We start from the raw sequence: 824,566 nt of genomic DNA on the forward strand, positions 1-824,566 counted from the left end.
ACTTTTTTTTCCCCCATAGACACAGAATGGGAGAAAAGCCTTACAGGTGAATTTTAAAAGCCCTAGGACCGCCAGAGCCGGGAGATATGTGCACAGGTTGTGCTGGCACACGCCGAGTGGATTTTATAAGCTGCCCATACTATGTACATATCTTCCGCTACTTGCACAGGTCAAAAGCTTAGAAAAGGGCTGAGGTGTGGGCGTAGTTGGGCAGGGAATGGGCGTGTCAGGGGAAGGCCCAGAGATGTGTATGCAAATACCTATGTGGTAGATGCGCACGTCCATATAGAATCGTGCACACATGTATGCACGCATATACACACGTATGTTGTAAAAAGGATGCGAGCCAGAAAATGCATGTGCTCCCATGAAGCTGTTTCAAAGTTACCATTCCTGTAAATCAGGCTCTAAGCAAGAAAAAAATGAATACATGTGTACCTTAAATTAAATTGCCATTGTAGCGATCGTACCACATCATTTACCCCCAATAAAACGCAGGGTACATTAATACCATGCCTCTATCAGCTGCATCATACAGTCATTTTAATTAGTAAAGTTACTTCACTTTAGGGAAATATAGTACATACTTATGCCCATATTGATCTGGAGGAAGTTAGGATCCACATTCCAGGTACCAAGGTAAAAAGTTCAACTATTAGTTTTATAAAAGGAAGACAGCTATAAAAAATTGGGGAAGTGTGCATGGTAACACTTTAATGAAAAAGGTAGGAAAAATAGTTGCTAGGATCTAAATAAAAATTAGCCTCATTATTTAAAAAACAGGGGTACGTTTTAAAAGACAGCGCATGCGCGTACTTTTGTTCGCGCACCAGGCGCAAACAAAAATACGCTGGATTTTATAAGATACGCGCGTAGCCTCGCGTATCTTATAAAATCTGGGGTCGGTGCGCGCAAGGGGGTGCACATTTGTGCAACTTGCGCGCGCCGAGCCCTGTGCGCACTGCCTGTTCCCTCCAAGGCCGCACCGAAATCGGAGCGGCCTCGGAGGGAACTTTCTTTCCACCCTCGGCACCTTCCCCTCCCTTCCCCTACCTAACCCACCCCCCGCCTGGTGCGCGAACAAAAGTACGCGCGCGCGTAGATTTAGAAAATCTACCCCATAATGTACATTCATTTTTGAGAATTGATAGGAATAAAATGAAAACCTTCATTCTGTATGTATTAATATTCAAGAATGCAGGTGTAGAGTACCTAAACAGCTGTACAAATTCCTGCATGCATTTAACAGAAAATAAATATTGCATTTGATTTATGGAAAAAGCTGTTCATAATCAGTTTCACATCTAGATATGGCAATTTCACTTATTCACCTAACCCTTTTAAACATAGGGATGGTAATTTTATAACAGCCTACATAGGGCTGAAGTCCACGTATCCAAAGCATATTTCAGCTTTAATTTTCAAAGTGTAAGTTTGCTTTGAAATTGAACAGGACTACACGTATCTTAGTCCGACATAGGCATGCACATTTACACTTGCTTGAGAGAAGGTACACACAGTCTTACCACTATGCGAGGAGTTACTCTCATATTGTCTGGAGAAAACCGTGAATCAAACAACCATTTCTCAATATTTCACTTTTTCCATTTGTCTGTCCTATTTCTTTTTTCTTTCTTTCTTTTTTTTTTTTTTTTTTGTATTTTGTAGTTTACAATTTAGTTTAACTCTGCTGGAGTCAGCTGGTAAGAAAAATTTTAAATATGTAGAATCTATTATGACATTTATTAATCATATTCACCTATTCTAGGAAAGCTAAACAGAGTTAAGAACATAAGAAATTGCCATGCCTGGGTCAGACCAAGGGTCCATCAAGCCCAGCATCCTGTTTCCAATAGAGGCCAAACCAGGCCACAAGAATCTGGCAAGTACCCAAACACCAAGAAGATCCCATGCTACTGATAGCAGTAGCTATTCCCTAAGTAAACTTGATTAATAACTAGGGATGTGAATCGGGCTTCAGACGATTGAAAATATCGTCGATATTTTCAAAATCGTCAGAAATCGGGGGCTCCCCCAAAACGATAGGAAAACCCCTCGATATTGTTCATGGGGGTTCTCTTATCGTTTTGGGAGAGGGCGGGAAAAATGGCACACAAAAATAACCCCTAAACCCTCCCTGACCCTTTAAAACTAATCCCTTAGCTTCTCCCACCCTCCCAACCCCCCCCCAAAACTATTTACAGGTACCTGGTGGACCAGTGGGGGTCCCGGGAGCAATCTCCCGCTCCCGGGCCATCGGCTGCCACTAATCAAAATGACGCCGATGGCCCTTTGCCCTTACCATGTGACAGGGTATCCGTGCCATTGGCCGGCCCCTGTCACATGGTAGGAGCACTGGATGGCCCACGCCATTTTTAAAGATGGCGACGGCCATCCAGTGTTCCCTCCATGAGACAGAGGCCGGCCAATGGCACGGATACCCTGTCACATGGTAAGGACAAAGGTCATCAGCGCCATTTTTATTAGTGGCAGCCGACGGCCCGAGAGCGGGAGATCGCTCCCGGGACCCACACTGGACCACCAGGTACCTGTAAAATGTTTTTTGGGGGGTCGGGAGGGTTGGGGAAGCTAAGGGATTCGTTTTAAAGGGTCGGGTGGGTTTTTTTGTTTATCGGCTCAGGCGCAGTCGATAAACAAAACCGTGATCGGGCCGGACGAAAAAAAAAACCACGATGTGAATCAGAACCGGAATCCGAACCGATTCCGGTTCCGATTCACATCTCTAATAACAGTTAATGGACTTCTCCAAGAACTTATCCAAACCTTTTTTAAACCCAGCTACACTAATTGCATTAACCACATCCTCTGGCAACAAATTCCAGAGCTTAATTGTGCGTTGAGTGAAAAAGAATTTTCTCCGATTAGTCTTATATGTGCTACTTGCTAACTGATGTGATATTGTAAATGAATGTCGGTATAGAAAAGTTCTTAAATAAATACAATAAATAAATGCACCCTAGTCCTTCTATTATCTGAAAGTGTAAATAACCGCTTCACATCTACTCGTACAAGACCTCTCATGGTCTTAAAGACCTCTATCATATCCCCCCTCAGCCATCTCTTCTCCAAGCTGAACAGCCCTAACCTCTTCAACTTTTCCTCATAGGGGAGCTGTTCCATTCCCTTTATCATTTTGGTTGCCCTTCTCTGTACCTTCTCCATTGCAATTATATCTTTTTTGAGATGCGGCGACCAGAATTGTACACAGTATTCAAGATGCGGTTTCACCATGGAGCGATACAGAGGCATTATGACATTTTCTGTTTTATTAACCATTCCCTTCCTAATAATTCCTAACATTCTGCTTGCTTTTTTGACTGCTGCAGCAAACGAGCTGACAATTTCAAAGCATTATCCACTATGATGCCTAGATCTTTTTCCTGGGTGGTAGCTCCTAATATGGAACCTAACATCGTGTAACTACAGCATGGGTTATTTTTCCCTAAATGCAACACCTTGCACTTGTCCACATTAAATTTCATCTGCCATTTGGATGCCCAATCTTCCAGTCTTGCAAGTTCCTCCTGTAATGTATCACATCCGCTTGTGATTTAACTACTCTGAATAATTTTGTATCATCTGCAAATTTGATAACCTCACTCATCGTATTCCTTTCGAGATCATTTATAAATATATTGAAAAGCACCGGTCCAAGTACAGATCCCTGAGGCACTCCACTGTTTACCCTTTTCCACTGAGAAAATTGACCATTTAATCCTACTCTCTGTTTCCTGTCTTTTAACCAGTTTGTAATCCACGAAAGGACATTGCCTCCTATCCCATGACGTTTTAGTTTTCTTAGACGCCTCTCATGAGGGACTTTGTCAAACGCCTTCTGGAAATCCAAATACACTACATCTATCGGTTCACCTTTATCCACATGTTTATTAACCCCTTCAAAAAAATGAAGCAGATTTGTTAGGCAAGACTTCCCTTGGGTAAATCCATGTTGACTGTGTTCATGAGGAATTGTTTTAAGACAGCGATGCATGTGAAATATTGATAAAGAACAATTCTCTCAAGGCAAGTTTGTCAAACATCTTTCATAACTTATGCCAAAAAAACATGCATGCGTTACACACATTTTCAAAGCAGAGTTATACACACTGGGGTAGATTTTTAAAAAATGCGCGTTCGCGTACTTTTGTTGGCGCACCAGTCGCAAACAAAAGTACGCTGGATTTTAGTAGATATGCGCGTATCTGCTAAAATCCAGGATCAGCGCGCGCAAGGCTGCCGATTTTGGGCAGCCGGCGTGCGCCGAGCCGCGCAGCCTGCCTCCGTTCCCTCCGAGGCCGCTCCGAAATCGGAGTGGCCTCGGAGGGAACTCTCTTTCACCATCCCCTCACCTTCCCCTCCCTTCCTCTACCTAACCCACCCCCTAGCCCTATCTAAACCCCCCCACCTTTGTTCGCGGATTTACGCCTCCCGGAGGGAGAAGTAAATCCGCGTGCGCCAGTGGGCCGCTGGCGTGCCAAGACGCGACCCGGGGGCTGTTCCGGAGGGCGCGGCCACGCCCCCGACCGCCCCAGGCTGAAACCACGCCCCCTGGGCCCGCCCCCGAAACGCTGTGTCCCGCCCCCAAAACGCCGCGTCGATCGGCCCCGCCCCCGACATGCCCCCGACAAAAAACCCCAGGACTTATGCGAGTCCCGGGGCTCTGCGCGCGCCGGCAGGCCTATGGAAAATAGGCGCGCCGGCGCGCAACGCCCTGCTCGCGTAAATCCGGGCGGATTTACGCGAGCAGGGCTTTTAAAATCCGCCCCATAAGCGGTAACTTTCAAAGTGATGTGTGTGCACACATGTGCGCACGTTTGCTGGCACACGCACATGGACGCACCAAGTTTACCACATGCGCGCATGTTATAAGGTTGACTACCCTTCGTACATGCAAGCATGATTTTATATTGACATGCACATGTGCGCACCAATTCCATCTCAAGCATGTAAGTGCAGGAGATTTTAGTAGGTGCACACGGCGATGCATTAGGCCTATTTCCTAGTTCCCTCCCAGTTCGTGCCAGTAAAAGAGGGGGCTCCCTAAACCTCCTACCTAACTAGCCTCCTTTTTACCCTACTAACCCCGACTCTTAAAACCCCGCTAACTACCCTTTTTTAAAAATGTAGTTACACGCAGCCCATAGCAGAAGCAAATTACGCAGTTGTGGGATCCCAGCGCACACTAGTGTACGTAATTGACTGTATGCCGAAGATGCAGCCTGCCCATGCCCCTCCCAGACCTTGCCCTTGTCCCACTCCTTTTTTGGCAAACTTTTTTTTATCCGCGTATCTGGAGATACGCACGTGGCCATGGGCCTTTTAAAATCCATGTGGCGTGTACATGCGAGTCACACGCGTTATCGCCTGGTTTTTCTGCGTGCAATCCTTTTAAAAACTACCTCATAGTACTTTGAAAATTGCCCAACCAAATTGATCCTGCAGAACTTACAACTGCTATTCAGAGTGCCCAAAACTTTCCCTGAAAATGCCTACACATGCATTTTTATTTTTATTTATGTGATCTATATTCTGCCTTTCGGCACTTCAAAGTGGATTGCATTCAGGTGCTATAGGTATTTCCCTATCTGCAGGGGTTTATAATCTAAGGGGGTCCCTTTATCAAGCTGTGATATTTTACCATGCGAATGGCGAAATATCATGGGGGCAGTTCCATGATATTGGCCCCTCCCTGTTAAAATATCACAGCTGTTTCCCTGCATTGAAAGGCTAAGAATGCTCAATTGCAGCCCACTTCACAAGAGGACACCGTCCCCTAAAAGGACCAGCATTAGCCTCAACCCAGCCCCCCTCTGATGTGCAACTCCTCCTCCCCCCCCCCCTCGGAATTCTTGGCAAACCCCCATCACCGTAAGAGGCAGCTTAGCCATGAAAATGTGTAAAATAATTAAAAAATAATCGTGCTGCAACGTCCTGCCCCCTATACAAACCCCTCTCCTTGCTGAAAAAATCCCCCCCAGTTCCAACCCCCCCCCCCCCCCACCAAATCCATCCTACCCCCATGCCCCCTGGCCAGTGGCCATTACCCAGATCCTCCCCAACAGTAGAAGTACTTACTGGTTGTCTAGTGGCTACCCCCACCCCCACTCTTTCTATAAAAGAAGTTCCTAGTGGTTTCGTAGCCCCACCCTCCATCTCCTAGACTCCCATACCTTAGAAGAAATCTCAGGTGTCTAGTGAGGCCCAGAGAGTCTCCTAGGCTCAGGGCCTGTGGTTAATATGTGGTTGGTGGTCTAACCAGGCCACCAGGGGGGTTTGCCACACTGGAGGGGAGGGGATTTCTGGCAACGTGGCCCTTTAAGAAGCATCCCAGAGACATCAGGATGCGCATTAGCATCCCGCTGCCTCCAGGATCAGTTAGGTATTAACTCCTTAGATTGCATTAAAATAGTGTGGCTTGCTTTTAATGAGGCAGGCCGTGTTATTTTATTTCCATAGGATTACCGATGCATAAGCTGTTTTGCATGCATTGTAAATTTTATGCATACAAATGCATGCAAAGCAGCTAACTTCAATAGGGGTGGATTTTTTAATGGTAATATCACACGATATCATGAATATTGCCGCAATATGCAATTATCATGCAATAAATGCTATTGTTCGCACATTAATTGCTTATTGTGACTTAGTAAATGCACCCCTAAGTTTGCTACTGAGGCAATGGAAGGTGAAGTGACTTGCCCAAGGTCACAGGGAGTAGCAGTGGGATTTGAACCCTGGTTTACAGCCCGCTGCACTAACCTCACCCACAACTCCACCCCAAAAACACCACCCATAAGTCTGGGTAAATTTAATACACAAACATGACATAGGTGCATAAATTTACCTGCATATTGGGTAGATTAAAACACTGGCAATTTCACTGATACACTAATATAGTAGATTATGGCAGATAAAGACCATCTAGTCTGATGATTATTTCAGTCCACACTGCGAAGGATATAACCTAGCTGCTAGCCCTAAAAGCTTGACCACATGTAGTCTCTCACTCCTTACCCAAGTCAGGTTTTGTTATCTTCCTCGTTGGTCCTTGACCATTCTGGGAAGATGAGTATACAAGTTCCCACACTTAATCCAACACCCAACCCATATACCCTCGAATTCTCTTCACCAAATTTCTTATAATCTCAGCATCTGTCATTAGTGAGGTTGTTGTCTGAACATTCCGCTGTCTAGGTCCTTGATAGACGATGCCCAGTCACCAAGAACCTGTGGCACCAATTTAATTGGTTTCTGGGGACATGAATTCTGGTTCCAAGCCAGCTACACCATGGCTTGCACTGTTGCTAGGCTCGGCTTCCTTTATCTTCCCCCCTTCCCCCATACACACACACTATTTTTACCCTATTACCTTGCTGGACACTAACTAGCCACCACCAACCTGCCAGCACTGACCTGATTCATTTCTGGAAAGTTGTAGCTTGCAGGTTCCATCCCAGCTAGAAGGGATAAATTTAGGATTTTGTCACCCCCTAGGCACTTTTAGTGCTTTCACTTCCCCACCTGCTGAATGAGATTCAGCAAAGTTGGAAGGCAGCAAATCTTAGCCAGCCTGCTGCCCCTAAATGTTTCCTACCCTAGGTACAGGTATAGTGGGTACCCTAGGTACAGGTATAAATGCACGGACTGCCTGAAGGCAACAACTATGTTTTAAGAAAAGCTTAATTAGAGCCATATGTAATGTTTTATTGTCCCATAATTACAGATAAATCACAAATCAAAAATGATTCCCGATGAATGAATGAACCGTGGACCAAACGTGCAACACACTGGTATAGTTAAATATTTTACATAGTAAAAGATTTTTTTTAAATATATATTTAAGACATTTTTGTTTATTAATTAATTTGTAGTTCTAAAGAGCCAGTGATTTTATAATAAAAAATATTCTTTTATTGGAGAGGGAAAACCTCAGACAGCAGCCATGGAAAACTTGAAACTTCCATGGTTTTTTGGCATCAGGCTTGCAAGCAAACTGTCATCACAGAAAAAACCCCTTTCAGTGGAATTTTAGAATTATAAAGCCTCAGTTAGAGAATGTTTTACTGAAATTTTCTTTTCACATCATAAACTGGTGCATTATAAGAAGAACACAATTACTTATTTTGCCAGCAGGATAGTCAAATTAGTCCATCACAACAGTCCTCATTACACCAAACACAGAACCAGCATGATCATTTTTTTGCTATTCGCACTACATCAGGCTGTGTAACCAAAAAGTCATACGACTTCTGTCTGCAGATCTCTTTGCCTACCTGGCTATCTTTCTTTGAACATTTTTTTTTAATTTATTTATTTGCTTTTATATACCGACATTCGATCGAAATATCACATCGGTTTACATATAACTGAACAAATAAGGCAAGGTCTGCTTATTTTACATTGTAATGTGGTAACTTGTATAATAATTTAAAGAGATACATTTATATTATGATATTATAACATTGTAACTTAAGAAGATAAATTATAGATAACTACCTCGATCTACATAAATGGAAAAGAGCACTAGTGTTAAACAATTCTACTACTCAGAAGTAACCAATCAGGAGAGAGTTGTGAGTCTTTTACTCCAAACTAAACATAACCTCAAACTCCAGTCCTAGTACTCTATGTGATAGATGACACTGAGAACCAATCAGAGAAATCTTTTCATGACACTGACCACATAAATGGCGAATCCAATCACAGTGGCACTTAAAGGATAAATTTTCAGAAAAACCAATCAGCACGTTCCTTCATCCTCTAAAACATGGCTCCATTCAATGGCTTGATTAAGCCCTCTTGATTGTATGGTGTCTAAACGAATGATCCATTATTGCACATGCTGCAAAAGTAGAGCCCCCACGATTCCCTTCTGGAACTGAGGCTGGAATGCTATCAATTACACAACACTGAAGATCAAAAAAATGTATGCTTATAATTAATGCAGTGTTAAACTATTGGGGCTTCAAAACGCTGATGTGCTATGCAGCTTTTATGTTCCGAAAGTCAAGTTTTCAAGTTTATAGTAGTTTTGCCAATATATAAACCAATTTACATGGACAAATCAAGGTATAAACCACATAGGTACTATCACAGTTGGTATCATATTTCAAAAAAGGAAATTATCCACTGAATTAATATTCTTTTTTAGACATTAGTGTCTCGACGACAAATAATGGTTTTTCAACTGCTTTTTTTTTTTTTTTAGAAAAATCAATTGATAGAAATACTTGTCTGCATTTTTCAAGTTTTCAACCCTTCCATTTGAAGGAAAAACTCACATTTTCACAATTTTTAGGATGTTGCCATTTATGTTCACAAGTGTCTGAATCTAAAAGACAAGCATGGTGACTAGCAAGGTATTTCATACAAAGAGGATGAGGATACCCAGTACTGACAATTCATCGTGTAAAATCGAAGAGGACATACTATTTCACTCTATGACATTTTAAACTAGGTTCTAGTAAAATGTCCTGATCAGAATAAAGGGCTCACTTGTAAGTGCAATGAATTACCGGTACTGGGTAACCTCCAATAAAAGAATATGTTTTCCTATAAAATCACTGATGCTTTAAAACTTCAAAATAATTTGTAAAAAAATGTTCTTAAATATATATTAAAAAAAGCAAAAACAACTTTCTCTATGTAAAATATTGAATTACACCAATCTGTTGCACATTTGTGTCCATATTTTATTGCCCAACAAAGTAAGGGGGTGCAATAAGTCTCTATTGCATGCGAAAAGGGCCTTTTCGCATGCGATAGAATGCAAATTAGGGGGAGGGGAGGAGTCAGCGGTGTCTTTGCTGCCAGCGATAATGCTACTAACATTATCATCGGCAATAGCGCACCGAATAGCACCATCTTTCACGGCACTATTTGGTGTGAAAACTGGCAGCCGGCGCACCGTCACGGTGCGAAGGCAGCAGGCTTTCGCAGGCCTGTCCCCCCTTCACCCCTCCCCACCCCCCGTTTCGCAGGATTCATCATTCTGCGAGGAATGATGAATCCAGGCCTAATTTTATGATAGTTTCTAGTCTGTGGCCAAAATATGGTATTCTTGGGGATTTTACCCGACTATAGTTTGCATTACAGCATTTTACTTTGACTATTTTTATATGGAAACTAGAAACAATATGATATCTTTATATAAATTTTAGGCTTCCTATCCTAGGAGTCCATGTACTAACCTTCAGAGGAGTCCATGGGAATGGCCCAGTAATGAGTGCTCGGAGGGAAGTAATGCTTCCCTCCGAGGCCGCTCCGATTTCGGAACGGCCTCGGAGGGAACGGGCAGCGCGCGCAGGGCTCGGCGCGCACAAGGTGCACAAATGTGCACCTTGTGCACGCCGACCCTGGATTTTATAAGATACGCGCAGCTACGCACATATCTTATAAAATCCCGCTTACTTTTGTTCGCGCCTGGTGAGCGGACAAAAGTACGCGCGCGCGTAGATTTGTAAAATCTACCTCTGTCTGTTTTGCCTAGATAGTGCAGACAAATTCACAATTGCTAAATTTTGTCTGCAAAAATCACCTATAGCATGCGTGAACATGCACTGTTGTGATTTTAGTGCACAAAATTACATTTGCAAATTTGGCTATCCTGCAATGGCTAGTCAGTGGAAGGAAACAAAATCTGTAAATAGAGCTCTCTTCCCCTTAATTTTTGCTGAGAAATGAGACCTTCTCCAAGTTTTATTAGCCAATGCCATCATGATTTCAAGTAGTATTTGGTCACAGCAGAATGTTAGTAAAATTCTCTTTCCTTGGCAGACTGGAACTGGCTGAAGACTATGCCAAAGATAATTAAGCATTGGTTCAAATGGCAGTTGGTAGGGCTTTGAAGAAATCTGTGGGAAACAGGCTGCACGTTGTTCTTTGCTGCTGAAATGTATTCGAAGTGACACTAACTAACAGACTCATCTTTCTGGTCTAGTAGACCAATTAAGACATTCACATTTATCATCTCATGCTTGCACAATTGTTAGCACAACATCTCTTCTTAGAATGACTTGAGGGAGACATCCATAATGCTATGTGAAATATTTTAGTGACTGTGCTTCCGCTGGAAAAAAAAAATGGTTCAACTGTGAAGCTCTGATTCTGATGACAGAATGCACCGTGAAGAGAAAAGAAATATATTAAAAATGCACAGGAGATTCAAGCAAAAGTTCGATTTTGATTTATTTCATTCCTTTTTATTGGTAGTTGAAGGCGAGTTATATTCAGGCACAGGAGGTATTTCTCTGTTCCCCAGAGGGCTTACAATCTGAATCTAAGGGCCTGATTTAGTGAGCCGTGATAGAGCTTTACCATGCAGTAAACAGCATTTACAGCGTAGTGAATGCCTTAGCACTGCCTTAGGATTCACTACCCCAGTGATTGCATGCAAGGGTTCTAATATCTCTCCCCTAAAATACCGCAGCAAATGCTTGTGAATCAGCTCAATGCTAGGCAAAATTATGTAAATCAAATAGTGTGGCTTGCCTCTAAACCACATTATTTAATGTAAAGTTAGCTGTACATCAAGAGAGAGCATTGGGACATTAATATTTATTTATTTATTATTTTTGATTTTTGATTTTTATATACCAATTTTCATGCATCAAATGCATATCAGACCAGTTTACAATGAAACAGTGTAAGCAGGAAATACATTTCCTTAGTCTAATACACATGCCAATGCACCCGGGGCTCTCCTTAAAGGACAAGTGGTCCAAATATTGTATTCTGTCCCCCCCATCTCAGTAAAAGCCCTAGGGGGGGTCTCAGAAGAACCCTTGTCTCACCCCATTCCCCCTCATGCCACCCACTGAGGCAACCAGCATGTCATTAATAATACACATTTATTGTAATAGATTCAGAATCTGCCTGCCCCTTTAAAAAACAATAAATAAATTCATACCCCCTCCCCCAGATTTTCTCTCCAACTAGTAACTTATGATCCCATATGGTTTAGTGGAGGCCGGAGCACCGCCTCCTTCACGGGTTGCTACTCTGAAAATGCTACCAGTCGGCTACCTGGTGACATTTGCCCCAATCGTTTGTCATTTCTCCAGTCTCAGTAAAAGCCCCAGGGCTTTTACTGAGACGAGAATGGACAAAATTTGGGTCACATGGGCTTTTTGAGAGATAGCAACCCCAGTGGTGGGGCCATTATTGCACACTGGCAAGAAGGGGCTCCTAAGCCGCAGTATTTTTCTCCACTGTATTTTGCCAAAGGGAAAAATACCTCAAGGTCCATTAAACTGCACTACTTTTCATAGGGCTTAGTAAACAGACCCCTAAATTTGTACCTGAAGCAATAGAAGGAGAAGTGACTTGCCCAAAGTTATAAGGAGCATCAGTGGGAGCTGAACCCTAATTTCCCTGCTTCTCAGCCCAATGCTTTAACCAGTAGGGACTGCTACCCCCTCTGTAGCACCTCTACACCTCTACACAGTCAAATCGCCCCACCAGGTCAATCAATAAGGGATCTCTTCATGTACCCTCTCTAAAAACGGCACACCTTTCCACTACAAGAGAACGTGCCATCTCAATTGCAGGCCCCTCACATTGGAACACCCTGCCATCAACTCTACGTCTCGAATCCTGCCATTTCAAATTTAGAAAGAAACTAAAAACATGGCTATTCACACAAGCATACCCCGACTAACCACCCCCGCCCTCCCCCAGACCATGTTCTGTCCTCCCCTTAGCCTACTACCCTCCATCCTTAATACCATGCAAATCTGTACATCTATGCACTCCTGTACATATTGTATATAATTAACATATGTTTATTGTTATCTACCTCGTTATACATTAATATTTGCAACATGTTAGGAATCGGCACTCTGAACCTTATATTCTCTTAGGTTCTGAACCTTTCTGCCAGTTACTCTATATTTCTATGCCTCTCTATTCGTTCACATGGCCCATGCCTTATTACTCCCCTGTTTAATGTATTTTCCAAGCTACTGTTATAATGTAAACCGATAAAAAAATCTTAAATAAATAAATAAATAGATGCATATTATCTGCTGAATTTCTGGATTTCTGCAGTGGACTGTTGTTGTTTTGTAGTACAGTAAAGAACATATATTTTCCACACTGCAGGAACTGAAAGGCAAGATTTTTAGTATTCAGCCAATATACTTTTTTTTTTTTTTAAATAAATGTTATTTGTCCCATATGTTTTCAGCCTATTTTCATAGGGGAAGAAGGCTTATGTGCATGTGTATTAATGATGTGCATTCATTTTCAATGAATGGGTAATCTAAAAAAAAAGACCCATTGCCATTTTGGTTTAGATTAACTAAAATGAACTTTCAATAAAAAAAAATCCCCAAAAGTTTTGGGTGCTTTCGTTTCAGGAAATAGTACATGTCTCAGAAAATAGCATGCACTATTTCCCAAGAAAAAGGGAAAAAAACCGCATCCTCTCCAGTAGGCTGAGCCAAGCCCAGCTGGGGCTTCCCCAGACCCCACCAACCCCCAGGAAATCTTCCCTCATGTACACCTTTCAAGGGGGGGGGGGGGGGGAGTCCATGGCCAAGAAAGGGGCAGAAGCGATGGCCACTTCCCCAACAGAAGCCTGAGACCAGTGCCATGTGACATCAAAATGACCAGTCTCAAGCCGGCTAGTGGAGGACATCCATCTGGATTACAAAGGATGACAAATTGCATGTCGTCTGCATAAATACAATAAAATACATCCAGTGCAGCCAATATCTTTCCCAGTGACTAGAGATAAATATTAAACAAAACAGATGAGGCAGATCCTTGAGGCACCCCTGACCTCAAAATTTGCCAAGAGGAGCACTTGTCTCCCACTCGTACCTGTTCCTTCCTACCGAACAAAAATTATATAAACCACACCAAAACTGTGGCAGCAATCCTAAATGAACCAAATCACTCAAAATTCTATGACAGATCATGTCAAATGCTGGCAATTTGTCTACCTTCACAAGAATAGCTGTGGGGTCCCTTATCTATATAATGTCGTAGAGCATACAAAAGAAATACTAATAGTATCTCTGTACCAGGAGCCTTTCTGAACCTGAAGTGATATGGGTGAAGAATATTTCGCTCTTCCAGACAACAAAGTTTTCTTAATGTGGATAAATTAAAGATTGGCTGATAGTTAGAAAAACCTCTACTGGAAGTGCAGAATTCTTCTGTACAGGTCATACTAAAGCCTGCTTTAACTGCTCAGAAATACAGCGAATTATTCGCAATTCCTGCTGAAATTCTATAACTGATATCTTATCTTTCATCCCCTGAATAATTCAGAATGAAGAGAGATCCAACTGGTAGTAAATTGATTTTAGTTGGGAGATTAGTACCTGATAGGGATGCACATGGATACAAAACTTGTTTTGCTTTTTTAATTGTTATTGAGGTGTTTTTTTGTTTCATTTAATGCTTATTTTGTTTTCTTTAATTTATAAAACTAAATAATAAGTAAAAACAAAAAGACATAAAAAAAAAAAAAGAAATGGGACCTCCTGAGGCTGCTTTTCCACACCACCCATGCCTCCCACCCAGAAAAATTCCAGGCCCAGGATCATCCCTGGCCCCTACTTACTCACTATGGGGGGGATCCGCTGATGAGGCCCTGACCCAGGCCGAAGCCTCAGCCTTGCATAGGACTAGGGTGTGATAGGTCACTATGACATTGGCATAGGCCCTACGCCTGGTCCTGAGACCTCAGCCAGGGTCTGACACAGGGGCCTAGGCCAAATGCCAGAGCCTTGGTCTCAGCCTTGGCCAAAGTTCAATGCCAGAGCCTGGGTCCCAAACCAGGGCCTGGCCCGGAGACTGGGTCCTGATGACTGGGCCTCAGCCTAGACCATGACCTGGACCCAGGCCTGATGCTAGGGCCTGGTCCAGAGGCTGGATCCAAATGCAGGGGCATCAGGCCAGACCCAGGCCAATACCAAGGTCCAGTCCAGAAGCCAGGTCCCAATGTCGGGGCCTCCAGGTAGGTCATAGTCCAGCATTTCCGCTGGTCCAGATGTTGCTATTGAAATGTACATTACTCTCTTCCTTGGCCATCTGCACCTGCATGCACCTATGGCAGTGGTTGTTCAAGGTGGGAATAATCTGCCTACTAAATGTAGTCCTGGATGGCATATGCTTAAAGCCCAGGTTATCCACTGTCTGCAGGGGCAATAGTACATTAGATTAGTGGTGCAGTGAGCATACAAAGCATCGAATTGCCAGAGCAAGACCAAGAGCTGGTCATCCAGAGCAATCATTTGCCTAATGTATCTGATTACTATTTGCGATGCTGCATGTCTCTTACCCCAGGAAAATGATACAGAATACTACACCATTTCCTCTATGGTATGGTACCACTGCAGATGCAAGGCAGGGGTCTGCTGGCTTGCTACCTGACTGGTGGAAGGAGCTGTGGAATCAGCATGGGGAAGAGTCTTCCCCTTTCAACCCTTTTCCTATGGCTTTTACTTTGAGTGGCAGAGTTGGGGGGGATCCCCAGGCTAGTACTGCCACCCTTCCCTGTTGCCAATGCTATTGGGTGCTGCTTCTGCAGGTGATGCTGTATACCAGCATTTTTCAGATGCCCAAATACCTTCTCTTGACTGATGGCCCTACCACGTGTTCTCTTCTCTGCGTCTTTGGGGGCTGATCAGCCCTGGATTTGTTAATATGCACCTATTATATTTGTGTCTAGAGCAGGAAACATTTAGGAGCAGCAAGCTGGCTAAGATTTGCTGTTTTCCAGCTCTGCTGAAGCTCATTCAGCAGAAAACAGTCTTCTGCTACACTGAAACAGATCCATACGGAAGATGGGGAAGTAAAAACACCAAAAATGCTTAAAAGCAACAAAATCCTAAATCTGTCCCTGGGGCTACTGTTGGCACTGGATTTGAGCTTGAGAGTGGATAGTAATGAAAAGTCCAGGGGCATTACTCATGCTGTCTATCTGCACTGCCTGCTCTTCATGGGGGTTGTTCTCAACAGCATCAATATCATCACTCTACCCCATCACCTCACTGGAGGCTAAGATGCTACTGACTAGACCTCACAAATTTTCTTCAGCTACTAGCTTTCCAATAGTTTCTTATTCAGAAAATCCCAACCAAGATTCTTCCTCAGAATCATTTATTGAAAATATTATCTCCATTATCTCAGAAGCAGTAATCCTGGAGGAATGTGCTGCTGACTTTGAGTATTGCACTTCTGCTGTCTCTGCCCTTGCCCCTACAATGGCTCTTCTACCTTTTGCCCCTGCATCAAAATAAGAGGATGAAATATAGGGGTAATCACACAATTTCAATTTCTTCTGACTTGATATGGCTTCCATTCCTGGCTTTCTGTGGATAAAAAGTCTTTTAAGTTTTGGGGTAGAACTCCCTTTTTTCTTGTTGCTATTAGTATTGCTTGTACTTCTCACAGGTTGAGTTGATTAGAAAAACCCATTTTTCTATGCCTGCCATCCCCACATCTGTTCTTTCCTCACAGTGGTATGATGGAATTTCAAGTGCCTACTGGGGGTTTTGATATCACAATATAATTTATTGATATCGTATCGGCAATCACAGTACCACTTTAATATTGAATGAATATGCCTCAAACACTTAATCTAGATCAGTCTGAATTCATGTCAGTGCTTAGCAAGCACTGCCAACCTGCCAGAATTAGCAGCATCCTAGTGCACAAACTCAGTCTCTGTCTTTCTAGGGTTATCCCTTACTATATGGTCAAAAATATATGTCTCACACACACACATATTGTTAGTGTTCGTGGTAGTTGTGGGTGGATCCTTGGGCCGGTGGCAGATGACCATGCCCCTGGAGGAAGATCTCAAGAGGGACCACCGGTCAGGCTCAGAGTATGGAGACAGACACACACTAGTTCTTTTATTAAACAGTATATGGAACCAAAAGAGATGGCAGTAGTGAGCTGGAAGTGCCCGGCTAGGCTGTAGTCCCTCAGATACTGGAACAGTGATCCTGGATAACTGAGCTGTAGAGAAACTGAATATAGTGAGTAGGCAGGGTATGCAGAGTTCAGGAACAGAACCTTGATGGTAACACTCACACAATAGTCTCTTAAAAGCAGCCCAGGAGTTGGAATGAAGTAGGCCCTCAAAGAGCGAGTACCTGGTTCCAGGGAACGCTCTGAGAGAGAGATGGTAACTCACTGGTATTGTAGGCAGCGATGACTTCCTGGCAGAAGTGATATTCAGTAGCAAGTCTGGAACGTGGGCCCTCGAGGAGCGAGTACCGGTTCCAGACTGCGATCTGAAAAGCAAAAGAGAAAGTGAGGCCCCCGAGGAGCAGGTACCCCTGGTAAAGTCCGAGGAGCAGAGTAGCAAGGTATGTGGAGAGCGAATCCCATCTGCAGAGATACCTGGAGGAAAGCCCTTGCTAACTTGATTAGTTAGCGAATACAAAGACTTTAAATATCCGGTGAGGATGACGTCACCTCAGGGGGATGCCCCTGAGGTTCGCGCCACTGCTGGTATTTGAGTTGGGGCTGTGCCGCACGCGCGCCCTTAGGCTGCTGGGAAACATGGCGGAGTGCAGCGTCTAGCCGGTCCGGGGACGCCGGAGGGGAACGGTAAGATGACGCCGCGGCAGCCAAACTTCCAACAGGCAAAGAGGGAGTCGACAAAGAGGTAAGGTGGGCGTAGTGGAGACGTCGGGCAGCGACATAAGGTCCCTTTGAGCTGTCTGCTGAAAAGCGAAGAACAGCCACAAGCATGCCCAATGGGAAGCAAAACCTCAAAGATTGGAAAATAAATATTGTTTGAACTCATTGTAATTGTTTTACATGATGTCACCACAAAAGTGAGAAAATGACTGGTCCCTTTTTAGCCCATGGAGTGAAACAAGAAAATTATTCTCATATTTACCTACTACTCAGTAACCTTGAGCATGGAATCTGAGCTATTTATTACTCTTAGCATCTGTTGCTATATGCTAGTTAACACTGAGCAGCAGCTCATCCAATTATGGAACAAAGTTGCTTGCAAGCTAAAATGCCTCATGTTTATTAGAACCATTTCAACTCTACTGAGGGGAAAATGTTCCTTTAAGTTTAATTTGGCAAAGCCCAATTGATGACTTTTTATCTGGCAAGAAAATAATATATAAAATGAAGAAAGTGAAATATATTTTTGTAACCCTCCTCCTATAATTTTAGAAGTCTTATAAGCAATCCCATTATAAAGCCGCTTTGGATTTCGATACTGCGGGCTATAAAAATTGTAAATAAATAAATAAATACATGAATAAATGATATGGACACAGAGTGGAAATGGCCTCGTGGATAAGTGGCAAACAGTAGTAGCGTATACAGTAACTTTAAAATTCATAAACATGGATATTGCATATCTTACAGTCTGTATCAAACAGTCCAATGCCTCTCTGTGTTAGACCTCTGCTGAGAGATTAAGTCACTTCCCTCAACTGTGTGCCTCATCTTCACTGACACTCTTTGTTTATCTGGTGAGAATGATTTAGTTACTTGGAAGCTCTTTTACAAAACCCTGAGATAGTAGGTCCTGGGCAACTGCAGAAAAGGGTGGTGCCTTATGGTTCAAGCTGAAAGGGTGAAAAAATGAGTCAGTGCAATTTATGCAATATTTAAACAAGAGCTGGGTCTGAAGCCCACACTATAAATAGCGCTGGTATCACTCTCAGGGCTGGATTTTCTAAGTTCGCAGAACTTAGAAAATCCGGTGGTAACAGGGGGCGGGGGGGTGAAATGAGGGGGCGGTCCTGTGCTAGCCGGCAGCTATCGCACAGCCACGGTGCGATCGCTGCCGGCGATGCGCCAAATAACTACACCATAAAAGGTGTAGTTATTCGGCGCGAAATAGGCAGCGAAAAGGCTCCTTACCTTTTCGCTGTCTGCGCCGTCTTCGCGGAGTCGCCCCCGGTGACGCTCTGACTCCTCCTCTTCCGGGGCCGACTCCGCCCCGATGTCTCCTTTGCAGGCATGCGCTACGATTTCTAGCTATCGCACGCTTGTGCTGGTAGCGCTGGTAACGCAAGCCTGCGATAGCCTTAGAAAATAAGGCCCTCAGTTATGGTGGTTACAGATCAGTGGGAAAACTGTTTTTTTTCCCCAATGATTGAACAGACAGATAAGAAATCTACGCAACTATTCTAATATGGACTGTTTTATAATTAACACTCAAGCATGATAACAAATAAAATAACTTTTTTTTAAATTTATATTTTGCCTTTTTTTGACAAAGTGGATTACATTCAGTTACTGTAGGTATTTCCCTATGCCGAAGCCCTTACAATCAAGGGTCTCATTTACTAAGCATTTTCCCTATAGACACAGAATTGGAGCAAAGCTTTAGTTAAATAGGCCCCTTTGTTTGCACCAGAAGTAATGAAGGGAGAAGTGACTTGCCCAAGGCCATAAAAGAGCACTGGCTGGATTTCAATCCTGATTTCTCTGGTTCATAGGCAAACCACCAATATACTCGCCCATTCCCTGTGACAAAATTTGCCCCTGTTTTTCAGTATTGATATATTTGTAGCAAAAAAAAAAAAAACCCACCTAGGAAGATAGCCATCTTCTTTTCTACATTTTAGTTTTTTAACATAGTACATGATGGTAGAAAAGACCACTGGTCCATCCACTCAACCAAATTATTCCTGTACACTTTATAAAGGATATATTCCAACTGCCTGCCGTCCTGCATGACTGCCTATGGGATATCACTCACAGGGCCATCAGAAAGGGTGGGCAAGGCAAGCGACTGCCCGGGGTGCCAGGATCAGGGGTTCCAGTGCCCCCGTATCAGGTGGGCATGTCACAAGAGCTCTGTGCTATCACTGTCGCAGCAAGAGCACTCCTGAGCCCTTGTGCAGCCTCTAGCAGGCAGCTGCATCATTGACGAGGGAACTGTCTCCGTGACTAGGCCCCCCCCCCCCCCCCACCCCCGTCCACCCCCAAACTTCCCAGGGTGCCAGATAGCCCAACAATGGGGCTTTTCCTTATCCAAGACAGTTTTTTTTTTGTCATCTTCCATCCTCTTGGCTGGCTGGGCATGCAAGAACCCCATTTCTTGGTTCATAACCACAACCTCTCCCCTCTCACTTCCTACTGCAAGGTCCCACAATAATCCAGTTAGAATTCCAGCAGTAAAGCAGGGCTGTCTGCCTTCGTTTCTGAAGACAAACTTATTATTATTAGCACCAGAGGCATTTAGCACTGCTTTGTAAATATGCTTTCCTGCCTGTGCTGTACATGAGCTCCTTAGGCTGACAGGCCCCATCACTGGTCCTTATTATATTTATATATTTAGTTATTTGTTTGGGTGTTTATATACCGTCGTTCCAAAAGAAGATCACAATGGTTTACAAATCAGCATTTCATTATATAAGACAGACTCCACTGTTCATAACTCAAGTAGCTCCAGAACCCCCCCCCCCCCCCCCACAAACTTTCAAGATGGATAAGTTCTCTCACGACAATGTCTCAGGAAAATTGGGGTTTTTTTTAACCTATAAGGGCTTGTCAAGTACATTGTGTTGTATCATCCTGAAATCTGAGGAATCTTAATATCACATTCAGAATAGAAAGCTGTTGGGAATTCAGCTGCTCAGGGAGTGATTTGATTTTGTAGCAGGTAACTACAACTTTGCGAGGAGTGCCAAGCAGAAAAATATTAGACATCGTTGGCTTTGGAGCTTAAAACCCTTATAGACAAGGGAAATTCACCATAGGATAGAAGTGAAGATCCCTTAAACTAGTGCAATAAAAAATGCTGGAAATTAAATATTGGCAAATTAGTTGTATATTGCGGGAGTCATTTTGTAACAGCTTCACATAAATTTGACGGGAATTACATGCACACTTTACACCGATTTTCAAAGGGAACATATGCACATACCCCTTGAAAATTATCCCACCAAAACTACCTTTACACAATTATAGCTCTAATTTGTGTGCAGACTATTTTCAGGAAAATTCACATGCATATGTTTTAAAATGCAATTGTGTGTGTGTGTGTGTGTGTAAGTGCAAATCCCTCCCCACCCCTGCCCACAGGAATGCCTCTGCTCACTGCAGGTAAACTTACTCTCGTACAGGCTACATGCACATAAATTTACCCGCATATGAGGCGAACAGTTTTGTGAAAGGCTATTTCTAATGGTAAAGCATTTTGTCACTTGCAGAAAAGCCTTTGAAATTGTCGATTAAATGGTTCAAGATTATTGCAGAAAAAATTGCCCATTGTGATTGAGACAAAATAAAAACATCACATCCGAAGTGCTCGTAAGAGCTAGGTTCTTTCATGGAATAATATGAAATAATGTTCTGTTTCAATAGGAACAGTTCAGAATGCATTGACATTTTCAAAATAAAGGATAATGTAGTAGGTAACATCAACAAAACCAAAAGTTGACCACTGCCACAGAATATCATGCAGTGCCCCCATTTTACTGTATTAGTGTACTGCAATATGTCATGATATTCACCTTAGAAAACCATTTGTTAGAACAGTATATTCTAGTATGAGCTCAAAGGTGTTATTTCATTCAGTTTGAAAATTTATATGTTTCTTTTCTCGATCAAAAAAACAACACATATATTTTGAGAGTAAGCTAGCATTCACAGACTCTGGGGATTAATAGTGGATAAGTAGCTATTTTCATACAAAGGATTAGTGAAAGCAAAATGTCTTGTTTTGTGAATTGCTTTGCAGGAATTCACATTGCTCACCTTTCACCCAAACTTTCCAGTAAAATTTATTATCTTGAACTGATCTTTTGAGCTCAAACTGCGGATACGATGCCCCTGAGGAAGTGGTGTCTGAGTCCTTAGCTCCTGCAGAGCGTGCCTTCAGACATTTTTCATTTTGCCAGTTGTCGGTATAGAGTCTCTCTATTGGCATTCCGCTTATATGTGTCCTCTGATCGTCGCTTACTCTCCTTAGCATGCCAAGCATCACGGGATGTGATCCCTGGAGCGGTCAAGTTCACAAACATGCTGATTTACTAAGGATGGCTATTACATTTCTCAAACCACTCCTTTTCCTTATATAATCAATCCTTCAAAAAGGCTGGGGCTGTGCAGACTGATTATAATACTGTGTTGCAGTACCCTGACAAATTACTTAGTTTGCTTCTCAGGAAGCAAGTATTGACCTAACATGTACTTTCTCTTTGCTCCGCTGATGAGTTTTTAATGAAAGTGTGTGTCTTTAATACTCGTCTATCAGGAACCTGGAAATGCCTGGTAACCTTATTTTTAAAGTGTACGCAGGCTACTTAGAAAGCATTACAGTCCCTGAGTACTGCGTGTGCCTCCTGAGTAGACAAGCTGTATATGTAGGGGGTCAATATTTGCAGCATTTTGCTGGATGACTCACAAGTTATCCAGCAAAATGCTGACTCTTCAATATTTCCCCCATTTACCCAGCTAAATTTTACACAGATTACTCAGTATCCTGCAAGATAATGTAGGGGGCGTTCCAGAGGCATTTCTAGGAGGAGTTAGCTATAACCAATTAAGCTACCCGGACAACTTTAGTCCTGCCTCAGAGCATGCCTAAAGTTATCTGGCTTTGTGAAGCTGGATATCCCGTTAAGCGGCCTGATTCCTACCTCACTCCCACCCTACTGTTGTTTAAACCCTTGCTTGCTGAGGCCACCATCCCCCAACCCCTCCGAAAGGAAAGGACAGGTAATGTTGCTGCCATCCCTCTCCTGTCCCCGGAAAAATAGCAGAAAGGATATGGGACGTTCGCCCACCCATGCTACGTACCCCCCTCCTCCCCAGCCAGTGCCCAACTCACACCCCATTTGTAAGCCCAGGATCGCAGCAGTGCAATGCGATCCTGGGCGATTCCGGGATGGATCTGGGCGGCTGCACTGGAAGCATAAACTATCACCGTCACTGGGAGGGCTTGGCAGTAATATTAGCTGCCCTTTTTCTTTGCAGAGGTTTGGGGGAGGGTGGGGGGGGGCCATGGCAAGCAGGGGTATGAAAGATTTACGGTAGGGTGGGGATAGGACTTGGGCCGGGAGACCATAGGAGTACCTCTTACCTGGATATCCTTTTGAAGATAATCCGGTTAAGTGGCAGGTTATCCAGCCACACGGGGCCGGACGACTTCAGACCCAACCGGACATATGCAAAATCTGACCGGTTAAGTTTAAAGTTATCCAGGTACAGTAGTTAGTAGGGGTGTGCATTCGGATTGACTGCATTAGTAAAACGCAACTCATATTTTTTTTTTACTTAAAAAATTGATTCGACATAAACGATCGGATTTCCCACATATCGAACATAGATATGTTCGATATGTGGGAAATCGCGATTGTTGAGCCAAAATAAAAATATAAACCCCCTCACCCTCCTTAATCCCCCCCCCCCCCGACTTACCACAACTCCCTGGTGATGGAGCGAGGAGTGAGGACGCCATTTCTGCAATCCTTGGCGAGAAGCATGTGACGTCGGCGGCACGTCGAGTGACGCCGGCGTCACGTGATTCCCGACTCGTTCGCGCCGGACGGCTCGTTCGGCCCAAAAAGAACTTTTGGCCAGCTTGGGGGGGTCAGGAGGCCCCCCCAAGCTGGCCAAAAGTTCTTTTTGGGCCGAACGAGCCGTTCGGCGCGAACGAGTCGGGAATCACGTGACGCCGGCGTCACTCGACGTGCCGCCGACGTCACATGCTTCTCGCCAAGGATTGCAGAAATGACGTCCTCACTCCTCGCTCGATCACCAGGGAGTTGTGGTAAGTCTGGGGGGGGGATTAAGGAGGGTGAGGGGGTTTAAATTTTTTTTTTGCACATATGTACATATACCCAACTCATTGGATTTTTTTTATGTCCATATTGGCCGCAAGTGGGACCCCCTTTCGGACATAAAAAATATGAACATAAAATTTTGCTCTGCACATCCCTAGTAGTTAGCCACATAACTCTAATCAGGAATATTCAGTGGGACATTTACCTCACTGAATATCCGGAGAAGGTGTCTGCTCGCCAGCTTACTGAATATCGGACCCATTAGCTCTTCGAACGATAATAATCATGCAGTTAGCACAGTGTTCTTTCTGGTGACCTCAGGGCAAGGTGAAGATAAAGCACTGTAAGAAAGTTTAAAATGCCACAGGCAAAAAACAGCAATATAAAGGGAGTGCATGTGGTATAAGACTGGCATACATCTTATCCAGCACTGCAGGGGTGAAATGACGGCGAGCACGTCAACCAGGAGCACCGTGCGTCATAACATCGCGCCAGAAATGCTGCACCCCCTTTGGTGAAGGAGGAAAAAGCTGGGTCACCTTGCTCAACCTTTTTTTTTTTTTTTTTAGTGTGGGAGAGCAGCAAATTAAACAAAGTAATCCATTCCATTGAACTGTACTTAACAAAGCTCAGAGGCTTTAATTATCCACTGCTTAATGGCAGAACAGCACTAATCTGTATTAAATGAAACCCTGCAAGGAATCACGTAGAAACAATGCTTAAGTAGCAATCAGCAAGTCCTGCAAACAGGAATCTGCTGTGGCAGAGCCATGGAATGCCCCGCATGATCACATTCCACAAGGCCCGGAGGGTAACAACCACGCTGCAGCCTTTTTTTAAATAGCCGAATGCCCCTACGAGCTGCACATTTATATCATGGAGTTCGCAATTAAAATCAAAAGTTTCAAAATGTCATTTCAAAGCACAGTGATCATTTAAACGTTTATTTTTAAAGTATATATAAGATGACACTTTTTTATTTCTAACAGAAGACTAATCTGGTTTTTTACATTCTGAAACAACTGTAGTTTTATTGCCATTTTTTTAAATTTGTGGTTTCTCCATAGACAAGCAGAATGAATCAGTCACGGGATGCTGTCATCTGATGGCACTAACATGGAGTGGTTCTTCAGAAGCTATAAAATAGCCTAGAAAGCTTTTCTTGATGTGTGGGACTTCCTGCTCTGCTGCCACATGAGGCCCATTATCATTAGTCCTTTTTTGTTTGCACATCTCTGGCTCATTTACTATACACTCTCTACAGATTTCTATCACAATTCAGGCCTCTTCCCTCATCAGCTTTCCTTTTTGGTGGTATTTCATCCTTTTAATTTACTGCATTTATTTTCCTCCCAGCATTAGAAAAGAATGTCAGTGGCTTTAAATGGTGCCCATTTTGAAATTAGAAGATGTCCAAAACTGACCTTCACAGGGATTGGATATACTGTCTGGGCTTATGGCATAATGACCCTAAGAGTGTCATCTGTTCAAAGATTTCACCTAAGTCTGTTAAGCTCTGAAAGCTCTGAAGTTATTTGATACCTTCAGTTTGACTCCAAAGCCTGCTACACACTCATCACCAGTGATGGAATCAATATCAAGAGACCCAAGAGCTACACCAATTGCTGGAGGTCCTTGAGCATCAAGAGCTTGTTTGGCACACTCATAACTGAAACATTAGAAGAGGCCCAGAAGCAGGGACATGCCTGCTGCATCCACTCAGTATATGAGAGGGATTCCTTGGTATCAAGCTTGGGCTGGAGAAGGCAGAGAAATGAGCATCGTTGTTTGAAGGTACTGGATGGAACACTGTCGTCATTCTGTGATGTCTCACATGCAAGAGTAGGAAGATAACGATGCTATCTTTATCCAGAATTGAGTTCAGCCTATCAATCAGTGACATGGCCACAGTGGTTTCCAAGTGTCCACATAAATCTATTGGTGCATCCCCCTTGGTTACTTAAGATGATGTGTCCTCCTCGCCTGTGGCTCCCTACAATGTTGGCATCAGTAATCTTTGAGTAGGAGTTAGGTAGAAGAGTCTTTGCGGTTCTCTTTCAGTACCTTAAGGAAGTACATGTATCAGAATTGAGCACATTGCCATCAACTGTAATGCTGATGGAGTCAGTCTTTGACACACTCACTATGGTGCCAAGTGATTTGACAACAAACATTTGTGCCTTGATGCCTGGACTCTTTTTTGTTGCTATTCATGTTGAGTCAGTCAGATAGCTTCTGAAAGCAAAGCATCTCCAGCTGGTTGGTATCAGTCTGTTCCTAGGCTAAAACAGTATGCTCATATTTATTTATTTATTTATTTATTTATTTATTTAAAACTTTTTTTTTTATACCGGCATTAGTGGGTACATCATATCAGTTTACATTCTAACTGGAGAAAAGAAATACATAAAACAAAGGTGAAGGGTAAAAATATGATTATAGAAACATGATGGCAGAAAAAGACCACATATCCCATCCAGTCTGCCCAGCCATCCAATTAATTTAGCAGTATAATTCTCATCACTTCCTTAGAAATCCCCTATATTTATCCCATGTTTTCATGAATTCAGATACTGTTATTGACATCACCACTTCCACTGGGAGGCTGTTCCACACATCCCCCACCCTCTCTGTAAAGAAATATTTCCTAAGATTACTCCTGAGTCTACACCCTTTCAATCTCATCTCATGACTCCTCATCCTAGTGCTTCCTTTCCATTAAAAAAGGCTCAACTCTTGTGCATGGAAACCTTTGAGATATTTGAATGTCTCTGTCATATCTCCCCTATCTCGCCTTTCCTCTAGGGTATGCATGTCTAGATCTTTAAGACTATCCCCATATGCTTTAGAATGAAGACCACTGACCATTTTAGTAGCCACCCTCTGGACCGAATCCATCCTATTTATATCCTTTTGATGGTCTCCAGAACTGTACACAGTATTCCAAGTGAGGTCTCACCAGAAACCTATACAGTGGCAATATCACCTCCCTTTTACTGCTGACCATTCCTCTCCCTATGTCGCCAAGCATCTTCCTGGCTTTTACTTTCACTTTATCCACCTCTTGGCCACCTTAATCTCATTAGATACAATTACCCCCAGATCCCCTCTTCATTTTTTCTTAGAAGAATTTCACCTACAATACATTACCTTTCCCTTGGGTTGTTTTTTTTTTTTTGTATCCTAAATACATTTCTTGGCATTTTTTAACATTAAATCTTAGCTGTCAGACCTTATTCCTGAAGCTTCACTAGATTTCTCCTCATGTTTTCCACTCCATCCTGGCTCTCCACTATATTATAGATTTTGATATCATCAGCAAAAAGACAAACCATTCCCGACAACTCTTCCAAAATGTCATTCACAAAAATGTTGAAAACAACCGGTGTAAGGACTGATCCCTGAGCCACACCACTAGTAACACCCTCCTCCTCAGAGAAACTCCATTTACCATTACCCTTTGTTGCCTATCATTCAGCCACTTTATAACCGAGTCAGTCATGTTAGGATCCATATTAAGGGCGCACAATTTATTTATGTCTTCTGTGCGGACCCATGTCAAAGGCCTTGCTGAAATCCAAGTACACTACGTTTAATACTCTTCCTTGATTCAACTCTGGTCACCCAATCAAAGAAATTGATCAGATTTATCTGACAAGATTTACTTCAGGTAAAACCATGCTGCCTCCGATCTTGCGATCCATTGGATTCCAAAAATTGCACTATCCTTTGTTTTTGCAGCAATTCCATTAGTTTGCTCGCCACAGACGTCATACTAACTGGCTTATAGTTCCCAGCCTCCTCCCAGCCTTATAGAGTCAGTGCCTTCTTGGATATCTCCTTCTTCTAATTTGGAGTCTAAGGGAGGAATTCTGGGATCTGTCTTAAGTTTCTCAAGATTCTGACTGAACAGGAGAAATCTGCAGACCTCACGTCCGATCCTTTTTCTCCACAGGCTAGGAATAGATCCCACCTGAAGATCTAGCCTTTTCCATCTTTGTGTCAAGAGAAGTGGGGACATCCCCTTTCATTTTGAGGTGGAAGGAGAGTCCAGGACATCTCTTTTTGTCTTCCTTAAATACTTTGATGCCCCTTAAATACTTTGATGCCCCTCCAGAGATCAGACTGCAAAGTGATCTCAAGACATTTAAGAAAAGTTTAAAAACATGGCTTTTTAAACAAGCATTTTACAAAGAGACAGGAGAATAGAGAGAAATATTTCAGGAAAAGACAGAAAGGCACAGACACACAGTCCTTAGGACTGTATAGTAGATTAGTCTATGAACACTACACCACAATAAAGCATAACTATAATACTATGAGTGATAAAACTACCGGTGTAAGTACCTTGGTACAATTGGTCATGAACTACTTCGCTAAACAACTATGTATAATAATGATTTATTGTAACCGAACCTTTGACGGCACCTGTTAGAATGTACTATAGTACACTTTCACCTACATTAAATATGTGCCTACATGTAAACCGTTGCAATGGTATTTAACTTAGCAACGGTATAGAAAAGTTTTTAAATAAATAAATAAATAAGGAGCTGGTAGCAGTGGCCATCCACAACCTCTTCAGAATATACAGAAACGATTGTGGAAAACTCTGCTCACACTAAATACCATGTCCTGGAGGCTTGCAAATTCAACAATTCAGCTATTATATCAATCTGTGGTTATTGAATCTACATTGAAAAGAGCTGAAAAGTCTCATTTTATGGCATTCCCAGGTTGTGAGGCAAGATCCTTTCCCAGAATGCTATGCTTCGCTCCTGCATAGCATCCTACCAAATCTTCATGATCAAATGTATGCATACTATATTCTGCAAGGTGTTCTGAAGTTCACTGAGTTTCTCTATCTAGGGAATCAAACAGATTTTGTTCAGTTTGTGAAGTAAAGAGAAGAGTGCAAAAGCACTTGATGTGTTCAACCTTTGATGCTTTTGATATGGCATCTCAGGCTTCTGCCATGGCTATTGGAATCTGCAGCCTCTCATGAATGTGAGGACCTGGCCTCAGAGAGGATAGGTATGAGCCATGCAGTGAAAAGAATTTCTCCAGAGAAGAGGTCAAGGAGGCGGTTCATCAGACAAAAGACCCCTGCTTAATGCTTCAAATCTTCTCTGCTGTCACCTCCAGAAGAAGTCAGAGTACTCAAACAAAGAAAAAGGATTTTCCTTCAACACGTTTTCTTCCATGCATTTACCTTCATCAATAACAGAGCTCTAGGTCTTGCCCACATGATGATAGTACCTCTAAATCCCATACAGCAAACAGTTAAAAATCAGGAACAACTTTTTAACTGGTTCCAGAGCACATAGACATAATTCCACTCTCCATGCTAGAGGATTTGCCTGTTGAAGGAAGCCTGAAATTTTAAACAAACTATTGGCCTCTATTAACTTCTTTAAATGATAAAGGAAGGCTACAGATTGCATTTATTGAGAATTCTGCAAAATCACCTTCCCAGGGAGTCATCTATTTCCCCTACACACCAAGAAATGCTACAAAAGGAACTCTCTCCATACTCTTGCAAACCAGAACAGTCAAACTTGGCCCACTGCAAGAGAGACAGCAGGGATTCTACTCCAAGTATTTTGTGGTACCCAAGAAACCTGGAGGATATCATCTTAGGCCTAACGATACTGAACATATTTCTCTTAAAAGTTTAAGATGATTTCCCTGGGCACCATTTTTAGCTAAGTTCTCTGGATCTTAAGGATGTATACAGTATACCCATATAAAGATACATCCTAATCACCAGGAAATATCTCAAATTTGTCATGGGGAAACATCATTTCTACTAGTACCATGTACTGTTATTTGGTCTGACATCAGCCCCTCATGTAGTCAAAAATGCTTAGCAATTATTGCAGCATTTCTATGAAAACTGGAGATTTATATTTGCTTTTCAGCCACTTCAAACAGATTATATTCAGGTACTGTGGGTATTTCCCTGCCCCCGGGGGGCTCATATTCTCTTTGTACCTAAGGCAATGTAGAATGAAGTGACAAGCACAAAGTCACAAGGAGTGGCAGTAGGATTTGAACCTTGCCTTCCCTGGTTTGTAGCCTGCTACTCTAACTACTAGGCTACTCCTCCATTCCTTATGTGTTTTCCTGATAGGCAATTGGCCGGTCAAGTGTATAACCAAGCAGAGGTGTACAATCCATGCACACCACTATCCGGATGTTGGAATTGCTAGGGTTCTCATCAATTATCTCTAATCCAATCACATTCCATCACTTCAATTAGAGTTCATTCTGGCTCTGCTAGATACTATTCATGTAAAGGCTTACCTCCCAGAAAAAATGATCCCTGAATTAGTGTCCATAGTGAAGGGATTTTTTCAGAGTCATCAGATAGCCTGGAAAATATTGAAGATATTGGGTTATATGGCATCAACAGCACATGCTACCCCCATGCCATGTTTCCACATGAGCCAAGCCCAATGAGGAGCACATCCATAATCAGGAAACAGCTCAGAGACTCCCTGTCTGGTGACTCCCCTATGTCAATCTGGCCATTGGATTAACCTTCTGAATTCTTCCTCACCAAATTATTTTGACAATAGATGCCTGCAACCTGAGGTAGGGCACTCATATTCAAGGGCTTTACAACCAGGGTCCTTGGTGTTTTCATAAAAATATTATCATATAAACTTCATCGAACTAAAATCAGTGATGAATGCTCTAAAAGCTTTCAGCGATTAGATGGCTGATAAAATTGTCCTGAAACAGACACTTGACCCAACATGTTTGTTCTTCATTTAAATGTATTTTTTGGTTTGATTTATTCACCAAATCAAAAAAACATTAATCTCTTTTATTTATTTATTTATTGGTTTTTATATACCGGAAGTTCCTGTATACAATACATATCACTCCGGTTCACATTTAACAGAGATAACTATCGCCGGGTAGGCGGTTTACATGGAACATGGAACATCTCTTCCATCCCTAAAAAAAAAAACCCCAGAACAAAAAAAAAAAAGAAAGGAAGAGGGCTACCACGGCCCTCTCTGACTCCCCTCCTGCCCCAAAAAAGCAAAACCTGGGCCTTCACGGCCCTCTCCAACTCCCCTCCTGCTCCCATTCCCCTCGCCTCTCCACTCCCTGCAAAACAAGATGAGAAGCCTGACCTACCTGGCTGGGTTTAGCCAAGCCAAGCCAGGGCCCTCTGGACCCTCTGACTTCCACTCATCCCCTGGATCACATGCTGGGCCAGAGAGGTTCACAATCCCCACTTATCCCATCACGGGGGCTCCTGGTGGTTTAAAGGACAGGAGGGATTCCCACTCATTCCTGGTTAGTGGCAGCTTTCAAAATGGTGCTGGCCACATGGAAGCCAATGCCAAAGTGCCATCACTTCAGCGCCTGCCTCAGGTATGCCAGATGCTATTATACTGTAATTCTGAATATCTTCTCTGAGCACAGAAGAAGCTGGTCCCAGCTCTTCCTATGCTCATAAACTTAAACAAGTCTAAACAGTCTGAATTGTAAGAGAACTGTTGCCTTCTAATTGGAGCAGAGCAAAGACTATAGAATGTTCACCCAACTTTTTGTATCTTTTGACCCTGACATTCCAGGGCTTACTATAACCAAATGTACCATTTCTAATTGGATAGCAGACTACATCTGCTTTTGCTATGCCAAAATAGGTCTGATTCTAGGAGGGCCCACCATGACTCATAATGTCAGAGCTGCATCAGTGGCCCATCTAAGACAGGCCTCATTAAGGAACATGCCCCAATATATACTAGGTAATTGTAACTGTGGCTTTGCATCAATTTCCCTTCTTAGAGGTTTCAAAAACAAAAGCATAACAACATGTGGGGGTAATTTTTCTAATAGCCTGCATAAATTTGCAAGCTGCTATATGTTTAAGTAACGTCAATGTTATAAGTGAAATTATGGCAAGTAAATTAGCTCATCAAAAGTTACCCACATAAAGTTGCACCTGCTGCTTTGTTCAGGGAAAATTTACAGATAAATTTGTGTGCAAACTTTTCAAAACCTTGCCCAGATGCCGCCCCATGGAAGGCCTCTCCCCAATGTGCTTACAATTATATGTATACACACAATTTTACAGGCATATCAGCTAGCTAGGCAATGTTTAAAAGCAGCATTTCTCAGGGCAATGCACTGTTTTACCCCAGAAGTTCCATTGAAAATTACCCTCCCTACCGACTGTAATTTTAAAAGATATTGTCTAACTATACAGCTAGCAGCTTCCTATATTATAAGAACATAAGAAATTGCCATACTGGGTCAGACCAAGGATCCATCAAGCCCAGCATCCTGTTTCAAACAGAGGCCAAACCAGGCCACAAGAACCTGGCAATTACCCAAACACCAAGAAGATCCCATGCTATTGATGCAATTAATAGCAGTGGCTATTCCCTAAGTAAACTTGATTAATAGCCGTTAATGGACTTCTCCTCCAAGAACTTATCCAAACCTTTTATGAACCCAGCTACACTAACTGCACTAACCACATCCTCTGACAACAAATTCCAGAGCTTAATTGTGCGTTGAGTGAAAGAATTTTCTCCGATTAGTCTCAAATTTGCTAATTGCTAACTTCATGGAGTGCCCCTAGTCCTTCTACTATCCAAAAGTGTAAATAACCAATTCACATCTACTCGTTCAAGATCTCTCATGATCTTAAAGACCTCTATCATATCCCCCTTCAGCCTTCTCTTCTCCAAGCTGAACAGCCCTAACCTCTTCAGCCTTTCCTCATAGGGGAGCTGCTCCATCCCCTTTATCATTTTGGTTGCCCTTCTCTGTACCTTCTCCATCGCAACTATATCTTTTTTGAGATGCGGCGACCAGAATTGTACACAGTATTTAAGGTGTGGTCTCACCATTGTATTATAATTTTGAATTGCTGATTTAGTTTTGTAATATGGGTAGAATGCAATAACCACCAGGATATTTTATACCTGGAAATGCTTCTATTTAGAGAATCTTATGGGCTTAACTTATCCATGCTGTTTCTCAGAAGCACAGAATAGAAGAAACGCTTTGCCAAATCATTTATTTATTTATTTATTTTGGTTTTTTTATATACCGGCATTCATGATCAGATCACATCATGCCGGTTTACATTAGAACAAGGAGTGCATGGTTATGCTATTAAATCCCTAAATCATGCTATTAAAGTCATGGTTATGCTATTAAATCATGGTTATGCTATTAAGAGGATGATTTTCAAACCCCACACAGGTCTGCAAGCTCATTTACAAAAGGAAACTCACTGTGGCGTTCCTTTTGAAAATGTGGGTTGGTGCACACAGCATGGGTACAGAATGAAATCCCCCATGTGTACTTTCCAGTGCCTGCTACATCTTTGCACTCAGTGCCATGGCTAAAAGTACACATTCTGTTATTCAGCATACATACTTTTTGCCATATTGACAGGAACGATTTTTAAATAGTGTTTTTACAAGTTGCCAAATAGGTGGATAAGGTGACAGCAAAAGCCAGAAAGATTCTAGGCTGCACAGAGAGAGGAATGGTCTACAGAAGAAAGGAGATGATCTTGCCCCTGTATATGTACCCGGTGAGACCTCATTTAGAATACTGTCTACTTATTCTGGAGACTGCACTTTCAAAAGATATAAATAGGATGAAGATAGTCCAGAAAATGGCTACTAAAATTGTAAGTGTTCTTCATTGTAAAACGTAGTGGACAGACTTAAAGATCTAAATGTGTGTACTGTAGAAGAAAGGCAGGATAGGGGAGATATGATAAGAGTTGTTTAAATAAGTCTTTCAGTGGAAAGGAGGGTTCTGGAATGAGGGGTCATGAAATGAGGGTGAAAGAGGTAGACTTAGGACTAATCTAAGAAAATATTTCTTTACAGAAAAAGTGGTAGATGTTTGGAATAGCCCCCCAGTGGGGGTAGTGGAGATGGAGTATTTGAATTTGAGGACAAACATAGGGGGTCTCTGTGGGAGTGGGAGGGATGTAGAAACGAGCAGTTGGTATAGATTGGCAGACTAGATAGGCCGTATGGTCTTTTACTGCTGTCATGTTTCTTTATATATATATATATTTGGTCCAAGAACCAGGTTAATTTGCACAGTTTGGCTATCCTGAGAAACAGCTATTTATGGCACTTACAAACAAGAGTTCAACCTTCACTGTTTTATAGCCAGCAATACCTTAAGATCTACATCCATTGCCATCATTATCATTCTTCCTTATAACCCTGGGTTAGGTTTTCCCTTTGATCTTCTTTAATCTTCACTTGTATCCTTGTGAAGCTGACTTGTTGAACCTTTAATTATACATTTCTTCTTTTGGTTTTTGCTTGGAGGCCTCCATGGTTGCTTAAGTCACCTAATCCTACTTGAGACTTGCTCCAGATTCACGTATTGCCACTTTACAAACAGTTCTTAATTACCTAGCAGTAATATTTTCTATCAGCATGGCAACAGGCACATCTAGACAGAAGTAGATGTGGATGATTAATTAACTGGTCTTTTTAGTTGCTCTTGCTCAAATCTCCTCTATGCGGGAAAGAAGCTCAGTCAGAAAGTTAAACTTGATCCCTAAGATTTTTCTTTGATCCTCTATTTATGGCAAGCATAAGTGACAACAGTTTCCAAAAGTTGTAAACAGTTATGGTTTTCAGGATAACCAAAGTGTCAATTAAATGGAATCTTAGATCAAATATACACTTAATATATCTGAGTAATTGTTGCGGTCCCGGGCCGTGCCCCAGTCCCTCCACCTACCTTGGGGGCGGCCCGGGCCGTTTCCAGGCTTCCTCAGGCCTGCAGGCCCTCCAGTGCGTCTCTCCCTCCTCGGGAGAGATGCCGACGGTCTGGCGCGGCTGGCCCCGCCCCTGACGCGCGCGCGGGGAGGAGCTCCATTTAAAGGGGCCAGCACGGGAAAACCTCAGTCCGGCTGTAGATGATGTCAGATGCCCTCAGGGTAGAAGTACCCTGCAGCTAGACCACTCCAGTGCCTTGCAACGAGGTTCCTCAGGTTTCCTGATTGCTAGTTGCTGCGTTCTTCTGGATTGCTCTCTGTTCCTGACCCGGCTTGACTCCTGACTCATTTCCGTCTTCGTCCCTTGGCTCTGGTATCTGCTTCTGACCTCTGGTTCCGACCCGGCTTCATCCACGACGTCTCCTTCAGCCTCTGTCCCTGGCTTGGCTCGTTCTGACCTCTGGTTCCGACCTGGCTTCGTCCACGACTTCTCCTTCAGCCTCTGTCCCTGGCTTGGCTCGCTCTGACCTTTGGCTCCGACCCAGCTCCATTCACGACTCCGTCTTCTGCCTCATCCCTGGCTTGGTTCCTCCTCCGGCTCCCGACTTGGCTTCCTTCCTGGTCTTCGCTGGCCCAGAAGATTCGCCTAAGTCCCAGCGGCCGGGCCCCTATGGGCGCCTCCTGGGTGGGCTCCAGCTTCCAGGGTGAATCTCCAAAAGTCCCAGCGGCCGGACTCCTACGGGCTTCTCCTGGGGCAGTACCGGCTTCCAGGGTGAAGACTCTTCAGTCACCGGGGCCCAAAGTCGTCCGTCCTCTCAACCTTGCCGAGTCCTTGGTCGCATAGGACTCCACCTCATCCCAGTGCCGAAGCCTTCCCTGAGTCCTCCGAGCCGCCTCTCGGTTGGGATGCTTGCTGTGGTCCTGCACAGCACGCCATCCTCTGCTCCAACCGGCCCAAGGGTCCACAACCGTAACAGTAATATTCAATATGGATGTACTGAAAAGCATAGACAAGCTGGAGATGGTCCAGAGAGAGGCTATCAAAATGGTGCCAGGTCTACATTGATATACTGTACGTATGCTCTAGAAGAGCGAAGAAACGGGAGATATGATAGAGATATTCAAATACCTCAAAGGTACAAATCAGACACAGAAAGCAAAACCTTTACAGAGGAAAAAAATGATCTAGAACAAGAGATCACAGTATGAAGGTCCAGCAGGATAGAAAAGGTGGTGGATGCATAGAATGGCCTCCCAGGGCAGAGAAAAACAGTAGCAGCATTCAAGTATGGGATAAGCACAGAGGATCCCTAGTTTGAAAAAAAATGAGAGGAAAGCCAGAAGTGAACTGGGATCTATTGTATTGTGCAACAAATGGAATTGGGCAGATTGGTCTTATCTGCTGACATAGTCTATGTTTCTATGTGGCTGATGAGAAACAGAGTTCCCTGTTCCTGGTTTATGGTAACTGCTTGGACACATTTCTGTAATCAATAATTTGGTTTTCATTTTGTCTATCAATATGGGGAAAATCAATCATTAATTCCATTTTAAATGATCATTTTTGGAATGTTTGTTTTCAAAAAACAGAATTCCAGAATCATACTGATAAAGCAAATGGTTCCACTCGGTGAATATAGCTTTGAGTGGTAATATGATGGAAACATTTCATTTCGTGCCACTAAGCTTATTTTTTAAACTATTCATAAGAGACATGAGTGTAATATGAAATGCAAATTTACTATAATAACTTTGAATGTATGAATACTTTTGGCTACTAGAAAGTATCTTGATTTGTGTAAATGAAATGTTGACAGTGAAAGCATGTGCTCCGTACTGTGTGATACATTTCATTAATCTAGCATTGTTTTATATGAGGTTAGGACAACTTTGAAACATTGTGCACAAGTTAACCGGCAAATATGCACATACGTCACACCAGTTTTCAAAACAGACTTCCATGCATAAATATGTCTGGAAAATATTCACTGCAAAGAGAACATCATAACTAATCGCTGTTTATTAGATTGTGATACCTCATAGCATATAAGGCCTCTCGATTTTTATCAGAGAGTGCTCTTTTAAGAAAACAAGTCACATTTCAAGCGTTCACCACATGTTGGTTTTACGCTAAAGAGACTTATGTTTATCATTGTAATCATAGGTATCACCAATCATGCTTGCTTTAAGGAAACTTGATAGTTTTTTTTAAATTTGTAAACTTTTTTAGTAGAATTGGATGCGAACAAATTACTTATCATTGTACGCTTAGCGTGCTGTGACGACCGCTTTTCTGAAACACCGGTAAGAACCCGACACGTCCGTGTTTCGTGTGCTTCTTCAGGGGTTTTAACTTTTACCACGGTGTATTATTAGAAGCTTGTCCCATCACTTAAACGCCATTTTGCGTGATCACAGCTTGACAAAGCAGCTTTGTCAAGCTGTGATCACGCAAAATCACTGGGATGAGGACAAAGAGGAAGAAGAAGGGTATGTTGTATGCATGTGTGTGTGTGTGAGAGAGGACCAGGTCCAGGGTGTTCATGTTCACACCTGGACCTGCTCTTGTCCCCTCATACAGTTCACACAAAGCAGCTTTGTCAAGCTGTGATCACGCAAAATGGTGTTTAAGTGATGGGACAAGCTTCTAATAATACACCGTGGTAAAAGTTAAAACCCCTGAAGAAGCACACGAAACACGGACGTGTCGGGTTCTTACCGGTGTTTCAGAAAAGCGGTCGTCACAGCACGCTAAGCGTACAATGATAAGTAATTTGTTCGCATCCAATTCTACTAAAAAAGTTTAAAAATTTAAAAAAAAACTATCAAGTTTCCTTAAAGCAAGCATGATTGGTGATACCTATGATTACAATGATAAACATAAGTCTCTTTAGCGTAAAACCAACATGTGGTGAACGCTTGAAATGTGACTTGTTTTCTTAAAAGAGCACTCTCTGATAAAAATCGAGAGGCCTTATATGCTATGAGGTATCACAATCTAATAAACAGCGATTAGTTATGATGTTCTCTTTGCATTGAATATTAATATTACATCATACTTTACACAGTTATCTGTTCGTTCCTGGAAAATATTCACAGCATGCATTTACATCTGCTGTTTGGTGGCATGGTTTTGCCGAGAGAATTTAAAAGAGGTTTAAATCAAAAGGTATGCGTGTAAATCTCAGCCATGCCCAGACTCCATCCCCTGGAACACCTCTCTTCTATGCATGCAAAAGTATTTGATATAGGGGTTAATTTTCATCAGTCTGCAGACACCTAAAGCTTGTATGCACAAAGTACGTGCAGACTTGACTCCGAATTCTCAAAACAGACATACTCATAAGTCCCCTTCTTATGCACATATTTGAAAATTAATTGGCTGGTAAGCACAGAAGCCAGCATGACATAAGAGCACACATTTATTCCTGCTCTTTGCTCTCCTTCTCTCCTTAGTCATCCTCCAACTCCGACAGCAGTGTTTAACACCCTCCCCCCAGCCAGTCTTTTCCACCAGAGATCATCAAGCAAAGAATGACTGGGGGTTGAGTACTGTGTGTGTGTGTGGGGGGGGGGGGGGGGGCTGGGGAAGGAGGATCACTGGGATGAGGACAAAGAGGAAGAAGAAGGGTATGTTGTATGCATGTGTGTGTGTGTGAGAGAGGACCAGGTCCAGGGTGTTCATGTTCACACCTGGACCTGCTCTTGTCCCCTCATACAGTTCACACATGGCCCTGCTGCACCTTCCCCATTCCACATCCTTTTTGTCTACAAATTAAGCCCTGACTCTAGTAATTCCCTGTTCCCAAAGGACTTACAGTTTAAGGGCCTGATTACTAAGGCTTTATATCCCATTCTCTGTCTATGGGAAAAATGCTTAGTAAATGAGGCCCCTAAATTTGTAACCGAGGCAATGGAAGATGAAGGGACTTGCATAAGGTCACAAAGAGTATCAGTAGGGTTTGAACCCTGGCTTTAGTTCTCAGCGCACTGCTCTAACCACTAGGCTGCTCTGCCACTCCATGATATATGCTACATATGCTGTATTTTGATTTATGTTTGTGATGTAATATGCTGTATTTTGATTTATGTTTGTGATGTAATATGCTTTATTTTGTTGTATTTTTATGTTTATGTGTTATAACACCCTTTGGGTATTTCTGTAGAAAAGCATGTTATAAGTTCAAAGTGTTGCATGGTGGACCCTTTGCCCGAGGTGGTGTTGGCGCCACCTGGGGGGAAACCCCCAAAGGTCCCCACAGTTGGGTGGCGAGGCCCAGATGGGAAGCAGAGGCCAGCAGGAGCTGCACCACTACCAGCCCACATTCCCCGCAGGTTGAGCCCTTGGGTACCGGGGGCCGGCTGGTCTTAGGTGGGCCTCTGCATGGATGATCCCAGGGAGTTGGCGAGGGAGCAAGGTGGCAATCAGGAGAGAGAGGCCCGAGGCCAAAGCCAAGAGCGGTATCAGATCCAGTCCAGTGGGCCAGGCGCGAGGTGGAGAGCATGGCCAGGCCTGGTCCAGGAGGTCAGAGGCATGAGGCGTAGTCAGGTCCGGTCCAGAGGTCAGAGGCAGGCAGCAGAATACGTGGTAAGGTCCGGTCCAGAGGTCAGAGGCAGGCAACAGAATGCATGGTCCAGTCTGGTCCAGAGGTCAGAGGCAGGCAGCAGAAACAGAAAGCAAAGTACATGCATCAAGTGATTAGGTGTGTTGCATACTCTAAGTGCAATATTGTTAAAATTTAAAAATGGTTAACTTATGAAAAAAAACCCCATGCAGCTATTTGAGTGCAGAATCCAACCTACTGAATGAACATATTTTGCTCCCATTTCAAAACAATCATTCAAGCTCGTGTTTTACACCTATTTGATCCCTACTTTTCTCATATCAACTGGTGAGGAGGATCCAGGGGAGCCCTGCTACACAGGGGATGGGAGAAGGAGGTGAAAGATATTTCCATCATATTCTTTAAAGATTATTCACTATCAATTTCCACGAAATGCCGTGCCTTCAACCCATTGTACTCCACTCTGGCACGAAAGCAAATAAAATTCACTCTGCTGCAATACCCGGCAAGACTTCAAATCTGGCATGATAAGAATGCACATTTCTTCAAAGAAATAGAGGAGGCGAGACAGTTTGTTAACACCACCTAAACAGTATGACTATTGAAATATCTGCTCTACCAGACCTACATATGTTCTTACCGAGGTTCCCGCTGAAATTCCAAATTTGTAAAGGAACATTTTCCTTCTGTGATCCCCTGTGAGTTGAACTTGATGTTTGTGAATATAATCAGATGCAGCTTAGGGGAATGATCTCCAAGCTTACTTCATACTATTATTGGGGGTCAGAGATCTATACGTACCAGCAACGGTCAGAGCCTGTGGAATGAGCTTGGTGTAATGGCATATCCAAGCTGTATCAGTGGGAAGAGAGGCACAGCAGGGATTTATGAAAAGAAAGACACCGGTTCATATGGGAGATGTTTTAGAGATATGCATCTGATAGTCACTTTAAGCATCACTTCAGCCCATTTACATTAGTGAGGCATAAAAACATGGCGAGTATGGCCTCAGACTATCGGGCAGCCCAGCTGAGGAATCAACTATTAAAATGGTTGGTAACCTCCCACAAGATTCTTTTATTTTTGTAACTATAAAATGGACTAGAAGCACAAGAATCAGGAGTGGAGTCACAGCATAGCTTAATTTGAGTGGAGACACAAGTCCATACCAGAGGTGGCCAGTAAGAACACATTTGACTGTCATTCAAGCAGAGAAACCAGCCCATACTGGTGGTGGCCAGTGGGAATATATTTGATTGTTTAAATACAAGATGCTTAGGTCTTTATATACTGGTTAGTCCTAGTTCAGCAACCAGTATGGCCTAAGTCCGTCAGTAAGCTCAAGATGGTTTTGCCACATATATGTATTTACCACAATGTGGTTAGTTTTTCTCTAAGAACATAAGAACATAAGAAATTGCCATACTGAGTCAGACCAAGGGTCCATCAAGCCCAGCATCCTGTTTCCAACAGAGGCCAAACCAGGCCGCAAGTACCCAAACACCAAGAAGATCCCATGCTACTGATGTCAGTAATAGCAGAGGCCATTCCTTAAGCCAACTTGATTAAAAGCCGTTAATGGACTTCTCCTCCAAGAATTTATCCAAACCTTTTTTAAACCCAGCTACACTAACTGTACTAACCACATCCTCTAGCAACAAATTCCAGAGCTTAATTGTGCATTGAGAGAAAAATAATTTTCTCTGATTAGTCTTAAATGTGCTACTTGCTAACTTCATGGAGTGCCCCCTAGTCCTTTTATTATCCGAAAGTGTAAATAACCAATTCACATCTACTCAATCAAGACCTCTCATGATTTTAAAGACCTCTATCATATCCCCCCTCAGCTGTCTCTGAAAGGGGAAGGTACTCATGTAACATACCTCATGTACCCCTTTGGAGGGTGATTACACTTTGGTGGGATGGAGGGGAGGACTTGGAAGGGGGAGGGTGGATGGGTAGTCAATATTAACACACTTAGCAATTTCAAGGCTTGGGATTATTTTAAAATTAAGGTCGAGGTAACGAGATGTGTGGCAGGGCTAGGTGACGCACATCTTCTTATATGGTTACACATGCATTATAAAGCAAATTTTCTCAAATGGGTGAAATCTTAAGAATTATTTCCTGAAGCATTAATGGACTAGGGTCACTGATTAAGAGAAATAAAGTTCTTCAATGTTTAAAAAACCTAAGGACCGAATTTTAAGACCTATGTGCGGGCGTACCTATGCAACCCGGCGCACACAAATCTACGCCCGATTTTATAACATGCACGCGCACCCGAGTGCATGTTATAAAATTCGGGGTCGGCGCATGCAAGAGGGTGCACACTTGTGCACCTTGCGTGCGCCCTAGCGGAGCCCCGATGGCTTTCCCCGTTCCCTCCGAGGCCGCTCCGAAATCGGAGGGAACTTTCCTTCTGCCTCCCCCCACCTTCCCCTCCCTTCCCCTACCTAACCCGCTCCCCAGCCCTATCTAAAACCCCCCCTTACCTTTGTTAAATAAGTTGTGCCTGCCTCTGGGCAGGCGTAGATTGCACACGCCAGCTGAGTGCCGGCGCGCAATCCCCCAGCATGGCCGCTGTGCCGGAGGCCTCAGTCCCGCCCCGCACCACCCCGCCCCGCCCACCCCCACCCCCACCCCTTTTTTCAAGCCCCCAGACATAGGCACATCCTGGGGATTGTGCGCGTCACCGGGCCTATGCAAAATAGGCTCAGCTCGCGCAGGAGCGAGTTTTCAGGGTTACACATGTAATATACGCGCGTAACCCTTTGAAAATCCGCCCCTAAAGTTTCAATAGCTTGTTTGCAAGAAACCCACTTGTCCGAATCAGAAAGCTCAAAACTGAGTAAAGATTGGGTGAATCTGTGCCACTTTTCTGCAGCAAAAAAGAAAAAGGTCTAGCATTAGTAGCAGCATATTTTAGGAAAAACAACGTTCTAGTATTTCATTATTTCGATAATTGACTAATATTGAACAGAACTAAGTCTTAGTCCAAGAACAATGTTCTCTTTTTTCTCAAAACTCTAAAATAATTCAAAATCAATCTGCAGAAATCTCACCTCAGTCCCACTCATCAGGACTGGAATTTGTAGGAGCCCAAATAGACAGACAGTGATCTGGGAAAGGCTTTCTTACCAAGCTAAAGAATGCACAACCTAATCAAGATAGTTCAGACTGTTTCAGGTTGTCCAGTGGTAATAGCTAGGTTTTTTCATGCAAATGTTAGGACATATGGCAGCTACAGTGCATGTAACACCATTAGCAAGACTGCATGTGAGACAAGCACAATAACATCCCAAATTTTTATTAAAAGCAATACCCCTTTCTATTATCCTGAAGGATAAATGTTTTGCAGGATCTCAGATGATCCACAAACTGGTGGACAAGACCGGTGAATATTCTTTGTAGCTTTCCATTTCACCCACTGAGGATTCAACATATAATAATCATGGATGCATCATCTTATGATTAGGGTCTCATCCAAATGACATTTGTTCTTAGGGAGCCTGGTCAACTTGAGAAGCCAATTGCCACATCAGTCTTTCATAGCTCAGAGCAACCTACAGTGCTCTTCAAATGTTAGAAACCTGGAGAAAACAGTAATACAAATTCAAACAGTCAATCAAATAGCCATGTTACATAAACAGAAAAGGGGGCATGGACTCTGTATAGTTATGCAGAGAGGCAGTCAAGATATGGAACTAGGCAGTACAGGCAAACATCACATTGTCAGCCATTTATCTCCCAGATAAAGACAATGTTTTTGTAGACTCGCTCAGCCATAGTCTTCAACCTCATGAGTGGTCTGCTCATCACACTGCTCTACCTCTCACAAAACCTGTTTGCATCACCACACAATCACAAACTTCCTCTTAATTTCTCCAAGAAGCCAGTGATCAACGCTTGCAACAAATGCATTCTTCATTCAATGGAACAAAGCTCTCATATATATATTTCCATCAATTCCTCTGATTTCAAAGACTTTGCTCAAATTACAAAAACACTCAGGGGAAATGATCCTTGACTAATATCATTTCCATGGCTGAAAAGATTAGCAGTAGCAGCTCCACCTGTTCACCTTCCAATCTTTATAGGTCTCCTGAGTTAATTCAATAGCTCTCTTCTCCATTCCAAACTTTAATCTCTGGTTCTCACAGCATGGATATTGAAAGCAAAATAGTAATGATTTTACCATTTTCTTTAGACATGAAACAAATTATTTTGGCAGCTGAAAAATCCTCTACCAGATATTATTATAATTTTAAATGGAATAGATTCTCTTCTTAGTATTCCTCTGTCAATAAAATTAATTTATCTGTTCAATGTCATCATTATTTCAATTACAGATAGCAAAACTTCTCTATCTTTTTTGTTGCGAGGATTCAGTCATAATGGAAACAATAAACAAATGCAAGACCAGAATACCTCTATTCCCTCCACAAATATTCAAAGGACATTAATAATTTTTTAATTCTTAATAAATGACCTCATATAGGCGATTTTGGAGCGAAGCCTTGATATAAATGAGTGGACACGGTCCGTGTTTCGGTTTTCACCTTCTTCATAGGGCCATCTAAAAAAGTGCATAAGCGTATCTGTAAAAACGTTTCTTAATATATCAATTTTAACGATTTTTTACCTTTTATCACAGTGGTACTAACGGTATGTTTGTTCAGCGATAGGTTCCGTGCTCCGGTGGTGTGTTTCTTCAACCGGAGGAGGAAATAGCTAGACGCCATTTTTAAAGAGTGCAATTGGCCAATGAATATTTGCCACGTCAGAAAGTATCCAAACGCTGGAACCAGCTATAAAATGAAAAGTGGATTGAGTTGGATTATATTAAATTAAGGAGTACCAGTCTATCTCGGCATTAAGTCCCTCTGGAACTATACATTTTAACTTATAAATCCACCGTTGTTCATGTAAGTTTAATAAAAATTGTGGATCACCCCCCCTACTTGTCATCATAATTTTATCAATGACCCTCCACTTTAGATCCACAAATAGATGGTTGAATTCCACGCAATGTGCAACGATGGGTGCCTGCAATTTTTTCGTGGCTAAGCAACTCCGATGCTCAATTAATCTGGTCCGTATAGCTCTTTTCGTCCTGCCCACATAATATTTGTTACACGGACAGACTATAAGGTAAACCACATAAGTTGATGTGCAGTCGGCATTCATTTTTGCACTGTGGGTGATACCCTCGTTATTGGTCCATGACGGACCACTTATAGTTTGGGAACATAAGGAACAATTGTTGCAAGGTGAATGACCACCAATTTGTGAAACAATTTGAGCGCTTTCTGGACATAAAAATGAATGGGTCAGCAAATCTCTTAAGTTTTTGCCCCGGCTGTACGTGATCCACTCATTTACATCAAGGCTTCGCTCCAAAATCGCCTATATGAGGTCATTTATTAAGAATTAAAAAATTATTAATGTCCTTTGAATATTTGTGGAGGGAATAGAGGTATCATTATTTCAATATCATCTACATTTTTGCAATTCAGGATTGAAAAAAACTCAGTCAGGCTTAATTTATTTACAATTACTGCATACCACCATCCTTCAGTAGGCTTGCCAGTCTTACACCTTCCAATAATATCAAAATTTATAAAGGGATTGTTCACTTTGTCCAATTAGAATTCCTCCAGCTCAATGGGACTTTAACATGGTTCTTTCTCAGCTGGCTAACTTTGAAGCTTCTTTTCCTTGAAGTAGTAACATCAGCCCACAGAGTAAATGAGCTTCTAGCACTGGTGATCTATCCACTGTAAACTCAAATCTTTCAAAATAAATTTACTTTGAGAACATATCCAAAATTCTTGCCTAAGGTAGTTTCTCTGTTTCATTAAACCAGTCAATTAGTCTTCCAAAGTTCTTTCCAAAACCTTACACATCCTTATCTGAGCACATTCATCATACAATGGTCTGTGGAAGTGCCATGTTATTCTACCTAGAAAGAACAAAGACATTCAGAAAGTCTTCACAATTATTTCTTTTGTACAACATCAATATGCAAGGGTATCCAGTTAAAAAGCAGATGCTTTCATCTCATTTATCTTAGTGTATTTTTTATTCCTTCTCCAAAGCAGGACTTCCTTTTCTACAGAAGAGAGCAAACCAAGTACCTGATTCACTAAGGTTTTTTCCATAGACATAAAAAGGGAGAAAAGTGTTAATGAATCTGGCCCCAAGTTAGAGCCCCTGCTTCTTCAGACAATCCCACCTAACTCCCCGAAGTTGAAACTCAGTTTTGAAAGACTGAGGTGATTCATGTGATGATGGCAGTGCAGGAACTCCCATGCATGATCAAAAGACATTCAGTCTGTTACAGCTATGAGAGAGCGTTTTTCCACATTGGCACCATCGAATGACGTCACCCACTTCTATGGCTCATTGTTCTGCAGTCCACAGAGAACACCTATTACAAATGAGTAACTGGTTTCTCTGGCTTCAGGTCACTATTTATGATGCTTTTCTCCTCTCATGGTGCTTTGGGATCTTCATGCCACTGCTGGTACCATTTACCCTTCTTTTGAAGCCTTGACGGTGCTGCTTTGGCTCTTTCATGGTGCCTTGGGGTGTTCATGCTACTGTTGATGCTGCTTTGCTGGTCTTTTCGAGCCTTGGGGTTTTCTTGTCATTACTGGTGTTGTTTTGCTCTTCTCACGATATCGTGGGGTGTTGATGCCTCTGTCTGGGTGCTTTACCACTTTTGGTGCCACTTTATTCCACTCTTGGTATCTTGGAATGCTCTTCCCTCTATTGCAGATGTGTGCCTTCACGTTTCACTAAAATCATAAGTCTTTTCAGGACTACTGAATCACTCATCATGGGCATATGGGCACTGCCTGTATCATTTGCATAATATATATTGGTGCTAGTAAACTATACCAGAAGATGTGGGAAAAGGTGGGAGAGACATGCAGACATCTGAGGCACCAGACCAGGAGCCCCATGCCACCCCTGTCAGTGCAGCAGTGGCAGAAGCACATTCTTGCATGGCTGGCCCCACAAGACTGCATCTTAAGGGGACTGTATTATCACAGGGAGCCCCTACAACCAGCCATGTTATTAGAGGAGGGCCTCTTCACATCTACCACTAGGGTTCCATGTAGCCTGGCAATAGACCTGCATAAAGCCCTCAGATTCCAGAAATGTCTTAATTGAGGCAATTTCAGCATAATTTGATTGTTGCAGCAGAATCATGGAAAACAGATCACTGTCACTGTCATTGTAACTGCTCTCTTGAGCGTCACATCTGCTGCTAAATCTGGCCAGACTGCCACTTTTCCCTCTTTCCTGCCTATTTGCCACAACAGCAAGGTCTTTCTTTCCACTACTGGCTCTTCTTCTGCAACTCAACCTGGACAGGATTTCTGCCTCCCTACTACTGCCAGCACTCTACTAAATGTCCTGCTTGGACCACTTGCCTGTACTGCAGGCTCCCTCTAGATGGTTCATAATAAGCAGATGAAAAACCAATATAACATACAATGCCACAACAAGATGACAATCTACTAACTTGACAATTAATAATGGTCACCTTGGTCAGTCAATAATTATCATGTGTCCAAATCAACTTGCTTCAATCAAATAAAACTATAATTAGCTCTCATGAACTTTTGAAAAATGTATTTTATTTGAAAAAAATTGTTAATAAAAAAATTGTTGATGAGAACATTTTTTTTTATGGAAAGGGTTGTGGTTTCATATTCCATATGTTCATCAATTGGTAATATTCCATTACCTTTATATTTTTCTAATCATTAACCGACCAACCACCTTCCAACTAATAAATGTTTATTGAAAAATAATTAAAATTACTCTGTTTTATTAAAAAAATAATTTTTAAACAAGGCAAACACCTCTTCAACTCTTACAATATTATTTCCCGAACACTCTCCATCAAAACATAGCTGAAGTGTTTCACAAGTTCTTAATTGCGATTTTTGCTCAATCTAAAAAAAAAATTGACTTTACATTGTCCCACCTGATGCTCTTTAATTCCAAAAGAGAATCAATATATTTACATGCTCCTAACATGGCCACATTTCAGACAATGTTTTTCATCAGGGGTTGTTTGTAAAGATCACCAAGAAGCTCGACCTTCATGGTCAAACACCAACTGATGCTCCAGATTTCGGTCATGTTGTTTGCAAGGGGGAAACAAATAACCTTTTATACCTAGCTTCTTCAAGCAATATCAGTGAATCAAATTGCGGGAAACAAATCCAACATTCCAAAATGACCAATAATCAGCGGGCTCTATCAGTACTATTTAAAATTCAAACGATGACCTGAAAGAGAACTATCAAAAAGTCAATGCAACAAATAACATTGTACCAAAATGGGGTCTGACCCAAAACAGACCTTCCATATGCAGACTGAAGTTCCTGAATCCTCTAGCGGACCTGAAAGATAACTTTACCCAAGTAAAGTTCAATAATAGCACCATTATCCAATATGGTTACTCTTTTCTTGAAAAACCTTTATTTAAAAATGCCAAATTATTTTATTACATAATGGTAACACCATTATCCACCGCGGCTATGCTTCTTTTTTAAAGAGACTTTACTTAATGATGCCATATGATTTTATGTCACAATCAACATCCAATCCAATTCTTTATTTAATCCATATAGAGTTTGGGTTTTAAACATGAAGATCCAAAATGCTTTTTGATGTCACCACCACTATATTCCATTGTGATCAATTCAATAATGGTCCATTGTAAATCTGCAACTTGTGGTTACAATCTTCACAATGTTGCACGATTGGCGCCAACAGTTGCTTCATTTTAAGCATATGTGATGTTCCACTAAGCGAGTTCTAATAGCTCATGATGTCTGCCCAATATATATCTTAGGACATGGGCTGGTTATACTGTATATAACTCCAACTGAGGCACAATTCGTATGATGTTTTCTTTTAACAAGGAAATTGGTAACCAGATCTTTCCACACTACACCTTCAATCGTAGCTTCACATAAAGAACAGTGTCCAGTCCACATTTGAAGTGACCAATATCTGTTGTAGAATAATTAGAATGTTTCAAATGAGAATGAACAACTAAGTCTCTAATGTTGGAACCCCTGGATGTGGCAATTAATTCCTTGAAAATATCACGCAATGCTAAAACATGCCAATGTTTTCTAATAGCAACGGCAATTGCTGATGTTGCAGTCATTTGTTTCAAAACACTTACTAATTGAGCCCTTTCCTTTTTAGGTTTATATGTTAACAAACTCTGTCGATCTGAAAATGTAGCTCTTTTGTATGCTTTACGGATAGCTCCGCGGGGATAACCGCGGTCTAAAAAAAACGTTGGCTCAAAATTGCAGCTTGGGCTGAACATATTTGTTGGATACGAAAAACTTGACTCACTGGCAAGCCCAGCTTGAAAGATTTAGCATGATGGCTTTGAAACTGTAATAGGTTATTCCCACCTGTAGCTTTATGGTGCACTGTAGTGTGTAATAAAGGGTTCGCCAAAGTGATTTGTGTGTCCAAAAATGATATATTATGATCACTGGTAAGAGGGAAGTAGACAGCTACAGTAGGAATGGTAAGACTAGAGACTGTACCAGGGACAGAGAAATGGAGAGAACTGAGGAGGGGATCAAGCACCATACAGAAGGAAAGAGACAGTCTGCATAAAGGCTGAACAGAGGCCTTTGTTTTTGGCTTTTATGTTATTTTTCAAAGGGAATTTATCAGTGTTTATCATAATGAAATAAACAGGAGAAGAATCAGTGGGGGGGGAAAAATGACTCATTTTTTTCCCCCCACTGATTTTTCTTCCTTTTTTATTCATTAGAATAAATACTAATACATTCCTGGGGAAAATAAAATAAAAATTGAAAATGAAGGTCCCAAAGGGTGAGGTATGAGAGGAAAAAGATAAGAAAGGAAGTGGGAATCGCAAAGAGGAACAAACAGTACAAGAAAAAGAGGGAGACGGAATTGAAATGGAGAAATGAAAGAAATTTTAAAAAGAGCAAACATTATTGTACAATACATCAGAAAGGCTGTAAAGTATGTTTCATAGGAAGCTCTTTTTGCATATTTAATAAAGTAGATTATATACAAATTTATGCAGATGTACAATGGAATTTTTGCAGACCTTTCTAATACTTCACTGCAGAATTTATTCCTGGGCCGACACAGGAAACTGGAAGCCTCGGCTGTAAATGTTCTTCTGCCAATACGCCGACAGAGCTGGCAGCACTCCGAAGGATTCCCAGTGGGACTGAAATCACTCTTCCTGTAGCCATAGTGCCTGTCACTGCTAGGCTGTATCCCATCTTCCCCTGCTATAACTCCCACCTCCCCAGGCCCCTCATCCTCAATTTCTCTCTCTCTCACTAACCTTTTTATCTCCAAATCGTTTGTATGCTAGCTTTTCATACTACAGAGGCATATGATATATGGTAGTCACCGACGTAGTATGTCAGCAGTAATCCAGAACCAGAATACAAGAGACTCCACGTGTTTCTAGCAATCTGTTCCACACACTTTGTCTCCGGGTCCTATGTCCTTTTGCATTCAGTCCCACTCAGACCACATGGGTTTACTTTTCTTTTAAATGTGCCCATTTCTAGTTAATAATAATATAATCCAGTTTCAAAAAATTTAACAGCAGCATGTTTTAAAGATTTTACATTTTTCTGCCTCATTCAATCTATAGCAGTGATTAGAGTGTCAGCCTGGCTGGCCCTGCAGCCGCCATTGATAAAACAGTGCCAACCCTCCCTGCCACGCACCATCTATTTCCCTTTCCTAAGTCCCTGTTGGGGAAGTGGAGGATTAACGAAGGCCTCACATAGATGATCCCCCTGCCGGGATATAAAGGAAGGGACTGCGTGTTGCACACCCCCCTTTTGTTTACCCATGGTTTTTGGCAGCCCCCTCCATCCCACTCTCATAATTGATCAATTATTATATGATTGATTTTATAACATTTTTTATAGTCATGACTTTGTAAATGCCAGTGTAAATTATCTGAGCCGCTACTCATTAGGGAGCTGTGCATACATCTTGCCCAGCTGCTAGGACCATACTAGCACACCCTGGGTAAACTGTTGATGCTATTTGAGGGCTGTTGCACTGAATGATGATCATGTAGGTATAATTGGGGCAATTGATATTTAATAACATCTGTTGGGGCCCCCACTGGAGCATAGCTGAAGCTCAAGCTGTGGTTGCACTTCACGGGCCGGTTCCTGAAACCCAGCTGGGCTGAAGGTGATCGTCTTTTTGGAATGTGGTAGATGGTCTGTCAAGATATTGAGTGTAGGAGGTTTACTTATATTGTTTGTCTGGTCTCGGTCTTGTCATGTCGTTAACATAAAGAAAGCTGTGACCTGCATTTTCCAAAAATTAGGACTTATGTATTAAAGCGTGGCAATGCTTTTGGAAGCATTAGCTAAAGTTAAAGGCAATATTAGTCTGCACAATTTGGTTTATGTACGTTTACAGTACTTGTGAGAATTTTAATGCTAAATCTATGTTAATGAGGTAATGAGTTGCAAAATTAAACAGCTCATAACCTATTAGCATAGAAAAACACCATGCATTAAAACTTGCACGTGCCTGCTAATAAAAAAAACAACAACTACATTTTGAAGATATAGTTGTTATTGCAATGATGACCTCATTGCCTTGCTTACTTTCAGACCGATGCAATATCGTGTGCTCAGGCCTGTGTACAGGTTAACTCGCAGTTGGACGTGCATTTTGGATGCATTAGCCTGAGCACACGATATTGCATCGGCCTGAAAGTTAGCTGATCCCTGATGCAATAAGGGGATCACCGCATCCAAAACCTACAACCAAACCAGCATGTAGCTAATTGTAATCATCACATGTAAATGCTATGTTGATGAGGCTTTTAGCTAGTACCACGATGTAAAAGATAACTGTGCACCCGAAGCGCACATTTTAACCCTCAAAAATGAAAGCCAGCCCCCTGGAGCTGGTGTTAAGTCTTGAGGCACCCCAAAACTTTAACAGAAAAGCAGAAGATATTGCTTTTCTGTGGTTCCTCTGACTTAATATCATCAAGGAACCACAGAAAGCAGCAACATGAAAAATAAAGTCCTGACAGTAGTCAGATTAGGAAAACAGACGCTCAATGTTATGAGCGTCTGTTTTCCTAACCACGCACAGCCACTTCTCCTGGGTGCCCAATGCCGAAAAGTCACTAAGGACGCACAATTTCCCCTAGTGCCTCCTTTATAATGCCACAGCTCATTAGCCTACTGCATCACATGTCTGGGAGAGGTGGATAGGCGCTTGTTAGGAAAGCGGGCATTCAATCACAAGCACCCATTTTTTGCATGCCAGTATTGCATCAGCCTGTTTAATTCTAGTAAAGTAACACAAAACTCATTTGCATATTAGCATGGGCCATTACAGTGAGTTAATACATGCACATTGATGGTTGATGTAACATATTTTAGTACATTGGCCTCTCTGTGTGCATAGTTCTTTCTGACTTGTCGTACTGCATTAAGCTGTGTTGAGGAAGGGGAGGGGATGGGGCTTGGGGAGTGCCGGAATGTCCTAGATGCCCACATTATTCTCTGTTAGGAAAATTGTTAAACATAGATAAATAACACATACCCAAATAACAACAAGAACAAAAAAAAATGCAAACAAATTCATCACTACAGCGACTTGGACTCCTCAGCCCAAAGATTTAGAAACTCAGTTGCTGTGACCTGTCTGAACCAAAAATGTTTGTGTTATCTCTGTTTACAGATACATCCCATTCCATTTTTGTGATGGTTATGGGACACTTGTATAACCTAATTCCTCCGAGTAAAGGTTGGGACAAATACCATTGCCTGTTTATTGTGCTATATTTTTACACTGCATGTAGATTCCCAGCAGTTGCCCAGTAAACCCACTGCTTTCATTCTTTGAAGATTAGCAATATCTCTTGTGCATGCAGATTCTTCCCGGCATTAATACACTGTTTCCTTTGAAGGATTTGCTTGCCAGAGCTGAACTTTCAGAACTCCAAGCACCTTATCGCACTTTCACATGCCTTCTTGCAGGATTTTTTTTTTTTTTTAAACCTGTCAAGGCTTGTGCCAGTTAAATCCAAGCTTTCAGATTTGTTTTTCTTCTGGCGTCAGATGAGCTTTTTCAAATCAAGTACTGTTTTCCAAGAGAGGGGGCTGCCATTAAAGCACTTTTAATGAGGCTAATCCCGTAGCAGCGCATTCTAAGCAGCTAATTGGCCCAAGGTCACTTGCTTATTTTGGCTTAGAGCGGGACAACTGACTCGTTCAGTGGGCGGTCATGAGTAAGTTCTAGGCTAAAATAACCAGCGGCAGGGCATTGTGGACAGCAGAAAGTGCCGCATACCATCCCGGGCAGCAACCATATCCTGTGCACAGGTAAAACATTCAGCTTTCTTGTGAATATTTACAGACAAGTCATGGTCAAACTAACGAAAGTAAGCGTGAGGCATTTGATTACTCCATGTTTTTGCTATGGACTCCAGAGGGAATGGCTGTGCAAATGGTGAAGCAGAGTTAATGAAAGGAAGAGGGCAGTGGTACATAAAAGAGCAGATGCACTGTTGACTTCATGGCACAGCATGTAGTAAGTGATGCAATATGGAATGCATAAGAGGTTATTTCTTGTTTGATTGTAGATTACATATTGGCAAGGATTAATTGTCACCAATCATTTCCCTCATTCATTTCTGTTGGGCTGCTGCTGCTGCTGCCAGCTGTTTCTGATGGGCTGCTTCTCTTTTACTTCTGCAGATGGAATTATTGCAGCCATATTCTCTCTTCGCTGCCTCTCCATCCACCCACCCAACAATCCTTGCAGGACCTTTAGATAATTCTCTTCTTCAGTGAAATACAACGGGGCATTTTTGCTCTCTGACATAAAAGTGAGGCTGATTTATGAGGAAAGATTACACTTTTTATTGACTAGAAGTCTGTGTGTGGCAGGGAGAGATATCAGTATCTTTTATATGATGCTTTTGAAGAAAATGTCTATTCTCCAGGCTTAAAACAAGATCTATTTATTGATTAGTTTTTCAGGTCTGTTAATATTCATAATATGTAGAAACAGTCTTGATGTTTCCTCCGTTTGAACTATGCACACAAATCTTAGGTCTCACAGATTGCTGTGGGCGCTAAAAAGAGGCTGATAAAAAATAATATTGATAGCTAGGCAATCTAAATGTACCTAACAAACATACATGTGTTTCCAATGCCTCACCTCACTGCTAAAATGCAAAGTTTCTATGCCTATGCATGCATACATTGAGACCTATAGTTTTGAAATAGCCTATCCGTGGTTCAAAGAAATAATTTCCTGTAAAGCCAGAGAAAGGAAAAAAAATGATCTCAAAGGAAAAATGATGTAAACACAAATTTCTTGGAAAAGATATAGTGCTCTAGGGCTTTTGTCCCAAAGTTTTAAATTTAAAGATGAGGCAAAAATCCCACAGTTGCTTTCTGAGCAAGGTTTCACTTGCACATTTTTTTCTGTGGAATTATTTCTTCCTTCCTAGAAGTTGCAGGAAATGATGTGCTTCGGGTTTTGCTATCGTGTCCGGCTTCATTTCAGGCCCCCCCCCCCCTCCCGCGGGAATTTTGTTTTTCCTGTGGTTCAGGTTTTTTTTTTTCCAGGGGCTCCTATTTTCAGGTTAGTGCACACTAACGTGTCAGAGTTAGTGCGGGTTAACCCGAAAAATGAATTTTTCTGAAATTTGGGGAAAAATTAATTTGTTTTTCGGTTTTCCCGAACCATACCAAATTAGGCAATTTCATTGAAATTGCCTAATTCTGGGAAAAACTAATGCACATCCCTAGAAATTAGATCCTTGATCAAAAGATTTCACTGTTTCAAAATTCTCAACTACTGTGATTGCAAAGTTAGTCCACTTAAATAGAGCTAAAGTTCAGCAAATTAGTTAAAGAAGATATTTTATTGTACTAACTTAGGGCTGGATTTACTAATACTGCTGGGCTCTTTGAATCCCGTGGTAGGGGGGGCAGGGGGCGGAGCGGGGGGCAGTCCTGTGTAGTTATTCGGTGCGAAACTGGCAGCGATAAAGGTGCGTACCTTTCTCTGTTGGCGAAGTCTTTGCGGCGTCGGCCCCGGTGCCGCCCCGACTCCTCCTCTTCCGGGCCTGACACCGCCATGACTCCGCCCCGATCTTGGTATCGCACACGATAAGGGACTTTTCGTGTGTGAAACGTCCCTTATCGCGTGTGAGCCGCATAGAAAATGACCCCCTTAGTGCATTTGTCACTAGCTTTCCAAAGTTATGCTGCCTTCATTAGGTCATCAGAGCAGAATGAGCTAAGGATGAAGATGCTGGAAAATGCAAATAAACTGTAGGTTCTATTTGCTTTCAAATCCATAAAGACTTGTAAAAGTATAAAATAGGGGAGAGGAGAGAAGGGTCCTTCCAGGATTTATATATGTTAAAGTCTATTCTTTTCTGTTTGGATATGTAAATGATTTGGTGAGTGGTATGAATGATGAAGGAGACGGCAGTTTGCAGCTATAAGAAGACTAGCAATGGTTACATGGAATAGACTTAGTTTTTGGGTACTTGCCAGGTTCTTATGGCCTGGATTGGCCACTGTTGGAAACAGGATGCTGGGCTTGATGGACCCTTGATCTGACCCAGTATGGCATGTTCTTATGTTTTTCTTATGTTCTTATGTCCATTTCCAGCAGGTTTGGTGCCAGTGTTATTGGGATAATGGCTGTGCAAAAAGTTAAGTTACATTTACAATCTGGGCTGAAATTAACACTGTTAGTACTGGTCTAAAGAACTGTTTATCAGAGATCACAATTTATGGCCTAATAGCCTGTCTTACTGGAGTGCCTTGAATTCAATATTACATTTTAATGTTAAAATCAAGATGGACTGAATAGGCAAGCTACATAATGACATTTACAAAAATGAATTGTGCATGCCTAGCCCTCTGGGCTTTCCAGATTTACCAAATGCCATAAAAAAGGGCCAAATTTTGTTGCAAAGATTTTAAAAATGTCCTCCAGTTTGAATACTTTGTTTTGAAAAACATTTTGAAGTTTGTGCCCATTTGGGCAGTTTCATAGGCTTCCTATCTGTTTAGAAATCAGTGGCAGAAAATATATTTTTTTTACCACCGATCTAACCTGCAGGGCTGAGATTAATATTGGCCTATAAATGGCATGAGAACCAGGCAAGCTGTGTTTATTTATTTTTTTAATTTATATTCCACCAAATATAGCAATGCCGCAACTGGCGGATTACAAAGCATTAACATCAAAACATTGAAATGTACATGAAAGCATTAAACAAACATCAAATCAAAGCATAGCATATGCAAAACAATCATGAGACTCTACACAATAACAAATGGCACTGAGATAACCTGTGTTGACATATGACTGAAATGTGCTGCATTTGACTAATTAGAATCCCGCATGGAAATAGCCAGTGTGCAAATGTTAGCATTTAGGTACAGTGCAAGACTATGTACTGCAGCTAGTCCTCAACATGTAACTGAAGTCCTCGGTCTTGTAATCATATTAAATCCTGGTTAGTGCTGCCAACAATTCCAAGTCATAAAAGACAGATTAATCCATTTCTAGTTTTACCTGACAGCATGCATGGTCTTGTGGTTAAAATCATCTCTACGGGGGCCTCTGTACTCTGCATATTCCCAACAGACACAGAATGTGAAAAATCCTGAAGTACATGAAGTCCTTTACCCCAATGCATACAATAGGACAGAGCCAGGACTTACTTAGACTTGTTGGCAAAATAATTCAGTTCCCCATTTAACTTTCCTTCCAATGAGTTTGAAAGGCATTTCCGAACTACACAAGCAGGAAATGTTAAAGCAGGTTTAAAATTCAAGCAACTCATTGGAGGAAAAGTTAAATAAGGACTATGGTGTGTATGTGTATATATATATATATATATATATATATATATATATATATATATATAAGAATAATTTAAGGAACACAGGAAGAAATGGCCTGTGATACTCTACATAAGCTTTGAGATCACGTAGGTGACACGGAAGAAGATACCTGAAAGCTCAGGCCCTTCATCTTTGAAGTATTCTTAAGGTCTTAAAACGCTTACCTTCATGTACTGATTTCACAACAAATGCACAACTTGGGGAATATTTTTGACTCTGCTCTTACTATACGTCCCCAGGTTAAAAATGTAATACAGAATGCCTTCTTCAAGTTGTGCTTGCTTGGTAGACTCTATTTTGCCTTCTGATGATTTCAGATCAGATCTACAAGCACTGGTTGTTTCTTATTTGGATTTTGCCAAGCTCTGTATACTTGGGGCTACCATCAAACACTGCAGAACACGGCAGCCATGATCCTATTTCTTCCATCTTTGTTTCCCTTCACTGGCTACCAATTCAAGCAGGCATTAAATTCAAGGTGCTACCACTGATGCAGAAATCTCTGAGCAGTGACGCACCAGCTTACTTAAAATTCATAGTCCTTCATGTCCTTTACGAATCTTGGGCAAGAACCTCCTAGATGTTGGCCCGTTCAGATCAGCCCCATTTTAGCAGACTCTCAAGACAGAACTTTCTCGATTGCAGGCCCTGTGCTCTGGAACTTGCTTCTTGAGAGCTTAAGAGCTGAGCTGGTGTAGCTATCTTTACAAAGAAACCGAAAATCATTTTGGCCCTGCAGGACTTTTGATTGTAGGTGATAGGATAAGAAATACCTAATAGCAGACGATTGATGCTCTCTCTACCTGGGATATACAGAGGGTGTTAATGCAATGGGGATATAGCAGTGACTCTTGTTTCTTTGCTTTTACCTGTTTGGGTAATTTGTTTTTTAGAGCTATGGATATTGCAGAATATAAATGTATAAATAAATGTTGGCCTATGGGCTGCAGTGAGGTGAGGCATTTTTAGATTTTCTTTTTAAACAGTCAAGTAAGAAAAAAATAATGAGCTAAATGAGATAACTGGAAAAAAAACGTTTCTTGTTACAAATATCACAAGAAAGAATAAAAAGCCTGTTCCCATTCCTTCTGTAATCTTCTCTGAGTATTTTCAGTCGAGCACTTGTCGGGATGTTCAGTAGCCAGCCATGGCAGTCTAATACATAATTTTATTTGAAACTTGCCACTTGTTTTATTTTGCTTGATAGCACTTGTTCACTCTTAATTTATTCATGGAGAGTAGCTCTGATCTCCTCTGGCTTGCAAGCTTGGGCAGCACATGCTTTAATAAGAATCTGTTCATGTGACACACTCTTCCAGGCACTCCTACAGTTCTATCCAAAATTCCTAGCCAGTTACTTACAGTATATCTACAGACGCTTGCTGCACAAATTTTGCCAGCTATATACTAATATGCTATCACAGCAAAAATAAATCAGAGTTAGTTTTGAAGACCAACACATACTTTTTTTGTCCCCATAGAAACCATTTTTCCTTATAAAGTAGTTTTACTTAATGCGAAAAGAGAGCTTGCCTACAAGGTTTTGATTCTTAAGGCACAGTTTGATCAAAGCAGTGCACCACATACGGGCAGCCTATTAATAATGTCAGTGCTTATGTAAAATTACTTTGGGGATGAGCAGAGATGCTTAATATTTAATCCATAAAATGCAGTGGTATGGCAATAATGATAGGCCGTCATATGTGCATAGTCTATGTAGATGCACTTCATTTCATGGGATTTCTACAGACACACAGAAGCCCTTAATTATTGGACACTTGGGATTGCTTAGTCAATCTTCAAGGCTTAGATCAGATCAAACTGATTTGCTCATATCCTGGAACCTTGCCTCAGCAAGAAAACACAAACGGAGGACAAGGTACTAAGCATTTTTCCCCATAGATAACGAAATGCCAATGGGAAAAACTTTTAGGAAGCAATAACCAAAGAGTTTTACAAAGGTGAACATGTGTTTACGCGCATACAAATGTTTAGAAAACTGCACCCCTCCTCCCTGTACACAGGTAAAAGTTTTACAGCACATGCACTTTTGCACCCCCCCCCCCCCCCCAAAAAAAAAAATGGCTGAAAATATGCTTGGAGGTTTACTATTCAATCTCTAAGCATATAAATTTGCTTCCACACTGTTGCAAAATACATGTACAATACAAATGTATCTATACTGTATGCACTGGCTACATTTTCACTGTGAAACTCCACAGCTGTCTGGCTGGTGGAAAGACAACCTTTGTATCCCTGGGATTGCAAGATATGTGGGGAGTCTAATTATTGCCTTCCCTGTACATCAGCTCCTTAGTGTGTTATGGGAAGTTTTATGATGGAAAGGGTGGGGCACCTAGCTTATTGTGTGATCAGTTATAGATCATATGCCCCGTGGTTAAGCCCACTTGGAGAGCAGAATATTGGGCAGTTTGTACCTATCAATGCATAGTACGCACACACTCTGGCACTTTGCACATTCTGCCACAAATTCAAAGACTCTAAGGTAATGGAGCTAATATTAAAATACATCCAGCTATGTAAGTTAGCCAGATAAGACCTATCCGACTAACTTACATAGGATATTCAGCGGCACGGTGATACCTGTGTGCTTCACCTTCAGGGAGCACACAGTTCAGACCGAGGCATTACCTGATTCTGGAGTGGGGTGGGGGTGGGGGGCAATTTCATCTGGGAGTTATTGCTATGCCAATATGGCTAATCTACTACTACCTTGACCACAGCTCACACCATTTCTTCAATCTATGCAAACCTCTGCAAAGCTACTTGACCATGGCAACTTTACCCATCACCATGCAGATAGGTTCACATCAGGAAAGCTTTGAGTTTTATGTATTCCCCAAGGTGGTCAATCCTTTCATTCTTGGGTTACCTTGGCTCAGACTCCACCAAACTTCTATTGACTAGCCTACCTTGCAAATTACTCATTGGGGCCCCTAATACCAGGAGCATTGTCTCGCTTGGATCCTACCTTTGGTTACAATGGCTCAGACCTACTTCTCTGACTTGCTGGGTCTGCCACTTCAGTATACAACTCTTACTGATAATGCACAAGAAGCCACATGCAGAGTGAGACATACGAACAGAACAGTGCACTCTTGTGAAGATTTGATGTCTTTGGGAGTGAGGAAAATCACACAACGATGAGATTTGATGTCTTTCGGCGAGAAGAAAATCACACAACGATGAGATTTGTACAGTGTTCTCTCAACCTAGCTTGTTGGACTCTCTACCTGGGTAACATCAAGCTAGGTTGAGAGAACATTGTACAAATGTTCCTCGACATCACCAGACTATCTTTAATAAAAGATGTATTTGCAACTTGTAAATTCACCACTTGTGTATTAACCACAGTATAATTACTTTCAATATTATTTAAACGATTAGAATGATCTTGAAGAGTATTTTTTGTTTCTGTATTAAAAGACACAAATTGTGACATCACCTGTGCTAATAATCTTTCCATGCTGTTCACGGATTTCCAAACATCCAGCAACGTCACATTCTTTAAATCAGGTAAATCAACATTTAAACCTTCCAAATTTTCTAAAGGCGTAGCGCTGCCACTGGCATTTCCATATCTGCTAAATCCTTATTTTGAGATCTAAGAATCTCCGATTTCTAAACTTTCCCATCACCAGACTTTTATCGGCCACCGAGTTACTTCGGAAATATATGAATGAAGTGTTACAAATTACCTCATATAAAGAAATGGTATTGTCAAAAAAATTTTATATACCTAGATCTAAAGTTAGCCCTTTAGGACCTGAAGAAGGATTAGATATAATACAAGGTAATAGCCCAAATTTGACATCATTTTTGGAGGCATCAATTGATGACATCCCTACAAGGGCTACAAATGTTCCTCGAATGTCGGTATAAAAAAAGTTGTTAAATAAATAAATACACTACTACCTACCCCTCACCTCGAGTTACTAGGTGGGCTTCCTATAGTAGCATAAATAGCTGCTTATTATGGTGACACCTCCAGAGGTTCTCTTTCTCTCTCTCCCTTCCTCCTCCTCCTTCTCCTTCGCCCCCCTCACCCCACATCTCAGGCCTTTCCCCAGCCTAAAAATGTCCAAAACAGAATTTGCATTATGGGCGTATTGCACAGCTTAATGCTATTGAAAAAAGTATAGTTATTTTCGGCTTTAAAACTGTATGATGATATGCATTATGGCTTCGCGAAGCCAGCCCACTTTTACAAAATTCCCACCCCGACTCCTCCCCAATCTCTTCCCTTTTAAAAATTAGCATGGCACCATTGTTATAGTGCTTTTCGCATGCATTAAGGTACTTTTTGCATGCGAAAACGCCATAACGCGAGTTGGAAAATGACCCTATAAGTTAGCTAGATAGTCAGTGGGTGTAACTGGGCAGCACTACCTATCTAGTTAATTATTTAACTGGGTAAGTAACTTATCCGAGTAAGACGTATAGCCAGATATTCTATGCCAGCTACTTAGCCAGATAACTCAGATTTATCCAGCAAAATAACATTTGAATATGGACTTCACTATATATAACGTAATTTATTGCTGATTCCTGAACAATTTGTTGTCCCTTTCAGCTCACAATTTTGCTGGCAAAGCATTCTACAGCCTATGCCTACATAAGAAAATGTCCTTTCTCATGCGCTTTGCAATCTAAGGGGTAGGTTTTAATAGCCGTATGTGCGCATACATGTGCGCACACTTCCTGGCGTGTACACATGGACATGCCGATTTTATATGCATGCGCCAGCGCACATATGTTATAAAATCGATGGGCCGCACATATATGTATGCCAGGTTTTGTAATCTGCATGCACATGTGCAAGTGGCGCTCGCAAGGGGGGGAAGGTTTTTGCAAACTTTGCGCAGTGACTCATTTTGGCCTTCCTCAGTTCCCTCCCAGTCCGCTCCAATTAAGGAGCAGACTGGGAGGGAACTTCTCTACCCCCCCTAACCTCCCTTCCCCTCTCCTCCTCAACCCCTACATAATTTTTTTATTTTTTTTTTTTACCTTTGTTGATCAACTTCAGCTCCCGAGCTGAAGTAAGTTGCGCACGCTGGCAGCCAGCTGGCACGCAAGGCTCCGGGACAGCGAACAATGGTGTTGTCCCAGCCCGCCCCCCTGCCCCGTCCCTCCCCACCCAGAACATGCCATCCAGCCCGCCCCTTCCAAGAGGCCCGGCACTTGAGCACGTTACCGGCCTTTACACGCGTGGCCGGGCCTCTTGGGAAAATTCGCCCAGCATGCGTAAGGCCCGGCCACGCGCGTAAAGGCCAGAATTTACGTGCGCCGGGCATTTAAAATCTGCCCATAAATCTTTGTGCAGCTAATAAATTTGCATCCAAGGATCTCAATGTAATTGCTGGTTTGTACCAACCAAATTGTCATCCACAATACATTGAGTTTCAGGGTACAACAATTTATGGATAGTAACTGATCAATATTTGGCAATGCTGAAGTTACTGGCTTGTTCCCAATCATGTACTCATCAGTCTGCTGGCAACTGCCATTGTCCACAAAATGTGTTTACCTTTCGCTGAAAGATTTAAACTACTTTGCAGCTGAAAAACTGTCTTTAAATACTGCAAATCATTCCAGCTTGTTTTTCTGAGTTCTAAATGATCATTATTCAATATATTTAATGTCTTGTATGGCTTGTATGGTATTTATCTATTTGAGCAGTCCATATGGATAAACTAGAATAGGACACCCACTCCAGGAGTTTCCCTAAATTTTCTTCTAATTATTATTTATTATTTCTCCTCCCCAAGCTCAATCATGACAAGTATAAGTAGAAAACTACCACTACTTATCTTTTCTATAATGCTGCCTCACAAACACAGCATGGTATAGATACAGATAAATGGCAGTCCCTGCTCTACAGAGCTTATGGTCTAGTCAAGAAACAGACAAGACAAATAAAAAAGCTTCAGGAAATGTATTTATTATAGTAAACATAGTTAAAATGAACATGGCTAAGATCATGAACAGAGTTTAAAATGTAAAAGAAACCTCATAAAGATGAGGGGAGGAGAGTAAAAAAGAACTGGCCAGAGAAGGAGCTTGATGCACCAACTCAAAAGTGCAATGAGAAAGGTAAGATGAGATCCAAGAGAGAAACATAGAAACATGACAGCAGAAAAAGGCCATATGGTCCATCCATTCCTCACTCTTCCTCCCACTCACCTCTCCCCTACCCCCCCCCCCCCCCCCCCCGCTCCTGGCCTGCCAACTACCTTCTCCTCTGCCATCTCTGACTATCCCTAGCCTGACGTCCTCCACCTGCCTATCCCTTTCCCCTCTACCCCTTCCCTCCTGCCTATCTCTACTAATGACCCTGACCCTACTCTTATTCCTCCTTCCACTAGCACTCCTGCCCTCATCCTCCCACATCATCTCCTCCCTTCCCCATTCCTCTTTTCTCACCTCTCCTCTCTCCCCATACCTCTCATGCTCCACCTCCTCATCATAAACACCACTTGTCTAGCAACACTCTACCACTCCTCTTCACTCCTCCAATACCACTCCTCCTCACTTCTCCAACACCACTCCTCCTCACTTCTCCAACACCACTCCTCCTCACTTCTCCACATTCCTCCATCACCACTCCTCCACACCAAAAGACAGACAGACAGACAAACTGGACTAACAAACAAAAACTTTCACTCCAACAAAGAAGACAAAAGATCAAGGTAGGGAAACAGATGGCAACAGAAAGCAAGACAACTCACTCAGTAATCACTATAAAGAACCTCCAACTAGCCACCAGCACCTTTTCTCTCCAAACTCTTGACACACCCTCAAAGAGGCAGCTGCAGGAAGCTGGGATATATGAACTGAAAAAAATAACACATTATGCACTAATTCTAGCCACATAAAATGATGTGGCATGAAGTGACGCAACGCACGACGCACTGACACAACGCCGCATTCTCTGACATAGCACCATGTGCGATACTTACCTATGCGATGCAGCAGGCTGCAAATTAGCCTAACCACGCCCTTTTGTATTGCAGGCACAATTTTCTTTATCTTTATAGCAATTTGATGAATTTAGGTCAGAATTTGGGAGACATAATCTGGTGCTGTACTGTTCACATTCTTGAAGACAAAGCAAAGCATTTTGAACTAATCCCTGATTTCGATTAAGAACCAGTATCACTGACATAAGATTGGTCTTATGTGGTCAGATGTTTTTGCCCCTACCAAATTCTAGCAGCTGTATTTTGTAAGAGTTGGATGCATTTGAGAGTGTATTGTGAGATGCCATGGAGTACAAAATTTTACTAGTCACTACGGCTGGTGATTAAAACGTGTCACAGTAGCCTGGTTCTGTTTATTGAAATAGTTGCAAAGTTGGTAAAAGGTCATGGGGCACTAGAAGATGCTTTGCAGAATAATAAAGGAGTTCACTGTTCCTGTTGAGTTGCTCTGGGACAGGGCCTAGTTACTCTTAACCTGCAGATATCCATCTTTAATGTGACAGAAAGCAATAACAGGTATCAGTGCAGTGGTGAACAGTTCTACACAAAGGTGTTACAGGGTAAAAAGATTATGCACTCGGATCTACCTCTTGTCCCCAACACACACACAAACATAAACTTGTGCATTTCTTCTCCTCTTTCCCTAAAACAAAAGTGCATACAATAGAATATATATCAGTTTGAATAATTTAAAATGGTAGCAGTAAGCAAGCAGTGTACAGGTTGACGAATGAAAAATCTGTAGTAATTCACTCTCAAATGGCAATTTCTTGATACCTACAAGCACATTTTGTTATCTCTAAATATAAGGACCCAATACAAACTATCAGGACTGAAGGATATGTTCCACAGTGAAGGAATTAATTATATTCTAGCTAAAGTAAAATTAACCAATTCTGTTCAGCAGTTTATTAATTGTAAATTATCTGTATGTGGGAGATACATCCAGGTCATGTCATCATATTTTTAGTCGGGTGCCAGGATGTTTTATATTGATTAATTCATTTATATTCTCTTTCAGGCAATAGCTTACAGGGTCATTCATCAAAATGCATTATGGTGCTAACGCATTAATGCCATAATGCATGTGGTAATAATGCTATCACATGGCATGAATGCAAATTTTGGGAAGGGGTGGGATTAGGGAGCTGTTTGGTTGGGAATTATTAAAATAAAGGGTGCTATTGCATGGTTTTAACTACACCTTCAGGGTGGCTGCAATCCAAATTATGATACATTTTCAAAATTGTATCATACTTGGCTGAGAGAGAGAGAGACTGAATATCTACAAAGCCTTCATAGTAGACAAGTATTTATTTGCTTATAGGAAGGTCATTTAATACCTCGAGGTGAGGTGTTGGTGGTGGTTTAGGGTTTAGGGGCCAGTTTATCATGCAGTGTTAGACATATGAACAGCACAGTACACCTCGGTGAAGACTAGACTTTATTTGGAGTAAGGAAAGAACCCATTCCTTGCCACTCTGGTAGTCCTATGCTCCAGTCCAGCCGTAAAAGGGAATGGACTTCACTAGGGATGTGCAGAGGGACCGCATACGTTACATTCGATATTCGTATTCGTTGGGGGGCAGATACGTTGCATTCGGCAAGGGCCCCCCCCCCCCCCGATCCATTCACACGTTCCATTCTTATTCGTTTCCCAGCTAAAATTTAATTAACTACAACCCCCCACCCTCCTGACCCCCCCCCCCCCTCAAAACTTGCCAAAACTCCCTGTCACATGGTGGGAGCAGTCCATTGCTCCTACCATTTGGCAGGGGCCGACCAATGGCACCGGTAGCCCCTGTGACATAGTAAGGACAAAGGCTATCAGCTCCATTTTGAATACCGGCAGCTGACAGCGTGAGTGCAGTAGATGGCTCCCGAACCCCCGCTGGACCACCAGGGAGTTTTGGCAAATCTTGGGGGGGTCAGGAGGGTGGGGGTTTTGTTTAAATTCGCTCCTTTAGATGGCCGAAAAATTCGGTGAAGATTTGTTGTATTCGTGGGAAATCGCGATATGTTTCGCTTCCCCACGAATACAATGAATATGGCCCCATACGTTGCGGATTGCCAATACGTTGCAAACGAATGCACACCCCTAGACTCCACTCCACTTCTTCTTAGCCCTGCAAACTCCCACTCCCCTTGGAGAATCCCCAGGCCTTCAGCCCACAAGCTGGGTACTCAAATAGATTACATGACTGGAGGTCTCTGATCCCCACCCTATATGGGAGATGGCATGGGAAGAAAGGGCAAAAACCCTCCAAAACATTTCCCCTTTATACTGTCCACTCTCTAGAGTTCACCAATAACATAGTCCCAAAGGGAACACACAAATTATTTTCTCATATAGATTACAGCAGATCACCCAATAATCACTTATCAAGAAATGCCATCTAGTGGCCAAAAAGTTTTACAAGCAATAATCTAAAACATTTCTTTCTCCCACCACCATAGGCCTCAGAATTTGTGGGGATCTCCCCCACCCAGAGCCCTTCGTATGCTCAGGCTCAAATGACAGGCATATATAGGTGACTCCCTACATCCATCCAAATGTTCTCTCCCATATGCTATCTTCCCTTATTCTCTACTAGAGATGTGCAGTTGTTTGCAACAAAATAGGAAATAAAAATATTTCCTTTTTTGTTGTATTTTGGGAAGGAAAACAATTATAGGAAAACCCATAAAATTTTGTGTGGTTTTCCTAGCGTTTTGTTTTGTTTTTCAGGAAATGTACACCTAGAAAAAAAGACTACCCCAAACCCCACCCCCAAACTTCAGATCTAATTAAATATAAAGCCCCCCACCCTTCCAACCCCTCCAAGAATCACCTAAAGTCCCTGGTGGTCCAGTGGAGGGCCCGGGAGAGCAATCTCCCACTCCCGGGCCGTCGGCTGCCATTAATCAAAATGGTACTGGCAGCTCTTCGCTCTTACCATGTGACAGGGGCTACCGGCGCCATTGGCCAGCCCCTGTCTCATAGTAGGGACAATGGATGACCGGCGCCATGGGATGGGGATGGCCAATGGCACCAGAAGACCCTGCCACATGGTAAGAGCAAAGTGCCACCGGCGCCATTTTGATTACTGCCAGCTGACTGTCTGGGAGTGGGAGATCACTCTCGGGCCCCCCACTGGGCCACCAGGGACTTTGAGTGAGTCTTGGGGGGGGACTTTATATTTAATTAAATTTGAAGGGTTGGGGTGGTTTTTGTTTTTTTTAATGAAATTTCAATGGAAAAAAAATACCAATTCATGGGTGGACCGAAGTAGCCCACCCCAATCCAAAAATGAACGAGCACAAAAAAAAACCAACCTATGCACACCTCTATTTCTCTGCCTTCTTCCATTGCTTCTCCTCTATCTCACTCTGCTCTTCCCTTCATCTTGTATCTTATCTCTCCTTTTAACTCACCCCCCATTTCCTCTTATACACTTTCTCCCCAAGTTCCTCCTGTGCTCGCTCCTCTATATCTATTTCATGCATTCTCACTTGTCATTCCTGCTGACATCATTCTCTTCTGCCCCTTTCTCCTGAACATTGTCACCTCTGCATGCGGTAAGAAAGGAGAAATTGATCTTGAAGAAAAGAAAGGTTAAAGATTTAGAGCCAGGGACAGTGTCAAACCTGCCTGTTTAAAGGCACAGGAACTAGAGGGTTGACCAGCTATTTCCAGTATCCTGGCTTGGAGCTGCACCCTTTTAAGTTCTGGTGCAGTAGGAAATACTTGGGCACTGTAAAATAAATTCATGGCAGAGGTCCTGGTTTTACATAATAAGTGCACCTAATGAATTAAAGTTCTTTCATCTGTTTGTGAATATTCTAATATTCAAAAAGAAAAGAGGAAAATAGCTTAAACCACCAAGAAATAATCCAGCACAAAAGAGCAGTTCAAACACTGACTGTTATAAGAATGATAATACAAATCATGAGTTAATATTGTCAAGTGTTATGGCAGATAATGAGCTGCTGTTTCCATCTCCTATGATAAAGCATTATATATATTGCCTAAGGACTATAGTGCAATTTCTGTAACCTGTGACTTTGTGGCTGAGAAACTGACTTAGACATCAGCACCAGTTTAAGTACTGTGTTTCTTGAATACGATTCCTGAGGCAGGCATATTGCCAAAACAACAGCTGGTGCTGAGACTTTAGCATGCACCTTTAAAAAAGAGACTGATACCATGGGATCCTGTTTAGGATCACAAGATGAATGTTGAATTTGTGTGCAAGAAATTGCACTTTAGGGACTTTGCTTACCGGGGATTTTATACCCTCTCTTAGGCCTAGATTCATCAATGGGTAACTGTGGCAGTGGCCACCCACAGCAGTTTCTTTATAGTAGGGTTGTTTGCAAGTACTTTGGCAGGGACACAGTTTAGTATCAAAAAGGCTTGCCAAACTGCATAAAATAGGGAAGTTGCATGTGTCTGGGCTGTCTGGTTTTTTTTGGCATCTCCATATACTAGACTTGTAGACAAGTCCTTACATTATTGAAAAGTGTCAATGGCTCTACGAAGACAAAAGCTGATACACCATTGAACCTGAAAAAACCTGGAATGCCACTGAGAGCTCTGCTCCATGCAGCCGGCAATGAAGCAGATGAATTTGTATGCTTAGTCTAAAGGAGTGCAAAGTGTGTTCATAACTTTGAGTTAGAAACACTTAGATATATATCCCAGATTTCTAGAAAACTTTGACATAGACATAGCAGAAAAAAAACCCTTCTGGAAAGCAATGCCTACTTTGTTACATGAGGGGTCTCCTATGATTATAAACATATACGGTATTTTAATGTTGGCTGACCTCATGATCAACAGAAAAACTGAATATGTACTATCCATTTTGTTTAAATTTGTTCTTTTTTTTTTATTAGAATCGGTAGAAATGTTTGGTTTCTATGGTTGGTTGTTTTGCACTACAAGAAACAGGAATGTTTTATGATTTATTTTTGTATTGATCTGATTTGTTTTACTATTTAATGGAAGTGAAGTTTATACAGTTTTTCTTCTTTTTCAGGCTCAGAAGTCATGGATCGAACGAGTATTTCACAAGAGAGAATGTGTTCATATCATACCAAGCACCAAAGACCCCCATAGGTAATTGCATTGCGTGCAAAAAGGAAATGAAAGTATAATTTCAGGAGTATGACAGCTAAGTTAATTAACATCACTTGCCAATCCTATAGAAATACTTCTTGCTAGGGATGTGCAGATCAAAGAATTTTGTTTTACTTAATGTTTTCATTTTGGGGGAGGGGGTTGTTTATCAGTTTGTTTAATGTTTAGGTTTGGTTCATTTCCTGAATCAAAATATATATTTAAAAAATGTTAAAAAGCCCAAAACAAATAAAAAAAATGGGACTTCTCTGAGGCCCTCCAACCTGCATCTTCCACATCCAAGAAAACTGTGGAGCCAGTAGAGATGTGAATCGTGTGATCGATTGTCTTAACGATCGATTTTGGCTTGGGGGGGGAGGGAATCGGATCGTCGCAGTTTTGTTTTTTTTTTAAATCGTGTAAATCGTAAATCGGGGGAGGGCGGGAAAACCGGCACACTAAAACATCCCTAAAACCCACCCCGACCCTTTAAAATAAATCCCCCACCCTCCCAAACCCCCCCAAAATGTCTTAAATTACCTGGGGTCCAGTGGGGGGGTCCCAGTGTGATCTTCCACTCTCGGGCCACGGGTGCGTCAATAGAAATGGCGCCGGCGCCATTTTGGCACCGGCCGTATGGCCATATTGCCGTATTGCAAAATGGCGCCGGCCGTATCGCCGGCACCATTTTGCAATACGGCAATACGATTCGAGTGCAGGAGGTCGCTCCCAGACCCCCACTGGACTTTTGGCAAGTCTTGTGGGGGTCAGGAGGCCCTCCAAGCTGGCCAAAATTCCCTGGGGGTCCAGCGGGGGTCCGGGACCGATCTCCTGTGCTCGTGACGTCGGGGGACAGGAACCAAAATGGCGCCGGCGCTACCTTTTCCCTGTCATATGACAGGGCAAAGGTACCTGGGCAAAGGTACCTGGACCCCAGGTAATTTAAGACATTTTGGGGGGGTTCGGGAGGGTGGGGGATTTATTTTAAAGGGTCGGGGTGGATTTTAGGGTTGTTTTAGTGTGCCGGTTTTCCCGCCCTCCCCCTTCCCCCGATTTACAATTTTTGACGATAAATCGGGGGAATTCCTATTGTATATTGCCTCTAATGATTTTTGACGATTTAAAATATATCGGACGATATTTTAAATCATCAAAAAACGATTCACATCCCTAGGAGCCAGTGCCTCCCTGGACCTCTCCAATCCCCCTCCTATCCCCAAAGAAAACTGCAGGGCCTGAGCCTATCTGGGACGGATTGAGCCCCAAGCCCCTCCAACCCCCTCCCACTCCTAAAAATGTGCCCTTCTTTGGGGGTCCCAGAGAAAAAAAGGGGCAAGAGTGATACTTGCTCCTGCTCTAATAGGTATGTGTAGTCATTTCATTTTTGTTTAATATTTGCATATAACTTTTTTTACACACATAAGATTGTACTGATATACAGTATACATTTGTACTCATATGTCTGCATACCGGAATTTGTAAGATGTGTTTAAGAAAACATGAGTGATCAGATAAAACACATCTGTTATTTTTAATGTGTTTCAAATTAAACTACTATGCATCACAGAATAGTGCAATCATTAAACTATAGCAATAAAGGAAATAATAACATGGCCCTATTCAAAAGTTTACATACCCTTGAATGTTTGGGCCGATAATATACACTCAAGTTGACACACACAGGTTGAGAAGGCAATGAAGGATAGGTATCCACACCTGTGCCTTGTTTGATTTTAATTAGTATCTGTGTATAAATAGCCAAGGAGTTTCTTAGCTCTTGAGAAACCCTTGTGCATTTCATCCAGGGTTGCACTGACTTTGGTGGTTACTGAAGCATGGAGAAAGCAAAAGAATTGTCAAAGGATCTGCGAACAAAAGTAGTTCAACTTTATAAATCAGAAAAGGATATAAAAAGATATCCAAAGATTTGAAAATGCCAATCAGCACTGTTCAAACTCTGATCAAGAAGTGGAAAATTATGGGTTCTGTTAATATCAAGGTAGACCAAGAAAGATTTCAGACCTAATCACCAGGAAAATGTATTGGAATGCAAAGAAAAAGCCACAAGCAACGTCCATTGAAATACAGGATTCTCTGAAACAAAGTAGTTTGAGTGTTTTAGCATTCACAATAAGGAGATACTTAAACAAAAATAGGCTGAACGGTAGAGTTGCCAGAAAAAAATCATTGCTGCACCAACACCACAAATCAGCCTGCTTACAGTATGCCAAACCATACCTAAAGAAGCCTCAAAACTTCTGGAACAATATAATTTGGAGTGATGAGACCAAAATTGAACTTTATGGTCATAATTATAAATGCTACGACGAGAAACACACCATCCCTATTGTGAAGCATGGAGGTGGATGTCTGCTATTTTGGGGGGCTGTGAGCTACAGCAGCACAGGGAATTTAATCAAAATTGATGGAAGGATGAATGCAGCATCTTATCAGAAAATATTGCAGGAGAATTTGCATTCATCAGTCAGGAAGCTGCGCATTGTTGTGTCCGTCGGTCTCAGATGGCTTTGCCCCATATGCCTCACCTTGTTCTCGGCTCCTCCCGCTTACCTTGTGAAGATGGCTACCGCTACATCTGGAAGCCGCCCTCTCCGGCGTCCCCGGTATGGCTATGGCATTGCCTCCCGCCATGTTCCTCCCAAGGGCCTACTAGGGTGCACGCACTACCCACGTCTTTATTCCAGCAATGGCACGAACCTCGGGGGCGTCCTCCTCAAGTGACATCATGCCATCTGGGTATATAGCCTGTACTTGTTTGCTAGCTCATTGAGTTAGCAAGGATTGGTCTCGGCCGGTCTAAACTACTCTGCCATTTCCTTGCTGCCGCTGGAAGCTCTCTCTCTTCCCTTTGGGATATTGACTAACCTGGGTACCCGCTCCTTGGGAGCCCTCTGCTTTATTTCAGGTGCCTTACTGGGATCAGGTACTCGCTCCTCGAGGGCCTGCTGTCCCTGCCTTGGTGTCTGTACCATCTACTTCAACCTGGTGGAATCGCCAACCTACAGCTACCATCTAGTGAGTAATCTACTCTCAGTCGGTCTCATCTACAGCATTGCTTTGCCTGGGAAATCTACACCGGAATCCCCTATACCAATGTGGTGAGACTGTTTCCCTCTGCCGAAGGCCCCGGGACTGCTATCTCTGGATCACCTCACTACTGCCACCTCTGGTGGTACACATCAAGCTGTATAAAAAAAGAGCTAAATTTTGTGTTTGTGCGTCCTGAGTCTAGCCCAGTACTGTGGCTCCCCATGGGGCTTCTCCCCGTGGGCGTGGTCATCTGCCACAGTACCCAAGAATCCACCCAAACCTTCATCACTTCTTCCTTCTCTTCAGCATCTTCTTTATCTTTTGGTTCTACCACCTTCTTAGATCCTGCAGGCCTACCAGGAACTTTTTTTCCAATATCACTTTTACCCTTGGCACGATATGCTACAATCTCCTTTTCATATTTCTCCTTTAGTTTTGCTGTCTATTGTTCATATGTTAATTTTTCTTTGACACTTTGCCCACATTTCACCCAACTTTTTAGCAGTATCTCCAATTGACAAGCCTGGGTTTTCACTCTTGATTTTTGGCCGATGATCTGCGCAGAAGAGGAAGAAAGCAGAAGGCAGTCTTTTTGGTGCATTTGGGTCATTTCTTTTTCTTTGTCTTTTTCTCATCCTTAGGAGGGATATAATTTTTCATCTCTCTGTCATAACGATCTTTATCATTCTTTTCAAGATCTTCAAATTTTCCATTTTCCTTCGCTGACATTGTCTTCCATCTCTCCAAGAAATTCTTGGAGAACTCAGCAAAGTTGACCAAGTAGTCTGGGTGCTTTTTCTTGTGCTCCTCCCTGCATGTCTGCATGAAGAAGGAGTAAGAGGACGTCTTACCCCGTGGCTTATTTAGATCTCCTTTACCTATTGGCAAGAATGAATTTCACCTAGGATGTGCACTAGGAAGAAGGTTCTCCTATCTCTTCTTCACTCTAGTCTGCTCTTATTATATTTGATTCATGCTCTATCAGCCCTACATCGATTAGGCTACTCTCCAGATTGCCAAATGGATTTCTCATTGCCATGAGCAATGCCTTGCCGGAGTATCACCTGTTGTACCTTTGGATCGCACACTTACTTCATAGTTTCTGGGCCCACCACCACATGACATCAAGTTTGCAGATGTGTTTAGCAAACAGCAGGTGGAGGTCATGTCACCTTATCACTCCTACAATTGTGCTATTGAATGATCCCTGGAAAGGTACACCCAGTGGCAGGTTATATCTGCTCTCTGCCCCAGAGACTGAAGCTATGACCATGAATATTAAAGAAAAACTGGACAGAGGCTTCATTCTCCCCTCTTATTCACCTGCTGGGGCTGTATTCTGTTACACGTGCCACCCGTGGCAGACCCACAGCACGGCCCTCTCACCTTCTTGTACGGACTCCAGTCCTGGTTCCTCTTCACTGGTGGTGGTGAACCGCCAACTCCGACCTTGGCCCACCTCCAGTGTCTCCAGCTCTGCCATGGTCCCCAGCATTGCCAGCCAAGATGCCCCTGCTCGTCAGCCTCTCCACGTGGCCCGCGGAGAGATGCCACCATCGACGCCACTCCCCTCCCTAGGAGCATGTGCACGCATCGCTGATTCTTGTAAAGGGCCTGGCCACGGCCCCGGATGCTGACGTCAGACTCTTCAGTGTATATAAGCTAAGGCCTCACTCCATAGCGTTGCTTTTGCAACAGGTCTCCTCGTACTTGTTGATGATAGAGAATTATCTCTACTTCGTGTTCCTGTCTCCTGTGGTTCCCAGTTCCTGTTTCCTCGTTCCTGCCCTGTCTATGTGTTGGAATGACTCTCTGGATTTTGACTTGGCTTTGTTTGACTACTCTTCGGCTTATCTCCAACCCAGGACCTTTGCTACGTTTGACCATACCTGCCTTCTCCGTGCCCTGACCATTGCCTTGATTGACTACGCCTGCCTTCTCCGTGCCCTGACCAACTATGCTACACAATACTCCATGTCCAGAATTCTACATTGCTTGCCATGACCTTTACTTGACGCCAGCCTTGATTCCAGCCTGTCAGTGACACTTCTTCTAGCCTATCTCCTGGATGTGGACTTACAACGCTTCAGCCTTTCTTTTCTTAGGCGCCTCCAGTCACCTTCCGTTCCATTGGTGCCTGAGTTCCTGTACTGAACCCAGTCCAGGGTAGGACTACACCACCTATCGACTGCTGTCTCTGGGCTGAACCACCTTACTTCACGAACCAACCTCGAGGCACACCTAAGTTCTGCCGGCCCCGGCACCCAAAGGCTCAACCCGCGGGGAACAAGGGCTGGCATAGGTGAAGCTCCTGTGGCCTCTATCTTCAGCCCACCCCACCTGCCAATGGTGGGGACACGTAGGTCCCTACCTATGGGTTGCATCAACCCCACCTCAGCCCAAGGGTCCACCTCCGATGCAACATATTCTTTTTTGTAGGGAAGAAGAATGAGTCGTTACATCCATGTATTGACCATCATGGTCTTAACTCCATTCCCAAAAGAACTGCTATCCTCTTCCCTTGATGTCCAAGCTCTTGACCACCTTCAGAGCACACAGATATTTACCAAGCTGGACCTGCAGGGGGGTCATACAATCTGATCAGGATCCAAGAAGGCAACAAATGGAAGACCATCTTTAATACACATGACGGACACTATGAATAAACTAACGATGCCCTTGAGTTGTGCAATGCCCCTGCAGTATTCCAAATTATAGTCAATGAGATCTTTCAGGACCTGCTCTACTCCCATGTCATAGTCTATGTGGGTGATATCCTGGTCTTCTCTAAATCCTTGATGGAGCAACTATGTCACATGAAACAGGTCCTCCAGAGACTCCGTGAGCACCATTTGTTTGCCAAGAAGTGTACCTTCAAGCAGGAAGAACTTATTTTCCTTGGATATATCATCTCTTGCCAAGGCCTCTACATGGACCCAGACAAGCCACACTGGAGTGTCTCCAAACCACTTCCTTGGGTTCACAAATTACTATGGCAATTTATTCATGAGTATTCCACCTTGGCCGCCTCACTCAAAGTTCTTACCAAGAAGGGGGTCGGACACCAAAAACTGGACCTCAGATGGTATCCAAGCTTTTGAGCATCTCAAGGAGGAGTTTACACTTGATCCATGGCTACATCACCTGAAGCTTTCCAAACCATTCATTCTGGAGGTAGATGCATCCACCATCAGAGTAGGCACTTTTTTCCTGCAGCATAACTCTAAGGGTATCCTCATTATCTGGTCCTACTTCTCAAAAATGTTCTCTCCTGCTGAGAAAACTATACCATTGGAGACTGTGAGCTACTAGCAGTCAAGTTAGTGTTAGAGGAATGGCAGCACCTTCTAGAAGGGGCCAAATATCCAGTAACAGATCTATACAGATCACAAAAACCTGGAACACCTGGCACAAGCGCAGAGACTGAACCCTCAGCAAGCTTGCTGGTTGTTCTTTTTCAATCAGTTTGACTTCAAGTTGCAGTACCATCTCGCTAAGAAGAATCATCATGCTGACACCCCCTCAAGCTCCTTTGATACTGAAGGCTCTCTGAAGCCCCCATGACATGTCATCAACCCTGCAAGAATTGTGGTTGCTGCCATATTCATAGTTCCTCCCGGGAAGACCATGGTTCCCCAGTGTCTACAACAGAAGGTTTTTCAGTGGGCCCATGTCTTCTGGCTGGTAGCTCACCTGGGTATCACCCAAACCTTGAAGTTAATCTTTCGACACTACTGGTGGCCATAGATGAAGAAGGACATGAAACGGTAATTAGAGTCTTGCCCAACGTGTACAATGAATAAGAGTATGTGAGCTTGACCTTGGTGGTTGTTAATATAAGAACATAAGAAAATGCCATACTGGGTCAGACCAAGGGTCCATCAAGCCCAGCATCCTGTTTCCAACAGTGGCCAATCCAGGCCATAAGAACTGCCATTCCCCAAGGAACCCTGGACCCACCTGGTCACTGCTTTTATCACTGACATTTCCCTCTCTGGTGACACCACCATATGTGTGGTAGTGGATCTATTCTATAAGATGATGCATTTCTTGCTCCTCCCAGGCTCCCTTCAGCACCTGAATTGGCTCAACTCATCATCCAAAATATCTTCCATCTGCATGGATTTCCCTTTCACATCCTCTTAGATCAGGGGAGTGCAGTTCACAGTTTGCTTCTGGAAAAGTCTGTGCATGAAGTTTGGAATTACCTTGGACTTCAACTCATTCTACCATCCCCAGAGCAATGGGCAAATTGAAGGAGTGAACCAGAGTCTTGATGCCTTTTACAAGCCAATGTAAACCCACAGTAGGATAATTGGGCTTTCCTTCTCTCTTGGGTGAATTCTGCCACAATTTCTATGAAAGCAACTCCACTGGGTCATCTCACTACCACATAGTGTTTGGGCACCATCCCCATACACCAAAGCCTGTTCCAATTTTAGACACTTGCCTTGTAGCTAATCTGATGGGGCATGAACTCTGAGAGCTCTGGCAGAAGACACATAGTCTTCTGGAACAAGCAGCAGAACAGTTCAAGAAGCAAGAAGACAAAAAACATTTCCCTGAGTCCCAATTTCACCCATGAGACTTGGTTTTGCTCAGCACAAAGAACTTGTGATTGAAGATACCGTCTCTGAAGTTTGCACTGAGATTCATGGGTCCATTTCCCATTGAGCAACAATTAGGTCATGTGACCTACAAACTCAATTTACTGTTATCTTTGCAGATCCATGATGTTTTCCATATGTCCCTGCTGAAACCTGCAATTCTCTTAGCCAGGCAAACCACCCCTCCAGTCTAGTCCATTGAAGAAGATACCCAGTATGAGGTCCAGGAGATCTCGGATTCTCACAGAGTGAGGGACCAAATCCAGTATCTAATCTCCTGGAAAATCTTCAGAACAGAGGAGAATTCTTGGGAGCCAGCCTCTAATCTCCAAGCCCCACAATTGCTAAGGGACTTTCATAGGAGGCTTTCCCATAAACCCAAACCCAGGAAAAGGGGAAGAGGGCTTTGGAGTGAGTTACTGTTACAATGCTCATGGGAAGCCCCAGCAAGCTGCCTCACTCACCCCTGATGTGGCCCCAGTCCTTTCGTTGGCTCCATGCAGCTCCCCGCTACCCTGCTCCAGCTCCTCCCTATGGATTCCCATTCCAGTGGGAACACTGAGAGGAGAGGATCATCTTGCTGGTGGCTGAAAGGAATCAGTACGTTTTTGCTTGGGACATTGTCTTTTTTAAAAGTATTGGGGCAAAGTTAACTATTTGGGAATATTATTTAGTGTGTTTGTGCCTTTTAATAGTCAGAAAGGCAGTGAATAAACAAGTTAGACTGTTTGTATTTTAAATAGTCAGTCAATAACGAAGCTAGTAAGCAGTAGATAGTGTTAGACTGCTTGTATTTTTAAATAGTCAATAAGGTAGCTAGTAAGCAGTAGGTAGTGTGTTGATTTTTAAAAGTCTGCAGAACTGAGTGTTCTGCAGACTTTTAAAGAACTGAGTGTTTGTATTGAAAAAAAAAACCCCACAAAAAAAACAAACCCCAAAAAGTAGCCAGAAGCTATAAATAAGCTAGGAGCAGTGTATACCTAAGTAAAAAAGATGAATAGTTCAGCTCAGTTACTCACCTTGGAAAGGTGCTGAGGTAGTGTGATTGGGTTTGAATAGGGACCAACATTTGTTAATCAAGAGAGCAGTGAGTCACTCTGGCTGACTAACTGAAGTTAGACTGTATTTCCCAACCTTCCCACCCCTCACCCACGCACCCATCGCCCACCCACCCCTAGCTCATCCCTTAATTTATAGGCAGGTGCCACTTTCACAAAAAAAAAAAACCATCAACAAAAACTTTATTGAGAATTCGATCAGACCCTGGTAGGCCACTACCAGACACATAGGGCCTGATTTTTAAAAGCATTTACTTGAGTAAAACTGGGCTTTATTCGAGTAAATGCACTTTACTCGAGTAAGTGGGTTTTTGAAAATTGCTACAATATATGCCATTGAATTGTCCATAGGATTTACTCACATAAATGCACTTTACGTGAGTAAATAGCGTTTGAAAATTGCTACAATAGTAGTTACATTTATGCGCATAACTCCTTTTGAAAATGACCCCATAGTGAATTCACTAATACATTTAAAGGACATTAGACACATTCCTACTCCCAGAGCAACCTAAAACTTAACTAGGAACTGATCAAAATTGAGATGAAGGCAGCAGTCCAGCAGCAAGAGGGGGGCTTCCCAGTCTTTTGCATAGAGTGTCACATGTATGATTTTTTACCCACCGGTGAGTTGTACATATGCATGCGATGCAAAGAGCTTCTGGCTCTCAGAGAATGAGTCCGATCTCTGGAGGCTAGAGTGGCAGATCTGGAGGAACTGAGGCAGACAGAGAGGTATATAGATGAGACTGTCAGGGACATAGTAGTCAAGTCCCAACTTCAGACTGGCAGCCCTGGTGCTGCCTTGGAGGAAGAAGGTCTCGTGATGGGAGAGCACCAACCAGGTGCAGCAGGAAAGGATCCTGTAGCAAGGACCTGCTCTCCAGGTGATGCATTGTCCTTTCGCACTGAGGATATCTCCCCAAGGCCTACTGCCCAGGAGGGAAGGGTTAGGTCGGCCGTCATAGTTGGTGATTCGATTGTTAGGAATGTAGATAGCTGGATGGCTGGTGGGTATGAGGATCGCATGGTAACATGCCTACCTGGTGCGAAGGTGGCGGACCTCACGCGTCACCTAGATAGGATTTTAGACAGTGCTAGGGAGGAGCTGGCTGTCATGGTACATGTGGGCACCAACGACATAGGAAAATGTGGGAGGGAGGTTCTGGAAGCCAAATTTAGGCTCTTAGGTAGAAAGCTTAAATCCAGAACCTCCAGGGTAGCATTCTCTGAAATGCTTCCTGTTCCACGCGCAGGTCACCAGAGGCAGGCAGAGCTCCGGAGTCTCAATGCATGGATGAGATGATGGTGCAGGGAAGAGGGATTCAGTTTTGTTAGGAACTGGGGAACCTTTTGGGGAAGGGGGAGTTTCTTCCGAAGGGATTGGCTCCACCTTAACCAGGGTGGAACCAGACTGCTGGCACTAACCTTTAAAAAGGAGATAGAGCAGCTTTTAAACTAGAACAAAGGGGAAAGCCAACAGTCGCTCAGCAGTGCATGGTTCGGAGAGAGGTATCTTCATATGATACTAATGATGCATTAGAATTAGGGCATCCCGACAGTGAGGTTCCAATAATTAGAAAAATAGTCCAAGTGCCTGTAACTAAAAACTCACCTGAGCTAAAAAATTCTAACTTATCCCTATCAAATAAAAAGCAGAATGAAAATACAAACAAAAAACAAACTTTGAAATGTTTGTATGCTAATGCCAGAAGTCTAAGAAGTAAGATGGGAGAATTAGAATGTATAGCAGTGAATGATGACATAGACTTAATTGGCATCTCAGAGACATGGTGGAAAGAGGATAACCAATGGGACAGTGCTATAACGGGGTACAAATTATATCGCAATGACAGAGAGGAGCACCCGGGAGGAGGTGTGGTGCTTTATGTCCGGGATGGCATAGAGTCCAACAGGATAAACATCCTGCATGAGACTAAATACAAAACGGAATCTTTATGGGTAGAAATCCCTTGTGTGTCGGGGAAGACTATAGTGATAGGGGTATACTACCGTCCACCTGGTCAAGATGGTGAGACGGACAGTGAAATGGTAAGAGAAATTAGGGAAGCTAACCAAATTGGTAGTGCAGTAATAATGGGAGACTTCAATTACCCCAATATTGACTGGGTAAATGTATCATCGGGACACGCTAGAGAGATAATGTTCCTGGATGGAATAAATGATAGCTTTATGGAGCAATTGGTTCAGGAACCGACGAGAGAGGGAGCAATTTTAGATCTAATTCTCAGTGGAGCACAGGACTTGGTGAGAGAGATTACGGTGGTGGGGCCGCATGGCAATAGTAATCATAATATGATCAAATTTGATTTAATGACTGGAAGAGGAACAGTGTGCAAATCCAAGGCTCTCGTGCTAAACTTTCATAAGGGAAACTTTGATAAAATGAGAAAAATTGTTAGAAAAAAACTGAAAGGAGCAGCTACAAAAGTAAAAAATGTCCAAGAGGCATGGTCATTGTTAAAAAATACCATTCTAGAAGCACAGTCTAGATGTATTCCACACATTAAGAAAGGTGGAAAGAAGGCAAAATGATTACCGGCATGGTTAAAAGGGGAGGTGAAAGAAGCTATTTTACCCAAAAGATCTTCATTCAAAAATTGGAAGAAGGAACCAACAGAAGAAAATAGGATAAAGCATAAACGTTGGCAAGTTAAATATAAGACATTGATAAGACAGGCTAAGAGAGAATTTGAAAAGAAGTTGGCTGTAGAGGCAAAAACTCACAGTAAAAACATTTTTAAATATAACTGAAGCAGAAAACCTGTGAGGGAGTCAGTTGGACCGTTAGATGATTGAGGGGTTAAAGGGGCACTTAGAGAAGATAAGGCCATCGCGGAAAGATTAAATGATTTCTTTGCTTCTGTGTTTACTGAAGAGGATGTTGGGGAGGTACCCGTAATGTAGAAGGTTTTCATGGGTAATGATTCAGATGGACTGAATCAAATCACAGTAAACCTAGAAGATGTGGTAGACCTGATTGACAAACTGAAGAGTAGTAAATCACCTGGACCGGATGGTATACATCCCAGAGTTCTGAAGGAACTAAAAAATGAAATTTCAGACCTATAGTAAAAATTTGTAACCTATCATTAAAATCATCCATTGTACCTGAAGACTGGAGGATAGCAAATGTAACCCCAATATTTAAAAAGGGCTCCAGGGGCGATCCGAGAAACTACAGACCAGTTAGCCTGACTTCAGTACCTGGAAAAATAGTGGAAAGTATTCTAAACATCAAAATCTCAGAACATATAGAAAGACATGGTTTAATGGAAAAAAGTCAGCATGGCTTTACCCAAGGCAAGTCTTGCCTCACAAATCTGCTTCACTTTTTTGAAGGAGTTAATAAACATGTGGATAAAGGTGAACCAGTAGATGTAGTATATTTGGATTTTCAGAAGTTGTTTGACAAAGTTCCTCATGAGAGGCTTCTAGGAAAAGTAAAAAGTCATGGGATAGGTGGTGATGTCCTTTCGTGGATTGCAAACTGGCTAAAAGACAGGAAACAGAGAGTAGGATTAAATGGACAATTTTCTCAGTAGAAGGGAGTGGACAGTGGAGTTCCTCAGGGATCTGTATTGGGACCCTTACTTTTCAATATATTTATAAATGATCTGGAAAGAAATAAGACGAGTGAGGTAATCAAATTTGCAGATGACACAAAATTGTTCAGAGTAGTCAAATCACAAGCAGATTGTGATAAATTGCAGGAAGACCTTGTGAGACTGGAAAATTGGGCATCCAAATGACAGATGAAATTGAATGTGGATAAGTGCAAGGTGATCCATATACGGAAAAATAACCCATGCTATAATTACACAATGTTGGGTTCCATATTAGGTGCTACAACCCAAGAAAGAGATCTAGGTCTAGGCGTCATAGTGGATAACACATTAAAATTGTCGGTTCAGTGTGCTGCGGCAGTCAAAAAAGCAAACAGAATGTTGGGAATTATTAGAACGGGAATGGTGAATAAAACGGAAAATATCATAATGCCTCTGTATCACTCCATGGTGAGACGGCACCTTGAATACTGTGTACAATTCTGGTCGCCACATCTCAAAAAAGATATAATTGCGATGGAGAAGGTCTACCAAAATGATAAGGGGAATGGAATAGCTCCCCTATGAGGAAAGACTAAAGAGGTTAGGACTTTTCAGCTTGGAGAAGAGACGACTGAGGGGGGATATGATAGAGATGTTTAAAATCATGAGAGGTCTAGAACGGGTAGATGTGAATCGGTTATTTACTCTTTCGGATAGTAGAAAGACTAGGGGGCACTCCATGAAGTTAGCATGGGGCACATTTAAAACTAATCGGAGAAAGTTCTTTTTTACTCAACACACAATTAAACTCTGGAATTTGTTGCCAGAGGATGTGGTTAGTGCAGTTAGTATAGCTGTGTTTAAAAAAGGATTGGATAAGTTCTTGGAGGAGAAGTCTATTATCTGCTGTTAAGTTCACTTAGAGAATAGCCACTGCCATTAGCAATGGTAACATGGAATAGACTTAGTTTTTGGGTACTTGCCAGGTTCTTATGGCCTGGATTGGCCTCTGTTGGAAATAGGATGCTGGGCTTGATGGACCCTTGGTCTGACCCAGTATGGCATTTTCTTATGTTCTTATGTTCTTATTTTTAATGTATACTGTACCAAACATATGCACATATATTTTACACATGAAAAAAATGTGACTTGCTCAAGTAAATCCTTGCATAAGTTGGTATATTTTAAAACTTGTGTGTGTAACTGAGGTTAGCAGTTTTCTGGTTCTTCCACCACCCCATCAAGCCCCCCCCCCCCCTCAGCCTCAGATCCCCTTCAGTTCACCCAGACCTCCCACCCAACCAACAATTGACCACGTACCTATCTGATATCAATTGTGTGAGATAATTAGCAGGTGTAAAATTGTGCGAATAAGTTAAATGTACTTGCATAAGACTTATAAAATAGCAACGTAAGCACACAACTCTTGGTCCCGCTCCAGAACACCCCTAGACAAACTACATTTTTACTCATCTAGATGTGCACACAAAAGCAAATATACATGTGTATGTTCGATGTTTATAAAATAGCATGTAAGCAAGTACAGGCTACTTATGCACCTATATGTTAACTTTTAAGAGAGGAACTCTTTGAAATTCATCCCAAAATGTGTTTACAATACTGTCTCCTGTATTTCAATATTTAGTCCTGCAGTAGATGGGTTTTATGATAGCACAAAACATTGCACTGCCACTTTGGACAATTACTATGTGATCGATTAAGAATGACAAATAAATAAACGCATTGAAACCTTTGTAGTTTACCCAGTGATTTGTTTTATAATCTGATGTGTGTCATTGTCATATTTCAAGTCATTTTTGCTTGATGTTGCAGATGTTGCTGTGGGCGTCTCCTGGGTCAGCATGTGGGATTGACTCCAAGTATCTCCGTTCTTCAGAATGAGAAAAATGAAGGCAGGCTCTCTCGAAATGACGTGCAGTCAGAGAAGTGGTCCGTCAGCAAGCACACTCAGCTCAGCCCCACTGATGCTTTTGGAACCATTGAGTTCCAAGGAGGGGGCCACTCCAATAAAGCCATGGTAATCTATCATGTCTTGTTTCTTAGATTTGTAATGATCTTAATCATAATAGGCTTTTGTGAATGTAACAATTTAATGTTTCTTCATTCTTTATTGAAATGTACTCTTTAGTTTTATTTATGCACTATATTTAAATGTCAAAATAACAGATTTGAGCAAACTGATTTCTTTAAGTTTTATGCTTCTTTCTTTGTTTTCTTCGCTATTTCTTGATTACAAAACACATGATCAGACAAATATGTAATAGAAGAATGGGTCCCAGCTTTTCTGCTTTGTTCCCAATCAAGAGCTGTAATGAGATCAGAAACTAAAACACAAATCAAGTCCTTTGAAAATAACATGTTTAACAGTTTCTTCCCATCATATTCTATGATTGTTGAAAATTATGTATTATAACTAGAACGGACACTTACCTTTTGTTTTAGGAATCAATAGCAAACTACAACCTGTCTTGCATTTTGCTCGATTGTCTAAGTAGAGTTATTTTCCAGTCCACCATTTTTAGGTCCCAAGCCACAGGTCAAGAGCCACTCAATTGGAGGACCAGCCATGTGTGCGGGTATTGTGCATCTAGATTATTCAATCACAACATAATCCATCACTATCTAATAGTTTATGAAAATTCAACAGAATGCTATATAATAAGTGACACTTAAGAATGAGGAAACGAAAGAAATAGGAAAATTTAGCACGTTTGTCTGTTCATTTTGACATGTATGTTATATTTTTCTTTGTCAACTGTATTGTACAATGGAAGTATAGAGAACTGTCTTAGTTGTCTATGCTGTACAATAATTGAATGAACGGAGAAAGCACTGACTGCAGGTAACCATATCTATATCCTAGTGAAAGCTAAGATTATCCTAACGGTTTAACTCTTGCTCCAGTTAACTCTGATAAAAGTAGCAGGCTAGTAACCACAACCCTGTTACAATGTTTTGTAACAGTGTTTGAACAAATCAACGCAAGATAATTTAACTAGAGAAAAATAGTCATGTGGTAAGCCTCAATTAATGATCTACGCCACTGATAGTGTTGACTTTGGAGAATATGCATTTTTAAATAAATAAATGGATGAATAATTACATAAAAATAATATTACATTGCTTTGCTGTTTAGCATGTCACATCTATACTTACTGTCTTGATTTACAGATTGAAAACACAGAAATAAAAATATTATAAATTAAGTAAAATCAAGGGTTGGCCCAATTACTACTTGCTTATGACTCCTAGAATTCTAGCAAATAGGCCCAGAAGGGATCTTAATAGGTCATTTAGTTCATGCCCCTGCCAACAAAAGGATCAGTTGTACCTAAACCATCCCACAGAAATGTTTTCCTCCAATGATAAATATTCTGCCACTGCCTTAGGTAAATTATTCCAGTCCTTAAGCACATATACTTCTCTTGAATATGGTTTGCCACTGTAGCTTTACAGCATATTCTTATACTAACCTGCAATTACAGCTACCAAACTTTGCTGCTCAATATGAATGAAGTTTGAGGGGTTTCAAATAGAAAGGGAGCAATATAAACATTGATATTCAAAGGGTTTCTCTGGGTATCTTTTCAAGTTATCTGAACTAAATCTGAGGTTTGAATATTCCCCCTGCTCTCCAGATAAATTTTGTCAGGGTAATTGATTGCCTGAACAAAATATAGCCAAATAAAAAGAGGTAGTAATGGAGACAGTCTATGTGCATGGTTAAATTTTAGCTGGTACTCAGCTAGCATTCAGCACTAGGGATGTGAATCGTTTTAGGACGATTAAAATTATCGTCCGATAATTTTAATATCGTCTTAAACCGTTATGGAACACAATACAATAGAGATTCTAACGATTTATCATTATAAATCGTTAGAATCGTGAGCCGGCACACTAAAACCCCCTAAAACCCACCCCCGACAGGAGGTCGTTCAGCGAGGGTTCCGGCGCCTCGCTGAACGACCTCCTGCAGTCGATCTCCTGCCGGCGCCATTTTCCGTACGAAAACGATTCGCGGCGGGAAATCGCTCCCTGACCCCCGCTGGACCTCCAGGAACTTTTGGCCAGCTTGGGGGGGGCCTCCTGACCCCCACAAGACTTGCCAAAAGTCCAGCGGGGGTCCGGAAGGACCTCCTGCCATCCAATCGTGTTCGTCTATGGCCGCCGCCATTTTTCGGCGCCATTTTGGAAAATGGCGCCGGCTGAAGACAACAAGATTCAGTAGCAGGAGCCCGTTCCGGACCGCTGCCGTTCCGGACCGCCGCTGGACCCGCAGGTTATTTAAGTCATTTGGGGGGGGTTCGGGAGGGTGGGGGATTTAATTTAAAGGGTCGGGGGTGGGTTTTAGGGGGTTTTAATGTGCCGGTTTTGCGATTTTACGTTTTTTTGATTTTTCACGATTTTTCACGATTTTTCATGATATTTTACCCCCCCAAACGGCAACAATACGATTCCCTCCCCCTCCCAGCCGAAATCGATCGTTAAGACGATCGAGGACACGATTCACATCCCTATTCAGCACTACTCAGCTAAAGTTAGCCGAGTAAGTCTGGTCGGAAAAATACCTGCCCTAAAAGTACCTAGATAACCGTATCTAGGTTTATTCAGTGGAACATTTATTTGGGTATATACCAGATAAATGTTCCGTAGGTAACTTTTCCAGTGACTAGCCCACTGATTATCGATCTCATAGGTTTTATTCACAGAAAATCAGGACTAAGGAAAATGTGTTGTTAAAAGATATTCATGAAGCTCAATGAATAAAAATACTCACATCTTATTAAAAATGTACTTCAAGAGCCAAGTATAAGCCCTATTTTGACTGATCCCTGCAGAGGATCATGTAATTCATTCATCAGCTTCATTACAATTTGCAAGACTCTCATTATCCCTTTCCTGATACATGGTGTCACTCTCCTGATATCACCAACATCTGGAATTGTGTGGAAGAAGCACAATGAGCATGCTCATGCTTTGATATTCCTGAGAATTAAGAGTAAGAAGCCCCAACTACTTCAATTACCACACACTGCCTGATTTGAATGGGTTCAAAACACTTATGCACACCAAATCCTAAGGAATCAATTAAAAATGGATAAATAAAAGAAAAACAGAACACTTGTGTACCTATACTGAAGATAAGAGGCTATTCTATAGAGGTTTGGGAGGGCTGGCATAAATGTTACAGTACAAATTAGAAAGGCGGAGGTCCATATTCAGACATAGCCTGTAAGAAACTGGTTAATTTTAAAAGGAGCACGCATGCGCCCATAAACACGAGTATTGGCACGCAAGCTCAGATACGCCACAATTTTAGATCGTGCCCAAACACACATGTATCTTTTAAAATCCCCCTGCCGCACATATGCGTGTGCACGTAATCTTAAGAGGTGGCTCGAGTAAATGTCTCGCGTATATTTCCGCCAGGGCTTTAGAGGTTTTTACGCGCATATGCAGAAGGATTTTAAAATATGCTCTCCTGAGGGAAAAACTAGTTTTTCCAATCAGTCCACCAGTTTTGTCCAGTTCATATTAAAACCTTCAAGACCCCTCTGGTTCTTCATCCTGCAAGCCCCCCCCCCCCACTTGACCCCAAACCTTCATGCTGGGCTGAAAGTCCTAAAGCTCGAGATCTCTAGACTTGCTCCTCATCAGGACCGGCAGTAAAGTTACGCGGATAACATACAGACACGCCATGGTCTGCTTTTTTAAAATTTGGAGTTGCTTGCATGTCTTAGCCCTGCCCCAGAATGCCCATGCCCCGCCCCCTTTCACCGCCTTATTCTTGATGCAAGCATGGGTATGTAGGCGCATACTTTGCAGCTTCTTAAAATTTGTGTTGCTCGTACACAGCCTGCATACATGCATATGTGGCCATTTTTGCACAAGCAATGCTTTTAAAATCTACCTCTAAGTTAGCCGGTGTCACGATCACGCCCCTCCGCTCAGCAGTCGGTGTGGACCTTGCTGGGCTTCAGGAATCCCTCTCCGCTCATACACCACTGTCTGTCCACTCGTACAGCTCCTGCACACCGCTGCTATGGACTCCTCCAGTACACAGAAAAAGGTCTTTATCAAAAAGGGTTTAATGTGGTCCTGTAGCCTCACCGGCTGCAGTCCTGTAATAATGCCTGGTTGTCCTTACAAGCCCCCAAGCCTAACCGCTTAGGTTCTCCTTAAGAAGCCCAGAGTTAAACAGCCTTTCAAATCATAATTCCCTTCCAACCTTTATCATACACCCATTTAACAACACAGGATTTACCATCCCCCAACCTCCTGGTTATTCCACCTCCATAGAGGAACAGCTGGAGCTTTCCTCTCCCCAGCTTACCTCCATCTCCTCCTCTCTGACTCTGAGGCGCCGGGCTTTTGTGACCAGCTCCAGCACGGCAGCACACCCTCTTCCTCAGCTTCCATGGACTCTGCTGAGTCATAGGGATCAGTCCCTATTTCCTCCACCTGTTCCTGCTCACTTTCCAGCCAGGGGTCAGGTGCCGGTTCAGGGAACCTGGGAAGTGTAGTCTTTCTCATCTTCACATGGGCCCCCTGCTGTCTGGCTCTGGTATTACCTACCACCTTATGGTGTCTTGTTAGTTCCTGCTCTCGGCAGTGCTGCACTACATCACACCGGTTAAGACTTGTCCAGCTAACTTAGCCAGGATATTCAGTGGTGCAGCTGTGCTGCTGAATATACCCAGAAAAATGTAAAGTTAGCCAGATAAAACAACCAGCTAACTTTAGACCTGCTTAATAGGAGGTCTAAAGTTAGCCAGAAACTGTTTTCCTTTGGGCGGCAGTACACTTTCATGTACATGGAGGAAAAGGAAAAGAAATTGAGATTTTTATGAGACACGAATGAAAAGTGACTTTTGAGATAGTGTTTTTCTGATCATAAGCAGTAGACACTGACATCTTTATGCAAATGTGAAGGTTAAATACATTTGTATAATCTGGATGACTGAGCCCCTGATGCAGCCGAAAAGGCAAAACTCGGCCAGAGTCGGGCACTCTCATTTTTTAATCTGGATCAATTAGAATAAATATTTAATTTTCCAAGGCATCAGTCTTGTTTTGTTTTTTTCACATCTGTGGCTATGCTAGACCGACTTCTGTTTTGTTTTTTTTTGGACTTTTTTATCAAGCTGCTCTATCTCCTGGTATAGGCACTCTATTGCATGGATACATCTACAAAGGATACATTTTGAATCTTTAGTTATGCATATACAGTTTGAATAACCAGAGTGGAACCAGACTGCTGGTGCTAACCTTTAAAAAAGAGATAAAGCAGCTTTTAAACTAGAACAAAGGGGAAAGCCGACAGTCGCTCAGCAGCACATGGTTTGGAGGGAGATATCTTCAAAGGATACTAATGACGCATTAGAGTTAGAGCATCCCAAAGAGAGGTTTCAATAATAAGAAAAGTAGACCAAGTGCCTATAATTAAAAACTCACCTGAGCCAAAAGATTCCAAATTATCCCTGTCAACTGAAAAGCAGAATGTAAATACAAACAACAAACTCACTTTGAAATGTTTGTATGTTAATGCCAGAAGTCTAAGAAGTAAGATGGGAGAATTAGAGTATATAGCAGTTAATGATGACAATAGACTTAATTGGCATCTCAGAGACATGGTGGAAGGAGGACAACCAATGGGACAGTGCTATACCGGGGTACAAATTATATTGCAATGACAGAGAGGAGCACCCAGGAGGCGGTGTAGCACTTTATGTCCGGGATGGCATAGAGTCTAACAGGATAAACATCCTGCATGAGACTAAATGCAGAATTGAATCTTTATGGGTAGAAATCCCTTGTGTGTTGGGGAAGAGAATAGTGATAGGAGTATACTACCTCCACCTGGCCAAAATGGTGAGATGGACAATGAAATACTAACAGAAATTAAGGAAGCTAACCAAACTGGTAGTGCAGTAATAATGGGAGATTTCAATTACCTATAACAATCACGTATCAATCAAGTTTTTATAATTTTTGTGAACATTAACTTGTGAATCAATTTATCTTAATATATTGGACCTTTATAATACCCGCGGTTTGCAAGTATGTAACTTGTAATTTTTACCATTATGGGTCTTTTTAATGATTGGTCCATAACCTATATATATATTTTTATATTTGCAAATTTTTGCTTTTAATTATTTCTTGTTTTTTTTATAAAAGAAATGTGGAAAAAATACTTCCCTTAAATGGCGCTGTCACGCTTCAAAAGTCCAAGGTCCGGAGTTAAGAATGCAAGTCCGATGTGTCCATGTTTCGTGGGCTGCTGCTTCAGGGACTGCACTGGACAGTTCACAATGTGAAATATTTTCCGGTCGGTGCTTGTCAGGTTAAGTGTGTCAGTAATTCCATATAACTTCCCAACTTTTTTTCGAGGTCCAGATTAAATTTTCTCAGACCTTGCTGCCATTTCCTCTTGTCAGCTCAGATCTCGAATAAAACTTGGGAAGTTATGTGGAATCACTAACACACTTAACCCGACGAGCACCGACCGGAGAATACTTCACATTGTGAACTGTCCAGTGCAGTCCCTGAAGCAGCAGCCCGCGAAACGTGGCCACATCGGACTTGCATTCTTAACTCCGGACCTTGGACTTTTGAAGCGTGGCAGCGCCATTTAAGGGAAGTACTTTTTCCACATTTTTTATAAAAAAAAAACCAAGAAATAATTAAAAGCAAAAATTTTCAAATACAAAAAAAATATATATAGGTTATGGACCGATGATTAGAAAGACCCATAGCGATAAAAAGGTCCAATATATTAAGATAAATTGATTCACAAATTAATTTTCACAAAAATTATAAAAACTTGATTGATACAACGTGATTGTTATAGGTATACTGTTGTTTCGTTGTACATTGGACTAATTGATACAGATTTCAATTACCCCAATATGGACTGGGTAAGTGAAACATCAGGGCGTGCTAGAGAGATAAAGTTCCTGGATGGAATAAAAGACAGTTTTATGGAGCAATTGGTTCAGGAACCAATGAAAGAAGGAACAATTTTAGATCTAATGCTCAGTAGAGCACAAGATTTGGAGAGAGAGGTAACAGTAGTGGGACCACTTGGCAATAGTGATCATAATATGATCAGGTTTGAATTAGTGACTGGAAGGGGAACAGTATGTAAATCCATGGCTCTAGTGCTAAATTTTCAAAAGGGAAACTTTGATAAAATAAGAAAATAGTTAGAAAAAACTGAAATTTGCAGTTACAAAGGTAAAAAGTGTGCAACAGGCTTGGACATTGTTAAAAAAAATACCATCCTAGAAGCACAGATGTATTCCATGCATTAAGAAAGGTGGAAGGAAGGCAAAACGATTACTGGCATGGTTAAAAGATGAAGTGAAAGAAGCTATTTTAGCCAAAAGATCTTCATTCAAAAATTGGAAGAAGGATCCATCAGAAGAAAATAGGATAATCATAAGCATTACCAAGTTAAATGTAAGACATGGTAAGACAGGCTAAGAGAAAATTTGAAAAGAAGTTGGCCATAAAGGCAAAAACTCACAAAAAAACTTTTAAAAATATGTCTGAAGCAGAAAGCCTGCAAGGTTGGACTGTGGGATGATCAAGGGGTTAAAAGTGCACTTAGAGAAGATAAGGCCATCATGAAAAGATTAAATGATTCTTTGCTTCAGTGTTTCTGTTTACTGAAGAGGATGTTGGAGAGAGATCCATTTTGGAGAAGGTTTTCATGGGTGATTCAGATCAACTGAACCAAATCACGATGAACCTAGAAAATGTGGTAGAGCTGATTGACAAACTACAGAGCAGTAAATCACCTGAACCAGATGGTATACACCCCAGGGTTCTGAAAGAACTAAAAATTGAAATTTCAGACCTATTAGTAAAAATTTGTAAGCTATCATTAAAATCATCCAATATACCTGAAGACAGGAAGATGGCCAATGTAACCCCTATATTTAAAAAGGGATCCAGGGGTGATCCAGGAAACTATAGACTGGTGAACCTGACTTCATGCTGGGAAAAATCGTGGAAACTGTTAGAAAGAATAAAATCACAAAACATTTAAATAGACATGGTTTGATGGCACACAGCCAGCATGGATTTACCTAAGGGAAGTCTTGCCTCACAAATCTCCTACATTTTTTAAAGAGGTGAATAAACATGTGGACAAGGGTGAACCGGTAGATGTAGTGTATTTGGATTTTCAGAAGGCGTTTGACAAAGTCCCACATGAAAGGCTTCTAAGAAAACTAAACATTCATGGGATAGGAGGCAATATCCTTTTGTGGATTGCAAGTTGGTTAAAAGACAGGAAACAGAGAGAAGGATTAAATGATCAGTTTTCACAGTGGAAAAAGGTAAAAAATGGACTGTCTCAGGGATCTGTACTTGGATCGGTACATTTTAATGTATTTATAAATGATCTGGAATGGGGTACATCGAGTGAGGTGATCAAATTTGTGGATGACACAAAATTATGCAGAGTAGTTAAATCTCAAGCAGACTGTGATGAATTGCAGAAGGACCTTGCAAGCCTGGAAGATTGGGCTTCCAAATGGAACTGGAGGATAGCAAATGTAACCCCAATATTTAAAAAGGGCTCCAGGGGCGATTCGGGAAACTACAGACCAGTTAGCCTGACTTCAGTGTCAGGAAAAATAGTAGAAAGTATTCTAAACATCAGAATCACAGAACATATAGAAAGACATGGTTTAATGGAACAAAGTCAGCATGGCTTTACCCAAGGCAAGTCTTGCCTCACAAATCTGCTTCGCTTTTTTGAAGGAGTTAATAAACATGTGGATAAAGGTGAACCTGTTAGTGTACTTGGATTTTCAGAAGGCATTTGACAAAGTTCATCATGAGAGGCTTCTAGGAAAAATAAAAAGTCATGGGATAGGTGGTGATGTCCTTTCGTGGATTACAAACTGGCTAAAAGACAGGAAACAGAGAGTAGGATTAAATGGACAATTTTCTCAGTGGAAGGGTGTGGGCAGTGGAGTGCCTCAGGGATCTGTATTGGGACCCTTATTTTTCAATATAATTATAAATGATCTGGAAAGAAATACGACGAGTGAGGTAATCAAATTTGCAGATGATACAAAATTGTTCAGAGTAGTTAAATCACAAGCAGATTGTGATAAATTGCAGGAAGACCTTGTGAGGCTGGAAAATTGGGCATCAAAATGGCAGATGAAATTTAATTGGACAAGTGCAAGGTGATGCATATAGGGAAAAATAATCCATGCTATAGTTACACAATGTTTGGTTCCATATTAGGTGCTACTACCCAAGAAAGAGATCTAGGCATCATAGTGAATAACACATTGAAATCGTCAGTTCAGTGTGCTGCGGCAGTCAAAAAAGCAAACAGAATGTTGGGAATTATTAGAAAGGGAATGGTGAATAAAACGGAAAATGTCATAATGCCTCTGTTTCGCTCCATGGTGAGACCGCACTTTAAATACTGTGTACAGTTCTGTTCGCCGCATCTCAAAAAAGATATAATTGCAATGGAGAAAGTACAGAGAAGGGCGACCAAAATGATAAAGGGAATGGAACAGCTCCCCTATGAGGAAAGAATAAAGAGGTTAGAACTTTTCAGCTTGGAGAAGAGACGGCTGAGGGGGGATATGATAGAGGTGTTTAAAATCATGAGAGGTCTAGAACAGGTAGATGTGAATTGGTTTTTTACTCTTTCGGATAATAGAAAAGACTAGGGGGCACTCCATGAAGTTAGCATGTGGCACATTTAAAACTAATCGGAGAAAGTTCTTTTTTACTCAACGCACAATTAAACTCTGGAATTTGTTGCCAGAAGATGTGGTTAGTGCAGTTAGTATCGCTGCACTAACCAAGTTCTTGGAGGAGAAGTCCATTACCTGCTATTAATTAAGTTGACTTAGATAATAACCACCGCTATTACTAGCAATGGTAACATGGAATAGACTTAGTTTTTGGGTACTTGCCAGGTTCTTATGGCCTGGATTGGCCACTGTTGGAAACAGGATGCTGGGCTTGATGGACCCTTGGTCTGACCCAGTATGGCATGTTCTTATGTTCTTAATGTGGAAAAGTGCAAGTGATGCATACTTGTTACTTGCTGTAGTTACACAATGTTAGGGTCTATCTTAGGAGTTACTACCCAGGAAAGAGATCTAGGTATCATAGTGGATAATACATTGAAATCGTCAGCTCAGTGTGCTGTGGCAATCAAAAAAGCAAACAGAATGTTAGGAATTATTAAGAAGGTAATGGAAAATAAAACAGATGATGTTATAATTCCTCTATATCACTCAATGGTGAGACCGCACCTTGAATACTGTGTGCAGTTCTGGTCACTGCATTTCAAAAAGGATATAGCTGCACTGAAGAAAGTGCAGAGAAAGGCAACCAAAATGATAAGGGGCATGGAACGGCTGCCCTATGAGGAAAGGCTAAAGAAGTTAGGGCTGTTCAGTTTGGAGAAGAGACGACTGAGGGAGGATATGATAAATGTCTAAAAAAATCATGAAAGGACTTGAACAAGTTAATGTAAATTAGCTATTTACTCTCTCAGATAGTAGAAGGACCAGGGGGCAGTCCATGAAGTTAGCAAGTAGCTCATTTAAAACAAATTGAAGAAAATTATTTTTCACTCAGCACATAGTTAAGCTCTGGAATTCATTGCCAGAGGATGTGGTTAAAGAAGTTAGTGTAACAGGGTTTAAAAAAGGTTTGGATAAGTTCCTAGAGGATAAATTCATAAACTGCTATGATGGTAATTAATAAGCAATAGTAGCTTGTGATTTATCTAATGTTTGGGTACTTGCCAGATACTTGTGACTTAGATTGGCCACTGTTGGAAACAGGATACTGGGCTAGAAGGACCCTTGCTCTGACCCAGTATGGCATATTTTATGTTCTTATGTTCTAGATTTTAGCCGGATAATGACTAATCCGGCTAAAATCTAACCAGATAAGAAGCTGAATATGCCAAAACGTGCCATTTAGATGGTCAACTATCTATCTAATTGACTTTTGAATGTCTACCTCAAATAGTCTTGTTTCCATTGCACACTTTGCATTTCCCTTACTCCTGACAATCAGTGCACTTCAAAGAGGAACATTTTTTGCACAAATAGCATATTTCTTCTTTCTTCTGCAACCCTCCTAGAATAGTATTGCTTGACTTGTCTAAATGGCATTCTATCTAAAGAGCATTGAAGTGGGGAGTGGGAAAATAATTAGGGATGTGTGTTTGTTTTCAACAAAATAGACATTGGCAACAAAATTGTTATCCCTCCCCCGAACCCAAACACACTGACTCACACCAGTGGAATTCAAATTATGCATATCCCAAAATGCCATGTCCCCTTTCCTAAAATACAAAGGGACTGGCAAATTGTAAATATGCGTTTGCATTACATGCTTTTGCTGACTAGAACTTTTTGCTGACTAGAACTTGTTGTTTACACTTGTTACCAGGCAGTGGCCATCCCCCACAAACACCACCTTGCAACCTTGGCAACACAAACAAGTAACTAAGGAGACAGCCAATGGGAATGCAAAACCATACCTCTAGCTAATGAACTTCTCCCCAATTTGGCACTTTTTAACTCCAAAATTAGGAAAACTAGTTAGTGCGCACTAACATCCAGTTTGTACGCACTAACTCTGAAATTAGGGAAATCCGAAATAAACACCTCTTGAACCATTTTAAAATTGAAATCAAACAGATAACAACCCGAAACGAAAACAACATGAAAAGAAATTCAGTGCACATCCCTAAAAATAATAGGTATCTAGTTAGGACACCACAACCATCTTCTGGCTGACATCTCATTGAGGAAGAGCTATATCCATTCATATTCTTGTACGTACTGTTTTACACTACAACCAATTAATTGTACTGGTTTATGCTACAACTACTTTACCAGAAAATTATCTTAAGTAAAAATTATGAATCCTGTTTTTAAGTAATATAAGATTACCCAAGTTATAATGAATTAGAATTTCTTTGGAAACAAGTTTCAACTTTAATAAAATATAGCCATGAACAAAGATAAATGTGTTTGATTTTTTATTTCTGTTCTGTCTGCAGTACGTGCGTGTCTCCTTCGATACAAAGCCTGATCTTCTTCTTCACCTTATGACCAAGGAGTGGCAACTTGAGCTTCCCAAGCTTCTCATCTCCGTTCATGGAGGTCTACAAAACTTTGAGCTTCAGCCAAAACTCAAACAAGTTTTTGGAAAAGGCCTAATTAAAGCTGCCATGACAACAGGTGCATGGATATTCACTGGAGGAGTGAACACGGGTAAGCACAAACACTTAGAAATTAAGGGGTCGATATTCAGCAGCAGTAGAGTGGGCAAGATTATTCAGTTAACTTTATCTGCATGTTCAGCTGCACTTAACTGGTTACGTGTGCGGTTGAATATCTGGTTAAATCTAACTGCACAAAACTTGTGCAGTTAGATTTAGGGTAGCCATTTGTGCAGACAGTTATCTGTACAAATTCAGCTAGGGCTTGGAACCAACTCTTTCAGTAAAGGAGTAGCAATTTGCGCAGCAGTCCAGTTTCCATGTCATAACCATCAAGGGTAGGCAAGTATGGTCCTTGAGTGCCAAACACAGGTCTGGTTTCCATGCTATCCACAATGAATATGCATAAAATGTATTTGCATACAAGGGAGGCAGTGCATACAAATCTCTATCATGAATATTCATTGTTGATATCCTGAAAAACAGACCTATTTATGTACTCGAGGACCATACTTGCCTACCCTTGATGGTTGTGACATGGAAACTGGACTGAGCTACGCAAGTTGCCACCCCTTTACTGAAAGAGTTGGTTCCAAACCCTTTCAGATCCAAGCTCATCTTTGTCAATGCTCTTTTGAATAGTATATTGAACTGATAAATCTCAGCAGGGATAGGCCATGGTAGATCAGCAGGGGTTTCCCGTTTTGTGACCTGGTTACCAAAGATTCCTGGGTGTTCATGACAGTACAAATACCAGGGATGGAAGATCATTCTGAATTAGGAACTGCCCCCTTCCAGATTAATCTGTTTGGGATCCTTGTACAGCTATCTGCACTTTTTTCCCCAAGGAGCTGAATATTGTCATTGAGCAGGTAAGCCCTGACCAATGCTCACCCTAGTTTGTGCTACTAAATCATGTATAGGGCCACAAAGAAAGTCAAGGAAAAAGCCATCTGTAATAATTTGGTTTTGAAGCTCAAAGCGCAAATCACAGGTAAGGCATGCCATGGCTAGACTAATATTGAATATGTCACTAGATGCCATCAGTCATGGATAGGACCACTTCATATTACCAAGTTTAATGCATTTTACTATGAAACTATGGCTCATGTCTCCCCAGTCCCAAACCCTAGAAAACAAAGAGGCCAGCAAGTTAAACTGCCACCGTTCCTAGATAGCCACTCGTGGCACATGTAGTATGTAATCAGCCAACAAGCCTGCTTAACACTGTCCCTGGCACTCAACCCCAGGTCTGGAAAACATGTTCAATGTTTTTGAAGCCCCACCTGTTTGGTCCCCAGGTGGCAGGTGCTAGGGAATTTCATATTAGGTGTTCATTGGAATTGTCATGGGAAAGAGGCAGGCAACATCCAAAGTAGTGACTAGGACTATCGGTGAGATGATCACTTTAGATGATCAACCTTGCAGGTAGTGGAGAACATGGGTCTCAGGCATTTGTTGCAGCTCTAAGTGCCAAACTATAAAGTGTCTTCCAGGAACACGTTCAGCAGAAAGGTCATCGCCAGTTTGCACAATCATTGCCATAGTCGCATCCAGGTGCTGCTGGGGAAGGCACAGGGGAGCAGTGTGCATGTCACAAGCAACATCTGGACATCCATAAATGTCTCACACTCCTTCCTCTCTCTGACAGTACATTGGTGGGACCTGGCCGAGTTAGGGGCAGGCAGCAGCTCCACAGGGGATGAAGTAACAGGGCATGGGTGGGCTTTGCTGCACACTTACCTGGAGGACAGTGCCCAAACCTCTGCCAATATTTTAGGAACCATTAGAGAAATGCCTGAGTGCAGGCAGCTGGATCAGAGAGCCAGAAGACTAAATACAGGGTTCTTTGTCACTGACAATGGCTCCAGTATGGTAAAGGCAGTATTCAACGGGGGATATCAAGGTGTACAATGCTTTGCTCACACCCTCCACCTAGCAGTGAAGGAGGCCTTGGGGCTGGGGTCTAGGGAGCCAGAGAATGTCTACATGCATGGTTTAATAGAGAAGTGTAGGAAAATAGCTGATCACTTCCACCAAAGTGTGAAAGCAAGAGAGCTTCTCCATGAAAAGCAGGAGGAATTAGAGATGCCTCAAAAGCATCTCATTCATGATGCTGCAGAGGCTAATGGCGCAGCAGACACCCTTGCATGATCTGTCTCAGGAAATGGGAATAGGTATGCAGGCTCCAAAATCCTGAAGCCCTTTAAGGATGCCAGAGAGGAGCTAAGTGCCAGAAGCACCACCTTGTGAGATGTCATCCCCATAGTAAACATCCTGTTAGAAAAGTTGGAGGGCGTTCAACAGGAAGAGGGAGTGAGAGCTGAGGTGCTGCGCTATCTAGCATCATCGGAAAAGCAGGTGACAGAGAGACTAGGACCTCTGACCAGAAACCCCGTATACATGCCCACTACATTATGTCGGCCACGTGTGAAAAAGAGACTCACACTGCAGGCCAACAATCTAACACATATGAAGAGCATGCTGACAGAAAAAGGTCTGTCAACTAGAGTTCTAGATGTTGAGTCAGAGGAGGGATGTAGCAGAGGAGGAAACCCCATTATTGCTCAGGTCAGACAGTAATGCAAGTCAGAGCAGCACTCTGACATTGACACCTAGCACTCCCTCCTCCATTGTAAAATGGAAACATTCCTCACTTCTCTCCCAGGCGATTGTGAAAGACACAAATTCCACACCAGCAATGGAGACAGCAGCTCAAATCTTAGTGACCCGCTATCTCACAGATTCAAACAAGGACATGGACATAGATGTGCTGGTGCATTGGTCCCACAAGTCCAGCATCTTGCCAGACCTAGCTAGAGTAGATCAGAGCTATCTCTCTTGCCCACTAATGAGTGTGCCCAGTGAAAGAGTGTTTTCACTCTAGGCTGTCACCATACTAGATGGAAAAACTAATGTTCCTGAAAATGAATCTGCCTTTGCTTGGGTTTCCAGATTTGCCACAGTGGTTATGGTTGGAACAAGACAGGCTTATGCAGGATACATTAGGCCTCAGTGGTGGTGTTTGGAGAAAAGGAGGCAGAGGATCGCAGTGAGGTCATGCCCCAATGGTGTCTGGCGAACACCACTACCGAGCAATGCCTCCACTGACTTCCCATGCCTGCTTCACCCCAAACAGTTGCTGAGGCAAATCAGGCAGGGGAGGTCAGTGAAGTCATTTCTCAGTGGAGGTGTTTGCTAAACACAACTGGGGCATAATTCCACTCAGATCCTCTGCCTTCTTTTCTCCACTGAGGCCTAACATATCCTGCATAAGCCTGTCTTGCTCCAGTCATAACCACTATGGCCTGTGGCATGTCATGCTCCACCTTATCCACTGAGGCCTAACATATTCTGCATAAGCCTGTCTTTCTCTAAACATAACTCCTGTAGCCTGACACTTCCAGCTGTAGAATGCCATGCTCCTACCACCATATCAAAACAGTTTTAGAAAAGCTCAGGATTCTTAATATTTTCAAATAGACTTTGCAGACCCTAAGAATACTACATTTTCTACCTGCATAGGTATTTTACAAATGCTATATGGACCTGATACTGACAACACCACAGCTTTGGAGGTGTTACAGCTACACACTGCTCACTGCATTGCTCTCCTCCTACCCTTCGAGTTTTGAAAAAATATTAACCAACTTCTGCTGTCACCGCTCCAAGCCATCCTTGCTACATCATGGTGCCCACTCGCTCCATCGCTCTGTGAATGTGCAAGAATTGGCAAATGCCTTTGGGAGTGTTACAGCTACCCTTCTCGCTGCATTGCTCTGGATTGCTCCTACCATTCCAGTTCTTAAGATACCAGCACCACTGCTGCCACTGCCATTCCAAGCCTGTCTTGGAACAATACTGGCTGATTTTAAAAGGAATGCGCATATGCCCATAAACGCACATAGTGCACAAGCGTAGATTCAATGCAATTTTATATTGTGCGCACAACTATGCATGTGTCATTCAAAATCCCCCTGCTGTGCATATGTGTGCGCGTAATATTAAGAGGCGGCTAGAACAAATGTCCTGCGCATACTTCCGCTAGGGGCTTTATCGTCTTTTACGTGCATATGGAGGTGGATATTAAAACATGCTCGCGCGAGGGAAAATCCAGATTTTTCCAATTAGTCCAACAGTTGTCCAGTTGATATTGAGGTTTTCAAAACCCCGCTGGTTCTTCATCCTGTAAGTCCCCCACTTGATGCCAAACTTTCATGCTGTGCTGAAAGCCCTAAAATGCAAGATCTCTAGATTTGCTCCTCATCAGGACCAGCAGTAAAGTTACGTGGATACCACACGGACGAGTGCCATGGTCAGCTTTTTTAAAATTTGGAGTTATGAGCGTAAGCCTTGGCCCCACCTTGGAACGCCCACATGTACTCACTCTTAGAATGTTCTTGTTTTAGGGTACCTCTGACTCTGAAGAAAGACGCTAGACACTCTGGTTGGGTGTTCAACAAAAATTGAAAGACAATGGACATTCAGGTTGGGTATTCAACAAAAATTGTTCAGAATCCAAAAAGGTCCAAGTACAACAAAATTTCTCCATATAATCTTCATACAAAAATGAACAGTCCAAAGTGCCTTTTCTCAGGGCTGTTAACTGAGTCAATGCCCCTTTGGGTGGCAAACACTAGGAAAACCCCAAAACTCTTTAGTGATAGAGAGCAGGCTCCTACTAGGACTGGAATCTCCTATTCCTATTTTTCTAATGAGAAAGTGAGGCTTTAGGTGGCAGCGACCCCAAAAGATATTCAAAGTCCAAAAGAATTCCTCCCAAAAACCAAGAATAAAGATCCACAATTAATTCTCTCTTCTCTCTGGTTACTGCAGTCTCTTTTTAATTAGATGGACGGAGTCACAGCACCTTCCTGACCTTCCAAAGGAGGGGAGGATATCCTCCTTAGACAGTTACAGGATCTCAAAAATACAAAAATCTCAAAAACCAAGACAGTTCTCTCAGTTCTTCTCTTCACTCTCTGGACAATCTCTTCCAGACCTGTGGAGATACTGGCAAGTGCAGAGTCTTTTCACATAGTACAGGTGTGGAGCCTAAATTGAAGACCATGTCAACAACTATCCTTGCTCTTCAAACACTAATCAAAAATACCACACTGCTTCACTTGCACCTCCTGTTTTTATAGTGTGCTGCTGACCAATCCAAAGGAGCCTCAGTGGGTGTGCCTACAGGGATGGTCTGCAAACTACTGGATCCTGGCTAGGTTTTAATGCTAGAGACAATTTAGATAGTGAAGGACTTAATAGTCCCTTTATATCAATAAGTGAAGACATCACCAGGGTGCATAGAACATGATTATATCATCTCTGAGTTACAGTATGGATCTAGGTAAATTTTTATAAGAGACCACAAGGGTATTACAGAATTCTATGTAATAGTAGCCCAATATTATTTTTTGTATTTCAAGATTTATTTGAAATCTTTCTTTGACCACAGATTATTTGTGTCACCATACATGCACTATTCTGCATGCATTCATGACTTACTAATATACATGGAATGAATCAATATATCTACAAACAGTGGGCCAGATCTTAAAAGATACGCATGGGCATAGATTTGTTCGTGCAACCCGGCGCGAACAAATCTACGCCCGATTTTATAACATGCGTGTGCTGCCGCGCGCATGTTATAAAATCCGGGGTCGGCGCGCACAAGGGGGTGCACACTTGTGCACCTTGTGTGCACCGAGCCCTAAGGGAGCCCCGATGGCTTTCCCAGTTCCCAGTTTCCCAGTTCCCTCCAAAGCCGCACATTTTACTTTGAGAAATTAGCGCCTACCCAAAAGTAGGCGCTAATTTCTTCGGGCACCGGGAAAGTGCACAGAAAAGCAGTAAAAACTGCTTTTCTGTGCACCCTCCGACTTAATATCATGGCGATATTAAGTCGGAGGTCCCGAAGGGTAAAAAAAAGTAAGAAAAGAAAAGAAAAAAAATGTTAAATGGGCCGGCGGCTGTTGGGTCGAAAACCGGACGCTCAATTTTGCCAGCACCCGGTTTCTGAGCCCATGGCTGTCAGCAGGCTCGAGAGCCGATGCCAGCAAAATTGAGCATCGGCTGTCAAACTCGCTGACAGCCGCTGCTCCGGTCCAAAAGGAGGCACTAGGGACGAGCTAGTGTTCCTAGCACCTCCTTTTGCCCGTTTCTACCGCCGGGCCTCATTTAAATACTGAATCGCGCACACAGGCGAGTGGCCTGTGTGTGCGCCAGGAGAGCGGGCGCTTGCCCGCTCTCCCACGGACTTAAAAGATACGCATGGGCATAGATTTGTTCGTGCAACCCGGCGCGAACAAATCTACGCCCGATTTTATAACATGCGTGTGCTGCCGCGCGCATGTTATAAAATCCGGGGTCGGCGCGCACAAGGGGGTGCACACTTGTGCACCTTGTGTGCACCGAGCCCTAAGGGAGCCCCGATGGCTTTCCCAGTTCCCAGTTTCCCAGTTCCCTCCAAGGCCGCTCCGAAATCGGAGCGGCCTTGGAAGGAATTTTCCTTCCACCACCGCCACCCCCCCACCTTCCCCTCCCTTCCCCTACCTAACCTGCTCCCCAGCCCTACCTAAACTCCCATCCTGACCTTTGTTACAGAAGTTACGCCTGCCTCTGGGCAGGTGTAACTTACGCACGCCGGCCGAATGCCAGCGCGCCATTCCCTGGCATGGCCACAATGAAGGAGGCCTTGGTCCACCCCCACCATACCCCCGGACCCCCGCCATGCCCCCGGACCCACCCCCTTCCCGCCCCTTTTTCGAAGCCCCAGGACTTGTCCCTGTCCCTTTGCGCGCGTCCCAGGACTTGCGCGCACAGGGACAGCTTGGGGCAGCTTTTCGGAGGTTCCTCACGTATGTTAAGCACGTGAAAATCTGCCCCAGTGTGTGCAAATTGTACTTTCTACTTTAGGGAGACTTGGGTTTAGAGTCACAGCTATTTTAGATGAATGAAATGTAGGTAAAAGAGCTTTCTCAGGTAAATGAGCTTTCTGAAAATTGCCCACTTTCCCCACAGGTAAAAGTCAATGCATTGCATGACGATGTGTGCACTTTTACTCACGTTGAGTGGAAGCATTCCCAGGGGCAGGCATAGAGTAGGAACTTCAAAAATGTGCAGAGTTTTGCATTTTTAAAACATGTGTTATTTTGAAGGGGGAAAGTACACACACAGGAAAAAAGAGGTGCAAATTTATGCCTGTACTTTTTCCCTAGACAATGTTCAAAACAAAGGTATGCACATATATTCCCTCTGAAAATGTAAAGTCCTCGGGGAAAAGTACCATATGCTTTGCAACCATCAGACGACTTTTAAAAATGGCCCCTTACATAACTGAGTCATGTATCTAATATCTATTATCTAGTTTAGATAGTATAATATGGAAAGTGGGATGCTGATAATATAAAGCATGTGGGCTGCTTTGTGGGAAATACATTTTCCTGCCAACTTCACTAAACCATTCTCCATATACAGTGACATTCTGTTGAGGGGGGCCATTTCTGTCCCAGTGAGATGTCCCATTAAATAGGCTTCAGCTGTGCTAATGTTGACAAGGGCCAAAAAATAAATCTGTTTCAATCTAGGCACCTGCTACCAGAAATAAGTGCTTTTTAATGCATCCCGAGTAAGTTAGGTTCCCAAATGAAACTTGTCATTCACATTTTATAAAATAAATTGCAGGTTGCAAAGTATTATACCTGAAAATGCTGTTAATTTTTCCTCTAACATGGTGACAGCTGTCCACTCACTGTTGTAGTTCTATGAAATTTACATTCTAGAGCAAGTAGAGTTTGCTGATAAGAGCAATATATATCCGAGTTGCTTATAATAAATATGCCATTTCAAGGAACAAATTGTGAGCCAGGAAACAGGCTAGGATAATTTTCACAATGATATAATGATACGACAAAAAATAATGTATACAATTTTGTGTTATGAAGGATAATGTTCTGTGTTATGATCATAATAAAAAAAAAAGTCATGCTTTCTGACCATTAATGGCAAATCCTGTGCCATAGCAATACTACTATATCTATATATCACATGTGTTACATGGAGCAGTCCAAACTAAACCTAGAAACTGTGGTTACAAAAGAACATTGACATCAATAACATATCCTCTTTATAAGTCAGCATATAATATCTATATATTCATTTCACTGAAGTCCTGTTTGCTTATAAAAAGAAAAACAGAACATGAGACAACATAAGCACTAACGTGCCGATACCTGCCATTGGATGCGCGTTTTCCCTTGCCCCTTATTCAGTAAGGGGCTGAAAATGCGTGTCCAACCCGCTGAACCCAATAGCGCCCTCAACATGCAAATGCATGTTGATGGCCCTATTAGGTATTCCCGTGCAATTCAGTAAGTAAAATGTGCAGCCAAGCCGCACATTTTACTTTGAGAAATTAGCGCCTACCCAAAAGTAGGCGCTAATTTCTTCGGGCACCGAGAAAGTGCACAGAAAAGCAGTAAAAACTGCTTTTCTGTGCACCCTCCGACTTAATATCATGGCGATATTAAGTCGGAGGTCCCGAAGGGTAAAAAAAAGTAAGAAAAGAAAAGAAAAAAAATGTTAAATGGGCCGGCGGCTGTTGGGTCGAAAACCGGACGCTCAATTTTGCCAGCACCCGGTTTCTGAGCCCGTGGCTGTCAGCAGGCTCGAGAGCCGATGCCAGCAAAATTGAGCATCGGCTGTCAAACTCGCTGACAGCCGCTGCTCCGGTCCAAAAGGAGGCACTAGGGACGAGCTAGTGTTCCTAGCACCTCCTTTTGCCCGTTTCTACCGCCGGGCCTCATTTAAATACTGAATCGCGCACACAGGCTAGTGGCCTGTGTGTGCGCCAGGAGAGCGGGCGCTTGCCCGCTCTCCCACGGACTTTACTAAAAGTAAGTAATGTGGGGAAATGCATAGTTATTGAAATTGAATTTATTTATAAAGTTCTCTGTTCCTCCACGTCTTACTGTTTTTGTGTTTTCATCTCCCTTCCACATCCCCATCTGTATCTTTTGTTCTGCCCAAATCTTTCACTTGATCGGATTTGCCTTCTCCACCGTTCCTATGTGGGGTTGATTAGGCCCCACCATTTGTTACAACAGAGGAATATTCCAGCAGTGGGAGCTTCCAGTGGCGCGGTGGTCACTTAGGAGTGATAGAAGGTCCATCCTCAAAAGGGTGGGTCAGAGACGGGGACAATAGGAGCGATTCTGTGCATCACCAAAGAGAGTGGGGAGTTCGACATCGAAGGGAGCTGGTTAGAAGCAGCCGTGGGCTCTCGCTGGCCTCCAGGGAGGGAGATGGTAGCCTGTCCTCTCTTTTCCATGGCTAAGGTAGAAGAGCATTCTGTGGGGATCCTTTTTGGTGTCCAGTTTCCAGAAGGGTCTGGATTTTAATACTGAAGGAAGAAGGGAAGGTCTTGTAAGGAGCTGAGACAACCACCAGTTAGGGTGTTACCAGTCTTTTTGTGGGAGAAGAGGATTCTCCCTGATTCCAAGGGTTATGGAGGGAGAAGGTGCCTTTTGGGATAATAAGAAAGATGCCCTGAATCCTATCCCACTGCTCAAGTGGTCTGGGGTTTAATCTTTGTCTTTTTGGGCTGGCTGAAATTATCCTTGGATAAAGTCTTTTATTTTTTCTACTATGGACTGTTTCTGTTTTTGTACATGCTGAACTTTTTTATTTTATTTGGTAAACTTTATCATTTGGTTTGAAACATAGCCTTTTGTGTTTTGTTTCCTTTTTTTCAAGAGACTGAGTGTGATCCCTTGAGCCTTGCAGGTGAATTCTATCCCCCACAGCACAAATCCGTGCATTTTCCTAATGTCAAACGGAGCAACCAACAGCTCACCAAGTCTCTGAAGGTGATCCCCCTCCTAAATGGGGGATTACACCTATCTGCTTTTATTTCTCTCTAGTAGTTAATTCCCCTCTCTTTTCATCATATCCTGTCACATTTGTGCTTCCAGACCTATTTCAAAATCCATTTCTTCTGTAATGTTTTTTCAGCTTACTATTTCCTGTCCCAGTTCTTTTTCTCCATCTCTTCCCTTCTCTGACTCCTTCGGTTGCCAAAAAGCTGCCTATCCTCAAGGGTAGGAAACCTCCAGTGCTTTTGGACATTAATCTGTTTGGGTTTTCAAAACATTCCCAATGTGTAGGCAAAAGATAGATATGCATGCACACCACTTCAATTGTATGCAAATCTATCATGCATATTCATTGAGGCTATCCTGAAAACCTGAGCAGATTGGTTGTCCATGAGGACCTCAGGTTGTTCATTCCTACCTATCCTTTTTTATTCTTCTCATACCCATCATATCCTCTTTAGCTTCTTCTGCTTATCTCATTCACTTTTTCCCTTAGACGGGAAGCTATTTGGAACAGACTCTCGCAACCTCTCATTCCCTTTCATTGGTACTTCATTTGTCATCCCAGTTTTCTGTCCTTCAATATATTGTTTTTGCATTCCATGATTTCTGCTATATATCTATGCTTCCATCCTCTTTGTAAACACTAATTTATAGATTTGTACAGACATATAGTACTCTATAAAAATACTGAGCACCTAAGAAAATATAAGTAACTACTATTTCTGAATCTTTGCATGCCATCATTGATGATAATTTGTCTCTTGTCCATTATGCAGGAGTCATTCGGCATGTGGGAGATGCACTTAAAGATCATGCCTCAAAATCTCGCGGGAAGATCTGCACCATAGGTATTGCCCCATGGGGAATTGTAGAAAACCAGGAGGACTTAATTGGTAAAGATGTAAGTTACAATCTATCATTTACTCTGCTTAGATGTTTATAGCTAATCTACTTTTCTGCTTTATGGAGAAGGCTGATCATGCATAAAGTAATTCCAATCAATCATTAGCTAAATAAAAATTCAGATCAATTCTATTTGACATTTAAAATTTGTACTGTTTATACCTGTTGGGATTACAGTATCAGCATCAGCTATAAGCAAATAGAAAGAAAAAAAAAGAAAGACAAAAAAAAAATATATAGATATAGATATATATGAAATATTCATCCTCTTGAAGAAAAACAAATGTGAGAACTGTGATGCAACGTATCACATTTAAAAAATGTTTGAGGACTGGATCATTCAAGGGAATTGGCATAGGATTATAGATTGGTCCACATCATCAATAAAAATTGCAATTCAGCACTAATTGGTATCAGTGGTGGCCATTTTAGTAAAAAGGTCAAAGAATGAATTACCCTCTCACGCTTAAAGGCAAAAATTCCAGAGCAGGAAGAGACAATTTGGCAGGGAAATGCTAACAGATTTGCACTACTAATAATAATGTACTGCTTCTGTAGATAAATGAAGCACTTTGGATTCCATTGCTATCATCCTATACCTTTCATGAGCACCTCTTATGTTTATCCTTTGCTTTCTTGAATTTAGGTAGGTACTGTTATTGCCCCCACAACTTCCACAGGGAAGTGGTGGGTGCATTCACTACTCTCTCTGTAAGGAAATATTACCTAAGATTACTCCATTGAAAGAGGCTTGCCTCCTGTGCATGGAAACCTAGAAGGTATTTAAATGTCTCTATCATATCACCCTATCATGATTTTCCTCTAGGATGTACATGTTTAGATTTTTAAGTCTAGCTCCATATGCTTTAGAATGAAGACCACTGATATTTTAGTAGTCACTCTAGACCAGCTCCAACCAGTTTATATCCTTTTGAAGGTACGGTCTCCAGTATTGTACACAGTATTCCATATAAGGTCTCACTGATGACCTATACAGGAGCAATATCTCCTCCCTTTTTCTGCTGACCATTCCTCTCCTTATGGAGCCAAGCATCTTTCTGGCTTTTCCCGTTGTCTTATTCACCTGTTTAACCACCTTAAGATCCTCAGATATTGTTGCAGATTTTGGTATCATCAGCAAAAGGACAAACATTTCCTGAAATCCTTCTGTAATAATAATAATAATAATAATAATAATAAATGTGTTTATCAGATGTTTTTACATTTTTTGTACTCTATTCATTTACAATTAATGGCTATTTTTTCTGTGACTTAATTTTTCTGCAATGTCACTTATGAAAATGTTGAAAAGAACCAGTCCCAAGACTGATCCCTGTAGCACACTGCTGGTAATAACCCCCTCCTTGGCTTGAATTCCATTTACCACTACACTTTGTCACCTCCCACTCAACCATTTTCTAACCCAGTCACTCACTTTAGGGCCCATAGCAAGGGTGCTCAATTTATTTATAAGTCACCTATGTGGAACTGTGTCAAAGGCCTTACTGAAATTCAAGCACACTATATCTAACACTCTCCCCTGGTCACCCAAATAAATTGATTGGATTCATCTGACAAGACCTACCTCTGGTAAAACCATGCTACCTTGGATCTTGCAATCCATTGGATTCCAAAAACTTCACTCTCTTCTCTTTTAGCAGCAATTCAATTTAATTTTCTCACCACAGAAGTCGGTCTAACCACTTTGTAGTTCCCAGCCTCCATCTTGATTCCACTTTTGTGAATATGAATCACATCTGCCCATCTCCAGTCCTCCAGAACTATTCCCGACTAAAGAAGCATTGAAACGTTCAGTCAGTGGTGCTGCTAGAGCTACTCTAAATTCTCCTAATGCTCTCAAATGTATCCCATCTAGCCTCATCACTTTATGAACCTTAACTTTAATTAGCTCCTCAGGAACACACTTTTCTGAAAATCAGTTGAGGCTTACCTCACTTCCAATCTTATTTGTGCTTGTTTTATGTAGTCCTGCTCCTGACCCTTCCACAGATACCACTGAGAAGAACTATGTTAAGCAATTTCACTTTTTCCTCATCAGCCTATACATATTCCTCTCCTTCAACTCTGAGTCTGAAAAGAACACTTTTGCACTTCCTCCTATCACTAACATATATATAAAAAATAAGGTCTTTTCCCCTGTTTTACAGTATTTTCTGTTTGTTCTTCCATTTGAATCTTTGCTCTCCTGACTGCTTTCCCAGCTTCTATTAGCTTTTCCAGATATTGTCACTTGACTTCCTCTTTCTGAGATCTCATGTAATTTATAAATGCTAAACTTTTTCCCTTTCCTTTTCAGCTACTTCTTTAGAAAACCACATCAGCCTCTTTTTCCTCTTCCATTTATTTACTTTCCTAACAAAAAGATTAGTTGCTCTTACAATATCTCCTTTTAGTTTACCTCACTGCTCTTCTACTTCCTCTAGGTTTTCCACCTAGCTAATGATTTCTTGAGGTACTCCCCCATTTTAACACAGTTAGATTTCCTGATGTCTAGGACCTTTTAATGAACCTTCATCTCCTGTACTCTAATACTTAAACCATGAAAGAAAGAATTTAAAAGAAGGCTTATTATCAATTAAACAAAATGGTCAGGCTTGCCCTAAAAATAAAAATAAAAAAAACATCAAAGTAGCATTTGCTAAACTTTAATTATAATACACTAATTCAATGGTAATTGAATTAGTGCATTATAATTTTCAAGGAAATTAATATATTGCTTATTTTAATTTGAATGTGGGATAGACGAGTAAACTTGTAGACTGGAGTCGCATGACACATTGACTCCAGCCTTCTTTTTTAAAATTCCACTTTATTTATAACAATAGCGTGCACAACATGTAAATTGCTTACTTCCAGTAGTATTATTCACAGTGCTCATTTTAGGACAGAGATGTGACAAGAGCTGCCTTCTCCTGGAGACACTGGACCTTTCTGTTCCCAGTTGGGCCCGCACCCTTACTCCTGCTCAGCAGAGTCCTACCCTCAGAGCTCTCTGTTGTGACCGTCGCTGCCCGACGTCTCCACTCCGCCCACCTTACCTCTTTTGCGACTCCCTCTTTGGTTGATGGAAGTTTGGCTGCCGCAGCGTCATCTTGCCAACCTCCTCCAGCATCCCGGGACCAGCTAGACGCTGCCTTCCACCATGTTATCTTGAACCCTAAGGGTGCGAGTGTGGCGCAGCCCCGACTCAAGTACCAGCTGTGGGGCGAACCTCAGGGGCATCCCCCTGCGATGACGTTATCAAGCCCGGATATTTAAGGTCTTCGTTTTTGCTAGCTATTCGAGTTAGCAAGGGGGATTCCTCCAGGTATCGCTGCGGATGGGATTCGCTCTCTACATACCTTGCTACTCTGCTTCCTCGGACTTTACCAGGGGTATCCGCTCCTCGGGGGCCTCGCTCTCTCTCTTACTTTTCAGGTCGCAGTCTAGAACCGGTACTTGCTCCTTGAGGGCCCACGTTCCCGGACCTGCTACCGAATACTACTATTGCCAGGAAGTCACCGCTGCCTACAACACCAGTGAGTTACCATCTCTCTCTCAGAGCTTTCCCTGGAACCAGGTACTCACTCCTCGAGGGCCTACTTCATTCCAGCCTCTGGGCTACTTCAAGAGACTATTGTGTGAGTGTTACCATCAAGGTTCTGTTCCTGAACTCTGCATACGCTGCCTACTCACTTACTCAGTTTCTCTACAGCTCAGCCATCCTGGAATTGCTGTTCTAATGCCTGAGGGACTACAGCCCAGCCGGGCTCTTCCAGCTCACTAATGCCACCTCTGGTGGTTCACTATACAGTTTAATGAAAGATCTAGTGTGTGTCTGTCTCCCAACTCTGAGCCTGACCAGTGGTCTCTCTCGGGATCTTCCCCCGGGGGCATGGTCATCTGCCACCGGCCCAAGGATCCACCCACAATTATCACAAATAATAACACTCTCTCTCTATCTGGATTTGAAGGTGGTCCAGGCTAGATGCCTGGTCTTGCACAGGTTAAAGAGGAATATTAAAAACACTCCTTCACACCAATATACAACATCTGTGTCCTCAATGTTGCAATGAAAAGTCTACATCCCAAAAACAAATGATAGTGTATCCCGAAAGTGAACTGAAAATCAAAAACAATGAGTACAATATCAGTCAAATAAAAAATATAAACAAACGAAATATAAAATTTCAATAAAACAGAGCAGTCTCTGAGGGAAGAACTTAAATAAACACAAAGGATAAGGGAACTAGGCCATTCTATATATAATATATAGTTAGCCCATATGGATCTTCACTAGTGATCCTGGCTTAGTGATTGGACCAAGCAATGTAGATTAGAGTAATGTTTCTCAACCTTTTCATTGCCAGGGCTCAGCTAGCAACCTTCCTTAAATTACATGGACGGGTTGCAACACTGATGAGTGAGGGAGAGGAGCTCAGGGTCCCTGAAAAAATGAAAGAGCAGAGGGAGAGAATATATTCTATCTTTATCTTCTTTGTGTCATTTTAATAAAGTAACTAACCAGTTTAAGAAAATTGTTTGCTAAGAAAAAAGTTGCTTTTATTTTTTAAAAAGCCCTCTCTCTCTCCCAGCCAGCCACCTATTGATCAGAGAAAAAAAAATCCTCTCTCTTATCCAGTTAGCCACTATTTTGTCAGGTCATTTAAAAAAAAACCAAACCAAAAACATCCTTCTCCTGGAAACAGGATGCTGGGCTTGATGGACCCTTGGTCTGACCCAGTATAGCATGTTCTTATGTTCTAACTAAGGGCCTTCCCAAGATAAACTACAATACAGGGTTTAAAAAAAAAAAAGGTTTTTTGTTTTTTTTTAAATAAAGTTGTAGGCCTTCTCTGCACAAAATATGCAATGCACAGTCCCAATGTTTCCAAAAGAAATGAAACAGGGTTTGTTTGTTTTTCAAACAGGATAAAAAGCAGTTCTTTTCCTCTACTAGCCTGCAAACTTCTCCCAGCACAACAAAGGTCACAGTCCAGGGTTTCCCCCCAAACTCACCCTCAGATAAAGTTGAGGGGGTTTCTCGCCTCCCACCTGTGGTAGAGCCTGACTTAAAGAAGTGTTTCTTTATCCATTCTCTCTTAAAGTCAGCCCTGCTACAACCTCCCATACAAACAGCTTCCCCTTCTTGTAAGTTGTGCTGAACATGTGTATTGGTTTTATCTTTCTCTTCCTTTCACTCCCTTAGATTACTCAGTTTCCATTGGCTCCTCAATGGAAACCTTCCTTCTAGTGTTCTGCCTGTATCTTCCTCTTGACTCGCTCCTGCTGGAATGAATTCCATATCCTCTTGGTTCCTCTTGGACCGCCTCCTGTCCGATGTCAGGAGATTCATGCACTCCCCTCCTCCCCGCCAGTTGGGAACCACCCCTTCCTTCCCATAGGACCTTCCAACCTGTCTTTCCTGTCTGGAGTAGACCTTTCCACCTGACTAGTCCCTCCCTGTTTGGGTTATTTACTCTGTTCTTGTTGAGAGTCCCAGATGGGCTCCCTTTCAGGCTACTTTTTTTCTGCCTTTTCCGAGGTTGAAATCCCTTTTCCTTCTCTTTTAGCTGTTTTCTGAGACAGGGAGAAGCCCTTACTCCTTCACTCCTATGGAATCTATGCAGATGACATTCAGTTTTTCTTCCCTATCACAGCATCTTGGCCATCTACCTCTCAGTTCATTTCTCTTTCCTTTTCCTCCATTAGAGCCTGACTTACTCACAACAGGCGTTCACTCAACTTCGGTAGAACTGACATTATGATTTTAGGACACTCTACTCCACATAACATTCCTTTGTTCTTACAGTTTGATGGCCAGTCCTTCCACATCACCAAGTCTGCCTGTAACCTTGGCTTTCAGCTGGACTCCACTCTATATATGCATGCTTATGTAAAGACAATCATACATTCCTATTTCTATAAACCATGTCTTCTACGGCATCTCAAACGTTTGCTAGATCCACAAAACTTTAAGACTTTATTGCAATCTCTGATAATCACATCACTAGACTACTCTAATATTTTGTATACTGGTCTTCCATACACCACCATCAAATGCCCTGCAGTTAATTTAAAACTCTGCTACAAGGTTACTTACAAGCACATGGAAACACAAACATATTGGGGTAGAATTTCAAAGGGTTATGCACGTAACCCCCGAAAACCTACCCCTGCGCACGCCGAGCCTATTTTGCATAGGCTCGGTGGCGCGTGCAAACCCCGGGACGCGCGTATGTCCTGGGGCTTTCAAAAATGGGCAGTCTGGGGGCAGGGCCGGGGGCAGACCGGGGGTGATCCCAAGTCCTCCGGCACAGTGGCTGTGCTGGAGATTCGCCAGCCGGCATGCGCAAGTTACACCTGCCAACTCCATCAAATAAGGTGGGGGGGGGACTTAGGTAGGGTCAGGGGGTGTTAGATAGGGGAAGGGAGGGAAAGGTGGGGAGGATCCAAAAAGAATTTCCCTCCAAGGCTGCTTCGATTTCAGAGCGGCCTTGGAGGGAACAGGGAAAGCCATTGAGGCTCCCCTTGAGCTCGGCACATGCAAGGTGCAAAAGTGTGCACCCCCCTTGCGCGCGCCGACCCTGGATTTTATAACAAGCGTGCGGCAGCGCACGTATGTTATAAAATCGAGTGTACATTTGTGCGCGCCGGGTAGCATGCAGTAATGTACCCCGCGCGCCTAAAATTTAAAATCGGCCCCACTACTCCTATACTACAAGCCCTACCTTGACTCCTGGTCAAGTACCATGTCCAATATAAACTTGCACTGATAGTTCATAAACTATTACATCATATCACATCTCCATGGATCAACAGTATCCTCAGAGACTATGTCCCTACAAGAACTCTTGGCTTTTCTTCCCAGTCTCTACTGTAGATTTTGTTGCTTTATGCAGCAAGATTGTCATGCATGTGAGAAAGAGGTTTTCCCTTGCTGGATTAACCCTCTGGAATTCTCTCCCATAACACCTGCATACCCTAACTGACACAAAAGAGTTCATGAAAGCCCTTAAAACATATCTATTTGTAACTTCTAACAACAGCCAATTGCCTCTTTAGTGCAGCCCCTTATTAACTGTTCTCAACAACGAAATCCTTCTCCCTATAGTACGGCGCTCATTCTTTAAAATCCAGCTATATCTAATATATGTATTTTTTGCTACTATGTTTAAATGTTACTCAAAAAGTTATACAATATGTTACTCAAAAAAGTTCTTTGTTATATGTAATTGCCCACAAGCAAGCTTTTCAACTGTTCTCTGTAAACCGATTTGATTTACATATTATGTAAGAAGATCGGTATATAAAAACCATAAATAAATAAATAAATAAATATAGCTGGAATGTGAATGTAGCAACAAGAATCATGTATGACATTACTGTTTTATATGTGTTATATTGTTAACCACCCCGAACTTTGGAGGGCACAGGCTACAAATAATTTCAAATGAAGAAATAAATAAAAATAATGTCCTCCTGAGACATGTCCCATTAATCCAGACTAGGATAAGTTTACATTTGCTTTTAGTTCATATTTGGAGGATAGCACCACCAAGCTACCAGAAGTCAGAGGAGCTGGCCCACATGCACACACACACAGACATAGGCAGATTAAGTAAGTAGATAAGCAACTATACTAACTGTAGGCTACATCTGTTAATAGATATGTTTAATTCAGTCTCAAGCCTCAATTCTGATTTATGAAACAACTGAAATATTACAGAAGAAAACATGCAGGCTATTTTAAAATCTGTTAGAAAAGTTCAAAGGAGTGGAATCCAGGAAGAAAATATGTTTTAAATATTGAAAATGTCTAGCAGAACAATTTTATCATAGGTCTGCCAATAAGCTAGGCAGAATGATAGTCTGCTTTGTCCCTTCTCTCATGATTCAATTCTGTTTATATCATTGGAAACATTTAAGGAATTTAAACAAGACAGGCCCTTGAAGTTCTCTGCTTGCCACTGCTTTCACGAATAGGATTATATGTCACGTTGCCACATAAAGTGAATCTATATTCATATTGCTCACATATTCATAATAGGTTAGCAAATCATTTTAATGTGCTTTTGAAATGTGCATTATATATTAAACAAATATCATTCAGTATTTTCCTTTGCAAATATTTGTCATGCTGCTCAGTGAACGTTTGCATTTGGGGTGACAGAATTGAAAACTTGGATATTTTTTTCTCTCTGATCACAATGGAAAAAATATCCAAGACAATTTCTATGGTTTCTCATCTTACATATCAGCATCAACAATACAAATTTTACTTAAAGAGAATCTATTGGGGGGAAATTTTTTTTAACGTTCCTCGTAGTTCTACACTACTCGAGTGATTTTAACATGCACATTTTATACAGGTTTTCGAAGTGAAACTGCTTGCATTGTTTTTATTTGAAATTTAACAAGTGCAAAGTAGCGTGCATACATGTGCCATTCTCCTCCTGCCAGTTGAATGCAGCCACAGGAACGTTTTTTATCTGTGGCTGGAACCGTGTTCACTATGGAATCCACGTGCACTTTCAGCTGCATTTGAGGACGGTAGTTTCCGTCAGGCCTCTTACCTAGGTAAATTAACTTTACCCAGTTTGGGACATTTCAAAATTACCCTCATTATGTGTTTGGACATTACTTTTAATAACTTTAGATTATAAATCTATCCCTGGATAAAGAACATAAAAGCCTTGTAGAACATCAAACAGATTTTTCTTGGACTGGTACTGTATGAACTTATTGTTTCTGCTGTTGACTCTGTACACCTCATATACAGCTACTATAAACAATATTTAAAATAGATTAAAGATATGATTTCAGAAAAATTAAAGTTCATGGTCCCAAATCTTCAGTAAACAGAACCTTCTTATTTTCAGGAGCTAAAAAAACCTAAAAGATTTACTAAGCTGTGATAAGACTCTAATGCACGATACCATGCAGTAAAACACTTTTTAAAAATATTTCCACCTCATTGAAATTAACATTATGTATAGCCTGCACCCTCCAAGGTCCAGGGCGGGGAACAAATGAGTAAAACATAAATTAACTGCTTTGCATGCATAAAATTAACTAAAGAATGCAAAGCAGCTAATGCCTAGTCATTGTAATGCAAATAAAATAATGTAGCTGATTTTAAAAGAAACCAGCTTTATCTCATTTCGAATTGTAGTTATTTTTTTCCTGGGAACATCAGCACATTAATATGCATTCTAATGGCCCTGGGATACCTCTTAAAGGGCAATGTGGCCTAAAGAAAACCTCCCCCACTCCGCAAACTTTCAAAATCTCCCCCAGTATTCTTGCAAGACCCACACCATCTCTAGAGGCAGCACAGCCTACTAAAAGTTTAATTTTGTGCAACAATGTCCCACTCCCTTCGCAAATCCCTCCTCTTTCCAAGAAAATGACTGCAGATTCCAAAACCCATCTCCCCCACCCTGCTTCCATAGATTCAATCTCTCCAGTTTTCTGAATGGGTTCTTGGCCCACAACAAAAGACTTCATCCAAGGCTGTATCTACAGTGTCCAAGCCTATGTTCCAGGCTGCATCCATTGCAGTGCCAAAGAAGATCCTTCTTCAGGCTATACCTATCACAGCACCCAGGACTCTTTGCCAGACCACTTCTGCAGCAGCAACAAGAATCTCACTCAAGTCTGCATCTCTTGCAACAACACTGGAAACCTTGCTTCAGACTGCTTCTCCCACAGAAGCAGCACCAAGAACCTCATTATAGGCTGCTTCTCATGTAGCTATGCCAAAGATATCACCCCAGGTCATTCCGAGGACTCTAGCCTTCCAGGCCAAACCACTGACTCCCCTTCAAGCCAGGCCAGTTCCTGCCATATCTTTGCTCAAAGCCAAAATAGTTCCTGCCATGTCTCTATTCCATGACTAGTTGCCCCAGTAGCTCTAGTCCTTGCCCCGGTGAAATCAGAGCCAGATATTACCAGAGCTCCAGTACCTGCCTTTGCATTGGTGAACTCTGCATCAGCTGCCTTGCTAACCTTGCTCACTGCATCGGTAAAATCAGAGCCAACTGTTACCTCAGCTCCAGTACTTGCTATGACACTGGTAAACTCCTTTCATCTGCCCAAGTTCTTATCCATGCACCAGCTGTCACTAGAGCTCCAATGCCTTCCCTTATTCTGATGAATTCTATATGAGATATCTCAAGCCAAATTTATGTTCTTGGACTCATGTCTGTGTGGTCCCACCTTGGTCCAGACTATGAATTACCCCTATGCTTGGGGTGAGGAGTACCACATGAGAAATTATATTTACTAATATGGTTTATCTTCAAATTCATAGCCTGAGTGGGGGATGAGACAGGATCCTGGTCACGCCAATACCACAATCCTGTGCCCTTCCCAAATAATCTCTTGTGGCAATACAGATCAAATAAAGCTATCACACCAGAATAAAACAGTAATAAACCCTTCTACTGGAATTAAATAAGTAGAAAACAAATGCAACCAGAACATTAAATGGGAAAAGTACAGTAATGAAGTAAAATATAAACGTGCAGTTTTCTTATTTTATATCAAGCAATGCAAAAAATAGCACTGGGTGATCCAAGATGGCCGACACATGAGGAGCTGGAGCAGATCTCTCTGTCTTTCTGATTGCCTTTTTCATATTTTTCTTCATTAAATCCTCCCAAATAATACCTCACACTAAGCGTAAAGCTAAACTCCGAGAAAATGTACCTAATTCGGGAAGTATGGATACCACTTAACAGAAGATAGAGAATTTCTTCTCCTCCACACCTATATTGCCAGGAGTGAGGGCCATTGTGGGGGCACGCAGGGAGCGAATGCCACCCCCGATGGCCGAAGAGATATCGCTCAGCCCCGGTGTGCCTGTGACACCATCCCTGCTCTGTGGACTGATCCAGGTGAGTCCTAGTTCAGCTACGGCTTCCCCACTTGGAACTAGGGGAGAGCCGACGTTACCGGGAGAGGAAGTGAAGAGCCGAGGCCTACCTCTGACGTCAAAGTAATTGTTGGCGAAACTTCCAAAAGATTTTCCACAGTAGTTTTTACCTTTAATCCTTCTGTAAAAACCACCTCGGCCAAACTAGCAACGGATTTGTTACGGGACTTTGTTATTCCTTTGAGTGAAGTTGGTGCTACTCCTGTAATTCCAGGTGCCATATTTACTTTAACTAAGCCTGTAATAGTTACACTGGATACAGTTTGGAAAGCCTTAGTTTTGATTGAGACTGCTATTACCTCTTTGACGCATGTTTTTCATGAAACAAATAAATGTGGAATAGATACAGAAAAAATAGTTTCTCGTCATGAATCAAGATTGGACTCTGTGAAAAAAAGAACGGCTTCTGTGGAAAATAAACAACAGACTCTAGTGCAATCTGAGTTTGCTTTTGCTAAAAAGCTAGAAAATAGTGAGAATTCCCTAAGGAACTTGAATTTAAGGGTGCTTAATTTCCCCATTATTAAGTTGATGCCTTTAGTGGATCTCTTTAAAAGGTATCTGTTAAATAATCCCAAGATACCATCAGAAGGTATGCCTTTAATTAAGAAAGCCTATTATTTCCTTCAAAAAGTAATTGGATCCACCAGAAGTGAAATACAAGACCAGCGTTCTATGAATATTACAGATAATTTGGAGTTGACCCAAGAAACTGAGATATTAAAAAGGGGGACTTTGTTAGTGACCTTTGCTTTTGTGAACAAAAGCAAAGTTCACTATATTTTACAGCCAGAAAGTTTGGATTTATCCAGATGTCACTAGGATTACCTAGGAGCAGAGAAGGAAATTTCTTTCAATGAGATCAGAAGCAGTTGCATGTGGTGCTCAATTGTTATTACGATACCTGTGTAAATTAGATTGGAGAAACTTGGATATTGATATTCTTTTTGTACCTATTTCTAATGTTTATTTTGATTTTCTTGCATGTTTTCTCCATTGCTGGTACAAAGTATATTTTGTGTTATATATCTGAAATGCATTAAAAATACAATTAAAAAAAATAGCACTGGGTATGGCCTGTTAACCAGGGAAACCAACAGACTTATATGGATAGTAAACTTTCAAAAATTGTCTTTACCCCTGAGTACTCAAAATAAAAAGGGGGGGGGGGGGGACAGATTCACCCCGATGTTACCAGTTTGTAAAGGGTACACCCTGTCCTAAACACAAAATAGTGTAGAAACAAAACAATCAAGAAAATGAAGAAGTTCCTCTTCATGGTGGAGCTGGCTAGATAACAAACCAAATAAATGATCACTGCATTGTGTGAAAGGTCTCTCTCTTCTGGGGGACTTCCCCAAATGTTTTACTTGATACTAAACAGAAAGCTGGCCTGGTTTCAGTCTCTTACAGAAAGACCAAGGTCCACCAGTTTTTCTTTCCCAGCAAAGGTTTATCCTTCACTTAGACTGAAAAGCTGAAGCAATTAAGATGAGATACTGAATTTGGGGACAAAAGGCAAGGAAATAGACTTTCTTCCTCTTCTGCTAAAATGCTCTCTATGCAAAGTTTAGATTACTTAAGTCAGTCTCTTAGGAGGGTGATCCATCCATGTGTTCCTGGACCTAGATTTCTCTCGAAATTAAATATCTCACTCTTTCAGCTCTTCGCTCTTCTGTCCCTTGTTGGGATTTTACATGTAACTTGGCTATGAAGCAAGAACAGATGTCTGTCTCTCTATTTCCTCAGAGTGCAGACTTCTGTCTCTCTTTCTCAATAATTAGTTTTTCAGGAGAAGAACTAATTGCAGGGCTGGCAGATGTACTCCTCTCTTCCTGACTCCAACTTTTGACTGTCCCCCTATACAAACATACAGAGCCAGCCAAATTGTACCTTTTCTATTTTAATGGTCTCCCAGCATTCCTTTGGCTTCCTCCTCTGCTGGCTATGTAGTGTTGTTCAATGGGCAGGCTAAACAGTACAGCCCTTTTCCCAACTTATTAACCCTATGAGTGCTGGATTCTGGTTCTTGTAGAACATTTGTAATTCATAGGAGAGCAGAGAGGGGTTTTTGACATATTTTAATATTCGTTCACCTTGGCTGTGGCAGCTTGCAGTCTCTGCAGGGTTGAAAACCTCTTTTTGACAGGTCCAAAACCCATCACTCATATTGGTCCATATTATAAGGCACTAACACATGATAAGCTTGTGAGGGCAGGAACCTGGTTTATAGTAGCTAGCTATATCTGCTTGAGATTGCATCTCCCTGGGTTGAATCTGGGACCCTGGTAATGTTTGGGTGTGTCCAAAGGCCATCCATTGGAGGAGGGGCACAGGCATTCTGTCAGGGTTGACAGGGCTTGAACTCATAACATTAGGATTTCCAGACCATAAACCTGCCACAAGGCTGTGGAGGCTGCTGGCTTTTCCTGGAGTCATGGTATATTTATCCTGTTTCCTGGGAGAATTGGTTATGCCCCTGCAGTCTACCGATTGGACCAGCACTAGGTGGGCCCCGTATTCCCAGCAGTATATAAGGTATGCTCAGATGGCACATAGGGCTGATCAACAGCATCCTTGGCCTCCACTTTGCCTCTCAGGTATGCACCCTCCCTCCAGGACAAACACAGACCCCCTGACAACCAGTTACAACACAACAGGATGCTGTCTACTCTTTCATGACTTTTTGATTTCCTGAGGAGTCTTTTATGGGGGACTTTCTCAAATGCTTTTTGAAAATCCAAATACACTTATCAACTGGCTCACCTTTTTCTACATGTTTATTTACGGCATTAAAAGAATCTAATAGATTGGTAAGGCGAGATTTCTCTTTGCTAAAACCATGATGACTGTTCCCCATTACAGTGGTTCTCAACCTTTTTCCCATCGTGACACACCTGACAGACCATGCTCACATGTGTGACACACTGCTCATTACAATTCACAATGGAAATAAAAAATAAAGGTCCAGTATTATTGTTATTGTTAATAATAACACAAGGGAAAGATACGTATTCTGTCTGAACAGAAATTACATAAATAGTAAACATCTCACACCAAAACAGCACCAGTACTCAAACCTAAGAAAAGGCAACACTGAAAATATTACACCAGACCTTAAGATACCAATACATCTCCTATTAGGGAAACGGACCAAGTCAGGCTGCTATAGAGCCCTACACAGAAACTACAAGCCAGGAAAAAAACCTCACCTGAATCACATGTGCTGACCCTCACCTAACAAAGAATAGACCAAAACGCATAACTAGAAGCATGCCGACAAAAACTGAATTGGAAACTGCAACAAGCCAGAGTCTCTGTATGCAGTGTAAAAAAGGAAAACATGAAACATCACCAGTCCTGATAAAACAAATCAAGAAATATAAAATCATTAGCAGTAAAACCATACTAACAAAAAGAACAGATTATTTCAAAATAGCTGATGAATGGAATATCAATAATTAAAAGCTCATATAAAAATTTTCTAGATATCAATAAAATATTTCAAAATAGCAGACACAAAGGCCCAATAATGAAAAATAAGGATACAAAAAAGTTATGCTCTGCATACTTGGGAACGTTTGATATCCAGGTGCCCTGAGACTGTTTTGAATTAGCAGGATGAGGAATGGTTTGCTTGCTTCTCCTCTCTTTCTCAAACACTGGCTCTCAATTGTTCACATATCACATGCTTTTTCTCTCTTAATTACTCATTTACACACATGCTGTCTATTCACGCTTACATACACAGGCTTTCAATCATACACATACCTGCTGCCTTTTTCTCTCACACACAGACTCTCATTCACATGCTTACAAACACGCTCTCTCTCTCTCTTTCTCTCATTTACACACAGGTTCTCAATCACATACTCACATGCTCTCTCACCTAAACCAGCTATCAATCACACACAGACACACATGCTCTCTTCTCTTACTTATACACACAGGCTCTTAATCATACATACACATGATCTCTCACACACACATACTCTTTCACACAAACAGGTTTTCAATCACAAACTTACACATACAAGTTCTCAGTCCTGCACTTCCATTCATGCTCTCTCTCACACACAGGCTCTCAATCACACACATACTCTCTTTCATATATATATAGGCTCTCAATCATTCACATATATGCTGTCTCACACACACACACACACACACAGGATCTGAAACACACATGCTTGCTCATTCAATCACTCTCTTCCCCCCCCCCCCACCCCCGAACTAGGGGCAGCAACTGCCTCTTCCACTTCCAACCCTAAAGGCAGCAGCAACCTCCTTCACTTTCAGCCCTCGCGGAGAAAGGAGTCCCATTGGCCGCGGGGGTTGACGTTCCTCATTTTACTCTGAGCTGCGCTGCTCATTCTTCAGGCTGCACACCTCTCTTCTTTTCTTCAGGCCAATGCTGCCCGCACTAGCATGGTCTCTTCTTCCCGCACACACACCTGCTGCTCACCACTTCCTCTTCCGGGCCACGGGGAGGGGGCGAAAAGAAGAGAGCATGCCGGTGCCGCTGACTCCAGCTGTCCTGTCATGTTCCACCTAGGCTATCAGCACTTTAAGCCTGGGTGGAGTGCCTATTTCGCTTGGGTAGGGGAAGCAGCTGGGTCAGCGGGGGACCGGGAAGGGTGGCGACACACCTGCGTTTGCTTGGTGACCACACCTGTTGAGAACCGCTGCCCCATTAAACCATGTCTATTTATATGGTCAGTAGTTTGTTTTTAATAATAACTTCTATCATTTTGCCTGTCACTGACATCAGGCTCACTAGTTTATAGTTTCCTGGATCACACCTGGAGCCCTTTTAAAATATTGGCGTTAACATGGCCACTTTCCAGTCTTCAAGTATTGTGACTGACTGTTTTAAATGATAAGTTACAGATAACTAGTAAAAAGTTTGCAATTTCATGTTTGAGTTCTTTTAGGATTCTGGAGTAGATGCCATCCAATCCTAGTGATTTGTTGGGGTCTTTTTAAATTGCTTAATTTGATCTATTACATCCTACGTTATCACAGAGATATGCTTTCAATGTTCAGTATTATCACTATCAAGGAATGTTTCCTATATGTGTATGTTCCCAACATCCTCCTCATAGAGACCGAGGCAAAGAATTCTTTTGGTTTTTCTGCTATTTTCCTGACCTCCCTGAGCACCTCTTTTACTCTTCCGTCCTCTAGCAGCCCGATTGAATCCCTCACAGTTTTGTTGAAGTCAGACAACATGTGCCTTCTTTCTTTGCCATTCCTGCTCTGGTCCATTGATCCGGTCTCTTGAAAGGATTCTGCTCTCTTCAATATCTTGACAGAATATTTAAGAAAAAAATACATAGTCCAAGTGTAACCGTCTCTTTTAGTCAGTAAGGAGGTCCAGACAACTGATCCGTAAAGATAGACTTTTATTGCCAGCAAGATGCAGCTAAGACAAAGGCTTAGTACAACTGCATGCCACGCCCCCTTAGGAGCAAACTTTTATACACTTTACAGTTCTTATCTGTCGCACATGCGTTTTACTTTCAGCTGAACAAACAATTTACAAACTGCTGAGCAAGCATTTGCTAGCGTGGTCCTCTAGTAGGTGTAGCTTATGATCAGACTATTGTTTTGTCATTTAATTGACGTGTTAGACATTTTATAGCGGCGATCGTATTAATACAATACAAATTATTATTCCAAAATGGAGTCACGTTACACTAAATGTTAGTGCGTAACTGCGTCACTACGCATTATGTGCCGTTTGCGTTGCAAATGTTAGTACATCCAAAATGGCCATGCGTTTCACTGCTGGCATAGTTAGTCGAGAGGTTTTCAGTTATTTCATTCTTCAGATGTTCACGAAATTGAACTCCTTCATTCCCCGCTTTGATACTTCAACTGCGATGGAAGGCAGAAGTATCACTTGTATCTAGGAAATAATTGAAAAAAACAGACGATAGTTAATACACACAGCACTCCAGATGGGCCCTAAGATGTTGCCAGGTTGTTGGTTTCTTCACGGGTTTGAGACGGGTGGACGCTATTGGTGTCACCCCCCTTTGTAGCCCGGCTTACCCTAGCTAACAAAGTGGCCCAGGTTGGTTAGTGAAATAAGTTGCATTATAGGTTAGTATCAAGGTATTCATCTTCAGAATCATCGTCGGAGTCCGATGAATCAGATGAGGGGAATGTGGAAACTGAAGCATACTTGTTCATCATCATAACATGGGCAGCTGCTCTACGATCAGCAATGGTTTCAATCATTGAGCGTAAATTCCTGAAAATAAGAGGGAGACATAAAGGAAAGCAGAGACAAGTTATAATGAGGAATGCGAGAGGAAGGAAAAGTTCTCTCAGCCCAGGAATCGATGTAAGCCAGTTGGGGAGGGAAGCCGTCCAATCGAAAATTCCAGTCCATGTTTGTACAGGAACATGGGCTAGGCGTACCATCCGGTTGGTGATGTCCTTGATAACTTTGCTCTTATCATCAATCTGTAAGCAGCAATTAGACAGATTAAATTTACCACAGACACCTCCTTCCTGAGCTAGGAGATAGTCCAGGGCCAGCCAATTTTGATAAACGGCTGTAATAATTCTTGTGTTTTGCTTGGCTAGAATATTTAGAGCTAGAGCAGAGTCATTGGTTAGGAGTTCCAAAACTGCTTGTAGACGAATGATGCGGTTTAGCATATAGATAGGGGTTCTATATCCGTAAGAACCATCCTCTGCCCATGTGGCAGGTCCATAGTACTGCACAATTCGCTCGGGTGGCCATTCCTGGTCCTTCCAGTCTCCAATTGTAACTGTATTACTTCTGCGACGTCTGTTTGGTTTCATTGGACTATAGACTGGGACCCCTAACGTTTCCCCAGCTGAGACTGGTAAGAGAAAGAAACTTGGTCGAATCGTTGCTAGAAAACAAGTTCCATACCAACTTGTAGGCAAGAGTTCATAAGCTCTTCGACCCCATACAAAATAATATCCATCAGGAGCGGTGAAGGGAGTAGTGGGTACCCCAGCAGTTGTCCATGTCTTATTGAGAGTGGGTTCAGTCCAGAAGGGAGCAGGCATAGTAGAGTTCTCAGTCTGCCACCAGGTATACGTGGTCATGTTGACAGTGAGGACCCCTGTGCAAGGGGAATTCCCAAGTACGATACTCGTTTTCTTCAGTCGGGACCAAGGGAACTACAGTAGATGTTTCCCTGATTGGTAGGTGCAAACTTGCGGCTTGGGTTTTACTACGAGTACCGCCTGCCACAGACGACTCGCCGCCGTCTTCAACTTTTGCCGCCGCAGCTTCAAGCCGTGCTTCGGGCGCCGGTTCTACTATAGGGTCGGCTTGTGCATAGGCGGGGACTAAAGGGGCTGGCGGCGCGGTATACAATTGAGGGCAACTAGGGGCATATGGTGGCGGCAAGAGATGTTCCACATCAGATGGTACTGCGGGCGGCAGGGGTTTAACTTTTTTTTCTTGAGTCTCTGAATTCCCTTTCACTACAAATATGGCCGCTGCAGATGACGCATGATCTTTGATTCCCAAGATGACCGCCTTTCCCTTTCTCTTCCGGTTTGGGGACTTCCGGTCACCCATTTTGTGCACCTGAGCCACCATAACGAGGGCGGCTCCCTCCACTAACTTTTTTGCCCATGACGGAGGACCTTCAATGACTGCAATCCAAGCAGTTATGTACGGTATATCCTCAGGGCAACCCGGATTCCCTTCTTGGGTAACGATTTTCTGGACCCTTGTGGCCGTTGAGAAATCGAAAGTTCCCTTCGGGCACCAATTTACACACAAACTAGGCCACCTATGGGTGCATCGTTGAATCATTCCGGGTTTCGTACATTTACGTCTATCAAACACTTCACTATAGTGCTCCGTCATGACTTTTAGCGGAGTTGAATAGCCCCCTCCCATTAGGATAGAACCACAGACAAAGGAGGGAAGGGAAGACGGATAGGTAAGGGGTCCGTACCCGTCAGACACAAAAGGGTCACAATCGCCTCGACTAGAACGCGGTTGCCCGGTCTAGAACTGAGAGGCCTTTCACTCTCTTTCACACAACAAGAAACCTATTCCCGCTATTGTACACTTTACTTATAATTTTTTCTCTTATGCGCGTGGCCTTCGGAACAGAATTCCTACTGAAACACTGCGCGGGGTGTGATCAAAGCCCCCTCGGTCCGCTCAGGGATGGACCGGCTACTCTTTATCTATTCTTCACTTCTTCTACTGTTCCCATAATACTCGCCTGCAGGGGTCTTCCGATCGTCCTGAAAGCCTTCTTCCCGGATCACCAGCCCAGAGGTCTCGGAAGAATTTCTGTGGAACGGTCCCCTCAGAAACCTGATCGCTGAACTCAGCGGTGGCCACTCACCAGGTAAGTCTGGGGGATCGCTCCGCCACCAAACTACCGGACCCACTGGGGGGCTAAAAAAGCGTCCCCGGTACCTCCTGGCTGGCTCGCCAAATGTAACCGTCTCTCAAGAACCACTTGAAATATTTCAAATGTATACCTGATACAGAGTAATAATGTATCTGTGGTTTCTCCCTTGCCTAGCATGTGTTCCAAAACCTTTATTGACCTGTAGCACTGTAAAGGATGCACCGCAGATTGATAAAACAGGAGGGTAGGTTGTCTAAAAGAGCCGTTTGGGCAGCAAAGCAGATTAGACACCAAAATAGTCCAAGTGTAAGCTTTATTTAGATGGAGAGGTTGAATTTAAACAAGCGCCCGACTCAGGCCGAGTTTCGCCCCAGTTGGGGCTGCCTCAGGGGCTGTGTGAAGTTGATCACTTTATATATATCTGAAAACAGTCTTGGAATAAATACACCAATTACTTTAATCATCTGGTGATTTTATTGTTGATACAGTGGCGAATAGTCTCCCTTCCGATACAGCATGGACATTTAAAAAGGATGCACCACAGTGCACATTGCTATGCCTGGGAATGCACAAAACATGGTTTTGGACTTCAAACCATGCAGCTAACATCAGTCCTAAGAATTTCTCTCATTGCAAAAAGGTATTTCTTACTGAAATGCCTATCTCAGTTCTGGTTATGTAACCCCATCTATTATTCATTTCCGTAATGAAGAAGCTAGAATTACAGTTGCTGTTATGCTTCCCTCAGCATACATGAATTGATTGCTTTCACCCCAATTGTCACCCTAATACATGACTGGAATGCCTGAGGACTGCAGCACACAATGATATAATTTCTCCAGTTGAAACAAAACAGAGTGAATCATCAGTGAGTTAAGAATCCTGTCTCCAAATAAAACTACCTCTGCAAAATTCTTACCCTTTTGAAAAATAGTAATATTTTAAATAATATTAATGAATACAATGAAGGAAATTTTCAAAGGAAAATGTAAATATAACATACCATCGTAGCAATTTTCAAAAGCCCATCTTCCCATGCTAAGTGCATCTAATATGGGTAAAACCTAATGACAATTCAATAGCATATCTTGTAGCAATTTTACATTTTCCTTTGAAAATTACCCTGTAAGAATATAAGAAAAGCAGAGTAAGAATCTCTGGTGTAATAATGCATTAAAAAATATTCTGGTAAGTTTCATTGATATAAACTGCTGTATGCCATGCACTAAAATAAACGTGGTTGATTTTTCTCAGTGAAATAATCTTAAAAATGTTTTCTTTCAATAGTACCAAGTGAGCTAGTGGCTGTCTGGCTGACACTACACTGCCAAGCCACACAAGAAGGTGGCTTCCCTTTCCATTTCTGACCCTTCCTCTTGGAGCTGTTGGGAACTGGAAGCACAATCAGCCCTGGAAAAGTCAGGGAAAGGGCTGCATAATGTAGCTGCCAGCCTCACAGCTCCCTGCAGGGGAAAAAAAAAAAAGATAAAGGTGTAATGACACAGTCTTGCTGCCATATCCAAGACTTTACACCTCGGGATTTGCTGTCCTTCTGCTTTGCTGCCTGCTTCCTGATGCTACTTTCTGAGGGCCTTGCTGTCACTCTTCCTTGCTGCTATGCCCCTTAGCTACACCCTGAGGATCCTGCAGCCACTTTGCCTTGCTGCCCGGCTCCTGATGCTACACTTTAGGGGTTCAATATTCAAAACTAGCCAGTTAAATAACTTACTGGGTGACGCATTAAGCCACATTAGGGCTCTAATGCGCGTTATATCAGGTATATCACACAATAATATATGCAATATTTTGCATCTCTCTGCCCAGATGACCTCCCCCTATTACAATGACCTTATTTGCATGCCTGAATAATGCAAATGCATGCAAAGAAGATCATGGTCAGCCGCAACACCTAATTGAAATGCATTAGACGTGCAGTGGGAAAGACAGAAATCATGCTGTGGGTCCCGAGGCTCCCGCCGCACATTTAAAGTGGCATAAAAAAAAAAAAAGATACTGATCCTAATTCAACTTGGGGTCGCTGGTTGAGGTGGCCCCGACTCCCCCAAAATCTAAAAACTATAAAAATGTAGGTGTGCGGTGACAGCCCCCCAAATCTGTCATGAAGCCCCCTCTCCCCAAACCCATCATGAAGACTCCTCCCAGTCCATTAAATAACTGAGTGTTTAGCAGTATAAGTCTATAACCAGCTAAGTTTAGATCTGCTCTATGACACATCTAGCTTAGCCGTACAACTTACTTATGCGGCTAAGTCCGAATATCAGCAGTTAGCCGCAAAAAAATGTACAGCTAACTCATTCCGCCCTGATCTGCCCACTGCCTACCCACAAATTATTTAGCCATAAAAGAGACGTATATGGTTAAGCAGCAGCTGCTGAACGTAGGCGCATATTCAGCGGCTGCCACTTAGCTGCATAAGTCCTGCTTATCTGGCTAAATAGTGCTGAATGCTCTTTGAATATTGGGCCCCAGAGGTCTTACTGCCACTCTGCCCTGCTGCCATCCATGCCCCCTTATGCTACAACTTGAGAATCTTGCACCACTGCCTTACTACCATACCCCAAAGGATACACCTGCTACTCTGCTTTGTTGCCATACCACTTAAGCTACTCTTTGGTGGTCTTTCTGCCACTTTGCCTCACTGCCACACCACAGACTTTATCTCTTGGAGTGTTCTTGCCACTGTGGGTGGGTGCTTTGCACTTCTCATGGTGCTTTGGGTGTCTTCACGCCTCTCTTTGTGCTTCATATTCCCTCTGCTAGTGCCTGGGCATTTTTTCTGCACGTTTGCTGTTTTCTTCCTCCTTCTTGGTGTCTTAGGATGTTCATTCCACTCTCGGTGCTACTTTGCACTCTTGTGCTGCCTTTGAGGGTTCTACGCCACTGCTATTGGTGCCCTCTTTTGAAGCCTTGGGGTGTTCTTACCACACTTGCTGTTGCTTTGCTCCTCTGATGGTGTCTTGGTGAACGCCTGCCACTGCTGGTACCCTTTTGCCCCATTACAGTGCCTTAGGTTATTCAGAACTTGCTCGTCTCGCTTATGGAGATATGTCTCCTTTAAAAGAACAATAACCATTCACAACTGAGACACCTCCTTAAACAGCAATTGCCTCCTCATATACAAATTTAGCCCCTTAACATTATAAGAGAGCAATTTAATATGCTGCCCCCATCCAGAACACTTAAAGCTACTATTATGGGAACTTCCAGCAGACCCAACTTCCCTCTACACACCCCCTTCCTGCCCCTACCCCCCTCTGTTTACCCACTACTCCACCATGTCCCTCCCCTTCTGCCCCCCTGCACCCTGAACCACCTCCTACCACCACCAGCAAAGATTACTTGGGAGGGAGAACCCACTGCCCAGATATCACCCCATGCAATATTTTAAACTTCACATTACAATACCATCAAGAACACCCCAAAACAAGCTAATATTAAAGAAATACCAAACCTCCCTATTACCCCCCCCCCCACCCCACCCCATAATCTTTCAAAACTAATATGTCTCTTCCACATGGGGGGATATATAAATCCCAATTGCTGCCCTCAAGTGATCTGCAAAAAAAAAAACCAAAACAACTTAATGTTGCCGATCAGGTTCCTCTGTGCTGATTCCATTCCGCTTCTTTATCAGAACCCTTTGCCAGATAGCAAAAATCTTGCAGTTGTGTGCAGGCGTCTCTACTTCTCACCGCACTCCATCTCGTATCAGGCACTCATCTGGGGACTGAATTAATCTCGCCTTCTGCAGCACTTCCCTCGCTTCACCTACCATTTTTACTTTTGATTGTCTTGCCTTCTACGGTGAACTGGATGCCGAAGGGAAACAGCCACTTATATTTCACATTACCGCTTCTCAATATATCTGTGACCTCTTTCATTTCTCACAGCTTAGCAAGTGTCGCTGCAGGCAAGTCCACATAGAATTCAATTTTATTGGTCTCCCACTGAAAAGCTCCACCGACCCTAACCGTCGCCATCACTCTCTCTTAGCTGGAAGTCCCTGAAATACACAATAATGTTTCTAAGGAGGTTCTGATGCCTGAGGCCTCCCAGCCGATGAGCCCATTCAATTTGTATCACGGGTCCCTCCTCAAACTCATACCCAGCATCAACCAACAAGGCCTTCCAAATTCTTCTCACAACATCAGCACGGTCCCCATACTCCTGCAGCTCTGGAACTTCTCTAATTCGTAAATTATTCCTGCACACTCGATCCTCCAACTTTGCTAATTTGGTGCAGAGTTCTTCCTTTCCTTCCCTCAGCGCCATGCCTCTTTTTGCAGTGCCCTCATCTTAGTGGTCTGACCCTCCTGACATTGCTCAATCTCAATCTCAGTAAGTTCCCTCTCAACTCATTTATTGCTTCCAACATTTCATTTTTAGTGGAAACTATATCCCGTTTCAGGTTCTTAAACCAAGCTCTCATCTCCTCTTGGGTCGAGCTTGCCCCCTCTGTATAATCCATGTGCACAGGCTCGCCCTCCTCCTTTGAGCATGAGAGTGATTGTTCCCACGTCGTTCTCAGGCCTGCAGCCCATCAGTTTGAGGTCGCAGCCGTGGCAAAGTACTTTTAATTTCTACCACTTTTTTCCTTGTCGACATTGTAGCCCAGCAATTGGGTCAGTAAATCACTGGGGGATGGGCTCTCAACGTTCCTGTGAGTTGCTGATTTTAATAGATTAGGCAGGCATCTGAGCAGAGCAAAGGGGGCTTCCATCTAAGCCTGTGATGTCACTTCCTCCAACAGGTAGGGTTTTTGCTGTTTGAGTCCTGAGAGCTAGTGCTGTTTTGTATGGCAGGATTGCTATATATAGGTACAGAATGTGTTTGTATTACTGAGGTGACTCCAAAATTTGCATATTTTATACATTGAACTTCGCCTCGGAAGATATAATTATGTTTTTAATTATTTTTAAAAAATCATTGTTGGGTGATGCATCTGAATTCCATATTGGTCTATTTTTGTTATGCAAAGTTTGTGAAATAATAAACTCATACATGAGACAGTAGTAAAGTGGGATAAGAGAAGATGTGCATGAAAAGGAGGAGAGAATGCCTGGGAGGAAGGGAGAGCAGGAAAAGGAAAATGCCTTGAAGGAGGGGGAGAAGGAAGAGAATGTCTGGTGGGAGGAGAAGAGGGGAAATAATGGATGGAGATGGGGAGGAAGGAAGAGAATGACAGGAATGGAGAGAGGGGAGAGAACCAAGGGAGGGAAGGGAGAAGCCATAGACTATTTTTGCACACAGTGCCATTTGCTGTGCAGCCAGCTCTGTCCTCAGTTGTCCTGCAAGTAAAATCACTTAGTCTAGTTCCTGTGAAATCTAGCTTCCACCTCCAAATTCAGAATTCCTGGTTTAATTTCTGTTTGCTTGGTCACTTAATTTTGCCATGGGAAGAGACTACAAAATAGGCGAATATTTTTTCTTCTTCTCTATCCCAATACTTTCTCCTCTTTCTTTACTCCTTATGTGGTCCTGCTTGCCGCCTTCGCTGTTATCCTCGCAAATATGTTGACCTCATTTTGTTGGGGGGATAGGTTCCCCACATAGACTAAGCAAATTATCTGAAAGCTATAGTCTTTCTGTATAACTGTGACACTCTTCCTATTGGTCAGACCAGACCACCACTGATGCAGTAGAAGCCTTTTTATTGGTCACGGTAGGATGGAAAGCACCCAGAAGGGATGAAGGAGAGGAACTGGGAAGGGGCCATTGAAAGATGGGTAGGAAGGAGAGAAGCTGAGGATAGGCCCAGTTTACTTTGAACTACTTAATGCCATCATTTTTGTTGGTTATTTTAGCTAGTTGTGCCTTAAATGAAAGTAAGAAATAACCAAAGATTATTACTGCAAAAAAGGTCAATTAGGCTGGTACAAGCACTATTAAACAACAGTCTATTAAACAACAGTCTATTAAACAATTAGGCTGGTACAAGCACTATTAAACAACACTATTATTCAGTCACCACCTCTCCTTCCCATCGCCACCACCTGCCCCCTTGTACAGTTCCTACCCCACCCCGCCTCCCCTATGCGCTTCATCCCCCACCCCGCGCTACCCCCCACTCTGTCGCCTCTTGTATATAATTAATTTATGTCCAACCTGGTTAACCACATGTAATCTCATTTAATAACTGTGGCGCCCGTTGGCTCTACAGTAAAGTTGTCACCTTTTAACTTCCTATCCTTCCTCCATCTATCATTGTAATTTCCTTTCTCAGTTGTCTGTAAACCGACATGATGGTTTTTTTTTTACGAATGCCGGTATATAAAAGTTATAAATAAATAAATAAATAAACACAGATCAATTTTACAGCAGTTATAGAAATATATAGGGAAGATCATTTTATGACAGTCAATTATGGAGTAAAGTCTGCGCACACTTTTTACATACAGACTTTACCCCAAATGTTCAAAGTGATCAGATGCACGTAAGTTTACTTTGAAATTCCCCAGGTAAGTGGCCCTGGAACACACACAGACTAACGCGCAGAAAGTTTTCCTTGGTCTACTGAAGATGTAACTTGGGTGGGTTAATGCAAGCACCTACTTTTTAAAATGTGAAAGTACTTGTGCACATCTCTTCTCCACTCGCCAAAATGCTTCTCCTCCATGCACATAAAAGGATGCATGAAATTGGGTAATTAGCATAACTTTCTGCAAACTGAGCCCTGGGTTATTTTATAATAGCCATTTACATGCATCAAACTGTGCTTTATGTGCCAGTATGACTTTGAAAATCAGACCCATAATGCTGTCTTAAAGTTAAATATTTTAGGTAATGTCCTTATTTTAGAAAACTACCTAGCTGTTTCCTGAGTCACTGACATATGCTCAAACATATTAATGATCCAAGAATTTTGTTATAGATACCACACTAGATAATCTGTTTTGACATCAGAACCCTACAAATGACTTAATTTAGATTATGGGGCCAATGTAATAAGACCTGAGGTGAAATCGGCACTAGTAGTCTGCACATATATTTTTAGCGTGTGTGGCAAAAGCAGGCACCTCCCTAAGATGTGATAAGGGGCGACATGCAAATGAGATATGCAAATAAAATCTATGCAAAACAAATATCCGTGCAGATATGCGTGCTAAAACGTGCTCTGAAGGTCTTATGCAACAAACCGCACATAAACCCGTATTAATGTGGTGACCTATGATTAATTCTTGGTTGAAAGCTTTTAAGACAGTAATGAGTTAGTGGTCCGGGACTGGGACTGAAGGTTGGCAGAGCAATGTCTAACCCCTTCATGATCTATCACCAACCACGTGGGAGCTATAATGGCAGATGCCGGTGAGTGGGAGAAATGCAGCAGACATTTGGAAGGGGCTACAAAAGCATTCAGCATTTCTGACATGTGCCTGTTCCCTCTCTGACCTCTCTTCTGGCTTTTGCCACTTAATTTTTCGACCTCCAGACAGGCACTTATACTTAACTCCTGCCCTGACCCAGGTGTATAAAATATGCTTTAAAAAACACCTGCACTAACACCAATGTGGCTCTCTACATTGCCAATGAATAGTTAATTGCTTCCTTTGCGTGGCATTAGCATGGACATACGCTAAACCAGCCTCGGCTTTTTGAATGGGTTTATGAGTGCATTTTTTTTTCAGCACTAACCATGTTATTACATTAATGTGGAAGATTAGTGTGGAAATATGCACGTAATAGCACATGCACAAACCCACAGCAGGTCTTCCGCAGCTTATTACATTGGCCCCAAAGCAAATAGGATCAAACACAAAATTATTTTGTTAGTGATGTGATGTATATTCCACAATCCTCAAAATTAGCAATTTTAATTTCCACTTGTCTGCACACTAGAAAGGTAGCCAAATCCCTCCTCTTTTTCGGACATTACTAACTATTCATGATGGCCAAATATCTAATTATGGGCCTTACTGTATGAAACCAGCAGTAACTGAACAGTGAAACATTTCTCTTTCTCCCTTGAAACGGCTAAGGGAAAAAATGGTGGGTCACCTTAACACATATAGGAAAACCCTCCAGTGAGCCTATCTCAAAAGAACAGCATCAGTTTCTATTAAAGCCTACACTTCTGTTAAATAATAAATAATATCTTATGGTTGAAAAAGAGTAGCAATGAAAAACTGTTCAGCCTCATCGGTTTTCTTTTGTGGTGCAGGTCACATGCAGTTATTGAGCCATCCGCTTGGTCTTTTCATAACCACGTAGGCCAAATTGAATGCTACTCTGTATACAGCAGATAACAATAGCAGAAGTCTGAAGGCTTCTTTCTGTGTTATGAGAAAATGATTCAGTGCACCGACAAGTCAGGAACTGAAAACGGGGACTTTAAGAGAGTGAGTTTCAACAGTGCGTTATTTTTACACATCTTAGCTCTCTCAATGAATAAATTTCTAAAATGACTTTAAAGCTTGGTCCTTAAAGTTCCCCATTAATTGAAAGAAAATAACACCTGTCTTCAACTATGATAGCTTTCCAGCTGACAAACAACAAGGGCAAAACTTCTTTGTGGGTGAAATGAAAATGGACAGGTTTTTGAGATAATCTCTTTAGAGTTGAGGTGCCAGCTTTGAAGAAAGTGGCTATCAAATAAATGAAATTGCAATAGCAGGCTATTGCTTCATCACAGCAGCATATCCTCTTTTTTTTTTTTTTAATAATCTTTAACAAATGAAGTGTATCAGTACCAACATTGTACATGCCATAATAAATAATATAAGTACATAAGTACATAAGAATTACCATACTGGGTCAGACCAAAGGTCCATCAAGCCCAATATCCTGTTTCCAACAGTAGCCAAGCCAGGGTACAAGAACCTGGCAGGAACACAAGGGGAGAATAGATTCAATGCTTCTTATCCCAGGGATAAGAAATTGATTTCTGCAACTCCATCTTAATAATCATTTATGGACTTTTCCTCCAGGAACTTGTTCAAACCTTTTTTAAATGCAGCTGCATTAATAGCTTTCACCACATCCTCTGGCAACGAATTCCAGAGCTTAATTCTACATTGAGTACAAAAATATTTTCTCCTGTTAGTTTTACATTTATCATCTAGATCAGTGATTCTCAACTTTTTTTTGGCCGGGACACACCTGACAGATGGTTCTCACATGCGTGACACACTGAACATGTGACCATCACGGGGCTAAATTAAACATGCACTCTGCATCCATAGGAATCCCCTCAACCCCCAGCAATGAGTGCAGAGCAGATCTAGGGCATTACCCTGTACAACTCGCCAAACAAAAAAGATATTCTGGTACTGATGACCTCTCAGTAAAAGCAAAACAAACCCCCTTTACTACCAGGCACAATAGCCTTCCTTATGAAAAGACACTAATTTACCACTGATGCATGTCCTATTGAGAAAAACACAACAAATAAGATTAATACAAATGCTTACATGCTACTAAAATTCCTCACCTCGATCACACACCCAGAACTGACCTTCACCAAGTACAGAAAAACCACAAATTATAAATATGGAGACAGAAACTGGAATGGAAAACCAAAAAAGCCACTCTGCATGCAGTGCGAACCTGGAGAAATGGAAAGAGAAATATAGCACCTAACATAGTCCCAGGATCTGCAATAATGCACACAAACTAACCCGCACAAAGTTACACCTTTATTATGGAACACACTCAAACAGTAACAACCCTATCTAAGAAATACAACTATTAAACCAGGCCCTAAACACTAATACATTTTCTATTAGGAAAACAGAATAAGCCAAGCTGCTATAGAGCCTCACACAGAAATAATTGTAAAGCTATACTAAAAATGTTACAAAACAGCTGCTGAACAGAATAATATCCAACAATTAAAAACTCATAAAAATTATTAAAACATGTCCAAATATCAATAAAATATTTCAAAACAGCAGACAACGCATAATACCCAATAATTAAAATGGCAGTCAATCAAGAAAAATAAATTTAAAAAGCCAAATTTACTTACCCTCTCCAGCAACTCTCCTACTCCTTTCCCTTCCAGGTCAATAGTACTCACCAGAAGCAACAAAGGCTGCTGAAGCTCTGTCCTCACAGTCCTCTTCCTTAGCACCCACAACCAGTCACACACACACACACACACACACAATTAGACCCCATGACCAGTCTCGGTCTTTCTCATCTTCCTGACCAGTCTCTCTCTCACATACACACACTAGTCATCTTCCTGACCAGTCTCTCTCTCTCACACACAGAAACACATCACCTCCCTGCCAGTCTCTCTCTCAATCACACTCATGCTCTCTTATATACAAGCTCTCAATCACATACAAATGCTCTCGCACCCATGCACACCAGCTCTCACCCAGGCACAGATTCACACCCACAAGCTCTCACCCAGGCTTCCATTCACACCCACACACATAAGCTCTCATCCAAGCACCCATTCACACCAGCTCTCACCCAGGCTTCCATTCACACCCACACACATAAGCTCTCACCCATTCACACCCACAGACACAAGCTCTCACCCATGCATCCATTCACACCCACAGACACAAGCTCTCACCCAGGCACTCATTCACATCCACAGACACAAGCTCTCATCCAGGCATCCATTCACACCCTCAGACACAAGCTCTCATCCAGGCACTCATTCACACCCACACACATAAACTCTCACCAAAAACTTCTTCCTTCACTGTAGGGATGGGCTCCAGTTCCACCTCAGTTCCGCCACAGCTCCGGTGGGCCTTCTTTTTTCGCCGCCACAGGGGTGGGCTCCCGAGGTGGCGTCAGTCGGGGTCAGGTTTCCTCTTCGCCACCACAGGGATTGGCTCCCGTGGTGGCCTTGCTTGGTTAGGGTCCGGTTTTCCTCTTCACTGCCACGGGGATGGGCTCCTGTGCAGCCTTACTTCGTCGGGGTTGGGTTTTCCTCTTCACCACCACGGGGACGGGCTCCCATGGCAGCCTTGCTTCATCGGGGTTCGACCCTGCCATTCCTCCCACCTCATCCCCGGGTTATGTGATGCCTGCCTCACAGGTCAATCAAAGGCTTCCTCCCTTCTTTCTACTCCCACTGGCAGGTAGAAAGGAGGAGGCTTCCGATTGGCCTGCACAGGGGCAGGCAGAATGAAGGAGGCTTCCCATTGGGCAGTGGGGGTAGGAAGAAAGGAGGCTTCCAATTGGCCTGCAGGGGCTGGAAAAAGGGAGAAGGAAAGTACAGCGGGGCAGTGGGACACCGGGAGATGCAACACACCTGCCAGTGTTTGGCGACACACCAGTTGAGAAGCGCTGATCTAGATACTTCATTGTGTGACTCTTAGTCTTTGTACTCTTTAAAGAGTAAATAACTGATTATCATTTATTCGTTCCATTCCACTCATTATTTTATAGACCTCTATAATTTCTCCCCTCAGCCTTCTTTTCTGCAGGCTGAAGAGTCCTAACCTCTTTAGCCTTTCCTCATAAGGGAATCGTTCCATCCCCGTTATTATTTTGGTCGCCCTTCTCTCTGCCTTTTCTAATTCTGCTCTATACATTTTTTGAGATGTGACCAGAAGTGCACACAAGATGAGGCCACACCATGGAGAGATACAGAGGCATTATGATATGACACACATAACCAAGTATCAATAGGAAACACTAAAGGAAGGCTAGGCCAGTAGTAGCCTGCATAGTCACACAAAATAAAAATCTTGACTGCATACTCCAAAGAAGGTCCACTGGAATCAGGTCCATGGCGTCCCATTAGGCGAACTAGGAGGTTGCCTCAGGCGCCGACAATTAAGGTGCCCTGAAGAACAACCATATGGGTCCATGAGCAGAGCCTATTCCGCTCACAACAAAGAGGAGTAGAGATTCAGTGGGCCATGAGCAATGGCCATCCTGCTCATGGCCCAGAGAAGCACACACTCAGCGGGCATGAATGAGGTAGGAGTCGGAGCCGAGAGCAGGGGGTCGGCATGACCGGGGGGGGGGGGGGGGGGGTGCACAAGGCAGAACGTTCACGTAGGGCGTCTAATAAATTTGCACCGGCCCTGAATGGACTACCAGTGTGCCAAACTTCTCTTGTTCAATGATTACTCAGAGCATGTGTTGGTGTTGCATAGGGAAATGGCTCCAATCTGCTCTGCACTTCATCATAAAGGACTGAAGTTTGCTCTCCTTTATCCTGCCAAACTCCAGGTGATGAGAGAAGGAATGGTGATCTACTATTCTAATAGCATATCCTCTTTGAGTTGTCCTGTTTTCTTGCTGAGGTGACATGGAGGGCTAAAATCTACACCGAAGACCCTAATTATGAAAGACTATTTCCCCATTCTGTTCCTACCAAAAAAAATATTAAATTAATTATATATCTATTCAAATTTTCAAACACCTAACTTTAGCAGCCATCTGATAGGGCAGTCCAGAGATGTGGTTTTCCTTGATCCATCCAGATATAGTTTTCAAAACACTGGACATATAAATATAATGCACTTATACATGTAATCATGCATCAAAAAGTAAAGCTTCTATGTAAGATGGTGTCTTGACAAGAAATATTTCTGTAACTTTTGAAAAATAATTTCTACCAACAATTTATACCCACTTTTGATTTTTTAAAAGTTTATGTTGTTAGGCTGTATAGGTTTCTAAAGAGATTTGATGTTCCCATGTGTGTTATTAATTCTTACATGGTTTTTGTTATGACCATTTGAGATTATACATATTTTACACAATGGAGGTAATTTTGTACTGTTCCGCATGACAAAGTCAGCAAATATGTACATATAATTCCCCCCAACAAACCACCTTTTCGGGGGGACACCTTCAAGCTCTGCAAGGGTGGGAAAAACACATCTGCAGCCCCTAAACAGGGTTTTTCCAACAAGGAATAGCTTCTGCTATGGGGCCCAAGGGGAGTCATTCACAAAAACAGGAGACAGATGTTCTGACAGATGCTCTAAAATAGAAAACAATTTGTTTTAGGGACTATATTTCAAAGTCTAAAAAGTCAGGAAAAAAGAAGATGGAAAAATTAAAATAGCACAGTCCAGAAACTGAAAGCAGAAATAGCTTCATGAATGAGGTGGAATGGTTAAATAGGGAATGGTTATTTATCCGTTTAAATACTACTAAAATAAGGGAACACTCATGAAACTAACAGCCAGCAGATTTAAAACAAATCATAGAAAGTATTTTTTTTCACTTAGGTCACTTTCAAGCTGTGGAATCTGTTATTAGACAGGAATTAGACTACTTTATGGGATCTGCCAGGTACTTGTGACCTGGAACGGCCACTGTTGGAGTTAGGATGCTGGGCTCGATGGACCTTGGCCTCACCCAGTACGACAGTTCTTATGTTCTTAAAAAACGTTTGGACAAGTTCCTGGAGGAAAAGTCCATAAGAAATTATTAGGTAGAATAGGGAAAACCATCACTTATCCCTGGAATTAAGCAACAGGAAATAAATCTACTCTTTGGGATCTGCTTGGTACTTGTGACCTGAAATGGCACCTATCCACAGGATGCTGGGCTCACTGGGTCTTGGTCTTTATCTTTGTTTTTATTGGCTCTTATATATCGCTTTATGCCAATGTCCAGAGTGGTTCACAAGAGCACATAAATAATCTAAAATAACATGTATCATACTTAATAAGCATCCGAAAACTGGATGCCATTATCAAAATAGAATAATGACCAAATATAAAATAACACATACTATACTAAAAGACTCCCTGAGATCACATACAGTCATATGTTATTATCAGAACATAATAACATGATCCCATGAGTCAATTGAAAGCTAGCTCAAAAAGATGGGGTTTTTGTGCGCATGTTAATATGCAGGGTTTAATACATGTGTTCTCCATAGCTTGGAGGCTGCTACGGAGAATGCACATTCTCATGTTTCGGCTAGTCGGGCCTGTCAGACTGCTGGTACACCCTGGAGACCCCTCTCACTCAATTGCAGGGCCTGAGATGGATTTATAGACCTACATGATGGCAATTGCCCAAGGGAAAGAGTTTGTGGCAGGGGTTTGTGGACTAATACTACAATTTTATAAGTGGCTCGAGAGTGGACTGGAAGCCACTGCTTTAAGAACATAAGAAGTGCTATACTTGTTCAGACTAAGGTCCATCCAGCCCAGGATCCTGTCTCCAGGGTCAGCAAGTGCCAAGTTCTTTTACAGCCATAAAGTAATACAGCTGTAAATCTTGTTTTATAACCATTTTGCTTTATGGCTGTATTATTTTATGCAAGAAAGAAAATCCAAGAATACTAGACATTTGAAAAATATCAATATATGTAAAGGGGTCTATTATTTTATGGCCATAAAATCACTTGGTGGAACTGGCAGGGTTTGCTCCTGTTCCACTCACCCCTGAATAAGATCTATTCAGGTTTGGGAAAAAAGGCAAGGAGGAGACAGGGGAAGTGATGGGGTGTTTTATTGTTTTCTGTTTTGTGGGATTTATTTAGAGGTCAATATTCAAAACATTCTTAGTATGGAGACATGTAGCACACTGACTCCAGCCTTCTTCTTAAAGATTTCAACTTTATTTACAACAATCATCATACAAACATGTAGACTGCTTACCTCCAGCAGTGCACTTACAACTTTACCTTATGACAGAGAGGGTTCAGAAGCTGCCTTCTCTTGGAGATGCAAGGCCTTCTGATCCCAGCTGGGCTTAGCCTCTTATCCTGCTCTACAGGGTCCCACCCACAGAGCTCTCCTTAGGGGTTTTAAGGTGGACCAGACTAAATGCCTGGTGCCATACAGGTTAAAGAGGGTGTATAGGGCCATTCCTTTATATACCCTCCACCTCAGCTCGAACCCACTAAGGCGAGCACTCCTACTCACCCTGGATCCAATCCAGGGAAATTAGTTCTCTTCCTCCTATACTTCTTCTGGCCTGCACCAGTGAAGCTCTGGGTAGGGGTTATAGGGTCATGCTCTCACTCTCTCATTACAGTTAGCCTTAACCAAATGCCAAACATCACAACCATTTTCCTGTGCCCTTGGCCCAGTATCTACCCATAATCTTTGATAGGAGTCCATCTGGAGCTCGGAGTTCCCATCCTCCCTAGCCAAACTCTTTAGACTCCCCTTGTATGTTCCTGTGGTGGATTTTTTTCCACTTGCATTCCTTCAGGCTTCAACTCTCTTTCAACTTTTTCTCATGTTCTCTTCTGACTCCTCTGCACAGTCTCCCTCTGCAAAGCTGCTCTCTGACGATTCTGCAGTGGTTACATCTGGGTACTCTGCAGCAACTCCCTCTGGTCTCTTTGCCATGCCTTTGTCTGGTCTCTCTGCAGCACTTCTCTGGCCTCTCCGCAGTGCATCTTTCTGGCTCCTCCTTATGGCCTTTCTCAGGCCAGTCTATACTGCTTCCATCAGACCATTCTACACTGCCTCCTTCAGGGGAGTCTGAGTTGCAACCTTCAGGCCAGTCTGTAAAACGTCACCAGGAGCTCTCCTGCACATAAGAAACAGTCACTGCAGGTTCAGTCACCCAGCTTCCATTCGCTTAATTTTCACTCAGCTGTGCTTGTCCTTGCAATTTAGGATTTTCTTTCACCACCTGTTCCAGCGGTGTGCTCACTGGTTCCATGATAGGTTTTCCTTTCTCACCATCCACAGGCACCCCCCTCTGGATCTAGCACATTTGCTTCTATTATCTTTCTATGCACCTTTGTCCCTCTGGCGGGTAAAGCACCAGTCATGTGATTCATACAGCTGCTGTGCTTCCTCTGCTCCCAGGTGCAGTGAGCCCTTCCCTGGCCTTAGTTCTGGCAGGCTGGCAGTTAAGAGTGCCCAGTTTGCTTCCTGTTCTTTCCAGGCACATGGCCAAGCAGTCTGGTGCTTTATGGTACATTCTTGCTGCTGCCTTGGTCCTTCCAGAAGGCTTTGAATCAGCACTTGCATTTCTTGCTATGTCATACTTTCTCTAGACAAGGCTGACTCCTAGTGAAGAGCAGTTGGCTTGCTTCTGCAGGGCCATGTCCTTTTCAAATACACAAAAACTTTGGCAGCTTCACTTGTCACTATTCATAGCCGAATAGCAAGATGTTTATCCCACTGAATATACAAGATAAATTATCTGGCTAATTTAGCCTGAGAACATCCATTAACCACCCTACTGAATATTCCCCCCTTAATGTTTATTTCAGTTTGACAAATGAACCAAACTAAAATAAATATAGGAAGAGTAATTTTATAATAACCCACGTGGGGCTGACGTTCACATGTAGAAAGTACACACAGACTAGCCCAAATTTTCAAAGTGGACTTACCCACATAAGTCCACTTTGAAAATTAGCTGGTGTGTATGGAAACCAGTATAGCATAAACACACACATTTACACCTGCTTAGGAGTGGGCATAAACATGTATACATACATTTACATGCATACTTTTGAAAATCAAAAGGATTTCCCTACCTCAACTCCACTCGCAGGAACGTCTCTTTCTACTACATGTAAAAGTAGTAGGATTTACGCGAGCAGGATTTACGCGATTTACGCGAGCAGGGCGCAAGGCCCTGCTCGCGTAAATCCGCCCAGATTTACGCGAGCAGGGCCTTGCGCGCCCGCACGCCTATTTTCCATAGGCCTGCCAGCGTGCGCAGAGCCCCGGGACTCGCGTAAGTTCTGGGGTTTTTTTTAGGGGGGGCGTGTCGGGGGCGTGTCGGGGCGGGGCCGATCGGCGCGGCGTGTCGGGGCGGGATGCGGCGTTTCGGGGGCGGGCCCAGGGGCGTGGTTTCTGCCCAGGGCGGTCCGGGGGCGTGGCCACGCCCTCCGGAACCGCCCTCCGGAACCGCCTCCAGGTCGTGTCTCGGCGCGCTAGCGGCCCGATGGTGCGCGGGGATTTACTTCTCCCTCCGGGAGGCGTAAATCCCCCGACAAAGGTAGGGGGGGGTTTAGATAGGGCCGGGGGGGTGGGTTAGATAGAGGAAGGGAGGGGAAGGTGAGGGGAGGGCGAAAGCGAGTTCCCTCCGAGGCCGCTCCGATTTCGGAGCGGCCTTGGAGGGAACGGAGGCAGGCTGCGCGGCTCGGCACGCGCCGGCTGCACAAAATCGGCAGCCTTGCGCGCGCCGAGCCTGGATTTTAGCAGATAGGCGTGGCTACGTGCCTATCTACTAAAATCCAGCGTACTTTTGTTGGCGCCTGGTGCGCCAACAAAAGTACGCGAAGGCGCACTTTTAAAAAATCTGCCCCATACAGTCTCCATGGGCAATTTTCTAAAGCCAATTTAGGTACATAACATAAACTGAATCCCGAATCCTTAAACTGTATCTCTAAAAAAAAAAAAAAAAAATGAAAAACATGAACTGCAGTTTTGCCGTTGCATACATAAACTCTGTACACATGCTAAAGTATATGTCATGAACTAAATGGCTATACCAAGAGTTCCTATAGTACATTTTGTTTTTCCTAATTACTATGCAAGCACTCCATTTTGCTGACTGAACTTAATAGTTATTTTAGCATAAGTAACATTTGACTTACAGTCACTAGAGATGCAAATTGTTCAGTTTTAATAAACTTACATTTGACAATTAGAAAAACAAGTCATCATTTCTGTCTCTCTCTTATGCCCCTATTAGATGAGATTATGTCTTCCATACTAAAAAAATGAACTTGTTGCAACAACTTACTTTACTTTTTTTTATTGTATTTGCTCTTACATTGATTACTTTTATATTGTTATGATAATTGTATGTGGTAACTTTTAGTTTGTTGTAAACTGCCTTGAGTATTATTGAAAAGGAGGCAATACATTGAAATAAATAAATACAAAAAAGCATCAGGTGATCGACATTAAAAAACATACCAAGGTCCATATTCAAAAGTAATTTAGATGGATAACATAATAGTTATCCATCTAAATTGCTTGCCTGCCTATATTCAACCCTTATCCGGCTAAATTCCAGCCAGCTAGTAAATTAGGAGGCCAGAAATTACCCAGATAAGTTAGGGGCAGTCCAGGGGCAAAACTGGGAGGATGACTAAGCCGGCTAAGGCCTAGATTTATCAAAATGCTATAAATATAGCAGAAATAGTACCCGTGCTAAAAATAAAGGGGACATTGTTAGGCTAATTACCCTGCTCCTGCATAGGTAATTGATTGCAACTGTGTTATTTTTCATGTGCTGATTAATGAGAGAGAGAGAGAGAAAACCTCTGTATACCAGTGTAAGATGGGGCACTTTTAACTCGGTGAGGGTAGGTTTGGGGGGGTTTACAAACATAGTCAGAGGTACGAACAGCGAAGTTGACATCACTTGAAAATTTTCTTTTTATTTGAATTAATGATAAATAGATTCAAATTACAGAAAATCTTCAATGATGTCAACTTCACTTTATATACCTCTGACTGTGTATGTAAAACCACCCACCCCCAAACTCTATACCGAGTTTTACAGTAGTATAGAGAGTGACATATTGATTTATCACATTCCATGTAAGGCGCTGCTCATTATCATTAACTCTGCCCAAACTCCTCCCACTTGCATAGCAAATCTGAAATCTGCATACTAGCGTGTGTTGCGCTATTTAACATGTGCGTTAGGGTGTGATTGTGAGCAATAAGGCCCTAATGTGAAATTATAAATGACCCTGTAAGTCTGGTTGAGTCAAAGAGCTGTCCTAAAGTTAGCTAGCTATATTCAATAGTGTGGCTGCACTGTTTAATAAGCATCCAAAGTTAGTCGGATAAGTTTATCCGGCTAACTTTGCTATCCAGAGTGTGTCTGAATATAGACCTCACAGAGTACAAAGATTGGTTAGGTGAATAAAAAATGTGCTCAGCACGCAGACAACATGATTTACCGGTATATGCAAAAAAACATGTATGCACTAATAACACGATTTGTCTACAAAGTATGTTTTCTATGCATAAATTCCAAGTATAGAACCCCATACCATGAACTCCAGGTTCAGTCTCTATATGCTAACACTAACCCCAGAAATGTGCATTAACTTTACTCCACCTCTGACCAGGAGGTGGAGTAAAACTTTCAGAAAACCCAGGTTAATCTTATGTACCTCTCTGCATTGGGGAATAAAAGCCAATGCCTTCCTTAACATGGGGATTGCATGGAGGAGCATGTGCACATCTTTTTACTCATGTCTGTGCACACCTCAGTTTGTTGCAGAGCAACTAATATCGGACCATGAAATATCAGACCTAAGGTATCTCTGTATGATATCCTGAAAATAAGCTGCTACCTAACCTCCTTCCCATCTCTGTTCACTACTTCTAGATCACCATTCCATTCACAAAATGAGCGATAAAGTTAGGTGATGCAGTACAATATATTATTTTTTTCCTTACTGATGCATCGCTGTCTCTTCCTTTCTCCGTGTCCAGGTGGTCCGACCCTATCAGACCATGTCCAATCCCATGAGTAAGCTGACTGTACTGAACAGCATGCATTCCCATTTTATTCTGGCTGACAATGGAACCACTGGCAAATATGGAGCAGAAGTGAAACTACGTAGACAGCTGGAAAAGCATATCTCCCTTCAGAAGATTAACACAAGTAAGTAACAACTGCTCTTTACATTTCTAAGTAGTAACATTTGTATTGTTTTTGATAGGTTTCATAGCAAGGCAGTTTTCTAATGGTTCTAGCCAAGGACATAACCAATTTCAGTGTCTTTCTAGATTTATTTTTCAAGAATTAGCATAGTATTCTGAAAGAACAACAACAAAAAAATCTCTGCTTTTAGTAAGAATAATAGCTTTGTTCTCCCATTATGCTTTTTTTTCTATTCATCCAGAGGTCAGATTGTGCTTTGCCTTCACTATACTTCCCAATGTTCTTAAACTTTGAGAGACATTTTGGTACTTGTATTGTGGAACATGTTTTAAAGACCTATTGTAATGATTAAATAAGAAAATGCAAGGCTATAAACAGTCAATACTCCTTTCATGAATGAAAAAAATGCAGCTTTATTTCAAAACAATTTTGTTTTCATACACAAGTCAATAAATATCTTTATTGCTCGCCATGGGTAAGCTAGGCAGCCTCTCTGTTCAAGGTCATCCGGCTTTTGCAGTGGTCAAGCTAGGCTGGATTCCAGGTGGCAAAAATCCATGAGTCCTGGGGGTCCTACTCTGTGTGGGTTAAACCCAACTCACACCCTGCAGCTAGAGGTTTATTTTTTCTCCCCAGTTGCTTGCCTGCCACCTTGTCATGGCATCACTTCTACCGTTCAGTTTTGACCTAAATTGGCTTCCCACTGTCAGGAAACTGAGAAATTTTTCAGAATTACCCCGTAGTCTAAATTGTGGCTAGAGTAATTCTCCTTCTGCTGATGACAAAGAGTGCCACTCAACCCTCACTCTACCTGAGATCTTCTCAACAAACACGAGAAGAAGAGGTCATCATTATGGGTGCACAGATGCTATGTTATGTACTGGATCTGTGCACAGCAGGCCCGGCCCTCCAGAATTCAGTTGACATGTCTCCCTTTTTCATTCTGATTTTTACTCAGTTTCAGTAGAGAAATTAGTGTTTAAAGTTTATGAAAACTCAACTAACTTATCATAAATCCAAAGAATGAGGCATATCGGAACTAATTTCCAGCATCACACTGAAACACTTAGGGCATGAATACACTTCAATGAAAAAAAAACAAAACAAAACCAGGAGATGTGGCCATGGCAAAAAGTATGTACTTTATATTGTAAAAGTCTGAAAATATAAGATATGAGGAAGCGGTATTAAAGTGCAATAGTTTGTTTACTGCGCTGTAAGCCACTACTACTCGATAAACACTTTGCATTATTCATTAACCATTTATCACATCTCTTCAGATCCCCACCCCTCACCCTCCCATGATAAAATAAAATGTAGCCATCACTGTTTATTTATGACATGCTTTTCCAGCTGGAAAGTTCAAAGCGTGTTACATATATGGGTGCACTTTCAAAACATCTACGTGCGCAGAAGTAGCATATATGTATATAAATAGCTTCTACTCACATCCATGCTATTTTTTAAACATCAATAGTACATTCATATTTTTGGACTTATGCACAAAAAAGGGGAGGTCTAGGGGCATTCCAGGGCAGGACCAAGAGGTACGTGCACAAGTTGCTATTTTAGAAGAGACTTACATGCATACATTAATCAACTTATTTGTGTAATTTTACATCTGCCAGTTATCTTGTGCAATTGATATCAGACTCATCTATTGTTTGCTATAGTTTTGGTGGGAGGTCTGGGTGAACTGGGGGTTTTCAGAGTGAAGAACTAGAAGGGTCTTGATGACTCGGAAAAGGATTGGGTGAACTGGTGGAGATTTCAGCAAACTGGTGATTTCATTTATGTACGCATATTTTAAAACATACTGACTTACATGTGTCAACAGGGTTTTATGCAAGCAGGTCACATTTTTTTTTTGCATGTAAAATATACGTGTATGTTTTTAAAATAGGTAAGAAAAGTATGTACTTTCAATGCATTGTAGATATTTGCACCTAAGAAAACATACACGCATATGTGTATTTTATAATCTGCACATCCCTGATATGCGCAGGTTATAACATACTGTAGTAGATCTCTGCAAGTCCATGCACATATGGAGCCATGCAGAGTTCTTTGAAAGTTATCCTCATAGAGTTGTTTTAACAGTGTAATGTAATTTATTTATTTATTTATTTATTTAACACTTTTTTATACCGACCTTCATAGTGATAATCATATCATAATACAGGAGTGGTACAAGTTCGTACTCAGTAGACAGTTATGCAAAGTTAAGCACAGAACAGAATGTCAGCTTTAAAGGAAACACAATATTTTTAGAACAGAGGGCCAGTTTAAATCAGACACAAGTACTAAAGAATGGCATCATGTTAGGTGCCAAACATTATTACCTTATAATGTAATAGTTCACATTGGCTAGTATAGAGGGGGGTGCTATATGGGAGGGGGGGGTGTTGAGTAAAGATGGGTACATGTTATAGAAAGGGTTGTTCAGGAGAATGTTGCATAATAGCTTAGGTTAGTTTGAGTAATAGGTGTGGTATATAGTTAATGGAAAATAATACAGAAGTGGTACAAAATTTGCAGTTAGAAGACAACTATGCAGACTAAAGCATAGGACAGCTTTAAAGTAAATAAAATATATTACAACAGTAAATACATAACACAAAGTCAGTTTAAATCAGGTACAAATATTTCAGAGGGGCATCAAATCAGGTACCAGATGATTATGATGGGACACTAATTTGGTTGCATTTGGCAGAAGATATAGATACATAATCAAGCAATGGGATAGAGGAGTGCAGGGCAAAGTTCACTAGTGTTTGTGTTACTGGTTTGCTCCAAAAACTGCCTCAAAGAGCCAGGTTTTCACCAATTATCTGAAGGAAAGGAGGACCCGGGCAAGTCTGATGTGAAATGTTAGTGAGATCCATAGGGTAGAGACCGATCCTGATGATGTGCATTGCTCTGGGAGAGCAAACAGAAGCAAGACAGACCAGTCACCTCAGCTTGAAGATATTTATTGGCACATATATTTAAACAGAGCTCAACTCTGGCCAAGTTTCGCACAGCGGCGAACATTTTTAAAAAAATGTTGTACCTTTAAAAAAAAAAACGGTATGAATCAGTTTTGCTAGTTGCAATTTCTGATCTTTTTTATCACTAGATAGGTTTCCGGCAAGATTCAACTCCAAATATTGTGCTTTTCTTTAACTCTGCCGTTCAAAAGATTTTGCACAGCAGAAAGTATCTCCACCATAGCTTACTTCTTGACCCAGACCAAGGCCCAATGCATTGACCCAACCTGGAGGCCAGGTCCTGATGCTTGGGCCTGGCGCTATGCTGTAGACCAAGCCCAGGCCCAAAGCTGCGATCCAACCTAGAGGCCGGGTCTCGACACCATTTGAAAAGAGGATGAGTGTTCCTCAAACTGCTTCACAAGCCTTCGGCTCCTTCTACCAGTCAGGTGGAAGGCCAGCAACAGCAGTCCCCAAAAATCAATAGCCCACAGTGAAGGAAATGAGGTAGTGTTCGGTGGCTCCGTCACTGGGAAAGAGGCAGGCAGCATTCAAAGTGGTGTCTCAGACTATCAGTGAGATGATCGCTTTAGATGATTAGCCCCTGCAGGTATTGGAGCACGTGGGTTTCAAGCATTTGCTGCAGGTATTTGCCTCAAAGGGCGGGCCAATGCAATAAAGTGCGTCAAGCCTAGCACACAGGTTAACAAGCATTTGGACACATGTTTTGGACCATGCATGTCCATAACCCCCAATGCAATAAGGGATCAGTGCATCCAAAACATGTGTCCAAACTTGAGCATAGCCAATAGCACTTATCACATGTAAATTCCATGTAGATGAGGCTATTAACTATTACCCCGCAATGCAAAAAATATCCCTGTCGCCCAAGGAGCACTTTTTAACCCATAAAATGGTATGCCTGCCCCATAGCAGGTGTAAAGTCTTCCCGCAAGTCAAGGGCTCAACTTAAAAACAAAAAACTGCTTTTCTATGGTTCCTCTTACTTAGTATTGTCACAGTATTAAGTAGGAAGAACCACAGAAAGCAGCACCATGCAAAAAATAGTCTTGAGGTAAAAAATATATATATTTTAGGGCACACAATATACACCTACAATATACACCCTCTGGGCCGTGCATATTGTGTATGCATATTGTGCCAGTAAATTGACTGCCGTGAGATAAAACAGACTCTCGTAAATGGAGCGTCTGTTTTCCTAATCCACACACAGCCACATCTCCTGGGTGCCAGATGCCATAGACCTGCTAGGGATGCACTATTTATCCCTAGCGCATCCTTTTTAGTGTGACTGCTCATTTGCTTATTGCATCGGGTGCCCAGGAGAGGTGAATGTGTGCGTATTAAAATAATGGCACCCAGTTTGGAGCATAATTTTAGTGTGTCCATATTGCATTGGCCTGAAAGTACCTTCCAGGAACACGTTCAGCAAAAAAATAATCCCCAGTTTGTACAATAATTGCCGTAGTCGCATCCAGGTGAGGCTGGGGAAAGCACACGGGAGCAGTGTGCATTTCACAAGCAACATCTGGACATCCATAAACGCCTCATACTCCTGCCTCTTTCTGACAGCACATAAGGATGCCACAGAGGAGCTGAGTGCCAGAAGTGCCACCTTGGGAGATGTCATCCCCATAGTAGACATCCTGTTAGAAAAGTTGGGCTTTCAATATGAAGAGGGAATGAGTGCTGAGGTACTGCACTGTCTGGCATCATCGGAAAAGCAGGTGACAGAGAGACTAGGACCTCTGACCAGAAACCCCACATACGTGCTTTCGCTTCATTATGTGATCCACATGTGAAAGGGAGACTCGCACTGCAGGCCAACAATCTGACGTGCATGAAGAGCATGCTGAGAGAGGAGGTCTGTCAACTAAAACACCATAGGCTAAAGCAGAGAAGGGATGTAGCAGAGAAAGAAACACCATTATTGTAAAACCTCAAAGCAAGGCTTCCCCAATACAATCCTCACGTCTGTCAAAGGCTATCGCGAAAGCATCTGGGAAGAAATACACAATGCAAGCAAAGGAAATGGCAGCTCAAATCTTTGTGACACGCTATCTCGAGGAGAGCATCAAGGGCATGGACATAGATGTGCTGGTATATTGGTCCTACAAGTCCAGTGTCTGGCCAGACCTAGCTAGAGTGGTTCAGTGCTATCTCTCTTGCCCACCAATAAGTGTAACCAGCGAAGGAGTATTTTTGATAACAGGTGACATCATGAACTCTCATTGCTCAAGGCTGTCACCACACTTGATAGACAAGCTAGTGTCCCTGAAAATCAATCTGCCTTTGCTTGGTTTTCCAGATTTCCCTTGCAAGAAGCAGGATGCATAAAAGCAATTTGAAGATCTTGTAGCTGCCCCTCCTGTCTGCCTGCCATGCCTCAAGTACCAGCAATGGGGCCCTACATCCAGCATCCAGCTACATCCAGTGACTGCATCTGCCTGCTGGGTCCCCAACACCGCCAGTTAGGCCACACTCCTCTAACACACTGCTGCTGCCTCCCTGGCCCAAAATGTCAGTCTAAGGGCTATAACTCACCAAGGGGCCGATGCAATACAGTGCACTCATCCGAGCACACTGTATAACCCGCAGTCGGATGCGGGACAAATAGGCGCTAATCCACCCCCTAATGCAATAGGGGGATTAGCGCCTATTTAACGCGTGCCCGACGTGGAGTGAATGAGATAGCGCTTATCACATGCAAATGCATGTGAATGAGCCTATTACTCATTCACTCCGAATGCAAAAAGATAAATGTGTGTCTCAGACGCATTGAAAAGAAGTACAGAAAAGCACAAAAAAATGCTTTTCTGTACTTCTTTTTTAAAGTAAAAAAAAATTAATAACTCGGCAGACCGCTGAGTTATGAAGACCGACACGGGTAAACTCGGCATCGGTTTTCATAACCGGCCGTCTGCCCGTAATGAAAATGGCCGCCGATAAACTTGGCAGACCTTTTTATTACTGGCAGACAGGCAGGTTATGAAAACCGAGGCCGAGTTTACCAGCGTTGGTCTTCATATCCGTCAGCCGCGACCCTCTAATTTCCATATTGCATGGCGCCCCCCTTGCGGGCACCATGCATGCGTTAAAAAAGCGGTCACTGAAAAGTCAGCACCCACTTTCAGCGCACATAACTGCATCGGCCCCCTTATACTGAGTCCTGCTGCGTCCCCAACACTCAACAGCCACACTCCCTCTAACACACTACTAACACACCATTTTGGTCTCCTTTCTATGTACTGCTACCCTCTCTATCCTTTTTGAGATACAATCTTCAGAACTGTGAACAGAGCACAGTACTTCCATCCCAGTGAGGCCTCAGCAAGGTCCTGTACAAGAGCATTCTCATTTCCCTTTTTCTTATGGTTAGCCCTCTTTTTATGCAGCCTTCTGGTTTTACCTTCTGGCCTTCTCAGATCACCAGACACTATTATCCCCAAGATCCTTCTCCCGGTCAGTGCACATAATTCTTTCTCCCCCTCCCTCTTCACATACAGCCCTTTTGGATTATTACAACCCAGATGCATGTCTCTTCACTTCTTGGCATCGAATTCTCCCTACCAAATCTTCAACCACTCTTCAAGCTTTCTTCAATATCTTTTCATTTTCTCTACTTCATCAGGCATCACCACTCTGTTACAGATCTTAGTATCCCCCACCAAAAGAAAAACTTAACCTACAACCACCTTTGGAATGTCGCATACAATGTAGAATACAATATCTGCTTCTGGAGATGCACAACAGCTGGCAAATTGAAATGCACATTTATGACCATGCTTGCATATCTTGCCCATTTCAAAACAGTTAAAAACACTCAAGATCCTTAATAATTGCAAATAACATTTGCAGTGCCCTAAGAATGCTACGTTTTCTGCCTGCAGAGGATGGTATTGTCCAAAAGCTACAGGAAAACTGACAACACCACAACTTTGGGGGTGTTACACCTACACTTCTAACTGCATTGTTCTGCTCCTACCATTCGAGTTTTTAAAAAGTATGAACCATTGCCAACCCCACTGTTGCTGCTCCAAGACCTTCTTGCCATATTATGGTGCCTGCTCGCTCTGCTGCTCTGTGCATGCACAAGAACTGGCAAACGCCTTTGGGAGTATTTCGGCTCCCCTTCTCGCTGCCATGCTCTGCTCCTACCATTCCAGTTCTAAAGACTACTTAATGACTGCTGCTGCTGTCATTATTGCAAGCCAGTCTTGGGACCCTAGGGTGCTTCCTCCATGGCTCCAGCTGTGCTCAGGATTCTTACCAAATCCCCTTCCCCTACAGTTCTTGCCCTCTTTTCATCTTGCCCTAGACATACATTGCTTTGCAAACTTACTGATACACTCCTCAGGCTTTTCATACCACTCTTCCTCTATGGTTCTCACCTTCTTGCTATCTCTTGCTGTTGCCAATTGCCATGGCGATCCATGGTTCTGCACGTTTGCTGCACCGCTCTGTGAACCGTAGCCGATTTCATGACCCATTCACAAATCTACCGCATCGTGCACATACTGGTGGATTTTCAAAGGCTTGCGCGTGCCGAAACTGGGAGATACACCCGTGATTCAGACCTGCGCACGCCACGCGCATATCTCCCGGGTATGCACATTAAAAAAAAAGTTTTCTGTGAAAGGGGTGAGCCATGGGCCTGGTCTGGGCAGGGCATGGGTGGGGCATGGGTGGGCTGTGATTGCACCATGTAATCAGTGTGTAAGTAGTTACGCGCACAAGCACGCACCAGGGTCCCCTACTGCATAACTTTACTTCTGCTATGGACAGTGTGTAAGTCATGTACCAAAAAAAATTTGGCTAGTCAGCGGAGTTTTAAGGCTCGGGGTTAATAGGGTAAAAAGGAAGCAAGTTAGCTAGGGGTTTTAGGAAGTCCTCTCCTTTACTGGGGCGAACTGGGAAAAATGCCTATTGCGTCACTGCGCTTACCTACTAAAATTCCCCCCACTTATGAACTTGAGACAGCATTCAAGCACACATGCGCACGTCAATACAAAATCATGTGCACATGTACGCACGGATAGCCAATTTTACAACGCATGCTCTAAAATCGGCGCCTCAATGTGTGCGCGCACAGGGGGTCTTACATTGTCCTTGATAGTTTCCTATGAAGTGCATGGCTTACTTCATGACACAGGCATATGCTGCTGGACTGGTGGATCAGCCAGGTGCAGCCATACTTTAACAGGGAGAGGCATCCCCTTTTCCGGTTGTCTATATGCTTCGACGGAATGACTGGCATCTCCCATGCCACTCTGCCTAAATGCTATGCCCCCTCATCCCACACCTTGGGATCCTTGTGCCACTCCGTCTTGCTGCCATGCACAGATTTTACACCTTAGGGGTCCTTGACTTCTTTCTGCCTGTATCTTCCTGGCACACTCCAGCTCTTACACCTTGAGATCTTCTTGCCAATCTGCGGTGCTGCTTTGCACATCTCCTATGCTTTTGAAATCTTGATGCCTCTCGTTCTGATTCTTGGGCCCTTTATCTGTACCTTGGGATCCTTTATGCCATGTTTTCTGCTTTGTTCCCCCTTCATGTTGCCTTAGGATGCTGATGTCACTTATGGCGCCACTTTGCCTCTTGTGATGCCTTCAAATGTTCATGACACTATTGCTGGTGTCCTCTTTTTGCACCTTGGTGTATTCTTCCTCCTCTTTTTGCTTCTTTGCTTCTCTCACGCTGCTTTGGAGAACTCCTGTCAATGCTGGTACCCTTTTGCTCCTTTGAGGATCCTTAGGCTACAATTTATGCCACTTTTAGTGCCACTTTGCCACAAAGTACCTTATAGTTCTTTCCACCTTCTCATGATTTCTTTCCACAAGTTTATTAGAAGTGATGATAAAATCTCTATTCTGGAGCCCGGAATAGACTGTAATGCTTCCCCCATTACTTTTAATGGCAAATGAATAAATTAATGAAACGCATAAATCTTTTTTTTTTTTTTTTTGTTTTAAACTAATGAAACAAATTTGGGCCCCAATGAAATGAATTTGGGCCCCAAGGAAACAAATGAACAAACTGAAACAATTTTTTTTTCTTCTGTACAACCCTTAAATGAAACTAGATAAGAATATATTTGTTCACCCAGTGTTCTTAAGTCCTCATTAGCACTTTGTATCAGCTCTTTAATTCACTGCAGGAATTCAAGGATTGCCTGTTCCTTTGTTTGTTTGTTTTTTTTAATTGGAATTTATACTCTGCTTCATTCATGCAACAATCATAAAAATAAAACAATACAGATTTTAAAACAGAGACAAACGTATGTATTGTGTGAATCTTGTTGTGGTGGTAAGAATGGGAACATTCAAGCTCATCCTGGCTCATTTATTTTGGTTTATACTATTTCACAAATACCATACCAACTTGCACAGATTTCCTATTTGCCCCTGGACAAATCTTGTTTTTCTAACAAACGGGGTCATTTATCAAAACGCGATGTGGCCTTACAGCGTGTGATAATGCCCTACTGCACGCAATAATAGCCACATCACAGCAGTATTATTGAAATGAGGGGAAGGGGAGGAGTGTGGGCGGGGTTGTGGCCCGGCAGCGCTGCGGGCAATAATGTTTTCCACATTATTGCCAGCAGCACCGTGGGAAATAACACCACCTTTTCCCGTGGCGCTATGGGTGCGAAAGTGTGTGGTCCAGCCAGCAACCGGCGAAAATGCAGCACCGCAATGCGGCCGCCTCTTTTCATTCTGCTATATAAATATATAAATGTAGCAGAATGATGATTCTAGCTATTAGGCACTCATTTTGTAAGCATTTTCCCCAAAGACACAGAATGGGAGAAAAGCCTTAATTTTCAAAGCATGCTGGGTAACTTTTCAAATTACCAGGAAAAATGCTTAGAATATCGGTCCCTATATATATATCTCTATAGATTTATTTATATATTTATATATAACCATACACAGACATATAATGGCAGGAGCAGGATTAAGTATTTTGTTCTCAAATCCCTGGTAGATGAATGACTTGGGAATCTGAATCTGCCCTGCACTGTATACTGGAGAGAATTTCTACCATTTTCCAGTGAAAAAGTGTCCCAGAATGCCATGTGACTCATTACAGTTGCCAAGTCATTCTTCCCCTGTGATTCAGAATCAGACCACTGGTTTCTGCTTTCACAGAACACGAGCATTAGAAAAAAAATCTGAGTGGCTATGTTTGTTAATTTTTTACAATTTGCCCTTTTTTATGATCTCTGTGACCCTCTCATTACCTTTCATTAGATTTTGTAATCATCCAGTACTAGATGGTAGCTATAGCCTCCTTCATCAGGAATAATTATATATTTAAATGTATTCATGGGCTGAATTATATTGCTAACATATAGCAATGTAAGTGTATTTATTATTATAAATGTTCTGTATATAGGAAACTTCATTTTTCTTTTTTTTTTTTTTTTTTTTTTTTAAACACTGGCATAATTTCTCACAGTAATATTTAAAAACCAGCCCTTTGACAATCAAATTTTCTTTTTTATTTGCTAGAAAAAAAATAATGCTTAATGCTCATAAATATGCTCATAGATGTTATGCTCATAACATTATAACAAATCTCTCTCATTAATATAGAATTCGTATCCGCAGTGCCTTATAAAGTGCCTCTCATATGTACAATATATCTGCTCCAAAGAAATTACAGTATAAGTCTAAGCACAAAGGGTTTAGAGTGATGAGCTATCGCTTGCATTGTGGTGAGCAGTGAATAGGGAATTCAGACCTTTGCCACAGTCATTGTGCTACACAGCCAGGGACAACCCCGATGCTCTCAGAGCTTCTAAACTGCAAGGGTTCATTTAAGGGACATCCTAGCCTATCCTCACAGGAAAAGTAAGCAGATGTGTGTTGTATGTCTGTTTGCTATCATATTGGTACGCTACAGAACCACAATGGTTCAGGAACAGCATGACTGTAGTGATATGCTGTGTGTGTGTAGCATTGCATCCACAGGCTGTAAATGCTGAATCTATCAGCAGTGCTCCTGGTATGGAGAAATGCAGTAGATCTTGAAAACAGTGAACAGCAGCATGAAAATAAACAAAGGCCTTTGCAACTCTGGCGGTGAAACAAGTCCATGGATTTCTCCCAAAGGAAAAAAAGGGAGAAAGTGAGAGAGAGAGAGAGAGAAAGCAAGAGAGAGAAGCATGCAGAAATCTAATTAAAAAAAAAAAAGTAATGGAAGGCAGCTCATATAGCTATCCTGTGAGAGTGATTTCCTTTATGATTCTTGGCAAGTGTCCAGACTCAAAGGAAACACTTTATTGGCTAAAGCAAGCAGAGGTCAGTACTTGGTGATTAATGTTATGAAGGCCTTTTAATATGAACACATAAAGGTGAATGTTAAAAGAGCTGCATGCATACAAATGAGCACATGGGCGCACTAAATAGTGCATATTTGCACATGTGCTATTTTATAAACCTCAAACATACACAGGCAAGTAATGGTGTGTGAATAAATTTGCTCGTATAAAAAAGGGGATGGCTAGGGATGGGCCAGGGCCATTCCGGGGAGAGTCCAGCATTTATGCGTATAAGGTGCTTTTATATAACCTGTGAATGCAACGCTCGTACGGCTGTTACCTGAGCATATTTACACCTGCTATTTATCAGGTTTAAGTCAGAATATAATACTTTATAGCCAAAAACTGACTGGGTGAGGAGTCTGGGTGAACTGGGAGGAGATCCAGGGGGATCTTGATGACCTAGAGATAGACTGGGCAAACTGGTGGACCAATTGGTAAAACTGGTAATTTCCTTTATGCGTGCATGTTATAAAATGTGATAATTTATATGTGTAAAAGCTGACAAGTGCTAAGGAAAACATGTGAGTAACATTACTTTGTGTAAATGATTAAAATTAGGAGCACAGATATGCACACATATGGGCAGATTTTAAAAAAATACGCTCACGTGGCGCAAACAAAAGTACGCTGGATTTTAAAAAATAAGCACGTAGCCGAAATCGGAGCAGCCTCGGAGGGAACTTTCTTTCCGGCGCCCCCCACCTTCCCTTTCCTTCCCCTAACTAACCCGTCCCCGGCCCTAACTAATTCCCCCCCCCCCCCGATCACCTTTATTTAAAAAGTTACGCCTGCCCAAGGCATGTTCCGGTCCGGGGGCTGGTCCGGAGGCCGCATCCACACCCCCGATGATGCACCGGCCGCGACACAACCCCCAACACGCCCCTCCAGGAAAGCCCCGGGACTTAGTGCGTCCCGGGGCTTGCGCGCGCCGCCGAGCCTATGCAACATAGGCTCGGCGCGTGCAGGGGGTAGAAGGGGCAGCTTTTCAGGGGTTACGCGCGTACCCCTTTGAAAATCTGCCCCATAGATTTCCGCCACTTATCTAGATATATTTCACTTATCTTGATAAAAAAACGTTACAAAGCTGGATAAGTAAGATTGCTGGATATGTCTTCAAGCACTAGTTATCTGTCTATCTTACATATCTGCCTATATAGTGATTTTCTTTTACTTATCTGGCTATCTTATTTAGCTGGAGAGTTCGCCACAGCGCTGCTTAGCTGGATATTTGTCGCCACTTAGCCGGATAATTGAAAACATATGCAGCTATGTTTAAAATGCATACCACATTTTTTTTATATGCAAACATGCTGTTGAGTAGATTTATGTATATTTTATATAATGTGCATGCAATTGCACGCACAATATAAAATGTGGATGCATGCGCATACGCATCCATATAACTGTGCTTATGGACTCTCTCGCGCATGTTTTAAAGTTATCCTTCCTGTCTTTACATGGTTGCCCCATTTCTCAGCGGGCTGCTCCTCTCTTTTATTTCTATAATTTGAAGCCTTTTTATTAACAATAACTGCACCCAACCAATTAGCATTGATCACCAGTAACATACAAAGTGGTCGACAGTAGACTCAGTCTACCCAATTACCCCTGCTCACTGTATCACTGCAGTCCGTACTCAGCCTCCAGTCATCTCCCTCTACTGCCCTTGCTCCTGGCTTCTGGATCTATCCCATGAATTCTAGAATACACTCACTATTTTGGTTTTTACTGTTTCCACTGCTAGGCAAGTTCAGGCATTCACTGCCCTCTCAGTGAAGAAGTATTTCCCGACATTTCCATTGTGTCTCCCTCCTTCTACCTTTATATTATGACCCCCTCATCCTAGAAGGGTGTTTATTGCCCCCCCCCCCCAATCCTAAAAAATACTACCTTTTTGTATCATATAGAACACCGCTTCTCAACCAGTGTGTCGCATCTCCCGGTGTCCAACTGCCCCGTTGTACTTTCCTTCTCCCTTTTTCCAGCCCCAGTGGGCCAATCGGAAGCCTCCTCCCTTCTACCTGCCAGTGGGAGTAGGAAGAAGGGAGGAAGCCTTTGGCTGGTGAGGCAGGCATCACATAACCCGGTGGGGGTGGGAGGAATGGCAGTATCAAATCCCGATGAAGCAAGGCTGCCATGGGAGCACATCCCCGTGGCGGTGAAAAGGAAACCCCGACCTCGACCAAGCAAAGTCCCCACGGGAGTCCATCTCCGTGGCAGCAAAGAGGAAAACCCGACCCCGACCAAGCAAGGCCATCACAGGAGCCCATCCCCGTGATGGCAAAGAGGTAACCTAACCCCGACCAAGGCTCACCGGAGTAAAGATGCAGCGGAACTGGAGCCCATCCCTGCTGTGAAGGAAAAAGACGTTTTTGGTGAGAGTTTGTTTGTGTGGGTGAGAATGAGTGCCTGGGTGAGAGCTTGTGTTTGTGGGTGTGAATGGGTGCCTACGTGAGAGCATGTGGCTGTGGGTGTGAATGGGTGCTTGTGAGAGTTTGTAGGTGTGAATGGATGCCTGGGTGAGAGCTTGTGTCTGTGGGTGTGAATGGATGCATGGGTGAGAGTTGTGTCTGTGGGTGTGAATGGATGCATGGGTGACATCTTATGTCTGTGGGTGTGAATGGATGCATGGTTGAGAGCTTGTGTCTGTGGGTGTGAATGGATGCATGGGTGAGAGTTGTGTCTGTGGGTGTGAATGGATGCATGGTTGAAAGCTTGTGTCTGTGGGTGTGAATGGATGCATGGCTGAGAGCTTGTGTCTGTGGGTGTGAATGGGTGAAAGCTTGTGTGTGGGGGTGCCTGGGTGAGAGCTTATGTGTGTGGTTTGAATGGGTGTTTGGGTGAGAACTTGTGTATATGGGTGTGAATGGAAGCCTGGATGAGAGCTTGTGGGTGTGAATCGGTGCCTGGATGAGAGCTGGTGTGCATGGGTGCGAGAGCATTTGTGTGTGAATGAGAGCTTGTATATAAGAGAGCATGAGTGTGATATTGAGAGAGAGACTGATCAGGGAGGTGACGTGTTTCTGTGTGAGAGAGAGACTGGTCAGGAAGATGACTAGTGTGCGTATGAGAGAGAGAGACTGGTCGTGAGGTCTAACTGGAGGTGTGTGTTTGTTTGTGTGTGTGTGAGTGATTGGTTGTGGGTGCTAAGGAAGAGGACTGTGAGGACAGAACTTCAGCAGCCCTTGCTGCTTCTGGTGAGTGCTATTGACCTGGAAGGGAAAGGAGTAGGAGAGTTGCTGGAGAAGGTAAGTAAAGATGGCTTTTTACATTTATTTTTCTTGACTGACTGCCATTTTAATTATTGGGTATTATGCGATGTCTGCTGTTTTGAAATATTTTATTGATATTTGGACATGTTTTAATAATTTTTATGAGTTTTTAATTGTTGGATATTATTCTGTTCAGCAGCTGTTTTGTAACATTTTTAGTATAGCTTTACAATTATTTCTGTGTGGGGCTCTATAACAGCTTGGCTTATTCTGTTTTCCCAATAGGAAATGTATTAGTGTTTAGGGCCTGGTTTAATAGTTGTATTTCTTAGATAGGGTTGTTACTGTTTGAGTGTGTTCCATAATACGGTGTAACTTTGTGCGGATTAGTTTGTGTGCATTATTGCAAAACCTGAGAGTCTGTTAGGTGCTATATTTCTCTTTCCATTTATCAAGGTTCGCACTGCCTGCAGAGTGGCTTTTTTGGTTTTCCATTCCAGTTTCTGTCTCCATATTTATAATTTATGGTTTTTCTGTACTTGGTGAAGGTCGACTTTATGTGTGTGACCGAGGTGAGGTATTTTACTAGCATGGAGGCATTTGTATCTATCTTATTTGTTGTGTTTTCTCAATAGGATATGCATTAGTGGGAAATTACTGTCTTTTCATAAGGAAGGCTATTGTGCCTGGTAGTACAGGGAGTTTGTTTTGCTTTTACTGCGATGTCATCAGAACCAGAATATCTTTTTTGTATGGTGAGTTGAGTTGTACAGGGTAATGCCCTAGATCTGCTCTACACTCATTGCTGGGGGTTGAGGGGATTTCTGTGGATGCAGAGTGCATGTTTATATTTAGCCCCGTGATAGTCACATGTTCAGTGTGTCACGCATGTGAGAACGATCTGTAAGGTGTGTCCCGGCCAAAAAGGGTTGAGAACCACTGGTATAGAACATGACAGATATTTGAATGTTTCCCCTCTCTTTGCTGGAAAGTACATTTTTGGGGTAATTTTTTAAGACATTTATGCATATAAATGGCTTTTCTTAAAATTAAGGGGGAGTGGAGTGATTGTGAATATAAAAAAGAAGCACATAATCTGATTTTGTAAATACTTTTATGTGCACAAAATACAGGCAAATCCAAGAGGCAAAATTAGAATTTATGCACTTATAGGTGAATTTTAAAAGCCTGGCACACGCCAGAGCCAGGAGATACGGGAATATGTCCGGCAGGTGTGCACCACTCAGATTTTAAAAGTACCCATGTACGTGCATATCTCCTGGTTCGAGCACAAGTGAGAAAGCCCATAAAAGGGGCAGGGTGTGGGAGAGGTCTGGGACTTTAACATGAAATGTGCGCGTAAGTATTTATGTGCATGAGCGCGTGCTGGGATCCCCTACATCGTAACTTTACTACTGCTATGGATGGTGTGTACGTAATAAAACCAAAAAACTAGGCTAGTCAGTGGGATTTTAAGGATTGGGGGGAAAGGGAGGCTAATAACCTAGGGGTGTTTGGAAGTCCTATCCCTTAACTGGGCAAACTGGGAACAAACTGGGAAAATTAGTAATAGCATCACCGTACATCCTTTATAAAATTCTTCCACTTGCGTGATAGAGGTGGCATTTGCACGCATATGTACATATCCATATAAAATTGTGCATACATGTACATTTATTCAGCCTACTTTATACCGTTCTGCGCGTATGTTATAAAATGGCAATGTCCTTTGGCGCGAGCTGCCATACGCGCGTACATGTGTGCCTGCACGCCGGTATCAAATTTACCATCCCTGTTTTAAATTAACCCGCGCGGGTAACTAATACCCTGCAAAGAGCAGCTGCAACCTTTGTGTGAGTTAGCTTACGCACATTCATAAGGATAATTTTCAAGGCAAGCTTATACATGTAAGCTCACTTTGAAAATTGACAGATCTTATGCATTTTGGTAACAGATAACTTACACAGGTTGTTATAATTACTGTCCTGAGCTCTTAAAGTCTCGGTTTAATACTTCCATTTTAGTACCAGCACCATTTTGATAGTCCTCCGCTAAATGACTTCTATCCCCTCAATGTGCTTACAAAGATGTAATCCAGAACTGAGTCCAGAACTCCAGGTGGGGTCTCACCAGTGACCTAGACAAAGGCGATCTTTCTCCTACTGATGATATCTTTCCTTATACATCCAAGTATTGTTACATTCTCACACCAACTGGCAAACTTCAAGTCAGCTTAGATGATTATTCCTAGGATAGGTTATAGTAAATGAGTATATTTCCAATGCCAGAAAACGCCTACTTTCTCTACCTATTTTATACACATAAAATATATAACATAACCAAAGGGAATGTTACTGTTCCATGTATCAGACCTTCACTCACTTTTATCCTGATTTAAACACAGGGGCAGGTATTTTATAAAGTATGCACGTATACCATTCTGAAAATACTTGCATGGATACTTGGACTCTCCAGTTTGCTGTTAACCTCCATCCAGTCCTTCTGCAGTTCACTAGACCTTCTAAGCACTTCCTCTTCAACCCCCCACCAGCTCACTGAGACCTCTCACCCAAAAGCTACAGACTAAAGACAAGTCCAATTTCAGCAGGTGTAGAAATGTTTGGTCTAGTTCAGTAAATGTAGGCATGTATATATTTTACAAAATAGCAACTTGCATGCGTACTCCTGAATCCCACCATGTAATGCCCCTAGACCACTCCTTTTACCCCCTTTAAAATTTACATGTAATACTGCAAGTATTCATATACTCATAGTGGTTATAAAAGTGCATATACCTGTATACATGCTACTTGCGTGCATATGTGCTATTTTTACATACATGGTCTCTTTGAAAATTCACTACACTTTACATGGAAGAAAGTTTATACAAAAATGGTATTTATTTAGTGGCTTCATATTACTCAAAATCTAAGATCTTCCATTCTCTGCCCCCACCCCTGAAAATGTATTTTTCTAAAATCTCTATTTTCACCTATAAGTAGTTGGGGGGAGGGGGATAATATACATTTACTTTAGTGGTGCTCGTGCAAAATTCCATGGTGTCTATTTTGCTAAACTGTGTTAAACATGCACTGTAAAATGCATTTCTAACATGTGTTATTGCAGCACATTTGACATGCTATTCATTTGAGTCCTCTAGTGAACAGCAGCACATTAAAGCGCTACAATAATGCATATAAAAATGTACATTACTGCACACTTTCATTGCAAAAACTTTAACTATGTCTCTAGAGGCGTAGATTGTTTTGCAGTAATGGAAGCGTGCTTACATTTTAATACAAAAAAATCCACATTAATTTAAAAAATACTGTATTAACATTAATATGAATGCTTTAATGCACATTAAGTGGTAGCACAGGCATTTAATGTGCATTATTGCCTGCATTAGCGCTGTTTAGTACATAAGTCCCTCATGTGTGCTTGAAACTCCAGTGGAATACATTTCAAATTAATTTGTAGAAAAGTAAAATGAATTAACAGTGCATGTTTTGTTTTGGGGTTTTTTTTTGTAATACAATTATGTTTTCTGAGCTTGTGGCTTGCAACAAAGCTTAGCCAATGCAATTATAGACAAATGCACATCCTTTAATAAATTCAGCATTATCATTATTCTTGTATGGCAACAGAAACACAGTTTTGTCCACTATCATAAAGTCAAACTTAGGAAAATGTTTTTCACAAGCTTTATAGTGTTGAAAACTGGTTGGTGCCTGGGAGAAAACTGGATTCTTTACAGGTTGTAATACGTTTTACTGGGCTACTGGACCACTGGGAAGTCTCTGCCTGTGGACTGCCTAACAAAGTAGTCAAAACTTTGTCTTTTTTTTTTCTATAAAGTTTGCAGATCAGTTCATCCAAAATTAACTTGGAGTATAGAGAGCAAATACTGACAGATATTTGGCTTTTGCCAAACTGTAACAGACATAAAAGGGTTGATTCAGAAGATATTTGGCATGGTTCAAAATATGTTCATTAAAGCCTAAAAAAAAAAAAGATATTTGTAAGATGCAGAAGTCAGCACAGATTCTCCTTGAAGACGTTCCACACCACACAGAGACACCTATTTATTCAGAAACATATGCACTTTTATCCACTTCTCGTAACTTTCAGATCTGAATATACCGTATCTACTTCTGCTTAAGCTCCCATTATATTCAATGGGAGCAATTTTGACATTTTAAAATGTTATTTCCTCTAATGGAAAAGTAGAAAATCTAGCTGCATTCAAACCTGGTCAGAGAGCTGATTGGGCATTAGGTCATCTTGATTGGAAAAACGGGCTGATAGTGTTTGAAGTGCAGGTGGTGGGATCTTCTGTCCATCCTTACCCACTTCTTATAGCATAAATTCCTTTCCATGTACAAGTGTGTGGCTCTGTAGAGCCATGTGTTTTTCTTGACACCGTACCTTTCCTGTGCTAAGCTACCTAGCAGTGTGCTGTGTAGAGCTATAAATGGAGGCTCTGAGTGCAGAGTGCTTGTTAGTTGTGAAATTGAGCTTCTAGATGTGAAATGAGGTTTAGGCTTGTAATACAGAGAGGATTGAGAGATTTGAGATAAGGAGAAATATATAACTTCACAATTATGTTTTCATTTCTCATCTCCTGCATTGCATTGTCTTAAATTTCTTTCTACATATGACAAGTGTCATTTTCCAGTAGGGCATAAATATTTGACTTTTGTTTCTTGTTAAGTAGGTGTGCATAAGTGTAATCCTTACTCAGCGTGTTTTAAGTAGGGATGTGCATTATTTTTAGACAAAATAGACAATGGCAATGAAATTGTCTATTTTATCTTGTTTCAGGAGCACCCCAAAATGAAAAACAAAGTGACAAGATTTTGTTAATTTAATATTTTGAGTTAGTGCGCATTGACGGGACTTAATGTGCAATAAGGGGCAGATTTTAAAGCCCTGCGTGCGTAATTCCAGCCGGATTTACATGCGCATGGGGACTTGCGCGCCGGCGTGCCTATGTTGCATAGGCCGCCGGTGCGCGCAAAGCCTCGGGACACGCGTACGTCCCAGGGCTTTGCTTGGGGAGCATGTCGGGGGCGTGTCGGGGGGGGGTGTGTCGGGGCGACGTGGCACTCGGGGGCGTTCCAGGGGCGGGGTTGTGGGCATGGTGCCGTTCCGGGGGCGTGGCCGAGGCCTCCAAACCAGCCCCCGGGCCAGGGAATGGCGCGCCGGCAACTGGCCAGCGCGCGCAAGTTACGCCTGCCTCGGGCAGATGTAACTTTCTGAATAAAGGTAGGGGGGGATTTAGTTAGGGCTGGGGGGTGGGTTAGGTAGGGGAAGGCAGAGAAAGTTGGGGGGGGCCGGAAAAAAAGTTCCCTCCGAGGCTGCTCCAATTGTGCACCCCCCTGAGTGCCGATCCTGGATTTTATAATATGAACGCAGCAGCATGCGCATGTTATAAAATCGGGCATAGATTTGTTCGCACCGGGTTGCGCGAACAAATCTACGCCCGCGCATAACTTTAAAAATCTACCCCTAAGTCTGAAATTAGGGAAACACTAAATAAACACCCTCGAGCCATTTAAAAAATGAAATTAAACAGATAACAACCCGAAACGAAATTGACACAAAAATAAAATCAGTGTACACTCACAGTGTTAAGTCCCAAGGACACACAATCTAATTCATTTCTTCGGGGATGCTCCAGCTAATCATTCACTCCCATGCTGACTCTTAATCCCTGGGGGGAATTATTTTTATGGGGGAAGCTCTTACTTATGGCCCAGATGACGAAAGAAGGTCGCCAGTGTGTGTGCTGTATTTTAAGTGCTTCTCATGAGGTGAGAGGCTTTAATGACTCAGACAGGACCAGGTCTGGATGTTAAAGTTTACTGATTATTAAAGTTAAATAAAGTCTATTTGTCCAAACTGATGAGTGTATAATCTGACTTTAGTTACAGGGTTTCTTTCTGTGTAGGTAGGTGTCCTTATCACAGACCTTTGGGTAGAGCCCATGGTGATTTTCAATGCACATACTCTCCCAGCGGCTGTCCCATGGAATCCTAGTGAGAGGGTTCCCTTTTAACTGCAAAAATCCTACCTTTAGACATCTTCTTTCCTGTGGGCACTCAGCCTGTCCTGATTCTTTGGGTGGAAATCCAGATGGGATCTCCTTCTCTTGTTCTTTCTTTCTTTGATTCAGATGTTCATGTTCCTTAGCTATTTCAGGTGATTTCTCTTGTAGAAAAATCAGGAGACCAGGCTATTCCACAGCACTGTAATCCCAATGGGGAAAGGGGATACAAAAAAAATCTCCCTGCTACTCTTAGTTCCTACAAATACTTTAAATCTTAATCTGGATAGTTTCTCTACCTTCGCAATCTCTTGCAGCAGGATCCATCACTGGTGCTTGGCTACCTAGGGAGTAGAGTAGGCTCACAGGTCCTTGGTCCGCTGAAAAGAGCCTCTTCGCCCCAAAGGGTATCAGGCCTAAAAGTCTATCTCACTGCAAATTATAAGAAGGATCCTCTGGCAGGGAGTGCACGATGAGATAGGTCTTCTAAAAGAAAACGCCTTTGGGTAAGGCTGGGAGGCCCTACCGGAGTGTGTAAAATATACGTTTACTTTTCAGCTGCTCTTTCTAACTAAACCCTCATGTGTTAAAATGGCTAAATAGCTCTGAGTCTTCCAATCAGAACCTCTAGATGGGAGGGACTGAAGGGTATGGATGGCTTCTATCTAAGGGGTTGATTTTAAAAGGCGCGCACGTCCATGTGCGAGCGGTTCCCGGCACATGCACATGGATGTGCCAATTTTATAATATGCGCGTGTTGGCGCATGTTATAAAATCTGATGGCCGTGCACACATGCACGTCGGATTTTAAAATCTGTGCACGCATTTGCGGGCGACCTGTGACTTGTGCATGCAGGAGAGGGGGGAATTTTACAAAGCAACGTGTGGTGACGCAATCGGGTCACTCCCAGTTCCCTCCCAGTCTGCTCCAATTAAGGAGAGGACTGGGAGGGAACTTTCCTACACCTAACTCTATCCTTCCTCCCTCGTGCCCTCTTCTACCCGCCCCCTAAACCTACCCTAACTATCCCTAATTTTTTTTTATTTTAATACTTACAGCTCCTCCGGAGCAGAAGTAATCTCGCGTGGCTGCCGGAACGTGCTTCCCGAGGACAGCGACTAATGCCACTGTCCCAGCCCACCCCTTGCCTTGCCCCTCCCTGCCCAGACCACGCCCGCTGGGCCGCCCCTTTTCCCTCTGCCGGCATTTCTGCGCAAAGCAGGGTTTATGAGCATGGCACACTCAAGGCCCGGCCATGTGCATAAACTCTGAAATTTACGCACGTAGCCTTTTAAAATCTGGGCTTAAGTGTGTTCTAAGTGCAGGGATAGTGGCATCTAGTGGCCAGACTCGGAAGGGGTGCCACATAAGCATTTCAGCAGATATTTAAATGATGCAGGTGACTGAAACGTGGGCAAACATTTTGGGCTTTTTGCCCTTTCTTCACAGTGACATTAGTGTGAACATACTTAATCAGGTTCCCTCATCCAGTTCTAGTTGATGATGATGATATCAGGATGATGAATCCACATAACTGAAAAAGGATTACAAGTATCATGACTAGTGCAAGGATGCTGAGAATGTACTATGTGCTGGAGAGCAGGGTCTGGCTTAAAACCCATGTCAATGGCAATTCCATGGCTTTCCTGAGATATGCAGAATTAGCTTTCTCATTATTTTTTGTAACATGGGATAGAAATATGTTTATTCATAAAGGGGTAGATTTTCAAACTATGCGAATAGGCCTACTTTTGCTGGCGCATCAGGCGCAAGCAAAAGTACGCTGGATTTTAGTAGATACGCGACCTGGGGGCGGGTCCGGAGGGCGCGGCCATGCCCCCGGGCCGTAACCACGCCTCCGGGTCCGCCCCCGAAACGCTCCCGGCACGCCCCCTAAATGCCGCGCGGTTCGGGCCCGCCCCCGACACCCCCCAACACGCCCCCCTCGGAGAACCCCGGGACTTACGCGAGTCCCGGGGTCTGCGCGCGCCGGTGAGCCTATGTAAAATAGGCTCACCGGCGCGCAGGGCCCTGCTCGCCTAAATCCGCCCGGATTTGGGCGGATTTAGGCGAGCAGAGCTCTTAAAATCTGCCCCAAAGTATCTTAATATCTTCGAAGCATAGCTTTTTCTAGATCTCAAACCTCAATGAATCTAGATGTATGTATGCAGCCCTGAATATTTGGTTATACCTATTAAATCAAAGATTCTGATATGAAAATTTTAATATTCAACCATAATGAAGAGACTTCATTACATTGCAATATAAGAGTCTTTTGCTAGGCATAATGATACCATTTCATTAAAAAAAAACTCACTATAAAATGCCTATTAGTTATTATACAACTTGATTGCCTTTCATTTTGTGTGTTATGCAAGTACATGCTTTGAATTTATACAGTGTATTCACAGTGTGATTATAAATAGCTAAAGGACTGTATTATTTATTCATATCTAAACATAGTATTTTAGTAGCAGCTTTGTTAAAAAAAAACAAAAAAAAACAAGATGAACTCTGATTACTCCCTATCAGGGGATGGCTGGGAGCATGGACAACCAACAAGACAGTAAGTTTCCAATTACCTGATTGGTTGGGAAGTCTCAAGCTAGATCCAATCCAAGGAGCAGGAGTCAGGAAGGAATCCAAGCTATAGAAGCTAGGCAGAAGTCCAGGAGGCTGAGCAGAAGTTCCAGAGGCATTGCCCTGAATCTTTATTGTGCCAGCAGAGGAACTTTTGTGACCGTCGGTCTGTGACGGCTTCGTCCCGCCTACCTCACTCTTCTTGCGGCTCGTCCTGCTCACCTCGGACTACTGGCTGCTGTGGCGTCTGGCTGCCGACTCTCTGGCGTCCCTGGCCCAGCTTTGGTGCTGCTTCCCGCCATGCTCCTCCAAGGTACCTTAGGGTGCGCACGCGCACGCTGCCCTCATCTTTATTTCCTCGGCGTTAACCTCAGGGGCGTCCCCCTGAGATGATGTCATGCTGCCCGGATATTTAAGCCTACTACTTTTGCTAGCTAATTGAGTTAGCAACCTGGAACCCTATGGATGGGATTTGCTCTCCGAACCGAAGCTACTCTGCCTCTCCAGCGTTATCTGGAAATCTTATTGCTAACGGGGTACCCGCTCCTCGGGGCCTCTTCTGCTTCTTTCAGTTGCTATCAGGAAACCGGTACTCGCTCCTCAAGGGTCCATGTTCCCTGAGTCGCTGCCTGCATCTACAAGCCTTTCTACTTGGAAGACTTCACTAATAGTTTCCATCTGTGAGTATAACTACCATCTATTCCACAGTACTGCTTCCCTGAAACCAGGTACTCACTCCTTGAGGGCCTGCCCTCTGTTCCAGTGCCAGACCTCTCGTCTAGTGGAATCGCAGTGTGAATACAATACCACTGAGTCTCTCTACTCTAAGGGATCAGGTACTCGCTCCTTGAGGGCCTTAGCTCCCTGTCTCAGAGCTTTTCCTATTCTACCTAGGACTCTATATGTTTCTCACTGTGTAATCATAACTCTCAGTCTCTTTCCACTACAACACAGCCAAGCAGAGGATTCGCTGTTCCAGCATCCTGTGGGATACTCGCCCAGCTGGACTCAACATCTACTACTCACTACTGCCACCTCTGGTGGTTTCCAAAACTGTTTAAATAAAGATTCAAATCTGTGTTTGTGTGTCCAGAGTCTAGCCTGACACCGTGATCCCTCACGGGACTGCCCCCCGTGGGCATGGTCAGCTGCCACAGTGTCCAAGGATCCACCCAAACATCAATAACCATAACAGATTGCTAACTCCATGGATCCGGCTCAGCTCAATGCCTTGCAGGCCATCCCAGGCCTGGCCCTACGCATTGCTGAACAACAAGACGCATTGGAGAAACTCACTACTGCGTTTCATCAGCTGCACACACAGAAGAATCAAGGCTCTACTTCCAGTAATGAAGGTCAGTTACCTGAAGTAACTGTAAAGACTACTGTGCCTCTTGCTGTTCCAGTTCGTTTCTCTGGGGAGATTCAAAGAACTAGAGGCTTCTTAAACCAGTGCTGCATGCATTTTGCGTTACAATCCTCTCACTTCCCTACAGCCTACGCCAAGACTACTTACATTCTATCTTATCTTGATAGAAGGGCCTTGTCTTGGGCTTCCATGCTGTGAGAATGCAAAGATCCTATACTCCAGGATATTGATGGATTTATGGACTTGTTCAAATCCGTTTTTGATGATCCTGCCCGACACACTGTTGCTGGTTCTGCTTTGGTGGACCTGAAGCAAGGCAACTTACCACTGGCTGATTTTGCTATAGAGTTCAAGACTTGCTACTGAATTATTTTGGGACCCTAGATGCCTGGAAACCCTCTTCTTCAGAGGTTTGGATTCCGCTTGAAGGAGGAGCTGGCTGCTCGTGAGACACCTGACTCGGTGGATGAGCTAGTGGCCTTAGCTACTAGAATTGATCACCGGCTTCATCATAAGGTGCAAAAACTCAAGCCTGGTAAAGGACCTGTTCAGAAAGAAGTTTGTGCTAAGCCTGCCCTCAGGATGCTTCCTGTAATGCCTGTTGCCAGTGGTGAAGAACCGATGCAACTTGGTCGCAGTCACCTGACATCCAAAGAGAGAAGACTTCAGAAGAGGAATGGTTTGTGCATGTATTGTGGACAAGCTGGTCATGCAATCCAAACATGCCCCATCTGTCTGGGAAACGGATGGGCCTAAGTCCTGCAGGAAGACTTTTCTTAGGCCTTACTATGCCCTCTCCTCCACTCTCTCTCCCTGTCTCTCTGATCTGCGGACCATTGGAATTCCAAACCCTTGCCCTGGTGGACTCAGGGGCAGGAGGTAATTTTATTTTACGACGATTTGTGGAACATTTGAAGATTCCCCTCATCACTTTGAAGATTCCACTACTCTTATCGTCTATTCACGGAGAGCCGTTACCGGGTGATGTTACCTGTTGTACTGAACCGGTAGTCCTCCGCACCGGAGCTCTCCATACTGAGTCAATTTCCTTCTTTGTGTTAAAGAAGGCCATGCACCCTATTGTTCTGGAGTTATCTTGGTTGCAGCTGCATATGCCACAATTCAACTGCGCTACATTGGAACTCTCCTGTTGGGGCCCAGAATGTCATGGCAAATGCCTAAAGGAGGTCTATCCTATTCTCTGCATGCCTACAACTCCAGTGATGCCAGGGCTGCCGCCTCAGTATGCATCATTCCATGATGTTTTCTCCAAAGAAGCTGCTGACATCCTTCTGCCACATAGATCTTATAACTGTGCCATAAGACTGAAACCTAATGCTGAACCTCCTAAGGGACGTGTCTACCCACTGTCAGTGGTAGAGAACAAGGCCATGTCCGAGTACATTGAGGAAAACTTGCAAAAAGGTTTCATTAGACCGTCTAAGTCTCCTGCGGGCACAGGCTTCTTCTTCGTGGGGAAGAAGGACGGTATTCTGTTTCCTTGTATTGACTATTGAGGTCTGACGGGATCACGATTAAAGACCGATACCCCTTACCTCTGATCTCAGAGATGTTTGATCGATTTCAAGGAGCCAAGATATTCTCGAAACTTGACCTAAAGGGAGCCTATAACTTGGTTCACATACGCGATGGCAACGAGTGGAAAACAGCATTCAACACTTGAGATGGCCATTTCGAATATTTACTAATGCCCTTCGGCCTGTGCAAACCTCCCGCTGTGTTTCAGAACATAATGAACAACATTCTGCGGGACCTGCTGTACAAAAGTGTCATTGTTTACCTAGATGACATTCTGATATTCTCACAGGATGTCAAGCAAGTATTACTGAGACTTCGAAAACACCACCTCTATGTCAAGCTGTCAAAGTGCGAATTTCATAAAGATTCTGTGCCTTTCCTTGGCTATAGAGTATCAAAACAAGGCTTCCGGATGGATCCCCAAAAATTAGAGAGTATCAAGAATTTGTCTCAACCTATCAGTCTGAAGGCCCTGAGACAATTTTTTGGGTTCACAAATTACTATAGAAACTTTATAAAGAACTACTCTTCTTTAACTGTGCCCTTAACTGAAATGACACGGAAAGGGGCCAATGCTTCTAAATGGTCTGCAGAGGCCATTTCCACGTTCAAGGAATCAAAGACTGCCTTTTCCACTCAGCCATGTCTACATCACCCGTACCCCAATAATCCCTTCATCGTGGAGGTTGACACTTCAGATTTTGGAGTAGGGGCCATGTTAAGCCAAACTGGAGAATCTAAGGCCTTATATCCCTGCTCTTTCTTCTCGTGATGCTTTTCTCCTGCAGATAAGAACTATGGGATCAAAGATAAAGAGCTCCTGGCTATTAAACTGGCATTCGAGGAATGGCGGCCTTGGCTCGAAGGCACCCAACATCAAATTGCCGTATTCACGGACCACAAGAATCTAGAGAATCTTTGTCATGCGCAACATTCTAACCACAGACAAGCCAGATGGTCCTTGTATTTTAATCGCTTTGACTTCATGCTCAATTATCGCCCCGGAGACACGAATACCAGAGCTGATGCCCTGTCACGCTCTTTCCTCTCCGAGGATGTTCCTGAAGAACCTCAGCACATCATCGACCCGAAGAAAGTCATCTTGGCGGCTACCCATTCTGTGCCTGCCGGTAAAACAATTGTGCCAAAACACCTCAGAAAGAAACTTCTATACTGGGCTCATGATTCCAAGCTGGATGGCCATCCTGGTCAACGCCGTACCCTGCTGAAATTACAGAAGTACTATTGGCGACCTACTATCAAGGAAGACACATACTCCTGTGTAGCGTCATGCTCCAACTGTGCCAAACATAAACCTACTTCTGGTCAGTCTTGGGGATTGCTACAACCACTGCCAGCTCCGAAACAGCCATGGACTCACATCGCTACTGACTTGGTAGTTGATCTACCTCTTTCTGGAGGAATGAATACCATCTGGGTCACAGTTGACCGTTTCAGCAAGATGGCTCATTTTGTGGCGCTGCCTGGCTTACCCTCAGCCTTGAAGCTTGCGAAGCTCTTCATCGCACACATCTTTCACCTTCACGGCCTACCGAAGCACATAGTCTCGGATAGAGGATCTCAAATCACGGCAAGATTCTGGAAGGCTTTGTGCAAGCTATTTGACATCTTTCTGGATTATACATCTGCCTATCATCCACAATCTAATGGCCAAACTGAAAGGATGAATAGGACCCTGAAACAGTTCATTCGTGCCTATGTGGGTTGCCGTCAGAATAACTGGGCCGAGCTGTTACCATGGGCTGAATTCGCCATTAATTCACATCCAGCATCATCCACTGGATCAACACTATTTGAAGTGGTATATGGATGTTTATCTTCACCGCCACTTCCACTGACGCTCTCAGTGTCGTCCCCAGCAGCTCAATCCACTGCTGATGATATCCATCAACTATGGACTCAGAATAAAGAAATGCTAATTAAAGCGGGTGATCGAGCAAAGAAGTCCTACGACACTCACCATTCTAAAGCGCCTGTGTTTCAACCTGGTGACAAAGTCTGGCTATCCACTAAGCATCTGAGACTAAAGTTACCCTCCTCTTGATTTGCTCTTCGCTACGTTGGACCATTTCCAATCCTCCGACATCTTGGCAACATTACATACAGTCTGAAGCTACAGTCTGGATGGAAAATCCACAACACATTCCAAGTTTCACTTCTGAAACCACTCATTCTTAGTGAGTTCTCATCCAAGTCTCCTGAACCATCTTCTATCAATGCAGAAGACCACCTAGAATACAAGGTCGAAGCCATTCTAGATGTAAGAAGACATGGCAAGACTTGGGAATACCTTCTGTCTTGGGAAGGTTACGGCGCCGAAGAAAATTCTTGGCTAATATCCTAGATAAAGAGATGATTCATCAGTTTCACCAGATGCATCCTCGGAAACCAAGACCTGGTACAAGAGTTGGAGTCTGCCCTTTGAAGGGGGGTACTGTTGCAAGCGTCGGTCTGTGACGGCTTCGCCCCGCCTACCTCACTCTTTTTGTGGCTCCTCCCACTCACCTCGGACTACTGGCTGCAGCGGCGTCTGTCTGCCAACCTCTCCGGCATCCCTGGACTGGCTTTGGTGCTGCTTCCCGCCATGCTCCTCAAAGGTACCTTAGGGCGCGCGCAGCCCTCATCTTTATTTCCTCATTGGCGCCAACCTCAGGGGCATCCCCCTGAGATGACATCACGCTGCCCGGATATTTAAACCTACTACTTTTGCTAGCTAATCGAGTTAACAACCCGGAACCCTACGGATGGGATTCACTCTCCGTACCGAAGCTACTCTGTCACTCCAGCGTTATCTGGAACTCTTATTGCTAACAGGGTACCCGCTCCTCGGGGCCTCTTCTGCTTCTTTCAGTTGCTATCAGGAAACCGGTACTCGCTCCTTGAGGGCCCATGTTCCCTGAGTCGCTGCCTGCATCTACAATCCTTTCTACTTGGAAGACTTCACTAACAGTTTCCATCTGTGAGTATAACTACCATCTATTCCACAGTACTGCTTCCCTGAAACCAGGTACTCCCTCCTCGAGGGCCTGCCCTCTGTTCCAGTGCCAGACCTCTCGTCTAGTGGAATCGCAGTGTGAATACAATACCACTGAGTCTCTCTACTCTAAGGGATCAGGTACTCGCTCTTCGAGGGCCTGCTCTCCCTGTCTTGGAGCTTCTCCTATTCTACCTGGGACTCTGTATGTTTCTCACTGTGTACTCATAACTCTCATTCTCTTTCCACTACAGCACAGCCAAGCAGAGGATTTGCTGTTCCAGCGTCCTGTGGGATACTCGCCCAGCTGGGCTCAACATCTACTACTCACTACTGCCACCTCTGGTGGTTTCCAAAACTGTTTAAATAAAGATTCAAATCTGTGTTTGAATGTCCAGAATGTCCGGGACTGCCCCTCGTGGGTGTGGTCAGCTGCCACAGTGTCCAAGGATCCACCCAAACATCATTAACCATAATAGGAACAGTGTAAACCAGACATTTAAATATGCTGCTTAATCAGGGGCTTTCACTTAGAGTACTGTGTTCAGTTCTGGAGGCTGTATCTGAAAAAGGAAAGAAAGGCTAGAGATGGCCCAGAACAAAAGATCTATGAAATGAGACTGAAGGACTTCATTACGTGTACCCTGGAAAAGAAAAGAGAAGGTGGAGGGGAAGGGGGAGGGTTGATAAAGATATTTAAATACCTGAAAGTTATTAATGCACCAGAAGCAAACCTTTTTCAGTGGAAAGGAAATTATAAAATTATGGGTCATGATGTGAAGCTCCAAGGGAGTGGACTCAAAAACAATATCAAGAAGCATTCTTTCACAGAGGGAATGGTGGATGCCTGGAATGCCCTCCCAGAAGAAGTCGTGGAGATAAAAACAGTAACAGAATTCAGAAAATGGTGGGAAACCACAGACGATCCCTGTAGACCAAGGATGGTAATGAAGCAATGGGTAACCTCCATAGACTTGCACTTCAGCGCATAACAGCATGATAGGACTGCTTTCTTCTTCCAGGAATGTATTAGGCTAATCCACACAGAGTGGCTGTTACAACCCTAAACAGCACTGGGAAGGCTAAATTGACCATTTTGGTCTTCACCTGCCATCATTTACTATGTTACTATGTTCCCCCTTCTGGACCAATGAGGCACATCTCCAAGAAGATAACTTATTAGCAAGGTTGCTTCAGTTCATACAAGTGTCATAGCTACTCTCATATGCTTCCCTCCTGCCTGGTCTCTGGAGCCACCAGTTCAAACCCTGCCTGGTCTTACCCCCCCCCCCCCCCCACACACACACACACACACACACATACATGCCTTTCTCCTTATGGCCCATCTAGGGCCCATAGAGATGATTTTCTGGTTATTTATTATGGAATAACCCCCACCAGTTTATTACAAGATGGCTCCTTTGTCTGGTCCTCTGGACCATATCTTTTCCAATCTAGTAAGAGATCGCTATTCAGAGGATTTGTCCAGGTAACTGTTCGAGTTACCCAGAAAAAAAATCTGAGTTCTGAATATTTTTCCTCACTGTCTGGCTATATTCTATCCCAATAACTCATTATACATACAAAACTTAACTGGGTAACCCTACCCCGATGTGCAAGTCCAGCATGGGTGAGGCCATAAAGTTATTTATACTATTTGGGGCAGGAACCCTGACCAGGTTTTCGATCTCCCTCACTTCCCCGGGTGTGGATTCGTTGGACTGGGGAAAGAAAGGAGTCCTTTCATGTCCCTACGTGATAGGGGTGGTTTCTTTACAAATTCCTTGTGGTATATAGTTTCCCCTGGACAGGATGTCTGTCCTTTATATGGATGCAGTGAGTGCAGAAATAAATACTCTGGAGTCGCTTTGTTGGTGTCCAAAATAAAAGTCTTTGCTGTTAATACTGATAGGGATGTGAATCGTATTTCTGACGACTGAAATATCGTACGATATTTTCAAAGTAGTCAGAAATCGGGGGCTCCCTGAAACCGATAGGAAAACCCCACTAAATTGTTCGTGGGGGTTCTCTTATTGTTTTGGGGGAGGGCGGGAAAAACGGCACACAAAAATAACCCCTAAACCCACCCCAACCCTTTAAAACTAATCCCTTAGCTTCCCCCACCCTCCCGACCCCCCCAAAAACTTTTTACAGGTACCTGGTAGTCCAGTGGGTGTCCCGGGAGCGATCTCCCGCTCCCAGGCTGTCGGCTGCCACTAATCAAAATGGCACCGATGGCCCTTTGCCCTTACCATGTGACAGGGTATCCGTGCCATTGGCCGGCCCCTGTCACATGTAGGGAGCACTGGATGGCAGGCGCCATCTTTAAAAATGGCGCAGGCCATCCAGTGCTCCTACCATGTGACAGGGGCTGGCCAATGGCACGGATTCCCTGTCACATGGTAAGGGCAAAGGGCCATCGGCGCCATTTTTATTTGTGACAGCCGACGGCCAGAGAGCGGGAGATCGCTCCCGGGACCCCCACTGGACCACCAGGTACCTGTAAAAGGTTTTGGGGGGATGGGGGAATCTAAGGGATTAGTTTTAAAAGGTCGGGTGGGTTTTTTGTTTATCGGCTCGGGCACAGCCGATAAAAAAAACCCGATCGGGCCAGACGAAAAAAAAATCACGATGTGAATCGGAACCGATTCCGGTTCACATCTCTAAATACTGATGATGAATGGCACAAAACTGAAATTGCAGCACCACAGAAATCTCTCTTCAATTCCTTTACAGTCTCTTCCCTCTGTCTGTGCAGGACTCACTTATATAAGGGCAGAGAAAACATCCACTCTCTTGGTTTAAAGTGAAGTGGAGCTCCCAAATGGCAGCGTCTTTAGGATGGTCAAAACCCCTTCCATGCTGATAAAAATAGGAAAGTCTATGGTACAGAGAGTAAATTCTCTCTTTCTCTCCCCAGGGTGGTGAACACCAGATGGGGGTCCCCAGTGATATTATTTTCCTTTACACATGGTTAGCAGATCTTCAGGATCTCCTTGATCTTACACAGTTTCTTTAGTACTCTCTCTGGATGCTCGATGTAAAGGACCCTCTATGAAACAAGTGGTTCTCTTGCTTCTAGCAGGAAAGAGGTGGCAGCCAAACTTCCTTCTAGATCTTCTAAATCAAAAACTCTTTCCCAACTCTTTTCCCCAAATGACTGAATTTAATACTGGAGTTGTTCCTTGCAGTGGGCCACTGACACCCCCTTCCTCATTTAGGGTATGGAGGGAAGGTCTTCCCTATGCTTGGGTGTCCCAGACACAGGGTTCCCCAATCCCTGTGCCCAAGAAAGGCCCAGGTGTCTCAAGGCTCCTAACATGAAAAATCTCAAAACCCTCAAAAACAACCCAAAGGATATCCCAACCAGCTAGTGAGTTGACTAGAAAGAAAACCCTCCCAACCCTGGTGAGGATCCACAGGCTGGACTAGCCTGCTTTTACTGTCTGGGCTTGCAAACCAACAAAAGCTAAACTTCTCTACACTTCTGAACTCTTTGAAAACCTAAAGGGACTGCCTCTCAAGCTCACTCTGGAGAGCTCCTAAATAGACTTTCAGGAAGACAACCATCCCAGACTTCTCAAAGGAAGGAATAGCATTTGAATGGAACCTCCCTCTACTCTAACCTATTCTCTCTCTCTAAGAAAACAAGGGCTAATCCAGGTCTTACTGGTGACAGGACTGTTGTCCCTGTCACAACTGCATAAAAAGAGGCAGCGATAGAAGCATTCTACAGGCATGGTGAAATTGTAGCTGACTTTTGTATCTGTGGACCCTTGGGCTGAGGTGAGATTGGCTCTACCTGCAGGGAGGGGCCCTGCAGGTTCTCACCATCAGCAGGTGAAGCCAGGTGAAGCAGAGACTGGACAGGAGCTTCACCTTTACCAGCCCACTCTCCCCCTCGGGTTGAGCCTTTGGGTGCCAGGGCCAGCAGGACTTAGGCTAAGAACTCTGCTGATTACTGGAGGCGTGATCCAAGGCCAGGCTAGGGTCATAGGCAGGTAGTGATCAGGCATACTGAGAGTCCAGGCTAGGGTCAAGGGCAGGCAGCAAATAGGAATATTGAGAGTCCAAGCAAAGGTCAAAACCAGGTATCCATCCAAGGAAAAATGAGAGGGACAGATAGGACTGAAGCAGGTTGGGCAGGCAAGTAGGAACTGGCTGGGCAGGTGAAGACTGGTAGCAATACACACTACTAATTTAGTTGGGCCTGTTGCTGAGGCAAGATGCATCAGGGGCTCTGCCCTTATATAAGACAATGCCAGTGATGTCATCAATATTTGTTTAAGACAATAGGGGCCACAGGGACTTTCCTGCCATGGTCCCTTTAAATAGGCCAACGTTGGGCACATGCATGCCTAACAGAGGCACAGAGAATTGAGGCTGGCAGCATCCTGCCACATAGTGGCCAGTGCCATCCCATCAGGGAAAGTGTTAGCGGCTTCCTGCCATGCCGGGAAGAGGAGTGGCCAGCCCGGCCATGAAAGTAAGGGCAGCAGTTCGCGGGAGCAGCCTGCTGACCACTGAATGCAACACCAGTGAATGCTGGTGTTGCATTACTTGACTAAAGTTAGTCAAGTAAGACTGGTCAATAAAATGCCTGTTTTAAAACCCAGATCATGGTATTTGAGAATATTAAGTGAAATGCTTATCCATGTATGTTCCACTAAATATCCAGGCAAAGTTATATGGGTGACTTTACCCAGATAACCTTTCTGCTCACCACTCTACTGAATATTGCCCTATAAGTAATGGAGTTAACCTCGGATTATTCTGGAATCCAGAATCTGCTTATTTAACTCAGAATTTCTGTTGGCTTTGAAATTATCATTGGTTGCCAGAGTTCTATCTGATGGTCTTGGAATATGTTTCTGAATCGTGGTTTTAATAAGGATCTTTGGAGCACTGCGTTAAATTGGAGTAATGATGGAAGTTGTAAACTGAAGGTGGTCTGATTTATCTGTTTTCAGTTCCAAAAATTGGGCATCCAAATGGCAGTTCCAAAAATTGGGCATCCAAATGGCAGATGAAATTTAATGTGGATAAGTGCAAGGTGATGCATATAGGGAAAAATAACCCATGCTATAATTACACAATGTTGGGTTCCATATTAGGTGCTACAACCCAAGAAAGAGATCTAGGTGTCATAGTGGATAACACATTGAAATTGTCGGTGCAGTGTGCTGCGGCAGTCAAAAAAGCAAACAGAATGTTGGGAATTATTAGAAAAGGAATGATGAATAAAACGGAAAATGTCATAATGCCTCTGTATCGCTCCATGGTGAGACCACACCTTGAATACTGTGTACAATTCTGGTCGCCGCATCTCAAAAAAGATATAATTGCAATGGAGAAGGTACAGAGAAGGGCTACCAAAATGATAAAGGGAATGGAACAACTCCCCTATGAGGAAAGACTAAAGAGGTTAGGACTTTTCAGCTTGGAGAAGAGACGACTGAGGGGGGATATGATAGAGGTGTTTAAAATCATGAGAGGTCTAGAACGGGTAGATGTGAATCGGTTATTTACTCTTTCGGATAGTAGAAAGACTAGGGGGGACTCCATGAAGTTAGCATGGGGCACATTTAAAATTAATCGGAGAAAGTTCTTTTTTACTCAACGCACAATTAAACTCTGGAATTTGTTGCCAGAGAATGTGGTTCGTGCAGTTAGTATAGCTGTGTTTAAAAAAGGATTGGATAAGTTCTTGGAGGAGAAGTCCATTACCTGCTATTAAGTTCACTTAGAGAATAGCCACTGCCATTAGCAATGGTTACATGGAATAGACTTAGTTTTTGGGTACTTGCCAGGTTCTTATGGCCTGGATTGGCCACTGTTGAAAACAGGATGCTGGGCTTGATGGACCCTTGGTCTGACCCAGTATGGCATTTTCTTATGTTCTTATGTTCTTATGATCTCATCAAGTTTGGCAGATGGTCCCTGGGTCTTGATGCTGAGACCCACATATTATCTCCCATCTTGATTTGGGTTGCCTTTCTTCATGGTATTCTTTCTGATTCTTTCAGTTGTACTTGACCTTTTCTAGATCCTGAATTATTTGGATTTGGGCTTCTTGTAAAATTTGAATCAAACTTACACTGCAGGGACTCTTGATTATGGATACTCTGCCGTGTAGAAAAGTAAGTGAAAACCATAAATGGCAAAAAAAAAAATGGTTTCTTCTGTATAGATAAGCACTTAGTATTGTATGAAATCTCTGCTGTGGGTAGCAGGGTAAGCCAATTGTCTTACTGGAAATTACAATAACATTTAAAGTATTGTTCCTCAGGCATCAGGTTAGGGCTAGCAGCTAGAAGCTAAGCCTTGACAAGGTATAAGACATGTTTCAAAGGCACACCATCAGGTTGCTAGCTACTAGGGATGTGAATCGTTTTTTGACGATTTAAAATATCATCCGATATATTTTAAATCGTCAAAAATCGTTAGAGCCACGATACAATACCAATTCCCCCGATTTATCGTCAAAAAATCGTAAATCAGGGGAAGGGGGAGGGCAGGAAAACCGGCACACTAAAACACCCTAAAACCCACCCCGACCCTTTAAAATAAATCCCCCACCCTCCCGAACCCCCCCAAAATGCCTTAAATTACCTGGGGGTCCAGTGGGGGTCCGGAACGACCTCCTGCAATCGAATTGTGTTGTCTTCAGCCGGCGCCATTTTGCGCCGCCATTTTGAAAATGGCGCCGGCCGTAGACAACACGATTCGACTGCAGGAGGTCGTTCCGGACCCCCGCTGGACTTTTGGCAAGTCTTGTGGGGGTCAGGAGGCCCCCCAAGCTGGCCAAAAGTCCCTGGGGGTCCAGCGGGGGTCCGGGAGCAATCTCCTGCCGTGAATCGTTTTTCCGTATGGAAAATGGCGCCGGCAGGAGATCGACTGCAGGAGGTCGTTCCGGACCTCCGCTGGACTTTTGGCAAGTCTTGTGGGGGTCAGGAGGCCCCCCCCCAAGCTGGCCAAAAGTCCCTGGGCGTCCGGGAGCGATCTGCTGCCACGAATCGATTTTCGTGCAAAAATTGATTCGCAGCAGGAGATCGCTCCCGGACCCCCGCTGGACCCCCAGGGACTTTTGGCCAGCTTGGGGGGGCCTCCTGACCCCCACAAGACTTGCCAAAAGTCCAGCGGGGGTCTGGAACGACCTCCTGCAGTCGAATCGTGTTGTCTACGGCCGGCGCCATTTTGCAAAATGGCGGCGCAAAATGGCGCCAGCCGAAGACAACACGATTCGACTGCAGGAGGTCGTTCCGGACCCCCGCTGGACCCCCAGGTAATTTAAGGCATTTTGGGGGGGGTTCGGGAGGGTGGGGGATTTATTTTAAAGGGTCGGGGTGGGTTTTAGGGTGTTTTAGTGTGCCAGTTCACGATTTTAACGATTTTCACGATATTTTAAAAACCCAAATGGCGACAATACAATTCCCTCCCCCTCCCAGCTGAAATCGATCGTTAAGACGATCGATGACACAATTCACATCTCTACTAGCTACAGGACATGAAATACAGGCATCTTCTCATTCATGCAAGGCTTATTCACCACATAGGAAACAGAACCTGTTCATCCTCATTAACTTGAACATAGGATATAACAGCAGATTCATATAAAGTACTCAGGTTCAGATAGTTACTTCACAGGTTCTTGGTTCATACAAGGTTACTTCAATGCAGTCCAATTGCATTACATAACGTCATAAGAGAAGACGTTGCTATTATCTTGACTAAACTAATTAATCTTTCTTTGACCAAGGAGATTCTGAGATGTGCCTTAGTTAGGCAATTGTTAAATAAACCTTCACTTGATTCAAAGTGTTTGGTAAGCTACCGTCTTATCTCCTCATTGCCTTTCTTATTAAAATTGATTGAATCATTAGTTCTAAAATAACTAAATGACTTTATGGAATAATTTCCTATTCTTGACACATATTAATTTGGTTTTAGGAAGTCGCTGAATACTGAACTGTTTATTGCTACTCTTGACATTATCCGATGAGGTTTTGATAGTGGTCAGAGGTTTGTGTTTGTTCTTTTAGACATCTCAGCAACCTTTGACATCATAAACAATGAAATTCTCATTCACCATCTTGAGGCCTTTGGAATCTCTGGAAAGGTTTTAGGCTGGTTTTCTTCTTATCTTTCACAACAGCAGCAAAAATGTGTATAGAATCTGCTATATCTTCTTGGCGATAAATTGAGACTGGAGTCCCACAAGGGTTGGCTCTTTCTATGATTCTTTTTAATATACCTGGCTCCTTTATGTCGCACTCTTGCATCCCTCAGTGTGTACTACCAACTTTATGCTGATGACATCCATATTTTTTTCACTTTTAAGTCCTGTTGGATTTCTACATGTGATTTTCTGAAACAGTATATTTCCATCATTAAATCATAGCTGTTACACAACAGATTTCTCCTTAAGATTGCTAAAACCGAGATTATGATCTTGGCAGATTTGATTCTATTGAAAAGCTGAATAAAGTATTGCTTGAAGACTGTGAAATTCCAATCATGTCACAGATAAATGTTTAGGAGACATATTTGACTCCAGCTTAAATATGCAGCCCTAAGTCAACACAGTTATGAAGGCCACTTTTTTTCAAGATCAGACTCCTGCATAACCTTAAACCACTGCTCACTTTTTCAGATTTTTGTATGGTACTTCAGGCACTGGTGTTCACTTGGACAAATTACTGTAATGCCCTGTACCTTGGAGTACCAATGTATACACTTCGGATGTTACAGATTGCACAGAACTCAGCTGCTCATTTCCCCATAGGTACATCATCCTAGTTCTCTATGAACTGCACTGGCTCCCTTTTGATGCAAAGATTAATTATAAGGTGTCGACTGTTTTTCATAAATTTCTAGTTAATATCGATTATCCTTGGATCGCTGCTCTGTTGAAAATTTATCATCCACAATGTACACTTCATTTATCACAATCACATCTGTTGGCAATTCCCTTGATCAAACTTGCAAATCTTAATGAAACTTGAGAAAAGACCTTTTCTATTGCAGTTTCAGTATGCTGGAATAGTCTCCCTGAACGAACGAGATTAACATTATGTTTAAAAATATTTTAAAAAATTGTTGATGTCCTTTCTATTCCAGCTAGCTTTTAAGCAACTGACAATGTAGTGTATTATTGCTCCTTAAGGCATTCTTTATGTACCCTGTCTGATTTAAGTTTTCAGTTTGTTTTTATTGAAACACACTTTGAACCTAGTCGAAGGCAGTATATACATGTTTTAAATAAATAATATTCACAGGTATTCAGTCAGACAATGTTATGAATTGTCCAGACTCAGGATCCACAGCACAGAGTTTAGCTCTCATGCCCTTGAGTTGCTGGAAACACTGGGATATCCCCAATGATCATTTATGAGCCCCTGTGAACAAATCTGAGTCCTAAAGGATGGGGTTGCAGATCTGGGGTGGAAGCTTGTTTGGCTGAAAATACAGAGCACAAGCCCTCCATCAAGCAAACCCCTGTTCAATACCAGGACTGGCTATTTTTTTTTTTTTTACATATATTAGGTCTGGTTCACATGTTCTGTTTCACCATTTGTGTGTGTGATAAGTGAATAATAAATGTGATGGTAAATTCAGAAGTCCTGTCAATTCTTGCCAGAAGTGTGATGTAAACTGTACTCCCTGATTTGATACAATGTGGGATGGTAGTCCAGTGTAATAATCTCTTTGTGTCCTTTAACAACAGTTGGGTTGTTAATGCGGACGGGAGTTTCCTTATTAGTTGGAATGACGCCATCTTGGTTAAAGAATCCACTACCAACAGAATGGTGGTATGTGCATTTGCACAGGATAACTCCACAATGAAATCCAGTGGTACCCATTCCCACAGTCATGCTGGTGTCGGCAGTGGAGACAGAACTCAGTGAGCTTTGGTCTATGGCATCTTCACTCTGGCATAGATTTCACACAACTATACGTAATTCTTAATATTAATCTTCTTTCTTGGCCACCAATTTATCAACACAGTTGTTCTTTGTATGCCGGGATGACCTGCTAATATTAGGTCATGAAATTTTCTTGTGGGTATTCTCTGTTCAGTAAGTCATTTTCACCTCTTCTAGATGATGGATCTCTTTGATAAAGACTCCAGGTCAATATATCAGTATAAAATTTAAGTGTGAAAAGAAAAGAGATTATCAGGCCTATCTGCAATTTAGGTGCTGGGCTATCTTTATATATTCCAAATTCTTGTGGTCAGTGAATACCTGGGCTGGAAATCAGGCTCTCTCCAATAGGTGTCACCATTCTTCAACTGCTAACTTGAAGGCTAATAGTTCATTATCCCAACTATGATTGTAACTTTTAGTGGAGGTTGATTTCCTTGCATAAAAGATAGATTGATTTAAGATGATTCTTGATGTCTTTCGCTGTAATAAAATTGTTCCTACTACAGTGCTAATACATCTGCTTCCAGTACAAATAGTAAAGCACAACCTGAGTGTCTCAGGATTGGTGCCGGCGTGAAGGCCATTGTGATCACTCAGAAGCAGCCATGGGTTGGGAAGCAGACAGGAATACAAAGGAGGCCAAACTCTGGCTGGTTCCACACAAACAAAATGCTTTATTTACAGGCAAAAATAAATACACAGCTAAAAGTCCACTTACTTCAGCAGTCCCTTGGTTTTAATAAAACAATCAGACACAAGTCTGCCTTCTCCTTGGGGCCTTTTTCACCCTTCTGGGCCCTGCCTTCTTATGCTAGGCTGAAAATATTCTTCTTGGGTCCAGAACAGGACCAAATAGCTGTGGCTGGTCCTATAAGGTTATATACTCCCTCACAGCCATCTTTAACTCATTGTGAGTTTCTTGGGCCTCCATCATCCAGTTAAATGAAACTCTCTTTTTAAGTAAGGCATTGAACAGGGCTACTGCTCTAGAGAATCTGGAAAATCTGCAGTAAAAGCTCACAAATCCTAAATACAATGAATTCCCGTGATGTCCATGGGCGGTGGCCATTTTATGACTGCTGTCATTTTCTGAGGATCCATGTGCATCCCTCTGCACAGATGATGTACCAAAGAAATTCAATGAATTTGCATTTTTCAATCTTAGCAAACAGTTGCCTCTCCTTAAGGTGTTTCAGAATCTAGAGTACATTGGTATTCAATTGTCCCTGCTCTGCTGGGTCTTATGAGAATATCAAGATGTCGTCTAAACAGACAATCACAAATTCATCGAGCTTGCCTTAAAAAATATTTTTCAATTAGTTTTTTTGCTTTGTTGCTATTTTTTTTATGCTTCAGCATAACACGAGACACTTCCCTAACAATGCCAAAGCATGCAGTATACAGTATAAGGGACCCTTCATTATTTTTCTGACTTCAACCAGAGACACTTCCTCAACTATTATAAATTATATATTTTCTTATAAATATAAAAACATTCTTTTTATGATAAAAGAAAATGTGTTATTGTTTATCCATGCTTTCCCAATGATTCCCACTAGAGTTGGGCCATGCAAGTGCTTTGCATCATATTTAAATGAGTCAGTTCAAAGACACTGCATTCAGCTGGTTTAGAACTCTTACAGAGAAACAGTTAAATATACTCCCTTTAATATTAAAAGTAGCAGGCAGGTGCACAAGTTGTCCTTTGATTAAATGTACTATGAACATGGATCAGGAATCACACAACCTCAAAATCATATCTCTGCCTATTCTTGTGAGATAGGTATATTATACTACTGAAATTATGTTCAGATAGAAGGAAAACATATGAAGTGTTGAGTATATAAAATATTATGATCAAAGCTTGCAAAAAAGCAGAAAGATGCAAGGCTAGCTTTGAACTTATGTCTCCTACACCGTAACTGGATGAATTACAAATCAGCACAGGTGTACAACTCATGAGAAGAATAATGCAATTATGAAAGTTTAATTAAAATTATGTATCTGTAATGCAAGTGTACCATGGCATTACTGTATATTTGTTCTGTTTTTACTGTAGGTAGTTTGCAGATGTTTAATTTATCTTTATCCAAAAGCGCATAAAAGGGGTTAAGTTAATTAAGATGATGCAGGTGGCTCATTTCAAAGCACTGGATCTGTGCGCCATGGTAGTTTTGATGTGTTCAGCATTAGACAAAGTAGTATGAAACAATTGAAAAGAAATGGTACAGTTACTTCTATGAAATTTGTATTAGACTACAAGTGAATTTAGTTTGCATTTTTATCCAGCATACTATGCAAGTCTTAAAACTGTGGTATATATTTTTTTGAGCCTAAAGAGGTTCTTTGTGTGGGCAATCTGCAGGCGTGCACAGGATAATTCATTGCCTTGCATGGAGCTCTTGCAAAGTGCCTGCAGAAATCTGGAGTTTTCTAATGGTCTCAACAGTAGTCCTGCCCTCTCTCCTGAAAAGCAATAACACTTCTCTTCCTCAAACATCAAAGCCTTCAGATATGCCACACCCATACTAAAATTATATATGCAGTAACCTAATTTGGTGAAAGCAGTTCTTGTGGCCTCTTGGGAGCCCCTGACTGTTATTTCTTTTTAAACAGGTGTCTCACTGAAGGGAGCCAGAACAAGCAAGAGCCCCTTGATTTGAAATCAGAAGCACAGCAATGAATCTGTACCTGTTTCCATTTCCTTCTGGAGTACTGTATCTTTTCCCTCTTCCCTTTCTTTCCCTGGATCCCGAAACACCTGTTCCTCACATACATATCCTCAGCTTTCCCTATTCACTTCCTATTTGATGCCTCGGCATCTGGTTTCTGCACTGCCCATTGAAATTGCACTTACTAAAGTATCCAGTTGCCTCCTGCTAGCTAAATCCCACTGACAATTGTCCATCCTTCTCCTGAGACCTCACTGCAGCCTTTGATATTGTTAAGTCACTCCCTTGTATTTGATCATCTACTGCCCTTAGGCAGCCATAGTTCAGCTATGTGATTCTCCACCTAGCATTCTCATCATTCCTTCACTGGCAGAAATACACCAACAAAGATAAAGAAGGCAGATATTTTTGAGCCAGATTAAAATGGCCTGCAGTGTGCCAGTCTAGCTAAGGCTATCCATTCTTTTCGAAAGGGGTTTCGTAGATTTCTAAGGGTGGACAGACACCAGAAAGTAGTTCCATCTGATCTGAAGATTTACTTACAGTCAGTGCTATAGCAGTATAGGATAATTGAAGAATATGGGTTGGAATTATGGAAACAATACCTAACTGTCCCAGTTTTAACTAAACACAATGGGGTAGATTTTATAAATGTACGCACGGGCGTACTTTTGTCCGTGCACCAGGCGCGAACGAAAGCACGCTGGATTTTATAAGTTACGCGCGTAGCCGCGTGTATCTTATAAAATCCGGGGTCGGCGCGTGCAAGGAGGTGCACATTTGTGCAACCAACGCGCGCCGAGCACGGCGCGCGTTGCCTGTTCCCTCAGAGGCCACTCCGAAATCAGAGCGGCCTCGGAGGGAACTTTCCTTTGCCCTCCCCCACCTTCCCCTCCCTTCCCCTACCTAACCCACCCCCCCGGCCCTATCTAAACCCCCCCTACCTTTGTCGGCAAAGTTACGCCTGCTGGAAGCTGCCCCGCTCCGTGTTCCGGTCCGGGGGGCTGGTCCGGAGGCCGCGGCCACGCCCCCGGAACGCCCCCAGGCCGAAACCACGCCCGCGGCGCCGCCCCCAAAACGCCGCGTCACTCGAGACATGCCCCGAAACGCCGCGTCTTTCCCGGCACGCCCCGGCACGCCCCGGCACGCCCCTCCATGCAAGCCCCGGGGCTTACGCGCGCCGCCGAGCCTATGCAAAACAGGCTCGGCGTGCGCGGGGGGGTTTGGGGTAGGTTTTCAGGGGGTACGCGCGTAGGATACGCGCGTACCCCTTTGAAAATCTACCCGAATAGTTTTTCTCGGGCTACGCCAGTTAGTCACCCCCCAAACAGCACAGTGCACAACAGCGTTATTTCCCCCTACTCTGTCAGGCTTCCTCTTTCTGCCTCATTCTTTTATACTTGGATCTTCCTGGGCATGCTTTTTAATCTTAGTCCACCTGTGGACACTCTCGTGGCAGGCTACCAAGATCCTAGAAGCCTTGTCCTACAGGGAAGAACATATGCTTTTTTACATAGCCATATCATCCTAGAAATTTAAAGGATGATCTTGATGCTCCTATTTCATGCTCACAAGCAAGGCCGGATTTAATAAGCTGGCGCTCATAGGTAAATGGAGGGGAAGTCTCCCTCAGAAATATTTCTAGGGTGCAGGGGAATGTTTCTACCCTGAGGAGGACCTGAATCTCCCCTGCCAGATACTCCCCTCACCTCAGAATCCTGGCATTCGGTCTGCAGCAGTAACTACTTGAAAAAAAATTCAGTGTGGGGCCTGGGAGCCCTCATGCTCTGTCAGACCCGGCACAGCCCTGTCCCCTTCTCCTGTACAGATGTCTTGTTACTATGGAAACCTGTGTGAGAGGAGGAGTTCTAAGCGGGCCTGTCAGAGCGTGAGAGCTCCCAGGCCATACACTGAATTTTTTCGAAGTACCTGCTGCTGCAGGCCAGCACCACAGCAGGAGCAGGCCCAGAGAGAGTCAGGGTAGCAGCGACACTCCGATGCCTTTAAAAATGTGGCACCAGTGGCAGTTACCTATTTTGCCTATTCCTAAATCCAGGCCTGCTCACATAAAACACCAACACTGCAAAGTTACTGAGTGACGGTTGTTTTAATCCTCCTAATTATGGTGTTTATACTTTGTTATTTTGATTTTAAGAGGTGGCTGCATGGTAAATAGCAAGTTTATTTCAATGAATTTTTTAAAATAAATGTATGCAGTAATGCCACCAAAATATAAGTTTTCCTTTATATGCTTCAGCTCAGTGCCACTTGACCAAACATCTTGATAGCTGTTACCCTCTGAAAGAAACACATTGAGGTCAATATTCAGCAGCGTGGTCAGCAGACAATTTATCCAGCTAAAGTTAAACGTTTTCTGAATATAGCCTGATAAAGTGCTATTTAGTCAAATAAACTTATCCAGGTAACTGTAGGACTGTTCTCTGATACAACCAAACTTAGGCATAGAGCCAATAACTGGCAATTTTTTTTTCAAGGGAGGGGGACCCACTATTTGGTCTCACTATCATATGACAAGAGCAAGGTCAGGTCGCTGCCATTTTGAAAATTGGTGACTCTGGGCCAGGTGCTAGTGGGTGCCTCGGCCCCATCACAGGAGCTTCATCTCATTTTTAAGGTTCTGGAGTGTGGGAGGGGGGTGTGGGGCACCCTGCACACAATGATTTATTTTTATCCCCACTGAACCCTAATGATTTTTAATTATATCCTTGGGAGGAGGGGAGTGGCTCAAGGGGACACTATACCCCAACAAGGTTCTTTGACTATTTGGGTAGGAGAGTGAGGTGGGAACCCTGAACCCCAATGACTTTTGTTATAATCTATAGGGGGTTGGGTAAGGACCCATCGCCACATGCAAACACAACACCTTTTTTTTATTTGAAGAGCCTGGAGCACCTCGAGTGGCAGCCCTGGGATGAGCCAGGGATCAGCCCTGACCTCCACTCAACCATTTTTTTAGCTTTGTATGGCCCTTTAAAAATAATGCAGGATCCTTGGGACCCGCATTAGGGTCCCGGGTTTCCCGCTTTCCATTTAGCGAAATCCCAGGGGAGATGTTATTTTTTCACAACTGACCACTTTTTTTGGGCTGCCGTGATAAAATATTACCATATAATTGCCTATTAATGACCTTCTTTGCATGAATTTTCATTATTCATGCATGCAAAGCAGGGCCACGCAAACTATCGCATATATCGCGCAATATCGCTGCTGAAGTGTTCTATCGTGCAATATATGCTGTTTAATGTGTATTAGAGCACTACTGCGGCTTGATGCATCACACCCAGGAATGTCCCCGTAATTTATCTGGTTAACTTTGATCAGGTTAAACAGTTAGGCAGATAAGTGGGAGTCATTCAGAGCAGTTGGAAGTTTAAAACCCATAGTTTGTCTGGCTAAGTCCCAAATCTAGCTAGACAAACCATACAAATATGGACCTCATTATCCCTGGTACATATATATATACATACTTTTACACTCTCCTGCTTTCAGATGGTATGAGGGTGCTTTCTAGGGTTCTTGTCCACAGGAGGAAAACAGATGTTTTAAGGATCTACAGGTAAGAAAGACTGCAATATCCCACTGCTTCCTCAAGAACTAGCCCTTCAGATTAAATCATTCCACCTCTCACAAATATATCCCCTAGTTCTTAAAACATTGTTTCTGAAAATTGTGCCCATCAAGATTGACGTTTTACGGTTGGACTGTTTTTCTGTAAGCCAGTAATGGCAAACCCCAGTCCTCGAGTACAGTGGAGGCAGTGCATGCAAATCTGTCTCATGCATATTCATGGTGGATATCCTGAAAACCTGGCTTGTTGGTGGCACTCGAGGACTGGAGTTCGCCATCACTGCTGTAAGCCCTGGCCAAACTCTTGTGTACGTATCTATTTCTCTGAACTTTCAACCTCTTCTTGCTTGTACTTTAACTTTCACTTTCTGACCTATCCCTTTCTTTTCCCTCCTGCTTGCATTCAGAGATTTATAACCACAATTTTAGAAATAAATGAAAAAGGACCTAGAAGCAACTGTGCGACTCTTCTGATTTGTTTACAGTATGTATGTGTTCCTGCATTTTTGTTGCACACCTTCCCAAAACAAATTGCTCAAAGAAAGATACAGTGCCAACAGCATTAAAACAACAAAATGATAAAACAGACAACATATAAATAAACCAGCAACATGTGAAAGAGATCACATAATATAAATAACAAAACCAAAATAAAACAGGATATAAAATACTGGATAAAATGGCAAACTGGGATTAAATCGCAGTGAATATCCACACTATATATGATTGTGGTATCTTGCCATTGCAAACTAAGACAAAAAGAAAGCTGACAGAGTGGTGGTCGCTGCCCCTTTCTTTATCTGGACAGATCCATCTGTTCAAGATGATGGAGCTACCTCAATGGTTATACACTTTGCCAATGTTGCCGGTCTGGGAAAACAAAAGCATATATTGGAACTAGAAAGGGTGCTAAGGAAATTTCTTTGGGGGTAAAAGGGCCTGACTATTTCTAACTAAGTTATAATTATCCTGGGAGGTGGGAGGGATGGACTGTCCCAATATGCAGAGCTACAATCTAGCGTGTTTATTGCGACATGTCAAAGACTGGTTCACTGGCTTGGATGTGTTTTCTCCAACTAGCTTCCTACAGACCTGGTGTGCCCTGTTTAATTTGTGTGATTTATTACATGTTCCTGGCCACATTTTGCTGGATATTGTAAGATGTCACCCTATTCTGGTTGTGTGCAGGCAGGCGTGGAAGATCCTTTGTATCAAACTGTGTTCCAACTGGGAAGTTTCTCCTTTCCTCTCTATTGCTGGCCACCCGAGGTTCTTACCAGGTCTGATAAATCTGATGCTCATGAGATGGGCTGGGCAGGGCCTCACTACCTTATGGCAGGTCATCCATGAGGATATTGGAGTGGTTCTTTCTTTTGAAGAGCTCTGGTTAACTTTTGATCTTTCTCAGAGAGTTTTATGTCTTTCTCCAGATTAGACATTTTATAGAACATGACCTATATACCAAGTCCAAAGTAATTAATACCCACCTTTTTGACCAGTTTTTTTTATGTACCACCTGGACAAAGGACCTTGTGTGCATCTTTGATAAAAGCCATAAAGAGTATTCCTTTACCCCAACTCTGTATCTGATTTGGTTGCTACTTGGAACCAGGAGGTGGATACTCCTATCTCCATTCCAGTGTTAAAATCTTGTTTCAGGAACTGTACTATTGTCTCAGAAAATGTTTTTTGCATGAGACCTATTTCAAATTTCTTAGGCACATGTTTGTCTCCAGTGTTTGGGCTTATAAAGCTAAGCTAGCCGCCATGGATAAATGTATAAAACGCACGGTAGCACAAGGTACTTTGTTTCATTGTTTTGGGGATTGTGAAGTGATAAAGTCTTCCTGGAAAACTATTTTGAGCTATCTAGAAGGATTGTATGGACATGATATTTTCTAAAACTACAAAGGCGCAACAAATGTTCTGCAGAAAGCCTTCCTGCTGGCTAAGAAATCCATTTTAGATCATTGGATAAAAGTGGAGAGACTTTCACTCACATACTGGAAATTGCAGTTACATAAAATGGCAGTTTTCAAGCTCATCTCTGCTCACTGATCAGCTCAATCTAAATATGATTTGTTTTTGGATATCTGGCATGTTTATATAATGCCAATGTCTGTAACAGCATGTAGTAGCTTGTTTGCTTTATTGTAGCAGTTTGACCATGATGTACAAGATGGTAACTAGAAACCTGTTCCTTCTGCATAGTCCGCAAAGTTTTAGTTTAGTATGTTGACTCTCAAAGCCTGCTTTATTATCTTGTGATATGTCCCTGTTGATTTTTCTCTTCTTTCATATGACCCAAAATTGCTGATATTCCCTGCTTTGGTTGCTCATATATCAGGGGAGGGAGGGCATTGGGAGGGGAGGGTTGGGATAAGGGTAAACTGTGGGGAAATACTGTACATGTCCTGTGCTGTTATATCTTGTTTGTTATGCTGTTCTTATGATGAAAACCTTAAAATAAAGTAGATTAAAAAAATTAAAAAAAAGAACTAAGTCTTAATAAGATGTTGAAAAGATTTAAAAAAAAAGTTTGACCTTGATTACACAAACCTGAGCTTTTAACAGTCTCTAGAAAGGTTATACTCAGTTGGGCCTTGTTAACAGACCGCAAAGTTCTTACTGGAACATAACGGGTAAGGTGTTCTTTCAAATAACAAAGCCAATATTATTCATTCTTAAACTGAGCATGATAAATAACTGGAAGCCAAGGGGACTTTCTCTTTCCCAGTGCCTCCAGAAATCATTCTGCCAGCAGCATCCCAAATTGGCGTTTATAAATATTCATTCTTTAGTAATCCCTTCTAGAAAGCTTTGCAGCAGTCAAGACCCAATAAGGCAAACACATCCTCCTAGTTATGGGAGTTATCTTTGTTGTTTTGATTTTAAGAGGTGGTATGTGTGGGAATAGAGGGCTGCATAGTAAACAGCAAGTTTATGGCAATGGACTTTTAAAAATAAATGTATGTAATAATACCACCAAAATATAAAACTTTTCTTTTGTATGCTTCAGCTCAGAGCCACTGTTTGACTTGACCAAACATCTTGTTAGCAATTACCCTTTACAAGAAGTCAATATTCTTCAAAATGGGCTTGTCTGACAAACAAATTACAATTTTGCAAACTCCTTCTTTGACACCTTTGCTTATTGTGATTCCATATGATAAGAAATGAATCTAATTATACTGCACGCTGCTTTTGTATGGATCACTGAATTGAAAAATTAGGATTATAAATTAATACATGTAATTAAATATAAAATCCAAATGAGAAACCTTTTGAATTCGATAAGCCGACCATCTGGAAGAATATCAATATCATCAAGTTTTCCTACACTTTTAATAACCCATAAGGCCTGAGCTGGGGGGGTTAAACTCAGTTTCTTATCCTGCATCCATTTTCCTATGGCCTATAGACATTGATTTAAACTTTTTACCATCTCACTAAAATACAATCCTGTAGAACATACAATTGAATGCAGATATGATATAATATGTATAATAATGTCACCAAGAGGCGGAAGGTAGAAGTTAAAAGCAAGGGAGAAAGAATGGAGCTTAGTGAATCTCCCCATTTTAGGGGATGTGGCTTTGAACACCTTTGGGATTTGTCATCCAAAAAAGAGAGGAACCACTTCTGAACAGTTCCTTCTCAGCCTATGTATGCCAACTGATCTAACTAAGATAGAATCATCCCCCATGTCAAATAATGAAAACAGATCCAAGAGTACCAAACTAGCTGATTCTTCATTATCTAAGATTTTGTGAAGGTTGTCCACCAAAGCCTGTACTCTGGACAGGCTTAAAGCTTGCCTGAAAATAGTCCAAATAATTTGCCATACACAGATCCTGCTTTGTAGCCAGATTGTAAAATGCCCTCCAATATGCTTCAGCAACCGTGAGAGACAAGCAGCACTCAAACAGAATGTAGACCTCATATCTGCAAGAAATCTATTGGCATCCTCAGGTTCAACCAATTGAAAACTAGAGAATTTATGTATAGACTCAATGTTTTGTATGTCAACAGCTGACTCTAGACCAGAAACAATGTCTAAATCTTTATGGATATAGCTGATTTTATGAAATCAATGGCAAAGCCTTCACAGTCCAAAGATGACTGCCATCTCTCCTCAGCTAACACACTGATTCCAGTCTTTTAACACTAGGATGCAGCATTATTATGACTGCATTTTCTCCATGACTTTGCTGAGACTTATTATTTTAATGCTCCTTAATATATTCAGGCCCGTGCCAAAATTGACTTGCATAGTACAAATCTGGCTAGATGCATTAGTCTCTGTCTGTTATCTTTACTTATGCTTATATAACCTGAAGCCAAAACAAGCCACTCTCTAGAGCAAAAGTATCAATCACCAAAAAGTGGGGACACTCACAGAATCGAATTAAAGTGCAACTATAAGTGAGGAGTTGCTATCATAAGCAATGTTCTTAAGTTCAAAAACCCCAACAAAGGCCTTTGTTTCACCCATTACCTGGGCTTCCTCAGGTGATCTTAATTTATAAATCCAAAATCCAGCAAGAAAAAAATTTGATAGCTTTTCTTAAACTTGCATTCATTGGCTTTTCATCACCTTGCCTTTCTTCACACCAGTATTCCTGGAAAAGATGTGCCAGTAAACTGCCATTTAACCATTATCTTTTGGACTTGAGTTGCAAACCAAATAAAAAAAAAACATTCACCATCTAAATCACCATATTCTAACTGCTTACATTAAATGCATAAAACTTTTAATCGCATAGCTCCTAAACTTGTAATGCCCTGAGAAAACCCAAATGCCATACCTGCTCCCATGTGCCAGCCACATTCAACAACGCCAACACAGCGGCTTTCATTTTAACATGAAACCAACAGAAGCTGTCATTTTATCAGGGGAGGGGACAACTCCTCCCCTTTGAATGGATGCAACTTTATTGAATATCTCAGTAGAAAGCCTCCCTTTCGATTGACATATTTAGACCCTTAGACTGAAGTTTCTGACATCTAAAAATAAACTGCTATGTTGCGGTCCGCTCCGCGACCCTCGCGTCCCGGCACTTACCTCAAAGTTCCAGCTGGGCCACTCGATGCCTGAACCAGCTCCGTGAGCGTCTCCGCGGGGGAGACGCCATTACCCTGGGCTCCTTAGGCGCGCGTGCGCGCTGTCACGGTGCTAACATAGCCCGTTTCCCGCCAGAGCGTGCTCCACCCCTGCTCCTGACGTCAAACGCCCAGTCCTACTTAAACTCCCTGTGGACCCCACTACGACACCTTGCAACCGGGTCCCTTGCGGTGCCCAGTTGCTCTGAGCCCCGGTGTGTGACTCCCTTGCACACCGTTCCTGCCTGCCTGCTTGGTCTACTACGTGATTGCTCGCAATTCTAACCTCTTAGTTCTTGCCTGCTTCAGCACCTGTCCAGGTTCCTGCCTGGTCCCGCTCTGCCTGCCTTCAGCTCGCTGCAGTTCCTGCCTGGTTTCACGCTGCCTGACTTCGGCCCGCCGCAGTTCCTGCCAGGCCTCCTTCATACGCTTCAGCTCCAGCCTACTCAAGATCCGGACCAGAGGTCACCTAAGTCCCAGCGGCCGGGTTCCTCCCGGGGGGACACCGGCTTCCAGGATGAACCTCCTGAGTCCCAAGCGGCTGGGCTCCCAAGGGCTCTCCAGGCTTCATATCTATAAAAAGGAAGCATTTCTTTCCAATCCAAGATGTCAAATCAAAAAGTTGTCTATCAATATCCTTGCAACACTTACAACAGTTCCATGATCCTAGAATGAGCGCAACTGCGCCGGCCATCCAGTGCTCCTACCATGTGACAGGGGCCGGCCAATGGCACGGATACCCTGTCACATGGTAAAGGCAAAGGGTCATCGGCGCCATTTTTATTAGCACAGTCGATGGCCTGAGAGCGGAAGATCGCTCCCCGCGCCCCCACTGGACCACCAGGTAATTTTAAAACATTTTTGGGGGGGGTCGGGAGGGTGGGGGAAGCTAAGGGGTCGATTTTTAAAGGGTCGGTGGGTTTTTTTTATTGGGCCATCGGCGCCATTTTTATTAGTGGCATCAAAATGGCGCCAATGGCCCGAGATCGGGAGATCGGTCCCGGGGCTTCCACTGGACCACCAGGTACGGGTTTAGTTTTAAAGGGTCAGGTGGGTTTAGGGGTTGTTTTGGTGTGCTGGTTTTCCCACCCTCCCCCCAAATCCACGATTTACGATTTTTCACGATAAATCAGGGGAATTTCTATTGTATCGCGCAATCTAACGAGTTTTGACGATTTAAAAAATATCGGACGATTTTTTAAATCGTCAAAAAACGATTCATATCCCTAGTTCTTTGTGAAGTTGTAGTTATTCGAGATGGAGGAAGATGGGTCCTTGATTAAGTTTTTAACTGTTTCAAAGAGTAATTTGGAATTATATATTACACCATGAATCTGTTTAGTGTAATAGGCTTTTTTTTTTTTTGCTTTATTGATTTGTTCTCGGTATTTTGTTAATAGGGATTTGTATTTTTCCTAGGGATTCCATATATTGGCATTTCCTCCATTGCTTTTCGGATTTTCTCAGGGTTTGTTAAACACCACATGCAGCTAAATTCTAGAATTCTAGAATTTAACTGCATAATTGGGGGGCAAGCGGGAGGTGTTTGGGGAGGAGCAGAGTTAGCTGCATAAATTATGTGGATAACTCTTGTCACACTCTAGGGCTGCGCTAAGTTAGCTGGATATCAGCACCATTATGTTTACTGTATATGCAGTAAGTGACCAATGCTCTAAAATATGTTAGAATCACCTCATGTGAAGATAATGTATTAATAATCCTTATGCATTGAAAACTTTGTTTTTAGTCTGTCAAATGAGTTGACTAGTAATTTAATATTTTAATCTAATTGAAAAAACTTGCTTGTGAAAAAAGAATTTTCAGGTTAGAGAGAAAAGTTTCATACTGTGTTCTTTTTACCCCCACAAACGGGTAATATTTGTAATTATTAACAATCCTCCATCAGCCAAATTATTTTTTTGATATATATGTTTTATGTAGCGTGAGTTTAAGATTTAAGCAGTGATGCCATACTAATACCCACTTATAATATGAAGCTTTGATATCAGCTTACAACTTGTTTGTCAATGCATAGACTATATACCAGTGTAACCAACTTATCTGAAAAGTAGCTGTGTCCCAACGTGGCTGTGTTTCAGATCCATTGGATCTTTCTTCAGGATATTTTATCTCCTTCAAAGAGTCGGTGATTTACAACTCGTACTTGTTCAGTGAAATTATTTCATAGTTGTAAGGCTTCTTTCCGGCATTATTTCGTCTCTTAATCGTCTTCTTCACGGCGGCACTGCTGACTGTTTCCACCTATACATACTGAAGCTCCTCAAACTGACCAAACAAGTTGTAAGTTGATTTCAAAGCTTCATATTATAAGTGGGTATTACGGCATCACTGCTTAAATTTTAAACTCACGCTTCACAAAAAATATATCAAAAAACATAATTTGGCTGGTGGAGGATCATTTGATTACCCCCCATTTGTGGGGGTAAAAAGAACACAGTATGAAACTTTTCTCTCTAGCCTGAAAAAATGTTTTCACAAGCAAGTTTTTTCAATTACATTAAAATATTAAATTACTAGTCAACTCATTTGAGAGACTAAAAACAAAGTTTTCAATGCATAAGGATTATTAATACATTATCTTCACATGAGGTGATTCGAAGTGTGACTTTGTATATCATTATATAAATCCCTAAAAAAACAGAGGTTTTAGTACTCTCAATATTTGGTATCTAAAATATGTTAGAACATAAGAACATGCCATACTGGGTCAGACCAAGGGTCCATCAAGCCCAGCATCCTGTTTCCAACAGTGGCCAATCCAGGCCATAAGAACCTGGCAAGTACCCAAAACCTAAGTCTATTCCATGCTACTGTTGCTAGTAATAGTAGTGGCTATTTTCTAAGTCAACTTAATTAATAGCAGATAATGGACATCTCCTCCAAGAACTTATCCAATGCTTTTTTAAACACAGCTATACTAACTGAACCAATTCTGGCAACAAATTCCAGAGTTTAATTGTGTGTTGAGTGAAAAAACTTTCTCCAATTAGTTTTAAATGTGCCCACATGCTAACTTCATGGAATGTCCCCTAGTCTTTCTATTATCCGAAAGAGTAAATAACTGATTCACATTAACCCATTCTAGACCTCTCATTATTTTAAACACCTATATCATATTCCCCCTTGGCCGTCTCTTCTCCAAGCTGAAAAGTCCTAACTTCTTTAGTTTTTCCTCATAGGGGAGCTGTTCCATTTCTTTATCATTTTGGTCGCCCTTCTCTGTACCTTCTCCATCACAGTTATATCTTTTTTGAGATGCGGTGACCAGAATTGTACACAGTATTCAAGGAGCGGTCTCACCATGGAGCGATACAGAGGCATTATGACATTTTCCATTTATTCACCATTCCCTTTCTAATAATTCCCAACATTCTGTTTGCTTTTTTGACTGCCACAGCACACTGAACCGATGATTTCAATGTGTTATCCACTATGAGGCCTAGATCTCTTTCTAGGGTGGTAGGTCCTATATGCATCATCTTGCACTTATCCACATTAAATTTCATATGCCATTTGGATGCCCAATTTTCCAGTCTCAGAAGGTCTTCCTGCAATTTATCACAATCTGCTAGTGATTTAACTACTCTGAACAGTTTTGTATCATCTGCACCTCACTTGTCGTATTTCTTTCCAGATCATTTATAAATATATTGAAAAGTATGGATGTTAATACTTTTACATAGAAACATAGAAATGACGGCAGAAGAAGACCAAATGGCCAATCCAGTCTGCCCAGCAAGCTTTCACACTTTCTCTCTCACTCTCTCTCTCTCTCTCTCATACTTATCTATTACTCTTGGTATTTAGTAACCTTTTGGTTCTATTTCCCATCCACCACCACCATTAATGTAACCTTTTGGTTCTATTTCCCTTCCACCCCCGCCATTAATATAGAGAGCAGTGCTGGAACTGCTTCTAAGTGAAGTATCTAGCTTAATTGGTTAGGGGTAGTAACCGTCACAATAAGAAGCTACTCCCACACCTATTTGTTTACCCAGCTTGTGCAATCCAGTCCTTGTTGGTTGTTATCTGAATATAAACCCCTTTCCTTCATCCCCCCCTGCCATTGAAGCAGAGAGCTACTCTGGATATGTATTGAAAGTGAAGTAACAAGCTTAATTGAGCAAGACCAGAGCCTTGGAAAGAAGAAGATTTATTGATTAGTTGTATATGGCCCAACTCTGGCCAAAGTTTCACCTTTTTAAGGCTGCATCAGGGGCTCTTAATTCAGGCTAAATAAAGGGTACATCTCTGGGCACCAAATATGAATAAGGGATGTATACACTTGTTTGATCACTTGTTGTGTAGGTTAGTGGCTAGTCCTTCAAATCACATCTGAAAGACCAGCAGCGGTATTCGCTAATCAATAGTAGTAAGCATACTCCAATTTAGCTTGAATTAAGAGCCCCTGATGCAGCCTTAAAAAGGCGAAACTTTGGCCAGAGTTGGGCCATATATAACTAATCAATAAATCTTCTTCTTTCCAAAGCTCCAGTCTTGCTTTGTTTTTTCACATCCGTGGCTTTTCTTGACCATTTACCGCACTGCTTTGTGGGTTCAGGCTTAATTGATTCAGGGTAGTAACCGCTGTAACACGCAAGCTACACCCATGCTTATGTGTTTACCCAGACTGTGTAGTTTAGTCCTTGTTGGTTGTTGTCTGGATATAAAATCATCTTTTCTTCATTCCCCCCTGCCGTTGAAACAGAGAACTACACTGGATATGCATTGAAAGTGAAGTATCAGGCTTGTTTGGTTTGGGGTAGTAACCGCTGTAACAAGCAAGCTATTCCCCGCTTTTTTGTGAATGCAAATCCTTTTATCCACATTTCCTCTTGCCATTGAAGCATAGAGCACTGTTGAAGTCGCATTAACCATGTGTATGTCTATTGATTAAGGGTATTATCTCCAGGTATTAGCTGTCTTTCCCGCAAGCCACCCTCTCTTCATTCACATCCTCTAGACTTTATGGATCCACAGTGTTTATCCCACGCCCCTTTGAAGTCCTTCACAGTTTTGGTCTTCACCACTTCCTCCAGAAGGGCGTTCCAAGCATCCACCACCCTCTCCTTGAAGAAATACTTCCTGACATTGGTTCTGAGTCTTCCTCCTTGGAGCTTCAAATCGTGACCCCTTGTTCTGCTGATTTTTTTCCAGCGGAAAAGGTTTGTCATTGTCTTTGGATCATTAAAACCTTTCAAGTGTCTGAAAGTCTGTATCATATCACCTCTGCTCCTCCTTTCCTTCAGGGTGTACATATTTATATTCTTCAGTCTCTCCTCATAAGTCATTCCATGAAGACCCTCCACCTTTTTGGTTGCCCTTCTCTGGATCACCTCCATCATGTTAGCATGTATAATCTAGCTTATGTGCATAAACATCACTTTTAACATGCATAAATTAACTTGTAAAAGTTCTAATGCAAAATCTATTCTAATGAGATAATGAGAAACAAAACAGCTGATTACCTATTAGTGCATAAATGCTGTTGTGCAGGGAGTAGGCGGTACATGGGATGGTTCAAGACTTTAACCAGAAATTAGCGCATAAATACTTACATGATTCAGTGTGCACTGAGATCCCCTGCTGCGCAACTTTACTTCTATTATGGATGGTGTGTAAGTAAAAAAAAACACAAAATTTTGGAGGGGTATAATAGGTCTGGGGTAACTGGGGAGTGTACAGGCTATCAAACCTGGGGGGTTTGGAGGACCTAGCTGGTAACTGAGTGAACTGGGGAGAAACTGTTAAAGCAGGCAATGGCGTTGGTGGGTGTCCCTTTTAAAATTAACCCATTTACATGATAGAAGCAGCTTTTGCACACACAGAAACATGCCCACTTCAATAATGTGTGCAGCCAGGCTATTTTATAACATGTGCGCATACATGCACGTATATTATAAAATAGCCGCGTCCCTGGGTGCAGGCCGACACACACATGTGTGAGCCCACACGCCAGTTTTAAAATTCATCTTTAATTGCTTTGCAGACTCTTCAACACAAAAAATAACACCTCAAGAAGGTGTAGTTAAGATTTTCCAATAATGTCCGTAGTTAAAGTAGACATGTACTATACTGTCTGCCTAATTTGCATATCATTTACATCATATTGGTATATGTGATAAACACCACATTCATGTGCATTAACAGCTGATGTTAGTGCACTTTAGTACATCGGCTTCTAAACTTATTAAAGTTTAGAAAAATGTAAAAGAAAACAAAGTTGGTTTACATATGGGGCAGATTTTCAAAGGGGTATGCACGTACCCCCCGAAAACCTGCCCCAAGCCGAGCCTATGTTGAATAGGCTCGGCTGCGAGTGCAAGCCCCGGGACGCGCGTAGGTCCCGGGACTTTTCTGAGGGGGCGTGTCAGGGGCATGTCTCGGTGGCACATTATCTGGGGCAGGGCCATGGGTGTGGTTCCGGCCCGGGGGCATTTCGGGGGCGTGGCCGCGGCCTCCAAAACTGCTCCCGGGCCGTGGAATTGTGTGATGGTGGCCGGCCGGCAGGCGTAACTTTTATAATAAAGGTAGGGGGGTTTAGATAGGGCTGGGGGGTGGGTTAGGGAGGGGAAGGGAGGGGAAGGTGGGGGGAGGCGGATGAAAAGTTCTCTCAGAGGCCTCAGAGGGAACGGGCAGCGTGCGCAGGGCTTGGAGCACGCAAGGTGCACAAATGTACACCCCCTTGCATGCGCCGACCCTGGATTTTAAAAGATATGCGCGGCTATGCGCGTATCTATTAAAATCTGGTGTACTCTTGTTTGTGCTGGGTGCATGGACAAAATCGCGTATTTTTTTTGAAATCTGCCCCATAATGTACTTCTTTATTTCTGAATCACTAGATGTGAAGACTGATAAGCAGCTGAGGCAGATTTTTGACTTCCTGTTTGAGATTTGTAACGTAGCAGTAATGGCCATAGGAGCCAGAGCACGTGACAGCTGAGGCCATAGCTGACCATTGGTAAACATCAAAGCATTCAGGAATTACTGGATGTTATTGCTATGCTATTGAAGTTATGTTCCATACAGAGTAAATGTGCAGTTTCAATACAAGATAATTGAAAATGTTTTTGTAATTAAAAAAGGCAAGTAAACATAAGTGCTGCAGCATGTCATTAACATTGCATGTAATCAGTTTATCTCAGCCAATTCTAAGTGCTATTAGAAAATGTTTGTACTTCATTTTTCTGGAAAATGTTTTCTTTAATTTGTGCTTAGTGTTTATGGTTACACGTGCAGTCATTACTCTATAATCTTGTTGTACTGATAACATAAAGAGGATCCCGTGATATTTCTGTAGAAAAACCTGACTTGTGCCTTTGTCTGTCCCTTCCCATTGGCCTCATCATTTTAAACTGAATTATTATTGTTCTGACCTCCATTTAAAAGAAAATACATATTAAGTAAGCACCAAGATATTATTACAAAGCAATTTATCCTAGGCTGAACAGATTCCTTGAATGAAGTCACTAGAGTTTTAATACTCCCAAAAGCAAGACTTGGAAAACCATATAGAACAATATTGTTTGTTGACTAAGGGATCTAAAATTAATCAACACCTCTTTTTTTAAATGCAGCTCAGAGGCCCTGTGTGTCTGAAAAAAACTGAATTATATAGAAGTTTTGACCAACTGGCATTTGGAATCACATAATACATTTTCAGTTTTCTTGTAATTTGCATGAATCTCATTATTCCTTTCCAGATAAGCAGCACTTTGATGTCCCAATTCCATAAGAAGCAATGGAGAAAAAAGGGAAAAATGAAAAGAAACTAGAAATCTTACACTGCTAGCAGAAATAGTATCATAAATAAAAGGAAGTTAAACTATACAGGCACGTGACAACATAGCTCATTGGTCACACAGAAAAACAAAACATGTTATCATGCAGGATTCTTGGTATAGGGAGACAGAGTAAATATCATATTTGCAGCAAAATATCCAGCTACTATTCTTTGCTCCAAACAGAGATCGGGCAGGCTGATGAACAACATTGCAGTTGGTGCAATATAGCCAGTGAGGAAAATTCAAGTGAACTGCTGGCAGGAAAAAAAATCCCCCAGGTGTCAGAGTATTCTTCACAAATATCCACTGCAGGAGGACTAGATGTAGCAAAGGATATTGTTGCTTGTTGCGGCAGCAGCTCCCTACTTATCATTTCACCTCTACCTGAAAATCAGTTTTGTTCTGGCTTTCAAAGAACTTTATTTAGGATTAGGAAGTGACTGGGTTTAGGACTAGCTCCCCTTACTACAGTCCTGGAAAGCCTTCCTGATGGGAACGCCAAACTCCTTGTGCTCTCTGCTTTCTACAAGAAAAGCTTCTAACATCTCCCCAGGGCGGATGCTTCCACTAGGCAAATTAGGTGGTTGCCTAGAGCACCAAAACTTTGGGGGGGGGGGGGGTGTCAAAATCTCAGCAATGCGAGACCCAGGACTGCTGACCGAGTCCAGCCCTCCAGCAGATGATGAAAAAAGAAGAGGCCCAGGCTAACAGCTACTGGCGGAGCCCATCTCCACCAGCGGCTGAACAAAAAGAGGCCCAGGGCCATCAGTGGTGTCTGTCTCACAAGTGGCTGAAGAATACAGGAGGCGGCCTGGAGCTGCCACATTAGGAGGGGGACAGAGAGAAGGAAACAAATGCCTGTAAGTGTGAAGGGAGGGAGGAAAGGGGTTACTGGCTGGGTGGTGGGGTGGTGAGAATGCTGAGCAGATGTGGGTGGAGAGATAGTGCAAATGCCAAATGGGTGAAGGGTAGAGAATAGAAAAAGAGAAGGTGCTGAGCAGTTGGCAAGGTGGAGAGAGAAAGCTCTGGGTGGCTGAGGGTGGGGTAGAAAGGAAGAACGTGTTGGCACTGCAGAAAAAGGGCAAGGAGATTGGTTGGCTGCTGCAGTGCTAAGCATGGAATGGAGGTAAGAGACAGGGCAATGCTGCAAAGGATTGAAGAAAAGAGAAGAGATGTGAAGCAGGAAGAGAAAGTACGATGCCAGGCACTATGGGTGGGGAGCAAAGGAAAGGGTGGGTGGTGTGCCAGAGCTAATGCCACCAAAGCAGGGAGAAATGTGCTGGAGCTGCTACCAGTAAATAAGTCTGGGGTAAAAGGGTGCAAGGCTGAAGCTTCACCTAGGGTGCCTAAAGCCCTTGTACTGCCCCCTCTGCCTTCCTTCTTTTCTCAGGACCAACTGAAGACCTAAAGAAGCCCCGCCCCTTCCCCCAAACTCTTCAGGGAGAAAGACAGGGCCCAGCTTATTCTGCCCTCACTGTGCATTTAACAGTGTAGGGTCCTACAGATCACTTATCTTAAAGCGGCTTAGTACATGAAGACAGGATCGCTTTTACTTCCAGACATTTGATAACAGGAACTCGAAAAACCTACAACATACTGGCTGAAGAATGAAACTAGGAAAACCTGATACAAAACATGTGGGACATCACAGTTGTCATGAATCCTTTTAACAGTATGTTTGCTGAATTAATAGTAATGTTGGTAAAAAAAACAATGCCTTCTGTAGGCTCCAAGGAGACGGGCAGATGAGACTCGGCTGCGGGCGTACTGAGCTACTGCATCGGTGTAAAAGCAGTTTTCTCACAATGAGCTGAAATGAACCATAACATCGTGGCTCTTGCCTAAGATTCATCTGTCAGGCACCAGGATACAAGTTTCAATGCTGGTGAGGTACGTTTGATATTAAGACAGCTGAGCAGCTACCAGCAGATGGAAGTATAGCAAGGAAACACTGTGTAAACAGCTTAAATATAGAGAACATTACAAATACAAAATGCAACATAAATTTAGTGTTACGACAAGACATAGCTTTTGTAGCTCCTTCCCCAACAGTGATAAGCTTAGAACTAATTTTTCTCCAACAGAGTCTGCCCTACCGCATACTGAGAATACACCAAATGTCCTCTCAGTACGGAAACATTCTTTGTATATGTGAATGTAATTACCACCTCAGTAAGGTAAATCACTTGATAGAGACAAGGCATCTCTAAGAGAATTAGGGAGGATTCGTGTATTTAGAAATACTTTGTTGCTCTCCCTGTCTTATCCTTAGCACGGGCAGTGGAATAACGTCTTGGTTGAGGGAGGCCAAATAATTTAACCTCTACCCCCTGCCCCCCTCCAAGTGGCCTAGTTGCTAATATCATGTGGAGCAAAAAGTCGATAGGGCCATGGTCCTGATGGCCTACCCCATTTCGCTGCCTACGATAGTACTGCCCATCAAGGAAGCACAATCCCTTTACAAACACATCTGGTTTTTTTTATTATTATGAAGCTTTAGTCTTCATGCCACCTCTGCTAGAACAGGATGCCTTGACAGCTCACAACTGTATTAAATATAGCCCCCTGATACACAAAGGCTAAAAGGATAGGGAAAGGGATATGCATTTGCCTCAAGCAGTTGAATCATCCTTAGCCTTTAATAGTCTACAACTTGCCCACAGGAGAGGCAAATTATAAAATGGACAACCACAACACACAACCCGTCTCATATCCAAACCAGCCAGCTGTGGACGCCAAATCAAATCCATGCAACTTCCTACTTATCTTCGTGGTCTCAGCTCAAGTGCTTATAAAATCTTTTTGGATACTGCTACAGGGCCTGAAGATGCCACCTTCTCTTCTGCATCCTGCGGATCCCAACCCTCAGTCGTCACTCACTCTTATAGGAGAAGATGCCCAATAGACAGAGGCTGTGCATCCGGAGCCAAAAGTACAACCTCAGAGAACGGGCAGTCCTCTTTTCTTTAACGTCTGAAGGACTCTTATCTTTGTGATTTTGTTTACTTTCTCTATGTCCTGACAATAAAGTGGGTCTCATGGCTTGTACACATGCCATCATCTCTGTACAGTCATTAGCATCCCAGTCAGCCTGCAATATTTGATACTAACATTGGCATTATGCCTCCCGTAGGGAAGTAAAGGGACTGGCTCATGATGGAGAAAGGAAAAAAAAAACCTGTTCTAAATGCTATTCAAATAGTAAAAGCAGCAAATTTAGTAACAGTTAACACAGCTGAAACAAACAAGATTTATGCAGGATGTTACGCGTGCCGTCCGCAGCAGACCCGCGACACGGCCCCCTCACCTTTCTACGTTGACTCCAGCTCATGGTTCCTCCTCGTTGCCGGTGGTGGGCCATCAGCTCCATCCTCGGGCCTCCCCCGGTGCCTCCGGCCCTGCCGCAGCTCTTGGCATTCTTGGCCCAGCCACCACTTCTCATCGGGCCTCTCCACATGGCCTGCAGAGAGACGCTGCTGCTCATGCCGCGCCCCTGCCTAGGCGCGGGCACCCTTGATGTTTAAGTAGGGACCGTGGTGGGAACCTAGCCGCAGCCCCGGATGATGACGTCAACTCAGCTACAGTATTTAAGTGCAGGCTCCGCTCCCTAGCATTGCCTTTGCAACAGGTCTCCTTGCTGGTCGAGTACTCGTTGCCTCCTAGAGATTCGTCTCATCCCTGCGTTCCTGTTCCTCATCTGTTCCTGGTTCCTGTCTCTTTGCTTCTACCTTACTTCATCCCATGGATTGATTACACGGATTTGGCCCTGCTTCGTCTGACCACGTCATTGACTCTCTCCAAGCCCGGACCTCTGCTTTGCCTGACCACGCCATCGACTCTCTTCAAGCCCAGACCTCTGCTTCACCTGACCACGCCATCGACTCTCTCCAAGCCCGGACCTCTGCTTCGCCTGACCACGCCATTGACTCTCTCCAAGCCTGGACCTCTGCTTCGCCTGACCACGCCATTGCTTCTCTCCAAGCCCGGACCTCTGCTTCACCTGACCACGCCATTGCCTAACTCTAGACCCAGACCACTGCTTTGCTTGACTACACTATTGCCTATCTCCAGACCCAGACTTCCGCTTCACTTGACTACGCTCTTGACTATCTCCGTGAACGGACCTCATCCTTGCTTGCCACTGCCTTCAGATTGCCCCCAGCCCTGATTCAAGCCTGTTCTTCAATGCCTCTTCAGCTTACTCTCTGGACGTGGTTTACTCAGGCTTTGGCCTGCTCTTGCTCGATCCCCCTGTCTGTCTCAGTTCCATTGGCGCCCGAGTTTCCAGGACACTACCTTGTCCAGAGTAAAACTGTACCATCTCTCACCTGCTGTCTCTGGGGTGAACCAACTCATACCTTGATTTCACACAGAGGCCCACCTAAGTCCTTCCGGCCCCGGCACCCAAAGGCTCAACCTGCGGGGAACGAAGGCTGGTATAGGTGAAGCTCCAGCAGCCTCTGTTTATCAGCCCACTCCATCTACTGATGGGGGGGGGACCTGTAGGTCCTTACCTATAGGTTGCATCAACCCCACCTCGGCCCAAGGGTCCACCTCTGATGCAACACAGGAACTGCAGAAACAGCCAAATACAACCCCACAGGTACTCTTGCAAATGTTGAACAAGATTGGTCAAGGGACATAAAGTAACTTTGACCTGCCTGCACTCAGCTCTCAAAAAGGAAGGTATGCTGACAAAGTTATTCCTAGAGGATAGTCCAGAACTTTTCCTGAACACACTGAAAGACAAATTATAGGCTCATCAGTGATTCAAAGGCCAGTGGGCTATCTGGATAGCAGCTTATATCAGTTTAAACAACTAACAATATTTAGCAGAAGATGGTACAGAAGTAAAAGCTTCTATAACCCCCGTTTAACAAGGGAGAATGGTCACCCTTCCAAGCCCTGCAGAGAGAGCACTGACCCTCTCGTTGCAGGGGTGAGGACACGGATTCTGTGATGGGGACATGATAAACCTGTAAGGTTCTAAAGAGGATCATGCTCCAAAAATAAAACAATCCACATTCAAAGTGTTGTGTTCCAAACAAAATATAGAGTTTACTGAGAAAAAAAATCCAAAAGTCAGCATACAAAAATAGAAATAGTACAAAATGCACAATCAAAACAAGAAAGTTTCTTAAGTTCCAAAAGTCACAAAAAAGGTAAACACAATTCCTTATGCTCCTTAAGACCCTTTCAATAATAGAATCCCATTGTCTTCATGAAAGGGTTTTATCTCTTCAGCCCCAAAATGAATGCAGAATCCACCTGATTTCTCACACACTAGTGGCAGGATTGTAAGAGGCTATCCTCTCTCTGATTCCTGGGTAGGATGGCCTTCTGTTCTCCACCTTTCATCAGTCTTGCAGGAAATCACTTTTCAGTTTTCTCAGTCTCCGTACCGCTGCTGCCGTCCGATCACCTGCGGAATCAAAACCCCAGATCAGAGCACCAGCTTCTTGACTGCTCTCCCTGGTCTCTTCAACCACTCCAAAGCACTTCTTCACAATGACTCAGACTCCCCCCCCCCCCCCCCCGGTGTCTTCTGGAGTCAACTTTTATAGTCCTCTTATTCATTTACCCTATGGTGGATAGACTACCCTGTCACTCCTTGTTGACACTGCTTTACCAGAATTCCCCAATTACTGGTCGCATTCCCAAAGCTAATAAAGCAGGGTCCAGTCAGCCCTACATTATATTTGAACCAAATTGGATTCACAGAGGATGGATACAATGTTTGCTGCAAGCAGAAAGATTCTAACCTGGAGCCAGGTCACAGGCAGTAGTGGCTCAAGACACTGTGTGACCTTTAAACCTAGTGACTGAAACTGCAAACGCTTTTCATCTCCGAAGTTACTGGAACTGAAATAGTTCTGCATTGTTCTACTGAGGCCACAGGAGTGGGTGCACCAACATCATGATGGGGACTCTAAATACAGCTATCCACACAGAAGGAAATTGTCCCTCTACCAAATTAGACCGTGAACCTGAAAAAAGGTGCTAAGCAACTGAAAAAACAAACAGGGCATTTCTTGCTGTAGAGAAAAAGCATCTGGGAATTTGTGGATAACAAAATGCGAGACATTATCATCTCAGAAGAAAAGAAGCACGGAAGGAAAAAAGTCTCAGTGGTTCACTCCCAGAAACCCAATCTATTTTCTCCACTCAGGGAAATTAATCTCATTAATTAGTCCAGAAACTCAAAATTCAGTACCAGCTTTATAATCAGTTTATTAGAAGCTTCTCCTGATGCCTTTATTCCCTAGAAAAGGAAATGGAGCAAGCAGAGTCACGTTTACCTTTTAAGCACCTCTAGGCACAGGATCACAGGGGTCCTCTCTAAGGATGCACGAGTAGCAGCCAGAGGGGAGGTCTTTCACCATTCAAGATGTCTACTGAAAGACGAACTCCTTTTGTGTCCTGGTGGCTGCTTCTCACGAGAACAGCAGCTCTCCAGACCCAGCCCTCTTATGGGCGAGAGCAAACCCCCAATGACTCCAGTTTTCAGAGCTTCGAGTGCCACCAGTCCACAAGCACTTGTGCCTTTAAGTGGTTAGGCCTAGGGGGTGCTGCTGCTAAGGCTTCAGGGAGCTTTTGAGATAGTGTCACTGAGACAGAAGAAGGACATGTCTATGGGTAGAGTGGAGAGCATGAATGAAGCTTTTCTGGTGGCTCCTCCGCTTGTGAATTCCTAATATCTGTGTCTTTTAGGCCATGATGAATATGCTTTTATAACAAATGGTATTCATTCAGATTCTTTCCACTGTTCCACCTTCTGAAGTCACAAAGGATTTGGGTGACTCACGCCTTAAGCGAATCCCTAAATTTCAGCCATTGAAACTGTAGTGCATGCCTGATTGTATTTTGGGAGGCACGAAGTGAAACAGGACTAGTGTTTTATTCATGGTTCATTTGAGAGTTGATTTAATGCTATAGATCAAAATAGTGTAGTTAAGTCTATGTCATTTTCTTAGCCAGCAGACAGTATAATAATGGGAGGAATGTTCTTGCAAGCCATAAAGAAAAAAGATGGATTATAAACTCTGTTCTGCACATCATTTAATGAGCCTTCTCTTCATAAAATAGACTTTCGGTTTCTTCTTTTACAGTTGCACTCTGCTCTTAGATTGTAAGAACGTGTATCATGTTTCTGTTAGGAGACGATGGTAGAGTAACTTATGCCTGCAGAGGAAAAATTGGCCATCTAGGACCTTGACAGAAGCGAACCTTCACGAGCGAACTGCAGATAGGAACGCATGCCCTTCAGAAATTCTCTACACAGAATAATAAAAAATTAAATCAGTGAATACTTTCATTTCAGAGTGTGTTTACATCATGAAAGGATCATTTGCTATACCTTTAAAGGTGAATTTTAAAAGAGACGTGTGCACGCAAATTAGCAGATGAATGCACAAATAGCACATGTTCGCACTAGTGCTATTTTATAAATCCCGGACATACAGTACATGCGCAAGTACTGATGCAAAAAATTAATTTGCACATATAAAAATGGGGGTGGGTTAAGAGCGGGTTGGGGTGCTCTGGAGGGGAGCCAACATTTTCGTGTATAAGTTGCTATTTTATAATCTGTGAAAGCGGCACATGTAAGGCTGTTATCTGCATATATTTACTACTGCTGTTTATTAGGTTTAAGCCATAGAACATAAGAATATAAGACTTGCCACACTGGGTCAGACTAAGGGTCCATCAAGCCCAGTATCTTGTTTCCAACAGTGGCCATCCCAGGTCATGAGTACCTGGCAGGATCCCAAGGGGGAAATAGATTCCAAGCTGCTTATCCCAAGAATAAGCAGTGGATATTTACAACTTTACCTTACTAATTGTTTATGGACTTTTCCTCAAGGAACTTGAACAAGCCATTTTTAACACAGTTACACTAATAGCTTTCACCACATCATCTGGCAACGGATTCCAGAGACTAATTATGCGTTGAGTTTCTCTTATTAGTTTTAAATGTATTACCTAGTAACTTCATGGTATATCCCTGGTCGTTGAACTTTTTGAAAGAGTAAAACAACTGATTAACATTTACTCGTTCCATTCCACTCATTCTTTTATAAACCTGTATCATATCTCCCCTCAGTCATCTCTTCTCCAGGCTGAAGAGTCCTAACCTCTTTATCCTTTCCTCATAGGGGAATCATTCCATCCCCTTTATCATTTTGGTTGCTCTTCTCTGTACCTTTTCTAATTCTGATAAAGATTTTTTGAGATGTGGGGACCAGAACCACACACACTACTCAAGATAAGGATGCACCATGGAGCAATGCTGAGACATTATGATATTCTCTGTTCTATTCTAAATTTGTTTCCCAATAATCCCTAGCATTTTATTTGGTCTCTTGGCTGCTGCTGCACACTGAGCAGAAGATTAGAATAGAATTCATTATAGTCAAGTACTGACTGGGTGAAGGGTCAAGGTAAACTGGGGGAAGTGCAGGCTGAATAACCAGAGGAGTCTTGATGATCTAGAGATAGACTGGGCAAACTGGTGGACTAATTGGTAAAACTGGTCATTTTCTTCAGGCAGGCATGTTACAAAATGTAAAAGCCGACAAGTGCTAAGGAAACTATGGGCCAGATTTTATAACATGCGCGGACAAACAAATCTACGCCCAATTTTATAACATGCGCGAGGGAGGTTGAGAATTGGAATTTATAAATTCCTAGGTGCCAATGTGCTAACTTGCGAAAGCAGGGCTTCATGAAAGAAAACACTTGGAATTGCCTCAAACTTTGAAATTTGGGAGTTTTCACACATTTTTCCACAAGCAGCCCCCATCCGAGAAATTTGCCACCTCGTAAGTGGTGAACTTTCATTCCTTGTTCACTATATGCCAAAGTTTATTTAAATTAAAAAGTAATGAGCTACTGTGATGCAAAAACATGCAAAGCAGTTCACTATTTATAAATTAATAGAAAATGATGCACAAAAACATTTTTGCACACCAGTTTAAAGCAAAAACATTGCACCATAACAAGGACTAGATATCTTTTTTCAGATGCGTCCAGAGCTCAAGCTTGTGTGAGAAATGTCTATATGTCCAACAGATGGCGCTGTTTTTCCCAAAAACCATGTTTTTACCTGTCACAGGTGTGACATCTATATAATATAGGTATATAAAAACATGCGCGTATTCGAATGCAACGTTGTGTCAAAATTTCAAAGCAATCGGTGAAGAACTTTTGGTGATTTAAGATTGTTTGAGCTTTTGTGTGAACCTTTTAAAATGTAGTTCCTTGACAAATTAACACTGCTGGACTTTCCTCTTTGGACTCAGACTCACACTTGCATAGCCGAAACCATGCATGGCTCAGTCTAGGGCAGCATTTCAGGCGAAAGCCGTTCAGTCAACTTCCTGAATAAAAGGAAAATGGTGGAAACTTGCCCCTTTAACATGACAGGAAAAAGAAACAAAAGCCAATAAAACTCTATCCTGAATCAAATTTTGGAAGCATCCTAAAATTTTGATTGGCTAAACCTACAAGCCGCTTAAACAAAGCCTTGTGCCTGTCCAGTTCCTTTTAGTGCCGCTGACCTTCAGAAGTTCCGTACAATTTCATTCCAACAAAGTCTTGGGTGTACTGGGTAGTATCTTTCACCTGAAGACCATCTTTCTCCAGCTCTGCCATTCTGAGCTCTTTTGAGCTGCCCGCTTACATTGCCCAGAAACTGATCATCATCACTGCAACTGGTTAACCAAGGAATACCTTTTGTCAGTCGAAAATCCTGATGGGGATTTTTATTTAGTAAATACAGTCTCTTGTGATCTGGCTGATGTACCTTCCATAAACAGCTCTGTTCATGTGCAAGCATAAAATTCATGGAACATTTAAAATTCCCATAATTTTGTGATTTTTTTTTCTTTATATCTGGTATAATCCACTTTAGAAAGGTACGTCATAGACTTGTGTTGACCTTATTGGTTCAAGAGTGCACCGAGGTTGCTGATATGATATTTCTCATAGGTCCTGGTGGACAAATTTCTTTGCTTAATAAGATAGCCAAATGTTTTTGCAGTATAAGGAGGGGCCTTTGACAATGTAACTTCATGGTTACACTACCTATTCATGTGACCCGTGGGCTTCCCTTTGTCATCCTATGCCTGAGAATATATGAAGGGGGCTGGGAAGGCAAAGGGACGTTCAACTGTCATCACTGGCATCTTCTTTGATCATTGCACCACCATCAAATGTGTCATTCGTATAGTGCTCATTCATGCCAAATGGATATTCTCTTCATATTCTGTATGGTATGGATCTGTTTCTCTGGCTGTTTAGTCAGTAGGGCTGATAGTCAGATTTGTTTTTAAATGAGGCCCCAATCATGCACTGCAAGCAATAGAACTGTTGCTCAAATTTATGTCACATATTTATTTAGGATTTTATATAGTGGCCTTATCCAGGGCACTTTACAAAGAAAGCGTAACAATGGTACATAAATTTAATACTGACAACCCCCCCAGGTGCAAATGTATCCGTCTGCAGGCAAGGTTTAAAGAAGCTGAGAAGTGAGTGTTAGTGTGGGAATGTGTGGTGAAAGTAATGCAGTTGGGGATACAGCAGATTTAATTTATTTTAAAATGGTTTATAGAGAGAATTTTCTATTTTCATCAAGGTTTTCCGTGATCAAAAATGGCAAATATCATGCTGGAGTCATGGTGCTGTCACTGTAGGCAATAAAGCAAGGGTCACACCTGACTTCAGAATGGATGCTTGTGGCTTTTCTGACACACACAGGTCTTCTCAATAAGCATATTTCAATAAACATATTTTAGGTGCAAAGAGAAAAAAACTATACACTGAAAAATACAATATGCAAAAAGACAGAACCCGATATAAAGTCGTGTATAAAATAAAACACATTATCAGAGCAATCTATATACAATCAACCCGCAGTACACTGTCCTCCATCAAGATATATCACACTGTAAAAACACACAGTAATGGTGAAAAATCAACACAAATTGTTCATATATTAATGGTGTCAATAAGCCAGGCAAATATATAAGACCACTTAAACAGGTGGTTGCCCGGACATCTCTATCATTCACCCTCAGCCTTTAAGGAAGGCCATGTTGATAAACAGGCAATAGTACTGGTTTTTTCTGCAAATAAAAATGCCTATAGGCAACTCAGAGAAATCTACATGATAAAAGAGAAACAAAACCCCAACGTCAGCTGGCGTTTCAGATCTCCTGCACCAGGGAGACTTATCTTAAGCAGAGCATCTTTTTTTTTATTCAAACAATTGATCCATCTGGATCCATGGATCTCCAGCAAGTTAAAAGAGAGACATACCGACCCGCCCACTAAGTGCTTTTAAAGATGGATGTATATCCGGCAGTGACATGCTTCACCACTGACGTCATTACCTGAAACAGGAAGAACTTTATTAGCAACACTACCAACCTGTGTTCTTCTAAAACATAGTCACAAATGCAGTAAGAATGGAAATATAATAGTTAGAGAAACACAGTGAAAACTAACTCTGAGTTGTTCAACCTTAATACATGAACAATTTGTGTTGATCTTTTGCCATTACTAAGTGTGTTTTTACTTTTGCTATTTGTGTGTGATAAAAAAAAAAAAAGCGCACAGAATACATTTCCCAACTTGCACGAGTTTCAATAAGAAAGCCTGAGATGTCTCAAAGTAATATGCAGTTTACCTTTTTTTTTTTTTAATTTTCCCATAGGATGTTCTTCAACTGCTTTGCAAAAATATACTTTTATACTTTATTGTTTATGAAGGATGCCGTCGCCTTGCAAGGATTTTACGGTATAAAGCTTTGTGAGTGGTGATTTTAACCTAAGTCATGCCACCACCCTCCCTAGGATCAGAACTAGATTAAGTAATTGGAAGTGCTAGTATACCTGGAAAATGGGTCCATTACAAGTCAATAGCAGTGGAGGGCGTTTGCTCATTGTTGTCTTCTTTCCCAGTTTCTAGTGAAGGATCTGGGTCACTGGGAGTGGATGATTTTTCTGCTTTGGACTTTTCTTCATGGTCATTGTATGAACCACACACTAAAAATGATGGAGGGTTAATTTGTTTCCTACCTGCTGTTTTGACTGATGAGAATGGGAGTATAATTTGTAGATGGTCATTACTCAATGAGTACTAAATTCACTTCTGGACTCCATACAGATAATAATGTTTTCAAAGAAGTCCTTAACTACACTCTAGCTTACCTAGATTTCTATTTGTTCTTCTTCGCTACCCTCTTCCTCCTGGCTGTTCATTGCCTGGTTAGGATTTTTCACCATCTCTATCATTTCCATCAGTCAAGTTTTCTGCAGCGGGGTTGATTTTATCACATTGTATCCACTGTTCAATGTGTTCCTCAGAAGTAAAGTAGTGCAGTTCCCTTATTAGTGCCATTGAATGCACAGAAAAAAGGATAACAAATAAAGGAAAAAAATCTAAGTTAATACCTTGAGGAAGGGGTGTATTAACTCCAGAAATCTAGTCAAGAAATATATAAAAAGGCATCACCTTATTTTTTTTGTTTGTTTTTATTTGTTAACCTTTGTTATAGTTTCTTAAAAATGTCAGATTTCATTCTCTCATTTCAACCCTAGGATGGTAATGAAGCACTTGAGTGCATGCATGGAGAGGCATTTACAAATCTAAATAGAAGGTGCAGGGGTATCTGCAAAGAGAAACAGTTACAAACCTGAAATATCTTGCTGGGCTGACTGGATGGGCCATTTCCTTCTTTTTCTGCCATTGTTTACTACTTTACTATGTTAATGTTTTCTCAGTGACTTTTTCTTTGTGAAACCTACAAACCTCTACATCATCATCAGAATAAATTAGTGAAGTTGTTAGCCAAGAGATCCATATTCAGAAGCATCTAACCAGTTAACGCAGAGATTAGCAAACATCAAGCTAGGTTGAGAGAACATTGTACAAATCTCATCTTTGGTTGAGTTTCCTCACTCCGAAGGACATCAAATCTTTACAAGAGGGCACTGTTCTGTTCGTACGTCTCACTCTGAATGTCAAAGTGGCCCCTAACCCATATACTAATACCTAAACCTCACCTCGAGTAACTAGGTGGGCCTCCTATATAGGTATAAATACCTACCTAGGATGGGGACATTATGGCTAGTCAGTCTCTCTCCCCCCCTCCCTCCAGTGGCTGTAGGTACTTACCACAAAGTACAAAAAGTTATCACACTCTGTGGTAAAACCTATGCAAAGCACTAAGGGCCTCATTTTCCAAAGCTATCGCAGGCTTGCGCTGTTAGCATAAGCCTGCCATAGCTGGCGAAAGTAGCGCAGGCCTGCACTACTGAAATCAGGGCAGAGTCGGCCCCAGAAGAAGAGGAGGAGTTGGGGGTGTCACCAGGGCCAACTCCACAAGGACAGCACACAGAGCAGAAAGGTAAGGCCCTTTTCACTCGCTATTTCACACCCAATAACTACACCTTCTATAGTGTAGTTATTGGGCGCGATGCCAGCAGCGATCACACCGCGGCGGTGCGATCGCTGCTGGCATCGCTGCCGGCTAGCTGCCGCTGCACTAGCCGGCAGCGATCGCACCGCGGCGGTGCAATCACTGCCGGCTAGCTCAGCACCACCCCCCTGCCCAACCCCTCCGCCCCAGCGTAGCGCAATTTTCTAAAGTATCGCAGGCCTGTGATACTTTAGAAAATGAGGCCCTAAGATAGCACACTTTGCAATAAATAAGCTATTACCATAAAACACACCCCTCTTCCTATCGCATGTGATAGTTTGATGAATCTAGTCCTAAGTTAGAGGTGTTCCAGTGGTATAACTGGGAGGAGTTGACTTAGCCAGCTAAGTTAACTCAGATATTCAGAGCCAGCTAAGTGTAGTCAGGCCAAAGAGCTGTCCTAAAGTTAGTCACCTATAGTTTAGCTGGGAAACTTTAAGATATCTGGCTGTATTCAATAGTGCAGTTGCCAGCTAACTTTCCTCCCTGGACTGTATCTGAATATGGACCTCCAAAGTTGTTTTTGGGCATGTACCAAGGTTAATGGCTTACGTTGTATAGTTTCTTAATATATGGCTCTCTTTAATGTAAATGTTGCATAGAAATCCTTGATGGAGCCTTCATGGTCACAGAACCTCCTCATGAAGTGTTTCCTAATAATAATAATAATTTTTTTATTTGTATTCTACTTTTTGTGACATAGATTAAATTCAGGGACTGTAGGTATTTCCCTAGCCCCAGAGGGCTTAAAATCTAAGGGGGTTATTTACTTAGCTGCATTAGACATTTACCATGTGGTAAATATTTTACTGTAGGAATAACTTGCAGATTTTTAAATCCACATTATTTCATCAATCATATTGCATGTAAGATAATGAGCTGCTTTGGAGGAGAGCTGAGGGAGGATATGATAGAGGTTTACAAAATCTTGAAAGAACTTGAATGGAAAAATGTGAATCAGTTATTTACTCTTTCAGATAAGAGAAGGAAAAAGGGGCACTCCATTAAGTTAGCAAGCAGCACATTTAAAACAAATCAGAGAAAATTATTTTTTCTCTCAACGCACAATTAAGCTCTGGAATTCATTGGCAGAGGATTTGGTTAAGGCAGTTAGTATGGCTGGGTTTAAAAAAGGTTTGGATAAGATCCTGGAGAAAGAAGTCCATAAACTGCTATTAATAAATAAGGAATAGCCAGTGCCACTGCTTGTTACCAGCATTAGTAGCTTGGGATCTGTTTAATGTTTGGGTACTTGCCAGGTACATCTGACTTTGGATTGGCCACTGTTGGAAACAGGATACTGGGCTTGATGGCCTGCACCTGGGGATCTAAAATTGAAAACTTTTTAATTAGATCTTTAGAGAAGCTAAGCTGCAATATTTTTCCAGGGGTGGTATTTTCCCCTTTGAGAAAAATACCATAGCTTAGTTAATGATCCCTAAGTTTGTACCTGAGGCAATGGAGGGTGAATTGTTAGCAGTATTATGAATCCTGGCTTCCCTGGTTTGTTGCCTGCTACTCCTCCAGTGATGTTTAAGGTTCTGAATTACAACTTGGTCCATGGGCTGCATATGTGCAGTTCTATTAGGAAGCAAACAGGCAGTAAAAGTATTTCCATCTACCTCTGGATGTGCTGGGCTGTTATCCAACAGCAAAAAACATGTTGCTATTTTCTGGCAGGCCAGTTTTTCTTAGTATACCATCACCTCAGGGAAAAGATAGTCACAAAAACAAGGATTTATTCATCTAAGCACTTATCTCAGCTCTAAAAATGACAGGGGGAGTCTTGGCCTCTGTGAATGCTCATAGAGGGAGGCTTTTCCTGATCACATAACAACTCATATTTGTGTGCCCCAGAGGCATTCACAGGAGAGTGAGTGAAGTCATCCTTTCTTTGATTTGTTTGAACCCACGAGAAGGCGAAGCATCATTTTTACTGTTAGCCAACAACGAGGTGGGCAGCGTCTCTCAGAACAAATCACTCTCCTCCATGCAATATATTTTATCAGCTGTTAAATAATTTTCTTCCACAACTTTTAGAAATGTTTCTACATAATCCTTTGCGCCACCTCTATCAGTGGAATGCTTCTCTCCATAAATGTTAACATGTGCGTTACAACATTTTTTTAAAATATATATTCCTTATTAATCCATCAGGATATAAGCATTTCTCAAAAACGTAGCCCCTGTCCTACTTCATCTCAGTGACAGGGACTCACATGGGAGTGCTGGGGCCTCATTCCTGACCAGGAGTGGATTGCAGGAATATACCAGCCCGGGGGATTTTTTTTCAAAATCAGCCCACAGGGTATCTGTTTGACTCCCTTATGCGCTTTCCCTGCAGCGCATGCTTCAACGGGTCCTAAAATCAAGCCAAACTGACTTTTGAAAGCCAAGATATATCATGTAACTTAGAGCCTGGCAGAACTGAGCCAAAAGATTTCCAGCATAAATTTTACAAATAACTAAGTAGTAGTCGAGTACACCCTAGACCAGGGATGAGCAAACAGAACTGCAGTCACCCTTCCATCCATGTAATGGGTTGGGACCCCCCACAAGTTTGGTTACATCTCTCATTTATATATATATATATAGATAGATAGATAGATATTAAATCCTGGATTCTTGATCTGGTGTTAAAGTCTCTTGTCAATCAATCAATCAGCTCTTGAACATGTTGCCAATTAATGAGAGAAATGCATTGCCAGCCAGTTTCAGAGATACACACATATATACACACACACATAGTCTTTCAGACACAAACACCTGCTTTCTCCTCTCTCTCATATATACACATTCATGCTCACTCACAAATGCTCACTGGCATGCACACACACACACACACACTTTCTCTCACACACATGCACACTCTCACTGCAAATCGTGGGAAATTTTTTTTTGAGGGGACAACAAGGTTAATGTAATGCCCCCCGCCCCCCCCCCCCAGCACATAACTCCTTGTTTCAGTTAGTGCAGAAAGAGTTGGTGAAAAGTGGGGTGGACCATTCATATGCAGCCTGTTCATTCGAGGATGCTGGGATGGCCAGTCCCCCATCCCTGGGAAGGAACAAAAGCAGCTTTCTTTTGAGAGCTCCGAGGGCAGTGCAGTTTTGGTTTCAAGTTTGGAGGAGGTTTGGTGTTTTGCCTCAGTTGGACTCAAGTATCACCTGCCTGCAGTTTCTGGGCAAGACCGAGGAAGCTTCCTTGCAGTCCACTCCTCGGTTGTCGGGTGGTTTTCCTGGTTTGTTTTGTGACTATTGAGATTTTCTGTGGTAAGAAGCCTGTGAGACCCCCGAGTGTTACCTGGATAGAGGGCAGGGGGAACCCTTTCCCTGGGGGGGTTCAGGATAAGGAAGATCTGCCCCTCTGAAACCTCAGTTAGTTAGAGGAATGGTGGTGACCCGCCGCAGACATCTTCTGGTGATGTTTGGACTCCGTTCGGGAAGAGATATTTGTTTAAGAGATCTGGGAGGAAGCATTTTGTTGCCCCTTTTCCTGCCCTGGAAAAAGGAACAAATCGAGAGCTGTATGTTCCAGTGGGATCCCTTCCTTGGGATTCGTGAGAGATAGACATTGGTGAGGAGAACCGTGAGTAAGAACAATTTTAGACCTTTTGAGGACACCCAGTTGGAGTCTTCAACCCCCCTGATCACTTGGGGGACCTCATTAGCCAAGCCCTGGAGGGTGAGTGTTTCCCGTGTCCTGGTATGTGAGACCCACGCAAAAATAGAGACGAGAGAGTGTAAGAAATCTGCGGTGCTGAGAACTCTGTTCCTTGTGCCATTTACCCACCTGATTGACCATTGGTAAAGATTTTCATTTTGGACACTAAACCAAAGGCTCTGCTGCTTTTATTGGCACATACAGCACTCACTGTGGTGAAGGAAAATATTCCTCTCTCAGGGAAAGAGAGTTTTGAATGCACCCCTGTCACTCCAGACCCTGAAAGAGAATCTCTTTGCTCCCACCACAAAGGACTCGGGGCCTGGGGAAAGAGACTTGTTTGCAAGCTAGACCCAGTGATCCAGCCCCAAGAGAGGCTAGAAATTATTTTATGGCCCCATTGGCCTGCAGCCAGCACCCGGGGACGGGGTTACATTAACATGGGAGGTCAGTTGTACTCTTACACATAAATAATGGCTTAAAGTGCATCCGACAAGGGATTTCTAAATAGTCTGCAACAGTGGTCATGCATCATGAGTGACACGTTCAAATACTTTAACTCAATTAGTTCAAGCACTTGCCAACGTTAAAAACTCTTATTAATCTGTATTTATTTTATATTTATCACAGTTTTTAAATGCACAAGAATATCATATACAAAAGCAAACAGCACATAACAGAAACATCAGATCCAATCAATCACGTAATAAAACAAATAAATAATGTACTCTTTTGTTAATTCATTTTCTAGAAAGGCATGAAAACATCATAACTATAATAAAATAGCAACAATCTTAAGAAATTAAGATGTGCAACAGGTGCAGAGAACAAGAATAATTCACATTACAACCCAACATCCAAAAATGTATATCCAAATTCTGGTGTCACTTCAGTAACAGCAAAACAAACTTCACTGCCAAACACTTTGGGAAGTAACACAAACCTCTGCAAAAAAAAAAAAAAAAAGACAGAGAGAGAGACACACACCTAGAATCTTGCCATACCATACAATATCAGCACTAACTCTCAGGACTCAGATAGCAGGAACTTATCAATAAAAATGTAGCAATATACATTTTACACCACGACCTCCTGAAGAGAAAACAATATTAAGTGGAGTGCCACAGGATCAATTTTTGAACCAGTTCTGTTCAAATTTTTTTAACGATATTGCAGCAGGGATAGAAGGGTAAGTTTGTCTTTTCACTGATGATACTAAGATCTGCAACAGAGTGGACATTCCTGAAGGAGTAGAGAGATTGAAAAATTACTTAAGAAAGCTTGATGGGTGGTTGAAGATTTGGCAGCTGCGATTCAATGCCAAGAAGTGCAGAGTCATGCATCTGGGTTGCGGTAATCCATAAGAGCTGTATGCGATGGCGGGTGAATGAAAGTACACGGACTGGGAGAGGGACCTTGAGGTGATAGTGTCTGGTGATCTGAAGGCGGTGAAGCAATGTGACAAGACGATAGCTAAAGCCAGAAGAATGCTGGGCTGCATAGAGAGGGGAATAACCAGTAAGAAAAAGGAGGTGATAGTGCCCTTGTAGAGGTGAAGCGTTCACCTGGAGTATCGTGTTTAAGTCTGGAGCCCGTATCTCAAAAAGGATGGAGACAGGATAGAGGCAGTCCAGAGAAGGGCAACCAAAATGGTGTGGGCTCTGTATCGGAAGACTCATGAGGAGAGGTTGAAGGATCTAAACATGTATACCCTGGAAGACAGGAAGTGCACGGGAGATGTGATACAGACTTTCAGATACTTGAAAGGTTTTAATGATGCATGAATTTCTAACCTTTTCCATTGGAAAGGAAACTGTAGAACTAGGGGTCGCAAAATGAAATTCCGGGGGGTGGGGAACAACTCAGAACCAACATCGGGAATATTTCTTCACAGAGAGGATTTTGAATTCCTGGAATGCCCTTCCGGAAGAGGTGGTGAGGACAAAAACAGTAAATGAATTCAAAAGGGCATGGGATAAACACTGCAGATCCCTAAAGACTAGAGGTTGGAAATGAAAAAAAGGGTGCATAGGGGAAACGTGCACAGAGTTACTACCCTTAACAGAAGGCATAGGGTTTACTACCCTTAACCAGTTAGCCTTGATGCTTTTGAAGCAACTTCAACATTATTCTCTACTTCGACGGTGGGGGCAAAAAGGTGAATTGGATTCAGGTGACAGTCAATGCTGGGCACCAACTCTTACAGTCCAGGGTACTGATATGCAGACATTAGAGAAAAAGCACAAGACTGCTTCTACGGCCAAGTCCAAAAGCAAAGCACATGCAAGCAGCATTGTATGAATTAACATGAAGTTTGCTCACCCCGTAAAAATGTTGCTAGTAGTAATTTTGTTATCTGTTTGATAGTTGCTTGATTTTGATTATAAATAACATAAGACTTGGGCGTAAACTGCACAGAGCAGGAGTAACTACCCTTAACAGTAACATGGGGTTAACCTCCACGGAGCAGCAGTTACTTGGACCATTTGGTCTTTTTCTGCCATCTTTACTATGTTACTGCTATGATTTCACCTGCTACACAGTCTCATTGTACCCTGATTATGATGCCTCGCCACCAGCAGAGATCCCCATAGAGCTCCACCTGCTCTCACTCCAGTCATAGTCTCTGTAGTCTCAGGACTCAGCCTACTTAACCTTGCCTCCAGAGAATTGTCATCAAGTCTACTTGCTTGGGGTTACTTTACCCTGTACTGCTCTTGGGCATCCAGGCCTTCTAATCCTTGACTTGGATCATTGCCTCCAGGCTCTCTACCTAGCCTTGCCTTGTGGCCTTTTGCTTAGCCTTGCCTCTGTCCTTTCTGGCCTTCTGTCTAGCCTCGCCTTGTGGCCTTTTCAGGCCTTCTGTCTAGTCTGCTGCCTTTGGGCCTCTGTGATCTTGGTCCTGTTCTGTCTTGTCCTCATATGTTTTGTCCTTGTCTGGTCTGTTCTTACCTTGCCTAGTTCTGTCCCTGGTGTCTGCTCCTTGTATTGCAGTACTTTGCCCTGTCCCAATCTGTCTAGTCTCTTCCACATAGCCCTTGTATCCAGTCTTGCATTGTCTCAGACTCCAAGTTCCAGCCTAAGTCCTGCCCAAAGGCTTAACCTGTGGTGGAGGTGGCTGGTACAGGTAAAATATTTTCTTTGCTCTGCCCTGAAGTCCTGGGCTGCTCCCATGGGGGTTCACCAGTCCTAGCCGGGACCTCAGCCATAACAGAATGACAAGGCCATGTCACCCCTGTGGCAGCGGATCCAGGGCTCCTTGTCTGCCTGGTAACCCAAGTAAAACTTTTTATACTTCTATCAAATTCTAACCACTTTACTGGGTTTGCATTAACCACCAAGGACATACTCTCCCAGGCTTTCCAAAATGTTGCATGAGTAAATCTCCCAGTCTTGCCATATAGGATTGCATTGGGTGCAAATGTGTGAATCCCATGTCTATAGCGATTTATCTTAGTTGTGATGTTTAATCCTAAATCCTATTTCTTCTAAAAGCTCCAGTTCCTAGAGCACTGCCTTCCTTCACTTTTTGCTGGGAATGCAATGCCTGCCAACTAAGACTGTACCATATGAAATGGTATGTCCTCAGTGCAGCCTTCCTAATCCTGCAGCCTCCTTTTGGAAATGTGAAACATGCCGGTTAGATAAGTCACTTTGAAGTAACATGTTTTTACTGTGCTACTACTAAACCAACTACTAGACACAAGATCCAGTCATAGCACAACTGATCTCTGAAGAGGTAGGTCTTTGTAACATTGAAGCTAGGCTACCATCTGGGTCAAAAACATCTGATGTCTCTCTTCCCTATATTGAGAAGGGGAAAAACCATGCCAGTTAAGTCTACGTTTAGATAAGATTCTCTTAAATTTGATTTAAATCATTCAGTGTTCCTTTCAACGGTAATCTCTCTCCAAAGAAGGCAGTGAAACAAATACTACAACCTGGGGGTAAAGGTACTTTCTGTGTCAGAGGACTCTTGTTTGACTGTTGCACTTAGAAACAGGAAAATATTCTTACAAGAAAAGCCTGCTTCCACATTGGTTTCACTTAACATGCACTCACACCCCTAGATCACCCTATAGTTAATCTGCAGCACCAGACACTGAAAACAGAAAAACACCAATTGTTAAATTATCTGCCTTAATTTCTTCTGAAGGAAATACATTTCAGCAGAACACAGAGAGAGAGAGAGAAACAATGCAATGAAGTTAAAAGGGTACATTCTTTATTAGAGGACTCCAGTATTCCTGGGGTCAGTAGAAGCAAAAACAAAGCCCCGAAGCTGAAACCTGATTCCATCATGGCTTCAATTAACACACATTCACAGGACCTTCTATGTTGCACAAATGTTAATCCACAGTATCAGACACTGAAAAAGGAAAAACAGCTTCAATCTGCCTCCAAGACACTTGCTTTTATTTTTTCTGAAGATAATATCTCATTTTTTTAAGTTGATTTCTACAAAACGTATCATTCAGTTCCAGAGGTACCTGTTTTAATAAATGATCCTTGTGTTTCTGTTTCTAACACCAATCTGACTCTTGATTCTAGCAGGTTAATGGCTACACTTGTCTGTATTTCATCTCCAGCTAAGGTTAATTTACCTTTAAAACCAGCAAGTGAACAAGAAGAATTGGTAATATCCAATTCAACTGGTTTTGAGTTTTCCACTCTGTTAACTAATCCTGAAAGCCGTGTCTTGAGACCCGAAATGCCATCTGTAGCTGATCCAAGGCTAATTAGAGCTCGAGCTCCATGGGAAGCAGCTTGTATGTTTCTTACCAGTAGACTGGGTCAGCTTACTTTAAGCCTAACTATGAGGATGATGTCTTAAAGTTTACTTCAGTAGTGCAGGTTACTCCCAGTTCTGATCCTGAGGCAGAGTCTCAGCCAGCCAGAGTAACTACCTGCCCAGGGCCTAATTTTAAAACAGACTTCATCCTGAAACAGAATCCAGTGATACACTCCACCCTAGATCTTCTACCTCACTCTCCTGCAAGGACACCTTTACCTGGGAAGGATATGGTATTCAGTACACAGAGTGTGCCCTTATTCTCTGAAGAGAACTCTAACCATGTTCCAGTCTCTAATTGCCCTAAGACCAATTTCCTTTCCCATGGGTATTGTGGTCTTTAGAGGGGTAAGAACATTGAGCCATCTGCTCTCATGAGGTTACTTAAACCACTCAAAACAGAAAGACACCTCCCACTGGAAAGTGTCAAAACACACCACCAACTCCAACTTTTACTTCATCACCCAGTGTGCTTGGAGACACTGACGTCACTAGAGGATTCGTAGAGAAAAAAATTTGAATTGGTTTGTTTTGTTTCATTAGGAGAGGTGGTTTGGGTTGAAATTAATTTGGTGGAGTGGGTTTTTTTTGTTGTTGTTTTTATTCATTTCAGGAAATAGTGCACACTATTTGCAATTAGCGCACAGTTTTTTGAAACAGTGCACACTGTCTGCAAATAGCTTGCACTATATCCGAAAATGAACAAGCTGAACATTTTCGGGTTTTTTGGTCCACCAGGAATTCTTTTTTTTTTTTTTTATGAAGCAAAGGGGAAAAGGGCCTTTTTTTTTGGTTTACATTCTTTATTCATTTAAAATAAATTCACATCTCTAGTAATCACTAGTCAGTAACCATTTTGGTGACCCCCCCCCCCCCCCCCATTATGCCAATATTCCTTTTCTTGCAGAAGTCCTAGGTCTTCTCTTCTGGCACTGGAACCTTGGTTTCACTATGATTTTCTTTAATCATTGCCAGACCATTGTGGAATAGAAAGTATTAGTGAGATGGGTTACTGATGAAGGTGGAGGGTTGGATTTTTTTATGATTATGGATGTGAGCTGGAGGTGGGAATAATAAGGTCGATATTCAGCACTACTTAACTGGTTAAATTCCAACTTAGCAAAGTGGCACTGTCTGAATATTTGTCTATGCTTAGTGAGCACCACATAGCTGGCTAAATGTTTTTCCAGTTAAACAGTGAGCGGTGGGATGGGAAGTTCTGAGGCAGACTTACTTATCCATGTAACTTAGATAAATGCCAATATTCAGCCTCCCTGGGCACAGCCAGGATGTCCCCAGGCCCCTCCCACCCAAAAACCTAATCCTGCCCAGCTGGAGCCTGTCCGGGCCATTCCAGAGCCTGCCCAGGGTCCTCATCCTCCTCCGTTTTAGCCTACCACCCTGGCCCCCTCTTATCTCCTTCCCGGAACCTGAGCGAAAAATGCTAGGAGCGATGCCTATTCATTCCCACCCAGGTCCCAACCCTTTACAAATAGTACCATCTGCTTGGAGGACTGCACCAAAGTGACATCACTTTGGCGCCTTCCTCCGGTGAGGCCAGCGTCATTATTCAGAACAAAATGCCTCATTTGTTCCATTCAAAAATAAAATGCCTCATTTGTTGCATTTCAAATCCACATCCCTATTTCTTACACAACTGACAACTGGTAACTTTAGGTCATTGATCCGAACAAATAAATGATGAAATATCTTTGCATGGAAACCTGGCTAAGTACAACTCAGTGTTTTGTTTTTTTTTAACATTCAACTCCAACTTATTATTCAGAAGCCACAAATTTTTCATTTACTATCCAGCCTTGGGACATCCATCACTGAAACAGTTACTTAGCCTAGAAGGTTACTTGTCATTTGGATAAGTAAGTGACTCTATAGGGATTTTTAAGAGAATATGATTATTTGTCGTGCTTGAATAAACACATCTGTGATAATCTCTTCATGCCTTTAAAATGATTCCCTTTTCTCACTTTGCCTTTGTGTCTAAGATAAGTTTATCGAGAAAACTTATGGGTCACATGTTTTGATAGTGCATAGAGCAGTTTTGGCTTGTTATTAATAATTAAGTATATATTACTGAATGTTCTTTGTCCTTTTATCTTTATGTTTAGCATAATTAATTCCTTGTTTATGTGCTCCCCTTTTTCAATTAGTTCTTCTGCATTATCCATAGAAAATAACGAGGAATGAGATATGCGGCGCATGTGAACAGTTTTGATTAGTACATTTACTAACAGCAATAAAACTTCCTTTTTGTCTACTTAATTAAAAGCACACAACTGATTTTCACCTGCATAATAGCTTTTCAGTAGCACTTCTTGAAGGATAAACATTGGACATCATTATCTTCATTTTTAATTGTGAACAATTTACATCTTCTTTAACCGCCCTCCTCCTCACCCCCAGCCTTGATATCCTATGCCATTTTGCTACTAATATTTTTCCTCCAAGCCTTTTACTGTCTCCATCCCTCTTTCCTTGCTCCCTACCAATGCCAGATTCTATTCTTCCTCCCAACCCTTTCTGACACTACACTTATTCCCCTTCAGTGTCATCAATGCCTCTTTTCTGACATTGCCAACTTCACATAACCATCCCATCTGAGGCCCCAAATCTTGACCATCCTTCTCTTCTATCCCATGATATGTTTCAGCACCACCTCTCTCTCTCTCCCCCTCCCCAGCCCAATAGCCCCTTCTATCCTCATTCATTTCCTATACATACCCTCCACTGATGCCTCTTAGTCCCCTTCCCTCTCACCCCACTGCTGATGCCTTTCGCTCTTCACTGCCTCCTTCATGCTTCCTAACTTACCCTATTCATCCATCCTTTTTTCCTAGCCCTCATCTCTTCCCTCCCTTTATATCTCCTATGCCCCACAAAGATGCTTCCTAGTTGCATATCACACCCTCTCACGCTCCTTGTGAAATTTTACAGTCCTGCTGCCCCTCCTTTATATGGCCACTTACATTCCTCAAGCCCCTTTGTGTCACCTCAACCTCTTTATACCACCTCCCCTATGACTGCTGCACCTTCTTATCCTGTCTTGGCCCATTTTTTCTTCCCCAGTATCTACTCATTCTGTTCTACCTACCAAGAAAGGCTTTGAGATTTTCACCCTACCTTTTCTTACCCACTTAATCCTTCACCTACTTGATCTACCTTTTGTATGAAAGGTGTGTATGATGCTCCTCTTCCCTTTCCTCCTCACCATGGTGACCTATTTTCACCTAGTTCCCCACCCTCCCCTTCCTGGTTAAAATGCTTCTGCCTCCTCCACTGTCACCCCTCCTGATGCCAATAGGTCTCATTTTCCACTCTGCTCACTCCCTCTTTCTTGATCCTAACACTTCACATCATGATTCTGGTACTTATTAGGACATCAAAAAACCTTCAGAACCCTAAAATGTGCAACACCCATGTTAAACACTTTTACTACTTGTATTTGTTAGGCAACGATATGCCATCAAATTACAATGTCAAACTATTGAAAATGAGAAGAGCACTGTATGAGGTATGGTAATTGAGAGAGCAGTGTACTTTAATTTTAAGAGTTGTTAAATCATAAGTGGAGTGTGCTAAATTGCAGGAGGACTTTGAGAAATTGGAAGTGCAACGCTTATCGGAAGAGTGATCTCTTAGTGTTGTGGTGTGGTTGGTGCTACCACGTGAGTAAGCCCACTAGGCCCACTCCGACAGCTGGTGGAGTTGCCCTGTGCTGGGACTGCTGAAGCTTCACCTATACCAGCCACCTTCTCCACAGGTTGAGCTCTTGGGTTGTGGTGGCCGGTGGGTCTCTAGGGCAGTCCAAAGGCGAGAGTCCAAGGCTAAGCATAGGTCAGGGCAGGCTACAGACAGCAGTAACAGAGAACAGAACGGAGATCTGGGCGTGCTGCAGACCGTGCAAGCTCATGTCCAAAGTGAAGGTCAGGTCCTGGCAGCGATCAAGGAGGGTCTGGGTCCAAGCAAGGGTCAGAATTCAGGAAGTCAAGCCAAGGGGAACAGTGAGAGGACAATACAGACCAAACAAGGCAAGTGAAATGGACAAGGCACGGACAGATAAGAAGGGAACAGGCAAGGCAAGAGAAGATACATAAGGTACATATGAATTAGCAACACACACTAGAACAAGAACACACAAGGGGATCTTTTACTGAGGCAAGGGGAACAGACTGAAGAGGACTTAAATAGGCCTAGGGCCGGTAATGTCATCAGTGAGCACCATGGCCCTTTTCCAAAGTGAGTCCTTTATGTCTGCTGACATTGGGCACAAGCGCCTAGGTAGACCAGCCGGGAGCGGTGGTGATGGTGGTGTGCTGCTGCCAGGCTCATCATTTTGCTGCCGATGGGAAGACCTCAGACTGGCGGCATTCAGGGTGAGTGCAGAGGATTGTGGGAGTGTCCCATGAGCTGTCAAAAGTGACAAATGGCAGATTAAATTTAATGTAAACACGTGCAAAAGGATGTACATAGGGAAAAACAACCCATGTTGTAGTTACACGATGTTAGTTCCATATTAGGAGTTGCCACCCAGGAAAAGATCTGGGCATCAAAGAATACAATACATTGAAATCATCGACTCAGTGTGCTACAGCAGTCAAAAAAGCAAATTGAATGTTTGGAATTATTAGGAAAGGAATGGTGAATAAAACAAAGAATGCCATAGTACCTCTGCATCACTCTATAGTGAGCCTGCGCCTTAAGCACTGTGTGCAATTCTGTTTGCCTCATCTCAAAAATGATATAGTTGCACTGGAGAAAGTACAGAGAAGGGTGACCAAAATGATAAAGAGCATGAAATGGCTCCCCTATGAGGAAAGGCTGAAGAGGTTAGGGCTGTTCAGCTTGGAGAAAAGACAGCTGAGGGGGGGATATGATAGAGGTCTACAAAATCATGAAAGGTCTTGAACAGGTAAATGTGAATCAGTTATTTACTCTCTCAGTTAATTCAAGAACTAGGGGACGCTCCATGAATTTAGCAAGTGGCACATTTAAAACAAATCAGAGAAAATTCATTTTCACTCAATGCACAATTAAGCTCTGGAATTTATGGTTAAGGCAGTAAGTATAGCTGGGTTTAAAAACGATTTGCATAAATTCCTGGAAGAGAAGTCCATAAATTGCTAGTAATCAATAGGAAATAGCCACTGCTTGTTGCCGGCATTAGTAGCATGGGATCTATTTAATGTCTGGGTACTTGTGACTTGGATTGGCCACTGTTGGAAACAGGATACTGGGCTTGATGGATCCTTGGTCTGACCCAGTATGGCATGTTCTTATGTTCTTATGAGGTGTGAAAGGAAGTGCTAGCTGATAGGGGGCACTACACTCTGGGATGGCCACTCTTTTTCCTGCACTACAATCCCACTGTCCCTCTGTCTCTGATACTCCTGCCAGTATCTCCTTCATGTATGTGAGATGCTGGTACTAAAGGGCAAGATTCCCTTTCAGTCATGAATCACAAAGCGTGGCAAGCATGTATGGCTTGTTTTATTTCTGAGATTTTCATCTCACTTGCACCTGCTGCTGCAAGGAGTCCACAAATTGCAATACTTTTGTTTCTATTTCCTCTTGCTCATGGAAACCCTATAATTTTTCCTCCAGAATATTTACGCTAGGGTTGACCCTGCCCAGGGGAGTGCTTCTGAATCTCAGTTTCTCCATGGCATCGTTGAAAGCTTCAGCATTTGTATCGGTTAACTCAGCTCTGCTCAATGATGATGCCCCTAGGGGCAATGCACCTCTATCGCTGTTTCCAGAGACAAATCGTGAAGGGCTGTTTTCTTCTCCACTATCCTCTGCAGCATCAGATAGGTAGAATTCCAGCTGACGCTAACATTTTGAATAAGATGCTTATGAGACATTCCAAATTCTTCCAGCTTCTCACGGAGATGCTTGTCCCCTATTATGCTTCACTGGACATCCCCTACAGTTTTTTTGCACTTCTTTATCAAGTTCAGGTGTGGATTGGCCTATCAGGGGGATTGGGCATCCCCGGTGGGCAAGTCACCCGCGTCACATGGTAATCTCAGCTCCTGCTGAGGGGTTGCTGCAGAACTTGACAGGGGCCGAGGGAGGTGTCGGCGCAGCCACAACAGAGCCCAACCCATTGTGGCCCAAGGGAAGTGTCGGCATGGCCTGAGGGAGGTCTTGGTGGGGCCGTGACAGAGTCCAACCCGGCATGGCCCGGGAGAGGTCTCAGCGGGACCACGCAGTTCGAGAGAATTATCAGCTCGGCCTGAGGAAGGTCTCCACGTGGCCCGAGGAAGGTCTCGGCCCAAAGAAAAGCCTACAGGCTCGGCAACAGGAAGCATCCGGTAGTCGCAGGGCCACTTCCTCCCACTTCCTTCTCTAGTAGTAAATGAGCAGTGCGGGCTCGGCCAAGGCTCAGAAGAAAGGAGGACTCCAGAGAGATGTTTGTGTGTGTGTTTGTGTGTGTATGAGAGAAAGCACCAGCATGGGTGTATGAATGAGAGAGAGCCTGTAAATATGCATGTGAGCCTTCATGTGTGTATGAAAGAGAGAGTCCCTGCATGTTTGTAGGAAAGAGACCCTGAATATGTGCATGAGAGAGAATGCCTGCATGTGTGAATGAGAAAGAGTGTCTGCATGTGTGTATGAAAGGTGTGTATGAAAGAGAGAGCACCTGCATGTGTGTATGTAAGAGAGCCTGAATATGTGCATGAGAGTGAACTTGCATGTGTGCATGAAAGAGAGAGAGCCTGCAAGTGTGTGCATTAGAGTAAGCACCTGCATGTGTATGAGAGAGAGAGCATGCCTACATGTTTGTATGAGATTATCTGCATGTGTGCATGAGAGAATGAGAGCCTGCATCTGTCCATGAGAGAGAGAGAACGAGTCTGCATGTATGTATGAGAGAGAGAATGTGTATGAGAAAGAGAGTGCCTATGTATGTGAAGGAGAGAAAGAGAGGATAAAGATTGTTTGGCCTTCGTCATCCAAATCCACAACAATCTCTGGAAAATCAAAAAATGCCAGGTATTTATTTATTTAATGGGATGAAGAACTAGAGATTTTTTAATTATTTAATTATTTTAAATTTTGGGATGTGATTTCATAGTCTGCTGATCTGAAATATTTTATTGGTATTTGGAAAATATTAGAACAAATATATGTGACTTTTTAAATCATTAGGGGCCCAATATTGAAAGATGGCTGTTTAAGTAACTTGGCCGGATATAACTTATCCAGCTAAATTACACGGTATATTCAGCAGCACGGCCTTGTCGCTGAATATACGCATATATATTTGTACTTAGCATATCAGTTATAACTGTCTAATGTAGCTGGTAAACTTATGCGGTGTGATGAGTTGAGCCAGAGCGGAGTCTCTGTGCTGTAAAACTTTGAGGTGTTTTCCTCAAAGGGACTGTTACTTTGCAGGAAGGAAACTACATTTCCCAGGTGCCCTGGTAGTCAGCCTCAGGAAGGGTTGGGGGCAGGGAAACACAAGGGTGGTTTCTTCCTAGGGAGGGGCACTCTATCTGACATAAAGAGAGTAGCCCTCCAAAGGAGAGGGAGGGGAGCTGGAGGGAAGGCAAGTAAGATCTAAAGCTTGAGGCTGGGGGATGGTGCCCAGGCAGACCTTTTCCACTAAAAGCTAAGTCAGCTCTAACAGGGTTCCTTCACTTTTAATGTCTGTGTAACAAGTGGTATGCATAAGTATCTTCAGCAGTGCCTTGAGGGTTAATTAGAGGGATTAGCTCTGGTGGCGTTGAAGAAGCTGAGGCAGGAAGGTTTATGTAAATGTGGGGAATGCTTATTGTGGGGTTTGGAACGAAGTATAAGTTAAAAAGGAAGAATATAAAATGGTTTTAGGACTGCACAAGCCAGGGGATCTTGTGGCAGTGAAAAGAGTTGTTTTACTTGATTAAGGCAGCTGGAGGAAAAGAGGTGATTAGGACCTGGCAGCTGGCCTAAGGAGACGTTCCTGCAGTGGGGGAGGTTTCAGTACTATGTTATACTTGGGGGGGAAGAAGAATGTACTGGGGGGAAAACCTATGTAGCCCACATGTTGTGCAGGGGAACGTATACTAGAAACTCAGAGTGAGAAGCTTGATGTTTTGGGGATTAGTGAATCAGGGCTTAAAGGGTGTCAAACCCGCAAGCTCCCAGTTACTGCCTGGTAATGCAGGTCTGGTAATACTGTTTATGTTGAGTGTTTTTCCTTTCTGTGGAGTTTGGTTTAATTAATAAACTTCAATACAAAAGAAGCTTCTGCCTGAATGTAATATGTTATGTTAAAGGGCTGCCAGGGAGGTGACCCTTACTCTAGTGGAGAATGAAGGAAGTTTGGTCTCAGGGGCCTAGTTGTACGAGAGCCTTCCCTTACAAGTGGTGCTGACCCATAGCCTCCTTGCCTTATGGTTATCCTCTACTCCTGTCTCGTGGGAGAAACTTCAGGAAGGGATCTGCTATAAAGGACTTTGTGGAAGTAGTCCTTGATAATTAGCCCGGAGCCCGAAGTCACCGCTGAGGACCTGCCACCAGGGGCACCATCATCGCCACAGCGGCCAAGACAAAATATTGCTACATAATTGCATATTTATTTATTTATTTATTTATTTAACTTCTTTTACTATACCGACACTCAAGACCAGGTCTTATCGTACCGGTTTACATTAGAACAAGGGGAAAAACCAATTAACGTATAAGTGGAAAAGAGAAGTTACATTAAAACAGGGAGAGTAAAAACATGGATGTCGGAAGATAGGACAGAATTAAGTAATTGAACAATAAGTTAACAAAATTACAAACTATAAATTAACATAAAACAATAAATTAATAATACAGAAACATGGATTATATGTTATGTGGCTAAGTCGCTCCACCCACTGCCCGCCCACAACTTATGCAGCTAACTTTTTAGCCATATAAGGGACTTATGTGGCTAAGCAGCAGCCACTAAATATAAGCGCGTATTCAGCGGCTGCTACTTATTTAACCACATAAATCCTACTTATCTGGCTGAATAGTGCTGAACACACTTTGAATACTGGGCCCCCTATGTTTGTCGGCTGCTTTGATATATTCATTCATTTTATGGTTTTAATATTATGAATGATGTCTTTTAGCTCTTGATTTTATTGCTTGATGTTTTGTGAGTTGTGATTATGTTTCTGTTTTTTCATTGTTGCACTGCATAATACAGTCAGGCTTGTTGTGGTTACTAGAACATGTTTGTGAGCGAGAGAGAACAAGTGAGCCAATGAGCATATTAGTGAGCCAGTGAGCATATTAGTGAGCAAAAGGACTATTTAACCCAGTGGGCCTGTGTGTGAATATAAAAGAGAACGATTGAGCCAGAGAGCATGTGTGTGAGCAAGAATAAGTCAGTGAACATGTGTGTGACCATGTATATGAGAGAGCAAATGAGCCAGTGAGCATGTGTGTGAACAAGAGCATGAGCGTGTGACACAGTGAGCATGTCTGTGAGAGAGAGCATGTGAGCCAGTGAGCATGTACGAGAGACAGCGTGTGATCTAGTGAGCATGTGTGAGAGAGAGAATATCAGGGAGTTTCTGTGAGAATGAATATGTGCGTTAGAGAGAGAAGAAAGTTGTGCATATCTCCCACCTCTTACTAATCCGTGACTGGAATCTAAATTAGGGGTGTGCATTCGGTCCCTACGTATTGGCAATCCGCAACGGATGTGGCCATATTTGTTGTATTCGTGGGGAAGCAAAATGTATCACGATTCCCCACGAATACACGAATCTTCGCCGAATTATTCGGCCACCTAAAGAAGCCAATTTAAACAAACCCCCCACCCTCCTGACCCCCTCCCAAGACTTACCAAAACTCCCTGGTGGTCCAGCAGGGAGTCCGGGAGCCATCTCCTGCACTCATACCCTGGGTTGCCGGTTTCAAAATGGCGCCGATAGCCTTTGACCTACCATGTCACAGGGGTTACCGGTGCCATTGGTCAGCCCCTGTCACATGGATGACTGGCGCCATCTTGTGCTCCTACCATGTGACAGGGGCTGAACAATGGCACCGGTAGCCCCTGTGACATAGTAAGAGCAAAGACTATCGGCGCCATTTTGATTACTGGCAGGGGATTACTAGTGGGGAAACGAATAGAAATCGATGTATTAACATATCAGGGCGCCATACGGCCAATTGCAACGTATCTGTCCCCGACGAATCCGAATCCCGAATGCAACATATGGCGTCCCTCTGCACATCCCTAATCTAAATTTCTCAGATACGTAGAGCAGGGGATTTATTTTAGCTTTAATTTTAATTATTGGGGGATGTTTGCTGTGTCTGCTATTTTGAAATATTTTATCAATGTTTGGGAAATTAAAAAAACAATGTTGTATGTTTGTAATCATTGGATGATCTTTTCATCAGTTGTTTTGAAATATTCATTTTTTGTATGAGCTTGGTTTTACAATTATGATTGATGCTTTATATTTCTTGATGTTATTGTTTGATGTTTAGTGAGGAATATTTGTTTTTTCATTCCATACAGTCTGTCTTGTTGCGGTTTCAAGTTCAGTTTTTGTCTGCATGTTTCTATTTATACTTTATTATCTCTTAATTTTGTATTTGGTGAGGGTCTGTCTGTGTTCTGCATGTATGACTAAGATGAGGTATTCTTCTAAGCAGACTTGTGGGGTGGCCCCAACTGATTTGCATAGATGGAATGGGAATCTACAGCTTTGTTTACTCACTGCCGGTCTAGAGTGTGCTCTATTTCTTAGTTATTTAGGAAAAATGTGACATTTGTTTTGAAGATATTTGGGCTTAATTTGGCAGGTTTCAGAGTTAACTTGGCGTATTGATGCATGTGCTGCAGAGAAAGTGAACAAAGGAGTAAGATACCCCTTGGGCCGGTTTTGAAAAAATCCCCGGGCTGATATTTTCCTGCAATCCACCCCTGATCATGTTTTCAGGAATGGATTCCCTTGGTTCTTGGACCCCATCCACAGGGCATCCCTCGCTACCAGGTGCAGCAAGAGTGAAAAGCAACAGATCCCCCGAAAGCTAGGGATGTGCAGAGGGATGCCATACATTGCATTCGTGATTCGGATTCGTCGGGGAGCAGATACGTTGCATTCGGCCGTATGGCGCCCCGATGCGTTAATACGGTGATTTCTATTCGTGTCCCAGCTAAAATTAAAATTAACTACAACCCCCCACCCTCTTGGCCCCCCCCAAGACTTACCAAAACTCCCTGGTGGTCCAGCGGAGAGTCCGGGAGCCATCCCCTGCACTCTCACATCCTCGGTACCGGTTTCATCATGGCGCCGATAGCCTTTGTCACAGGGGCTTCCAGTGCCATTGGTCAGCCCCTGTCACATGGTCATCGGCGCCATCTTGTGCTCCTACCATGTGACAGGGGCTGACCAATGGCACCGGTAGCCTCTGTGACATAGTATGGGCAAAGGCTATCGGCGCCATTTTGAGTACTGGCATCGGACAGCCGGAGTGCAGTAGGTCATTCTGGGACCTCCGTTGGACCCCCAGGGACTTTTGGCCAGCTTGGAGGGGCCTCCTGACCCCCACAAGACTTACCAAAAGTCCAGCGGGGGTCCGGGAGCGACCTCCTGCACGCCGGCCATCCGATGCCAGTACTCAAAATGGTGCCGATCGCCTTTGCCCTCACTATGTCACAGGTACTGATGGTCGGCCCCTGTGACATGGTGAGGGCAAAGGCGATCGGCGCCAATTTGAGTACTGGCATCGGACGGCCGGCATGCAGGAGGTCGCTCCCGGACCCCCGCTGGACTTTTGGCAAGTCTTGTGGGGGTCAGGAGGCCCCCCCAAGCTGGCCAAAAGTCCCTGGGAGTCCAACGGGGGTCCCGGAGCGACCTCCTGCACGCCGGCCATCCGATGCCAGTACTCAAAATGGCGCCGATCGCCTTTGCCCTTGCCCTCACTATGTCACAGGTACCGATGGTCAGCCCCTGTGACATGGTGAGGGCAAAGGCAATCGGCGCCATTTTGAGTACTGGCATCGGATGGTTGGCATGCAGGAGGTCACTCCCGGACCCCCACTGGACTTTTGGCAAGTCTTGTGGGGGTCAGGAGGCCCCCCCAAGCTGGCCAAAAGTCCCTGGGAGTCCAACAGGGGTCCCGGAGCGACCTCCTGCACTCCGGCCATCTGCTGCCAGTACTCAAAATGGCGCCGATAGCCTTTGCCCATACTATGTCACAGAGGCTACCGGTGCCATTGGTCAGCCCCTGTCACATGGTAGGAGCACAAGATGGCACCGATGGCCATGTGACAGGGGCTGACCAATGGCACCGGTAGCCCCTGTGACAAAGGCTATCGGCGCCATGATAAAACCAGCACCGAGGGTGTGAGTGCAGGGGATGGCTCCCGGACCCCCCGCTGGACCACCAGGGAGTTTTGGAAAGTCTTGGGGGAGTTCAGGAGGGTGGGGGGTTTGTTTAAATTTTTATTTAGGTGGCCGTATAATTCGGGGAAGATTTGTGTATTCGTGGGGAATCGCGATACGTTTCGCTTCCCCACAAATACTATCAATAGTGTAATATACGTTGCGGATCGCCAATACGGCGAAAATGAATGCACACCTCTACCGAAAGCCCTCATCTTCCATCGCTCATATCATATTTTTCACAAAGAGACCTGCCTGAAGACTCCTGGCCCTCTGGTCTATCTGCCAGCCCTCCAGCATTTTTCTTAGAGCTGATAGAATATTACATGAGATATGACCACTGTTACTGGGGTGCAGCACAGCTCACTTGCACCCTAATGCTCAGTCCTGATAGAGATGCTGCCTGCCTCTGCCTCAGCCAGGTCCCTCCAGAGTGCCGTCAAAGAGAGGTAAGTATGTATAGCATTCATGCTGGTGTAGATATCACTTGCAAAATGCACACTACTCCTATCTGCATTAGCCAGCTGTGCATGTATGCAACTATAGCACTGGATGTACAGGATAGGGTTAAACCGACTATTAGAGGATAACTGAAATATGTGCAAACATGCCTTAAATACATGTATGTGGGTGTGCACAATTTTACTATAGTGTTTTATAACAAGCGCATTTCACATACACGTATATTATAAAATATGCATATGTTTGCTACACAACATGCGCACATATGTAGTCCTATGCATGAATACATATGATGCATTGAAAGAGAATGCTTGAGAGAATGCTTGAAGCTTTTTTGGAAACTGGAGCATTTCCCTTAGGGCTAATACGGCGACTGTCATAGTCTTGCCTAAACCTGGTTGTGACCTTTTGCTACCTAGTTCATAAGAAATTGCCATGAACATAAGAAATTGCCATGCTGGGTCAGACCAAGGGTCCATCAAGCCCAGCATTCTGTTTCCAACAGAGGCCAAACCAGGCCACAAGAACCTGGCAATTACCCTAACACTAAGAAGATCACATGCTACTGATGCAATTAATAGCAGTGGCTATTCCCTAAGTAGGCCAATCTCTTTACTTAATTTTGATGTCAAATTACTAGCTAAAATGATGGCTGACCAGCTTTCAGTGATCTTCCTTTTCTTGATTTCCCCAAAACATATGGAGTTCTCTAAAGGTAGACATGCGCTCCCCAGTGTGCTAAAGTATTGGCATCCATTGCTAATTCTTTACAAATGAATTTGAACTCTTTACTTATAAGTTTTGATGCTGAAAAAGCTTTTGATAGAGTAAATTGGGTGTATTTATTTGTCATTTTGTGTGTTTAGTGAATGGGGAATTTTCAGAGGATTTTGATTTGCAGTGGGGTACTCAACCAAGGGTGTCCCTATCCCCACTCCTTTTTGTGTTATCTAAGGATCCATTTCTGCACAAAGTATCCATGAATGATCATATCCCTAGAATGTCCGTAGGGGCTGGTACCTTTTAACTTGCTGCTTTCGTGGATAACTTGCTTTTTTATATTTCTGTTTCCTAGTCTTCTTTGCAGCTTTTGTGACAGGAGTTTACTGATAGGCAGGCTTAAAGTTAAACCTGGACAAATCAGAGGCAATGGCTTTTGGGAAATGGCGTGCTAAAGACTGGGTGGTGGACTTCCCATTAAAATGGACAAAACATGAAATGAAATATGGCTCCCTAATGACCTACATTTATTGTATTCTAGTAATGTCTCCAAATTGCAATTGGCCACGAAGGATGCTGAGCGGAAGTGGATACATTTAACTCTTTCTTTAGGGGGTAGGTAGTAGGATACAATTATTTATAATGACCATCTTTCCTAAATGGCTCTATGTGATTCCCCCATTATTCTTTAAAAAAAACAGATATTTGCTTACAAACCAGAGAGCTGAGATCCATCCTATGGAAGGGAGGAAGACTAAGAATACTTTTGACTCAGTTGATTTGTGTTTGGAAGCAGGTGGGGGTATGGGATTACCTGATATTAGTCTTTAAATTATGATGCTAATTTTCGACATCTGGGAGATTGGCTAATGGATAGCTCTTACTGTTGTGACTTGAAATTTGAAACAGCAGTAGTTTTTCCTCTACATTTATGCTATGTCCTTCATGCTGGAGCATCTCAGTTGCCAGATTCTTTGAAAAAGCATGTTTTGGTTTCTTTCCAGCAAGAAAAACCTGACAGTGGCCAATATCTAAATTGGGAGGAGGAATAGCCTAGTGGTGAGAGCAGTGGACTAGGAACCAGGAGACCAGAGTTCAAGTCCTGCTGTCATTCCTTGTGACCTTGGGCAAGTCACTTTATCCTCCATTGCCTCAAGCACAAAAACTTAGATTGTAAGTCTTTTGGGTATAGAGAAATACCTAAAGTACCTGAATGTAAACTGATGTGATATCTCAATTGAGATTGAATGTTGGTATATAAAAATAATAAATTGAAATTAAATTTTCAGATATCTCCCTTTCTACCTATAACTGGCAATGGTAATTTTCTGCCGGGCATAGAAAGGAAAATATTTGACAGCTGGCCACTTGCTTGCAGATGATGGAAAGATGGTTTCTTTTGAGGCCTTATGCAAGAAAGTGGGGAAACAGGGTGTGGATCAGTTTACTTATTTATAGATTAGGCATTATCTGTGTTCTTTGAATCAAAAGGATCTTCTGGCTAATAAGTAGAGAGACATTCAACATTGGTTCAATTTGGAAGATCCGAGTAGACAGACTTTACCTTCTTTTTATAAATCATTACAGGTCTCTTTTAAGACTTTCTCATTAGAGGGCGTATAGCCCAGGCGGACACAAGAATCACATTTACTGTTTACCTTTCGGTCGTTTATTGCCTGCTTCAGTTGCATATGTACAGTTACAGAAAGCATGCAGATGCATGAAACATAATATAAAATTCTATCTAGATCCCATTTTTCTCAGAAATAAGCTTACCTAGCTGGCCTATCAGATTCTGATATATGCTTGAAATGCTAACTAGTTCCTGGTTCAATGAGTAATTCTTTATGGACTTCTATTAATATTCAAGTGTTTTGGAAACAAATAGACTGTTATATTGAAAGTAACCTTGCTATACAAGAGCCTTTTTCTGTACAAATTGCAATTTGGGGTTTTATGTCATGATGCAATTTTCGTATAGCGCTACAAAATATGTGGATATCCAAGATTTTTCTAGTAACTAAGACTCTGATCTTTCATTATTGAAGACAGGAGATGGATCCTTCCTTTATGTTCTGGAAGAACACTGATCATAATCTTTTACTTTAGGAATTCTTAATTGGGAAGACGAGCTCTCCAAAAGTGAAGAAGGAAACATTAGATATTTGGATGCCTTAGATAATTTCTTTACCATCCAGAGCTAGAAGCATGATCTTGAGCAATTACTGATTCTCCTTTGCTATAATATTTGCTGGTTGATTATCTGCAGTTTTAACTATCGAGGGGGAGGAGGGATGTAGTATGTTATTTTTCATTCTTTGTACTTAAGTAAAATCATGGAGAGCTCAGTGCTACAACTACCATGCTCTGTGCATTTATTTGTTTTGTGAAAATTCAATAAATAGATTTAAATATAAACTGGTAAATTTTAAAAGAAATGCGCAAGCACCCATAAATATATGTATTGCAACGTGAACAAAGATACGCTTCATTATATAAAGTACACGCATAGCATTTAAAATACTCATGGTGTGTGTGTGTGCCAACAGCCTTTGCATGCGTATCTTATGGGTGAGAAAGAGAAAGCCTCACTATAGGGTCAGTCTGATACGCTATATATAGGTACCACCGTAGAGGGGCACTTTGAATTAGGGTGGGGTTTTGGGAAGTGTATTGGGGTGAGGGTGGGTGGTGTTACAGACACATTCAGAGATATTCATTGTAAAATTGACATCCAGACAGGGGTTCAAGCTGTTATATTGTCTCTTAGTCTGTGGAATATATATCATAGCTCTAATACAGCATTTTAAAGCATTAGAGAGTTTCATTAAGAAAAGCAAAGCCAGAAGTGAGCCTGCAATAAGTACTGCAGTTTAAAAATAATACTTTGCCAGACACATCATTTTTCCAAGCCTCATGCTTGCTTGCAGTTTGTCCATCTGCTTATTTCCTGACTTATCTACAATACCTCCATAGTTAATGCACTGCTTCAATGCATTGTTAGAGCCTATATATAACAGAATTAATATATTTAAATCATGTTTCCAACCCGAAAGCATGAGATTTCAATAGCAGTTCCTCCATCATCCTTCATCTCACCCACCACTCAGTCACATATATAATTTGCAGGAAGAAATACCAAGCATAACTTCCTTTAGAGACACTGCCATTATCATTCATGAATGTGATGCAGACAGCAGATTCTGGTTGAGAGATCTAGAAGCCAATGTACTAAGTTAAGTTAATGCATGGAAAAACGCTGAATAATATGCACATTTTTGTTTGCAAAATTCTGCAAGTGCTATTTGCTGTTTTTTCACATATAATTTTACTTTTGAGAAACAGTGCAAAATCTATGCAAAATAGATAATGAGATGCTTAATTATGCAAATCAGCTCATATTCAGGCTGATATAGTAAAATTCGCGGGAGAGCCGCCACTCCAAGGCGAGCGCCCGCTCTCCCAACGCGTGCTCAGGCCACTCTCCTGAGCGCGTGATCGAGTATTTAAATGAGGGCCCACGGAAATAAGGAGGCACTAGGGACACTAGTGCGTCCCTAGCGCCTCCTTTTTGACAGAAGTGGCGGCTGACAGCAGGTTTGACAGCTGACGCTTATTTTTACTGGCGACGGTTCTCGAACCCGCTGACAGCCACGGGTTCGGAAAACGGACGCCTGCAAAATTGAGCGTCCATCTTCCAACCTTCGAGCCGCGGGCTGATTTTATTTTTTTGGGGGTGGGGGGGCCTCCGACTTAATATCGCTATGATATTAAGTCGGAGGGTGTACAGAAAAACAGTTTTTCTGCTTTTCTGTACAGTTTCCCAGTGCCTGCCGAAATTAACTCCTGCCTTTGGCAGGAGTTAATTTCTGAGAGTAAAATGTGCGGCTTGGTTGCACATTTTACTTTCTGGATCACGCGGGACTAACTAATAGGCTCATCAACATGCATTTGCATGTTGCGGGTGCTATTAGTTTCGGGGGGGGGGGGGGGTTGGCCGCGCATTTTCCATGCGCTATTACCCCTTACTCTATAAGGGGTGAAAATAGCACGTCGAAAACGTGCAACCAAATGGGGACTGCATCGGCCTGTATATATGTTGACTTAGACAATGTGGCTTAGCATAAAATTTAGCTAAGTCAGCTCAAACCATAGATTGTGTGCCCAAAATGCCAGTGCATCTATGCCCTTGTCCTTGACGGGCTCTGTTTGATAGGAGGGGAGTGTAGTTAAATGATTGAGCGATAAAGTCTGCAATTTTCGGCTGACTTTAGCACAAAAAAAACCCTGATGCATATCTCATTTAAATACTATTAAAATGAGCCAGTATTAGATGAAATAAATTGCACAGTGTTAACCGATTTTCATGACCCATTTGCAGGTTAATAATACATTGGCCCTGGAATATGTCCTTTCCATCTACTTCTTCCACACTTTTCTTCCTCCTCCTGCTCCTCCTCCCTCAAAAGTTCCCTACTCCTTATTTTCTTCCCTCTTTCCCTTCTATTCCTTTTCCCCTGTAAGTGATTTCTGGATCCTTATCTGATTAAGAACTAATATGGAAGTTTCTTCTGTGGTTCATTAGTTATTTTTATGACAAAAGAAAAGTTTCACAATATGCAGATTATATTGCTGTAGGATGAACATTTGCACCGTGACATTGCCCCATAAATGTATTCAAGTAATTGTGATTGAAGCTATGCTCCAGGCCTGTTGTTATCCATGCTAACACATGCTCTTTCTGTTCCAGCACTGGAACATTTAACATTGTAAATGCAGTCAAGACACAGTCATTTTTAATTTTTAATATTTTGTTTTTGTTCTGCTTTCCTTTTTTATTTTTATACATATATTTTCTTTTGCTTTTGCTGTGCTTGCTTTTTTTTTTTTTTTTTTCATTTTGTTTTCTGCAGGAATTGGACAAGGTGTCCCGGTGGTGGCTCTCATTGTGGAAGGAGGGCCTAATGTAATATCTATTGTCTTGGAGTACCTGCGGGACAGTCCGCCAGTTCCTGTTGTGGTCTGTGATGGTAGTGGACGCGCCTCTGACATCCTTGCGTTTGGTCATAAATATTCAGAAGATGGAGGGTAGGTACTATCCTAGAAGAGAGAGCAAGTTTCTGTGCACACAGGTCATTCTCTTATTCAATATAAAATATTGAGCGCAATTGAGCAATGTTTATTTCAATGTAGGTCATGCCTTTTCCTTTATAGCTCAAGACAAGTTGTAGGAGGGACTTCCTTCCTTGTTCCCAGAGGGCTCACAATCTAAAGGCCTCATTTACAAAGCATTTTTCCCTTAGATACAGAACAGAAGAAAAGCCTTAGTGACTCAGGCCCTAAGGTTATACCTCAGGCAATGGAAGGCAAAGTTACTTACCCAAGGTCACAAGGAGCAACAGCACGATTTGAGTTCTGGCTTCCCTACTCTCCTTATAAGATGGGCCCTTCTGTAGTATTACAAAGAAGTAATACTACATGATAGTCATTGAAGGTTGTCCCATGCAGCACAAATCAGATATCATCACTTTGCTGATTAGGACTTTCCCAGGTCAATACAGGTTGGGATCCTTCCCTTCCTTCTTTTACAATCTAATAAAATATGCCACAAAGCAGTGTAGTGCCGCCCGATGGCTCTCCCTAACCATCAGTGTTTCATGCCATGCAGAGCTCACCCACCTCTCACCAGGCACCTCCTTCTTTTACAGTCATGCTTTTTTTATATCACTCACAGGTCAGGGAAAGAAAGGGTGCTTACCTGACTTATTCTCAAGGATTGCAAACATGCATGTCCTGAACGGCAAGCGGGCAAACTGTGCATTAGGGTCAGCTGTGACAGGGAGTTGTGAATGTTCAGCGGCTAAAGAAGCTTAATCTGGCAATGTGCTTGGTTCTAGGGAACTCCCACTTAGAGTCAAGTGACTTTTTTTCTGTTATATCTGTGCAGGATAGGTGAAATCTAGGCTGGAGGAACTCACCTCATGCCAGCATTTCCCTTTTCCTTTCCATTCTAATTATGATGGACAGAGAAGGAAAGAACATTCTTTCTTTTTTCAGTAGCTGCTGTGTGTTTGTGGAATAGCCTGTGCTTGAATATATCTTCTGATCTGTCCTACTAATTTAGTATCCCTTTTCCTGTTAGTTAATGTCTAACCTAAACTTTCTTCTTTTCCGTGGAAAGAAGAATCTGTTTTTGGGGGGTTGCATCCCTTCAGAGGCTAAGAAGATTAGCAAGTGAGCTATTGTTGGACTCAGCAAGCAGTCTCTGTATGAGAATTTCAGTTGTGGATTGTTCGTACTCGCTTAGTGGCAAACAAGTAAAAGATATCTCTCTTTACAGCCTAAACTAGGAGCTTTGTGATTTAATTGGCATGTTTTGCTACTTTCTTGCCATGAGGACTAAAACTCTATTTTTTATTTAATTTGCAAATTATTTTGATTGGCTTTGAGATACGAGGATGAAGATTGAGCTCTGGTTCCCATCTTATAGCCAAGAGAACAAGTTAGGATGCTGTTTTCTGGAGTTCCAAGAGAAACCCATAAACTTGTGGAAAACCAAACACTGCTCTTTATGTATACTGTACAGACACGTGTTTTTGTGGAGGACTAAACTGTTTGTTGCTTTTCCCTCCTCCTTCCCCAGCTGAATTTGTACCTCATCTGTTAATGCTTCCCATTTGCACCAAAAATGATGCTAGATTATGTACCCTAAGAATTTGTTTGGACAAAGGCAGGGTAATTTTATAACTGTGTGTGCATATAAAGTCTGTGCATAATTATACACACAGATCCTCACTTACTTGATCCATCAGAGTCTGCATTGTCTTCCTCCTATCCTTCACTCTTAGACCCAATGCTATGGCTCAGCCTGAGACCTGGTCCCAGTGCCTAAGCCTAAGCCTGAAGCTGGAGCCCATCTGTTGAGAACGGGGGTGTTTAGTGTGCCCTTGGGCCTCAGCCTGGGCCCAGACCTTCAGGGCCGAGCCGAGGGTTGACGGTGGCTCCGCATGGCGGATGGGCTGACCCTCTGCCAGGCCTGCAAGCTCCCAGAGCCAACAACATATGATGTTGATAGGGGAACGGTCCTCTGACTGTTCCGAGCCCTTTCGGACCTGCCGCTTGATCGGCATTGGAGAGGTTGAGGGCAGATGGAGGCCTTGACACGTAGATAGGACTATGGTCGATGCGATGGCATCGCTGACAAAACACTTAGTTGATGCGACGGCATCCTTGACGAAGACACTAGGTTGATGCGACGGCATCCTTGACGGAGACACTTGGCTGATGCGACGGCATCACGGGCATGACGAGGAACTTGACATCCATACAGGGCAAGACACAAGGAAGGAGGACATTGGTACTGTCTCTCAGGGCGCCCTACTCAGGCCACCCGCGGGACTGAGTCGCGGACCACCCTGTCCCACTGTGTGCCCTACACAGCCCTAGCAGGATGGTCACGGACCACGAGGAGAACGGGACAGCACAGGGAAGACCCAGGCAAGGAGAAACTCCAATGACGAAGCCGGTGTCATCCGAAGCTTCCTCCAAGGCTGGCAGGAATGGAGGCTCAGGAGCACAGGGACACTTCCCACCTGCAAGCCACCTCATTCTCGGGCATACACCATCCGAGAGCACCGGCTTACAGGAACAGAAGGCTCAGGAGCACCAGACGAAGATGCAGGGAAGAACATCCTGGCAGGCAGACACATCAGGATAAGGAAGATCATGGCGGAACATCAGGACATGGTCAGGGACCTCAGGCAAGATTTCAAGACACGAAGACGTAGTATAAAAGCAGACAAGACGAGGAGCTCCACGAAGAACAGAAGACCTTACAAGGCTATGGCAGGCAGGGGCCTACAGAGGGAAGTCATGATGATGCAAGGCAAAGACAGAATGAAGTTGAAGTCCTTTTATAGGGCTGCAGACCGGCGATTCCCTGGGAGGAGTTTGGCAGGCCCACACCTAGCTGGCCCTATAACTACGGAGAAGAGCTGCGGGCCGGCCCCTAGGGAAGGGCGTGGCTCAAACCAGGAAGTCCATGCAAACACAAGCAGCCTCAGGCAGGCCCCAAGGACATCGAGGCCTCCCAGGCCCTGGAGCAAATCCTGGACATTTCGCAGGCGAGACCCTGGCTTGGAGTGGCCTCCAGGAAGAGGTAAGGAGCCTCCCATAGCACCACTACAGGAGGTTTCATAACACTTCTACGCCAAATGTAGGAGCCTAGCCAAAGGCCTGGTCCCTATGCTGAGACCTAGGCCTAGACCTAGGCCCAATGCCAAGGTCTAACCTGAGGCCCAGCCTTGGCACAAAGGCCTAGGCCCGATGCTGGAGCCCAGTGCAATACCTGGTCCCAGCACCAAGAAATAGGCTAGTCTTCAATCCTAGGCCTTGGTGCCAGGGCTGGGGCCTAGCACTGGGCCTGGGCCTGGGTCTAGTCCGCCTAACAACTTCTTTTGGCTATGATATGGAAACCAGCTTCTACAGACATTACTGTAGCTCATCCTTAAAGCAGATGCATCATTTTTTGAAGAATAGAAGAAGAGAAATGAAGTTGTTGGCCTGATCTAGGCTTTAGCACTTGGATTGGGCCTTGGGCCTCGCTCCAGCATCGAGCCTAGGCCTAGACCACTGCGATGGGACTGGGTCTTGGGGTAGGCCCCGGCATTGGACATAGGACCAGGCCAGGCCCTGGCATTGGGCCTAGGCCTCAGCACTGAGACCAGGTCTGAGACCAAGCCGTAGAGTCAACCCTAAGCCTCAGATTTTTCTTTTTTCCTTCAAAATAAAACAAAGGTAAAACCTACAATATCTTATTGGTTTTCTTTTCTTCCATTTTGAAAACAACATGAAATAGGAAATTGCTAGGATTCATGAGTTAGTGGGCCCTTGGCCCGAGGTGAGAGGTGGCACCGCCCACGGGGAGGAGCCCCACTGGGCCTCACCATCTGGAGGCAAGGTCTTTAGCAGTAGATGACACAGCCCAGGGAGTACAGAGAGAGCAGGAGACTGGGGTGAGGACACAGTTGCCAGAATAGACTCCCCTAGTGGTGAAGTGCAGAGGAGGCCCCGAGGAGTGGGGAATGCAAGGCAGGGTACGGAGGAGTGCTGAGAGAGCGACCCCAGGGAGCGGATCCATGGAGAGAGTCAGCATGGGAGGAATGACGTGGTCTTACCCGAGGAGCGGGGAAGCCTAGGGGTCTCTGGCAATGCACATGGACACTACCCTGAGGAACGGGGGGGAGTGCGGGTACTGTCTCTGAGATAAGAGCAGGACGCTACTCCGAGGCGTGGGGAGCGAGGCGTAGTCACTGGAATACTCAAGGCGCTACCCCGAGGAGTGGGGAAGCGCGGCACAGTCGCTGAGGTACACAACACGCTGCCCCAAGGAATGAGGAGCACATCACAACCACAGATGTAAGGCAATGGCCCGCGGAGCGGGGTACACCAATGCTGAGTCTCCACGAAGCAGAGTAGTGAGGCAATGGCCCGCAGGGTGGGGTATACCTATGTTGAATCTCCACGAAGCAGAGTAGAAAGGCAATGGCCTGTAGAGCGGGGTACACTTATGTTGAGTCTCCACGAAGCAGAGTAGTTCCAGAAGCAACACCGAGAAGCGGGTACCCGAGAGTGTCTCACGCCTGGAGAAGCAGGATACAGCAACCAATGTCCGAGGAGAGATGAGCAGGATTCAGCAAGGAAGGAACTCGTTGCCAAGTTGATTAGAGCCAGACCCTGATGGTGCTTAAGAGTCCAGGGCTAGTGATGTCATCAGGAGGAGACGCCCCTGAGGTTCCTGCCCTGGCGTCCTTAAAGGAGGTAATACATATATTTGTAAGAGGGAGCAAATTTTTATTGTCGCAAGAAATCTTTAATAACAAAACAAGTAAATACTTAAACTCTTAAAGTTCTCTTCATCTGGTGTTCTTCACTAAATGCTTTATTCATCGATATATGAAGGCAGTGCTACATTAATCACACGGTATGAACCCCGTGTGATTAATGCAGGGGTTCATACTGTGTGATTAATGCAGGGGTTCATACCGTGTGATTAATGCAGCACTGCCTTCAAATATCGATGAATAAAGCATTTAGTGAAGAACACCAGATGAAGAGAACTTTAAGAGTTTAAGTATTTGCATAAACTGAAGTTACATGTAGTTGGCGCAGTGATTCATACATATAATGCTGTAATTATGATTAACAGGTTGAACATTTAGAGAAGGTATAAGAATCTTTAGAGTTGTAAGTGGTTTCAGATAACCACAGGAAGTACATATACATGTTTTCAGTTGTATTTGAAAATATCCTTTTGAAATCTTGGTAATGATATATGAGGTATTCTGGTTTGTTCTGTAACTATGCCACAATTGTATTTTAATGGGTGAATGTGTGAATGTATGAGTGTATTTTATGACACACTTGTTGTCATTTTGCAAGTGCTGTACATGCCTACTTTACCAAATTTGTCCAAACACTTCACCTGCTAATTGACTCATGTAGTTGAAATCGGACTTGTCTTTTGTCTGCGGTTTTTGAGTGGGAGGTCTGGGTGAGCTGGTAGGGATTCAAGGTGGAGCACTTGAGGGTCTAGGTGACCTGGTAAAGGTCTGATTGAATTGGTGATTCCAAGTACGCACACAAGTTAAATATTTTCAGAAGCAGAATATTCACATACAGGTGAATTTTCAAAGGCCTTACACATGTAAATGTAACATACTTTATTAGCAATTTTCAAAAGCCAATCACCCGCATAAGTACACTTAATGTGGGTAAATCTATAGACTATTCAATGGCGTGTATTGTAGCAATTTTCCAAAGCCCACTTACACAGGTAACGTGCACGCACCCATATAAAACCTAGTTTTAAGTGTGTAAATGCCTTTGAAAATCAGATCCTTTCTTTATAAAATACCTGCCTCTGCATTTAATTCAGGGTTCTTAAGTGCAAATTGTTATAATTTTTACACCTGTAAAATATTCACACATATTTTATAAAATGTGCAGAGAAAGTATGTGTCTTCCTATGCACATATAGAATGGTACACACATTCTTTTGAGGTAAAAATATGCTATATTTTATAAACTGTGCTGCTCTCATCAAACAGTTTATAAAATATGCTAACATATATCTCTGCATGTTACATGTTTACATGTGCAAATGGTGTATTACAGACAGTTATGAAAATTGAGCCTCCCTTTGCCTAAGTTCCAACTCTGCCCAGTTTGCATAAAAGTAGGCACGTAACTGGGTTATGTATTACTTTTATTGCAATCCGAGACCTGAACTATTTTAGAACAGCCATTTGCCAAATGTTATACGCTTAAATTGCTTTGAAAATTTAGCCCTTTAAATCCTTTATGGGGTTCAAATCCTTCGACGAAGAGTGAAAATGTCTTTCTGGTTAAAGTGGTATGGCTCTCACCTGCACCCCTCATCCTGGTGATGTGACATTTCACTTCCCTCCAACAAGCCGCCTCACCCTCTGAGTTGCCATGCTATCCTTAGAAACTTGGCTTCTCAGTCAGAGCTGACAGCATAACGGAGGCCATGATGTACATACACACGCTTCCCTAGATGAAAGTGAATGCTTTGGCCATTGCTGGTCAGAGGTCATGGCAAACCAATCAGCAGAAGCGATTTGTCTATAGACCATCCCATTACCCGGATTTTCTTATATCAATCGCTTTGTTTAACAGTGATCATTTCAGCAGCTTCCCCACTGTTAAATAGAGGACAGAGTGGTTTAAGTACTGGTAAATGGGGAACATCAGTTTGGGCGCTCATAAGTTAAATAACAGCATGAATCAGTTTCAGCAGCAGTAAATGGAGCGAATCAGTCTAAGCACTGGAAAATGGAGCTCATCTGTTTGAGCACTGGCAAATGGAGCTTGTCCATCAGAACATGTGCTAATTTGAGCATTTACTATAGCCTAGAGTGTCACATTTGAGGGTCAGAAAACAATCAATACAGTACACAAACAACCCTCTTCTCAAAGTGAAAAAGCATCCATAGGTGCTAAAAGCCCAGTCATAATAAGCACTACCGGTGATGTTTGCCTTCTTTGCCATTTACTTAATCATTGGCTTTTTTATAGCATTTTTATGAAACTTTAGTTTTTAGTGCAAATAATGGGTCATGGCGCCAAAATTCTAGAACGCCGAAGCAAACATATTATTGCGCAACATTAAGAAGCGTGGAAAAATGATTTTTATTACCCCCCCCCCCCACCCACCCCCGAAGCAGGCTTCGAAACACAGCCAGTGTTGGGGCTTCTTATGGACTTTAAGATGGATTTCTAACATTGAGGAAGAAACCCAAAGATAAGTTTTATTTGCACTAAAAATCTTTCATAAAAATGCTATAAAAAAAGCCAATGATTAAGAATAAGGCACAGAAGGCAAACATCACTGGTAGTGCCTATTATGACTGTTTTCTAACACATACAGATGCTTTTCCACTTTGAGGATTGTTTGTGTACTGTACTAATCTGAGCAGTTGACACGAGAATGCAGCTGCCTAGTGCCTACAAAAACTTTGATGTAGGTTATTACTTTTGTGAACTAGCCCACTTATTTAATGTCTCTTCAGTGCTATAAATAATTTATAGCGCGTTCTCCTTGTAAAAGAAGCTTTAGGTTTTTTTTTCCGTGTCTGGGTATCCTATAACTTCTCCGTCAGATCTGCTTAGCCTGCTAAGTAACATCTATCCCATTCCCCCCCCAGTCCCAGTTTTTGTGGAGTAAAAATAAGCTGTGTTCAGCTCAGGCATTGTTTTTCCTCTCATGACATAAGACAATGGAATTATTAGTTGTAACAATGATCACATTAAATTAGTTAGTAATCTGATGCCCTTAGCTAGGGTGCCTTACAAAACATCATAGTGTACAGTATTAATAGACAGCAGTAAGTAAAGAGCAAGATGACGAGAAGAGTATTATGTCCAGATTAATCTGAGATTGAAAAAAGTGAGTGTTCTGGCTATCTGGGGGATATCGATTCCAGAGACACAGGGAGTGAGGATAGAAAAAGTACAAAAGCAGCAGGGGATTGCCGAGAATGGGATACAATAAGGAGAAGCTGATGAAAGGAACAGAGATCAGGAGAAGAATACTAGGAAATAGTGGCAGATAGGAACAAAACCACGGATGCATTTGAAGGTAAGAGAACTTTGAAGAAGCAGCACAGTTCCATTTCTCGATTAACCAAAACTCCATCAAAAGAGCAAAACATTATTACAAAACTAATAGATAACAATAATGCCAGCAAACAATAAATCAAAACATTTTAGTTTAGAATACAGTAAATCTCTTACCCAGTAAATAAAAGCTTTACATAAATAGAATAAAAATAAAACATGAACTAAAACTACAGCACAACTGTCATGTTTCCAGGACAAGAGCCAATTGTAAAAATAAAACAATAGAGAGTATAAGCCTAACATCCAAAAGCTTTGGTAAAATGCAGGCTTTCACTTTTTTTCTAAATTTTTAGGTAGTTCTTTTCTTCTGAGGTCTAATAGAAGAGAGTTCCATAGTGAAGGTTCTAGATCAAGGGTGGCCTCAAGAGCCACAAACAGGTCTGGTTTTCAGGATGTCACAAACAGGTCTGGTTTTCAGGATGTCCACAATGAATATGCATGATTTGAATGCACTGGCTCAACTGTAGGCAAAGCTGCAGTATCTCATGCATATTCATTGTGGATATCCTGAAAACCTGGCCTGTCCATGGCTCTCAGGGACTGGAGTAGGCCACCCTTGTGATAGAGGTTTATACAATTATGTGTGGTATTGTATAGCATGCTACAGGTTAAAAAAAAAAACCCAACTATTTAGACTATCAAATAGTACCAGGACCGAGGGACACCCATTGAAACTAATAGGTAGCACATGATTTAAAACAATTTTAAGAAAGTGTTTTTTTCAGTCAATGCAAGTAAGCTATGGAATTTGTTGCCAGAAAATGTGATTAAGGCTAGTAGTGTAACTGAGTTTAAAAAAGGTTTGGACAGGTTTCTGGATGCTAGATCCATACATAACTGTTAAGCAGAAAGACATTGGTTTCTTCACCACTTCATTCTTGGAGAGAGCAACATAAATCCGTCTTTTTTTTTATAGAGTTTTGCTGGGCATTTTCGGAGACAAGATACTGAGCTCAGTGGATCACTGGTCTGACCCAGCATGAGATTTTTTTTTATTATGTTCTGATGTTCCTAAATCCTAGATAAAGAAAATTGTGATCCTTGAGTGGAAAAATGTAGGCATAAGTTGCTAATGAGAAAGTGGCATCTTTCAAAAAAATGATGTAAGAACTTAGGGTGCAATACAGTAGGATGAAAGGGCGAACAATCATGTAATAAATCTTCCCCACAAACAATGTTTTTTACCATCTATGTGCCCATCATACTAGGCACTCCCGCTATAAGATAGCTTCATTTGCCTTGTATATAATCATCAGCCAATACAGATTTTTCTTTTTTTTTTTTTCACTTTTTATATGCAAATAAAATGTATCTGATTTCCGAGCGAAATGAATAAACGCTTGTTTACTCATGGAAATCCCCTTGAAAATTCCCTCCATTATTCTTACATGATATTATGGAGGCAAACTAACTAGCACTTACCTAATTTTCCAGTAACCACTGGGAAGAACTGATTGCACTGTACCTATGTTGTGAACATACAGTTTGTGCGATTATGGTGTGGTTATGAAAATGTATTTCTTAGAAAACACTGTAGGTGTATATATAAATTAAAAATGTATATTATATGCCATAGCTACAATGTTTTCAAAGATATGACGCCCAAAGGCTGAATGCCTTCAGCACTCAAGTCATAAGTATTTATTTCACTTATTGTACACCTTGAAATATGTTGGGTTTTTGTTTTTTTTTTAAATAGCAATAAGACAGCATGAAACCCAAGACTGTTGCTATATTTTAGTGATTCTGTTTAAATAAGCCAACGGTCCTCAAACTACGGCCTGTAGGCCATATCAGGCCCACAGAGCTACTTTTTATGATCGGCCAAACTTTTCCTGCCTGCAGCCAGCCCATTTGTCCCGCAGAGGAAGGTTCAATTTTTCTTTTTTTTTTTTACTCATGCATGGTGGCAGTAAAAGCTTCAGTGCTAGTGAAGACCCCTGCAAGCAAAAGAAGTCCCGTTGAGCATGATGCAGGCCACAATGCTGGAAGGGTCCTCAACCCACCAGCAAGTCAGATGGTGCAGCAGTGCTGGAGGGGACCCCGACTTCCACCAGCAAAAGAGAAAGTTCGGTGGTGCAGAAATGCTGGTGGGGGTCCCCACCCCTCCATCAGCAAAAGAAAAGGTCAGGGGGCACAGTGAGGGCTGCAATGCTGGCACGGACCCCAATCCGCACCAGAAAAAAAAGAAGGTCCTGGCACAGTGAGGACTGCAATGCTGGTAGGGTTCCAACCTTCTTCCAGCAAAAGAGAAGGTCCAGCGGCAAAGGCTGCAATGCTGGTGGGGACCCTTCCATCTGCTTGCAGAAGAGGAAGCCCCGGATGTGAGGGGAAGGAGAAGAGGCAGAAGAAGAGGCGAGTGGAAGGGAAGGGAGCGTGAGAGGAGGAGACAGTAGTGTGAGTGAGGTGAGGAGGAAGAGAAGGAGGCTGTATTTCTGAGGATGAAAGGGCAAAGAAGAGGGGGAGGAAGATGAAAGGAAGGGAATGTGAGGTAAGTGAAACTGAAAAGAAGGGAATGTGTGGCGGGAGTGCAAGGGAGATAGAGAGGTAGCATGAGGAAGGTGAGAGGAAGGGAGTGTGTGTGTGTGTGGAGAGGGGAGGGAAAGGGATGGGAGAGAAAGTGAGGGTGGATTGGAATAGAGGAGGAGAGGAAAGGAAGGGAATGTGAGTGAAGTGAGGGTCCGAGGAAGAAAGTGGGACTGTGAGTGAGGAGGGGAAGGAAAAGGCAGTGAGGATAAAGGCAAGGGGAAGTGAGGGTGAGATGAAGGGAATGAGAGTGCTAGTGAGAAGGGTGCAGGACAGGAGGGGAAAGGGAGTGAGGGGAAAAGAAGGGGTGGAGAAAAGAGGTAAGAAAGGGGAGGGAAGTAGAGAGAACACGAGTGTATGGGGATATGTGAACGTGAAAGAGTGTGGCATAAGCACAGCACCTTGCCATTCACCTTTCCTCTCTCCCCCAGCGGGCAGATGCTGAGGAAGTTGGGAGGCAGGTAATAGGGCTGCAAGGTAGATGGCAGACTGAGTTGCCAACTTCCTAGGAATATTTCTAGATGCCCTATGTGTCATACCTCTGTGGGAAACCTGTCACTTGTCTCCCCCATTCCACAGCATTTCAGATCACTGAAAGGGGTTCATCAAAACTCTTAGGAGGGCTACAAACACCTGGGCCCTTTCTGTGATTTGAAATGTCACATGTGGCACTTTGCTTAAAAAAGGAATCCCTGATCTAAGCTTTGAGGAACAGGAAAGGAAGAGACAGGTAACCAACCATGATAGTGAAAGCTGCACTTACACTATTTATGGATTGCACCAGCAAACAAAAAAGGAGCCAAAAGCTGAACCTCACATTTGCTTCAACCAGTAAGATATGTTCCCTGATAACCACCATAACTAGCCAGTCCATAACTTAGTCAACCTAGTCATAGAAATGTTTCCTTCCCCTCATCAGATGGTTATTTTAAGATGTCCACATTGAATATGGAAGCAATTTATTTCCATGCAAGTTCTAAAAGTCAAGCTCATTTGCATATCTTGATAATCTTAACCTCCAGGCCTGTTGGCAGGGTCTTTAGGATCAGGTATGGGGCCAATGTCTCTTCCTGTGCTTCATTTCATTCTCATCCATTCAGAATTCATTCCTGATAATGAAGGAAGCAACAGGAAGCATTAAATATCAGGGCGCGCTAGGTGTCTCAGAATGGAATGAAAACGGGCATTAAGGGCACAATAAAATTAAAAGGCAAATTAGGAGACAGAGGGGCGGATGTAATAAGAATCTCTCGCATGGGTATATAATAACATATTCAGCATGAGAAAAACGTACACATAAACACGTTTAAAAAAAACCCGTGGCAGGTTCTGCGCAAAGTGCATGCTAATGGCATGCAAAAGCAGTGATTATCTAATCATGGGTAATACAGGAAGCCGCACTAGCAGGGAGATCAGGTTAGTGTGGGGGTTTTTAATGCAGGATTTTAGTGCCTGGGTCAGAGCATGAGTTAAGTGAAAGCACCGGTGTAGAGATTGGTTTTTTTGATGCTTTTGTGGGTGAGCCAAGCAACGGACAGAGTGGGTAGAGAGAAGGCAGCTTCTCGATGAGGCTAAACTGCCAATCTGCATTTCTCGCTCTTGCCAGCTGTTTAAGTCTGATTATAAAGGGGTTATATATTGCTCTACCCACCTTAACAACAACTTCCAGACCACTAATTTATTAATTTTTTAAAAAAAAAAAGGCTTTTGCCCCGAGAATCAGTCGCAGGTGTTCATTCGCCGATTAGGATGCATGGATGTTTGTGCATTTTACTACTTAGGACCATTAGTGCGTGGTACTGTATGCATTATGGTGCATGTATTTGGTGTATGTAGATTTTATGCGCATATCTAATTAGCATACGCAGCTGTTATTACATCCTGTGCTGCCGCTGGTTTTTGCCGCGCATGCCAAAATAATCCATGCAGAAAAACCAGTGAGGATTTCAGCATGGGTCTTATCACATCGGCCCCCCAGAGGCAGCCATGAAAGGAATCCCCAGTGTGAAAATGGTAATGGTTGTTAGGGAAGGTAATCCAAACCAAAATGGCCATTTTTCTTTCGATTTGTTATACCCATTTTGGAGTGCCCAGTCCCTCCAAAAACCTCCAAAATGTTCAGGTTTTTTTGTTTTCAGAAACTAGCATTCAGTGTGTGCTATTCTATGAAAAACAAAATCAAACGAAAAAAATACACGAAATGAAATTCGGGCAAAAAACAGGCTGAATATAAATTAATACGAACTGAGCTGAAAAAATGTGGCTGCACATCCCTAATAGATGCAGGTATGAAACAATTTGAATTTCTCACACTCTCCCCTAGAGAGAAGCAGCAGAAGTCGAAAATCTGTTTGACTTTTTTCCAGGTCGTAATAAAATGTTGTCTCTTCAGGTTTTCTCTTTCTACTGAGATGTGAAATGCTTTTTCTAGAAACACCGTGTTAGTAAGTAAGTTTGAGGGATATATTGTAGAATATCATTTAAATAATTATTGTTACCTCCGTTCCCTTTCTCATTGAGTAATGTTTTTTTCTTTTAATAACATCCCTTCTGGAACCGCAGGATGACACCATTTTAATGAGCAATCAAATATCATGGCCTGACTAGTCACACTTCAAAGGCTAAGCATACTGACTCCCTAAGTGTCAGCGGCTTTATTTTTCAAGAGTTTCACCAGAGACACAAGATGAGAAACCCTTTTGAAACTGAGATTTTAGAGCAATAATTATGACAAGGATGACAACATTGCATGCAAAACAGCAAATTCATAATTTGCAAAGAACTGCACACTTCAAACTTCAATTGCCACCTTTCTTTTCCATAGCTTTGAACAAGGGCTTCTTGTGAAAAGATCTGGATCATGTCCTGCTGTGACTAGAATAGCAATATTTTGTTCTGGGGTCCATTAGATTTTTAGATACAAACGTTTGTTCTAAAGGAAAAAGTTAAACTGTTCAGTTGCTTTTCAGCTGCTGCCTCAATAAGTGTTTTTTTTAGACAGCTTTTTAGTTGAGGCCAACCTTTAAATCCCAAGTTTATAACCTCCCACATAGGGCTGAAGCTTGCATTTACTTTGCTCATGTGGATTTCAGCCCTAATCTTCAAAACAGATTAACGCGCATAAGTCCACTTTGAACATAATTTAGCCCACATATTTATGACTGCTAGAGGGCAGGTGTGAATGTGCAATCAAACATTTATATACGCATACTTTCAAAAATTGAAAGCATGCATGGAAATGTTTTCCCTGCCCCAGCTCTGCAATATGCAGAAAAGTACGAGTGAAGTGGCTTAGGGGGTTATTTTCCAAGCCACAATAGGCCCTTATCGCATACGTTAAGGCCTTAGGGGCGGATTTTCAAAAGATTATACGCGCAAATCCGGCCTTATGTGCGCTGGGCCTATTTTTTCAAAAGACCCAGCAACGCACGTAAAGCCCCGGGACGCGTGTAAGTCCCGGGGCTTTACTAAAGGGGTGGGAAGAAGGTGAGGCGTGGGCAGGGTGGTCCGGGGGTGTGGTCAGAGGTTCCAGGCACAGCGGCCATTTGCCGCTGTGCTTGGGATCGCGCGCTAGCAGTCTGCCAGCACGTGCAACTTACTTCGGCCTGTTTTGTGATAAAGGACAGAAAAAGTAAAAGGTAGGGGGGAAAGGGCAGGGGAGGTATGGGAAGGGAAGGGAAAGTGGGGTGAGGGGATAGGGAAGTTCCCTCCGAGGCCACTCCGATTTTGGAGCGGCCTGGGAGGGAAGTGGGGAAGGCTTGGCACGTGCAAGGTGCACAATTGTGCATCCCCTTGCACGTGCCGACCCCTGATTTTTATAACATGCATGTGCTTCGCATGCATGTTAGAAAATCGGGTGTACAGTGTGCGTGCTGCTTTTAAAATCTACCCCTTATTGCAGCAGTAAGATTTGAATTAGGGGTAGGGGAGGAGTCGGGGCGGAGCTGGGGAGGGAATTATGATAATCGATGGTGGCACCGCTGCCAATGATAATATTTCGAACATTATCGCCGGCAATAGTGCGGGGAATTGCACCACCTTTTACGGTGGCGCTATACCTGAGATAGCCTGCTGCACTGCGGCAGGCGAAACTGCACTGCCGTGGTGTGGCCAGCTGCAGGCTATACTCGACTGCCCCTTGCTTCACCCCACCCCCCCCCCCCCCCCCCCCAGTAGCGCAGGGTTCATCATTCCGCAATGAATGATGAATTCTGGCCTGGCCTGAGTGCCTATTTTACCATGTACAACCCCCGGGGTAATTTTCAAAAAGCCTTTTATGCACGTACAAAGGATAACTTTCAAATAAATCCATGTGGCGGCATATATGCCAGTATATGGCCACAAGCAGATCTATGCTAGTATTTTATAACCCAAGCATATGATATACACACATTTTATATAATATACATATCTCTATTCCGCAACATATGCACATATGTAGGTTTACACGCAAATCATGCAATGCATTGAAAGAATGTATATCAATGCACTGAATGTGGATACTTTTCCTACCTACATGTGAAAATAAAGTAGGACTTGCATACCTAGGGATTTATGTCTGTAAGTTGGTGTATTTTAAAACAAATTTTACCAATTAGTCCACCAGTTCGTCCAGTCCTTCTCCAGTTCATCAAGATCCTCCTGGTTCCTCAGTCTGAACTCATTCACCCAGACCTCCCATCCAGCCATTAATACACAATAAACACGTTTAATATCACTTTCTCCAGAAAATTAGCAGGTGTAAAATTTCATGAATAAGCTGGAAAGTCTACATGTGTGTCTTTTAAAATAGCAGCAGATGCACACAAATGTTGGCCCCGCCCCTTTTTACACACGTATATGCGCTTGCAAAACTGAAAATACACCCGTGTTTTCATCTTTTATAAAATATGAAATATGCCAGTAGAGACTATTTATGTGCATTTATGCTCATTTTTATGCACTTAGGGGTAGATTTTCAAAAACCGCGAATAGGCGTACTTTTGTTGGCGCTCCAGGCGCCAACAAAAGTACGCTGGATTTCAGTAGATACGCGCGTAACCGCTAAAATCCGGGATCGGCGCGCGCAAGGCTATCGATTTCGTATAGCCGGCGCGCGCTGAGCCGTGCAGCCTACCCCCGTTCCCTCCGAGGCAGCTCCGAAATCGGAGCGGCCTCGGAGGGAACTTTCTTTTGCCCTCCCCTCACCTTCCCCTCCCTTCCCCTACCTAACCCCCCCGCCCGGCCCTGTCTAAACCCCCCCCCCCCTTACCTTTGTTGGGGGATTTACGCCTCCCGGAGGGAGAAGTAAATCCCCGCGCGCCAGCGGGCCGCTAGCGCGCCGGGACACGATCTGGGGGCGGGTCCGGAGGGCGCGGCCACGCCCACGGGCCCGCCCCCGGAACGCTCCCGACACGCCCCGAAAACGCAGCGCGGTTCGGGCCCGCCCCCCCGACACGCCCCCTCCGAAAACCCCGGGACTTACGCGAGTCCCGGGGCTCTGCGCGCGCCGGTAGGCCTATGTAAAATAGGCTTACCGGCGCGCAGGGCCCTGCTCACCTAAATCCGCCCGGATTTGGGCGGATTTAGGCGAGCAGGGCTCTGAAAATCCGCCCCATAGCATTTTGAAAATTCACTCCATAAACATGTTGAATGCATAGAAATGCTTTTGAAAATTACTCCCTTCGAGTTTGTTGTGGATCATCCATGCTATCTCATCAGCATAAGTAACACTGATCAGGTTATTTAAGATCTGATAAAAGTAGGGAAAAAAAGGTAACATGCAGAAAGCCTGCAAGTGAATTTACCGGCATACTTTTGAAAGAGCGGATAAACTTTTATTCTTGTGCCTGCCAATTGCCTTTCAACTTCCAGGCCACAAAGAGCAAGAGGTGCAGCTCTGGCCCCCGTGAAGGTTGGAAGGTGAGGGTAGGTGGAAACCAAAGCAAAGATCTGGAGGGGGAAGGAAACTAAGGGAAAAGAGAGGAAGACATTGTGGAAGGGAAGAGGAAGAGGAAGTGGTTGCCCCCCCCCCCAAAAAAAAAGGAGAAAGAAAACAAATCTAATCATAGAAAGTCCAATCTCTGCACCCTTTTCCCCACCTCCCCCCAAAAATAATAAAAGCAGAAAGAGAAAAATAAGCAAAGCTCACTACGCAATTGAGCAAATGAAAAAAAACCAGAAAGGGAAAAGACAACATTTTTAAAAAGTAAGAAAAGCAAACTAATAAATTATAAGGGAAAGATGTACATATTACCAGGGCTCCTACATATTTTGGCTGACACCTACACTTTCAAAATGCTGCATCGACCTCGATCATGTAGATCTTGCCACTGTGTACTATGTAGGTGGATTCAGCTACTTTCCATATAGAGGTAAGTCTTTAACAGCCCACATAAACGTGAAATCAACTAAGTTCATAAGTTATGCCAGATTTCAAAGGGAAAGTATATGTATGTTTTTTCTTTTAAAATTATCCCACCAAAACTATGCAAGATCTGCACCGTTTATAAAGAAACTGCATAGTTCTGCTCCAAAAGTCAGCATGTACAAATATTCCTAATGCAAGAAAACGCATACTTTCTCTACCTATTTTATAAACATCCACGTGTATATTCTAGGTGCATTAAAAAATATAATATTTTACATGTAATTACCCTGCAGAGGCAAGACATATATAAAGTATGTATGTAATACCGTTTTCAAAATACTTATATGAGCACTTGAAATCACCAATTCACCGATACCGCTGCCAGTTCACCCAGTCTGTCTGCAATTAGTTACTTCAAATTCATTCTTGTCTATTAAACATTCTACTAATTGCTGGTTAACGGTCTGCACAATCCGTCAATCCTGTTATTTGTAATTAATACTAATTAATACTGTTATTTGTAAAGCCTGTTGCTAAGTTATTGTTAATTGTAAACCACGGTGATGTATATTCTTACGTACTGCGGGTATATAAAAATCTCTAAATAAATAAATAAATAAATAAATAAATTCACTTAGACCCTGTAGCACTTCACTCTGAACCTCCATCAGTTCACCCAGACCTCCCACCCAAAAACTGCAAACGGAGTCAATCAGCAGGTGTAAAAGTGTCCCCTGGATTGCCCCGACTTGCCCCTTTTTTCTGCTGATAAAGGGGCAGATTTTCAAGGATTTACGTGCGTAGGGGAGGTTACGCGTGCCGGGCCTATTTTCAAAAGGCCCGGCGGCGTGCATAAAGCCCTGGCACGCGCGTAAGTCCCCGGGGCTTGAAAAGGGCGAGGAGTGGGCGGGGCGGGGCCGGAGCCTCCAGGCACAGCGGCCATTTGCTGCTGTGCCCAGGATCGCGGGCCGGCCATCGGCTGGCGCACGCAACTTGCTCCTGCCCAAGGCAGGCATAACTGGGTTAGACCCTCTAGTATTTCACCCTGAACTCCCCCAGTTCACCCAGTCCTCCAAACCCAAAAAAACAAAGGATAACAGACAAGTTTGATTTAATTTGCTCAAATCAATTAGTAGGTGTAAAATTGCACAAATAAGTTGACTAATTTATTCACATAAATCTCATATTAAATAACAACTTCCGTGCATACCTCTTGACCCAGCCCTGGAGCACCCCTAGGCCACCCCTTTTTTTTGTGCCTTTAAATGTGAGCACAAAATTGAAAAGGTACATGTACTTTTGTTATTTATAAACAGCATATACGCAAATAGAGGCTACTTACATGCATATATGCTAATTTTCCATGTGTAGTATTGTGCACCATAAATTGACAGCCTCATCCATTGCTCGAATGTCACCTTTCATGACCCATTAAAGTGCACTAGAAAGGGAACGGTAGTTCCAGTCATGCTCACAGTAAACCTATGAAGGTGCCAGGTGATCAAAGTGTTATGCCCAAAGAAGCCCATCACATTTTAATAGTCTTTAGTGTATATTTTTAAGGTTATATAAAAAAAAAGGAAAAGCATAAGCTACATGAAACACTACTGAGAATATTGAAAAGCATAATGTTCCTGTAAAATGTGCATAGCTTCATCGTGCTGTATTTTTGCAGCTGTTAGAAATAGTTGTGGGTTCCTGACATCATTAATGTTTATGATCTGGAATTATCATTAAAAATCAGTGTAAACATTTTGTATAATGGTGTGTCAAATGGGAATGAATTTTCAAAACATGTTATGGTCAGAAAAATTCATTTGTACAACACTGTATTTCCCTAGCACGTAATATTAACTGGCATTTTACCCACAGATACACTAATAGCTGTGCAACAAATATACTTCTTCAAAGTATTGTTATTATTTTACCTATGCTTTCTTTTGGGCAAAATATTTTTGATTTTTGGGATATACATTTCTAATTAAATTATTTTTTGAATCTCAAATCAGCCATGAGCAACTTTAAAACATCTAGGGCAGAAAACAGAATTTGGAGGAATTAAATTCAATCTACTCTGTCTGGAAGGCAGAATATAAAGCAAATAAATGAACAGTTATTTTATGTTTGTATTATTGTGTTGTTAAAAGCAAAACTCAAATACAGAAACTAAAAAAAAGGAGCTAAAATATAGTTTATAATGAAGTTCTGCATAAAAATAAATTGGTAATTGTCATTCCAAACAGAATTAATCTTGAATGCTATCTGGTAGAGTTTTATGCTGGAGACCTCCTGATATCTTGGTTCACATCAAAACTCCAACCTCAGAACTGCTATGCTTGATTCCAATAGGGCGGGGGTGCTTAAACAGGAGGTACTGCAAGCAAATAAGTCTCATGCATTAGGGATATCCTTAAAACCCAACTGGCTGGACGTACCCGTAGGACCACTTTGAGCACCCCTGCAATAGGGAATCCAGCACTGCTCATAGACAGGAATGCTAGAGATCAACTCTCGTGGGTGAAATTCCACTGATATACAGAGAGCCTGCCTTTATTTTTCAATGGCACGTTATCACTCTCAGGCCGATACAGTAAGGACGCGTTAGAAAGAGTGCGGCAGTGCCGGGTGCACTCTCGTTTGTCGCCCGCACAGCCCGGATCACATACCGCTCGATACAGTATTTAAATGGCATGCAAATGCAAGCCGCGTCCATGAAGCGTCATCCATTTTACTGTATAGAGCGCTATACAGCGCCTATACAGTATCCTAGGTGCGCTGGTACTTGTCATTTCAAATGACCAGGAAGTGGATGGGTCTCCTACGCTCGGGCATCGGGGATTGCCAGTCCTCTCTCCCCCCCCTCCCGAAGCAAGGCGCAGGGCGAACATCGACTCGACATGTTATTAAAGCAAATAGAAATTGTAACAAAAGTAAACTTACTGCATGCTTCCAGCAGCCCCAGTCCTCTCTCCCCTCCTCCCAAGGCGTGCACCGCGGCACCCCTGCCTCCCGGGGGCAGCCGGCGGCGAAAGCGGCTTCCAGCAGCCCCGCCGGCGAAGGTGCATGAACGCACGTCCAATTTGGGCGCTCAAGCAGCGAAGGCGGCCGCGCTTTACTGTATCAGCCTGTCTGTTTTTTCTTTAGCCATGGACTGCTTCTGCCAGTCCTAATTAACAGTGGTCCCTGCCATTCCTTGAATTCATATGAATTTTTATGTTTTGCTTTAACTTTAATGTTTTTGTATTGAATTTTGTGTTTCTGTATTAATTTTGTGTTTTATATTATACCTCACCTTCAACATTCTTTGAAAAGGCATGTTATAAATAAACTTTATTATTATTAGTATTATTAGTATTATACATGACAAGGTGGTTTGGTTGAAGGCAAATCAAACATTTTGGCATTTTCTATTTTGTTGCTCTAACCTGCAGCCTTATCAATGAATCTTTGCGGGACCAGCTACTAGTTACAATCCAGAAGACCTTTAACTATACTCGTACCCAGGCACAGCACCTTTTCATGATCCTCATGGAGTGTATGAAGAAGAAAGAGTTGGTATGTGTATAGTGTTCCACATACGCCATTTTTAAATCAAATGTATTTTCATAGATCATGCAGATTGTCGCCGGATTGCCAAGATTTCTGAAACAGATACATTCTTTTCATTTAAGTTTTAGAGGAGTTAATATTTTTATTTAGCACTGTGGAAAGCAATTTATCGGGCTAAAGTTAACCCAATAAATTGTCACAGATATTCAGCCGAGCTCTGCCAATTAGGTGCTCTGCTGAATAAGCCGGAGAAACTTATCTGGCTAACTTTAGGGCTGCTCTCCAGCATGACCAGGCTTAGCAGGGTAAGTTAAGTTATCCGGCTAACTTTAATTATTGGAGATAGCCATATAAGTTATTTGGCTAACATAACTCAACCCCAGAATACCTCCAACCTATCCGGCTAATTTTTGATCTAGCTAAACAGCTGACTAGCTAATTCAGAAGCATTCAGAGCAGCAGGAAATCTAAAACCCATGGTTTGTCCATCTAAGTCCTGAACTTAGCTGTACAAACTATTCAAATATTGATCCCTAAGTTTTCAATATTTTACAGGGTGCATACATCATCACAATATTTTTTAGGTTTCTAGATGCATCAACAATTCAGTTTTCTTTCTCATTGCTTGTTTGCCTTTTTGGTGAAAAGGTGTGCTTATATCCCCAGAACTCTAGAAGAAATAGAGATCCAGCTCTCAATGTATGTTTTTATTTTAGGATCATTTTATTGCATGTTTTGTAACTATTGACTTTATTCTCTATGCAGTAATGGTGGTGGTGCCACTGGCAATAGTGATCATAACATGATCAAATTTGAATTAATGACTGGAACGGGGACAATAAGTAAATCCACGGCTCTAGTATTAAACTTTCCAAAGAGAAACTTTGATAAAATGAGAAAAATAGTTTAAAAAAAAACCTAAAAGGTACAGCTACAAAGGTTAAAAGTATGCAACAGGCATAGATATTGTCAAAAAATACCATCTTAGAAGTGCAGGCCAGGTGTATTCAACACATTAAGAAAGGTGGAAAGAAGGCCAAACGTTTGCCAGCATGGTAAAAATGGGAAGTGAAAGAGGCTATTTTAGCCAAAAGATCTTCCTTCAAAAATTGGAAGAAGGATCCTTCTGAAGAAAATAGGAAAAAACATAAACATTGTCAAGTTAAATGTAAATCATTGATAAGACAGGCTAAAAGGAATTTGAAATGAAGTTGGCTGTAGAGGCAAAAACTCATAATAAAAACTTTAAAAAATATATCCGAAGCAGGAAGCCCATGAGGGTCGGTTGGTCGGTTAGACAATTAAAGGGTTAAAAGAGCTCTTAGGTAAGATAAGACCATCAATTGAAGACTAAATGAATTCTTTGCTTTGGTGTTTATGTATGAAGATGTTAGGGAGATATCCGTTCCGGAAACAGTTTTCAAAGGTAACGATTCAGAAGAACTGAACCAAACCACTGTGATCCTGGAAGATGTAGTAGGCTAGATTGACAAATTGAAGAGTAGTAAATCACCTGGACCAGATTTGGGTTCTGAAAAAAATCCAAAATGAAATTTCAGATGTATTACAAGTAACTAATAATCTATCATTAAAATCATCTGTTGTACCTGAAGGCTGGAAGGTGGCCAATATAACCCCGATATTTGAAAAGGGCTCCAGAGAAGATCTGGCAAACTACAGACCAGTGAACCTGACTTCAGTGCTGGAAAAAATCATGGAAAATGTTATAAAGAATAAAATCACAGAACATTTAGATAGACATGATTTAATGGGACACAGCTAGCATGAATTTACCCAAGAGACGTCTTGCCTCACAAATCTGCTACATTTTATTGAAGGGTTTAATAAACATGTGGATAAAGGTGAACCCATAGATGATGTGTATTTGGATTTTCAGAAGGCGTTTGACAAAGTCCCTCATGAGAAGCTTCTAAGAAATCTAAAAAGTCATGAGATAGGAGGTAGTATCCCTTTGTGGATTACAAACTTGTTAAAAGACAGGAAACAGAAAGTAGGATTAAATGGTATGTTTTCACAGTGGAAAAAGATAAACAGCGGAGTGCCTCAGGGATCTGTACTTGGACCAGTGCTTTTAAATATATTTATAAATGATCTGGAAAGAGGTATGAAGAGTGAGGTGATCAAATTTGCAGATGACACAAAATTATTCAAAGTAGTTAAATCACAATCAGATTGTGATAAATTACAGGAGGATCTTGCGAGACTGGAAGATTGGGCATTCATATGGCAGATGAAATATAATCTGGAGAAGGAGATGCATATAGGGAAAAATAATCCAAGTTGTAGCTACACCGTATTAGGTTCCATATTAGGAGTTACCACCCAGGAAAATGATATGGACGTCATAGTTGATAATACATTGAAATTGTTGGCTCAGTGTGATGTGGCAGTCATGAAAACAAACAGAATGTTAGGAATTATTAGGAAGGGAATAGTAAATAAAATGGAGGATGTCATAATGCTTTTGTATTGCTCAATGGTTAGCCACACCTTGGATACTGTGGTTAGAGCTGTTAAGCTTGGAGAAAAGACAGCTGAGGGGGATATGATAGAGATCTACAAAATCATGAAAGATCTTAAATGGCTAAATGTGAAAGGTTATTTACTCTTTCAGACAAATCAAGGACTAGGGGACACTTCATGAAATTAGCAAGTAGCACATTTAAAATAAATCAGAGAAAATTTGTTTTCACTCAATGCACAATTAAGCTCTAGAATTCATTGCCAGAGGATATGGTTAAGGCAGCTGGATTTAAAAAAGGTTTGATAAATTCCTGGAGGAGAAGTCCATAAACTGCTATTAATCAATAAGAAATAGCAACTGCTTGTTACTAGCATTAGTAACTTGGATGTTTGGGTACTTGCCAGGTACTTGTGACTTGGATTGGCCACTGTTGGAAACAGGATACTCAGATTGTTGGAGCTTGATCTGACCCAGTATGGCATATCTTATGTTCTTATGTACCCAGGAAAAATGTTTCAGAATCTGTTTCATCTGTAAACTGGAATTGAACATGTGGTAAATAAGAAAATGCAATGTAAGGCAGAAAATATTTAAACAATCAGACTTTTTCAGGAATTAGCACATGCATTACTCAATGGGGTACACAGAAAACCCCCCAAAACAGCAATACTTGCCAATAAAATCACTGCACTGCATAGCTCTGCTCTATGTAGAAAATGTCAGTTGGGTACTCAATTTCCAACTGCTAAGAGAACGTCTATGTAAAATGAGCATCATGCCAGGCACTGAAAACAAGAAACGTCTTCAGAAGGCCCTTCATGACTGTACCTACCATTGGTACAACTACTACAAAACATTTATAAAGCACTACAAGAATTACGCAGCACTCTACAGTCACATAGAAGAGACCATCCCTGCTTTGCGGAGCTTACAGTCTAGTCGATAAACAGTGAGGGCAGATTGGCATTGAGGCCAGAGCTGTTTAGTGGGTTAGGGATCTTTGCTTTCTGTAGTCTAAAGGAGGGAGCAGTCAGAGGGGGGTGGGTGTGGATCCATGGAAGGGATGCCTGTGTAGGACCCATATTTTTCTGCTAGTTGAGGAGAGCTGCTTGCAAACATGGATTCTGTTGTGATCAGGATATTCAATCAATATTTTCCCTCCCTCTTCTTCCCCGCCAGTCATTAACAAATGGCTAGTTCACAGTGAAATCTGTACTGCAGTCTGTAGTAGAAAATAGAGTTAACATAGAGCAGTTAGAGACGTAAATGATAGGGACGGTAACTTTCAAATTGGCGCGTGGGCACATTTGGAGTGTGTGCATCATTCAGCATGTGCCCAGATAAACAGCCGTTTTATAACTTGTGCACATGTTGTAAAATAGCCAGGGGGCATGCACAGTGAGTGAGTGCAATTTTAAGTGGCCACGTGCCTAGTCATGTAAATCCTGTTTCTACCACATAAGTCAGGGTATTTTATAACAGGCGCACATCCACGCCATTGCCAGTTTCACCAGTTCATTTACCAGATCGCCCAGTTCAGAGCTGGGATTGATGGCCTCCACTACCCCCAGTTACCCCACACCCTTTAAACCTGAGAAATGACTAATTCGTTTTATTTTTTAAGTTACTCCTCCTCCATAGAAGGAGTAAGCTTATGCGGCAGTAGACCTGGGTGCGCAGTGGTGGGGCGCATAAGTATTTACATGCGCATCTCTTGGCCACGCCCCCAAAACAACACTCACGCCATGCCCAGACCACACCTTTTTTGAAATTGAGCAAGATATGTGCGTAGCAGGATATATGTGCACATTTGGGCAGTTTTAAAAATGTGGGTGGGCATGCTTCTCCTGATTATGGCATGCAACCAGGCTTTTAAAATTCATCTTTAAGGAGGAGGGTGACTTATTTGATGGTCCGTAGATGTCGACAAGCTATAAAGATAGAGTGTACAGTCAAACGCAGCGGACCTGCAAGAAAGAAAAAGAACGAGGAAAGAAGAGGAACGAGGACTTGGAATCTCCAGGAGGGAGCAAGCTGTGACCGTCACCACAGCCTGCAAAATGTGTTTATTCCTGATTGACAACTGCCAGGTCCTGAGCTTACACTGAGAGCATTACGCTGCTGTATAGATGTAATATAGGCTCAGGGCTTTGCTGATGTCAGCCAGGATTACAAGTTTTAGTTTCATTTATAACCTTTTGAGTTGTGCCTCTTCATTTACAAGGTTATTCCAAAAAAAATTATCATCACTCTAGTCCAGGGATGGCGAACTCCAGTCCTCGAGTGCCACAAACAGGCCAGATTTTCAGGATTTCTACAGGGAATAAGCATGATTTTCCCACCTCCTTTTAAAAATATGTGTCTGCAAATCTCTACCCACACCCACTCACCCACCCAAAAAACTCCCCAATACAGAGGGCATCAAGGAGTGACTCTTATCTCTTTTTCATTTGCTTAATATTAAGGACCAATAGTTTATTCACTGCACTTGGGCAATGATTAGTTCCTTCACTGACAGCTGTTGTGAAGTCGGATGGTATTCAAGGAAGCAGCTGGAATTTAGGAAGGCATCTGATTTCTCATCCGTACTGGTTACAAAGTTTGTTTTTATTGTGTTTCTGTAAATTTTAAGCATGAAATATTATATCTTTCCTTGAATGGTAGAAAGTGTAGGTAAAATATAGTTTTAAAGAAATAAATTATGGAGAAACATGAGTAGCAGAAGGGGTATTTCACTTCTCAAACTTCAGGCTATGTCAGCCAATTAGCTTCCAGTCTCATACCTTGACCCCCTTAGTCCCGCCCCAGCCATCATTTTTTTATGACTTAGCAGGAAGAGGCCCTGGTGTCAGGCCAGGCCGAGGCCCAGGAAACAGGACCTCAGACCTAGGTCCAGACTGAGACCCAGGCATCGTGACCCAGCCTCCGGGATGGGTCACAGCATCGGGCCTAGGCCCGGGCCCTGGCCTAGGTCAAGGCGCCAGCATTGGGACCCGGCCTTCGAGTCAGGTCGTGACATCGGACCTGGGTTTGGGCTGAGGTCCCAGTGTCAGGACCTGGCCTCTGAGCCAGAGCATAAGCATCAAGCCTGGGTCCAGGCTCCGGCCTAGACCAAGACCCAGGCAACAGGTCTGGGTCCAGCCGAGGCCAAGGTGTTGCCCTTGAGTAGGCTGAGGCCGCGGCTGGACCCTCTATGGCCTCGGCCTACGCAAGTCTGAGGCTTTGGCCTAGTCCTAGCCTGTGGATCCCCACCAGACTGGGTAAGTAAGCCTGGGGGGGGGGGGGGGGGGAAATCCTGGCATTTCTCCAGGAGGGTGAGAGGGAGGCCTCTTTTTCATTTTTTGATCTTTTTTTTTTTATTATTATTGTTTGATTCCTTTTCTGCACACAAATGAAACAAATCAAGCAATCCATGAACTGAAATTTGTAGGGAAAAAACTCTCAAACACAAAAACACATTTTTCCCTTGCACATCCCTACCATATATATCTCCTCATCAGACAGCCTACAGTGTATGTAGCATAGAATTCCAGCCCATTAACCCACCTTCCTGGTTATTCATAACTACAGTTAGCACAGGTATAGATTTACAAGGCTGACCTTCGCCAGATACAGAACAAGTAATCACAGAAATGCTCTCTTTGTGTCCTGTACTAAATATTAAGATATCAGAGATGCACAGAGATAATAGGGAAAGAGGAGAAACGATCACAGAACACAAAGACACTGGAGGAATAGAAAAACAAAAATGTAGTTCCCCCTGTGTGAGTGCTTCAAGGCATTTGCAAGGAGGAAACTAGGGGCTTTAGAAAAAAATGTATTTTGTGAAAAAGAATCCATGCCAGCGGTGAGAAACAGCGGCCATATTAAAATGATGTCAGGGAAAAAGAATGCATACTGGTTGCTTTATTCTGCTGCTGAGAATCACCAAATAGCAAGCCCCCTCAACCCCTTCCCTTCTTTCTCATGCCACTCAAGTGCATGCTTGCATACTGCAAGCAGTTTTTTAACTGAGCAGGATGTAAAGTTTTCCGGTCACGGGGTCGTCCTGCAACTGGCAGCACTCACCCCACAAAGTCGGTAACCTTTGAAGAAAGAGAAACGCTGCCATGACTGTGACTGCAACGTTGATGCCCAGGCTCCCCTAGGCGCACACGTGCGCAGTGCAGCACCTTATAAAGTCTCCACGGTGGGAAACCCAGCTGCTGGCGCACAACGATGATGTCACATGGCTGGGTCCAAAAGGCCCAGCCATGCTCCACAGGAACAGGTCTCCCTACTAGTTAGCAATGTGCGTTGCTCCTGACTTGGTTCCTGACCCTGCCTTGCTCAACCTGTCTTGCCATGCCAAGCTTATCCTTCCTTGTGCAGTCCGCCTTTCCCAGCCCAACCCAGTCCTTCTCCAGTCCAACACTGACCTCTGCCTTGGACCAGGGCATTTCTCTTGCCTGCCACTGACCTCTGCCTTGGACCTGGATTTCCCTCAGCTAGCCACCTGCCTTTGACCTCAGCTATGCCCTGCTTGTCGCCTGCCTCAACCTCTGGCTAACTCCTTGTCTCGTCACAACCTGCCCAGACCTTGGCCTTGTCCCAGACTGTCTCTTTCTATATGCCCTGTGGGACTCTCGCTTAAGTCCTGCTGGATCCTGGGACCCAAAGGCTCAACCCCCAGGGAAAAGAGCTGATTATAGATGAAGCTCCAGTCTGCTCCCTATCCAGGGTGCATTCGCCAGCTGTCGGTGTGGGGCTAGTAGGTTCATCTACTAGGCTGCATCATCCACGCTGCAGCACAAGATTCCACTATCCTTACACTGGACCCCCCTAACCTCCTCCTTTTTCACACAGACACACACATAGTTCTAAAATTTAAAAAAAAGCAGGTTTCAGATGTAATCATTCACATTTAGCCAAGTTTTTGAAAGCAGAGATATGTAAGAAGTTGTTTAAAACACTTTGTTATAATCCTGAAATAGCAGGCATTTTGGGTGGTATGACCTGGCTTTTTCAAGCCATTAGAAAGGGTTGAAAAGATGTGAATAGAAAACGAGTTGTAGAATAGTTTAGGGTACAAGAAGCTTATTCTTTACACAGACCAGACAGGGTTCATTTTAAAATAAAACTATTGTCTCAGATATGGACATGCAATAAAGCAAATTTAGTGGGGATGTCATCCTTGGCCTTTCACAATGGTGGCGACAAGTATATTTTAATAGTCATAGACATCCTGTTGAAATACACGTGGGTCATGAGTCTAAAGACAGGCCACAAGGTAATGAGTGCATTTAAAAAGATATTTATCCTCAGTCATACAGTATACTACAAAAGATACAGACAGACAGAGGCAAAGAGTTTTTAAATAACTCTCTGAAAAAATTGTTAAAAGCAGAGGGGTGTATCATTTTGTGACCAAAAGCGATGTTAAAGGGGATGTAGTGGAGAGCTTTAACAAAACTTTAAAGTCTAAAATATAGAGATACTTTACAGCTCACAATACTTTTCACTACCAGGATGTATTGGAGTCTTTTGTATGCAGTTATAGTTGTAATATTTATCACAGAACCATATGAAGCTGTTGCGATCGGTGGTCTGTGGGCCCAACCCGTGGACCACTACTCTTACCGCTGGCCCCGAGGCCATGCCGAACCTGCCGGGGGAGGTCCCACCAAGAAGGATGTAGCTGATTGTCGCCCTCTGCTTGCCGCTGCTGCTTCACGGGACCCTGACGTGGCCTACTTCCTATTCGCTCGGCAGGCTGCCACGCTCTCCCGGCCTCCAACACCACAGCTGCCCTGGGTCTTTCCTAGGCACTCGCACATACGATCCTGCCCTTCTTAAAGGGCCTGTGGCGAGAATGGGGGAAGGATGCCCATTGATGACATCACTGCCTAGACACTACTTAATCCCCACAGTTGCACAGCTCCTTGCTTTGGCAATAGGTTGACTCCACTGAAGTAGTGCATTGCTTCTGCATTCCTGGCTCATATTTCCTGATCCTTGCTTCCTGGTTCTTGGTGCCACTATGTGTTGTTCCTGAGTTCCTGTGACCTATTCTTGGTTCCTTGGCAGTCTGAATTGTCTTCTGAGTTCTTGTCTTCATGGTCAGTCTTCCCTTCGTCTGTCTTGAGCATCTCTCTTGCACTTGTGATCCCACGTTCTCCTTCCTCCTCTTTGTTCCTTGTCTCATCGGATTACACTTCTGTCTTTGACCTTGGATTAGACATCTGGCTTGACCTCGGATTATACCTTGATGCTGCCTGACCTCTGTCTGCCACTGACCGTTGCATGTTTATCATTATTTATTGAACTATTCCTGCCCCGACCACTGCCTGTATCATGACACAGAGTGAACACTGCCTGCCTCAGACCACAGCCCGAACCAGACTCCGTTTGATTACTGCCTGCCCAGATTTTGCCTCCTCCCTTATGCTGGCCGGCCACATCTACTATACAATGGATCTTTACCTTCATAGAGGCCCACACCTAAGTCCAGCTGACCCCAGCACCCAAACACTTAACCTAAGGGGAACACGGGCTGGTATTGGTGAAGCTCCATTTGGGCCTCTACTTCAAGCAGCTCCGCCTTCCAATGGTGGGGACCTGCAGAGCTCTTCCCTTCAGGTTGCACCAACTCCACCTCGGCCTAAGGGTCCACTCTTGCAACAGAAGCAGACCAGTCAATGGGGCCGATGCAATTATGTCGCTGAAAGCGGGTGCTGACATTTCAGCACCCGCTTTTTTAACACACGCATGGTGCCCGCAAAGGGGGCACCATGCAATATGGAAATTAGGGGGTCGCACAAGGAAGGAGGATCTAGGGTCGCTTGCGCAACCTTAGCGTCTTCTTCCTAACTCAACCCGCCGCGGCTGCCGGTTATGAAGATCGACGCTGGTAAACTCGGCCTCAGTTTTCATAACCTGCCTGTCTTTAATTTTCATTACTAGCAGACGGCTGGTTATGAAAACCGAGGCCGAGTTTACCGGCGTCGGTCTTCATAACTCGGCGGTCTGCTGAGTTATTTATTTATTTATTTTTAGTTTAAAAAAGAAGTACAGAAAAGCATTTTTTCTGCTTTTCTGTACTTCTTTTCAATGCGCTCAGCTAAATGCCTGCTTCAGGCAGGCATTAATATCTGAGCAATAAATGTGCGTCTGAGATGAACATTTATCTTTTTGAATTCGGAGTAAATGAGTAATAGGCTCATTCACATGCATTTGCATGTGATGAGCGCTATCTCATTCACTCAGCATTGGACGCGCGTTAAATAGGTGCTAATCCCCCTATTGCTGAGCGCCCTATATTGCATCGGCCCCAATGTGTTCCCTTCAAACTCTCTACAGACCTGGAAAACAATCGATGGAGCTGAACTCTAGCTTGGGCCCACCAAGAATCTTTTTAAAAAGGGAGACTGTCCAAAACAAAAGGGGAATTTGAAAAGGGCTATGAACAAACATGAACCTATGAGTTATTTATAACAATAGATGTTTTGAACAGAGGTCAGAATACAATGTACAAGATTCAAGTTTATGACAAAGAAGCAATATACGTGTTATCAATATGGTACACCCTATCCTGATTAGGATAGGGTGTACCATATTGATAAGCTCTTGGAAGTAAAAGGAAGGTGCAAAAACAAGCATTGCTTAATGAGATGGCAGGGTTGGCAAGATAAATTCAACAGTTGTGTAAAAGCCTCAGAGGTGGAAGACATTTAAAGCCTAGAGAAGAAATAAATAAATGAAATGGGTTTTCACATCATGCTCTCTAGCAATGCCTCTGCAAAAATGTTTCTGCAAAATACCAGTTCTAATCTTACGAAACAACTAGCTAGATCTCTGGATCTGCAGGGGTGGTAGGAAGTAGGACTAAGGGGATTTATGGCTTTCACAGGTATTGCGAACATCACATTGGCAGGTTTCTCCTTCAGGCGAGACAGCAGGTCCCTGTTGCTCGCATTACCCACCACGGTGGCAGGCATGATGAGTTCAGCTAGGCTTTGCATGAACTTTTCTCAACGTTTGGGTATCCTTTCTTGCAAAAGAGCTTGGGTCTGTATAGTCCCACAAACTAGGTCGAGCAGCCTAGAGCCACCAACTGGATTTCCTTTGTACACAAAAAGTCCCATTAACCTGCCAGGATGCCACATCCTTGTGCTGCAACAGTTTAATAAGCAACACTTCAGCATTTTTCCTACAGCATGCACCAATACTGTTTAGCACTTCTTGAAGGTCTTATGTTTTCTAGCGGAGCAATCTTCATATCATTTTGTTTAGGAAGATACAGGTTTATTTTTTCTTTTTCTATTTCTCCTTCTCTGCTAAACGAAAGGTAATATTGTAGCAGGGCAGAATAATGTTTGGCCTTTTCATATTCAGTTATACCAGAACTTTGAAGAATACCTTTCATTTCTTTGTCCAGTCTTTGCACAGCATCAGTTCTAATATTCACTGCAGGGGGTTTGCCAATGATCAAGATGTTGATTAAGTAAATTTTTTCCAAAGACAAACCAAATACATTTTTTTCAGCATATTGCATCACTGAGAAGAACTTAACGAGGGCCGATAAAGCCCCCAAGTGCTTCACCAGCTTCTTCTTTATTTTAAGGGTACCCTTTTGTCACCTATATTCTTTATGGCTCACCGTCTCCTTTTCAGAATGCATATCTGATGTGAAAAAAGGTATGTTGTCTTTCAGAGTATTAAGAGTGATTTTGGTGACAGAGGCGACTAAATCATCCAAAGAGACACTTAGAATGGCTTTTCTCTGCTGCAGAGAGGCCTGAACTAAAAGTCTCAAAAGATACGAGTTTCTCTTCAGATTGTTAGACATGCTGTCTGCATTTTGCCAGACTGTATGTGAGGTTGGGTAAACACCCACTTCTTTTTATAGAGGTCTTAGTTTTTCACAGTACACAATGGGGCCAAATTTGGGGAATGACATCCATCCTCAATCTATAAGCCTCCTGGGTCAATGCATTTAAATTCATTAGGAAGTAACTAGTTATAATTGTGCCTTTTTGGTTTGGCAGGATCTCAGCAAATAAAATGAGGCCAGCGTAACTTTCCCAATAAAGGTCAGGAGGGGGGTTTAGATAGAGCTGGGGGGCAGGTTAGATAGGGGAAGGGAGGGGAAGTTGCCGGGGGGGGGGGGGCGGAAGGAAAGTTCTCTCCGAGGCCGCTCCAATTTCGGAGCGGCCTCGGAGGGAACGGAGGAAGGCTGCACGGCTCGGCACATGCAAGTTGCACAATTGTGTACACCCTTGCATGCTCCGACCCTGGATTTTATAACATGCGCGCGGCAGCGCACACATGTTATAAAATCGGGCGTAGATTTAAAGATCTGCCCCCCCCCCCCAGTGTTTAAAATGATAGCTTGGCTTGTTTTACCTTGACAGAAAATGTTCTGGACAAGATATATATAATGCTTAAGTTTCTGTGATACATGTACTTAGTAAAGGCTTTCTCAGTTTCATCACTTGTACAAGCAGAGCCCATTAATCATCTATATTAACCTTGTTTACTTTATTGGTTGGAAACAGATGATCATCGTTATAAGTTTCCACTAAAGAATCCATAAAGGTAATAAAAGGATATTTATACAATATTTCTTTATACAAAAATAACACCACACAATATTACCAGGCACAATGGTCAGCATATGGGCAGCATGTTCTAACAGGTTTTAACAAAGAAACTCTTGCCAGAATTAGAAGGTCTTGCTGAATACATGAAAAAGATGTCGCCTAGAGATGTGAATCGTTTTCCATATCGTCTTAACGATAGAAATCGTGTGGCAGGGCAAGAAAATCGTGTTAGGCACGATTTTTTAGTTAAAAAATCGTTAAAAATCGTTTTTTCCGATTAGTGCGCACTAACTGAAAATGATACAATTTGACACTTTTCAGGTCAGTTAAGGTCAGTTTAGGAATGAATATGTATTCCTATTGGCTGCCCTCTTATTTATTCATGTTACCAAGGTTCCCACTGACAGTATATGGGGGATGGGAAATGGAAACAGTTGGTAGCTTGACAAAACAAGTAATGTGATCAGTTAATGTGACTAGAACTTGTGCCCCAACCCTGATACCAGGGGTATTGTGATCTTCCTGCACACAGTGCCCTATCCCTATTAATACCAGGAGTGTTGTGATCTTCCTGCACACAGTGCCCTAACCCTGGCACCAGGGGTGTTGTGATCTTCCTGCACACAGTGCCCTATCCCTATTAATACCAGGAGTGTTGTGATCTTCCTGCACACAGTGCCCTAACCCTGGCACCAGGGGTGTTGTGATCTTCCTGCACACAGTGCCCTATCCCTATTAATACCAGGAGTGTTGTGATCTTCCTGCACACAGTGCCCTAACCCTGGCACCAGGGGTGTTGTGATCTTCCTGCACACAGTGCCCTATCCCTATTAATACCAGGAGTGTTGTGATCTTCCTGCACACAGTGCCCTAACCCTGGCACCAGGGGTGTTGTGATCTTCCTGCACACAGTGCACTATCCCTATTAATACCAGGAGTGTTGTGATCTTCCTGCACACAGTGCCCTATCCCTATTAATACCAGGAGTGTTGTGATCTTCCTGCACACAGTGCCCTAACCATGACACCAGGGGTGTTGTGATCTTCCTGCACACAGTGCCCTATCCCTGGCACCAGGGGTGTTGTGATCTTAATGTACACAGTGCCCTATCCCTATTAATACCAGGAGTGTTGTGATCTTCCTGCACACAGTGCCCTATCCCTAATACCAGGGGTGTTGTGATCTTCCTGCACACAGTGCCCTATTCCTGATACCGGGGGTGTTGGGATCTTCTTGCACACATCCCGATATCAGGGATAGGGCACTGCATGCAGGAAGATCACAACACTCCTGGTATCAGGAATAGGGCACTGTGTGCAGGAAGATCACAACACCCCTGGTATTAGGGATAGGGCACTGTGTGCAGGAAGATCACAACACCCCTGGTATTAGGGATAGGGCACTGTGTGCAGGAAGATCACAACACCCCTGGTATTAGGGATAGGGCACTGTGTGCAGGAAGATCACAACACCCCTGGTATTAGGGATAGGGCACTGTGTGCAGGAAGATCACAACACCCCTGGTATTAATAGGGATAGGGCACTGCATGCAGGAAGATCACAACACCCCTGGTATTAGGGATAGGGCACTGTGTGCAGGAAGATCACAATACCCCGGAGGAGTGAGGGTCAGGCAGCTCCCCCCTGTCTGTGAAGCCAGCCTCTCACTAGTAATGCAGGGAGGGAGCTGTCTCAGACTTCACCATCCTCCCCCCCCCCCCCCTCACCCACACACCATTCACTAGCTGGGACATGGGGGAAGTCAGGAGTGAGGGTCAGGCAGCTCCCCCCTGTCTGTGAAGCCAGCCTCTCACTAGTAATGCAGGGAGGGAGCAGTCTCAGACTTCACCATCCTCCCCCCCCCCCCTCACCCACACACCATTCACTAGCTGGGACATGGGGGAAGTCAGGAGTGAGGGTCAGGCAGCTCCCCCCTGTCTGTGAAGCCAGCCTCTCACTAGTAATGCAGGGAGGGAGCTGTCTCAGACTTCACCATCCTCCCCCCCCCCCCCCTCACCCACACACCATTCACTAGCTGGGACATGGGGGAAGTCAGGAGTGAGGGTCAGGCAGCTCCCCCCTGTCTGTGAAGCCAGCCTCTCACTAGTAATGCAGGGAGGGAGCTGTCTCAGACTTCACCATCCTCCCCCCCCCTCACCCACACACCATTCACTAGCTGGGACATGGGGGAAGTCAGGAGTGAGGGTCAGGCAGCTCCCCCCTGTCTGTGAAGCCAGCCTCTCACTAGTAATGCAGGGAAGGAGCTGTCTCAGACTTCACCATCCTCCCCCTCCCCCCCCCCTCACCCACACACCATTCACTAGCTGGGACATGGGGGAAGTCAGGAGTGAGGGTCAGGCAGCTCCCCCCTGTCTGTGAAGCCAGCCTCTCACTAGTAATGCAGGGAGGGAGCTGTCTCAGACTTCACCATCCTCCCCCCCCCCCCCCCACCCACACACCATTCACTAGCTGGGACATGGGGGAAGTCAGGAGTGAGGGTCAGGCAGCTCCCCCCTGTCTGTGAAGCCAGCCTCTCACTAGTAATGCAGGGAGGGAGCTGTCTCAGACTTCACCATCCCCCCCCCCCCCTCACCCACACACCATTCACTAGCTGGGACATGGGGGAAGTCAGGAGTGAGGGTCAGGCAGCTCCCCCCTGTCTGTGAAGCCAGCCTCTCACTAGTAATGCAGGGAGGGAGCTGTCTCAGACTGGTATCAGGGATAGGGCACTGAGTGCAGGAAGATCACAACACCCCTGGTATCAGGAATAGGGCACAGGTTCTAGTCATATTGACTGATCACATTACTTTTTTTGTCAACTACCAACAGTTTTCATTTCCCATCCCCCCAACCATCACTTCAGTTGGAACCTTGGTAACATCAATAGATAAGAGGGCAGCCAGCCAATAGGAATACATATTCATTCCTAACTGACCTTTACTGACCTGGATAGTGTCAATAATTTGTATCATTTTCTGTTAGTGTTCCTGAGTTTCCATTTCCATTTCCCATCCCCCCAACCATCACCTCAGTGGGAACCTGGTTAACATCAATAGATAAGAGGGCAGCCAGCCAATAGGAACACATATTCATTCCTAACTGACCTTTACTGACCTGGAAAGTGTCAATTTGTATCATTTTCAGTTAGTGCGCACTAACTCGGAGTTAGTGTGCACTAACTCCCGTTAGTGTGCACTAACACGATTTAACGATTTTTAACGATAAATCGTTAGAATTTCTATTGTATCGTGTTCTATAACAATTTAAGACGATATTAAAATTATCGGACGATAATTTTAATCGTTAAAAAACGATTCACATCCCTAATGTCGCCAGTGCATCTCCACAGCCTCAGTATCCATAAAGGAGGGTATGGAAACTCAGGCACAACACCTTTTTATGGTAAATGAATGGATTTTCCTGAGCGCCTATGTTTCTACCTGCCACACTGCTTTGTTCCATACATTACCCATTTGCCGTATAGCTATTTTTTTCTCTGCTCTTCAGGACCTTGGGCTTATAGTCCAATACAAGCTCTTTCAAACTGTAAAAATGTATCTTTTTACAGTTGTGTTTATTTATTTAGTAAAACATTTGCACACCACGTTGTCTACAATTCTAAGCAGTTCACAGAAAATCATTCATAAAAGAAACATGTAACAAATATAAATAGAAAACACACTGCAAAGCTACAATAAAATAACAAAAGCACTCTAAAAAAGTACATTATAAATGTAAAATAAAATAATAAATAAGAGCATAAAAATAGTCAAACCTATATTTATAGTGGAATGAAAAATCTAGGCCTAAGACAGCTAATACAATTGAGAAGAATTCTGGATTCAAATAGCTTGATTAAAGACATTTTTTAAACAAATAAGTCTTTCGATCCTTCTTAAAGATTTTAAAGCATGCCTATTTACATAAAGAATTGGGAAGACTATTCCGTAAAATAGGACCTGCTACCGCAAACAGTCTCTCACGTGACTCAGTGAGCCTCATTAGGCACACTGACAGAATATCTAATAGAGACTGGCCAACCAAGTGTAAGTTCCTTTATGGTCTATAGAGTTTTAATAAAGAGCTGATGCAACAGAGTGTTTCAAAGTTCTGTGAATTAGCAAAAGTATTTTAAAAATAATTCATTTCTTAATGGGTATCCAGTGTAAGGCATGCAATACAGGAATAATATGCTCATACCATGTCATTTCAGTCAGTTTTCTGACTTTAGATTAATCCCCTTTACTTTCATACAGGTCTCTCCATTTGACAGCCTGTACTTGTGGATTTTGGGCCCCGCCAACACAAACTCTGTGATGTACTCATCTGCAGGAATTTTGATCATCAGCTTCCCTAAATAATCATCCAAGGAGGGATTCCATTCATCTTTCCCACTAACGAAAATTATGGAGTCTATGCTGCGGTATAGGCAATGCTCTTCCAAGCCATCTAGCAGCTTGCACAGCTCTAAATGAGCATAAGACATTGTAAAACAGGCTATAAAAAGATGTTGGAGTTATCTGACAATGTATACTGTTCTTTTGATCGCCTCCAGGTCACACACATGGTGTCATTGTCGATAATATCGCATGACAACACCTTGTACTTGGGGGTGGAGGGTACAAGTATATATTGAGCTCATCAGGATCTCTTATGGTGCTTGTAGTGGGTGGGTTTGTTCTTTGACCAAATTTCCCCCACAGTGTATTTAAAGAGAGCATGGTGATTTTATGTTTAGTAGGGTTCATGCTAACCTGATCCTCATGTAAAAACACGCCTTCTTTTTCGCAGAAATCCGCTACATACTGGGTTGTTTTTTTTTTTGGGTGTTTTTATACCAGTGTATACCTGATGCTTCCTGCTTTAAGAGATGGTCAGATTTTTGTTCAAAATGCCAGATTTCAAAAGATTTCCATGACTATGTAACCTTTTGAGATGGTTTTGTCCATTCCTGTGGTTCACCAGCTCTCCATCAGGGCCCTCTCATGGTCCTTGTGGGTGCATCTTTCTCCTTGAAGGATTTCGGAGCATGTACAGCACAGAGGGAACATGAGCTTTCCATGAATTCTGAATAGTAACACCAGGAAAAAAGAGCCCTTGTGAAAGGTACATTTTGGCTTTAACAATTCCAAAATAATCTGAGCGAGGTCCTAGCTGATTGAAAATGATTTGGGAATGGCCTATCACATATACTTTAGTTTTATTGACAAAAGGATACAGGTTGATAAAATCATAATGGTGTATGTTCTCCCACGTTTTGCCTCTTAGTAAAGGCATATGGCATTTGTTCTTCCCCTAAGAAGTGTGTCTTGAGGTAGCAGAGGCTCCAGTAATGTGGCATTGATTAGGAAGGCCTCACATGAGCTGTCTGTTTTTATCATCTGTTCCATTCATGTTCCCAGATGCTTATGTTTTTATGCCCTTGTATTTGTAGGAAATATGCCTTGGTTTGTGTTTTGTAGTTCAGAATCCCAAAAGTGGTGGCTGTTACAGGGTTCTGCACTCATTCTTTATAAAGATCAGTACAGCCATGATAAAAGCAGCTGTTAAATTCAAAGGTTAGGTGCACTCTATTAATACAAGCACAGCTGTCAAGAAAATTGAGCCCCACCTGTAATTCGCCAGCCTGTTGAGCATGTCTGATTTAATTTTCTCCGTGGCCATGGTCTGCATCAGCCACTGGATGCTGGGAGTTGAATATTTCTTGGAATGCTGGTGATAATTATCCCATGGGGGAGAAGGTAGTATTAAAGTTTGGGATTTTAAAAACATAAACCTGTACATGGCCGTGCACACAAAGACCAGAGATATGTATTGGAAGGTGATCTATACGCTTTTTTTGAGACATTCACATCGTCTCCCGGTATTTCCTCTTCTACGACCTCTTCTCTCCCTCTCTCTTTCTCTGTATCATTTTCATGATTTCATCTTTGTACAGCACCCAGGCCTAACACAACATGTACACATCCTATTGGCAATAATAGGCCAATACCTGTAAGTCAAACATTTTATACTTGTTCTCACTATACCATCATGTAAAGGCCTCTTTCTCGTTGGGCATCATGCCACGTAATTTTGATCTTCTTCAATATTAAAAGAAATGGGGGAAATAACCCTTGCAACCTTCAAAACCCATGGCTTGCGGGACCTTGCTAAGTTTCATGGGCAGAAAATTTGAAGAATCTATAAACTGAATATCCAGGGATTCGACCGTGATTTCTAAAAGTTTACCACTCTAAGCTAGCAATCCCATCTCCATCTTTTCTTTTAGCTATTGGCTTATTATAAAATACCCATCATACTTTTGAACTGGAGTACTGCCTGAGCTTTTTGTCAATAAAACTCCTAATAAAGGTGAGGAAGCTATCTAAGCCCGTAATTTCCCAATTCTGTTATTTATATAGGTCCATGGCAAAGATGTAATTGGGCTTGTGCACTCCTGTTTCCTGCATAAATTCGCAGTCGAAAATATGTTCCTTTCTGAAATTTGCAGCGTACCTATCCTTATCATAAAGCACAGGTGTCTTGCCTTTCAACTGGGATTTAACTGTTAACACCTGACCTTACACCAGTGCCCCTTTTCTGTATAGGAATCACATTTATCCCACAAAAAAATTTAGACAATCAACCTCTTTTTATGCGTCCAGGGCCGTATGCTTACTAAACATTGTCTAGAGTGACAGTACATCTAGTTAGGGCATCTCTGCTGCATGCCTATGTTATCTATATAAGTTTTTGTCAAACGAAAGATGGCACTGCAGCTTACAATTATGATCATTAGTGTTCAGCATCCGGTAAAAGTTACAAAAGCTTTGTGCCTCAAAAAACTTTTAGATTTCTAATATTCCATAGTAATGATTGTTGTGGAGTAAAAGAAACACGGTCTTGGTAAATACCTGGTGGTCACCTGTCTTAAATACTTCTCAGGTCCCATTCTCATTATAATGGATGGCTTGTATGTTTACACCCAAATGTTGCTCGAAAGCAGCTACATCGCTGAACATAACCTTTTTCCGTTCCGACCTGTTCAGTTCAGTGTGCAGTTTTCTACCCTCTCTCTAACAGTTCTATATTCCTGAGCTTTTTCATAGATAAGAGGATCATAAGGCTCCCTCCTAAACAAATGTTCCCTCAGTTATTCAAATCTACTAATTATCTTTTTTTTAGTCAATAATGCTGTTAAAGAGGATAGTTCTTTAAAATCTATTACCATTCATGTGTATCTTTCTGTAACTCTGAAGAAAGTTGCTTACCCTTTCTAAGAAAGCCTCTGAATCCAGATTCCCAGGACCCTGTTCTAGAATACAAGAGTTGATGCATGCCACTTGGCTGAAAGCATATTTATAAGTAATCATCAGAATCGTCTCTATGGCTTATCTATCTAAAGTTTGTTGAATGCCCAAATATATAGCTTCCTGCACTTCCCTGAATGAGACCACTTTTTCCATATTAATAAAATGGAATTCATCTGACTATATATCATGCCTTTAAAGCATACCATAGGACTGTGCCACCTGTTTACAAACCCTAACTATCTTACTGGCTTGGGGTCTACAGAGGAAATTTCAGAAACATATGACACAGTTTCTAAATCTAAATCATTTGGTCTCAAAAGTCTTTCTCTGATGAGTTTGTATCCATTGACTCGCTTCCTTTTCTCTTGCTTTTCTTAGGAGCGCAGCGTCTTGGAGTCTTTTGTGATATTTGGTTTTACCTTTCGGCTTTCTGTAAGGGCCTGGATGATGCTCAGATGTGTTGGCCGTGCTTGCTTCATCGGCTAAGAGGTAAAACAGAAAAAAAAATCAGAAGAATAATAAACATCCGCGTAGGGCTGCATATTAAACACTTTAATGCGCACAGTCTCTAGGGGTATATCTGTAGACTCATATCCTTTTCTTTATTATGGTTTTCTTAGATGTTGTTTTCCAATGATTGCTTTTATCTTTTGGTTTTTGTAACAGATTGGATGTTCATTAGCGTTTTTGGATGTACTCGGTTCTTGAGCTATGAGGTTAAACAGATAACCTAAAAAATCATTTACAGGTAAAGCATATTAAAAATATTAATGCCTTAAAAATACACATGCTAATGTACTTGCAAAAAAAGAAGAAAGTTCCAGCAATGTTTCATTTTTTATTCAGGTCATAATATCCTAGATTTTATATGTTCTGTCTTTTATTCCAAGACACTAATACCTTAGAAACATACATGTTGACAAATTTGCAAAAATTGGATCCTAACAAGATTTTCGCTTATATTTTGTTTTTTGTCCTTTATTTATTTATTTATTTTGTTCATTTATATTCCACTTATATCTTCAATTCATGGTAGAGTACAGAAAAAATATATAAAACATATAAAAATTAAAACTAAAACTAAAAACATACATAAGCATGTTAAAACATTCAAAAATATGATAAAAAATCACATACAAAACAATAAAATAACTCACTGCCTGATCTGCCACTATTCTTTGTTCTCAATCTTTCTTGCCAAAAGCTTCCTTATAGTAAAGGGTTTCTACTGATTTCCAAAAGAGACTGGGACATTCTGGCTCTTTTCCTTTTAATGGTTGTCATTCCATCTCTATCTGTCTACAGTTCACTAGTATAACTAGTATAAAACATTACCGCCTTCTTCAACTTTCGACGCCTCCGTAATTCTACGTAGTTAAATGACACCTATACAGTTCTCCTGTACATAGTCTCCCCCTACTCTTTTGTATTCTCCCCTTACCTCCTCCTAACTATGCTTTCCCCTTCCCCTCCTACCCTTTGCCCACCCTCCCCCTCCTCTCCCCCCCTTTCCCCCCCTCAATTCGGCTCCCATGGTTTCATTTTTGTACGGTTTTATTTGTTCACTTTGTTATAATGTTACATTGTTATATTATATTATATTGTTATATTGTTTCACTGTATCTCCCACCTGAGTTCTTTGTAAACCGGCATGATGTGCTTCACGAATGTCGGTAAATAAAAGTTAATAAATAAATAAATAAATAAATACAACAACATTTTAAAATATAATACACACACCACCTGCTTTTTTATAGGACCTAAAATAAAGACATTTCAGCAATGAGCATCATCTTCTAATTCATATTCATCTTGTTGTGCAAAACATTTCTGAGCACTGTATGAATGGTCAATGTGTGTACTATCATTCACAATTCATATATGCTTTTTTTGCCTCTTGTTTCTTACTGGAATATGCATGGGGTTTTTTTTTTATTTGTAGACATCCCTTTTGTTGAACTGTGCTACAATTAAAAAAAAAACCCAATTCTATTAAACCCCTCCACCTGCTTTTTTTTTAACACTACACAGCAAAAGTAAGAGTGCTTAATCTGCAGCAAAATCTTTTGTATTGAATTGCTAGTTACTTATCTATATGCTATGTTCTGACATGGTGTGGCAAGCCTTTGTCTCTGTTTTTCTTTATCTCATTTTCATTCTGTTTTTTTAAGCAAAAATTACATCCTCTGATCAGTAACAAAAATAGAGTCAGCAGATGCTTAAAGGTATATTATTTTTTCTAAAAAAAAATTGAAAAACTTAGAGGTTGATTTTAAAAGCGTTGCTCACTCAAAAATATCCACATATGAGCATATGTAAGCTGCGCATCAGCAACGCAGATTTTAAAAAGCCATGAAGTATGCACACATATATCCATGCATTCATCAAAAATACGAGGGTGGAGAAGGAGCAGGGAATGGGTGGAGCATGGGCATTCCAGGGGGGGGGGCCAACAGTTATGTGCTTAAATCCGTATTTTAACACCAGAAACCATGGCGCGCATCAGCTTGTTATCCTCGTAACTATACTGCTGCTCCAGATAAAGAGCAAACCTGTAGATCTCGAGTTATAGGGCTTACAGGACAGGATGAGGGATCTGGATCAACTGGGGGCATGCAGGTTGAAGAACCAGAGCGATATTAACTTGGCAAACTGGTGGACTAATTGGAAGAACTGAGTTGTTCTTTGCGCAAGCATGTTTTAAAATCCGCCTACCGCCTACATGTACACATAAAAGCCAGCGAAGTACGTTTTCCCAAGCAATCTCTTAAGAGTAGGTGAATTCTTACGTGCAGGAGGAGTATTTTAAAACATACGCACGCAAGTGCATGCAAGATTTAAAATTGCAGCATATCTCTGCTCTCTGCCCCTACTCCTATACTCTGTTTTGTCCAAATCCCTCACCTGGCAGAAAACAGGATCATCATTACCCTTTCTTCTTCCCACCCCATCCATTACTGTAGATTTTGTGTGGGCTGCTGAACATGCAAAGACTATACATAGACTTTAGTTGCAATCATAGGGGCAGATTTTAAAAGGGTTACGTGCATAATATACACTCGTAATCCTTTAAAACTCCTCCCGCACGCGCCGAGCCTATTTTGCATAGGACCGGCGATGAGCGCAAGCCCCGGGATGCTCGTATGTCTGGGGGCGGGGCTGGAGCCTCCAGGCACAGCGACCATTTCCCGCTGTGCCCAGGATCGCGGGCCGGCCATCGGCCGGTGCGTGCAACCTACGCCTGCCCAGAGGCAGGCGCAACTTCTAAGTTAAAGGTAAGGTGGGGTTTAGTTAGGGCTGGGGGGCAGGTTAGGTAGGGGAAGGGAAGGGAGGGGAAGGTGGGAGGGGCAGAAGGAAAGTTCCCTCTGAGGCCGCTCCAATTTCGGAGCGGCCTCGCAGGGAATGGAGGAAGGCTGTGCAGCTCGGCGTGCACAAGTGTGGACCCCCTTGCGCGTGCCGACCCCGGATTTTATAACATGCGTGCAGCTACACGTGCATGTTATAAAATCAGGCATAGATTTGTGTGCACCGGGTTGCACGCACAAATCTATGCCCGCACCTAAATCTTAAAATCTGGCCCATAGTTTTTATTATTCTTTGTTATTAATATATTTAAAACACACACAAATTACAAAAAAAAATGCTTATGGATTTCTGTACATGGTATTATTTGCTTCACCAGATCCCACAAGTTCTGGGACCAGTTCTGTTCAATATCTTTGTGAGCAACACTCCTGAAGGGATAGAAGATAAAGTTTGTCTATTTGCAGATGATACTAAGATCTGCAACAGAATGGACATGCCTGAAAGAGTAGAGGGAACGAAAATTGATTTAAGGAAACTTGAAGAGAAGTCTAAGGTTTGGCAGCTGGGATTCAATGCCAAGAAGTGCAGTCTTGCATCTGGTGTGTGGTAATTCAAATGAGCTGTATGTGATGGGGGTGGTGAAAGACTAATATGCACAGACTGGAAGAAAGACCAAGGGGTGATTTTGTCTGGTGATCTGAAGGCAGTGAAGCAATCTGACAAGGCGATAGCTAAGCCAGAAGAATATTGGTCTACACAGAGAAAGGAATAACCTATAATAAAAAGGTGATAATGCCCTTGTACAGGTCCTTGGTGAGGCCTCACCTGGACAACTGTGTTCAATTCTGGAAACGCATCTCAAAAAGGATAGAGATAGGGCACTGGTGGTCTAGAGAAGGGTGACCAAAATAGTGTGTGTGGTCTGTATTGGAAGACATATGAGGATAGGCTGAAGAATCTGATTATGTATACCCCGGAAGAGAGGAGGTGCAAGATAGATATGATACAGACCTTCTGATACCTGAAAGGATTTAATGATGCATAATCTTTGAACCTTTTCCATTGAAAAGCAAGCAGTAGAACTAGGGGTCGTGAAATCAAACTCCAGGGGGGACAGCTCAGAACCAATGTCTGGAAATATTTCTTCATGGAGAAAGTGGTGGATGCCTGGAATGCCCTTCCGGATGTGGTGGTGAAGAAAATTCAAAAAGGCATGGGAGAAACACTGTTGATCCCTAAAGGCTAGAGGTAGAAGTGAATAAAATGGTGCATGGGAGTAACCTGCATGGAGCAGCAGCTTCTATCCCTAACAGAAGGCATGGGGATTACTACCCTTAACCAATTAGCTTTCATGATTTTGAAGCAACTGCAACATTACTGTCCACTTCATTAGTAGGGGGAAAAAGTCAGGGCCCTGACTTTTACAGTCTGAAGTTCTGATACACAGGTATTAGGGGAAAAAGTGCAGGACCACTTCCATGGCCAAGACCAAAAGCATAGCACATTCAAACAGCATTGTCTGAATTATCAAGAAGGCTGCTCGTCCTGTATATCCACCACCTTCTCTGTATGGGATAAATATTGAGGATATCTGAGGGAATGGTAGGGATTGTAAAGCTAAAGTAATTGGTGTGGATGGATAGACAGGATAGGTTGTAATGGTCTTTTTCTGCCTCCATGTTTCTAAATGACAATTTGGGGAAAAACTGAGAGGTACAACTACTAGTGCCATACAGGAGAGAATTTAGGACCTGGGTCACATTTGCATTTAAATCTATGATGTAAATCAGATGTAAAGGGGCCTATAATTCCTTCTCTTAGAACTATGCTTCTCCCATTGAAAGACATATTGAAATTGTCAATTAGTGAGTGGATGGAACCATTTGCTATGGCACATTTCTCTTGGAGTAACACAATGGTTTTGTCTAGGGTGTTGGTCAGTGAAGCACAAGAGAGATGGAAATCTGCAATCTGAGGAAATAGAGAGACAGACAGCTGTTCTTCTTTTATAGCCAAGCTACATGTAAAATCCCAACAAGGGACAGAGGAGCCAGGAGCTGAGAGACTTCCTTTCCAAAGATATCCAGGCCCAGGAGCACATAGCTGGATCACCTCCTAAGAGATTGAGTTAAGTAATCTAAACTTTTGCACAGAGCGTACCTTAGCAGAGGAAAGAGAAGGTTTATTTCCTTGCCTTTTGTGACAAATTTAATGTCTCACCTTAACTGCCTTTCAGGTGAAATCAAGTATAAACCCTTGCTGGCAGATGCTGGGAAAATAAAAGTGGTAGACCGTGATCTTCCTGTAAGAGACTGAAACCAGGCCCATGTTTTATTTAGTACCAAGTAAACCATTTGGGGAAGCCCCCAGAAGAGAGAGATCTTTCACATACTGCAGTACTCATCTATTTGGTCATCTAGCCAACTCAACCAAATAAAGGGACTTATTTATTTTCTTGATTGTTTTTTTTTTTCCATACAATTTTGTGTTTGGGACAGGGTACACCCTTTACAAACTAGTGACACTGGGGTGTATCTGTTCCCCTCCTCACACACACACACACACACACACACACACACACACACACACACATATACAAATACTTTTCTCTATTAGTGCTCCCTATTTTTTTTTTTTTTTTTACTATCTATATGAACATGTTGGTTACCCTGGCTAACAGACCATACCAGTGTTACTTTTGCATTGCTTGATTTAAAATAAGGAAACTACAAGTTTATAATATACTTCACTATGATACTTTTCCCATTTAATGCTGTGGTTGCATTTACTGTCTACTTACATAATACTAGCAAAAAGGTTAATCACTGTTTTATTCTGGTGTAATGATGTTATCTGGTTTGTGGTGCCACAAATGAGAGGTTGTTTGAGAAGGGCACAGAACTTTGGTACTAGGGTGACAGGGGCCCTCTCTCTATTATGGTTGTGGACCCCTGGGCTGGCTAGAAGATGGCGATGCAGCGCTGAAGGAATACCCACAGCGGAGTTGTAGCCGGGAGGCAGAATTGAGCCAAAGTTCCAAGTAAATCTTCACCACTGGAAACCCGAGATACCCCCGGGAGGAGCCCTTGGGGACCCGAGTCGCTTGGACTTAGGTGCGGATTCTGGAGATGAAGGTACGAAGAGAGTCCCGGAAGTAGAGAATCCGAAGAAGTCAGAGCCAGGAGACCAACAGGAACTTCATCACTGGAAGCCTGTGGTCTCCCTGGGAGGAGCCTGTGAGGACCTGAGCCGCTTGGACTTAGGTGTGGTCTCCGGAGGGTGAAGGTCTTGAAGAGAAGTCCGAATCAAGGCAGGCAGCAGAGAGGCAAGATGAGGAGGCAAACCAAGAGTCGGGGCAGGCGGCAGACAGCAGAGACCGAAGACAAGCCAGAAGTCAGGATGGGCAGCGAAGCAGGATACCAAAGAACAAGCCGAGGTCAGGAGCCAGGAAGACAAGCCAGGGGAATGCAGGAACAGGAATGGACGGGCTGGAACAGGAGCAAGGCTGGAGCAGGACTCAGTAACCCGCTGGGACAGGAACAAGCAGGAACGAAGACAGCAACTATCAAACTCAAAGAGCGAACCTTGTTGCAAGGCAAAGAAAGGAAGTATGAACAGGATTTAAATACCTGGAAGGCGTCTGACATCATTTCTTCAATCAGGAGTGGTTTCCCGTGCTGTTCCCTTTAAAAGATTAGCCCTAGAGCGCGCGTGCGCGTCTAGGGGGCAGGGATAGGAGCAAGGAGGAAGTGCAGGAGCTCGGCGACACTGTGGAGAGGCTGGGTTGAGACCTATGACGAGCGGAGGGCCGTCGGGGGACACTCTGAGGCTGGACTAGAGGAAGGTAGGAGCCCGGCCGTGGCATCCCACAGCTGGGAATCATAATACTCTCATCCCCCACTCAGGCAACAAACCCGAAGATAAATATTATTAATAAAAATTTCTCGTGTGGTACTCCCCACCTCAAGCATAGAGGTAATTCATAGTCTGGACCAAGAGTGGCCACATTATAATTAGATGCACCCCTTCTATGAAAATTCATTACATTTTTTAGTATTAAATCTTAGCTACTAGACTCTAGACCAGAGCTTTCCAAACTTTTCATGTTGGTGACACACTTTTTAACAAACATAATTTCGGGACACAGTAATTCAGTCTACTAGCAAACCAGAGGTTGTATGCAGTGTAACAAAGGAAAAAAGAAACATCACCCATCCTTATAAAACAAATCAAGAAATATAAAATCATCAGCAGTAAAACTGTACTAACAAAAAGAACATATTTCGAAACAGCTGATGAGTGGAATATCCAATAATTAAAAACTCATATAAAACATTTCCAGATACCAACAAAATATTTCAAAATAGCAGACACAAAGACCCAGTAATGAAAAATAATAAGGATACAAACATTTTTTTGCTCTGCATACCTGGGAACGTTTGATATCCAGGTGTCCTGAAATTGTTCTGAATTAGCAGGAGGAGGGGTGGTTTGCTTGGAACTTTCTCCTCTCTCAGTCACATACCAGCGCTCTCTCTCACACTGGCTCTCAATGACACACCTATACACACATGCTCTCAGTACTCACATATACACATGTTTTTTCTCTCTCACTTATATAGGCTCTTAATTACACATTTACACACATGCTGTCTATCTTTTCACGCTTACAGACACACAGGCTTTCAATCACACACATACATGCTGTCTTTTTCTCTCACACACAGACTCTCATTCACATGCTTACAAACATGTCCTCTCTTTCTCTCATTTACACACAGGCTCTCAATCACATACTCACATGCTCCCTCACCTAAATCAGCTCTCAATCACACACAGACACACATGGTCTCTCTCTCTCATTTAAACACAGGCTCTCAATCACATACTCACATGCTCCATCACCTAAACCAGCTCTCAATCACACACAGACACACATGATCTCTCTCTTACTTATACACACAGGCTCTTAATCATACATACACATGATTTCTCTCACACACAAAGGATCTCAATCATACACACATACTCTTTCACACAAACAGGTTTTCAATCACAAACTTACACATACAGGTTCCCAATGGTAAACTTACATTCATGCTCTCTCTCTCTCTCACAGGCAGGCTCTCAATCACAGACATACTCTCTTTCACATGTACAGGATCTCAATCATTCACATACATGCAATCTCTCACTCTCTCATACACACACACAGGGCCCCGCGGCCCGGAAGAGGAAGTGGATAGTATCGGGTGAGTGCGCGGCAAGAAGAGGCCACGCTAGAGCGCTCGGCATCGGCCCGAAGAAAAGAAGACTGCAGCGCGGCTCGGAGGAAAATGTTCAACCGCGGCCGATGGGACTCCGCCTCCGCGAGGGCTGAAAATGAAGAGGTTAGCGTTGGGAGGAGGCTGCTGCTGCCGCGAGTTCCCGGGGGGGGGGGTGAGAGAGAGTGAATGAGCGGCTCGCTCATTCACTCTCTCTCACCCCCCCCGGGAACTCGCGGCAGCAGCAGCCTCCTCCCAACGCTAACCTCTTCATTTTCAGCGGAGGCGGAGTCTCATCGGCCACGGTTGAACATTTTCCTCCGAGCCGCGCTGCAGTCTTCTTTTCTTCGGGCCGATGCCGAGCGCACTAGCGTGGCCTCTTCTTGCCGCGCACTCACCCGATACTATCCACTTCCTCTTCCGGGGGGGGGGGGGAAGAAGAGAGCACGCCGGTGCCGCTGTCTCCAGCTGTCCTGCCGCGTTCCGCCCGGGCGGAGGAGGACCGGGGAGCAGCTGGGTCAGCGGGAAAGTGTGGCGATACTTGTCTGCGAGCCAGATGCAGCATATCTGGCTCGGAGCCATGGGTTCCCGGTCCCTGCACTTGCCGGTGTGTCACGTGCACCGGGCTTGCGCGACACACCGGCACACCTCAGGCGACACAGTAAAGTGTCGCGACACACACTTTGGAAAGCTCTGCTCTAGACAATTCCTCGAGCTTCCCTACATTCCTCCTGATTTTGGCCACACCTTCTTGATTGCTACCCTACTAAAGATTTTGGTATCATCCTCAAAAAGACAAATATTTACTGATAATCCTTATTAAATGTTGGTCATGAAAATTTTGAAAAGAATTGGTCCATGGAACTATTCCTGCAGCTCTTCGGTAGTAATATCCCTCCAGAGCTTTAGCCAGGCAATTTGGCGCCTATGGCCAAGTGAAAAACTGTGCCCTCACCCACTATAGAACACATGTCTCCATGAGTTGGGAGACTCTGTTCAATGTTTGTACAATAATGCCCATGGCCAGTGCAAGGTTATTAGATGCCCTAGGAAAATCTTAAAGCCTTGCATCCCCCACTCCATCACACCCTCCTCACACACAATTCAAAATTCTACATTTATAATAGATTTTACATGAAAAGAACATTCAAATCACAGTCATCTGAGGTAAAAATATCACTTACAATATGTATATTATATTTACATGCACTGCTGAGGTGCCAACCAGAAAACCCTGCAGAAAAGCTAGGGCCACTGAGAACCTATATGGTAATAGGCCTACTGTAATGCATCTTGGACATCGGCATGACCTTCAGAGAGCCACAAGAAAAAAAACATTTCTATATCAAACAGCAACAACCCTACCTATGAAAGTTAATACTATAAATATTACACCAGGCCTAAAATATTAATAACCCCCCTATTAGGAAAACAGAACAATCCAAGTTTCTATACATCCCTACATAGAAACTACACACTAATGGAATAACTCACTTCAGTCATACATGCAAAACACAGATAGACCCTCAAATACAGAATAAAGAGACCATACAATAGAAATAGAAATTTACAGACAAAAACTGAACTGGAAACTGCAACAAGCCAAATTCTGTATGCACTGCAACAATGTCAAAACCAGGGTGGAACCAGGCTGCTGGTACAAACCTTTAAAAAGGAGATAGAGGAGGAGAAGAAGGAAAGAGGGTGTATGGCCTGTTTGTGATTTGCAAGTACTTTCTATGGAGTCTGAGGTGAGGTGTCCCGGCCCCGACGGAGTGCTGATTGGCCACTCCCCTTAGATGATATCATTGGGTGGAGACACTGCAGAAGGCCCATAAAATCGGCCTAGCTGCGGCGCATGGCCTAAGCCATGCGTAAGAGAAGGGCGAAGGAGAGGGTGGAACCTGCAACTGCCCCTGGAACCCTTATAAAGGGTCCGATGGACTCACATATACAGTGAACCTTAAGATCAGAAGAGGCGCAAGTGTTGAGAGCAACCGAGGAAGCCATCGTGGTCTCCCCACCGGACCTATCTCTATCTTTATCCCTGATCTATAGGGAACCTCCAGCCAATCAGGCGATTTCCAGAGCCCAGGGTGTTATGGGGGCAAGCATCACTGCAGAAGTTGCAGATCATTAGGTTTGCCAAGCAGGACCAGAGACCGTGGGTTTATCTGGAATAGTAAACTGGACAGGATGCCCTGCGGGACAGGCTGACCCACTGGAACTGGAAGGTGGAGGAAATCAGTTGAATCAAGTAAAGGTGGAAAATAAAATACAGGATGTCATAATGCCTCTGTATCACTCAATATTTAGACTGCACCTTGAATACTGTGTGCAATTCTGGTCGTCGCATCTAAAAAAAGATATAGTTGCACTGGAGAAAGTACAGAGAAGGGCGACAAAATGATAAAAGGCATGGAATGGCTCCCCTATGAGGAAAGGCTAAAGAGGTTAGGGCTGTTCAATTTGGAGAAGAGTCGGCTGGGGGGGGGGGGGGGCAGGATATGATAGAAATCTACAAAATCCTGAAAGAACTTGAACGGTTATTTACTCTTTCAGATACTACAAGGACTAGGGGGCAATCCATGAAATTAGCAAGTAGCGCATTTAAAACAGATTGGAGAAAATTCTTTTTTTAATCAGTGCATAATTAAACTCTGGAATTCATTGCCAGAGGATGTGGTTAAGGCAGCTAGTATAGCTGGGTTTAAAAAAGATTTGGATGTTACTGGAGGAGAATTCCATAAATTGCTATTAATCAATAGGGAATAGCCACTGCTTGTTGCCGGCATTAGTAGCATGGGATCTATTTAATATATGGGTACTTGTGACTTGGATTGGCCACTGTTGGAGACAGGATACTGGGCTTAATGGACCTTTGGGCTGACCCAATATGGCATATCTTAAATTCTTGTCTTCCAGAACTTCTCTAATTTCACTAAAAACCTTGGATGTACCCCATTTGGACCTATCACGCTATCTACTTTAAGTTGAATTAGTTCCTCACAAACACACTTTTCTGAAAATCAATTGAGGTTAACTTCACTGCCAATCCTTAAAGGGATCTGTACTTGGACAGGTGCTTTTCAATATATATATATATATTTATATATATATATATATATATATATATATATATACATATATATATATATATATATATATATAAATGATCTGGAAAGGAATACGATGAGTGAGGTTATCAAATTTGCGGATGATACAAAATTATTCAGAGTAGTTAAATCACAAGCAGACTGTGATACATTACAGGAGGACCTTGCAAGACTGGAAGATTGGGCATCCAAATGGCAGATAAAATTTAATGTGGACAAGTACAAGGTGTTGCATATAGGGAAAAATACCCCTTGCTGTAGTTATACAATGTTAGGTTCCATATTAGGAGCTACCATCCACGAAAAATATCTAGGCATCATAGTGGATAATACTTTAAAATCATTGGCTCAGTGTGCTGCATCAGTCAAAAAAGCAGAATGTTAGGAATTATTAGGAAGGGAATGGTTAATAAAATGGTAAATGTCATAATGCCTCTATATCGCTCCATGGTGAGACTGCACCTTGAATACTGTGTACAGTTCTGGTCGCCGCTTCTCAAAAAAGATATAGTTGCGATGGAGAAGGTACAGAGAAGGGCAACCAAAATAATAAAGGGGATGGAACAGCTCCCCTATGAGGAAAGGCTGAAGAGGTTAGGGCTGTTCAGCTTAGAGAAGAGACGACTGAGGGGGGGATATGATAGAGGTCTTTAAGATCATGAGAGGTCTTGAATGAGTAGATGTGAATCGGTTATTTACACTTTGAAATAATAGAAGTACTAGGGGGCACTCCATGAAGTTAACAACTAGCACATTTAAGACTAATCAGAGAAAATTCTTTTTCACTCAACGCACAATAAAGCTCTGGAATTTGTTGCCAGAGGATGTGGTTAGTGCAGTTAGTGTAGCTGAGTTCAAAACAGATTTGGATAAGTTATTGGAGGAGAAGTCCATTAATGGATATTAATCAACTTTACTTAGGGAATAGCCAATACTATTAATTGCATCAGTAGCATGGGATCTTCTTAGTGTTTGGGTAATTGCCAAGTTCTTGTGGCCTAGTTTGGCCTCTGTTGGGAACAGGATGCTGGGCTTGATGGACCCTTGGTCTGACCCAGCATGGCAATTTCTTATGTTCTTATGTTCTTAAATAGATTGTTATGCAGAATAGGATGGCACTGTTTTCCCTGTTCCTTTAAATACACGTGTGGAGAAATTATCACTAGAGAGAGGATGCTCTGTGTTTGTAAGTCTGAGTTCTGACTTGGGAGGGGAGTGTATGTGATTCTAAAGTTGGAATCCAGAGGGCCCGGAATCGGCTGGATTCTAGGGATATCCCACAAGGCCTACTGGTTCTTCCAGTCCAGCATAGTCTTCTATAATGGATAGGGGTGTGCAATCATTTGCAATGTATTGGCAATCCGCAATGTATATGCCAAATTTGTTGTATTCGTGGGGGTCACGAAAAGTATGGCGAACCCTTACGAATACAACGTATCACTAACGAATAAACCCCCACCCTTCTTACCCCCCCCCCCCCAACACTTGCCAAAAGTCCCTGGAGCGATCTCCTGCAATTGGTCCGTCGGCTGCCAGTATTCAAAATGGCGCCTATAGCCTTTGCCCTTACTATGTCACAGAGGCTATCGGCGCCATTTTGAATACCGGCAGCTGACAGTCTGAGTGCAGGAGGAGCAGGCATCCTCACAGGTACTGGAGGCAGACAATGCTGAGGAATAGAGTTTTGCTTGGAGCTGAGGTGAGAAGCCTCCAGAGAGCAGGAGTATCAAAAGGGAGAAGGAGATCACCACCCAAAGTAAACACTTCACCAGCTCCAGGAGATGAATGTCATGAAGTCTGAGGTAAGGACGGTGATCTCCCAAATAGTGAGCAACCTCAAAACCATCATGCAGCATATAAACCTAGCCCAGAGGCCTCATCTCCCCAACTTCAGTACCACAGATGTGTCCAGAGCCAGCACAATGGTGGAGCCTAGCCATGATCCTTCCCAAGAATATTATGATGTTGTACAGTCCTCTGAAGGCAGTGCAGCTTTGAAGTGGGTCTCGCTCAGTAAAAGAGGAAGCACCACACATACTGACCTGATGCACATGTAAATATCCTAGAAATACTTGTCAATAAAAGTAATCATTTCTAATTAGATATGCCATGTGATTAATCTACTTCCATGATATACAGTATCACTGGAGGCATCTTCCTCAGATTAGGAATTGCTATCCATTGAATCTAAGCTGCCCCCTCTCAGGTGCAGTTAATCCACATTGCTTTGCCAAACTGTGCAACAGTGAACAGAGTATGCCATGAAAAGTTTACAGATCTTTGCTGGGTGATACAGTAATGTACCCCCAGCCCTACTGAGATATCTAAAAATGTGATTATAGAGTGCCAGAAGTCCTTTCAAGGACTGCTGTATTCATCCTCTGAGCTTCATTATGTTCCTTTCCAAGTGTTTATGTGTTTGATATAGAAGTCATTAGCCTCATCTTCAGAGGGTAACCCTGGTCACTTGTGGAGGAGATAAGAGGTGGGGAGAGGAGTCAGGTTCATGAGAAAAGTACAGTGGGAGTCATAAGGTTGAGCTGTAGACTGTATGGCTTTATTTAGATGATATCCTCTTTCATTTGTCCATTCTTAATTTGCTGATGTATCCCTGCCTGTGGGAGAAAGAATGAATTGTTGTATAGCCAGGAAATTTAACTACCAGATTAGATATAAGACCTTTAGCATTGCAAGCCACCTGCATGTTGAGAGACTGAAACAAATTACTGTTCCTGGAAATCCTTTCTATTGCAGCTGACGGCATGATGAATAAGTTAGTGCAATCAAAAGTTCTCAAAACTAAAGGGAAATTAGCTATTTCATAAAAAAATCTCTTATGGTTTGATGTTGCTGTTTCTTTCTGTAGGAAAATATATTCATGAGTTCTCTTGAAAGTGCATCAATAAATTGTTCAGTACAGAGAGAAGTGGCTGCCTGCCTGTGGTGTCCCCCATGATGGTCTGGAAACTGCCTGTAGCTAGGAAGGCATAAAAAACAACTAAAAGCAGTTTGAACACTGCTAAATAATTTCAGTTCCAAATGTCAACATGTGGCTTTTCACCATATTGCTTTCTCCCTTTGTTACATGGAGTCAGTGAAGAGAGTTTCCTTAAAGATATCCCAGTCATCTTTTCATCAGCCAAACTGTAACATGGGTTCATACCCAACCCTGTGTGTGTGGAGGTAGGAGGAGCAGTAGCAACAGGGGTGGCATTAGAGGGAAAAGTGGCAGCTAGAGATTCACCAGGTTAAAATTATGTCTTTCTAGTTGCAGGAACAGTAATCTGGAGTTTACAGGTGATCCCAGTGGTTGCTATAAAGGGAAGAGGAGGATTGGCAGACTCTAGGCCAGGGATGGGTAATTCCAGTCCTCGAGGGTCACCAACTGGTTGGGTTTTCAAGATAACCCTAATGAACATTCATTATAATTGAGGCTATATGCTTGCAAATCTATCTCATACATATTCATTAGTGGTATTCTGAAAACCTGACTGGTTAGTGGCCTCGAGGACTGGAGTTGCCCATCCCTACTCTAGGATAAGCATATGGCAGTTGCTGCTGAAACTACCTGGACAGATCAGGAATAGGAGAATACAGGAGTATCTTGGAAACCTCTTTAACCATTACTTTGGAAGAGGTATGGAAGGCAAATGTCAAATTAGAATTGGCCATATCCTCACAAGTTCAGGATATATCTGTAGCTATTCCTCTATTTGGGTGGTTTAGCCTCATCTACAGGTGCTACAGGTCCAGATTCAAGTCTGGATGGGGACAGAAAAAGTATTTTGGAGCCCCTGGTGCTATAGGGCACAGTCTCAGTCACAAGGTACCAAATTGTCCAGAAAAGAAGCAAGGAAGCCAAAACTATTAAAAGAGGTAAAAACCAAAATCAAAACCAGTGTCTATCCCTACGTTTCTTGCACTGGGAGTATTAGAAAAAAAATCAAACAGTAGTCCAAAAATGGTGATCAAAATTAAGTTTTTACTGCAACTTAAAGAAAAGTATCCAAGCCAAAATTACAAAAATCAAAATCAGCATACAGCAGATCACCAAAATAAAACATAATTTCTTTGTCCATAGTACATGTTCTCACAACTCTACTGTCCCTTCCACCTTCATCCACTGTAAATATATCCTCACCAGTGAGGGTGGGATAATTAGAGTGTAGTATGGCAGCTCCAGCATAAAAATAGTCAGATGGAAAAATATCTCCAAGCACAAAAATGTCAAACTGGGTTCCAAACAAAAGTCAACACACTTCAACTGTAATCCAAACACTCAAAAATCCAAATCTCTGAGCTCTTGGCTCAAAAGTCTCAGTCCTTCTCTTCACCCATGATGTTAACTGGTTGCCTGGGCAAAAAGATCTTTGATCCAGTCCTTTGAGATACCAGAGGGTATGCCCTTCCCTCTGTACTGGTCAATCAAATCCAAAAGTCTTCTCAAAAATCTCTTCCACAAAACCTCTCCAGCTCTCCAACCAACCTGCTTTGAGATTTTGGGGAAATCTCTAGCTCTCTAATCCAATTGCTTTGAGATCCTGGAAGAATTTCTAGCTCTTCACTTCGTCAGCTCCTAGCTCACTTTCCAACCCAATCCTTACTCACTGAATTACTGGGCATGCTCCAAGTTAGAATCTTCTTGTCAACCCCAGTCCATCAATCATCACCAAAACCCCCAAGCAGAGGTCAAATGACTTCACCATTAGAATTTCTCTAAGGGCAATACTTCAGTGACACAGGTCTGATTAGGGCCCCTGTCACATATTCACAAGTAAGAACAACACAGGTTGATTTTTAAAGCGTTACTCACGCAAAAATGCCCACATATGCGCGTATGAGGCCGTGCAAATGTAAGGCACAAAGGGGCGAAAAAAGGGCTGGAGCATGGGTATTCCAAGGCAGGGCTAAGACTTACATGCATAACTCCAAATTTTGAAACTGAAAACCACAGCATACCTATGCTAGATAGCCATGTATCTTTACTGCTGTTCCTAATGAGAGCAAGTCTGTAGATCTTGAGTTTTAGGGCTTATAGAATAGGGAGAATAGAATAGGGTGAGGAATCTGGGTCAACGAGGCATGTACAATGAAGAACTAGAGAAGTCTGAAAGAGCTCGCTATTAACTGGACAAGCTGGCGGACTAATTGCAAAACTAGGAATGTGCCTTGTGCAAGCATGTTTTGAAATTCACTGTCATAATATCTAAAAGCTGACAAGCTCTTATGGAAGACACATGCACGCTAGCTGTGTTCAAGTAACCTTAACATTAGGAGCATACTTACGTGGGGTTGGTGCATTTAAATTGTGCATGCACAACTTAAAATTTCAGTATAACCTTGCTCACGTACCAATACGCACGTACACCCATGCACATGCGCTCGTTTTAAAATCCACCTTTGTGAACATACGAAATTGCCATACTGGGTCAGATCAAAGGTCCATCAAGCCCAGCATCCTGTTTCAAACAATGGCCAATTCAGATTACACATACCTGGCAAATACCCAAACATTAAATAGATCCCATGCTACTAATGCCGGAAACAAGCAGTGGCTTTTCCCTAAGTCAACTTGATTATTAGCAGTTTATGGATTTTTCCTCCAGGAACTTATGCTAGGATCTGCTCCTCCAGAGGGGAGGAGCTAGCAATCTGTTATAATATGCACCGCCAGAGGGGAGGAGTTAGCAATCTGTTAGGATCTGCTATGCTGATGAGAGGAGCAAGCAGATGAGAGTTAGCAGTCTGTTGTGCTCAGCTCCTGAAGTGGGAGGAGTGAGCACTCTAATGTAAATAGGTGAATCCTTGGGCCGATGGCAGATGACAGCACCCCCAGGAGAATATCCTGAGAGGGACCACTGGCTAGGCTTGGGTATGGAGACAGACACAGACAGTTCTTTATTAGACAGGTTAGTAGAACCATCAGAGGTGGCAGTAGTGAGCTGATATGCCCGGCAGGGCTGAAGTCCCTCAGATACTGGAACTGCGATCCCAGGGTTGCTGAGCTGTAGAGAGACTATAGATAGTGAGTAGACAGGTATGCTGTATACATAGCCAGTAGTAGATGACACACTCACATAGATTCTTAAAGAGGCTCACTAGCTGGAAGGAGTTAGGCCCTCAAGGAGCGAGTACCTGGTTCCAGGGAAAGCTCTGAGAGAGCGATGGTAACTCACGAATGTCTGTATCTGCGATAGCTTCCAGGCAGTAAAGAATCTTCAGAGTATTCAGGAACATGGGCCCTCAAGGAGCGAGTACCGGTTCCTATCTGCAATCTGAAATAGAGAAGAGAGAGCGAGGTCCCCGAGGAGCGGGTTCCTCTGGTAAGTCCGAGGAGGCAGAGTAGCTTGGACGAATTCGTATTCCTTGACCGAGTTTGATTCGTAGTGTTTGTTAACTCAAATCATAAGCGTAAGTGAAGACCTTTTATGTTGGAAGCGGATGACGTCAATACAGGGGGACGCCCCTGAGGTTCGCACCCCCGCCTGCACATACTTCGGAGCGCGCGCGCGCCCTACGTCATCGGGAACATGGCGGATCTGCAGCGTTGAGCCGGCTCGGGGACACTGGAGAGAAGCGGCATGGAGATGCTGCGGCAGCAAGCCGTCCATCCGACCCGGAGAGAGTCGCCACAGAGGTAGAGAGGGTGGAGCAAGGGCGTAGAGCAGGCATGAACGCAACAACTTATCCAAACCTTTTTTTAAACCCAGCTATACTAACTGCCCTAACTACAACCTCTGGCAACAAATTCCAGAGCTTAATTATGCATTGAGTGAAAAAGAATTTCTCCGATTTGTTTTAAATGTGCTACTTCCTACTTCATGGAGTGCCCCCTAGTCCTTCTATTATCCAAAAGAGTAAATAACCGATTCACATTTATCCATTCTAGTTCTCTTATGATTTTATAGACCTCTATCATATCCCACCTTAGCTGTCTCTTCTCCAAGCTGAACAGGCCTAACCTCTTTAACCTTTCTTTATAGGGGAGCCATTCCATGCCCTTTATCATTTCGGTTGCCCTTTCTCCAGTGCAACTATATTTTTTTGAGATGCAGCACACAGTATTCAAGGTGGAGCTATACATAGGCATTATGACATTCTCTGTTTTATTCACCATTCCCTTCCTAATAATTCCTGTTTACTTTTTTGACTGCCGCAGCACACTGAGCTGATGATTTCAATGTATTATCCACTATGATGTTGTGTTCCGCGGCCGTGGTGCCCCACGACCGTGGCCCCCTACCATGGCCGCGGCGTTCCTTCGCCAGGGGAGGGCTCCGATTCGGGCCATCGCTCCCGCGCGGCCTCCAGTGCTGCTCGCTGCAGGGGGAGCCGTCCTGCCCCCCCTTGCGCCGTCCAGCGGCGTCTCTCCTCTGCGGGGCGAAATCCAAGATGGCTGCCGCCATCCTTAGGCGCGAAGCCGCGCCTCCTCTACAAATTTAAATGGACCTAATCCCTTTAAATGGCTTCACCTGTTCTCTATCAGCTAGAGTAGGGGAAGTATAAAAGGCAGCTTCCTCTGCTCATCCAGTGACTTGGCAACGTTCCCCGTAGTCTAGTCAGCTTGCTTTGGTGATTTCCTTGAGCTTTGGATCGTGTTCCTGTTTCGTCTTGACATTCCCGGTTCCTGACTTCGGCTTGGCCTACAGTGATTCTCTGGTACATGACTTCGGACTGGCAAGTGGTGATCCTTCGGTGTGTGACCTCGGACTGGTGAGCAACGACCCTCTGGCACTCGACCTAGGACTCCTTCCAGACTACCGTCTCCAAGGGCCCACCTAAATCCCAGTGGCCCGGGTCCCTACGGGCTTCTCCCGGGGGGACCGCGGGCTTCCAGGGCGAAGCTCCAGTCAGCCCTTGCACCATCACCCTGACCTCTCAAAGGTCTGTCTAAGTCCCAGCGGTCTGGGTCCCTACGGGCTCCTCCTGGGGGGACCACAGGCTTCCAGGAGTGAAGACGCAGCTCCTCTTCCCGTCTCTTCATCCGCCTCCGCAGTCGCATCAGTCTCTAGTGCCCAGGGTCAGCCGGTCCCGTCTCCTGCTCTGCCTCGCCAGCTGACGAAAGAACCTACGGATCATCCAAAAGGTATACCATCCTCCCGTCGGCCAAGGGTTCACAAGCCTGAGCATAACATATGATGCCTAGATCTTTTTTCTGAGTGATAAATCCTATATGGAACTACAGCATGGGTTATTTTTCCCTATATGCATCACTTTGTACTTGTCCACATTGAATTTCATCTGCCATTTGGATGCCCAATCTTCCAGTCTCATAAGGTTCTCCTGCAATTTATCACAATCCTCATTAGATTTAACTATTGTGAATAACTTTGTGTCATCTGCAAATTTGATCACCTCACTCGTTGTATCCCTTTCCAGATCTTTATAAATATATTGAAAAGCATCAGTCCAAGTACAGATTCCTGAGGCACTCCACTGTTTATCCTTTTCCACTGAGAAAATTGACCATTTAATCCTACTCTCTGTTTACTGTCTTTTAACCAGTTTGCAATCCATGAAAAGGCATAGCTTCCTATCCCATTACTTTTTTTGTTTTCTTAGAAGCCTCTCATGAGGAACGTTGTCAAATGCCTTCTGAAAATCCAAATATACTACATCTACCGGTTCACCTTTATCCACATTCTTAATCACCCCTTCAAAAAAATGTAGCAGATTTGTGAGGCAAGACTTATCTTGGGTAAATCCATGCTGGCTGTGTTCCATTAAACCATGTCTCTTTATATGTTCTGTGATTTTGTTCTTTAGAATAGCTTCCACTATTTTTCCTAGCACTGAAGTCAGGCTCACAGGTCTATTGTCCTGGTTTACCCCTGGAACCCTTTTTAAATATCAGGGTTAGACTGGCCAGCCACTAGGGATGTGCATTCATTTTCAACGAATGCGCAATCCGCAACGAATAAGTCCCTATTCATTGGATTCATGGGTTCACGAAATGCATGGCGATCCCCCACGAATAAAACATATTATATTTGTTTCATTCTTTTGGTTCGCAGTGATTTCTTAGCAGCCGTTTGAAATAGGAGAAGGCCATGTGGAAGTATCCATAAGAAACACCAGCTCTTTCCTGTGAGTCATAAGGGACCTCACAGCCCTCTCATAGAGTGGGTCAGATAGGTTGGCAAGGAGATGAGAATGCAACCTATCAGAGCTAAGCATTTTGCTAATGCAGCCAATCTCCACTCTCACTCCGTGTTTTCTGACACTATTCCTTTTGATGCTGCAGTATTTATACCTTAAGCACGCGGCGTGCCATGCTCTTTCTTTGCAGGGGTGGTCAGGGGAGGTGGTCCGGGGATGGTGGCTTTACTCAGAGCTAGTCTGAGTGTCTCAAATCTGTATTCAATTGCTAGCTACTTTGATAGAATTTTCCATTGAAAAAGATATTTCTTCGTTTTTGCTGCTATGTCAGCGAGGTTTTTTTTTAACTGCACTTTTTTTTTATTGAACCCAGACTGTCTCTCCCACTGAGACAAGCTGCTAGTAGTGGCATTTTGCTGCTGATCTTACCCCCCTGGGGTAGGTTGCATGCAGGATTTGGGTGTTGTGGGTGGGAGATATATTCAATTGCTAGCTACTTTGATGGACTTTTCCATTGAAAACGATATTTCTTTGTTTGCTGCTGTGCCAGCTAGGCTTTTTTTTTAACTGTAGTTTTTTTATTGAACTCAGACTGTGCTCTTTTAAGCCAACAAGGCAGTGCACTGGGCGTCTGTGGGCAGTTTTCCAGACTCACATATATTGGTACAGCAGTGTTCTTTTAAGCCAACAAGGCAGTGCACTGGGCGTCTGTGGGCAGTTTTCCCAGACTCACATATATTGGTACAGCAGTGCTCTTTTAAGCCAACAAGGCAGTGCACTGGGCATCAGTGGGCAATTTTGCAGACTCACATATATTGGGACAGCGGTGCTCTTTGAAGCCAAATCCACAGAAGGCCTCTTTTGTAGTTACAAGTTTGTTGCGTGTACTCACAGTGGTCCCAGTTGTAGTGTACATCAAGGCACTGCATCGTGCGCCTGGGGGCAGTTTTGCAGACTCACATATATTGGGACAGTGGTGCTTTTTGAAGCCAAATCCCCAGTAGACCTCTTTTGTAGTTACAAGTTTGTTGTGTGCACATACAGTAGTGTACATCAAGGCATTGCGTCTGTGGGAAGTTTTGCAGACTCACATATATTGGGACAGCGGTGCTCTTTGAAGCCAAATCCCCAGTAGGCCTCATTTGTAGTTACAAGTTTGTTGTGTGCACATACAGCGGTCCCAGTTGCAGTGTACATCAAGGCACTGCATCTGTCGGCAGCTTTTCAGGCACACATATATTAGAATAGCGGTGCTCTTTGAAGCCAAATCCCCAATAGGCCTCTTTTGGAAATAATTCTTTTAATTGCAATCCCTAGTAGGCAGTGACATTAAATCCATGATGTCAGGGAAAGCTAGACTTGGTCGAGTGATTGAGACTGGCAAAGGAGGCACTGGCAGAGGAGGCACTTCAAAAGGCAGTGCCAGTCCCCCATTAAATTTAAAAAGGGACCTGTTCCAATCTAAAATCTCTGGCGGGGCAAGCAGTTCCATCCGGAAAAAAAATGAAATTTAAAGATGATGCATCGCCACCACTTGTTTCTGACTCTTTAGTTTTGGAGGTGAGGGAAGGAGAGGCTGAGTCATGCAAGACAAAAGGGCAAGACCCAGAAGCAGCAGTGCGACAGCAGACTCGACTTAGCGTTGAAAATGTAGCGCATGCACTGTTTGCTTCTGATTCTGATGAAGAATCATCTTATGTGGGATCTCATCATCAGAAATGGAAGAAGTAATAGCTGAAGAAAGTTTAGGAGGATTAGTTAGTTCTGTCTTAGCCTCCACTTCAGTGCTGCAGGGGAGAGATGAAACTGATGATGAGGAGGAGGAAGAGCAGTCAGCACAGGCACAGAGTGTGAATTGATGCCCCTGGCATTGCTTCTCAGGGTGCACCCACTACTTCAGCTCCAGTGGCAGCATCCACCCCGAAGGCTATAGAGAAGGGATCACGAAAGAAATCTGTGATCTGGAGCCACTTTAAAGTGATGGAGGACCCATGTTTTGCTCAGTGTAATTACTGTGCCAGGGCTATTAGCAGAGGCAAGCAAATTGGACATCTAACTCATTTTGGCATGATGCATCATATGCAGAAGCAACACCCAACAGTACTGCCATCTGGGGATGGTGGCAGTACCAGTCAGGGGACACCTTTTTCCAGGCAGCATAAAGTAGTTGAAAAGGAGCAGAGTCACCCCACACCGTCAGCCCCTTCTAGCAGTCAGGTGGCAGGCCAGCAGCCCCCTGCCATGTGTCAAAAGCGACAACCCACCATGGAGAAAATGGGGTGGTGTTCGGCAACGCTATCCCGGGGAAGGAAGCAGGCAGCCTCAAAAGTTGTAACCAGGAGCATTGGGGAAATGATTGCCCTCGATGACCAGCCCTTGCTGATAGTGGAGAATGTGGGTTTCAAGCATTTGCTGAAGGTCTTAGTTCCAAATTACAAAGTCCCCTCCAGAACCACATTTAGCAGAAAGTTCATCCCCAGGCTGTACAACCAGTGTCACAGTCACTAGCTAAGGCAGAGGGGAGTGTGCATTTCACCTGCGATATCTGGACCACACTGACAGCACACTGATGGGACATGGCTGAGGCAGGGGCAGGCAACAGCTCTATTAGTGACAAGTATCAGGGTAGAGGTAGGCTTTACTGCACACCCACCTGACAGACGAGGCCCATATCTCAGCCAATATTCTAGCATGCATCAGACAGATGCTAGTGGGCTGCCAGCTACACCAGCAAGACAGGAATCTTCAGGCAGGGTTCTTTGTCACAGACAATGGTGCAAATATGGTAAAGGTAATATCTGACGGGGGCTTTCAGAACATCCAATGTTTTGCACACACTCTGCACCTGGTAGTGAAGTCAGCTCTAGGGTTAGAGTCCAAGCACCAAGAGAATGAATACCTGCATATGTTAGTACAGAAGTGCAGGAACATAGCAGCGCACTTCCACAGAAGTGTGAAGGCAGGGCAGGTTCTCCGAGAAAAGCAGACTGATTTGGAGATGCCTCACAAGCATCTCATTCAAGACATTGCCACCCGGTGGAATTCCACCTATATGATGCTGCAGAGGTTAGTGGAGCAGCAGACACCCCTTCATGACCTTTCTCTGGAAATGGAGATAGGTGTGCATAGTCCCCTAGGGCAGTGCTTCTCAACCGGTGTGTCGCAACACACCAGTGTGTCGCCAAGCACCTGCAGGTGTGTCGCGTGCTCCCGGTCTCTCCCACTGCTATTCCTTCCCTGCTTTCAGCACGTTCAAGCCCAGTGGGAACGGCAGCGGTGCTAGAAGAAGCTGTGACACCTTTGGCTGGCCTTTTCTTCTTCCCGCACCTGCCCCCCCCCCCCCCCCCAGTGACCCAGAACAGGAAGTAAAACACAGTGTGGTGCGCAGGAAGGAGAAAGAGCCGTGCCGCGTGGAAAAGTAGCAGCATGAGCCTCCCGGGGCCGATGGGATTCTTCTTTATTGGCCTGCGGGGGCTGGAGGAGGAGGCTGCTGCAGCTACCATTTGTGTTCGGGGGGGGGGGGGGGGAGAGGAAGTGAGTGAGAGAAGCAGCCAGCCAGCCTGTGTGTAAGTGAGAGAATGTGTGTGTGATTGAGAGCCTGTGTGTAAGTGAGAGAATGTATTTGATTGAGAGCATGTGTATGATTGAGAGAAACTGGTCAGAGAGCTGATGTGTGTGTATATGTGAGAGACAATGAAAGTGACTGCTCAGGGAGATGACTGATGTGTATGTGAGAGTGTGAGACATTAGTTAGGGAGGTGACTGGTGTGTGTGTGTGTGTGTGTGTGTGTGTGTGTGTGTGTGAGAGAGAAAGCATGGAAGTGAGAAATCTGGGTATGTGACAAAGCATGGTAGTAAGAAGCCTGCTGTTGTGGGGGTGTGTGTGAAAGAAAGCATGGGAGTGAGAAGCCTGTGTGTGTGTGTGTGCATGCATGAGAGAGAGACTGGTTGGTAAGGTGACAGTGTGTGTGAGAGAAAGAGACTGGTGTGTGTGAATGTGAGAGAAAGAATGTGATTCAGGGAATGAGAAGCCTGTGCACGTGGACAGCGAGCATGGAAATGAGAGAGAGACTGGTGTGTGTGTGTGTGTGTGTGTGTTGTGAGTGTGTAACAGAGAGAAAGTGATTATGGGAATGAGAAGCCTGTGCATGTGAAGAGTGAGCATGGGAGTGAGAACCTGGGTGTGTGTGAGACACAGCATGGGAATGGGAAGCCTGTATATCTAAAGGAGAACATGGGAGTGGGAAGCCTGTGTGTGTGTGTGTGTGTGTGTGTGTGTGTGTGTGTATGCATGAGAGAGATCAGGTAACTGGTGTGTGTTTGTGTGTGTGAGGGAAAGAAAATGATTATGGGAATGAAAAGCCTGTGCATGTGAAGAGTGAGCATGGGAGTGAGAAACCTGGGTGTGTGTGAGACACAGCATGGGAGTGAGAAGCCTGTATATCTGAAAGAGAACATGGGAGGGAGAAGCCTGTGTGTGTATGTGTGTGTATGTATGAGAGAGATCAGGTGACTGGTGTGTGTTTGTGTGTATGTGTGTGTATGAGAGAGAGAGAGAAAGAAAGTGATTATGGGAATGAGAAGCCTGTGCATGTGAAGAATGAGCATGGGAGTGAGAAACCTGGGTGTGTGTGAGACACAGCATGGGATTGAGAAGCCTGTATATTTGAAAGAGAACATGGGAGTGGGAAGCCTGTGTGTGTGTGTGTATGCATGAGAGAGATCAGGTGACTGGTGTGTGTTTGTGTGTATGTGTGTGTATGAGAGAGAAAGAAAGTGATTATGGGAATGAGAAGCCTGTGCATGTGAAGAGTGAGCATGGGATTGAGAAACCTGGGTGTGTATGAGACACAGCATGGGAGTGAGAAGCCTGTATATCTGAAGGAGAACATGGGAGTGGGAAGCCTGTGTGTGTGTGTGTGTGTGTGTGTGTGTATGCATGAGAGATGTGTGTGTGTGAGAGAAAGAAAGTGATTATGGGAATGAGAAGCCTGTGCACGTGGAGAGAACAAGCATGGGAGTGAGAGACTGGTGAGTGTGTGTGTGAGACAGAGAAAGTGATTATGAGAGTGAGAAGCCCGTATATGTAAGTAGAACACGGGAGTGGGAAGCCTGTGTGTATGTATGTATGGCATGAGAGAAACTGTTCAGGAAGGTGACTGGTATGTGTGAGTCAAAGACTGTTTGGGAGATGATAGGTGTGTGAGAGACAGAAACTGGTCATGGGGGCATGACTTGTATGGTGTGTGTGTGAGAGACATGGGCCCTAAGGAAGAGGACCATAAGTATAGAGCTTAGCCTCTACTGCTGCTTCTGGTGTGTGCTATGGCTTTCATGGAAGAGGAGTAGGAGAGCTGCTGGAGGGGGTAAGTAAAAGTGGCTTTTTAAGTTTATTTTTCTTGATTGACTGCCATTTTAATTATTTAATATTATGTGATGTGTTTGCTTTTTTGAAATATTTTATTGGTGTTTGGAGAATTTTTAATAGTTTTTATGAGTTTTTAATTGTTGGATGTTAATCTGTTCATAGCTGTTTTGAAACATTTATTCTGCTTATTAGTATAGTTTTACAATTATTTCTGTGTGTGTATCTATAGCTTCTTGCTAGTTCTGTTTTCCTAATAAGAGGTGTATTGGTTTTTAGGGCCTGATTTAATATTTGTAGTGTTGCCTTTTCATAGATAGGGTTGCTCCTGTTTGAGTGTATTCCATAATAGAGGTGTAACTGTGTGCGGATTAGTTTATGTGCATTACTACAGATCCTGGGAGTATGTTAGGTCGGTTCTGTGTCTGTTACCGAGATGAGATATTTTACTAGCATGTAAGCGTGTGTATCAGTCTTATTTGTTGTGTTTTCTCAAGAGGACATGCATTGGTGGTAAACTGCTGTCTTTTCATAAGTAGGGCTTTTGAGCCTGGAAGTAGAAGGAGTTTGAGTTGCTGTTACTGAGATGACACCAGAACCAGAATATCTTTTTTGTAGGGTGAGTTGTATGGGGAATGTCATAATTCTGCTTTACATCCATTATTGTGGGTCAGGGGGGTTCCCATGGATGCAAACTGTAGTTTTACATCTAGCCCCGTGACAATCATGGGTCAGTGTGTCATGCATGTAAGAAGCATCTGTCAGGTGTGTCCCGACAGAAAAAAGGTTGAGAACCACTGCCCTAGGGTATCATGATTGGTTAGTCATGAGTCAGCTGGTAAAAATCCTGCATCTCTTCAAGGATGCCACGGAGGAGCTGAGTTCCAGAAGTGCCACCTTGGCTGACATCGTCCCTATAGTTAATTTTCTGGAGGAAAATTTGGAGGACTTTAAACAGGAATAGAGAATGACAGCAGAAGTGCTGCATTGTCTGGACTTTTTGCAGAAGCAGGTGCAAGAGAGATTAAGACCTTTAACAGAAGACCACACATACATGCTCACCACAGTCTGTGATCCCCATGTGAAAGGGAAACTCACCCTACAATCCGATTGTCTCATATTTGTGAAGGACCTGCTATTATTAAAAGTCTATGAACAGGAGTGCCATAGGCAGAGACAGATTAGGCATGAAGCAGAAGAGGAAACAGGAGGCACTTCAGAGAGTAATGCAAGCCCAAGCAAGAGCAGCATTCTGTCAGTGACTGCTAGTACGTCCTCCTCCACTTCAGTATGCCAAAGCCATGTTGCTCATAAAAAATCATCTGTTCTGCTAGAGAGAAAGCAGCTGGCATGAAGGACTCTCAGCCTCCCCAAGCAAAGGAGACACTAGCACAAATGTCAGTGACACGGTATCTCTCAAAGCCCACAGAGGACATGCAGACAGATCTGCTGGCATATTGGGCATACAAGTTCACTGTCTTGCCATACCTAGCCAAAGTGGCTCAGCGATATCTGTTCATGTCCACCAACCAGTGTGCCTAGTGAACGTGTATTTTCAATGACAGGGGATATTATGAGCCCTCACCGCTCAAGGCTGGCACCAGAGTTGATGAAAATGCTAGTGTTTTTGAAAATAAACATGCCTTTGCTTGGATTTCCAAATTTTCCCTTTGAATGGCAAGATGAATAAAAGCAATTGAAAACCTTGCAGCAGCTCTAACTGCCTCCTATGCTCCAGATAATATCAGCACATGTACCTGACCTGAAATGTTGTGCCAGTCTGTCCATTGTCCAGGCCATACGTCCCTACAAGGGCCTAACCTCAAATGCTGTGCCTGTCTGAGTTTAGTTCTAGTATTTCTAATTTCAGTTTCATGTATTTGTGCATCACTTCTTTCCAGAATATTCTTTCTCCTGTTTTGCAACATTTGGAATGTAAGAACATAAAAAGCTGACTTAAGATGTTTGGAGCTTATATATTTCATATGCTCAATAGTTTTCATGACCTTCATAAGATGGGCCATTTTCCCTAAATCTTTCTTAGGTGCCAACATTAATGTTTCTAGTACTATAGAAAACAGGTGGTAGTTGCACTCTAGTTCATCCTCTGTGTTCCCATAGTTTACAGAGGCACTGTAGGGTACAAAGTCAACATAGGTTGATATTATAGATTTGGACTTGAGTAGCAGTTTTCTTTTTTCTGAGAGCTCTTCAAGTTCCTTTGTCATCAGCTGAAGTGCATAAGTACAGTTAATAGCTTCTGGGTATTTACAAGGGCTTGACCTCAAATGCTGTGCCTTTCCATCCAGGCCTTATGTCCCTAGAAGGGCTTGACCTCTAACACTGTGCCTGTCCGTCCACTGTCCAGGCCTTATGTCCCTACAAAGTCTTGACCTTAAAGGCTGTGCCTGTCCATCCAGGCCTTATGCCAATGGAAACACCCAACTCTAGGGGTGAACCCATTCTAGGGAGCCCTTTCCTGCGCAAAGGAAAGGGAACTCTCCCCGGGGCCAGCCTGTCTTGCTCCTGTCAAAACCACAGAGACCTGACTACCTCAGCTCTGCCAGCCTGTCTTGCCTTTATCAACTTTCTGCCATTCTGCCTTGTTGCGATACACCAGATGTCTCATTCTACTCCTTGTGGTGTTCTTGCCACTATCATGGTTTCTCAGTGTGTTGGTGCTAGTCTATCTACTGCTTTGTCCCTTTATTGGTGCCTTGTGGTTTTTTCTTACACTCTTTCTGCTTGCTATGTTCCCCCTTCATTGTGCTGAAGGATGTTGATGCCAGTTGTCTTGCCACTTTGCCTGTCATGCTGCCTTTGAGGATTCATGCGACTGTTATTGATGCTCTCTTTTGAAGCTGTGGTGTGTTTTTGACACTCTCGCTGCTGCCTTGCATCTCTTTTAAAGCACTCTTGCCACTCCTGGTACCCCTTTGCCCCTTTTCAGTGCCTTAAGGTATTCATGCCACTTTGGTGCCACTTTGCCACAGTCTAAGTACCTTGGAGCTCTTTTCTCATTCTGATGATTGCTCCCCAGAAGTTTCATCAGAATTGATAAGAAAACCCCAATTCTACATCCAAAAATAGTCTGCAAATACATCCCCATTGACTTTAATGGGAAAATGGAAAATGAATAAAACTAATCAACAAATTGGTTTTTCCCTCTATGAAACTATTGCAACGAATTTGTGTCCCGGTGAAACGAAAACCGAATCAAAACAAATTTTTCCCTTGTGCACATCCCTACCAGCCACCCTCCAGTCTTAAGGTACAATGGACAATTTTAATGATAGATTACAAATTTTTACTAATCGGTTTGAAATTTCATTTTTTAGTTCTTTCACAACCCTTGGGTGTATACCATCTGGTTTGATGTAATTGTCTTTAAAGGAAACATGTATAGGAATGTAAGAACCTTAGTCTAGTGGGAATGCTCACAGCAAAACCTTTATCTACTGTAGAAAGTTTGGACTTGCTGGGAACAAGCACTTATTCCACTTAAACCTTTAGACAAAGTAAAACAAAATTCTTAGAGGAATAAACTATTAAATGGCTGTTTATATTGTTTGCTAGTTTTAAGATTAGTATTTGTTTGCCAGTGTTAGAATTGTCTGTGTAGTTGGAAAATAGATTTTGATTCTCTGAACTACTAAAAGATAATATTTGTTTGCCAATGCTATAGTTGTGAATTTGCAAAGGTCACTTACTTGATCTGAGAAGGTGAGTGCACTACTTCTTGGGCAACTAGTTATTAGTTTGTTCCCATCCTCCTTGCCACCCTGTCTCATTGTTTGATATAGATTATCACCCCCACTATGAGGAAAGTCTTCAAAATAAGTCAATTAAACACTTAAAATAACATCCAATTATCCTTGATTTTAGTGATCAACTAAATTTACCTCCTGCTGGTCATTCACTAATTTACATGGATCACTCAGTTATCAAATTTAAAATCCATAGATTTTAAAAGACACCAAATAAAATTAAAAATCCTAAGCACATTTATCAACCCTTAAATTGAGACATATCTACACCTTAATTGATAAACAGTATCACAAGAAGAAATACCTAAGAAAGGTCCAGTACCATTTTGTGAAAAACAAAAGGGGAAATGGGTAAGCGCAGTATGACACAAAGGGCCTGAAAAAGGAGGTGGTCAAGTCGACATTAACCTCTAAGACTTTATCAACTCAACAAATTAAGATGCAGATAGAAGCCCAGTAGCAAGATGGGGTCTATCTAGTCTTTTGCACTGAGTGCCAAATGTATTATTATCAACCAAATGGTAGGATGTTGTTTGTGTGTGATGCAAAGAGCTCCTGGCTTGCAAAGAACATGGAGGCCAGCATGGCAAAGCTGAAGGAGCTGAGGCAAACAGAAAGGTATATAGAGAAGACCTTCAGAGACACAGTAGAGTCGTCCCATCTCTAATCAAGCAGCCCTTGTGCTGCTTTGGGGGATCAAGGTCACCTGGCAGCTAGGACCTGCCCTTCAGTTGATGCTTTATCCTCTTGCACTAAGGATGTGTCTCCAGGGGTTCATGTCCAGGAGGGAAGGGTTAGGATGGCCATTGTAGTGGGTGATTAGATCACAAGGAAAGAGGATAGCTGGGTGGCTGGTGAGCGTGAATTTCCTGCCAGCTACAAAGGTAGTGGACCTCATGCACCACCTAGATAAGATTTTAGACAGTGCTGGAGAAGAGTCAGCTGTCATAGTACATGTGAGTACCAATGGCATAGGAAGATGCAGGAGGGAGGTTCTTGAAGCTAAATTTAGGTTCTTAGGAAAGTTAAAACAGTATCGCCAGAATTCCATCCTCAGAAATACTCCCATTCTACACACAGGACCCCAGAGACAGGTTGAGCTCCATAGTCTCAATACATGGATGAGATAATGGTACAGGGAAGAGGGTTTTAGTTTTATAAGGAACTGTAGAACATTCTGGAAAAGGGAGATGCTATTCCGAGGGGATGGATTCCACCTTAACTTATAAAAAGGAGATAGAGCAGCTTTTAAACTAGAACATGGAGGAAAGTCAGCAGTCACTCAGCAGCGCATGGTTTGAAGGGAACTATTTTCAAAGGATACTGGCAATCTAACCCTTAGATTTATCAAAATGCTATATTTACAGCAGAAATAGCACCCACGATAAGATTTTAAAAAGGGGCACGGCTAAGCTAATTTCCCTGCTCCCACATCAGTAATTTCCACAAATTTATTGCACCAATTTTTGACACAGAGAGAGAGAGAGAGATAGAAATAACTCTGCAGAGGCCAATATGTCGAGCACTTTTAACTCGGAGTGGGAATTTGGGGGATGGGGTAGGAGGTACAAACAGTAAAGTTGACATCACTGAAGATTTTCTGCTGTTTGAATCGATGAAAGGTACAAGAGGAGCTGATTTGTACAATGCACTTTCTACCTAGCTTGATGCACTCTCTACCTCAACTCCTTGAAAATCTTCAGTGATGTCAACTTTACTGTTTGTACCTCCTACCGTGTATGCAAAACTGCCCCCCACCCCCCAAACCCCCACTCCGAGTTAAAAGTATCCCCTATTACAGTGGTATAAAGAGTAAAGTGATATACAGCGGTTCTCTCTCTCTCTCTCTTTCTCTCTCCCCAAAAAGGTATAGTTTTTTCTGGCGTTAAATCTGTGTTGCTGTGCATTACTCTATCACATTTGACATTAGGAGCTGCTCATTACCATTAACTCTGCCCAAACTCTTCCTACTTGCAATGTGACATGTGCATGTGTTAGGGCCTTAACACTAGCATTAAGGCCCTAATGCAAAATGATCCTGTAAGTCAGAATGTCCTGATAGAGAGGTGGTTGTAAAAAATGGAAAACCCAGATGTATTTAAATTCAGAGAACACAGATAATACGTAGGTTGTAAGTACATATTAAAAAAATACTTTAAAATGAATCTTTGTAAATGCCAGAAGTCTGAAAAATAAGACTGGAAAGTTAGAATGTACAGTGCTAAAGGAAGATATAGATATAATAGGAATATTGGAGACTTGGTGGAGAATAAGAGTAATGAGACAATATGATACCAGAATATAAATTAAATTAACTTGACAGGGCAGATAAAACTGGTGGAGGGGTGGCATTATATATTAAGGATGGAATAGAATTGTGCATGATAAAACTTTTGCAGGAGCCAAGCTGCATTCTGAAATCCTTATGGATAGATATGCCAAAGGTAAAAGGAAAGAGTATAGTAGTGGGTATATATATATATTACCACCCACCTGGCCAGGATGAGGAAACAGATTGCAAATACTAAAAGAGATGACTGTCTAGTGAAATGGGCAACACAATAATAATATGAGACTTCAATTGCCTGAGTATTGATTGGGTAAATGCCTGATCGGGACATGAAAGGGAGGAAAGGTTCCTAGATGCCATCAATGACTGCTTCATGCAGCAGGTGGTTATGGAAACATCAAGAGGGGGAACTGTATTAGATCTAGTTCTCAGTAGACTGCAGGTCCTGGTGCAAGAGATAAAAGTGGTGGATCCACTTGGCAACAGTGATCATAATGTAATAAAATTTGACAACACTGGAGGGTGAATATAAAGGAAAACTACCGTAATAGCATTTAACTGAAAAAAGAGTGATTATGATAAAATGAAGACATTTGTTAGGAAAAAAGGAGCAATCCACAAGGTTGAAAATTTGCAGGAGTTGTGAGTACTGTTCAAAATTATCATCACTGAGGCCCAGTCAAAATGTATTCTGTGCATTAAAAAAGCTCCAAGGAAAATCAAACGGCTGCAGTAGTGATTTAATAGTGAAGTAAAAGAGTCAATTAAAGCCAAATGGGCATCATTCAAAAAATGGAAAGCACACCCAAATAAGGAAAACAGGGAAGAGGCTAAGAACTGGGAATTTAGATGTAAAAAAGTAATTGAGCAGCCTAAGAGAGAATATTTAAAAAAAGGATGCCATTACAGTAAAAGCAAGTAACAAAAACCTTTTCAAGTACTTTCGAAACAAAGAGCCTGTGAGGGAGTCAGTTGGACCACTAGATGACTGAAGGGTAGAAGGGATGGTCAGGGAGGGCAAGGAAATAGCAGACAGCTCAGATCAACCTTTTTGCCGAGGAGGATGTCAGGGTCATACCAACACCAGAAACATTTTTTTATGATGATGACTCAACAAATTAAGGAGCAGACAGAAGCCCAGTAGCAAGATGGGGGCTATCTAGTCTTTTTTCACTGAGTGCCAAATGTATGATTATCAACCAAATGGTAGGAGGTTGTTTGTGTGCAGTACGAAGAGCTCCTGGCTAGCAAAGAACGCAGAGGCCAGCGTGGCAAAGCTGAAAGAGTGACTAGGTGGAATCGCTGTGAAACTGGAGGACATGGTAACTCAGATCAACAGACCATGAGAAAAGCAAATCACTGAAGCCGAATGGTGTTCACTCCAGAATTCTAAAGGAATTAAAAGATAAAATTGCAGACCTGTTTCTGATGATTTGCAACCTGTCATTTAGAACAGCCATAGTACCAGAAGACTGGAGGGTGGCAAATGTGATGCAAATTTTTAAAAAGGGCACCGGGGGGAGTCACGTGTTGTGGTGACTCCCCCGGGAGGATGTCTTCCTTGCGGGCTCCAGGTGCCATCCCCTGAATCCAAGCAAAATCTGCGGAATTTGTGGTTCTAGTTCTCTAAAAAAAAAAAGATGAATTAACAGCTTACATGAATATTGATTGTTACATGACCAAATCTCTTTCTGGCCTACCATTAAAACCTGCAAAAAAGAAGATGAAGGAAAAACCTAAGTCCAGTGAAAGCAAGATGGCCGCAATGTCAGGGAATAGCCAGCCATGCTCTTTTAATGAGGCTGCAGTAACTGCTTTAACTTCAGCAGTTATAGCCGTGATTGCTTGCAGGTTAGATAGCATCTCCAAACAAATCTCAGAGCTAAAAAGCTCAATATACAAAATCGGGCTGAGAATGGAAACATTAGAAGGCCAATGTGTCTCTCGCAGAAGATGATGTGCTAGAAATGTCAATGAAAAAAGAAATACTTGAGAATGTGGTGCAGGAAGGGAAAATTGAAGAGTTGGAAAATAGATCTCAGGCAATAACCAATGTTTTATTGGGTTTGCTGATACAGTGTAAGAAAATAAACTGGTTGAGATTTTGGCTAATTGGCTCCTTGAAGTTTTGGGACTATCGTGTTTACAGGAAAGCTTGGTCATAAAGAGAGCGCACAGGCTGCGGTCAAAAAGTTTTGGAGATCTGCAACCCCACGAAGTGATTATGAGAGTTTTGAACTTTGCACACAGATGATCTGGTAGGTCTCTCGCAAGCAGCCCATACTGCATTATATGGAAAGCCCGATACAAATCTTTCAGGTCTACTCCTTCAAGGTTGTTGCAAAGTGGAGAGCAGGGGCAGATCTATAATGAGGCAGGGTGAGGCAGCCGCTTTAGGTGGCAGAATTTTGAGGCGGCAAAAAAAATGCCTCTCTCAGAACACTGCTGTGGCGTCCGCCTCACCCTGCCTACCCCTGGCATGGCTACCTCAGATCAGGCTGGCGGCAGCCAAAGTTTGGAGAAAGGCTTGGGGCTGCCGCCAGAGCTCAGGTCGGCAGCGGCCGAAGAACAGAGATTCGGGGCTGCCACCAGAGCTCAGACCGGTGGCAGCCGAAGATTGAAAAGAGGTCCCATGTGATAGAGAGGCAGCTTGTTTGCACATGTGTGTGTGTGTGTGTGTGTGCTTGCTTTTGTGAGAGGCAGCTTGTGTGTTTGAGAGGAAGGTTTTGTGTATGTGCGCATGTGTGTGCTTGTGTGTGTATAAGTTTGAGATGCAGCTTGTGTGAGTTTGAGAGGCAGCTTTATGTATGTGTGTTTGTGTGTGTGTGTGAGTTTGAGAGGCAGCTTGCTTGTGTGTATGTGTGAGCGGCAGCTTGTGTGAATGTGTGTGTGGGTGTGTGTGTGTGTGTATGAGAATGAGATTGCGAAACTGTGTGTGTGTGTGAGAGCATGTGTGAGGGTTGCTTAGGGGGTGTGGAGAGAGAGAATGTGTGAGGGTGCTTGGGGGCTTTTGAGAGACAGCATGTGTGAGGGTAGTTTGGGGGGGAGAGAGGCATGTATGAGGGGTGCTTTCATGTGGGTGCCAGAGAGGAGGAGCTTATGGGGGGAGTAGAGGGGGTGGCAGGGGGAAAGGGACTGGAATGGGGGTAGCAGGGGGCAGGTTGGTGGGGCGGGGCAGGCAGTACGCATAGGGGGGGGTGCCATCTTGTTCTTCACCTCAAGCAACAGATTGCCTTCAGCCACCCCTGGCAGAGAGAATTCAGGCCTGTCTGTGCTCAACTAGTGACAAAGCAAATTCGCTTCACACTCCAATTTCCTGCCAAATTGTGCGTTTGGAAAAATGGAGCAGCACATGATTTTGAAACAGATGAAGCCAAAAAATGTATGCGTTCGCTAATTGCCACTGTCAGTACTGCCATTGTCAGTACTGTGTCCACTCCTATTTAAGATGGCTATAGGGCCTGGATGATCGACATTCAGAGCAGGCACGCAATATACCTTTTTTGAACACTCGGAGAACTTCTTGGGTGTGACGATCTATGTGGCTTGATGGGGTCTTCTGCTTATGGAGCGGCCACACTGTTTATCTTTCTGGCATCTTGATACAAAGGTTTGCTAACTCAGGGACCTCTTTGCTATATTGAAAAGGTCTAGGTTGCCTATAAATGGAACTCATATTTTAAATTCGGAGGTCAAAAACTGTGAACATGTGGAATGGTATTGTAGCCAGAAAAGAGCTGCAGGTTCTTCTTGTGCTTTCTTTGTTATTAATTCACTTTCGTGGTGTTTGATGTGAAAAATACCAAGTTGGTATATATTAAAGATAAGTTGTTATATATTGTCCATAGTTGAAAAGTTGAAGCTGGAGCCATGGCACTTGGTCGCAGTTAAGTGGCTCAGACTCCATATGCAAAGAGCATGGGGAGACAAGGGTTTATTGGTAGCAAGAGTGAGAAGGGTTATGAATGGGGGGAGGGAGGCGGTAGGGGGTAGGGGAGGATCTACGCTTAGAATTAATGAAAGCTCCATCCTGGGTAATTTGGAGAATGCTTGCCAAAGTGGTACTGATTCATGTCCTGAAGAGTAACATATTTGGATATGCCTACAAAGTAAAGGAGGTATTGGTCTATGCTTATATATGAGAAACATTATGCAGGTGTCAATAACTCTTATATGAGGATTGGTTAGAGGGAGGAAAATCATCGACAAGCAAAAATGGCTGCAAATGTGGAATGTGGTGAGTTTAGGCTCTCCCATAAAAAGAGAGAAAGTGCTAGAGAAAGGTCACAGGTTGATGTTATCTCTCTTCTAGAAACGCACGTTAGATAATGTACATATAAAACTGAGGAAGCGTTGGTTTAATCAAGTTTATTTTTCATCAGGAATGCCCAAGCGCAATGGGTTGCCATATTGATAAATAAAATAGTTTCTTTTCTCCTGGAAAACTCATGGTCAGATGCCGATGGAAGGATTATTATGATTAAAGGTACATTGTACATAGTCTTGGCCTCAGTATATGTTCCAAATCATGATCATGTTTTCTTTCTTAAAACAGCACGTGGCATATCTGAGCTGGGGGGAGGTCCCGTTGTTTTAGGAGGGGGGGGGGGACTTAAATTGTGTCTCTGACCCTCATTTACACAAATGTTCCAGGGTTGCATGTACAAGAATGGGAAATGGGAAGGGCTTTCTTTTTTTGTGTGAATCTCTTTCACTAATTGATGTTTGGAGAGCACTCCATCATTATGCCAAGGCCCACCCAGCTAAATCTATAATTGATTATATCTTGGTATCTGAATCTTTGTTTAACAAAATAAGTAGTGCAGAAATTGGTAATTTAATTATTTCAGACCATTGCCTAGTTTTTTTGCTCTATAAGCCTAGGGACCAGGGCACCTGGGGCTTTTTAATGGAGGATGCCAGAAAGGCTGAGCGTGGAGCCTGATTTTCAAGCTTATTTGATTGAAAAATGGAAGCTACTTGAGGAAGCTAATGAGCAACACAAGGATAATCTGGGGTAGTTATGGGAAACAGTCAAAGTTGTGCTTAGAGGGGAGATCATTAATTTTGTGGTGTTCAAGAAGAAACAGAGAAACAAATGATTATTGGAACTTGAAAAGCAAATGTCTTATTATAAATCTCAATGGAATAGGAAAGAGTCCAGTGTTTGGAAAGAGAGATTTAAAGAGGCACAATGCATGCTTAATGACTTGATTCACCAGAAATCCAAAGGCGCAATGTTCATGTTTAAACATAAGCTATTTTTGCATGGAAATAAATCAGGGCGATTATTATCAAATTTGACTAAAGCTCAAAGGCAGACTAAACGTACAAGTAGCATTAAGAAAAAAGATGGGTCTCTTGTTACCTCAACACCACAAATTGGAGAGGTGTTTCTGGATTTTTTCAACTTCTCTATAAATCTGAGATTCCCAATTTAGAAAATCAGCTGCAGTTTCTTCGCAATTTAAATTTGCAGAAAGTTATTGTAGATCAGCTGAAAGTCTTAAATAGACCTTTTATTGAACAAGACATTAGCTGAGTTATAAAGGTGTTAGAACTCCATAAATCTCCTGGCCCAGACAGTTTAAATTCATTGTTTTACAGACATCTTCGGACTCCACTAGTTGTAACCCTCGCCATGCTGTTTAATCGTATGGTTCAGCAAAACAGTATAGCGACCTCCATGTCAGTGGCAGTAATTATAGTGCTCCAAACACCTGGAAGGGGGTTCCGGACCGCCGCTGAACGACCTCCTGCAGTCGATCTCCTGCCGGCGCCATTTTCCGTACGGAAAACGATTCGCGGCAGGAGATCGTTTTCCGGACCCCCGCTGGACCCCCAGGGACTTTTGGCCAGCTTGGGGGGGCCTCCTGACCCCCACAAGACTTGCCAAAAGTCCAGTGGGGGTCCGGAACGACCTCCTGCAGTCGAATCCTGTTGGTCTATGGCCGCCGCCATTTTGCGCCGCCATTTTGAAAAATGGCGCCGGCTGAAGACAACACGATTCAATTGCAGGAGGCCGTTCCGGACCGCTGCCGTTCCGGACCGCCGCTGGACCCCCAGGTAATTAAAGGCATTTGGGGGGGGGGGGGTTCGGGAGGGTGGGGGATTTAATTTAAAGGGTCGGGGGTGGGTTTTAGGGGGTTTTAGTGTGCCGGTTTTCCTGCCCTCCCCCTTCCCCCGATTTACGATTTTTTGACGATAAATCGGGGGAATTGGTATTGTATCGTGGCCCTAATGATTTTTGATGATTTAAAATATATTGGACGATATTTTAAATCGTCAAAAAACGATTCACATCCCTATTTGTTACTGGCTCATGAGTCCTGTGGCAAATCCCAGATAGTTGATCGTCTCCTGATTAGTTTCAATGCAGAGAAAGCCTCTGATAGGATGGAGTGGGAAGGAATACCTGTTTATTGTAATGAGAAATTTTGGGTTCATAAGTTGTCTACTGGATGCAGTTAGATATGTGTATAATGACCCTAAGGCTTACATTTGCATAAATGAATCACTGACCAAAACATATAGTTTGAGTAGAGGCACTAGGCAGGGCTGTCCTTTATCACCTTTGCTATATATTATCTCACTGGAACCCTTAATTTGTACACTCAAAGAGGACAGAAAAATATTTGGCATTCCCATGGGCCATCAAGAGTTAAAAATGTTATATGCTGATGACATGATGATGTTATTGGCTAATGCCCGAGATACTCTTCCCCTAGTTTTAGATCACATTTCTACTTTTGGTAGTTTCTCAGACCTAAAATTAAATCTAAGTCTGAGGCTATGAATATTACGGATGCTTTAAAGGGAATCTGGCCTAAGTTTCCGTTGATATAGTGTTGCGGCCCGGGAGCCGCGGTTCGGGAGTGGACCCTTGAGCCGAACCACCCTGGGTAGAGTAGCTCGGGAGGCGGAGGCACAGGTCTTCACCCGGGAACCAGGAACCCCCCAGGGGAAGCCCGTAGGGTCCTGGAGCCTTGGGACTTAGGAGACACACGTATGGGTCTTCACCCGGGAACTGGGAACCCCCCAGGAGGAGCCCGTAGGGTCCCAGAACCTTGGGACTTAGGAGTGCAGCTAAGCTCTTCACCCAGGAACCAGGACCCCCCAGGAGGAGCCCCTAGGGTCCCAGTCCCTTGGGACTTCTGCACAGTGATAGTCTCTCTAGGAAGGCCCGGGCAAGGGTGAGCACAGAGTCCAGTAGCAAGAGCCGATAGGCCAGGGAGCACAGAGCTAGCGGAAGCAGGATCAGAGTCAGTAATGTCTTGGCCGGAACTTGCAGGGTGCAAGATGGGAGCCAGCAGCGAGTAGGCCAGAGCCTGGCAGGAAGTAGAAGGTAACAGGACCCAAGACAGTCTGGCAGTAGTTCCAGTCTAGGCCTGCAGGAGGCACTGTCCGGAGGACAGGAGCGTAGCAGCTGTGGCAGAGAAGCCGTGGACTGAGGCAGACGGCAGGCAGCGGTCGAGTCAGGAACGAGCAGAGGTCGGTGGCTGGCGGCAGGCAGGAGCAGAGTCAGGAACGAGCAGAGGTCGGTGGCTGGCGGCAGGCAGAAGCAGAGTCAGGAACGAGCAGAGGTCGGTAGCTGAAGCAGAACAACAGAAGTGCAACTAAGAACTACACACTGTAGCGACCCTCGTTGGAAGGCAATGAGAGGACTGAGAGACGCCGGTTATATCGGGCTTGGGGCGTGGCATGACCAGCTCAGGCGGGGTCGGGCTTCCGGTGAGCGTACGTCCATAACGCGCGTCCCCGCGTGCGCGCGGGGCGGCAGCGAGACGGCCCAGCAATGGCGGACGCCCAGAATGCGCAGCAGAGCCGCGGAGGCGGCGTTCCCGGCCTCAGAGGTGAGCCCTGAACACAGCCAGCAAAGGGGAAGCGGTGGAGACCGCAACATATAGGCCGCAAAATCTATCAAATATTTGGGCATAAAAGTAAATAGGAATTCTCAGTGCTGGTATGAACATAATATCAAACCTCTTATTCAAGAATTTAAACAAAACTACTGAGTTGGGAGCACTTCCCTCTCTTTTTATCAGGTCCTATTGCCTAGTTAAAATTATACTGATCCTAAAATATTGTATGTTACAATTCATCCCTTTTCTAATATAAAAAAGTGACTTGCATTTGATACATAAATTATGCTCTGAATTGCTTTGGAAATCATGTAAAGCAAGACTAAAATTTGCTACCTTGAGGAAAGAGGGATGGGGTTTTCAGATATGGGTTTTTATAATGTTGCTTGTCTCCTAAAGATTTTGAGAATGGCTAGGGGTGGTAGCTGACAATTCAATTACTTCATTGGAGAAATACTTCATAAGACCCTTTCATCTAGCTTATTTAGTCCATGCCAAGAGTGAGGTGCTGCCTCCTTATGTTCTTAATTCACTATTAGCAGGTGCAATGAGGAAACGGTGGTGCTGTATAAGAAGTCGTTTGGGTCTGAGGTAGCAAGCTTCCTATTGCATTCCTCTAGATAATACACAGTTTAGGCCAGGCTCACAGCAGAAAAAAATTTCAATTGTCATATTTGCAAGGTGTATCAAATCTGCAGCCTTTTGTTAATGTACAAGCCGGGGCATTGTATAATTGTGAGTACTGTGTCCAGCGTCTACATTTTAGTAGATCAGATTATCTTACTTATATACCAATATTTATGCCAAAATTCTAACTTCCAAGGACACAGTTCTTACCAATGGTGCATTTCAATGACTTGTTTGCGAGAAAGCAAGTATCTATTGCATTGTTTTATAAATTCCTACATAACACTTGCACGAGTCAATTAGCAGGTGGAAAAGTGTACAGATAAATTCAGTAATGTTACAAGTAAATCTATCTTACAAAAGAGCAGCTACTGCACATACTTCTGAATCCCAGCCTGGAACATTCCTAGACCACCCCCTTCTTCCCCCCCCCGGGTAAATTATATGCACATCACCGAAAATTCACACATACTCAATATTTATAAAAAATAGCATATTCACACTACCATTGTAAATTAATCTATGATTTACTAGTATGTCCAAGCAACTTTTGTTCTGACAATTAATTTGCTTTGACCTGATGAAGGGTGTGCTAAATTCCAAAAGCCAGTCAAGAATTGTATTGTTAGTTCAATGAAAAAAAAAGTATCACCTTATCATGTTTATTTATTTCTGCATGCTTAAATAAAAAATGAGTGTCGTAATTATAAATGCAAAAGCAGCAAACACTTAGTGCAGTGCTAACAGTATATCAATATCAAAAACTATCCACATCACCATATAGAATTCTGTGTCTATGAAAATAATATTCCTTGGGGGCTGAAACCATTTTCCATTACTGTTACAAAGATAATAGAATCCAAGGAGATATGTGATAGAAAGAGTGGGGAAAAAAGTGAAATGTCAATGTTTTATTCAAAAGCCTGTGAGATTGCACTATGTTCTTAAGTCTTAACCTATTTATGTCAATTTGGGTTTTAAAGTAAATGATACAGAAGGCCTATTCTGTGCCTTCTAGGATACCTGACAGATCTCTTTCGCTGTAATATAATAGATGCTCATTTTCTATTCTACAAACTGAACACAATCATATGTATTTGGTATCTCTCTGACTCTCTCTCCCTCTCTATCTGCTGTCGTCTGTCTCTCTCTCTCTCTCTATCTGCTGTTACTGTGACATGAAATTGGATTTCCCTACTCTTTCAGGGCAGTATGGTGCTGTCCTTCACCTATACTTCTACCCCATTTAATGCACCTCATGAATATATTTCATAGAGATAAAGAATATATATCGTAGGCAAAGCAATAGTTTCCATGCAATCACTTTAGTTGAAAAGGACAAATCAGAAAGGGAATATCAAAGGGATAATCTTTGTACTCATAACATTCAAGAGTCTGTCACTGGAATTGCAATGTAATTTACCATTCTGCAAAATATACAAATTGTTCTTTGTTTGACACACATACACACACACATATATATATATGTCTGTCAGAGAATCCTAAAAAGCATAAGTAGCACCACTAATATTTTAAAAGATTTGAAAGATATTTAATTAGCAAGCTTTATTATACAATGGCAAAGAATATCAAAACTATTCAAAAGATAAAATTGGCACAATAACAAATATACATATATTTATCACCTGTCCTAGTCAATCATTCCTCATTCACACCACTTCTATAGTGTTATGCATATAAGGGCAGATTTTAAACGCCCGGCGCACGTAAATCCCGGCCTTTACGCACATGGCCAGGCCTTACGAGCGCTGGGCAAATCTTCCAAGAGGCCCGGCCACGCACATAAAGGCCGGGACGCACTCAAGTGACGGGCTTTTTAGAAGGGGCAGGCCGGAGGGCGTGTTTTGGTGGAGAGTAACAGGGCGGAGGACAGGCTGGGACAGCACAATTGTTCGCCCTGAAGTAACTTAAAAAATAAAAGATAAATACATTTTTAAATGGTTTTTAGAAGGTGGTGAGGAAAGGGGAAGGGGAAGGGAGGTTAGAGTTGGGGGTAGGAAAGTTTCCTCCCAGTCCACTTCTAAATTGGAGCGGACTGGGAGGGAACTGAGGAAGGCTCCGATGCATTCGCCGCATGAATGTGGACAAAAGCAACCTCCCCTTGCACGCCCAACGCCAATTTTATAACATGCGCTTACTATTCCATTTGATGTAGAGGGACTGGGTTTATCTGGTGTCTTTTCCTTCTCCTCTTCTTTCCTTGGCACAGACTTTTTCCTTTCTGTCTTAGAATTATAGGACTCATGGTCATAAATCCTTTCTTTTTCCTTTTCCCTAGACAGGGGAATTGTTTCACTTTGGCAATATCTCATGATATGGCCAATTTCTCCACATCGGTAACAAGTAGGTGGTTCTCTAGGCTTCTGGTGTTCTTGATGCACGAGGATAGGGATCATCCTAGCTGCATGATCATAGGTATCATTTCCAACAGACTCATAGCATCTGTCATAACCTTGGTCATACCAGTTTCTTGGCCTCCTCTCCACTGGAGGTGAAGACTTTTGTTTACTTTCAGTAAGTTTCTTTATTTCTTCAGTTAGGTTTTCAACTACTCACAGCAAATGATCCTTCTTCTTCTCATTTCCAGTATTTGCCACTCTGACAGTTGCTTCTGGTTTTCAGAGCAATATTTTATGCCCCTTCCTAAGGAATATTCTGTGACATCTTCCTCCTCTGATTAGATCAGAGTCATTCTCAAAATGTACTGAAAGTAAATCCAGGGTTTTGTTTGTGTTTCATTTCTCGGCATAATTTGTCATCCAACAACCCTTTTATTAGTTGCTCTTTCAGCATAACGTCTGGATCCACTATCCAGGAAGCTTCTCATGCCTTAATCTTAGAATAATGCTCTTGTAATGCACACACATATGCTCTTATGCTTTCTCTGCTATTTTCTCTCATAAAAGTCTCTCAGGGTCAGAGTTACTAATCTTGTCTCCAAATTCTTCTACTGTTTTCACTTCATCTTCAGGCATGTACTTCACCATTTGTTTACCTTTCAAGTAATCCTTTAGGACATCTTTTTTTTCTATTTCTGGTATTCTCAATACCCTTAAGGCTATCCTGGCTTGCTGTACCCACTCTTCTATGGGCATGTCTCCAGCTTGTGGTCATCCAGAGCAGCGCTTCTCAACCGGTGTGTCGCGACACACCAGTGTGTTGCCAAGCACCGGCTGGTGTGTCGCATGCTCCCGGTCTCTCCCGCTGCTCTTCCTTCCCTGCTGCCGTTGCCGCCAGGCTATCAACACGTTCAAGCCCAGCAGGAATGGCAGCGGCGCTAGAAGAAGCTCTGGCACCCGTGGCTGGCCTTTTTTTCTTCCCACGGCCCCCCCCCCCCCGTGACCTGGAACAGGAAGTGATACGTGGTGCGCGGGAAGGAGAAAGAGCCGGCCCGTGCCGCGTGGAAAAGTAGCAGCAGCAGCGGCAGCAGCAGCGGCCCCCGAGCAATTGAAGCAGCCGGAAAGGAGACAGCAGCATGAACCTCCCGCAGCCGATGGGATTCTTCTTTATTGGCCTGCGGGGGCTGGAGGAGGAGGCTGCTGCAGCTACCATTTGTGCTGGGGGGGGGGGGAGTGGAAGTGAGTGAGAGAGAGAGAGAGAGAGAGAGAAGCAGCCAGCCTGTGTGTAAGTGAGAGAATGTATTTGATTGAGAGCATGTGTGTGATTGAGAGAAACTGGTCAGAGAGCTAATGTGTGTGTGTGTGTGTGTGTGTGTATGTATGTGAGAGACAATGAAAGTGACTGCTTAGGGAGATGACTGATGTGTATGTGAGAGTGTGAGACAGTCAGGGAGGTGACTGGTGTGTGTGTGTGAGAGAGAGAAAAAGCATGGAAGTGAGAAATCTGGGTATGTGAGAAAGCATGGGCGTAAGAAGCCTGGTGTTGTGGGTGGGTGTGTGTGTAAGAAAGCATGGGAGTGAGAAGCCTGATTATGTGAGAGAGAGTATGGCAGTGGGAAGCCTGTGTATGTGTGTGCATGCATGAGAGAGAGACTGGTTGGTAAGGTGACAGTGTGTGTGAGAGAAAGAGACTGGTGTGTGTGAATGTGAGAGAAAGAATGTGATTCATGGAATGAGAAGCCTGTGAACCTGGAGAGCGAGCATGGAAATGAGAGAGAGACTGGGGTGTGTGTGTGTGTGTGTGTGTATGTAACAGAGAGAAAGTGATTATGGGAATGAGAAGCCTGTGCATGTGAAGAGAGTGAGCATGGGAGTGAGAAACCTGGGTGTGTGTGAGACACAGCATGGGAGGGAGAAACCTGTATATGTAAGACAGAACATGGAAGTAGGAAGCCTGTGTGTGTGTATGCATGAGAGAGATCAGGTGACTGGTGTGGTTTGTGTGTATATGTGTACGTGTGTGTGTGTGTGAGAGAGAGAAAGTGATTATGGGAATGAGATACCCGTGCATGTGAAGAGTGAGCATGGGACTGAGAAACCTGGGTGTATGTGAGACACAGCATGGGAGTGAAAAGCCTGTATATCTGAAAGAGAACATGGGAGTGGGAAGCCTGCGTGTGTGTGTGTGTGTGTGTGTGTGTGTGTGTGTATGCATGAGAGAGATCAGGTGACTGGTATGTGTTTTTGTGTGTGTGTGAGAGAGAGAAAGAAAGTGATTATGGGAATGAGAAGCCTGTGCATCTGAAGAGAACAAGCATGGGAGTGAGAGACTGGTGAGTATGTGTGAGACAGAGAAAGTGATTATGAGAATGAAAAGCCCGTATATGTAAGTAGAACATGGGAGTGGGAAGCCTGTGTGTGTATATGGCATGAGAGAAACTGTTCAGGAAAGTGACTGGTGAGTGTGTCAAAGACTGGGAGATAATTGGTGTGTGAGAGACAGAAACTGGTCATGGGGGCATACATGACTGGTATGGTGTGTGTGTGAGAGACATGGGCCCTAAGGAAGAGGACCATGAATATAGAGCTTAGCCTCTACTGCTGCTTCTGCTGTGTGCTATGGCCTGCATGGAAGAGGAGTAGGAGAGCTGCTGGAGGGGGTAAGTAAAGGTGGCTTTTTAAGTTTATTTTTCTTGATTGACTGCCATTTTGATTATTTAATATTATGTGATGTGTCTACTTTTTATTAAATATTGTATTGGTGTTTGGAGAATTTGTAATAGTTTTTACGAGTTTTTAATTGTTGGATGTTATTCTGTTCATAGCTGTTTTGAAACATTTATTCTGCTTATTAGTATAGTTTTACAATTATTTCTGTGTGGGGATCTATAGTTGCTTGCTAGTTCTGTTTTCCTAATAAGAGGTATATTGGTTTTTAGGGACTGATTTAATATTTGTAGTGTTGTCTTTTCATAGATAGGGTTGCTCCTGTTTGAGTGTATTCCATAATACAGGTGTAATTGTGTGCAGATTAGTTTATGTGCATTACTACAGATCCTGGGAGTATGTTAGGTTGGTTCTGTGTCTGTTACCGAGATATTTTATTAGCATGTAAGCATTTGTATCAGTCTTATTTGTTGTGTTTTCTCAAGAAGACATGCATTTGTGGTAAACTGCTGTCTTTTCATAAGTAGGGCTATTGAGCCTGGAAGTAGAAGGAGTTTGAGTTGCTGTTACTGAGATGACACCAGAACCAGAATATCTTTTTTGTAGGGTGAATTGTATGGGGAATGTCGTAAGTCTGCTTTACATCCATTATTGTGGATCAGGGGGGTTCCCGTGGATGCAAACTGTAGTTTTACATCTAGCCCCGTGACGATTATGGGTCAGTGTGTCACGCATGTGAGAACCATCTGTCAGGTGTGTCCCGACAGAAAAAAGGTTGAGAACCACTGGTCCAGAGAATTCAGGGATCCTCTTATCTCGAGGGATGTATATTGCAGTTGTCTCTAGGGAAGGCTGCAGCTCCTCCTGCTCCTCCTTCTGTAGATTCTTGCAATATTTCTCTCTCTCTCTCTTGATGCTCATTTAATTAGAAATGGCGATTCTCTTCCGCTACAGTGGTTCGAGTTTCCGAGTGGCGGTGGAGTAGGTCGATGGTACTGGGTCGAGTTGCAACTAAAGGGGTTCCACATGTTGCCCGCTTCCCGCCTGGTTAATTTAGAAGAAATGGGTAATCCCACCCAGCCAATGGAGCTCCCAGAGGTTGGGAGGGGAAACAGGGAGTAAGAAAGATATTATGTAGGAAAGATATTGTTTAAAATTAACAAAAGCTTTATTCTGGTAACAATTATGAAATGCAAATAATAAAAAAAATTTAACCAGTTGGCAATGATTTTAAAACCAGGTCCAACAGCTATTATGTAACAAGAGTAAATGCAATTCACTTTAAATCTTTTGCAATTGAGATATCAGAACAGTTATCAGAACAATCTTTACCAACTAAGTCACTATGGTAATTAGTAGGGATGTGAATCGTTTTTTGACGATTTAAAATATCGTCCGATATATTTTCAAATCGTCAAAAATCGTTAGAGCCGCGATACAATAACAATTCCCCCGATTTATCGTCAAAAAATCGTAAATCGGGGGAAGGGGAGGGGAAAGGGGAGGGCGGGAAAACCGGCACACTAAAAAAAACCCTAAAACCCACCCGACCCTTTAAAATAAATCCCCCACCCTCCCGAACCCCCCCAAAATGCCTTAAATTACCTGGGGTCCAGAGGAAGGGTCCCGCTGTGATCTTCCACTCTCGGACCTCCGGTGCTTGTAGAAATGGCGCCGGCGCTACCTTTGGTTTTTCCGTATGTAAAAACGATTTGCGGCAGGAGATCGCTCCCGGACCCCCGCTGGACTCCCAGGGACTTTTGGCCAGCTTGGGGGGGCCTCCTGACCCCCACAAGACTTGCCAAAAGTCCAGCAGGGGTATGGAACGACCTCCTGCAGTCGAATCGTGTTGTCTATGGCCGGCGCCATTTTGCGCAAAATGGCGGCGCAAAATGGCGCCGGCCATAGACAACACGATTCGACTTCAGGAGGTCGTTCCGGACCCCTGCTGGACGTTTGGCAAGTCTTGTGGGGGTCAGGAGGCCCCCCAAGCTGGCCAAAAGTCCCTGGGGGTCCAGCAGGGGTCCGAGAGCGATCTCCTGCCGCGAATCGTTTTTCCGTACGGAAAAACGATTTGCATGCAGGAAGTCATTCCCGGACCCCCGCTGGACTTTTGGCAAGTCTTGTGGGGGTCAGGAGGCCCCCCCAAGCTGGCCAAAAGTCCCTGGGGGTCCAGCAGGGGTCCGGGAGCAATCTCCTACGCTCCTGACCTCGGGGACAAAAAACAGAATGGTGCCGGCGCTACCTTTGACCTGTCATATGACAAGGCAAAGGTAGCGCCGGCGCCATTTCTACAAGCACCGGAGGTCCGAGAGTAAAAGATCACACCAGGACCCTTCCTCTGGACCCCAGGTAATTTAAGGCATTTTGGGGGGGTTCGGGAGGGTGGGGGATTTATTTTAAAGGGTCGGGGTGGGTTTTAGGGTTGTTTTAGTGTGCCGGTTTTCCCGCCCTCCCCCCCACTGGACCCCAGGTAATTTAAGGCATTTTGGGGGGGGGGTTCGGGAGGGTGGGGGATTTATTTTAAAGGGTCGGGGTGGGTTTTAGGGATGTTTTAGTTTGCCGGTTTTCGATTTTCATGATTTTCACGATATTTAAAAAACCCAAACGGCGACGATCCGAGTCCCTCCCCCTCCCAGCCGAAATCGATCGTTAAGACGATCGATCACACGATTCACATCTCTAGTAATTAGCATTTTCTTCTAAGTCTCTCTCAAAAGAAGCAAGATGCATTCAAACCAATTATTCAGGCAAGTCATAATATTGTCCACTCTTGTTCTTTATACTGTATTTTTCTTAATACCAATGCATTTTCTAAATGTGATGCTTTGGATTGCTCTCTAGCTTGCCGTATCTTTGAACATTTTTTCTTATGTAAGCATAATTTATTTCCTATAATTCTGTTATGTACTTCTTTGGTTTTTGAATGAATGTCACTAGTGTCTGGTCAGACCTAGCCTGTGTGAGTGTGTAAACTTAACTGTAGGATGCAGGCTGTATTATCTCTGATGCTCCAAATAAGTGCTTGTGGTACTGATTAAGGGCAAAGCAATCCTGGTCTTGTGGCTCTGGGCCTCTTCTCTTTGGTCACCTTCCAGGAACAGCAGGAATAACCTATTGGCCTGATTTTAAGAAAATCAAAAAGAGAAACTATCTGCCTCTTACCATATATCTTCTGGCAGTCTAACAATGTGGCCCTATTATGTGTGCAACAGGAATCTACCATGTACTGAAATTCTAGCTGATAAAATAAAAAGGATAAGCAATTGTCCTTAACTACTGGTCTTTTCTCTTCCTTGATAGTGGATTTTCATAATATTATCCACTCTTTGACTTGCTCAGGCTTTAACAATGATAGATTTTCTCTCTCTGTTCCCACTATTTCCGTCTCAAACAAACAGGGTTTTCTCCTTTTTCCCTGATTTCAAGGTAGATCTCCAGCTATAAGCTCCTGCCTCTGCACAAGACCACTCTGTTTCTGCACATGGCTTTTTTCCCACAAGGATGAGGTCACAAAACAGAAAATAGTTCCTCACATAGTGCTAATATATCCTTAAACACTTCTTATTGGACTCCTTTATAACCTCCTTAAGATGGCACAAGTGCAGCTTCTTGTCCTCCCATAGATTTTATTGGCTCCAACTGCTTCCTGTGAAACACCATCCAACTTTATCTTCTAAAACTTTTTTAAACCTTTGTTTTGAAATAAAAATTATATGACGGGATTGATAAATGCTTGCTCACATCTAGGCTGGCTCTGATTTCAATACTTTTGGCTACCAAAATGATAAGGGGAATGGAACAGCTCCCATATGAGGAATGGAACAGCTATGAGGAATGGAACAGCTCCCCTAAGAGGAAAGACTAAGGAGGTTAGGACTTTTCAGCTTTGAGAAGAGACGGTTGAGGGGGGATATGATAGAGGTGTTTAAAATCATGAGAGGTCTAGAACGGGTAGATGTGAATCGGTTATTTACTCTTTCGGATAATAGAAAGACTAGGGGGCACTCAATGAATTTAGCAAGTAGCACATTTAAAACTAATCGGAGAAAGTTCTTTTTTACTCAACGCACAATTAAACTCTGGAATTTGTTGCCAGAGGATGTGGTTAGTGCAGTTAGTATAGCTGTGTTTAAAAAAGGATTGGATAAGTTCTTGGAGGAGAAGTCCATTACCTGCTATTAATTAAGTTCACTTAGAGAATAGCCACTGCCATTAGCAATGGTAACATGGGATAGACTTAGTTTTTTGGTACTTGCCAGGTTCTTATGGCCTGGATTGGCCACTGTTGGAAACAGGATGCTGGGCTTGATGGACCCTTGGTCTGAGCCAGTATGGTATGTTTTTATGTTCTTATATTCTTATGGTTTTCTCAATACTGGAAATCTGTGCTGATGTCACTTCCTTTTTCCCTTCCCCGCAGACCTGGCTGATTCAAAATGTACAACTGCAACTTCTTCAGTGCCTCTTTGTTATTGTTATTTGTTTTATTTTCTGAGTCTTGCTTCCTTTGAAATAACAGGAGCTGAATCCTTTCTGTTCTGACTTCTGATGTGGCTGAAGCCTGCTTTTTTGATGTTCTTTCAGAACCATAGAAGATAATCAGGCATGGATGAGATAAAAACACAGGCTGGCTCTCTCAGCTTCTCTTTCCCTGTTTTTAACCACTGCAGCACTTCTGGGATTTCTTTCAACCAGGCATACAGCTATTTTTTCACTTATTTACATTAACATATATGTATGCTGCATCTCAAAATCCCCAATGCTAACCAGCCCAAAACTAAACTAGGCAGTGTCATTCAGCAGGAGATATGAGTGCTGGCAGAAGAGCTCTCTTGTCCTTTTTGCAGGTGAGGATCAGGACCTTTCAAAATTATAAGGAAACATTTTGTAGGGATGGGAGGTTTAGTATTGCTGTGACCTTGATCTTGGTATCAACTATGGGGCCGATTTTAAATTTTAAGCGCACAGGGTACATTTGTGCGCGCTACCCGGCGCGCACAAATGTACACCAAATTTTATAACATGCGCGTGGCAGCACGCAAGGGGGTGCATACTTATGCACCTTGGTGTGCCGAGCCCAAGGGGAGCCCCGATGGTTTTCCCCGTTCCCTCCAAGGCCGCTCCGAAATCGGAATGGCATTGAAGGGAACTTATTTTTTTGCTCCCCCCCACCTTTCCCTCCCTCCCCCTATCTAACCCACCCCAGCCCTACCTAAATTCCCCCCCCCCCCAAACCTTATCTCGCTGAGTTAGGCCTGCCTCTGGCATAACTTGCGTGCACCGGCTCGCCATCCCCCGGCACAGGCCACTGTGCCAGAGGTTTCAGCCCCACCCGGCCCACCCCCGAACCGTTCTCCTTCTCCTATTCCACCAGTGAGGGTTGACATTATAGACCTATATCTCTAATCAATGCTGATGTTAAGGTTTTACCCAAAATAGTTCAAACCAGATTAGAGCACTATATACCTATATTAGTGGACGAAGACCAAACAGGATTTATTAAAGAGAGAATTGTGTAAACAGAACAAAAAGACTGCTTAATATAATCCATTTGTCTAAAAAAAAAATCAGAAATCCAGGTTTAATAATTTCACTGGACACTGATAAAGGCATTCAACAGGATTTCCTGGGAATGTAATGTTTTCAGTATTTAAATGGCTAGACTTTCCCAAAGATTTTATGGGATGGATTATGACAATGTATAGCAGTCCACGAGCATAGATCACGATTAATGGCTGTCAATCAAGTCCCTTTTCAGTTAGAAGAGCTATGAGACAGGGCTGTCCTCTGTTTACTTTACTTTCCAATTTCTCTCTGAAACCACTGGCACAAAAGATAAGGAGGTTAACTGATATAAAAAGGCTAAAATGTTCTAGGACTGAGCAAAAAAATAGCATTATATGGAGAGGATATCCTTTTATTCCTTACTGAGGTAGACAAAGCTGCACCACCCTTTTCAAATTGTTAATATCCAATGTTAAATTACCTGGTTGTCAAGTGAACTACACTGTATCAACTATACTGGGAACTGGGCCTAATAGAAGGGTTCCAGTGAACTTAAATAGCTTTTCATTAGCCAGTACAGGATTTAAATATGCAGGAAATAATGCATCTATCAATATTTCTGAATTATACAAATTAAACTGCGCCATGATCATCTAAAAATTTAAAGCCGATCCGGCTAGAGGGATGTCTCTTCCTTTATCATGACTTGGGAGAGCTTATTTGGTGAAAATGATTGTATTTCCACATCTCCTAAAGCCATATCAACATTTTCCTTGTAATAGACTATGCAAAGTCCTCACTTTGCCCAGAGTTGCCATCACATTCTTTTCTAGAATTGAAAGATACCATGCATAAAGAATTCTACCCTGCAGCTTCCAATTGACAGTGGTGGTTTAGATTATTCTAATCTCCTCCTTTACTACTAATCTGCAAGATTGTTGGGAGTTAGGGGGTGATTGGGAGGTGACCCAGCACATTCTTGGCTGGAATAGGAGAGCTCTCAGGCTCTAAGACATGTGTAAGGAGTACTTTGTCACCTTACCACTCATTTTTCCCTTTTCCTTCTCTAGGCTTTTGACATTTTTGGTCCATCCCTAATATTTTTCCCCACCTTGGGTGCTGGCATTGGTCATGCTCTCTCTGTACAACCTGAATTGAGCATGTGCAATGAGTAGTTGGTTGTAGTTTTGGTTTTGGAGCAGGAGTGTTTATCTGATAGATCTCAGTAGGCCCCACAATATGCAGATTTGGGAAAAACAAGGACAGTAGCCTTGCTAGAGCCGTCACAGGCCTGGAGGATACTGCCTTGGGCGAGTAGAAAAGAGAAGAAAGAGTATTGACCTTTGAAAGAGTTGGGGTTTTTTTTGTGATTTGCTCCTAGCTCAAGAGGGCAGACCCCCCTGCCTGAGGGGATTAGGATGTCATAATGCATCTGTATTGCTCCATGGTGAGACCGCACCTTGAATACTTTGTGCAGTTCTGTTCACCGCATCTCAAAAAGGATATCGCTGCACTGGAGAAAGTGCGGAGAAGGGTGAACAAAATGATAAGGGGCATGGAACGGCTCCCCTATGAGGAAAGGCTAAAGTATAATTAGGACTGTTCATTTTGAAGAAGAGACGACTGAGGGGGGATATGATAAGAGGTCTACAAAATCATGAAAGGACTTGAACAAGTTAATGAAAATTGGTTATTTACTCTCTCAGATAATAGAACGACCAGGGGGCACTCCATGAAGTTAGCAAGTAGCTCATTTAAAACAAATCGAAGAAAATTCTTTTTCACTCAGCACATAGGTAAGCTCTGGAATTCATTGCCAGAGGATGTGATTACAGCAGTTAGTGTAACTGGGTTTAAAAAAGGTTAGATACGTTCCTAGAGGATAAATTCATAAACTGCTATGACGGTAATTAATAAGCAGAAGTAGCTTGTAATCTGTCTAATGTTTGGGTACTTGCCAGGTACTTGTGACTTGGATTGGCCACTGTTGGAAACAGGATACTGGCTTGATGGACCCTTGGTCTGACCCAGTATGGCATATCGTATGTTCTTATAATGTGCTACTATCACAGGCTTGGAAGAATGGACCCTGAGACCACTGACAGACAGGGTCAAGGTGTGGTACAGAATGGAGAGGCAGAGATGTAGTCAGGTAATCAAGGTCAAGGAAGGCAGAGAACATTCAGAAGCAAGAGACAAACAAGGATCAGGGAAGGCAGCAGATAGAAGCAAGGTCAGGAACCTGGCTGGTTCTCAATTGGAAGTCAGTCAGGAATAACTAGGTGCAGGGGAATGAAGAATCAGGACGTTTTGCTCAGGCACCAGCCCAGAGGAGAGAGCTTCCTTTTATGTTAGAGCAGTGATGATGTCATCAATTTTCCAGGGGAAATCCTGGGAGCTGGCCCTATAAATCTGGTGAGTTGCCATGGGTCCTTATTCAGAGCAGCGGGATGCAGCAGAGGAGCAGGATACTGGGAGCCATGCTGGGAGGCTCCAGCAGGTCACAGGACATAGCATTGGGCCTGGAACCATAAGGTACAGTATACTAACCTCGGTGCAGCACTCCGTGTTAACAGTCACTTGATCCTGAATCCAGTTAAAGTGGGGACTATAGTTACCAAGAAGCAAGAACTGTTTTTGGAGAAGTTTTTTCTTTATTCTTGAATGGGAGGAAGCCTCTTTACCACCACCTTCCTACCCACTTTTTGGATTAGAGATTTTCAAACTTTCCTGTTACCCGGAAAGGACATTGATCCAAAGTTGGAGAGAGAACTAAGGTGCTTGGAGTTCTCATTTCATCTGTATCAAAAGATTTTTATTTTGTATTTTGTGGTTTTTCTATTTTAATTTTGATCAAGTTCTTATAAGTTACAGTAAACCTTTTTTTATTTTGAACAATACGTCAAACATCCTACTTCCTCTTTCCCATTAGTCAATCTATGGTGTGTGCATGGCAGGAAGAATCAGGGGTCCAAGATCAGAGAATTGGCCTTGGGACAGTAGTGGCCCCTATATTCTGGACAGCAACTGAAGGGGAGGTAGATCCCCGATCTAGAGCATTCTATTCTCTGAAAAAGGTTTGCTTCTTGTGTATTATTGATATCTTTGAATGTCTCTATCATATCCCTCTTCCTCTCCTCTCAGGAAATTTGCCAGGCCAACTGGGAGACACCCTGCCCTCCGACCGCAGACCAGCAGGTCAATCAGGGAATCTGCAATACCTCTCAATCCTCCTCATACAGGCAGCTTACCCTTTTAAACAGGAAGGAGGAAGTGGGGGACTGTCAGGTTCCCCATCTCATTATTTTTTGTCAGGCCTTTCTCACTCTGCTCTATATAAAGGGAAGAGGCCTTCCAAGTCCTTCCTCTTCTCCTCCTTTGTCCTATTAGGAGGAAAGGAGCCAATGGGGCTCCTTCTCCCAGTAGGCAAAGGATGAATGAGAGCCTCTGAAGCTTTCCATCCTCCTACCGGGAGAAGGGAGTATGAAAGGCCCCAGAGCAACCCTGTATGAGGAGCAGGAAGATTGGGAGGGAGGGAGAGAGGTCTGATGGGTTCACAAAGCCTTTACTCTCCTTACGAGAAGACTGGAGTAGGGGAGAGGGGAGGAGTTACAGACCACAGTTCCCTGTCACTTTTTCTTCATTTTAGATTGGGAGCTAGATATACAAAATATTCCTTTTAGTCGTGATAATTTTATATACCTAACTGAGTACATTTGACAAAAACACAGATTTATATCTTCACAATCAGAAATCTCATAAATCTGATCAACTTTCTTTATCACGGGTTAGTACATGGATCCATAAATGCTGTATCATGTATTTTTAGCCACATCTCGTACAGAGGGTTTGAATCTTCAATATATATATAATCAAACTGACCAAAAGTATTGATAAGAATATGACTCCAGGTCTTTTTTCACAATTGCAAGTCAAAAAGTGATACTGGTTTATAGATCAAAGAATATATGAACTGGATAATGTAAAACCCTCCCTTTGATCTTTTATCAACTAAATTAGGAAATAATCCAAGGGTATAATGAAATAAATATCAATCTTGTTATACAAAAGGAGACGGAGCTGTTATTTCTGGTTATTATATTTAGGCTATCAGTGATTTTATTACAAGCATTCTGGCAATGAGTTTGCTTTACTTGAATCTAACAACATACTTGGCTTTAAAGACAATGAGATCAATATTCAAAGCCTTTGTGGGTGTAACTTTTCGAGTTATGTGCATAAAACGAAAGCTTTGAATATTTTCCCCCACCAAACTCTGACCACAAACCTGGTAGCTTATGCTTCCAGCACCGCTGTCAGAGCGTGTTGGAAGCTGCCAAGAGAAGTACAACTGCACCACCATCTGAGCAGTGCACTGGGGTTTGGAGGGTGGGCTGGAGGGGATGGGGGATGAGGGACCAGAGGTAAGTACAGTTTCACTCATTGCAGGGCAGGTACACCAGTCTGGCCCCTTTTCTGTTTCATTTTTCCTAAATCTTGGAGAGGCTTGGGGGATGGGGTAGCTTGGGCCGGTAGGGCCCACTTTTCTGTCACTGTGGTGCGGTTGGAGCATAGGGCCACCAGGTCCACTAGTTGCCTTTTTTAATTTACTGTATCAGTGCCACTTAATCATTATTTTCTTTGAAAATAGCTGTTTAAGGTTAAAGTTATCAGTGGATTATGCATCCCAAGATAACTTTAAAACCTAACTAGCAATATTCAAAGATAGCTGGTTACGTTACAAACTTTATTCGAGAATATTCAGTAGGATGTTATACTTGATAACTTATCTGGCTACCTTTACACAGATAAATTATCCATTTTTCTTTTTCTTTTCTTTTAATATAGGTCTCACTAAACAATGTGCACAATGTACAGTCTGATGATGCTACCTTTTCTTCATCACTAATCTTCACTTTCATGGCACCTTGCATTAATAAATTAAATATAAAAGAATGGTTTGTTGTTCTGTTATTCTGTTCAATTAGTTCATGACAAGCTGGATATTCACATTAGTTATGGTAGTCATTTTCATGCAAGTGCTATTGTATCATTACCCTCTGTGGAAAACAATGGCCTCTAATTGTAGTATTATATATCTAAAATTTCAGATTACAGTATTCAGAATGGGATCAGAAGGTCACCAGGACATTGATTTAGCTATCCTGACGGCTCTGCTGAAAGGTAAAACAGTTTCACAGGTGTAGTGAATCAATGAAAGTTAAATAGATTAACTTTAGATGTGATGTGATGCAGTGTAACACATATTCAGGGTATATACAGTAGTTTGAGAGTAAATTATAATGTGAGGTGATTTAGATATATAACATCTTACGCCTCCTAATGTCTCTTTAATTGCAAACCCCAAGATATTTGATTTGCTTTATCATTATTTCTTCTTATTTGAATGATTAACCTTCAGCATTTAGTCCAATATTCCATCAATCTGCAGGAATATTATGATACAGGCACACCTATGTTTTTCTATTCATAGTAAAGTTGTTACTGAATTCTTGTATCTTTGATTGCCTCAGCTTCACGTGTAACAAAATACTACAGAATCTAAAAGAAATTTACTGTCAATGTACCAGTGCCGTCGGAGTATGACAAGAGCTGCAATGGCTTGTTTCCTTCCATCAGCCTCCTCCTAGTATCATATTGTCCCATATCAAGAATAAGGGCCCATCTTTTTTTTATAGCTTCTTACAATGAAAAACTATAATCCACACTGCTGCGTGTGTCAGGTAGCGCTATAGAAATAAGTAGCAAATTCCCAACATGGCTAGATGCTCCTGAAACCCCTCTACAGATTCAAATGTTCTCTTGTTTTGAAGGAAATATTCTTTATATTGAAAATATATGGCTGCAACATATGCTAGCAAAACAGACAGAAATGGCAGCCTTTTTACAAAACAGGGCGCAGCCATTTCTCTGACATTCCTATAAGATAAGCTTTGCCGCTCCCTGGGCACACAGTAATATCTAATAATATCAACATGCCTTATTACATATCAAAACTCATCATTGCATTATAAGAAGTTAGCCGTAAATGTTAACCCTTCCCAATGTTTTAGGAAGAGACAACAGTGAAGTGCAAGTGCCCCTTCCACTTGTCTTGTAAGCCGGTCCTTATCACCAAGTCCTCTTCAGGTGCTGATTGCAGTATTCACCCCATCTTACCCCGATCTCACCCATAAAAGCCAAGGAATAGCCAGCCTCTCCTATCTTATCCTCTTTTGTGATGAAGCAGTCAGGAAAGTGTGTGTCTCTTCCCATCGGCATACCTGTCTAATTTCATATTCACTTTTTATCCGCTGACTGCCATGGCTACGGCTCCCCCAGCATGTTCTCTGGTAGTGATGCCTCACTTAACCCCCAGGCCCCTGCTACAGCCAAGGTTAAGCACTAAACATTCATGTATTTTTTGAATACTGTTATTAAAAACAGGGCAGGGTGTCTCCTAGTACTAGGCCTGTGTTGGATAGATACACCCTGTCCAGCTGATACATGCAGGACAGTCCTCAGCAATGAGCTCATGAGAGAGGATTAGCTCACAGATATGAACTTATGTATCCATCTGTTCATTTTTTTCCTGCTTCTCTCAACTGCCCATTGTGAAACTGCCCTTCTGCACCATACTTTCCCAGGGTTGATGTAAGACCAGACAATGAAGGTTGAGGGGTAGAGCCCAACAATTACAATGTCATCCCCCTGCATATTTTTGAGGAGTTTCACTCTGCTTAGAAACCACGTCATCACCTCCCAAATGGGGAATCACTACCCAGAAGGGAACATTTTTTTTTTTTGGGGGGGGGGGGCGTATGGGAGCTAAATTCAAGGTTCATCTCGGGCACCAAAATCCTTGGCTGCAGCTTTGACTGCTATAGCAGTGACCAAAGACAAATTCTCTCTTGTGCTTAAGGGCCGGAGAGGGTAATTTTATAACAGCCCACATGAGAAAGTTGGCAAATACCCGCATAAGTTACACCAGTTTTCAAAGCAAGCTTATGCACGTATGTTCGCTTTGAAAACTACTAGCCCGCCTAAACTACCTGCACACATTATTTATTTATTTATTTATTTATTTATGGTTTTTATATACCGGCATTCATGGTACAATCACATCATGCTGGTTTACAGTTAAACAGGGGTGCAAATACATTAAAACTAAAAACATTGTCTAGGAGAATGTCTAGGAAAATCCAAAACTATATGCGGAAGTCCAAAACCCTCCCTAGCCCCACCTCTGGGAACGTCTCTGTGCAGTCCAGGTCCCACGCAGGACATACATGCATAATTGTATGACAAGTCATTTCCATAAGTAAAGCACTGTTTTATCCAGGAAAATGGCTTTGAAAATTATTCCCCCAAAGCACATCAAAGGGTCTTAGGAATAGGTGGTAGAAAAAATATTAATTAGGACTATGGGAAGAATAAGGTGTTATCTATTAAGATTGTGGGCCCTGCTCTTATCTGGACCCAAGCACAGGGGCTTACTGGGAGGGTGATGGGCCATGGCAGCACCCTTGCCTCCCGGGTGCTTCCTGCATGGGAGGAGGGTAGAGAGGTAATCACATTTTTGAGGTTCTTAGGGTTTTCACTTTTCTCTAGGGCTCTTCTACACACCAGTCCAGTCACCAGTCAGCCAAAATCCACACCACACACCATGGCTGTTCAAAAAAACCCAAAAACAGTTACTGGTCTCTGATGGCAAGCAAACAAAATCCAAGCAGCACACTGAATGCCAATGTAACAGAACAGTTCAATAAATAAAGTCCAAAACACAGGAAAAAATATCACAGTCTATCTCAGTAAAAAAATGCTGCACAACTTGGGCAGGAAAGCTCTGTGGGGAAGGAAGGAACTGTGTCTTCTGGGAACTCCCCTGGTACATGTTTAGATTGCATCTCTCCTCTTTCAGTGTCACAGCAGATGAGTCTCCAGCTGATTCCCTCTGTCAGTCAGCAACTCTGTAGGACCTCCTCAACTGATCAGTTCTGATCTTCCACCAAGAGTACCCCTCTTGTTTCTCCAAAACTCTTGAAGTGCTCTTTCTGTCTGAAGCTATTTCTTTTCTTTAGACCTTCAGAACTTAGCACTTTTTCTGGAACATTCCTCAGGAATTTACTCTCTTGAACCCCAAGACGTCTTCCTTCCCTGAAGACCTGGGAATCCCGACCATGGGCTCCAGCCACCAACTTTGGACAGGAACCCTTCTTCTCCAAGCACCCTTTGTAGAGAAGAATTTCAGGCCCTTTCCCTGTGGAAGGAAAGATGCACACCAGCACCTCCCTAGTAGGAGAGGCAATGACTCCACCAGCATTTTCCTGTTAGAAAGGCACTCTCAAATCCCCCTGCACTCGTGGGTAAAGGAATTTGTGTTAACTCTCACACTGGAGAGTGCCAAACATCCCTAAACACACGTACTTTACTCTGGCATCTCTCACAGGGGCAAGGTCCTTTGAGACCACCAACTGTACACTATCTAGGGGCAAGTCTACTAGTACAGGATAAATGTGGTGGTCCCCTTACAAGAGGAAGCCCCCCCCCCCTTTTAAATCTGTTAGGAAGAAAATTAGATTAGGACATGGAGTGCAGACATCGTACAAAAATTAGTTGATAGAAGACACAGGTCTATCAAGTTAAACATTCCAAACTATTCAGGTTGTTAATTTATTGCAGTGATTTATGGGAAGGCAATCAGCACTGAGAGAGTTCAATCACTGATGAACCATTGATAAAAATATCCCTTTTTGTCCTCCAGGAATATGATTCAAGTTAATTCTTTGATCAGCATGTATCAAGTGATCTATCAGTCACTCCATGAAACTAATTGGTAGCTATCTATTTTGGAAGGAATGGGTAGGAAGGAAGGGAGGAGGTGTGGCATTAAAGATAAACAAACAATAATAAAGCAACAGCATTGCTGGGATTATGAGATAAGGAAGAGGCACTGTGGGCTCATCTAGAAAGAGGAAATGGTACATCTATTTATATTAATGTAATATACAGACCTCCATCACAGACAGAAGAAATGGATTGAAATTTAATGGAAGATATGTACAAAATTGGTATGAAAAGGGAGTTGCTATTGCTAAGGTAGTTCAATCTGCTGGATGTTGATTGGGACATCCTGGCTGCAGTGTCTTCTAGAAGCAGTGAGATCCTGGATTCTCTGCAAGAGAATTGGTCTGACAACTGATAACAGAACCCTCATGGGAGGGAGTGATACTAGACCTGGTGCTTACCAACGGGGACAGTATCTCTGATGTTGTTGATGTTCATCTGGAAACCAGTGATCACCGGATGATGTGGTTCAGTATTAGGACACAAAAGATGAAAGTTCATTCAAAGGTGAGGGTCCTAGACTTCAGGAAAACTATTCTTTATTAAAATGGGGGAGCATCTCAAGGACTCGGATGGGAAATTCTAGGGGAAGTAGAAGGGCAGTGGGCAAAACTAAAAGGAGATATTGTAAGGGCAACTAATCTTTTTGTTAGGAATTTAAATAAAGGGAAGAGGAAAAAGAGTCTGCTATGGTTTTTTTTAAAAAGTAGCTGAAAGGGTAAGGGAGAAAAGGTTAGCATTCATAAACTACAAGAGATTGCAGAAAGAGGAAGACAAGTGACAATATCTGGAAAAGTTAAGAGCAGCTAGAAAAGTAGTCAGGAATGCATAAATTCAAATAGAAAAAAATATCAAATACAGTAAAACGGGAGGAAAAGACCTTTTTTAGATATGTTAATGATAGAAGGAAGTGCAAGTAGCATTGTGAGACTCAGAGGTGAAGGGGAGGAATATTTAGAGACTGATAAGGAAAAAGCAAAATTGCTTACCAAATGTTTCTGTTCAGTGTTCACTGTTGAAGGACATGGAGCAAGACCACATAAAATGAAATTAGGTAAACTTCAATCAATTTTCAGAAGAGCTTTGTTCGTGAGGAGCTAACTAAACTTAGAGGTTGATATTCAGATGGATAAGTAGGATTTATCCAGCTATGTAGCAGCCGCTGAATATCCGGTTATATTGAGTGGCCACAAGATAGCCAGATAAGTCACTTATCTGGCTATCTGGTTAGCCAGGTAAGTTGTGGGTGGCCAATGGGTGGATTAGGGTGGCCTACTTAGCCAGATAAGTTAGATCTGCTCAATAGCAGCTCTAAACATAGATGGATAAGACATCCATCTAAGTAGTGATTTCTACAGGGATATTCAGCAGCAAAACGATGCTGTTGAATATCCCATCGAAGTCAGCCAGATATGTCTATCTGGCTAACTTAGAAAAACAGCTAGATTTTGAATGTCTACTCTATCGCCTTATCTACCCCAAAGTAGATAAGGCAATGGGGTTGCATGGAATTTATCTGCGGGTACTAAGAGTTGTCCTGGCAGTTCACATGTTAATCTTTCAATGCTTCCTTAGAGTCAGGAGTAATTCTAGAGGACTGGAGATAGGTGAATGTGGCTCCTATTTATAAAGGTGGAAGTAAGGAGGAAGCTGAGAATTACAAGCTAGTTAGTCTGACCTCTATGATAAGCAAATTAGTAGAATCACTGCTCAAAAAGAGGATAGTGCAATTTTTGAAATCCAATGGATTCCAAGTTCCAAGCAGCAATGTTTTACCAGAGGTAAATTTTGTCAGACGAATCTGATCAATTTCTTTGATTGGGTGACCAGAGAATTGGTTCAAGGGAGGGTGCTGGATCTAGTGTACTTGGATCTCAGTAAGGCCTTTGACACACTTCCACATAGGAGACATAAATAAATTGAATACCTTTGGTATGGGACCTAGAGAGACTGACTGAATAAGAAACAAGCTGAGTGGGAGGCAACAAAGCGTAGTGTTAAAAAGGAGTTTTCTCTGAGGAGAGGGGTGTTTCTAGTGGTGTGCCTCAGGGTTCAGTCCTTGGACTGGTTCTTTTCAACATTCTTGTAAGCAACCAAGCAGAAGGATTGTTGAGAAAGATTTGCCTTTTTGCCGATGATTCCAAGATCTGCAACAGGGTAGACAGCCAGGAAGGTGTGGAAAACATGAGGAGGGATCTAGTGAAACTTGAGGACTGCTCTAGGATCTGGCAGCTAAGATTTAATGCTAGAAAATGTAGATTAATGCATTTAAGCTGCAAAAGCCCAAGGGAAAGATACAGTATTGGAGATGAAATTCTTCTAAGCACAAAAGAACGGAATCTTTGGGGTGATTGTATCTGATGATGTTAAGGTATGCCAAACAGGTGGATAAAGTGACAGGCCTCATGGTGGCCTTTCTCATCAGTGTGTTTCTCGCTTGCTCTTATCCTGTGTTGGGCTTCCTAGTGGCCTTCCTTGCCCACCTGTTCCTAGCTGTGCACCTGTCCTTTCCTGGCCTGGCTTGCCAGTGACCCCCATGACCTTGTGATTCCCTTGTGCCATCTGTTAATGTTCCTGCATTATCTAGTCCTTGTTTGTCTGTGGTCCTATGTTATCCTGTGCTTACCTGTCTTGTCTGTGCACACCCTGTTTGTGTTCAATGTGGCCAGGGCACCCTCTTGTTCCTTGTCTTTCACTGTCTGCCAGTCCCAGTGGGTGTCCTGTCCCTAACTCCGTGCACTGCCCTCCATAAGACCTGTCAGCCACCAGCACCAGAGGGCTCAACCAGAAGGGAAAGTGGTTGGTCAGGCAGAAGACCTCACGCCTGACCTGCCTGCTCCTGACACCTACATTCCCCCATCTTGTGGGTACCATCAAATTGGTCAGTGCAGCCATAACAGAAGATGACTATGAAAATGGTCAATGGTCTTTTGTTCTAAAGTATATATTGATAGACTTAAAGATCTAAACATATAGAGGAAAGGTAAGATAGGGAAGATATGATAGAGACACTTAAATATCTCTAGGGTTTCCATGCACAGGAAGTGATCCTCTTTCAACAGAAAGGAAGTTCTAGAATGAAGAGTCATGGGATGAGGGTGTAATTACTCAGGAGTAATCTTAGGAAATATTTCTTTACAGAGAGTAGTAGATGCATGGAATGGTCTCCCAGTGAAGGTGATGGAGTCAAAAATAGTATCTGAAATCAAGAAAGTATGTGATAAATACAGAGGATCTCCAAGGGAGTGGTGGGAATTTTAAAGCTAAACTAATTGGGTGGATGGGCAGACTAGATGGGCCATATGGTCTTTTTCTGCTGTCAGATTTCCATGTTTCTAAGCAACATACAGATAAGCTGTGGAATTCATTGCCTGAAGACCATTGGGCTGACCCAGCATAGCACTCATGTACTTAATTATTGTCTTGTTAATCTCTTAATTTCTATGTTCTCATCCAGTTCAGTTTCAGCAACACTTACTCCTGTATTTTATATAGCTATACAGTGTCTCTCCTGGCTAAAAATAAAAGTTTTTACACTTTCAACATGAAAATATTTTACAGCATATTCCATAATATTGAAAGCTGTTAGTTTCTGCAGCCATATCTGACACTTAATACACACTAAATAATCGATATAATTCATAGCATAAAGCAGCGTGTACACTGAAGTTTCAAGCTTGAACACTGCTAAGCTACATGTGAAGCTTATATATTTGAGGTCTCCTAATTGTTTACAATACTTAGCATACACCTGACACCACATTTTCAAAGAACTATGGAGTCTTGGGGTTTGTTGTCGTCTTAATGAAGAATACAAAGAAAAAAGCTGTTCTTTTCCTAAACAGCATTTTACTTGTTGAAATGCTGTAGGATCTGTTAATTACTTCCCATAGACACAAAACAGGAGAAAGACCTTCAGTACATCAACCTCATGTGTCTCTCAGCATTTGGTTAAAAGTAACACTAGTTAAACGTGGCACTGTGGTTTTAGCTGAAAGCCATGGAAGTTCTGAATCCTCTCAGACATCTCCTTACAGAAATCATGGTAGGTTACTGAGCCGTGAGCCCCTGATGTCTGGAGGTTTATTCTACACCTTTCTTACGTTGTGCCTATGTCTTTGTAAAACCACAAAGTGGACGTTTTTACATGGAAATTCTGCTTGTATTGAACTGTTTTCTATATAACTTTTTTATTCTTTTCCACTGATTTACTCTGTCAGAATAATAGGGCTCACTCATCCTTATTTGCCTCTCTCAGTACGAAACTGTTTCAGCTGATCCATGCTAACCCTTTGAAACATATTTTAAAGTAAAATAATTGCTTCTTGAAACCACTCACACTGCCTTGCTATTGTCAGACTGAAATATTAGCACTAGCTACGGGATATTCCTCAAGGTCCTTCTCCATTTATCTTAACTTGTCCCAGAGTCTTTCACTGTTCTGATTTCTGTGGGCAGTAAAACTTCAAAGTATGGAGATTGTCTGGCAATGTATTTAGGCTCTCACAGAAATCTTAAAAGCTTCTAAAGCATAAACCCAAAAGCTTAGTTATGATTGACCAATTTTTTATATTTGTCATAGTCAGAGGGAATAAAGTCTCAAGTATCAGATCAATTAAAGCAACAAAACTGCAGCTCCTAATTCAAAAGCTAAATTTATTTTGGACCTTGCTAAAGGGATCTGAATTCCCTTTAATGAGGCATTATTGTCTAATGCAGACGTGTGGAATCTCTGGGCCTCTAGGGCCCACACCGGTCAGATTTTCATGCTATCTATACAGAATATTAATGCAATAGCTTTATTTATGTATTTACTTACTTATAGACATTTGATATTTCACCTTTTCCCATGAGTGCCTGAAGGCAGATTATAAATCAAATTTTGACTATCAGTTACAGTGCATTGGTCAAAAGCCATTTACAATCACAGTTGAAACAAATTTATAATAGATAGCACTGAGAGGCCAGGGTGTATAATTTATCATTCTTACTTGATCGTTCAGGTAGATAGGTCAGAAAGACGGAGTGTCTCTGCCGAGGGAACTCTGAGGGAAGGCAGGGTCAAAGAGATGAGACATCCTTAGCTTTTTTCATGAAAGTAAGGTATCATGGTTTGAGGCATATGGATAGCTTGTTCCAGATTTTTGAAGCATAACAATTGAAGGCATGGAGTTCATATAGGATAGTCTACTTGAAGCTAGAGGAGTGGAGGAGAGAAGAGACATTTGGTGGGAGTGTAGGGGAAAAGAAGTTGAGAGAGATACTCAGAACTTGTTTATTCACTCATATGTAGATGAAGCAGAGGGTTTTGAATTGTATCCTGCTTTTGATTGGAAGCCAGTGCAGCTGGCTCTGAGTAAAAATTTTATCACTACTATTTTTATCACTACTATTATCACTACTATTATCACTACTATTATCATTATTTATTACTATTATTAGGATCAATGTTATTTTTTACCTTTTTGTTCCCTGTCCACTTGTTAAATGTAAACCGGCATGATGCGATATTTATCGCGAATGCCGGTATAGAAAAACTTAAAATAAATAAATAAATAAATAAAAACATGTAGGTGTTATGTGGTCGGTTGCATTGGCCCCGAACAAGATTCTAGCAGCTGCTTTCTGTAGAAGCTGGAGGTGCTTCAGATTGTATTGTGAGATGCTGTTAAATAGAGAGATGAAATAATCAGTTTGGCTAGTGATGAATGCATGTATCATGGTAACAAGATTGTATTCATCAAGGTAGCTGTGTAGTAGGTGAATCTGGGGCAGATGAATAAAGGAAGGAGAGATGAGTTTCTATCATGAGGTTTCGATCACATTGAATCCCAAGGTTTCATACTGATTCCTTAGGTTGCAAAGGAATACCTGCCAGGTGTTGTAATCTGGTGTGGTTGTGGACTCTGGATCGTAGTGAGAGCTGACTCCACCCACAGGGAGGAGCCCTGTGGGGACTCACTATGATGGGTGTGGCCTCAGCAGAGATGGACACAATAGTAAGAGACTTTATTGTACTGGAATCATGGATGATACCCACAGTATGGAGAAAAGACACAGTCCAGAGTAGAAAAGCTGCTCAATGCAGATATCCCTGGCAGTGGTCCGCAGAGCAGGGTACGCCAGGGAACTCCTCTTGAGATGATATCTTTTAGAATAGATCTGGTAGTGGCCCGCAGCACGGGGTATGCCGAGGATCAGCGAGTAGTAGTTCAAAGAGGTGCAGAAGGTCAGCAGAGCGAAGTAGATGATGGTACTTACTCCAGAGTGTAGATAGGTAGCTGGGATGAGCACAGTAGTGGCCCGAGACACACGGTACACCAGCGGTTCCATCAGCAAGATGGTGGAAGCGATGTTAGTATTCACAAGGCTGAACTGGCAGGCAGGAAGGCCCTCTGAGGAACGGATAGCCAGAATGTAACAAGGCCCCCGAGGAGCGGGTACCTAAGGTATTCTAAGTTCAGAAAGCAGTTCATGTAGTGAAGCGAAGCGTCTCCGAATGGAGTGGAATTGCAGGAAGGAAGTCCTTGTTAACTCATAGGAAGCATGGTTTAGCTGAGTTAAATTCTTCTGGCGGGTGACGTCATGCAGAGGGGATGACCCTGAGGTTCCCGCCATGAAGTGGATAAGAGAGGGCCTGGCACACGCACGCGTTCTCTAAGTAATCCCTGACTCAAGATGGCAGACGGGATCGCCCACGCCATCCCTGGGACACCGAGGGAGGTGGCATTTGCATGCTGAGGCCACCATGGCCTTGAGAATTACTGTAGCAGGGAAAAGAGAGGTGAGCAGCAAAGGTTGCAGCCGTCTGCAACCACCGGGCGCAACACCAAGGAGGGTATAGATCGAAGTGGATGACCCTGAGGTTAGAGCCAGAGGAGTTCCAATTTGGTGGTGTTTAATTTCAGTTTGTGATTGCTGTCATTGGGCTACTTCCATTAGACAATCATTGAGACTGGAAATGGATGAAATTTGGTCTGATTCCATTTTTATGCAAAGTTGGATGTCATCAGCAAATAAATGGCATTCAATGCTGAAGGCCTGAATGAGGTCATAAGACTGGGCAAATGTAAATTTTGAAAAGGATCAGGGAGAAGACTGAGCCCTGGGGCACTCCACAGTTGAGATCTCTGGGATTGGATGTTTTGTTGGTCTATGTGACAGATTGTGTTCTGGTAAATAGGAACAGTTCAATGCCAATATTGCTTGGATGTGTAATCAAGAGTTGGTGGTCAGTGGTATCAAAAGAGGCAGAAAGATCCAGAAGAACTAGAAATGAATCACCAACTTGGTCTGCATGCAGGTAGATACCATTAGTTATAGCCATTAGAACAGATTCTATTCCATGGCTTTTCCTGAAGCCAGATTGGAGATGGTGCAGGATGTTGTCCCCTTTAGGAAGTCAACCATTTCCACTAGCTTACACAAGGCTGGAGACTGGATGATAGTTATCAATTATTATTGAATCAGAGCCTGGTTTACATACAGTTGAGGCAGTGTGCATGCAAATCTATCTCATGCATATTCATTAGGGATATCCTGAAAACCTTGTCAACATGCAGCTCTCATGGCTCATAGCCCCCCCTCCCCTGGCCTAATGGTTAGTGCCCCATACTCTGCAATTCAGTATTATAGTAGTACAAATTCTTGTTTTGGCACTTTCACCATACCTACATTTTTTTCATTAATTTTGTCTAGAAAATGTGTTGTCCAGAAAGTTCCACATAGACTGCATTGAAAACCAAAACCATCCATTCATCCAGCAGACAAGTGCAAGATGCCCCAAACTCCCTTTCCAATATGGTTCAGCCCTACCCTGAAGGGTCCACATATTGGAGAGAGAAGGCAATTCAGTCTCCATGCCTCTATAATCTTTGGCCTCTGCTGAGATTGCGAACAAGAATGCAAATTAGTAACAAATCATGTGGTGGTATTGATGTGACATGTGTCCAAGGGGAGCTGGCCTGAGATCACAACTCATTTCACATAGGCCACAAACAGCTTTTCATATTTTCATTTTAACTGTTTTTAAGTTTTAGTGAGTCCTTACTACAGGTACAAGAGGAGCCCCATTAGTCAAACAGATGGCAGTTTTCATCTATCAGTATCCAAGACCACATCACAGTATGCTTTGTAGATCTATGGCTGATATTATTTCACTCATCTCTTTACAAACAGGTGCCAATGCCTCTGCTCCGGACCAGCTGAGCCTCGCATTAGCCTGGAACAGAGTAGACATTGCTCGCAGCCAGATATTCATATATGGGCAACAGTGGCCGGTACAGTATGGAGTTTTTATAAACCAACTACTGAAAGAAAATGCAACTTTGCATGTTCACTAAGGGATCATGAACCTCTTGCCTATTGGAATAAAGTCAATAATGTGATATGCACTTATGCAGTAGAGAGTTGGAACAGGCCTAAAGTCCCAAGAAATGTAGATGCATTTGGGATTGCCAAGATACATGGGGGCCTCTCAGCAGCTTTTCTCTACCTTTTTATTCACCTATGGCAATGAATATATTTTTGCTGGAAGGTTAACTTGACCCCTAAGTGAGTAGGATACCCCAGTGCTTTACATTCAGGCTTTAAGTTTTATGGTCAACTCATCCAAATACCCTTAACACAGCAATACTGTGGCTGTCTATTCAAGGTTATATTTATCAACGTCAAATGTGAAGCTCTCCGTTTACAAATGTGAGACATATATGAAATGTATAACACAGCAACAGTGCTTGAAGGTATGAGAGCTCCAGCCCCCCCCCCCCCCCCCCCCCAGCCCCCATCCCCTAGACGTACCAAGACACTGTTTACCAGCAATGCCATGAGATGCACAAAAAAAGAGAATTCCAACCCAATGTTACAAAGTGAGCTACTTAGAGTACGTATCTTTAACAATGAAGGAGCGCATGTCTGAATAAATGGGTCTATAAACTACAGGCAAGTAGGCAAATTGTTTCCAGTGTGCATTTTTCTAATTATAGCCCTCCTCCCTCTCTCCCTCCAGGACTTCCTCCCCGCCCCCCGCCCCCTGTTGTCTCTCTCTGTCCAATCTGGACCACCAATATTTACAAAGCGACTGTGATTCTCCGTGTTACTTTGAAGATTCCCTCATTATTGTACTGTTCTGGCTTCCTGTCTGTGATTGCAGTATTAAAATAGGACCCAGAAGAAGTCCCTTGAAAAACCATCATTTGTTGCTGTATAGAAATGAACAATCTGTAGTTTTGTTTTGTAGGTGGGGTCCCTTGAGCAAGCTATGCTGGATGCCCTGGTCTTGGACAGAGTAGACTTTGTAAAATTGCTCATAGAAAATGGAGTAAGCATGCACCGTTTCCTGACCATCTCCAGACTAGAGGAATTGTACAATACGGTAGGGTCAAGTACAGGTATCTTTTCTACTTACACTTTCTTAATTAAAAAGACTAAAATGCAAATGTGACAAATAAAGGACATGTAATCTATCTCAGCCAAATTATGCTAATGATAAAGAGCCACGATGAAGGAGAGCTGGTGCAGGTGGGCTGCAAAATTCACAGGTGCTTCAAATGTGACTAGGGCAGAACGCTAGAAGCCATAATGATTCTGGAGGAAGATGGATTCCTGGCAGGCTGGAATACCTTTTATTATGCCATCCTAGGAAAAAAAACTTCCAAAGCTGATGCTGTGCAAGAGCTTTTGAGATCACATAAATCCTTGCTTACGTGACCAAAAGCAGGGGAGGAGTCTGCGTGATCTCAAAAGCATCAACGTGAGATGATTTTTATGCTGGTCCAATAAAAGACATCTCTACTTGCAAGGAGCCTAAATGTACTTGATTGAATTGTCCCACCCTAAGTTAAACAAGAGAGATATTTTAAAAAAAATGGGTAGAACTGATAATTTACCAACTACATCTTTGCATCAGTCAGTCTCTTAACAGCCAGACTTAGATGTGCTACAGGGTTATCTTCCATTCTCTGCCTTTTGAGAAAACGCTTAGCACTGTACATCTGGCCCTTAGGACCTTGTTTAACATATTTTCCATGTGAAGTATTTGCTTTACCTCCAAAGACAGTGCCTTTCACTGTATGCTGCTTTGGGTGCTTTAGTACTTTGATCGCTGATCACAGAGTTGCAGCTATGAATTCTACAGAGAATATTAAACCATAGGACAGTTAGCTGTAACTACTAGAATTCGGTTAAAACACGCTCTGTAATTAAGAACTAGTCCTCAGAGTGCCGACACTTGAGATAAATTGCTTGTAATCAAGTCCTGAGTCAAATACAATCAAAAGTACTGAAGTTTCTCATAGTAACATAGAAAAGGATGGCAGAAAAAGATTGAACTGGCCCATCCAATCTGCCCAGCAAGGTGTTTAGGGTTGTAACTGTTGCTCCATACAATTATCCCAGTGCCTTTCTTGGAAGCACAATGCAATCATTTCAATGTGATTTGGGGTTGAATCACTGCTCCATGTAGGTTTACTCAGGAATTGTGTTTCTATCTTCTTGCCAATAATGGATCAGCTGTGTTTATCTCACGCTTTTTTGAATTCTGCTGCTAGCTTTGTTTCCACCACCTGCTCTAGGAGGCCATTCCATTCTTTCTGTTTTTGTTCCTGAGTGTACCTCCTTATAGCTTCAAGCTGTGACCTCTAGTTCTACATTTTCCTTTCCAATAGAAATGGTTTATTTGTATGTTAATACCTTTCAGGTATTTAAATTTCTGTACCATATCCCTCCTGTCTCTCCTTTCCGCTAGGACAGAGGTTCTCAACCCTGTCCTGGGGGACCCCCAGCCAGTCAGGTTTCCATGATATCCACAATGAATATGCATGAGATAAAATCTGCATGCTATGGAGACAGTGCATGCAAATTTATCTCATGTATAATCATTGAGCATATCCTGAAGACCAGCATGGCTTGGGGGTTCACCAGGACAGGTTTGGGAATCACTGCTCTAGGGTATACATGTTCATGTCCTCAAATCTCATCTCATATGTGTGTTGGTGCAGACCCCTCACCGTTTTGGTTGCCTTTCTCTGGGCTGCTACTAGCCTATCTCTATCCTTTTTCAGAAATGGCCTCCAGAACTGAACACCATATTCTAAGTGAGGCCTCACCAAAGTCCTGTATCGCATCCTTTTTTCTACTGCGTACATCTCTCTCTCTATGCAGCATAACATCCTTCTGACTGTAGCCACCATCTTGTCCCACTGTTTCATTACCACCTCAAGGTCTCATTCCTCATCGTGGTACGTCAGCATCTCTCTCCCATCCAATTCCATTGTGTATTGTGTACAGCTCCTTCCGATAGCCATTCCTGTTGGTTGTTGGCCAGTAATGGTTGTGGATTCAGCTGAGAGTTGCAGTGGTGCTAGGTGGATGTCACGGCTCAATAATCCATTTTCTAACCATTGCTACATCAAGTCCTCTTGCATTTCTCATTCCTAGGCTAAGAGAAAAACTCCCTTACAACTCTGAGTGGTTAAACCAAGCCCTATATACACAAAGAGAATGGAAGAATAATTGAAATCACCTAATTGCGGAGCCAGTTCCCTAGGGGCTGGATTTGATTCCTGGTTCGAGTCTTCCGCTCCCTGGATCAACTGGTGCTGGGGATGCTGCAGATGCAGTATTTACAGCCTCTGGGGGGAGGGTCCCTATCCCTTAGTAACTAGATGGAGGGGTCCATGATCGCAGGATTCCAGGAGAGGCACTGCTGCAGGACTCCCTGCCGAGCACTGTCGCTGGGATGACAGGGCTAGCTAGGTGAGTTGGGAGGAGATATAAAATACGGCAAACATTTCTCAGATAGGTGTAAATGAAGGCTCATGGTGCCAGATCTCAGCCCCAGTTCTGACTGATCTGTAAACCCAAAGGAGCAGGAGGAAAGTGCCAGATCCAAAACAATAATCACCTAATCACTAGATGTATTAAGCTCTGTCTTCCATACGGAAAAGAAAGTGTAGCTAATTATAAGACACAAAAATATAGAATTGGATTCATTTCTGAAAAACACCAAAGTGCCTAACTTAAACAGCTAGATTTTGACCAGCAAGAACATTATCTGTTGAAGCTAGCCAACTAGGTTTCATATTAAAATCACCCTAAATCTGCTGGATAAAACTTAGCTGGCTTGATTTTGCTCTGCTATTTGTCTGACCTGACTTGGGGGTTATTTTCTAACCCTATCGCACACGATACCTAGATTGGGGCGGCATCAGCACCGGAAGAGGAGGAGTTAGGGCAGCGTCGGGGCGGGCGCCGCGGATACTTCGCTGACGGTGAAGAGGTAAGGCCCCTTATCGCCGCCAGTAGCGCGCCCAATAGCACCACCTTTTACGATGGCACTATTGGATGCGAAAGCCAGCAGCGATAACACCGCGGTGTGCGATCGCTGCTGGCTTTCGCAGGCCCGCCCCCCCGCTTCCCCCCACCCCCTCCCCCCGTTAGTGCCGGGATTCATAAACCTGTGCGAAGAAAGAAAATCCAGGCCTTAGCTGAACCTGCCTCGTTAGTGTTAAAAATAGTCGCTAGCTATGTAAGTTACCTCCTTGCCCCAACCATGTCCCCAGGCCTGCCCGTTTTTAGCCAACTAAATTTAGCCCCATAATGAATCTAGGTAACTTGATTTAGCCACTCAGTGGGGGACAATCATAATAGCTCATTGAAGCCTGTTATCTCTTGAAGTAAGCCAGCTAAACCTTTGGAAAACTCACCTAAAGTTAAAAACAGTCAATCCACATCAGAGAATTAGCTGACAGGAGATGCTACTTCATACCCATTTGCTGCCACAGGGTTTCATGGGAGGCAGTAGCTAAGCTTGCTGAGGAAAGACTGGCTATAAATATCAATGCCTGACCCGCACAGCAGGTTCTGACAGGGAAAAGGAACAATGACCTCCTTCATGCAAAATGTAGAGGTCCACAAAACATTATGCACATGAGTAAATCTTAATGAAATGGGGTCAAACAGCTCCTGAGATGGCCTGAATAGCTTTATATGCAGCTTAGGAAAAAATGCTGTGACTTGAAATTATCTCCCAATTTTCAACCAATATTTTCTGCCTCCGGAGTTGGGCAGAATTGAAGCCCTTGGATGTTGTTACTGTTACTACCAATTTACAATTTCTGGTGTAGCTCCCAGAGTATGGTGGGACCCCTGGTGGTAGGGTTGCCAACTAGCCACTACTCAGCTATTCTGGAAGGTTGTTTGTTTTTTTTGTTTTGTTTTTTGTTTTTTAAATATCTGGCCAGGCCAGTTGCTGTCACAGGTACAAAGCCATCAGTGCAAATGCTAGTTTTCAACTGCCCTTCTAGCTGCTCATTGGCCCTATTCAAGAACCCAGAGCCAGCAGTTAGCAGGATCACAGCAGCTCGGGCTGGAGGAGGAGGACGCAAGAGCTCCTGGGCTGTCTGTAACTCCCCCCTTCCCTTCTGTCCCCACATATGTCACCTGTTGATAATGAAACAGAAGACAGGCTGCAGATAGGCACAATTTTTCTTTGCTCTTGTGACTCCTAATTCCATGCTGCCAGCCAAGCGATGCAGGAGGAAGGAGCCACAGCACCAGGCAGGCAGTGAATGATATGAGGGAAGGGAGAGGAGTTCAATACTAAAAGTGAGGGAGTACTGGGGGAATAAATAATTAGGGGAGCGGATGAAGAGGGTGGGGTGAACGCTGAGGGGGGGGGGGGGGGGTAGCAGAATGAGGAGAGGGTGAATGCTGAGGGAGGGGGGAGTGAAAAGGAGGGGATGAATACTAGGGGTGAGCAGGGGATGACAAGTCTCAAGGAGGGGTGAATGATAAAGAGGTGATGAATCGTGAGAGGGTGAATGCTGGGGAGTGAGCAAGAAGGGATGAATGCTGGAGGCTGGGTGTGCATAGGTTGAGGATCAGAGAATGTGTCTATGTGACGGGGAGGGGCATGATGCCTCAGAGTGGAAACCCTACCTGGTGGCTGATTCCAGGTGTTAAGTGGCATGTTTGAAGAACCTAAAGGGAGGACTGTCCCAGAGAAAGAACCGAGACAGACTTTCTGATAGACAGAAATTCTGGACTGACTGGGGTATGATCTCAGCCAGTCATGTGTACCAAGTAGAAGCAGGGCTGCTTTTTACCTGCGAGCAAAAGGGAGCAGCTGCCCCAGACCCTACATAGCAGGGGGCCCAAAATGCAAAGCCCTTAACACCATGCTCGTGCCAGCCTGCACAGGCCAGAAGTAGGAGGACACCGCCTACGGCACTCGCATGGGCCCACACAGGCCAGAAGAAAAGAGAAGATATGCAGCTGCTGTCCAGTGCAGAAGAGGAGGAACGCTGCAGCAGCGGGCCAGTGGCATCAGATTAACAGGTGGACATGGGATGGAGACAGAGAGGCAGGGGTAGTTGGAGCTGGAAGGGGCTGGCCCGAGAGGGAAAGAAGGAGAAGAATGGTATGGGTAGGGGGGGAAGGGGGTGAGGGAGGGTGGCAGTCAATATGGGGAAATATAGAAGGGGCACAGCTGCAAAAGTTTGCCTAAGGCCCTTTACAAAATTAAAGCGGCCCTGAGTAGAAGGCATGTTGAATCGCAGTTGGGAGGATTCCCTTCTGTTTAAACTATTTTTGCACTGAGACCTTACCTTGAGCACAGCTGTAATTGTGGGTACAAGGGGGCATTCCCTTTCTAATGGCCAGAAGGCTGGCTGGTTCAGAAATCTTGAAATAACTTCAGAAGTACTGTCATGGCACGGAAGATGGACTAGCTCTCCTAAGATCCCTTGTTGTTGAAGCAAAGGGCAACTTGTGTTGAACCTGTTGCTAGAAAATACATCAGACCAGTTAGAATTATATCTGGGACTGAAGAGTCTGTTTGTTTACATGTTCCTAAATTGCAGCAGGGCAAAGGAACTACTAACCAGAATAATTTTCCAGTGTCCAGTAACCATGTGAGGTCCACGTGTAGAACTCTAGACTGAAAAGTCTCAAAATCCAGAGACATTCATGGCACCAGGAAGGGAGGGGCCAATTTGAAGACTGTGTGAGGAATAAATAAATGTTCTAAGAGAACCATTTGTGTAAGAGGAAAGCATGCAGGAAAAAACACTCTGGAACTTTTACTCAATCTTTAAATTAGGTCCTATTTGCGCAAGTCTTTGCTTGTCCTGTTTTCTATATGGAATTCTTTTCCTTGCCAAATTTGCAAAAAAAAATGAAATCCTTGGGCGGAAAAGACACTAATTCAAAATCATTCCAGTGAATAGACTAGTAGGCTTTTTAACATTTTTGTCTTGCCCTGCTTTCACCCAAAACTTAAGTCTGGCCTTAAGTACCTGAGAGTTAAGAAAAAGGAGCTCTAACAATAAATCCAACAGTGGGAAAAAATAGGAAAGAATAAAACTGAGATTATGAGAAGCATGGTTATGATAATATAAATACATAAAAAGTCCATTTTTGCAGAAAAATATACATGAATACTTTTGGTCAAAGCTTAATTGTTCATTGCAACAAAACAAATGTTACAATTTATTTATTATTATTATTATTATTAATTTTCTTTGCAGTTTTTCCCATAAGAATAATAATGCATTTTGCTCCCTGCCAAGCAGCGGCCTTAAAACAAAAGATAAAAATGTGCTGCCAATGTGTAGGAACATATTCAGTTTTATTTAAAAAACCAAATACACGAAAGGCGTGTGCACCAGCAGGTACGCTTTCAACCAAGAAATGTGCAATTCTCTAGCAGTTTTTCATAGTCACTGATTGGGGGAAAGTAAAAGCATGGGTCAGTCATTATCAGCTCTAAAGCAGTGGCCAAACCAGGCAGCCTACACCACTGTCTGCAGCACCGACTTCCAAGGGTTGTGCCGTTCCTGAGGGAAACAGAATTCTTTGCAGGATGCGATTCATTTTAGAGGACCTCCTAAAAAAATAAAGGTGGTGGAGTGCATGAGTTTCCCAGAGCACATAGGCCCCCATCTTCCAGATGTGACCTCACATCTGACGAAGGGACTTATGAGTTCTCTGGGAAACTCATGGACTACAAAACCTTTGGATGTGTCTCATGGTGGCAAGAGGGAGGACGCAAGGGGAGGGTCCGGAAAAAAAAAAAAAAAAAAGTATCTCAGCTTGCACAGAATTCTCATTGTTACCTGGAAACTGAATTATCCAGGGAGGGAGCAAAATGTTTGCTTGAGACCCAGAGCAGCATGGCAAATCAGCGGAATGCTGTAAGGTAGAGGATCAATGGCAGCCTAGGAAGTGTTCCTATTGCTGAGGATCAGGGAGGGAGAAGCATTTTATTGTGTCTTCTCGGCTGACTGACGTTAAGGTATGGAGTACCCCTAAGGACGCTCCTGCATTTCTAGCCATTGCTGTGTACAGACCCTCTTCACCAGGCAGAGCTGGCTAATCTTTTCTCCTCCTCTCTCCTCCTCATTTATCGTTTTTCAGAGACACGGGCCTTCCAACACACTGTATCATTTGGTCAGGGACGTGAAAAAGGTAAGAGCCAAGCAGATAAGGTGGCAGCTCCCAGAGGTAAAGTAACTGCAAGCGTCTGTGTCTTAGAGAGAGGCTCCGCATTGCATGAGCTCTCCAAAGGCCTTCTCCATTCCCTCTTACCATTGCTGCCCCATTTCAGACCGCACCATTTAGTTGTAGAGAATACAAGCCTTTATTTGTCGCTCTTCATTTTTTTTTCTCCCCATAATGCGTAGCCAGCGCCTTTCTAGGCTTCGTGTCTCAGTAGTGTTAGATGCTTTGGATACAGCGCTTTGGCTCATAGAAATGAAGGTGCTTTTTTTTTTTTGTTCATTTTTACCTTTCTACTGTGGTGTAGATTTAGGCTGCTTAATTGGCACTTTGGTTGCAGGGTGGTATTTGGTGGCGGGGGGGGGGGGGGGGGGGAGAAAGGCGGGGAATTCCCACTCACTTGGTACTTGTTGGAAGAAATTTTAAGGAAATGCAAGGAAAGGTGAATATTTTGGTTTGTTTACTGTTTATTTATCTATGGGGTGGATCCTCAACCCCTGTGATGTTTTTAATGGTATTATTTAAGATGGCACTAAATGCCGTTGAGTGTCCTTAACCTCCAGTTAAAGGTACTGCAGAAAATATTCTGGGTCCAGAAGGCAACCCATGGTTTTTTGTTGTGTTTGGTTTTTTTCAAGATTATTATATACTGCTTGAATTGTCTAAAAAAAAGAATATGCTTCCTTAAGATATTTTTAATCACGATACTGTGATATTCTCTGTGTGCAGTTCAGGCAGGGACTTCATGGTTCTGTCTCTCCCTTTCTTTTTTCTTTTGTGTTTTCCATGTAGGTGTGAAAACCAGGGAAGCTCACAATACACACAGTGGTGCATGTTTCTCCTGGTTTCACAAAGGAGGTGATCTGCCTATATGTTTCAGTATATTGTATAATAGTGAGGGCAAACTTGTTAGAGGTTAGGCTCTTACTAAATGGTTAAATTGTACAAGTGCATAAACTGTTGGTACTGAATTGGTACGTTTATGGCATATTTTTACACACCAAAAATGACTGTTAATTAGTGTGCCATATCCTGATAATGCTTGCAGCCCATTGTGAGGCAAGAGACAGAGGAACGAAGTTTGTGCACATTAAAACATTTCTGATACGTGTTTCTTTTAGTAATTCTATAAACTTTGAATGTATGATATTACTTTTCACACCTTTTAGTTTTTTTTCTTTTTGCAAACACTACAAATATTACCTCAGGCTCTAAAACAGCAATAGGCTACCTATTAGGTAAACACAACAAGCTAAGCTACCTAAAAGTATCTGCAAAATAAAAAAATACCTGTACCTAAAAATATTTTGTGCAAAAGCTTTTAAAACTACTTAGGCCTCTTTTTCAGATGTCAGATCAGAGACATTGACATCAGAAGATGTGTGCTATATTGTCTCAATAGCTCATGTACAGTATTTTGAGATAATACTTATACAATCTAATAAAAGCTATCACAGCCTGCCAAGAATACAGTTTACCCCAAGAGATAAATCTGCCATATCAAAACAGCACTAACTCTCAGGACTCAAACATCAACTGCCCTACCCAGAAAAGAACAGCACTGCAAATATTACATCAATAACATATTTAAAAGAGCAGACATATCAAATAACATCCAACAATTAAAATTAACCCTGAGATTGTTCTGGATTAGTGTTTTTTTTTTTGGGGGGGAGAGAGTGCACAAACTTTATCCTCTTTCGCTTCCCCATACACACACTTTAACACATGTACATGCCCTTTCACAAATACAGACAGGCACTCACACACTCAGTGGCTCTCTCTCTCCCTCTCACACCACACACATACTCAAGCACTCTCTCACAATCAGTGGTCTGCTCACTCTCTCTCTCTCTCTCACACACACACACACACACACATTCTCTCACTCTCTCACTCACACAGCTCAGGGTCTTCCTCTCTCTTCTCCACCTCTTCGCTCTCTCACTCACACAGCTCAGGGCCTTCCTCTCTCTTCTCCACCTCTTCGACATGCTGCTGGGTCATCGGTCCTCTCTTTCTCAGCTGTTGGGGTATGGGCTCCACAGCAGGCTGCCAGGGCTCTTCTGGGGCAGCCTGCTGCATCACTGGATCTTTTTGTGGCATGGACTGTAGCAGGAGTTGGTTGATGCAACGACATTTCCTGCTGCCGCAGGGCCAATCTTGCAGTAAGAGATAGAAAATCAGCCCCGTGGCAGCAGGCGATGACATTCACTTACATGAGACTCCTGCTGCTGGCTGGGAGTCGATGAGGGGTTTGGTTTATCCTTGCTCGACTTGAAAAAAACCCCCAAAAAACCTCAAAAACAAGACCAGTAAGTAAAGGAATGTGGGATGTGGCTCAGGGGTATAAAAATCCCCTTGAGCGTGTGATCAGGGTCTTTTCATCCCAACCAGAGGACTGCTCAGGAGAGGTCTTTCTGCAAGCCTGGTGGATTGTACCCAAGGAGTGTGGAGATTTTGAAGAGTGGAAGAGTGTTGCAACTTTGGAAGATTTTTGAAGTTTTGGATTTTTGAACCAGTTTCCTAGGAGAAGAGCTAACTTCCGCTAATTTGGAGGGCTGGTTTCTTGATCTTTTCACCTTTGTGACCAGTTAACAGCAGAGGTTGGCGATGGTGGAGTTTTTTGAGACTGACATTTTTGCAGAGACTGTTGTAGTTATCTGTATTTAGTAGATCTAATTTATGAACAAGGGGATTGTCATATTTTCAACCCTCGTTTCCTGTTAGAACTTGAGAGGGGAAGTAATTCTAGAGTTGGACACTGGTTCATTTCGGAGAAGAATAACTAGGGGATTTACCATGGACAAAGAGACTATTGCTTTTTTGATTATGACTTTTCTTATGTTGTTCCTTATTTTTTTCCATATTGGTCTGGATTCTTATTTTCAAATTTTAAGTACATTTTCTTTGAACACCATTCTTGGATGCCGAGGTTATTTGCTACCTGAATTCCCAGCGACGTACTTCCCACCTAAGAATACGACTGACCAGTGATCCAGAAGAGTGGAGTGAGTGTGATTTTGATAACTGTATCCACGACTGCACCAGGGGCCCAGGAAGTTCATCCTTCCCCACCCCCTCCCCCACAGATGACCCCGATGTCTCCATGAGCTCTTGTGAGGTATGTATAAGAAAAGGTCCGGGACACAGAAGAGCTGCCTGGGGAACTTTGCGAACCCCTCCCCCCTAAATTTGCTGCACCCCATGAAGGGAGGGGGGCTACATCTCCATCGTGTGTGCACAGTAATAGCATGCATATTAATCCAGGTAGTATAGCGTCTCGGCGCCTTACGTGCTTGAATGCTGAATAGTATGTTTGGAAGCTGCACAAATAGCATGCATGTGCTAACCTGAGCATGTTCAGTCTACATATCCTCCTCACATCGTCTCCTTAAAAATGTTATAAAAGGAAGCCTGGCACAGGGGGGGCTTGTTGTCTTTGCTGACTAAAGGAGTAGGAGAACAAGTGGACCCCAGAAGAAGAGGTGGAAGACAAACAGAGATTAAGAAGAGGAAAAGAAATCTGACTCCCTTGTCTTGTGTCTTGTACTCATTTTATTTGATACTTTCCCATTGTTTGTCCATTGTTGTAGGCTTAAGGGCAAGAGGATGAGTGCATGTATGTTTCTGTCCATCTGTCTTCTGTGTAAGTTTTGGTCTTGAAAGAGAAGACTGAGAGGATGTAGCTGGGGCAAGAATGGAGCATGGAAGGGGTCAAGAAGCTGTGCATGGGCACGGAAGGCATGAGCGGTAAACAAGAAGAAGGTAAACAATGAGCGGTAAACAAGAAGGAGGTCTACAACAATGCAAGGATATATGGAGTGAGAAAGGAGGGAGTGCTGGGCTAAGGGACATAGGTCAAGCAGTCAAGCCACAGAAGTGCAGTAAGGACTCCACATAGCCAAAGTTAGGCCCAATACACATCAGGTGGTGGAACACAAGAAAGCACAGACATAAAGGAGGCAGAGACTTCTCAAAGCATGTGCCTCATGTATCTGTCAAAGTAATAGAACACGTTAAAATGGAAAAGAGATGCAGAGGAGAAGAAGGTGAAAGAAGATGATGTGGTGGAGAAAGAGATGGAAGAGGAGCCAAAGACTGCACCAAAATCTCCAGCAGCAGGGAGACAACCACGCCAACAAATGTGGGGCTTCATTCAGGAAGAAAAGGATTGCATTCTGGAGCTGCTCTTCAAGAACTTTGACATGGTAACATAATAAATGATGGCAGATAAAGACTAAAATGGTTCATCCAGTTTGCCCATCAAGGTTTTGAAGGTGGTAACTGCTGTTCCATGCAGGTTACCCCCTAAGCAGAAAAAAAATTTAGGTGTTAAAAGAGGTTACCCCATGTCTTCATTTCCATTCTCTAGCCAGTAGGGATACTCTGGGTTTGTCCTACACCCTTTTGAACTCATTACCATTCATAAGAACATAAGAAACTGCCATGCTGGGTCAGACCAAGGGTCCATCAAGCCCAGCAACCTGTTTCCAACAGTGGCCAAACCAGGCCATAAGAACCTGGCAATTACCCAAACACTAAGAAGATGACATGCTACTGATGCATTCTGTTCATCACCTCTGTCTGGAAGGCATTCCATGCATCCACCACCCTTTCCATAAAGAAATATTTCCTGGCATTATTCCTGAGTCTACCCCGTTGGAGTTTCATATATTGATCTCTATATTTACAACTTCTTTTCCATCAGAAAATGTTAACTTTTTGTGCATCATTAATTCCTTTCAGGTATGACTTTTCTCATAAGTCTTCTGGAGCAGACTCCACATCATTTGGTTTGCCTTTCTCTAGACCACTTCCATCCTGTCCTTATCCTTTTTGAGATATGGTCCTCCAAACTGAATACAGTCCCTAGTTACTTTAGTGAGCCTTTGGAAGAAACTCCACACAAAAAAAAACTCTGGAAGAAAAGGATCATATATGGAAAATTTTGGCACTGAAGATTGGCAACCTCAGAATCACTCCCATGATAATAGCACAAGTGAAACATTGCAGCAGAACATTAAACAGATCCTCCAAGAAAAATAGCTAAGTCACATGTCCATCAGAAAAAGATGTATCTTTTCCTGGTCCAACAGATTTGCCAAAAGCACCCAAACTCCTAGACACACATGATGTAGGCCAAGGGATCTCACAGCTGCCACTGCTGGAGATAAATCAGAGCTATCAAGCACCTGCCCATACTCTTAGATGTCAACCAGCCTGGAGAATGGCAAGAAAAGGACTGAGCTCAGTTATGGCCTGGGCCAGTCCCATCAGCTCCATCACAGTGACTCCTGCAAGGAATCTGACAGCACTGGCTCAGGAGGGCAACATCATCCAAGTATTCTCGCTCTGTTAACTATCCTGAAGTATTAAGAGGAGGTGAAGTGAAAAAAGGCATAGGTGCCCTGATAACTGTTCATGCTGAAGTCTGCAAATGTCTACTGAGGTCATTGAATAGACTAACCCTAGCAATGGCAGAATCAACTAATAAATTCCAAGAGATCGACAGCAGTACCATGTACTCCATCCAGCTAAGCAACTTTGATCCCTTCCACTGCTTCTGCTCCATTCACATTATTCAGGAACAGTCATGTCAGAGGTGCCTGGATCAGAGGTGAAAGGTTGCAAAAGGACATTTAAGTTTTGATAGGAAGAGGCTGCTTCCTGAGAATTTCTTCTAGTTCATCCTCAATGCCCTCTGTGAGGGACTTAGCTCTCACTTGCTGCAGTCTTGTCTATGCTGCTACACCTGTCTTCAGGGCCAGATTTAATATTATGGTGTCCATAGGTAGAGGACCAGCGGTGGGATATTTTGCCCCCAGAAATCAGACAGCAAAGAGAGTCCCAGTGTTTGGGCGCCATCAGAATTTGGCACCCCAGGTTGCTTATGTCTAAATCTTGCCTTGCTTGTCTTGCAGACTGTGGGAAGCATCTGAGATTATGGAGAACATAGGACACATGCAATGAAACATTTGTGCACGATCATGGAAAAGATCTTGTGGGATGGCCCTTTATTTTCATTCATGATAGTATTGTGCCTTGTGCATTTAGAAGTGTACAACAGTGTTAGAAAATGCATTATCCTCTGTTGATCTTTTGCTTAGAAAATCCTTTGTGTTGCATAAAAATAAATGCAGAATTATTTTTGAAGCCTGAAGGTGTTGGTTTCTTACCTCTGCTGCTGCCCTCCTCCTCCTCCTCTCTCTCTCTCCTCTGTCTCCCTCTCCTCTGTCTCTAATTAGGTATTAAGGAGGGTATGCTAAATAGAATGCAAAGGGCAGCATACCATGCTATTTAGTGGATACCTATTGCAAATGATGTTCTTTCATTTACATATACACCACGCAGAAGTGTAACGTGCTTACTATGCTGTTGTTGCATAGCACGTTATTTGGAGCATACACTAAATGGCCTTTAGTGCATAGGCCCCTTTATCTCATTTCATACAATATCTAATGATAAAATCTGTAGAGAACCAGATCTTAATTAACAAGCCGTGATTAAGCATCAATCATTAAATGCTATCTACATAATGTTAATTGTTATCATTAAAAAAAATTCCCTAGAGGTAGAGTCTAAAAATTAATACCAGATGCTTATGTGCCTTTTCTCTTTGAAAAATAGGATGATAATGTACAGGAATTAATTCTAGCAGCAAACTGCTTTTAAGTCAGCTAAACTGTTATTCTATGCCTCTAGACATACAGCATATTTAATTTGAGATATACCATACACCCTTTTCATTCCGCTGTGATTTAAAAATTAACCATAATGGAGCTGTAAGTCAAGGCACACACAGTACATTAGTCCCATATAAAAGATAAAGCATGACCTAGAAGAGAGCATCTGATGAGAATAAACTGTGCACTAGAATGAAACTGAAAGCCTAAGATCCCTTGAGGTTAGCAGATGCTGGCAGAAAGATCTATTGTTTTCATAATATTTTAATAAAAGGCTGTTTGTTTCTTTGCCCTTGAGAAGTGGCACTGCAGTATGCCCACTGTGTGCAAGCATTTCTGGAGTTGATCCTTCTGTGCCTCACTTAGTATATCATTGTCTCACAAGGACTCGTGTAAAGTAGAAGCATGTCAGGCATTGGCTGTCAAGAAAGCAGATTGCAATGCTTAGAAAAAGTTATTAGAAAACATGCCTTTGCCTGAATATCTCACCTTAGAACAAGTTTTTTTTCCCCCTAAAAGACACAGGACTAAGAAAGCAAGATTACTGCTTAATCAAGAAGAGGCCTGGCAGATAATGATTTAACAACTTAATTAAGCAATTTTTTTTAATTGGATATCTCACCTTCTCCTACAAAAGGCACAAGGAGGATTACAAAGACAGATATGAATGCAGTGCATACTAGATGTATATTTGTCTGCTACATGTGGGTTTGGACCTTAAACTATTTTCTAAATGCACAATCTGAGGCAGGAGTACATATATTCAGCTCTGAGGGTTCCCAGAGTAAGGCAGATGGTGTGGTGGATGTGTTGTTTTGGTGATTCAGTTCTCATCATACATGTTAATTCTTCTGGATATTATGACTGCATTTGACACCTTAAATCACGAGATTCTTCTCTCGTGCCGTACTGATGTCAGAATCTCTGGTAATGTCCATTCCTGGTTTTCATCATATCTCAACCCAGATCCCAGTAGGTGAGAATTGACACATCAACTTCATATCGGTATCCTATCACTATCCTATCACTACAGAGTCCCTCAGGGCTCATCTTTATTTGCAGCATTATTTAATAGAGATGTGAATCGTGTCCTCGATCGTCTTAACGATCGATTTCGGCTGGGAGGGGGAGGGAATCGTATTGTTGCCGTTTGGGTTTTAAAAATATCGTGAAAAATCGTTAAAATCGTGAGCCAACCCCCTAAAACCCACCCCCAACCCTTTAAATTAAATCCCCCACCCTCCCGAACCCCCCCCCCCCCAAATGCTTTAAATTACCTGGGGATCCAGCGGTGGTCCAGAACAGCGGCGGTCCGGAACGGCCCCCTCAATTGAATCCTTTTGTCTTCAGCCGGCGCCATTTTGCTGAACGACCTCCTGCAGTCGATCTCCTGCCGGTGCCATTTTCCGTACGGAAAACGATTCGCGGCAAGAAATCGCTTCCTGAACCCCGCTGGACTCCCAGAAACTTTTGGCCAGCTTGGGGGGGCCTCCTGACCCCCACAAGACTTGCCAAAAGTCCAGCGGGGGTCCGGAACGACCTCCTGCGTCGAATCGTTTTTGTCTATGGCCGCCGCCATTTTGCGGCGGCCATTTTGCAAAATGGCGCCGGCTGAAGACAAAAGGATTCAATTGAGGGGGCCGTTCCGGACCGCCGCTGTTCTGGACCACCACTGGATCCCCAGGTAATTTAAAGCATTTGGGGGGGGGTTCGGGAGGGTGGGGGATTTAATTGAAAGGGTCGGGGGTGGGTTTTAGGGGGTTTTAGTGTTCCGGTTTTCCTGCCCTCCCCCTTCCCCCGATTTACGATTTTTTAACGATAAATCGGGGGAATTGGTATTGTATCGTGGCCCTAACGATTTTTGACGATTTAAAATATATCGGACGATATTTTAAATCGTCAAAAAACGATTCACATCCCTATTATTTAACATTGATCTCATCCCCCTCTGTGCTTACTTTCTATAGTAGGCCTTTCTTATAGATTATATGCCGATGACATACAGTGTTATTTCCCGTTATAATCCACCTGGACTGTGACCACTGATTTTGCTACACTCTGCCTCTCAAGCATCAGATCCTGGTTGTCTCACAATAGACTAGCACTTAATTTAAAAAAAAAACAAAAAAAACCCAGAAATTGTGATATTAAGTCACTCATAAAAATATTCCATCCTTCTCACGTTCATCTTTGACAACCAAATACTTAAGATATATCAAAAAGCACAAAATCTAGGTGTACCAATTGACTCAGCCCTATCCATGAAGCCACACATTTCTGCCATAATCCAAACTTCATTTGCAAAGGTGAAATTATTATATCAGCTCAAAACTTTCCTTGACTCTTCCGATTTTAGAACCATACATCTATCACTCATTTTCTCATCACTTGATTACTGTAATTCTCTATGGGCCTGATTTTAAAAAGCATTTACTCGAGTAAAAACCAGGTTTACTGGAGTAAATTCACTTTACTTGAGTAAGTGGGTTTTTGAAAATTGCTACAATATATGCCATTGACTTGTCTATAGGATTTACTCACATAAGTGCACTTTACTTGAGTAAATGGCTTTTGAAAATTGCTACAATAGTAGCTACATTTACGCATGTAACTCCTTTTGAAAATTACCCCCTATATGTTGGTCTTCCCCAGGACACCATTCATGCACTACAAGTTACTGAAAATACCACAGCCCGCTCGCTGACTAGGTTGAATATTTGTGACCATATTACCCCAGTATTATATTCCTTGCACTGGCTCCCGCTACAGTGGAGTATTCAATACAAGTTGGCCACCATCATACAGAATCTCCCTCATAGCATCACCTCCCCCTGGTTAAGCTCCACACTGAGACTGTAGACCCCAGGCAGAACCCTCCACTCCTCTATTCAGCAGCTCCTCGACATTCCTTCCCCTCAATGTGCTCGCCTTGCTTCTACACCTGAAAGAGTCTTCTCGATAGCTGGCCCCATCTTACGGAACTCTCTTTCCTCACAGCTCCACAGCATTAACAACACTAAAGAATGTTTAAAATGCCCACAAGACCTTTTTATTCATTAGTGCTTTTAAGGCGCCTGCCCAGTATAATGGCTGAGTGGCCATTCAGCATGCCCCTGATCCCCTCTCATGCTTCAATGGGCAATTACACTCAGCTGACTCTTTACCCTTAATTATCCCTCCCCTTCACCCAACAGCGTCCACATGTCAGTTTTTATGTTAAATATTGGATTTTATGTATGTTCTTATGTGCCCTGCCTCCAAACCTCAGAGGGTGTGGATTATAAATAATTTTAAATACAATAATTAAAATACTCTGTGTCATTTTATAATTGGGCTGATATGGTATGTTTCTAGCACATTTGATGTGTACTGTGTCAAGGCTTAAGAAGGCAAAAGTCAGCAAGGACCATATTTTAACAGTTTATCGAGCTAAGCTCCAGACTTAGCTGAACAAAGTGCAGGTTTTAAAAATCCCACTGGTTTCACTGCCAGGGCGGTCTGGAGGTAATCCAGGGTAGAGTAAAATTAAGCAGCTAATTACAGGGAGATGCATCAAACCACATTAGTACTCTAACACACGTTATATTGCGCATATTGCTTCATATACATATTTTGCATCTCCCCGCCCAGAAACCCTTTCCTACTACCTTAGAAAGGATTAGAGTTACAATAAACACCATGTTCACACACTCTCACACACAAAACTAGTGTTTCCTAAGGTGTTTGGGTGCTTTTCCACTCAGTCTAGGCCTCTGTGACAGGAAGATTTGACGTGATTTGGAGTGAGGAAATGTTCTCTCGCCCTAGCTTGATGGACTCTCTACCAAGGTATTATCAAGCTAGGGCGAGAGAACACTGAAGCAATCTCATCTTAGTCTCACTTTCCTCACTCCAAATCACGTCAAATCTTCTGTGAGGACTACCGTGCTGTTTACTCTGCATGTAAAACTGGCCCCAAAACCTCAGACCACCACCAAAACCTCAACTTTAGTTACTAGCTGGCCCTCTTATAGTGATATGAATAGTTCACTAATATGAAAGCTTTATAAAGAGTCTCTCTCTCTCTCTCCCTCTCTCTCCTTCTCCTTCCTTCTCTTTCTCCCTCTCTCCCTCCAAAATTAAGGAAATGCCAAGTAAAATATCACAGGGTGTGAAAAGTTTAACACATGTCATGATAAACTATCATAGAAACATATAGAAACATAGAAATGACGGCAGAAAAAGACCGAACGGCCCATCCAGTCTGCCCAGCAAACTAAGCACTTTATCCTTTTTTATCTTTTTCTCTCTCCCACCTGTTACGATTGGCTTCCAGTACCCTCCAGCCCTAATTCCCCTCCACCCCACCACCAATGTAGAGAGCAGCGCCGGATCTGCATCCAAGTGAACATCCAGCTCAATTAGGGGTAGCAACCGCTGCAACAAGCAGGCCACATCCCTGCCCCATACTCTTACCCACCCCTGTTTTTTTTTGTTTTTTTTGGAGATGGCAGCCCTCCATCCTTCCGCTCCGTGAAGGTGGAACACCAACCACTGGCATCCCGCTCCGTGAATGCCTCTGTGGCCACTGCCACTCCGTGCAGTGTTTTGCTACCTCCTCTTTATTCACGTCCTCTAGACTTGATGGATCCACAGTGTTTATCCAACGCCCCTTTGAAGTCCTTCACAGTTTTAGACTTCACCACTTCCTCCGGAAGGGCATTCCAGGCATCCACCACCCTTTCCGTGAAGAAATACTTCCTGACATTGGTTCTTAGTCTTCCTCCCTGGAGCCTCAGCTCGTGACCTCTGGTTCTGCTGATTTTTTTCTGATGGAAAAGGTTTGTCGTAGTCTTTGGATCATTAAAGTTTTTCAAGTATCTGAAAGTCTGAATCATATCACCCCTGCTCCTCCTTTCCTCCAGGGAGTACATATTTAGATTCTTCAATCTCTCCTCGTATGTCATCCGATGAAGACCCTCCACCTTCCTGGTCGCCCTTCTCTGTACCGCTTCCATCTTGTCTTTGTCTCTTTGTAGATATGGTCTCCAGAACTGAACACAGTACTCCAGGTGAGGCCTCACCAAGGCCCTGTACAAGGGGGATAATCTCTTCCCTTTTCTTACTTGATATTCCTCTCTCTATGCAGCCCAGCATTCTTCTGGCTTTTGCTATCGCCTTGTTGCATTGTTTCACAGACTAATATCATTAGACACTATCACCCCACGGTCTCTCTGTGCTAAGATACTGCATGGTGTGGTAACTCTAAAATTATCATAGCCATTCCTCTTGTCGTGGGTGTTATTCATGTGAAAATTATCACACTTTGATAAATCTAGGCCTCTGAGAGCTGGACAGAACCAGTTTTAACATTGCCCATTAAACCAGTTTTAACATTGCCCATTAAAAATAAATAAATAAAATAAAAAAATAAAAATTAAAACGAAACCCAGAGGTGTACCTAGAATATTTGGATGGATACTTCTTTGGCACCCCCCCCCCCCACCCCATATATATAATTTTAAAATTTCCTAAGCATCAATAAAATATTTCAAAACAGCAGACACATCAAATAACACCCAATAATTAAAACTAATAAGGATTTTAAAAATCTCCCATTCTCCATATATCATCCTAAGGCCTGGATTTTATCGAAATGCACTAAATATTGCATGTGATAGAAAAAGGGGCGTGTTTTATGGTACTGCATAGGTTTATACTAATACCTATGTGAAGTTACTGCAAATTGTGATAACCTTTTTGCACTGCTAGTATCTCTCTCTCTCTCTCTCTCTCTCTCCCCCCCTTATTCAGTAATGGGTAATAGCGCGTCGAAAACACGCGTCCAACCCCCCCCAAACTAATAGCACCCACAACATGCAAATGCATGTTGATGGCCCTATTAGTTATTCCCACGCAATAAAAAAAAATTTAAATCAGTCGGAGCGCACTGTACTGTATCGGCCTCACACTTGTTCACTCGCTCCTTTGTTCACATACATGCATTCTCATTCTCTCTCACACATGATCACTCACCTCTCTCTTTTTCACAGCCTGATACACTCTAATTCATGCCTACCCCTGCTTAGACCTAGGCAAAGCTTCTATCATGAGAATACCCCAGAGTAGCATGGGGACAAAAAAGGAAAATCTTGGGGTTGGAAGAGTGAATAGTTGTTTTAAAAGAGTAAATAAATAATAACAAAAATAAATTTTACCTAAAAGTTTGCACGATATCCCTTGCAGTGGATGATCAGGCTGGAAACTGTTGCTCGTCCCCTGAGTGCCATGGTCCTGGTGTTTGGGAGCTGGTGAAAGGCACACCTGCAGGGGGGGGGGGGGGGAGGCCGTGGCAGTCCAAAAAAGAAAGAAGAGAGTCGCCCATGGATCCCATCCCACTAGTGGCGAAGGCAAGAAGATGCCTGTGCATGATCCGACCGGAGCAGGAGGGAGCCCGCTCAGCTGCTGCTCCTTCTCCTGTGCCAGCCTCGCGGTATTCAACAATCGCGGAGCTAGCACTTCTTTCATGTTGATCTCGCAAGGACCTCTTGGCCTTCCCTTATAGTGCACTGGGGCTTTGATTTTAGCCTCGATGCTGTGTTTCCCCTTAATTTCGCAGCGGCAGTGTTCCCAGTGCTGCCACTTGCAGTCTAGCCACAGCCGCATATAGCGACATCAATTTATTTTTAAAAATCTGTGCTGCGGCACTTGGACACCTTGCTTCAGGCCGCTGGGAGATCTCCAGGCTCCCGTGGCCCAGCACTGCCTCCATTGCGACCACCGGGAGCTCCCCAGGTTCCCGCAGCCCCTTCTGCATTTTTCGCGGCTGCAGCACCGCATCAGGGGAATCCCCGGAACAGGCAGCATCCCTGCTCCTATTGCGGCTCTCAGCCCAGTCAGGGTGGGGGGAAGGGGATCCCCGAAGCAGCTGGCCTCTTCTCTTTCGTGGCTCGGTGCCGCGTCAAACGGGAGGGGGGGGGGAGGATCCACGGGCTTGCCTCCCTTCGTCGCGGCTCTCTCACCACCTTCATTTTCACACTTGCGGTTCATTGCCGCGTCGGGAGGGCGGGAAAGGAATCCCCAGAGCAGTCGGCCTCTCAGAATCCTCCCCGGGGAGTCTCCCTTGCCCCAGCAACCACCGGGTTACTATTGCTGAGCTTCCTTAGCCCCAGCTAGACATGGGGCAGGTAATTATTATAATAATTTTATGTTACTTTCCATTTATATGAATTACACAGAAAAATATTTACACGTATATTCGAATCAGGGACAGTAACTTTCAACCTGGCAAGCAGGTGCACCTATGCGCACACATGTCGGGGCACGCCCAGGGACGCGGCCATAATAACTCGGGTGCCCATTATAAAATAGGCTCACTGCACGCACAGGTGCACGCAGTTTTAAGTGTGCATTCACCTAGCCGCATAAATCGGGTTTCCACCACGTAAGTCAGGGTATTTTATAACCGGTGTGCATCCACGCCATGATCAGTTTCACCAGTTCGTCCACAGTTCACCCAGTCTAGAGTTAGGTCCTCAAACTCCCTCTAGTTTAATAGCCTGCATTCCTCCCCCTCCCCACCCACCCATTACCACAGACTATTTAAACTCGTCAGAAATGGTTTTGTTTAGAAGAAGTAACCTTACCTGGCAGTGGACCTGGGTGCACACCCAGGCACGTAAGTATTTATGCGCACATCTCTTGGCCAAGCCCCAGAATGCTCACGCCCCACCCAGACCATGACCCTTTTTGAAACCAAGTGAGATGGATGGGCTGCAGGAGATGCGTGCACATGTAGATGGCTTTTAAAATAAGGCGGGTGCATGTAAGTCCTACATGTGTACGCATCTCCCGATTTGGGCGCATGCAGGACTTTTAAAATTTACCTCATAGTGAGCAGCAGTAGTGCCAGATTTCAAGGCTTCTATTAGTTGATATTAAATGAATGCCCCCTCTCTGCCAGCTGTGGGACACCAGCAGCTGCAGACTTCCAAAACACATTCAAGATGTGTAGCCAGTATGACTGGCAGGTGCAAGAGCCTTTGTATAAAGATGAAATTCTTCTAAAAGGATATCGTTCCATCCAGGAATTATATCAAAATCATCTTAGGTTTGATCTAAGATCTTTGAGGGATCAAACATTCTGATTGCCTTTTCTGTTTACTCCAACTTCATCCCTTTACTCTTGTTCTCTTCAGGACAGGAGGCGAGGGGGGGTGGGGCAGCCAGGGGGATGCTGCATCAAGGAACAGATAACAGATTGCCTCTTCTCTCCTTTTCTGTCTGCTTCAGCCTCAGTCTAGCCTTCAGCCTTTCCATTCTGTTCCCTGCAAGCTGTTTGAAAGGGGAAAGGCTGGATCATGAAGCAGAGAGAAAGCTGAGGCTGAGAGCAAATACCCCAAAGTTGTTTTTTTTTCAAGTGATTGATATGGGATGTGGGGGAGCTTCAGGTTTTTTTGATTATGCAGCAGGTTGTAAATTATGGGGCAAGAGGCTAACTATGCAGTTTCACCCGTGGCCAAAGAATTGTGGGAGCCTGGGGAGCACTGAAAATATATATGGACCAGCTGAAACCCATTGAAAATTTCCAGAGGCCCCTATTCATTGTCCTTCTCCCCAACACTCCCACCCTCCTCTGCCCTACTCCAGAACTTCCTACTCTTCTGCACAACTTGTTCCCAGCACTCTCTGTTGCCTCTCCCCAGGTGCACCTCAACACTCCCTCCCCATCACCAGCTCATCACCAACACTTTCTGATTCCTCTCCCCAGCCCCACTCCAGGACTCTTCCACCCCTCTGTCTCTTTTCAAAAGCCCATCCCCAGTACATTCTAACCCCTATTCCCTAATCTAACCCCAGCACACTCTGAGCCCCCCTTCCCAGCTTGACACCCCCACCCCGTGCATTGTGTCCCCCACCCCCAGCTTGAACCCATCACACTCTGATCCTCCTCCCATTATCCAAAATGAAAAAAACACAAACCCCCGAAAACTCTGGGAAAAAAACCCTAAATGAAATACCCCCTCCTCTGCCAAACTTCTTGAGCAAAGGGCCCCCAGCTCAGAGGACCTCCCAAAACTCTTCCCATCACAGCCCATACCCCTTGATAGGTTCATGGTTGTTCCACCAGCAGACATTTCGATATGCAGAGCGGTGGGGCAGAAGCAACTGGGGATTGCTCCTGCCCCCAGAAGACCTGGACCCACGTTGGGATGAGGACTGTTGTCTGGGAGCGGTCAGGAGATCCTGGGGACCAGGAGGCCTGCTTAAATGGGTTTGGTCATTGGGGAGAGAGCCTGAAACCAGGACTGGGAATGGGTTGGGTTTATTTAAGAAATTGGTGGTTAATGTCTGGTAGGTTGTGCATGTGTGTTGACGTGCACATGCTCACCCCACCAGCTCTGAGCTTCTGAAGCTTCCACAGTAATCAGATCTGTCTATCAGGGATTGGCGAGGTGTGCATTCACACTGTTGTGCACATGCACACCCCACCAGTCACCAACAAGCAGACAATATCCAATATCAAGTGTGTGTGTGTAATTATACAGACTAAAGTATTACATACAGTATTGTACTGCTACATATTAGTACAGCAGCAAGTTTAGATCTGGCATAGCACTTACATATCAAGAAGTATGTCTCATATAAGATGAAAAATGTGCCTGATTCTATGCTTAAACATTCTAAGCATTTGAACTATTTATATTATCTGAGAATTCCAAGTTTAGGTCCTAAAAATTGAGTTAGGAGAGGAAGAATGTTTTGGTTCTAAATTGACTAAATTGACTAAATTGAAATTGACTAAATTGTCAGTGGCCTGACAATTTAGTCAATAAATAATGTTGCCTAGATAGAAACTATGCAGATGAGGTTCCAATTGAGTTCATAGAGAAAGTATGATAAACTCTGAGCATATTCTTATTTATTATTTGCAAACATAGGGGGTCATTTTCTAAAGCTATCACACGCGTGTGATAGCTAGCTCGGGGCGGAGTCGTTCCCGGAAAAGGAGGAGTCGGGGTGGCACCGGAGCCAACTCTGCGAAGATTTCCCAGACAGCGAAAAGCACGCATGCTTTTTGCTGTCATTTTTGCGCCGAATAACTACACCTTTTATGGTGTAGTTATTTGGCGCGACGCTGACAGCGATCGAACCGCCGCAGTGCAATTGCTGCTGGCTAGCGCAGGACCTCCCCTCTGTTTCGCCCCTCGTTACCACAGGATTCACTATGCCTTGCGGCATTAGTGAATCCAACCCATAATGAGAGAGAAAAACTTTTCAAATATCTGAAATCAAATGGAAATGCAAGAGATTACAGGAGCATTCATTTTAAGAATTGTCTTGCAAATAGCATAGAAAAAACCTACATATAAGCTATTGTTCACAGTCTCCGTTAATGTATGGATAAATATAGACTTACTATAATTTGTTATGTACACATAAAATTCCTCAAACCAGGTGAGACCTTTTTATTGGACTAACAATAAATTTGTGACTAACTTTCAAGAGGTATGCTCCTTGATCAAGTCGGTGCATAAACGTGATTTGTTAGTAATGTCCATTTTAGTAGATAAAGAGCTCCCTCATGTGGATTCTTTACCAATATATTCTAAGCTTTCTTTTGAGCCATATCTAACTATGCTTGTTCATTCTTAGGAAAATAAAATGAAAAATCCACAATGAATCAAATAATTTTATTTGAGATGTTGCTGCATTAAATAATGTCTGTTGTTCAGCAAAATGTATGTGGATAGATTTAAGGGTTACATTAAACAAGAGCCTGGGATCCTAACAAACCAACTATACAAGAAGAAGCAACTGATAAAAACTCAAAAGAAGGAAATTGTAAGGACCATACCGGAGCAAAATCCTAACTTTACTGACCAACTGAAGAAAGAGGTCCGAGGAATCCATGCTAAGAACTAACACACTGCTGTCAGAAGGAAGCAAAGAAAACTGGATCCTCTGAGCCACAGATTAATGGTGGCAGGTGTCTCTTCATTCTGCTTTAGATAAATTAGCCTCTATGAAAGCTAAATCATCTCTGAATATCAGAGTTAACCAGTTCACTAAGGGGTAGATTTTCAGAACTAGCGTGCGCGCGTCCATGTGTGCGCACTACACATGGACGCCCGATTTTATAACATGCGCACATGTTATAAAATCAGGGGTCGGCGCCTGCAAGGAGGTGCATAATTGCGCAACTTGCGTGGGCCGACACCTGCGGCCTTCCCCCGTTCCCTCCCAACGCTCCCAACCCCCTAACTGAACCTCCCTTCCCCTTCCCCTAACCCTCCCTTCCCCTAGCCCTAATCCATACCCCCTCCCCCCCCCCCGGACCTGTTGCGCACACCGGCAGCCTACCGGCACGTGATCCCCCAACACAGCGGCAAATGGCCGATGTGCCGCGAGCCTCTGACCCCGTCCCAGCCCCCCCCCCCCCACCACCACCACCACCTCCCCGCCCCTTTTTGAAAGCTCTGTGACTTTATGCACGTCGCCGGGCCTTTGTAAAATAGGCCCAGCGCGCGTAACACCACCTACGCGCGTAGGGCTTTTAAAATTTACCCCTAAGCTGGCTAACTCAGCTCCTCCCAGTTATGTCTCCGGAATGCCCTTAACCTATATGGCTAAATTCTAGCTGCCCAACTTATTAGCCAGCTAGAATTTAAGCAGATATGTACCCAAATACACGTTTAGATGGCTAAATTCTTGCAGGACAAAGGAAGCCCCAGAAAGAGGAGAGATACTTAAAAACAGATGAAAATGTTTATTCTGGGAGTACAGAAACTGAGACCTTAGAACAAAGGCAAATGAGAGTACATTAATTTACATTCTGTGCCCTTTTTTGAACTCCATACTGTTCTGAGTGGAGTAAAATTGATGTTAACACTAGCAGTTCAGTGGAAATTTTATCATAGGCAAAAGAGCCAGGGGAACGATGTCACTTGTTCATAAGAAAGGATGTGATTATGGTTACACTGAATCTCTTGAGAATTTGGCATTACTTCATTAGTCGGATATCAACTGGATAGTCACTTCATCAGTTTGTATAGATGCAAACTTGACTTTCTGTTGTCCTTTGCGATATTGGTCTGCAGATATATTTTATAATTTAGATAACATCTCTATCCAGTCAGCATTATTTGTATAGCTATTATTCAAGATTAAGAGATTTTTCAACTTACCATATTTTTCTTGAGCTTGTTGCCGCATTAATAAACAAATCCATATAAGTTTACAAAATCATTAGCCAGTTGTCTATATGCTAATCCAGGGATAGGCAAATCCGGTCTTGGAGGTCTGGTTTTCAAGATATCCACGATTAATTTGCATTGCATGCAAATATATCTCATGCATATTCATTGTGGATGTCCTGAAAACCAGACCTGTTTGTGGCTCTTCAGGACTGAAGTGGCCTATCTCTATTTATCTAGTCATTAGTTTGGCAAAATTCAAAGTTTAATAAATATACATAATACAAGTGTGAATGGAGAAATGAAACATCCTATAAACCACTGAAAAACAAATTTACTCCATAGTGAAATAGTAAGCCACTATGCTGTAGATCAAGGTGCCTATATACTAGGGATGTGAATCGTTTTTTGATGATTTAAAATGTCATCCGATATTTTTTAAATCGTCAAAAATTGTTAAAGAGTGCGATACAATAGAAATTCCGTGAAAAATCGTTAATCGGGTTTGTGTCCACTAACGGGAGTTATTTGGGGGAGGGCGGGAAAACTGGCACACCAAAACAACCCCTAAACCCACCCCGACCCTTTAAAACTAATCCCTTACTTTCCCCCACCCTCCCAACCCCCCCTCCCCCCAAAACATTTTAAAATCACTTGGTGGTCCAGTGGAAGCCCCGGGACCGATCGCCCGCTCTCGGGCCATCGGCTGCCACTAATAAAAATGGCCATCCAGTGCTCCTACCATGTGACAGGGGCCGGCCAATGGCACGGATACCCTGTCACATGGTAAGGGCAAAGTGCCATCGGCGCCATTTTTATTAGCGCAGCCGACGGCCCGAGAGCGGGAGATTGCTCCCCGCGCCCCCACTGGACCACCAGGTAATTTTAAAACGTTTTTGGGGGGGTCAGGAGGGTGGGGGAGGCTAACGGGTCAGTTTTAAAGGGTCGGGGTGGGTTTTTTGTTTATCGGATCGGGTGCAGCCGATAAACAAAAAACCAATCGGGCCGGACGATAAAAATTATAAGATTTGAATCGGAACCAGAACCGAACCGATTCTGGTTCCGATTCACATCTCTACTATATACTAAAGAATGCTATTGTTAATGCCCACATTTATCACAGGCATTACCCAACACCTATGTATAGCATGCAGCATTATTTTCATGTCTGTTAGCATTACCATATGATGACACACACACACACATCCATATATCCCAGTTAAAATAAAAATGTATGCTAATAACCTTATTAGATAATCATACATATAGCGTTAATGCATTAGAGCTTAATGCAGGCCACTTAACAGAGCAAAATTAATTACACATCAGGTGTAGCTAAATTTGTGACAGTTGTGCACATTAATGGGCATTGCTATATTATCTTATGTCTGTGAAGATGTATTCTTGTCCTTAATATATGGTTTATCTAACTGATGCAGCATCCTCCTTCACATTTTTTGCATTGGATCATGTATATTACACTCATAGAATAGCACAAATGTGAATACTCTGTTTTCGTAGTAGCAGTAGGTTCCTGCAATTTGCTGGCACAGCTTGCAGGGTTTTTTGCTATTTTCTTCTATGTAGGTTTCCATTTGAAGCTTATTCCTTAAGTTTTAGTTTCAAGTTAGTTCGTTGCCAGAAGGCTAGAATTCGTGGAACAGAGAATACATTTTTTTTTCAGTAATTTATTCTCCAGTAGTAGTAGTTGTAGGTCTTTTATGATTTAATTTAAGTGTTTTCTAGCTCCAGGTTATATGTTGCTATGAGTAATGCTTGCATATTCAAGTAGACTAACACACCAACCACAATACTTTAATCTATTTAGAAAAGCCAAGGCTGATAAAAGCACAAACTCGCTCAACCTTCCTGAATTTTTCATTAGAAAAATTGTATAGTATGATCATTTTGCCTTAGTAAAACTGTGCAGTATATTTCTCTATAGTTAAATTACCAGGCACATCATTAAAAATAAGTTCAGGGAAATAATTTTCTCCGCTCTGCCCCCAGTCTGTGTTGCACCCCCTTTCTTCTCCTAGAAATGATATATGTCTGGAGATTCCAGTGTGTTTGTGAAATACATCATTCTCATTTATATTTAGAATAGAAATTGCAAAGAACTTTCTAACTGCAAGTATGGTCAAGCACTAGAATTAGTTTACCAAGCGAGATGATAGATTGTCATTGGAGGTTTTAACGAGCAGGTTAGACATCATCCTACCAGAAATAATCCCCTAGCCCTAGCAGGGCTGAAAGTGAAATTCCCCTCTCCTGTTATCTCTAATTCACATAAAGTACCTCTCACTCCATCTGGCAATCTTTTTCTGGGCTCAACTGCTTGCAGGCAGGAACCCACTATTTGCAAGGCAGATGAGCAGAATTTGGTGCAGGGCAAAATCATTGCGGAAAAGGGGCCAAGGAAGAAAAGTGCAAGTGAGGAGCAGTGGCAGTTCTGGTGAGCACAACACTGAGATGTCGCAGCCCAGAGCTGAGGAGAACAAGGACCACGTGGGTCTCTTGCCCAAAGTTGCTACACCGCCCCACCACCCAGACATAGGTGCCAAAAACTCAGTTGGCTGCGTGTAGCATGCTTCGGCCCCGCCTCACAAGCCCAGCATTGGGACTGGGTAGATCCCAATGGAGGAGCTACGGTACAGGTCGCCATCCTTGCCAACTTTGCACTTGTCTTCCGAGCATTGCCATGAAAGTCCTGGCCAATGGCACAGGCCGTACCAGAGGCCCACTTATTACTTTAACTCCCCGAGAAATCCAGACGGTTTTACTCAATACTGGAGGAACAGGCCTTTTGAATGAGACACCCCCCCCCCCCCCCCCCCCCCCCATGAGAGAGATGGTTCCACTACTCCCTGCATGCATAAAGATTTTCTCCTTACTCCTATCGGGAATTCTCACCAAATCTAGAGGGTGGTGGGGAATCGGGAGAGCACAGTCAATACTACCCTAGCTGCACCAAATGCAGACGTGGGCACAAGGAGCCCCCCGCAGCACATCTGCTTAGCCCACATCAACCTGGAGGCGAGGAGACACACAGTCAATGCCTGCATTCATCATCTGAGCGCTAGGCCGAATCCCATTGCAGCAATGCTGATGGTGGATCTCAGATACTGAAGCCGTCGGCTGATAACCCAATCTGGTGGCATGTCCAACCAAGGAGCTCAGTAAGTCTGCTTCACTGAGAGCAGATAAGGCTACACAAAAGAAGAGCAAGGGGAAGGAACAGGCGCAAGTGAGCAAGTTGCAGGCAGTCAATGTCTTCCTCTACTTCGGGAACCTCACATTCCTCCACTGTGGCAAGTAAGCCAGGCTGGGAAGAGGCTGCAAGACCCCTCCCCCACAAAAAAAAAATGGCCAGAAGGGGAGCACAAACCTTTGAAATCTGTGCCCAAAACCCTCAGACATCGCAACAGACACAGGAACTATATCAATCTGTTCTGGTTGCTGGTGTTGCGATCGTGGACCATTGACCCAAGGTGGTGTTGGCGCCACCTATAGGGAAAACCCCCACAGGTCCCCAACATCGGGTAGTGAGGCCAGATGGGAAGCAGAGGCCAGCAGGAGCTTCACCACTACCAGCCCACATTCCCCCACAGGTTGAGCTCTTGGGTACCGGGGCCAGTTGGTCTTAGGTGGGCCTCTGCATGGATGATCCCAGGAAGTTGGCAAGAGAGCACAGTAGCAGCCAAGAGAGAGAGGCCCAAGGCCGAAGCCAAAGGTGAAATCAGATCCAGTCCAGTAGACAAGGCAGGCGGCAGAGATCGTGGACAGGCCTGGTCCAGGGGTCAGAGGCAGGTGGCAGAATGCGTGGTCAGGTCCAGTCCAGAAGCCAAGGTAGGTGGAGGTCCGTCCGAGGAAGCAAGGAACATGTAAGCACATGGACGGGCGGGCGTGACCAAGTTCATTAAACGTGTTCATACAAAATAGACAAAATCGAGCAACAGGTGGATTCCAACCTAAGTAAAGATGGTATTGGATAGAGATGTGAATCGTTTTCCATATCGTCTTAACGATAGAAATCGTGTGGCAGGAGAAGAAAATCGTGTTTGGCACGATTATTTCGTTGAAAAATCGTTAAAAATCGTTTTTTCCGATTAGTGCGCACTAACTCCCCGTTAGTGCGCATTAACTCGAGTTAGTGCGCACTAACTCAAAATGATACAAATAGACACTTTCCAGGTCACTGAAGGTCAGTTAGGAATGAATATGTGTTCCTATTGGCTGGCAGCCCTCTTATCTATTGATGTTACCAAGGTTACCACTGAGGTGATGGTTGGGGGGATGGGAAATGGAACTGGAAACTCATGAACACCAACAGAAAATGAAACAAAGTGTTCACACTTCCCAGGTCAGTAAAGGTCACTTAGGAATGAATATGTATTCCTATTGGCTGGCTGTGCTCTTATCTATTGATGTTACCAAGGTTACCACTGAGGTAATGGTTGGGGGGATGTGAAATGGAAACAGTTGGAAGCTTGACAAAAAAAGTAATGTGATGATCAGCACTCACGTGACTAGAACTTCTTTGTTTATTATTTTTGTTAGCAGACACGTGCATGTTGAATTTGCCAATCACTGTGCATTTTAGAAAGGTGGTCCTGGCTGGAACTGTACACAGTTCAAATATATGTAATTGATTGTTGGTAAGTGTATTTTTTAAGTAGCCACACTGGCACAAGTATGTTTACTTTTCCTCCTACTTAACTCACTAGCTCAGCTTTGTAAGAAGGGCTTCTCTGCTTGAGTGAGGGTCAGGCAGCTCCCCCCTGTCTGTGAAGCCAGCCTCTCACTAGTAATGCAGGGAGGGAGCTGTCTCAGACTTCACCATCCTCCCCCCCCCCCCCCCCGCACCCACACACCATTCACTAGCTGGGACATGGGGGAAGTCAGAGCTCCCCCCTGTCTGTGAAGCCAGCCTCTCACTAGTAATGCAGGGAGGGAGCTGTCTCAGACTTCACCATCCTCCCCCCCCCCTCACCCACACACCATTCACTAGCTGGGACATGGGGGAAGTCAGGAGTGAGGGTCAGGCAGCTCCCCCCTGTCTGTGAAGCCAGCCTCTCACTAGTAATGCAGGGAGGGAGCTGTCTCAGACTGGTATCAGGGTTAGGGCACTGTGTGCAGGAAGATCACAACACTCCTGGTATTAATAGGGATAGGGCACTGTAAGAGATGACTGTAGTAGATTGAATAAAGATCTGATGTTTCTGCTCTCCTCACACCAAACAAAAACAACACACAAGCAGAGAAGCCCTTCTTACAAAGCTGAGCTAGTGAGTTAAGTAGGAGGAAAAGTAAACATACTTGTGCCAGTGTGGCTACTTAAAAAATACACTTACCAACAATCAATTACATATATTTGAACTGTGTACAATTCCAGCCAGGACCACCTTTCTAAAATGCACAGTGATTGGCAAATTCAACATGCACTAGCATTTCAGGTGCCTGCTAACAAAAATAATAAACAAACAAGTTCTAGTCACGTGAGTGCTGATCATTACATTACTTTTTTTGTCAAGCTTCCAACTGTTTCCATTTCACATCCCCCCAACCATTACCTCAGTGTTAGCCTTGGTAACATCAATAGATAAGAGCACAGCCAGCCAATAGGAATACATACATACATATTCATTCCTAAGTGACCTTTACTGACCTGGGAAGTGTGAACACTTTGTTTCATTTTCTGTTGGTGTTCGTTAGTTTCCAGTTCCATTTCCCATCCCCCCAACCATCACCTCAGTGGTAACCTTGGTAACATCAATAGATAAGAGGGCAGCCAGCCAATAGGAACACATATTCATTCCTAACTGACCTTCAGTGACCTGGAAAGTGTTTATTTGTATCATTTTCAGTTAGTGCGCACTAAATCGAGTTAGTGCGCACTAACGGAGAGTTAGTGCGCACTAACTCGATTTAGTGCGCACTAACACGATTTAACGATTTTTAACGATAAATCGTTAGAATTTCTATTGTATCGTGTTCTATAACGATTTAAGACGATATTAACATTATCGGACGATAATTTTAATCGTTGAAAAACGATTCACATCCCTAGTATTGGATGCTGTAGTAACCCCTGCTGGGAAGACCATACATAGTAGATAGTAACATACTAAATGATGGCAGAAAAAGGCCCATTGGTCTAACCAGCCTGCCCACCAAGCTTTCTTTTATTTTTAGGGTAGCAACTGCCACTCTATGCAGATTACTCCCAGGCCTTCTCTTAAGGGTAGTGGCAAATAGTGTACTAGTACTTCAGCCAGATATTTTGGATCAACATCGTTAAGATACTTGAAAACAGTACAAAGCACCTAAACCTAATCCTCCAAGAGTTGGGTGGAGCTTCTCCAGAAGTGGCATATTGCAGTTCCTTGCTTTTGAACTTGTTAATAACCTAGAGGCTGTGTTCTGGAGAAGCTGCAGATGATACAGCAGATTTGACAAGAGATCTTAGTACAAGGTGGTATTACAATAAGCAATTTTGTTAAACGACCAGTACATAAATCTTGCCTGGGTAAGTAGAAGTGAAGTTGCCTAAGCTGTTGAACACCCATAAAACTGAATGGACAACAGCGGAGAGTCTAGTTGAACTACCAAACTATGGATAACTTGCTTAGGCTTTAGACTGTATCTACAATAAAGGGGGAAACTGCAAGAGCTCTGTCCCTTCTTGACACTCAGAGGAACTCTGATTTTGTCAGGTTTGTCCAAACCTTTTGGAATGATTAGGTTCAGCGTTGACTTTAAGAAGGTCAATGCTGTTTCTAGTTTTTATACCTGCCCTATGCACATGTGACTGAGCTGTTGGGTCATTTGGGGTTAGCCAACTTTATCTTATTCTTAGGTGTAACCAAAAAGCATTTGAAAATACCATTCTCCAAAATATATATATCTAAAATGACCTTTACTACCCTTCTGAGCAGTAGCATTGATTGACAAATCAGGGATCAACTGGTCAGTCTGGTTTTCAGGATATCCATAATGAATATGCATGAAAAATATTTGCATGAACTACCTCCATCTACGTAAGGCTTATGATTTTAGGTTTTAATCAATAAACACTGGTAAAACACTCTGATGCAAACAAATAAATAAAAGAAGTATTTATTGGATAAACACCAGAAAAAAAGCACTTTTCCTAGTTCTTTCTCACCTTCCCTTGTCTGGTTTGGATAGTTGGATACTCCTCTCTTTGTGCCTTTTCTGTACTGATGACTCCTCAGCTACACGAATATATGTCATTTTTTTGTATCTTGGAAGAACCCCAATTAGCTGGAACACAAACACCTAAAAGTACAATTTATAAATTCCTAACAATAGAAGCCCTAATTGTATACAAATATATCTCATGCATATTCATTGTGGATATCCTGAAAAACAGATTGACTATGTAATCCCTATTGTATTTGAATGTATGTTTGCATCCTTCCTTAATGCAATTTTGTAACCAATTATATATTATTCTATAAGTGACTAAAACCAGTTGTAAGCACTTCCCTAAATAGAGAGAAGCTCCAGGAATCTAAAAGCCTTGCTTACTGCTTAGCAGGAAGGGGGCGACAGTGTTGATGGTTAAAGCTACACTGCTACTAAGGGCTCATAAAATCTTCTTTTATTTAAAGTTTTCTTTTATAGTATATGCAACCCCTGTGCCAAGGGGACACCTTCCTAGTCACAGGAAGCTCTGGGCTAGCAGCCCCGGAGTGGGGTAAACTCTGTGGGCATGGGCTAGAGACAGGATAACCTATAAGGCCAGACTAGATGAGAAAACTTCATACACAGTCCAGAAAATCCAATGTTCACACTTGACTTGTGCTCCAATAAATTAAACATTTATTGCAATCCCCACAGATAGACATAGAAGAGTCTTTACATTCAAAAGCTAGTTCATACTCAGAATGGATTTAATGGTCATCTTGGTCAGATCACATTAAACTCCCAATTCTTCACTTTCTCTCTTCTTTCTTTGTAAATGATATTTTATTGAGATTTGTGTCACTTAAGCCTATGAGCCTAAAAGTCTCTTATCTCCTCTGTTACTTCTTGCTGCACTGCAGTCAGTAATCTCTCTCTCTCTCTTCCCATACTTCAGGGCAGTCTCTACCACATCGTATACTGTTCCTCTGTACTTATCCTTTTGTGGAACCAGCGCGGCTTCCTGATGTTGGTTGTTCCTCTGTTACAGAAGGCACCACTTCTCATTCACCCCTGAAGCGACTCACTTCCAGGCACACTCTACAGGAGCAGCATCAGAGTCTGTCCACTCCCAGTCCCTCCTTGGGCATAGTGTCAGGCCCCAGCCCTGTGATGAAATAACCAGATGAAACCCTCCCAAGGTCCAGCCAGCCCCTCCCCAACACAATTCCTGAGCTTAGTCCAAATCCAAACTCTTTCCCCTGCCAGTGTTTAGTACTCACTGTTCAGCTTCAGCTCACAATCCAGTTTCTGCACACTGTCCAGAGCTGTCTGTCAGAGCTTAGTGCTAGTCTCAAGCCCTGTACCAAAATAAACAAACAGCTGCAACTTTCCACGTAGGTCCAGCCCCCTCCCCCCCCCCCCCCATCATACTCTCTGTATCCAAAATCCAAATTCCAAATTTTGTCTTAGTAAGTAAAAAACTTGTAATCCTCTCTCATGCACTTCTGTTCCACCTCAGGGTAGTTGGAAACCCCAGGCCCTTGTCTGCTCACTCTTGTAATCCACACTGGTCTTCAATAAAAGAGCGCCGCGAAGAAAGACGCGGCTTAATGAAAGCAACGCTGAAGAACGGCAAACCTCGCGACGGCGATGAGATTAAAGGCCCGGGCTAATAAAGGCGGTGATGAATATGGGCGCCTCTAACGTCTTTGTTCGCGGTGCTCTTTTATTGAAGCCCTTTTGATCTTCACCCTTTCCTGCTCGCCCTTATCAGTGGATATCCCCCAGCCCTGGGCCATGCAGATCTCCTTCATTTATACCCGTGCACCTTAAATACAAGGGCGACCCTCACTGCTCTTGGCAAGCATTCATCACACTTGCCACTCACCCCACACCGCATACACCTTAAATAGCAGGTCTTAAACCACACTCTAGAAGATTCCCTGTTCTAAGGAATAGGATAAACTTTTGACCTTGATGGAAAAAACCACACTGTGCACACCCCTTATAGAAAGGGGTAACCACTATCTCCTACTACTAGCCGTCCTCCCTCAGATAAACGTTAGATAAACTCTGCTAACCAGAAAATTCTCATTTTAAGGAATACTCCTGAACTTTTGAACTCCCTGTTTCAAACATTGACATTAAATATATAGTCCTATAAAAAGGAGCTACCATGCCATCTAGTGATCCATAGGGTTACATATATTTTTATTGTACTGCTGAAATCAAAATTGGTTGCTGCTTTTTCCCATGCTGTGTGAAAACTGTTTTTTTCTTTTGGAGCTCTAGAAGAAAATCTCTCTCTTGGCCTGCTGACATGGCTGACCCTTCCATCTTCCCTCCACTTCACTTTCCCACAGAAGTACCTGAGCATAAGTCCAGCTTAGTATTCCTTCTATTCTGATCCACAGTAACTTTGCACTGTATGAGGGCGTGGTGGGTAATCAAGTGCCATTACAATTTCGGTGTAGACTTCTTACAGAAATAGAGCGGTCCAGTATTTTCATTTTGCCACTTGTAAGGAGGATAATTTTATGCCAACTCATGTCGGGCTGAAGTCTACATGTAGAAAGTATATGCCGGCTTTAGCCCAAATTTTCAAAATGGACTTATGCGCACAAGTCCACGTAGAAAATAAGCAGATGTGAGTGGAAACCCTGGCAGCATACATACACACACACATTTACACCTGCAATTTAACAGGTGTAAAAGTGTGCACATAGATAAACTCGCATAGTTTTGAAAGTCGTAAATCATTCCTCACACTAACTTTGCCCCCTTCCCTCAGAACGCCTCTTTCTAGGACAGGGGTGCTCAAACTGGACCTATGGGCCCCCTAGCCAGTCGGGTTTTCAGGATATCCCTAACGAATATGCATGAGAAATATTTTGCATACAAAAGATGTAGTGCATGCAAATAAATCTCATGCATATTCATCAGGGATATACTGACAAACTGATTGGCTGGGGGGACCCGTAGGACCGTTTTGAGCACCCCTCTTATAGTGCATGAAAAAAAAATTGCACAAAATTGCTTTTGTGTGTACGTTTGTTCCCACAACCCCCTGGACAATTTTCCAAAGTCCACTTGCATGCATAAAACCAATATTCTTGCGTTTATGTCCTTTTGAAAATTCATAAGCGTGGTTGCTGTGTTAGACCACTCAGTTGTGAACAGATAAAGGTTGATGCAGAAGTTGTAGGAGAGGTCCTTTTCCTGGACTAACCTAATAAAAGGGAGGGGAATTTTCAGAAGCCATTTACACGGGTAAATACTGATGTAGCAGGAGAAAAGAGCTGCCCAAAAGTTTCCCGCCCTTAACCCAGCACAGAGATCCACATTGCAGCCGCATCAGGAGGAGGAGTTCCTAGGGGTATTTTTAGGTCAGGGAGGAAAACAACGCGTGCAGATTGCATTTTAAAACCGACACGCCTTCTTTTGGATAAGAAAATGTTCCTGCAGATAAAGCAGGTGCAAACATCTAAAGGTACTTGGTACCTGGCTACAATTCTTAAAATGAAAGTACTTGCGCCCTTGTACTTTGAAAATTTGTGAGAGTTTGAAAATTGCTCACTGATTAATTAAGCTAGTCCAATAAAAAAAGGTATCATCGACAACTTGTTTGCTGAACTTTATTTTTATATACTGTCATTTTTTAAATATGTCAAAACCATGGCTTGCAAATCGATTTAAGCTTACTTTGTCAGAAGTCCCAGAGTACAGCAAGTTAGATTTGAGGCTATTAGAGCACATGCTGGAGATGTAATGGATCCCAGTGTAGCGTGTACATTGGGATGAGTGCCTTTCCTGCAACTGGTAAAAAAGAAAATAGCCTGTAAGACTGTATTTGAAGATCCGGTTGATAGCCAAGAGACTGGCAGTAGTGGTCAGTCCACAAGGATTATTTTCTCGGTATAGATCCTTACTCCTCTTCTCTATGAGACCTTGAGCAGGTTGGTTAGCCTCACCTGTGTCCAACCAAGACCACACAGGGAAAGAAGACATACTGGGATACCCTGTTTAATGTGCTTCCCTGTATGTTTAAATATACAAATCTACCCTTTATAAAGTTCTTCCCCATGTACCAGCATGTAGTTGTGTACTGAAGTAATGAGACAATGGGCTTTATTCTAAAACAATTGTTCCTCATTCTGTGCCTATGAAGAAGTTTTTGATTAAATAAGGCCCCATGCCTGAAAGCGTTACTGTCACACGTAGCATCATACCTATTGTATGAAGTTATGCTACCAAACGATAGCACCACAATCCCAAGCATCTTATTGCAAAAGACATTTGCTGTTCATTTTAGTGGAAAGTTATCCAGATCAGTTGAAACACAATTTTTAATATACGTTCAACTGTTTTGGTTTCCATGTTTCAGTTAAAGTATATCAGAGCTGCACTGCGACCCCCAACATGAGTTGTGAAAGCTTCCTTCCCTTTGGTTAGTATCTTATATATGCAAATACTTGCATTTTGTGTCATCGTTTATCACCGCAACAGTCAATGAGAGGGATGAATTTTTCAAGCTATTTTCTAACAAATGTCCTAGGGGCAGATTCTGCCCTTCTTCTGAATAGACAGAAAAATGCAATAGAGAAAGAGCATATGAGAAGGCAGAATAAATAAATGCCCTTGTTTTCATGAAAACAAAGAAGCCATACAAGGGAGAATATGCTTGCTATTAAAATGGGCACTGTACAGTACCAAATAAAAGCTGGGAAGGGGTTATTTCACTTACATGAGTGGTGCACTGTTTAACTAGTGGCAGCATGTAGGTTTCTCTGTGCAATGAAATTGGATATCCAAAGGCAGGGAGGTGACAACTCTATATTCAAAATTAATACCAAGCTAAAACCTATCTTAGGAAGACAAAGCAATGCAGAATACATAGAATACAGAGAGCTTAATGGATAGGATATAAACAGGATATAAATAGATACATTATTTTTTTTAAAAAAATCCTCATGTAAGTGGCTTTGCTCTGCAGTAGTGATTTTTTTCTCAGTTGAAATGGCTACCATTTTTTTTAATTGATAACATCTGTAACTGTCATCGTTAACTGCACCTTCTTATTTACTTATGTCTTCTTTCCAAGCGTGAATATCCAGGTTTCGGTTGGATCTATTTTAAGGTGAATTAATTAATGTGTTTCCTTGCATTTTGATTTCTTTGCTATAAAATAAAAACAAATGTTTCATGTACCATTATATCACTACAAAAGGGTTTATCCTTTCTATTATTTTGTCTTGTTTGTTTGTCTGCCTGCATTTTATTTAACAGGGAAACCTGCCTCCCGATTACAGGATAAGCCTGATTGACATTGGTCTTGTGATCGAGTACCTGATGGGAGGAGCTTATCGCTGCAACTATACTCGAAAACGGTTCCGAACTCTCTATCATAATTTATTTGGACCTAAAAGGGTAAGACTACTGATTTCATTAGCTACATCCACATTATGATCAGTGATGCTATTTGGGACTTGAATAGTGAAAACCATAGATCTGTGCGTCACATTGCTTCTAAGTTTATGTTAATTTTGTTATGTTTTATGTTTCAAAAAGTCATTTTTAGATATTATGTATGTATAAATTGTAAACCACCTAGATATGATATTTCGTGATAGGTGGTAAACAAAAAAAAATCTTAAATTAACTCATTAATTCATTAAGGACACTTGGCTATTAAAGACAGCCTATTTGTGTTAGCAACTCATTCGTCAGTGAGCATCCTATATTGTAAGAGTGAAATCAATATAAAATGATCATCAGAAGGTTAGAGGCTTAGAGGTGAATAGTGCTGCGATCATTAGACCCGCCCCCCCCCCCCATGACGTCACTAACATTGGACAGTTAAGACAGCCTCAACACCAGGCTTCACGCGACAAAGGGGCTCTCCCCTTTGTGCACCCCTTCGTGCAAACCTTTGTGTATATGTAAAAATTTATATTTATGTTTCCTTTGTTAACTAAGCTATTTCATTGTATTCGACTAAGGAATTTTTTCCTGCTTTTTCTGTTTCACTGTAAACCGGCATGATTTGCATTTAATGCAAGAATGTCGGTATATAAAAGTTAAAAATAAAAAAAATAATAATAGTCAAAGCCATTTAGAAGGATAACTAAATGGCAAGTTTTGAATATGGAGCCACTTATCTGGCTACAATCTAGCTGGATAAAAAAAGAGGCATTTGGGAGCATTTCGGGAAGGAGTAAAGTTATCCTGCTAGCTTTGATGAATTTCAGTTCTTTCTGGCTAAGATAGCCAGATAAGTTTAGACCTGTGAGGCTGGATAACTAGCTGCCTAACCAGTATCTCTTCAAAAGGTATCCAGATAAGTAGCACTCCTTTGCACAAAAAAAAAAAAAACGAATCACTGGCCTCCCAGCGCCTTTCCCATCCAACCCACCACAAATTCCGCCCCCCCCCCCCCCCCTGCTGGCCAGGAGCTCACCCAAACCCCTTCAAATTAAAAAATAAATCAAGTATCGGCACCAGGGAGTGCTACTTAACTGGATTATCTTGTCAAGATATCCATTTAAGTAGTTAATCTGGCCACATACGGCCGGATAACTTTAGCCAAGTATGGAGTGTTGAATATCTGGGACATGTTATCCAACTAACTTCTCACTGTCTTACTGAATATTACCCTCTGTTGGTCCAGGGTGGGTTTTATTGATGAATTTCACAGAGGAGAACAAGATAGGGAAAAAAAAAATCATGTTTGCCTATCAACTAAACTGTGAATCCAGATAGTCTAGAAGAGGATAACTCTATGAACCCTGGGACATGCAATTCTCACCTCAGCAAATAATGTAAAATATAGTCCTACTTCTCTAACTAAAGAATATTTTTGGAATGGAAGCAGGTTGAAAAACACTTGAAGGTGAATTTTTAAAAGCAGCATGGGCGCACATGTACACGCATATGTTGTCTGGCACCAAGGGACGCGGCCGTTTTATAACATACGCGCATGGTATAAAATAGGCTGAACATGTGTGCACAGTTTTATATGGACTCATGCATGTGTGTTCAAATACTGCCTCTGCTGTGTAAGTGGGGGGATTTTATAAGGGATGTGCACCGATACAATTACCAGTTTCCCCAGTTCATTCCCAGTTCGCCGAGGTAAATAGCCTTCTTTTTACCCTATTAGCACCAACCCTTAAAACCCTGCTGACTAGCATTTCTTTATTATTTTATTACTCACACGCCATCCATAGCAGTAGTAAAGCTACGCAGCAGGGGACCCTGGTGCATGCCGGTGCATGTAAATACTTGCGGGCACGTTTCATGTTAAAGTCCATGTCCTACCCATGCCCCACCCAGACCATGCCCACGCCCCGCCCTTTTTTCAACTTCTTATTTTTGCACATATCGGGAGATACCCGCGTATGCGGGTGCCTTTGAGAAACTGCACGGCACACGCCGGCCTGACTTCTGCGAGTATCTCCTGGCTCTGGCTCGCGCTGGGCTTTTAAAATTCACGCCTTACTGTATAACTGCAGATGTATTCTGCAACTGACAAAAAAAATACTAACATAGCCCATCTTATCTGCAAAAATCACCCTAATTCTAGCTGTGCCTGGGAAGTAAAAAGTCCACAATGGATAAATATCATTCAGTGGTCATCGAGTAGTCTATTCTAGAATTTATCCAGCCTCAGATCATAAGACGTTATAAGGCACTGTAAGTCTTCTGCTTTTTTGGGACCTGGTTTCTGCTTTAAAAAACTGTTATCTAGGTATTGGATTTCAAAAATTAGTCAAAGCTTACAACAGATGAGGATAGGGGTAGTTGGGAAGTGGTGGAACCTGAAGCCTCCATCTTTCCTTCAGCACAGGTTGGAGGGTAACTAGAAAGCTGTGGCAGGCTTGCTCTCACAGGTTTGCAGTTTTACATGTAGATTAGCTGGATGTTTGCCCGCAGAGAGCTGTGGCAGGGAAATCCCATTCACTTCCAGCCCCTCCCCTCCCCCCCCAACCAAAAAAAAATAGAAAGAAATCTGAGCTCATCAAGTCCTGCATCACAGGAAATGACCGGTGTGGCCCTCATCATTGCTGGGGCAAAGAAGAAAAAAATCAGTTTAAACAAAGTCCTCTGACACCTGAAACAAAAATGCTGGATCTGTCTTTTTGAGGAAAGATGTAAACAAAAGAAAGAAGGGGGGAGAGAGAATGAGAAAGAGAGAACTATGGAAGCAGAACGATAAAAGAAAGAGAAGGAAGACAGAGGAAAGTAGCGAGGAAGAGAATAATGAGAAAGAGAAAGTAACAGAGAGATCAGAGAGAGAAAGTGGCGCAAAGGCAACAAAGAAGAGCAAACAGTGACAGAAAAAGAGAAGAAAATTGACAGAAGAAAGGGAGAGAGAAAGTGGAGGGAGGAAGAAGCTATTGGGAGGGAGGGAAAGAGTGATAGGAGGGGAAGTGGCAAAACAATGAGACAGAAAGGAAGGAAAAAAGATGGGCTACATAAAAATAGAGGAAAAAAGACAAATAAGGGAAGTTCAGAGAGACAGGAAATTAAAGAATTAAGAGAAGGTAAAAAATAAAAATAAAATAAACTGTAGAAAGAGAGGCAGACAAAGCTAGGAGGTTTCAGCCAAGGTGGAGATCAATGAAAGAAGCAAAGAACTGCATAAGAGGCTGAGACAGAACAGTGGTGAGAATGTATTCAGTTCTGGATATTAAAAACTTGTTTTAAAAAGCTGCATCTCTGGGAGTAGTGGTTCCACGATTTGTGAGAATGGGCCTGTCAGTCAGCCATATGCTCACAGAGAACTCACTAGCAAGACCCTTAGAAATAGCCACTACTTTAGTGGAAAACCTTGTGTACCATGTGACACCCTCCCAAAGCCTCTAACAAATAAAACACAGAAATGCTGCCTTGATTTCAAGTTTGAAAGATAACCGTGTCAATAGGATTTGCTTGGGAAAAAAAAAAAAGTCAGTCCTCAAAACAGAGTAAAACCAAACAACATTCCCTCAATAATTGGGTTTATGGGAGTGCCTTGAACCTGCTTAGTTTCCCATGTAATCAGAGCATCTCAAATCAAGCCCAGAATTTGACCCATGGAGTAATATTGGAATCAGTGAAATATTGTACAGGATAGACCTTTTTAAAAGAATTAAACATTTTTTTAGACCTTATTACTCATTCTTTTTATCATTTCTAAAGCGCTACCAGACATATGCAGCACATAGTTCATGTACACTACACATCCCAAGATTTCGGTCTCACTCGGGCCTTAAACGAACAGTTCAAGAACTTAATTCTTCTATTTCATGGCCAGGGGAAAAGGGCGGGGCTCTAATATCATACTTGTTCTCATTGCAGCATGATTATTCTGAATACGTAAATTTCAATACATGCAAATGGAAATATAATGGGTCTATACAATTGGACTTCACTCTCACAAATAAATAAAACATTTTTGTATTTTTTTTAACAGCCGAAAGCTCTGAAACTGTTAGGAATGGAGGTAGGTGATCATTTTTGATAAGCTTACAATTTTCAGTTTATGCTTTGTATAGATGTTTTCTGTCCTTGCCTGAATACCTTTCTTTTCAACTTAAAGGAGCAATACCAGATAATACGCAAAAAAATATCAGATCAAGAATGCTCTTGCTGCACCGGTCAGCGGTGCCGAGTGCTTTAAGTTTAAGAAAAACACCTCTGTTTTCAAGAAGAAACGCTGAACATAAACTAGAGAGTGGAACCAGTCCTGCCACCTTTTGTTTTGTGAGGGGTAAAGTTAAGAAGAAAGGGCTGTGCTTCTGCATCCTCAGTCCTCCCACTGAATGTTTGCCTTAGATCATTAATACGAGGGAAGGACAGATGGGAAGAGGGTATAAAGCAGCACCAAGGTTAATCATATTAAAGTTGCGTTGCATTATTGTTCAAATGAGGGACGCTCTTTATTTCATTGAACCTTGGTTGTCTAGATTCTTCTCCTTACTTGACATTGAGTACTTCACTTTTTTATCTCTCTCATTTCCTCAGTAATCAAGTCATTCATATAGTATTTCTAACCTACACAAAACATCTTTAGTTAGCAATGTCTTCAGGGGTAGATGTTCAAAAGCCATTAGGTGGATAACTCACAATTATCCGTCTAAGGTTCTGATTTACTAAGGCTTCTCTCACATTCTGGGCCTGATATTCAACCGTATCTGACTAAGTTACAAGCTGTGCCATTGAATATCTGCACACAAATTGCTACTTAGTTGGATATGCTATATCAGGCTAAGTTAGACCAGCTCTATGGATGGTCTAACTTGTCCGATTAACATAACCGGATAAGAGCAAATATCCTTATCGTTTCAGTATTTGAATCAGCGCTGCCATTGATGCCCCATAGGTTTATTTCGTTTTATGTCACTTCCTGTTCTGCTTTAAATCCTTCCTGTTGCCTCGAAGTTTTACAGCATTGAGTCAAATGCCGAAAGGACTGACTCTCAGTGAGCAGTGCTAAGAATGTTACAAGCCCCCTGATGTAGACATCACTCAACAAGGAACCTTGTCAGGGAGATTTCTATGGTGGAATTATAAGCTAAGTTTTTGCTTTCGATATCTGCTTATTTTGAGCTCACTGGATAAGAGTGATCATTGTATTTGCAACATAAAATTCTAAAAATATACATTAAAGTGGACCTATATTCTGGGCATTTCATATTTGACTTCTTTGAGCTCAGCCTATGTCAGTCCTAAAAAGTTATTAGGGCAATTTAATCCATTTTTGATAATGAAGGCTTGGTAATTCATAACCAGTAAACTGAAGTTGGGATTATTTTTGTACTCTTTTTACTGGAATTCAATTGATTGGGCAGTCTTTTGTGAAAGATTTAATAGTTACAAACTCATGAATCATATCTTTTCTGGGTGCGTATGATGTACAGCAGATCTTCCAAAGACTCCCACATCAAGTAGAACTCACTGTATCTCTCCACAATTCTCACTCAGTCTCCTTTTCCTGTGTGGTCAAGCCCCCATAATGGCTGACCCCCATTAAGTTTGCCACTTTTTGGTCATTGAACATGTTCTCACACCCCTTATAATGTTGAAAAACTTACTCCCAGAGGCATAGATGATCCCTGTTACTTCATACATTTTCATCTTCATATCTTCTCTTCAATCCATAAATTGGTAAAACAGGTAGTTCAAATTTAAAGTTGAATCATGTATCATTACATATCTGTAAGATTTCCATACAGACCTGGATCACTACAATGCATTCCCCTTATGCGCATTGCATTTCAAAGGAAATCTCTAGAAGATTGTACATATTGCATAGAGGTACTATAGAACTATTCTGTTTTCTCTGTAAACTCTTCCACACAATCAGACCTTACAGTTTCCAATAGAAAAGTTGCCTGTAGACCTGGCAGCTATCAAACTAAGTAATCTTCACATGTCCTTTTCTTAAGTCTTTCAGGTACTCACATAATTTCAGCAGTTGATCAAATTGTAATAAAAAATCTTGCTTAAACCCAAACCAATGTATGGGACTCTTGATTGTAATTATAATTACAGTGCAAATAAAAAAGCTGAGCAGTCTCTTAGCCAGATTGCAGTCCAAAAAAACTCACTGACTCATCCTAGTTTTCTCCATTTGTCTTCTTTGGAACATTTGAATCACTGAGTTTACATTTTGTGTTCTGCAAGTGAATCAATGTGACCTTGTAGGTTTTTGGGATCCTCTAATGTTTGCTCTTGTTATTAACAGTGCCTTTCATACTCGCTGGATAGAACAATCTAAATCTTGCTTTCATATTTCTTAGATGTTCTTGCATTGTCAGAAACTCTTGCATTTTCAGAAACTCTTGCATTGGCAGAAACTCTTGCATTGGCAGAAACTCTTGCATTTTCTTGCATTGTCAGAAACAGAAATATGAAGGCAGAAAAAGACTGTATGGCTCTTCCAGTCTGCCCATCAGCCCAATTAATTTAGCATTATAATTCCCATCACTCCCTTAGAGATCCCCTATATTTATCCCATGATTTCTTGAATTCAGATACCGGTTTTGTTTCCACCACATCCACACATCTACCATCCTCTCTGTAAAGAAAGATTTTCCTAACATTAATCCTGAGTTTGCTCCTTTCATCCTCATCACATGAACCCCTCGTTCTAGAGCCTCCTTTCCATTAAAAAATGCTCACCTCCTGTGCATGGAAACCTTTGAGATATTTGAATGTCTCTATCCTATCTATCCTATCTCGCCTTTCCTCTAGGGTATAAATGTTTAGATATTTAAGTCTATCCCCATATGCTTTAGAGTGAAGACCACTGACCATTTTAGTAGCCACCCTCTGGACCGACTCCAGAATTGTGCACAGTTTTTCCAAGTGAAGTCTCACCAGGGCCTTATACAGGGGCAATATCATCTCCCTTTCTCTGTTGACCATTACTCTCCTTATGCAGCCAAGCATCTATCTGACTTTTACCATCATTTTATCCACCTGTTTGGCCAACTTAAGGACATCAGGTACAATTACTCCCAGATCCTGCTCTTCCTTTGTGCTTAGAAGAATTTTACCTCTAATACTGTACCTTTCTCTTGGGTTTTTGCATCCTAAATGCATTACTCTGCATTTTTTTTTTTTACCATTCAGTCTTAGCTGCCAGCCCTTAGACCATTGCTCGAGCTTCACTAGATCCTTCCTCATGTTTTTCACTCCTTCCTGGCTGTCTCCCCTGTTACAGATTTTGGTATTATTGGCAAAAAGACAAACCTTTCCTGACAACTCTTCAATTATATCACTCACAAAAATGTTGAAAAGAACTGGTCCAAGGACCAATCCCTGAGGCACGTTGCTAGCAACAACTCCCTCCTCAGAGAAAACCCCATTTACCACTATCATTTGTCACCTTCCACTCAGCCAGTTTCTAACCCAGTCAGTCACTCTAGGATCTATACCAAGGGCACACAATTTATTTATAAGTCTTCTGTACAGAACTGTGTCAAAGGCCTTGCTGAAATCCAAGTACACTACATTAGGGATGTGAATCGTTTTTTGACGATTTAAAATATCGTCCAATATATTTTAAATTGTTAAAAATTGTTAGAGCCGCGATACAATAACATTCCCCCGATTTATCGTCAAAAAATCGTAAATCGGGGGAAGGGGGAGGGTGGGAAAACCGGCACACTAAAACAACCCTAAAACCCACCCCGACCCTTTAAAATAAATCCCCCACCCTCCCTAACCCCCCCAAAATGCCTTAAATTACCTGGGGTCCAGAGGAAGGGTCCCGGTGTGATCTTTTACTCTCGGACCTCCGGCGCGTTGTAGAAATGGCACCGGCGCTACCTTTGCCTTGTCATATGACAGGTCAAAGGTAGCGCCGGTGCCATTTTGTTTTTTGTCCCCCGACGTCAGGAGCGTAGGAGATCGCTCCCGGACCCCCGCTGGACCCCCAGGGACTTTTGGCCAGCTTGGGGGGGCCTCCTGACCCCCACAAGACTTGCCAAAAGTCCAGCGGGGGTCCGGAATGACCTCCTGCAGTCGAATTGTGTTGCCGTACGGCCGGCGCCATTTTGCGCAAATGGCGCCGGCCGTACGGCAACACAATTCGACTGCAGGAGGTCGTTCCAGACCCCCGCTGGACTTTTGGCAAGTCTTGTGGGGGTCAGGAGGCCCCCCCAAGCTGGCCAAAAGTCCCTGGGGGTCCAGCGGGGGTCCGGGAGCGATCTCCTACGCTCCTGCCGCGAATCATTTTTCCGTACCGTGGGTTTTAGGGTTGTTTTAGTGTGCTGGTTTTCCCGCCCTCCCCCTTCCCCTCCCCCCCACTGGACCCCAGGTAATTTAAGGCATTTTGGGGGGGATTCGGGAGGGTGGGGGATTTATTTTAAAGGGTCGGGGTGGGTTTTAGGGATGTTTTAGTGTGCCGGTTTTCAATTTACATGATTTACACGATATTTAAAAAACCCAAACTGCGACGATCCGATTCCCTCCCCCTCCCAGCCGAAATCGATCGTTAAGACGATCGATCACACGATTCACATCTCTACACTACATCTAGTGCTCTTCGTTGATCCAACTTTCTGGTCACCCAGTCAAAGAAATTGATCAGATTCGTCTGACAAGATTTACCTCTGGGAATGCCATGCTGATTCAACCTTGAGTATCAACATTTTCTTTTTTTCCCATTGTAGTATAAGTAGAGAGTTAGATATTGAGTCGAGATAAGGCCAGCTGAGTTAGCCAGATAAATTTATCCAGCTAACATGCCAGATATTCAGCAGCATGTATGCTCCTCTGAATATATTTAATTTATTTATTTAAAATTATTTTTAGCCTGCGCACTCCAAAGTTCAGGGCAGGTTACAATAATACATTCATAAAAGCAGGTATGTACATACATAATCAGTTAAAAAGAACCAAGAAATAAGACATAAGACAAGGATCACATGATAATACAAATAAGATATCTCTTCATAGCTTGTTGGGCAAGAGTTCAAGAAACTGAGGACTCACTCTCATAAACCATTGCTGTGTTGTTGGAATGGAAATTAAGCTGAAGTTGAGGGAAAGGCAATTGTGAAAAAGTTGGTTTTTAAAGATTTTTTAAACCTTTTTTTAGTTTTGAGAAGTTGTAAATGCTGCAATAGAGTATTCCAGAGTATGAGGCCGGCCAATGAAAATGCTTTTTCTCACGTAGATGCCAATCTTACTGTTCAGACAGAGGGGGTTTCTAATAGTGCTTGTAAAGATGATCTGAGTGCTTTGGATGGTACATAGAACTTAAGGGGCAGATTTTTAATCCTATGCATGCAGTGTATATTTGTGCGTGCTACCCGGTGCGCACAAATGTACACCCGATTTTATAACATACGCGCGCTGCCGAAATTGGAGCGTGCATTGTCCCGCGGCTTTGAAAAAGGGGAGGGAAGGGGCGGGGCCATGGGCGTGGTGCCGGTCTGGGGGCGGGACCAAGGCCTCGGCACATCTTGGAAGGAACTTTTCTTTTGCTCCCCCCCCTTCCCCTCCCTAACCCACCCCCAGCCCTACCTAAATCCCCCCTACCTTATTTTATTTTTTACGCATGCCTCTTGCAGGCGTATCTTGCACATGCCAGCCAGTTGCTGGCGCGCCAACCTCCAGCACAGCCGCTGTGCCAGAGGCCTCGGTCCCACCCAGACCGCCCCTGGACTGGCACCACGCCCATGGCCCCGCCCCTTTTTCAAAGCCCCGGGACATACGCGTGTCCCGGAGCTTACTACTCGGCGCGCACAGGGGCAGGTTTTCGGGGTTACGCACGTAACCCTTTGAAAATCTACCCCATGGGAGCTTGTGACCCATAGTGAGTTTACATGATATAATAAGATCTGAACTAGTGAAGCAAGTTTATATGGATCCTGAATTCAATCGGTAACCAGTGTGAGGTTTGCAATACTGGGATAATGTGTTTGTTTTTCTGGGTATTAGTAAGTGTTCTTGCTGCTACGTTTTGAATCAACTGGAGGGGTTTGATAGAACTGTAAGGAAGACCTTTATAAAGTATATTGCAATAGTCAAGGGAGGTTAGGATTACCGATTGTAATACTGTTCTAAAGTAGTTTGGGTCAAACAATGGCTTTAAGTGACAAAGTAAGCATAATTTATAGAATAGAGACTTTGTGACAGTTTTTATATGGGATTGCATGGATAATGTCGAATCTAATTGTACACCGAGGTAGCGAACATTATTGGAGATGACAATGGACTGAATATGCCCAATTAACTCAAAGTTAGCAACTTTAGGATTGCTCTGAAATCATTCAGCTAACTTAGCTGGATAACACCAGATAAGATTAGATCCTTCTCATATTATTCCTCATAGACAATTTAAGTTTAAATAAAAAGTATGTTAGAGAGAAGGGTATTCTTCATACCAGGATAATAATTTTCATAATAAAAAAGGATCATGCATTTAATACCCTATTCTTGCCCTTCTCTGTTCTTCTTCTTTTTCTTTTACTTTCCATAATGTGTTATTACAGTCCTATGTCCTATCTTTTCTCTTTTACAGACACATGGCATATATAAATATCACTTCAAGCTAAAATGTGTATGTGTGTGGGGAAGGGTCTCTCACAGCCTTAGTTAAACAAAAATGGCCTGGCTGATTCTACTGGTATATACTGATGAATATCATGAGCGGCACTGGTTGCCATTGGTTAGACGTAAGCTTCTGAAACCAGCTGGGGAAGAGAAGGGAAGAATAGAGGGAGGGGAAATTAAAAAGTAATTTTTCAAATTTCATTTAATTAGTGTGGAAAAGTCCTTTCAGTTTAGTTTAATTTTAAGTAGTGTTGAAGTGACACTAGGGGGAGGAAAAGAGTAGATGAAGAATCCATGCACTTTGAAAGAGCCATGGAAAGATCTGATATATGCCATTATACTGGGATAAGATAAGCAGTATCTTCAACTGCCAATCACATTGCAAGGATTCTGTCTCTCATCTTATGATTTACATTAATGTCACATAAAGCATTACTATGCTGCTATGCCCCTTAATAGAAGCCAATTAGCCTTTGTCAACTTTTCTTTCAAATAATTATGCATTTATTCTTTGTTAACTGACTCCTCACCTGAAAATAGATGTTTTTTCCCTCTGTGTGTGACAGGATGACATCCCCATGCGAAGAGGAAGAAAGACAACTAAAAAAAGAGAAGAAGAAGTGGATATTGATTTAGATGACCCTGAGATTAACCACTTTCCTTTCCCTTTCCACGAACTGATGGTGTGGGCTGTGCTTATGAAGCGTCAGAAGATGGCCCTCTTCTTCTGGCAACATGGAGAAGAGGCCATGGCAAAGGCCCTAGTGGCCTGTAAACTCTGCAAAGCCATGGCCCACGAGGCATCTGAGAATGACATGGTGGATGATATATCACAGGAGCTGAATCACAATTCCAGGTTGATTTATTTTCAGTCATCTATGAAAAATGCCTCATTTTGAGGGGGAAATAGAAAAAAGACAGAACTGGTAGAAATGGACAGAGATGGAAAATATTACGGATTAGGGATTAGATTTTTAAGGTCTAGCTTTGAGAAAAGAATCATGCAAAGAATGAACACAAAGGTGCCTATTGGCTAAAACTCATGCAAAATCTACTTTAGTGAGGGCTCATAAAAAAAAGTTAATGGGATCATTAAAAAGCCAATTAACAAGCCATGCAGAAAGATTTAGCATGTTCAGGCTACAAATGTCAGAAATAGTATGGTCATGCTATCGTGTACAGAAATTTGAAAATGTAAAGGTCCATATATAGTAGGCCAGGATATGGACAAATTATCCAGCAAAAGTTGTCCCACTAAATATATTTGATTAAAATTATCTGGCTATTTGTAGCAGGATAATTTTAACTCTAAATGGCCATTGTTTATATACCGAATGACGGTATATAAAACTAAATAAATAAATAAATAAATAAATAAATAAATAGTTTAAATATGGCCGGTTAGGCCTGAAATAATCCATCCTTGATAGCTTCTAGATAATGCGAGTGTGCTACTTGCTGAGGGCTTGCTAAATTGTGTTAGCATGCTAAATTGAGCATGCTCAGTTCTCTTTTACTCTTGGTTCTTCCTACTGGCTTCCAAGGGTTATACAAATAAGCTTGGTACATAGATGCTGCTTGTCAGTGCAGAGTGAAGAATTTGAAGAGCTGGTATACTCATGGCAAAGAGGAGAGTAGAAAATAGATATTACCGTGTATTTTTTTTTTTCAATATTGTATAAAATATCATCTCAGGTATTCTTGTTATAGAAAATGGAATGTACATGCGAATACTTTGCATTCATCTTAAGGAAAAAACAGAAATAAGCCCTAGACATTCCCTAACAGAACCAGGAGAATGGTGAAAGGAAATATTGCATGATTCCTCCTCAATTCACAAACTGAGATATCACAACCTGTTGGACCTGTCAGTCACCCTAGATTCAGGACTCTTTAGCACCAGAGCCAGAGATCTCTTCTTTGTATTCAGAAAAATTGTAATTGAGACAGATAAAAGTATATAATGAATCTCACCTTTTCATATGTCGCAAGATATTTACAAGGAAATGTAGCTAAAATCTTTGCACAAACTACTTTGACTTCTGATCACAGAGAAGAAATGTTTTCCTCGTATTTTGTGTAGTCTTAGACACGTCTGGGTAAACCCAGATCTTCTTTCCTACAGATAAGATTGTTCTAAAACAAAAGAACAGATTTTAAAAAACCAAACTTTTTCTAGGTTGCTCAGACAAATGCTACCAAAAGAGTAGCTCTATTTAAATCCTCATCTGATGATTTCTCCAGAATTGCCATAATATCCAAGCTGTCAGTGAAAACAACCCTGGGTCTTCCTATCCTTCTGCATGCTTTCCAGATGGTAAGAAATAATCTTTACCCAAGGGAGCTTTGATTTCACTTGAAGTTTAAGAACTTCAAAAGTAACTCCTGAGTATTGTTGTGCCGGAGGTGAACCCTTGGCCTGGCGCAGGATTCGTACGGCTCTCTGAGGGTTCCCAGAGGGTGCCTGCCACCAGGAGGCAGAGCACATGAGGAGACTGAGGCTAGCTAGAGCTTCACCAATAACAGTCCGGGGGCTCCGTGGGTTGAGCCCTTGGATTCCTGGACTGCCTAGGCTTAGATGTGTCCATCAAGAGCAAAGGTGCATGGCTAGTGGAGAACAGATAAGCTAGACCGGAACTGAGAGTACCGGAGACCACTGGAACGGAATAGGAGTTGAAGGTCCTCCGGTCAAGTTATGCAGCGCCTAGTGGTCTAGGTTGGAGAAGGCCATGAGTGAGGTCAGAACAGGCAGGCCTGGTGGTCACAGGAAAAGCAAAGAGAATGTCCGAGTAGAGCGCAAGGGTCAAAGCCAGGGTATCCATCTGAGGGTGGTCAGCCAAAGCAAGGGTCAGTTCCAGGTATCAGTCCAAGCGTGGTCAGTATCAAGCAGAAGTCAGATCCAGGCAGCAGTCCAAACGTGGTCAAAAGCAAGCCAAGGTCAGTACCGAGTATCAGTCCGAGAAGGTACAACCTGGGTAGCGGAACATAGACGCTGGAATACAGGAAGGACCACGGGAACGCAGGAATGCAGGAACACTGGAACAATCACAGAAACAAGGAAGCAGGAACCCTAGAACAAGCACAGGAGCAAGCACAGCAGTTAGTGTAGCTGTGTTTAAAAAAGGATTGGATAAGTTCTTGGAGGAGAAGTCCATTACCTGCTATTAATTAAGTTGACTTAGAGACTAGCCACTGCTATTATTAGCAACAGTAGCAAGGGATCGACTTAGTTTTTGGGTACTTGCCAGTTTCTTATGGCCTGGATTGGCCACTGTTGGAAACAGGATGATGGGCTTGATGGACCCTTGGTCTGACCCAGTATGGCATGTTCTTATATTCTTTTTTTTTTTTTTTAATTCTTTATTTCTCAATTTTCATATGTAAAATACAAACACATTTTTAAATTCAGTTTACAAATGAAATACGTGATCTGGATGTGGTTTACAGAACAAAAGAAATACTTTCATATCTGCGAATTCAAACTTACAAATGAAAAACATTAAAACACTTCCAGTCTCATTAGTATTAAGCATAAGTGAGGGTTCATTGCACAGTGATGAAACTTATGGGGAGTTTATTACAACAAGAAATTTATAGAAAGGGCTCATATTAACTTGCTTATTTTCTTGTTTCTTTGCTTATTACTTAACTCAAAATTGGGGATGAGGCTGGGATTTTCCTCTGTTCTAAAAAATCCTTAAGTTGTTCGGGCGAGAAAAAAATGTATACATCATTTTGTTTTTTTAAGACACACTTACACGGAAATCTCAAAGTGAAAGTATAAACCCTCATCAATTACCCCTTGGCGTAAAGCCAAAAGGCTTTCCTCCGTAATTGTGTTGAAAGAGCTAAGTCGGGGAATATCTTAATCTGCTTACCCATGTAATTGACAGGATATTTTGGAAATAGGGTTTTCATTATTAAATTTATATCCTCAAGTAAAGAGAAATTTACCAAAAGAGTTCCCCAATCAATTATTTGGGCACTAGATTCGAGAAAGTTTGTTAAATCTCCCTGAAAGGGCTGTTCACTTAAGTTTCTTTTCTTCGGCATAAAATAACAATTTAATATAATAATTTTTCCACTTGAGACAGCGCCAAGAATCTCCACAAGTAAATTTTTAAGAGTGATATAGGGTAATTCCCCAATCACTCTAGGAAAATTAAGAATTCTTAGATTATACTTCTTGGCTGTTTTCTCTAGTGATTCCAATCTTCTTGAAATAGCATCTCCGTCTTTAACGACAGCCACATGAAAATCCATATTATTCTTTTGGGATTTCTCTAATTCTTTTGTCCTGTCATCTAGTTCTTTAATTTGTTTCTGTGTTTGCAGTTTGTCTTGTTGAGTTCCTATTATTAAACTGTCCACTTTCCTTTCTAGCCCCTTAATATTAACAAACATCCCTTCCATCATTCCCCAAAGTGAGTCAAGCGTAACCACTGCAGGGCGGGAGGGTAAGCCTATACTGTTATCCTGGACAATTTGATCTAAATTTCCTCCCAAAGGCGTTTCTAATTTCAAGTCTCCCTCTCCTCCACTTCTTGAAATTGTGTCCAAAATAGCAGAGGCTCCCTCAGCGATGGATTCTACAATAGCCCCTCCAGGGCTTGTCTCCGCTGGTCTTTGTGCAGGGGGTATAGCGATGTTTGGGCTAAGCGAGGCCTCGTCTGTAGGCACATTCATCCCTCCCTGGATGAGTGGCACATCAGAGTCTTTGGGCTTCGCTTCATTTAAAGCAGGAGAGAGGAGGAACCTACTGATTTCCTGCTGAATTGAAGATGGCAGGGGTAGTGAGGGAAAAACCCGCACTTTACCTTTGCGTTTTGGAGGCATAGTTCTAATGGAATTGAGAAAGTCAGCGGTTTCTCCAACGAATATGACGCCAAATTCACATGCAATTGATGGTCAGCAGAGACACCAGTATTATTCAAATAGAAATAAATTCAGTACCTTATCAGACCAGCTAAGATGTTTATCGAGATCTGACGATTCCGGGCGAAGCCGGGCAAAGCCGTTTCGCTGCGCGCCCCTTTAGCGCGCACGGCTTCAGCGGCGCGCTGGCTCTGCTGCGCGCCGCTAAGCACCTCACTTAAGAGGGTTACTTCCGGGATCCGCCTCAGGGTCCGCCCCTCACGTCGCGACATTGGCGGGTCAGCTGGAGCTCACAGTCGGGCAGAGGGATTCCCTGCCCCGTTCTCCACAGCCTCAGGTAGCTGGTCTGTTCTTTTCTCTGCGCCCTCGATTGGTGTCCCAGGAGGCCCCGCTTAAGAGGGTTACTTCCGGGATCCACCTCAGGGTCCGCCCCTCACGTCGCGACGTCGGCGGGTCAGCTGGAGCTCACAGTCGGGCAGAGGGATTCCCTGCCCCGTTCTCCACAGCCTCAGGTAGCTGGTCTGTTCTTTTCTCTGCGCCCTCGACTGGTGTCCCAGGAGGCCCCGCTTAAGAGGGTTACTTCCGGGATCCACCTCAGGGTCCGCCCCTCACGTCGCGACGTCGGCGGGTCAGCTGGAGCTCACAGTCGGGCAGAGGGATTCCCTGCCCCGTTCTCCACAGCCTCAGGTAGCTGGTCTGTTCTTTTCTCTGCGCCCTCCTCTTATATTCTTATGTTCTTAAGGAACACAGGAACACTGGAAAAAGCACAGGATCAAGGAAGCAGGAACACAGGATGGCAACTAGCTTCACGATATGTGACTACCCGTTTGCCAAGGCGAGGAACTGTGGAAAGGCTCTCGCCTTTTAAATGGTGCTCAGGTGACATCATTGGGAGGCATCCGGCCCGAGGTTCCCGCCCTGGGCCCTTTAAAGGAGGGAGCGCGGGCCATGTGTGCACCTAAGGGCAGGGCCGAGGACGCAGAGGATGCAGAGCCCTGACGGGAGCTCTGCAGTGAGGCCTGCGATGACAGAGGTGAGCGGGGAAGGTGCAGAGGATGCTGTGAGCTGGCTGCAGTAGTGAGAGAGGAGAGCCCAGAGCTCGTGGAGGGAAGTGGAGGTGAGCAGGGCCGGTCGTGGCACCAGCACGGCCCGGATGCACAACAGTACCCCCCCCCCCTTCTAGGCCTCCCCCTTACTGGCTTAGGCTTCTCAGGGTGTTGTTGATGGAAGGCTTGGAGAAGAGTTTTGTCCAGGATGTGGTGGGAGGGCTCCCATGAGTTTTCCTCTGGTCCGAAGCCCTCCCACGACAGGAGGTACTCCCAACGACCTCTTCTGCAGCGAACGTCCAGGACCTTCCAGACCTAGAGGGTGGTCTCATGCTCAGCGGAGAGCTGAGTGGGTGGTGGTGGTCTCTGAGACAGCCAGGATAGGACTAGGGGCTTGAGCAGGGATACATGGAATGTATTGTAAATTCCAAGGCTTGCTGGTAGCTTTAGCTGGTTTGTTACAGCCCCCACTCGGCGTAAGATAGGAAATGGTCCCACATACTTCGGGCCCAATCATTGAGAAGACAGCCGGAAGCGGATGTGCCGCATGCTGAGTCAAACCTTCTATCCCGGCAAAAATACTGAGGCGGCCCGACGGTGGGTGTCTGTCACTCATTTGGCATGATCGGCCGCCTGACAGAGGTGTTCTTTCACTTGCTCCCATAGCTGGTGAATGGTCTGGGCCATGACTGCGCTGCAGGAGATGGTAAGCAGAGTGGGACTGGAAGAAGCAGGCGGGGCTGCCGACCAAAAACCACCGCAAACGGAGAAGTGCTAGTGGCGGATGCGACGTGAGTGTTGTGTGACAACTGTGCCCATGGGAGAAGATTGACCCAATTGTCTTGTTAGTCATTAACGTAGGACCGGAGGAAGGCCTTCAGGGAGCAATTGGTTCTCTCAGCCTGGCCGTTGGCCTGCGGATGGTAGGCGGAGGTCAAGTTCAAGGTAATATTGAATTTTTTGCAGATGGATCTCCAGTACTTTGCAGCGAACTGAGGACCACGGTCCGAGATAATCTCTTGCAGCAATCCGTGGAGATGAAGACATGGTTCAGGAAGAGTTGGGTGAGTTCAGGAGCCGAGGGTAGGCCGGGTAAAGGCACAAAATGGGCCATTTTGGAGAAACGGTCTATTATGACCCAGATTACGGTATGGCCCTTGGAGGGGGGCAACTCTACAATGAAGTCTGTAGAAAGACTGGTCCAAGGTTCTGTAGGTGCTGGAAGGGGCTGAGGAAGCCCCCACAGATGTCCAGTAGGTGGTTTTTTTTAGTGCAGACAGGGCAAGAGTCTACATAGTTTCGGGAGTCCTTAGTCATAGTAGCCCACCAATAGTGTCTGTGGAGCATCTCGAGGGTTCAGGCCCGGCCAGCATGACAGGAGTCATGGGCCCAGCGAAGCACTCGCTCTCTGAGGCGGCGAGGCACCACAATCTTCCCAGTAGGGCATGGTGGTGGTAACTGCGATGGAGATGCAAGTAGGGTCAATGATATGGGCTGGAGTTTTGGGGGTATCTTCCGGCTCTACAGAGTGAGAAAGTGCGTCGGGGTGAAGATTCTTCTCAGCCGGGCAGTAGCATACTTCAAAGTTGAACCGTGCGAAGAAGAGGGCCCAACTGGCCTGTCTTGCGTTCAGTAGTTGAGCCTCTTTTAGATGTTCTAAATTCTTATGATTGGTGTAGATGGTGAACTTGTGCTGGGCTCCCTCGAGCCAGGGGTGCCACTCCTGGAGGGCCAATGTCACGGCCAGGTGTTCACAATCACCAATTGTGTAGTTATGTTCTGCAGGTGAAAACTTATGGGAATAGAATGAACACGGAACAAGGGCTCCCTTGGTGGAGTATTGACCCCGGTGCCAATGGCGGATGCGTCAACCTCGATGATGAAAGGGCAGTTCAGGTCTGGATGGCAGAGACATGGGCCGGTACGGAAGGCCTCCTTAAGTACCTGGAATGCGGACGGCTTTGGGACTCCACTGCCAGAGGTCACATCCCTTCTTAGTCATGGCAGTGAGTGGAGCTGCCAGTGTGGAGTAGTCTGCGATAAAGTAACAGTAGTAGTTCATGAATCCTAAGAATCTTTGTAGGGCTCACAGACCAACTGGCTGGAGCCAGTCACAAATACTTTGGAGCTTGTCCAGATCCATGGTGAATCCTTGGCTGGAAATTATGTAACCCAGGAATGGGAGACTAGACTGTTCAAAAAGGCATTTTTCAAGTTTAGCATAGAGATGGTGATCCCAAACTTGCTGAAGAATGGTTTGGACGTGATTCCAGGTCTTTGGAGAATATCAAGATGTCATCTAAATAAACTATGAAGAAGGAGTGTAGGAGGTCTCAGAAGATCTCATTCATCATCCTCTGGAAGATGGAAGGAGCATTGCATAGCCCAAAAGGCATTACTACATACTCATAGTGTCCAGCAATATCTGTAGAGCACTTAGATGTTGAAGTTTAACTAACACAGTTCAGATATAGGCCGATTACAATTGGCAGCCTCACTAAACTTGAGCTCAACCTGAGATCAACAGGGACCAAGATGAATAAAACTGGCACAGTTTTACTCACCCTTCCGAGTCCATCTCCTTCCACTACCGACTCTGGTTGCAGGTGATCTTCTTGAAATCCCACAGTTCTGTAGTGCCTCATTCATTTTCAGATTTTGTTGGCCAGCTCTGCTGATCCTGTGCATCTTATCACACAGCCAGCCTACAAATTTTGAAAATGATTGTGGTATTGGATTGAATATGTTCATGGGCCACCATGTGCTTACTGGGGGTAGCATGCCTCACCTAAGGTGTAGAGTTAGGCACACAGGTCTTCAGCCCCTTCACAAGAATCCCAAAAGGAGATCAGGCAAAAATCTACCTCACTGAAAATAATTAGGGGACAACCATCTGACAAAAATAGAGTTCATGATGAGGCTGGAAGGCCTCACCAGGGAGTATAAAAACTGCATCCTCATTGCTCTGAAGTTGACTCAAAATGACTACCCTGAATATTAAAATTGCTTCACTAAATAGGATCAGGCAACCAATCCCAGCTCTCCAGGTTGGGAGGGGCTGAAAAGGATAGAAGGCTCACAGAGATGTAGATTCTAAGTAGGGCCAACCAGTGGCTGACCCCATTAGGCACCATATATATAAGCAGGGGTAGATTAGGTAGGAATAAGGAAGTAGGCACATTGGATATAAATTGCATATTTATAGTTAATAATTGGATAAGCCAATTGGTCCTTATCTGGCATAAGGAGTTAGCTGATTAAACCTCTGCTTCTAAACATGTTTCCCCATTGAACAGCTAAATGTAACCCCTCTAAGTTCTCAAAGCAACCCTGGACTGGAATACTGCTGGTGCACTGAATAGTCCAACGGCATTACCCATAGTCTAACGGTACTCATAGTGCCCAACTCAAATATTACATGCTGTTTTCCACTCATCCTCCTCACGTATTAGGATCAGATTATAGGCACCTCGTAGGTACAATTTCGTGCTCCCTAGAGTCTGTCAAATAGAGTGGAGATTAAAGGCAATTGATACCTGGTCTTCCAGATAATCGTGTTGAATCCTCAATAATCAATGCAGGGCCTGAGAGATCCATCCTTCGTCCCTACGAAAAAGAAGTTGATACTGGCCAGTGCAGAAAAACGACAAATGTAACCCTATTCTAGGTTTTCTTTAATATAGTCCATTATCGCCTGAGTTTCTGGAATGGACAAGGGGTAAAATCGACCTCTGAAAGATGTCAATTGTAAAGTCTGCACCAGGATATTCAATTGCTATGCAAGAATTTCTTAAATGAAATTGCCTCCGACTCTGGAGTTGAGGAAGGCTTCCGTGTGAAACTCCTCAGCATGAAACATGATCTGGACTGGAATTAGCATTTGGGGAGAGGCTGATGGATGGCCAAGAGTTTCATCTCTAATTAACCCTAGGCCTTGGAGTTTTCCACTTTGTCCAGGCAACATGTAGCATAGTGACCTGGCAGGTGCAATATAAACAGAGGTTGGTGCTGCTTCTGCTTCTCTTCTTCTGAGAGGCGGGCCCGGCCTAGCTACATGGGTTCACAGGACTAGGAGCTAGAAAAGGCTCCCAGGTGCTGATCAACTAGGGTCACTGAAACTTGGGTGCCAACTTCAGGGGGCAATGGTAGGTCTCCCTCTCTTGGGTCTGTTCTTGAAAATGTATGTCAATGTGGATAGCCAGAGAGATAAGGTCTCCACGGTGGTTGGAAGGTCTCTACTGGCTAGCTCATCTTTGGGCAAATCCCTGCCAGAAGATGGCATGTAGGCTTTCATTTTTCCAAAGGAGCTCATAGGCTAGGGTATGAAAGTGGATGGCATAGTCACCTACAGTCTTGGTGCCCTGTCTGAGGCAAAGTAGTTCCGTGGCTGCTGAGGAAGCCAAACCTGGCTCATCAAATATATACTGGAAGTGCTTCAGGACGACCAGGCCCAAGCCAGGGCAGACCCAGACAGTAGTGAGATGGTGTAGTATACTTTGACCTATTTAGTAACTTTTCCATGTCTTGTGTTTTTATTTGATCCTGTTTTATAAAAGCTTGTTCACCCTCCAGAAGCTGCTTGCAGAATAGACAAGCAGGCAGGAAAGCACTTTGCATGCTACAGCCTTCATTTAAAAGAAACTTATGGCCCCTATGTCCTTGCAAGGATTTCAAATGTGCATGTGCATGATAAGTAGAAAGTAGTAAATAGTAACACTAACTATTTTAGACATTTTCTAACAAACTTCCTAACAATTTCTCTTCAACCTTGGGAAAATCCATGTTAGCAGGAAAGTCACAAATTATCTCACGTTTGCTGAATCCAATTGGTTCATCCTGTCTGTGATGTCACAAATGACCTCTCACACATATGCACAGACACACACACATTCAGTATGAAACAAATCACATTTTCTTCTATTGAGGTAATATGTGACACAGTTCTGGACATAGCTATTTCCAGGTTGAAGTAAAGTTGCAATGAAGCAAGTTAACGATTTCCAAAAACAATGATTTAGTAGTGCCATTTTTGATTGCTAAAGCGTGAGTATTACTGCTGGCTGTGTGGCCTTTTGAAATATTGCATATTATGCTACTGTTCTGGGGGGGGGGGGTAATTTGCTTACCCTCTAGACTCTGGACCTGATGGTGCCATTTTGGAAAATGGCTGCCACTGGTTCTGGAGCCTAAGAAGCACTCCAGACCCCTATTAGATCACCAGAGCAGGGAGGTCCCAGGGGAGGTCAGGATGGTGGGCTAGGGTGGGGATGAGGAGGTAGCCTCCGCGGGGGCAATTTTGTGACAAAGATGTGAGATTCGGGGTTGGGGGTTGGGGCCAGGGCTTGCACCTGAGAGTTCTGAACTAAAAATCTTGTTTGGAAACTTTGGCCTCCTACATGGACAATGATGATTTGGTGAGACAGAGTCTCCAGAGACCTCCGAGGTCATTGATACTCTTGGGGGATTATTACTCAGGATCAGTTGGTCCTTTTAAGGCATGGCATTCCCACAGCCCAGCACTGCCTTTGTGCATTGGTTCTGTGGGCAACTAAGCCACAGTATTTTTCCTGGCTGCATTTTACCAGCAGGGAAAATACTGCAAGGTTTACTAAGGTGCAATACCAAGTACCACAGCTTTGTAAATCCCATGGTATTCATCTCTGGGAAAAATGCTACAATTTAGTAAATGAGCCCCTTAGATTGAAAGCTTTCTGGAGACAGGCAAATACTTACAGTACCTGAATATAACTTGCCTTGAGCTACTAGTGAATCAGAGTGCCCTAAATAAATAGATAAATAAATAAATAAACAACATTAAGATGAGAAATTGATTTTAAACTAATTTTAAACTACAAACTGATTGGAACATATCTTAAAAACCAGTTGAAAATACAGTGAGAGAAAGTTAAAAGAGGACTGTACTGCAGTTAACTGTAGGATTGGAATGGATGTTGACTTAAACTGCTTTCAACTGCTTTTACAATCTGATTAACTGGAATAGGAAATGATGTTGCTTGTTTCACAAATGTTGACCAAGCCATGGGCCTTATTCACTAGAGTATTTCTCCCATTCTGTGTCTATGGCAAAATGCCTTGTTGAAGCAGGCCCCACATTACTTAAGACTGAACCTGAAGAAGGGAAGACATTTTAGCTTGTAAAAGTAATATTTCTCTACAGCAGTTCATTCCTCTGCTGTATAAAAGGGCTGCAGCTTCACCTCTGGCCTTTTATTACTCCAGTCAGGGCATTAACTGCTTATTAATGTCTTATCCATTGATGATTATTACTCAAATAATAATGGGCTTGATTCATCTAAATTGAAGACTTAAAAAAAATGTACAATGAAAAGGTATTTGCAGACTTTGAATAAAAACAATCATTTCTTATGTTTAAAAGGCATCTCAGAGGCACTGTATTTCTCGGAAAAATAGCAAACACCCATTGCATGCTTTTTAGATCATCCTCTGCTAAGATTCATTACAATATCCATTTATTTATTTATTTATTTATACATTTTTATATACCAACATTAGATCAGTGATGTCACATTGGTTTACAGATAACGGAAAGGAAATAAGCGGGGGGGGGGGGGGGGGGGGTACTTATTTCTTACAATGGAACGTATTTCTTAAAATGCAACTTAATAAGACTTGAATTCTAACAAAGAAATGTAATAAACATAACCAGCATGCGAGATGGGTAACTTGGAAGCAGAAAGATATGTGTAACAATCGAATGGGGATAAGGTGCTGAAAGTTCTTGGAGAAGTCCATTAATGGCTATTAATCAAGTTTACTTAGGGAATAGCCACTGCTATTAATTGCATCAGTAGCATGGGATCTTCTTAGTGTTTGGGTAATTGCCAGGTTCTTGTGGCCTGGTTTGGCCTCTGTTGGAAACAGGATGCTGGGCTTGATGGACCCTTGGTCTGACCCAGCATGGCAGTTTCTTATGTTCTTAAGAAAGGAAGGTGGGGTGGGGGGGAATAGGATTATTGGGGGAAGGCTTGTCGCAAGAGCCAGATTTTTAAGTGTTTTTTGAAGAGCTGTGTTAAGGGTTCAGATCTTAGTTGAACTGGAAGGTTGTTCCAGAGTGAGGGGCCGGCTATGGACAGGGTGCATTCTCTTGTTGTGGATTAGGGATGTGCAGAGGGACGCCATATGTTGCATTCAGGATTCGTATTCGTCGGGGGGCAGATATGTTGCATTCGGCAAGGGAGGCCCCCGATATGTTCATGTATTAATTCTTATTCATTTCCTGGCTAAAATTGAATTAACTACAACCCCCCACCCTCCTGACTCTCCCAAGACTTACCAAAACTCCCTGGTGGTCCAGCAGGGGGTCCAGGAGCGATCTCCTGCACTCACACCCTCAACTGCGGCATTCAAAATGCCACCGATAGCCTTTGACCTTACTATGTCACAGGGGCTACCGGTGCCATTGGTCAGCCCCTGTCACATGGTAGGAGCCAAGGGCGTGAATGCAGCAGATGGCTCCCGGACCCCCTGCTGGACCACCAGAGAGTTTTGGTAAGTCTTGGGGGGGGGGTCAGAAGGGTGGGGGGTTTGTTTAAATTCGCTCCTTTAGACGGCCGAATAATTCAGCGAAGATTGGTTGTATTCGTGGGGAATCGAGATACGTTTCGCTTCCTCACAAATACAACGAAAATGGCCCTATACGTTGCGGATTACCAATATGTAGGAAACGAATGCACACCCCTATTGTGGATAGATGTGCTTCTTTCGGGGTGGGGATGTGGAGAAGACCAGTGTTGGAGGATTGGAGGTTTCGATGCGGCATGTGGTAGCGAGGGGCGTGCTTAACCAATTCAATATCCATGGCTTTCATTATCTTGTTTGATATGTCCCAACATCACTAACCTCTGGAATTCACCACAGAAAAAATAGTAAGCACCTTCTCTCCATAATATCAACTTTAAGAGCAAGAAGCCAAAACCTCTTGCCCATACTTCAGTCACCACACTCATTCATATAAATATATTTAATTGGCCAAACTCCAAAGGAATGGTCTCACATAAGTACGGCTTACAAGGGCAAACTCCATAGGAATCAAAAGAGAAACACGAAGGAATAGAGGAAAATAAAAAAAAATTTACATTTTGGGAAAAAAATGTTTTATATGAGGAATTTATCAGCAGTGCCATGCAGGAGTTAGGGAAGAGGAACAGGTATGTAAAAGGCAAAATAATGAAAGTATTTGTTTCCTTCCCTTTGTACAGTTTTTGCCTGTCCTGAAAACAGGAGTATGGCGCGTGTGGGAGGACTTTCTTTTCAGAAACAACACATCCAGTTTTCTACAATCCTGAGGCTTCATTCTGTATTACACTCCTCCTAAGATTACACACACACACACATAGATAGATATGTGTTTAGAGAGAGAGGGATTGTACACTACACAGTACACAATCAGCTATCCAAAGGGAACGTGAAAAGGAGTAGTCAATGTAAATAGGACATGAGGACCATTACCAAGCTCAGATTCCACTGAAGAAGTGTTCTGTGTCATAAAAAAGAAAAAAGCCAAAACGAGAATCTCTCAGTTGAAAAATCAAAACAAAAATATGGAGCAGCTAAAATTATTCCAAAATGGGTTGATTATATTAAAAAAAAAAAAAGCACTTAAATAAATAGATAATTAAAAAAGTTTTAAAAATAAAGACTTGCACTGAATGCAAGTACCAATTTTTCTTAGTAGAGTTATGAGCAACTGTTTTCTTTTATGCCATAGACATATATTTGTAGCTGACTGTTCTCTCTCATAGACAGCACAGGCATATTTTATGTACCATGTGACTGTAGGCAACCATGCCATTGGAAAGGAGTGGAGACTTTACTCCAGGTTTTCTAGACAAATCTATATGCATAAATTTGCTTTGAAAATGTGCATGTAAGTGCCCGAGTACAAACTCACCTGCACAGAGTTATACCTACTCTAACGAGGACATAACTTATGTGGGAGAACTTACCTGCATGCTTTTTAAAATAAAAAAATATGCCCATAAGTACAGACTCTGCCTCCCGGAATGCCTCTTGCCAGTTTGCATAAAAGTAGGCAGGAAACTGAGCCTTGATCTATTTTAGTTCAACCATTTATGTGTAGTAATAGCTCTGAAATTTCAGCCCTAAATTTCTACAGATTTGTCAAATATTTTCTGCAACTCTGTTATAAAAGAAGTTCATGGTGTTTAAGCAGCAACTCTAGATGGATTATCCAGAATATTAATCTGCCTGTTTATTGGTTCTATCACTGAATTATTTAGAGGGAATTTCCAGCTGTGCACTTCTGTGCAAAGTCTGCAGATATTTTCTTAGCTATAGGTTTTGCACCAAATTTTGATGGGCGGACACACACACACACACACATGGACATTCCCTTTTAAACTTGCAAAGGGTATGAAATGCCTGCAGACTTTTGCATCTTCTTTTTTGTGCAGGTAGATGTTGCATGGAAAATAACCATGCAAAGATTTTAAAATGCAATCTCTGCACATTATTTACCAAATCGTGCCAAAACCTGCCCCCCCCCCCCCCCCCCCGGAATGCCTCCTCCAAATGTGGCTGAAAGTACATGGGCTGTAGAACACCACATGAACCTTCAGGGGGGAATTGACAAAGAGCAATTTTCAGACAACCAACTTCCATGGGTAAATCACAATTTACTTTTCAGTATAATAGTTTTGATAATCCCCACCTCATGTTATTCCATTGCCTCTCCTAAATTTGGACTGCCATGTTTTTTTAATTTTGTTTACATTGTACATATTTTTTAAGAGTGCAACTTTCATGATAGCCATACCCCATGTGCTTAAAAATGTCCTTGGCACATTTAAACTTTTTATGCTGCAAAAATTACTTTACATGTACTGGTGGGATGTCCACGGGGGGAGGCTATGATAAGAATCAGTACAGCAGCTCCATAATTTATTTTGATTCATAATGGTGGGTATGGATAAGTAGAAAAACATTTAAACATTAATATCTGCCTAAGAATGCAATAACAATCAAAACAAGAAGGGGGATCTTATAATTTGGTCAGTGCTTGAAGCCAATAGAATTATGTAAAAAAAAAAAAAAGTTACAGGCTGATTCAATAAACTCCACGGGAGAGCCGGCGCTTCGAGGCGAGCACCCGCTCTCCTGGGCGCGCGATTCTTTATTTAAATTAGGGCCCGCGCTAATAAGGAGGCGGCGGCTGTCAGTGGATCTGACAACCGACGCTTAATTTTACCGGTGTCAGTTGTAGATCCCGCTGACAGCCACGGGTTCGGAAAACAGACACCAGCAAAATTGAGCATCCGTTTTCCAACCCGCGGGCAGATTTCTTTTTCTTTTTTTTTTTTTTCTTTTACGTTTTTTAAATTTTTTTTAACTTTTGGGACCTCAGACTTAATATTGCCATGATATTAAGTCAGAGAGTGTACAGAAAAGCATTTTTTTCTGCTTTTCTGTACACCTTTCCCGGTGTTGTCCCTGATTAACGCCTGCCTTTGGGCAGGAGTTAATTTCTGAGAATAAAATGTGCAGCTTGGCCGCACATTTTACTCTCAGTATCCTGCGGGCATAACCAATAGGCTCATCAACATGCATTTGCATGTGATGAGCGCTATTAGTTTCAGGGGGGTTGGCCACGCATTTTCCACAGTAAAACGCACAGTCAAACAGGGCTAAACAGTGCGCTCAGCTGAGTGCACCTTTCACTATCGGCCTGTTAATAGGTTGAGGGTCCCGTCTGCTGAAATTCTAACCATTGTCAGATGAATGCCACCATTAACCTCCATCAACTTTAAGGACTGCAAATGGACACAAGGGAGGTAGGAAGTGAAATAATAAAGAGCAGAGCTTCCAACTAACCCCAAGTCATGTATGTCAATATGAGTCAGTTCTTCTCGAAGTATTTTTATTGGCAAACAAGAATGTTTAGAGAAGGGCGACGTGAAGACTGAGGCTAGTTTAAAGAGTTACTCATGACTGGGTGGACTGGGGGAGGGAGAGGAATTTGGCAGCTGTGAAACAGGTATTGATTCTCTTTTACTATCTTTGTTGTATAGGTTAACATGTTGCCCATCCAGGTGTTGTAAAGTTGCTTGTAACATTTTTAAAGCAAACCTTTCCAGACTCGGAAGGTGAACAGATGACTCCATTAACACCGGTACATTCTTTAACAGCCTTGTTTTATTTTTAACACCCATTCCAGAATACTGTGAGATTTGTTGCCCTGCATTTCCTGTTCAGATCAGAGAATTTCAAACCATGAAATGCAAAGACAGTAGAAGTCCATAACTGGAGGAAAAAGTCCCGAGATTCATGGAGTCATCTGGCCGTACTGAACACAGTAGAACACCTGCGAGGGCCACCTTGCTTATCACGAAGCCTTCAGATTTGGCTCTCTGCATAGCATCAAGTATACCCTTGGCATGAAAGCTGCTTGTAAAGAATCTTGGAGTGCACGTCTTTTCAGAAATCTTAAACAGTTAAGGTTAATGCAGGAAATAACGAGAAACCCCCTTTGTTACAGAGAATTTGGTCAACTGGCAGTGGAGCTCCTGGACCAGTCGTACAAGCAAGACGAGCAGCTGGCCATGAAGCTGCTCACCTACGAGCTGAAGAACTGGAGCAACGCCACGTGTCTGCAGCTGGCTGTAGCAGCCAAGCACCGAGACTTCATTGCTCACACCTGCAGCCAAATGCTCCTAACAGACATGTGGATGGGCCGGCTCCGGATGCGGAAAAATTCAGGTCTTAAGGTTAGCATTTCTTAAATAAATCAGCAGCAATGTCTTCTTTCTTTCTTTTTATTGTGTCACAAATGTGATTAACAGTAGCAAAGGAAATCACCATACGCCATGCTGCACACCCACACGACTTAATACAAATACAAGCATTGTCCATGGATACAAAGGGACTACTAAATTGCAATGTAATGATTGCTACGCATACATTTCCAAGAAATGCCATTAAGAAACAAAAGGAAACCATTTTTCTCTAATCTTCCTGAGGCATATCTATTTAAGCTTCCATTTATTTAAGCAGGATGGTAACATACTTATTGGAAATCTGTGTGAGCATCTCATGTTTGAACACAGCCTAATCAATGTCTGGAGGGAAAGTGATAAAAACTAGGGACAAGGTCAGACTGCTGCCTTTTCACAAATAAATGAAGTAAACAATAAGAAATCAAGATCTCTTGAAGCCTGAGCCAAAAAAACAGAAGCATAAACCAGCCAGTGCAATAGTCAAGGTAACACGGTCAACATTTTAACTTTTCATCTATCTGATACTCCTTGCAGGTTTCAGGTTCCATTTTCATGTATTTTAGATATTTCAGTGTATTTTAGCAGATAATTGAAAGAAAAAGGCCCTAGTAGCATAACCGCGCAATTGATTTAGAAATCATTGCAATTTTCATGATTTTCTTTAAGTTTAGAGGATAATTTGCACAGGGTCTTTGCAGATAAACTAGCACTTTATCCAAAGAAATGGTGCTTTAATACATTGTGCAACTGATATGCATATAAAATTTCACACATGCACACTCTGGACCTGATTTTCAAAAGCATTTACCTACATAAAACCCCATATTATGCATGTACATTAGTTTTTTGGAAAATTGCCCTGGGAGTTGTGCACATAAAAGCACCCAGGGGATTCCTTGCATACTTTTACATGCTCTGGGGGACAGAGTTGGAATGGGGATACAATTTACATGCATACTTTCGATTTTCAAAAGTATTTGCATAATTCTGCACCTGCTAATATGCAGGTGAAAATGTGTGTATGTATGCGGCACTGTGCTTTGCATGTGCATGTTACTTTTCAAAGTGGTTATATGTGTATAAGTCCACTATGAAAATTTGGGTTAAGGTCTGCATGAACTTTATCCATGTAGATTTTAAAAGGGCCGTGCATACAAATATAGGTGCTATTTTATAATATAGAGGTTATAAAATGTTCTTCGTGAACATTAGTTTACTACAACAGCTATGAGCCGATACAGTACGGACGCGTAAGAAAAAGTGCGGCAGTGCCGGGCGCCCGCTCGTTTGACATGCGCACATTTTGGTTCACAAGCCGCTCGATTCAGTATTCAAATTAGACGCAAATGCAAGCCACGACAAACGAGCGTCCAAAGCGCGTCAATGAAGCGGTAGGTGTTCGCAATCCATTTTACTGTATAGAGCGGTATACAGCGCCTATACAGTATCCAGGGTGCGCTGGTACCTGTCATTTCAAATGTCATTTCAAATGTCATTCCACCAGGTAAGTGGATGGTTCTTTTCTACAGACCCCACATGGACACCGGGGCCACTGCCCTGAGCATCCGGACGTCCTCTTGTTCGGAAGCCACCCCCAACCTTCCACGTCCGGATGCCCGGCCGGACGTCCAAGGTCGGGGCTTCCGTTCATGGACCTTCCCTCCTGTATCCGAGCGTCCATGATCAGAGGCCCCGCTGCCTTCCAACGTCCATGGCCGCTGCCTTGAGCGCCCGGCCGGACATCCAAGGTCGTGGCTTCCGTTCATGGACCTTCCCGCCTGTATCCGGGCATCCATGATTTTCATAGAGGAACAAGATTGCCCGTGAGCTCAGCCAGTAGGTTCGGACATCTCGCTCACACATGCCAAACAGAGTTGTCCGTCTGCGAATGAAACGTCCTGGCCTGCCAATGGCCTGCTGATGGACTGGCCAGCCGATGGCACGGTGCTCTGCCTGCATGGAATACAACAGAGGCAAACACAAGAAATTCAAATCAATTGATGAACACATATAAACCGTTTAACAGCACATACATGCATATGCAACACTGTGGATTCTCGGGTGCACATAGATTTACTTGCAGGGCTAATAGAAAAAGTTTCCCAGTATATACATGGATATGTCACACTGTGGATTCACTGGTGTACATAGTTTTTCTAGCAGCACATATAAATTAACAGTACATACATGGATCTGCAACACTGGATTCTCAAGTTTGTATTCTGAAATGAGCTATGCGTTCTTAAGCTTTTACTATTCATAAATGAGCTATGCGTTCTTATTTAAGCGTTTACTACAATCAGCAGCCTCAGGGATGCCTAATTCTAGACGCAGGAGGAATGCTCTGTATAGGCGTCCGTATAAGCGTTCGCTGTCCCTTCCCCCCCCCCCCCCCCCCGAGCCTCAGGACGCCTAGCGGAAGCCGGATGAAGGCCTGGCGTGGCTCCCATCTCTCCAGCGTCCGTAGAGGCGCCCATGTCCGGAGCCTCAGAGACACCCAGAAATGGATGGTACAGTTGAACCCTGGCCTGGCGCGGCTCCCATCTCTTCGGCGTCCGTCGAGGCATCCATGTCTGGAGCCTCAGAGACGCCCAGAGATGGATGGTACAGTTGAACCCAAAAAGAACACATACCTCCTCCGGTCTTGCTGCTGGATTCTCCGGTCTTGCTGCTGGATTCTCCGGTTGGCTGGATTCTCCTTGCTGCTGGGCTCCCCTGTTGGCCTCTCCAATCTGCCGAGCATTTCGAGCATTTCTCATTCTGCTTCTCAACCGAATGAAAAATATTGCCACAGCCAATATATGCATGTTGTCCATGGTGCTGTCCGGTACAAAGCTGACTGAACACCACACTAACACCAGGGTCAGGTTAGGCGGTCAATATTGAGGTTAAAGACGTGGTAAATAAGCTAGTTAAAAAGGCGATAATTTGGGCGCACGACACGTTACTGTATCAGGAGGAATAGCTAATCCGATCATTAACATATCATATACAGGCGGCGGGCGGTAATGGATATGCATCTTTTTCAGCAAGCACTAAAGACGTCTAAAAGCCAATACTGAATCGAGCGTCCAACTTACACGCCTAAAATGTGCATCAAAAGCGTGCAACGCAGCCGTGCTTTACTGTATCTGCCTGCTAGTTAGGTGCAGGAGTCTGTGTGAGAGAGGGAGAGAGACTATTTATAGAGCTCAGTCTGATACTCTATATATGGACCATTGTAAAGGAGCACTTTGATTCGGGGTGAGTTTTTGGGAGATGGGTTGGGGTTAGGGGGAGTGCTGTTACAGACACATTCAGAAGTATCCATTATAAAATTGACATAATTAAAGAATTTTTGACCTTATAAGTGATGAAAATTCTAACAAGAGGAGATGATTTGTACACTGCAGTGTCTGCTAGCTACATTGTACAAATCAACTCCTTTTCATCACTTATAAAGTCAAAAATCAGCATTTATCCAGGTAACTTAAGGCGTGCTCAGCAGAGTGCACAATTTTACCTGCAGTTAAAAAATTTGTGAACAAATGTTACTCCTGATGCACAAAGGAGTTGGCACACAAAAAAAACTGAGCATTCTTTGTCCACAAAAGGAAACATCTTTGAATGGAAAATATTTATAAAGAACCAGATCCTTATCCTGTTCTAAAGCAAAAGAAGCTAGCAAAGTGGCTTCAACAGGAATATTTTCAATTGAGGTTTCTAAAAATGTAGGGACCCCAGGACTCTATAAAATATCTCTCTCTCCTTCCCTAGTAGTAAGAATTTTTTTCCCTGGAACAGGTAATACATCTTAGAAAGAACTGGCACTTTATTTTCTGGAAAAGATAACACTTCACACACACATTTTTTAAATAATTCCCACGGAGACAGCAATCTTGAAACTGGAAAGTTCAAAAAATGCAAATTGTGAGATCGCGGAATATTTTCTAAATTTTCAAGGTGAATATGAATAGTAAAGTTATCTTTAATAAAAGAGGATCAAGACGCTTGAGCCAGTGTTACTAGAAAAACAAGTGCCTGGACAGTTCCTTCCATTACATGAATTCTTGTTTCTTGCTCTTCCATCTTTCATCTTCTGATGAAACTCTATGGTTTTGGGAAACAGAGAGGGCCTGATTTTTCTCAAGTTTTGCATCCAGTCTCCTCCACGCATCCAATAAAGTAACCTCAGTAGTCTCCTCAGTCTTTTCTGTCATTCCACTTATAAGGGCTATAACTGAAGGAAAAGGGGAACCCCACTAGATTAACAGGAAAATCCTTCAAATTTAGAGCAGATGATTTCATGTGGCTCTCCGCATGGGTTGAACCTACAGCCTGCTCAGAATGTATGGGAATCAGTGCTGCTTCTTCAAGATTCAAGATTATCATATACTATTGGGACTTCCCCAGATCGGGAAGCCGCAGGGTTGAGATGGTGGCTGGTTTGCATCACACAAGGAACTCTCACAAAACTTCCAGATCTTCCCTGATGTTTCAGAGGCAACATAGGCTTGTAGGAAACATGTTATTTCTTTAAAATAGAGAGCATTGGCTATTGGAGCTTCTTTCTTCCTTAAGTTCCGATGTACAGTAAGTGCTTGGTCACATGTCAGAATAATACATTTATTTTTTTAGATCCACTTTATTTTGGATTGTTTCCTAATTGATAAGGCAATGGGATCTAATGAGAGGGGTTAACAACCTTATGTAAGTTTAAGATTCTGATTTAGAAGTTTATAGCTCAAGTTCTCTACTTTGTTATTTCTGTATTTTGAGTATTGCTTTTCGTATTCTCCCTCTTTCCTTTTAATGTGGACTGGTAAATATATCTCTTCTTGTTTTTTGTGTTTATAAATATTTCTTTTGGTATTTCCATTAATTCTTAATTTGTGCACATAAAGCATATTTCTTGTGGTGGTTTACATGCGCAATGTTTTCTGTGTTGAAAGCATTTTATGCACATAGAAGTCTTTTATGTGCACAAAACATGATTTTGGTGCATATAAATCATGTTCTGAGAGATTCCCTTGCTTCTCCAAGTTAAAAAGTGTGTGCAGCCTGTGCTGAGTGCACATTTTTAACTCCAATTAGTGCGGACATTTTCCAGTTAGTACACTCGGTCACACTTCCAGGACAGTTTTGGCAGAGGCTGTGCTGGACACTGCCGAGAGCAGGTAAGATCGGACCTTCTCCCAGTGAGACTTTTACAGGTTTGAGGGGATGGAGGGGAGGCTCTGGGGGAGTGTGGGTTTCAAGGAGTCTTTATCAGGATGGTGGGAGGGCCTGCCACAATTCTTTTAAATCCAAGAGGAGAGGGGAAGAACGGAACCGAGAAAGGAGAATTTTATCTGTATAGGAGGCAATGTGGGCGTGGGGGTTTAAAGGCCGCTATGGCCTCTTTAACATTTGTTGATGGGGGGATGGAAGGAAATAGGGTCACAGGACCCTGTATTTGGGTTTGTTTGTTTTGTTTTTTTAAACTTTCTTGGTGCTACACTTACCCAGATATCTTTTAAAGATATTCAGATCAGTAGCAAGTTATCCAGCCACACAAGGCCAAATAACTTAAAAACCTAAACAGCTATATTCAAACATAACTGTTTAGGATTTTAAGTTATCCAGCTACATGCAGCTGGATAACTTTAAGCAAGAATATTCAGTGGGATGTTTATCACGGTAAATAATACGGGACAAGTTATCCTGTTAAGGTTAGCCAGATAACTTGTCCACTAAACAGCTTACTCAATATTGGCCTCAAGATTTCAAAACAGATGACAAATAGAATGACATCCAATAATTAAAAACTCATAAAAAAATATTAAAATGTTCCAACCTCCAAAAGAAATATTGAAAAATATCAAATAACACACAATAATTAAAAGTAACAAGGATATAAAATCAACCACTCTCCATCCCTGGGAACTTTTGATTTCCAGATACCCTGAACTTGTCGGGGATTAGTTGGTGGGGTAGGGAGTGAGAATTCTTGCACAGATACTTCTCCTTTCTCTCTCATATACCATACACATACACATTTGTTCTCTCGCAGACACACAAACACAGTCACACACATATACACAGGCTCTCCCACACATGCACGCTCAAACATATACACACAGACACACACACATATATACGCTTTCTCACTTACACACACATACACTTATGCTCTTTTACTCTCACATCCTCTTTCATTCACATATAAATAATCTTATTGACTTATACAGCCCCCCCACACATTCACACACACAGTTTCCTTCTTTCACCTATACACACCCTCACATAGACTGCCTCCCTCTCTCCTTTCACTCACATACGCACTCTTGCTCCCTCATACACACACATAATGCCTCTAACTCGCAGACACCGTCATACAATTTCCCTCGCTCTCTCAATCACGTACACACTCTCTTATAGACTCCTTCTCTCTCACACACTCTCTGTCTCTTCAACACACACACACACAAAGAGGCTTCCTCACACACACACAAGTGCACCCTCACATACAAGCACACACACCCCATTCTAATTTGTCACTCACATACCCTAACAGGATCTCTTGGTCTCTCATTCTGGGCCTCCTCTTCTTTCTTTTGCAGGTGGTATGGGTTCTGCCCCAGCTGTCCCCAGACTCTCCCTTCTATATCTTCAGTCTCTCCCAGGCCTCTCTCCTCTGTCTTCTGCCACAGACAGGAATGGGCTCCACCTGTGACCATGCAGGGCCCGTCCTTTAATCTTTGGCCGTGAGAAAGAGGGGCTCTGCCCATGGTTCTCCCAGGCCTCTTTCTGTTTTCTGCCATTGGTGGGATAGGCTCTGCCTTCAGCACTGCCAGGATTAATCTTCAGCCGTGAGTGGGATGGGCTCCACTTGCGGACTCTGTCGGCCTGTCTCCTAATCTCGGCTGCGAGTCTGATGGCCACCACTTACAGCCCACCAGGCCTATCTTCGGCTGCAAGCAGGATGGACTCCACTCATGGCCCCACCAAGTGTCACGTAATCATCTGATATAAGCATGATGGGCTCCACTCGCAGCCCCAGGTGGCTCCTTTTTGCCCACCCCCCTGATGTTTTGCTCTCTAAGCAATCACCTAGTTCATCTAATGGAATGCCGGGCCTATATGCGCTGAATTTCAATGCACAGTTTTAACCCACACCTTATTATATTGGGCTCTTAGCCAGATAACTAACCCTGCCTGGAATGGTCCTGTCCCGCCCTGGATGTATCCATCTTACTTTTTAACTGAATAAAAAGTTAGAGAGCAGGATATTTAGATCCCAGCATATCAAGCTGTGATGTTTTGTCACAGAAGGGTTCTTACTATCACTGGGGGCTGGCCCCATGATAGTGCCCCCCCCCCTCCCCGAAAAATATTGTGGCTGTATGGTACATTGTTTTGTCTTTCGGCAAAACACCGAGGGACAAAACAATGCGGCAGTGGCCTTTTTGGCACAATGGTGGCTCCAACCTCAAGGAAACACCATTGCCTTAAAAGGCTGACTGCTTAAAAAAATGTGGCAGAAAATAGAAAAAGTTGAGCGGGGCTCCAAGCTGACCCCCTGTTCAGCCTGGGGCCCATCACAGGATCCTTTCCCACTTTTTAAGGTTTAGGGTGTGGGAGGAGGATGGGGAGTGAGTGCCATTGAAGGCCAATGCCTTTTTGGTACATTTGGAGGATGGAAGTGGGGAGGTATTAGGGAGGTTGTTGCGCTTGGCGAGCACGAATCCATCCTGTGGCCTGCTGCGCTTACCTCCACCCTGTGCCCGTTCTGGCAGTCTCCTCATAGCGCAACAGATCCTTCCAGCCGAGATGTGGCTGCCTGCCACTGCACAGCTGAGCTGATGCCAATGCTGCTGCAGGTCCTGTTGCAGAGCCTTCCTAGGCATGAGCACGTTCAACTTGCCAGGATTTAAAGGACCTGCAGCGGGAATTCCATTGCAGTGCCCTCTGGTGACATCATGGGGAATCCTGTACAAAGAGCCTGCCTGGACACCCCTCCAACGTTTCAGCATTAAGTCGACACTGTTGGAGAAGTACTTTGCCTCTGCATTCCTGACTCCTGGTTCCTGAGCCTTGCTTCCTGGTTCCTGCTTCTGCTGTGTGTCCTGTTCCTTAGCAGACTGGTTTGACTTCTGAGTTCTTATCGTCATGGTCAGTCTTCCCTTCATCTCTCCTCAGCGTCTCATCTTGCTCCTGTGGTTTCTCATCCTCCCTCCTCCTCTTCATTCCTATTCCCATCGGATTGGACTTCTGGCTTTGACCTCAGATTGGACTTCTGGCTTTGACTTGGATTGGACTTCTGGCTTGACCTTGGATTGGACCTCGATGCTGCTTGACCTCCTCCTGCCCCTGACTACTGCCTGCTTACTGTTACTGCTCGAAATCTGCCTGCCTTGATCACTGCCCAAACCATGAGATTGAGTGAATTCCACCCACCACTGACCACAGCCTGAATCTGTCTCCGTTGACTGCCACCTGTCCCAACTGCTGCTCATACCGACTCCACTTCTTCACCATGCTGGCCTGCAACATCTTCTACATGACTGATCTTCACCTCCACAGAGGCCCGCACCTAAGTCCAGATGGGCCTGGTACCCAAGGGCTCAACCTAAGGGGAAGGAGGGCTGATACTGGTGAAGCTCCATTTGGGCCTCTGCTCCAGCCAGCCAATGGTGGAGACCTGCCCAGGGCTCCTCCCTGTGAGTTGTGTGGACTCCACCTTGGCCCAAGGATCTACTTCTGCGACAGATTGCCAAGACCATGGACCCGCGTATACCTCGGGCTTTCAGGCCATTCTGTGCCTAGCACAGAAGATCCTGAAGCAGCAGTTTCTTGAGCTCCTGGTGAGCTCCATGAAGCAACTCAGCACCCACCTGGATGCAACGGCATTATCAGCCACCTCCTCGCCTCCTGCTGTTGTTGCAGCACCCCCAGCTGTACTTACTTCTCCCATGATTCAGCTACTGGCACCACCCCAGTATCCTGGGGACCCAAAACTATGCCAAGAGTTCTTGAACCAATGTTTCCTGCACTTCATTTTCATTTTCATTTTTCATTTTTATTAAAATTTGTTGATCGCCTTTCACAAAAGGTCAAAGCGATTCACAGTAAAAACATACACAAAATAATTGTAGAATTTACCACATAATAAACATAACATGGATTTCATGTAAACAAACACTGATCAATATCTGCAAATATTATTCACATTCAATATTTCATGTAAACAATAATTGAGAACATTTATCAATATCTGCAAGTATTACTCATATTCAATGTCACAAAAATCAAAGTTTGCTCTTTAAACACTGATCACTGACTTCTAAAAGAAGAAGTATTTAATTCAGAATGCATACATTTATATTTAACATGCATCAAAAGCACGATGGAGCAAAAATTCTTTCAAAGATCGCCTAAATCTCTCTCCAGCCGGCACTGTTCCCCAATGACTCTGTCAAGACAAACTTTGTGCTCTCCCTGCTGAATAGTAAGGCCTTGGCCATGGTCTGGACCATGGCTACCGAACTAAACTGGGGGGAAGACAACCTCCATAGTATATTCTAGGGATGTGAATCGTTTTTTGACGATTTAAAATATCGTCCGATATATTTTAAATCGTCAAAAATCGTTAGGGCCACGATACAATACCAATTCCCCCGATTTATCATCAAAAAAATCATAAATCGGGGGAAGGGGGGAGGGCAGGAAAACCGGCACACTAAAACCCCCTAAAACCCACCCCCAACCCTTTAAATTAAATCCCCCACCCTCCCGAACCCCCCCCCCAAATGCCTTAAATTACCTGGGGGTCCAGCGGCACACTAAAACACCCTAAAACCCACCCCCGGCACACTAAAACCTCCTAAAACCCACCCCGACCCTTTAAATTAAATCCCCCCCCCCAAATGCCTTAAATTACCTGGGGGTCCGTAGCGGCGGTCTGTAGCTTAAATTACCCCCGGGTCCGTAGCTAAATCGGGGGAAGGGGGAGAGCAGGAAATCCGGCACACTAAATCATGGTGTCTTCAGCCGGCGCCATTTTGCTAAATGGCTGCCACAAAATGGCGGCGGCCATAGACCAATACGATTCGATGCAGGAGGTCGCTCCGGACCCCCGCTGGACTTTTGGCAAGTCTTGTGGGGGTCAGGAGGCCCCCCCAAGCTGGCCAAAAGTTCCTGGGGGTCCAGCGGGGGCCCTGGAGCGATCTCCTGCCGCGAATCGTTTCCGTACGGAAAATGGCGCCGGCAGGAGATCGACTGCAGGAGGTCGTTCAGCGAGGGTTCCGGAACCCCCCTGAACAACCTCCTGTAGTCGATCTCCTGTAGTCGATCTCCTGCTGGTGCCTGTAGTCCTGTAGTCGTCCTGTAGTCCTGTAGTCGATCTCCTGTAGTCGATCTCCTGTAGTCGATCCTGTAGTCGATCTCCTGCCGGCGCCATTTTCCATACGGAAAATGGCACCGGCCATACGCGTATGGCCGGCAGGAGATCGACTGCAGGAGGTCGTTCAGCGAGGGTTCCGGAACCCTCGCTGAACGACCTCCTGCAGTCGATCTCCTGCCGGTGCCATTTTCCGTACGGAAACGATTCGCGGCAGGAGATCGCTCCAGGGCCCCCGCTGGACCCCCAGGAACTTTTGGCCAGCTTGGGGGGGTCTCCTGACCCCACAAGACTTGCCAAAAGTCCAGCGGGGGTCCAGAACGACCTCCTGCGTCGAATCGTATTGGTCTATGGCCGCCGCCATTTTGCGGCGGCCATTTTGCAAAATGGCGCCGGCTGAAGACACCACGATTTAGTGTGCCGGATTTCCTGCTCTCTCCCTTCCCCAGATTTAGCTACGGACCCGGGGGTAATTTAAGCTACGGACCGCCGCTACGGACCCCCAGGTAATTTAAGGCATTTGGCGTGGGGGATTTAATTTAAAGGGTCGGGGTGGGTTTTAGTGTGCCGGGGGTGGGTTTTAGGGGGTTTTAGTGTGCCGCTGGACCCCCAGGTAATTTAAGGCATTTGGGGAGGGTGGGGGGGATTTAATTTAAAGGGTCGGGGTGGGTTTTAGGGGGTTTTAGTGTGCCGGTTCACGATTTTAACGATCTTAACGATACTCTAAACACCCAAATGGCGACGATACGATTCCCTCCCCCTCCCAGCCGAAATCGATCGTTAAGACGATCGAGGACACAATTCACATCTCTAGTATATTCATTGAGAAGCTGTCTTTGCTGCTCAAGGATGAGTTGGTCACCTGCAAGCTCTCAAAATCCCTGGATGGAATTATCGATTTAGCCAGAAAAATCAACCCTCACCTCCAGAAACAGGCCTGGGGAGCCATGCAGACCAATTGCTCCACCTGCCATGTATCATCTTGCACATGTTCACATTAAATTTCATCTGCTATTTGGATGCCCGGTCTTCCAGTCTCGCAAGGTCTTCCTGCAATTTATTACTATCCACTTTTGATTCAACTACTCTGAATAATTTTGTAACATCTGCAAATTTGATTACTTCACTCATCATTCCCTTTTCCAGATCATTTAAAAATATATCAAAAAAGCACTGATCCAAAGTACAGATCCCTGAGGCACTCAACTTTTTATTTTTCTCCACTGAGAAAACTGACCATTTAATTCTACTCTCTGTTTCCTGTCTTTTAACCAGTTTACAAACCACAAAAGTACATCACCTCCTATCCCATAACTTTTTAGTTTTCTTAGAAGCCTCTCATGAGGGACTTTGCAAATGCCTTCTGAAAATCCAAATATACTAAATCTACTAGTTTACCTTTATCAACATGTTTATTAATCCCTTAAAAAAATGTAGCAGATTTGTGAGGCAAGACTTCCCTTGGGTAAATCCATGCTGGCTGTGTCCCATTAAACCATCTAAATGCCCTGTGATTTTGTTTTTTTGAAAAGTGTCCTTGATTTTTCTTGGCACTGAAATTAGTCTCATTGGTCTATAGTTTCCCAGATCATCCCTGTAGACTTTTCTAACCAGTGGCCACCTTCCAGTCTTCAGGTACAATTGACGATTTTAATGATAGTTACAAATTACTAATAGTAAATCTGAAATTTCATTTTTTAGTTCTTTCAGAACCCTGGGGAGGTCATTATTCAAAACTAAACATTTAAATGGCTAACTTAGAGTTAAATGGTTAACTTGGAGATAGATGGATAATTTGTGAATTATATTGATAACTTGCCATTTAGACAGATAGCTTATTAGTTGTCCATCTAAATGACTTTGAATATTGACCTTGGGTTTATACCATCTGATCCAGGTGATTTGCCACTCTTCAGTTTGTCAGTCTGGCCTACCACATCCTCTAGGTTCACTGTGATTTTTGGTTCAGTTCCTATGAATCATCACCCTTGAAAACCATCTGAAGAATGGGTATCTCCCCAACATCTTCATTAGTAAACAGCGAAACAAAGAATTTATTGAGTCTTTCCATGATGGCCTTATCTTCCCTAAGTGCTCCTTTAACTCCTCCATCATCTAATGGCCAAACTGACTCCCTTAGAGGCTTTCTACTTTGGATATATTTTAAAAAGTTTTTATGATGAGTTTTTGTGTCTACAGCCAACTTCTTTTCAAATTCAATCTTAGCCTGTTTTATCAGTGTTTTACACTTAACAGTGCTTATGCTTTTTCCTATTTTCATCAGATGGATCCTTCTTCCAATTTTAGAAGGAAGTTTTTTATAGCTACAATAGTCTGTTTCACTTTACCTTTTAACCAAGCTGGCAGGCTTTTGGCCTTCCTTCCACCGTTCTTAATGCATGTGTAAGGAAAACATTTACCTGCAGAAAAAACAGATGCAAATCTCTGTGAGTTCTTTTCCTTTTGAAAACTGGTGCAAATCCCATGGGTAAATATATCTACAGAATTTGCATGTATGCAGTAAATTTTCCAAGGGGTTTAGCATGCATATATGCTATTTTATGAACACTGAGGTGTAGATTTTAAAAAAGAACACGCGTGTGTCCATGTGCGCACGCTACCCAGCGCGCACAAATGGACGCGTGATTTTATAACATGCACGCACCGGTGCATGCATGTTATAAAATCACGGGTGGCACGAGCAAGGGGGGGCAGACATAGGCCATAATCACGTGGCGACACATCGTCCGGCTTCCCCAGTTTCCTCCCAGTCCGTTCCAATTAAGGAGCGGACTAGGAGGAAACATCCCTACCCCCTACCCTAACCTTCCTTCCCCTTCCCCTATCCTATCCACACCTATCTCTATCCTAGGTCCCTCCAATTTTTTTAACTTTTTGCTCCTGCAAAGGACTTGTAGCAAGTTGTGGGCCCCGCCCATCCCCTGGACCACCCCGCCCCTTGGCTCTTGTGCGCGTAACAGGGGTTTTACACATGCGGGCCATTAAAATTCGGGCCGTGAGAGTACATGTGTATTTTCCACTTTGTGCATACTTTTTTACCTGGAAAAAAGGGGTAGGGTAGGGTTCAGAAGTATGCACTATTTTATAAGAGATATATGTATATATATTATCGATTTTATTCATACACTTTTACACCTGCTAATTGACTTGAGCAAGTGAAATAGGACTTGGCTGCAGTTTTTGGGGAGATCTGGGTGAACTGGTGGGGGATTCAGGATGAAGGGCTAGAGGGTCCAGCTGAACTGGAGAAGGACTGGGTAAACTGGTAGAGTATCAGCGAACTAGTGATTTCAAGTATGCGTTCAAGTAAGTATTTTCAATGTGGTATACAAGTATACGTTATAAAATACCTGTCATGATGTATAAATCAGGGTTATTATGCATACATGTTATATTTTTTTACGCATCTAAAGTATACATGAGTATATTTATATAACAGGTAGAGAAATTATGCATTTTCATGCATTGGGGATAAATCTTTATGCGCCCATTTATGCATGCAAATGCTATATCGTGTATAGCTTTGAAATTAGGATCCCTCTGTGTAGATTTCAAAACTGCCATCATGACCAGAGACAATACTGAACATCACCACTAACCCCTGAATTATCTTTATTGTCCTTTCTGTACTTTGTAATTCCGTTTTACTTTTATTTAATTTTAAAATGTTTTTTTTTATCTTTAGCTTCTTTAGGGTAAATTTTCAAAAGGGTGCCTGTCTTTCACTTTTCAGCCCGCATAAACCCAACTGATTTTCAAACACAAGGTTTCCCCTCCACCCTTGCATTGTCTTTGAACATGGGTCTCTTATGTTCATAAAAGAATTTGCATATGCTTAAATTGTGTTGATGATGGGAATAAAGTGTACACATTTGCAGCATGCCTAGTATGTGCATACATTTTTTTTTAAAATGTGCATGCTTAGTTCACATCCACACCCCCAAAAGGTCTTCCCCGCCCCTAAAACACCTCTTTTTAATATGGCTAAAAGCATGCACATTGTGAAAGTATACTTGGAACTTCATATAACTGGAAATTCACTTATGCAGATTCTGCCAATCTAACTGTGTAACTCCTTACAGTATATTATGTGCACAGATTCCAACTAGGCCTTTGAAACTTTCCCTCTTTATGTATTTTTATGGCAACACATAAAAATTGCCATTCTAATAAAATGTCTTGACTATGAATATATATTGATTACAGTTGGGCCCTTACTTCAGAAGAACACTTAGGGATGCTTGTTAATTAGTTTCCAACAGATATGAACATGAATGCGCACCCTTAATAACCGCTCTCTGACTTCGATTTATTTTTAGAAGTTCTGTTGTTAGATAATTTGCTGTTATCATTATTATTGCTTTAGGTAATTCTAGGACTTCTACTTCCTCCTTCAATCCTCAGCCTAGAGTTCAAGAACAAAGACGAGATGCCGTACATGTCTCAGGCCAATGAGATTGACCTGCAAGAGAAGGAGCCAGAAGACCCAGACAAGCCGATAAAGGAAAAGGAAGATGAGGACATGGAGCTGACAGTAAGAACAAATCACAGTACCCGTATCCCCCCTTGACACTGCGTTCTCTATGCATTAAAGCTATTTTATCTTCACTAATCTGCTTTACAGTCCCTCACCTTATAACTGTCTCAGGATAACAAGCATAGTTGCAGGCTCTCCGGGACCAGGTCAAGTATATATGTTATAAAAGGCAAAGTTCAACTCTCTAAGCAGTCTATTAGCTAACTTGAAGGAAGGCTTCCATTTCCTCACCACCTTTTCATTATTCACTCTCTCCCCAGCCTCTCCCCTCACATATTCACCAGTCTTTCTAATCTTTCCTCTCACATATATCCTTCTTTCCTAGCCTCTCCCCTGAAACATGCTCCTTTCTCCTGCCCTCTCCTTTTACACATCTGATTTTCCGTCTTTACACACACTCCCCTCTCTTCCTTTCCCCTCACACACATAAATGTTAGCAGAGCAGCGCACCGATCTGGCCCAGTCCTCTTGTTCAGGATCAGAGCTGGGTATGTGCATTGGGGACCCTCCATGTCCCCAGGAGAAACACTTTCTGTGAAAATGACTTAGCAGTAGCACTCTTCATTGTTGCATGCAAGGACGCTTTGCTTTGGGATTCTGGAATGGAAAATAATAAACATTATGGAGAGAATTTTCAAAGGGGTTCAGTGTGTAAGAATATCATGCATAAATAGCCTGTAAGTATGTGCGCATATTTTTTTCTTTTGTGCCTTCAATTTACTGGGAAAAAAAAACAAGACAGGCTCAGTGCATTCCTGAACTGTTTTCAGAAGTAAGCGCAGAAGTTGTTATTTTGAAAGAGATATAGACATTTCTAAACTTATTCATACATGTTTGTACCTGCTAATTGACTCACAGACGTGAAATAGGACTTGTCTATTGTCTGCAGATTTTGGATGGGAGGTCTGGGTAAACTGGTGAGGGTTGAGGTTGAAGTGCTAGAGGATCTAGCTGAACTGGAGAAGGAATGGGTGAACTGGTGGAGGTATGGGCAAGTATTTTCAGAACAGAATATGAGTATACTTTATAAAATATCTGCCTCTGTGCTTAATTCTTGATATTTATTTGTACACTATCGTGATTATTTCACACATAAAACATATGCATTGGAAATATATATGTGCACACTGAAATATATATACATGTTGCTTCAGGGCAGAAAACCATGGTATTTTATAAATACTAGGGATGTGCATTTGTTTCATCCGTTTCCTATACAAGCATGTAATATGAAACGTATGAAACGCATGAAACGAATGCACATCTAATTGGCATGTAATGGGAAACGAATTAAACGAATTAAATTAATGCACATCCCTATAAAATACTAGAATTAATTCCTGTGTGTCCCTTTATGCGCACAAATGCTGTATATTTGAAGTTGGGCTCCCTATACGTTTTGAGCCCAATATTCAGCTTCTGACTGTCCAGCAAATGTAGTTGACCAAACTTATCTGGCTAACTTTATAGAGATACTCAGTGGCATGGCTGAATATCCCCAGATAACTAAAGTTAGCCAGGTAGGTTTATCCGGCTAACTTTAGGACAACTCTTCAGCTATCCTAAAGTTATCGATGCTGTTAGCTAGATAACACTGAAAATCAGCATTTATCCAGCTAACTTAGATGAATAGCTGAATCTGCCTCGGAATGCCCCTGCCTTGCCCCAGACTTACCTAACTTTTTACATGGATAAAAAATTAACAGGTTAAATCTGTGGTTCTGAGCCAAATATTTAAATACTGCCATTTCTCCAGCTGTTACAGTTTGCTCTGTGAGTGTGGTAAAGAAACACATAGGGCTGAAATCCCCTGGCCTTTTCTCCTCTCGACAGGATCCATTCCCCCAAGACCCAAAGCGATATCCCCCAAGCTCTTCCTTCCTGGCAGGACCCACTACTTAAGAGAACACAAAAAGTGGTATACTCCAAGCTCTTCCTCTCTTAGCAGGACCCACTACTCAAGGAAACAAAAAACCCACATTCTCAAACACACTTACTCACTGAGTCAGCTTGCAATAGATACTGGGATACCAATGTTTATTATTAATGCTAAGTTATGTTTCAGAAAGCTAGCAGAATGCACAGATTTAGCAAAGGCAATAGTTGCAATGATAACAAAGTAATACAAATACTTTCTTAGGGCAGCTGAATTGCTTCTCTAGGTAAGGATTCTCTCCTGCTGTCTGTCACTCTGCCATTTCCCTCCTCCTGCCTCTGTTAGCTATACTCTTTCTATTTGCATATTTGAAACCATGTTGTGAGAAACTCAGGTGATTTTCCTAAAACATGTTCAGGCTTTCTCTTGCATTTATAATTCCCTCATCACAGAATCTGCACACTGGTGCTTATTTCTAATATTCTCACAGTTGCTGTAGTCATGTGATGTGTGTCTAGCTGAGAACCCTGTTCCATTAAGGACTGACTTCTAATTACATCCTTAGCCAGAATAGTCAGACTAAAGCTACGTAATTCCATTATACCAGCTAATTGAACTAAGCTGGACAAATGATGCTTAATATACGGACCTCTATATATATTTAATTCTATATCACTTTGATGTTTTTAAAGGAATAAAGCTGAATATTAAGTAATAAACTAAAGTAAATATGATTACATGGTTCTGTACATAACATTTGTGCTGTGTGACAAGACACAGTAGAGAGGGAGAAAGGGCAGCAGGTTAAGACTAACTAATACAGGTTATTTGCAGATAGGTAATCCTTACAGCCCTTTCCCTTCCCAAGCAGATCAAGTGACACAGGCCAAGTGACACAACTAAGGAATGTTAACCTCTTGTTGTTTGGTTTGGGGAATGACATTTGCTATCAGTCCTCCAACAGTCCTTCTTGATGGCTGAATTCCATCCTCTTGGTGATATCACTGTGGTGGTCTCTGATGGATCGCAATTGACCATGCTGTGTCCTCATGGAGAAAGACTTTCCTTTTTCATGCTGCTATCCTCCATTCCTCAATCTCACTTCTGGGTGGTCTTTTGACATCCTCTCAAGCTAAAGTTTCTGGTGTTTCTTGGTGTTTCTTGCATTCTGTTCGAGAGCCGGCAAGCTAGTATGCCCTTTGTTGTCCAGGTTGACCTTTGTGGTAGGGTTTATCTTCAGGTTCTGCCCCTTGGCATCATTTTGACTGTCGGAAAGTCTTCTCGTCCTTCACCTCAAATGGTTGCTCTGCAATCTCATCTGCAGTCTCATTGCATTGGTAGCAATACCCAGTAGTTCTGGAATTCCACCTTAGTTTACATCAGTGGTGATACCTGAATTCTCTGTGGATTCATCTTGGAAGCCATCTGGTCAGGACTTATTGGAGTCATGATGTCCAGAGAAGATGCCTTGTCAATGTGCACACTCCAGATTATTGTGACAGCTTCTATTCTGGGAAGCAAAAAGATTTGCATTTAGAAACTACAAGGGATCCCAGATAAACACGGAAGGAAATTAATAAAACTGAGAAAATCAGGAAAGGTTGTCAGGATGGCAAAGGCAATGGCAAAAGAAAAGATAACTAAGGAGGTAAAGGAAGGTGACAAGACTTTATTCAGATATATCAGAGAAAGGAGAAAGAGAGCAAAATGGGACTATAAGAGCAAAAGCAGAAAAGGAAGACTGCAGAGGATAACAGTAAGAAGGAAGAAACTTGCTAAACAAAACTTCAGTATTTACTGAAGAATGAAATGGAAAAAGATTGCCTATTGTTAGCAGGGGAAGATGCCACACTGTATACAGAAAGAGGGGGGTTTTTTGGAACTAGGAGAACCAAAAATGGATTAAGCTTTGGGGCCAGATGGGATGCATCCTAGCTCCTGGAAAGTCTACTTGAAGGATCTGCTCAATTGATCTTTGGAGACAGGAGTTCTTCGGCAGACCGGAGAAGGGAAGAAAATGTCCCTCTTCATAAAAGTGGTAACAGGGTTGGAAAGTACAGACTGGTTAATGTGATCCTAGTAGTGAGAAAATTAATGGAGATTCTACTGAACGAAAGACTAGTGAAGTATAAGGATGTGCAGAGGAAAAAATTTGGTTTGGATCATTCATTCGTTTTGTAGGGCACCTCCATTCATTTCATTGGTTTCAAATCAATTTTCATTGTATTTGTTCATTTGTTTGCTATAATAGTCAATGGGGGAAGCAATGCAGCCTATATTGGGCTCCCAAATTGAGATTTTCTGATCATTTCTAATGATATTTGTGGGCAGATATCAACAGAAGGATGAATGCATGCCAACACTATATTAATTTTGGCACCAAAAGAAGCATGAAGAGACTAAGACATCATAAAGGTACAAAGGGGAACCAGCAGTGTCAGGAATTCTCTAAGGCACCATCAGAGAAGCAAAGAAGTGGCAAGAGTGGGAAGAATATCCCAAGGTTTCAAAAGAGGGCACTATCGACAGTGGCATGAATCCTTGAAAACAGCATAAGAGGCAAAGTGGCACCAAGAGTGGCATCAATATCTAAAGGCACCATGAAAGGGGAATGAAGCCAAAAGGTTGGCAGGCATAACTCCAAGGCTTCAATAAAGAGACAAAGCAGCGCAAAGAGTGGCATCAAAGCACCTTGAGAGATACAAAGCAGCCCCCTCAAGTGGCAAGAGTACCCCAAGGTGTAGAGTCATGAGAGCATGGCAGAGTAACAGCAAGAACTTTAAGGTGCATGGGTATGACAGCAATGCTGAGTAGAAGAAAAATTCCTAAGGTGAAAGATAAAGGGATTAGCAGCAATACAGAGTGGCATTGGAGATGTCTTTCTTCTTGTGGAAGCACATGCCACTTGTCATTTAGTACAAGAGAATGATCTGTCGTTAATAGAATTTTTATGACATGAGCTTTTATTTCATTCCCTATTTGAACTTGATTTTGCTGCTGGATGGAATTTTGGGTTTCTTGTGAAATTTGCTTTCTGATTAAAAATATGGTCACAATCAGAACATGATAATTATCTCTCATCAGTGTAGCTTTCCTGATAATTTGTGAGGTTTGTTTTATTAAGATATCTTTTCCAATATTACGAATCTGCACACAGTCTCTGTGTGCATTAGTTCTCTGTTCCTTCTAAAACTTTTACCACATTCAGAACACGTAAACCGTCTCTCCCCTGTATGCTTTTTGTTCTACCTGTATTCCTTCACTCTTCCTCCCCCACCTCGAATCCCAGCTTACTCCCCCCATTTCCAGGTTCAACCCCTCCCTTGGCCAAATGCTCAGTTTTCTCCCTGCCCTGTGCCCCCTGACTGCACTCAATGCCCTGCACAGTTTACTTCCTGTCCATGTCCTCTTCCTCAGTGCCTTGCCCAGTTTGTTTACTGCCTTGTGCCTCCCTCCTACAATGCCCTACCCTGTTTGTTCTTCCCTGCGCTATGCCCCCTCCCTCAGCTCAAATGCCCTGTCTAATTTTTTCCCTGCCCCATGCCCCTTCCCTCAACTCAAATGCCCTGCTCAGTTTGTTTCCTGCCCCATGTCCCCTCACCTCAGTACAATATTTTTCCCAGTTAATTTGCTCCTTGCAACATGCCCCTTTCCACCCTCCCACCCTCAGCTCAATAACCAGTTTGTTCAGGTTACCTTTTCCAGCTCCAGCCTCCAAATAGGATGACTGCACACATTGTCCTCTGCTCAGCACCTCTCTTCTGCTTTGCTGCCTTCCTCCTCTTTGCTGCGATCCCTCAGTCCCATGCAGACTGAAATGTGCTTCCTGCTGACCATATCCTCCCAGCCTGGAAGTTTCAGCTGTTGCATCTATGTGCCTGCCCTCTATCCTTTCCCCTTTCCACCCCTGCCCCTGCAAAAAATGCCTGCACGCTAGTAAATCCCTTGCAGTAGACTTTCCATGTCGCTGGAGCAACAGATGCCATTCTGTATCGTTCCATCTCGCCCCGTGATTCCCCCCCCCCCCCCCCCATCTCCAGCCCCAGAATCAATTTTTTAGCGTACGTGTGCTCGTCAGCTCCTTGCCGCTCCACACGATCACTTACCAGCTGACAAGGGGAAAAAAGAATATCTGACTGCTGCAGCTACGGAGCCGCTGCTCTCCTAAGTGTGTTGCCCTGTGCATGCACACCCTGTTGCACCGGACCTGGGTGCTCATGACCTGAATTGGCCTCTGTTGGAAAAAGGGTACTGGGCCTGATGGACCCTCTGTCTGGCATGTTCTTATGTTCTAATCAGATGTTTGTGACGCATCCAAAATTCTTCCTGCATTTCACAGAGCAGCTGCCAGGCTTTCACGCTTCTATGGAAATGCCCTGCTATTTTCCTATTCCTTTCTATCAGTTCCCGAAGGAATACATTCTTGGGGTCCCTGGACCCCAGCTCCAGGGCATCCTTCATTGCCAGGTGCAGTGAGTGATACCCTGAAAGCCCCCATCTTCTATTGCCTTTACCATATTTATACCACTGTCTGTCACAAACAAACCTATGTTTAGTATCCTGGCTCTCCGGTCTAGCTGCCAACCTTTGAGTATCTCTCTTGTGTCTGACAGAGCTATTGCATGAGGTATGGAGGCTATACATGAACTAGGTGTGCAGCAAAGCCCATCTGCACCCTGATGTGCCATCCCTGCTAGAGCTGCTGCCTGCCCTTGCCTCAGCCAAGTCCCACCAGTGTGCCCTCAGTGAGAGATTAAGTGTGGATAGCATTCGTGCTGGTCCAGATATCACTAGATAATGTTCTGACCAACACCAACCGTGGAGAACACATATCACCTATCCTCCATAACTTACACTGGCTCCCAGTGTACTATCGTATCCTTCACAAATCACTCACTCTAATTCACAAATACATCTACAATTACTTATATCTGGACCTGGTATTCCCTCTCAATCTTCAAATTTCCAACAGGCCGACTAGAGAAGCATATAAAGGAACTCTACAGGCCCCTCCCACAAAAGCAACTCGCCTCACCTCGACCAAAGATCGTTCATTTTCGACAGCAGGCCCAGCCATCTGGAACAATATCCCTTCCGACCTCAGAATGGAACCCTGCCTCTCAACATTCAAAAAAAACCAAGACTTGGCTCTTCCGCCAAGCCTTCTCAGATCCCCCTGATACACATTAGCCGAGGTTTTTTTATGGATCACCATACCTCCTTGAAGTTTCCAATAAGATCCTCCCCTGACTCACCAATCGTTTATACTTGTTTTCTGCGTTCCTAGGCCTTTTCTCTTCTAGCAGTCTATGCCTCCGAGTTTTATTTTCCTTGTTGAATGTAACTTTGTTTTTTCTTGTTTTATACTATTGTCTTTGGTTCAGTCCCCCAGTTCGATGTAAACCGATCTGATATGGTCTTTTAACCATGAAGGTCGGTATAGAAAAGTGTTAAATAAATAAATAAATAAATAAAGCAAGCTATTCCCTTTGGCCTTAGCCAGCTGCGCCTGCATGCAACTACAGCACTTTTTGTATAGGCTGGGGATGACCTTCCTACTAAATGTAGTCCTGGTATTATGTAATTGGGGGCTAACACCTGCAGCAGACATTTTAAACCCATGCTCTCTGGAACTTGCAGGGGCTGCACATCAAGGGCAATCATTTCCCTGATGCTTCTTGTTACTACTTTTATGCTGCCTTCCTCTTGCCCCAGGACAGTGCTACAGGACACCACCCCATTTCCTCCATGGTGGGTTGCTGCTTTGGATGCATGTTAGGGGGATGCTGGCCTGACACCTGACTGAAGACAAGAAGGAGGGATATTTTCTTTGGTGGTGAATTAGCTGCCCCTTTAAATAGCATGGGAGGGATCTGAGAACATCAGCAAGCATAGGAAAGTTAATGATACCTCTTAAGATGTAGTTAACATTCCTAGACTTAGCATGGATCACAAGCTTTCTATTGCATTTTCTGGAAAATAGTGGTATAGATGTAAATAAATTAATAAGATTAACAAGCTGCTTTGCATCCATTTGCATGCATTTCCTCGAAAAGGGTTATATTTATATGCAATATAAGTAAGGCTCACAAAAGCATTCCCGACAATATATATTAGCATGGTTTTAAAACATGTTGCCGCATTACCACAACCTAGCAAATAGGCCACTTATTTTACTAGAAAAAAATTACTATGCAGAGAAACTAAATCATTGAAACAGTGTTTGTGATGCCCATCAAGGAACCATTTCATGTCCAGGGGAATTATATATATTCAGCTTATAATATATACAAAAGTTAGAAAGTAAGTATTAGCCCAATTGCTTGGTGTTAGGATTAAACACTGCAACTCAGGCAGGCAAACTTAAGATATCTTCTCCAGTGTAGTATGAGTGACCATGTGCTGAATGTGTGCCTGCAAAAGAGGATATGATAAGCTTCAGCCTAGATGGCCATTCTGAATTCCCGAGAATAATAAATAAAAAACTAACTGACAAAGTAAATCCAGGTTCAACAAAACTTAACATTTGTCATTTTTTGAAATAAAGATTAGCTTGTTTAAAAACAAATTATTACTCGATAAAGCATTAAATGTGACATGGACAGATATTTTCTGGAATAAACAGATGCTGCTGGAAATGTCTGACTGCCTTCTTAGGATAAAAGTGTCAGTTTGTTTCTATAAAGAGCAGTCATTCAGTTTTGGAGGGAAATGAGTTATCCTGACAGAACAGCTGAGTCTAACCTTAAGAAGAAGGGAATTGGGAAGCTGGGAGGGCAAGGGGTGCTATTTCCTTCTGACATGACCTTTCTTGTTGAGACTCTTGCACACATAATATGCAGAGACTGCATGGCAACCGCATCAAAAGTAGCAAAATCTGCCTTGTGTTCTCTCTGTTTTAGGCAATGCTGGGCAGAGGGAATGGTGAATCTTCAAGAAAGAAGGATGATGAGGAAGCTCACTCCAGGCACAGGCTGATCCCAGTTGGGAGAAAGATATATGAGTTTTATAATGCACCCATTGTTAAATTCTGGTTCTACACTGTAAGTTACTTGCATACCTTACTAATAACATACACAGGCATATGTTTTTAAGGTAAACAATGTCCTGCATAGTGTTAGAAAATTGCAACTGTATTATTTTTTTCTCCTTAACATAATCTCTTTAGATTCTTGCTGCTGAATTACTTGTTCACTAACATGTACTAGCCTGGATGGAGCAGTCACTGACAGATTCCTATTCGTACAGGACCGGAAATCTTTCTTCCAGTTAAACTTAGATCTAGTTACTTTTTGAGTTGATGTTCAGTGTAAAAGTGCTTGTGTTATATCTTGTAAAAAAAAATAAAAGCAAAAAATAATAATGGGGTACACAGCTACAGTGTGCATTACAGATAGATAAGGCTGCTTGTACTACCCATTGGCTGACATACAATAAGGCAGCAGAAGAAGCATATAAAGGTTTGTTTGTTGGTTGTTTTTTTTTGTTTATATCTGAGTCTGAAGATTTGCCTAGAGAATTATTTCTTATTATTAGAGGTCTTTCCAAGGATAATGGCTCAGTCTCTGTTAGTACCCCATCTAAAACTCGCTGCAATTAATTTGCTAAAGTTTTTGCTGACAAAATAGCTATTATCCGAAACGAGCTTGATTATAAAACTAAAGAGGAGCCAAGAGAGCTGAGGATGCAATCAGATCGTAATCAACGAAACTCAGCTGGCTGAGTTAGAAACTCCTCTGTGAGCTCAGAAGGACAACCTGTGCTTTAGATCCATGCATGGCATATATGTTAAAAAGTCAGTTAGGCCTGCCGTCCTGTAAAAAAAAGTAATTACTCGACCAGCTCTCAAATAAATCTGTATCCTGATGACCTAGCCCATTTTGAATATTTTGCTTTTAGGCAAGTTAATGGGGAAAGTTGTACTTAATTAGTTGCAGGCCTTCTTAGCCCAGAGCAATTTGGATTTCATAGTGGCAACAGTATGCAAAATGCTTCAGTTTCCTTGGTCGATTATTTTCGCCAGTCTGCCAACCAAGAGCAAATCCTCTCTTTTGCTTTGCTTTGAATTATTGACTGCATTCAACAATACAAAACCATGCTGTCTTCCTTTCCCATTTAGAGAGGCACAGCATAGATGACATAGTTCTAGAGTGGTGTAGGTCTTTTATAGAAGAATGGCTGCAAGTATTAACTATGGAGGATATTTCTTCCCAGTCTTGATCCTTGAGTTGTCAGCGCCACAAGTATCTTGCCTCTCGAATGCCTTGTTTAATGTTTGTTATCCCTAGGTCAGTTTATAATTGAGTGTAATATTAAACAGCATTGTTATCCTGATGTAAACATAGGCTTTATGTAAATGTAAGAAGTAACCTGATGAGGATGAGGACCAGTAAACTGAAATTAAATGCAGAAAAAACTGTAGGGTTATGGGTAGGAAATCATGAGAAAATTGTTCTGAATATTGCTTTGGAACCACATATTGCAGCAGGCAGCGTTTTTTTTAATCTACATAAACTCAAACACTCTCACCTGCTATTTGACAATGCTGTCCTATCAATAGCTATTCGGGCCTTTATTGTTTCCCGTATTGATTACCGTAATTCATTGTATGTTGGCTTCCCTAAGAAGCCACTATGAAAATGACAGTTAATCCAGAATTCCACAGACATTAAACTGTGAGAGAGACTATCTTCAGTTTTAAGAAGGCAATATTCAAAGAGTTTTCCCACATAAAACCTAGTTTACACAAGTAATTCTGCTTTTTGAAAATTATCTGGAAGGAGGGTATTGTCAGGGAAAAGTACATGTGAAACATGATGTTGCCCATACTTTTCCCTGGACCAGCAAATGGCATTCTGGGAAGGGGGAGGAGGTGGAATTAGGGCAGGGAAACCATTTATGCGTGCAATTTGTGATTTTTGCAGATATGCATATACAGTAAATGTACACTTGGTAAGTTAGCAGGAGTAACTTCCTGCATGTATGTCTGTATGTGTACCAGCAGTAACTGTGAATTTTCAAAGCAGACATATATGCATAAATCCACTTTCAAATATTTACACCTGCAGACTTTAGCCCTTACATGGGCTACTGAAAATGACCCTTTAAGAGAATTTCATCAGCTTTCAGTGTATTATTGTACAAGGTTCTAACACTTGTTTGTTAAAGCCATGAAAGGTTCTGAACCTTCCTTTCTGAAAGAAAGAGTGCTAGAATATGCCTTGTATGTTTATGCGTGTGTATGTTAGAATTAGCCTCTGTCCAAATTTTTAAAAATCCCCCCATTCCCCCCCCCCCCCCCCCATTTCTGTTATAAAGAGGTCACTTTTCAAAGGGATCTAGCCAGTTTGGACAAAGCCTTTGAAAATTTGCAGGTCTGAGCAGCTAAATGTAGCCACCTAAGCTTCACTAAAGCTACTCAAAATCTCAGCAGGCCTGGAGGTGTGGTTAGGGTAGGCCAAAAAAGTTAGGTGGCTAACACTGATCTTCAACACCAGCCCCCTAGTTTCACTCTGCAAATCTAGGTGCTGCAATGGCAGGCCTACATTTGGCCACCCACAATTTTTGTCTCTGACACCAATAATAAAAATTGTGGGCACCCTGAAGGATTCTCCCTCCCTCCCAGTCACAAATAAAGCTCAAATGTGCAGTGCCACATCTTCCTCCTTTCTGCCTTGGTCATCCCTCCCAATCCACCATCCCCAATAATTAAATAAATGCCAAAAAGGCTCCTGGCCATCCCCTATCCACTTTGACACCCCAAAATCTTCAAGCTGAGAGGCAGCACAGGCTTCCTGCCCTGCCAGCATCCAGCTCTGGCAGTAAGGCTGGGGGCCAGGAGGATAGTAAGCCTGTCCTGACTCCTAGCTTGGCTCTGGAACTTGGGGTGGATTCAGGATGGGTGGGGAACATGGAGGTCGGGAGGAGACCCTGTGCCCCTTCAACATTGTTTTTTTTTTATAATTTCGGAAGGGGAGATCCATCATCACACATTTAGGCATTATTTTTGGCGGAAAGGTAAGAGGATTAACAGAGGGAGCTATTGCCCCCAGTCCCGTCCCCCCCCCCACCCCCAACTCCACACACCAACACACACACAAACTTTTAAATTCAGGGAAGGAGGGGATTCCTGCAGTGGGGGACAGAGTGGCAGCCCCCTGCAAAATGCCATGGATGCCATGGAAGAGGATCCTGCAAGGGATTATTGGGCTCAGGCATAACTTTTTTGTTGAAGGTAGTAAGAGGAGAGAAAGCAGAAGAGAGTGGATCCAGGATAACAATTTGAGGAATATTTGGTGAATATTCTCCAAACACACACTCACACTATTCCCCCCTGATGCAGGGGGGAAAAAGGGGCAGTACTGGGAGATGGAGCAGAATAGCACCAGTGCCATCCCACCAAAGTAGCTCAGGGGTATTTAGTTTTAGCTCTGTAGAAAAGGAAATGTCTATGGGGAACGTTTTTCAGACTGTTCACCTAGGACTTTGCACCATATTTTCAAAGGGAGAGTGCATGTACGTTTTCCCTTTTGAAAATTGCCAATACCTGCAAAGTACACACTGACTTTTGCACCTGCTTTACCCATGGATAAAATGTCTACTGAAAATAACATGCATAGATTTGAAAAATAAAATCTATGTGCAATACTTTCTGATCCACACACACACATACTCCCAAAGGGAATGTTGTGCATACTTTTAGCCAACCTGAGGGAGGATCATTCTCAGCCAGGTCAATTTATCTGTCTAAATTACTATTTACTGAGATAAATTGGGTTGGAAAATTGCCCTTTAAATGATTAAAAAATATATCAATGTTTACATATCTATTTTTCCCCCTACAGATGGCCTATATTGGGTATCTAATGCTGTTCAACTACATTGTGTTAGTGAAGATGGAACGCTGGCCTTCTTCCCAGGAGTGGATCGTAATCTCTTATATCTTTACTCTAGGAATAGAGAAAATGAGAGAGGTAATTACTGCATTGGGAGAACCAGCAATATAAATTAACTACACAATAGACATTGGTCAAGGGAAGATTTATTTATATTAATGTAATAACAATTTGGGCCACTGGGCATGACCAGTGATCTGGAGTTTGTTTCCCAGTATTTTTATATTTGAATTAAAGTCAAAAGGCTCCAGGCAGGAGAGGGTGGTACAAAAGGTCAAATGCTAAATCCCTTGGCCTCTCTGCCTTCATGTTGGTTAGGATACATAAAGAACCAACTGGAGACCAAGGTTAGCTCATGCTGGTCCCAGTCTTGGCAATTGCCCTAACTGACAGCTCAGGAGAGCTTTGGATCCTTGGTGTAGTGAAATACCTAAGCAGCTGAAGCTGGGCGTAGCACTGGTAAAAGCAGAGTGGCGGGAGAAGAATGTTAGCCGTTATGACAGGTCTCTGGGAGGACAGAAAATGCCACAGAAAGTGTGAGAGCTGGTGATGGCTTCAAGGGTCACAGAGTGCTCTACAGAGTCTGTAATGTTAGTCTAATTAAAAAGGTGTAGTGACTCCTTGGGTCTCCATCAGATGACCCTAGATCCCTGCCCTGGAGTTGTCAGCTAAGAGGGAGATAGCATCCCTACAAGCACCTCCTGCTGAGGATGGCTGAGGGGGAAGAATCCCAAACCAGAAGGTGGGGGGGGGGGGTTAGCCTAGGGTAGTATGTATCAAAGTAGAGTATCGTTTGAAAGAGTAAGGTGCGCCTTGGTGTGCTCTCCCAGTTGTAGACCTCCAACCTAGAGCAGGAAGGGGAGAGACACTGCATTGTCAGTTCCTGGATTGAAGAGAGAAAGATTTTGCTGTTTTCTTGGGGGGGGGGGTGTTGTATTTTTTAACCTGATCTTTCTGGGAGGTTGTTTCCCCAGGTCAGGAGGGAGCTGCATACAGTTTTTCCCCCAGCAAGAAGAGGTTGCAGTGACCATGCATGTGAAGGAGAAATGTGCTTGTTGATGTTTTTTGTTTTTTTTTTAATCTGAAAGGAAAGGGAGATATTTTCTCTGCCACCCATCCTTACTCAGAGCTGAAAGTTAAGAACTGTTTACAGCAAAAGGTGTTTCCTTCAGGAAGGTCTGCCTGCAATTAGATGAGAAAGCCAAGGGAGTGGAGAGGAGAAAAGAACATCTGGAGACCCCAATGGAGTTTCCACCCCTGGGACACAGTATACAGACAGGGTGGCGATTGGGAGTACATTGTGACCTTGGGTACTGAGGGAAAAGGGGACATCCACCACTAAAATACCCCAGCCAACGTGGGACGTTTGTCTTTCCACCCCATGGTGGGTAATCAAGTTCCAAGTCCCTGCCCTGAGGGAAACATGCAGAGAAGTAGAAACACTAAAAACCTATACTCCTATATGGCTAACAAACCTGGATGTACCAGGACACTTTATTATTTGTTCCAATTCATTCTTTTGAAATTAACCACAGTAAATTTGTATTTGAACACCCAGCCAGTGAGTCCATCCTGTTTTATAAGCATGCCTACCCCAAAGAGCTATAGTATTCTACGCACCTAGAAGTTCATTCCAGCCTTGGGCCTTGAACGTTATCCTTCCCCCTAACAGAAAGAACCCACCCCTTGGGACAAGAAGAAGGGAAAAAAGACTGAGGATGTAGCCCCAGGATATACGTTCATCTCCCTTTTGGACACATGCTTTCCATGAAAAAAGGGTTACACTAGTTTAAGCCCTGGGCTGGAAGGATTCTTTACTTTGCACCCAGGGGCACATAGAAAGAAAATGTAGAGATGGACCTTTCTGCACAACTCTTTTCAGTCTCTATTCACTCCTTCTCCCTACCGGAGAGCTTTCATCTGAGGCCATGAGTTCCAATTTGTGGGGACAAACAATAGCTCTTATGCCCAGTTCCTTTTTGCAGTTATGCCCTGTTTCTGTCAATTACTTCACAGCATAAATAACTATACAGTCTCAACATCCAGTAAACACACAGGAGAAGGATGGTGCTTTCCTTCTTCTTTACTGATAGTTTGGTCAGATGATGGAATAATATTTGCACTTCTTGCATTCGACCGATTGGCAGTAAATAAATAATAAGATAGCAGATAGAAAGAATAAACTTGTGACTCCACTTCTTGGTAAAGTCTCATCTTCTAGAGGAAGCTTTATATTTACACAGAATTACTCCTTGCATCCAGTTCCTTTAATTCCTCAGATTATGCAGATTAAAGTTAGTTTAATCTTCCTTCACGTCTTGTCTCTTCCCACTAGAGGTGGTTAGAATATGTTCACAGTCCCGGTATTTAATCAGAACTCAGTCCCAGGGTTAATTCTCTTCCAGAAATCCTCTTTTAAATACTTTAATTCCTTATGCAGCACCCAAAGGGTACTTCACTCTCCCTATTGATTTCTTTTACTCCTTTGTCAGCGCCTGGTTGGCACTTTTCGCCCCTTTATACTTTACCATGCTTTTCTCCACCTCTTAGGCAGCACTAGGTGGTAGGGATGTGCATTCGTTTCATCCGTTTCCTATACAAGCATGTAATATGAAACGTATGAAACATATGAAACGAATGCACATCTAATTGACATGTAATGGGAAACGTATAAAACGAATGAAACGAATGCACATCCCTACTAGGTGGGCTCTTCTCACACCCTTAAATGACTGCCTCTAATAGCGACACAGTTTTTGTTACCTTTACTTCCCCTAGCAGTGCGCTTTACTGGGATCTCATTAATTAGATGCTCTTGGTAACTCTTCTGTATCTTTTGGTTGCAAGAATTCCCTCTTCCAAAGGTTTGGTATACTGACTTCCAGGTACCTTGCATTATCAGTTCCAAGTAGACAAAATATTACTTGAAACCAAAAGGTTAAAAAAAGTCAAGCAAGAAGCAGGAAGGGTGGAATAAAACATCTATGCCTCTATCATAAGAGATAACTTAAAAACAGTTAATGCACAAATGTTCTTCCTCTGCAGCAGATCACTGCACTGTGTTTGCTTGTTAGGAGACATAGCACAAGCAAGGTCTTCCTTAACCCCGATCCAGTCTTGAATATAGGGACCACCCAATCCACTGCAACAAAGGGGGCTGGGCTCTCGTAGGGAAATATAAAAAAAATTGGCTTAAAGGGTCCAAACAATCTTTAAAGTCAGGTAGATGAGTCAATGGGAGGCCGACCCCCAAATGGGAACTTCCTTACTCCTTTCCCATAAAGTGGAAGACAAAACTAGGAGACAGGAAGCTCCAACAAAATCCAAACTAAAATCCACGCGGATAGCAGGTGCTTTGGAGTGATAAACAGCTAGAACACACCATTTGAATGTTCCCACATGGGGGAGCAAAACCCAAACCTCGCTCACTTATTTATGCACAGATCCTCCTCAGTAATTTTACTGCACTCCATTTGGTTAGGGAAACCAAGGGTTTCATACATTCCCCCTCCCCCTCAGTTTTTTCAAATTTTGGACAATAATAATAATAAAAATAGTCACAAATTTACTGTACAAACAATATTATATTGTAATATACACAGGTATGGAGAGCATAACAATCCATTTCTATTATGACTAGACTTCTCCAATTATGATAGGCTCTATACCTGGTATAGGCCCTCTATTGCATGAATACATCTACAAATAATACATTTTGAATCTTTAATTATGCATAATCAGTTTGAATAACAAGAGTGCAATAACAGGCTGCTGGCACTAACTTTTAAAAGGAGATAGGGCAGCTTTTAAACTAGAACAAGGGGGAAAGCCTACAGTCGCTCAGCAGTGTATGGTTTGGAGGGAGGTATCTTCGAAGGATACTAATAAGGCAGGAGAGTCAGGGCATCCCAACAGAGAGGTTCCAATAAAAGCAAAAGTAGACCATGTGTCTATAAGTAAAGAATCACCTGAGCTAAAGGATTCTGAATTATCCATATCAACTGAAAAGAAGGTTGTTAATACAAACAAAAAACACACTTTGAAATGTATGATTGCCAATGCTAGAAGTCTAAGAAGTAAGATGGGAGAGTGAGAGTGTATAGCAGCAAATGATGAGACTGACATAATTGGCATCTCAGGAGGATAACCAATGGGACAGTGCTATACCGGGGTACAAATTATATTGCAATGATACGGAGGATCAACTTGATGGGGGTGTGGCACTTTATGTCCAGGAGGATATATAGAGTCCAACAGGATAAAGATCATACAAGAGACTAAATGCACAGTAGAATCTTTAAGGGTAGAAATTCCAAGTGTGTTGGATAAGAGAATAGTGATAGGAGTATACTACCATCCACCTTGCCAGAATGATGAGACAGGCGATGAAATACTGAGAGAAATCAGAGAAGCTAACCACTTTGGCAGTTCAGTAATAATGGGAGATTTCAATTACCCCAATATTGGCTGGGTAAATGTAACATCAGGACATACTAGAAACGTAAAATTCCTGGATGGAATAAACGACGCTTCATGGAACAATTAGTTCAGGAACCAACAAAAGAGGGAGCTATTTTAGATCTAATTCTTAGTGGATTGCAGGATTTGGTGAGAGAGGTAATGGTGGTGGGGCCACTTGGCAATAGAGATCCTAACATGACAGATTTAAACTAATGACTAGAAGGAGGAAAATATATAAATCTACAGCTCTTACACTAAATTTTCAAAAGAGAAACTTTAAAAAAATGAGGAAAATAGTTTAAAAAAAAACTGAAAGGTGCAGCTGCAAAGGTTAAAAGTGTACAACAGGTATGGAAATTGTTTAAAAATACAATCTTAGAAGCGCAGTCCAAATGTATTCCATGCATTTAGAAAGGTGGAAGGAAGGCAAAATGATTACCAGCATAGTTAAAAGGTTAAGTGAAAGAGGCTATTTTAGCTTAAAAAAAAGTGTCCTTCAAAAATTGGAAGAAAGATCCATCAGAAGAAAATAAGGAAAAAGCATAAGCTTTGTCAAGTTAAGTGTAAAACATTGATAAGACAGGCTAAGAGAGAATTTGAAATGAAGTTGGCTGTAGAGGCAAAAACTCATAATAAAAACTTTTTAAAATATATCCAAAACAGGAAACCTGTGAGGAATTCAGTTGCATGTTTAACCCCTTGGTCAGATGATTGAGAGGTTAAAGGGGCTCTTAGGGAAGATATTTAAGGCCATTGCAGAAAGACTAAATGAATTCTTTGCTTCTGTGTTTACTAATGAGGATGTTGGGGAGATACCGGTTCCGGAGATGGTTTCAAGGGTGATAAGTCAAATGAATTGAACCAAATCACTGTGAACCTGGAAGATGTAGAAGGCCAGATTGACAAATTAATGAATAGCAGATATCCTGGACCCGATGGTATGCAACCCAGGGTTCTGAAGGATATCAAAAATGAAGTTTCAGATCTATTAGTTAAAATTTGTAACCTATCATTAAAATCATCCATTGTACCTGAAGACTGGAGGGTGGCCAATGTAACCCCAATATTTAAAAGGTTCATGACAATAAGTCCCATTAATAAAGTAAATATTATCCAGTCCAATGGCTGTAAACACCGTAAGAGTAACTTTTGGTCTCCTCTATGCAGGACTTTAGCTGATTCTTCAGATTCATTAATCTTCAGTGGTCACCTTTATGCAGAACCTGTAACAAAGTAGAAGAGAACACACTCAAACCAAGCTGTGCAATAATCATGATGTTAGATTGGAATTTGGACTTAAGTTCCAGAGCTTAAATTAGGTACATGCAAAAACCAGGAACTATGTTTAACTTTAGCCTGAGGTAGAATGTTGTACTTGGCAGCAGGTTCCTTGCCTCCAGTGCCAGGCTAGCTAGTAGACACCCCAGAAGTCAAGGGGATGGTCTTCCAGTATGGTGGCGGGCAAGCTTGTAATGACATCACATATTGCACCTGATCCAGTGATTGGTTAGCCCTGGTAATAGCATTCATGATGGCATCTACTTTTTTTAATCTCCCCTGGCACATAGAGGAAAATATGGCCATATAATGTCCAGCCACTTCAGGATCCAGTAACCCTGGAAAATACGGCAACCCTCAGATAGAGCAATTCTTCTCTACAGGGATTGGATCGGGATAGTCCTGGCAGACCTCACATACCCAGCGCATCACTGACATCCCTTCCTCATAGCCAAGCTTCAACTGTCCAGCACAAGTGGGAAATTCTGGATGAATAGTGGGCACCACTTTTTCATTTTCAACATTATTACTAACCACACTGTTCAGCTTCTCATCATCAGAATCAGCAGAAACACATTGGAAAACATCCCTTGAATACCAGCCTCCTCATCAGAAACAGCTTGATCTCTACGATAGCCCATGATGCAGGGGTGATAATAACAAGGGTATTTCTTTTCTGTATCAACAGAAGGATCACTCTCTGCCACTTCTTTAGCCCAAGAATCCAAAATGACATGCACAAGTCAGGTATCAGTACTTGTGTTGCATCCTGGCTGTGAAAATAATGGGGAGGGCATGATGATTCACGTCTCCTAGGCCTCAACCATAGATTGCTCATGCGCAAGTCCACAGATTCCTTCTTTTCTACCGAGCTTTTTTCCTCCGAGCTTTGGCTAGTTCCCTCATGGGGGCTAGGGGTGTCCTCAACCATGGTTAATGTGACAGTGACATCCTTCAGTACCACTCCAGATCCCATGGCCACTCAATTAACTGGGAAAACATACTGTACCCAGGGCTGATGAAGCTGTTCTTCTGAAGTTGCAGGCTTCTTTGGTTCTGCCATAGCAGTAATTCTCTGCAGCAAGATGACAATGCTCAGGGGTGGCATCCATTGACAACGGCACTCCAGATGGTGTTTTGTTCTGCATTCACTGACTTTGCAGTCCCATTCTGGGAAATGCAGTCACTCTGGTGCCCTTGGTTGATCTCAGATGAAATTGCGATCCTGTTGCAGGAATCATGAAGTCAGTCGCAGCAGTCTCTAGTGATCCTGTGTTTTAAAGTACAAATTTGAAAAAATGTTTTGTTGAAGCAGCAAGTGCTCAGCATGGCGAGAACTCATGACTCTCTCTCCTGCGTCTGCACTGAGACTGGCTCCTCATACCTTTCAGGAGTTCATGGCACTGCATCACTACTGTGCTCAGCATGATGAAATGGTACTCCTCAGGGCCTCTTCTTATTGGCTTGAGAGCACTGATACCAAGAGCAGCTCCTCTGACATGCACAATACAGTTCTTCTCATGCAAGTTTCATGTGCTTAGCAAGGGGCAGATTTCTGGTAAAGATCGGCCCGGGGATTTTCCGCCCAGGCCGGCCCAAGAGATACCCCGTGATCTGCCAAGCGCGGCTCTGTCACGGCCGTGCTCGGCAGACCACGTGACCAGAGCGACCGGCCCACCGGGGGATGTCCGATTCCCTGATAGGCCAATCCACCCCTGTGCTTAGTTCTTGCAAGATGCCCCAATGGCGGGAATGTTGGCCATCTTTAAGCAATGTCACAGTTTATAAAACACAATAGTTTCACTCTCAAAAGTGGAAAAAAATAGTTCACTCTCAAAAGTGGAAAAAAATAGTCACAAATATCATAAAACACAGTCTTTTCACTTCAGGGCTTTTGTAAACTTGCAAAAAAGGGTCCATGTTCATGAGTGACTTTAAAGTAAGTAACCAGATAGGTAGGTTACGCTAGGTGTAAACAGGATCCCCTTTCCCCAAAATTCTCGTACCTGAGATCCAAGAGAGACCAGGTCTTCAAAACCCCAGTCAGTGTCCTGTGTCCCAAGGGTGAACAAACCAGGGGTCTGTCTTCAAAGATCTTTCTCTTCTCTCTCTCATTCGTAATCTCCGACTGCTACTGTGGACCTCTCTTGGGGAAGATCTTTTGCTGGAAAACTGGGCTTGTTCTGACCCACCTTCAGGGTGAGGAAAGGTTGTATAAAAACTTCCTCACCAAACTTAAATGGAAAATAAACCAAAATCCACAAAATCTCCTTCCAAGGTGATAATTCACTACTGCTCCTCCACTGACAGTGAGGGAGGCACAACAGATCTTGCCCCTGGCCTCCAGATACAGGTAATGACCCTCTCCAGACAGGACCAGAATCTCACCCAGGATACAACAAAAAACTCCCAAACTTGTAAAACAATCTCTTCACTAACTGGAGGCAGACCCTGACAGACCAGAAGTGCACTGCAAAAAATCCTATCAATAAATGGTTAGACCTGGAGACCCAAACTTAAACCTAGAGTAAAAAATAGCTCCTCACTCTTAAATCTCCAACTCAAACTGACCACATACTACTCTCTCCTAACTCCACCTTATGCCTCAGGAGCTTACCACTTCAGCAAGCCTCAGGAGAGGTGCTGTTTTCAATGGTACACTCTTCTCCTACTTGCTAACCCCAAGACTTGGATCTAGGGCCATCTAGTGGAGACTTAGAGGATCTCTCTCTCTCTCTCCTCAGACCCATCCCAAAAAATATGAAGGGCCAATGGCAGGGGGACGACTCAAAAAATGCAATAAACCCCCTAATAGTTGAAAGACAGGGACAATATTAGTGGCAGAGGCGATGCCCTGATAAAGAAGGAAGACAGATTTAAATCCATATTCCAAAAGAGCACTTCAGTGATGGCGAGAAAAAAGAACATTTTCCTTGGTTGGCATTTAGAGAAAACTGCCCAGCTGAGGAAGGTCCTGCAGAGTTGCTGACTGAAAAAAAGGAATCAGCCAGAGGCTCATCTGAGTTGAGATGTAGGAGATATTCTAGAGAGAAGGAAGGTGATCTGAATTCAGAACAGTTACCAGCAGACAGCATTTTGCCAATGTGAATACTGAGTTATTTTTTATGCTTTTGACTTCATTTTCTGAGCTATTTTGATGCATTGGACACCAGCATACCCCATGGATTTTGTTTGCAGAAAGGACCTGCCATGACCCATGACCCTCCCAGTTAGCCCTGTGCTTGTGTCCAGATTGGAGCAGCAGCTGCATTAATTTAATGTTTATTTCACTTCAGTAAAGTAGCCCCCCTATTGTTGACTGACTGTATTATTACAGAGCCTTGTAATTGGGCATGGAAAAGGAGGGTGCCGGAGGGAACTAAGTGAGGGTCTTAATAAATGTATACTCTTCTAGCCAAGCTGATGGAGTACCAAGGAGGAAAACAAAAGATACTGTCCTGGATAAGGAGAAATCTTGCAGGTGGTCAAACTCTGTTGCTGGCAACTGCATCCTTAGCATTGTGGACAAACATAACTGGATGGCCTTTTTATGCCATGATTTACTATGAGGTCAGTTTTCATAGGATTTGATGCCTTTGAGAGTTAGGCTCCTAAATGTAAGCTCCTTGTTTTACTAGGCTTCTAAATGTAAAATCCTAAAAAGTGGGTGGCTGTAGGGGAAGAGTTAGAACAGGGAAAATAAATTAGGTGCTGAGCTTTGAATATTTTTGCCATTCATCCATTTAAATTTTATCCAGATAAAACATGGATAATATGCTCAATAGAAATGTGCTTCTCCCCTCCTGGTAGAGGTTCCCAGAAACATGCTTAAACAAATTTAAAGGATTTGTTTTATTAATTTGGAATTTAAAAAAAAATCCTCCCAGAATAGTTAAAAGATCATTCTATTCCCCCGTCCCCTGGCAACGAAAAACAGAGAAGTACAGAGTCCTGAACACTGAATTGTATTACAAAGCATGCCTTTTAAAAACAGTGGTTGAATGGTTTATCCTTCTCAGCTAACAAATTTTGAATGAAAATCAAGCAACATTTTGTTTCAGAGCACCCTTTGCATACTTTATTATTATTTGTATTCATTTGTATAGCACCACAAGTCTTACACAGCTTTGTACAGATACAGATAAGAGACAGGCCCTGCTCTAAGGAGCCTACAATCCAGTCAAGATGCAAGGACAAAACAAATCAGAGATTCTGAGAACTCTGTTTCCATAGAAAAATTGATGATGATATACATTTTGGTGGTGGTGTGGATGTGCGCAGAGAAAGAAGAAGAGGAGCAGCAGGACCCCAATGTTGCAGGTCAAGGTGACTGAGAAGATGGTACTGTCATTTGCAGTGATCAAAAAAAGAGGGAAAAGGAGACGAGGCTTTGCGAGGGGAAAAATAAAAAGTTTTGTTTTGGCCATTAATTTTTAAGATGACGATGGGGGCGTTCAGGCAGCAATCTCGAACAAGCGGGCTGAGATCTGCAGTTATTTTCTTGGTGCACGCTCTGGTGCAGAGACCGATCTGGACGTCTTCAGCAGAAAGATGGCTCTGAAAGTTACAGCAGCGGATCAGACTACCAAGGAAAAGGATGTAAAGAGAGAAGGCAGGAGGGCATAAGACAGAGCTCTGAAGCACATCAACTGATAGCAGGATAGCAGTGGAAGAGAATCCACCAGCGAATACCCTGATGGTGCAGACTTACTTTTAAATACCCAGCCATTTGGGCATTTTTACTTAAAAAATATGGAATGGTCTTGGAGGGAGAATTGCTTTAAAACACAACATTTCCTTTCTATCCTTAGGATACAGGCTTCTTCTCATGTCAATAATCCTGCGTTTCCATCTGGAATACACATGGCAGGAAATGAGACCTGAGATTGTCAAATTAACAGCCACAAGAGGGCTCTACAGTACTACTGCATATGAATGATACACTCTGTGGAGTAATATAATGCACTATATAAAGCTATCACTGCTGCAGTTTTTTCTTTTTGTGCCTGTTGTTGATTGCTTAGCACAGGGGAGCCCACCAAGTATCCATACAGCAAACATTGTATATTTGCTATTGTCTTAGTGCAATTGGTTATAAATCATCCTCTTGCTATTAGCGCAAGCAGTTTCCCAAAATCTCCCCCCACCCCCAACACACACACACACACACACACCCTTTCCCAGTTTCTAGCATGTGCACAATTAAGCCCCAAAATGTAAACATATTTCTGGATGTAAAAAAAAAAAAAAAAGGAAATGAAAATTAGGACTTAAAACCAACAACAACAAAAAAAAGGGTAGAATGTATCAAAGTTATGCATCAGTGCAAAATTTGTTATAGACTTCTCCCTACCAAAAATCTTGGGATATTTTCCTAGAAAAATCTGGAGCAAGTTTTGCACCAGAGCAAAACTTTGATAAATTTCCACACTGTCGAGGCAATAACCAGGCGCAAGACTATGTTTAGGATGCTGACAGTGCTTACCACTTTATACCTCAGGCACAAAAACATGGCATGTCAGGGCTTGAATGAGCATATGGGCACAGAGATCTTCTTCTACTTCAGATGAATAGCAGGAAAAGGTCAATGCCGGAAAAGTAGTGATTTCTGATCTTTTATGTTCTTTACATCAGTGTGCTGTAGACTGATGAATTTCAAAGCACATACCAAGCATCTACTCTACCTTCAAAGGCATAGTCCTGATGCCTAGGGCCTTATTTAATAAAGATTTTTTTTCTTTAATCGCAGAATGGCAACATGATCTTTGTGGATAAGGCCCCCTAGTCAAATCTGTTTTCTTTTCCCGCATAGAAAGGTGGTGCCAGGATGCCTAAGGGGAAATAGCGGGAAGGTATGTCTAGGTTTCCTCTGAATCTGTGCCTTCTGCCTTTTAGATCTTGATGTCTGAGCCTGGAAAGCTTCTGCAGAAGGTGAAGGTCTGGCTCCAGGAGTACTGGAATGTTACAGACCTCATCTCCATTCTCCTCTTCTCCGTTGGGATGGTGCTTCGCCTGCAGGAACAGCCATTCAGTAGCTATGGCCGAGTCATATACTGTGTTAACATCATCTATTGGTACATCCGTCTATTGGACATCTTCGGCGTGAACAAATATTTGGGCCCATATGTTATGATGATTGGGAAGATGGTGAGAATGATTTTATTACTCTTTCTATCCCATAGGTCCACAATCCATGCATACGAAGTGTTGTATTCTGGCTATTTTGCCAATTTTATTACAAAATGGGCTATGATTGAAGTGTTGGCATTAATATTAACAATACTTTGTTTTTATAAAGTTTTCATCTAAATAGGATCCCAATACACTACAGTCATATTATTCCAGAAACATGCAAGGAGCAACCTTTAATTTAAGAGATCCAAAGCAGATCTGAAACATTTTTTGCTTCAGGTTTTTGAAAACTGTGACACTGATTTTGCTGGACTGTGGAAGTGCTTCAAATTTAAAAAAAAAAAAAAATCTGAAGAAAAGATTTCAAACTCACTTTGGATTTTTGAGTATCTTGTGAATTTTTCCCAAGTTCACTAGCCAAAATCTAACAAATTTCCCCAGCAGATCTGAGGAAAATCTGAAAATTCTATCAAGATCAAACTAGGCTGAAATCATTGCTCAATTTCAACTTCAAATTGTTTGCACTTTTCACCTTTCGGATTGCTCTCCCATCAACTTTTTCTGCATCATTGAACTGGAAGGGTGATTACTAACACCCAACACCAAGAATGAAATTATTAGGAGATGCAGTTGCTTGATTAAGGTCACACAGAGAGCCAGTGACAGAGGGGTCCTGACTCTACTGTTAATCTTACCAAGCCTCTTCAAATATCCCAGAACGTCTACAGTGTTCTGCATTTCCTAGTATCAGTTTATTTAAAGACAGTTTTTATCCCAATTAATGATGGATGACATTTTGACCCCAGCTTGGCTCTTCACATTTTTGCCTTGAACTTTATAGTAAGGGGTACATCTTAAAAAGCTTAGTTTGGACTTTATATATAAAATAAGAAGTTCTGCGCATAAGTTGATAGTTACCTAAAAATATGTACATAAGTTCGCAAGGTGCACACATAACAAAAGTGGCATTTTGGAGACATGTTATGAATATTACATGCATAACATACATTTTTAAAAATAATATGCAGAACGTCATGCTGATAACATGCAAAACTTTATGCCGTATTTTGGTAACAGGTAAAGTTACAAAAGTTATACATACACAGTAACAACCTAATTTTCAAACCCAGTTTTCTATCGGTACCATGTTGTTTGAAAATCTTGTTGTTTTGTGAGTGCTTAAAAATTACATACAGCCATCGGAAGAGACGGGCAAGATGGGTGCCCTCCTTTGGTACCAGGTTGGGGGAGCACTAGTGCGCCATCCTGTACATGTAGTGGCGGAAGTAAGCTCCCACATGGACGTGTCTTTGATGGGGACCCCATAGCTGGCTGTGACTTCAGAGGGGCTTCCTCCACACAGCAGCCTAGGATGCCACTCAGTTCAGCAATGCTCCTGTGCAGAGGTTTGTAGGTAGGCACACTTCTGAATGTTTATGCCAAAAAGTTTCAATTTGACGATAGTTTTCTTTTTATATATCAGAATATACCTATTGATTCAGATTGATACATATTATGCTGTCAAAGCTATTGATATCAGCAGAAAGTCGACTGATGGAAGCAAATACATGTTGATTCCACACCCCTCTCCCCCCCATGTGATGCCTTTCTGACTTCGCTCCAGGCTATGGGTTTTAAGCAACTAATAGATGGTCCCACACACAGAGCAGGGCACACCCTCGATCTCATCTTCACAAACAATCTCATACTCCAGACCCAGACCCAATCTCATACTCCTGCACCCCGGTACCCTGGTCTGACCATTCTCTCATCAAAGCAAGCTTCAACATAAACAAAATGGCAAGCCCTACCACAAAAGAACAACCACAACACAATCACATTTCGAAAGTCCTGCTCTATGGACGACCTCATCACGGCCCTGTTGTATTCCGCGGTCGTGGCACCCCATGACCGCGGCCCCCTACCTTAGCCGCGGCATTCCCGCGTTGCGGGAGCCCCAGGAGAGGATTCCGATCCTGGCCATCACCCTCGCATGGCCTCCCGAGCTGCCTGCTGCAGGGGAGAGCCGTCCTGCTCCCCCCTCACAGCGTCCAGCGGCGTCTCTCCTCCGCGGGACAAAATCAAAGATGGCCGCAGCTATCTTTAGGCACAAGGCCGCGCCTCCTCATTAGCCTTAAAGGGACATGATCCCTTTAACCAGGCTCAGCTGTTCCCTATGAGCTGGAGCAGAGGAAGTATAAAGGGAGACTTCCTCTGCTCATTCCTCGACTTGGCAACGTCTTTGATTGCTGTCTAGTCTGCTTGCTTCGGTGTGTTCCTTGAGCTTGGCTTCTGGTTCCTGCTTCGTCTTGATGTTCCTGATTCCTGACTTCAGATTGGCTTCGGTGATTCTCTGGTTCCTGACTTCGGATTGGCAAGCGGTGATCCTCTGGTGCATGACCTCAGACTGGTGAGCGACGACCCTCTGGCACTCGACCTAGGACCCCTTCAAGACTCCGTCTCCAAGGGCCCACCTAAGTCCCAGCGGCCCGGGTCCCTACGGGCTCCTCCTTCCAGGGCGAAGCTCCAGTTGGCCTTTGCACCATTACCCTGACCTCCCTAGGTCCACCTAAGCCCCGGCGTCGGGTCAACACGGGCTCCTCCCGGGGGGACTGCAGACCACCAGTGGTGAAGACACAGCGCTTTATTTCGTCTCTTCATCGTCTCCGTGTTCGCCTCAGTTTCCAGTGTCAAGGGTCAGCTAGTCCTGCCTCCTGTTCTGCCTCACCACCCGACGAGAGAGCCTACGGACCCTCCGAAAGGTATACCATCCTCTCGTTGGCCAAGGGTCCACAAGCCTGAACATAACAGGCCCTCACCAATGACAGCGACAAACTAGACTCGACTGATGCAGATTCTGCACTCTCGTCCTGGAACCAACTCACCAACAACATTGCCAATAATCTCTGCCCACTGCAACATAAAAAATTCAATCCTACTAATAACACCAAAAAACCATGGTACACCCCAGAGTTAAAAACCTTAAAGCACAACCTCAGAAAACAAGAAAGGACTTGGCACAAAGACCCCTCTCCCTCCCAACTCGCTAAATACAAATATCTCTTCCACTCATACCGAGCGAACATCCTCAAAACCAAATGAGATTTCCATGCTCAACGCATACATAACTTTCACTTCAACCCCAAAACCCTATTCAACTACGTCTCGGACCTTACAAAAATTTCCCCTCCACCCATACCAGGCGAACAAGCGGCAATGAAGTGCCAGGACTTAGCCCAATTCTTCCACAACAAAATTAAAAGCATTATGACTCGTTTTCCCAACACCTCATCTCATTCCAAGGCACTCAAGATACCCCCTCAAGCCTCTTTAAACTCATTCGAAAATACAGCTCCCTCTGAAATAGAATCCATCCTAAAAAAATGAAAGCCTCATCTCACCCATCTGACACCATCCCCACAAAATTCCTCCTCTCTGTTCCCAACGCCATAGCCTAACCATTAACACACATCATAAACCGATCCATCACCCTGGTCATGTCCCCTCCTCACTAAAACAGGCAATAGTTAAACCTATCTTAAAGAAACCAGAGCTCGACCCCACTGAACTGACCAACTACCGTCCCATCTCCAACCTGCCCTTCATTTCAAAAGTCCTGGAAAAAGTTGTCAACATACAACTTACTGACTACTTAGAAAACAATAACATCCTCCAACAATCACAATTTGGTTTCCGCAAATATTTCAACACAGAAACCCTCCTCCTCTCCCTCACCGACTACTTACTCAAAGGACTAGACAAAGGCCAATCATACATCCTTGCACTACTAGACATATCTGCGGCATTTGACACCATAAGTCATAAAATTCTACTGGACCGCCTCACTGAAATTGGCATATCAGGTACCCCACTTCAGTGGTTCACCTCCTACCTAAAAGACCGCCAATACAAAGTCAGAATAGAGAACCACGACTCCAATGCAATTAACCTCGCCCAAGGAGTCCCCCAAGGCTCTTCACTTTCCTCAACTCTCTTTAATATATACCTCCTGCCCCTCTGCCATCTCCTTTCCGAACTCAACCTTACGCACTTCATCTACGTAGATGACGTACAAATTGTACCGTACTATGATGGCACATGAGTAATTTGTAATCTATACCACCCATATTTCTCTTTATCATGCTCTTCTGTAAACCATTGTGATGGTTATTTAACTGAACGATGGTATAGAAAAAAATTTTAAATAAATAAATAAAAATAACAGACTCCATACCCAATGCAATCAAAACCTGGGAAACTGCACTCACTGCCATAAACAACCTCCTCACCAGCCTCAATCTTGCTCTCAACTCCGTAAAAACTGAATTCATGATAATCTCACCTCAACACAATCCCAACTCCTCCACCCAAATCCACTCCCTCCCTCCCCCACCAATCCCAATTTCCCATCATGTAAGAAACCTGGGCGTCGTCACTGATGACCAGCTCAGCCTGAAAAAATTCATTACCACTACAATGAAAGATTGTTACTTTAAGCTACAAACCCTGAAAAAACTGAAGCCCCTCCTCCACTTCAATGATTTCAGAACAGTGCTCCAAGCAACCATATTTTCAAAAATCGACTACTGCAACTCTCTCTTACTAGGCCTCCCCAAAATCCACATTGCCCCCCTCCAGTTGTTCCAGAACGCAGTCGCTCATATTCTCACCAACATCAGAAGGAATGAGCACATCACCCAGTTCCTCAAACATCTACATTGGCTACCCATACAACAACGTATCCAATACAAAACCCTCAACATCATACACAAAACCCTACATAACCAAAATATGAAATGGCTTAATAACTCCTTAGTCTTCCGCAACACCAATAGACCAACCCGACCCCAATACTCAGCAACCTTAAACATATCCTCACCCAAACTCACCCACTACAACTCCACCAAAGAGCGATCCCTCTCCATCGCAGGCCCCTCACTATGGAATACCCTACCCCCGATCTTCGACAAGAAACAAGCCCACAAAAATTCAAACAAAAACTAAAAGCCTGGCTTTTCTTACAAGCATACACTTAACCCGCTCTTTAAACCCCTCCCCCCCACCAGTTGACAATATCCATACAAGATGTAATTATCTATGCGTTTTTCTGTATATAGTTTACCCCAACTCCCATTACATGTATAGCCAGTCCATAACCTGCAAGATTCTACTATTTTGCGAATATCTATGTGTCATGTATATAGTTTACCCCAACTTCCTCCCATGTTCCTCCCCCCTGTAGCCACAACTTACTGTTTTTAATTCCAGTGTTTTCTGTAAAGCAAATTCTGCTATTGTTATGTTTTAATGTAAACCGATGTGATGTATCTACGAATGTCGGTATAGTAAAAACTTTAAATACATACATAAATAAATAAATAAATAAATAAAAAGCCTGTGCCAGGCTTCAAGTTTTGAAAATAAAAAATCATAAAAAAGGGCAAACCTGGGGGCTTAATGGTGGTGGTGTGCACTTCCATGTAAGAGAGACAAAGGTTTGATTCCCATGCCCAGTTTCTGCGCCTCGGGCCAGACGGGGCTTCAGATGCCGTGAAGTGTAACCCAGTCATTGCGCAATGATGACACCCACTGGCTAGATTCATAGTGCATGTTCACTGGGATCCATAGGGAGCCATGGTTGTGAGCTATTCCAAAACCAAGTTGCTAATAGAAATTTGCTTTTGAAATAGTGGAATATAAATACTTGGTAAAATGGTGAAGGTTTTATTTGGATCAACAGGACTTTCATACAGTAGCGCAGGCATTAGTCTATTCAGCCCTTGATTACTGTAGCTCGCTCTATTATGGACATACCAAGAAATATGTGAAATCATTACAAATGATACAAAATGCAGCAGTGAATTAATTATGGGACTATAGAGGACTGGGCACATTACTCCGAGTCTGCCATACACTAGTGAGATTGCCTTACACTAGTTACCAGTTCAAATGAGAATTAAATTCAAATTTGTAATGTTAGTTTTTAAAGCACTGCACGAGAAGGACGAGAGTATCTTAAAGGGGCAATCAAGGCATATATTCCAAACTGTAGTTTATGTTGTTCCAATGGCCATCAACTTGTGATTCCTCCATCAAGCCAAGACAAGCTCTGGAAAAACTTGTGCTCGGGCTATCTCGGTTGCGATCCAATAATATGGAAATGCCTATTATTAACCTTGAGAGAAGTTTCCGATATCTCTTTTTTTAGGAAGAGATTGAATGCCTTCTTATTCATGGAGGTATATCCGATGCTTGCCCCTTCAAATTCTCAACACTATTCATTTCTAGAGATGTGAATCGGAACCGGAATCAGTTCAGATTCCGGTTCCGATTCACACGTGGGTTTTTTTTCATCGGGCCCGATCGCGGTTTTGTTTATCGGCTGCGCCCGAGCCGATAAACAAAAAACCCACTCCGACCCTTTAAAACTAATACCTTAGCGACCCCCCCCCCCAAAAAAACTTTTTACGTACCTGATGGTCCAGTGGGGGTCCCGGGAGCGATCTCCCGCTCCCGGGCAATCGGCTGCCACTAATCAAAATGGTGCCGATGGCCCTTTGCCCTTATCATGTGACAGGGTATCCATGCCATTGGCCGGACCCTGTCACATGGTAGGAGCACTGGATGGCCCGCGCCATCCAGGGACCCTCCTGACCCCCACAAGACTTGCCAAAAGTCCAGCGGAGGTCTGGGAGCGACCTCCTGCACTCGGACCGTCGGCTGCCAGTATTTAAAATGGCACCGATAGCCTTTGCCCTTACTATGTCACAGGGGCTACCGGTGCCATTGGTCAGCCCCTGTCACATGGTAGGAGCACAAGATGGCGCCGGCCATCCAGTGCTCCTACCATGTGACAGGATCCGGCCAATGACACGGATACCCTGTCACATGGTAAGGGCAAAGGGCCATCGAGGCCATTTTGATTAGTGGCAGCCGATGGCCTGGGAGCGGGAGATCGCTCCAGGGACCCCCACTGGACCACCAGGTACCTGTAAAAAGTTTTTTGGGGGGTAGGGAGGGTGGGGGAAGCTAAGGGATTAGTTTTAAAGGGTCGGGGTGGGTTAGGGGTTATTTTGATGTGCCGTTTTTCCCGCCCTCCCCCAAAACGATAAGAGAACCCCCACGATCAATATCATGGGGTTTTCCTATCGTTTTGGGGGAGCCCTTGATTTCTGACGATTTTGAAAATATCGTCCGATATTTTCAATCGTCCGAAGCCCGATTCACATCCCTATTCATTTCTTGGTTTTAGGTAATGCTCCATTTGTATTGTCATACTGTAGGGAGATGCGTATTTTCTTCCCCTGGGAGAATGTCCTTGCCTTTTACAATCATGCAGAATGTGGCTTCAGCTTGTTTGAGTGCCCTCAGTATGACAGAGATCTCACCTGCCCTTTGCTGATGTCAAGGTAGTGTCAATTTGGTAAGGAGGAGCACCACCCCCCAGCTGGGAGGGGTGAAGTAGTGATATAAATACTCCTGCTCTCATGTGAACAGGGGTAAATTTTGGAGTTGTGGAGATTTAGAGGCATAAGGAATCCAAGTCCTAGAGTCCTGGTAGTCTTAGAGTTCTCTCCCACTGAGGGACTCCATAGGACCTGTCTCCCACTGAGAGGGTCCTCAGAGGTTGATGAAGAGGAGAAGTATTCCAGGAGAGAGAGTGAAGGAGAGAAATGTTCTTGCAGAGTGTGATGGATCAGTGTACTAGGAGGTGCCAAGGGAAAAGAGCATCTTACTTGTAGAAATCACTAGAGTCAATGACTGAATCAACCATCAGCAGCCAAAGACTTCAGAGTTGAGTGAGAAAGGAAAAAGGACATCAAGGTAAAAGATTATAGCTGCCAAACAGAAACCAGGAGGGCCCCAGGATGTAAGAGAGTACCTGTCCTGAAGAGCTAGCCTCTGTGAGGGAGAGTTGGAAGGAGACTGTATGGTGAATTTTAAAAAATCCAGCATTAGGGGATGTGCAAATAAGTTGGGATCACGCCATCAAATATCTCAGTTAAGTATCCGGCTAACTTATCTAGCTGCTGAGTTCTGAATATGGACCCCCTGCAAGTCTAGACTTAAAAGGTCATTAACTGAGGAAAAACAAGCAAGACATAAGAAATAGGGGTGTGCATTCGTTTGCAATGCATTGGCAATCCGCAACGTATATGTCCATAATCGTTGTATTTGTGGGGTCGCAAAAAGTATCGCGATTCCCCACGAATATAACATATCATCCGTTCCATACGTGTGGCACCACGTGCTTTTCTTAGCAGCCATTTGAAATCGGAGAACGCCATTTGGGTGTATCCATAGCCAAAAACCAGCCCTTTCCTGTGAGTCATCAGTGAACTCACAGCCTTGTCAGAGTGGGTCGGACAGGTTGGCAAGGAGACCAGAATGCAACGTATCAGCGTTGCATTCTGGTCTCCTTTTTTGCAATGCAGCCAATCGCGCTCTCACTCAGTGGTGGGTGACGCTTTTCCTGATGACCCAGCACTATATATACTTAAGCACATGGCATGCCACGCACTTTCTTTGCAGGGGTGATCTGGGGAAGCCGGGAGGTGATCTGTCTCTGCGGAAGGTGGCTGCACTCAGAGCTAGTCTGAGTTCTCAAATCTGTATTCAATTGCTAGCTAGGCTAGTTACTTAGAAAAAGATAATTGTTCTTCATTTGGCTGCAGTGAAAGCTAGCCCTATTTTTTTTTAAGTACTTTTTTTAGTTGATCTGAGACAGTCTCTCTGTGCCACGGAGAGAAGCTGCTAGCTAGCTAGCTAGAATTTCCATTGAAAAATATTTTTCATAGATTTTCCTGCTGTGTCAATTCCAGCTTTTGTGTTAACTGCATTTTTTAATTCAACTCAGTCAGTCTTTCTGTGCACTGGGTAGTTTTGCAGACTCAAGTATATTGGGACAGTGGGTGTTTGTGAAGCCAAATCCCCAGTGGGCCTCTTTTGTAGTTACAAGCTCGGTGAGTGCACATACATTACATTAGTGCACATCAAGGCACTGTGCCTGTGGGCAGCCAGTTTTGCAGACTCACGTATAATCATATATTGGGACAGCGGTACTCTGTGAAGCCAAATCTCCAGTGGGCCTCTTTTGTAGTTTCCACTTACATTACATTAGTGCACATCAAGGCACTGTGCCTGTGGGCAGCCAGTTTTGCAGACTCACGTATATTGGGACAGTGGGTGTTTGTGAAGCCAAATCCTCAGTGGGTCTCTTTTGTAGTTACAAGCTCTGTGTGTGCCCATGGGCAGCCAGTTTTGCAGTGGTCTATGAAGCCAAATCCCCAGTGGGCCTCTTTTGTAGGTACAAGCTCGGTGTGTGCACACACATTACATTAGTGCATATCAAGGCACTGTGTCCATTGGCAGCCAGTAGGCACTAGGAAGTGACATTAAATCCATAATGTCAGGGAGAGCTAGATGTGGTCGACTGATTGGGACTTATGTCCCTATGTGGGCTTGACCTCTGTCCTTGAATGCTGTGCCTGTGTGTCCAAGCCTTATGTCCCTACATGGGCTTGACCTCTCTCCTCGAATGCTGTGCCTGTCCATCCAGGCCTTATGTCCCTACAAGGGTTTGACCTCTGTCCTCGAATGCTGTGCCTGTCTGTCCAGGCCTTACGCCCTACGTGGGCTTGACCACTGTCCTCGAATGCTGTGCCTGTTCGTCCAGGCCTTAAGTCCCTACAAGGGTTTGACCCCTATCCTCGAATGCTGTGCCTCTCCGTCCAGATCTTATGTCCCTACAAGGGCTTGACCTCTCTCCTCGAATGCTGTGCCTGTCCATCCAAGCCTTAAGTCCCTACAAGGGTTTGACCTCTGTCCTCGAATGCTGTGCCTGTCCGTCCAGACCTTACGTCCATACAAGTATTTGACCTCTTTCTTCGAATGCTGTGCATGTTCGTCCAGGCCTTAAGACCCTACAAGGACTTGACCTCTGTCCTCGAATGCTGTGCTTGCCTGTCCGTCCAGGCCTTATGTCCTACAAGGGTTTGACCTCTGTCCTTGAATGCTGTGCCTGTCTGTCCAGACCTTATAACCCTATGTGGGCTTGACATCTGTCCTCGAATACTGTGCTGGGCTTGACCTCTGTCCTCGAATGCTGTGCTTGTTCGTCCAGGCCTTAAGTCCCTACAAGGGCTTGACCTCTATCCTCAAATGCTGTGCCTGCCTGTCCATCCATCCAGGCCTTATGTCCCTTCATGGGCTTGTCCTCTGTCCTTGAATGTTGTGCCTGTCCGTCCAGGCCTTAAGTCCCTACAAGGGTTTGACCTCTGTCCTCGAATGCTGTGCCTGTTCGTCCAGGCCTTAAGTCCCTACAAGGGCTTGACCTCTGTCCTCGAATGCTGTGCCTGCCTGTCCATCCAGGCCTTATGTCCATACAAGGGCTTGACCTCTGTCCTCGAATGCTGTGCCTGCCTGTCCGTCCAGGCCTTATGTCCCTACGTGGGCTTGACCTTTATCCTTGAATGCTGTGCCTGTCCGTCCAGGCCTTATGTCCCTACAAGGGTTTGACCTCTATCCTCGAATGCTGTGCCTGTTCGTCCAGGCCTTATGTCCCTTCGAGGGCTTGACCTCAAACACTGTGCCTGTCCGTCCTCATTTGGAATGTACGAACATAAAAAGCTGACTTAAGATGTTTGGAGCTTGCATATTTCATATGCTCAATAGTCTTCCTGACCTTCATAATATGGGCCATGTTCCCTAAATCTTTCCTAGGTGTCAACATTAATGTTTCTAGGGATGTGAATCATTTTTTGACGATTTAAAATATCGTCCGATATTTTTTAAATCATCATTAATTGTTAAAGAGTGCAATACAATAGAAATTCCACCGATTTATCGTGAAAAAATCGTTAATCGGGTTAGTGCACACTAACAGAAGTTAGGACACAACCTAAAAACCCACCCTGACCCTTTAAAACTGCTCCCTTAGCCTCCACCACCCTCCTGACCCCCCCCCCCCCCAAAAAAAAAAACGTTTTAAAATTACCTGGTGGTCCAGCGGGAGTCCCGGGAGCATTCTCTCGTGCTCGGGCTGTCGGCTGATAAACCCCACCCCGACCCTTTAAAACCGTTCCCTTAGCCTCCACCACCCTCCCGACCCCCCCTCCAAAAACATTTTAAAATTACCTGGTGGTCCAGTGGGCCCCGGGAGCGATCTCCCGCTCTCGGGCTATCGGCTGCCACTAATAAAAATGGCGCCGATGGCCCTTTGCCCTTACCAAGTGACAGGGTATCCATGCCATTGGCCGGCCCCTGTCACATGGTAGGAGCACTGGACAGCCAGCGCCATCTTTAAAAATGGTGCCGGAACTCTTTTTTATAAAGTAATATAAAAGTTGGAAACATTTGTCAATGTGCTTTCTGAAATTTCTATTTTCTACCGCAGGAAAGTGAGTCTGTGTTGATCTTCTGCTCCCCATTGTCTGACTTTTAGGCTTGATTCTTATAAATTCAACATTTTAGGGCAAAAGCCCTAGAGTCATTTCCACATAATTGCTTCTAGGGATTCTTTTTTTCCTTTCAAAAGCTGCAAGAAATAAATTCCTTTATAAAGATTTGCCAGAAAACTGGCTTGAAGGTCTTTTGCCCCCTTGTTTTTGGCCCTCCTTGTGCCTAAAACTTAAATCTGACCCTGTACAACTATGTATCTGGGTACAGTCCCAATGATTAGACTGTGATAGTCCACCACTAGCATTAACTGAGGCAACTTTGGTAAGCTATTTACCATTAACTGACCTGATTATTAACTACTAATAATAGAAGTGGATACAGGTGTACAGCTCCTAGGGCTTGTCTTCTTTTCTGGTGGAAGGTAACATAATTTGAGAGGAGCTTATGTCATCCAACTGTAATAAAGCTGTGAATTATTAGAGCTGTTCACCAGACAAAAACAAAATCTCCTGCTGAATTCAACAGTCTGACAGATCTCTGTGTTGGAAATTTGATCCTACTTAGTCACAGCTGTAGTATTTTCCAGATGTGTATTTTTAGCTGTTTGTGGTATTCCTAAAGTTTGAGTCCAAGGACATTGTTTGCCATAGTGTTTTAGATATAAAAAAAACATCTCGTGAGGCATGAGTTCTTTTTTTTTGCAAGCTTTTAGATTACTTGGAAAAATCACTTACAAGTTATTGTATGAATAACAAATGGAAAAATCTTTGCTGCTGATGCCACAAAATGTAACTATGGTGTTCATTATTATAGAGCATTACCAAAATGCAATAAGTATTATTTGTCAATAGTATTTTCCATGGTCATCCAATCTGAAAAGGGGTACCTAATTCTGCCCCTTACTAGCCTGTTGGCCTCAGCTGACCTGAGTGCTCTGTGTGTGTCCGGGGTCTCAACCAGACCCTATCCCTGTCGTGATGTAGAGTGATAGGGAGTGTTTATGAAGGTATTCCACTCCCCAATGGAGTTAATAAAACTCTTGTACCCATGTGATGCAAAAGAGTAGAGGAAGAGATTTATTTAAGTATGTATGCATTTATTTAGTTAGTTAGTTAGTTGTGAACCTTTGATATTCCTCTTTTTTCCAGGAATTAGTCAATTTTAATAGACTAAAAGAAACAGACTGAAGGAAGGCTTATTAATGAACAGACTAAAGGGATTCATGTTTGAACAGCCATGCCTTTGCTTTTTTTCTGTAAAGTGAGACAGCATGGTTCCAGGCGAATGGGTACTGGAAACTCATTCCAGATCTTGGGGGCATAGCAGCTGAAGGCCCTCAAGAAGGGCCTTTTGTGAAGATAGGAGTTCTCTTGAAAGGTTGTAGATGGCAAGGAGATGAGAGAGATACTCCAGAGCCTGTTTGTTCACTCATTTGAAGGTGAAGCAGAAGACTTTCAATGTTATCCTCGTTTCAGTTGGAAGCTAGTGCAGTCTATATAGGATGGGCCATATGTGGTCCAATGGTTTGACCCCTACCAAGATCCTACCACTGTGTTTTGTATGAGTTGTAGCCATTTCAAGCTGGTCAGGGAGATACTATTCAGATCAATGGTATCTGAAGGCATTCTTTTAGCCTTTGAGCAGGATTTTTATTTTTGTTTTTATCTGTTTTACTTTGATTTTATTTGATCTTATATATTTTGTTTTTCTTAATCTTGTAGTAAGTTTTTAGTTTCATAATTTATAGTTATGCTCTTTTATAGTTTTAAACTTATTGTTATATTTATAGTTATAAGAAACTGTATTTCTGTTTCTTGTCTTATTATTGAAACTGTGAACCGTAGAGATGGACTTTGTCTATACAACGGTATATAAAACTGTCTAAATAAATATCTAAATAAATAAATAAATAAATAAATAGTAAGGAGTTGCAATAGTCTAAGCAACTGATAATTAGTGCATAAATGATAGTAGCCAGGTTATGCTGATTAAGGTTGTTGTGCCTTACCTAACGAATGTACATAAAGGAAAGTCTCACTACTTTAGAGATGTGGGATTCCATCATAAAATTTGGGTTGAGTTCAACCCCTAAGCTTTGTAGCAATTCTTTGAGCTAAAGGAGGATTCCCAATAGAGAAGGTAGAGATTCCAGTCTGTGTCTTTGGCAGCTAAGCCAAAGAAGTTCAGATATGGAGGGGTTAAATTTGAGTTTATGGTTTCTGAGCCATTGGGCTACTGCCATAAGACAGTTCTTAAGGTTGGCGATGGGAGAAACTTGGTTGGATCTTATTTTAATGCAAAGTTAGATGTCATCTGCCAACAGGTAACAACTGATGTAGAAGGATTGAGTGTCGCAGATTGGATGAATGTAGATATTGAAGAGAATCAGGGAGAGAACCAAGCCCTACAGTACTCTATATGTGAGGTTTTAGAGGGTGGATGATTTGCTGGCCTACATGACAGTTTGCGTTCTGTTGAAGAGGAAGGTTTTGTGGAAAGATCCAGTAGGATTAGGATGGAGTCACCATCTTGGTCTGCATTTAGATGAATCCCATATGTAATGTCTAAAAGGATGGATTCAGTTCTGCATCCTTTCCTGAAGTCAGATTGGTGGCGGTACAAAATGTTGGCCTCTTTGAAGAATTCAAGGAATTTGTGGTAGGCTACCTTTTCTACTAGTTTGGATGCCTAGAGGCTAGATGGTAATGATTGATTATTTGGGGGTCAGAGCCAGGTTTCCCCAGGATAGGTTTGATTTGTAAGTGTGTCAGGAAGGAAGTTTTGAGATAAGATGCCATTGATTATATTGGATAACTATGGGGCTAGATCTTGTTTTAGGCTGTGGATGAACCTGGGAAAAATGAGATCTAGCAGGCTGGTGAATTGGCTAATTCTGTAAATGATGTTTTCTACTTCTTCAGAGATAATGGCTCTGACGTCTGACAGGGTGGTGTGGTATAAAGAGAGTTGGTGTGTTCCTATGAGAACAAAGGATGAGGTTGTTAAGGAAGGTGAGTAGAAGGGAGAGGTGTCAAAGGAGAAACACATTGCTCGGATTTTTTCATTGACAAATTTAGCAAAGTCTTCTACAGTATGGTCTTCTGTGGTCTTAAATATGGTTTGTACATGTTTGAATAGTTTTCCTGCATGGTTCATAAAGAGCTCCAGTTATTTGGAAATGTAGACAATTTTAGCCTGTCAAATGGCTGTTTTATATTTTTTTGCATGTTCGATGCAGTTATGAAGGTTTTTTTTAATATTTCCACCATGTACATTCAAGTTGATGGGATTTTTGCTTGAAAAGGCAAAGACCCTCATGGAACTATGGAGAGTTCCTAGGAGGCCCAGTAGGGCTGATTTTAAGTGGAGCTAAGGTGCTGGGTCAGAGGGAGTTAGCGTTTTTGATATGTTGAGGAGTTGCCTTATATTTATGCTTATGATGGATGATAGGTTCCTGGAGGGAGGTTTAAGCAGGTGTCAAAGTCAGTTTTTTATGGGATAGGAATGGTGGCTTGCACTACCGGTAGGTAGTGATCTGACCCTGAGATAAACATAGAAACATAGAAATGACGGCAGAAGAAGACCAAACGGCCCATCCAGTCTGCCCAGCAAGCTTTCATACTTATTTTTCTCATACTTATCTGTTACTTTGACCGCTGAGGTCAGGGCCCTTATTGGTAACTTTTTGGTTCTAATTTCCTTCCACCCCCACCACTGATGTAGAGAGCAGTGCTGGAGCTGCATCAAATTGAAGTATCAATCTGAATTGGTTAGGGGTAGTAACCGCCGCAACAAGCAAGCTACTCCCACGCATATTTGTTTACCCAGACTATGCAATTCAGTCCTTGTTGATAGTTGTCTTCCCTGCCATTGAAGCAGAGAGCTACACTGGATATACATTGAAAGTGAAGTATCAGGCTTATTTGGTTGGGGTAGTAACCGCCGCAACAAGCAAGCTACTCCCACGCTTATTTGCGACTGAAAATCCTTTTTCCCACATTTCCGCTTGCCATTGAAGCATAGAGCAATGTTGGAGTCGCATTAACCGTGTGTATATTTATTGAATAAGGGTATTAATCACCAGGTAGTAGCTGACATTCCCGCAAGCCTCCCCCATGCCTCTTCTCCTCATTCACATCCTCAAGACTTTATGGATCCATAGTATTTATCCTTCGCCCCTTTGAAATCCTTCACAGTTTTGGTCTTCACCACTTCCTCCGGAAGGGCGTTCCAGGCATCCACCACCCTCTCCATGAAGAAATACTTCCTGACATTGGTTCTGAGTCTTCCTCCCTGGAGTTTTAAATCGTGACCACTGGTTCTGCTGATTGACTTTGGATTATTAAAACCTTTCAAGTATCTGAAAGTCTGTATCATATCACCCCTGCTCCTCTTTTCCTCCAGGGTATACATATTTAGGTTCTTCAATCTCTCATCATAAGTCATTTGATGAAGATCATCCACCTTTTTGGTCACCCTTCTCTGGACCGCCTCCATTCATGTCTCTATCCCTTCGAAGATACGGTCTCCAAAACTGAGCACAGTACTCCAGGTGAGGCCTCACCAAGGACCTGTACAAGGGGATAATCACTTCCCTTTTCTTACTCAATATTCCTCTCTCTATGCAGCCCAGCATTCTTCTGGCTTTAGCTATTGCATTTTCACATTGTTTTGCCAACTTCAGATCGTTAGACACTATCACCCCAAGATCTCTTTCCTGCTCTGTGCACATCAGCCTTTCACCCCCCATCGAATACATTTCTTTCGGATTTCCACATCCCATATGCATGACTCTGCACTTCTTGGCATTGAATCTCAGCTGCCATATCTTTGACCAGTCTTCCAGCTTCCTTAAATCCTGTCTCATTCTCTCCACTCCTTCAGGCGTGTCCACTCTGTTGCAGATCTTAGTATCATACGCAAATAGACAAACCTTACCTTCTATCCTGTCTGCGATGTCGCTCACGAAGATATTAAACAGGACTAGTCCCAACACCGACCCTTGCGGCACTCCGCTCATCACCACTTTCTCTTCCGACTAAGTTCCATTTACCATCACACATTGTCTTCTGTCCTTCAACCAGTTTGCTGTCCAGGTCACCACCTTGGCACTCACTTCCAAGCTTCTCATTTTATTCACAAGCCTGTGCGGGACCGTATCAAAAGCTTTGCTGAAATCCAAATAGATGACATCGAGCGCTCTTCCTCGATCTAATTCCCTAGTCACCCAATCAAAAAAGTCTATCAGATTCATGTGACAGGACCTTCCCTTGGTGAAACCATGCTGCCTTTGGTCCAGCAATTCTGTTGCTTGTAGATAGTTCACTATTCTTTCCTTCAGCAGTGACTCCAATACTTTTCCCCACCACCGAGGTGAGGCTAACTGGCCTGTAGTTTCCAGCCTCCTCTCTGCTCCCACTCTTGTGAAGAGGGACCACCGCCGCTCTTCTCCAATCACTCGGCACCACTCCCATTTCCAAGAATCTATTGAACAGGTCACGCAGCGCAGCCGCCAGCGCATCTCTGAACTCCCTCAGTATCCTGGGATGAACCTCATCAGGCCCCATGGCTTTGTCCACTTTCAGTTTTCCTAGCTCTTCCCATACGTTCTCTTCCATAAACGGAGTTTCATCCATTCCACTCCCCTCCAGTTTCTTGTTAACTAGCGACCGTCGTTCTCCAGGGTCTTCTTTAGTGAACACCGAACTGAAGTATTCGTTTAATATTTCTGCCATTTCTTCATCTGTCTCCACCCATTGATCCTTTTCACCTTTCAATTTCACTATACCACTTTGGACTTTTGTCCTTTCACTGATGTATCTAAAAAATGTTTTGTCACCCTGCTTTACCTCTTGGCAATCCTTTCTTCCACTTGACTTTTTGCTTTCTTGATTACTTTCTTCATCTCCCTCAGTTTTACCAGATATTCTTCCTTGTGATCCTCCCTTTGGGATCTTTTATATTCCCTAAATGCTGTTCTTTTATCTTTTATTTTATCAGCCACCTCCTTTGTGAACCAGATAGGTTTCATTCTTTTCTTGCTTTTCTTTACTTTTCTAACATATTTATTAGTCACTTCAGTAATTGCTCCTTTTAGGTTGGCCCACTGTTGTTCTACACCTCTCATTTTCTCCCATCCTTCTAGTTCTTCCTCCAGGTACTTTCCCATTTCAACAAAGTCCGTGTTTTGAAACACAAAACCCTGACCTTTGTGCAACTTCTCCGTATCATATTAGTGATATGAAAACCATACTGTTTGATGATCACTGGTGCTGAGGTGGGCACCCACCCGGACATTAGAGACAAGAAAATAAAAAACATCTTTTTTCTTTTCTTTCCATTTGAATCAGTGAGTACAATTCACAGATACCCGTCCCTTACCCGAGTGCCCAGCTCCCTTCTTACCAGGATCACCTGCACTCCTTACCTCTCACCCCTTCTGGTGCTCTTTTCCACCTCTGCACTCCACAGCAACTCAAGAAATATTTTCCCCCCTTCACAATATTCAGCATGCCCACGCTCGCTATCCCGATCATCTTCAACCATCGGAGAAACCTCTTAAAATTCCAAGATACACCCAACATTCTGCAAAAAAGACTTATTCCAATCATGACTTCACCACTAAACCAACTTTTGGGCCTCACGCTACTCTCGTTAACCCTCCTTAATGCACAATCTCTGTCGAAAAAAACTCACCTCCTCCACGACTATCTAATGGAAGCAAAACCAGACCTCTGCGCTATTACCGAAACCTGGCTGAAACCCGAAGACACAGCATTAATTAACCAACTCCCCACACTTGCCTATAACGTCTTCTCTATCCCTAGAAATAAAAAAAGAGGCGGCGGCCTGCTACTAGCTGCAAAAAAAGAACTAGGTCTAGGCCTACAGCTCGCAAACTCCTCAACCTCTCTAGAATTTGCAGTTTTCAAATCTAAACACTTACAAATCTGCCTCACATATGCCCCGCCAGGAAGCCTGGAATCTGACCCGTCTCCTTTAATTGAACTCATAGCCAAGCACATCAACACAGATACCCCTGTTATAATTATGGGAGACTTCAACCTCCACGTGGACACAACTCCTCAATCTTCCAGTTGTGAAACATTTCTCTCCACGCTTAAATATATGGGATTCAGGCAAATCATTAAAGGTCCGACACACAAAGCAGGACATACTCTAGACTTAATCTTCATAAATGAAAGCCTCACCCCCTCTACAGCTACGACATGCTCTCCGGTCCCTTGGTCGGACCACAGGTTGATTTCCACAACTTTGAGGAACCTCCAACCCATCCCCCTACCGAGACAAAAAACTACGATCCAATTCAGGAAACTATGCAACCCAGACATCCTCAGCTCGCACCTATCCACAGCCTTAGACCAACTGGACCTCTCTGATGCTGAGTCAGCTTCATCTCCCTGGATCAAGATCACCAAGGAAGTAGCAGACACAACCTGTCCATTAACCACAAAAACCCTTCATCTGAACGCCTACAACAGGAAACCTTGGTACACCCCACAACTAAAAACCCTCAAACAAGAGCTCAGAAACAGTGAACACCGATGGCGAAAAACTCCATCAGCAACAAACCAGGAGGCATATAAATCTCTCATGCACCGCTACAGGATATCCATTCTCCGAACTAAAAGAGATTTCTTCTGATGGAAAATCCACCACTTCATTTTCGACCCGAAAGCGTTATTCTCACTAGTCTCGTCACTTACCAAATCTTCCCCCACGACCATTCCGGATGATCAAGTGGCTAGCGAAGCCTCAGAACTCGCCATCTACTTCAAGAAAAAAATCACCGACCTGATCACACCTGTAAAAACCGATATTGATCCTCTTTCTCCTCCCTCTTACTCTACATATATCCAACAGACCTCAAGCCTGGAAAACTTTGAACTGACTTCCTCCTTAGAGATTGAAACAGTTCTAAAGAAGCTAAAACCTGCCTCGCACTCCACGGATGCGATCCCTTCTAACCTACTCATCTCCATTTCAAAAACTGTCGCCAAACCAATTGCAGAGATCATTAATTCTTCATTATCGCAAGGCATAGTTCCAGACCCCCTGAAACTTGCAATTCTAAAACCACTTCTAAAAAAAACCCAACCTATCCCCAGACGACCCGGCCAACTTCCGCCCTATAGCTAACCTCCCCTTCATCTCCAAAATCTTAGAAAAAATAGTCAACAAGCAACTCTCGGATTATTTAGATGACAACAAAATCCTAGCCCACTCGCAGTTCGGCTTCCGTAAAGCTCAAAGCACTGAAACTCTCTTAATCTCACTAACAGACACCATACTTTTGAACTTTGATAAAAAACAACCCTGTCTTCTCATTCTCCTTGATTTATCAGCCGCCTTCGATACGGTGAACCACTCAATACTCTTGGATCGCCTAACTGACATCGGTATCAAAGGCACTGCCCACAGATGGTTCAAGTCATTCCTCCAAAACAGATTCTACAAAGTCAAGATCAACAATAAAGAATCACACCCCGTCTGTGCCTCACTGGGTGTTCCTCAAGGCTCCTCCTTATCCCCTACCCTCTTCAACATATATCTTTTACCTCTTTGCCAACTCCTCTCCAAACTAAATCTAATGTATTACATATACGCAGACGACGTACAAGTATTCATTCCAGTTACGGAATCACTACAAAAAACCCTAGGCTTCTGGAACAACTGCCTTCGAGATATCAACAACCTCCTCACAAGCCTTAATTTAATCCTTAATACCAAAAAAACGGAACTACTCCTCGTCTCACAGGACGGCAACAATGCAGTTTCCAACACGCTCCCCACAAGGCATCCATCCTTCTCCCCTCAAGTTAGAAATCTCGGAGTCTTAATGGACAACCAATTGAATCTAAAAAGATTCATCAATAATACCGCAAAGGAAGGCTTTTATAAATTACAAGTTCTAAAACGGCTGAGACTGCTCCTCCACTTCCAAGACTTCCGGTCAGTTCTTCAAGCAATTATCTTTTCAAAAACCGACTATTGCAATTCACTGCTACTCGGCCTTCCAGCGAACTCCATTAAACCCTTACAGATGCTGCAAAACGCCTCAGCCAGGATTTTGACTAAGACCAACAAAAGAGATCATATTACTCCCATACTAATGAACCTGCATTGGCTCCCAATTAAGTTCAGAATCCTATACAAAGTACTAACAATCATACACAAAACCATTTACAATCTCATTCCACTTGAGCTCATTATCCCGTTTCGACCACATTTACCCTCCAGACCGGTGAGATCCGCTTATAGAAATACTCTCATTGCTCCACCCATTAAAACTTCTTTAAGAAAACGAGCCCTGTTCACTGCGGACCCTGCACAATGGAACTCTCTACCACCAGAGCTCCGGCTAGAACAATGCACAATTACCTTCAAAAAGAGACTCAAAACTTGGCTGTTCGAACAAGCTTTTCATTTATGCTGATGATCTTTCTAGTACTTCACCCTACATGCTAACAGACAAGCTCTTAGATTAGCACTCCAACTCCGCAGATGATCAAGCTAACTATGCTCCTTTCACCCTTACCCTCAGTTAATTCATACGCTCTTAGAACTTTAGTCAGTTATTCTCTGGCCCCTCAATAGAGCCTATTATTTATTGTTGTTTTGTCCCTGTTTCATTGCTCCAAGTTATTTTATCCCTGTTAAATGTAAAGCATTCTTACATGCCAGTTATTGTTATACTGTAAACCGAAGTGATATGTAATTTTCTACATGAATATCGGTATATAAAAGTGTTAAATAAATAAATAAATAAATAAATAAATAAATAAATAAATTATCTCCATTAGTGAGCACTAAACCAAGTATAGCTCCCACCCTCGTAGGCTCCATTACCATTTGTTTGAACAGAGCCACTTGCAGGGCATCCACTATCTCTCTCTACTACAGTTAGATTCCGCAGAAGGGATTCTCCAGTTTACATCCTGTGGATAGGGTCTTCTTGTATAGTACTGGGGTTCAGTATTGAATTTTGCAGAAGGAAATATTAGGTCTAGAGAATGACTGTGTTTGTGAGTGGGAACCTTGATTAACTATATCCAAGATCATCCATGTTGCCATCAGAAGGTAGCAACATTGCCATTGGGAAGAGTCTCTGTGTGGTGAAGTCTCCTAGAACTATGAGTTTGTGGTCCATATCACAGAAGAATTCTGAGAGTTTGAGAAAGGAATCTGAATGTCGGGTGGTTGGTAGATCAGGACAAGTTTAATTCCTTTGTTATCTTGGAATTAATAGAACTAGGCAGTCAGATTTGCCTATTTGTTAGATAGCAACAAGATCAAGAGGCACTGAGGGATGTAAAATGATAGCAAAACCTCCTCCACGGCACATTGATTGGTGTATGTGATGTATTAGATAGACAGGTGGCAGAGTTAGGCAAGGGTGACAGTGTTGATTTGTCCTATCCAGGTCCCTGTACAGTGGGGGTGTGGCACTTTATGTCTGGGAGGGTATAGAGTCCAACAGGATAAAGATCATACAAGAGACTAAATGTGCGCCTTTAAAAATGTACCCCTAAGGTTATGAAAATATTAATGAGCTGTGTCACATGCAAATGCAAACAAAGTAGCACATTAATATTAAAATGAGGTTAACACAAATTGCCACCCTATGTCCAGCCCCCACAAATAAATCAAGATTCCCTCAGAGCATAAATTATTGATAAATTGTAAGTCCTTTTTGAGTTAAACAGTTTGTGAGCCACAACACTTGTTTATTAAATGTTTTAATATTCAGGAGTCCTGATCTTGAGTCCACTAGGTATGGGGGTTTGGGGGTCCTGGCCCAGCTGTTCCCAGGTATGGGACTTCCAGAGTTGAGTCTCCAGGGTACATGAATCCCAGACGTGAGGTTCCTGGGAGCAGGGGTCCTGAACGTGAGTCTTCCAGTTCCTGGATTCTCTCACCTGGTATTCCCTGATGCAGGAGTTGAGGATTTGGAGTTTCTGAGTGCAGGGTTCCCCAACTTGGGGTCTGTGGGTGGCTGTTTTTTTCAACTTCCACTGACTTCCCACTAGGGCTGTACCAAAAAATCAATGCTAAGAGGTAAAGTAAAAAAGTGTGTTAATTTGAGTGCGTTTTCTTACATTGTAAGCAATTCCATACGTAGGTCATTTTCATGCATTAATATGGAAAGTAGAATCAAATTAGCATATTTTAATGCACATTTTTGGTGCATTAATATCATTCCTGCATTGGAAGTACTTTTAGCATGCTACATAGTAACATAATAATTGACAGCAGATAAAGACCAATGGTCCACCAAGTCTGCCCATCAAGTTGCTTTTGGTAGTAATTGCCGCTCTGTGCAATTACCCTCAGTGCCTTCTGTTACAAGTTGTAACAGCCACTCTGTTCACGTTACTCCCATATCTTCTGTTACCGATAGCAACAGCTGCTCTGTTCACGCTATCCTCCATGCCTTCTGTTAAGGGTAATGCCTGCCACTCCATGGGCATTACCCTCCCCCCACTTGTGCCTTTAGTTAAGGATAGTAACTGCCACTCTGCACACATTACACCCCCACCAATGCAGAATTGATACACCTAAAATTGATATAATTTACCCTAGCTCCTCATTCCTAAGTTTATAAATATGTCGTTGTATTTGAGCTTTTGAGACCACTTAGGTCCCTTCTTTAGATCTATTCTGCTGTACATGTAGGGGCGGATTTTAAAACCCCTGCGCACCGGCGCGCCTATTTTTGGTCTGACCCAGTATGGCAAATCTTATGTTCTTATAATGTCTCTTGTGTGACACTGTAATATCTGATAATGCCCCTGAACAGGTCATTGGTGAGGTCTCACCTGGAGTATTGTGTTTAGTTCTAGAGACCGTATCTCAAAAATTATAAAGACAGGATGGAAGCGGCCTACACAGAGGTAACCAACATGGTGTGGAGTTTGCGCCAGAAGGCATATCAGAGGAAACTGGAGGACCTAAATATGTATACTCTGGAAGAGAGGAGAAACAAGGGAGATATGATACAGGTTCAAATACCTGAAAGGAATTAATGATGCACAAAAATCAAATCTATTCTTTTGGAAAGAAAATTGTAAAAATAGGTGTCATGATATGAATCTGAAAGGAGGAAAACTCAGGAACAATGTCAGGAAATATATCTTCACGGAAAGGGTGGTGGATGCATGGAATGCCCTCCCAGAAGAGGTGGTGAAGACAAGAACGATAATGAAATTCAAAAGGACATGAGACAAACACAGAGGAACCCTAGAGGCTAGAGGATGGAAATGAAGACATGGAGTAACCTCTGTTTTTAACCTAAAGTTAACGTTTCTTCATAGGAGTACCTGCACGGATCAGTCGTTACTACCACTGGCGGGGCCTTAATTTCCTTCTTATCTTCTACATCTCTCCTCTTCTTCATTTCTTTGCCGATCGTGTACGGCTGATGCACTCAGTCGACAGTTGAGACATGCAGGAAGAAAAGAGACCTAAAGACAGACTGAGGCACTGCGGGTTATTTTTTTCAACTCCCTGTTAATTCATTTAAAACTCTGGAGTTTCAATATGGCAGTACTGTAGAGAAAATTAGCCTGGTGGTCATTTTTCTTCTCCCCTCCCTGAGCGAAACTTTTAATTATCTGTGGTTAGGAAGCAATGCTGCTTTAAATTAATCTGTACAAAAATAAAATCATGCAAACCCTTACATTATTCTTTAGTGTGTTCCAGGGCCAGATTTAAACCTTTCCGTCATGTAATGGTGACTCTTACATGCTTGAAAAAACAGAGTTTAGGCCAAGTTAAGTTTTAAAGTGTAGAGCCATGATGGGAGTGATTTACATCCAGGAGAAAGGTGTGGATTCAGCCCTTACGGTGTTTTCTACAAAAGTACAGTATATACATGTACTCATACAAAATTACATTATGGCCTTGTACATGTAAGACCGTACAAAAACCTCCATGAAGTTATAGAAGGCTCATTTATTTCAGCTGGCATTTATTAAATTAATTAATGCTGTTTGAAGCCTTTTGTTACTCAGAATGTGATTTCTCTGCTTAAGTAGTTTTGTGTTTGGTTTTATTTTAATAAATATATCAATGACCGTAGGCCGCCTAGAGCTGTGTATAGGCGACATATATAAATTCCAGGAAAAATACCCTTAACAGAAGGCATGGAGTAGCACTTACCATCCTAAGAGGTCAATACTGAGCGTCATTTAGCCAGATAAGTAAGGACTTATCCGGCTAAGTGGTGGCAGTTGAATATCTGGTCATGTTTAGTGGTTGCTACTTATCCAGATAAGTACTTAGCCTGTAAGTACTTAGCCGGCTAAGTTCTGGGTGAGAAATAGGCATGTCAGGAAAAAGTGACTTATCTGGTTAATATAAGTAGCAATATTTAAACTTATCCAGCTATGTTAACTGGATAAGTTAGACCTGCTCAATAACAGGTCTAAGCTTAGCTGGATAAGACTTATCTGGCTTAACCACTGACTTATTTGGAAATATTTAGTGACATAGTTATACTACTGAATAATATCCCTTATAAATTAATCTGCTAAGTCTTATCCGGCTTGTTGTGAATGAGCTGTTTAGTGGACCCTTGGGCCGACCTGTGAGAGACTGGGGAGAGGTGTACTATAGTCTCTAGTGATTGACAGGTTGGGAGGCGGATACCAGGCAGGAGCGGGACGTGAGCTTCACCCTGGAAGCTGGTACTTCCCCGGGAGGAGCCCGTAGGAGCCCGGCCGCTGGGACTTAGGAGATCACGGAAACAGGAGCTGGAGCAGGCAGGCAGGGATCAGGAGTCAGGCAGGAACTGAAGCAGGCTGGGACTGAAGCAAGCAGGAACTGAAGCAGGACTGGTTGCTGGAACCAGACAGGAACTGAAGCAGGACTGGCTACTGGAACCAGACAAGAACTGAAGCAGGATTGGCTACTGGAACCAGACTGGAGCTGAAGCAGGACTGGCTACTGGAACGGGACAGGAACTGAAGCAGAATTGGCTACTGGAACCAGACTGGAGCTGAAGCAGGACAGGCCACTGGAACCAGACAGGAGCTGAAGCAGGACTGGCTACTGGAACCAGACAGGAGCTGAAGCAGGGCTGGCTACTGGAACCAAACTGGAACTGAAGCAGAACAGGTTACTGCAAGCAAGCCAGTCAAGAGCAAGACTTGGGCACAGAGCGAAACAAGTCTCAGGCAGGAACGGAGACGCTAACGCAATAGCACACTCAGGGACACGGTGCAACAGAGAACCGCAAGGAACCCCATTGCAAGGAAAAGTCTGGGGCTCCGTGGCGGCCTTACATAGGCCGCGGCGTCTGATGTCATCGATAGGGCGGAGCCTTCAGTGGCGGGAAACAGCCTTCATAAGCGCGGCTTGCGCACGTGTGTGCGCGCCCAGGGAGAAGGCGTCCAGGCAGGGCTTCTCAGCGGCGATACAGGCCGCAGACCCTCGGAGACAAGCCGGGACCAAGGAGGTAAGGGCCTAGTCACGGCTGCCGCAACTGGGACCGCAACAGTACCTCCCCTCTTACGCCCCCTCTTAGCAGGCCCGGGTTTACCTGGATGGTCCTGATGGAAGGCTTTCAGTAAGTCCTTATCAAGGATATTGCGGGCTGGCTCCCATGTGTTGTACTCAGATCCACAACCCTCCCTGGCGATGAGGTACTCCCAGCGACGTTGATGAAATCTGACATCTAGAATTTCCCAGACTTGGTAGGTGGTATCTCCTGGCATGGAAGGATCTGCAGATTCGGGAGCTCGAGGATGGTACCTGGAGAGAATGAGAGGCTTCAAAAGCGACACATGGAAGACATTGTGCACATGCATTGAGGAGGGTAAGCGCAAGCGGTAGGAAACGGCTCCTACACGCTCGGCAATACGAAATGGTCCACAGAATCTGGGGGTGAGTCTGCGGGAAGGAATCCGAAGTTGTAGATTCTTTGTACTCAGCCAAACACAGTCCCCGGGGAGGTAGACTGGTGCTGGCTGACGGTGACTGCCCATCTCTTGGCAGCAAGGGCAGCTCTTTGCATCTTCTTTTGGATAGACGTCCAGAGGGCAAGTAGCTGGCAGGCAGAGAGTTGCACTGCTGGCAGTGCAATGGTTCTGGCGAGGGCAAGGGTAGCTGAAGTTGCTTCCCATAGACAGCTAAGAAGGGAGAACGTCCTGTATCGGAGTGTGTATGGTTGTTGTATGAAAATTCCACCCACGGGAGAAGTTTGGCCCAATCGTCTTGTCTTTCGTTTACAAAGGAACGCAGAAAGGTCTTCAGAGTCCGGTTCGTACGTTCGGTCTGCCCGTTACTCTGAGGGTGGAAGGTTAATGAGAGACTCAACTGGACTTTGAAGCGTTTACATAGCGCCTTCCAGTAGCGGGTGGTGAATTGTGGTCCTCGGTCTGATACAATGTCCTGGGGAAGACCATGAATCGGAACACATGTTGAACAAACAGATTAGCCAAGTCGGGCGCTGAAGGCAATTTCGACAGGGGAACAAAATGTGCCATTTTGGAGAACCGGTCCACAACGACCCAGATGACCATGTTCCCATCTGAAGCTGGGAGATCCACCACAAAGTCAGTGGAGATGTGCGTCCAGGGCTTCACCGGAATAGGCAAAGTGTGTAACAAACCCCTAGATTTCCCACCAAGCGGTTTTTGCAATGCGCAGGTGGGACAGGAGTCGACGAAGAGACAAACATCTTGTCTTACCATAGGCCACCAATAGAATCGGTTGAGGAGGTCTAGCATCCCGGTACGGTCCGCATGCCCTCCAGTGAGGAATTCATGGGCCCATGCCAAGACGGCCCTTCGAGAGCGGCGTGGGACTACGGTGTTTTCTTCGGAAGACATGGAGGTTGCAGCGAAACACAACTTCCTGGGATCCAAAATATACTGGGGCGTCTCAGGGGTCTCCTCAACCTCGGTGGTTCGAGACAGGGCGTCTGCTCGCACATTTTTTGAGCCAGGGTGATATCGCAGAGTGAAGTCAAATCGGTCAAAGAACAAAGACCACCGGGCTTGTCTCGGGTTCAGGCGCTGGGCTTGGCATAGGAAAGAGAGATTCTTATGATCTGTGTAAATGGTGAAGGGGTGATTGGCTCCCTCCAACCAATGCCTCCATTCTTCCAGGGCGAATTTCACGGTGAGCAGTTCTTTGTCGCCGACTCCATAATTACTCTCAGCTGGGGAGAACCTCCTAGAGTAAAAGGAACACGGGAGAAGCTGTCCAGTGTTGGAGTGCTGACTCAGCACTGCTCCAACAGCTACACGCGAGGCATCGACCTCTACCACGAATGGCCGACTGGGATCAGGATGGCGGAGATATGTGTCTTGTAGGAAGGCTCTTTTCAAGTCTTCGAAGGCTTGGCAGGCTTGGGCAGGCCAGTCCACCGCATCGGCTCCCTTCCAGGTGAGCGCAGTCAGAGGAGCCACTATGTAAGAGTAGCCGGGGATGAAATGCCGATAAAAGTTAGCAAAGCCGAGGAAACGTTCTAGCGCCTTGAGGCCCCTCGGCTGCGGCCAGTTTCTAATTGCAGCGACGTTCTCCGGATCCATCTGGAAGCAGTCAGCCGAAACAATATACCCCAGGAACGGCAAGGAAGTTTTTTAAAGCTTCATTTCTTAAGCTTAGCATATAAGCTGTGCTCTCTGAGAATTTGGAGCACCTGGCGAATATGCTGGCGGTGTGTAGGCAGGTCACGGGAGTAGATCAGGATGTCGTCGAAGTAGACAATCACACAGAGAGGGTAGCGGTCCATTTGGTATTCGTAATGCCCATCCCAGGTATTGAACGCGGTCCTCCACTCGTCCCCGGGACGGATTCTAACTGAGTTGTAGGCCCCAAGCAGATCCAACTTCGCATAGGTATTGCCACAGACTGCGATAACTTTTTCACACTTTGCGGTAAGTACCTAGGTTGATGGACTCTCTACCTGGGTAACATCAAGCTAGGTTGAGAGAACAATGCACAAATCTCATTTTTGTGTGAGTTTCCTCACTCCGAAGGTCATCAAATCTTCACAAGAGTGCATTGTTCTGTTCGTACGTCGCACTCTGCATGTCAAAGTGGCCCCTAACCCGTACACTACTACCTAAACCTCACCTCAAGTAACTAGGTGGGCCTCATATAGCGGTATAAATACCTACCTAGTATGAAAGCCTTATAGCTAGTCACTCTCTCTCTCTCTCTCTCTCTCTCTCTCTCAGCAGCTTAAAATACTGAAAACACTATATGCGAAAACATCACAAAGTGTGATAAAGCCATATTGTACGGCTTAACACAAATTAAAAAGGTGTAGTTAAAACTGTGAGTTATGACTTCACAATTTGCAAAACCAGAATTCCTCCTAATTTGCATCACACCATGCATTTTGGCATTTTCACATGCGTTAAAGGCATTTTTTGCATGCAAAAACACCATATAGTACTTTGATAAATGACCCCCTTAGTTTGAACAATGAAGATCTAATGACTGACAGAATGTGAAGGACTATGGAAAGTGCTGAGTCTAGGATTACACCCAGATTACAGACTGTATGCAAGAGGGGGATAATGGGTCCTGCTAATTGAAATGAATCAGGGATAGGGAAAGTATGGCAAGGACCAAAAATTATTGTCTCATTCATTATGTTTCCCATTCAAGTCTTTGGCACATTCAAGTCGATGACTGTTCTGTAAACAAACAAACAGGTGCAGGTAACTTAGCAACCAACTCTCTCCTGTGTGACATCACATCTTCCTGGGAGCCGAGGCAGGACAAGTTGACATTGAGATCAGAGAGCAAATCACGGTGAAGGATCTTTTTAACTACCGTAAATTCTGACAAAATTTTGTCATAATTTAACTCATTCCATTTTGAAAAAGATCCAAAAACAAAATAGGAAATTTTGTCTCATTTCCTATTTAGTTTCTCCCGAATGCCCATCCCTTCTCTGTGTGCCAAGACATCTATCACACACACACACACACACACAAACAGACACATATTCAGTGTATGGATGTGCAGTGCACTGCTCACTGATTCCTTTTCTGCACACACAAAAAAAGGTTAGAAAATTAAACAGAACCAACAAGGCTGGAAGCCTGGCAAGGTTCTTCCTAATCTTCACTTGTCAGTTCACTAACCTCACTGCACTGCACTAGGCACTCAGAGACAAAAACACTGCTTCAATGCCCACACTCCTACCCTCCCCCAGTGAACAGAAAAAGCACAGTGCTCCTGCCTTTGCCTTTCTGTCAGAGTAAGACCACTGAGGCAGAAAAGATCAGAAACAGCCATTGACCAGTGCCAAATGCAACTTTAAAAAAAATGTTTTCAAACTCTGAGAGAGTTTCTCAAATAGATCCTTCTCTACCAACTAGTAGAGAAGAAATAGACAGTTTCTTGTACATGATCAGACCTTTCAGTTGAAGGGCATCAGCATTACTTGATCCAGATGGCAGCTATAAGCATCTAAAAAGATGCATCACTGTGATTTTCCCTCTGTCTAGTCTCAATGTCAACTTGTCCTGCCTCATCTCCCAGAAGGCTGTGATGTCACACAGGCAAGAGTTGTTTGCTAAATTACCTGCCCCTGCTTGTTTGCCTACAGCACAGCCATCAACTTTAATGGACCAAAGACTTGAAGGGAAACATAACAAATGAGACAATTTGGGGCAGATTTTAAAAGCCCTACGTGTGCCGAGCCTATTTTGCATAGGCCTAGTGATGTGCACAAGCCCTGGGATGCGCGTATGTCCCTGGGCTTTGTGAAAGGGGCGGATCGGTATATAAGTGTTAAGGTTAATCAAAGGAAACATTAGAATGTGGAACTTTTAGAACTGGCTCACTCTTCATGTAGCTCAGTGAGTGGTACAGGTTGAGAACCACAGATTATGCTTATATGGTATCATGCATAACCTCAAAAAACCCTGTGAAAACTCTACAAAACATCTGCATAAACACACAGTAGCATGCAAGTAAATATACATATTGCAATCACTTGGAAAACCATTTTCAGGCATCAGAGCTTTCATCAGTCACTGTATGTATAATTCTTTCAGTCATAACAGGAAGTATTTTGGGCAAACTAGAGGGGCCTTACAGTCCTTACAGTATCTGCTTTTATATTCCATGTCAGTGTAATGAGCAATCCTTGGTCTGTTCACCTGAGTAAAGTGAATAAATGAATACTAAGCACCAGTATAGCTTCTCTTCCTCCCACTGGGTCTCCTGAACATTTGTGGATGTTTGGAGTAGGTAATGGGTGGAGATTTGGCAATAAATTTTCTTGTTAGGGCACGAGGGCATTCATTGCTGCTTGACCACTCTACTCTATTTTATCTTTGTGTATGTGGGGGGAGGGGGGTGCAATTATCAGTAGGCCGTAGGCTGAGTTCATTTTTTTAAATTTTATAGGATGAGAGGGGGAGGTCGCTCGGCCTGCACTACATTTTTTGATCCTAGGTAAAGGGTGAAAGGGGGTGGGGACTGTGGTGCTGCTGGCCCACTACTTTTTTTCCCCAATATTTCCCCAATATTCAAAGACCGGTGCATGGCAAAGTTACCCGTGCCGTTGAATATTTGTCTAAAGTTATCCTGGCAATTTCATTCGCTCACCAACTTACTGAATATTGACCTCATTAATGTTCTCTTGAGTTAACCTTTCTTGTACAGTTATGCCTTAGGGAAATAATGAACCCAAGCTGTAAATTATATCAACTGTGGAATTACCTGCAAGACAACAAGCTGGCATCAATTCTGCTCTGGTCGGCATCAGAAGAATTCTGATTAATTGTTTTGTTTCTATTTTTTCTTTTTTTCCTCTTTCAGATGATAGACATGATGTACTTTGTCATTATCATGTTGGTCGTTTTGATGAGCTTTGGGGTTGCAAGGCAGGCAATTCTCTTCCCTACCGAGGAGCCCTCCTGGAGGCTGGCTAAGAATATTTTTTACATGCCTTATTGGATGATCTATGGGGAAGTGTTTGCAGACCAGATAGACCGTAAGCAAGTCTTTTATACTTTAGCTTCCTATTCAGGTATCTAACTTTGATCAGGTGATATCTTATCAGATCATGTACATATCCAACAATGGATAACTCAAGATAAAAAGACTAACCTCATACAGCAGCAAATCTAAATCACAAAATACATAAGAAAAAAATGTGCAGTCGCATGCAGCATATATTTATTTTTTAATAACTTGAATAACAAAAATGTAAGATGTTTCAGAATTGATTTATAAATCAAGAATTTGATTTTGACTCCATTTCAAAATATATGCATTTGTTAATCCAAGAAAATCTAAATCTGAAAATAATATGGACCCAATTTTTAAAACATTGTTTTGCTAAATAAAAAAAATATATATAACAAGGGGGTCATTTTGTAAAGCTTATCGCGTGCAATAAGCCGCTATTGCACGCGAAGAGTCCCTTTTCATGTGCGATAGCTTGCTAGGGGTAGAGTCGGGGCGGCAAGGGGAGGAGTCGGGGGCGGCGAGGAGTGGACTCCTTGATGTCTTCGCTGGCGACAATAAGGTAAGCCAGGTTATCGTCGCCAGTAGTGCGCCCAATAGCACTACCTATCACAGTGGCGCCATTGGGTGCGAAAGCCAGCAGCGATAATACTGCAGTGGTGCGATGGCTGCCGGCTTTCGCAGGCCTGCCCCCCGTTTTCGCTGGATTCACCATTCTGCGATAGAATGGTGAATCCAGGCCTAAGACTTTTGAAATTAGAGCTTACATTGTATACCTTGAATTTATGTCTGAAAACATCTGCCATAATGTTATATCATGGGACATTTTAAATTGTGTTGAATAATATGCCAAAAGGTGAAGATGTGATTGAAACATTCGAACAAAATAATGAGGACATAGCATTGTACCACCATTCAATCTTCATCAATGAAGATAGCTTAGTAGCAAAGTTTGAACATCAGCTCCCAGAGAGTATGCAAAAAAAGATGGCGCTTTGAATTTTCAGTAGATTGGTGTTATCCATAGACAGTAGGGATGTGCAGAGCAAAATTTTATGTTCATATTTTTTATGTCCGAAAGGGGGTCCCACTTGCGGCCAATATGGACATAAAAAAAATCCAATGAGTTGGGTATATGTACATATGTGCAAAAAAAAAATTTAAACCCCCTCACCCTCCTTAATCCCCCCCCCCAGACTTACCACAACTCCCTGGTGATGGAGCGAGGAGTGAGGACGCCATTTCTGCAATCCTTGGCGAGAAGCATGTGACGTCGGCGGCACGTCGAGTGACGCCGGCGTCACGTGATTCCCGGCTCGTTCGCGCCGGACGGCTCGTTCGGCCCAAAAAGAACTTTTGGCCAGCTTGGGGGGGTCAGGAGGCCCCCCCAAGCTGGCCAAAAGTTCTTTTTGGGCCGAACGAGCCGTCCGGCGCGAACGAGCCGGGAATCACGTGACGCCGCGTCACTCGACGTGCCACCGACGTCACATGCTTCTCGCCAAGGATTGCAGAAATGACGTCCTCACTCCTCGCTCGATCACCAGGGAGTTGTGGTAAGTCGGGGGGGGATTAAGGAGGGTGAGGGGGTTTATATTTTTATTTTGGCTCAACAATCGCGATTTCCCACATATCGAACATATCTATGTTTGATATGTGGGAAATCCGATCGTTTATGTCGAATCAATTTTTTAAGTAAAAAAAAAATATGAGTTGCGTTTTACTAATGCGGTCAATCCGAATGCACACCCCTAATAGACAGCATTTTATCAGGCTTTGTTCCATAAGCGTATCACTAAATGTAATGTTCCTATAAGCTCAGACTTGTAATGTCATAGAAATATGTAAAAAACAAAAATTTAAGCTGGAGCCTTGATATTAACCATCAGAATATTTGTTTTCCTTTATAATTCCATTGGTAGCATAGCTCTATGATGTGTGTCTTTAAAAAAAAGCATTCATGTCATCAAGCAGTGGACCCTACCTCCAAAGGCAAATTATAGACTTTTACACATACAGGTAGGGATTGCTGTTACACTTGGAAGTGCACTGATAATCCAATATGTAACCCACCCCATTTGGAAACCTAGTCTTTGATGTGCATCAAAGGAAAAATGGTATGCTGAATGAAAATAGAGAGAGAATGGGAAGATCAGCTAGTTGAAACCAATATTGCATTTTGATGTCACTTGTCACTTGAGGTAAGAAAATAATTTAATGTATTGAATAATTCCTATTAAGGCAGCAGGCTATCACAAAATTAATTACAATGCTAAAGGACAGATTAAAAACTAATAAGAACGAGACAAGATGGCTGCTGACTGAGAGAATCGGCAAGAGCTCTCTCCCTCAGATTTCCTTATTCTAGGATTCTTTCTAACTAATAATGCCTCATACTAAGAGGAAGGCCAAGTTAAGGGAGAGTTCCACCAGCTCTCCCTCGTTGGACAGTCACCGATCCCAGATTAAGGGGGTTCTTTGCCACAATGCCAGGACAGAGCCCGGGTGTGATGGCCGCTGCGGGGACTGACAGAGAGCGATTGCCGTCCCCACTGACTGAAGCCATTTCTCTCAAACCCCTCGTGCACCAACTACACCAATTCCTCCTCTTCTTGGTTTGCCGTTGCCATTGGAACACAATTCGGCCCCCTAAGAGGTAAATCAGGGGGCTCAGAGTTTGATACAAGCGGCCGCGGGTGAGACTGGGGCTTTCATCGATGCTGCCTTGAGGGTGGATTTAAATGCCACTGGAGTTAACAGTAGAGATGTACAATTGTTTTTGCCGAATTGGAATATTTCAAAGAAATAGTTCCAATTCAGCATGGGTCCGAGGACCCAATCCCCAAGACGGATTTTCCCCAAACCTCGGGAAAAATTTGTTGTTCGGGTTAGCGCAGGGGGGAGGGGCACCTTTATTTTTAAAAAAACCCAACCCTTAAAATTTATTATTTATAACCCCCCCACCCTCCGGGTCCCCCCAAAACTTGCCTAAAATCCATGGTGGTCCAGCGGGGGTCCCGAGAGCAATCTCCCGCTCTCGGGCCATCGACAGCCAGTAAACAAAATGGCGCCGTGGTCCTTTGCCCTTACCATGTGACAGGGGCTACCGTGCCATTGGTCGGCCCCTGTCACATGGAAGGAGCAATGGATGGCCTGCACCATTTTCTAAGATGGCGCCGGCCGTCCATTGCTCCTACCATGTGACAGGGGCCGACCAATGGCACGGTAGCCCCTGTCACATGATAAGGGCAAAGGGCCACCGGCACCATTTTGTTAACTGGCTGCGGACGGCCCGAGAGCAGGAGATCACTCATGGGACCTCCGCTGGACCACCACGGATTTTAGGCAAGTTTTGAGGGGGTCCGGAGGGTGGGGGGGTATAAATAACTACATTTTAAGGGTTGGGTGGTTTGGGGGGGTTTTCGGCAAAAACTGCAGAGAAAAAAAAACGAACCGATGGAAAATGAAATTTTCCATGGGTTGGCCGACATGTAGCCCAATCCGAGATACAAAAATGAAGCACATCTCTAGTTAACAGCCATGGTTACGAAGTGACTGGAATGGTAGCTTCCCTAGCCACGGCCCTGATATCGGCCTTACCTGGTGATGGTAGTGGAGAAGGTGTTTGCAGTGGAGGTGGTGCGATGAACGCTCTAGTTGTTACATTTGGACTTTCTAAACCCCCTGAAATTACCTTGGACGTGGTATGGAATGCCCTAGTGACTCTTGAAACCTCTATATCATCTCTGACCACAGCTACTTTGGATACTAACAATCTTGTGTTAGCTAATGCTGCTTTAGTTTCTACCTTTGGATCAAGATTAGATACTATTGATACTTGTATTACCACTGTGGGGAAAGTTCAGCAAGTTTTAGTTCAATCTGAACAAATACACTCCAAGAAGCTGGAAAATATAGAAAATTCCCTGAGAAGTTTTAATCTTAGACAACTTTCCTATTATAAGACTGGTGTCCCCTTTAGAACTTTTCAGAAATTATATCTCTCAAGTTCTGAAGATTCCTTCAGCTTGAATGCCGGTGATAACTAAGGCATTTTATTTGCCACAAGATACAGAAGCAGCTGCTGGAGATCAGTCTCAGGAATCTATATTGGATCTTTCAAGCATTTTGGAAACATCTCAAACGATGGAGATTTCACAGAGGAACTCTTCTAGTGATGTTTGCTTTTCAGTCTGATAGGAATAATGTTTTTAAAAATTTTTACGCAATCAAATATTATTGTTTTATGGACAAAAAGTGTGGATTTACCCCAACATCACTAGAGCAATCCAATTACGTCAGAAAAACGTAATTGGACCTTAGGCTGGAACAATGCCCAATTACATTCAAGAAGAGACTTAAGACGCTACTATTCAGACAAGCCTTCCCATAACACTCGTCCTTGCCTCATCCTCCACGGACCCTTCTCTTCCTAAGCTCAGATGCCTAAGCACTTTTTCTTCCGCTACCTAAGCTATTTAATATATGTATATTAGTTTCATTAAATCTATGGTAACCCTCCGCTACCCTCCCCCCCCCCCCCCACCTTCCAACCCCCCTTTCAACCCCCTTACAATCCCTCATTCCTACCCCCTCCCTCGGAATACCTTGTTACCCCAAAAAGCCAACTCTTATCAGTTCTTACCAGTTTTGACACGTTATTCCCCATGCTTAAGCTGTATCCAAGTTTTTCTCTCCCCCTGTTCTATGTAAGACAACTTTGTCACTGTTTTTTTATGGTTGCAATGTAAACCGGAGTGATAATTAACTCTGTTATTTGAACTTCGGTATAGAAAAGTTATAAATAAATAAATAAATAAATAAATAAAAAATGTCTTTCTGTGCATTCTGAGGTGGTATCCAAGAGGAGTCAATTCTTTTTGCGTTATCCTTGCAAATGTTTTGTAAGACATTTTTATGTGAATTATGTTTTCTTTCAACCATCTCAACTCCAATTGTTCTTAGATTCGCAGACCTAGTAGTTACATCTAGCAGTTGGCCATTAAAGAGATAATCGGTGTTTGTCTCTCATTTTCTTTTTCATTATTTCCTGTTCTTATACCTTTGCTCTTTAGTTTCTTTGATCTCCCCTATTTCCTCTGTTTTGATTATTTGCCTATTTAAAGAGGTCATTTATCAAAGGCTTATCGCATACAGTGGTGATATTTGGTGCGAAAGCCAGCAGCCGGCACACCGCTGTGGTGCGAAAGCAGCGGGCTTTCGCAGGCCCACCCCCCGTTTTCGCAGGATTCATTATTCTGTGAGGAATGATGAATCCAGGCCTAAGTTTGATATCTCTCATATATTTTCTTGTATACCTCTTATTTTAGTAACAAGAAATTATTGTTGTTCATTTAAAATGCACGAAAGAAGAAAATAAAAAAAACTAATAAGACTAGCATAAAGAAAACATGGATATGGCATCAAGTAATGAGCACTAATAATGTAGAGAAAAAGGAACAATATAAGTATCTTAGGACCTTATTTTCCAAGAATATCGCACGCCTGCACTACCTACATCGGGGCGGAGTCATAAGAACATAAGAAATTGCCATGCTGGGTCAGACCAAGGGTCCATGAAGCCCAGCATCCTGTTTCAAACAGAGGCCAAAACCAGCCCACAAGAACCTGGCAATTACCCAAACACTAAGAAGAGCCCATGCTACTGATGCAATTAATAGCAGTGGCTATTCCCTAAGTATAATTGATTAATAGCCATTAATGGACTTCTCCTCCAAGAACTTATCCAAACCTTTTTTGAACCCAGCTACACTAACTGCACTAACCACCTCCTCTGGTAACAAATTCCAGAGCTTTATTGTGCGTTGAGTGAAAAAGAATTTTCTCCGATTAGTCTTAAATGTGTTACTTGCTAACTTCATGGAATGCCCCCTAGTCCTTCTATTATTCGAAAGTGTAAATAACCGAGTCACATCTACTCGTTCAAGACCTCTCATGATCTTAAAGACCTCTATCATATCCCCCCTCAGCCGTCTCTTCTCCAAGCTGAACAGCCTTAACCTCTTCAGCCTCTCCTCATAGGGGAGTTGTTCCATCCCCTTTATCATTTTGGTTGCCCTTCTCTTTACCTTCTCCATCGCAACTATATCTTTTTTGAGATGTGGTGACCAGAATTGTACACAGTATTCAAGGTGCGGTCTCACCATGGAGCGATACAGAGGCATTATGACATTTTCCGTTCTATTAACCATTCCCTTCCTACTAATTCCTAACATTCTATTTGCTTTTTTGACTGCTGCAGCACACTGAGCCGACGATTTTAAAGATTATCCACTATGATGCCTAGATCTTTTTCCTGGATGGTAGCTCCTAATATAGAACCTAACATCGTGTAACTACAGCAAGGATTATTTTTCCCTATATGCAACACCTTGCACTTGTCCACATTAAATTTCATCTGCCATTTGGATACCCAATCTTCCAGTCTTGCAAGGTCCTCCTGTAATGTATCACAGTCTGCTTGTGATTTAACTACTCTGAATAATTTTGTATCATCCGCAAATTTGATAACCTCACTCGTATTCCTTTCCAGATCATTTATATATATATATTGAAAAGCACCAGTCCAAAAGCACCGGAAGTATGCTAGGATCATCCCTAAAGGGGAAAAATGGGAGGGGGGGAAGAGAGAAAGTGTGAATTAGTGCAGGTGGTGGTAAAAGAAAGAAAACTGATATGTATTATTTCTCACCCCACTTACTCCATGCTAATTAACAAGAGTCTCAGAGTGACCACAACTTAAAAGTTCCCAGATATGATAATCCATCGCCACTGAATTTGTAGGCAGGCCATAAGACAGATTTGGTAAGTTAACAACATGGTAAATGACAGCAGATAAGACCAAATGAACTATCCAGTCTGCCCAGCAAACATAAAAACATAGAAACATGATGGCAGAAAAAGACCGTCTGGCCCATCCAGTCTGCCCATCCACCCAAGTAATTTAGCATTATAAGTTTCATCACTTCTTTAGAGATCCCCCTGTATTTATCCCATGCTTTCTTGAAATCGGATACAGTTTTTGTCTCCACCACTTCCACTGGAAAGCTATTCCACACATCCACCACCCTCTATGTAAAGAAATATTTCCTAAAATTACTCCTGAGTCTACTCCCTTTCAATCTCATCTCATGACCCCTCCTTCTATCCATTGAAAAAGGCTCACTTCTTGTGTAGGGAAACCTTTGAGATATTTAAATGTCTCTATCATATCTCCCTTATCTTGCCTTTCCTCTAGGATATGCATGTTTAGATTTTTAAGTCTTTCCCCATATGCTTTAGAATGAAGACCACTGACTCACAAAAATTATTAAAAATTGTCCAAATATCAATAAAATTTCAAAACAGCAGACATCACATAATACCCAATAATTAAATTGGCAGTCAATCAAGAAAAGCAAACTTAAAAAGCCACCTTTACTTACCCTCTCCAGCAACTCTCCTACTCCTTTCCCTTGCAGGCCGATAGCACTCACCAGAACCAGCAGTGGCTGCTGAAGCTCTGCCCTCACAGTCCTTTTCCTTATGGCCCACAACCAGTCACTCATACACAGTCTCACAGTCTCTGTCTCACACACGCACCAGTTACCTCCCTGACCAGTCTGTCTCTCTCTCACAGAAACACATCACCTCCGACAAGTGTCTCTCTCAATCACACACAAAGCTGCCACTCATGCACCCATTCGACCAGAGGCACACACACACACACACAAAGCTGCCACTCACACACAAGCTCATGTGGAGCCTCTTCTCTTTGCTTGGCCCAATAAGCCTGGCCAACCACCACCGGCCTGGCCTCTGACAGCGGCACGCAGGGTCTCTCTGCACTTCAGCCACCATTGGCGGTGCTGCACAGGGTCTCTCTGCCGTTCAGCCGCCACCAGCGGTGGTGCGCAGGGTCTCTCCACACTTCAGCCGCTGCCAGCCTGGCCTCCAGCAGCAGCGCGCAGGGTCTCTCCACACTTCAGCCGCCACTGGCAGCAGCATGCAGGGTCTCTCCACACTTCAGCCCCGCCGGCCTGGCCTCCAGCGGTGGCACTCCCCTACCAACTGCATCGGCCAGTCCGCCCCTGGGGAGAAGGGAAGCACAAGTTGGGCAGTGGGACACCGGAAGCAGAGACACACCTGCCGGTGCTTGGCAACACACTGGTGTGTCGCGACACACCGGTTGATAATCGTTGCTCTAGGGTATACATATGCTTAGATCAAAGACCACTGATCATTTTAGTAGCCACCCTCTGGCTATTTCTTATGTTATGTTCTTATGACTAGATTAGTAGCCACATTCTGACCAACTCTATCTTATTTATATCCTTTTTAGGGTGCGGTTTCCAGAATTGTACACAGTATTCCAAGTGAGGTCTCACCAGGGACCTATACAGGTGAAATATCACCTCCGTTTTTCTGCTGACCATTCCTCTCCCTATGCAGCCAAGCATCTTTCTAGGTTTTACTGTCGCTTATGGTAGCAACTACCGCTGTGTATTGGTTACATCCGTGTCTTCTCTTAAGGATAGAAACTGCACCTCCATGCAAGTTACCCTGTGCCTTCTATGAAGTGTAGTAGCTGTCACTCCCTTCAAGTTACCCCGTGTCTTCAGTTAAGGATAGTAGCTACCACTCTATGCAGGTTATCCTCGTGCCTTCTGTTAAGGATAATAACTGCTGCTCTGCGCAGGTTACCCCATTTAGAAATCTTACAGCTAAAGTTAATACAGGTTACCCTATTTCTTCATTTCCATTCCCTAGTCTGTAGGGATCCACAATTTGTATCCCATGCCCTTTGGAATTACATTATTGTTCTCATCTTCATCACCTCCTCTGGGACAGCATTCCAAGCATCCACCACCCTCTGGGTGAAAAAATATTTTCTGATGTTCATTCTCAATTGTTTCCCCCTAGAGTTTCATATTGCAGCCCCTAGTACTTATACAGTTTCTTTTCCAATGAAACAGCTTTGATATTTGTACATCATTAATATCTTTCAGGTATTTGAATGTTGGTGTCATCTCTTCTTAAGGATGTGCAGTTTTGAAAGATTTGATTCAGTTTGTAGGTTTGTTTTCTGGGTACTGCAATTCATTTAATTAATTTTGGAACAAAAATAAAATATTCCATTCGTTTTACATTGAAGTCAGTCGGGGAAGGCCCCATTGAATTCACTGTAGATCCACTGTAGATCCACTGTAGATCCATGAAGATCCACGAAGAGTCTTGTATCTAATGGTGGAATCCAGCCAAGACTGGGTCCTAGTCATCAAGGCCGGATCTGGCCAAAGACAGGTCCTGGTTACCAAGGCCTGGGCCTGGCCTGGGCCTAGGTCTAGGCCTGGGCCTGGCCTGGGCCTAGGTCTAGGCCTGGTGCCGGGGTCCAGTCTGTGCATTTTGTTATATGGTTATACAACAAAATGGTGCTATCACTCCTGGAGGACTGTACTACAGTAATGTCACTGTGGCATGTCTTCCAGGTGGAAGACGTTATTTGTTGTCACTAGATCAAGAAAAAAAGACATTATAAAGCCTACCTATCGGTCTCCAGGCTTAGACAGCAGGCCTGATCCTAGCCTAGGCTTGGGTCCTGGCAATAGGACTAAACTGAGGCTTGGTCCCACTGGAGGTCCTTTTTTTGTGTTTTTTTTAATGTAACGAATATGAAAATACACATATGAGGCCTCTTTTTAGTTTGCATCATTCATACAAACCCAAAATGCCCTCATTTGTTACTAGTTGACAGCCATGGAAATTCCCCAGAGGTCCCTATGAATTGTCCTCCACCCCCAGACCTGCAGAGGTCTAGGTGTAGAGGTCTGAGTAGGCTGTACTGGGGCTCAGAGTGAGCTTACTCTGAGCCCCAGTACAGCCTACTCAGCCCATCACATCTTACACTTCCTCCTCCCCCTGTAGTCCCAGCTAAGGCTATCTCCAGCTCCAGGAGCAGCACAGCCACCCATGGAAATTACCCAGAGGCTCTATTTATTGCAATCTCCGCCTCCATCCCTAGCAAAGCCTGCCCAATCCCAGCATCCTGCCTTCCACCCTTCAACACCAGCACAGTCTGCACTTCTACCTAAGCACCTCCCCCTAGCCTCAGCACAGCTTGCCCTTACTAGTCTGAGTCCCAGACACTCTACCTCCAGAAATCAGATTTGTTCTCTAAAGTTTAGGAGCTCTTTGCACCAAATGCACATATACAATATCTTACCAACTGGTAGATAATCATACATATAATACATAATCGGGCCGATACAGTTACAGTGCGCTCCGACGGAGTGCACTGTTAGCCGGCATTTGGACACGCATTTTAGACGCGCTAGCTTTACCCCTTATTCAGTAAGTGGTAATAGCGCGTCCAAAACACGCGTCCAACCCCCCCGAACCTAATAGCGCCCGCAACATGCAAATGCATGTTGATGGCCCTATTAGGTATTCCCGTGCGATTCAGAAAACAAAATGTGCAGCCAAGCCGCACATTTTGCTTTCAGAAATTAGCGCCTACCCAAAGGTAGGCGCTAATTTCTCCGGGCACCAGGAAAGTACACAGAAAAGCAGTAAAAACTGCTTTTCTGTGCAACCTCCGATTTAATATCATGGCGATATTAAGACGGAGGCCCCGAAAGTTTAAAAAAGTAAAACATTTAAAAAAAAAAAAATGTAAAATGGGCCGGCGGCTGTCGGGTCAAAAACCAGACGCTCAGTTTTGCCAGCATCCGGTTTCCGAGCCCGTGGCTGTCAGCGGGCTCGAGAACCGACGCCGGCAAAATTGAGCGTCAGCTGTCAAATCCGCTGACATCCGCTGCTCCTGTCAAAAAAGAGGCACTAGGGACGCGCTAGTGTCCCAGCACCTCTTTTTACTGCCGGGCCTAATTTAAATAACTTAAGATACTGAATCGCGTGCACTGGAGAGTGGCCTGTGCGCGCGCTGGGAGAGTGGGCGTTCGCCCGCTCTCCCGTGTCTTTACTGTATCGGCCCGATAATCTTCTACTGTACCTGTCATAAATTATATGTAAACCGATGTGATATGTAAATGGAACACCGGTTTATAAAAACAAATAAATAAATAAAATAAATAAATATAATACTTTTGTTGGAATACTGTCTGCATCATAATTTTGTTAAGTAGTTAGTGATTTAAAATTTCTAACTTATCTAAAGTACTTTTAATCTATTGGTTTCTTTTATATTTGTCTGTCAAGGAACTACAATTAATGTACTTATAATTATTTGGTTACATATCTTATTGACCTTGTTTTGAACTAATTTCCTGTTATTCTATCAAATAAATAAATATGTTATTGAAAATGTATAGGAAGTGGTGTTTTGGCACCCACCTTCCAATCCTCAACTGCTGAAAAGAGTATGGAAGTTGTTGGGCTATTGAAGCTGAAGCCAAGATTGTCTTGGTATCCTCTAGAGTTCTCTGCTGGGTCTGCTGGAGCAAGTATGCATATGGGTCTTCCAGTTCTCTGCTGCTGGAAAGAATGTGGTGGCTGTGGAACCTGAAGCCTAGAAGATCCATGGTATCCTCTGGAGACTTCTGTTAAGAGAATTATTCAGATGAGCCTTCAGGTCCTCTGCTGCAAACAGTGCAAGGACTGTGGAAGATGAAACCTAGATGGCTCACAGTGTCCTCTGCTGGGACTGCTGGGAGAAGTATGAAAATTTACCTTCCAGTTCTCTGCTGCTGGAAAGAATGCAGGTACTGTGGAAGTTGAAGTCTAGATGGCTCAGGGTGTCCTCTGGAGCCATCTGCTGGGGCTTCTGGGAGAAGTATACAGATGAGCCTTCTGATTCTTTACTGCTGGAAAAAGCATGAGAGCTGTGGAAACTGCAGCCTAGAGGGCTGATGTGTCCTCTGGAGTCCTCTGCTAAGAAACATAATCATATGAGCCTTTAGCTCCTCTGTAGCTCATAAGCATCTGATTCAAGATGCTGGCACTCACTGGAATTCCACCTCTCTGATGCTGCAGGGATTAGTGAAGTAGCAGAACACCCCTTCATGACCTGTCTCTGGAAATAGAGATTGGTGTGGGTCGCTCCTAGTGCATCGCGATTGGGTAGTGATGTGGCAGATGACACAGACCTGAAGCTCTTCAAGGATGCCACGGAGGTTCCAGAAGCACTGACCTGGGTGAAATCAGCTCCACAATAAATAATCTGGAGGAAATGTTAGAGAGAGAGAGGTGAATTTTAGAAGCCTGGCATGCGCCCAACGAATTTTAAAAGCCACCCAGATGTACATGTATCTCCCACTACATGCACATCTCAAACGTTTTCAAAAGAGGCATGGGCATTTCAGGGCATGGCCAAGAGATGGGTGTGTAAATACTTAATGCGCCTGGGTGCACATCCTGATCCCCTTTTGCATAAGTTTTCTTCTACTAGGGATAAGGTGTAAGTTAAAAAATAAAAAGAGCAAGACATTTCTCAGGAGTTTAAAGAATTGGGATAACTGGGGAGAGTGCAGTCTATCAAACCAGGGGGGTTTGGAGGACCTAATTGTTAACTGGGCGAACTAATGGACAAATTGTTGAATCTGGCAATGGCGTGCATGCGTGCACCTTTTAAAATTCCATGACTTATGTGGTACCAGTGGGATTTACACGCATAGGTGCATGCCCATTTAAAATTGGGTGCACCTATGCGCACGACTAGGCTATTTTAAAACATGCATGCATATACGTGCGTAAGTTATAAAATGGCCACATATCTGGGTACGCGATGACACATATGTTCCAAAAGGCATCTGCGCGCCGGATTGAAAGTTACTGTTTTTGTGAGCAAGAGAGACTGAAATCAGAGTTGGTGCAGCCAGTTACTGGACTCTGTGTAGCAGCAGATGTAAGAGAGACCGAAACCTCCAACAGAAAACAATACTTACATGCTTGTCACAATTTGTGACCCACAGGTGAAAGGGAGTCTCACTTTTTTGGTCCCAGTGTCTCAGTTACATGAAAGGAAATACTGGTGGCTAGGTTGCGTCAACAGGAGCACCCGAGGCGGAGGCGCGTTAGGGATGCAGGTCAGGAAAGTGTTGCCACCCAGAGAGTAGTGTAAGTATGAGGAGCAACTTTTCAGCTACCACTTCCTCCCCCAATTCAATATTCCACAGCCGCGCTGCTCTTCCCCTCCTCCCCGCCCCCAGAACTGTTCCTGATTAATGTCACAAACTGTTGACATACATTTATACATATATATATAGCCGAATAAGTTATTTGGCTAAATTTTAGCAGGATACTGATTTATCCAGCTAAAATTTAGCCAGATAACTGTGTCTAAAAGCTCTGATTTGCATATGAGCCTTCCTGAGAACCTATGTGAATGAGTAATGGGACTGAAACAGCCACCCACAGGTGAGAAGCAGTATAACATCAACCATACCAGTCTAATTCCACAGAGGGTCAGAAGTTCAGACCTGAAGAGCACAGAACGCCATGTTCCTGATACTGTAGCCACAAGCGCTGCCTGGTACAGCCTTATCTTGCAGACCGGAAAAGATAAAACTGGGGGCCTTCTGCCAAAAATATTGCTTAAACCTTGCACTGTGTGTATTTTCCACAAAAGACATTTTGAAAGACAATGGTTTAAGAGTTTCATGGAACACTGAGGGCTGAATTTTCAAAAGGATTTGCATACATAAAACCCAGTTTTGTGCGCGTTAATGGGATTTTGAAAATTGCTTCGGGGGGAGGGTTGCACAAGTAAAAGTAAATGCAAAAGCATTAGGAAGAGGCATTCGGGGGGCTAGAGATGGGACGGAGAAGCCATTTTCGCTCACCCTTTCAATGTCGGTAAATATGTGCGTGTGTGCCCACAGGGACCCACGCTCACACACACTCATTTTCAAAGCTTTGAATATTCAGGCCAAATTCTGTGTGAACTTTCTGCATGCAGACTTTAGCCCGACAGGGGCTGTTATAAATGATCCTCTACAACATGATATTTAATATTTTTTTCAATATTTGATTTCTTTTTAGTAATAGAAACAAAAATGTAAAGAGCAACATGCAAAGGAAATCAGAAGTGTTTCAAGGCACATCACATGCAGTAAACATCAAATCTTGATCTGAGAAGTTAGTGTAAGGATGGAAATGCTGGAAACTGAGCCTTATTTATTTTATTAAATTTATAACTCATTTAACAACAGAAATTACAATAAAATCTTGACAGGAAATCAGTTATACATATAGACATATAACATCATCAGAATCAAAGAGCTCTAGACAGATTACCATAATGTAATACAGACAAAACATATAAGAAAGGCTAAAACTATGATAGAATAATATTTAAAAAGAGAAAAGACCAAACATAAGCAACAAAGAACCAAAAGTCAAGGAGATCAATATGAAGGCAATTCCTACCAGCCCCTAACCCACTCATCCAAGACTATGGGTGTCCGTATCCTCAAGTGTTAAATCCCCAAATTGTTTACATATTGAAAAGTAACCCTTTTAACACTTTCCTTCCCCCCCGCCCCCCCTCCCAGCCAAAAAAAAAGAGATGGGAGCAATAATGGCAAGAAATAGTGCCCTCTTTCATATGACATGCAGTCTTCCTGCTCAGCAATTGCTTTCTGGGTCTTTCCTCCTGTTATGCTGGTGGACCCTTGGACCAAGGGGGAGTTGACGCTACCTATAGGGAGGAGCCCCACAGGTCCCCACCATCAGTAGGCGGAGCTGGTGGAAGCAGAAGTCCTGCTGGAGCTTCACCAATACCACATTTCCCTTAGGTTGAGCCCTTGGGAGAAACAGGTGGCAGTGGAACATGCTCTCTGAATTTCTTATGGCTTGAGCTGGCTTCCACTGGCTTTCTGCAGCTAAAAAATAGTTTCTTTACATTTAGAGGCAGTCTTACTTTTTTCTCACTGCTACTAGTACTTCTTGTACTGTCAGACTAAACTGGCTCTGCAACAACACCCAATCCTCTGCCTCTGCCATTTTTTCTGACCACTGCCATCCCCTCCTCTCCCTTTTTATTACAGTGTCATGATAGAATTGAAGTGGCTATAGAGTAGGTTGATGTCACAATATATTTTATTGATACTGTACCATTCACCAGTACCACTTTAATATTGACTATCTCACGCATTCAATCAGGTTGACAGACTTAGTTCATTTCAGTGCTTAATAAGCACAGTGCCATCTTGCCAAGCAGAGTTAGTAGCTTGCTAGAGGCACAAACTTAGTCTCTCTTTCTAGAACTATCCCTCACATGGGGTCAATTGTAAAAGCAATTGCTTGATCATGCTAAAAAGCCCATATACGCGAGTATCTGGGTCACTCGCAAGCAATGCATATTTTAAAAGCTAGAAATTACATGCGTATATATGCATATCCAAGTACAAAAAAAGAGGGAGCAGAACTAGGGCATGTCGGGAGCATTCCAGAGTGGGCCCAACAGTTACACATGTAAATCTGTATTTTAAATCCGGTTTTCACAGCATATTAGCCATATTTATTGATGTTCCTGATAAGGTGTAAGCCTACAGAAATCACTGTTTTGGCCTAAAATGCCAGGGTGAGGGATCTGGGTCACCTGAAGGGAGTCAGGCTGAAGAACCAGAGGGATCTGGATGACCTTGAGATAGTCTGGGCAAACTGGTGGGCCAATTGGGAAAATGAGCATGTTTTAACATTCACACATTAAAGCCAACAAACTCCTATGTAAGATAGAGATTAAGTTTGCTTGAGAAATGGCTTAAATTTAGGAGCACATATACACGCATTAGATGTATTTTAAATCATAAGGGGTGGATTTTCAAAGGGTTACACCCGTACCCCGGGAATCCACTCCTGCACACGCCGAGCCTATTTTGCTTAGGCCTGGCGATGTGCGCAAGCCCCGGGACACGCGTATGTCCGGGGCTTGAAAAAGGGGGCGGGGAGTGGGCAGGGTGGGGCGGGGCCAGAACCTCCAGGCACAGCAGCCATTTGCTGCTGTGCCTGGGATCCCGGGCCGGCCGTCGGCCGGCGCACGTAACCTACGACTGCCCGACGGCAAGTGCAACTTATCAGATAAAGGTAAGGGGAGGTTTTAGGTAAGGCTGGGGGGCAGGTTAGGTAGAGGAAGGGAGGGGAAGGTGGGGGAGCAGAAGGAAAGTTCCCTCCGAGGCCGCTCTGATTTCGGAGGAAGGCTGTGCGCCGACCCCAGATTTTATAACATGCGCACGGCTGCGCACACATGTTATAAAATCAGGCGTAGATTTGTGCGTGCCGGGTTGCGCGCACAAATCTACGCCCGCTCGTAAATCTTAAAATCTGGTCCTATGTGTGCAAATATGCACATGATTTAAAATTGCAGCATATGCTTGCTCGCATGCCCTTATGCATGTATGTGGGTGCCCACACACTTGCTTTAAAGTTACCATCAATATGTACAAAAATGTCTCTCTCACACACACACACATACAAATGGGCAGATTTTCAAAGCGGTACGAGCGTAACCCCCAAAAACCTGCCTCAAGCTCCCCCTGCGCGCGCCAAGCCTATCTTGTATAGGCTCGGCGGCGTGAGCAAGCCCCGGGATGCGCGTATGTCCCGGGGCTTCAAATAAGGGGCTGGCTGGGAGCGTGTCCGGGGGCGTGGCAGCGGTCTGTGGGCAGTCTGTGGGCAGGGCCGGAGGCATGATGGCGGTCCGGGGGCAGGGCCGAGTGCTCCGGTACAGTGGCCTGTGCCGGGGCAGGGAGCCGGCAGCGCGCACAAGTTACAGCTGCCAGAGGCAGGCGGAACTCCACGAAATAAGGTAGGGGGGGATTTAGTTAGGGCTGGGGGATGGGTTAGGTAGGGGAAGGGAGGGAAAGGTGGGGGGGGGACCAAAAAAAATGTTCCCTGCAAGGCCGCTCCCTCGGAGAGAACGGAGGCAGGCTGCTCGGCTCAGCGCACGCAGGTTGCACAATTGTGCACCCCCCTGTGCGTGCCGACCCTGGATTTTATAACATGCGCGCGGCAGCACATGCATGTTATAAAATCGGGCGTAGATTTGTTCGCGCCGGGTTGCGCGAACAATTCTGCACCCTTGCGTAAGTTTAAAGATTTGCCCCAAAGAGTATATGTGTGCACTGCTGACTGACTCATTTGCACACACACAAAAATAAGTGGCAGAAAGAGAATAAAGTGAGAAAGCTGGCAAGGCTGTGCTTCTCTACTACAATTTGCAGATATGCAATAAAGTGCACTGTGCAGAATGAGAGAGAAACAAAAACTTTGCTGTCCACTGCTTCTTTCTCTGCTGCCGTGCCCCAGTGAAAACAGAAAGTAATGTATCTGTCTCTCTCTCACAGTAAGAGGACCATGACTGCAGCAGTGAAGATAAGAAACAGCCCTTTGTCAATGCCAGAATTCTTCTCCTTTTTTAAAGCTTTTCTTTGATTCTAAGAGAGATTCTGAAAAGACACACTTTTCTCTGAAATCCAACAGAGATTCTTTGCACATGCTCAAACATTCAGAGGAAGGATGTCAGCATTAGGGATGTGAATCGGGCTTCGGACGATTGAAAATATCGTCGATATTTTCAAAATCGTCAGAAATCGGGGGCTCCCCCAAAACGATAGGAAAACCCCACGATATTGTTCGTGGGGGTTCTGTTATCGTTTTGGGGGAGGGCGGGAAAAACGGCACATAAAAATAACCCCTAAACCCACCCCGATCCTTTAAAACTAATCCCTTAGCTTCCTCCACCCTCCCGACCCCCCAAAAAACTTTTTACAGGTACCTGGTGGTCCAGTGGGGGTCCCGAGAGTGATCTCCCGCTCCCGGGCCATCGACTGCCACTAATCAAAATGGTGCCGATGGCCTTTTGCCCTTACCATGTGACAGGGTATCCGTGCCATTGGCCGGCTCCTGTCACATGGTAGGAGCACTGGATGGCCCGTGCCATTTTTAAAGATGTTATACAGTCATGTGATGTAGGCCAGTGGTAGAATACTTGGTCCAATGAGGTCTACTTTCTAGATACAAAGCCAAGCTTGTCTGAGCTAGACCAAGCAAGCCCATTACACATATGTCTAGACAGACTGGAAGGAGTTCTTTCATATTTTGATGATCTCTTGATTGTTACTGGCTCAGAAGAGGAGTTAAATGAGATTTTATGAAAAATGTTAAACCATCTTGTTGAAGCTGGCTTTTCTCTTTTTGTGCAGAGTTTTTCTAGACTGTCAAACATAGAGAAGTCCATATTCATTCACTGTCTGGATAGCAAAATTAGCCGGATAAATTTATCCAGCTAACTTTGGAGGTATATTGAATAGTGTAGCCACACAGCTGAATATAGCTGGCTATCTTAAAGATAGCTACTAAATTTATCCAGCTAACTTTAGAACAGCTGTTTGGCCCAAATATACTTAGCCTCCTATGCTATCCAGCTAACTCTGAATATCGGAGTTAGCTGGATAAATTAACTGGCTAACTCAGCTCCTCCCAATTATGCTCCGAGGATGCTCCTAACTTATATGGCCATTCATTAAATTGCTTTAGGGACTTATGATGCAATAATAGGCTCTAATGTGTGTTATACTGTGTATATAATGTGATAAACACAATATTTTGCATGTCCCCTCCCAGATACCCTCCCCTTCTTTGCATGCATGAATAATGCAAATGCATGCAAAGACAGTCATTAATAGGCAATTCTATGCACATATTTTATCACGTCCTAATGAGAAGGTGGTCAGCTATGAGAAAATAACAACACCTCTCTGGCATAAATTAGATATGTGGTAGGAGGCCCAGGACCCTAATGTGGGTCCAGGGGCTCCTGCTGCACATTTAACATAACAGAGAAATAAAAGAAAAAAACGTGGCCAAACGGGAAGGTCGATTGGGTTTCATTGCTGACCCGTGTTTCATACCAGGGCTGCCAGCCGAGACAGCTCCAGCTCCCCGAAAAGAAAAATAAAGTTGATAGTAAGCATGCAGTGGCGGCAGCCCCCCTGACACCCAACTGACATATCAAAGTCCCCCTCTCCACTGACCCCTGGTAGCCTTAGCCCCCTCCCTCCTGACATGTACAAAGCCCCCTCCCCTGACCCTCCTGAGTGGCATATCCAAAGCCCCCTCCTCTTGACCCCTGATAGCCTCAACCCCCCTCCACTGACCTCACCGATTGATATATTACCAAAGGTCCCTCCCACCTGATCCCCTGATTGACATAGCCCCCTCCCCCAACCTGACCAACCGATTGACATATCCAAAGACCCCTGCCCCAACCCTGAAAGCCTCAGCCCCCTCCACCTTCCTCCTGACCCCTCCAATTATCGTATCCAAAGCCCCATCCCCCTGACTCTCCCAATAACTTCAGCCACCCTCTCCTTCCCTTAACTCCCGATTGACATATCCACAGCCCCTCCCCCCCTCTCACCCCAAATAGCCATAGACTCTCTTCCCCCACCCCCATAACCCCCTCCACAGACCTCCTTACCTTATCCTTGATCCTGTGGTGGGGATGAGTGCACCCTCACATACATCCCAGTCGGAACCAAAAATGGTGCCGATCTCACCTTTCCCCAGCCATGTGACTGGAGTAAGGCCTAGGGATTGGACTCATGCCACATGGGGCAAGGCGAGGTCGTCACCATTTTGGAAAATGGCGCAGACCAGGATTGATGCAAGGGTGCACCCATCCTCACTGTGAGATCAAGGATAAGGTAAGAGGGTTTCTGGAGGGGTCATGGGGTGGGGGTCATGGGGTGGGGAAGGGACCCCATGGCTATCAGGGGGAAGGGGAAGGGCTGAGGCTCCCAGGGGGTCGTGGAGGGGGCTTTGGATATGTCGATTGGGGGGTCAGGTGGGAGGGGGTGGGGGCTATGTCAATCGGGGGCATCAGAGGGGAGACGTGCTTTGGATATGTCAACTGAGAGGGTCAGGGGAGAGGGAGGGGGAGGGGGCTGAGGCTATGGGGGAGTTGGGGGAGAAGGCTTTGGATATGTCAATCAGGGGGTCAGGGGGATGGTGGACCACCACCATGCACTTACTGTCAACTATATTTTTCTTTTTGGGGAGTCTGGGCCACATCGACCGGGAGTCCCGGGTTGCAACAGAGGTCAGCAATGACCCCTGCTCAACCTCCCCATTTGGCTGCTTTTTTTTTTTTTTGATAGCTAGCAGCCCTTGAAGACAATGGTGGTCCCATGAGGTTGGGGCTACTATCATGTTAAGGGGCTGCTCGCCGCAATCTTTTGTGTCACGGTGTTTGGCTGTGACATAAAAGAACACACCATGGAGCTGCGATGTGTTTTGGGGGGAAGGGCCCCACTATCGCAGCGACACCCCCCCCCCCCCTTGCAATATTGGGATCCCTCCTGCGAGAACACATCGCATTCTGATGAAGCTAGGCCATAGCCCACTAAATTCTAGCCGGCTAACTTATTAGCCGGCTAGAATTTAACCGGATAAGTGCCCCAATCTTCATTTAGATGGATAGCTTCTGAGTTATCTGTCTAAATGCTTTTGAATATGGACCTCAGAGTGCTTGGGTTATTACACTTAAGAAAAAAGATTGCATGCAGTCTACAGATTTCTGCAGCAAGCAACAAACAGTGATTTGGCTAAAGAAGGAACTCTATATATGTTCTCTAGCAACCATCATACATGGCCACAGTGAGCTGAGTGGCTTATATGTACAAGCTCGTATGGCTACTGGGCTTGAATAATCATCGGTTGCTTGTACATATAAGCCACTCAGCTCACTGTGGCCATGTATGATGGTTGCTAGAGAACATATATAGAGTTCCTTCTTTAGCCAAATCACTGTTTGTTGCTTGCTGTGGACTTTTGGCTTCTACAAGAGTATCTCAATTCTATTGTCTACAGATTTCTAGCATCCTGGTCTGATATGCATTATGCAGGGCATCACTGATAAAGTTTCTGGAGTCATCGTAATGGCCACGACTAAGTAAAGGCATGTAGGCGGTTTGACTGGTATTAATGATGCATAAGAATAAAATCTTTGCTGATGGAAAAAAGTTGTAGAACTAGGAGTCATGATATGAAATCCCAAGTGGGTAAACTCAGGAACAACGTCAGAAAATATTTCTTCATGGAAAGGGTGGTGTGTGTGCTTGGAATGCCCTCCCCAAATAAGTGGTGAAGACAAGAGCAGTAATGGAATTCAAAAGGGCATGAGATAAACACAGAGGATCTCTAATAGTTAAAGGATGGAAATGAAGAAAAGAAGTAACCTGTATTATGTGAGGTAACCTGCACGGAGCGGCAATTATTACCCTTAACAAAAGGCATGGGGGTAACCTGCACGAAGAGGCACTTACTACGCTAAAAAATGAAAGAAACTTGCTGGGCAGACTGGATGGACCACTTGGGTCTATTTTTGCCCTCATGTATTATATTGCTATGACGATATCAGAACTTGTCTTGGGAACCTATCAATCATGGAAGTATTGATCAGTATATAGAAGGACTAGGAGGCATTCCATGAAGTTAGCAAGTAGCACATTTAAGACTAATCGGAGAAAATTCTTTTTCACTCAACGCACAATAAAGCTCTGGAATTTGTTGACAGAGGATGTGGTTAGTGCAGTTAGTGTAGCTGGGTTCAAAAAAGGTTTGGATAAGTTCTTGGAGGAGAAGTCCATTAACGGCTATTAATCAATTATACTTAGGGAATAACCATTGCTATTAATTGCATCAGTAGCATGGGCTCTTCTTAGTGTTTGGGTAATTGCCAGGTTCTTGTGGCCTGGTTTTTGGCCTCTGTTGGAAACAGGATGCTGGGCTTGATGGACCCTTGGTCTGTCCCAGCATGGCAATTTCCTATGTTCTTATGTTCTTATGTTCCATGGTCCCAGAGGGAAATCTAATTTGAAAGAATTAGAAATGGGTGGAAGAGGCAGCAGAGCACGTCGGCTTTGCAGAACCAGCAGATGAGAAAGGACGTTCTTGGCTTAGTTTTTGAAAATAACCTGTTCAGTCCAGTCAGGAGAAAGGTAGAAATCAACTGGGATCTATGGCATTTCACCTGGAATAAAGCTGAGAAGACTAGCTGGGCTTTATGATCATTTGCCATCATATTCTCTGTTTCTGTGTTTCATTTGTCATTGTAAGAAGGGGACAGGAGGCAAACAAGTAAAAAAAAATGTTGTGTACTCTTTTTCTAATAAAAAAAGGAGATGTAAGCAATCTCTATTTCCAAGAATTAATATGTTCCTCTTTCAGGAGTACCCCTCAGCTGTCTGAATTTATTCTAAAAGGGGAAAAAAAAAAGGCATTTCCTTTTGAATGCTTTGTGTAGCTGAGAACATTTTGTCATTTTTGCACACCCACACAAACACGGCTTATCTTATTCTTTGCCTTTTCTGTCATTTCCTGTTCAAAGTCTGCAACAGCTTACCAACAGACAATGAAAAAATTCAGGCATGCATGTGATCGAATCAGAGGATAGTGGAAAGCACAAAGTGTACAGATGAGCGGAGACAGAGCAGTGCCTGCAGGGACACAGTATGCAAAAGTAACTGGGCAGGCCAAGAAGACCTTATTTGCAAACAACAAAAGTGCCTCCCTTCTGTCGCTGTCACTCCACAGGCTCCCCCCATACCTCACCACATAAAATTTAAAATCCAATCTCTCACTTTTAAAGCCAAGAAAAGCATTGTGACCCCCCCCCCCCCCCCCTACCACCACCACCATATCTAAAAAGGGAATATGAGGGCATATTACCCCATCCGAAATGTGCATTCAACCCTAAAACAACACCTGGCTCCAGCGCCCCTACAGAAGAAAACTAGATCCAGAACCTTCATTGATGTGGCAATTGAATTATGGAACTCATTCCCCTCACTCCACCCCATCCCACCCCCCCCCCATTTCCTTGAGAATTTGGCAAACCTGCCAGTTCATCGCCAACTAAAAACATGGCTCTTCAGCCAGATAATCCACAGTCTACGCAGAAAATCCCTGCTGGCTGAAGTATGACAGCCAGCCAACAGATACCTGGCAAGTTTTTGACTTCTGGCAAGCAGAGATTAGACAGCTCATGCTCTTTACACTTTATCCACCAAAAGTAAAACCCCAGCCTTCTCCCTAATTTCAGGGCATCTTATAGTGAGGCCATTGTTACGCTCACTGCCCGCAGCAGCCCCACGGTGCGGTCCTCTCACCTCTCTGCCCAAACTTCAGGCTCCAGCTCCTCATCGCTGGCAGCAGTGGGCCGCCAGTCTCGACCTCGGACTCCCGCCAGCACCTCCGGCCCTGCTCCGCTTCCCAGGACCTCCAGCCAGGATGCCTCGACTCCTCGGGCCTCTCCGCGGGCCTCGCGGAGAGACGCCGCCAGCAGCACCGCGCCCCTCCCTAGGCGCGGGCGTATCAGTGAATGATTTAAAGGGCCCGCAGTGGGAACCTGGTCACGGACCCGGATGCTGACGTCAGATCCTTCAGCACCTCAGCTTCACCTTTGCAACAGGTCTCCTTGGTCTCCTGTTCCTGGTTTCCGAGTACTCGTTGCTGCAGTACTTATTTGTTCGTGTTCCTGATTCTCCAAGTTCCCGGTTCCTGGTTCCTGTTCCGCTGTTAGTCTTGTTTTGTGTTTGATTGACTTCATGGATTTGACCACTACTTCGCCTGCCTGCCTTCTCCAAGCCTGACCACTGTGTTATGATATTGAGGTGTTTGGTGGATTCTCAGGGGCAATAGTGATGTTATCTCCTATGGGGAGGAGCCCCGTAGGGAACTGAAGCACCGGGCTAGACTCAGATGTACAAACACAGAGAATGTATCTTTTATTATACAGCTATTGTGGTCCACCAGAGGTGGCAGTAGAGAGTAGATAGATAGCAACAGTCTGTGATCCTTGGCGTAGGAGACCCATCCCACAATGGTGATGTAAGGCCCTGATGCAGATGTCCAGTAAGGCACTGTAGGAGAGACAGACTGGCAGATGTTATAACACACTCCCTGGTAGCTGAGTAGATAGAGTTCCCAGTGAGCAGTAGAGAGAGGCTAGGTATCAACATCTTTGAAATGTTACATTATGTAAGGCAGCGATTATCAACCTGTGTGTCACCAAGCACCAGCAGGTGTGTTGTGGCTCCCGATGTCCCACTGCTCCACTTGTGCTTCCCTTCTCCCCAGAGGTGGGGCCGAAGAGCGGAGAGACATTGCGCGCCACCGTCAGAAGCCAGGCCGCCGGCGGCTAAAGAGTGGAGAGACCTGTGCGCCGCCACTGGAGGCCAGGCCGGCAGGGCAGAAGAGTGGAGAGACCCTGCGCACCACTGGAGGCCAGGCCAGCAGAGGCTGGAGAGACGTTGCGCACCGCCGAAGGTCAGGCCAGCGGTGGCTGATAAGCGGAGGACAGGCTTATTGGGCCACACAATGAGAAGAGGCTCCACGTGAGCTTGTGTGTGTATGAGTAGCAGCTTTGTGTGTGCCTGTGGTAGAATGGGTGCCTGGGTGCATGAGTGAGAGCTTGTGTGTGTCTGGTACAATGGGTGCGTGAGTGGCAGCTTTGTGTGTGTGTGTGGTAGAATGGGTGCCTGGGTGCGTGAGTGACAGCTTTGTGTGTGTATGTGGTAGAATGGGTGCCTGGGTGCGTGAGTGACAGCTTTGTGTGTGTGTATGGTAGAATGGGTGCCTGGGTGTGTGAGTGGCAGCTTTGTGTTTGTGAGGTAGAATGGGTGCCTGGGTGCGTGAGTGGTAGCTTTGTGGGCTGTGGTAGAATGGGAGCAAGAGCATTTGTATGTGATTGAGAGCTTGCATGTAAGAGACAGAGCATGTGTGTGATTGAAAGAGAGACTGGTCAGAGGTGATGTGTTTCTGTGAGAGAGAGACAGACTGGTCAGCGAGGTGACTGGTGTCTGTGTGAGACAGACAGAGACTGGTCAGCGAGGTGACTGGGGTGTGTATGTGTGTGAGAGACAGAGACTGGTCAGGGAGGTGACTGGTGTGTGAATGTGTGTGAGAGACAGAGACTGGTCAGCGAGGTGACTGGTGTGTGTGTGTGTGAGAGACAGACTGGTCAGCGAGGTGACTGGGGTGTGTATGTGTGTGAGAGACAGAGACTGGTCAGGGAGGTGACTGGTGTGTGAATGTGTGTGAGAGACAGAGACTGGTCAGCGAGGTGACTGGTGTGTGTGTGTGTGAGAGACAGAGACTGGTCAGCGAGGTGACTGGTGTGTGTGTGTGTGAGAGACAGACTGGTCAGCGAGGTGACTGGTGTGTGTGTGAGAGACAGACTGGTCAGGGAGGTGACTGGTGTGTGTGTGGGAGAGACAGAGACTGGTCAGAGAGGTGACTGGTGTGTCTGTGAGAAAGAGAGACTAGTTAGAGAGGTTACTGGTCTGTGTGAGACAGAAACTGTGTGTGAGTGACTGTTTGTGGGCCCTAAGGAAATGGACTGTGAAGACAGAGCTTCAGCAGCCACTGCTGCTTCTGGTGAGTGCTATTGGCCTACAAGGGAAAGGAATATGAGAATTGCTGGAGAGGATAAGTAAAGGTAGCTTTTTAAATTTATTTTTCTTGATTGACTTCCATTTTAATTATTGGGTATTATGTGATGTGTCTGCTGTTTTGAAATATTTTATTGATATTTGGACAATTTTAAATAATTTTTATGAGTTTTTAATTGTTGGATGTTATTCTGTTCATCAGTATAGTTTTACAATTATTTCTGAGTGGGTATGTATCTATAGCAGCTTGGCTTGCTCTGTTTTCCTAATAGGAGGTGTATTAGTGTTTAGGGCCTGGTTAAATATTTGTAGTGGTAAATTATTGTCTTTTCATAAGGAGGGGTATTGTGCCTGCCAGTAAAGGGAGTTTGTTTTGCTTTTACTGAGATGTCATCAGATCCAGAATATCTTTTTTTTTGTATGGTGAATTGTACGGGTAATGCCCTAGTTCTGCTCTGCACACATTGTTGGGGGTTGAGGGGGTTCCTGAGGATGCAGAATGTATATTTACATTTTGCCCCATGACGGTCACATGTTTAATGTGTCACGCAAGTGAGAACCACCTGGCAGGTGTGTTCCGGCCGAAAAAAGGTTGAGAACCACTGATGTAAGGATTGACCACGCTCTAACCAGCCTGCCTGAGTGCATGACATCATCGTCAAAGGACCAAAATATTGCCCTCGATGATGCCCTGAAATGCGTAACATTGGGACAGGCCTTTGATGATAACATCAGGCATGCCTGCTGGTAGGCAAGTCAACATCAGCATCAGCGGCCTGGGCTGGAGACACGATTGGCACCATTTTGTCAATAGGAAGCAGCAGCTGCCTCCTCATGCTTCTTAGTTGTAGCAGCTGCCTAACACCTGTAGAAACAGCAGCCCTGTTTTCAGCCTGCTCCTACTGCCGAAACCTTCCCTCCCCCCTCAGCTCTGAAGGTAAGCTGCTGAATAACGCTCCCTTCAAAGGGAAGGCTTCTTCCAGCGGCCTGGGTCTGCTCTCTCACCTCAGGTGGTACTCACAATCCTCTCTCAGGTTACGGGAGTGGGGCAGACTGCATGGATGGAGAGAAGGGTGGAAGACCGACAATAGAGAGGGGAAAGGGAGGAAGAGAGGGCTGAAGACAGACGAGAGAAAAGAAGGGGAGAGAAAAAGGAATGAAAAGTAAAACTGAAAGGAGGAAGGAGTAAAAATGAGAAAAAGACGGAAAGAATAATAAAATAAGCAGCCATGCACAACAAAAGTTAAGAGATATTTTATTTTCAAAATGAAACTATTTGGTAGTGAAATATAAACTGAAGAACATTTTCTGCATTACAAAATTTCTTCAGTTTTTATTTCAGTGCTAAAAGATGCAGAACCATAAAACCGCATTGCTGTGTGGTTGAGCATCTTTCAGTAATACGGTTTTATGGTTGTGCATATTGTTGTGCATCTTTCAGTAGTGAAATAAAGAAAGGTGTAAGAAAACATTGGTAAGCTGTGTTTATCTATTTTTAGTGTTTCTTCTCTCCCGAGGAGCTCCCCTCCCCCCCTCCCTCCATCCACCCCCCACTCAAGTTGCTCCCAGGGGTCATGGCCACACACCTCTTGCAGATGAGAACTTACAATGTAACCTTGGCACAAAAAAGCAGGGTGGAGTGGCCTAGTAATTAGAGCAATGGGCTACAAAGCAGGGAAGCCAGCGTTCAAATCCCACTGCTGCTCCTTGTGACCTTGGATAAGGCACTTCACCCTCTATTGCCTCAGGTACAAACTTAAGGCCTGATTCACTAAGGCTTTTCTCGTATTCTGTGTCTAAGGGAAAAATGCTTACTAACGGGCCGATACAGTAAAGTCTGCGGGAGAGCGGGCGAACGCGATTCTGTATTTAAATTAGGTACGGCGGTAGATCCGGGCAAAAGGAGGCGCTAGGGACACTAGCGCGTCCCTAGCGCCTCCTTTTTGACAGGAGCGGTGGCTGTCAGCGGGTTTGACAGCCGACGCTCAATTTTGCCGGCGTCGGTTCTTGAGCCCGCTGACAGCCACGGGCTCGGAAACCGGATGCCGGCAAAATTGAGCGTCCGGTTTTCGGCCCGACAGCCGCGGGCCGAATTCAAATTTTTTTTTTTTACTTTTTTTACTCTTCGGGACCTCCGACTTAATATCCCTATGATATTAAGTCGGAGGGTGCACAGAAAAGCAGTTTTTACTGCTTTTCTGTGCACTTTCTCGGTGCCGGAAGAAATTAGCGCCAACCTTTGGGTCGAGGCTAATTTCTGAAAGTAAAATGTGCGGCTTGGCTGCACATTTTACATCGTTTAACCATTTTATTCTTTCCTATTTCTTCCTCTTCACCAAGTTTTGCTACCCTTGTTAATTGTAACTGTACCTTCGGTCACCTCAGTTCTAGTTTGATGTATTTAATGCACTCCCGTTTCATGTAAACCAGCAAGATATGTTCTCATGATTGCCGGTATATAAAAACCTTAAATAAATAAATAAATAAATAAATAAATAAATAAATAAAATAAATGTGCCCCATGCTAACTTCATGGAGTGTCCCCTAGTCTTTCTACTATCCGAAAGAGTAAATAACCGATTCACATCTACCCGTTCTAGACCTCTCATGATTTTAAACACCTCTATCATATCCCCCCCTCAGTCGTCTCTTCTCCAAGCTGAAAAGTCCTAACCTCTTTAGTCTTTCCTCATAGGGGAGTTGTTCCATTCCCCTTATCATTTTGGTAGCCCCTCTCTGTACCTTCTCCATCGCAATTATATCTTTTTTGAGATGCGGCGACCAGAATTGTACACAGTATTCAAGGTGCGGTCTCACCATGGAGCGATACAGAGGCATTATGACATTTTCCTTTTTATTCATCATTCCTTTTCTAATTATACCCAACATTCTGTTTGCTTTTTTGACTGCCGCAGCACACTGAACCGACGATTTCAATGTGTTATCCACTATGACACCTAGATCTCTTTCTTGGGTTGTAGCACCTAATATTTATTTATTTATTTATTTATTTATTTAAATTCTTTTAATATACCGATGCTCAAGACCAGGTCTTATCGTACCGGTTTACAGTAAACAAGGGGTAACCAGTTAATAGAGCAAACAACAACAAAAGTTACATTATAACAGGGAATGTAGAACTAGGCTGATAGAGAGAAAATAGGTTAAACAAATTCTAACAAATTTTAAAAGTTAAGTTAATATGGAACCCAACATCGTGTAATTATAGCATGGGTTATTTTTCCCTATATGCATCACCTTGCACTTATCCACATCAAATTTCATCTGCCATTTGGATGCCCAATTTTCCAGTCTCACAAGGTCTTCCTGCAATTTATCACAATCTGCTTGTGATTTAACTACTCTGAACAATTTCGTGTCATCTGCAAATTTGATTATCTCACTCGTCGTATTTCTTTCCAGATCATTTATAAATATATTGAACAGTAAGGGTCCCAATACAGATCCCTGAGGCAATAGTAGGGCAGAATCAGGAAGGCCAGCGAGTGGAAAGCTTAGAGACATAAAGTGAATAGGAGACAGGGCATTTGAATATGACACTCAAATTCCCAGCAGGCCGCAAAACATTGTAAATTGAAAGGGGAGTCACAGTGGGTTCATAAAAAGTGCATTTGGTTGAAGGAAGCCAGCAGTTTACTGAGTTCATCCTTCTCAAACTATCCCTGTTTTCCAGTTATTTGTTTGTGATGAGCACGAGGTTCATGTACATACTTTTTAATGTCTGGGAGCAACTTCAGGAGCGGTGTCCTTAAGGTAAATGGCATTCTTAGTGAGTCCTGGAGAAGTGTCTTCTGATGAGGAATAGAGTCAGACGAGGGAGGCAATGAGCTCCTGTTTGTTTGTAGGACTTCCTTATATGAATGTAAGATGTACGTCTAGTCAAGTAAATTCTCAGGTTAAGAAGGTTAGAGTCAAGCAATAATTGCTCATCTTGCATATTAACAATAAGGTAGGTTATGCAATAAGGTAGGTTATGCAGTTTTCTTCTGAAGGGTGAGGGGACCAGATTTAAGGTGCTGAGAACTGTTCTTTTCTTTACAGTAGTGGAAATGAAGCACTTCGGTATTCAAGCTCTTTGGGAATTTTTTTTTTCTTTCAGCTCCTTGTGGGTACAATGAAACAGGAGAAGATGGCAAAATAATACAGCTGCCCCCTTGCAAAACAGGAGCCTGGATTGTTCCGGCTATTATGGCCTGTTACCTTTTGGTTGCAAACATTCTTCTAGTGAACCTTCTCATCGCTGTGTTTAAGTGAGTAATGTACTGCATCCTGTTGTCAGACTTCGTGATGCAAAAAAGAAAGAAATATTTTCTGAGACTTTTGAAATGACTATCACAGTTTCTGCAGTCCTTCTCAGAGGACATGACTGTTTTCAGAGGAGGTGTGACAAACTTCCTTAAAATTCGGTCAGGTAAGTGCTGGAATAGACCATTGTTGGAGAGACATTTGATATTGATATTGTAGAGTAGGAATGGTCAAATTTGGTCCTCAAGAGCCACAAACAGGCCTGGTTTCCAGGATAGCCACAGTGAATATGCATGAGATAGATTTGCATGTACTGCCTCCATTATATGCAAATATATTTCATGCATATTAGTAACGAATATCTTGAAAACCAGAACTGTTTGAGGCTCTTGAGGACCAGAGTTGGCCACTCCAGTTATAGCGTGTATAGAGGTGAGCAAAGCAAAATACTATCCCCAGCCCCCATAAATCCACTCAGTACGCAAAAGGATGTGGTTCCAGCACTAACTGACTTTATCGATAATGAAATAACAGAAGTCACAGTTATTCCTCAATTCATTCCAAGGTACAGGTGCAATATAATTTTGCTAAACGCAACATCTCTTTCAGTCAGGTGACTCAAACTGGAGAAGTTTTAAGCAATCTGCATCCAGGTTGCACAGTTCCACAGCATCATGCGTAAAGCACCAAGATATAATGCTGAGAAAGGAGTTAGGATCCTTGAACTGCCTTTCTCTTCCCCCTACATAAAATATGATCATAGTTACTGCAAGACCAGATTATGGACTGGCTTAAAATAAATGATCTGAGAGCATGTACTGTTTCTCTGATTGGGAGTACATTCTTTGTAAATGGTTCAGGAATTTAGGCCTCAGCATATCTTTCTAAGCTTACTTCAGTAGCGATTGGCCTTTCTAATCTATAGGTTCATTTACATAATTCAATACAGGAAATTTTTTGCTCCTCAGTTTTTTTTGAATGCAAAGTGTTTGCATTCAAAAACCTGTCTACCTCATCTTCATTTGAAGATCTATAAGGGTGGGAGAATATTATAGTGGTTCTCACCATGGAATTATTGAATGCCTTTTTAAGTAGAAGTTTAATTTGAAACTGTGTTATTTTTCAGTTATTGCATTATGTTAAGACAAAGTGTTTGATTGTAATCTACCTTGAGGCTTGAATTAAAGGTGGAAAATCAAGAAGAATCTAAGAGGTTGATTTTCGAACAAATTAATCTAGGTAATTTTTGAGTTACCCAGCAAACCCTGAGGTTTTAAATTTCCTGCCCCTCTAACTGGATAAATTTTACCCGGGTCATTCTGGGGGCTATTTCTCAGTAGGGATGTGCATTTGTTTTGAACGAAATAGAAAATAAAGACAATATTTCCTATTTTGTTGCGTTTCAGAGGGGCTGACAAAACGAAGGGAAAACCCATGAAATTTCATGTAGTTTTCTTATCGTTTTTTGGGGAGGGAAGAAAGGGCACATTAAAAAAAAAAAAAAAAACCCCAACCCACCCCAACCCTTCAAATTTAATTAATATTGCAACTCCCACCCTCCTGACCCCCAAGACTTGCCTAACCCCCCCCCCCCCCCCCCCAGACTCTCAGAAAGTCCCTGGTGGTCCAGCAGGGTCCCGGGAGCGATCTCCCCCTCTCGGGCCATCAGCTGCCACTAATCAAAATGGCGCCAATGGCCCTTTGCCCTTACCATGTGACAGGGGCTATCGGTGCCATTGGTCGGCCCCTGTCACATGGTAGGAGCAATGGATGGCCCGCACCATTTTTTAAGATGGCACCGGCCGTCCATTGCTCCTACCATGTATACTAGATGCCTGGAATCATTTACCAGCAGAGATGATGGAAAACTGATACTATGGCACAATTCAAGCACACTCGAGACAGATCTATCTTGTTACACTATATAAATATTCAGAAGTAGTAGTCATAGATAAACAAGATAAAGGTTGGAAACAGCAGTATTGCAAACAAACCACCCTTCACTCCTTCAAGAGTATAGGAGATAAACAGAAAAAAAAGAAACAGATAAAAGAAGTATGACCTAGCAACACTGCAGGCCACATGGTGGCCAGATTTGGAATCAGTATGTTACAACTTCCTAGAAACCAGAAACTAGTATACTCTCAGTAAAGAAGTTTTTTCCTGTGTTTTCTCTGAACTTTTTTTCCTCCAACTTCATCATATGACTCCCTGTCCTTGAAATTCCTTTCTTACTGAAAATGTTGCCTTCCTGGAATTTATTGAAGCTTGTCAAATTTTTGGAGATCAGTTATGTCAGACTTACCAGAACTGGTAGAATAATGTATTTATTTACTTATCTATTTATCTTATAACTCACCAATTCCATTCACAAGAACTGTTCACTACAGCTTACAAACATATCCATAATAAAATGACCATACATCAATCAACAACAAACATAACATCAAATACATACTTTTAAAACCAGCATTACAATATACAAAATAATCTTCCAGGAGTAGCCCTCTTCATCCCAGAGCACTGGTCCTGACAGGGCTTCTAATCATATAGAACATTAACCCAGTATGTTTGATGGCAAGGTGCTGGGAGAAATGAAATATATGAAGGATGAACTCCTCTATTTTGGAATGATTGCTAGCAAAACCAGCTCAGTGATACAGTAATTGAACCCTTCTATAAGACTGATTAGGTTTCAGTGCCTACTGCCCTTAGCCTTGTTGCTCTGTGTTGACATGTTAGCAAGAACTTTCAACTATGAATAGTTGAAAATGGCATGGTATGCATACAGGAAAGGTATATGGCTAGGGTCCTGTCAGTGAAAGATGTGGGAAAAGTTGTTTTTAACATTTTTACACGTGCTGGCCTTACATATCAGCAGTTCATCCCGCAATGCAGAATGCTCAGCCATTTGTGGGTTTTATTTATTCCCTGTAATAGTTTGGTAAGCGCGCAAGGCTGCTAGAGTTTTTCCCATCGATTCTTACACAACCAGGCTGAATAAGTGTTGAAGAGAGTATGTAAATAAGTTTGTGACTGATCCGAATGGATAACTGTTTTTGGTTTTTTGCCATTACTTTGCATTGATGTCACAGTCTCTACATGCTGATTTGCTTAATGTGTTTTGTCCACCTTTTTCTATAGAAACTGACATCACTGGAGTGACTCCATGTCCACCAAGTTCTGATGAGGATTGGGCATATTGCATTGATGCTGATAATGCATACTATGCTTTGACATTGGCCCAGTGCCAAATGCTTCATCTTAAGCTCATTATCACCCTATTTGCTGCTAGTCAGCTTCCTATACAGAATCTGCTATGTCTTTAAGTCCCATTTAATATATTTACTTGATCTTCCCAAATAGTAATCTCTCTGGCTTCAGATTGGGTGCATTGACTCCATACTGAATTGTCTTCTACAGCACTGTGTGTACTGATGATATTATTGAAATAATAAATATTGTTACAAGTAACGTCCCTCATGATTTAGTTTCCTGAAGAAAAAATTAAAGCTCATATTGCCTTTCCTTTGTTTCAGTAACACATTTTTTGAAGTAAAATCAATATCGAATCAGGTGTGGAAATTTCAGCGGTATCAGCTGATCATGACATTTCATGAAAGGCCCGTCCTGCCTCCACCGCTGATCATTTTCAGCCACTTCACCATGATATGCCAGCACCTCTGCTGTCGATGGAGGAAGAATGAAAGCGACCAAGAGGAGAGAGACTATGGATTAAGTAAGTCCTTTGTGGCTTGTGCTGAGGCTGTGAAGTGTACACAGCCAATCAACCTTGCCTTTTGTACCAGATCTATACCAAATCTATAATGAAACTAGGGGACCAAAATGTACGCATCAAAGTCAAAATGAATTCAAGGGAAGAAATGATGAGTTATAATCTAAAACTGTATTCCACAGTAGCTGACCTCAAACTGTGAGGCCAAGCCTACCACCAGCAAAGAAAACCCCAATGGCATTTAGCACATAACCTAGGAAAAAGTGGAGTTGACATCTTGTTTATATGCAATAAACTGTTCAACATCTATTATAGTTTCCTTCCCTGACCTTTGATGAACGTACCAACAAACACATAGGTGGTAGGGATTTGCAGAGGGACCACATACGTTACATTCGGTATTTGTATTCGTCGTGGAGCAGATACGTTGCATTCGGCAAGGGAGGCCCCCGATCCGTTCATGCGTTCCATTCTATTCGTTTCCCGGCTAAAATTTAATTAAATACAACCCCCCACCCTCCTGATCGCCCCCCCCCCAAGACTTGCCAAAACTCCCTGGTGGTCCAGCGGGGGTCCATGAGTGATCTCCTGCACTCAGGCCGTTGGCTGCCAGTAATCAAAATGGCGCTGATAGCCTTTGCCCTTACTATGTCACAGGGGCTACCGGTGCCATTGGTTGGCCCCTGTCACATGGTAGGAGCACAAAATGGTGCTGGCCGTCCATTGCTCCTACCATGTGAGGGCCGACCAATGGCACCTGTAGCCCCTGTGACATAGTAAGGGCAAAGGCTATTGGCGCCATTTTGAATACCAGCAGCCGACGGCGTGAGTGCAGTTGATGGCTCCCGGACCCCCGCTGTACCACCAGGGAGTTTTGGCAAGTCTTGGGGGGGGTCAGGAGGGTGGGGATTTTGTTTAAATTTGCTCCTTTAGACGGCTGAATAATTCGGTGAAGATTCATTGTATTCCTGGGAAATCGCGATACATTTCGCAACGCAACGAATACAACGAATATGGCCCTATACGTTGCGAATTGCCAATATGTTGCAAACAAATGCACACCCCTAATATGATAGGGACATGCAACTTCAGCAACAAATTCCAAATGTATCCCACCAAGAGATTTGGTTTACCTTCTAGCTGATCAGTGTTCAAATCATTAGCATATTTGTGTGAGAGGGACCAAATGCATTGTCTGGAATATAAGTCTTTGAAGTCATTTATACATGTATCACCAGTTACTATTTCTGATTTGCTTTATTGGAGGTTTCTTGTTCAGATTTTCCTTTCCTTGTGTGTGCAGCAGAGCATGTATCCCATTATCATTTGGAGTACCAATAAGCTGAACTCTCATACCTAAATAAAGGAAGAGGAGGGGATTCTACCACAGCCTTTCCAATTTTATAAATCCCTTCATTTTAGTACCACAAACTTTTTTTTTTAACTGTAACGTATGGGCTCATAGTATCAGACATGGTCAAGCATGCCCGTGATTAGTCTGGAGTTAATTAGTTTTGGGGGTCCTCTAGCAGGCAACAAGCACATTATGTTTTTTGTCTTGCAGTAAATTGAGCTGAAGCACCAAATAGCACAAGCTGGTACTGTATCAAGCCTGAGACGTACATGCATGTGGGGGAGTTGAAGGCTGGATTATTTTTAAACTGCTTTGTTTTTCCCTATAAAGATTTCAGCTACGGAAATGTGACACAGTAATTGCATGTCAGTAAGAAAGACTGTCTAACAAATACAAAGAGCATTAATCAGAAAACCGACAGTCAATGACAGCATAATAGAATACATTGGCACTTGCATAGAGGAAATGTTCACGCATGTATCATGTCAACTTTGTCACTTGGTTAATGTGTGGTAATACACTAGGAGCTTTGTTCGCTTGAAAAGGAAACATCTAATACTGATACTGGCCTCGTCCAAGCTGCATAAAAAGGATAAGTTTCAAAGAGATTTATGTGGGTAAATACAAGTTTACCCATGGAAATATCCCCTTTGACAATGTACCCTCCTCTCTTTTGTGGAGGAAGGTAAGGACACTGTTCACAGCCTGTATACTTTTCCCCACAGAGAAAAGGGGCAGTGCTGGGGGCAGGTCCAGAGCAGATCGGCTGAAATACATGCCGGGATTTCAGTTTGAAATGACAGTGCATTTTACCTTGCACGATAAAAATATCCTCACAGCACTGGCAGCCTTGGAATTTTCAAAGAGAAACTCTGCCGAGAAGTTTCCTTTTGAAAATCAGCTTGTAGGCTCACGAGTACATGTCAGAGCCATTTGCTTGAGCAAATAATAAAATAACACAAATAAATAAAATACCCACACATTTGGGCAAGCTGCCCGCAACCACTCAAAATTGTTCTCCTCGCGCTTGAGCTAGCATTGTAGTAGCGATAGTCACCTTAGGGTAGTTTTTCATAAAGCCGCTAAGTGACAAAGTTAACTGGTTACAATTTATCAGCTATTCAGCTGCAAAACTCATGTGGTTAGATTTAAGGCAGCAATTTGTGCGGACTGAGTTTTCCCACCTAGATTTAGCCAGTTAGCACTGAATATCGCACTAGCTGGCTAAATTTGAAAACTTCACCCTAGACACCCTGATCCAATCCCTTTTTTGGTCTGGCTAAATCTGCATTCACAGCAATTTTGTGCAGACAGATTTTAGCTGGACAATGGAGCAATTTTTAACCTTTAAAAAAAAATTGATCCCCACCCCTCCCAACCCCATGCTAAAGAAAGCATGTCACAGCTGGAAGATTTAGATTCAGTTTCAAACCTACCTTTTTAATTATCTGAGGAACGATTAAGGAAGACTTGCTTTTATCTGTTGGTAAAAGGTAATAGGTCATAATAACTCTACAAAAATGTAAAAAAAGGGCTTCCTGAAAAATATACCATTCAGATACCATTTTCTTTTATATAACAGAACTTTTCATAACAGAAGACGAGCTCAAGAAAGTGCACGATTTTGAGGAGCAGTGCATAGAGGAATATTTTAGAGAAAAAGATGACAGATTCAATTCTTCTAATGATGAACGGATACGAGTCACTGCAGAAAGGTGTGTTGCAATGACCAGTGATATTGCAGCTTACATGAAAACATAGACGTCAACAGCGGGCAATGACTTCCATCTGGGCTACTCATTTTTTCTACATACTCCAATACCACAGACCCTAAGTGACCTCCAGTTTTACCCTTTAAGGATTATGTTTTTGCCCCAAGCTTCCCCAATTGCTTAATAAACAATTGCTTGAGATAGGTATTACATGTTAATTGCTAAACAGTCCTAGTGGGCTCTAGCCATATCTAGGTTTGCCAACTGGCTCCAGATTTTCAGGACAGGTTGATTAAGCGCTGGTTTTACTCTATTGCATGCTGGGACTTATTCTGATTTCCCTATTGCATTCCCTAAGAAAAGCAAGACGATAAGTGTCTGCATGCAGGGGAGTAAAACCAGGACTGGATCGACCTGTCCTGAAAACTGAAGCCAGTTGGCAACCCTAGATACATCAGTAAGGTGATTTTATTTTTAGAGCGGCTTGAAAATATGACAAATGTGTACAACTTTCCTAGTGGATCTTGATGAGATCAGCCTTAGAGAAGGCTTTTCATTCAGCACTGAGCTGTTGAGGCCTGATGTGCTGTGTGACCGCCAGAGGAAAGGGGATAGAGAGGAAGAAGACACTAATTTGTGACTAAAAATAAAAAAAGAAATAACTTATTCTCATTATTTTCAAGGGTTGAGAACATGTCCATGCGTTTGGAGGAAGTAAATGAACGAGAGCATTTTATGAAGGCATCCCTTCAAACAGTGGATATCAGGCTTGCTCAGCTAGAGGACATGCTAGGGAGAATGGCCACAGTCATGGAACGACTTACTGGTGTTGAAAAAGGAGAAGCCAATAAGATACGATCCAGGGCCTCTTCAGATTGTACTGATACAGGCTACATAGTCCGACAGAGCAGCTTCAACAGCCAAGAAGGGAACACCTACAAGCTCCAGGAAATCACAGACCCTGTAGGAGAAGAGCCTATGTCCCCAACTTCTCCAACTCTACTGCCCCGTATGAGAAGCCATTCATTCTACACAATGAACATGAAAGAAAAAAGTGGACTGGAAAAGATGGAGCACTTTTTTAAAGAAAGGACCCTTAGTCTGCACCGAGCTAATAGCTCATACTCAGTATCAAAAGAAGTAAAGCCAACTCCACCTCCAGTAAACTCATTGTCAATTGCTCCAGACTCAAGAAGGCCTTCATCTTGTATTGACATCTATGTTTCTGCAATGGATGGGACACACTTGGGTTTAGAACCTAGTGAAAGTTCAATGAATGTCTCTGGTGCTGGAGACCATTGTCAGCTGGCTGAATTAGTATCAACTTGCCCATCCAGTCATGGCTGTTGTGCCAGTACTGCAAGTGGCAGAAGTACCAGTAGGAATGGTAATTATGAAGACATCACTTCATGCACAGGTGATGCAACTGCATGCCCTTCAGAACCTACACATATCACAGAGAGCCAAAACCCATGGGACATGGATCCTCCCCTCTATCACACCTTAGAGCGCTCAAAAAGTAGTCGCTTTCTGACAACCTCACCTTTCATTCTTGAGGAAACCCCAATAGTGAAATCTCATAGTTTTATGTTTTCTCCCTCTCGGAGCTATTACAACAATCTTGGAGTTCCGATGAAAACAGCAGAATACACAAGTATTACAGACTGCATAGACACCAGGTGTGTCAGCAGCACCCCTCAAACTAGTGTAGAACGATCCACTTCACCTGGGAGCCTTGGAGAGAAAGCGGAAGATTTAGGATGCTGCCACCCAGAAAGAGAAGCAGAGCTAAGTCATCCCAGCTCTGATAATGAAGATCATGATTTAGAAGCCAAAGACAGGTCTAGAGGTCTTTTTTTATCCTCCCAAGACAGTAACTCAAACAGAACACTGTCTAACAATATATCACTTCCGAAAATGGAACGTGCCAACAGCTATTCTGCAGAAGAACCCAACACGATGTATTCACATGCAAGGAAAAGCTACTCTATCAGTGATAAACTTGATAGGCAGCGAAGTACATCAGGCCTCAGAAACCCATTCCACAGAAGTAAGTCATCTAGGCCAGAGAGTAGAGGGGACAACCTCTCAATGAGAAGACTGTCTAGAGCAGCAGCTTTCCAGAGCTTTGAAAACAAGCACAGCTAGGCCTAGAACAAATCATCACATGCAGTCTGAAGTCCTACCTTTACCTGGCCCCAGCATTTGGTTTAGTTTTTTTTTCATTTTGGCAGAATACAATAATCTCGCAGTGTGAGATGCTAGATGAAGTCCACTCCTGAAGCCGGCCAGGTTCGCACTTTTTACCATGTGTCAAGCACCACATTTGTGGATCTTGACTTGACATTTGCACTTGAAGGGAATTGGAGGGATGGGGGGGGAGGGGAGGGAGAAGCACTTTTCCAAAGTCAATTCCTCATGAAGTCATGAGGGCCAGAAATCAGTTGAAGAGTTCTACTTATAGAAAGATAGTTTTTGATGTCCCAGGAGTTATTTAACTATTCTACTTAGCATGTGGGGTGTGGGAATAATTTGACCCATGAAGAGCATATGAAGGACACATCCCACATCTTGATGTTTTCTTTAAGCCTTGAGCTGACTGATAAGGAGCACAATTACTATTCAAATGCAATCTTCAGCAAGCAGTCCTTAAATCACAAATCCTAATACTTCTGTGATTAATCATGGGGAAGAAAAGCAAAATGACTCTCACAGTTGACCCATCTTTTCTGTATTTGAAGCTAGTGCCACACAAACGTTTTATCTTTTGAAGAAGTGAAAGAAAGCGATGCCTTTTGTGTTTGCTAACGAAGAAATTTTGGTAAAAAAAAAATAGAATTCAGAAGGTTTATTGTATTATATGGGCATTCTGGTACAGTTGAGCAAGCTCAGGATGAATGTAATTAAATGGCTAAATGTTATATATTTATTTTTTTACCATGTGACATCAATAGAATTGCCTCAGTGAACTGTATGAGATGGAACAGTATGAATAACAACATGCTGGCGGGATATTAGCGAGAATCTGAGTGACAACATAGTATTGTTATTCTCCCTGTTTCATTTCAAAGCCAAGCTACTAATATTCACACTGCCAATCCATCATGCAATACAGATGCCATCCATAACAGGACAAATGACCATAGCTGAATATTTTCAGATTTCATCTTAGCCAGATTATTGCAGTTGACGTTCTCCAGTATAAAAGTATCATTTCTGGGTTTTCTTGCTTTTACTTCACTGTCACTCTATATTGCAAAATTTGAAGGTATGTGAAAATCATGAACGGGTGAAATTCTTTGTGGGACAGAACTGAAAACCTTTGGATATTCTGTTATTTGCATGCCTAAGAAATTTTGCAAAACTAAGGTCACAGAGAGGACACATGGAATATGGTGTTGCGGTCCTCGGTTTAAAACAATCAGTGATATGCTTGATTAGAAATTACATTTTTTGAATGATTTTGATTCTGTATGAGCCCTGCTCTTTCATGAGGCAGCTTGTCGTAGCTACAATGTGAAAGAAATTTACTTAACAGGTTTGGTCCTGATGGCACACCTGTTGAATCCAAATTTTTACTTATTTGTTGCTTCACCAAAGCTGAATTTGTTGGTTTTTTTTAATCTGATTGCAGCAGACATTCCTTTCAGGCTGCCAAATTTTATGAAAATGAGTTTGGTAGAATTTTTTAAACCTTTTTTTTGTTTACAAGCTCCTATATCCCACAAACTCTAAAATTATAAGCAGTTACATCTATAATCATATTGCATAACATGCTATAATACCAACAATTCAACATACAAACAATAAACACAAATCAACTTTTGCAAACCGCCTTGATCTTCATAAAGTGCAGGTAACAAATCATTTTTAAATAAATAGATAAAATATAAATAATACTTGTGCAGTGAAGGGGTGACAAGCAGACTTTCCCTTGGGAATGAAGTAACTACATTAATGTATGCCTCCTATTTATGATCTTTGTCAAACTATCAAAAGATTCACCATATAGAGTTTCATGGATTAGAGTCAACATTTTAAACTAGACCATTTTGTGAACTGAGAGCCAGTGCAGGCTTTTTAATACTGGAGTAATAATTTCTCTATATTTGGCATCAATGATAATACTAGCTGTAGTATGTTGTGCCAATTGCAACACTTGTAAAAGCATTTTTCGGAGTTCTATGTATAAGGTTTCAATTTTAACTAGACAAGCATGAAAAACATTGATCTGTTCACTTTTCAAACATTTTCAGGTGGAGTTTTAAACCCAAATTTTGCAATCCTTAGAGATAATACTAAAACATTTGTTTGTTTGTTTTAAATTTTATGTTTTGCTCTTTTCAAGAATTTAGGTTTAGATTTGTCATCTGTGGCGGGACGTGATCAGTATAGTGCAAGCAGCATATTTAGGCACTGCTGTCACAGTGGACATAGAAATAATATTTAGAGGTGAATTATCAAAAGAGTTGTGCATGTAAATGTAACACACGATCATAGCAATTTTCTAAAGCCATTTACCCACATTGTGTGCACGTAATTTGAGTTAAACCTATTGACAAAAATTATTTATCATGAATGTTGGGTAATGATTTCTTTTAGAGATAAGAAATAGTCTACTCTCCTGTGTGTAATGTTTGCAGTAAAATAGATGAGTCAGTTATGACATGGTTCTGGTTTTGGCTTGAAAGATGTTCATCCGGAATTAGAATATGATCTGCATTCCTGCAATTCAGTTTTGATAGAAATCTGATCTAAAAATTGCCCAACTCAGCTCAGTTTGTATTTGCTAAGAGAATGCACTCACCTTTTTGTTTATTGATTTATTTCTTTATTTATTTATTTAAATTTAGAAACCACTTCGTCAGCTCATAGGAGAGTGCATTTAATGCAGGTATAATCTATGGACAATTCAGTATCATATATTGTAGCAATTTTCAAAAGTCCACTTATTTATGTATTTGTTGGTTTATATATTTATTTATTTGAATTATATTTTGCCATTCAGACACTTCAAAGTAGATTACATTCAGGTACTTACACAGGTAAAGTGCATTTACACATAAGAACATAAGAACATAAGAAAATGCCATACTGGGTCAGACCAAGGGTCCATCAAGCCCAGCATCCTGTTTCCAACAGTGGCCAATCCAGGCCATAAGAACCTGGCAAGTACCCAAAAACTAAGTCTATTCCATGTAACCATTGCTAATGGCAGTGGCTATTCTCTAAGTGAACCTAATAGCAGGTAATGGACTTCTCCTCCAAGAACTTATCCAATCCTTTTTTAAACACAGCTATACTACCTGCACGAACCACATTCTCTGGCAACAAATTCCAGAGTTTAATTGTGCGTTGAGTAAAAAAGAACTTTCTCCGATTAGTTTTAAATGTGCCCCATGCTAACTTCATGGAGTGTCCCCTAGTCCTTCTACTATCTGAAAGAGTAAATAACCGATTCACATCTACCCGTTCTAGACCTCTCATGATTTTAAACACCTCTATCATATCCCCCCTCAGTCGTCTCTTCTCCAAGCTGAAAAGTCCTAATCTCTTTAGTCTTTCCTCATAGGGGAGTTGTTCCATTCCCCTTATCATTTTGGTAGCCCTTCTCTGTACCTTCTCCATCGCAATTATATCTTTTTTGAGATGCGGCGACCAGAATTGTACACAGTATTCAAGGTGCGGTCTCACCATGGAGCGATACAGAGGCATTATGACATTTTCCGTTTTATTCATCATTCCTTTTCTAATAATTCCCAACATTCTGTTTGCTTTTTTGACTGCCGCAGCACACTGAACCGACGATTTCAATGTGTTATCCACTATGACACCTAGATCTCTTTCTTGGGTTGTAGCACCTAATATGGAACCCAACATCGTGTAATTATAGCATGGGTTATTTTTCCCTATATGCATCACCTTGCACTTTTCCACATTAAATTTCATCTGCCATTTGGATGCCCAATTTTCCAGTCTCACAAGGTCTTCCTGCAATTTATCACAATCTGCTTGTGATTTAACTACTCTGCACAATTTTGTGTCATCTGCAAATTTGATTATCTCACTCGTCGTATTTCTTTCCAGATCATTTATAAATATATTGAACAGTAAGGGTCCCAATACAGATCCCTGAGGCACTCCACTGTCCACTCCCTTCCACTGAGAAAATTGCCCATTTAATCCTACTCTCTGTTTCCTGTCTTTTAGCCAGTTTGCAATCCACGAAAGGACATCGCCACCTATCCCATGACTTTTTACTTTTCCTAGAAGCCTCTCATGAGGAACTTTGTCAAACGCCTTCTGAAAATCCAAGTTTTAATTGAGTAAATATTTTTTAAAATCAGGTCTTCTGAAAATCCAAGTTTTAATTGAGTAAATATTTTTTAAAATCAGGTCTTAAATATAGTGTTACTTTACAGAATCTTTGTCAATGTCCTTTTTAAATGGGATTCAGTACAACTATGAAAATAGACACTGAACCTTAGTACAGCTACATTGGCATGATCATTGATATGGACACCAGTGTTGACCTATTAGCATATTTGTAGTGAGAGAGTTTCACTATGGAGATGCACATTATGGGTCTGATTTTCAAAAGCATTCACACGTTTAAAACTGGGATTTACATGTGTAAATGCACTTTACCTGAGTAAAGTTTTTGAAAATTACTACAGTATATGCCATTGAATTGTCAATATGTTTTACCCGCATTAAAAGGTGAATTTTTTAAAAGCCCAGCATGAGCCAAAATAAGGGGATGTGTGAAGAAGTTTGGCTTATGCCCGCTGACTGTATTTTAAAAGGTGCCCATATACACGTGCAAATGCCACAGCGCATACTTCTCAAAAATTTCCAAAAAAGGGGCAGGATGTGGTCATGGTTTGGGTGGGACGAGGGCATTTCAGGGCCTGGCCATGAGACACATGTACCGAGGTCCCCTGCTGTGGATGGCATGTTAAGTCATAAAATAAAAGAATCGAGTCATTTCTTAGGGTTTTAAAGGGTGTGAGGTAACTGGGGGCGAGTGAGGGCTATCAAACCAGGGAAGGTTAAAGGACTTAGCTGTTAATTGGATGAACTGGTATACTGGGAATGGCGTGGGCATGCACCCCTTTTATAATCCCCTGACTTATGTGGTAGAAGCGGTATTTGTGCGCTCCACTTAAAATTCAGCATACATGTGCAAGTGGCCAGGCTATTGTATAAAATGCGTGCATATATGTGCACAAGCTATAAAATAGTTGCGTCCCTGGGTGTGGGCTGACACGCGCACTCAAATGTGCGCCCGTGTGCCGGTGTAAAAGTTACCATCTAAGTGCATTTAATGCGGGTAAATGGCTTTTGAAAATTGCTATGATAAAATGTGACATGTACATGCCTAACTAATTCACCTGAGTCTGTTAGTGATTCACATTAATAGTGGTGCTGTACCATTACTGACACTGGCAGGAGAATCACTTTTGGTGATTATGTTAATCATAGAAGGCCAGGACATTAGTTAGGCCTCCTGCTAGGCCCAGAGGAGTTAAGGCATCAATTTTTCAACTTCTCTGTCCTGGGCAACAAGGCTTGGATTTTTCCATGTGGATGTCCATAGTGATCTGGTATCACGGATAGGGATATGTATTCATTTTGAAATGACATGAAAAATGGAATGAAATAGGCTGTTACATTTTTTGTAGTTTTACAACAACAATATTCATTTTTTATTTTGTTTAATTTTGTTTCCTGTTGTGTGTGCACAAGTGGTGCACACAAATGTAAATAGTAAAATGCAGATAGTGCACAAAGCATGAATCTCGCACATGCTGTTTGAATTTTAAGTGCACAATCTGAAAATTGCATTCACAAAAATGAACACAAAATGAAAGAAAACAAAAAAAAATAAACCAATAAAACCCTAACCCCTCCCCTTTGAAACGAACCAAACTGAAAATATTCAGTGTGTAAAAACACCTAATTGCCATGGATATAGAGATTAAATACATCAATATGCTTGGTGATATGCTATCGCCATGAAGACAGATATAAGGAATGATATCAAGCCACTAGGCACTGAAAATTTCCGTACGGAAAATGGCGCCGGCAGGAGATCGACTGCAGGAGGTCGTTCAGCGGCGGTCCGGAACCCCCGCTGAACGACCTCCTGCAGTCGATCTCCTGCCGGCGCCATTTTCCATCTGGAAAATGGCGCCGGTCATACGCGTATGGCTGGCGCCATTTTCCGTACGGAAAACGATTCGCGGCAGGAAATCGCTCCCGGACCCCCGCTGGACCCCCAGGAACTTTTGGCCAGCTTGGGGGGGCCTCCTGACCCCCACAAGACTTGCCAAAAGTCCAGCGGGGGTCCGGAATGACCTCCTGCAGTCGAATCGTGTTGGTCTATGGCTGCCGCCATTTTGCGCCGCCATTTTGGAAAATGGCGCCGGCTGAAGACAACACGATTCAATTGCAGGAGGCTGTTCTGGACCGCCGCCGTTCCGGACCGCCGCTGGATCCCCAGGTAATTTAAAGCACAGATGCAGCTTTGATTTCCTTAAGAGAAGCGGGACACGGGAGTTGGATAAACCTGTCTTACACAAACAGTGCAGTTAGCCACCTTTGGGCAAACTCAGCTGGAGCTAAGCTAATGAAATATATTAGGGAAAAAATTAAGTAGAGCAAGAAATAAGACCGCCGCCGTTCCGGACCGCCGCTGGATCCCCAGGTAATTTAAAGCATTTGGGGGAGGGTTCGGGAGGGTGGGGGATTTAATTTAAAGGGTCGGGGGTGGGTTTTAGGGGGTTTTAGTGTGCCGGCTCACGATTTTAACGATTTTCACGATACTTTACACACCCAAACGGCAACAATACGATTCCCTCCCCCTCCCAGCCGAAATCGATCGTTAAGACTATCGAGGACACGATTCACATCTCTATGAAGCAGCAACACTACAAAAATGTTTTACTGCTTCCGTTACCCGTTTAGCGTCAACATAATTATTAAAAGTTCAATATTCAAGCGGGTTTGTCCCCGTAACTTTTTCAGTTACCAGGACAAATCATGAATTTTAAATTTCCTACTTTGCTGAGTTAACCGGATAAGTCATTTCCCAGGTAAAATGTGCCCAGATAAAAAGAGGAAAAGCAGGGGACATGGCTGAAAGTTATCTAGGTAGTGCCAAAATTCAGCACTACCCAGATAAACCTGAGTCAGGTAAAATCTGCTTGTGGAAGCTGCTGGCCTAGCCTTAGCAGAGTAACTTTTCCTAGGTAACTTTAGCGGGATATATTCAGGGGCAGCTTTGTGTGACTTGAGCTGTTGAACATTTCTGTAGTCACCCAGATAAATTTAGCACTCACCAATCCATTGAATATGGATCTCCAGGTTTTATTTTTAGTTTTCTGATTTGTATATTATTCCTGAGAAGAAATCAGCACCTGAAATAATTCATATATATCTTGCCACTGCTACCAGTATGGTTCTAAATAATTCGTGCTGCGGATGTACTAATCATTTAACCTCTGTTCAGTACTACCACTTTAATAAGCTAATAGTTTTGTAAAGTGCATTTCTTTTGGTTTTAGCTGGATTAGCCTTCATTCAGAGCTGGAACTCTTTAACTGACTTGCACTGAAAGGCCTGTATGAAATAACAATATCAGATATATATATATATATCTTATATGTCTTTCAGTGACTGTAGAAAAAAGATTGTTTATACTGAGCACGTTATCAAACGTGCTCAGTATAAATAGGAAAAGACTAAACTGTTATCAAATTACTTTTACCTTTAGTTTCAGGTGTTCAGAAAATTCCCATTTAATTTTTCAGAGCAGTCATGCTATTCCCAAATCATTAGGATTGATTTGTACGCCAGAGGCCTTTTTTTGACAAGAAAACGGTTACCAGTAGCCAAGAGGTTGTCCTGCGCAGTGTACCCTTCTCATACAAGTCTATGGAGGCCCTGCTGTGACTCATAAATTGTCTTATGTAATTTCCAGGTGCACCTCACTAGACTGGATTGTACATGTCAGACTTAGCAAGCTATTATAATGGTATGCATAACGAACCTGCCATCTGAAACCATAAAAAGTAAAACTTTAAAAAGAAAAGATTCATTAGAAAATGGCTATAGCCCTCAACATTTTTTCCAAACACATCTACTCAGAAATCATGTCTATAAATATTCAATATTGCAATAGAATTGGGATGTTACTTTATTCAATATAGTGATCATACATATCATTATTTATATATATACTGTAGATATATAGATATATTTTTTACAAAAAATATTTATAATGAATGTTTTGTTTTTTTTAGAGATGATAAGAAATAGTCTACTCTCCAATGCGTAATGTTTGCAGTAAAATAGCTGAGTCAATTATGACAAGGTTCTGATTTTGGATTAAAAGACATTCATCCTGAATTAGAATATGATCTGGATTCCTGTGATTCAATTTTGACAGAAATCTGGACTCAAGATTGCCCAACTCAGCTCAGTTTTTATTTGCTAAGAGAGTGCTCTCCCATTTTTTGTTTGTTTATTTATTTATTTAAATTTATAAACCACTTCCTCGACCCGTAGGATTGTTCACCGCGGTAAACAAAAAGTGCCAAGTGCCATCTCCAATTAGCCAGTTTCTCAGGTGCTGTTGGTATTGAGGGATGGGCAGACAAGAAGATTTCTGTTGGTCTGGGTAGCTCCCCCAACTAGCCTGGGACTTTAAGGAAGCAATCTTACACTAGTCATCTGTCATGTGATTGTCCAACTCAGAGTCACTCTCACCCTGGTTCAAAATCCCAATCAAGAAGGAATTAGGGCCAGGTTAGGTTTGGTTTGGCTTAATGTCTTCTGGTGACCCCAGTCAAGTTGGACTAGATTCAATCCAATTCAGAGGTGCAGTTCAGTCTGGATGAATTGCACCTCTACACCTTCTCATTTCAAAGCAAATGAAAATGTAAACCACATCACCTCTCACATTCTTACTCTGTTGAATATCTTAAGGCACATGATTTTTCTCATATGTTCTTTCTTTCCTTTAGTACTACATCACCTATAGCCACCCTTCTAGATGCAGAGTGGAGTACAGTAAAAGGAAGAAAGAAAAGTAGATAATAAAATATACAACAATATTTAAAGCACATATAATTTACATACATGATTTATCCCATTTAGAATCCCAGATAGCTGCATCTAGTGATTACATTAGTGAATGTTACAGGAGTGTTTCACTAATGCATTACATGAAAAAGTATATATTTACAAAATTATGTAACATTCAATAAAACAACATCTTGCAATATACATCAAGTCCCTAACATTCAGTTTTTAGCTACCCTGTTCAATTGCATACAACATGGAATATGCATTTTTGTTCACAATCTGTGTGCAATGTTCATATACTTTTGAATGGCTCCACTGTAAATGTACAAGTGAAAGTATAATTTTCTAATGAGCCACTGTGAGTTGTGATAGGTGTGTTGTGATGGTGTGAAAGTTGAACTGGCATGCTGTTCAAAAGACAACAAGATAAACATATTTAAGATCCTATTTTAAAGTTTAAGCATTTGTTTACATATGTTGACCACTTAATGGAATATTGTACAGTATTTTATAAATATTTTCATATAGTAATACGTTTTGTTGTTCACTGTTTAAGTGATGCTATAACACAATAGGTTATGCACTTGTCCTAAATATTGGATTATAACACATTATTCTTGAAAACAATAATACAATAAGTTATTTATCTTGCTTAGGTTTAGTGTTTCTTGTGTCTATAATAATGCATGCATTGTTCCTTGGGTTCGTTTTGACTACTGTGGGACTTAACCTTCAACTACTACTTGCTTATTTATTATGAATACAGATGATAAACTGACATGAGTCCTTACGCTTGTTTTGATTATGTTAAATCTCAAGACCAAGCAAACTTAAATTAATTATTTGTTTGTTTTAAAAAGAAAAAATAACAACAATAGATGTAAAGGTTAAATTAACTAAAAATGTGAAACCCCCAGGGTTTTGTTTTGTTTTTTTGTTTGTTTTTTTAACTACAGCACATTTCCACTCTTTGTTTTCATAAAAGAGAGCATTGAGGTGCTAGGTTGTCCTTTGAATCCAATGGTCTGATCACCAACAGCACACTACAGAAGACAAAGCTCTTAAGGAAGCCTTGAAAAGCAGCCTCCTTCAGTAATAGCTTCCAGAAAATGGATATTTCTTGTTCTGAATTTTTGCTAAAGATGTACTAGGTGTCTATGCACATATGCGTGTGTGTCTGGCCATGTGGCTAGGCTGCTGAGAACATGGTAGCCTGGTGAACTATTTTCTTTGGAGGGTTCGGTGCATGAAAAAAAAACAAAAAACCTGTTTGACACAAAATACTTTCGACCGCCACCTTATTCTAGTCATGGCAACTGGGGAAACCCCCATTTCTTTATATGTAAAACAATATTCTGTAGCACTCGCTTCTTCCTACCAAAATCATTCAGGCACCATTATTGTAATTTATCTTTTTTTTTTTAATGTCATTGGAACAGAATGTTACTTTACTTGAATGCATGTACTTTCAGTTGTTTCTACAATTAACCATCAGGAAAGCAGGGAGTAAAAACAGCTCTCCAATTGGCAGATTTAAATTAAAGGAAACCCATCATGTCTTCTCAACTGCATTTGTAACTGATTTCCTAGTCATGCCATCTTAGAGTTATATAATCTTTAAAGCTTGTAAGGAAAACATTGTACAACCAAACCCTAGACCCTCCCTCAAACCAAAACAATGCAATCTGTGAAATGCTGATGACATGATGGAAACACATTTAGGGAACTCATATACTATGATGTCATCAGCTGCAAAACAGCTTGTTCCATGCTCACAAAGTCATAGTTTATCTTTTAAAAGGCCACTCGTCATTCCAGTTTGAAGGAGGCTAACTGAAGAATGCCATGATGTTTACTTCTCCCTGGCTTTTCAGACCTCTCCAGCATCTAGAGGAGGCCAAACTTCAGACTTTTATCTGATAGAGCTAATGGGAAAGGATTGCCAGTTTCCCATTGTTAAAAAGCTGCAACATTTTGTCCTCATTAGTATTTGGCAGGAATACAAAACCTTGGCTGGGAAGTACGTGGCATTCCGTGAGCTCGACCGTTGACTGTATTACGTGGTCCAAGTACCTCTTCCACCACTGCAGCTGTCTTACGATAGACGAAGAAATTCTTCACAGCTATTGCTGTCTGGAACAGTGTTTGCAATATTCTAGTAGCTACTGACTAATATATTATTGGAAGTCTGATTTTAATAGTTTACAAAGAGAAGGGAATTTTAAAGCTTTTAAATAAATCCCTGTAAGTATGAAGATCTTTTTTATTCTTTTTTTTTTTTTTTTGCAGCTTGTTTTGTTTAACTAAAGATATTAATTAGGAAGACAGTCCTTTTTTAAAGGTTTACTGGATTTGCAATGCACTTTTAGCTTGTGTGTTTAGATACATTCTGAAAAGCAGATTACACTTACTGCTTTCTGAAATTTCTGTAACAAATGTTTTGCAATAAAAAAAAAGGTTGTAGTTCTAAACATTTTCTAACTTCACAGTGCCTTCTTTTTCTTGGTCAATTGTCAACAGCATTGTAAATGTGGGTCACTGGTCTTTTAATGAAGAATGATATAACTCAACCAGTGGTGTTTATATCAGCCTTGGATTTCTGCAAAAAAAAAGCAAACAAAACACCCTGTGGAAACATGCAGCTTATGTAATGAATCTCTTGGTAAAAATCAAACTAACTACATGTGAAAAATTGCAGTTGATGGAAAAATGAACTGTGACCTGAGCAATACAGGAGCAAGTGAGAAATAATCCAATGAGAGAATGTTAATGTTGTCTCTATTAAATGAAACATCAGTATTTTCTTAAAAAAAATAGCATTGCACCACATTATAACACACTTGAATATCATAAAAAAATATTCTTATTAGCTGTACACCTTTTGTATGGAATCAGCCTTCTTTTTACAGGTGCTTTTCTAAAAAGAGTGATTTTACCTGTTCATGATCTCTACATGCATCATTTTTACAAGATGTTTTCTCACTTGTATCAATTTGGGATGTGCATTCATTTAAAACTAATAAGAACTGAACAAAATCAGACAGATTAATTTTGGTTTGTTGAAAATTATAAAAATAGCCAGTGCTCCAAAAATCAACAAACAATTTTTGTTTGCATTTGTTTTTGATTCCCATTAAAGTCTATGGGACTAGCAGAACTACAAAGATTTTTTTGTTCTGAAGGAAGCTAGCAACCAATGATGTCACTTGCTCCTGGACTGACTGGAGCACGGATGGAAAGAGACAGGCAAGAATCCAGGATGCAGGATCAATTAAGTTGAAGCGTTATTTTAACCAGCCTATCCCAGACGGCATCTGCATAGATTGACAGAGATTTCCTCTTTTTTTATCAAGCTGAAAATGAAAGGAAAGAAACTGTTCCTTTCAGTTCACTTGCCTGTGGGTTGTGAAAGAGGATGGTTGTATAGCTTTATGAACTGAAGAAAAATTGCAAGACAGAAGAACCTGAGGGAGTTAAAAGTGAGAGGGAGTTTTGCTTTGCTGTTGTCACGCTGTAAAAAAAAAGCTGAGGCCAGTGACCACGGCAAAAAGGAAAAAAAGAAAAGAGTGGCGCACTACAAAGCCAATTATAAAAAAGGAATAATAAACACTACTGTAAATGAAAGGGATATCAGTAACAATCTTTTTTCTGTTTTTTAGTGAAACTGTGCACATCACACACACACACACACACACACACACACACACAATGTTGCCACACTATAACTATAAAAATAAAAAAAAAACAGAAGGAAAAGTCAGTTAGAAATCTCTGTAGTAGGTGCAATAGTCAGTGTACAACACAGACGAGCTAATTTTTAAACCCTGGCATGCACCAAATACCAGGAAATCTGCACTTGGCCAGGCCGTGTACCGCCATGCGCATTTTCAAAGCGGCTCGCCACGCGCTTATCACCCGGTACACACGGAAGACCCGGGTTTCAAAAAAAGGGGCAGGACAGGGGAGGGCCGGGCGCATGTTATAAAATCAGCGCGTCCATGTGCACGCACCGGGAACCGCACACACATGGATGCCGTGCGCCCCTTTTAAAATTTATCCTAGAGATTTTTAAACTGCAGAAGTGCAGTTACTGATGATAAAACACAGCAAAGGAGGCAGGCTTGAAATTTTGCTTCTCTGGGTCATATCATGGAGTGGAAAAAAGTTCAGTATGTGTATGTAAACAGTGCACGTGGCATGCAGTTTTTCCATAAACTGTGTCATCATCTCTGAGAAAAAAACACCACCACTGAAAGACACAGGCAGTCAGCAGGCAGAATGGCAGGAAGAAAGGCAGTAGCACTGGCACTGAACAAGAGAGAGGATGTCTGCCTGTGTGCAGTTATGCACTGCACTCTCTGCATTTGTGTGCGTGTGTACGTGAGGGAGAGGAGTGAATAAGGGAAGTATACACACCCTAACACTGAATGTAAAACAAAAACAAATCCCTCTCCATAGACAGTGCCACTGCTGCTGCTGCTGTTTTATCCCTCTCTGTGCTTTGAAGTGTTTATTCCATTGCTGCTGCTTTATTGTTCTGCAGGTGCCTTCTGCTCCTGCCACTATTGCTGGTGTCCTTTGCTCCTCTTTAGGTGCCTTGCAGTGTTCATGCCACTATTGTTGGTGCCCTTTGTGGCACTTTAGGTGCCTTTTGGTGCACACGCTGCTATAGTTGGTGTCCTTTGTTCCTCTTTAGGTGTCTTGTGGTGTTCACTGCCACTGCTGCTGCGGCTTTGCCCCTCTTATTCAGCCTTGGAGTATTCACATACCTGGCAACTCTCAGGATTTGACCAGAGTCTCAGGGTTTAGAGAACCAACTCCGGGTCTCCTGGAAAGCACCCAGGATCTCCAGGTCTTAAACATCCTCCCTGTTCTGTGCAGCTTCTTATGTAGCACATGGTATTGGCAGGCGCTAGGACGCAGGGCAGGAAGGAAGCCAGCGCGGAGAAACCTCTCAGCCTGCAGCTACTTCCCCGCCTCCCCCTTCTGATTGGTTCTGGGTAGCAAAAAAAAGGCCAATCAGCAGGGAAAGAACAGGGAACAGGACATAAGGGCAATGCTCAGGAAAGGCTTCAGTGCCCTTCCCTGGTGCTGCTTGCTGCAGTCCTCACAGTAACTACACTGGCCCAGTGGGTAAAGAAGAGAGAGTGACTGACAGTGTGAGGGCAGTGAGAGGGGAGAGCAAGAGAAGGAGGGGGCAAGAGTGTGTGTGTGTGTGTGTGTGTGTGTGTGAGAGAGAGAGGGGCAATGAAGAATTGGGTGGGAGGCAAAGAGTAAGGGTGAGAAGAGAGAGGTGTGATGAAAAGTAAGAAGAGCAAAAAGGGAGAGAGATGAAGGGAGGAGAGGAGGAAGATAAAGGGGAAAAACAGAAACAAGGGTGGCAGGAGAAGGAGAGGATTGGGGTTGTGTTTGTTGTTTTTTTTTTTTTGGGGGGGGGAGGGATCCAGGAAGATAATGTAGGAGGAAAGGTAAGAGGAATGGAAGAATGAGCATGGGAGAAAAAGGAGGCAAAATGGTGAAAGGAGAGAAGGTAGGTAGAATAAGAAGAGGGAAAGGGGAAAACCAGGAGGAGAGGCTAGAAAAAGGAAGAGAAAGTATTAAAATATCTGCAGCTGAAGGAAAGAGAAAAAAACTGAAAGAGAATAGAGAAGAAGCCAGGACACCAGAGAGAAAAAGAAAAAAAGAGCGAGACAGACAAGGGCAGAGAATGAGAAGAGGGAGGGCTGAGCCAGAAACACCAAGATTGGAAACTATTTTATTATCTGCTAGAGAATATTATTTATTTGATTGATATTCTGCTTTTCAGCACTTCAGAGCGGATTATATTCAAGAACGGAGTTCCCTAGAAGGTGGGGGAAGAAACCATTACACCCCCCCACCCACCCCCGCACTAATCTCAGGGTGAGCCTAACTCAAAAGTTCCCAAGTATGAGTATTCGTGCCAGGGTTGTTGTTAGTACCATTAGCTTCTCTTCTGCTGCCTCGAGGTAGCCTCCTCACAGACCCTTGGGGCGGTGATGCCGCTCTTATTGCTGCATTGTTCTGTGCACAAGCTTCGTGGCTGTAAGCACGCCTGCTGCTCTGAGCCTATCTGTGTGCCGTGGGTGTCGCTGCCTCTCTTCCTGCCGTATTCAGAATACTTTTCGCATTCCCTCCCTAGGGGTACTTACTGATTGTTGGCCTTGCCATGCCATTCTGTTGCCTTAAACCCTTGCTGTGCCTCTCGTGGTCCCTTAGGGTTTTCATGCCACTGTTGTCGGTATGCTTTTGCTGCTTTTATTTTTTGGAGCCTTGGGGATTTTCTTGCCGCTCGTGCTGCCGCCGCCTTGCTCCTTTCATGGTGCCTTGGGCTGTTAATGCCTCGTTTGGGGTTACTTTCCCTGTCACACTAACCCAGGGCAATTCTCGGTGCCCCTCTGCCTGACTCTTGGTGTCGCAGAGATCCCTTCCCTCTGCTGCTGATGTCTGCCTGCAAGTTTCACTAAAACCCCAGTTTTGGAGCCCCAAAATAGGACGCTTTGCTTCTGCCATTGACTTTAATGGAAAACAAATGAAATGAATGACAAAAATAAACTTTTTTTTTTTTTTCTTCATTTGAAGTGAACAAAACTAATTATGGGAGCATATGAAACAAATTCATGAACTGGAATTTAAAAAATGGTTCTGCGCACAAATCTAGTGTCTATACTTGTGTAAAGGTTCAACACATAATATTGCAGGATCACTGTCTTCCTCCAGGAAGGCTTCGGAATTTGAACCTGCATCCGTCTGTCTCCGCAGCAGGAATGATATGCCTGAGCCAACGGGCAAGCTCACTTACTTGATCTGGTCAGAGAAATGCAACGACTTTAGACTGTCCATCACTCTGCTCTGTTACATGTTCACAACCTACATCTGTGCCTGCACAAGCTTGACCCTTCCCCTCTCATTCATTTTAATGTAGTAGTCAGTAGTAGTAGTAGTAGTAGTAGTAGTATTTAGAAGAGATGAACTTTAAATATTTCCCCAAGTTCTTTGGAATTGCCTCCCAGGCAAATTGAGACAGACATACCAAGTTTCTCTCCCCCAGATGGCTGAAATCCCTTATTATATCTGGCCCATTAAATCTACAACAATTTTGAAGGAAAAATGCCTGCTGTTTAAACTACTGCCTGAAGTGATAAAGGAGGCAGACTTCTAGTCTTACAGAGACCAGAAGAGCACAGTGAAAGATAAGCAACACTAATGCTGAGTCAAAATCAACAGGGTCTGGGCTATCCTAACATTGTGCAAAATATGTCTCCCACAGAGCTTTGGTTCCTTACCCTCAAAAGTTTAAATTACTATGACATTTAGGCGTTTTCTCCTCCTTCCAACGCATACCTCCTCACCATTCAGGAGGTACTGAGTGTACGTTTCCTTTCCCTACCCCTGCCCAGCACAGACACCCCTGTAAAACATGCTTCGTTCTCCTCCTCTCACCTTCTGCCATTTGTAATTGTAGATTGTATATTTATATTTTTACTGTACAGTGCATTTTTGCTTCCTTTCATATTTTTGATTACTTTGTCAAGAGAAGTGTTGTGAGAATGGGATAGGGGTGCACACACTAATTCATTTAATTTCAGTTTGTTTCATTTTATTTTGGAGGAGGGGGGTTGGGATTTTTTTATATATATATTTTTTTTTAATTATTATTTGGTTTCGTTTTTTGCTTTTGTGCACGCAGTTTGCAAATTGTGCACAGAAAACGGAAAATAATGCACACAAAATCTATTTTTCACACCCTATTTATTAATTATTTAGAAGATTTACATTCTACACACTCTAAGGGGTGAATTTTAAAAGCCGACGCCAGGAGATAGGTGTGGAAGTCGGGCCGGAGCACACCGCACGGATCTACATGCATATCTCCCAGATATGCGCACAAAACGTTTTTTTTGCAAAAATGGGCAGGGTATAGGCATGGTCTGGGCAGGGCATGGGTGTTCCTAGATTTCTCAAGGAAATCTGAGCATATTTATATGCACAAGTGCGCAGCAGGGTCCCATATTGCGTAACTTTACTTCTGCTAGGGATGGCATGTAAGTCCAGTTACAAAATAAAAACACAGGCTAATCAGCTGGGTTTTAAGGGTACGGGCTATCAGGGTAAAAAGAGAGGCTAATTAACTGGGGGGGAGGGCTAGGAAGTTCTATCCTTTTCCAGGGCTAAATGGGAACAAACTGGGGAAATTGGAAATTGCGTCAGTGCGTGTATCTAGTACAATCCCCCCACTTACGCGGTAGAGGCGGCATTTGCACGCACATGCGCGGCTCCATAGAAAATTGTGTGCACATGTATGCGTGTACAGCCTACTTTATACCATGCGTGCATATACACGCGTATATGATAATATGGCCACATCCTCTGGCGTGAACCGACATACATGCGTACATGGAGCTCCTGCACGGCTGTATCAAAGGTATCGACCCTGGCTTTCAGCGAAGTACAATGAAACACACATTGATAACAGAAACAAAACATTTTCATTTTGTACACACAATTTGCAAATTGTGTACACAAAATGGAAAACAAGATGGAAATAAACATGAATTTATTTTTTTTTTAAATTTTGTTTTGAAATGGCCTGAAACGAAACAGCCTGTTTCATAGCATTTTTCTTGTCACTTCAAAACAAATGCACATCCCAACTGAACTCTTACTGCAAAATGAGTACAGGAATGGCCCTCATATTTCCCTTTATCCTTAATTTTCATGTTTTTTGACAGTATCCGACTTAAAAAGAATCTGAAAGGCAAACTTTAAAAGCCCTGTGCATGCTAAAACCAGGAGATATGTGAATTTCTCCGTCCGGCGCGCACCAAATGGATTTTAAAAGCCACCCGGATACACTCGTATCTACCGCTGCACGCACAGATAAAAAGTTCCAAAAAAGGGTGGGGCATGGGCATTCCTGGATCTCAACTTGAAATTTGCATGTAAATACTCAGGCGCAAAGGCGCGCCCCGGGATCCCCTGCTGTGCAATTTTACTTCTGCTGTGGAGGACGTGTAAGTAATAAAATAAAGATAAATAGATCAGTGGAGTTTTAAGCATTGGCGCTATCATGCGATTAAACTAGGGGGGGTTTTAGAAGTCCTACCCCTTACCTGGGCAAGCTAGAAATAAACTGGGAAAACTGGTAGAGGCGTCGTTTCGCGTGTTTATTAAAATCCACCCCACATACGCAACAGAAGCAGCATTTGTGTGCATAGGTGCGCGTCCACTTAAAAATGGGTGCACGTGCTCACAGCCAGGCTACTTTATAACAAGCGTGCATATACGCATGCATGTTATCAAATGGCTATGTCCCCGGGTGCAGGCTGACAAATGTGCGCACGTGTGTGCTCGCACACCTGTTTAAAAAAACTACTGTCTTAGTCTTAATAGAATTCATTAGACCCTGCTGGGTTTCTTCACCTGAAATAATAATTCTTTGCTGAAAACATCATTGATAGATCAGACATAATTGTAGTGTTACAATCAGAAAACTTGTTACCATGAGTGCTGGTCTGATAGCTCGGTAGATAATGCTTAATGCACCACACTCTCTCACTGGCTGCGGTGACTCACATTGTGGAGGCAATATGCATGTGTACTCCCGGGCCGTTTATCACCCATGTCTTTTAGACCTTCTACTCGAATTGCTATAACCACAACAACTGCTGTAGACTAAATTCTAAGTTAGTGGCTGTGAATCCTTGAGAGGCCGAAAATACTTCCAAACTGAAGCCTTTTTTGCACTTTGGCTGGAATCCGGGTGAGGCTGAATTTCTTGGAGGAAGCATGATGGCTATATGACCATGTGGGAGCCTACTACAAGGAGAAGTGAAAAAAAAAACCCAAATGAAGCTACCATAGCTTTGTCCAAAGAAAGATTTCCACAAAGATGCTGAAGAATTTTTTTTAGGAGATCTGAGTCTGAGGCACAATAACAAAATGTACATAACTTTAAAAAAAAAAACAACAAGAACATACCTGATTGCAACAGTCATATGGATTTCTTATATTAATTAAATAAATCTAAAAGAAAAAAAAATCTTAAATCCAAATCCATAGGAATCATGCTAGTAATCCTGTAAGAATCACCAGGATAAAACTGACAGGTATAAAGGGTAAGTGATATAACTGCTATTTATGTGCAAATACACTTGTTATTAGAAGAGAGGAAAATATATATAGGCAACATGTGGACTGCGATGAAGGTGCAATTAATCAGTCTTTTACTGGTTAGGTCTTTTACTGTTGCTTCATCAGGATAAGCCTAAACCCTTGGATCTCCTATGATAACTGGTTATTCAGACCCTGGTTCATCATCTTGCCATATAACATGACTTTACCTATAATTAGGATATCTGCTTTCACACTGTATTTTCATTAAAATTAAACAGTCAAAACAATAACACCATTAACTTATCCAACACATATCAGCACAACAAAAAGAACAAGGGGGAAAGCCGACAGTCACTCAGCAGTGCATGATTCGGAGCAATGTATCCTTGAAGGATACTAATGAAACAGGAGAGTTAGGGCATCCCAACAGAGAGGTTCCAATAAAAGCAAACGTAGTCCATGTGCCTCTATGTACAAAATCACCAAAGCTCATGATTTACAAATTATCCCTAACAACTGAAAAGCAGGTTTCTAATACAAACAAAAAACACACTTTGAAATGTCTGTATGCCAATGCCAGAAGTCTAAGAAGGTCTTGAATGAGTAGATGTGAATCGGTTATTTACACTTTCGAGTAATAGAAGGACTAGGGGGCATGCCATGAAGTTAGTAAGTAGTACATTTAAGACTAATCGGAGAAAATTCTTTTTCACTATTGCACAATAAAGCTCTGGAATTTGTTGCCAGAGGATGTGGTTAGTGCAGTTAGTGTAGCTGGGTTCAAAAAAGGTTTGGATAAGTTCTTGGAGGAGAAGTCCATTAACTGCTATTAATCAAATTTACTTAGGGAATAGCCACTGCTATTAATTGCATCAGTAGCATGGGATCTTCTGAGTGTTTGGATAATTGCCAGGTTCTTGTGGCCTAGTTTGGCCTTTGTTGGAATCAGGATGCTGGGCTTGATGGACCCTTGGTCTGACCCAGCATGACAATTTCTTATGTTCTTATGTTCTTAAGTAAGATGGGAGAGTTAGAGTGTATAGCAATAAATGATGAGATTGACATAATTGGCATCACAGAGACTTGGTGGAAGGAGGATAACCAATGGGACAGTGCTATATCAGGGTACAAATTATATCGCAATGATAAGGAGGATCAACTTGTTGGGGGTATGGCACTTTATATCCGGGAGGGTATAGAGTCCAACAGGATAAAGATCATACAAGAGACTAAATGCTCAGTAGAATCTATATGGATAGAAATCCCATGTGTGTTGGGTAAGAGTATAGTGATAGGAGTATACTACCGTCCACCTGGACAAAATAGACAGATGATGAAATGCTAAGAGAAATCAGGAAAGCTAACCAATTTGGCAGTACAATAATAATGGGAGATTTCAATTACCCCAATATTGACTGGGTAAATGTAACATCAGGACTTGCTAGAGACTTAAAGCTCCTGCATGTAATAAATTACTGCTTCATGGAGCAATTGGTTCAGAAACCAACAAGAGAGGGAGCTATTTTAGATTTAATTATTAGTGGAACGCAGGATTTGGTGAGAGAGGTAACTGTGGTGGGGCCACTTGGCAATAGTGATCATAACATGATCAAATTTAAACTAATAACTGGAAGGAGGACAATAAGTAAATCTACAGCTCTAACACTAAACTTTCAAAAGGGAAATTTTAATAAAATGAGGAAAATAGAAAAAAACTAAAAAGTGCAGCTGCAAAGGTTAAAAGTGTTCAACAGGCATGGACATTGTTTCAAAATACAATCCTAGAGGTGCAGTCCAACTTTTTAGCATTAAGAAAGGTGGAAGGAAGGCAAAACGATTACCATCATGGTTAAAAGGTGAGGTGAAAGAGGCTATTTTAGCCAAAAAAACATCCTTCAAAAATTAGAAGGATCAATCTGAAGAAAATAGGATAAAACATAAGCATTGTCAAGTTAAGTGTAAAACATTGATAAGACTGGCGAAGAGAGAATTTGAAATGAAGTTGGCCATAGGGGCAAAAACTCATAATAAAAGCTTTTAAAAAATATCCGAAGCAAGAAAACTGTGAGGGAGTCGACTGGACCATCAGATGACCGAGGGGTTAAAGGGGCTCTCAGGGAAGATAAGGTCATTGCAGAAAGATTAAACAAATTCTTTGCTTCCATGTTTACTAATGAGGATGTTGGGGAGATACCAGTTCCGGAGATGGTTTTCAGGGGTGATGAGTCAGACGAACCGAACGAAATCACTGTGAACCTGGAAGATGTAGTAGGCCAGATTGACAAACTAAAAAGTAGCAAATCACCTGGACCGGATGGTATGCATCCTAGGGTACTAAAGGAACTCAAAAATGAAATTTCTGATCTATTAGTTAAAATTTGTAACCTATCATTAAAATCATCCATTGTACCTGAAGACTGGAGAGTGGCCAATGTAACCCCAATATTTAAAAAGGGCTCCAGGGATTATCCGGGTAACTATAGACCAGTGAACCTGACTTCAGTGCTGGAAAAAATAGTGGAAACTATTCTAAAGATCAAAATCGTAGAGCATATAGAAAGACATGGTTTAATGGAACACAGTCAACATGGATTTACCCAAGGGAAGTCTTGCCTAACAAATCTGCTTCATTTTTTTGAAGGGGTTAATAAACATGTGGATAAAGGTGAACCGGTAGATGTAGTGTATTTGGATTTTCAGAAGGCATTTGACAAAGTCCCTCATTAGAGGTTTCTAAGAAAACTAAAAAGTCATGGGATAGGAGGTGATGTCCTTTCATGAATTACAAGCTGGTTAAAAGACAGGAAACAGAGAGTAGGATTAAATGGTCAATTTTCTCAGTGGAACAGGGTAAACAGTGGAGTGCCTCAGGAATCTGTACTTGGACCGGTGCTTTTCAATATGTATATAAATGATCTGGAAAGGAATATGACAAGTGAGGTTATCAAATTTACGAACGATACAAAATTATTCAGAGTAGTTAAGTCACAAGTGGATTGTGATACATTACAAGAGGACCTTGCAAGACTGGAAGATTGGGCATCCAAATGGCAGATGGAATTTTATGTGGACAAGTGCAAGGTGTGGTATATAGGGAAAAATAACCCTTGCTGTAGTTACACGATGTTAGGTTCCGTATTAGGTACTACCACCCAGGAAAAAGATCTAGGCATTATAGTGGGTAATACTTTAAAAACGTCGGCTCAGTGTGCTGCAGCAGTCAAAAAAGCAAACAGAATGTCAGGAATTATTAGGAAGGGAATGGTTAATAAAACATAAAATGTCATAATGCCTCTGTATCGCTCCATGGTGAGACTGCATCTTGAATACTGTGCACAATTCTGGTCGCTGCATCTCAAAAAAAATATAATTGAGATGGAGAACGTACAGAGAGGGGCAACCAAAATGATAAAGGGGATGGAACAGCTCCCCTATAAGGAAAGGCTGAAGAGGTTAGGGCTGTTCAGCTTGGAGAAGAGATGGCTGAGGGGTGATATGATAGAGGTCTTTAAGATCAGGAGAGGTCTTGAACAAGTAGATGTGAATCGATTATTTACACTTTTGGATAATAGAAGGACTAGGGGGGCATTCCATGAAGTTAGCAAGTAGCACATTTAAGACTAATTGGAGAAAATTCTATTTCACTCAATGCACAATTAAGCTCTGGAATTTGTTGCCAGAGGATGTGGTTAGTGCAGTTAGTGTAGCTGGGTTCAAAAAAGGTTTGGATAAGTTCTTGGAGGAGAAGTCCATTAACTGCTATTAATCAAGTTTACTTAGGGAATAGCCACTGCTATTAATTGCATCAGTAGCATGGGATCTTCTTGGTGTTGGGTAATTGCCAGGTTCTTGTGGCCTGGGTTGGCCTCTATTGGAAACAGGATGCTGGGCTTCATGGAACCTTGGTCTGACCCAGCATGGCAATTTCTTATGTTCTTATGTTCTACATTTGTAATGTAAAAGGAGAAAGGCCACGCCCACCCCAAGTAAACAAAGCTCAGAACGAGTTACACTTACTATTCTGATAAAAGATTCTCTCTCACTAATGGGAATATGTAAAGCTTACATAATATACTTTTGCAACAGTTCAAGGATAATCCCAGGCTAACTAGAGTATCCCCGATTAAAGTTATTCACATATCTGGGAACTCTCCGGGTTTGGCCTGGAGACTTCAGAATTCTAAAGGAATTGCCGGGTCTCTGGGCCAACATCAGAAAACTCCGGGTCCTGCCGCAGAAGCAGACCCTGGAAAAAAATGTCACCGGGCGTGCGGCTGAAGGGAGATCTATCGGGGCTGCACAGCCTGGAAGGAGGAGGAGTGTGGGCCCCACGCTGGAAGGAAGAGACCCATCGAGCCATATGCGTGATGAGGAGGAGGAGCATGGGCTCCACGCTGGAATGAAGAGGGGCTGCGAGTGAACACATGCAGAAGAACAAGGAGCACTTCCCTCCCCTCCATCCATTGAAAAGGAAGAGATCCATTGCCAGTGCAGCTGCAAGGAGGAGGCGTGTAGGAAAGAGGAGCAGCCATATTGGGCTCATGCAAGGGATGATGTGTTCACCCTGGAAGAGGAGGCTGCTGTCATTGGTAGGTTTGGGGTGAGGACTATGTGTGGATGAAGGAGAGGAGTAAGTGCATGTGTGTGAGAGTGCATGTATGCATGTGATAGAGGGAGAGAAGTGTGTGTGTGTGTGTGTGTGTGGAAGAAGGAGAGGAGTGAGTGCATGTGTGTGAGAGTGCATGTATGTGTGTGGAAGAAGGAGAGAAGTTAGTGTGCAAGTGTGATAGAGGGAGAGAAGTGTGTGTATATGTGAGAAAGTGCATGTATATGTGTGAGTGAGCATGTGAGTGCTATTGTGAGAAAGTTTGTGCGCATGCTTCTACCATCACCCCCCTCCCCCCTCGACAATCTCAGGGTGACAGGAAATCAAAAGTTCCCAGGTATGGTTATCCAGCTACTTTTAGCCGGATAACTTTACCCCCTCACCTGCTATTGTTTAATATGTCTGGTTAGGTGTAAAGTTATCCATCCTCACTTAACTGGCTATATTCAAAAGAATATAGCTGCTTAAATGGCAATGCAAACCATAAAAAAAACCAGGAACCTCGAAGGCCTAGAGGCCCAAATAACAGCCCCCCACTACCACCCATGCTATAACCATGGCCCCTGCCAGGCCAAGCATTCCCATTTCCCCAAAACCCTCCAAGAGGATTTTCCAATTGAAAGTGGAATGGATGCAGAGCCAGCCTCCCTCTCCCTCACCCACTCAAATGCACCCCAAATTGCTTTCATCTACCCCCTCCCCCAACCGTAAACCTCCCACCCTCCTCATACCTTTGGCAAACTCTGTCTTCAGCTGGAGTCACAGTGCACTGCTGTCTAAATCTGAACAGTGCTTTCTGCATTGCAGAAACAGAGAGAGAGAGAGAGAGATATGTGCTTGTATGTTTTATATAGAATATATAGACGTGTGAGTGTGTAAAGAGAGGTATATGTATTCATATCTATATATCTCTATATATGTCTATAGTTATTCATAGCTCTCTCTCTTTTTATATATGCACATATATAGAGATAGATATACTTACATGCATAGGATCTATACATTAGATCTGTATATATCTCTCTATATATCATTCTATATAAAAAATATTTGTATGCTGTTGGTAGGGGTGTCTGTGGAGATGGCTCGTCCAGCCTCACCTCCACTTGGATGTGTATCGGTGAATTTATGTCACATGGAGATGTTGTGATCAAACATCATGTAGAACAGGTGCAATTCTGGGATGTTCCCCTGATGTTCCAGGTTGTCAGCAGTATCACAGCATCTGTGATACTGCTGACAACCTGGCACCCTCTCATGGTGGCCTAAAGCTTCACTCACACCCGTGACAAATGTGCTTCATCCATACCTCAGCCATCTCCACTGCTGCTTCCTGACTCCAGATTCCACTGCTGCCAGTCTGACTCACATTTGCTGACATGCTGCTTCCCTGTGCTGATGCTTCTCCGGTAACCGGCGGGGCTGTGTGTTGGAACCTGTCATTTCCGCCTGCTGCAGCCTACACAGCACTTCTGTCCCTGTCCTGTTGGGCAAGGTGCCATTCAATGAGGTGAGTTTCCTGGTCAATTTACCACAAACATTCTCACCCCACTCACGCACATACAGAGAAAAGCGCACACACAAAACACATACACACGGCCTCCTTGGAAGCCTGATACAGTTGTACTGCTGCTGTTAGGGTAGTAACCACAGCACCGTACAGTTTACCACAAGGTAGTTATGTTTTTTAACCATGTCAAACTAATGCAATCCTACTACATCTGTTAGATGTAACCCCTGGGCAGAAAGGATCCTTTACTTGGCACCCAGGGGCACATAGAAAGAAAATGTAGAGACGAACCTTTTCTGCACAACTCCTTTCAGTCTGTATTCCTCCTTCCTACCAGATAGCTTTAACCTGAGGTCAAACGTTGCAATGTGTGGGGATGAACAACAGCTCTTATATCCTGCTTCTTCGCAATTTAAGCCCAGTTTCCATCCTTAGAGTGAATTTAAAAAGCCCGGCATGCACCAAAACCGGGAGATACGCGAGTATGCCCAGCCGGTGCACGCCACGCGAATTTTAAAAGGCGCTCGAGTACGCACGTATCAACTGGTACGTGCACGAATACGTTTAAAAAGGGGCGGAGCATGGGTGGGGCCATGGCATTCCGGGCCTTTAACATGTAATGTGCGCTCAAGTATTTACGCGCACAAGTGAGTGCCAGGGTCCCCTGCAGCGTAGCTTTACTACTGCTGTGGATGGCGTGTCAGTAATAAAATAAAAATCTCTAGGCTAGTCAGCGGAGTTTTACGGGTTGGTGCTAACAGGGTGAAAGGGAGGCTATTTAATAAGGGGGAGTTAGGCAGACCTATCCCTTACCTGGGTGAACTAGGATTGAACTGGGGAAACTGATAATTGCATCGGTGCGCGTCTACTAACCCCCCCCCCCCCTTACATGGTTGAGACGGCATTTGCGCACACATGCACGTGTCCATATAAAATTGTGCACACATGTACACGCATATAGACTATTTTATACCATGCGTGCATATATGTGTGTACGTCGTAATATGGCTGCTTCCTTTGTCGTGAGCCTGCATACAGGTGTACATGTTCGCTCACACGGCTGTTTCAAAGTTTCTGTCCTCTGTGTACAGCAGCAATTATTATAGTCTCTTCATCCAATAAACACACAGCAGAGGTACTGTGGTTTCCAATTTCTTTACTGATAGTTTGGTTAGATGATGGAATAATATTTACACTCCTAGCAATCTATTGATTGATTGGCAGTAATAAATAAGACAGCAGACAGAATAAACTTGTGACTCTACTTCTTGGTAAAGTCTCTACTTCTAGGGGAAGTTTTATATTTTCCCAGAATTCCTCCTTGTATTCGATTCCTTAAACTCCTCAGATTATGCAGATTTAAATTAGTTTAATCTTCCTTGACTTCCCAATTTATTTCTATTTGACTCTTCCCACTGGAGGTGATTAAAATATGTTCACTGTTCCAATATTAAACCAGAACTCAGTCCCAGATTTAATACTCTTCCATAAATCCTTTTAGAAATACCTTAACTCCTTATACAGCACCTGAAGGGCACTTCACTCCCCCTTGTATTTTCCTGAATTCTTAGGCAACGCCTGGTGGGCACTTCTCACACCCTTAAGTAACCTTTATATTGTATCTTCCTTGTTTCTCCTGGGATCCCAAAGGGATCCCTTTCTTTAGATAGTAACTCCTCTGTTTCTCAGCCATCTCCAGTGCTGCTTTGCTATTAAGCATCTCTTCAATAGGTTTAGGATGCTGACTCCAGGTACCTTGGGTTATCAGCTCCAAGTGGACAAAAATATTAGAGGAACACTGTCGCAGAGCACGAGAAATCTATGGCTGGCTGGAGGACAGATCCACAGTCTGCATAACTTTTATTCTTCACACATCAAGCATAATTCAACTCTGCTTACCTTGCAGTAAGTGAGCAAAACAACTTCAGCAGGTCAGTTATGTTTAAGGAGCTGCCTTCACTTTCTCTCCTCTGAGCCTATGCTTTATTCCTTGCACCCAGAATGCCCTGTGTTAAGGTGGACTGGGCACAGGCTGATGGGACCAGCCTCTTAAGGTGTTCTGAGGGTTTCTAAGGGAACTCTGTAACAAACCCAGAAAAGGGGTAGAATTAAGCAAGAAACTGGAAGGGTGGAAAAACGTCCTATGCCTCTAACATAAGAGATAACTCAAAACATTTAATGCAAAAATATTTTTGCTCTGCCACAGATCACTGCATTGTGATTGCTTGTTAGGAGACATACCACAAGCAAGGTCTACCTTACACCACATCCAGCCTTGAACACAGGGATGCCCAGCTACTCTGCAACAAGGGGGAATGGGCTCTCACAGTGAAATCTCAAACATTGGCTTAAAAGAGTCAAAAAAAAGTTTAAAGTCATGTAGTTGAGTCCCCTAAATGGGAACTTCCTTACTCCTTTCCCATAAATTAGAAGAAAAAATTAGAAAACAGGAGACAGAGAGCTCCAACTTCAACAAAATCCAAACTAAAATCCACAAGGACAGCAGGTGCTTTGGAATGATGAACAGCTAGGGCACACCATTTGCATGTTCCCACATGGGGGCGCAAAACCCAAACCTCTCTCACTTATCCAGCTTAACGGTACACTGCTTTTAGTTAGGGAATGCAAGGGTTCCCTACATAGGGTTTAATAAAGCCTTATATAATTGTATCTCCACTCTCTGACCATTGGTCTGTGTTTTCCCCTTTTGGCATAAATATCTGTTCTTCGAGATGCCCTGACACCCAGCTACATAATGTATGAGTTCCATTATTTATTTATTTACTTTATATTTCTCTTCTTGGCACTTCAGAGTGGATAACATTCAGGTACTGTAGGTATTACGACTTCTAGAAATTTATATAGTTGCAGCCTCTTAAGCAGACCCAGCTGCTAGTTCAATTCTGTCATTACAGCCTGATCCTAGTGAGCTGTGTAGCCTGCTAGTCAGACCCGGCAATATGAGCGGCTATGTTACTGATACAATTTTTATTTATCATGGTACTTGTAGCCTGCTAGTTAAACCCAGCAGCTTTTTATTTCTACCATTTTAGCCTGTCAGTCAAACACACATGGTTGCTTTAATTAATTTAATTTAATTTTGGTGCTATTAGGACTTCTAGCATTTTATATTAACCTCTTTGCCATTCATTCTGGTAGTCCCAGCATTCACTGGTGAACTGGACAAATACAGCACTGAAAACACTTAAGCACGTGCCACTAGGTCATGTTTTCTTCCTCCAGCCAGGTCTCCTGCAAATCATCTGTCTCTCAGCTCCTGTCAATATAGCTGCTCAGATATGCTGCTTCACACACTAAGATCTAATTCCACTCTAACATTCTCTCTCTAGAACAGCATTTTTTCAAACTTTTTTCCTCTGGACCCAATAGAAGGAAAGCCTTCATCCTCAAGGCTAACTTTGGAAGTTTGTTACCTGTGTGGTCACAGAAGGCGCTGTTGCTTTGATGGAGTGCACTCTGAGGAGGGACCCTCCACCCCAGTCCTGGCAAGCACTGTTTCTGGTACCTGCACAAGTTGCTGCTAGCTCTAAAGCCAGTCCTGCTCAACCAGCATGTCTGCGGCCCCCCCCCCCCCCCCCCCCATTGTTCACTCTTCCCACCACCCACAGCCCCATTGCTCACACTCATCACCTCCCTTCCCCAGCCCCCATTGCTGACACCCAACATTCACAGCACCCATTGCTCACTCTCTCTCCCACCGCTCAATAATTCACTCTCTGCCATCTCCGATATGCCTGCCAACTACTGACTAGCTCTGCACAGTTCTCAGTTATTTTGAGCCACACAAAGTCAGTACTCCCTTCTTTTTCTGTAATCATCACAAGTAGGGGGGCTATGGGTACCATGTGGCTCATACGCTTCCTAAGAGCTGCACGGAGCTGAGAGCCGGCAATACAATGCTGACCCATGCTGTGCTTCCACCCCCCTCCCGATAATAGCTGGAGTGGGTACAAGGGATTGGGATGGGGACAAGACTCTACTGGACCATGACACCAAGTTTAGAGCATGCTGACATCATTGCTGTGGACATTACCAATAGGGCTCCAAATACAGGGGTTCATACTTCTCTGGGACATACCATGTGACAGAGGTGCTACACAAGTAATTAACAGGAAATGAAATCTCTTCGCCTAAAAAAAAAAAAAGGAAACAAATAGAGTATGCAACAACAATATTTCTACACACACATCTGTTGTACATATTTAAAGATCAAATAATGTTTCAAGATCTCAACAGAACTAAAAGACTTGGGGGTCACTGTACTAAAGTGCATTAGCATTAGTATAAACATTAACACAACTTAAATTCGCTATTAAGCCCGATAAAACTTGCAATAGTCTATGACAACATGGATGATAACTAATAAGGATGAGCATTCATTTTAAATGAATGGGCAAAATACAATGAATGAGTTCATTTCTGATTCATTTGTGGACCCACGAAATTAATGGAGGGGGGGGGGGTCCCACGAATTTGAACCAAAAGATGTGTCTCATTTGTTTATGTTTCTTATTTAAGTCTATGGTTGTCCTAAGCAAACAAAAGCAGGTGTTAGAGGGAAGACCACTGGACCCCTGCAAAAAAGAAAAAAAAACAAAACCTTCCGCTTTTCCCCATGCCTCCAAGAACCCCCTCTTTAAGAACAGGAAAGGAAAGGACAGGTGCTTACTGTACCATAGAAGTCTGCTTCCCAGGGCACATTCCAAAAAAAAGTGCCTTCAAGCACATGCTGGCAGAATGCTGCAGTTTCTACCTTAGCATGCTGCATTCCTGGAAATACAGGGTTAATCTCCCAGAACTGAAAAATCACACACACACACATACACACTCACTCACAAACACACACACACTCACTCACAAACACAAACACACACACACTCACTCACAAACACACACACACACACACAAACACACACACTCACTCACACACACACACACTCACAAATACACCCACACACACAAATACAAACACACACACACTCACTCACACACACACACACACTCACTCACACTCACTCACACACAAACACATACACAGACACACTCACTCACACACACACTCACACACACACAAACACAAACACTCACTCACAAACACACACACACACACACAAACCACACACACTCACTCACACACACACACACTCACAAATACACCCACACACACAAAATACAAACACACACACACACTCACTCACACACACACACACTCACTCACACTCACACTCACACACAAACACAAACACACACACACTCACTCACACACACACACACTCACACAGACACAAACACAAACACACACACACTCACTCACACACACTCACTCACAAACACACCCACACCTCACTCCCACCCACCCTCCATCCCCTCACTCACAAACACCACACACAACACACCACACTCCATCCACACTCAACATCACAAACCACACACACACACAAACACACACACATTCACACACACACACACTCACTCACACACACACAAACACACACATACACATACACATACACACACACACATACATACACACACACTCACTCACACACACACACAGACACACACACACACTCAGACTCACTCACACACATACAAACACACACACACATACACATACACACACACACACACACACTCACTCACACTCACTAATAAACACACACACACACACACACAGGGCTTTTTTTCTCCCTTCTGAGGTCAACTGACTTTGTGAGCTAATGAGGTTTGCATTTCCTGCTCTCTTTGATTGCTTTGGGGATGATGAAGTTCAGTTAAACTTAGCCCAGGAAGACGTTTCTGAGAAAAATACATTTTTGGAAGGTGCCAAGGGCTCAAACTCTCTCTGGATAAATGTTTAGCCAAAGTGAAGGACGTGGGGCACATTGTCTCAGAGAAAGGCATTGCTACAGATCCAGACAAGATTGCAGTGGTTGCCACATGGGATAGGCCCGTTGATTTGAAGTCTCTAAAATCCTTTCCTGGGCTTCTGTGGATTTATCCGTTCCCTGGTGTTTCTCCATTATCACTGACTTTCCTGTCTAAAGATGATAAAGATGATGGAAAGGATGAGAGCCTATCTGTCAGAAGCATCCTCTCTTCCTCCTGTCGGTGGAATGGATAGATTTGTGACCGGGACCAGCACTGCCTCAGCAGACTCTCTGGTGGTAGCAGTTTTCCTGCCACCAGAGATGGTGACTTCACTGAGCACAGAGAGCTTGCTTCCCCCACAAGCACTGGGTGATGCAGAACAAGTTGGCAGTCACCTTGCTTCAGAATCACCAGTGAGTGTGCCGAAGCAGCTGATGGAGGGGACATACCAGAAACTTGCCCTGAGTCACGTGGTCCCTTAGGGTATTGTTAGATGTTTGTGGAAAGCTCCTTCTGCCTAAACTTGCTGAGAACTGGGGTAGTCAGTGGAGAGATCCCTGGCCAGATGGGGAAATTGAGTGGTATGGTAAGACCCAAAGTTGTAACATTAAACTTAAATTGCTCTGAAGTTGAAGTGCGGAAAAGTATGCAGCTCAGGTACAAACTTAAAGGTGAAATTTCTAAAGTGTAAAACACAGCACTTGATGCATGTAAAATAGCTTATATGTGAATATATGCTCTGTTAAAAACCTCAGCATACTTACATAAATCAGGCTCCACAAATAAATGTACACATGTAAAAAAGGGGCAGGCCAGGGTTGTTCCAGGGTGGAGACCAACATTTCCACTAGTAAGCTGCTATTTTATAAGCAATATATGCATGTAAACATGCCGCCTTACTCGCATATATTGACTCCTGCTCAATATTAGAAGGAAGTGATCAGAAACATCTTAATATTAAAACATGACTGGGCAGGGGTCTGAGTAAAATGGTGGGGCTTCAGGCTGAAGAACCAGAAGAGTCTTAACGAGCTGCAGATGGACTGAGCGAAGTGGTAGACTAATTGGTAAAACTGGTTATTTCATTGCCACACGCATGTTATAGAATCCCCCGATTTATGCGTGTAAAAGTATCTAAATTATGCAAATAAAATCTACTCGCGTATCCCTTTAAAATTTGAAGTGCAAATATGTGGGTATATCGTTTGCGCATACTTATCTGGCCTAAATTCCAGCTTATCCGGCTACATTGCACCTTTGACGCTACTTAGGAAGATAAATTCGAACTTATCCGGATAAGTAGTGACATTTATCCAGCTATATTTCGATTTATCCAGCTAAGTAGCAGCAGGCGCTACTTAGCCGGCTAAGTCTGAAAAGTGCTACTTATCCATTTAAGTAGCACTTTTTCGATTTATCCAGCTAAATGCTGCTAATTAGCCAAATAAATTGGAACTTATCTGTGTAAGTGCCACTACTCATCCGGATAAGCTCAAACTTGCGAGGCTTGTGGTTTTTGCATACTCATATTTGCGCGCATATGTACTCCTATTTTATAACCTGCTCTTATCGTTTGCATGCAGGTTATAAAATACTGTAGGAACTTTGAGTATGAGCTGTGGCAGGAGCAAAGCAGTATCAAGAATGTCAGGAACACCCCAGGCTCCAAAAGTGGGTAATGATAACAGTGGCATGAACCCTCAAAGCAGCACCGAGAGCGGTTTGAATATCCTAATGCACCATGAAGGGGGGGCGCAGAGCCCCCCTTCATGGTGCATTACCTAGGCACTATCAGTGGTATGAAGATGTTGAGACACTATAAAAAAATACAAATCAGCCACCCACAGTGGTAAGAGAACCCCAAGGTGAAGAGTCTGGGGTATGGTCACTGATAGCCACTGCCATTAGCAACGGTAACATGGAATCGACTTAGTTTTTGGGTACTTGCCAGGTTCTTTTGGCCTGGATTGGCCACTGTTGGAAACAGGATGCTGGGCTTGATGGACCCTTGGTCTGACCCAGTATGGCATTTTCTTATGTTAGCAAGACATCCAAGATGTAAGTCTGGGCTGTGGCCATGCCTGGATTTGCCAATAGGCATTAGGCAAGCTAGGCTTGTGCCTAGGGTGGAAACATTCAGGGGGGTGGGGGGAGGCAGCAGCCCAGCTGAAGATTTGCTGCCTCTCGGCTGTGCTGAATCTCACTCAGCAGAGAACAGCCCTCTCCGCTTCCTGCTCCAGCCTTTTGCCCTCTTAATGCAGAGAACAAGAGGAGATGAGTGAGGCTAGAAGGGACAGAGCAAAGAAAAACAGCTCTGTTCCCTATTATAGCATACACACACACGCACGCACATCCCTCGCCATCCCGTGCTGTGAATAGAAGTCTTGAGGGTTGAGGCCAGAACACACAGCAGGGAACAAAGAAAAGCCCTGCTTCCCAATCCAGCCCCTCTCCTCCTGTCAATTCAGGGACACGAGGGGAGGAATTGAAATGAGCCTGGAGCAGAGAGAGCAGAGCAAAGAACACTGTGCCTAACACATGCTCTGTTGTCCCTTGTTTGGGGAGAGGGGAGCAGGGAGGAGGGGTGACAGCACCAACAGTGCCCGGGGATAGCAAAATCCTAAATCCGTCACTGACTATGGCTGCAAGTCTGAGTGGCAGAAAGACTCCCAAGATGTAGCCTCAGGAGAATGGTAGCAAGAGCCCAGGGTGGGTACATCAGGGGCATGGCAGCTAGGCAAAGTGCCTGCGAGATCCCCAAGCTGCAGTGCCTAAGCATGCATAAATTCTGACAGAATATTAATTTCCACTACCTCAATTAAAGCAGCAGGTTCATCATTTCTTGTCTGACAATAACTACAGTAAGAACATAAGAAATTGCCATACTGGGTCACATCAAGGATCCATCAAGCCCAGTATCCTGTTTCCAACAGTGGCTAATCCAAGTCACAAGTACCTGGCAAGTACCCAAACATTAAATAAATCTGAAGCTACTATTGCTTATTAATTAAATAGCGGTTTATGGATTTTTCCTCTAGAAATTTATCCAAACCTTTCTTAAACCCATGTACACTAACTGCTGTAACCACATCCTCTGGCAATGAATTCCAGAGCTTAACTATGCGCTGAGTGAAACAGAATTTTCTCGATTTGTTTTAAATGAGCTGCTTGCTAACTTCATGGAGTTGCCCCCTGAATGTAATCCGCTTTGAAATGCCAAAAAGCGGAATATAAAAATCAGATAAATAAATTCTGCTGGATGTTAAACAATAATAAATACCTCTTCCTTCTTGTTCTAATACTGATTTGTTTTGAAAACTCCTTACAATGAGCAGAACCATTGCTGGCTAAAACAGCACCCTGGATGGTCTGCATGAGGGGAGGGGGTGCAGGGGAAGGGTGCACCCCTCTGGTGACTCATCCTCCTCCGAAGATGGGCCCTGGGCACCAGGTGATGACAGCGGCTGCTGCGGGATCTTTCCTCTGCTGCTATATACTGATGGCAGCAGCTTGGTATACTGGTGTCCCACAGCTTGGCAGGCAGCCGTCTCGCCCACCCCTCCTGACAGCCTTGTGAGTGAGCCTCTCCCGCCATTGCAAAACATAGCACAAAGAGCTGGGAGGATTCAGGGAGGGAGATTTTTAGGAACAAGTAGTGCTGCTGTAATGAAAGGTACATGTCACAACTATAAAGATCTATGAAATGAAATGCATTAGAACGATCCAAAAAGGACACTCAAGAACAAGACACAAAAGAGAAATGACTCAGCCATAAAGAGGCAAATTGATATTTGGAGGAAGATAGTCAGTACCCGTAGCTGTAAGTTACGGGAAAAGAGATATTCTCCCATTTTTCAAAAGCGATTTGGAACATACAGTTTCAGAACAGAAAAATAAAATGTTCTGTTTATATGACATTATTTATTTTCCTACTGGACATGCTGCACAGAAAAGCAGCTCTGTTTGCTGCGATGTTCTTGTACCAAAGTTTGCATATATTCAAAGCTTTTAGGAACCTAACTCACATGCAGTACTCCGTGAGATTACAGTTTGTGGAGCATAGGAACAGACTATAAAGGGTCTGGAACAGCCAGTCAAAGCCAAATAAGGAGAACCTGTGTCATGGATGTAATGGTCTCACTAGGTCAACATGGCATTATTATTTTACCACAGATTTTTTGTTTGGTTTCTTAAAAAAAAAAAAAAAAGAATAAAACTGATGTTTTAGAAATTATAGGGAAGTAAGGTTGGCACCAAAGATAATTTTGTTAATTTCCCCAATATACAGAGCAGGAACTTCACCTCAGGTAAAACCCAGAATGATGTCATGTTGGGCTATGACAAAGCTTTGGGGCATTAACTGCCAGCTGCACATGACATGACCCAAAGTAGTATCCCTGAGAGGGGAGGGTGAGCAAGTCAAATCATAGCTGAACAGTGACACCTACTGGTCAGATTTAAGGTGACCATGGAACACATTCTGAATGGAGCCACGATCAGCAGCCCCTGACCAAGGGACTGTTGTGACAATGGTTAGACTACAGAGCAGAGGTGAGAAAGCTGTGGCCCAAGGGCCACTTCTGGCCCATGGGACCTGTTCATCAGGCCACCCAGTTCTGGCCTCCCCCCCAGTTTCATTGGCCCACTGTCCTTATCATTCCTTTAGCATGCCTGCAGCGGCGGCAGTGTAGGTTTCAGCCCGCGCTGCTGTCAAGTCAACGGCAAACCTGGAAGTGGAAGAGGCTCAGGGAGTATTACCATGCTTGGCAGTGAAAGAGACAACAGTGCCAGGGGTGAATGTAGCAGGAGCATTTTTAATCGCATCAGTGTCTGTGCCAGTAGAGTCCATGGCTGCAGCAGTGATCCCAGACGTACTGGGCCATGCTGCTGAGGAGTTGCTGTCGCATTTAAAGTGGCCCAGTGGGAAAGCAACAGCAGGGGAGGCTAGTGCTCATCCAAAATGGATCCAGGGAAAATATAAATGCAGCACGAGCAGGAGCAGGCATAAGGATAAAAAATTGTGACAGTCGTTTTATAATGATAATAATAATTATTATTATTTTTACTATGCAAATGTCAAAAGCATGACTGTTAAATCGCAGAATTCCTCCATGAAAACTCTGAAGAAAACACCAATCCCCTCTCCCTCTCTTCCAACGTGATCCTGAGGCCAAAAGGTTTGCCTACCTCTGCCATAGAGGAAGAGGCAAATGAATAACAAAATAGCTTTATGAAAGTTTTTCATTTAAGTTCTCACAATTGCAGTGTAAATATCATATTGGTATTTTTAATTCCTTGACCACCCTGTCTTTTTCTTTAATCTTAATAAGTGACTCAGCTGGCATTCCTTCACAAATGTTTGCTCCATCTGGATCCATTGCTTATCATCATTCCTACATATAACCCACTCCAGTGCCAATTTTATATGAACAGAAATCAAGGTTAACAAGTAAAAACAAAAAAAATAAAGTAATATTGTTTCATTGGACTAATAATACATTTCTTAAGTAACTTCTCAGAGTTAATACTCCCTTCCTCAGGTCAGAATGGAATGAGCAAAAGATGACATTGACCAGATTTTATTTGGTTCATCAAATAATATACCGCTCTTGGAACCTTCAATCCACCTTGTTATACAGTATAGGCCGAATTTTAAACCTGCGCGAGTAAAAAATGGAGGTTATGCACATGGCCGGGCCTTGTGCACACTGCACACCCTTGTTACGCGCCAAAGTACCAGGCCCAGAGAAAGGGGCAGTCCGGATGGTGGGGAGAGGTGGAGCTGGAGGCAGCCGAGACAGTGACCATTAGCTGCTGTCCCAGGGAAGCGAGTGCCATAAATTAGTTCTACTATGGAGGAGCAGCAACTAACAACATTTAAAAAAAGAAGGTAGGTTAGATTTAGCGGGTGGGGAGGAGAGGGGAAGGGGAAGGAAGGTTAGGCAGGGGGTTAGGGAAGTTCCCGCTTGGTAATAGTGATCATAATGTGATCAGATTTGAATTAATGGCTGGAAGGGGGACAGTAAGCAAATCCATGGCTCTAGCACTAAATTTTCAAAAGGGAAACTTTGATAAAATGAGAAAAATAGTTAGAAAAAACTGAAAGGAGAAGCTACAAAGGTAAAAAGTGTGCAAGAGGCGTGGTCATTGTTAAAAAATACCATCCTAGAAGCACAGTTCAGATGTATTCCACATATTAAGAAAGGTGGAAGAAAGGCAAAACGATCACCAGCATGGTTAAAAGGGGAGGTGAAAGAAGATATTTTAGCCAAAAGATCTTCATTCAAAAATTGGAAGAAGGATCCAACAGAAGAAAATAGGAAAATGCATAAACATTGGCAAGTTAAATGTAAGACATTGATAAGACAGGCTAAGAAAGAATTTGAAAAGAAGTTGGCCATAGAGGCAAAAACTCACAGTAAAATCTTTTTTAATATATCCGAAGCAGAAAGCCTGTGAGGGAGTCAGTTGGACCGTTAGATGATCGAGGGGTTAAAGGGGCACTTAGAGAAGATAAGGTCATCGCAGAAAGATTAAGTGATTTCTTTGCTTCGGTATTTACTCAAGAAGATGTTGGGGAGATACCCGTACTGGAAAAGGTTTTCATGCGTAAAGATTCAGATGGACTGAAGATGTGGTAGGCCTGATTGGCAAACTGAAGAGTAGTAAATCACCTGGACCGGATGGTATACACCACAGGGTTCTGAAAGATCTCAGAAATGAAATTTCAGACCTATTAGTAAAAATTTGTAACCTATCATTAATGTCATCCATTATACCTGAAGACTGGAGAGAGGTTAATGTAACCCCAAAAGGGGCTCCAGGGGCGATCTGGGAAACTACAGATCAGTTAGCCTGACTTCAGTGCCAGTAAAAATAGTGGAAAGTGTTCTAAATATCAAAATCACAGAACATATAGAAAGACATGGTTTAATGGAACAAAGTCAGCATGGCTTTACCCAAGGCAAGTCTTGCCTCACAAATCTGCTTCACTTTTTTGAAGGAGTTAATAAACACATGGATAAAGGTGAACCAGTAGATGAGGTGTATTTGGATTTTCAGAAGGTATTTGACAAAGTTCCTCATAAGATGCTTCTAGGAAAAGTAATAAGTCATGGGACAGATGGCAATGTCCTTTCGTGGATTACAAACTGGCTAAAAGACAGGAATTAGAAAATAGGATTAAATGGACAATTTTCTCAGTGGAAGGGAGTGGGCAGTGGAGTTCCTCAGGGATCTGTATTGGGACCCGTACTTTTCAATATATTTATAAATGATCTGGAAAGAAATACGATGAGTGAGGTAATCAAATGTTGTGGGATGAGTTTAATGTGTCCTTGGGCCTCGACCCGACCCCAGACGAATCCAGGACCGAACCGAGGGTTGATGACGTGTTCCAGCGTGGTCTTACCCTCTACCAGGCCTGGAAGCTCCCAGAGCCAACAACAAGATGATGTTGGTAGGGGAATGGTCCTCCGACCTTTCCAAGCCCTTTCGGACCTGCCGCATGGATCGGCATGGAGCAGCAGGCCGGCCTGAGGATGAGGGCAGACGGAGGCCTTGACACGAAGACATCACAAATGAAGGATTGATGCAACGGCATCTAAGACGAGATGCTGAAGCGAGGACATGACACCAAGGCTGATGCAACAGCATCAGGGACAAGACGAGGAACTTGAAGTCCAGACGAGACAAGAAGCTGGGAAGGTAAACATTGGCACTGTCTCTCAGGGCGCCCTACTCAGCCCACCTTCATGGGCAGACCCAATGGGCTGGTCGCGGACCACCCTGTCCCACTACGCGCTCTACACAGCCCTAGGAGGCTGGTCACGGACCACGAGGAGAGCGGGACAAGTGCAGGGAAGAATCCAGCCAAGGCAGAACTTCGATGATGGAGCCGATGTCATCTGGAGCTCCACAAAGGCTGGCAGGACAGGACGGCTCAGGAGCACAGGACACCAGTCCACTGCCGGCATCTCCACAGACGAAGAAGCGTCAGCTGGAGATCCGCGGCCGGCAGAACAGAAGGCTCAGGAGCACTGAAGAACAAAACACCAAGAAGGGCTGGAACACTAGGAAGCGAGACATCAGGAGACCTGGACGAGGACCTCAGGCACGAAGACATGGCACGAAGCAGACGAGACGAGGAGCTCCACGAAGAACACAAAGGACCTGTCGGAGTGCCAGGGGATGTGGTTAGTGCAGTTAGTGCAGTTAGTGTAGCTGGGTTTAAAAAAGGTTTGGATAAGTTCTTGGAGGACAAGTCCCTTACCTGCTATTAATCAAGTTGGCTTAGAAAATAGCTACTGCTATTACTAGCATCAGTAGCATAGAATATTGGCCTGAATTGGCCACTGTTGGAAACAGGAAGCTGGGCTTGATGGACCCTTGGTCTGACCCAGTATGGCATGTTCTTATGTTCTTATGTAATGGACTTCTTCTCCAGGAACTTATCGAAATCTTTTTTAAACCCAGCTACACTAATTGTCCTAATTACATCCTCTGCAACAAATTCCAGAGCTTAATTGTGCATTGAGTGAAAAAGAATGTTCTCCGATTTGGTTTAAATGTGCTACTTGCTAACTTTATGGAGTGCCCCCTACTCCTTCTATTATCCAAGAGGTGAGATACAAAGTGAGGGGGAAGCTATGGGTAAGAATGAACAAGAATGGCAGGGTGTATAACATAGTAGCATAATAAATGATGGCAGATAAAGATTCAAATGGTCCATCTAAGTCTGTCCAGCAAGTTGCTTGGCTGGTAACTGCTGTTCCATGCAGGATAACATCCAGAGCCTTCTGTTAAGGGTAATAATTGCTGCTCCATGCAGGTTGCCCCTGTGCCTTCTGTTTAGGGTAGTAGCTACCAGTATGTGAGTGTGAGATAGCAAACTAGGACTGGACAGGTAAGAATGAATGAGAGGGGAGGGGCTGTGATAGAGAGTGAGTTTTTAAGAAGAGAGGGAGAAAGTGATAGAAAAACAAACCTGCATGGGTCAGCAATTCATCATTTGTTCCTGACTGGAAAATTGGGAACAGACAGGCCCACCTACCCATCACATTAAAATGTAAGTGAAACAGGCTGATCTTTTTAAAATCATATTTAGTTTAATATAATTTGGGGACTTTTAGTGAGCCTTTCCAAATAATGCTCAAGGCAGTTTACAGCCTTTTTTGATTTTAGAATGCGGGTACAATAAGCCCGGACTCAAAGAACTTACAATTTAAGGGGGTGTCTGAGGCAACGGGACACAAATGTAACTTGCCCAAAGCCACAAGAAGGGTCAGTGAGGAGAGTGGGATTCAGACCCTGGTTTCCCTGATTTTCAGCCCATTGCTCTAACCCCTAGGCCACACCGCTGAAAATGGTTGACACATAAATATGAATATTGAGCTTTAGGAGAGGAGATTGTGATTATTACGTTTAATTATCAAAATGCTGGGAGAGGAGAGGATGGGGAGGAAGGAGGGAGTCGATGGAATTGTGCCCCTGATCTTTTAAGGACCTAGCAGCGCCTCTGTCTGTGCTGAATGACCCAGCCAGCACCTTGGAGATACCTATAATACTAAGAGGGTCAGAAGTAACATTCCTTTATGGGATGGGACTGAGCCCTCAATAACAATGCTAATCTCGGATGAAGATTAGCATCCTACAATCCTATGGTAATAGCAGGGCTGTGAAGAGTTATTTTATTGGATTAAACATCACTGGAGAACACTCATTCGACCGTAGATCTTATGTAGAATCAGACACCAACAACCTTTTTTAAGTTTTAAGTTGTTGCCACTCATCGCATCCGAATCGATCAAGGCCCAGTTATTAAGCAATTTTATTATTTCAATCTTGAATCTGTATTTTCAAGTCTTGATTTATGCTAATCCTTTTTCAGCAGTGATTGAACTGTATCTGTTCCTGTACTTATGTTTTGATTGCCTAAAAAATACAGCAAGAATTCTCAGAGACAGTCAGCGCTATTGTGTGGACAATTCCTAGCACCTACAGTATATGTGCATTGTTTATATTGTGTTATGTGGATTGCATTTTTAAATTTTTATGAGTGTATCACTGTGATCCATATTAAACATGAAAGTGGATTTTGTGGAATAAAAGAGAAATAAATACAGTGAACTGTTGAAAGAAAATGTATCTATCCCTCGAAATTCAGGCTTATAGAATTAGAGCTCAGGTATAGTGAGGTTCTGAGCAGGGCTTGTGGACATAGGTGGCTGCCTCTGTTACGGGCTGGTTATATATCACTTTTCTTCTCCCTGCTTATCTGTGCCGCAGTTTCCGCTGCATGACCCTGAGACAGTCTCGGGTCTGGTATAAACTGCAGGCACAGCAGCGCAAGGACACAGAGCAGAGGGAGTTGGCCGCTTGTGGGTATGTTACCTGCAGTGGGGAGGAGGGAGGAAAACTGGCAGGGGCCTGCAGCAGGCACAAGAGAGAGGAGGATGTGCAGGGGTGGGATGTTAAATCTGAGTCATGAAAAGGCGAAATGTGTGCAGGGTGGCAAAGAAAAAAGCAAAAACGCAGGAAGGATGCTGAGGCTCTGAATAGTCATCCTGTGGAGGTGCTGGATGCCAAAGCAGGAGCAGAATTCATAAAAGCATGGGATAAAAAGCAAGGATTAGAAGCAAAACCCGAGAGAGAGGGTAGGCTGTGGGATCACATCAGGAATGGACAGGCTAGATGGGCCTTGCAGACCTTATCTACCATTGATTTTTAACGGGCTTTTCCTTCCATATTACTTTTCTTATAACTCTAGAACGCTTCAGAACTGGAACCTTCACCACCCTTGGGGACTGGAGGGAAATGTCTCCTTGAAGTAGCTGAGGTAGCTCAGTTGGGAGCACATTAGATTGAAGATCTAAAGGTTCCTGGGTCTCAGCATTACTTTTTTGGGTACTTGCCAGGTTCTTATGGCCTGGATTGGCCACTGTTGGAAACAGGATGCTGGGCTTGATAGACCCTTGGTCTGACCCAGTATGGCATGTTCTTATGTTCTTCAGCGCTAACCATCAAGGCTGCTCTTTGGTCAGCCCTCACCTAACCTCCCTGTCGGAGCTCTGCCTGCGCAATCAGACTAGACACTCAAAGTTAAGTCTCCAATGCTGCAACTCACAGTAACGCAGCCTTAGCCTTAGGGACCGGTCAGTCAAGACTGAACCATTTTTTGAGGGAGGGTGCAGATTAGCTTTTACTTTTTCAGATTATGCCAATTTTTCAAATGTACAAAAAAGTAAGTAAACATCAAGCTTCTCATCTGCCTATCATTTAATTATCAGTACCATATATCTTTCTTTCTTTTTTTTTTTTTTTTACCAAAACTGCACCTGTTTTAAAATTATGATGCTACTTAACATAGATTATCTTCAATATTACTATCCCTAAGAAAATTTCACAAAAATATGGTGCAAAAATGTCACAACTCATTGTGCCTGCAAATTGTGAAATGGGACTCTTGTCAGCTCCGGAACTCACTGGAGCCCATTCAGCTCATCACTGCCTCATACCTTTCCTCTTTTGTATCCCCCTCCCGGTCACTCAGTCTCTCCTCCACTGTCCCCATCCTGCCACTTACACCCCCTTCCAACAACTATTCTTTGCTTGGTTCAGTTTGTTGCTGGCCCACCAGAAGAAAATAAAGGATCCACTCATGCCAGGGACTTGTCCACCCAGCAGCCTGCAGTGTCTGACGCACAGCTCCGAGACAGCCTCAGAAACAGCAGATTCATCTCTGTTTCTTGCAGCAGGCAACCCTGATAACTTTCCTTTCCTCCCACCACTGCAAGTTAGCACACGCAGAAGAGTGAGAAAGAGTTGGTTCCTTCTGCTCTACTGCTGTGTCCACCACGTGCTGCAGCATCTGCGATTAATGCCAGTTCCTGAGGCCTGTCTCCAAGTCATCCATCAGGACTACAGAACAGTTAAGCAGAGTAAAGACAAGTCACAATCAGCTGCAAGAGGCATCTACCAAAGCAATCAAGTCCCCCCTCAGAACATCACAATTTCAGAAGCATGCATTTAGTTCAAGGCAAAGTTTTAGCTTAAAAAAATTAGGCAAAGTTTTAGTTTAAAAAAATGTAAATAAACTAAGATTGAGGCAGCTCTGTGGCTCAGGGCATAGAGCTGTGGTACAGGAGATCCAGGTTCAGATCCACCATCTCTTAAGTAAACCCTGGAGATGGTGTGTGCAAACTCTTGGAAGGAGAAAAAATGGCTGCACTGTAAGACATGCAAAAAAAGCACTGGTATGTAAATAGGGTATAATAAATAAATAAAAGGCGTACCTGGAGACCCCAGGACCCAGTGTTTCACAGCAGTAGCAACAGCAGCGGTAAGGGAAAATAATTGAGAGAGAGAGAGAAGCCAGATCGTGGTGGAAGCTGACCCTACCTAAGCTAAAATCGGGAGGAGGAGAGACAGCAGGAAGAAGAAAATTGTGCCGCGAGGTCAAGAGGAGGCCTCGGGTCAGAGACTGACTTCTTCCACGTTTGCTGCGACTGTAAGAGAAGGAGGCACTGGATCAGAAGAGGAGGGGCCTGAGAGGGAAGCCAGATGTTGGATCGCCGGGCCTTGCCGCCGGAGAAAGAAGAAAGGGAGCCACTCAAAAGAAGAGCATTGCTGAGGCCATGAGCACTGGAAAAGCTGGTGCAGGAGGAATCAGCTGTGCTGGAAATGGCGACTGCTGCCGGCAGCATCCTCCCACGTGTGGAGCTCCAGGAGAGAGAGGACTGCCACCTGAGAACTGGGGCTGTCACTGCCAAGATCGCTGTGGCCACTGCTGGAGCCTGCTGCTTGGCTAAGTGCTGTCACTGCTGTCGCTGCCATGAATTCAATTTAAAAATAGAAAAAAAAAAAAATGCCGTGATTAGCTTCAGAGATACTAAGGGATGCCCCCGATGCAACTGCTGAGTAGGCCATGGACCCACTGATGTCATCGATGATGTCAGCGGGTACCTGCGGTTCTGGTGGGGGGGGGGGGCTAGCAATTTTAGGAGAAATAAAGAAAATTAAATAAAATTGAAGGGAAACAACGGTAGTGGTCAGGTGAGGGAATCCTGGCCACCTGTCTGACATCAACTCCCCAGCCCTTGTTGGTGTTTTAATTATGCAAATTTCCCTGATGGAAGTCTTATTCATTTAAGGGCAAAAATAACTTTAAAAAACAAAGAAAAGCTTTTAAAAATAAATATGGCAAAAATACTATGGACACCTATATAGCCATTAGTGAAAATTCAAAGTTAATAGTTTTTACAGGAAAAATATTAATGTTATTCGCGCAAACCATATGGATATTTAAAGAAGAAAAAAACACAAGAAAAGTCAGAAATAAATATAAGGAATATTTTTAATAGATCTAGAGAATTTTAAGGGCATAAAAATAGTGGAGAATTTAATTTTAAAGTACCTTGGTATTACCTGAACATCCCTAATTAGAATGGTCCACACGCTCTCTCTCTCTCTCTCTCTCTCTCTCTCTCTCTCTCTCCTAGGTGGATACTGGAAGTGAAGCATATTCTTGTTCTTATTATCCTTGCCTCCTCTCTTTAACTTGAGAGACTTTGCTGGGTGGGTTGTGGGCCCCTATCCCATGGGAGACCTGGTTGGGAGGAGGGAACTGTACCTGTATTGCTCTCCTGAGGATGCATCTGAGAGCTTGCTGACCTGGTCAAATACTCGACTACACTTTTACACCATCAACCTCGGCCACGACAGCAGAGGCGTCCGACCTCAGGAATGGCAGTTTACAGTAAGATGTTGCTCAGTTCTTAAACATCGCCACATTGTAGGTTGTTTTTCCCCCTTGTCATCTTCTCTTCTGCTCTCCAGCTGTCACTTAGCTGGATAAGTCCAACTTATCCAGCTAAGTGCCATTTGAATATCAACCTCTGACTTTACTGAGTAAGAGGGTGCTTCATAAGGAGAGCAGGTGATAAGGGGGAAAACAACCTACAATGGGCGAGCAGTGGGCGTAATGTGGCAGTGCCTGTCTCTCTATTTCCTCAGAGAGCAGACCTCTGTCTCTCCCTCTTGGTAATTAGCTCTTCAGGAGAGAAACAGATCGCAGAGCTGCCAGATGCACTCCTTTCTTCCTATTTCCTAGCTCCAACTCCTGGCCATCCCCGCCTCCACTCGCACAGACAGAAAGCCAGCCAAATTGCACCATTTTCTGCCTTAAATGGTCTCCCAGCATTCCTTTGGCTTCTTCCTCTGTTGGCTATGTAGTGCTGTTCTCTGGGCAGGCTAAACAGTACAGCCCTTTTCTCAACTTGTTAATACTGTGATTGCTGGATGTGGTTCTTGCAGAACATTTGTCATTCACAGGAAAGCACACAGGGATTTGTTTGACACCGCAAATTTCTTACATGAAGCTTTGTAAGGATCTCCCTCCTAAACGATTAAATCACTAAGATATCCGCACAACCCAATTTCAAGCTGATACTTTCAATTTAAAAAAAACCCAGTTGTTTAAAGAATCTATTGTCCGTTTCATGCCGTGGCGGTCCTTTTTGTGTCCACCCACGGCAAAAGATCTTTGACCATTCCGCTGCTCTCCAACGTAGAAATCCACTGTAAGGTCTGGTTTGCGAGCCTACATTGACCTCAGAACTCACAGAGTTGTGTTTGAACTCCTGCACACCTCCTTAGGTCTGTTTGATTTGTATACGGTCACCCATATGGTCATTTTGCATTGAAACACTTCAGTATTTAAGATATATGGAAGTTCTGGTCCCCCTGACGTAGCCCTGATGAGAAACACGGCCGTGTTGGGGTCCTTGTTCCAACATCACGTATTATTATTTGCGCCTTTGAACATGTACCACTGATGTGACTGTATCCACAATAAAGAGTTTATTGCCTATATGTATTGACCGGTCTACATTGTGTGCAACACATTATTTATACTGTACTATAGCCTATGACATTTTTTTGATGCTCTGGGGACTGTAATATTCAGGGCTTTGAATCCCAATACATTATTTTTAATGTTTTTTATACTCTAGGGCAATATTATGTTTTTTGGCCCATTGAATAGAGATAACATGTGGAGTGTATTGTTTTGACATCCCATTCCATTGACATTTTCTGCACACTTATTTAAATGGTTTCAGTCTTTTGATTAGCCACTTGTTGGTTTAAAAAGCATGTGTTTCAGACGCACATATGTGCCCACCTTTTTAAAACTGTGAAATGCTCTGGTCTGTTGAACAGTAAGTTTATCTGCAATCTTTATTCTATTTGATTCCCAAACATGCGCATAGCTAAGTGTTATTTCTGTGTTTTTACAGCATGAGAGACGTTGAAATGAAACCCCCGATACAGGTAATATTTTGTCTTGCCAAAACACTGCAGTGTAAGTCATTTGTAAACAACTGAGATGGGACAGTAGAACGCGCGGAGCGTAATGTTCTCTCTGATTTTCTTTCTGTGCAAGTTTTTATAAGACAAATTCAAAAGCGTGCACTACGAGCCAGTATAATGCAAATATTATTGAGATTTTGTGTGCAAGGTATGCTTTGCTCTGTGTGCGGGCTTCACAATCTGTTTGTGTGTACACAGCTTAGAGGAAATAGTGGTTGAGCAGGAGCCTTTTTTTTTTATATCGACAAGTATTAGTCTCTCTTCGGCCATGATTTGACACATTACTAGTACCTTGAAGACAAGTGCCTTTATTCATTTTTAGATTTTTACTTGCAAATGAATAAAAAGTTTTGGAAAATTGTATTTTTGATCTTTGACCATGAACTTCACTCTTTAACCTAAGATAAGAGACTAGAGATTAAAGACTGGTATAGGACTATAACTTGATGCTATACAGCTAGTTCGATGGCATTTCTAGCATAATACATGATACCAGCACATTGATACAGTACAGGAATTGGATCCTATTTTTTGATCCTGCGTGTTATCTTATTTATATTTTGAAACAATTATTGCTGTTTCTTGTATGTAGATAGCTCTCAGGTAATGTAACAACTTGGGAAGGTTGGACTTTAATAATTAGTTTGAGGTGTGGACCTTTGGGACCTTCATTTGGGGGCTATCAGTCCAGTTATAGTAAACGCTGATAAATTCCTGGGGAAAATAAAATAAAAACTAAAAACAAAGGTCCCTAAATATGTGGTATCCTGTCACCAGGCCAGAAATGAAACCTGACCAGAGACAATATGGACCGGGACCCCAACCTGAGACAGGGCCCTGATGCTGTACTTTCTATAACCTGTAATTTTACTTCACTGTTATTTTGTAAATTTTTTGTCCTTTCTTCTTCATTTATTTTAATCATTTTGTATACTGCTTTGGCAAACCTATCAAAATGCCAGGCCAATAATGTTTTTCTGAACCTGAATTTTCAGCAGCACGTTAACCAGATAATTTTTCCACTCACCGCTTTTCTGTATATTAATCTCTCTGCGGGCATAGCATTGTCCAGCTCTGGTCTAAATGGTGCTCGGGAGCTCTGAGAGGAGACCATCTCTGTGGCAGTAGATCAGAACCTGCTTGCTTCCCTGCAGACCTCTCTTTTCCTGTTTACCTACCCTCTGGCTGCATGATTTTCAGTGGAACTCACTGTGCCAGTCTTTAATAGAAAGGGACAATTGTGATTTTACCTCTATTAATCTGTTGTCAGACCTGGATTACTAGTGACTGGAAATCCCAGTGAGATTACTAGCCACCGCTTGCAGAAGCCTTTATACCATCTCTCCTCACCTCTCTGAGCACTTCCTTTATTGCTGTGGTATATATACCAGAGGAGACTCCATGTATTCTTTTGACTTTCCTAAATAAGAACAGAGGAAATGAGGAAAACAAGAGTGGCTAGATATGCTGCTGCTTTATTCAGGACAGTCCTGTGTTTTCCAAGAAATTATCTTTGTCCTGCTGAAACAAGAACAGGAAATGCAATTATCCACTTTATCAATCTGACTATAATAAAAACAAGAGTTGTCATCGTGTTTTGTACATGACACATTCACAGGTAGATTTAGGATTTAAAAAAAGAGAGGTACAGATGACGCTAGGATTTTTTATTCAGATTAAATTACTCACCTTTCCAAACCTGTGAGTTACAGTTCAGGTACACTAGGGTCCCAAAGGGCTTATCAACTTATCTAAGCTGGTACCTGAGACAATGGAGGATGAAATTATTTTCCTAAGGTGTGATATACATCATCGTCACTATATTCCTCCCCGCTACCCCAATTCTCATATTCCTTTCTGCTCTTTCATTCTCCCCTTCCCTTCTGCTCCCTCTAGATCCCTATCCATCTCCTCCTCTCCCACCAACAGGTTTCAATTTATCTACTCTTTCACATTCTCTCTATATGGCCCCAACCCAGTTCTTCTCCTCCTTCTCCTCTTTCATTGTTCTGCCTCACAACCCATGTGTTACACTGCTCTCTCCTGACATGAGGCAATATCGGTCAGTCAGGTCTCCTAGAAAAGCACTTGTAATCTCTGACCCTGTAGGTTATAGGAATTTCCTCTCACTCCACTGAGTGCTTCCTCCTTATCGTGACTTCCTAACTTAAATGTATATTTTTTCCTATTGATCCCCTCTGAATCCAGGGCACATTGGGAGCCTGCCCTCTTCTCTCAGCCAGAGAGAAGCACCATCTTAGACAAAGATGTAAGCCATCAATCTATACACCTCATCCCTTTATTCTCATGGAAGAATTATCCTTTTTTATACTAGCATTTGAAGAAGAAGTTATAATAAAAGGACTCAGTGATTGTCTATTCAGCATCTTGATTTCATCTCAGTTTATAGTAAATTTTCTATGTTTTCTTCAGTTACTCTGTAAATAAACATTTTGGAAATTAAGAAGTTGGTCTTCCTTCAATACTTAAGTCAAATACAGAGTTTAACTACTTGTCAAACAAACAACACAGTGCATTTGGATAGCATCAAAGCCACATGTGATTAAATAGAATTGGATGCTAAATCAGAATGCTACGGCCTTTCAATGTGGTAATGTTTGGTATGAAGGAAACCAAGAGGGTGTCCTGTATTCTGAGGATGTTTCGGCGGCCATTATAGAGGGGAATGTGTCAATGTGATGCTTCATTTATCACTGGTGTTCTGGCATCACTCATTGCAACAGAGGAGTTGTTTAAAAGAGGTTTATGAATCCTTAATTTTGAAGTTAAATATTGCTAAACATCCTCTCGATCAAATACCGATAACCTCTTTAAAAACAATTGCTCATACTATTGCAAAACCCATTGCCGCAGTAGTCAATCTATCTTTAACAGAAGGCCTTTATCCAGATGTATTAAAAAATGCAATCATTAAACCTATTCTGAAAAACGCTAAGCTTGACGCTACACATATTGCTAATTATAGACCTATATCTAATTTATCATTTATATCAAAACTGATTGAGAAAGTTGTACGACAACCAGATGATTATTTGGAATTGCATAATATTTTATTTCCAAACCAATTTGGATTTAGAAAACATTTTAACACCGAATTGCTTTTAATCTCTCTATCCGATACTTTCTTAAGGGGTTTTGACTTGGGTCAAAATTAACTGTTAGTTTTGTTAGATATGTCGGCTGCCTTTGATACGGTTGATCACCGTATTCTTATAACACGATTGAAAACAATAGGAATACAGAATTCCGTTCTAGATTGGTTCACATCCTTTCTAAGCAATCACAGTTTCCAAGTAAAAATAAAAAATACCCTCTAATACTTTTCCACTAGTAACTGGCATCCCACAGGGTTCTACTCTTTCTGCAACTTTGTTTAATATTTATCTTTTACCTGTTTGCCACTTTTTATCAGGGTTAGGCCTTAACTTTCATATATATGCTGACGACATTCAGTTTCTTGTACCTATTAAAGATTCTTTAGATCAGGCAGTAAAGACTGTTTCAATGTATTTAGATATGATTAATCAGCTACTTGTACCCCTGAAATTAATTTTGAATACCAATAAAACTGAGATACTATTCTTAGAACGCAAATCCACAACAAGGGTTCTTCCGTCCGTTTCGCTTAAAAATAATGTAGAGATACACCCATGCACTTTTGTTAGAGACCTTGGTGTTACAATTGATACAGAACTTGGGATGAAAAAGCATATTGCGTTAAAAGTTAGAGAAGGTTATTATAAACTGCTTACCCTTCGTAAGATGAAACCTTTGGAGCGGATTTTCAAACACTACGCGCGTGGGTACTTTTGTTCACGCCACCGGCACGAACAAAAGTACACCAGATTTTATAAGATACGCGCGTATCTTATAAAATCCGGGATCGGCGCACGCAAGGGGGTGCACATTTGTGCAACCTGCGCGCGCCGAGCCCAGCACGGCCTGCCTGTTCCCTTCGAGGCCGCTCCGAAATCGGAGCAGCCTCGGAGGAAACTTTTCTTCGCCCTTCCCCCACCTTCCCCTCCCTTCCCCTACCTAACCCCCCCCCCCCCCCCGGCCCTATCTAAAACCCACCCCCGAAACGCCGCGGCACGCCCCCGAAACTCCGCGTCATTTCGGGAATGCCCCCGGACACGCCCCCTCCCTCCCCGTTTCGAAAGCCCCGGGACTTACGCGCGTCCCGGGGCTTTACGCGCGCCAGCGGCCTATGCAAAATAGGCGCGCCGGCGCGCGCAGGGGTTTTAAAATCCGCCCCTTTGTTAGCACCAACAGAATTCAGAACAATTTTACAATCTTTGATTTTATCAAATATAGATTACTGTAATGCATTATTGCTTGGACTACCTAATTGTACCATTAGACCGCTACAGGTTCTACAGAACGCTGCAGCACGCATATTAACTGGAACAAGAAAATGTGAACACATCACTCCTGTACTAATATCTTACACTGGTTACCTATAAAATATCGTGCGCAATACAAGGTAGCTTGCATCCTACACAAGATATTATATGGAAATAACATAGAATGGTTAAATTATTCGATACATCTGCATGTTCCACAGAGAGACCTTTGATCTAGCAATAAAGGTCTCCTATCAGTACCAACTATTAAGTCAGCAAGGCTCAGCGAGGTTCGTGACAGATCAGTCTCTATCGCAGGCCCCAAGTTATGGAATACACTGCCAACAGACTTAAGATTGCAAACAGACATCAAGAAATTTAAAACAGATTTGAAGACGTGGCTTTTTACATGCGCACACACAGAAGCGTAATTTTAGTTAAAATTATTTTAATCTAGTTATTTTAAGATGTATTAATGTTTAAAGTTTCAAAGTTAAAGTTTTATGGTTTTATTGTTTTAACTTAATATTTTGATGTTATGATTTGACTATTAACTTGTCTTTGATTAGACTACTATATTATTGTATACAACTGTATTCTATGTACACCGTTGTGATGGTATATAAAAACCAAATAAACTATAACTATAAACTATAGCTTTTGTGGCTATGTTCCATATACCAGGAGAGCTAGTATAAGAGAGATCACTATATAGTAAGGGTGGGGGAAGTCACTGTTACCTTGATGGGTGTATTTGTGTTTTTTGTGAGAGGCAACAGTGACATCCAGTGGTCATTTAGGTAATTTGAAGAAAAAGTAAATGAAATTCTAATTCAAATGGTATTTATTTATTTATTTAACACTTTTATATACCGAGGTTCTAGTAACAATGTTACTAATCACGTCGGTTTACGTACAACATTGAAATGACTTGAATGTGAGTCTTACAGAGAACAAGGAATGAAGAACTAGGATATAACTCATTTTAAACATATTATGAAATAGATCATGTTAAATAACAGAAATAAAAAATGCAAGGGATTAGGGTCAAAAATGTAACATGTGATCAATTGTTGTCTAGAGAATTGTAAGTAGCATCTAGGATTATTAAGCAGTGGGAGATAAACTGAATTGACCAAGGTGGGTAGGAGTGAGTAAAGACAAAGTCATGCGTAGGCTTGGGTGAAAAGCCAGGTCTTGAGTCTTTTTTTGAAGGTAATTGGGCATTGTTCGAGCCTAAGATCTGAAGGGAGAGAGTTCCAGTGGTTCGGGCCCGCTGTGGAGAAGGCTCTTTTGTTTGAAAATGTTTTGATTGGAGGAATTTTTAGAGAGCCTTTTTGTGCAGATCTCAAAGGACGGGAGGATGAATACAGCTGCAAAGGGATCCTGAGATCAAGAGGGGAAGTTTTGTAGATAGATTTGTGGATGATTGAAAAAGTTTTGTAGAGGATTCTATATTTTATAGGGAGCCAGTGGAGATTTTTTAAAATTGGTGTAATGTGGTCCCTTTTGTTTTATTTTATTTATTTATTTATTTTATTTCTATAATGTATTTCTATATTTATTTTATTTCTATAATGTAGGGCGCTGTCCTCAACAGGATTTCTTCCATTTTGTGACTACTGCAAGAATCTCCTAAAATTTAGGTCCTATATCTTATTTATATTTTTTCCAAATTAAAATGATCAACCTAAAACATTAACTTTTATAGCAAGCCATCATCTATGTAATTGCATATTCACAAAGTAACACAGACGATAGCATAAAAAGACAAACCGGCCCATCCAGCTTGCCCAGTTAATCCTGTCCACACTGTGGCATGGTTTCTCTTCAAAAGAATAGATACAGACCCTCCTGGCAGAAGGGCCTCTACGGGAACAGTTCTTACAGTCCAGTTTTTGGTGAAGAAGGGGACCGCAAAATACTTCCTTCCCAAATCAGATGGAAAACTCAAACTTGCCAAAAACACTGGATCTTAACTACAGGTCTCTGCAACCTCCTCTTGATGGGCAAAGGGGTGTACAGATCTCTCTTGCACCTTTGGAGAGGGGATTTCAGTTTCCCAGAAGGTGCAGGTTAAAAACAGCAAAATCTTTATTACATTGAGAAAAATGGAAAAAACAACTCTCTAATCCTTTCTCCCCTTCAGCCTATCACTAAGACTGGCAGGGCAGTGTCGCTCCTTCTCTGTGCTAGACTGGGGGTCTAACTTGGAAAATACACTGAATACACATCTTTCCTTCATGAAAGCAAAACTAATCTGCCTCTCACTCCTAACTCCTAACCCCCCATCATAGACTTAAAGCTATCCATTCTAGTAAGCCTCAGAGAGAGGTGATATTTGGAATGGTATATCCCTGTAGATGACTAACTATGGTCTGGGAGCTAGGGCCATCTAGAGGAGACCTCATAGTCTCTACAGTTGCCACCACCCCCCCCCCCCCCCCCTAAAAAAATGTGGAGATGGGATACGTCCACAGATTTTTCAGATACTTAACAACAAACATACATTAACAATTGATGGTAACATTTAGTCTAACCACTTGGGGGAGTGCTAACCCCAATGTAGTCTATGACATGCATAGACTATAGACTTACAATTTAATATTATAGTTCAGACAATAACCCACCACACAGAATATTGTCCACATCCCCCTTATTCTCAGTTCCTTGGGAAGAAGAACCTCAACCTTATGAAGATGGGATGGAATCATCCTCGACAAATTGAAATACCTTAATTTGAGGGTCTCAAAAAGGAAGACCTCAAAACAACAGGCTCCCTTAACCTCTTCCTCCCAAAGGGGTGAGGAACTACAGGCTCACAGCTCCTTCCACCAACTGTGGATACAGGAGCATCAAGGATTAAGGAGGGCTTGGTCCCATCCCAGATACAACCCATACCAGCAGCAGGGAACAATTACAGTAAAATTTCAAAAAATGTTCAGTGGTGCATTTCCAGAAGGGAATGCAGGACACCATCAACACTTATCGTTTACCTTTTTGGGCACCAGAAGGATAGCCCAACACAGCAGTGGAAATGTGCTTGAACCCATGCCCTTAACCTTATACCAGCACATGGGAATATTAAATAACATGCTAAGTGAGGGATTTTATGGCCCAAGCTAAAATGTACTCTCATGCCCAGTTTGTACAAGCTTTAATATAAAACCACTTTCCTTCACATAATATATTTCCTCTTTGAGTTCTACAGTAGGGCAAATCTTACAACCACAAAATTTCTCTTCATGCTCTCTCTGCAAACTCATTTTGAATGGCCTGCAAAAGGAAAAGTTAGTTCTATATGGCAAGACACAGGACACAGATGACTTAAATGTTAGCAGCAATGGCTGGATTCCAATGAGAAGCAGCCAACCTGGAAGAGAATACTTAGCAAATACATTACATAAATAAATCAAACACCACTTTTTTTCTGTTTTTCAATTTTTCTTCATGACATTTGCTGTTTTTGTCATGTAACAATAAAAGGGGTTTTTTTTTTCATAGAAACAAACAAATAAAACACAGGACATTTCACCCTCTTCTTCAAAGGAAATGTCCATAATTAATGTAACCAAGCTGTGCAGGCCTTCTTGTCTTCTAGGCCACTTGAACTGGCCAGGCCATCTAGTTGCTAGAAGATGTCCTCCTGAACACATTGAGGGACAGTTGACAGTTCATAGAGCTTAATTTTTCGACCTCAACAGGCCAACTGGAACTTCATCTGAAATGAGAAACAACAACAAAAAAACAGGCAGTGCAGAACACAACTCTAGTGCTCATGTAAGGGCAGACACCTCCACTGCTGGCAGGATCTACTTCTTCTTTTCCGAGCTTTGCCACCTCATAATGATCGAGACTAGGTTTAGTCACTGTTAACCCCTTTGGAAGGAAGCACCTGATCCTATACTTACATTGGTCACCTCTTTTTATTTGCTATACTATGGTGTGCTTATGGACATTCCTGCCTATCTTGAGCTCTGCCATCTTTCGGTCAATTGCCCTTTGGTTGTCAGGTTGTTCCCTCCCCCTCGCAGGGGGAGGGAACAACCTGACAACCTGACAACCAGGAGCCATTGCGTCTTGTATTACACATTTATTAGCATATTCTACCAGCAGGTTGTCCTGATTTTCTTCCATAAAGTTCAGGGATGCACAGATACTACAAAACAAACATCCCTTGTACTTTTTGGCAAATGATTCTCTCTCAGTACAGACTGCTTTTTTTGGACCAGGTTATTTGAAGGCACCCAAGACTGGTCCCGTACTGCAACTGATAGAGGCTGATTAAAGAGTTCATCATCCACCCCAGGATCAGGCAGGCCAGAAATGTCACTGCCTTCTGAAGGAGGCCCCCCCTTAGAGGGAAATGGTGACCCACTTGAGGGCAGCGACCCCTCTCATGAGGAAACCTCCGAACTAGATCTTGAAAAAGGGATCTCCATTGCCATGAGACACAATTCTTGAAAGGTCTTCAGGTCTTTCATGATCAGATTGCATTTGGGAATGATAAATGTGCATATCTCCCGAGCCTGCCTAGGAGTAATAGCCAGGCTCCATTCTTTTTTCAGGGTGATAGTGTCAGATTATCTAAAAATAACAGAGCAATATGACAAGGCAGTGGCTAAGGCCAGAAGAATGCTGGGCTGTATCAAAAGAGAACATAACTAGCAGAAAAAAGAAGATGATATTGCGCCCATAGAGGTCATTGGTGAAGCCTCATCTGGAGTACTGTGTTCAGTTCTGGAGACCATTTCTTAAAAAGGATAGAGACAGGCTCAAAACAGTCCAAAGAAAGGCAACCAAAATGGTGTGAGGTTGTGCATCAAAAGCCATATGAGATGAGATTGAAGGATCTAAATATTTATTCCCTGGAGAAGAGAAAGGACAGGGGGATATGATCAGTGTCAGTGGAAGGGTTTCCAGCTGCCCTAGGCGGTGATGTCATCACATGATTTCTCTCTCTCTCTCTCTCTCGCTCAAGTCGCACACAACAAACGACCCCAGCTCCTCAAAGAAATACATTCTCCAAATCAGAAAATGCCCTCCAGCTCCTTGCCTCACCCGTGCCACTTCTCATCTCGTTCGTCTTTTCAAAACTGCCACCCTGCCCATTTCCAGCACCCTAGGTCACCACCTACCCCACCTAATGCTTCTGCCAGTCCTGGATATGATACAGACATTTAAATACTTGAAGGGTATAAATGATGCATGGGAATCGAGCCTTTTCCAGTAGAAGTAAAGCTGTGGAAATAGGGGTTATAATATGAAAACCCAAGGGGGTAGACTCAGAAACAACATTTTTTATTCTCTCTACCACTCCTACTTCAATACTGCCTCCAATTTTTTTTTACTCTTTTTTAGCAGGATTAATAAAGTGTGCACTAGTATTAGAAAATGCAGGTTAGCTTTATCCCATCATCCTATTTTTTCTGAAACCCCCCCCCCCGGGTTTGCTTTCCAGAGGGGTAAACATTTATGAGACCTTTTGGTCTCTCTCTCTTCCATGTTTACTTCACCCATATTTATTCAAACTAACTATAGGGAACACTTCCCTTATAATCAATGTGCAGCAAGTCAATTTTCTGATTCCTGGACCCAGTTTCGTCACCTGTCCACCACCAAAGTTTATATTCTTCACACTTACTCAGATTCTACAACTTCTGGTATAGTATACATTGTCAGTTGTCCTTGTCTTATGTTGGGAAAACTATGAGGAAACTTAAAACTGAATCTTTGAACATCCTTCTTGTATTCTTCACTCCATGGATAAGGCACTGTTGGTCTCTCACTGGAATGTCATGAATCATCTCATCACTGATCTAAGGTTTTTTGCACTTGAAGTGGTTACTAGTCCTTTTCGAGGTGGGGATTTTTCCACCCTTTTGGTCCTGCGTGAACAACACTGAATATTTGGACACTCTAATGCCCTGTGGATTCAATAAAGAGATTGAATGATCAGTTTTTACCTGAGTAACTAGACATTTTAACTTAGAAGTTAAAATGTCAGGCGTACAAGCACAAGGAGGAATATTAGAAGAAAAAATGAAGAAGAATTCAGAATTCAGAAAAATGTTCCCCTGTTTTAATTGGCTATTATTCATCCCCTTACTGGCTACTGCTCCTTATTTCTGATTGGCTGTCTCTATTTGCTACTTTCTGCTCTTTAGATCATCGGTTTCTGTAATATATAAAATGGTTCATTACCTTTGAACACTCTTTATTTACTGATTTGTGACCTTTAAAATTGTGTACTACCTTTTGTGAACTTTGTAACTATGGGATCAACTAGTCAGCTCTCAATATCATCGGCTCAGCTTACTATTTCTCTGTTCTAATTGGTTGCCTTCACATGTCCTCTGATTGGTCACTGTCCCTACTTTTTAATTGGCTGCTATGGTTTGGTGCCCTTCTGTTGTTCAAATAATCGGCATTTTCTGCATTGCATTTTGTTCATGTAAATTACGCCCTGTCAGCCCTCTTTAAAGGTATGTACATATTTGTTAAGATATACGTAGTTTATTTTCATGTTTATTTTTGTATTGCTCAGCTTGGTTTAGCCCTTTTTGATTTGCAACTTCAGCTTGTTTATCTTTTATTTTATATATGTTCTTGTTAAAGACTGTTTGGTCATCCCTGTCCCTCCCAATGCAAATAAGGCTCATGTTGGAAAACTCATTGTGGAATACAAACTTGAGTTTTTGAGCTTGATTTAGATGTTTACATGCTTGCTGTCTTTGCACCAGATTGTGGACTGTCTAAAAAGTCTTCATCAAATTATTTTGAAATGACTGCTGCATGATTGAAGTTTTTGGCAAATCATAAATCTACTCTGGAACACACCCTTTCTTTGACTGTATTCATTTGTGTGTGTGACTTGCTTGCATGATTTCTGGTCTCCAATGTATGCAAATTTATCTCATGCATATTCATTGTAGATATCCTGACAATAACACTGGCTGTGAGGTCACTAAGATAGGTTTCAGAAGCCCTGGTCCAGTGGGCATTAGAAACTTTACAATGCACCTCTGTGTCACTTCAGGGTATCAGCCCTGAAGAAACGTCTGGAGAAGTGTGTACCCAATTGGTGCCACTTGGAATAAGAAAAGAGAGAGTCACCCATCTGGTGCTCACCCAGAAAACTCAAAGAAGTTAGTGCCTACTCTGCACATTGAGGAAGAAAGAAATGGAGATAACAGCAGAGACTAAGCAGTGGATCTCAAAACGAAAGGGGAATCCTGTGTAGGCAGGAGGAACCCAGATATCCATCCCAGGGAGAGCCCTACAGTTCAAGTGGGAATAGAGAAAATCCCAAGAGAGTAATCCAGAGAATGTACAGATTACCAGACTGAATGTTTTGTTTAGCCATGTCTTATGGATGCCACCCCAAAGAAATGTACCTGTTGTCTAGTTTTTTTAACTGAAGTTTTTTCCAGTATAATTTATGTTGTGTTGGAACACCATTACAGAGTGAGGAAACTTTATTGAAGAAACAAGGAGCAATATTGGACAACCAAAGGGCTTGAAGTAGTGCTTCCCCTCTGTTGGAAGAACCTTGTAGAGTAATTCCCCTTGCTCACTGAGGACATGAGAGCTTGTGCTACATAAGGGTGATAAGGTTCCTGAGGGTCTACATTTTATAATCTATTTAAAGTTAGTGTACACATAGTGAACCCTTGGGCTATGATGAGGTTGGTGCAGCCTATGGAGTGAACCCTGTAGGCTCTCAGCAACAGCTTCTGCTATAGCAGCCCCTTTCCCCACAGGTTGAGACCTTGGGTTCCAGGGGCCAGCAGGACTTAGGCGAGGGTCTCATGAGGTAGGGCTTAGGTGAAGGTCCAGGACCAGGCAAGGATCAAAGGCAGGTGGCAATCAGAATAGACAGAGTCCAGCAAGGGTCAAAGGAAGGCAGCAATCAGGATAGTCAAAGTCCAGGCATGAAGTCAGAGGCAGGCGGCAATCAGAGTAGTCAGAGTCCAGGCAAGGAATCAGAACCAGTGGTCAGTCTGAAGAAAGATGAGGAGGCAACAGAGAGAACTGACATGGAAGGACTGACAAGAAGATGAGGAAAGTAGATACGATGAGGCTGGGCTGATGGGAGAGATGAGGCAATGATGGATGAGACAGAGCAAGCTGGAGAGACAAGGCAAGGCTGGACTATGCAGGGCAGGCTGGAGAGACTTGTTGCTAAGGCAAGGTAGGGAAGTCCAGGGAGTCCTTAAATAGGGCAAGCTTGCTGGCATCATCTCAGTGCGCCATGGGCTTTTAAATGCCAGCAAATCAGGTACATGCACACCTAGGAGTAGGATGAGATAGCATGGCACTACAGCGTTCCAGGTCTCTCTCGGCGACAGTGATGCTGGGTGGCATCCAGGCCGCGACAAGATGCTAGGGTGAATTTGGCAGCCTGCGAGTCTCTCCCATGAGCCACCAAACGCAACACACAGTTAGTTATTTCATGCCAGGAAATTGAAATACATATTATATGTATTATAATATTTTGTTACTGTTTTTAATGTTTTGATATGTATTTATGTATAAATGTTTTATGCTTTTTTTAATGTTTTGACATTTGTCTTATGTTTTAATGATTTTATGAGTATTTTAATGGAATTTTGATAGATGATCTATACATTTCAAATAAATAAATTATATCATGCATCCTAAATTATATATTCTAGTATGTAAACTGCTACAGTCAGGAAATATGTTCTGGGGAGTCCCATGATGTCTATGGACTGAGCAATCACAGAGCAGCTTAGCGCCAAGTAAACTCCCTTCCTCTACAACCAAATTATGACTAAAGCCAATTAATTCTTTGAATATTGTGCAAGCTGGTGAGTTTAAGTGTATGTACAAATTTGTTTTGAGGCCTAAAAAAGGAATGGTACCTAAATCTGTGAAAAAGAAAGCTAAAGAGAAAAGCAAAGTTGGGGAAATAAAAAGAAAGTACTCCAGGGACAGTGGGAGAACCAAAAAAATGATGAGAATGTAAACTGCACTTCCTCTATTTCCTATATAGAGTTTTCTATCTGAGGGGTAGACCGGGACCCTGGGTGTTCTTCGGGGGATTTACGCCTCCCTCCGGGAGGCGTAAATCCCCCGACAAAGGTAAGGGGGGGGTTTAGACAGGGCCGGGCGGTTGGGTTAGGTAGGGGAAGGGAGGGGAAGGTGAGGGGAGGGCAAAGGAAAGTTCCCTCCGAGGCCGCTCCGATTTCGGAGCGGCCTTGGAGGGAACGGGTTAGGCAGCGCGGCTCGGTGCGCGCCGGCTATACAAAATCAATAGCCTTGCGCGCGCCGATCCAGGGATTTTAGTGGATACGCGCGGCTCCGCGCGTATCTACTAAAATCCAGCGTACTTTTGCTTGAGTCTGATGCGCAAGCAAAAGTAGGCTGATCGCGCTTCTTTTAAAATCTACCCCTTTGGGGTAGATTTTCAAACCGCGCGAATTGGCGTACTATTGCTGGCGCATCAGGCGCCAGCAAAAGTACGCTGGATTTTAGTAGATACGCGCGGAGCCGCGCGTATCCGCTAAAATCCAGGATCGGCGCGCGCAAGGCTATGGATTCTGTATAGCCGGCGCGCGCCGAGCCGCGCAGCCTACCTCCGTTCCCTCCGAGGCCGCTCCGAAATCGGAGCGACCTCGGAGGGAACTTTCTTTTGCCCTCCCTTCCCCTACCTAACCCACCCGCCCGGCCCTGTCTAAACCCCATCCTTACCTTTGTCGGGGGATTTACGCCTCCCGGAGGCGTAAATCCCCGCGCGCCAGCAGGCCACTAGCGCGCCGGGACGCGACCTGGGGGCGGGTCCGGAGGGCACGGCCACGCCCACGGACCGCCCCGGGCCGTAGCCACGCCCCCGTGCCCGCCCCCGGAACGCTCCCGACATGCCCCGAAAACGCCACGCGCTTCGGCCCCGCCCCCGACACGCCCCCCTCCGAAAACCCCGGGACTTCCGCGAGTCCCGGGGCTCTGCGCGCGCCGGTAGGCCTATGTAAAATAGGCTCACCGGCGCGCAGGGCCCTGCTCGCCTAAATCCGCCCGGATTTGGGCGGATTTAGGCGAGCAGGGCTCTTAAAATCCGCCCCTTTATGATCTAAATTATCTACCATTACTGAGGCAAGTTCGGAATGATCTTAAATTATGATTTCTCTTTCAAATCTCTTGCGTTTGGTGGTCCATGGGCTTCCACTGCGAACTGATGCACTTATCCCTCTAGCTGGGCCTCACTCATCATTCCAATGCCACCAGAATGCCTGGCTCTCTATTTCGGCGGGAGGCTGTGCCTCAATAGGGCAGGACATCACCGAAGTTATACATTCCTGGTGGCAGAACGCCTGGCTTTCCCTAAGGTGCGCACTTCTTCCTTGTCTCAACAGGTCTCACTACAATTTAGTAATGAGAGTTGCTTCAGTATTCTTAGTCTTCAGAGCCTATAATCCTCATCTTCAGTTCCAGCATTCTTGTCTTCAGGTCTTCAGTTTATCTTTATCTCCTTGCTCCCCACCTGTTCTTCTCCTTGTCTTTCTGCCTTGCCTAACCACTCCTCCTCCCCTTCAACTTGATACCAGGTATTGACCTTGGCTTGATGATTTCTGGACACTCCTGACCGTCGCCTGCCACTAATCACCACATGTACCTGGACAATCCTGACTGCCGCCTGTCACCAACCACTGCCTGATCCTGGATACTTCTGACTGCCTCCTGCCACTGACCATTTCTTCTACCAGATTCACCTGACCTGTCTCTTCTCTGACCAAGGGAACTTGTTCCAAATAAGTCTTTTGCTGTTCCTCTATGGGCCATCTGTACATCTCATTCTTTTGTGCCTTCAATTTTGAATGGTATTCCCAGTTTCTAGGAAGCTCTCCTCTCTCCCCACTCTGGAATAAGCTGGACCTGCCTCCCATTTCTCTAAGGCAAATTTCTCATTATGGCCCTCTGGCTTAATGGGGTGGGCCAACTTTTCAGGGAAAATACTTTTATGGATAATAAAAGTTATAAGAAAAAAAGTATTGTCTCTCTAATTTCCCAGTGTTTCAATATTTACAACTTAAAAAGTGGGCCCTTCAAACTCCAATACTGTCACAGTACAACAGAGGTTTATCTGTCTTTGAAAAATTGATACTTAATTCTATGTCTTGATTAGATTGCAATCTTTTTTGAGCAGGGATGTCTCTTATGTGTTGTTTGTTCACTGCTGCATATGTCAAGTAACGCTTTAGAAATGTTAATTAGTAGTAGTAGCAATAGTACTTTTAAAAACAAATGTTTAATTTACGTTATCTATAAATTACTAATGGGGCATCCAACCACAGTGCAGTTGCCATCCTTAAGGGGGCTTGGAAAAAGGATCTGGGGCTCAGTTTGAGTAATGATGAGTGGGATGAGATTTTCTTAAGCTTCATGAGGGGAATTCTGTCAGTGCTTCCATTCAGGAGCCTTGATACGCAATTTTATACTATTGGTATCTTATCCCTCTGAAGCTCCACAAAATGGGGTACAATAGGGATCTGTCTTGTTGGCGTAAGTTTGGGGGTGGGGGCTCTTTCTTTCAGGTTTGGTGGAAATACTCCGTTATTACAATCTTTTGGTCTGAAGTAATTTTGTGGATTGATAAAATTAAACTTCACCTGGACCCTGCAGTTGCACTCCTTGGCCATAACTTGCAAGCTTATTGTTCAAACTTTATCAGACACCCTTTGCTGACTGTTCATATGTTAGTGGCGGTAAGGCGCTTTATTGCACTACATTGGTGCACCCTAATCTTTCCCTACCTCACCTCACCACCTCACAGAGAACATCACCGGCCACTCAGCGCAACTGGCGCTGACCCATCAGTGTCACTGAGCCACCCGGAACCCGCCAAGAGCCCAGAGGACGCTTCCCTGCGCTCTTCCCCCACACGGCCTGGAGACCCGCCCCTCGACGATGTCACCGGCAGCACCGAGGGAGACTTGAACGCAGGCATGGGCCTGCCTTTCCCTACCTCACCTCGCCACTTCGCCGAGAACATCATCGGCCACTCAGCGCGACTGGCACTGACCCATCAGGGTCACTGAGCCACTCGGAACCCGCCGAGAGCCCAGAGGATGCCTCCCTGTGCTCTTCCCCCACGCGGCCTGGAGACCCGCCCCTCGACGACATCACCAGTGAAGCCGAGGGAGACTGGAACACAGGCGAAGGCCCAAGGCTATGCGCACCAGGCGTCGCATGCTTGGTGCGCCCCTTTATGCTGCCCCCTTTGAGCCGCCCCTCCCAGCAGGTTACCTCATTGATAACAGAAAACAGACAAACTCAGACATATCCTCCTCTACTATCATCCTCCACCCACTTCCGAACTAGAAACTGTAAGTAACTTCATCAGCCTGCCCTCTTCAGAGCCTTCTCAATCTTGTCCAAACCATCACTCCACAACCTAAAACCCCTGACGACTCCCATAAGCCCTTCCCGACGGACCAAACCACACATCATCCCCTCCCACCTCCCCCGCCCCCTCAATGCCATCAATGCCTCCAAGATCTATAAAACTCCTACAGAACACTAATACCTGCCCCTATTGTGCCCCCATGTGCGACTCATCCTAACCATCCAAACTTCAAGATCCTCATCTGCAACACCTCTCTTTCAAACATCTGTAACTCTTCAACAGCCATGGAAGCAAACCCTATACCAATGATCAAAAAACATTCACCCAACGACAGAAAACCCTGCTACAGGAGACTGGCAATTCAACCAAGATCACTAATTTCAATCATGATCACCCCTCTACTCCAGTTACTTGGACTATCTTTCTTCTCATTATTACTATTCAATGCCCAATAACTAACAAAAAAGACCCCCATACTAAATGACATTCTACTAGACCAAAACCTGATATATGTGCCATCACCAAAACATGGCTCAAACAGACACAGTCCTAATCAACCAACTACCAACTCACCTCTATGATATCCTCTCCATTCCGAGGAACAAAAGAAAAGGAGGTGGCCCTCTCTTAGCCGCAAAGAAAGAACTCAGACTTCTGCTACAACCCACCCATTTAGCACTATGATTTGAAATAGCCCTCTTCAAATCCAAACAACTTCAAGTCTGTCTGGTATACACCCCCCCCAGGACTTCTCGAAAGCAATGCCTCCCCCCTAATTGAGTTAATTACAGATAACATAGACATTAACATCCCAGCCATCATCTTAGGCGACTTTAACTTACACTTAGACATTTCTCCCCTATCTCTCACCTGTGAAGCTCTCCTGACCACCCTAAATGCCTAGGCTTCAAACAAATAATTAACAGCCCCACACACAAAGCAGGTCACTCCTTAGACCTAATCTTCATTAATTCACATATACTAAATTCAGAGCCACCCTCATGTACACCTATCCCATGGTCTGATCATGCGATGATTGAAGCAAATCTATCCAAAGGTCATTACTCCACCCAATCAAAGCTCCACAATCCAATTCAGAAAAGCTTGCAACACAGACAACCTGATTGAATCCCTACTAGATTCACTAAACGAACTAGACTTAACCAGCACAGAATCTGCCCTATCAACTTGGAACAACATCACAAACAAAATAGCCAACAAATACTGCCCTCTAATAACCAAAGAATTGAAGTCATCCCACAAAAATAAAAACACATGGTACTCTCCCAAATTAAAAAAAACTAAAACGCGCCCTAAGAAATGCAGAAAATAAATGGTGAAGCAACCCCACCCCATCTTTATTGACCACATACAAAGCCACTCTACACAATTATAGAACCATAATCCTCAAAACCAAATGCGACTATTACTCCAAGAAAATTCACAACTTCCAATTCAACGCCAAAGCTCTCTTCTCCTATGTTACTGACCTAACAAAGATATCTCCCCCAGCAATAACTGAAAAAGACTCCAAAGCTAAATGTAATGACCTTGCCCACGTCTTCAAAGATAAAATCACTAAGTTAATGACTAACTTCTCTTCGACAAACACAAACAAAATCACCATGCCAAAAAATCATGACGCTATCTTAGACACGTTCGAAACCACCTCCTCCTCAGAAATTGAAACCATCTTTAAAAGAATGAATCCCGCAGCACACCCAGCCATTGCAATCCCTATAAAAGCCCTAAAATCCATATCAAACACACTAGCCAAGCCCCTATTGGAAATCATTAACACATCCCTGACACACAGAGACATCCCAGTAGCAATAAAAGAAGCCATCGTCAAACCCATTTTAAAGAAACTCCATCCAAACCCCTCAGATCCAGCTAACTTCAGACCGATATCCATTCTCCCCTTCTTAGCGAAACTACTTGAAAAAGAAGTACACACCCAACTAACCGAACACTTAGAGAAACACAACATTATTATCCATCCCAATTCGGCTTTCGCAAGTTTGTCAGCACCGAAACACTACTAATCTCCCTCACCGACACAGTCCTCAGAGGTATAGATGCTGGCCAATCCTATATCCTAGCCATGCTGGACATTTTGGCAGCATTTGATACTATCAATCACAAAATCCTCCTAGACAGACTAACCAAAATTGGTCTAACTGGCACAGCCCTAAGTTGGTTTGTTTTATATCTAGAAAACAGATATTATAAAGTCAAAATAGGCAACAGCGAATCTGAACTGATTAAGCTCACTCAAGGAGTAGTCCAAGATTCATCTCTTTCATCCACACTCTTCAATATCTATATGCTTCCCATATGCAAACTTTTAATCGACCTAGGGCTCACACACTTCATCTATGCAGATGATGTCCAAATTCTAATCCCCATCACTGAATCCATCCCTAAATCACTCACCCATATGTACCTTGCCCTGAATGTGTCCGAAACCGAACTCCTAATCATATGCCACAAACTAAGTCAAAATACCTTTACCCACATCAATTCCCATCATCCTAAACAACCCATTGAACTAAATATAAGAGACCTAGGTGTAATCTTGGACAGCAAACTGAATTTTAAAAAATTAATTAATTCAACGATAAAAGACTGCTACTTTAAACTACACATACTAAAAAAATTAAGACCCCTCCTACACCACAATGATTTCTGAACCCTCCTTCAAGCAATAATCTTCTCCAAGATAAACTACTACAACTCTATACTACTGGGACTCCCAACTACTACACTCAAACCCCTCCAAATGCTACAAAATGCCACTGCCAGAGTCCTCACAAACACCCAAAGCAACTAACATATCACTCCCATTCTAAAAGACCTCCACTGACTCCCAATCCACTTCAGAATCCTCTTTAAGAGCCTAACTTCAATACACAAGATCATGCATAATCAAAACTTACACTGGATAAACCCCTCATTCAACTTTCAAACATCAAAAAGAGCCAGAAGATCCGCAAACAACTGGACCCTGCCGACACTTGCACACAAACTAGCACACCCGAACTCCACCAGGGAATGAGCACTATCAATTGCCGGACCTTCCAACTGAAACTCCATGCCCCAAGAGCTAAGACTAGAGCCCAGCTCACAAAACTTAAAAAAAAAATTGAAAACCTGGTTGTTCAAGCAGGCCTTTCCATAACCACCACCACCACCCCATCGATCAATCAAGCCCTAAAACTCTAGCACACCCATAATATACTCCCTTGTAACTAGCTCTTCTGCCTACCAATCTTCTTAAACCATCCACATAAAGAATAACAAAAAAAAAGGGCAACACAATTAGCCATCTTCCTGCCTCACTAACCCATTTTCCCGTATATAGTTAAAATAAAGTTAACTATTGACCTTCTCTCTTCTCACCCTTAAGCTTCACCCGACTCTCTGTAATTAATCTGTCCTGAAATATTGTAATGTTGCATTTTACATTTTTAATCTTGAGATGTAATTTCTTTTTCTCGTTCTAATTTCCATGTGTTCATACTTGATCAATGTAAACCGATGTGATATGCAAATGAACGACGGTAGAGAAAAGTGATAAATAAATAAATAAATAAAATAATCTCTTTATGCTTTCAAAATCTCGGGCACATTTGTTCCATGGAATTATTGACACACGTGTGAGAGATCCTACCCTGAGGTTACGAAGATTTGGAAACCCTTTTTAAATTCTGATGAGGTTGGAGGTTTGGATCCATCCATGAGGTAACCATTGATGATTTATTGGTTTCTTGCTGACTTATACTTTTTCAACCTCGTTTCTCATTTTCTTTTTCTCTCTTGTTTTCTTGGTTTTGTTTATGATGGTTACATTTTGGGCTGTTTTGGATTTGCTTGGGAGAAAGTTGGTTGTTTCTCTTTGTTCAATCTTTTGTTTATTGTCTTGGTGTATTTGAGGGCTGGGCTTAACCTGGCCTTTTCCTGATTTAAATTACTTTTTCTTCCTTATGTATAAGATTGCCTTTGGCTGTTTATTTATGTCTTTTTATGCATTGTATTTCCTGCTCAGCAATTGTACCATGTGTTATTTGTTGAGTCTGTGTTACCCTGTTTATATAAAATGTTTAATAAAATATATATTTCAAAAAAGTCAACAATTGGAAAAATTTACAAAATTGCTCGATGAAAAGTTGGAGGATCAGGAAAATAGGAGTTGTATTGCTTCTTGGCCTTTTGGCTAAGATCACGTGTGAAGGAAACAGGAGTAGTAGAAATAACATTAAAATTATCAAATCAGATTATTTAAATCATACCTGAAGAGAAGCTTTTAGACTTTCTGGAAACATGGCTGTCAATGCAGTCAAACACGGAAAGGGCAATTTTTAAGAGCTTGCAGCCCTCCTGGAGTTAGTTATCCTTTTCCAATGCAGCCAGTGCACTCAGCAGGGATACATTTGTCCCCATGTGCTTTGGAAGCAGGTGCAAAATGCTTGCATGAAAAAAACATGAGAAGTCTCAGAAATTCAATTTGCATGAGCACTTTAACTCCCCTGACATAACTTGCCCCCATTTTTCATGCAGGTAAATGTGTGTGTGCACTGTTTCACAGTGTGTGTAATCTTACCCCATACGTGAGCAATTATCAAAGTGTGAGCATAAAAATCATTTGATTATTGCCCCCTGAATGTAGCAGGGCACATAAGATAGAGCAAGAGCAGAGGAAGCAGCAGGCCCAGACCAGTAATGATAAGAGTAATGCATTTTGCTGATAAATTAACCTTAATAGCTAATAAAGATAGCATCAGAAATTTACCTGAGAAGGAAATAAAATATCACTGTTCTTGGATTTTTCTGTTTGTGATGCACAATTACAAAAGAAGATAGCGCCAATATATACCACTGTACAGAAAAGAAATATTAGTTTGCATTATTTTCCCAGCAAAACTATGTACAGTAAACCAAGGCTAAGTCAAAATGTTTGAATTGGCATATGTGAGAGAGCTGACTGAGGTTAATTGAGTTGAGAGCTGAAGAGAAAACTGTTTATTTGTTTTAACTGGGTGCTTTACTGGCATTGCCACATGATGTAAAGAAGGTATTGGCTCCAGCTTCTTTACATTTTGTAGGTGTCTGGGCAGCGAACCTGAAATGAACTCTCTGGGAGAGGATCTGGCTGTTGTTTGAAAGCTACTATTGTGGGGAGGAGGCGGTGCAGTGGCTTTCAATGTCAGTGCCCTACACTGCCGTACAGAGGAACCTGGGTCACATTCCCAGCTCTGGCTCTGCTGCTCCCTGGGCCAGGGCTGGGAATGGTTGCGGAGGCAGCGCCCGCAGCCCCTGGCAGGGAAGATTCAGACATTGCACAATGACCACACCTCGTGGCCGGATGCAGGGCCCCTGCTTACAGACAGGCTGATACAGAGCGCACTGTTAGTTTGCTATTGGACGCGCGTTTTCCCTTACCCCTTATTCAGTAAGGGGAGGAAAACGGGCGTCCAACCCGCGGCACCTAATAGCGCCCTCAACATGGAAATGCATGTTAATGGCCCTATTAGGTATGTGCGCACGATTCAGAAAGCAAAATGTGCAGCCAAGCCGCACATTTTACTTTCAGAAATTAGCACCGACCTTTGGGTCGGCGCTAATTTCTTCGGGCACCGGGAAAGTGCACAGAAAAGCAGTAAAAACTGCTTTTCTGTGCACCCTCCGACTTAATTTCATGGTGATATTAAGTCGGAGGTCCCGAAGAGTAAAAAAAAAGTTTAAAAAAAAAAAAAATTGAATTCAGCCCGCGGCTGTCGGGCCGAAAACCGGACGCTCAATTTTGCCGGCGTCCGGTTTCCGAACCCATGGCTGTCAGCAGGCTCGAGAACCGACGACGGCAAAATTGAGCGTCGGCTGTCAAACCCGCTGACAGCCACCGCTCCGGGCCAAAAGGAGGCACTAGGGACGCGCTAGTGTCCCTAGCGCCTCCTTTTCCCCATTTCTACCACACCACCTAATTTGAATACTGCATCGCACGTGCCGGGAGAGCGGGCTTCGTCCGCTCTCCCGCGGACTTTACTGAATCGGCCTGTGAGTTCGGTAAAGAGCCCTGCAGCACAGCCCCTGCCGGAGGACCATCGCCGCCACAGTGGCTGGACTAAAGCGAATTAGGGAAGGGATATAAAATGGTGGGGGAGGAGGGGGAGGGGGAGGGGATTCCCAGGTAGTTGTGAATGAAAGCTCATGGTGCTGGATGCCTGCGCTGGTTCCAACCGAGCTGGAAGCCCAAAGGATTAAAAAAAAAAAAAAAAAGAAGTTATTATTGCTGGACTGTGCTTTGTGGATGCCGGTGGGAATGGGAATGTTTATAGGCATGGAGACTGAGAAACTTAAAAGATCCCTTGTAAAGGAGAAAGAAGGAGGGTTACTTGTGGAATGACCCTGAACTGGAAAAACATCAATCAGTGCTGTGATGTGCTACTGATGCCTGAACTGGGGGGGCCATTGCTGTCAAAAGACTTTTGTGCTATTTCAGAAGTGCACCCCCAGAAGGGGGGTGCACTTCTGAAGGCCTGAAACTGGTAATGACGATCCTGGATGTCAAATCGGAGGACCCGCTGATGTTCCTGCCGGAAGGGAATTTGCAAATACTTCTCTGTCAGATCCAGAGTTGTGAGGTACTCCCCTGCTTGAACTGCCGTTATGAGAGAGTGCACCATTTCCATCCTGAAATGCATGACTCATAGATGTCGGTTGACATGATATCCTTGAGATCCAGTATGAGCGAAACGACCTTTCCTTCTTGGGCACAACAAAAAAAATGGAATATCAGCTCATATTTTGCTGTAATTTGGGAACGATCACTGCTTTCAGAATCAACAGCGGGCGTAATGTTGCTTCCACGTCTACCCTCTTCTGAAGGGAGTTGCATGGAGATACCTTGAAGGCATCCAGAGAATGCGAACAAATTCCAGAGCATAGCCATTCCGAACTATTTTGAGGACCCAAAGTAATCTGGGCCCACCTGTGATAAAACTAGGATAGATGACCACCAATCTCCCGCATCACCTAGTGAGCCCAAATACCTTCATTGGGAAGACTGAGGGGCTCTGCCTCCGGAGCCTGTATCCTTTTGAGGACCTCAGGGATGAAAGGACTGAGATCTGCGGAAGGGATGTGATCTCTGGGAAGAACCTCTACTATAAGGCCGAAAACGCCGGTAGTCTCGAGAGCAGCCACTCACCTGAGAAGTCTGGGAAACTGGCTTCTTATCCTATGGCAAACAGGGGACCTGGGTCTCTCCCCATTTACTTGCCATTTTTTCCAATTCACTGCCAAACAAAAATGAGCCTTTGAAAGGCAGATTAGTCAAATTGGACTTTGAAATAGTATCTGCGGACCAGTTGTGCAGCCACAGCTGTCACCTGGCTGCAATAACTGAAGCAGCTCCTCTGTTGGCTGTGTGTACCAAGTCACAGACCGTATCAGCTAAGAATATGTTTCCCTGTTCTGCCATAGGCCCTAAATCAGACCCAATGTCACCAGACTCTTGACAAAGCTGCAAGTAGCCCAAGCTACCAAGGAGAAACAAGAAGCAATTTGCAAGTTCATTGTCACTGCCTTAAAGGCTTGATTTAGGATAGCCTCATTTCTCCTATCCTGAGCTTGCTTCAGAGCCGCACCTCCCTCTACCGGGATGGTGGTACACTTTTTGACAGAACATACCAAGGCATCCACCTTAGGGATCCAAGGATAAACCTGCTAAGATGTGTCCTCCTTTAAAGGACGCTTCTGGTGCATTCCATTCCAAATCAATCAACTTCTGGCTTGCATCCAAAAGGGGAATGAAACAAGAAGCCTTGTGCAGGGTGACCAAAATAGGATCCTTCTTCTGCATCCCCAAGGAGTCAGGCCCAGCCATTCCAAGGGTCTTCAGGATCTGAGATATCAAACCTGGCAACTTATCTCTCTGAAAGAAATGTAGAAGAGTTCTATATGGCTCCAAATCTGGGAGAATATCTCCTTCCTCACCAGGAGAGCCCCTACTATCATCATTGGTATCATCCTGATCCATCTGCATTCAAGCTCTGTCAGACCACACTGCACTATGGTGCTTGACTGTGGAGACAGGCGGAGGAGCACTCGGGGCACCTGGACCTACCTTAGTAGGAACTGCCACTTCAGCAGACAGGCCCTGTAAAAATATCTGCAATCCCTGGAAGAATTCCACCCAGGAAAAGGAGGCCAGTTCCATTCCAGGCCCCATAGGCCTGAACCTACATCCTTCGAGCCAGTGTCCCCTGAGGACTCGACCTACAGACCAATCAGAGGAGGAGAAATCTCTGCAGTGTCTCCCTCAGTCCCACTCCCTGCAGACCAAGGAGACGTACCATCGTCGGAAAACTCGGAAGGAGGCAAATCTCCCCAAGCATCCAGGCAGCGCTGACATAGGCTTAAAGAAAGCTCAGGCTGAATGGTTCTGAAGTGGCAGGCAGCACAGATAGATAGGTGCTTACGTTTCTTCGCCACGGACACCATGCTATAAGTGCACAGCCCAACGAAGGCTCACGCCTAGCTTTCCTGCACATATAAGTGTGCCTAATAGGCTGCTCATTCCACTGGATGCCCAAACTGGACACCCAGGACTGATGCCTAAACTGGACACACAAGATGTGCATCTAGAAGAACGCCCAAATGCACACACAAACGATAATGGGCACATGCCTGGACGTACAAGCGCTCGCCAAAGATCTGCAGCCGAAAAGCACACAAATGTACCCTGCAGCCAAAATGTGAGAAGCCTGGAAGCGAGGCCTTGCCAAATGACTGCTCAACCCGCTGTGCCTGTACTCTCTCCTCACCTCACTGAACTCCCCAAAAACATGAGCAGGACAGCCAAACACCGAGGAAACAGAACCTTCACCTGCTGTCTTCCTGTCGCTGATTCTTCTTTTTTTTTTTTTTTTTTTTTTAAATGAAACTTTTACCTGAGCTCATCCCTCCCTGGCTGAGAGCAGGAATGTGTCCCAACTGTGGGGGGAGAGGGCTAAAGCCTTCACTGCCGAGCCTTTCTCAGACTGCAACCACTATTTGGAATTTAGGTCAACACCAGACAAGGCTACCAGATTCAGGCACTCTGTTGAGGGAAGGACCACACGGTATCACCTCAGGAGGCAAGCAGTACTACATAGACATCGCCTGTCCAACTTCTTTCTTCTTTTCTTCTTTTTTTTTTTATTTACTCACAGGCAATCCCCAAAGGGAAACCATTGGCTGGAGATGGAGAATACTGGCAGGCTGATGTCGGGACGGGACTATATAGCCATGACGTCAGCTTTTGTTCTGTCTCCATCTGCTGGTAGAAGTGCATAATCCACTCATTGAGACTGACCTACCTGAATGCTAAGGAACTCTTTTTTCCTCTCTTCCCTCTAGTCTATCACAAAGATCTGGCAGGGCAGGGTCTCTCCCCTTCTTAGAGGCCTACACTTGAAGGGCACACTGAAAATCCATCATTCTCCTTCAAAATCAAAATTACACTGCTTCCTAGTGACCTGGGTAGCCCCTCCATATTATTTAAAAGTCTTCCCACTCCTGCCTGCCTCTGAGGGAAGTGCAGAATTGAATGGAGATGTCTAACACAGGGCTGAGAGCTAGAGCCATCTAATGGAGACCAAGGTGTCTCTACAGGGATTTAAAAGAACTCTGCCCACAAATGTGTACAGTGTTGCACATGAGAACATTTTTGCGCACACAGCCAACAATCTGCTTCACACACCAAACTGAGGTTCTCAAGGACTTGTAATTATTGAGGCTTCGATGTAGTAGCATGCGCTAGACTGTACGCATGTGTTAGCATGCAGTTATACATACATTTTTGTGCATACAGCTTTAGTCCCAATTTCAAAAGGAGTTTTGTGCACAAAAAAATGAACATGCAAAAATATGTACACACATTAGTGCAATTCTGTGCAAATCCTATGTTCATGAACGTATTAAGTATTAGTCCTCAGGGCTGGGAAGTGCATTAAAGCCCTGAAGGCTTAACGCAGGGGGTTTTTTAAACACTGGAAAACAATATGTTGTCCGAGGTGGAATGAAGGAAGAAAGAAAGAAAGTTAATTCACATTTCTGGGGCTAATCTATGGTGCTGTGCCCCAGTGTGATCCTGAACCTGGAGTTTGGGGATTCTAGACACAGCTTTTATGAGCCCAACTTTTATTCTCCTAACTCATGCTTTGCGGACCTAACTTTTAGGTTCACATCTTTTTAGCATGTATTCTTAAAACTCTTGATGCATTAGCATATCATTATCTTTCTGCATCAGAAGTTAACTCATTTTTTTAGCATGCGAGTAAAGAAAATATGTGCTGAAATTCAGCACACATTTTTATTTAATCATGTCTTATTGCATCAGGCCCTGAGGTAGCAATTGTAAATCCAATAATTACTGGAGTAAATATTTACAAAGGAATCATATGCATTATTTACAGTCAGTGTACACAATCAATTTCTTTTTCTTAAACTAAGCAAGGTGTGGGTTCAAACCCCTGTTCATTTAATTAGAAGGCAAATCCCTGCCTCTCTGGTAAAAGGTGAAGAACTCCTCTGATATTCTACAAGAGTCAGTGAGGTTAGTCTCCCGGTTCAACAGTGCTTGTCTTTTGTGGTTAATAAAAAACAGTATTTTATGTATGCCCTGACCACCAGATTGAGTCGATTAGTGTATTACCTTCAGACCGCCATTCCAGTTTGCTGAGATTATTACTCTTTTCCCGCCAAAGCATAATCAAAAGGTATTTCAGGGACACCATAATCCAAGTGACTTCTGCCCCCTTGGCAAAACAGTTCTTGGAAGACTTTATGGCATCTCTCCAAGTAAGCTCTCCCTTTGCTGATCCTGCTGCTCACTGCACCTTGCAGACAAAGAGGCTTGTATGGAGGAGTGCATAAAGGACTCTCCCCGGCTCCTTCCAGACTCCTCAGGCATCCTATTGCTTCATGCAAACAGGTACTCCGAACAGAGCTTACTTTTCCTGCTTCTTGCAGCAAGAAATCCCTCTCAATGACTACATACAGATCCCCGTGTCACACAAGCTCTGACTCCTCAATCTCCAAGTCTCTCCTCGCGCTCGCTAGAATTCTCTCTAAACTCTCACTCCTTACTGGACTGGTTCATTCCTACTCTTTTGACAGGGGTGAAACAGAATAATGGTTTAACTTTGTGTAGGCCTGTGGGACTTGCATCAGTTTTTGTATCATTTTTCTTTTCCTGCATTTTCCCAAACTATTTTCTGTTTTTTGACTAATGGCCTGCATTATCATATTATTTATCCTGTCCTTACAAGTCACAAAAAACAAAGGGGCCGAGGCGGGGTTGATGCTACCAGCAGAAGGAGATCCCCTCCGCGGGTCCCCGCCATCGGCAGGCAGAGCAGAGCGGTGCAGAGACCCAACTGGACCTTCACCACTACCAACCCTCCTTCCCCGCAGGTTGAGACCTTGGGTATCGGGGCCGGCTGGACTTAGGCGCGGGTCTCTGAGCGATGAATCCAAGAGGATGACAGGCAAAAGCAGAATCAGACAGGCCGAGGTCAGGGGGCAGGCAGCAGACAGGAATATACCATCTTGTTAAGGAAAAGGGCATTCCAAGAAATAAATCAGAAACATATTAATCCACGCTTAAAGAGGAAGTGCAAATCCTTTCCCTACCACACAAAAGTCCAAACGTTAAGGGGCTAAACCGAGCATGCACCAGGAAAATTCCAAAATAAAAGGCAATAAGGGCCCTGCTCTAATTATCAACCAGTAACAATGGAAGGTTTAACTTTCTAATTTAAATCCAGGTGAGCTGTAATTACGGAGCTCGCAAGGCAAGTTTGTCCGTAAGAAAAAAATGTGCTGATTGGGTTAAAAAATATATATAATTGTCATTTTGATAGTTTATTTATTTATTTATTTTATTTATTTAGAATTTTTATATACCGGGATTCATTAAAACATATCTTGCTGGTTTTCATAAAACAGGAGTGCATTATATACATAAAAACTAGAACTGTGGTGACCGAAAGGTACAGTTACATTTAACAAGGGTAGCCGAACTTGGAGAAGGATGAAGATAGGAGAGAATAGAAATAGTTAAACAATATACAATTTAAGTATAGTATACAAAATAAATGTTATATACAATGGTTGTTCATTTATATATGGTTGTTCATTTTCATGTTATATATGGTTGTTCATTTTCATGTTATATACAAATGTTGTTCATTTTGATATTTAAATTAAACTTTTTTTTGGATACTTAAGAAAAAACCACCACCAACAACAACAACAATGCCCCAGTATGTAGAACCCTTGGCCGAAAGAGCAAAAATTGCTTCCTTCTTCCTTCTCTTGCCACATCTGGAAAGATTCTTATTTTATGATTATAGAAAACCTCTTCATGATATCTAAAAAAATAGCTTCATAATCCATGCTCTGTCTGGTTCCCTGCAGGCAGGAAGAGTAGTGCAAGGAGGAGAGAATGGCAGCAAAGCAGCAAAAGAGAGGGGAGGGGAATATGAGAGAAAGAAAACCCCTGCCTCACCTGGCTTCCCTTCCCTCCCTTCTCCTTTTCTCCCCTCCTCTCCCTTCTGAGTGGGAAGGGGAGGGGGTGAGCTAGAAAGGAAGGAAGAGAAGGGAATGTGGGGGGTGAGTGAGTGAGAGGGAAAGGAAGGGAGGGGGTTGTGAGTGAGAGGAAGGGAAGGGAGAAAGTGTGTGTGAAGTGGAAGGGAAGGGAAGGGGTTGAGTGAGGGGAAGGAAGGGGGTAGGTGAGCGAGGAGGGAAGGGGATCAGTAAGAAGGAAAAGGAAAGAAGGGGAGTGAAGGAGAAGGAAGGGGTCAGCAAGAAGGGAATGGGATGAGTGAGAGGGACAGGAGGGGTTGTGAGTGAGTGTGAGGGGAAGGGAAATGGATGAGAGAGGAGTGGAAGGAAAGAAAAGGGAAGGGAGGAGGTATTAGAAGTGTTGTGGTTTTCCAGTTCCGTTTTTTTCTGCATGTTTCTGCTTGTACTTAGGATCTCTTTATTCTTTATTTGGTGAAGGTCTTTCTGTGTTCTGCATGTGTGACTAAGGTAAGGTATTCTGCTACCACATAGTTTCTGGGTATGGATCTATGAAGCCTGGCTTGCTCTGTTTACCTAAAAGGAGGTACATTGGTGTTTTAGAACCTGGTGTAATAATTGCAGTGTTGCTTTTCATAGACAGGGTTGTTGCTGTTTGAGTGTTGGCAATTAGTTGTGTTTTGGTATGGGAAATATACTAATTTGGGATTCAGGTTATTCATGGCTTTCTGAAGGCCAAGCTCATACTAACAGACTTTATAATAGGTCTAATAGCATATGGGTTCCAAGGAGTCGTTATTCAGTCGCTGAGTGGCTAATTAAGTTAGCTGGACACCCCTATCTGGCTAACTTTACCGGGATATTCAGCAACACAGCTGAATATACCCAGCTATCTTAAAGTTAGCCGAATAGGTACATCACGCTAATTGTAGACCTGCCCCACAGCACAGCCAGAGTTAGTTATGGTTATGTATTCCTATAGTTAGTTACCTGTTTGTGTTGCCAAGGTTGCAAAGTGGTATTTATGAGGGGGTGGCCAGTGCCTGGTAACAAATGTAAATAAACAATTGATATAATAATACCATCAAGTTCGAGTCAGAAAATGCAAATGCATATAATGCAAATGCATATTTTGAGTTTGCCAATCTCTTTGTATTTTAGGAAAGGGACCCTGGAATTTTAGTATATGCATATTTTTTAATTCCCCTGGTGTGTGTGTGTTTGGATGGGGGGGGTGGTAACTGTTGGGAGGGGAAGTGACTGGGGTGATTGTATGAGGTGGTGGGTGGGAGAGAGGCTGGTTGGGGTGGTGACTGGTGACAGGCAGCATGGTGTGTGTGGGGGGTGACTGATGAAAGGGGGAGTGACTGGGGTGACTATATGGGGTGACAGGTGGGGGAAAGACTGATTGGAGTGGTGTGTGGAAAGTGGTGAATGGGGTGAGTGAATGGGGTGACAGATAGCAGACAGACTGTTTGGGGTGGTGACTGGTGAGAGAGAGAGAGAGAGGCAGCCTGGTATATGGGAGTGACTTTTGAGAGGGGGAGTGACTAGGGTGACTGCTTGAGGTGACAGTTAGGGAAGAGAAACTGGTTGAGATGGTGACTGGTGAGAGAGATACAGCCTGGTATGTGGGTGACAGGTGGGAGAGAGAGTGCTTGGGATGGTGACTGGTGAGAGAGAGGCAGCCTGTTGTGAGTGGGGTGGGATTACTGAGAGTGGAAGTGACTGGGATGACTGTATGGGGTGATATGTTGGAAAGAGAGGCAGCCTGGTGTGTGTGTGTGTGTGTGTGGGGGGGGTGACTGGGGTAACTGTATGGGGTGACAGGTGACCCCACACATACTCCAGGCTGCCTCTCTCTCTCCAGTTGCCACCCCAACCAAACTCTCCTGTCACCATATACATTCACCCAAGTCACTTCCCCTCTCACCAGTCACCCACCCAAACACACAGACTCACACCAGGGGAATTCAAAGTATGCAGATCCCAAAATGCCAGGGCCCCTTTCCTAAAATACAACAGGATTGGCGAATTATAAATATGCATTTGTATTACATGCTTTTGCTGACTAGAACTTGATGCTATTGTTATATCACTTGTATGTTTATACTTGTTACCCCCACAAACACCACCTTGCAATCATAGCAACACAAACAAGTAACTAAGGAGGCAGCCAACTGGAATGCAAAACCATATTTCTAGCTAATGAATTGCTCCCCAATTTTTTAACTTATTGGTAATATTTTCAGTTAGTGTGCACTAAGTCCCATTAGTGCGCACTAACTCCGAAATTAGAGAAACCCAAAATAAACACCCTCTCCAAACCGTTTATAAAATCGAACAGATAATGACCCAAAACAAAAACGACACAAAAAAAAAAAATCGATGCACATCCCTAATATTTACAATCGATTTACAAGCAACTGTCAAACCCATAAATTATTGCTAACAACATTTTTACTGGGTGAAGAGCCTTCTTGATAATTCAAACAATGCTGATGTTACGATTTCAGTTGCGGTGCAGCCTCACTGTACCCTGGCTAGGACACCTCCCTACCAGCAGAGGCCTCCGGTGAGCCCCGCTCCAAACTGTTTCCACCATCTCATCCCTGGACTCATAACTCAGCCTGTCCTGCAGCCTCCCTCCACCAAGGGACTTCAATGAGCATACTCTCCAGGCTGGCCAAGCTCCTCCGGCCTGCCTGCACCGCAAGCAGACTCCAGCCCTATTTAACCCTGCCTTACCAAACCCAAGATGCTTCCGCATCAAGTCATCCTTGGCTCCTTGCCCTATCCACTCTTGCCTTGCGGCCTCCCTATGCCTATCCTTGACTTGCCTCGTGCCTTGGGCCTTCTGACCTCAGCCTTGTCTTGTCTCGTGGCCTCTGATCCTTCTGATCTTTTCCCTTGCCTTGCTTTGTGGCCCCTGAGCCTTTTGACCCTTGCCTTGCCTTGTGCCCTGCCTTCTGGTCTATATAGACCTCTCTTTGCTTTGTGGCCTATCTAGGCCTCTCCTTGTCTTGCCCCTCGGGGCCTTCCCATATCACTGCCTTTGGGCCTATATGTTCCAAGTTCTGTCTTGTCCTTGTCTTGTCCTGTCGTGTTCTTTGTATGTTTCTGTCCAAGCCTCAGTCCAGCCTTACCTGCACGCTGTTCCTGTCTAAGCCTCAATTCCAGCATTACCTGCATGCTATTCTTGTCCAAGCCTCCGTCCAGCCTGTCCAAGCCTTTCCTCAGCTTTGTCATGCCATCCTGCTGTCCTCACCTGGGCAGGGCCAGTGGAAGCACTAAGCGAACTAGGTCTGGGCCTAGTGCGCCGAGTATTAGGGGGCGCTGCAAGTGGTGGTATCTCGAGGGGAGCCAATGCCCCCGGGCGCAGGGAAGCTCATGCGGTCACCAGTGGACCTCATCCCACTGGCGGTTGAACAGAGACATGCATATACCAGGCAGATCGGCAGGGCCATAGTGGAGCTCACGTCACCACAGCCCGAAGAAAAAGATCGCGTTTAAACGCACTGATGCTCCTCCTCTTTCCTACCTGCGCGGCCCCAGAAGTAAACGTTGCCGGAGTCATGCGGGCAGGAAGGAGGAGGAGCATCAATGCGTGCAGAAGAGAAGCAGCACTTACGGGCTGCCGCGAATCCCAAGTCGCAGCGGCCCGAGAAGAGGAAGAGGCCCGGTAGCAGGGCCGCTGCATCCCGAGAAGATCAGGGCCACTGCAGAGCCCATCCTGCGGCGACCCGCGAAGAGGAGGCCCAGAGGTGAGAGAGAGGCTGAGGGTCTGTAGAGTGTGTGTGTGTGCGTGTATGAGATAAGTTGAGAGATTGTGTGTGAGAGTGAGTTGAGAGACTGTGTGTGGGAGTGAGGACCTGAATGTTTGCAGAGACAGCATGTGAGAGCCTCTGTGTGTGTGAGAGAGACAGCATGTGACAGTGAGAGCCTGTGTGTATGAATGATTGTATGAGAGAGAAGATGTGACAGTGAGAGCCTGTGTTTGAGCAAGATAGCATGTGGGAGTGAGAGAGAGCCTGTGTGTGTGAAAATCAGACAGCATGTGCCAGTAAGAGACTGTGTGTATGAATGATTGTATGAGAGAGAGCATGTGACAGTGAGAGCCCGTGTGTGTGTGTGAGAGAGAGAAATGCATGTGAGAATGAGAACCTGACTGTGTGTTTGAGGGAAGAAGATGGAGAGAAAAGAAATAGAAAAAAGACAATATAAAAGGAATTGGCAAAAAATAAGAAAGGGAAGGTGGAAAAAAATAAGAAAGGGAAGGTGGGGAAAAAAAGCTTGTGACCAACCGATTAGAAAACTAAGATCAGACAGCAAAGGTAAAAAAGAAATAAATTACTTTTTGGTGATTGGCACATGTAATCTTTGGGAATGTGCAAGAGTAGCACTTTCTCTATGCGGATCTCACAATGTACAAGATCAGCATGGAGGAACTGGAAGTCCACGGGGCCTGCACAGAGGAGGCAGCAGAATGGGCTTCAGTGCCAGTAGCAGCAATCAGCGCCTCCCCAATAGCCACGCAGCAGTGACAGTGGCAGCAGAGGAATGAGAGAGGTTCCGAGATTGCTGGCAAAAGAGAGGGGGGTCTGTCTTTAGTGTGTGCATGTGTATGAATGGGACTCTGCCTGGGGGTGTCTGTGTGAGAATGCATGGGTGCCTGCCTGGGGATCTGTGTGTGTGAGAATGAATGTGTGCATGCCTGGGGGATAGGGAGGTAGTGGTGTGAAAATGAATGGGAGCCTGCCTGGGGGTCAATATGTATGTGTGTGTGTGTGTGTGTGTGTGTGTGTGTGTGTGTGTGTGTGTGTGTGTGAATGACTGGGAACTTGCCTGGGTGTGTGTGTTTGTGTGTATGTGAGGGAACCAGTGAGTGTGAGAGCATGAGTGTGTATGAGAAAATCCAAGGGAGTAAGAGTTTGTGTGTGGGGTGTGTGGGTGTGGAGGGGGAGAGAGTGTCTTAGAGCCTGAGAGTGTTCAGTGTCAGTGAGAGCGAGAGGTTATGGTGGATATAAGAGCATGAATATGTATGTATGTGACAGTGTATGTGTGAGAGAGAGAGGATAACCTCCTAATCCTCGACAATATCAGGGTGATTGGAGATCAAGAGCTCCCACAGAAGGGGACAGCAGGGGCTTTTTTAAATCCTTATTAGTTTTAATTATTGGGTGTTATTTGATATATGTGCTGTTTGGGAAATTGTAAAAAATGTATATGATTTTAATTAATAGAAATTCTATTTATCAGTAGTTTTAAAATATTCTTTTATTATGGTTTTACTATTATAACTGATGCTTTATGTTTCTTGATTTTATTTGTTTTATGAGGAATGGTGGTCCTATTTTTATATTGTTAAAATACGGAGTCTGGCTTCTTGGAGTTTCCATTTCAGTTTTTGTCTAATTTGTGCTCCTTCATTTTGTATTCTGTATTTGGTGAGAGTCTGTCTCTGCTCTGTGTGTGTGACCGTGATGAGAGATTCTGCTAGCAAGTAGTGTCTATATAGGGATCTATAGCAATCGGGTTTGTTTTGTTTCCTCAATAGGTGACACCAGAATTTGAAAATATCTTTTAGTATGATGAGCTGTAAGGGAAACATCCAAGTTCCATTGTTTGGGGGAATTTCAGTGGATGCACAGAGTTAGAGAACTGGAGGTGCAGGATTTATATTGACATTCTGTCCCTTCCTATATATTCCAGACTTCACTCTCATAGCCACATAGAATTAGTTGAATGAGGCTATCAAATAATTTTATAGTGTGAAACTGGCCAGCTTTTTAAAATTACGCAGAAGACCCTTTGGACTTTTTTAACAACACTTTTTTTATAACCAGTTTTAAAGCAGGATCCATGCTATAGAGGTGGGTGTGATGAAGAAATGTCATTTTGGCTCCCCCCCCCAAAAAAAAAACTTCTTCTGACTAGAGATGCCACTGATTTTCTGTGACCTTAAGCATTAGGACAAGAAGGATTAAGGGGGGGATGCTGGACAGGCACACAAATGCATTAGCCCCTGGGTGCTGGAGACCCTTAGTGCACCACTGGGTGAGAGCTATATGCGGCCGCAAGTGGCGGCAAAGAGGAGTGGAGATTTGGCGGGCCGCGAGCAGTGCCCAACCTGCTCGTGACCCAGAAAACCACACAGCCGGTGGGCGTGATCGAGAACGATGTAGGAGTCGGGGCCGAGACCGGGGAGGCACAAGGGAGAAGGCTCGCCTAGGGCGCCAAATCCCCTTACACCAGCTCTGCACCTGCGAACTTGATTTCCAGTTACCCTGAGATTGTCAAGGATTAGGGGGCTAGGGAGACACCCAAACTTTATCCTTTCTCGCTCACACACACTCTCGCATGTTCATTCTTTCTCACACATACACATACATGCTCTCATGCATACCCACACACTCTCATACACAGGCTCTAAGTCCCTCTCCCCCCCCCATGCGCACAAAACTCTTACTCCCCCAGGTTCTCTCATACACACACAGGCTCTCACCCACACAGACCCTTAGGCAGGCACCCATTCTCTCACACACAGAGATCCCAAGGCAGGCACCCATTCTCTCACACACGCATATAGACAGACTCATAAACACACATAAGCTCCCATTCATACACACACACACACCGAAGGCTGGCCCCCTCTGTTTTGCCGGCAGCCTCGGAGCCTCTCTCATTCCTGCTGCCGTTGTCACCAACGCAGCGTGATTGTTGGGGAGGAGCCAATTGCTTGACACTGCTTCTAGCACACTGAAGCCTTTTCTGCTGCCTCCTCCTCTGTGCAGGTCCCACGATATTAAAATGTGGTGGGACTAGCACTTTCTTCATGCTGATCTTGTTCTTCAAGAGATCAGCACGGAGAAAGTGTTCCTCTCGTGAATTCTAATGCCGCGGGCCTGCACAGACAGGGTGTCCTTCTCTGCTCAGCTGCCAGTGGGATGAGGTCCGCTGGCAGCTGCACGGCCTCTCTCTCTGTTTTTGGCCACAAATAGGATCAGGTCCACCGGTGGCCGCGTGAACCTTCCCCAGCGGTACGACATTCACAGCCCCCTGGAAGCTCGTTCGCGCCCCCCTCCCCCATCCCCCCATTTGCGCACCCCTGGCATAGATTATATCTTCGTCTCTCCTGCTCTAAAGGCAATAGTTCTTTTACAAGGTCACATATTCATAGAGATTCCAGTGGGGCCCTATACTAATCCTTAATTTATAAAAGAAAATATGCTATTTAAAATTATATTCTCCTTGCAATGGTTTATAGCATTGTAGTGTAGCATTCCACACAGACAAATCTGAGTCAGCTGTGTTTAAGTGCTACTTTAACCATGTTCACTATGCTTGATCTAAGTACTTTGTGATTCTGCTGTGTTGTCTGGCACCATAAACCACTGTTGGCAACACTGGTACATTGTAAGAATAAATACAACAAAAGCAACGAAAAGGTGACCTCAGGAAATGAGATTTAAAAAAAAAAAAAAAAAAGGGAGACAGCGGCGGCCATGAAAAAAGCTGCATGTTTTTTATTACAAAAGTATGGAAAATATGCCAGAAATAAAATAATATCCTTGGACAAAGGGAAACAGGATCTATGAATAGGTGTGTACAAGGAGAGAAGCCAAAATTGTTCAAGTGTCACACAATACTGGTAGTTTAGCATATTATACTGGACAATATTCTGTTGCAGAAGGAATAATGAGCTTTATTTAACAAGGATGTTTTTCCATAGCCACAAAGTAAGAAAATGTTCTCTTTGAATAAGGCTCCATTTTATTAACATCCTGTCATAAAATGCTATTACATGACAGCAATTAGCATGTGTAGCTCCTGACATTCGATAGTACTAAAATTTTAAATATGGAGCTGCTGCAATAAGACTGCAAAAAATACAGCTTTATGCAATGCACTTTGAAATAAAGAGGGCAAGAGGACCATGTCAAAGGCAACCTGGGTGGAATCTCTCCTAAAACTCACATGCCAAAAGACAGGAGACTACCCTGAAGAATGCAAATAAACCTTCCAGGTGAATCTGGTAAAGGACCCAGCTGAAGTCAGAACAGCTTCTTACCTGCTAGTTTGCTTAAGCTGGTTTTCCAACACGGTGAACTTGCTGACTTTGGTCTTGTTTTTGGTCCATGTTAACCTGATGCCAACAGTACCTGCCCCAACTAACGGTGATGTCATTACAGTGCACCCACTGGTAAAAGGACCCCCTTTGCACACCCATTCACTCGACATTTGCATAACTGTTTACTATAGTTAGGGCAATTTGGTTTTCGGGGGGTTCTTATCTTTTGTGGAAATGTATGATTGTGTAGATGCTGTTTCTTGTGTATCATCTATTCTTGCGTGGGGCTGGAGGACGTATTTGTCACTATATCAGTTTCGGTTATCTCATGTTGATAACCAGCATTTGAGGCAGGACTCTGTTTTAGTCTATCCCATTTGTAGTAAAATAAGTCCTTGTACTCCATCAAGTGTTGTTCAGTGGTGCTGAAGATGGACCTCCGTATTTCTAATTTTAGGCCAATTTCTAATTTATCTACCCTTATTAAAGTTTTGGAAAAGGTTGTGCTCTCTCAGCTTACTGACTGTTACGACTGTCGCTACCCGACGTCTCCACTCCGCCCTCCTTACCTCTTTGGCAACTCCTCCTGCGGTTGATGGACGTTTGGCTGCTGCGGCGTCTGCCTGCCGTCCTCTCCGGTGTCCCCGGTCCGGCTTGGGCGCTGTCTCCCGCCATGCTGTCCAGTTGCCTTAGGGCGCGCGCGCCACGCGGCCCTGTTTCAAGTACCTTCTTTGGCGCGAACCTCAGGGGCGTCCCCCTGTGATGACATCATGCATCCTGGATACAAATAGCCTACACGATTGCTAGCCGTCAAGTTAGCAAAGGTTTCCTAATGGATGGGATTCGCTCTCCGTACCTAGCTACTCTGCCTTCACTACTGGGCTACTCTATTTGGGGTACCCGCTTCTTGGGGGCCTCTCTCTCTTCTCTTTCAGGTCGCTGTCTGGAACCGGTACTCGCTCCTCGAGGGCCCATGTTCCTGGACTCGCTACCTGGACTTCTCTTCTGCCTGGAAGACACCGCTGCCTATACCATCAGTGAGTTACCATCTATTTCTCTCAGAGCTGTTCCCTGGAACCAGGTACTCGCTCCTCGAGGGCCTGTCTTTACTTCAGCTCCTGTGCTCCATACCGAGAGACTGCTGTGTGAGTACTATACCAACGAGGCTCTATTCCTGAACCCTGCATATATTGCTTGTACTCACGATCTCAGTTTCTCTCCACTACAGCACAGCCATTGTGCAATCACGGTTCCAGAGTCTGAAGGACTACAAGCCCGGCTGGGCTACATTCCTACTCACTACCGCCACCTCTGGTGGCTCCTCAATACTGTTTAATAAAAGATCTAACAGTGTGCGTGTCCTAAAGCTGAGCCTGACCTGTGGCCCCTCATGGGACTTCCCCCCGTGGGCGTGGTCAGCAGCCACAGAGCCAGGGGTCCACCCAAACCCTTACAAACAATAAAAGATTGCTAACTCCATGGATCTGGCACAGCTCAATCCCTGCAGGCAATTCTGGGCCTGGCTCTATGCATTTCCGAACAGCAAGACGCCTTGGAGAAACTCACCTCAGCGTTTCATCAGCTGCATACACAGAAGACCCAAGGCGCTAATTCCAGCAATGAAGGTCAGATACATGAAGTAACTTTAAAGACTGCTGTACCGCTGGCTGCTCCAGTTCGTTTCTCGGGAGAGATTCAGAAGACCAGGGGCTTTTTAAACCAGTGCTACATGCATTTTGCACTACAGCCTTCTCAGTTCCCTACAGCTTTTTCCAAGACTACTTACATTCTATCTTATCTTGATGGAAGGGCCTTGTCTTGGGCCTCTACACTGTGGGAACGCGAGGATCCTATTTTGCAGGACATAGATGGATTTTTGGACTTATTTAAATCAGTTTTCGATGATCCTGCTCGAGTTACCGTTGCTGGTTCTGCATTGGTGGACCTGAAGCAAGACAACTGGCCACTGGATGATTTTGCGATAGAGTTTAAGACTTTTGCTACAGAACTCTGCTGGGACCTGAAATGCCTGAAGACCCTCTTCTTCAGAGGCCTGGATTCTCGCTTAAAAGACGAGCTGGCCGCTCACGAAACACCTGACTCGCTGGATGAACTAGTGGCTTTGGCTACTAGGATCGATCACTGGCTTCATGATAAGGTGAAGGAGCTCCGGCCTACTAGAGGATCTTGTCTTAAAGAGGACCATTCTAAACCTGCACCTCAGATGGTTCCAGTAATTCCTGCTGCTAGTGAAGATGAGCCGATGCAACTTGGTCGCGGACCTTTGACTTCCAAAGAGAGAAGACTTCGGCAGAGGCATGGCCTATGCATGTACTGTGGTCAGTCTGGTCACAATGTTCCTACATGCCCAATTTGTCTGGGAAACGGATGGGCCTAAGTCCTGCAGAAGGACTGTTCTTAGGCCTCACAACGCCCTCTTCTCCGATCTCTCTCCCAGCCTCCTTGATCTGCGGACCGTCTACGGTTCAGACTCTTACCCTGGTGGATTCAGGGGCAGGAGGCAACTTTATTCTTTGCCGTCTAGTGGAACACCTGAGGATTCCCCTCGTCAGCTTGAAGGTTCCACTACTACTATCCTCCATCCATGGAGAGCCTTTGCCAGGTGACGTGACCTGCCAAATAGTACCAGTAATTCTCCGCACTGGAGCTCTCCATACGGAGTCAATTTCCTTCTTTGTGTTAGAGAAGACCATGCACCCTATCGTCCTGGGGTTACCTTGGTTGCAATCGCACCAACCCCAATTTGACTGGGCATCCTTGGAACTCTCCCGCTGGGGCCCAGATTGTCATGGGAAGTGCCTTAAGGAGATTGCTCCTGTCATCTGCATGCCTACGACTCCAGCGATGCCGGGACTGCCACCCTAATATGCATCCTTTAGTGATGTGTTTTCCAAAGAAGCTGCTGACATCCTTCCTCCGCATAGGTCCTATGACTGTGCCATAGGACTGAAACCCAATACTGAGCCTCCTAAACGCCTTAGGGTGCGCGCGCTGCGCGGCCCTGCTTCAAGTACCTTCTTTGGCGCGAACCTCAGGGGCGTCCCCCTGTGATGACATCACGCATCCCAGATACAAATAGCCTACACAATTGCTAGCCGTCGAGTTAGCAAAGGTTTCCTAATGGATGGGATTCGCTCTCCGTACCTAGCTACTCTGCCTTCACTACTGGGCTACTCTATTTGGGGTACCCTCTTCTTGGGGGCCTCTCTCTCTTCTCTTTCAGGTCGCTGTCTGGAACCGGTACTCGCTCCTCGAGGGCCCAAGTTCCTGGACTCGCTACCTGGACTTCTCTTCTGCCTGGAAGACACCGCTGCCTATACCATCAGTGAGTTACCATCTACTTCTCTCAGAGCTGTTCCCTGGAACCAGGTACTCGCTCCTCGAGGGCCTGTCTTTACTTCAGCTCCTGTGCTCCATACCGAGAGACCGCTGTGTGAGTACTATACCAACGAGGCTCTATTCCTGAGCCCTGCATATATTGCTTGTACTCACGATCTCAGTTTCTCTCTACTACAGCACAGCCATTGTGGGATTGCGGTTCCAGAGCCTGAGGGACTACAAGCCCAGCCAGGCTACATTCCTGCTCACTACCGCCACCTCTGGTGGCGCCTCAATATGTTTAATAAAAGATCTAACTGTGTGTGTGTCCTAAAGCTGAGCCTGACCTGTGGCCCCTCACGGGACTTCCCCCCGTGGGCGTGGTCAGCAGCCACAGAGTCCAGGGGTCCACCCAAATCCTTACAAACAATAACACTGACTTTTTGTAAAATAACCTTTATGCCTGCAGCAGTTTGCTTTTTGAAGAAATCTTATCACTGAAACATGATCAGGGATTTCAGGGTATTTCAGTGGTGATGATTTCTTTAGATATATCATCTGCTTTTGACATAGTGAATCATGCTATCCTGTTGGCAAGATCTTCTTCTTTAGGGTATTAGTGATTTAGTGCTCAAGTGGATTCAATCATATCTTACTGGTAGATAATACCAGATTAGACTTGGTCAGTAACAATCTTCTTGGAAATGTATTCTTCATGGGGTGCCTCAGGAATCAGTACTTTCTTCTATGATGTTCAATATTTATTTGATTCCTTTGGGCACTTTACTGGCCTCTTACAATATTAATTTTAAAATATACACAGATGATATTCAACTGTTGTCTTCAGTTGATGGGTCTATTGCCTCAACTATTGCTTTGATTACTCATTGCTTGACGACAGCAAAAAATTGGCTTAGACAAAATTATTTTTAAATGTGGCAAAATCTGTGGATTTGTAGGTGGGTAGGGGTGATATGCGAGATGAGTTGATTAATGTAACGGTGAATGGTACCCTTATTCCTTTTATTGAGACTATTAGGGATTTGGGTTTTATTTTGATCAACATCTGACTATGAAATCTCAGTTAACTGCTGTTATTCGGTCTGGTTTATAAGAATGCTTAGAAAATTGAAATATGTGCTTTCTAAAAAGGCCTTTCATTCTGTGGTACAAGCCTTTGTTTTTACTACATTGGATGATTGCACTCTTTATATTGGCTTGCCTGAGTGTTTTTTAAGAGCACTTCAATATTGCAAAATTCAGCTCCTCAGTTGAATACCTCGGATGCTTTGTGAGAACATATCATGCCGGCACAATGCCAAGTACATTGGCTTCATATAGAACAGAGTGTGACATTTAACCTTTTTACTTTAAGTTACAAGGCTGTACATCATTTATTTATGATATGCTAATTCCTTATGTGCCAGCTTGTAGTTTGCAATCATCAAATAATCATTTATTAAGTATTCCTTCTTTTAAAGACTTTTACTTGCAACTAGGAAGACTTGCCTAATGAGTTCTGATCTATCAGAAATTACAAGGCATTCCATATACATAAACAATTAAAGGCACATTTATTTTAACAATTGTTACTTGGTTTGAGTTGGGTGTAATAGTGTTTTTATTATGTATTTTTTTATTATTTTTTTATCTACTGATTGTACTCTGCTTAGCATGAGGTTCTCTTTATAGATTAATTATAAATTACCGCAAATAAATAAATAAATAATTCCAGAATTGGATTAGCTTCATTGGAAAAGCAAGAATAAAAATGTTGCACTTGGCGGTCCACTGGCTACTTCCGCAAACCACTGCATTCACCTACCCTGTCCAGGCCGTCTCACAGCAACTCGACATGGCGGAATGCCGCCAGCTACTTACACTTTACTGAGGCGTTGGACTTGGTGGACTTGACTTCACTGCAGGCCATCTTTGGTATAGGCCACAGCTACAAGACCAACAAGGTGCCTTGGAGCTCCTGGCTACAGCAATGCACCGGATTACTACTCGCTTGGATGCCCTGACCAATCCTGCGGCACCACCTCCACCTGCACCGGTACTGCTACCTTCCTCAGCATCCACTCAACCAGCTGCCAGCTCCATCCCAATATGCCAGGAATGCCAAGCAATGTTGGGGATTTCTTAACAAGTGCAGAATGCACTTCCAGCTACAGACCCCACTACTCCGATGACCAAGCAAAGACCACGTACATTTTCTCCTTGCTTGATGGAATAGCACTGGCCTGGGTTTCTCTCTTCTGGGATCAAGGGGTCTCTTTCTTGCTTGACCTGCAACACTTTATGGAGCAGTTCTGCACTGTCTTTGAGGAGTCAGTTTGTGCAGCGGCAATGGCCTCTGACCTGCTCCACCTCCGTCAGGGCTCCCGAACCTTAGCCGAATATGCAGTGGGATTTCAGACATTGGCTTCCAAGCTAAACTGGTGAGAGGACAGCTTAGTTACCATTTTCTTAGAAAGCATCTCTGGAAAAATCAAGATCAAGCTCACCACCCAGGATCTTCCCACCTCGCTAGAGGCTCTCATTGCCCTAACTGGCAAAATTGATTGTGGTTTGCAACAAAGGGCTCGAGAAGCCCATCCAGCACGAAGAAATGTCTCATTGGTGCCCCGATTTCAACATCCATTCTCACCTCCGGCTGCCACACCTTCGACTTCGCCTCCTCTTGAAGAATCATTGCAGTTGGGATGCTGCCACATGGCCCCAGAAAAGAGGCCCTGTCGCATACAGCAGGGTCTCTGTCTCTACTGCGCAACTCGAGCTCACCTCATGGCCCAATGTCCAAAAAGGTCAGGAAACGTAGCCTAGGTTCTTTCAGGGAGATGACCCTAGGTCTTACCATTCTGGCTCCACAACTCCTCCTGCCATTCATACTGGAATTGGACTACACATGTTTCTCCATCCAGGCCTTTGTAGATTCCGACTCTGGAGGAATCTTCATTTTGCAAAAACTAGTCAATCAATTCCAAATTCATACAGTCCAGATGACTTCTCCTCTAGTGATCTCCTCTGTCTACAGTGACCCACTTCCAGGTCAGGTGACCTAAACCATGATGCCAATAGCCTTACACACTGGCCTCTTGCATGTTGAGAAGATCACGTGATCTCCAGAGCCATCAATCCCATCATACTAGGTCTGCCATGGCTCCAACGACATCAAGCACACTTTGGTCCACCTTACAATGCGCCTGTTGGGGCCACGGGTGTAGAGATTCCTGCTTGTTGCCGGTAGAACACTCTTGTTTGGTGACTATGGCTTCCCTACTTCCGAGGCTTCCTCCTCAAAATGCAGATTACAAAGATGTCTTCTCAAAAAAGACTGCTGAACTCTTGCCTCCTCATCACACATGACTGTGGCATTGAGCTTCTCTCAGGAGCCATGCCTCCACAGGGCCGGGTTTACCCCCTATCTCTTCCAGGCTACGTTGATCTATATTCAGGAGAACCTGGAACATGGATTTATCTGCCCTTCCTATTTGGCAGGGGCTGTGTTCTTCTTCATCGAGAAGAAAGACAAATCTCTCAGACCATGCATAGACTACCATGGCCTGAATGCCATTATTAAGAAGTGCCGTTATCCACTCCCTCTAATAGCATAACTCTTTGATCGCATATGGGGCGCCAAGATAGTCACAAAATTGAACCTCAGGGGTGCGTACAACCTCATTTGCATCAAGGCTAGTGATGAATGAACACCGCATTTAACAGTTGAGACAGACACTATGAATATTTGGTCATGCCCTATGGGCTTTGCAGTGATTTTCCAAAAATTGATCAATGATATATTTCACAATCTGCTGTACACCCATGTGGTCATATACTTGGAAGACATATTGATCTTTTCTCAAACCCTGAGTTCCCATCAGAGAGATGCTGGCATCATCTTGCAATGCCTACAAGAGAATAATCTCTATGCTAAATTGGAAAAATGTCTCTTTCTCCTTTCTCGGGTGTACAGTCTCGTGAAACAGGTTTCAAATGGATCCAGCCAAGGTAAAAGCCATCATGGACTGGCCTTGCCCAGTGGAGCTCTGGGCCTTACAAAGATTCTTGGGGTTTACTAATTATTACCTCCAGTTTATTCCAAATTACTCCTCTGTGGCAGCCCCCTTACTCGCAAAGATGCCAATTCCAAAGAATGGCCACCAGAGGCTATTGAAGCTTTCTAGAAGTTAAAGAACACCTTTGCTGACAAGCCTTGCATATGTTATTTGGATTTCACAGGACCCTTCATTTTAGAGGTAGACATCTCTACCCTGGGAGTAGGGGCTGTCCTGAGCCAACACACTGCAGAAGGGATACTTCGTCCGTGCCCCTTCTTTTCCAAGAAGTTCTTCCTAGCTGAACGCAACCACAGCATTAGAGATTGAGAGCTCTTGGCAGTTAAACTGGCTCTTGAGAAAAGATGCCATCTTCTCAAGGGGGCTCAACACCACGTCACTACATACAAAGATCACACGAACCTTGAACATCTATATCAAGCTCAGCAGCTTAATCCAAGACAAGCCCCTTGGTCATTGTTCTTTGCTCACTTCAGTTATAAATTATGGAATCGCCCAGTACTCAAGAATCTATGAGCAGCCACTCTCTCTCACTTCTGCCATACCAAGGATGTCCCAGAACCTCCAAGGCACATCATCGATCCCACTAAGATACTCCTGACCACTCTAGTGCCCTTCCCTCCAGGAAAGATAGCAGTACCTTCCTGATTGCATGAGAAAGTGTTGAAATGGGCCCATGTTGCAGGACACCCTGGGCAGGCCAAACCCTTGAATTGCTTCAATGACACTACTGGTGGCCCCAAATGAAGCAAGACATCAAGACCTATGTTGACTCATGTCCCCCCTGCGCATAGAAAACAATGCTGCATGGCCAAACCTGGGGGCTGTTACAGATGTTGCCAGCCTCCAAGGAACCCTGGAACCACTTGTCCATGGACTTTATCATGGACCTCCGAGATTTGGGTGGAGATGATCGATTTTCTAAGATGGCACACTTTGGCCCATTACCAGGCCTTCCTTCCGCTCCAAAGTTAGCGAGTCTATTCATCCTCCACATCTTTCGCCTACGTGGCCTACCAAAGCATATTCTATTGGAAAGAGGAGTTCAGTTCATCGTGAAGTACTGGTGCTCTCTTTGCAAAAAGTTTGGCATAACACTCGACTACACTAAGGCCTACCACTAAGGCCTACCACCCCACAAGGCAACAGGTAAGTGGAGTGTACCAATCCTACCCTTAAAATCTTCCTCCACTCCTAAGTCATTCAGCGCCAGTATAACTGGGCTACCCTCTTACCGTGGGCCAAGTTCTCCCATAATAATTTATTTATTTATTTATTTGTTTTTATTTTTTTATATACCGACATTCCTGTAAAAGTACAAATCAAATCGGTTTACAATGAAACTTCAATTTCGCTCTAAGGCGGTACATGGAACAATGATGCCAATTAACAGAAGAAACACTAAACGTAACCTAAAACTCTAGAGACTCATTTTAACATAATCTAAAACTCATGTATTTCGTCTTAACAGTAAATACAGTAAATAATATAAATAAATCAATATAATTAATGTGTATAAATAAGCTAAGCTCAGGGGACGGAGGTACAGAGGAGATGGTAGAAGGGGGAAAGAGAAGGCAAGGAAGAGGAATGCGGTGTCTAGCCGGAGAGAGGGATTATTAATAATCACTTCAATGTAGCCACCCATTTCTCCCCTTTTCAGCTGTTCTATGAAAAACAGCCTCTGCCTCCTCTGCCACTGCCTGTGGCAGTTCCTTCTCCAGTGGCTCAACTCTCTGCCCAGGATTTGCATGAATTATGGGAATGTATCAATCAGTTGATTGAGAAAGCTGCCATCAAAGCCAAGAATGGGTGACTGAGCTGTGTGACCATGCCCCTCCCCCGACGTCACTGTGAGCTCCGGCGGCAGTTGAAAAGCGCCTCACCATCAGGCGCCAGCGAGCGGGGAGGCCACCCTCCATCCTGGGCCCCCGCAAGAAGTGAACACCATCTTAAATAATAAAAAAGAAACGGAACTATCATCAGGAGGTGAGGGGAAATGGGTGACTGCGATGTGTGACCATGCCCCTCCCCCGACGTCAACTCTTTGTGCTTCATTTACTATTTTTTCTTTTACGTTTTCTGTTAAGTAACCTTTTTTCAAGTTCCTACCTTATGCCTTTGTTAACAATTTTATTATAAATGTTCTCTGTATTTGACTATGGAAATATTTTTTCCTGCTTTTTCTGTTTTATGTAAACCGGTATGATTTGCATTTTAATGTAAGAATGTCGGTATATAAAAATTCTAAATAAATAAATAAATAAGAAGACGGCAGATGTATGAAGAAGGCCAGCTCCTCAGTTCAAGATGGGAGAGAAGATTTGGTTGCTTATCTGGCACTTATGCCTATAACCTCCCTCTATGTGCTTGGCACCACGCTTTATTGGACCATTCCTTGTGCTTCAGCAAGTGGGCCCTGCCATGTAACTGTTAAGGCTACCACCCAAGTTAAAGATCCATAATGCTTTCATGGCCCTGCAGAGTCCCGCCTGAATTTCAGGAAGTCGCTGCGGATCGTGACAATGTATATGAAGTCCAAGGACTCCCAGCAGAGGGGGGAAAAAATTGCATATTTAATCTCCTGGAAAAACTATGGCCCAGAAGAAAATTCATATTGGACACCAACCTCTTGAAGGACTTTCATCAACAATACCCCAGAAAACCCAGGACTTCAGGGAGGGGGCTTAAGAGGGAACCACCGAACTCACCTCCCATGGCCGGACCCATCTCGCAGCTCCCGATGGAGGAATGCTGACAGCTGTCTATACAACAGGATGCTGCCAGCCCTGACCCCGCCTCGCAGCTCTTCAACACGGCGGAATACCACCAGCTACCTTTGCAGCAGGACTCTACCAGTCCCTATTGATTAATGCAGTTTATGGACTTCTCCTCCAGGAACTTATCCAAACCTTTTTTTAAACCAGTCTACACTAAGTGCCTTAACCACATCCTTTGGCAATGAATTCCAGAGCTTAATTGTGCATTGAGGGAAAAAGAGTTTTCTCCAATTTGTTTTAAATGTGTTACTTTCTAATCTTTTGGATAATACAAAGACTAGGCCTGCCCCCTAGTCTTTGTATTATCCAAAAGAGTAAATAACCATTTCACATTTACCCATTCAAGTCCTTTCATGATTTTATAGACCTCCATCATATCCCCTCTCAGCTATCTCTTCTCCAAGCTGAGCAGCCCTAACTTCTTTAGCTTTTCCTCACAGGACAGCCATTCCATGCCCTTTATCATTTTGATTGCCCTTCTCTGTACTTTCTCCAGTGCAACTATATCTTTTTTTCAAAAACAACCAGGACATGCAAAGTAATGAAATATTCAAATAAAAAATCCCTTACACCAAACAATTTATTCCGCCATAATTAAAAGTTATACAATGGCCCCTTTATGGAGGAAAAAAGACCTCAGAACCCAAGTGTCAGTTTTATACAGTTTTACTGATAGGTCAATCCTTTGTCTTTGAAAAAATCTCCCCATATGCCTTTATTGTTATATTTAATTTTTATTTCAATGTTTCTTCTTTTTATTAAAAATCATTGTTTAATTCTTATTGTGATATCCAAATAGAATTTCTTTTTTATAAAACTTCCACATCTGAAACCATGCAAAGCTTCCTAATAAAAGTCACATTGTTGTAAATGGTTCAAAATAGCTCAAACCTTTTTTGAAAAAAAACAAAACTTATCTTGAGGTCTTGAAAGATTGTTGACTTGTAACCAATTTCTCTCAATAGCTTGCATGAAACTTCAGTACATGAAACCGTTATATGGAACTTTTCATATCGGAGGTCACTCCACGCAACCACTCATATTGGGGTAGATTTTCAAAAAATGCGCGTTCGCGTACTTTTGTTGGCGCACCAGTCGCAAACAAAAGTACGCTGGATTTTAGTAGATACGCGCGTAGCCGCGCGTATCTCCTAAAATCCAGGATCGGCGCGCGCAAGGCTGCCGATTTTGGGCAGCCGGTGCGCGCCGAGCCGCGCAGCCTGCCTCCGTTCCCTCCAAGGCCGCTCCGAAATCAGAGCGGCCTCGGAGGGAACTCGCTTTCGCCCTCCCCTCACCTTCCCCTCCCTTTCTCTACCTAACCCACCCCCCCGGCCCTATCTAAACCCCCCCTACCTTTCTCCACGGATTTACGCCTCCCAGAGGGAGGCGTAAATCCACGCGCGCCAGTGGGCCGCTGGCATGCTGAGACGCAACCCGGGGGCGGTTCCGGAGGGCGCGGCCACGCCCCCGGACTGCCCCTGGCCGAAACCACGCCCCTGGGCCCGCCCCCGAAATGCCACATCCCGCCCCCAAAACACCGCGATCGGCCCCGCCCCCGACACCCCCCCCGTCAAAAAACCCCGGGACTTACGCAAGTCCCGGGGCTCTGCGCACGCCGGCAGGCCTATGGAAAAAAGGCGCGCCGGCGCGCAAGGCCCTGCTCGCGTAAATCCGGGCAGATTTACGCGAGCAGGGCTCTTAAAATCCGCCCCATTGTATACCATATGCCAACATTAGCTAGTGTTTCGCTGTTGAGCTGTTTCAAGGCAATAACTACAAGATAAGAGACAGTGTCAACAACTTTCAACATATTGCACACATTGTTCTTTAAAAACTCTATACCTCCTCATGTTAGCATGTTTGTGGTTTTAATCCAGCGTATTCATGTTTCTTTTGCTGCGGTTCCACTGCTAATGGTGATTCCTTGCAAAGAATGCTGGCGCATGCGCATTTCTTATATATACTTCAATAGCCAATCAACAAAAAGAGTAGCCCATCAGGGAATTACCTCCCTTTCACAGCAAATGAAACTTCCACAACTCGCATAGATTTACCAATGAATTTGACATATTTTTAAAGATTGAAAACTTATTCAAAAAAGGATAACCATTCCATGTCCGAATTTAAGCCATAAGGTATATAACTCTGCAGTTTATAAATCCACCGAAGTTCCTGTTGTAACAAACGCCTTTCTTTATCACTGCCCCTTATATTGACATGTACTTGTTCCAAAATGAAACATTTTAATTCCTTGAATTTATGGTTAAATTCTAGGCAATGGGAAACCAGTGGGGCATCTGTCTTCTTATTTTTCAGGCAACTTTTGTGTTCAGCCAATCGTGTTCTTATGGCCCTAGTTGTTTTGCCCACATATAGCAATTGACATGGACATGTAAGGACATATACCATGAAAGCTGATGTACAGTTAGTGTATTCCTTTTAAAAATAGTCATACTTGTCTCTGGGATTTCTGAAAGAAGGCCCTTGAGACATAATTTTACAGAACGAACATTGTCCAAAGCAGTGGTGTCCCTTTACCTTAGTGCCAACTAGACTTGCCATGGAAAAAAATTTTTCTTCTTCTGGTAACAGTGATGGACTTACCATCTCTTTGATATTTTTTGAAAGAGTATATGAGGTGCGAATTCTGCAGTTCTTGAAATAATCATGTAATTTTACAATGTCAGAATGAGTCTGCATAATTTTCACCAAATTGGGAGACAACACGGAGTAATGTGTGACAAAATTAATGTCTTCTTCATTGGCATCCAAAACACTTCTACTTGTTAAAAGTGCTTCTCTATTGGCAAACCAAGCTCTTTTATAACAATTTTTGAGTAGTTCGTATGGATAACCCCATTGCAATAGATCATTCTTAAACCGTTCAATGGATTTTTCTAATTCTTCATAGTTGGAATAAAAAATTTCAGTAGTTGTGTTCTTCTTGACCTCATTTGTCTGTATTTCAATCTCACATCCTAGTTGATCTACTAACTTATTGGACGACTCTATAATCAGGATCATTAAATCAAGTGAACACTTGTTCAAAATTGAATTCCATTTTAGGATGTTGGTTAAATTCATGTGAGAGTAATTGTATATAAAACTGAAGATGGTAGGTTATCCACCACTTTGTTCAAAAAACCTACGGATCGAAACACCTTCATGGAATATAGTAGTTTCCACCCGTTTCATCTTAAGGACAGTCTACCGTATTCGCAGATGCTTAGAATCAGAAGAAATTGTCCTGTTAAATTTAGATTTCGTGGACCCTTGAGCCGGCTCAGACAGGTGATAGCGCACTGTGGGAGGATCCACAGTGAAGGTCAAAGCCGGGAGGCAGTATGGGGCAGGAGACCAGTTGAATCTTCACCACTGGAAGCCCTTGAGGAGCCCTTGAGGACCCAGGCTCTTGGACTTACATGCGGTCTCCTGAGGATGAGTCTTGGAGAAGAATCCCAGGATCCTGAGGAGTACCGAAGCTGAAGCCAGGAGACTAACTGGAACTTCACCACTGGAAGCCCAAGTTCCCCCAAGGAGGAGCCCGTGAGGTCCCGAGCCACTTGGACTTAGGCGGGGTCTCCTGGACGTCACGGAACTGGACACTGAGGACAAGATGAAGTCAGGAAGCAGGAGTTGAAGCTGAAGACAAAAGCCAAGGACAAGCTGAAGTCAGAAGCCAGGGACGAAGCTGAAGACAGAAGCCAGGAGCGGAGCCAAAGTTGGAAGCCAGGAGCGGAGCCGAAGTCAAAAGCCAGGGATGAAGAACAGCAACTAGAAACCTCTGGGGACAGAGAAAACCTCGTTGCAAGGCGAGGAATAGGACTGGCTGTAGGGCTTAAATCCCTGCCAGCGTCTGGCGTCCTTCGGGGGTGGAGCAGCAGATTCCCGCGCTGGTCCCTTTAAAACCTGTGCCCCAGCGCGTGAGCCTAGAGGGGAGGAGCCAGAAGAGGACATCGGCGGCGTCTCCCTCACAGAGGGAGCGCAGCGTAGAGAAGCTAGGCAGGCCTGAGCTGGCCTCATGGATGCCACAGTTGCCGCGAGGCAACCCGCAGTAGGTGGGGGGCTGGCCCGCGGGTCGGAGGCGCAACATGTACTGACATCAGTTAATTTAAAAGACATTCAAAAGAAAAATGTAATGATCTATTGCAACGGGGTTATCCATACAAACTATTCAAAAATTGTTACAAAAGAGCTCGGTTTGCCAATAGAGAAGCACAGTTTCATGTACTAAAGTTTCATGCAAACTATCAAGAGAAATTGGTTACAAGTCAACAGTCTTTCAAGACCTCAAGGTAATTTGGGGGGTTTTTTCAAAAAAGTTTATGCTATTTTGAGCCATTTACAACAATGTGACTTTTATTAGGAAGCTTTGCATGGTTTCAGATGTGGAAGTTTTATAAAAAATAAACTCTATTTCGATATCACAATAAGAATTAAACAATGATTTTTAATAAAAAGAAGAAACATTGAAATAAAAATTAAATATAGCAATAAAGGCATATGATCTACCCGTAAAACTGTATAAAACTGACACTTGGGTTCTGAGGTCTTTTTTCCTCCATAAAGGGGCCATTGTATAGCTTTTAATTATGGCAGAATAAATTGTTTGGTGTAAGGGATTTTTTATTTGACTATATCTTTTTTGACATGCGGCAACCAGAATTGCACACAGTATTCAAGGTAGGTTCTCACCATGGAGCGATATGGAGGCATTGTGACATTTTACATTTTATTAACCATTCCCTTCCTAATAATTCCTAATGTTCTGTTTGCTTTTTGACTGCCACAGCACACTGAGATGACGATTTCAATGTAATATCAATTATAATGCCCAGATCTTTTTCCTGGGTGGTAGCTCCTAATATGGAACCTAACATCGTGTAACTACAGCAAGGGTTATTTTTCCCTTGCACTTGTCCACATTATATTCATCTGCCATATGGATGCCCAATCTTCCAGCCTCACAAGGTCTTCCTGCATTTTATCACAATCTGCTTGTGATTTAACTGCTTTGAATAATTTTGTATCATCTGCATATTTGATCACCTCACTCATCGTATTCCTTTCCAGATCATTTATAGATATATTAAAGAGCACTGACCCTGTGGCACTCCATTGTTTACCTTTTTCCATTGTGAAAGACATTTAATCCCTTCTCTCTATTTCCTGTCTTTTAACCAGTTTGTGTAATCCACAAAAGGACATCACCTTCTATCCCGTTACTTTTTAGTTTCTTAGAAACCTCTCACGAGGGACTTTGGCAAACACCTTCTGAAAATCCAAAATTAGCACATCTACTGGTGCACCTTTATCCAGGTTTATTCACCCCTTCAAAAACATGTAGATTTGTGAGGAAGACTTCCCTTGGGTACATCCATGCTGTGTCCCATTAAACCATTATGCTCTGTGATTTCATTCTTTATAATAGTTTCCATGATCTTTCCCAGCACTGAAGTCAGGCTCACTGGTCTAAAGTTTCCTGGATCACATCTGGAGCCCGTTTTAAATATTGGGGTTACATTGGCCACCTTCCAGTCTTCAGGTGCAAAGGTTGATTTTAATGATAGTTTATAAATTATTTGTAATTAGTCTGAAATTTCATTTTTTAGTTCTTTCAGAACTCCAAACTCTTTGGTTTGTCAATCTGGCCTACTACATCTTCCAGGTTCACCATGATTTGGTTCAGTTCATCTGAAACGTCACCCTTGTAAACTGTCTCTGGAACAGGTTTCTCTCAAACATCCTCATCAGTAGACACCAAAGCAAAGAATTAATTTAGTCTTTCCATGGTGGCCTTATCTTCCCTGAATGCCCCTTTAACCCCTCGATCATCTAACGGTCCAACCGACTTCCTCACAGGCTTCATGCTTCAGATATATTTTAAGAGGTTTTTATTATGAGTTTTGCCTCTTTGGCCAACTCTTTTCAAATTCTCTCTTAGCCTGTCTTATCAATATTTTACATTTAACTTGCCAATGCTTATGCTTTTTGGCATTGGTTTATTATTGTAAGTATTGCCTTTGTTCTACATGTGTGTGATACCTTTGCTACATTGCTTTCTGCTGGGCATATAATAAAACACTGCTATCCTAAAATCTGCTCCATGTGTGTTGACTCTTAGGCACGAACAAAAATCCAGGGTCGGCGCGCGCAACGGGGTGCACATTTGTGCAACTTGCACGCGCCGAGCCCTGTGCGCGCTGCCCGTTCCTTCTAACCCCCCCCCCCCCCCCCGCATCTATCCCTCCCTTCCCCTATCTAAACCCCCCCCCCTGGCCCTATCTAACCCTTCCCCCTACCTTTGTTGGCAAAGTTATGCCGGCCGGAGGCAGGCGTGCTGCTGGCGCACCATCACCCGACCCAGGGGCTGGTCCGGAGGCCTCGACCACGCCCCCGGGCTGGCGCCACTGCCCCAGCATGCCTCCCAGAATGCCCCGAAAATCGAGCCGCCCACCCGGCACACCCTGACACGCCCCCCTTGCGAAGCCCCGGGGCTTGCGCACGCCGCCGAGCCTATGCAAAATAGGCTCTGCGCATGCAGGGGCGTTTTAAAAGGGTTACGCGCATAAGTTATGCGCGTAACCCTTTTAAAATCCGGCCGATAGTGAGAGTGACTGGTTGCTCCATCTTAAAAAAAAAATAGCGAATATAGAAAAGATACAAAGAAGGGTGACAAAAAATGAAAAAGGGGATAGAAAAGCTCTCTTATGGAGAAAGACTAAACAGAATAGGGCTCTTTAGCTTGGAAAAGAAACCAATGAGAAGAGATATGATTGATTTTACAAAATAATGAGTGGGTTGGAACAATTAAATAGGAAGCAGTTATTTCCCTTTCAAACAAAACTAGGATTAGGGGACACTCCATGAAACTAGCAACCAGCAGATTTAAAACAAATTATAGGAAGTATTTTTTTCACTCAGGTCACAATCAAGCTATGAAATGTGTAGCTAGATGATGTGATCAAGGCAACTAACATTATGGAGTTCAAAAGAGGGCTGGACAAGTTCCTGAAGGAAAAATTCATAAACAGTTATTAACCAGATAAACTTGGGATAGACAGCGCTTATCTTAGGAGTGAGAGACAAGTACTATTTGGGATCTGCTGGGTACTTGTGATCTGGACTGGCCACTGGTCGGTGGCCAGGATGCTGGGCTCAATGGACTTCTTATGTCCTTATGTTCATTTCTTATGAAGTAATAAAGTTTCCAAAATTATAAAATACATTTAAGTTTCAAGGAGGCAACAAAACAAATACATTTATGTATAATGAAGTGGCACATAATGGGCCAGATATTCGTACCTATGTGCGGGTATCTTATAAAATCCCGCGTACTTTTGTTTGCGCCTGGTGCGCGAACAAAAGTACGCGCGGGCGTAGATTTAGAAAATCTACCCCTATTGCTTCATGGACTGCAGACTCGGATTATTTGTCCATGTAAAGAGGTTAAAATCTGTGGCCCTAATTTTCAAAAACATCTACATGCTTAAAACTGGGCTTTACAAATGTAAATGCACTTTACATGTGTAAGTGCGCTTTTGAAAATTGTTATAATACAGTATATGACATTGAATTGCCCATAGGTTTTACCTGCATTAAGTGCACTTAACATGGGAAAAATGGTTTTTGAAAATTGCTACAACAGGGGGTAATTTTCAAAAGGAGTTACTTGCATAAATGTAACTACTATCGTAGCAATTTTCAAAAGCCATTTAATCGAGTAAAGCGCACTTACTGAAGTAGTAAATGCCTTTTAAAAACAAGCCCATACTATCATGTTACATTTATGCGGAAAACCCCTTTGAAAATTCGCCTGTTAGGATTGACTCATGTCTTACTATGTGGAAACAGATAGGATCAGTGATTAAGGTTTGTTTCCATTCTTTCTGGAAAACCCGTAATTTACTGCCATACTAGGGAAAAGATGAGTTAATTCCATGTCTCAATTACAATATGTTTGTTCTACCGCCATGCCCTTTATCAGGGACTGTCCAAGAAGAAGCAGTTGAACAGACGTCAGTTGGTTCAAAATACAGCTAAACGTATAAATACCAGAGAGAGCATAGTCACCCTGTGTTGAAAGGTTTGCAATGGCTCTCTGTGGCCCAGAGAATAGATTTTAAAATTGTGTTCTTGAGCTTTAGAAATTCGCATGGTCTTGATCTGCATTTTTTGAGCTTGTGTGTTCAGCAGTAATGTTCCTGGGAGACAGCTGCACTCCTCTCTGCTCTCCTTACTGAAGGATCCCAGATGGGATTACGCTGATTGGACTAAACGGAGAGCCTTTTCGTGTTTTGGCCCATGTATTTGGAATGTGATTCCTTTGCTTTTGAGGGGGATACAATTACCTTTTGTAAGCATTGCACAGATTGACTCTTTCAATTAACCCATACTTAAATTAGTTTGATTGTTTCTTAATTAATTAATGTCTTTATTTTGTATTCATTAACTGCATTAGGCTGCATTTATTGTTTGTTTTTATTGTTGATTATGTGTTGGAATCCACCTTGTAACTTTATATGGGACGGGCAATATATAAAATTTGAAATAAATAATGGTTCATAGGTGAGAATAAATGAGTTTTGAATACTGAGATGTTTGAGAAAATGAAACTATCTGCTGGAAAATCTATCCACGTTGCTGAAGTATCAAATGATCATTGTTATAGGGAACAGTTTAGGCAACAGTTGTGAAAGTTGCACTGCAGAAACCTGAAACTGCAAGTCTAAGCAACCTAGTTCTCTGGTCTGGAAAAATCCAACCATCTATCTATGCCATGGAACACGCACATACGTAAACAGAAACCTTTGGTTTTTTTATTTTATTTTTCCTGAGATTTCAATATTATCACAAAAAAAATCAGTAGGAAAATGACTTTTCCACCGATTTTCTCCTGTCTGTTATAACAAAGTCATTTTTCCACAGTTTTGTTTTTTTTTGTTATAGCATTGAAATTCCCAGGAAAAATATAAAATAAAAATTGAGTTAAATCCACTTGCAGTCTGCCAGCATGAAGAGCAGGGAAACGCCATCCATACTTGTTCAAAATAATTTCAAATAATACATAACACAGATATCGCTTCTTCAGCTTCTTAACAATCACATAACAGGAATTCAATAAGACAAATGCCTGACGACAGGCACAATAATAACTAAATAAGTTTATACATGTAAATGTTACATAAATAGGCCTCAACAAACAGTGAGCAAGAAGGGTTAACCGCCCTCAGCGCCAGGGAGGGAGGCGGCATCTTTCATTCTTAATCAGTTTACAAACCTGCAAGCCCAAAAGGGAAGGAGAGGTGCCGAAAGCAAACCCTGCCCTGGGCTCTGTTTGGTTCAATAACTGGTGATGCCAATCTCTCTCTCTTCTTAGGCCCCTCCTCCTTCCCTTCCCTTCCCTTCCCTCTCCTCCTCCGTAGGCATAAGCAGGAAAGAATCCAGAGGCAATCATTATTGTGATTATTGACAGAATTTCACAGAGATATTTCAACAGTGGTAAACTACAGGCTAGCTAATCTTCTAAACTCAGTCTCAGTGCTTTTATGCTGGAGTTGTCTCACGGCATTAAAGCGCTGAGATCGAGTCTAGGCTACAAGTGGGTTGAAACCCTCAAACATTAGTGCTCTGAACCTGCTGCGATCTCTAGAATTGTCTTTAATTTATTTACTTCAAAGCTTTTTTTTTTTATACCGCCTTCCAGGCTAAAAAAAAAATAGGCCACCCAAAGCAGTGTACCACAATTGATTACACTTTATTTTAAAGCAACAAAAGTAGTAACATCACCACAGCTACAGTCTTGTTAGGGCCTCTCTGAATTCACAAGCTGGGGAAACTGTTCTTCAGGCATCTGACGTTTGTTGTAGTTTGGCTCCAAACAGTGCTGCACTTTATCCAGTTCACCAAAAGTGGGGACACAGGTGAGGAGGGGAGGTAGATGTCCGGCTAGGGCAGCACGAGGGATAACTTTTTTTTTTTTTTTGCAGTTTTTATTGCTGTTAATCATAAACATTGATGAACAAGATATGCAATATACATAGAATCAAACAGCATAATACAATTGAAAGTAAAGTATAGTGTACAATATCCCTCCCCCCCCCCATCATGCTATACAAAACAAGTGGATAACCTTTCAATCTTATAGAGCTGGGACATGCTTCATGACAGGTTCCATTGGCACCATGAAAACTTGCAGCTATCTTGCTGGGACTCTCAGGGAACATGCCGCTAAGGGGTTGGTATTTTGTTCAGGGCTTCTTACGCCCTATAAGGTGAATTTTAAAAGCCAGGCACGCGCAAAAACCGGGAGATGGGCACGCACCCAGCACATGTGTGCGTCCACCCGGTTTTCTAAACCGCCCACATGTGCGCATAAGTACCGAAGCACAAATATCTTGCATCGGGGGGGAAAAACCGGGTGGAATGTGGGCGGGGAATGGGCATTCCGGGGCAGGACCAAGAGATATATGTGCGTGTACATGCGTGCCTGGGCGTGCGTGCAGGTCCATTTCAGAGCTATAAATCAGAATAAAACAATTTCTAGCTACATATGAACTGATTGAGGGGTCTGGGTTAACTGGGGGACGTGCAGGCTAAAGACTCAGGGAGGGTCTTGAGGACTGGGCAAACTGGTGGACAAACTGGTGAAACTTATTACCTGGACACGCGCTCGCTTTAAAATTCCCTCACTTGCATGTCTCAAAGCCGAAATTTCCCTGATAGGCGCATATACATTCTTAAAATTAGGAGCACACATACACGCACCTGGCCTGTTTTATAACATGCACGGGCGATATAAAATCTCAGTGCATCTGGCTGCGTGCTTATAATCACGTGTGTATGAGCGCCCACGAGCCCATTTTAAAGATGCCATCCCTGACTAGAGCACAGAGAAAGATCAGCACTCCAGGTCCATGGCACCCGGTTACTTAGAATTAACAGACTGCTAGACTATTGGTTAGCTATTCGTTTCATTTTTACTGTTTTTATATAAAACTGCCGAGCAGTTCAGTTGAGGGACTGAATTAACTGAGCAGGATTTGCTGCTACAAAATAGAATCCTTATGTTGGGTTTTTTTTAAATATTTATGCTACTGATAGGAGATCATTTTCAACAGTCTGTGGAGCTGCAAGGTCCGCGCAGCCCTTGTAGCTCATTCTCAAAGGGAAACTACCCAAGCAATTTCTCTTTGGACAGGGCACATGCGTACAAAGTGGCTTAAGTCAAACATTTGCACCTGACACTTCTGTGAGGGGGGGGAGGGGGGTTTAAATCAATGCTGAAAATCAAATTCACCTTCATGGATCTCCTTGCCTGATGTAAACCTACTCCCTCCTCCCCCTCCCCCCAGAACACCTTTTTCCATGCTGCTAAAAGCAGCCGTGATGTGAAAACCCACGTGTGCTTTCGGCTGCTGCGAGGGGGATGCTTTACAATTAGGTCAATCTGCACGGGTTAAAGCCTTTGAAAACTGTTCTCCCCTTAAATGCACAAGACAAAACACAGGGGAATCAAAAAAGAAGCCAAATGAATGGCTACCACAAATCTTGTGCGTGCTGGCACCCCATGGGGGATGCTTCCTGCAAAGAGCTCGCAGTTTATTTATAATGTTTAGAGATGAAAATAATCATTGAAAAATCAATAGGAAATCTTCTAGGAATGCTTGTTATTCAGTTCTTGGTGTAAAACCTGTTTGCATTTAGGTGTCACGTACTGAATATATATATATATATATATATATATATATATGTATTGAAAACAATCTCATTCCAGCACAGTATGTTGTAAACAAGATGTTGCCATGAGCCATGCCATCTGCACATGCAAATAAGTATGTGTCACGATACACATGCTTTCTTTTGTTGTTGCTGTTCTTAAAATGAAAGTGTTATTCCTGGAAGCTCAGCTAGACGTGCTGGCCCCAACTTCAATGTGACTTTTACAGAAAAGACAGCCAGCTTCCTGGAGAGCACATACACTGATAAACAGAATGCATACATGGGGGGCCTGTGCAATGCAGTGTGCTCACACGAGCGCACTGTATAACCCGCTGTCGGACAAGGGTTAAATAGGCACTAATCCACCCCGTGATGCAATAGGGGGATGGGGATTAGCGCCTATTTAACCCGCGACCCCGACGCGGAGTGAATGAGATAGCGCTCATCACATGCAAATGCATGCAAATGCATGTGAATGAGCCTATTACTCATTCACCCCGCATTCAAAAAAATAAATGTGCGTCTCAGGCGCACATTTATCGCTCAGATATTAACGCCTGCCTGAAGCAGGCGTTAATAGCTGAGCGCATGTAAAAGAAGTACAGAAAAGAAGAAAAAACTGCTTTTCTGTACTTCGTCAGTAAAAAAACAAAACAAAAAAAAAAAAAACCTCTGCAGACCGCCGAGTTATGAAGACCGATGCCAGTAAACTCGGCATCGGTTTTCATAACCGTCCATCTGCCATTAATGAAAACGGATGTCGAGTTTATCGGAGTTGCGTTAGCAAGGAGGCGTTAAGGTCGCACAAGTGACCCTAGCGCCTCCTTGCTAGTGCGACCCCCTAATTTGCCTATTGCATGGCGCCCCCCCCGTGCATGCATTAAGAAAGCGGGCGCTGAAAAGTCAGCGCCCGCTTTCCATGAAAATTATTGCATCAGCCCCATGGAGTGGTTTGGCAGGGGGGATGGTAGGGACAGTTTGAGATGCCTATGAGATAGAAGACTGCAGTCAGAATTTTGCAGGACATTTTGATCTCATCAGGTTCCTCCTGTTCCTTTGTACCTTTGTACTCATAGCTCATTCACAACCATACCTGGAAACTCTCCGGATTTAGCCCAGAGACTCCGGACATTTAGACAAATTTCCGGAGTCTCCGGGCAGGACGATAAAATCTAAGCTGGAAGGCACTCGGCTTCAATCAAGGTGAGAGTGAGTGAGAGAGAGAGAGAACACTGTACGAATGCAAACACGATGACTATATACAGACCACAGTAAGAGCACACTTTCAACAGGGTGGGTGGGCTGGGCAGGGTTTCATTGGTCTGCCTGATGATGATTAATATTAAATATTGATCCTGATTATATTGATTGAATAATAGTGAATTGAATGAAAGTGATGAATTGGTGATTAAAACAATGATTATGAATATATGAATGCTAATTAATGATGGCAATAAATGCCCCCCCCCCCCCCCCCCCCCCCCCCCCCGCTAATCTTGAGAAATCTCAGGGTGAGCAGGATTCAAAGGTTCCCAGGTATGGTCACAACCAGGGCTGGGATTTGGCATCAAGAACCCTCCTTCACAACTGCCTGGGAAATGTCTTCCCCTGTTTTACATCCTACCTTTCCCCTGCATCCCCTGGGTGGGAAAACCTAGATACTAGACCCAAAGGTTCACATCTCAGTTTTGGACCCTAATTGAACACTTCTAGACATGCTGTCATTCCACTCTGAGCATCCAGGATCCCGTGTGGGGAGAAGCTTAGCTTCAAGGCCCCTTTACATTGTTTACCCCCAAATCACTTTTCCAGTCCATTGTAAATGGCACCTGATGATCTCCCAACCACCACAGCAGCAATGGAACAGCCTGGGCTGATAAGTTGTAAAAGTGGACTGATGGTCCTTTACAGCTCAAATTGAGAAAAATAACCAATTACTACAGGAAAAGTCCTCTAAGTACTCCAGCCAATTCTTTGCGTAATTTGGCCCCTCACTTTACCTTTTAATATCCAAATCATCTGCATGAGAATGGGCAGAAAATGTATCCCAATTTACTTCCAGCATACAAAAAAAAGTCCCAGTTCTCATACTTTTCCTGTAGTCTTCTCTATTCCTCACTTCTCGGTTCGTGGTACCAGTGGGGCATCAGAATTTTCACTCTTCCCAGATGTCTCTCACCTGCATCCTTGGCAACAGATCTCAAACCATATTCCTTAAATTCCTCCTATCTGAGAATGGATGAGCGCTAATTCTAAACTGATGACACCTTTTCTTCCCAGGTCCCTTCTGAGTAAAAAGGCACATCTTTCATCAGACACCCCACTCTGAATCCCTGGGTCCTCAGGAACATAAAAACCAAGACAGAGGCAGGAAGGATGGAAATAAAACTTCCTCCTCACTTAACCCAAAGGTTTTCAACAAACCATAGACAAAAATTCAGGGATAAGGTACTCTGTCTCTATACTCGTCCCAGTCTCTATTAGAGAGACTCCAGAGTCCTAACTCAGGCTGCACATTAGAAGGTTAGGTCAGGAAATCCAATTCAAAAATTCATGCACTGAGATGGTGGCCGGGATTATAAAGGTTTCAAGCACAGCATCTCCTTCTCCCACGAGGGGAGCCAAACACAAACTTCTACTTAACTAATCTTTCTGTACCTCCCCAAGATTTTGGTTCACTCCTGATAAGGAATTCTACGGTTCTTTACACCACCAATATAGCTTGGTCTCCTTGGACTCTGGTGCAACCCCAGCAGATGCCGTCCTTTGGCATTAAAGAGCCAAAGAAAGAAGAGGACCCGAAGAGGAGCTCCCAGGCCTGGGCTCTAAGGCCTAAGCCTGACTCTAGGCCTCGGCCCTGGCATAGGGACCCGGCCACTTGGCCGAGGCCCCAGTATGGGGCCTAAGTATGGGCCTAGGCCCTGGTGTCTGGACCCAGCCTCCTGGTCGGGTTGCGGCGTCGGGCCTGTGCTCGGGCTCCGGCCTAGGTAGAAGCCCCAGCATCAGTACTCAGCCTCCAGTCAGGTCGCAGCATCGGGCCTGGGTTTAAGCCACAGCGACCTACCGCAGCCTCAGCCTATATAAGTCCGAGGCTTCAGCCTAGTCCTAGCTGGAGGATCCCCACCAGACCGGGTAAGTGGGAAATGGGGGGATCCTGGCCCCAGTATTTTTCTGGAAAGGTGGGAGGTAGGCCTAGCTTTCATTTTTTGGCTGGTTTTTTTTTATTATTATTTGATTCATTGTTTTCAAATGAATGAAACAAATCAAACAATTCACGAACCAAAATTTGTGGGGGAAAAACCACCCGAAAGTGAAAACAAATTTATTTCCACACTTGAATATCTGTTAAAATATTTAAACAACTTGTGAATTAAGTGTTCGCACAGAGTCGAAAAGTTGATGAACCCCGTATCAAATTGCCTGTCCCTCCCGACGCAGCCGGGTTTGGTGAAATACGGGTCCGTGTCAGGGGACCCTGATTAAAATCTGTGCCGTTCCAAGCAATGGAGTTGCCGCTAAGAAAAAATAAAAAGAAAATTCTTCATTAAATAATTCTGAAGTTGTGGGGACTTATTGAATTATCTGCATCTCCTTGGATGTTGGGACTTTTTTAGGACATGATTTTATTGGATTTTTTTAACAGATTCTGATCCAAATGGAACTGCTCTCTGTTCTTCATCAAAAATTCATGAGGGGACTATGTAAGAAACAGGCCTTGACCCAGAGGTATCAAACTCTGGTCTCCATGGACCACCAAGTACAAGTCTAGTTTTCAAGATATTCACAATGAATCTACACAAAATCTGTTGACATACAGCAACTCTAGTTTGTTTAATTTACATAGTTAAAACAACCTGAAAACCAGGCTTGTTGGCAGACCGGAAGAACATCTGGTCAGCTCACAACATAAAACAGAGAAAAAGACCGAGGAATTATAAATATCCACCTTTTTAAGACTTTGTGTAATCTTTTCAGACATATATTTCACATAGGGATTAATGTACTAAAGCAAGTTAATGCTATTGCATACGTTTACATGTATTAAACTTTATTGCAAGTGGTCAATGTGTTAAAAGTGTTCATACCACAAGCCAGTTTACATATATTAATAGCACTGTTTATGTGCATAAACTAGCTTACAATAGTGTTAATCTGAAATCTGTGTTGAAGTAATGAGATGCAAAATTTTGCAAAATAGCTGATTACCTAGTAGCACAGAGAAGTTTGCATGGAAAATGCTTTGCAGATCCATTAAGGAAAAAACTTAACTACACCATCTGCAATACAATCTGCATCTGCACACATACTTTAGCATCTGTGTAATGCGTGCCTCATTTGTATTTCATTAACATTGACCATTAGTATGAACAATAAACACCACATTTATATGCATTCATGGCCATTGTTAGCACTATGTTAGCTCAACTGAATCTGCTTTGCAAGATAAAAATAACTGGTTCATTTTTTTTCAATAAAATTATTTATTTATTTATTTATTTATTTTACGAGTTTTGTATACCGTCATTCGGAGAGGGGTACCATCATAACGGTTTACAACAAAACATAAGTAGCTAATACAATGTTTGTTCCTAACATCTTACAGCAATATCATTCTCCTGTAGCTGTGCTCCCAAGGACACACACATGCATAACCTCAAAGCAATAGAGCAAAATTAAATGATCTGATTACAGTTAAGAACTTTTTGGATCAGGATGCCACATACCTTACATGGAACTGATGAAGTCAAGACAAGATCTCGAAGACCTAACAAAATCTCTGATAGAACTGGCCAGAAACTGGTCATATTGGCAAATCAGAATCCACAGATCACTGCAAATGGCCTTCTGCAAAGTTTAGTGGGCACAGGTCCACAGTATAGTGTTGCTTACATAACTGTGATCTGCATTGAAGAATTAGCAGAGGGAAACCTTTTCTACAACCTTATCATCTAAAGAATGCACAACAAAGCCTTGATATGCTTGAAACCTTTTGGAACAAAATGCTTTTGACTAATGATGAAACAAAAATTGAACTCTTTCGCCACAACTAGACAAAATACTGTAACTTCCATTTCTTAACAATGTTTCTGTCATTTGAAATTGTTAGCTAAAAGTGTTTAGAGATTTTTTTTTTTTTTTTTTTTTACAGACTTCCCTTGCTTGGTAAGAGAGAGTTGTCTTCATTTTCAAATGCTCAGACAGATGCTTAGAGGAGTCCATGGTTGTTGAAAGTAAACAGAACAACAATCACAACCTGAGGCATTAGAAAGGCTAGAGTTTTTATTCAACCATGGAATTGTCTTCACCTGACTAATTGAAGGTCTAATGAGTCAAATAACTTTTTGGGCTTTATTAACAACTTTTTTTAAAAGTAGTCATAAATCAATAGAAAGGATATCCAAACTTTTTGAAATGGTATGTTCACTGTTTTATTATTTTCAATTTGTTAAAACTGAATAGTAATTTTGCATTAGAAATTACATAAAGATGTTATGTTTAACTTTGTACTATGTAGAGGTTGTGTAAGTTTCTGTTCATTTACAGGCCAATATTAAAATGAGCGCATATGTGCCCATATATGTGCATATCAGCACTCGAGTGGAGATACACTTGAATTTAAAATCATGCTCACACTTGCACATGTATGAGTTAAAATACGCCTACCATGCATAAGTATGCTCCTAATTTTAAGAGGTTACTCGAGCAAACCTACTTAGCATATCTTCCATAGTACTTTGCAGGCTTTAACAAACATATGTACACAGATTTTAAAACATGCTCATGCAAGGGACATTCCCAGTTTTCCAATTAGTACACTAGTTTGGTAAATTAATATCAAGGTCTTCCAGGCACTATGATTCTTCATCCTGCACCAACCCCAGTTGACTTGGACCCTTTATCCTGTCCTGTAAGTCCTAAAACGCGAGATCTACAGACTTGCTCCTCATTAGGAGCAGCAGTAAAGTTATATAGCTAACAAGCCAATGCGCGCTGTGGCCTCCAGTTTTAAAATATGGAGTAATACGCGCAAGTGTTGGCCCTGCCCTGGAATACCCATGCTCCCCCCCTTTTCTGCCCCCTTATTTTTGATGCTGCACAGGTATATACGCACGTAAATGGTGGCTTTTAAAATCGGTATTGCTTTCATGCAGCCCACATACATATATATGTGAGTATTTTTGCGCAAGCAATGCTTTTAAAATCGACCTCTTAGAGAGTCATTGAAACATACAATTTGATCAAGGGTGCCTAAACGTTTGCATTCAACTATAACTTCCATTTCTTAACACTGTTTCTGAAAGTTAAAATTGCTATCTGGAAGCATTTAGAGGTTTTTTTTATAGCCTTCCCCTGCTTTATAAGAGTGAATTATCTTCATTTTCAAATGGCAGTTACTTAAAGAAGCCCATGGTTGTTGAAAATAGACAGTAAAATCATAACCTGAGAGCTTAGAAGGGTCAGAATATTTCTTCAACTGTAGAATTATCTTCACTTGATTAATTGAAGGCCTAACAAATCAATCAACTTCTTGGACCTTGTCAACAACTTATTAAAAGTAGTAATGAATCAACTGGAAGGGTGCCCAAACCTTTGCACATACCATATTCATTGTTTTATCATTTTCAATCTGTTACAATCAGCAAACAAATAGTAATTTTGCATTAAAATTTCAGAAAGCTAAGAAGATCGGGAAAATCGGGAGGCAGATGGAGAAAATATTTTGAACATTTCTGAGTTCCTGGAAACCTCACAACAACATCAGGTTGAAGGAAGAGGCACAATGTTAGTTAAATTTTTGACATCAAGGGACAGAGATATAATAATAAAAAAGTTTCTACAAAATCGATCTGTTCTATACTTAAATCAAAAAATCTGGATTTATCCAGATGTGGCTAAGGACACTCAGAGGAAAAGAAAGAGATTTATTTTATTGTTACCACAGGCTAGAGTACATGGAGCTCAGATAATTCTGAGATTTCCATGTAAATGTGTCATGAGAGTGGAAGGCAACAGATATGTATTTTATGACCCTAAACAATTGGAGAATTTCTTGCAAAATCATCAGTGGACTTTAGAAACAGGATAAGATAAAGTTCCGCGTTAAATTTGTTAACTGCCTTAACCTCAGTATTCTATTAGCATGATTTTTAGTATTATTGCTCTAAGTGAATTGGATCTCCCCAACTAGTATATAAGTATCTGTATCAGGCAGTAAGATTTCTGATGTTTATATATTTAAATCACTATTTCCCTTTTTCTGTTTCCTTGCGGACAAATTTGATGTAATTTGTATCGGGGAAAAAGTGATTGCTTGTATATTTTTCTTTTGTCTGGAATTATAGAAAATGTAAAATTAAAAAAAAAAAAATTTCAGAAAGCTGTTGCGTTTCCCAGCCGTGGCAGGCCCGTGGCCGGCTCCACTCACCCCTGATGCCCAGGTGGCCCTTCCTCCTTGGCAGTGGTAGGCAGTCACCTACGCGCTCGCACTCCTGCTACACTCCCAGGCTCCTCTGGCAGCTCCACAGCCTCCTCCGGTCCCGGTTGGGTCTCCCCACGTGCGTCAAGGGGAGACGCTATCTCCTAGTTCCAGGCTGCCTGCCTTAGGTGCACCCACGCACCTTCGCTGACTTTAAAGAGGCCGTGACAGGAAACCTTCCCGTGGCCCCAGATGATGACATCTTTCAGCCTTACTATATAAGGTGGGCCCCACCACTCAGTCTTTGCCTTGGCAACAGGTCTCCACGCTTCCTGTCCTGTGTCTAGTTGCTGCCTTGTTCGTGTTCCTGTTCAAGTACCTGTTCCTGTTCCAGCGTTCATGTTCCTGTTCCAGTATTTGATCCTGTTCCAGTCCTTGTGTTCCAGTTCCAGCTTCCTGTTCCCACTACCCTGTGGATGGATTCCTTGGCTTTGACCCTCACTTGTTCCTGACTACGTTCTGGATGGATTCCTTGGCTTTTGACCCTTGCTCGGACATGACCTTGTTCTCAGCCGCCTGCTCCAACTTCAGCTTGGACCTGACCTTGTCTTCAGCCGCCTGCCCTGACTCCAGCTTGAACCTGATCTCATCTCCATCTGACTGTCTTAGGACTTGGCCTTTCTTAGGCACCGGCCTACTCACAAGCCTGGACTTAACTTGTTCCTAATCACTTGCCTGCTTCTGTCTGTCCAGGCTTCTGGAACCTGGCCTTGTCTTCGACTTTGCTTCTTCGGACTCTGCTGCTTCCTGGCACCCTACCTTGGACACTCTGACTGGGATCAACCATGCGGAGGCCCGCCTAAGACCAGCCGGCTCCAGTACCCAAGGGCTCAACCTGCAGGGAACGAGGGCTGATACTGGCAAAGCTCCAGTTGGCCTCCGCTTCCCGTTTGGCCCCACCTCATGATGATGGGGACCCGTGGGGGTTTCCTCACGGGTAGCGCCAACTCCACCTTGGGCCAACACAAGCTGAGATGTTTAACTTCATATCACGTAGAAGTTGTGTCAACTTCTGTTATCTTACAGATTCAGTGAAACCTACAGTTTGGCCAGGGGTGCCTAAAGTTTTGCACCCAACCTGTAATTTGTGGTATCATTTGAAACTACTCTGATTAGTTTTCCCTCTCTCTTCACCTTTTAGGAAGTCGCAACTGAAGCTTATCAAGGTCAAGGACCAGGCTATAAATCAGCAAATTCCTGAACAACAATTGAGTACTATCACCTTACTGATTTCCTTCTAGGAATCTGCTATTTGCTTTTACAACTGTTCTTTGGACATGACACTGTTCAGGTAAACATTTACAAATGTGTCTTTGGCACTTGTGTAACAGTGAATTGGTGACATAGCATTTAGTTTCTGATAAGGCCTCTGCAACAAGGATATATAGTCCTATGGGAGGTATTTTATCATGAGATAGTGTGTTTTGTGTTAACGCACAAAAAAAGAACTCAGAAGATATTTGCTAGGACAATGAAGGCAGCTTTTTTCACATCGCATGAATCACACCATTTTGCAACGTACGTCATAGTTTTTTTAAGACTTCTTTAAATGTTTAGTTTGAAAAAACAAATTTTCAAATCAGGTAAATTATGTCTGGTCAGACTGGATGAACCAAATGATCTTTTTCTGCTGGCATTTACTATGTTATTATGTCAGCAGACAAGAAGGGCCTTGTATTTTGAAATTCTCAATGGTATGCGCAGAGAAAAGCCCAAGATTTTGAGTCATAGAATCAGGTTCTGAAGGCATTGTGTTTCTTGTATTTAAATTAGGGCTACATAGTGTTTATTGTTAAGGCGTTGGGTCCATTTTAGCAAACAAAAAAAAAAAAAAATATATATATATATATATATATGTAAGCATCTTTCCATATATCTTCATTGTTAACAACTTGTAGAATTATCTTTCACAGTTTTTACTACCCGGCCCCAAACAAATTATGATGAAAAATATAATTTTACAATTGTTCTGTGTCAAACCGTAAGAACCTTGGTTACATTTGGAGGCTAGAAATGCCCTTTAAAGAAAAGTCAGGGGTTTAAGGCACAACCCTAGAATCATGAGGCCTCATCAAACCATTCCTATCACTCTGATGCTGAAGCTGCTCAGTTATGGGGAATCAGCCACAGTAGAGAAAGATGAATGATAGGCATACTCTTTAATTTGCAACTTTAAAATGCAAGAATTAATCAAAGACTAGATCATTAGAGCCTATACTGCTTCCAGATGATGCTTTCACCTAAAATATACAATTTCAGTATGGTGAGATGTATTTACAGTTACCCAGAAATATTATCAGCAGGCAGCGGCTGCTAGTATAGTGAGAGCCAGCATGATGTCTCAGAATAAGAATAACCCTCTGAAAGGATTGCTAATGCCTGCTTGGCCTCTCCTAACACTGTAGGAGAGGCCAAGCAGTGGAAAACTGCATATTTGCCCCAACTGCAAACTATGAAGACACCTTGCAAGAGTTTACTGTAACCCTCAATGTCACAGTCACCACTGGGGAAACTGGCCCATGAAGTCTACATATGAACAGAGGCAGAGCCAACTTACCACTTCCCATGCACTGTGTGCCAGAGCTATCTCCTCCTGTTTTCTTTCCCCCAAGAAGGTAAGAGTTGCCAGAGTCTTCTGCTGTATCAGATGACTCACCGGGTGATTCGGGATTCATTACACCTCAACGAGGAACAAGATTTGCTGGAATTGCTATCTTCACCACCTAGATGGATAACATTCACAGTGCAGGAGCATCCCCTACAGTTCATTTTAGATACAGAGTCTCATTCATCATTACATCCGAAAAGCTACAGGAACACAACTCTGTCCGGAGAGAATGGTAACACCATTACCAGTGCCTTTGCTTTCTTTCATTGGCTTTATAGTCTCACTAAAAGAGGTTACATCTGTGAGAGACTCAGGCAATCAGTTACAGCTGCACTTCTTCTGTTCAGCTGCCAAGAAGGCTTGCTCTTTTGAAAAGAAACTGGTACCAACTTGATTGGTATACTGTTTGTTCCTGATCCATGGAAGGAGATGTGCTGTTGGGTAAATTCCAGGAAGTGATGAGCGGGGAATGTTTTGCATATGAGTGGCATTTTAATAACAGGCCCAGTGGTAGCACACACCTGAACAAACTGCAAGAGCTGCTCAGCTGGTTACAGAAGGCTGGGATGTGACTGAACAAAAACAAATGTGTGTTTTCCAGTCACAAATGAAATACTTGGGACACAATGTCTCTAACAAGGGGTTGGTACCTACGGTAAAAGAACTGTACGAGAATGGATGAGTACATTAAGCAAGTTAGCAGTGAAAGTGCTATTAGTGACCTCCGGCAGAAATTAAAACACCAGGGAAGCTGTCAGAATTTGGTATGGGTTCAAGGGGTAAAAGGGACACTTAGGCATAACAAAGCCATAGAAGAGAGACTAAATTAATTCTTTGCTTTGATATTCACTGAGGAAGAAGTAAGAGACATACCCATGCCAGAAATGATATTCAAAGGTGATGATTCAGAAGAACTGAAACAAATTTCAGTGAACCTGGAGGATGTACTAGGGCAAACTGACAAACTAAAGAGTAGCAGATCACCTGGACCAGATGGTATACATCCCAGAGTGCCAAAAGAACTGAGAAATGAAATTGCAGTCCTGCTATTGGAAATTTGTAAATTATCAGTAACATCTTCTATGGTACCTTAAGCCTGGAGTGTTAACAACGGAACGCCAATTTTTAAAAAGGGATCAAAGGGTGATGCAGGAAACTACAGACCAGTGAATCTGACATCTGTACAAGGCAAAATGGTAGAAACTATCATAAAGAACAAAATTGCTGAACATATAGTTAAGCATAGTTTAATGGGACAAAGCCAACATGAATTTAGCCAAGGAAAGTCTTGCCTCGCAAATTTATTACATTTTTTGAGGGTATAAATAAACATGTGGATAAAGGTGAGCCAGCTGATATAAGGTATCTGGATTTCCAGAAAGCATTTGACAAAGTCTCTCATGAGACACTTCTGAAAAGGTCATGGGATAGAGGACAGTGTTTTATTTGGGACTGCCAACTGGTTAAAAGATAGAAAACAGAGAGTAAGGCTAAATGGTAAATATTCCCAGTGGAAAAAGGTGAATAGTGGAGTGTCCCAGGGATCTCTTCTGTGATCACTGCTTTTTTAATATATTTATAAATGATCTAGAAATGGAAACAACAGATGAGGTGATCAAATTTGCCAATGACACAAAATTATTCAAAGTTGTTGACTGTAACAAATTGCAAGAGGACATTGCAAAAGTGGGAAACTGGGCATGCCAATGGCAAATGAAATTTAATGTTGACAAATGCAAAGTGATGCACTTAGGGAAGAGTAACCCAATTTACAGCTACCTAATGCAAGGATCCACATTAGGAGGAACCACTCAGGAAAAGGATCTAGGTGTCATCATTGAAAATACATTGAAATCTTCTCCTCAGTGTGCAGCAGCAGCCAAGAAAGCTAATAGAATGCTATGGATTATTAGGAAAGGAATAAAGAATAAAACAGAGACTATCATAATGCCTCTGTATTGCTCCATGGTGCGACCTCATCTTGATGTACTTTGAGTACTTGCCAGGTTCTTGCAGCCTGGTTTGGCCTCTGTTGGAAACAGCATGCTGGGCTTGATAGACCCTTGGTTTGACCCAGCATGGCAATTTCTTATGTTCTTATGAGTATTGTGTGCAGTTCTAGTCACCACATCTGAAAAAAGAAATAGCAGAATTAGAAAAGGTACAGAGAAGGCCGATAAAAATGATAAAGGGGATGGAGCAATTCCCCTATGAAGAAAGGATAAAGAGGTTAGGACTCTTCAGCTTGGAGAAGAGACAGTTGAGGGGAGGATATGATAGAGATCTATAAAAAAATGAGTGGAATCAAACAAGTAAATGTTAATCAGTTGTTTACTCTTTTGAAAAGTACAAAGACCAGGGTACAAACAATGAAGTTATTAGGTAATACATTTAATCTAATAAGAGAAAAATGCTTTTACTCAACGCATAATTAAGCTTAGAATTCATTGCCAGAGGATGTGATGAAAGCTATTAGTGTAGCTGCATTTAAAAAAGGTTTGGACAAGTTCCTGGAGGAAAAGTCCATTAACCATTATTAAGGTAGAATTGCAGAAATCCACTGCTTATTCTTGGGATAAGCAGCTTGGAATCTATCTACTCCTTGGGATCCTGCCAGGTACTTGTATCCTGGCTTGGCCACTGTTGGAAACAGGATACTGGGCTTGATGGACGTTTGGTCTGACCCAGTATGGTAAGTCTTATGTTCTTATGTTCTAAGAGGAAAGTGATTCATGAATCCAAGTAATCTGAATTAAAAAAAAAACTCAGAAAGGCAATTTTCCACTAAGAGGGTTTGCAAGAATATCAGAGCCAGGAGGTTTAAAAAAAATAAACTCTTATTTAAATAGCTCCTCTTCTAAGGGAATGGTAGGAGCACAATAAAAACATTTTAAATGGCAACTTTGTATTAATTCATTAAAGGTAAAATACAAAGATAGATGCATGTGACTGTGCGTTATTAAAGAGAATGTCTCCAGTCTATGGTCTAGATTTTAAAAGCCCTGCACACCAGCGCGCCTATTTTGCATAGGCCTCCGGCGCGCGCAAAGCCCTGGGACGCGCGTAAGACCCGGGGCTTTGTAAAAGGGGCGGGAGGGGGCGTGTTCGGGGGGCGTGTCCGGGGTCATGGGGCGGTCCGGGAGGGCAGTCTCGAGTCCCCCGGCACTGCGGCCTGTGCCAGGGGATGCCGAGGCGGCGCGCGCAAGTTCCGCCTGCTTCAAGCAGGCGTAACTTGCACAACAAAGGTAGGGGGGATTTAGGTAGGGCTGGGGGGTGGGGTAGATAGGGGAAGGGAGGGGAAGGTGGGGGGACGCGGAAGGAAAGTTGGGTGAAATAGAGAGAGATATTCTTTAGAGTTTGTGTGTGTCTGAGGTAATAAGCAAGCCAGAGATAGTTAATTTTATTGTCTGTTTTTCCCACCCACTCAACCCTTGATTTTTAGGCAAGAGACACTTTCTCATTAAAAATCAATCAGGGTCTTATCTAAATCATACTATTGTACCAGCCCTTATTGAAAGTTTAATCATCCCCTTGTAGGACACTAGCTGATTAATTGGCAAATTTACCTGTAAATTTAAAGTACTCTAATTCCAACTCCCTTTATATCCTAAACTTAAATAGCAGATTAATTAGTAAATACTCCTGTAAATTTAAAGTACTCTAATTCCAACTCCCTTCGTATCCTAAACTTAACTAGGAACTCAATAAAACTAAGATGAAGGCAGCAGTCCAGCAGCAAGAGGGAGCCTTTCCAGTCTTTTGCATTGAGTGTCACATGTATGATTTTTTACCTGCCGGTGAGAGACTGTATGTGTGCACTCGGTGCAAAGAGCTCCTGGCTCTCAGGGAACAAGTCCAATCTCTGGAGGCTAGAGTAGCAGACATGGAGGAACTGAGGCAGACAGAGAGGTACATTGTTGAGACCTTCAGGGACATAGTAGCCAAATCCAGTCTGGAAGCCCCAGTGCTGCTTTGGATCAGAAAGGTCTCCCAGTAGGAGAACATCACCCTGGTGTAGAAGGAAGTGATCCTGTAGCAAGGACCTGCTCTCCAGGTGATGTAATGTCCTCTCGCCCTGAGGACAAGTCTCCCAGGGCTACTGCCCAGGAGGGAAGGATTAGGCCAGCCAACATAGTTGGTGATTCAATTATTAGAAATGAGGATAGCAGGGTGGCTGGTGGATGTGAGGACCGTCTGGTAACTTGCCTGCCTGGTGACAAGGTGGCAGAACTCATGCGTCACCTAGATAGGATTATAGACAGTGCTGGGGAGGAGCCGGCTGTCGTGGTACATGTCTGCACCAACGACATAGGAAAATGTGGTAGAGAGGTTCTGGAAGCCAAATTTAGGATTTTAGGTAGGAAGCTGAAATCCAGAACTTCCAGGGTGGCATTCTCTGAAATGCTTCCTGTTCCACGTGCAGGTCCCCAGAGGCAGGAAGAGCTCCAGAGTTACAATGCGTGGATGAGACGATGGTGCAGGGAAGAGGGATTCAGTTTTGTAAGGAACTGGGGAAACTTTTGGGGAAGGGGGAGACTTTTCCGAAAGGATGGGCTCCACCTTAACCAGAGTGGAACCAAGCTGCTGGCACTAACTTTCAAAAAGGAGATAGAGCAGCTTTTAAACTAGAACAAGGGGGAAAGCCGACAGTCACTCAGCAGTGCATGGCTCGGAGCAATGTATACTTGAAGGATACTAATGAAACAGGAGAGTTAGGGCATGTTCAAAACATATGGTTCGACTTTTATTGTTTACAAGAACAACTCTGATACTATTTTACGTTACTATTCTTTATTATATATCATTCAAAGCATATACATGAGCAAATGGAAAATGGATATACAGTAAGTGACAGAAATTAATACATACTTACATAATGGTTATAGCTAGCACATCTCTCGCGCAGGAACATCTTTTTTTTCTAACTAACTGGCTTCATATCAGTTCTGCTTATATAGGTTAAAAAACAAAGTCAGCAAGCCATCTGGTTTCTGCTTGCATGTTTTCACACCACAAATTTTATTGCCTTGTTTTGCTTTGTCTCCCCCTTATCTCTCCCTTGCATTCCTTAAAACAGATTGCCTGCTTCGTACCCTTCAAAGCCGTCTCCTGCTTCATCCTGTGTCTCACTGATTCTTCTGTTATCTATGAAGTCCTGCAAGATTTGTTTATAACTCTTCCTGCAAAGTCTGGCATTCAAGGTTTCTGGTGTTTTTTCCTTTAGCAGAAATACCATCAGTATATTCAGCAATGGTGGAGAAGCCGGGGATTGAACCCGGGCATAATCATCAATCCTCCCTTGAGCCAGAAGGGCTGCTGGCTCACACTGGCATTCAATTCTTCACACAGGGGACTAGCAAAGAGGTGAGGGCCGTTCTTCACAATCTGGGGAAGAATCTTTCCTTGACACCTCCCTTTTAACTACTCTCACTTTCCTCAGCCCTTCTATCTCCTACATGATTTGTGGTATGCACTATGCGAACAGTGTCCAGGTTAATATTGCTATAGGCTATCATATTGTTCTTGATAAACCTAGGTCGAAACCATCTCTGTACAGAAAAAATCAAACTAGGTATACATTGTACAAAACAGCCTACGCTAACCAGAATGATCAGAAAGGTTAAGATATATTGACAAGCTGTTCTAATCCATCCAATCGGGAATATGGACCATATATTGTCCCACATATTGGACCAAGAATGAATTTTGATATCTTGTGCATACTTATGTAATTGGACAATTTGATTTTCAATGGCCCATGAGTTATCAGTAATATTAAAACAACACATGTCAGGCATAATCTCACAACCAAATCGATGCTGCAATAATAAAAAATCAATAGCACCACGATTGCTAATAATAGCGTTTTGGAGGGTAGCTTGCTCTTGGTTTAATAATGCTAAAGCCTTAGATGTGGTATTAATAGATTTTGCTAATGTACAGGCAAGTTTTGTGACTTCTATGTCGGCATGCATAGCCAAAGCAGGTACACTAATCAAAGTTAATGCTAATGCTAGTGATTCTTGCTTACTAAATAATGAAACATTTCCATCACAGGTGGGTTCTAAGGAGGACAAATCACGTGTCTGTCAATGCTTGGAATCTAGTTTTTGTGGTTTCTGGGGCAACACAGGAACAAATACACATGACAAGCATGATAGGGTGTAGGAGCCAATTTAACATAGCGGAGCGACCGGTCATCAAAGAATTCGTGACTCAAAGAATGAAGATGTTCAGCTACCAATAACATGTGCTGTAATTAATGAGAGGCAGTGTGCTAATCTATATTTACATAGGTCAAAACAATATGTATGAACATGTATTAAACACTGGTCCTTTTAGGACTAGCAAACATAGAAAAACAAAGGCTATCAATCAGATTTGCAAGAAAAAGTTCCTTCTGAGTAATGGGTCAGAATATCCTTATCAATACCTAAACCCCATCTAAACTACATGGCCCTGGAGTTTAACTGACACAGAGATCTGGCCAATTTAAAACAGTAGCAAAGCGTGCCTGTGGCCTGCCAGGAGTGTCCACAGTGATTGGTCTCAGTATCTTGAATCTTCTGTCATCCATTGCGATCTCCATTCTTCTTGTTGTATGTGGTTGGCCTCTCTGACTTCTGGGGGACACCCAGCTCATCAGGATATATATATATATAGAGGCCACCTTTCATTGATTATCCAGCATCAGGCCTACTGCGCTCAGTATAGCCTGCGTCCACATGTGCAGGTATTTGGGTGCCTCTCCACTCCTCGATGAAATATGGTCTTAGGTCCTTGCTCAACAGCATCTCCCACTGGCAGCATGCAGCCTGCTAATCTCATTATCTTTTAGGTATCTGGAACAGTTAAACTCAGGGGTAGTACATAGTCCCCCACCCCCTGGTGGTGCTAAAAAAAAAACAACAAAAATTACTGTTTCAAAAATCTAGTCTAGGTCTTTCTAAAAAAAAATTATTATCTGAACCATTAACACAGAGAAGAGCAACTACAGAGCAATAAAACTGCATCAATTCAAACGGTATCATTAATGTGAGAATCAAAATAGTAACAATTGCAAGTAACAGTGTGACTAGGTACTACTGAGTGTATCATAATCATATTTCATCATAATTATCCCAACAGAGAGGTTCCAATAAAAGAAAATGTTGCCCATGTGCCTATATGTAAAAAATCACCGAAGCTAATGATTTCCAAATTATCCCTAAGAACTGAAAAGCAGGTTGTTAATACAAACAAAAAACACATTTTGAAATGTCTGTATGTCAATGCCAGAAGTCTAAGAAGTAAGATGGGAGAGTTAGAGTGTATAGCAGTAAATGATGAGATTGACATAATTGGCATCACAGAGATTTGGTGGAAGGAGGATAACCAATGGGGCAGTGCTATATCAGGGTACAAATTATATTGCAATGATAGGGAGGATCAACTTGGTGGGGATGTGGCACTTTATGACCGGGAGGGTATAGAGTTCAACAGGATAAAGATCATACAAGAGACTAAATGCTTGGTAGAATCTATATGGGTAGAAATTCCATGTGTGTTGGGTAAGAGTATAGTGATAGGAGTATACTACCATCCACCTGGCCAAAATGGTCAGACAGATGATGAAATGCTAGAGAAATCAGGGAAGCTAACCAATTTGGCAGTGCAATAATAATGGGAGATTTCAATTACCAATAGTATCCACAATGTAAAGTGCAGACCTTCTGTACTGAGTCCCAATCAATCTGATTCAATAACAAATTTGAAAATCAAGTTCTTTTATTGTTTAGTACGGCAACTCCACTGACTTACAGTACAGACATCTTATAAGCGTCCCCCGACACGGGCCCGTGTTTCGCCTAGGGCTGCATCGGGAGGAGAAACACGGGACCGTGTCGGGGGACGCTTATAAGTCAGCTGTAAGTCAGTGGAGTTGCCATACTAAACAATAAAAGAACTTGATTTTCAAATTTGTTATTGAATCAGATTGATTGGGACTCAATACAGAAGGTCTGCACTTTACATTGTGGATACTATTGGTTGAAGTGCAGCGGACGCTCTGTTGTGTTTTTGGTTTTAGATTTCAATTACCCCAATATTGACTGGGTAAATGTAACATCAGGACTTGCTAGAGACATAAAGTTCCTGGATGTAATAAATAACTGCTTCATGGAGCAATTGGTTCAGGAACCAACAAGAGAGGGAGATATTTTAGATTAAATTCTTAGTGGAGTGCAGGATTTGGTGAAAGAGGTAACGGAGGTGGGGCCACCTGGCAATAGTGATCATAACATGATCAAATTTAAACTAATAACTGGAAGGAGAACAATAAGTAAATCTACAGCTCTAGCACTAAACTTTCAAAGGGGAAACTTTGATAAAATGAGGAAAATAGTTAGAAAAAAAACTGAAAGGTGCAGCTGCAAAGGTTAAAAGTGTTCAATAGGCATGGACATTGTTTAAAAATACAATCCTAGAGGTGCAGTCCAAATGTATTCCACGCATTAAGAAAGGTGGAAGGAAGGCAAAACGATTACAGTCATGGTTAAAAGGTGAGGTGAAAGAGGCTATTTTAGCCAAAAAAAATACTTCAAAAATTGGAAGAAGGATGCATCTGAACAAAATAGGATAAAACATAAGCATTGTCAAGTTAAGTGTAAAACATTAATAAGACAGGCGAAGAGAGAATTTGAAATGAAGTTGGCCATAGAGGCAAAAACTCATAATAAAAACTTTTTTAAATATATCCGAAGCAAGAAACCTGTGATGGAGTCGGTTGGACCATTAGATGACCAAGGGATTAAAGGGGCTCTTAGGGAAGATAAGGCCATTGCAGAAAGACTAAATGAATTATTTGCTTCTGTTTTTACTAATGAGGATGTTGGGGTGATACCAGTTCTGGAGATGGTTTTCAAGGGTGATGAGTCAGATAAACTAAACCAAATCACTGTGAACCGGGAAAATGTATTAGGCCAGATTGACAAACTAAAGAGTAGCAAATCACCTGGACCAGATGGTATGCATCCTAGGGTATTAAAGGAACTCAAAAATGAAATTTCTGATCTAATAGTTAAAATTTGTAACTTATCATTAAATCATCCATTGTACCTGAAGACTGGAGGGTGACTAATGTAATCCCAATATTTAAAAAGGACTCCAGGGGTGATCCGAGTAACTATAGGCCAGTGAGCCTGACTTCAGTGCTGGGAAAAATAGTAGAAACTATTCTAAAAATCAAAATCGTAGAGCATATAGAAAGCTAAAATCCGGGATCGGCGTGCGCAAGGCTATCGATTCCGTATAACCGGCGCGCGCCAAGCCGCGCAGCCTACCTCCTTTCCCTCCCCTCACCTTCCCCTCCCTTCCTCTACCTAACCCACCCGCCCGCCCGGCCCTGTCTAAACCCCCCCTTACCTTTGTCGGGGGATTTACGCCTCCCGCAGGGAGACGTAAATCCCCGCGCGCCAGCGGGCTGCTAGCGCGCCGGGACGCAACCTGGGGGTGGGTCCGGAGGGCGCAGCCACGCCCCCGGACCGCCCCAGCCGTAACCACGCCCCCGGGCCTGCCCCCGAAACGCTACGGCCCGCCCCGAAAACGCCGCACGGATCAGGCCCGCCCCCTCGACACGCCCCCGACACACCCCCCTCGGAAAACCCCAGGACTTACGCGAGTCCCGGGGTCTGCGCGCGCCGGTAGGCCTATTGAACATAGGCGCACCGGCGCGCAGGGCCCTGCTCGCCTAAATCCGCCCGGATTTAGGCGAGCAGGGCTCTGAAAATCCGCCCCTTAGGGAATAGCCACTGCTATTAATTTCATCAGTAGCATGGGATCTTCTTAGTGTTTGGGTAATTGCCAGTATCTTGTGGCCTGGTTTGGCCTCTGTTGGAAACAGGATGCTGGGCTTGATGGACCCTTGGTCTGACCCAGCATGGCAATTTCTTATGTTCTTATGTTCTAAAGCACCTTTGCTTACTCTGTTTTCCTAATACGAGGTGTATTGGTAATTTAGTGTCTGGTATAATATTTGCAGTGTTGCCTTTTCATTAGGGTTGCCAACTGTCCAGATTTTCTCCAGACTGTACGGAAATTAGGGGAGGGTGTGGAAGCCAGGAAGGAAGTTAAAATGTCCAGAAACTGTCCAGATTTTAGCCAAGTGCAGCTGGAGGGGGCTCTACATGGCACCTCTATCTCTTTTAGGTTACTGCACCTCCTCCTGCCCAGGAGTACCGCAAGGTGCTCCATAAACACAGAACCTTGCGCAGTTCAAATAGCTGAACATTTGTTCTTCATGCCACAGGAGAATCAAGAGGCGCCGGCTGGAGGAGTACCATGCTCTTAGCTAAAGGCATCTATCCTGGGAGGTGGGCAACCTGATGAAGAGGAATCAAACCCTCCTTACCTGAACTCCATCCCGCACAGCGCTCTATACCAACAAGCAGAGCAGGAGGCGCTAAAACAGATTCCCTGTCCAAAACCACCTACTCCATATGCCCAGAGAAGAGCACCCACTTTGCCTGGGTGCTGGCAGGTGAAGCCTAAGGGGTATCTCCTTCATCTCATTGGCATGGGCCCGGAAAAAGAAGTGGTGTTGTGGACCCATGCCAGTGGGATGAAGGAGATGCCACTGCTGTGGTAGGAGCTGGATGCAGCAGCTGAGGAGAAGCATTGAGCCGCAGATCTGAAGAAAGGTGAGACACAGAAGGTCTTACTGTCGGGCCTGAAGAATGGTAAAGATGCAGGAGGCCAGGTGGTGTCAGGCCGTCGGGGCCGAAAAAAGTGCAGGAGCAGGTGACCTCTCAGTGTTGAGAACGTGAGGCCCAAGAAACAAGTGAAGCAGGAGCCCAAGCAGTTTTTGGCACGAAGAGAGAACAGCAGCAGCAGCCTCAGCCCGCATGGCCCATAAAAACAGGAAGAGTCCCAATGGCTATGCTGGCTGAAAGATGAAGCTGCTACTGCTTGAGCTTCCAGAGAGGGAGAGTGAGCATGTGTGTGTATGTGTGGGGTGGAATGTGAGTGACTGTGCATGGGGGGGGGGGGGGGGGGATAGTGAATGTGTGTGTGAGGGAAAAGGGAAGAATACATGAGTATTTGAAGGGGGGAGAGTGAAAGTATAGGGGGAAGTGTGAGTGTATGGGAGGGAGAAGAGTGTGTGGGGGAGTGTGAATATGTGTGTGGGTAGTGAGTGTGTGGGGGAGAGGGTTATGTGGGAGGTATATTGAATGTGTGGGGAGGAGGGGGAGAGTGAGTGAGTGAGTGGGAAAAGTAAGTGTGTGGGGGAGAGCAGACAGTGAGTGTGTGTGAAAGAAGAGGAGGAGAGTGAGTGTGTGTGGGGGAAGTGAGTGTTTGTGGGGGGGAGAGTGATTGTGTGTGTGAGGAAGAGTGAGTGTGTGTATGGGAGGAGATTAAATGAGTGTGTATGTATGGAAGGAAATGGATGTGTGTGGGGGAAGTAAGTGTGTGTGTGTGTGTGGGGGGTGAAATGAATGTGTATGTGTGTTCTGGGGGGGAGAAGGTTTGTGCACACAACAACCAGCATTACCATGCTCCCCCAATCCCCACTAAACCACAATATCTTCAGGGCATCTGGAAATCAAATGTTCCCAGGTTTGGAGAAGGGGGTAGGGATAGCCGTATTTTAATTAATGGGTGTTATTTGATGTGTCTGTTTTTTTTAAATATTTTATTCATTTTTGGAAAAAAGTTTTAAATGTTGTATCTGAGTTTTTAACTATTGGATTTTATTCTATTCATCAGCTGTTTTGAAATATTTATTCTTACTAATATGTTTTTACTGTTATTGATGTTTTATATTTCTTGATTTTATTTGATGTATTATGAAGAGTGGTGATGTTTCTGTTTCTCCATTGTTGCACTGCATACAGTCTGACTTGTTATGGTTTCCAGTGCAATTTTTGTTTGCATATTTATACTTTATGGTCTTTTTTTCTGTTTTTGATTAGGATCTGTCGGTGAGATATTCTGCTTGCATATAGTTTTTGTGTAGGGATTGATAGCAGCCTGGATTTTTTGTTTTCCTAATAGAAAATATATTGGTGTTTTAGGGTCTGGTATAATATTTGCAATGTTGCCTTTTCATATTGTGAGTGCTAGCAGTTAGTGCTGTTTTCGTGTAGCAGGTTTACTATATTGTAATTCAGTTTATTCATGGCTTTTTGAGGGCCCAGCTCACATCGAATGCATGTTACAATAGGCCTAATAACCTAAAAAATACTCCTTGCTATTATAACCTAATTGACATAGCCAAAATAGGGTATTTGGTATGCAAAAACAGACTTAATGTATCAGTCATCAGTCCAATCATTATAAAGTCCCACAAGTAAAGTCCAACTTTTTAGAATGTTCTTATGCAAATAAAAATACTTATCTCATCTCAAGCACTATTAAGAGCAGCCAACACTGGCTGTGTTTTGAAATTTCTGCTTTACAGGAAGAATCATCTGCAGCGTTAATCAAAGACAGCCATCTTGTGTTGTCATTTTGTATGGACTTCTGCTTGTGGGACGTTTTAATATTCTATGTCAATTAGGATATAACAGCAAGGAGTGTTTTAGGTTATTGGCTTCCAGTTTTGGGACTTTTTTTTGCTTGACAATAGGCTGAAGATCACATGAGTTCCAAATGGCTTTTTTGCAGGATTTTCTGGTTGGCCCCACAGCAGGGCATGTAAATATAACATAAACGTTCTTGTCGGTGATATTTTTACTTTGGACTGTACTCTGAATGTCCTTTTTTCATGTAAAATCTATTATTATAAATGCATAATTTTTTAATTGTGTGTGGGGAGGACTGAGGAAGGTGGGAAAGCAAGGCTACCCTTGCACCAGCCATGGAAGAGTCATGAGCTCACCGGGCTTCTGCTTGGCTTGGAGTGGCAGCAGTTTGATGTGGCTACGTAATGATCACTGGGGATTTTACTGATCACTGCCTCCCCTGAATCTTGAGTACCTCAAGATATGCTGTTTTGGGTGAGGGGACAGAGGGACGGAATTTGTAGAGATTTTCTTCTGTGCTTGTGCCCAAACGAAATTTTATGCAGCTCTAGCGAATGCTGCAAAGTTTTTTCGGAGGCAAGCTACCACGGCCTAGGGCTACGCACGGCTGAGACTTCAACTTGGGCCTTGCATAGGCCTACAATGCAGTAGGTCACCGCAACCTCGGCCGCAACCAGGCTTCAAGACCGGGCCCGACGCCACAACCCGGTCCAGAGACCGGGTCCTGATGCCGGGGCCTTGACCCAGACCCATGCCTGATGCCAGAACCGATGGCGTCATTTCACAGATGAAGACAGAAGATGGAAGATCTCCAAGGCCCAAGTAGGCCCCAGGGTCAGGACCCAGCCTCTGAGCTGAGCCCCAGCGTTGGGCCTGGTTCCGGGCCAAGGCCCAGTGGAGGGACCCAGTCTCCGGACCTGGTTGTAGAGTTATCATAGGCCATGGCCTAGGCCCAGGCATCAGGATTCAGCCTTCGGGTCAGGTCCTGGTATCGGGCCTGGGTCAATGCCCCCAGCATCAGGATCCGGTCTTCAGACCAGGTCGCAGCGTCAAGATTTGGCCTCTGGATCGGATCCGGACCTCGGCCTCGGCATCAGGAACCAGTCTCCAGACCAGGCCCCAGCATTGGGCCTGGGCCTGGACTGCAATGCTGGATCTCCAAACGAAGCAGATAAGCTTTTTCCGTTTTTGCGGTTTTGATCAAGGCCCGGGCATTAGGCCTGAGTCCCTGGTGTCGCACTCGGGCCTAGGCTGCGGTTCCTGAGTTGACAGCGGCCTATGCTTAGGCTAGGCCCTTGCCTTGGGCCTAGGCCCAGGTCCTTGCTTTGGGCCTCGACCTATTCCCTAGGCGAGTCTCTGGCTTCGGGCCTGGGCCTAGGCCCAGCAGATTAATTTTGATTTCAAAACAAAATGTGAAAACCAACAAAACTTCACTGGATTTTCAATTGTTCACTTTGATAACAAAATGAAACGAAATAGGAAATTTCTCTAATTTCCTATTTCATTTCTCCCATTCCTAACAATGGCCTTTTTTGCCTCTTATCTTTATTTACTTTCCTAACAAAAAGATTAGTTGCTTTTACTATATCTCCATTGAGTTTTATTCACTGTTCTTCTACTTCCCCTAAATTTTTGCAGTTCTGTTCATGACTCCTTGAGGTCCTCCCCCATTTTAACAGTTAGTTTTCCTGAAGTCTAGGACCCTTGCCTTTGAATGAACCTTCACTGTTTGAGGTCCTAATACTGAACCACACCAACAAGTGATCAGAAACACATCAGAAATACTCTCGCCATTGGTAAGCACCAGATCCAGTATCACTCCCTCCCGGGTGGGTTCTCCCTACAGAGAATCCAGGGTCTCTCTGCTTTTCATGGGTGTAGCTTGCTTATTGCGGCGGTTACCGCCCCTAACTAATTAAGCTAGATATTTCACTTAGATGCAGCTCCAACACTGCTCTCTGCATTAATGGTGGGGGTGGAAGGGAAATAGAACCAAAAGGTTACTAAGAGCCAAGTTTAACAGATAAGTATGAGAAAAAAAAAAGGTGCGAAGCTTGCTGGGCAGACTGGATGGGCCGTTTGGTCTTCTTCTGCCGTCATTTCTATGTTTCTATAAATTGACATGTTCCAATCAATATCCAGCAGATTGAAATAATCTAGCGATAGCACCTCCTGTTTCAGAGCAATTTTGTGAATATCCTCCTTTAAACCTCTACCCATTTCTTCTTCCTGAGACAGAGGTCTTCTGAGGCATCAAAGCTTTACAAAATCAACAAATGAATCACAGGTTCCACAGAAGAGAAAATAAAGCAAACAGCAGAGGCAATAAAATTGATTGCCCTTTAGCAGCATAAAAGGAGGAAAAACAAAACTGTCTTTTAGGCAGACAACCCTAGACATACAAAATAGGTTCCAAACCCCATCATGCAGTACTCACTCATGTTAAGGGAGTCTCTTCAGGTGAGAAAACCCGTCAGAAAAATAACGTGGATTTTAAACGAGTCCATGCTTCCTCTTAGGTCTCCACGAGAAGTTAAGCAACACACCTAGGAGTCAGATCAAGGTACTTCTGAATCCCTGGCTGCAAAACAAAAGGCTGTTTCTGGGCTAGAAACCAGAAGACCTGAACTGTAAAAGCTGAGCAGAACCACACCATTCTCCGGTAGGATTAGCAACTCTTTGCATGCTGCAAAAATTCTCCTCTCCCCTCTAGAGGCTGCTTCTGCCATCACACTCTCTTAAAGACAATAATATCACTGTAATTACAGCCCTGTACTGCAGAACTAAGCCACAGAAAGTCAAGGTAGTGGTTAAGTAGTAGCACTAAAATACAATATACAATTAACCTGGACCCAGTTGAGATCTCACCTTAAGAAGGAGGCCGTCAGTCTAAACTTCTCCAAGCACTGCAGTTGCTTTTTCCTGGAGGATCACCAGCAAAAAAGTAAACTTGATGGAAAACACAACAGATTCTTATTATTACTGCTTGTTTTTGTTGTTGTTGGTTTAGTTTCCTTCTTTGGTCAGAAATAAGGGAGAACACTTGGACAAACAGGGTACACTTAAAACACTTATTAGCCATGGAAAACACAGGAACAGAAAGAAATGCCTCAATCTGTGTGTTTTAAAACATTACACTGTGTTCTTTCTATATTGTAAGTCATTAAAAAAAACCCAAAAACAAACAAAACAAAAAATCCAGATGAAAGGTAACACTGTGTTAATGGGGTGTGTGTGTGTGTGTCTGTCTATGTGGGGCTATTTTTAATCTTTTTCTCTTTATGTCTGTGGTTCCTGAGACAAAGTGGGTTGGAGAAGTTCACCCTCAGTTCAGGGAAGAGAACATTCTGTACTCTGAACGCCAGGCAGGGCCCGGGCCCAGGCCTCCCCTGCTGCCGAAAAAGGAGGACGAACCGAGGGAAGCACTGACAGCGGCGGGAACCAACTGTGCAGCAGAGCCACCCCCCCCCGAGGGTTTCTGAATTTACGGGAAAATAACTCACACGCAGAGGGCGTGCGGTCAAGGTCGCAGAGCCTTAGCTGATAGATTAAAAAAAAAAAGCCCGGCCCATCTCACCCTGCCCCTTCTCCTCCTGGCGCGCAAATGCTAGTCACTGCTTTTTTGTTGTTGTTGTTTTCAAGGAATCGGAGGGAGAGGGTTTATTTTTATGAAGTTTTCCCTTCCCTTCAGCCGTGTTTTATGTAGGTTGTAATGGAAGAAAAGAAATCTTCCCAGCCTGCCAGGCTGGTGCTGAGCACTGACATCTAAGTGCGCGCTTGCGGGCCGGGGCTGGGAGGGGGTGTTTGGGTTCTTGTTTTTGCCAGATGGCGATCGGCGGCTGCAGACTGAGTGACTCTGCACTTTGTGTGTGGGAAAGGGAACTTGGAGCTGGGGCTGCAGCCGGGCCTGCCGGAGTCTGCTCTCACGCCCTGTTTACTGCTTCAGGCGGCGGCGCGAGAGGGGAGACCCCTCCTCCCAGGGGGGCAGCTGACTGCAGGGCACCCGGAGCACTGTTTTCCTCCTGATGATTCATAAAAAGCTGGACTCTGTGGAACCGGTTTTTGAAACGCTTTAAGACTTTCAAACAAGAAAAGTATTGTACTCCCCCCCTTGAACCGCTCGGCTAACAGAGGAAAACAGTTCAAAGGGCAGACGTATTTCCTGACGGCGAGAAATTAAAAAAAAAAAAAAAAGTTTCCTAATACAACATCATTCACGTATTTATTGACAAAACAGACATAAATTCTATTCCCTGGGTTCAGTCTAGAATCAGATTCTCATTTATTGTGCCCCAGCTAACAGTCAGTAATTACAGCAAAGTCAAAACAACTCTTGCTGTTAAAAGCAGATTTCTATGTTAATTTGATATTCGAAGCTGTTGAACAAAGCCTTAAAGAAAACAAAAAAAAATGACAAACCATACATATGCATGGTCTTGAGAGTGCTTTTCAACCTTAACCCTATTAATAAGGGCCTCATCCTTATCAGACTGAGATCATTTTGAATACCATATGTGCCAGGACCACGCTCCAGCTTACCCCCTACAAATCTGACCCACTTGGTCAACGGACTTCGGAATTATCATGCCTGCTGTCGACAGATTGAATCATTGCTATGGCACTTCCAGCCCTGGTTGAAAAGTGCTAAAAACGAGAATGTGTTTCCATCCCAAACCCTTTCTTCCTTTTCACGTGCTACATGTAGTGAGTGGGCAGAGAGATAAGGCACTCAGCAGAAGGAATGGTAAACAAAAGAACATGCACATTGCACCATTTTTCTTGTAATATCTAGTTTAAAAGTTTGTGAACTGCTGCTCAGTACGGCAGTCGAAACAAACTGGGAGCTAGTTCTTCCAACAGACATGTGCTCTACCTAGCTCCATCTCCCATTTCAGGAACGTCACTGAGAAGAGAAAACTATAAACCCCACAAATACCGATTTGTAAGCCACATAACTCCTCCTACGGTCCTCCCTCCATTAATAAGTTTTAGTAAGTCTTTGAGCAAGGCACTTAATTCCTTCTGGGTGGCAATCGCCCTGAACCAGCAACATTGCCAGGGCTGCTTTGACCACTTAAAGGACCCTGGGCAAACTTCTGTGGATGGGCCCCATTTTATTTTTTTCCATATGGACCGCCACCCTCCATCATCTCCCTGATCTTACTGTAAGGAACCTCTGGTTTCCTTACCAGAAAGAATGCAATAACTAGCTGGGATGTTCAGAGCGAAGAGAGGCCTAGCTTTCAACCTCCACGTGGGAGCTGCAGCTTGTGTGCTCTAGCAGTAGATAAATCCCTGCCACCATCTTAGGGTATGGATTCTTAGTTGGATTTTTTTGTTAAGCCCTCAGAAGGCAGGTTGTTCCTGCCTATTAATTGTGGCACCCCCTTGAGTTGGCCACTAGATGACCCTAGGCCTCTGCTTGGAACCCTTACATCAAGAGCCTGCCATCCCTTTCTGCCCCTCCCAACCTGGGGGGGTTTGGATTAGACGCCTCATCCTATTTAGTGCAGCCATTTCAGTCATCTGTGGAGTCACTTTGAGTTAGCATCAGAGCAGTGAGGCTGCAGTTTATCCATTCCCTGATGAGGCCTCCCAGCCTTATCGGGAACTTCATTTTTGAACAGGTTCCTCTCTGTGCACACCTTGCCAAAGAGTTGTCCTGTATTTAGTTACAGTGAGAGAGATTTTTGCCAGATTCCCTTTAGGACAAAAGGGCTCTCAACCCAGAGGCCTGAAGACCTGTGAGCCCACTCTACACCTTAGGTGAGTCAAGCACCAGAGACTGATCCTTCTGTGTGAGATTTTTGATGGCCAAGATGTATCCTGATTTTTTCCAGAAGAAACTCCTGCTTAAATCTTGCACCCTTTAGAGAAGGCTCCCTCCAGACAGAAAGGACAAGGGCTAAAGACCTGTGAGCCCTAATCTACTCCCTAGATGGGGCAAGCGCCAGTGATAGTGAAGCGGCCGTCACTGAGAGATGTTTCAGAGAGCAAGTATTCGGATATTGTTTTGTGGGGAAGTTTTTGATTCACGTCTTCCCACAGGGTTCCAGGGCTGGGACAGACTGGTTCCCACGTTCTAAAGACTTTTCCTGCAAGAGAAGTCACCAGTACCAACATCAAGGAGAAGGACCAAGATCTTGGAGTTTTCCAATTGGATCTCCACCCCATGGGACCAGGACAGGCTGGACAATCGTGAATAAACTGAACTCAGGTAAGACTTTCTGTGTTTGAGTTGACCCCTCCAATAGGATTCCCGTTGACGCACTGGGGGAGCTTTGTGCACTTTAAAATCACCATGGGAAGCTTTATCCAGATACACAAGATAAAGGACACCTACCCAGAAGAGGAAAAACACCGTCATACATCAGTCAGCTGTAAATTCACCTTTATGAAAAATGGACTTTAATTGTTAAAGAATCAGTAAACCTTTAATTTAATATCCAGTGCTTTGACCTGCCTGGTTTGTCCCAGCATCTAAGACCACACAGAGAGAGACACACACACCATTTCCTGGGTCATAAGCGAGAGCTTCCCCCCACAAAAAAAGGATTCCACACTTGGGACAGAGTAAAGGGATGGGAAGTACTAGCCAGAGAAGCCCCAAAAAATGACTTTGTGTGCCCTTGGGTCTTAAAAACCCCCAGCAAGGGTTACATCATTATTTTTGCTAATTTAACGTAGAGGATTCTTCTGGAGTTCCCCTTGTGGGATCAGTCTTTTTCTCTGATCTATTTTTGGTTTAATTACTCTTTTGAACCATTTTTGGAAACCTTCCCTGTTTAAGGTTAGATCAGGGGACAGGGAAGATTGCGCTGCTCTGTATCTCACCTCCAGTGGATAGATCAGTCAGTGACCCCATGCAAAGGAGTTTCATTAACAAGTTGATTTTCCTTCAGTAACTGTCCTCTCATTTTGTGAAATAAGGAAGTTTTTCCACCCTTCCTGTCTTTTCTTTGTTTTTCCCTTTTTGAGTCAGTTTTTGTTCCTTTTGGTACCAGGGAATCCGTTTCACTCTGTTGGGAGAAGAGGTGTCTTTCACCTAGGAAGAGCTTGAGGAGTGGAGGTTGCATCAGAGAGGAATGGATTCCTGTCTATGTACCAGAGGGAAGAAGCTGAAGGTATTGAGCAAGAGTTGTGTTTTCTACTGACTCAAGTGAGCTTTCAGAAGGAGATCTAAGATGTTTGAGAAGACTATAGGAGAGGCATGTGAATTGGGACTTGCTGTAATTGGAAAGGAGAAGGAGATAAATAGTTAAGGAATTGGCTTCCATCAGGGGCGGATTCCGGGTAAAGATTGGCCCGGGGATTTTCCGCCCAGGCCGGCCCAGGAGATACCCCGTGGTCTGCTGAGCGCGGCTCTGTCGCGGCTGCACTCGGCAGACCACGTGACCAGAGCGACCGGCCCACCGGGGGATGCCCGATCCCCCGATAGGCCAATCCTCCCCTGGCTTCCATAAATTCAAAGACTTTACTAGAAGAGTGAGGTCACAAATTTATTAATCTTCTTCCTTCATTATTGTTCATCGACTTTATTTAAAACCTAAGAGCTGTAAAGAATCTTCAGTCAGTTTAACAACTATCGGTAAAGGAGTTGGAAACTGAGGAGATTATTAGTGCTGTCTACAGGCATTGGAAAGAGGAAAGGAGTTGGAAACTGAGGAGATTATCAGTGCTGTCTACAGGCATTGGAAAGAGGATTGTGTATTTGGTTAATGGAAAAGGGCCTTGAAGCTATGCTTCCCCCCACAGGGAGCCCTGGTCCTCAGGAGTAAAAGCTATCCGTGGAGAACTGTTTGCAGATAGGGCCTATTTTATTTCTGAATGCCTGTAGGGACAGGGTTACACTAGCACTCTCTTCTTTCCCATCTTCCTGTTACTCTGATGCTGCCAGCCCACTGCTGCAGCTTTCTTCCTCGGCGCTAGCTGCTTCTGGTCTGTAAGGGTCAACACAAACAAACTTCCCCCTTTTACTAGCCCATGCACACCGATGCAAGCACACCTCTATCTTCTTCTGACCAGCATGGACCCAGACAATGAGAGAGCATGTCATGCACTGCCTCCACTGCATGCAGCTTCCTCTCATGCATTTTCATGGCGGATATCCTGAAAGCCTGGCTAGCTGGGGGTCCCCAGGACATGTTTGGGAACCCCTGCCCTAGGTGAAACTTCAGCCTTGCACCACACCCCCCAATTAAGCTTTCACATCCAATCACCCCCACTTCACCAGCACCCCTACCAGATAATTAAACTCACCGGTGGTTATGACCCCATCCCCAACTCTCCCAGAACTATCCTGTAAAAACACATAATTAGGAATGTGTAGTTTTTTTATTTATCTATTTATTTATTTATTTACACTTTTTTTTATATACTTATATATATATTTTAGATATATATTTATAACCAAAATGGAAAATTAGATGAAAGGCTTGAATTTTGATTTGAGAATGTCAATGAAAAAAACCCCTAAAAGACCCGAACTTACCCCCACTCCCCGGACCACAATCTTTCTGTGAAGGTCTCTGATGTAGAAGGGGACAGAAACAATCCCTGCCAACTCCTGGTTCAAAAATGATGACAGCCCGGTCTGAGGCTGGTGCTGACACCATTTTCTCATACGGCCCATATGCTGTGCAGCCGTGCTACAAAATGGTGTTCTCCTCAGGACTGGCTAGAGCCAGTTTAAATCAGTGGGGTAAGAGTAACTAGGGATTATTCCTGATTTTTTCTACCTCAGAGACCCCTTCAGAAAGTGGAGGGTAAAGTGACTGTTTCCTTTTCTTCTGGTTTTTGTTTTTTTTTGTTTTTTGTTTTCTTTTAGTTCAGCAAACAAAACAAACAGTAAATTAACCAAAACCCAAATAAAACCCCCATCTCCCAGAACAATATTTTTTTTCCCTTGCACATCCCTGCACACAATTGGACATTATGGACATTTCTTACTATTTTGACCACCACTGACAGAGGCAGATAAGTTGTTTAGCTAAAAACTTATTTAACTATATCTGAGGTGATCCAGAGGTGTTCTGGGGCGGAGCAGTGTAGTCTGGATAAGTTAGCCAGCTTAGACAGTTAACGATGATTCCAAGCAATATCCAGCTATCGTAGCTGGCTAACTTTAGGACTTAGCCAGTTAAACTTATCCAGATAGCCAGGTATATGCAGCGGCTGCGGAATATGCAAGCCACGTTAGCCAGATAAGCTTATTCTGTTAACTTTGCCGGCCACCCAGCAGCTGAAAATGGACCCCTATAGCTTATACATTTTAAACTTTGCTTCGTATATGTAGATTTGTAGATAAATATCTACTGTATAATGTAAATATATTTCAGAAATCATGTTAAAATGTCTGTTAAATGTGTCATCTGTGATTTTCGGGGATACACTGCAAACAAGATTAAGACATACATAACTGTATTGGTTGAAGGTAACCTCTGAAATGTCTGGCTGGGCTGAACCAAAATTCAAATGCTGTTGTCACCTCAGTAACAGTGACACAAACTGCCTCCATTATTCCAGACAATCTGTGAAGTAACACGGAACCCTGCAAAGATGGTATTCAGAATCCATACAGCAAACCTGCCATACCAAAACATCCTAACTCCCAGAGGCCAAACTGCAACAACCCTACCTATGAAAATAGAAGCACTGCAGATATTCCACTGAGCCCTAAAACACAAATATACCTCTTATTTGTGTGATGGGAGTTTGCCACCGCCCTAATATTTTCCTTAGTGACATCGTTGGGGATCCTCCTCTGTGTTTTGGCCTGTCCCCCAGTTATTTGGGATTGATCAACTTCAATATATAAATTGTGGCTGGAGGAGAGATTAGGAAGAAGGAGAGATTAGCTAAAGAAGTTAAGTAGTGGGTTTTGGTGGGCCTCACGATTTAACAGTTGGAGTTTTGTCTGGTGTCAAGAGATTTTTTTCTGCTTTTTGACCAGTTCCTGACACAAGGGCCATTTTTTTCCTCGTGGTGAAATGTGAATCTACTCTGTGACCAATCACCGGTGGGGTTAGGTGCATTTGGAGCTTTGAAGATCTTTTTGACCAGTCATCTTGACAGGAGGCCAGCAATACCCTTTTTGGCAGGGCTGGATGTTTTTCTGTGGTTAGTTTTCCCTACAATCAGTAAACAGTGGGCAGAGACTACTATTTCTGAAGGGGTTTTGCACCTAAAGTGGAGAGAGAGGGATTCTGAACTTTTTTCCCCCTCCAGCATATGCTAGAGCAGTGGCTCTCAACCATGGTGTCGGGACACACTGTTGTGTCATCAAGAGGTGGAAGGTGTGTCCCCAAAAATTTGACTTAGCAAGTCTATGCTTTCTATAACAGCCACATGTGCTTGCTGCTTGAGTAGAATGCAGAGTACATAACAACATGCCATACTGGGTCAGACCAAGGGTCCATCAAGCCCAGCATCCTGTTTCCAACAGTGGCCAATCCAGGCCATAAGAATCTGGCAAGTACCCAAAAACTAAGTCTATTCCATGTTACCATTGCTAGTAATAGCAGTGGCTATTTTCTAAGTCAACTTAATTAATAGCAGGTAATGGACTTCTCCTCCAAGAACTTATCCAATCCTTTTTTAAACCCAGCTACACTAACTGCACTAACCACATCCCCTGACAACAAATTCCAGAGTTTAATTGTGCGTTGAGTGAAAAAGAACTTTCTCCGATTAGTTTTAAATGTGCCACATGCTAACTTCATGGAGTGCCCCCTAGTCCTTCAATTATCTGAAAGAGTAAATAACCAATTCACATTTATCCATTCTAGACCTCTCATGATTTTAAACACCTCTATCATATCCCCCCTCAGCCGTCTCTTCTCCAAGCTGAAAAGTCCTAACCTCTTTAGTCTTTCCTCATAGGGGAGCTGTTCCATCCCCTTTATCATTTTGGTCGCCCTTCTCTGTACCTTCTCCATTGCAACTATATCTTTTTTGAGATGCGGCGACTAGAATTGTACACAGTATTCAAGGTGCGGCCTCACCATAGAGCGATACAGAGGCATTATGACATTTTCCGTTTTATTCACCATTCCCTTTCTAATAATTTCCAACATTCTGTTTGCTTTTTTGACTGCAGCAGCACACTGAACCGATGATTTCAATGTGTTATCCATTATGACGCCTAGATCTCTTTCTTGGGTAGTAGCACCTAATATGGAACCCAACATTGTGTAACTATAGCATGGGTTATTTTTCCCTATATGCAACACCTTGCACTTATCCATTGGTACTTAAAATTCCCCATTAGCGCTCCCTGTTCCTGCTTTTCCCTCACCCCTGGCAATCACTGCTACCACCAGCCCAAGCTAGAAATGTTGCAGGCATGCTGGTGAGTTGAAAGGAGAAAGTTCCTAACCCTGCTCTGTATAAACTCCAGAAGAGGTTAGATCTTACTGAGGTTAACAGTGAAATGCAGGAGAGTTTGTCTGTATCAAAAAACTGTGTGCTGCAAATGCATATCAGCCCCAGATTTCTCACTGATGCAGGAAGTAAAGATTAAAATGTTTGTGAAAAAAATAAAATTTAATAATGATATGTTACAAGCAATTACTAAAATTAAATAATATTTTATCTTTCTCCTACATCATTTTTAACAATAAAATATCTAGGGATTTTCTTTTTTAGTGTAGCTGTTGTATGCACTGTGCAATGAGATCATACTCTTTTTCATTATCTGCTTAATTCTCCTTTCATACCTTGATTAGAATTCAGCATATCATCTTTAAATCTATAAATTACATTGGCAACAAGATTCAAGTCAGCTGATTAGTGTAAGGGAGACGAGAATAGATCCCAAGCTTTATTCATCAACAGGAAAACAAATTGAAATTGTAATCCAAAATCTCCACAAACCCTGGAACCTCAACAGATAGTGTTCCCTGATCCTAAAGCCAGCTTCGGGTCAATAATAAGCCAGTTTACTGGCCCTTGAATCTTCATCTTCTTTGGAGCACTCGAGTAAGCCTCTAATATTCTCTCTATACCACACAAACAGATCAACATGCTTCTTGGTTTCCCTATCCCTATACATCACCATGTTTGCCATGGCGAATACTCCATACCAATCATCAAGAATCAACGTAAACATCAAACTAAGCCTCTCCCACAACACTACAACCGTCATCAAAGGCTAATTCCAATAATGATTTCACCAATCACACAATTCCTCGGCCTTTCTCTTTTATCTCTTACTCTATTCAATGCTCAATCACTTTCAAAAAAAACTCATATCTTAAACGACTACCTTACTGAAGTAAACCCAGATATCTGTGCAATCACAGAAACGTGGTTTAAACCTTCAGATTTAGCTCTGTTAAATCAACTACCAACTCAGCTTTATGATTTTTTCTCCATACCTAGAACCAAAAGAAAGGGAGGAGGTCTGCTTCTCGCAGCCAAGAAAGGTCTAAGAATATCTTTACAACATTCATATACCACATCAAAATTAGAGCTCTCTTTCTTTAAATCTGATCATTTACAAATTGGCCTAATCTACGCTCCACCAGGATCTTTAGATTCTGACCCTTCACCAGTCATTGAACTCTCTGCCAAATACTTCAACCCAGACAAACCTGCCAACTTACTGGGTGATTTCAACTTACATGTCGATGCTTCACCACAATCCCCAAATTGTGTTACCCTACTCTCGGCTCTCAACTACATGGGCTTCACACAAATTATAAAAGCCCCTACCCACAAAGCAGGTCACACTTTAGACCTTATTTTCATTAATCAGTGCATCTCAAACACAAATACAATCACATGTTCACCTGTCCCTTGGTCGGACCATCAAATCATCAACACGACCTTCAAGCTTTCACAACATCCTCCACTTTCGTTCCCAAAAAACACTATTCAATTCAGGAAACCTTGTTCTACAGACCTTCTCATCAATCAGTTCACTAATGAATTATTACATCTCGATCTCTCCAACGCATCTACAGCCACCACCTCATGGTGCAACATCACCAAAAAGATCGCAGACATTACCTGCCCTTCCATCACAAAAGTAGTACAACCTTCGCCAGACAACAGGAAACCCTGGTTCACCCCAGAACTGAAGCTGCTTAAACAAGAGCTAAGAAATAAAGAACACACTTGGAGGAGAAACCCATCCCCCACAACATTAGCTATTTATAAAACCTCCCTCAATGCTTATAGGATCACCATACTGAGAACAAAGAGAGATTTTTTCTCAAAAAAAATACATCATTTCATATTTGATTCAAAAGCATTTTTCTCCTACGTTTCAGCTCTCACTAAACCATCACCTCCTACCATTCCTGATGATCAAGCACTCAACAAAGCATCAGAACTAGCAGAATACTTTAAGGATAAAATTGACAAACTGACTATCTCTTTCTCATCATCTTTTTCATATCCCCCTTTCCCTCACATTACCTCACCTCAACTAAATACAACGCTGGAAACTTTTGAGACCACTTCAGCACTTGAGATAGAAAACATACTTAAAAAAATGAAACCGTCATCTCATCCCTTAGACACAATTCCTACTAACCTTCTCATCGCAATAAGAAACTCCATATCAAAACCAATTGCAGACATCATTAACTGCTCTCTCTCCCAGGGTCTAGTTCCTGACCAACTTAAATTAGCCATTCTCAAACCTCTACTTAAAAAACCTAACCTTCCAACCACAGATCCAGCTAACTTCCGCCCAATAGCTAATCTGCCATTTATCGCCAAAATTATGGAAAAGATAGTCAATAAACAACTATCTGAATATTTGGAAGAAAACAACATTCTTGTATCTTCCCAGTATGGCTTTCGGAAATCGTTAAGCACTGAATCTCTCCTTATCTCTCTTACCGATTCTATTCTATCTAATATGGACAAAAAATAACCACATCTTTTGATACTACTAGATCTCTCTGCAGCCTTTGACACTGTCAACCATTCATCTCTATTAAAATGTCTGGCAGATATAGGCATTAAAGGAACAGTCTTCAGCTGGTTCAAATCCTTCCTAGCAAATAGACATTTCAAAGTAAAGATTAACAACAAAGAATCACAACCGATCCCTTCCAACCGGGGGGTCCCTCAGGGTTCCTTCCTTTCCCCTACCCTCTTCAACATTTACCTCTTACCTCTATGTCATCTACTTACTAAACTAAACCTAACTCACTATCTCTACGCGGATGACATCCAGATACTCATCCCAATCTCAGAATCCTTACAAAAAACCTTGGCTCACTGGAACAATTGTTTGCAACAGATCAATCATCTTCTCTCCAGCCTTTGCCTCATTCTTAACAACAACAAAACTGAGATCCTAATCATCAATCAAGACATCAACATCAAACTTCTAAACCCAGCTGACCTACTCAACTCATCCACTCCCATATTAAATCACTCACCACATGTTCGAGATCTAGGTATCATGCTAGACAATCAACTCAATTTTAAAAAATTCATAAGCACAACCACCAAAGACTGTTTTTATAAGTTACAAGTCTTAAAAAAATTGAAGCCTCTTCTTTATTTCAACGATTTTCGGATGGTCCTACAAGCCATTATTCTATCAAAAGTCGACTATTGCAATTCGCTTCTCTTTGGCCTTCCATATTCATCCATCAAACCCCTCCAAATGCTACAGAACTCTGCAGCCAGAATCCTTACCAATACGAATAAAAGAGATCACATCACCCCCATTCTCAAGCTCCTCCACTGGCTGCCTATAAAGCAAAGGATCCTATATAAAGTACTCACCGTAATTCATAAATCCATTCACAATATCTCTCCTCTTCAATTATGTAACCAACTACGCCCTCACTCCTCCTCTAGACCCATCAGAGGAGCATATAAAGGCACTCTCTATGTACCTTCAACAAAATCCTCGCATCATAAACGTGCCATATCTACAGCAGGCCCCATTCAATGGAATGCGCTCCCACCAGACATTCGGCTTGAGTTCTGCCACTCTTCATTCAAAAAAAAACTTAAAACCTGGCTCTTTAGCCAAGCTTTTCCAGGACCATGATCATCATTTTTTCCCCTCCAACCAGCAAGAACATATCTTCTTCACAAACCCCCATTTTCCATACCACTACCTACTTCGGTATCTAATCTCTTGCTGCAGGACACTTGAGACTTTCTCACTTATACGTTATAATTTTTATGCTCAATAAGACCTGTCAACTTAATTGTTTAAGTCTTTTTTTTTTTTTTTTCTCCTTTATCTTTTGGTCATCAATGTTACAACGTTATTGTTAAATTTTGAACTTATGTACACTGTTCCAAGTTTCATAACCTTGTTCTATGTAATGCCTTTTGGCAATTTTCATGTTCTGTTTCAATGTAAACCGATGTGATCTTTATTTCATATAGGAACACCGGTATATAAAAATCTAAAAATAAATAAATAAATAAATAAATGTGTCACACACGTGAGCATCATCTGGCAGGTGTGTCATGATGGAAAAAAGGTTGAGAACCACTGTGCTAGAGGAAGAAGAGAATTTTTCTTTTCGTTACAGGAAGAGTTTTAGTTTGGATACCAATGCGAAGAAATGTGGAGGAGCTATAAGAACATGCATCATGGATAAAGAGACTGTGGCTTTTGGAGTTTTGATTTTTCTGCTACTGTTCATGATTTTTGCAGTATTGGATCTTATTTTTCATGCTTAAGTACATTTTTTTTTTATTTGAAGACTGCATCTGACTCCTTGCCATGTTTGGGGTGCCTACTTTATCTAGAGGACCCCTCTACCAGTGAGTATAAGCTGCTCAGTGATTGTGATTGGGATGAGAGCAAATGGCTGTGGTACAGATCCCTACCTATGCACCAAGAACCCTGAAGGTGTACACCTCCTCTCTCACCGGTGAACCCCAACTTCTTGGGCAATAGAGGGTGAAATGGCCAAGAGAAGTAGAGATCTGGATCGTTAGACAGCAGCCCCTAATTCAGTCTACTCAGCAAAGAGGAGGTTACATTTGGAAAATACAACAAGTTGAACTGTAACAGATCCCTCCACAGACCCTACACACAGAATACCTTGCCTTGATCACATGTAGAGCTACCAAACGGCTCCAGATTTGCCCAGTAGTGTTAATCCATTGCTGGTTTTACCCTATTACAGGCAGGGACATGCAGTTGTGATTTTCTTAGGGAATGCAATAGAGAAATCAGAAATACAAGTGCCTGCATGCAATGGGAGAAAAATTCAAGACTGCATCACCCTTTGTCAGGTGAATCTTGGAGGTGGTTGGCAACCCTTATCACTCATGCAGGGCACAGACCCTCACTAAACAGAGAATGTGACCACAAATTAGAAATAGAAATATGCAGACAAAATTGAATTCTTCTTTGCTCTGTTGTCCATTCTAGCATCACCCCTCCCCTCCTGTTCCCTGCAGATAGGAGAGGGGTAAACAAAAGGAGAGGCTGGATTAGGGGGGCAGTACTTCCTTTTTTTAGCTCTGCAGAGTCTGCTCCAAACTCACCCCTTCCCTCCTGTCCCGGAATGACAGGAAAGAAGGGCTGGATTAAGAAGCAAGTGGCTCCTCCTTGCTGTTCTTTGTTTTCTCCAGGCTCATCCCTCCCCTCCTGGCCCTGTATGCTTTCTGGAAGGGGAGGTGCTGGATCCGGAAGCAGAGGACTGTTCTCTGCTGCCTGAGATGGGTACTGGCCCATACAGTCATAGGGACAGAGCCCCCGTGTGCTCATGCAGCGGGCCCCCCTGGTAAGCCGGACCCGGGATAGTTGTCCTTTTCGCTCATAGGTAAAAGCAGCCCTGTAATGAACCATCCAGTAGGCTCACTCACCACTTTTGCAACACCTTTAGGGCTCTATGGGTGGTTGCAAATTCCAACGGGAATCACCCCAGCACTTAAGATATTCCAGAGGAAATTAATGCAGGAATCAGAAGGACTTTCTAGAATAAAAAATAATTACAAATGATATCCTCATTGAGGGGAAGGGGACACAGATACAGATGCAGAGAGAGCCCATGATGAGAGGCCAGGCATATTTCGAAAGAGATGTGTAGAAAGAAGTATAAAGCTGAACCTAAGAAAGATACAGCTGAAGCAGAAGCAAGCAAGTACCTTATGTAACCCTGACTGGGGTCACCACGTGGTGTGCTGCAGTGCTAGCGGTTTCTGGATGGTTCCAGCTTTCCAGGATTAGAGGGCAGATAGTTCTGCTACTGCAGGGCTTGTGCATTTTTGCAAAGATCCTTCTTGTTTAAGGAGAGGTGTAAGGGGGTATTTCTGAGATTTTTGCTGCAGATCTGAGAGATGAAATGGTGTAGATAAGCTAGCAATAATAAATAGGAGGTATATGCCCTCTAAAGGAGGGATGTGTTTGAGGAAAGGTTATTTAAGATACTTCTCCAGGCATCTTGAGAGGGAGTTGAAACAGAAAAGTCTGAGGAGGAACCCTAAAGTCAAAAGGGACTGTCCTTGCTGGGGAGGCTCCAGGAAAGAAGGTTTTTTTGAACCATGTTGCCCTGAAGGCCTTGGGACTAACTTGGCTTTTGTGTAATTCCCTTTTCAAAGAAAGCTATTTGAGGTTTCTGCTGATCTCGTTTGAATTTTGGACTGAATCCTGTGGCTTTACTGAAGATTTTTTCCTGTGAGGAAGTGTTTTCCATTTGGATGTACGTTACATTTTTCTTATTTGAGACCAACAATTGTTGTTGAACTTGGACTTTGTTGTATTTGGTAAGTATTCCCTTGGGTCCTCACTGGCAATGCCTGGAGGCCCGTGACTGATCCCAGAGCCGCAGCAGTGTACCCCTCTACCTCTGAAGGTGACCCCGAGGAAAAGGGGGTTCCATAAGTGGTGCCCAAACAGGGACCCAAGGGGAAGTGAAGAAATTGTGTCCACATCTGCTTCTGACTTTTGGTTTGATGGATTGTCAAATGACACAAAGATATACACACACACACACACTTGCTGTCACTGTGTGCATGTGTCTGAGCGCGTGTGTGTGTGTGTGTCTTTGTGTCAGAGAAAGAGGTACCCACACACTCAGTCAGGCACAAAAACATGCTCAGACACACACACTGTCAGCGTGTGGGTATCTCTCTCTCTCTCTGACACAAAGACACACCCACACACTCTCAGACACAAAGACACGCTCTCACACTGAAAGCAAGAGTGTGTGTGAGTTATGTGTGTATCTTTGTGTCAGATAGAGAGCCCATGCACACACACTCTCTCAAACACAAAGGGGCCAATGCAGTACAGTGCGCTCAGCCGAGCGCATTATTTAACCCACGGGTTGTGTAGGTGCAAACTAATCCCCTTATGCAATAAGGGGATTAGCGCTTCCAAAATGCACATCCAATGCACTGGGAAACTAATAGCGCTCATCACATGCAAATGCATGTGAATGAGGCTATTAAATATTCACTCTCATTGCAAAAAAAAAAAAAAAAAATGCATCCAATATGCACATTTTTGCACTCAGAAATTAACGCCTGCCCAGAGCAGGCGTTAATTTCTGAGCATCCCAAAAAGTTGTACAGAAAAGCAGAAAATACTGTTTTTCTGTACTTCCTCTGACTTAATAATGTGGCGATATTAAGTCGGAAAAGGAGTTAGGTAAAAAAAAAAATGTTTTTTTAATGGTCTGACCACCTCCAGATCCGAGGGGTTCAGTAACTGAATGGAGGTCCTTAGGAAAGCCCTTTGAAAACTTGAAATCTTCTCCCTCCAGCGGCTGGGAACCCCTGCCGAGAACCTCCTCCGGCAGGGCTGTTCCCAGTGAAAGAACCAATCCCCTTTCAGGACAGCCTTCTGAAAGGTGATTGGTCCTTTCACTGACATGTGACAGTGAAGGGACCAATTGGCAATAAGTGAAGGAGTGAAAAATGAATATTAAAGTGTTGGGCAGGGGTTCCCGGCCCACGGGATGGAGAAGATTTCAAAGTTTTCAAGCGGGCTTTCCTAAGGACCTCCATTCAAGTACTGCATTCCCCCACCCGGTTCTGACCAGACCGCTTGGCCTTTCGGGCCAGACCTTGGGGGGGAGGGAGCTTAGGAGAGGTCAGGCATGGGTGCCCAGCCATGTCTCCTAGGCACCCGATGTCAAGGACACGCTAGGGGTGCTGATATCTCTGATACAGAGAGAGCAGTCTGCCAAAGAGCTCCTCTCACTGACTCTGGGTGACACTGTTTTGGCACGGCTGCTGTAATGACATCCTAAGGAGTGGGCCTCAGAAACTGATAACAGAGAAGTGGCTTCCGGTTCATTCGATGTGGAGGTGCAGGGGATTCTGAGAAATGCTCCTTGTGACCTTGGGAAAGTCACTTCATCCTTCATTGCCTTAGGTACAAACTTAAGATTGTGAGCCCTCTGGCGACAGGTAAAATACCTGCAGTCCCTGAATGGAACGCGATCTTGAGCTACCAATGAAAAGGCGTGAGCTAAGTAAAATACACAAACACCTAACACTGCAGGCATCTCAGAAACAAAGCTGGAGGATCCGAAAGTCCCCAAGACCACCAAACAGTAGCCTCTTCTGAACCAAGTGGGGGGGAGGAAAAGCCGGGCCTGGAGACTCACAGGAGCAGGGGCTGATGCTGGAGTCAGTTAACCATGAGGAAAGTTCTCTTCAGTCAAAGTCAGAAAGCCTATTAGGAAAACCATCATATGGTATGACTGAGTCCATGGTAAAGGCATAACTCCACAAGTACCATATGCTAGCAACCTCTGGCCCAACCAGAAAAGTTAAGTTACATTTGTTTGGCAAGCAGTGATAAAGGAAAAATGTAACATGGTGGTTGGAACTAAAGAGTGAGTCACCGTGTGAGTGAGAGAACTCTTTTAGCATGGACACCAGGAACTGGAAAAAGGGACTCTGGAATAGTAGAATCACTGCTGAAAGAAGCCCTGCTTTGAGATGAGCTTATATCATATATTCGCAAAATAATGTTGCACCGCAATCATTGAGTCCATTGCTAACGACACAATACTGGGTATTGACAGGGAGTCAATTCCCTTTAGCTGGAATGTGTTAATCATTCTGGGATTTCCAAGTAATTTGAGCCAGTAATTTGAGCTCATGGAAGAAGCAGGGCTCAGTCCACAGCTGTAGTTTCCCATTAGTTGCTTCTGAGTGTAGATTTTAATCTAGCCCAGCTTTAACCAGAAAATATGCCTCCAGAGAGCAACATGTTTTACAGCTGCTACAACTCTCTGAAAGTATTAGAAGGATATGCGTTTACTGTGAAGTTTCTTGTTGACTGGACTTTTAAATAGAACTTTAAAAGTAGTTTTCTTGGATAAATTTTCAGTCTGGATTACTCTGGAGGAGCTATGGTCAGCTTTATTCAGTAAATGAATCACCAACATCTGATCAGTCACTGACTACCAAGAATCCTAGAATCCATGTCAAGGAACCTACTCTTAACGTGGGATACAATTGCATGCAAACAAAATATATGACCATAAATGCCATGCTGGATCATCCCAGTGGTCAATTGAGTCCAGCATCCTGTCTCTGACAGCGGCTTAACCAATTCACTTGTAAGTACGCAACAGATCTTATCTCAAGCTGTAATCCTCTTTGGGATTTTGAAAATAAGAGTGGACTAGCAAATGTAAATAATAATAACTAAATAAATAGGGAGATCCCTTCCCTGTTGCTCACTTCCAGAAGTAAAACATGACAATCCCCATGGCTAGATGGCTAATAATTGTATATGAACCTGACCTCCAAGAATTTGTCCATACTTTTTAAACCTAGCTATGCTACTAGCCTTGTCCACATCCTCTGTCAATATATCCTGCATGTATGCTTCTAACTGCTAGTTCGTTGCTATCCAATTATTTGTAATTAATCTGTGAGTACATCGCAGGTACACAGCGTTGATATTTGGATTGCAGCTGCGGAGTTCAGATTTCATAAGGATTTTGTATTTCAGAACACAAATAATATGTACTGCACAGGCTGTACAGGAACTATTGTGAAATGTAGGATCTTAACATGCAGAACTTGGCAAGGAGAGTGTAAATACTTGAAGTACAATATTTTTCCTGGGGCAGCTCTGCAGTATTCGCTTTTCAGTGAAGCCTGGGATACTATTAGTATTATTCCACTGCTCATCATTAGGAAGTTTGTATGTTTAAGAGCTTGGAAGTACATCACAGGTCACGGATTTATTTTTGGGCGGCCAGCGGCCCTTTAAGACATCGGTGGTCCCGTAAGGTTGGGGCCACTCGCCGCGACACCAAAAAATGCGCCATCGAGCCGCGGTGTGTTTTGAGGGAGGGGCCCCACTATTGAGGCAACATCCCCCCAGGATAATGGGACCCCCCTTCTGCAAACAAACATCGTGTTTTGATGACTCTAGGCCTTGGCTTGTTCTGTTTTCCTAATAGTAGGATTAATTGGTGTTTTAAGGTCTGATATAATATTTGCAGCATTGCCTTTTCATAGGTAGGGTTGTTATTGTTTGAGTGCTGGCAATTCATGCTGTTTTTGTATGAGAGGCTCACTATATTGCAATTCAGTTTACTCAAAGCTTTCTGAAGGCCGAGCCCACACCCAATACCCTATACCAGCGGTTCTCAACCGGTGCGTCGCGACACACCAGTGTGTCGCCAAGCACCGGCAGGTGTGTCGCGTGACTCCCGGTCCCTCCCGCTGCTCGTTCTTCCCTGCTGCCGTTGCCGCCGGGCTATCAGCACGTTCAAGCCCAGCGGGAACGGCAGCGGTGCAAAAAAAAAAAAAGCTGTGGCATCCGCGGCTGGCCTTTTCTTCTTCCCGTGCCTGCATTCCCCCCCCGGACCCGGAACAGGAAGTGGTGCGCGGGAAGAAGAAAGGCCGTGCCGCAAGAGAACCCACGCCTCGCGCGCCATCACGGCACACATGGGGAAGCCCTGCTGCGGCCGTATGGCCAACCGGTCTTCCTGTTCGGGGGGGGGGGAGGGAGCGGAAGCGCCGCGTGCAGCTTCCGCTTCCTCCCCCCAATGCAGGAAGATCAGCTGCCTCTCCTGCTGCCACCCGTTCTCCTGCTATCTTCGGGCGTCGGGCCGTATGGTCCGACGATCTTCCTGCTTGGGGTGGGGGAGCGGAAGCGTCGCGCACAGCTTCCGCTTTCTCCCCCAGAGCAGGAAGATCAGCTGCCTCTCCTGCTGCCACCGGCCTCCTGCTATCTTCGGGCGTCGGGCCGTATTGTCCGACGATCTTCCTGCTTGAGGGGGGGGGAGGGAGGAAGCGGACGTTGTGCGCTGCGCTTCCGCTACCCCCCCCCCGACAGGAAGTTCCGACGCCCGAAGATAGCAGGAGGCCGGTGGCAGCAGGAGAGGCAGCTGATCTTCCTGCTCTGGGGGAGAAAGCGGAAGGGAAAGGAGAGAGCAGCATGAGCCTCCCGCGATCGATGGAATTCTTCCTTCTTGGCCTGCGGGGTTGGAGGAGCAGCTACCGTTTGTGCTGGAGGGGGGGGGGGGGGGGAAGTGAGTGACAGAAAGAGAGAGAAGCAGCCAGCCAGCCTGTGTGTAAGTGAGAGAATGTGTGTGATTGAGAGCCTGTGTGTGAGAGAATGTATTTGATCGAGAGTATGTGTGTGATTGAGAGAAACTGGTCAGAGAGCTGATGTATGTGTATATGTGAGAGACAATGAAAGTGACTGCTCAAGGAGATGACTGATGTGTATGTGAGAGTGTGAGACAGTCAGGGATGTGTGTGTGTGAGAGAGAGAGAGAAAAAGCATGGAAGTGAGAAATCTGGGTATGTGAGAAAGCATGGGAGTAAGAAGCCTGGTGTTGTGGGGGTGTATGTGAAAGAAAGCATGGGAGTGAGAAGCCTGATTATGTGAGAGAGAGCATGGGAGTGGGAAGCCTGTGTGTGTGCATGTATATGAGAGAGACTGGTTGGTAAGGTGACGGTGTGACTGGTGTGTATGTGAATGTGAGAGAGAGAATGTGATTCAGGGAATGAGAAGCCTGTTCACGTGGAGAGCGAGCATGGAAATGAGAGAGAGACTGGGTGTGTGTGTGTGTAACAGAGAAAGTGATTATGGGAATGAGAAGCCTGTGCATGTGAAGAGAGTGAGCATGGGAGTGAGAACCTGGGTGTGTGTGAGACACAGCATGGGAGGGAGAAGCCTGTGTATGTAAGACAGAACATGGAAGTGGGAAGCCTGTGTGTGTGTGCATGAGAGAGATCAGGTGACGGGTGTGTGTGTGAGAGAGAGAGAGAGAGAGAGAAAGTGATTATGGGAATGAGAAGCCTGTGCAGGTGAAGAGTGGGCATGGGAGTGAGAAACCTGTGTGTGTGTGAGACACAGCATGGGAGTGAGAAGCCTGTATATCTGAAAGAGAACATGAGAGTGGGAAGCCTATGTGTGTGTGTATATGCATGAGAGAGATCAGGTGACTGGTGTGTGTTTGCGTGTATGTGAGAGAGAGAAAGAAAGTGATTATGGGAATAAGAAGCCTGTACATGTGAAGAGTGAGCATGGGAGTGAGAAAGCTGGGAGTGTGTGAGATACAGCATGGGAGTGAGAAGCCTGTATATCTGAAAGAGAACATGGGAGTGGGAAGCCTGTGTGTGTATGCATGAGAGAGATCAGGTGACTGGTGTGTGTGTATGTGGGAGAGAAAGAAAGTGATTATGGGAATGAAAAGCCTGTGCATGTGGAGAGAACAAGCATGGGAGTGAGAGACTGGTGAGCGTATGTGAGAAAGAGAAAGTGATTATGAGAGTGAGAAGCCCATATATGTAAGTGGAACATGGGAGTGGGAAGCCTGTGTGTGTGTGTATGGCATGAGAGAAACTGTTCAGGAAGATGACTGGTGTGTTTGTCAAAGACTGGGAGATGATTGGTGTGTGAGAGACAGAAACTGGTCATGGGGGCATGACTGGTATGGTGTGTGTGTGTGTGAGAGACATGGGCCCTAAGGAAGAGGACCATGAGTATAGAGCTTAGCCACTACTGCTGCTTCTGGTGTGTGCTACAGCCTGCATGGAAGAGGAGTAGGAAAGCTGCTGGAGGGGGTAAGTAAAGGTGGCTTTTTAAGTTTATTTTTCTTGATTGACTGCTATTTTAATTATTTAATATTATGTGACGTGTCTGCTTTTTTTGAAATATTTTATTGGTGTTTGGAGAATTTTTAATAGTTTTTATGAGTTTTTAATTGTTGGATGTTATTCTGTTCATAGTTGTTGTGAAACATTTATTCTGCTTATTAGTATAGTTTTACAGTTATTTCTGTGTGGGGATCTATAGCTGCTTGCTAGTTCTGTTTTCCTAATAAGAGGTGTATTGGTTTTAAGGGCCTGATTTAATATTTGTAGTGTTGCCTTTTCATAGATAGGGTTGCTCCTGTTTGAGTGTATTCCATAATACAGGTGTAACTGTGTGTGGATTAGTTTATGTGCATTACTATAGATCCTGGGAGTATGTTAGGTCGGTTCTGTGTCTGTTACAGAGATATTTTACTAGCATGTAAGTGTTTTATCAGTCTTATTTGTTGCGTTTTCTCAAGAGGACAAGCATTGGTGGTAAACTGCTGTCTTTTCATAAGTAGGGCTATTGAGCCTGAAAGTAGAAGGAGTTTGAGTTGCTGTTACTGAGATGACACCAGAACCAGAATATCTTTTTTGTAGAGTGAGTTGAACGGGGAATGTCATAATTCTGCTTTACATCCATTATTGTGGATCAGGGGGGTTCCCGTGGATGCAAACTGTACATTTACATCTAGCCCTGTGACGATCATGGGTCAGTGTGTCACGCATGTGAGAACCATCTGTCAGGTGTGTCCCGACAGAAAAAAGGTTGAGAACCACTGCCCTATACAATAAGCTGTAATACCATATGGCTGCAGATGGCATTTTTGCAGTTTTCTGGCTGGTACCATAGCAGCGTATTAAAATAATGTACATGTTATAAGTGATAGTTTTACCTTAGAAGACTGTACTTTGAATGTTCTTTTTCATAAAAAATCTGTTATTATAAATTATCCTTGCACCAGCTCTGGCTGCATTGGCTCCACAAGAGAAAGCAGGATTCCCATCTGTAGCTGGGTTAGTGGCTCTCCCTCGTTCCGGGCAGGGCTTAAGTTTTTCTTTTTATAAGCCCAGGGAAATTTATGGATCACTTCTGGTCCCCTTTCCCCTGGAATACGTAGGCCGAGTCAAGCCTGGGGAACCATAAAAGCATGCAATCAATGGGAATGCACTGGAGGGGAGGGAAGCTGCAGACACAGGAAGGGAGCGAGTGAGCCAGGAGGAAATGCCTGTGCAATATTTGGGAGGCTTTTGTCTGAGGTGACTGGACTGAGCTCTTAGAGGAGCAGTTAGCTGTGGAACCAGCAAGTCTCAGAGTGGGACTGGAAAAGGAGGAGGCTGTTGCAGAATGAGGAAGGCTGGCAGCAAGCAAGAACTTTACACGATGATGCATTAGTGCTGGGGTGAGGGCACTCACTGTGTGAACACATAAGCAGCAGCACAACAATAGCATGTTAGAGTGTGTCTCTGTGTCACATAGAGAGCAACACATAGCTATATATAAAATTTGCGTCCGAGAAAGTGTGTGTGGGGGGGTGTCTCTCTCTGATACACACACACTCTCACTCTCAGTGTGTGGGTTTATCTGTGTGCCTGTGAGAAAGTGTCTGAGAAAGAGAGTGTGTGTCAATGTATATGTGCCAATAAAGTTTCAGCAATCTATAAATCTATTTGTGTGACTGAGCATGTGTGTGCCCGACACTGGCTAGCAGTGTAGTTGTCTCATCACTTTCACTAGTTCAAGAGCTGCTTGGTTGGCCAGACCAGGATATGTGTGTGTATGTGTTGTGTATTTATCAATCTACCGTATATATAGATATAGCTATAGATAGATATAGGAGTAGATATTCAAAAGCCAAATAGATGGTTAACTAAAATGTTATCCGTCTAAATGAGTAAGCTGCTATTTTAAAAATCTTAACCGGGTTGTTGCAGCCGGATAAAGAGTTATCCAGCTAGAATATAGAAGGTTAAGTTGGGGGTGTTCCGGGGGCGGGCAATAGGCATTTCTGGGATGAGTGGAATTAGTTGGTTAAGTTAACTGGATAATTCCAATATTCGGAGTTATCGAGTTAATCTAATCGGCTAATTCTAACCACGCTGTAGGGCTGGTCTAAAGTTAGCCAGATACACCTATCCAGCTAACTTTAAAATATTTGGGTATATTCAGTGGTGCTGTATAGGTGTATCCAGCTAACATTACTAGCCGCTTAGTGACTGAATATGGACCCCATAATATATAGAGATATAAGTAGGCTTGTGGAGGGACCCCAACTGATTCGCATGGATGGAACTGGGTCTACAGCTTTGTTTATTCACTGCTGGTCTAGAGCATGCTCTGTTTCTTAGTTATTTAGGAAAAAATGTGAAATTTATTTTGGAGATACTTGGGCTTAATTCTGCCAGGTTCCAGAGTCAGCTTGGCATGCTTTAGGGAGTGTTGATGCATGTGCTACAGAGAAAGTGCACGAGGGAGTCAGATACCCCATGGGCCGGTTTTGAAAAAAATCCCCTGGGCTGATATTTTCCTGCAGTCTGCCCTTGGCTCTGACTGCTTGTAACACCAGAAAATAAAAGTTTGTTACTGGAATATATTTGCAGAATGAGCTCCATTTTCTCTGGTGAGCAGGGGAGATGGGAGTCAGAGGAGATCATAGAGGGGATTCTCTTAAGCTTGAGGCCCCTTTCCAGCTCAGGCTTCCCCACACCCTCCTTGCCTCTGGGCCCTAGTCCATAACACCATCTGCTTGACCCACCTCCTTTTCTGGCACTCAGCTCACTCAGGTGCCAGAACCTCTCACATTTTATATGCTCTGTCCGAGAGGGGGGTTACACATGGGCTTCCTTATAAGCTGGAAGCCCCTGTGGAAAGAAGGAATGGGATCATAGCAGGGCCTTTGAGGACATGCAAGCTTACAGACCCCATGCTCATCATCTTTGGATTGCTGCCATGGCCAGAGATGACATGGCATTCAGCAAGAGTTATACCTGGAAACTCTCTGGGTTTGATCCAGAAACTCTGGGAATTTGCATATTGCTGGGTCTTGGGGGCAGGACAAGAAGAACCACCATTAAAAGTCCTGGCAGAAGCCTTACCGTTTACTGCTACAGCCCCTCCCCTTGAGATAGTATGTGGGAGATACAGGAGGGGGAGGGGATGGAGATGGGAGCAGCACAATTTGTTTTCTGTTTTGCTGTGTCTGCTGCTCACCCTCTCCTCTTTTCCCAGTTCCAATGTCAACTCGCAGCATGTGAGGAGAAATAGAAGGGGAGGGGTTGGAGCCGACAAAGGCAGCCTGCAGCTCTCTGTGATTTCAGGACTCAGAATACAGCTGAGGCGACAGTAAGGAACCAGAATGGAAACACCTCAGAGCACAAGTGAGGAAGTGATTTATGGGATGTGTGGGAAGGGAGAGTGCAGGGAGGGGGAAAGGAGGGCTGGGGTCAGGGAATGGGAATAGTGCTGGAGTCTGGGCTATGTAAAGAGTGCTGGGATCATCCCTGAGGTGGAGAAAGGGAGAGAGTGAGCAAGAGAGAGTGTGTGGTACATATGAGAGAAAGTGTAGATTAGCTGGGGGGGGGGGGGGAAGGAGGGATAAGAGAAAGTTGGTGCACATCTTCCCCCTACCTCGCAAATCAACATCAGTCTCAGGGTGACCTTAAAAAGTTCCCAGGTGTGGGAAGAAGCCACGAAGAACCAGGCAGGGGCATCTGGGGTAACCTCCAGCCACTTGCTTTCCAGCGCCACTCCTCTCCTCCCTCCTCCCCCTCCCTGAGGGTGCCTAATCCAGCCCTGGCTCTATATTACAGCTTCCAAAGGGGAGAGGGTACAATGAATAGTATTGTTATTATTAATTATAGCTGAGTAAACTGAAGCACAAAGAAGCATGGTGACTTGCCCTAAGTGCAAACAAAGAGCAGGATTTAAACTGATGAGTCTCAGGACTTCTTCAAAAACTGCTTTGCATTGTTTTGACCACCAGCCCAAAGTTTTCCATATATGTGTTTCAGTATGTTGAAATAACAAAGTATCCATTAAATCAACTCCAAAATTAATTTGGGCTATTCCTTCCAGCACTTAATGAAAAGTTGTTTTTTTTTTTTATTTCAGTAACTCCTCTGTGCAGCTGTCAGAAAAGACGGTCGAAGGCATCACAGTCTTGCAGCCCTAGCTCTAATTTGGCTAGGCACCCCCGGGTGGGGTATTAACAGGCTTGGATTACTATACACAGTTTATTTTTGGGCTTCCAGCCTCCCTCTTTGACTCAGGTATTGCAGCTGATCCAAAATGCCGTAGCTCAGCTGATCACATGTAGTGGTTATACTGATCATGCCTCTCCGCTGGTGTTATCTCTTCACTGGTCACCTGTGGGGAGACCTCCCAAATTTGTATCCTGTTAAATTCTAGTAGTACCAGATATGTTGGGAGGGGGAGACCCAGGACTATCATTGCCTGAAGTATTATGAAAAGATGTTTGGATGTTTGAAGCTGCATTTCTGCGGGAGTACCGCTGGCTGGCACTGGGTGTGATGCTGGCTTACAGTACGTGGTAGAGGGGGAGGTATCTGAGTGATGGTGGGTCCCCTTAAGTTACAAGAGGTTTTGATTGCTTGGGAGGTGTCCTGGAGGAGATTTAAATCCTGGGTCAATTTGGTAGGAATTGCCCTTTTTAGCTGGAGGTTGTAAGAGAGGGACCTCGAGATGTAGTGGTCCTGGAGTAGCCAGCCCAAGGGCTGATGGGGCTCAGGGACCCTTCCAGTTTGGAGTAGGTAGGCCCTATAGGGGCTTTTCCCCCCTCAAGGGGGAAAGCCCTGAGGCCACAGAGTGGGAAAGGTGTGGCAATTCCTCCCTCAGAGGGACTGGTTGGAACCACAGAGTAGGAGGAGAAGTGATGCCTCTCCCTCGAGGAAGAGAGCATTAGAGTGAGGCTGAGGAGGAGAATGCCCAAGAGAGGTTACGAGAAGAGAATGCCTGGAGAAGGAGGTGAAGGGGGAGTTCTCATTCTCCCCAGGGCTCCTCTGATCTTAGAACCGGATCATGCTGCACATGATGTGAGTGAGAGGCCCAGGATGCAAGGAGAGTGGTATCTGAGGCTGTGAGTATCCCATGTGAGTGACCATGAGGGATACAGAGGATGCCCCATAAGGGGACATGAGGAACACGGTGAATAAGAGTGGCGTATAAAGGTCCGATATTAGTTAAAGTGAAGACTGGGAGACTGGGACTTTAAATCCTGGGGTACCAGAAGTTTATTGTATTGGATGTTTTACTTTGACTGTGTATCTATGAACCCTGAGTAAATAGAAGTGAAATGTTGCTGTATGCTGAAAGTACCTAGTGGCTGGTGGTGACGAGAACCAGAAATAAAGTTAAGAGTTTGCTTTGACCGGAGAGTGGTGTGACTCTTTGAGAGTTCATTTTGTCGAGCACTAGTGGAGAAGGATTGGGGCCAGGTTCATGGAGGGGGAAAAGGGTTGATGCACTCTCTTACCTGCTCTTTCTATCTGGGTCCATTGCACCTTGCACCATCTGCATGGCCAAGCCCACTTTTTTGAAGCAATTAAATAAATTTAAAGTTTAAATGTTCAATGTAAACCGATTTGATTTGCATATAATGCAAGAAGACCGGTATATAAAAACCAAAAATAAATAAAATAAATAAATAAATTTGGGTTTGGGGAATTTATCTGTGTTTTCTTATCTGCAACTTTCTCATTATGTTAAATCCCTACCAGATGCTGGCTTTCTGCCTAGTGGATTCAGGGCCATCGAGGCCTGTTTCTTGCTAGAGCGGACTTCCGTGCCTTCACTCTCACACTCAGAGTCCATGCTCAGACCTGGGGGAACGCTGGAATAGGGAGGGGGAGTTCCGAGTCTCGGCCACTCAATTGGGAGCCTGCTTTAAACGTATTGCGAAAGTTTCTTCAAACTCCTACTATCGAGAAATGCAATTTAAATTTCTTTGGAGAGCGTATGTGTCCACACAGATGGCGTTCCACTCTACACTAGTCCCGGCTGGCACATGTGGGAAGTGTAATCGGGAGACAGGCACTCTATCACACTTGTTCTGGGGATGTCCTGTTATCCAGCAATTTTGGAGGCGCATTATCTCTTATTTGGCTGGATTGTTGGGTATCTCCTTACAAGCTTCTCCTCTTTTGATTCTCTTTGAATGTATCCCTCTTTTGCACATCCGGGAAGCGGGGCATCGTATGCTATTTATGAAAGCTTGCTTTGTAGGTAAAAGATTAATACTCCTCCATTGGAAAGAAACAGCGGCGCCCTCTTTCTGGGCCTGGCAGAATCACTTGCATCGATTCATGCAGATGAAACAGTTGACGGCTCGCACATCTCCCCGGCATCATCGCAAGTTCTTGCAGATTTGGGATCCTTATCTTCAGGCGCTGCCACACAGAGCGCGTAGCCTGATTCTGAATGTCTGACCTATTGTGTCTCTGGTTATTGGACTCTGGGTCGCTGGGATTTTAGCTTCCACATCACAGTATGTCTGTTATGTTTTGCTTGATTTGGGGGGGGGGGGGGGGGGGGGGGGAGCTTGGCATCATAGCATATTTTCCGATACTTGCTTTGCACTCTAAATGTCCTTTCAGTTGTTGGACACTGAAGGGTACCTGTGTTCGGCTAACTGTTTTTGTTCTTGTTACTGTGTGGAAAATGCAATAAAAATTGTTAAACATAAATAAATTTGAGAGTTTGTCCTCCTTAGTACATGGACAGAACTTATCTTTTTATGTGTCCTGCAGTTGAGGATTTACATACCTATTAATCTGGCTAATAAAGTTCACGATGGTAATTCTAGGGTTTTTCATGGGGCTTGTCCTGATTACTTCAAGGAGGCTATTTGGGATTATGCCCCATGCAAACCTTACATTCATCAGGGGAAAAAGATTTTTGTGTTCCTTCTCTGAAAGAGGCCTACTTACTGGAAATCTCATGCCTGAGCTTTTTTTGGTATGTTTTTTCTTTCTAGAATATTTTATCTTTAGATCTCTGACAGAAGCCAAATTATACACTGGTCTACAGCCAAAATGCTTCCAAAATGAATGTAGTCAAACTTTACTAAATCTGGCTCACTGAGAATGAAAATGATGTTTAAAATTGTTGATTGGCTTTAGTTTTCAAGGATTGCCACTGGATCAGTATATACTATCTTTGACTTGGGAATTGCGGAGGATAAGTGAGTTAAGAAGCAAAAGGATCTCATATTCAACCAGAAATGTCTGTTGAATCAAGGAAGATTTTATCATTACCCTTACACATCAAGCTGGATCTGATGAAGAATTTTGTCAAGGCCTTGGACAAAACTAAAGCAGCCTTCAACTTCTTTGGTGGTAACTTTCCAAGGTAAAATGAAGCTAAGATAAAGGAAGATGTCTTTGTTGGCCCTCAGATTTGTGAACTTCTTCGAGATGATGCATTTAACTGTGCATTGCATGGCAAGAAAAAGACGGTGCAGAAAGCCTTCCGGTTAGTGGTGGTACATTTTTTCAGAAACAACAAAGCAGACATCTATAAGGAGTTGGTGGAAAAACCTCTTAAGGCATACAAAAGCCTTGGCTGCAACATGTCACTAAAGATACATTTTTTGCACTCTCATCTAGATTTTTTTCCACCAAACTACAAAATAGTGAGTGAAGAGCATGTAAAGCGATTTTACCAATGGAAAAATGGTATCAGGGCAAATGGAGCCCATCAATGCTTGCAGACTATTGCTGGACAGTGACAAGAAATGTTCCATTTAACAAATACAAGAGACAAACCAAGAAGAACTGAATAGCCACTGAATAAGGACAAAACTATGTACATACAGAATCAGATACATAAAATTTACTATGAAAAAAAGGCCAAAAACTATTATCTCTATAATCCTTGTGCTGATTTAGGGATAGATATTCAAACGCTACTTAGCCAGATAAATCACACTTATCCGGCTAAGTGGCTGCTGCTGCTGAATATCTGGCTATACCACTTAGCCAGATTAGGGACTTATTCGGCTTAATAGTTAGCTGTAAAGTCAGTGGTTAACTTAGCCGGATAAGTAGCAATATGTGAGCCTTATCTGGTTAAGTTATCCGGATAAGTTAGACATGGCCCATAGCAAGTCTAAAGTTAGATGGATATGCATAATATGCTTTAATACTTATCTGGGTATATTCAGCGGCGAATATCCCATGTAAGCTAGCCATATAAGTCTTATCTGGCTAACTTTCATAGACAGTATATTTTAATATTGGCCCCTTCATTTTTAAAGAGTTATGTAACTCTTTGTTCAGAGTTTTGCTGTTTCCCCTAGGGCCATAAAAGTATTTATTCTCTGGGGTAGCCTTCGCTATTTCTCTTCCCCGCCTCTTCATCCCACAAGGTGTGACCTCTTTCTCTGGGATTGAAGGCAGACCTTCTTCGGCCAGGCGGTGCTATGTACTTCCCTTTACTTAACTCTTTTATTTATTTATTTAGCATTTTTATATACCGATATTCAAGTAACATAGTTACCAATCACGTTGGTTTACATTCCAACAACAACCATGACATGAGGCTGTCTTACATTAAACCAGGGTAATCAAACTTGGATACAAAAGAACTGGGTTTTAACACTTTGGTACCCCATATATCATTCTCTCTCTCTTCTTCTGCCTACCTGTTATGAGTGCTGTCCATGGCAGACCCGCGGCGCGGCCCCCTCACCTTCTTACACGGACTCCAGCTCCTGGTTCCTCATCGCTAGCGGCGGTGGGCCACCGACTCTGACCTCGGGCCGCCCCCAGTGCTTCCGGCTCTGCCATGGTCCTCAATGTTGCCAGTCAAAATGCCATTGCTCGTCGGGCCTCTCCGTGTGGTCTGCGGAGAAACGACGCCACCCGTGCCACGCCCCTCCCTAGTCGTGCGCGCGCATCGCTAATCCTTTTGAAGGGCCCGCGGCGAGAACCTGGCAGCGGCCCCAGATGATGATGTCAGACTCTCCAGTGCATTTAAGCTCAGGCCTCGCTCCATAGCATTGCCTTTGCAACAGGTCTCCTCGTACTCCTCATACTCATTGCTGATAGAGAATCTTCTCTATTCCTTGTTCCTGACCTTCGTTGTTCCTGGTTCCTGTCTTCATCGTTCCTGCCCTGTCTATGTTTTGGACTGACTCTACGGATATCAACTTTGCTTTGTTTGACTACGCTTCAGCCTGTCTCCAGACCTGGACCTCTGCTATGCCTGACTACTCTACTGTCCATCTCCAGACCCGGACCTCTGCTACGCCTGACTACTCTACTGCCTTTCTCCAGACCCAGACCTCTGCTACGCCCGATTATTCTTCTGCCTATCTCCAGACCCAGACCTCTGCTATGCCTGACTACTCTACTGCCTATCTCTAGACCCAGACCTCTGCTACGCCTGACTATGCTTGACTTCTCCGTGATCAGACCATCGCCTTGATTGACTACGTTATAGACTTCTCTGTGTTCAGAATTCTACATTGCTTGCCATGACCTCTGCTTGCTGCCAGCCCTGATCCAAGCCTGTCATTGATGCCTCTCCTAGCCTACTCCCTGGATGTGGACTTATCAGGCTTCAGCCTATCTTTGCTCGAGTGCCTCTAGCTACTCTGTGTTCCATTGGCACCCGAGTTCCAGTACCATATCCAGTCCAGTGTAGTACTACGCCATCTATCGACTGCTGTCTCTGGGCTGAACCAACTTCTCTCAGAAACCAACCTCGAGGCCCACCTAAGTCTTGCCGGCCCCGGCACCCAAAGGCTCAACCAGCGGGGAACGAGGGCTGGTATAGGTGAAGCTCCAGCAGCCTCTACCTTCAGCCCACTCCACCTGCTGATGGTGGGGACCCGTAGGTCCTCACCTACGGGTTGCGTCAACCCCACCTCGGTCCAAGGGTCCACCACCGATGCAACAGGATGCAAAGTCCATGGACTTGGTGGAGCCTCATGCCCTCCAGGCCATCCCAGGCCTGGCTTCCAAGGTACAAGAACAGCAGCAGTTTTTTGAGGCACTGGCCTCCTCCATGGATCATCTTCACACCCAGCTTGATGCCCTTACTAATAATCCGGTTCCTCTTCCAGCTCCTCCTCATCCACAGCCACTTCCATCGATGCCTCGAGCCTTGTTGGCACTTCCAGCGACCCCACGCTTCAATGGCGACTCCAGACCCTTAGAGGGTTTATTAACCAGTGTTATATGCAATTTGCTCTACAGCCTTCCGTCTTCCATGACGAGTTGAAGAAAGTCACCTTCATCTTATCCTGCCTTGAAGGAAAAGCGCTGGCCTGGGCTTCCTCCCTGTGGGAATGCTCAGATTCCTTGTTGAAAGAACTGGCTCAGTTTGTGGCTGTAGTCAGACGGATCTTCGATGATCCTGGGCGACATGCTGTGGCAAGCACCAGCTTACTACATCTCTGTCAAGGTCAAAGAAGTCTTTTCGACTATACCACTGAATTTCAGACTTTGGCTACTGAGCTCGCTTGGCAGGAAGACTGCCTCCGAGCTATCTACCTGAATGGACTCTCCCCGCAGCTGATAGATGAGCTGGCTGCACAGGAGCTCCCTTCCTCTCTGCAGGACCTTATAGACTTGGCAGGCCGAATTGATCATCGTCTTCAAGAGCGCCACCAGGAGAGTCGGATGCCCAAGAAGCCTTCGTGGGTTCATTCCCATTCACCACCTATTTCCAACCCTGCTCTCAGCAGTGACACCAGGGTGGTCAAGACGGAAGAGCCTATGCAGTTGGGTCATGGGCGACTGACACCAGAAGAGCACCTCCGACGGAGACAAACCAGTCTGGGTCTGTATTGCGGAGCACTTGTCCTATCCATCCAGGAAACTCCTTGGCCCGAGTTCAATAGGGGTCCTGAACTTGGGTGCAACGTCTCCGGTCCCTCAGTTATCTGTACCAGTTACCCTGATCTGGGATTCCCGGTCCTTTCCAGTCCTTGCTCTGGTAGACTCCGAAGCAGGAGAGAATTTCATTCTCAAGGTTCTTGTTCAGCTTTTGGGCATTAAGACCCACTCGCTTGAAACATCGCTATGTATAGCTTCCATCTACGGAGAGCCATTACCCGGCCAAATTTCCTTGACTACGGAACCTGTCCAGTTACGCACTGGAGCCTTACATACCGAGGAACTCGAATTACTAGTGGAGAAATCCATCCATCCTGTAATTCTTGGACTCCCTTGGCTACAGGAGCATTCTCCCCAATTCAACTGGGGTTCATTGCAACTGGTGGAGTGGGGTCCCGCCTGCCACCAGTCATGTCTCCAGAAAGTGATACCACCACCTGTGGTCCCTCTGGCTACTACGTCCTCTGGCCTACCTGCTCCATATGCAGCCTTTGAGCATGTGTTCTCCAAGCAAAAGGTCGACCTCCTTCCACCTCTCTGAAGGTTTGATTGTCCAATCGACCTCCTTCCAGGAACCACGCCTCCTCAAGGATGCATCTACCCTCCGTCTCTACCCGAGACAAAGGCTATGATGGAATATATCCAGGAAAATCTCGCAAAGGGATTCATTCGCTCGTCTACGTCTCCCGCTGGGGCAGGATTTATTTTTTGTGACCAAGAAAGACGGGTCACTTAGGCCATGTATTGACTACCTTGGCCTAAATGCCATCACCCATAAGGATAAATATCCCTTGCCATTAATTTCCAAATTATTTGATTGCCTCCAGAGTGCCTCCATATTTACGAAGCTGGACTTATGCGGGGCGTATAACCTGGTAAGAATCCGTCCTGATGACATTTGGAAATCTGCCTTTAACACCTGGGATGGGCACTACAAATACTTGGTGATGCCTTTTGGCCTCTGTAACATGCCCGCAGTATTCCAACGAATGATGAATGAAATCTTCAGAGATCTACTGTCACCAAAGTCGTGGCTTACCTGGACGATATCCTTGTCTTTTCCAAAGATCTTGACACTCATCGCGCTGACGTTCGAACCATTCTCCAGTGCCTTCGTGAAAACCATCTGTTTGCGAAATTGGACAATTGCCTGTTCGAGAAATCCAGCCTACCTTTCCTTGGTTATATAATCTCTCAGCAAGGGTTCTCCATGGATCCAGCCAAACTAAAGGGAATCCGGGATTGGCCACAGCCGGTGGGCCTCAATGTACTCCAGCGCTTCTTGGGATTCCTCAACTACTATCGTCATTTCATCCCACACTATTCTACCCTGGCTGCCCCATTGACAGCCTTGACTTGTAAAGGTCAAGACACGCGAAATTGGCCTCCTGAGGCCATCGCAGCCTTCCAGCTTCTGAAGGAAGTCTTCCAGAAGGGGTCCTGTCTGCACCATCCCAACCCGAACCATCTATTCCTGGTCGAAGTTGACGCCTCTGCCATTGGGGCTGGGGTAGTCCTGAGTCAATGCACCACCTCTGGTACCGTAGTTCCCTGTTCTTTTTATTCCTGCAAATATTCATCTGCAGAGCAAAATTACAGCATCGGGGATCATGAGCTGCTCGCCATAAAGTTGGCTCTCGAAGAGTGGTGCCCGAGGCTAGAGGGCACACAACACAAATTTACTGTGTTCACTGATCATAAGAATCTGGAACATTTGAGTCAAGCACAATGCCTCAATGCCCTTCAAGCCTGATGGGCCTTGTTTTTCTCCAGATTCGATTTCAAACTCTGCTATCGCCCAGCTGACAAAAACCTCTGGGCCGATGCCTTATTATGATCCTTCGAGCCCGAAGACACTCCGGAAGAACCTACTCATATAATAGACCCGGCCTGTATTTGTTTATCTGCCACTCATCCAGTTCCTGCTGGAAAGACAGTTGTGCCCCAATGACTCTGAAAAAGAGTTCTCTGCTGGGCACATGATTCCAAATTCGCTGGTGCTCCAGCAGTTCTTCTGGTGGCCCACCATGGTCTCCGATGCGAAAGCAACATTGCGGACGGGATAGAAGGTAAGGTTTGTATTTTTGCGGATGACACTAAGATCTGCAGACAAATCTCTGCTTGCGTCAGGCCGCTTCCCGGGCCAAGAGAACTGCTGACAGTCGACATCGCTCAGCTCTTGAATTCCTCCCTGGCCAGAAAGTCTGGTTAAGTACTAGGTATATCCGATTTCGAATTCCATCTCAGAGATTTGCTCCTAGATATATTGGTCCCTTCTCTGTTACCCGACGCAATGGACCCGTTACATATCAGCTTCGGCTGCCTCCTACACTGGGAATACATAACATATTCCATGTTTCGCTCTTAAAACCTGTGACCCTATCTTGGCCTGCCTGGAAAGCCCCTGAGCTACCTCCATTGGTGGCAGAAACTGATACTACGTACAAGGTCCATGAAGTCCTAGATGTCCGCCATAGGGGCCGCCGGTGGGAATACTTTCTTTCCTGGGAGGGTTACAGACCCGAAGAGAATTCGTGGGAACTAGCTCAGAACATCCTGGACAAAACTCTCCTCCTGAATTACCATTTGGCCCATCTGGGCAAATCCCAACCTCCAAGAGGGGGGGGGGGCGTAAAAGGGGGGTACTGTTATGCATGCCGTCCACGGCAGACCCACAGCGCAGCCCCCTCACCTTCTTACACAGACTCCAGCTCCTGGTTCCTCCTCGCTAGCGGCACACCGGGGCCTTCATCTTCGTGAGCTCCATTCGCGGCATGCCGGGGTCTCCTCTCCCATTTTCTGCGCAGAATTTGGCAATTCTGCTCAGGGGAGGAATTCTGCACAAATTCTGTGCTCGACAGTAGCAGAGAATTCCCCCAGGAGTACCTAGGGTTTAGAATAGGTTCACAGGTCTTTGGTCCCCTGGTAAGATCCTTTTTGCCCCTAAAGGATATCAGCCTTAAAAATCTATATATCTGTAAATTAATAGGAGAAGGACCCTCTGGCAGGGAATGCACGATGAGGTATCACTTCTAACAGAAACTCCTTTTGGGTGAAGCTGGGAAGCCTCACCAGAGTATAGAAATTAGACATTCTTACTCTTCAACTGCTTTCTCAAACTGATCCCAAAGCATTCTAAAATGGCTGGGCTAAATAGCGTTCAGGCATCCAATTCAGACCCTCCAGTTGGGAGGGACTGAGGGGTATGGATGTCTCCCAGATTGTGTGTTCTAAAAAGGCACAGTGACATCTGGTGGCCGGACTGGGGAGGGGAGACTACCACAAAAATACAGACTGAGCCACTGGGCCACTCCAATGGGTGAGTGCCTTAAAAATGGTTTAGTCCATTATTTTCTGTATCAATCACAGTACAGTATGTCCTAATTGGGAGGAATCCTGTTATCTAGTAAGGAACCAGTGGATCCTTACACAAAAATATGGTGAAAGCAGTACTTGGTGCTGCTGTTTATTTGTGCTCTCAAAAGATGTGAAGAAATGGATGTCAATATTCAAAGGGTTTGTCCACGTGTCTTTTGGAGTTACCCAGAGAAAAAGATGAGATTTGAATATTTCCCCTCTCTTCCTGGCTAAATTTTGTCCGTGTAACTTGTTGCCCACACAAAATTTATCTGGATAAAAAGAGGCAGCCCTGGGGGCATTCCCAGGGCATAGTTTACTTTATAAGAGCAGCACTGATATTCAGCACTGCCCAGACAGTGAGTTAAGTCTGTCAGAAAAATACCTGTCATAAAGTAATTTGGATAACTCTTTCCAGGTATATTCAATGGTATGTTCCACTGAATATCCAGTTAAAGATTTCTGGATAACTCTACCCATATAACTTTTCCACTCCTTGGCTTACTAAGTATGGGAAAGTAATTATTGATTGATTGATATGAATTGATATCCTGCCTTTGCCAACAAAAGATCAAAGTGGTTAATAGAGTAAAACAGTACAATATAAGTAAAAATATGCCATAACCCAGACAACCCATATAATAAAGATAGGAAAAAAATAGATTGCAATCTCAAACTCAAAAGATAAAAAGCAATAATAACCAATGACCTCAACCCATTAAAATTCCAAAAACACCTCAATTAAAAAAGTTATGATGGTTCTTTCAGTCTGTGTGGCTGTTAAAATCTTTCATTGTGTTGTGACTGCTGCTGCTACAGCTCTTTGCCCTCCCTTCCCTCCTCTCCTCTCTTGAAAGCTGCTGCTCTGTGCACAGGTATCCTTTGCACACCTGTTTGCGCCAGCCCTAGCAAGAGAATCCATAATCAAGGCTCCCTCGGGTGCTCCAGGAAATGCTGCCTACTGTGCGTAAGCTCATTGTAGATGTCTATTTTGATGAGGATGAGATAAAATTGCAAGCTTTTTCCCTCACCTGTAATTTTTAAAACCACAAATGCTCATACAAACTGGGACCACACCTAGTACTACATGTTTTGAGAAGCAACCAAGTTCAGAAAACATCTGAACAAGGACAACCCGACACATCAAGACTTGCAAACAAAGAATTGTATTCAAACATTTCTGTGCAACTCAGGAGAGAATTCTTGCCCCATAAAAAAAGGAATAAACTTCCATGTATCTTCAGATGTAAATAAAATTCTTTACTTTAAAATTGTAGTGTCCTTCCCAAACCTTTTGGGAATCCTTCGTATTCCTTCCACAAGGAAAGAGGAATCATTCTGTAAATCTCCATCAGGTCATGATCGGACGCATGTTTTGGGTACACATCCACAAACCCTGTGAGGCTAATAGCTCTCATCACTTGCAAATGTATGTTGATGAGGCTATTAGCTATTCTCCCCTGATTAAAAGAAAAATGTGTGCCTAACGCGCACATTTTAACCCACAAAAATTAACAGAGAAGGCTTTAATTTTTGAGGAGCCCAAAAAAAACAACAGAAAGCAGAAAATACTGCTTTTCTCTTCCTTTTTCCAGTTCCTCCGACTTGATATCATTGCGATATTAAGTCGGAGGAACCGAAATAGGAGAATTAAAAAAAAAAAAAATAGTGTGCCTGCGGTCAGGTTACAAAAAGGGACGCTCAATTAACGAGCATCCATTTTCCTAACCAAGGTGTACTGTGCTGTTCGTACATTTCACTCTACATGCGAAACTGGCCCCTAAACCCTAAACCACATTACCTCACCTCGACCTATCACACACGAAACAGGATCAAAGTGGTCCAAAGAGAGGCAGCTAAAATAGTGTGGCATCTGCCTCAAAAACCATATGAGATGAGGCTGTACAATCTAAATATGTATGCCCTGGAGGAGAGAAGGAACAGGGTGGATATGATATAGACATTTATTGGGCCTGCCAGCTGCTACAAAATGCTGCAGCAAGAGTTTGTCTGGGAGAAAGAAATATGATCATATTACCCCAATTTTTATATCACTGTACTGACTACCAATTAAATATCGCATTCAGTATAAAGTTTTGAGAATCAGATTGGCTGGGAGCAGCATTACATTTTCATACCCTTCAAAGAAATTTAAGATCAGCGAATAAAGGTCTGTTAAGTATTCCATCAATTCAAAGCGCCCACCTGCCAGAGGTAAGTGAAAGAATCATATCAATTGCCAGCCCTAGAATATGGAATACCATGCCAGAAGTGCTAAGGATGCAGAAAGATCTTAAAACTTTTAAGAAGAAATTGAAAACATGGCTATTTAAAAAAGCATTCAAGAGAGATCAAAATTTTTAAAAAGGAGGAGAATGAGCTGATAGATATGGATGAATGATTTAAGAAAAGATGTTGGTCAAATTATAAGATTGCTATATTCATGTATTGTTTTTTTTAACTATGAATGTTAATTATTGTGAACCACATAGAAATGTGGAAAGACGAGCAAACATAGTAAGTTAACACATCAAGGAAATGAGTGTGTAGCCTGAATTATTGTGAACGGCCATGATGGCATAACAGAATGATGGTATAAAAATAAAAAATAAATAAATGTAAATACTTGAAGGGTATAAATGATATGTGGGAATCAAGCCTTTTCCAATGGAAGGAAAGCTGTAGAATTAGTGGTCATAATATGAAGCTCAAAGGGGGTAGACTCGGGCACAAGGTCAGGAAATATTTCTTCTTGGAAAGGGAGGTGGATGTATGGAATGCCCTCCCGGTAGAGATATTTAAGACGAGAACTGTAATAGAATTCAAAAGAGCCTGGGATAAACTCAGATGATTCGTAGGATGTAAATGAAGATAAGGTGTAACATGCATGGAGCGGCAGTTACAACACTTAATAGAATAAAGCATACATAAATAAAATTTTCTGGGCAGACTGGATAGACCACTTGGGTCTTTTTCTGCTGTCAAGTACTAAGTTACTATGTGAGAATCTACATTCTGTACATGTACCAGCTAAGAAGAAGTCATATAGGAAACCGACTAATCATATGCAGTGGATTGTGGTAGAAACCAATCAATATCAGCGTTTGGACCATATGCATGAAGTCCAGATGAAAGGATTTTGGACTTACAGATTTTGGGCTCCTTTTTACACAAACCTTACATGTGAACTTCACCCGCACAACATACAAGACTTATAATGAAGCTCAAGCCTAAGCTTCGAGACTGAGCTCTCTGTTCAGCCCAGCTCTGCTCCATTAATTCTGGAGTACCTGCCTAATCATACTTGCCAATCTCATCCTTGCACAAGCATATGCAGGTTAAGCCAATCTTTGCACCTGTCCTCTGCTTGTACAACTTATAGAGGCCTCTGTAAGCTCTGGGTTCACACCACCCTGAAACTGTGGTAGTAACCTGTTATTTGCCCACTGGAGATCCAGCTGACTGTTTTCCATGCCTGAGACTGGACCCTTACCTGGCCCACCAAGAAGTTGACCCAATTATAGGGAAGAGTGACAGCGCCTGAGACCATCTCCAAGATGCCTTAACGCACTCCTGATCAGTGTAAGATTAAAATGGCTAATGGGCGAATTTTCAAAGGGCCATGCACATAAAAATCAGGACTTATGCACGTGGCTGGACCCTGCGTGTGCTGCGCACATTTTCAAAAGAGCATGGCCACTCGCATATGTCCCGATATGCGCACAAGTGCCAGGCCCTGGGTGGCATGGTCTGGGCGGGGCATGGCGGAACGGAGGGCGGCTGGGACAGCGGCCATTAGTCGCTGTGCCAGGGAAGCGTGCGCCGGCAGCTGGCCAGCGTACAGAAATTACTTCTGCTCAGTTGGAGCAGTAAGTAAAAAAAACAAAAAAAAAATGGGGATAGTTAGGTTAGGTTTGGAGTCGGGGTGGAGAGGAAAATAGGAAGAGTAGGGTTAGTGATAGGAAAGTTCCCTCCCAGTCCGCTCCTTAATTGGAGCGGACTGGGAGGGAACTGAGGAAGACCTAATTGTGTCACCGTGCATAATTTACTAAAATTCACCACCACCCCCGCGCGCGCCACCTGCACATGTACGCACATATTTTAAAATCTGGCATGCATGTGCATGCAGGCAATGGATTTTATAACATGCATGCACCAGCGCGCATATTTTATAAAATTGGCACATCCATGTGCGCGTGTTGGGAACCGAACGCACATGGACACGTGCTCACTCCTTTGAAAATCTACCCCTAAATTGCTACTTTAAGTGGGGTAGATAATTGGCAATGGGCCAGATTTTAAAAGCCCTGCCTGCATAAATCCAGAGGATTTATACGCGTAGGGAGGGTTACGCGCGCCGGGCCTATTTTTAAAAGGCCCAGCGACGCACATAAAGCCCCGGGATGCGTGTAAGTCCCGGGGCTTTACTAAAGGGGTAGTCCGAGGGTGGGGCAGGGGTGGGGACAGAGGCCTCCGACACAGTGGCCATTGCTGCTGTGTCGGAGGATCGCGTGCCGGAAGGCTGCTGGGGCATGCAACTTGCACCTGACCGGAGGCAGGCGCAAAAGGTAAGACAAAGGTCAGGGGGGTTAGAGTATGGCTGGGGGGGGGGGCGGGAAGGTTAGGGGAAGGGGTGGGAAAGTCAGGCTAGGGGGAAGGGAACAGGGGAAGGCAGCGTGGCTCGGCGCACGCAAGGTGCACAACTGTGCACCCCTTTGCGCATGCCAACCCCCGATTTTATAACATGCGCATGCATGTTATAAAATTGGGCGTACCCTTTTAAAATCTACCCCGATGTGTTTAAGACATGCAATTAACTTGGGACTAGACACAGGTTTTTCATAACCTTTGTAACAAGAGTGATTTACTATGTTAAACCAAACTTAAAACAATATCTACTGTATATAAATCATTGTACATGTTATGCTTCTATAATAAAATATATTCTATCTCAAGAAAGGTACTGACACTGATCTCTTTACATTAACTTGGACTTTATTTTATCTAATTTAAATGTCAGATAAACCATGTAAGACTAATTATCTCTTACAAATTGGGGATTCATCCAGAATATTAACAATTAATCAGAATTAATTTGACTTTCAGCGATTAGATTTTGATAGCAAGCATAAATATGTGTCTTGAGACAGGCAAATAAACATTGAGTTTTAAAAGTGTTTCTCAGGGAAAACAAATGTAATTATAATAGTATGGAATGCAAAATACTCAGAGATAAGCTGCTAGATTTATATCTTTTAGACAGTTAACTTGCAGAAAAACTTGACAGTTAAATTTTCCTTTCAAAACAAAACCAAAGTAAAGCCATCTTTCTGTAAAGTATGTAGTTTACTTTGTTAGTGACTTTTTTTTTCTGTGAGACTATGAAGTTAGGACATTTTCCAGTTAAATCTGGAACTCTGCCATAAGATTTGATATTCTAGTGAGAGCATAATTTTATGCCTGATTTCTAAAAAGGTATTTGAAATCAGTTCAATTACATTTCAAGATTTGTTACCTGGAAAACCAGTCATGGGCTTTAACGATTTGTATTGTAAGTTACAAAGCATTTTAAATAAGCTTGTTTTGTTAACATATCCTTGTCACATGATTGATGAGGCAATTACAATTTCAAATCAAAGGAATGCAGAGCTTGAGAGATTAATTAAGCAACAGAAAGAAGAGAACTAGGAGAGTTGCACTCGCCGCAGGCTAATGTCCAAAATTCATGAAACACAGCACAAAAGCAATCCTTTGAACAAATGCTACACGTACAAATGTTAAAATTGTCTGTGAAGCATTGCCTGATAGAGAATTAAATGTTTTAAAACATGCATGCAGAGAGTTCTGTAGAAAGAAACAAGTTTTTTAAAAATCCTTGCTGACAGACTTTCCTATCCAAATTCTGCTGTGGATTTTCCATCTCCCTCTAAATACAAGAGTGTGCTCCCATCAAAGGCCTTGATGCCAAGGCCTGGGCATGTAGCCAAAGAGCCTACCAAGGGAGAAGGGGGAACCCACCAGTCTGATAACATATAACACCTTCTGCCACAAGAGGGGGCTAGGAAATTAAAGATATTTTGATTTCTCACCCAGAACAGAGACAGAAAGGAAATGCAAATAGCAAAACCTTATTCTTGATTTTGTGAAAATTCTCAAGCAATTAAAAATTTTAGTAACACCTTTCAGAAGAGATGTAAGTCTCAATATCAATGAGCTATTTAGAAAGCTCCACAATGTTTTTCATGCTTTAAGAGTTTATGATGAGAAGCAGATCGTAGATTTGATTCCATTGACATCTGACAACAGTTGTCACTGATTTGTTCTAGATCTGAAAGAGATTACTCAGCTTATTCTACTTTCACTGGAACAGACCCAGAAAAAACATTATGGGCAATATGCCAATTCCACTTGTACCCAACAGGCTGTATATGGAATGAGCTGTGCTTAAGTCCAAAGCCCACATGAATATGCTTACAATTTAAAGTATGTGTTTTTCCAAAAAGAGCCCACAAGGGAAGAGTTGAAAGGTGATTTACAAAACGTATTCTTTGAAACCCTGCCAGCTTCTATTAAAGCTTATTTAGCTGACAGAAAGGAAGAGTCCTGCCCTTCTCTGGTTGAGTGAACTGAGGACATCTATGAAATATTTGCTAAAAGCAGAATTAATATGTCTCAAGGACAAAACCAAATTGTCCTGTACATTGACAATTTGTACAGGCATAAATGTCCATTTGTATACAATGGAAAATTTGGGCGCATACTAGATACATGCGTACCATGAAATGAATGACCAACAAATGCACATCCCTAGTGCATAGCTCCCACTTGCCTTCAGTGAAAGATTCTAAATCTTCTGATTTACAGAATAAACCTGGTACTAGTGAACCAGCAGAGGTATCTAATTGTCAAAATGCCAAGCCAGAAGGCCAACAGTTTAAACCAAGAAACCAGAAATGGAAAAGAATAGGGTCTCTTGAGGATAAGCTAGAAGAAATCCAAGCTGTCCACTGCAGTTTAGCTGCCAAGGATCCTGCAAATCCTGTCGGTATAGCTACAAGCCCTCAGAAAAGCCAAGCCAGAATTTCTAGGCCTTAGACTAGCTCAGTGCCAACTCCAAGCACCATGAAGGTAGAAAAGGTAAAAATCCCCTTCACTTCCTAATGATGAGGAATGAATAATTGATTCTTTATCTTGTCCACAGGTATTAACTTCCAGTGTACTGATTTCTCTCATGCCTGGTAAATCTGAACTGACTAATCCAGCAGTCTAGGTGAACCTCCACTGATTTGAGAGTACTGCCCCAACTTTTGACTGTATCAAGAAGCACACATATTTTCTGGGTAAACTTAAGCCTCTCAGACAAAAATATACCACTCCTATTAAATTGCAGGTTGTGTTCCCCTGCCAGGGCATTGTGAATACAGCTTCCAAGTTCACATTGAGTACCCATAGCCTCTTTCATAGACTAGATGCTTCTGAAGAGTAGCAGTTTACAAGCAGAAGAACTCCTTCTGACCAATCCCTAACAGTTTATGGGGGACAGTACATTAAAACCACTGGAAAGGTATTGCTCACCTTTCAAATAGTAAAATTGATACTGAAACATCCAGTAATCATTGCTCAGAACTCAGGGAAAGAATTCGTACTTGAAAATGAACTTCTTAAAAGGTTGTTTCCTATCTTGGACTATACACAGGAAGTCATTTGGATTCAGATCAAGCACCCTATTCCTTATGCCAAGTTCTGGCAAGGAGAGAAAGTTAAAAGTCATTGTTTCATTGATCTTAAGGATACCTCTATCAGAATTAATTTTCAGACGACATCAGATCCTAAATTCCTAGAGTTCCACTGAGAAGGAGCTGGAGAGAAAGCAAAGGAAATTGAGAATATTATCTTGATCAATAAAAATTGAATAACTTACATTGCTCTATGTGCTGACAGCCTGAAGATATTCTTGAAGGATCCACCTGCCTAGAGTGACCAGAGTGAAGAGACACCAAAGGTTCACCAGGTAAAAAAAAACTTACTCCCAATGGTTTTCCCCTGACACAACCCAGAAAACTGTGAAAGAAAAAACATTCTGATGCTCACACAGTTAAAATCAATCAGAAGATGAGAGGAAGTGACGACATGTCCCTGCATGGCCACTTAACTCAGTTCATGGCTCAGTTGGGGAGCAATGTGTGAATATAAGCAATGATACCATCGAGTGGGAAACCTCCAAATAGCAGATTCTGGCCTTGGAACACCTTCAGCATAGCCACACAGTGGAAAATAGGGGAGATTAAATCTCATTTTAGTATTTGCAACTCAGGAATGAGTCGAGGCTAGAAAGTACAGGAGCTACGTGTGGTGTTCTCCTCCGAATCAGAAGAAGGAAGTGAAAGGGAGACCAGAGGGCATGCATGTTGCACTGGGAGTGGACCCTTGGCCTGGTGAAGGATTGGACGGCCCTCCGGTCAGACCCGGAGAGCGCCTGCCACCAGGAGCCGGAGCACAAGTGGAGACAGAGGCTAGCTGGAGCTTCACTAATAGCAAACCGGGGTTCCCTCAGGTTGAGCCCTTGGTTATCTGGGCTGCCTGGTCTTAGGTGGGCCTCGCAGGGTCTCCTAGAGAGGGAGTTCAAGGGAGTGCCCACCACGAACAAGGGTGTGCGGTCAGTGTGCAATCAGGAAAGTCCAGAGGTCACAGGAGGCCAAAAGAAAGTGTCCAAGAGTATGGGAAGAATCAAGGCCAGAGTACTAGTCCAGAGGTGTCAGCCAAAGCAGGGTCAGTAACAGAGGTCAGTCTGGGTGTAGTCAGGTCAGGCAAAGGTCAAGTTCCAGGTGGCAATGAAGAGTAGTTGGAGTTCCAGGCAGAGGTCAAGTTAGGCAGCAATCAAGAGTAGTCAGAGTTCCAGGCAGAGGTCAGTACCATGAGATCAGTCCAAAGGGTACTACCAGGAATGGAGAGACGAAGGAACAGGAGACGCTGGAACAGGAGATGCTGGAACTGGAGACACAGGAGACAGTGGAATGTGAGACGCTGAAACAGAGAGACTGGAACAAGAGACACAGGAGCAAGACACTGGAATGTGGGAAGGCAAACTAGAGACACCGGAGTGTATGACCCGATGCTAAGGCGATGAAGTGATGTCATCCATCAATCAAGGTGCGCCACGGAGGTGAGATCCATCCCTGGCCCTTTGTCCAGGAAGAAGCCACGGATCCACCCCTACGAGGAAAGGGCAGGACCATGGACAGTGGCCGTGCTGCTGCTTGCAGCAGAGGAGCAGGAGGAGCCGGAGAAGGGCCAAAGGCAGGCCCTGACGTGGAGTGGCGGCATCCGTCCGCCGGAGAAGGAGCTGGAGGCGGCCCCTGCTGCAGCAGAGATCGGGTATAGAGCCTTCCTGGGCCGCGGAATGCCGAGGTTGTCGGCAGCTCTTGCTGCGGATGCAGGAAGGTGAAGGGAGAGCAGCAGTGGCCCAGACCACATGGGAACGGCGGCGGCCCCAGCTGCGGAGGTAAGCGGCCTCCTGTGGCTCCGACCACGGGAGGAATCACAACAGTACCCACCCCTCAAAGGGAGTCCTCTCCCCTAATTCAGGAGGTCGAAGATTAGGTCAAATGGAACAAGGATGGTGCAGGCGCCTCCTGCTGGTCATGTGGATGAGAACAATGAACAGAACATGGAACAAACAATGGAAGAACAAACAAGAGAACAAGGAAACAACAAGAGAACAAGGAAACAACAAGAGAACAGAGTAAAAGGAACAAACAGCAGAGCAAAGCAACAAGGAACAGACAGCGGAGGAAAGAAACAAGGAACAGTCAACAGAGCAAGAGAACAAGACAGCGGAGCAAAGGACAAAAAAGAGCAGAGCAAAGGACAAGGCAAAAGAATAAAGCAAAGAACAAGGGGCAGCAGAGCAAAGAACAGCAGAACAAGGAAGAACAGCAAGAACAACAGAACAACGGAAGGAACAAGGAACAAACAAAGAACAGAACAAACAAAGAACAAAGGAACAAGGGAACAGACAACAGAAGAACAAGGGAACAAGGAACAAACAAAGAAGACCCGGGTGGGAACCCAGGGAGGGATCAGGCTGTAGCAATGTTCATCAGGTAGGGTGCAGGCTCCTCCTGCAGGTCATGGAACCCCAACCTAGGGGAACTGCCTCACACAGAGTAACTGTCTCTCACCTGTACATATCCAAAATAATCAGATCTATCTAGTTTATAAACTTTTTTGTAGTTTATCAAAGCTCTCTATTCCTTTCTTTAAACACAATTGCCCTAATCGTCTTAAACCTTTTTCTTCCCATCTTTGAAACAGCTCATTCTCCCTTCCTGGGGAGAATCCATCACTGTGTTGAATTGATGCCACCGGTGAGTGACCTTCCCAGGAAGTTAATTGCCACTGGTCTCTAGGCCAGATCATTAGAGGCCATTTTGTATATGAGTTCTGAATCTTTTTTTGCCGTCTGCTCAATGCTCTATTCCACGGTACATGATTATAATGGCTTACAGCCTTCGCAATTTTGAATCCAGTTATCAGGCCCAGTACTTTTTGCCCAATGTTTTCCAACTCACACAATCATCCACGTGAGAATCTGCATACAAGTACCAGTTAAGAAGACGACATATCGAAAACCCACCAATCCTATGCAGTGGATTGTGGTAATAACCAATCAGTGTGTAGCAGCAGCCAAGAAAGGAAATAGAATACCAGGAATTATTAGGAAAGGAATGGAGAATAAAACAAAGAATATCATAATGCCTGTGTATCCAAGGTGCAACCTCGTTTTGAGTATTGTGTGCAGTTCTGGTCATCAAATCTCAAAAAAGCTATAACAAAATTAGAAAAGGTAGAGATAAGGGATACCAAAATGATAACAGGGATACAACAATTCCCCTATGAGGAAAGGCTAAAGAGGTTAGGACTCTTCAGCTTGAAGAAGAGACATCTGAGGGGAGATTTGATAGAGGTTTATACAATAATGAGTGGAATTGAACAAATAAATGTTAATCAGTTGTTTACTCTTTCAAAAAGTACAAAGACTAGGGGACACACAATGAAGTTACTAGGTAATACATTTAAAACTAACAAGAGAAAATATTTTTTTACTCAATGCATAATTAAGCTGTGGAATTCATTGCTAGAGGATTGGGTGAAAGATATTAGTGTAGCTGCATTTCAAAAAGGTTTGGACAAGTTCCTGGAGGAAAAGTCCATAAGCCATTATTAAGTTGGATTTGCAGAAATCTTCTTCTTATCCCTGGAATAAGCAGCATGAAATCTATCTATCCTTTGGGATCTTGCTTGTTACTTGTGATCTGGATTGGCCATTGTTGGAAACAGGATACCGGGTTTGATAGACCTTTGATCTGACCCAGTATGGCAAATCTTATGTACTTAATATCCACTTTTGGACCATATGCATATGTATGAAGACATGATGAAAAGACTTTGGGCTTACAGATTTTGTGCTCTTTTTCACACAAACTTCACATGCGAATTTCATATGCCCAACATATGAGAATTTTAATGAAGCTCAAGCCTAAGCATTGAGACTGAGTTCTCTGTTCATCCTTTGGAGTACCTGCCTGATCATACTTGTCGAGCTTACCCTTGCCCATGCCTTTGCAGGGTAAGTCAATCTTTGCTCCTGTTCCCTACATGCAAAACTTACAGAGGATTCTGTAATCTCCGGTTCCACCACCACCCTGGGACGGTGAGGTTAACCTGTTGTTTGCCCATCGGAGGTCCAGCTGACTGTCCTCTGTGCCAGAGAGAGGACCCATGCCTTGCTCGCCAGAATGATTCAATTGCAGTAGAGAATGAGAGATTCTGAGACTGTCCCCTAGATGTCTTCATGCACTCCTGACCAGCGTAAGATGTAAGTGGAATAATTAATTGGCAATGTTTAAGACATGCACGTTAACTTTGGGCTAGACACACATGATTTCATAGCTTTTGTATCAAGAGTGATGATTTACTCTGTTAAACCAAACTTAAAACAGTATTTACTGTACATAAGCCATTGTACACTTTATGCTGCTATAATAAAAATGACTATCTCAAGATAGGTGTAGACATTCTGCTCTCTTTAAATGAACTTTGACCTTATTTCATCTGAGACTAATTATCCCTTACAGTTTCCTTTGAGAGATGACCTCAGTACACGAATGAGAGAGGATAGTTTTACTTCAGAAGACACCTCAAGACAAATATAGGAAAGGAGAAAACTGTATTACTTTTTACAATAAGAAAATTAAAATTGATGATTTAATTCAGAAAACATTGCATTACAAACAAATGATTGGATGCCCTGCTGAGAAATTTGAGTACAATTGTTATATTTATCTATATCTGAAACTCACAAGTCAAATTTCAGAGACTGCAAAATGTTCAGATTTTATCTGAAGGGAACCATGTGCCCCCAAGCAGCCAGTTAGAGTAGGCTAGGGTGTGATCTTAGGGCCTGATTCATCAAGACATGTCTCATGCCTCAGGGAATCCGGCCCTCAGCTTGTGCCTGGTGATGTGTGTCATCATTTAAACAAGCACACATTGTCTATTTTTGTGTAATGATGCAAATCTGACAACTCCTTCATCCATATCAAGCCCTTGAGCCCTTTTCTAAATATACACTTATTACTGCCAAATCAGCAAGCCACTGCAGCGGGCAGAAAAGCTCCTTTCATAGAATGTAAATGTGGCAGGTACTGCAAATGCTGATTCAGTATGGGAAATTCATTTTTGAGAGGTTCAAAGAAACTGTAAAACTGTATCTTCTTGCTATTTTCCTTACCAACCATTTGTGCCTTAATTCTATATCCAAATATTTAACATCTGTGCCATGGAGTCTTGCCATAGAAACAAAGAAATAATATGATAAGAAGTCTGTGCTTCCTAAGGCCTGCATGCACCACTCTATCGCACTACTGGCGACGATAACGTTACTAACCTTATTGTCGCCAGGGAAGACACTGCCGAGTCCACCTCCTCGCTGCCCCGACTCCTCCCCTCACCACCCCAACTCCGCCCTGATTCCGCCCCGACTCCGCCCCCAGCATGTTGTCACATGCGAAAAGGGCCTTTTCGCACGCGATAAGCCTTTGAAAATTACCCCCTAAGTTAGGTTCCCCAAATGCTTTAAATAATTAGATTTGAATTAGAAAAGTGGTTATCTATTTTGCATATAATATTGTCCAAAGCAAGATAACCTAATTGTATGCAGTAAGAGACTGTCTGCTGACATACTTTGACTGGAAATCTCCATTACTACACTATCTGACAGATCAGTTGGGATATTCTGTAAACACTTAAAAACCAATTTACTTCTAATCTAGAAATGTGTTTCACATATATTGCTTCAATGTGTATCCATAATTCATTGCAGGATACTTCATTGCAATACTTCTTAAGTTTTTCTTTCACAGAAACAATTAAGTGCAAAGCACATATAAAGTAAAGAGTAGGAGACTGCAACATGTCTGATAGAATCTTGGTATGAAAAATGATTTTATATTATTTCCAATTTCACCAAACCACTACAAGCCATTAGTTCTAACGAATGTAATTATTATGCCTTGGGGAATTCTGTGCTACTGTGCAGTGCAGAATTTGCACAGATCTCTTCCTGCACAGAAGTTTTGTTTTTTGCGCAGAATTAGGAGAAGTCCTTTGGGCTATGAGCAGAACTCATCCTGCTCACGACTGAAGATCACCCAGGCCTTGAGGATGCAGGCAGGGATCATGTCACTTGTGGCGAAGATCAGCAGGCCTGGTAGGCTGCAAATAGAGCCCATCCAGCTCACAGCCGAAGATCAGCAGGCCCAGCGAGCTGCGAGCAGAGTGCATCTCACCCATGGCTGAAGAAGACAAGAGAAGGTGCAGAGTGAGAGGCAAGAAAGCTTGAGAGCCTATGTGAGAGAGAGGAAGTATACATGGGAGAGGGTATGTGTATCTGTTGTGTGTGTGTGTGTGTGTGTGTGAGAGAGAGAGAGAGAGAGAGAGAGAGAGAGAGGAGCCTGTGTGAGGAAGTGTGTATATGAGGATAGATTGTGAGGGACTATGTATGTGAGTGAGAGATTGGAAGGGTGTATGTGAAAGGGATTGTGTGTCTGAGGGAAGGTGCGAGTTTGAGTGTGAGAGAGGGAGAGGGAGCCTGTGTGAAGGGATGTGTATGTGTGTGAGAGAGACATTGAGGTAGCCTGTGTGAGAATGTGTATGTGTGTCTATGAGAGAGATGGAGCTTTTGTCCAGGTATGTGTGAGAGGTATGTGTGAGAGTTCCCTCCGAGGCCGCTCCGAAATCGGAGCGGCCTCGGAGGGAACTTCCTTTTGCCCTCCCCTCACCTTCCCCTCCCTTCCCCTACCTAACCCACCCACCCGGCCCTGTCTAAGCCCCCACCTTACCTTTGTTGGGGGATTTACGCCTCCCTCTGGGAGGCGTAAATCCCCGCGTGCCAGCGGGCCTCTTGCGTGCCGGGCCGCGACCTGGGGGCGGGTACGGAGGGCGCGGCCACGCCCCCGGACCGCCCCGGGCCATAGCCACGCCCCGTACCCGCCCCCAAAACACTGCCGACACGCCCCGAAAACACCGCGACGACCGGGACCGCCCCCGACACGCCCCCGACACGCCCCCCTCGGAGAACCCCGGGACTTATGCGAGTCCCGGGGCTCTGCGCGCACCGGTAGGCCTATGTAAAATAGGCCTACCGGCGCGCAGGGCCCTGCTCGCCTAAATCCGGGCGGATTTAGGCGAGCAGGGCTCTTAAAATCCGCCCCATAGTCAATTTCAAGTAGGTCTTGCCATATTCACTAATTTTTTTTATTTATTTAAACAACTTATATGTCAATTTATACAAATACTCAAGCACAAATCAGCTTATATTTCTGTAGCAAATATTTATACAGCAAAATGTCACAATAAAAAATATTCACATACAACATGCATACCAGAATACTCATCCACGCTCACACACACAATCATGAATAAAAACAGAAATTACAAAAAAAATCTAAACACACTACTTTTGGAATTTCTTCTTACATGGAGATTTAAACTTGGGATCTCTCCTTACATGAAGATTTCAACTTGGATTGAAGATTTGGGGATTTCCCCTTTATATGAAGATTTACATTTTAGATTGCAAACATGGTCGCCTCTTGAAGAAGAGTTTACACACCAAAAGAAAGTTTGTCAGGAATAGTTTCCTTTTTATTGGCAATAGGACTATGGTTAATAAGAATTTTCTGTGGTCTGTTAGCACAATTGAAAAGTTGTATGTGTTTAGATTTTATTTTTTGTAATTTCTGTTTTTTATACATGATTGTGTATGTGGATGAATACTCTGGTATGCATGTTGTATGTGAATATTTTTAATTGTAGATATATCATATAAGCAAACAAACTCAAAAGTGTACCACAAACACACTGTGATCCAAATACACGCCCCACTTTTTATAGAAAATGTTGTATTTTATTTTTTATTTTTATCTTCTACTATTTTACTATTTTTTATGTTTTATTCAAGTATTGATACTCTTTTTTATGAAATTCAAGTGCCTGCTCTGTTAAAAGTGGAATCTGCTATTGTAACTCCGCAGTAGGATCTTGTGATAATTTGTGATAACATGCTCTGTCATTAAGTTGTCGCAAACACATTGATAATCATCATGTTCCTGGATGACAATCCCTCCCCCTTTATCAGCTGATTTAAAGACAAGGGTAGTATCCATTTGTAAGGTTTTCAAAGCTGCACTTTCATCGTTAGTTAAATTATCATGAAAGCATCAGGTAGTCAATTCCAAAGTGGATACATCTCTCAATACTAAGAGGTAGATTTTAAAAGGAGTGTGCATGGGTCCATGTGCACGCGATTCCTGGCGCGCGCACATGGATGCACTGATTTTATAACATGCACACTCCAGATGGTTGTCCCGCTGCGCCCCACACCTCTCCTTCCAGACCACGGCCCCCCGGCCCTGCCCCTTTTTCAGGGCCTGGCACTTGTGCGCGTATCGGCATTTACGTGCATGGCTGGGCCCTTTTGAAAATGCGTGCCACGTGTGCAGAGCCCGGCCAGGCGCCAAAGTGCCAATTTTTACACACACACAGCCATTTTAAAATTCAGCCTTAATTCTTTAAAAGTAGACAAAACAGGGTCAGTTGGACCTGGTGGGACCCACAAGGAATGGTTAGCTACTCTTGGTGTATGACCTTCTTTATAAGGCTGCATTGAGAAGTAGAGTTTATGTTGTAAACTACGAAAAAACCTTACAAAATTAACATGAAATTGAAAACACAAATGAGGGCTATAAGGCACAAAGGATAACCACTTCTTTAAAACAGGTTCTTCCACCGGGGTCAGATTACGAGAACATAGTGGGGTGTGTATTTGGATCACAATATTTTTTATTGTGACATTTTGTTGTACAAATATTTGCTATAGAAATTTAAGATGATTTGCGCTTGAGTATTTGTATACATTGATATATAAGTTGTTTAAATACATTTAAAAACATTTTTTTAATGAATTTGATAAGATCTACTTGAAATTGACTATATACTTACCCTTACTATTTGATGAGACATTTCCCTGGGGAAGTAATTTTGCTTTAGCCAATATATGTTTTTCTGTGCACAGAATTCCCCCAGGAGTATATATTATACTTTTGGTTTCAACTGCTCTTGAACCAAAGTCTGTGTTGCAAAGCCCCACAAGGGTATAAAGAAATGCGGGAAATGTAAGCAGCACCGACCTGCAAGCTACATGCCAGCAAGTTTACCTTGTATTTATCAATCATTTCAGTTCAGTTTTTCATTCCCTGAGATTTAATTTGTCCTGTTTACTCCCAAAATAGTTTGTGTGCAAATGAAAAAGACATGAAAAACATAATAATATAGTATTGACAGTAGAAAATGTCCAAATGGCCCATCCAGCCTGCCCGGCAAGTTTCTTATGGTGCCAACTGCTACTCATTACTAGTTATCCGGGTTCCCCGTGTTTCTCTTAAAGGTAGTAACTGCCGCTCTATGCAGGTTGCCCCCAAGCCTTATATATTAGAAAAGCAACATTTTTTTAAGGGTGAGGAGCCTTCTTGAACATTCAGACAATGCTGCTTGACGAGCTTTGCTTTTGAACTTGGTCATAGAAACAGTTCTGTGCTTTATCCCTTATGTCTGTGTATCAGTTCCCCAGACCATAAAAATTGGAGCCTGAGTTGGTTGTTCTCTGAATCCAGTTTGCCTCCCCCCCACACACACACACACACCGTCAAAGCGGAGAGCAGTTACATCAAGGCTTATTGGTTAAGGGTAGCAATCCACATGCATATTCTTAAGGTAGGAACCACCACTGAGCAGGTTACCCCCATGCACCCTTGTCTTCATTTCCCTCCTTCAGTCTTTAGGGATCACACTGTTTATCCCTTGCCCCTTTGAATTCTTTGACTGTTCTTGTGTTCACCACCTCCTCCGGAGGACATCCCAGGCATCTACCACCCTTTCTGTGAAGAAATATTTCCTGACATTGGCTCTGAGTCATCCCCCGGAGTTTCATTTAATGACCTCTAGTTCTACTGTTTCCGTTCCAACAGAAAAGATTTGAAGTACATGCATCATTAAATCCTTTCAGGTATCTGAAGGTCTGTATCATATCTCCCCTGTGTCTCCTCTCTTCCAGGGTGTACATATGCAGGTCCTTTAGCTTCTCCTGATAAATCTTCCGATACAGATCCCCATAACATTTTGGTTGCCCTTCTCTGGACCGCCTCCATCCTGTCTCTATCCTTTTTGAGATATGGGCTCCAGTACTGATCGCAGTACTCAAGGTGAGACCTCACCAAGGACTTTTTACAAGGGCATCACCGTCTCCTTTTTCTTGCTGGATATTCCTCCTTCTGTGCAGCCCAGCATTCTTCTAGCTTTAGCTAACGCCTTGTCACATTGCTTTTCCACCTTCAGATTGCACACTATCACCCCAAAGTCCCTATCCCAGTCTGTGCACATTAGTCTTTCATCGCCCATCACACGTAGCTCTTTTGGATTCCTGCCCCACAGATGCATGATTCTGCATTTCTTGGCATTGAATCCCAGCTGTCAAATCCTTGTTCAGTCTTGAAGCTTTCTTAAATCACTTTTCATTTGGCATGTCCATTCTGTTGCAGATCTTAGTATCACCTGCAAATAGATAAACTTTACCTTCTATCCCTCCCACAATGCTGCTCACAAAGATATTGAACAGAACCTGTCCTAAAACTGATCCCGAGGCACTCCGCTTAACACCATTCTTTCTTCAGAGGAGGTTCCATTTACCATTACACACTGTCTCCTGTCAGCCAACCAGTTGTAATCCACACCACTGCCTTGGTACCCACTCCCAAGCTTCTCATTTTGTTCATGAGTTTCTTATGTGGGACTGTATCAAAAGCTTTTTCTAAAATCCAGGTAAATCACATCACACACTCTTCCCTGATTCAATTCTCTACTCACCCAATCAAAAAAATCAATTTGATTTGTCTGACAGGACCTTCCCCTAGTAAATCCATAATGCCTCCGGTCGTGCAACCCACTGGATTATAGATAATTTACTATCCTTTCCTTCAGCTGAGTCTCCATTAAATTTTCCAACCACTGAGATGAGGCTAACTGGTCTGTAGTTTTCCAGCTTCTTCTCTGCTCCCACTTTTGGGAAGTGGGACCACCACTGCTCCTCTCCGATCTCACGGCCCCATTCCCGTTTCCAGGGATCTATTGAACAGGTCAGCTGACCCACCAGCACATCTCTGAGCTCTCTCAGTATCCTGAGGCACCATCATCTTGTCCAATTTCAGTTTTCCTAGCTCTTCCCATACATTATCTTCTGTAAATGGAGTTTCGTCTACTCCACCCCCATTTACAGTCTTGTCAACCAGCGACGATCCTTCTACAGGGTCTTCTTTAGTGAATACAGAACTGAAGTATTTGTTTACTATTTCTGCCATTTCTTTGACTCTCTCCACATATTGATCTTTGTCCCTTTTCATTTTCATTATACCTCTTCGGACATTTCTCCTTTCTCTGATATCTGAAAAATGTAATATCAACTCGCTTTATCTATTTGGCAATCTTTTCTTCCACCTGACCATTTGCTTTCTTGATTTCTTTCTTCATCTCTCTCAGTTTCACCAGATATTCTTCCCTGTGTTTCTTTTTTTGGGATCCTTTATTCTTCCTAAACGCTGTTTTTTCGCCTTTATTGTGTCAACCACCTCCTTTGAGAACCAAATCGGTTTCTTATTCCTCTTACTTTTGTTTACTTTTCTAACATATAGATTTGTTGCCTTTGTAATTGCTCCTTTTAGTTTGGCCCACTGTTGTTCCCCCTCTTTCTTTATTTCCCAGCCTTCTAGTCCATATTTTTGAAATTCAAACCTCAGGTCTTTGTGTGACCTCTCTGTATCCTATTTTGTGATGTTAAACCATAATATTTTGATGATCACTGGTGCTGAGGTGGGCGCCCACATGGACATTAGAGACATTATCCCCGTTGATGAGCACTAGGTTGAGTATAGCTCCCTCCCTCATGGTTCCATTACCATTTGTTTGAACAGAACCTCTTGCAGGGCATCCACTATCTCTCTACTTCTGGTAGACTCTGCAGAAGCGATTCTCCAGTCTACACCCCGCAGATTAAAATCTCCAACACTTCTCCTTTCTTTCCCATCTTTTGGATGTCTTCAACCAGATCTCTGTCTAGTTATTCTGTCTGAGTCAGAGGCCTGTACATCACACCGGTAAAAATAGAAACACCATCTTCTTTTTTTAGGACTGTCCATAATACTTCTTCTCTACCCCATGTCCCTGGCAATTCAGTGGCATGGACATTGCCTGTTTTAGAAGCGCTTTTCTTTTCTAAACTGTTTAGATGAAACATTGTAGCTGCTTCGGCAGCACTCTGCTACATTTTGAGACTTGTAACTACCGCATTTTTTAGTTACCTCTTTAATGTCCCCTTGAGACAGCGTTTCAGCGAAACACAGCTCGTGTTGGGGCCGTGTTTTTCCCTTTACCAATCTGCAGTAACTCTCTTTTACCAAAATGCTTTTTCTAAGCTGAAATTGTGCAGTCTTTTCTAATAAAACAATCTTTATTTCATCCTACAATTTGTGGTGGACTATAAATTGATTGGATACACCTTATTTATTATTTTGTTGACATTTGGATATTGTTTTTGACATAAAGAGCTACTCCTCCCCCTTTTCTGTCCTCTCTGTCCTTCCTTATCAAGTTATAGCCAGGCGTGGCCATATCCCAATCATGAGACTCAGTAAACCAGGTCTCTGTAACAGCAACTATGTCCAAGTCCATTTCCACCATTAAGGCCAGGAAAAGAAAGGTCCCTGCGTCCTGCAGTGGCATGGCATTTGGACATGCTGGCAGGGTTTCCACTCCAGCATCCCATGGCGCATGGCATTGTGATGTGCTGGCAGGGTTTCTCTCTACTAGCAAAACAAAGGTCCTGCAGTGGTGCCAGCACAGGTGAAAGAGTGCAGCATGGCAGAGAGAGAGAGTAGGACAGTGTGGTGGCTGCAGCCCAGGGTACTGGGGATTGAGGTTGGGTGTGTGTGTGGGTATGTGTGTGTGTGTGTGTGTGTGTATAAGAGGGTGGTGGTGTGTGTGTGTGTGAGTGTGAGTGTATCAGAGGGTGGTAGTGACTGTGTGTGTGTGTGTGTGTGTGTGTGTGTGTGTGTGGGTGGGTGTGGGTGTATGAGAGGGTGGTGGTGTGTGCAAGTGTGAGTGTATGAGAGGGTAGTGGTGACTGTGTGTGTGTGTGTATGAGAGGGTGGTGTGTGTGTGTGTATTTGAGTGTGAGTGTATGAGAGGGTGGTGGTGACTGTGTGTGTGTGTATGAGAGGGTGGTGATGGTGTGTGTGTGTGTTTATGTGTATGAGGGGGTGATGGTGTGTGTGTGTGTGTATATGTGTGTGAGTGTATGAGAGGGTAGTGTGTGTGTATGAGAGGGCAGTGAGGTGGGGTGTCTGTGTGTATGAGAGGGTGGTGGGAGTGGTGTGTGGTATGTATGAGAAGGCTGTGTGTATGAGAGAGTGGTGTGTGTGAGTATGAGTGTATGAGAGGGTGGTGTGTGTGTGTATTTGAGTGTGAGTGTATGAGAGGGTAGTGTGTGTGTGTGTGTGTGTGTGAGGGCAGTGGGCTGGGGTGTCTGTGTGTATGAGAGGGTGGTGGGAGTGGTGTGTGGTATGAGAGGGTGGTGTGTGTGTGTGTATTTGAGTGTGAGTGTATGAGAGGGTGGTGGTGACTGTGTGTGTGTGTATGAGAGGGTGGTGATGGTGTGTGTGTGTGTTTATGTGTATGAGGGGGGTGATGGTGTGTGTGTGTGTGTATATGTGTGTGAGTGTATGAGAGGGTAGTGTGTGTGTATGAGAGGGCAGTGAGGTGGGGTGTCTGTGTGTATGAGAGGGTGGTGGGAGTGGTGTGTGGTATGTATGAGAAGGCTGTGTGTATGAGAGAGTGGTGTGTGTGAGTATGAGTGTATGAGAGGGTGGTGTGTGTGTGTATTTGAGTGTGAGTGTATGAGAGGGTGGTGGTGACTTTGTGTGTGTGTGTGTGTGTGTGTGCATGAGAGGGTGGTGTGGTGTGTGTGTGTGTCTGTGTGTGTGTGTGAGTGTGAGAGGATGGTAGTGTGTGTTTGTGTGTATGAGAGAGTAGTATGAGTGAGTGTGTGTGTGTGTGTGAGAGAGAGAGAGAGAGGGAGGTGGGGTATGTGTGTGTGTATGAGAGGGTGGTGGGGTGTGTGTGTGTGTCTGTATGAGAGGTTATGGGGTGTGTGAAAGAGGGTGGTGTGTGTGTGTGTGTATGAGAGGATAGTGGGGGTGGTGTGTGCAAGAAAGAGAGGATGGTGGGGTTAGTGTTTGTGGTGTGTATGTATGAAAGGGGTTTTGTGTGTGTGTGTGTGTGTGTGTATGTGTATTTGAGTGCGTGCGTGTGTGAGTATCTGTATATATGTGTGTGAGAGAGGTTAAAGTTGGTGCACCCTCCTCCAATCTATGACAATCTCAGGAGAATTGGAAATCTAAAGTTCCCAGGCATTGCTCACAGAATTTGGTTTCTTGTGATTTCCAGTTAAGTTTTTGTCTGCATCTTTCAATTTATATTTTATGATCTCTTCAGTCTGTATTTGATGAGAGTCTATCTATATTCTGCTTGTGTGACTGAGGTTAGTTACTCTGCTAGCATGTAGTTTCTGTGTAGGGATTTACAACGACCTGCTTTAATCTGTTTTCCTATTAATGGTGTTTAGGGGCTGATGTAATATTTGCAGTATGGCTTTTTCATAGGTTAAGTGCTGGCAGTTATGATATGGAAGGCTTACTATACTGGAATTGTAGTTCAGTTTATTCCTGTCTTTCTGTGGGCCAAGTCCTCACCCAATGCAATTTACCATAGGCCTAATACCATATGGGATCCAGTAAACTGCCTTGATTACTATGAGAAAGGTAGTTTATTAAGTCTATTAAACTATTATTATTGAAAGTGTGTTTTTGCAGTGTATGCCTATATAATATATATGTTGTAAGTGATATTTTTACTTCAGAAGATTGTACTTTGAATGTCTATTTTCCATATGCAATCTGCCTTTATAGGTTGGGGAAGTTAATAAATTTTAAAATGGAAAAGAATGCATAAGATTTAATTATGTGGGGAGGGGAAGGAAGGGAGAATGAAAGGCTATAAGGTTTGTCTAGGGCATCTAATACCCTTGTATCAGCCCTAAGAGAGAGTGTGTCACACACACAGACTCCCACCATTCACCAACCTCTCACACCCCCAGGGGGGCAGATCCTGGAGAAGGGTGGGAGGCAGGCAATAGGGAATGGAGGAGTCCTATTTCTAGACCCAGGAGGTGGGGCGGCCAAAGGCTGTCCTGCCCAATTAAACATTTCTCCAGCGCCCCCTAGTGCAGACGCCGAAAACTGAGAACAAAAAAAATAACAGGCCCAAAAAGTGAGTGGTTAGAGCAGTGGGCTGCCAGGTTCAAATCCTATTGCCATTCCTTGTGACCTTGCGCAAGTCACTTTACCCTCCATTGCCTTCCCCCTGCCCTGAACCTCGGTGATTTCACCTGCACCGGGCCATGGGTGGGGGTGGAGGGTGCCATTTCATCCTTCACCTCAGGCAGCAGATTGCTCTGAATTTGTCACTTAGCATTCTTTTTATGGCCAAGGACAAATTTAGCAATCCTTACAGAATAACAGTTTACTGTTCCATACACGGCCCCAGCCACCAATGTAACCAAAACCATTTGCTTCTCACCATGTTTTGAGCCAGACATTGAAGTTATCTGTATGGAAGAGCCTTTCCTTCCCCTTTCCATGCACAGGTAATACTTCTGAAAAGGCAATGGCCTTTGCCATGGGTCTAATCTTCTTCCCTAGTTTTTGGAAATCTTTCTGTACTGCAAGGATACCATGTCTAGCAAGGTCATTGGTCCCCAGATGGATGATAACATTGATACTGGAGGCTCTACTTTCTTCTGTAATTGCATTTACTATCTGGTTGGTATTTCTACCATCTGAGGATCCTGGAAGGCATTTAACTGTTGTGTCCCCATCAAAATTATTATCCAAATTGGTTCCTCTGATGACTGAGTCTCCCAGCAGAAACAGCTTCCTTTAATAACCTTTGATTAATGTTTAAAGGTTTCAGATATCAGCTCATTTTCCATTCCTGGAGCTTCTTCGTTATCCAATGCAGAAAAGGAATTACCATTATGTAAGGATAAGAGCGAGGAGAGAGGATGTCTTTTCATCACCGTGTTCTGCCAGAGCCCACAATAATCCATTTATTCCTGGGTTTCTGAATCCTGGATGTCTGACTTCTCTGTGGGAGTGGGGATAGATATTCAGGATACTGCAAGGCTGAGAAAAATTGGGTGTCGTGTAGTCACATGTCTTTGTCCTACCAGAGCCCATTGTAAGACATTTATTCTTGGGTTTCAGAATACTCCGTGGGAGCTGGGGGGAGATATTCTGGATGCTGCCAGGAAAGGGAGGTTTTTTTCTGAAATCTGAGCAATTCCTTTTTCAGGTGAGTCAGCTGCTTTTTCATTGCAGACAGCTGAAAGCAAATTGGACATCCCCTTAAGTCTCCAAAAGTCAGGCCTTGGGACATAAACACCACAATAGATACACTAAATTAAAGACATTCTGCTAATACTTACTAATATAGAAGTTGTAGATTGGTACTTAAGAGTTATTCACTTACCCTAAGTCCTTGGTTGAACTATTTAAGAAGAAATCACCCTAGAGGTGGGTGAGTGTAAGGCAGGATGGGAGGGAATTAACAACTCTTGTAGATACCAGCCTTTTTTTAACTTAACAAACACCGCTACTTAATACAGACTAGCAGTATCAATAGTTGGAAAGACAGAGGGAGATTTCCAAGCATGCAACACAGAAATGCAGAACAATAAATGCCAGCATAAAATATATATTATGGCTAACTTTAAATAATTCAACTTAACTGGCCACAAGGACAAGTGGCAGTGGTGTCTGTCTCTACTTGCAGTGCACTTCGATTCTGACTGAGGAAGTGCAATGCACTATGAGTCACCAGATGCAGAGGAGAAAAGCCCACTACTTTTTTTTGTTTTTGTTGGGGTTTTTTTTTTTAAGTTAACAAACGCAGCTATTTAATACAGACCAGCAATATCAATAGTTGGAAAAATAGAGGGCGATTTCAACTTAACTGGCCACAAGGACAAGTAGCAGTGTGAGTGCCTCTACTTGCAACGCATTTCGATTCTGACCCAGGAATTTCTTGATGACCCCCCCTGCAACACCAGACTCAGAGGGGAAAAGCCCAATACTTTTGTTTTCAAGTAAAGGAGCCGACCCATCCTCAGCTAAGGGGGTAGGGCCACAACTGGGGAAGGTGCTTCGCCTCCGGAGCAAGGAAGGGGGCAGAGGCAGGGGGGGGGGGGGCTGGCAAGCACAATTTAAAGGCGGGCCAGCCTTCCCAGCAGCCTCGTCTTTCTGCGGTGTTTGCTCTGAGGACTTCACTACTTTCAGGGGCAGTGAGCGTAGGCCCCCTTCTCCCCTAATTCCTGTCCTTTCAGGGCAGCAGGCCATGGCTAGGACTTTCGGCGGTTCAGCAGCCTGAGACAGATCAGCTCAGAGCAGTGGCCGTTTGGCTGGTCATTCGGCTAGATGTCCCCCTCCCCTCCTTTATGGGCTGCCATGAGGGCGGTCATTACGATCCCTTTCCTCAACCAGGTGAGGCCCTGGTGCTGTTTTCTGAGGTGTCCTGCCCTAGTCCGGGCATCCCTGGGGGGGGGGGGGGGATCTTCATCCTCCTTTGCATTACAGAGATTTGGCTGAAAGCAGATAATACTTCCTGTCTCCTCCAGGCTTGTCCAGATAACTACATGTTTTATCCTAAAAATAGGGCTTCCAAGAAAAAAAAAGGGGGGGGAGGGGGTGGCTGTCTTATTTCATTCCTCCCTTAAGATCAAGGAACTTACTGTTTCTACCAAAATCTAAATTAAGCTATTTTTCCTTCAGTTAGTCAAATCTCTTAACTTTAACCTTCTTTTAATCTATCAACCCCCCTCCAGTGGTTGGTCAGGCCTTGCATGATCTGACTGCTATTATCTCTTATCTCCTTCTCCTTGGGGATTTCAATTTGCATGCAGTTGAGCCTCAAAAGCCCTCTGAATGCTTGGCAGTGGATTTGCCACATTATAAGGAAGGCCACATCCATGATCTTGTTTTCTCATCCAACATGTTTACAATGCCTACAAATACCATTAGATTCAGCCCCATTACTTGGTCACTTTTTCTCTATGTCACAGTGTTTCTTTTTGTTATGGTTGAGTGTGTTTTGGTGGATCCTTGGGTGCTGTGGGAGATGACCATGCCCACGGGGAGGAGCCCCGTGAGGAGCCACAGCACTGGGCTAGACTCGTAATGCACAAAACACAGTTAATTCTTTTATTAAACAGCTTGAAGAGAGCCACCAGAGGCGGCAGTAGTGAGGCAGTCTGGTAGTTGCAGTCTCAGGGACCTCGGCAGAGGGAGCCCTTCTCTCCTTCATGATGATAGGAGGCTCCGCAGCAGGTTTCCCAACTGTGGATGAGACAGACTGAGAGTTAGAGTACTCACTAGGTGTTTGCTGTTGGTATGTGATTCCATCATACCAACAGCAGGTACAGGTAGGTACAGGCAGGGAGAGCAGGCCCTCAAGGAGCGAGTACCTGATCCCTGTAAGGCACCTGAAATAAAGCAGAGGGCCCCCGAGGAGCGGGTACCCAGGTTAGCAGTTACCCCGAAGGGCAGAGAGAGAGCTTCTAGCGGCAGCACGGAAGTGGCATGGTAGCGTAGACAAAAATGAATTTGAGTCCTTGCTAACTCAAAGAGCTAGCAAACTAGTGAAGGTAATATACCCGGATGGCGTGACGTCAGCATGAGGGAATGCCCTCGAGGTTCGCACCAAGGGTGGCATAAAGACGTGGGGTGCGCGCACGCGCGCACCCTAGTAGGTACCTGGGAGGAGCAATGATGGGAGGCTGCACCATAGCCGTTCCGGGGACGCCAGAGAGGTCGGCTTGTAGACGCTGCAGTAGCCATCTTTCCTAGATAAGTGGGAGGAGCCGCGAATAAGGTGAGGCAAACGGGCCGAAGCTGTCTAGCACCGACGGACGCAACACTGTTAACCCATCAACAAAGACTTATCTCACCATAAGGAAAAGCAAGGATCTTGCTCTTGAGATCCTTACTGATACCTTAATCTTTCCTGATGATGTCTCTAAAATTCCTCTTGAAGATGTGATTCAATTATGGAACTGTGGCCTTAGTAAGGCTCATGACTTTGTAGCTCTACTCTGCTCCTTCAAAAGACAGCCCTCTAAAAACTCTCCTTGGTCTTAGGATTTTGAAAAGCTAGACCAGTTATCTCGAGAGAAAATGGTGGAGGAGCCTCTCCATTTCAGACGAATTACAGGTAAAACATAACAGTATAAAAAATTATCTATGTAGAGTCAAAGGTGCTATGCAAGTCTATTTTAAAAACTCTTTTTAGAAAAGCTGATAACAGACCCAGGCTTTTATTTAATCTAGTTACATGTTTTTCAGGCCCCCTTCCAATTATTCTTTAGACCTGAGCAAGTACTAGGTCGAAGACTTTGCCTTTGAATCAAACATTGCTTGAATACACACTGAACTACTTGCTGATAATGTTTCAGATTCTTTGGCCCTGCCTCCAGTCACTTTTCCGTTACCATTAGAAAATGTTCTGCTTTCAATAAAGTTACCTTTGCAGCAGGGCCAGTAAAAGCACTAGACAAATTAGGCAGCTGCCTAGAGTGCCACGGTGCTCTTTAAAAGGTGAATTTTCAAAACACTACAGGCATAAAAATTAGAATATACGTGCGTAAGTAGCCTCTATGCTCACTCTGTATAAAAGTCCAAAATATACACATATGTTCACTTTCATGCACCTATATTCTCGTGTGAAAAAACCGCCCAGCTGCCAGTATTTGAACGATGTCATCAGGTGTTTGCAGCCGAGGAGGAAGAAGCAGCCTGCGCTGCAAGGTTGTGATCCTTCCATTGCTCAGGTGCAGGAAGGTTGAATGAGGGGATCGCAGCAGCACTGCAGGGGTGAAAAACATTAAGAAAATCATGGGTCATTCCACTGCCACCAATAGGCTTCTCCCGTTGTCAGCGGCTCTCCCCTGTTCTGATGCCTATGAGTGGAAAAAGCAGTGTGGCCCTGCCAGAATCATCAGCTTGGCCAGCATGCCACGCTGCTTTTACACATACGGAGGCCCCACATGTCAGAACTATGGCGCCTTTAGGCTTGCTATGACTCTGCACAGTCCAATTCATCAGATGCATGAAGTATAGTACAGGAGATGTGTAAAATATATGGGTACAGGGAGGGGGAAGGATACAGAACAAAGAGAAGACATTGTTGTTTTACCTCATTGGGTGGGTAAGTACCTCAATAATAGCAATACAGACTCTATCAACTATGATGCACTCTATGAAGTAATTCAGAATCTATTTATTTATTTAAAAGCATTTCTATACCGTCATTCACAATGAATATTGACCAAAACAGTTCACAAAACATCAAATTATTATAGAGTACATATTAATCTATGTAGTAAACCTGCCATGCCAAAACAGCACTAACTCCCAGGACTCAAGCAGTAACAATCTTAGCAATGAAAAGGCAACAGGCCCTACAACACAGTACACCTTCTACTGGAAAAATAAAACAAGGATTTCTACAGAGCCTTATTAACAAGGTACATGCTAGCAAAATATCTGACCTACCTTTAGCATAATGTCAGCTATCCCTTATGGTAAAGGGGGTAGCCGGCACGGTGCAGCAGTTGCTTCCATGAGAAAGTAGCTGGGAAAACTGGATGGACCACTTGATCGACTTCTGCGCGTGCATGTTATAAAATCGGGCGTAGATTTGTGCGTGCCGGGTTGCGCGCACAAATCTACGCCCAGACGTAGTTTTTAAAATCTGGCCCTATATCTTCACTGGGGTGGAAGGAGATTTAGGGGGATGATCGTGTAGGGATCAGGGGTGGGGGTAGGAGAGGACCCTGAAGAGGCTATGGGCAGTGCCATGAGTGAAGCCCTGGGTGGGGGCAATTGGAGGGTAAGCCTAGAACTGGTCCTGGGCATATCCCCAATAACGCCAACTGTAGAGGATAAATAAAATGCTTTAGACTTTCTCCAAGAGCAATTTCTAATGATAAGGACCTGATTTACGACCTGTGTCACACTTGTCCACTATATATAAAATTACAGTTAGTTTTTGTGGCTGTTTGGCAACTCTGTGCCACTTACTGTCAAGCCGATACAGTAAAGTTCGCAGAAGAGCGGGCGAGCGCCCGCTCTCCCGGCGCGCACACAGGCCAGTGTCCTGTGTGCGCGATTCAGTAAACCAAAATATTTAAATTAGGGCCCGCGGTAAAAAGAGGCGCTAGGGACACTAGCGCGTCCCTAGCGCCTCTTTTGGACAGGAGTGGCGGCTGTCAGCGGGTTTGACAGCCGACGCTCAATTTTGCTGGCGTCGGTTCTCGAGCCCGCTGACAGCCACGGGTTCGGAAACCGGACGCCGGCAAAATTGAGCATCTGATTTTCAACCCGCGAGCCACGGGCTGATTTAAAATTTCTTTTTTTTATTATTTTTGAAACTTTTGGGACCTCCAACTTAATATCGCCATGATATTAAGTCGGAGGGTGCACAGAAAAACAGTTTTTACTGCTTTTCTGTGCACTTCCCCAGCGCCAGCAGAAATTAACGCCTACCTTTGGGTAGGCGTTAATTTCTTAAAGTAAAATGTGCGGCTTGGCTGCACATTTTACTTACTGTATCGCGCAGGAATGACTAATAGGGCCATCAACATGCATTTGCATGTTGCGGGCGCTATTAGTCTCGGGGGGGGGGGGGGGGGGTGGGGTTGGACGCGCGTTTTCGACGTGCTATTACCCCTTACTGAATAAGGGATAAAGCTAGCGCGTCAAAAACGCGCATCCAAATGCCGGTTAACAGTGCGCTCCACCGGAGCACACTGTACTGTATCGGCCTGTGTGAGTTCATGTGCAGCAGGGCTGCATCTAGTGCATAGTATGGTACGCCATCTGCTGGTGATATGGAGCAACCCAGCAGCCAAAGAACACAAGCCCCACCAGCAAAGGAGACCACAGCATTGGAGCAATGCTGACTGGGAGGTCTAGTCCTGATGGCTGAGGAATATATACTTTCAACGTCAGGGAGCCTAGGACCTGACCATGAAGCAGGCCATGGCTCCGGCAACACTGGTGAACAGAATGCTACAGCTACCAGACTGGGGTTGGGGGCTGGGAAGAAGGAAGGAGGAAGGGAGGGAAAGCGGACTACAGTGGTTCAAGAGAGGGGAGAAGGAAGAATGGGGAGGGCAGCACAACACGGAAGACTTGAGAGTGCAAGAGGGAGAAATTGTGCCTGTTCATATACCCTGCCTCCTCACCCACTGACACACACTCACACACACACACACACACACACACACACAATTTATACACCCTAGCCACTCACACACACATTCCTTCCACCCATTCACAACCACACCCACACACCTCACCCACTAACTCCCCACTTATAAACACTCACACACCCACACACACCAACCAAACACACACACCTCAACCACACACACATACTGTATATTCTCCACCCATCTGCACCCACTCACACATACCCCCATTCATTCACACAGCCCCCACTCATACACAAACACCACTCACCCATTCATACCATGCACACATGCCCCCACCCACACATACCCTCCCATCCACAGACACACTCATACATACCCACCATGCAATTCCACCAACTACTAAGTCCCAAGTGAAGACATATTAGACATTGAAGGGCCACAGGGTCCCTCAACTCCTAATAAATACAATGGAGGCATACAATGGAGGCGGTGTATGAAAATCTACCTCATGCATATCTATTGTGGATATCCTGAAAACCTGGCCTGTTTGTGGCTCTCAAGGACCAGAGTTGGGCACCCCTGCTTTAATGGAAGGTTTCGAAAGAAAGGAGAAAGGTGTGAATAAGAGATTGAGTTTACACTTCGCCATCTAGGTTTTCCGTCATTTAATGATGGGATTCCCCATTAGTTGTGTAATAGTTACTGCTGTGCACAAATTTTAGATAAAATCTTCTCTGTTGATAAGCTGAAGAAATGTAGCTGTGGCCTGGTTGCAGAGAACCTGCTTTTTCTCCTCTCGCCCCCTGCTGTGGTAGCAAGAGTGATGGCAACAGTGCGGGGATATGGTGAGAGTGCTCTACCTGCCCAGCAGCTGCTCCTCCCCTGCTCCCATGTGCTTCCTGAAGAAGCAAGGGTAGAAAATCAGGGGTGGGACTTTTCTTCCCCAGGCTGGTTAGCATCTGTTATATACTGTATTTTGACGCACTCTAAAACCAGTTTAATGTCTGAATTTGGATGTTCTTTTTTTTTTTCGGGGGTGGGGGAGAGAGCTTGGCAGTTTCCTCCTGCTCCTTTGGGCTTTCAGCTCAGTTGGGATCTGGTGCCATAAGCCTTCATGTGCAACAAACCGGGGATTTTTCCCCTGTTCCATATCCCCTGCCAATTCACTTAGTGCAGCGTCAGTCCTTAGCAGAGGGCCATGAACAAGGGCTCCCTCCTGATGCCTGCTCTCACGGGACCTAAATCCAGCCATCAGGTATTAGAATGGCAGCTTATATTAAAAAAAAAAAAAAGTAGCCTTTTATGAATACCACAACAATAATACAACAGGCTCCTCCCACTGACCTTCATGATGCTTATTCTGAGTAATTAAGAAAGCCCTTTTGTTTTCAACAAGTTAATATTTGACCCTTGGCCGTGCTGTTGATTTGCTACATGGGGAAAAAAAAAACATTTGGAGAGAAACAAATCTTGAATTTTCCATTAGCAGAGTAAATAACTGTATGATCCAACTTAAGGTGGAGCTTGCAATCAGTAGTAAATGACCCAGTGATCTCTGAGTATTGTGCATGGGTGTAAGGTAAACATGCAACAAAATAATTCAAAGGAAAGAACTCAAGTCAGATAAAAATAGGCACAAGCTGTACTGCAGATCAGACATGTGACTAGGAACAGAAAGCTGAGCTTACATAAAAAGTGCACAGTCTACTTCTGCATGTTACCTTTGTTTTCAAAGCTGCTGAGGTGAACATTGTTTCCTGATACAGAGAGGGGCCACATTAGTGCTTGACTTACACACTAGTATACCTATTTCTGCTGCTACAGCCCAGCATTTTGTAGAAAAAGGTTTAGAAATCCCATGGACTGCAATTTGTCAGACGCTGTCACAGGACCATGCCCAAAAAATCCTTTGCTGCTAAGTCAACACCCCGGAAGGCACTGGCCAGTAGCAGAACAGCTGCAACCTAGCTTGATGAATTCATAATAGGCATGCACTAGTCTCAAGGAGGTCCATATTCAGTCCCTGCCCGGATAGTAAAGTTAGCCAGATAACTTTGGAGGTATATTCAAAAGTGCAGTTGCACTATTGGATATAGCCAGCTATCTTAAAGTTAGCCGGCTAAACTTAGCCGGTTTACTTTAGGGAAGCTCTTTGGCCCAACCAGATTTAGCTGGCTAAAGTAAGCTACATAACTCTGAGTATTGGAGTTAGCCGGTTCATTTAGCTGGTTAACTCAACTCCTCTCAGTTATGCCCCCAGAAGACTCCAAACATAGGTGGCTAAATTCTAGCTAACTAACTTATCAGCATGAGATAGATTTGCATGCACTGCTTCCATTGTATGCAAACCTATCTCATGCATATTCATTTCAGATATCCTGAAAATCTGACTGGCTAGGTGTGCCCTGAAGACTGGGTTGAGAAGCATTGGCCTAGATTTATTACTAATCACCAACCCAACCTCTGTTTCCTTCTATTATAATATAAGCGTCAAGAACCCACCATCAAGGAAACTCCCCCATGCGTGGTAATGTGCGGTTGCTATATATGAGGGAACCTTTGTAATCCCCTCTTTTAATAGCTGCCGACTTTATTCTTTAAATGGTTTTATTTTTCTGTTTTTTTATTTTTTTATTTATGCAGTCCTTTATTCCATATTCTACCATGAACCGTGTCTGTAGCTTTTAATTCAGTAAGTTTCCTCCCCCTGGCGGTCAACCCGACCATCTTTAGCGTTCCCGCTCTTTTAGATGAATACTTATCGGTTCTACCCAAACTCCTGTGTTTCTGTGAGGTCAAAGCCGCCTGCCCGACACCAGCTGTGTTTCGACTGCTTGACTGCTTCAGGGACCATGGAGGGATCTTATTTACTGGCTTACGGTTCAAACTTCTCCGCTGCGTTGGGGTTCAACACCCTTCAAGTGCTTTTCTATCACTATATTTAAAAACATTGCATTATTGTGATCCATTTACACATTTAAAAACTTTACTCAACCACTTATGGGGTTTCATATTATTGGCAAGGTAAGGTCCTCCACAGCCAACACAGATATTAGCTTGGTTTGTGCTGGGGACATCGTCATCTGTGCCATCCAGATCCCCAGACCCTGGCAAGTACCAGAAGGTCCAGGCAAGGGTTCTACCTGCGCCTCTGCTCTAGGAGCATTGGACAGTGTTGCACATGGAGTGGACCCTTGGCCTGGTGCAGGGTTGGTATGGCCCTCCGGTCAGACCCGGAGGGCGCCTGCCACCAGGAGGCGGAGTGCAGGAGAAGATGTTCTGAAATGGGCCTCACAGGATCTCGGAAGAGACAGTTCAGAGGAGTACCCACTATACAAGGGTGCGAGGTCGTTATCCAAGGAGAAAGGCCGGAGGTCATAAGAGGCCAGCAAGGAGAGTCCAATGGATAGAAAGGGTCAAGAGCCAGAGATCAGTCCGGAATAGTTAGCCAAGGCAAAGGTCGGTTACCAGAGGTCAGTTTGGGAAGTCAGGTCACAAGCAGAGGTCAGGTCAGGCAGCAATCCAACATGGTCCATAGGCAGACAATGGTCAGTACCGAGAGATCAGTCCAGGGGATACTACCAAGGAAGACACGGAACAGGAGATGCTGGCATAGAAGACACTTGGAACAGGAGACACAAGTGTGACAACCTGACGAGGGTGCTCGGTGAAGAACCTGTCAGACCGGTGTCCCCGCTACCTGGAAAGGAGTCAATGGATGGAATGTTACTCTGGGAATGGTCAGCAGAGAAGACTATCTGGGGCGAGCAGCAGTCAGGCAGGAGTGACCCCTGACCTAGGAGGAACGACCTAATTCCAAGGCGAAGTGGAAGTGGCAACTGAGCCCTTTTGTAGGGCTAAGGAGGCAACTCCCTGGGAGGAGCTTCAGGAGGATTCCAAGGGACCACACCCTCACTGTCCCTTTAAGAAGGGGAGAGAGGCGCGGCCTCGCCCCTTAGGAGGAACTGGAGCAGGACCCTGGATAGTGGCCATGCTGCCGCTGCAACAGAGGAGCAGGGAAAACTGGAGGAGGGCCGCAGACCAGGCCCCGACATCATCGGCGGCGTCCTGCCGTGAAGAGGAGGTTCGGGGGCGGCTCGGCCGCAGGAGAGGTCCCTGCTTTGGCAGCCTCCAGGCCGCGGAGCAAACAACGTCATCATTAGCTCCAGCCGTGCAAGAGAAGCCCACCGTGCCGGCAAGATGGCGGTCAGGCTGCAAGGATCCAGGGCATCAGTGGCTCCTAGCCACAAAGGTAAGTGGCCTCCCGTGGCTCTGGCCGCGGAAGGAAGCACAACAGACAGGGCCAAGGACTGAGCCCAAAGAAAGGATTGTAAGCCCTGGAAAAATTCTACCCAGGAAAAAGTAGAAGCATCCAGACTGGGAGGTACCTGAGGAGTACTGACTGAGCTTCTGTCCCCTGCTGAGGAACCAGTTAGGGGAGAAGAACCAAAATCAGCAAATTGTCAGGCTATGGCTTGCCAAGATACAAGACACAGTTCAAAAGCACAAATGTCAGGTATCTTCTCACTCAATACTCATTACATTAAAAGTACCGGTAACTGATTCTCTTCATCTTCATTAACTTGAATATAAAACATAATAGTGGATTCACAGTACTCACAGTCCAGTCAGGGGTACTTCACAAGTACTCAGGTTCAAATAGGAGTATTTCATAGGTACTCGGTTCAGATAAGATTATGGGTCTTCTGGGTCCAGGATCCAGAGCACAGAGTAGAGCTGTCAAGCCCTCAAGCTGCCAGAAACACTGGGATGTCCCCAGTGATCCCTGATGACCAATCAGAGTACTTAGTGGGTAGGTGGGGAGGGTTGCAGGGGTGGGCTGGAAGCAACTATGCAGTCTTCACTAATTGCTTGGCTGGAAGTGCAAAGACCTAACTTGTGGCTTAGTGGGAGAACACAAATCTTCCAATAGGGTAGACCCTGGTACAAGACCACACCTAACTCTTTTTCCCCTTACAGAAGGGTATGTGTGGAGAGAGTCTGAGTGAGAGGATCAGAGGCAGTGTGGAATGTGAGTGAGAAGATTGAAGGGCATGTGGAGTGTGAGTAAGAAACAGGATAAATGTCCGGGGGAGAATTGTGTGAATGGTTCATCCCTTCCTTTCCTTATCTCAGATCCCCTCCCCCATCTTTGATCCCTCTTCCCTCATCACCCTCCTCTCATTTCCTTTCATTTTCCTCCCTCTTTTCCTCTAATCTCCTCCATCCCTTATCTCTCTGTCCCCTCCTGTCTGAGATCCCTTTTTCATTTCTCTCCTCTGAGATTCCCTCTCTCCCTCTCTCCCCATTCCCAAATCCCTTCCCCTCCAGCACTAATCACTAAGATCCGTTTTCTTCTAATAAAGAACCAAATACATTGGACACAGAAATGTCAGAAAATGTTATTTTTTAATATGCAAATACATGCAAAAATATACGAACTTGCTGCATATTTTCAACAGAATCTGCCAAAGGATTTCGGGGGCACTGCTTATATATCTGTGCTTCTAAGGCAGTTATTTCAAACAAAAGTACTTCAAAATAATCTTTTCTGAGGGATTTATACTGCAAGTGGTTTAACAGCCAGGAGCAGATTGGCCTATCAGGCTGCAGGCATGCCTCAGTGAGCCTGTCAGCCCGTCACATGGCTTGTGTTGATCCCAGCAGCCCCATGCCCAAGGAACCATTGCGATGAACACCAGCCCCACATCAGCTGTTCTGGTACAGCAGGAGCCTCCCCTGAGGCTCAGTGCTCATTTCTTTTCTTGCTTTTCCTGCAGCTCTGTGTCTCTTTAATTCTACCACACACACTCACACACACAACTGCAGTCATGTGTCTGTCTACATGGCTCTGCATTTTTTTGTTTTTTACCTTTCCCTGCAACATCACCGATATGATGTTGGACTGCTTCCCTTCCCCTCGTCTCCACATGGTGGGAAACTGTCCTAGAGCCTTCCCTCGCACCAAGCCTTTCTCTCTCTGCTGCAGAAGGCAGCGAGAAGACCTCCTGCTGCTACCTCACCACAGCCGAAGGCTTCTCACTGATTTCTACCAAGGAACCCCTTATGTTGGAGCTGCAGCTACCCACCCATCCTGCATCAGGCCTTTCTGCCCACTTCATCTCACACCAGCAGGTAGCCTTGCCTTGAGCCTTCATGCCCACCAATGTAAGTAAAATAATTTGTATATCTACTATTAGAGGCAGCATTGTAGAAGAAAGAGTGTGGGAATGTGTAATGGAGCATGTGTGTGTATATATATATGTCAGTGGGTTCAAGGGAGCATGTGTATGTATATGTGTGTGTGTATGTGTCAATGGGTGCAAGGGAGCATGTATGCGTGTATTTGTGTGTATGTGTCAGTGGGAGCAAGGGAGCATGTGTGTGAATGTGTCAGTGAGTGCAAAACAGCATGTGTGCATGTATGTATGTGTGTGTGTGTGTGTGTGTGTGTGTGTGTGTGAATGTGTCAGTGCGTTCAAGGGAGCATGTGTGCATGTATGTGTGTGTGTGTGTGTGTGTGTGTGAATGTGTCAGCGGGTGCAAAGCAGCATGTGTGCATGTATGTGTGTGTGTGTGTGTGTGTGTATGTGTGTTTGTGGGTGTGTGTGTGTGTGTATGAATGTGTCAGCGGGTGCAAGGGAGCGTATGTGTGTGTATGAGTGTATATGTGTCAGTGGCTTTAAGGGAGTATATGTGTGTGTATGTGCCAGCATGGATGCAAGGTAATGTATGTGTGTAGGTGTGTTAGCCAGTGCAAAGGAGCATGCATTTGTGTATTTGTGTGTGTCAGCATATGTGTGAGGAAGGAGAAAGTTTGGGCACACTCCCACTAATCCATAAGAATCTCAGGGTGACTGGAAAATATAGAAAGTGAGGTATTTTTAAATTCTTATTATTTAATTATTGGGTGTTATCTGATGTGTCTGCTGTTTTAAAATATATTATTTGTTTTTGGAAAATGCTTAGAAATTTTATATGAGTTTATTTATTTATTATTTATTTATAATATTTTATATACCGCCGCTCATCAAAGATATCAGGTCGGTGTACAGTGAACAAGAACTTACGCCAGAGCGTTATACATTTAACAAGGATAGTCAGCTGTTTTGAAATATTTAATTTTTTAGTATGGCTTTACTATTGCTGATTTATATTTCTCGATTTCAGTGTTTAATGTTTTATGAGGAATGGTAATGTTTCTTGTTTTCCATTTTTGCACAGCATACAGGATCTGGCTTGTTGTGGTTTCCAGTTCAATTTTTGTCTGCACATTTCTATTTATGGTCTATTTATTCTGTAGTTGGTGAGGATCTATCTGTGTTCTGCATGTGTGATTGAGGTATTCTGCCTGCGTGTAGCATCTGTGTAGGGATCTATAGCAGCTTAGCTTGTTCTGTTTTCCAAATGAGAGGTGTATGGGTGTTTTAAGGCCCAGTGTAATATCTGTAGTATTGCCTTTTCATAAATAAGATTGTCACTATTTGAATGTTGGCTGTTAGTGCTGTTTTGGTATTGGATGTTTAATTTATTTTTGTTGTAATTCAGTTTACTTAAGGCTTTCTTAGAGCTGAGCCCACACCGAACATGTTACAATAAGCTTAATGCAATACTGGATCTAAGTATCTTTTTATGTTTATTTTTGCAGGTTTTTCTGGTGGCATCACAGAAGTGCATGAAAATATAATGTACATGCTGTAAGTGATATTTTTACCTCATAAGGTATACTTTGAATGATCTTTTTAATGCAAAAACTGTTATAAATGCATAATTTTGAATTGTGTATGAGGAGGGTGGTGCTGGGGGGTGGGGACAAGGCTGTAAGGTTCACCTATGGCACCTGATTCCCTTGCACCAGCCTCGGCTGCACTGGCTCCATGTGGGAATGCTGGATTGTGGAGCTGTACTGCTTTGGGTCCTGTGGTTCTCCCCAGTCTCGGCCAGGGATTAATTTTTCTTTTTCTTTTTAAGCCCTGGAGGATCAGATATAGATTAAGTCTTGTCTCCCCCTTCCCTCCCCTAGAGTAAATAGGCAGTGCAAGCCTTTCCCAACAATCCTTCTGTAATGTTTCTCGTGAAAATGTTGAAAAGAACCAGTCCAATGACCGATCTCTTCAGCATACTGCTGTTAATGCCCCTCTTCTCAGAGTGAACTCCATTTACCACTACCCTTTATTGCCTCCCAATCAACAACTTTCTTACCCAGTTGGTCACTTTAGGGCAGGGACTGTCTCTAATGTGTTTCTGTACAGCAATGCATTCATTGAATACTACTACTACTATTACTACTACTTACCACTCGACGTACACAGCGCTGTACAAAAACACATAAGAGACAGACCCTTCTCAGTCGAGCTTACAATCTAATCAAGACAAATATACAGGGCAAAAAAAAAACTTTGCGAATTTCATTTACTAAGAAAATGGTTAAAATCAATAAGGCTGTAAGTGGGAAAATCAGAAATTAAGATTAAAAAGCAGTCTCAAAAAGATGGGTTTTAGATTAGATTTCAATAAGGTAAGAGAGGGAGTGTGACGCATCAGCTCATGAAGGCTATTTTAAGCTTAAGTTGCAGTCAGGTGGAAAGCATGGAGTCAGGAATTGGTGGTAGAGGAGAAGGGCATAGATAGGAGTCACTTGCCTGATGAGTGTAGTTCACGAGAAGGCTTTGGGGATAGACAAGATAGGAGCTGCAGAGTAAAGCTGAGTAAGAGGAGTTTAAACTGTATGCAGTAGGGATGTGAATCGTATTTCTGACGATTGAAAATATCGTACGATATTTTCAAAGTCGTCAGAAATCGGGGGCTCCCCGAAACCGATAGGAAAACCCCACGAAATTGTTCGTGGGGTTCTCTTATCATTTTGGGGGAGGGCGGGAAAAACGGCACACAAAAATAACCCCTAAACCCCCCCCCCCCGACCCTTTAAAACTGCTCCCTTAGGTTCCCCCACCCTCCCGACTCCCCCCAAAATGTTTTAAAATTACCTGGTGGTCCAGTGGGGGTCCCAGGAGCGATCTCCCACTCTCGGGCCGTCGGCTGCCACTAATAAAAATGGCGCCGATGGCCCTTTGCCCTTACCATGTGACAGGGTATCTGTGCCATTGGCCGGTCCCTGTCACATGGTAGGAGTAATGGATGGCCCGTGCCATCCATTAGGTTCTGTGGGGGAACCTAAGGGAGTAGTTTTAAAGGGTCGGGGTGGGGGTTTTTTTTATCGGCTTGGGCGCAGCCGATAAAAAAAAACCTGATCGGACCGCACGAAGGAAAATTCACGATATGAATCGGAACCGATTCCGGTTCCGATTCACATCCCTAGTATGCAGAAACAAATAGGGAGCCAATGCAATGACTTGAGAAGAGGGTTATATGGATATAACAAGTTTGAAAAAAGATAAGTCATGCCTCTGAATTTAGGATAGATTGTACATAGGAGAGATGGTTCACTGGGAGAACTATGAGGAGCAGGTTGCAGTAGTCTAAACAGGAGGTGATGAGAGAGTGGATAAGGATTCTGGTAGTTGTTCAGAAAGGAAAGGATGGATTTTGGTGATGTGATAGAGAAAGAAATGACACATTTTAGCAGTATTTTGGATGTGGAGAGAAAGAGAAAGAAGATTTGAAAATGACCCCAAGTTTATGGGCTGAGGAGACTGAAAGGTTGATAGTGCTGTCCACAGAAACAGAGAAAGGGTAAAGAGGGGAAGTGGGCTTGAGAGGAAAGATAAGGAGCTCAGTCTTTGCCATGTTGAGACACACTCCTGTAGGAAGATAAACCCATGTTTTACCAAATATGAATCATAATAGCCAAAGAAGTATGCAGACAAATACTGACAGGCCCCAAAAACACTGTCACAGCAAAGAAGAAACTTTGGCCAGATGAGAACTGTAAACCAGAACCAAAGGATGCTATCAAGATCCATGCTATCAAGGAGCCATGCCTCCCAACCTTCAGGAAATGCCTCCCAACCTTCAGGATGCTATCAAGGAGCCATGCCTCCCAACCTTCAGGAAAAGACTTAAGACTTGGTTGTTTAAACAAGCATTCCCGGACCCCAATTAATTTCTCTCTCCATCAACATATATCACACAGTCATTTCAGTTTCAGCGATTTGTAATTATCTTTAGCTGACGTTATCCTTTCCTTTTATTTCTCCCTTCACCCAGTTCAATCATCCTTGTTATTTGTAACTGCTTTTTCCCGCACTATAGTTCCAGTTTGAAGTTTATTATGCACCCCTGTTCAACTGTAAACCGGCATGATGTGATTGTATCATGAATGCCGGTATATAAAAAACCTAAATAAATAAATAAATAAATAAATAAAATAAAGATCTGCCTGTTTGTATGCTCCTGTGTAAATAAAACCAAGGCAGAGAGACAATGCAACAACTCAAGCACATAAGCAGGAGTCATGGACTGGCCAAGGGAGTCCAGAGTTCAGAAGGACCCTCACCCTTGGAAGAAGGGGGGCAGTCTGAGATGGAGAAAGTTCTGACACTGACAAAACAGCTGGCCATCCAGCCTTGGTCCAAGATGTGGCAGGACCAAGGCTGGTCCTGCCACATCTTGGACCACCCCGAAGAAATGGGAAAGGGGAAAAGACCTGTAATGTTGCAAGGACCCCCCTGAAGAAATGGGGAGGAGGAGGAGAAAAGACCTGAAATGCGGCAAAGCCCTCTACCCACCACATGATTATGTATGAGCTTATGCATATTTATCAGCTACAAAGTATAAAATGGGGCAAATAAGAAGAAGGGAACATAACCAGAGGAGAAACCCTGAAAGCAAACCAGAAGGGCAAACCTGAAGTGGCCCAACACCCCCTGCTATCGAGGAGGGAGAAGACTAATATGTGGTCAGGGGACCGGAGAGAGGAGAGGCCCTGTTCAGAGACTTACATTGGTATGGAGCCTGAGGTGACAGAGTGCCAAGAGCAGCCCGCTCTGCTAATACGGGACTCAGAAGCAAGACCCAGACAGCTGGTAGCTCTGCTAGTACCAGACTAGAAGCAATTCCCCTCCACTTTCCACTTTCTCCAGCTCTCCAGCCGGAGCCTGCTTCGGAGGTGTACAGAGGGATATCACCTGAAGTTGGGATCAGGGTAGGTAATATATTAAACAGACTAAAGTATATGGCATGTTTGTAACTACCCATGTTACAGAACTTTCTTTAGGGTAAATTGGTGTTTAGTAGCCAGGATGTTAGGATGATAGAGACAAGTATTGTTGTTATTTTCTAAATGCTAAATCCTTCCAAATCTGATGAATAAAAGTCTATTTCTGAGAAGAACACATTGTCTTTTTCCTGAACTTAGGATCATGAACTGAAGTTGGATGGTAACTGGAAGTGTCCTGTAGCAGACAGGTCCCTGCACCCCTAAACTTGCTTATAGTCTGGAAGTTCCACCGAGATAGGATAAACCACACCCATCTGCAGAGATGATGTCAGATGCACAGTTAGATTTAGTAGAACTGGAAAATGAAGCATTAGTGAAGATCACGCAGGTTTTTACCAAGAAAGAAGATGTGAATTCCAGATCTCTCGGTTACATAAGAATTTAAAAGAAACATACCTACAAACAGCAAACGTTACTAATTAACCTGACAGTGTTGCAATTTTTGGTTAGTGAATCTAAATTAACCCTTAAGACATTAGCTGAATATGTTACCCCTTTTTTTCAGTAATTCTCTTAATAAGTGCAAAGATAACTCACATTTACAGGCACTAAATCAAGTGCTGAAAAGAGAATTTAGTCAGCTAAGGATAGAGATAGATAATATCATTGAAAAGAGCTCCCTCCAGGAAGCAGATCACAAATTAATGGCAATAGAGAACCAATAATTAACAATAAAAAGGCAAACCTTAGAAAAGCAGGTCACTGAAAGTTAGCCCACAGACCCTCGTTTAGATAAGGTGGTTCAATACCTAGAAAACATTCAGGAATTAAAATGGCTAGTAAAACCCAGCAAGATGAAGCAGATTGGATTCAGGAATTAGAATTCAATATTAAAACCAAAAAGAAGAGTCAGGAAATGAGATTAAATCTTTGAAATACCAATTAACAGACCTATAACTGAAATTAGCTGTGACTGATAGCCAAAATAGTGATTTTAAAAAGTGGAACAAGAAGTTCACTCAGTTAGAATTTCAGGTCTCTGAAAAAGAACAAAGAATCCAGCAGCTTGAACTACAAAGCCTGTCTTTTCAAGAGACACACCTTACTGAAATTGAGTTGGTAAAGGCTAGCAATAAAACATTAACTCAACAATTCACGGAGTTTCAAATGCTTGTGAGAAAACAGGAAGATAATCAGCAGATAAACAAAACACATCTCGGCTTTGCCTGCTACAGGAAGTAAATTTAAGGTTAGAAACACAAAACCGAGAATTGTTACTTGATTTAAAGGAATCTATGTATCAGCTACAACTATCCCAAAGTATGATTCAGGTATTGAAAGAGAAAATAGATAATGTTATGCACAGCTCTGTCTCTCTGAAGCAGAGCATGCAGGAACCAGAGTATCCCAGCACAGTTCAAGAAATGCCCCTGACCCCACACGTCCCTAAGATTCGTTGGAGGTGGAAAGAGGAATGCACAACAGGTAGTAGGTGCCCATTCTGAAAATGACCAGGTGGCCCTAATCCCATGGCGTTTCAGTGAAGAAGCTGGACAATACATAGCTAGCATTCCCTCTGAGGTAAAAGAGTCCTTAGACACATTGGAGTTCGCCCTCATAGAGCATTTTGGGACTTATGCTTAGTGTTTTGACATGGCAGGCCACCTACAATCTAATATATGGCCCTGAAGAAAGTCCCTGAGCTTTTAGCTTCTACTTAAAACAGACTTTCTTTTATAGGGAGCCCTGTACCACCGAAGCAGACAGGATCGCTCTCTGAAACCTCTTTTTTGAAGCGCTTCTCCCTACTCTGCAAACTCCATTATATCTCCACAGTGAGGCACCCTTAAGTTTCCTCATCGAGGATGCAGAAAATATATATGCCATTTGTCATAAAAGAAAGTCTGCCCCTAGGGAGCAAAAGACAGATAAGAAGAAGGAGCGGAACCAAGTGTCCACCATGAGTCAGAGACCAGAGATGCACTTTGAAACTAATTCCTTAGTTTCTTATCCTAAGTCTGACAGGCCCTGGATGCCTCCTCCCCAGGAACAATCCGATGGCCCAGCAGAAATCCAGAAAAGGCACAGGAGATTCACAGCTACCCAAAAGGAATCGCAACTGGGGGCAGCAGAGACCTCCTGTGGAGAACCAGTTAGCCGAGCTGGACAACCATCATCCAGAAGCTCATCGACCAAAACCACAGTGTGCATGCTATGCCCGAAAAAGTTCCCCAGAAAAAAAGAGAAAAAGTCTGAGGAATCTAAGAGTGGCACCAGGCCTAGCACACCAAAAGAGGGCCCCAGTATCTCTGGGTGCTCTCCTAGCATACAATAACTAACCAATCTTGTTTTTCCTCCCCAGGTCTCTACCATAAGTGCCCAGGAGCCTTCCCTGTTCAAACCCAGATATGCCCATACCTCTACAGTAACAGGTGACATCCAGCCGCAGGAGAGTCCTGTGCCCCTTCTGAATGTGGACTCTGTCAAGAAGCATAAGTATTTCTTAGGGAAATTGAAGCATCAGGGACTCCACTACACGATCCCCATCAGAATACAAGATGTGGTCAATTGGGAGAGGCTCCTAGATATGGGTTTCGAAGTCACTCTAATCACAGAGAGCTTGTTTGACAAACTCTCTGCTTCTTCAGAGAGTAGATCCACTCCAAGAGTAGTCCCATGCGAAGTGGACCTAGGGGCATATGGAGGAATGCCTGTGGAGGTCAGAGGTAAGGCATGGCTAACCCTCCGATATGGAAGATGAAAGTGAAGCACCCAGTTCTGATTACCAAGACCCTTGGGAGGAATTCATAATTGGGAATGAACTCCTCATGAGACTGTCCCCCATCCTTGATTATGTAAATGAGGGCATGTGGACTCAGGTCAGGTACCCTCTCCCACATGGAAGAATGGCTCAAAGGGAGAAGGAGGCCCGTAGTTCCTGCTCCATAGAGCAGAAAGAGACTACTCTCAGAATAAATTTCCAGAGATCAGTAGATTCCTCCTCATTAGTACTTCGGTTCAGACAACCCAAAGAGGGGAGAGTTAATAACGACAATGTTATCCTCTTGAAAAAGAAAGTCATACTCAGCACTGTCCTAGATACTGGAGATTTGCCTCAACCAAAACCCACCTTCAACTGACCAGAGCTGAGCGGACTCAGGAGCTCAGGAGGTAAGTCTACCTGTATCCAAAAACACACACCTGGTACACATCAGGAAGCTGACCAACATACAGCGGAGTGGAGATACCATTTCAGTGTATGCCCAGCTAGCAGACACACAAAACATACAAGCACCCCTGATGCTCAGCAGCGAGGACTCCTTCATGAGCGAGTCCCTCTTCCGCAAGGTGAAAGATAAGATAGAATGGGATGCAGTAAAAAACAATAATACTTTGGTAGAGATACCCAGACATGAATATGTTACCCATCTGCAGGAACATTTGCAAAATACTTTTGCCTTTGCCGAAAAGAATTTGGAGACAAATGTCAGAGGTACAAAAGCCTATTATGATTTAAAAGCCACCTCTAAAGAATATAACAAGGTCTTTTACTATAATTACAGTAAAATTAAAACCAAAGAAAGCAAATTTTTGCCTAGCTGGAAAGGACCTTTTATAATTGTGGATAAAGTCTCACCAGTTCCAGATCTTATTCAAATTAAGACAAATCCTGATGGTGAAGATGTCCTTAAATGGGTCCATATTAATCAGCTCAGACCTTGTCACCCTCTTAAATTTGTGGATCAAAATGCTGTTCCCGGTGACACTGACATTACCAATAAAGCAGAAAAGTAGTTCTCTACTGTTTTTCAGATGAAGAGTCAATTCCTGAGGGCGATCATCCTGGTGCTGCTGGTGACAGGAGCAAAAGCTGCCTAGCTGGTCGAGCCTGGTCCTTCCTCAGGCATCGTGATGCAAGACACCCCTGGCTTCCTCATCACGCAGTCCCAGATTGACACCCAGAAAGTCTTTGTGACAATGAACGTGTGATCCAGGAACATTTTAACCTCACTAGCATGCATGTGCCTGCATCTAAAGCTTGGTTCCCGGATCTCCTGAAATTTGCTACCCAGAATGTTCAGAACATTCTTAGCCAATTGGACAGAATTATGATCCGGCCTGTTAGAAAAGACTTAGACCAAATGAAAAGGTTTATCGGACTAATTGCTGAATCCATTATCTTTTTTGCCATTAGTTCCCTCTTTGGTGCATTCATGTCCATTGGAAATGCGGTATCCATAAAAACAATTTGCAGAACACTGTTAAAGAGTTGCAGGATTATATGAAAAGTAACTTCTCAAGGTAAAACACTAAGTAACACTGTCACCTTGGTTAACCTACATTCTCAAGCAGCTGAGTATAACCAAGTGGACATTAGCACCATTAAAACTGTGCTGAGCGAGGACCGCACTTCTATCAGCCCATTCAAGTACTCACCAATGACTTGTTTAGAGAGCTGGACAACAACATGAGTAACTTAATGAAAGGGCAGATTCCAAACTATTTAGTCTCTCCAGATGTAATTACAGATCCTTTCGCTAAAATTACCCGAAGTAACATCGAGCCTATCCAGGTCCAGATTGCTTATCATATGGGTAATGCTATACCTCTATAAATGGACATTGAGAATATAAAGATTGCGTATGTTTTAAATTTGCTTTTCATTTTACCTGAGAATGTGTACCAATTGAAATAAGTAATTATTTATATATATATATATATATATATATATATGTAATTTCGGTATATTAAAAAAATGCTAAATAAATTAAAAATAAATAAATAAATAAATAAATAAATAAAATGTAGGTACCTGGGCAAACAATGTATACCTGCATTGTAGACACCCCTGCCCTTCTAGTCTATCAGAGAGACAACTCAGCAATATTGAGTTCCTAACTTAGACCTATGCCAACAAACAAAGAACATATATTGGTTATGGCCCAATAAGCCTTTCCTAAAGGATACTACAGAAGCTCTGTGTGGTTTGTACTCAGACAATGTCTGAGAGAAATGTAAGATTACCATGACAAAGTATAATGAATTCTCTGAAACCAAGGTTGCTATTGTAAATAATGTTTAGTTAATTAGCACCCTTCTGAAAGAACTTGCTATTTCTAACAAGCATGATGTTACCAGTAATGTCTTTTTAGTCACAGTACCTAAGAATTCAATAGTTACTGTAGATGATATGTCCTTATACTACCTAGAAGTAGACCCGGTTCCCACAGAGGTAGAAATCCTGGACTTATTTCGGGGCCATGAAATCAACTTTGAAGAAAACCTAGTATATTTTTTAGGCTATAAAGACTCACACATTGTGGAACTGTCTATAGACCAAGACACAGCAGAAATGGCTGACTACAACTATGATTCTAGAGATGAAGATATTTTACAAACTGACTATATACTGTCTTATGCCTTACCTGCCCTAACCATACTGATCGTAGCCCACATGTTATTTTCAATCAACCTCTTTAAAAGAGTAAGGGCCCTAATGAGACACACATGAGAAAGGTCTCGCCATAAGGCTATACACTTGCCAAACCTTCCACAGCCCCCATCTCTGGAATTGTATGAGGCACTGGACAATCAGTGATCACACTTCATCACTTTCCAGACTAGGGAAAGGAAGGTTGCACACATATATAATCTACCTCAACTCTGAAGTTATGTCCTTAACTCATATTTCTACAGCATACACCACATACGAACTACATTATTTCCTTACTTCTTATCACCTATATATATATATATATATATATATATATATATTTCCTGTTACTATTCCCCATTTATTTTTCTTCACTATACATTTTGCCTTTCATCATTATAACTATGATTTTATTCACTATTGTCCTATCTATTACATTATTACAGTACTTTCATTCTATTATTACTATTATGATTCCTTATAAGTACCATGACTATTATTATTGTTGCATTATTCCTACCTCATGTTGATTATGTCATTATTGGTGGTCATACAACAAAAAAAGAGCACAAAACCACAATCCCAAGTATCAAAACTATGTCTAACAAAGGAACTGGCAACAAAGAAAAACTTCACAATCACTCTTCCATCAAAACAACAGATATTTGTGAGCCATGTAGAAGTGAAATAATAAAAATTCAAATTTTTGTAAGGTGCCGCATCAGCAAGCCTGACGGCATGTTCTATAAGACAGGCTTGCTGATGCAGCACCTTACAAAAATTTGAATTTTTATTATTTCTATTCTACACGGCTCACAAATATCTGTTATTTTGATGGAAGAGCGATTGTGAAGTTTGTCTTTGTTGCTAGTTCCTTTGATAGACATATTATTGTTGGTCATACATGTCATACAGTTGAGGCCTGCATAGTAACCTGATAGTTAGGCTTAAGCAAGATAAGCTCCATTGCTGGCTCATCCTGCTTAAAAAGGGGGAAATATAGGGATATATCCCATGTTTTACCACTGAAAGCACCAAATATGAATCATAATAGCCAAAGAAGTATGTAGACAAATACTGACAGGCCCCAAAAACACCATCACAGCAAAGAAGAAACTTTGGCCAGATAACAACTGTAAACCAGAACTAAAGGATGCTATTAAGATCTGCCTGTTTGTATGCTTCTGTGTAAATAAAACTAAGGCAGAGGGACAATGCAACAACATAAGCTCATAAGCAGGAGTCATGGACCGGTCAAGGGAGTCCAGAGGTCAGAAGGACCCCTACCCTTGGAAGAAGGGGGGCAGTCTGAGATGGAGAAAATGCTGACACTGGCATAGCAGTTGGCCATCCAACCTTGGTCCAAAACATGGTAGGATTCTTCCCACTGAAGAAATGGGAAGGGGGGAGAAGACCTGCAAATTGGCAAAGACCCTCTACCCACCACGTGATTATGCATGAGTTTATGCATATTTATCAGCTGGAAAGTATAGGATGGGGGGTAAATAAGGAGAAAGAAAACCAGAGGAAGACCCTGAAAGCAAACCAGAAGGGCGAATCTGAAGCAGCCGAGCACCCCCTGCTATCGAGGAAGGAGAAAACTTAGGTGTGGCCAGGGGATCAGAGAGAGGAGAGGCCCTGTCCAGGGAATGATGGTGGTATGGAGCCTGAGATGACAGGAATCCAAGAGCAGCCCAACAGCTCTGCTAGTATGGAACCCAGAAGCAAGCCCCCAGACAGCCGGTAGCTCTGCTAGTACCAGACCAGAAGCAAGTCTACTCTCCTGCCCACATTCTCCAGCTCTCCAGCTGGAGTCTGCTTCAGAGGTGAACAGAGTGATATTGCCTGAAATTGGGACCAGAGGTAGGTAAGTTAGCCATAAGTATTAATACATTAAGCAGGCTAAGGTTTATGGCATGTTTGTAACCACCCAAAGTACAGAACTTTCTTTTGGTGCTTAATAGCCAGGATGTTAGAGACAAGTATTGTTGTTATCTTCTAAATGCTAAATCCTGCCAAATCTGATAAATAAAAGTCTATTTCTGAGAAGAACACGTTGTCTTTTTCCTGAACTTGGGATCATGAAGTGAAGTGGGAGGGTAACTGAAATGTCCTGTAGCACAGTGAAATCACAGAGTAAACAGCACACACATGTAATTAAATATAACAAAGAAAAAAATGTGTGGCTCCAAAAATTAATAAAGCACTGTTCAATACATAAGTCCCCAATTTTATTTAATTAGAGGCAACAAAGGAACATTTCAAAATACAATATACTTATTGATCAAGGAACCCCAACACGGCCGTGTTTCACATCCCAGCCTCATCAGGGGGACCAACAAACTCTTATCATCTGCAAGAAAGGAATTTTTATAAGCATTGAATGGTAGGCTAACACGGAAATATACTAACCAGTTCAAAAGTATAATGCAACATGAGGAACATACCAAATGTAGAAAGGAAAGTTCAATAATTATCATGGTATCCTGATCACTAAATACAGAAGAAGACAAAAATGGGGAAGGGGGAAGAGGGTGGGGAGGCGGGGGAAAATATTTTGCTAGCAATAAAGATTAGGAAAACTATTATTAGAAAACTAATATACAAATTATGTAAAAATAATATGAAAATAATAAAGAACTGCATAAACAACTAGCACAGTGAAGGAAGGGGAGGGCAATGGGAAGGAGGATGGGGGAGGGGAGGAATGAATTGAAAAAATGAATAAAGAATTTTAATTAAAAATTTAAAAAAACTTTTTAAAAAATGTTTATCAAACTTTAAAGGAAATTCGAAAACTAAGCAGGAGGGAACTTAAAGAAAACATGGAACAGATAAACCCACCTTAATTAATCTCATTAAGGGGGAGGGGAGAGAACCTCCAAGCCAAATTCAAGATACTGAAAGGAAGACAGAAAACAAATATTAGAACCAAGTTAATAAATAAGAAGAGATTCCTTATGGGAAGGAATAAGTGTAACTTACATAAATTGAACAGTCAGTTATGGAGGCAAGAGCTGCCGTACCAAATCCAAGATGGAGGAAAGAACAAGCTTGCTGGGAAAACCCTGTAATGTTAAAAAATAGAATAGATCACATACGAATATCAGCAATACAGAAAGAAAACTCAAAAAGGTAAGTCGGACTGCGGCATGTCTGCTATGCAAAACCAGAACAGGCTGTTTTGGCATGTAGTTGCTTTGTTAAGGAGTGAAACCTACAAATCTCTTAAAAAGGCGCACAGATAAAGCAAACCACCGAAGAAGAGCACCAAAGCGTAAACAGAAAGCGAGGAATGTGCAATGCTGGGAACATTCAAAGGGAACAGGAACCCCTTTACATGGACTCAGAACAAAAACAGAGCCAAAATAAATGATAAAGTAGGAAAAGATTTATAAGAGAAGATTAAATGTAACTTACATATAATCTAAGAAACCAATACACCAGATATTAGTCAAAACAAAGGGACAAAAATCCTACAGAGAAAACAATGGAATGAGGTAGATCCCCTACAAATGTCAGCAATTCAAAAGGCAGCAAACTAAAAAGGTAAAGACAGAAAAAATGGGCTGCATTAGTGTATCCGATACTTCGCTGAAGGAGCGGAGCCTTTTAAAATTAGGATACATTCAGGCAAGACATACAAATGAAGCTGCAAAACAGCCACAATTTTAAGCTAAATCCCCTTCAATATATAATGTAAGCTGAACTTAGCGGAGAGACGGAGAACTCATTTTAAAAATTACAGCACATTAAATGAGGTGCGCTGGTGAGCCAGAACACACCTAACCTGGGTGTTTAAAGATCAAAAGGACCACGGGCCGTGCAAACAAAGTACAGGAGTAACTAGTGCCAATGTCCAGTGTCAGAAATTGTATAATTGGGGATTTATGTATTGAACAAACCGTGCTTTATTAATTTTTTGAGCTGCACATTTTTCCTTTGTTATAATGTCCTGTAGCAGGCAGGTCCCTGCACCCCAAAACTTGCTTACACCCCACCAGCTATCCTATATAGCCAGGGGTGTGGGGGTATTCTCTCTTCGAACTCCCAAAAAAAAATCCACACTGTTCTCAAATGCAGGAACTCAACATTGTAGCAATCTCAGAAGGGTGCTGTAGCAACGTGGTATGCTCCAACTCCTACTTTCAGCTCCTATACTAGGGCTGGATTTTGGTGGAGATCCCCACGGGATCTCTCTACACTCTTTGCCCTCCATGACAAAAAAAATTTGGGGAAGCAACACCTACACAAATTTTATATAGTTACAGTATAAGACAAAATACATCACAATAATCCTGACACAGGTGGAGGATCTAGAATGCTAGATGCATACCTTATATTTGGTCACTGGGGATTGTTCTGTGTGACGAGGTATTCTCAGGGGCGGGGCTGAGGATGTGTACGCACTTTCATGCATACTTTTTAATTTTTGATTAATGCATGCAAGTTTTCCCCGAAAAAGTACCCGCACAACTTAACAAGCGTGTGGATAGTTTTTCTGGGACAATTTGCAATGTGAAAATCTGCGCATACTTCACACGGAAAATCAATGAACAATCCATGGGTACAACTTATCCCCGGACTATGCACCAAAGCGGCAGTTACAGAATTACCCCCCCTATGTTCCTAAGCTGTGGAAAGCCATTGAATTATTTGTATACATTTCAATCTTATTGGAAATGAATGAAAGCGAGAAAGGCTTTATCTTGCTAATTTGAAACCAACACCCATGCTCCCAAGGCCAGGCATGGTTTTCAGGATATGCATAGTGAATATGCATGAGTTCTTTCCAATAACTGAGTAACTTGCATATTTTGTTGGTTTTAAAAACAGACCTGTTTGCAGCCTTCAAGAACCAGAACTTGTCATCCCTGCAAGACAAAGAATCACCTCTAAATTTAGCAGCCTTCTGAATCAATAAAGGCCCTTAGTTTTGAATTCTGCTGGACTTCTCTGAACTATGACATCACCTAATGGTTTAGAATCTCTGTCCCCTTATAGTGAGATTTGCATGTTTCTGCCCGCTGACTTTAAAGTTATTTTTGCTCAATCTGTTATTAAAATGACTATGTTCCCTCATGATTCTTGCACAGTAAATGGGTTATTATTTCTGCTCATGATGATCTCAACAGACAAGTACCAGCAGGCTGTCTAATCATGTATAAAGAATGTAAGTCAGAGTCACTAGGTAGTATTTAAATGATAGTTTTACTACATGTACAAAACTAAATAAATCTAACTTGAAAGTGTTATGATATTGTAGACAATGTAGGTATGCAATAAATATAGTATATTATTGACAAATGATTTTTAACAGCAAGGGGGCATACTAAGGTAAGCTTAATTTCTAGTCTGCAATGTAAGCTTTAAAAAATCTCTCAGAATTCAAATCTAAAATAGAGTAAGAGAGTTGTTTTTTTTTAACACATCAGGTTTATGGTAACAAAAAGGCAAGGCAGGGACTTATGTATGTATATTTGTATTGTGAAATTATACTTTTAAGGTGATTAAAATCTCACATGTGCAGAAATATTTGTTCAACCCAAGCCAGTCATAACTTTACTGATCAGCTCTGTTAACCCGCACAGCTTATGGTTTGACTGTTTCAGAAAACAGAACCATTTGAACTTCCTCTTTTTCAGGTTCATCCCTTAAGGTTACAGCTCCCCATATCACCATTCTCTGTTCACTAATAGTTCATCATGTAAGACAGAGATGCAAGCTGAAGCATTAACATGCAAATTCCAAGAACTAAAAATACCAGACATTTTTTCGTTATCTTTCCCTATAAAATCTTCCCAACCAGTTCTCGTTAAAGACTGCTCATTTATGGCCTCCTGCATTTTTCCATGTAGTCTTTTGTCCCTTCACAAGCATAGGCCAAATACTACAACCTCTATTGGTCAAGGACTCAGCAAACACCTCCATTCAAGGCTACTTTTCAATGCTGCTCTTTGACTGGCCACTGATCTTTGAGGATCAATAAACAGTAGCATGTGCTACCAATGTTATCCAAATCACCTGTTTGACAGTGCACAGAATTAAGCACTAGGCCATCAGCCTGGAGTCAACTGCACTTTCAGGGGATAATTTTCTAACAACCCATATAAATTAGATGGTAAAAGCATGCATAAATTACACCAATTTTCAAAGCAAACTTTTAATAATGAAAAAGTATGCACATAAGCATATACCCCGCCCATGAGAATGCCTTTGCTTTGTCCAGATAAACTTGCATGCATACTGTACCTACCCACATACATTTACCAGCATATTGGGCAGGGAACTTTACATCAGGCCATTTTACCCACAGAAGTGCCTTTGAAAATGACCCTCTTAATGTGTATTTACACTTTCCAGAACTTTTATACATGTCCTTCAAAAGACACTAAAACTCACTGTAGTATCTGACACAACATGTTATCCCCAGATTCTGTGGAGATTATGTCTCTCACACTTGTAAACGTTTGGTTTTTGCTCACTTGAGATTAGTGGGTGAGAAGCGGCTGAGCAGTGTTTTCTGCTATACATAATTCCAGATATTGCTAATATCTACCTTTGACCTCTTCCCACCCTATCTTGTGTCCCTCTGCTCCTTCCTTCCTCTTTTGGTTCTTTATCCTTCTTAACTCATCTCAATGCTCCTTTGTTGCCCCCCTTTTGTCCACCTCCTCTCCTCCTTTTATCTCTGTCTTTCTCCCTTCCCTTCCATCAGCCCTTCTCCCTTCTCTACCTTGTGCCCCTCCCTCCTCTGTACCCATACCTGGAAATTCTCAGAATTTCACACAGAGACAGGGAGTTTGCATCAATTGTTGGGTCCCCAGGGAAATATTAAACAGCTTGGGCCTCTCTGTTTACTGCCCCAGCTGATTCCCTTCCTCAGTAAGCCTGCAGGGAACAAGAAAGGATGGGTAAACCTGGAGTAGATACTGCAGACAGAATATGGGAAGAAACGGGAGAGGGGCTGCAACACACACAACTGAATCTGCAGCTGTGATTCCAGGACTTGAGAGTCACTCAGCTGAGGGGAGAATGAGGGCGCACAAGTCAAAAGGATCTGTCCCAACTGGGTGAGGGGCAGTCTCATCTATTTCATAGATTCAACAACGCGGGTCATGCAGATGGCGAAGTTCACCCTGTTAGAAGTCATGGGGTGGAATACATTTCCCCCATTGATCAGAGAGGACATTATCTATCCTACCCTCCATGAACCTGGAGCCCTTATTTCTCTATTATTGCTAGCATAAATACAGGTGCAAACCCGTCACACCACTCACCGGCTTACCCAAAACTCCCAACTATTTTTCTGGATTTTCCAGCCAGCAACTATATACATTTCAATAGAGGGTAGTTAACATGATCTAAAAAGAATCCAATATTGAGTTCATGGGATTCACAGTCATAGTATAAAAGAAACCATCTGGTACTCCAAGGTTTGGAAATCCTTACTCCCAGTACACACTTGGACAGAATTAAGATCTTTGAAGTCACACTTTTTCATCAACAACATCCCTTTCCATCTGCCAAGTTTCTCTCTTTGTGTGTGGAAAATGGAGTTCAAATCCCCATTACCTCATGAGGCCACTTACTCCCAACCCATGAATTACTCACAACTTCTCTCCCATCATTCTGGGTCTCTCCCTCTGGCAATGCGCAGGCTTCCCTGGCTTCCACCAAACCCCAGTCCTCCCTTGAGCTCTCCTCTGTATGAGTTACCCCCTTCACCTCTTTCTCCAGGCTTTTTTTTCCAGCACCTCATTCCTGCCAGTCCCTCAGGAGGCGGAATTTCCTGCTCTCCCACCCTCGATCTTGAGCCTTTTCCTTTGGGGGGAAAAGCCCCTGCAGGGCCCGCTCCTCACTAGAGGGGTCCACGGGCTCCACAAGCCCACAAGCTGACTACTCCAGGAGTCTACATCCTAGAGGGACCGCTCTTCCCATGCTCTAACCTAGAAAAGGCCACATATGCTGATTTGACCAGTATTTATGTCTTCTTGGGGCACATCCCCACCAATCATATCATCCCATTAAGGGGACACACTCACCAAAACGCCTTAACCTAAAAGGTATTAACAAGTTTCCAAGACCAAAGTCCATTGATCCAACATCACATCAAATGCCATCCAGTGGTCACTTAGCAATACTGCAGGTTCAAACATTTACATATTTTATCAGGCCTGGCACGACCAGGTGTGCATACCGTGCATTTGCACGGGGTGGCACACCTGGGGAAGTGGTGAGCCTGCGGTGGAGCCAAACCAGCCGGTGGATGATGAAGAAGAGAGTGCTGGTGACCGAAGGAGAGGCCCCTCTTCCAGGTATGAGCATGTGTGCACACTCACCCGTGCACAGCTTCCACTCCCTCCCCCACCCCCTCCAAAACCAGGGAGATCGGTGGGCCATATGGCCGGAAGATAGCAAGAGGCCCTCAGGGCCATGGTGGAGATCATCCTGCCATAGCCTGAAGACAACAGGACAGGAGGCCAGTGGGACCATGGTAGAGCTCATTCCACCATGGCCCACTGATCACAGGAGACTATGTGTGTGAGCTTGCATGTATGTGTGAATGAGTGAGAGCCTGTGTGAGTCTGAGAGCCTGTTTGTATGTGCATATGTTTATGTCTGTGTGAGATCCTGTGTGTTTGTGTGTGGGGGGGTGTCTGCATGAGAGCCTATGTGTGTGTGTGTGTGTCTTTTGGACTGTTTAAGAGCCTATGTGTGTGTCTGTGTGAGAACCTGTGTGCCTGTGAATGTGTCTATGTGAGAGCTTGTGTCTTTGTGTATGTTTTGTGCCTGTGATAGGCCAATGTGTCACATATAGGCTCTCACAGGCACGCACACGCACACACACATAATGTATCTGTGAGGGTGGGGAGAGGCAGCCTGTGTAGGTTAGAGAGAGGGAGTGTGTGAGAGTATGAATGTTTTATTGTGCATGTTTGTGAAAGAGAAGTTAAAATTTGTGTGGCCCTGCCTCCCCCAATCCATGACAATCTCAGGGTGACTGAAAATCAGATCCCAGGTATGGAGAGCAGATTTTTAAATGCTTATTAGTAGAGATGTGAATCGTGTCCTCGATCGTCTTAACGATCGATTTCGGCTGGGAGGGGGAGGGAATCGTATTGTTGCCGTTTGGGTGTGTAAAGTATCGTGAAAATCGTTAAAATTGTGAGCCGGCACACTAAAACACCCTAAAACCCACCCCCGACCCTTTAAATTAAATCCCCCACCCTCCCGAACCCCCCCCCCCCAAATGCCTTAAATTACCTGGGGGTCCAGCGGCACACTAAAACACGGCACACTAAAACCCACCCCGACCCTTTAAATTAAATCCCCCACCCTCCCGAACCCCCCCCCCAAATGCCTTAAATTACCTGGGGGTCCGTAGCGGCGGTCCGTAGCTTAAATTACCTCCGTAGCCTTAAATTACCTCCGTAGCGGCGGTCCGTAGCTAAATCGGGGGAAGGGGGAGAGCAGGAAACCGGCACACTAAATCGTGTAGTCTTCAGCTGGCGCCATTTTGCAAAATGGCCGCCGCAAAATGGCGGCGGCCATAGACCAAAACGATTCGATGCAGGAGGTCGTTCCGGACCCCCGCTGGACTTTTGGCAAGTCTTGTGGGGGTCAGGAGGCCCCCCCCAAGCTGGCCAAAAGTTCCTGGGGGTCCAGCGGGGGTCCGGGAGCGATCTCCTGCCGTGAATCGTTTTCCGTACGGAAAATGGCGCCGGCACGAGATCGACTGCAGGAGGTCGTTCAGCGGGGGTCCGGAACCCTCGCTGAACGACCTCCTGCAGTCGATCTCCTGCCAGCGCCATTTTCCGTACGGAAAATGATTCGCAGCAGGAGATCGCTCCCGGACCCCCGCTGGACCCCCAGGAACTTTTGGCCAGCTTGGGGGGGCCTCCTGACCCCCACAAGACTTGCCAAAAGTCCAGCAGGGGTCCGGAACGACCTCCTGCATCGAATCGTTTTGGTCTATGGCCACCGCCATTTTGCGGTGGCCATTTTGCAAAATGGCGCCGGCTGAAGACTACACGATTTAGTGTGCCGGTTTCCTGCTCTCCCCCTTCCCCCGATTTAGCTACGGACCACCGCTACGGAGGTAATTTAAGGCTACGGAGGTAATTTAAGCTACGGACCGCCGCTACGGACCCCCAGATAATTTAAGGCATTTGGGGGGGGGTTCGGGAGGGTGGGGGATTTAATTTAAAGGGTCGGGGTGGGTTTTAGGGGGTTTTAGTGTGCCATGTCTTAGTGTGCCGCTGGACCCCCAGGTAATTTAAGGCATTTGGGGGGGGTTCGGGAGGGTGGGGGATTTAATTTAAAGGGTCAGGGGTGGGTTTTAGGGGGTTTTAGTGTGCCGGTTTTCCTGCCCTCCCCCTTCCCCCGATTTACGATTTTTTGACGATAAATCGGGGGAATTGGTATTGTATCGTGGCCCTAATGATTTTTGACGATTTAAAATATATCGGACGATATTTTAAATCGTCAAAAAACGATTCACATCCCTACTTATTAGTTTTAATTATTGGGTGTAATTTGATGATTCTGCTCTTTTGAAATGTTTATTTTTTTGGGGTGGGGAATAGAACATTTTTAATTGGATTTTTTTATTCATCAGATTTTTTTAATTTCTTTTGGTATTTAGGAAATTTTTAATATTCTATTCATTAACTGGTTTGAAATATTCTTTTTATGAATATTACTTTATTATTATATATCTTGATTTTATTATTTGTTTTATGAAGAATGGTAATTCTATTTTTCCATTGCTGTTCTGCACATAGAGGGTGGCTTGTTGTGGGTTCCAGTTCAGGTCTTCTCAGCAGGTTTCTGTTGATACTTTCTGATCTCTTTATTCTGTATTTGGTGAGGGTCTCTCTGTGTTCTGCGTATGTGACCTAGGTGAGGTATTTTGCTGGCATGTAATTTCTGTGTAGGGATCTATAGCAGCCTGGTTTGCTAATAAGAGCTTTTATTGGTGTTCTAGGCCTGGTGTAATATGTGCAGTGTTGCCTTTTCATAGATAAGGTAGTTAGGGTAGTTTTGCTATGGGAGGTTTACTATATTGTAATGGTAATTCCATTTATTCATGGCTTTCTGAGGGCCAAGCCCACACCCAGCACACATTACAAAAAGTATAATTCCATAGGAGCTCCAAGTGTCTTTTTTGCAGAGTTTTCTAGTTGGCACCACAAGAGTGCATGTAAATATAATATGCATGTTGTAGGTGATATTTTTACCTCAGAAAACTGTACTCTTGAATGTTCTTTTTCATGTAAAATGTGTTATAAATGCATAATTTAATTGTGTGTATGAAAAGGGTGTGGGAGTATGTGTGTATGGGGGGGGGGGGTTGTGGGGTGGTGTGTGTGCAAGGCTGTAAGGTTCGCCTAGGGTACCTAATACCCTTCCCTATCCATGGGTTTCAATGAAAATCCTGGGGTCTCCCCCACCCAAAATATCTTATACTACAAAACTAGAATGAGACACAATTGGGGGTCACCCCCCCCCCCATATAATCCTCCCACTAATGAACAGCAATCTGAGGGTGATCACAAAGTTCCCAGGCATATCTGTGCCTCTCTGTACTTCTCCCTTCCGTCTCCTGTGCCTTAAAAAAAACGTGGGAGCTGGAAGCATAAGAAAGATGTCACAGGAGTCGAAGCTTTCTGTTTCCTGCATGAGCTCTGTGCTGCCCTTCTTCCCCTTTCACCCTTTCTCCAGGCATCTCTGTCCCTCTCTGTCCCATCCTCCCATATCCCTGTCCCTCTCTGTCCCGTCCTCCCATATCCCTGTCCCTCTCTGTCCCTTCCTCCCATATCTCTGTCCCTCTCTGTCCCATCCTCCCATATCCTGTCCCTCTCTGTCCCGTCCTCCCATATCCCTGTCCCTCTCTGTCCCTTCCTCCCATATCCCTGTCCCTCTCTGTCCCGTCCTCCCATATCCCTGTCCCTCTCTGTCCCGACCTCCCATATCCCTGTCCCTCTCTGTCTGACTCTCCTCCCCATCTCTCTCTGTGCTGTGCACTGTAGTCTCTTCAAACTTATAAAAAGTTGTTGTGGCAGCCAGCGGCACAGGAAAGGCCTCACAGGAGCCCCAAGCTCCCTTTCTTCCACGTGCACTGCAGCTGCCGCTTAGAACAAGTGGAAGGAAGGAAGGTGCACAGTTTCCTCTCCTGCCGTGCTTTTTATAAGTGCTGTCACTTTTATTTTTGTTTTCGGGCTGCAAGCCCTGGGGGGGGGGGGACGACGACCTGGGAACTCTCCCAGAAACTTTGGATGAAACCCAGAGAGTTGCCAGGTATGCCCGAGGGGATGGGACTTAATGTGATTGCGGGTGAGTTTTCAGTGCCACATAGGTCCCTTCTATTAATGACCTTCAGTGACCTAAGCAGTCTCATGGAGGACATCTCACAACCTAAAAAGAATCCATATATCTCAAGGAGCACTATGATTATTTTTATATACCAACATCAGTTTACATTCAGGTAGTGTAGGTATTTCCTATATACCTAGAGGGCTTACAGTCTAAGTTTTGTACCTGAGGCAATGGAGGGTAAAGTGACTTGCCCAAGGTCACAAGGAGCAACAGCAGGACTTGAACCTTGGTCTTCTGGTTCATAGCCCACTGCTCTAACCACTAGGCTATTCCTCCTTATTAATGGACCTGTGCTCTGCTGGATGTTGTGGCGATCGATCGAATTTGCATTAGGATTTTTTTTTTTTTTTAAATTGCTCACTTTTCCAAATCCATGTTCAAGGTGAGTTACATTTCAGGTGCCTGCCCCAGAGAAAGCTAACAATCTAAGGAATGATGAATCCCGTGAAAAAGGGGGCAGGGGGACGGGCCTGCAAGAGGCCGCAGCCATTCGCACCATGGCAGTGTCATTTCGCCGGCCACAGTGCAGCAGGCTGCAGCCTTTCATGCAAATAGCACTATTGTAAAAGGTGGTGCCATTTGCTGTGCTGCTGCCGGCGAGAATGTTCCTCACATTATTGCCGGCACGTGATAAACCTTTAGAAAATAAGGGTTTTCACGTGCGATGGGATGTAAATGACCGGGAGGGGAGGAGTCAGCCGCGGCACCGCTGCCGGCAATAATGTGAGGAACATTCTCGCTGGCAGTAGCGCGGCAAATAGCACCACCTTTTACAATGGCGCTATTCATGTAAAAGACTGTGGCTGGCAAAATGGCACCGCCGCGGTGCGAACGGCTGCGGCCTTTCGCAGGCACGCCTCCTTTTTCGCAGGATTCATCATTCTGCGAGGAATGTTGAATCCTGCCCTAAGTTGGTACTGTATCCAATGTAATAAGCCACAGCAAGAACCACAATAAGTATTTTTAACTCTTACAAAGAAGGAGTATTTATTGAAACAAAATAATAATATGATTTCTGAAAGTCCAGAAGTCAAAGAAAAACGAAAAAAGCTGCAGTTCCTATTCCTGAGTCTCTTTTTCACAAAGCTACTGACAGCCTGCCAAGAGGTGCCACTGGCTTCCCAGCACAGAAATCACACATGCAGGAAAGCAATCTGCATCTCAGATATTCCATTTTTCATCACTTACTAGCCACCATTGTCAGCAGATGTTTCTAAATGATGTCACTGTTAGTGCCTCTCAAAGAGCTGTCACTCACTGTGGCATTGGCAGAGCACTAGACAGCACCTGCTCCATCACACTGCAGACACTTGTTTTGTGTGGGTCAGCAGGTTCAGGCTCGGCCTGCCAGTGCTAATATAAGAAGGGCATGCCAGGACATGATCTTTACTCTTGCCCTCGGCTTCTAAACAGCATCTGTGCTAAAAGGCACTGCATCATGATAAACAGAATCACAAGAGGTGAGCTGTATCACTGCTGTCACCATCACGAAAGCTTATTTATTACTGGAGTCTACTGAGGTGAGTTCTTCTGGGCAATTTGTCATTTAGCTACAGTGCCACCTCTTCAAAAGTGCTGACAAGCCACACCTATGCAGTGAATCCTCAGGGCAATTTATGAATATTGGTACAAATTCACTATGACTCGTTAGAAATATTTTGCAAGTGCCCAGAGGCTTAAAGGGCACCCACTGTAAACTGTAAGCCTCTGCTAAACCCTTTCAATTATTTGCATGCTTCCATCCATCCTACTTCTGACAGCAGTGCAGGTACCTAAGAACCTCTTCTTTTGGTTCAATATCCTTCTTCTGAAGTCTGGTTTCTCCCTCTCCCGTTGTGCCCTTGCCACTAGTTAGTGACGAGGTGTTCAGAAATCACAGATTCATAATTGTCTCGTTGTCGGAGAATGAGATTGTTGTGTTTCTCTTGCATCACAAACGTCTCCCATTCAGGAGCTCTGCGAATAGCTCGTGCAGCAGTGTGAAAGTTCTGTGGCTGAGTCTTGCTGGGTGCCTCATTGTGCAACATGTAGACCAGTTTTGTAGGAAATTAGGGAAGAGTTTAAGTGCAGTTAAAACACCACCAAACAAAGCCGAAACAGAAAAGTTCTGTCACTTCATGGGGGAGGGGGGGTCCCCTTTGGGAGCTGCAGAGGTGGGGGGGGGGGGAGAAGAAGGTGGTCTGCAGCCCTGGATCAGGATTCAACCGGTGGGTGATAGCAAAAGCTATGAGGTCCAAGGGGAGTCACACACCAAACACAGCAGTCCACACAAGGGAAAAAAAAAAAAAAGAATTTATTGGAAGTCCAAGAATTAGAGTCCAAAATCAGGAAATAACAGTGCACAAAAAATAAACACACAAGACTCAGCTTCTTATGAAGTTCACGAGGTTTACCCATTTCCTCGGGTCACTTGAATAAAGTCCCATAAAAGACTTTTCCCTCACAGGTCCCTGCTAGGGCCTTTTTCCTTCCTACCCTAGGCAGAATGGTTTCCCCCTGATCTAAGGGGGTCCTTATCCTCCTAAATAGCTCTCCAGTCTGTACTGAAGAAAGATCCTTTTGCTCCTCTAGAAATTGATAATCTTTGACTCTCTGGTCCTGAAACTATTCGAAGACTAGACTTCTCAAGATTCAGACCCAGACATCAAGCACCTGAATTGAAATCCTCACAAATCCGCCCCAGTGCACATAGAAGCACCTTATATACCACCATCAAAACCAATCTCCCCTGGGGGAAGAAATCTCTTTGTACTCACTACCTCAGAAGACACCTCCTTGAACCTCCGATTCTTGGAAAATTACTCGATGTTAAACATAGCGCATAATTTAGTGACCTCACAGGGGTCACATATAAGAAGATAACTGTAAAGCACAATGGAGAAGAAGATATAGAAGAATATGGAAAGATCAAACATCAAAACTATGAATTGGACAGAAGTAACCAGGTTATGGAATGAATGGAAACTAGGTTATGAAATGCCACAAACTGGAAGACCCCTGGCCCTGAAACAGAGCCAGACTTTTGTCTTGAAGATGTAATATCTCTCTAGCCAGATCTGATAAACTGAGAGAAAAGGAAAGCAAGATCAAGGAAGAAGGGGAGATGAAAGAGGAATGATCCTGGATTGGAGAGGGGGAGATCCAGGATCAGAGAAGGAAAGAAGGACTGATTAACTCTTTCACACACCACACCCTTTCTGATCCTCTCACTCACACACACATGCACACACACACACTCCACATCCCTCCAATCCCCTCATACACACACTCACACACACAAAAACTCCACACCCCTTTGATCCCCTTACTCACTCTCTCTCACACATACACACTCCATATCCTTATGATCCCCTCACTCACACATTCAGACACATACACACCACTCCACACCCTTTTGATCCCCTTATTCACTCTCACACACACACAGCCTAAACCCCCTTCTGATCCCCTCAGCTTATACACATACACACACACACACACACACACCATACCCTCTGAAATCCTCTCACTCACTCATCCCATACCCCTCCCATATCCTCGGTCATCCTCCCTCACACACATACCACACACCCCTTCCAAATTCCTCCCTCACACACATTAAATCCCTTCCCTCACTAATCCCCGGACTTCTCCCATCCCCTTTCTCCCACCTCCACTATTCAATGATTCCTTGTCCCTTTTGATCCCTGCTGCTGATCCAGGCTTCATGAATACCAAGCTCAGATGGGTGGCAAAGATAGGAGGGGGATTGGTATAGACTCAGGAGGGGATAAATGTGTGAGCTGCTACCACTATTGCTTCTAGTTTAACCCAGCCCTTGGTTTTCCCATGGCAATTTCATGAGTAATAGGGAATTCTGTAGCAAGGGTTGAATTTACACCCTTCCATGGCCATGGAATTAAAGGAGATCAGGGGAACTGACCATATAGAATCAAAGGCTGTTGCGATCACGGGCTTTGGATCCTGATGCAGGTGCAGCCTACGGCTGGTGATGAGGGCACAGAGGCATGGTCACTAGCTCATGGGAGAGTGTGAGCCCCTGAACCACAGCATGACTCAAGGAGAGCCCCAAGGCACACCATGGGAGGTGAGAGCATGCAAGTATGGGTGGAGCAGGAACAAGCAGGACTGAAACTGAGGCAAGGAACTCAGAACAGGAACCAAGCAGGATCAGCCCTCTGCTGGACCTACACGCACCAGTGAGACCCAGCAATGCAATTCTGGTCTCAGGAGTAGCCCTCCAGCCACTCGAAAGACCTTCCAGACCCACTGCTTAGGAACGATGAGTGTGTGAGGCCAGACAGAGGCTGAGCGCAGGAACAAGACAAAGATTTGGAACTTGGAAGGACTCAGATGAGGACTTGGAACTTGGAAGGACTCAGATGAGGAATTGAAAGGTGCAGGTGGACACTGTCCCTCAGGGCACCCTACACAGCCTGCCATGGGCTGGTCATGGACCACCCTGTCCGCTTGCGCACCCTACACAACCTAGGAAGGCTGGTCATGAACCACGCGGGAACGAGACAAGCGCCAGAAGGGGATCCAACCAAACAAGGCTCTAATGACCGGAAACAGGAACCAGATCTATATGGATTTACCCTTGGGGTGGCCATCTGGAGGACTCGAAGAGCTTGAAGACTCAGAACTTGGAACACTCGGAACTTGGAACACTCAGAACACAGAATCATCAGCACTTCAGAACCTCAGGACATCTGAAACATCAGGACTTCAGAACATCAGGACTAGGCAACAAAGGACATCTGGAACATCAGGATTAGGCAACGAAGGAGCTCCGACGAGGAACGAGACCAGGAACATCAAGACATGGAGCAAAGAACCATCTCAGACACATGAAGACCATGGGGGACCTGGACCGGCAAGGAAGAACATGGACAACCATGAAGTCCAATCCGAAGGCCTCGAGGAACTGGAAATGAGTCCTTTTATAGGGCTGAAGCAGGAAGTGAAACAGCTGAGGACTTCCAGTGGGACCGCAGGCTTTTCCCGCCGCTGGCCCTTTAAATGCAGTGAAGAGGCCATGCCAGCACCTAGAGGAGGGCCCAGGAAGTAAGACAGCACCACAGACAGCAGCATCCCTGCTGCATGGAAAGCAGGAGCAGGCCCCAGCGGCGGCTTCCTGGTGGTGGCACAGGCCGTGACAAGGATCCCTGGCGGCAGCCATCAGGCCGCAGAGGTGGAGGCTGTAGCAGAGGCCCAGGCCGCAAAGATGAGGGCATCCTGGGGAGGCATTAGGCCATGAGAATGCACGCCAGTGGCAGCTCCTGCAGCTGTGGATTGAAAAGTGCAGCCGTGGCCTCCTGCCGTGATGCTGAAGATCCTGGTGGCACCTTTTGCCACGGAGGGCGGCGGTGGCATCATCAAGGCTGAGGTGCAAGCCAAGCATCCCGGCCGCGGCTTGTGGTGAGGTGAAGGGGCCTGCTCACGGGATGGGCTCCGCGAGCAGGATCGTAACAGCGACTAGTTAATAATGCTGCATATAGCCAGCATGGCCAATTGTAAGGAAAGTTGGAAGTATAGCATGGATTGACTATATGAAATCGTTTGATAGTACTCTTCTTTCTTGGATCATTAACAGCTTTGAAATATACAAAATAAAGCCAGTCTTGATAGAGTGCATGAAGTTCATCATGAAAATGTGGATTAGTGAACTATGAAGATGGTCAATATGTAATTTCTATTCAACAGTCAATTACTAATATCCACTTAAATCTATTTTATTAAATTCATCATTGTCAGCTTGCACTTGAAATGCATAGTTCCAAGAAGTCTCAAATCAGCCACGCATGAGACAAGATTTTTCTTTCTGTTATTATTAATAGAAAGATCCTTCATACCTTCTTAGGAAACCAGTTATTGTTTCACCTTCATGCCTTCATTATAATCATTGATTGTGATTGATGGCTTATTTTTCAGTATGTTATTCCCAACATCAAGATCCAGCAAGCAATATTTCAGATTCCCTGGCAACACCTCTGTTCTGCATGGCACTAAATCCACCCACTAGTCTTTTTAAATTCTCAGCCTATGCATTCAGCCTTTATTCCAATGATACAAATGCTCCACAGGTGACATTACACCTACTATTTGTAGATGTCGATGATTTGAAGCTTTGCAGGTCCTGTGCTTATCATTTAGCAGAACATCTATGAGTAGAGAAGAACTTTTCAGATGGCATTTAACCTCAACAAATGTGCCAAGGTGACCCTTCACTGGAGTTAAAATTCTTCTTAACTGAACGTTGTAGTAAAAAAGAACTCAAACAGGAAGGTGTATATTTTCTAGGAGTGCAACAATCCTGCATAAAACACTAATGAGAAAAGATCACCAAAATGTCCTACAGAAGACTGAAACTAATACTGAAAAGTGCTTTAAGAGCAAAAAATAAGCCCTCGGTCGCAATCAACTTGCTATCCTTAACACTCATACATCTTTGGAATCAGACATAGATTCTCCCCAGAAGGGCCTCAACAAGGTGGATGTAAAAATCTAAAAACTTCTCTGCCCACTAGCTAATTTATATATTTATTTGTGTATGTATTTACTTTCACCTGATTTTCTGCCTTTCCTCAGCCCTCAAGGCAGATTCCAATCATAATCATGAAAACACTTACAATTATGTAGTCATTAACCAGTCATACATTTCATGGAATTAAAACAATCAAAACATTCTATTCCCCCTCCCCCCATGTATTCCTCTACCTACCCCATATGCATAACCACCTATTTCTCTGCACTTGTAAACATCTCCACCCTAAAGCCAGGTCTTAAAACCAGGCCTTTACTCTTTTCCAGGAACTGAGATAATTTCTCTCTATCTGACTCTCATGAGGAAGCTTATTCAAAATAGCTGGTGCTAGACAGCTAAATGCTGAATGATGTGTAACTACCAACTGAGCCACCGAGGGTGTAGGGACTAGAGATGTGAATCGTGTCCTCGATCGTCAACGATCGATTTCGGCTGGGAGGGGGAGGGAATCGTATCGTCGCCGTTTGGGTGTTTAGAGTATCGTTAAAATCGTTAAAATCGTGAACCGGCACACTAAAACCCCCTAAAACCCACCCCCGACCCTTTAAATTAAATCCCCCACCCTCCAAATGCCTTAAATGACCTGGGGGTCCAGCGGCACACTAAAACCCCCTAAAACCCACCCCGACCCTTTAAATTAAATCCCCCACCCCAAATGCCTTAAATTACCTTGGGGTCCGTAGCGGCGGTCCGTAGCTTAAATTACCCCCGGGTCCGTAGCTAAATCGAGGGAAGGGCGAGCGCAGGAAATCCGGCACACTGAATCGTGGTGTCTTCAGCCGGCGCCATTTTGCAAAATGGCCGCCGCAAAATGGCGGCGGCCATAGACCAATACGATTCGGCGCAGGAGGTCGTTCCGGACCCCCGCTGGACTTTTGGCAAGTCTTGTGGGGGTCAGGAGGCCCCCCCCAAGCTGGCCAAAAGTTCCTGGGGGTCCAGCGGGGGCCCTGGAGCGATCTCCTGCCACGAATCGTTTCCATACGGAAAATGGCGCCGGCAGGAGATCGACTGCAGGAGGTCGTTCAGCGAGGGTTCCAGACCCCCGCTGAACGACCTCCTGCAGTCGATCTCCTGCCGGCGCCATTTTCCGTATGGAAACGATTCGCGGCAGGAGATCGCTCCAGGGCCCCCGCTGGACCCCCAGGAACTTTTGGCCAGCTTGGGGGGGGGCCTCCTGACCCCCACAAGACTTGCCAAAAGTCCAGCGGGGGTCCGGAATGACCTCCTGCGCCGAATCGTATTGGTCTAAGGCCGCCGCCATTTTGCGGCGGCCATTTTGCAAAATGGCGCCGGCTGAAGACACCACGATTCAGTGTGCCGGATTTCCTGCGCTCGCCCTTCCCTCGATTTAGCTACGGACCCGGGGGTAATTTAAGCTACGGACCGCCGCTACGGACCCCCAGGTAATTTAAGGCATTTGGGGTGGGGGATTTAATTTAAAGGGTCGGGGTGGGTTTTAGGGGGTTTTAGTGTGCCGCTGGACCCCCAGGTCATTTAAGGCATTTGGAGGGGGGGGTTCGGGAGGGTGGGGGATTTAATTTAAAGGGTCGGGGGTGGGTTTTAGGGGGTTTTAGTGTGCCGGTTTTCCTGCCCTCCCCCTTCCCCCGATTTACGATTTTTTGACGATAAATCGGGGGAATTGGTATTGTATCGTGGCCCTAACGATTTTTGACGATTTAAAATATATCGGACAATATTTTAAATCATCAAAAAACGATTCACATCCCTAGTAGGGACCCCTAAAAGGCTGAATTGTGATGAGTGCAATAACTCTGTGGGTTTATTGCTCCACTGTTACTCTGCCAAACCCTTTGGACAATCCCCTTTACAGACATCTAGAAACAATCACCAGTATCTTAAATTTAATTATAAATTATATTGGAAGTTAATATAGCTCGGCTAATAATGGTGTGATATGATCCCATTTTTTTACCTGGCCAGGAGCCTTGCAGCCATATTTTGCAATAACTGTAATCACTTCAAAGATGTACTTGTAATAGCCTTAAACATGGTATTACAATAGTCCAATCTACTCAGTATCCATGAGTGAATCAGTGTGATCAAATCTTTTTTCCAAAAATATCCTCACTGGATTTTCTGCAAGTGGCAAAAAAATTACAGATTACTGCTAACACCTGACTTTGCATAGTTAGCTTTGGGGTAGATTTTAAAAAGATGCGCGCGGGGGTACATGTCCTCGCGCTACCCGGTGAGCGCACATGTACACCTGATTTTATAACTTGCGTGCACAGGCGCGCACAAGTTATAAAATCAGTGATCGGTGCGCGTAAGGGGGGGTCACAATTGTGCACCTTGCACGTGCCGAGCCGCACTGCCTTCCCCCGTTCCCTTGAGGTGAGGTTTAGGTGAGGTTTAGGTATTAGTGTAGGGGGTTAGGGGCCACTTTGACATTCAAAGTGAGATGTACGAACAGAACAGTGCTCTCTTGTGAAGATTTGATGACCTTTGGGTGAGGAAACTCACTCCAAGATGAGATTTGGGCAATGTTCTCTCAACCTAGCTTGATGGACTCTCTACCTGGGTAACATCAAGCTAGGTTGAGAGAACATTGCACAAATCTCATCTTGGGGTGAGTTTCCTCACTCCGAAGGTCATCAAATCTTCACAAGAGACCACTGTTCTGTTCGTACATCTCACTTTGAATGTCAAAGTGGCCCCTAACCCCCCTACACGAATACCTAAACCTCACCTCGAGTTACTAGGTGGGCCTACCATAGGGATACAAATACCTATCTAGGGGATAACATTATAGCCAGGTGCTCACTCTCTCTCATGTAGAGTTGCAGATGTCAAGTGAGTCTTTTTGGAATCCCAGTGTAAAATGAGTTGCAGTAGTCCAGGCAGGAAATTATGCAAGCTTAAGCAGGGCCAGTGAAGAAGGAACCGAAAGGCCATAGTTGATGAAGTTGAAAGAAAACTGATTTAGATTTATTGCTAGAATTTGAAATTCCAGAGTGAGTCTAGCACAAGTCCTAAATTGAAAGCTGAAAGAAAAGACAAAATACAAACATTACAACAAAATACAGCACAGGTTGTAGAGATATCAGAAAAACACTCACTATTCGCACATAGCACATAGATTTCCTTTGCAGAGAAGAGCAAACTGTGCTGAAAACACGGAATCAAAATCATGACACACATAACCACAAAGGCAGAAATGCAAGTCATGGGCATGAAGTGTATTAAGGGGTCAGACTGTGACAGAAACAAAGAAAAAAACCCCACTATATACCACCTGACATACCAGTATGACAAACACAGACAGCACTTAAAAGCAAACTTGCAGTCACACACACAGAAGCTGCTAGGCTGAAAAAAGACACACAAGCAAAGGTTTTCAAGCTATCCCTAATGAATATGAATGAGATTTGCAGGCATACTGCTTCAACTATATGCATATATGTCTCATGAATATTCATTAGGGATATCCTGAAAACCTCACTATTTGGTGACTCTCAAGGACCACAACTGCCTTCCCTGTCCTAGCCTATCATACCCTTTAGGCATACTGGAATCTAGATGTGCCATCTCCTGATATCTAGGAGGAAGAAGGGGGACACTTGCCACTGAGCTCCAAATCAGGGCAGTGATAGCCACTGGGGTCTGTCAATCAGAAAAATACAAAAGAAAAACACACCATTTAGATTAGAACACGGTCCAACAAAGGACAGAACACAGTACAAATAGCATAGCATTTTAGCATTTTTAGCATAGCATTTTATCTTATGACATGACTTTTCATCTAAATGCCCAAGGGAAGGCATAAAAATAACTACTACATAGTAAAACAATAACAATCCACTATTTTTTATTTATTTGTTTGTTTGGATTATTTTACATTTATAAACCAACAGTTCCAGAAAGGCTCTAATCAGTGAACAATAAGAGTCAGAATATATATATATATATATATATATATATATATAAGCCTAGATCCAATATACTCTCTCTCTCTCACTCTCTCTCTCTCTCACTATATATATACATATATATATATATATATATATATATATATCACTATATATATTAGAGATGTGTATCGGAACTGAAATCCGAACCGATTCTGGTTCCGATTCACATCTATAGAGATGTGTATCGGAACTGAAATCCGAACCGATTCTGCTTCCGATTCATATATATATGTATATATATAGTGAGAGAGTGAGAGAGAGAGAGTATATTGGATCTAAGCTTTAAATAAAATAAAAATGATATGTGTGTACCTAACATGGTATATCTGTTAGAGAACCCTAAAATAGGGAAAGTATGCCACTAATGTTTTAAATGATTTGAAACAAGCTTAATGTTGCAAGCTTTATTACACAATGACAAAGAATATCAAAACTATTCAAAAAATAAAATTGGCACAATAACATGCACATATATTTATCAATTGCCTAGTCAATCATACCTCATTCACACCACATCTAAACTATCTGTAGTGTTATGCATTTATAACATGTATAGATATTGACATAAAAACTTGTCAATATATATACAAAGTGCTTGTAATGAAACAATGACACACTTGCAATAGAGCTGGACTTCAAGAAAAATACTTTGTGAATTGCAAATGAGCCACATGGAAGATACCTTCATTAAAAAGGGGATACAGTTGAATCACAGTCCACAAGAAAGGATACTTTGTAATTGTTTCACAGGACTGTTGTTTCAATGATGTTTCTGTAGTCTCTGTTCTACATCTGTTATATCCTGTATTCTCTCTGTCCCTACACAGGCCTCTGTTTTACTGTCCAAGCTTCCTCAGGGGAAAATATTGTACGTATCTATTCTTACGTTGATACCATGGACTGTATTTAGTGAAGAGGACTTGATCTCTTATTGTTGATTCTACTTTATATGTCGATTTGCCAATTCAGTGTCTTAAGACTTCAATGTGACACTAACATCAGTGTCTGTACTTCAAAGAAATATTGAAGTCTGCTCCAGATACAGCTCCAGCAAGGAGGCTTGAAAAGGTTTCCAACAAGCTAAGAAGACATTGGAAATTCACAGATCATTATGCTGCATTAAGCAAGCTGTTAATTAACAACAGATGAAGTCTTAAGACACTGAATTAGACCAATGTGAGAGATTTTCTATATCTTCAAATTTAAGAGATAGCTCTTCATTTATTTTTTGCAAGTTTGCCACGTCTAATTTTAGCTGTTTTACGAGCATAGCCCGCTCTTCGATCTGTGCCTCCAAATTTTCCACGTGTTTACCAAAATCTAACAGATTGGAGCAGAAGTTAGATATTGTCTCTCAGAACTTTTCCTTCAGCAATCGATTATCCATTTGAATCTCCTGAAACCATTTTTGAAAATCTTGTTTATTTATTTTATTTAAAACTTCTTATATACCGTTATAGCAAATGAAATTTGATCAAAACGGTTTACAAATAAGCTACTCCTGAATAGGATGGGAGGCTGCCCACAGTGCAGTCAAAACCACACATGCAAAGGCTGTGTCCTCCTGGGCCTGCACATCCAGATGATAATACTTGGAAAAGGTATGTAAGGAGCACCATGTGATAGCTTGGCAAAGGTTGATGGGAAACAAGAATCTAACCTCTGTCCATGACACTGCCTGAGCCCTAGTGGAATGACCCCCAACCTGAGTAGGCAATGGCTTCTCAGCAGCCACATAAGCAGCTGTGATTACCTCCTTAATCTAGTGAACTACTGTAGCCTGTGAAGCCGGCTTGCCCTGTTTACCTCCACCATGAAGGACAAATAGATGATCAGTCTTATGGAAAGGTTTAGAAAACTCCAGAAACCTTATGGCATGTCTCTTGACATCTAAGGGATGCAACAGGTGATATCCTCTGAATCTCTTTCCCTATCCAGAGACAGCAGGGAAATGGATTGATTCAAGTGAAAATCTGAGACCACTTTAAGCAAAAAAGGAGGAACAGTATGCAGCTGTATCGCCCCTGGAGTCACCCGAAGGAATAGCTCCTGGCAAGAAAAGGCCTGCAACTAGGAAATTCGACACACAGTACATACTAGGGATGTGAATCGTTTTTTGATGATTTAAAACAATCGTCAGATATATTTTAAATCGTCAAAAATCGTTAGAGCCGTGATACAATAACAATTCCCCCGATTTATCGTCAAAAATCGTAAATCGGGGGAAGGGGAAGGACGGGAAAACTGGCACACCAAAACAACCCTAAAACCCACCCCGACCCTTTAAAAGAAATCCCCCACCCTCCTGAACCCCTCCAAAATGTTTTAAATTACCTGGGGTCCAGTGGGGGGGTCCCGGAGCGATCTCCCACTCTCGGGCCACAGCTGCATTAAGAGAAATGGCGCCAGTGGCCCTTTGCCCTTACCATATGACAGGGCAAAGGTAGCGCTGGCGCCATTTTGGTTCCTGTGACCTGACGTCATGAGTGCAGGAGATCGCTCCCGGACCCCCGCTGGACCCCCAGGGACTTTTGGCCAGCTTGGGGGGGGCCTCCTGACCCCCACAAGACTTGCCAAAAGTCCAGCGGGGGTCCGGGAGCGACCTTCTGCACTCGGGCCGATTTGCCAATATTCAAAATGGCGCTAGCGCTACCTTTGCCCTCACTATGTCGACATAGTGAGGGCAAAATGGCACCGGCGCTACCTTTGCCCTCACTATGTCGACATAGTGAGGGCAACGGTAGTGCCGGCGCCATTTTGAATATTGGCAATATGGCCCGAGTGCAGAAGGTCGCTCCCGGACCCCCGCTGGACTTTTGGCAAGTCTTGTGGGGGTCAGGAGGCCCCCCAAGCTGGCCAAAAGTCCCTGGGGGTCCAGCGGAGGTCCGGGAGCGATCTCCTGCACTCATGACGTCGGGTCACAGGAACCAAAATGGCGCCGGCGCTACCTTTGCCCTGTCATATGATAAGGGCAAAGGGCCACCGGTGCCATTTCTCTTAACGCAGCCATGGCCAGAGAGCGGGAGATAGCGCCGGGACCCCCCACACACACACACTGGACCCCAGGTAATTTAAAACATTTTGGAGGGGTTCGGGAGGGTGGGGGATTTATTTTAAAGGGTCGGGGTGGGTTTTAGGGTTGTTTTGGTGTGCCGGTTTTCCCGCCCTCCCCCCTCCCCCGATAAAATGATTTTTTAACCTAAAAAACTAAGACGATCAGATTCCCCCCCCCCCCCCCCCCAGCCAAAATTGATCGTTAAGATGATCGATCACACGATTCACATCCCTGGTACATACCGCCACCAGAAACACCATTTTCAAGGTCAATGACAATGAAAGGCTACGCAACAATCAAAATGTAGATCCCATTAAGAAATCCAAAACCAGATTAAGACTCCACAAGGGTACCGGTAATCGCACTGAAGGATGAAGATGTTTCACTCCCCTCAAGAAAAGGCCACATCTGGATGAGCCAATAAGAATTCACCATTCACCTGGCCCCTGAAATAGGCAAGAGCCACTACCTGTCCCCTCAAGGAATTAAGGACCAACCCTTTATTCAGCCCATTCTGCAAAAATTTCAAAATGAGCAGGATCTTAAATGAACAAGGAAGCACTCCTCAATCTTCACACCAAGCCTCAAACACTCGCCAAACTTGCATGTAGACTAAAGAAGTGGAGAACTTTCATGCTCATAGCAAGATGGCAATTACCACAGTAGAATATCCATAGTTCAGTAAGCAAGCCCTCTCAAGGGCCATACTGTAAGACAAAACCAAGTCAGATCTTCATGAAGAACAGGTCCCTGCTGCAACAGATTCCTATGTGCTGGAAGGTGGAGGGGGGTGTCTACCAAGAGCATTCAAAGATCTGCATACCAAGGTCTCATGGGCCAATCTGGTGCCACCAAAAGCACCATACCCCTGTGACCTTCGACCCTCCAAACTATTCTGCCCAACATGGGCCACAGGGGAAAGGCATTCAGCAGCTTGTCCTCCAGCCAGATCTGCACGAGAACATTGATACCTAAGGACTTCAGATCTCTCCTGCAACTGAAGAATCTAGGAACCGTAGCATTGTGAGAAGTCATCAGCAGGTCTAGAATCGGAAGGCCCCAGCAATTCACTTTCAGATGAAATGCCTCATCCGATAATACCCATTTGCCTGAGTCCAGACTATCTCTGCTGAGAAAGTCTGCTCTTACACTGTCTTTTCCTGCAATGTGCGAGGCCGAGATCTCTCTTGGTTCCTCTCTGTCAATTGATCTAAGCCACTGTCATTGCATTGTCTGACATTACCCAAACCTCTTGACTCTTCAGCCTGCCACTAAACTGCAAGCACAACAACTGGACCACCCAGGCTTCCAGATGTTTGATGTTCCAGAGAGACTCTTCCATATTCCAGCAACCTTGTGCCTTTAGTTGTTGACAGTGTGCTCCCCAATGCTAGAGGCTTGCATCTGTCATGAGTACCAACCAGTCTGGCAATGTCAGGGGCTCCCTTTCTCAGATGATCTGCTTGCAACTACCACTGGAGGTGAGAGCAGACTTCCATCAGCAGATAGAGTCAAATTAAATAGTCCTGAAACTGTGGGTTCCAAAGAGGCAGCAGAGAGCACTGAAGAGGATGTATATGTGCTCTCACCCCCTGCACCACTTCCATGGTTGCCACTATCAAACCAAGTACCTGCAGATAGGACCACACTGTTGGGCATATAGTGTTCATCAAGAGACGCGCCGGTGTCATCAACTTCTGACTAGGAGCTTCCAGTAGGAAAACACTTCCCTGCTTCATGTCAAACCAGACCCCCAGATATTCCAATGACTGAAATGGCTGAAGACTGCTCTTGGCTAGGTTCACCACCCAATCAAGCTCCTGCAGCTGGGAGATCACCTTGCGGGTCACCAGGTGGCTCGCTTCCAGAGACTTGGCCCGAATCAGCCAGTTGTCCAAATACGGATGTACCAGGATCCCATCCTTTCTCAACTCTGCTGCCACCACCACCATAACCTTGGAAAAAGTTCTGGGAGCGTTGGCCAGACCAAAAGACAGCTCCCAAAACTGATAATAGCAACCCAGCACCGCAAAACGCAGAAATCACTGATAGTCTAATCGGATGGGAATATGGAGGTATGCCTAGGGCAGATCCAAAGAAGTCACAAATTCCCCTGACTGCATGGCCATTATCACTGAGCACAATGTTTCTATGCAAAAATGAGTCACCTGCAAATGACAGTTGATCCCTTTGAGATTCAGAATGGTACAAAAGGAGCCCTCCTTCTTGGGCACAACAAGATAAATAGAATATATACCCATATTTTCTTCAGATGTAGGTACTGGAACCACAGCCTCCTCTAAAAATGCAGGACACTTTCCCTGCTCAGAAATGAGATCCTTCCCACTTTTGTGGCTTCTCCTCAGAAAAAAAAAAAATCCTATTTGAGTATAATACAGAAGTACCACCCACTACTAGGTGCAGAACCTCTTCAAACACAGAGCATCACTCCCTGGAGCTTCCTTCACAGAATAGGATGAGATTTCCACTGAAAGAAGAATGGAGAATACTCCCTTTCACAAAGAATCACACCTGATTCCTGCTCCGAGCCCTTCATAGCTGCTCCAAATACTTTTTTTTTCTCTTCTGCAGCTTCAGAAACTCTGATCCGGAGTTCTGGACTGCTATGGAGAATGGGCTCACTCCCCTTCCTGCAGCTCCAGATTCCAACCTTGAGCCTTGGACCACTATGGAGAAAGTTTTATTTACTCACCAAAACCTCAGTCACCTCCTCATTGGGAGTGTTAGCAAAACCACCACACCTCCTATCCTCCACATTATTGGATATCTGTGGAGACACAGCCATCTCTAGTAAGGGACAGTTGTGGGACCCCCTTACATATAGAAACACAATGGCAGAACAAGACCATACTCCCTGTCTAGTCTGCCCACCCACACTTAACTGCTTAGCTCTACAATTCCTTCCATTCCTTCAGAGATACTCTGTGCTTGTGCCATGCTTTCTTGAATTCAGATACTGTCCTTGTCCTCACCACCTCCAATGGGAGGCTGTTCTGTGCACCCACCCGCTTTCTGTAAAGAAATATTTTCTCTCCTTGTCTGGTACCAGTTCTAGCCCAATCTGCTCATGCAGAGTCAAAGTTGGATGTGTGTGTGCAGCAGGGTCCTTCATGCCTCCAGGAGAAATACTTACTGTGCAGAAAAAAACGAGTAAGAGTTTGTATGTGGAGGGGGAGAGAGTGTCTTAGAGCTGAGAGTGTGTCAGTGTCATGAGAGAGCGAGAGGTTATGGTGGATATAAGAGCATGAATGTGTATGTATGTGACAGTGTATGTGTGAGAGAGAATGGACATGTGAGTATGTGTGAAAGAGAGAGGATAACCTCCTAATCCTCGACAATATCAGGGTGACTGGAAATCAAGAGCTCCCACAGAAGGGGACAGCAGGGGCTTTTTAAAATCCTTATTAGTTTTAATTATTGAATATTATTTGATGTCTGCTCTTTTTGAAATATTTTATTGGTGTTATATACAAATTTTTGAAAATGTCCCTGAGTTAAATTACTGGAGGTTCTATTCATCAGCAGTTTTGAAATATATATTTCTAGTATGATTTTCCTATTGTGATGTTTTATAGTTCTTGATTTTATTATTTGAGGTTTTATGAGGAATGATGGTATTTTCTGTTTTTCCATTCCTGCATTACATACAGTCTAACTTGTTGTGATTTCCAGTTCAGTTTGTCTGTGCATATTTTATGGTCCCTTTATTCTGTATTTGGTGACTCACCAAATTGTATGTGTAATTGGGTACCCATGGGCCAGTATGGAGAAAAATCCCCCGGGCCACTATTTTCCCAGAATCCGCCCCTGTTTACAGGGGAGCAGCTTTCCAGAAAATTCTGGCAATGCTGACTTGCTTTGCTTTTGAACTTGGCCATAGAAGCAATCCTGTGCTTTTTCCCCTTATGTTTGCAAATCAGTACCCCCAGATCGTGAAAGGTTGGGGGTCCATGTGGGATGACATATGAATCCAATTCCTCCTTTTTTTTCTCCTGCCAACAAAGTGGGGAGTGATTTTGCAGTGGCGTCAAAAATATCAAGACTTATTGGTTAAGGGTAGTAATCCCTGTGCTTCTGATAAGGGTAGTAACTGTCGCACCAAGCGGATTACTCCCATGCACTCTTTTCTTTTCTGTCCTCTAGCCGTTAAGGATCCACAGTGTTTATCCCATGCCCTTTGAATTCTTTGACTGTTTTTCTCTTCACCACCTCCTCCGGAAGGGCATCCCACGCATCCACTACTCTCTCCGTGAAGAAATATTTCCTGACGCTGGTTCTGAATCTACTCCCCTGAAGTTTCATTTCGTGACCCCTAGTTCTACTGTTTCCTTTCCAATGGAAAAGATTTGAAGATCGTGCATCATTAAATCCTTTCAGGTATCTGAAGGTCTGTATCATAAGCCTGGTCCTTTGGCCTCTCTTCATAAGTCATTTGATGGAGACCCCATACCATTTTGGTTGCCCTTCTCTGGACTGCCTCCATTCTATCTCTATCCCTTTTGAGATACGGTCTCCAAAACTGAACACAGTACTCCAGGTGAGGCCTACCATGGACAGGTACAAGGGAATTATCACAGGAGAATAAGAGAGGGACAACCAAAATACAGTAAATCCTACTTCCTACTACCCCTCCCCCCCCCCCTTCTCAACCCCCTTCTCTATCACTATCCCTGTGCTGCAGATAACATCCTGCCTGAACCCAGCCTGATCACAAGGACAGCAGACAGTCCATGAGTCACCAAGAACCTAAAAACAGGGTTGTGTTGTGCTTTCAAAGTAGTATTGGGTTTCTGGTTCAGAATGACATTGTTGTCATTTATAAAATAAGAGAGCTTCAGTTAGCCTCAGTTTGAAAGTTGCTTTCCAATTTTTATTTCCTAATTTAATGGTTTATAATTTTTATTTTTACAAATATAATATGGTTACATAGATTTTGCTAACTTCCAAATATGTAAATCTAATTGAATCTCTGAGGAGTTGAAATTTATTTTCAGCATATTTACAGTTCAAAAGCTCAATGAAAGCGATGAAAATCTTGCAGAAAGTACACAAATGATTGTTTTATTAAATGAAATACATATAGCATCAGAAACCATGTGCTGCTGAGTACTGCTCCTGTTTGTTGGCTTTTCAATTAATGGTAGGTGTAATCCTCTTGGTTGCCAGGGCCTAACTGGTTTTATGTTCCCTGTGGGATCAAGTTGCAGTGCAGTCACTATCCCAACATCATATTTATTCAGGATTTCAAGTTCAGCTCAAAGGCCAAGAAGGGGCTAATCTTAGCCGCATTTATGGTCACATTTAAGCATCGTTTATTTTTCAGATGTACCAAGGAAATGTCCACTCAATATCGTTTCCTAGTACTTGTCATTAAGTGATTTAATTCCTTACAAAGATAATCCTGGGAGCAGATTACAAAAACAAAAATTCCAGGAACAGTCCTAGAACAGGAATTACAGTATTTTCAAAGAAAAAAAACAAAAAAAAAAAAGCACAAGGCGAGTTTGAAAAGATGTTCAATCTTCTTGCGACAGGAATTCCTATAAGCGGAATCCGGTGTCTGGGAAACCCATTACTGGGAAGTCTGGAACACTCCCCTTGCGTGAGAACGAGCGCCGCACGATCCCGAGGAGCTTCTGGCGCTGCGGGGGCGGTAGGCAGCGGCGGAGAGCTCTGCACCTGACACCTACACAGCCGCCGCTGCACTGACGAGGGCGGGGGACGCAGTAAACACTGTTTCTTAGAAGTGAGCTGTTTCATTTCTCTCCCCTCCCCGTGTGCGTCTGCTATGTCGCAGCTGTTGCTACTGAGAGGGGGCGGGCGGCATGCGAGAGGGGTGGGGGGGGGGTGTCCATGAGATTCAAACTAGTTTCCTGACTGCCGAGGCGAGCAAGGCGGCCCGCTTTGCTTTAGCGCGTCCCCTGGATACGGAGGCTACCTCGTTCGCCCGGCCGGACCCGCTCTCTCCGGCTGGTTGATTGCAACCCCGGTGCAACGAGGCGAGAAGCATCGGCGCCCCGCCTCCTTCCCGCCATTTTTTTCTTTAGTTTTCTTGCCTCCCCCCCCCCCCCCCCCCCCGTTTCTCTGGCGCGCGCTCGCGGGGCGCCGCAGGCGGAGCAGCGCTCCTCCCACCTCACATCCCCTGCCAAGTGCGTGAGAAGAGCAGCCGCGGCGAGCTGAGTGCATGGAAAGTTCACAATTGCAAGACAAACAATGAAATGTATCATAACAGTCAGGCACCTCGCTTACCAGAACAAAAAAAAAAGCAGTCACCTATTCTTGTAAAAAAAATTCTTTTTTTAGAAATCATGTACCAATAATAATAATAAAAAAAAAGGGGGGGGGAGGGCTGTGAAGGGTGGGAGCTGTGGCATGGGGGTGGCGGACTTTTCTTCCTCGATTCTGCAGTGCCCGCTGTTGTCGTAGGAAAGGCGGGGGGGAGGAATGTATCTGTCTGGATCTCGTTGTACAAGAAGATGATGAAACGTGAGAGGATGTTATTTACCAAGGAGGTGCGGGGAGAGACAAGCTGTACCATTGGCATCAGAAACACATAAATTATCAGGGAACGCGCTGCATGCAGTACCACAAAAAAAAATGTAGCGTGTGACAAGGGCCTTGTTTACCTGCAGATAGGGAGAGCGACGGACGTCACATGCTGGCCGTGCCAAGATTCAAGTGCCCCTTGAATATTCTGGCCGAGCTTAGCATTTACCTGTGTGTTCGCATGCTGACCGTGACACGCTTACTGCTTCCAAAGAAGCAGCACTAGCACAACTCTGGCCAACCTGGGGGTTAGCCGATTTATATCTATTGGATTTATTTTATTTTTTTTTAGTTACCGCAATCCCGTGTGTCCATTTTTGCAAGTGGTGTGTGATGTTTGAGGTTTTTATAGGAAGTCACTGTTCTCAGAGAAACAAAATAAGTCCATTATTTATTTCCGTGCATTCCTTTAACGCGTTCTGATAAATAACAATCCCCAGAAGTAGGTAGTTGAACAAAACGAGACTGTATATGGAGGCACTCCATGAATTCGCCAGCACGCAAAGTACATTCCCTTCCTTCTGCCCTTGATAAATGATTGCAGTGCCCAAGCTATGCGGTTTCGGGTGATCTTAAATATGTGCATTTCCAGCAGTCAATCACTGTACATTTAAGTACCAGTGATCCAGGACTTGCACTGCAGTGCACCCACCAGTTCGGTATGAGCATGCTCAGATTGCTCAGAGTGGTGCTTGCCTTCTGGATTAAGGGTCAGCATTCCGGGACCAGAAACGTCAGGTGTGAAATGTGGCATCCCTTCAGTATAAATTGATGTATGGGGTTATAACCTTACAAGACAATAAACGTCTGTAATCTGAGAGTGAATTGTATTAGCATTTCATCCAGCATCTGGGTGCAACTCCATAAATAACTACGTGCCTACAAGAAACCGGGCGCTGCATAATCATTTTATAAGCGTTTATATAATCTGTTTTGGTTTATGTTAGGTGTTCAGCATCCCCTTCCCAAAAATCCTGACTGAATACAAATAGTTGAAGTGAGATCTGCATTTCATGTGATCAGCCTTTTTTATTAGTGCAGCCTGCGGCTACATGTCTTGACGCTTTTTGCAAACAAAGAAAACGAGCCACCAGAAACGATTAGTAGATAATTGAACAAAGGCTTAAATGAATGTTCCAGCGCTCCCCAGTTTTGTCCCTGTACAAGCTGTGGCGCGCCCCAATCCCCAATCCAGGGCAGTTTGTTCATGTGCAACAGTAAACGAGAGCTCGATGTTCCAGCACTGAGGGGATTTCTGAGAACTTGAGCTGTGTCCTCAGATGAACTTCCCTGCTGCTTGCTGCGGTACATTTCTTAAAGTGGCAATGTCAGCTCGGAGGATGGCTACCAGCAGAGACTTCTGACACGTCAATGAGTTGCATAAACAAAGGGAGCCATCTCAGCCAATCAGTATTTGTGACGAATGGATGAGTTGGAACTTTTCTGAAACTTATATTTACAGATTGAATAATGGACTGGAAACCAGGAGACGTGTTTACATCCTGCTTCTGCCGCTGAGATTCGTTGTGACCTTGGGAAAGTAATTTTGCCTCAGGCACCAACTGTAAACTCTGCTTAATTTTTTTGTGAAATGCCATGAGTTAAAGGCACAACTGTATATGAATGTCAAAATAATATCATAGATATTTTGTTTATCTTTCTCTTGATCTGTATTAGTAAAGTCACTTGTGTTCAAAGTATGATTTCTAGAGGGCAAAAAACACCTGTCCATGCTGCTTATCCTTCTGTATAGTCTAAGGTTCTACTTGTGATGGATAGTGATTGTCACACAGTCTATGGGTGAATTTTGTATTAAAAAAACTGCAAGCAATAAATCCAAAAACAAAATATAAATAAACACAAACTCTCTCTGACACACCCACCCTAGATCTGAGGCAGGATAAGAGGCAAGATAAGCAGATGTAAACAAAAGATTACTTTCTTTTTTAAATTCTTGGCAATTAGTAATAGGGATGGAACTCAGCAAAAGCCTACTCTATGTTATCATAGTCTGTTTATTATCTATTTACATTTGCTGAGTGGGAATGCAGATTAAAACACAACTGGTTTTCATCAGTACAAAAAGGAAAACACTGGAGAAGTAAGGAGATCTAGAGATTTTCTCAGCTATGACATAGGTTTCAAACTGGTTTTGAATCGGCAAAAACAAAAAAAAAAATACTAGTTGAGCACTTGGCACGTGCTACTGTGTATTAGATTACACCCTGGCGAATTCCTTGCATACTAGTGAGAAAGTTATTTTTCTCAGAAGATATCCACCCCGGCTTCCTTATTAACTGCCTACAAGGAAAACTGCACACGTTTTGACTGTGTTGCCATCATATCAATGATGCTCAATTAAAAACTGACCCAGTTTAACCCCACCTGCCTTAAACTCTCTCAACCATGGTCTTGCTATCTTAACTCAAAGCCCTCTCATTTTTTATTTTTTTTTTAAATTGTGCATCCTGTTTATCTGTCTGTCTTGACTAGATTGTAAACTCCAAGGAGTAAAGACTGTCCATTTTGTGTCTCAGCACAGCACTTTTTATATTCCACTTTTCATGAAATTTCAAAGCGGATTACATTCAGGTACTGAGATATTTCCCCTTTCCTCAGAAGGTTTACAAATCTAAGGGGCCTGTTTACTAAAGGTTTTCTCCCATTCTGAGTCTGTGGGGAAAATGCTTAGTAAAATCCACAATTTCGCATTTGACTCCAAAGCCTTATTCTCATTTGTATCATCTCTAACTAAACCCTCTCCACCTATCATCCCAGACGAACAAGCAGCCAACAAAGCTTTGGAACTAGCAATCTACTTTGATAAAAAGATCACCAATCTCCTTAAGCCAATCTCCACCCAACAGCCAACACCAACACCCCTCAGCACCACACAACATAATAAAGGATACAGCCTATCATCGTTCGAGACCCCATCATCACTGGAAATTGAAACCATCCTCAACAAGCTTAAACCCTCATCGCATCCACTGGATACCATACCCTCCAACCTTCTACTATCAACTCCTAACACTATATCCAAAGCACTAGCAGATATCATCAACTGCTCTTTAACTCAAGGAAAGGTCCCAGATCAACTCAAAATAGCCATTCTGAAACCCTTATTAAAAAAACCTAACCTTTCCACGGCTGACCCCGCAAACTTCCGCCCCATCGCCAACCTTCCCCTTATCTCAAGAGTGATGGAAAGATTTGTCAACAAGCAACTGTCTGAATACCTAGAGGAGAACAATATACTCTCCCCTTTCCAGTTCGGCTTTAGGAAATCGCAAAACACAGAAGCCCTACTGGCATCGTTATCTGACACCGTACTCCTCAATCTTGAAAAAAACCAACCATACCTTCTCGCTCTTCTCGACCTATCTGCCGCATTCGACACAGTCAATCATGCCATCCTTCTCGAGCGGCTATCCAATATAGGAATTCAAGGAGAGGCTCATAGCTGGTTTCAATCGTTTCTGGAGAATAGATTCTATAAAGTCAAGATCAACAACGAAGAATCACCTCCCATTAAATCAATCCGAGGAGTACCACAAGGATCATCTCTCTCCCCTACCCTTTTTAATATCTACCTGCTCCCACTCTGCCACCTACTCTCCAACCTTAAGCTAAAGCATTATATTTTCGCTGATGACATTCAGATACTCCTCCCCATCACAGAATCACTACAAAAAACATGGGCACATTGGAACAATTGCTTACAATCCATCAACACTCTGTTATCCAGCCTGAACCTCATACTCAACTCAAATAAAACAGAAATCCTCATCATCTCACCTGACGAAAAAAACCATACTCTCATCAACTCCCAAAGCGCATCTCAATTCGCAAAATCATCCATTAACCACTCCCCTTCCGTCAGAGACTTAGGGGTGCGTCTCGACAATCAATTCAACCTTAAATCCTTCGTCTCCAATACAACAAAAGAATGTTATTTTAAACTTCAAGTACTCAAAAATCTGAAACCTCTCCTCCACTTCAGTGACTTCCGTCTAGTAGTGCAGTCTATAATTCTATCCAAATTAGACTACTGCAACTCGCTCCTGTTAGGTCTACCGATCACAGCTACAAAACCCTTACAGATGGTGCAGAACGCTGCCGCGAGGTTACTCACCAACACAAATAAAAGAGCCCACATAACACCTATTCTCTACAGTCTGCACTGGCTACCCATAAAAGCCAGAATCACATTCAAGACATTATCAATGATCCACAAGGATATTACGGGCACCGCACACCTAAACCTAAACTCGCAACTCCGACCTCACACATCACAAAGACCTATCAGATTCAACTACAAAGGTTCCTTATACGCTCCCCCGATCAAAACTTCACGATCTAAACGAGCACTTTCCTCAGCTGGGCCCACCCTCTGGAACTCATTACCACCGGATCTACGCCAAGAAACCTGTCATATAACTTTTAAGAAAAATTTAAAAACGTGGCTCTTCCGGCAAGCATTTCCAGAATCGCAGGAACACTCTGACACGGGCCAAAGAGCAAAAGAGTAAAATTAGTTCACTACAAGTTCCATGACCACACCTCAAGTTCCACGACCGCCCACACCTCTTCAAGGCCCGATTACACCTCATCTGGACAACCCACTTACAACCCACTTGTAGTGAAAGCCACCTCATCTGGACAACCCACTTACAACCCACTTGTAGTGAAAGCCACCTCATCTGGACAACCCACTTACAACACACCTGTAGGGAAAGCCTCCCGCATGGATGCACTAATTCTTTAGTTCATGCATTACTGATATCTAAACTCATAAACATTGGTCACTGTTCAGCTCATCATTTATTTTTAGTTATCTCCACTGTTTTTTTTAGTTATCTCCACTGTTCAGCTCATCATTTATTTTTAGTTATCTCCACATGAATCCATGTTATTTGACAGCCCACCTGTTTGATTGTTCCACTTGTGGATGCATTAATTCTTTAGCCCATGCATTACTCATAACCAGGCACATAAACATTGGTCCCTGATACCTGTATATCCCAAATTAACACATCATTTATTCTTAGTTATTCTCTACATGTTTCACGTATCATAACGAGTTACTGTTGTCTTTACATATATATTTTATACTATTCTATTTATTATTTATTTTATTTCAAGTTAGTTATTTACACCATTATCTATTTTATTACATGTTATTTACTATATAGATTCTCGTCATTTGATGAGTCACTGTTGTTTATTTAATATTTATTCTCATGTTCTGAAACTCCATTTATTGTAACGCCTCACCGCGATTGTTTTGTTTTATGTAAACCGACCTGATTTGATATTTGTATCGAGAACGTCGGTATAGAAAAATGCTAAATAAATAAATAAATAAATAAATTGACCCCCAAAGTTTGTACCTGATGCAATGGAGGGTGCAGTAACTTGCACAAAGTCACAAGGAGTGTCAGCGGGATTTGAACCCAGCTTCCCTGGTTCATAGCCTGCTGTCCAAATAATAATTGTCCCATTAGCTTCATCTCTAATGCTCATTTTACCCTTCTGCATTTCTCTCAAGCTGTCGAGTTACCAATGAGAGAGACATTTTTGATTTTCAGTAGCAATAGTGGCATGGAGTTCTGATACCTCTTTGTGGGGAGGGAGAGGGGAAGGGGGTGGGGGGAGTTGATACCAGTGAAGTCACTGGAGGTGAACCACAATGCTAAAGACCATCTGTCACCCTTTTGCATCTTCACAAAATACGTTTCGCAGCTAAGGTTTTCTTAGTAAGCTTTAGAATCAGCAGGATGTCAGTGATGCTATCAGACCTCCCACACTTAAACTTAATAACATGCCATACTGGGTCAGACCAAGGGTCCATCAAGCCCAGCATCCTGTTTCCAACAGTGGCCAATGCAGGCCATAAGAACCTGGCAAGTACCCAAAAACTAAGTCTAATCCATGTTACCATTGCTAATGGCAGTGGCTATTCTCTAAGTCAACTTAATTAATAGCAGGTAATGGACTTCTCCTCCAAGAACTTATCCAGTCCTTTTTTAAACACATCTATTCTAATGGCACTAAACACATCCTCTGGCAACAAATTCCAGAGTTTAATTGTGCGTTGAGTAAAAAAGAACTTTCTCCGATTAGTTTTAAATGTGCCACATGCTAACTTCATGGCGTGCCCCCTAGTCTTTCTACTATCCGAAAGAGTAAATAACCGATTCACATCTACCCGTTCTAGACAAGTTGAACTTGTCTGTCAACCCAATTGTTTTATAGGTTCTGAGAAAATCTAGACCTGCAGGAGCAGAAGTCAGGTTCCCTGAGCTTCTCCTTCCCTTTACTTGCCCAATAGGCGCACTTTCCCCTCAGAATCATCAGACATTTTTATGCTCTAGCAATTGGCACAGATGTTGAATTGAGGCACACAAAAGTATCTAGAGGAAGTAAATGCTGTAAGAAGGATTCCACAGCTGAACCTGTGAAAGGATCATTACCAGAGGTAGGGGGGGAGGGGTGTGGCATGGGCGAGGCCGGTTCAAGCATATTTGGCATCCTAGATGAACCTTTGGTTATTCACCCTTCCAACTTAACTATTGGTGGCAGTGGCTCCCTTCTTGGATGGTATTGGCTTTGGTACAGCATCCCTCTAAAGCTCATACTGGCACGATTTTTCCACCCCCAAAATCTTGGCACCCTAGGCAACTGCCTAGTTTGCCTAATAGAAGTACTAGCCCTGGGCATGGGCCACACTCCCATTCATGAAGCATGCACAGACCTGCCAGTGCTAGTTTACATATATAACAAACAATGTGACTGCATTGAGCCTCACTGTTTGGGGGGGTTCCTGAGTGGGCTGACTTTTCTATAGTGTTTCTCAATCATGAAACTCCCAATGCTTTCTGTGTTGCTTCTGTCCAAGTCACTATTTTGCTGCTACTTCTGCCTTGCTGGAGACTTTAAAAAATGCTTTCTTTGCTGTGCTGTCTCATTTCTGTCCTGCATGAATTTAAAAGAAAAAAAAAGAAGCTTGTTTTGCTGCCCTGCAGTAGAAATAGAATAGTGAAGTGCCAAAACTTTCCCTGCTTTGCTCCACAAGAAGATCTTAAGTGCATTGCAAGATGGGGAAGGGGATTTTCTCTTGGTCTGGCACAAAAGGGAGGGGGAGAGGCTGAAAGAGACTTTGATTATGTCGTTTTTGATTAACATAGTGTTTTGCAGTAAGCCATCTGCAGTGTTGATCTAGGACTCCATGTACATGGCAGCCTCTACATCCAGTGTTGCTTTGAGCCTCACATATTATAAACAGATCCCCAGGTTTGGGATACTTCACACCCACAGATAGGTCTCAGTGGACTGGTCCACTAGCCATTGAACAGGCAGGCCCAACATGAAGGGATGTATCACTCACACACACACACACACACACACCTCCATCCCACCAAATCTTGGGAAGTGGAGAAGGAGGCAGGAGGACCCATCCTCATATTTTACAGACAATGGGACCAGATGACACCTCTGATCCCATCCTATTACCTGTTCTTCTCCTTCCATCAAGCTGAAGAGCTGGGAGCCAAGGGAATGCTAGCTTCCTAAATGAGAAGGGGAACAATCCATGCCTAGGGTGGTGGATGCCCAGTGGATTGGATGGATCAATGTCCTAGGGCAAGGGGGTGAAAATGACTGGCAGGCCCCAGTTGTACCCCATCCCACAACATGGGACATGGAACGGCCTGGTCAAGCACCATCCCCTCTCCATTTCAGGTACCTAGTGTTGTTTCCTTCCTCCCCTTCCACCTATCCCTCCTTCCCAGCACCATGGAAATATCTGGCCCCTTGAGCCAAGACGCAAGATGATGGAGCTGAACTCATTTCTCATGATGTATCAGCTCACGCAGATTGTGCTAGCAGTATCTTCCATCTCTACCTCCTTTGAAAGGAGCTTACAGCTCTGAGCACAATAAAACATTATTTGTGGAGCACCATGGCAGGCCAATGGCTTGCTGATTTGGTAGTAATAGCCATATATTCAAGAAGGGCTAAGGGCTTGATTTGGATGAAGTAATTGACAGATTTGCATCATTACACAAAAATAGACAACTTGTGCTTGCTTAAATTATGACACACATCACCAGGCACAAGCTAAAGATGCAGATAGATGACACACCTAGCCTACTCTAACTGGCTTCCTAGAGACACATGTTTCCTTTCAGATAAAATATGAACATTTTGCAGTCTCTGAAATTTGACATTATGAGTTAGTACCTCCAATCGTTTGTTTCTAATAACACATTTCCTGAATTACACTGCATTTAGAAAGCATTCAGACCATTTCACTTTTTCCACATTTTGTTACATTACAGCCTTATTCTAAAATGGATAATATGCATTTTTTTCTCCTCCTTGACAAAAGCAAAATCAGGTTTGTAAAAATTTGTGCAAATTACTTTAAAGAAAACCCCTTGAAATATCACATTTACATAAGTATTCAGATCCTTTGTTTTGACACTCAAAGTTGAGCTCGGGCGCATCCTGTTTCCATTGATCATCCTTGAGATGTTTCTCCAACTTGATTTGAGTCCGTCTGTGGTAAATTCAATTGATTGGACGTGATTTGGAAAGGCACACAGTTGACAGTGCATGTCACAACAAAATCAAATCCATGAAGTCAAAGGATTTGTCTGCAGACTTCCGGGAGAGGATTGTGTTTTAGCACAGATTTGGGGAAGGGTACAAAAAAGTTGTTGCAGCATTGAAGGTTCCGAAGAACACAATGGCCTCCATCATCTTTGAATGAAGAAGTTCAGAACCACTGGCTGCCCACTCAAACTGAGAAATCGGGGGAGAAGGGCCTTGGTCACTCTGACAGAGCTCCTTAGTTAGCTGTGAAGATGGGAGAGCCTTCCAGAAGGACAACCATCTCTGTAGCACTCCAGAATGGCCGTAGGGAAACTCCTCCGTAAAAGTCACATGACAGCCCACTTGAAATTTGCCAAAAGACAATTAAAAGACTCTCAGAGCATGAGAAACAAGATTCTCTGGTCTAAGGAAACCAAGACTGGCCTGAATGCAAAGTGTCATGTCTGGAGGAAACCAGGCACAGCTCATCACCTAGCAAATATCATCCCTACAGTGAAGCATGGTGGTGGCAGCATCATGCTATGGGGATGTTATGCAGGAACTGGGAGACTAGTCAGAATCAAGGGAAAGATGAACAGAGCAAAGTACAGAGAGATCCTGCTCCAGAATAGTCTGGATCTCAGACTGGGGCAAAGATTCACCTTCCAACAGGACAATTAACCTAAGCACACAGCCAAGACAATGCAGGAGTGGTTTTGGGACAAGGCTGTGAATGTCCTTGAGTTGCCCAGCCAGAGCCCGGATTTGAACCCAATTGAACATCTCTGGATAAACCTGAACATAGTTGTGCATTGCCGCTCCCCATGGAACCTGACAATATGTGAGAAGATCTGCAGAGAACAATGGGAGCAAATCCCCAAATCCAGGTGTGCCAAGATTGTAGCGTCATACCCAAGATGACTTGAGGTTGTAATTGCTGCAAAAGGTGCATCAAACTACAGAATAATGGGTCTGAATACTTATATAAATGTGATATTTCAGGTTTTTTTTTATTAATTTGCACAAATTTCTACAAACCTGATTTCGCTTTGTCATTAAGGGGTATTATTTGTAGAATGAGAAGGGAAAAATGCATATTATCCGTTTTAGAATAAGGCTGTAACATAGCAAAATGTGGAAAAAGTGAAGGGTCTGAATACTTTCTGAACGCACATTAAATCACCAATTTTACTTTCCTTATTGTAGAAAGTAGCACAGTTTCCCCCTTATCCTTTGTTTGTCTCCAGGTGTCCTCTTAAGTAAGATTTTCCTCCAGCCATCTCCTCCCTTTGCCCTATGTAAGAGACCCTGGTTATGCACTAATCTGAAAGAGACTCCCCCAGTAATGTGACTGTCACTGGGCACTTTCATCCCCAGACTGGTGTTACTGCCTTGTCTCTACTGGCTGACGTGACAGTTGAACCTCCTTTGTTTGGACACTCCCTCTGTGGTACCACTCCTTTCACAACTGTTCATAAACGAGAACAGTCCCTGATTATTAATCTGCTCACAGTTTCCTTTTCGAAAGGGAATTTTAACAGGCAAGAACACCAACAGAACTGGTTTGAAGAACTGGGAAATGTAATACTCAGTGGAGAAGTGGACGCCTTGTGCTGAGGGATGGTTGGTACTGCCTAGTGAGCAAGCCCACTAGGCCTAGCCTGTCAACTGGTGGTGTTGCCCTATAGTGGGACCAACTGAAGCTTTGCCTACCCCAGCCCCGTTCCCCACAGATTGAGCTCTTGGGTTCTGGGGGGCCAGCAGGTTTTAGGAGGGTCCCTAGGGCCAGGCAGAAGCATTAGTCCAAGGCAGAGCATAGGTCAAGACAGGTGGTAGTCAATGGAAACAGTAGGAAGGCGAGGGATTGAGGCAGACAGCAGACAGTGAAAATGAAAAACTGGCCGGAAATTGCGGCAGGCAAAGCAAGGTTGAGTCAGGTCCAGGCAAGCAGGCAGCAGGCAAGGCAAAGGGTCAGGTCCAGGCAGCAGTCAAGGGAGGTCCGAAGCCAAGCCAGGTCAATTTCAGGAAGTCAAGCCAAAAGGACAGGGAGACACAGATAGACAGGCAAGGATTAGCAAGCATGGATGGGCAAGGCAAGGACACAAATAAGGCTAGGTAGAGAAAAGAGAACAGACAAGGCAAGAGACAATGCAGAATAGCAACACGCGCTGGGACACAAAGACACCAAGGGACCTGTTGCTGAGTCATGGAGGTAGTGTCCAGGTGCAGGCTTAATAGGCAGGAGCCAGTGATGTCATCAAAGTGCGCTGCAGGGTTTTTCCTGCCGTGGCCCCTTAAAGAGTTAACATGCTGGGTGGGTGGGCGTACGAGCCCCTTAGGAGGAGGTTTGAGAACATTGCTGCAGTGCCGTCCTTGCTGTGGGTGAGGCTTGGGTGTTGGCGGCTTCTCTGCCACAAGAAGAGTTTGCTAGCATTGGGGGTGAGTGAGGTGGCTCTCGGGCTGACCTGCGAGCCGTTGATCATAACAGCAAACCTTTCCTTCTCAATTGTACCTCTATTAAGGTCTCCTTTACTAAGCATTTTACCCATGACACAGAATGAGAAAAAAGCCTTAGTAAATCAGGCCCTTAGTAGGAGCCAACATTTTGAAATGATTGAGGGCGCTAAACTCAATAGGGGTGCACACATGGTCAAATTTTACATTTTCTTTAGTTTCACTTTTTTGTTCATTTTTTTAAATTTTTCATCTTAAAATGTAAGTATTGTTTTTAATGCATACTAATGCAAATTAGTGTGCATTAACTCAAATAGTGCACACTAATTCCAAATATTGGGGCAGATTTTAAAAGCCCTGCACGCGTAAATCCGGCTGAATTTACGCGCGCAGAGGGGGGGGGTTAAGCACCGAGCCTATTTTGCATAGGCCTGGTGACACGCGCAAGCCCTGGGACGCGCATATGTCCCGGGGCTTTGAAAAAGGGGTGGGAAAGGGCCGTAGGCGGGGTGCCTGGCACAGGCAGGCATAAACAATAAAATAAAGGTAGGGGGGATTTAGGTAGGGCTGGGGGCAGGTTAGATAGGGGTTGGGAGGGGAAGGTGGGGGGGGGGCAGAGGGAACAGGGAAAGCCATCGGGGCTCCCCTAGGGCTCGGCTAGTGCTCGGCGCACGCAAGGTGCACAAGTGTGCACCCCCTTGCGCAAGCCAACCCTGGATTTTATAACATGCGCGTGGCTGCGCGCGCATGTTATAAAATCAGGCGTAGAGTTATGCATGCCGGTTTGCGTGCACAAATCTACGCCCGCGCGTAGCTATTAAAATCTGGCCCATTGTGTCCTAAATTGAAATAGTATTAATTAACTTAAATGTGTGTGTGTGTGTGTGTGTGTGTGTGTGCTCGTGCGCGCGAGCACACATTTTGGGTTAGTGTGCACCTTTTGCTTTAGTGTTCACTATTTTGAATTAGTAAAAACAAAAATAGAAAAAAATGAAATTCCGTGGATCTTTTTGGTGTTTCTTATTAAAAATGACATGAAATGATATAATGTGATTGACATTGTCTATGTCGTTTGAAGCAAAGCACCTCCCTAAAACTCAACACAAATTACCCTTCCTTAGGCACAGTGAAGGCTTTTGTTCAATATTGGGGGTGCACATCCACACACCTGGCACCTTTTAAATAGGAGAGGGGACATGGCCTTTTCAGTTGTGGCTTCTGCTTCTCCAGCACACCACAAACTCAGCCTGTCCAGACTCTCTTTTTTCTCAGACTCAGAAAACTTTACTGGCAAGGCAATTTATACATATGTTGCCAAAGTAATATGTAACTTAGCGACCCCTCAGACAGGAAAGAGCATCCCCGCTCCTGCAATGGTGTCTGGGGTGGCCTTCAGAAAAATATGCAGCTCTTCTCACCTGAGGAGTAACAAGACACTGGGATAAAACCTATTCCCTTTCCCACAATCCCACCCCTCTGTCAAGTAACTGGGATAAGGGCTAACGCTGCCTGGTCACAAGTTAGGAGGAATAAGAGGCTGGGAAGGAAACAAAACAAATACAATCTTTATTTGCAATTTCTTCAAACTAAACAATGCAATTGCATTTTGAGAATGGTAAATCAACAATCACAAATAAGATATTTCCGTGTCAATTTTTCAAATACTCTTATTGAAATAGCACAAGAAATATATAAGAACATAAGAAATTGCCATGCTGGGTCAGACCAAGGGTCCATCAAGCCCAGCATCCTGTTTCCAACAGAGGCCAAACCAGGCCACAAGAACCTGGCAATTACCCAAACACTAAGAAGATCCCATGCCACTGATGCAATTAATAGCAGTGGCTATTCCCTAAGTAAATTTGATTAATAACCGTTAATGGACTTCTCCTCCAAGAACCTATCCAAACCTTTTTTGAACCCAGCTACACTAACTGCACTAACCACATCCTCTGGCAACAAATTCCAGAGCTTTATTGTGCTTTGAGTGAAAAAGAATTTTCTCCGATTAGTCTTAAATGTGCTACTTGCTAACTTCATGAAATGCCCCCTAGTCCTTCTATTATCTGAAAGTGTAAATAACCAATTCACATCTACTCGTTCAAGACCTCTCATGATCTTAAAGACCTCTATCATATCCCCCCTCAGCCATCTCTTCACCAAGCTGAACAACCCTAATCTCTTCAGCCTTTCCTCATAGGAGAGCTGTTCCATCCCCTTTATCATTTTGGTTGCCCTTCTCTGTACATCCTCCATCACAACTATATCTTTTTTGAGATGCGGCGACCAAAATTGTACACAGTATTCCAGGTGCGTCTCACCATGGAGCGATATAGAGGCATTATGACATTTTTTATTAATCATTCCCTTCCTAATAATTAAGGTTTAAGGTTTATTTAATTTTATACCATCATTTCAGTAGAACAATCCTAACGGTGAACGGTAATTCCTAACATTCTGTTTGCTTTTTTGACTGCTGCAGCACACTGAGCCCATGATTTTAAAGTATTATCCACTAAGATGCCTAGATCTTTTTCCTGGGTGGTAGCTCCTAATATGGACCCTAACATCGTGTAACTACAGCAAGAGTTATTTTTCCATATATACAACACCTTGCACTTGTCCACATTAAATTTCATCTGCCATTTGGATGCCCAATCTTCCAGTCTTGCAAGGTCCTCCTGTAATGTATCACAATCCACTTGTGATTTAACTACTCTGAATAATTTTGTATCATCCGCAAATTTGATAACCTCACTCATCGTATTCCTTTCCAGATCATTTATATATATATTGAAAAGCACCGGTCCAAGTACAGAGCCCTGAGGCACTCCACTGTTTTCCCTTTTCCACTGAGAAAATTGACCATTTAATCCTACTTTCTGTTTCCTGTCTTTTAACCAGTTTGTAATCCACGAAAGGACATCGCCTCCTATCCCATGACTTTTTAGTTTTCTTAGAAGCCTCTCATGAGGGACTATGTCAAACGCCTTCTGAAAATCCAAATACACCACATCTACCGGTTCACCTTTATCCACATGTTTATTAACCCCTTCAAAAAAATGAAGCAGATTTGTTAGGCAAGACTTCCCTTGGGTAAATCCATGTTGACTGTGTTCCATTAAACCATGTCTTTCTACATGCTCTACGGTTTTGATCTTGAGAATAGTTTCCACTATTGTTCCCAGAACTGAAGTCAGGCTCACTGGTCTATAGTTACCCGGATCGCCCCTGGAGCCTTTTTAAATATTGGGGTTACATTGGCCACTCTCCAGTCTTTGGGTACAATGGATGATTTTAATGATAGGTTACAAATTTTAACTAATAGATCAGAAATTTCATTCTTGAGTTCCTTCAGTACCCTAGGATGCATACCATCTGGTCCAGGTGATTTGCTACTCTTTAGTTTGTCAATCTGGCCTACTACATCTTCCAAGGTCACAGTGATTTCATACAGTTCATCTGACTCATCACCCCTGAAAACCATCTCTGGAACTGGTATCTCCCCAACATCCTCATTAGTAAACACGGAAGCAAGTAAAAAAAAAACATATCCATATTACTTTCAGACCAACAAGCTGTGTCCAGTCCATACAAATTCAACATTGTGATGCAACCTTTAACCCCAAAACACCTTTTAGAGTTCTGATTCATTTCACAGATTTCTCTTACTGTATCTGCCCAGAAATACCTAGACTACTATTGGCAGTTTAAGTGTTAAGCTACCCTTACTAGCAGAGTTCTGGCATTCAGTAGCCTCAGCAAAGCAGAATAAGTTGGGGACCCCCATGTATGTGTGGGTGCAAGTGGTGAGCTCACGATTAATTAGGCCCTTCCAATGAGGTGCTGCTCGCAGATTATTCCTGTCTCCCTCCTCCTCCGCCCCCCCCCCCCACACACACACACAGAGGGGACTCCCTCGCTATAGCTCTTCTTGAGCCTCCTGACGGTACCGATCTCCCTGACTTAAACACAACTCAAAATGGAGAAAAACCTTAATTTCTCTCTACTTCAAAGAGTTTCCTTTATTTAACTTTTTTGCAAGTGTTCCCTCACTTGAACTGAAGCCTTAGTGAACTACAAGAAGCTAGCATAAACAACCCTTCAGTGACCCTGCCTAAAAGTAACAAGCAAAAGAAAATTACAGCTCACAGTCACTCAGTCTGCCACACAAAGGCAGCTCAGGGTCTTGTTGCTTAGATTTTGTCAGCTCTAGAGTCCTCTCACCGCTTTCTCACAGGCACTCTCTTTGTGACCAGCTCTCAGGCTCCGGCTGGATTCACACTCAAGGCAGCTAGCCTCTCCACCTCTGAATTTGGTCCTGGTACTCTTTCAGGATCAGGGCTTCTCTTATCAGAACTGATCCTCTCAGCAAAGCTTGGCTTCCACTCCTGGCCTCTCAGCAAAGCTTTGGCTCTCAGCTCCCTTTGTTGCCCCAGTAGCCCTTCAGGCAACCTCTTCTAGGCTAAGCCCAGCTTTCTAGGGGCTTTTCAGCTCCTTACAGCTTCTGCTGCCTCTACTCTCAGCCATTCCTCTGTGACGGACTCTGGTGCTTGGGGTTGGAGGTGGGCTTCCTTTAATCTCCTCGGACACTTCTCATCTCCTCCTCAGTCTTCTTTAGACAGCTTCTTCTCGCCTGAGCAAGAAGAATCCATGGGTGTTTTTTTATGAAGAGGTCCCTCTTCATAACTTCCTGGGGAACCTCTCTCATCGGCTCTCTTCTGAGCCAACAGAGGTAGGAATCTTTCTTAATTGCAAGCAGTTCCTCTGGGTTCCTTGAAGCTGCCAGACTCCTCTTTCCTGACCAGACTCGGCTTGGCCTGGGGCTCTTCTGCAGCAGCTGCTTTGGCTGACTTCTGATGACCACAGTTCCAACCACTTCTTTTTATTACTGCTTCTGCTGCAACTGTGCACATATCCAAATCCGAGGGAGGGTGGGGGAGGGGCTGACAAGTGAAAATAGCTGCTGGCTACAAATACATAGTTAAGGGACTTAACCGGCTAACAGGCCAATGCAATATTGGTGCGGGAGGGGGGGGGGAACCGGGCGCTCATGATTGAGGGCCTCCTCTCCCAATGCGCGCCGATCGACCTCTCCAGGGCGCCCGATTTAATATTTAAATCGGCTGCTGTGGTAAAAAGGAGGCGCTAGGGGAAATTGTGCACCTCTAGTGCCTCCTCAGCAGCGGGCGCCAGGCAGGTTAGGAAAACGGCCACTCAGTTTGCACAGCCACAGGTTAGGAAAATGGACTCTCGTTAATTGAGCATCCCTTTTCCTAACCTGACTGCTGGCACATCTTTTTTTTTTTAAAGGTTATCCTTTTTGTTCCTCTGACTCAATATCACCACAACATTAAGTCGGAGAATTACAGAAAAGCAGAATTTTCTGCTTTTCTGTACACTTTTTTGGGCTGCTCAAAAATTAACGCCTGCTTCAGGCAGGCGTTAATTTCTGAGGGTAAAAAATGTGCACATCAGGCGCCCTTTTTTTTTTAATCAGGGGAGAATAGCTAATAGCCTCATCAACATGCATTTGCATATGATGAGCACTATTAGCTTCACGGGGGGGGGGGTTGGACGCGTATTTTGGAGCGCTAATCCCCTTATAGCATAATGGGCTGCGAACGCGCGTCTAAAACGCGCGTCCAACCACAGGTTAACCAGTGCGTTTGGCTGAGTGCAGTGCATTTCATCGGCCTGTAAGTGTTGTTTCAGTACAGGCCTCCTAAAATCTAGTTTGGGAGAGTAAGGGGGGAGACATCCAACCTGAAATGTTTTGGCATAGCGTCAGATTTTTCAATTGCAACACTTCCAGAGATATAATTAGTTAAAAAGTAATAAAGTTTCTGCCACAGACGATGCGCTATATGCTTTTAAACGATCAAGATCAGGCTTAGAAGTGAAAACCTCAGTAGTCATGACTACTTAGAAAGGAATAATGGTTTAATTGTAACTACTTAAGGAATACATTTCAATTTTGTCTGGGCTAAGACTGCCTGATATTGTTCTCGCGTGCTATATTTGTATAATAATCCATTCTCGAATGGTTTGATAATAGAAAGAAAAATATCAAGGGCAAGATTCTGACACTGCCACCGCTATAACTGGAGACATCAACAAGATCATTATTCAAAGCAAATACTTTAAACCTTAATTAAAAGTCAATAGTTTGGGAAAGCTCATGCAGGCAAGGTCTTCAAGAATTAAACTGGCAACAGCAGTACAGTTATTTTACTGATAATGGCACAAGTGTAATTGCGTGGAAGCCTGCATTCAAATACACGACTTTGCATGTTTCAAGTGGAGGTGATGACGAGGGAGGTCAGGAAGAAAAGTCAAACACTGTTAGAGTGGAAAGCTTCTCCGCTGGCAGTCTTAGTGTCCTGGATCTACTCTTTCAAGGAGCAGTACGTATGTACACCTCGGTGTACATTCACAGACCAGCAGATCATGGTGGGGAGAGTCAAAGTGGTTTGCTTTCTTCCAGAATGTGCAGCTTACTAGCATCAGAGCTCATTTCTAAAAATCCTGTCACTGTAAGCACTGCTAAATCAGTGCTGCATGTGGAATCAGCTGCCGCCTATATTTTCAGCTTCCTTGGTCTCATTCCTTTTTTCTCTGTGGGCTTAATTCATTCAGATTAAAGACATGAAAACTATCTGGCACAAAACCATTCAGTAAATAAAAGTAGTCCGATCCAGTGTAATATTTAATTAATTAATTTATTTATTTATATTTATTCCAGGCTCATAGGCTTTGTTAGTCTCTGAAAAAGATATACAAACCTCCTATTTTTAGGTTTTTAGTCCAATCCTGACTTGGAATAGAGTACTGCATCATCAATTTCCTTACAATATCCCTTTCCTCATGTGTTGTCATGACAGGGTGATCATAGAGGCCCCCCCGCTCTCAATCAAAAGGAACAAGCAGAGCCAATCCTGTGTTTGCCCCGTTACAAGCAATGGAGTTCTGATTTCCCTAAGAAAAGCAGAATTGCATCGCCATGCATGTGACACAGTAGCATAGTAATGAAGGCAGAAAAAGACCAAATCATATTCCATCCAGTCTGTCCAGCAACTTTCTTAAGGTGGTAATTGCTTCTCCTTGCAGGTTACCCCGAAGCCTTATGTTAAGAGCAGTAATATTAACAATTGAAACCAAGCAAACCCATAACAAAAAATACTGCTAGCAACATTTTTACAGGGTGTGCAGCCTTCTTGATAATGTTGGCCGTAGAAGCAGTAATGGAATAAAGTCAGGAATGGTTCAGCTTTTTGACACCATATGGTTATCTTACATGAAAATCTGAAATAGGGTGAAGAAAGAACAAGGAGTTTCCTGCCAGCAGGGCCCAGGGAAAATCACTCATTGAGGGTCACTCCACCCTTTCTAGTCTTCTCTCCTGCTGGCAGGAGGGGAGCAGCACTTCTTACCTGTATATAATCTCAAGTGTGAATATGTAGAGCTGGTGGGTCTGAGCATTTCAAACTGAAATAAAAAACAGAGAAGGAAGAAGCAGATGCAACTAAGAAGTACTGCTCTTCTCTTGCAGACAGGCGGGAGAGGGGAAAGAGGATTGAAGTGCAGGGTCTAGGGCAATCAGCCTGGCTGCCACCTCCCCCCCACCGGGGACAGCCCTGTCTGTTAGTACGTTTTTCATACTCTTGCCCCTCCCCCCTTTTTAAAATACTTATTCGTTAGTTCTTAATTGGATGAGATGATTTCCTGTTCAATTATGATATTCTTTTTGTTATAAGATCTTGTCCCAAGCTTTCTAGAGGACTGACTGTATTTACATTCCTTTAGTTCATTGCTATGATTAAGATTGGCTAAATGGAGAAGATTTTGATAAAGTCTACATTTGGAGGATGGAGTGGGGTGAATTTTGCATTGCTCTGAATGACTACTATATACATTTTGAAAAGCTGGATGTTTAGAATCAATAAGCAGTGAATGCATCAACATGTCAAGTTTTGATTTGATCCCCTTTTATATTTTGCTAACATAATCAGTGCTCCTAGGTTTCCAGCCACAGGAGAAACACATAATTAGCTTATTGCCATATAATTGACAACATGCTGCACAATCTACATTCCTGACTGAAGCTTCTCCACCCCTTAAGTAAATCCTTTGAAGAAAGCAACAGAGTGCCTGCTTCAGGCTCACTAGTTCTCTGCTCCTGTTCCAGTTCCTTCCCTTACAAAAGAGCCTGAAGCAATATGAGGGAGGGGAGGCTGAGGCAGGAGCAGATGAGAGGTACTCTACTTCCTAATCCAGTCCTGCTCCTTTTCCTGCTGTCCCCCACCCCCACCCCTGCTCCTGCCCAGATGGGAACAGGAGGGAAAGGGAGAAGACAGAGAATACAATCAGAATGTTTGATCCCTCAAAGATCGATCTCATATCAAACCAAAGATGATTTTGATATAATTCCTAGATGGAGTGTTGTCCCTTTAGAAGAATTTATTCTTTATATACAAAGAACATAAGAAATTGCCATACTGGGTCAGACCAAGGGTCCATCAAGCCCAGCATCCTGTTTCCAACAGAGGCCAATCCAGGCTACAAGTTCCTGGCAAGTACCCAAAAACTAAATAGATCCCATGCTACTGATGCCAGTAATAGCAGTGGCTATTCCCTAAATCAACGTGATTAATAACAGTTAATGGACTTCTCCTCCATTCTCTCTTTAATTAACTGTGTTCCTCGGGGGACAGATGAGTTTCCTACATTAAAGCTAAAAAGGTGTGCATTTGGCGCAATGTGCCAAGGACTTTTTTCCATTTAATAGGAGACCCAATACCTGCAATATTTCAAGATTCTATGATATTAGCCAGAAGATAAACAGCAATGCCACTTACTCCAGAAAACTGAAAATATTTGGAGGAGAAGTGTTCCCCAGCTTAAACATTCCCTCCTGTCCTCCAGTAGAATTTGCACTCCCCAGTCAGCCAAAACATGCCAGAGACCCCCACCAACCCCCCCCCGTACTCTTGGAATCCCTACCCCACCCCAGTCCCCAAACAGAATTTAACTATAAAACAACTAACATTATCCTCTTTCATGAGGCTCACACCTACACTCCAGTCATACATCCCAAACATTCACCACACCTGCTGATGCATTCGGGTGCCAACATAACATACACATACCAACCAATCATACATAACAAACAAACATCCATACTACTGATCAACATTCCTTCATCATAGGAACAAAGGACAAAAGTACTAAACTATTAGCGATGTTTAGAAAACAGCACATCAAAAGGCAACTCTCTACAAACGATAGACAATAAGTCAAATAGAGGGTCCACTGAAATCTGCAGGCCAAGCTCGCCCCGAAGATCACAGGAACAGCAAGCTTTGCAGAGACAAGCATGCACAGGTCGTAAACATCCCCCCGAAGAGGAAACGAAGACCTCTCTGCATCCATAACCAGAGAGCGACGAGGGCTTTCAGAAAAAAGTTCCGTCGCCATCGTCCAAACAGTGTTGCAGCAAAAGGGTCAACAAAAAAAAGAAGTCAGAGCCATTGTCCCCACAAAGTCCTCCATAATATGCCGCCCCTGCTACATGTCCAACCACACAGGGACCTTGGCATCCAACAAAATCACTTGGCAGCTTCAGCTGATTCAAATTTCTGAGGCTGGCCTCCCACGAAAAACGCAGCATAGCAAGGAGAGATAAAGGAAATCACACCTTCTTCTTGATCAGATAGCCACAAAATGGCGCCATTTCACTGCCACCCTGGCAGAATAGTCATTAAAGATCAGAACTCGACTGCCCTTGTGCTTCAATTCCTCTATCGCATAAGAAGCTACAATTTTTTGCTTATTAGCATAGTCAAGCACTCTAATCAGTATAGGGCGAGGGGTAGCAGATAAATTGTCACGAGCGCCAATTCTGTGGGCTCGCTCAAAGCGGATCGCAGGCGAATTTTCAGCTAGCTTGAGGTCTTTCAAGGGCCAGGTATGCATTAAGTCCATCAGCTGCAATTCGAGTATATTTTCTGAATGCCCCAAATCTTCAAATTGTTGCGGAGCCTACGGTTTTCTAAGTCATCAGTTTTCACTCGTGCTGACTGAACCGCCCACTCGAGGCCCTCAACTTGCCGATCCAGCATTTGCACCTTAACAGCGGTATCATGCACGCCCACTTCAATGTCAGCAAAGTGTCTGGCAAAGTCAGACAGCTTAGCAACCATGGCTATAATGGAGGCATTCAATTTATCCAACTTGCCTTCCAGGGCAGCGATAACTCCTGCAGAGACTTCACAAATAATAGCCACTGTGTCCCAACCGCCGCCATGTCTTGTTCCAGAATCACCGGCTTAGATTTCTCTTTGTCCTTCTTTGTCGTTCTCAAGGACATAATAAGCCACATAACATACAGGTCGATCCAGTAAAGTGTGCTCCGTCGGAGCGCACTGTCACCCTGCTCTGGACGTGTGTTTTCCCTTACCCCTTATTCAGTAAGGGGAGGAAAACACGCGGCCCACCCGCGGCACCTAATAGCGCCCTCAACATGCAAATGCATGTTGATGGCCCTATTAGGTATTCCCGAGCGATCCAGTAAGTAAAATGTGCAGCCAAGCCGCACATTTTACTCTAAGAAATTAGCGCCGCCCAAAGGTCGGCACTAATTTCTTCCGGCGCCAGGAAAGTGCACAGAAAAGCAGTAAAAACTGCTTTTCTGTGCACCCTCCGACTTAATATCATAGCGATATTAAGTCGGAGGTCCCCAAAAGTAAAAAAAAAGTAAAAAAAAAAAAAAAAATTTTTGAATTCGGCCCGCGGCTGTCGGGCCGAAAACCGGACGCTCAATTTTGCCGGCGTCCGGTTTCCGAGCCCGTGGCTGTCAGCGGGCTCGAGAACCGACGCCGGCAAAATTGAGCGTCGGCTGTCAAACCCGCTGACAGCCGCCGCTCCAGGCCAAAAGGAGGCGCTAGGGACGCGCTAGTGTCCCTAGCGCCTCCTTTTCCTCGTTTGCACCGCGTCGCCTCATTTAAATACTGGATCGCTCGCACCGGCGAGGGGCCGGTGCGCGCGCCGGGAGAGCGGGCGTTCGTCCGCTCTCCCACGGACTTTACTGGATCGGGCTGATAGTAATATAGTTCCTGCTTTGTTATAGGGCAATAGGTCCCAGTGGCCATGTAAAAAAAAAAAGGAGTTACAGACCAAGAGAAGGGGGTAGCACCCGGAGCCTCAGCACAACACATCTGCTCAGCTCACTGCATCACCAGAAGTCCCAGGAACATTTTATTTGTACACATTTTAAATACTTTTTAAAACAAACAACATGAATGGTTTAAAAATAAACTTTTTTGCATAGTCCAAGGTATGAATCCTTATGTAAAATTATGCAAATTAGTCACATAACTGCCACTGAATTTGCTAACTCTTGCCGCAGAATCATAAACAGCCTGCCACAGGAAATCGAGGCTCTGAATATAATATATAGGTGATCTGACTTTGACAATACGAATATATGCCAACTTCACTGTATCCATTAGATAAATAATAAAATATACTTGATATGTTCTATCATTTTAATTTTCAAAATGTAAACCGCCACCCTTGCGGGGTGAAGACTGCTGTCATGGCTGAATAGTCGTGTGACCAGGACAGCAAGCTCTCAGGTGTTGCCCATAGGTGTATACTTTAATGCCTTCCTCCAAATTAGGTCTCCACAAACCCACACAGCAAAGCTAGGAAGGGAAGGCAAGGATACATGAACACAACAGATATAATTCACGCTACAGTATTATACAAGTGAATAGTTTTTTTTAATTAAAGTTAATTATTCTAATATTCTACTCATTCTAATACTCATTCTAATACTCTTTGTATATTTTCTCTCTTTACACATTTATTAATAATTCTACTTATCAACAAGACAACAGAACAAATACTATAAGATAAGTGCTTATGTCTGTCTATCTTCTTTAACTATTAAAATAACTTTAGTTTTCTCCTAATAATGTTTTTTCCTTAAAAAATTAAGTTGATGTCCTTTTTATGTCAGGTAAGTATATGATTTATGTTAGCGTGTTTCCTTTCTATGTGTGTTTTCTTTGTTTTCTTTTCTGTGTTTTTTGTCTCTTCCTATATATTTGCGGCCTGGGACGCTGCCTGTCTCTTCCTGTATATTTATTGTCTCTTCCTGTATATTTAGCGGCCTGGGATGCTGCCACTTCAAGTGGCTCAAGACACCACTGATGCTAACCTCTGGGCCCTTCCTTAGGTGCATATGCACCAATACTTAAAGGCCCCATGGCGGGAACTTCCCTTGCCAGCACCCCACAATGATGTCACAAGGCCGGGTATTAAACCCCACACGTACAATGCTTCAATGGCTCAGCAACGGATCGAGTCTCGTTGAGAATGTGATTTGCTGCTTCCTTCGCATTTCTAGCTTATCCAGCCTTGCCTGGTCCCTTCAGCCAGCTCAGCCCTGCCTTCATCCTCAGCCTTGCCTCGTAGGGATGTGAATCGTTTTTCAACGATTAAAATTATCGTCCGATAATGTTTATATCGTCTTAAATCGTTATAGAACACGATACAATAGAAATTCTAACGATTTATCGTTAAAAATCGTTAAATCGTGTTAGTGCGCACTAACTCGAGTTAGTGCGCACTAACTCCCCGTTAGTGCGCACTAACTCGATTTAGTGCGCACTAACTGAAAATGATACAAATAAACACTTTCCAGGTCACTGAAGGTCAGTTAGGAATGAATATGTGTTCCTATTGGCTGGCTGCCCTCTTATCTATTGATATTACCAAGGTTACCACTGAGGTGATGGTTGGGGGGATGGGAAATGGAACTGGAAACTAACGAACACCAACAGAAAATGAAACAAAGTGTTCACACTTCCCAGGTCAGTAAAGGTCACTTAGGAATGAATATGTATGTATGTATTCCTATTGGCTGGCTGTGCTCTTATCTATTGATGTTACCAATATGGTTGGGGGGATGTGAAATGGAAACAGTTGGAAGCTTGACAAAAAAAGTAATGTAATGATCAGCACTCACGTGACTAGAACTTGTTTGTTTATTATTTTTGTTAGCAGGCACCTGAAATGCTAGTGCATGTTGAATTTGCCAATCACTGTGCATTTTAGAAAGGTGGTCCTGGCTGGAACTGTACACAGTTCAAATATATGTAATTGATTGTTGGTAAGTGTATTTTTTAAGTAGCCACACTGGCACCAGTATGTTTACTTTTCCTCCTACTTAACTCACTAGCTCAGCTTTGTAAGAAGGGCTTCTCTGCTTGTGTGTTGTTTTTGTTTGGTGTGAGGAGAGCAGAAACATCAGATCTTTATTCAATCTACTACAGTCATCTCTTACAGTGCCCTATCCCTATTAATACCAGGAGTGTTGTGATCTTCCTGCACACAGTGCCCTAACCCTGATACCAGTCTGAGACAGCTCCCTCCCTGCATTACTAGTGAGAGGCTGGCTTCACAGACAGGGGGGAGCTGCCTGACCCTCACTCCTGACTTCCCCCATGTCCCAGCTAGTGAATGGTGTGTGGGTGAGGGGGGGGGGGGAGGATGGTGAAGTCTGAGACAGCTCCCTCCCTGCATTACTAGTGAGAGGCTGGCTTCACAGACAGGGGGGAGCTGCCTGACCCTCACTCCTGACTTCCCCCATGTCCCAGCTAGTGAATAGTGTGTGGGTGAGGGGGGGGGGGAGGATGGTGAAGTCTGAGACAGCTCCCTCCCTGCATTACTAGTGAGAGGCTGGCTTCACATACAGGGGGGAGCTGCCTGACCCTCACTCCTGACTTCCCCCATGTCCCAGCTAGTGAATGGTTTGTGGGTGAGGGGGGGGGGGAGAATGGTGAAGTCTGAGACAGCTCCCTCCCTGCATTACTAGTGAGAGGCTGGCTTCACAGACAGGGGGGAGCTGCCTGACCCTCACTCCTGACTTCCCCCATGTCCCAGCTAGTGAATGGTGTGTGGGTGAGGGGGGGGGGAGGATGGTGAAGTCTGAGACAGCTCCCTCCCTGCATTACTAGTGAGAGGCTGGCTTCACAGACAGGGGGGAGCTGCCTGACCCTCACTCCTGACTTCCCCCATGTCCCAGCTAGTGAATGGTGTGTGGGTGAGGGGGGGGGGAGGATGGTGAAGTCTGAGACAGCTCCCTCCCTGCATTACTAGTGAGAGGCTGGCTTCACAGACAGGGGGGAGCTGCCTGACCCTCACTCCTGACTTCCCCCATGTCCCAGCTAGTGAATGGTGTGTGGGTGAGGGGGGGGGGAGGATGGTGAAGTCTGAGACAGCTCCCTCCCTGCATTACTAGTGAGAGGCTGGCTTCGCAGACAGGGGGGAGCTGCCTGACCCTCACTCCTGACTTCCCCCATGTCCCAGCTAGTGAATAGTGTGTGGGTGAGGGGGGGGGGGAGGATGGTGAAGTCTGAGACAGCTCCCTCCCTGCATTACTAGTGAGAGGCTGGCTTCACAGACAGGGGGGAGCTGCCTGACCCTCACTCCTGACTTCCCCCATGTCCCAGCTAGTGAATGGTGTGTGGGTGAGGGGGGGGGGGAGGATGGTGAAGTCTGAGACAGCTCCCTCCCTGCATTACTAGTGAGAGGCTGGCTTCACAGACAGGGGGGAGCTGCCTGACCCTCACTCCTGACTTCCCCCATGTCCCAGCTAGTGAATGGTGTGTGGGTGAGGGGGGGGGGAGGATGGTGAAGTCTGAGACAGCTCCCTCCCTGCATTACTAGTGAGAGGCTGGCTTCGCAGACAGGGGGGAGCTGCCTGACCCTCACTCCTGACTTCCCCCATGTCCCAGCTAGTGAATGGTGTGTGGGTGAGGGGGGGGGGGGAGGATGGTGAAGTCTGAGACAGCTCCCTCCCTGCATTACTAGTGAGAGGCTGGCTTCACAGACAGGGGGGAGCTGCCTGACCCTCACTCCTGACTTCCCCCATGTCCCAGCTAGTGAATGGTGTGTGGGTGAGGGGGGGGGGGAGGATGGTGAAGTCTGAGACAGCTCCCTCCCTGCATTACTAGTGAGAGGCTGGCTTCACAGACAGGGGGGAGCTGCCTGTCCCTCACTCCTGACTTCCCCCATGTCCCAGCTAGTGAATGGTGTGTGGGTGAGGGGGGGGGGGGGTGAATGGTGAAGTCTGAGACAGCTCCCTCCCTGCATTACTAGTGAGAGGCTGGCTTCACAGACAGGGGGGAGCTGCCTGACCCTCACTCCTCCGGGGTATTGTGATCTTCCTGCACACAGTGCCCTATCCCTGATACCAGGGGTGTTGTGATCTTCCTGCATGCAGTGCCCTATCCCTATTAATACCAGGAGTGTTGTGATCTTCCTGCATGCAGTGCCCTATCCCTATTAATACCAGGAGTGTTGTGATCTTCCTGCACGCAGTGCCCTATCCCTGATATCGGGATGTGTGCAAGAAGATCACAACACCCCCGGTATCAGGAATAGGGCACTGTGTGCAGGAAGATCACAACACCCCCAGTATCAGGAATAGGGCACTGTGTGCAGGAAGATCACAACACCCCTGGTATTAGGGATAGGGCACTGTGTGCAGGAAGATCACAACACTCCTGGTATTAATAGGGATAGGGCACTGTGTGCAGGAAGATCACAATACCCCTGGTATCAGGGTTAGGGCACAAGTTCTAGTCACATTGACTGATCACATTACTTGTTTTGTCAAGCTACCAACTGTTTCCATTTCCCATCCCCCATATACTGTCAGTAGGAAACTTGGTAACATGAATAAATAAGAGGGCAGCCAATAGGAATACATATTCATTCCTAAACTGACCTTAACTGACCTGAAAAGTGTCAAATTGTATCATTTTCAGTTAGTGCGCACTAACTCCCAGTTAGTGCGCACTAACTCCCGTTAGTGCGCACTAATCGGAAAAAACGATTTTTAACGATTTTTTAACTAAAAAATCGTGCCTAAGACGATTTTCTTGCCCTGCCACACGATTTCTATCGTTAAGACGATATGGAAAACGATTCACATCCCTATGCCTCGTTTCTTCAGACTTGCCTTCATCTTCAGCTTTACCTTCGCCCTCCAGCCTACCTTTGTGTCTTCAGTCTTGTGCAGCCTTCTCGTCCTCCCGTCCTACCTCTCTCTTCCCAAGCCTGCCTGCCCTCGGACTGATTTTTCAGAACTGACCATAGCCTGTGCCTCGTTTAGCCTTGCTTGCTGCCTGCCTCAACCTCAGCCTGGATCACAACTATCCTTGCCTGCCACCCATCACGACCTTGACCAGCCACCGGTACTACTCTTCTGCCCTCGCCTCAGAGACCACCACCTAAGACCTACCAGCCCCCAAAACCCGAAGGCTCAACCTGAGGGAAAAGGGGCTGGTATAGGTGAAGCTCCAGCCCAGTCACTGCACCATCTGTTCCGCCAGTTGGCGGTGAGGACCTTCAGGGCCTTCCCTGTAGGTTGCATCATCCTCACCCCAACACAAGGATCCACAATCTTAACACTCCTACTACTAGCATGCCATAGATTGATATATGTACAATACACAGCAGACTACCTAAAGAGAGAGAGTAGAAGGGATTAGGGGAAAAGAAAAGCCACCTGAACAAGGCAAGAAGAGCATATTTAGAATCACATCTCATTGAAGAAGAGGCTTATATCATTTAAGCAGCACATGGGAGTCTCTTCTCTCTCATTAACTGTACAATCATGTTAGATATGCAAAGGGGATGTAGGCAACTATGGCATCCAGAACAAATGTCAGCTTAATGACATTTGTCTTTTGTCTCATCTCAGCCTTGGCTAGAAGCCACTAGAAAGGCACGCAAAAACTCAGCTTTCCTTAATAGCACCAGACTAAAGCTGATATAAAAATAAAAATGCTGGCTGAATCATAGTGCCAGACCTGTGGGTGCCCAAGTGCTCCCAATATTTCCAGGGTCACGTTTATATTCCCAGCTGTCCTAACTTTTCTTTTAGCCATATGAGTCTTTCCCATGTCTCTGCTATCTGCGCTGCTCGGGATGTTGGATCATGGGCTAGCTGGCCACTCCTATACCCTTCACACTTTTTAAATTTGTTTTTGGCCTGGATAGAGGAGGGGTACTTTGAGTATAGTGCCCATAAAAAGTAATGTGAACTATGTGGATATGGCAATGCTTTAGTCCAGACTTACAGCAGCATCAAGCAAAAGTTAATATATGTGGCTCTGGTGGCTGAAAGAGGTAGATAAGTGATGCACACCCATATTATACGTGTAATACCCTCTGTTGCTCATCCATAAGCCAACTTACGCTGCTGGGTGCACACAAGCTTAGAATTAGGCGCATATACACACATGCTTAGGCTATTTTATAACATACACCAACACATGTGTATGTGTGCTTCCGCATGCCCAGATGAAATTATTGTCTCTGGTTTTAGAAGAAGTTCCATCCTTAAAAAGAGATCTAGGCAAAGCCTCACACTTTATTGACTTGCTATCTCCAGAGAAACATAGTCAATTTTATTGGAATTTTACTATTCTTTTTTCACTCAAATTGTAAATACTTATAGGCTCCTTAGAGTTAAGGTTTGGTTCAAATAAACCCAGGGTGGCCAACTCTGGTCCTCAAGAGCCACAAACAGGTCAGGTTTTCAGGATATCCACAAGGAACATGCATAAAGTAGATATGCACAGAGTGGAAGCAGTGCATGCAAATCTCTGCTTATTCATTGAGGATATCCTGAAAATCTGGCCTGTTTGTGCCTCTCAAGAATTGGAGTTGGCCACCCTTGAAATAAATCCTCTGTAATAAGCTGTCCCATTTCATTGGTTGAGTCACATGAGATTTTTTTGAAGGTTCTCTATTATAAAACTATAAGAGCATTTAGCTCTCTTTTTTTTTTTTAGTAAAGGTAGGGCTTCTGATTTTAAAGGTGAATTTTAAAAGAGATGCACGCACACAAAATAGCATATACACGTGAAAATAGAGCATATTTGCACAAGTGCTATTTTATAAACCTTGCACATACATGTGCAAGTACTGATATGTGAAAAAATCTGCTCATGTAAAAAAAAAACACCAAAAACGGGATGGGTCAGCTCGCATTAGTTGCAATTTTATGACCTGCAAACGCAGTGCACATATGGCTATGACCTGCGCATGTTTACTTCTGCTATTTATCAAGCGTCAGTCAGAATAAAACTCTTTATAGCCAAATACTGACTGGGTGAAGGATCAGGATAAACTGGGGGAAGTGCAGTCTGACTAACCATAGGGTTCATGATGACTTAGAGATAGACTCGGCAAACTGGTGGACCAACTGGTCATACTGGTCATTTCCTTCACACGTGCATGTTATAGAATGTGCTGACCTGCACACGTAAAAGCCAACAAGTGCCAAGGAAACTACACAATAACATTTCCGTGTGCAAATGCTTAAAATTAGGAGCATACATATATGCGAATAGGTGTATTTTATATAATGTGTCTGCAATTGCACAGACGATAAAAAATTCATGCACGTGTGTTTTTGCCCACACATCTTAGACGGTAACTTTAAAAAGAGCGTGTGGGAGCCCATATACGCACACATGTGCATGTAAGCGGACATACACTGAAATTTTAAATCATGCATGCGGTTGCACACGTATGATTTAAAACACATCTAACAAGCGTATGAGTGCTGTTAATTTTAAGCAGTCACTTGAACAAATGTATTTTTCATATCTTCCTTAGTACTTTGTTGGCTTTAATGCACACAAGTAAGCAGATTTTAAAACATGATCAAGTGAAGAACATTCCCAGTTTTATCAATTAGTCCACCAGTTTGCCCAGTCCATCTCGAGGTCATCCAGTCCTCTCTGGTTCTTCAACCTGCACTCTCCCCAGTTGACCCAGACCCCTCACCCAGTTGTTTTAGGCCTAAACAGAGATTTATGTAGACTTGCACCTCATCTAGAGCAGAAGTAAACATGAGCAGCTAACAGCCTGCAGTTTGCTGCGGCTGCTGGATGCGCCTAACTGTGGGGACCGCCCTGGAATGCCCTTACTGCACCCCTTGTTTTTTTTTACTCACTCACGCACATATACGCACGTAATTTGGGGCTTTTAAAATCCGCGTTGCTCACGCAGGGCCCATATGCTCACATATATGGGCCTTTTAGCATGAGCAACGCTTTTAAAATTCAACCCTTAGGTTTTAACTGCTAACCCCCCCCCCCCCTTTAAAAAAAAAGGTAGTTATTAAACACCAGAAGAACATCACTTCCCCTAGCACCTCTCCTTTGCCTATCTTGGATCCCCCGCTTTGTTTTTATGCTTCTTCCATGCTAACAACTCCTCAGCTGCACACATGTATGTCTTTAATTCAGCCAGAAAAAGTACCTAACAATAATATCTGCACCATAAAAACACCAATATTTGGTACTCCCTAATTAGTTGGAAAATAAACACCTACATTTACAATTTAGAAACACCTAAAATCAGAAGCCTAGTAAAAACCGACCTTGAGAATTTCAGGGGCAAAGGTGGAATCTCTAGGCAGTTCCATAGTGTTTTCTTCATGGGTGCTTTAAGACCCACTGTATTTCTGTGTCCCTTTGGAGGGATCTGCATTGCCAGCTATTGCTGAAATGTACCTATATGGGTAGAAATCCCATGTGTGTTGGGTAAGAGTATAGTGATAGGAGTATACTACCATCCACCTGCACAAAATGGTCAGACAGATGATGAAATGCTAAGAGAAATCAGGGAAGCAAACCAATTTGGCAGTGCAATAATAATGGGAGATTTCAATTACCCCAATATTGACTGGGTAAATGTAACATCAGGACTTGCTAGAGGCATAAAGTTCCTGGATGTAATAAATGATTGTTTCATGGAGCAATTGGTTCAGGAACCAACAAGAGAGGGAGCTATTTTAGATTTAATTCTTAGTGGAACCCAAGATTTGGTGAGAGAAGTAACGGTGGTGGGGCCACTTGGCAATAGTGATCATAACATGATCAAATTTAAACTAATAACTGGAAGGGGGACAATAAGTAAATCTGCAGCTCTAACACTAAATTTTAAAAAGGGAAACTTTGATAAAATGAGGAAAATAGTTAGAAAAAAAACTGAAAGGTGCAGCTGCAAAGTTTAAAAGTGTTCAACAGGCCTGGACATTGTTTAAAAATACAATCCTAGAGGCGCAGTCCATATGTATTCCACACATTAAGAAAGGTGGAAGGAATGCAAAATGATTACCGTCATGGTTAAAAGGTGAGGTGAAAGAGGCTATTTTAGCCAAAAAAACATCCTTCAAAAATTGGAAGAAGGATCCATCTGAAGAAAATAGGATAAAACATAAGCATTGTCAAGGTAAGTGTAAAACATTGATAAGACAGGCGAAGAGAGAATTTGAAATGAAGTTGGCCATAGAGGCAAAAACTCATAATAAAAACTTTTTTAAATATATCCAAAGCAAGAAACCTGTGAGGGAGTCGGTTGGACCATTAGATGACAGAGGGGTTAAAGGGGCTCTTAGGGAAGATAAGGCCATTGCAGAAAGACTAAATGAATTCTTTGCCTCCGTGTTTACTAAGGAGGATGTTGGGGAGATACCAGTTCCAGAGATGTTTTTCAGGGGTGATGAGTCAGATGAACTGAACAAAATCACTGTGAACCTGGAAGATGTAGTAGGCCAGATTGACAGACTAAAGAGTAGCAAATCACCAGGACCGGATGGTATGCATCCTAGGGTTCTGAAGGAACTAAAAAATGAAATTTCTGATCTATTAGTTAAAATTTGTAACCTATCATTAAAATCATCCATTGTACCTGAAGACTGGAGGGTGGCCAATGTAACCCCAATATTTAAAAAAGGCTCCAGGGGCAATCTGGGTAACTATAGACCAGTGAGCCTGACTTCAGTGCCAGGAAAAATAGTGGAAACTATTCTCAAGATCAAAATCATAGAGCATATAGAAAGACATGATTTAATGGGACACAGTCAACATGGATTTACCCAAGGGAAGTCTTGCCTAGCAAATCTGCTTCATTTTTTTTGAAGGGGTTAATAAACATGTGGATAAAGGTGAACCGGTAGATGTAGTGTATTTGGATTTTCAGAAGGCGTTTGACAAAGTCCCTCATGAGAGGGTTCTACGAAAACTAAAAAGTCATGGGATAGGAGGCGATGTCCTTTCGTGGATTACAAACTGGTTAAAAGACAGGAAACAGACAGTAGGATTATATGGTCAATTTTCTCAGTGGAAAAGGGTAAACAGTGGAGTGCCTCAAGGATCTGTACTTGGACCGGTGCTTTTCAATATATATATAAATGATCTGGAAAGGAATATGACGAGTGAGGTTATCAAATTTGCGGATGATACAAAATTATTCAGAGTAGTTAAATCACAAGCAGACTGTGATACATTACAGGAGGACCTTGCAAGACTGGAAGATTGGGCATCCAAATGGCAGATGAAATTTAATGTGGACAAGTGCAAGGTGTTGCATATAGGGAAAAATAACCCTTGCTGTAGTTACACGATGTTAGGGTCCATATTTGGAGCTACCACCCAGGAAAAAGATCTAGACATCATAGTGGATAATACTTTAAAATCATCGGCTCAGTGTGCTGCAGCAGTCAAAAAGCAAATAGAATGTTAAGAATTATTAGGAAGGGAATGGTTAATAAAACGGAAAATGTCATAATGCCTCTGTATCGCTCCATGGTGAGACCGCACCTTGAATACTGTGTACAATTCTGGTTGCGATGGAGAAGGTACAGAGAAGGGCAACCAAAATGATAAGGGGGATGGAACAGCTCCCCTATGAGGAAAGGCTGAAGAGGTTAGGGCTGTTCAGCTTGGAGAAGAGACGGCTGAGGGGGGATATGATAGAGGTCTTTAAGATCATGAGAGGTCTTGAACGAGTAGATGTGAATCGGTTATTTCCACTTTCGAATAATAGAAGGCTAGGGGGCATTCCATGAAGTTAGCAAGTAGCACATGTAAGACTAATCGGAGAAAATTCTTTTTTACTCAAAGCACAATAAAGCTCTGGAATTTGTTGCCAGAGGATGTGGTTAGTGAAGTTAGTGTAGCTGGGTTCAAAAAAGGTTTGGATAAGTTCTTGGAGGAGAAGTCCATTAATGGCTATTAATCAATTAGGGAATCGCCACTACTATTAATTGCATCAGTAGCATGGGATCTTCTTGGTGTTTCGGTAATTGCCAGGTTCTTGTGGCCTGGTTTTGGCCTCTGTTAGAAACCGGATGCTGGGCTTGATGGACCCTTGGTCTGACCCAGCATGGCAATTTCTTATGTTCTTATGTTCTTACCTGGAGAGAGTTTGAGAACTGGAGGGCCCTTGAGCAAATGCAATGCTGCCCTACAACCTGTACCTTATTTTTCAGCACTAGTCATCATTAGTTACGATAAATATAATGATGCAAAGTGCTTCTTCAATGGCCATCTGGAAAACTAAAGAACGAGTATTGTTCAGTGCCTGCTTGCCTTCTTTAAAGGAAACATCCCCCAAAGTGTATCAAAAAGTTACAATTTTCCGCTATCTCTCTACAGGTCACTGGAATGTGATTACCATTATCACTTATTAGCGCTACTGGCATTTCCCATGGATTCTCTCCAAATCTGCCACTTAAGAACTTTCAAAATGTTGGCATATATGGCACTATACCACAAAAGTGACCATCATTTCTTACATTTGCTTCATTCTATACTTTCCCCATGGAGGCATACTTGGTAGGTCAGTCGTCTTTCCAACCTCAATTCCATCTTGCGCTTTCAAACTTACCTAGACATGGTAGTGTTGCCAATAAATGCATACCCCATCAAGGATTATTGCTTAATTTTACCTTTTATAGTTTCCTACTAATTTCAGATACAGATTATACTGAATGTATCCATTTCATGCTCAATTTTCCAGTTTGCTGCTCTAAAGCTGTCACTGTTGCTAGGGAACAGCTACAATTGTACCTCTTTGCTAATCTTGTTTGTTCTGGCCATGTTTTTAAAGTCTTAGAACAATTCTAATATTGCATTGTTTAATTTTTTTAGTCAGTTGGGGGAAGGAATACCCAAATTCCCCTCCCCCTCCAAAAAAATCAAACTAGATACAAACCCAGAAAATATCCTCTGAGTATTCTTACTTTTAAAACCAAAAAGTATGGAACTCCAACAAAATTTCCTGAAAGTTCCCTAGATCAGTTGTAATTACATCAGCTATGAGAAGTATATGTGAAGTCCCAATAGACAGTTCACATCTTCCACCAGCAGGGGCCTCAGTGGGCTTCAGAAGCTCTCTGGTCAATCTTCCCAGCTTCTTGGTCCACACTTCCTGTGGGCAGCCATCTTGTTTCCTGTCTAGACACACAATTTTCAAGCTTCCAGTCAGCAGGTTGCCAGAGCTTGGTTCTCATTCTCCACTTGTGGGAGTCCTGTTGCGTTGACGCCAGCATATCCAAACACTTCTCTGGATTTGCTGATTCATGTCATCTGGTTTCCTGTTTTCCGTGTTCATTTTTGCTTCTTACTGCATTCCTGCTTAGTCCTGGTTTACAGCTTACTACCTAAGCCTTGCTAGCCACCAGCACCTGAGAGCTCAATTCAAGAGCAAAGTGGCCATTTCAGACTGAAGATGCTCTACTGTTGTACCAGCTGGAATCTATCCAGCCACTTTGTACTCAGGGTCATGGTTCTGGCAGACTATGCCAATACAGGGACATGACAAATTAGTTACATAACAATTCTGCCTACTAAAACATGACAGAAAAGCTGAGGCAAGCTGTGCAATTGCTTTAGGCAACCATAAGGTTTTTGTTTTGTTTGTTTTTTTATATTTTGCTCATGCCTTTTCATTGGTAGCTCAGAGAGAGTTACATTCTGGTACAGTAGGTATTTCCCTGTCCCCAGCGGCCTTACACTCTGAGGAGTTATTTACTAAAGGTTTTCTTTCATTATCACTTCCTTAGAATTGATTGTAAGGAGATGCATATTGCTATCTGTTCTTGTGGCCAGTTAAATTGAAAAATTTAAAGTTAGCCATATTATAGATGTAATGACTCCTTGACCGCTTACCTGTGGTCCGGGACTGACCTGGCTGGAACTCCCCCTAGGCAGACTCCATTGGTCCTCACATTCTTGGTGTCTTGTGCCTCGACCTGGGGAAGAAGATGTTAGTAGTTTGGATTTCCCTCCCTTCACCCCAGGAAAACAAATGGGACTTTGAACAAGGCTGGCAGTATGCACAAGTATATACAGGTTTATACATTTATACATGACTATATATATCACTAATAGGATGTCAAACAGCACACTTCTCTGCTCATGGTTCATAGTCTCAGGCCACACAACTATATACATTTCTATAAGGTAGCAAGAACATTTAATATTTGGCAATTTAGGGTTGTTGGCCCCCACAGTATACCACCATATAGAAGGACCCTCTTGCATTTCCGCTTAATCCAGTATTATTATTATCCGCCCCCCCCCCTTTATCCCAAGTCTCACCCATGTGAAACAGTGAAAATCAAACGGTATGATTTGAGATTGTAAATAGGATACAGAAAAGTCACACAAAGACCCGAGTTTTGAATTTCAAAAATATGGATTGTGAAAATGGGGACGTACCTGGAGGTAGAACTAGAAGACTGTGAGAAAATGAGAGCAGTGGAACAACAGTGGGCCAAACTAAAAGGAGCAATTAAAAAAGTAAAAATCTATATGTTAGAAAAGTAAACAAAAGTAAAAGAAATAAGAAACCGATCTGGTTCTCAACGGACATGACTGATAAAATAAAGGCAAAAAACAACAAAAGCAGCGTTCAAAAAATATAAAGGATCCCAAAAAGAGGAGCACAGGGAAGAATATCTGGTGAAACGGAGGGAGATGAAGGAAGAAATCAAGAAAGCAAACAGTCAAGAGGAAGAAAGGATTGCCAAAGAAGTAAAGCGAGGTGACAAAACATTATTCAGATATATCAGAGAAAGGTCCAGAGTGGTATAGTGAAATTGAAAGGTGCCAAAGATCAATGTGTGGAGAGAGATGAAGAAATGGCCGAAATATTAAACAAATACTTCAGTTCAGTGTTCACTAAAGAAGTCCCTGGAGAAGGACAGTCACTAGTTGACAAGACTGTGGATGCGGGTGGAGTAGACGAAACTCCATTTACAGAAGAGAATGTATGGAAAGAGCTAAGACAAATGAAAGCAGACAAGGACGTGGGGCCGGATGAGGTACATCCCAGGATACTGAGAGAGCTCAGAGATGTGCTGGTGGGTCAGCTGAAGGACCTGTTCAATAGATTGCAGTTAACAGGAATGGGGCCACAAGATTGGAGAAGAGCAGTGGTGGTCTCGCTTCACAAGAGTGGGAGCAGAGAGGAGGTTGGAAACTACAGGCCAGTTAGCCTCACCTCAGTTGTGTGAAAATCAATGGAGACTCCACTGAAGGAAAGGATAGTGAACTATCTACAATCCAGTGGATTGCTCGACCCGAAGCAGCATGGATTCACCAGGGGAAGGTCCTGTCAAACAAATCTTATTAGTTTTTTTGATTGGGTGACTAGAGAATTGGATCAGGGAAAAACGCTGGATGTGATTTACTTGGATTTTAGTAAAGCTTTTGATATGGTCCCACCTAGGAGACCCGTGAACAAAATAAGAAGCTTGGGAATGGTTGCCAGGGTAGTAGCGTGGATGGAAACTGGTTGACTGACAGGAGACAACATATAATGGTAAATGGATCCTACTCTGAAAAAAGAACAGTATTACGTGGATTGCCACAGGGATCAGTTTTGGGACAGGGTCTGTTCAATATCTTTGTGAGCAATATGGCAGAAGGAATAGAAGTTTGTCTATTTGCAGATGACAGAGTGGACAAGCCTGAAGGAGTAGAGAGAATGAAAAGTGATTTAAGAAAGCATGAAGAGTGGTTGAATATTTGGCAGCTGGGATTCAATGCCAAGAAGTGCAGAGTCCTGCATCTGGGGAACGGCAATCCAAAAGAGCTGTATGTGATGGGCAGTGAAAGACTAATGTGCACGGACTGGGAGAGAGACCTTGGTGTGATAGTGTCTGATGATCTGAAGGCAGTGAAGCAATGTGACAAGGTGATAGCTAAAGCCAGAAGAATGCTGGGCTGCATAGAGAAAGGAATAACCAGTAAGAAAAGAGGTGATAATGCCATGTACAGGTCCTTGGTGAGACCTCACCTAGAGTACTGTGTTCAGTACTAATGTCTGTATCTAAAAAAGGATAAAGACAGGATAGAGGTGGTCCAAAGAAGATCAACCAAAATGCTGAAGGTTCAGCACTGGAAGACTTATGAGGAGAGGGGGAAAGATCTGAATATGTATATCCTGGAAGAGAGGAGGTGCAGGGGAGATAGGATACAGACCTTCAGATACCTGAAAGGTTTTAATGATGCACAATCAAGAAACCTTTTCCATTGGAAAGAAATCAATAGAACTAGGGGTCATGAAATGAAACTCCAAAGAGGATGATTCAGAACCAATGTCAGGAAATATTGGGTGGTGAATGCCTGGAATGCCCTTCTGGAGGAGGAGGTGAAGATGAAAACAGTGAAGGAATTCCAAGGGGCATGGGATAAACACTGTGGATCCCTAAAGGATGGAAATAAATAACATAGTGCATGGGGGTAACTGGGGGTAACTTGCTGGTGTGGCAGTTGCTGCCCTTAACAAATAAGCTTTAATAATGTTAATGCAAATCCATCATTGCTCTCTGCTCCAATGGCAGTGGGAAAAGGGGAATTTAATTCAGACGGAAACCAACAAGGGCCCCGACTTTTACAGTTTGGGGAACAAATAAACTTGGGGGTAACCTGCTGATGTGGCACTTACTACCCTTAATCACTAAGCCTGATACTTTTGATGCAGCTCCTTCATTGCTCTCTGCTTCCACAGCAAGGGTAAAAGGAAATTGGATTCAAACAGCATCCGAGGGCCCTGACTTTTATGGTCTGGGAAACTGATGAGCATGGGGGTAACCTGCACAGTGCAGCAGATACTGGCATAAGCTTGCTGGGCAGACTGGGTGGATCATTTGGTCCTTTTCTGCCATCATTTCTATGTTTCTGTGTTTCTATGGGGAACATTTCCGTTGTGACGGTACTCACCTTAACAATGGTATAGAAAAAGATTTAAATAAATAAATGTCTTGGTAAACAGGGTCTTAAGTGTCTACCTGAGGCAATGGAGGGTGAAATGATTTGCCCAAGATCAGAAGGAACATCAGTGGGATTTGAATTACAGCTTCCCTGGTTTCTCAGCCTGCAGCTCTAACCACTAGGCCACTTCTCCATTCCACTGAAATCAGGAATCAGGATTCCTGTCACTGTAAGACGTCAAGGCAAGTCTAAAAGAGCGAGATGTATTTCTTAACTGGAATTATGACCAACTGTAATCACAGGTTCAGTTGCTGACTGAGATCCCCAATCCTCAGCCCTCAGATGCTAACTTGTTTATGTCTGCTTGGCATTTCAAGGGTAACACTAATTGCTGACTAAAGTTGGGAAAGTGTACCGGGCTACCCTCTCAGCCACAGGAGGTTACTGCCATGTCTGTTGTAAATTGAAGTGGAAGCATAATGATAGGGGAGGGGAAAAGGAGCAGGAATCACATAAGAAGGTTCTTTCACATCGAAACCTGGGCACCCCTACAATTTCTGTTAAGTAGCTGTTACAGTCTGGCAGAACAAGGGAAGTCATAATTGATAGTTTTAAAGTTTGCTCCATGACATCTGTCAACCAGATGCAGTACATAGGCTTTATGCTGAAGTTGCAGTTGTGATCAGAAGACACGGGGCGAGATCCCTAAGGGAAAACAAGACAGAAATACTTTTTTTTTTTTTTTTTAAATGGCAAAAACATTCAGAGCATGAAATTCTCAGGAGCCAGTATTCCACATGTTCCACTCCTGTCAGAGCACCCACTTCTTTGGGAATAATCTTCTTTGAGGCCACATAGGGTGAACTAGGCAGCTGCCTAGAGTGCCCTAGTTCTGGGGGGCATGGCCTCAGTCTTCTTTTTGCACACACAGCCAGGAAGAGGAAGTGGTACGACATGGGCCTGTAGAGGTGGGAAGAAAAAGAGAGGCTGTGCCACAAATATTAGAAGCAGTGCAGCCCTTGCTGCGGGAAGAAGCAGCACTGGATCCAGGCCTACGTGGCCATCAGGAGCAAGAGGAGGAGTAGCAGCACTGCCTGAGGTCAGAAGCAGCAGCATCTGCAACTGCTAGGCAGCAATCAAGAGTAGAAAGAGGAGCAGTGCAGCCCATGAGGCTTGAAAGAGCAGGAGGCAAAGCATCGTCAGTGCTCTACAGTCCAAAGAAAGAGGATGAGTCCTGTCAGTCATGGAGGCTGAACGAGGAGGCTGCTGCTGCCGCCGCTTGTGCTTTCGGGTGCGGGGGAGGGAGAAGCATGTGTGTACACAACAGCATATGAGTGAGCATGTTCCTAATGATTAAGCATGTGTGTGAAAGAGAACATGTATCTATATGAAAGAGAGAGGAGAAAGTTTGTGAGCAACAATTCCTCTCACTTCCTTCTGCTAATCCACAGCAATCAAAAGTTCCCAGCTATGAAGAGCAGATTTTTTTTAAATCCTTATTTGTTAAAATTATTGGGCTGTGTTTGATGTATCTGCTGTTTGGAGAATTTTTATATGAGTTTTACATTATTGGATGTTATTCTCTTTGGCAGCCTTTTTGAAATATTTTTTTTATTATTATTATGATTTATATTGATTGTTGTTATTGTTGTTTTATAAGGAATGATAATGTTTCTGTTTTTCCATACTTGAACTGAATATGTAGTCTGGGTTGTTGTAGTTTCCAGTTCAGTTTTGTCTTCACATTTCTATTTATATTGTATGGTCTCTTTATTCTGTATTTGATAAGGGTCTGCCTGTGTTACTGAGGTGAGGTTTTTGGCTAGTGTGTAGTTTCTGTGTAGGGATCTATAGCAGCCTGGCTTGTTCTCTTTTCCTAACAGGAAGTGTATTGGTGTTTTAGGGCCTTGCATATTATTTGCTGTGTTGCCTTTTCATAAGTAGGGCTGTTACTGTTTGAGTGCTGGCAGTTATTGTCCTTTTTGTATGGGAAGTTTACCATTCTGTAATTGTAATTCATTTACTCATGGCTTTCTGAGGGCCAAGCCCACACCCAATGTGTGTTACAAGAGGGTTAATAGCATATGGGTTCCAGGAATCATTTTTTGCAGAGTTTTTTTGTTAACACCTCAGCAATGCATGTAAATAAAAATATATGCTGTGATATTTTTCACTCATAAAACTGTATTTTTAATGCCCTTTTTCTTGTAAAATCTATTATTATAAATGCATACATTCTAATTGTGTGTAGGGAGGGTGCAATGGGGTAGAGGAGGTTTGCCTAGTGCTCCTAATATACTAGTCCTAAGCAACAGTCAAAATATATCATTCACAATTATTAGAAGAATCACATTAATAATCATTTATTAGCCTCACATTGCATGGACTGTGGTGGTTTACAGTAAAATATTTAATAAAACATTTTCTAGACACAAACATTTCACAATACCTACAGATTGCCTTCTGACCTTCATCTCCATAACACATACCATTTCATTTGTAATAGGGCCAAAATTATCAATATTTTGAGCTCCTTATCCTCCAAAGACCTGTTTAAAAAGCCACATTTTTAAAGCTTTTTTTTTTTTTGTAATTTAAAGTTTATTGATAACACAACATGGCATGTTACACAAATAGTATGAACTTAGTACATATCCTTAATGCAAACATTGCGCACAATACGTATAACAATTGAGTAACAGTAATATCAAAGTATAAAATACCGCATGGAGCATTACAACAATGTGGGTGTATATTGCTAAGATTAAATAAAGTAAAATAACTTGTTTTCAGAAAAGATGTTGTGTTAGTTTTCATTTAATCTACAACCCGTGTGCAAACAGGTATTTTTACCCCATTTCAAACCTCCCCCCCCCCATATAATTGCAAAAACCCGCCTCTAGATGTAAATATAAAATAAGAGCTTTATGTTACCAAATCGCTTCGGAAAGTTGAATCCCAGGTTTGAGGGACATGTACCTCACTTCCTCAAAGACAAAACCCCAAACAACCAAAATACGATCAGGAGGGATTATTTCAGGTAGTGCAAGATATTTATAGCTAACATAGGGTGTTTGACTGACCCATCCCCTTTCCAGGTGAGATAAGGCTGCCATATTTTTTCCAAACTGTGGAAGCGATCACACCTTATAGCTGTTACTTTTCCCATGTAGAATACTTTTTTCCACCGGGACAGAAAGTGGTTCAAGGATGGTGCTTCAATCTTTCGCCTCCATAATGCAATTTCGCAAGTGGCAGCGGAGAAGACCTGATGTAGCCATCTTAACACAGATACAGAGCCTGCCTCAAACGGGGCTCGCAATAAGCATACTTTTGGGTCAGCAGGTATAATTACGCCTGCCGCCTTGTAGGTGAAGTCCCGTACATCCTCCCACATCTTTCTTACCTTTGGACACTCCCACCACATGTAGAAAAGTTCAATTTGTCCGCACCCTTTCCAGCAAGAGCTGTCTGATCATCCATATATTTTGCAGATTTTTTCTGGTGTGAGATACCAACGGTATAGTACCGTGTATCCATTTTCTTTTATGGTGGTAGACACTGAGCTTCTGCTAATAGCAGTAAAGATTTGATCCCATTCAGCATCCTCCAGAGCCCCTCCCAAATCCCAAATCCCGTTCCCATGCTTTAATCCAAAAAGACCCCTTAATGATTGTAAGAATTCTAGTACAGTAATTGGTTTGTAACTCTGTGTGATTGGGAATATAAGTTTTCGAACAGAGTCTTGCCCTTGCATAGTTCCATTCCTATACGAGCTGTGACAAAATAATGTAAGACTTGATTATACACATAATAGTCCGTATCCTGGCAAGTGATAAAGGCGCTGTAATTGTTTTTAAAGCTTTTATATCAACCAGTGTACCTAGCCGTTCAGGCATAATGTTGCATAATCTAGGCCCCGCTACCGACATAGCCCACTCACGGAGCTCTCCTAAATGCGTCTGACGTATTGCTGGGCCAACCAAAAGGCCTTGCTTTGCTGATCATAAACAGCGTTGTGGCTTATATAGGTGAAGACTTGAACAAAGCCATACAGTTTCAGGATTATGCATTATATTTTAAATTAACATTAAAAAACTTTGCACTGAATTATAAATTTCACTGGTAGCCAATGCAAACTAGATAAAACAGGAGAAATATGATCGTATTTATGATCCAGTTAGGACCCTGGCTACAGAGTTTTGCAACAATTGCAAGACGGTTACAGAAATCTAATCCCGAGAAAAAAAGTGTCTGGAAAATTAGCTGAAAATCCCCGAGTTCCAAATACAGCTTCAATCCTCTTAATACCAGCAGTTTATGATATCCTAATTTTATCAGATTCCGAACATGGGCATTCGTAGATGGCCTAGTGTCAAGCAGTACTCCCAGATACCCTTTCACAGGGGAGATATAGCCTCATGTCCCTCAATTCTGGATTTAGGTATCGTCTCAATAGTTGTTTGTCTAGAAAGAAATATAATTTCTGTTTTAGATAAAATTTAATGAAAGCCAGTTGTGAAATAATACATAGTAAGATAATAAATGATGGGAGATAGGGACTAAACTGGTCCCACCCAACTATCATATCCCCAGCCTTCTCCCTATCAGCTTTTGTAAGTCAACAATTGCAATGAGAGGCTCAATTTCTTGAACTTTTGTAGTTTACCAACTAGCATTTTGGGAAGCACGTTTAAAATCAAAAAGCAACCAAGTAAAATGGAAGCAAGTCCTAGGATTACCATATGTAATTCAGTGTTCTCCAGGGGCAATTTTCAAACTTGTCTGCATTGGGACAAATGTTCATGTACGTTTTACCTGCAGGCATTACAGCAATTTTCAAAGTAAACATGCGCACTTACTTTTGCTTTGAAGTTAGCCATGGGTGCACAGTACACATGGTCACTTATACTGTTTTTTCCCCCACAGATAGATTTTTGCTGGAAAGGTACACATGCAACCATTTGAAAACTCCATCAATGTGCATACTTTTTCTCTCCTGACATAACCATGGCCCCCAGGAATGCCTTCTCTCAATACAGTTAGAAGTAAGTGGGTTGTGCAGGCATGCATAGACTTTAGCAAAATTGTATAGCAGTAGGGCTAGGCCTGATGGTTACTGCCCATGGACATGTACTGTTTGGAGTTTTAAGAGTATATTTATTTATGTATTTTATTTTAAAATATTTGTTACCTGCCCTTCCTAAGTTCAGGGCGGGGTATAACATACATAATCAGTACAAAAACAAATCAACGACCAAGGCAATATAATAAAATAATATTACTATGGCATCAATCACGTGTCAGGCAAGAGAAGGATATAACCAGAAATCTAAGCAATATCCTGGCTAGTTAGCTCAGATTATGCCTTCTGGAAGAGGTATGTTTTTAGAGCTTTATTTCAAGAATTTGGGCTCTTGAATTGTTCTAATTTCTTTCGGGAGAATATTCCAGAAGAGAGGGCCGGCCCAGGAGAAAGCATGTTCCCTAGTCTCATCAAGGTGAACTGCTTTTGGTGAGGGGATGTCTAGTGGTCCCTTGACTGCAGGATCTTAGTGATCTGGATGGTGTATGAATTTTCAAGGTTGCTGCAATCCAAGGAGAGTGAATGTCATTAAGAAGTGTGTAATGATGGCCAATTTATATTGAATGCGGTATGGAATTGGGAGTCAGTGAAGGGATTGTAAAGCTGGGCTAATGTGGTTACATGTAGGGACTCCTGCTAACGGTCGGGGCTGCAGAATATATGCAGGGAGGCCAATGACGTGAGAGTTGCAATGGTCAATACTGGAAAAGAGGAGAGACGTTAATACAGTATGGAAGTCATTAGGATCTAGTAAAGGTTTCAAATCATCATAGTTTCTGGAAAGAAGATTGGGTAACAGCTTTAAAGTGATCTTACATGGAGACGGAGGACTGAATGAGGACATCGAGGTTACGAGTATCTTTTGATATGATGATATTTTGATTACTGAAAAGGGAAGCTTTCAAGAATGCCAGATAATGAAAAGTGGGATAATATACAGGCCAATTCAGTAAAGTGCGTGGGACAGCCAGCGCTCCGAGGCGAGCGCCCGCTCTCCCAACGCGTGCCCAGACCCCTCTCTTGGGCGCGCGATTCTGTATTTAAATTAGGGCCTGCGTTAATAAGGAGGGGGCGGCTGTCAGCGGGTTTGACAGCCGACGCTTAATTTTACCGGTATCAGTTGTCAAACCCGCTGACAGCCACGGGTTCAGAACACAGACGCCGGCAAAACTGAGCATCTGTTTTCCAACCCGCGGGCAGATTTTTTTTAATTTTTGGGGCCTCTGACTTAATATCGCTATGATATTAAGTCGGAGAGTGTACAGAAAAGCAGTTTTTTCTGCTTTTCTGTACACTTGCCCAGTGCCAGCCGAAATTAACTCCTGCCTTTGACAGGAGTTAATTTCTGAGAGTAAAATGTGCGGCTTGGCTGCACATTTTACTTTCTGTATCGAGCGTGACTAACTAATAGGCTCATCAACATGCATTTACATGTTGAGCGTGCTATTAGTTTCGGGGGGGGGGGGGGGGGTTGGCTGCGCGACGCACTATTACCCCTTACTGTATAAGGGGTAATAACAGCACGTCGAAAACGCGTGTCCAAACGGGAGCTAACGGTGCGCTCGGACCTGAGCGCACCATTCTGTATCGGCCTGATAATAATTTTGGGTTTCTTGACATTAAGACTAGTTGTTTTGGGCTTTTGTTTTTAATTAAGTCAACTCTGAATATTTGAGAGGCAACAAATAAGGAATTCTGTCAGTGTCCTTGAGGCTCTGAGAGGAAAAGAAGAACTGAATATCAATATTTACACCTTATAGTATATCCCAAGGCTGGCAAGAAGATGGCATAGCACAGCTAGTAACACAGAGCCTTGGAGAACACCAGAGTTCAGAGGAATCCAAGAAGAAGGTCTGAGCCGACTTTGATCTGTTGGACTCTATCTGAGAGGTAGGAGGTGAATCAGGAAAGAAAAGAATCCATGAATCCAAGAGACCATAACCTTGAAAGATAAATTGTGATCAATTGTGTCAAAAGCGGCAGAGATGTCAAACAAAACAATTGCAAAGGTTGTTCCCCGATCGAAACCCCCATCTCACCATGTCAAAGTTAGAAAGAAGAAGCATTCCAGTAATATGGTGCTTCCGAAAACAAGTTGATATTGGTCTAGATTAGAACATCATTAGAGTCAAGGAAGGTTGTAAACTGATGAAGTAAAGCAGTTTCCAAGATTTTAGCAAGTTTGGATAGTGAGGGAATGAGACAATAATTAGATAAAGAGGATGGATCCACAGATGGTTTTTTGAGAATGAGGCAGACAGAGGTCCGCTTCAGAGGTTCTGGAATGAAACCATGTTTGAGGGACGCATTAATGAAATTAGAAATGAAACCAGCCGTTTCAACCCTGATCGATTCCAATAGAGTTGTGGAACAGGGATTGAGGGCACTAGAAGAGGAATTCACTCTGACAATAATTTGAATAATAGCTGCTGTTAAATTCTTCCCAAATAGTATTATCTGAGAGGAAATTCCTCAAAAGTGACATTGGATGAAATATGAAATGTGCTTCTCACGTGGAGTACTTTTTCATTAAAATAAATAGCAAAGGTCTCTGCTATGCTCAGCCCAAGGAGAGAGGAAGGCATGACCAAGGAACATGGAGTGGGATTAAAAATCTGCTTAACAGAACAAGAAAGTTTGTTAGGATTGTTAAATGAGGTGGCTACTTTAGAGTAGATGTATACTTCATTTTTTGCTTCCTGATAAATTGAGAGGCAGGATTTATAACTGAACTTATTATTCCTTTCATACCTTCTCAATTTACTCTTCTTAACACTGGAGAGAACTGTTGAACCAAAGGATAACTTTTGCTCTTTCCTTTTTAAACTGCTTTAATGGTATTAAATGATCTAAGGTAGTAACCAGTGCAGTGTGCCAGAGATGTAAGAGCTCATCTGGGGAATCACAGATATATTTTTTTTTCTAGTACAGGTAAAACTTCTGCCACCACACCTTGAGGATCAATAAACCCCACTTCATGATTATATGTTGGTCATGCGTGGATACAGAGGTTGGTTTTTTTTTTTTTTTTGAAAGGACGTTAGTGAAAACGATAGAAGACACTGATCGCTCCGAGCAATGCCAGTGCAAGAATGTCCAGCCACCCTAGGCCGTGACATCACGTTGACACGTGACATAAGAACATAAGAAATTGCCATGCTGGGTCAGCCCAAGGGTCCATCAAGCCCAGCATCCTGTTTCCAACAACCTGTGTTGGAAACAGAACTGTGCCAAGTTCTTGTGGCCAAACCAAGTCACAAGAACTTGGCAATTACCCAAACACTAAGAAGATCCCATGCTACTGATGCAATTAATAGTAGTGGCTATTCCCTAAGTAAACTTGATTAATAGCAGTTAATGGACTTCTCTTCCAAGAAATTATCCAAACCTTTTTTGAACACAGCTACACTAACTGCACTAACCACATCCTCTGGCAACAAATTCCAGAGCTTAATTGTGCGTTGAGTGAAAAAGAATTTTCTCTGATTTGTCTTAAGTGTGCTACTTGCTAACATCATGGAATACCCCCTAGTCCTTCTATTATTCGAAAGTGTAAATAACCAATTCACATTTACTAGTTCAAGACCTCTCATGATCTTAAAGACCTCTATCATTTCTCCCTTCAGCAGTCTCTTCTCCAAGCTGAATAGCCCTAACCTCTTCAGCCTTTCCTCATAGGAGAGCTGTTCCATCCCCTTTATCATTTTGGTTGCCCTTCTCTGTACCTTCTCCATCGCAACTATATCTTTTTTTGAGATGCGGCGACCAGAATTGTACACAGTATTCAAGATGCAGTCTCACCATTGAGCGATACAGAGGCATTACGACATTTTAGGCTTTATTAACCATTCCCTTTCTAATAATTCCTAACATTCTGTTTGTTTTTTTGACTGCGGCAGCACACTGAGCCAACTATTTTAAACTATTATCCACTATGATGCCTAGATCTTTTTCCTGGGTGGTAGCTCCTAATATGGAACCTAATATCATGTAACTACAGCAAGGGTTATTTTTCCCTATATGCAACACCTTGCACTTGTCCACAATTAAATTTCATGTGCCATTTGGATGCCCAATCTTCCAATCTTGCAAGGTCCTCCTGTAATGTATCACGATCCGCTTGTGATTTAACTACTCTGAATATTTTTGTATCATTTTTTATTTATTTTTTATTTATAGGTTTTTTATATACCGATAGCCGTTTGCACATCGTATCGGTTTACAGATAACTAAAACTTTTTGACAGTGTCATTATACAGAACTTCATCTGCAAATTTGATAACCTCACTCATCATATTCCTTTCCAGATCATTTATATATATATTGAAAAGCACCGGTCCAAGTACAGATCCCTGAGGCACTCCACTGTTTACCCTTTTCCACTGAGAAAATGGACCATTTAATTCTCTCTCTGTTTCCTGTCTTTTAACCAGTTTGTAATCCATGAAAGGACATCACCTCCTATCCCATAACTTTTTAGTTTTCTTAGAAGCCTCTCATGAAGGACTCTGTCAAACGTCTTCTGAAAATCTAAATACACTACATCTACCGGTTCACCTTTCTCCACATGTTTATTAACCCCTTCAAAAAAATGAAGCAGATTTGTGAGGCAAGACTTCCCTTGGGTAAATCCATGTTAACTGTGTTCCATTAAACCATGTCTTTCTACATGCTCTACGGTTTTGATCTTAAGAATAGTTTCCACTATTTTTCCCGGCATTGAAGTCAGGCTCACTGGTCTATAGTTACCTGGATCGCCCCTGGAACCTTTTTTAAATATTGGGTTTACATTGGCCACCCTCCAGTCTTCAGGTACAATGCATTATTTTAATGATAGGTAACAAATTTTAACTAATAGATCAGAAATTTCATTTTTGAGTTCCTTCTGTACTCTAGGATGCATACCATCCAGTCCAGGTGATTTGCTACTCTTTAGTTAGTCAATCTGGCCTACTACATCTTTCAGGTTCACAGTGATTTTGTTCAGTTCATCTGACTCATCACCCCTGAAAACCATCTCTGGAACTGTTTTCTCCCCAACATCCTCATTAGTAAACACAACCGACTCCCTCACAGGTTTCTTGCTTTGGATATATTTTAAAAAGTTTTTATTATGAGATTTGCCTCTATGGCCAACTTCATTTCAAATTTTCTCTTCGCCTGTCTTATCAATGTTTTACACTTAACCTGACATTTAAATGGGACGTAACGTCACAACCATGTTCATACAAAATAACCAGTTTGATAACACTACTAAAGCAAAAGGCAATAGCTGCTACACAAATATTACCCCCCGTGAAATGTTTCCCCACTAAAGGCAGGCCTCTGTAGGCCTCTATCTATACCAGAGCTTTCCAAACTGTGTGTCGCGACATGTTAGTGTGTCGCCTGCAGTGTGCAGGTGTGTCGCGCAAGCCCAGCCCACATAGCCGCTCCCCTCCAGCGCTTCACTTTTTTTATTTTCAGTTCGTGGGTTGCTTATTATTGGGCGATTTTTGCTGTCAATCGTGGGATTTTTTGGGCTTGGTGGGTGGGACTTAAGCCCAGCTGTTCCTGTCATTGGTTGCTGCTGCCGATGAGGCCTGGCCACCAGGAGTACTGACTGCAAGCAACAGTCAGGCCAATAGAGTAAACTCCACGGGAGAGCTGGCGCTCCTGGGCGCGTGATTCAGTATTTAAATTAGGGCCCGCGCTAATAAGAAGGCGCTAGGGACACTAGCACGTCCCTAGCGCCTCCTTATTGGTGGAAGTGGCGGCTGTCAGCGGGTCTGACAAATTTTACCGGCGTCAGTTGTCGAACCCGCTGACAGCCACGGGTTCGGAACACAGACGCCGGCAAAACTGAGAGTCCATTTTCCAACCCGTGGGCAGATTGTTTTGTTTTTTTTTAAGAAGATTTTTTATTTTTTGTTTTCTTTGCAGCCTCCGACTTAATATCACTATGATATTAAGTCGGAGGCCCCAAAAATATTACCCCCAATGAAATGTTTCCCCACTAAAGGCAGGCCTCTGTGGGCCTCTATCTACACCAGAGCTTTCCAAACTGTGTGTCGCGATACGTGCTGGGGGAGATATGAGTGTGTGGGGGCCAGACATGTGCTGGGGGGGGAGAGAGATGAATGTATGGGGGCCAGACATGTGCTGGGGGAGGGAGATATAAGTGTGAGGGGGCCAGACATGCTGGGGGGGGGGAAGATATGAGTGTGTGAGGGCCAGACATGTGCTGGGGGGAGAGATGACTGTGTGAGGGCCAGACATGTGCTGGGGGAGGGAGATATGAGTGTGAGGGGGCCAGGCATGTGCTGGGGGGGGGGGGAAGATATGAATGTGAGAGGGCCAGACATGCTGGGGGGGGGGGAGATATGAGTGTGTGAGGGCCAGACATGTGCTGGGGGAGAGAGATGAGTGTGTGGGGGCCAGACATGTGCTGGGGGAAGGAGATATGAGTGTGAGGGGGCCAGACATGCTGGGGGGGAGGGAAGATATGAGTGTGTGAGGGCCAGACATGTGCTGGGGGGAGAGAGATGAGTGTGTGGGGGTCAGCCATGTGCTGGGGTAGGGAGATATGAGTGGGGGCCAGACATTTACTGGGGGGAGAAATATGAGTGTGTGTGGGCCAGACATGCTGGGGGGGGGGGGGGGAAAGATATGAGTGTGTGAGGGCCAGACATGTGCTGGGGGGAGAGAGATGAGTGTGTGGGGGTCAGCCATGTGCTGGGGGGAGATATGAGTGTGAGGGGGCCAGACATGTGCTGGGGGGGAGAGAGATGAATGTATGGGGGCCAGACATGTGCTGGGGGAGGGAGATATAAGTGTGAGGGGGCCAGACATGCTGGGGGGGGGGAAGATATGAGTGTGTGAGGGCCAGGCATGTGCTGGGGGGAGAGATGACTGTGTGAGGGCCAGACATGTGCTGGGGGAA

At 43.3% G+C, this 824,566-nt stretch overlaps 1 protein-coding gene, 4 long non-coding RNA genes and 1 pseudogene across 6 annotated transcripts; 2 read left to right on the forward strand and 4 right to left on the reverse strand.

The window, feature by feature from the left end:
- Window positions 1-62,137: 62,137 nt before the first annotated feature.
- TRPM3 (transient receptor potential cation channel subfamily M member 3) lies at window positions 62,138-529,026 on the forward strand. The gene is made up of 25 exons (XM_029615931.1): window positions 62,138-62,146; window positions 68,055-68,134; window positions 82,253-82,457; window positions 94,515-94,728; window positions 105,334-105,458; window positions 144,112-144,283; window positions 242,873-243,047; window positions 263,469-263,592; window positions 339,290-339,362; window positions 351,204-351,304; window positions 352,264-352,398; window positions 359,442-359,492; window positions 390,823-390,963; window positions 394,991-395,020; window positions 402,153-402,442; window positions 419,044-419,272; window positions 434,029-434,196; window positions 442,978-443,118; window positions 446,920-447,048; window positions 458,605-458,856; window positions 490,057-490,231; window positions 519,733-519,883; window positions 523,418-523,617; window positions 526,551-526,683; window positions 527,364-529,026. Exons 1-25 carry the CDS (start codon window positions 62,138-62,140, stop codon window positions 528,826-528,828), a joined length of 4,968 nt encoding a protein of 1,655 aa, XP_029471791.1. The 3' UTR covers window positions 528,829-529,026.
- Window positions 70,151-72,668, reverse strand: LOC115081011 (annotated as a pseudogene).
- LOC115097092 lies at window positions 481,024-482,863 on the reverse strand. The gene is made up of 3 exons (XR_003858204.1): window positions 482,583-482,863; window positions 482,082-482,228; window positions 481,024-481,313 (listed from the first exon to the last, which is right to left on the reverse strand). It is a non-coding gene; the product is annotated as an uncharacterized LOC115097092 (long non-coding RNA).
- A 9,519-nt stretch (window positions 529,027-538,545) lies between the features above and the next one.
- Window positions 538,546-556,002, reverse strand: LOC115097102. Its single transcript, XR_003858207.1, has 3 exons — window positions 555,921-556,002; window positions 553,821-553,994; window positions 538,546-540,370 (listed from the first exon to the last, which is right to left on the reverse strand). It is a non-coding gene; the product is annotated as an uncharacterized LOC115097102 (long non-coding RNA).
- A 26,730-nt stretch (window positions 556,003-582,732) lies between these two features.
- Window positions 582,733-659,811, reverse strand: LOC115097106. Its single transcript, XR_003858208.1, has 4 exons — window positions 659,593-659,811; window positions 596,806-596,891; window positions 596,306-596,481; window positions 582,733-583,367 (listed from the first exon to the last, which is right to left on the reverse strand). It is a non-coding gene; the product is annotated as an uncharacterized LOC115097106 (long non-coding RNA).
- Window positions 659,812-660,729: 918 nt separating this feature from the next.
- On the forward strand, window positions 660,730-687,690 carry LOC115097110. Of its 2 annotated transcripts, none has more exons than XR_003858209.1 (3): window positions 660,730-663,372; window positions 664,160-664,279; window positions 685,273-687,689. It is a non-coding gene; the product is annotated as an uncharacterized LOC115097110 (long non-coding RNA). The 2 variants fall into 2 exon arrangements; XR_003858210.1 differs by lacking the exons at window positions 660,730-663,372; window positions 664,160-664,279 and adding exons at window positions 677,301-677,674; window positions 684,391-684,539 and having other exon boundaries at window positions 685,273-687,690.
- The last annotated feature ends 136,876 nt before the right edge of the window (window positions 687,691-824,566 follow it).

This window comes from Rhinatrema bivittatum, chromosome 1, assembly GCF_901001135.1.
Source record: "Rhinatrema bivittatum chromosome 1, aRhiBiv1.1, whole genome shotgun sequence".
In the NCBI taxonomy this organism is placed as follows: domain Eukaryota; kingdom Metazoa; phylum Chordata; class Amphibia; order Gymnophiona; family Rhinatrematidae; genus Rhinatrema; species Rhinatrema bivittatum.

What these genes read in the sequence shown, in the direction of transcription:
- TRPM3 (XM_029615931.1), top strand. An exon ending in GTATGAAGAAGAAAGAGTTG is followed by an intron (nt 263,593 to 339,289) that starts GTATGTGTATAG and finishes CTAAAATTTCAG; the next exon opens with ATTACAGTATTCAGAATGGG. An exon ending in GAATAGAGAAAATGAGAGAG is followed by an intron (nt 447,049 to 458,604) that starts GTAATTACTGCA and finishes TCTGCCTTTTAG; the next exon opens with ATCTTGATGTCTGAGCCTGG.